Here is a 1,143,001-nt window from a genome sequence, read left to right on the forward strand (position 1 = left end):
GTCTTCTTTTGGGAGCTGGCTTGGTTGACTTCTGCTGGGGAGAATAAACGACAGGCAGCAGGGTTAGCAGAAACCAGGTATGCTTATGCCAGAGGCTCAGCATCTGCTCTGGATGTGGAGGATGTTATCCTGTGACTTCATCCTATGAGCAGGAATGAAATCCACATAGATGCCTGGGTTGGAGGGTCTAAGGGGCTCAAGGGGAGGAGCTCTGCCAGAACACCTGGGTCTCTGTTGTCATCCCTGTTGTCCGTCCCCCTACCACCACCACCACAGTGATTTGGAGGTCTCTCTTCAGTATCTACCCAGGCACCTAGACCTACCCCACCTTGGGAAGGAGCCTGGTGGGTCTAACTGTCCCCAGCTGTCGAAATGCCCTGGTTCCCACCACTGGCACTGAAGGAGCAAAGGTGATGGCTGCTTCTTTCACTCAGGTGTGCACCTTGGTAGCAGCCGCCCATGTTTTTGACCAGAGAAGCCAGCACCAAGGATGGTCTGTTTGCATTGTGCACCTGTGCTCACGAGGGCTTTAGGACTCTAGTTCTGGGCCCTGTCGAAAACAACTTGCAGGGCCCAGCTGTGAGAAAAAATGACCTTGTGACTACATCCAAGCCAGAAAACATCCCTGAAGCTGTGAGTTTGTGGGTCTGTGCCCACGCTGCATGGTCTGGGGCAGAGCTAGGCAGGTGGAAGAGGCTGCACCGGGCACACAAGGAGAACCCTGCCAGTGCTGGGGAAGCTTCATCGCTCCTGGGCAGAGGTGACCGGGGTGCTGGCTCTTCCCGGTGAGGTGACCATAGGGCTCTAGGCTGGAGCCGGGAGGTGGAGAGAGATAACATGCAGAAGAGGCCGGGCTTTTGAACTCGGTTTTGGCAGTCGGAGGGAAGAGCTCTTCTCCCTTCCCTTCTCCGCGGCTCTTTTGTTTTCCGCAGCCCGACAGAAGAGGCATCCAGTGAGCGGCAGGGGTGGGGGCAGAGCCCACCCGCACAAAGGCAGCTCTCCACGGGCTGTGTGACCGCTGTCACGCTTTTTCGCTCAAATAAACGCCGGCGGCGGATGACGTGGGGCTGGTGCTCCGCAGCCCCGGGGCTGATTGGTCCCAGCTCGGGTTTGAACGCCGAGGTGTCCTGGCAACGAGCAGCAGAGGAGCCAGACTTTCCCGTCCCCGCTCCGGCAGCGCGGCAGGGGAAGGGCAGGCGCCGCGGAGCGAGGAGCGGCGCAGGGGGACACCGGCCTTCCTCATCCTCCTCCTCCCCCTCCAGGTACCCCCGCGCGGTCCCGGCCCCGGCCCCGGCCCCGGAGTTGGGATGAGTTTCGCCCGTTTTGCACGGTGGGTGTCGAGCGGCCGGCGCTGACTTTGCATGTCTCAGCCGGCACCTGCGCTCCCGCACGGACACGGCAGCGGAGGAGCTTGTTTTTTTGGGGGGAGAGGGAATCACTGTTTTTTTGGGGGGGGTCTTGAAAGTGGCGGTTTAGTGGTGCTTGCAAGAAGGATGCTCAGGGAGAAGCTGTGCGGGGAGAGGGGAGTCAAGGGGCCTTCGGGCGCTTGTGTGGTCAGCTCTCTTGCCCCGAGAGCACAGAGCAGGTGGTTTCGGGTAGGTTTGGGGTTCGCCTGATGAATCAAGCTCAGGAAAGCCCTGCAGGGCACTTAGGGCTAGGAGCTGTGCTAGAAGAAGGTGGCTTAAATTGAAATTAAACAGCTTTTCCTGTTGATAGAGAGCTGTTCTGCCTTCCCCTCAGTGCGACCCACGTGCATGCCCATCGCCCTGGAGCCAGGGGGTGAGGAGGGAAGGGACCCCCAGGGCTCAGCCATGTGCAGGGAAGTGAGGGGCGTTGTGGGGGGCAGGGGTGTGCTGTAAAGAAAGGGCTTGTTCATCCATTTGGGAGATGGGAGCAGAGATGTGAGGAGCTGGCAGGGAGAGGATGCTTGCCTGCATGGGGAGGCAGCTCTCAGTGCAGGGTATTTTGCACCCACCAAAAGTGGCAGAGCCACACATGTGAAATCGTGTGCCAGCCATTTAATGACAGGGCAGGTTCAAGCTGTCCAAGATGAGAAACCCCCTCCACAGATTAACATCCATCCTGGAGGAGCCTCTTGTCTCAGTGCAGGTCACAAGCTTGCAGAAGGGCTGGCGTGTCACACATATTCAGCGGCACGCGTTGAAAAGCAGTGCCACGACTCAGAAAGGCCTTGATGCTGCAAGTGGGGGACAGAATGGGCTCGCAATGCCAAGGCCTTTTTGGCTCACAGCTTGTGTTATTTGTTAGGGCTCAGGCCTGGAGGCTGCCTGAACAAGCCTTTCCCATAGACCCGAAGGCACGAGGAGACTTGGAAATCTCTCCTAGCCTCATGCTTGTAGTAGAAGAGCAGTTCCTCAGCATCCCGGCAGCAAGCACAGGGACATCACAAAATGAGCAGAGAGTGTTTTGCTGACAGCATGTCAGGCAAAGCTGGAGCAGGAGGGGGGGGGTCCTTGGGCTGAGGGGGCATATTTGATTTGCCCCATCCCTGAAACAACATTTGGAGGCTTTGTCCAGAGATCCCTTGGGAGCACACCTGGTACAGGGCACATGCTTTGGCAAAGTGACTGCAGCCATCCAGCTGTTTCCCTCCACCCCCCAGCCAGATCACAGTTGGATCTGTCCCTGGAGTGGGGTGATGGAGCAGAGGAACCATCGCGAACCATTTTCCGTAAAGAGGCACAGAAACTTTGGGAGCAGGATGCGACAAGGGCTCCTCTGCCAAAGGAGTCCCCAGACCAATGGTGCAGCCACCAAGTGGCCTCATGATGGGAAGCAAACTGCTGGTTATTGCTGACCTGGATTTGCAGTGATGACTTGGAGGTGTAAGATTAGCACGGCCAGCCCATCCCAGGGCTGGAGAGGGGAGGATTAGAGAGAGGGAAAGGGTCATGCCTCTTACATAGATCATTCTTCACTGTTTAAACAGGAATATGTAGCACAAGTTGTCAGTTAAAAAAATAAATAAATAAATCCTGCATCATGCAGTGTTGCCAAAGTTTGCAATTTTAGGGAAAGTCTTACAGCAGTATAGGCTTTGCCTAGAAGACCCAGTTACTGGATCTGTAAGTATCAATGTTTTTGTATCTAAATAAAAGTTAAGGAAAAATATCTCTCCATGTAGTTAGAGGAGGTTTGACCTAGATGAACATGGAAATTTAGAATCCTACAGGTGAATGAGAAGAGTTGGGTATTTTAATTATTTTTTTCATCATGTTTTTAGAGCCAATTTTTAAAATTTGAAAACTTGGGACTGGGTGCTGCTGCTCCTACTTGGACCAACAGCTCTCCCTGCTCCAGTTCGTTCAAATGAGCCTTGTTTCTCTGAAGGGTTAAGTCAACTACATTCTTCAGGCTTTATTAAACCCATGAACAGTAATGTCAGTCTGAAACCCAAGAGAGAGGAAAACATACCCACACCTTGCACTCTATAAACAGGAATAAATTCAACTCTCTCTGTATCTCCTGAACAGTTCTGTTGAGGCAGTTTATGAACTGGGAGCACTAGCCCCAGTGAAGCAGGACTTTCCCAGATAGTCATTATGTAACTTGTCTTTCCTGGTGTTTTATGGAATAAACACTGCCTGTTGCTCGCTAATAGCATCTGCTTTTATTTGAGTGGGATCATATCTTATAACAATCCTTCTGCTCAGGTTGCAATGACCCCAGCAAGTAATCACTCCATGGCTGGTAGTAAATTCACTCCCAGATATTTAATGGTGCTATTTACTGTTGAGAATAAGAGCTACCAGTTTTAGGGCTGTAGTGATTAGGGTGGGTTGATGGGACACAAGGCAGTTGGGTAATTGCTAGCAATGAGCTAGTGAACTCCCAGGTAATTGCACCTTACAGGGAGAGGTGTGTTGTCATGGGCAGTGTTTTAAAGGCAAAGCTATGAGGTGTATAAAGAACAGTCATTGACTCCATATGACAGTGCTGAATCATGACCAGGAAATTATCCCTTCTCCTCACCAAGAAAAATAATGCTTGATCTGTTTTCTTTCATCTTGTTCTCTTAAAGAGACACTGTGGTAAGACTTGTGCACCTGTCAATCTGCGCCCCTTCCTTCTCTTCATACCCTTTAACCATTGTTGGAAGTAGAGATGCTCTGCTTCAGGACACCTACAAGTGTCCTGAAAATGGGTGTTGAGGGGAAGAAAGAGAAAGACAGACTCACTCACTGCCCCTACAAAGGCCCAGCATAGACCCAACCTCTGCTAGACACCTGGAAGTCCTATAGCAGAGGAGCCTGGGCAAAGCTCACTCACCAGAAGGCTTCAGCATAAGCTTAGATCTTTTCCATAGGCATGAGCCCCCAAGCAATCCTGGTTCATAGAAAAGCAGACATCATTAGCAAGGTTATTAAAGGGAGACATTAATTTTACTTTTAATGAATGTGGGATCCGCAGAAGTTCATGCGGTCACTCACTAGACCCTGTTGGCCCTTGGGCAACATTTCCCAAGTCCCAGCTATCTCCATGCGCATTTGGGCTCCTCAGGATATTACTCAGCCTGAGCATACACGGAACTGGTAGTCCTCACCTAGCCCTCGTGTCTGGGGCTGTCTCCAGCTCTGTATCACCTCAGCGCCTGCGGTCTCCAGCCTTGCCACTTTGTGTGTGTTTGCCCTGCACAGCTGTCAGTGGAGAAGTCAAAATTGCTTTGCCCTCCCTGCTGGAGGACTGGAGACTCAATTCCTCTAATTGCCACCTTCTCCTACCCCGGAAAGGAGTAATCCCCAAAGCAGTGATGACACTAGAGTCCTCTAATGCTTCTGGAGTCTTCATCAGCAGGTCCTGGAGGGCTTTGGGAAAGACGCTGTATGCGTTATATCTATTTTACAGCTGGGAGGGTGGAAGCAAAGCAGGGGGCAAAGCCTTGACACACAATGTCAGGAGGAGAGCAAATGGCAGGTTTAGGTATGAAGTCTCCCAGCAGAGCCAAGGGGCTGATAGTGTTGCTCTCACCTCACCCAAGGGAGCAGCTCGTCAGGTGGGTCTGATACTGGGAACGCTCTGGTTGAGTGGCTCGTTATCTGCTAGAGCCTTTTCATTTTGTCTGGTGATTAAGAGACAAAGATGGGGAGTGTGTCTCTTCTCTGTTTAAATGAGCTTTTCTTTCCCGATGTAATAAGGGAGAAAAATTGCAGCAAAACCAGCAAAACAATCTTCAGTACAAGACTGTTCCAGCAACGGGGAGAAAATGAGTAGTTTGTGGGCCCAGGACCACCCAGGAGAGGGGCTGCTCTTGGTCCAAGAATGATTTAAGGGTTTAGCAAGTCAGGAGTGCCGATGCTAAAGTTGTGGCAGGGTTATCAATATATTATGGATTTTGTGCAACTGGACCAGATATTTCCAGGTACAGGCTGACACAAACAACAGTGCTGGTCCAGGTTGCTGTAGCTCTATCGACATGCCTGGAGCTATTCTACCACTATGGTTAGCAATGAGAAAAGTAATTTAAGCTGTTCTCATTCCCCCCAGCCTGATCCAAGCACTCGCTCCTCCACCTTCTCCTTTGTCGGCTCAAGTGTTTCCCTGACTGTCTGATGCAGAGACACTGGGCTGGCAGAAAAAAACCCCATTTTCTCCCCTGAGGTTTTTCTACAGCTGGACCACTCCTTGATCCAGTTCTCTGCACGAAGAGTAGCATTGGTGCGATGGAGGGGGCAGCACAGGCTGACAGGCCACCACTGCCTGCTTTAACCAGTCCAAAATATCAGCTAGGATGAGAGGTCACAGATGGATCCTTTCCCTTCTCTTTCCTGTAGTGTTGTTAAAAGAAATGCATGCTGGTCATGGTTTTATTAAACACTGCCAGATGTTTAAAATTTTAGTTTAATCATTGGTCCAGGACCACTTGGTCAGGTGGCTGTGGCCGCAGGATTGCTGAGCTGAAGCAAATCCCTTGAAATATGCTCTCTGGTACCAAGATGAGCACCAGGCTTCACGATACCATTTTTGAACCTGAAGGTAATGAGGTACAGACAAAGATCAGAGCATGACATTCAAAGGCAGGAGCTGCTGAGTGTTGATCCTGGCTCTACTGCCAACTCATTTTGTCCTGGGGCAAATTATTTAGAGCTTTCCTTTGCTCTGCTCCCCTTCCATCCCCTTTCCAAAACCTTTGTCACATGAGGGTTGGGGAGAAGCTTGCAAAATGCCTGCTGAAGTGCTTTGAAGATGGAAAGCAGTGTGTGCAAATGATAAGTTGTATGGGCAATATAAACAAACCTTGCTATGCATCCCTCAGGCTAAATGAGGAAGGAGGAGGGGTTAACTGGTGGGTGGCACCCATCTCCTAATTACAAGGCCTATCTCCAGATCCCTGAGGGTGGTGAGGCACTGGAACAAGTTGCCCAGAGAAGTTGTGGATGTCCCCTCCCTGGAAGTGTTCAAGGCCAGGTTGGATGAGGCTTTGGGCAACCTGGTCTAGTGGAGGGTGTCCCTGCCCATGGCAGGGGGGTTGGAACTAGGTGATCTTTGAGGTCCATTCCAACCCAAACCACTCTATGGTTCTATGATCCCTTCAATGCAAAGCATCCTCTTGTCTGAAAAACAGCTGATATAGACACACCTGAGCAGAGGTAAGGGACGAAAAACTTGTCACATGAGTGAACTGAAGTGGCCAGAAATTTCCTTTGGGAGGAAGGGGTTGAGTGGTGGGGGCTGGCAGTGGGTTGCAGGTGGTCTATTGCACCACCTCCAGACCTACTGGTTCTGCTATATCTCTTCTAGCTTCTTGTCTGGTGACCTTTTCCAAGTGATTGCTATATAGTCTTGAGGGTCCCATAAGATCTAGGAAAGTCCTACCTGTAGTTGCTGTTAGACTCAATTTATCCTCTTTGACACCTGATTTTGGGGAGGAACCTCTAACATTTCAGCACTCTGTTGGTCTCACACCAGTTTGTCAACTCAAAAAGCAGCACAGCCCCAGAAGTTTAAAATTGAAGAAGTAAACTGTGGTTATGCTTTGCTTTCTGAACCTTTGCAGCATTTCTGGGTCATGCTTCTAATGTGTCTTTGCAACAGCGGGAGTTAAAACCTGATGGTACATGTGTATGTGCTAAGAAAAGTGAGATATCCATGTAATCAGCTACTGTTGAGGCGACAAGAAACACGTCAGATGCCGTGAGGACTGACAGATCTTCTGAGATCAGCCCCAGCCAGGTGTCTTGGTCCTCTTCCACAACACCTGTGGCTCTCTCCTCACTGCTGCCTCTTGCATTTCACACGCACTTATGACCTTACCCTAAATCTAAGTTATTCTTGCAGGCGTAGCACTCTCTGAAAAGCACCTGGGATAGGTTCGCAGCTCTTGTCCCTTGTTTTGGCTGAGTAGGCAGCAGTTTTCTGCACGGGCAGAGAAGGGCAGGTTTAGCAGCCTGGGACCAGGGAAAGTGGTTGCAATTTGCACTTCTGCCTTTGGTGCTTTGTAGCTTGGGCAAAAATCGGCTGGGACCATTTGCATGCATTGCATGAAGTACCTAAAAATGCAGGTTGATGTCTGTGTGCTATTTATTTTGCTTTTAAGCTCGTTCTGAGAATTTTGTTCTCTGAGAAATAGGAAGAAGTAACTTTTCTCTCTCCTTTTATTAGTCTTCTCCAGCCTGAAAGCTTCTGGGGTAGGAGATGTCCCCTTATGTGTGCAAGTGCATATTGAAGGCCCTGATCTCAGCTGGATACTTGTACTGAATCACACAAAACCAGCTCTAGAGCTGAGCAGCCCAAGATGCTCTTTAAGCCTTGCAGAGCTGCATGTAGTGGAGAGTATTTTTTCCCACTGAGCATTTGATTCCCACAGTGTTATGGGGAGAGGGGGATATCTGCACTGCCTCTGTTGCTCGCTGGGGCCGAGCAGCACCTGTTGGCAACTGGTCCTTCACCTTGGAAACCCCTGAGGGGTGCCAAATCTATCTGCTGGCTAGTTTCTCTCCTAGTCAGCATGTAACAGCCTGGGAGATTATTGACCCCACCCATGCCGTTTGCCAGACAGATGTTAGTGATGGATATATCTGCTCTCAGATTAAAAAGCTGTTTAAAATGCATCCCCAGCCAGCTGTGGCCCTCTGCCCTGTTAGCTTTCAAGCGCTCTCTTGAAGAAATCCTCTTTCAGCCCTACCCTTTCCTACAGTCTTCTCCTGCTGTTTTCTGCCTGGCAAAGCCCCAGCAGCAGCCCCTGAGAAACGTGGCATGTGTAGTGGAAACGACTTTGGCTGACTGGGATGCTTTTGCAGGGATCCCAGGTGCTGTACGCAGTACAGTGGGGAGAAGACGCCTCCAGATGGAAGTTAGAGATCTCCTCCTCCTCCCTTTTTTTTTTTCTCCCAGATCCAGCAGTTCAGTGGTTGTGTCAGCATAACTTGGTGGTGTGGGGATAGGGAGGAGCTGGAGCCTCTGTAGCATCCAGCAAAAGTCTCACGTTGCTTTCAGTCACCCATTGCAGGCACCTATTTATGTCTCATGGCTATAGAGGGAGAAAAGGAGCTGCATGGGGAAGACACCACAGGACAACTCCTTCAGAGGGAGGGTGCATGCTTTCTCCTCTGCTTTGGACATTTGTATGCCAGCTTGCCCTGCCCCAATGTCTCTGCATGGGCAAACTCTCCCTTGGCGTGGATTTTCCTGCCTTTCCCCAGAAACCCTGAGAGCTAACCATCCCTGGGCTGCCTTTCCAGGGCTTTCCATCCTGCCAGAGACTGTAACCACATGGGCTGTGGTGCAGGTCTCATTCCTTCCCTGGGTTTGCCCTGCAATGGTGGCAGCAAGGATGTGCTGGTCCCTGTGGTCAAACTATAGGCTGGTAGGCTGCCCATTTGCCTAGGAAGATTTAAAAGTCTAAGAGCAATAGTGCCCCCCAAAAATACCTCCTCCTTTGGTAGGAGATCTGAGTGAGAAATTCTGGCTCAGAGCTGATGTTGCGCTGGGACAGGGATGCTGGGATGGCAGTGTTAGTGGAAGATGGCTCTGCCTGTGTTACTAGTGGTGGTGGAGGGGAAATCATTAACCCAGAAAAGGAACATACAAATTATATGTGTTCAGTAGATAGATAAATCATTACTTCTACCAGCACTGTAAATTAAGCCATTTCTCCCCACTTCCTCCCAAATTTTACCAGCCTAAACTGGAATTTTCTGTACAATATTTTTTCCCTATTAAGCTTTTAAGGAACTATATTTTCAAGCAGCCAATGACTTCTTTTTTTCTAAAAATCTCAATTTTCCCCTCAAGTCAACTCAAAACACCTGTCTCTTGGAAAACTAGGCCCCTTTAAGATGTCTCAGGCTGCTTTGAATCACTGATTGCTTCTGAATAGGCAGGCCAAATGTTTTATCACTTCAAACTCCCATAGCAATGCAAATCTATACAGCTGAGAAGCCTCTTTCCGTGCATGGGGGTGATGGTTATAGATAAGGATTAAAAATGGAAACAAATTCAGCCCAGGGGAGGTGCTCTTTGTTCCTTCCTGCCCTCAGTGGAGTTGCCAGGGCTACATTTGTTCCCCTGCATCTTTTTTGGATGGGATCCAGCACCCCTTGAATGCAAAGGCAAGAGGTACCGTGGTTGGAGAGAGCTGGATGAGGTCCTAGGTACATACATATTTCATTGCCCTTGCCAAGCTCTGTATTGTCTCCTCTCTCTGGTTTCATAAAGGTGGTGTTTTCTAAAACTTCCCCTTGTTGAGGGTGATGCACTCGAGGCTTCGCCCATTCTAAGGCTTCTGGCTGTTCAGTTGTTTTCCACTTTCTCTGGATGCCAGCCAGTCGTATTTCCCATGCCTGGTGGCAAAAGGGGTGATGCTTGGTAGGAAAAGCAGGACCTGCCGGAGAGCCATTTGGAGGTGCCAACATCTGCCACGTCCTCCTCGGTGCTGCTGTGTGTGTGTTTGGGGCTGTGCTGGTTCACGCAAGGTGCAGGAGATGAGCAGCACTGTGCAGAGCCTCACTGGTGCTGGGTTGCCCCTGACTTCTTTAACTAACCCACAGCCTGAAGGCAAACTTTGACTGTTAAGAGGTGGAAAATCTCGCTGAGCCAGGACAGTCTAAATCCTTCTTTTTGCTTAGGTTGCCTGTTATTAGAGCTGCCTGCCGTGTGCTGCGTACGGCTGCACTCAAAAATTGCCAAGAGCTCAGCATTATGGAAGCAAAAGCCAATTTACTGACTTTCCAATAGAAAGGAAGATACATGCTGAATGTGCATCTGTTGGATGATATTTCTATTTCAGGCATGCTGCTAACATACAGATGGAAAAGCAACTTTGTTTGCATGATTTATGTAGTTACTAGAAAACCTTGGGCTAAGACTACAGTGATACTTTGTAGGCACTGGGTACCATTTATTCTTAGCACAGTAGGTAATAAAATCCTTTTTCTCTCTGGCTTTCCAAGTGAATTCTGGTTGACTGAGATACATTACCTAACCTACTCAAGTACTCTGGACATGGAGAGCAAATAAAGTATCCTGACAAATCATATCTTCATGTAAAATCGATAGCTAATAAAAAATCAGTCCCTTGAGGATAATAGCAATTTATCTTTAAAATTAAAAGAAAAACTTCAAAATTTTGTCAAAGAGAAAAAAACAAACCACTCTGCTCCTCTTTATTTAGGCATTATTCTTTCTGTGTTTCAGGTGCATATAGGACCCACTTAGGACTTGAAATAAGTAAGGATAAACTATTGTTTTCCTGCAGGAGTTTAGGTCTCTAGTGATGGGTTCCAACCCAGGTGTAACTATCTTGCTGAAATGGGGTCTTCGTGCATAAACCTGTCTTCCTAGCTGGAGGAAAAATAGAAAAAAAGATAGGTTTGAGTATAAAAATAACACAGGGCAATTAGAAACTAGAGAACTTGTCTGTCCTTTGCAGGCTTTTGTCTAGAGGTGGTCTTGGACGTCCAAGTCTGTCTGATGCCTGGCACCAGCAACTGTCGGAGGGCCAAGGCCGTAGGAGAGGATTCTGGTTTTGGTGGTGTGAGAGGACTGTGAGGCTGGAGATGTGAGGCTGGCTGTGTGTAATGTGGGGGTTTCTGAGAACACGGGTTGGCAGGTGGCTTCTGAGGCATGGTGTTGGAAAAGCAATTTAGGACCAATGTGAATGGCCCAGGTAGAGAGCAGGAAAAGGTATCCCAAAGGGCAGAAGCCATGCTCCTCTCCAGGCTCAGGTGCCCTCCCAGTGCAAAACTGGGAGCCCACACAGGGAAGGAGGCAGAAAGGCTGCAGCAAGAACCGGAAAAACCAGCTCACTCCAGCTCGGGATTCACATTACTCACACTGGTTTAAAACAGGTCACGTTTGCTTTGGTTTCAAGGCAGAGATGGCCGAACTGCCTAAAGACTGTTTTCAGCCCAGCTTAGAGCAGGTCCAGGCTCCCGCATGCCTGTTGCTGTGTCACTGCCTCCCCCGCTCTCCTAACCCATCACCAGTGCAAGGTCTTATTGGGGGGGTTAAGTCTTTCTTAAGCAAAGGCTGGGCTAGGGGCATGTTCCCCAGCCCATCTGAGGGCTGGTAACCAGGAGCAGTGGGATTGCATCTGGACGCTCGCACCTCCTGACCTGCAACAGGCTTTGAAGAAGCTCACCCAGCAAGTTTGCTGGTTGAAGCTGGATGGGAGTCAGCTTCTGGGGATGCTCCTCATTGGAAAGAGTTTTCTGTCTTCCCCAGCTGCCATTGCAGGTGAGAAGCTCATGGCAGTGGCGCAAGTTGAAGCTGCCCTACTGCAGGTCTCATCCATGCTAGCACTGGCACTGGCTGCACCACACTTCTCCTTCCCATCAGAAGCTGGGCCAGATGGGTCAGCCCCATATTATTTATCAGGTTATTATGGGTATGAGTAGCAGAGGTGAAACCACACTCTCCTTGGGAAGAAGGAGGAAAAAAGAAGTTAACAGAATTAGAAATCGGATTATCTCAGGCTGATGGCTGCATCTGCTTATTAGGCAGCAATAACAATAATTTACCTTTGAATTGCAATAATTCATCGTAACACTTCCCTCATGAATCCTCGCTACTATTCTCACCCTTCTTGTCTGGGGATCTGAAAGCACTTCGTAAACATTAATAAATTATTCCTCCACACCCTTGCAAGCAAAGTAAACATTATTCCCGTTTTGCAGCTAGGGAAGCTGAGCTCACTTAAGGAGATAGATAGTAACTGAGCAGGGATGCAGGAGCCCAGAGAACAGGTCCCTACCCCAGTTTCTACCACAAGCACCTTTCTGCAGAGAGCTCTGCAGCAGGGGTATTGGGACATAATCCAGGGTAATTCAGACCCTCAGCCATGCACACTTCTAAAAGGTGTGCTTACCACCTTTTTCAGGTAGCAGGAAAGATGAGGGCAGCTCCTGCGTTCTGTGACAACGGTGCTCTTCACTATCTCATCGCCTTTAAGCCTCCACCACAGGGACCAGGCACCTGCCAGTGTGAAGCACCTGTCATTATTCACAGTAGGACTCTCCCTTTTTTAATGACTATGTTAATGATCCTAATCTTTTGGTGTGAGCGTGGTTAATCCCACAGCTCTCAGGACTGGCAGTTTAGAAACTTCTCTTCTCCTGCCTCCTCACACCTCACTTTGCATCCTAACCTAACGCTCCAGCACTGGGATGAGCTGGTGGGACTTGTGCAAAGCAGAAGACACCAACCCCTGTACTGGCTTGGAAATTGGGCTGCTGTGAGTAACAGGACACAAGAGTAACAAATCAAGCCATCCGTCTCCAACCTCTTAGCTTGGGGATGTGACATGCGTAGTACCATCCCAAAACAAGGTGTTTGAAGTTAAACCTGCGCTCAAGTGCTTTGATGGACCTTGGTCCTTGGGGAAGGAGGAGTCTGGCATCATGGATGCAGTGTGTGACAAAGATGTAAATTAAGGGGAGGATGTCCTCTGAAAATAATGAGCCTTGGCAGCAGAGCGGGGGACGAGACACTGAAGGTCCACGCGCAGCCAGTGGTAGCCTGTTGGGAGAGCTTTTTGGTTTGGGTGGGGGTTTTGGGTTTTTGGGGGTTTTTGGTTTTTTTTCAGGAACCAACAGTTGACTTTTGGAAGCCAAATGGATGCCAGCATCAGAGTGGGAGGAGGGTCATGTTTCATAGACAAGTCATGGTGGATTGAATGTAAATGAGTCTGCAGCGTGATGGACAAATGGGATCAGTGCCAGGAACCCTGGCTCCTGCTGGGGGATGGATTAGTAACAGGTACTGGTGCGTTTGCACACAGGGAGGGGATGAATGGCAAGGCAGGGAGGTTTCCAGCATTGCCCTGCCTGTAGCACCACAAGAAAGAGACATCTTCAGGCTCAAAGAAGAGAGGTCAAGCCTAGATAAACATCAGCTTGGTCCCCCATCAGAGAGTCACTGAGGCATGAAGAAAAACTTTAACAGCTGCAATGCTGCTTTTGAACCTCCTGGTAAAAGGGAGGGTCAAGGGGTCAAAACTTTCAATGCCTCTGGGAAGGAGAGGACTTTTCCCGGCAAGCCTTTGAAAAACCCAAACTAAATTAGCATGACCACACTGCTAAATGCTTGGGAAACCCAGACAGCTTGGGTCACAGGCTCCCCCAGCAGCAGAGTGGCAAAGAGCTCTTGCATACCCATACTCAACAGCCATAATTAATGGGGCTATTTCCTAGGTGAAAGGCAGATCTTGAGAATCCTACCCAGGACCTGGATGGGAAATAAAAGTTTGTGGGACGTGCCCTGGGCATCCTTTCTCATCCCAACACTGTTGCCCTTTCCCCTTTCTATTTCTTCCATCCATTTTCTTTCTTCGCTTCCATCTACCATTGTTTCGGCTGTTTCTGCTCCCCTGTTCCGGGTGTCATGGCTCAATTCCCAGTTGAAGTGGGGAATGGCAATGAAGCTGCAATGACCCAGCTATACTCTCCCCTGGGGATGCTGGATGGGACTGCAGCCCTTTTTTTCTACTTTTTATTGCAAAAAGGGGTAAGCAAGAGCCCTGCTCCTCATTTTAAGTTCTTCACTTCCACTTTGAACATAGATTTTGGTGGATTTGGACCGTTTGCAGGAGCCATTCTAGCAAAGAGCAGGTTTCTGGAGGATGTAGGGACCTGAGATTTCTGGCTCTGACCTCATCGTGGGTTTTTACAATACTGTCTTTCCACTTGGCTTCCATTCGTCTGCGCTGCGAGTTTCCTGGGTACCACTTTTCACAAGACCCTTTGCAGGTCATCTCCCTTCACAGCTCCCACCAGCATAGGTGTGGTAAGCAGATAGACACACGCAGACATTGCAACTGCTGTTAGTGTTTTCAGGGAAAAGTGCTGTATGCCTATGAGGTGCAATCCAAATACATAAGACGACCAATGTAGACAAAAAGTTTACTGTCTAGGGCTGCAATCTTGCAGGCTGCTGTTGAGCATCCCCATTCCTATTGCAGCCACAGGAGACAAGCGGTCAGCAACTTTTGCAGGTTTGATGCAGAAACAGAGTGAATACTTCATTGAATAAAACAGGATGGCAAGAAATATGTCAAGTTCCAGAGGCCAGAAGGCCTGCCCTTGAAGGACAACAGCTGGTCTTCCCACCAGACCAAGGTCTCTCCTTCCTGCAAGCCCTAACCCAAGCAGGGCTGTGGGTGGGAATGGTGGGGTGCGGTCTATGGTACGCTGGCAGTCAGCTGCAGTGGCTCTGTGGTGCTGAGCCCCGATTCAGCTTTTCTATGATGCTGCAACATCTTTTCTTTATCATGTCTCTTGTTGTCCTAGAAACAGAGGAAAAAAATTCTTCTAGACAAGCCCTTTTGTTACACTCAAGGCAGCATCTTCTGTCTCTTAGCAAAACAGTGTATGGTTGCATAATAAAACCCTGGCCAGAAAAACAACGGTGGGTTCAAAACCTTCCAAAGAAACTTGGAAAAACTTCATACCCTCCAAACTTTCCCAAAGTCCTAACAGGGCTGAAAGGGTTAATAGGCATTTCCCAACCCTGCTACAAGTATATGTTGAGCAACAGGAGCCAGTACTCCTGTATATATACATATATATAAAAAATATAAATTTTATCTATATTTATGTTTTTATAATTATATATTATCATTATTTATATATATGTCCTCACTTTTGGCTTTGAATTACAGCTCTTGAAGTAGGGAGGGTCTGCTGGAAGAGAAAGTCAACAAGCCATATGGTACTGGCCACTTTTCCCTCCTGGTGCCAGGGCTCCCCTGGAAATGCCTGAATTTTGGGGGCCATTGTCTGTATTTGAGAGGGACGCTCAGAGCCAAAACCCAACAGCTCTGCAGATTCCGGTGCCTCAAATACCTATTTGCCCCTCATCTCCCACGCTGACCATGCAGTGCAATGTTGTAGCATGGGCTAATGCTACTGTGCTTGAGCTGGCTTGGATGGCCATCTCAGTGGAGATGTGCTCCATTAAGAGAGGCTATAGCTGGTCACCAAGTGATGACCTGCTGCTACCGCACGGTATGTTTGTACTCATGAGGGCTTTTTTTGTGCAAACGTATTCTGTATCTTAAGAACCCTCAGAGCAAGTAGTTGCACTCCTGAGCACATCAGCAAGACAGCATCATCTTCTCTGGGGAAACTCAGATAGGGTTACTATCTCATCTGCAAATAGGAAGGTGGCTGGAGAGACCAAAGGGCCTGCTTGGTTATAATTCAACTGCTCAAGATGCTGAGATAGCTCCACTCTCCTCCTGAAAGCAGTTTGGCTGCTCAGTGTACAACGAGCACGTGACTTTTCAAAACTTTAAGACACACCTTAAGAAAACCCAGCGAGGAAGCAGAGAACACAAACCCAGAAATCAAGTCAGTCACTATTCCTAGGTCAGTTCCCTGAAGAAGTCCGCGGCACCACAGGAACTTCTGAGTTTCAGGAATAAATCTGGAGGTGGGCTGAGACACTGCAAGGGTTGGAGGAGGTGGTCCATGAGTAGCTGGATTCGAAGAGCTCACCAATATGAAACTATCTTCTGGAGACTTTCATCCATCTCTGTTGATGGAAGGCGTGGAGAACTCTTTGTAGGGTGAGGGATCAAGGCATCACACAGACATGCAGGTGCAGAGTTAGAAGTTTGTTTATTTTTTGCAGTAATAGCTTTATCTTTACAAGTGAAAAGAGATTTCCTATCTTTTTACAAGCTGCTAAAGGTAGAAAGATTTAAAACTCAAAATCTTTTTATTAAAAGAAAGACAACCATCCTCACTAGTGGCAAACAAACCTCTGCTCAGCTTGTGTCCGATTGGGATCTCAGACGAGTATCCAAGCTAATAAATAAGATATGTATCTCCTGAGAACAGCTTTTGTTTTTTTTTTTTTTTTTTTATATAGATCTTTGTTCTTCCTGTGCTATAAGGTCTCCAGGGCATGGCCCGTGTTACGGAATGCCAGATGTATTATCTGATTTTAGAAGAACATAATTATGAGGAATATGTCAGAACAACAGAAAACTTAATTTAAAAACCCAATTAAAGCTGCCGAATGACAGCTACATAGTCGTGTGTTGCATCACCTCCTAATCCCAGCAGCTCAGATGTGGAGAAGCGAGTAGTTAAGGATGTTGTAAACCTGATGAGGTCCACACGAGATGGGGATTTTTCTGACTATAAGTAAAAATTAATGCACATTTTGTGATGGAGCAGCAGCCCTGAGATCTGTTTTAGAGCAGCCACCTCAGGACCCGTGGTCTGATGGGTGGGTTATCCTTTCTCAAGAAATATGAAGGTAACTGTGTCCACACCGCTGCAGGAGGTGCTTGGCTCTGGGGTTGCACCAGCATGGGCATGGCTGCAGCACTCTTGCTGGTGGAGACCACCAGGATGGGACCACCACAGCCATGGGACCACCACAGCCATGCACATTGCTTGGCAGGCCATGGAGGAAGGGCATTGGCGTGTGAGGTGGGAGGAGCTTTTGGGTGGGTTTTTGGGGGGAGCTAGAATGGGAAAATCAGGCGGAGGGCGGAGGTGAGGAGTTTCCAAAGCCTCCGGCGTGGCAGCAGGCACCTGCTTCTTCCCAAACCGGCTGAACCTGTCTCCCTCCCGTCACCTCTCTGTGGTTTTAGGGCACAGGGCCAGGCCGGCGGGCACGGGGCGCGGGGGCTGCGCCCACCTCCTGGGCCAAGCCAAGCTCTTCCTCTCCAAAAAGGGGTTGTTTCCCCGGTCCCACTCCTGACCTGCTGGAGCAGGTGGAGGTCTGGACCCTGCTCTCAGAGTGGGCTGAGATACGGCTGGGCACTTCCAGCCAGGAACAAGCCCGCCTGCATGGCCCCGTGGCACTGGGGATGGACAACTTCAGCGTGGTTCTGTTGGGTTTTTTTTAAAAAAAGGGAGAATTTAAGACTTCTTTTAAGAAACATGATAATGATTTAAGACTTAAAAAAAAGAAAGCATTTAAGACCTTTTTTAAAAAATAAAAAGATAATTTAATACTTTTTTTTAAGTTTTTTTTTAAAGACTGGTTTTTTAAAAGGAGAATTTAAGACTTTTTTAAAAAAGAAGTTGTTTCTTTTAAAAAAAGAATTTAGGACTTTTTTTAAAAAGGAGACTTTGAGACTCCTTTTTTTTAAAAAAAAACCGAGGCGCCTGTAAGACTTCGGGGCTCTCGGCGGGGGGGGAGGGGCGGTGCTCACCTGGCGGGGGGCGGGGCTGGAGGGGGCGGGCCGGAGGAGGGGGCGGGGCGGCGGGGCTGCAGGTCGCAGCGGTTCCGTGCCGCGGAGCGGAGCGGCCGCCGCTGGAGAGAGGAGCTGGAGACGCTGCCGGGGCCGGGCCGGTGGCAGGTGAGTGCGCACCGGTGCGGTGGGGCCGGGTCTCCCCTCCCCTCCCCTCCCCTCCCGCTGAGGGGCCGCCGCCTCTTTGTAGCACCGCGGCGCAGCCCTGCCCGCAGCCGGGCCGGCACCCCCGGGAGCTGCCCGCGGGAGGGTGGCTGCTGCGGCGGCGAGGCCGCTGGCCCCGGGTCTCTCCGGAGTCAGCCGCTCCCGGGGCAGCCGGCAGCGGGCGATAACCCCATTATTGTGGGGCTCTGAGAGTGCAATGACCCGCCCGGGCTTATGGAGTGGGGCATGGATGGCAAAGAGGTGACTTGGGGGCAGAGTGCCTGCAGAAACCTCAAAGCTTTTAACGAGAACCCAGGCTGGGATGGCTGGGAGTGCCTTTTGGCAAGACCCTGAGCCCCTTTGCCACCTGCCCGGTGCCCTGGTTGGTGGAACACTGGGTGGCTTTGCCTCCCACCTGCTTGGGACACCAGGAGCTGGAACCAGCATCCCCAGCAGCTCCTGCCACCAGCATGGGACCCGAGTCTCACTTGAAGGAGCTGCATCGCTGTCCCACTTAGCACTGAAAATGCTGGCCAGAGCCCACAGCAGAAGAGCCACTGAGGTGGTGTGGGGTTTCAGCTACCCATGTCAGGAGCTTTTCCTATCATGATCTTCATGGATAGGCAAGGCTGGCTGTCCTTCCCTTCAGGGATGTCTCTGGCTCCCCAAGGAGAGGGGTTAAATTCCTCGATAAGAGCCTGGCTCCTTGCTGCATACTTCTGATGCCTTCTTTGAACTCTGCCACCAGGTTGTTTCGTAACTCCACTTGTGGCCTGCCACGGGTAGGAGAGCAAACTCCTCTCCCTGGCTTTTCCCTGTCCTGTGACAGCACTTTGTAATTGTGTGTCAAAAACTCAATTGCAGGTTAAAACCCAAATGTGGGTTTGAGGGTGGTATTGCATGGAGGAAGGGGTCACGGCCATGCACCTCTCACTCAAACAGAGCAGCTGCCTCCAGCACAGCCTGTGGCACTCCCCTCAGGATAGATGGTTTCAAGAGAAATTAGGAAGAGGCAGGTGGAAATGGGTGAGAAATGATCCAAAAAGGCAAGACGGGAGCTTTGGCTGCTCCTTGCAGTAAGCCAGGGCCAACTCCCAGGGATGCTGGTGCTAACGGCGCGCTTACGGGCCCTGGCTCAGTGCTCTGCTGAGACTTGCCAGGCAGGCGCCGGGCCTCGGGAACATGTGGCAGCACGAATGCCAGAGCTCAGCTGTCAGATGGCAGGGCGCTGGATCTGGCCGGGATGGGGCAGCAATGCTGCACACACCTGTCCGCTCACCTTGCGGGGTAGCTGTGTGGGGTCGTGCTCCTCATGCAGCAGGAACTGCAGCTCTTCTTAAGAAGAAGAGAGCAAATGTGTGTGAGCACATGCTGTGTCTGCAGTGGTTATGAGCGGGAAGCATAGCTGATTGCTGCTTACCTTCCTTACCGAGCAGTGTCTGCTTGGGAAGGGGGTATGCTCTGCCTTCTGCTGGTGCTGCTGGAATGCCAGGAATCCTCCCGCATCCCGGTTATCTGCCAGGAGAGCCTGAGCACAGTGCCTGGCCTCCCCCTCAGCATAGCCCCCCTGGCTTCCCCACGCCCTCTTGAAAGAAATAGCATGGAAATTGAGAAGCCCCCCCAAGTGCGTACACCTTCCTAAAGCCTTTCTTCTACCTTCTCATAGAAAGCTGTGAGTCCAGGGAATGTGGCTTGCAGTGCCTGTGGCTGCCCGGCACCCTGCAGCATTAAGCACTGCGGGTCTGGGTGTCCTGCACTCTGAAATTTGCTAGCAAGGGGATGCTGGTAGCTCTAAAAAAACGCTCTGCAAACGAGTGCGAGAGATGTGGGAGTTGGCTCTGCCTAGGGCTTGAAGGGGAGGACCTAAGCAACAGTCTGACCCTAAGATAGTAAAACAACTTATGAACTAAGTCTGATCTATTTTAAATTTTCTTTTTTTTTTTTTTTTTTTTGTCCCCTTATACTTAAGAAAAGTTAGTTACGGCTGTGCTCAGGTGCTTGGTAGCTTTGGATACCCGCAGGCCCCAGCTGGGGAGCTTGCCAGGCTTGACCGAACCTTTTGGCAGCAGGTGGCGGTCGGCCGAAGCAGTGTGGCAATGGCCGGTCTGAATCATCCCGGGGTGCTCCCTTCCCTGGTCTTTGAAATATGACTTGGCCAAACAAGGTAGCATTGGTGTAGTTGCTGAAGATATAGGGATTTCCTGTGCCAGGGCAAATAGAGGAGCTTCTGTGCCAAAGTATTTTGGGGATTGGTTGTAAAATGGGGCTGGGTGGAAGGTGGTCTGCTCCATGTTGTCCACCTCTATTTAGGAGATGTGTGTCATGGTTGCCTTTACTGTTGCCATGTGCTGCAGAGAAATATTGCCTGAGTACATCTGCTAGGGTCCCCACTGGTTCATCTCAAAATATTTTTCAATGTCTCTCTGACCTGTCCCATTTGTGTCTTCTGCTATGGGGAAAAACCTCCAGTGGTGGCTTGGAAGTGACCCGAGCCTGCATTGTGCTGTCCCCCCGTGTGCCAGGGGGTTGATGCTTTGGGACCAAATCCAGACAAGGGGTTGATCCTCCTTGGCTGGGAGGCCATGATGTGCATGCCAGGGCTTTGGAGCAGAGTATTTCCTCGAGTCAGGCACTGTGGTGAGCTAGGAAGAAGTCCAGGTGCTGCTTGACGATGGGTTGCTCTGTGCCAGAATTTAAATAAAGGCATGAGGGACGCTTTCAGTATTAGCTCTCTGTGTGTGCATTGTTTTTAAGAGCATCTTTTTAAGGGATGTTCCTCAATCTGTCCTAACTTGTCTATGCCCTTGTAAACCTGTGTAGTCAAATTAAGGCATAAGTGTGTCTCCACAGAAGGTTTTTAACAAAATCCTATTATTGTAAATGATTGCTAACAATTTTATGTCCTTCCATTTTTCAGATGCCAAGTTCATGAGCTTCTAAAAGCAGCTGATTATCTGGCTTTTTGTGGACTGGAGTCAGCACTTTCTTGAGGGCTGGGGTGCTTCCAGCTGCCCCAGGCTAGTCATCTAGATTAACTCGTTGCTTCAAAAAAAAAAAAAAAAAAAAAAAAGAGGGGAAAAAAAGCCCTGCAACACTTCTTACCTGAAGACATGGGTGGATCAGCCCTGAGCTGGAAACCTGGGGGCAGTTGAGCACTGCCGGAATTTGGGAAGGCTTCCTCTGCTGCTTTGTAACCCTGCTGCAGCATAGGACCTCTTGGTCTTGGGAGGCACATGCTCAAACCTTCCCATGTCCCCCCAAGTGCCTCCTGCGTAACTGGAGGACTGATGATGGGATGCCATGGTGCTCTCGAGCATTTTGAGGTCCCCTGTGGAGGTCCCCCATGATGTTAGACCTAGCACTCTGCTGCTGAGCATGGGCACTTTGGAGGCACCTATAGCATCCTATAGGGGAGTAGCTGGGTCAGCAGAGAAGCCCAGTGAGCGGCAGCCTGCCCTTTGCTCCCTGCTTTTCCTGCCAGCCTGGGGAAGCCATTGGCAAAGGATGGGAGGACCCAGCTGCTGGTGTGAAGCTGCCCAGCTGAGGGATTGAGGGCAGAGCATTTTTTAGGGTTCTTACTGGTTTAATGATTCCTCCTGGGAATATCACTTTCCCCGGGAGGTGTGAGAGTGCAGCAGGGAGCTGGTTTCTGCCTCTGGATGCTTGCATGAGGTGGCTCATAGCATGCAGGGGGTTGGATGAACACCACAGACATGTCTAGTTAAGAATAAAGATCAGTTGGGTTGGTTTTTTTGGAGGCTTTGTGGTTGCTGTTTTCACTTGCTGGTTTTTACTTATTTTCTTTTCCAAGTTCTGGCAACATTTAGAAGGGGCAGTGTTCCTTACAGGAAAGAGCCAAACATACTCATGGTGGGAAGGCTGGGTGGACCAGGCAATGGGTGTTTACCTCTTTGCGTGTTGTGATGGGTGCTGGCTGGTTCCTGCAACGTGAAATCTCCCCTGCTTCTCTGAGGGACAACTTGAGCTTAATTGATTGTCAGAAAGCAGCTTGTGGTCTCCTTGGGCTCTTGACCAGTATGCTCAGGTCTTTCCTTAATGGTTTATGCCTGTAGGAATTCAGGTGTTTCCCAGGCTTGGTCTGAGGACGTCTCTCCTTATTCTCCTTCCTGCCCTGATTCCTCTGGGACGGGGCTTTCTCAGGGCAGCTCTTCAAGTCCTTGGGGTCCCATCCCAAAGGGCTGGCTCTGCAAGGCTTTCCAAGGGCTAACCCACCTTGGGCACCAGGTTGTACCACATCATACCTGGTCAAAGGTGTTCCTGCCTGCCCCACCATTAGTGGGGAAAGAAGCAGTATCTGCACAGGGATTTGTACAATGGAAATTATTCCTCTAGGGTTTAAAAAAAAAATAATCTTTTTCTGTTGCTCTTTCTAGCCTTCTAAAAAATCTTACAAACCCGGCATCTTATGTTGTGAAAGGACATTTGCTCTCCCACTCTGGCAGGGAAATATCCCTGGGACCCAGGAGTGGATGTGCTAGAAACAACATCGCTTTGCATCTTTTAGAAGCTGCATGCCAAGGACTAGTTGTCCCTCAAATCTACTTCGCCTCAAGTAATTTTTGGAGTGTTTTAAGACAGTTTGAGGATTGCGTAGGCTGCAATGTGGGACTTGATGCTGCCCTCTTTGAATTCATTTGACTTTTTAATGACCTGCTGGGAGTATAAAGAAGTTGGGGTAGGAGGTTCAAAAGGCTCAGTTTCCCCACAGTGACCCCAGGTGAGCATGAGTCGCATGAGGATTAAGCTCATAAATGCCTCTGAAAAACCAAGGTATTTTTGTTGCATCTCCCTCTGTGCAGGCGGGAGGGCCAGCACTGTCCCCAGCACTGGTTCCAATCCCATCTTGGTCCTTCGGGTATCACTGAGTGCTGGTGGAGCCCTTGACCTCCAGCATTTGGAGGGAGGATACCTACCTGTGGAGCAGGAGATGGAGCCCTTTGCCAGCATCAAAACCTTCAGCCAGAGGTTCACTGCCTCACAGCAAGGTGGTTTCAGGGATTAAAGTTGGTCATGCAGCCATGATCTCCATTCACTTGTTGAAGGACACTGACTTGTACCCCCCGCTGAATGGCCCCTTGCATTTTAGTGCCAGAGAGGGGATTGAGCTGCCTCTCCAGAGATGTGCCTCCATTTTAGTGCTTTAAAGAACTTATTATCTCTGGGTGGGGATTGATAGCACCTCTGCCTAATTAATCATGTGCCAGGTAGTGTGAAAACAGAGACTTCTAAAATACCCGAGTGTCTTATTGAAGGGTTCAGCCTGGATTAATTCTGGGTCTCTTGTTTATTTGACTCTGCGTCTGTGTGTGTATGAGAGAAAGAAAGGAGCGATTTCCGCTCTTGGCAAATGGTCATTAAAGGCCTTTTTAATCCTACAAAGTTATAAATAAATATCTGTGGCAGCATGCACCTGCATATTCATCAGTGCATCCTCTCCTCCGGAGACCCAGCAGTGCGTCTTTGGCGTGTGGCCACTTTCCGAAGCAGGGTAGGAAACTACAAGTTATTCTGGAAATGGAAAATAAAATCTGGAAGGTTTATGCCTAGTTTTGCATTTGCTAATTTGTTATTTACTCTCTCCCCTAAGATGAGAACTGGAGTGGAGAGAGGATTGCTGATGGCTGACACCAGCTCTTCTGAAGGAGGCTGAACGGCAGGTTGTGGGGAAAATATTTGTAGGTCATTTGGCTTTTTCACGTCGCTGGTCTTACTCGGAGGAGAGGTGCAGAGCCTGAATTTTCCTGTGGCAATGAAATCCTTGATCACTCTGAGATGAGACAGGGAGAGTGGCAGGTCAGTGCCTGTTTCCGTTTGCCTTGTAGGTGGCCAAGGTGCATCTTGTCCTCTGGGCTGGACTGGGCGAGCATCACAAGGAAGCTGCCCTTTGAGGGTCATTTCTGGCTCTTCTTGAGGCATTGGGAGAAACAGCTCGTTGGTTGGGGTTTCCCCATTTTGATCCCCTTGGGGGGGTGGGGATGGAAGTTTGGAGGAAATTTAAATGTTTCTCCTCCTCTTTGGCTGGGGAGGAGAAAACAGGTACTTTGGGTACTTCAGACTATTTCCAGGGCTTGAACAGGCTCTTGCATCTCCTGATTTGCAGCATTCCTCCTGCGTGATGAGAAATGTAAGCTGTTTTCTGACTTGGGTAATGGGCTATTTGTAATAACAGGGGAATACTCACAAATTGCATTATGCTTTCGCTGATGACCACTGTGGAAGATGAATGTGGCGGAGATGCTGGACCTGCTGGCAGATGCATGCTGGGGTTGTGTTTGCATGCAGATGGTCTGGCAAATACCCCTCAGAGCTTGGCTTTTAAGAGCTGGATTGTGGGTCATCCCCTGAAGACAATAGGCATTTGGGCATCCTGGAGCTGCTGTGCTGGGGTTCGCAGCTGGGAAGCAGCTGCAGGTACAGCGGTGCCTTGACACCTGAAGAGCAAGCATCATTTTTTTTTTATTAAAAAATAAAGAGAATAGTTTTAGGGAAAAATTAGAGGGTGGACTCAACCCTGAAAGATTTTAAAGTCCAACCCCTAATCCTTCAAGGCTGATCTAGGTCAGCCTAGAGCCCAAAGGTACCTAGACCCAGCCTTGCCCCTGTGCTGGGAGCTGGACACCTAAATACTTCCCCAGCTCCTCCTGGGCTCGGTGTCTGAGCAGGTTCAATTGCACAAGAAAAAAGGAGCACGGCAGTGCAAGAGCCTTTTTCTTTCCCCTCTAATCTACGCATTGTTGCTAATTTTGCGTCGCCCCCCTTGAGAAGAAACTATGAATTTACTGTCAGCTGCTTTCATGAAGTTACTCTTCACTTGCACGTCTGGTGCCAATAGCAGGTGCTGTTAAATGTTTCTCTTGCAAGTCTTTATCTTTAAGGCATACTTCACTAGCCAGCCTTCCCAGCTCTTCTCCCCCTGTGGATGGTAACCACTAGCGCTGCAAGGGCGAAATACGACGCATTAAGGGGAGGAAGATGATCCTTCCCCTTCCAGGCTGAAACGCTGTAACGTGAGTGTGTGGAGTAGGTGGAGGGGTTTTCTTTGCTTGATTTAATTTATAATGAGCTTTTGGTTGGCCGCTCACCTGTGGCGTGGTCTGGCTAGTAAACATCCCTGAAATGTCATCACTGCCCACAATCCTTGATGTTTCAACTCGGCTCTTGATGCTTGCCTGCCATGGCCACAAATCTTGGCTTGTTTAAGAGGGGGGAAAAAAGTTCCCCAGCTCCTTCCCAGTGCTGTTTGTGAAGCTTTCGTGTGGGTCTGATGCTGTAGCAGACCCAAAAGCTTGGGTGAAAGAAATGGTGAGAGAAATCCCTGCAGGTGGAGCTGGGATGGGGTGAGCTGCTTCTGCATCGGCCAGGGTGTAAGCCTCCCTCCCCTAAATGCCTGCTGAAGGCCATCACCCCAAGGCCTGTTCCCATCCTGCGTGACAGCCCTGGGCAGGATTTGTCCTCAGCTTTTCCCACCCTGCTCGGCATCGGCCAGCCTCATTGGTACACCCCAGGCATGTTAGCATGGGTCTGTAATTTTGGGGAAGAAGTGGATTAGAAAATCCCCAAGCCTATATTTTGCTATTAATGGGGGTTGCTGTCATGGTGCTTATGGCTCTCCAGAAATCTGTCTCTTTGGGTGGTTCCTGCAAGATTCTAACGTGTGGGACACGTCCCCCTTGGGGTGCTGGGGAGCTTCACTGGTGGTCTGTGGCTTCAGGCTCAAGTGATCCTTCAGCTCTTGAGCGATGCAAGTGCCACGGGACTTGCTTTTCCTCGTCTTGGCCCTTCGATTTCCTTTGGGTGCAAAAAGCCCTTGAAACATGTATGTAACGTCTGCAGATGCCGAGTGTGCATTACGCGTCATAAGACACCCCCAGCAGAAGCTGCTTGCTAACAAAGCGTGACAGGGCCTGGGTGTGCATGTGGGCTGGGATCCATCCACACATCTCTGGTAAAGCTGCACCTTAAGGGTATGTTTGCAGTGGTTATCCCTGTCCCTGACAGGGGTTTCTCCAGGTGAAGGAAAGAAAAGTGGAGTCCGCGAAGCCCTCATGCAGTTTTGAAATTGCTGATTTCAGTAATTTGCTGATTTTTTTAGGGCTTGCTGTCAGGCACACCATGGTAGAGCGGGGAGCTGGACAGGGCATGATGGGTGAACCCATGCTCTAAATAAGCCACTCGGATGTGAATAGGAGCTCTGTGCCTGCTGCTTCCTTGCTCCTGGCTGCTTGCGGTCACCTTGCATAAGAGCTGGTGGCTTCGACAGGCCTGGAGGGCGAGTAATGCTTGCACACCCTCCTTGTGACAGTGGAAAGATGAAGAGCTGCCTCTCTAGGCTTTGGCCACTCTGGTAGGACTCGTTTGTCACCTCTTGAGTTTGTTTAACCCATGTCAGCTCTTTGCGCTGAGATGAAGTAACCCGTTTGCTATCCTGGGCTGAAGTCCTGCACCTGTGTCCTGATGGCACCCATGCTGCAGGAGAGGTTGATGATCTCTTTGGAAGGTTGCCCTCTGGGCTGCTTTGCACCAGGACAGGAGATGATGTCCCGTCAGGATCCTGGGGCCAGCATCCTCAGGACAAGCATGGCACCATGGAAAGGTCCTGCACAACGTGGCTGCAGGCAGGGCATTGCTTGGTCCGCCCTGCTGTGGTGGCAGTGACATCGGTGGTCACCAGAGTCTGTTCCATGGACAGCTTGTTCAGAGCCATGTATGGTCATCTCCACCCTGCATGGGACCTGCCAGCCCAGGAAGTGCCACTGCATCAACCCTTGCCTTGGCTGATCTCTGCTAGTGGCATCGACCCTTGGCCACAGCCTCAACCTTTGACCATGGTGTCACCTTCTGGTCTGGTATGGACATGGCATGGAAAACCCAGCAGAGCTGCTCTATCCCTGCAACACTCCAGCTGAGGGCAGGTGATGCCACTCCAAAAGAGGAATCCAAGGTAGGATGACACTGTTGATGGGCTGGAGGGGAACCTGGACCCCACCCCATCCCCTCCAACCTGCTGTGGGATGAGTGCTGTCAGGAGGCTTCAGTTCCCCGTGGATCTTCTCTGTGTTGGGTCACCTCTCCACACCTGAGTAATGGGGAGGCTTCTGTCCCACCAGAGGGTTTCAGCATGCAGGCAAGTACAACCCCTTCCGTTTGGTGCCCAGGAGCTGGGCCCAGTGTTTCAGGCAGGGAGGGACTTGAGGAAGCATTAAATAGCTGCTGGATGTGTCACGGCAGCAGCTGATCTGGAGCAGTGAGTCACGGCGGCCTGCCAGCACTCCGGCATGCAGGATGGCAGCACAGGGCCACTCCTCCCCTCACCGCTTGCTGTTTACTCACGTATCGGGGTTTTCTTTACTTGCGTGTGTGCATGCAGCTCAGATGAGCATCCCCCCGAGCATTGGGCGGGAGAAGCGAGAGGGTCAGGTTCAAAGTAGGAATAACATAATCTGAGAGCACCCCAGCATCTGCCTGGAGTGCATCCAGAGGGATGCAGAGCTTCTGGTCCCCATAGACACCTTGGTCCTCTTCAGATGGTGGGCTCATCACAGCCTGCTCTCAAGTACAAATACATCTTTATTTATTAATTGTGACTCTTTATAACCCTACCCCCAGCCCAAGCCCTGACCTGAAAGGCTAGTCTGGCTTTTTGCAGTTTTAATTAGGCTTGCCAGGACGCTCTCCCTGTGCCACTGCTTGCCCGTCTGCCTCGCCCTGTATCCAGCTGTCTGCCAGGGGGTGGACATAGGGAGGTAAATGAACCCCCCAAAATGGGTGAAACCTCAGTGCTGGTGGGATGCTTGGCTCAAAATCTTCCCAGATGGTGCTTGTTGGGAGCTCTAGTAGAGGTGTTTGGGATGCAGCTGAGAGGCGTTTGGGATGCTTTGGGATTTGGGTTGCAGCTGGCCTTACTGTTGGGTGGAAAATTAGTGGGTTTTTTCCCCAACTGGATTTTTTTTTTTTTCTTGTGTGTGGAAAATGTGGCAGAAAGGCACATGCAAAGTGTTAGCAGTCCTTGGCTGGAAGGTGCTGTCCCAGCTTGAGAGCCGCTGTGGGGAACACGGGTGTCTCTGCAAATCAGCAGCAGCCCTTGCTTCTGTAAGGAGGGTGACTGGCCAATTTGCTTGGCTGGCCATGTATTATTTTAGGTCTAGAGACATCACCAAACCCTTGCAAGTCCCAGCAGCATCGCGGTTTGCAGGAGCCGCACAAAACATACATCCTCCTGCGCTTGCAGAAATGCTTCTTCATCTCCTCTTCCTTTAGCCCAGCAGCTTTGGGGAGACTGGGAGATGACAGTGCCAGGAAACAAAATAAAGCTGCAAGGTCTGAGATTTGTTAATTATTTTAAAAAATATATTTTTTTAGTGTCAACATTTGAAATTTCAACTCCCAGTTAGGAAATTTGTTGAAGTCGTGGTATGAATCATCCATACCCTCAATTTTAGGACCCATCGCATGGAGAAGGGAGCAGAAAATTAGTCACTTTGTTAATCTGCTTCCAATAAAAAATGGTTTAGAAATCTAGAGGGGTAAGAATAAAATGAGAGTAGCTTTGGGGAGTGGCCATCGTGTGTCCTGGTGCCAACAGCCACCTGCTCACTTCCCTGTGCTGTTTTCAGGCAGCTGGCAGGGCCTGGCAGCTGCCTGCACTTCTGGTTCATCATTAAAGTGACCTCCTAGGGTGAATACAACCAGAGCCAGCTGGAAACTGGTCTCCTGCTGAAAAGTACTTCTTTCACAAGAAAAGTGATTCTTACCCCCCAAAAAAAGCACTTTTTGCTACCTGGTGGTGTAACAAAGACACCCACTAATTAAAGAAGGGGGTGACAGTGAAGCTTGGGGAGAGGGGGGTCATATTGGCAAGTGGAGCAATGAGACTGCCCCCCCAGCTGCTGGGTTTTTAGGAGTGACCGTAAAGAGCTGGGAGGGGCTATAGCAGAGGTGGTGGAGGTTTGGGGGTTTATTGCCTGGTGGCTCTTAGGCGGTTTGGTGGGTTTTTTTGGAGTTTCTTTTGAACCAGGATGATGCTGGCTTGGTGGGATATTGGGGATGAGATGCTGCATGTGGGTTGCGATGTGCCCCCTAAGCAGGGACCGGGGGTGTGAGGAGCATCGCTGGTCCCCCTAGATGAGGGTAAGCTGCCTTCATCCCGTCAGCTCCTCCATGAGCCCAGGGTTTTGGGGGAAGAAGGGCAGCCAGGTTGGATTTGGGTGGGCTGGAGGAGCTCATCAGGCCCTGGGAAGGGGTAGGAGGGCAGGTGGAGGAGGAGCAGCCCCCAGCCCTATTTACCACCCCCTTGCAAGGGGGCAGATACCATCCTGTATGTAGCAGTAAGCTGGGGACAGCAGCCCCCAAAAACTCCAGGGGCTCTGGCGAGCAATCAGTTAACAGGGAGCCCCTGTGCTTGCAAGAATTTCAGGAAATATTAATAAAAACAATTGGATTTTGGGGTGTTGGGGGATGCAGCAGGGAAAGATGCAGTGAGGAGGGATGTGCCAGCTGCTTTTGTGGGACGCTTCCCCCATATTGGGAGAAAAGCTGGCCACCGCCACTCCCAGCTTTTTGGCAGCAGTGTGTTGCACGCTGGCTCCTGGTAAATGATTGCCGGGGCGGCCGGCCGAGGTGGGGCCGGAGGTTGGTGCCGGGTTTGAGCCCAAGGAGGTGCCTGGGACTGGTGTGCTGGTGGCCATCCTGCTCCTGCACCCGGCAGCATTCAGCAACCACAGGACTTTTTGGGCAAGGTGAGGCTGTGTGATGCGACTCAACCAGCTGGGATATTGGGGGGGGGGGGCGGTATTTATTTTTAAGCTCCTGGCCTCCCTACAAGGTCAGAGCAGGTGAAGCCGGGTTTGATGCTAGCCGGGTCCCTGGCTGGGGTGGGGGCAATGCTCCCCAGGATGCATTACCACCCCAAATTTGGCATTAGGGTGCCACAGCGGGGGGGGGAGGATGACACACAGTGGCTTCGGGGTGAGCTGGGTGGTGCCGTGGCAGTGTCTGGACTTTGCTCCACACCGGGGGCCGGTTGCAGCCTTGAATACACAGGGTGGGGGGAGTAGTACCAAAACCAAGCTTTGGAATGAAATTGGGCTAAACCTTGCAAATTTTAGTTTTGGGCTCACAGGGACGTCGGTCAAACCCAAGGTGCCCTTCACCCCCACCGGGTTTCCCCAGCCGCCCAGCCAAGGCAAACATGAGCTCAGTGCCGAGGTATTTGCAGCGGCTGCTCCATGCCTATGTTTCAGAGGTGGGCAGGGGGGTGGCACCGGTAGGACTCGGCGCCCATGGGAAATGGCCTCACCAAGCCGTATCTTCCCTGATTCCTCCTTGCCTTTCTCATACCATGGCTAAAACCCCTTGTCACTGGAGGTGGGACCCTTTGAGCCTGCCTTTGATTACTCAAGCAGGCAACAAAAAATAAACAAGAAGTGGTGTTTAACCTAAGGTCAAGCTTTCTCACAGCCTGACTGCAAACTTTGGAGAGCTGGAGCTGAGGGATGGAGAGGCTGCGACCAGCCGGGTTAGGTTGGGAAAGTGTTTTGGGACCCTCTGGACAAAGGGCCTGGAGACTTCCTGTGTATGTTCCTCCACCCGGGGCTTTCAGACAAGCCTGATGCTAGAAAAAGCAGTGTTATTGGGGGAAGGGGGAAGATAGGTCTTTGCACAGTGTTTGAAAATACCATAAGCTCAAATATTTGAGTTCTTTACAGCTTGTGCTTTTTTTTTTTTAAGACTTTTGCCGTTGTTGAGCTGCTGGAAGAGGCAGGAGTCGGGTGCCCTGGGATAACGGGTGTTATTTTAATGCAGCAGAATTAGCGGCCGGGTGGGAGTCAGGCTGGGCCCTGATGTTGGGCAGAGCATCCCCAGGGCTCTGGGCTTCACCACAGGCATACATGCCTGGCTCCCCCTCCCAAACCTCACCTTTGGTCATGTTTTTGTGCAGAAAGAGGCTTTATTTTAATTTCTTAATCCCTCTCTGATAAATTGAGGTGGAGGTAAATAGATTAAAACATGCATTATCTGCAACCTCTCTCAATATCCCATTGCAAGGGTGGGTAGCTGGCGGTTTCTCTGCCTTTTCCAACATTATTTGGAAAATCCTCTGGTGCTGTGCTGCCAAATTGTCAGAGAAATCACAGTGAAAGTCCAGCAGACCCATTAAAAGTCTGTGCTCACAGCAAAAATAACTTAGGCACCTTCTTCTGGGCACCATGCAGGCACACAAACCCCATCATTTCTTAACCACAGGAAGGTTTGGACCTGCTGCCCAAACATAAGAAAAAAAAAAAAAAGAGGAAAAAAAAAGAAGAAAATGTGTTGTTGTTTGGGGTTTTTTCCAGATGAACATCGTTGTTTTAATAATATTAACAAAAATGTAATCCATGCAGAGATGGATGGATGGAGGGTGGCAGTGAGCAACTGCTTGGTCTAGGATGGACCTTATGGGATGCTGGCGTTAAAGATGGTTTAATGACGCTGCTCTTAAAGCATCTCTTATTTCTCATTAGCAGCTTGGGATGGAAACCTGGTTTCTTTTCTCCCCACAGGCAGCCCATCCTGCGATGACCCAGCGTGCCTGAGGCCTGGCAACCGCAGGGATGGAGCTGAAGGTCTGGGTGGATGGGATCCAGAGGGTCGTCTGTGGCGTCTCGGAGCAAACCACCTGCCAAGAAGTGGTCATCGCCTTGGCGCGGGCCATCGGTGAGCCATCTCCATCTGCTGGGGGGGATGCCCCTTTGCAGGCAGAGGCATCTGCCAAGGGTGTGCCCCATCTGCAGGTGCTTCCTGGGAAAAGGAGACCTTGGGTGGGTGGGGGTCCTGCTCTGGGGTGGTGGGGATGTCACCAGTTGCTGCTTGTGGGGCAGCAGCCTCAGCACACCACTGCTGGCTGTGGCTTTCCCTATCTGATGTGCTCTCCTCCTCCTGGCAGGTCAGACAGGCCGCTACGTGCTAGTGCAGAAGCTGCGAGAGAAGGAGCGGCAGCTGCTGCCACTGGAGTGTCCCTTGGAGTCGCTGGCCAAGTGTGGGCAGTATGCCAATGATGTGCAGTTTGTCCTGCGGCGGACGGGCCCCAGTGTGGCCGAGCGGCCCTCCTCGGAGGGTGCTCCCCAAGCCCCTGAGAGGACGTTCATCCGGGCCAGTTTGCCCATCAAGCCTAGGCCTGCCGGCATGGATGCACCCCGTTCCCGGGAGTCGAAAAAATCCATGACCTTCAATTTGGGTCCTACAGGCTCCGGCGACCCATTTGCCGTGAGCCGCTGGAGGCACCAAGCACGGGAAGGGATGGACTTGGAGGGCGGTGGGGTTCTCCAGCCTTCCAAGGAGGAGCTCTTTAGGAGGGTGCTGTGGCAGCAGGAACAACTGCATTCCTTGGAGGCCCACGGGGACACCCTGGAGACAGACCTACGGCTCTGGGAGCGTGGCCGGCTTGTTGGCCAGGAGGACGAGATCCTCTACCTGGAGCACCTGGTGCGGAGGAACGAGACGGAGCTTGGCGAGGAGGAGTTTTGGCAGAGTGAGCTGCGGCTGGAGAAGGAGTGTGAGCGGGAGCGGCAGGAGCGAGTTAGGAGCCTGCGGGCCAGCCTGGAGGAGTACACTCAGAGGATCTACGAGCTGAGTGCCCGGACTGAAGCTCTGCAGGAGGAGATCCAGTGGGAGATGGCCGAGAGGACCAAGAGGGGGAAGGAGACCCCTGTGCCCAGCCCCACAGAGCTGGAGGACATGGCTGCCAAGATGAAAAGGGACCTGGAGGCCAAGGTCAAGCAAGGCACCCAGCTGGAGAGCAACCTGGCCTGTGTGGAGAAGGCCCTGGAGGAAGCTGAAAGAAACCTGCAGGTAGATAGGACTGGGTTGAGCATTCCCGTGGGGTGGTGGACCCTTCAGGAGGGGATAGGACCAGCTTTCCAGCAGCATGGGGCTGATGGGTTGAGTGGGGTTAGTCCTGCCTCACCTGGCCAGTGAGTGTGGGGCTGGGTGCATGGAGGTGGCTCAGCAGCACTGACCGCTCTCGGGAGGACACTGTCACTCTTACAAGGTCCCATACCCATTGCTCTCAGTGCACGCTGTGTCTGGGCTGGGAGTCCTGCTGGCTGGTGCACGGGGAGTGCAGCATCGCCCTGGTCCAGCATGGATGATGGCACATGTGGAGCAAATGGTCCATGTGTGGGTTCAGTGGCGTTGGCGCAAGGGTCAATGTTGTCTTGGATAAAGGAGTTGCGGAGGGGGTCTAGCGTAGCTCCCCATGGTGCTTGTGCATGAAGCCTTTTGACCATGCAAGCTGTGCAGGGGCTCGGGCTCATCATGGAGGGCTCCACAGCATGGAGATAGTGGCTGTGGGGCTGTGCCATGATGCCCCCCAACTCGCTTGTCCCGGCATCAGGGGGTCCAGGTGCTGGGTGACACCCACCGTCTGCCCACGGGGGTGGGGGGCGGGCAAAAGGGAGAAGTTTTTGCTCAGCCAGGTGGTGGTAGCTGCCCTTCCCCAGGGCAGCAGTGCTTCCAGCATCTCGAGCTTCTCGTTTGATGGCTACTCACACCCTCTTGTGGAGATGCAGCAAAGCAGGGCTGTTCCCAAAACAAGACCTTCCTCTTGTTCCCGCTGCCTGGGCACCCCCTTTCCTGCAGGCCCTCGGAGAGGCGTGGCTGAGCCGTGGTACCCCCGAGGTCCCCTCCACTGGCTCCAGCAGGGTGAGCCCCAGCTAGGGGAGCGGCCCTGGGGGTGGTATGCCAGCTGGTTTTGGGGCATGGGGGGGACATGCAGCTCATCCTGTTCCCCCCTCGGTGTGTGTTTTGCAGGCCCAGACCCAAGAGCTGGAGGAGTTAAATAAGGAGCTGAGGCAGTGTAATTTGCAGCAGTTTATTCAGCAGACGGGGGCCACGGTGACTGTCCTGCAGGCCAGGTCCGAGGAGGACGCCCAGCCAGAGCCGAGCCTGCGCGAGCTGCCAGCCTGCCGGAGAAACGGAGGTCAGCACGCCGCTGCCGGCTCGGCCGCGAGGGCTGCTCCGCGGGACCCCTGCCCGCTCCCTGCCTCCCCTTCCAAGGGGGTCAGCACCACCTCCAAACAGGTTGCCCCCAATGCTGGTGGTTCTGCCCTAGGTGCTGAGGTTAGGCAGCAGGGATGGGGTTTCGGTGCTGGCACGGTGGTTGCTCACTACCCTGGGGCATCTCTGAGGTTTTCAAGCCCTGGGGCTCCTTCCTCCTCCCCACTGAAGCCTCAGGGCTGCTCATAGCTGTGCTCAGGGGTCAGATCCTGCATTGCTGCTTTTGGGGCCAGGGCAGCCACAGGTAGCTTTCCTTTCCAGCATTGCTGCATTCCACCTCGGTGGCAGCAAAAAGCAGGTGACCTGGGGGCTGTGAGCTGGTGGGGACGGGCTCCAGCCACCAATGACCTCTTTGTGTTTGGTGAAGGAAGGGCCAGCGCAGCGCAGTGCCCCAGGGCCACGTCTGCATCCTTGCAGGGATGAGAGGAGATGGCAAAGGACCCTTGTGGAAGGGGATGGGGGAAAACAGGGACCTGGTTGTTTCTCCTCCGGAGCACCCAGAGAGGGTGATGTGGCCGCCCCATGGCACTGCAGCGGCTGTGCCCAGCAAGTGCGGGAGGCATGAGCCCTGCCTGAGCCAGGCATTTTTCCCCATCCTGTAGGTTTTTCTCCCACCACCGGTGCCGACTCACCTCCCCGGGCCAGCACCAAGCAGGTCCTCGGCCATCCCAGGACCCTGCCGGAGCCCCTGGTGTCCAGCCTGAACCCTGAGGGTGCGTACGTCCTGGCTGGCCCCTGGGAGCCTGAGCTGGGCTGGGGAGGATGTGTGGGAAGAGGGGAGAGGCTTTTGCTGCCCAAAACAGCTCTGGGCCACAGAGAGCAAGCGTGTGCTGGGAGCGGGGGGCCAGAGTTATTTATATATGCCGTTAGGAAAAGCAAAGCTTACACCACAGCAGCCTCCGCTCTGCTGCCACGGGCTCACACACTGGTGGTCCGGCTCTGTGCCCTGCCAGGAGCTGCAGAGAGTGCTCCTCATCCCCTGGGGATAAGACCTTGCTAGGGTTAAGACAGGGAGGGTTTGATTCCCATCTTTCACAGGAGACACTTTTGCTCCATCTTGGGGACTAGTTTGCCCCCAAATCCTTTCCACCTCCCTTGACCCTTTTTCCAGCTAGCACCACGTTTTTGGGTGCAGCAAAAGCAAGCTGTGATGTCCCCGCCTGCTGTGGCAATGTTGGCTGCATCTTGGCATCCCATTCCCACCCATGCCACCGTCCCCTCAGCAAAACCCTACTGCTGTCCTCCTCGTGGCCCACAACATCCATCCCCATCTCACCAGATGCTGTCTGCATGTCTGTCTCCCAGTCCAGGCTTTGCGCTCACGTACATCCTGTTTTCCGTTCCCTTTTTCTTCTTGCGAGCGCTCGCCCACCACAATGGGGTTGCTCAGGTTGTTTTTGTCTTGTCTTGCAGTTGTATCAACCAGACAGAGCATCTGGAGGTAGAAGGGCCTGGCCAGTGGAGGATCGATTGCCTTGCAAGTGTAACTGTATAAATAAACCATATTTTATATATATACATATATGTATATACACATATATATTTTTTACTGCTTTACATTGTGAATGGATGTGGATGGCCAGAGTATTTTTACAGACTGCAAAAATAAAACCAGAGACCGATGACACAAAGCAACCCTCTTCCCCTGCGGATGGAAGCGAACCTCTTCCTTTTTTTTATTTTTTTAAAGTGCTTTCTATATTCAACAGAAAACAGCGGCACTCCCATTCCACATAGCCTCCTCAAAAGACCTATTGTGCATTCAGAAAAGTCCTTGCTCCTTTGACTAGGGGAGTGAAGCTGTGGTGGAGACCTGCCTGGAGGCTTGTCTGGATGGAGCGAGTTACAAGCATCTCACCACAGCAAGCAGGGCCATGACAAACAGCCTCTTCACCGGCTGCCCCCTCATTTTCTATTATTATAAGAAACCTGCAATAGAAACCCCCTTTCCACAGTGCCACGGACCAGGCTTCAAGGGAGCAGGGAACACACAGCGGGGGCTTGTTTTTCTTTAATCCAGTTAATTTTTGAACTTGTTTTTAAAAATAAAAAATTGCAGAATGAGCCCTTCCCTGGTGGCAGTGCAAGTGGGGAGCAGGACTGAAATGCTCTTGGTGACATTTCACTGATTATTTTTTTTTTTTTTTAACTTGATGGCCAGTAATTATTCTCTGTTTTTGTTCATCCCGGTGGGTCACCTTGTATTTTAATTGCAAAACCAAAGCAGTTTGGGGAGGGGATGGGTTTGTCCAGGAGGTTCCCGAGCCCGTTTTCAACGTGTCGTATGCAAAAAATGTGACTTGGGCACACTGTTTGCCGTAAAACCCCGCTTTCCCTGTATGAATGTAATTCTGTGTGCCGCGGTTTCAATTTTCAATAAATCTTTGGGAAAGGATTTGAGCAAAGCAAGTGTGAGTGTGCTGTTGTGGCCCAGGGTGAGCCCTCCCCACCGGCTCCTGGTCTGGTGTCCGTCGGGCACATCCAAGTGATTTGCACACCCTGCGGCCACCTCTTTCATTTCCAAGCCATCTCTTCCCATTTGCTGAATTAAAGCTGTAAGTATTTTATGACTGAATGCATCTTACGCACTGTTCTTTTTTTCTTCTTCTTTTTTTTTTTTTTTTTTTTTTTTTTAAATCACAAAGTGCTTTACAACCAGTGGATGAAGCTTGTCTCTGGTGATAGGGCGGCCATCTCTGGAATGAAACATGGCAGCATTTTAATAATGCACAGCAGCAGCTTGGAGCATTTTAGGACAGGAGGTGAGGGGATGGTGCTCAGCTGCAGATAGGACCAGGTAAGGGGGAAACCTCCTGTTCACCCTCAAGCCCCTGCATCCTCACCAGGAGAACCACAAGCAAGAACATCAGCTCTTGCTCTCCATCAGCATCTTCCCTGAAGCCCTGCTGGGCTCTGGTTCCTGGGACGTGCCCCTCTCAAAAACGATTTTCAAGGTGCCACTGCAGCTTGGCAAGTTGGTCAAGTGATACTGAAGGATTAGAGTCTGCTTTGCTGGGAGAGCGCTGGTGCTGCTGTCCCTCTGGCTACGACTGGAGAGCTGCCATGGGGGGAGATGCAATTGCAGAGTTTAGTCAGGGTTGGGTTTGATTTTTTTTTTTGGTTTGTGTCGCCCCCCACCCTTAAATCGTGAATCTCAGGGAAAAAATTAGTTAAAGTATGTTTGCTCCATGCAGCTGCATCAAGGAGTTTTTCCCTTGCTTGCTTTTTGGGATGCCTGTGCTTGTTTTTTTGGACTCCCTTGCTTTTAAAATGGGACTCCACCTTGCTAAGAAGGGAAGCGGAGGGTGGTGGAAGTTATAAAGAGCATTTCAGAAAACCCGCTTGCCTTGGACATGGCCAGATTTTTGGGATGCTATGTGAAGTCCTCTGCATGCCCTGAAAATATGACCTCTGCAGGTTAAAAACTGGATCTTTCATTTTGGGGGCTACATTTGTAGCTTTGTCTTCTGCAAAATAAATGGGAATAAAGAGAAAGGTATTTTTGCCCTGTGCTTCTGCTTATATACTGTTTAAATATTATTTCTGTTCAGCCGTGATCTGACAGGCCAAACCAGCACCAATCTTGGGCAGGAATAATGGTTTAAAAAATTCATATCCTGGCAGATTTTGGCCCTGCAGCTGATGCCCCTTGGCTGGGATGCAGGATTTGGAATTGCTGTGTGGGATGGGGGACAGTGTAACTCAGCAATGTCCCCCACTGAGGTCTGAGAATCAAGTGTGGGGTTAGGGAGAGCCACCAGGGCCAGAGGCTAACTTTTGGGTTTTTTCAGCTCAAGGCTGTGGCATTTTGCAGATTTTGTATTTTTTTTTTTTCATTTTGTGACCTATAAAGCATCATTCAGTGCTGCAAGGGCAGTGGTGTTTCCTAAGGTAATAAAGGAGTTTGATTAATGCCTCTCCCCTTGCCATGGTGCACTTCCTGGCAGGGGGAGAGGCATTAATCAAACTCCTTTATTACCTTAGGAAACTCCCCACCCGTGGGTGACCTATATTCCTCCTGGAACAAGGAGCACGCAATGGCATGGTGCATGTGCAGGTCCTCGCGCATTATTTAACTGAGCGAGGCTCAATACCCATGCTAGCTCCCCCGCCTTTCCGCTTTTATCTGCTCTAAAGGCTGTGTCAATAATACATTTCTGCCATTGAATATTTTATTGATGGTTTGACTTTTTTGCTGCTCGCAATTCCCATTTCAAGGCTGTGTGATTGTTCCTAATTAAAATTTTATGCCCTGGGAGAAGCCTTCTTGCTACAGTGGAGATGATGCTGTCCTTTTCTAGGCCACTACAGAGCTGTAGGAAGGAATTACTCATTGTTATGAGATTAAAACAAAGCAAATAAATTATTGTTTTTTTCCCTTAAAAAAACAAACCAAAACCCAAGCGTACAGCACGTACTGGAGAGGGAACAACTGGCTCACGGGCGAGGCAGGGATGCAAATCCATCGGGTGGCTCGAGGATGCTGTGCCTAGGTAAGTGGGGAGCTGTGTCCCTTGGGCGCTGTGGGGCAGCTTCTTCCTTCCCTGCAGCGGGTGGGAACCAGCTTCAGGGCTTCTTCTTCCTTGAATGCTTCTCACTGCCAGCTCCAGTGCCACCAAAACAACCACAAAGTGAAGGATATACCTGTTTTTCACTGACAAACAGTTGAACATCCTTTTTTAAATTATTATTTTAAATAAATCTGCAAGCTACCTGCAGGATCTGTCAGCACAAGGCACGATTCAGGAGAGTAATTCAGCCACCTCCAGCCTCCCTGGGGCTCTTCTCCTCTCTGCAGTACCCCGTTTTTATTTTTTTTTAATATTGCATAAGAAAAATGGCTCCCAGCTCCTCACCCATCTACCCTGGACTGTGTTAGCTCATTAGGCCAGGCATCCTCCACGGATGGCTGTCAGGGTGCCAGTGCTGCCCCAGGCCAATATAGTTTCTCAAGGGCAGCACAACTGCAGACACTTGAAACGCCCTCAATTTGCTGTCATGGGTTTGTATGAGTTCCCCCCTAAATTTCATCTAGAGTGCTAGAAGCATTTGTGCTGCCTCCCAGCCCCTGGATTTGGCAAGCAGCTTTTGAAGCACACGCTTCAGCACCAGTTACATAAGGAAAGGTGTGAATGACTGGAGGAGAAAATGCCTGTTGGTTTTGCTCCCCAAGTGGTGTACAGATGCTCTCTGCTGCTCGCTCCTGGGCACACAGCTCCTGCAAGGGTAGTTCACTGCAGATGAAGAAGAGAAACTATTTGAACTGGTATGCGTATCTGTGCAGGGAGCATTATCTGCTCTCTTCCTTTCTCTGTCTTAGGGTAAAGACTGAGCGCATTCTACCTTGCCCTGGAAAAGAAAATAAATCATAAAGCACTAGAGGAGGCCGGGAAATTTCCTTGTTTATGGATGAGCAAGTTTCTCTCCCAATGGAACCTCCTGCCAGCAGAAATTTTTTTTTTTTTTTTTTTTAGGATGTATTATGTAAGTCCCTGCTTGCATTTAACTAACTGACTTCCTCTTAAACAATTTATGTACTCCTTCTATTCCTCACAGACCAGCTTGCTCCTTCAGCAAGGCTCACCACGTAGGACCTGCCACTGGCACACATTATAGACAGAACACGATAGGTGCTTCCTTGCGCAGTGCTTGAAGCATTAGGTCTGCTTGCTTCCCTGTGCGAAGCACTGAAACAAGAGAAAAAAAATCTTTGAGGAGTACATAGTCCCTTCAGCTTAACAGGCCTGACGTTCAGCATCTTCCCCTCCTGCAAGGCACACCCCTGCCTCTTCCCCAAAAATCTGACAGCATCAGTTCTGAGTGAGAGCTTTTAGCACCTGACCACTCATTACCAGGCTAAGTATCACCTTACCAATCTGTTTATTAAGCTGCTGAAAAAAAATGAAATTAAGGGGCATCTTTGGCCTGGTGTATTTTCTCATCGCTCAGAAGCACTCTGGGGCTCTTGGGCTAGGGCAGGGGTGAAGGCACCAATGGTGGGATTTCCACTTGAGGGACAACTGGGTTGCACCCTTCCGCTCTCCATTTCAAACCACCTTCACCAGCTACAGAGGCAAAAGAGGCACAGGGCATGTAATGCACACCAGACATGTCACTGAGAAGGCACCGCCTTCCTCTGCAGCTGGTCTGGCGCCCTGGATGACAGTAATAAACATCCAAACACTGGTTTTCCACTATTTATTGAAGAGTTCAGGTGACAGCACAGCAGGTTAGTTTTGAATCATGTCACAAGAATGTTAAAAACAGGAATTGAGCTGTATGTTCCCCCCACTTACTGGAGAAAAATAAAAAAAAAAAATAAAAAAAAAAGCAAAACCAAACAAACGTCACTTCAACCCCTTGCCTTTGCTTACTGGAGCTGAACAGGATGGTTCCGTAGGTAGCAGGAAGTTGGAAGCGTTCATACCATGGTGCTGTTCATGGGAACTGGGACAAGTCTTGCCAGGCAACCCGTGGAGCTGCTTTTGCCAGTAGCTCCTCCAGGGGTTAGTCATCAGGCAGCACAGTCCCAAATGCAGGGCTATTTCCTCAAAGAGAAAAAGAGTGCCTTCATTTTCAGATACAAGTTTGTTACATGCACAGTCACCTGTGAAATGGGGTGGCAGGGGACTGCGGGGCTTCAGTTTCAGCTCACAGACACATTTGTACACAGGTGTATTTTGCACCAGGTTCCCCCCTCTCCCTGCCCTCCACGTGGCTCACCATGCTCCTGCCTGCTCAGCACCAGCAGCGGGAAGATGCTGTAGGTGCAGCTAGGGATGAGGAAAGCCTTCTGGGGCTGAGAAAGCTGCGAACTTGTTCCCCATCAGAAAAAAGGCCCATTTGGCTTCTGAACAAGTATGAAAACAACTCTGGTAAATTCAGGTGTTTTTCCTCTCTTTCCAGTGTGTTTGAGCACCCTAGACTGACCCAGTCTGCACAGGGCACAGAGGGAGCTGATTTTTCTTGCAGAAGAGCAGATGCTCCTCTGGGACCCAGAGGGAGAAACAGCAAATGAGCACAGGCAAAATTTCTCTGTGAAAGACTTTATCCATGCAGAGGATGTACCTCTGCCTTCTGTGCAATTAACTACTTACTGACCAGAGTGCTGCCAAGTCCTTTGGATCAAGCCTTTACAATGGTCCAGGGCTACACGTGAGCAGCCCAACCAAGAATACCTGAGCCCTTTCAGGGAATCTTGTCAGGATGCAGTGAATCCTCGCTGGTTATTATGAGCTAAAGCTGCACTGCACTTCACAAAAAAAAAGACACTTTTCAACTACCCAGCTTCTTCACTGGCCCAAAAATTGCAAGAGAGAACTTTGTAGGAGAAGCAATCTGCTTCGTCACTTCCTCTGTTTCTAGTGACAGCCACCCAGGGCGGCTGGAGGAGTCCCTGCCCGGCTTGCCTTCCTGCTCCTCGGGGCCATGAAGTCAGAGTCCCCTGTGTGACATCACAGCATGATCACGCAAGGCAGTTCTGCCAGCACCCAGCCAGAGCTGGGAGGCCGATAAAGTGCAAGAAGCAGAAAGCAGCAAGCAAAGTAAGGGGTGGGATGGCAAACGAAACAGCAACAAAAACAGAAAGCAAGGCTTATTTCTGCTTTTCATTTAAACAGAATAGAGAGTCTCTCTTTAAAGGTGACTCATCCAGGGCAATACCAGGCATGGTTTCTTCTATTAACACACCCTTGGCAATAGCAGTTCAGTTAGTCACCGAAGGGGTATCAAGACGTCACCAGCTGGGATGAAGCCTCTCTTTAACTTGGTACAGAGTCCACTAGCACTTACTTACTTTGGAGGAGAGAGAGGAGCACGCCATCCCCGCTGTATAACTTTACCACCAAATCTTTGTGCCTGCACACCACCACGGCCCGCTCCCCTCATCTCTGCTCCTGCTGGACACACCAAGTCCCACTGCAAGGAGCGTTAAATCTTTTCACGCTCCACCGTGCAGCACAGCTAATTGCAGGGTGCTACCGACTGCATGTCGAGGGTCCGCCAGGCCAAGGATGGGAAGCCGCTAGAGGCAGGACAGTCGCCATGGATGTGGGGGGCAACTCTTTCGCATGCTGGAGCCCCTCACCTGGGTGTCGGGGAAGGGATGCAGGCGTCGAGGCGTGGGTCCGTGGAGGCAAGACGAGGTGGCCGCACAGTGATGTCCGAGGAGCAGGTTAGCCGCTGTCACACGCACAGTGGAGTCGCCGAGAGCACAATGTGCGTTAGTCAGTGGCTCACCTGCTCCTGGAGGGTGACGGAGGGCGGCGGGGCCCACCTGCAGCACAGGAGACACCGGGCAGCGTGAAGGATGGGGCAGGGGAGGGAGGTGGGTCGCGCCGTGCCCAGGCTTCGCGGCGCGCCCCGTCACGGAAAGCTGCGGCTCCGGGCACCCACGCCCGGGCCAGGCTCCGTCATGCCGCCCAGGGTCGGCGGCGCCCGGCTCCTCCCGGGCTGGGGAGGGTGGGGGGGGAGTGGGGGGAATCTCTTCCCGTCACGGCCGCCGCTCACCTGCGCTCCCGCTGCTCCGCGCTCCCCCCGCCGCCGCTGCCGCCAACTTCTCGCTCTGCCCCGGCCCGGCCCACGCCGCGCGCCGCAGCCCCTCGCCCCTCCCACCCCGCCGCGCCTGCCAATAGCGACGCCGCCCGCCCGCCTGCCGGCTCCGCCCCCGCGCCGCAGCGCCCAATGGCGACTCCGTCACCGCCCGCCGGCAGCGGCGGCTGGGCGGGACAGGGCGGGCGGCGCGGGCCCACCCGCCCCCCCGTCAGTGACAGCGGCGGGCGCGGCGCGTTCGCTTCTGCACGTCGCTGCTGCGGGGAGGAACCATTTGTACCTGTTGAACCGCCGCCCGCCTCCCGCTCACCCCGCCCCGCCGACCCCCTCCTCTCCCCGCCCTCGCCACTTCGCCCCACGCCGGCGGCCGCTGGCGGCACCCCCCTGCCCCGCCGCCGCCCGCGGGGAGCCCCTTTCCCCGCCAGAGCCCCGTTTGCCCCCCCCTTTCTGTCCCCCTTCCCCTCCGTCCCCCTCCCGCCCCCGCCGCAGCCCGGCCCATGGTACGGTCCGCCGGGGCCGTGCCATCAGGGCAGTGTCGGGGCGCACGTAGGCGGTACGCGGAGCGGGGGGGGGCCGTTGGCGGCACGCACCGCCCAACTGCCACCGCGCGCGCCGCGGGCGGGAACGCCGGGGTGCTGCCGGCCGTCCTCCCCCCTCAGCTGCTGCCTTTGATACTGTTGTATTAAATTTTACGTTGTTGTATTTAAAAAAATATTTTTTTCCGTTGTTTCCCGCCGGGTTGGGCATGTGGAAAACCCGCGTGCCCCTCGCAGTGCCGGGGGCAGATACGGTCCCTCGCACCAAAGGGTGCTACAGGGGTCCCTCAATGCGGAAGGCCCCACTGTGCCCTGGCGCGGGGGCCTCGAGGGGTGGGGGCCCAGACGCCCCGGAGTCGTCTTCCAGTATCTTCCCAAAAAAAAGGATGGGCGGCTGAAGGCCTGGACGTTCTCAGTGTAGCAGTGCACACCTTCGTATTGGCAGAGCTCGCTCTCGCCCATCAACCTACAAGCCGGCAGCCAAAGCAAACGGTTGAAGCGCTGAAAATTTTAGGGCGCCTCAAGGAGGATTTGCTAAGCACCAGAGACAGTGCTTTATGGACGGGCGTAGCGCTGTCCCGCGGAGGTAAGGAGCCTTCTTTGGAGACACAGAGTCCGTGAGGCTGGCTCCCATCTGCCCAAAGCCACACGCCTTCCTCAGACCAGAAACCAGAGCGCGTCTGGGGAGCAGGCACGTTTGGTGGGACCCCCGCTTCATCCATACTGCTGATGTTAGGGAAAAAAAACACTTTGGGTGCAAACGTGGCCGCTGACCGAACAGCGGCCAGACACCATATCCCTGCTGAACTGATAACGCACGCTGTCTAGCAAAAGACACGAGCTCTGCATCTCTTGTGAAAACTTCCTTAGCATCAGCTGCGCGGCTCTAAACGGGGGTTTTGCAATCTGGTGCTCTCCCTGCAAGGTGTGGTGCAAGATTCGGAAGCAAAACTCGGCGCGGGCTCCCCGGTAGCTGGTGGCGATTCCCCACTGAAAGGATTTCCCTACGTGTTTTGCTGGAGCGCTTAGCAGTCATCCGTGGCTCTGCTCTCCCGTCGCCGGTGGGGAGGGGGGGACAGCCCCTCTTCTGTGTGACGGCCCGCACAATGAAAACTCTGTTGTCGTTTTGTGTGCGTGCTATGTGGGGTTTTTTTTTTTGTTTGTTTTCACCCAGCAGCTATAGGAAAAAGTCACGTATTTTACGTCTTCCCCAGCTCAGGGCTCACACCCGGACTGGAGTGAAATCGGCTGCGGAGCACGCCGGCCCCTGCGCCCTCCGGGGTGAGCCGACACAAAAAGTGAGGCACAGCCGTTGAAAATACTCGCTTTGTTTAAAAATAGGTATTTTGTGCGGAGTAACGTGGCTGGGTACTGCCCCGACACCTCCCCGCCGGCACTGCGGCTTCTGCCGGGCTGCTCTGCGGGGCGCGGGGCACGCGTGCCATCGGCTGCTGCGCTCCGCCAAGTCCCTCGTCTCGTCTTCCAGGCGGTGCCTTACTTTTCAGGTTTTATTTGAAAAAGAAAAAAAAAATTACAATCCTTCTCCCCCTGACTATAAGCGCACAGGGAAAGAGTGTGTTTCGAAGCGGTGCTTGCACAGCTGGCTGCCTGCACAGTCGAGCCCTGCACGTCGCTCGGACCTCCCCGGGTGCCGTGTTAAACCGCCCAGCGTGGAGCGGGGCTGGAGGGGCGCCAGCCGAGCCGCACGGCGGGCAAAGCGCTCGCCTGCAGCCCGGGCGAAGGGCGCAACGGGCGCTCGTTCTGGAAGTGCCACCTTCCGCGTCTTTAAACGAACGGCGAGACACACCCCCCCCCCGCACCGGGCTCAGAGGACGATTTGCCACTGTCCTGGCGATGCTCCGGGCCTGGGGGCTTTGCAGCAACGCTGGCGGGTGCTGTTTGCCCACAGCCCCTGCTCCCGCTCCAGCTCCGAACAAGCTCGTGGCTCAGCCCTTAATCTCCGGGATGAAATTTCCTGCTGACAGGGCGGTGCTGCCCCGGGGAGAGCCCCCGGTACCTCAGCCCTGCAGCGCTCCCCTTTGTTCCCAGCTGGCTTTCAGTCCCCGCGACGCTGCCAGAGCCACGATGCGTGCGGTGACGGGGAACCGCGTCCGCTGACGGCGGGAGAGCGCTGCGGGCTGCCTGTCAGCCGCCGGCCCTCCTCGCCGGCCTCGGCGCAGCGCCGGTGCCGCTGTGCAGCGGGGACCGCGCCCGCGGGCTCGGGGAGGAAGCAAACCGGGGGACGTGCCCCCATGTCGCCTATATCAATTAATGTGTAATTAAAAAGTTGCCCCTTAACAGCGCAGATCCTGTCTTTTAAAACACGGGGCGCTTTGTGTTCCCCGGCTGCGGCTTCAGCAGGGTTTTCACCCCCGCCCACCACGCTTCGCCCCTGTGCCGAGGCCCGAGCGGGCGGGCGGCGGGAAGGCTGGCTCAAGTTTTGCTCCGCTGTGTTTCCAGGGAAGGGACCTCGCTCCCCCCCGACCCCCGCCCGATTTCTGAAAATGACCCGAGCGCCTGCGGGGACGCGCGCGTTAACGCTCAGTCACGTTCGTCTGCGAGCGGAGACGGGGCGCGCGCTCTGCCCGGCGGGCGGCCCCGGCTCGTGCAGAAAACCACAGGTGACGAAACAGCGCAAGAGGGGGGAAACAACCCGTCCAGCTCTACGTGCGTGCCATCACCCAGAGGAACGGGAACGCTGGCGATGGGATCAGCCGCGCGTAGCTGGACGGAAAAAGAATTAGCCGCGATCTGCGTCGCCTTGAAGAGGTGTTTAAAGGCGGCCCGCGCCCTCACAGACCGCACGCTTTCCTTCTCGGGGAGCGGCGTGTGTCGGGCTCAGCCCCCTCACCCCCCCCCGCCGACCTTCCCTACGGCTTCAGCGGGGGGGAAGGCAGCCCAGCCTTCAGCCCAGCCTTCACCCGGCGCGTCGCCGTCCGCCCGCGGAGGCTGAGCTCCGTCAGGGTATGACCGATCTCCGCAGATAATGCGCCCGGGCGGGGCGGAGGAGCCACGCGGGCCCAGTCCCCCCGCATCCGCTCAGGCTTCGCAGCCTCGACACTCGCAGGCTCGGTGGCCTTTGCGACCCCCCGAAGCCTGGAGACACCTGCCGAAGGGACAGCGAGCCCGCTGGGGATGGCAGGGGTGACGCCCTGTCAGCCCTGCTGCTGCGGGGCAACCGGGTCCCACCGGGGCGGCTGCCGGCGCCGCCCGCGGGCACTGAGCTCCCTTTCCGCAGGGCAGTGCGGCCCCGCCCGCCCGCGGCTCCGCCGTGGTACAGCCCGGCGCACCGCTCCTCCCATGGCTCAGTCCCGCGGCCGTTCTCCCCGCTCCCCCGAATGGTTCACCCCGTCGCCTCGCTTCTTCCTACTCCCCTCGCACCCTTTCCCACGCGCGCGCAATGGTTCAGTCCTGCGGCCGCGCCTGCTGGCGCCGGCACCGCCGTGAACCGGAAGTGTTCTCGCAACACTTCCGGGGCGAAAGGGCTTCCGGCTGTGCAACCCGTTACGCCGGCCCGGCCCGGTTATGTGAGCGCCGGGGCTTTCTCCTCGCGTGAGTGCCCGGGGACGGGGGGTGGCTACCGGGGCCTGCTTGAGCGGAGAGGGGCGGCGGCGGCGGCCGGGCCGCAGGCCGGGGTTGCACGGAGCGGCCATCCTCCGCCACGGCAGGCTGCCAGCTTCGGACGGAAACTGCCCCGCCGCGCTCGGGATTGTTTGTGTTTAATTAATTTTGTTTCTATAAGCGTAGTTATTTATCGATTCATTCTTTGAGGAATCGCTGGCGACAGCTGCCTGGCGGCTGTCGGAAGATGCGTCTGAGCGGCGCCGCTGCGGGGGGGGGGGGGCTGCCGCCGGCCCGGCCTCCTCCAGGGGGGGTTTCCGAGCTGCCCGGAGCCGGGTTTCTCGTGGAAGCGGTCCCGCGGGGTGTAAAGTGGCCGAGCAGGCGGTGACGGCGTCTCTCTCCGCGGGAAGGACCTGCGCGGCGACGGCGGCTCCGCACTGGGGAGCGATCCGGAGCGGTGGAGCAGACAGCTTCCTTTGCTGCTGCAGACAACTTCTGCTAAATAAAGCCAGATGTTTCTGGCGTCCGTGTGTGTGTCGTCCCTCCCGTCCTCCCCCCGGTCGTTTGCGGTGCACGCGTGAGCACGTTTTTAAGAAGTTGTAAACTACTTCAGTCTTCTACAGTGAAGTCAGTGGGCCTCTCGGCTAACGAGTAGAAATGAGGTTTTCATGCAAGCATTTTTTTTAACACACATTAGCTTATTGCAAAAGCGTGTTTAGGCTTAAAAACTTTGCCTTGAGGGACCTGTCCCTGCTGACAGATTTTTAAGCCATGCGGTTGGTGCCCCATGTTCAATAACAGCGGGGTGGGTGTGCTTTTTGTAGTTTTAGTTAGTGGTTTTCCTGCTGGTTGTTGCATGGATGTGTTGCTGATGTGTTGCAGAGGTGTTTGCTGTGTTATCTCCTTTATTGAAGGCCAGTAGGTCTTGGTACCTTGTGTTATGGCTATGCACAAAACAAAAAAATAAATCATAAAGGTGCAGGAGGTTTTTGTTTGTTTGTTTTCCTCCCTGGCCATGCCCATAAGCAGAAGGGAAAGCTGTAAAGATGGGAATGGTGTGAAAGGCTGATGCTGAAAGGGAACTTGCCATTAAGGGTGACTGTTCCTAAGAAAAGAAGCCTGTTAAGAAAGAGGAGGATGTGGAGAGTGTTTGATTCACAGCTGGAAACAGAGCTAGTGGCTTCAGGGAATTGCAGGCTTGGGATCACATAGAGTTTGGCGGCTGCTTTGAATGCAGAGGTACAAAACGCACAGCTGCTCCTCTGGGTAAGATGTTGCACTTCAAAAGTGCCTTTGCAAAGCCCGTGTGTCACTTTGTTTGCATTACAAACTCCCCACAGAGTGCAGTGTCAGCTCCTGGGGAAGCCTTGGTGGATGATTTTGGTTCTGGAATTTAGGGTGGCTAAATTTAGGGCAGGGCCAGGATGGAGAAAAGATAGGTGCTTCCTTACCTACCCCAGGATTAATTTTCTGTGCCTTATCTGTTAGGTTCTTAGGTATTTCCATTACTTAAATCATTGCATGGGCAGTTCTGATGGTGGTATTTAGGAGTTAATCTTTTTGTAACTCAAACAAGGGAAAGTTGGATCTAAATTTAGATTTAGAAGGCTTTTTTAAGGCTCCCTGTGCATGCTAGTTTGGCACTGCGCAGTTCTAGGCTGTGTCTCATTAATCTGAATACTTTTCCTGCCTAATCCTCTTACCTTTGGAATATGGTGGTGGCAGATACTAGTCACACCATATCCAAATGTTTTCCAACCAGGTGCAACCATGATTTTTACAATTCTTATTTTCTTTTCTTTCAATGTAGCATATGAAATCGGAAACAAAGCCAAATGCTTTCTGATGTGTAATGTTGGTTTTCCAGAGGGAACTGAATTGTTTGGTCAATTCGGACAAAAAAAACCCCCGCAACACCCAAACAAAAAACAACCCCAAAACAAACCCAACAAATGGACAAGTAAAGCAGATATGCCAACAAGAACTGAAAGCTCATGTGTTTGACTATTTAGTAGACTTAAATTTAGTTATCAGTGCTCTTTGGAACATGACTGCTCAATAATTGCCCATGAAATTAGATCAGCATTCAAAACCACCCTGTGAGAAAATCCAGCTGACTTGTTTTCTTTGCCTGTGTATAATCCCAAATGTTACCCAAGCAGAATAAAATAAATGCCTTGTCTAGTAGCTCTTTTGTTTCTAAAATCTAGAAACTGCTGTAAGAAGTTGGCGATGGAGGATATCAGTCGGTGCTAGAAAGGAAAGTGCGTGCGACTGGAAGAGTCGCTCGCTGTTGTAGGCGGCTCCATCAGCTTAGTGTCAGATTGAGATGGAGCTTGACTGTGTTTTACAGTCCGTGGCTCCTCTGATGGTTAGAAACCTGCGGTAGCCTTCTAGCTGGAACATATGCAAAGTCCATTAAAATACTGATTTGTGGTAATGCATAAAGGTCTTAGTTCAAAAACCTAAATGTTTACTGAAGTGCTTCTTTGATAAACACTTGTTCTGGAGGAAACAATCTTCTCTGTTCTTAAAGCCAACAGAAAACCCTGTTGCTAATATGGCTTGACGAAAGTGTTTGTAATTGCTATTTGATTGTACAATTAAAAGGACTTAAGGCAGCTTGATGTAAAAATGTAATCTGTCTTAATAGCAAATCCTGGGCTTGCAACTTACACTGCAGCAGAGCCTGTGCTGCGGTAGGCACATGGCACTCCGTGCAAACGCAACTTGGCCCCAGTGAGGTTGCGCCTTTGTGAAGGGAACTTAGGGCTGGGGAAAAGCGCTGGTGCATGTAAAGTGATCGAACACCTGCCACACATTTCTCATTTTTGCAGTTTAATGTTTTATTAAAATATCGTGAGGCTCTTCTAAATGAGAATTTGAAAACGGGGGATGTTAAGGAGGAGTGCACTGTCTGCCTTTAGCAGACCCGGTGTGCAACCTGTAATTCAAATACTGGATGTGCTGTGTGCAGACTGCAAATGTGCAAATGATGCACCTGCCCAGGGAATCGAAATGGATTTTGCTGTAAGCGGTGGCACCTTGCGTTAGTGGTATTGAGTCCAAAGACAAGGGATCTCTGGCAAGGTTACCCTGCATCTGTGCTCGTGAGCTGCCTGCTGGGAACGCATCCTAAATTACTCTGAATAGAGTCTTCAAAGTGGGATGCAGACGAGAAGATTGGCGGATCCAAGAGCCTCCGCTGCTGAAGGGCTGCATGCAGAGTGCTGCACACCATGGGATTTTTCAAGTGAGCAAGTAGTGAGGGGTTGGGTACGGTGGTGAGGGCAGGTCCTTGGCACCCCCAAAACTGAAAGCAGCTGTAGTTGCCTCAGTCAAATGGCCTTCAGGGATAACCAGTTGCTTTTTAGCAGTCGGTGCTTTTATGTTACAGAAGTGTGTAGCTAAAGTTTGCCTCAGAGGAATGACTACAATCTCCTTCTTAATGAAACTTCTTTGTTTACATAACAATAATAATAACAATCATGCTTCTTATCTATTTTCTATCTGCCAGTTTCAGCTCAGGGGGTTAGAAAAATTCTGATGTGGTAGCTGCTGGAATGAAAGCTGGGCTTTTGTACAGGTGGGTGAGCTGTCTGAAGTGTATCATGAATCTATTTGTGTTTCGCTGTGGTAATTTGTTTGAAATGTCTCCCATAAGAAAAAAAAAACAACTTTGAAATGCTGCCTATTGTTCTTAAAAAATAGGAGAACAAACTGTCATATTAGATGTATAGTGAACTTTGGTTTCCTTCTTTTTTTTCTTAAGAGCGGCTGCCCAGTTTGGAAAAGGTTATTCGTATTGTGATGTGCTTAAAATCTCAAATTCACTTCATCTCACTTGATTGCTCCTTGTCTGCTCCCAACTATCCACAAAACAGAGTTTTTTACTGACAAGATTTGAAGACTTGATTGTTTGCTGCGATACCAGATTTTTCCTTAGCTCCAAGTTTTGCCTCCGAGCAAAGTACAAGCTTGCGTTTGCAGCATAAATATGTCAGTTTAGATTGTCAAGTCACAAGTGCTGATTTGTTTGCCTCTGTGCTTAAAGAATATCTTTCGGTGGGGTAGCAGGGTGAAAATAACATGGCTAGTTGTTTTATTCCACAGCAGTGAAGAAATGCATGCTGTTTGGAAATGTAGTTAAGTATATATTGGTCAGAACTGCGGTTTGTGGGAATCACTTTTAAAAATAAAAAGATCCTTTTCTCACTGTGCTTATTGCTTTGCTTTAAGGTGGACTAGGAGCAGAGGGGAATGAAGGTCATGGTGGTAGTGAAGTGGAGGCTTAGCCACAGTTGTACCCCTGCGGTGGCTTTGGTTGGCCTCCATCGTCCTCAGTGGCTGTGGAGTGCTGTAGCCAGCTGGGTCAGCCTGCCAATGGAGAAGCGACACAGGCAGAGGTTCTGCATAAAATCTAAATACACTCTGTAAATTCCTGCTATGTACATAACAAATATGCCTGCCGCTGTCCTGCTATGGGACTGGTGCAGCCAGTCTCTGCCCTTCTGTATCCTGGCTGTACCGTCACCATGAATTTTGCGTTGCTGTAGCTAATTTAGCTTTTGGGAGGATATTATGTAATTGAGTTTCAGTTTGAATAATACATACACACTGCTGAAACTTGAAAAATTCCTAGTGTTTCTTCCTGGTTTTTTTCAGTTACATCATGGAGTGATTGGCTTTTGATGAGTCTGTGTGTTTTCAGCCAACATAAATTGTTCTTAAACACACTCTTGTTAACAGCCACGAATTTAGCTAAAAGTTTAAACCTCTATTTAGGCAAGATTCTTAGTGAAGTTAGGAGAAATCTTTACCAAGAACTTGGTTGTGCGGAAGCTAGATCTTTTTTTCTTTTTAGCATTCCTTCCCGCCCCCCCCCCCCCCCCCCCCCCGCCCAGCATCGAAGACTCCATTTGCAGTTTAGTCTGCTTTAGCGAAGCCTACATTTTAAGGCTCTTAAGTGCAGAGCTGTGCTACGTGGCTCAAAAAGGGAGTGTGCGAGTAAAGATACACATCAAGAGCACTTGAATAAAACATGTTTTGTTCCAAAAATTCTCTTAATATGCAAAATACGTAATGTAGAGCAGGGAGAGTGGGAGAAGAGCACCCGGTTGAAACTTCTTTGTCACACTTGTAGAAGAATCCAGGTTTTTTTCATATTGAGATATGACATCTAGCTTTGTAATTATATGATTATATTTTCCATTACTTGCTTATAGAAGCTTGCAGGGATCTATCTTAATGCTTTGTAGCATTATGTATTAAAAGCTCTGGTTTGATTGTCATTATGAATTTGGATCATGAGACTTCTCTCAGTATCTTGTCAGTTTTATCTCCAGTCTGTGCTAATGCACAGCAATTGATGTGATTGCATTAATATGCACCAAATCAAGTCTCCTCCTTTCTGTGGAATAACGGTTGTGGAGTCTGAGACTTCTGTATTTCATGACAGAGCTGTGAAAAGGCCTTTTTGAAAAAAGACCTAAAATACGTAATCTATCTTTCTTATTTCTTTTCAGTTGAGCAAGATAGAGTGTTTTGATTTGAAACACATACTGTCATCCTGTTAGGCCTTGTTCAAAGGGCCTGTAGTCCCTTTCAGTTTTGCATTTTATTGCTAGTCCACAGGATGGTTTTGGTGTTTGCGGGTTTTCTATTTTCAGTAGGGAGTTCTGGTTATACTTTTTTCTGTCACCCAGGAGCCCAGGATAAAGCTCAATCTTTCACCTAACCTGAGATTCACAAGCAGCTGGTTTACTCTAGTTCATTAGGGATGTGAAACTTCAAATAGCTATAACTGCTTACCTGTAGCCACTCTAACTTGAAACTGGGAAAGCTAATCAGTGATGTGAGGAGCCTTTGCTGTAGAGCAATGTCCCTTCTACTGTTCACGTCCCTGCAGATGTGTTGGATGCTCTTTGCCGGGCTGATGCCATCTCTTCTTACATATGTGGTGCACTGCCTCACAGAAGTGTGCCTTCTTGCAGGAAGTGGATTCCCAATGTCCTGCCATGGATGATGACAGCCAGGATGAACTGATAAACAAGAATGCTGCACTAGGCAAGAGCAAAAGACAGAGTTTTGTGCTCCTCAGTGAAACAGGTAAATGCAACCTCTCTGCATGTGCACATTTCTAGTTCTAGGTTGGAGAATCTATTGGTCTAACCTCCAAAGAGAAGTAAAGACATATTTGTGACCATTATTTCTTTTTCCTTGAGAATCTCTTTGGTTTGCTTCCTAAATTCTGTATCTCAAACTGCTGGCGTGCTTCCCTTGAGTTTCTCAGAAGAGGCGGCTTTGATATGACTGGGGAAATCTGGGTTTTCACTAAATGTATAATGTCCTGCGCAGGCGTTCTGTTGTGTCCTTCACTGTTCTGCCTGCCTGTCTGCATCAAATAGGTATTTCCTCTCTCGTCTTTTCTTTTTAAGAAAGCAATGGTGGAAATAGTTGTGATTCAGAAGATGATACCAGAAGTGAGGAGGAAGATGATGACACTGAGGAAGAGGGAGGTGAGGAGGACAAGGAAGAAAGTGAAGATGAAGAATTAGAAGGTAGGTCTGTTAATCTGTGTTAACAGGCATTTTTTTAATATTAGGAGAAAGAGTTGGATGAAAGCTTTTCCTTCAGAAATTAACCATGAAATATAAATTCACAGATGCTGCTGTCAGCTGATGCCCAGATCCTACAGTAATAAACAAGCAAGTGATATTCCCCAATTTCTAAGTTTTTAAAGCATTTATATTTTTGAAGACTATCTGCTAGCCAAAGTGGTGTAGTTAGTAGGAGTGAACTCTGCCCCAGCATGACTAGAAAAAAAGTAAAAATTGCAGCAATGGCTCATGCTATTTTTTCACTTAGGAAAAGTGTGGTTTTTTGTTTGCTTTGGCATGGGGCTCTAAAGTGAATGTTCTGATAGGGAGTTTTGGAAATAAATTACTATTGCAGTTAAGCCTAAGGAGGGAAGAAGGCTTGACTAATTTTTCTTTGAAAAAGGAGTGTGCATGTTACTTGGATTTGTTAATTTTACTGAAAACATACTCTGTAGGTGCATGTACTTCTGAAACTGCCGCACTCGAATTATTATTTGGATAGACAAAAATAGAATTTTTTATCACATCTTAAAGCTTGTTGGGAAGGCAACAGCACAGTTTTCCAAGTTACTAGATAGACTGATTTGAACACAGACTAAAAAGTTGACGCCAGCTTTATTAGTCCATCGTTTGGAATATTCTCTGCTATGTCGAGACAGGAGAATTCAATAAAGACAAAAGATGAGGGCCCCATTTTCATTATTAAAAAAAAAAATCAGCAAGACAACAACAGCTGCACTCCCCCACTCTCCTTCCACCCCCCTACCCCCCAAAAAAAAAAAAAAACAAAAAACCCCATGAGAGTGTTTTTTAGGTAACTTTTTCCTGCTTCTTGAAAATGACAGTTCACAGGGTTCAGGGAAAGAGTAACACATGTCTCTGTATTTTGTACTAAAAATAAAAACACCATTCAAGAATATGTGCTGAGTGTTTAAAATTAATTTTACTCAAAACCAAACTTCTTTAAGCGGTCTCCAGCTAGGCACCCAGATCCCTTGACTCTCAAAATCATGATTTGCTGGTGAAATCTTGAATCTGTTCTTCTGCAGGTGAGCATATTGCTGCTGCTTGTGCCTTGGACTGTCTATTAAAAAAAAAAAAGTTGGATACACAATAACTTTATTATAACTTTAATTATTAACTTCTGTGTTCAGTGGTAGCCTGACATACACTCCTCTGTTGTTATTTCAATAATCTGTTGTTTTTCTGCTGTCTGTCCTTTTAATCTCTTGCAAGACTAGTCATGTTATCAGGCTTTATTTTTTGCCAGGGTAATCCATTGCTTTTAAGTGAAGGGATTTAGGAAAAAAGAAAACAACAAAAATTATTGCCTCAAACTGGAGAGGCTGTGCTTTGCCCTTGCAGCCCCATAAAATAAGCTTGGAATTTTCTGTGAACTGGTACCCCATTCTGCCAACCCCCTCTGCCCTTGCTGCTGAAGCCCTGCAGCACATGAGAGTTGTTTTTCATCTTTCACTTTTTAAGATTGTGAAGACGATGAGGAAGAAGAGGAGGAAGAGGAAGAGGAGGAAGATACTGAGGCTGCTGTGGGGGGAATGACTGATTCTCTGAAATTAGAGCCACACATAAACGAAGTGAGCATTTCCTCTGATGAGGACAGTGAAAACTGCCCCATTTGCCTCAACACATTTCGGGATCAGGCTGTTGGGACTCCTGAGAACTGTTCCCATTACTTCTGCTTGGACTGCATTGTGGAATGGTCTAAGGTGAGCAGTTTTGTCCCTAATGTCCTGTGGCCTTCTGGTGTGCTCTGCTTTCTCCCTTCTGATCACGCTGTTCTGCTGTAATGAGAACAAAACACTGTAGTATTTACATTTGCTTTCTTAAGCTTTTTTTATACAGACTTGGGTTACTGCGCTGTTTGGCAGGATTCACGTTTGTGAAGTGTGGATCTGTTTTTCTTGTACCCATCCTGATCTGATCTGTTTTCTGAAAGCTGTAATGTCACAAGCAAGTGTATTTCTAGGCATCCAAAATTCTTTTTTTCAAGTCAAGACAGGAGTAATACTGGTTTTCTGTGTGTGCGTGTGTATATTTCTCTGTATATGTAACTTTATCTCTTGTTAAATTCCGTATTGTGGCTGTTGGGTGGGGGTCTGTTGCGACAGTGAACATTTAAACATAGAAAATGTATAAAATAACACTGACTAAATCAGCAGTTTGCTCTGAATTCAGTTTTCAGTCAGAGTTGCTTGCCACCTAACTGTGTGGTTCCCGTAATCATAATCCAGGGTGAGCATTATAGCAAAACTTACTGTATATGCAGCAGTACTAGCGGTAATTAAATTTAAAAAAGTAAAATCACTCTTACTGAATATATTTGTAGGCCATTTCCAGTTGCTCATTTGCCCAAAAGAAAGAAAATACCCTAAAACATGAGCACTGTTTCAAGGCAATGTTTGGAAGAACTTTGATGGTACTTTGGCAATTGAATAATAATTAAATGACTTTGGTATAATAAATGCTTTTCTAAAAATGCATGTTTTCTCTGATATAATAGGTGGTTTGTAAACCAGATAAGTCAGATTTAAGTACTTAAAATGTCAAGACCAATAGCTGTTAAAATGATTACTACATTAATGTTTATTACATTAATAATTGAAGATTTCTTTTTAAAAATTTGAATCAAGAGATGTGCTTATTAACTACATGGGGAACTTTCTTTCTTTCTTTCTAGAATGCGAACTCCTGTCCAGTGGATCGAATCCTCTTTAATTACATTAGCATTCGGGCTCATTTTGGTGGTAAAATCTTAAAAAAGGTAAGCCTCCTGCTGTAGCAAACAACAAGACCAATTGCCTCAAAATAGTTATTCTAAAGTTTCCACTTCTAGCATGTTTATCTGATATTTGGATGAATTATTTCCTTCCTATTTTGAGATTGCCTTTTAAGGATCTGCTGCATTTTTTCTTCCTCCTTAACCATGTTTCCTGCAGTATTGTGTGTGGATTGAAGTGTGGCATCATTTCTGTTTGCATCATTTCTGATGGCAAAAAGGGTGGTTTTCATAACTACCTCTTTTGCATACAGAACACTTGACTCTAAGCTGTTTTGCATTGATAAGCCTGTCCACATGGGGGAAATGCCCTGCACGCTGCAAGTGCTGTTGTAATATGAATAAGAATAGTCTAGGTTATACATAATCTCTTTCTTATGTTTTGCTACCAGCTATACTGTGTAGCAGTTGGGTTTGTAAGGGGAGAGAGACAGAAGGCAAGAGTAGAGCCCTGAAAGGCGCAGGCTGAGTGTGGTGGTAGTCTCTCACAACAGAGTTACTGAAGAGCTGTCATTGCTCTTTATTAATATAATCAGAAACAAGTTGGTTTGCAGGGGACATTTAGGAGTTTGATGGTTTATTATTAAGTGCTTGTATTTTAACACAAGTGTGAACATTTAAATCATATGTTTATGTCAAAAGCTAAGCTCACTCTCTTTTGGTTTTGGGATGTTTTGTTTGTTTGACTACTTTTGATCTTATTTGGGAATTTTGGTTTTGCCTGTTCTTACAGTGCAGTTTTCTATAGTTGTTGGTATCTGACAGTAGGCAAGTTCAGTAGATGTTTTCAAGCATTTGTTCATGTCCTGGATTTGTTGAATGAACTAAATGAAGGTTATGCTATGTAACAGCCATTTTGGTTCATTCACTTTTAGATTTTGCTACAGGTATTGTTAATGTGACAATGAATTTTTAAAAAGTGGCATGTTTTACAGAAAATGTGAATCCCTCTTCTATTTAGATTCCTGTTGAGAACACAAAAACTCAGGGTAATGATGGAGAGGATGATCCAACCTTCTGTGAGGTGTGTGGCAGAAGTGACCGTGAGGATCGCCTGCTGCTGTGTGATGGCTGTGATGCAGGGTAAGAAAGGTTGAAATGAATGTAGCACCTGCATGACTGCAGATAGTGCTGCAGGGCTGGCCAGTGTTTGGTCCACAAGCGCTGTCTGTGGCATGTCCGTATAGCACGGACATTCCCGTGACGTGATGGATCCTTTTCTGGTCATGTAGCAGCATATGAGTGGAGAGTCCTGCACACATCAGTGCTGCAGACTGCCGAAACAGGTGACCATACTTTCAACTGATAAAGTTGTTTGTGGTCATCCATGCGACATCTGGGTGCATGGAGGGTAAAAAACTTATATCCTTTATGTCTTCTTGAGAGGGTGTGACTTGTCCCAGCTGACTTGGCATTAGTGCTTTGCAGGAGAAGTGCTTAAGATTTGAAGTTTCATGAATTTTTAAGGTCTTTTCTTTATAGCCACAGCTATTAAATGATTCCCTTACTCTTGCTTACTTCTGTCTCTAACGCATTTTTTTCCCTCTCCTTGATTAATAAAATGTTTAAGTAGAGGCGTCAAGATACTTGAACACAGCTTTGGGCCTACAGTCTTCTGCTAGAACTTAAAGCTCTTATACTGTTTAATCAGTCGTGCAGCATTGTCAAGTTTGATGTCAAAAGTTCCCCATTGAACAAAGAGAGATACTTGCTTGCAATGAATATGTAAAACAGTCTTTCAAAAATTACTTCTAGCAAGCTAACTAGACGTTTGGTAAGTCTAGTTTTGTCTTCGTGTTCTGTAGTGTCCATATACACTGATTCACCTTCTGGAGAAGACACAAAATCAGGAACGCTAAATATTGTTAAGCATGTCATCAGAACACTGAATTTAAAATACTTAACCAAAACCAGTGTTTCATAGGTCTTATCTGAAGTCATGTCTTTCAGGTCCTTCTGAACTTTCATAAGCCTTATCTGAACTCAGGATATTGCTTCATATTTTCCTTTGTGGTCTCTCAATAGTTCCTCTGGGTTTTTTTAAATTTTTTTAGTTTTTAGTTTTTCAAATCTGATACATTTTTTAATTTTTATCTTATTTTCCTAAAATAAGTTATTTATAAATGTTTGACTATCAGTATAAATGCTAGAGTTAGCACTTCTGTAAGAAAGAACTTAGTCTTTACTAGCTCACCATGGATGAGATTAGCTCTGGAAAAATGTAGAATTGCGTGCTTCAAATCCTAGTTTTATTCCTCTGCATTCTCTGTCTGACCTGACACTGGAGTGAAAATTTCATCAGTTATTTCTGTCAACAGTTCTAAAGCAAATGGAGTTATCCTGTCTTTCCATTGCTTTTAGCTAGACATGACTTTCCACGATGTTTAAACTGTGTGGTATAATGCTGTTATCTTATGACTTTAAGTTATGGTTTAAGTAATCAAATCTTTTTCCACTGAAACCATTTTCAGGTAAGACTTGTTGGAATGTTGACAACCTAACTTTCTGAACTGTGTAGCAGTAGCATTAAGACTGGTATGAATACAAAAGTGCACATGTCTAGACACTTGAACAAACAGTAGAAAAAGGGTTAATTGCGTTGTTGGTGTGACACATTAGTGTATGACTTCAGGTTACCAAGGAGCAAGAAGAGAGTAACACTGATATAGACAGGTGTCAAGAAGATAAAGAACAGGGCTATATCCACGACCAAAATTCCTTAATTTCATAGATCTCATTTGTCTTACTGTCTGTGAAGACTGAGACAAAATAATGAGGCAGAAGTTCCCCAAAAGCATACATTCATTCCTTAAAGGTGCAAGAAAGAAATCCGAAATCAGTTCTTCGCTGCCAATGAAGAGAGCCAGAAGAGAACCCAAGAGATGTGTAGTCTCTGTGGGTTTTTTTGTATTGCTATAAAATTGGATTAGAGTGTCAGATGGATGTTCCTTCCCTTTTCTTACTCTGTGGCCAGCAAAGAGATGTCAGGCAGTGAATTTTGGCATGGGAAGGTGAAACAGAGTGCTTCACTCTTTTTCCGTATTTCAGAGTTAAACACTGTACTACATCAGAAGTAACAGTAGGGTTTCCCTTTTTAGAAAAAGAAAAAGTTGGTCATAGAAACATTACTAATTTGAAGCTGAAACTCTTACTTGAAGACTGTGGTCTCCCTGTGTTCCTTTCCTAGGGAACTTGGTCTAAGCACGTGATTTTCATGTGCTTGAACATGAGTCGCTTCAAAAATTCTGTGCTACTAACACATGTCACTTTGGCTGGGTTTTAATTGCTGAAAATGGAATTGAACAAATTACAGAACCCAAGTTGGGTAATGCTGAAGGGCTTTCCTGGGTAGCTTCCCTGTAAGTGGTTGGTGAGACTGTTCAGTCTAGCTGCTCAGCCTGTTGGGTAGAGAACATTTCAAAAGGCTTACCTAAGGGAGCATCATGCTCTTTTCTTTCCCTTTGAGATTTGGTAAGGACGAGCACAGTTCTCAGTTGGATGATGTTTGGAAGTCAGTGTGGTTAGTCTCCAGTCCTGCAAGCAGCTATATCAAGCCAGTGACTGACCAATGCTCTGCAACCTAGCTTGTGCAGTTACACAGGAATCCTTATTGCCAGTTGTCTTAATCATGCCAGGTATCTGTGGGATGCAGTGTGTTTATTCAATGTAACAAGGCATTGCAATTGACCTCTGCCTAGTCATGCAAAATAAAACGTTCGTAAGTACCATTAAAGTTAATACTGTGTTGGTTTGCAGGAAACTGATGGTTCCTGATTGCTGCCTCCCCAGCACCTCAATACTTCCCTCCTTTTTCTTTGCCACCATCAGTTTTGGCTCTGCGCATTTCTTGCAGCTTGGGTTCAAGTGACAAGCCGTACACCACACAGCGAGGGAAAAACATTCATTTTTCTGAGAGCTTTTTTGAGCCTGAAGTGATCAAAATACCATCTAGAATTGAAGACCCTTATATAACTATAAGCATTGTTTCTCTGGAGATTGGTAGAAGCAGATATGTAGACCATAGTTTCAAGCTTCAGAAAATGTATCCACTTTATGTAGAGTGTGGATAAGAGGGAAAAGGCTGCCTTCCCTTGGTAAAGAGCACATTGTTTGATTTTTTTTCTTTTCTCAAGGTATCACATGGAATGCCTTAATCCACCTCTGAGTGAAGTCCCTGTAGATGAATGGTTCTGCCCAGCCTGTGCCCCCATGGGTGTCAGTGCTGCTGCAGGTAAGGGTTTCATGGTATCCAGTCAAAGTAAGTATTTTTCTCCTGACTTAGATGATGTGAAGCATGTGCTGTTTTGAAGAGATGTTTAACCCCTGGTTTTATCTGTTTTAAATAATTGTTTTGATAAACATTCTCTCTTGAACCTAAAGAGTTGACTGGAACTCTTGACTGATAAGAGGATCTTGTTTATTAAGATTTTCATCTGCAGTTACAACCTACAGAGCTGCTGCTTGTAAGCATTCTTTAACCACCCTGAGACAAGCCCCGCAGCTTAGCGCAACTGCCTTGTATTACATTGGAAAGAATTTATTAGTATCACGACCTCAGATTGCAAAGGTAGCAGCAATTTCTGTTACCTAGAAAATCGTCTTTCTGTGTAACAGTCTGAAGCAGTGGTGTCTGCCCTCATTTCCTTTTGAGAGGATAATGTCTGCCTTTGGAGGTGATTGGTTTAAGAAAGGGAATGCTGATTTTTTTATTTTGTGTGTGTGTCCAAAATTCTTGAAGTGCTTTCACCTGTAGAAAGACAAGTGACCTGGGCATTTTTTCTTTCAAGATACAGATCATGTCAGTGAAGAAGAGGTTGCTGCCCTCATGGCTGATGTTATTCCTACCACCAGTAGGCTACGCCCTCATGTCCGAACCCGAGCTATAGCCAGAACTCGGCAGAGCGAACGAGTTAGGGCAACAGTGAACAGAAACCGGATAACAACAGCACAACAAATTCAGGTATTTAGGAGTATTTGCTAATGAGCCTCTGGAAAAACCTTGTGGAGGAGTTGAAGTAAGTACCCCCTTGAGTAGCTGAGCTGTCTGTGTTGACTGTCCATAGGGCAATGGTTAGTAGTTGTGGAGTTCTTTTAAACTGAGATGTAGAACACGTGCAAATTGAGTCCAGCACATGACCAAGACACTCTATTTTGAAATCTGCAGTAGTTTCCTTTCTTAATCTGCATTTTTGTCACCTTAGCTGTGAGCAGAAATTGTATTTTTGTTCTCAGTGGCTGTTAGTGCACAGTTTGTGCACCACTTCTGGGTTTTTTAGTGTACTTTTCTGAGGAGACAGGGTGTGTTTATTTTACACTTACGTATTTGCTTGTTTGTCCTCCTGCCCCCTTTGCTGTAGCACTAGAACCTGTTGGCCATTTTCATCCAAATTGAAGAGAAAAAATTTAGCTTTTTTAAAGTTTCTAGGTTTGTGAAAATCAGCCTCTTATTGAAGAGAAAAAAACCCAGATGCTAGTGTCCTCTGTGATGTGGCAGTGTGAGTTCAACCACATTAACAGGTACCAGAGAGTCTATGCAAGAAAGTATCCCAAATACCCAAGGTCCCTCAAATCCTTTACTCATTGAACTGTGTACTGAAGATGACTTGGATGTGTCTGGATGTTTCTGTTGGCTGAGATAATTATGATCCTTTGGGCAACAATTACTATGATGCAAACTGAGAACTTTCAAACTTGGGGATCTCCTGCCTGCTTTGCCCTCTGGCTTTAGCCAAAGCACTCTGCCTGTCACTTGCATAACTATAAAAAGCCTTAAATTGCACAGGAGCATATGGTGACTTAGTATGGAAGCAGAGCCTGTAAATATCCTCCATGGGACTAGTGATATGCTAACTGGTTCTTCGTTGATGCTGCTGTTGAATTTGGTAGAAACGTGAAATTCTACAACTTTTGAAAGGAAGAGGAGGTTCTGACTTCACATAAGGAGAACTGTTTTTCCCCTGGGGATGGTCAACTGTGGGAATAGGTTGCTTGGACAGTTTTTGAAATCTCTGTCTTTGGCGGCTTTCAGCACCTACCTGAAGAAAGGCCTGACAAGTAAACAGAAAGGTCAGACCCTGCTGAGGGACACCCCGAGATCCTGTCCAACCTGAATTTTGCGGTGATTGTATGAAAATAAACTTTATTTCATCTGACAATAGCAGGCTGGTTTAGTTTTGATGATACTAAATCTTTTTTTTTCCAAAGATAGGAAAATGTAGAAAAGAGGGAGAAGGGAAGAGTGGATGTAACTAAGTATTTCTTCAAGTCAGTCAGTTGGCTGTGGATTTCAGGTTGGGTCTGCTATAAAGGCTGTCCTTGGAGCATGAAGTGCAGACTGGGAAAAGGCTGAATTGAAGGTAGGAGGTCTGGCAGATGAAGCTTTCCCTTGTAATCCAGTGTAAAGGTCAGGTGAGAAGGAAAAAGGAAATGCACTTGAGATTGTGAAGTGCCTTGACGTCATGAGCTATACTTCTATATTCTGTAACTTCAGGTGGAAGAAATAAAGGTAAATAAAGACAGGCTTATGGGAAGCAAAACAAAATGCCAAAATCTGGGGGGAAAAAGTGGAGGTTTTTCATTATCTTACCTTCCTGCTGGTTGGGAAGAACAGTCTACTATTAATTAGCTCCCCAGAGTTTGCCTGTTAAATTTTGCATCAAAATCATTGTACGTGGGAGGAGAGAAATTTGTAGCAAATCCCAAATGATCTGAATTACAGTAGTAAGTACAGTTTGAAATAGGTGCCATGAACAAAGATCTAGCTCACCTTAAATTTTTATCATTTTTTCCCCTTGATTTAAGGCATTCCCAGAGTGCTGTAGCAGTCCTTAAATTCATTATGTCCTCTATGGTGCAGGTCATCTTATTTGGCTGTCATCCCCTCTGTCTCCAAATGCAGGCCTTTTAATTTCAACTTTAGAAGAATTAATAAAACAGAGAAACTTGATGAATCATTTGATGCATTGTTGTTGAGCAATTACATCTGAGTTGCTGGGGCTATATGTTGAAAAAAATAACTGTAGAAGAGTGTTGTTTGAGGTGAAAGGTTGTGCAAGGTAACTGCCAGCACTTTTATTTCTTTCCCTGTTGTTTTAAAAATAGTGTGTCGCTGTCTCCTGCAGATGAGAGAGGTGGTGCCTGAGGACCTTACAGTTGCATAGTAGTGTAAGCCTGGGAGCCCAACACTTCCCATTCAAGAAGCTCCATTTCTCAGTCTGTGGAGATTATTATAAACTATACCTAGAAAGGCACTATTACTAATTCCCTTTGTCTCTGAATAAAAGTGCATCTTATTCTAGCTTGTACCTTGAGTTGACTAAAGCTTAATTCCACTGGTTAAGGAGTGTGTAAGCTGTTGTCCTCAAAGACATCAGTATCAGAGAGATACTGATTTCAGATCCTTGGAAACCTTTAGTATTCAGGAAGGCAGTTTGTTTTGTAATTCATCTGTTCTGTAGGTGCCTAAACTAGTGGTGGTTAACTAGACGCACTATTTTAGGTCCTTCTAGAAAAATAAGTATGTCTAGGCTAATGATTAGGGCTTTCCTTACTCCATCCTGTTCTCATCCAAATCAGAGAACCTTCTGTCCTATTTATTGGCACCCATGATACTTAAAACAATGGCATTTTAATAAAAATAACTCAGTAATAGTTTGGAGCATGCATTAGTGACAGTAACAGAGAAGCCTGGTGAAATTACTTCTATAGTAAGATTAATTGAAACATATATTTTTGTTGGCATATTCTATTTTCAGACACTTTGCAGTTTGAAGCTTCTTTGCCACTGCAAGATACTCTAAATCCATTCTCCTCCAGCGTTTGTGCCACGTATATATTTTGTAAATGTACAGGGATCTGATGCATATGCTCTAGTAGAAAGTAAGCACAGTGAATAATCTGTAACATCAGAGGCATCTTTGCATCTGCTACGTTCGTAGTTCCTTGAAGAAAGGAGGGTGGGTAGGGAAGATGTCCCTACCCATGGCAGGGGGGTTGGGTTAGGTGACCTTTAAAGATCCCTTCCTTCCAACCCAGACCATTGTAAGATTCTGTGATATTTTAGGAGTGTGTTTGGTGTGAGTGTGGCCAGCTTAACGTGGCTGTTGAGAGAAACCTTCTCTTAATGTCCTTCCAACCAAAGGAAGGAACAAACCTGTGCTATGTTTGCCCAGCAAGGAAACTTTGAGTTCACATTGTGAGGTTGGTGGTTCAGAATCCATACACTTCAAATGTGTTTATTTAAATGTGGTTGACCCTTGAGAGGAAGAGGAATTTGAACCTTGTAGGAGCAGGCCCTGCTTATTGCAATGAAGTGATGCTCTGGAGAGGGACTCACACCTGCCACTCGACAAGTTCCCTGAGGAGTGTGTTTGAAATGCTGCCTCTGGACGTGTTTCACAGCATTAGGTAAATCTGACCTAAAGAATGAGGAGTTTAAGATTAGGGGACCTGTCTGTGTTGCTTTTTCAGTCTTTGCTCATCACAGTTTGCTGTGTGATGAGCCAGAGGTCAGTTAGGTGGATTTGGGAAAGTTCTTAAGTGAACTTTTTCATTGAGGTAATGTCAATCTCAGGGATTGTTCTCATTTAAAGAGTCAGAGTTAGGCTAGCCATGATTTGTAATACTGAGGGAGGCTGAAGAGCAGGGTCGTGTTCTCCTTAATATGACAGTCAATAGGTGAGAAAGATGACATAATTGCTTAACTGGCAGGTTGGTCACACTAGTGCTTCTCATTTGAATCTCAGATCTATTTTTCATCAAATACTTTTCATAACTAACTTGTTGCTGACCTTTAGATACCTGTGTCATGTAACTTCTAATCCCCCATGCAGCACGTGCCAAGGTACCTCATGTCCTCTCTTCTGGATGAAACAATTGAGGCAGTTGTAGCAGGCCTAAACACAGCCATCTACCAGCGTCCTCTTACACCGCGGGCTCCTACTAGGCAGAAAAGAAAAACAGGTAAGGGCATCGGACACCTCCTCTGGTTCCCATCTGCAAGAATAAAAGCTTTGGGAAGATAAGCTTGAATCATACAAAATACTCTAGATCAGCTTTATGGTGTCACACCTGTACAGCTACAGAAGTATACCACATGCATTTGCTTCTTTCCCCATACTGGCTCTGCCCAGAAGTGTCTTGAAGGTTGCTTTTAAATAAATCCTAATGATTTCACTTTTTTTGCTCTGCTGTTTTATACTGTTGCAGCACACTGTACATCTCTGAGCTGCTTTGTGTGCCATGGGGGAGTGAAAAGGGGAGTACAGGGTAAAATGCAGTGCCAGCACTTAGCCAGATACTTGGTTGTGTTTTGTCCCATCAGGTAGGAGGAAGAAAGTAAGAGGCAAAAAAAGAACTCAGACAAAATCTTCTGCTGGGAAGAAGAGTTCAGGGACACAGCTGAAGAGACGCAAGCGTCTGATAAAGAAGAGAAGGGGAAAAATGATAAGAGTAAGATCACGTGTGAGTTTCTGCCAGTGTCAGTATCAGCCATTTTTCAGCCATCTGTAAAAGCACTGTAACAATTCAATGGAAAAAAAAAAAAGTACTGTCTTATAATGATAGCATATAACTTTTTCTGGTGAGACTGTGTGCAGGATGTGTCCAGTGTACTCCAGAAAGATGCTGTACGTGGAAATGAATTGCAACTACTAGGCAGGCCTGCTGCGCTTGCTTACAAATCCTGTTACCTGAACTGCAGGGATCATGCTGTAAAGCATATCCTGTAGGCTTTGTGTTATGCCTTGCCATTCAGCTTTAGTGTTTACTTGGTACTGATGCAAGCTCAGTTAAAATTGCCACCACCTAATCTTTTTAATAGGCTATGGATGTTTGTATCTGTGTTGTTGCAAACCCAGTTAATCAGCTGTAAGGCTGTCAAAATCCCTTTCAGTTGTGGATAGTTCACACATGAACTATACTGAATGCTCTGCACCAGCCTGACTTCTGTCCTCAGCCACCTTACCTAGAGTTTACATCCTACAGCCAGAACTGTCCCTCCAGCCTTTAATAAGGAATTGACAATTTTGAATGACATTATTAAAGACTTTTAGAAACTTATCTGGTCACTTAAGTCTGATGTGCAGTCTCTGTATGAAGTGACATATAGGCCATAGTTAGAAGTTTAATAAATGCTTTAAAATGGAGACAATAAACGCACACCACTTCTGCTACTACAGTAGTAATCTGACAACTGTACTCAGCCTAAGTGGAGAATTTGGGGCTTTAAACCCAGGGTACGTACCTGTCCTGACATAAAAATAACCCAATCTCTTTATCTGCACAGGTGAAAAATGAGGTTACTACTCGCTCCCGTATTGCCAGAACTCTTGGTCTTTGTAAACCTGTGCGTGGAGCCTCGCTTCCTTCCATGTACAAACCAACGGAGCCCTCACTTGGTCTGATGAGAGCAGATATCGGTGCAGCTTCTCTGTCTGTCTTTGGAGATCCGTATGAGTTGGATCCTTATGAAAGGTAAGATATCTCTGGATTATGGTCAGGGACCTGATAATTTCACAAGTGTCGGGTTGTTTGTACATGTGACTTTTTGCAGAGTGTAGATCTCGCATCTTTCCTTTGGATAGAGCTTTGGATACACAGCTTATAATAATACATTGGCCTGTTCCTTCTTTCCTTCTTGGCCAAGTTGCTGAGCTCTTAAATAATCAGCCTTCTTTAGAGAGGTTTGCTGAAATAATAAGCCTCGTGAAAACCTTTAATAAGCTCTATGGGGTTCTTCAGATTCTAGCCTTTGAATGAGTCTGACCCTAATTTATTTATTTTAAGTGAAGATAGCTAGCTTATTTGGTATACAGTAAACAGTGACTTCACATAGAATTAGATGGACCTGTAGAATCTTCCATGTTTCTCCTTTTTCCATCTTCACTTTTCCAGACACTTTAAATTCATAAGGAATCTTACTATGCCATAGTTTGTGTCACTCTTAAGCTTTGAATTTTGGGGAGAGGGCATCTGAAATCATTGCTGGTGAAATGTAATTTTCCACTGAATAAGTCTTTTTGATTCTTTCATAAAAGGAAATTACCCATTTAGTAATTTAAAAATAAAAATCAATCTACATTTGAATCTCTGCTGGCTGATTTATGCTGCTCTATTTATGTAGCCACAGAAAATGAGTATATTGCACAAATCTTTTTTTTTATGTATCATAATAAAACAAATGACTCTCTCTAACCATATCTGTCCTAGTAGTATTATCTGCTTCATCTATTTGACCCGAAAAACATTCAGACAGTTTCAGGGTTTGTGTGTGTGTGTTTTACCCACAGTAACGAAGAGGTTCCAGCAAATCCAGATTCACCACTCAGTGCCAAAAGGAGAGTTCTTTCCCAGTCAGCACTGAGGTCTCACCGTCCTGTAGCTAGACCTATTTCTGTGGGACTTCCCAGGTAAAAATCCATCAAGCTTATTTCATTTTATTTTAATCTATTTGTCTAATGACTCTAACAAAAGAGCAAACTGGGTGGTCATCCTGGTTTAACTCTTTTTTTACCCTGAGTATTTTGAAAGAGTGTGTGTGCGCGCGCATGTGCCTACATATGTGTAGAAAAATAACCACAGCATTTTATACAAGAATTCTTTTTTTATGTTGAAGGACACATGCTTATTCTTTCATGATAGCTTTAACTATTGCACTGAAATTTCAGATTGATATTTCCACCCTAATCTGGCTCTTCTTGCTTTCTGGTCTGGGATTGTTTAGTAACCTCATTAGTATGCTTTAAATCCCAGTCTCATTGACCTTTAAAAAAACTGCTTGCTTATTTGAGAGGGTCATGGAAACTAATTGCATCCAGAGGAGGAGATAAGGGATGTACCCACCTCATCCAATTCTTCTGCCATTTGTTGCAGCTCAGAAAATTGAGAGAAAACTCTTTGTTAGATCCTGCAATTTAACAGACAGCAAAGCAACTAACAGATGTGTCTGTGTGTGTAAATTGTGTACTCCTGTGCTCACCATGGCCAAGGAGTGTTGCTGGGTGCCTCCCACTGGCAGCCACAGTGGGTTCTAAGAACTGGGGTGTAGCGTGCTGTGCGGAGGGGTAGGACACTGAGCAGGAACATGACGAGAAGAAAGGGGATGGAGAAAATACCTGAGGCAGGTACCAACTGAGTCACAGAAAACTGCAAGGCTGAGGGAGATGAAGACTAGGAGCAATGGAGGGAGCTCAGCTTAAATGATTAAAGATGTGAGAGGTTAACATGGCTGTCCTCTTAATGCATCCCGCTTATGGCGAAGATTGGTTTCTCAGGATCAAGATAGTATATTTCTATGATAACTTGGAATATTTCTCTACCTTTCCCATCCTGAAGGAAGCCTTTCAGGAAGCTTTTCATGTCCTCAGAGTTACTTGAGTAGCACGTTGTTTAGAAGAAGGTAGAACTGTTTTGCTGTTTAGCTGAAATTCAGCTTTTTTAAAGGTTTGATTTGCCTTGATGACAGTGAGTTTCTTGGTCTGGCCTGGGCAGCCAATTCTTTTAGTCTTCCCATTTTGTCTTTCTGTTATGTGTTACTACAGGTTTTTGGTGTACATTATGTTTGGAAAGCTTGCTTTGCTGCCATATAGAAATGAAACGGAGCTCCCTCGACGAGCTGGGTCTTTTGGTCCCTCTTAAAGCTGTTTGGGTTTTTTTTTTAAAACCCAAACAAAACAACTCCCAAAATTCCAACACAAAAGCAAAGAAAAAACAAAAAAAGCCACGCCCCAACACCAAAAACACTCAAACCGTTTCAGTTCATATTTCAAGAACAGAGAACTTACAGTAAAACCATTTTCATAAGATTGAGTAACGCAGAAAGGGGAGTGTTTGTTTTGTCCCATGTGTGAGAGCATTGCTGTTGTTTTACAGTGTAATTCCTCCTATGCCATGCTCTTAGCTACCCTACCAGTAGGCATCTATGTGTATTCTGACTGGTGCTAAACACTGGTTCAAGCTGCATGAGTTTTAGGCAGTGTAGGCCTAAGGAATACATTTGTGATCATGATTTGGTGGGAGGAAGAGAGGCAGCTGGGATGGAGGTATCTCTGAAGTGATGAATAATACTTTACGCTTCAAAAATGCATCTTAAATGCACTGGAAAGTTAATCTTGATACACAACACAGTGAGCACTGCTCTTAAATAAGAGGAAAAGCATTTGCTTACTGAAGGTCTCTGGTATGATTACGTGCTTTCCTATCGTGTGGTGTTCCTGTGGGAAGTCAGTAAAAGCTTCACCTTCAGTTTGTCAGAGAGAGTTGGGGCTGAATGACTCTAGTGAAGCCAAAACTACAAGTGAACTTCCCTGGCTGACCTCTGTTTATGCCCTTGATTTTGGTTTCTTTTTAATGTAATGTGTGTGTATAGAACAAGTGCTGTAAGAGTAAAGGAAATATAACCCCTCTGAAACATGCAGAAGCAGTGTACCTGCCTTGAGTCCTGATCAAGAAGCAGAGGCTGCCCCTGTGCCTGATCTGTTGGGAAGTATCCTGTCTGGACAGAGCTTTCTCATGATGAGTAGTTCGGAGGTGGTCATCAACAGAGATGGTTCGCTGACAGCAAAGAAGGCAGGTAAGGGTTTGGCACTTCATAGTGCAATTAGCCTCTTTGTTTCATCCACATCTGCCCTGGTCCTACAGACTGCATAGCTTCAAACGTAGAGATACTCTTATCGAGCATTTGAATACGTAGGATAGATTCAGTAGTTGCCAGCAGTAATCTGTCTAATAAGATTCTTACATATGGTCTGAAATAGTGTTACTTAATCTCTGTTTTAATTGTAGAGCTGAGATGTTACTGGAGGATTTTGGTTTTAAAAGGTAGTTTTATTCTTTCAGAAGTGCTGCACTGTAGTTTTGTGCTTTGTTACAAAAAAATGGAGGACTGAATAAAGCAGAGATATCTTAGTACCCAACTCTTCTGGCATTTGACATGCATTGCTGCCATGCCTGTGAAACACACTTCGGTTTGAAGAGCAGTGATGAGGACCTTGGCAGGAAGTTTCTTTGCAAAAGTAGAGCTCTAGAATACGTGCTAGCATCTTCAGCTGTGTCTTTCCTTGGCATGGTTTTATTTGGAAAGAATCTCTTCAAATTGAAACTTAAAGTTTTATTCTTAAAATAAGTACCTATAACATCCTCTGTTATAGCAATTTTTATCAATCAGCAACTACAGGATAATAAACACAAATCTGGTGATACCTACAGAACACAGTAATTTATTTCCTAAACATTAGCATTTACCTCAAAGATGCAGTTGATTTGCATTAAACCTTGAGCATCTGAACGCAAGAACTATTGGACTGCCTTATTACTGTGTGGTATGTCTGCAAACCAAAGTGGAACTTAAAATAATTAGCTCAGTACTTCTTTTAATGTTGGGGGAAAATGTCCAGATATGTACTGAAAAGCTTAATTGTTTGCTTGTGTGCCATAGCTCCACTTCATAGAAAATCAGCGAACGACTCAAGAGTGGATGATAGTTCAGGACATAATACCCAACCAAGTACAGTGCACTCAGGGACCACAGCGAGCAGCTCCATTGCTGGACCTTCAGTTTCCTCGGGGCTGAGTACTCACACCAGACCCTCCTCCTCAAGCTTGTTTTCATTGCCTTCACCCTCACTGAGCAGGATTGAGCCTGCAGCAAACCCTGCACAGACTGCATCAGAAAAGGCAACTGTAAAATCAGAATATTCAATGACACCCAGGTCTGTTCAGACTCAGAATATAGCTACTCTGAGCAGGCATGGATCCAAGTTAGATGAAATGCCCAGATTTAATGGAAACTCTAAAAACTTTGCACCCGCTGACTCATCTTCAAAGCCCCTGAGCTGTGACTTGAATTCTGACTCAAAAGCTGTAACCGTGAGGCAGCCATTAAAACCACCTCCCAAGAGAATTGACATCTTTGAGCTTCCCAGGATACCAAAGATTAAAAAGGAAACCAGCAGCAAGCAGGTGGAGCCAGAACCCTCAGGAAGCCAAAGGAGTGACATCCCCAGCTCCTGTATAACCCAGCTGACTGGCAAAGAGAGCACTAATCAGCCAGGAAGGGGTAGCAAGATGGAGAGTCAGAAGTCAAATGCCAAGGAATCTCAGCAACAAACGCGTACAAGCGGGGTGTCTTTTTCTACCAATACAGGCGCCTATAGCAGTTCATCACTACTGAGTGCTTCGAGGAGCAAAGGCCCAAGCTCTTTTGAGAGTTTTAAAATCAATATTCCTGGAAACGCAGGGCATCCCAGCAGACTGTCTAGCCCAGGATTTTGTAACACCTTCCGCCCTGTGGATGACAAAGTGCAACAGAAAGAAAGTCCTTCACCTCTTTTCTCAGTGAAGAAAAAGCAGGTCAAAAGTGAAATATATGATCCTTTTGAGCCAACAGGATCAGACTCGAGTTCAGCAAGCAGCAGTCCTGAAAGGCTTGGCTCAGGCATCCCACTAACTAATATTACCAGGACTATTTCCATTGAAAATCCAAAAGTTCAAACATTTCAAACTGTCCGTCGTTTCACCCCTTACATGGTAGAAAATATATTTGGATCTGGGACTGACTCTGACGTACCACCTAGTAACACAGAGTCTCATGATGACGTGACAGCAGAAAGCAGGATTGTAGAACAGATCTCTGATACAGAGGAACGAGACAATATGGATGAGGAAGACTTTCTAAGCAGTCCTTGCACATCATCTGCTGTTAAGCAAATTTCTCATGCAGAGTTTTTAAAGGAGAAAAGCAGAGAGGGCCCTAATGTGTTCTTTAATGCTGAAGAATTAATTAGACCTAATATTAATGTGAAACTAGAACCAGATAGTCCCTCAAAGAATGATGGGCAGCAGAAAGTCCAAAAAGTAGAACAAACAGAGAGGCGGTCACGTTCAAGATCCTGTTCGAACTCCAGCTCCCGAAGCAAGAAGAAGATGAAAAGGAAAAAGGCACTTAGCAAAGAGCATAAGAGATCCCGGTCAGGGTCTAGGGATAGAACACACTCAAGGGACCGAAGCTCCAGATCTACCTCTTGGTCAGGTGGAGAAGAGCATAGCAAAACACACACATTGAAACCCAAGAGCAGGAGGTCTTCTACTGATCGTTCTAGCAGTCACGAACGATCTAAAAAAAGGAAAATTAAGGATAAAACCAAGGATAAAAAGGCAAAAACTTCGTGGTCTAGGGAGAGAAGGAAGTCTAGGTCGCATTCAGGTAGTCCTGGAAGTACTTCTGAGTTTCATGAAAATAGGAAAAGGAAAAAAAGGTCTCGATCAAGATCAAGACGGAGGGAACGTTCCCGATCGCATAGCATCGAGAGGACTAAAAGGCGGAAACACAGGAGAGACAAAAGCTATGAGACGTATGATAAAGATAGTAGCTTGAGGTCAAGGGACAGAAAGAGATCGAGATCCAGGTCTCGGGAGAGGAGAAAGTGGAGGTCTCGGTCTCGGTCTGCATCTCGATCTCGGGAGCACAAAAGCAGCAAATCAAAGGAAAAAAGACCACGATCAAGATCATGTTCCAAAGAAAGAAAACACAGATCAAAAGAGACCTCGCTTCCTCCTCCACCAGAAAAGGATCAAAAGCCTCCAATTGAAAATACGTCCAGTTGTCTGGAGCAACCCCATTCCTTCAAACAAGAGCCAAAGGAGGAGCTAGTACTAGAAGACCTTTCCATAACCATCCAACCAAACGTGAAACTTGAGGAAATACAGGCTGAGACCCCGGCTCAACTGAAAGAGGCCCAAGAAACTATAAAGATGGAGCCCATCTGTCAGGAAGTGACCAGTGAAACTGCATTCCCTGTGCCAGAGATCACAAACATTTGTGTTCCAATCAGCAATGTGGATTCTTTTGCTGAAACAGAATTAATGAGTAGTAGTGATCCAGCAGTGCTTGGTACCTGTAGCAATACAAACCTTGAGATTACAGTTAAAATAGAAAATACTGCATTATGTCCATCTCTGATGGAACCACCCCGAAATAAGGAAGTTATTGTGCATGCTCCGACTGAGACTGCACCACTTCAAAGCTTATCCAAAAGCAAAGTAACAGATTGTGTGAAGGAGGTTAAAGATGAGTGCCTTGTGTCAAATGAGAAACCCAGTAATTTCAGTAAGCCTGAACTGGAGGTGGTACCTCAGAATCCTGTGTTGAAATCGAAAGCACCAGTGAAAAGAGTTACCTGGAATCTTCAAGAGGAAGAAAGCGGCACGTTGTCTGCTGGAAAAGCTCCAAGTAAGTCTCTCTTTTTGGAAGAGAAACAGCAGTTCAAGCAAGCTGTATAAGGCTTAGGTGTTTGGTGCCTGGCTAAACCTGGTTGTAGTGTAACAGCTCTGTCATCTGAGCTGGGGTGATCCTGTGGCTTCCAGTCCTGAGAGCTGGCATTTTGCACTTGTTGAAACCATGAGGTGAGCTGTGTTAATGAATTGGAGAGGGCGTGCTGTCAGCACAACTCAGCTAGCTAGCGGCAGCTTGTTCAGCCGTGAAGTATGTATTGCAACCCGATCTCTGAACTGGCAGCCCATGTTCCACCCATTCTGCAGTTAACTAGAACAGTTTGGTTTGCCTTCAGAATTTATAAATATTTCTCGGAACTGAGGAGCGTGACAAATCTCTGTAGCTCACTCCTGTGAGCTCTGCTAAGCCAAAACTGCTAGAAACAGTTTGGCTTGAGACCCTGTGCTTTGTGTGTTGACAGAGTTGCTTCTGTGGTTCTCCTTGGTTACTCTCATGGAAACCCAGTAAAAAGGAATTGCTCAAGGGAATGATAAGTCTTCTATTATCAGAAGCTTTAAAACACTGGTGATTGCTAAACAAAATCTTTTTGTAGCTAACTTTGTTGTTAGAGCCTTTTATTTTTTTAAAACATATTTGGCTTTGAATCTTTGATCTATTAGGTTTAATTTGTTCTTAAATGTTTTTTTTTCCTTCTCTTGGGGAACCTAGGGATGCCGTTTTACAAACTTCAGCGAGCAAAAGAAGGGGCCTGGAAAGCAGAGGACTTGAACCAAACGTTAAATCAGGTGCAGTTCAATGAGCCTCCTCCAACCAATTATATGATTCCTGAGCCTATGTTTCCTGATCTAGATTCCTCTCAGGTTGGTTCCTATTCTGGCACCCAAGTGTCACAGAAGGCATCCCACCTCATCTGTGCCCTCGTTGTGCAACACCCTCCTCTCATGGCAGAGTTTGCCTTCCTCTGCGTGTGGTACATTTCATGTAGCCCATACACCTCAGCAATCCTCTAATCATTTAATCTCTCTGGTGGTCCTTACAGTGGAAGAAGAACATTTTCTTTTAATTCTGCTCTATACATGCAGCTTCTGTTTTCAGCAGTAACTTGCAGAAAGATGGTGCTGTTTGAGAAGCTGTGAGCTTCTCTCTGATTGTGATCAGGCTGTAAAAATCGGCCTGGTGGCATTGGTCCGTGCCATCAGTCTGCGTGGGGCTGATGCTGGTTCCCGGTGCGCAGAGACCTAGTTGAGGGCTGGGATGTTAGCCTCCATGATTTGAACTAGTAATGACTTGCCTGTTTGTGTGGATAAAAGGTGCTCTGAAAATCCTGATCTCTTGTAAGTACAAGCATTTACAAAATTCTATCTGTTTCACAGGTGTACTGTCAAAATATACCTTTGACGCCACCTTTGCCCTCAAGCCTTCCCCCCTATGCCCCTGTCAGCCAGCCCACGGTTCAGTTTATCATGCAGGGTAGTCTTCCAGTGCTTGGCTGCATGGCAGGACAGAGCCTGACTCCGGAGCCGGGCAGCCTGGCTACTGCCTCTGAACCAGGAATCCAAGCTGCTTCTGTTGGAAATGCAGAAGATAAGATCAAAGCACCCAAACCTCCAGTGGATAAAACAAAAAACGAGGAAGTGAGTGAATGCTATCAAGTAGCAAATGCATAACATTAATGAGTTGTTCATTTGAACTTTTAAAGTTTGGGGGTTTTTAACTTTCTCTGTACTGTATTTTCCCAGCCCTTGTTGTCACTATTGGGTTTTTTGTGACTGTGTAACTCAGGAGCAGCAAGCAATCCTTTCTTTGACTTGTTTTGGGATTTACTCCATTTGATGGTTCCACTTTCTACTGCTTTATTGCAGTAAGACAGAGAGGGATTAAACCATCTAAGATACGTTCTTAAAGTTCTGAAACTTTCTTGCATGAATGTTTGGAAGGGACTTTCCAGAAGCCAGAGCGTCCAAGTTTCTCTAAACACCTGTTTTTCTCCTTTTCCTTCCAGCTTTGAAATTAAAGTCAATTCTCGTAACAGTCCTATAGAGAGGTAGGACTGTATCTTGCTGCTTATCAGCACTGAAATGCAAAGATAGTGAAATACTTTGAAGGTTTTGCAGTGCTAGTCCCTTGCTGCTCAGTTTTAGGTTTGCTGTACAGACCACCTGCTCTAAGCATAGTGGATGTTAACACAGGAACAAAAACTTCATAGCCAATTACTTTACTTTCTACCACAAAACAAAACATTGGGATACCTTTCCCACTGAACCTCCGTTTATGAGCAGCAATTTTTATGAATGTGTTTGATAAAATGTTCTGATGTCATCTATAATCCTTAATTTATAGGCAACTCTGCAATTTTCAGAATGCCTTTAGAGCTATCTGAAGCTTTGTATTCACAGCTATGACTTGCTGCTTTTAGAATCTGATACCTTTTGATGAAGGTATGTTTACTTCAGAGCTGTTGGAAGGGAAGGAGACCAAAATTAATAAGTGTACATTGTAGTTGCTTAAAACATAATTCTCTAAGACGTAGAATAAATATTACATAAAAAAGGGTTCCTCATAGCGCAAACTGGTATTTATTTCAAGACTGCAATTTACAGTAAAGGAAATCACTTCGAGGCTAGCTCTTACTTGAAATTGTGGGTCGTTGAAATTGTGAAACTAGGATTTTCATTTAGAGTGTTTCTGAGAAAAATGGATTCAGAAACCATTCTCAAGCACAAGGTAATGAACTTCTCTTTGCTGTGCAGTACATGAAGAAGCTTCATATGCAGGAAAGGGCTGTGGAAGAAGTGAAACTTGCTATTAAACCTTTTTACCAGAAGAGGGAGATTACAAAGGAGGAGTACAAGAACATTCTTCGAAAAGCAGTGCAAAAGGTAAGGTGACAGTGAAATGAAGTGAAGAGGAGGAGCTGTGCAGATGTTAGATAAGTGGCAGTACTTTGGATTGCACTTGCCAGCTTCAGCATTTACATGCTGTAACTGAGTCGCAGATCTTTGGACTCTGACTCATGCTCTGCAGTGTGGTGAAGCAATAGTTGCCTTAAAGCAGGACTGAGTGGTGCCATTGATGAGAGCTGTCAGACCGTTCCTTTTAGAAGATTGTGTTTTCAGTGGTCCAGAACATTGCTAAGCTTAAGCTGCCCGAGCTGAAATGTGACATGGTACATGCCTTGGGGGAGAATGGTCAAATCTCTCTCATTAAGAACTTTGGCCAGAATTGTCAAACTGTCTCTCATAAAGTGAGAAAATACTTTGTGTGTTAATTCCTTGAGCATCTGTGGTGTCCCTGAACTTTGGAAGAGGGCCTTGCAATTTGGCTGATGTTGACTTTTGTCGACTTTTGTCTCAGATCTTAGTGCTGACCAGATCATGGCTAAAAAAGACCTGATCAGCAGGTAAATGTTGTCTTGTGAGAGCAAGTAAGTGCTCTTATGGTCAAGGCACTTAAGTGATACCCTGGAGAACTGTATTCTCTCTCTGCTCTGCATTCTTGCTATCACTGAGCAATTCCATCATAAATCAAAATTCCTGAGGTAATGGCTGCAATTTCATATCTTCTACGTGACCCCTATGAACCTCAGGTGTGGTTTGTAGGAGAGCTGAGCAACACCAATTGCTGCTGAAGTCACTGTTGAACTCTTCTCTGAACACTGATAAAGTTTTTTGTAGGGTCCATTGTCTTTCTCCTGTGTCTCAAAATGGGCCCTCAAAACTGCCAGATTCTCTTAATCTGAGCCTCACTTCCTCGAAATCAACACTTCCTTGGTTACCATGTATTGTGTAAAACTGACTGAATGGAGAAGCCTGTAGTAAAAACGAATAATTCTGCTTTCAGAGATGCTCCTACATTCAGTTGGTGCTCAGTAGATAAGTCCTGGGCCATTTCTGGAATCCTTGAAGTAAAATACTACTCTTGTCCTTGTTGAGTTTTCTGCTTTATGTATCCTGCTATGAGACTCAAGGGCCTACATAGGAATCAATTCCCTTGGGAAGCTTGGGGCTTCTCTGTCATTTGTCTGTGGCCTGTCTGAACTGCTGTAATACTGTTAGTTGATCAAATGCCTTTTCTAATCCCTTCTAGATCTGCCACAGCAAAAGTGGAGAGATCAACCCTATGAAGGTAGCTAATCTGGTGAAGGCATATGTGGAAAAATACAAACATATGAGGAAACATAAGAAATCTGACAGTGAAGATACACGTGAAGTGGAAAACTGAGAGCAAGCCACAGCATGACTTGGACTGAACTTATTCTGGCTGTGAACACTATGCTAGAGGGAATAATATATCTACAGTTGCATCTCATTGAAAATAAAGTGCAGAGAAGTAAGATTATAACAGGACTTAGCTGCGGAACCTTCTTTTGAATTGTTTCCATATGGCAATGAACTTGGGGGGTTTTTTTATTACCTACAGATGTAGAACTAAACGATCAAATGCCTCAGACCAGCAGAGTAATTCGAGGGGAAACACAGAAGAGAGAAATGTTTGGGACTCCTGGATTGCTACAGTTTTCAGGGTTACTTTGATCACATTTTTGGGCTGTGCACCTGTCGTGCTAAAAGTTTGAAACTGGACACCACTTTTCATATACAGTATATTGAGAGCTGTATACTGTTTCCCTTGTGTTTATTTATCAAAATATGGATTGTCTTTAGAAGCTTCTGATTTAATACTTGAAATGTTGTATTTTTAGCCTGTTCGATGGTGAGCGAAGCTTTACTCGCTCTGTCATTTTGGGGATTGCAGATATGAGCTAACCTTTATAAACTGACTTCAGAAACACTGCTCAAGCTGTGGTGTTTATTTACGTTCTGTTGGAAGTATCTTGTTAGTGAAAAGTTTAATTTTGGGGTGGGAGACTGTGTTGCACTTGTGTAAATAATGCACTGATGGCTGGTTTTGTTTCTGCCTTTCAGGAAAAAAGTAAAGCAAAAAGCAAGCGTTGTGAATTTTCAGTAACAAGCTGGAGGGATAAGGTTGAACTGATGTACAAAGCAGAAATGTGACAGAATTTATAAAGTTATTTTGAATGGTTTTAGTCCTATAGCAGGTGTCCTTTGTCTTACAGCTGACTCTTGCCCTGACTATTCTGTATAAACCTGCACACTTGGCTCTTGCATAAGGGATACTGTGTTTCTAGAAGAGGATTGGAGTTGGATAAATAATTATTCCTCCTCCTCCTCTGTAGGAGGACTGGTTTTCCTATCAAGAAGCAAAGGAGTCCAGCACACATACTGACTTCATCTTGCTTTCTTTAAAAGCACTCCTTGTCTGCATGTAATGTAAGCAATCATCTGAAATACAGTCACTTACAAAGATATTCAGCACCCGTGAACCTGACAAAAAGTATCATTCCCCATCTAACCATGTTAGGGAGAAGACATTTAACAGGGAAGCTGAGGAGAAAACCAGTAAATTACAACTCAGAAACTGGCTTTTCCTTCAACAGGAACTGAATGTACTTGGCCTGTTGGACCAGATGGCAGCAACACTTCTTACGTGAGGGCTTTCCTACCCTCTTACAGTGCACTTGGAAATGGCCCTCTTCGAGGATAGTCTTGCTGCTTGTCTTCAAAGAGAAAACAATTAGGCTCTGGGGGGTGAGTTTTAAAATAACTGCAGCTTTTTTTTTTTTTTCCCTGGTGAGCATAGGAAAACTCACAAACAGCAGGATCTTTTGATCCCTTGCTGGCATTCCTAACTTTTCAGTGAACTGTGATTTCAGTTGTAGGATTTTTGTCTGCATACTGTAATTTTGTCTGTGGTTCCAAGCAATTAGCTAGGGGACTTTTTTTTCTTTTTTTTTCTTTTTTTTTTCTTTTTTTTTTCTTTTTTTTAATTTAAACAACACAAGCCTGTATACCAGTACTGTCTGGACTGGCACAACACTTCACTTCCATCATTCACCATACTACAGAAGTGTTTATGGATGAGTCCTGAGCATTTTGGAGTTGATCTTCCCTGGCTCTGTTTGCTTCCTGTATGAAAGTGCAGCCTGGATGGAGTATAAGGGATTAATAACTTTGGGCTTTCTTTGAAGATTTTGGAAAAAAGGCTCACTAAGACTGCAAAAGAATAGCTGAAAGAGAAACTTTAGTTTTAAAGCTAAACTTGTAGCTAGAATATATACCTAGCAGATGCGTGTGGGGTTGTAAATGCAAACACTGTTGATAGTTCAGAAATGTTTATGGCACTGTTGGCACAAGAATGAGAGAAGATGATCTAATTGTGAACACGCTTCGGCTGGAAATTGGGCACCTTCGGACGTATCAGAGTAATAATTCTGGAATAACCTCCCTGCACGAGTGAAAAAGAGTAAGTGATGTGAAAAACAAAGCTTGACCTAATAATAGAACCAACTTCGCTGACCAGGAAGACAATGTCAATCTGGTTTGTTCCTTCTGCACGTGCTTTCCCCTGAAGTTAGGTGAGCAAGAATACTGGTTCTTTCATTCTGTCTACCATTAAAAATAAATCCATCAAACTGTAAGCTGCCCCTTGGGAGAGGCAATGAGAAACCTACCAAAAAATGCCTCTTCTGGCATGTTCTAGAAACCAGTTCTAGTATACTGTCTATACTATTTGCATTCTTTTTTTTTTTTTTTTAAATTCTAATTGACCCTCTTGGATCAGATGCTGCCATCTCTATAAGGGAAGAAATATTATTTATTCGACATGTGCAGCAGTTTGATAGTAGTATAACCTCTTGTTAGTGTCCTTTCCCTCCTCTGCAACAGTGATAACACCGAAAGGTCCTTTAGCAAAGGCAGGGATGCTGCTGTAAGAAGTTGACTCAGGAGCTACTCTGCCACTATCTTTGTCTCATAGGTGACGTCTAGAGCTGCTTTCAGGACACACCCATGGCCCTGGTATCTCACCAGAGGTGCTTGGGTTGTTAGGAACTGCTCTGAGGATGGATGAAGAAAGAGAGGGTGGGGTTGGCAAGGCAGAGCTTGTGGAGGCGGGGAGCAAAACAAGAGGAGGAAACGAAAGGGGGAGGCTGAGTGACGCGGAGGATCCAGCCGGTGCCACGCTGCAGGGCCATGACACAGCCCAGAGCCTGTGAGTAGTTGTCCCGGTTCTTCGCCGCTCTGGTTCAGAGCAGTGGTGGGAGCCCTTGTCTTGCTGATGGTGGTGGAGGAGAGACCAGGTGTTTGGGAGAGGGTGAAAGCTTGCTTTCTTGCTGGACTTGTACATCCCAGGTTTAGATGGTGATGCTGAGAACTGATGATGGTCCTGAGCAGGGTGCTTTGCACAAGAGGATGCTGGGCTCTGCATCATGTGATGAGGAAGCGAAACAGAGAGGAAAGCAAATCTGACCATGTTTTGTTCTACTATTGCGTGATCCACATCCCACATCCCTCTGGCACTCTTTCTTGCCTGCAAACCTCTGTGCTCCAAACACCCTCTTTTTGGGCATGTTCTTGGCCATCACTGTGTCCCTTCTTGTGCACCCTGTCCTGTGGGGGACCCCACTGTCCCTGTGTTATTCCTCCAGTCTCCCAGGGCTGAGAGTATCTCTGCAGGGAATTGCAGTGCACATCTGGAGCAAGGGGAGGATGTGAGAGAGGAAGTGTCTGAACTCGCTAGCCCTGGCCTCAGTGCATCTCCCCAGCTGTGGTTGAGAGCTGAGGGCAGGCTAGGCAAGTTGTTTGGAGAGCAGCTCTCCTCCTGACATCTGCTCTGCCCTGCCAACCTGCTGGGATTAGAAACCTGCCGTTTTTGGGGTAGATGCATCTGCAGCTGGAGCCCTCGCAGGGTTTTAATGAGAGCAAAGCTGGTAACATGATGCTTGGGCTACAGGTCAACATCTGGTGGGCACCACTTCTTGCTGTGTCTTCAGGCCCAGCCAAGGTCCTTGTGCCTCGGCTTTGGATCCTCTCTTGATAGGACACAGGAGCTGCTCGAGCTGCTCAAGCTGCAGCTGTAGTCATGCTGTTGAACCAGCTCCTGTGTTTTGGCTCTGTTTTTGCTGGCTGAAATGATACCAAAGTCATGCAGAGCTCGAGGGAAAAAATGGTCTGCAACTCAAAGGGGGAAAGTCTCTCTAACCACCTTCCCCGTCCCATGCGTCCAGGTCAGGAGCAGGAAGATGGTTTGCGTGAAGTGTCTCTCTCTACCCAGAGGCTGCGTGTGCTGCCCCCAGCAGTACTGAGCAACCCCGTGCTGGAGAGCCTTGACCTCGACAGGAACAAGCTCAGGAGCATCACTGGCATTTCTAAGCTTTGCAACCTGAAGAAGCTGATACTGTCTAAGAATGAGATTGTGGACTTTCCCAATGAAATCCAGAGCCTGGTCTGTTTAGAGAAACTTGAGCTGAACCAGAACCAAATCCGGGTCATCCCAGAGGGGGTTTTCTCCCATCTCCCCAGGCTTAAACACTTGCGACTGAACAACAACCGTCTCAGTGCCCTCCCCAGGGACCTGGCAGCTTGTCGAGGCAGCCTCCAGTACCTCAACATCTCCAACAACCTGTTCCGTACCTTCCCCCAGCCTGTCCTGCAGCTGGCACACCTACAGGAGCTCCATGTGCAGAATAATGCCCTTCGCCAGCTCCCCAAGGACCTCTTCCAGGGGCAATCCCTGAAAATGTTCAAGGCCAATGGGAACCCTCTCCGGGAGCCACCCAGTGAGGTGTGTGCTGGTGGCATCCAGCAGATCCGGAATTACTTCAGCCAGCTTCAACCTGGTTCAGGGCAGGAGGACAAGAGGGTCAAGACCATGTTCCTGGGGGCCTCGATGGCAGGGAAGTCCACCATCTGCAAAAGTCTGAAGCAAGGGCAAACCAAACTGGTGCCCATGGAAGAGCGAACAGTTGGGATAGAGATCAGTGAGTTCCGGATCGAGGATTTCACATTTCTCTTCTGGGACTTTGCCGGCCAGCTGGAGTACTACATGACTCACCATGTGTTCATCACCCCACAGGCACTTGTCATCCTTGTCATCAATCTCCACATGTAAGTGCTGAGCTGGTTTGGATTCAAAGTGGAGTGGGAGAAGGAAATAAAGGTGCTGGAGAAGCTTTCCCTTGTGTGGGTTCACACCATTTCCATTGGACCTTGATGCCTGATCTTCTTACTGCTGGAGTAGCTAACTCTCCCTCTCTCCCTTTTTGCAGATCAGTCTTTTAATTAAGCCACTAGATCTGTCATCACCTGACCAAAGCCCTCTGTTTTGAGGGGTTAGATGAGCTTTAACTCCTTATGTGATAATTGATCCCTGTCTAAACAGCTTTGCTTTCTGCCTTGGAAATACCTCCATGAGCCCTCCTGTATCTTGTGGTGCTCCCTGAATGTGGAGGGAGCATCAAGCTTGGGCTTTGTGGTACAGAGGGATGCGCCCATCCACAGCAGGGACAGACTCTGCTACACCCCATACCTTTAACTAGCTTAGCTTAAGGATGGGAAACTTAAGGATGAGCTTGGATACGGCCCATGACAGCTTAGGAGATCTGAGATCTTCTCCAGTAAGCCCCTGGGACAGCACAGGGTGCATGGTCAGGCCTGTGCTGGTAGAAATTGGCTGGAGATCCAGACGGTTAGATGTGAGTTTGGGATTTTCTTTCTCTCCCTCCCCAGGTACCAAACTAATGACAAGATTTTCAAGGAACTCGTCGGTTTCTGGATCAACAACCTGTTCATGCGAGTCCCAAACTCAGTGGTGCTTCCTGTGGGAACCCATGTGGACTGCTGCCGGAAGGAGGAGGTGGACGAGAAGAGGCACGACATCATGGCCAAGATTGTGGCCCTGCTGGCAGAGAGAAAAAGCAACCTTGCTCACTTCATTGACAACCTGGAGGGCAGCAAGGAGCCCGAGTTTTACATGGACCAGTGGGAGAGGCTGAAGGAGATGGAGAGCTGCACGTTAACCGTAGGGCTGAGATTATTGTGGTTCCTTCCTGTCTGTGGTCACCCTGTTATTTCTGGCAGCCTAGCATGTTACTAATGATGGTGACCTAGCATGTTACTAATGCATCAGGCTGCTACTGCAGCCGCTCCCCAGAGCTGGGATGGACATGGTAACCCCTGGCTGTGACCTGCTGGGTCCTTGTCCCTCCTTGGTGATGGGCATCTCCTCCTGTGGCTTGTAGCAAGTGCCTGGGGAGGAATGTGAGGGGGTATTTACCATCCCCATGTGATTTTCCAGGAACTGCTACAGACCGAAGATGTGAAAGAAACACGCTCAGTAGCTGAGCCAGCAGTGTGTCCCATCCTTGGTGACCTCCTTGGCATTAGGTCCCTCCTTTACCTCACAGGCTAAAAGACTCCTCTGGATGTGCTTTTAGCAGGTGTGTCCTTTCTCTCTTCCAGATCTTAAACTTAGTTGCTGTCAACTGCAGAGATCACCGTGATATCAAAAAGCTCGAGGCCACTATTCTGGAGCATGTGAAGAATGAGGAGCTCTTCCCTGAGGTCGTTCGAGTGCTGCCACCCATCTACAGGCAGGTGGAAGCTGCCATTGTAGATATTGCACAGAGCGAGGAGATGGCAGACCATGGTGAGTGGTCCATTACCCCTGCTGCACCTTCCTGGGAAGACCTGCTGTCCTGCGGCTGGGACAGGTCCTCCAGTGCTTGCTGCACTTTCTGGCCCCACTCGCGTGGTGTTGGAGGTTGCTGCTGAAGACCTTGCAGTGTTATTGCTGGAGCATTAATTGCTACCACCCAGCCCTGTCATTGCGAGCATCTGCCCCCAAGGCAGGTGCCTAGGGAAAAGCACAGGAAAAGGCCAAGCGTGTCTTCACTAGGGGGCTCTACCAACCTGTGGCTGGAGGTACCCCAGCTGGCCACAATGTCTGGTTTGTTTCTTTCCAGTAATGCTGTTCCTTCTCCCCTTTGCCCTATATAAGCAATTTAAATATCTTGCAGGAAAGAGCTCCGTAGCTTTAATGCTTCTGTGTAGTTTCCAAACCTACGTCCTGCTAACTTTTATTTAATGGCCCATACCTGTCTCTTAGCAGGACTGGTAGCCCCAGCTCCTCACTTATGTACCTAAAGCAGGTATGAACACCACCAGCACCAAGTGTCATCTCTGGCTCCCTTGGCCATTGTAGGATCAGAGGATGAGGAGCAAATGCTTTTCTTTTGTGGAGATAAACCAGGCTTTGTTGCCTGTCTTGCTGCATGACTAAACGGTAATCTGAGGTTTAACTGGCAATCTGAGGTTTTTCTGGCTGGAAACAAACCTGCTCTCTCAAACAATGAAAAAAAAAAAAAAAACCAAACCCAATATTACCCTCATTCTTCAGATGCTCTGTTGGTGTCCTGGCAGGCTGTTAGCACTGCTGAGGCAAGGCAAGACCATGGGACCTGCAGGGTGGCAGGGGGACAGCTGAGAATGCGCAAAGCATTTTGGGCCACAGCCACTGATCATCGCACTGGTCCCAGCTGCTTCCCCAGGGACAGCATGGGTGGCGGCATTGGGTGTTGCTGGTGTTTGCTAGTTCCCTAAAGCATCTGCCTTGGAGTGTTGGTGTCTGAGAGCTACATGCTGAACTCCCATGTCTCCCTCTAGGCATGATGGACCTCCAGTATCTGCTCAGCAAACTCTCCCAGTGGGAGCACCTGGCCAACCTGGACAGAGAGCTTCTCCAGGACATCTTGCGGTACCTCCACCGCATCGGGCTTGTTGTATGGTACGAGGAAATCAAGCACCTGGAAAGCACTGTTTTTCTCCAGCCTACCTTCCTAATAACTATGTTCAAGGTAAGCATGGGGATCAGGACCGTCTTCTCTACAGGGCCCAAGTTCTGCAGCTTTGCTGAGCTCCTCCTGTTGCTGCCTCTTCTCTCCTCTTCCCACCTAGCTCCTTGTGAGGTACCATCTAGTCCAGCAGCTCGAGAGCATCTCCGTGGATACGCTGATTGGGGAACATGCCACCATCAGAGACAGGTCCAACTGGGTGTGGACCTTCAAGTCAAAGGCAATGCTGTGCCACCGGGCCGTGCGTGCCTTGGTAAAGCACCAGCTCTGTTTGGAAGGGATGAGGGATGTCTTTGAGGAAATCATGGGACACAGGCCTCACAGAGGGAGAGGGAAGCTCTTCAACCTCCTGGAGCACTTTGAGCTCTGCCTGGAGGTGAGGCATGCTGAAGTGCTCAACCCACAGGCCAGTGAGTTTGTGCCCGGGAAGCCATGGGAGACAACGCGGGGCCAAGGCGAGTCCTGGTACTTGTTCCCAACCTATCTGAACCAGACCGAAGAGGTCTCTCAGGTGTGGGGAGGAGATCACCCCGAGGACCTCCACATCCGTGCCTACTTCTCACCTGAAATACCTGAGGGTTTCTTCCAGAGGTAAGCAGTGGTTTCCAGCCCTCAACGAGGCTGCACAGTTTGGGGCTTGCTCGGCACAGCACCAGTACAACTGTCAGCAAGCCCTTGGCTGTTGAGACCATATCAACTGAGGCATGAGGCTGGCTCTCAGGAGACCAGGGTGGCTTCTCAGCTCTGCCACAGATGGGTGGAGCCCTGGATGTGAGCAAGGACCACTCTCCTTCTGGTTCACCTTTCATCTGGGGTGGTTTTTGGCTAGTCTGTGCCCGTCCAGGCAGTCAGAGGGCTCCCAATCCCACCTGAGGATGGTCCAGTTTTTATGGCTGCTGGGACTGTTCTAGTTTCTGGAAGGTCTCCTGTCCTTGTGGGGTTCTTGACTTGTGTCCAGAGGTCTATCTGATGGCCAATGCTTGAAGCAGCTCTTGGCTTAAGAGGCAATCTTCTTGCAGGTTCCTGGTGAAAGCCTGCTCCTTCTACTCCACGCACTGGGTGGCCAAGGCGACCTGCCTGCTCGTATGCAATGGCAAACCTCTGCTGATCAAAGAGAATAATCAGAGGGCCTACAGCTACCTGGAGCTCCGGTGCAGAAAGCCAGCAGGAAGGACAGGTAAGGATCCCTGATCTTTATTTCTTGACTCCCAAACACATGTCTCTGCTTAGTGCCACCACCACCACCCCTACACCACTGGGCAGAGCTCCCAGAAGCCTCTGTCACATATCCTAGTCTGGCCAGGGTCCACCAGCAGTTCAATTAAAGATTTCCCCTTTCTCCATGCCAACTGGTCAGGGTTCCTCTCAAGGTATCACATGAAAGTGGAAAGCTGAGTTTCCAGTCTTCTCAGGGAGCCAATGGGTCATCGTTCCCCATAAGGTCCCAGCAGAGTACAGTCTCAGGCTAGGTCTCCAGGTGATAAGCAAAAGGGCCATCTGAATTGGGGGGGCTCTTCCAACTATCTTTAAATTCCTTTGAAGGCTGATGGGCGTTGGTTAACTTGAGAATTGAAGCTGGTCCAACCATTCTGGCTGTGGTCTGGTGGGCTGGAAGTGGTGCATGCATCACCACAGCATCTCCTGGGCTGCTGCAGTTGGATGGCTGTGAGTGAGCAAGATGGTCTCTTTTTACCTGGAAGGTTTCCAGTTTGCCTGGGACTTCCTCATGGCAGTTGTGTTCATCATCCAGAAGCTCGCTGAGGAGTGGCCAGGGCTGCACATGTGTGTGAAGAGCCCTTGCCGAACAGCTGGCTGTCCTGCGGAACTCATCTGGCCGGACATGGATGGCACAAACGCCATGTACGTATGTATTGTGCCCCTCCAAGCTGAGGGCTGGAGCTGGATGGTTGCTACTGCAATGCTAGTGGGGCTGGTCAGCTTCTAAAAAGCCATTAAATTAGTTGCAAAACTCACCAAGCACTATGTTGCCCTTCTCCTGACCATAGCAGCCCATGTCGCTACGTGGTGGTAGCATCTACTTGTGGGGGAAAATCAAACATGGAAAGATGAAAAAAATTGAGATGCTGGGGCTCAGGCACATAATGTCCACTCTGGCCAGATGCCTGCATGTCCCCCATTTCATAAAGAGCTGAAGGTGCTCAGACACCTGGGAAGGCAGCAGCCCCAGGTCAGGGTGGAAAGAGGGAACTTTGGCATCCTCTTCCATGGGAAGTGCTGAGGGCAGGTCCTGCTCCTTCTTCTTCTTGGGACTTGTTCCTCCGCAGGACAAAGGAAGACATTAAAACCTGTGGGACATGTGGGCACCGCTTTGGCACAGAGCTGCTCCTGCCCAAAGGTGAGCCCAAATGGTCCCGGGTTTGTGCCACAACAGTGCTCGGGGGAAGAGGGTTTCATGGAGTTGAGGTGCTGATGGTGCCCCCCCCCCCAATCCCCACAGTGCCCGGACAGCTGGAAGAGCCCCCAGTGCAGCCCTGTGCTCATTATTATGTGACAAGCTATGGGACCACCACCTTTGGGTCCAGCAGCATCCACGTCAATCAGCAGGTAAGGAGGCTGCCATCTCCCCTTGCCCAGGGTCCAACACTGATGGCCAGGCTCACCCTCACCCCTTGCTCCTGAAATGAGGGGTGCAGCTGCTTCCAGCCCAAGGATGGGACACCCCATCTTCGGGCAGCACTCTGGTACCATGCTCCTCCCCAAGATATTACCACCTCTGCACCTTAGAGCTGAGCTCTAGGTGTTTCATGTGTTAGTTACTGCCTTATTTTTCCAGAACATCTCAAGTGAGTAACTCTGGGCCAGCAGACAGGTGCTCAGCGAGGAAGGAAGAATCTCTTTTTTTTTTTTTTTTTTTTTTTAGCCAAAGCCAAGCTGTCCTCAACACACTTTGCTTGCAAGTCATGTTTGCTGCTTTAACACACAGAAATAAATGCATCAATAAATTAATCCTTTCATACATGGGAACTCACATTTGTGTAAATGAGGTAAGGGGGAGAAGGTCCAGACACATGCTCTGGTACAAGCCTGCTGCCAGCGGGGGCTTTGCTGGGACAAGGCTGGCTACAGCCCCCCATGGCTTTGGGGGATTGGAAGGGGGGGAGTGAAGGTCTCACCCTAATAGTGGGGGCAGATGTCCAGGCAATACCAGCAAGCAGGAAGCACCTTTCTATACATATATATTTAAACTCAGAAAACTTAAGAAAATAGATCTGTAAATGACCACACTCCACAGTAAGACACAGTAGCAGCTGATGGAGGGGAAAAGCAATGTGTCAGCTCTGGGACTGGTCAGTGAAGCTGTCCGTGGGGTGCTGGGGGGGGAAGCAGGGGAGGAAAGATCCCCACCATCGGCATCCCACCATGATGGTCCTGAGGGGCTGCTGGTTTGCATGGTCCCCGACCCCTGCTGGTCCCCCCCACGGGCTGGTGCCTGTCCTGGGGCACACAGGGAGCAGGGTCGGTGAGGGTCAGTCCAGCTGCATGTCACAGTGTTCGATGAGCTCAAAGAGGCTGAAGGAGTCGGAGAGCTGGAGGCTGACAGTGCCACTGTCGAGGGAGGAGGCTCCTTCCCGCAGCACCTGCTCGTACCAGTACTCGCAGAACTTAGGCACCAGCTGCAGCAGCAAACCGTCAGGGTTAGGGGTAGCTGCCTGATGTGGCTGCAATGCCCCGCACGGCCCTGTCCTCCTGGAGCAGAGGAAGGAGGTGTGCGGGGCACCCTGTATCGCTCCCAGTCATTGAGGGTCCCCATCCCTGGGCAGCTGCCTTCCCCCCCCCCCCCCTTTTCCCCTAGTCCCCACAGGTTCCTCTCACTGGGCACCCAGCACCCCCCCCCATCCCCAAGCCCTCGAGGGTCCTGCTCCTTGGGCACCCAGCCCCCCATGTCTCTGAGGGTCCCCCTTCCCTGTTACTCAGTTCCCTCATCTCTCCCAGCCCACAAGTTATCCTCTCCTTGGGTACCAAGACCCCCATCTCCCCTGAAGGTCCCTTTCCTTAAGGACCCAGACCCCCATTTCCCCTGCACCCCAAGGGTCTCTCCCTCCCTGGGCAGCAGTGGGGCAGTGGTGGGTGTTGGCTCCTGCACCTTGACCAGGATGAGCTTGGACTCCTTGGGCTTGGAGCTGGAGAAGGACTGCCCAAAGCAGAGGTAGATGGTGAAGTCAGGGGACCGCTGCCTTTGGCCATTGCGGAAGTCCCTCAGCTCTGCAAGGAGAGACATGGCTCAGTTTTGGAGTGAGCCTGGGGGCACACAGAGGAGCTGGGGAGGGTTCGGATGCTTGTGACATCCTGGAGCTGTCTCCCACGAGCCCCAAAACCAGGATTGGGGAACATGCATAGACAGAGACACAGATACACGAAGCCCTTGCCCACCTGTGCAAAACTCATTGAAGTCAAAGATGGGGGTTTCCTGGTCCCGGCAGAGCAGGTTGGGCGGGGGGTCCCTGATGCCCTCGAGCTGCTGGGACAGGGCCCAGAAGACCTTACACTTCTTCAGGCGGGTGGCAAACAGCTTGAGGGCACGTTGCTCCAGCTGCAGCCCTGCGCTGCTCAGTAGCTCCTCAGTGAAACGCCGCTGCTTGCCATCCGCCAGCTCGGCAGGGCTGGGGAAGCGCACCAGGTGCCCGGGGCGCAAGGCCACTGCCGGGTCGAAGGGCTGGTATGCCAGCAGGCACAGGCTGCCCCCCACCTCCTCCTGGTGGAAGAGCCTCCCTCGGTAGTAGATGCTGACGTCCAGGATGGGGACAATGCCATCTGCACAGTGCAGTGATCAGCAGCTGCATCCCCCAAACCCAAATGCTCCCCCTCTGAGCATTAATAACTATTAATAATTATATTTATTAATAATAATTATAATAAGTATGTATTGCTATTAATAATTGATAACCCTCACCTGTGTTATCCTCCTGCAGCGGTGGTGGCGGCGCAGGGCTGGCAGCAGGGACGAAGAGCATTGCCTCCCCTGGGGACAGCACGGGGCCCGTCACCTCCGACCGGTGGCACGGCAGTGGCATAGCCCCTGCGGCAGGAGACAGGCTGTGTTGGCATTGCAATTCGGAGTGCAGCGGAGTAGGTGGTTGCTTTAGCACAGGGTGCATGGGGCAGCACCCTGGCCTCTTTCCACCCCGTTATGGTGTTCCCACAGCACCCACCTTGGTCCTCCAGCAGCATGGTGTCCGGGGGCCTGTAGACGCCCAAGGAGGGCTGCTCTATTGTGGACATCCATTGCTGAAATGCCGGCGGGGGGAGGCAGTTGTTTTGGCTGGGGTCCGGGTGAGGCTGGAGCAGGGTGTCCTGGTCGGGGGTGTCCCCTGCAGAGCAATCACCAGTGGGAAGGGGTTGGGGGTCACCCTACCCATGGTGTTATCACCCTGCACCCTGTGAGCAGGACCACTCTCACCTGGAGGCACCCACGATGGGGTCAAGGGGTCAGCGTCGCGGGGGGAGATGTCGCACTGCTGCAGCACCCACTGCAGCTCCTCTAGGTCCTCCAGCATTGGGGGCTGTGTGGGGTCGGTGCTGCCTGAGGTGGGGGGGGGTACAGCAGGTGGGAGATCTCACAACCCCAAAGCCAGCCCCAGCTGAGCCTACTGGGGTGCCCCCCCCCCCCAAAAAAAAATTGGGGGACTAGTGCCTACCTTGGGGGTTGATTTCTGGGGTCACGTCTTGGGGGTTGCACTCCAGCTGTTAAGGGAAGTGGGGTGGGGTCTTACTGCTGTGGATGGGGGGGGTGCCCAGCTGCCCCCCACCCCACGTTTCAGCTGTGTGTTGAGCTCCAGCTCAGGAGCACCCCACCCTCCAAGGACACGGGGGGTGCAAAGCCTGAGCAACAGCAGTGGAGACACACACACACACCCCCCCCCCATCCACCATGCCCACCCTGTTACCTGTGGCTGCTGGTGCAGCAGCTGCTGGTCCACTGCATGGTCAGGGCTGCCGAAATCTCTCTCCTTGCCATGGCAGAGGGCAGCTGGAAGGAGAGCGGTGTAAGTGGGGCACCCTGAGATGGCCTGCCCCACCCCGAACACAGCCCCCCCCACGGGGCCAGGCTCACCTGGGGCGATGGCAAAGACCTTGTGTGGGTCGTCACCACACTTGGAGTGGTCCTCCAGCAGCTCAAACATGCAGGTGCTCCTCAAGGCACAGCGGAAGTTGGTCTTCCACTTGGCTGGGTCCTCAGGGCACCCCTCATACCGCCCACTCGCTTTTGCCCAGGCCTGGGGGTGCAGGGGTGGGTAAACATGGGGCCCCTGGCTCCATGATTATTGAGGTTTCAGGGATGCCTGGTCTCACCCCTGCTCCCCAATTCCCACACCCCACCCACCTCAAAGACCTCAAGGCTGCTGCTGGTGACCCCTCATCCCACCTACCTTGAAGACCTCCAGGTCACTGCTGGTGACATCCTTCCTGGCGTTGTGCTTCCAGGGTATGCGGAAGGCTTTGCGGGCCGGGTCGGTCCAGCACAGCCCCCGGTAGCTCCCGCTGTTGACGGCGCTCAGCAGCCAGGGCCCGAACCGCAGCTTCTGGGCTTCCCTGCGGGCGCGTGGCCGTTAACGGGGGGGGGGAGGGGGCCGGGGCCACCCGGGGACGGCGAGCCGGCGAGGCCCGGGGGGGTGGCGGGGGGCGGTGCTGGGGAGCTGCTTACCCCTCGCCCTGCAGCGCTGCCATGATGCCACGGCGTCCCCCGTCCTGCCGGCCGGGTGGGTGGGTGGGTGACCTCGGCTCAGTGCGCGGCCGCCTCCCGCCCGGCCCTTTTATCCGCCCCCCGCGCCCGGGTTCCTGGAAACCACGTGACCCTTCCGAAACTGAAAGTGTCTCCGGCGGCCACCCCCGCCGCGGGAGGGGGGGGTGGGGTCACACGCACCGGTTCCCGCCGGCTCCCAGTGATGAGCCCGGGGGATGCTCCGGCCCCAGCCGGGTCCACCCCCTCCCTTGGGGAATGCTGGCTGTGGAGCCCTGCGCAACCCTCCCCCCCAAATTAATAATAATTTAAAAAAAAAAAAAAAATCCAGATTTAAACCTTGTCCTGCACCGGCATGGGGGACAGACCTTGGTGGACAACGGGCAGGATCAGGCCCCGAGCTGGGGGGGGGGGCCCAGAACGCTCGTGACCCTGCGCTGGGGTTGCTGCCCATGGCCTGTTGTGCCCCCAAAAGTGCTGGTGCAGGTCGGCTGCACCCTGAAATTAAACAACGCAGGTTTGCAAAGAGTGAAGGGCAGGCGGGCAGCAGGAACGCCCCAAAATGCTTGGGTTCAGCCCACAAGCAGCTCCACCCACCGCCACCGGGGCTTTCCGGGGTGCACCAGCAGCACGGTCCAGGCACGCAGGCTGGGGCTGGAAGACTCAAGGCTGGAAACTCCCATGCCTTTTTATTTATTATATTTATTTTAATCCTTCTTCTTTCAGGCTGCCTTGGTTTCCACACTAAGGGCACGCTATTAAAAAAAGATAAAAGCAAAACCCAGGAGGGTGTTGGGCACTGGCCACACTACCCACACCCAGAAGCTGGTTTTCCTGGTGCTCCCTCTTCCCATAAAGCGCTCCCACGGGCCCGATGCTGCTCCCAGCATCTCAGGTTGAACATCCACAGACGTGGGTGTCAAAGCACCTGGCCATGGCAGGAGAGGCGCCAGGAGCTGCTGGCATGCAGTTTCTGTGCTCCGCAGCTACCTCGGTGGGATCTGGGGACAGCTTGGGATGCTAAACGGGCATCACAAGCCTTTCTGGTGCTGCTGTCTGGCATGGCGGCAGCATGGATTTATGCAAAAAAAGAAGGGGAAAAAAGGAGGAAAATGAACCCCTGGGGTCATGCATCAGCCCTGCGTGCATGTTTCAGGGCCAGCACCACCCTTGCAACAGGATGAATCCTGTGGGGGTCCCCGCAAGCCATGCCAGGCCTCAAAAGTTGGGGGCAGCAGGCAGAGGTGGGAGCAGGGTCCCAGTGGCCGGGGCATGGCAGCAGCACATTTCCCCACCCCACAAAGGGGAAGTGGTGCCCGGCTGGGGCTACAGCTGGTTTCCAGTAACACAGGGCCCAGGCCCAGCCACTGGTGTAATAGGAAACAGTCACCCCGTGCCCTAGACCACTGCAGTGCAGGTTATGTACTTTTTTGCATTTAAATTAGAGGAAAATTAGCAAATAACCATGATAGCAGACAGGTCACGTGCAGCCCAAGCGCTCACCCTCATTGCTCTTCCTCGAGCCCATTTGATCCCTGGGGGGAGCAGTAAAACAAAGCAAAAAAGCCCAGAGAGTTGCAGGAGTTTTACGAATTTATTACCCAAGGACTAGAGTGGTGGTTATGGGGCTGAAGTGTGGGATTTGGGCCTCTTTTCTCCTACGCTTCCTGCTTTCAAGGAAATTTCCCTTTCCAGGAACTTTTCCCTATTGCTTACTAGGAACTCCTGCACGGTTTTCCAGGACATTGCCCTTTGTTTTTCAGGAAATGTCCCCCTTACTTCCTAAGAAATCCCCCTATCACTTTCCAGGAAATTTCTCTGTTACTTTGCAGGGTACTTCCTTCCCATTACTTTCCAGGAAATTCCTAGGAAACTTCCTTGTTGCTTTCTAGAGTCCTCCATTGCTTTAGAGGAATTTTCTCTCTGCTTAGAGGACTTCTATTGCTTTCTAGGAAATTTCCCCATGACTATTGGTCCTTGGGAAGCAAGAAATTATTTCCCAAGAAATCTCAGTCTTCCTGTCCAGGAAATTTCCCTTTCAATTTCCAGCAATTCCTCCATTGCTTTCTGGGAAATTTCCCCTTTAGGAAATATCACTGTTACTTTCTTAAGAAATGTCACTTTTGCTTTTCAGGAATTTCCCTGGTAGTTGAGGAAATTTCCTCCTTGCTTTCCTCGTTTGCTGTCTAGGCTATCCCCCTATGGCCTTCTAGGAAGTTCTGCCATTGCTTTCTACAGATTTCCAGAATATTTCCCCCTTTGCAAGGAATTTCCCTTAGTGGTCTCAAGGAAATTCCTACATTGTCTTGCAGTAGATTTCCCCTTCATTTCCAGGATATTTTACTGTAGCTTTCTAGGATGGTTTCCCTTTGCTTTCCAGGAATTGCCCTATTGGTTTCCAAGAAATTTCCCTTTTGCTTTGTAGGAATTTCCCCCCTGGACTTTAGGAAATTTCCTCATTGTGTTCTAGGAAATTCCACCAGCCAGAACTGACCCACCTGTCTGAACCCATGACGAGCATACGGCTCCTCCACCAACACATAATTAAGGGCAGTAAAAACCACACACACCAAATGAACCGGAGCCACAAGAGCCTTGGTCAGGGCAGGAGCAAGGGCCAGGGCTGACACGGGCCAGGGTATGACTGAAAAGGGCCCAGGGTGGGTGGAGGACCCTGTGTCAGAGGAACCAGGTAGGATGCACAAGGAGTTGACCCCATGGTGGCCGTTGTCCCCTGCCTTGGGGACAAGCAGCACGCACAGGGAGGGGAGCAGAGGTATGCTTCTCTAAGTGTATTTATTTACTTTTGTTCCTCAATACTGCAATTAATGCTTAGTGGTTTCTGTTAATCAGTGATTAATTAGGTTGATAAGAGTTTAAAATAGGAACATTCTTATTTTTTTTGGCCAATGGCACCCTCTGCAGGGCCATGGTGACCCCTTCTGCCAGCTCCCCACGTCCTCCTGACTCAGGGACACGTCCAAGCAGCTAACAATCAGCCCCACTCAGCTCACCAGCTCCAATATGGTGGAAGAAGAGCTGGAGATTTCAGCAAGTTAGTTTTACAAAGAGGTTTTTAAAAGCATGCAAGATGACAAGGAGAACTTTCCCTGAACCTCAGCCCTTCACTGCACCAGATTTTTCCTCCAAATGTAACCCCACAGAACAAACTTGCACCAGCCCCCTGCAGCTGCAAGTCACCCAGGTTCAGGGAGCAATCCTTGCAGGTAGAAGAGCAAGCAGAAATGCCATTACTTTTAGCAGCAAGGTTTCTTTTAGGGACCCTCCTTGTAAATCAAAGCAGCAAGGAACAGGGCATCTTATTAAAAAAAAAACCTCTTTCTTTTTTAATCCACCCAATGGAAATCCAGAGCAAGAGCAGCATCACGGCACTACACACAGCACAGACATCTATCATCATCTTTGCAGATTCCTTTCCAGATATAGGGAGAAGTCATTAAGAAAAAGAAAGAAAATTATTCACATATGCAAAGTGACAAGTAACAAATCAGCCACAGAACAACTTTTTTGAGGACAAAAAGGATGCATCAAGGAAGAAGGCCCTCAACCTACAGGTTTTGCAAAAACCTAACCCAAGAATGTTGAAACAGAGATGGCTTTCTTTTAAACATTAAAAACTGATTTTTAAAAAAAATTAATTTAAATATACATTTGAAACACAAACACCAACCAAGCACCTGGAGAACAAAGCAGAAAGAAGGAATGAAAAGTGAATTTGACCAGTTTAATTTAAACACCAAAGTCAAGTGGACTGCACCAAGTGGAATAAATAATGGAAAAGATCACACTGGGTTGGTAGATCTCACACTTAAGATCATTTAAACTAGAATTAATTACACAGCCCAAGAGAGTACTGCACAAGGAAGTTCTCTGACAAGTGATGTTAGCTGGGGCAGTGTCCCTTTGACAGAGCAGGTTGTAGGTGTGGATTTGCCCCCTGCCACCAAACAACAATCACCACACCAGAAGCAAGACAGATGATGAGTTTTTGTGATCCAGAGGACTTGGCCCTGTAATAGTGTACAGGCAAACAGCTCCTCACTCAAAGTGCAGGAACCCTCCACCTCTCCGACACTAGCTAGCTCCAAACATGCCCAAGTCAAACATCAAAGCACAACCAGACCTTGTGTTTTCACCTTGCAAGGTGAGCACACAGGCATGGCGTTTCTAGCACAGCTCTCCAAAGTTGGGCACCACAGAAGCGGAGCAAGCTCCTCCTTTCATGCACCTGGGGCCAGGCTGGAAAAAAAAAATAAATTGGCTAATCTACACCTGCGGTCACTGCTTTATCACCCTGGGTGTGGGCAGGCTGAAGGAATGTAAGTGGTTTCTTGTTGTTTGTTTTTCCCTCCCCACAAGCCCTGCATTAAAAAAGAAACAAAAAAAACCCCCAACAATCAAAAAAAACTTGATCCCAAGTTCTTTTCCCTCCCCTCCCTGTAACCAAGCAGTGAAGCACCTTTGGACATTGATGTGAACAGACATGTTCCCTACAGAGCAGACATCTAATCTCTGCATCTCACCCAGATGTGCCTGTGACACCTAGTTAGGAGGGACATCCCTTTGCTTTTTAAAAAAATAATTAGAAAATCAATAGTAACAATTCCCTTTCCCTTCCTCTGATCTCCAAGAAGTTCATCTAAGTCCAACTCGTTTTCAAGAAAGGGAGAAGGGAGGGGTGAAGGTTTCCAGGCCAAGGAACTTGCCAGTTCCAGCATCTTCCCTCCTGTGCCTCCGATGGCAGTGAGAGAAGCCCCCCTTATGCGGTGCCCGCTCTCGGCCCAGGGCCAGCAGAGCCGAGGAGGGGCTGAGGGGACACAGCTGACCTTCCTGCTCCTCCTCAGATAGGTGGCAACTCCAGGAACAAATAGGGGGACTGGGGTGCACGAGGGTTCAGGTTCTTTCTTTCCCATCCCTCTTCCTCCCCAAGGCTGGGAGGAGACTTCTGGGTCTGCAAGCCCAGTCTGTGCTTACCAGTGTCCTTAAGAATGACAATTTAAAAAAAAAAAAAAAAAAAAAGGAAAGGAGAAAAAAAAAAAGGAAAAGAGATATGCATAATTAGGTATTGTCCATGGAAGGAGCGGGAGGGGGCAGGTTCCAGACTGAGACAGAAAATGGACTCTCCCTCCCCACGTTTGCTCATCTGGAGACCACGTCCCCTCGTCGTCCCTGCGCGAACCCTTTGTGCTGTTGCTCTGACATCAATTGACACGGATGACAAACACAGGGATTAATTCAGCGCTGCAGAGGGCAGGAGGGCACACGCAGGTGCACCAGAGCTAGGCCCGGTGCTTAGGGAGCATGTCCAACAGGAACTCCGCGATGCCGATGAAGTAGACAACTTGTGCGATGCCGAAGAGAGGAGCAATGACCAGGGCTCGGCAGTATGCCCCTTTCAGGAAGGCCATGGGCCCTTCCTTCTGCCAGATCTTCCTGGGGAGAAATGATACAGACAGGTAAGTGTCCATTCACCCCTCCACCACGCCAGGAGAGCCTCTGGCCATGCCCTGGCTTTTTGCCTCCCTCCAGAGACTAAACCCAGCCAAGCACTGTCGCCTGGCACTGCCTCCACAGCAGATCACCCACCATCCCCCATGCACTCTGCCAATGGCCATGCAGGAACATGCCCCATCCCTACGTCTGGCCAGGACCAGGATCGTCCGTCTGCCTGGGTCTGGATGTACAGCTAAGACAAGCTGGTGCTTGCATTAAGAGTACCCCCTGTTGAAAAGTTGGGGCCAACTCCACCCTCAGTATGGGACACAGCCAGATGGCAAGAGACTCTGGCTACAGCAGCAATACGGAAGCAGAGCACTTGTTTTTTAAAACTCCCTTCCATGTTTTAAAGCAGACAGACCACAGTGTAGCAAAGGGTCAGAGGAGAGCATGGCTGGGGACAGCCCACTCAGCACTCCTGCAGCTGCTGTTCACAGTGGTCCCGGGAGGGATATGAGACTTAATGCTGTAGGACTATCAGACAACAGGGCCTTGGGAGAGACAACCACAGCATTGTCCCCCTTTGCAGAAATAAAATCTCAGTGTTATGACTGTTAGGGTTTGGACAGAAGCTATACTTACCCTGCTCAAAATATATATACCTATATATATATATAAACGGTATATCCATAGACATAGATAAATAAAAGTACAGTTTCAGAGGGAACCCGAAACAGAGAAGCTGTGGGTTGGGTCTAGAAGTGGCACTGACTGTCTGGCAGCAGCAGATGCCATACATCTGATGTGGTGTCCTGCTTCACGAGGAGTCTTACTTGGTGCAGTCCAGGATTCCTGAGTAGGTGTCCTCGTTCACTCCTCTCTGCAAGGACTGCAGCCGTGTTTTGATCACTGGGGAGAAAGAGAGACAGTGGTGAACACTGGGAAGGTAGCCCACTCTTCAGCAGGCAAGAGCCACCCTGAGAGTAATGTCTTTGAAACAGTCAAAATGAGATCACCAGGAACACAGACCATTTTCATATATTTATCAGGAAAACAAGGGAAAAAACAATCCCATTCCTTTTCAAACGGATAAAAGAAAACCACAGCCATCCAAAAACCAACCCCCTCCTCTCACTGTGACCAAGGTTTCCAAGGCTGACTTAAGCTTTAAATGCTTCTAAATTCAGATATCTTTCTGCAAAGTGGGAACTGATTTTCAAATGCTCAGCTTTTTCTGGAAGAAGTATCTAAAATACATGATGCTGCTCTCACATTTCTTCACACCTTGGAGCATATGCAATGCTGGGGAGAGAGGAGTTACTTTCCGGTGTTTTTCACAGCAGAGAAACCAAAGTGGTATTCAGCAGATGCTGTGGAGCAGGAGAAAAGGCCCTGAGGTTCCCCCAGCTGTCCATGACCGTATGCATGTAAATGTCTGCATACTAGCACTCCACATGGAAACATGCCTTTTCAGGGGCATGTTCATAGCCATTCCTGCGAAGAATGACTGAAGTGAATGACACTCTCTTCCTGACTTACCTCATGAGTACTGCAAACCTCTGTGTAAGCTGTGGCCAAAGGTATAGCTCAGCTGAAGGAAACATCCGAGCTGGAGGCAGCTCAGACAGCAGAGCTCCCCTCCTGTATCTCCCTGTGCGCTCATGCTGCGAAGAGGCTGGCACCTAGGCCACTTGTGGTCCTCTGACTCCCATCACTTGGCACCAGGCCACCAGCCAAGGCTACTCAGCACTCACCATCACAAGGATTGACAGCCACTGCAGCCGTACTGCCAGCCACACATCCGGAGAGGAAGGACACGTAGAACGGAGCCTTGACATTGGGGTCTTTCTGGCCCAGCTTGTTCAGGTTTGCAAACAGGGGGAAGTAAACAATGGAGAATGGGACATCCCTGCAGTGGGGAGAGAGGAAGGGGAAGAAAGGAGAAAAAGGATAAGCAAAGTCAGGGCAGGACACCAACAAACTGAGCATCAAAAAAAGGGCTGCAAGCGTCACGTGTTGGCAGCACAGCCACGAGTGCAACACAGACATCCCAGCTCTGTGATTGCAATGCCAACAGGAGCTGACACTCTACAGTAACAAAACTGACTGCACAAAGGACAACAGTCCCACAGCAGGCATGCAGCCCTGCAAAGTCAACAGCCTCCCTGATTTTTCAACACTCAAACCAAAGACCCTGGCACACTCAGAGGTCAATTGTTTTGTCCCTTTTTGTTAGTTACAAGAGGTTTGCATCCTGCCACCCATCCCCCTGAGCATTGCTCTAGCTCTGCCTTTGTTAAAGCTACAGGAGAGTCACTCTGTGAAAGCCTAGGTAAAGTGTCAGAGCAGGCAGCAGTTCTTGCATCCAACATGCTCTATGGGCCAGAATCAGTTTCACACTCTGGAGACTCAGGCTGACAGTTTTGCTTTGCTAACTCACAAGGACTTCTCTACAGTGTTAAAATATGGACCAATGGGGGAGACAAAAACCTTCCACAGAAAGCCGCAGAATTAAATCTTCCAGGAACAAAAAGGCAGCCTCCCTCACTTCCCTGACCTTCCCTTCTTTAATGTGCAAAACCTGTGCATGGAAACCTAACCAAATCAACCCCACACCCCCTGAAGCCAACACTCTCTTTGCAGGCTCATCCCCTGGATGGCTGGTGCTTTAGATGGGAACATAGCTGCCCTGTGCTCGTGCCCGTGCCATCCTACCTTAGCAGCGTGGCTCCCAGGCCCTTGTAGAGTCCCGCAATCCCTTTGCTCCGCAGCAGCTCCCTTGTTATCTGTGTTGCTGTCGTGCGTGTTTCCACCGCTGGCTCTGCCGCCCCCACCGCAGAGGAAGAGGAGAGTTGGGCCTGCGCTGCCATCAGCTTCTTCTGTGCCGCTGGGGAGGAGCAGAGAGCACACTGGTCTGCAAGATGCTCAACAGCAGTCTCTTGCTGCCCAGTGCCATGGGACAAAGAGGAAGAGACAGATCTCCAGGTGCACTAAAACATGCAGACTAAGGCCAGCCAGGTGCCCTGCAAGCTTTTGCTCCCAGTCTGCCCCTCTCCCTCAGCCTGAGGCAACCCAACCTGCCCTAGTCTCAGAGCTGGCTGCTGCCACACCACAACGCTGTCCACTGCATTCTCCTACCAACTGGTTTTACTTAAGCAGGAACAGCCTGTCACGCACAACCTCCATGGTGTGAAGAAAAGGAGCTGTGTGAGCAGGTAGATGACAGTACCCGCTTCCAGCTACGTTCCAAGCCCCTAGTAGGACAAACTAAAGACATTCATAAGTGAGAGAGGTTCAACAGTTCTGTTCTTTGCTTCCTTCCCTTGACAGCAGTCATTAACCTGGAGAGATTCTCAGCCATATTCACAAATGCAGCCTGGTTTCTCCCAGCCTTTTCAAACTGATGCATTTCTGCTCTTTAGCCAGAAGATGGAGAGCACATCAACCTGTAGGCTGCCACTGGCACACCACAGGTCTCTTACACAGAGAGAACAGGCTGTTCACAGCAGCGAAAACCTCTTCTGAACCCTCAAACCATTGCTTAATTCCTTCAAACATTTTAAAATAATACACACAAAGAGGATAAGGTCTGCATTAAAAGCAGCAAAGAGAGGAAAGAGAAAGTAAATCTGTGATTATTCAGGAATGCCACATCAAAGAAGAGATTAAAGGACAAATTGGCCCATTTTCCAGGAAAGACCACAAATGTGGTATCAACAGCATCATGCAGGGCTCCTGGGGAACAAGGCCATACCCCAGGCTGACCTCTGGAAAAGATTAAGGCGATAGCAAACAGCTCTTTCCCCCAGAGTCTCCTTGCCAGACTGGTCTCCGTTCTCAGCAGAAATGCCCCACAGTGTTTCAGCCAAGAGGCTCACACTCCCTCCTGCCTCTGCCTGCCAGCTCCTGCCCACCATCCTGAAAGCCTGTCCCCAAACCTCTTCCAAATCCACTGTGCCGGGAGAATTTATTTACTGTTTCAGCCGAGATGACTGCTGCTTTTGTCAGGAGTAAAAAAGGAGAGAGTAAGAGGACAGACAAGTCATTTGGAGAGGACACATCCCCTTGGGAAGCTGTTAGGGAGGTGCTACAGGGGGGTAGAAGAGAGAAAATAGACATCAGAAAACATGGAGATGGAGGAAGCACCACAGGAAAAGCACTGGAGGATGCTAATCCCTTCTTGGGTGTACAGTAACTAACAAGTTTTAATCACTCACAAGCTGACCACCCAGTCATCTCTCTTGTCTCTCCATCCACCAGCAGCATTTACTATTTCGCTTACCAAGCCTATTGCTTTGAGCAAAACATATCATCACCTTTTGTAACTGCAAGGGCCTCTGCAGAGCCAGTTGAGCAAATGGTGGGGGGAAATGAGCGGGGAAGAGCAGGAGAAACTTCTGCTATAGCCCGAGATACCTCTGACTTGGGGGAAGGAAAAGGGTTTTTTCCACTTATCCCCTCCCCTCTGCCTTGACAGCCCAGTCCCAGCCCTTTCCCCCTTGCCTGCTCAGTGCACAGGGAAGAGAAGCCCACGTACCAATTCGCCCTGCATCCTGCAGCTGGATTTTGAGCATCTCCATTGGAGTGGTGACAATCACCTGGCAGGTACCTGCACCACAGCCTGCCAACATCTCCCTCAGCAGTGTCAGCTTTTTCCTGCTCAAAGGAAAGACAGAAAGAGTCAGTCAGAGGAAGTGGCCTGGAGTAACACTGGGGAAGCTGGGTGCAGGGGCTCAGGGCACACCTCTGACCCTGGGGGTTACAGGAGAGGCGGCCTGGGGAACTGGGGAACCTGCTAGACTTGTCAGTCCAGCATAGCTCAGACTTGATAACTCTGCTGGCATCACCTGATCTGGAGGAAAAGGCCCATTTTGGTCCCAGAAACAGAATATTCAGAAAAAACCACAAGCCCAGCCAGACCAGCCCCAGATGGGAGCATACAACCCTCTCCATCTCCAGAAGGAGAGCTGCAGCTCCCTTCCAGCCCGGCATTGCCCTCAGTCAGGGCACAGCCTTCAGAAAGGGTATTGTTTCAGAGGGCAGCAGAGGACTTGAGCAGCTTTCCTTCTGCCAGCCTAGTCCTTTAAACACCATCAACATCCTCACAAACAGAGACCACAGGGCAAGAAGCAAGGGGGGAAAATATTTGAGTTGCTGCTTTGGAGTTCCCCAATAAAAGCAAAATAGACAGTGAGCACGAGAGTCAGGGAGGCAGTTTCCCTGTGGTTAGGAGCTTCTTCACCCCACCAGACTTGCCAAACCTGAAAAAGTAGCCTTTGCACTAAACTGGTCCTGCCTGAGGGACAAGGGATGGGATGGACCCCCAGCACTGTAGCTTTGTGCATCCTCTGCACCAGAGCAGAGATTATCAGTGACATGTTCTTGCAAAATAAAATGCAGCATTTCATAGCTCCCTCCATCCCAAAGCCACAAAACAGCCCAGCTAAGACTAAAAAGAGGAACTCGGGATGCAAATGCTCAGAAAGCCTCAATTTTCAGAAACTGATGAGTTTTCACCCTATAAAAAAATCTCACCACTTGGAACCAGAAAACACTGACTTGATTAAAAAAAAAAAGAGCCTCTGATCTGCTCTTTTCTGTAAGGGCAGGAAGGAAAAAAAAAAAAAAAGAAAAGAAGCAAGCATATATAAATCACACATCCAGAGGTAAACAGACAGTCTCCTCTTTTTTCTGTTGTAAATGCAAGTACTATTTTTATTCCCCCCCCCCCAGCCCTGCTCCTGCAGCAATACCTCATCTCTCAAGGTAAGTCCCCACACTATGGCAAAAGCAGTCCCACAATGATATCCCCTATTCCCTTGCAAAACCAAGCCACGCTCCCTTACCGAGGGTTTCATATGTACGCGCACACAGCACAGCTGTGGCACTGCAGGTCAGCAAAGTTTCAATGCCAACCCTATAGGAAAGGGAGGGGAAATGCACCATAACCCTGCTGGCCCACCATGTCAGCCAGGCTGATTTCTCCACCTCTCATTTTCTCCAGGGAGGATATCAGAGCAGTGGATTAAAGGCACAGAGCCACAACAGAGATTACCAGTGACTAAATATAGAGCTCTCCTGTGAGGCTGAAGGGAAAAATATTTCATGATCTCCCCTTTCCAAATTCCCCTGTAGATGAGAAGCTGCAAAGAACAATCCCTCCTGCAGAGTTACCTACATGGGCACTGAAGTGCGTGCAGCAAGCTTTCCTGGATGTATGCAGGTATCGGGGTGTGCAAATCCAGAGGTCCCCCCGGCACTGATGCCTGGAGGTGGCCAACTTGTGCCTCTTGGGTGGCCTGAAGCACAGCACCAGTCTGCGCAGCTCGATACAGTCAGCAGCAAGGCTACACAACCCTAGCCCAGCCGTGGGAGGAAGCAAAGCAGCTGGCTGCCAGTCCCCCCCTACAGCACAGCAGAACATCTCCCACTTTAGCAAGAACCCTGGAGCATCCCCGGAGTACATGTCTCCTGGCTTTCACCCATGGCGACCACTTTGATACCCAGTTCAAAAGATCAGGAAGATTTGCCTTGCATGTTCATCTGTGGACCATTATCCCAGCCAACAAAAGTCAGCCTGGCTTGATTGAACTCCATGGAGCTATGCCAGTGTAACCCAGTGAAGGATTCATGTGTGCAGGTGTATTTTAGAGATGTCAAACAGGTACGTCAAAAGCATGCAGAACAAGGGCCTTCAGCTTTTGGTTTGCATATCCTGGGAACTGGGGGGGAGTCCAAGAGAAAAATAGCCTAAGATAAGCATATCTTTTGAAAGGAGGTTTAAAATTTGCCATACAGAGATCAAATTCCTTTGCAAAACCTCAGCAGTCTGCACATAAAAGGAGTTTGAAAATGGTTCATCTCTAGATGACAAAGGGTTTTAAATATTTGAGGCACCACAGACCTTATCCTCAGTGGTTTAAAAACTTGCATATCTCAACTAACTTCAAAAGCTGCAACACCAGCAAGGATGTGGTCCTAGAAATACAGAAACCATCTTTTATCGCAGCAAGAGCGTGCTAAATACAACATATACACAATACCCCCAAATTCTGCACTGGCAGAAATCAGTCATTCCACTGTTTTAACTGACATGCAATTAATTAGTGACAAATCAACAATGTCAAATGGACAGAGGAGAAGATTCACGCTCAATCTAAATTAGAATTTCAAACTAGAGCTGAAAGACAAGAAAGTAAAAAAAAAAAAGTAGAAACTAGAGGTTTATGGAGGGCTTTTCAAGAGCAACACATCAATCCAAAGTTAGGATCTCTGAAAGCATTGGTAGGTATATTGATTCACGTGGGAGCACAATAGAATTTTTTTCAAGTTTCTAAAAAAAAAATCTTGACCACGTAGGAGTTGACTGTGCTCGCACAGGGACCAAAACCAGCCATTCTGGAACAAGGATGATAAGATTTCCAAGGACAAGAAATCTTTGACCTAAGGAAATATCCAAAGCCATACGTTTCTATTTGCTACCCAAGAGGCTACTGTCCCCAGCTTGGACATCACCTTCCTCACTGATAAAATAATCTCTGCCTCTGCTCTGTCAACCCAACAGATTGTAGAAACTCCCCGAGAGTTTCACACCAGCAAGAGTCAGCTGCTTTCAAACAATTTAAATAGTGGGTCTTTGATATGGATTATGGGACCAACACACAGGAGTTGCCCTTCAAAGGGAGGGCAACCCCTCTGTCACAGCCACATGTGGACGTGTACACAAACTGCCAGTCAGTCCCTTTAACCCGACCCCTGATCTTCCAAGAGGGAACAACAAGCTATTGCAACCACACTTCAGAAAAGCTGGAGCTACGATGCTGGGGAATGTAAAAGCAAGAAAGTTCCTATTACAAGCTCTTTCTCACTTCTAGTGCCAGCTCAAAAATGCCTCAGACATTTTGCATGGGAGAGGAGGAAGAGTGCCTTGCTTGTCTCAGGATTATAGCTGGCTATTTCTCCTCTCTGAGCAAATCTACAAGGCAGGGGGAAGCAGAAAGGAAGAAAATTTGCTGGCATAAGCAAAGACAATTAATGCAATCATGCTGGTCTTCCTAGGAATCTGAGCTGCTAAATCAGCAGATTGCCAGCCTTTGCTCCAGAACAGCAAACAAAATGAAGGTCAAGATTAAAGAGGACAGGAGATGTAAGGGAATAACACACCTTGGAGAAGAGCAGCAGGAAACTCATTCAGGGACGCTGCAGAGTTTTTATGAGCAAGAAATCACTTTTATAAGAAGCCATGAGATACTTTTTACCACAGCCAGGGCAGAGATTTAACCAAGAACATGAAAAATGAACAACAAAACCTGGCAAACACACACCAAACACTACAGCTGTCTGGAGATAAACATGAAACCTTCTAGGACACTTTAAAGAGACTGGTTTTTAGGAAGCGTTTAAGACCCAAATTCAAAGAGGACACAAAAAGTAGGCAATACTTACATCTATCAAAGAGGTCTCACACACTAAGCATGCAAAAATCAACAGTGTACTTTAAAGGCATGCTGGTGTGTCACCAATTAAATCACTTTCTTAGCTTCACACCCAAGTGCTTCACACTCAAGTGCTTCACTTAACCCTAGTGACTCCTCTTATCACATCCTCTCCTCTGGATAATGAAGCTGCTGCTGTTTTAACAGCAGCTGTGAGATTATGGGGGTCTCAACACATTCAGCTTCAGAAATCTGGAGGGAAAAAAAAATCCCATCTGTTTCCAGCAGTCTGAAGGTTGGGAGTCTCCCATCTCTCTTGCATCCTGCCTTCCCCATTCATGTGGTTCAGCCAGCATAGAGTGCCACAGGAGCAAGGACCGGCCTGAAGACTCTTCTGTGGGTCACCTCTTCTACTTCTTCTCCTGGGAACTGCAGAGGCCCTCAGCCAAAATCATCACAGGACAATGTTTGACCTTTATTGCCTTTCTCCATCAGGGTCATGGGGTGCCCTTCAGGTTTTTCAGTATCTTGGTTTTCCTCCTTTCCTCCATGGCATAGCAAGAGGGTTTCCAGCACTCACACAACTCACCCAGGCCTCCCTTGTTCCCCAATATCTGTTGGAGGGACCACACAGCAGGGCACAAGCAATCCAGGAAGTTCCTGGAATGTGTTGATGATAACTTCCTTCCCCAAGTGAAAAAGGAGCCAACGAGGAGAGGCGCCATGCTGGACCTTGTTCTCACCAACAAGGAAGGGTTGATGGGGAACATAAAGCTCAAGGGTAGCCTTGGCTGCAGTGACCACAAAATGGTGGAGTTCAGGATCCTTAGGGCAGCAAGGAGGGTGCACAGCAAGCTCCCTGGACTTCAGGAGAGCAGACTTTGGCCTCTTCACGGATCTGCTTTGTAGGGTACCATGGGACAAAGCCCTGGAAGGAAGAGGGGCCCAAGACAGCTGGCGAATATTCAAGGGTCACCTCCTCCAAGCTCAGGAGGGATGCATCCCAACAAAGAGGAAGTCAGGCAAAAACACCAGGAGGTCTGTGTGGATGAACAAAGAGCTCCTGGACAAACTCAAACACAAAAAGGAAGCCTACAGAGGGTGGAAGCAAGGGCAGGTAGCCTGGGAGGAATACAGAGAAACTGTCCGAGCAGCCAGGGAGCAGGTTAGGAAAGTTAAAGCGCTGACAGAATTAAGTCTGGCCAGGGACGTCAAGGGCAACAAGAAAAGTTTGTATAGGTATGTCAGCAATAAAAGGAAGACTAGGGAAAATGTGGGCCCACTCCAGAATGGAATTGGAGACCTGGTTACCCAGGAAATGGAGAAGGCTGAGGTACTCAATGACTTTTTTCGCCTCAGTCTTCACCAGCAAGTGCTCTAGCCACACCGCCCAAGTTGCAAAAGGCAAAGGCAGGACTGGGAGAATGTAGAACCGCCCACTGTAGGAGAAGATCAGGTTTGAGACCATCTAAGGAACCTGAAGGTGCACAAGTCCATGGGACCTGACGAAATGCATCTGCGGGTCCTGAGGGAACTGGTGGATGAAGTTGCTAAGACATTATCCATCATATCTGAGAAATTGTGGCAGTCCAGTGAAGTTCCCACTGATGGGAAAAGGGAAACATAACCCCCATTTTTATATAGGGAAAAAAGGAAGACCCAGGGAACTACCGACTGGTCAGTCTCACCTCTGTGCCTGACAAGATCATGGAGCAGATCCTCCTGGAAACTATGCTAAAGCACATGGAAAACAGGAAAATAAGGAGGTGATTGCTGACAGCCAATAGGACTTCACTAAGGGCAAATCATGCCTGACAAATTTGGTGGCCTTCTACTGTGGTGACCACCTTCTTTGGTGGGATTACAATGTCGGCAGATAAGGGAAGAGCAACTGATGTCATCTCCCTGGAATTGTGCAAAGCATTTGATGCTGTCCCACACGACATTCTTGTCTCTAAATTGGAGACACATGGACTTGATGGATGGACCACTCGGTGGATAAGGAATTGGCTGGATAGTTGCACTCAAAGAGTTGTGGTCAACGGCTCAATGTCCAAATGGAGATCAGTGATGAGTGGCGTTCCTCAGGGGTCTGTATTGGGACCGGCGCTGTTCAACATCTTTGTCGGCGACATGGACAGTGGGATCGAGTGCACCCTCAGCAAGTTTGCCGACGACACCAAGCTGTGTGGTGTAGTCGACACGCTGGAGGGAAGGGATGCCATCCAGAGGGACACTGACAGGCTGGAGAGGTGGGCCCGTGCAAGCCTCATGAAGTTCAATAAGGCCAAGTGCAAGGTCCTGCACATGGGTCAGTACAATCCCAAGCACAACTACAGGCCGGGCAGAGAATGGATTGAGAGCAGCCCTGAGGAGAAGGACTGGGAGGTGTTGGTGGACAAGAAGCTCAACATGACCCAGCAATGTGCACTTGCAGCCCAGAAAGCCAACCGTATCCTGGGCTGCATCAGAAGATGCGTGACCAGCAGGTCAAGGGAGGTGATCCTGCCCCTCTACTCCGCTCTCGTGAGACCCCACCTGGAGTACTGCATCCAGCTCTGGGGGCCCCAGTACAAGGACATGGACCTGATGGAGCAAGTCCAGAGGAGGGCCACGAAGCTGATCAGAAGGCTGGAATACCTCTCCTATGAAGACAAACTGAGAGCTGGGATTGTTCGGCCTGGAGAAGAGAAGGCTCTGGGGAGGTCTTATATAGTAGCCTTTTAGTACCTCAAGGGGGCCTACAGGAAAGCTGGAGAGTGATGGTTTACAAGGGCTTGTAGTGATAGGACAGTTTTAAACTGAAAGAGGGTAGATTTAGATTAAATATTAGGAAGAAACTCTGGTGGTGAGGCACTGGAACAGGTTGCCCAGACAGGTTGTGGAGGACCTATCCCTGGAAGCATTCAAGGCCAGGCTGGATGGGGCTTTGAGCAACCCGGTCTAGTGGAGGCTGTCCCTGCCCATGGCAGGGAGGTTGGAACCAGGTGATCTTTAAGGTCCCTTCCAACCCAAACCATTTTATGATTCTATGATTCTATAAGTGACCAGGACAGGTTGGGAGGACCAACAGAGTTTTGTTTCCTCATGGAACAAGAAGCTGTAGCAGTAGGCTGTCATAATGGCGATGTCATCAAAGTAGAAAGAGGCGAAGAAGCAGAAATCAAGTCCCCTAGCCTGTAAGCACACATCCTTCCTGTACCATAAGGAGGGGAAAAGCATTGTACAGGCAGGAGTGCCCCGGTGAGCTACTACAAGGGTGGAGAGGGCTGCAGGAACAGACGTCTCCAGACTCAGCGAGATGGGTGCACCAAAAAGGGCATGAGGTCCCATGTGAGGTCCTGCTGCCCCAATACTCTACCTCCAGCAGCATCCAAGAGCATGTCCAGGGAAAAGAGAGTCTAGCACAAACTTTCAGTGATACATCCCCAAAATACTCTTCCAGCAATTTGCAGCCAGGAGCTTCCTACACCACAGGTGTTGTTTTCAGTCTGGCCTGTCAAAAACTGGCTTTATGCCACTTTTTTTCCTAGCAGTTTAAAAGCAAGTTCATTTCAACACTAAGTTTTTTAAAGGATTAAAAAAAAAAAAAAAAAGAAAAATAAATCATTGCACAGTAAAAGTTGTTATGTAACTTGAGGCTATTTTGGGTCATGCTGCATTTGCCACAAGCTCTCTGGTCCACACACGTGCAAGTGGAAGAAACATGGAGGACACAGTCAGCATATGTTAATCAGCAAATATTGATTGAACATGCACATTTTATCAACTAGGATCTCCAATTCATGCAACACACTTCAAGCAAGACAAGTGCTAGAAGCTTAGCAGCAAAGGCATTCAATGTCAAACAGGTCTAGAAGACTTTTGCAGCTCTGAGTCAGAAAAGCATCAGAGCACCCTTTGGGATGCTGGCCTAAGAGCACAGCATACTATGAATGTATAGCAGATAGTCTGGCTTGTGCAAAAAGGACTTTGGTGGAGCTGAACTAAGATCTTGGTGGCTCACCACGAAAAAAACAGCCCCCAGCCTTACACTGAGCCTAACTGCCACAGCTGCACTTCACACCATATAACACTTTGACTGTTGCAATTACATATCCAGAAATTAAACCACATTTTGACATGCCAGGCAGCTTGAATCTTCACCTTTCTAAACCCAGGCTATTTTATTGTTCATACCTAGGCTTTGAGTGGAGTTGTGAAACAGGTGGCCCAGCCTTGAGATGCCTAGCAGGAACGTGCCCTGTTTTGCCCTCCTGGGCAGGAGAGGCATTTGGATTCCAGCACTGCTAATCCTGCCCTGTCTCACAAAGAGGAGGGGACAGAAGTATCTCAAGGGAGAAACCTGCAGACTGCAAACAGCTTAGAAAGAGGGAACAAGAGCAAGGCAAACCCTTGGGGGACGCACTCAATGAAATGGCCCCTTGCCATCACTCCTACTGGCCACATGCGCTACAGATGGGAAAAGATCGTGTTAACTGCCAAAGGCAAGGTAGCGTGCAGTGACTGCGGCATGGCCAGGCACAACCCCTCTGGCAGGTTATGTACTCCATCCCCAGGCCTGGGATTTCCCTAGCTTGGAGGAAAAGGATCCCACAATAAGCAGCTGCTCTGCAGTTTCTAAGGGCCCTTATCCTCACTGGTAATCTCATGGACTTTGCCATCACCCCCTGCTCCACATGCCCTAAGCAAGGTCACAGCATGCACCAGACCTTCCAGCTAGATCCCAGGTTCACAGCCTACACCAGCCACAGCCAACCTGCAAAGCATTGTCTTTCCCATAATACCTTGGAGTGACATGTCTAGTTAGAAACACCTTAAACCATCTGTCATAACAGCATCAAGGATCTGCCTCTCTGACCAGCTCACACTGGCTATCCTCACAAGCAGAGCTGACGAGATTTCATTCACCCAAGCCCCCCACGGTGGCTGAATGAGATGAGTGACCCTGACTCCACACGCTGCCTAGCTCTTGTCATCTAACTGTGGCCCATCCTTTCTTTTCTCCAAAGGAGTTAAAAATGCTTCATGTCGAGACACAAAGGCTCCCCATTACCTGAGTGGTAACACACTCCTCCTCCAGGTCACTGTAGTGCCAGTCCCATCAGTGCATATGTTTTAGGAGAACAGGGTGTCTTACTCTTAGTAAAACTCTCTAGCTCCTTTATTCTGACTCAAGCACAGCACATCATCCACTGATCCTGTGTGGATCAGCCAGGAACCCAGAAGTCAAACTGGAAAAGGTCTGCGTGAAGGTCTCAGCTGCTCATGGAAACAGCTGCATCCCACTTACCCAAACACCTGCTCAAAGTCTGCCTCAGCACTGAGAGGTGTGTTCACATACATTTGTCCTGTGAGGAAGTCATGGTGCAGGACATCTACCAACAGATATGTCATCTTTTAATGGCTGAAACGTCAGAGCAGTGATTGCTCTCACAGAACACCAAATATGTTGCAACAGTGGTCTGATTTCTTCCATAGGCCACTCTCTCAGGGGTGGTACAAGGCATGGCAGCTTGGCACTCTTTTGTCTCCCCTGTACAACCTACTAAGCCCTCACTTCATAGGCAGTGGCAAAGAGCTAGCTGTGCTCCTGTCTACTGCAGTACACCAGGGCTTGCCGTGTTGTCTGCTGCAGGGATCAGACCCACCACTTGGTAGAAGTGAGGAGCAATGAGGACATCATTACCTCCCACTGTCTGAGCAGAGCATAGAAGAGACACTATTTGAAGAGACAGAAAAATCACAAACAGCTGCCAGCTGATGAGTCACACAGACATATGTTAGCTGCTACTTTAAAAGACTCCAGAACAAAAAAATTAGGTACATGAAAAAACTAGATCCTCAACCTGTGCCAGTCCACAATCTCCACTGAAGTTGAGAGCCACTGATCTGCAGCAGCTGAGACTGACGTGGTACATCATGGGAAGTTGTTAAACCAAGTAATTGTGGCAGAGCTTTGCATTTTCAGTGAGGCTCCACCCCATGGGCTGATGGGAAGAGTCAGTATCATATCCGAAGCAGGCTGTTTTCTAACTACTGTTACTGAGGACTGGAGACAGTGCCCTTCACTGGCTGCCTCTGGAGAAAGGTCTCAGTCTGAAAGGATACACAAGTGTTCTCCAAACTGCAAGGGAAATATCTAGGTGAAAACAGCAGTAAATATTTAGGGTCCAGCCCCTCTCAACCACTCAGCTGGCGTCTTTTACTCACATTTAATTCACACGAACCAACCCCCACTTGGAAGCTAAACAGATAATTTTATTCCTTCAGGATTTATTTGCAGGTCAGCTGCTGGGCAACACTGCAAGTGCCCTTTGTCAATTCAGATTCACCACCTCTCTAAAACTATTTTCAAGCTACAAAAGCACAAGAGAGATGCTAAGTCTGGGGTCTACAGAAGTTGACTTGCCATCTGTTCAAGCCAAAGAGCATAACGGCATCCAATAGGACAGGGGTCCTCCCAGCACCTGTTTTGAGCAGTGATCAGTGCCATTGGGTTCCTCTCAAATATTTTGCCTACAAATTCTGGATCTGCTAACCTTGGCTTAGATCTGGAACTATTTTTAGAAACTTGAATAAAAAGCAGTCATCCAGTGGAGTGCTTTTCACTTCCCATTTTAGACCTTACGTCCTTAGCCCAAATGTAATCCCTGGCTGAGCTGTTCAAGGTCAACTCATATTTCAATCAGCACATCACCCCATTCCACCTTTGCCCTGATGCCTCACCAGACTTGTCCCAAGAGCTGGTGTCTTAAGTCAAACGCAAAAGGTCTGCACCTCGTACTCACCCATCTTTGGAGAGGTGATGCCGGAAGAAGTCATTGGCTGCCAGCTTGATAGCCTTTTCTGGTGTCACTAGAGTCAGGTTCACTGCAGCCCCTGGGCAAGGAAAAGAGGAAAAGGACATTGGAGAATGAGAATAAAGGAACCGTTAACTGGATCTTTCAGGAACGTGTTCTAACTCCTGCTCAAAACCAAGGACTGAGGAAGAAGAGTTCCCAGTACACCAAAGGTGTTTAGAAACATGAAACATCACTGGAAATTAGTAAGATTTCTGCCTTCCAACACCTTGGGTTTCTGAAAACATCCCCTGATGTGTTTCTACTCCATTTGCAATATGTTTTTTTGTAATTTCTTTAGCTTCACTACTACTTCCCACCATGCATACATGCATCCTCTTCTCTCATCCAAGGATGCATTCCTATGAATCCAGAGGATGCATATCAGACCTTCAAGAAAGGAGTACAAGTTGGATTAATAACCAGTCCCAACTCCTTTGCAAATACTTTGTGATGCTCAGAAGCAAAAGCCCCCCACCTCACCTTCTTGCTAGTGTCCCTGTCCCACCACCACCAAAGGCAGAGCAGCTTGCTTACCAGGCAGCCCAGAAGAGGCAGAGCCATTGAAAGACCTGGAGGGTGGTTGAAGTCAACTGGCTCATCTGCACAGAAGTCAGCCAGCTCTAGACCAACCCTTGGAGTTAAGTGGCTTCCCTTGTATATCACCACTCGGTGTCACCCTCAGAACAGCCACCATTAAGTGGCTATTTGTCCACATCGTGCAGAAATTCCCCTCCCAGCACCATGGCAAGGCTTGCTGGGGTATCTGGGGTGTAAACAAGCCTTGGGTCCCCCACCACCTGCTGCAGTGGCCTTTTGTCAGGAGCAACAAACAGCAAATCCCTGTATTGTGCCTGCCACAATGAAAGGTCTGCGTGGCCTGGCCAGCTGCTGTGGGCCATGGATACCGGCATTAGTGCAACACAGCGGCTGGGAGCCAGCTTTCAAGCTGCCCTGGGGAAAGTGGTGTGAGGGGAGGGCCAAACCCTTCTGAGCATACTGGGTTTTGCATCATTAGATTAATGCATAATTAGATTAATTCTCCCTCCCTTTAAATCTTATGGCTCAAAAAGTCCTCTAGTGGATGACCACAAGCTCTCCCCGCCTGCACTGAAGCATACTGAGGTCCAAGCCCTCCGGTGAAGCTTCACTTGAGACTTGCTAATGGCCTACGAATGCCTTTGCAAGGACAAACACAAATATTAGGGTATACCTTTTGCATTTATGCTTGCTGTAGAGATTTAAACAACTTGTCCCAAAGCTCCATTTTCCAAAAAGAGAGGCAGACTGAGAAGCCTGCACTCCCACTAGGCTCTGAAGACCTGGCAGGCTTCATTTTCAGGAGGTTTGAACACAAGCTGACAGCAGATATAAGAGCTCAACACACCTAAAGAAAGGCAACTCAATCCTTTGTTCCTCAGGATGGACTCCTCTCCCTCCAAAAATTATTAAAGAACTCCTAAATTAGGCATAGAAAGACATAGATTTAGGGGGACTTCCCTCAGATTAGGAAGCAAAGTTGCAGCTCGGACTTCTGGCACCAGGACGCGGGAATCTTTGGCTCCACATCCTCTGCTCAGAGGACATATCACCATCATGCGGGAAAATCACAGCAAGAAAACAGACAGCCTTTGCTGGGCAGCTCAACACATTTTCCCCCTTTCCGACTCCCATGTTCATATTTTGCAGAAAATACAGAGTAACACTGCCTCGAAGCAAGCTAAGCCAATGCATTCATTCCACACTGGCCATGACATCCAACAATGCCATCATCTCCTACAGGAGCCAAATTAAATAGCCAGGGAGCAGGGCAGCCCTCTCACACTCCCGGGTCTTTGCAAACTTTTAAGCGTACCAGTGACTGCACTGCCTCAGTTTGATGGGTTTCCTACACATTATGGCCTCCTGCCTGGCTTTTGTCTGTGTCGCTTCTCATCACATGCATGACCCTCATGCTCTACCTCCACTTTTTAGTTTCAATCCTATCAGGATCTACAAAACAAAAATATGCACAGCCTGATTTTTAAGCAGAAGTAGCTACCCATGAAGTGTTTCCTCGAAAGCCAAGTTGAAGACAACTTCAACCCCACTCCTAATGGCTAGAAAGTATAACACCTTTACGTTACTGACATGCAGCATGAATAAACACTTCCTTAGAAAAACAAGGAGAGAAAGAAAAAATAATAAACCCAGTACTCTCACACCAGTGCAAAGGGTTCACTGAAAGAAAGAAAATCAACTCCAAACCATCAAGCAAGAAAGGTAAGCCAGAAGTACACTTCCACGTGCTGACCTCCTCTAGGAGCCAAGAGGCTTTCACAGCAATTTCTCCTTCAATTGCAAATAAAGTAGAGGGTAAAAAACCCACACAATATACAGATAAAAGTTAACCAACCTGGGTTTCCTCCTACATCTTTGATATTTTCAGTAAAGCTGCTTAGCAGAGAATGGATAATCCCTGTCCTCAGTAATCCGTAACAGCTTCAATTCACTGGCAGAGGAGAAATTAGGTACTTCAGCTGCTGGCTGTATGCTTTCCATGGTGTTTTCTACCTTTTTACAAAATCTCATAGCTCTTCAATTCTATCTATGCCAATGACTCCATTTCCCTAATTAAAGCTAACCTTGTCCTACATGCAAGGTTACACGTACCAGAAGCAAATGACAGACAAACAGAATGCCGAAATAAATTGCAATCATTAAGAAATGGAAAGTATTTTGAAAAGAAGTACGGAAGCACCACAAAGAATGAAATCAAGTAGAGGCAAACCCAGTTATTTGCCAACTGAACTTGTAAGTGCCCTCTTCTCACCAAGCCTTGGGTTTTGTTATTAAAACACATTTCTCATAGAAGCCCTTATATACCACCAGCAACCTACATAACAGGGGGATTGAGTCATCCCCTGTGCAGCACTGGTGCATGTGGGAGATATTAGCAGAGGGCAAGGAAGGCTGCCACACTACTGTAGCTAAACTGCAGCTACCCTCCAAACGTCATCAACAGCGAAGAGCGTTTCCCCAGACTAGGAAAAACAAAAAAAAGCCTTTGGCTCCCACCAGCTAGGCTAAATGGCTGGTCTGCAAACAGCAGTGGGACTTTCCAGAACACATGCTGGGATCTATAGGTGGCTTCTGGATGGACTGTAGCAGGGAGCAGAGAGAGCACTTCTCCAAGGTCCCCGTCGAGGGGTGTCTGCATGGTCCAAGGAGACCACAAGCACCATGGATTCATTTGCTTGCCATCATGTCTGAGTCTGAAGGCAGCACACGGTCATCCCTTGAGCACAGACAGGCTAGACAGCACCACCCAGCTTTGAAGCACTGCTGCTACCTAGATGTTACAGACAAAACATGAGAAAAAGAACTCCTTCCTCCCCCAAGCAAACCCAAGAATCCCTGTAACTTTTGGGGAAGAACTTGAGAGAAATGTTGGGATTGCCTTATATATCACACAATTCACTATGGGCTACTTATACAGAGCAAGGATTGTCTGCCCACATGCACCCCTTAAGACCTGATTTGCAGAAAAACGTCCTTCAAGCTGAACCCTCTCTCCTGTCTGCACTGACAAGCTTTGATTCACATGTGAAGGAGACCTGAAGTCACACAGTGGGAATGGCTGCACCCAAGCAGGCCCTTTCTGTCCTCCAACAGAGGCCAAGTGCCCCACAGGGACAACTGACGCGCTTGTGACTCCTCCATGGGGCACAGCAGCTGCCACTTTAGCACATTCACATATAATCCCCAATTTCAGCTTAAAGGTTGAAAATAAGAGCTTGTGAGTCATACAGCAACTTCTGCTGGGGAACTGGGACAGATGGAGGGAGCAGGAACCAATCCCACCATCTAATTTCCGTCTTCCCCTGTCTGCAAGGCTGAGCTGCCTCTTTACCTTCTTCCCAGAAAAGTACTCACATTCTTCATGAATCTTGGATGTATTTTACCTGCCCAGCCTCTCTCCGAGAGGGAGGGAAGGGCTGCTAACGTCAGCTCACAGAACTGAGGCACAGAGACCAGCATTGCTGTACTTGGAGGACTCACCTTTGCACCTGGACCATGCTGAAATATCTATGAATTTTTTGAAGGAGCTGGAGCTATTCACAAAAGCCCTCTCCAAACCCAGCTCCCCATTTAATAGTCAGAGGTGACAAATGAATTCAAGCCGCTATCAGCTCCCTGAACAGAGGGGGTACAAAGTTAGTGGGACATGGACCAAGCTACCAGACTCACTATGGCTGGGAAAACTAAGAGCTACGCAAAACCCTCTGCACCCTTTGAGATTTCTGCTTGGGAGCGAAAAGTGGCCTGGAGATACACATCCCTTCCACCACCCTGCACCTTACAGGACTGAGCTGTCTCTTCCAAAAGCCCTGATGAGTCCTACAATCTCCCCTGTAAGTTTCCAGGAACAGCTTCTTCCTTCTGCTCTCCAGCAAGCAGCCTGCCACTGCATATTTACAGTGCAAAGTTAATGCAGGCTCTGTTCCTGGCTAGCAACGCAGAAGCAGCCAGCTTTTGGGAAAAAAATCAAGGGGGAACACGTCACTGCTAGCATTGAAGATGGAGCTTGCCAGGGTTCCTCGGGGTTATTTGTCTTGTTGCCTCCTCCCAGAAAAGCTGGCACGAAGCAGCCAATCTATCCCCGGCATCCACCCCACTCCCCTGAAACGCCCACCAGCAAGTTGGGCAAGAGACACTGCCTCAACAGCCAGTGCCTGCTCCCAGACCAGCCAGCCACAGCGTCTGTGTTTCCTTGGGAGCTATGGAAGAAGTGGAAAGAAATGCTACTGCTGCTAACAGCAAGGTGCCAGTGTCTCCAGACTCCCGCTTAAGAAAACAAAGAGTAAGGACTCAATCAAAGCAGTACTTTAATCAGGCTTTATCAGTGAATGAGTGCCACAGAGAATGCTATCTGAACACCTCAGAGATAAAAACTGTATATTCAGGCAATTAAATACCACTATATAAAATGAACCAGAGTTCGGTGTCAACTAAGCTAGTTGGACTGTGCTGAAAGTCAAGAAGGCATTCCACATTTTCCTCTGCTACAAGTAAAGTCAGAATTTGGCCTGCTGTTCCTCTCTCCTCAAAATCTTTAAAAACTTTCAAGGATTTTGTGTTCAGACTAGAAAAGGTGTAACGTTAACTGAGGAACTCACTGCTGCAACAGACAGCCTAAGCCAAAGAGCTAGGAGATTTCTAGCAGGTTAGCACACAATGACCAAACAGCTGAAGCTCCACCATGAGCCAACACCTGATTTTCTTACCACCCCAAAGGAGTTCTTTCTGGGGATGGGTTATTATTAATTTTTTTTTTTTTTTTAATTGCAACTTGTCTTGAACAAAGCACTCAGGCATGCTTGAGAGACAGCTAGTTTTGGAGACAAGCTACCAACTAGATGGGACAGCAGGCCTAACCACGTTGGTGGTGAGCTTTGACATAAACTCAATCATAACCACAAAGTAAGAGACTTCAAGAGGTTTGCTACTGCCCCTCCGACAAAAGTTATTGTGCCCAAGCCGGGAAAAATACACATAGAGTCCTGAGACAAAGTCCAGCAGGCTTCACTTAAAACTGCTAGCGAAGATGAACTTCAGTAAATGGTAAGGTTTAACATCAAAACAGCCATGGGGAGGACTCAGGCTTTCAATGGTGGATAGCTGAGCAGACATCTGTTTAAATAAACACAGTTTATTTTCAGAAACAGCTACACCTGTCAACATCTTAAGATATTGCTAGGTTATTGCTTTATAAGCCAGAGAATATGGCCTTTTCCTCCCGCTTATGCACCAGTACTTCCAACGCAAAAGCTGCACCATGCCTGACTCAGCTTTACTTACCTCTATACATGCCAAAGTAGCCTTCCGACCGAATTGTTTTAATGAGGCAGTCAGACCTGCAAACAAAACAGAGAGAGATAAACCACAGGAGCTCAGAGGTGGGTGAGAGCAGAGAAAACCAAAATGAATCTCTTGGAGTGGCTGTCATTTACGATCTGTAAGCAAAACCCTGAGCTGAGAAGGGAACCATGTCAGCCACTGAATGCACCATTATTCAGGCCTGAGTCCAATTTCAGCCCCTAATTCACAGGGGCTTTGAAATCCCAGCTCAGCCTGCATGCACTGTCTGCTTTCTAGAAACACAAAAGGGAAGAGTCACTGCAAGGGCTGTTTACCCAGGGTCCCCTGTGGTGAACGCACATGAGACACTAACAAGCATGGTTTTGTACATGCACATGTTTTTGAATCCAGCTCTGGAAGGGAAATAAGGAGGGGTCAAAATCCCCAATGCTGACTTGCCTGACTTACTCTGAAATTCAGCACAAGGCATACAAACACTAGATGACCTGAACACTCAGTCATCTGTGACCTCCCATGCAGATTAAAGCACTTACTCTTAACACATCGGGTCCCACAGCAGGCAACGAGCACTCAGGCTCTCACCCTGGGGAGAGCGTGGCAGGGTGCCACGGAGGCGCCTTCTCCTCCAAGGGGAAAACTGTCACCTTCTTTGTTTCAACTACATTTACCCCAAATGGGAAAACTGTGCAGAGTGCTGGAATGGCTCAAAGCCTTTCAAAGGCACAGACACACACCTAACAAACCCAGAGATGCCATTCAGGAAGGCAGTGCAGATCTCCTGGCAGAGTTTCCCCTCTCTGGACCACGGCTGCATGAAGCCTGGGCGCTGGCTGAAGGTTGCTTTGGGGTCTTTGGGAAGGGACAGGTACTTGCTGTGGCCATAGGGGAAGGGAGAGGCGCACATGCACGTAAGCATACATATTTAAGGAACAAAAGGCTCCTTTAAGTAGTTATAAGGGAAGTGTAGCTGATGAAAACAAGAATACATTTCTAAGAGACTTGGCAACACAAGGAGTAAACTTCACCTCCACTCTGTAGTAATGCTGAGTGGGAAAGAAGGAAACACAGAGTTGTCTCAAGGGCTTTATGGCCGTACTTGGGTCAAGACTGTTCTAGGGTACCTCATGTTATTTGTCAAGAGCCCATCCTGCATTGCTGCCAGTCACAGCAATGGAGTTTCCCCTCTCTGCTGGGACTCCCCACATCCTTTGGGACCCAATCTTTCAGGCACCCCATCCCAGCTCCTGCAGCTTGCATGCACCCATCTTGTTCTTGGGAGCAGCCCCCTCCCCAAACACATTTGCAAGCCCCAGAAAACTTGGGACACCTTTCTCCTATCCCCCCATCAAGCTCCTTCACCACAAGGCTGGAGGCCAGGCATTTTCCCTGAGCCAAGCTGTGCTGCTTTGAGCAAGCTGTGGCAGAGAAGGGAGTGGGAAGAGCTGCTATCCACCATGCTCACACAACCCTCCTGCCTCACTGTAAGGTTTGCATGTCACTCCCAGCCCCTTGAACTGCAGCAGAGTGAGACGGAGCCAAGGCCATGTCCAGCTCCTTGCACTCCCTGGAAAAGGGAACCAACAGCCAACTAAAATTACACATAACATACCTGGGCAGTGCAGCCCAAAAGCCCAGCTCCCTCCAGCCCTCAGGGCTGCTCCAAAGTGTCTTTGGCTCTTTCAAGGGAAAGGCTCCCCTGATACCAAAGGTCTCTTGAGCTGAGTGGAAGCAAGACATGCTGTCTTAAAGCAAGACAGCCAAAATTTTAAATTAACTTGCTGCCTTCCTGGGTGTTCAGCAGACACTTTCGAGATCTGGTATCGATGGGCACACAGTATTTCCCCAAAAAGAAGTCTCCGTAACTGGGGAGATCAGACAAGCCCTACCAATTCCCCAGCTAGCATAAGGGTGTCTCTGAAGACGTGCTCCATGCATGGTAACAGCACCCTCTTAGTGTCTTTCCCTTGCCTGCTTAGGTAGGACACAGGATGGCCTGATGTTATCTAGAGGATGTGTTATCCCTATTACTTCTTTGACCCTGCTGGCCCCTCAGCCCTCAAAAGACCGTTTCACTTATCCCCACCAGCCCAAGCTCACTTTCCCTACGGCTGCTGCCAATGCCAGAGGAACATCTCCAGCATTACTCATTCACATCCAGGCTTTGTCACAGACTCTTAGAAGCCAGCTCAAATACACAGGGTAAATGCTGTGCATTCCTTAATGGCACCTCATCCCACAACAGCTCCTGGCTACAGAGCAGATCTGCACTCGACTGCTGGAGCTTAAGCCTCTCTCCTACTGAACACCCATCCAGAGAGGAGGCATCCCAGCACGCTCTCCCAAGCGGAGCCTACAAATCCTCCATCCTGCCCAAACTCCTGTTGCTGCCGCCTATCAGGTCAGGGGGAGAAGTGATCCACACCAGGAGCAGGACAACAAAAAGGAGAGGCAAGGCAAGATGGGAGGCCGTGTCCTGCCAGCACACCTGGGCACACAAACAATGCAGGGAGCACTGTGTGCTGTAACTGTCAAGGGAAGCACCAGTCTGCTGTGGCACACCAGAGCCCACAACGTAAGCTCACGCATAATTACATGTCATCAGCTAGAGTGAGGAGACTCGGAGACTAAAACCATCAACGTACAGAGCATTTCCTTCCTATTCCCACTCTGCCTCAAATTCTCCTGGGCAGGAAAGAAGAAAATACTGGCGTGAAGGCGCAGGTAACACTACTTCTGAACAAAGTGGCAGGACAGGACACACATCATCAGCCCCAGCCTTCTCCCCCCTCAATGACAACAATACTTTTGGAAAACAAAAGCCTGACTCTGGTTCCTAAGATAAAATATCTTGTGCTGAGTGTGGTGCACATTCCCACAGCAGATACGCAGCCCTAAGCATCCCACACAAATCCCAGGTGAATTTCGTGGGCTAGACATATTCATGTCTTCTTTTCCTACAGCCTGCAGCACTTAATTTTTTTATTTTTTTTTTTTTTTGGACATAGGACTGCTAGGGTAACTACAGCATGTGCCAACCTACGATCCTTCAAAAGATCTGCATGCAGCGTTCTAGACTGGGAATGGGTGACTGCTTCCACTTTTTAAAACTGACACAGCAAATGAAAGGATAGTAACCTCCAATATGAGGGTTACGGACACAAAAGAGAGGCAGAAATTCCCTCATGCCCAGCAAAGAACCAAATGGAGCTCCTTGTATTTTGCTCCTGAGCCCTGACAGCAGCTAACATGCTGCTCTGAAGCATGGGCTGCAGACAGATGTGCCCTCTGCAGAGACTGCACATTCTGGGCTCAACAGCTGCTTTATTTGCTTTATCTGCTCTAGCACAGCTCGGTTCAAGATTGTTCCCTGGCTTTCCCAGGGACAGCCTAGTTCCTAGAAATGCTGAACTCACATGAAAGAGGTAACAAAGTAGAAGGACTCCCCACCAAAAGCCCCAGGGGATGCTGCCCATGCGGGTGTTACTCACATGCTGGTGTACATCCGCTGGCCATTCTGCTGGTTCTGCAAGCGAGTTTTTGCCAGGTCAATGGGAAATACACAGGTGACCCCAATCAGCCCAGCTATCCCTCCATTGATCAGCTTGGCAGGTAAACTGTAAGGGGATCAGAAACAGATGTCTTAGTACTGAGATTAGATTGGGGAAGAGAAAGAGGAAAGAATGGAGCACTTTTGCATGTCCAGAGTTAACATATCGCTGTGCGACAAGGCTGTCCTCCCCGCAGCGTGAAGGGAGCTCTGCCTCAAGGCAAAGCTTGGCCCTTGCTGTACATACGTGGGAGGAGGGGAAAGCAGCACATAGCAGGCAGGACAAACCACTGATGAGTGGAGCCAAACAGCTAAGCTACATATCACTAAGAACAAGGAAAACCCCTGTTTGTCCCTAGAGGAGAAAAGACAGAGTGCTGAACCATCTACCATATAGACAGACTTCAGTTAGGGCCTGATGGCATCCAAGCCAAAAGGTTTACTGGCAAATGCTTTTAGCACCGCAATCAGATACGCATCTAATGAGAGGTTTGTGACACGCCAGCAGCTACCATCATGTGGGAAGGAGCCCAGTAAAAACACCCAACTGGCAGCCGAGGCAGCTCCCAGTAAAAACGCCCAGCTGGCAGCCAAGGAGCAGACAGCTGCCGCTCCAGGAAACTGTTTCCAGACCCACTGCCCGGGGCAAGGGGAACACACACAAACCAATAGCCCAGCAAAACCACTGGACTGGCAGCCTGCACGGCTGCAGATGCAGAGACATGAGCTCATACCTCTCATGGAAATCAAAACCTGGCTGGCTACATGTGCTTCGAAAATGTGAGGCTTTTTCCGCTTGCCTTTGTGTTCCCACAGGGAATCCTTGCAAGTGGTGCTGAGTGAAAGCCAGATCAGCTAAAAAATGGGTTCCCAGCAAATTAAATTATGAAAAATGTCCAACACTTATATGCTAGATAAACCACTACACACAAAGGAAGCCTGTTTGAGTCAGGTCCCTCCAATAAAGCACAGGATATGGCTCCCTGAACACAGGATGTGTCGGATATTAAACTGATAGCGGACAGCAGTTCTAGATTGCAAGGCTGAGTCCTCCCACAGGGGGAATGGGCCTTTCATGACAGTGACATGGTGCTCTGGATGGGGGCACAGACTGCACTACCCACTGGAAGCAGCAGCGTTAAGGCTGGCCATGGCATGGTGGGGTAAAGCTCTGCAAACACATTCTCCTCCAGAGGCATTGCAGAGTGCTTTGCATAGAGGGGCAATTGCAGAAAGGATCAATAAGCGGCCATGCTGAAAGAGCTGCCTCTCAGCTCCAGTCTCAAGGGAAAGGGAGGATAGGAGACTCAGGATTTCAACATGAGGTCTCCCTGGGGGAAGCAGACAAAAGGGTTGCGGGGGGGAGGTTTTGCCCACAAGTGCTAAGCACAACCTTGACACTCCAGGAAACTCCTTTTAGCCTCCACTCTCCTGCAGCCAGAGCTCCTTCCTTTTCAACACCCACACACAGCCCTAGGGCTAGCACAGCTGGAAGAAGAGGTGCCAAGGACAGGCAGACAGACCTGAGCTTAGTCCACATCCCCAAACAAGATGGTGCTGCCCAAGATGAAATCAAGCACAGCACGTTAGGAAGGCAGGTCCAAATCTGCATAATCTCAGCACAGGGCCAGACTGCAGTATCTCACCAGCTCAAGACTCTGTTGCCTCGGGGATCTTTACATCAGTCTAAGAAGGGAATAGATTTACCTGCAACCTCCTATACTCAACTTGTCTCAGAACATGGGAAAATTTCAAACAGTAAGCTTCACATCATGGTTCTCTCCTTATTTAACCCATAGTCACAGAGCAAGAGGAGGTTAGAGACCAGATAAAGCACATCAAGATGGAGGCACCACTAGAAAGGAGGGTGTTTCAAGACAGGATCACATCAGCCTCAAATTCAGCTCCAAAGTACCTGCTGACAGGTCACAGACTGCAAGGCACAGCCAGTGCCCCTTTCCAGCCTCAGCACCGTCATCGCTTCTCTAAGTGTCCCCGAAACACCCGGAGCAGGCAGACACTTGCCTCTCAACCTGTTCCAACAGTGAAATCATCACAGGATTTATATCAGGTGGGAGTGAGACAGACATGTGGCAAACATCTTGCATACTGGCACTGTTAGTGCAAAAGATTCCCCAATTTCAGCACAGACCCCAGCAATAAAGAGGAATAGTCTGATGTGCCTGGGCAAGCCAAAAATTTGGGCAATATGGGCTGCAGAGAGCCTCTCACTTTGTTTGTGGGTGAGAAATCCTTGCTCAACACCCCCATTGCACCCGAATCCAATCATCCAGATTCCACCACACGCACTGTGGAGGGAGACTAGTATAAATGGACTATGTGGCAATACCCAGGAAGATGCTGAGATTGAGTTCTACATGTACTGCTGCAGAAATGCAATGCCCTTGATCTCACCTTGCAGCAAACCACTGCTATGGATTTTAGTCTTTCAGTATAAATCTCGTTTTGCTAAGGGACGACAGATGCATGCTGCAGGGGAAGAGGAGTTCAGTAAATCCTCCAAACTTAAATAGATCTCGTTGGCTTGGCTGCCTGTGACTGCTGCAGACTTGTGGTTCCACAGATGGGAGAGATGGCGTAAGTGGTAGGGGTGAGGGATTTGGAGCACAGAGAAGAACCTGAGACAGAGGGCACTGCACCTGAATTAAAAGCGTTTTCTCTTGTGACTATATCATCCCACTTTTCACCTCAGTGCTCTCTCTTCTCTCACGAGATGAGAATCCACTGTGCCTGGTCTCACTGTCCTATTTAGCTTCTGCACAGCCACCGCCTCTCACTACCTAGATGTCCAGGGCTTAGTGAAACAGGGACAACACAGGCTAGCATACAAATAAAGCCATTTGCTCAGTTTAGCACAAGAAGGGCATCCCAGTTCTCCTACTGCTCCTCCTGAGCCCTTTTAACTAGTCCCTGTAGCCAGCAAGCTCCTGTTCACACTGCCAAGAGCACACCGGAGGGGCTGAGGGAGATCTTCAAAATACCAAGCTTCAAATGGCCATGTATGCCTGGTCCTTTTGCTCTGCTGAGGTTATCAGGGACATACACACTTCAGGCTCCAGGGAGGTGAATCTCAGCATGGGCGTAAGAGGAGTGCCAAGTGCTCTCCAAATTGGGTAAATGATGACAGACAAATCTAGGCACATAAACACTCCACAATGCTTGTGGAGCATTGTCTTGTTATCAGCGCAGCTCAGGACTGTTTTCATTTGCAGAAGACAGGCACACAGGAAGATATCCTGATCATGGCAGATGCTAAGAAGGGGCAACCCTCTTGCCTGTAGCATCAAGTCTTGGCCCTCTGTCACCAGGTTTAAGTCACCCACTGACCTCTCCTGTCCTGAGGTGGTAACCTGGAAAAGTAGATGTTAGAAGAGGATCACTAAAGACCCCACAGCATGTAGGAGTGATTTATGTGGGGCAACTTCACAAGCACAGAAAGTTAAACCCACTTTAGTCCACAGAGGACTGCACAGATCCATCTGACACAGCTCTTAGGAAGCTAAGGGTACTATGGTATCTTTCTAGAAAATGCATCCCAATTCATTTCCAGGAAGGACTCAAATCCAGCCTTTGTATATGCCAGGACCAATGCTCTTAAGTTCCTGCTGTGCACTTAAGTGTCACTAAGTATTGTTGGCACTTCATGCTCCTGCAATCACTCAAGCATTGGGCTTTAGAAGAAGGGCACAAGGCTGAATCTACGTGGACTTTGTAATTACAAGCACTGCATCCTTGGCTGGTGAAGGAGCTGGCTTTGTTCCTTTGATGTCAGCAAGCTAAAGTCAGCAGGTCAAGTTGACCTTTGAAAGAGGAAACAAAAAGGAACACACTCATGCAGGGTAAAAGCAGAGGGCAGAAAGAAAAAAAATAGTGAGAAAAAAGAACTGAAGAAAGCAGAGATGTGACAAGGTGGCAAAGACAGAAAATAAGCGGAGGTTGAAAAAAAGCAGGTAAGAAAGGAGCAGAGAAGGAATCAGAACTGTTTAAGGCCAGAAGAGATGATCAGGTGATTTCCTCCAACCACCTGTATCACAAAAGGGATTAAGTTTGAAAGACTTTAAAAGAAAAATCTGAAGCACAACCAACAACTCAAATATTTTTTTAAAAGTTACCTGATCTGTTTATCAGCCATTTAATTCAAATTTGATCTTGTTAAGAAATGAATTTGTTCCTTCAAATGGTTTCTTAATTTCTTTTTCAGTCACTTCTTTTTCACTTCAGTTTCTTCCTGGGAAAGGAGAGAAAGACACCAAGGAGACAAAGTTGAGACACTTATACTCTTCCTGACGCTCAGGTCCTACTGGGCAGGCTGCAGGGAGAGGCCAGCCGAGGAATAAGTGACTTAAGGGAGCACCTGGTCTCCTCAGAGAGGAGACTGAGCTCCAGAGGGAGCCTTATGTGTCTGTATATAAATATACAAGCACATATGGAGGAAAGAGCTGCCAGAGTTGTCAGGCTCCAGCAGCACGTGAGGAAGGGCAGCAGCCAGGCAGTGCATGAGTTCTGCCCAGCATCCAGGACAGCCGTACCCATCACAGCTCTTTCAAGCTCCAGAGAGCACTTGACACCGCACCATGTGGACTTCCAACCCTTTGCAGGTCCACCCAGCTATCCCAAGACAATCACGTGCCGTCACAAGACCCATTCAGAACCTCCCTCCAACACATATATGCCATTTCTAAAGGACAGCCTTCAAAAGCCTGCTCTTCCAGCAGTTACAATCCTTCCTCTATATCCCAGCCCAAATGGACAGCCTATGCTCAGTTTGTGCCAACATTGTCTTTTAATTAGTGCCTCTTCCTCCCCAAGCTATTGATGTGACTTTGCCCTTTGGACCACTCCTTTCAGCTCAGCGCCTACTGTAACAGCGCTGAAGCTCCAAGTCTGCAAGAAGTGGTTCTAAGACTCCTAATTGCCTCTGTTTAACAAGAGCTGGTAGGAGTCACCACACAAAGATATCTGGACACGAAGAAAGTTCAGAAGCTGCCACAACCTTCAGTGTTCTGGAGGTGTCCTTGTCTCCTCCTCACCTCCAACCTAGAAATCAGGTGCGCCATGCTTTCATCACACATCTCAGTAGCACCCAGCCACTCCCTCTCCTCTTCCAGCTGCCACCTGGGTAGTAAGTCAGAAGTGGAGATGTATCTTTGTCCTTTGCCTCTGGAATGAAATTTGCCCCTTAATTGCAGATTTCCTAAGCTACACAGAATCTTACATCCAACAAGGTGGCTTTCAGGCAGACGCTTCTGCTCTGGAGATACAACCTGAGGGTCAGAGACATTCCTGAGAATAAAAGGTCCCCAAAAGTGTAAAGAGCTGCTGATGGTGCAAACAGGTATGGGAAGGAGAGGGGGTGAGGTTACACGCAGTTCAGCACTGACCCACTCCTCTCCCTGTTATATCAAGTGCCAAGGGCAGGGCAGCATGATAGCATTTGCACAGTCCCACGTTTGGATGACACGAGACCAAAACTACCTTTTCTGGAGTCCCACATTCAGCCAAAGCCATGAGAGTCCAGCACAGGGAGCTCGCTAAGGAAAGGGGCTCCTTTCCAAAACACTGCACACGAACCTCACCCACCACCCTACATTATTACACCTTCTGTCCGTTCCATGACCCCTCTTCAGACAGTTTACCTGATCTTGACTAATTTGTGGAAGCAGACCGTAAAAATCTCCAGATCAGCCAAGTCTGCACTTGCCAAGGGAAAAAAAAAAATCACTTGCACCTTTCGCTGTGTGTGCTTTCATATCCATGTCCACAAGAGTAGTTTGTTTCTAATTCTAATTCTAATCTAATTCTCTACCAATTTAACCAGAATAAGACCAAAATATAAAAATATAGGGAAACCAGTTGCTCAAAGCTTGTAATCCTGGCATAAACAAGCCCTGAACCATAAAAACTCACTTGAAGACGTCTCATACCCTCAACAGGATATTTGTGTTTATTGAGGCAGCAGCTCTGACAAAATATACACACCATGTGAGTGGTCCTGACACCCCACTCCAAGCTCTGGCAAGCTCCTCCCTTGTTGCCTCTGCTGCACCCTTCCCTGTGGAGGAGCATCCAGGAAGCCAGGCACCCATCACAAAGGGCAACACAAGAGAAGACAGCAAGGCTGCTAATATTCACCACTGACAGCCGAAAGAGTGAGAGACCAAGATGAACACGCAAATGTGCCACAGGGCTGTTTCTTACCTGCTGACACAAGTAGGGTGATGGGGATGGGAAAAGATGCTACTGCATCAAGAGGGACTTGGGACAGCTGGGTTTAGCTATCTCCTCCCTTCTTTTCACTTTTGGCTTCAGCTCTCCACCTGCCTGGTAACTGCAGAGCCCTCCCCTGCTGTCTGGTCCAGCTGGAAAACTGCTGCTGCTCCCCACCAGGGAACAGATGCTCCTGCTGCAGCTACACAACAAGAAGGGGTAAAAAATAGTCTTCCTGGGTTTAAAACTGAGCAAAGTTACAGGTTTCCTTGGTGCTGGCTGTACGGCCAGCAAGTGTCAGGACTAGTATCATCACCCCTAACAAAAGCTACTCAATTCACAGACGAGCAAAGGGAAGCAAGTGATGTGATCATTTTACAGCAGACACCAGCACTTGATAACTGTTTATACAGCACCTGGCACAGTGGAGGCCTGAATGTCCATGGCCAGGGGATTTTAATGCATTAAGGGATTTTAATGCACTGAAGTGGAAAGCTTATTTGAGCTCTGTTTGTTTAAACAGAGCTCCAGTGAATGACCATTTGCAAAACAAACCCAAAGTCACTGCAAACTCCGAGTATTTTGTTGTAATCTACAGAACTCCCCGAGTCCCTTAAAAGAGGGCGAATGATGAAGCCTCCAGTACCCTGGCCAGGAAGTTCCTGGGGAGAGCTGGACCTCAGTCCGTTCCAGGGCAGGAAAATAGCTGCTGCAGTCCTGCAGTCTGAGAGGAGGAAAAACACAGGCTGGGAAGAGACTGCTGGTAATTTTATAGGATATATAAAAAAATAAATCCAAAACAACATTATACATTTAACCTAGAAAGGAAAGAGATTAAGTAAAGATCTAAGTATATCTCCCCAGGAACACGGTGCTCTCAGGAGCCAAAAAATGCAAACAAAAGCAGGCAAGCAAAGCTTCTGCAGCCAAGCAGCGGTGTAGCTCCAGGGCTTCCTATCCAAGCAGGGTCAGGGAGCAGGGCTTGCATCTTCCCAGGAAGCCTCCCATCAGCACCTGCACTGGGGCAGCAGACAAGCCAGCAGCACCAAAAAGGTGCTGATGACTCACAAAGTCTTTGTATAGTTAAACTTCACAGCCAGGCGGAAAACAGCGCTGCTGGAATTGGGAACCTGCATGGCACAAGGAGCAGAGGAGCTGGGAGGAAACTGGTAGCAGGTGGGCAGGGAAAACAAGAGCTGCCAGAGACCCACCTCAAAGCCAAAGAGGCTGAGCAGCCCTCGTGGAAGGGGGGTCCCATAATTAAGAGAGCAAGAGCTGCACAGGCAATGAATTATGTGGCATTAATTCCTTCCTAGAGTGCTGTTAACACAGCTAGGCATGGATTAATGCCCCATTACTCACACACCAGGATGTCCCTTATACATTTACTAAAATGATCAAGCAAATTAGCTTCAGAGCAACGTGCACACTGCAGCATGGGGAATCACCTCCGTGCTAGGCAGGGAAGCAGTGCAAACAGCCCTAAGCTCACACTGCCATGTGTAGATTGCTCAGGAGCCTCCTCAACCCAGCCTCTCCCCTTTCCCAGCTCCAGAGAGCGTCAGAGCAGCCAGATTGGGGGTACCACAATGCACACCTAGCCAGCTCTGGATGTATCTGGTCCTCACCACTGGCAAAAAGTGGTGCTATTTTGCTCCCCTGCCTTGCACACACACTCATCCACCTACACTACCCAGACGGTAAGGTTTTCTCCAGCGTGACCAGCCTTTGCTTACTGCAAACCTGGACTCTTAACCTTCGGTTCTCGCCTTATCACATGAAGGAAGAGTGCTTAGCAGAGAATTGTAGCCCAGCCTGGGGCATGGAGGGGAGCACAGAATGCCATCACATGCCATGTGTGCTGCCGACAAGCTTGGATGGAGATATAGGCGCCCGACATCATGGGAGAAGGAACAGGTTAAGTTTACCCACACCTCTTTGACCACACTCATCACATTTATTGCCACCACACTGCCCTATGGCTGTGAGTTGCCACCTCTACACCCAGATGCCATGGCTCTGCCCAGTCTGACCCTGGGGGACCCCACAGCTCAGCACCCTCCTTCTTTTCCTGCTCTCCCTCTGCCAGGCTGCCAGAGCCACTGCTGGCATCCTCCAAGCCAACTATGGGCTCCCACTCCACCAGCTCCCCCAGTCCTGCCAGCAGTCCCCCCACAGAGGCCAGCTCTTCACTTCTGCCCTCCACCAGCCCTCCCATTTCCAGGCTTTCTCCTCACCAGCAGCACTACTCTGCAGCTGAGCACAGCCTCTAGGGCACAGACTGTCGGACATGCTGATTTATCTGAGCACACACAGGCTGCCGTTTCGACAAAAGACCTTTAGCCAACGTCAGCTGGCGCTGCAGCTGAAGGAAGCAATCCTGTCCTCCCCCTACACCAAAACATGCGTTCCCATCCCTGCTTTCATGCCAGCACAAACATTTGTGCAGAACGGTCAGGCACGGATGAGACAGAACTGAAGGCCAGCACATGCTGGAGCTGTCACTGAAGGCAAACATTCAAACTACAACCTTGACTCGAAAATGAACAGCAGAGGGGGAAGATAGGACTCCCTTCCACATATTTCCATTTGTCTTGAGAGCAGACAAACTCAGTGCCCCAGCCAGAGAAGCCGACGTCAATAAGCAAGGCTCAGAAGGTGAGAGGAGGGTGCAAAGCTGTGACAGCATCCACTATGTCAAGAGGACACAGCCATGCAACCGCTCACAGTCAGAGAATGGGAGTGGGGAAGCAATCAGCAACTAGTACCTGCTGGGAGAGGAGAAACCCTCTGGGATAAGAACACCACTTTCCTTCACAATGCAAATGCATTTGAAGGTGCAGACGCTCTGACAAGTTTTGCTAACGACTGAAGCAAAGCTGCCATTGCAACAATTAAGTTTAAGGAGTGCAAACTGAACTGCAAATATTTCCTGAGAGAAGCTGCTTTCTAGATGTGTGCCAGGCACAAAGCACACAAGGAAATCTCACCTGGGGAGCTGTCTACTTGGCTCTCACCTGCTCAGGACATTTTGGGATAGAGGAGATGGAGAGAATTGGTGGCAGTTTCATCTCTGCTGCTTGCTACCCCTTAGGCTCTCAAAAGCAGGGACTGCCATAAATTTTCTTGCAGCACCAGGCAGGGCATTAGTCCTCAATAAAACAAAGCAGCTCTCAAACACGCTGGTGGATGCTCCCCCACCGTCACGGACTGCCACCTCTCCAGCTGCACAGTAGGACAGCGTGGCCCCTTTGTACCATTCTACCACTGGGCCGAAGCCCCAGGGCTGCAGACGCAAACTCACCTGCCTCACAGTCAGCGGCCAACTGTCCCTGTACTACGCTGGGCTTTGAAGGTGCCAAGTCCAGGGCAGGTCTCCCCCTTGCCAGAGATGAAAAAAGGCCAAAGTCCTATTGGGGAGGTGCCATGCCACCTGCCTGCACCATTGGCTGCTCACATCCCCATGGGGACAGGCACAGTGGCACAGAGACCACTCAGCTTGCAAGAGAGCAGGGATGCTGAGCCCCAGCACACAGGGCACTTGCTCCTCCTTCCCGATAACCCCTCGCAAGAGCCCTCACTCCTGCAACCCCCTTCGGTCCTCCATGACCAGTCCTCCATGACTTACCTCTGCCTTTTGCACTTCCCTCCCACTGGCTGCTCGGGATGGGTGTCCCCCAGCACCCACCTATCTACAGCCAAAAATGCCAGAGCACATTCACAGTGAAAACAAGTCAGGCAGGCAGCCTTGCAAAACAGCAGGCAAACTTTGCCCCCCATCTGGCCTCCAGGCTCCTTGTGAACTAGGCTCAGTCAGGGAACCTTAACTTCTCCGTGCTGCAAGACCTTGTGATGATAGAAGAACGACTCAAAACATCTCCCTCGTGCCACAAAGAAATAGGCAAGTTCCCTGGCAGTGCAGGATGGTCCCCAGGCTGAGGGCATGTTATAGAGGTGTTTGGCTTTGCAAACACAGGTGATGGCAGTATAGATTTACCTGGATGCCCACAGAGGGGAAAAAGAGGACCAGAACTCCTGATTAGCAGCAAAGGCTCCATAATGTTGCGACAGGAGAGGAGCCACAACAGGGCCATGGTGGAAGGGTCACAGGGGACAATCCCGCAAGCCACTGGGACTACAGCAATATCTTATATTCTGACACTGCATGCACAGTGTTGCAATTATCCTCTCCCTCGGGATTTATTTGAGATTACAGGCAATTCAGAGACCTCATTTACCTTCACAGCAGTCAATAAGACAAAACAGACAGCAGAGCCTGGCCTTGGAAACAGAGCCACCTCCACCACTCTCCAAGGAGGGAGAGGGCTCAGCACTCAAGAGCTTCTTTTGAGCTGGTCCAACCAACGCTCCCATCTTGGGGACAAAATTCCCACCATGTGCTCGAGGCAGCTCGCTCTCTCTACAGATTTGTCCGCTGGCCTCAGTCACCGGCGCCACCTCGATACAACACAAAGGAGTTACTGAAGACATCAGACAGACACTTTACTGCACCTAGCAACAGTCCCTCTGTCTGCTTGGCCTTGGCCACACTAGGAAAAGCCAACATAGCTGCCAACTCCAAAGCAAGGATCAAAATGAGTGAAGCAGCGTATTACTAGAAAGGAAGGGGACAAAAGAACAGGGAAGGAGGTGGGGATCTCTGGGCAGTACGAGCAGGAACAACACACCCAGTTTTCCCACGCTTTCCACTTGGGCTCTCCATACAGCTGGAAGCGACAGGCTGGCCCCCCACTCTGAGAACAGCATCATGCAACTTTGCCTGCTTTACTGAGAAACCTTAAGCAATAAGTCAAGACAGAAAGCATCTTCCATTACCTCTGTGAGAGCTAAGGCTTGGAGAAAGACATCCAAAAGGCACTGTAAGCAGCAGCAGAAGTACCTTCCTGACCTGGAGAGCTTCTCCAGGCCAACCAATCAGCAACTTGCTTAGATTAGCCCAGAAGCTGTTTGCTCTATTGCTTAACAGGGGTAGTCCCATGGAGGCCTCTCCTTGCATCAACATGCTCTCTCTCCCAGACGAGTCTCCTACCCCTCCACTCTACTCCAGGACAGCTCAGGAAACAGACTCTAATTCATAGGTCACCAGATCACTCTCCAGTTACTAGAGCACATCCCACTTCAGCCAGGCAGAAAGGTTTGCAAAGGACAACTGCTCAATGCCAAGCCATCTGCATTCAAGTCAGATGGAAAGACTTGAGGAGCAGGCCTGTGCTGATTCAGAACAAACGCCAGGTACGCCCTTCGAATTTGCATGTCTTGGGAAACTGCCCCAGATCAAGAGCCAGAAAGTTGATGCTGATCTTGAAGCTGGGCTTGGGTATCAGCACTGCAGCACACCAAGAGGCCCCAATACAGATCTGGGACCTGTTATTTTAGAAGCTGCACGGACCTTCAGTCAAGGACAGTCTCTGTCCTGGACATTTTGCAGCTGAACTGCAAGACAGGATGAGTGAGGACAGATGTTAGAAGAAGTGACTCACCCAGGACTCACACAACAAGTCTTGCTGTCCAAGACATCGGGGCTGCCAAACCCAAGGAGCCAGAGGGAAGGTTTCAGCAGGACAAATGAGCTTGCAGTCATGTCACTGAGAACGTCACAGAGTCCTCCTCCATAGGAGGGCAACACATTAAAACACTCTTATGAGGCAGCAACTGCAGTGCCTTCCCTCACAGGGGAAAGAGACAACAGGTCTAAAAGTGCTCAATGCACCTCTGCAAGACTGAAGGGAGCAAAGACTGAAGGGAGTTGTTGGCACTCTTCCCATCTCAACCTGCCTCCTCTCCAAGTTCTCAAAAAGGCATTTGGGTCTACTGGATAAGTCTCAATAGACCCGGGTCTTCTGCTCTGCACAAATGCCACATCAAGCATGCCTCAGCCCCGCACCTCTCTTTTTCCTCTGAACGCTTACAACACAAGTAACAAGCCTCTAAGTTACAACTACTCATGCTCAAAGACAAACTCAGTCTTGGCTCTCCATGGCTTCTACAGAAATACAGACCAAGAGGTGAAGGAGCCAGAGGGCCAAAAACGCTTTCAATGCATCTCTTATCATGAAATCTGCAGTGATGCAGAGGTCAGAGTACAGCCAGATATTTAGGCCAAACATTTTACTTGAAAATAGTGGTGGGCTGCAGCCTTTGGGCTGTAGATATCTGCAAGTCCCTGCACCAATTCAAAGGGATGTGTAAAAAGTAGCTATAGAACAACTAATCCATATGCAGACACAATGAACTAGATATATACCATGTGGCAACTTCCAGAGAAAATGATTATTTAAGTTTATAATGGCCTATGTTATTTTGCAGCTGAAGAGCTAACAGTGGAAGCACAAACTAACTGACAGATAGTAAAATTGCCCACACATGATCACGCTGATGTACAAGCAAGTTTGCAGCTTGGACATGCTGGAAGACATAAGTGGGTGCTTATTGCCAGTGATGCCCCTTTCCAAGTGCCACTTGAGAAATCATGTAGTCACACATCAAACTGGTATGATTCTAACTATTTTTAAACCCACCTTCCTCTGAATCAGTTCTCCATACCAGTTTTTAAGAAATTACAGCTTCAGAGACACGCAGCATTAGTTGGAGAAAGAAGACAGCTTTGCTGAGAAGTTGGAGTCTGGCAGATGGGAGACAGAGCTGGGAAAACAAACAAGAACTTATATACAGCATTTCCTCTTCAATAATCTGTGGTGGTCAAGAAAAGGCAGAGCCAACTGACAGTGACAGACAGACCAACCCTTTAATCTGGAAGGATTTACCACTGAGAAACTAAACGGTACAAATCCCTCACTTGAGTGCTCTGCCAAGAGACCGACAGAATAGAAAAAAGGTTCCCCCCTCCCAATTTAAAATATTCACCATGTACAAAGCAGTAATTAAAAACAACCAGCCACGAAGGCCAAGGGAAAGCGAGGGTTAGATTCTAGCTCACTTGGTAGGATTGAGGCAGAGCGCTGAGCTGAGCTCCTGGCCGTGAAAGGGACTGTTCATTGCCCACCAGCAACAAAACCAGGGCTCTTGTCTCTCAACAGAGTGATCTCCTCTGAAAGAAGGGGATACCAGTGGCCCTGTAGGGAGGAATAATCATCTTTTGGGGCCAAATTGCAGCAGTACCTCATCAGAGCAACACCCAAACTCCCAGAGAGCCGTTCCTGTTACATGCCTTGAAGTGCATCCTCCTGGGACGGTGCTGCCTCGTTGCAGCCAAACCTGAGGCTGCAGAGGGGAAGGACTGACAGTGCAGGTCAGTGCTGTGCCTGCTGCAGACCCCCTGCAGAGACCTGGCAGTCCTGCCTCGGGGCTAGCATGGGGCACACAAGATGGACATGATGCAATTTGAGGCCTCGAGGACCCTGATGATGGCCCACAAGTCAGAGAGCTTGGCAGCAGTTGTGTCAAAGACCAACTGTTATGGATGACCACCACCTGCATGTCACAAAATGAGTATGTTTTTTCTCAGAACCTGCAGCCCTAGAAAAGGTTTTTTCTCCTTGAAAGCAGGGGGGTGGAATACAAACTCTTCTAAGAAAGAAAAACAACCCACAAATCCAAGTTTGTTTCCCCTACATTGTGTTCCGTCAGGCAGATGTTAAACAAGATGCATGCCAGAAATAGCCCCAACTTCAGCTACTCCAGGGCTATAAATAAAGCTCCATCCCTTCCAGCCCAGCAGCCAGCAGGGGCCTGCTAAGTCAGCTCTGACACACAGCTGCTCCCACAGCACAGCGCAAGGGAAGACCACTGAAGCAGTGGGTTAAACTCCACCATGTCAAGGATGCTCCTTCCTTCTCCAAACTCATCCAAGCCAGTGAACAGAGAAAAGGGGGGGGGAAATCCTCACTGGCTAAAAAAGCTGGCCTGGAAAATGTCCCCTGTCTCAGTGCGAGCCAAGTGGCCCACAGCTCTGAGCCAGTGGGCTGCTCTGATCCTGCACAGAAAGCCTCCTACCCACCAAGCCAAGCGGTGTCCCTTCCTGCTCCTGAAACAGAGAAAAGAAAAAAAAAATATCTGCCTCCAGCTCCCGTCTGAGCTACCCCAGCAACCATCTCTCTTCCTGCAGACTTTTTTTTTTTTTTTCCCATGTAATGTACCTGTTAGGAGCTGCACATGGATACCTCTGTACCACCAGTACAACGTATACCATTGCGGCTCACCCCACTAACCACTTGCAGTACCTTCATCCAAGCATTAGGTTGTCCCAGGAACAGGCTCTAAGGAAGGAGAAATAAATTTATCTGCTCCAATCTGCTGCAGACAGACTTGTGTGCATCCCCTGTCACTCCACAGAGATCTCACAGAAGCTTATTTTCCTATCATGCCTCCCAGGAGGGCCAGGTCCTCGGCAGATACAAGCCAGAAGAGCTCATTGTCTCTGCTGGATCCTGGGGACTTGGTCCCCCACCAGTTGCAGAGGCTACATTATTACAAGCACATACACATTTCTGTCCAATTTCATGGGGTTTCCTTGCCTATCTGCCTGTAACAGCCTCATTTTCTCAGTGACGCTCCTACACAAGCTTGTGATGACTGGGAATAGTTCAGGCCCTGATAGTCCAAGCTGACTTGGCAAGGGGGAGAAACAGCAAATGAGAAAGTAAAAAGAGGGAGGAGGAACAGGCAGGACACCTGTATCTCACCCCAACAGCCACTTGCAGAAAACCTGACCAAAACTGTGCAAGCACATATAGCTGCTTTCTAACACCATTCTTCCTGCCTCTCCTTCCAGCTCATGCTCACTGCAAAGAGCATGACCTGTGATTATTGCAGGAAGGGGAAGAAGGGAAGAAATGCAGGAAGCCTCCTCTGCATACATAGTGATCCTGGCTGAAAAGAGCCCCAAAAATGCTTAACTCACTAGTTTTAGAAGCAATGCAGGACCTTACTGTCCCATGTGCAGGACTAAAGGAACAGAAGCACATGCCACCATCTTGGACTTGCAGGCTGCATCATTCCAGGGTGCTGGAGCACAAACTGGCATTCATCCCCATAACCTGCATCTTCCGAAGAAAGAAAGAAAAAAACAAAATAACCCCAAAATATAGCAAAAAACCAAACCTGGTGGCAAGCATCCTGGCAGCATCCCACAGGACCTAGCTAAGCTTGTGCATTGCAAGACCCAGACCAGCAAAAGGGACTGAGGACCATAGCACTGCAGAGAATGAAATTGCTTGCAACTATTTTTTTGTCCTTTCATGAGAACCTTGCCTTTTCACAGTCTCAGTTATAAGAAGCACCAGAATACACCAAAATACAGCAAAATTACTATCAGTACCTAGTTCATGACCCGACTGGAGCAGAGTTCAAGCATGTGCTGCTAAAGTTTATTTCTGTATATTTCTGCCTCCCAATCTGTGTCATATCATGCTGATTCATTCTATAGATCCTTTTCTACAGACAGCATAGAGCACAAGAAATATCCAGGGCTGGCTGTTTAGCAAACCTGCACTGAAAGCTTCCTTCCGTCTACTGCGCCTGCTGCTAATTCCCTTTACAGCTCTGCTCATTAGTAAAAATACAACACAATAAAGGAGAACCGCACACATGTACACCTTGCCCAAATTCCCTCCGTACTGGCTGATCCTGAGTCACCACCAGCAATTAACTGTTGCCATGCACTGAGGAGGACACAGTTATTAAATTAATAGGGGCTGCTTAACCTGGCTACAAATATACATGAGTTCTTTGTGCCTTAGTGAGCTAATAAGGCATGTGCTAATTACATTAATTCAAACAAGCCCAGCGTGCCCTGAGGGCAAAGCGAGAAAAGGGCACAGCAAACCCAGGCTCTTTCATAATAGCTGTGCGAGAGCAGAAAGTACTTGCCTTGACATGGCTTTTGGAGGAGAAGCATAGGAGTGCTGCGGCTTGCACCCTACGGCTCACTCAGCCCGGTTGCCTGGTTAACATGGAAAAAGCCCTGCTCATTCACCAAGCTCTTGGTGCAATGATAGACACGGGATCCCAGCCGGCTTCTTCCTTCCTACCTCTGTGGTCCAGAGCACATCAAAAGCCTTGGGGTGACATCCTGCTGCTTTGTGAACCCTGCAGGCAGTCCCTTTCCCACAGGGACCACGTGGCACCGGCAGCCTCCTGCCACAGAGCAGCATCAGGGGCTGCAAGTCACCCAGCATCCTGCACATGCCGCTCCTCACACGGACCTGTCTCCTTCACATCCCCGAAGTCAGCCAGGAACAGCTCGGCTGGACAGGCAGCATGCAGAAGCTGCAGTGTGATCTCAATCAAGTTAGGCAATCCCAAGCAGCTCCCTAAACCTCTCTGGCAATGGAGACAGGTGGGCAGGACTCTGTGCACCTCCCATGTCAAAACAGGAACAGAGCCTTCAGAAACGGGAAGAGACAGACTGTGGCAGGGAGAAGAAAAAAGGACAGCAGGAAAGAGACATGCACAGTGCCAGCAAGGTTCAGATACGCTCAGAGAGGAGCCTCCCGTCTCTCCAGCCTAAGGGTAACCATATCCCTCACCTCTGCTACCCTTGGCGAGGAGCCTTCCTCAGCATCAGCTGTGCTCACGCTAAGGTGTCTGCTAGGCACTGCCACCACCTCCTGACATGTAAGGGAGGGAGAGGAAGAGGAGGTCGTATTTCTTTGCATCTCCAAGAACACTTTCTGAAGCATGCGCTGGTTCCTGTGAACACTAGGGGACTGTGCCAGAGCAAAGCAAAGGCATAGGTTTTTTTTCCCCTCTGTTCTCACTTCTTCCTATACTGCGTTAATCTGGCGGTACACAGCGCCATCCCCACAAGGCCTGAAAAGCAACCACCTTTCTCTGGCAGCAAGGACTATGCCATACGAATTGCAGGGTGTTTTAAAGACATGATGCTGACTCTCCCCCTCAAAGAAAGAATCTACAATCAGGCACCAGGAAAGAACCAGGGCTGTGGAAGTGTAGTACAACGAGGTTTGTCCTGCACAAAGAGGCACTGGTACAGGCTCAATGCAGTCTTGACAGTGGGTTGGCAGAGAAGATGCATACTAGGGAACCATACTAGGGATTTTTAGCCCCTGGAAAGTGCATCTGTCAAGCCATGTGATTCTCTCTGCCATCAGAGGCTGTGGTTACTCAACCACTAGTCCAGCGTAACTTCAGGCTACTACTACTACTTCCTTCCCCCGGAAACTAAAGGAACTCATTTCAGACCAGACCTATTCCCACATCAACGTGTAGCTGTGAACATACAAATGCTTGTGCTGGCACAAAAAGAGAGGCAGGGGTGAGAAGGAGGGCTGCCCCTCTTAGCTGCAGCCTGACTGCTGTGGGCACTGAAAAAAGCTCAAACAAACAATAAACTAGAACACGAATCCCTCCAGGGAAGCCTGGGAGATAAGGGCTTCTGGGCCCTGAACAAAATGATTTAAAAGACCTAGAAATCCAGAGCCCTGTGGGGCTATATGTCAACTGGTAACTGTCACTCAGAGTCCCAAAGAAGGACTGCACAAGCCTGGCTGGAACAGCAATGCATCCAGCAAACCCCAAACCCTGCCCCTGTAGCAAAGTCACAGTGCCCCAAGAGAGCCAGCTGCCAATGCGGGTACCAACACTAAAGTATCATAGGTTAATGAAACAGGACCCCAGGGTCTGAAAGGACGTAAACCCTCCTGTGTCACCCTCTGGAGTTAGGAGCTAGGCTCCACCCAGGGCAAGGTGACAGAGAAGCATTGAGCAGGAGCCGCAACGTAAGCGTGCAAACACTGGTGTACAGGCTGCAGGCTCAGCTGCTTGCTGGAGCCAAGACTGTATTTCAGGTGCCTTTTGTACAAGAGACCAGACACAGAGCAGACAGGATAACAAAAGGACATCTCCCAGCCTCCCAAACATTTTGCAACACCAGGTAGAGACCTTTCTAAGGAAGGAAGTTTATCTCATTACTTCCCTGAAGTAACGAAATTTGCTGAAGACAGAATTTGACTAATGCTCCCAGTACACCAGAAGAAATGCTAGTTAAATGTCATGTTAATCAATATTCCTCACCTCTCAGCCACAGAGGTGGCAATACAGGACATCCTGCTGCCAGTCCCTTTGCTGTGGGGGGTACATGAATGTACCTGCTACACTTCTGCACCACAAAGAGCATTCCTCTCCTCCCACCTCAGCTGCTTGCTTACACCAAAGCTGTTCAGATCACGACAAATGGTTCCTTGCTAGCCACACGTCAGCAGCCCCACATGGGTCACGTTGCTCCTAGAGGTTAGCAGCTCCTCCAGGGAAACTTGTATGTGCTCTGTGACATCAGTGGTGCACAGATGCCTCCCGAGCACGCAGATGCTGCAGGAGCAGCCCACTCAGCCTCCCCAGGAGCGTGCTGGCAGGCAGCACACTGCACGGCGCACTCAGGCACGTGCCCACACACAGCTCAGCAGTGGCCTGGCATTTCTTCCCCCCTTTCCAAAGCCAAATTCAGACCATCTGTTGAAGTATTTCTGCAAATCATCTCTCTTTCAGGAGGGGCCAGGGGCTGAGTTTAGTTGTTTATATAGTGTCTGGCATTTCTGTAGTGGTTATCGCTTCAGTATCCAAGCTATGTTCTTCAAACTCTCCATTAGTTCTGAAGACCCAGACTGGGGCACCTATGAATCCTCATTGTAAGTTTCTGGAGAGGGGAGGGAAAAAAAAAAGGGGTATCAAAAAGACAACAGCTGCTCAGGTCATGCACACATTTAGCTGCTAACAAAGCGAGTGGGACAGTTCAGGGGAAGAGGGTTAGGCCAACACAATGTGTTTTATGTCCTTTAAAAGAACTACTGCTCCTAGAAAATAGCCTTCATAAACAACAGCTGGTCCCAAAGGATGAGATGAACCAACAAGTGCTCCTGTTGCCTTACAGGGAAGAGCTCAGTTTACCCAGGAATAGGAAGCTACCCCCATCCTTGAGAAAGCCAACACAAAATGAAAAAGGGAAATTAAGCACCCAGAAGAAGACATCATTTACTACGTCAGATCACACCTTCTGCAAAAGCTGCCATTGCTATTGCATATAAATGGCATATAAATGGCAAAAGCTGGAAGTGCTGCTGTCCCTATTTGATCAGAGTGGACAGGGTCAGAGACAGACATTTTACTGCTTATGCAAGGTCGTGCTCTGAATCTGCATCAAAGGAGAAAGCAGTACCCAAACTCACAGTTAGCCCCTGTCCCTAAAACATGGTTCTTTCTTTTTTCTTTTATTATAAATCCTTAACTATCACATCACAAAGAGCACAGCACTGAACAGGGCACCAAACAAGCTCCCAGTCTGCACGTGGCCTTGGAGAAGTGTTTCCATGCCACCCTACCCGGCCTGCAACGGGGAACTGCCCTTGTCTCCTCTGCCAAGGCGCGCAGGCAGCACACCCATTAATGGCAGTAAGGAGCAGACAGTGCAGTGACAAGGACACGGTACTCAGCAGCAACAGAAGTGACAGATGTGCTGGTCCAGACTAAGCACACCACATGCTACCGCCTCCTTCGATGTGTTTATCCGTGCAAAGCCAGTACTTGCCCTGGCTAAGGGCTTTCACATCACAAAGCACAGCCCCTTGTTGAAGCCAAAAAGATTCACTGGAAGCTGCAGTTGAATACAGAAATGAAGAATCATGGCTATTAGACTGGCTTCTGGCTTGATCCAAACTAAGAGGTCACCCACACAGCATCCCTCTCCTACTAAAATGACTTGCCGGAAGTCCCATATCTTTGTGCTCAAATTAAAAAAGAAAAGCACACACCTTCTCTTCCCAAAGGCCTCCTCCAAGACAGTTAAGTCACTCAGTGCAGCAGCACCGTTATCCTGTATAAGAGGGGAAGTTTTCCTTCTCCTTTCCTCTCCCCACTTTGTCCATGAAGCTCCTCATAGCTGGGACTACTTTTAAATTGAGAGCATGAGCCCCAACCATGGAGCCAAACTCCAGGTGGGGCAGGCATAGTTTTTGATGGGACTTCAGTCATCTCCAGCTGTTCAAATTCATGCCATTCTGGATCTAGCCACTCAGCTGGATCAAAATCAGCCTCCCTCCTCCTGGCCTCTGGATAAATGCTGCAGACCAGGAAATAAAAAAAATAATGCAGACAGCTCTCCTGATAAGCCACACACCAGCATCAGCACCAAAGGAAGGAGGAGGGCACAGGGAGGTTTGACAAGGCATAATCACCCACCCACAACAGCACCACCAAAACCAGAGCAAGAACTGGTTAAGAAAAAGTTTAACAAAATAAACGTGAGACTGCATTCCTGCGAACAGCTCACCACAGGCTGCATTAAATCAACAGAGACCCCACAAATTAAATAAACGGTATCCTATCACATTTCTCCTGATGCAGAACAGGCATTGCTGCCCGAGTGGCTTTTCCTTCCCCAAGCAAATAATCACCATGTGGGCAGCCCTCCTAAGACAGCAAGTATTCAAACTTTTATATGTGCAGATATGTAAGAGGAAACTGCCAGACAGAAATCCAAACCCCCACAGTGACAAGGTCTTTTCATTGGGTTTGTCTGGGGGTTTGCCTTGTTTTCTGAAGCTTTCGTACCCCGTCACTTTATCTTCACAACTGGAACTACCCAGCAATCAATACTGCAAGGCTAAAGCAACAGCCTGTTTTGCATTGGACAGCTCAATCCACCTCCTCCTTCCTGCTATCTTTGCGCTGGAAAGCAAACAGAAGAGGACAGGAAAAAAATTATTTATCTGCAGTTACGATTATCTGGAGCAACATAGTGTTAGCTCTAGCAACCCACCATGCTGTTAGCCGCACATGGCCAACTGACAGTTCCCACTCCAATCAGGTACAGGCCAGAGGACTCAGCCTTGCAGAAGAAGGAAGGCTTCACCAAATCACGGTGCTAGGGAAGCCGAAACATACTGTTCTGTTAGACCTCAGGCACCTCTTCAGCAGAGGAAAGAGGTGCTTGCAGTCTGTCCACAGTGAGACAGCAGGACGTGACAAGGTAACTGGCTCCAGCAAGGCTAGAGTCCATGCAACCAGTCATGAGAAATGCACAGTGAAACATATGCAGTGTGTATGATACATTCAAGAGTAAAAAATAAAAACAATGCGCTGACTCACATAGGCAGCATCTATAGCTTGTTTGTCACGATAAGTAATAGATAATTCCAGCTTTCCTAACTTTCTGGTAGTGCAGATGTTCGGGTACTTCTAAGGGAGCCCGAATGTACAAACATGTGAATGAAAGCAGGCTTTTTGCATTTCCTGTAGACACAGTTAAGTATTTAGGTGAAAACATACACAGATGTAAAAGGAATAATAGGTAGTCCTTGTGTACCTGCAGTATCAGAAGGCAGGATGCTGTGACCAGGTAGATCCTTCCCCATCCTGCACTGCTGCTGTTGAAGGAGCAGCACAGGCACTTGTCCTTACGCAGTGCTGTACATTTAAACAGAGGAGCAGAGGCAGCAGGGAGATAAGTGTGTCCAACTGGAAGCCTAACAGGATGTTAACTTGTAAGTGACAGGCTAAAGAGGCTGTGTGCCCAGGCTCTTCCTGTAGCTCCAGGGCTCCCACATGGACCCCAACCTCAGCTGGTGCAAGCCAGATTTGCTCTGCTGTCTCTGCCAGAGCTACATCGACTTACTCCACTCAAGGATCAAGGTGCACACCTCTGGGTCACCGCTGACGTGCCAGCGGCTGTGTAGAAACTTCATTCTGGGGAAAAACAAAACAAAACAAACAAACAAAACCAACAGGGAAAAAAAACCACTCTGAAAAAAGACAGACAGGAACAAGGCAGGCTTAGGAGAAAGGCCTCTCTGTTCTGAAATAGCCTAGAAACAGGAAAACTGCAGAAACTCCCTTCATGGACACTAGCATCCTACCATAACACACATGAACTGCAGCACTCAGGATCACAAGGAAACTCATCTGCCCCAGCCATTCCAAACCTGGTTTGGTTACACACCGTCTCCTCAGCACAGGATCTCCTAACAACCGAACAAAAATATTTTGCATTTTTCCACCCCTTTTCCTTCCCCCCTGGGGCCTTATTCAAAGCTCTTTTATGTCATTCTGGCAGCACAATTCGATTTTAGGGAGATAGAAACAACCCATTAAGAGATACACCCTGCACAGGGCATCTCGCTGGCTCCAGAAAATTGGCAGTGCAAAACAATTGCAGCTCCCTGCCCCCAAGTGAGTCAAGGGATCAAGAGAAAAAAGAAAGCATCATGCTGGAACAAGGCAGATGAGTTGTGAAATGGCACAAGGGACTCAAGTCCCTCTGCAGTTACATTCAACATCACTGAACTTTTCTTCTCGCCACACAAGCCTTTCACCTCACAAATTTCACAAGGACATATCACCTTCCAGCAGCTACTGTGAATTTGGCAATTGCTCTCCAAGAGCATTGTATTTCCACAGTGGGGTAAAAGAGAATCTAGAGGTTTGCCAACATCTGTAAAACAAGTAACCCCAGCCCAGCAGCAAACCCAAAGCCCAGCCCTTTGGAGGACCAGAGATGGAGACCACACAGCCCTACACCACACCTAGGTGCTCCTTGCCGAGGGAGAAGGAGCAACTCATCAGTCACTCCTCTCACAGCCTGCTGGCTGCAGATTATTCAGATAAAACCCAGTGTGCCAGGCATAATTAACCATTTTCACAGCATTGCATGATCATCACATACACTGCATTGAGGGTGTCCCCTATATCAGGCTTTACTTCTCATGGAAAAGCTGTTCTTAAGGGAATCTGCAAAACTGGGCCACTGGACAGGGACACTGGATCTAGATATGTTTTACTCTAGCTAAACACAGCACAACATTTTCCCACCTAAAAATGCTGCAGCCCTACTCCAGAAAATTTCTCCCTCCTACTATTTCACAATTCTCAGCATGACAACAGTTAAGCAAGAACAACTGTATAGGCACATGAAATTCTTAAGGCTCCTAAGCAAGACTTTCCCCATTGTAACACCCTCATCAGAGCACTGCTCCAAATCCTCACGGCTCCCAGGCTTCACGGCACACCAAACCCCAGCCACTGCATCTCAGTCTCTGCTCTCCATCACACCTTTGCCCTGCTAGAGACCTACAACACAAAACGCGATGCCCAAGCAAGCAGAGGGGCTGCTTCCACATATATGTACTGCTGTCACCTTGACCAGCCAGGTAGATATTTCCCCTTGTCTTGCCCACTAATTTAAATCTTGGCAGAAAATGGGCAGCAAATGGCCCTGACAGGCTGTCAGTGATTTCTACCTCCTAGTAACTTGATACAGCATACTATCCCTTCTTAAAACAGCCGCAGGAGGATCTTCTTGGGCCCTGGCATCTTAGTAAGACATTAACAAGATTGCTGGGCATCAAAGAAGACTGCAGACTTTCCTTCGGAGCAGTGTCCAGCTTCAATTTACGACACAGATTTGCTCCCTGTTCCAACTCGGCCATCCATCTCTGCCACCGATCACTATTGCCCTCAAAACATAACACTCCTCACTACAGCCGGTACTAAGTGAAAAAATGAGCCCAAGGGCACAGCACCAGGAGAAAAGTTGTACCTGTGTGAATGACAAGAACAAGTAGTAGTGCACAGTTAAAAATCCTACAGGCAAGACCTTCAAAGGGCTAAATTCTCATTAAATACCAGTATTTATTTTGTGGTGAAGAGGTTAGAGTAACTCTTCCTATTAGATCTCATCTATACCTTTATTTATCCTGGAAAGCAAAACACAAGCCCAGAACAAGACAACCACCATCTGAGTCCCACACGATACATTGTTATCAGCCAAGTACCACTCCAGTTCAATTGCCTTTTGCTTGCCATTGCCAAGAAGCTGGTTCTTGAGAGGCAAAGCCGCAGTGACTTGCAGTGATCAAAATCACTGCATAAACAATCCCAACAGCAGCAGCCATGCCACAAGAAGTTAGGTCCTAACAGCAGCAAGACTCTTGGAGATGAACATGCTATGGTAAAAACCCCCAGTCTTTAACTGTAAACTCCTAATATTTAAAATATATTAGGCCAAATAAATATAGCTGGGATCCTGCTCTGACATTTGTTATTCTGACAGCCTAGCAAGGTGTAGAAACTAAAAGCGGAGAAGCTCTGCAGGAGAGAGGCCTAGGGCACTAGAAAATCCAATTTCCACAACCGCGCCCTCACCCAGCAGGAACCTGACAACTCCAGAGGGTGCAGCGAGAGAGGAGAGGATGCTTGGGGTCCAATTCCCAGGGTGACCTTGAGGAAATCCCACAACCTATCCACATTTCCACGTTCCCCATCCACAGGGAGAAGAGCACAATAACCTTGACCAACCTCAAAGAGGTGCAGATCTAGCTTAGGAGAGCCAAGAAGGTGCTCAGAGGGAGCTTAGATACAGGACCCTGCCCTGCGACCAGGGCAGCCAGACGCTACAATCCCACAAATCGCCCCAGAAATCAGAAGCCCCAGAGAAAGGTGCAAATCGTTTTCAATATAAAAAGCGGCTGCTCCGGGGCACTAAAGGGCATGGCTGAAACCGCACACGTGTCACCCGCAATTTCCCCGGCGGGGGCAGGGAGAGGAAGGGCGACGCCGCTACAGCCCCCAACGCCCGGCAAGGGCTACACTAGCACCGCGGGGAGCATGGGGTGATCTTCCCCAGGCTCGGCTTTGGCACACAGGCACCTGCGCCTCTGGCCCCAAATTCGGGCAGAGGGACCCCCACCCCCTGGGATGAGGGGAGCGGTTGGGGGGATCGGCACTTCCCAGGGTGAAGGGAGTAGGCAAGGGGGACCGGGAAGGCTTACAACCCCTGCGGTGAGGGGGGGGAAGTGGGGGACCAGGAGAGCCCGCCCCCCCAGGGGCGAAGGGGGTACATAGGGGGCCAGGGGAGCCCGCACCTCCCGGGGTGAGGGGCTGGCCCCCCAGGGACCAAGGGCGCAGGAAGGGGGCCCGGCACACCCCTGGGATGAGGTGCCGGGGCGAGAGACGAAGGGGCCGGTACAGTAGGGCCCAGGCCGGGGGAGGCGAGCCGCAGCCTAGCGGCAGGAGGGGTGCCGCGACCTCCGGCGGCGCTTCCCGAGGGCCGGGGAGGGGCCGCGTCCGCACTTACCGGTCCGGGGCGGCGGCGGGTTCCCGCCGGGGCCAGAGGCCGGTGAGGCGCGGGGTCCAGAGCTCCTCGGCGCGGCGCGGCCCGGCTCGGCTCGGCTCTGCCCCCTCTGGCCGCGCTCGGCGCAGGAAAAACCGCCGCCGCCGGGCCCTCCCCGCCAGGGCGGCCGCCGCGTCGCCATGGCAACGCGGGCCGGGGCGGCCGGACCTCGTCGCGGCCTCCCCCGGCCTGGGCCCTCCCTGGGGCGTAGCGTCCACAAGCCACGAGAGCCACGGGGGAAGGGGGGATGTCCCTGCCCTCCCCTCCGACAGCAAACACCCCTCGCCCTGCCGCACGGCGAGGTGTGCTCTCCCTCACCCCACCCGTCAGCCATTTTGCAGCCACCTGGCAAGGCGGCACACGGGTGGAACGATGGGACAAGCGAAAATGGGGTAAAAATAATAAATCTGTCATCCCATTCAAAATAAAGATCCTTCAAAATAAAGACCAAGCCGGTTGTGGTCGGTTGGGTCACTGCGCTGTGCTGCCTGCTGCCCTGCTGGAAAGCCTCCAGGCCACAGTGCATCCAGCCCACAGGCGCGCATCACTTTCGGGATGTAATGGGTCCTGAGTCCTCGCACAAAAACATCCACAGAGACCATTTCAGTGGGCTTTGGAAACTAAGCAAGAAGTTGAGGAGGACAGCAGTAGCCAGCTGGATCTCTGTGCCTCATGGGATGACACCCATGGGTGTGACAGCACCAAGGCAAGAGGGGAACATCTGCAGGGGAATACATCTACAAGAGCATCCTCAACGCTCATGTGCACCAGGTGCTACACTGTAGCAGACACAGCAAGCCTGGGGTTACCAGTGCTATGCCAAAGGCTCACGGGAGCCAGCAGAGCACGAATACACAGCCTGTGCAACGAGTTGGAGATGATCAGAGAAGAGCAGCTACAAGGATGGTGGAGCGTGTCAGGCTAATGAGGACATTGTGTACACGGGAGAAGCAACAATTATATGGAGTCATGATGAACAGCCCAGAAACATCAGAGCTGTGCATGCACCTGAAAACGAGAGGAGCTTGTTATCACAGTCAGGAACCTGTAACGCAAGGTGAGAAGATGTAAACCAGAGGTCGATGAAGCATCAGAAGCCAGTGCTGATGAGTTTGATGTAGTTGAAAAAGGGAGCAGCTTATGCACTTTTCGACCAGTGCTGGGCAAAGCATGAGAAGATAACAGCACAGGGGGTGACAAAGCTCACTCCAGAAAGGTGGTGCCTGACCAATGAAGGAGACCTGTGCACCGTGGCCATTTTTTTGGTGTGTATTGGATGGGCATCCATCACAGGAGCAAAATGCAAGCGCTGTGGGCAGGGAGCCACTGGCACAGTCTGCCCTACTCCACAGCCTTGTCTCCACCATGTCCTTGGGAAAGTGCTGGCAGGCACTGACACAGGGCTCCCCCAGTTTGGGGAACAGGGAAACAGAGTATGGGGGAGCTGCAGTCACGCCTTCCCACTCCCCATCTGTGAAACTCCTTCCCACCCCCTTCCTCAGTGGTGGTGGGTCCCCACTCTGCCTTGTTTTGCTTTGGTGGGTTTCACTGTGCTGTGCCAACTCAGACAAAAGCTGAACTGAATTGAGGGGGATAGATTGTACCTTTTATCATAACGTGCCATCCCATAGTTGTGCTGGCAAAGAAGAAGTTAACCCTGTCCAGCTTTGCACTGAGTTTTAAGAGATCTGCAATCACCTATTTTTATTTTTGGTTCTGCTGCATAAAACCAACTACTCTTTGTAACCTGCATGGCACAAAGAACCCATTTCTTCCGGCAGCCTTTAAGAGAAGGGATAAAAAAAAAAGCAGAGAAAGAAAGTTTACATTCAGCAAGTGCCAGGTTGTCAAGGTTTCCTCTGCTCTCAGACATAAATTTTTTCTTCTGGCAAACACAAGAGAGATTTAAAACCGTTTGGTACAAAGTGGAGCCTTAAAAGCAGCAATGTGTATGTCTGATCCAAGGTGAAGAGCAGAGCTCAGGACCTCCCATAGAAGGCAGGATCATTGTCATCATGGCACACATGGGAGCATTATACCAGGCTGTGCTTAGTTCCTCCTGCATGAATCTCAAAATCCTGTGCTGCTTTCAGCCTGGCTGCCAGAGAGGCTGTGGGCTAGTTTAGCCCTGCCAAGGACACGGGTCAAGTTCAGTCTGCTGGCAAAGAAAGAGGCTTTCACGAGGTCAGGTTTTTCAGCTTCCTTCCCCATTCACATTGCTTTCTGTTTTAATAAATCACGGAGTGCTGGTGAAATCCCCAAGCGCCTGACATGTGTGGGTATTAAACCAATGCTTTAAAAAGCCAAATTGGGCGAGTTTGGGCACTGCTCCCTTGGCCTGGTGGCCATCCTGGGTGTGATTATCAGAGTGCTGGTAGACAATTTAACTGATAAAGATTGAAGAGGCAGTAACGTATAATTAGCACCGGTCAACATCCTTTTCTGGAAAAATCAGTCTCAACCAAGCCTGATCTCATTCTCCATTGGGACCACAGGATGGATTGCCAAAATTAACAGCACAGAGGTGATAGGGGAGACATCCAGCATCTGACTGCTGAGAGGCCAGCCAAACGGTATGAATAAAATGAGCAGATTCACAGCTGGCCATTGGCTTGGATTCCAGGAGTCACCCAGAAACCACTGACCCAGCAGGTCTGGTTTCATTTTCTGTGCGGATACTTGACATTACAGAAGTGAGAGGGGATGTGGATGCAGGTGGAGGGTGAAGGGGGTGCGTGAAGGGGACAGGTGTACCCCAAGCCTGGCCTTGTTGTCCGCAAGAGCTCGAAAGGCTGCAAGACCACACAGATAAATCAGCACATATGGTCTGTCTGTCCCCTCCGGCCATCACTCCTCCCAAGGAGGTTGAAGACATCTTCTTAGTAGCTATTTGATTCAAATGCCTAATAAATAACAAAAGTCCCCGATGCTCAAGCCATGCAAGTGTTCCTCAATTTCCACCAGAAAACTCTCCAGCCACTTTTCTCCAGCAAAAGCAGGGAAATCAAGGCTCGGCAATGTTAGTCTCTGAAAAAAAACAAGCAAAAAGCTTTCAGGCTTCCATTATTGATCACCAAGAAGCCAAAAAGGCATAAAAGTAGAATTTTCTCCCCTTTGTAAGTGACTTTTAGAGCTGCAGGGTTGACCCTGGAGTGCTAATGGGTAATGTGTCATGAGCTGGCTTGCAAAATGGCCCAGCTCCTGCAACATGGCCCACAGGGCTGGCAACCTCCAGTGAGCATCAGCATCTCGCCATGCCTAGCACCCATGGGGCTCTGGCCTCAGGGCTGCTTGACACCCAGCAGCCCCTGTTCCTGTGCGCCTGTCCACAACATGTCCCAGAGCGGCAGCGCCCTGACTCTGGCAACTGATGAAGGCTCCCACACTCAGCACAGAGAGTGCAAGGGAAAGCAATCTCATGCTCTGCATGCTTATCTCCTGGATAAAACAGCAAGGCACTTCTGTTTATTGAGTGTCGATGAATGGAACTGTCTTGGCTCCAGATCCCACTCCCAGCACAGCTGCTGGCGGGGAGCTGCCTATTGCCACAGGAGCTTTTTTTGCCAGGGCTTACCCCCTCATCCCATGGAGAAATTGCCCCCCAGCGTCCCACCATCTGCATCTGCCCCTGTGCAGAGGTGGCATTGGATTTATGGGGCATTGCAGGATAAGGAGCATCACTCTCTTTCCCTTGGGTGTGCGGCCAAGCAATGCCAAAGGGTGCTGCTTGCTCCAGGATTTTATGGTGTTCCCAACTCTCCACAGCTCATTTGTTCATCTGCCCTTCCAGCACTGGCAAACAACTAAGGGAAATCTGTGGCTGCATTAACTCGCTTTGCTGTTTCTCAGGGGCAGAAAGTTGAGATGTCTCCATGCCACCAGACTGGAGGATAAAGTGGACATCAAGGACACTGCCATCCTGCCATGGGTGAAAACACAATGGCCTGGCCCACAAGGAGAGTCATGGCTTCCTGGGCTCACTGCTTCACCAGGAGCTGCCGCCAGCTCCTTCAGGGCTATGTTATTTTGGGACCCCAAAAAGCTGATGGATCCATTTGTGACTGCGTCTGCACTCCAGCCACCGTCAATGCACAGATTTTGTCACAAAATAGCCTGTTTAAGCAGCAGAATCTTCTTTTCCCTTCCTGGGCTGTGACCAAATCGTCTGTTGTAAGGGGGTTTTGAGAGGGAGCCACTATGTTTTCTTGCTCCTCCCAGTGCACCAGGATGAAAAACCTCACCAGGATTGTCACTCAGCCTGACGCTCCTGCAGTGCATGAAGGAGCCAGTAACCTTCAGTCTTCGGAGTGAGCAGCTACAACCATCGTCACAACCTGTGCTTGTTCTCACCTCTGGCCTTGGGGAGAAGCTAAGTGTCACAAGGATTTCCTTTTTCTTCAACCTGGAGGGAAGAAAACTGAAAACATTTGTCCCTAGCCATTGCTGCTTCGAGAGGGAGTGAAATCTGCCAAGGACGGGGCTGAAGAAGCAGCAAGGTAAAGATTCATACCTAAGCTCATGTCCTCCCCCAGCTATCTTGTTACCACCTCCCTTGGCCAGTTCTCCTGTCCTACTTCTCCCTGTAATCTAAAGCTTCTCTTCATCAGCCCAACAAAGCATAATTAGAAGCCTAACCACCCAGGTTCATCAGCCAAGTCCCTTCTTCACATGGTGGGGAGACATGGGTGTCTCCATAGAGGCTGCAGCCACCCCCTGCATGAGTCCACTCTTTCCTGGACATACAGATTTGCTGTTTCTAAACCTGGTGATGCTAAAAACCTCCAGAAGACCAGGTTTGGCCTGTGGCAGAGACCTAGCAGAGCCAGTATGACTGGGACACATCTCGGGTTACTCAGATCACTGTGTATTGCCACCTCCTGTTCATACCCCAAGCTTTGAGGTCTTGGTCCTGCCTTGGAGCTGTCCCACGGGTGGACCTGCAGCACCCTGGTACCCTTTTTTTATCAGGAAAAAAGTTTTTCTGCATTAGGAAGGAGGAAAACTCAAAAATTTCTCAAGCTATTTGTGTTTTAGTTAGAAATACCAAGGTTTACCCTTGCTGGTTCAAGCAGACAGCTGACAGGGCGGTGAAAGTCTGGAAAGTTATGGCAGCTTGAGCAATTAAAAGATGAGGAATATTAGCTTGCTGTTTTCCCAAGTCACTCACTAAACGTTTGCAGACAGCATCCCTCAAGCTCTCGTGTCCATTAGCTAAATCAGACCTGCCCAACTCTGTGGTGTGTGGGGCTGTCTGTACCCTCCATGGCCAACCTGTATTCCCTGGTGGCCTCCTGCAACCCAGCATCTGATGGCCACACAGGGCCTGCCCCAAGATGTGGCTCCATGTGGTGACCCAGCACATGGGAGCAGTGACCCAGTGCGTGAGACTTTGCGTGCCCAGGCAGGAGATGTCCGGAGACACCTCCAGCTGCAGCTCTCTGCTGAGACACAGTGAAAACAAGGCAGAGCGGATGTTTTCAAGCTTAACATGTCCAGGGTAGAAATCCTGTCTCTCCCTTTGGGCAGTGCTGCCTGGTTTGTTATGGGTCACCATTGAAATTCTCAATCCAGGAGCAAACCTCAGCCATATGGCTCTGAGAAGGGGTCCAGGCAACAGCCGTCTCTGACTTACTTATGCAAGCATGGTCTCCTCTTATCCACAGGGCAGCTTCAGCTTCAGCAGAAGCAAGACTTCAACCATCTTGTCTTTCTAGGAAAGCAAGTAGAAATGTCTGATCTGCCTCCTCTGCCTGCTTTGTTTCTCCACATACTCTGTTGCTGCTGTCTTATTCGCCTCCTGCCTGAGAGGCAGCCCCAATCTCTCACTCCTGTGTGGGAATGCATTCAGCTTTCTGTATTCATTTGCTTTTTAGAGGATCTTTTTCTCACCAATTTAACCAATTACTTTTCTGAACACCACATTTCTATTTTGGCCTCGGACATCTCACAACAATGAGTCAGTGTTAGAACTATGCACAGTGGGGAAAAAAGTACCTCCTTTTGCAGGTCATGTTGGATTATTTCGTTTGGTGCCACCTAGTTGAGAAACAGCGGGTGGCAACCATCTATTCACAGTCTTCATCCTTTCCCAGGAGATGTAATACTTTGCTGTAAAAAGAATTAAAAATACTCTGTAGTACTCATCTCTGAGTATCTTTCCTGTCCCTTGCACATTTTCCAGTTCTGCTGTCTCCTGTCTGGAAAACACAAGAACTGCACTGGTATTCAATGAGTAAACCAAGCAGAAGGATCTTAGTCCCAGCCTCCCAAAGCAACCTTCTGCCTGCGTTCAACCTACAGACCTGCTGCAAGGCAGGAAGGGTAGAGGCTAAATTTTCCCTCATCATGGTGCCTACCTGGTTTCTATTTTTCCCAGTCACCGAGTTCCTTCAAGGTAGCTGAGAACTGGAACAAGCATCAAACTCTCCCCATGAATTTTCAAGCCACACAGATTTACAGACAAATAATGCTTTAAGAACATACAGTTTATTTATACAGAGTTCAGGAAATGTACACGTGTTTAATTGTATCAAAGGCTTTTTTCTTCATTTTAACAACATACAACTGATAAGCATGGTGGGCTTACTTTGAGGCAGCCCTGGGCTAGGGCTCTGATGCACCAGTGTCTGAAAAACAGCCCCATGCCTTTCCCAGTGAAAACTACTCTTGGTTTAAAAGGCTGTAAACAAGCTGTGATCGTCCTTTGGGGGGAAAAACAGTGAATTTAAGGACCATCAGATTTCCTTTCCCTTTTAAAAGCAACAGCAGCATGATACTTGAGTATGGACACTGTAGGGTATCAAACAGCAGGATGTCTTAGCAGTTGGCAGGGTACCTTCTAATGCTCCCTCAGTTTTGTATCAAGCTCAGTAGGTTCATGGCTGAACCATCCAGTCCTCAACGCACCACAGATATCTCCTTTCCCTTAATAGAGGAATCCTATGGATGTGCTGAATTTTACAGTATTGTCTGGCCACAGTAAACAGACAAACTGTACACAGCCCCTGCATGGTCCTTCCCACCTTCATATTTCCTTCAGGTCTTTTAATGGGAATGATACAGCATTTTACTGCTGGGACCATGTAAACAGGATATAGTCAGGCTTTGCCTTGTGATTTTTATAGAATTAATAAACTAATTTGAGCTTTGCCTGGGCTTTCATTTCTCAGCAATTTCTTTTATCAATCTTTGCAGGGGCTGGAAGCGTCTTACCTGAATCCGTCTCCTGGCAGCTAGAGGACTGTCATGGTTAGCAGAACCTGGAAGTGGAGGGTAGTTTGTGGGAAACACACTGTTCACCTACCAGAGCCACTTGGTAATTCTGCTGAAGTTTATAAAGTAGAAAAGGGTTTAATTAGGAGAGTTAGAGAGGTAGAGATGTTACAGTCGAAAAAGGAGGAAAAAAAATGTTCCCACTTCCGAACAATTTCTCCCTTTATTTTTAAATTTTTTTGTAAGGTGGCTTTTCCTGGTTGAAATTTATTTGGGGGAATTTTGGATGCATCAAGATTGTGCACAGTAAAAACCACAAAATCTGCCAGATTATCAGTAGAACATTGTAAGGTGCCTAATAAGCACCAGGAAAAGCCAGATAGCTGGAAAGGGAACAAGACTACTCCAATATGTGATGAATTCATGAAAGAGGCCAGAAAGGAAAGCAATCTTTTGATTCAAAAGATAAATGCCACATTGGGGTTTTTTTACTGCTTCAAACGTCTACTGCAACTGTAATCAGCATTTCCTGGCCATAGCAACTACAGGCTTACAAAGGACTTACTGTGCCTGAAAGAGATTATCGATAAAGATAACACACTTGAAAATAACTTGCTTTCCGTGACTCTCATCCAGCTCAAATATTTGTTGCCAAGTCAGCTGAAGGAAAAAGCAGTCAGACAGTTGCTCTGATTTCCCAACAGCACCTCCCTGTCCTCAGCTGGGTGATTGCTTCTGTGTCACTGCAAGGAGAAAACCAGACGCCAGCGAAGTGGCCCAGCCCAGTGGCTGCCACTCAGCAGTGAAAGACTGGAGATAAGAATACTTGTCTGGGGTAGTTACTTAACTTTCCTTAAGTTATCAGCCCAAATCATGAAGAGCTGTTCTACTGATGATACTAGGGTTTTGTATCTCCTGTTGCCTGGCCTGGTTGTAGCCCATACCTAGAGTAACCTAAACACCTAGCACTAACCTCCCTCTCTCCCAGCCCGATCTGTTATCTGGAAGAGCTGTAGCTCTGCCGACGCCTGGATGACCCCTCCATAGAGTCCAGCCTACCCAACCCTTATTTCAGCTGTTGCCTGGCCATCACAAACAGAAGGAAAAGCTAAGTGCAGGCTAGCTTCATCCCATGGATCTACCTTATGCTACCTGTAGACTTCCTTAGCCTAGCTTTGCCTAGCCAAACGCCTCCCGCACCTTTGCCGGAGGCCAGGCCGAGCCTACGCACTGTCCCCTCTAGACTAGCCTTGTTAGTCCCTAGACCAGCTCCACCTGAGCACTAGTCATACGGTCAGCTAGCCAAACCCATGCCCCAAATGTTGTGTTTCCTGGCTTAGCCCTGCTGCAGCAAAGTCAGGCTACAGGGATACCATTAACTCAGCTGCAGTCTGTCCTGCACTTTGCAGCCAGCAGTACCCAAACAAGAGCTCTTCTCCCATTTCTGTGCAGCATGGCCAAGCTCACCTGTTTCTTTCTACCAGCAGGTTTAAAGGAATCTGACTCTGTCTAACAGCTTGAGGCATTTATGGATTAGCAGACCATGCTGTGAAACAGTTAAGTGCTTATTTTATTCTCAGTGAGAGCAATATGCCCAAATGCATCTCTCCAAAACTGGAGGAAAGAACAAATGCCTTGTTGGTATGCATCAAAATTACAGACAGAAACATATGACACAGACTACCAGAGAAAACACACATTCAGAAGAGAACTGCTGACTTGAACCCAACATGAGACTTGACAGGCAGCATGGCCTAAGAAATCAGATCTGAGGAAGTCCCTAGGCTCAAGGTGACAACTCAAGTCTGTGAGTCCTTGTCCAGTGCTCTGAACTGGATACTAATCACTCCGTGGCCTGGGATGTTAGAATGGCCTTAAAAATAAAAAAAATAAAAAAGCAGAATGATTTTATGCCTCTCTCTCAATAGTACTGATGGCAAGTCTGAAACACGGCATCAGGGAAACCACCAATGATTCTTCACAGGGGGGAAGAAAACACCACGATTTCTCAGACCTGCAACTGGAAGTTGACTTTGGGTGTTGCAACCTGGCATTTTTATACAGACTTTTGTTTTTCAGACTGAGAACAGCCCTATAAATATTGCTTAAAGAGTGTGATATGCTGAATCCAAACCTCTCTGAAAAAGTTGAATTTATGTAGATGACAGTAATCTTTCAAAAAGCTTGCATGAAATTTCCCATTGTCATTAGTTGAGGCCCATTCTGAGATGGGGAACAGGAAGAGAAGGGCACCTCAGTTGTCAATGACCAAGCAGTTAAAAAGCAATAAACACTTCCAGCCTTATACAAGATGTTCAGACTGCAAAACTGGGAGGTTAGCTCAGCATAGTTCATGCCAATCCCACAACAGTGTCTATTTCACAGCCGGTCAGACCAGGTTTTAAAATGCAAATTTAAGTCATACCTTTCACCAAAGTTCACAAGGGGTCACACCTTCACTACTACACAGGCATATTTCACTGGGAGGACGTGAGGAATATCCCTTTGAAACGGCAAAGGAAATTTTACTTTCACTTAAATTAGAGTCTCTCCCAGAAAAGCAGAGTTATGGATTTTTACTTATTTGTAAAATAAAACTGGAACTCTGTCAAAGACCAGCAGTGTGGAGGTCTCATCTAAAAAGCCTGGCAGGTGCAGCAGCCTAGGGCCAATGTGAAATTTTATTTGTTCCAAAATAGCTTTTGGAACAAAACCCAAAAAACGAGCAATTTTGCTAGAAATTAGTTTCTTCTCTTTTCCCCATGAATACTTAGGTTTCATTTTGGGCTTGAGGGAACTGGAAGAGATTTGGCAGAAAATAGAAAACATTTTCATGGGGAATACAGTTCACATTTTCATGTGAGCAAAACACATCATTAACAGAAACAGCTGAACAGTCCCTACGGCACCACAGGCCTTCCTAACACAACTGCACCTCCACTTTCCCATCAAGCATTGGAGCACACACAGATCCAAATGCCCACACCCAGTGTTTCCAGCAGAACACAGTTTCAGGAATAAATTATAAATAAATACAGGTAACATGAGTATTAATTCATTAAAGGCTACTTTAGCCGCTACTCAACTGACAGACACTTCAGCCTCTGAATTCGTCCATGTTTCTGAAATCGAAAGCTCAAAGTCAAGAAGTGGAAGTACAGAAAAGGCTCATAAATGCACTCTAACTGCCTGGGATTGGCAGAAATGGCATATGAGTATAGACCCAAGAGAGCTCAGCAGTCTGCTCAAAAGTAAATCAGCGTCCAGGTCTTCAGGAAGACACTGGCCCTTGAGGTGGGAGCAGCCCCAAGACATTGTCACTCTGGGTACACAGAGGGACCCCATACTAAATCCAGTTCTTTCTGCTAGGTGCTACATCATAGCTATTGCAGAGTCCTCAGTGCTGCTCTCCTGCTCCAAGCCCACCCGGCGGATGGACTCCCTGTATTTCTGCCGTCCCAGCTCAATGATGGTTTCGACCTCATCAGCAATGTCCTGGCGGCCACTCTCTTTCATGGCAGAAATCAACTTGCTCACACAGTCAGGGTCCTCCGAGTTTTGCTGAGCCCATGAGAAAAGCATGTCCAAGATCTGCTTATCAAGGTCCTCTCTGAAGAAAGGGGAAAGCACAGAAGTAACCAACACGCTCTCCTGACTGGCAACCCAAAGAGGCCTTACCTGAGTCCTAGCCTATGACTGGAGCCCAAAAGAAGCCATCCAGACACACAAAGCGCTCAGTGGACCTGCCTTTTCCCCACCCATCATACAGGAGTTGCAGTTCCTGCACTAAAATATCTCTAGAAATTTTTTGCCTAATTGAAATATCAAATTAAAACATTCTGCTTTTGAATGTAAATTCCCCACAGCAAGAGTAGTTTGGTCATAACAAGTCTCATTCTCTCCTACTGCTCTGACTTTTTGGTCAGACTGCATGTCCCATGACATACCATAAGCTCTTTTTGAATAAAGATGATATTCACAATTAATGCCATAGACCATTGCTCATTGTCAGAGATGGAGTCTGGCCAGGAATCCAGATCACAGAACAAAACAGGAATGCGACTCATCTGAACTACAAAGCTCATCAGGTTTGTTATTTCCCAATTTTGTTTTTCAAATATAAAGCTTTGTTTTATAACGACAAGAGAAAATAATCAGGTTTCCATAAAAAAGGTAATGTTTTGAGAAGAACCATTAGTCAACCCATCTTTTATCCAGTGAAACAATTCCAGTGGGAAAACTTTCAACCAGCCAAGCATTAATTTATACTATTACACAGATAGATAGACAGATAGATAGAAAGAAAGAAAGAATGCATCACTGTTGATCACTGTGTCCTATCTTACCTGTTATTGTATCCTATGCGCTCAATCTGCTGATAGGTCAAGCCCAGGTTCAGGCCGATGGTCTGCCAGTCAGCTCCCACACGCCTGGCAATGCTTAGCAGGTTTGCCTGTGTCAGGTAGCCAGTCTCGGCGTTGCCCAGGTTCAAGGGAGGAAAGGAGAAGCCATTCAGGGTACCGGGGTTCTCACCCCAGCGGGGTTTCAATCGCTGTGTCACAGAGAAGAGAGAGAGAGAATATGCTAAACAAATTGTTTTTGTAGAAGACAGTGTCTGGCCATTCAGTCTCCACACTGAAACTTCCTTCCTCCTACTGGAGAGGAAGGAAGATCTTGGTGCTGAAGAGTCAGGCTGTGAGAAGCAAGGAGCACTCACACTGGCAATGACGAGCAATGCTCACTGCCTCTGAAAAATATCAAATCATAGTGTTCACAGTCAGAGGTCACACTGGAAATTTCCTTTCTTGTCTTTACAGAGCATTTTTCAATGAACCATCTCCTCAAAGCATATTTGCCTCTGCCATAAGAGAGCACTTAGCCTAGATTTGTAATTGAGGTTGCATGTGTCAGAAAGGGATGTGAGGTCATGGCATATGATCTGAAGGGAAGCATTCAGTCTACAAAGGTATTTATTGTTTTAAGCTTCTCAAAAATCAATTAAATTCCACAAGCAAAAGCTGCATTTCTCACTGTAACATACAGCCCAGCCTTTAAAGGCCAGTGGCTCACACCATCAACGCCTGTATTCAAATCCAGCCTACCTACCTCATCTTAGACCCTTCTTTTTCCTGCTGCATGAGCTGTGGGACTAAGAAATTTATAAACAAAACAGACACTTCCCTTAATTACAGCGAGCTTCCTCCTGTTCTACATCCCTCATTCAAAGGACCCACCCCCTCTGACCACCCATCCAACAAGCCTGTGCTTGCTAGGCAAGATAAGCAGGAGAGATGGAGACCACTCCCAGCTATTCATGTTTCTCTTTCCAGAAGAGCTCATGAGGAGTGGGAAATCTCCACCATGATGTAGTTGGGCAGTCACTCATTGCACCCCTTCTCGTGGAGGAAGACAAAATTAGCTGAGCAGGAAGCCTGTGCTCTTACCCCATCTAGATTAATTTTTCTGTAGGAGACAAAACAACTCACAGGCAGTTTGATGGGCAGAGTAGCGAGCCAGAGGGAGTCTGGTCCTTTCCTCCTCCTGCTGGCATCTTCAGGGATACTCTCGGGAACTGCTCCTCGGTAGAAAGAGACCTTTGCAAACAGAAAGCATGTGGTGAGGCTCAGATTCAAGCACAGTGGCCAAGCCTGTTTGCACCATGTCTTTTCTGTATGGGAAAGAGTGAATTCAGCATTTCTCACCTATCCTCAGTCCATAAATATGGCCTCCCAATTAAGTGCAACTGGGAGGTGCTGCCATAAAGGCTGGACTCACTGCCAACACCCCAAAAGTTAATGGCAGAAATGTAAGTCAGAGAGCTAAGTGACGAGTGATCCTTCCAGACTGCTCTTCTTGTTTATTCAGGGTTTAGTCAGAAAAATGCAAAGCCAAGGGAAAGAGGGGAGGAAGAGAGCCATGCCTGGCACTCAGATATTATTATGAGGACCATTGTGAAAGCAATGACGATGATGAAGGAGGAAACAAAAAGTCAGTGTAGCTGCTTGCTCACCTGGCCTTTTACAGCTTGGCCTTTCCTGTCTACAGGGGAGGTCACATAGATTTCCTTCATGTTCTTCAAGTGGGAGTAAAAAATAAACGAGAGACGTCCATCCACACAGTCAGGGCGATCTGTGCAGAGAAGCAGCAAACACTCAACTTGTGCAGAAAAGTGTGCAGCTCTTCAAGTCCATCACCTACTACCAGCCTCCATGCTACTATCTATTCCTTCTACTCATGCCTGAAAGAATTGTAACCCCCTTTTCCTCACTGAGTGACATGTGAAAGCAGAAAACACCGGCTGTGGAGAAAGCAGGTCCTACGGGTGAAAAAGGAGAATTGCCACAAGGTGGAGATCAAGTTCAAGAATGGAAGGCAAGGTAGGACAAGACATTCAGATGGAGTCAAGTATATCCTTGGCACTTCCCTCTCATCCTTGGTCCATTCTACCCCTTGGAGGGTAGAATCAGCTGCAATAGCATCCTGTAATGCACAAAAATAGGTCACCTATCTCTTCACCATTTCTGCAGTGAGTGCAGAAATAGGAATAGAGCTAAAGGGAAAAAGATAATCAGGTACAGCATTCAGTAATTATCTAAAAATTAAATTAGAGTCCAGCCTAAATCAGGACAGAGAGACAGACTCTGGCCTCATGAACTCCACTGAAAGACCAGTGCACTTTATTATTCTTCATAGAGTTGCACTTAATTTACACCAATGAAACTGAGCTGAATGTTCAGGTTTTGCAGAAAATGCCTCAGTTTGCAGCTGTAACAAGTCCAGACACACTGGGGCATAAAACATCATCTTGAGTTTTGGTCCTGCTCCCTCCTTCCTTCTCTTCTAATGCCTCCATCAAGGGGAATTGTTTGCTCTGGATTATTTCAGAAATACCTTCTCCAAAAAAATATCTTTATATGTGTTCTTTCAGATATGGGCAATATTCATTAGATCACCATGGGCATTCCAGTGTGGTGTCTAAGATGCCAGAAAAAGGACATAGCTGGCTGCAGAAGCAAATCAGTCATAAAATAAACACATGTGGCTATTGCCCTCTGCAGGTTACGACAGCACGAGAGGAAATGAAAGCCTGCAAACAGCACTTTCATAGGGAAAGGTAGACACAAAAGTTGGGTGACCGGAGAATTGGACAAGTTCAATGACCATGGGCAGGCTGCTATGAGTAGTGGGAGAGCTGGAGACAGAGAGGAATGCCATAGAGGAGTACAGCCCCCAGCAGAAACATGTCTAGGGCTAGAGAAGCACAAGAGGTACGAGAAGAAGGGAGCCCAATACTACCATACCCATATCGATGCTGATGCCTCGCTCAAAAGCTGCAAAAAATTGCTCTCCCTCAAACATCTCCACCATGTCGGATGGCTCAGGTCCTCGATAGCGGTCCTGCAGCTTCTTCAGCACTGGGTCAACCTGACAAGTATGACAACACAGGATCCTGTGTTTGGTCTGAAGCACGTCCGTCCCTTGACCTGTGTCCCTATGCCCATGATGTTCCTCTCACTCACCTTCAACAGGGAAAGTCCATTTTACATGAAAAGGATGTAAACAAATGAACAAACACCCACCCCCTCCTATCCCAGGTACATTCACTACAGACAAGGAAGTGATGCTCTGAGTTTTGTGGTTTCCCTATTTCTCTTCTCAAATAAAAAGCAGAAAAGCCTATGTGGACTAACAAAGACAGGCCATCCCAAAGCTGCCATTAAAAAAGCATGTTCAGCAATGTCTCTACCTTTTTAACAGGCCAGTAACCTTCAAAGACAGGGAGGGATATACTTGCTACGTTATCCCCCTCACAGTATGCCATTAAAAGACATTTTCTCTGTAAAAAGACACATGCTACAATAGCACACAGCTGAGGACACTGGAAAGATCATTTTGGCTTTGCAGCCTGTGTTCACACTGTCAGATCTGGGGTCTCAGAGGCAGTGCAGGAGTCAGCCTAGAATCAAGGAGTCTATTCTTTTATTTGTAACAGCAAACCTTCCCTCTCACCCCATGACCATCCCTGGCAGGAATACAGATGCCCCTGAACCCCGATCTCACTGTGAGAGAAACAATCTTAGCCCAGAACTCAAGATATAAAGAATCCTTACAGGTAATTTCAATACAGCAGAACAAATAAACTAAAAAAGGAGCAACTACACCAGAGAATTATGCAGAGTTGGACATGCAGCCCAGGTCTGGAAGTCTGATAAAATAACCCTCACCTCACTGAACTGCCCTGTCTGTCAAGGTACACACTCTACAAACACAGATGCACACTTACTTTGCTAACATCTGAAGCAACACTGATACCCCTAGGGCAGAGGCAGCAGAAGAGGATGCGTGAGTGCTTCTCATCACCTTCCCATCTCCTTCCATACAAAGTCAGCCAGATTAGCTCAAACTAATAGTACAAACTAACCTGATGCTGCACTGAAGCAGATTAAGGAGGTCTCATATGTTCTGTTCTGCTGCTTGAATTGTAAACAGCAAGGAACATCAGGAAGAGTACCATTTCTAACCACTCCAGCTGAAACCAAAGCAGTGCTTCTGCCCACACTGCTAGCCCATGTCAGACAAATGACACGTTAACTTTAATATCTTTGACTGAAGTTTAAGCCAACATGTTTTGCCTCATTTTTGCTAGACGCTAACAGCACACAGACGGCCAGTTACTGTGGCTCAGCTGATTTAGCAGCCCAGTCCTCAAGGTTTGCGGGGGAGAAAATCACTGCATGGCATCCACCACTGCATAGAATGTTTTCCTTCTTCCCCTAGCTCCCAGTGAGCCAGTATCACACTAACAACACAGTGTGGTGACAGCATACCCCAGCCATGACCCCGGGGCAGTGAACAGGACCATTTGGTGCACTGCTGCCCTTACATCCTACAAAGGGAGGCCCAGGAAGCTCAGGAGCAAGGCAATGCAACCCAGATCAGACCTTGTTCTTGGGGACACACTGTAGCAGGACTTGCTCGGGGTCCTTCCTCCTCTGTAGAGCAATGAAGTTCACCTGGTACATACGCAGCCGCTCATAGACTTTCTTGGCAATGCCTCCAATGTAGGTCTTAGTGGTGTACCACAGCCAGTACCTGGTAGAGAAGGAATTAAGAAAAAAGAGGGGTCCTGCCCAGGAAGAGAAGCCAGTCTTACATCCACAAGACTGTAAAAAATGATGGGTAGAGACAAAGTGCTAAGCTGGGCCTGACTTGCAAAGGAAAAAGGGAACAGGCATGACCTCTGGTCAGAGTGTGGGAAAAGCAAAGCAGAGGAACATACCATCTTTTTCTCGGGACTAATCCTGCACTTACCAGGAGAAGTGTGTGACTTCAAACACTGCATAAAGATGGGTGAATTCCAGCACCACCTGACTGGTAATGTCATCCCAGGTTTGACCCTCCAGGTCGCCATGGAGAAGATGCAGCCTTGACCGATCCAAATTTATCCCTAAAGACAACAATGATCAAGAGATGCTATATGCAGCAGAAGCCTTTATTCATGGCTTTACAAACCCAGTCACAGCTTTGGGTGATTCATTTTTCAAAAGTGCCAAATTAAGGCTCATGGCCTTCTCTTCAGCATCCAGGACTGAACTTCGGTCAAAGAAGAGCAGCAATAAAATCATGAGGCTACCCCAATGCTTCCAGGATATTCTGGCAGAATATGCAGACTTAAACTGATAGTGTGCTGATTTCCACCAACAGATTCATTAGACAATTCCCATCACCAATATCTAGGGTTATTAAGTTCTATCTCTTTCTAAACATATATCCCACAGACTTTTCAATCCTGATGCACTTCAGACATACAAATACCAGGTAGTGTTACAATGAAGGCCAAGCTGCACCCAAAAAGATTTTACTTCTTCACAAGAAAGCCAGGAAAGGACAAAGAAAATAGGAATTAGGAGACACAGGGTACTCAGCATGCAAACAAAGGAATCCCTGGCAAGGCTGAGGCTGCTGATAGCAATATTCAGAGTGGAAAATGGCTTATGATCGTACACTTTTAACTGCGGTGGCTAAGCACCTGATTCATGAGTAAAGAAGTAAGAGAGAAAGCAGACCTCTGGAGGCAGCATCTTCATTACCAGCGTCAAGCTAATCCCAATCATGAATCAAGGCCCTTTTACAAAGCATCTCCTCAGTTGGCGGGAGTGCCTCGCCAACCCGTTATACCAAACCCAGCAGTCTAAATACACACGCAGTTCAGCAGAGAAATCCATTTGCCAAGACCATTCTTCTAGCTTGTGCTGCTGGTCTGTGAAGCCCAGTGCTGGCCTGCTGGACCTGAACTATCTTCAGCTCCCCCCACCCTGCACCACCACTCACTCAGCAGACACACCTTGCTGTTCCTGCAGGAAAAGCAGCAAGCTTTATTATTAACAGGAGAGGCAAACAAAATTCCCAGCTTGTCATTCATGGTTTTCCACATACGACGTTTGTCTTTGCCAGTTTTGGGAATAAACTGACCTGTGACCCCAGGCGGGAGGGGCAGCTGAATTCTCACTGGCCTGAGAAAATCCACCAGGGAGTCCTGGGAGAGGCAGAGTAGGGGACTGGCTCTGCATGCTGCATCAGCTGTGATTTCTTCTATCTCTTCTGCAGAGACCGGCAGCACCTGGATGTGGAAGAAGCACGGTGAGTGGAGCAGTCAGGCATCCAAATTCCCGCATTGCCAGCCAGTTCCCCCAGCACCCAGCAGGCAAATGCTGCTCTTGACTCAGGGGCTGGTGAGAAACAGAAGGACAGTGAACTTTGGCTGAAGTCTGCTCTGATACTGGTGTCAACCTGGTAAGCTGGGACAGACCAAAGTATTACAATAGCATTTAGCACTATCTAGCAACTCTGCAGAACAATTAGGAATTTAGAACTAGATTCGCGTAAATAATCCCCCCGACTCTCACTCATTGAGCTGTTCTGCCAAGCTCAGTATGTTTTGTATGGGAATAAGAGGCAAAATTTCCTTGTATTCCCTTCACAGCAGCTACCTGCTGATCTGCCAGAGGGAGCGCTGGCAGAGCTGCAAGGAGATCCCTTTCCCACACAGGGCAGCTTGGACCAGAGCCCATTTTGCAGGCAGGGAAGCTAAGACAGAAGGTGATCTGAGGATGGGCCAGCCCATGAGGCATCCATGTCAGACACAATTACCCTACGGCAGACATCTCACCTTTGGCTCCCCCTACTTGGCATGGGACAACAGCTGCACTAGGGCTTACCAAAGCTTGGTTTTTTAAAGCTTTCATACCTGCAGCTTGACATTGCGAGTCTCTTCAGTGACTCCAGGAGGAAAGGTCACTTTGATGTTTGGATCCACACTGGAAAAGAGCAATGTCCCCTCTGTTGGCACTTTGCATTCATTTTGCACAAGTCGAGACACAACGAGGAACCAAGAGAAATGAAGGACACGACAGTGAGCCATGTGCTTCTGTAACAGAAGACAGGGAGGAACAGAACACATATAGGCATATCACATAATACAATAAAGGCAGGGAAATAAGTGCCAGTAACAGCCGAGCAGATGAAAGCAGTAGAACAGGGATGAAGCATGGCAGACTGCAACTCATCACCTTCAGGAGACATACCTCCATGAGAGAGGAAACCTGGAGGTGAAATCCCCTACATTTTATAGTAGCTGGTCAAAACACAGCTCATGAGATGTTTCAAATGGGCTCACTCTTGGCTGGACAAAACCGAAGAAGGGAACAGGAACAATGTGTATCACTTGTCATTCCAATCTGCTTACCTTTGATTTTCTCTTCTGCTCCACTCTTGTTCTCAGATCACTCCAGCTCTGCCCACTGAAGGTCCGAACTACCACCTCACGCTGGTGAAGGGTTTGAGGAGAGGCATATGGCATCCAGATTTGCACCTCCTGGCAAAAATGCATTCCCGTGAGACACCAATAGGAAGGATAAAACCAAGTCTAGCTCTGCTCTGTGCTTCCTGTGCAGACAAGAAGGGAGAAGGCTAAGCATGGCCTGTATGCCGGGAGTGGAGGAGGAGATAGGAACCTGCTCTGTCCTGCAGCCTCCAGGGAGGTGACAGGAGACGCCAGGCCCACTATGAAGTGTGACAGCAGGAAAAGTTCAGCAGCTTGTAGGCAGAAAGGGCAAACTCACTTTTGCAGTGAGTTGCTGTCAGCCATGAAAAGACTGGTGGTCTAAGTACTCACCAGCTTGAATGAACACCACACAATCAGACTTTCAGGGAAGTATGCGAATTATTCTCCTTGCAGGCTAAGGCCAAATGCTGGAACAGCACTTATCCTTTGGCACAGGAGGAGGGTTGTGAGTGAGGCAGGTTATAGCTCAGCTCAAGCAGCAGTGGGGAAGGCAAAGGAGCCAGACTAGCACAGTGCCAGAGCAGCTGGCTGTGTCCTTTCTGAGTCTTTGCAGCAGGGCTTCTTTGGAAGGCAGTCCTGCAGCTACTTAAAAGCAGCAGTGATGGGGGTAGCTGTCTCAAAGTCTAAAAAGACTCTCTCAGAAGATGCTGCTGAGCTACTGCAGAGGCAGATTGATCAGGAGGTGGCCTGGGTGTGTCCTCACCTGCTGGAATTTGACCCCGTGAGGCTGCAGCTCCAGGACTCTACTTAGCAGGACATCATGATGTCTCAGCTTTACCCACTGAGGGTCCGGTGCGAGGGTTCGGAAGTAGATCCGCAGAGGGTCAGAGGCAGCCCCCGGTGGAAAGTAGAAATGGATGCCACAGGCCAAGACCACTTTGCAGCCTTCAGAGGTGACAGTAAAGCTTCCAGAAGAAATGCATGAATGTGTGACACCATGCACTGACTTCAGCCCTCCAAAAATCAACAAAAGAATCTCCCACCTTGTGTTTGACTGGCCTACTGAGGCCATAAGCTCCTATACACGTGTGCAATACCCACCAAGCACCAATCTTGTCTGGGACCTTGTTACACCACTGTAATATAACTTCTTAATAACAGAGGCTTACCTGTCCTCTGCTGATGCAAGGAAGAGTCTTTGTAGCCCTCCAGCATTGGATTCATCTGCATCAATAAGAAGGTTAGGGGAGGAGGAAGAGACAGAGGTTACTTAAATCAGGGTAGACAAGGCTGAACTTGCATTTCAGTTTTGGCTTAATCCTAACCTGACAGAAGTCACTAATGGAACCCTGCTCACACTGCAGCGAGTTTCAGATCAAGCAGCAGCTGGAGGGGAAGAGGCCTAGGGGCCCCAAGATGCACTGGAAATGCTGACTGTCCCCCAGGAGAACTCAGAAGCAGGGGGAATTAGAAAATACTTGGATCTACCACCTCTGCAGCTCTCAGGGCCATGTTTAGTTGCCTGGGGCCACCCCTGGGCATCAGTGTTTGCTCTTGTGAACATTAGCACCGTTGGGAAACCCTGCTCAGATTCCTGCTCATTCACCACCCTCACGTTGGACAAAAAGCAGGAGGTAAATGCACAGCAGAATGACCTCTTATTGCTCTCTGTGCTTCTAGCATGACCCACCACAGCCATAGGGCCATGCAGCAAGTCCAAGAACTGGTGCTCACCTCTGCTCAAAAAGGCTGGATGCCTTTAGGAGCCTCTCCTGATCCATTTCCTGTGAATCCCATTTTCACTTCCACTGTAAAACCTTTCCTAGCAAGCCCAATTCCAGAGACCACGGAGCCCTTCAGATTGGGATTGGGCTTGTAAAAATAGAAGTTGTAATGCCTGTATCCTTACAACCTAGTAATTATTCCAGAGAAATAAGCACTGATCTGATTCCCCCCCGCTTGTCTTCTCTAATCCAAGCCATCCACACCATGCTGGGCTGAGTGAGGGAGCAGCTGGGCAGAACCCTCAGCAGCAAAAGCCTTGCAATTACCAGCCCGCAGGGATGGCTCAGTTTCTCCTAAGGGATTGCCTCGGAGATGCACAAATGGCGAAGTCTGGATCTCAGGGGGCACAGCACGGAGGCAATTGTTCCGCAGATCAAGTCTGGACAAGTTGGGCAGGCTGGCAAGCGAGGCAGGGACCGTCACCAGGAGATTGCTGTGGAGGTGGAGCCGCCGCAGAGACTTCATATTGGCTGCAGGTTAGAACAAGAAGTGACCCCCCCCATCCATGCTGTTAATTGCATCGCACATCAGTGCTACCCCCCACCCCCCCTGCCGCTCTCCTCATCACATGTACACACACACACACACAAAATAAGGGAAAAGCACAAGAGCCCAACATCTCTTTAGCTCACAAAATAAAGGGGTCCAGGGAATTAGCTGAGATGCAACACAGCCTCCTCCATCCTCTGTTTCTCGGCACCCAGCTATGAGTATGGATGTAGGATGCTTCTGTAACAGCATCAATGACAACCCCGGGCACAAAGTATTACAGGACCTGAGAGCCAGGAAGCTGGGCAGCAGAAGTCAGAGCCTGGTTCTGTGGACTGGTCTACACCAGAGAGCATGATTTCAAGCCCAGATTTGCATGCCATTAAACCCCAGCTCTTCTGTTTCCAGTCCTGGCTGCTACCCAAAACCAGCCAGGCCAGATCCTCGGCTATTGTAAATTGTATTGAAATGTTAGCAGAAATCCACAGGAGCAGAAAGTGTGGTCCAGAGAGTTGTGAATGCTCAAAGGGACTGACCGAACGAAGCATGTTTCTTCTGGATATCTGTTCCATTTGGCTCTAATGTAACAGATGGTTTGTGCTAACAGCTCTGGGGACAGAGACGAAGGGCCTCAGAGGTCCTAGACTATACCAAAAAGCTCTGCAAGCCCATGTCCTTCTTTTCCCCTAGAAAATACTTACCTAAGGAGTCTGGGATGCTCAATAAGCAATTCCCAGAGAGATCCAGTTCTGTGCAGTTGTGCAGATTCCCAACTTCTTCAGGGAGGAATTCCAAAGCATTTTCCGAGAGATCTAGGTCCTGCAGCTCTGCCAGCTCTCCAATGCTCCGAGGTAAGTCCTTCAGCTGATTTTTCATAGCAGAGAAGAAAGTCAGCTTGCTCAGACAGCCAAAGTCCTCAGGGAGTGCCACCAGGCTGTTGTGGCTCACCAGGAGCACCCGGAGGCTGGGGAGGTGGAGGATGCAGGTGGGCAAGGTAGAGAGGCTGTTGAAGCTGAGATCCAGGTGGGTGAGACACCTCAAGTTCCCAACGTCTGGTGGCAAGCTTGTCAGGGAGCCATGCTGACATGAACCAAACTCATCCCTGGCATGGCCACCTGGGTGTGAAGTGGAGGAAGAGGTCAATATTCTACAGGGATACCTCACCGGCCTCATATGAGACTCCTTAGCACAGAGACCCAGAAGATGGGGAGTTACTGATCACAATGAGCAGCACTGATTACAAAGTACTCATGGAGAAGTGGGTTCTCTGCTCCTTGCCTCAGTTTTCTGATCAGTGAAAGGGGTATAATGGTGAACCTGTTATGAAATCAAGAGATGCCACAGTCAACCAGTACAGTTCTGCTAAACACATCTGGAGTTGAAGCTCAGGCCACCCCACACATCCACCACCCTTCAGTATGGTGGCCCATACCCCCGCAAGCCTCCCACACTCCTTCCCCACCACCTCCCCACCAGTACCAGTGGCCACACGCAACACTTTGTGGACTTAAGGAGACATCCCTCACTCTCCAGGCTTCACCCATGCTGTTGAGGGACAAACAGCCCTGAGGGCTGAGATCTGCCCTTGCAAGACTGGAGAGCAGACGTGAGGAAAGCAGTGAAAATGTGGAAAAAAGCAGGTAATTCAGTATTGTGTAGGCCAGGCAGTGCAGGGAGGGAAGGATATAAGTCCCTCACCCCAGCTTGTGACACTGAATCTGGAGAAGGGCTGCACCCACGGAAAATAAGTCAACCAAACAAAAGGAAACTTCCCAAACTCTCCATTTCTTCATTTCCTACTCTCCCTCCACTTTGCTGATTGTACACACGTACAGCAGAGGGCACCAAACAGTTTTTATGCAGCATAGTGGTAAAAAATGAGAACAATCAAACTAACAGACACATTGCACTTTGTACACATGAAAATCTTAGTGAACTATTTTATTGCACTTCAGGATGATCAGGGTGTGTTTACATCTCACAAAACAAGCTGATAAAAGGTATTGCCATTATCCCCACCTTACTAAAGGGGGAAAAGAAAAATTAAATTATTCACATGAGAAATCTGTGGCAGATATAGAAACAAAACACAATCTTTTTCCGTTTTCAGCTAGAACCCTGAATTCTGGCTACAAACTCCCCCTTTTTTCTCTCATTTCTTTTTAAAATCCCACCTCCCAAAGAGCAAATGATTCAGTCTGATACAGAAATTATACCATTTGTGTTGAAATCCTCCTACAATAAAGATATGAAAATCAAAGAATGATCTAATATTTATAGGTCTGTTATTACAGCTTGCCAAACTACGTGCACGTCCTGAGTCATACTTTTGATAAAATGTTGAGCAGCCTCTTCTCATCTGTCTTGAACTCTGCTAAACCTATGCTCACTGACACGAAGCAAGGATTAAGCTAGGATTGATTCAGATGGACACGCAGCAAAGACAGTTCATTACATTTCCAAAAATGAAAGAGGGGCTGAACATTTACAAAAAAATCCAACACATTTCAATCCCCCTCTCCTGGCATAACTGTGCAAAAAATGCTGCTCTTCTAGAGAATGGCTAAAGAAAATATTGCTGCATCAACACAATCAGACTCCAAAAACCGGTCCCCAGGCAACTGTAGAAACAAAGGAAAGAAATAGAGTCTAGAAGCTGTATCTTGTTGAAATCTGCATGCAGCTCTGAGGAAGGCTAAGAGCCAAAGCTGTAGTAAGGGGCACTAGAACAAAACAATTCTAAGGGCAGTTTGTCCTGCAGATGTGGAGAGAAGGATGAAAAAAAAGCTGAACCTAGAAAAGCTGGATGGTGTCGGGCCCAGGAATTTACCTTTGAGCACCAGGGATTTCAGGTGCTTCAGATGAGGAAGGATGCCCAGTGTGGTGCCAAGGAGGTGATCGTTGCTGCTGAGCCGGAGGAACTCCACCTGGACCACCTCTCTCTGTCGCCCCTGGAACAGCTGGAGGAACCGGCAGCAGCCGTCAGGATAAACATCCAGGTTCAGCCTGTTGTCTGCAAGGCAGGAGCCAGCAAGCACAGGAGCCCCCGAAGTCCCCTCCCCGCACTCGTCCCTGAGCCCCAGCAGCTCTGCCATCTTCTGCATCTCGTCCACGGGGTCTGGACATGCTCTGACTTGCCAGGCAGGCCGGCACCACAAGGCAACCAGGACAAGGAGGAGGATGGCTCTGAAAGAGAACACCAAGTGCATCATGAAGGCCACCTGCCTCAGCCCAGAGTGGCTGGAAACAGTTTATAATCACAGCAAGAGGGCAGGAGGGTTTACACGTGTGTTACTGAAAGCTTTGTGGGCAGAGAGCACAGAAATGCAGGGGGATGGATGCCATGGAGGCTTCTCCTCCTAGGGAAAACCTCTGAGTTTTCCCAGCCGACATCTCGGCAGGGAATGGAGCAATCACCCACCATCAGAATAAATAGCAATATTAACTCTAAAAGATATAAATGTAAAGGCCAATGCCTTATGCAGGTTTCAAAGTGCCTTAGCGGGAAGCTTTACAAGTGGAGGGGGAAACCGGGGCAGGGAGGGCCAAGCCAGGAGCAGAGCCCAGAGCCTGCTCACAGGCTGTGACAGGTCCTCATCAAACCTGGTTGTGAACCCAGGTGCCAACAGGATAAAAGTGACTGTAGATGAAAACGGGCAAAGGGCAGCACAGCAAATGTGTCAGGGCCAGGGAGGGGCTTAGAAAAGGCATATCCACAGCACAGGAGCTTTGGACTGCGCAGTGGGGCTGGGGCTCTTGCAGGTTTGCCTCCGCAGGGACACTCTAATGCAGCAAACCAGACATGAAGCCATGGCTGGCTAGTTAGCAGCTAGCCCTTGTTTCTCCCCTCACAGCACCCTCCACGCTAAAGAGAAAGGGGAAAAGAAGATATCACATAGTGCATGCTAAGAAGGATTTAAACCTAAAGGAGCAGAGATATGAAATTTGAACAAATTAATTATTCCTCTGCCACCTTAGTGTGAAAAAGCCTTCATCCACCTGGAACTTACAAAATTAGCCACTATCATCATAGCACACTGGTAGTGTAAAGATGAGCAGAGGCACTATGATTGTTTTTATATCAGTAGTCACATACTTCCAAGTCCCCAGTATCCTGGTCTTTTCACTTCCTTTATCTTTTGCAACTCCTCCTGAGCTTGGCAATTAAACTAGCTTATGGTGTGAATATCAGGAGTTCTTTTTAAACCCTGCCATGGATCCAATAGGCAAACAGAAGTTTCTTTTGAGTGATGCAGAACTACAAAAAACTTGTAACAGCTTTAACATCCAAGGCCAGCAGAAGCAAGCCAATGCCCCGCAACACCCTGAGGAGCAGCACTTTTTACTGTTAACCTGGGGGACATGGCAGTACTGATGTTCCCGACACAGTCTGGGGGGAGGCCTCACACCTGGCTCCCTGAAAGAGCAGAAACCTTACAGACACATAAGGAGAGGAAGAACAGGTAAATGGAAACTACTGCTTTAGTAAAAAGATATGTATTTCTTACAAAAAGGCTGTACACAACGCATACACAGCTCTCTTACAGATATGCATAAGCAAAAAGACCATCTGCTACAGCTTTGTAAAGCTATTGATGGTGAAGGAACTGGAGGGCAGCTCTGAATTGGCCAGGCTGGAAGAGGCTTGGAGACCACAAATGCAGCCTCAGGCGTGCGTACAGGACACAGGCAGGCACCCTTGTGCACGTGCACACACACACACGCACACACTCGCCCCGGGCTGTCCTCACTGCCCTGCCGACAGCTCCGGCAGCCCCAGGCCCCCCTCACCCCGCATGGCCCCTGAGCCGAGGCCGCACACCCAGGCCCCCCCACCCCCGGCAGGACCTGCAGCCGAGCAGCCAGACCACACGTACTGTGCCCCGCTGAGCACGGCCACGCTTGTCTCACCCCCTCCGCACCCGGTCCCTGGCACACAAAACCCAGGTCACGAAAGCCCGGCCGCGCTCGGCTCAGCCCGGCACGGCCCGGCTCCTGCACTTCCTGCAAAGTTTGCAGGCGAGCTGCGCTGCCGGGGCGGGACGAGCCGGGGGAGGTGCCAGATGCAGCGGGACGAGGGGCAGGCAGCTCTGGGGAACCAGGCCTAGGCGTCGCACTGTCACGGAAATGTCACAAAATTAGATTTTCCTTACACCGCCACGGCCTCGGCACCCCAGGCGGTCCCGGTGCGGCTCCTCTGGGCTCAAACATGAGCAGAGCCTGCAGGCAATGGGAGGCACGGGCAGCTCCTGGTGGTGTGCTCATTCACTCCAAATTCAGGGAGAGAAACATAGCGGGAGCTGGGGCTGCTGCAAGCCCGGAAGGGCGCAGGGCTGCAGAGCCAGCCCTCGGTCCGCCCAGGGCCGCGGGGCTCTGCTGTGGCTGGGCTTTTGCTGCCCCGAGCGCTCCAGGAGGGCACCTGCCCTCAGCTGTCCTGCAGCAGGGGCCGCCGTTTTCATCTAACACTGCATCCTGGCAAGGCCCCGCAGCGTCTGTGCTGCTCTCCATTTCACTCAGAGGGCCAAAGCCCGGTTTAGTGTCACAGCGAGTTTCCCACTGGTGCATCGTGCTGCGACATGGCTGTCTTAATGCCCTGGGAGAAGCACCCCTTGCCCAAAGCCGAACACAAGCTGCACAGTGCCCTGAGGGAGATTTCTCTTCCCACGGGGAGTTAACACTGTTAAGTGCCAACCAACTGCTTCTCTGAAGCACTGACTCCGCTGTACAGCTGGGTGCCTGGCTGTTTTCTCGCAGCAGAGAAGCAGAGTGCTCTCACCCGCACAGGGGTTTTCTGGGGAGCCTTCAGGACGGTAAGGCAGGGATAGCCAACGGCTCCTCACAGCCCTGCTGCCGCAGCGGTTCTGGCTTATTTGGGTCCAGTGGATTTTGGCACAGTGTTAACTTTTCATTTTATTCATTTCCCTAACCCTGGAAGAAACCAATCCAACCACGCGTGGGCTGCTCCCCTAATGCCACAGCGAGCCCTCGCCGCTGGGTTTCTAACTTCCGGCCTCCCCGGAGCAGGACAGGCTTGCCTGCTCCCTCCTGTGGAGACCTTTTCCTCAGTGGAGGGCAGGGCACGGCGGGTGGCGTCGTCCGACCCGCGCGGATGCCGCAGTTTGGGTGAAAAAAACTCAACAACATGAAGACGGAAAATTAGCTGCTGCAGGGCGGTGCGGAGGGGACACGCGGCAACCCGCCGCCAGCCCCCCCGAGACGCGCCCGACAGCCCTACTCTGCGCATGCGCCACCGCCTGCCGGCCTGGCCCAATGGCAGGACGCGTTGTTGAGGGGTGACGGGAAGAAGGCGTTGTTGAGGCACCGCCCCTTCCCTTTTGCTGCCGGACCGCCACCGCGAGCGCACGTCCCAGGTCTGTCTCCTGCGCCGCCGTCGCCTCCTCCCAAGTAAGCGCGCGGTGGCCCCTTCGCCCCACTCCGCGGGAATGGGCCCCCCCGGCGCTCCCCCTCCCGCCCATGGCCGCTAGCGGGGCCTGGGCGAGACCACTTCGGGCGGGAGGAAATGGCGGCCATGTGCTCTCCCGGCGTGGGCCTGGGCCTGCAGAGAGACGGGACAGGCTTAGGCGAACGCCACGGGGAGCCGGGGCGGGAATGCCGGCCGGAGGCGAGGAGGTGTTCGTAATGCCACAGTGCCGCTTTCCTCGGGGAGGGATGTGCGATGCCGGCAGCCTTAGGCCGGGCGGGCTGCTCGGGCCTTAGGGCAGTAGTGCCTCGGAGCCCGGCGCAGGGCGGGAGCCGCTGGGCCTTTGCGGTGTTCACCGGGCTGCCTTGTGCCGGGCCCCGTGCTGGCACGAGACCGGTACGCGGCCTTGTGTGTCATGGGTTTTCTTTTAAAAGAAGAGAAACAATTATAGTCGGGAGGGTGAGGCTTGTTTCCCCCAGTGAAGGAATAAACTTTCTCCGAACACGTAAATAAATAAATCACTAGCACTGAAGTTCCAATTCTCTTGTTTTACAGGATGCGTTACGTCGCAGCTTACCTTCTAGCGGTCCTTGGTGGCAATGAGTCTCCCACGTCAAAGGACTTGAAAAAGATCCTCGACAGCGTTGGCATTGAGACAGATGATGAACGGATGAACAAGGTGGCATTGTCTCTTAATTCTAGCTGGTCACATCGCAGTCAGCATCAGACATTGGAGGTGTTTCCTTGCCTTCAGTGTTTCTTTAGTTGCCTTGTTATTGGTCTAGTCTTATCTTGTTCAGACATTACATGTGATTTCTAAAACTACTTAACTAATCAGAACTATTTTTACAACTTTTTTGTATAAGTCTGGCTTTCTTATTTAACACCTGTGTTCCGCAAAGATCTCTGTCAGTTGTTGCTGACTTCTGACTGTTCAATATAATAATTTTCAATGGGATGGTGGCTACAGATGAGGATGTATTGAAAATAAGTTCTGTTCTGATATAATGTATAGTTTGCACTTAAAGTTTAATTTTGGCTTTTGGTCAGTATTCATGCAAAGCTAACACTTTAGTAATATTCAGTAAAAAATTCTTACTATTTTTAGTAATATTCAGTAAAAAACTCTTATTTAGTGTAGTGCAAAGAAGCATTTGTTCCTCCACCCAGAAACATAGGCAAACTATAACATTGGCATTAAAGATATTCAATAATAATATGTAGGAAGATTTTGGAAATTAATGCTGACGTGGTTGTGTTGAAAAGCAGGCTTTTTAAGAACAGAGTACCTTAATTAGAATGTTTTTTGTAATATAATAGACTTTCGGCCTTGTGGACTTAAAAATAAATTGTCTTGGGGGGGGGGGGGGAAATGTCTTATCACCTGACCCATACTTGAATGTGGAGTGTTTTCAGAGAGGTGGAAGAAAAAACAAGTTACTTTCCCAGCTGGAGACAGTGTTTTACCATAGGCCCAACCAAATGATGGGTTGACTGAGCCAACAGCATCCTTATTATGGTTTTGGATGTTGATTTGAACTCGTGGTGCTACCGGTTAAACTCCAGGTCTTTCAGCTTTGGCTTGTTTACATTTAATACCTTCATAAATTAGTTGTTTTCTCTGATCCTCCAATACCCAGAAGGCTACTCTGGAATTTGTTTTGGTCATGATTAATCTTTTTCTATTTGCACTGGCTGTGTCTTACGCCAGTATAAATCTAGTGAAGTCTTAAAAACATCTTCCTTTTGGATGAAGCAAGCACACAGGTGTGGTATTTCACAGATCACATGCTCTGTGTAAGCAGGAGGTGCCTGTTGAAAGACACAATTTGATTAAAGTCCTTTGGCTTTGTTCACTGCAGTGTTCAGCACTGGTTCTTGGTAGCAGGGACTCACCAGTGTGAGTGGCATTCCCTCTTAGTGCTTGCTTGCTTGAGCAGTTTTTGGGTTTACGTCTTGCTTTCCTCATCCCTGGTTATACAACAATGGTAGTAAAATTGAAGTTAGGACTCTCTGTTCCAGTGCAAGGATACAATAGCCGGCTTGGCTATGACATTTGGTAACGCTAGGAACAGGACACTGTGGGTTTTGGTCTAGGGCCCAGTGCTTCAGAGCCTCCCAGTGGGTATTAAGCAAGATATGTTAACAGTCCCTCAGTGACTAACAAACCATTAGTGGGGTTTCCTAATTGGCTCCACAACATCTGTGTATCCTTTCTGCGAGGTCCTTGGATTCATTATGAATTTATTGTAACAGATTTCATGAAAAAGCTTTCACAGAAAAGTATGAAAGACTTAGCTGAAGTTTTTGTTTCAATGTCCTGTTCCCTCCACTGAGAAATAAGGAGTGTTGGGGCTATATAGGTCGCTGGATGGAGGCATTGTACATGATGATTAATCAGTAATTGTTTAAATGTAGCTTATACTTTTGCTGTTTTGAAACTATTAACATTCTAAACTTAATTTACATAGGTTATTAGTGAGCTGAATGGAAAAAACATCGAGGATGTCATTGCTCAGGGTAAGTACAGTCTTCAAGTGTCACAGATAGTTGCCTCTGTTACTTTGGTAACTCAGACCTGGGAGTGTAGAATTGCTGCCAATTCCCTAATTATTCATCAGTTTAGCTTTGCGGTTGAGGACTTCTATGTTGGATTTTGGCTGAAATGACTGAAACCAGGTCCATTCTAATTCCCTGCAGGTTGGTGCCAGTACCTGCTGGGTTTCGCTTGTGGACCACATTAAACTGGAAAACTTAAGCATGTATGAGCTTACTGGTAGTCTGCTCGTGACATAGTTTTCTGGACATGTTGATCAGAGCAAATGATTAGCTGTCCTTCAGGTTCCCTGGGAGATTTTTTCCTTTGCATTTACACACTTGTATGCACCAATTATGTAAAACTGGAAGAACAAACTGTTAAAGGTAAATAAGTGTCAATTCACATTAAGGCTGTGATTAATGGAAGCCTCTCCAGTACACATCTCTTCTAGAGGTCCCCAAGTCTGGCATTTCCTTTTCTCTAAGATAGAACTGAGTGCTGACTTCTGTAGAAGCTTGTGCTCTTACCTGCTGGCTCTTACTAAAGCTGAAACTTTTAACATTAATTGACTGGGTCATAGGGCTGAAATAAAGCAGACCTGAGGTAGTGCAAATGTTCCTAATTCTTTTTTTATTTTATTTTATTTTTTGCAAGTGCATAGGCACAAGGGAACTTTTAGGTGTATATTTGCTTAAAGGTTGCCTGGCCTAGCCGTTACAAGCTGTTACTTGGACATTTTTATCCGTGTGCTCTGAAGACCTAAGAGAGCCATTATGCATGTGCTTAAAACGCACTTAGTCTCTTTCTGTAATGCTTTTTCTTTAAATAAATTGTTGCCTAGAACATACTGACATGCATAGGAAACATGTTTGTTTACTTGGCTAGTTAATTAGAGCTTGAAGTAACAGGGAATTATTTAGAAACTGATTCCCAGAAATTGGAATACAGGCAAACATACTGTGTACGCGACCTCTGAATGCCAAGGGAGCCTTGGTATGTGAAAGGCAGATGCCAGAGAACTAGCTAGCTTTCCAAAGACAAGCATAAATCAGAAGTCAGTTTGTTAATCTCAAAGGAGATGTAATACGTTCATAGGATGCTGGAGAATTTGTTTAAAATGCTCTACTCTTTGCCATAAATACATCTTTCCCCCACCCCCTTCTCTCCTGTGTGATCCAGTCATGCCCTCACAGTTCTCTATACTGTTTTTAAAAAAAAAAGGGGGGGGGGAAGAAGTCAGTGCTGCCTATATATTATTTTTGAGGTATATTGAAATTCCCAAGTTTTGGGCTGTTACATTGTATCCAGAAAACATAGGGGGTTTCTGTATGTATAAAATCAGATGTGCTTGACACTATTTTTATATGACACTTTTTGGAATCAAAATAGGGGACTTCATGTACAGAAGAAAACTTACTAATAATGTGCTGTTTGTGTTCTCAGGAAAGCCTTTGTGGATCCTAAACTCTTGAGGTTTTTTTCATAGAATAGTTTATACTTATCATGGGTGCAGCCTCTTGTTCCTTTCAGCTAGTAGTGACAGATCCAGTCCATGAGACACACTTTTTTCTGCACTCTCATTTCTCTTCACCTTACCTCTGTGCTTCCAGTGAACATTTAAATAATTTCTCTTCTGTCCTGCTCAGGTAATGGAAAACTTGCCAGCATGCCAGCTGGGGGAGCTGTGGCAGTCTCTGCTGGAGGGGGCTCTGCTGCTCCTGCTGCAGCTGCTGCCCCTGCTGCCGGTGAGTATGGGTAGAGAGGCATTGTTACAGGACAGCTCCATTTTTCTCTGTTAAAATCTTAACAGTCGAGTCTGAATTTCAAGGCTTTTCCACTTTGGCAATTCACTATGTGATTGAAGTGTAAACTGAACAGTTACTTTCCCTTTGGGCAATCGGAAACATTTGCTTGTTATCCAACTTAAAATTGGTCTGGCTTAGAACCAAGAATCAGACAGACTTCACTGCGTAAAGCACATCCCTTCAATAGTGGTGTCTGTGTCGCCTTGGTGTTTATGTTTGGCTATTGAAAGGGAATGAGGTGAACCAAGGAGGCTGAAATACCAATAGTACGGAAGCTGAGAACACAAAAATGTGTGTCTTGAAAATCTGGGGTGCAAAAAATGTAAATACTGACCATGGCTTGGTCATCTTTTTCCCCTTCAGCTGAGGAGAAGAAAGAAGAGAAGAAGGAGGAATCTGAAGAATCTGATGATGACATGGGTTTCGGCCTGTTTGATTAATTATTTGTTATAGAGAAATTATTAAAATTCTTTGTTTTAAATATTTTTTGAGTTTATTATTATAACCATACAAGTGCTATTGTATTCAGACAGCTCTGACAAAGCTTTGATTCCTACCTGTCTGAAACAGATGTGTGAATTTTATGGCAAGCTGTGGGACTCAGCTCTCTTAAAGTACTTGGGAAATGGCTAAGCTTGTGTGAACCTGGATGCTTGCTTTGACACTCCTGTTTTTTTAAATAGTATGTGGAAGCTGAATCTACCTGATACTAACTTAAGTTGACCTTCTCTGTACTATTTTGCCATCCCAGTTACTCAGGAGTCTCATCTATTCAGCAATAAAAGGACTTTATTTTTTGGGATCTGTTTAATCAATTCCAAAATGTGAAACTGAATGGACAGCAGGTCTGAATTAGTCCAGAAACATTATCATTTCAGAGCTAGCTACAGTAACTGGGTTTTTAAATATCTAAAAGCACCAATTTCATCACTGTGTCAGATTTCCAGGATCTAGGGACAGCACCAATAAAATGCTTGACTATACTTGGATTTTATGTTACATCCATATGTTAACATAGAATCTATAACAACAACAAAAAAAAACCAACTGAAACTGCATCCAGCTGTTCATGGGACACTGAGATCAATGCAAAGATGCTCTTCATAGTGAATGGCTGTTCTGGGGGTAGCTGAACTATCAGGTTGTGAATCACCTTGATCTGGACAAAAATAAACTATTTTATGAGGAGAATTGTGTTTTTGGAGAACTGAAACTAATTGCTGGTGTACCTAGAAGAACATACCAGCTTGGGAGGATGGTAAATTTTGCTTTTGTAAAGTGTGTTCTGCTTGGAGATGGTTCTGACAGGCAATATACCCTGACTTCTGTGGTGGTCTTTGGCTGTCACTGTAAGTAGGTGGAGTACAGGTAGCATGTGATCTTCCCATGCCAGGTCTCCGCAGGTACTGTCAGAGGTGTCCTGGAGCAAGCTACACTGAAGCTCTTCTAGCAGTTGTTTTGGGAAAAAAAAAAAGCATGAGATGATACAGCTGTGTTGGTTATGAGTCATTGGACAAAGCATGGCAAATACTTCTGAGAGGAGAGATGGGTGAAATCCAAGTAGGAAAAGCTATCTCCCTGTGGTGTACTGAGAAAATGACCATTACTTCACAGTAGCCAAGGGAGAGAGCAGTTGAAAGATCCTCAGACCTCAAAATGGCCATAATTTAAGCAACTAACCCTTGCTGCCCTTCTGTGCCTTCTGCAAGAAAGTTCTAGGAGGAAACAGCGCCAATACCTTTCATCTACTTTTGTCTTGAGTCCTAGCATGGTGATCTTTGTGGTAGCTCTAGTTCTCTGTCAGACTGGTAATGGCTGTGGTTTGGCACTGGAATGGGTGCGGGTATAGCTGTGTTTCTTTCCTTGCTCATTTCTCCGTTTCAGATCACTGGAAGAGAGGTTCTTGAATGTGGTTTTACTGAGAGGTAACCTCCACACACACCCTGCAATATTGCCTTGCTTGGAACTGCAAGAGCAAAGTCAATGTTTTCACAGGAGGGAACTGTGCTGTTACACCACTCAGCAGGGTTTATTCCACACACAAAGGAATTTGTTTCAGTGGCACTGAGGTATTGCATGAGTTTTGCTGTGCCCAGGCCTGTGGGATGAGACTGAAACCTGTGGTGCCAGCTGCTGCTGGCTACTGCAATACAGCTACATTCATCTAACCTAACATTTCTTCCCCCTATTTTTATTTATCTTCTCCCTATGACCTGTAAAACCTTGAGTTATGGACCTGATCCTGTGCTGGGTGTCCTCTTACGACCTTTAAAATCCTTCCTGAAAGTGCATCATTTTGATGAAAACTGTCGCTCAATCTGCTTTGAGAAAGAGGAGGACAGCTTATTTGGTAAAGTGTTCAGAGAAGAAACTTTTGGGGGCAGCTCTCAGAGAAAGCACTGAAAATACAGCATTTGTTACATTGCCACAGGGAACCAACATATTTTACATAACCACCCTGTAGGTATTCCTTGTGAAGATCAGGGGACAGATCCAAGATTTCTCACAGATCTTACGGAATTTGCTAAAACCTCTGCATGGTGAACATTTCTTCCAAATGCAAAATCAAAGCATTTTACGCTGTCTTCCCCTGTACCTCTTTACAAATCAGTTGTCACCTGATGGATTTGTACATGAGCAGTGATGTGCCTGGAAGTCTGATGCAGACTTGTTTTGTACTCTGGATGGAGTTTGCCACTCTCGGTTCTGCTGACCTCAATGAGCTTCAGCTCTGAAGGAGTTGGGATCCCTGCTCCTGCTATGTGGATGCTGTTCTGAATTTTCAAGTGTCACTGATGCCTTTTAGACTTAGCAATGATTTCCAAAGGCAAGGGCAGCGGTGGGGTGGATGCGTTGGGTCTGTCCCCTTGCAGAATCAATTTTAGCTAGAACAGATTTTTCCTGACTTCTTCATAAAGAAAGGCTCAAAGGCATTAAAGGAAAGGATAATCTCGTGCGTGGAGATTACACTGGTAACTGATCATTACTAAATTGACGGTAGGGGAGAGTGATTTAGTCATAGGCCTGATGTTGAAACACGCGAGCTGTCCTCACCGGGACACAAATGCTGCGCCATCTCAAATCAGCTCTGACTGAAAATCATTCCTTACAAACACCATGGGGCAGGGAGAGTGACATGACATCTTCACTACTTGGAAAGCAGGGAGAACGTCCTGGACACTACTGGAAAGTAATAAGCAATGGCTCCCTGGGGCCACTGTCAAATCAACTGGTTTCACTCTTACTACTAAGGCCCAATTTTGCAAGCTGTTACATGCAGGCAGCCCTGCTAAACTCAGGTTTGACTTACGTAGGACAGAGGTATCTGTAGTAGCTTTACGAGAAGGAAAATTCAGTGCCAAGGGAGCAGGACAAAGGGACTGCTCCATTGCCTCAGGAGATGCTCCTATGAAGCAAGTCCCGAGTGTTTGCCATGGAATTGTCTGATACATGCAAACATCACAGGTAAGGAAAAGACATCAAAGTCAGGCTTTCCAGCAATGTTAACAGCACTCAGGTTGGCCGCCATGACCAGTACCCCAGTCTTGCTGACTACAGGCAACGATACTAAAGTAGCTTGCTGAAGACAACAATATAACAAACTGTCTCTTAGCTTCCATTTAAAATTAATTTCCATTGGCTGCCAATAATCAAGGTTTTACCTGAAAAAAGAGATTGTTTGCTTGTACATTATTATCCCATATATACTAACTGCTTGCCATTCATTAGACTAGAAAACAAATGTAACAGGGAAGTTGCGTGAGAACCTGTCTCAGTGGCATCACAACACGTAAGTGCACAAGTGAACTTGCAGTGTTCTGATAGGAGTTTGATACATATGAACAGCTGCCATGTAAATCTTGCTGACTTGGTTTATTGCAGGATTATGAGCAATTCAGGATTATGGCAGTACTTTCTTACTGAGGAGAAAAAGATTAGTTTGGAGGGATAATTCATTTGTGAGAAAAACACAGTTGTTTGCCAGCCTGCTAGTACCAGTACCCAGGCAGCACTCTGCTAGAGATTACTGTTCACATGGTTTATTTCATTAACCTGTTTCAAAAGGGCAGTATTAACCTCCTCAAATAGGTAACCTAGAGGGCCAAGGCAGAGTGATGTAAACAACTCAGGATGAGAATGCTGTTGAGAAATCAAGTGAAACTAACCAGCACTGTCACAGCATTGTTGTTTCTATTTTCCAGACATAGTAGGAACCTTAAGGTTTGTGAAATGCTGAAAAAAAAAAGAGGAAGCAGCATTGGCTCAAGGAAGAAGCTGTTCTTGTGGTTACAAGTGTTAGGGAGGTATCTGCAAACAAGGTTCAGTGTTCAGTTTTGCCACAGATTTCTGCTAAAGTCACAGCCCATTGGCTAGTGCTTCTGCAGCAGTAGAACAATCCCTGTTCTGGAAAATACAAGACACAATGTTTTCTTTGGGTTTGGCTACATGGAAATACCTTTCCATGTCACCAGAAGCATAGGGTGAAAGCACTATGATTGTCTTGGTGTTAAGGGCCTTTAAGAGGGTCAAAGCTCAGGTGTGCCAACACTCACCTCTTCAGGTGGAGGAGATGAGGGCTGACAAGGGTTATGTAACCATATCAAACATAAAGGAGGAAGGAAATTACAAAAGCAAGTAGAGGTATGAGAGGAAGAGAAAGAAGGGTGGGTACATGGCATAAAGAGAGGACTTGAGGTAAGTGAGGTTAATTCTTTAGGTGCTCCAGGATGGAGCTAATGTGTGTCAGCAGTACTTCCTGGCAGCTAGGTGAGGTAGTGGGCTCCAGGGTAGGACCTGGAAGAAAAATAAGCTTGGACTCCTGCCTGTCTGATGGAAGGAAAGTGCAAACATTTAATGACAAAGCACTCTGTCTGTAGAGGCTGGAGTATGAGGCCTAAGTTGAGCTCAAATATTGGATTTATACAAGGGTTTCCTGCTGAGTTTGGTTGTTTCAGTCAGCTGACCATGAGGCAGTAGACTGCTGTTTTTAGAACCTGGATGGCCTCTCTGTGAGAGGGGTACTAGCCTCCCTTGTATTCTTTGAAAGGATGTTTGGAGTGGAAGGAACAGGACAGGGGGTACTTGGATGACCTCCACTAACATAATTGGTGAAATTCCTGTGAGGTGGAAGGCCTAGCTGTGCTTAGTCTGAGAGCTGTTAAGGACAGGTATAATGGTGTCCCAAATAAGAAACTTCTGACTGGTTATAAGAAAACTAATGCAAATAGATTTACATCAAGATGAATTAAGGAGGGTTTTGTGGTTTGTGGTTTTTTTTTTTTAACTTTGCTAGAAAGTGCTTTTGTCCTATGTTGATTCTAATAAAAAACTACTTATGCTTTTTGTTTTGTAACCCCCAAACCTCTTTCCTGCTGATCTTGATTCCTTGCTTTCATTTGAGCAGCTGCTTCTCTTGCTATGCTGATCCATTTGCTGTCCCTGTAAACTTTCACACTTATCTAATTGTTTGAATCACTATAGTCTGTATTGTTTATGACCAGGGCATCTTTCTGGCTTCTGAAATCTATTTTGAGCTTCTAATAGCACTGGCCTCTCACCTAGTGCTGTTCTGTGTTGAGCTGATATGCCATGGGCTTGCCTTTGTAGGAACTTGTGCAGAAGCACTACTGAAAATTGCACTTGCCCTGACCAAAGGTGTTTCAGTGAGCTTAGAGGCATGTAGATAAAACTGTTGAGAGGGTTAGCAAAGGTAAGCAATAGTGTGTGTTTTGGTGAGTTTAGGGGCAGAGAAAGCTGTTGAGAGGGTTTGCCTTTCTTTCTGTTCTTGTGCTGAGCCTTGCCTCCCTCTGGGTCCCCAGCTTTTTATGACAGGGGAAAGCTTTTTCCTTCCTCTTCTGTTTCTTGCCCATCTCCTGAAAAACAAAGGAGTGTACTTGCAGGAAACTCCAAGAAATTGGAGCAGAAGCCTCCAAGAACCAGCGTGTTTTGTGGGGGCAAGACAGGCTGCTGCCCCGGTACACAGCAAGGTTTGGTGTGCTGCGAGGAGCCGTAATCTCCTTTTCCCTTTCTCCTCGAAGGGACTGGCTTAGCCTCTGCCTCTTAAGGCAGGCGCCGTAGCTCAACAGGCGGAGAATAGCCGCAATGCCCACGGGGACAGGCCTCCCTGGGCTGAGAGAGGGGGTTCACCGGAGGAAGGGTTGGAAGGAGGAGCCGGGTGCTTCCCGCCCAAGGCCGTGGCTAGCTGCCACCGCCCCTCAGCTCGGCCCCTCCGCAAGCCGAGGGCGGGCCCGAAGGCCGGGTTACCACATATAAGCTCGGCGGCTGCCACCAGCAACCCAGCGGTAAACTCCGCCGTCCTACCGGCTCCGTTCTTCGGCAGCAGCATCTCCAGACTCTCGTCCTCCGGGCCGCCCGCCCAGGGAAGGTGTGACGTGAGAGGAGACCTGTGGCTTCCCCTCCGCGTCGCGGCTGCTTCTTCCTTCGCCGCCCCGCCTTCAGCGGGGCGCGGAGGCCATGTTCCCCTTGGACTCCACCTGGAATATCTCCTTCGCCGGCTGCGGCTTCCTGGGGGTCTACCACATCGGGGTAGCCAGCTGCCTGCAGGAACATGCCCCCTTCCTCGTCGCCAACGCCAGGAAGGTCTACGGCGCCTCAGCCGGGGCGCTCACCGCCACCGCCCTCGTCAGCGGCGCCTGCCTTGGTAAGCGCGGACAGGGCGCGGAGCCCTCGGCACCGGCCGGCCTGAGGTTCCGGCGCTGCCACAGCGAGGCCAGCCGGCTGCCAGAGCCGAGCGCTCCTTCGGGTCTTCCCTTCGTTGTTACTAATTTTTTAATTACAGCAGCGGTGGGGGTGGTGGAAATCACGCTCCACCTTCCTCCTCATTCTTCCTAAATGCGTGCGGCGCTTTGTTTTTTAAGGCTTTTACCTCAGTATTCTCACACCCATGGTCTGTCGCGGGTGGCTTCGTGCCCCCAGCTGAGGCCCAAGGGGGTGTCAGGGGCACCTCAGCCCCATAAGGTAGTGAAGATGTCCAAAATGGGCATCTGGCTCCAGTGGGTTGGGGGTGTGTGTGCAGCTGCGCCCTGCAGAGTGGGTGTTCGCAGAGGGACTGGCCCCACACATCAAGAAGGGCCCTGATGGCAGGAAGTCAGCACAGGGGTCCTGGTTTTGACCCTCACCATAGTAACATGGACTTGTAAGGGCTTGGTTCTTGGGTTTGGCTTGCTTGAATCTAGGTCTGGTGGGTCTGTTGGTGAGGAGAGGAGCTGACCTCCTGCTGTGTGAGCACCAGCTTTTAGTGACTGTGAATGGGAGGTGAAGCAGATGGAAATGGAGGCATCAGACAGTGCGTTGTGTGTATGGATCATAGCTCAACAGCATTTCCAAGTAACTAGGAAATCTCTATTTTTCCTTACCTTTATTTCTGAAAGAGGGTTATTCCTGGGCACTGGAATTTTCTTACCCTCTGCAAGAACTAGATCTTCAGCTAGATATCGTCTCTGTTTTCAAGTTACAGAAGAAACCGTAAAAAGTTCTCTCTGAAGCAAGCACACAATGTAGTCTATCTCTGCTTAGGGCATGTCTGGGGAACAGCTGAAGAGAATGGTGTGTGGTGTCTCCTGGTTTTTTTGCTGTTTTGAAGTTCAGCTTTTTTGCATATGGGTGGGGGGGGAGTCAACAAACATGTGCTAGAGTCTGTACCTGGAAGCTTTTGTTTTGATAATAACGAATGCAGAAATGTATCTTAAACTTGCAAGGGGAATGTGGTGTGAGAAAATCAAGTATATCTATTTAGTCTGAGAATTATGAGCCTCTCTTAGAGCCAAGTGAAACCAGAATTGTTTACTGCTTGAACTCCTCTCACCTTGATCACAGGTGTATTTCCATGGCACTCCCTCTGTCCTTTGGGGACAGGTAGAGATTTGAGATGTAGCCTTGATGGAGCAAAAGTTAGCTTTTTCTGTGTAGTTATGTTTGAAGTTTCCCCCTCAGCACTTTGTTTACAGAAATGCCCAATGAAGTGTAACCATTGCTTCTGGAGCTTGATGGGAAGCTCTTACCAGCTGTTCAAACTCCAGTCTGGGATCTCAAAGGCTGTAGTCATGCCATGGTGCCAGCTTTTATTGCAAGACAAGGGAAAAGGCTTCCTTTGATCTGTTCTCCTGCAGGATTCATTTGCTGATAGCTGCCAGCTGTTTGCTTTACTTGCTGTTGCTTCTGTTGAAGAGGTGGCTGCCCAATTAGTTCCATAACTGGGTCATCCCTGTGCTACTCAGAGATGAGACAGGCTGGTGGTAGTGCCCAAATCCTTTGCCTTGCTCAGATGCCATTATGGTGCTGAGCAAGTCTATTATCATGTCTACCTTGTTCTTGCTATTTATATGTCCAGAGCATCAACTGTACACTAGGCGTTGCCCTCAGGGAGTTACCCAGGCTAGTGGAGAGCTTTCTGTGAATCAGGACTAGAGTAGGTTTTCCCACAAGGTACAAGGGGAGGACTGAATTAGGGGTCACCTTCTAGGCAGCATTCACCTGCCTCCTGAGGGGGCAAACCATGCTATTTAAAGCCAGCCAAGGCTTGGATCTCGGGTGTTCAAATTCTGTCTTAAGTTTGGCTTTTCTGGGATAGTCATCTTTTGACCCTGCCTGTGTGACTGGCATGTATCTTGCATAGTGAGCAGGTCTAAGAAAACAGAGCTGAGTTCTGAAAGTAAAAGTAAATGGGGTATTTGTTTGGGGCATGGTATCGCTGCACTTTGTCCCTGTCATAAACCCTCCTGACAGCGCAGATTCCAGGCTGAGGTCCAGGGGTTAGAATGAAATCATAGGGAAGAAGGGGATGGGGCATAAGGTACAGCTGCAGCCTATGCTAGGAGAGCAGTTCATCTTAGTACAGGCTGTTGTAGGATCCTGAGTATCTGTGTTTGCTGTGCAGCTGGTTTCTGTCTGAGCATAGGAGTGGGGCTTTGAAGCTAATGGCAACTGCTACCCTGCTCTGTTGCCCTGTCCATCAAATTGAAACGCTAAATAGTGTCTCTTGATGGCTGACAAGCAGAGGGGAATTCTGCAGAAGCCTTGCTTATTTGGCTGTGTGTAGATAACGTTAGTGCCCTCATCCATCTATAATTGGCTCTGAACTCAATGAGACTCTACTGTGCAAAAATAAATACTTCCTGGGGAGGAGTGGAAAAACATCTTCCTTTGGGGTTTTTCTTTGGTTCTGATCCTTTGAGACCCTAATCAGAGAGAACAGAAATTTTCCTGGACTTCAGAGTGTAAGATCCCACTTAGTAGGTTTTTTTCCAACATTTTCCTTCTGGTCTTTGCCTCTGTTCAGCTTGCTTCTGAGCCAATTCTGCCTTCTCCCTGAATTAAGGCTGCACTGTCATCACTTGTATAAGGCAGTAAGGCTTTGCTGTGGGCTAACACTGAATTGAAAGCCCTCAACAAACGATCTGTAGCCTTGAGAAGCTCACTGTGGACTTCAAAGAGGCTATTTGAGAATACCAAATAAAACAACATTGGGCATCCATGTTAGCTAGGGAGAGAACCTTATTTAGAAATAAAGAGGCCAGGAGGTATTTATGGTCTGATATGACCTTGCCTAGCTCTTGTTAAGCACTTTACCATTAAGTTGTAGGGATCAATTCTCCAGGGCTACAACAGTGGAATTGTCCCACATCTGAAATGCTCTATCTTTGATGTTCTACTGTTCACTAGAATGAAAAAGCATTGCTATTTTTCCACTAGAATAATCTGTGTGGCTATCAAGGTGCATAAGGCAGAGTTTTGCATGTTTACAAGTCACTTGATTGTGCACACAGTGTAGCATGAATCACTTCTTGTCCTGAGGGTTTTCTGGGAAATGGCCTTCTGTCATGTGTGTGTCTTCTCTTGGGGCTGTTGGAGTCCAGCACACCAGGAAATGCACCTTTATATGCCAAGCAACTGAGGAGTCCTTTTGTGCTGACTTTGCAGTCTCCTCCTTATATGTACCTCAAATCCTGCAGCTTTTGACAAACTCTAGGCCTGCACCTCTGAGGATGCTCACCTGTCTGAATAAATCCTTAAGTCACTGGGCCTGGATGAGTAAAACTGGCTTATGTCACATATGATGAGAGTCCTTTTTTTCAGTTACAAGTAATGCTACAATGCAGGCAATGTCAGATTCTTAAATCTTTAATACAGAGTAGGGGATATATTTTTGTTAAGGATCTTGAATCATCTCACTCCCATTAGCTGTATGGGATTTGGTGTCCCTGCTTTGGAGGTGTAGCAGCCTGGATGAATGATGTGATGGGAACCTGTAATCACTGAAAAGCTGGTTTTGAGCTGATGCTAAGGTCCTGGACTGCTTGTGACTCATAGTTAACCAACAGCAGGTAGGCCCTGCTGTCAGAGGCAAAGGTGGCTATCAAACCTCCATCTGTGGGAGTTAGCTGTTCTCCTAAAGCATGGCAATGTCAGCAGAAAATGATAAAGCAAGCTGGAGGGATGTTTGTAGTACTAAGAATACAGAAAGGAGTTGTGTGGGTTTTTTGTGTGGTGTTAGGTTTTTTGTTTTGTGTGGGTTTTTTTTTAAACTAGTATCTTAACCAGGACTCTCTCAGGCTCAACCTGAGATGAAGTAACAGTTATTTGACATTCAGGTTTGTTTGTCAGCTATCACCATGTGACCACCAGGAAATATGCTGCTGAACTGTAAAGACTTTTTCCATTGGGTAGTAGGAGGGGAGGGAAAAAAACCCAAACAAAATACCAAACTTTTTTATGTCTTTGAGATAATGAATGACAGCAACACCTGAAATGTGTTCCTGAAATTTGATTATGTGCATGCACAGGCTTAAGGACTGGTCACAGAGGTTGCTTTTCTCTGTGTGTGTGGAGTCTAACACCAAATCCCAGATTGAGAGAAGGAAATAAATCAGCTTATTCTCTATGGAGTCCTCAGAGCAATGCCAGTTTATGCTGGCCAAAGCATGAATCGTGAAGCTTATCCTAGGGGAAGTATATGTGATGCTGTCTTGCGTGGCTGTCTTGAGATCTATAAATCTCCCCAGCTACACAAAGGAAAGCTTCTGTGGCCTCTCAAAACTTGAGTTCCTTCCTGCACAGGAGACTGTCATTTGTATCTCCTGCAAAGGCCCTAGTGGGGCAAAAAGTTGTTGAGCTCCACAGCCCTAGCTCACTTAATAGAAGGAGAGGCACCCTTATGTACATAGATGAAGACGTGGATGTAATTCATGGGGAACCTCCTGGCGCTCCCTGGAAGCAGTAAAGCTGCTGCTTCTTTCTCTGGTGGAAAATAGAGGTGGGTAGGAGGATGTTCTGTGCTGACATAGCTGGAAATGTTCACTGGCTTGGTGGAGGAGCTGCTATGCCTGGATCAGTGCCATCAGCGGTCACAGGGCTGCAGGCTTGGGTGTCCAGATGAGTAAGCTGGCAGCCAAGCCAGAGCACCCTGCATTACCTTTTGCTGGGAGGGAAGGAGCTTGTTCCTGCTGTCTGCCTGGGTTTAATAAGGAAGTTCCTGTGAAGAGAGGTGCTTTTGCAGGCATCTTGTTGGATGAGTCCAAGGGAAGCCAAGAAGCCACTTCTAGCAAAAGACATAGCCATAGCAATGCATATGTTTATTCTTTTGTCACCCCACATAGACAGTAGGTGTGCAGAGCAGCTTGGTGCCCAGCCTTGCTCCATCAGCCACAGTAGCAGCTGTGGAAACAGTGCAAGTGGTCTTTGCATGGTCATTCTTCTGACCCACAATTTCAGTGTCTCTCTTGAACTTGTAGCTTGTCTAGGCTGTTCCACTTCTTGCTGCCTCTTATCTTCCAAAACTCTAAGGCACCTGCAAGTCCTTGCTATAAAATATGAGAAGCTGTTGTGTATTTTCAGGTTATTGATTATGTTTGGAAGTTAAGTTTAGTCCTGATAAATCAAAAATCTTCCTCAGATTCCTTGCTCTGTCTTCCAGTTCCAAACTCCTGCTGCTGTAGTGGTTACAGCCACTCTGCCTGTGTGTCCAGTAGCTGATGGTGTTTGTTTCCTGCTTGAGGGCCATACTGCCTTCCAGTGAGGTGGGCTTGAGAGTGACTGGACTCTGATGCTAGCCCCGGGCTTGTTCTGGGCTTCCCCACATTTCCTTCTGTGCCCTCCATGAAGCAGGGATTTTCAACTCTGTTGTGCTTGCTTTGTTTTGTACTTGCAGAAGACCATGCAAGGGCTGGAGAAATGGTAATTCAGTCAGCTTTCCTTCTTTCTGGTGTTGGGAATGGACAAGCCTCCTAATTCCAGGGCCTTTGCAAAAGCTCAGAAATCTCCTAGTCCAAGAAGCAATGTGAGTGGGTGACTCCTGTCTACCTTGCTCTCCACAAGGCAAACCCTGCCGCTGGCTGGATTCCTGACTGACCACCTCTTTCCCATTGGATCTTCTGTGCTTCAACACTTCTGTTGCCCAGCTCTAATACTTGGCCTCTTCCTGGGACTCGAGGTAAAAATCAGGATGTGGGTTCAAGAATCTGGGAGTCGAGGGAACCCATGTATGTGTATTTGCCTTGGTCTGTCTTCCTTGTCAAGCAGGTATAAGGCACGAGCAAGAGTAAGAGCTAGTGAAAAGGAAGGGTAGAGAAAATTACTACATGTAGATGACCCTAAATAAGTCTATGTCTTTGGGAAAAGGCAGAATGTGTCCTGGAAGTGATAGGGTCTGGGGCAGTAGAAAATCCCTTCTATGCGCTCCCTGGAAGGGAGAGAATTGGAGCCTGTGAGTGTAAAAACAGGTTCTGGAGATTGTTGTAGTTCTGCCTGTTCTAGCTACAAAGGCTGGAGGAAGGGAGGAGAGAGCATGGCACTTGTGATACAATAGCTGCTTATGACAGGCCTGATCCTGTCCCTGGGGTTGTGCTGGTCTGTGGTACAGTGTGTCTGGGAAAGCTGCCCTCAGAACAAGCCAAGCTCCATGTGATAGCAGTGGTGACAAGTCTGGGTGGGTGGGCTGCGCCTTGTTCTTGGTGCTTGGGATATGTCAGGTATGGAAGCTGGTAGTTTTAGCAGAACCCAGGGCTTTGTGCTGTCTTCTGGCACTTGCCCAGACCTGAAACTGTGGTGCTTTCTGGTACAGATAAAGGCCAAATCTGCGCTGATGGCTTCTGTCTGACAAGTCCTCTGGAATCAGCAAGCTTTATAAAGTGTCTTCTGCAGCTGTTTCCCAGGCTTTTGGCTATGTTGTGCCTGGATGATTTCTTCTGAGATTGAACCTTTCTCTCAGTCTTCATACACTACAGTTTGTTTGGATGGATACTGGTTTTAGAAGCCTTTTGGGTTAGGATTTAAAGGATCAAGTACTGTTTCAGTGTTGGAGGCTCTGGCAGTGTCTCTGAGCTGCCACTCCTATGGATTATCTAGTTTAGCATCCTGAAGTAGGGGAGGTGGCATCTGAGGGAATAAGTGAATCAGGGAGCCCTTTACATATCTTAATTACAAGAGCTGCTTCTGCTGGCTTCATTGACTGCTGCTGATTCAGGGCTGGACCTGGCAAGTAAGTTATTCCAGTGTATGATGGAGGCAAGGTGTGGATTCAGCCTGCCATAGTTATGTCATACATGGAGAAAGTTAGAGCCCTGTTTCAGTCAGCTGTCAGTGCAAGGGGAGTTATGTTCATTTATCTATCCCATTGTTCTTATACAGTGGGACTAGCAAAAACTTATTTATGGAATCACACTAACCATTTAACTATTAGGTATACTTCTGCACACAGAAGAGCTCATTCTGTGTGTGTCAGCTTCAGATGTGTGTGACATTGTTAGATCTGTCTTGCTGCTCCTTGCTTGTGCACTGCTCAGCCTTGCAGGAAGGGTTGAGCAGATGCTCTTCCCTTGCAGGGGTCTGTGCAACCCTCTGAGCAGCTCCTGTCCTGCTCATGTGGCTGCTTTCAGAACCCTAATCACCTTGATGCCTGGGAGTTGTGGTTGGGGGAGTGCTGCTGATGTCCATGGAAGAAAGGTAACATCAATCTCCAGATATTGTGTCATGGCTCCCAAGGAATGCAGCCTGCCTTGTGGTCTGACTAAAGATCCTTCCCAAATAAGCCTCATCATCAAAATGAGATTTCTTCTAGAGCAAAACACCCATGCCTCTTCTGAGGACTGCGTTGGAATGAAGCTTCTCATTCTCGATTCCTTGCTGGTAGCAGGCTCTGCTTATGCCACGGTTAGTAGGGAAAAGTTCAGGGCTTTAAGGTGACAGTTAACGTGCCTGTGTGAGATGGAAGGGCAAAGCGGGCACAGCAAGCAGTGTGCTCACAGGTGCATAGGGAGGTGCTTGGCATGGATTGGAGCAGTTGGCTAGCTGTGCGGGCATGAGGGAGCTGGGCATGATGCAGGCTGAGGGCCAGCAGGGGACTGCAGAGCTATTCCTTTTATTCCGTGCCAGCCTGAGCCAGTGCTCTAGCAGCCACACAAGTGTACAGTGAGAAGGGACAGGGGAGAAGGGAGATGGGCTGCCCTTCTCTGCATGACAGAGCCAGCCATGTCTCTGGTAACATCTCTGGTGAACAAAAAACAAATCACCGCCAGCGAGCATGCAGGGAGCATTTAGTAGGTGTTAGACTGAGAACCATCAAAAGCTGTGTGTGGGCCTTGCTTTGGTGTTGGTGAGCCAGCTGAGAGTAATGGCTAGTGTGTGATAAAGCTGAATTGAGGCTGGCATGGCAGCTATTTCTTCAGGCTCTGGAAACAGAAATGATGACAGCTCATCATTGTCTTCATCAATCTATGGTGCAGGTGACTGGCAAAGGTATCTGCTGCCCTGTAGCACTGGCATCTCCCAGAGCATCTTACCTCTAGTGATACTTCCACTGTGCAGTGGCAACAGCATGCTCTTTCTCCAGGTGTGTGGTGCCATCCTGCAAACCGACCCTGAGAAATAAGTGTGGAGGGAGTGTGTCTAACATTGTGTATGTGGGTGAGACTTGATCCTTCTGCACCAGTTCCTGTTCAGAATAACAACGACTGAAGGCTTTGTGTTAGTAGTTTTCACTCAAATGAATAAAGCAAGAGTTTGATGTTGTCCCACTTCTGCCTCTATGGAGTGCAGAGGAAAAAGGCAATTTTGCATTATTACAGCATGTTTTTTCGGTCTATTTCTCCCCTCCACTAACTCTTTCTTGCTGGGTACTTGCTTGTTAAGTGACCTAAAACCCAGGATTGCTCTGGCTCAGAGCAAGCAGCAGGGTTCTGAGCTGCACCTTCTCTTACTCTGTGAATCCCCTTTTGTTGTCATCCCATGCAATTTGAGTCGCACTGTAGTGTTGGCAGGGATTGATGGATGAGGACAGGACTTTCAATACAGCTTGCCTGGGGTCCTGAACAACTTTTCATGTGCTGTTATACAATTTAATTTCTCTCTAATGCAATGAACAGAAATGCAATGTTAAGCCTTGTATTAGGGAATTACAGTGGAGAAAGATTAGGCTAGTGAGGATTGCTGTTGTGGTCATGACAGAATGATCCTGGCTGCCTTCCTGAATGGAGCTGCCTCTTGGCCTTCCTATTGATTGTTTCACAGTAGCAGCTGTGCTATTTTCTGATTTGTGTTGCAAGAGTAAATGCTCCAGTCCTGGTTGCAGAAACAAAGTAGGCCTCAGCTTGCAGAACATCAGTTGCCTGGTGAGGCTTTGGTGTGCCAACACTACATTAAGTCCAGTGCAAAGGTTTAGTTTAGAGATGTAATCAAGCCTGGCAGCTTTTGTGCCTGTTCTCCCAAAGCCTTTTGGCTTCTGTACAAAGCTTCTGCCTTAAGGTGAGATGGGGTGTGATTTGTGCATCTGCACTTGGGCTTACATGATGGTCCTACACTGTAGGTACCAGTGGGTGGGCAGGCGGGCAGCAGTCACTGTGGGCTGCCTGGTGAGCTGCTCTGTGCAAGAGGAAAAAAACCTGGGGCAACTTAAAAGCAGATCTTCTCTTATGCTCACCAACATTCAAGGTGAGGCAATAGTTCTGGTTCATCTATTAAGTGGTATCCAGAGCACGGAGTCTCTTCTGGCTCAAAGGGGAAAAATGTCTCCTTTTGGTTTGGCCTTACTTGAATAGATAGTGACCAACAGCTTCTTGCTTTTTTCCCAAATTCTACTTGAAATAGAAAAGTAAACATCTTGGGGACAAACATGTGAAGAGGGAGGCTTCTGGCTCTGAAGCAGTTGCAGGTAATCTGGATTTACTTAGCCCTCCTGCTGCAGGCTGTGTCTTGGCACTGTTTGTGTCTAGACTTAGCAATGCTGAGCACTAAGAAACTGAGCCAGAAAGTGCTGTGGGCTGAGCCCATCCTTCATCATCTGCCTCTGGCTGTGAGAGCTGGCCCTACTTGAAAGCTGTCTCTTCCTCTTAGTGTTTCCACCTGCCCCACCTGTAAGGTCAGAACTGATGTTGCTTACTGTAGTTTGATAGGGATCCCCAGGAGTTACCCCAATAGGGTATGTATTGGGTGTCCCTCACCCTTGAGCAAAGGGACACAAAGGCTGGTATTTACAGCCAGTGGCCAAGCCTTCTAAGAAATCTCCTTTGCAAAATCATTTGCTTGTTGAGCTGAGGTTAAACCCCTGTGCAGTGCCCCTGATGGGAAGGGTTACCTGCCCCAGGGAACAGCGGTCAAGGAGTATGGCTGTCTGCAGATTGAGTGGGTATGTGTTGTAGGGGGAGTTGTCTGCTATCAAAAAAAAAAGCTTCCTTTCTGTATCTCTTATCTGGAGCCAAGTCAGCTGAGCTGTTTCTTATCTGATGGCAAAACAGTACGAGAGAAGAATTGAGTGAAAACCTTAAAAATAAATATAAATAAAATAAGTATCCCTCAGAACAAAAAAAATAGGGAAGTCTCAGAACAGCTTGTTTTGGTATGTGGTATTTCTCAATATTACTGGCTGACAGAAAGATGCATACAGATGTGAAAAGAACGGGTGCCTTTAGAGGCTCCACTGCTAGGTGCCACCCCCCCAGCCTCAAATATTTAAAAATGGATGTTTTTTCTTTGTGTTAAATAGCGGGAGTTATACAACTTCTGGCAAGTAAGAGATAGATATCCTTTCCACACCCAGTGCTTTTAGGCATCTGTCTAGGATTTCACACTGAAACTAAAGAGCTGTCACCAGCTGTGGGGTACACCTATCACCTGAAAATGTCTTATAAGAGCAGATCATAAGACATTGCTCTCACTTTATTTCCTGCTGGTATGAATTTGTCTTTGGGCCCCCTTTTACATCCATCCAGCCTTGCTGACAGAGAACTGTGCACTGCTCCTTGGCGTGAACAAACAAGGACTTTCTGGTGATCTGAACTACCTGTGAGGAAACATCCAATAAAGTTCTCTGTTAATTATTTTCTAGATGTCAGCTTCCAAACTTTTACTTCAGTGCCTCTTGTTTACAGCTTTATGTTTTTGGGCTGGTGACAGGACTGTGTTTATAATTAGGACTGTATCATCTCCTGGGAGAGGGCAGGCAGGAAAAGCATGTGCATTGCTTACTCTCAGTATTCAGAGAAGAGGCAGGTGCAGGAGCTGTGTGTGCTGAGCTGGGGCAGCTTGGGGATTTATGCCCAGGAGGAACACAGGACAGCTCTCCCAAAACCCATGCTCGTCACTAGAAGACTGGCTTTTAGCTCTTCCATGGATGAGGTACAGGAACAGCTGAAATAGCAAAGGACAAGCAACCATGCTAAATTAACCTTGAGGGAGATCATGCTAGTAAATTCCTTCTGACTCGTCCTATTACTAAATTCAAGTATGGAGTGGGATCTACCGATGGGAAACATGAGAACTCCAGTGATGCTCAGCAACTCTCTAAGTTGAAAGCAAACTGTGAAGATTGTAGCTGGAGACTCTTGCAGGAAGCATCTGTGCTGAGCATCACACAAACATAGCTCCAACAGATAGCTAAGCAGTCCAGAGCCTTAGCTGGGTAATGGGACTGACGAGAGGAGCGTGCCTCGTGTTGCTGATGTGTGGGAAGGAGTCCATTTGAATTCTTGTTGGTGCTGAGTGAAAAGCAGGTTTAGCAGGGTTCTGCACAGTTCCCTGCCTGCTCCGTTAGTCCGGACGAGGTAGTGCATCTGCAGTCCAGGATGTGACCTCTCTGTGCGTGCCTCTTACAAGCAGGGACAGGAGGTGCTGTCCCTACATCCATTGACTGTGCCATCCTTTGTTCCACATACCTGTTGGAGAGCCTTTCCTTTAAGCTTGCATCCTGTTTACTGCTGCACTAGCCAGGGAGCAGGAATGTCCCTGGCACAGAGGGTGATCTTTGTGCAGATGTGGAGCTCTTCCAGAAGGAGCTGCAGTGTCACGGGTGAGCTGCAGTCACAGGAGCTGCTGGGTGGAATGTCCAGAATGCCTCTCCTTCAGCCTGCTCTGCTCCTATTTTTGTTTGTGTCTTAGGCTTCCCCCCCCCCCCCCCCCCCCCCCAAAATACTTTATAGGTCAACTGGGCTTTTGCTGGCTGGCAAATCAATTTGGTCTAACATCAACAGGTGAGTGTCATGGTGCCCTTGGTGCAAAAGCCTTGCTTCTGAAGATATGGGTCTGAAGAGGCCATTCTTCCCTTGTCACCCCTCCTGCCATGTAGCGTTTAACCTTTGCAATGGTCCTCATCTTTATGCATTGCACAGCCTTGAATTAGCCTTTCTGTTTTATCTCGGAGCTCTTGGCTGTGGTTAAGGGTCTTCCCAGCAGCCTGGCTAATCTCAGTTTTAGATGATTGATCTTCAGCTCTTCTCCTTTTCCAGAGGCAGAGTAGCAGCAGGCTGCTGTGGCTGGAGGTGTTTGTACACAGTTATAAATAGCACATGCTGCTTGAATGTTTTTCAGGTTAGAGAAGGGTAGTTTGGGGGATGCAAGGCAGTAGAGCCTTAGATACTGGATTATTTTGTACTTGAGCATGATTGGTGGGGGTGAAAGCCAGTTCTAAAGAATGATCTTGCTATGTCAGTTAGCTAATGTGAAGCTGGCTTGATACAGCTTTAAAATGAAATGCCAACTAGCAGCTGCCTTCAGGTCTTTTCCTATGGGAAACAGTAACTTGCCCCTTGTAGCTGCTGCAGATAGATCACAGGATAAGCCAGCAGAGGTGGAGCAGCTGGCCTCCCTTGTCTGGCAGAGGACTCATTGGGGTGTTTCAGGACACAACTGCCTGATGCTCCTTTGCGTCATCATCAACTGAAATTCAGATAAGGACCTGCAGTGCTCAGGTTCATGTATAATGCCCCCCACTGGGGTAGTGGTGGGGGCAGAAAAGAAGGGGCATATGGCTTTTCTAATGAAAATGGAATATTCCACATTATTAATATAATTTTTAGAGGAATATTGACTTAGTAAATCTGTACAGGGAGAAGTGTCGAATTAATTGGTAGGAGAAGAATGAAATGTTTTCCCAGCGAGGAATACCAACTATTAGGGATTGTCTCTGCTTCTTGATATGTGCCTCAATAAGGGAAGAGAAACTTAGCTTTCACATGACCCTGTGTCCTGAATCACCAGATCCATCAAAAACCATGGGAAACAATTGACAGCTTGTGGCTGACCCCTGTAGGACTGGTCTCTCTTGATCACCCCTCATTCAGCTGCTCCCTCTGGCAGGCTGCAAGCAGAATTTGAACTGGTTTTCCTGGAATAGCACTTCTGGTGGTAACAGGATTAAAACACTCTCACCTCTTCTCTCTCTTCCCAAATGTATTTCCAAGAGGGCTCGTCATCTGTCATAAACTTAGCTGCGTAAACCTGACTCCTTTGGCTGAACCCTCGGCTAGCTTTATTTCCAGGAAAGCCAGTGGTACTGCAGATCACCCTGTGCCCCTCTCTTCCCACAGAGTTGTTCTGTGCTCAGCCTTGGGGCAAATGAGCCAGCAAGTCCGACAGAATCACAGGTGCACTTAAATTGAAATACCTCAGAAGCTCCTGTGTGTATGCATGTATGTACACAAGTATTAAAAAAAAAAAAACAACCCAGACAAAAAAACCCACCAAACAACAAACACCCAGAAAGTATTCAAAGAATGAAATTGCTAATTAGCAAAAATTCTTATTTTATCCTATGTTCTCCTCTGTCCCCCTATCCCACTTGGCTGTAAAACAGTGATAGAGCAGGCAGCTGCAGTTTCCTGGCATAGTTGGGACTTGGCTGTTTTGTTTTTCTTAAGCAACTTCCAGCTCAATTTAACTGCAGTTGTTTTCAGTATTGCTATTAAATCGTTCTGCGCACTGAGATCCCAAGTCAGAAAGCATTGTTCTCTAAGCACCATCTCTTGGGTGACAGCCCCCACCCCAGCATGGCCTTTGCACACAGGGTGTCTCCACATGCCTGCACGCTCAACATCCACCTTCCCACTGGGTTTTTCAGCTAAGCCAGCAACTCTCTGCAATGCACTCAGTGCAGTGGATTTTCCTGGGTGGCCATGGTGCTGTGCTGGGATTCATTCTGGTTTTGGCTCTGTTGAGGTTTCTTTGTGTGTCTTTCCTCCCCTCCTCAGATGTGAAGGTGTCTTGGGGAACGTTATGAGTGCTAATGTCATGGTGCTGATAAAACGTAATTTCTGCGAGGCTGACTTCCTTCATGTTGGGCAGGATGTTTGAACCATGTGGCTACTATCTGGAACAGGCTGGGCTCAATGGCTTACTGCTAATTGAGTAAGTAAGATCAGAATTAGACTGCTAAACATTGCTCTAGGACAGAGCAAAAGACTGGGATTATAGTGCTAAAAATTGCTTCAGAGGTGGGAACTTGGATTTTCTGCTAAGTTGCTACCTCACAGTGCCTAAACTCCTGACCCCAGAGTCTCTGGTCACATTCAACGGTCCAGTTCTGTGTGTGCTTGAGCTACTGGTGTTGATGGGTTTCCTAAGGACAGAATTGCGTTCTCAGGCTGCGTTGGTGGAAAACATGTTGTTGGCACATGCGTATTGCAAAAGAGTGGGATGTGTCAACATAGCATTGAGGGTGTTGTTGCTCTTATCTCCATTGTATTTATTAACCTGGGTCTAACTTGGGTTCTTTCATTCTGCTGCCTCCTTTCTGCAGTTGCAAGTCTGGGTGGGAGAGCAAAATGGAGGGATTTCCAGATAGCTTCCAAAATGGTTTGAACTGATAATCTTTCATCTTTCTCCAGGAACTGAGCTTCAGTTTGATTGGAGAAAAGTCTTAATTTGTGAAAGCATGTCTCTTTCCTGCTGGTTTCTTTAATTATTCCCCTCACATTCTTTTCACATGTATATTTCCCCGATGCCCCTGGGAGTGCAGTGGTTGGCTGGTGCTTAGAGGAACTGCTGTCTTGTGTCTCTCCGTGGCCAGGAGATGTGTGTGGAAGCAGCAGTCAGTGTGTGCAAAGAGCAGCATGCTGGGTGCTGAGGGTTTGGCTCGGGTTGATATTTTTGTTTTGTTTTCTCCCATTCCTCCTTTCCCACTGGAGAAGTCTGATTTTTCTTGCCAGATTGGGCTCCTAGTGACCCTGAGATAATGGGCTTAGTAGATGCATTCCCTTTTGTGCAGACGAGATGTCTCCTCTCCTCCAAACCCAGCTGGTTCTCACTGTGTGAAAGGGTAAAGGTAAAGCAGGCATGCCTTTATGAATCCTGCTTGCCATCAGGGCCTAGTATGGTACTGTGGAATTGAACACGGAAGAGATGGACACCAAAGACTCTGCAGGTGGCACTAAGTCACCGATTCTCTAATGGAGTATAGTGTCTGTCTTGCTCACCTGAGATGTGGCTGGCATTCATAGCAGAGCTGGCATCACTTAGGTGGAAAGCACTGACATTGCTGTTTGCTGGCACTTTTGCTTACAGGCAGATGACTCTCTTTGTGTTAGAAAAAAGATGATGCTTACTAGAAAAGTTTGTGGAATATGTTTTGAAGTGGATTTAGCCATAAGCTCAAAGCTGTTAAAGCATCTCCCTTGTTTTCTTTGTTAGTCTGTGTTTTCACCAGCCCTGCATTGGCTAGTGAAACAGGATCTTAGAAAAATAGGGAGGCTTTAGCCAGATGCATGTGATCTTGCTTGACTTTATAAAACACATGTAAGATGAGGATAGCTCTTTGCAGTGGGGGAGTGTGAGGGCCAAGACAGCAAACTTCCATGACTTCTGTAACACTGCCCGTAGTAACCTCTCCTCTTGAATGACAGATCAGCCAGTGGGGAGAAACATCTGAGTAAAGCTGTGAACGAGGCTTTTCTGTACCTTATTTTGTAAAGGAGAAGGCTGGTTTTGCTAGGATTTCATGATGTGTTTTTTCTTTCTCTCATTGCAGGTGAGGCTGGTGCCAGCATTATTCGAGTGTCAAAAGAAGCTCGGAAGAGGTTCTTGGGCCCACTCCACCCATCTTTCAACTTAGTGAAGATCATTCGGATCTGCCTGTCCAAGACTGTGCCAGAGAATGGGCATGAGGTTGCAGCAGGACGTTTGGGTATTTCCCTGACACGGGTCTCAGATGGAGAAAATGTGATACTGTCAGACTTCAATTCCAAGGAGGAGCTGATCCAGGTGAATGGAAACTAACTGCAGAGGGCTAGGCAGGAATGTTTTGCCTTGGTCTCCAAATGGCCTTAGTATTGGAGCATAATTGTCAGCATGTGCCAGTGTAGTCTTCTGAGTAATAGGTTCAGTAGGCTTTGATCTGTTTCTTACATTCTGGATCTTTCTCCCTCAGGCCTGTGTCTGCAGCACCTTTATCCCTGTCTACTGTGGGCTGATACCTCCAACCTTGCGTGGAGTGGTAAGACTCTTAAGATGCTCCTTCATTAAATCATGTACTAATGAATAAGAAGGCAGAAATGCGGATACTTGGTTTTATTGCCTGTCTGCTGGCAGCAATTACCCTCAAGAGACATGAGAAATTCCCAAATAAACAACTTCCAACAGTGGATGTGCATTCTTTCTGCTGCCTGCAGTTGGCTATAAGTGTCCTGAAGACTAAAGGATTTAACATGATAGTAGTATGTAACAATCTGGGCAAGTGCTGGCCAGCTTAACAGATGGTTCTCCTGTCTGCTTGGTACAATCCTCTCCATCACTGAGGCACCAACCATCTGCATGTGGAAAGAACTTTTGTCCAGTATAGAAATTATGAGTGTAGTCCCTCTCCCACATGCCTGACGCTTTCTGTGGGGTTTTAATTAGTGGTGCTGATACCAGACCTCTTTTCCATGGAGTTCTTCCTCTGAGAATAATGTTCTGCTGCCTGCTAGAGGTTTTTTTTCACATCCTGTCTAAGGCTGTCCAGAGCAATTTCTCCCTTCTGTATTTGCATGTTAGAACTGAAAACACTCAAAAGCTGTGCAGAGCATGAGCGTCTCTGAATATTGCAGTCATGCATAAGGGCCTCAGTTGAGCTTGGACTCCCCTTGTGCTACATAGGTTAATGTACACCTTAAAAGGCAGTTTGTTTGCAAACTGAATAGTCAAAAGGGAGAGGGAGAACTGTTATTAATGTATGTGTGCCCTGGTTTCCCGTAAGTGACCTAACCAAGATGCTCTGTCAGAGCACAGCATCAAATCTGCTCCCACTGCTACCAGTGTCCTAAAAGTAAGGTCACTTTTGTTCCTGCATAATATACAACTTCACTGTGTTTGTCTTGTGCAAGCATGTTGGGCAGGGAAATGACCTAGAAGAAATGTCCAATGTCCAGCCCTTCAGAGAAGTGACAGAATCAGGTTTTTTTGTCCTACAGCTGGTGGGAGCATAGCAGTGGCTCTTGCCTGACACCTGTTTTGGGTTAGTTGAGGTCAGTGTGGATCAGGCAAAATCTCAAAATTCCAAAGCTCTGTACAACATCGGGGTTTCTGGAATGTGCAGCTGCCCTGGCACACTGAGGGATGACTTCTCATGTCAAGTTTCCTCATGGGGAAAGGTGGGGAGGAAATATGAGATGAGGAAATTAATTCCTACCTCTTCCCCAGAAAATCATGGCCCTTCCTGTCTCTGAAGGAGGAGGTGGCAAGGGGAGAGGTTAAGTCTGGGTATGAGTGTGGGAAAAGGCTGATGACTGTATTTGCCACAGGACAGACTGACAGACCTGGCATGAGGACCAGTTTTCACGGCAATATGATTGCATGCAAGGTGTAAAATCTATGTTCTGCCTTCCTCCTAATCTTTTGTCAATGCTCACTTCACTGAGCTCTGGTAGCCCCATGGAGTGGATGATGAAGATGGGTGAGGGGATGAAAAAAAGAATTCTCAAATACCAAGGAATGGAAAGGTCAATAACTGACCTGTCAACACATACTAGCCATGAGCTGTCTGTGGCATGTGGGTGATATGAACCCCTAGCAAGGGTCAAAAAGCAAATTGTCATTTCACATGAGTAAGGGGCCCTGTGCACAGGAGGGCATGATAAGGGAATGGAACTAGGCACCCCAGAAATTACACCAGTCCATGAACCATCCCCAACAGCTGCTGCTGCTCATGCCTGCAGGCAGCTGGGGGCTCCAGCCTGTGGCTCTGTGGTGTTAGGGACTCTGCAGGAGGCTGGAGAGTGGATAGGCTTGGGCTCCTGGAGGTTCAGGCAAATACAAAAAAGTGGAATAGTGGACCAGAGAGTGGGGTTTGCACGTGTATTCCTAGATTTCCGTGCAGTGAGAAGGCTTTGCCTGTTAGTCTTATTGTAGTTAAGCCTTCTTTCTAATGGCTTCCATGCATTCATGCTGCCACCCTCAGGGAAACGTATGTTTCTGCATCCTTGCCACAAAACTAGTGTTGTCTTAGTTAAGTGACCAAAATGCTTACCTCCATCTTCTTCAAACCAAGCAGGTGCTGCCTGCTTTGCTCTGTTCTCTTCCTACTCAGCCTGTCATGATCTCATCCTTGCAGAGGGAGTCAGCCAGACATCTCCAGCTCTAGCTGTGCCTAGTCTGGCTTTCAGTGGAGCAGCTTTGGGGGGGTAGTGACAATGACAGTTTACTATGGTTGCTTTTGGCTTAGGGAAAACTGATGCCCACTTTAAAAGGGGGCAAGGGCTCAAGTGATTTTTTTGGTACTTCTGTTGTCTAGAAAGCATCCTGTAAGCAAGCTGAGTGTTCCTGTTTCCAAGAAGGTGTACTTCTCCTTGAGTTTAATCCATCCCATCCTTCTGTTTTCTTCACTACCCAAACCCAGGTGGTGCACAAGTCTCTGTCTGTCTTGATACTGTGTTTGGTGAACAAGGATAAAACATGAGGATAAAATGCCCTGATCTATGAGTTACTGGTGTTGTAGCTTACAACTGTAATCACAAGCCATCTTCCTTGAACCTATAGGTGGTATGCAGAGGTAGTTTAGTTTGCTCCCAAGAAACCTGCTGTGCAGTCCACCCTGACCCTGTTGCCTTGATGGGAGCTGGATTCCTACAGCTGAATGTGATTGTTTTCAGCCCAAGAGCCTATGAACTGTTCCCCAGGCTCAGAGGAGCTGCCTGAAGAGTTCTCTGCCTACCTTCCAGAGCAAGAGAGAACAAAGTGAAAGCACCCTCCAGGCAAAGCGGCCAGCATTTTCCTAGGCATTCTGCAGCAAAATAGTGATGTTGGTGGTCAGTCTGCCTGTGAGACAAGGCAAAGTGTGATGCAGAATGGAACGCCTCTTCCGATGAACATTTCCATGCTCTGCCTAGGTTCAGGCTCTGCCAGCTCAGCTCCTAATCCAGAAGAGAGCTGAAAGATGTTACAGCTGCTGCTTATGGGGCTGTGTAGCTTCTGTATGATTACTTGCTTTTGAACACATCCAAAGGGAAGGGTTCCAGGCAGCAAATGGCAGGATCAACCCTGATACAAAATCAGCAGGACTCTTCTGTAACAGAGGTTCACAAGAGCTTGAGTTGTCACTCTGCAAAGGTCTGAAACTCCCTGTTCTTTTGGCTTGACTAACATCCCCTTCCTTTTATCTTCTGCATGTTGCTTGCTGTGCTAAAGGCCTGCGATAGGGATTGTCTTGCTCAGCTCCTTGTGTAATTATGGTACTGCAGCAAATGCTTTGAATTGAGTACATGCTACTGGGGTTGCCCTTCCCGCAAGGGTAGCGCAAATGTGTTTATTGTACATAGGTACAGAACATTCTTTGATAAGAGGGTGCCTGTTAAGAACAAAACCAAGTCCCTTGTACTTTGTTATCACACCACAGCAACTAGATTCCAAATGTGTATGAATGTGTTGGGACTGCTGCTCAATAAGCCTGCTAGCAACAAATCACCTGGTTTTACTCTTGGGTAACAAACCTTCTGCCAGTGGGGACTCATGTCTGAACTTACTAGTTTTAAACACAAGTGAAAAATGGCACAGTGTGACAGCTTAGATCAGTGCTAATTTGCACTGCAGGTGGTTGTTGGTGTGTCATGTTATTTAATTGGACAGCAGTCAAACCCCATAGGAGGGGTAAGTCAGCAGTCACACAAGTCACTATGCCTTTCTCATTGAACACTTGGGACCAACACACTTGACCGTAGGAAGAAAGGCATATAGGAAAAGGAGATTATGGACAGCACAGCTGTGTTGTCCTTGGTTTTGACTCCTCCAGTGCCAGTGGATGTAGTCCATTCTCTTCCCAATTTGTTAGGACAAATATGAACAGGGACACAGAATTAAAAAAAAAGCTGCTTGATCAGTTATAAAAATGAAGAGTGCTTCATTTCTCTTGATTTTAGAGATATGTCGACGGGGGGATTTCTGACAACTTGCCACGATATGAGCTGAAGAACACAATCACAGTGTCTCCATTCTCAGGAGAGAGTGACATCTGTCCACGAGACAGTTCCACGAACATGCATGAGCTGAGAGTCACCAATACAAGCATCCAGTTCAACCTTCGCAACCTCTACCGCCTCTCAAAGGCCCTGTTTCCTCCAGAGCCACAGGTGAGTTTCCTGGCAGCACCAGAACTTGGGCACAGTAGACAGGCACTGGCTATGCTGTGCATTTTAGCAGTAGAAGATTCCAGATACTGTCAGTTTTGTATCTCTTGTTTGTCTGTTTTTTAACCTTGACATTATCAACCCAGTGATGTGGCAAAACTTGACCGTCTGCCTGGGTTGAGTTTCTGCCATACAAGGTTGTATAGGTGGCTGGCTTTTCTTTTGCTACTGGGAGATCTGGAATTTAGGTGGTAGCAGTTGCTTGGAAAGTATTCCTATGTTGTGCTCTCTGGAGCAGTGTTTGCCAGGAAGTTGGGCTTACTTGTAAACAAGGATGTATCAGATGTCAGAACCAATGTGCTCCTGAGTGTTTTAAGGTCAGGATGGAGCTGCCAGCCTGCAGCCAGTGACTGTCTCAAAAAGTGCTATTAGAGCAGGTGGCACTGCAAACAGCTATGCATTCTTCTGAGCAAATGCAGCCTCACATAGCCATGGCATTTGGGCATAAGCATGCATTCGTGTGCTGAATTACTTGGACAAGTTTTTCCTGCTCCCTCTCAAGTCTTAGCTGGCTTTATCTGCAAACGCAGTGGCCCTTCCTGGTGTCTGCTGGGAAGTATTTTGGACTGCTTGTCAGAGTGACTCAGTGAAGGCTGCCCATAGCAGCATCAGCAATAGATGGGGAAATTAGGTGGCTGCATCTCTAAGCCTGTACTTAGGTAGGATTCCAGGTGTCCTTTCTAACTGAATTATCATGTGATTCCTATATCCAATGTATTCATGTTATACCTCCCATTCCTGCTCAAAGCCCAGGAACAGCTGGCAAGGATGAGACTTGTCTTTCAGGTAGCTCAGGAGTCAGGAGAATTCCTCTAAAGCCAGCATTGAGCTGGGTGTTTGTTTGGCTCAGCCAGACAATCTCTAAATGAATTGCTCTTGCCTTTGTCTGCCCACAGGTGCTGCGGGATATGTGTAAGCAGGGCTATCGGGATGCACTGCACTTCCTGAAGAAGAATGGTAAGGCACTGCATGTTTGTAGGGTGCACTGACTTGCCTCTTCTGTGCCCAGGCTTGGTGGCATGGCTTTGAGGATAGTCAATGGTGGATATGAAAGGCGAAAGGGTAGAATTAAGCTATGCCTCAGATATCAGAATGTGGAATTTCTATTAGTAAGTCTATTTTAGCACTTCAGGAAGCAGAGCTGGAGTGGACACCTTTCCAGTGCAATGCAGGACTATAACCACTCTGATACCAAAGTGGTGATTTTGGCACAACTCAGTGTTGAAGCTACTTAGCATGTGCTCAGTACTACACCAAATGGCACTGGTGTCTAACAACTGTGTTGTACCTCATGCAGATAGGGTATGTCTGATGTGGCACAGCAGTGCAGAGTGCAGGCATGCCCTCAAGCAGCCCCCATGCCTGGCAGTTTGATACTACTGTTTCATTCAATTCTACTTGCAATTGCTGGACTTCCTTGCCTCCAACTGTTGTAGCAGGTTGAGTGTGTGTTTAATGCCACCTAGTGTCAATTTATAGCAGGCAAGGCACACTTCCTTGCTATGCATACCTTTCTGGACTGAGAGCAGTCATGCAGCTGTGTTTGTGGAGTAAGCTGCAGGAGGAAAATCTTGCCTGCAAGATTGGTGACTAGCAGATTATAGCAACAAAACACTGTCAAACAGCGCCCTGTGGTACTTAAAGGGGAAAAGTTAGAATTTCTGGTGGGGAAAGAGAGGATGATCTTAAAGCAGCAAGGTTTCTAATTCATTGTGGTAAGCATTTCAATAGGTGTCAGCTAAAGAGGCTGGGTATGATGTCTGTCTGTCTGAGGGGGGTTAGGGTGAAGTGAGGACTAACACTCTAAAGGCTAGGCAAGGCAGCTAGTTTGTATCATCCTTATGTTACGACTTCTCAGGTCTCCTTCATCGTCCAAGTCCTGCCCGTCCTCTCCTTGCCATAGAAGCCCCTCCAGGAGAGAAGACAGACAAAGAAACAGAAGCTGAGGACCAACTAGAGGACAGTACTGCCCTTGCTGTTGTTGAAGAGCACATCTTTGAACACTTGCCTCCCAGGCTGAACCAAGGTATGATCCAAAGGGAGAGAGCCCAGGCAATCTTCCTGTGCTGCCTGGACCACTTCAGAGGATTACTGGGACATGTGGGTATTGCTTGTGGCTGGGCTTGGCCATACCCAGGGATTGAACTGGCACCTGCTGATGCTTAGATGGAGTTGGGACCTCTCAGGTGAAGTTGTGGCTTACCCTGTGGAGGCTGAATTGGGAGAGGTTGACTCATTTGATGGTGTCCTGCATGGCAAGGAGAGGGAGGAGATCTTGTTGCTCACCCCTTTGGGAGTCTGATAAAGCCAAAAGCTGCTGTTCTCAGCTGTGCTCAGAGAATTACTACCCTGAGCAAGACTTTCTTGAGAAGTGGAAGGTGGAGAAGGGGAGATCTCAGGCTGAGTAACTTCTGGAGTATGGTAAGGAAAGGGATAGTCCCATTGGGGGGATTCAGCCATGCTCTCTTCTGTCTCCAGCTCTTCTGGAGGCTTGTGCTGAAAGAAGAAGTTTCTTGACTGGCATCACCAACATGCTGCCTATACGTGTGGCCACAGCAATGATGGTCCCCTATATGCTGCCTTTGGAGTCTGCAGTTTCCTTCACTGTCAGGTAGGCCTTCATCTGGTTCCCTCAGTGGTGGTCTTCCCAGTGCAGCGAAGTGTTTGATGTAGCTGGTGTAGCATGAATGGACAGAGTAGGATCCTCTTTAACTCTGCAGTGCCAGAGTTCCTGGGGAAAAAGTTCCTGCCACTTATCAGATATATATATAAAAAAAACCAAACCCAAAACCTTTTATACCTTCATGTGTCACTTAGCTACAGCCAATGCTTCCAGCTTGAAGGAAGATGGCTGTGTGCTGGAACATGCCCTAGAAAATGCTGATAAACTTTGGAGCCTGGAGAGAGACTTCTGAACTGGGAGTGCAGAGGTGAAAGTAGGAACCACACAAGAGGTGGTTCTCCTCTGGAGCGAGGGGTAGAGTAATTCCAGCCATTTCCAGCTCTATGTTTAGCTGGAAAGACAAGTCTTTCAGACTTGTTCTTAGTACAAAGTACCCTATGAAAAGTTTCTGGAAGGAAATAGCTTGTGATAGAAAGGCTTAGGGAAAAACACTTTCCAACTTTGAAAATGGATGAAAAATACAGAAAATGCAGACACGAGATGTAAAGAATAAGTTCCTTGGTTGTTCTCATCCTTCACAGCTTCTCCCCCTTAATTCTATGAATGGTAAATGGCTCTTAATGCATATGTCATTAAAAATAATGGGTAACCATTGATAGGAGGCAAAACTGGCGTTCTTTCCATCCTGTCCTTCGTGTGGACCAACTAATGGTTGTCTCCTGTCTCTTTCCAGGTTGCTGGAATGGCTCCCAGATATCCCTGAGGATATTAGATGGATGAGGGAGCAGATGACTGAAATCTGCAACTATCTTGTGAAGAAAGCCAAGAAGAAACTGGGCAGCCATCTTTCAGCCAGGTATGGCTGCTTTCCTCTGCAACACTGTTCTGGAGGAGCCCTCCATTTCCCCTTTTACATTTGACTTCTGCAGACTCTACTCCATTGGAGCAGATCAAGTAAGGCACACATTGACCAGAAGGATTTACTGCCCAATCTAAAATGCAAATCTGGTCTGTGGTCTGTTGGCTTCCTTAACTGTTGGATAGACTTAGCATATGGTCTCCTTCCTTCTTCCTGTTACAGGGCAGGACCTGTAATGAAGCTGTTGCTATAGCAATAGGGCAGAAGATGTAGGTCTGATTAAAACAATGTGCTAGCTTATTCCATGCTCCCTGTAGAAGATAGAGGTATTTGTCTATATGGCATTTGCTGGCCCAGGATCCCCGAAAAGTTCCTTCTAAGAGGTACTTGTGTTCAAATAACCTTTTCTGCCTTGAGATCTAGGTCTGGTTTAGGGTGGGGAGGCACTAGGGTGGCCAGGAAACACCAGAGGGTTTCCAAATGAGACAGTACTTTGGTCTGTGTGTGCACCTGTGCTTCTGAACTGAACTCCCTGCAGTAGGCCATGGCTTGAGGCTGAGGCAAGACTGTGTTGCTTGGATGACAATAAGAAACTGTATTACAGTAGTAGGCAGAGTGTCCCAGCTGTGTTTTGGATCCTAGTAGAAGGGGGTGATTGTTGCCCACAAGAGCTCATGATCTGAGTAATCAAGAGATGTGAGGGGCAACATCCGTGCACACACAGAAATGTCTGATTACAGTCATGCAATCAGTGGTAGAATAACACAGCTCTATGGTTCTGGAGCTCTGGTCTGATGACCTGCTCAAGTCTTCCCATGTACTGATTCTTTGCATGTGTTTGTCTTTCAGGCTTTATTATCACCTCGAGCTTGGAGGGCCCCAGAGCCTGGCAATTTCTTCCACATCAGCTTGTGGTGAAGCACTGCCTATGTGGATGAGAAGCAACCGTTCTCTATCTGATGTCATGATGAAGTGGGAGGAGTACCAGCGCCAGCTCATGCTGGGCTTACTCTGCATCAATGTGGACATGCAGGCCTCGCTCTTCCCTCGGGAAGGGTTTCAGATAAAGCTTCCACCTCTAGACTGTGCAAAAGAGTGCCTGCCACTCTTCTGAGCCTGCTGCTGTGAGGGGATGAGGGTGGGTGGGAAGGGAGAGCATGTAGGGTGGGACCAGTCTCATCCCTCAGCAGCCAGCTGCCCTGTGCTCCTAAATATGCTGCAAAGGGGACTTCCCTGGGGATGGAGACTGGTCAAATTGATTGTAGCCATTTGTTGCCCACTGGGCCAGGCAAGGGATCTCCATGTTTGAAGATACGTGTGGGCTGATACCTTGCTCTAGACTTGTGTTGAAGCCTGGCCATTGCCTGTGGCCAGGCTGATGTCGACCCAGCTGGGCTCTCCCAAATAATGCACTTTGAATTGCCATTGGCTTTTTACCGCCAAATGATCAGGGTGTAGATGATGCTCTCCAGTTCATACAGCTTTTAGTTTCCTTTGTTTTTTAGAGCATGAGTCTTGTTTTTTCTTAAATCATCTGGCATCCCCTAGCTCTTTGTGCTACTGAAAGATGAAGTAACTTCTTGCCAAACCAATTTTTCTCATGGCTTCCAAATCTCTTCTTGGCTTTCTTCTTTGCTGAAGCCACATGCTTTCCTCTGTCCCTTAACTGCATTCCCACTGGAAGCCAGAGCTGGCTCTGCTGCAGACTGCACTGGGACTGCAGAAATGTAGAAAAGTTGTGTTTACACTGATTCATGTTGTCATGGTCTCTCCCTTTTTGATTTGTGTCCTCATGGAACTGCTGCAGCTTGAATTCTGAGTGTTAAGTCATTGAGATTATTTTAAAGAAGTAATTTAGACAGAATTTTTTTCCAGGGTAACATGTTGACAGGAATGAGGCCTCAAATTCACTGTGAATGGAACTGGTGTGGGGTTGCCCTGGAAAAGGTCAGCCTGACTATCTTGGGATCAGCTTAGCAGCTGAAGCAATGTGAAGCACTTGTAGGAAGGTGAGATTGTGCAGAGTGTGTTATTTTTGAGTGGTTTGTGATGGAGTGTCACAGCAAGTGCTGAGGAGGTGGCTGCCTCTGACAGAGGTCAAGCTTTGCTCCTTGAGGGCTGTACAACTGAAGGAAGTTCCAAGGAGATACTGAAGGGACCTTCTGCCAAACTGGGGCTTGGTTCTATCTTTTGCTCAAAGAGTTTGGATGTTGAGGCTTTGGAGTGAGAAGGATTTAGGCTTGAAGCTATACCAGCCTCACAGCTTGCCTGTCTCATGTTGTGGCTAGCAGGTACAGCTCTGCAGCTGGCAATAACAGGAGCATGAGAAGTGGAAGTGAAGTTAGGAGTGTTGGTGCATATGCAGCCTGCTTGGAACTGGCTACTTTTGTCTCTTAAAAGACGAGAGCTAGTTGGGTCTGTTGCAGGGCAGGACTCTGCCTTGTAAGGTACTGCCTTCTGAGAGGGAGTCTGGTTGTGACTTGCTGTGCAGAAGCATGAACTCTTTTTGTTCTTCACAGAGTAAGACATAGCTTCCTGTGGGGATTGCATGTACTTAAGCTTAAGTCCTTGCACTATGATGCAAAACCAGCTCCTGGTATCTTTTTTCTGCAGTGTATCTAGCTGCATGAGGTGTCTTCTACCTCTCCTAGCACAAACAGCATGCAACTGGCCAAAGCAAACATATGCTGTCTTTGGGGAGCAGGACAGAGTATCTGAAGCTGATTACGTAACCTATACATAGAATAGTGATTTATAATAGACTCTCTTTTGCACCTTTGTTTTAGGAAGGGAAAATGACCCCTTTCTACTAGTAGCTGGAGAAAATAGTGAATCTGGTCAATCACATCCGCACAAGTAGTGTGGGTGAGGTGGCGGGTGCTGTTTCCTACCAGCACAATTGTGCACTGGGCCTGGGTTTGAGTGTTTGTGGTGGTGGTTGTGATAAGCATCAGGACTTTTCTGCAGTGGCCGTTGCAAGCTGGGAGGCAGACTGGGCAGCCATGGTGCTGACCGACTGTCCAGTAGATGTCAGTGCAATTATGAACTTGTGACTAAGAGTATCACCCCGCTGCCCTTCCTGAATGTAACCTAACAGGGGCCCACATAGTTTATGAAGTGGGCCTGCACTTATGCAGTCAGATTTAGTCTTAAGCTTAACATAGTTAAGGCAATTAGGGAACAGGGAAGTTGCTACAGGAAGAGAAAAAATTGGAGGATTCTGAAACCAGAATAGCAATATTGGGTTATAACTCAAGTGAATGTTGTGATTTCTAAAACCTGTGGAAAAAGATCACTGCTAGATGGATATAACTCTAATCAAAGTGAACCAGCAACAAGCTACTGTCAGTTATTGGGAGCAGGATGACTTTGAAAATTAGAATTGAGAAAAGGTGTTTATTTTGTGGTTTGGTGTGGGATTTCTTTTCTTCCACTGCTTTGGGCTACCTTCTTTAGTAGTACAGCTGCTTAGTTTGCCAAATGCATATCTCTTGTCCCTAATGCGCACAGAGTAATTGGCAAGAACACATAGATATTTAGTGGCAAGAAATGAAGGCATTTCATTTAGAAGCAAAACATCTGTGAGGGGTAAAGCTGGATAAGGAAAATCCCGTGCTTAGAAGCTGCTGTCCTTTTGACTCTGCCTTGTTTGTGTTAATACATGGGTGGAGAAAATGATGCAACTATTTTTTTTATCCCTTCTTCCTGGACTGGTAAAACCACTGAGTGATTATGTAAACCACTAAACTATGAAACAAAATTCTCTTGGCAAGAGCGCACTAAGAAATTGCAGCTTGGCACCCTTATCCCCTGGATCTCCTCTGTTCTCCTTTTGCATCAGAACTGACTGGGCTGGTGCACTTGTCTTCCAGTGCTCTGACCTAGAAGGCTTGCTGGTTCTGGTCCGTGCATTTCAAGAGACTAAATGCGGTGCCTGGTAAAAGGCCTGAGTTCCATTCTATATTTCACCTCATCTGTAGTTTATTATATTAACCTCTGAAAGAGAAGCTTTTGTACACTTCAAACTGTAACCACAAACCAATGCCTGACTTTATATATAAAAGGTCTAACTCTTTAGGGAGGGAAACTCCTGTTTTCCCTATGCTAATTTGCAGGGTGTGAAGGATACTGGGAAAGCACCACTCTGTATTAATCCTTTCTTTGCCTGTGTTTATTTCCCAAGTGATGCAATGGCTGTTGTGTGATAGCTTGTTGGCTTATAGATTTAAGCTCTGATAAAAGAACTGCAGATCTGTCAAAACCCTCCTTAAGAGAAGTTTCACACATTTGCTTGAAATTTTTGCTGCTCATTCATTACAGATTGCAAAAGATGAAGAAAGTAGGGAAGATCATCTTGCCTGCTGATGCAGAAAAAGGGCTGTGGCTGCTTCTGAAGAATAGCTTTTTGTTATGCAGTGCTGCCTTGTCTAGATCAGACCCCACTTCTTTGAAATCCCTGGAAACCTTATGATGGGCTCTGGGTTGGATACAGAGGGGTTTATTGTGATAGTGCTAACTGGAATTCTTCAAGCCTTTTGTTCTATGTGTACCTCATGGCACGTTATCTTCTGGGTAGCAGTTGCTCATTAACCTACACTTGTGAAGGTCACAGGAAGAACAAGGTTATCATCTGTAGCAGTCAGTCCCTCTTCTAGCAAAATGTGTGGCTGGGCAGCCCAGCACATAATTGCCGGGGCTTGTCTGCTCTCAGTATATGGTGGTTGAGCAGTCAGGTTCCTGGACCAAAAGTTCATCTTGCAGTCAATGTCCAGTTGTCCTCCTAGCATTCACTTGAATTCTGCAAGAGTCCCAACCCTTGCTGTTTCCACTGTTTCACATAAAGGGTCTGTGCCTTCAGGAATTCACTTTTTTTTCTCCTTCCTGTGACACAGATACTACTTGCTGCTTTTAACAAGGCTAAGGTGAACTTGTGCATCTAACCAGCCCCTAACCTGTATAACACTGTAGAGTTATGTTGTGCACAACAGCCTGTATCTATGGCATGCTCTGTAAGCCACGATGTGCGTGTGGTATGTTGGGTTTGGTTTGCTGCCTGCCCTACTATTAACTGTTGCAAGCTGATTTTCAAGGGGTGGGAGACAATACTTCTGATGACTATCTATAGGACCTAGGAATTGTTCTCTCATGACTTCTTATTCCGCAGTGGTTTTGTCTATTTTTGAAAACTAATCTAGTCATTCACCCCTTCCTCTGAGGGAAGAGCTCTCACTTTTGCCAAGGCAGTTGTGGGAGAAATAGCTGAAGCTCTGTCTGTGTTTCCTTCTTCCCCTTAAATCAATGAGACCACCACACCTGGCTGCCATGTCAGCCAGTTTGTTTGTGCCAAACATGCCCTGTGCCTTTACAGTGGGCTCTGTCCTGCCTGCCCTCTGTGTCCCTGCGGTGTCTACCTTTCCGAATGCTGCAGATTGTTCCCCTCTCCCTCCTTTCCCTTGCCTACTGGTGGGACACACCTCTGTTTCCAACCTGCAGGCATGTCTCTAACCGTGTCCATCTCGCTGTGTGGATCCATATCAGCCCTCCTGCACAGGGAGGGGAAACCTCTAGTTACAAACAGAAGACTTAAAATTTTAACATTGAAATAAAATCTTTTTCTTCTGGGGTTTTCTCTTGCTCTTGAAAACAACATCTAAAACAGCTCTTTAAGCTAATTGTGTCCTGGGACTGTGCTACTGTCACTGAGTTTGAGAAGACACTTAAGCACACAACACAGGTGGAGATCCTGTGGAAATTACTGATGTCAGAGCAGCAACTAGACCAGCAATAGCATATGCAAGTCACATATTTACATGGCAATGTCACTAAGTAGTGTTCACAGTCACTTTAAAAGTTCAGTATTAAATTGTTGATGCTTTTTTCTCCTGTTTCTTTTTTTCTAATGTTTTGCTGAAGAAAATGTAACTATTTATTTTGGCAGAAATATACCTTCTAATAAAACCTTTCTCAATATATTTATCTGGCTGTGGTAGGTTGCTTGCCTTGCCATTTAAAGATTTATTAAATATTTTTTGAATGCACTGTACAATGTGGGTGTGTTTTGCTGAGCCCCATCACTTCATCCTGTTCAAAATCCTCTCAGGGTAAAGAATTGGGCATTGACCTAGAGGTGAAAAATGGTGCATTTTGGCCTGGTTCTGACTTCCTCAAGCTACACTATCCCAAATTATATTAGTCTGTTTTGTTGGAGCATCTGTAGCCCCTAGTTTCCAAGAGGAATTAAGCACCATCTTGTGGGAACTGCAGGTGCTTGGCACCTGTGAGGATTAGTAAAAAATTATTCACAAATGCCAGGGGCATCTCTTGGGGAAACTGAACCCTGCCTCTTAGGCCTGTCTTTACCAGTTGGTGAAAGAGATGACACTGGCTGCTGTGAATCTGTGTCAGTTATGTGCCAAGGTCTTTCCTGGTTAATCTCCAGCTGGGTCATGTGGAAGCTGACAGCCCTTGGACTCCAGGGAAGGGCTGGGCCTTTCCTTAGCTGTGAATTGCTGGGCTGTGGAGCTGGGATCCTTAGGGCAAGAAAAATAACACTGCGCAGGTTGGGGTTTGTTCCTGCAGGGTTTAGGCTCTTTTTTTTTTTTTTTCTTTTTTCTTCCCTCTCCTTTATCCAGTCTTTTGACAGCAGGAAAGTGTTGAAAAATATTTTGTTATGTGCTATCACAGGACAGGCACAAGTGCTGTAATTAATATTATAGCCTGCAGCTGATAAAGTAAACACCTTTTTCACCTCTAGTGGCAGCAAAAAACAAACATCGCAAGTCGGTGCCGTTAATTGCTGAAGTTGATCTTTCTTCCATAAATCTGCCCCGGGAGCGGCTGCGAGCAGGGCTGGGTGCGCGAGCCCTGGCCTGCAGATTTCCTGTCTTTTGGGAGATGCCTGGGGGTGGGTATTGCTGCTTGTCCCGGAGGGAGGCGGCCGGCGGAGGGCTGGCCCCGGGTGCCCCGCTCCTCAGCCCGGCGCAGCCTGGCCGTACGGCGGGTTTTCCCTCGCCCGCCCGCTGCCCCGCTCATTTCCGGGTCGGGGCCGCCTCCAGCGCTAACGGCGGCTCCTCTTGCCCGCTCCCCCGGGCAGGCTGGCCGCAGGTGCCCGCTCCGCGCCGTTCCGCTCCCCCTTTGCCGGGTCAGGTAAGCGGTGCGAGGGGCTCCCCGGGGCGGGCAGCGCCGGCGGCGGCACCGGCAGTGGCCGGGCGGGCGGGCTGAGGGCACATTGTCCCTGGGGACAGGTCCCCTCACCGGGGCGGCTGCCCCCCGCCATTTTGTGCAGCCACCGGCGCCCGGGCCGCTGGGCAGAACCCCCTCAGGGGCAGGACCCCCTCAGGGACCCGAGCCTGTGACGGGGAACCGGCGAGGACCCGGCAGGCGAGGTGTTGGGGAGCGGCCACCCCAGCGAAGGGCACTGGTAGCGCCTGCACCCTCACTTCGTTGGCTTCCCCCCTCCCTCCCTTGTGGCTGTGGGGAGAGGGGAGCGGAGGGCTGGGAGGACTCTGTGTGCTGCGGCAGTCCTCGCCTCTCCAGAGCCACACACGTGCCTCGTCCCCAGCTGTCAGTGGTCCCTTGCCAGCAAAGGATGGGTATGGTTCCTGTGCAAAGCCACCTTCTCTACTACACAACGCTCCTGAGGTGTAGCTGTGGCCATGGGATGGGGAGCACTGCTCTGGTGGGATCCAGGCTGGGGAGGTGCTGTCCCTTCTGCCTTCTCTGCTCCTCTGTTGCTCTGAAGTCTGCAGGCTCCTTTCAGAGGAGGTCCAGGGGCTTTGGTCTCGCATGCTGGACCTGAATGGAGATCTTTTTATTTTCTCATATTTTTTCAGCATCCTCTGTTCAGGCATGTTCTTTCTTGCCGCAATACAGGTGCAGATGCTGCTGCTGCACAGTAAAGATGCTGTGGATCCCTATGCCAGCTGCATTAGTGCTGCTGCTTCTCTTTGGAAGGAAAAAACAGCAAGCTTTCCCTTTCCTAAGACTGCAGCGTCTTTTTCTTTAACATCCCATGCATATGGGATGCACTTCAGTGAACTTGTGTGTTGAACCTCAGGTCCTTCCTGTAGGACTTCCTGAAAACAGCCAAGGGGGAAGGCGGCCAGTGATCGCCAGCCTTGGACACAGGGAGACGGCTGTGCTCAGGAATATCGTGAGGAGCCAGGGTAATCCAAATAGAGCTTGCTTGTTTAGACATGACCCGTTGAGTCCTTATTCTGATGGAGATGATGGCTGTTGTACATCAAGGTGCTCTCAGAAAACTGGTAACTTCTAGCCTTGCCTTACCCAGGTTCAGGGGTAATTGCGTCTTATTTTTCATGTTCTAGAGCTGTATTTATTTCTGAGGAACAGAAAGCAGGTATATACAGATGAATATACATATGCATCTCCTTTGGGCTACGGGAATTGCTTTTCTAGATGAAACAGATAATCAGTCTAGTCTGTCCTTTCACTCGCCAATTCATGTGGTCCAGAGAAGGTTCTGAGAAACTGTATTGGATTGGAGTGGAGGAATCCTGTCTTTGCCAGGGCATCCTTATGCACAGAGACTGATCTGAGGCATAAAATTTTAGGATCCTTCATAAGATAGTATAAAATCTCTCCAAAGCTATCTTGTTGGGCAATGTTGTTCTCATTCTTCAGAGCATCACTTTTCTCTTGGTCTCTGCTGTGGCAAGCTAAGCTGTGGCATAAACTGTCCCACTGGAAAGTCTGCTTGGCTGTTTTGTCCCTATCAAGTAGGAAGATTTCTCCCCCCACCCCAGTTTGATGCATCTAATGAATCAAGATGCTACCATCTACTGATCTGAAGATTGTATTCCAAAGGAGGACACCATGTGGGGCTGCCTTTAGCAGGCAACAAACAGTGCTAGGAGTCTGCTGTTACTCATGACTTTGCCAGGCAGCCTCAGAGAATAAACTAATGGGATGAGGACAATTGGTATAAATCATATGGGCACAGCTCCAAGCACAATGTTCTTCATGGTCAGAGAGCTTTGCAGATATTGATCCTTATGTACAATAAACTAGGTTTGGTTTCCATAATGCAGCCCACATGTTACTGTCCAAATCTTTTTGATTTGGTAAGACTGCTCTGGGGACTGAATCCTCCCACCACTCCTCACCTGCTTGCAGGAGCTCATCTTGGATATAAAGACAGTGACAAGAAACTTCAGCTATAGCAAATGTGTCATCTTCCACTGACTAGAGCAGCATCTTCCCTGTTCCTGCCAGACATCTCTGCTTGATGTCCATATAAAGTCTGAGGTGGAAATACTTGGTTTACTTTGAATGTCTGAATCTTGAATGATCAATTTTGTTGTCACATTAAAAGAGCAGAATTGCAACAATTAGTAAGGCTTTCTGTCCTTTGCCATTGTGTATCCTTTGAGGTATGGATAGCCCAGCAGCTTGAAAGGGAGATGCTGTTGATGTTCTGATTAGCCCTTTTAATATTTTTCTAGCAATGTTCTCTTTTCCCTATCCTGTATCCTAAAGCTTTAATTTTTTGGCTGATGCTGAGAAGGATTTCCCTATGCATGGACCTAACTGCACATTTTGCTAAGCAAACATGACCTCTGCTGCTGTGCAAGGAGCACACTAAGTATTTCCCGTGTGCTGCTGGTGTGGCAAGGAGCACAATGTCTTCTTCTCAGGTCATATGTTCAAAAGGTTTGCCAGCCCTAAGCTTTTTAAAAACCATCAGCCGGACATTAAAGAAAAAAAAAGAGTTCCATGGGATGACATAAGTTGTTTGGTGGTGGTGGGTTTTGTTTTGGGTTTGGTTTTTTTTAATGATGTTCTTCATTTGCTTTCTCATGCTGATTTCTGATCATCTTGGAGGTTTCTGCATGTCTGTATATGCTGCCAGGAGTCCGTGAATCTCAGTATTTCACTTGACTGCGGGACCTGGGGGCCTCAAGTGGAATAACAAATATTGTGAACTTTGGGAGAAAATTACGCCAAACCTCAGGGTAATAGCTGTTGTGGGTTGTGTACAGGTTGTGGTACTGTGAACTTTCAAATGAAGTCTGGAGTCACGGTGGACCTTCCTATGCTTCATTTGGGGTAACATGATTGCAAAGCCTTGTAGACTTTTTAACCAAGTGTTTTTCTCTTAACCATGTGTCACAGAGCACTAAAGCAAGAACAAATACTGTCTTGTGCTCTTAGAGACTGTGACTTTAATTGCTGGTTTGCTTTTGAGGAAATGAGGTATGATACATTGCTCTGGAAGGGTACAGTGGTCTCATCTGGTTGGCATAACTGGAGGAAAATCTAAGGTTGAGAGCAAAGAGGCTTGTAATGTCCCTGCTTTCTATCTAGTGAAGTGTGTGATTGCAGTTAATTTAGCAGAGATGTCATCTGAAGGAGGAGCTGTTGTCCCTGCTACTGTAGTTTTAATCTCTGTGGTGGTACAAGACGTGGTATCACTTTTCTGCACCAGTTATGTGGTGGGGAAAGGGACTGCCTGGTTCAGAAGGATGTTTGAGGATTACATACACCTGAAAGCCCCACAGGAAAAGTTTGTGTTGTTCTGAGGATGGCAGAAGACCTCTAAAAATGTGACTGGGAGCTCTGAACCTCCTGACGTCTGCTGTGGTGGTCCAGCACTGTCTGGGCACAGGGCTGGCCCGAGCTTGTGATGCTGGTAAGATCCTGGCAGATGCAAAGATGTCACTGTTCACAGCAGATGATGTATCATGGGCTGAGGCAACCTGCATTTCTGAAGAGGAGATGAGAGTATGAATAAGGGGAGAGCTCTTAAGACCTCATCTGCAGCTTTTTGAAAGAATTAGCCTAGAATTTGAAAGAATTAGGCTAAAGCAATGCAGTGAAGGCTTGAAAAATGTCGAGTCCAGCTGTAGCTTAGCTGTGCAATCAAGGGAACAGTATCTAGGTGTTCATTGCTTGCTATCTCAAGCTCTTCAAGAGAGTAACAAGCAGGACATCTGCAGGAGGAGTAGGACTGGTAGCTGTGGGGTGTTAAAAATATGTCATTTAGGCTATGGAAACAAACCTTTTGGGGAAAAATCCAGCTATGTCTGGGCATACGTAGGTGAGTCCAGCCTCCCAGGAAAAAAGGGTTAGAAGCAGACCTGAGGCTAGCTGTAGGCCTTTGGCTGGCATAGCAGGAGCTTAGGAGAGGTGCAGGTGTGGAGAGGCACATCTAATGTGTAATACAGGAAAACTTGGTGGCCCTCACTGTAATAGTACCTGAATACCTTTTCATCTCATTCAGCAAAACATCTCTGAGTAAGAGTAGTGCTTTTATCTGCCTCAGTTTCTCCTCTGTAAAATGAAGAGGATGAAACTGAGCTCATCTCCAGCTGGGAATTTAAGCTGTAGGTGACCTTTAGGTTGACAGCATGACAATGTTTCTCTCCAGACAAATGGTCTGGCTCCCTGTAAAATAAAATTGACTGGCTTATCTATTGGCAAGGACTAGCATGGCTGTACTGTGCCTAGGGAAGGTGAGCTGTATGTCTCTGCTAGCAGCTAAGGTGAAGGTGAGATGAGATGTGTAAATATTGCTGAGACTTATTTTCCCCATAACTCTTGCCTGTGGACTATGTGCCCAGTTGTTTGTGGGGTGAGGCAGGCAGGCCAGCAGAGCCATCCCACTGTGGTGTGAATCACTGCAGGCTGAAGCTCCTGGCTTCTGCCCAGCTCCCCTCCTTGGCAGGTACGGAGCTGCTGAGCTGTGCCCAAGAAGACAGGCGAGCGTCATTGTCATTAAGATGAGATAAGATAAAGCGTGACCAAATCCTTGTTAACCGTGGCATGTGTGGCTAGATGCTGTCTGGGATTTGTGCAGCTCCAAGGAACAGCCAGACATTGCAGCTGTGGGGAGGGTTGCAAAGCCTCTTTAAAATGTGGGGACTTGATGCTGGAGCCCAAAAGGGAAGGTGAGTGCACCCCAAGGGACGGTGAAAGCAAAGGCCTGAAGGGTATGAGTGAAGGAACAGCCACCCAGTAACCCTGTGGGCAGAAAGACTTCTGCTGTGTGTTCCTGTGTCCTGCTGCAGCCTCTGGGGTTGATGTTGCTCCATGAGCAGCTCCATCAGCTCAGTGTCTTCTGAGTAGGGTGCCCTGGTATATAGCAGGGCTGAGGATCTCTTCCGCAGCAGCACTGCTAGAGCCTCTCTCTTCACTGATCAGGTTTTTGAAGTTCAAAGTGTCTGTTGTCCTGAACTGTGCCCTTCTGTCTGAGATCACGGGAACTAGGAAAAGGATTCAGATTTACTGGAGGGAAAAAGGACACATGCAGATGCCCTCACAAATGTACACGTTTCTTCCTTTGCATGCTTTGCTCCTGTGCTTGAGAGCTGCCTTCCCTCCTCCTTACCCTCTTTGCAAGGAGTTTGCAAGATCTCTGCTCTCCCTTTCTCCCCTTCCAGACATGCAGCCAGAGGAATAATCCTCTGCTCCAACACATATGCACAACCCCTTTTGATTTAATCCATTTCCTATGGCACAAAAGGAGTCTTTTGCTTCCCATGCAAATCTGGTTGCTCAGCCAAAGCTGCTAAATGCAAATGGACCACTTGTAGCTGTTCTCTCTGGAAATAGTGGCATGGGCTTTATGTAAAGCATGAAGATAAAACCTCAGGAACTTGGAGAGCAGAGCAATACGCAGATTTGTGCTGGAGAAAGGTCAGCACAGCTGTAGTTCATTCACAACCTGTTTCTGGACTCGTGAGGTGGGATAGTAGGCAGGGGGATATTTCAGGCTGTCAATATCAAAGAAATGAGCATTTATAGAAATGGATTAACAGTTACTAGTTATGGGTGTGTGAGGGTTGGTTGTTTTTTCTCTCTCCTTACCACCTCTCTGCTGCATCCAAGTGCAGAATTGATGCCGACTGTACTTTGGTGACTCAACCCATTCTGATGCCTGGGTCCCTTTCCTCTATTCAGGTTGGGCAAATAACGTTGAGTCTGTAATCACGCTTGAGAGCTCTTGCTATTGCCCTAGATATAGGGAACTGTAATGATGCTTAGATTGGCTTAATCCAATTTGATCTGAAAACCTACTTCTCTGAACAATAAATGTTGTGTGTGTGGGGTGGTATTCAAGTGTCTTTACTAAATCAAAAACCTTTTTGGGATCGGTGGATGAAGGCTTTTTCTTTTCAACGTGTACCACTAAATACACAGGATGTGCAGTATGGTTGAATTAGCATTACTATGGGAACCGTAACTTTTTGCATTTCCTGACCTTTATCCATGTAACGCTAAGGATTCATTAATGTGGCTCCAAAATGCTATTTATTTTTTTCGTGTGTTTGATAAGCTTTTTTGTTCCAATCAGTACTAAGAGAAGCTTTATAAGGGACCCCAAGAGAAGATTAGAGACAGGACAGGCTGCAAGGTGCAGAAGAGCAGTTTGCTCCCTTTTTTGTGGTGTTCTAGCAGCATCCCAGCCAAGACCATGGTTCAGTGTTAAGCATCACCTCTGCAGCAACCATAAACAAAATGGTGAGTAAACTCTCCTGCTCAGAAGCAGGTAACTCACTTGGTCTGGGTTTGTTTGGGTTTATTTGCCTCAGCTGCACAGCTAGAGCCTTCCCCAAAGGATGTGTGGTCCTGGGGCTGAGGCAAAGCTGAGCCTGTGAGGAGTGGAGAGGTGATCATCCTCATCTAAGAGGAGCAGAGCTGCCCTCTGGCAGCACAGAGTCCTCCCAGATGGCTCAGAGGAGCTTGCTGGCTCCATTAAACCTGTATTAAAGACAAGCCTGATGGTTTGTAGTAATCTTCATGTCCATTTTTTAGTCTGGGGTTTGAAATAACCATCTTAAAATACATGGGGAAGGACTCACCTTTACCTTTGTTTTCTGCAGGTCCCATTATCACTTGCTGCTGGGAGGATGGGGCTGTTTGTAGCTCCTCTGTTTGCAGGTTGAGGAGGTCTCTGCTGTTCAGATACCAGCTGGAGTCTTCTCAGTGGGAATCAGTGGAAGAGTAGTTTTTGCTCTCTGTAGAGGCTGGGCTTGCCTGCTCATGACTTGTATGGCAAAGCTTGTTTGCTGGGCAAATATTATCCTTGAGGGCTGACAAGAAGAGGCATTTAGGGCAGGGGTGAGCAAAGAGGACAAAATCATACCAGATGATGAAGAGCCAGCCTGCTAGAGTCTCCACAAGCTCTTTTCTTCTTTTCTTTGTCAGTTTCCAAGAAGTCCTTGGGTCTAACTAGTGGGAGCTGAACACAGCTGAGGGCAACTTCATACTCCCCGGAGCTCCCATTGAGCAACAAATCCCCATCAGCATCTCCAACTGTAGGTGGGCAGGGGGGGCTTTTCTTCCTTTTGGTGGTGCCGTGGGATAGAGGGGTGCTTTGGTCAGTGGCAAGATAGAGGGTGGCATCTCTGGCTGCTTTAGTGAGAAAGTCCTGAGGTGTGCACCCCAACCCTGGGGTGCATTTTACAGTGCTTTGGAAAGATGCTCCTTGCAGTGTCATCTTGTGCTTTACTTTTCTTTTTCCCTAAGCTCTCTGCGCTTCTCTTTGTGAAACAGGTTGCCAGCTATGTAAAAGTGGAATTAAACTTCAGGCAGGATTCACAGGAGTAGATTCTAGTCCTGCCCTTGTTGAAATCAGATGTGAGGTAGTCAGTGAGCTACCTACAAGCACAGCTAGAGTTTCTCAGGGAAGGGAAGTTTAGCATGAGACAAAGGATCATCTGCTTTCTTACCACTTCTTCCCCTCTTGCCTAAGGCAGCTCAGAAACAAGCTCTTCTCCTTCCCAGCTGTGCACAAGGCAGGATGACAAGGAATTTACCTTGGGAGTTTAACGGCAGGTTTTCTTGTGCTGCTTTCTGAACCAATGGCTACCAGCCTATGTTGGAGAGAGGATGAGATGCGTAAGGAGCATTGCAAACCACACCTCCTAGCTTGGACCCGCTCTGATACTCTACAGTTGCAGTGTTTGTTCTCTGCTAGCCGTTTACTGTGGAATATACTGCCAGTTTCAAGGAAGGGGAGTGATACTGTCGTGCTGCTCGAGGTATTTGGGGACACCTGCAGAGAGAGAAAACAAGGTTTTGTAACAGGGTGGTGGGGAGGTAAGAAAGTCTCTCCCTTCTGGGCAAGGAGTTATTTGAGCCAAAGGAAGTCTGAACAAGTTTGCGAGTTGCTGTGTCTCAGCAGAGTTTCTCCCTAGGAACTTTCTGTTCCGACTTCCTGCTTTTGCTTTAAAGCAGCAGAGTAGAAACGAGACAGAGACTTGTGGAGTGCAGTGGCATTGAATATCACTACAGAAAACAGTTGTTATTTCCCCTAACGGAAGAGGGAAAATTTATTGATTGGTTTACAAGAGCTGGAGGTGATTAATTAACAGGTAGTTAATGCTTCAGTTTGGATCACCCAATGTCTTTGCAAATGTTGAATTGAAGAAACTTGCTCTCAGTTCTGATGTTGTTCTGCAGGTTGCTTACCTAATTCTAGTAACTCATTGATTTGAGAAACTGCTGATTTAGAGTAATAGCTGCAATGGTCATATTTTTCAAAAGTAAAGAGGAAAAAAATACATGCTTAGAATATGTGGGATTGTGATGTTTTGTTATGAAATAGATGTCTTGAGCTGATTTGATTAAAACCTAAGGATTTTTTTCTGCATACTTTGTGAAGACTTAGAAATTTTTCTTTAAAAACGTTTGTCAGGAAATTTTCCACTATCTCTCATGAGCATACCTATTCCCCGCCCCCCCATTTTCTGTAATGCTACATCAGTGTTGGTGCTGTGGACTTCTGACTCAGTGACAGCTTTTGTCAAAGAGGGGGATTTCCAAGCCCCCAGTAATTTCACCTTTCCCAGAACAGTTGTAGAAGTTGAACAAAAGCACCTCTCAGGCAGCATCTGCTTCCAAGTTTGCTTCAAATGCTGTTCCTTATGTTGATTGCTCCTTGCACTAAGCTATGCCTGGTATGCAGGGAACATGCACCCTTCAGTTGCATGTGTTATCCTGCTTTGTGGAGGAGCAGTTCAGGGCTTGTGGCTGCTCAAAACATCCTTTGGTTTTCTGTCTTGTAGAAATATGAGGCTTTTAGTATTTTGTTATGATTGTCCCCCCAAATGAGAAGGGGAGAGGATATTTCTGATACCTTGTATGAGATCCTGGAATTCTGGATTGGACATTCAGACCGAACCTCTCTTCTTTAGGGAGAGGGAGTGTGGATTTGCCGGATCCAAGACTTCACCTGTGGCCCCTGAACAGTCTGACAGCTAAGAGGTGTCTTTACTCAGGGCATTGATTTAATCCTTTTCCAGTGCACAGATTACACTGGTTTTTCATGAAAGGTATTTTGCATAGCACAGCCAGCACCTCCTTAGCGCACAGGAAGGGGTGAATCTTTCCCTTTATATGGATCCTTAGCTGAGAGCTCTCCAAGTGTCACAGATCTGTGCATATGGCCATTTTCATCTCTGTGAGGCAGAGAACGTGTTAACTGTCATCTTGGAAATCAGCTTCACCCAGCTGCCTTGGCTCTGTTTGTTGTTTTAATAGCATTTGCAGAAAGGTCAAACTGTCCATGGGTCCCATACATTGCTCCTGGGCAAAACCAATATATCACCAGCCACAGAGAGGCTTCTCCAGGGACTTGTGGTGCCTAGAAATCCTCTCCATACTCATTACTCATTCCGACTTGTTAATATTTGCAAACCGTTTTTGTTCTTTAAGTGCATCTTGCAGATTCAGAGTAGCGAGGTAAAGTTTCTCCCCCTGGTCCCAGAAAAGGTTGTAGTGGTGAGATGACTGTGTCCAGCTCTCAAGAGAGTGGAGGTGAATTTCCTGGGATGAGGAAAACGTGGTTGAACTTCACAAATCCCCCCTGCAGTTGTAGCCCTCTGGATAAGGAGATTTCAAGTGCTGCAGAGAACTTGCTGGCTCAGCTGGAGAAGAAATCACTGTCTATCAATCACATGTATTCAGTAAGCAATGTGGGTGGGTGCTTTATCAAAAAGAAGTTTCTCCTTTATAAGAGGATTAGGTGGTCTTATGTTCTGGTTTGAATTTTATCTGTGCGTGTGTGTGGCAGCAGAGCTATTTGAGGACAACATAAGGCTATGAATTTTTGTTTGTATGAGGTTGATTTGAAGATAAAAGATCTCAATCAAGAAAGAGAAGGCTCTTGTCCCGCTTCTTTGAACTTATACCTGTGGTACTCCAGGTGAGATGGGGTTGTTGCAGGATATTTAGCCTTTGTGCAAAGAGGGCACTGAAGCAGCTGAGGAAACCTTGCAGCTGGCCAGGAGGGGCTTGAGCTCAGGACAGTGAGTGGCTGTTGGGAAACTTAATGAAGGAGTGACATATCAAGACCGGGAGCCAACTAGATGTGGCAGCCAACACCTTTCTCGTTCAGCATCCCGAGGTTGTGTGACAGAGAGATCATCCCCCACAAAGCTACACCAATTGTTTCCCTCTCTTACAACAGAGGTGAGAACTAGTGAAAGAATACCTACAGACTCTGCTGGATGAGTGTGTGTAGGTAACAGCAGCCCAGGAGGATTCCTGCTGAGGTCAGACAAGGTGCATGGCTGTCATAGAGAGATTCAGCTTCTTGTTGGAAAGGAAAATCTTTGTTCTGTTATTACATAGACAGCTAGAATCTGAGGACTCAAAAGGGAGGTCTGAGTTGAGTTCAGCACCCAAGTGATGGGTCTGATGGCAGTGATAGTTGTGGGAAGAAGCTTGACCTTGGGCTGTTGGAGTACCAAGTCCAGTTCCTAGGAACGTCCTTGATGAAAATGCAGTAAATGTCGAGGTCCTTTTGGCAGAAGACTCCATGTACTTTGAGGGTGGTTCCTGCTGATGAGAAAGCAGCCTCTATTTATGCTGAGGAACGGCCAGGCTGAACCAGCACTTTCTCCCCGACAGCAGCTAAGGGCAGATACCCCAGTCTTCCCAGCATAAATGTGTAACGATACTTTCCTAGTACGCTCTTTTGGCAGTTTGTGGCTCAGAAAATTTTCACCATAACAGATGTTTTGTGTAATAGTCCTTTATGGACAAATCCAGGGAAGAAACAACCAGCCACTTCTGCAGCCCATGAACACCTGTGACATCCTCAGCATCCCGTGTCAGTGAGTCCCATGCTTTAATAGTTGCAGACAAGTGCTTCCTTCTGTTTGATGTGCAACTGCCACCACCCAGTTTTATCTGAGGCTCCTGTATTCTTTTCTTAAAGACGACAGTGACTGGTGACAATTCTTCCCTATTTCTGCCATTTGGGAATTAGTTATGTGGGCAACTCCGCAAAACCCCAAATTTTTGCATTTGAAACTTTGTGCATCCATTAAAACCTATTACCTACTTACTCAACAAATGGCTGTTTCTGCATGATGTAATTTTGCCCTTGAAGTACTTCGAGGACACTGATGGAGTGTGTCTAGCTCTCCACCAGCACAGGACTGAGGGATGCCTCCTTTCAGTATGAATTTTCTCTGCAGGACACCAAGTGTGGTTGTGTTCCTGAGGGCAGGGGAAGAGCCTTGTGTACCGGTGGCTCAGCTGCCCTCAGGGTGTGAAAAGAGTCTCCACAGCAGCATTTCTGCTGATGTGTCCTTGGTGAGCTGCAGCAGCCAAGGTGGTGCTCGTCATATGCTGAGCGTTCCTGGATGACATCTTTGCTGTTCAATAACAAGTGGCATGAGCCCATCAGAAGTGCACTGACTTCTGATTGTTGTCTCTGGTACAACCTGCTCTGCATGCAAGTGCTCCCTTTGTAAAAGGGTTGGTAAGGCAGGAGGAAATCGCCAGTGATGTTCAATTAAACAAACTGAGAAGCTGCCCTGGATTTATGTAATTTCCTGTAAAGACTATTTGAAGAGCTTTGAATGCCAGCTTAGATCTGGAGCTTGTCTTCCTTATGGGGTGTTCCCGCTTGCTGCACCACCCCTTGGAAAACAGGAGGAGAGATCTTTGCTTGGGCTCCTGTGCTCAGTGTTCACTTTGAATCAAAAATGATCCAGTGTGTCTGATGTCAAGTGCCAAGTCCTCTGTCTTCTCTCCTTTTCCCACATCTGGGCTGGCAAAGAAAGTTTGTTTGCCACCTGCCTTGCCAGTAAGTATCACCAGCAGAGCAAAGTCCTTACTTTGCGGTCAACATATACTTGGTGTTAATGCAGGCATAATCTTCCTACTGATTGCTGAACTCAAAGCAGCATCTACCTTCAACTTCACATTACTGTTAGCAGTGTTCAGCTAACGTGAATAAAGGCTGTACTATCTCTTCACAGCTAAAATATCCTGTCTTTCTCAATTATTTTCTTGAGCTGATTGCCTCTGTCCTCTAACGACTGCATATTTGTGGTAGAACATTAACAGCGGTGGCATCAGTGGGAAACTTGATACTGCTCAGAGCCTTTTCTACTTGACTAATATTTACTTACTTATTGCTGGCTAACCATGTCCTTTGTGGATGTGCAGCATGATCTTCAGCCTATGGAAATACAATTAATTTTTCTTGAAGTCAAAGGGTGAAATATTGCTATTTTTTCCATTCCATGTAAGATTAATCCTTGTGTTGGATTGTATGAGATGTTGCAATGTTCTGTTCTGTACAGTCTTTTTTTTAAAAAAAAAAAGGTTCAGGAAACCTGTAAGCTTTTATAAAGCACAGGAATTTGTAAAAATGAGTTGGTTTTAAACTAGCTGTTGCTATTTGTCATGTCTTATTGCAGGTGTCCTCTTTATTTTCTGAAAAATCAGCTGTGTGATAGTTATATTGACAGATCCAAGACCATTAGCTGTTTATGGAAAAAATGTGGTTTGGATTTTGCTTTTAATTGTTGAGAAGTAACTCTTGGCACAAATATCATTAGAGGAAAAACTGATGCTTTGTCTCTCTACTCCCCAAGCAAAACAACCCAATAAAGCCAAAACCCCAATTAGTAGGAGCAGTTCCAGTGCAAACATGTGCCCTCAGTGTTTACAGTGCTAATGCTGTGACACTGTGCCAGTGTGAGAGAGCTGCGAAGTGTCGCTGGCTTGCGATGGGCATAGCTGGGGGATAGCACGTGGGTGTCATGGAGGATTTGTGGCAATTTCTGGAAAGAATATTGTTTTGGTATGTCATGGATACCTGCCTTTGTTGAAGACTTATTACATTGATGGTTCTTGGCATGTGTTGGTGCCTTCTGTTGTGTTGTTGAATCGGGAAGCATCCGTGAGTGTAGTTTTAAGAAGTTTATTTGTTCACCTCTTGAAATTAAAAAAAAAAAGAGAACTGTTACCAATCTCAAGCTGCTTGCAGACAGGAGCATGGAGTTGGCATGAAACAAGTTTCTCCATAGCAAGTTTTTTTGGCAAAGATCAAGAAGTTGGTATGATAAGTCAAAGAAGTGTTCCTCTGATGAACTTTGGTGATGAACACAGTGAATTGCAGCAGAGCACCTTTTTTAAGGTGTATTCAGAATGATTGAGCCCCTTGCAGCTGTCCTTGTTTCTGGGATATACCTCTGTATCGTACTGGCATATCCCATGATGAAGTCATCCATCGATACTGCAGCATGTGTTAGCTCAGGGCTATCAAGCTAGGCTAATCTTCTCCTGAGTAAACACCACAAAGGTTCCTGGTTTTTTTCCTGTTCCCTTAAAGGGGTACAATCAAGTGCATGCAATTAAGAGAGACAGAGAGAGAGAGTGAAGTGTAGCTCTAGATACTACACCTGATTTCAGGCTCCCTGCCCAGGGTGTGTATGGGTTTTCTTAGTTGTTTTTTTTAAAGAAAAAAAAACCTTTGCAAAACAATTGATATTTTTATATTTTTTCAGTGGTTTTTTTTTTCCTGCCATTCCCTTTGGGAAGGGAGAACCCAACAACCACCCAAACAAATTCCAAACAATGGAAAGAAATTTCCCAGACAAGGGAAAGAGCAAAATTAATTTTTGACAAAGTACACTGAGAAATAAGTATTTTCTTTTGGCTTTCCTCCCAGCCTTTTCAGGCACTATGGCAGAGCCTTTTAAAACATTTTCCACTAAATGGGTGCCTAGTTCCCTCTGAGCAGCTTTTGGAAATTCAGCCTCCGTGGAAGCTAGTTTGACATGGGGTCAGTGTTGTTCCCTGGCAAGGCCTCTGCTCTGCCTTCACCTCGTCAGATTTGTATGGCTGTAATGCATTTGTCAATGCATTTAGAATATGTGCTTTCTGCGTAATTGTAAATAAGTGCATTGGATCACTGAATCTCACAGTACTATAGAATCTGGGCTGTGTAGATGTGACTGTGTCCTACAAGGAGCACCTTTTTAGTAACTATTGGCTTTCAAAACATTGGAGGAGAAAGGAAAGTAGAACAAGCAGAGCAAGTGGCATATGTTTGATATAAAATAGTATAAGGACCTGTGAAGCTTATATTGCCCTTTTCTTTTAAAGTACCTGTTACTCAGCTGCTGCTGAGAAATGTTGCCATTCCATGAGGAACAAATGCTTTGTACTACCATATCCTGGTGTGCCCCAGGCATGCTTCTGCTGTGTGTTTATAATTTGCTGAATTAACAGGCTTCTGCTGCAGAGATCCCTTACCCCAGCCCTTCATTTCCTTCTCTTTGTGTAATGTCCTCTCGTGCACAGGGTCAAACTTGTCTCATTCATCAGGAAGAGCATGATCAATGCACAACTAAACACCCGGTGAATTCCTTCCCTTGAAGTTGTAAGACGCTTTTTTTCTGCACCAGAAGGGAAAGGGTGTGTGTTCTTCTGATCTGTTTAAATAAATGGCTTAATATTTAGCTTTAGTATGAGGGTGTTTTCGTTGTTTCTAATAATACTGTCTTAGGCAGAAAAGGAGGATGTCTTTTGGGAAACTTCCCAGCAAGTATCTGAGCACTTGAGTTTGTGGTACACCTTGGGTACCTACTATGTGCCTATCACGATTCTTCTTTAGTATTCCCTTCTACCACCACATCACCAAAAATTCAGTGGTACAGGAAAGCAAAAACTTGCTTTCCCTTATAGCTCCACAGGACCCAAACACCAGACTTCCTCTGTAATCCTGGGTAAGCCACTTAGCCAGTCGTGCTTAGTTCTTCCTCCTTTGTTAACTGTTGATTCATTGTATTGCATTGGGACAGGATTGCTAGGAATGCTGTGGATTCAGTGTGTGTGCAGTGCTCTCCAGTGACTGGGGCCATCTGAGGACCAGCTGTGGAAAATTTGGCTGTGCTCCCCACTCATCCTTGTCATCAGGCTGTGGAAAAAAAAAAAACCAACACCCAAAGTTGTCATGCGCACACAGTGGTCACGGTCACGTAGATAAGGGCTTGGCTGCTGACAGCATTTTAGCCATGACTTTTCTTTACCTCTTTAACACTGCTTACTGCTACAAGAAGCTTTCAGAGACAATAAATTGGAAACCATGACACTGTTACAGTATCTTGAAAGTGGGATCTCCCCTTTCCAGGAAAGCACCTTTGGTCTATTCTTCTATTTGTTGAAATCTGCAGTTTCTCCAAGTTCTGTGTTCAAGTCTTTCATTCTTCAGCTTTGAGGCTTTGAAACTATTTTGATGCTTGAGTTTCACATGTAATTATCAGTGTCCAGGAACCAAGTCTTAAAATAAAGTGCCAGTTGTCACAAGCATCAGAATCAAATTGGAGGAGCTGACAATCTATAAGCATAGACAGGTGATATGACTTACCCAGGGCCATGTGGCAAGCTGAGTGAGGATTAAAATTCATGTCTTGTGATTTCCCCAAAGAATGCCATGCCCATGGGATCCAGATGACTTTCTGGCACAGCTTTGCACAGGACAAAGTGCAGTTTATGCCTCAGGTGGTTAAAATATGCACGTAAGACTGGTCTGAGTTACTGCTGTATAGAAATGCAAGACCTGGTGTTAGCTGTCTTCACTGGCAGTTGAATTTCCTGTTCTGTGCTGTGTCTAAGATCTGTGTTTGCTTTCCAGGCTCTGGGAAAGTTGTCTTGCAGGAGCAGGGTGAATTTTTGCTTGCTGGGCCCCAGGACACACCGTGGCAGGAGATATCTGGAGCTTTCTCTCGAGCTCTGTGTCAGGTTGTTCAGGTGTTGGACACTGCCCAAATCTGGACTGTGCAGTATCAGAGCTGACCTTGAGCACAGGCAGCCAAACCCCTGGGGTGGGAAGAAGGGGCTGCAGAAGAATATTACACACCAAGGCTGGCCAGAGCAATTGGAGCCTGTTGGTCCTCCAATGTCTCTGGCACTTCCATCTTCCTGATAGATCTCCCAGGCCCAGTTTTTGCCCTCTGCCAAAGTTCCCAGATGTGAAGGTGGCAGGAAGCACTTGTTTGAGCTGAAGCTGGAATCCTGTCTCTTGCGAAGTGGGTGCTGGTCAAACCATGTACCCAGAAAACTGGAATAGTCTCATGAAGTTTTGTCAGCACCCACTGGTTACAGCAGGCGCCCCACTTCTATCAGCACATCCATGTGAACAGTGAATGTTTTCATACAGATTCAAAGGGAGGCTGGACAAGTATCTTGGAAGACAAGGGAAGAACCATGTGGGTCAGGAATTACCCCAGGCTGACAGTGGCTGGAGGCTGGCAGATCTCTTCAGGGTAGCCTTCTCTGTGCTTGTCCTGCTGTTATTCTCTTACCAGCTATTCATGGCCACTGTTTGAGGGCACGATGCTGGGCTAGATGAACTCTGGGTATCAGTCCCCAGTTTTAGTACTGTAGTGACCTCAGCCTCTTTCAAAGTTGTCCTTCAGTGATGTTCTGCATCTTGCTGATGAACTTTCTTTCCCACTAGTTTGCAGCGATGATCTGTAACGGGGGAAGGTATAACAGCACTTGTTAGACTGAGATCTGCTTTGTGCCTCCTCCGCATTTATGCCATGCAATACCCTTACAAACAGGGATGGAGACAAAGAGCTTCTCGAAGACCTCTGGGAGAGAAGTCCATCAGAGCTGTAGCGTATTTTGCTTACTGGGACTCCCTCTTATTTGCCACTTTGTTCATCTACATGTGCTGTCTCACCATTGACAGAGACACATCTGGCTTGAAGCCACTTGTAGCAGCTTCAGCAAGAGACTCTGCACTCTGAACATTGAATTAATGGGCTTGGTCTTTTACATGTGAGTGAAATCCTTGCAGACTCTTGTCCATGTCAGGCTCCTAGCTCTTCTAATTAGGAGGCTTTTAGCTCAGCCAATGTTTGGGACCTACAGTACAGCTGGACTTTTGATAAAATGAGGAGATGCTAGAGGTAGTGATGTAATGAGTCCAATTTCACCTTGCAAATGTGTTTCCAAGAGAGAACAGAACATCCTCCTCGTATAGCCTTTTGTTTGCTGCAGCGGAGCTGGGGGGATGTCATCTGTGTGGGTTGCTTTGGGTTTTGAAATAGAAATGATGAAGCTGCTAACAAGAAAGATCATCTTTACTTCTGGGGACCTCAGTGTCTCTTAGGCAGCTAGAGGGATGTTTCAGAAAACGTATTTTTTATTTGCACTTTTTCTTATTGTGCCTGTTTTCTGCAATTCTGTTATGGCTCTTGCTTTGAACTCCCATTTCGTCTCCTCCCCTGCTGCTGCCTGCACTCACCGTCTGGTACAGGGTGCTGCTTGTGCTGAGACTGTCCTAGTCGCAGGAAAGAGTCTGACAAAAAGCTTCAGCAAGGTGGCCTGTAGCAGCCAATAGTTATCATTCATCAGTGTAGCTATGTGATTCCTCACTGCAATCACCTGTAAGATCTATGCAGCATAAGATATTTATGTCTTTTTTCCTTTCAAGGCCAACTTTGCAACTTTTACTTGAATGTGAAAAGTAAGCTGGAGTTCTTTCTGACCTCTTTACTAATAACGCATACAGACTTGCCATCAGAAGCAAGCTGACTGTCCAGGTAATGGATAGAATCAACCTTTAGTCTCCAAATTTTGCTGTGTTGCCTCCATAACACAAAAAAAAGCTTGGTAGGAGGGTTGGTTTGAAAAAGAGCAAGAGAGAAAGACACCCCTGCCTTCTCTCTTTTCATGCTTTCTTCCCTCCTTTCCTTTCCAGTATTCCCCAAAGCTTGTGGCTCGCTCTGTGTCCATTTCTTGCCAGGGCTGTCTGCTTGATTAGAAACATATAATAGTACCCATTTATAGGTAGTTTTATGCAGAATTTCAAGTAAGTATCTTCTCAAGTGACACTAAATGGAGATGCCCTGAAAAAACACTGATCTGAAAGGGGGAGTGAAGCATTCTGCTTGTTCTTTGAAGCAGAACCACCCTCTGGCTCATGAACCAGCAGTAACAAATGGAGTCAAATAGCATGGTGCATAATTGCCTTCTCCTTTTGTGTCAGCTTCATATAGTTCTTGCATGTGACATTCTTCCTGGCCATCATGTTCTTTATCCTCCCATTGTATTAAGAGTGCAAACAGAATTAACTTGTTATCACAGCATCTGTACGTGGCTTTTAATTTCTTGGAGATTAAAAAGAAAACAACCAACCCTCAAGCCCTCTTTGTCTAGTACTGTTTAAATCTGCTCTCAGCCTGCTTGCACAGCTCACTTCTGCCCTGCAATGCAGAACACAAATCTGCAGAAGGAGAAGTCTAAAACAATCAGTGCAACAAGGCTTAAAAAATGTGGTGGTGTTACTGAAGGAAAGCTGGAGAGTGTTATGGGGCATGAGTAAGTCAGAAGGTGGGGTGGGGTGGGGATGTGTGTACAACGTCTTGACAATCACAGTGCTATGCTTATAGGGGTGCTCTTGTTCCTAGCCTTTTAGGTACTTGTAAGTAATGGAAATTATTTTCTTTGGCCTCTGAAATGTCTCCATAGTCGTGTGGTTTCCTTCCTATAAAGGTGAACATTTCAGATTAAAATTCTGTTTGGCAGCTTACGAGCTCTCAGAGGCTGGGAGGCAAGGGGAGCGGGAGTGCTCAGTTTATTAAATTTTTCCCAGTGTAGGAATTGTCTGACCTTTCTTTGTGCTGCAATAACATGAAAGGAGATGGAGTTGCTATTTGGGAAGTGTTAACAAGAAAATGTCAGAGGTGGAAAGCCAGGCAGGGGACTGGGGCAGCAGAGGGCTGGGAGAGACATTTCTGCTCTTTCCTCTGTCACTTGCAGAGATCTTCCTCCTGTCTGCCTTTGTCCCGCACTGGGTTCTTGCAGTTGTGATGCAGGTTTGGTGTTCAAAGGTGGTGCAGAAAAGCAACAGGAGGATGAAAAGCCCATGTTATTACCAGAGGAACCAAGACCAGAGAGAAGCATCCTGGTCAGGGGATCCAGAGAGCTGCGCAAGAGCTGGGAGCTGGCCCTGCTCGCAGTGTTCGAGCCCCCTGTCTCAGCTAATGTGGGACTATCACTGTGCTCCCACGCAGATTTACCTGCATGCTTTAATATTCCCTTCCTATCCTTTCATCTTTGCTGAAACCTTCCCTTGGTACCTGGCTTTCACCAGCAGAGAACTCTGACTGCCCTGTAGGTCTCAGCCAGAGGAGGAGAGATAGCGAAAGAGCATTGTTGCTCAGTGCAGGGTCTGGAGCCCATCACAGTGTCGAGGGTTATGACTGTGTGGTAGGCTTGGTTACACCCATGTTTTGTACAGTGTGTACCTATGTATGGTGTGTACCTCTGACACACACTCTCTGCACACTGTCTTCCTCTCCCCTGCAGTAACAGATACAGATGCTGAATATTGTTCTTTCAAACCTGCAAGGCACATAACCAGATGATGTATAGGGTGGAAGTTGAGGGTCACGGTTGACTGGGGTTTCTCTGTTTCCTGCCCCGCAGCTCTTCTGTTTGCCCCTGCCCTGGGGGAAAAGACTTTGAGAAGATGGAGAACCAGAGGGGAGTGCTCTTGGGATACGTCACCTGGGAAGGAGAAGAGGAAGGGGATGAGGAGGATGGGGTGGCTCCTGGTGCTTCTCCTTCCAGCAAAATGAGTGAATTGGAAGATGTGCAGGTGGAGATGCTTGAGAAGGCAAGGGAGCTCTTCCAGCTGTGTGACAAGGATGAGAAGGGCTTTATCACCAAGGTGGACATGCAGGTGAGGGAAAAAAATCCTTCCCCTTTCCTGGGAGGACCTGTAAAGTCATGGGTGGCAGAAGAGGCGAGAATGTGTCATGTCTTTACTTTTGGTAAGCATGGGTGTGCACATGGACTCTGTCTCATTCAGATTTCTGGGAGCCAAGCTCTGTCACAGACAGCTGCTAGGAACCAAAAATCCCAGCAGGGCTTTGGACCTCCAGGGAATTCCTGGGACAAGTGGGACTGCAATTCCAAATTTTTAAGGAATGCATAAAATAAAAAACATTTGCAACAGTTCCTACAAACATTAAGCATGCAGTAGATGGGAAATGTTGGGGGAAAAAGTCTTTGGTTTAATTTAAAAAAACCAAACCAAACCAAAAAAAAAACCACCATGCCACACCACTCCCCCCCATAAAAACCCTCAACCGACAGTCAACAATGAAAAAAAATCCACCAATCTCTTAACAAAAAAAGCTCTGTAACTTTGTTTCAGTCATAGCTAAAGTCTGATCTCAAAAATGCACTTTAGGCCTGATCTATAACTTTGCTCTAGAATAACATGGTTTGCTGCTTTATCTTAAAACCAGTATTTGTTAACAGAATCTCTGTAGTTCTTTGTGAATTTTGTTTTAATGGCTTATCAGAAAGGTTACATGTGGATTGTTTTTCTTCTGTCTCTCCCTCCATCTATAATTAACACTTGGCAGGTCCATGCTGGTTTAATTATTGACTCACTGTGTTTTGGGTTGTGTGATGCCTAATTTTGTGCAGTTATGTTAATAAATATTTATTAAGATTTTATCTACAGTTGCATGTTTAATGGATAGTAATGAGGTTTTATTCTACACCTTTGGAAGCTTCTTCGGGTGCTCCGCCACACTAGGTGCTCTACACATATATTATAAAGGGAAATCTCTCTGCTCCTTGTCTATGTTGTGGGAATAGTGATATGGTCCCAACAGGCAGAAGATGACAGAAGAAAGCTAACTCTCTGTAATGGACTGAATGTTTAGTTTATGATCTGCAAGACTTCCTGTGAGAGCTGGGAACTGAATCCAGACACCACAAGTCTGCCCTCCCTTTCTTGCCAAAGAGATGGAGCTGGTGGCTGATGTGCCCATAGGGAGCTCTCTTGGGAGCAGCAGTGGTCACAGGAGGCTGGCAGTGCCCCAGGGGGGCAGCCACCTTTGGGCAGGGCTTGAGCAGGGATGGAGGCAGGCAGGCAGTGAACTAGAGGCAGCAGTTCTGAAGTGGGGAAGGAAGAGGGTTGAGCTCCTTCCAAACACAATAACCCAAAGGTCCCTCTCTACAGTTCTGGTTGAATCATCCAGTAATGGAAAGCATTGCCATATCAGTGGGTCCAAAAAGGCTTTTGTGTCATCACTCAGCTCTACTGGCAGGCTGTCACATCCCAGCCAGGATGCAGTGCTGAAAGGGTATGCCACTGTGGGCCAAAGCTGAGGATGGCAGGGACAGGAGCTAGTCACAAGGAAGACTAGAGTCATGTCTTAATTTTGTTCATTCTTTTGTCTGCAGCGGCTCCAGAGTGAACTCCCCCTAACGCTTGAACAGCTGGAGACTGTTTTTGACAGCTTGGAACAGAACAATAATGGATACCTGACACCTGTGGAGTTCAGCATGGGACTAGGTAAGGACTTATCATGGTTTTACCTCAGCCAGGAGCTCAGCACCATGCAGCAGCTCTCTCACTCCCCCCCAGTGGGATGGGGGAGAGAATTGAAAGAGTGAAAGTGAGAAAATTTGTGGGTTGAGATAAAGGCAGTTTAACAGGTAAAGCAAAAGCCGCAGGCACAACCAAAGCAAGACAAGGAATTCATTCACCACTTCCCATCAGTAGGCAGGTGTTTGGACATCTCCAGGAAAGCAGGGCTCCATCACACATAACGCTTACTTGGGAAGACAAGCACCATCACTCCGAACACCGCCACCTTTGTTCTTCCTCTTCCCCAAGTCCCTTGTAAGCTGAGCATGACATCATATGGTATGGAATATCCCTTTGGTCAGTTTGGGTCACCTGTCCTGTCTGTGTCCCCTCTCAACTTCTTGTGCGCCCCCAGCTATCCCGCTGGTGGGATGGTGTGAGAAGCAGAAAAGGCCTTGACTCTGTGTAAGCATTACTCAGTGATAACAAAAACATCTCTGTGTTATCAATGCTGTTTTCAGCACAAATCCAAAACATAGCCCCATACTAGCTACTATGAGGAAAATTAACTCTATCTCAGCTGAAACCAGGACAGGACTGCACAGAGGCAGAGGAAGGAAAAAGCCTACCTGTGACATGATGCTTTATGTTGGTAAGAAAGAAAGCACAGTGGTACTGCTGAAGCTGTACCAGCTATGCAGGGCAATGCCCCATGCTTATGTGAATATCATTGGAGGTGTGTGCAATTCTGCTATCGTCCTTCCTGAGGCTTTGTGTTGCCTTCTTCCACAACTGTTACCTGCCTACCTGGTAGAGCCAGCTTCTGAACATCTCCTTCTGGAGATGGTACATACTGCAGCCTGTATCTGGCCATGTGATTCACAGTTGTTCATCTGGATAAGGGCTGTCGTTGGATGAGGGGACAGAAATATGCCTCTTGGCAACCATCTCCAGCTGATTTATGCTGTGCTGTTCAAGGATATTAGTAGGAGTCCTGTTAGTAGGCTAGCACACTGGCAAGTGAGCTTTTGTTTTCCTCTTGCTGTTGCCTTTTCCAGACACTAGGAGAATACTAATCTATACCAGAGTCATCATCCAGCAGCACAAGCAGTGCGAGAAGTGTTAAGGAGGAGAACCATAGCACTAATAACCTTTGCCATGGGTGCTTACTTGCCTTAGCTGGTTGTAAGCTCTCAGAAAATCTGCACCCTGTTAGCACCTTCCTTGGACACGTAGATGTGTTAATGGGATCGGGTCAAAGCAAGTGAACACAGGTGGTCTAGGGTTTTCAGAAGTGATTGAGGAGGCTCTTGAGTTGCAATGTCCTGACTGCTCAGATTGTGGTTGCTCATGGCTTTCTCACAGCTTGGAGAGAGAGGGGTCTTTTTGGTGCTTCAATATAAATGGCCAGAAAAAGCCAGCCCTTGAAAGAAGCTGTAAAAATTTCCTCTGAATAAACATGTGTGTTGGGTTTGCGTGGCAAGGTTTTGGTGGTGGTGGGGAGCTACAGGGGTGGCTTCTGTAAGCAGCTGCTAGAAGCTTCCCCTGTGTCTGATAGAGCCAATGCCAGCCGGCTCCAAGACGGACCCGCCGCTGGCCAAGGCCAAGCCAATCAGCGCCTCTGTGATAACATATTTAAGAAAGAGAAAAAACAGTTAGGGAGAGCTTTTGCAGCTGGAGAGAGGAGTGAGAAGATGTAAGAAACTCTGCAGACACCAAGGTCAGTGCAGAAGGAGGGGGAGGAGGTGCTCCAGGCGCCGGAGCAAGATTCCCCTGCAGCTCGTGGTGAAGATCATGGTGAAGCAGGCTGTTCCCCTGCAGCCCATGGAGGGAGGATGAGGGGGTGTAGAGATTCCACCTGCAGCCCGTGGAGGACCCCAATGCCAGAGCAGGTGGAGGCACCTGAAGGAGGCTGTGGCCCCGTGGGAAGCCCGCGCTGGAGCAAGCTCCTGGCAGGACCTGTGGATCCATGGAGAGAGGAGCCCACGCCAGAGCAGGTTTGCTGGCAGGACTTGTGACCCCGTGGGGGACCCACACTGGAGCAGTTTGTTCCTGAAGGTCTGCACCCCGTGGGAGACCCCCACGCTGGAGCAGTTTGTGTAGGACTGTAGCCTGTGGGAGAGACTCACGTTGGAGAAGGTCATGAAGGACCGTCTCCCGTGAGAGGGACTCCATGTTGGAGCAGGGGAACAAAGAGAGGAGTCCTCCCCCTGAGGATGAAGAAGCGGCAGAAACAACGTGTGATGAACTGACTGTAACCCCCATTCCCCATCCCCCTGTGCTGCTGAGGGGGGCGGAGGTTGAAGCCGGGAGTGAAGTTGAGCCCAGGAAGATGGGAGGGGTGGGGGGAGGTGTTTTAAGATTTGGTTTTATATTTCATTCCTCTACTCTGTTTTGCTTAGTAATAAATTAGATGAATTCCCTCTCTAAGTTCAGTCTGTTTTGCTCGTGACGATAATTAGTGAATGATCTCTCCCTGTCCTTATCTCGACCCATAAGCTTTTTGTTGTACTTTTTCTCCCCTGTCTAGAGACGGAGGGGAGTGATAGAGCGGCTCTGGTGGGCACCTGGCCCCCAGCCAGGGTCAACCCACCACAACATGGAAAGCTGTGTCTTGGGCCAGCCTCTTCTGGGAATGTTTTGAGTGCTTGCTGACTATGCCTGTTTCTGCCTGTGGGCGTGAAGCCTTGTTGGCTGGTTCTACTGCCTTTGCCGGAAACAATACTCATCTCGGGAGTGATGGGCTTTCCTGCCCAGTGTTGTGTAGAAGGTGAACAGCTGCTGTTTGGGCACCTTGGTATCCACAGTGCCCTCTGTGTTATGACTTGCTTATTCCCAAATCTCATTGTTTGAGGCATTTCTCCCAGCCACAGCCATAGATGGACATCATGAGGGTACCTACCTCACTGCCATTGCTGGCAGAGGTAGGCAAGATTTTTCTGTGTCAGCCACCAATTGTCAGGTACCACCTTGTGTTGGTAGCCTGGCTCTGTGGGATTTGCTCCAGTTAAGGCAAAACACTTAATTTCTGCATTTCTTTTCTTTGTGGTTGTTCTTTGTGTTTGGCTTCATTGAAATCTTTGCCCCTAACTCAAGAGTCTGGCCTGGCTTATTGCTGTCTTCCTTCTGAGTGTGCAGGGGGGAAATCAAGGGAAGCGGTTCAAGCTGCAATCAACTTTGCTCCTTGAGAGGGCTCCTTGCATGGCCTCTGGGAGGTTACAGGGTGCATCTGCACAACAGACAAAAGAGCATACTTTTAAAATGTTCAATTTAAAGCAATCAGATCCTTCTAGGATGTCAAAACAATCTTCAGATCATTCTCTACCCCAATTTTCCCAGCTGCAATAAAGACAATGACACATAATGACTCTTTCTTTAAAGCAGACTTCCAAAGTGCCTAATCTAAGCCCATCTCCTTAATTAACTGCCTGAGCCTCAGGTTTTAATCTGAGTAGGGCCTGTATCTCCACACTGCAAGTTTTTTTCAGAGCACATTTTAAGAGCGGGAGAGAAGCTGCTAGGTTTTGGACATACGGAGCTAAGTAGCGGTCAAGTTAAGTGACTTGAAGTACACAAATAGCAGATATTTTTTCCCCTTGGAGTAGCTTCATGTTCTCATCCATGCTCTGAACATCCTTGGCTCCTGGCCCTGTAGCTGGGATGTCATTTCTTCCTTTTGAACTGAGCAGATACGTTTTGGAAAGGAAGAGCAGCTGCTAATGGAGGTCTGACCTCTGTATACAGGATGGGGGCCTGCGTTTTGGATAGGATTGCTTGATTTGTTTCTTTGAGAAGAATTTGTTCCTAGCACCAGTATCTGTCACATGCCTTGCATAGCATGAAGTTCTCATGGCATTAGTGTCTCGGCAGGAAACAGGATCCAGATAGCTGGAAGCCATCTGTACGTGGGATGGGGTGGAAGGGATGTTTGGAGGCTAATTTTGTTTTGTTTAGACACCTTATGCAATTCTAGCAAGAGGCAGTCCTTGTCCTGTAGCACTTGAATCAGAACAGATGTAGCACATGAGAAGGGAAGGGTAATGATCTCCTCACTTTTAAGCTGGGGAACTGAGGCATGGTGCTGTTCAGTGCCGGGCTTGCAGTCCCAGAGGGAGCTTGTGGGATCACTGGCAACTGAACCCACAGCACCACTCCATGGGCACGAAGAGACCTAAAGCCGCATGGTGAGAATCCAAGGCCGTAGGTGGTAGATCATCTTCACACAGATGTCAGCAGAGCCCTAACAGTCTGTTGTTGGGCTGAGAGCCAGTGTCAGTCCCAGCATTGCAGACTGGATGCTGACACCACTCAGAACATCAGAACAGAGGCTCTTTACTGACCAGGAGCTGTATTCTACACCAGCAGCGTGCAGGCAGCTTCTCATGGAGCTCTGTTGGGCTGCCATTTAAATAACAGCTTATTGCATGACATCCAATTTGACTTTCTTTATTCTCCTTCTTTCCTTCTCCTTCCACCAGGAAAATTAATAGGCATTGAATTGTGTCAAGGGGCTGGGAGAATGGATCACTCCAGACACGAGGAGACCTTTGAGTCAGGCTGGTCAGATGACTTGGACCCAGCAGATGATGATGAAGAAAAACGATTCTGTTCCATGATGGAGCAGCTCGGAGCAGCCCACATGTTTGAAGAGTAAGTAGGGGAGTTGCATGGCATTACTTCTACCCTGTTTTGATCTTGCTGTACCAAAATTTCAAAGTACCAGCAAAGACCAAAGAGGTGAACTGAGCTGCTTGCTCTCTGAAGCACTGCTTGAGCTTTCTGCGCTGCTGTCTTGGGTTTTCATATGCTGGGTAACAAATGCAGTGAAGTCTGGGTTTTCTCATCAGTTTACAATTACTTTTAGCGCAATGTTTTTCACAAAGAGTTTCCCAAACTTGAGTTCATAGTACAGCTGTAAAATGTAGCACTTGGTGGCATGGAAGCCCATCTGCACGCAGCAAATGAAAAGAAGCATGTGAGGGTTAGACAAGGTGAGGAGGATGTGTGCGCCATCTGTTCCAAAATGGTGGGTGACTGCTCACATATGTTCAGACAATCTTAGTTCCAAGAGTCTCTGTGAAATATCTGTGCTCAAGGGGCTGTTTGGGACTGGGCTGATCTTGAACAGTGCGAAAGGCTAAACTGGGCAAGGGATGCTCACCTGAGCCCTGAAATTTGATATTAATGCCCTTCCATGTGGCGCCAGTTGAGTCTGCTGGTCCCAGTGTCATCCAGCCTTCCCAAGTGAAGCATTATGCATAACTGTTTCTTACTGATGCACATCTCGTGGGGCTGGGGTGCTCAACAGCATCTGTGGCAGCCCTTGTTTTTTCAGGCATTGTAGTCCAACAGTGCTGCCAATTTGCAGGGAGCAGCCCAGACAGGATTTGGAGGCAGAAGCTGAGAGGGAAAGAGTATGCTGCTCTCAGAGCTGCATCTGTCATGAAACAGATTTTTTTTTTTTTTTTGTCTTGTTTACATTGTGATACGAAGCACCTGCATGTTTCTTTTAATGCTAAACAACTTCTGTCCTGAAAAAATCTGGAAAGCTGTTATGCCTCAAATAATGGAATGAGACTGTTAAAGGCCATTTTACTGTTCTGGAAAAATAGCTTCTGCTGTTTGTAACTCTGCTTTGAGAAGCATCAAGTCTTAAAGTAGAATTATCCTGTGTTTTATTTTGACCACTTGTAATTTTATGTAATGAGTTTAGTCATGTCATGCCTTTGTGCTTAGCCAGCTTGTAAAGAAATAATGTTAAACATAAGCTGATTGGGGTCAGAGCAGGAATTTGAACTATCTTCACTGGTTTTGCTAGAAAGAAATTACTTTGTTTGTTAACGGGACTCAATATGTTCTGTTATCTAAAACATGAAGGTTTGATGAAGTGCTACTAACTTTTTCAACTTAGGACAGAAAAAGGAGGCTATTGTGCAATGGTGGCAGGAGGAAACGAGCTTTTTGGTTGTTTTTTTGTTTGTTTCTTCACAAAGAATATTAAGGGAGACAAATACATAGACAATAATATCTATTTGAATAATGTCTATAGGTATATAATTCTGTACATTTCAAAGCAGTTCCTCCAAAGTACTTTATGGATTTAAAAAAAAAAGTAAAAATAATAATAAAAAGGTCTTCCCTAAAGTGATGCATGAAGTGATGTCTGCAGGCTTATAAGACTCTCTGGGAAAGAGTAAGTTTATAAGTGCTGGGTTCGAGTTGTGACGAATTAAACGCCAAAGCAGTGTAATCATTGCAGGTTCAGAAAAAGAAGACTTTGGGTTTCCAGGGCTTCCTCCATTATTATCCTGATGTGACACCTGGGCAAATTTGCTTCTTTTGTTTGTGACTCCGTTTCCAAACTTGTAAAATAAATAAATAACAAGGACAGTAGCATCCACCAGTACAGTCCTGGTGTGAGAACAACACCTATGTAATGTGTGCTGAAATCCTTGGGCTATAACAGTTCGCTGCTTGACCATAGCTTACAGCAAATTTGCTGAATATTCATGTCCTCGAGTCTTGATTTAGACACCAAATGTGTTATTGCTGAATACTTGAAAAAGTAATCATTCCAGGTTTGCTTCCTAGATGACTTTTCCTCTTTCAGATTACTTCCTTTATTTTAACCTTGCAGTAGATGTCACTCCACATGCATGCTTCGTCACTGTCCCAGTTCCCTCTTTCCTATGATGGTGTAATGGAGGTCATCACAGGAGAAGGGCAGTTTGTCTGTCCTGAGTGCATGTTGGAGTTGAAGCAACAGTTCATAAGATGACACAAAAACTCATATGCTTTCCTTCTCTCTTGTATGCTTACTCCAGTCCTTGCGAGATTCGGGAGCTCTGGGGTCAGCTACGAAAGGAGCGTCCAGAGCTCTTATCCAATTTTGAAGAGTTTCTGTTGCGTGTTTCATCATACATAAGGGAGATGAATCATGAGAAGGAGTCTATGGAACAGGCATTGAAGCGGTAAGGAGAACGTATTTGCCGTCAGGAATCAGCTGATGCTTGGATGCTGCCTCAAACGCAAAGGAGAGACTGGATTACAGGACCCACAGATTTTTCATGCTGTAATAAAATTATTCTTTATCTTGATCTGATCCCCATGGGTTTGTTTTGCATTAGTGCTCACCCATAAAATTTTATATGGTTAAAATCCCACTCAGTGCTATACAGCTGTTGGTGGAAATCTGTTTCCACCCTCCTCTCCTGTTTTCTTTCTGTATTCTCTTTCTCTCCCCTGACCTGTGCACACCCTGCCTTTTGTAGGAAGGAGACAGACCATGACCGAGAAGTCAGATGCCTCTATGAAGAAATGGAGCAACAGATCAAGGCAGAAAGGGAGAAGCTGATCTGCCAGGTACCTCATCTCTCTTGGCAGAGAGTTAAACTTTCTCTGATCTGAAGCAGAGGTGGTGGCTCATCTAGCCAAGGAACAGCTCTTACTGTGCTGGGTGTTGTATGCACAGCTGTGTATCTTTACCTCTGCAGGAAGCACTGAGGCATGACAGAAGTAACCTGCTTCAGAAGGAACTGTGCAGCAAAGAGCAGGAGCTGGAGAAAATCCTCTACCGCCAGAAGAAGGTAACAGGACCCAAATCATTTCTAAGGAAACATGTCCCCTTCTACTGTCTTTCTGCTAAGGCCTTTTCTGACTGAGAATGGTTTTCGTCTGCTGAGAGTTGGTACTAGCTAACCTGGTACTAGCTAGTCTAGTTCTCTCCTGTCTGTGAAGGTGTTGAAGTGGTTTGTCAAGTGATTGGTTTGTCTTCAACCGAAATGTCTTCCTGTGAATGTTTTGTCCATCCATTTTATTTGCTTTGTTTTGTCTTGGCATAATCTTCCTATCAGTTGTACAATAACTATTTGGCAAGGAAGACTGGGTAAAAATTTGTCGGTTGTGAGTTTGGAGCCTTTTGTGGTGTGTAAGAAAGCTGTGTATGGACATACAAGAGCCAATTTTCTCTAGTTTGTGTTTTCTGGCTGCTCCAAAATAACCCAGAGTGAACGGTTGTGTGACGCTTAAAGCTGTACGTACTGTGTATTTGCATTTCAGTACCTAATGACGTACTGAATAATCAGTCACATAAAAGATCAAAGCAGAAACTTTCCTTTAGCCTGCCATTCCTGGCACGGACATTTGTGTAGGACAGTCCATTCTAAATGTCTTTTTACTTTTTGTCTGAAGAACTGAGACATGACCCCCACAGAAACAAGTCATGGGAGGTACCTGTAAGACGCTGGCAACTGGGGGTATCCAAGTTGGATACCTAGCTGTGATGTGGATGAAACAGCACAGAAACTGAAATCATCAGCTCATTATGCAGCAGCTGGAAAAGCCAGCAAAACTTAGGTGCCATCAGGAAGAATATTGAGAATAAGATAGACAACTTAATTTTCCTGCTGCCCACACCTTTGATGTGGCTCAGCTGGTGTGTGCAGTTCTGGTCTCCTCTAACTCCACTGTGTCCTCCTTGACTATGAAGGTACAGAGAAATAATATGATTAAGGAAATGGAGCATCTGCCTTAAGAAGAGAAACTAGGAAAGCTTAGATTTGATTTTGGAAAGGGGAAGGCTGAGGGAAGATATAAGTGAGCTTTATGGACTCAGGAAGGTGGTTGGATAAGGTTCACATAGAACTGTTACTCCCTAAATCCTGCAACAGCAGAGGTGAAGGACATTCTGTGAGACCAGTATGAATTTGATTTAGAAGAACATACTTCTTTACATAGAGATTAGCGCTGGATTTTTTGCCACAAGAGGGAGGCAGTATCAGCAGTTCAAAAAACATATTGGACAAACAGACAACAGATTCGTAAATGTTTATTAAAAGGAGGAATAGTCAGGGATGTGGCCTCTAACATCCCTAGTCCAGGGACCATAGATGCTAGGGGGGTATGAGGGGAATGGACCATATTTAGATGTCCAGGCATGCTCTTCCTAGGTAGCACCTCCTCTTGCTATGGGTCAGGGCAGAATACTGGGCTACATGGACACTTACTCTTACTCAAATGGTCATTTCTGATGCTCTTAACTCTTAAGGCTTGTACTAAGCTAGGTGGATAATCAGTTCCCTCTTGTGGCATAAGACCAGTATTGTGATCGTGCTATTATACGGTATCGGTTCCAAGTACAGACAACATAAATTGGAGAGTTGTGTGAGACAGAGACTTCTCAGGGAGGGTCAGGGGCTTTAAGTAAAGCTTATTGAAAGATGCAAAGGTTGTGGGCAGCAGTTGCTGTTTTATATGCTGACTCTCAACTCCACTGCTCAGCGTATGTGGTCACACTCAAATTTTCCCAGGTGTCCAAAGGACTGGAAGTCTCCAGACAACGCTGGGTGTGACTTGTGCTTGTAGCCTCAGTGAGGAGAGATGTGGGGCTTGTGTTTCAAGGAACCTAGGAAAGGTCAGCTCTGTTCATTCCTGCTCATGACTGTTTTATGCGTGCTGGCAGAGAGCAGGGTAGCAAGAAAAAACCCCACTTTATCTTTTTGCCACAGTGTGCTGCTTTATTTTCCCTTTTAGAGTCTATCTGAAGGTGCAGAGAAGGCAGGCTTACGGTATAAATGGGTTGCCACAAGAGTCCCTGCTCTGTGGTGAGATCACATCTCTCCATGTCCTTGCCTAACTTTCTGTCTATGTGGCAAGTAGTTGTCACACGTGGTATTTAAAGGGCTGACCTTAGCTCTGTGCTCAAATGTTTTGGGAACATTTGGGAAATGTGATCTTCTGCCACCTACTACGCTGGTCAGAACTGGTTCCTGGTGCTCCCCTCTGGTTGCAAGCATGGATTGTATCATTTTATTTTGGGGCTGTAAGTTCTCAGATGGTTACCACAATTTCTGCATAGCACCAGCTTCAGCAGAGGACCCTGGTTAGCTGGTATGGCTGGCTAGATACCAAAGTGTCAGTATGATCCTTCTTGAGATGTCCTACTGGTCATCTGTGATGGGCAGGTTTGACTGCTGCATCTGTCTTTGACTCTTTCCCAGATTACACCAGCCATTTGTGAGGAGTCCCATCACTGGTTGAGTACATGACAGCAGGTCTTTGAACTTCCCAAATTAGGCTTGATAGTTTTGCTGGGGTCTTGTGCTGTCCAGAGTGCAACTGTGCCCCAGTGGCATTTAAACAACATCTCTAGCCTGAGGTCCTGTCTCCAACAGTAGTAAAGGCCACCCAATCACTTGACTTTCTGGGTATAGTGTGAGATACCCCTAGCACCTTAATATATCCCCCTTTCAGCTGCCATGTGCTCAGGAAGCCCCCAAACTAGAGGATGCATTTCAACAACTGTGCTTAATAAGTCCCAACAGACACACCCCTGCTTCCACACAAATTTTTCCAGTCCTCCTTTGGCCCTCATTTGCACTCTGATTTCCGCAATGCCTGACAGCAGCAAGCTGCTCACGCTGCCTGAAGCACTTCCCTAGGTATGCCTGACTAATTGCATTGCTTGCTCCCCAGTGCTGGCATGATGAGAAATAATTGCTTCCAATTCACATTCTTGGTGCCACTGGTGGTCCTGTAGACCTGAGTTGTGTTTACCTCCCTTCCACCTTGTTGTTTACATCTGCTTTTTCAGCCTGTTTTTACAGGCATGATTGTAGCACAAACCCCTTCCTCTCTGTGTTTAACCCCTCCTCCTCCTCTCCCATTGCAGTTGGAACATCAGCTACAGTCTTTGAACTCAGAGCAGCTGGAGACCCGCGTGCAGAACGAAAGGCTCCGACACCTGAATGAAAACCTGCTGGAAGAGCTGGAGAAAAGCAAATGGGAGCTGGAGGCAGTGAAGGGGCAATTACAGAAGCTCCAGAAAGAGGCCCAGCTTGAGCAAGAGCAGAAGGACAGGTGGGAATGGGCAGGGAATGGGGGTGTCAGGGCAGGGATCCAGGCAGAGGAGGAAGGGTGGGGAAGTAGTTAAAGAATAAGGATCTCTGATTGGAAGCCTTGGTCTCATCAGAGGATTGGCTGCCTTTTCTTGAGGAAAAGTGGTAACATCCCAGTGGTCTTATGGGCCTAAACAGGGAGTGATACTGCTACCTCCTGCCTGCCTTTAGTGGGAAAGGAATAGTTTTATTGATATTTGGCTATAAAAGCACTATAAAAAATACAGGTGTTCCTCAGCCTAAAGGAGGCTTCTCCTCCATGTATTTGTCCAGTTCACCATCACCTCTATAAAGATCATACAGATACTTTTCTAATCACTTATGTTCCTGTTTCTGGGCTTAATCTAGTAATGCTTGACTGAAACATTGGGGTGTTTCAGATCCAGATGGCAGTGAGCATCCTTCCCACCTCTAGCAGCTGAGGAAACTGGAATGTGAAAGGAGAAAATGGGTTGCCTGCCCTCATGCTGCAGTGCTGCTTCCTCTGAATCCTCCTAGCATAGGGCAGACCCTTATCTTTGAGAATAGCATGAGTGTCCCTGAGAAAGGGATCTTTGTATTTCCTTTCCTATTATTTCACCTTTTAAAATCCCCTTTGCCCAGGGATGTGTTTAGAGTCTCCAAGAACATGCAGAAAGAGAAACAAAGTCTCCTTCGGCAGCTGGAGCTCCTCAGGTAAGAACAACAGGGCTGGGGGGAGATGCTGAGCTCTTGTGCACCTAAGGGGCTGAGGTTTCAGCACTATGCTCGTTTCTCCCGCAGAAAGCAATGGGAGTGTATTCAAGCAGTGGTCATACACTGCTTGTTTTTCTAGGTCCAGTCAGAGTTGTGCAATCTGGCCAGCTCTGGCAGAGTACAGGCTGTGTTATTTCACCAAGTAATCCCTGCACTGGAGGAATTTAGTCTTTCCTGCAGGCTAAGGGGACCATGTAGAGCCCATTACCTGAGCTGGGACACATGGAAATCCCAAGGTGTCTTGCAATAAATAACATCTTTATCTGTGTCCCAAGCTCCCTTTCTGTCCTAGCTTTCAAATGTTGGTCTTTACTCCATTTTTGATGAGTGCTTCATTGTGTCTCTTCTATGTCTTCCTTTGGAGCAGAGAAATGAACAAGAAACTTCGAGATGAGCGAGACGCTTTTGAAGCCAAGAAGGTGGTTAGTCTAAGACAGAAAATCCTAATTCCCAGCCACCCTCCTTTCATCTGCTGCTGTTGCTGTCACCGCTCAGGGGCCTGTCACTTCCATGGGGGACAATGACCTGAGCTTACAAGGCCTGGTGTGGTGCTTATTGCAGACTTCACAGAACCTCTCTGCATGTGCTAGAGATCAGCTCTGCTGGTTGCTGTTGCCAACTGCCCAGGTTTAACCCAAGGCGCATTAGTTTGTGACTGTTATGCAGCCCTGTGCAGGGCTGCAGTGGGTGCTGTCTGCTGCACATGTGGGGTTTGTGCATTGTGACAGGCACTGGGCACATGCAAGGAGGGGAATGAAGCTGGATGCATCCCTGGAGCTGGGTGGTGAAGAAGAAGATGGATTCCAATATGTGCTGCCAGCTGACTGGGGATGGAGGGTTATGGGAGGGTTTTGGAGTTTCTCTGACCCCTTGAGTTTGTAGCAGATGTTTTCAGATCTTCCTCTTGGGGCAGCTCCCCATTCCTGTGAACTCTGCTGGGGTGGAGGTACAGCAGTGAGCCTTGTGTCATAGGGCTAGGAGAAAGCAGGAGACCTCTTTGACATCTGGAACAGTCAGTTCCATCTCTGGCCTTTCCCAGTCTCCAAGATAAGTATGAATATGTGATGTATTTTTAATTCTTATTATTTTTTCATGAAAATGTCTTTGTGTTCCCAAATGTCACTGGCAAGGCTGCTCTGTGCTCTTCTTGGACCCATCCTTGCCACCATGCATCTTCGCCTGCTCTGACACCATGCCTCACTTGAAGATCTGGAAGTAGCTGTCTTGCAGCGAGGACAGGCAGTGGTAGGCTGCGAGAGACTTTATGGCTGGTGTGTAAGGGAATATGGAAGGAAGCACAGGGATCGTGCCCAGGTAGGGGATGAGATGCCCTGCTGGGGAAGAGGCTGGAGTTCTTCTCCAAGTGGAGCAGCAGCTGTGTAAAATAACGTCAGTAACTGTTTTGGATGGAGGTGAGGTGTGTGTGCATGTGCCTTTGTGTGTGTGTTTCTGAAATATGAAGGGGTTTTTTTTTTTCCCCTTCATTTTTAAAGCTGCTAAGTGTGTGCATGCACCAGGGCCTCCTGGTCCCTCTTGGAGAAGTAATAAACACAAGTTGCTCTGTAGCAGAGTCCAGAGTAAGCAGGCCAAGAAAATAGTTTGTTGTCCTCTTTCCATGTATAGTGCTTCATCAGCTTCTGGGTTCCTGTGGTTGGGGCGGGTGGCCCATGGAGAGCGCGGTTCAGGTATGTGCCTCTGTATGTGCAAAGCTTGTCTGCTTCTCCTCTATTCTTTCCTTTTCCCCTACCAAGATGTGCTCAGGGCTGCTCTGAAACATGACAGTTGCAGGTGGACCTAAGAGAGAGCCTAGCAGAGAGTCATAGTACAGAGGAGCCGCTTTCTTCCTGGTCCCTGTGCTGGCAGTAGGGATGGGGCAGCAGGGTGAACTCCTCCTACCATCATTGCTCATCTGGCCAGCCTGTGTCATGCCAGGCAGATGAAGCCTGTACTGGAGTAAGGTTTTTTCCTTTGTCAGCCACGACATCTTGTTAGCCACTCTCATTTCAGTCCACAGGAAAGCAGGGCTCCAAGGGATTGCAGAGATGCTGCTATCATCATGCACCTGCAGAAGATCTCCTGTCAGCCTGTCCCACTGCAAGTGGGAGAGAAAATAACAATACTTCCCAGCAACAGCAAAAAAGAGCATCCAGCTTTCTGATGGGGATCCCTAGTGTGTGACACTCTCTGCCAGAGAGTGTATCAATGCTTTTACAGGCTAAAGAGAAACCCAAGGCCTTACTACCCTCTGTTTATACTGGGAAGAGTTGTGTTACTTCTGTGAAATTAAGGTGTGATGAACAGTGGCTCTTCCATAGCAAAGATTTTGAAGTGGTTGGAAGGAGGAGTTGGGCTGTAGGCTGCTGATAGCAACCCAGCCGCTGCTCCTCTGCACTTCTCATTGCCCAGCTTAATACCTTGCTCTTCATAAGAGTTTCCGCCCTTGCCAGAGTGGGCAGGCCCTGGCCCCACATCACTGTGGGGCATTGTTTTGCCCCAGTGGCTAGGTCACAGATAGCAATGTGTGGCTATTTCTGCCTAGGTGCAAACTGCGGCTGGGTGCTTTTAAGGCCCAGGGGTTGCAGGTTCAGGTTCACACCCATGACTCATCTGGCTTTCATGTTGTTGACAGAGCAAATTTAATGTCTGCTTATCATGAAGAGTATTTTGGGACTTTGACTACATTGGACACGTATTTGTATTTCACTGATATACCAGAATTTATCCTATCCCACTGATAAACCAGAATCTTTCCCATCCAAAATGCTTGTATATGTGCTGCTGTTGTTGTTGTGGAATCCCTGCCATTGTCTGTTGTACAGCTGTGATGTCGTGTCTGTCCCTTTACCATCCCAGTGAAAAGCCAAATGTTACACAAACCTGGCAGGCCAATAAAGCATGGCAGAACCAATGGCAAAACACTCCCCGTTGTTTCTCCTTTCTTACCCAGGTACGTACTTGCAGGCTGCTTCCTCTTCAGGTAGGGTGGTGCCATAGCAGATTGCCTGGGAGTCCCTTTGCTCCATAGGTGACTTGAAGCTTGTGACTCTGCTCCGGCGGACTGTAACACAATTTACTTGTTTCTGCATGTTTAGAGTGTGTCCTTGAATGAACATGCTCAAACCCTGAGAACTTCCCCACTGGAGAACGACTGGTTGGCTAAACCACACAACCTGATAGCATTGTTGACCAAAGGGTCGCTACACACTTGGGTGTCCTTTGCCTTGGAAGATACATGCCCACAGTTGTGAACCTCTTGGTACTGGATTGTTTCTGAGGCTGGAGCTTCTCTTGAACACCAGTTTTACATGTAAAAAAGGTTTTGGGTTTTTTTCCCCTCAAAGTTCCTAGTTAGGTGAGGTCCTCTATGGAGTCCAGAGTGTCTCCTCTTGTTGGACTGCATTGCAGTAAAGATGTCCTGGGAGTTCTGGCCAACAAAGCAGCTTCTTCATTTTTTGCCTTTTAAAATAAGCCAGGAGTTATTGAAGAAATAATCTTTGTAGTCCTCTCCTGGGCTGCAGGCAACACGAAGGAAGGCCTGTCCAGAGCTGCCTGCAAGTGTTTGGTCAGTTCAAAACTGCCACCAGAAGCAGATCTGGCAGACTGCAGTCTCTTTTTTCCCCACCTTTACCCCCAGAAATAACTTGTGAGGACGTGTCGGAAATTTCCAGGCTTACAGAGTGAGTACATCTCCCTTTCCCCCAGTGCAGAGGCGGTGAGCACCCTGCCACGTTGTCTCACTTTGTGTTTTGTGTGTGTAGCCTGAGCAGCTAGCCAGTCTGGGGGTGCGGGGGGGCTAGGCTTTAGCATAAAATTTGGGGGAGCTGGCAGGTCAATCTGCTGCAGCTTTTCCTGTGTGATCTCGGGCAATTTGCTCATCTTTGGGGATGAAAAAGCTGCTGTATGGGGGAAGAGGATTGCGAGAGGGAGTTGTCCTGCTTTCTCCTTCTCTGGGGAGCTGGTAAACACTGTAGGAAGTGTGTAGCCTAAGGTAAGTAGGAGGAAAGCATGGAGAGGGACATTCGTGTAAGGCAGAGCATGTGCATTGCCCTTTGCAGACCAGTCCCTTTCCTGTGGTGCCTGTGCAGCTCTGGGTGAGTACTGCTGGAGGAGGGGTACTAGTGCCTTCTGAGGAAGGGGCAATTGGTCTGTCCCACAAAACATCAGCATAATAAAAAGGCAGGTGGGGAAACAGATTCAGCTGTGAGACCAAGACAAGCTGCAGAAATGAAAGCTCTGGCTGGCTACAGGAAGTGTTCAGTTTGGGGCACCACCATTTTTGATGGATATTGTTGCAAAGGGAAGAGCAGCATCAGTGATGCCTTCTTGCATGAGCTGAACTGAGAAAAAAGCCCTGTGCTCGTCTCTCTTTAAGCCTGTTGGTGGGGCACTACCACTGTGTGGTGTGGGGCTGCAAGGTCTCCAGCCTTGCCTCCCTTAAGTGGTGTGCAGAGGTCGTGAATGGCTGAACTGAGGCTAGTAAGGTTCTTGGGTCCTAATCGCATTCTTCATCCCTTCTCTTTTCAACTTCCAGGCACCTCAGAGCAAAAAGCCCCTGTTGAAGAAAGGGTCAGTGCTAGGCAGTTACCTGCTGGACGACAAGCCAGTCAAACGGTTAGAGTGGCGTCTGTGTTGTGTTCGTGGTGTCAGTCTGTGCTTGCTGGAGTATCCTGTCAGTCAAGCAGTGTCTAGTTTTCCCACATCGGTGCTGGCTGGTTTTGGGAGCATGGGGGGGTGTAGCTTGCCTGTGGCTCTAGCTGCCTCTTGGCATTAGGTGGTGTTGGCTCAGCGTCAAGCTGAGGATGCTGTCAGCTAATTTCCACAGGGGGGTAGCCCCCCCTCTGGGCTGCTTCTACATGCAGCAATGGATGAGCAAACCTAAATGCCATCAGAAGCTATGGGAGTGTTCATGGGATAGGAGTCACAAAGGTGGCTTTTGACCGAGTCAGGCAACTCTGTTAAAATGCCTGGATCATCTCCCAGATGTGCCAGTTCCAACTTTGGCAGAAATCCTGTCCACTGGCGCCTCATGCCAGCACCCACATCCCTGGGGCATGGGAGAGGGCAGGAGTTGCACAAGGCTTATGTCCTCTCTGGCAGCTGAAGGCCCCAAGGAGAGGGACCAGCTCCAGGTGGGTTCATCCTGCCCATCACCCTCCACAACTATGCAGACCTGGCACACCAGGCCTCCCCTTCAGCCAGGTCAGGCGAACATGTCTGTATGGCCAAGCCCTTTTTTTTTTTTTTTTTTTTTTTAAGGAAGGGACTTTAAAGATCATCTAGTTCCAACCCCCCTGCCATGCACAGGGACACCCTCCACTAGACCAGGTTGCCCAAAGCCTCATCCAACCTGGTCTTAAACACTTCCAGGGACTGGGCATCCACAACCTCTCTGGGCAACCTGTTCCAGTGCCTCACCACCCTCACAGCAAAGAATTTCTTCTTAATATTTAATTAAAATCTATACCCCTTCAGCTTAAAGCCATTACCCCTTGTCCTGTCACTACACTCCCTGATAAACAGTCCCTGACCATCTTTCCTGTAGGCCCCCTTCAGGTACTGGAAAGCCGCAGTTAGATCTCCCCAGAGCCTTCTTTTCTCCAGGCTGAACAATCCCAACTCTGTCAGCCTGTCCTCATAGGAGAGGTGCTCCAGCCCTCTGATCAGCTTCGTGGCCCTCCTCTGGACTCACTCCAACAGCTTGATGTCTCTCCTGTACTGGGGCCCCCAGAGCTGGACGCAGTACTCCAGGTGGGGTCTCACAAGAGCAGAGTAGAGGGGCAGAATCACCTCCCTCGACCTGCTGGCCACACGTCTTTTGATGCAACACAGGACACAGTTGGCTTTCTGGGCTGCAAGCACACACTGCCGGCTCATGTTGAGCTTCTCGTCAATCAATACCCCCAAGTCCTTCTCCTCAGGGTTGCTTTCAATCCGTTCCTCGCCCAGCCTGTAGTCGTGCTTGGGATTGTGCCGACCCACGTGCAGGACCTTGCACTTGGCCTTGTTGAACTTCACGCGGTTCGCATGGGCCTACCTCTCCAGCCTGTTAAGGTCCCTCTGGATGGCATCCCTTCCCTCCAGCGTGTCAACCACACCACACAGCTTGGTGTCATCGGCAAACTTGCTGAGAGTGCACTCGATCCCACTGTCCATGTCGCCAACAAAGATGTTGAACAGCGCCGGTCCCAGTACCGACCCCTGAGGAACACCACTCGTCACTGTTTTTCACTTGGACACTGAGCCGTTGACCACAACTCTTGGAGTGCAACCATCCAGCCAATTCCTTATCCACTGAGTGGTCCATCCATCGAATCCATGTCTCTCCAATTTAGACACAAGGATATCGCGCAGGACAGTGTCAAATGCCTTGCACAAGTCCAGGTAGATGATGATGTCGGTTGCCCTTCCCTTATCCACCAATGCTGTAACCCCATCATAGAAGGCCACCAAATTTGTCAGGCAGGATTTGCCCTTAGTGAAGCCGTGTTGCCTGTCACCAGTCACCTCCTTATTTTCCATGTGCCTGAGCATAGCCTCCAGGAGGGTCTGCTCCATGATCCTGCCAGGCACGGAGGTGAGACTGACCTGCCTGTGGTTCCCTGGGTCTTCCTTTTTTCCCTTCTTAAAAATGGGGGTTATGTTTCCCCTTTTCCAATCAGTGGGAACTTCACTGGACTGCCAGGACTTCTCAAATATGATGGAGAGTGGCCTGGCCACTTCATCCGCCAGTTCCCTCAAGACCCACGGTTGCATCTCATCAGGTCCCATGGACTTGTGCACCTTCAGGTTCCTTAGATATTCTCGCACCTGATCTTCTCCTACAGTGGGCGGTTCTACATTCTCCCAGTCCCTGCCTTCTGTGACCTGGGCAGTGTGGCTCAAGCACTGGCCAGTGAAGACTGAGGCAAAGAAGTCATTGAGTACCTCAGCCTTCTCCATACCCTGGGTAACCAGGTCACCCGTTTCATTCCGGAGGGGACCCACATTTTCCCTCGTCCTCCTTTTATCACTAGCATACCTATAGAAGCTTTTCTTGTTGTCCTTGACATCCCTGGCCAGACTAATTTCTGTCAGGGCTTTGGCTTTCCTAACCTGCTCCCTGGCTGCTCGGACAGTTTCTCTGTATTTTTCCCAGGCTACCTGCCCTAGCTTCCACCCTCTGTAGGCTTCCTTTTTTTTGTTTGACTTTGCCCAGGAGCTCCTTGTTCATCCACAGAGACCTCCTGGTGTTTTTGCCCGACTTCCTCTTTGTTGGGATGCATCCCTCCTAAGCTTGGAGGAGGTGACCCTTGAATATTCGTCAGCTGTCCTGGGCCCCTCTTCCTTCCAGGGCTTTGTCCCATGGTATTCTACCAAGCAGATCCCTGAAGAGGCCAAAGTCTGCTCTCCTGAAGTCCAGGGTAATGAGCTTGCTGAGTGCTCCCCTCACTGCCCTGAGGATCCTGAATTCCACCATTTTGTGGTCACTGCAGCCAAGGCTGCCCTTGAGCTTGACACCCCCTACCTGGCCCTCCTTATTGGTGAGAAGAAGGTCCAGCATGGCACCTCTCCTCGTGGGCACCTCTATCACTTGGAGGAGAAAGTTGTCATCAACACATTCCAGGAACTTCCTGGATTGCTTGGGCTCAGCTGCATTGTCCCTCCAACAGATGTGAGGGTGGTTGAAGTCCCCCATAAGGACCAGGGCTTGTGAGTGTGAAGCCGCTCCTATGTGCCTATAGAGGGCTTCATCTGCTTGGTCTTCCTGGTCAGGTGGCCTGTAGCAGACCCCCACTATGATGTCCCCTGCCCCAGCACTCCCTTTAATCCTGACCCATAAGCTCTGGGTCGGCTCCTTGTCCATCCCCAGGTGGAGCTCCATGCACTCCAGCTGGTCATTGATGTAGAGGGTGACGCCCCCTCCTCATCTGCCCTGCCTGTCCTTCCTAAAGAGCCTGTACCCTTCCATCCCAACACTCCAGTCAGAGGAGCTATCCCACCACGTCTCTGTAGTGCCAATAAGGTCATAGCCTTGCAGGCACACGCACGTCGCCAGCTCCTCTTGTTTATTCCCCATGCTCCATGTGTTCACGGAGGCATTTCAGTTGTGCCTCCGATGAGGCTGACATTGGCTGGAGTGGCTGGAATTCTTTTGATGTATCTTCCCAGTGGTTCCCCGTTGCGTTTGGAGACCCTGGCTCTTCTCCTCTAGGCTTCAAGCATGCTGCAGTGCATCCAGCACGTCTCTGAGCAGTAGGCTGAGGGCCCTCACCAGCACCCTGTCTCTCCAACCTGAGCACATCATCCCACAACATGTCACTGGCAAGCCTAATGTTACCCCCCTCCCCCTTCGAGCCTACTTTAAAGCTCTGTCAATGAGCCCCGCTAGTTCCTGGGCGAAGATCCTTTTCCCTCTTTGAAAGAGGTGAATCCCATCAGAGTTCATCAGGCCTGCTGCTGTGTAGGCCGTCCCATTGTCAAAGAACCCAAAGTTGTGGCATTGACACCAGCCATGGAGCCATGCATTTATGGACTGTGTGTGTCCGCCTGTTCCTCCCAACATTGCTGCCCTCAACTGGAAGGAGGAAGGAGAATATTACCTGCACTCCCAAATCCTTCAGTGACTGTCCCAAGAGCCTGAAGTCCCTTTTGATCGCTTTTGTGCTACGTGTCTCTGCTTCATCCCCACCCACATGGAGGAGCAGCAGTGGGTAATAGTCAGAGAGCCATGTCCTAGTGAAGTCCTTAACACAGGCCCCAGGGAGGCAGCAGACTTCTCTGAGAGGAGGGTCTGCCCAGCATATCGGGCCCTCTGTACCCTTCAGAAGGGAGTCCTCTACAACTATAACCCGCCTTTTCTTCTTTGTGGGGGTGGTCACGACCTGAGGCATGGGCCTTTTTGGCCTAGGTGCTGCCTCTCGTGTAGCTTGATTGTCATCCATATCCTCCCTTGAGTGGCCTTCCATGGTGTCATGGTTTAGGCCCAGCCGGCAGCAAGGTACCACGCGGCTGCTCGCTCACCCCCCAGCATGATGGGGAGAAGTATAACAAAAGGCTTGGGTCGAGATAAGGACAGGGAGAGCTCACTCACTAATTATCGTCACGAGCAAAACAGACAACTTAGAAAACAGATTCATCTAATTTATTACTAAACAAAACGAATAAAGCAATGAGAAAATAACATCAAGTCTTAAAACACCTCCCCCCACCCCTCCCATCTTCCCAGGCTCAACTTCACTCCTGGCTTCAACCTCTGCCCCCCTCAGCGGCACGGGGGGGGGGGGGGCGGAAATGGGGGTTGCAGTCAGTACAGCGCACATTGTTTCTGCTGCCTCTTTGTCCTCAGGGGGAGGACTCCTCTCAATGTTCCCCTACTCCAAAATGGAGTCTCTCCCACGGGCTACAGTCCTTCACGAACTGCTCCAGCGTGGTCTCTCCCATGGGGTGCAGACCTTCAGGAAAAAACTGTTCCAGCGTGGGTTGCCCACAGGGTCACAAGTCCTGCCAGCAAACCTGCCCTGGCGTGGGCTCCTCTCTCCACGGGTCTACCGGTCCGGCCAGGGACTTGCTTCAGCCTGGGCTTCCCACAAGGGCCACAGCCTCCTTCAGGTGCCTCCACCTGCTCTGGTGTGGGGTCCTCCACGGGCTGCAGGTGGAATTTCTACACCCCCTCATCCTTCCTCCATGGGCTGCAGGGGAACAGCCTGCTTCACCATGGTCTTCACCACGGGCTGCAGGGGAATCTCCACTCCGGCACCTGGAGCACCTCCTCCCCCTCCTCCTGCACTGACCTTGGTGTTACATCTTCACACTTCTCTCTCCAGCTGCAAAAACTTCCCCCACTGTTTTTTTGTTTTGTTTTTTTCCCTTCTTAAATATGTTATCACAGAGGCACTGATTGGCTTGGCCTTAGCCAGGGGCGGGCTCATCTTGGAGCCGGCTGGCATTGGCTCTGTCAGACACAGGGGAAGCTTCTAGAAGCTCCTCACATGAGCCACCCCTATAGCCCCCACCTGCTACCAAAACCTTGCCACGCAAACCCAACACACACGGCTAGAGCCTCGTACCTGTTGTACAGCAGTACATGGGAAGGCAAGGTGGGTGAAGAGGAGAAGGTTCGCCTGCCACACCGAGTGTGGACTTGTTTCCATTCAACTCCTCTCTTTGAGGCTACTGCCTTCTGCCTGGCAAGGGGAGGATACAGGGTCCCCTTCACCTTGGTTTTGGTCTGTTAGTTGTCCCTGTCTCTTGTCTCAGGGAGGGCAGAGCTTGGCTCCACCCTTGTGTTTGTCCCTTTCTGCCCCACCCCAAAGAGGCTTAGCCTCTCATTGCTGCAAGTCCTGCCAGCCCTGAAGATGGGGGCCGTTCCCCTGAGCCTGGGAGGATGTGTCTGTTTTCCATGAAGTTCCAGCTGCACCAGCTCTGGACTGGCATTTGGGGCAGATGCAGGCAGGACAACCAGGAATGTGAGCTCCCTTTCACAGAAAAAGTGTAGGCATGGCAGCAGGTGAATTTTGCAGCCCGGATGAAGTGTACTCGCAGGAGTGAGAGGAGAGTTGTTGCCTCAATTCCTGCACTAGTAGCAAGAGAAATATGTCGCAGAGAGGGGTGGGTGTGTTGCTGCTCAAGAGATTGTAGTAAGCTTCTGGTCTCTCTAATTTGCTTCCAAATGTAATCTGGTGGCCAATGAAGGCAATGGAGATGCCTGTGGTGGATAAAGCCCTTTGAGTTCTAAGCCTTATTCATTTCGTCTAGTTCTTTAACCGTGGTAAGCCAAGGCAGAGCTAAGATGCTGCCTTGCTCCTCAGCAATGATTCCAGTAGTTTAAATCAGTTATTCTAGCTGTTCTTGTGAAGACTGTTCCTCCACTTACCCTGTCAGCTCTACCACCAGTGGACTAAGTCTATCAGCCTGCCCTTGTGTAGGCACAGTCAGTGCAACACCTATTCCTCACTACAACAGCCTGGGGACACGTGCTGGGGATTTCTTGCCGTTGGGAGCTTTATAAAACAAATGTCTTTCGGGTCCTGGCTCCCTTACCTTGGGCCAGGAGCGGATGCTGGCCAGCGCAGAGCCAACACTGGGCAAAGTGACCATGGTGTGAGCATGCTCGCTGCAATTTGCACACCTGTGGCAGGTTTCTGCTGCCTGAATTCAGTAGGACTCTGGTACAGCAGCATTTGGAAGCAATGGGCAGATTTCCTGGAGCACAGCCGTGTGCCTTCAGCAGTGGGCAGCAACATGTGCGCACACCGTGTGCGGCTGCCCCAGGACCTTCAGCCAGCCCTCGCCCCACTGCCTGTACTCAACACTCTTTTCACTAACCTCAAAACCTTTGTTACTTTTTTTTGTGTTGTATGTGGTAACCAAGATAGAGGGGAGTGGTGTTGCTTTTTTTTTTTTTTAAATGGTTTTTCTTGTTGCCACCTTTGTACGCTTTGCCTCATTTTTCAGCACTGGGGGATGTCATAGGCAAAGAATCCTTGAAAAATCCAGAAGGTGGGAATTTTTATTAAAATTAATGAAATATATGTCAGCACACATGAGAATAGCATAGCTCAGGTGAGCTGTCTCTCCTTCCCTAGGGGTGCCACTGATGTCTTAGTCACAGGGAGTATGGGGAGTGTATGTATAAAGAAGACAGAGTTCCTGCAAGTGTTGCATATGCACTAATTGGATCACACTGGTTGTTTTGGGAATTTGCAATGTCCTCCTCTTTCACCCGCTCCCCTTTTGTGGTGCCTGTGGGCTTTAATACAGACAGCTGGCCTCTGCGGACCTTCCCTTCACCCTCCCGGTGGATGTGGCAGTGGAGGAACCCAACAGAAAGAACAGTAAAAACTTCCCAGGCAACGGGATGTGGCTGAAGACAGGAGAAGGTGGCAGCACAAACTTCAGAGTGAAGAGCAGAGACAAGGAGAGACGGTCATTGGCAGTAGATGCTGAGTGGTTGAAGATGACTTTGAAGGGTGATGCTGACTGTAGAAAAAATGCAGATGGATTAGATGATGCTCCATTGCCTCCTAGAGGACAGCCTGTTGGCACCGAAACCAGGGTGAGTCTCATTACATGGGTTTCTTCCTCAAACACCTGCTACTAGGGACTTGAGGGTTTCTGACTTCCCATCTAACTCCAGCTCCATAGGTGTATAGTGCAGGGGTCCATTGCCTAAATCAAACCAGTCTGCAGCTGGGTTTTCCAAAACTGCATCCCTTTCTTCCATTGTAGCTCCAGGCACTGGAACCAGCCAGCTGTTCCCCAGACCGCATCTTTAAAGTGGTGTTTGTAGGGAACTCCGGTGTTGGGAAGAGTTCCTTTATCCACCGCTTCTGCTATGACAGGTTTTTGGCTGAGCTCAGTGCAACCATCGGTAAGTAATAGGGTTCCTGGCACATCTGGCTCAGAAGGGTGGGAAAGTCAGCCTGGACACATGCTTTTTGCCCATATTTTAGCCCAACTAAAGGTAAAGATGGTCCCTCTCCCAATTGCAGATCAATCTTGCAATTGCCCTGAACTACATAGCATTGATCTTGGCCATTGCCCTTGCAATGGCAAGCTGCTCTCTCTCCATCGTATCTTATGATCATTGTTACCTTCCTGACAGGTATCGATTACCAGGTGAAGAGTCTGATGGTGGATAACACCCAGGTTGCCTTACAGCTGTGGGATACAGCTGGACAAGAAAGGTAAGCAATTTCTATGAGGATGTCCTACTGCCAGGCTCAGTGTAGGAAACAGGAGGAAAGGAGAAGAGTGTGCACACCTGGTTTCTTTCTCTGGGAAAACTGTTAGCTTCAGAAGGATCAGAGAGGTCACAGCAGCTATTCCAGTGCTGAACCTGCAGCAAAGGTCTGTTCTGGAGACTTCTAGAAGCTGTGGCTGTGAAACAGGGCCTGGGGAGATTGCTCTGAAGACCGACAGAAAAGTAGTTTTCCATATGTCTCACCTGTATGCTTATGGCTTCAGGTAGTCTATCCATAAATCACTGTACGGTGTGGGGTTCGAAGGTCCTCTAGCCCTCAAAGCTGTCCTGCATCAGCCTGCTTCTGAGAAAAGGTGCAGGACAGGGCTGCAGATTAGGATAGAAACAAAGGCTCTGGATAGACATCCTGTTCTCAGACTCAGCTGTGCTACAGCTTTGCCAAGCTGCTCACTACCACTCACTGTTCAGAGGGTGGAAAGGAGTGTGTGAACCTTTCCATATCCAAAGCCAGCTGAAATAGTTTGACCTGTGGGGAAGGTGATTTGAACTACTCTGCTGGACTCTGTCAGTGAGGGTATTGGCCCCTTCCACTGCCCTTCTGCTGACAGACTTGTGGAAGTGATAATCCTCAGTAGAGGGGCAGTGTAGCTTTTTGTGACAGTGAATACAGGTTCCCCAATTGAAGGCCTCTAGTTTCAAAAACATGGGCCATCACTAGCTGTTACCAGCACTGTTGGTGAGGATCAGAGGAGTACAGAATACTCTTGACCCTCATCTGCTACTAGAGATGAAGGCCTGCCACTACCTTTATGTAAATTAGACTTTATTTAGGATGCACTTTGAAGCTGAAGATGAAAAGCTGTTTCAAGGAGGCCGTTAACCTCAAGAGCCTGGCAAAAATAAGTACTAGGTTTTTTGTGCTAAATATGTTAGGGGGGCTGGCCTTCAGGAGACAGCTGAGGTCATGGGAATATTATAATCCTGAGCTGTGCCAACGGAGTTAACAACGCTGTCTACCTCAGTTGGCTAGATCATGGTGGGAAATGTACTAAGTAGGAGTATCTATTGAAAAGCAAACTATTTCTTCCAAAATCAAGCTTCATGCTGAAGAAATGATGATTTTTGAGGGGACTCCTGTGGTTATTTCGGTGCTGAAGCTGAGTAGTAAAAGTTGTTATGACATGAAATGTGACATTTTACTAAGGCCAGATTTCATCAGAGGCCAAATTCATTATATTGTCTCTGCAGAAGGACTTTTAGGGTAGGTCCCTGCAGCATTAGCAGGTTTTAGATGTGTACTTGCAAGAGAGAACTTTGCTCAATGCTGATACAGAATAGGAGACCTGGGAAGAAGCAAAAGTTTCCTCTAGAGAAATATTAATTACTTCTAACTGGAGGTGTCCAACTGTGAATATCCTATGGAGGAGATAGAGAAACCCCTTGGAGTGTGCAAGAACTCCTTGGTGACTTCCCTGAGACTGGTGCATGCTACATTTGATGTTTCTTCTGGAGCATCTAGCCTGTCCTGTAGTTCCAGAGGTGCACCTTGACTGCCAAGAGTCTGTGCATTCTCATTTGGGTAGCTGCCAGAATGTCATGCTCTTACTATAGTGAGAACGAACAGGCTTCAGGCAATTATCTGAAGAGTTCAGGAGGGTCACTACTTGCTGTAGGTTTTCTTGGCTCTTAATAGACTAGGAGAGCTTGTTAGCCTGTGGAGATTTGAAATAGGCAGCTCTCCAGTGAGATCTCAGTACTTGTGTTGCGTTTAATTCCATCAGTTTGCAATCAATGTGGTTACATCATGGTCCTCTCACAAACTGCTTACAGATTTTAAGGTTTGTTTTGTTGGGTTTTTTTAATTGGAATTTATTCCCAAAGTACAAATCTGTGGTTCTAACTGGTATGCACAGGACAAAGTAGATATCTGGTGGGAATTTCTCCTGGAAATTGTCTGACTGCTGATTTTATGTATGATGGCATTGCTTTATAGATTCAAAACTGGAAACAGACTGTATTGATGCTGAGATCTTAATTACTGTTTCGGCAGCACTGGGGCAGAGATGTGGTACAGCTTAGTCTGCAGATTCTTCCAGACTCTAGAGAAAGGTCGTGTTTGTTCCATCCATTTCCCTTTGTATAGGCAATTACCTTTTCCTAGCCCACCTAAACGGATGCTTCTGTTTCTTTCCTCCCGACCTGCAAAGATCTTCCTTCCTGCTTTCTCAGCACCATGCATTTGGAAAAGACTCCTGCTTACACATGGCTGCCTGGCCTGCCTCAAAGGTGCAAGGAACTGACTTATCTGATACCAGTCTGTATGCACCAGTCCCAGGGGACACATCTCACGCACAGGGGCTGCCAGGCCTTGCAGAGAGCGTGCACTAAAAGAGAGATAATCCCATTCTGTGTCTTGTCATTGCACAGCCGTGGTTCTGAGACTGCCTTTGGTTTCATTTGGGCTCAGGTTTCGGAGCATTACCAAGCAGTATTTCCGGAAGGCAGATGGCATTCTGGTGATGTATGACATTACGGCTGAGTGCTCCTTCATGGCGGTGCGGAACTGGATGAGCAGTGTCCAGGTGAGAGTGGAGCCTCAGCTCTCTGACGCTGGTGGTGCTGCCACTGCCTTGCTCCAGTGCAGCTCTAACAGTCTGTCTGGGAGTGATGTTCTCTGATGCCCAGGAGGTCCTATTGACCTTGGGATGAATTATCAAAGCAGATGCTATGGGTACTGCCTGTGGTAGTCATTTTGGGACCAGGGGCTTCTTGTTGAAGATACCAAACCCAGTGATAGCCCATTAAATGAGGGAGGGCTGTTTCTATGGCAGAAGGTGGTGCTACCTGCCAAAACAGTAGTGTATGTTTGTAAGCAGCTTGTGCATTGGCAGCGTCTCCTAAACTTGGTCATGTCACACCCGTGCTCAGGCAAGGAGATGTCCTGGTGTCTAGCCTATGCACAAGAAAGGGAGACAGCTCTGGTGCATTTAGGCTCAGACCTGCAGCATGCATGCACAGTGCTTCGCATGATCTCATCCTGACTCTGCTTTGAGATTTCTAGCTAAGATGGAAATATTAGTAGCTTATTTTTAAATAGCTTATTTTTTTCCTCATTTGCTTCAACTGTAAAAGTTGATTTTTTTTTTTTCTTTCCTATTTAGTGACTATGTATTAATATGGTAGTCTTCTCCCCTGCTTCTTCTTTCCAAACTCTCAATAAAAGCATTCATCTGCAGCTTGTATCTGCTAGGGGAGACAAAAATTCCTGTCTGTATAATTTAAATAAGTTGTGTGTAGATGACTCAGAGCTGAGCGGAAATTGTCAAGGGTGGTTTTGTTTTGATTGTGACGAGTCTCAAAAACCAGGATCTAAGTGAAATGAAGAAGCATAGGTTGGGGGTTTCTAATATTATTAACTTCCACAGGCCTGTTGGGGAGAAAAAAACCCAAAACACTTAGCTATTTCTTTGGACTCTAAAAGATCAAAGGTTAAGATTTTCAAAACTAACCAGCCTCTGAAAATCAGGCTCTTTTCAGGCAGGTTAAACTGAGCACGCAGAAAATCAAAGCACCTGATATCTCTAACTTTTAATAATCTTCTCTTCCTTTCCCCATCTTAGTATTTATCTTGCTTTGAAGCTGTTTGGGTACTTTAAGTCATCCAGGGCAGTCAAGTTTGGAAATAACTTTGAGCCCCATTCTGCAGGGAAGGGAACGGGCTCCAGGAATTGCCTAAGAATAACAGTTCATACAAAGACGGTATACGAGAGGTGAAAGTTGCTTAGCTTGCTTGGCCCATAGATTTTCAGCAAGGGATGGTTGAATTTAGGGCAGCACATCCTGACAGGATGTCAGATGAATAGTACTGCGCATACACAGAAGAATTACTGAACTTTAATAAGAAGCTCTGCCTGAACTTAAATTCCCAGCAGCCTATGGGACAAACTGCTTTTCTTTAGGCTTGTTATTTCCCAGAGAGGAACTTATGTCCTGTCTCCCCTCTCTCAGCATCCCAGCTGTACATACCAAACATTTGAAATACATTCCTATAGTTTAAGCTTCCTTCCACAAATCCCTGGGACTATTTGAGGAATGGCCCTTTAATGAGCTAAAGGGTCTGATCTTGCTGCTACTGAAGGTCTTGTTTGCATGAGCTGGAACAGGATCTGCTCCAAGATACTTTCCTCCCTCAGCTGAGTCTCTAGGGTGCTTTACTCTGTTTCTTTTGCAGGAAGGTATTGAGGATGGAGCTGTGGTCTTTCTGCTTGGAAACAAAACGGATGCTGCACAGAGAGAGACCCGAAATGTGCCCAAGGTGGAGGGGGAAAGGCTGGCGAAGGTATGACTCCATGCTCTGCTACTCCACCTGCTCTTCAGCCTCCCTCCAGCTGTGAGCAGGGCAGCCTGGCTGGCAGAACGCCCTTCTTGGAGCCATTTCCCAGTATGGTACCTAGCCTCTCCCCCCCATCCCCTATTTCTCCAGTGCAAACATGTACTGAGGTCCATCTTGTACCCGGGAGGATGAGGTGGTGGCCAGCATGTGGCAAACAATGGCCCTTGAGGCATGCTCATGTATTTCTCTTGAGGCTTGATGTCTCCTTACAGTGATGCTCAGTCTTTCCGAGGGGAGCATGCATAGCTGTTTTCCCATTTGAGGACTCCCCGCTAATGCATGTTCTGCAAAATTGTCCTGCCTCCCTCCTCGCTCCCTGCATCTGCATGCCCACTGGTACCTAGCCCCTGGGTGAGGGGAGGCAGGGTTTCAGAGGTGTTCCCCATCTTCTGGATTCCGCACCACAAAGGTAAGGGAATCCAAGTACCCTGGGCAGATGCCTTCTCTTCCCAAATAACTCCCCCAGGGTTCCCTTTTGGACACTCTGGGCCCCCAATGCTGAAAAAGCATCTCCCTTTCCTGGGTTGGTGAGCAGGGTGGTAACAGGCATCCTGGCTCCAGATGCTCCCGGCAGAGTGCCCAGTGGCGAGGGTGAGCCAGCTCACAGGGGTGTGGGTGAATGGTGGGGGAGAGCTGGCAGCCAACATGGATGCTTGCTGTGCTCTCTGGCAGGAATACAAGGCTGTCTTCTATGAGTGCAGTGCGATGACTGGCTATAACATCATGGAGCCCATGCTGCACATGGCCAGGTCAGTGAACAAGAACAGTCACACTGGGGTATTTCCCCGGCTGTAGGAGATTGGCGTGGGCTCTCCTGGGGAATGGGCACAAAGAGGGACTTTTCAGAGACTGGCTTTCTGCCATGTCACAAAAAAGACCTGAAGCGATGTGCTCTTCCCCCTGACTCCAGGTCCTTGTCTTTTGTGCCTGGAGAGCACCAAGCATAGACTGGACAGTATTGCATGCAAAGCTTCATCTGGCAGAGCTGGCTGTTGAAAGATTTGGAGTTTAATTTGAATATTTCATCACAAAAACCTTGTGTACTATCCCAGATTTTAAGTTGGTATGTTCAGTTAGAAATCTGCCTGCATCTCTAAGGGTTTTTCCTCCTTATCTTATTAAGTATTACACAGAATGTGATATTTTGGTTCCAATATTTTTAAAGGGAGATAAGACATTTTGTAAGGCTGAAAGAGGTTTGCTCTAAGATTTTTAGTTTTTAAAAAAGCAAGTAGTTTTGAAAAAAAGTCTTTGAAATCTTGTGAGAAGAATATCCTTTCGTTTTCTTTTATCCCTTCACCTCCTGCTGCATCCTCTGTTAGATTCACAGCAGGACTTAGCTGTTCATTAACTGGGATGATTTACTTACTAGCTAGGTAAATTGCATCTCCCATAGCATGTGCCTTCAGCATGCTTTATTACCATGCTGCTGCCAGAGATGGCCCAGACAGGTGAAGCAAACAGCCCGGGATTCTGCCATCAATGTGGCAGCTTGGCAATAAGGCACTGACCACTCACGCCTTGGTCTGGTGCTCTGACTACTAAGCCATGCTGTCCCCTCTTGTATGTGTCCAGGTTCTTTCCATGTTCCCTGGAAATTCATACTCATTTTGTGTGTGTGGTTTATCTAGCCCAACTTCCAGAGAAGCTCGGTCTTTGGGCCAGTCACTTTTTACAATCCTAAATGTTCCTGGCTGATGGGGTGCAAAGGGCAGAGCCAAATGCCTTCACAGGAAGGTCTCAGTAACCAGGTTGTGTTCTTTGTCTGTGCTCCTTGTTCCAGGTTGCTGACAGCACAAGACGACAGACAGAGGGAGAACGCCCTGCAGCTGGAAGATGTCAGCAGGAGGAAAGGGTGTTGCACATAAGGCACATCAATGTGTCAGCAAGAGACATGTGCCAACACCATTTCATGAAGCTGGGGTTCCTTTGAAGCAAGCTGAATCTGATGGTATCAGCTCTGCAGAGATTTGGGGAAGCTGCAGCTTTTCCCCATCTGGGAATTTCAGGGCGCTAAATCAGGCCAAAATGTTTATATGATCTGCGCTGTTCCATTTCCCCACTCTGCATGCAGCCCTGGTCTCTGGAGGCCTCGGCCCCTTTGGGGGAATTTGGCTGGTCTTGGGTAATAGGACAAACCAGGCCTTCTGTCTGGAGAGGTCGCTTTCCCATAAAAGGATGAAGTTCTGTTCCTTTTCTCTCTGGCAAAGAAGTGGCCTAGCAGCAGAAAGTTGTCCCATCCCACTCAGGGGGTGAGGTTAACTTTTTAATTCTCTCTGCGGTAATGAGAAGTAACGACAATTACTTCAGAGGTTCAACCAACTATAAATTTACTTAAAATTCAGTGGAACTATAAAAGATAGAGGCTTGGCAAAGGTCATAACAATGCTCAAAATTTAGCAGAACTATGAAAGGTAAGCGTTTAGCAAAACGTGTGACAATATTACCCTAATGTGCCGAAAATTAGGTTACAAAGAGAGTGATAGAGAGGAAAAGAAAGAGAGAAAGAAAAAGAGAGAAAGAAAAGATATCACCACCCTTGGATCCAGCAATGTTCTCTGCTCATAGTTGTAGTCTTCAGGTGGTGGGCGCGCGCCGAAAACTTATGGTTCCACTTTTTACAACCCGATGTGCCCGCCCCATAGGCAGGGGTCTGTCATCACTGAGCAGGCGCAGTATGTGCTCAGTAATGTTCAGAAATGTTCTAGAAATGAGTCGGTCGGTTGTGAGGGTCCGAGGGACTCACTGCCCCCCCCACTTTAGGGCTGACCAAGCGAGCGGTGATCTGTCACAGGCACGTGGTGTACAGAGCACAGATGGTCATTGTTTACGTGTTTCAGGAATAGAGGAGTGGTCTCACAAGACGTTATCCTGCCTCCGCAGGCTCCGTCCTTGTTCAACACTCCCTGGTCATCATCAGCCCATCCCTGTCCATGTCAAGACGGGTGTTTGCGACATTCAGTTGTTATCAGAGCCTCACAAGAGTGAAGGACACAGTGGGTGCCGTCTTAAATAGAATTTTAGAGAGAAATAAATTGTTTTAAATTTGGGCTAGCTCTAGGTAGTGATTCATTCGTCTCAAAGTGCAGCATCTCCTCTTGGCTCTGTAACAGCAGAGCCCAGCTGAAAGCCTGCTGCAGTCAGCGGGAAAACCTCCATCAGTTCCCATAAGATCTGGATCAGGTCCTGTATTGACTGCGAAATTTGGTTTGACTTGCCAGTATTGTAGTTAACTGATTCCATATGTGGATATAGTATGAACTGATAAAACGAGTCATCCCAATGGCTTTCCTTACTTTGTTACCCTAATGGACCTTATCACTGTCCCTCTCTTACTGTTTACATAACACAGAGCAGTTGCCCTGGGACTCGCAGTCACTGGCACATGCTGCTAATTCATAACCCGCTACAGGAGCTCTGCTGTACATACTAGGGGGGCCATATACAGCCTGTTTTAAGGCTGAATGCTGCCTGTTTCCTCCCATTCTTTTATGCTTTCCTGAAATTCCAGCAATTAGGAACTGACCTATCTGCAATACCCTGCTAGCTTGACCACAGTGCTTTCAAATGTACCTGGCTGCCTGTGTGAAATGTCCCTAGTGAAGCTTTTTCTCTTGCAGTGACCTTGTGCAATAACCTCACTTTCCAGGTGAAGGGTCTGAGAAAGAACCTGTTCCCCTTGGGAAGGGGCCTTCTTGTCACCAAGGAGTGGGGCAAAGCAGGGCGAGGGGCTGTGCAGGCTGAGGTAGGACCTGGCCCCAAAAGCGCACTGTGCCTGGGCACGAAGCCCCTGCTGTTCTCTGGGGTGTGATGCTTTCTGTTTTGCAGCTCAGTTGCTCTTAAAGCCTTGTGGGACTAAGTAAGCTTTTTTATAATGCCCTGTTCCTTTGAGCCTGTCTCTGTATGTGATGCTGACATTTTAGGTGCAAGATGTGATACTGCAGCTGTCAAGCAGTCCCCCCAGCCTTGCAGCATAGGGAAGGCCTATATTTATCCACTGTCTTTCCTCTCTTGGGATAAGGCGATTACTCTGAATGTCTGTTTAATTGTACAAATTTCTCTGGAAATACCCCATGCAGGAAGAGTGCTCTGAGTCACCTACAGCCCATCAGTGTTACAAAGAATTTCCACAGTTCCTCCCACTGCCCTTTACTCTTGATAGGAAAGAGGAAGATTTTCTCTGGAAGAGCAGGATTCCTGTCTAAAAGGAATAGCTAAAAGTGGCAAGCTCCTGCTCAGTCCTTACTGCTGGCTGACTGTGATTCACGCTGTGTTTAACTGCAGTAATGCCTTCCAGAGACTGGGAATCAGAAAGTTAGAGGAGGTCCTGAAAGAACCAGGGCGGCTGGTGCGGAATGTAGAGTAACACCAGCAGCGTTGCCAGCAAAACTGCTTGTGCTAGCAAGAAATGATGTTTGGGGAGGGAAATCCTCTCTGTTTTCAGAAAGTACCTGTATTCTGAACACAGATGTGGCTTTCTAGCCAATGTGGCTGCAAAGGAGCACAGACATCATCACCTGTTGAATAGGTCAAACCCACTATCTGAGCTGCGGGAGCTGCTGTCAATGATTCCTCTGCATCATGCTCCAGCTGCAGGTTAATAAGGAGTGGCGCTGACTAAGAACCAGCATCTTTGGTCAGGGCAGATCAGTAATGCTAACATTTACTTACCTGCAGCAGCAGGATTTGGGAAGTTGCTGCAGAAGGAAGAGAGAGCAGTGTTCAATCTGCTATTGTGATCTGAAAGTGCACCTCCAACACTCTGTACAGAGCACGTGACTGACAGAGGTGTGAAACACAGCTGACACACCAGTATGGGCCAGGCTATGTATTAACTTTCATCAGCGCTGTCATATTGCAATGGCAAGAACTACCATGTGTTTTTTTAATGCACAACTTTAAGCATGTTTTCTCAGTGTACAAGCAGAGTACAGGCAATAAAGAAATGCTGTCTTACAAACGCTGTGTTGAGAGGTATTTTTTCAGGCACCACAGGAGATTCAGCCTCCCTTGTTCAGCCTCTGATTGTAGTATGACCTCCCTTTCTCGCTGCTCAGAAGTGCTGAGACACCTGTCCCTCATGGTGGTACAAGTGGGAGGTTTATAAGTAGAGAGCAAGTTGATCAGGAACCCATGTTTTGAGGGCAGCACAAGAGCAATTAATCTCCAGTCTTGTGTTTTTCACCTTTAAAGCAGCCAGTCTGGCTGATCAGGGAAGGCAGAGCAGGGAGGGGAAAAAAACGGGAGATGCTTCCCCAGTGTTGGGGGGCAGCAGAGTGCTTTCAGAGAGGGAATGTTGTCACCTTGTACCTATATTTATAGAACTAAGTATTTATTTTAATGTCTCAATTCACCAGAGTTAGGAATTCAGTTGTTTTTAATCCTTATGCCCTGGCACGGCTCCAACCAGTATGTTTGTGCATTACAGAAATAATCTCTCTGCAGCTTTGACCAAAGAAATTATTACTCATTTCCCCTGCTATAAATTGATAGCACAGGAAGTAGTTCACTGTAATGTCTATTTTTTAGCAGGAACAGGGTGGATTTTTGTTTCAACCACGACAAAATGGCACAGTTTGAGCAGGTTGCGCTTGGACAACAGTAAGCACCAGGGTGGGTTTTATTACTGAATGATCTTTTGTTATTGCTTTGCATGATATTGAAATGTCCTGTTGGAAGACCTAGATGCTTACAGTCTAGAGGGGCATGTCCTTAAACCTTAACCTTAAAGTAGACCAGACTATCCACAAAATTCCTAATTTTACTACACCACCTCTGTTTTTGTCAGAATCTCTCCTGCCTCTACATGGGAGCCCTGGGAGCAGCCACCCTTTGCAAGCAACTGCTAGAAACTGCAGCAGAAGTCAAATAATGGGGTGGCAGAAGATGAGGGTGGATGCAAAATAGACTCTGCCTGGGGGCTTATTCCTGTGCTATACTGGCTGCAGTCTCTTAGTGGACAGGTGACTTTTTGCACATAATATGTAATTCCAAATATGGAATTGTATCACAAGAAAGTACTTTTCTTCATAGAAACATAGCATAGTTTGGGTTGGAGGGGACATTAAAGATCATCTAGTTCCGACCCCCCTGCCATGGGCAGGGACACCCTCCACTAGACCAGGTTGCCCAAAGCTCCATCCAACCTGGCCTTGAACATTTCCAGGGAGGGGGCATCCACAACTTCTCTGGGAAACCTGTTCCAGTGCCTCACCACCCTCATAGTAAAGATTTTTCTTCCTTAAATCTAATTTAAATTTACCCTCTTTTACTTTCAAGCCATTACCCCTTATCCTGTTACTACATGCCCTTGTGAATATTTCCTCTCCATCTTTCCTGTAGGCTTCCTTGAGGTACTTGGAAGGCTGCAATAAGATCTCCCCGGAGCCTTCTCTTCTCTAGGCTGAACAACCCCAACTCTCTCAGCATGTCTTCATAGGAGAGGTGCTCCAGCCCTCTGATCATCTTTGTGGCCTTCTCTGGACTCGCTCCAACAGGTCCATGTTTTTCTTATGCTGGGGCGGTCCAGAGCTGGACGCAGTACTCCAGGTGGGGTCTCACCAGAGTGGAGCAGAGGGGCAGAATCACCTCCCTTGACCTGCTGGTCACACCTCTTTTGATGCAGCCCAGGATACAGTTGGCTTTCTGGGCTGCAAGTGTGCATTGCTGGCTGATGTTGAGCTTCTTACAGCATAGGAAGCCTATCCTGGTGTATGCAACAGTGCAGCTGTGTATACAATCAGATCTGGTGGCAAAGGCAAAAAAATCAGCTGCTCTGATGAGCAGTCACAGTCCCACAAAGCTCTGCACATAGGCAAAGGGACCCCACTCTGCCTTGCGTTTCACTTGTCCCTTTCGTGTTAACATGCTAAGGATAAGCGTAACAGGATCAGCCTAACAGCATCTCTTTGAAAAGCCAGAACAGGGCTGAAGAGAGAGCATTAAGCCACAATGTTAAGTTTAAAGCTTTCCCACAGGCCAAATGCAGGAATTGCAAAGGTTTGTGATGTTGGTTTTCTTCTGCCTTCTTTATTCCAGCAGTGTGAACTCCAAGGGCCAGTTTCCATTTGCACATGTTTTTTAATCAGTTCCTGCTACAGGGATCATGCAGTCTCTCACACATTATTTTCTGTCCTGTTACCTTCTTCTTCATGCTCATTTTACTTGTTAATTACTTAGTCTGTATATATATTGACCAAGTACTTAAGCTCCAAGTATAAACATATCTCATAGCTCATGCTATTCACCTCTAAATGCTCTATTTGGAAATCTGCTCAGCACCCATAGATCCACAGTCCTGCAGTTCAGAGCTTCATTAGCTCTTTGAGCCACTGTCAGTCTGCTCATTACTCACCTGGCTGTTTGAGTCACACTCAAGTTTTGGTTGGCACACCTACAATAATCCATCTCCAGACTCTTCAGGCCTGGAAGGCACGCTTTAGACACGTATCAAGCCAAGCCGTTTAATAAGGCCCTGATCCTGCAAACACAAGTGTGGCTGTGCACTTCTGAAATGACAAGTCCACAGGAGACCTGACCAAGTAAAACTAGTTTTTTCAAGGTAAGCACTTATCTCCAATAAATATATATTACTCCAGTAATAAGCCGAGGATTGGGGTGCAGGAGGTCCTGTGGTATATCTCACCTTTACCTGCAGGCTGTCCGAAGCACATGCCTGCCGCGCAGGCAGCAGTTGTGCCTAATCATGCCTGTTTGCTGACCCAAATCTGCCAGGGTGGGAGGTTATGCTCTTTCCTGTTTGTACATGAAATCCATGGACACAGCAAGAAGGCAGTGGGCCCAGCGCAGCTACGCAGGACTCGGCCAGGGAGGGCTGGCGCCTGGGGTAAGGACCTGCATCTCTTCTGTTGCCTCCTGGCTCTGCCACACGCCCCCTGCAAGAAACCCGTCAATGTGTTAAGTGTGAGCTGGTCCCCTAAGGCTCTATTTAGTCACCTGGCTCTCCAGAGGTTCTAAGCTAAAGCTGAGGTGGTGTCACCGAAATTCGGGAATGAAAGAAAACTCCTTAACACCAATTTAGCATTAAGAAGCAGGCATTTCCTTTATTGCAGCGCTGGGTGTCAGGAGGATAGTTCCTCAAATCAGGCACACCTAATGCTGGTTCTCTTGTCATATTTATACACAAATGTTACAAAGATTACAAAGTGGTACACTCCCCGTTCCAATAATTGGTTCATATTTCTTCGCTTAGTATGCAAACTAGAACGCATGCTCAGTTCTGTTCTCCGCCTCTATCTTTTGAGTAGGTGGTATAATTTGGGTAGGGGGCTTATGGGTCGGTGGTCGTGGGGACCCTGGCCCAAATTACCTTTCCCCTAGTTTCTCAGTATTTCAGTGTTGGTAATTGTTTGCTATACGCCTCAGAAAGATAAGGATGTTGCTGGAGGCAATTAATGTCCTCCCTTTCTGCAAAGTATGTACATAAGGACCTTGAAGTGTCTTGTAGCTCCTCCTTTTTCTCATGATGTGTAGCAGATGCTCATTCTAAGAATTGTTAGCCTTCTACCTAAAGTAATAATGAATAGTTTCTTCTTATTATGTATAATATAAGCAGGCCTTCGTTACAGGCCTATCTTTTTGGCTACAATTCCCCCCTTTTGAAACTTTTCAGATCCTTTCAGATTCTTAAAAGTTTCACCTTCACCCTTTTCTATCAAAGCCATATATAAATCAGTAGATATATTAGCAGTACTTCTGGCAAATGTTGTGAGCTGTATCATGTGCTTCATCATTATCCAAAGTTTAATATACAAAGCTGTAGTTAAAACAAAGCCTAATAAGACAAGCAAAAGCAATATAATAACCGGATGCAACATTTTGTTCAATAGTCCAGTAGCGTTAGGTGACCATCCAAACAGAGTGTCCCACCACTTATGCTCCCCATCTTCCTTCACTCTTTCCAACACCTGATGGATTTTCTCAATATCGTGGTGGATGGTTATCAATGTTTTCTGTCCGTTTTCACGAGCTTTCTGCAAAATTTCCTGTAGGTCTTGATGATGTAAAAGTTCTCTCACAAGCGTTAAATTCATTCCTATAGGGGTATGTGTTATTTCTTGAAAGAGGGTATAGTGAGACTGCAGTACTTGATGTGTTGTAACAGGAGCTGAATAGTTAAAATCACATCCCTGAATATTAGTAAAATTACAAACACAAATATTAGATTGATTACTGACTTCTATAGTCATGTTATCAGCAAAAATCACGTCACACATAGTCCTTATACACACGCACCCCGTCCCTATATATACAACCAGAGTTTGCAGGATTTCATTTGGACGTATTTCAAAATGACAAATATTTTGTTCTGTGTCCAGACAAATATCTTGGGCTTGAACTATGTTACTTTCACAAATGAACCCTTGCTGTTCATGCACTGTGCAAGCATCCACATCAACTGTTTGCCAAGTATCCCCTTTTTTCTGGGCCCACACTTTATGTTCAATAGGATAAAGTATAGTTCCATTCTTGTTTAGTCCAAGTGCAATTACTGGGTATATAGTATGTACTGAGGCATTTCGTATAGTCAGTACAAATGCTGTGGCACTATGGTTGGTGGGATTGTAGGTGAAATTCACTAACTGCCACCAAAACTGGAATTCTTTTTCAAATTCATTTGCGTTATCCCAAATGACCTTACGGACTTCACTAGGTAAGACCCCTTCTTCCCCTTCTCTAATGATTGCCGAGGCCACCGACTGGACCCATAGTTGGGCTTGAATACAGCTAAGAGCTAACGAGATATTGCCTTGGGCAGTGCCGAGGGTCTCCAGGATTATCTCATGGTCATTCTCATTAATTTGTTTCCATTGAGGCAATATATCTGATAACAGCCACTGATGTGCCCCTAAAGCTGAAAGGGAGGATCGAAGAGGATGTTGTAATCCTTGCACGTCCTTAGTGGCAGCAGCTAACTTATTGGCGAGGATTTCAGCATCTATACTGTTCAATATTCCCATTCCTGTTCCCAAAGTGCCAGTTAGATCTCTTTGTGTTCTATGAGAGGTGGGAGTCCGCCCATGTACCCAGGCCAGCCATCCAGTATGGGCTGTGTTCAAGAATGGGGAACATGAGGGTTTTAGTTCGGCAATATTGATTTGTATGGACAACTCTACCCTTTTAAGGGAATAAAATGGATTTAATAAGATTTGTTGTTGTCCCACATTTTTAATGACATACGGACCAATGCTAAAAGTAAGTGGAGTCAGTCCAGAGGGTCCAGTTGGCACAGGCCTAGTTATTTTCGGAGGGTTTAGACTAGGGGATCGTGTCACGCTAGGTTCGGTAACGTTTATCTTAAATTTAAATGTTAATGCCACCAATTGATCACGGACGCCTAAGCAGATTACGTACACAGATTGTACCAAAGTAAAATTGTGCCAACAATCTAAGGTACTAGAAATACATTGGGTTGTAATTTGACTTTCTCCTATACAAGATGTGGCCTTATGTACAGTGATCTTATTTGCCCTCTGATGTGTAGATCCATTTATCATTCTACATCCTATTTTAATTTCTTTCCCTACTTTCCCTTTAATTACGGGAATTTTCCCACAATGGCCATCCTCCAAGCCCCATTCATTTTCTGAAAACACCTCAGTTCCATGTATTACCACTGTCAATAAGGTAGCTTTGCCTACATTCCCCATTATACCAGTATGTTGTTTGTGGGCTTGAGACCACAGCTCCTGTTGGTTTCCTTGACTGGAGAGCAAAGGAACTGCCAATAATACCCAGAACAGGACCATACCTGTCCCAACAGAGCAAGACATCTTACATATTCAACATACTTTTTCAAACCCGATTCAATTTGATTTTTAGAGGTCCTTCCGTAGTTACTTGCCACTGATCCGGGGGGGCTTTCTTAACTCGGGTATAGTGGATCCATGGTTCAATTCCTTCAACCTTGATTGCTGTGTAGGTTGTCAAAAGAATCTGGAAGGGGCCTTTCCACTTTTCCTTTAGCGGTTCAGAGTTCCAAGTCTTTATGTAGACGTGGTCACCAGGCTGGTATGGATGCACGGGGGTATCAAGGGTCAGAGGCTCAGATAAGGTGACGTATCTCTTTAGACCTGCAAGCGTTTTTCCTAAAGAGACCAAATATTCACTTAAATCGTCATTCCCTTTTACAGTAACCGCTCCCGGAAACGCAGGTAAGTGGTATGGCCTTCCATATACTATTTCATAGGGACTGACCTTTTTATTAGTCCGAGGTTGTACCCTAATTCGGAGGAGTGCTAAAGAAAGGGCTTGGGGCCATTTTAATGTTGTTTCCTGACAGATTTTACTTATTTGTCTCTTCAGAGTCTGATTCATTCTTTCAACTTTCCCACTAGAGTGCGGTCTCCATGGAGTATGTAAATCCCATATAATATTCAAGGTTTGACTTAATTGTTGCAACACCTCAGCCACAAAATGCGGTCCTCTATCTGAGGACATTCCAATTGGTACACCAAACTTAAGTATTATTTCCTTTAATAAGCATTTAACAACCTCCCGTGCTTTGTTGGTGCGACAGGGAAAAGCCTCAGGCCATCCTGAAAAGGTATCCACCAAAACCAAAAGATATCGATAGCCATTTTGCCTGGGTAACTCAGAAAAATCAATTTGCCAGTAATCTCCGGGGGAGTTCCCTCACCTAGTAACCCCTGGGGGTGGCCTCCTTTGGTTAAGAGGGTTGTTTTGTTTTTTTTTTTTTTAAACAGACTGGACACTTCTGTGTAACTGATTTTATAATCTTAGTCATTCGAACACTAAGTACTTGTGATTGGAGGTTGTCAATCAAAGACTCCACTCCCCAATGTGTTTGTTTATGTCTGGCCTCAGCTATTTGTGTCATTAATTGAGGTGGCACAATAACTTGCTCATTGGGGGTTATCAGCCATCTTTCTGAATTTTCTGTTGCTTTTAAATGCAATGCCAATTTATGGTCTACTTCACTGTAAAAAGGCTTAGTCCCTGGTAGCTGTATCCTTCTAGCTGGGATTAGTGCTAGAATACCTTGTTGTGCAACCTCCTTGGCAGTGCAATCTGCCAAATGATTTCCTATATTAACATTGGATTGCCCAAACTGGTGTGCCCAGCAGTGCATTATAGCAATCTCTTCTGGCTCCTGGACAGCTTGGAGAAGTTGTAAAATTTCTTCTTTGTGTGTAATAGAAGATCCTTGTGCTGACAGCAATCCTCTTTCTTTCCAAATGGCTCTGTGAGCGTGCACGACACCAAAGGCATATTTGGAGTCTGTCCATATCTTTTACCTGTTTACCTTTAGCTATTCTCAAGGCCTGACATAGTGCAATCAGTTCCGCTTTCTGCGCCGACGTGTCGATGGGTAACGCCTCGGCCTCCACAACTTCTGTAGTTGTAACAACAGCATATCCAGCCCTTCATTTCCCATCCTGTACAAAACTGCTACCGTCTGTAAACAGCTCCAGATCAGGGTTAGTCAAAGGTTCGTCATGCAGATCTGAGCGACTGGAATAGACTTCTTCAATTGTTTGCAGACAGTTGTGGCTCAAAGATTCCTCACTTTCCTCATTCATGGTTAAAAAACATAGCGGGATTGACAGCAGAGGTGACTTTGAGCTCTACATCATCTTGTTCTAATAGCATCACCTGATATTTAAGCATTCTGCTGGGGGATAACCAATGTCCCCCCTTTTGTTCTAGAACTGTGGTAACCATATGGGGTGCATATACAATTATCTCTTGCCCCATGGTTAATTTCCTGGCTTCCTGTATTAATAGGACAGTGGCCGCTACAGCTCGCAAACATCCCGGCCATCCCTTACTTACAGGGTCCAGTTGCTTAGAGAAGTACCCGACTGGTCTCTTTCAGTCCCCAATCTTCTGGGCCAATACTCCCAAAGCGAGATGTTGCCTTTCATATACAAATAGTTCGAAGGGCTTAGATAAGTCCGGCAGCCCTAGGGCAGGCGCCATCATCAAAGCCTTTTTTAGGCTCTGAAAGGCCTGCCCGCATTCAGGGTTCTAAGGCAGATATTCTCTCTGTGCCTCCTTCAAGATGTCGTAAAGAGGTCTTACCAGCAGTCCATAGTTGGATATCCACAGACGACACCATCCAGCCATTCCCAGGAAGGCCCTCAGATCTCTTGCTGTTTTCGGTTCTGGGATCTGACAAATAGCCTCTTTCCGATCTGTTCCCAATCTCCGCTGGCCCTGTAAAATCTCAAGTCCCACGTAAGTGACCATTGGTTTTGCAATCTGTGCTTTCTTCTTGGACACTTTGTATCCTCCTTATCCTAAGAAGTTTAATAAGCTTGTAGTCATTTGTATACACTCCTCCCAGGTTTCTGCTGCTAATAGGATATCATCCACATATTGCAGCATAACTCCTCCAGGATGGTCTCTTCTCCATATTTCTAATTCTTTAGCTAACTGGTTTCCAAAGATTGTTGGACTACTTTTGAATCCTTGAGGCAACACAGTCCAGGTTAGTTGAGTTTTTCGTCCAGTGGTTGGGCTTTTCCATTCAAAGGCAAAAATAGCCTGACTCTGTTTCTCGAGAGGTATACAAAAGAAGGCATCCTTTAAATCTAGGACTGTGAACCACTCATGTTTATCTTTGAGGGCTGTAAGTAATGTATAGGGGTTTGCCACCACCAGGTGAATGTCCTGCGCAATTTGGTTCACAGCTCGTAAATCTTGCACTAATCTGTATTCCTCACCCCCTGGCTTTTTAACGAGTAAGGTTGGGGTGTTAAATTCTGATTCGCATTATGTGAGCAACTCATATTCTATAAAGTTGAGTATTAACTTTTCTAATCCCTTTTTGGCCTCTGTCTTCAATGGGTATTGTTTTTGTCTTACCGGATTTGTTCCAGGTTTAAGGATAATTCTTAGTGGTTCTGCTCTTCTGGATCTACCTGGAACCTCACTAGCCCGTACCAAAGGTGTCACTGCATTCTCCACCTCCTTGGGAATTCCTTCGTTAGTCTTAGGTTGTTCCTGCAACATAAAAACTCTTGCCTCAATGGCTTTAGATTCAGGGATTAATAGTTGAACTTCTCCATCTTTAAAGGTGATCTGTGCTTCCAATTTACTCAATAGGTCCCGTCCCAAGAGTGGTATAGGACATTCAGGCATATATAAAAATTGGTGAGTTACCCATTGTTTTCCGAGCTTAAAATTTAAAGGATGGAAAAAAGACACGCTGTTCCGCTTTCCCTGTGGCACTCACAACATTTACTGCATCATTGCTCAATTTTCCTTGACAAGTGTTTAATACAGAATAAGTTGCCCCAGTATCTACAAGGAAATCTATTTTCTGTTTTCCCAGCTCTACTATAACCAGGGGTTCTGCTGGGGAGGTTTCCCCTGGTCCCCTTCAGGACTTAGTTAAGGGGAACTGACGTGGAAAGGGAGCTGCTTCTTGATTGTATCGTGCCTCCTCCAGAACCTCTGGACTGATAGGCATAGGACCCCTAAAACAGTCCTTAAATTTCTGACAATCCCATTTCCAATGTCCCAGTTCTTTACAATAGGCACACTGATGATCTCCTAAGGTATTACTGGTATTTTGTGCTGGAGAGGCCCCGCCTCTCCCCCTTGGTATTGCCGTCCTCCCCTGAAGTTAGTTTGCTGACGCTTCCTGCAGTGCAGCTCTCAGGTTACCGTCTCTTTCCCTGTCTCTCCCTGCCTGTCTCCGCTCTCCTTCGTTTTCTCGTTGCTCTTCTCTAACTTCCTTCCCTTTCTCCCTGTTACCAAAAACCATCCATGCAACCTCCAACATCTTTCATTAATTCCAAATCATCCTCCTCATCACGCTCGCACTTCAAACACCGTTGCCCCGTACTACACGCAGAGCAACACCTTCACAGCCTCCTGCTACCTTTTTCTGCTTTTCTAGTGCTGATGCCAGGGGGTCTTGCAGGGTAAACCCACAGTCCTTCAGCCACTCAAGATGATTTCGCAAGGTGAAAAAAAAAACCCAACCAAATCAACATAAGGTACCTCATCCCATTTCTTCTCCCTTCTACAAAACAACACCAATGGTAATATTGTATTATATTACAAATTCTTATTCTTGGGCCATTTTTCCTGATCATCCAATTTATATATATCGACCACCAGTGATTATAATACTCAATTAGTTGTCTTTTTATAAGAGGGTCCCCTCCTATTTGTTTCCAACGTTTTAAAATACACCCTAGGGGAGATTTCTTTAATATTCCCCCATCCACCGAAGGTTTGTTACCCATTGTAATGCAAATACCACAAAATCCACAGAACAAAAATTGACAAATGACAAAAGTAACACAAAACAATACCACAAAAAAAACACAAAACAAAAATTGACAAATGACAAAGGTGACAAAAGGAACACAAAACAATTAAAACACAAATTCTTGATTGATCAATACCTCTCAAAAGTTCTTTTCAAAATTCTTAAATCACAGTACAATAGCCCCTCGCGTAGCTCACGCCACGGCTTACTTGAAGGCTAAGGGGGCCTCTAACCCAAAATCTTAAATCACAGTACAATAGCCCCTCGCGTAGCTCACGCCACGGCTTACTTGAAGGCTAAGGGGGCCTCTAACCCAAAAATCTTAAATCACAGTACAATAGCCCCTCGCGTAGCTCACGCCACGGCTTACTTGAAGGCTAAGGGGGCCTCTAACCCAAAAATCTTAAATCACAGTACAATAGCCCCTCGCGTAGCTCACGCCACGGCTTACTTGAAGGCTAAGGGGGCCTCTAACCCAAAAATCTTAAATCACAGTACAATAGCCCCTCGCGTAGCTCACGCCACGGCTTACTTGAAGGCTAAGGGGGCCTCTAACCCAAAATCTTAAAATCACAGTACAATAGCCCCTCGCGTAGCTCACGCCACGGCTTACTTGAAGGCTAAGGGGGCCTCTAACCCAAAATCTTAAATTACAGTACAATAGCCCCTCGCGTAGCTCACGCCACGGCTTACTTGAAGGCTAAGGGGGCCTCTAACCCAAAATCTTAAATCACAGTACAATAGCCCCTCGCGTAGCTCACGCCACGGCTTACTTGAAGGCTAAGGGGGCCTCTAACCCAAAATCTTAAATTTCATTTAAAAAGTAAGAGAAATGCCTTTTACCTGTCCCAGGGAACGTGCTCAGAACTCTTCGGTCCGGGGGATCGAAGGGTCTCCCCGAGAATCCCTCGGTGCCGGCTGGAGGTCCTATGATCCCACGGATCCGTCGAGATTCAAAAGCCTGGTCCCATCTGGGTCGCCAAAACTGTCACCGAAATTCGGGAATGAAAGAAAACTCCTTAACACTAATTTAGCATTAAGAAGCAGGCATTTCCTTTATTGCAGCGCTGGGTGTCAGGAGGATAGTTCCTCAAATCAGGCACACCTAATGCTGGTTCTCTTGTCATATTTATACACAAATGTTACAAAGATTACAAAGTGGTACACTCCCCGTTCCAATAATTGGTTCATATTTCTTCGCTTAGTATGCAAACTAGAACGCATGCTCAGTTCTGTTCTCCGCCTCTATCTTTTGAGTAGGTGGTATAATTTGGGTAGGGGGCTTATGGGTCGGTGGTCGTGGGGACCCTGGCCCAAATTACCTTTCCCCTAGTTTCTCAGTATTTCAGTGTTGGTAATTGTTTGCTATACGCCTCAGAAAGATAAGGATGTTGCTGGAGGCAATTAATGTCCTCCCTTTCTGCAAAGTATGTACATAAGGACCTTGAAGTGTCTTGTAGCTCCTCCTTTTTCTCATGATGTGTAGCAGATGCTCATTCTAAGAATTGTTAGCCTTCTACCTAAAGTAATAATGAATAGTTTCTTCTTATTATGTATAATATAAGCAGGCCTTCGTTACAGGCCTATCTTTTTGGCTACAGTGGGATCTCCATGGGATGAGGAGAGAGGAGTTGGTTTACTCATTGGGAAGGATGATGTGATTTTTGAGTTAGGCACATGGGCAGGAGATGTTAAATGTCACAGCTGAGGAAAATACCCAGGAGGTCCTAAACTGGCCTTTTCCCTCCCTGCTCAGATCTCCTCTCTTCCCACTCACCCCTAAAAACCTGTGCAAGGCTACTCAGCTACTGAGGGAGTGGGCCACAGTCTTTCTGCTGAGACCAGCCTTGGTGCGGGGCTGTTGCTTAGCACAGAAGTATTTGGGCTGAAGTTGAAATGAGGTAATGGAAGGATGAGGCAATGTGCCAGTCAGGGCTTGATCTTGATTTACAGGATGGTTCATGGGAAACTATTTAACAAGCAGGTCTGACGCTTTAAAAACAACAAAAAAGAGAAAGAAGCCCCAGCTCGAGTTTGCTGTAATGCGTTGCCTGCAGCAATGGAAACGCCAGCATGAGGCCTAGGTGGCGAGAGCCAGGGGTCACTGCTGCTAGAGGCACGGTTTGGTGGCTTGCACAGCACCAGCGAGGCCGAGCGCTCCGCGGCCGCGCCGCAGGCACCGCCGAGCCCGCAGATCTCGCAAACCGTCGGATTTCGGGACGTTTTGTTTGGCAGGAAACGAAAAACAGCGTAACACGCGACGCCACCCCACGCCATGCCGGCCCCTCGGCCGGCCTGTGTGGGAGGACGCGGGTACCGGAGGGAGGCGCCCCCCCGACGAGGCACCGCCCGCGGGGTCGGGGCGGTGGCGCCCGCTGGGCGTCCCAGGCCGGGCTGGGCGGGCCGCACCGCCCTCCCGCCCCCCCGGCTCGGTGCCTTCCCTCCCTCGCAGCGCGGCAGGTCGGGGCGTGAGGTGGAGTTGAGCGCTCCGGTCCGGCGAGACTCGCAGCGGAGGGGTGAGGCGGGGCTCCCCCGAAATGGCGGCCGCCCGGGGAGGGACGGCGCGGAGCGCGGGCGGCCGTTGGCAGGATGCGCGTGTTCCCCCCGGCCGTGGGGAAGCGGGGCGGGAGAAGGGGTTGGGGGCGGCGAGGGGAGCCGAGACGGCGGCGGGCGCTGCGTGCGGCGGCCCCTGACAGCCCGGCCTGGGAGAGGGGAGGCCAGGCGCTGCGGCTGGGGTCTGGCGCCCTCCTCACCCGCCGCTCCCTCCCGAGCAGCACGCCGTGCCGTCAGGCGGCACGTCTGTACCTGGTGGCCGAAGGCCAGCTCAGTTGCAGCACTGCTTGGCTTCCCCATCAGCGCCCACTGGCATTGTGCGACTTCGCTGCGGCTCGGCTTTTGCGGTTTTTTTTTAAAAAGTATTTTAACCTGTTGCAGGGGCAGGTGTCAGAAGCTTTGCATAGTCTGTGCATTAGGAAAGGTATTCTGAATGCTGCCATAATCTTGTGAAATTATATTTATCTCCCCCTGCTTTTTGTTCAATTAAGGCTCCCTGTTTTACAAGTAAAGCTTGGCCTTTATGTTGGACCCTCCTTTGGAGGGGGAGAGCAAGCCCTTGTTTACCACAAAATCCAGGCGATGTTCTGTTTCTTTGATTTTGTGGAAGCTGAATCAGATGGGAAGTGGATGGTGATGGGTTATTGTTACCTCATGGCATTGCTTGCCATGAGGAGTCTTTCCCAGTAGCCTTTTCTCTGTCATCTCATGAAGAACATGAACTGCTGTAAATTAAAAAAAAAAATCCTGACTCTTCCTGAGGGCTTTTGTAATCAATCTGCTGTGGTATCCTGCTGAATTTTAGCAATGACGTATGTTTATTTGAGGCTGCTCTACAGCATCCCTTAAATTATGCTGCTTCACTTCCTTAATACCCTTGAAGCACTTCCTAGCTTGCTCTGAGAGTTTGTGTGGTGTCTGCTAGAACAAGGATTAACTAAAATGGCATCACCCATCAGAGGTAATGCCAAGTGGTGGCCATTTTGTTGAAACAGTTTTGAAACAAGTCCCTCTTGCCAAAATGCTTTTCCTTTGCCGCCTGTGAGACTGTTGCCTAGGTTCTTAGGGGATATCTGCCGCCTGGCTGTTGAAGCTGAAGAGTCTCTTAGCGTGTCATCAAAGGTCCATCCCACTCCTCCTGGGTGACTCTTGCTGCTACCAAAGATGACTGCCTGTGATGGAAAGAGCAGAGCATCCGTCTCTTCTGAGCTGTGGCTGAGCTCAATGGAAACTAGAAAAGTCGATGCAAAAGTTTCAGTGTACTTAAATTCTCTGCAGGAGTTTATGTGCTTGGGACACTTGCTTGGTGAGCTGTGTCTCTAGTTGGGTCATCCCACAGGTAAATTCACTTGTTGCTCCTGCAAAGTTTGGCTTCTGTTCTAAGGACTGTGTTGGACCAGTTGTTATGCATAGAAGGAAAATAGGTGTTTACATGTATTTGTACAAAGTAACATCTCTATCACCATGTATACCTGTATGTGGCAAACGATCCTGTCTGATGCTTCCAGGTGATTTGGTCACTTACAAAGCAATCATGCTGTCCCTCTGTTTTTCTTGTGCCTTCTGTTTAAGAAGATTAGAAAGATAAAAGGTGGATGGACTGATTCTGAAAAACAAAAAGGGGGGGAGCTTTGCTTTTTCATGTCCTGGTCTACTACTGCTATTCCCAGTGGCCTCATCAGTCTTGCTCTTGAAACCTCCTGAGAAGGTGCTCTCCTACTCCCCACCTCTACTCTCTACTCCTGGGCTCAACACTGGGTTATCTCCAGCTCTCCCTGAGCGTGTGCACCGACAGCTGAGGTCATGGAAAGCCTGAGGGAGGGTGTCTCCTGGAAATTACAGTTCATCTCAGCTTTCGTGGCTGTGAGGAGCAGAAACCTTAGTCTCCCTGGTTGTTTAAAAACCTTCAAGATCCTGGAGGTGAAGACCACGTCTCCTTCTGTCTCACTTGCTCATCCTTCCTTTCAGACCCCGAACCTGATTTTCCTTTTGCCACAGCAAAGCCAAAATGAAATGAGCAGTGTCGCTGTTTGTAAAATCTCATCCTTTTTGCATTCTCTTTTGCACATGCACTTCGGCAGAGCTTTCCCCCAGGATGGTGACCATCTTCCCAATCTGTGAGAAATGTGCTTTTCCCTGCCCCCCATGCCTGAAGCCAGGGTGTGGAGGGAGAAATGAGGAATGGCAGGGCTGCAGGATGGAGATGAGATGTTTTGTCAGTTCTGCGGAGAGCTCCTCATACCATCCCTCCCCCTGGCACAAAAGTAGTTTGCTGCCAGGCTTTCTTGGCAAGGATCAGCACTGTAATAGCAGCACTACTGATTGGCATCTCTGCTCTGTCCTGCCTGCCAGACTCCTCTGCTTGTGACCTCAACAGCCTGACATCCCAGGGAATGAATTCAATCAGTCCTATTAGTCCTGCGTCCTGGCTGCTGCACAGTAATAAAACTCGGCAGTGTCAGCAGGATAATTACTATTTTGCGCTCCTGGTATTGCGTGGCAGAATAAGAGGTGCGTTTTGGGGTCTGGGCCGCATTCTGGTATGGTTGTCTGAGTCCATGTTTCTAACCTTAGTTCTTGTTGCTGGTCAGGTGCTTACAGCTCTCCAGTCTGAGCTGGAAAAGTGCTGTACAGCTTGGTAGGTGCATTTCAGGCAGCAGTGAAATAAGGTTGACATGAGACTGAAAGCATAGCTGGGTCCTTAGAAGGACCATGACCCATGCCAGCTGTGTCTTCAGGAAGTTATTGATATATCACTATATATATTTGTATTTCATGCATAGTTTTGATGCCAGTAGTGCTGGACACTAGTGGGAGGCAGGATACTGGTTTAGTGTGATAAGGAAGGATGTCAGGAATTACATTCTGTGGAGATTAACAGAGGAGCCCTTGACAGCTACTTAAATTAATTTGGTTGTTGACTCACAGCAGCTGTCTGCAGGGTATGGCTAACTGAATGCAGTTTTAATTCCGCAGTGCGTTGCACAGTGTGTATTGCCTGCATCCACGTATGCTGCTGTGGAGTCGCTTTTTCTACCTGCTGAGCATGTGTGTAAGAGGTGAGCACATCCGAGTGAGGGAGCACGGCATGGCCTCTGAAGAAGAGGTGGAAATGAGATGTGTGGGAGGTGTGAGAGATGTTGTTCCTGGCAGCGGTAGTGAGGCTTTGCAAGGAAAAACCGAGCCAGAAATAGGTGACATAAAATGTTTGGCATTCACTGTTGTTTCTTATCTATTGCTGATACCAGATCTGAATGCAAAAGGAGCAAAGTTCACTTTTCCAATCCAGGTTCTCTTTCCTTTTACAGGAAAGAAAACAGAGCAGTGGGGATTTGGGACAGTGGAAGGAGTTGTGAGGCTCTATCTAAGTGCCCGTGCTTTGGTGGGGTTTGTCCGTATAGCTGTAAAGTGGAAGGTGCATGCTCCTAAAAAACTGTGGAGTTGGGCTGAAATCTGCAGTGTGTTTCCCAGATGTCTTTGTCACTGTAGGAGAGGGACAGGTTGAGAGGAACAAATACCACCTGGAGATGCTGTGGGAGAAAGATCTGGCTGTGTTGTACAAATGGGTAAGATGAAAGTATGTCTGACATCTTGCCCTGGAATACATCTGCCTCTACGAGGGAGAAGTAGACAGGAGAAAGACCAAGCAGATAATTACTGTTTTGCATTCCTGATGTTGCATGGCAGAATAAGAGGTGCGTTTTGGGGTCTGGGCCACATTTGGGTATGACCGGCTTGGTCCATGTTTCTCACCTAAGTTTCTCTTGCTGGTCGGGTGCTTATGGCTCTCCAGTCCGAGCTGGAAGAGTGCTGTACAGCTTGGTAGATGCATTTCTAGCAGTAGTGAAAAAAGCTTGACACAGGACTGAAAGTGTAGCCAGCTCCTATAGAAGGATGTAAGCGTGATTAGCTGCTAGTGGGGGCGGGATACTGGTCTAGTGGGAGAAGGAGGGGCAGCCAGGAATTACACTTTGGAGGTTAACGGAGGGGTCCTTGGCAGCTCTTTCAATACAAGTATATGACTTACTAGCATAGCTGGAGTACAAACAACGGATTTTTTAGCTCCTTCACTGATGAAATCCAGTTAAAACTGGGACCAAGAGTGTTTGAGGTAGGAATTTCTGGCGGAGAAGTTTCTGCTTTATGTGAAGTGGATTATGTTTTGAGCCTTAGCGACCTGCTATCTGCCAGAGCAACAGCCATGATGCCTAGTTGTGTTTTCAGGGTGTGCTCTGATCCTCAGTGACCACCACACTGCAACAATAAAAAAAATAAGGGGAAGGATGGTTTGCTCAAACTTACGTGCTAACAGAGCCAGCTGGCAGATGCCAGCCATACTGGCATTTCTGGCATGCCAGCCAGTGAGCGGGACTTCTGGAGTGCTGGAGGAGGCAGGTGTGAGTCATGGCTTGTGAATGTCAGTATTTCTGCCTAGCTTTGGTGGAATCCAGAAGGGAGGAATTCATATCCCATATCTCCCCACCCACATTGCCCTGGAAACAGAGGTGATTTGTTATTTTTCTCCATGGTCACTGTGAGCTGCATGCAGAGCTCCCAGGGAGGTTGTGGGGAGCTGTGTGTGCAGTCATGGCCATGTACGGTGAGCGTAGAAGCCAGGAACATGGACACGTGCGTGTCAGACACTGCCTCAGAGCAGCCAGCTCTGGAACAAGAAGGGGTCTCAGGTGCGTGTGTTGAGTGCTGTACGCAAGGAACATGCGTACGGGGAAGGTGTTGGGCTTCGTGCTTGTGGGTTCAGCTGTTGCAGCATAGAAGGGAAGAGTCCAGTCCTCTGTGGAAGTACAACTTGCTGAGGAGTTAAGCTGCCAGCAAACTGGAAGCTGTGGTTAGTTGCAGGTCCCCTCTTGCTATACAGAGTAGCCCTCTTCTATCTTTGTGGGAGACTTGGCTTAGGTGAGAGGCCTGCCAGGGGTGAGATGAGAGATTTGATGTCGTCTCCAATTTACTGTGTCCACTTGGGGGATTTTGGTAGGATAAATTTGCTGTTTGGTAGGATAAATTTACAGAGGAGGACCTCTTTCTGTATTTGGGGAGGAGGAACTGTCAGGCTGGTTTCTGCGCCTTTGAGTTCCAGTTTGCTGGTTTTTTTTCTCCTCCTGATCAGGGAAAGAGAACAGATGTCCTGCAGAGCTCCAGTGCTGTGTCAGCCTTGGAGATGGGCTCTAGAGAGCATAACAAAAGCCTGCTCTGTCCATTGTGTGCTCCCCAGGGCTTACCTCTGGTGTGTGCAATGTGTCCCGAGACAGGAAAAAAAGATAATTTAAACCACTGTGCTTACACTAGGAAAAAATCCTGGTTGCTGACTTGCCTGGGCCATTTGCCCTCAGAGTTGTTCAGGCACTGGGGAAGCGCGGATCCTGACTCACAGCTGTCTTGTAAAGAAGCCTGGAGGGAGGGAAGAGCAGCAGATAGTTGCAGAGGAAAAACTCTGTTTTCACTGGTGTCATGAGCTTTACTTTTCTGCATCCATCTGCATGTGGAAGAAAGCCACTCTAAAAAAAAAAAAAAAGGGCATTTATTGTTTGCTACTTCGTCAGGAATTTTAACAAGTTTTTAGGGAAAAAAGAAGGGAGAGGGAAGCCAACTTAAATGAGAGCAGTGAGATCATCCAAATTGAATTACAGCTACAATTACAATAATTTTTTTCAACAGTATATTTACAAGTGTGTAAGTGGGAAGCTGGTTTCCCTGTGTACAAAGGGCATGACTGTTGCAGATGGGCAATATCCTCCCAATTTTTGAGATTGATAGCCATGTCTGGCCAGCCCAGGACCACTCTCCCTGCAGCACCCTGACCTTTTGCTGTTTCTTTTCTTTTTTTTCCCCTGTGTCTGTGCACACAGTAGTGGTTATCAAGTCAGATGCTGCTGCTGTATGCACATATATCACTGCAGTGAGGGTCTTCGGAGTGGCATGAAGGTGGCCCCGATGCCAGAGCGGTCAGTGCTAGAACACCCTTTCATCTGTGGTCAGTAATAGGAGGATTATTTAATGTGCGAGAATTGCCCTGGTTACTTCCAGCATGAATTTTAGAGTTCTATCTAAATTCTTCAAAAGCAAGAAGTAACATTTGTTTTCTGGGTTCTTCATGCCTTGATATTCTAGAGGAACCTCATTCTCACAGAGGGCATTTAGTACTGACCGAAACTCAGATCAAAGTGAAGGTACTCAGTTTCTGAAGAAACTTTTGACTGTGTTGTTCCTGGATTTTCTCTGGGTATTTTTTGCTTTTAATGTTTAAGGACTTAATGAGCATCTTGACCTACCAGTGAACCGTGCTGTGAGCTGCTTTTCCCCTCCTGCTCACTAATGGTGCGGGGTGCATTGACAGACGGGTAATGAGTCTGCCTAATGCCGGGTATTTGCCATGTTCCTGTCTCTTACACACAGTGGAAAATGCTCTGCTGCTTTCTGCTGTGCTCAAAGTAGTAGTTTGAACCGTGAGTATGTGCCAGTAACATTTGGAGAGGCCCCCAAGGGAGCACTGCATGTGGTTTCTCCCACCTCCTGAAGCTTTCTTGAGTCTTCCTGGTATTTGAGGGTTAATCCAGGGTGTCCCAGAACTGTAGAACAGACTACTTTTAGCCTTTACAATTTTAACCTTTAAAATAGCAAGAGATCAGATGAGATGTTATGGTCCCTCTTGACTTGAAAATCAACCTCCAAGTTGGGGAGGAGGATTAAGTTTCAAACTCCTTTTAGACTTTGCTGTAATGAAGCTTGTTCATATAGTGCCATGGTAACCTGAGGGTGGATTGGTGGAGAAATCCCCTGCAGGATTTCTCGGCTTCATTTGAAGTCCAGCGGGTTTGTGCTGGCATCTTTTAGAGGAACACTTTTCCAGTTACTGATTCCTGCCAGCTCTAAATAAAGTATGCTGAGACAGACTTGCCAAAGTTTCTGTACTGATTATAGCCCTGTATCCTTAATGGCGAGCTGCCCTTGCCTGTGCGTTTGTTTGAAGCAGCAGAGAGAACTTGAGCAAGCCCCGTGCCTCTGCGGGCAGGTCTGTATGCAGACCGGTGGAGCGAGGTGTTTTAGGGCCGTGGTTGATGGTTTGGGTCTGGGGGATTTCTTTAGAGCTTGTTGGCATGTGCTTTGGGGTCAGGGACTTGTTTTTCTCTCTTTCCCCTGCCTCCAGCTTTGGCAAAGGGCCACCAAGTAATTGCCTGGAGGACAGCCCTTGCCTCCCAGTTATTTATTCACATGCTAGTGCCTCCCCATCAAGTTTGCAGGCTGGTCTAAAAACAGCTGCATGAATGGTTTTGGTGGAGTCATTAAAACCTGCTACATAAGAGCCAGGCGGAAGGGGGAGGAATGTGTTATTTTTGTCAGGGGGTTGTTTAATTTCCCTGGAAGAATGGTCCTTTTCAAGGAAGCCTCAAGCAGTGTGGATTGAGCATTGTTTCCAGCATTGCTCCTATAGCAACAGGAGACAGCTCCTATGGACTGGACTTACAGCTTCGGGAAATTAAATGTCATTTAATTTGCCCTTGACTGTGCTTGATATTTGATCTGACTCTAGTAAAAGTGTTTTTAGCTCTGGAGAGGAATATAACTCCTCAAAGCGTTTAATGATCACTCCAGAACACCCCCGGAGACATGGATGTTGGCGATATATCAGGACTGATGGTCAGAAGAGAGTTCTTGGCTATTCCTGGCACTGCTGGTAGTGAAGTGGCTAATTCCAGGTGCGAGTGTTCCTGCATGAATTGGCTGTCCAAGGGAGGCTGCAGAAGATGCCACTGGTATCTCTCTAGCTGCCGTGCTGAGGTGAGAGATGCTGTCACCCTGTTCGGTGGTTGCATGATGTTCTTTTTTTTCTATCGGTGTGCTGGGATGCTGCAGAGTGCGTTGCCCCATTCCTAGGACCGCAGATACCAGCTCAGTCACTGACACACTCAGAGGCTCTCTCTGGCGTGGCTGGCACCAGTCCCGAGCTAATCAGCAACATGACTGAAGTGATAAGTCTGTTAACCTCAGTTTCCACTGTCAAATCCCTTCTCGGCTGCTTTTAAAATACAATCTTTGTGAAGTTGAAACTGAGGCAGGCTGCCAGGGAGAGATCTGTGGGCTGACTCCAGACACTTTTGCTTTACTTGTTTACACCACAGAAAGGATGAACAGGAACAGCCTACTCAAAGTAAAACAAGTTTTGTACAAAAGCTAAAGCTGGTGCTAGCTTTTTGTGCTTATTACTGTGTGCTGTCTGCAGTGAGGTATCTTGGGTGCAGGCAGGGCAGTGCCAACAAGTAGCTTGAAAACTTTGCCTTTTACAGCTTTGTGTTCTGCAGTGGTCTTCCAGAGGACAGAATGGTTCAGCAGATGGAGGATGGATGTTGAGAGGAGAGCAAATCCACCCCTTCTCTCTACTGGGAGAATCTGTGCTCCTATTATATCATGATACATTTTTTTTCTCTGTTGGATTGCTTTGAGGAGTCAGAAGGTCGTTGAGGCAGTGAGATTATAGAACATTGTGTCATTGAGAGGCTAGAAATGCACCCCATGGTGACACACCAGCTGCCTGTCCTCTATTTTAAAAACTGCTGCACGTATTTTTGACAGCAGGATTTGAAGTCCCACGATTTGTTTGTGAGCTCGGTGAAGATGATCACTAGCCATGGGATAGGCACCTGATTCTGTGGATAGGTTGAAAATCTACTGGCTTTTAGCTAGTCACCTTTTCACTGCAGAGATTTGTAGGGAATTACACTGAAAGTATCTCCGCGATGTGACTGCAAGCCAGATTTTGAATGACTGTGTGCTAGCTACAACACAGCATGTGTTCTTAGCCTTGAGCTGAAACCACCGTGTAAAATGCCAGCTATTTGTAGACAGTGAACAAATGGTTATCATCACTGCATTATCTGTAGGTAGCTTTGAATTCATGAACAGAATTAGCTGAATATGTTTTGTAGGGGCTGGGAAGATTTTTATCCTCCCTGGATTTTTAGCGCTTGTTGACTTGGTCCTAGTACTGATATGGCTACAGGGCAGGGAGGTTTTGTGAGCACTCCCTGAAAACACTGAGAACCCAGTGGCCGCGCTTCTGAGAGCTGAGCTGGAAATGAATGTAATGAATAGGAAGGGATCAGGCAGAAAGCTGATGCTGCACAAACCGTTTTGTTTAGAAATGTGGTTTAACGCTATTGGTAAGTACTCCAGTGCAGACAAAGCCCTCCTTTAAAAAAACAGCTACCCCACCCCCTGAAAAAAACCCAAAACAAGCCCACAAACCCCACATTGCCCATGAACAGAGTTGGGAAAACAGAATTTAAAACACCAATAGCAGGCTGCAGTGAAGAGCTTGTCTTGTCTGTTGGCTAACCCTGACCTATCTGAACTATTGTTCCTCATCATGGCAAACCCTCATTGCTATGAGCTCTCTGGAAACACACACCAGGCACTGATTTCTGGCGCTTCAAGTGAGAGAAAAGAGACGGTTATTGTTCCTATCCTCAGTTCAATGACTAGTGAAGTGGTTCCTGTGTATAAACAGCATAAAGTGCTTCAGGATCCTTCAGGATAAAGGAGGCCTTATGAGATACAAGAGGATGTTGTTTGAGGCAGAAGGAGTTCCCATTAGTCGCGCAGCGTGTGCCGTTCTCTGGCCTGCCTTCCAGCTCCCGATGGGGACTGGGTGCTTGGAGGGGCCGTTTGCTTCCTGGGTTATCCACTCCTGGAGCAGCGGATAGGGTCTTTCTGTTCTCAGGATGTGGCTGGCTGCATATGTTTTGTTAGGACCAGAAAGCCCTATGAAGGTTTTTTGTTTGCTTTGTAGTTGAACAGTGCAAGAGCACAGACATACAGAGTCCTGGGCATGCTTAATCGCTCTTTCTTTCTCTCTCACGTTTTCTTTCTCTTAATGGTTGTGAAATTGGTTTTATGCTACGGTGCCTTTTATCCTCAAGGATCCTGAAGCCAACCGTCACCTCGTCCAGGTTTGACTAACCCCCTCATAAAACACTTAATTTGCAGGGGGGTGTGTGTGGTGCTGAACATGTAAATCCTTGCTGAGTTTGAAATTTATGCTCGTTGTTATTTATGCGTCAGTAAGTCCCTCCCCTGGGGAGTAAATGGTCTTGAAAAAATGAGCAGAGGGGCAAAGTGCTCCTCTCCTGAGAGACAGCTCTTGTCTTGAAGAACAGGCGGTTCCTTGGGTGTATTAGGGACACAGTTTCTCACTGGATACCTGACTGTCATCAAAATTAGCAGGAGTTAAGGGTCTATATCTCTCTTGAGGGGTCTATTGAAAATGCAACAACTAGAGCCAGCGTAGGAGAAAGGAGGGATTTGGCAAGCGTCCTGAGGGGTGACAGCAGGAACCTGATGGAGGTGATGCCTAGACCCAGAGGGTGTTGAGGTGAGATCCTCCCAAACTCCCAGATGGGATCTTGCTTATCCTCTCTTAAGTTCTTCAGAAAGGTGCTTTCCCAGTCAAGAGGTAGGGCCAAGTAGGGTCTGCTGAAAGTGGCCAAGAGATCTTAATTCTTGCTGAATGTAGGTGGCTTTCTAAGTTGTCTCCACATCTTCCAGAACCACTGTGCACATTCCTGGTAGGAGCAGATAGTGTGGCTGGAAAACATTGCTTTGTATTCCTCACTTCTCAGCAGCTCCTGAAAGGCTGGGGGTAAGATCCTCTTGTGCTAGGTACTGTACAGTCACGGAAGATGACTCCATGCCCTCAGGAGCATATAACCAGGTTAGACAACAGGCAGAGGGATGTAAAGGTAATTTCCAAGCTGTGGTCTGGGGAATCTCATTCAGCAGTGCCAAATGAGTTCAGCTTCCATGTGAAGGGTCAGGGAGGAGGGTTTTGGAACAAAATCTATTCTGTGTGCCTGCCCCACGCACAAATATAGATGACAATTCCTGAGAAGGAGCTTTGTCTCACTGGGTGTCTGGCTCGTGTTTTGCCTTCTTGTGCCTCTAGGGCTGGGGAGTACTTCGACCTTCCAGCATGTTCCAGCGTGCTGAGATGGAAAGCAAAATGTTCAGCTTTGCATCCTGGGTCAGCATTCAGCTTTGCATTCTGGGTTGGCTTTCTCTTCTGTAAGGGCAGGAGTGTGGGAGCAGCATGAAGCAGATGGATATATGGTAGGGTGCAAGGGCTGCTTGAGGAAAGCTTGGGCCCAGCCTTGGGACTGAGGATGCTTCAGAGCTATTGCTTGCTTTGTAGGTGACCACGCTGCCTGTGCCTTCTCTCCTCTCCCTGGTTCCTCAGAAAGATCCCTTGTCTGATCTTTAATTAACGATTCCAGGACTTTGTTTGGCCTGCTTCCCAATGGCTCAAGTGCTGGGATTTCCACCGTTTTTCTCAGGAGATGTTTTTGTGGTCTAGAGGCTACATAGTAATGTGAATAAACAAGTTTCTAATTCCTACCAGAGCATTCCCTTTTTATAGGGAATGGAAGCAGAGGTAATCCGAGCTGATTGTAAATGAAGGTTTGTTGCCTATACTACGCTAGGTAAAGGACTGCAGGAACATCCCCTTGAAGATAATAGGAAGTTAAAATGGTTATGAATTGTGTTAAATTTGATTCACTAATAAAAAGCAACTTTTTTTCTCTTCATGGGTGGTTTGCAAACACCCTGTTATCCCACCCAGGCAAGTCAGGAAGTATTACTGCTTCCGTATCCTGGTACAGACAATAGATAAGAGTTTAAGCCTTAGGCTGTGAGGTAAGTTAGTGTCAGGGTGTAGATCAAAGGATCATTAATTCAGTATCCAAACAGGTTAGGGAGGAAGAATTGCTGCCTGCAATGCCAATGGAAACAGATTGCAGGGAGAATTGAACCTGCCTGCTGTGGGATGAGGGTCAGATGGTTGAGATGTAGCAGTACAAACAGTTGCAAAAAGTTTGGGACCCTCCATCTTAGAAAAGCAGAGGATAGAGGGAATGCTAGAGGCCATTTTCCAGTACAGCAGCCTTACGCAGCCTAGCTGCCTCCACAGAAATGACAAGCTGTGGGACAGCACACCAAGGTTAGAGGGATGGGGTGCTAGTGAGGGCCCTCAGCCTGTTGCTCTGGGACCTGCTGGGTACACTGGACCACACTTGAAGTCTTACAGAGAGGAGCTAGAGGTTCCTGAGGTAATAGGAGCCAAGAGGGAAATACCAGTGAAATACCTCAAAGGAATTAAGGTGTGTTCCGCTAAAAAGGTGACACAGCCAACAGCCCAGCTGAAGTGCCTTGCACCAACGCATGCAGCGTGGGCCACAAACAGGAGGAGTTGGAAGCCACTGTGCTGGTAGAAAGCTGCAACCTAGTTGCCGTTTCTGAAACTTGGTGAGATGAATCCCATGACTGAAGTGCTGCTTTTGATGACTACAAGCTGTTTAGAAGGAACAGGTGAGGAAAGAGGGGTGGAGGGGTTGCCCTCTACCTCAAGAAATGGATAGATTGCAAAGAGCTGTCTCTGAAGAATAGCCATGAGATGGTTGAAAGCTTATGGGTAAGAATTAGAGACCAAGGCAACAAAGGGAACCTTGTGGTTGGTGTTTACTACAGGCCACCTGATCAAAGGGAGCCTACTGATGAAGCCTTCTCACTGCAGCTACAGGAGGCATTGTACTCACAGGCTCTCATCCTGCTGGGGGACTTCAGCCACCCCGACATCTGCTGGAAAAGTAGCATGGTGAGCTGTAGGCAATCCAGAAGACTCCTGGAGTGCATTGAGGTTAACTTCTTAAGCCAGGTAATAGACGGCCCTACCAGAGGGGATGCATTACTGGACCTGATGTTCACCAATGCAAGTGAGCTAATTGGTGATGTCAAGATTGGAGGCAGCCTGGGCTGCAGTGGCCATGCAGTGTTGGAGTTGGCAGTCCTGAGGGATATGGGTCAGGCAAAGAGTAAAGCCAGGACCCTGAATTTTAGGAAAGCAAAATTCCAGCTGTTCAAGGAGTTAGTCAATAGGTCCCCCTGGGAAGCCACCCTCAGGGACAAGGGAGCAGAACAGAGCTGGCAGATCTTTAAGGATGCTTTCCATAGAGCAAAAGAGCTCTCAATCCCATGTGTAAGAAATCAGCAAAGGACGGCAAGAGACCAGTATGGATGAGTCAAGGCCTGCTGGTCAAAGTAAAGGGCAAGAAGGAAATGCACAGGCAGTGGAAGCAGGGATAGGTATCCTGGGAAGAGTATAGGGATGCTGCCTGGTTGTGTAGGCATGGGGTCAGGAAGGCCAAGGTGCTAACTGGACCTGAACTTGGCAAGGAATGCAAAGAATGGGAGGAGCAGCTTCTACAGGTATGCCAGCCGGAAAAGGAAGGTCAAAGAAAGTGTACACACACCCCCACCCCCCCGATGAACACAACTGGCAAACGGGTAACAACAGATAAGAAGAAGGCTGAGGTACTCAACAACTTTTTTGCTTCAGTCCTCACTGGCAACCTCTCTTCCCACACCTCTTGAGTGGATGGACGTCAAGGCAGGGACTGGCAGAGCAAAGTCCCTCCAACTGTAAGAGAAGATCAGGTTTGTGACCACCTGAGGAGCCTGAACATACATAAGTCTATGGGACTCAGTGAGATGCATCCCAGAGTCCTGAGGGAATTGGCTGATGTAGTTGCCAAGCCACTCTCCATAATACTCTAAAAGTCATGGCAGTCTGGTGAAGTCCTCAGTGATTGGAAAAAGGGAAACATTGCACCCATTTTTAAAAAGGGTAGAAAGGAGGACCCTGGGAACTACTGACCTGTCAGCCTTACCTCTGTGCCTGGGAAGATCATGGAACAGATCGTCCTAGAAGCTGTGTTAAGGCACATGGAGGACAGTGAGGTGAATTGAGACAGCCAGCATGTCTTCATCAAGGACAAGTCTTGCCTGACCAATCTAGTGGCCTTTCTGTGATGGAGTGACTACATCAGTGGACGAGGGAAGAGCTACAGCTGTCATCTATCTGAACTTCTGTAAGTCCTTTGACACAGTCCCCCACAACATCCTTCTCTCTGAATTGGAGAGATATGGATTTGATGGGCAGACTATTTGGTGGATAAGGAATGGGCTGGATGGTTGCATCCAGAGAGTAGTGGTCAACAGCCTAATGTCTGGATGGAGATCAGTGACAAGTGGTGTCCCTCAGGAGTCCTTATTGGGACCATTACTGTTTAATATCTTCATCAATGACACAGACAGTGGGATCAAGTGCACTTTCAGCAAGTTCGCAGATGACACCAAGCTGAGTGGTGTGTTAGACACACATGAGGGATGGGATGCCATTCAGAGGGACCTGGACAAGCTCAAGAAGTGGGCCTATGTGAACCTCATGAGGTTCAACAAGGGCAAGTGCAAGGTCCTGCACATGGGTCAGGGCAACCTCTGATATGGATATAGGCTGGGGGATGAAGGGATTGAGAGCAGCCCTGTGGAGAAGGACTTGGGGGTACTGGTGGATGAAAAGCTGGACATGACCTGGCAGTGTGTGCTTGCAGCCCAGAAAGCCAACTGTATCCTGGGCTGCATCAAAAGAGGTGTGACCAGCAGGTCGAGGGAGGTGATTCTGCCCCTCTACTCTGCTCTGGTGAGACCCCACCTGGAGTACTGTGTCCAGCTCTTGAGCCCTCAGCACAGGAAAGACATAGACCTGTTGAAGCAAGTCCAGAGGAGGGCCCTGAAGCTGATCAGAGGGCTGGAGCACCTCTCCTATGAGGACAGGCTGAGAGAGTTGGGCTTGTTCAGCCTGGAGAAGAGAAGGCTCCAGGGAGACCTTATTGCGGCCTTTCAATACTTAAAGGGGCCTTTATAAGAGAGACAGGGACAGGCTTTTTAGTAGGGCCTGTAGCGATAGGACAAGGGATAATGGTTTTAAACTAAAAGGAGTTAGATTGAGACTAGATATAAGGAAGACATTTTTTATGGTGAGAGTGGTGAAACACTGGCGTAGGTCGCCCAGAGAGGTGGTAGATGCCCCATCCCTGGAAGCATTCAAGGTCAGGTTGAATGGGGCTCTGAGCAGCCTGATCTATTTGGACATGTCCCTGCTGATTGCAGAGAGGTTGCGGTAGATGACCTTTAAAGGTCCCTTCCAACCCAAACCATTCTATGATAAATGTAGTAAGGTTGTAGAGAAATAACTCCTTTCAAGTTTGAAAGCACATTCCTGTGACCTCTTGCTTATCTGAGGGAGGTACTGTGCATTTACACTGGGAGGTTGAAGCCTTGCTATAGGGGGGCTGGCAGCAGCAGCAGAGTTCAGGGGAGCAGTTTTCCAGCAGAGCCTGCCGTGGTACTTAGGACCTGTGTCTTGATTATGCTTCAGCAGGGATAGAGGCTGAAGAAAACGGTGGCTTCCTAGCATGCTTTTTCTCTGCAGAGGCCCTGCTGTGGTTTGTGCTCTGTATCCTGGGGCACGTAAGCCCTGGGAGCAGAGGATGGATGTACGTGATGAGTTCTGGTACTGTCTGCCCACCTCTTTCCTCTTCCCAGGTAGTTCCCATGGGAGTGCTAGGAGCAATGATTACTTCAAGGCACTAACACCAGCTAGGGCTTCACACTGCACAAAAGGGTCTTCTTCCTGAGCTTTCTCATGGAGTTACTTTTGGGCCTTTTGCACCAGAATGAGTTGTCATTGTGGTTTGTACACCGCCTTGACAGAAAGGATGGCAGCATTTACAGGATGCAGCAGTGAATATAAATGTTCTGACAGCTTCCTACCATCAGAAGATCTTCACGCTCCCCACTGCTGCATTTTGGCTCTCCCCCATTATGCACGATTTCCAGTTTAATCAAAAGCATTCAAAAGGTGTATTCGGAAGTCATGGACTCTATTAAAAAGAGGACTTGATGGTGAAGCATATTATCAAATATTGATTCCCAGAACAATCTTTGACATAGTTGATGATTCTCTGCATCTCTCTTCTTTTCTTCCTGCTTTCCTGAATCCAGCAGAGGACCAGAGCCAGCAAGAAGAGGGAGTGTGGAAGAAAGCACTTGAAGAGGACTGAACATTTGCACTGGTGCTGTGAGCTGTTTTGGTAGTGAAAGGTCAGTGTCAAGACTGTTGACCCATATTGGCTGTTGGTTTGGGGTGGATAATGGCACTCGGTAGTTGTGTAAATTGGAGCTCTTCACCTGCAAGCTTTGGAGTTCCTCTCCTGGGAAGGTTTTACTTAATGAGTTCTGGCTGCTTTCTGGGCTGTGTGAGATGTGCTGGCAAGCAGCTGGAGGCCTCTTGTTAGGATGTTCAGTGGGGTAAAGCGGCAGTGGTATTATTTTCATCTGACAGGGAACTTAGAGAGGTTGTGCTTTCAAAGGTTGGAGTTTAGCGTTGCTGGAGAATGAGGTCTTCAGTCAGTTTGAAGGTTATTGACCCACACCTGCATTGCACGTACCATGGGGAGGACATCTGCTTTGTTTGCTAAGAGCTGCCTCAAGGGCCAGGGTTATCGGGCTCAGATAGGCTCCAGGATAGCCGAACCTTGCCCTCCATGCCAGCAGCATGCCTGCTGGGTGCATGAGGTGGCTGTATTGGTAGGGGGCTGACAATGTTGGACCTAGCGGCCCTTTGGGAGCTCCACTTTCATAGCAGCATAGGCACAGCAGGATTTCCTGCAGCAAGTCTTGTGTGTGTTGGCAAAGATGTTGGGAGTTATCTAACTTCTGGCATACAAGTTATCTTTGAAATAAATGTCACTGATGCGTTGGATGCCAATTTTTTTGCTATCATTAAAAAATCAGTACTTAAAAATAATGATGCTTTTAGTGGTCTGGGAGCTATTTCATTTGATTTGGCATTGCTTCTTCCCCACCCTTCAGATGCTGCTTTAGGGCAGGCTGTGCAGAAAAAGCCTGCAAGCCTGGCTTTCTTTGCTGTTTAATTAAGTACTGTTACTGTGCAAGTTGAGGCAAATGTACCAAGCAACGTCTGTGATGACTAAATGAATGTCTAGCCAGCAGGAGTGTCTGTGTGTGTGTGCATGCCACGTGTTTTCTGAGCTGAGATGTGGGTGTGTGCCTGTGTGTGCCTTTGGGCCTGCAAATAAAAATACAGTGGTCTGATGTGGGGTACCAGAGCAAGTCCTACCATTGAGATTTTAGGTGGCTCAGCACAACAAAACAACTGTTCATGCAGTGCTTGTCTTCCCAGGTGTTCAGCACCAAAACTGGAGCCAAACTGCTCAACTTCTGGTGCGTTCCTGTTGTCCAGTTTGTCCTAAGGGTTCAGTATCAGTAAGATACAGAGTGCCCAAGAAAATCAGGCCATGGAATGCTGTCACTTTTGAAGTGACCCCTGCCTTGCCTGGCAGTCACACACTGTGTGTTCTTACCCAGCTGGAAGGTTGCGGCTTGCAGTCAGACAGGGCAGGATAAGCTCACTTTTTTTTTTTTTTTTGGCGGTGTTTGTATAGGCGTCTCCTGCCCTCACTTGACCAGCATGGCTCCCTAAAGCCTGACCCAGTCTTTGCAGGTGATGGGAGGTGGCAGGCCACCCTGTGTGAGACAAGGAGCACAAACACATGACTTCCAAAAAGAGTGTCTGGAGAGAGCCTTTCCCTGAATAGCTTGCTGGGTGAGTCATTAAGCATGCGAAGGCAGTCAGTGCCATCAGCTCTGCTGCTGGCTGGGAAGGATAGATCAAGCAGGAGACAGCCCTGATTGCTTTCTGATTCATGGCCTGCCATCTCTGCATGAATCACTGTGCTTTATAAACCTGCAGCTGTTCCCTGCCAGCTTTCTCGAAACAGACAGATCCTCTCCTCCCAGCGGCAAAGCTAGGCTGCCTGAAAGGTATGTACGTGGCGCTCTGTGGAGCAGGACCTGCAGTCTTGAGGGGAATTTCAGGCTGACTGTCATCTGAGTGCAAGTACGGTCTCAGCTGTGTGTCTGCCCAGTCCTCACCCAGAACAAGATGCAGCTTGGCCTGGGATTCATGAGCTCTCAGATCAGGAGGAGGGACAAGTTAGCATTGCTCGCTAGAGCCCAGTACCTGCTGTATGGTGGTACGTGGAAATACCTGTAGCGGCATATTTTTGGTGGGGGACATACTTTGAGGGGAAGGGTGACAGGCTCCTGAAATCCTCTGGAGCAAGAGGGGAACAGGGCCAAGGAGCTGGGCCAAGGAGCCAGCCCAAGGACCGGCTTGTTATTGTCCCTTGGCTATCAGTGATACGAGCCAGGGTCAGTCTCAGCAAACCTGCAGTGCGTTTTCCTGTACGTATGGCCCTGACATTAGCAGGGGTGGGCAAAAAGCCAAGCACAGCCCTTCAAGTATGTTACTGGAGGGCATCTCTTGGGTCTGGGCCGAGGTACCTGTTTTGGGTTGTGCAGGCGTGTGTGGCTGTGGGAGCCTGCCTCACTGATGCTGTTCCTGTTCTGTGGCTAAATGAAGCCTCTGGGAGCCGTAAATCTGTCACCTTCCATGAACGTTGCGTTCACGGGGCGTCTTCTCATTGCGAGTTTACAAGTCTGTTCAGCGCGTACGATGCCACCAGCATCCATTCCTCCTCACAGCCCCGGGCCATTTTGTGCTGCAACATGGTAATTAATCTGAGCATTGCTGGAGGTTCTGATCTCTTCTGAAGATAACTGTTCAGAGTTATTCTCCTTGATATATGTCACCATCTCAGAGCTTCTCCCTTTGCCAGTGAAACAGCTTTCTGCTGCCAACTGTTGTGGCCAGATGTTATTCTAGAGAAAAATGTTTTCTTGTGAAACGATGATGGTGGACAAGCATGGGTGGGACTGCTGGCACGTTCTCACCTTTGCCTTCCCTGTTAGCTTAATTTATTAGTTTCTAAAGCACAGGCCTGGCTGAGGTTTTTAAGTGGGCTAGTGCGAAGCAAAAGGAAATAGTTCCCTGCAAATAAAATGCAGTTATGCTGCAGAATAGGCAGCTGCTGTTCCCAGCCTTGGTTCATCCAGCTCTAAAGCCAGATGTTAGCAATGTAGCAGCAAAGATAATACTGACTGATTGACCCAACCTGATAGCCGCTTGATGTTCAGCCTGGCTGTGTGTACCCCTTGCTCGCTTTCTTTACTGTCAGGTGTTTTGCAGCGGGTTTGCCAAGGTAGATGAGCGTCTGTACTGCGTGGCTGGGTTGTGGCTCCAGTGGGTCCCCAGAGGAAGCTCACATCACTTGTGGGAAGAATTTTTGTAATTTAAGCAAGCATGAACTCTGTGCCCCTGGAAAAAGGGAGAGGCTGTTTGCCTGCCTGCTTTCAGGGAGATTGCTGCTTTAGGAAAGCATTTTGCTCTGATATGAGTACAAGATGTTTGCATCATTCCCTGCTGGCTGGTAGGGGAGAAAGGGGATTATTTATTAATTGAATGCAGGAGAGGTGGCGTGAATTTGGTTGCAAACTGCCTCATACAGATGGTGCTGACAGTGATGCTCTGGGCAGTGCCTTTCTACTGTCTACCTGGTCAGGGAGAGGTGAGAATATTTTTTTTAAGAGGTTCAGACATTCTAGCATTGACAGGAGGCAGTGAAGTGACATGGTGCTGCACTTGCTGCAGACCTGCTTCTGAGGAACCTGCTCAAGAGTGTAGCAGATCTGTTACAGTGCACTGGGGCTGACCTACAATGAACTCTCATTCGTTATGTATCTGCAGTAGTGTTTTACGCTCTCAGATCATCTGAAGCCAATGGCTATTTTCTTCCTCTTAGCTGGAACAGCTGCCCTAGGAGGCAGCTGGCCAGTGAGAAGGGCCATGAGAAATAAGCAGAGTGAAGAAGAGTATTAATTACTTCAACATATTGCTGGGGTTCGATAGGGCATTTGAGTGGATAACAAGTTCGTTCCCAGTTACAGTTGTAAAGACTAAAAATACCCTAAACTTAGAGGGGGATTTATTTAAGGCAGTTGTAACTAATGTCAGTGAGGAAAGAATATTCTTTGGAGACAGATTATTCCATAAATGTCAAAGACAGAGGTTTCTGTCACCACCTTCAGAAGCAGGAGTTACAGGCTGCAGTCAGGAGCCAGATTCTGGGATTTTCTGGATAACAGGTCTGAGATTTCGTTTGTTTCAGTTCAGATACAAAGAAGTGAGCATGAACTGTACTGACATTTCTTCACTGTAACATTGATCACAATTCATGGTTTTGGCTTGACCACTCACACAATGGTAAGATCAACACTGCAAGTATTGATCTAAAGGAAAATGAGTCTCCAGAAGTGATAGCAGGATGGGGAGAGAGAGCGAGGAGGAAGGCCGCATACTGTTACCATCTGCCTCCCTTTCACGCTGTGCACAGTCTTGTGCTGTGTAGGTCACCCAAATGGATACAAGAGCCCATTATCCAAGCAAGCACTGTCTATCATCCCTGAAGTCACTCGAGTTGCTTGCTCACTGGCTTACTTCAGCAAAAGGTTGGAAAGTGTGAGTTCTTGCAGGAGGAGAGCAGTAATCCTGACCATTTGGGAGAAGGGGTGTGATGACTGACTCAAGCTTTTCTGATTTTTTTTTTTTTTTTTCAGGAACTTGCTGAGCCAGAAATATGCGTGAGTATACAGAAAAGAAGGAAACATGTGGGACCATCTGTCTCAAGTACCTGCTCTTCATCTTCAACTTTTTTTTTCTGGGTAAGAAGCTTCAGTCTATTTCAGAGGCACTGAGATGGCACTGCAGTTTTAGTGTCAGGGGCACAGAAGCCTTGGTCTTGGTGAAGTCTTTGGCAAAAAGCACTGACATCAGTAGGATGCAGATTTCATCCTGTGGGATTGCCCGCCCAGGCTGCAGAAGTTATGGTTTGACGCTGTAGTCTCTGTCTGTTTCTGGGTCATGTTACTGAGTATAGAAAATAACACGCTGTCGCTCTGCTTTGTTTTTTTTCACCTGGCTTCCTTTTTCAGGGAGCCTGAGGACTCCGCTGTTTTGCCATTCCTCCTCTCAAAGTGGCAGAGGGAGTCATGGCAGTGGAGTAGGACAGCTAGAGCAAGGATAACAAACTTCTTGCAGCTGGGTCCACAGTAGAGCTTCCTAGAGCCATGCTTTCCACCAGAAAATTACTGATGTCAAAGGATTGTTGTTTTCTTTGTTGCTTGGGACAGAGCATTGAAGTGTCCAGGTCAGACCTTTAAGGAAAGCTTAACTGTCTGAGCTTAACTAGAAGCTGCTTAAACCCCTCCAGAAACACAAGGCTTGCAAAGAGAGAAAGGACTGCTAGGAGTCTGGTTGGCTTCTCCGTGTTCATTTGCTGCAAGGGTTAGAGTTTAATAAGCTAGTCTGTTTAGCTCCTTGACTGTTTTCTCCCCAGATGTATAGTCTAGGAAGGAGATACTGAGCATGGTTGTCATTTATTGGTAGTCTTGCTCCCTCATGTAAAGTTGTTTTCTTCCCCTCTGCTGCTAGGTAGCACCCCAATAGATTTGATGTTTTTTTGTATTTGCCCAGATAACAGTGTGGCTACATTTGGGAAGGCTCTGGTCCAAGTATGAATTGCTGTGCACAGGTAGATGCTCCGGATAGCTTGCATCTCAGTCTGTATGGCACACAAAACTGGGGCCACCTTGAAACCCAGCTCTTCCCAGTGTAGATCATCTTTGGCTCAGTTTACGGAGCTGAGGCCCATCTTGGTATCCCGGTCCAGTTGCTCTGGGAGGTGATGAAGTTCGCACATCAGATGCCTCTCATTTGCTAGCTTCTTTTTCTACCCAGCTGGCTGGCGGGGCCGTCATGGCAGTGGGCACCTGGACCCTAGCTGAGAAGAGTGACTACATCAGCCTGCTGTCCTCCAGCACATATTCAGCAACTGCTTATATTCTGGTGGTGGCCGGGGTGGTTGTCATGGTTACTGGCATCCTTGGTTGCTGTGCCACATTCAAAGAGCGTCGGAATTTGCTAAGAGTGGTAAGTTGTGCTTGGTTGATTTGTTTGGGGGAGGATTCACCCTGTTTTATCTTGCACCATACATGGAGGGAGGGAAACACCTTGTCTGTGTTCTACACCAACCTTATTTGTTTGTCCTAGAGCAAATACCACTAAAGCTTCCAGCTCCTAACAGCAGTGCTGTCCTTGTCCTAGGTGGCAGGTCTACTGCAGAGCATTTCCTTTCATCAACCCAAAGAATGTGCTTACCAATGCATTGTTCAAAAGTACCAAGTATAGTCATAATACCTATACTTTGTGTAAGAATGTCTGTTTGAAACTATTCAAAACAAAATCTCATGGCTTTTGTCTCTTCCTTCTTCCCTGCCCATCCCATATTTTCTTTTGGAAAGTGGGAAGAAAGAGGAAGATGCAAGAGACCTGTAATAAAACTGGCTTTTAATGACACTAGGTTCAAGCCAAATTAACACACTTTTTCACTTGATTCTTGAGAATCAGAACATTTCCAATGAGTGTTTTCTCTAGTTGCAAAAAAATTTTCATTTTACTTCCATAAAAAAGCCACATTGTTTTGATAATCTGCTGCTTCTTTTACACCTTTCCTCATGTTACTTCCTGAGCTCCCTGCTCACCCACCTACACTGAAGTTTTTGACTAGCCCTAAGGTTTCTATTCCACTTCCTCCCTCTCAAATCTCGCTTTCAATCTGGAGTGTGGCAGCAGTCCTTTTTGGTATCTGGGCTACAGTGGTGAGCGCAGTGACTGAAATACTAATCAGTTGCTCTTTGCTTTCACAGTTACAGAAAATGATACTTTGGCAACTCTTCACCAGCTCCTTCCTTTGCAAATTCTCATTCACCTGACTGTCTCATTTCCCCTCTTTTGTTTGGATAGAGTAGCAGAAATGGGAGTCATGAGCAAGCCTGATGCTAGGAACACTGCTTTGAAGGCCTGGTAATCCCTGTGAGAGGCAGAGTAGGGCCAGGAACGGAGAGTAAAACACAGAGGAGGACACAGCGGGTGCATTGCTGGTGCTTGTTCATTAGGCTTGTGGTCTGTAGCAGTCCGTTTTGGCCTTGCTTCACTTACTTTCCATGCCAAAGAGATCGCCCTTTGTCTTTCTGCCTCAGCCAGAAGCTACGGATAAAAATCCGGTGGGGTTGTCTTTGTTATTCTGCCACAGAAAACTAATAATTGTCCCTTGGGAACAAAAGGTCATTCTGTGTCCTTACACCACACGTCCTTTCAGAGTGGCTGGTCGCGACAGGCCTATTGTCTCTTCGAGCTTGTGCTCTGCTTTGGTTGCCGGTGAGTAATCTGCACAAGAGATAGGACTGTGCTTGCCAGGGCTGGGTGAGCCTGGCTGGGGGCCTTTGCCAGCTCTGAGCTCAGACAGTAATCCTGACAGCTTCACAGTCAATGCACCGGGGTCTGTGCCAGCCTGTCCCAATTTCTATCTGTACCAGAGGCCCAGGGAAATATAGGAGGGAGTGCTGTTAGCCGCACTCTCTTCTCTCCCCAGTGCCTCCTTGGTGCTTTTAAAAATCAATTATTGACAGCTTTGGGTGCTGTTTGTAAAATACATATCTGGTTTTTAGTTTGTTCTTCTGCTGAAGACTCAGGAAGCTGTGAATTTTTTGCTGCCTTTCTACCTAACTGTGAGTGTTATGGACCCACTTCAAGGCTTTTTATAGTATTTCATTGCTCATCACTCACAGCTGTGCTACTTTTTTTTATGTCATTGCTTATTTGCCTTCCTTGTGTCTCTCCTTAGCCAGCTGATGTGCTGAAGATGTGGAGTTTCTCTGGCTCCGTGAGCCAGCGTGGCAGTGGATCTGCAGCCTGGCTGGCCGCAATGCTGCAGTCCAGCTCTTTACAAGCACACAAACCACTAGTATATTGTACTTCAGTCAAGACGCATGCTTTCATATACAAAACTGTGCCAGCAGGAGTCTCAGGAAAGGACCCATCAAACAGAAGACCTTGCATATAAAGAAAGAAGGTGGCTTTCTTCAGTCTCGGCCCCTCATACTGCCACTTACAGTTAGCTACCTTGGATAGGGAGAAGGGAAACGCGTTGGTTATCATTTCTGTTCCTGGAGCCCTCCCACTCAAGTGAGATTGCTGATTTAGGAGTGCAGTTGCTATATATCTCTTCTTCATGTAGTGGAAAGATCTCTCCAGAGAGTTATTTGGATTGTAGGCAGGTTGAACCATTCTGTGAGTTATTCAGAGAAAACACACTAAAGCTTGACACTTCACTCAAGCACTTGAAGCTGGGTGGAAGAAATCTGGACCATGTAGATCTTGAGGAGATCCAGGCAGCCCTGACCAGCCAGAGTAAGAGTAAATTTTGCTCAGTGCCCACCCAGGTCCAGGCATGTGTCTACTACAGGCCTTTGAGTGATCCCACATTTCTGACTTGTTCTGCAGCCTCTTGGGAAGTGAGCAGGGCATGTCCCCGCAGCTCCATGCCGCAGCTGGCCTGCTCCTCGCGGCACAGATCTGTGTAAGAAAGCTCTGCAATTCCTGATGAAGAGCAAGAAGAGCAGCCCTGTGCTCTATGTGTGAGTGAAAGCTGCTGCTCCCCTATTTCAGCGTGATACTTGGAAGTAGCCCTGAGGGAATGATGAGACTGAGATAAGGGTAATGATGCAGTGTATCAGCAGAGACAGGTTGGATGCATGGGTGGCAGATGCACTAACCTCCCTCACAGGTTTTACGAGGGCCTTGTAACTTTTCAGTTCTTTTGGTTGTTCTCAGCATCCAGCCACCCTTCTGCCCCCTCCTTGGCAGAGAGATGATGTCAGAGCAGTTAGGGCATAACTAGGTCCCAACAAAAGAAAACTAGCCTTTGTGTCAAGGCATGCCAGTCCTTTCTTGCCCCCTTTCAACCTCCTGGGAGTGTTGGGACCAGCCTTTAGTGATCCCGAACCCTGCTGGGTGACTCATTTCCCTGGTATGAATGGGTACCTTGTACAGGCGTCTGCAGAGACTGTCAGTGTTCGGCTGCCTCGGCTGCCGGGGGAGAAGTGTGGGGCTGGGGAGTGAAAGCTTGAGATTGTGTGCTCAGATTAAAGCCTGGTCTGCAGATAAACCCCAGCTGTCCATCCCTCACAGCTGCTGAATCCCAACAGGAGTGAAAGAGGAAGCCTGAGTGTTTGTGTCGCTTTACTCCTGCAAAGGGGCTTGGAAATACCTAGCGAAGGAGGGTGTACAGTGGGAGTGTAACCCTTGTGCAACAAAAGGCATCCATGCTGTGTAAGTCAGCTTGCTGTGTCCAAGTATTCGCTGTCCTCCTTTGTGCCAGGGAGAGATGGTTTGATGTCCAGTTACATTTGTCCCTTGGGAACAGACGTTTCTTAAGCTCCGGGGTAAAACAGAAAATGGGAGATACTTTGTTTGTTCTGTTCTGGGGACACCAACTCTTACAGGGACTTAGCATGAGGTCCTTGTTATGGCTGGAACTGCTGTCTCTTCAGCTTTATCTACAGAAAGATGATTTTGGTAGCCATCATAAAACAGCCTGGATCTGTAAAGAAACTGTTCATTGCTGACCAGGAGTAAGGCAGGAGGTGTGTGTCAGGACAGGGGTTCTCTGACTCTGAGGAAGTCCCCACATCACCCTCTGTCTTCAGGCCTGCCCAGTCCCTTTAATCTAATACACATGTTCCTCCTGATAGGTTGGCTTCCCTTCCTATTTGTGTATAGGAACAGTGCTCCCAAACAGTTTTCTGTACCGGCCATTTGATTCTCCTTGTCATAAGCAAGGCACATCCCTTTCCATTTCACTGCCATTAAGCCCTGTTAAGAAATAGTCATGTTCTCCTCTTAGTCTTCTAAGAGCTCTTCTCGCTTTGGTTTTGAGATACTGAGCTTTTCCCTCTAGGTCCTAGTTCAGCAGAACATATAGTCACAGTCTTGAGTGTGAATCAATGCTAAAGGCCATCTGCTTCTATAGGGCCATCTGCTTCTATAATGCCCTTCAGCCTGTGGCTGAGCCCCGCAGAAGTCACTGGGAACATAAATCTGTGGTTTATGCTTAGGTGGTCTGATATATTCTTGGTGAAACGGGCCTTTTGTTACTCTATTGAATCATCATTATAACATACATTGCTCCTTAGTAACTTGGTGAAATGCCCTAAACAATATCAAAACATGCAAAAGTTTCAATTTTTTTATTGATGTCAGAATCAAATGTTTTCTGTGATAATGAGTGTAGTTACGAAGTTATCCAGCAACGACTTTCTTCTGTCCAGTGATCTTATCTCAGTTGCCTGCACTTTTCCATTCTCTACATCCCTCTGGTTCTATGAGTCAAACTCACACATGCTGCTACTTGTCTTCAGTTATCCTGTGGGGTTTTTTTGTTTCTTTGTTTGTTTTAACCTGTGGAATTGTTCCTTTCCTACCCTGTTGAGGTCTTAATCTCAGCCCCTGCCTTTGAACACTGCTGCAGAAAAGCATTGATGGAGACAAGAGTCATGCATTTTACCAGCTAATGAAAAGCTGTGTCCTGGCATCTCCTTACATTCTGTTCTAATGTCCTGCTATTCCCATTATTTTACAGTACTTCATATTGTTGCTGTGCATCTTTCTCCTGGAGATCATTGCTGGAATCCTGGCCTATATCTACTACCAGCAGGTGAGTGGACATTAGTCCTTAGAGACTCAAACCAGGGAGAGTAAACAGCTGGTTATCATCCCATTTCTCCAGCCAGAATTGGGCTTGGAGGCTTGGGACCTAGGGTCTGGTTGTGGTTCACATTTCCACATGTCCGTACTCACTCCTCTCCCCATACAGAAGACCTTGGATTACTTACTGTTGTCTACAAGATGGTGGTGGTTACTCTAGGGAGACTACTCAGCCTTGCTGCTCAGCTCCTTCCTGTGGTTTGCTTTTGGGCTCTGTTTTTCTGCAGAGCCTTGTAGAAGACAATTTTTGAGGCTGTGTAGATCTAGGAACTCTCCTAATACCCTTCAAGGCATAGTGCAAGCAACTGAAATCACATTAGTGCCACTTACTATATTCAGGATATAGGCACAGTTCCTGCTGCATCCAGCAAGCTAGCTGCATTCTGAACTGGCGAAGATGATGAATGGTCCAGCTGAGAGGTCCTTTCAAGTCAAGAAGTTTTTGAGAGCTTTACTTAGCCAGCCCAGCTGAGGGACTGGAGAACAGCACAGGCTCCCAACAGCTGCAGTTCTAGCTTGGCACTTCTTGCAGTTGCAGAGAGCAGAGGCTTAAGTCATCACTTTGTTTTCAGAGGGAGTGTAGCCACCAAGACAGAAGCAGCCTGGGAAGCTGCTCTCATGTCTGGAAATTGATTGGAAATGGCAAATTAGGATTGTTGTCAAGTAGCTGTCTGAAAAGCAGCTGGACATCCCATCTTGTTGGCTTCACTGCCAGGATTCCTTGCCATTCCTTTTTCTCTTGGGCCTTCTGTGCTTTGCCTCACTAAGACAGGTGCTGACGGTTTGCAAGGGGCCAAAGAACCGTACTGGCTCCTATCAGGAGGGATCAGTGGCATGAGTGTGCATATTTAACAGGGAAAGATCAATCCTGGCAGGTATGGCAAGAAGCCGAGCTCCATCCACCCATGCAAAGGTTTATATATGACAATGATTGAAGAGGAGCTGATCCTTAGGTTCATATAAGGGACAATGTATTTGAAGCTGTACCCTTGAGCATTTTAGTTCACTTGAGGGCATCTCTGATCTTTAGCTGCACTTCCCCTAGCCCTCTGGCTGACAAATCCCCCTTTTTTCCTGGTTTCAGGCTGCTTGCTCTGTTTGCCACTGTTTTTTATTTCAGCCCTTGCTTTGGTGTCCAAGGCTTGCCTGTGTGTGTCTAAACTGTTTCTTTTGTTATCTCTGTTCCATGCTGCAGTACTTCCCCATGAGCCTGCAGGTAACTGCTTTTCTCCCAAGTAATTCTGCTAATGGCCTCCCCTCTTTTATTTGCCTCTGATGCCTTCCAGCTGCTGAACCTTTTCCTTTCTTTTTATTACACTAAGTCCTTTGCACTTCTGTAGAGCTTCCCAGCCCAAGATCTCAAAGCATTTTGCAAATATTAATGAATGAAGCCTCTTATCATCTCTGTGAGGTAGGTGTTGTCCCCATTTGACACATGGGGTTGGAAAAAAAAGTGTTTCAAAGGGAGAATAAACTGCAGACTGCAGCATAACCAGATGCTTTACCTCCCATTTACTACTTACTGTGTAGAATAAAAGATGTATAGAGAGGCTACCCACCTGTTTCATTCACTGACCGCATCTAAAATGCATGTTGATGTTGTTTATTGGTGTAGGAAACTTAGAATGTCACAGGTGTTGGACTAAAGCAGTGTTGCTGTATGAGCCAGGATGACAAAGAAAAGATGCAGCTCTTTGGCACTTTTTGGCTGTCACCTGGATAAGTGAGAAGATTTCAGCTAGATTAAAGGAGCCTCCACAGGAATAAATGTTTGAATCCAATCACCTGAACATGCCAGTGGTTTATGATGATGCTTTCAGAAATTCTGTACTTCCAAAATCAGACTTTTTCTTTCTGTCACTATTATCAAGAAAGGCCTTGCAGTACTTTTGCAGTCGCACACTTAATTCCCTCCAGTGGCATCCTTTTTGATGCTGATACAAGAGGTACTCAGACTACATGGCTTCAGTCCAGCATGCCTAGGACTCTGATTTCTTCCTGCTCCTGGACAGTGATTTGGTTTTTAAGTATTTTTTCACAGGCTTCTGAGGGAGAAGACTACACGTGGTCTCATAGGCATATTCATATTTAAGCAGGCAGAGTTTTATAGTCTCTTTTGATGTAGGCATGTCTTGGAAATCTGAAATATTCAAGGTGAGGACACATATGGTGATGTGTCACACAGGTTGAAATTAGGTTCTGAAGCACCTCCTTCCAGTTATTAAAATTGAGGCATAATCCGTAATCAATTGGAAACAAGCCTGTCCAGTCGAACCTTGGAGGATGATCTTAAGGGAAGCTGTAGCTTCCACTAGGCTCTCTGCTTTTCTCTTGGAGCAAAGGCAATGAAACATATGCAGCGCTCTGTGTTGCTCTGAGGGGTGAGTTTTTCTTGCGATTCTGTATCCCGCTTGTCTCTTCCATTCAGCTGAGCATGGAACTGAAGCAAAATTTGAAGAACACCATGACCCAGAAGTACCGGAAGGAGGGAGAAGAGAGTGTTACCGGCGCTGTAGACAAACTGCAGCAGGAGGTAGGTATCTCTAGAGGCAGGGAGAATTAATGCAATTGCAGGGCTTAAAATCAAACACGCAAAAGGCACCGTGGGCTCTTGACATCCAACATGCAGATGTTTCTTCTGTATGTTGAGTGTATGTTCTGCTGTTTCTGATTCAGGACAAGGTTGGGTGGGGTGAGGGGCCTGGGCCATGCAACCAGCAGAATTGCATGGTGTGATCTCTGAATTGCACGTCTGATAGCACTGGGGAAACAACATCTGAATTACTCCCAGAGTGAACTGGAGCTGCTGAGTTACTCTGACAGCCGTTTCTGCTTCCCCCTTCAAAGCTTTGGAGAAATTGCTGACATTTTTCATTAAGCTCCTCAGTACCCTAGAGAGTAAGATATAATGAATGAAGAGCCTTCCTGCTGCTGTTGCTAGCTGTGCCTGGCTCAGGAGTGGTTCAGGTTAGGGCTGCTGCACTTCTGACAGGCTTTCCCACAGAAAAGACCCTTGTGCACGGGCACTTTCAAAGTCTGGGGCTTGCTATACGCATACTGCCATAGCAGGTGTGTTTGCAATAGTAACTGGTAATTAAACTCACCCTGTTAGCACCATTAACACTCTCCAGTCCAGAGGTCAGGAGCTGAGGCAGCTGCAGGTGCGCTCCGGTTACAGTTCACCCTGGTAGTAACCAAGAATCACAGCTGCTGAAAGATGGATGAAGCTGATATTTAATGGGCATTTTGGGGACTCTTAACACAAAAGTCGCTAATAATTATAGTAGCCTAAAAACCTCCAAAAAGCCCGGACGTAGCTGGAGTCTCTCTGAGAGGGTGGAGCCCAGGGCTTGGTGTGGGAGGCTGGAGGGAGAAGGAGGTTGCAATGCTTGCAGGCTCAGTCTTTGCTCTGTGTGCATGCAGTTCAAGTGCTGTGGGAGCAACAACTACACAGACTGGGCCGACAGCATGTGGATAAAATCTCCAGAGGCCAATGGACGAAAAGTCCCAGACAGCTGCTGTAAGACGATAACCGACCTGTGTGGCCGAAGAGACCATCCTTCCAACATCTACAAGGAGGTAAAGAGCAAAAGGGCTTCGGAGCTGCCTGTCAGAAAGTATGTAAAGGAGGTGGACAGGGTGTTGGGTTGATGCTGCAAACTGTCAGTAGGCTTCAAAGTCAGTAGGATTCCTTAGAAAGCAGAATTCATTTCTCTAGTTGAGTGTTCAACCATCTAGGCTATTATTTTATATGTAGATATAGAGAAGAACAATAAATTATATTTGTTAATACAGAGTATGCTAGTGATAGGGGAAAGTGGGAGAGGTTGTTGGTTCTGGCAAGAGAAGACGTGGATGTGAGCCCTGCATTTGACGCAGCTTCCTGTCATTGGAATTACTTGGTGAGGTGCAAATGGAGATACTTCCAGTCCTCGAGTGAGATAGTGGGATTTGACCTACAGCATGAAGAAACAGCATATGGGGAAGAAAGACGGCCCTGCAGCAGACATATTAGGCCAGTTCCAGTGGGCTGCAGTTTAGGCTGAAAAGAAGGCTGGAGTTGAGATAGAGAGGCTTGTCTCTTTCTCGAAGAAGCAAATGGAAGCCCAGACTAGGTGAGTAAGCGAACGGGTAGCTCTCAGAGCATTTATTCGTTGAGTTTGCGTAAGTCTGGTAAAAGTTCTTACATTTATTTTGACACCCTCCAGTCCTGTCTCCTGGCTTTAACTTGCTCACTGGGACATGCTCTATGGGGTAGCAGTCCTTTTTCTCACCAGTGGAACCAGCACCTTGGCTGGCTATATTGAACTTGGGGAGCAACAATGGGAGCTTTTTCCTTGTTCCTTTTCCCCTCACAGTTAAGGACGGCTGTGGATGAAGAGGTGGCCCTGTCAAAGCAGGTATTTTTTCTCACAGTCTATGCTTTGAGCAGGACTTGAAAGAGGAGTGAGAATGACATCTGCCATTAAGCCAAGCAATTCAAACAGCTAAAAGGAAACCAACCATCTATCTTTGGGGAATCAATAGGGAGTCTTTCTGATCTACCAAAGCTCCTCTTACGTCTGTCTGCTTGGCTGGGTTTTGCTCTTCAGGGAGAAGGCTTTCCCATAAGGTTTGTGTCTTGCAGGCAAGACTCAATGAGGAGGTGCAGAAGAGAGTCCAGGGCCTGGTAATGTGTTTCTGAGAGTGGAAAGCCACAACCATTTGAGGAGCAGGACTGGCAATTCCCATCCTCTCTCTGCGCTGCGCAAAGCTGGAAGCGGCTGCCCAGCTGCATTATTAAGAGAGGCCTTGTAGGCTGCCTAATGTATTGGGCTAGCTCTAGAGGAGAAAAAGCTGTAAGGGGAGGTTTGGATCTACAGTCAGATGCTGCATATCATGATACGAGGTCTCAGTCAGAGTTCAGAAAGGATTTTAGTAGCTTTGGGGACCAAAAACCTACAAAAAGTGACAGATCGTGGGAACAGGAGTAACTGCTTCATATCAGGGCAGCTGGAGCTGACTCTAAAACCTAATGCTGACATGGGAAAAGTGAGGCCTTTCCCATCGCTCCCTGGAGGGCAGCACGCTCACTCCTTCCTTCTGCCTATGTGTGTGTAGATGTCTGTTCACTGTAAACTCCTGGGGCAGGAGGACCCCCAGCACCCTTGGGGCACTGCTGTAGCCTACACAATAAATCCTCCTGATGTTACCATGGAAAACCTGCCACAGTAGATTAAACAATTTAATTATTTAAAGAAAACTCTTCAAAAAAACCCCAGACAAAACAAAACCAGAGAATGCTCTTACTGGTTTAGTTTTGCCTTATGACAACAAAAACTGGGGCCTGAAACAGGAGGGAAAAGGTCATTCTGCTGGCCAAGGATGCAGTTGCAAGGCAGAATCAGGCAGAGCTTGGCTTCCCAGGTCTGCACTGAAACTCACTGTTGTCATAAATAGCAGCAAGAGGAATTTACTATTAAAAGGCTCCTGTTATGTCTTGGTACTGGATCCACTCAGCAACATTTCCTTGGCCTTTTGGCCTGATGGGAGTAAATGCCCTTTCCAGGCATGTGCTAGGCAGCAAATGACACACTGCTGCTGCGTGATGTGGCTGGTTGTTCTGCATTTCTCCTGCCCACCTAGCAGCTGCCTTGGGTTTGTTCACTGGTTCCTGTAGGTCCAGAGCAATACAAAACATGATGCAGTTTACACCATCTGTGTAGCTTTTCCAGGGATGTTGGGTGAAGAGGTTGCTCAGACACTGCTTTTTATAGCATTGCTTTCAAGGATTGCAACCATTGGATTAAAGTGAACAAGAGGCTAAAAGGAAGCTGATTTTCCATGTCCCTCCTTTCACCCTGCAGAGTGGTTGCATTACCAAGCTGGAAAACTTCATTCAAGAGCATCTGAAAATTATCGGGGCAGTGGGGATCAGCATTGCTTGCGTGCAGGTAAAAGGTGCTGAGTGGAATTTTGGGGGTGCTGGGCAGAAGTTAAAGGAACCCTAGAGCTGAGGGATGGAGAAAAATCAGATGTTTTAGGCTCTTCCCTGCCTGGCAAGCAAAGAAGTTGCCAGGTACTTTGGGGACCTGAGGATTCACTAGTTCCAAAGCAAAAGCCTCTTCTGCCCATCTGTAAAATTTGCTTCTGGTGAAGGAGTGCAACCAGCTTGGGCAAAGGAGAGAGACTTCTGCTCCAGGGCTATGGGAAAGGCAGTGCTGGCCACGGCAGGCAGTTTGGCAGCCTGAGAGAGACCTCTTGTGGGGATGTGCTGTGAATGCCTGTGCAGCCGAACAGCCAGACTGCAGGAGTTTCCTGTCCCTGTTCATTAGGATTAGTTTAAGTCATCCAGTAGTTCTTTCTTGGTTGTGTTATACTGAGGAATGGCACTGTGGGTCTGCAAATGATTTGGGAGAGGGTGGTGGATAAAGGGGTAGGATATGGATGCCCCCTGCTCCCATTTTACAGGGGAGGGCACAGGATGTTCTTTTCTTCCAGATGCAGATGTCTCTGGGAGTTCCTCATCTTCCCCTTTTGTCCTGGCAGGTAGCCAAATTACACCCCAGAGAAGCTGGTGATTAATTATGAGGATTAGCACAGATTATGTTCTCTCCTGCTGCTTACTGCAAGCTGGAGTGTAGTATCCCCGGGCAGGAGCTAGCTGCTACTCCAGTCTGGGTCCAGGCTGTTTGCAAGCTGCTGCCTCCACTTGCATCCATTCAGTTTTCTCATGCATTTCTCTCTTCTCTTTACACCCTGTAGATCTTTGGGATGATTTTCACCTGCTGCTTGTACAAGAGTTTAAAGCCAGAACCATATTAATAGCTGCGGGAACTCTGTTGCTCCCCCTCTGCCGCTTCCCTTAGCGCCTGCCAACCTGACCACTCTCCACCACCACCACCACAGAAGTGTCTGTAACCCGAGGACTTGGCTCTGTAATTAAATGCGCCTCAAACCATGCACCGCCTTACCTGCCCCCCTGGGAGAAAGTCACCCTCCTTGTTGTGTACAAGGCAGCCAGGAGTTTCTCGGGTCCTCTTTGTTGTCAGGAAACAAAAGAGCTATGGATCTTCTGCTAGAAGCTTTAGCAAAACAGTCCCTTGATATAACTACGAAGCAAGATTTATCCAGGGCCATTTCTCTTGAGGCTTTACCTGAGCCAACATGAAGGTATCAGGATGCTGTACAAGAACCATGGTTTGCTCTCTGAGAAGTGGCTCAGCAGCGCCAGGCATTGACTGTGAGGACAGATGATGTTTCTGCACTGAGCTGGAGCCGGAGCTGAATCTCTCGTACATGGAAGATTTCTTTCCCTCCTCCAAAGCGTACACTGACCGATGTCCTAACACAGCTGTTCTCTGCCTGAGAGGATGCCTGCCTGGTTGCTTGGGGCAGGAGCTACTCTACCTGCTGATCAGGAGCATAATTTAGTGCAGTTGAAATCTTGTCATCACTCTGATATTGCCAAGATATGGGTGCCTTAGGAAGCAATCCTTCCTCCTCTTCCTTGAAGCTTCCCCCAAGACAGTGCCATTAGGAGCCACATGAGGCCTTTTGTCTCCTACTAATTCTGGAGCAAAGACGATGGACAACTTTCTAATTCTTTTGAGGCTGGTGTGTTTTTTCTGAGTGGCTTCCTGTATGAGAAAAATTTAAGTTTTCTCCTGCGTCTACCCTGCTGAGGTTTGGTGAAGAACTGGTCTGTTTTTGGAGCTGGCATATCTGGCTACCCTTTGGCCTGTTCAGTTAGTAGAAATACATTCTTACATCTCTTACATGTTGAGAGATGCCCTCAGCTTGATTTTTCTAATTAAAACCTCCAGGCTTGTCTGTCTTGGGCAGGAAATTAATATATACAAATATTTTATGAGCCTCCAAAAGCACATTGATTAGCAGAGGATTTTCTGGCTTTAATGAAATCTGGAAGCCCACTTTACTTGTTACTGCCAAGAAGGTCAGGAGAGTCAGCTTCAACTAGTTGCCCCAGTGTAAATTGGTAAATTGGTCATGCTGGGTTAACTGTTTTCTGCAGAGGAATAGGTTTAATTAAATATTCTCTCTGCATTGGGATCCTGGATACATGCAGGATGTAGACATCACTGCTGCCATGTACTTGGTGCCATCATGATGCCAGCAGGCTCTTAGTCTGAATTCATAGGATCTTGTGTGCTTCTTGTCTTGTTCTCACCTTCCTGGTATGCCTGTTACACCCATGAAGCAGAAAGAGCTGTGGGGTTTTGGTGTTTCTAAGCAGTGAAGACAAGCCCTCTTATAAACAAATAAATGTATTCCCTTTCCTAGCCTTTTAGTGGTGCCAGCTGAGCCCCGTCCCTTGGCAGCAGACAGTTAACATAAGCAAAACCACACAGACCCCTCAAGGGTCTTGCAGCATTGTGGGGTTTTTAGTTCACAGAACAGAAATCTTGGACTGGCACTAAAGGGTGACAAGTTAAAATTCAGAGCAGGTCAATCTGAAACTCCCCCATCAATATCAGCCCCATGAAATAATCCTTAACTAATGCAGAAAGAGAGATGGAGGAACTGAGGTGTATCCTTGGTTCCATAGCAGTAGGAAAGAGGGGAAAGAAATCTAAATTATTGTGTAATGATCTAAAGGAGAAATCTCTAAATTATTTCTTGTTTTATAATCAAGTTCCTGACAAGTATTGACTACTGACTAAGAGGAAAATATTGAGCATGTTGCTTGAAGCAATATTTCTAGTTTCTTAAGCATATCTTCATAGCTGCCTTCGCCCATTCCCTTCAAATACATTGTACAGGGTTGGGAGAGGCCAGGAAGAATGAGGTATGAGCAGTAAGTTGGCTTGTGTCCATTGAGTTGTTTTATACTTTTTTCTCTGAGTAATAATATTAATTGCTTTTTTTAACCCAGTTTAAGTTGCTGGCCAATAGAAAAATAAAGCTTAAGATTCTGTACTTACTCTGTGTAGCAAAATTGAAGCAGTACCGTGAACTGGATGGATTACATGGATTCCTCAGATCCTGCTGCTGAGGAGCTGGTTCCCTCAGAAGGAAGGAAGCTGGGGAATAATCTGCTTTGCATCACTGATCTTGCCAGTGTGGTTGTGATCTGCTGCCGTGGTGTGCTGCAGACTGCTCCTCTCTGTGGCACCAGAAGGTTCTGGCCACAGAACCTCAGAGTACCAGGTATTGCACGTCAGCCGTGGAGGTGTATGCACCCAGCACACCTGACTGTGCTCACTGGGATACTTAGTGACCTCTCTTAGCCTTGTCACACAGGCTGCACTTTATTTCCACGTGCAGAGCACGGAGGCAGACAGCAGTGCCTTTGCTGTCGGGTAGCCTTGCTGGCCCTGCTGCTGCCTGCAATTACCAGTCAGATCTGCTGAAGACGACCCGTTGAGGGTATGAATTGGCTCGGGGCTCTGCTATGCTATCCTGCACCCTGTTTCCACTTATGCCAAAGTCAGTGGAAATCTTTCCCCTTTTCATCTTGACTGTAAGGACTGCAGCAGAGCTGCTGCTCCCTACCACTGTGGGACAACAGGGAGTGTGTGGGTGCTGTGTGCTGGTGTGTGCTGAATATTTGCTGTATGTGCTGTAGAGTAGCTTGCAGCCACCTTGCATCACAGACGTGTCAAAAAGAGGGAGCAGGTGTGTGCCCTTTTTTATTAGCCTTTGGGATTTAGGATTGAAAATTGCACGTTACAAGTTTCAAATATGCCTCTATCCAGCCAGATGGAAATGCCTGCCTGCAGCTAACAGGCATGGCCACTCGGTGGCTCTCAGGGCTCAGCACTGCGCTGTGCATTCAGCTCCTGTAATTCAAGTGAGCCTAATTCAAGCTACTTGGCCCTGTGGGCAGCAGGGCCACGGTGTCACTAAGCCCCAGGGAAGCGCAGTACAGGTCACGCTTGCAAGGGAAGGTTGCTCCTTCCAGCCCCAGCAGTGTGCCTAACTTTCACGCTACAGCAAGGCAGTGGTCATGCAAGACTGAGGCTTAGGGCTTGACCCAGCCTGCACTTGGCTCAAAGTGGGGACTTCTGCTAAAAAAACCCAGAAATGCTTTGGCATGTGTTGAGGAGACAGACCTGGGTGGCTCAGTAGTGGCGAGATGAGCCAGCACTACTGAGATGGATTGGGTAAGACAGGGATGTGGTCATATCCATTTATGAGCCCCTTTCCCAAGATCTGCATGTGGCTCTGGCTGCCTGTTTTCAGGAAAGGTGAGTTGAAGGTGGAGCACGAATAAAGAAGGGAGGGCTCATCCTGGAAGGCTGTTTACCAAGGTGGGGCTGGAGGAGCGGGGCAGGCTGGGCTCCTGCCCGCACTCTTGCAGCGGGGGCACAGAAGGTGGCAGGGATGGCTCTGTGTTAACTGTGTGCCCCCGCTTGGCTGTTCTGCCATGGCAGGAAGAGAAATGCCTGCAACTCCCCTCCTCGTGCCTCATCCCGTTGCTCTCTGTGTTATTGGGGGTGCAGTGTGGCTCCAGTCACCTTTTGCCACTCCAAAAGGGAAATAAACCCCTCTTCTGTAAGGCTGTCACAGGGTGGCGCTTGTGAAGTCTGTAGCACAGTGCCTTTCAGCAAGAAGCAATTGCTTAAAAGCAATTTCTCTTCTTGTGAATTGATGACTTCTGCAGTGTCTGTGATCAGGATGCAATTACCGACTTAAAGCATCCCTATGGGCTGCACAGCCTCAGGTCTTCTCTTGAGGTGGCAGCACGGGTTTCTCCCCCTCTGGCCCTCAAGATTTGGCCTATGCTAATTACCCTTTGCAGCAATTAGCTCACCTGGGGGTCTGCTCCCTTGGGGCACCCAGGCGGTCACTACGATTTGCCCAGAAATAAAAGGGAAAACAGATGTAGCAGTAAATAGTTCCTGCAAGGGTCCAGCACTGGGGCAGTTCCTGCAGTTTCAGACAAGACTCAAGTATTTCATGCTCCCCTGCAGGGCTGCTTCTAACCCCAAAGCAGTTCACAAACATGCCCTTTCTACTCCTGCCATTTAATTGGGAGGAATTTTCTACCCAGGGAGGCCTTCATGCCCCTATCTTTGGCCATTTATAAAGCCTCCCTTCAGCAGTGGTTGTAATGTCCTTGTTTTCATGCTGGGCTGGGGCTGAACAGGGCTGTGGTGGTGGAGAGAGGAAGATAAGGAGCAGGCAGAGATACTCTCCTCCCTGGTAAGATAAATACACTCTGCCATTTCCCAAGCCATTTCTCCTTCCAAGCCATGACACCTCCCCAGGTTTCTGTGTGTGGGTGCACCCCTGGGAGATGCCGGGTGCTCTGTGCTGCTCGTTACTGCACAGCACCGAGCAGCAACAAGAGGTGCCTCGAGCAGCACTGTTGCTGAATTGGGGCACAGATGCACGTGAGCAGAGACCGACAGCTTCTCCTGGTGCGGCTGGTTTTGCTGTGGGGGTCCTGGGCTGGCTCCCACGCTATTAAAGAGCAACTCTTTGGGCTGCTGGCTGTGCTGCACTGTGTCTCCGTGGTGAGCTGCTTCTGCAGGAGAAGCATGTCTTGTCTGCTGCGTCTCTGCGCCAAAGTGCAGTCAGGAGGGGAGGTGATGGTTGTGCGTGTGGCGCTGCCTGGCTGGCCAAGGAGACAGCGGGGAGCAGATTCACGTGGTGTGTGCAGAAATAACAAATTCCTTGCAGGGAGGGGGCATGGTGCTCTCAAATGACCTATAATCATACGAACAGCAGGGATGCTGGTGCTCACCAGATTCATTCAGTGACTCATTCCATCAGGCACACTGGGGTTTTGAAGTCCTCTTACTCCCTGCAAAGAAGGCTGCTCCTCCTGCTTTCTCAGCTGCCTGCATTAGCAGAAAGGATGGTGCACGTTTTGAGGCCATCGGGATCAGCAGCTTTCTCTCTTCTGATTACTGCTCCTGCCTGCAGAAAAGGAGCTGCTGAGCATCAGGCATTTCCAGGCGCTTTTTTTTTTTTTTCTGGCTGACAGGGGAAGGGCAGTTTCTGCCTACACAGAGTGTAGAGAGAACTCAGGGCCTGATCCTGCGCATGGCTGCTGTGTCCCCCCACTGGGGCAGCAAAACCCAGCTGTACCCCTGTGCAGGCCCAGAGGTGGCTTTCATGGCTGCAGCACGTGTCTCCAGCAGCTATGGGGGAGAGCCTGAGAGTCACAGCCCCTTGCACTCCTCTGTGGTTAGAGGCCAGCCCAAACCAGGCATTGACCCAGCGGTGCAGGGTGTGTGGAGCAACGCTTCACAAATTTGACTGTATGTGTGTGTACATATAGCTATAGCTATATCTATATATATCTCCTCCTGCCATGCTGGAGGATTTCCACTGCCTGCAGGAACTTTTACAGGTGAGGTCTATATTTCTTATATTGCTCAGAAATGCTGGACCCCCTTTACCCCAGAAACCTTCATCATAGAAATGTGCTTGGTCCTTCCAGAGTAATGGTCCCCCTCTCCCTTCCCAGGGGAGGGACGTGTCCTCCCCGCGGTGGGTCAGCCGGCAGCCGGGCATGCTCCCTACCTGCCAGCAGTAACAGCCTCAGCCCCCTCCCCCTTTTGAAGGGCTCCCCAGGCCCGGATTAGTGAGGGACCGCACAGCAAACGGCTTTGTGGTTAACCTAGCGGTGCCCTGTTAACATTCGGCTGCCTGTCTCCTGCCTGCCACTGGCTGTAAATAAATAACGCATCTGCCTAACAGCAGCTCGCCGATGGCACGAGGCAGGTGCCTGCATCAGCGCACGGCCGTTGTCTTCAGGGGAATGCAGAGCAGTACCAAAAAGCTTAAGCCCCCTTGCTTTGTTTTACAGGAGAAACTGAGGCAAGCGTTTCATCTACGCCTACGTGCTGGATGCCGGGGGACCCACAGTGTGGCCCTGTCCACGCAGAAAGCTGCCTGCGCCGCCCAGTAGCACGCTGTACTCATAGCACGTATTTTAAGTATCGACAAAGTCTCCTCTTTCCTGGGAGAGCTGCCTCTTTAATCACCTTTTAACCCTCCTAAGCAGTCTTTACTGACTAGTTGTTTTCCCAGCTTGTTTTCAACACTTTTCTTGCTGCTCATTCTGAGACACAGTGTTAAGCAATGATGGCCTGAGATGTGAGGCACCAGGCTCAGGTTTTGGGATTGGGGCTTCAGCCACTATCTCCACTCCTGCAGGGTGTCAGCTGTTTCCCCTGGACTGAAATAACAGCTAGTACCACTACAAAATGATATCTGAAGGCACGTCCCTCCACTCCCAGCTCTTACGGCTCCTCTCTTGCATGTCATTCCTCTGTTATATGCTGAGGGTTGTCAGGTACTATTTTATATTTATCTAAATTAAATCTTGTCTCATTTAAACGTGCCCAACCCTCTCAGATATCCCAGGCTAATTCACATTTTGTCCTTCTTTGCACTTTCCATCCCTCCTCCTCCATCAATCCACAAACATGATCAATGTTATAATTTATTTCCTTTTCCTTTTCCTCCTTTCTCCCTCTCCCACTGCTCTCTTCCAGGACTTTAATGAAAGTTTTTAATAGCAGTCAGTTGAAGGCTGACCTGTTCTTTCCTTTGCTGAATGCCTTGTGCTCCACGGATGGGCTCATGAATGATTCAGTTGTTTGGGCTCTAGCTGGCAGCTGTGGCAGAATTACTCAAACATTTCTGAAGTTTGTCCACACTTCCAAGTTGAACAATCCTGAACCCCGGAGCAGCGAGTGGAAGCCCTAAATCATACGACAGCAAAGAAGGCTGCATATGTATTAAATATGTTTTTCAACCAAAAAAAACCCCCAATGTTATTCAAACAAATTTTATAGTTCCCGTACCATAGTTAATGGCATTGGATGGTATGAAGGTAAGTCCCAACAAATGTGGGCTGTTGGTGCCCTTTTCAGCAAAAAACCAACACTGCCTTCTGGAAGTGAACTGAATTTAAACGAACATGGGTGAAAAGAGGCAGCATTTCACAAGCAGAGCAGTGGGTCACTGGGGATGCAGTTAAGGTGCTGACTGGGAATACAGGAGCTTGGTGTTGCATACCCAGTTTGCCTGGAGGTTTGAGGACACTTCTTGCATCAGGGTTTTTGGCAGAGCCCTTTAGCAAAGTGACTAGTTATTCAGATGTTATCGGTGCTGGATGGGAGTGGACAAGCACACAGCACTGCAGAAGTTCATCCTACACCTGCCTGAATGAGAGCTGAGCTCCTCTGCGTCTGCAAGCCCACTGCCAGAGGCTGCTAAGCACAGCGAACAAATTAATTCCTATCAGTGTTTCTTTTTTCCCCTCTAATCATACCTCCTTTTCCTTGTCCCCTTAGATTGAAAACTTCTAGTGTCTGTACAAGCTGTGCCAAGCTCCGCGCAGCCTTGGTTGCAGCTGCACCACTTAAGTTCTGCCTGTAATAAATAAAAATATTGCTCCAAAGGAGTTATAACCCTACAAAACTGCTGAACTCTGGTGGCATTCCTCTTCTGAAACCAACAATGGGAAAAGCAAATTGGTGTCAAACTGCAGCCTCTGGTTTAGCATCAGCAATTTTTTTTCTAGTTTTGCATAGCCTGGAGCTTGAGGTAAACTCAATTCTGTTCTTGCAGGCAAAAGTTTCTGGAACATGAATGCAAATAACTTCTGGTCTCCACGCACCACTAGAGAGATGCTTTTTTTCCACTGCTTTAGGATTCAGAGTCCTTCCCGGAGACAGAGTCCAAGGATGCTTGTCATCTCCCAGGGGGGCACCACGTGCTGCCAGCCCATGGGTTAACTAGAAGCAGGAGCTAGGCTAGAGCAGAGAGGGAGTTTAGGGTTTGGGGAGAGGGAGGCAGTTCCCGCTTCACCTGCTTAGAGCCAGCTCAGGGGAACGGGTGCACTTTTCTGGCCCAGTTTTTAATGCCACTTTTCCCCAGGAAAGGGTCCTGGAGGGAGGAGGCAGAAGCCACAGTCCCCTCAGGTGCTTCCACCTGCAGGCAGGGGCAGCCCCACTGACACCACCTCCTTGGCAAAAGTCAGAAACAAGGGGCTATAATTAAGGCAATTATGCCTTTAATTAGGCATAATTGAGTTAATGGCTTTCTTTTTCCAGTCTACATCCCTTCTCCTGCATAAGATATGAGCCAAGCTCTGAGATCCCTTTCAGGGTTTATAGGAGGCAAATGTTCACCCCTTGTTTTTTTCCAGCTAATTAATCCTGTCCCCTGGTGCACAAGTCCATGGGACCTGATGACATGCATCTGCCGGTCTTGAGGGAACTGGCGGATGAAGTGGCCAGGCCACTCTCCATCATATTTGAGAAGTCCTGGCAGTCCAGTGAAGTTCCCACTGATTGGAAAAGGGGAAACATAACCCCCATTTTTAAGAAGGGAAAAAAGGAAGACCCAGGGAACCACAGGCAGGTCAGTCTCACCTCCGTGCCTGGCAAGATCATGGAGCAGACCCTCCTGGAGGCTATGCTCAGGCACATGGAAAATAAGGAGGTGACTGGTGACAGGCAACACGGCTTCACTAAGGGCAAATCCTGCCTGACAAATTTGGTGGCCTTCTATGATGGGGTTACAGCATTGGTGGATAAGGGAAGGGCAACCGACATCATCATCTACCTGGACTTGTGCAAGGCATTTGACACTGTCCTGCGCGATATCCTTGTGTCTAAATTGGAGAGACATGGATTCGATGGATGGACCACTCGGTGGATAAGGAATTGACTGGATGGTCCCACTCAAAGAGTTGTGGTCAACAGCTCAGTGTCCAAGTGGAGACCAGTGACGAGTGGTGTTCCTCAGGGGTCGGTACTGGGACTGGCACTGTTCAACGTCTTTGTCGGCAACATGGACAGTGGGATCGAGTGCACCCTCAGCAAGTTTGCCGACGACACCAAGCTGTGTGGTGTGCTCGACACGCTGGAGGGAAGGGATGCCATCCAGAGGGACCTCGACAGGCTTGAGCGGTGGGCCCGTGCGAACCGCATGAAGTTCAACAAAGCCAAGTGCAAGGTCCTGCACGTGGGTCGGCACAATCCCAAGCATGACTACAGGCTGGGCGAGGAATGGATTGAAAGCAACCCTGAGGAGAAGGACTTGGGGGTATTGATTGATGAGAAGCTCAACATGAGCCGGCAGTGTGCGCTTGCAGCCCAGAAAGCCAACCGTGTCCTGGGCTGCATCAAAAGAGGGGTGACCAGCAGGTCAAGGGAGGTGATTGTGCCCCTCTACTCTGCTCTTGTGAGACCCCACCTGGAGTACTGCGTCCAGCTCTGGGGGCCCCAGTACGGGAGAGACATCAAGCTGTTGGAAAGAGTCCAGAGGAGGGCCACGAAGCTGATCAGAGGGCTGGAGCACCTCTCCTATGAGGACAGGCTGAGAGAGTTGGGATTGTTCAGCCTGGAGAAAAGAAGGCTCTGGGGAGATCTAACTGCGGCTTTCCAGTACCTGAAGGGGGGCCTACAGGAAAGATGGTCAGGGACTGTTTACAAGGGTAGGTAGTGATAGGACAAGGGGTAATGGCTTTAAGCTGAAGGGGTATAGATTTTAATTAAATATTAAGAAGAAATTCTTTGCTGTGAGGGTGGTGAGGCACTGGAACAGGTTGCCCAGAGAGGTTGTGGAGGCCCCATCCCTGGAAGTGTTCAAGACCAGGTTGGATGGGGCTTTGACCAACCTGGTCTAGTGGAGGGTGTCCCTGTGCATGGCAGGGGGGTTGGAACTAGATGATCTTTAAGGTCCCTTCCAACTCAAACCATGCTGTTATTCTATGATAAATAGGAAAAGTGGGTTGCAAACAGAGTGACTCTGCTGGAGTGTGAGTGGGGCCTCCTCCTGAAGGGGAGTAGTGCTGTCCCCTCCCTGTGTTTCCCTCCTGTCATTGCTGGGATATCTTGGGGACCATGTGCTCTGGGCTCCTGGGCTGCTGTGGCCCAAAATTATGTGCAGGAATAAGCCAGCAGAAATAGGTGGTATCCAGGTAGCAGGAGTGTGAGCAAGGCTTAAGGTGCAAATGGGTCCTGGTTGTGGCCTTTGGTAGAGTTGGGTATGAAACTGGGTGGCATGCTTCATATCTCTGACCTCTTCTAAGCCAGCAAACCTCCCCAAGGCCAGGTATGTAGCTAGGTGGAGACAGACATCTCTGTGTTTTGAGCCAAGCCTCCTGACATCATTCACCCCTTGCTTTGGAGAGGTCATCCAGCCTCCTGAAGCTGGGAAGATGCTGTATTCCTCACCACAGGTGCTGGTGTTGATTTTATACATGCGCACACCCCATAACTCACACCCACGGCCAACTGCGCATCTCGACACCAGGTTGTACATGAGCCATTGCTCCTTGCTGCTTCAGCATGTGGTGGGAGATGGGCAACCACCATCCTCCCCAGCTGCTGGGTTCCTACCGATTGGACCAGCCTGCAGGCTGAGGTCCATGCTCATAGAGGCCAGGGAGCCTGGTTGGCAGGCTTAATTTGGGGCTGCTGTTTGCTGCACTGATGAAGTTAAGGCTGAGGAATCACCTGCAAGTGAGGTCAACCTTAGACCTGGTGCTCCCATCTGAGCTCTTTTGCAACGGTCCTGAGCTTGGTGGGGATGCTGGCTTCTTCCAACCGGTAAGCTGGCGGTGGCTGCCCTCTCTCTCAAGCCTGCTTGCACCAGTTGCAGTGGCAGCTTGCTGGTGGTCCTCTGGGAGGCTCCTCCTTGAGGCTGGGGGATGAGTGACAGAGCCAGTATCAGGCACATGGCATCTGGTCCAGCACCTTTTCATGTGCTGTCCCTGTTTGTGGCTGAGGAGCACCATGACTGCACTCTCCTGCCCTCACGGGCAGCTCTTAAAAGCATCTTGGCGCTTTCTAGGTATCTGGCCCCAGTCATCTGCTGGGATTAAATCCAGCCTGTATCACATCTGCCTAAAAGTTTCCTGGGGACCTGGGGCTCAGCTGCTCCCTGGAGTAGCATCTCACATTGCCTCTGTAACTCAGGCACTAACACGACTTTAATACAACTTTTTAAAGTATGCATTTGTATCTAGTAAGCCTTTGAGTACAGCAGAGTCCCTTTTATATTGAAATTCAGGCTCCTCAATAACATTTTATTATGAGGCTTGCTATTTTTGGAATTGCTGTTACTCTGTTACAAGCAAGGCACCTAACATCCTTTGATATGAAATCATTAAGGGCACAACAGAGTTCATTACAGGGGCATTTCTCTGGATTAAGAACAAATCAATACCACATACTAATATCACAGCCTGGTACCTGGCTTCAGTTGCAAATAGCACATCCAGAGGCAGATACTCTTCTTTTGGCCTCTTGTGCTCTCCTTCCAATATATTTACTGTTTTCCCCCAAGCTGTTGTGATGGATTTATGAGCAGACAAAATCCAAAGGTTGTTTTTCCTTGAGCTACCTGAATATTGTAGCTTTTAAAATAAAGAAGAAAGAAATAACCAGCTTAAGTTTGTGATCTTGTGCTAACCTCACATGCAATATGACCTCCCCATTTCTGCTGGCAGACCCCTGAAAGCAGATGTGCAGAAGGGAACAAAGGCCTGAAGCTCTCTCTGGTTACATTTAGCTGATCACACTCAGAGTTTAGAATAAGTTTCAGATGTTTTGAGTTGGGAACACACCTGGGGGAGGTGGATTGGGAGGGAAAAAGGATGAGGATAATTTATAAAAAGCCTCCAGTAGAAGAAAGAGCTCTACTGACCAAGTATCCCCTGGAAGAGTCACCTTCTTTTGTGAAAATCTGCCCTGGGTTGAGATGTGGAAGCAGTTGGAGTTTGTTGACCTCCTGGGCATGCTGCACTGGCAGGGAATGAGGGTAAACACTGCTGGCTTGGTGGGTCTGGGGCAGTATGGCCACAGCCTCCGTGAAGGACCTTTGCTCAGGCAGTGCACAACCACCTTGAGCCTGGGTGGAGGCTCCAGCTTTGCTCTGGACAATGCAGATCTATGTCCTGGACCTGGCCCAAAGCAGGTTTGCCTATCTGTGGTTTGAGACAAGGGCAGGATAAAAGGTGTTTAACTGTGCTCAGCGAGGGGCTGTGGGTGGACGGGGGATGCCAGGCTCTCAGGAACCACTGGCTGCTCTGGCTGTTGCTCAACCCTCAAGAGCCATGTCTTGAGATGTCTCCCGCTGTAGCTGAAATGAGAGTTTCTCCATGTTGCTGCTCCCAGCTATTGCAGCAAGGAATGTTCATTTGGTTTGGTAGCAGCTTGGGTAGCTGACGTGAAATCTGCTGAGTTCAATGGCATTTGTTTCTCTTTATTTATTAGAAGTAATTATTCATCAGTGGGATTTAATTATTACTTTTTTGCCTTTTAAAAACATTGTTTAATGGAGGAAAGCAGTCGTTTGTCTAGGCTGCATTTAATGCTGAGTGGATCCAAAGGGGGTTTTCTTTAAGCTGTTTTGACAATAATAATAATAAAAAAAAATCAAGTTGGTGAAGTGTGGAGCTGTAGGCTGTCTCTGTAATGATCTGAAGCACTCAAGCCCTTATTAACTTAATGCTTTCATTTACTAGCTCATTCCTGGAGGAAGACCTCCTAGTCAAACTGCTATTGCTCCTTTAAAATACTAAAGTTAGTAATTGCTTCAGCTGCACATCTCATTACGAGGAAAGGCCTACAGCTGAGAACAGCATTCATCTTGGTTTTGTTTTTAAATTTTCAGGGGGATTTTCAGCAAAACCTCTTGTTATACCTCCAGCCCACGTGTTAGCTATTCCCATTGCTATGTATAAATTTATAAACTCAATTATAAAAGTTCTGGATTTCCACTTTCTTTGGAAACAAGAGGCTTGAGGGCTTGGCTGTATTGCAGACCATTACAGTATTGATGAAGAGCTGAACAGAGCCTGTCAGTGGTGGGTAGTGGCTGATCAATAGTTGTAGGAGGATATCCTATTTCATCAGTGCAGCCTTTAACGGTGAGTAGTTGACACCGCTCTGATTACCATTTACCCCATTGTTCCATTAAGTGGATGTTTCTCCCTTCCCTCTCCTAGCACTGTCTGGGGAGAAGCATGCTTTTATACACCCTACAATAGGGAAGACTTAGTTAAAAAGGGGAAAAAAAAACCAAGGTGAGGGAAGCACTTTAAGGCAGCTTTGAGTAAATAGCTGGAGATAATTGGGCTTTAGCTGTGTTCTTGTACCTTCTGGATTGCTGGGGACATTGATGCTGCTGATCTCTGAATGGCTGCACAAGCTCAGGGCAGCAGCTTTCCATCAGCAGTTCCTGCACTGGGCTCCGTTCACAATCAAAAAGCACTTTTAAAAATTTATTTAAGATATTCTACTAGGATTTGAGGGCAATATATGGTAGGGGTCCTTGATAACAGGGAGGCAAGAAGACACTAGGAGTGGGTGAGATTAGGCTTCTCCTTGTTGCTCATCTCTGGTGGTTTCTGAAGAGTGGAATGAGTGCCATCTCAGAGGTACAGGCAGGGAAACTGAGGCACTGCACCAGTGGCTTGCTCAAGGCTTGCATAATGAGCTTATTTGTTCTTGTCAAGGCCTGTCCCTAAATATATACCTTAAGGTGAAGCATTTTTTTTGTCTTTGAAAGACATGACCAATGACGTTACATGGAGATGGGCAAGGGAAGTCTCCACTGCTGATGTGACCAGCCTGGAGAAAGCAAAGAGAAGGTGGAATGGGATGGACTCAAAGTACACCAGTGTTGGAGGAAAGATTCCCATTGAGCTTCATGCACTTGGACTGGGTTTCTGGAGAGATGTTGGTAAGGACAGTGAGATTTATGTTAATCTCTGAAGTGATTCAAAGCTTGTGTAGATACCACTATGGTGAACCACCAGAAAATGTGAAAAGCAGCAGCTCAAGAAAGTTTAGCACCTAGAGGTGGGTGCTGAGCACAGCTGTCCTTCTGCTGGGACTGATTTATTTAATAATTTTTAAAAGGCATTCATTTCTTGGAGTGCTCCAAGTAGACCTGCTTTAAAAGAAGAAGGTCTGATTCCCAAAGAGCAGATACTCAGTATTTCTTCTTCCTAGCTACAAATCCAGCCTCTGGGGTGAGTCGTGGGTTAATTCAAAATAATCGGTGCCTACAGAAAGTCTTGACCACAGCCTTTGCTGCTTACTTTGAAGTTTGCTGTTAACTGCTGGTTTCTTGCGCTCCCCAAAGTATATGGGCTTTTAGCTTTTTGTCTCCTGTTTCATGCCCTTCTTTGATCACTATTTGTTCAGCTTCTGAAAGCAGGAAATAATGAACCTGTTTTATTAAAACACTTGCTTCGTATTTGGGAAGGATAAATGAAGGACTTTTCCGCACGAATTTTCTAGCGTGGCTGTTACAAGACATGATGTTCAATACGGGAGCAGATGTATGAGGAAGTAAATTGTGGGGAAACTTGTGTAGTGCTTGGGAGCTCCATGACTTCACCCCAGCTATGTGTGACCTGCAAGCACAAGACAAGGTGCAGGCCACCAAAACAGATGACTGGAAGACGTGCATTTGTGGAGAAGGAGAAATAAGATTGGGGGTGCAAAACTTAACTCTCTCTGCATGTCTTGGCTCTACATCCCCTATATATTTCTGTAAGGGAGCGTCAAGGAGAAAGAGATGAGGGTTTAAATGAGACATACTCCCACCTAAATATTGTGCTGTTTCCAAGCACTAGCCCAAAGCAGAGCCAGTCGCCTTGCAGTTCCCCCCAGGTGGCTGGAGTCACTGAAACCAAAGATAACTTCTTACCTTTTATTGTTTTTTATGGCCTTATCTGCTGGAGGTGCACACAGCTGAGGTCTGCAGCAAGATCTGAAAGCTCTTTGAGTATCTAAGGCTTGGGCACCTCAAACAGCTTTTCTTAGCAGAACTTAACAAAACGAATTAATCCTGGACACGCGAGTGGTGTAAGCACCACACGCTACCAGGCCATTTTAAGTCACATTGAAGTTAATGAAAAGACTCCCACAGACTTCAGCAGGCAACACATCAAACACATGGCAAAGCCGAAGTCTCAGCCACGTGCTTCCTGTCCTTGGGTTTCAAACATCTCTATTGTGCTGTCCCTATTAAACAATTAAAAATACTTTCTCACTGGCTGGAGGAATTGAATAAAAGTTGGATCTGAAAACAAAGCCACAATATAAATCATGATGCAAACTCACTGAAGGGGAAATTGAACCTGCATTCATCATCTAAGCAGTCAGAGCCAGGTAGAAACAACATTATTTTGGAGGTGTCTCAACTGAGAAGTTCCAGGAGTAAGAAAATCTTGCTGGCTAATTAAGCTCAAATGGATGTAAATGGATCTGCTCAGAGAGAGGACTAAGTAGAAGTGTTATTTTCTTACTAGGATCTGTACTGAAATTAGAAACTATTTGGAATTAAACTGCTTTTAGAGGCAAATAAGCTGTTTGGTTTTGGTGGGAGGTTTTTTTTTTTGGCAGGTGGTGGTGGTAAACAGTTTTTTGTGGGTTTGTTTTTTTTTTTCTTCATGTAGAGCTATTTGCAGGGAAATAGGTAGCTTGTGTTCTGGATCCTTGTAGTTTATTACCAGTGAAATGCAGATTTGTAGCCACAGGGCTAGTTAGGCATCTCTATGGAAACGTACAGCTACGGGGTTTGTGCTCTGGTTGTAATCAAGGTTTTCAGAGTTTTCATTTTTCTTCATATAGACAAGAAGCATATACAAGAAGTCAGACTTTAGTATCCAATTCCAGGCTGCATTTGGGGAAAGGTCATGGGAAGAACAAAAGCCTAGCACACCTCTCGGTAAATCACCCTGGGGTGACACCCTCACAAGAGGTTGTTTTTCAGAGCAAAACTCCTTTTGAAATATAAGGCTTGAGGCTTGTTACAGATAGGCACAAAAACACTTCACTTCCTGCAGATGGACTCAGAATCGTGATCAAAAGGGTGTTGGTTTTGTGTGGGATTTTTTGGTTTGTTTTTGTTTAAAACTGTCATTTTGTCACCGAAATTTGGGAATAAAAGAAAACTCCTTAACACCAATTTAGCATTAAGAAGCAGGCATTTCCTTTATTGCAGCGCAGGGTGTCAGGAGGATAGTTCCTCAAACCAGGCACCCCTAATGCTGGTTCTCTTGTCATATTTATACACAAATGTTACAAAGATTACAAAGTGGTACACTCCCCGTTACAATAATTGGTTCATATTTCTTCACCTAGTATGCAAACTAGAACGCATGCTCAGTTCCCTTCTCCGCCTCTATCTTTTGAGTAGGTGGTATAATTTGGGTAAGGGGGCTTATGGGTCAGTGATCGTGGGGACCCTGGCCCAAATTACCTTTCCCCTAGTTTCTCAATACTTTGGTGTTGGTAATTGTTTGCTATATGCCTTAGGAAGCTAAGGATGCTCCTGGAGGCAACTAATGTCCTCCCTTTCTGCAAGGTATGTACATAAGGACCTTGAACTGTCTTGTAGCTCCTCCTTTTTCTCATGATGTGTAGCAGGTGCTCATTCTAAGAATCGTTAGCCTTCTACCTAAAGTAACAATGAATAGTTTCTTATCATATATAAGTAAGCTTTCATTACAGGCCTATATTTTTGGCTACAATTTCAAGAAACTTAAAGCTTTGCAAGCACACGCATACCTTGGTGCTGATGCTCCAGGTAGAGGCAGGATGCTGGACTTCACAAGCAGATTCCTCTGCACTTTCATGACCTCAGCCCATCATGTGCTTCTCAGGCACTACTTCATTATTTTTATATGATAGTGATGTGTGGAAGTCCTGCCTGAGGCCACCCTGGCCCCAGGGAGGCTGCAGCCTGGATGGCGGGGGTTCTTCAGTTACACTTCTGATTGTGCTTGTTTGCTTTTCCAATACCTGATCCCTGCAACAGTCTTTCAAAAGAGACTTGAAAAATTTCCAAAATGCTTTAATAAAGTAAATAAACGACTGCAGAGGACTGGTGGGATTTTTGGGGTTTTTTTCAGCAGTCTTCCAACTGACAGATTTCTGCACGCAATTAAAGGCTGCATATTCAGTACAATTTATCTTTTTTTGCCGTTTCTGTCTATCTGTTATTTTGCTAAGGGCTCTTTTTTATTAAGGTTCAGATAAAACCGAGGCTTTTTTTCCTTCTGTGTATATGCATGTGTCTCTTACATTGGCTTTAAAAGGTATAGGTGTTGTGAGCATATTTAATGGCTCTTCTCAAAGAGATATGGCAGGTTAGAAAGCAGATCCAATATGCTTATGTTATTAACAGCTGCAGAAGCAAGCATGGAGAAATGACAGTGAAAAGGGAATTACTTTCCTAGTTACCAAAGACCAGGGGTGAAAGCTGGGATTTATAGAAATCCATTGAAAAATTCACTGCCTCCTTACAGAGCAGGATTTAAGCTCTGCTTCTGCTCCTAACCCTCCCAAGGACAAAACTCTTGAGACAACCTTTCGTATGAACATGATAAACCATTTGCTTTGCCACATTACAGAAATGGCTTTTTTGGTCAATGCTGTGTTTGCAAACTCCTGAGGAAAAGCTGTGATGCAGACAGGTTGTCACGTGCTGCATGAGCTAATATTAATGCCTGCTGTGAGTTAGTCTTGCTACTCAGGTTTTTTGCTGCTCCTTGTGTAACGTCTGATGGACCGACACCAGACTGTCACTGGCTTCCACTGCACCGTGTTTTCTGTGAGAAACAGTAATGAGAGCAACCAAGGTGGTTTTCTCTTTCCTTTGAATTTATGAATGAGGCCTGCTGTGTTTTTGCAAGTTGCATCTTCATTTTAAGTATTTAAGAGCCATAGCTTTTCATATCAGACAACATGGCAACAGCTTTGAAAAGAAACGTGTTATTCTAAAGCAGAAAACTAGATTAGAAAATTGCTTTTGGAGATAGAAACGAAGTCCCGTCGGCTTGTCTAATCCAGTTCTTTGGCACCGATGCAAGACAGCTTTCCGCACAGCATAATGCACGGCTGCCTCTGCCAGACGTACCAGCCGGGGCTGCTGCACTTTCTCAGTACAGCTCATGGAACAAGCGCTGGGCCCAGCGTTTCGATCTTTCTGTGAACAAGCTGGCACGTATCTCCATGTAACGCTCCACTGTAGCATGGAAACATGTCCTACAAGAGTTCAGTTTGGAAAGGTCATCCTGTATTTCATAGTGTCCCTTTTAAAAAACATAGCCTGAAAGAGAAGGTTTTTTTTTTTTAAAGTGCATTTAGCTAGCTAATGCAGCAGGCATGCAGAACATAAGCTATCCAACCAACTATGAAACAAATGCTGGAATTAATTGCTTAATTCTCTTTGCATTAGAATAAAGCATATGGTTTTAAAATGTCTTCAGTGAAGAACTGCTGAATATGGGAAACATCTACTATTGCCTTGTACTAAATTGAAAAGCAAGTTCAAGTGTGAAGATTGGTGGGGTGATAGCCAAAGGCAAGCTGTCCTGCCATTTATTTTGTGAGACAATCTAGTTTTAAGGTTTGTGCATACAAGTTTGACCCAGTAAGTGCATTAAATTACCATCTGTGGAAAACCAGGTTTTGTTCTAACCACCTTTTTTTGTAGTTCTTCAACTGTGGAAAAGAACCCACAGAGATACTTCTTACCCAGCAGTGTGATATCCAAGTGCCAAAAGTTTAACTGTACTGAGGAGTAACAGACTGCAAGCTAAGGGATTGTCATCTGTTCCACTGTTTTCTACAAGGCTGCTGTAACGATGATTTGTCCTATATTTGCATATGGGCTAATGCTGTGTTTGAACAGAATCCTGAGCATGCAGAGATGTAGGAATTGGCCTCCGTCATTTTCAGGTAAGGTGGGTGTGTCTGTCTGTGCGCATGCACCTGGAATGATGCATTTTCTGGATGTCAGAGAACAGCGTGAAATATAGTCCAGCTTTCAAGCCGATAGCGTCACAGGAAGGTGAGACCTTTTGGCAGGGTCAGTGCCTGTCTCTCAGTGTAGGTAACTTGCACGTTCAGCTGACCTCTCAGCATTTTGTTCCACAAGGAGAGCGCAGAGCACTCCCCGTTTGGCCAGGCAGTGCCACACCACACATGCAGCACAATGTGAAGCCAATGAAATGACTAACAAGTGGAAAGCTTGCCTGCGTACCAGCTACAGAGTGGTGCAGGTGCTTGGCAAGATCAAGACTTTGATCCTGTTCACACCAGCATGTGTAAATTCTCACATCTAGTGCTTTCTATGGGAACACTCATCCGTGTTTTACCTAAATGAAGGGCACTGTACCATCTGATTCCCTGTTTTGTCTAATATACAGCTGCCCCGGTGTTGTATAAGAATTGGAGTAGAGACCGCAAGTTCACTTTAACTGCAGTGGGAAGTGCACTCTGCTAGCTCCAGAAGCTTTCAGGAGTAATGCCTCATTCTTACCAAACTTACCTGCTTCCCTGTCACTGGAACCCTGAGCTTCAGTCCTATGTTTCTAATCCCCTTGCCTACCTCGTGCAAAACACTGAACTGATTGCTTAATAGTACTCCTAACCTCAAAGTAACCAGCACAAGCAAATGGCAAGATCTAATCATATGCTTAACTCCATCCAGAAACTGCAGGAAGGCTACAGGCAAAGACCTCCTTTATTTCAACATTTTTATAAAATATAGTAATTTTTCTACATGAACAAAGATTTATTTTTTGCTGGCAGAAGCATCTAAAAGTTCACAAAACAATGGCAAACACAGATTTAGAAAGAAGCATCCAAACTTTTAATTTAATCTCCAAATCTTGGTTAAGTGGACTTCATCTTTCCTTTGTTTCCTTGAAAGAGGTTAGTGGCTGGGGGCAGTATTTTCTCCAGAAGATAAACATCTCTCAGTGGTTGTACTACAGGTGGCTTTCATCCTTCACTGCCTGAAGTCCAGTTTCACGTTTAGAATTAGAGATACGTTCCACATGGCTTGCAGCATGGTACTTTTTTTCATCTCACTTCTCCAGGGGTGCATAATTCAAAAGCTTTTCAATCAGATCCACATGGGCTAGGAGCATTCTGCGGCAGCAGTATCTCTTCAAACCAAGGGCATCCAGGGCATCTCTATTAATGAACAACAGTAATAATAATAATAAAAAAAAAAGGATGAAGTGAGCCAGAACCACTTGTAAGTGTTTCTAAGCAACATACTGATTACTTTGAGCTTAGTCATAGAGGAAAATTTGTTTGCAGTTCAAACTAAGAAATAGAAATGTAGTATGTGCTGTTAATGTTCTTTTCCATTTACTGCTGTTGACAGGGTGTTTGCCTGTTCTCTGGCCTGCAAGAGCACATAGTCTTCTATTGAAGGTGGAGTCTAGCTGACACAACTACCGAACTTTCAGAGGTAAGTCTGCAGAACTCCCATAGGAATAGAACGGTAACAGACTAACTCTCATGAATTTCCTCTTCTGAACTACCCTACTTATGAGGGCGTATTTGGTCATGAAACAGCAAGGTTAAGTGAGATGCAAGCATTTTGTGTTTGAAAATAAAATTTTAGTCTTCACAGCTGAAAAAAGACTTGAGATATGGTACATTTTGAACCGCAATTATTTAGTTACAGTAACTCAGTCTTCCTTTTACAAAAGTCTGTAGAAAAGAGAGGAGCTGATCTGGTTAAAAATCCAACCAAGAGGTGTGAATGCAGTAACAAGAACACAGTTCTGAAATTACAGGAAGTCACCTCCACTCCTCTTAAAATCCTGGACAGTCCATAATTACCTCTGCCGGCTACAGCTCCTGCTAGTTGCATGCCAGAAGGCAGCACAAAGGCACTAGACAGTCTCCTGACACAGCAATAAGGAACAGCATCTCTAAAAATTGTTATCCAGGCTATTGTTAGCATCTCTAAGCTCTGTTACAATACAATGTTTCTGTAAACTGAGGATGACACTTGCCTATTTGACAAGATAAATTTGTGATCTAAGCCATGTTAAAAGGGTGAGAGATACATAGCAACTAAAATAACTCAAAATGCAAACTACCCCACATATGGATGAGATGCTAATTCTGAGGAAGGCTAAAATCCTTTCCAGTTCCCATATAAGAAGGTATTCACTCATACAACCTGTTCCCCACAAATATACAAATAAGGATGTGCAGACTGCTCAACAAGAAATTTGTGTTTTACAGTCTTTCCACTTAATTCCTTCTGAGTGCCTGCTCAAGATTCTTATGGTTGGGTAGAGAATGTATGAGTCATCCTAGCCTAAACCACTGCATGTGTCTCAAGTGGCTACTGCTATCAGACCTCTTAAAGATAAGTGACACTATCCAAGCTCTTTAGTACCAACCTATTAACCATAAAGCCAGTCTGATACTCCTTCAGAATTTGACATTCATGAAATATGACTGATCTCAGGTCTTTAGATTTCTATGATGCAGTGCAACAATCCAGCATTTGTTTAAAACAAGTGTAATTTCCTTAAACCTGTAATTCCACAGTAGGAAGAAGCTGATAGATACTTTTCTAAAGTACAGATGCCTGAAAGGAAGTCTCTGCGTAAGCTGGACCATGGTAAAAGGTTGTTTGACTTCAAGCAGTACAGTCTAACTGCATGGACTCAAACTCCAGCAGCTTCTCCGATGACGTCAATTAGTCCTTGTACCTATCAACAGTTTTCAAGGGCTTGAATAGCAGGGCTATTCATTTTAGGACTAGCATTTGCAGAAGTTATTTATGTGAACAGGGTATTTTTTTTAAAAAAAAATTATAAACAATATAATATGATACCTAAATTTTGCAAAACATTTGAGAACGAAAGCATCTGATATCTGTTGATATGTAAGTTTGAAGAGCTATGTAGAAAGTTCTGAACTTTCAAATGCAGTTATGAGAGACGCAAAATAGTAATATTAATCACAACTTTAGAAGTCATACTATACATTTCAGCTAAACAACTTCAATTGTATTTCCCTTTTCCTTTAGCTTCCAAGAACTTGTGGAAAAAGAGCAATTTTAAGGGACAAACAGAAAGGTGTGGGTCATTTTTTAACCTCAAATTATTTAGATAAGTCTGTGTCTTCCATTTTGTCCACCCATTTCTTAAGCCACTATTAACAGTGATTCTGACACTGCATTGTAAGATTTTAACTGTTTGATACATGTAAACTCTGCTTCTGATCTTACAATGCCATGACAGCATGAGTTTGAACAGGCATCGCAGAATCACACCAGTGATGATAGTAATTGTTTTCAAGAGAGCATTTATCAATAACAATGTTGTGGTTTAGGCAGGCAGCTAGAACAACCACACAGCTGTTCACTCACTCCCCCTCCCCCCCAACCAGTGGGATGGGGGAAAGAACTGAAAATGGAAAAGGGAAAAAAACCTCATGGGTTGAGATACAGACAATTTAATAGGACAAAGGAAGATTATGATAATAATAATAGAATACACAAAACAAGTGATGAACACCACAATTTCTCACCACCATAGTTGATGCTTCCCAAGACTGCAAGCTGATCTGCCTCCTGGCCCACCCCCCAGTTATATATGGAACATGACATCATATGGTATGGAATATCCCTTCGGCCAGTTTGGGTCAGCTGCCCTGCCTGTGTCCCCTCCCAGTTTCTTCAGGGCCCCCCCCCCGCATTCTTATTGGGAGAGCAGTATGAGAAGCCAAAAAGTCCTTGACTGCTTGGCAACAACTAAAACCATCAGTGTGTTATCAACATTATTCTCATCCTAAATCCAAAACACAGTGCTATACCAGCTGCTAGGAAGAAAATTAACTCTATCCCTGCTGAAACCAGGACAAACGTACATCTTCCTGTCCCATACAAAAGCAGAGGAATAATGAAGACAGGAAAAATATTAAAATGTAATACTTGGAAAGTAGGTCAGAAGTGCTACCAGAATAGTTCTGCTAAATTTAAGTATTAGTGAGAAATGATTAGCAATCTGTACTATTTTAATGCTTTTAACTCCATAAATTGAAGAAAAAATAATTATTTTTTTGTGGGAAATTTCCAAATACGTTTAGTTTAGCAGCTGCAATATTCTACTCAGCTATGTTTGACAGCTTCTGGGATACAAATGCACTCCAAAAAGGCTATTCACAGAAGTAATGAGATTTAGGAAAAGTATCAAATGATTTTCACTGGACTGTTTTTATGAAACTGAGAAGTGGGGGGGGGGACAGGACATCTTTCCCCTGCAAACTCCACATCAAGCAGTGAGAAGCACAGAGAATAACTGCAACTTCCTACAAGTTCAGACGAGGCTCAAAACCCAAAGCTTTCCTTCCCTGTTTGTTCTGTGCTCCACTGTTTTAACATTTGACAAAATAGTAACCTAAACTGTAGGAATGTTTTCAGATTTACTTCAGAGAAAAGGCAGTGAAATCTGTGTTATTAATACGCATTTCTCTGATAGTTCATAGACATAAGTTCCTTCAAAAACCTATTAGTAACCCTAACCATTTGAATGCAAAGCAAATACTCTTTTCTTTCTACTTAGCAGTTCAACATCACTTTGGGAAGTCTCTCAAACTTCTAACATTCTTTTTCACTCCTTTGAATTGTGAACATCCATGGGTTTTTTTTCTTCATAGTTAAACTTGATGACAATGTAAATATTTCTCAAGAGTTACCTTCTCAAACCTGTCTGAAATAGTCTCACCACAGCTAGACCCTCCTTGAACTATTAAAGGCAATTTTGGCTATGCAAAGCATGCATAGACTTCTTAAAATAGAATTGTTAGGACTATCAGTCTAGGGCGGTTAAACTTCCCCTTTCCCGCTGCAAAGCAGTGCTTTCAAATAAGGTTAGCAATTTTGGGTAGCGAATATAAAATGCTTTAAGAAAACCTAAAATGGGCATACATTGTTGACAATGTCAGTTACTTCTTATACTTTTAACTTCTTTCTCTCACCTTTAAAAAAAACCACACTGGTGTCAATGTTGACAGTACTGCTTGTTTCTTTCCTTCTGGTTCCATACAGAGTTAAACATTTGAGACTAGTATGAAGGTTATGACTTGGCAACTTGCATACTACTACTCAGAAAGATTCAGTAGGTAGAGAAGTACTTTATTACCTATTATAATTTCTAACCTCTGATTAAATAGCCTCAGAATGTGTATGTAGTTTTTAGCCTCTTTACAGTTACTTTGTAATGCCATGATCTTGCACTTAAATATCTTACACACTGTGCAATCTTATCTAAAATCTGAGTCAAAGAACATACAGAAATAATACCTACCCTTCTGTATATTCTGCTTGCAGAAGGCCAAGATAGGCTTCCCACTTGTTTCCAACTATTTTGCCGCACGTGAAACATCTGACTGGGATGATCATTTTTGCACTGTAGCTGTAAGATTAAAAAATACAGGTCACACCGCTGCGAAATGACCAAATCCCAAATATAAGAAAGGAAATTCATAACGCGTACAAGTCTCAAACGGCGGCTCAACAGACTACGTGACAGTAAGCAAGAGAAGAGTCCGCGTTATGGAGGGACTGAATTAGAGCGGCGCAACGCGGCTTAGGTCGCGCTTCACCGCCGACGGTCAGGCCCGCACCACCTCCCACCTGAGGCAGTTCCGAGTAAAGCGGCGGGCAGCGACGCTCTGCCGCTGGGAAAACCGGCCAGCGCCTGAGCCCGGGAGTCGGCTACCCCTGCCCCGTGGCCGGCAGAAACAGGTCTAGAGGTGGCGTAAGAGGCGGTTGTAGAGCTGGGGCAGGCCGAGGCTGACGCCTCGCTCGCCAGGCCAGGTCTCCCTGGAAGAGACTGGTCCCAGTTATCCCACGAACCCCACCCTAAGGCGGCGAGGGAGGTCCCAGGCCCGCCGTAGCACCGAGGGGTCCGTAACCCCGTGAGGCGACTCCTACCGCAACAGCTCCTCCGCGCTCCCTCGGCTGCCAGGGCACTACCAGTGCGTCAAGGCGGGGAAAGGCGCGCCGCCACCAGGCGAGCCACCGCGGCAGGCGGCCCGTCGCACCCCTGTTTCTGCGCAGGGCGGCGGGATGGTAGCGGCCGAGCCTACGGCGTCCCGGGCGGCTCAAGAGAGTGCGCGCGCGGGGCGGGTTTCTTTTCGCGTTTCGCGTGTGGCGTGCTGAGTGGCAGCTGGGGCGCCGGGAGCGCAGAGCGGCGGCACCGGCGGTGCGAGCGACCGAGTGCGGCGCCCGCCCCTGCTCCTCCTTCTCCTCATCGTTCCCAGGTGGGTGGGCACTTGTTGCATTGCGAGAGAGCTTTTGCAGCGACGAGACTTATCATCCCATCCTGGCTGAGGTACCGGAGCCGTCTGGGGCGGGAAGCGCAACTGGTGGCTGCAGCCCGGCACTTAGCAGCGCTGTCCGGCGGGGGGGGGGCGGAGGCAGGCAGGGCTGTGGGATGGAGTCGGACTACGCCGCGGCAACCCGTCCTGCTTTTCGCTTCCCTACGGGTAGGGGCTCCGACGTAGTGGTGCCCGCGGTGGCTCCGCGGCCGGAGAGCCTGTCCTCGCAGCGGGCAGAGTCCTCCACCGCCGTGGCTGAGGAGTGGCCGGCCCGGGGAGGGCGTGAGGGGATCCGTGGGGGGGGAGAGGGGGCGGCGGTTGGGACCCCCAAACAGTCGGCTCGCGGTGGCGTCTCTGGAAACACGGCGTCGCGGCCTCTCCCCCCCCTTTTTTTTTTTTTTTTTCCTTCCGCGCTTCCTCAGGCGGGAGAAGGCAGGAGCGGCTGCCGTCCCCGGGTTTATAACCCGTTCCGCTTTCCCGCCGTCTGTCCCAAGGGGTTATTGTTTCTTTCGTTGTTCTGCACAGCCCGGACAGTGTTTATTTTTTTGAAGGCAAACCCGCCCTCGAATCCCAGTCAAGTCGTGGGTGCTATCGTGGCTGCAGGTTAGCCGAGAGTTATTTAAACTCTGGGGTCAGATTGGACTTGACCCTGTCCCGTTTAACTTTTAACGTTGCTCCGTCTTGCTGTGACCTGTGCATGGCTAAAATAAAAATGAAGCGGTTCAACAGAGGTATACGCTGCCCTTGAAGTGTTGCCTGCTGTTCGAGGGCAGTGCCACAGACGCAGCCCGCATGAATAGGAGCGTTTTCCCTGGTATCTGAGGGACAAGGGACGTTCCCCTTGCTCAGAAGCAATGGCTGGCTGCAGGCAAAGCAACCGATTTTATTGGGTAGCCCAAGCCCGGGGATTTGGTAGCAAAGGATAATGCATCTTGAAACTGTTTACTTGTAGTTCATTAATCTAAGGATTGGGGAAGCATTAGGCACAGACTATGTGTGCTTAGCAAAGGGAAGCATGCTGTGATGGCTACAAAGTTTAGGGACAGACACTGGTGTTTTGGAGACTCTGGGAAGAAGCATTAGTCCGAAACTGTCAGTCCTTATTGTTCTCTTGTTACAGCGTTAGCGTTATGCTAATTGTCCTTCGGCAGAGCAGAAATTCTCCAAAAGTGTTTTATTTTCCTGCTGAAGTATCCATGAGTAGATACAGTGCACAGTGCAGAGCCATTACTGTCAAGCATATAAATAATTGTGTCTTAATGCACAGCTTATGTTAATACGTCTTTCATGACTATTTTTTGAACGACTGGATTATTGACCCTCTGCACAGAAATGCCAGACCTAAGTTGAACCGTAAAAGAGCAAATAGTTTTGTTTTAACAAATAAAGGTTTGAGGTTGTTTGAAAGCATTTTTACAATTCTGATCTCTAGTGAAAAGACAGTAATTTCTGCAGTCCCAGGATCAATTATACACAATTGTGAAGGGAGTGAATTGACTTGGCATGGAGGGTAGATGAACCTCCTGTGATGTCTAGATTATTATCATTATTGTTATTGTAGGCCAGCAGGAGCCAAACTGTGTCTTTTCTTTTTTCTCCTTTGATTTCTTTTTTTTTGGGGGTGGGTGGGTGGGTGTGTGTGTGTGTTTCAGAATTTCAAGATTGTGCTTTGATGCATTTTCAGCACCAGGACTCCAAAGTAATTTTCTTACTGAACTGTGCAGTGAAAGACATTTGTGTTTGGAGATAGAAATTTGCAATTGGGAGTGAGAAAGAGGGGCTGTTACAGGGGGCTTCATGGCAGAGCCACATCATTAGATGTAGATTAGCATCTTACAGTTGCCTTGAAGAAATGTGCTTGCTTATTTCTTAAAAAAACACAACTGAATTTTAACTTTCAGACCTAGTTCTCATATCTGACTTTGCTTAGCATCTTTTTTTTCAAAGAAATTTTACTCTACTTGTTCTTACAGTATTACTTTAACTTTGTTACGTCTCTTCTGGGTAACCTGTTTTGGCTGGGTGCTGATCTTAATGAACTAATTGGTCTATTATGGCTGTAGCTTCTTTGATCCTAGAAAATGTAAGGATTTTTATGATCTGTGACCTGGAGAGACTGCTACATACTGAAAACATTCTCTGCCCCATGTATCCTCTGCTTAATCTGATCGTTTGCCAAACTGCAGAAGTCTTAAAAGAGTTGGGGGGGGCAGTGCACACACACGTGACTATTATGAATCAGAGTTAGTGTTTTATGGGCTGTAGCTCACCCTGATTAGAGTGGCTCTGCAGAGTGAGCTATTTGTGGCATGGCAGCTTTCAACTCCTCTCTTTCAGGTGAGCTGGGTACTGCAGATGCTCAGCTGTTGTGGTTCAGTATTTAGTCAAATTGGTCGCTTCAACCATCCTTCTGAAGAGGGATGAGGACTGGAAGAATTGGAGAATTAGGTCTCTTTAATTATTCTTTGAAGAAGAACTGCAAGAATTAGAGTCCTGTCTCCTAGAACTAATCCTAGAACTGCATGGGTCTTTCTCACTGTAAGTTCTCATCCTACTTCTGCTTTCTTGCCGCCCTCGACAAACAGCAGTCCTTAAACTGCTGATTCTTTGGGCCTTCAGACAGCCTGATAGTCAGGAAACCCATTGGAGTGCTTCTCAGAATTCAGCAGAAGAGATTTCTCTAAAATTAATTGAGTTGAAGTAAGTTTAAGAACTGTGGACTGCTTTTCTGATATGCTTCTGGAGCAGCTTCTGTCATGTGAGGCTTTGTTGTGGGGCATTGCAGATAATATATCACACTTCTTGGTTAACGCAGTACAGGACTACTTCTTGTGATCTAAACAACTTTTGAAAGCTGACGGTGTTCTGTCCCCCCATCACTTTTGGGTTGAGACTTGTTCTTGGCATTTTTTTGTGGATTTAGACCTACAAAATGCAGCTAGTCATGACTGCTCCATGGCATGGTTAGTGATGATAAGTATTGAAAGTCTAGACTGGTGACTAAGGAGTAGATCCTGCTTCCTATTCTCCCATCCACAAAATGTAAGGGAAAATATTGCTGCGTGTTTAAAAAGCAAACCCCAAAAAAGTTAGTTAAGTGACACGACTGACTGAACTACTCTTAACATACTTTTAGAGCTTGAGTGGCCATATGACCTTCTCTTAGCTCATGTTGGCAGATTGTGTCTTTTGTGACCTTGTCCCTGTAATTAGGGCTGTAAGAAGGAGTTGTGGGATCTCTGCTCTTACACTGGTAGCGTGAGAAACCAGTGGCTGAGAAAGTTGTTGGGTTGGTTTTGTTTTTGGTTTGTTTGGTGGGTGGTTTTTTTGTTTGTTTTTTTGGTTTTTTTTTTCTTTCTTTGTGAATTGCAGCAGGTCAAGTTTAGGTGTGCACCTTCACAAGTTTTTCACCTATCACTACTTTTCACCTTCTGTGATTGCTCCCCTTCCAACTTTGCTTGTTTCTGCATACATGTAATCACCAGAACTGAAGACTTGGGTCTCTTAAGATCTAGTTTGCCAGTTACGTAGCAGTTGTGTTCAAGGGTAGTGAATTGTTATTTGAATTCAGGACTTTGTAGGAGAACCTTTCAGTAAAGGATTGTTTTGGTACTACTGATCAGGACTTGCAACCTCCTATAAACCTGTGGCTAGCCCTGTTGGCTCTGTTTATAGTTAAAAGCTCTGTTTCCTGTTGCTTCCTGTGGTTATTTAGAGAAAACATGTTACCAGTTTTCACTCCATCTCTAATGCATCAGGATTGTGTACATGGTTGCAAAAGTTCATGGTACCATATTCAGTGTTATACTCCTTGGATCTCAACAAAGCCAGAGAGAGAAGAACCCTGAGAGAAGACTTGCATGAATTTTGAAATGAGTGATTAAATAGGACATTAGTCAGGAACTGAAATGTGACGCGGAAAACTTAACAAATAACTATGTAGCAGTAGAGAGCCAGAGAGAGAGGGGAAGATAGGAAAAAACCCCCAATCATGCAAGACGAAGCTTGGCTGTTTTCTCAGGCACATTCTCCACTCCAAGTCTATTAAATCCTGCAGTTTTACTGTTGGGCTTTCTCTAGTCCTGGTTAACTACTCATAAGTGTGTCATTCATCCCATTCCACACAAGGGAAAGAAAAGTGGCTCCCTTTGGAGCTAGCTAGTGTGACTTTGGAAGGACTTTCCTCCTTTCCCTCTAAAGATTGAAGGCTCAAGGCGCAAAGACTAAGCTGGAATTTTGATTTGTTTTCCCTTTGAATTTTTGAGTGGGTGGCTTTCTGCCCCATTATGTCCTGTTCTCCCCCACAATTGGATATAGCTTTATATGTGATGGTAGGGAGGTGGAGAAAGCCAAGAAGGAGAGGCAGGGATGATACGAGGAAAGACTTGTCTACTCTGTAGAGCTTTACATTGTTTAATTGCCCTGCATGCTGCTTAATAGCTGCTCAGGCCCCTGGATTTAGTGAATCTGAAGTACAGAAGCTGCTAAGCAAGTAGATATTAAGAGAAACCTCTCTAAGCTGGGGATGTGACTGTAGCTTCACTGTAATACTGGACAAGCCTCATGCTGCTGATTTCATTAAAAGCAACATTCGGGGCCTCAAAGCAGGGTTTAATACTTGCTATATGTTTTTTAAAATATGCTGACCTTATCTGGTAAGCCTCTAATATTTGTTGCAATGAAGAGCAGCTGCTGCATAAATACATATATAATATCAGTTGCCAATTCTGAAAGCTGTGCTGAGACTGTGACTTGTTTGAAGTGGGGTTGCTATTAAAAGGCAGGTGGCAGGATGTTTATTTTACACCTTGTTAATTGCTTGTTTTTCCTGCTGTAATTGGCTTCCTAATGGGGGCAGAATGTGCTTGGTTTTGCACACAAAGCTTCATTAGTGACAACCGATGGAAAGGATTTGGAGGGTGGGATTTATATGAAATATATATACATTGAGTAACAGATGTCTCTGCTAAATAGAGTGTATGAGGAAGTCCCATAGATGCATCCAAAAATGCAAATGTTTTTCCATAAAATGATTTAAGGTGTCCTTGTGTTAGATGTAAAGCTTACTGCCTATTACTTGAGAAGGGGACAGAGACTTTATCTTGCTATTTTTGTGGGGCAGAGATTTTGTTCTGCTTCACTGGACAGGAGTTAGGATGCTGGGATGGTGCTGTGTACCTGGGACTTTGACAGTGTACATGTAATCATAAAGATAGCTTTAAAAATCTCTGTGGCATATCTAGTGATTGCTCCTACTAACAAACTGGGAGGAGATGGTGAGCAGTGGTGGTGTACAATAGCTTTCTAAGATTTATGGAGCCTTCCCTGCTACTTGTTTATGTTACTGCTATTTCAGGTGTCCTCCTGTTTGCTCTGGGCCCTTGGAGGCAGGGCATTGCTATGGAGAAGCATAACTGGACCATCTGTATTGTGTCTTCCACAAAGGCAGTTCTTGCTTTAATAATGACTTTTTTATGTAGTGTAAGAGACTGGTCTAAGAATTGTCTGTTGATGGTCATCATATGGTGATCATCAGACATCATCGTGTCTGATGCCATGAACAGAATTTTGCGCTGTTCAGTTTAATATACTGTTGTACCTGTAGAGGTTGTTGTAGGTGGCAGATGAGTGTAGTTTTGTGTGTGTATGTGTACATATACGTGTGTGTATGTACATGTATATAAAATTAATAATGAAAAGGCTAGATAGCCCTTCATGGAAATAGCTTATCATCCTTAATTCCTCCTACTCCCCCTCCCCTTTCTTTTTTTTAAAGCACTGAGATGGGATTGAGAAAAAAACCCACCTGTCTACTCCCTCAATTCTCTGCTTTTTCAGATGTCAGTATTTAACTAGTTTAGGACTGGTTTTATCTGTCATGTTTGTTCTCAGTAAGGTCACTTCAAGGCAAAAGTATAATGTTTGCCAGTCTTGGACTGACATATTTTATAAGAAAAAGCCTTTATTACATGAATATATCACAGCCTAATTGACTGTTTCATGTTGGGAGGGGAGAGTAATATCCTGAGGCAGCATTTTAATCAGAAAGATCACAGGAGCTGCCCATCAGCTCTGCTCTTCCATGCAAGTGTCCTCAGATGACAGAATAATCCCTTTCTTGGGATAATGCTTTTCATTTCTGTCAAATCTTTCCTTCCAGAGTAAAGGATGGACTATGAAGTTGAGGTGAGGCCAGGACTTGTCAATTATTAATGCTTGAAGGGAGGAGCCCCAAAGTGGTGTTCCTCCATGGTGAAAGCCACATGTGCATTCCCATTGACCTCATGGATGTGCTTTTGTCTCTGATGTACTTCCTGTCTTTGGCTGGGGACTTTTTTCTCTGGATGTATGAGCAGGTCACACAATCATAGAATGGTTTGGGTTGGAAGGGACCTTAGAGATCATCTAGTTCCAACCCCCCTGCTGCGGGCAGGGACACCCTCCACTAGACCAGGTTGCCCAAAGCCTCATCCAACCTGGTCTTAAACACTTCCAGGGATGGGGCATCCATAACCTCTCTGGGCAACCTGTTCCAGTGCCTCACCACCCTCACAGCAAAGAATTTCTTCTTAATATTTAATTAAAATCTATACCCCTTCAGCTTAAAGCCATTACCCCTTGTCCTGCCACTACACTCTCTGATAAACAGTCCCTCTCCATCTTTCCTGTAGGCCCCCTTTGGGTACTGGAAAGCCGCAAGTAGATCTCCCCAGAGCCTTCTTTTCTCCAGGCTGAACAATCCCAACTCTCTCAGCCTGTCCTCACAGGAGAGGTGCTCCAGCCCTCTGATCAGCTTCGTGGCCCTCCTCTGGACTCTTTCCAACAGCTTGATGTCTCTCCTGTAGTGGGGCCCCCAGAGCTGGACGCAGTACTCCAGGTGGGGTCTCACAAGAGTGGAGTAGAGGGGCAGGATCACCTCCCTTGACCTGCTGGCCACACCTCTTTTGATGCAGCCCAGAATACAGTTGGCTTTCTGGGCTGCAAGCGCACACTGCCAGCTCATGTTGAGCTTCTCATCAATCAATACCCCCAAGTCCTTCTCCTCAGGGTTGCTTTCAATCCATTCCTCGCCCAGCCTGTAGTCGTGCTTGGGATTGTGCCGACCCACATGCAGGACCTTGCACGTGGCCTTGTTGAACTTCATGCGGTTCGCAGAGGCCCACCTCTCCAGCCTGTCAGTGTCCCTCTGGATGGCATCCCTTCCCTCCAGTGTGTCGACCCCACCACACAGCTTGGTGTCATCAGCAAACTTGCTGAGGGTGCACTCGATCCCACTGTCCATGTTGCCGACAAAGATGTTAAACAGTGCCAGTCCCAGTACCGACCCCTGAGGAACACCACTCGTCACTGGTCTCCACTTGGACACTGAGCTGTTGACCACAACTCTTGGAGTGCAACCATCCAGCCAATTCCTTATCCACCGAGTGGTCCATCCATCGAATCCATGTCTCTCCAGTTTAGAGACAAGGATGTCACGCAGGACAGTGTCAAATGCCTTGCACAAGTCCAGGTAGATGATGATGTCGGTTGCCCTTCCCTTATCCACCAACGCTGTAACCCCATCATAGAAGGCCACCAAATTTGTCAGGCAGGATTTGCCCTTAGTGAAGCCGTGTTGCCTGTCACCAGTCACCTCCTTATTTTCCATGTGCCTGAGCATAGCCTCCAGGAGGGTCTGCTCCATGATCTTGCCAGGCACGGAGGTGAGACTGACTGGCCGGCCTGTGGTTCCCTGGGTCTTCCTTTTTCCCCTTCTTAAAAATGGGGGTTATGTTTCCCCTTTTCCAATCAGTGGGAACTTCACTGGACTGCCAGGACTTCTCAAATATGATGGAGAGTGGCCTGGCCACTTCATCCGCCAGTTCCCTCAAGACCTATGGATGCATGTCATCAGGTCCCATGGACTTGTGCACCTTCAGGTTCCTTAGATATTCTCGCACCTGATCTTCTCCTACAGTGGGCGGTTCTACATTCTCCCAGTCCCTGCCTTCTGTGACCTGGGCAGTGTGGCTCAAGCACTGGCCAGTGAAGACTGAGGCAAAGAAGTCATTGAGTACCTCAGCCTTCTCCATACCCTGGGTAACCAGGTCACCCGTTTCATTCCGGAGGGGACCCACATTTTCCCTCGTCCTCCTTTTATCACTAGCATACCTATAGAAGCTTTTCTTGTTGTCCTTGACATCCCTGGCCAGACTAATTTCTGTCAGGGCTTTGGCTTTCCTAACCTGCTCCCTGGCTGCTCGGACAGTTTCTCTGTATTTTTCCCAGGCTACCTGCCCTAGCTTCCACCCTCTGTAGGCTTCCTTTTTTTTGTTTGACTTTGCCCAGGAGCTCCTTGTTCATCCACACAGACCTCCTGGTGTTTTTGCCCGACTTCCTCTTTGTTGGGATGCATCCCTCCTGAGCTTGGAGGAGGTGACCCTTGAATATTTGCCAGCTGTCCTGGGCCCCTCTTCCTTCCAGGGCTTTGTCCCATGGTATTCTACCAAGCAGATCCCTGAAGAGGCCAAAGTCTGCTCTCCTGAAGTCCAGGGTAATGAGCTTGCTGTCCTCACTGCCCTGGGGAATTTGAATTCCACCATTTTGTGGTCACTGCAGCCAAGGCTGCCCTTGAGCTTGACATCCCCTACCTGGCCCTCCTTATTGGTGAGAAGAAGGTCCAGCATGGCACCTCTCCTCGTGGGCACCTCTATCACTTGGAGGAGAAAGTTGTCATCGACACATTCCAGGAACTTCCTGGATTGCTTGGGCTCAGCTGCATTGTCCCTCCAACAGATGTGAGGGTGGTTGAAGTCCCCCATAAGGACCAGGGCTTGTGAGTGTGAAGCCGCTCCTATCTGCCTATAGAGGGCTTCATCTGCTTGGTCTTCCTGGTCAGGTGGCCTGTAGCAGACCCCCACTATGATGTCCCCTGCCCCAGCACTCCCTTTAATCCTGACCCATAAGCTCTGGGTCAGCTCCTTGTCCATCCCCAGGTGGAGCTCCATGCACTCCAGCTGGTCATTGATGTAGAGGGTGACGCCCCCTCCTCATCTGCCCTGCCTGTCCTTCCTAAAGAGCCTGTACCCTTCCATCCCAACACTCCAGTCAGAGGAGCTATCCCACCACGTCTCTGTAATAGCCAATTAGGTCCTCTCCCATCAAGATTTATTTCTATTTAAAGAGATTGCAGCAAGCCAGTCCTCTTGTTTGCTGGTTTGCCCTGGCATCTATGACTCTCTGAAATCCAATGAAAAGGAATGGGGGGATGGATTTTCTAACTTACTTTTGAAGTCTTATCTCTGAGGCTCTCATAAGTGATGATGGATGTATTTGGAGCAAAGAATTAAAGAGCAGGCTCAGCTGTAGGCTATCCTTTGGGCCTTTTGAGGATGCTTATGTCTGTATTTAAACTTGATGCTTGGGCTTTTCCTTCCATCTCTCTTCTGGCAGGTCTTGTGTCTTGCAAGCTTTCATGGAGTGGGAATAAAAGATGGTTGTTATAAGTAGGAGTAAAGATCCATCTTGTTGAGTACCTTGTCTCTGATAGTGGTCAGTAGAGGCTACTTAAGGAAGCAGGTAGGCTTAAAGCAAGAGTGCAGTAGTAATGCAGTGGGATGCTTGCATTTTATGTTTCATGAAAGTCTGTAACTGTAGTCTTGTTCCAGAACTGACCAGGTAGGGAAGAAAATGTATTTTTTCTGATTAAAACTACTTACTCGGCTTGGGCATGTCAGCCTGTTGTGGCCAGATTAAGGTGCTCTATGGAAGCAGGATGTCCTAAACCAGCTCCAAAGCTGTCCCTGCTATGTGCTGCATCCTGGTGAAAGACAGCTGTTTCTGGAAAAATGCCTGTTGGTGTGCAGAGCTTGAGACCTCCCAGTGTAGGGGGCTTCCAGCGTGGACGTGGGGAGGACAGAGTCAATGCATGGGATATCATGTTATCACTCAGAGGAGTGGGCTGCTGTGCACCTATCATTGTGCCATCCACAGGGAATGTTCCATCCCTTTGTTTATTGAGCTGCTGTTTTTAAAATTATAAACAGCTAAATGTTTCATAAAATATTAAGAGGCACTGGTTTAGCACCTCTCATCAGATTAAGTATGTCACTTTGTGTGTCTTTAGGGTGATGAAGCCAATCAGCTTGGTTGTTCTCTCACCTTAAGGATGTGTTAAGGTGACATGCTTCATATCACAAGGGATGCTGAAGCTATCACACTGCAGAACTGGTAACCACGGGGGTCCCGCACTTTAACTGTGGATTCTCAAATGAAATTTTGCAGAAGCGATACAGTTTGCTTTGTACAAGTGAATTCCTTTTTGTTAGAGAAGTGCTTCTTGAAAAAAATATTGAGGTAATAGTGGTAGACACATGCACAGTGACTGCTCTGCAGGAAAGAAAGAAATTACGGCATGTTTTGTATGAAAGACCAAGAACTGTTATGTTTCAGCGGGTAAAGGGGGAGACGCTACATTCCTCAGACATTCTTTATGAATATAAATTTTGAAGTTGTTTTGCTTGCAGGTGAATTCTTTTTCATTCAAGAGCCAGTTCCAGCATTTTAATCACAACACAGTGGCACTGGAGTAGCAGAGGGTTGGGCAACAGTGGGGTGTAGTAGCCCCAGGATTAGAAAGCTGAGGGAGGGTCTCCAGCTTGCTACAGAGAAGCCCCGAGGCCTGCACGCTGATGAAACACTGTGTTGGAGATGGAACTGAGCTGTGGAGGGCCAGCTTTCACAGAGTTTTCCATCATCTCTTACTTCTACCCAGCACTTCTCACACTCTTCAGCACGTGTAGAGTACTTGGGAATGCTGCAACATACTTGGTTAAATAGTTGTGAAGTTTTAATAAACTTGAGATACAAGACTAACAAGACTTTTGAATGTCCTGGTTGTTTTTGGTTGTGTTGCCTCTTTAAACTTGGGAAGTAATGGCGCACGTGGCATGTTACTCTTGCATTTCCACTGCACGCAGCTAAATCACACACGTGCACATCAGAGAGCAGTTATTCAGGAGTCTGTTCTGAAGGGTAGCAGTTCCTTTGTCTGATCTGATATGCTGCTGCTGCTTTGCTTGGTGGTGGTGTGAGTGAATAATAAAGTAAAGCCTTCAATCATATGACCTGATCAGAGAGGGTTGTCTGTAGTGATTGATAAGTCCTTTCGGAACAATAGGCTGCTTGAGCTGTGCCCAGGGACTGATGGGTTTGGTTGGGGTTTTGCATTCATTTTGCATTCCTAAGTAAAAAGAACAGCAAGATCAAGGTTACAGTTTTGTTTGCAGCTTGCCTTCGAATCTGTCTGATCTAAAATGGTACTTAACTGTATATACCTCTGCTCTCCCCAAAGCTGTTTGGAGAGCACTTTTCCCATCTCCTTTAGGATATGCTGAGTATTTTGAGGACCCCCAAATTATTTTGATTCCTTAAACTGGCTCTTTCCCAAGCAGGCATAAATCAAAGACATCTTTCCACCTTTCACCCTTGTACCCCCGGCCTGATGAGTGGCATGCTGAGTGAATGGGCATGGGTTCTCTTCCCTGGGATGTCCCCCCAGCCAGGACTTTTTCCCCTCAGGCCTCTTGCATGACCTTGTCAAGCTGCTTCACTTCTTCTTTTCGTGATTTATGACATTTGCCATTCTCAGTAGCGAGGCTAAAAAGCTTCGTATTAAGAAAGTGCTTGTATTCTGTGAAAGATAGCTTTTTCTGTTTGTATTGAGAAACCTCTGAAGATGAGTGTGTGTGTATTCTGCTTAGCTCTATAACAACTGAATAGTGTGATGGTTTATCTGTAGCACGTGTGAACGTTAGCCATGCGCGGTGTTACACAAAGTATGCCACCTGTCTGCATCTTGGCTAGAGGTGTGTTTGAATGTATTTGCATTTCTGCAAAGAAGATGTATTTTTCTGCTTCTCTATTGAGCTACATCCCCAGTGTGTGGGGTCACTTTAAAGCAGAGATGCTCTATCTTCTTTAAATGCATGCTCAACAAATACTCTTTGCTTCTATTGCGGAACAAACTGGTGTGTGGGTGAAAGAATGGCTTTCCCCCCCAGCACACGTACAGCCACTTTATGGATTGAGGAAGGGTTTGAAGAGCTATTGCTGCTGTAGCAAAATGCCAGTTCAATGCCCTTTCAAGCATTCCTATTCCCTCAGCCACAGTGGTGGTGGGCTAGGGCTGTGCTGCAGTGGTTCTGCCTGTACTGCTACCGCTGCTTAGGCATTCTGTATTTGTCAGAGTGAATCAGGACATCTGGAGGAAAGGGACCATGGGATGACTAGGACTTTTCTGTCACACACACAAGAAAATGTCTTACTTGGAGAATGAATAATAGAATGCCTTTATACCTGAAAGCAAGAACTGCCCAGAATATCCCGCTCTCCTGCTAGAGGTGAGGATACAGAGAGCTATGCTCAGAAGTAGAAGAGATTTCTTCATCTAGAGGCAGTGGTAGGCTTGAGAAGCATTTGTTTTCTGAAAGTTGTCTGTGGTCTCTTACTGTTCTATTGGGGTTTTATGTTTCTTTGCTCTCTCTGTCAATAAATGACCATTTCATTTCGACAGTGCCCTACTGTTTAAATTATGGTTAGGGCCAGTTTATTGTGGACCTGTTTAGCATCAGTTTTATTGCTTGCCTGCATTGTTGCTCTGCTGTGGGATTGTCATAGCAGTGCCTTTTGGGTATCTTCTTTGCTGTCAACTGGCCTGGACTCCTAGGGCTTGAAAAGCTGTTTGGGGATTCCTCTGGGAGCCTAAGGGAGTTATTGGAAAGAAGTCAAATTCTCAAAAGTTCCTGAGAAAGCTGTCATAAGCCTTGTGGCTGCTGGGTTATTGCCGGGCCCTTTATTCATGGGACCCATGATGAGCCATTGCTAGAAAATAATGGTTTCAGGTTCCTTTGTACTGTGTTATGAAAGGAGAACCAGTTCTGGGCCATTGTTTTGACCAATCAAAGAACACAGAAGATTCTCTGTATCAAAGCGTTTACAGTTTAATAAGCGTTGTTTTGTGGCTTTTTTTTTTCCTCCTCCGGTTCTTTCTCCATGCACCCAGTTTACCTGTTGCAGGTTCAGTCCTAGCAATGATTCGTGCAAAGTCAGACTGCTTTTGCACCCTGTGGCTTTTGGCAACTGGAAGCCCTATTTACCATGCGCAGTACTGATTCTGATGGCAAGTGCTGCTGTGAATGAGCCAACTGTCCTTTATTGCTGCCTGAGTTTTGTTACAGTGAGGAAAAAGGTTTTGATGACCTCTCCTCATGGTATTTTCTTAGTGTATGTATAACTATATTGGCGCATACACACAGAGAGTGTATGTATTAACTCTGCCTTTGCCTGTTGGTGACTAGTTCTGTTGGGCAGGCTTTTGTATAAGTTGCAGAGTTGGCTCTGACCCTGCATAGTTGCCCCATATCCTCAAGGCATTTGGCAGGTGGTTGTTCCCTTATCTGCCTCTGCAGTGAAAGGGGTGAAAGTCAGAACTAGCTTATTTGCCTCGTAAAGTTTCCTTTTTTTTGTTGCTGGCTCATGGCTTTGTCCTGCTTTGTGGTGGACAGTGGTACAACTGAATTTTGAATAACTAGTGATGAAGTTTTCATTTCCCACGGGGAGGTGGTACTCTACCCGAACAGCTTTCATTCTGTGGATGTCTGTCTTGGTGCAATCTTCTTCTGTTTTTAGTTTAGTCCAATTGCCCTATACTCCAACCACTTAGTAAAAATGGGTGGATTAAAAAGTTATCCAGAATAGTATTGAAATGTCAGGAAAGTGCAAAGTCATTTAAAATACTTAAATCTAAAATGAAATGTGTTGGTGCATTGAAATTGTTTGATACATCTCTCTGTTTGGGACTGAGCTGGGATGGAATCCAAACCAAACCATGCAAGATCCCTGGAGGGAAAAGTGCAATGTAAATTGGAGGTAGAAAAGTCAGTCTGAGCTTTCGTTTGGCTTTGTCTTTGCAGTCTCTGAATGTGTGCCAACTACGGATGAACAGCACTAGGACAAATATTTAGGTGCTGCTGTACAGCCTATGGAAGCTTTTATTCAGTTGCATGCATTACAGTTTCATACCAGATCTGAAAAATTGTGTTTCTGTCAGAACCCACACCACTTAATTTCAGCGCAATGTTCTGCCAGCCCTGAAACATGTCTGCATTTGCTCACAGAGAGCTTTCTCGGATGCAGGGCTTGGGTCTGTTTATTTCTCTCTCTTCTTGGCTTGCCTTCTGCAGATGTAATAATGCTAATAATAAAAAGCCCCAGAAAAATCCTCTCCAAAATGTTGCTATTGCAACTGATATATCAATGATTTTAGCAGTTAAGTTGCTTGTGTTTGGTGGTTTGTGTTTGGTGGTTTGTTTTTTTTTTTTTTTTTAATTTGGAACTTCTCATTTTGATTTGAAGTATTTGAAGATTTACATATGATGCACTACAGTAGAGCTAAGGATTTGGTCAGCTGCATGGATATTGGCCAGCAACTCAGGAGGACATGTTTGAGAGCCACCGTCTGGAAGAGCTGTGGTGTAAGGGACTGACTGAAAGCTGGAAGTATTGGGGGAAAAAAAGAAGTTTTTCTGAAATCTGATATGCCAAGACACCTTAGTGTTTATTAAGTCTGAAGGATCAGAGTGGACACAACAAATTTGAGGGACTGGGGAGGGAAGAAGTCAATGAGGATGCAAAAAGCCAGGCTGGTATTTAGCACCCTGAGTTAAGTGCATGTGTGTGTGCAGATGATGAGAGCAGAGTGTGACCATTAGTAGTTTCTAGATTTACTGCAGAACAGTTTTCATCACCACAGATGCACAGAAAGTTGCTGCTCACTAGCCTGGCCTTGACTTGTAATAGCTGCCTATGAGCCTGAGTGTCAGCAAGGATCGCTGGAGTGTGATGGATCTGGTACTGTTTATCCAGCACTCAGCCTGCAGCTTATGCTGAGCGGCATGGACGGGACTGGGTGTAACAAGGATGAGATGATGTCAACAGGGTGGAAAAATCCTCTTGTGACTTTATAGGGCAGACTGCTGTGGAAATATGAGGGAATGGGGAGTTGAAAGTCATGAAGGAAGTCAAAACAGGGTGCTTCCATGTAGCAGCACATGGATAATGGGGATTGAAGGTTGAAGATTCTGACTGTAGATGATTCAGTTTATCTTCAGAAGTCAAAGGTCTCTCTTGAAAGATTTCCTTCTAAGACAGTGTGTGTGTAATGTGCATACTGTGTTACGACTGTATGATGCACACATGTAAAATTGCCTTTCACAATGTCCTGCTGCTGCACAGTGGATCAGTCTGGCTCTCTTTCTCTGCTTATGCCAATTAAAATAAATTGCTCCATTGTAACTTGTGAGGAAAGCAGCATTCTGTAATCCTGTGTATAAGGCCACTGGCCAACAGTGTCGAAAACAAAGCCAGCCCTTCCTGTGGTGTTGGATGCTGCTTCTAGGCAGGTTGGAGAGCCAGCTGGGCAGGGAAGCTGTCACTTCTGCAACTTTCTTACTCAGGGCTGCTGAAAGGGGCTCTTCTCTGGACTGGGGTCAATATGTGTTTTTCTTGCCTCTCTCCTCTCCCACCATCCCTCAATTACTTAAGACAGCCCCGTTGCTTCTTTCTGTCAGGAAAGGTGCTGTTTTCTTTTGCAGTTCATAGAACAGGAGAAGAGGAATTGCACATATGGTGTTTTGTTTCAGACACTTTTTACACCCCTCCCATTTTATTTCAGTTCTGTTTTCTCTTTTTAAAAGCCTCACAGAGCAAAAGATGAGGCTCTAATGACGCAGGAGGGATGGAGAAGGAACCTTCCCTCTTAATTTTTTGCTGCTTATATGTGTCACTGATGCAGTAGAATATGGTGTGAGTGTCAGTGTCTCTGTACGCACAGTGGTGCAGAGCAAGTGCCTCAAATTTGAGTCATATGGTGGATAGCTGGAAGGGAATTGCATAGGTGGGGCTGAAGGAGAGAGGCAAACACTGGAAGCTGGAGCTCTGAGCAGCTGAGAGAAGGGGTCTGCAGCTGACCTACCTCTGTTCCCTGCCTGTTTCTTCTTTTCTTTTCTTTTTCTTTTTTTCCAATTCTGATTGGCAGAGCATAAGAGCAGATACAGGGTGTGATTTAAGGGGGCTAGCAGGATCCTGAATGCTGCCCTCTGCTTGTGAGAAGACCTCAAGACCAAGCTTGTTTGTGCTCTCCCATTTCACACTAGTCATATGCTGTTCTCAGTGATCAGCCTTGCCTGCTCTCTGTTTTTGCAGGTTTATACAGCTGCTGTGTCTGTGAGTTTTCCTGCAATACTTGCGATGTTTCCCTCACTTCCTCTCTGTGTTCAGTATGTGTATTGGGGTCGGGGGTGTTGGAATATGAAACCTCGTACTGTTTTTTGTCGTGATCAGCTTATATTCTGAGAACACCTACTGGTTATCAGTAATGTTCACCTGTAGATCAAACCTCTGCTAAAAGAGGGCTTATTTTATGGCATGTGAGAAGTGAGGTGCCTGGCAAGTCAGTGAAAGGAGCCATGGCTTGAATCCAGGTTGTGCTGCTATATTGCATCCAGTTGGCTAGCTTGTTTCTGTTTGATGCCGTTGTTGTTTCCCCTGAGCATCTGAGTTGATACTTGGTTGAACACAAATGAGTCACTGTAGTGTTTCTGGGTTATTGGTGCTGCTGCATTTCTGAGCTTTCCGGCACGGAATGCAACCATCCTTAAGTCTCTTATGGTAGAATGATCACAGTAAGGTCACCCATTCCTGCACTTGACCTATTACTTTTTGCTGATGTTTGTCCCTTGCTACAATATAGTTGCTATTTCCAAAAAGTACTGTTTTCTTAGAAAAATTACAATTCAATTCTAGACAAAAAAAGTTGTCTTTGCTGGAACTTGGCTGAAGGTTGCATTTGTCTTTGTGCATGTGGTGTGGGTTGTAAACAAAGTTTGCCCTGCTTTTTTCCATGAGGAGCCACAGAGAAGCTTAAAATAAGCATTTCTATGTGTCTCTGGAGATTACTGTGCTTTCACCATTTACTTTTGACGTGGTTCAGCCCCAGCCGGCAGCAGAGCCCCACGAGGCCGCTCACTCACCCCTCCCCCGGCGGGATGGGGAGGAGAATGGAAAAACAACGGCAAAGCCTCGAGGGTTGGGATAAGGGCAGGTTACTGGCACAGCAAGGGAGAGGGAAACAATCAACAACAGTGCTGATAACAGATATTCACAATGGGTGATAACAGAGAACGATTTACCGATCCAATGACCAACTGACCAGCTGCTCAACCTGGAGCCACGCCGAACCCGCCCCGCCCCTGCCCGACTAGCCCCCTTTTATGGTGAGCATGACAACACATGGTATGGAATAGCCCCCGGCCAGTTTGGGTCACCTGTCCTGGCTCCTTGTGAAATTAACTCTATCCTTGCCAGAACCAGGACAACTTTCATCTGAATTGAGCATTGCTACTCAGATTTAACAATAGTGCAGGCCAAGTAGGAGAGCGTAATATGAATCCTGTTTAGCTGGCCCTGTGTAATCCAGCTGTTCCTAATACACTTCGACTTGGATTCATGCTACTTAATTGAAGGGCCTAAAATAAAGGGTGGAGAGGTGCTTATGTCTAGATGATGACTTCCATCTTAGTGGGAAGAGGTGTCCATCTTTCTCCATTGACCTTAGGTGGATCATCATAGTCAGCTTCCCCTAACTTGGGTATTTCACGAGTGTCCAAAGCTGGGTCAGATGGAGTCAAGCCTAGTGTTGAAGAGTCCATGACATGCACAGGAGACTTACGCTTTTGTAGAGCTGCTAAAAGCTTGTTTCAAGTTGGGTCTATTTTCCTTCTCTCTTTTTCTAGTATAGAGTCTGGTCCTATGCTGCTAGTTATGTGATGCCTTACTTCTGTTTTGCACGTGCTTTCTTGACTAGTTGTTGTGGGTCGTTAAGTCTCCTTCAAGCTGGGAAGTGTAGCAGCTGCTGGCAATTTTAGCAGCTCAACAAGGAGCATTTAGCTCCTATTTGACCTTCAGTGTGGCATAGCACTTGCCCCTGTGTCAGACTGCAGGTAGTCGTTACCCAAACTCAGCCAGAGACCTCAAATAAGTCAGAGCCTTGCCTGCAGGGACTTCCTCAGGAATGGCGGAGCACAGGAAGGGCCAGAGGATGTCAGTAATATTTACAGGCACAAGATAAAGCTTGATGTGAAACCTTGCAGATTCCTCCTTCCTCTGAACTGTCTTGCAGTTTGTCACTCATTCAGAATCGAGTCTCTTTCCTAGACCTCCCTATCCATTCCCACCCCCAGCCTGAGAGCTGGAGGTGAGCAGAAAAGCATCATGTCAATCTGAGGTTGTACTAAATAAAAGAACTGGGACGACGCTTTCCCTAACCTTTCAATTAATTGTACATATTTGTGATGTACGATTCAACCACTGGGTGTCTCCGGGCTACGCAGACCTCCAGGTAACATCTAGTCCCTAGAAAGCTGGCACTCTGGTTATGCTTGTTTTAGGACACAGTTTGTGGCTGCACTCTTGTTCTTGTTTTGAAGGGCATTGTGCTCCCTTCTAGGTTGGCCGCTCAGAAAGTGGCTTCCCCACTCTTGGAAATGGAGTGGGGTGGCACTGTGTGGTAAGGCAGCACTGTTGGTTGCAAGTAGTACCTGTCTTGTCCTGTTCAAAGGGCAGTGAATTCCCCAGCCTGATTTTTCTCTTTATTACTGTTTCTGAACATCATACCTCTGTCATTGCACTGAGCTGTGCAGAAGGTTTAAGGGAGAAGAACATTAGCACAGCAGCTTTGCTACCTTTCCCTAACTGATTGGCTTTTTTCTTTTTCCCTTAGCTGTGACAAGCTTACTCTTGCATGCACGTTCAAGTAGATAATTAATCTATCTCTCAACAGGGCTCTGCTAGCCACAGTATTTTCTTCAATTCCATGGAAAGAGTTACTTTTTCATTGTGATGCTGGAAGGGTAAAAGGCAGCCTATTCTCTACTTTAAAAATGCTGTGATAGAAGGTAAAGCTTTCATTAAACATGCCTGGCTGAATTTATATACTTAAGTATCTGAACTGTGGCTAATATCTTTTGAAAGAGAAGGAAAGAACACAGCTGTAAGAGCCAGTATTTTGTGTTTAGATGGTTAATCAGTAGTATTTTCAGTAGTTAATCAGTACTATAGAAAAATAATTGAATTAATTCCTTCATAGATTTTAGCCAGGAAAAATCCCCAAAATATGAATGTCTATGGCTGTAGGGTAGTTCTCCCCTTCATTGCATCTTACAACCATTTAGGAGTGTTGACATCTCAGTGGTTCACAGGTGATGGTATCCATGTTGCAGCCTTCTTTGCTGTTATTAGTTACCTGATGGCAGATTTGTAGTGTCATAGCTGGTGAAACAGCTGACTTGCGCCAGGTGCTCTTTCCTGCTGACTTGGCTTTCAGTGGGTACCTGTTTATGCTGAATGGTGTTTTGCCATTAAATGGGTAAACTCACCAGCAGCTGGACATGTTGTTTGGTACTATCACTTGCTTGTGTGCTCTTTATCACAGACTTCAGCACACCTTTACGGTGCGTAAATGGTGAGATAGGATTTTGCTGGACTCAAGCTGGGATTTGAGCCTACCTGAGGTGTTATTGGTAAGTTTTGGGGGTGGTCAGGATATTACTTACTGCTTTGCTGAGGGATGTCTGGTGGAACAAGCCCCGGACCTGGGATTAACTGATTTTATAGATTTCTGGCAGTGATTGTAGTAAGATGAACAAAGGTGGGTATGTCATGTTCAAGAATGAATAATAGTAATTTTTTTTTTTTCTGAATTGGTTTGATGGCAGCACTCAACTACTGCAATGGATAGAAAAAACACACTGCAAATCAGCTGCTGGGTAATAACTTGCTATACCATGCAGAGCAGCATGCTTTACAATTGTATGGGAGCTGAAAGTTGTCTCACTACAGACAAAATAATTCTGGTCAGCTGCTTGATGGCTTGTGTACAGGGTTTAGGCTTGCAGCAAGATGAACTAGAGCTCTGTTCATAAATTAAGCACTTAGCTGTAATGTGTACACAAGTGTCATGTTTATAGCTGGCCCTGCCAAAGATTTATTACAAACTTGGTTACAAGTTGATATGTAGAGACAGCCACAGTGTTTGGCTTGCATAAATACCCCAGTTCTGGATATGTGGGAGGAGTGGTTCTGTGCCTGTGTAGACCGTTTGGATGTAGGATAGAGGTTCTCAGTCTATGGCAGAAGATCAGGAGCTGGGAATCATGGCAGTGTTGTCAGAAGAGGATGTCTGACCAAATAAGATGGGGAACCCAGGACTTTTGGAACAATTAGGGTTGAAAACCATGACTCTGGTATTGCAGTTTCAAAAAGATGGTTTTAAATCTGCCCCTTGCCTTGGAAACTTTCAACACTCAACCACATGCAAGACCTGTCGTTGATTTCTATTTATTCCTCTTCCATTTTCAGTCTATAGAGTTTATTTTGCTTCCATGGAGGTAGAAACTTACATTTCACTAGCACCAACCCATGTGGCTGTTTGCAGCTGTAATTGGGAAGGAAGGGTTACACTGCTGAATTTCTTGTCACCGCTGGCCCTTGAATAAGGGACTAATTTGGCTGTTAGAATGTGCAATATGAACTTTTTTGTTTAGGTAGTTGAAAATATCATATCATGACATAGAATATTTATCACAACAACAAAACATTCCTTGTATCACCTGCCAACCCCATGGTAACAGAGTAGGAGCTGAACTAACCAGGTCCACCTGGATGTAACACAGAGAAATAGCCATTCCTGAGGGGGTGAGAGAAAGGGAAACTGGGAAGGAATTTTCAAGGTACAGAAAATAAAGATCCTGTATCATTTATTCTCCTGTAATCTGGGTCTCTATTCAGCAAAGTACTGACAAATCCCTATTCAGCTAAGTATTCAGAGGTGCTTTTCCAAAGGGTTTCAAGTATGTGAAGGCACAGAGAGCAGCACTTCAAAGGGCTTTCAAAATATATGTTATAGATGCTGTGTACCTACAGAGTCCATGGAGAATTTCCTCCTAGGTCCTTGCTAGTCTTTCCTTGAACACCGTGGCTCTGAGATTTGTCTTGTATCAGTCTGGCTTAGCCAAGGCAGAGCAGCATGTGTCAAATTATTTCTCTGAATTGAGGCCTTTATGATATAACAGGTCAAAAAAAAGAATGATAGGAAATGGTGACCAGAGCAGGGCTGTTATTTGGCCCAAATAACTGTGTAAGCATACAGATCAATAAGGATGCCCGCTGTGCCAGTGGCCCAAGCCCACTGCTGTCTGGTGGCAAGATCGCCCATGTGTTTGGCAGCTCAGGAGTCTGCACTGGGCTGGTGGAGGCAGACCCATGAGGCTGCTTTACTTTGTGCAGATGTTCTGAGTGAAATACACTGTAGAGATTTGAAGGTGTTACAGCAATTAACTAAATGTGAACTTGAATGACAAAATGATCCTGTTATGCTGCTTAAGCTTGGCAGAAGGAGAGGTGTCGGGGTGCTGCTGCAGTGTGTTTCAGAGCTGTGGGAGTTTGTGACAGAGCGGAGCAGGTGTGAACACTCCAGATCATGACTAAGTGATGTCTCGGCTGATGAAGAGTGCTGTTTTATTCCTTTCCCTTCAATGTTTTCTTCCAAATCTAATTAGCCTCAATTATGTATTTTTCTCTTATTTACAGTTACTGATGGCTTGCAGTTTTGTGTCAGCCTGTTCCTCTTGCAGGCATGAAGAAGAGGGAATTAGTCTTTGCTGGCTATCAGAGACCCAGTAAGTGTTAAGGCACTGCGCAAGCAAAGAGAGCTCCTGTCCTTGGGAACATATCCTCAGAATGCAGGAAGATGAGAAGGGAGTCTCTCTAGCATACCTGGAGCTGGGAACAGAGCCCGGGTCTCCTAAGCATTTAGTCCAGCATCCCAGCAGGGATGGGTACGCAGGCTTGTGTGGCACCCTTTGCTGGCCTGCTGATTTTTGATCTTTGGTGTGTAACATATTTTAGCTGCTGCTCTCTGGAAATAGCTGTTCTGTTGTGGCTGGAGATTTTTTGAACTTGTGTTTGCAAATAAATGGAATGAAAATAAATAAGACCCCAGGTTCCTAGTAAAAGCTGGGATTCTTTTCCTGATGCTTGTGGATTGACATGAAGTCTGGAGGAGGAAGGTTTACAGATGTCTTGCTCAGGTTTCAAAAATTGCCTCAGGCTGCAGATTTGACTGTTTTTTAAAAATGTATTTCAGTATTGAATTCCCATACAGAGGGGCCATTAATGCAGCTGACATCTATTTTTCTTATGCCATTTAATAGTTAGGGAAAATCAGAAGAGAGTAGGATGAGAAAGACCTCATAAAGGATTTTTCTTGCCCTTTTGGCTTACAACCACTTCTTTTGAACAGTACGAACTCATTTCTTAATCTATATAGGTTTACTGACCACTTCTCAAGGCACTGGGTCAAGGCATTCTGTGTGTGCACTGATGTTGGACAGTTAATTTGCATTAAAAGTGCATTTTTTTGAAGCTAATTCTCCTGATTGTCTGTTGTGGTTTAGCCCCAGCTGGCAGCTAAGTACTATGCAGCTGCTTGCTTACTCCTCTTTCCCCCCCATAGGATGGGGAGGAGAATCAGAAGAGGAGGATAAAACTCACAGGTTGGGATAAGGGCAGTTTAATAGTACAACAAAAGAAGAGGAAAATAACACCAATACTAATAAAAGAATATACAAAGTGGGTGATACACAATGCAATTTGTTTACCGCCTGGAACCCGATGCCCAGTCTGTCCCCAAGCAGTGACTCCTTTTCCCCGGCCAGCTCCCCTGTGCTTATACACTGAGCATGACATCATATGGTATCAAATATCCCTTTGGCTGGTTTGGGTGAGCTGTCCTGGCTGTGTCCCTTTCCAGCTTCTTGTGAAAATTAACTCTTTCCCAGCTGAAACCCAGGACATTGTTCCACCTTACTGTACTTAAATTTGAATAATGCAGTAGCTTCAGAGTGTGAATTTGATTCCTTTTTGGATAAAACTAAACTGGAATCTGTGTTCCCAGAGTACCTGTGACACTCATAGTTTAGTCCAAAGTACTCCATCCCAAAATGCTAATGATGTGGGTGATGGAGGCCCTTGGGAACAGCTTGTTTGTGTTACATGTTTGTTCCTATTTGGCTGCATTGAGATAGCTTGCATCTCCTTCTAGTTGATGGGAATAACTTGGGTAAGGCTAGTGGTGCTCAGCTGGGCTATGCGTGAGGGGAAAGAAAGCACTGTGAACAAGCAGTGTGTAGAGCAAAAGCATTCTGCTTACTAAAAAATAAATTGACAAAACCTTTAATCTACTGGCATATATTCCTCCTCCTTAATATGTTTGTATTTGTGTATAGTTCATAATTTTCCTGGGAACACCCTTCTTTTACTACTTTCTGCCAGAAAAACCTGTTAGGGTTTGAGAAAAAGATGTGCTTTATTGAGGTCAGATGCATGTGAAAGAGGCAGACTATGGCTGTTGCTAGGTGCTCACATAGAAAAAGAAATGTGCTTTTTCTATGTGCTCGCATAGAAGAAGAAAACCTTGTATGTTGGGAGTGTGATATGACAGGTCAAAATATTTCTTTTGCTGCATGATGTCAGTCACTGCTATTGTGTAATGAGTAGATCCTATGGTTAATTTTTCATGTGATTGGCATTAGTTGAACTCACCTCTGAGTCAGTCTAATATATGCAAATCTATCTTAATTCACACACTGGAAGTGAATAATGCATTTTTCTTCTGGGAATTTGCATTTCTTACAAGCTACAATAGGAATAGCAGCAATTCTGAATAAAGCAGATCTATTTTCATTAAAAGAAATGTAAATGGGATGTCTTGTTCAAAACTTTTGAAATGTGCTATATAGAACATGTGTCATTCTCTGTCCTAGCTTCAGTGTGAATCAGCATAGGAATCCTGTTTTTAAGCATATGCCTGTATTACTGCTAGTTGTGTCTCTATTCAGGAATTCAGACTAAGGCGAGGGCCAGCTTGCATCCTTTACCCCCGGCGAGAAGATGCAATAGCGCATAGAAGGCAAAAAGTCTTACACAGCCTTGTCTCTGAATATTCTTTCATCACATGCTATTGTCCTTGAAAGTCTGTTCTTTGTAGTCACTGGAAGACTTGCTAGAGGTTAATATTTAACATTCAGGATATTGAGGAGTAACTGAGCAGTCCTGCTCCCCTCATTTGAAATGAGCTGCTGTTCTCTCAGTGCAGTTCTCTTGCTTGCACTGTGTGGGGATAACTTGAATGTCTTCCAAACATAACTCATTGTCCATGTGTCTGTCCTGAGTGATGTCCTGGGAGAAGCCTGTGATTTCTTTGTGCAGTTGTTGTGTTTTAGCCCCAGTTAGCAGCTAAGCAGCATGTGGTGCTTACCCACCCCTCCTCCCCCGGTGGGATGGGGAGGAGAATTGGAGGAAAAAAGGTAAAACTCATGGGTTGGGATAAGGACAGTTTAATAGAACAACAAAGGAAGAGGAAAATAACAACACTAATAAAAGAATATACAAAGTGGGTGATACACAATGCAATTTGCTCACCGCCTGGAACCTGATGCCCAGCTGTCCCTGAGCAGTGACTCCTCCCCAGCCAGCCCCCTTTATACACTGAGCATGACGTCATATGGTATGGAATACCCCTTTGGCTAGTTTGGGTCACCTGTCCTGGCTGTGTCCCCTTGCAGCTTCTTGTGAAAATTAACTGTATCCCAGCTGAAAACCAGGAGAGCAGACTTGTAGCTGTGGTATTGTGTCAGTTTTGCATGTTTAAGCTAAAAGCTGCATTAGGAAATACCTATAGGTTTTGCAACTGATAAAACAGTAAGTTTTACCTCCTCTGAGACTTCTTGGCTTTTGTGCTGTTTATGGGCTTGATGTCTGTATGGAATCACTTGTGGTGCTGGGAGAGCAGTAGTGCAGCAGGTACAAAACCATTAAGTAATATGCTTTTGTCTTACAAGGAGGTGTTTTAACTTTACCACAGGCTGCACATCTTTTACTTTCCTGCCACTTCTAATTCAGATCGTGTTTTCTTTCTCTCAGTAATACCATTTGGCTTGGAAATTCACCTGCTGCAAGGCTGAAGCTGTAAGTGAATCTCTTCGGAAACTATCGTGCCTCCCTCATTCTTGCTTAATGCATCGAGTAAAATAGGAAATAAAACCCTGTCCAGGGAGCTGTGTATGCTGGGGTTCTTGAGCATCAGACTTCTGCTTTTGCTTGTTGGACCCAACTGAGCCTTGAGGTGATATCTAGAAGATACTTCTTAAAGCCTTTCAGCTGAGAAATACAGTACTGCTGTGCTTGCCACTGAAGGCTCTCAGGGAGGTAATGAAGGACTGTTAGATGCCTTAAGTGCTCTGTGGCAAAACCGGCAATGCCTCATGTGCTTGAAGAACAGGTAACCTAGATGATCAAATCTTTGATCATTTTTAAGGAGGACAATGAGCAGGGAATCCCTTCTAAGTTCAGCATCATGAAAGAAAAAATTCCAGTCATTTCCCAGTCTCTTTTGAAGGACGGTTGTTTTGGTTTTTGCTTTTAAAAAGCTAGCAAGAACACTTTCAGGACATGATCTCTAAACTACAGATATTCTTGCTAAGTAAGAATTTTAATCTTTAATTCAGTTGTCTTTAATTGCCTCCTTTTGGTATGGATAGAGGGAAAGTAAACTGACAGCTGTAGGAACTTGTATAGAAGTGACATTTCAAGTAAATTTTGCCTATGAGGATGGCTAACAGCTTTATCCTCATGCATTGCTTGAGAGATAATGGGACTGTCACAATGTTAGTATCTATTGCTGTTTGTTTCCATTGTTTAATGTGCATGGTCACTGGAGCTCATAATTAGAAAATAAGTTCCTTTTAGGAATATGCCTTATAAAGCAGAACTCAAAATTAGTATACATTATGAATGCTGCTGTGTATATGACTCAAATATGAGCACCCAACCATTATTTGCTTTTTTCCTTTGCAATCATTGTATTATTCCCTTTGTGGCCCTTGTTGGCCTGATTTTGACTTCTGTAGATAATTGTCTAATACAATTCTTTTAGAAGGGAAGCTAACCACCAAGTTAATTTTGCTCTCTGAAGTGTTCAGCTTCTTAGCCAGATCTATCTTTAAAGGGCTTGGGTTCTCACTGTAATGACTTAAACCATTGGGGAATATTGCACACACAAAGGTGAAAACGTTCACTTATTCTGATTAACCCCCTGTGTAAAGATGGATTTCAGAATGCAGCTTTTTGGTGGCTTTTGTTCATCCACTTTTGTTGAGCATGTTACGGTACTGATTTGTGCTTTGGTTAATGTTTGTTAACCACTTGATAGTCTGATCTGTGTGTGTATGACTGTACGTCAGCTCACTGGTTTTGTGCGTGTGGATTTTGACTGCTGGAAATTCTCTTGGTATGTGCATTCAAATCTACTGTCTTTCTTGCAATTACTATGTTGGCTCTTTTGATGAGAACCAAAGGTGTCCCGTAGGGAAAGTGTTGGCAGAGGAGGACTTTGGATGACTGCAGCAGGGCTGTTTGTAGTCTGATTCCCCTCATTTCCATTTGATGGCATGGTACCAGGCTTGTTCTAAGACTTTGCTGGTCAATTAATTTGTTCTTTTCTGTTCTTGAATTGGAAACTAATTGAGTACTTGTGAAGGGTGCCAGATTAAACTGATTTTGCTTGCAGTGCCAGTGAAAATGCCTTTCCCTACCGTGTTTCCTGAGGAAACTACCCTTGAAAAAATGAGCTTACATGATCATCCTTTGTGTGAGGTTGTCAGGCACAAGCAGACAGTCACCCCTTGCTGATAATGTTTGACTCTGTCAGTCAATTTTAATCAAACTTTCAGAAGGGGAGGGTCCCACCTTCCCAACCAAGGACCTTTCTCAGGTCCTTTAGCTTTGTGAACAAGCTGACTTCAGTGCACTGGTGCTAGCATTGGTAACCTAAAAGGTGTGAGTGTCCCTGTCTGTTTTGGACAGGACAGACTCAAAGTTTGGCTTCTCCTTCAGACAGATCAGAGTCGTGTTCTGTGAATGTGTGGTGTGACTTTTTCCCCCTCCCCTTCTTCCTCTTTTCAAAACAGTCCTGGCTGTAAGGAAGAGATCTGAGGCTGCAGTTACTTAAAGCTTTCAAGCAACATTTTTGTTAGCATTTAAGCTTTGTTTTCTTTATGCTGTGGTAAAGGTGAGTAATTTTAGACCGTGGTCTGGTATAAAAAGGGGAAAAAATTTCTTATTCAAAACTCACACCAGAATCAGGCTGTGTCCCTTCATCAGTGAAGTTTCTAAGCCCTTTTGGTGAGTGACAATGACTCTTGCACTGCCTTGAATGAAGTTCTCCCTCTTTCCTTGAAATAAATAATGTTCTCTGATTTTCATGGATGTCAACCACCACTTCCTTTTCTTCCAGACTTCTGGCTGATATGGCCGTGGAACAACAGACAATATGTGTAGTCCAACACTGAAGCCAGATCAGTGAGACCAATCAAACAGCTCAGGAATTGCAGGATCCGCCTGTTTCCTAATGTAGACAGATCTGCTCCCTTGCAAGCTTCATGGGACACACAGGAGTGTGAATTCTGATGGGACTCTTTTTTATTCTTTGCTTTGGCAAAGTGTGGAATTTGGGTTTGGTTTTGGTGTTTTGGGATGAGAAGAGCCTAATAAACTACAGGGCATGTTGTTGTAGAATTGGGATACAGTCCCCCTGGAAAAGGAAATGCAGCCTTTCTAGAGGCGGTGGGGTGTTGTAGTGTGTGTGCCCCTCATCCACCCTCCCCTTGCTTGCATCATGGAGGGGAATGGTTGGGAAGGAAGATGGTTAGGCTTTCAGAATCTGATGGGTTTACAAACAAAAATTTTGTACTCCATTAAATATGCAATAGTTTTTCTTCTTTTGTAGTATGTGACATCCCATTTCTTGCCCTCCCCCCACCTCCTTACTTACAAGCTTTAATCTCTTTGCTAGGAAGTCCGAGCTGTGTTTTTTTTTTTTTTCCTCCCCTTTCCATTTAATGTAAAACAGCTTTCTTAGATAGATATTTTATTGCTAATACTTTATGAAATGCTTGAAAAATGTCTAAGGTTCCTGTTTGCTTAGGATTAAATGAACAAGCTGGAATAAAGAGGGTAAGTGCTGTCTTCCTACTTTCTGAAGAGCACTGATATATTTTGGTACCTTGTCAGTCCATCACTAATACATGAATTCTGCATCAGTCGTCCAAAGGAACCTATTGACTTTTTTTTCACCAATATATTCCTTCAATTTCTGGGCTCCTCTTCCTTTCCCTTATGAGAAAACAAGATCCTTTGTACAATTTGGTAACAGGAAAGTGTAGGGGAACCTGAGAACTATGAGAAGAGGCAGATGTTTGTTAGCTTTGGGGATATCTGTGTGTTGCTGCTGACTTGTGGACTTGCAGTTTGGCCTTAGAATATTTTTCCATGGGGAGATGTATCTCCCCACTCTGCCCGGTCAGGTTGTCCCATGTTAATGGCTGACTATTTCTTTACCAATGCCCTTTTTTGTGGAGTTTTGTTCTGGGGAAGATGCTAATTTTAACAAAACAGGAACACACAAACAGCTATGTGAGCAAGTGGTTCTGGGAGTAGGAGTGAGGTGCAGTAAAGGAAAGAAGGGTCTCTGCTTTGGATAGCAGTGCTGGCTTGCATTGGTACCTGGAACTTGCCACAGTCATGTTGGAGTGGGATGTGTCTCTCGTGATGAGCTGGTAAAAGGGGTGCAGGTTCCAGTAGCAGTAGCAGCTGTGGTCCCTTTCCTATAGGATTGACTGCAGGGAGCTCCAGGTGAAGGTGCATCTTGCTTCTTGTGAGCTTTGAGACTGTGGGCGTCAAGGAAATAAACAGGCAAAGGTAATGCTTACTTTTTTCTTTTTAAAGGAGAGCAAGAAGCAGAAGCTACTGTGGAGGTATTGCAATATGACTTTGAGAAAGAAGGTGCCAGGGGAGTATGTAGTATCTCCCTTCTTCCCCCTTTCTCTCTGAAGTAGTATCTCCCCCTCTCTTTCTCTCTGAAATAGAGGTGATGTTTCCTGGCCTGCCTGCTGGGTAACTGGTATGGGATGGAGCAAGAGTAGGAGTAGGTTCTGTGGAATTACTGACAGCTGGTGTCAAATACAGCAAGCGAGTAGTGATGCAGGAACAACCCTTCTGTCTTATCATGCATTTTTCTTGAGTTCTTGAATGTTGCAATGCCATTTGTTCCTAATTCATGTGATCTATCAGGCAATACAAGATGTGACCAATGAAGCAGTAGGAATTTCCTTGAGCAGTATTTATTTTAGTGACTAACATGGTCTTACAAACATATTAACTTGCTTGCAGATCTCGTGCTCTAACTGTATTGGATAAGTCTGTGGTCATACAAAGTTGCATGCTATTCTGATTTAAATGAGCAAATCCCAGTGAAGTGAGTAGGACTGATGCGGTGTAATAGAGGAGAGCCTGGTCCTGTCTTATCTGATAGTAGGTCTGCTTTGGGCAATCATGACTGTACTGAGGACAGAGCAGCAGCACTGCCTGTTTTTTATACAAGTGCTGTACTGCTAGTTTTCTGGTTATTTCCTAAGGCAGACAGGATGTTGCATGTGCACTCTGACCGCTCGTTCTTCAGAGGCAACTGGCCCGGTGTCAGTTGTTAATAGCTGTGGTAAAAATTTAGAGGAGGAAGAATCTGTTGGTTGATGTATGAAAAGTTGCCCCTAGAAAGGTAGAACTGAACTCCCAGGTTGAGCATAAGTTCTCTGTGCCTGACATCACTAATACAACAGGCATAACAATGAAACCGCAAGGGTATTTCAGTGGAGTAGTTAAGATATGAAGCAGAAACTGATGAACTCTAATAAATAAAGCATTTTAATCCATTACAGCCTTTGCCTTCACTGGAAATATTCACATTCTTAAGTTCTTTGTTGGATTAGGGTAATATCTTCTGAATAACCTGGCTGATAGAACAAAGGAAGGGAACTTTAGCAAAGTATAAGCAATCAGCAGAAATCAGAATTTTATTATCTCCCCCACCCAATTTGCTTCTGAGGTTAAAATAACAGGAACCAGATGTACATACAGCAGATATGTTCAGGGCTTGGATTCACTTTGTGAATTACCATGCCATAGCTCAGAGAGAGAGGGTGGCAGAAAGAGCCCTGTACTCTGACAAACAGGCAGGATTTTAAAATTCTCTTCTGTTTCTTACTTCTGAGAAAACTGAATAAAAATACCTGTTGTTTGCATACATATTTCTGGCTCATTTACTTGAAGATACTTTCCCAAAGGAAGGGTAGTGTTTATAGTAATCTTCATTAGATAGTGTGCATGGTTTTTATTTACAAGTAATTGAAGTTCTGTTAAGCAGAACAACTTTTGAAAATAAGGAGGGTTTTCTCTATTATTTTCTACAAAAGCCTTAAAAGCTGTATAAACTTGTAGGCTACTATAGTTTTAATGATACTATAATTTATTTGCTATTTCCTGCCTCTCTTCTAGAAGTTGGAAGCTCAGCCAAAATATATTTGGAAGATGAACAAAAGGGATTGATTTGCTGAGACACATAACCTGTTTTGGGGCAAAGAGTGAACCATCACTTTCTGGTCGGTCTTCTGAAAAACACTTCCTTCTCATTGCTATAGGTCTTGCACAAACTACTTTTCCTGCCTCTTTGTCTTGCTAGGGTCTGAGTTTGCAAATTATGACACTGTAATAAATTACAGTGGACTGGAAAGAAGGGACACTAATGGAGTTGTGTCTGTCAGTAGGATGTTGTGAAAGTACCTCTTCTAGGGCTGTTTATCTGAATTTTTAAGGGGTGTTCCATGAAAAGGATGATAAATATTCCTTACACAAAGAGATCTTTTCGTATTAAAAATCTGCGATACGTACCCCGTATTGCTAGAGGTCAGAAAGGTACTGACAATGTAAGTATGGTGTTTGGTTTTTAAATCAGCTCCCTTTCTTGGGAATCTCTGAGTTTTGATTAGACCAAGTCCTGCATGAAATGCAGTTGCTAGCAGGTGGAAATGAGAAAGATGCAGACTTTTTTGTGTGTTGCAGTGAACAGCACAGTGATGTGGTGGAACAGTAAGTGCTGTCTCATTGCTTGCAGTCTAGTCATAACCACTCCATCTTTTCAAGCTGGTGAAGTAGGAGAGATGTATGTCATTCCCTTGCTCCTGAATCAGTGTGTGCTATAGGAGCATGATGTTGTGTCATCCTACAGCAATTTAGGCTGTCCAGTTAAGAAAAATCCTTAGGGAGGGAGCCGAAACTGTGAGGTGAGGCATGCCCTTGGAAAGGGGAACTTGATGAGATATGAGCAAAGGATACCTTTGTTTTCAGGAGCGTTGGAGCCATCTGTATGGCAAAGGAAGGAGGGGACTTTCCCTGGGCTGCATCTCTGGAGTGTTTCGCTAGAGCAGCTAGCTCTCCAGTTGACTGAAAAATATGCAGAGCTTTTTCTTGGCTTCTTTGGGCTTCCATCAACCCAACTAGAAAAATTATGAAGCAGGGTCATGCTGAGGAACAAAAAGCTCATAGTGAAATGATGTAAGTACATGTGTTAGACTGCATCGGGGTGTGAGGGAAGAAGGTGGCAAGGGTCAGTTCCTAAAGAGAAGTGCATGCTCTAGTCTTGGAGATGATATGAGAGCTGAATCCTGTTCCTAAGGGAAAGAAATGGTGTCTTTCTGAATCCTGTTAGCTGAAAGAAGGGTACTGTTGTGGAGAGACTCCTTGCATTGAATCAAGTTTGTGTTCTGTCTCTTCAACTGCAAAGCTACAGACACATCCCTTCCAATCTTGTGTGTGTGTGCGAGATGGCTCTCTGGGGACCTCAATGTTGCAGTTACCATGGGAGCCAATTCAAAGTGGATTGTCATGCCATCAGAACTAGAAGATATGTGCAAATTCTGTTGTAGTATTTTGCAAAGATTTGGGATTTTGAGTATTTCTTGCAAGAAAAGTATTTCTATTATTTACATGAGGATATAACTGTTTTTTGTGTTAAGCATTTCTGAAATCAAACTGGCTCTGTGATAGAGAGGACAGCATGGCAAAACAAGTCAGCCTTAAGTGGGTACAGGTAGAAGAATTTTAACTTGGGATACAAATTTCCCCTGGGAATTGTTGTTCTGTTTGGTTGTAGTGTTTTTGAGTTACCTCTATCCCATTCATATAGTGCACTCATCAAAATCCAAGAGGTATCTTTTTTTCCTTACATATTTATATCTCCATCTTTTCCATTGCTCTGCTTGTGTTGGCTGACACTTTCATTTGCCACAATGCTCGAGAAAAGTCCTCAGCTGAGACTTGGAGGTGCTCGTTCTAGAGAAGACCACTGTGATAAAAGCAATGTGCTGTGCACCTTGGACTTGTTTTTTCATCCATGAAAAATGGATGGTTATTCATGCTGGACCCCTACAGTTTAAAACATCTGCTTGTCACCAGAACTTGTTCAGTGACTTTGGACTTAACAGCTTGGGGGGTGAGCTCTAGACATCCAGAATCTCCAGGTTTGAACCACTGTCAGCACAGGAACACTCACAGCATCTCAGTCCACCAGCACAGTGGAGATGGCAGATGTGCTTCTTTGGAAACTTTTTTGTGTGAAGTTAAATCAAATCTCTAAATTTTAATTGCTAATTCTTTTTAGAAAGAACAGTTTGTCTCTGACCTACATATGGGACTCAAATGTGACTTTCTGGCTCTTAAAAGACTCTTTTTATTGTTGAAAATCTGAAATAGTATTAAGACTACGGGGATGCTGTTGTCTCTTTTCTTGTAACTTTTTTTTTTTCCTTCTGGTAGTGTGGACACTAATTCTTCATGGAGAAAAAAGCTACATCAACAGGTGGAGAGTTAGCAGCTCTTTTATTGACTGCTGCTCGTAGGTCCGCTGGGGAGTTATAGGAAAGCTCTTTTTGAGCAGAACTGATTAGTTGTTTTTTATGCCCTCTCTGTAGGAATTTTTTTTTTTTTAATTGTTCATTTTTTGTCTCTCTCTCTCAATACAGAAAAAATCCTGGTCTGTGAACAAGAATTTTTAGTATTAAGGCCTGTAGATTTTGATGGCTTGTCAAAAAACAGTAACAAAACCCTCAAATACATCTCAAAACCATTTTTGTCCTATCCAAACGTTCTGCATTGAAAAATCTAATTCTTTGTTCCAGTGTTATTGGAATTGCTCATTTCTAAGGAGGAAGTGTTTTCTGTCCATCAAGTGCACAAGCTATTAAGAAAACTGATCATTTCCTAGAGATATGGCATTTTCATAACAACATTACTATTCAGGCCAATTCATTCAGATTTTATCAAATATTCTAGGCAGGTCTGTTTCAGGAACCAGACATAAGGACAGAGATGTGCACAGCTGAGGAAGCCAAATTAGAGTGAGGAGTATTGCTAAGGAACTGGAAAAGAGTTGTTCTAGTTCAAGGAAAGTATAAACATTTGGTGTGGGTGACATGAAAATGACAGTCTGCAAAACAGAGAGGAAACAAAGGCTAGTGTCCTATATTGGATAATGAACTAATAGTGCCTCTTATTCAGGGACTCCAAAATACTTTACAAGCATCAGTGAATGATCTGGTTGTACAGACATGGTGTACTTCAGCACTAGTATATGTCATAAAAACTTCCATGGATGTTTATGGTAGGACAGTGGTTGATGATTTGGCTTTTGGTTCAGTAGAACATTGTTCCAAAAGGATAAAGCCATTCTTTGCAGAAGAGTGTTTTCATGGAAGGGAGAGGAGGATATTGGCCCTAGTCTGTGAAATGAACTTTTATCATGCATGATGTGCCTGAGCACCTTTCATTTGGGGAACATGCTTTCAGCCTCAAAAAGAAGCTGTTTGTACCTGTTTAAAACCTATACTCTCAAAACAATTCATACTGCAGTGCATATGATTCTCCCTCAGGGAAGAGAGAATAAGCTGAACATCAGATATTAGCTGCAGCACGTAGTGCACTGCTGGGAGGCACTTGGATACGACAGTGATATAGGCAGTGTCAGAAGCGATGCAGCACAGAAGAGAAAGTGTCTGTGCCAGCAGATTGTGTGTTTGATGTTCACTACGGTATTTCTCTAGAGCACAGCTATGTTTAAGCACCTAAGCCAAAAGCATTTTTGCTCTGCAGCCCCCAACTGCTCTGTATATACAGCTAGAGCACCTTGTGGCTCCAGCAAATGCGAGAAAGTAGGGAGGTAGCTTTTTTTTTTTTTTTTTTAAGATTGAGGCAAGCCATCTCTGCCAGGAAAACTCACCTCAGCATAGCTGGCAAGCTCCTGCCATCCCTGTGCTGTTTGCTGATCAAAGAAAGCATGAATCCATGAACTAGTACAATACAACTTCTTGATTGATTTTTATGGACAGGATTTTTCCAAAACTTGCTTTGGGGTTTAAGAACCTGCTTGTCACTGACTTTCCTTGGGGCATGAGCATTGATTCTCTGAGGCTACCTTTGGAGAGCATCTGGACACTGTTACAGAATCCTTCTGAAGATGCTGGCGAATGCTGTATAAGCAATTCATGAGGCCTTATAGGCAAGGGGGAGAAATGGTTTGCTCATGTATCAACAATGTATCTATGAGGGGAAAAAAAGGCTGTCTCCACAATGCCTACAGAGTAGACTATAGCAAGGGTTTGGGACTTGCAGTGGAAAGTGCTGTCAACTGAAGAAAGTATGTTGATATTACAAGAGGCGCTGGTGTCAGAGAGTACATGCCTTGTATACCAGGTTCTTGGTCGCTATTTTAAGGTAAAATTCACATCCTCACTCTGAAATCAAATCTAGGCTTTTTTTTTTTTGGACAGGAGGAGCAATGTTAAAAGACTATGGCTTTTCCCTCTTTTTTTCCTTCTCTCTCCCCCATAACAAAACTGTTCTCTTCAATCTGGGCTTTTGATTTTTGAATTCATTTCTAAAAGGGTTTCCTGATAGAGAACTTTATATTCCTAGCCTTGAAAGACTGAGCTTTAGAAGCACTGTTTTAATTTAAGAAACTCAATCTTTAAAAATGCTGTGTCTGCATGGGCACTGTATGTTAGCACTTTGGGCACGTTCCTGTGCTGATTTCTTGTCAAAGATAGGCTTCTCACTATATCTTATTCAAAGAGACTTTTACTCTTTTCGAGGCCTGAAGCTGATACTGTCATAAAATATGATAATGTCTTCAAACTGACAATTACCTGGAGATATTTTTTCTAGGATAAATTCCTCTGCCTTTATTTTCCTGTCCTCTGTGCAGAAAAAAAGGCAGAAGTATAATTCTTATCTGCTTTCTGTTTTGTTTGAGCCTGTTTTATGGAAACCCTTCTTCAAGGGCCATAGTCACGCATTTGAATTGGGACACTGTATGATCTCAGCTGTGCTGGAAGGGCAACATAAAAATGACAGAAGCAACGAGACAAAGTGCAGTGTGAACAAGCTCCAGTACCTTAGTTTTGAAAAGCTTTGTTCAAGGTGTCACATAAATATGACATAAGATAGTTTTATGATTTAAAAAATGAAGAGAGAATTATGTAGGTAATCTTTGCAACCTAGTAAAAATATCATAGTACACAGAAATTGAAGTGTTACAGCTTCCTGTGATCTAAATTGGCATCTAATCTTAGACAGTAGGTGAAACAACACTTGAGGATGTTGTTTATAGTGATTGCTTTTTTTATCACTTAAGAACAAAGTGGTGTTTTGAAAACCTTCATTATATGAATCAGGCAAATAAGGCAATTCAGGTAATAAGTAAAATCTCTGAAGATCAAGGAAACTCCATGCTTTACATCATATTTATAATTGGCCTAGACCTTTATTTTAATGTTCTGAATCTAAGTCTGAAAACTGCATTGGGAGGAGGAGGGGAGAAGTAGTCTGGTTATTAAGAGCAAAATCTTTTTCTGTTTAGAGCCTAAAATTGTATTTTGCGTATTATCCAGTTGTGTCCGTCCCCCCATGTCCGTCCCGTGTCCCCCCCCCCCATATCAACAAGCTGCTTTTCCTGCAAAGGAGATGCTTGGCTGCTACAGGGACTGCTCCAGCTGTGGAGCAATTTTTTTCTGGTCAAGAGTAAAATCTTCAACTTATGTTAATTCTGTGTAGCTAAAGCTGTCTAAGACTTAAACATCTAACCAGTTATCTAGGGCTTCTTTCTGCAGATGATGGGGAAAATAAAGAGAAAGGGAACTTGGAGAGGGAGATTCATCCCACCTCAAATAGAGCTTTCCTCAACGTGTGCTGTATCGGAGTTGCTGTTTCTTTCCTTTGGCTGTACAGGGAGCCAAGATGTCCCTCTGAGACTGCACCTGGCAGTTAAACGGCTCAGGTTCTAGACAGGTGTTCGTGTGTGCAATTTGAATCCCAAGCACAGTCCTTAGAACAACTGACTTTGGTATAGAGGGTGTACCTTGAGATCATGCAGCATCTGCAACCAGAGACATTTTACTTTGGAGGCTGATGCTTAGTTTGTGGGGTTCTCAAGCTGATAGCTTACATGTATTTAGTTGAGTGTGATGGTAATTGTGTGAAGGAGACGCAGATTCAGAACCTGTTTCTCCTGTTGGACAGACAGAATCTATTTGCAAAGACTTCACAATGTGCTTGGAAGAAGCTCAGTCTGTGTGCTTGGACAGTTAACTGCTTGCTTTAGTAATGATGAAGGGTGGATTTTGTCAGCGTGGTACAACAAAATTTTCATAAAAAAAACCAGAGGGAACATATCTTAAATGAAAAAAGGGCTTTTTGAAATAGGAGTTTATATTACGTAAAAGCAAAAGTTTTGGAGCTGAGAGTCAACTCTTTTGGGTTTTGGAGTGTGTTTTCCTCCCCTGAATTCACTGAGTAATTCCACTGTTGTCCAAGTTTTACAGACCTTTCACGGTCCAGCTGGCATTTGTCCTGGTAGCTTGTCATTCATTTGGAAGATCAGCTATGGGAGTCAGTGGTTATCTAGTAGTTCTACCATTTTTTTTTGTCCATGTGGGTGTATTCTCACTTCAAGTCTTGTGTCCTGGATGGAGCTGGTTTAAGAGTGCATGAAGGGCCTTGCTGTAAAGACTCCAGCAAGTTCAGAAGATTTTTTTTTAGCCTCTCGTGTGGTTTTTTTTCTTCCACAACAGTGTGGTTTTCTTCTCATCCAACTTTTTTTCCCTCAAATGAATTTAAAAATGCTAAAACTGGTAGATAAATAAAAGCAAAACTCAATCTCATGCAGTTCAGTGCTGAGGAGCAGACTTGCTGTTTGACTTTTGATTAAGCCAGCTTGTCTGTCAGGCCACTTACCCATCTGTGAAATAAAGATAACTATCTTCAAGGGGCTTCTGAAGGTAAGTACAGTCAGGATTTTAAGTTCATATACTGAGTGCACATAGTAGGATGGAGAAGGAGAAGGTATTACATGGTCCTGTGAATAGGGGAATCTAATTAGCGTAGAACAATTTTTAAAAAAACCAACCAAAATATAACTTGGCAACACTTGAGTCGGGCCCCACAAACTCAGGCTTGGCCTGTCTCATGCTCCAGTACAAAAGAAAACAATTAATAAAATAGTTGGAATGCAGAAACAGGATAAGAGAAGCCGTAAATTAGGGAATAGTCCTTGGGTATGAACTAGAAAAAGACACAAAGTTTGAGGCAACCTGATAAAGGGAGGCCCAACATGCCAACAAGCCTGGGACCATCTGGGCAGGATGGATAACAAGGTTGCTGAGCTTGCAAAACGGAGATAATGAAGAAGAGGTCACCCAACTCTGTACACTGAAGAAGAGGAGAAAGAGGAAGATTTGAGGAGGACGACCCCTGACGACCACCTGAGAAAGAAACTGTGCAGGGGTATCAGGACATTAGCATATATTCATGAGTTCCTGGAATAATAATGAATATGTATTAAATTTATTGGAAACCTAATGAATATGTAAACTCTTTTGTAATATAAATCACGAACAATTTGTTTCTCGTCGAGACGCACGTTCATGGAAATATCCCGGTGCGACTCCCAGCGCTGCAATAAAAGATACTTGCTTAATAGTCACATTGGCTGTTGAGTGAATTTTTTTGATTCACCTGCATAACCAGAACATCTAGTGAAAAGCTGTATACAGCCAGTCTTGCTTTCTTTTCTCCTCTCTTACTTCAGTGTTTTAGCTTGAAAGCTCTGAAATAATTTCACTGACAAATTATAACTTTGAATAGAGATGAGACTTCATTTGTTTTGCTTTTTCTATTAAATTTAAAAGAGCATCACAGCATTGCAGGCTGTTAAGCTGACAAAAGAAAGATCAGTAGGAGAGTGAGCTTCTCCAGGCAGACTTCCTGACCCAAGACAAAGGCAGCAAAGAACTGTCAGGATATGTTTTTGTCACAGGAACAGAAGAAGAAAACTGAACACCTATCAGTTGGTCTTCGCAAATGAGTTGTTCTGAAGGAGCATTGCTCATTTCAGCTGGAGCCTGCGGTCCTGTGCTAGGCCTGGAGTAATAATAGAGAAAGAATTGCTTTCAGGGACTGTCCTATCATCCGTGCCGTACTAGGTGCCGGTGATGCAAAATGTCTTGATGGTGGACAGAGAAACCTGAGCTTTGCACTGAAATGACCAACAAATGTGATCTCTTTTCTAAGAGAAGAGTGTCTTTCTCTTCTCCTAGGTTTTTGATGGATGAATTGAATTTCTACAGAGCCCTTCCACCCTGGCCTGTGTCTGTCCAATCTGCTCATTCATGTTGCCACAGAGCTAATTCTGCTTCAGCAATGGATAAGAAGTTCTGCTGAACCTGCTCTTGATTACCAGCTCTGTTTACCACAAGGGAGCAGTTATTAATGTGCTCTCATTTTTAAGCCTATTATAACTCCTTCACTTTGATTAATCTCATTGTGGAGTTCTTTACTCTTTTAGCCAGCATAAGATGTAAGTCTGATTGTAGAAATGCTTCTGTTGTTTCCCTCCCAGCTGAAGGAGGAGGCAAAAGGGCTATTGTTTTTTATATAAAAATGAGTTTAATAAGACTTGGAGGTTGGACTTGATCCAAGGCTTACTGGAGTTGGTGGTGATCGGTCATTAGATTTCGGTGGATTCCAGGCTCTGGTATCTGACTTACTGCCATGGTGTTCAGCTGTCTGTGTAGCAGGGGTTTTGCAGGTCTTCATCAATTGTTCAGAAGCAGCAAACTATCCTGGTGAGGGAGGGCAAGGGGAAGCATGCTGACCAGATATTTAACAACTGCTTCTTTTATTCTTGTGATCCTGTTATCTTTTTGCACATTTCAACCTTGAATGTGTGGCCATGGCTCATGTAAAAGCAGTTTATAACAAAGCACACAACTCCAGATAATACAGCAGAGCTTTAGCAACAAGCTTTCAGAGAGAAAATATTAGTATCTTTAACTATGAGATTAGTTGTAATTTGGTAGGTATTAATACATATATATTTTTAAAATGAATATTGTAATGTGAAGGTTAGGGAATCAGAGATAGGAAGGGTGTAACAAATATAAGCATGAACTAGTGATGTAATTCAGAGGTTCAACTGTGTCCACAATTGGGCCAGATCTGGCCTGTGAGCCAGTCCTGTTCTGTTTTTCTTGCACACATGTGCACATGTTGATGCTTTGCCTATGAGCTGCTGCCTTTTCCTTTAAGAAGGAAAGATTTCTGTGACATGGAACAGAGGATGGACCACAGCACCGCCCCAAGCCAGCTTGTGGCAGGCATCCCCAAAAGATTGGACCATCTTCTCAGCCATAATTCTCTCTGCAAATGACTGCTGCAGCTCAAGCTTCATTTCTACCCCTCTCCCTCTGCTTTTTCTCTACTGACTTTTGATTGACTGTTACTCTAGGTCAACCAAATGCTATCAATTTCCCTGATAGAAAAGTGTGTGAACAGTGCATCACTCTTACCACTCCAACCCCCAGGAGCTTGTTCTGTACAGAAGCAGGCTTTTTCTATGCCTTGTTCCTGCAGATGTCATTTTTCAGGCTTCTTCACTATACAATGTTAGGTAATGTATTTTCAGCTGGAACATGTTGGTGTGGCTGTCCATTAAAGTTAAGAATAAATGTATTGTATCAAAACAAGATGCCATCCATAGAAATAGGAAGCGGAGAAAGTTATCCCTGCCTCTGCCTTCAAAGGAATACAGCTATTTTTAAGGTCTTTGTAAAGACAGATTTAATCTGTACATCTAAAATGTAGTAAACCTAAAGAAAACAGCAAAATGGAGTATCTCTTCTTGGAGCTTACACTCTTCTGTCAAGCACATAGAAGATGACAGGAATCTTTTTTTATGTGAGAGAAGGATCATGAAGTATTGTTTATCTGCTCTGTTTACTGTTAGCAATGGAACTGTACAAACAAAAGGAACAGAGTTCATGTCTGAAAATGCTAAATGGAAGTAGGATCTATATAATAGCTATTGTAAAATTCATCTATTGCTTTTTCTTAAAAAGCTGCTGGTCACCCTCTCAGATACATCATTCAGTTTAGTGATAATGAGCATCTATTTAAACTAATAGCTTTAAAACTCAGGACAGAACTAGTATTTTGTCCTTGACTCTGTCTTATCTGTTGCTGTAACACCGAGTGAGTCCTCCTGGGCTCTTCTCCCTGTTGTCATCAGGTGACACGTGCAATGCCATCAATGGACAATGCAGCTGGCAGGTTTCTCTGAGACAATCTGCCTTTCTGAAGAGGCTGTTGTTACTCTGTACCTCAGTTTGGTTCAGCCTGAAGTGTTATGTAGCTGCCCAGAAATGTACTGGCTGTTGTGCTCATTACGGACCTGTAGAATCTCTTCAGGCAGTCTGATGGCTTGTACACACAGACTTGTGTTTGGGTTAAACTTTTCTGTTGGGAGTTAACTTACTGAGCTCACACCTGAACTTTTTAGTTTTGTCATGCAGGATTTCAATGTGGTGCTATGTGCCTGATAACTTTCTCTTACCGTTTGTTGTTCCCAGTTTGCAGATGCGATAACTCAGATTAGAGGTCAAACTGGAAGAGATGAGTGAAGCGGTGGTCTACCATGACCTGCTTGTGAAATAAACTCCACACACAACTTGTGAAAGTGAGATGAACAAGTCAGCTCTAAACTTTTTGCACACTCCAGAGGGAGTAACTGGCTGCTTGGTGAGTGCTGCTGAAGATCACTTCACTTCCAGCCTTGTCTGACTTTTTACGGTGAAGCTATCAGAGTAGTTTCATCTCACTGGTGGGATGTCCCTGCTTCTCTTGACATGACTCCTGCTGACTTTTGCTCCCCTCCACCCCCCCCAATACAAAAACAGCAGCAGAGGTCCTTTGGTAGTGCTCAATTCTGCTTGTCTACAGTGATGCTCTTTGTCCTCTGGTGGCCTTGAATTGCAGTGACTATTCCAGAAAGCAGGAGGTGCTGTCGGGGCGAAAGAACTTGCTGCCAGTTTGGCCTGTTGGAAGGAAGGCAAATGGGGTTTACCAACCAGCCACTGCATGACTGAGTTCCTGATGGCTTTCTACAGGCAGATGGCACAGATCTGTGGGGCATCCAGTTGCTTGCACAGAGTGTGTTCTGCCCTCTTGAACGAGGTTAAGCTCAGCTGCCTGTACCCACCTCTGTGGTGTTCTAGAAGTGCTTTCTTCTGAAGGTGGTGAGTCTCTTCCGTGCCTGTTCCCCATAGCATGGCCCACCAAGCACTACCTGTGAACTTAGGTCTAGAAGTACAAAGTATTATATTTAAGAGACTCTTCACTGTTTAAAGCAGAACTCAAGTTTATGCTTGTTCTTTCTTGGAAGGATCAGACTGTTGTAGGGAGAGGATGCAAGGACAATGTGTATATCAGAGGTGTGAGTTAATTTGTATCTTGATCCAGATAAGTGCTGAGCCAGAAGTGCTGTGTGGATGCCAGAAAAATGTTGTGAGGAGAGGCTTTTTGAAATGGCAGAGATGCAGCTATGCTTTTCTAGGACTTGTACTTTTAGTAACTGTGTAATTAATACTGACCTCCCAATTTTTATCTCTTTATGGATTTATTTATTAAATCCATTTATGCTTAGGTGGCAAGGTGTCTCTGACCCTGCATGCTTTTGATATCTTTTTACCTAGTCAACAGAAGTAGAGATAATCTGACATCTGGAGACATATGGGAGGTGACAGCATAGAAGAGCTAAAACCCTTTCTAATGGACTTGTACTCTTTCTGCAATCAGAATTGGTGCACGTGACAGTGCTGCTGCTGTGCTTTCTTTTGGCCTAGTTTTCTAAGCACCTTTGCCCATACAAATTTCTGAAAACTAATTCTTCCCAGGCCTCCACAAGCTGTGCTGTGAGCTGTCGCAGAGTGTTTTGCTCATTTGTTCCAGGTGACTTTCCCAGGGTCAAGGTGAGTTGAACCATGAGCAGAACTGAGAATATCAGCATCCTGCTTGTTTGACTATAGACACATGGAAGCCGCTTTTACAGATTGCTTTTTCAGGTATTGGATCACTTGGTATTTTGGATACACTGAGAAGACTTCCACCTGTGGCTTGCAGTACTAGCAAGTGGATTTTTTTTTTTTCTGTAGTATGAGAAAGATAGATGGGAGGAGTACATGTGATTGCACTGGGTGAGATTTTTGGGTCTTATTGTCATTCCGTTACCCCTCTGCCACCTCCCCAAGTCCCCAAGTATTATTTACCATATGCATTTAAGAACAATATTATGCTTTCAAAGACTTATAGTCTAGACATAAATTAAACTATACAACGCTAGAAAATTTTCTTCCTTCCTCTCCAACTATTCACCACATACATTTGTTTCCTTGCCAGTGAAGCCTCAGCATTGAACGCTGTGGTGCGTATCAAGGCTATTATTATAATCTGCTATTTGAAATGAATGGAATTAAGAAGATGAACTACAAAACTGTGTAGTGTATTTTCTAGATTATCCTTAATTTGAGAACAAGATGCATGCTTTGTTAGTTTTCTCTCTTGTCCTGTGCTCTGATATTAATCAGATGAGGATATTAATGAAACCATACTAAAGTTGTTGCAGTGTTAGATTTTAAAAAAATAATTTCATAAGTAACATTGCTACATATCCGATGCCATTTCATAGTTAACTTTGCAGTGGAAGTTAAAAGCTTGGAAACCATACTGTAGCAGGCACAATGTCAAGCTATGAGCTTAACAAGATATTGCCAAAATTAAAGGTGGTATATTGAAAGTCTGTCCCCAATGACTCATATGTTTTGAAGCATTTGAACTCATTAGTGCTTAAAGGCTATCTTTCTGTTATTTGAAAACCTTTTTAGAACTATTCTGTTGTTGACTTCTATATTTTCCTCTCTTCACACAATCAAACCATGTCTGACCACATAACATTTTCCGTGTTCCCTCTGTTCCCTGTGTTGCCCACTTCTCTCCCCCTTTATTATTTCATAGCTTTTCTGCACTTCACAAAGATACTTGCTTTTCCAGTAATGGTGTAACTCTTATAACTGCATTTAAAAAAAAAAAAATCCCACTCAAAAAACTCGTCTATAAAACACCACAAGAATTGATTTCATTTGTGTATAGAAAGAAGAGTGATTAAATGTGCGAGGTTTAAAGGGAGAACTAAATGTCTTTTACTGATTTGGAGCTTAATTGGAGTGCTGTGCTAGCTATTGAGTTTTACTGATGTCTTGAGTATGTGATAAAGGAGAAAAGGTTACTTTTTATATTAAGGGCAGATGTGTTTGAAGAAAATGAAGATGTTTGAAATGGTAGTTCTGCTGAAATTTGTGTTTCTGGGATTTCCCATACATTTAAAGTAACTGTATTATTGTTTGGTGTTTCTTCCTTGTCAGTATAGTAGCTGAGCACTCACTAGCATGTTAAGTGACATGATCTAACATGCAGCTTGGTGCAGTTTGTTCTCTTTTTCCTCTTTGTCTTTTAGTTAACAACAAACAAGCAAATTGATCTTATGCTAAATGCCAGTGGTTGGCAATCTCTCTAAAATCAAATTGTCTTCTTGCAACTCATTGGGAAGCATTTGCTACTAGTGAAGCAGGGCTCTTAGGAGAGAAATATTATGATTACCAATAAGGAGCAGAAATATGGGAGTGTATCTTAAAACATCTTAGATCATGTAGATAAATAGTAAACATCAGAGACTATATTGTTTTTTCTTCTGTGTCTAAGAGTAATGTGTCTTTATTCCAGCTGACTTATTTAAGAGATTCTTTTGACCCAAGAAGAAAATGAGGGGTCAGCTGCTTAAGTGGTGTAAACATCCAGAGCTTCAGAGAAGACAGAGATGCTCTTGGTTTAGTCAAGCAGATAACTACAAATTTTGTGTTAAGCCCTGTTGGCTCAAATGAGTGTGCTTTTTTTTTTCTATGTGAGGATCTGGCACTGCAAATTCTATTTATATTCTAACTGAATATATATATATAAAATATTATAGAATTAGATGTATTCTATTTATATTCTAATCATGACTAGAACTGCATAAATGATATCTGCCTCCACATTAGAGTGGTAATCTACGGCAAAAATTGCAATGTGGATTCTTACCTTGCAAATGAACATCCTGATGGCTGGCTGTGTGCTTGTGTTTTTTTTTCTCTCTCCTGTTTCCTCTGGCCACCAAGTACATAGTTGTTTATTCTCTGGGAGCAGTTGTGAGGCTTGCTCCAAACTGCCCAGTTGTTAATATACTCTCCTAAATTGTGGGATACTAGCTCAAATTCCTGTTCTGTGTTGGTATGGGAAGGATTTGACCCAGACGTTATCACTGTCCTGGCTGTGGGAAAAGCATCAGCTTGAGCTCAGTCTTTGAGATGCTTGAGAATTGAACTACGAGGTGCAACAGGGACACAGAGGGAGGCTCTGTTGCCCAGAGCTTGGGGTTTTTTTAAGCCAACAAAGCCTGGCAAATTTAACCTAAAGGCATCGATAGTTTTGGGTGTTTTTTCACCACCTATTTTGGTGGCAACATTGTTTGCCTAATACTTGAGAGATTATGCTGTCTCTGTACTTCCCTAGAGGGAGCTTCCAAGAAGAAAAGCACAAGGGGAATTAGTAGGAATAACAAGGATTCTCATTCTTAGCTCTGGCAAGAATCCTCTGAGATAATTTTCTTTCTTCAGGAGAGAAAAGTCTGAAGTTAACTTTTCCAGACAAGTAGAGACTAACAAATGTGTGCACAGGGATGTCAAAGGTAATACAAATGTAAACTTATGAATGTATGTATTGTATTTTATTATTGATATGCGTGTATTAGAAAATACTAGGGGAGGATTTCTATTTCTTCATCAATACTCTCGTTTTTATTATGTAAAAATAAACCTTTCCAAATTTATATGAAATGCAGCCCCTCTAATAAACTAATCAAGCCTCTAGTTAAAGGAGACTGTATTTTCACCATTTGTAAACTGTGGAAATGTTTATACTTTCATGAGTTAATGCCTGATAATGAAGTTAAAGAGTTTGGTCAGCTGTTCTGACCCGAAGCTGAAGACTTTGAATGGGGCAGAGCACAGAAACTGCCTCTCTATGTCCTGTTACTCTCTCTACCCTATCTGACCAACTAGCATGATAAATCATCTTCCGCTCCTTGCAAATCACAAGGTATTTGTGAAGATATATATGTGGTATGTTGGGAGATACACAGATTATTTCTGATCCCCCTCCCCCGTTTGCAAGAAATCTGTCATATGCCAGAAAACTTTCTGATAGATCACACCAGATTGAAAAGAGCATTGCAGCATTTGAGGAAGGGTAGGTCCTAGGAACAAATTTTGGAAGTGACTGTTGTCTCCTGTTGAGAACAGAAGCAGATGTTGGTGTCTTGGCTACATATAGTTCAATGAATTACAGTGAATTCCCTCACCATGCTGTGAGGGATCTAATTAAATGCATAGAGCTAGTGGGAGGACGGAAGTGTTTGCAGCAACATGGGAAATGAGAGACTTCCCCTGCTGTCATTTTGGTGTAAATTGGCAGATGCCCAATGAAATCAGTAACCCCCCAATAATTCATATAATAAGATCTAGCCTACACTGGATCGATGCACAGAGGGTGATATGCCTCCTAAAGATTATGTAGTTCCTCTTTGCAGAAACAGAGTTTTTAATTGCTTTAATTGGTCTGGGCAGTAGATATCTGATTCTACTAGTAGGTCTGCTGCTAATGAAATCTGTGGTAGGGAATTGTTATTTATAAGTAGTCTATTTTTAACAGTGCTGCTGTAACAATAATGTAAATGCTCTGAGCCCTATGTACAGAGCACAGACCCAGCACACAGGCTTTTTGTGTGTGTTTATTAGATGGGAACAGCTGGGTATCTGAGAACACAATTTGTTACCAGGGCTCCTCTAGGTGGAGAAAGGCTGTGGCTGTTCCCCCTGACTCCTCTGAAGTTTGTTATGAAACCAGACCCTGTTGTATGCTATTCATAAGAAAATACGAAGAGGAGAATGTTGTTCTCCTGGCTCACTAGCCATCTCGGCCATTACTTCTCTACAAGTTGACCAGACATTGTGGGTTGGAGAGGATAGTTTGAAGCAGGTGGCTGCTTATTGGTCACTCTCTTATTTGTACATTATCTGTCAGGTTTGTCCAGAGCAAGGCACTTTAAAACATTATTTCCTGAAAAATGGTGAGTTCTCTGCTGTCCTAGTTGTCCTTTGCACAGGGATGTCACCTTCCTTTCATTCTGTTTCTGTGAACGTGTTTAAATTGTAAGGTTGAAAAGCCACATTTGTAGATTCTGTTCTTGTCCTGATGTCACTGTCAGGCACTGTCTCCTTGTGTCGTTTTGCAGATCTGGTGATAGCAAATGCATCAGAATTAGTGCTGTGTAACAAATCTTGACTAAAAATAATAGCCGTCTAGTGTTAACTTGTAGCACGTGATTTATGGGACATGGGGCAAGTGGCAATATCTTCTAACCTTCTCAGCTGGGAACTGTGTACCCATTTGTCCTTGCTACCGTGAGAGCTGATCCTCCTACTCTGCCTGCCTGGTAGAAGCAGATGCCACCACAGGGTTTCTTTCCCAACCATTCTTTCTTCTCTTCATGTGAGTTCACAGGAATAAGAGCACCCTGTCCAGAGTGTGTGACAACGCTGGGGCCTAGACAGCCGTGTACAGGATAGGTATCCTAATGCAGTTGGGATGCATGTGTTATGCATTGTCTTGAATTCAAGAGAGTGATAAGCTTCACCCTTTTTGTATTTTGTTGCATGCTCGCAGCAAGCACCCAGAAATTTAATGGTTGAAATTACTTTGGCCTTTAACAAGATTTTGGCTGTTTTATTACTACAGGATTTCTTCTACTGAGTTTTGTGCTAACACGCATCAGCACAAAGGTCCTGACTGAAAGGCTGTCATTGCCATCTGAAGGCCTGCATAGGCTAAGTTGTGAAAGGTGGTTGTTACACACAAGTTTTGGAATGGTCACGGTGGTAGATCAGTAGCAGTAAACTACTCCCAAAATTTTTTTATTAAAAAAACAAAACAAAAACCCAAAAAAGCCAAAGCAAAAAAGCCACAACAAACCTCTCTGAGAACTGAGAAATAAAACATGTACAATGCAGTTGATTTTCTCCATCTTGCTTCAAGACTTATCCAATCATTTGTCCTGGTTCTGGCAAGGATAGAGTTAATTTCCCAAGGAGCCAGGACAGGTGAGCCAAGCTGGCCAGGGGCTATTCCATACCATGTGACGTCATGCTCACCATAAAAGGGGGCTAGTCGGGCAGTGGGGGGGGTGGCACGGTTCCAGGACGGGCTGAGCGTCCGGTGGGTCAGTGCATTGGTAAATTGCTTTCTGTTATCACCCATTGTGAATATCTGTTATCAGCACTGTTGTTGATTGTTTCCCTCTCCCTTGCTGTCCCAGTAAACTGCCCTTATCCCAACCCTTATCCCAACGGCTTTGCCGTTGTTTTTCCATTCTCCTCCCTGTCCCACCGGGGGAGGGGTAGAGCGAGCGGTCGGGTGATGCTCAGCTGCCAGCTGGGGCTGAACCATGTCATCATTACTTCCTCAAAGTTCTTTTAAAAATGCTGGCTGTTACTTAAGGATGTTATTAAAGTCCTTGCTTCGGAGAGTTTGGATAAATGTAGAATTTAATTTAATTAACCTTCAGCAGTCTTTCTGCATGAAAAGGTGGCCTTTATAAAATGCCAGTTACATATCCAAGAGCCTGCTGCTTGCATTCTTTTGTGTCTATATATCTTAAAAGAACCAATGTATACATGTGTATAAAGACAGACACATTAAAATGTGTTTAAACATGTTTTAGGTATTTAAGGACCCTTCAGTTTGAACAGTGGTGTTATATACAGACATACATGGAGAAATTGTAGCCAGTGATAGACTCAGGTTGTTCTAAATGTTACATGGTTAACCAGATTCCCATCAGAAAATCGGTCTAGAGCTGGGGAGGTTTGAGGGTCATAGTCTAGAAATCGGGCTTTATGTATCTGAGTTATAGCAGTGCTTAGAGGCATTGATAGAGGTCATGATGGCTATGGACTAACTCCTGGACAGCTAAGAGAGATTCTCTGATCCAAAAAGCATGTAAACTCACTAGACTGAAAAATGTTGGGAAGATTGCGGCTCAGAGTGGGAAAATGACTGTTCAGGTCACGTTGCATGACTGCATTTTTTTCTGAACCCCTGCTAAGCATGCTGTCCCCTAGACTGACCTGTCTTGTCTTGTTCTTAGATTCATCACTCATTCACATGCACAATTTCTCCTGTTTTCTTATGCCAGGCAGTCTAGAAGAGAAACATCTAAAAAGCTTTCGTCAACGAGACTAAACGTGAATAAACACAATTTTTGGAGAATATGAGGTCTAGTATTATTGTTAAGCTCCCCAGATTGAATTTGCCTTTAATATGCTCTTGGGGTTGGATTTCAAATGTATTTAAGTTTCTAAAGATGCAAAAAGATGCTTAGTAAAATTTTCAAAGGCTTTTAACTTGCTTAGGTGATTTTGAAAATCCCTTTAGGTGTTTGTGTGCCTTTAATCTCCTCAATAAATTTGCAGATCCTTAGGGCCTGTTGTTCAGCATTCAGGACTTGAACAAGGTCTGGAGTCTTTGCCTTCTGTCCATATTTCTATATGTATATTTATTGCAGCTGGGAGACTTGCCTGCTGACTGTAACTGTGTAAATGCAAATGGGTCTCAGTTTTAAATCTGACTCTCAATAGTGCAGGTGTATGATGTTCTCAGAATAATTGTTTTGGACACAGAGGGCTTGTGGATTTTGTAATTGGCATCTGTCCTGTTGCAAAGAGGGATTCTGCTCTCATTCTTTCAGAAAATGCCTTCTTCAAACCAAGTTTATATAAAAGAGAGGTTACTTGCATATTAAAATATACACTGATTTATAGCATTATACAGCTTGCACACAATTACACCCTCACTTTCTCCTGCCAATAGAAGCATGATTGTAAACAGATGTGTATTTTAGGGGGAGGGATTCACCTTAGTGTTTGAATCTCTGTTTCTTGCCTGTTAACTGAACAACTTACAGTGGAGATGGATGGCAGACCTAGTGCAAAAAAGTGCACTAATTTATCCTTGAAATCCAGCACGCACACTGAGATTACTCAGAAATATTCCTCCATGGTTCAGAGCTGAAATCAGTCCTGTTGTGATGATAGCTCAGTGGTAGAGGGAAAGAGCTCTTAAGTTTCAGGCAGAATAAAAAGTTGATGGATTTCTTTCCCACAATGTGTTCAGTTTGAATAACCTGTGTTTGGGCTGCTCGTTTTAGGATCTGACTCCATTTTAGAACTGAATTTTGAAACCCATTAGCTCCCGTAAGCTTTGGAAGAGATTGCCAGAATAAATATGCAAGAAATACTGCATGCCAAGCAGTGAGTGTAATGAAGTTTGGGTCAATAGCTGGGAACTGGTCTGTTGCTTTAAGGAAGCTGCATCTCATGTTAGAAGATGTCTCTGGTGATTCTTACTGCCAAATTATTTTTTTTTTGTCCTTTGGTAAAAGAGTGTGATGTCATCTGGGATCATGGAGGAAATGTTAGCAAACTTACTAATTTAGTAAATAGGGCAAAGAATCTCTACTTGTAGTCTGCAGTGTGATTTTTTATTTTTCAGTAGAAATCCGAAGAACTTCAGTGTCAAATGGAAGCAGTGTGTGGGTAAATCTCCTTGAGAAAGCTAATTTGCCAATTAAGTTTTGTTTTGAGAACCAGTTAGGTTATTACTTTTCCCCAGTGATTATTTTTTCTTTTTTTGCATTTTGCAGGGCTCTATTTATGTAATAAAAAATGACTATTAACCCAATTCAATAAAACCTTGCAAATGATGACATGTTTGCTGGGAAATAATTGTTTCTGAAATTTGTACCATACACTACTTATTTTGTTCCTGACATTTGCTCCATCATGTCTTATGGGTGCTCCTTATAGAAAACGAAATTACCCTCAGCTAGCTAGCAGTAAAAAGTGATGCATTCCTTGTCTAGAGTATGCACTAGATGATAAAAGGAGGGACCTTCGGAAGCTGAATTTAGTGATGCTGTAGCCTATTTTACTTCTGAAGTTTTTCGTATCTCTCTTTTTCCAAGATAATGCAGTGTATTCATCTCTCCACTTCCATTATTGCATAATGGTTCTTATCTCTAGTATCCAACACTGGGACTTTTTGAGAGTCAGTGACAGTTTATTTTGACAGCTTTGAGAAAAAAAAGATGAAAGTGCCTGAACCAACTGGAACTTTTCATTGACTCCTGCCTCTGCTGAGCTTTGCATTAGGCCCAGAAGGGGCCTGTGGTGTAACCACTGCACCATGTTCCTAAATTGTTGTGCAAGGTGGGATTAAATCCTGGCACTGTGCCACTAGAACTCTGTGCCACTTAGACTTGTGCTGTCTAAGCTAGGTCTTGGGAGCTGTGTTACCCTTAACTGTGAAGGCAAGTGACTGTTCTACAGTTTGGTGAGGAACCAGGCTGTCTGATTGCAAGGGGCAGTAAATGTAGGTCAGTGGAGGGAGGGAAAGAGGCTATGGGAATGTTGAGCCAGCTCAGTCAGATTTGTTGATTTTGAGTGGATATTTGTATCCTAAGGATGGCTTGGTATTTCAATAAAGTCTAGGCTGATTTCTGCATAATGTCAGGTTGCTTGGAGCTATTGTTGTTTCTCAGACATAGATAAGCAGATTGCTCTGCTACATATGCAAAGATATTACTTTCTCTGGGAACTCACTCTTGCATAGAGGAGAGCTGCTCAGGTCCTTCTGCCCAATGGTTCAATGGTTCCCATGTTTCCTGTAGCTTTTCTGGTAAAAAAAGGGTGATTTCCACCCCCCACCCCCCTTCTTGGTGGAATCCACTTCATTCTACTTTGAAATAATCCGTAGAGATGCCTTGACTTCAGATCCTGGTGCTGGGACTATGACTCTAGGATGCTGCAGGCTGTCTCTTGTACCTCATCTCTACTACATCAGCACCTTGCTGAAGAGGCTGCTCTTGCTGATTGAGAGCTGCTATTCTAGTTCATCTGCCTGCCAGTGCAGCATCCCTCTATCCAGGGTCTCTTTCTTGGCTGCCTGCAGCAATAACTTGAGATCTGCTTGCCATCTGGATGATGCTTCCCACAATATAACCTAGCATTGATTTTTATGTTGGTTTATTTTGTAATGCTGTAAATACATATGGCTGTGTATATCTTTTGCATAACTGCAGCTGTAGTAGTGAGAATGGTGGTTTGCAGGGCTGAGGAGACTTTGAGCTCTGCTGCTAACTTACTCTGTCAACTAAGGTGTAGGATGCTTGCTGTCTTCGAATGTAAATTTTTTTAGGCCTGATTTGAAAACTCTTAAATCAGTGTCCTTTTTTTAAGTCTCTAAATACCTTTTGAAAATGGAACCCTCTGATAATGTTCCTTCATGTTGATAAGTCTTTAGATGTGGCTGCATAATATTTTCATAGTGTGCTCAGAAATTCTGCATGTGGCCTGCAACACCAGAGATTTGTATATCTTAATCCAGCTATGATCAGGACTCCAGCTGTAAAGATGGGAGTGTGCCATCCCAGCTGGGGTAATAGATTTACTGTTGGCCATACTACCAGTCACATTCATGGCAGAGGCTCTCTGAAGCTGGCAGAGAGCGTAGTCACTGCATATTTTACTGCAAGACATACATGAAAGCCAAAATGCTTGTATTGCCATTTATTAAGCAGTCTGTGTAGCTCTCTTGTTTTTCTTTTGTGGTAGCTTACATCCCAGAACACTTGGGGAACATGTGGTGCTCATTAGGTATTTCTCAATAGGTCAACAACAATCCCGATCTGGTGGAGGTCTGTGGTAACAGAGATTGCCAAACCACTAGTGTCTGACAAAGCCAAACTGCTTGTGGGATGGGAACCAGTTCACCTATCGTGGTCCTCTGTATTGCCAGTCTTGGAGACTTGTAGGTGACACTTGCTCCTCATTATTTTGAGATGTTGCATTTCTTTCCTTGTTTTTTGGCGTCCCGCTTGGGAATGCTGTCAGATGTTAGCAGCAGCAGGGAAATCATGGGGAAGCAGAGGTCCATTTGTACGTAGTAATGCAACCATGGGATGAGTGTGTGATTTTTAAAAAGATAATTGTGCCCAATCCTTCAAGGACCTTTGGTTGTCCTTTGTTTTAATGTGAAACATATGGCTGTAGTGTGATGCTGAGGATAATGATTCAAACCAGACACACAAATCCTTGATAGTGACTGTGATCTGTGTAGGCAAATAGAAAACTTCAACAGCCCCTTTAAATCTTGTGTTTGTATGCTTTTTTTTCAGTTAGCTTTGTCATCGGTTGCTCAATTGATTACTGGTAATTTGAATACATTTGAATAGAGACTGAAATAACACCCATATAGTAATTTTAGTTTCAGTTTAACTTATTTTCTCCAGCCCCCTGCATTTCATATTTTGAATGCAAGTAAAGAAAAGGGGGCTGGGAGGAAAATTGATTTATCATTGTGTCCTGCATATAACATTAACTAAATTTTTAAACAGAGCCATTACTAGGTAGTGGTTTCTGGTCACTGAGAGCTTGACTCACAAAAATATTTTGACACTAAAAGATACAGCTAGGCACTAATTTAAAGAAAAGACAGGTCCTATGACATTTAGGCTTCTAGAGCAAGCAGATTTCTGACTTTTCCACCTTGTTTGTAGCCGTAGAGTAGGAAAGAGAAACAAACTGTCCTGATTTTTTTTCAACTCTATTTTTCAAGTGAAGTATTGACATTTTGGGAAAATGCAAATAGGAGCATTCACTCTTTGGTACTTACTGAAAGCAGTACTTGACACTGTGCTATATTTATAAAGCTTGAGTTAACCTCAAAAGTCAAAGCTGTATTATGTGTGCAACTTTAAAAAGAGCCCTGTAACACTGAAATTTGGGGTAGGCATTGTTTTATGAAATACTTGAAAGGTTGTTTGAATGTCCTAAGTAGAACATGGAATAATTAGGCTGTAACATAATTCCTTTTAAAAAATCGTCTTAAATGGAAAACTAGGTTTGCATTCTAAAAATAAGAAGATACTTCATGTTGCTTTAAGGAAATAAACTAACTGCTTTTTTACTAGTCTTACAGTGAAGATCATCTTTCTTTGTGTTTAGGTACAAGCTTGGAGGAGAAGGAATAATAAATGCCTCTGTCATGGCTTCACTCCAACAAGATATATGAAATCAACATTAAAAGCCAGTGCATCAGTGCCTGTCACTGGCATACTGTTCTGCTGTTGTATGGCCAGGCAGGGAAGATGAATTAGCTGAGGGAGGAAATGGGTTTCTAGGATATTTTTCTACAGTCAGCAAAGTTAAGTGAGATGACAGCACTCAACTCATTTTGCTGTATTTAAAGTTTTGAGATACCTAGAACTTGAAATACTCAACACCCAAATAAACCTGGGTGAAGTTGATTTGTATCTTTCAGGCTCTATTAAGGTGTGTAGGGGAAAATCAAAGCCACACTGAGTAAAAGGTCCATGTAATATAGACCTCTTCACACACAATGGCTGTAGCAGGATGTAATCTGCAAAAAGTATCTTGTACTGCTCCTGTTCTGTAGGTCTCTTAAAAAATTGTTTGTTTGGATCACAAAATCTTGCCCTTAACGTGCCATTGATGTGGTTTGGGAGTTTCTGTAATTCAGAGCTCTTTGAGATGTTGGACATGGTTACAGAAAAATCTCCATCAGAAGGATCTTGTTTGCTCTTTTGCGTAACTGATGTCAGCTTAGTAAAAATTACTTTTTTTCCCCCTGCATCTGTTAACTGGAGATTCTGAACCTGCCTTTTGGCCATAGCAATGCATAGTAATAAAAAGGATGATCGAGAGAGGCTTTGGAAAAAGAACAGGTCCTTCCTCATGTACCAGCACACAAAGCAGCAGAATTTATTTTTAAGACTTACTATCCAGATTGTGTTTGAAAGAAAATGTAATTCACCAGCTGCATAGAATCGTACCAAATGAATTCAATTTACTGCTTTCAATTATCAGAGTCTTTGATCTGGTGTGTCAAAACCTAACCTTTTCACCCCTCTTCTCAGAAATGTTCCTGTGTTATGGAACTGGTGGTAGGCAGAGCTGAAGAAAGACTGCCTCAGTCAGATACAGCTAGCACAGAGTGTGCAGAAGGATTCAGATCTACCTGCTAGATGCTGCATGCCATCAGCTGCTCTTGTAGTAGGCAGTTTCTCTTGGCGTGGAATGGATTTGATATGTTAAGTTTAACAGTATGTTACCTTCCCTTAAAAGTAAGTCACTTAAAATTTTTAACCTAAGACATGAGATTCAGGAATCAGCTGGAGTAGCCAACCTGGAGGAGCAGGCTCCTGTCAGGACTGTTTGGGCACTGCATAGGCTGTGATTGGGCTGTAGTTATTAACGTTTTGGATTTAATTTATAAATTACCCCTTCTGGAGGCACTTGTGAGCCACAGCAACATGCTCCATTAGCCATGTACTGTTACCGGAAAGCGGCAAAATAATTCACTAAGACTTATTTTGAAGTTTTAGAAAGCAGGCATTCTTTATTGCAGCGCTGGGTGCACCGGGGATAACTCCACCTAACGTGCACACCCAAAAGACAAAACTAGCAAGTATTTATACTATGTTAATATACATATTCAGTATAATTCCGAGTAGTGCTTATCACATTCATGGATTTTCCGGGAACTCGTTAGCATATGCTAATGTCTTTCGCCCATGTTGGTTGGCACCTCCAGGTGGTCCTCAGGGGTCTTCAGACTCTGTCCTGGTATCACATATACCTTATCCCTCAAGGCTGGTTTTGTGATCACCTTGTAACTTTCTTATCTTTGCGCATCTGTTCTTCCAAGGCCGAGCTGTTTAAAATGAGACTGTTCCAGAGCTTCTTATCTTACAACTAATTATTTTCTAAGTTACAATGGTTTCCCTTTTGTTTGGTTACATCTATTGAGCAACGGCTCTAATTGCTTGAATTGATCTTAATATTTCAATATTCACAGGTATCAGTACAGCTTTGACGTGGTTCAGCCCCAGCCGGCAGCAGAGCCCCACGAGGCCGCTCACTCACCCCTCCCCCGGCGGGATGGGGAGGAGAATGGAAAAACAACGGCAAAGCCTCGAGGGTTGGGATAAGGGCAGTTTACTGGGACAGCAAGGGAGAGGGAAACAATCAACAACAGTACTGATAACAGATATTCACAATGGGTGATAACAGAGAACAATTTACAGATCCAATGGCCAACTGACCGACCAGCTGCTCAGCCCGTCCTGGAACCGTGCCACCCCCCCCACTGCCTGACTAGCCCCCTTTTATGGTGAGCATGATGACACATGGTATGGAATAGCCCCCGGCCAGCTTGGCTCACCTGTCCTGGCTCCTTGGGAAATTAACTCTATCCTTGCCAGAACCAGGACAAGCTCATAAACTGTGAGTTAGACTTGTCATTCATTCATTTTTCTAACTGCTTCTAAGTTCTTGTCATTTTAATTGCAAGAGTGCTTAGCAGGTCTGAACTGTCACATGTAGAAGGGCCAGTCCATTCCCTAAGACAGTGTACAGCTTAAGCAGAGAACACAGTGGTCTCTGCACCACATATGATAATTAAATTATTAATGGAAGTGAAGACCACAAGAGTTGAATCCAGATTGTGTATCTTATTCAGAGTCTCCTAAGGGCTTCCTTATTTTCTGGATTAATTGAAGACACACATTTCTCTCCCATTTCACTTCAGCTTTTTTTTTTTTTTTTTTTTTTGGGTCTTATTTTGCATGGTGTTTAAGGCTTAGGTGGAACAAAATTTTCATGCTATTCCCTTTTTACTTGCCAGAAAGTTCCATTGTCTCACAGTTCAGTCATAAGATTTAGTGTAGGAAAACTCAGTAATATTTCAAGATTGTAATTATCAATTGGTATGTTTAATATTGAGTTGAAAAGGGAAATTTTTTAGCTGAATTAATGACCAATGGCACTATTAATGCTAAATGAGTCCATCAAGGTCATGTTGTTATCATAAGTGTCAGGAATTTAACATGATTACACCATTATTGTACAGTTGCTGCTGTGTCTGATAGTTATTGTTGGTGTTGAAAAGGGACGCTGGTAGAGCTGGCAGGTGAAAAGCTTGACCCACTTCTCAAATTTTTGTTAATCTGTTAAAAAATACTTGATGAATTCCTGAAGACAGAGTTTGAGTGCACACGTGACTTTTTTTGAAATCTGTAGTGGCGATGACAAAACCAAAACACAGTCTAGCACCAACTTTGAATCTGAAGTAACGCTTTGATGAATAGTTCAGATAGTAAGTTTGTTGTCTTCACTGAATACTTGTATAATCTTATGTTCGTATGTTTGGGTGTAACCTTTATATATTAGGGATTGTGATTATTTTACTTCATTATATAAGGTGTAGGTGTTTTAACCCAGGCATAAGAGCCTTATCTGAAGTTTCATATATGCTCTGTCTAGGACTCATAATTTGACACTTGAAAATACGCTTGGACTGTAGCTCCAGGGATTGCTTTATGTAACGAACTTAAAATGCTTTTGCAACGTACATCTAGAGTACTGCAGAACGGATGGTCCTGACTTCCTCTTGCCTGTGGCTGTGTTTTTTCTCACTGTTTTCCTTATGCCAGATTTTTTTTTTTTTCCAGTTACTGACTTCACAACTGATTCTGAATGCTAGTGTCAGCACGAGAGGGGAGACAGGTAAAGAGCAGGTAGGCGGAGGGGAGTGAGAGCCAGATTGCCTTTCAGCAGCATCCTACACATCGATTAAAGTGACCATGGATTTGCCTCAGACACAGACTCTCCTGGCTGTCTCTGTATGCTCTTAGCTGTACCCAAGTACAACTGAGCTTGTTGGAGTATGGAGTTCTGACTGGTTGTTTTGATGATCGAGTTTGTAGCAGCAAACTAGTGTTGCAAACCAGCATTGGAGGCAGTGTAAGTAATCAGAGCGAGTGGTCTGCTCTGAGGCTGAACCTTGATATATTCACATTGTCTCAAACTCTACCTCTATGTAGTACCTGTAATAAAGAAGAGACTATAATAATGTGTGTGTACAAGTATACACATGAACATGCACACTATCAGTTCATGTTTTCACACTGTTATACCTGCTTTCTTCACTGGCATATGAAATAACTGAAGTATTGAAGACTGGTGTTAGAAGCTAGTTTCATTGGACAATGTTGCACACCACATACAGAACAGAGATGTCCTGTTATCCAGAGAATGTTTTTAATTTCTAGACTTCCAATACTTTGTTTCTCCTGAGGTGAAAGTTTTGTTCAGTTGAGAACCACTTTGGTAACCCTAAGCAGGGCTAGCTCTGCGTGGAAGAAGGTGCTGACAGTGTAACAGACTTGGAAAATGAGCTGTGATGCACCTAAAGGGGGAGCAAAACTGAAGCTCTGTGGATATTGTCACAGAATCAGCCTTGGCCTCCTTGTGAGCTGGTCTGAAGTCTCCTTATCTTTGATAGGCATTAGACAATATATGTTATCCTTGGCATGTGCTCCTGTAATCTGTGTGTATTCAACAGAAGAATGTCACTTGGTGGGTATGCTGCGTAATGTCTGCCTGATGCTGTCTGCAGGGCTTGTAGATGTATTTATAATGCAAGGGGAATCAGAGGAGTCACCCACACAACTGAAATGTTTTCAGGAGATAAAGGCTATTAAACTGCTTGAAAAGACCGGTTGGGTCTCTAGAGGGTGAAAAGCCAATTTTGACCTCACGGAAACTTTATTTGCTGATCTTACAAAGGAAGTGTTAACAGGAGAGAGAGATAAATCCATAATGGAATTACTTACTGCCTTACAAAATGTGCCCAGTAGCAAGATCCACAAAAGTTGTGTGCTCCTTAAAGAAAATGGGAACCAGAGGATAAAGCACACTTTCTTTTATTCCCCAATGGCCACTCCTTTTGTGGAATCCAACTTCTCACATCCATACTGTTTAGCACTCCCTTCCCTGGCAATGGGACTGTCCCACAGTAGGTGATGGTGATTACATCTGTGATTGAAGGGGAGGGTGAATACTTTACTGATTAGATTATAACATTTACTATCCCTGTTAGAGTAGTATAAATGTACTACTCTTTCTTGTTTGTTCTGTAGGAGTACAAACTATACTGGTATCAGGCGTTCTCCGTCTGGGATATTAACCCTGGTGCCTATGTACTGGAAAGCTTTTTCAGTAAAATATTATTTCTCAGTAGTTGGACTGGTTCCATCAGTGCAAAATTACTACCTTGATTAAACATTGCTCATTTCTTATCTGAAGGGAAGTACTGCAGTTTATTTGCTATTGTTAGGCTAGTATCTTTAAACATATTGATGCTTTTCTGAAAGGGCTATTTCTCCTACCCACTGCAACCCTTTTATTTCATTCCTAGGACTCTCCTTATTAAAGAGAAGAGACTTTTCTGTGTGCCTTTACTGGCATAGCAGTTAGAAGGGTGCAACTAATAGCGCGAGGGAAATGTTTGTTCAGAAAATATCCTTGTTACTTGATAAATTGGCCAAACCAGTGCTTGCTTTTGTATTAATTCCCTGACAGATGCTGCTGACCAGTGTAGGTGTATTTCCATTTAGGAAGTGAGAGATGAGAGGCACTCGATGAATTTGTTTTTGATGTTCTCTGTCTCTGCTCTGGCTTTTAAACTGGAGTTGTTGACATGAGGGTAGAACTGAGACATATGAAGTGTCTTCAGTTGGTGACTCAGGGTATGTGTGGACTGTTACTTTGACAAAGTCTCTAAAAAAAACGGAAAGACATCATGCAGTAGATGTTAACTGGGAGGTTATGGAAGTTGTCCTCAAGTTTGATAATTTGCTAACTTCATTCCCATTTCAAAACTGCCTGTCATCTTCTCTGTAGAAGTTTATATACGCAATTGTGGCCAGCTAGAGTTGCTGAGATGCTCATGGTTATGGAGATGAAGAAATTACTGTACTGTCTGGCTAGTTCAGAATACAAAGTGGGGTGGCTTTTGTGTACCACAGCAAAGGCATGACTGGTAAAGGAAGTTCCTTAAACTTGACTTTCTTGCAGGTGCAGGACTGAAGGGATCAGAGCTATAATTAGAATCACTTGCTCTTCCTTGTAGCATGTTGCCTTGCAACTGTAGCTTTACAGCAGAGGATTTATGCCTTTAGAGTATCTGTTGCTGCCACAGTGAGAATTGGGGTGTGGAGACACCAACCATTCATTGCACTAGACTTGTGAAGTTGTTTTTGTGCTATGAGAGCACAAGGTGGGAAGAGCTGTCCTCAGCTGGTGAGACCACCTCCTGCTGCATTCCATCAGTGTTATAACAGAATGGCAGTGGGCTTCAGTCTCCTCTTCTTTTCTTGCTTTCTTCTACTCAAAAAAGGTATCAGCCCTGGGCTCCCTTCAGGTAGCTTCCATGAGGGGGTAAATATAGGGCTTTCTCATTTTATTTTGCTGTATTCTTTTCCCACTTGCTCATCCTCCCCTCCCTGGTTGGTTGGGTTTTTGTGTAGTGGTTTTGTGCTGTGGTGGTGGTGGTGGTGGTGGTTGGTTTGGTTTTTTTTTTTTCCTCCCCAGGACCTGTAGCGTTTCCAAAAGGAGTGGGTCTGCAGGAATTATTTTTGCTAGTCCTTTTATATGTGCCTGTTGTGGCTTAACCCCAACCGGCAATTAAGCACCACGCAGCTGCTCCCTCACTCCCCCTGGTGGGATGGGGAGAAGGGTCGGAAAAGAAGTGTAACTTGCAGGTTGAGATAAAGACAGTTTAATAGGACAGAAAAGGAAGATAATAATAATAATAATGATAAAAGAATGTACAAAACAAGTGATGCACAGAGCAATTGCTCACCACCTGTTGATTGACCCTCAGATAGTTCCTGAGCCTAGGTGCTGCCTGCCCCGCCACTGTTCCCCCTTCTTCCTTTGTCATCTGTCATGTTGTGTCCGCCCCGCCTTAGGCAAATGAGTCTGGGACTCCACTGGGGTGGTTTTGTGAGGGAATTTCTTACAGCACTCTAGAGAACTGTTATCATCAATATGAACAGAACATACCTCGTTTGTTGTGGATTGACCTGTAACTGTTTATATGTGTCATATTTACCTGTGCATTCAAGTCATGAAGTCCAGGAAAGCATGATCACTTCTCAGGTGGAGAACAGTGAGAGAAAAATGTCTGTCTGCCGCCAAGATTCTTCCTGACCTCTCATGATAAGAAATGACTGGATACACTGCTCTTGAAAGGAAGGATGTTATTGGAGCCATACTAATGAATGGAGATGTACGAGTTCAGTTCTTATTTCTACCATAAACTTCTTTGTATGATGATGTGCAAGATTTTTAGACTCCTGAAAACCTGTAAATGAGGTAAATTGCTTTTATTTTCTCACAGCCTCACCTGTTTAAACTCTCATGTCTGTGAGGCAGGGACAATACCTGTTGCACAGAAGTACAGGAGGTGAAAGGGCCCAAGCTATCACGTCCTGTCTGCTTCCTTGTGCCAACTGTTCTGTGGTGAGTACAGCAGCAAGGGCATGGGAGAGACTAGAAGACACAGAGAGGTGGAGTGGCACTTTGAGGACTGTAAAGACATATTAGTGTAGAGGGGCATAAGAAAATATCTTTAAATATTTAGGATTTGAGAGATTTCAGAAGGTGTAGAAAAACTTTTGTTTTCTCATGAATTCAGGCTATGCCTTTTTTTGTGTGTCTTTTAAATGGGAGAGAAATGTAACATTATAAAGGCAGAAAGGAAAACTGCATGGTTCATGGAGGACAGAGGGAGGATGCCAGGCTTTAGTTTGGGGATGATGAGGAAAGGAGTGTGTTTTTGAGTTTACTGAAAGCAGTACATGTGGATTGGTGTTAGCAAAACCTTTACACTATGTGTGTCGCTGCTTTGTAAATGCTGACAAGTATCACTGTTATAGACTGTGCTAGATTCTGTACAGGGCGCTGATCTATATATGTTTTTTTCCTAGTAAAGGATATCTCCAATGCTAGATGTATGTAAAGGCATAGAGAAGAGTTTTGAAAAGCTACACAGAGCAGCTGTCATAATTTACTCTAATATCCTGCTATTTAGGATAACTAATGAGCGCGTCAGTACCTTGGGTATGTTGAGCCAGATCGTTAGTCAGTATAAAATGGCCTTGCTTCATGGACCTGGAGGGAGTTTCATGCTGTTTACCCCACCTGAGAACCTGTGTCCTAACCAGTATGGCAGGGCTGTGAAGGGCTGAGAGGAAGCTTGAGGTCCCTGGTAGCTTTTGTTAATATGCTGGATTGGCACAGATGAATCTTCAGCGTAATCTGTGCTTCCTTAGCTGGGAAGGAGGATGGCTTCCAAGTTGTCGAGTCTCATTCTCTTCTTTTTCCACACTCTTCCTCCTCACCTTCCCCAGTGGCTGGATTTCCCTCCAGGTGGAGGGGTGCAGGAAGGACACAGCTATGTGTGTGTTTGTGTGGTGAAGAAATATCACCAGTTCCTTGTATCAGGAACTGTGATGTAAATGTAGTCATATTTGCATGGAAGTGGGAATAGATAATGATTGATGAATCACGTACATTGAGAGATTAAGATATAGAAGGGAGATAGTATGGAACTGCTGGCTGGATTTGTGTCGACTGGAGATGAAATTGTGTACCTGGTTTAGTGTTGGGAATATTATGGCATTGGCATATCATGGAAACCACCGATCAGGTACAAGAAACAACTTGTTTTTCTAAGTTTGGGTGTTGTTTCTTAAACATCTCTCCAGCTCTGTAGCACACAAGCAACTTTTATCAGCTTGTACTTCACAGCTTGCCCATAATGAGGAATTACTTTCTTTGCGCCAGTTCCAGACTTTGCTTGACTTCCTGTGCCTGATGTTCAGCTCTTGTTCCCATCTAGCTGTTGAGGTATCATCTCTCTGCCTTATTCTCCCATGGACTGCCTGATGTTAAAGCAGACCAGAAGTGAGGGGTTGTTATCTTCATAGCAGGAGTTTACTTTTAAGTGATGCAAAGTTTTGATACAATCACAGCATGTTTCTTAAGTATAGTCTCACTGTATGTAACAGCAGCATTTCGTAGTTGAAAATTAAATATGTGCTTTGGTTGGCCATCTAACCACCATTTTGGTTAGCAGGGACCAGCTAACTCAGAGACTCAGACAACCCCGGTGCATCAGTGATGCTTATAATGCTGTATGAGCAGGCATTTCTGTAAGGGGCCCTCTTTCTTTTGGGTTCTGGATTGAGGCATTTTGTCTTCATTAGAGTAGTGCATGCTAGTTGTAATGGATGGGCATCAGCCAAGCATTGTTTGCAAGAGAGTGCAGCACTAGCTGTACAAAGTGACTAACAACATGCATATGAAGTATAAACTGGAGAGCGAGTTTAGACTGTGCCAGGCTGAAGACGAGACAGAAGAGCAAAGGCAGATGGCAGAAACTACTGGGGAGTGGTAAAGAAAGACATTACAGTTGTTATTGACTTGTGGACCTGGTGTGAGTGTAACAAGAGGTATTCTGGTTAGCCATAATGCTGTTAGAATACCAGTGGCCAGTGAAGAGCTGTTATTCCTGCAAGTTTAATCTCTACCTGTAGCATTTAATCTACTTGACCAACTCTTGTGTGATTGTAGCAAACCATAAGACAAGACAATCAAAGTGAAATGCTTTAAATTTAAATTTTCCTGGGGATGGTTGATTTATGTCTTATATAAATTTCTGAAGTTCCAAGATGGGCTCTCTATCTTGTCATAGACTTGTATGGAACTTTGAATTTTTTTTTTTCCACATATATATACACACATGTATCTTTTTTCCTGTTTCCCCTCATTTTTGTTAAGTATAAGCAGGTAATTATTTGTATGCTGTACTACCCAGTCTACCCAAAACAAAACCAGAAATTTCCTGAGGTAGACATGGTAAATAAGTATTGTGAGAGTTGATTTCTGTTATCAAAGGGCAGATTTTGGTCTCAAGGTGGCCCAGTTAGTTGGAGTGTTCTCTCTGTTGTGTGTGAGAACTGAGAGGCAGAGAAGTGAAGACTCTAGTCCCACTCATAACAGCTTTGTCTGTATAACAGGGGTCTGGAGAGGAGGTAAAGAACTGCATCTGCTGTCAAGTTGCTTTAACAAATATCGTGCGATGTGGCATTACTGCAACTAACTCGGCACAAAACTTTCAAAAAACCTCTAAATAATGTAAAGATGTTGATTCTGAAGCCATTTAGGGTCTCTTGACTGAGTGTAACATATTTCAAAATCTTTGTAGTGCTTTAAGCCAACCTTCATTTATACAGCAGGACTTAAAGCAAACATAGAAGACAATGTTCATTCTTCATGAGATGCATTTGGTTTTCTGGAGGCCTAGTGGTGCTAATGATCCCATTAAAGGAGTTTCTTAAATCCTTCTCCAGAGGGAAGGTGTTTGAGGTACCAGCAATGTGTATACTTGTTTAGTAACTTTGCTATAAATACCTAGTATCTAGGTACTGGTTTGGATGCTTGCTAACCTTTGCAAATAAGTGCGGGTTGGAACCTGTTATTGATTTTGCCTGAAAGGTGATAGTTTGACTCCTGTATAGACCACAAATAAATTTTCAATGTACTCTGTGCAGTCATCCTGTAATGAGCCTCTCATCTTGTCACTCGGACTATGTGCTTGAGAGTGTTACCCAAGGCACCCAAATTTTGCAGGACTTGAGAAGGGTAGGGCAGCAGGTTGTGAAGTCCTGGGGATGCTCTGTGACAAGAGAGGGGGTAAGTGTGTGTTGAAAGGGGTTTGGCTGGAGGGGTGAATGCTCACCCCAGACCGAATGGGGTATGGGCCTATGAGTCTGTGGGGAAATCCAGCAGTTAAGACTGTCATAAAGTTGCTTAGAGCAACACTTGTCAAAGAGAAGATCTCATTGGACAATGTGAGTTGTCCTGGCCCAGACAGATCTGAGTTGTACTTTACTTCACCCACTGACTAGGTCACATCCAGTGTTCGCACCATTGCCAAACACCAGTGCTCTTAAATTACTGCGCAGCAGCTCTGCATTTACCACAAAGTGCCTGCCATAGCTGGCCCAGCAAGAGAGTGTTATTTTGTAATAGCTGGCTGACGTGCTCGCAGCCACTGCTTCATTGCTCTGCCAGCAAGGGGGGCCTGTGGCCAGATCCAGTTACTCTGTGGCCAGATGGAGGATCATGGCAGAGGCAGTTGCTACAACCTGAGATAGAAAACTTACTTGGTTTGTGTGTTTTGGATGGTTGATTTAGGAGAGAAAATGATCTAGACTTGCCTTGAAATTGGGAATGTGTTGTTTTAACTCTGTGAAATTACCACAAAGAGCAAAGATAGGATAGATGTGTCGTCTTCTTCTCCCTGGAAATATTGTGGTAAAAATTGTGATGTAGTTTACTGCCTTAGAGATTTTCAGGGAGCAAAACATGTGTCTTGGTGTGTAACCACAGCAAAAAATGAAGATAACAGTCATTTTAAGTCACTAGCATAAAAGGAAAAGCTGAAAACCTTTAAAAGAAAGAGGGAGGGGGCTAAGAGGAGCAAGTACTTTGAAGAAATTACAGCACTACAAAACTTAGTGCTGTGTCCTTAAGTGCTTGACTTGATTGATTGGGGTAGGAAATTAAATGACATGTAAAGTGCTGTTGTTACCACCAAAATTTCCTTTGCCTACACTGGCTGGTTTTCCTGTTTACCTTGTTCCTCCACAGGTGCTTGAGTGTTTGCTCAGGACATGCTTGTGGGATGGCATTTACCTGCCTGTTGCTCCCCTTGGAGCTGGGTGTTCACTGGGAGCATGGGGTCTCTTGGTTCATCTCCCCGCTCTGCGGCATACTCCTTGGGAAGGTCATTTACATCAAGTGTTGTGGATGATTTCAGGGCAGCTTGAAGTGTTGCTGTGACTCAATGTCATGCCACAACATCAGGTGGGCCTCTGAAAGAGTGTGGTGTGACCCTGGACCTAGCCAGTAAACCATAAGTTAGCTCAGGCAGTGCTGCATTACTCTTGCCCAGAGAGAGCTTGCGGGGTAGGGGGGGGGGGGGGGGATATGGATCCTGCTGTTGGTGGTGTTGCCTTTCTCATAGCGTCTCAGGTCCATACCCATCACAGCATGGGAAGGGTAGTCCTTCTTGTGCTTCTAAGGATGACAGAGGGACAAATGTTTGCAATATTGTGATGCTATAAGAGATGTATCAGCTCTTTGGGAATTGGAGTAACTCCTTTAGAAAATACCTATGATCTCTACTTAAAGCCTTACAGTGAGAGAGAGTTGGCTGTGTACACTGAGAATATATTTCAGGAGCTAAGTACCTGTCATATTTTAAAGCCACTTTATGTTTCTGAAAGCCCTGGAATCACTGGGCAAGTATTGGAATCAATGCATTTAAGTAGTGCTATGTCTATATTTGTGTGTGTGTATAATCATATATATGAAATTAAATGTATTCTCTGAAAAGAAACATCTTCAATGATGAATTTGAAATAATAACAAATCAAATTAAGATTTAAACTTTCCCTAACCATTTAGTAGCACTTAAATTAAAAAGTATTTACCAGTGCAGGTTTGGCTAGGGCTTTACAGGAAAATGAAAGTGTTCAAACCACAGGAAATCAATGGCTTAGTTGCCTGGAAAAAAGTGTTCACTGCAGTGCCAGGATTACCTGTGAGAGCAATAGCCTATTCTGCAGATGTAGGGACAATATTTGTCACGTAAGTTTTACAGCAATATTGGTTCCACGACGGGTAACTTGAAGTTGTGAGACTGCCATATAGCTTGAGCCAGGGAAGGATTGAAGAAAGACTAAATGAAGGATAGTGAGATATTCTCCTCTTTCTGTTAGAATCAGTCACATTTCCTTACTTTCTTTCACTATAGACAATACTATTTTGAAAACAGTTTTAAAGGTAAAGTTTGTTAAACCTACTTTCTTGTCTTGGTGAGCCACCAAGTTTGGGGCAGTTGAGGTAGTAAATAGATGCTGTTTCTGGAGATTTTGAGATTAGATTTTCCTCCAAGGACAACTTGACATAAAGTAAAAGTTAAAACAACATCAAAAAATAAAAGAAGAGACAAACAAACCAACCACACCCCAACTTTAGTAAAAAGGAAATCCATCATTCATTCATCTAAAAATGGCAAAAATTGAAACTTGAATAAATATATCATTGCATAACTGCTTAGCCAAATGAATAGTGATGTATCTTCCTTAACAAATTTGCATGCTGAACTTTAGCGTATTTTTTTTTTAATCTAATCATCTATAAGTTTTCATAGTTACTAAGGAGGGGGAATCACCCTTTTCCAGGCATAATAGCTAAAAATGGAAACCAAGTTTAAAGCTGCTGACCTTACTCAAGGTTTCATATTTTGGACTTCTAATCACTTTGTTTTAATTATGAATACTGAAACTATTAAATTATTAGTGCAGGTCATAATAGTGTCTGAATTATGAATGGTCAGCATCAGGCAGCCTCTCCTTTCTGGCAGGTACAGAACGGTGTTGTGGGAGCCGCTTCTGTGCCTTCTGGTCAGATGTAACACGTCCCACAGAGAAAGAACCTCTGCCTGTTTCCATGGTGGCTGAAGTTGGGTGGCTCTGTACCACAAGTGACTGTTTTGAGTTGGTTCTGTTATCTCTGGTTGTATGTCCAGTGCTGGGTGCTTGCAGAGCTCCTTAGCCCCACTTGTGCAAGCGTAGGTAAGAGCGATGATGTCTGGAAACAGAAATAAATTGTCTAGCACAACACTCTGGATTTCACATGATTATTTAAACCCCTATAATTTCTGGTCTCAAAGTAACCTATTTTATTTCACATTCAATGTAGCACAGATCTCCTTGGGATCTAGTTACACTAGTTAGAAAGGCAGACATTGAGAGTTAGATGACAATGATGGAAAACAATGGCTGATGCAGAGAGGTTTTCAGGAGTCTGCTACATTTCAGCCTCCCTTGTAGGTTTACCTGCTTTGAGGAGTAACTGCCTTCTCAGGTTGCACTGGGACAGTGTCATCCTACCCAAAGGGACGGATTGTTGATGTTGCTGATTCCACCTAGAGTGCACAGGGTATGTAAGAACTTAAAGCCTCATCTTTCTGCTCTGTATTTGGGAATAAAGGTAATAAAAGTGAAAGCACCTCTGCAGAAGAGGGAATTTTCTCACGGATCAGGCTGACATTTGGGAATAGCCAAAGGAGGATCACAGACCCTGCAGGTTGCAGTGCTTAATGCTGAGCACAGATGCCTTTGCGAGCAGAAACACAGGATGCAAAATATTTAACAAAACCATGTCAGGCCCACAGGAGGTATGCAGAGAGTGCAAGTGGGTATTTAGGGCAGAGTGCTTGAGTGGTGATCTGCTGTTTGCACTAACTCTAATGGAAGTTACGTGTGCTTATCGTTTTCAGCTGATAAGCAAGCGTGCTCCAGTCCCATTTCCTGGACTTCATAAAGACTAACTCCAAAGAGTAAAATCAATCCAGTGGTTTTCAGAGGCAAGAGTGAAGCACATGTTGCAGGAACATGGTTGCAGGGTTAATGCTGATGTAAGGAAGATAAGAATAGCGTAGAGTTCAGGAAATCCTAAAATAGGAGTGGGAAGGGAGTATCTATTTATATATTCCCCTATGTTTTATATATACGTGAGGGTAATTCAAGTATTGAAGCTTGTGCAGGTATCAGCCGGAGATAGCTTATCTGGCAGACTTGCTGGGTTTTGAGTACATGGTGATGAGTATGGGCATGGCAGGACAGTTGTAGTCTTTTCTGAGGGTGAGGAGACATCTTGCATCAAGCAATAGGAATTGAAAGAAGAGATTTCAAATAAACAGAATGATTGCAAGTTGTTAAGTGGAGTTTTGTTTGAGGGGAGAACATGTGAGCAAGAAATACAATGTTACCTTAATTCTAAAAAAATAAAATTAAAAAGTGGGTGTGGGTGGGAGATTGGTGGGTGGTTGTGCAGAGATGAAACTTGCTGACATTTCTTTTTGGTAGTTTTTCTCTTAAACAAGAGCAAACAGTGCTCATATCTGCTTTAAAATGTTTTCCACAGCCTCTTGTGTCTAGTAGGACTTCACAGAATAGTTTTTTTTTGTTGCAGACACTGTTTGCTAATGCAAGATTACAGGCAATCAGAAAATTTTCTGATATAGTCGCAGTAGTTGGAAGCAGAGCAGAGACTGAAAAATGCCCCTTGCCACTGGTGGAGGTGGCTGTGCCTAATCTGTGTGGCACAAGGAATTTCTGTGTGTTCTCTCTAAGACAGGGAAGTTGAGTAGTTCTACACATGTACGTCCTGTGTGCTGTTGTGCCAGAAATTGGGGCAATTCCCTGGTAATATCTAGACGTGGGTACCTATGTGAGCACTGGCAAAAAGTGGTCACTTTGTAATGCCTTATGGGAAGACTCACGCAGCAAAGTCTTCCCTTCTTTTTAGGGTCACCATTGAATGCTATTGATGATGTCTTGATAACGGTTCTGTTTCTTGGGATTGCTGCCCAAATGGGTGCAGCTTGGTGTCTATGACGTTACGGGTCTTGCCTCAAAATAGGGAGGGTGAAGCTATTTCTATTAAGGGGAAAGAAAAAAAAAATGTTGACTGGGCTCAGAAGAATGAAAACTCAGGCAATGTTAGCACATCATGATACTAAGTGTTTCCTAACTGCCATGTTCACTCTTTGCTTTTAAACAGTTGAATAAGTTTCACCTCTGTGTCCGGCAAGATCATGGAGCAGATCCTCCTGGAAACTATGCTGAGGCACATGGAAAATAAAGAGGTAATGGTGATAGCCAACATGGCTTCACTAAGGGCAAATCCTGCCTGACAAATTTGGTGGCCTCCTACAACAGGGTTACACCATTGATGGATAAGGGAAAGAGCAACTGATGTCATCTACCAGGACTTGTGCAAAGCATTTGATATCGTCCCACACAACATCTCTAAAGTGGAGAGACACGGATTTGATAGGCAGACCATTTGGTGGATAAGGACTTGGCTGGATGGACTCATCCAGAGAGTAGTGGCCAATGGCTAAATGTCTGGATGGAGATCAGTGACAAGTGGTGTCCCTCAGGGGTCTGTATTGGGACTGGCACTGTTTAACATCTTTTTCGGGGCCGTGGACAGTGGAATCAAGCTCACCCTCAGGAAGTTTGCAGATGACACCAAGCTGTGTGGTGCACTTGACACGCTGGAGGTAAGGGATGCTGTCTAGAGGGACCTTGGCAGGCTTGAGAGGTGGGCCCGTGCAAACCTCATGAAGTTCAACAAGGCCAACAGCAAGGTCCTGCACGTGGGTCGGGGCAGCCTCAAACATGGATACAGGCTGGGTGACAGGGGGTTGAGAGCAGCCCTGCAGACAAGGACTTGGGGGTATTGGCAGATGAAAAACTGAATATGATCTGGCAATGTGCACTTGCAGCCCAGAAAGCCAGCCGTATCCTGGGCTACATCAGAAGTGTGGCCAGCTGAGGGGGGTGATCCTGCCCCTCTACTCTGCTCTTATGAGACCCCACCTGGAGTACTGCGTCCAGCTCTGGGGGCCCCAGTACAAGAAAGACATGGACCTGTCAAGCAGGTGCAGAGGAGGGCCACAAAGATGATCAGAGGGCTGGAACACTCCTCCTGTGAGGACAGGCTGAGAGAGTTGGGATTGTTTAGCCTAGAGAAGGTTCTGGGGAGACCTTATAGTAGCCTTCCAGTACTTAAAGGGGGCCTACAGGAAAGATAAAGAACTCCCTTTTTAGTGTAGTGATAGGACAGGGGGTAATGGTTTTAAACTGAAAGAGGGCAGATTCAGATTAGATATAAGGAAGAAATTACTGTGAGGGTGGTGAGACACTGGAACAGGTTGTCTGGAGAAGGTTGTGGATGCCCCATCCCTGGAAGCATTCAAGGCCAGGCTGGGTGGGGCTGTGAGCACCCTGGTCTAGTGGAGGGTGTCCCTGTCCATGGCAGGGGGTTGGAACTAAATGATCTTTAGGGTACCTTCCAACCCAAACCATTCTATGATTCTATGAAGTAGGCAGCAAGCTCTGGACAGTACTAGGGTACTGAGAGATGCCCTGCATCTAGAAACCAGAGTCTTTGACCAATGTACAGAGAATATAGGTCCCACGGAACAGTTGTCCTGGGTCACAGCAGAAAGTCACCTTGATCTGTCTCTGACAGCGGTCCCCAGGGAAGAATGCAAGTGTGGGGAGAGCAAGCAGAGGTGCTTCAAAGCAAGAAAATCAGAGTGCAGGACTCTTGTCTAGCTCAAGGTATCCAAGTTCCTGGAAAGCTGAGCTGTCCGTGACAGATCTTTAATCAGACAGGTTGAATTTAGGCATTAAGATTCAATTCACCCTCTCTTGCTAAGCTGTGGTTTACGCCCTTAAGAACCTCTGAAGTTAGCCTGAAAAAAAAATTAAAAAAATCTCCTAAACGGTTGGGAGTTGTCAGAGAGTTCTCTAGATGGACTCCAGGTTGTGTGGTGCATGGGAGAGAGCCAGGAAGCATTTGACACAAGCCAGGACAGAAAGATTAAACACATGCCTGTGGTCTCTGGAGCAGGATGTTTGGTGTAGCTGGGATTGAGGGGAGCCTTGTAGCACTAATTGGAGTTACACTGCAGCTGACATTCCTGTCGTTATCAAAGTTAATGGTTAGAGGTCCTGTTGTACTCATAAACACAGGATAAATAGACATAAGCATCTTGTAAAAGATGGTCCCTTGTCAAAAGAGGAGACCCAAAAAAACCCCCAAAAAACAACCTGAGAATGAAAGTGGGACACAAGCAGACAAAATGCTTTGCCTGGGGCTATACAGCAGGTCATTTGTGGAGAGGGAACTGGAGCCCTGGGTCTGTCTGCTGGTAGTGCCAGCACTTTCTCTGCTGAAACTGTAGTTGCCTGGGCTCATGTGTTGGACAGATTGAGGGAAATCTTTGTAATGACTATGATACTCGGAGGAGAATTTTGGATGTCTTCTAGACGTGAAGAGTAGATTTAGATGCAGCCTACTGAGATCACATCCTCTCACTAGTGTAAATGCTGCCATCTCTGATGGCAGTGACAACCTCTGTTTCAGGAGGCAGATTGCAGAATAGCTGTATGTGACCTAGTTTTCATTGACATTGTTTAACAGGCATGATGAAGATATGGTTGGTACGGGGTTTATACCTGACTACATAGCTCACTGGAAGCAGTGTTGTGTGTGCATGCTTCGGCATCTTCTCTGCCTTATCTCTTGAACTGGTTGTCAATTGTCTTAAAGTACATGTGATTGCAGTATAGGGTATAGACTTCAGATACATACTTCCTCCTGCATCCTATAGAAAAGATAAGGTATGAAATGTGTTCCTGTGCCTCTGTGCTTGTTTTTACTGTACTCTGTAAGGATGCAAATAATGGTAAGACTGGGTCAGGCCAGTAGTCTAACTTGTTTACTTTTTTACAGTAGCCAAGAGCACCCGCTGAACCAGCCAACATCAGTCCACAAAAGTTATGAGGAAAGAAGGATTTGTTTGCATTGTTATTACTAAGGCTTCTAGCTTGTTCTTGCTTCATGATTGAATTTGTTTTTCTAGGAAAAATCTTTGCTGTTATGAGTCACTCTGGCTTAAAAGATGGATTTTGCTTTCAGCTGCCTTTTGCCTTAAAAGGTGATGTTGCTTCTGGTATTTGTCAAGTTTAAGGAAAAAAAAAAATCTTAAAATCATCAGGCAGCGCTCTCTTCTCAAGACACACATGATATCTGCTTCCTTAGTTCTTTGCTTTATTTTGGTTTTTCTAAAATAATGTTTAGGGAATGCATTGCTGATTCTCCATTGTGGCCTGCTTGATTTATGTGGCAGTGAAGTGTTGGACAGCCACACTCCTGCACCTACCAGGGTTGTAGCCTGCTTTCTCTTCTGCTAGATTTTTAGACCATCTGGACATTAGTGGCATTAAGCATCTGAAATAGCAAGATTAAAAACCAACCAACCAAAACCCCAACAAAAACTAGGAGTTACACTATGGTGAACCAGGCACACTTTATCTACAGACCAAATGTCTTTCAAGTGGGTAGATAAACTGCAGTCTTGGTTGTCTGTGGTCAGTAAGGATGTCATAGTTCTTTTCCAGGGGTTGGCTTTTTAATCCTAAGTAATTTATAGTAGGACTAATTGCGTTGTGCTTAACTAAAATCTATGTGCAGTTCCAAACTTAATGCTAAGGAGATGTATACACTAGCACAAAACAGTGGTGTAATTTGTTATCTACTATAACGATAAATCTGCAATGGAAAAGGAAGGGTCTTGTCGTCACCCTCTCCCAAAGGTTTGTCTAAAGTATAGATCTTACTACTGCTTCCGTAGGTAGAACTAAACTGTTAGTTGATTATGCATTTGAATGTTGCTGTGCATTTGAGTATAGCTATAACCTTACTTTTCCCTGTGCAGCATCGCTGTGCAATTTTACCACTCCCAGCAGAAAGTGCTTTTCATTTATGGGTATTTGTTGCATAAACTGCTTCCACTGACTGACCTTGCTTTGTTGGCATTTGTCAGTCTCAGAAACTTGAAGGATTAGAAACATTTATCAATTTTACTCTCCCTTGCCATGATCTTCTCCCTGCATAAGGAAACATAAGTTTATGCTCTCTTCTTAATGCTTTCTATGCGTTGTTCCCTGGGAGAAACTAAGTTTATTTCTTGGGATGCTGACTTTCCTCTGCATGCCCAGCATGCCTCAGTCTCTTGCTGTTGCACGTTCACTATCACTTTATTAGTTTTTGTGCATGGATTCGATGAGAAAGTCACCTCTCCTAAAAGTTTTTTAATTTTGTATTGGAAGTGTGCAAGAAGAGATTTTCTCCAATAAGTCAATCTTTGTTTGGTGATTCGAGTTTCATTTTAGTAACAAACTTCATGGAGGTTTAAGAGTGTGTGGAGGACAGAGGGCAGGGGAAGGGATTGTGAAGCAGGGAGCTGTAATTTTTGGATTGAAAGGTCTGTTCCTGAAGTGACTCCTGATCACCACTTGCTTGTTTTATTCATGAATCTGTTGTTTTGTGTCTTGCAGTGGCATCACTGAAGGGCTGACTGTTTTTGCTGTGGGAGATCAAAAGCAACTTCCAACTGCATCTTGTGTGTCATCTGCAAAACCACCAATCACAGTGAGTTTCTCTGATGCACGCAGCATTTTCCCCAGTGAGGATTTGTTAGCTGTAATCTGTGAGGATAATCTCTTTCTCTATTTGTACTTTGTCAGTTCGCTTACTACTGCAAAAATATTTGATTTACGTATCCCAAGCTAAATGGATATGTACCTTCCACTCCCTCAGCCCCCAATAGCTCAGACTGGAAGCTTAGCATTGCAAACTCTTCTTTTCTGGCCACCTGCACACCTTGTGCTGAGAGGAGGCAATGGAAGACTGTGTGCTTTGAGTGTCTGTTCTGGTTATTTGTCCAATGGCCAAGATGAGAATTGGGCAAAATATTTAGTTCCTGAGAACAGCTTCAGAAAGAAAAAACTTTATTTAAATAAAAAGAGGAAAGAAAATTATTGCTTGGGCAAAGATGATTAAACTTCCCTACTCATTCAGAGTGCCAGAAGGAAACACATCATACATGTGTGACATCTAGTCATAGGCAGTGGCAGGTGAAAGGAGAGAGTGTCTCAGTGCTGGTGTCTGTGTTCCTGGGTCTGTTCCTAGATATACTTGCAAAATGAGAGGCTGAAATTTTCTCAGCAATGTTAAGAGTACTTGCTAATTCAGTCCTATTTGGACACCAAATGAAAACTCTTGAAGATCCTCATTCTCTCAAACTGTTTTAATTTCTACCTAAAAGAAATACAGTGAAGAAAATGCTTCCCTATTCCTACTAGCTATCTGTGAATGTCCATGTAACTTGCCTGTGATTCTTTTGTCAATAAACCTCTTCTGCCAATAACTCAGTAAAATGCACATTGGTGATTTTGACATTTTGCACCCTTTAAAATGATGGTATAACAATTGCTTGCAAAACCATCTCTGGTTTTGAGACAATTATTTACCTGTCTTATGCTGGTTGAGAGAACTAAATATGTCAGTTGTGTATCTTGTGTCCGGAATCCATCTGCAAGACTAGAAGGGCAGGAGCAAATCTACGCATGTGCAAGTGTTTGCTTTGAAAAATGCTTGTGGACTCAATGAACAAAAAAAACCCCATATAAGTGCTTAAGAGAGTGTAAGACACTTGTACTTACAATTAAATGGCACTGAATGTTGACGTGGTGTGGATTTTGGGTTATGGGGTTGGGCATAAGGGAAGTAATTGTGCTCAGGTAACTGATTCTTCTAAGAACTAATGGCAATAGCAGGAGGAAGCAATGCTTTGAAAGAAAAAGGCCCTAAAAACTCTGAAAGGTTATAGGAAAGAGAATTGGACACAATGTTTATTTCTAGCCTTTGTCAATATTGCGGATGCCTAAATTATATATGACTTGTAAAATAAGAAAAGTTTCTTCTAGTGAGTTGTTGTGTTTTGCCTGAAAGGATAGAGCCAGCTTGCAGCATATGTAGAGAATAATACCTGTCAGAAATTGAATATTGAGTGAAAATAATCGTTTTTAAAAAGTAGTTAAAAGTGAGGCTGAGTTGAAGGAAAAAACAACTACTCAGCTGGAAGACTGCTTCAAGTACTGTAGATATGCCCTGACATGCATATTTTATGCATTAGAAATATTGATCAAGGCCATGGTTATACCTTGCAGTACCACTGTTCTTCCTGATCGTTGTGATCAAGATTTCTTAACTCTTTGAATTCTACTCCTTTCTCTGTGACCAAGTACAGAGCACTTGGTGCTGGTGTGATGGGGAACTCAGCACTGTATGAGGTGGTTAGCTTGGCCTTTCCTTCTGATTTAGTATTGTGCAGAAGTGACTGTTTTATTCACAAAAAAGTTAAAAAGCCGTGTGGAGCTCAGTCTTTGTGCTCTCCTCTGAGGCCCTCTAGTAAACCTGCAAGTGAGCTTTGCCTTTGCTGAAGGTAGCATGATTTTGTCACAGAGGCTGTCTGTGACTTCCCCCCCTCATACCCTCTTCCCCTGTTAATCATTTAGATCCTTGATCCTGCCTGTGCATTTTCCCTGATGGATGGATCTTACTGTGGACCATGAATTTTGGCTGGGTAAAATGCAGGAAGAAGGGGTTTAAATGAGATGTGTCCTGTGTCTCACTCAAAGGAGAAGCTTCTGGGTGCATGAATAGATATTTGGCTGAATCTACTGGCTGTGGCAAAGACGTGCTGGTTTATTTCAATTAGCATTCCTGACAAATCATCTGTAGTGATTGTGGGTGTTTTCTTAAGAAGAGTCATTGTAAAGGGGTGTCACTGGGAACAGTGACTGTACGTACAATCTGAGATACACTAAGCTGAGTGCTGTAAAGGAGCCCTAGACTTTGTGTTTCTGCAAAGAAACAGCCTAGGCTGTTTGAAGTTTCTGGCTTTCAGATCAAAAGCAGGATTTCTTCCACACACTTAAGCTTGCTTTCTATTTCTCTTGAGTCAATGTCCATTCCCTTCTGATTCTTTACAGTGCCCTGAGAAAGTTGAATCCCTGTTGAACCCACGGAAGCCACCTCCACTAGCATCTGTTAAAACCAGCTGGCAGAAAAGGGTGAGGTTGCAGATGAGTGATGTCAAAGGCCTTTTCTGTGCTATAACATTTGGCTACTGCACCTTTGAGAAGGCAGGAGTCTGCAGTTATATCTGCTTGGGCAAGGCTTCCCAGGGAGCAGGTCAGCCCTGGTGTGTTGCTGGGTGCATAGTAGATGCTCCACTGGCAGTCCTGCTGATGCAGTTGCTTCTGACCTTGACCCATAACACCCTTGACTTCTCTGGCTTGCTGGTTCTTTTGTTTATCCACCAGACTTTCAAGTAAGCTGCACAAAGTGAATGCTGGCTGGTATGCCTGTCGAAAGGACAGTGATCTGGTAGCTAATCTAGAGCTCTGCAAATGCAGTTTCAGCTCCCTGGTCTGCTTGCAGATTCCCTGAGAATTCAGTAGCAGACTGTCTCTGTGCCAGTTTCCTTTCTGTTAAAGGACACTTTCCACCTTCAATGAGAACTGAGGGTAAACATAGAGCCAGTGAATGTTCCAGGATAGTGGTTGAAGTAACATAAGTATTAACCAGGATGTCTTTCTCCTAATATTTCTGCACAGCCCAAATAGTATTCCTGAAGTCTTTTTAGTAGTCACAGTGAGATGATGAGCACTGTGTATGGATGGGAAATGCAGGCTTGTATGTCATGCCAGTGATACTGAGATGTGAGCATGAGATCCCAGCATCCACTGTCCCACTCTGGTCACTGAGTGTGTCTTGCCTCTTCGAGTGAAAGTACTTGCTTGGACCTGGGACACCAGAGGTTGCAAACAGCTTGGGTTCATGTTTCTCACCTGGGGTTCCAGTAGCAGATGCTGCTCTGTTCGTCATGTGGCTTTGCCTTGTGTAGTCACATCTGCTTAACTCAGCTTGCCTGCCTGTTGTGTGTTGGCTTTCAGCATTTACTTTAAGGTCACAGGAAAGTCTTTTACCTTGCTTTCCAAATGTCACTGGATGAAGTTCTTTTCAGAGCTTGGTTATTTCATGGCTGCACAGCCTACCTCAAAATAGTTGCTATCTATCTCTGGTGTGTCAATGAATAGGATCTTGATAGGATTGACAGCTATAAAACATTCCCTCTGAACTCTGAGATGAAAGTGAGGCATTTCCTTTCTCCTTCTAGAGGGCTCGTCTGCTGTAAGAGGAGGGAAGTGGTTTTCTTTTTTTAAAATGTAACTCATATCAGGTATCGTAGCAGTGTCTATAGCACTCTACGGCAGCATGCTGTGATGCCTCATGCTATGGGAAACTGGGAATATGGGATTGAAAGGCAACTCTGCCAAGAGGCTTCTGTCTGCATTGATAGGATAGTACACATGACTCTTATGGCATTACCTGAATCTCACTGGTGATACAGTGGAAAAGGAATAAGGTAAAATCAAGTTAGGGTTCAAATATTCAGATTGCAAGGATACTCCCTGGAGTTTGATCTGCTTGCTTGCTAATGGAGTAGCATAAGGAACAGAATAGATTAAAGAAGTTTGTTTGGCTCTGCACTGCAAATATATAAGCCAACCTTGCTTTGGCTCCCAGCCCAGGGTGAAAGGATGGCTGATCATCCTGCTCTTTCAGTGTTGACAGCTATTGCTGTCAGGGACAGATGTGACTTGAGTCTAAGATAGGGATAACTGTGAGTGCTTTTTAGTGGGAAGATAGATTTTAGGAGGTAATGCAATTTGTCTGTTCCACAGTAAATGGAAACAACAGAAATGTTTTTGTGTTCTCTTAGTGCATTCTTCTTAATTTGTTTTCATGTTGGTTCCTAGGATGCAAGGATATTGCTCAAATATTCTAGTACTTAACAGTCTTGGATTATATCGTTGGTTCATCCAGTCTCATAACCTGTTCCTCCTCATGTTAAGGCCAGTTACCTTACCTGCAAGGAAGCAGGCAGTCCTGGGATACTACTGGCTCTGCAGAAATAAGTCTGTGTGTTTGATCCTTATGAAAATGTCTTGAACTGAACAAGAAAGTAACACAGGAATTTGGTGGGCAGATTAATTGCATTCCTGTTTCAGGCTGTTTATTCATAGCTTTAACTTTTTTAAGGCAAACAGGAGGCTATTTTTAGCTTGCTTTTTCCCCCTCCCTAATAACCCAAACAAATTTCCCTCTTGGAGGAGAGGGTGGAGTTGGGAGGAAGGAAGGGTGGAATTGAAACTGCTTTATTAAATCAGTTTCAAGATCATCAACACACAATTTTGTTTCACATTACAGTTCTGAGCACACAAGAGTCTCTTTACACTTTCTGAAGAGGGGAAGCTTTGTGTACAGAGGGGGAAAGTGAGGGCCTCTGAGACAACAAAGTGGTTATGGAAAGCTTATGACTTTTGCTTCCTGAATATTTTTTTTTCTAGTTCTGTAAGGGTTAGTCTGTTATTTCCAAGGAATGGTGTGGTTTGTTGATAGTTTGTTCTCACAGCTTCCATCCTAGCAAATGCCTCGCATTGCAAGATGACGGGAAAAAATCTGGTATAGGTAGGAAGGTCATTTAGTTGTTGCTAAGCCACTAATGATAGATGTCGTCCCTGAGATCCCCATGTATCTGGTAAGAGATGGAACCTGACCCAAAAAGATGAGACTAGGGGCAGGAGGTGAACTGTCAAAAGGGTAACCAAACTCTCCTGAGTCCTACTATATATGATTTTATGGTTTTATGGTAAACTGCTTCAATAGCTTCCTTACTAGGTTGATGTGACTTTGGCTTTAACTTTCATATGATTACTGACATTGGTGTGCTGCAGAAAGGGCTGCTGAATCCGGGGCCTGTGGATCTGGTCTGTAGAAAGAAGGATGCATACTTTGACAACCCAGCAGCCGGTGCTTCCCGGCCACTGCAGAGCACTGCTGCTTTTTTATTTCTCTGAATACCTTGGGCTTTAATGTTGGTTCTTCAGTACTTGTTAGTTTCCCCTCCCTCTGTTGATAAGAGCTGAAGGATCTTTGCAATAGAACACCTGTGAAGTCCACCTCTGGTGGTGGTGGTGTAGAGAGCTGCTGTCCTGTCTGCACAGGCTACTCAAGGTTGGAACCTAAATTATCTCTTTTTGCTGTGTGTTGCTCCTGCTGTGTGTTCTCCTGAACTGATGAAAAACAGAGGTTATGTTTTTGTCTAGTGCAAATAAAAAATTACTCTGTTTTAGAAATAAACAGCACCCCCCCCCCCCCCCCCCCCCCCCCCCCCCCCCCCCCCCCCCCCCCCCCCCCCCCCAAGTAAATCCTTCTCTTCCAGTAATTAACTGGTTACCAAGTTATTGGAACTCTCTATGAGCTCAGAGCTGGAAAGACAACCTGACTTTTCCAAGCTTCAGTCCCAGGGAAGACTCCCCACTACTGAGGGATCAAAATTGGGCAGGAGCCCTTTCTGCGGACTCTCAGGTTCTCTCTTTATCTGTTTTCTTCTCCTCTTTCACTTCTCTCACTGGGAGGCTGCTCCAGATCACAATTGCTCCATACTCAGATTTTTCTGACCTCCAGCCTAGAAGTGTTCATGATTGGTTTATCTCATTTCTGCACCAAGATAATCCTATGGTTTAAATGATTCTTCTCATTTCTTGCTGCTGCCCTCCTCAAGTGTATTTGCAGGCAGTGATCCTGTCCCTTATCAGGCTGTGTTTTGCCAGCTTAAACTAAGCTTTTCTGAGATAGGCCCCTCATTAGCAGCACTTCCATACACCTATTCTTGATTCATTTAATCATCTTTGAATTTTGGCATGAACAGAACTGCTCACAATAAGAGTGTCTGGGAAAAGGCTACTTTTGTTAACACTAATTTCAGCATCTAGCCTTTAACTGTGGCATAAGCTAGATCGTATATTTGAAAACGATCCTCTGGTCTTGCTTTGAAGACATCAAGTAATGGTGACTCTTGCTGCTCTTAGGGGAGTTCTGTCAATGGTTGGTTACTTTGATGTTTAAATAGGTACCTTACTTTGAATATGCTGCCTTTAGCCACTGCATCTTGAAATGCCTTTCTTTGTTAGTTTACAGAGGCTTTTATTATCAGAAATCTGATTTTTCTTAGAAGTGCTCTTATAGTTGTAGACTGTATAAAGCAATTAGTAAATTACAAGAGTTTGGATTTCAGAAACTGAGCACTCCTATTCCAAGAAAAGGTCCTTTTTAAGGTATCTTTCAGTATCCGAAAATGTCTCACTATCAGCTTCCATCTCAGGATGACACTGGGCACTGCACCACCAAGAGTATATGCAAAGAATGAAAATAAAGTCCATTATTTATGACCCTCTCTCTGAGCTTCCCTGGCTTGTGTGAGGAAAGTGGAACTACTTGGAAATACTTTGCCTCCCCTTGGATTTCTGCCTTCTTTGAAGGTTGTCTTGATCTTTGTGAATAATCTTTGGCTTATACGTTTGATTTCCTGCCAGGAAACCAAATCTTTCTATAATGTGCATTCCTTCAGGCTTTGTATATCATGAAGATTTTGAGGGATTTCTCCCGCTGTTTGGTGTAGTGCTGTTTTCCTTCTACTGGCACTGAAGCATAGTGGGATGTGGTTGTGAGCAAGGCACAGCCTGCTGTGCGTGAAGCCAGAGTTTGTTACCTGGCTGTGCTGCAGGCACTCTGCCTGTCCGTGAGCTGCACAACTGCTCCCTGTATCTGCCTTTAAACTGGAGGCAATGACACTTTGCCTGGCCCAGCTGAGCTCTTGTGCTTTCCTAAACCGTTCTGATGACACGCTGTCTCTGACTGTTTAACCATGGGGCTTACGGTGATGGTAGCACAGGGCTGCTTGTGATCCCCAAAAGCCACCTGAAATGACGATCTGGCTGAGCTTAACACTCTCACTGTTGGGAGTGCTCGTGTCAGGATGGTGGTCAGACTGGCTGTGGTTTTCTTTTTTTGTTCCTTGTGCTCTCCCAGTCTCTGGTTTTTGTTCTATGCTGTGTCTTGTAATATACTCCATTTCAGTGGCTTCTAACCTTTTTGGAACAATGGACTGTTGCCAAACACGAAGTTTCTGGCAGACTGAGCTCCTAGTTTATCATACGTCACTGTTCTCGCATTCAGGATGCACTTAATTTTGTGTATTGGAGAGGCTACGAACATTTGTTGTGGCCCTATGAGCTGCTGCTGGGGAACCATTGTGTTACTCTTAGCGTAAGGACTGTTTTTCTTCTGCTTCACAGTGCCTTACACTAAAGTCTTGTTTACAAGTGCAGTAATACAAATACATTTGTTCTAAAATCGAGTAAATGCCCCATACCTCTTTAAAAAAACCCCAAATACCAATGGATATAAGCTGCCTTCTGGATTTTAAGTTAAATCCTACCATGAGAAAATGACTTGTTCTTTCCTTCCTCTTCTCTTGGAATTTTAGTCCAGAGCTAAATGATTTTGGCAAAATCCTTTCCCAATGACAAGCTTTTGCCTTTAGAAAATGCCTGTGAGCCCCTCCTGCTAGATTATGCTGCCAGTATACAGATATAATTTATCAGATATGCTTGTTAAGAAAGCATGTTCCTTTAAGTGCATTCATCTTCTCTTAGATGGCAGCCATTCTTGTGCTCTGGGCATCCTTTACATCATTTAAAGTATATCATAAACTCAGCAATTAAAATAACTTGCCACACTTACCATTGTCCTGGAATAATTTTTCACATGTGCAATTATAGTGCCTTCTGCCTTCTCTTTCCTAGGTTTTTTTTGGGGGGGAGGGGGGAGGAGAAAGTGCCCTTCTGCTTTTAGAAGTATTCTTTCCTGCCATGTCACATGTAGAGTTAGTTCATTGTGCAGTTCTCTTCTAGTCACTTCTAAAAATGCAATTACGTAATTTATATAAATTTAGAAAAGGAAATATGAAGATTTCTGTACCAGTCTTTCTTTTTATCCTCTGTGGAAGCTATGAAAAATTCAGGTGAGTATTCTGGAAAGTGTTTAGCATTTGAAATGGAGGTTAAGATTGGACAGTTTCTCATGTGTGCTGGAGGAGATGTTTCTGGAGTCCCCTTGCCTTTCATTGGTAGGAGTAATCTCTCAGTTTTAATAAATGACTGCTTCCGAGTCCTGAAGCAGCTTCCCCATAGCTATTTGTCCTTGCCAAAGGGGAAGGTCAGTGCCTGGCTTGCTTTCAATTCAGAGGTTAGCCCAGCCCTCTGTATTTAATCTTGAATGTGGGCAAGCAAACAGCCTCTGCTTTGGAATTTGGTCTGAATAAGGCTGATTTTGTTTGTACCACAGCAGTCAGTCTTCATGAGCCCCAGCTGGCAACTCATGCTATGTAAGCACTGTACAACTGCAGGACAAGAAAAATGGTCCCTAATCAGAGAGGTTTCAGCCCATGTGGAATAAATGACCACTGCATTAGTAAACGCTCCTGCCTGAATAGACTTCATCCTAGCTGTGCCCAACCCTACCAGATGGAGGGAACACAGAGTTTATGCTACAGGCTGATAAGAGCTGTATTTCTTGCATACACAGTACAGTTGGTCTATCTAGTTGTCTAATATTTTCCAGATATGAACATGCACATAGGATGCTCCTCTTCCTGAGTAGCATGTGGAGAAAGACAGTGACCAGCAGTGGGCTGCTGGTGTCCTGGTGAAGGTGACCCAGTGCTGCCTGTGCTTTTCCCAGAGAATCCCTTGCAAGTGAAAGGGAGAGGAGCTGTGGGCTGTGTGGATTGTTCTTGTAGGCTGCTCCCAGCCACCTGTGTTATGGGACCAAACAGCATCTGGCAGGAAGAGGGATAAGGGAACAGCTTAGGGTTCCCCTTCTATCAGAGGCTGGTCAGTTAGGGCTATATGAGCTATTCTGCCAGGCCATGGATTTGGACATTTGCAGTCTACATCATTAAGTTCTATTTTAGGACTTACTTGCCTTGTTCACCAATAGAAAAAAAAAGTAGTTTTAAAGAAATCTGGGGCTTATCTTCCCCTCTGTTCCTGGAAGGTGCATTTAAACCCAGGATTAGGAGCTGAGGGACAGTTCTCTCAATGTGAATCTAAGGGAGAGTTATTTTATAAAAGCAAAACTGTCAGTCTTGTGAATTTTCTTCTGATGGCTCAGTTCTTGCTCTTGAGCATCACTGAAGTCCTGTTTGTATCAATCTGCAGGCTCAGGAATACAGTGTTGCTCCCACTTGCATTTTGCTTGCATTTAAAAGGCTATCTCTGCAACTATAAGGGCTGCATCTTGATTCATTTTAATTGGTAACATAGATTGTATAGAAGCTTGGGACTTGTATTTGCATTCTCCAGAGTAAGATTTCCAGTTGTCATATTGAGAAGAAAGTGGATTCATTTTTGCAAACCTGTGTCTGTACTTGAGTCTCAAGTGAGGTGCTGCAATCATTTTGGTACTCGGTGAAATGAGTCCACCATTAGCTTTAGATGCCTACTAACTAGCTGTCTGCATCTGAATTATGTGGACTCGCCTTCCAGTCAGGAAAGAGAAATAGATGTTTTAGGACAAAGTTCATCTGACCTTGTTATAGGCAACTGTTTAGAAACTGATGAATCCTGCCCTGCAGGTTCCTAGTGCAGACATTGATGTCAACATTTGTTCAAATGAATCCCATATGAAATATTTCCAGTTTTAAATTTAACTGATTAGGCATTTTCAGTAAAACCTAGTCCCCAACCAGCAAACCTGTCCTGGTACCCAGGGAGCTGGTTGTGCGTTGTAACTTTTTCTACTTTTATTCTCCAGCTCTTTATCTAGAGAATGAAAATTATTCCATCATGACAGACACACTGGCCTTTAGAAAGCTCCTTTTATCTACACAAATACTTTCTGTGGTATTTTTCCACCCGTGTTGGCCTTTTGCTTATCCATCTTAGAGCTGGATTAACTTCAGAAAGGCAGAAGTGCCTTGTATGGAACTCTGAGGCACATTTATTTCTTTGACCAGTAAATCAGTATTATAGTTTCCTGGGGACTGGAAAAGAGGGTATTATTATGGAGTTATACTTCTAAGTCCACTTTCCTGAATGCTGAATTTCCAAGGAAAAGATATAAATCTCCTTTGTGAAGGAGAAGCAGCTATATGAAACAGACTTCAGGGACCTTATTCTCTTTGTGTTTATGCTTGCTTGCCTCTCTTTTCTACCCTTCTCCCTTTCCTCAGGTGCTATGGTATATTACTTAATCTCCTTTGAGGTAAGTATAGCTTCTTTGTCACTGTATGGAACACATTGGTATTCAGAAGAGCTTTTTCCTGTGTCAGAGTCAATATTTTGTTTCTTTGTAACACTAACCTTCTTGGAACTCTCCAGCTAATATTTTTCTTCTGTCTTTTATTGACTGTTGTACATTGAGTATTGCTTCCTTCCCCAGTAATTTTTTTGGGTTTTATTCATGACTAATACGTCCATTTTACAAAGCAATGAAACCTATTTACAAAGGAGAGCAAAGCTGGTTGCAGCGGCTTGATGGAAGTGATGATAGGAAGCACACGCTCTTGAGTCATGTTGAATAGATGAGGTCTAGCATGCAGCAAAGAGGCACAAATTCTGTGGCTCTCTAGGATCCTTCTGGCTGTGTTCAGATGTTCTCTTTTACAGTCTGTCTGGGAAGGGTTGTGCTGAGGCTAGCTGGAAGGGGTTTAGTTAAGTAGAGAGAGTGACGAACTATGATCCTGTTTGCCCCACTGGTGCTAGATGAGTGGAAATCCCAGCTACTTTCTCACCTCTGTGTCTCTTTCCCCCCCCCCCCCCCACCATTCTTTGTCTGCTTGCACTGCAAACTATTTCAAGAAGAAATTTTATTCCTGCAATGCCAGTACAAAAGATAGGGCATGGAGACTTGCATCTCAATTTTTTTAATAGCCACCCCCTTTTTTTCTTCCGTCTGTGTTCTACAGTCATTTTAGGACACATTGCTGTAGTTTCAGTAAGTGAATGTAGTTTTCATGTTACTTTTCTCCTCTTCTCTCCCCTCATCACCATAGTCATATAGTCTTGATACAATCTTATTGTATGCATGTTTTAGAAGGTTAGGAATTCACATGGCATGCTAGGGAGGAAGGATGACTTACCTACATTGCAAGTATTTATCTGTATGTTTGCATGTGGAAGCTCTTGTTTCCTTTCTGCCAGGATCTTCTTATCCATAGCAGACTTTTGGCCCACAGAACTGACATTTATGGGGCGTAATAGGCTGTGCAGGAGCACCTGGGAAGTTCTAGGGAGATAATATGCTGGATTGCTTTGGTGTTATGGTAGTAAGGAATTAAGAAAAGTGGACAGCTGATTGTGGCTGTCAGAAGAAACATTCATTTTTGTTTGTCTAAGAATATTATTCCAGACTCCCCTTGCTTTTGTCATAGATTAAATGTGATTGTAGCTTCTCTGGGTTTCATCTCACGTGCACAGGGCCTGGATGAAATGTTGACCTGTGATTCAGAGGACAGATGTCATAAGTGTCTGTTCTGGCATCTCGTTAGCAGAGTTGTCATGTTCACAGCTGGTCTTTTAAAGGATACAGCTAACTTGTCACATCCAGGCCACTGAGTCACTCGGTACTGTTGGTTATTTGCAATGAAGTACAAAACACACCTTCAAATAAAATTCATTTTTCAGCAATTCACACTTTTATAACTCTCAGTCTTCTCTTTGATTTGTAGATAATCCAGTCTCTGGTGCTCTCCCAGCCTTACAAGAATGCTGTCCAACCAAAACTGGAAACAATCACTCTTTGTGACCAGTGAGCTCTTCAGAAAGTTTTGATTCTCTGCTTTAAAAGTGCTGGAAATCTAGTACATAGATGGCAAATCTGGTCACCTAAGCAAACAAAAACACTCAACACACTAGAATTTTTCAAGATGAAAGCTCTGACAGGAGATAGTTGTTGGGGCAATCTGACAAGTTAATTTATTTTTGATGTTTTAATTGGATAGATTGGGAGACAGGGAAAGAAAAGATGGTGCTGGAGACAAGAGTCATGGAGTCCTGGGAAACGGGGAGGAAAAGTAATTGTAAACATAACCAGCAAAATAATCTACTTCATGTGCAAAGTCCATTTAAATGTAAATTACCCAAAGTGATTTTTTTAGTGGAATTTTTAGCAGCACAGTGTAGAAAGACAGAAGTATTTTTCCTCTTATTTAAATATACGATGCAGACAGCAGTAGAGAGCTATAAACATCCCCCATCTCTCTACCTCCTCACACCCACTTCTTTCCTTTAGGCTCCTTGGAGCTGTTCCCTGCAGCAATGCTTCCAGGTAGTGACAGTTAGTATGTTCACTTCAGTCGCCAGAGCCCTGCCAGGGCCAATTAGCATCGTAATGACTGGCATGTACCATCTTGATAACATTCAGTCTGTGCTCTGTACCAGGGGACCTAGCCTCTTAAGAACCCATCGTGTCTCATCTGGTCCATACTTGTCTTGTATAAACCTTTTTTTTTAAAAAAAAAAATAAAAAATTTCCATTTCATCTTGTGTTCTGAGTCCCAGGGGCTTCAGTACAGAACAAATATACTGTCCTTTCCTTTAGCTGGAAACGATGAATCTTGGCTTGGGGGAGGGGACTTAAACCGCTGCTCTTATTGGTACTGAGGACTTTGGAACGAAGCTTCAACTGAGGCTAAGCAATGCAGTACTCGTTCTTCAGAGCTGTGTTGAATAAGAGCAATTAAAGACCCAGCCACTTAGTCTTTAAATATTCAGTACCTGGTCAGCATGAGGGCTAGAGTGGTACTTTTCTGAAATTACTGCTACATGTTGTTGTTTGGTGGTCTGTTGCAAAATTCACTTCGTGGTAGACTAGCATCTGCGGTCAAAGCTGTGCTTTTGACATTCAGACAAACCAGGGCTGAATGCTGTGCAGAGACCTTTTCTGTAGCACAGACCAGGGCATGCAGATGAGGAGATTTAGTGGAGGCTTCACAGCTGCTCGGCAAGGTCAGAGTGTGGTGGAGTGTCCAGGGTGTAAACATGCCACTTGGGCACCCTTTATCAGCATGGAGATTCTTCAGGTTTTGTACTATGCTGTGCCAAGCTGGAGGGGAACAGATTCTCTGGTAGTGGCAGAGTTAAATGCTGCAGTATGAAATCACCCATTTCTGTGCTGTGTTTTATTGTTTAGTGACAACACGCTTTCCAGAGAAACTCATACATCTATCCTGATTTCCACCCCTAAAAGTCAGTGTTGCTTCTTGTTAACGTGGCATTGCTGTCTAATCCTGCCATGTTCTAGCTCTTCAATGGCTCTAATGAAGTGCTGTCATGCCAGCGCCAGCTGGTTGGCACACTGTGTTACAGCTGGCATAGCCACACTGGGTCATTTGGAGAGAGAGGTCAACAGTTTAATGGTGCTTAGGAGGAGCCAAATCACCTCTAATGCTAAATCAGGTCAAAGAGTGGGTGAAGGACAATGTGTTACGGTGTTTGGACTGAAGCTGCAGAGGGAGGATTTCAGTTTACAGGGCTGTGGAGGTGGCACCTTTCACTGGTAGGATAACAACCTTAACATTGTATTATTTGAAATGATATTGCTAAGGTTTTGAGGACAAAAAAAAGTTTTCTTCCCCATTGTTTTGGGTTTGTGTAGCAAGGTTTTGGTAGCGGGACGGTGGGTGCCACAGGGGTGGCTTCTGTGAGAAGCTGCTAAGAAGCTTCCCCTATGTCCAACAGAGTCAATGCCAGCTGGCTCCAAGATGGACCCACTGCTGGCCAAGGCTGAGCCAATCAGCAATGTTGGTAGCGCCTCTGCTATAACAGAGTTAAGAAGGAAAAAAAAAAAGAGTGGCCAGAGAGAGGAGTGAGAAGGTGTGAGAAACTTTGCAGACACCAAGGTCAGTGCAGGAGGAGGGGGGAGGAGGTGCTCCAGACACCAGAGCAGAGATTCCCCTGCAGCCTGTGGAGAAGACCGTGGTGAAGCAGGCTGTCTCCCTGCAGCCCATGGCAGATGATGGGGAGCAGAGATTCCACCTGCAGCCTGTGGAGGACCCCACGCTGGAACAAGTGGAGACACCTGAAGAAGGCTGTGACCCTGTGGGAAGCCCATGCTGGAGCAAGCTTCTGGCAGGACCTGTGGAGACAGCAGCGCATGCCAGAGCAGGTTTGCTGGCAGGACTTGTGACCCTGTGGAGCAGGAACAATCTGTTCCTGAAGGACTGCACCCGCTAGAAGGGACCCACGTTGGAGCAGTTCATGAAGAACTGCAGCCTGTGGGAAGGACTCACGTTGGAGAAGTTCGTGGAGGACTGTCTCCTGTGACAGAAACCCCACGCTGGATCAGCGGAAGAGGGTCAGGAGTCCTCTGCCTGAGGAGGAATGAGTGGCAGAGACAATGGGTGATGAACTGACCATAACCCCCATTCCCTGTCCCCCTTTGCTGTTGCTGGGGGTTAGGTAGAAATGGGGAGAAAAGTTAAGCGTGGGAAGAAGGGAGGAGTTAGGGGGAGGTGTTTTAAGATTTAGGTTTTTTTTCTCATTACTCTGTTTTGCTTGGTAATAAATTAGATGAATTTCCTTCTAAGTTCAGTCTGTTTTGCCCATGACAGTAATTGGTGAGTGATCTATCCCTGTCCTTATCTCGACCCATGAGCCTTTCATTATATTTTCTCTCCCCTGTGCAGTTGAGGAGGTGAGTGATAAAGTGACCTCCAGCCATGGTCAACCCACCACATTTTTAAGATCATAACTAGAGGTCATAACTATTCTTGAAACAAACACAAAGTACCCCTGTGATCCCCTAGCCCAGCCTGTGAGGCTGAAAGACAGCACATTAACATATCCACATGGTACATGTGTTATTTTTAACATTGCCATGAGAATTTTGTCTTTTCCTGAATTTTTTGAATGGCGTTTCCATTTACTATCAGAATGCTGTCATATTGCTATCATGACTATTTAAATTCTAATCTTAATGGTTTGATGTGATCTTCTGTAGTGTCACAAGAACTTGATGACTAAGAAGGCTGCAGGTACAGACAGGAGCACTGACGCTTGTTCAAGTATTTGCATGTACCTCTTGTCTCTTCTGGACGTGTCACCAGAAACCTAAGCCTGTGTCCTGGAGCCCCTTTTCAGAAGTGCCACTTTGAATATCACGGTATCTGTTACAATCTGGTTTGTATGCACTGAGGCTGCTCTCATTGTGCACGAGGTGTAGTAAACGAGCAAGGGCTGATTTACTGCATGCCGAAGACTAGAAGCCCTCCTAAAATGTCCCAATGATTGAACTCTGTCACTTGTGTTCGCTTATGCGCATGACTTTGTAGATACTTCTGAGGCTGAAGCCCTCTGTCCTACTCTTGCCCCTGGGCATCCCCAAATCTGACATTATAGGCCTCACAAGCTCCCAATATGCTGTTTTCTCTAGGTCTTCATACATTAAACCCTAGTCAAGGTCACACTTAGTTTTTCTTATCAAACATGAAGGCCAAAAACTTAATCTAAAACATAACCTCCAATAAAAGAGCAATTATTGTCTACTGATCTCTCTTGAGAAGCTTAGGTGCTTAGTCAAGTGTCAAGTATAGATAAAATGGGGAGAGTTGGCAGAGCTGATGTAACAGATGGGTGAAAACAGGACAGTCTTTCCCCAAATTAGTCTGCCTATATGCCTAATTCTGACCTAGAGCAATTCTGCCTCTCCCTTCAGAGTAAGGAAGTAGCTACGTTTCTGTGGCCTGTTTAACAAGTAGATAGTGCCATGCAGCTTTCCAAAACGTGTATAGGAAGAGAGCGTGTAAGCTCCTAGGCAAGGGTGCAGGGGCTCTGATAGACAATTTGGCAACTATGCATATATATCACCTGAAAGCCAGGGACTGGTTAGTTGTTCATGCTGCAGAGAGGGGCAGATCCATAACATGAGCCAGTCTTCCTGTACTGGTGGAGCTTCTCAGCCTTCAAAGCCATCCGGTTTCTTAACATTGAAGCCAGAGACTGAGAGTTAGGGATTCAGGGTGGAGTGTCAAGGATGATTCCAAACTCCACAGGAAAACATAAATCTCATTAGTGTATCTATTGTGGCCAAATCTTGCAAAAATCATGTAGATCTCTAACTCCCACTGATCTCAAGAGGATTAGGTGTCCACCTAGCTTTGTATAACAAAACTCTACCTGCTTCAGTTCTCCTTTTGCGAAATCAATAAAATACTACCTCCTCTTTTCACCACCTAGCCTGGCTGTGTAAAGATGCCAGGGATTTATCCTGAGGATTTGTTTTTTCAAGACATTGGGAACATGCTCTCAGTTGGGGCTCTCATCACAGGGTAATTATTGCCTTATGTCAGAATACAGAGCTGTCACTCAAAGGTTTCTGCTCAAGCACATAGGCAAAAGTCAGAGGCTGCAGCTCAGAGTAATGTGTGGTCAAATCAATAATCTGAAAACACTGTGGTTTTCTGTAGTGTAGGACAATTCCCAGAGATTAACGTAGATGTGAAAGCCTTTCTAGTGGAAGCAAACTACAGGACTGTGCGATCGTGTTAGACATTTCAAATGGCTATGTAAAGACTTGGCAACTATGTATTTTTGAAACACATTTATTCTTGGTGCAGCTCAGATCCTAGCTCAGTGATGAATTACTTTAAACTTGAAAATGAACTCCTGGTCCTGGTGGCAGGATGAATTATAAACTTAGAGGTGACTTGTAAGAGTAAACAAATACTTATTTGGCTTGTGACTTTTTTCACCATATAATAGGTAAAGAGTGCACAAAGAGCAGATACTTCTTGAAAGAGTTAGTGATGACTGAAGGGCTACTAAAATAATGACTCTTCCTTGGCATTTCCAAACATCAGATCCATGCAGTTCTTTGAGACTTGTAAAATTTTCTTCTGAGTCAAGTTCCTTTTCTTTCACGTCCACTTCAATTAAACATTCTGGAAGAAAACCACCTTTATTTGTTTCAGAGTTACGGTGTCCCTTCCAGGTAAGGTGCAGGAGCTTGCAGTGTCTGTTTCTAGGACACTTGTGGAGGAGACTTGCAGTTGGCTTTGCCAGTTACTAAAGCTGGCTGCTAAAGAGGTAAGGAATGGAGAGTTTAGGGTTAAATTTAAAATTTAAAAGGAAAAAGCTGCGATCACCTCACTGATCACAAAACTAATCTTTTTCAATTGTTGACACTGATTTTAATCCTAGTCGTGGTCCATATTCTTTGTTCTGTACAACTTTTTTACCCAGTGACTGATAAAGTCTTGTCCTAGCATTGTTACTGTAAATTAAACTTAGAAACCACATCGTCTGATATGATGGCTAATTTTTATCCTGAAAGATAATATCCACCCTGGCATTTACACATTTTGAGGTACAGAGTAGGATGTTTTGCTTATTTTTTCCCCTGCCATCCCCATGCTTATTGCTTTTTTTCACTCCTGGAGACTGTGCTCAGGCACATGGAAAATAAGGAGGTGATTGGTGACAGGCAACACGGCTTCACTAAGGGCAAATCCTGCCTGACAAATTTGGTGGCCTTCTATGATGGGGTTACAGCGTTGGTGGATAAGGGAAGGGCAACTGATATCATCATCTACCTGGACTTGTGCAAGGCATTTGACACTGTCCTGCGCGATATCCTTGTGTCTAAATTGGAGAGACGTGGATTCGATGGATGGACCACTCGGTGGATAAGGAATTGGCTGGATGGTCGCACTCCAAGAGTTGTGGTCAACGGCTCAATGTCCAAGTGGAAAACAGTGACGAGTGGTGTTCCTCAGGGGTCGGTACTGGGACCGGCACTGTTTAACATCTTTGTCGGCGACATGGACAGTGGGATTGAGTGCACCCTCAGCAAGTTTGCCGACAACACCAAGCTGTGTGGTGTGGTCGACACACTGGAGGGAAGGGATGCCATCCAGAGGTACCTTGGCAGGCTGGAGAGGTAGGCCCGTGCGAAGTTCAACAAGGCCAAGTGCAAGGTCCTGCACGTGGGTTGGCGCAATCCCAAGCACGACTACAGGCTGGGCGAGGAATGGATTGAGAGCAACCCTGAGGAGAAGGACTTGGGGGTATTGATTGATGAGAAGCTCATCATGAGCTGGCAGTGTGTGCTTGCAGCCCAGAAAGCCAACTGTGTCCTGTGTTGCATCAAAAGACGTGTGGCCAGCAGGTCGAGGGAGGTGATTCTGCCCCTCTACTCCACTCTTGTGAGACCCCACCTGGAGTACTGCGTCCAGCTCTGGGGGCCCCAGTACAGGAGAGACATGGAGCTGTTGGAAAGAGTCCAGAGGAGGGCCACGAAGCTGATCAGAGGGCTGGAGCACCTCTCCTGTGAAGACAGGCTGAGAGAGTTGGGATTGTTCAGCCTGGAGAAAAGAAGGCTCCACGGAGATCTAATTGCGGCTTACCAGTACCTGAAGGGGGGCCTACAGGAAAGATGGTCAGGGACTGTTTATCAGGGAGTGTAGTGACAGGACAAGGGGTAATGGGTTCAAGCTGAAGGAGGGTTGATTTAGATTGGATGTTAGAAAGAAATTCTTTGCTGTGAGGGTGGTGAGGCACTGGAACAGGTTGCCCAGAGAGGTTGTGGATGCCCCATCCCTGGAAGTGTTTAAGACCAGGCTGGATGAGGCTTTGGGCAACCTGGTCTAGTGGAGGGTGTCCCTGCCCATGGCAGGGGGGTTGGAACTAGATGATCTCTAAGGTCCCTTCCAACCCAAAGCATTCTATGATTCTGTATGTGTATTTGAAATATTTGAGGGGTTTTCATGAATCTGTCTGGAGCGAACTGGTTTACCTTGTGCTTATTAGGATATTTTTTTTGTCCCCAATAATCTTGAATATCAATAGTGAATTAATAACTTATGCTCATATTGAATTTGGGTTTCATAACATTCCTTGTGTGGCATCATTGCATGGTATTTAGAGAAAGCCTTTTGAGGAATGAAATGCAGTCTCTGTCTGACTTCAACCTCGGGCATGTTGTGGGAAGAGCTGTGGTAACAAATTTCTTGGTCTGCCTAGCTGTAAGAGTCCATAGCTACATATCTCCTGTGCTTGCAGCAGGTTGAGAGGACATATGTTAAAAAACTGTCAGGTACTATGACTGAGCGCACTGTGACCTGCTTGATTTACTGTAATTTGCTGATGGATCAAACACCCTGACATATGCCTTGGCTAGTCACACCTGTATTGTGTTGCAAGCTCTGGGACTACTGTGGAAACTAGCAGTTCTGCAGTGATTTTGCATGAAGTAGAAAACAGAACTGCATTTGGTTAGGTATGAAGTAAGCAACAAGTTCCAGTGGGTAGAATTGCTTTTCTATTAAAATATATTTAGACTCCATTTTGAGTATTTTCAATTGGCTGTGGATTTGTTGTGAAACAGTGTGGCATACTTGTGGCCTGCAAAGAGGAGACTTTTGAGCTTGGTATTGAGATCAGTGTGTAAGCTGGAGGTCTGTGTGCCAGGGTTCTGCAATAGGATTAGTAGCAGCACTGCCATGCAACCTGTGATCTGCTGATCTCTGGATGGAGATCTGCCAAGATATGGTACTCATGTCGCTAATGAAGAGTAGGAAAGACTGTACTTTTTTCTGCTGTTGTTATGCTTCTTGAGCTGTTTCTCATCCTGACCAAGGACTCTTGAGTTGAGTCAGATGGGCTCTTCCGAAGCCTTGCTCTGTGCAGCCCTGGGTGGCTTGGGAAACAAATGGGGAGCATGGGGGAACAGTGGCCAGAACATGAGCTTTGAGGACTTTGTATTGTTGTAAATTAGCTGAAAGTAGGTTGGTTTCTTTTCTGTGTTTGGGAGGGACAACAAAGAACTTAAATGCTGTCACTGGCTGCCTGGAAGGCAGCTGTGCAGTTCTGGTCCATTGTGGCTGGCTGGCTGCAAGCTCAGACATAACTTAAAATGCGATTCTCCTAGGTTTTCCAAAGTTAACGCTCCAGGGCACAGTTCTACAACAGTGATCTGCAAAATTTCTAGCTGTGCAGTTCATTCTAGTCTGTGTGGCTCCTAAGACAGTTCATTGTCTGTCAGAGCTGCGTGTTTTTTCCCTGTTCCAAGAATGTGGTTACAAATACTGTATTTCTGGCTTATTGCTTTGAACATTTTTCTTCTGCCACCTCACACGGCTTCCTTTTCCACCACCCAAGTGCAAAGCACTCGTCTTCATTGTCAGCTCTTCATCTCCTACCCCTGCCCCACATATCTTGTCCAGTGCAGCACTGAGACATCACCCTCTGTCTGCTCTCAGTCTTGAGTGCCCATTTGTCATGCGTTCACAAAGCCTCCTTCATGTTTTCTTCCATGTCACATCTGGCATCCAAGAGGAGACCTGGTTAAAGGTCAACAAAGCTGACAACTTTTCTCATTCTCAATCTTTCCTTAGTGCTCTCCTCTGCCAGAAACAAGCTAGGAGATGATGAGACATCTGCTGCATGGGGAATACCTGCAGAGCCAGCTCTAGGCATGGCCCTGGAAGCAGTTGCTCAAGGGAGAAGCTGCTGAGGCTGACAGAACCCTTCAGTGTTCCTCTTTCTTTGCCCATGGCAATACTGTGTTGCTGCCCAGGGAGGAGGGGCTGTGGAGGGTGGGAGTGCACTGACTTGCCAGGGCTGGCATGGTCCCTGCTGAGCCACTCTGCTCCTGTTCCTCTAGCAGCAGCAGAGCTGTCCCTGCTCAGGTCTGCTCAGTGTTCAATAAGGGCTGCACTGCTAAGAAGCTTTGAGCTGGCAAGCGTTGTTATCATGACAGTCTCCTTCATATGCCTCCCTCACAGCTGTCTGAATTTATTACTCTCCCGGGAATGTAGATGACAAGCCCTTTGGGGCAGGGACAATGCCCCCATAACTGTGTGCTCACTGTGTTTGGTAAGGTGCTTAGCAAAGTATGCGGCAACTCTGAGGTGCTGCTGTGGTTTAAATACTCAACAATTCCTTCAGTACTTTGACTGCTGGTCACTATATGTTGATTGAGCTCTCTCCTCCTCTCTTGCCCCCTAAAAAGTACAGTGTAATTTAAATTTTGTATAAGAGGGAGTGCATGTTTCGTCATCAATGAGAGAAATAGTGCCAGCTGTGGTTTTAGTACTAATAGCAACCAAAGGCTCCTTAAAAGAGAATTTTTCTCCCTTCCTCTCCCTTAGCAGGCAATTTTATGGACTTATTTTTATCTCATTATGTTTTATATGCTTCAGTTGTTTGTATACTTTATAAAGCCTCTAAAGTAGAATTATTGAATAAACACCCTAATGTTGGACCCATGTGTTTCTCATGGATGGCTTCACACAGAGTGTTTTTTTGATCTTTGTTTACAGGACACAGTGTATTATACCCCCTCCCAATGCCTGTACTCCCCCAGAAGAGCCAGAATCTGCTTCTAATGCTTTTTGTTTAGCTGACTGTAGTTCTGTTCTAACCTGGGAATTATTTCCTTTTAGTGTGGCAAAATGATATATCCAGCTCTGTTATTGATATAAGTGCATCACAACTAAGGGTCTGATTGAGAATCTGCATGGGGCTGTGAATCTTTCCATTGATTTTCAATAGGTTTTGACTGTACCTTTAATTGTCTATCCTCTTCTGAATCTGTGCTGCTCTGTTTACTTTGCTTGATGAGATAAGGATCATTCTGTTCCTTGGTGAGATGTATTCCCAGGAGTCTTCCTTTTTTCACCTGTACAATGATCACTTTATATTTTAGCAACCTGATGCTAATAAACGCTGCATCATTAGCTGGGCCTTGGAGACAAAGCTGCTGTAGTGCAGAACCTTTGTGCCCATGGGTCTTGCATGTTCCTCTTGGCCAGAGTATAAATGGGTGGCTGTGGCTGCCCTCAATCTACATCAAAACTCCTACAATATTACTTTTGTGAAGGGATGACATGTCTGTCTGTCCTTTGCTTACCTTGCCTGTGTTTCATGGTCCTTCCTTGTCAGTTCCCAGTTACTGTTGTGGGTTTTCTCTGTTCTCCTCTTTACCTTATGTCCCACTGATATTTTTGCAACTTCTTTTTGTGTGTTTGGCCTTTCTGTCCACATTTTTTTCCAGGGGTTTCTACTCCCAGTTATGTGAATGTCACTTTCTGTATTGCTCCTTGGTGTTTTATGGCTTGTTTTTTATCTCCTGTAGCACTGGACAGGCAGCTGGGCCTCCTCTGAGGAGCTAAGTGCTTTAGGTGTGCATCCAACTGGACAAAGATCATCAGCTTAGTCTTCCCTGACAGCCACGAGGAAGATTACAGGAGCAGGATTTGTATCAGGGTGTTCACTGATGTAGTCACAGTTCAGGCACTTTAGGTGAGTGTTCACAAGACCTGATTACAGCCTGGTGAGCCTGAGGAACCAAGCAGCTAGACAAAAACAATGATGCAGAATCAAGATCCAGCCACATGTGCTTTGTGGCCTTGTTGCAAGGTCCTTGCTCTGGTTTTGAAAACACTCACTCATGTAACCCTTTACTTCTAGTTAACAGTCTAGGCTGCAAAATTGTAAGTATTGAAAGCAACTAGCTATGTACTGACCTGGGCTGCATGACTGCTTGCTGGAGCTCTGCAACTTTTCTGTCCCAATCCCTGAAGAAATGCTTCTACCTAGACCTCAAACTGTCTTCAGATGCCCTAGCATGCTGCTTATGGTGGAAGGGCAGTGGCTGTGTTCATTATATCTTCCAAATCTGCCTCTGTGATTCCCCTGTGCTGGTAAATCTGCCCATCAATGTCTGAGTGACTGCCCCAAGTCACAAACCTAGCCTTAGTGATACCTGATCCTCAGTGTCTCCACTGAGACTTCATAGTGACATCATTACCTTCTGGAAGGGCGGAACACGTGCCTGTGTGCCCATTTTCTCTGTTTTTGTCTAGAGGAGAAACACTGCATTGTTTGTTGCTTGGAGTAATGTCTGGAAAACATTTCTGGGCTTCTCAGGGAGCAGCTAAGAAGTCTTTATTTCTTGGGAAAGTTTAGCTTCTGCAGAATCTGAATTTTATCTGTAGCCCACATTAATTTCTTGCATTTATATATTGAGCAGGCTGCATTCAGTATGTCGATTGAATGGAGAGATGATTTAAAAACATGAAGTGTTCTGGAGAGAGATTAAACTGTTTTCTTGTTCAGTATTTCATATCTCTCTGCCTGCCATGAAAATTGAAACTGCAAATATTTAATAAATTGACACATTTGCTAGTTTATTATAATGATGCAGTCAAATGATGAGTCATACCTTCAAAAGCAGGAGAATTTTTTTCTTAAATCATGAGGTTATTTCACAGTTCTTGGTTTTGGTGGTTTTTTTTTGGTTTTTTTTTTTTTTTTTTTTTTTTTGTGTTTTTTTTTTTTAATTTTTATTGTGCTTTATTAACATTTAGGGTTAGTATTGCCAGGCTTTCTTCTGCAATCAGAAGGAGCAGAAACTTAGTTTTGTACCTTTTTTTTTTTTTTTTTTAAAGACAGAGCACTTATGCTCAAGAGGAGACTTATAATAATAGTGAAAGTTGACAGATCTACAACTTTCTCTGTATCCTTTCAGTTATGATTTAAAGCACCTTAAAGAAACAGCTCCCTGTGACACGCAATGGATAATGTTAATTGAGGATTCTTGAAACAGATCTTTAGCTGGCACTTTCTCCCATCTTTCTTTTTTTTTCCTTTTACCAAACTCAAAAGCTGTTACAATAAGATCAGACACTGCTTTCTCTGTGTACATGCACCAGGCCCGTAGTGCTTTGGACAGGAAACCTGAGCAGGGTAAATTCCAAAAAATTCCTCAAAGGCCCTGTTGCAATTTTTTGTCTTCATTTGATCCTTGCCTTTTGTGTGGGAGAATTATTTTCCTGTTATTTTGATGGCTATGTTACAGCTGTAGTACTGTACTAAGGCCTGGTATTAATAAAACATGATGGTGTTATAAAAATAATCAGGGTAGCTAGATTAAAGCAGTTTAAATTGTTGCAGAGGTTCTTTCAATACTGAGTGACCAGGTGATAGTCACAGTTAAAATGCATCATCAGCAAATGTAAAGTATTGTATGTAAAAAAAGAAATAACCTTGTTCCCTTCCCTACCAAAAACTTGAGGGTAATAATGATGAGTCATACCTCAACTAATGCTGCTTTGGGAAAGTTGCTCCTAGTAAGTCTTTGGAAGCAGCATCTCTGTGTTCAGAGATGATTAAAGAGGCAAATGAAATGAAACATGTTTTTTCTACTCTGCATGATTTCATGAATTTCTAGACTCGTTAGCCTTGAAAAGAGGTAAATGAGAGGTTGTGGGAGACTAATGAAGTCATGAGGAAGGGAGAGAAGATAAATTAGGGAATGATTGTTCACTGTATCATAAATCAGGTATTAGAAACCATCCAATGAAATAATTAGTAGTTTTTAAGTAAATGAAAATATATTTTCCTGCAACACAGAATGGACCTATGGAACTCATTGCTATATTGTGCTGTTGAGGCAAAAAAACATACACAGAGTAGAGAAATTCATGGAGGAGAGGTTAATGGGCTATTAAACAGGGCAGTTCAATCCCAGCCTCCAGCTGAGGAACTATAAGCTTCTGATAGTCAGCTGGAACACTTTAAGGAAGGGATGCACCAGGAGGAAGGTCATGCTACCTTCTCCTAACTACTGGCTCCTTCCTTCTTCACTCTCACATATTCATTATTTGGGAGTGGATGGTGGGCTGGTTATACGTCTGTTTTCCTGTGGGGCTGGCTGCTTCTGTTTCTAGTTACTTGGTTTGTATAAGTCTGTATGTCTGAACCGCTTCACCAGGTTGGTAAGAAACAGCTCAGTGTCATATGAGCACATTCCTCATGTCTTCACAAATGTGTACACATTTTTTTTTCTGGAAAGCTTTTCTATGTAATTGAATTCCATCTGTTTTATTTCAATGAAATAGGCTTTTGATGCAGATTACATCGTACAGAGAAATCCACGGAGATGCACTTAGGAAAATCTCCACTAGTTGTCACTCGATCCCTATTTTAAAGCCGATTTCAAGACCAGTTCAAGCTCTTTTTAGCTTCTGTAAAAAGGATGTCCTGGGCCCCAAATAACAAATATCTGTGACAAATTTTCCCATGGAGTCTTTCTGAAACACAGCGATAGGAATCAGTTTAAATCCAAGAGATGGCAGCCTCTGCAAGTGTTGTTCTGTGGATTTTGGCTTTCTGAATAATTATTATTAGCAGCATATTGTCCAAGATCCAAACTAGTCTCAGGCCTGGTGTGTCAGCTGCTGTATGCATGCTGCATGACAACTCCTCTCCCTGGAGAGGTGATGATCTCAATGGACACTTTCCCACCGGGAGGAGAAGTTACAGAAGAATGAAAAGGCTGTGGCAGTGCCTCAGTGACCTTGTGTTTAGTTTTTGATCAATGTTTTCTTGAGTGGAAGTTAGCAGGACTGAAAAGGAGTGTGGCGAAAGGGTGCCAGCAATGATGAGAAGGAAGTGGCTCTGTAGAGGTGTTATGCAGCTTATTCCCAGGATGGCTTCCTTTCTCTGGTTTTTTTTTCAGCTGAAAATCCAGGTGCTGCTTCACTATGAATGTAAACTGTTTTACAGGTCCATGTTTTGCCTGCTTTTATTTCTTTGGTACTTGCATTCAAAGCTAGGGCGAGTTTGAGAAAAAGAATACATTTCATAAACTTCATAAGCATCTTATTTCTTTCTCCATCTTTAGTTTTGCCTGTCACAGGTTCATATTCAGAGCATGTGTGTTTTATTGTTTGTGTTAGAGGTAGTGTTGTGTTGAACAAATCATGTTCTGTACCAGTTGGTGCTTGATGCTGTGAAGGTAGGAAAGGAGATATGCTGATTGTCTTGAAGAGTCTGACTAAATCACAGGAAATTGCACGCACACAATTTAGGCTTTTAATTCATCATTATTTTAGCAGAACTCTTTTGTCCTTTGTTTTGATGGCTGTCAAGCTTGTCTTATGATTTTTCTCTTCTACTAGACTTGTGTTTGGACTGCCCAACTCCACAAAGAGGTGCAAGTGTAAACCTGGCTAATAATGCCTGGGGACGATGGAGATCATCACTGTCAGGAGAGCTGTATCATCAGTGCAGGCAGTACTGACTCCCTTTGCTCTATGGAAGGAGAATATAGACAAGGAGTTGCCTGCATGGCTGGCAGACTCATCAGGAAAAAGCATTCCTGTCTCTACATGCTTTGGCTTCAGTGAATATATATTATTTTAGGGAGCAGTCAATGATGGAGTCAGGGAGAAATAGCAGTTAGGATGTCCTCTACCTTCCCCTTGCATGCTCGCTAAGTACTGTTATGCACTCTACCACATGCACTCCAGGAGTAAGGATGAAATACAGAGCAAAGCAGCCTGTGCTATGTGGCTGGAAAGGTCTGGCGTACACTTCTTCCTACAAATCAGTTGCTGTTTTCAGTCTCACAGTGCTTAAGAAGTAGGTGAAGCTGTGTTTAAAAAACAACAACAAAAAACCCCAAACCAAAACAAAAAACCCCAACAAACAACCAAAACCAAACCCAAACAAAAAACCTGCACCACAAAAAAACCTCAAACAAACAAAAAAAACCCCCAACCCACCCACAAAACAAAAAACCCTCCCATTTTTCAGGATTTAAAGAAAAGGATTTTATTTTCATCACAACTCCCTTTTTAGTGTAATGAAAGGGAAAGGATTTGTTACTGTTACAATGAACAAATCATTGAAAAAAAGTATTATGCTGAGTTATTGCTACAAAATTTAATAGACAGTATTGTTCAATCCCTTTTCTCCTGAAAAGGAGGAAAGAAAACCAGCTTAAACTGAATTGCTCTCAAGGTGTTTCTTCAAGGTTAGAGAATGTTTCCTGCTCCAGCTACCCATTTCCTTTGAAATAATTATGTTTTGGAAATGCTGTGAGCCCAGGCCATCAAAGTGAGTGTCAAAGGAACAAGGCATTGTTTGAAACCAATGGGCAGGGCGCTTATGCATTTGTATTCCAGGACTTACTATGTTTCATTTATATACTGAGATAAGTGAGATGGGGATTTTTATTTGCATGAGAAACGTTTGTATCTTTATCTCTATTATATCAGTCCATAATTTGCTTTGTTGAAACATTTATTACACATTTTTGTCTAATATTTTCTTTGTTCTTTCATTTTCTAAAAGCCATTTGAAAACCATGGAGATTGGGCAATCCCCTCCCCCATATCCCGCATTTTAAATGTAGGGGAAAATGAACAGAAACTTCTTATTGCTTTTAATCGCCTTTTAATTATTTTACGCTTTAATTAAGTCTCACCATTCCTCATTAAGGGTATTGTTCAGGAAGTGTTTTAGTAATCCTGCACAAGCAGCATCTGTGAAAGCTTTTGGTAGCTGTTGCCTTGGCAAGGAAGATTTTCATTAATGTAAGCAAATAGCACATGATGAGGTTTGCTGCTCTGCTGTCACCTGGGTCAGTTCTGCTGTCACCGGGGCCTGCTTTGGGGAAGCTGTGGGGCAAGAGACAGAACCCCAAATTTATACAACGCCTAGGAAACAAGTTCCTGAGGCTGGAGCAGCCTGGCCTGACGATAATCACTGCACTCATAAAGTGACCATTTTCATGGTTTATGCTGCACAGCTCAAAATCTTTATTAGCCAATTTGATGGCTTCCTTGATCCAAGCCATTTTGTAATAAAATCAGAGGTGCCAGACAGTGACTTCTTAGGTGCTTACATCATGTCTGCTGTGGTGGCAAAAAGTCTGAGGCAGGGATCAATGCATTATAATGCATGAGATGACTTACACCACACTGCCTGCATGCATATGAGAGGAGGAGGGTGCTGCTCCCAAGACCAGAACCTCAGGAGCTGAGTTAGTACTCTGTGTGACGTGTGTAATTTGACCTGGGGGGGTCCTTCAGCTCAGCTGCTGACTCTTCATTCTAACAGTTGCACATAATTTGATTCTACCACAACCAGACCTTGACCTCAAATGAAAAATTCCTGTGACACTGTAACATGAAGAATAAAGTACATGCTAAACAGAACAACTACAGCTGAGAGTAAGTCTGAAGTGAAGCTGCTTAACTAAATTTAAAGCTTAAGGATGACTCTGAAGAGAAGTTTGAGGAGCAGTTAAGTTTTCCAAACAAGGTCCATGCAGAGACAGCATCTAGATAACTTGGTGGCAAGGTGAGAGAAGCCTGGGAAGTTGCAGTAGCATTGAGGGAGGTTTTACCAGTTTGTCCAGTACACTGGATGTTTTAGTTTGATAGGGCACCACTGCAGGGTTAGTTAAATGAAAGTGCATCTTCATAGACTGTAGTTTAAACTCTCAGTAGAAAGAGCCTATATCTTCTTGATTGACACACCTAAAACTGTGCTTTTGCAAAGGTTAGTGTTAGCCATAAGACTCCCATATAAGTAGCTTAGCTCAAGGCATTGCTATGAGCATGATATAATTTGGTTGAGTAGCTCATGGTGATCAGTCTCACATGGGGTCACTCTCCTCTCTTGCACAGAGAAGCAGAGATGATCTGCTGTCTTTGTATGCATGTCTGCAAAAAAACCCCAAACAACAAACAAAAAAACCAAGTAGCGTAGCACACTTCAGGGTTGAAGTTGCGTACAACACTGTCTCAACTCTAGTTGACATTTTGGGTATTCAGCTGTGAATAAATGAGAGTCTGCCTATCATTTCATCAGTGAATCTAGCAAGTGAGGAATTGCAGTAATAAAAATCTTGCTGGTGTGAAAATCTAAATACTTAGCATCTACCATCCAGCAATTTTAAAATAGTTAACAAGCTTTTGACTTTCTAGTGGGGAGGTAAACATCAATATCTCCCATTTTACAGAGACTGATATGCAGAAGAGTCAAATGACTTTCACTAGTCATATGCAATGAATCAAAGCAAAGTTCTTTGATCAGGATTTTAATATTAATGTTGGAGATCTTTCCATACTTGCAATCAAAGTTATTACAACTGGTACAGCAAAGTCTTACCTGCTATAGGTGGAATATGAGTTTTAGGAACTTGTCAATCAAGGAGAGGTCAAGTGGCTTTCTCTGGAAGAACTGGAGAGCCTTACACTGTTGTGAAAGGGAAAGAACTACAGCTGTAAATTCACTTCCTTGCACAGATTTTTTTTGTCAGTAAAAGAGCAGAACTGATGCAAGTCGATTCTTAAGGAAAGAAGTTTTTCCTCAATCAAGGGTATAAGAGCACTTTTAAAATACAGGTTAGAACCTTACTTAGCATGTAAGCCATCTCAACTTGCTGTATTAAATGGCTCATTGCAGAAGCAGCGTACTTGAAAGCAGTCAAATCAGTAATGAAGTGTAACTTGACCAAGATCTGGTTGAAAAGAATTGAATAATTGCTGCACATTGTAAGGTATTTCAAGTGGAACATAAAAGACTCCTTCACCTTCATGGAAATGTAATTGCATTTCACGTAAACTCCTGGACAATTGTTGCCAGAACCTGCCTTTAAGCTTAGGTGGGATGCCAGGACAAGACATTAGAGAGGGATTTGGGGTTTGCATAGCCCAGGTCTACAGACTGATGTAGACACTGAAAGACTACAGGCAAACTGTGATGAGACTGAAGAAGGAAGAAAAAATGCTGAAAGAACTGAAATTTAAATTTAATCTTAACAGAAGTCCCTGCTACTTCAGTGTATTCTGGTATGCTTTTTTTTGTGACATCCTGCTTACAAAGCTGTATGTGGAAAACTAAATTGTGCTTAGAGAAGTAATCTGGTGTTCTGCTGTGATGAGTGTACCTTTAATTTTGACTAAAACATTTAGTCAAAGCAGCTGTGACAAACACATGTATGGTTTTCCTTATGCTGAGCTCTAGGTTTACAAAACTCCATTGCAACACCATTACAGGGCTTATAAAATTGCTGTATTTTTAAACATTAAGTTGGCTTTTTCCACAAGAAACTTCACCATGAAGTGACTGAAATGTAGTTTATTTCTAAGATGGCATGTTGTATGTCCTTAATCCTGCACGAAATCACCAATCACATACTGCAAGTATTAAAGTAACCTGAAACAAAATGAATACAAGCCAATAAAATTTGCTTATCTTCGAGCTGAAATGTAGTTGGGGAGGGGGGCTGTGATAATCATTTCAGATGATACAATACAAGTTTGAAGGGTGGGAGGAGGAAGTGGTAAGACCCTTCTGTGAAACTTCAGGAGGACTGTAAGCACAATGGTTTTAGTGCCGTGACAAGGAATTTGTCCAAGGTACTGACATGAAGACTCATGTAATACATTGTTATCATTTATAGACTTTTATTTAAAGATTTATAGGTGGCTTAGTTCCAAGACTTCTGTTGTCCTTAAAGAGTTCAGTCTGGAAGTCAGAAAGTGTGTGGTGATGATTCATCAGGTGTAGTGAGCACAAATACATTTTTGACAGTTGCAATTAAGCTGTGTGTCTTAGCAACATTTTTCTTAGCCATAGGTCAATGTACTCTCCATTTATTCAGCGCTTTGTCTTAAGTGACAAATGGTGTGAGACAGCTGTTTTAGAAATAGGACTCATTTCAGTGTCAGAGGTGAGAAAACACCTTTTGTTGTGTGTAATGGAAAGGTCAACACCAGGGTCCCCACAGAGGGAGCTTTAGAAAGCACTGTAGCTTTATACTACGTAGGAGAACTTCTCGTCTATGAAAGCAAGAGGTAGAGACCACTCCTGTTTCTACTACAGAATCTGGGTATTGCAGCTCCCAACACCCTGCTAGCATTCATGCAAATGCAGGAGACTGTTCCACATCACTTATGGGTGCAGGGCCAATGCCATATAGCTTCCTAACATCTCTGCTCTCGTGTAGCATCTGTCTTTTATTCTAGCAAGTGACCTGCTTTTACACTGGGCAGCTCCCAGCTGTGCCTTCTCTCCCATTGTCCGCCTGTTGCCACACCTGCTTTCTAGTTGCTTGGTGAGGCACCGCTCTTATGCCAGAGTATCTTGGGGTTGAAGTCCTCAATTTGGCCCTGAAAGCCCTAGTCCAACTTGAAAATGTGGGGTGCCTTTTTTTTTTTTCATAGCCCTTTGGATACCAGACTTCCTCAGCATTTCTCAAGTCTGGCTGCTTTTCCTGCTTTGCACCTTGAACTGGAAAAAAATGGTAGATTAGCCCAGTTCAGGGGCTGAGGTCTGCCTGAAATACGGGACTGGAAATGTATAAAAAGATGTACACTAGATTCTCTTGTGAACCACTGTCGTGGTTTAGGCCCAGCCGGCAGCAAGGTACCACGCAGCCGCTCGCTCACCCCACCCCCCCAGCATGATGGGGAGGAGAAGGATAACAAAAGGCTTGGGTTGAGATAAGGACAGGGAGAGCTCACTCACTAATTATCGTCACGAGCAAAACAGACTGAACTTAGAAAGGAGATTAATCTAATTTATTACTAAACAAAACAGAGTAATGCGAAAATAACATCAACTTTTAAAACATCTCCCCCCACCCCTCCCATCTTCCCAGGCTCAACTTCACTCCTGGCTTCAACCTCTGCCCCCCTCAGCGGCACGGGGGAGGGGGGGCGGAAATGGGGGTTGCAGTCAGTACAGCGCACATTGTTTCTGCTGCCTCTTTGTCCTCAGGGGGAGGACTCCTCTCAACGTTCCCCTACTCCAAAATGGAGTCTCTCCCACGGCCTACAGTCCTTCACGAACTGCTCCAGCGTGGTCTCTCCCATGGGGTGCAGACCTTCAGGAAAAAACTGTTCCAGCGTGGGTTGCCCACAGGGTCACAAGTCCTGCCAGCAAACCTGCCCTGGCGTGGGCTCCTCTCTCCACGGGTCTACCGGTCCGGCCAGGGACTTGCTTCAGCCTGGGCTTCCCACAAGGGCCACAGCCTCCTTCAGGTGTCTCCACCTGCTCTGGTGTGGGGTCCTCCACGGGCTGCAGGTGGAATTTCTACACCCCCTCATCCTTCCTCCATGGGCTGCAGGGGAACAGCCTGCTTCACCATGGTCTTCACCACAGGCTGCAGGGGAATCTCCACTCCGGCACCTGGAGCACCTCCTCCCCCTCCCTCTGCACTGACCTTGGTGTTAAATCTTCACACTTCTCTCTCCAGCTGCAAAAACTTTCCCTCACTGTTTTTTTTTTCCCTTCTTAAATATGTTATTACAGAGGCGCTGATTGGCTTGGCCTTAGCCAGGGGCGGGCTCATCTTGGAGCTGGCTGGCATTGGCTCTATCAGAGACAGGGGAAGCTTCTAGAAGCTCCTCACATGAGCCACCCCTGTAGCCCCCACCCGCTACCAAAACCTTGCCATGCAAACCCAGCACAACCATGGTAGCAGTTCCAAGACCTAGAGAGAACCTTTTCTTTTTTTGGGGGAAAAAAAAAAAAAAAAATTTCATTCTTCTTCCCTTAGTCCTTGATCTCTGGTAATAGAGGATAAAATAAAACAGGCATTCTTATAGCATGCAATCCCTTTATTGGGAGTTTGTTTCTTGACAGGAAATAGGAAGGAGAAGATTCTTGTTGCTTAGTCTGTATGCATGCTGCCTACTGAGAGTTGCATAAAGCAGATGACTTCATATCTTATGATGGCTTTCCAGCAGTCTTCTGTGCTGTTTTGTAACAGTCCCACAGATGAGTATAGGTATGCAGATGATGGCAAGGATCAGAGGAATGCATGTCCTCTCCAGGCCTCTGCGTCTCGATAGACATGTTCAGGGGTTAGCAATTGATGGATTGTCTCTAGTACTTATATTTGCAGCCATCTAAAGGCACAAAATACAATTTAGTGTTGATAATTGGAGTTATTTAAAATAACTGTGTTTAAAACACCAAGCCTGTGGGAACTGTGTTGATTAAGAGAGAAAAATGCCAGATGTTTCAGGTACAGTAGATGTTGAGAAGGGATTAATTAGTAGTTTGTATAAATATGTATTTTCTAGAACTAAAGCTCATATACTGAGAAAAAGTGATTGGTTCTGTGTACTAAGGGTTATTGAGGAAAAGTTGTTGAAAAAGTGATTAATGAGTTTTCGCTGCACTAAGTTTATGAATTAAAAAATCCACAGTGATAAGCGCAGTGAATTCCAGCCTTTAAGGTCTCAGATTATTCCCACAATGTCTTTCCTGTTCTCTTTAGGTATTTATCTAAGAATAAATATGTATTTATATATGTATATAAAAAAATAAAATAGAGCAGCCTCATAGATGTGGATTTGTAGAACAAAACAGCGCTAAAGGATTCAACACCTACGTTTGTATATGTTGCAAGGATGTTTACTTTGGACTAGCTCTAGCTGTAGCTCTGCTGACTGCCAACATGTTACACTGTCTCCTGAGATTGTCAATCTGTGTGGCTATAATACATATCTGAATGGCAGCAGTGACTGTGTAGGTGTGGTGTTGTCAGACAGGCAGCTTGTGATAACACTGCCGTCTTTCTCTATGGGCATTTATACAACGTGTATCTGGACAAAGCTGCAGGTGCTGAGATGCTCGTTACTAGCTGCAGTCCTAATTATTCAATGGTTGATGCAAACAGCTGTCTCTGAGACAGACCAATTGCAATGTATCATAAAACTTTAAATTTAGCTGATTAACTTTACTTGTTTGGGGTTTTTTTAAAATTTAAATTTTTCTACTTGAACATCATTGCACAGTTGCCAGCTTTGTTTATTTTGTTACATGTGGCATTTCCCCTTGGAGTTTTCATGGGCTGTTCAACTCAAGAAAATTGCACACTGTATCTTCTGAGCCTTGGATGCATCTTTTCAGTATGAAGTGTCTTCGTAGTGTTGTCTGTGTGAGTTCAGTTATATCATTAGTTAAAAAAAGAAAATCACCTTTAAATTATGGATTTCTCCTTAATTACCTTTAGAAACTGCCCCACCTTTCTCTTGATTGTCGTTTAAAATCAGTTGATGCAAAAGGATGTGGAAGTCGCCATGTGGAGGGTGGAAGGCCTCTGGCATTTGGAAATTTCTTAAGGACTCTGATTTCTACTGACTTGGAGCAAAACCTAAAAATGTTGAAAGACTCCACGAAGGAAAACTCCATAGCCTCACATGTGTGTATACGGAGATATTTGACTTACAGTCTGTATTTTTTTTTGTGTCAGATTTCAAAACTGAAATATTTCATTTAGATTCTGACATCTAAAGTGTAAATGTAATACGAAGAAAAAGTATGGAATTTAAAATAAGGGAAAGGAATTTAAAAAGAAAAGTGAGCAAAAACTTCTTTCTTCCGGAAACATTGTGGAGTGGAATGACTTACATCCTGCATTTTTTTTTTTAATATTGTCAACATTGGTTTGATTTTATTAAACACTAAAATTTCAGCAGAAATGCTTGCTCAGAGTTGTGGATCTTCTGAAACGCTGTATTTTTCTGTTGTTGCTGTTGCTAATACTGCATTAGTGTGATGCACAGAGGCAGAACTTAGATTTCCACAGTGCTACCTGGAATCCTTACAATGAAGAGCATCCCACGCAATAAAGTTAGTGTATTTCAACACAAAGAAGCTAATCCTGACCCTGTTGATGTCATTGACAAAACCACGGTGAACTTTGCCCACATGAGGATTTCATTTGAATGATTCAAGGTTTTGCTTGCTCTGCTAAGCTGAAGCCTTTTGTTTTTGAGACACTTGATGAAGTGATTTTATCGGGGTTTGTTTAAGCTTTGCTTTAAATGCCAGTTTCTCACTTCTGTTACGTATCTTTTTTTTCTCTTTCCCATTCTGTTGGGCTTTGTTCCTTCACTGTGGACTCCAAATGCAATGTATGTAAGTCAGGAGGAGGCAAGAATGATACCTGGTGTAGAAATAAGTGAAAATGAACTGCCCACTCAAGTCCACCAATTTCATTCACTTCCTCAGCATCGTGGCAGAGTTAAGAGTCTGAAGCCCCTTCAAAGAGGCTTTCCTCTACAATGGCAGTTTTCAGCCCCATTAGACTACTTTAAAAAAAAAATAAATTAAAAAAAATCTCTGGTATTATTTCTGTATAGTCAAACACTCTGGAGCTTTCTAAGAGGACTCCCTTTCACACAAGGTTAATCATCTCAATGCCTTTAGTGCCTAAATGAAAAAAAAAAATTAATAAATCTATGGATTCTTATAGTTTGTGTTGGTTTTGGACTTACATAATTTTAGCCTTGTTGTAGTGGACAAGGCTCTCTGAAAGAGAGGAGGCTCTCTTCTATCCCAGAGTTCATTTTTCACGTGGATTTTGCCAGTAAAGGGGAGCTCTGTCTTATGTTTGAGTTCCTTTTCCTTTTCCAGGGTGTTCATTGTGTTAAAGGAAAGGACAAAATTAATGCACAGTTTCATTAAGGCTGAACCATGAATTTTGCGTCCAAAACTGTGGCACTAAACTAAGCTGTCACTGGCTGAAGTAGTGCAGGTTTTGGAGCTCACATCACAGTATCAATGTGGCTGCATCTCTTCTGACGTGGCTTAATGTGCCCCACAAAAAGGAGGTGATACCCTAAAACTGTCTAGCTGTGTACATCTCATATCTGTGGACATGGGTCTTTGCTAGGTGAGCATGCTTGCACTCCTCTCCTATGTGGCACAGGCGTCTCTTGGGTAACCTGTGGAAATTTCTCTGGCTACAGTCTTATATGCTGGAGAGGATTCATGACCATTGTAATTTTTTGCAGCTATTTCTCTTCTAAGTGTATGTATTCTGTGCTGGCAACAGTGTTACCCTGTGTCATAAATACATACACCAGGCAGTTGTTGCCTATTATATAGTCATGTAGAATTATAAATTTTTGAGTAAATACTCATGATTCCTAATTTCTAACTCTGCTCTGTCAAGAGTCTGTTTATAATAAATGACCTCATTATGTTTCTTGAGACTTGTTTAGAAAACTTCTGGTAGAAGTGTATTGCTAAATAGCATTCAGCAAGTTAAATGCAGTTGCTGGCCCTTGTTATCAGAGGCACAGTTTTCTAGGAACACTTAGAAGATATCTGATTATAATAACATCTTGCTTATTATCCATACTTGCTCTCTGCAAGTGCCAGTTTCTTCTTGAAAAGTGCTGTAGCATTTCATAGAGGGGATACACAGTCTTAATGGGAGTGCAGGCAAGGCTGTTGTAATGCAGTGCTTATAATTAACCCTAACATGTTTGGGCAAACACCTGCGCTGTACAAATACACTGCAAACTGTAATTATGCACCTACGCAGTTGTGAGTACTAAGTGATTCTACTGTCACTGACTTTGAAGGCATTATCACACTTGCCATGACACAGCTTGATGACCTCATTCCTGGTCAGGATCTCATTGCACTGTACTCCCAACAAACAACACGCTGTAAGTGGTGTTGAAGGATTTAGCATCTAGATGGGCAATACAGAAAGGAATTATCATTACACGCCTTTCAGAAACAGGACTCTAAAAATGGTAGGCTCAGGTCAGGTCTGTGTGAAAGTGGCAACTGGACCCAGCTCGAAGTCGTAGGCCAAGGGTTGAGGATCAAGGCTGCCCATCCTTTTCACAGCACTCATGGCAGTTCTGAGATAGTCATTTCCCCATGTGTTGTTTCAGTGGTTATTTGCTTTTTCGTCTTGTTACATAGCTTCAAAAAGTACTCAGCCAGATGGGCTGTTTGATTTGCTGGATGTTTCACTCTTTTATGTTTAGTTAAGTCAATGTATGTCAATTTTTCATCTGTATAGCAGAGCTAAAACATTCCTATTTAATACTGTGCTATGAGGATAAATTAAGAGGTTCATTTCTTTTTTTGCTGTGTCAGGAAGAGAGTTAATATGGTTTAAAGATGAAAATAAATATTTCAGATCTGATATTTCCTTCTTCCGTCTCTCCCGATACTATATGTGTACTTTGTCTGAGGTTTTTGCTCTCATCTACCCATTTATGATTTAAGTAACACACATTTTGTTTTCCCTTTTGGATTGCACATAGTAACACTTGCTTATTCCAACGTTCTTTGACCTTGTTTCAGAAGTGTAAGTAGTGATGTTGCTCTTGGGAGGCAGTTTGTTCATACTACTTCTTAATCATCAGGAGAGTCTGTTAAGCATGATGTTGGGTGACTTGAGATCGGGAGTCAAGCTGTAGTTCCCAAAGGGAGAAAATATAATCTTGCAGTTAAGATCAAAGGCTGCAGATCTTGTATTCAGTCCCTCTCTCTGCACATTCTTCAGTCTCCCAAAGTTATTAAGTGAGGGAGCTTAAATTTCCCTGTCTAGCCTAGGTGTTGTAAGAATAAATTAATTGGTGAGGTGAGTCACTGGAATGCTCTGGGACTATGGGTTATTTAAAAACCTAAATTTATCACTGAGGCCAGACTTTTCTAAAGGGCTCAGCTTGGCTTTTAAGCTCATGCCAGTAGTTGTCTTACCACTGTCATTTAGGATTTGTATCACGGTTGTGCCTAGAAGCCCACATGGACATCAATAATATATTACACAAAGGCTTATTATCCAGGAGTCCTTGCACTAAAGAACTTGCAGTCAAGTCAGAGGCAATAAATGGATATGAAGAACACAAGAGAATGGGGAGAACATGGCAATGGAGTACATGATATCTATATATCTGCCCAACTTCTCACAGGTTGCTGTTTGTGGTTACTTCTTGGCCTTTCTACCTGATGACATCTCTGATGCCAGGATGAGGCCACGAGGATTTTTAATGGGTATCATTTGTACAGGTACTGCTAGGGGAGAGGAGGGGACAAAACTGATTCCTGAAAAGCTTTGCGGATTAGCGATACAGACTGATTTTGGTATAGTGGAACTGGAAGGTCAGTGTATGATAGACGGTAAGTGTGAGAAGCCAGGGAGGACCCAAGGACTCTCAGTGTTTAAACAAGTACCTGAGAGCAGGTGAAGAGAATTATAGGAGTTATTGTGATTTTAGCTTTAAGTTGGGGAGGACTCTCTACAGCAGCATTTTAAACAAATGTAAGTAGCACAAGATTGCATTTATCAAGAGAGGAGAGGAAGAGGTTTCAGTAGCAAACTTCCTAGCTAGATCATTGCCAGATTAGTGTGCAGAGACCAGTCTGTCTGTGCACTGCAAGGTGTATTTCTGCCCTAAATTGAATTATTTTAGCTGTCGGCAAATGCTTGATAATATAGTGATCTGTGCTTGGGAGATTCGCTCCTTATATTAGTGTTGTATTGCATTCAGTATTGAGGCTAGACAGAGCCACTGATCTTTACCTCGTGGTCCCACATGGACTCACTTAACTTAGTCGTGAGTGGGCAATTAAATAAGGAGAGAGAGCTTGTCAGCTCCAGACATTAATATAAATCTTGGTGTTTGTAATACATTTACATGGCTCCCCCAGGTCTATCTGGATTTATAATCATCTCTCTTATTCACAGATCTTCTGGGATATTGACTGATCACTTTTGCTTTGTAGTTCTCCAAATCAGAATTTGGCCCAGGAGATAACCAGCAGTAAGTTTTTCTGACAGACACTCAGTAAGCATAGACATTTACCCACCTTGGTGCACATAGGCATTGCTTCAAGTAACACTAAACACTCTGCTGGGGAAACAGGGGCTCATGCTTAGCAGGCAGCAGATTTTACTCTCAAATTTCTTTTGTTCAGATGCGTTTTACCTTTAAATGGCTTAGAGTTATCTGTTCCCAATGACTGACACATGGCCCTCATGAACAGATTTGGTGATCTTTTTATTGAGAAAGACCGTGTGTCTGTATCAGAGGGCCCTGAATGAATGAATGACTGGTCAATGTGTTTGTTTCTCATAGGGATTTCAGTAGGAGGCTCTTCCTAATTTCTTTACCTTAATTACCTGGAGGTGTGTTAAGGATATAAATAGTAGTATTGTGGTTGTAAAGCAGGCATGATCCACTTGTTAAGATGGCTCATGTTATGTGCAAGCCTTTGCTGATGATCTTGTGGAAGGTCTGTGAGCTGAATGGAGCCTGAAGTTTGATTTACCCTGGAGAAACATCTTACAGAAGGAAAGACAAGATGCAGACATGCTGGAACAGAATAGCAGAGATGCTGTTTGTGCTTTGTTTTCTGGTGAGCTACTACCTCTAAACACCACCAAATTGTTTGTATAAAATCACACAGAAGCAGGGAAGTGTGTATGGCTGGAGTCTGGTATGTGTTGTTTTGTTTTGTGGATTTGTTTTTTGGTTGGTTTTTTTTTTCTTTTCCTCCTGGAACCTTAGAAAATGCTTTTTTTAATCTCATAGTTAGGCAGAAGTCTTCCATTCATTTGTTTCAGCACTCTTGTATTGCCACAAATAGATAAAAGCTGAGCCATAATTTTATGAGTAGTCTGCACTGGGAGATGAGGAGTTGAGCTTTCATTCTTCCAAGTAGATGCATGTTTTACTGGCTTTTATCAGGAAGATTGCCCAGCTGCTGCAGAGCCTTAAAGCAAATGTCATTTCTGGGACTTCTTACTCTCTTCTCTTCATAGAAAGCACCAAGGTAGTGTCCACCAGAACAGCTAATAATGTTGCTAGGTATTTGCATTTCTAGTGTAGATGTGTTGTGAAATTTAAAATAAGCTTAAGAGATAATGTTAGCAGAATCAAATATTGTCAGAGGCTGATGTCTCTGTAGCTATATAAAGGGCATTCAGACTGTCAGTGTTTATTTTGTAGCAAGAGACATGGATGCTGTGACAAAGCTTTGTTAAGGTGACTCTATTATAAAAAAATGATTGGCACACATTTCCTCGATTCAGCTGATGAATGTTGGTGCAGAGACAGAAGCTGCCCACTCTGTATCTTCATTGATCTTCTGTTTTCAGATGTGTTTTGAGAACCAACTCGTGGCAGGCTGCAGTCATAGGCCAGCTGATCATGACAGCAGGGGACTGGATGGATGATGACAGCTGGGTCTGGGTGGCTGATGTGTCTTTCAAACGTAGCTTTCAGCACTATGTGGCCAAGCATTTTCTTCGAGTGGCTGGCACAGCCATTCTGTATCGCTTTGGGCTCAATTTTGTCCTCATGTGCATGTGAATCATTACAGTGAAGATGATGAGTTGTGTATATGTGACTGCAAAGGCAGAATTTAGTTCAGTCTTGTGCTAAAGCTGAATGGCAGCAGTTGGTTAGAGAGTCAAATGGCCTCAGTTGCTTTCTATTTTATTACATAAACTACCGTGAGCTTGCTATACTCCTTGCCATCTTTCCCTTGCTACCTTCCCCTTCTGTTCATTCCAGGTGGGTGCTAATACAAGTGCCACACAATCTGTTAGAGCTTTGGGGTAACTCAGAAAGAAAGAAACAGCGATGTTAATTCAAGACACAGCATCAAAAGCTGGAAACATTCCCAGTTGCTGAAAGATTTAAGCTTGTGCATGTTTGTGCATATATATATATATAGCCTGACTGGTTGATACTTGTTTGGTTTTTTTGTTTGTGTTTGGTTTTTTTAAATTCAATTTGGATGATGAACACAAAACATCTTCTGTTTCTCTACTGGAGACACAATATTTACAGCTGAAACTTTCACGGTAACAGTCCCTCAGTAGCATATATTTCAGAATATTGCTGTGCTGCTGGCTACGACCTTTCAAGTCTTTGTGCTAACAACCACAGTAATATTTTCCCTTCCTTTACTTAGGTCCATTGTGCTTGAGGTCAGCTACAACCTTAGCAGCAGGTCAGGAATACTCTGCCTTTCTTGTACTGTTGATGGTGTGAATCATCTGCCATTAGTAGATCCATACATTGGATACAAGTTAATTAAGCCTTTGCTCTTTTCGTGCCTGTGTTTTATTTGGTCATTTCCTAAAGGAAGGTTTATTGTCTATATGCTGAATCGTCAAGCTAAGAGCTCCTTTTCAAGCACTGTTTTGTTACTGAGCAATTCTGAATCCCAGACAAGGAGTTCCGTCTCCATGGCTGGTGCTTGACTTCTTTCCCTGGTTCATGCGCCACTTTCTTTGCCTTAGTGACAGCAGGGAGAGCTCAGGGTACTCCCATATGCTTCTCTCATCTTTGCAGTGTTGAGACCCAGGTATGGCTCAATCTGGAGCTGCTGTTGCAGAGCATCCTGTCCAGTTCCCCAATCTGGTGTGAATTCCCTGCAGCTGGACTTTTTGTTGGTGTGAGATATCCTAAAGTGTAATGAACATTTGCAGAGCCTGTGCAGACTGCAGCATGCAATTGCAGGTGCAGAGCTGCAGTATAGCAGCTGGCTTATTCCAGAGTGTGTAAATTAATCATATTTGAGTGGTTTCTGGCTGCACACTGTTCCTTTTAAAAAAGAAAAAAACCCCAAACCCTGAAATGCTACGTGTATGCAAGATGTGCTGCTGCCTTCTGAGGTAATGCAGCTCTCTGGTCTGTGCGTTAGCACATTGTCTCATTAGCACTGAAGTTTTTTCTGTCCCCCACCATTTGAAGACAGAGGGCCTGAAATACAGTAAATTGGTGCTTAAAATAATCTTTTCTTCCTTTGTTAAATAAGATGATGACATGATATCAATTGTTTGAACAAGAAGGAAGATAATGTAAGGCTGACTAGTGAAATCAGCTGCTATTAGCCCAGCAGACAGAGCTTTGAGAAGTATCCTAAAACAAGGAAAAAGGTCAGAAACCAACAAGGAGGCTATTCCCAAGAAAAAAATAGGGAATTTTCCTCGTCTGTGACAATAAAGAGGAAGGTCCTGTGACCCCTTGTTAGTCCGTGCAAAGAAAGATGAAAGCTTAGAGATTCCAGGCTGAGATTTGCTAATGGCTAATTTATGTCTTGGGGATGACAGGCCAAATATCCAAGTTGCTGTTGGTGTCCGTGGGCATGTACACTTTGCACACTTTGTTCTGGAGTGAGATCTAAATGATTGAGGAGAAATTTGTAATTGAAGGGTAGCTGCAACCAACCTGCATCCTGTCTTAGTGGCTGCAGTCAGGATTGCTATTGCCATGCGAAGCCTCCCAGAAGAGCATCATCAAGCTTGACAGGCATCTTTGGGATCAGAGGGCTTTCTCAGATGAAGTCAGTTTCTTGTTATTATAATCAAAAGTATTTTCCCCACTGTTTCCTCAGCTGAGTGAATCAACAGTGACCCTTGGTGGTTAGAAAGACTCAGTGCCTGCTGATCTGTCATGCATAGCCTTCCCTTATTCAACCTGCGTATCTGTCTCATGACATCCTGAATAATGTGGGCATTGGCTAAAGCATTGGGTGTCTTATTTTGCAACTGATCAGACTGATGTTTTAAGACAAAAATCTCCTCTAGCCAGTCCAGTTTGCATGGAACCTTAGTTTTTAAATGGAGGATTCTGGCAGCACACTTAAATCTCGCTCTTGGATGTTCGGGTCATCACTTTGACATATAAATTTGCCCACTGCTAATCTGACCATAGTTTCATAGCATTGTCCTGTTTGAAGAAAAGTACAGGCACTGACCCCCCCATGCTTCACTCCTTCCTCCCTCCCTCCAACACTGGTCATTGGTAAGGAAAAAACATAGAGAAAGTTTTTGAAAGCGGTATTCCTTAAGGCCTATTTGAATTCATGAAGAGACCAGCTCAGTGAAATTTAGCATCAGGCCACAACCTGTCATTGTCTGCGATTTTCTTTATAGACATCTGTCTGTTGCAACAGACTTCCTCATATCACCGTGTCTGGGTGTTAACTATAAGGCAAAGACTCACAGTGAGCTGTTACCCTGATGGGTATAACTGATGACGATGATGATGATACGTTTTTACAGTTCAGCAATCATTTCTATTCGTTCTTGAACCTGGGCTGTGCTTCAAAATGGAATTTAAGTAGAGTCACCACCTGTTCATTTTTCAGCCAGACAATCTGCTTTTTTAATCTTTTAATAAAAAAAACCCTCTTCAGCAGAAGTCAATTTGTTTCCCTGGCTGGCATCTGATTCCTGGCTCATTTTCTAGCCAAGTGGCGTCTCCTCCTCCTCGTTACATCTTTGCTTCCGGCTGCTCGGTGTAACACTTAACACATGATGTGGCATCACTGGAAGCTGTGTTTAAACTATTTGAATCCAACCATAGTAGAGTGAGAGTGGAGATATGGACTCATGATAAAATTGGATGCATATGGAGGAGGTATTTCTATGAAATTTTCAACTTGTTCCTGCTCTTCAAAATTATGTAGTTGTTAATTAATGTATATAATACATTAATGTTGCTAGAGATTATACTAAATGTATACATAAAAGGCACAGACATAGTGAATGTGTATAATGGCAGTTTCTCAGGCCACAATTTCTGGTGCCCAATTTCAGATACTTAAAAGGAGCTACAAAGGGGACTTGAAGTTCCTTGATGGTGTTCCAGGACAAGCATTTGCTGTTGCTGCTATTATTTGAGGATACAGTTTTAGTATATGATCTCTCACATATACCTGTGTTTATGTTGTCAGGGAACTGGACAGAAAAACTCTTCAGACTTTTTCAACCCTCACCTTCAGTAGTGCTTTGGGTGTGCATGCACATATGTCAACTGTCTATTGATATAAAAACTGTGAAGAGGTTTGAATAAAAATCTGTGTTTTCCCCTGACTTTCTTGAATGCTACTGCTAGCTGATTTTGGATGTAATACAACTTATGCAATCATGGAGCTGGCCTTCACTCTTACTAAACCGCATTTAAAAGAGGGCTATAAGGCAGGTGAACAGTTTAAAAAACAAACCAACCTGTCTTTCAGACTGGCAGCCATGTGAGTAATTTGGGAAAGCTTCCAAAGGAGGCCTGAAGAACAAGGTCCTTACCACTTTATCATTTGGTGCTAGTTTTCATTATTTCTTTTGCTACATTTTTTTGCATTTCAATCTAAATATTCTCTGCTGGAACTGGCTGCAGCAGTTGGATCATGGAAGAAAATCAGGAGTTTGGGGACTTTGCTGTCTGAGATTCGTATTGCAAGCTGCTGTTTATGTTGTTTCATAAAATGCATGCTCACCTGTTGTGGCTTCAATGCGGGGGTCTACAGAGACCTGTGAGGGTGTCCTGTATTCTGTTTTGAACTGTGATTTCCAGCTGGGTCATTTGGAATTTATAATTTTGTTGGGTTTATTTTTTACATGAATTATGCTGTTGTATGGTAGGGAGCCACTTAACATTCAAATCCATTGCATCTTAGAAATAGCACTTAGACGACAACTAAAATTAAATAGAGAATGAGTATGGGAGGAGTGTTTTCACTGGAAATTAAACAGGATAAAATTTTAAAACCCTACAGTGATGTAAAAATAATTGTCCAGGTGCACTCTTTAGGCTTTTAGTGGTGTGAAGTGCTTTTATAGAACAGCACATATGTTAATTATAGAGTGAATCCTTCATATTTATGTAATACCTGCTGTCTAAGGCTGTAAAAACACTTAACAAAAGGTGATCAAGTCTTTTGCTCTGATTTTACGGAGAGATGTCTTGCCCTAGATCACAAAGCATGTCAACCAGGGTGGCTCTTTTCTTGGGCACATGTGGTCCATCCCCACCACAATTTATAACACTAGGTAAGATCTCTCTGGGCCTTACCTCTCTGCTGAGCTAAGGACAGATGGCACATGCCAGTACTACCCCTGGCATCCCAATACACTGGAACAGGAATCACGCACTGCACCTGTGTGGTAGCTCTCAGTGGCAATCCTGACCAGCTAAGAAGCAGTAGAGTTACCTAATCTTCAGCAGTAGCTTGCACTGTGTGGACGTTAGTGAAAAAGCTTAAAATTTTTTTTGGGAATAATCTCAAGAACTTGTGAGTCATAAACCTAGTCAGTTCGGAAGGTCAGGTCAAATGTGAGCCGGTGATGTGACATGTGTCAAATGGGATGTTTCACTTTCAACCATTTGTGTGCTTGAAATCACCTTGTGAATCTTAGCTTTCAAAGGAATAGGTAAATGATGAGACACACTGTAGCCTTATAAGTCCTCTTACTGGGAGGAAAACTCGTAATTTGGCCTTACATGGACAAATTGATGTGCAGGCTTTCATAAAATTGATAGGGTGCCCTTGTAAGCCTATTGTCCTTGAGGGAGTTCCTGCAGTTTCTCACCATCTTCAAACAGAATGTGACTGGAAGAAATGTCGATTAAACTGAAGCCCCTACAGGGCAACACTTTTGTTTATTACAAAGCACTGATGTATGAAATAACAGTGCTATAATCATCTGTAAATGAACCACGAACTATGAGAACATCCATGAGCATTTTATGAGACATGTTCTCTAAAGTTGCAGTTGGCCAGAATGAATCAATAGCCCGTGGAGTGCTCTTTTATTTTAGTCCTAAATGTGCAAAAGGCAGTTTTAAGTGGCTCTGCTTTTGAGAGCACAGACTTTAAAACTTCCTGACTCCAGCCATTTTCAATGCCTTAAGTTGTGCACTAAGTAAGTAGTAATAAATTCCCTGAAAATATAGTAGGCCTTTCGTCTTTTTCTGCTGTGACTTATTCAAAGGAGGAAAATAATTACGGCTCCTTGTTTCAAAGAACATTGTTCAGTGTACTGAAGTTTAATGACTCTGTGGTTAAATACCATTCCCAACTCATCACTTTTGAGCCATTTGTTGTTTGTCCAAGGTGCTCAAGAAGTGAAAAAGAGAAGAACGAGAGAAAGGAGAGGTAGCTCTAAAGTGTATGTTTATGTTTTAGCACAAAGATTTGACAGTAGAGGAATTACTAGTTTTGTTGCTTCAGACATCTGCAAAGAAGTTGTCATATTATCAAGACTATAGAAGCAACGAATCTCCCAAACACTCTTGTAGATAGTGTTCGCTTACCAGTTCGCTGTCTCTGCACGATGAGTATCCTCTTGCAGGCCTTCACACTTTTCAGCATATTCTGATCTTCAACTGCTCCTTTCCCCCCATTGATCACACCACAAATTGCTTCCCATGGCCACCTTGGTCTCTGATTGATCTATCCCTTTCCCCATCTCACTTTAATAAGGTCCTTTCACTTTGCATCTCTTTATTGCAAGCCACCTTTGCCTAGGTCTAGTAAATCCTTTCCTTTTGGTTGAAAGTGCATAATAGGCTCAGAATACCCCACCCCAAATTCATTCCTTCTGCCATGCCCTATGATTCCTTTTTGGGCCAGTAATCTTGCCCCTTGCTAACACCTCTCTGTTCACGGGAAAGCTCCTTTCTCACAACCCTCTTTTCAGCAGAGAACTTCACCATGGTTCCCTGAGAGTAGCAAAGCAGGACAGGATGATGTATATAGCATGTCTGCATCATGCTTTCCTAGGACTAGTGTACTGGTGGTCCTACATAAGTTTGCAAACCCTTGGCAGCGACAGCTGAATTCACTGCCTAAAGCTTTTCTACTACAGAATATCTGAGAGGGTAGGGAAATGTTCTTAGTAATGTTGTATGCCCTAATTACATTTCAATCAGTTAACATGAAGTGGAACAGCCTCCCTTATTTGAACCACATCGGATGGACTTGTCTGCATCCATGTAACATCCTGCCACGGTCTCTCTCTCTTTTTTTTTGGTCATGCAAAGGAAACTCCAGTTTTTCCTCAGAGCTGTGCCAAAGGCTGTCTCAACTTACCCTGTGCTGACAGGGCACCTGGTGCATGAAAGGCAGTCCTGGTGTAGTGTTGGGTAACTGCACTGCTCTAATGTCTCCTAAGCTTTGTGCTGGAACAGGCTTTGTGCTGGACTGATGAATTGCACTTAAGAGTAGAAATCCAAGAGGCTGCAGCAGGTTTTAGTTGTATCCCTGGTATTGCTGCATACCAGGATGTTAAAAGTTTCCAATTCTAATTAACGGTTTCATTAAAATGTTGCTTCACTGTTTTTAGTGAAACTGTAAGGAGCTCTTTTCATCTGCCTACCTAGGATCTGCCTTTAACCAGTGGTGGTCTTCCCTTGATTGCTGAGGTCTTCTAGTCCTTTTAAAAGAAGTTTAAAGGTGTATGATGTTTATGGTAGAGGTGGTGGCAAGTTGCTTCCCATCTAAACAAGTGAATTCCCTATATGACATAGATTTGTTACTGCTGGATCCTCACTGGGAGGATGTAAGTCAGAGCAAGGTTGCTGATGACAAGTAAATCAATTGATGACAGGGGAATTTATGGCCTGTCACAGAAAACAGAATAGGAGCTGTGACTTAAATATTTATTTGCTTTAATAAATACAAAAAAATAAAGCATGACACTACTCATAGGAGCCCTGGCGGTGAGTGATGGTGGTGCAATCTGTACCTGTCTGCCCAGTAGTTGAGTCTTTCCTGGGAAGAAACTTGCGGACAGTGGGCAGCATTTTAAACATACAGGTGGTTTTTAAAAGTGTATGCGTATGTGGGGGATGGTGTTTGTATGACAGTATACCTTGGTGATAAGTATAAGCATGAGTAAGAAATGTTTCTCTCTCAGACTTTTTAGGTGATCCTACTTTTTTTTTGTTGTGTGGCCATTGGCGTAAGCCAGTGTGGTGTTCGCAGTCCATGCTAGTTCTGTCATTCCTATGACACAGAATCTCATCACTGATACAGCATACCTAGACATTTAAACATTGACCAGAAAGCAGAGGAGGTGGAAAATTTTTTTCCCAACTTGCAATAAGAAAATTAAGTTGCTCCAATGTCTAGAACATCAAATGAGAAACATACCAGCTCATGGACACAGAGTTCATCTGGACTGGAGGGACTTGTTTGATAAAACGTTGTGGGAAGGCAAGCATCCTTTTGGGGCTAGTGTGTGCACTCTGTGATGCGTTGTCATTGTGGAAGATTCTGGGGCGAAGCATTCCTCTTTGGGGAGAATGGCAGAATTGTAACCGTAGGATAGGGGCCGTGGTTTGTAACCAAGGTAATAGGTAATGAAGCTAGCTAACCGTGGCAAGTGGCAAGGTGACCGTGGCAAGATACAATGCTGCTATGTTCCTTGTACAGTCCCTACCCAACCGGACAATAGGCCCGGGAATATTAATCTTATAAAGTAAGTTGCTATGGACAGGTGCAGGTGCACCTCTATGGATAGGTGCAGGTGCACCTGCAACAAGGATACTGCGCATGCCTGCATGAAGGAGGTCATCCAGCGGACACGGGTGCAAGACCACTGACGACCACCAGAGACCCCTGAGGACCACCGACTCAAATCACTGAGCATGCGTGACGGGGAGGAGAATATGGAAATGGATTCGAAGAAATGATTATCCTAGGACTGCCTTTTCTGAGAAAAATGATGAATATGTATGTTTTGATCCTACATAACCTGTGTGTTGGCGATCACCTGGCATGCACGTTGGGTGGAGCTATCCCCCGTGCATCCAGCGCTGCAATAAAGAATGCCTGCCTTTTAACACTACATTGGTGTTACGAGGTTTATTCCCAGATTTTGGTGACAGAATCACTTTCCACATTCTTGGTTTCTGTTCTGGTACATAGGCAGCATACCTGACTGTTGCAGAGCAAGGGTTTTGGGGTGGGAAGGAGTAGAAAAGGGGGCTACCTTCTCCTAGAAGCCTGTTAACCCCAAATGTATAATCTGCTGCCTAGCTTTGCATTTTTGTGCTGTTGCTGAATTACAAATGGAGAAACATCTGTGATATTGTATTGTGCCAGGAGTGGAAGATATGAATTCACATCTCCAGCTGCATGGTACGCTTGATTTCAGTTCTTGTACCCAGGTTTCTTGGTAAAAATATATAGTATATTTAACCTGACTTTTCCTAAACGTGAGAGAATTTGGTATTTTTGGCTCATCTATGTTTATGCCTACATAACCTGAGACGGAAGAGAAGGTTGGGAATGTTGTAAGCTATGGAAAGTAGAGATTACAGAAAAATCATATGCTAGGCATCACTCCACAAGCTCTACACAAAATCTAGGGCTTATTTCCTCCATGCTTAACTCAGATAAAGCAGTGTAGCTTCAGTGATAGCAGCTGTAGTACAGTCAGTAACGATCTGGTCTTTTATTTGCGAGAGGGGGACGAGGAAAAAGAACAACTACCTTCATTGAAAGGAAAAGGGGATGCTTTTGTTCAAAGGGAATGATCTCAAAGGACAGGAAACATTTCAGTTGATGTCTTCACATGTTTTTGGGGTTGCCTTCAATAGCTGTTTTCAGGTAATGATCACAGCAAATTCCCTCTGAGCTGCTTCTGCAGTTTCTTGAGAGCTGCCCATCACAGATATTTCTTCATGGAGTCTCTTTAGCAGAGACATTAAACAGGATAACACATGTTGAGACTTTGCAATTCTCCAGATGCTAATGCTCTGCTGGTGTGGTTCAGCAGCAGGACTGATGTATTACCTTGCCTTGTCTGTCACTCAATATGTGTAACCACTGAAATGCCTTTATTAAATAGCAAATGAAAGGTGGGAACTGGTACTTGGAGAGCAAATCAGGCTGTGGGACGAATACCTTTCAGTTGTGACAGGCTCTCAGCACTGTCAGCAGCAGCCAGAGCTTTATCACACATGCGAGACCAATACATCTGGACCCTCCCCATGTATTTTTTTTGTGATGCCTTCTGATACTGTGATGCCATCTGATATTCTTTGTTTTTATACTCAGCACCATTTACTAGCCTGCTGTCTCCTGAGCTTAGAGAAAGAAAACGTGTGCTGCTGCTCTGGCGTGAAATGGGACATTTAACAGGGAGGGTTTCTGGCGCTGATGCATAGTTTTATCACAATCAGTGCAACCGAAGTTAGGGAGAGTGAGTGCTGGTTTTAATTCTTGATTTGCAAACGTTTTGAAGGCTTAGAACTTGTGTAACAGATTTAACATGTGGCTCTTTATAATAGAAAGAGTGAGGACATTATCCACCTGTTTCTTCTGTGTCCAGATTTGGCTGACTATATATCCTCTTTCTTTGAGGACTTATTTCCTGGGGAATGATTTCTGTTATTGCCACTGTTAATAAGATAACTGCTAATTAGAGATCAGTCCTGTCTCTTTCCAACAAGTGCCCTGTGTGTACTGCATGTGGAAAATACAGATACAAACTTAGAGTTTTGAAAGGCCAACTCTGAGTGCCCAAAAAGAGCTGATAATCTCAGCTTTGGGGCATAGCAAACGGCTGAAATACCTGCAAGGTCTCTTAGGCACTAAAAATCAACACAAATCTTATTTATACGTTTTGTTTTGTGAAAGCTGATCTTACACACACGAGAGCACACATTACACCTGACTTGAGATGTCCCTGGAGAACTCCAGTAAGGACAGCAATGGATGAACTTGTGGATAGGCAAGCCGGGGCTCATTTTTTACATACTGGGCTTTATGGAGGGGTGCTGCCCTGCTTGCTATACCAAAGCTTTAAAACAGTGGAGTGGGCTCACCTGGCTTCCACCTTACATATTAATTGAAAAGAGGCAGCTTCTGAATTGTATTACCTTTTGCAATAACGTTTGTAAAGCACTTAAATGACGCATTTACAGTCTCTCTCTTCTTTAAATTTAAATCTTCCCCATTCACAGCTCAAAAGTCCTGCTCAAGGCAAAAGCACACCATAAAAACCTAATGCAAGATAAATGGGCCCTCCTGGCTGCTGAGCGATGAGGACTGGATCTATTTGAATAGTTCACACAGACTGCATTTTTCATTGCCTTTAGGCACCTCTTATAGATATTTCATTCTCTTTTTTTTATGTTGTTCCTTCTCATGGTTATTATAGTCCAAAAAAGTTAACCAACACTTATCTAAGATGCAGAAACTATTGTAGACAAAGATTTGTTGAGTTTCCCTACCAGCTTTGACCAGGGTTGTTGTACACCTACCTGTGTGGTTTAGGAGCTGGTTTTGCAGTTGACTAACCTAGCTCTTCAGCCTAGGACATACTATAAATATAAAGATAGATTTTGCAAGTGTACCTCTCTCTATAGTGAAAGTAATATTGGAGATTATTAATGCCAGTAGGCTAACTGTCCGAGATCATGTAGCTCCTCAAATCTGCTGGGATGGGAAAGTGAAGAAAGTTAGTGTTGGGAGGAGCCAGCTAATCAGTACTTTCCAAGCAGTGGAGAACTCTGCATACACTTAATCTTGTTCTCCCCTTTAAAACTCATTTCATGCCAATATTATGGGGGAATTTTTTTTTTTAATTTAACATGACTGGCTCCTTTACAGTTCTGTAAAAACTTTGGAGTTTCTAATTGCTAATCACTAGTGAAAAATGTGAGCAGTAATTTTAAATCCTAATAATCGTGCTTTCTCCAGACTACTGCGTTCACGAAATAATCTGTTACAAAAACTGATGCGGTACCCTTAACAGATACTTTTCATGCACTTTTATATATACATGTGGCTTTTCGCACTCTTAGTGCACACACGGGTGCTTTTGACGAAGCAGGCAGATGTCTTTGAACTATTTGAAATAACCGAGCAGATGCATGACTTTGCCACACATCAGCTCAGTGCAAAGCATCCCTCCTGTGCAGCGTAAATCAGGAGACTTTGGGAGCAAATATACAGTGCTAGACTTCTCATTTCCTCATTTATCTTTGCCACATTGTACCCCCCGGGGGGGGGGGGGGGGAAAATAATATTTTGATGGGTGAATAAAGTACCATTAACTTTAACATTATCATCAGTCATCATGACAAAGGAGGACAAGTAGTCTTTGTGTACCTGGTTTTGCCACTTGTTTAATCATCAAACCCTTTGCAAAATGAGTGTAAAACACTATTAAGGCTGTGGTTCTGTGATACAGTTTTTTTGACAGCAATACCTGTTTTAGCTACTGCCACTGCTATGTTGCACCCCTAAGGCATAGCAGCATCTCCATCTATTGTTCTGTGCAACTGCATGTGCTGCCTCCCTGCTCAGGGCACCAACCTGGCTCACCTTTTTAGAGGAAGAACAACAGAAAACACGTTTTGGGGAGGGTAGTTTTTCTAAAGCTGCCTCAGTTCCCTGGTCCTGGTCCTGGTCCCTACCTGGCTTTGTGAAGAGCTGACCTGGCATCCACTGAGAGGAGTGGGCTGGGCTGAGGGCAGGGATATCTGTGGGGTGGCAGAAGAGGTGAAATGGTTTTAAGACAGCATTTTCAAAACAGTGAATTGTACTGAGGAACTAAAGCCTAATTTGATAACCTGTGCAAGTGTTGGTAGTGCTTCAGTGCCAAGGATGTAGAGTAGGCAAGATCCTTTGACATCTTTTGGAATAGTCCTTTTATTTTATCCTTGTTGAGACTTCTTGAGGGGGAAAAAAATCATCACAAGAAGGGTGTGTTACACAGCATCAGGGCACAGTAAGGAGTGTGAAGTTTAGGGGCTCATTCCAGGTCTGCTGCCCTACTGAGAACTGAGGCAGCACCAACTAATTTCTATCAAGTGTCTTTTTCAACAGTAGCCTTTCATGATGATGTAGTACAAAGAATTCTTCAAATATTTTTCCTCCTCTTTTTGCTTTCAAAAAGTCACTGCAAATGTGTCAGATTGCAGCTGTGCTTTTCAAAGGGACTACTGTACCTCACAGAGGGATAGATTATTCACTATCATCCTTAGGTTTTCTTTTTTTTTTTTTTTCATTTGAACTATCATCCTGCCTCTTCCTCAAGCATAGCTTTTCTCTCCATGAAAGTGGGGCAAATGATGAGTGAATTCTACTGCATTGGTGTTTACTAAGTTGCTGCTTAGAGGCAATTTTCTTGCTTGCTCCTTGGGTGACTGTGGTACGATGACAATCTTTAATCTGGTAGAAAACCAAAATGTCATGCTTCCCCAGATTTCTTCCAGAGTAGTATTGCTTTGTGCTCACTTGCATTCTCAATGTGTAATAACACTTAGGAGCCCATGCAGCAGAAAAAATTTTCAAAAATAATGCCCTTTTATAATATGTTAGGAGTTCAGGTCAGGATTTGGCACCTAATTTCTAGGAGGCACCAGTGAAGAAGCACTGTTTACCTGGCCCTATAATTTGCTTGTGTTGGTCACAAAGCTCATTCTCATGCTGCAAAGGCAACCAATGAAAGAAATCCTTCTGTGGTAGCTTTGGAAATTTTATAGACCATTCTAAGAGGACAAATAAGAAGGGATCTGGCCAAAGCAGAAGACCATAATTAATGGTATAAAGAAGGTAAATAGGATGAATGCAGGCACCTGATCTCCTGACACAAGGGGATGGTCAGTGATAATAAGAATCTGGAAAACTGGATGTAAAGAAATTCATAGCCCTGCAAAGCAGCTGGCCTCTGAAGCTCCTCACTACCACTGGACAAGGAGGCCAAATAGCTAGAACAGGAACATTTATCAGCTGAGCTGTGTCAGGCTTGCCATACTCTTACTTTCTCCACACTTCTTCCTCTCCTCTTCTTCATTCTCTGTCACTTCTAATCATGCTAATCAACTAAATTAATATTAATTCTTAAATAGTGAGTGTTGAAATATATGGAATTGTCTTGTGCTGCTTTGTGTGTCTGGACTGTGTGTTACAACAGCTGACCAGGTTTTGAAATCTCAAGCACTGTGAACTGAATAGAGCAACCTGGTTCAAGGGAGTGGTGTTAATCTGTTAAGGATGAGTGTGGGCTGTAACCTGATGGCTTTGAGCAGCATTTTCCATCTTGGCTGAATAAGTCTTTAAGAATTTAACCCAAAGAGAGGAATGGATCCATGCCACTTCTTTTTAAAAAAAAAAAAAAAATCAGAGAGAGGGATTTGCATGCCTAGATATGGATATTTCAGACACCTGAATTTCCATATTGAAGCTCATTGTTTCTGAATCAGCCTGCAAAAGGCCCTATAGACAGTTTCTATCTGGTCATAAAATCCAGCCTTTGAAGCAAACCATGCAGCACAAGATCCATCATGTGCTCTCAGCATATGGCATGACAGAGCATTTTGCTGTTGCAAATCAGTATAATCAGCCCTGCAATACCCTGCCTCCTTCCTGTATAGTACAGTTTAATACGCAGCAGAGAAGAGTTAGCTTCTCAGTGAAGATTTGGAAGAAAAACATTGGCCTTGCTGGAGGTGCGTGGGCAGTGACCATGAATGTGCCAGATCCTGGATATTTCTCTAGTCCTTTCTGCACGTGCACCAGGGGAAAGCTTGGCAAACGTTTGCCTGCATTGAGATTCTGAACGAGGCTCACAGCCATTGCAAACGGATGATCCCAGTCTCTGGCTGAGCTGGTGATGATGAATTGAAGCCCTTGAGATACAAGACTGAGCAGATGCGAGTGACCTTAACTGACGTGGAAATGAAGCCTTATCTGCCTCAAAGGAGGTGTTCAGCTCATCATTGTCTGCTGTTGGAAACAGCAGAAAAGGAGAAAGGCACAGAAACTAGCCCAGGTAAAGTTTACCAAAAGAAGGCAGCTGGGAAGAAGCCTGGCCTATTTATTTATTTATTTATTTTTATTCCAACAACCAGAATGCTAACAAACATTTAAGGTGTCATGTGACTCCAGTGGGTTTTTTTAGCTATTCTTCCTTCAAGTACTCTTTCCCACGGACAGTCTTTGCTCTGTGCCAGTTTAGGTTTCGTGCTTTTTCTGTTCTCTTACCATCCCCTTTCAATGTTTCAGCTTCTATTTTACCTTCTCTTTTCCCTGAGGTTCTTGGGGCCAGGTTCTGCATACAGATGGACCAGTGGGTTGTTACCTGTGTTAGTGGGTTGCTCAGTGAGTACTGGACACTGCAGACTATCCTTTATTCACAGGCAAGAAAATAAAAACTTCCTTTTTTGGTCACCAGCGTGCTGAGACCTTACCTCACAGAAACTAGAGGGATTCTCATAAGTTTCCAGGTACAGAAATTGTCTCTTACTGCATATGCCTATATTGTGCCTAGCAGAACAGCATGTTGAACTTGGTTGAAGGTGCTGAGTATAATCAAGGTAGAAAATACTGTGTGTCCCTTTTCAGACCAGAAATATGTTTGGGACATGCATGTGGACTTCTACGTGTTGGTGGAAGCTGTTCTTGAGTTTGCAGATGGCAAGGTATGGACACCAGCAGGGAAGCCTCATTTGTGTCTTGTTTTTTCTGCTTTTATGTGAAAGAACCAGCCTTGTAGGAATCGCTGCAATACAAAAGTGGGAATTATGCATGGTGGTAACTTTAATTTTCTGGGTAGTCTTATTTCCTTACGAGAATCTTCCCAGAGGCATAAAATTTGGCTCAGACATAAGGATTTGCAGGAACGTTCTTGTATTTAATGTGTACGGTGGAAACTGTAGTTTAATTTGTTCATGGGGCTATCCTCCCTGTGGCTGTTGCAGATGTGCTTATTTCTCTGATAGTAGTGGCACAAGCAGCGCTTTCCTGTGTTTCCTTGGTTGATTCACTTGCTGGCAAAGGCTGTTTGGAATAATAGGTCACTGTGAAATGAGGAGTCTTTCTTTGCTTTCATCAGAAAAGGCTGTACCTTGATGCTTGCTTCCAACAGGAAGAGAGGGAAAGCAGAGGATAGAAATCATATGTGAACAAAACTCTTCAAAGTTGAGAATGTTAAAGCACAGAAGTGTCAGGAGAGCACCATTTCCTTGGATGGCTGACTGCTCTTCAGCACGCGGTCATGCAAGGGCGTGTCTCTTATAACTGTAGCACTATGTGCTTTCCAGCACCCTTGATCTGAAGACCTCAAAGAGTACTATGAACTCAGATGAGTTATATCTGTGGCAATTCTGTGACAGATGCAATCACCTCTGAATCAGTAAGTCATCGACAAATGTAGGAACTGAATGGGAGCTCTGACTCCCAGTCAAGTATGCAAACAGAAATTAGCCACAATAAAGCTATTAAGCTGGACTCCACCCTTGTTCATGTAGTTGAACAAATAAAACTGGTTTGTTTGTTTTTTTTTTTCTGAAGCATTGAGCACCCACTAGCTCCCATGGAAGCCTTCTGGAGTGGTGGTAGTTCATCTGTTCTGCAAATCAGATGCTTGAAAAGCAAGAGATGCTGTTCAATTGGTTATGCTAGGCCTATTGATCCTTCTTAAAAGAAATGTTGCATTGTGCACAATATTACACAGAAGAAACAGCCTCAAGAGGGTAGAGTATTGGCAAGCTTTCTGACTCCATTTGGAGTGCATAGAGCAGCATAGGAATGAAGCTGAGCAGAAGAGATAGGAGATAAGGAAATTACTGAGGAGAAGGTGAGAAAGGTGAATGAGAAATACCAGAGGATAGTGGCAGAAGAGGATGAGTTTGGTCTCAGTGCAGAAGATAGTGGGGAAAGTGTATGCATGATCACCTGGGGAAAAAAACCCCAAACAACCCCAACCTTTAAGAAAGTACATGAATTATGTAGTAGAAGAAAGGAGAGTTTTGGTGAGGCAGCACAGCCCTGAGGATAGGAGGGCTACTCAGGAACACCGGACCTTGCGTTCTCTTCCCCCTCTCCCAGTAACGTACCAACACTGTGCCCTGCCTGTACACTGTGTGATCTCGGATGATCTTGGCCAAGTCCTCCAGGTACTGCTCTAATAATAAAAGTAATTACAGTCACTTCCCTAAATCTGCGATCAGCAGGTTGAAAAAGGATGGGAAAGAGTAAGAGGTGGGTGAAAATTGTGTAGCTTTGGTGATATTCTTTATTCTTACAACCAAAATTTTACCTTGAAAGTGTTCCAGAAATTAATTTGCTGATGTAAATAAAAACCATGTTGTTCCTCATTCTTTCCCTTTTCCCCCTGCATCACTAATGTGTAACAGATGTAAAAAGAAGACAGAATCAATGTTTCATGTTATACAGGGGAAATCAGGTATTAGCTGTTTTCAGACTGTGTTTTGCCATGACCTGGGAAGGGTTGCATAACTATCCACTGTGAAGATTGTTGGAAAACTCTGGCTGTTTGTGGGGGGGGTGTGTGTGTGTGTGTGTTTGTATTTGTTGAAAGAAAAGTAAGCAAATGTTTCCGTGTGAGAGAGAGAGAGACTGGGTGAGTGCATGTATGGGTGGAGGGGGAACAGAAACCTGTGTTGTTTGCTCCTGCTGGGATTTCAGGGTTAGACTCCTGTGACAGCAACCATGAAGAAACCTCCTTTGAGGACTTCCTATTGGAGAATGCACAGCATCCTATGATTGGAAATTTACCACTTGGATGAAAGTCCTGTGTTTCTGTCGCACTTTAAATAGATACTCTTTCTTACTTACAGTAGAGCTTTACTACCAGCAAGTCCCTTTGTGGGAGTTACTTAATAGAGAAGACAGCTTCAGGAGAACATTGCAGTGCTGGTGATGCAAAAACCCTAGTCTAATATTTTTATGTTGTCTCTGGTTTTTCTATATGGCCTTGAATAAGTCAGATAACCTCTCTGTGCCTCAGGTTGCCTATGAGGAAAGTGGCACTACTCGACTTGGTGGGCATAGGATGATAAAGGTATTGAAACTGGTGAGGTATCCAAAGATAAAAGCTTTTATCTGAATCAGTAAGCATGTCTACCCACTGCCAAGATGTTTATGTTGTATTCCTCATTTAAGTTAGGTGTGGAGGCTTTTGTAAATCAGTCCCCTGCAACCTGTGGAAAACCCCAGCAAAGCAGCAAAAAGCTGCTGAGTGGCTCCCCAGCCTTCAGTCCTAGTGTTGAAAAAAATCACAGGGGATTTCCTGTGTCAGAATTTATTTTCTTGGCTCTTCACGTGTGGTGGACATGCAGTTTACTATTCTGGTTAGTCCTGGCTTTTTGGCCACATCTCAGACAACAACTGCCAGCATCAGTGGTGACTTAAAAGGGAGCAGGAGTGTCTACTGGTCATTGGGGTTAAAGATCAGAGGCTTCAAATGGCAGTGCACAGACCTGTATTTGCTGAGAGTCAATCCCTGAGCATCCCTAATACATAAGGATGTAATTGTAGGTGACTTTAATAAGTCCACTGTGAAATGCGTGTGCAGCTCTGCCTGAGTAACCTAGGATATGGAGAGCAGGCACTTTTGCAGATCAGTTTGCACTGGGAGTACCCTAGCTCTTCATTGCTTTAAGCCTGGGTCTGACAAGTACTGTGATCTACTCAGTTATTAGAGAGTCAACAAGAATTCCAACCCAACAATTCAAGGCACTGAAAAAGAATCCTATGCCCTCATAAAATTAATTCAGGAGAGAAATTACCTTCCAGTTGACTACCTCTTTGCACAGCTCTGGTAAGTAGTTGATCTTCATAAAATATTGATGGATATGATCTTTGTAAAGTCTGTTTCTTCCTAAAAAAGGACACAACCCTGAGTAGTGCTGTCCCTGGAGAATGAACCTGGGAGCTCTGGATCAAAAGGAACACATCTGCATTGCTTGTGCTAAATGAATATGCGTGTATTGGCTAGAGGCTTGCAAGTGTCTGTGTTCAGACTACCCTCTAAAGAAGAACAAGGAGCCACAATATGGCAGTTCGTTCATTTGTATCTTGGACTTAATTGCATCATAGTCTTTCAAACCATTAGCATCCTGAGTGCCACTGCTTTGTGGTGGAGCTGATGCTGACCTTTGAGCTGGAAGTCAGGAATTGTTTCTGTCTAAGCCAAAGCATACCTGGTATGGTGACAGCTTGTTCCATAGCCCTGACATGTGTGCTCTGACCACGTGCAGAAAGTCCAGAGCAGGAGCATTGGACTTATGAGCAATGATAGGATCTTTTGGGCCCTGAAATGACAGGAGATGTACTGGAAAATGTCAGTGCATTCCAATGTGATTAGAGATGCTCATTGCCTCTTAAGACCAATTATGGATGAGTAGAATGTTCACTAGGTAAAAAACTGGCTGGATGACTGGGCCCAAAGAGTTGTGGTGAATGGAGTTAAATCCATTTGGTGGCCGGTCACAAGTTCTCAGTATTGGGGCCAGTTCTGTTTAATATCTTTATCAATGATCTGGACCAGGGGATCGAGTGCACCCTCAGTCAGTTTGCAGATGACACCATTTTGGGTGGGAGTGGTGATCTGCTTGAGGGTAGGAAGGCTCTACAGATGGATCTGGACAGACTGGATCAATGGGCCAAGGTCAATTGTATGAGGTTCAACAAGGCTCAGTGCTGGGTCCTGCACTTGGGTCACAACAACCCCAACACAACACTACAGGCTTGGGGAAGAGAGGCTGGAAAGCTGCCTGGTGGAAAAGGACCTGGGTGTGCTGGTCGACCGCCGGCTGAATGTAAGCCAGCAGTGTGCACAGGTGGCCAAGAAGGCCAACACCTTCCTGGCTTGTATCCGAAATAGCGTGGCCAGCAGGACCAGGGAACCCCTGTACTTGGCACTGGTGAGGCCATACCTCGAGTACTGTGTTCAGTTTTGAGCCCTTCACTACAAGAAGGACATTGAGGTGCTGGAGTGTGTCCAAAGATGACCAACGAAGCTGGTGAAGGGTCTGGAGCAGAAATCTTATGAGAAGGGGCTGAGAGAACTGGGGTTGTTTAGCCTGGAGAAAAGGAGGCTGAGGGAAAACCTTATCGTTCTCTACAACTACCTGAAAGGAGGTTGTAGTGAGGGCGGTGTTGGTCTCTTTTCCCAAGTAACAAGCGATAGGGTAAGAGGAAATTACCTCATATTGCGCCAGGGGAGGTTTAGATTGGATATTAGGAAAAATGGCATCACTGAAAGTGTTGTAAAGCACTGGAACAGGCTGCCCAGGGAAGTGTTTGAGTCACCATCCTTGGAGGTATTTAAAAGCCATGTAGATGTGGTGCTTAGGGACATGGTTTGGTGGTGGACTTGGCAGTGTTAGGTTTATAGTTGGACTTGATCTTAAAGGTCTTTTCCAACCTAAATGATTCTGTGGAAGTATTTCCCCCCTCAAAATGCTTGATGACCAGTGAGCACTGAGGAAGACTGTGCCTGGCTCTTGTAAATGATAGTTCAACCTGCCAAGTCATTTGGTTTTACAGGTGAATTGGGGAACATACCTGGACCTCATGACATAGAGTGCATCTCTGTCCCTTGCTATGTCTTGGATGTTTGCTCTCTCAGCTTGTGCAGTGTTACCACGAGGTTGGGCAGCCTTTGTGAGGATGAGATCAGGCAGCTGATGGAGCAGAGTCTCACATCTGCAACATTAAGGCATATATAGGAAATCTGGATTTCCTGTGGCTAGGATCTCTGGCTCTGCTGCAGGTCTGTTGTGCCACCTCAAGCAGATCTCTTTATTCCCCTGGATGTTTAGTTTCTCTCTTGTTTGTTCCTGTCTTGCTGCCATCATGCCCTCTGAACAGCACCAGGTTGTACGAGCAGCTGGGATCTCCCAGCACTTCCATCACACTAATAACAACAGGAAGGAGGATACCCGTCAGAAATTTCTCCTTACTTTTTAGTTATTAATACATTTTCCTTTCTCTCCATTTTTTTTTTTTTTCTTGCTTGAAGGGGAAAAATAAGCCAGCTATCTTTTATTCCTTCTAAAAGAAATGAGTCTTGACAGGTCTGGAAATGTGTTTCCTGCAGTTACTCCATGCACACAGGGGCCGTGTTGGCTCATTTATACACCCACATACAACAGCCCAGACATTTCATTAGCTTGGTATATATCTTTTGTTTGCAGTGATAGGCACATGAAAGTACAACAGGAACAGGGCTGGAGAGAAGAGGGGAGGGAAGGGGATGCATTGCTGTCTGAAAATCACTGTCTCAATGTTTTATTCCTTGCATATGCAAGGCAATCTTCTCCTTTTTATTCTTCTTATTGTTTACTAGCAGTGCTTTCTGTGTACAAGAGCTGACGTGAACTCAGATGACGGCACTGTGGCCTGTATGACTGCTCGTGCCACTCAAAAAAGGTTGATTTGTGATCTTGGCCGGCAGAGATAGGGAGAAGAGCATGTAGGGGATTTTCCTATTGCTCAGGAGTGAGTGTACCCTGGAGAAAGGAGCATGAGGCAAATACTTTGCCAGCTCTCTCCTCCTCCCCAGCCTCGTCTCTGGTCACTCTTGCTTCTGGGTATCTCCTCCAGCAGGAGCCGATGTGTGTTGGGCCCTGCATGGGGACTGATGGCTGCAGGGTGACAGGCAGGACAGGCAGGAGGAGAAGGTGGGGGCAGTGTTGCTGTCTGACTTACATGCCCAGAGCAGGGGTTGTCCTTGGCCAAGTGCATCCATGGTGTTTGTGTGAGAACCGAAATGCAGTCGAGGCTGGTTAAATCAGCACAAGGCTAATTTTAAATCTCAGATATGCTGCCAGTCTTGTGCTGCATAGCTCCAGCCATCCTGCTCCCTTTCATCTTGCTGCAGCTTCATCTTTCCCTTTCACACTTGTCTCCCTATTGCTCAGTGCAATTTTTGTCCCTAAGCCCATTTGTGTGCTTGCAGCTAGTGTCCTGGAAATGTTTGCCCTTGTCAGATCTGTCCCTCTCATTCAGCCAGCTACAGATCCTGGCAGATCTAGGCCTCCTGCCAATGCTTTTGCAGTGCTGTGGTCTCTCAAGCAAAAAGCCACTCTCTTCTGTAGGTAGCAGAGGCTGACAGATGTTTTGACTTCTGCTTTTGTCCCTGCCTGGCTGTCTTGGAGACAGAGAAGGCACGTTGAATCCAGCGCAGGTGGGAGAGATGTCTGCTGGGATCTACTAAAGGTCAAATGAAAACTGTGGAGGGAAGATATTAGTGCCATCTTTATTCTGTCCCTACCTCCCATCACCAGCTTGAGATACTACAGGGAGGAGCCACTCTTGGTATGTCAGATCTTCATAATATAATCTAGCTTTGTTCTGTCCTGGCTCTTCTTTCTCTTGAAGGCTGTGTCAGCACTCATGTTCTCCATACCTCCATTTAAAGAGAAATCTTTGGGTTTCAGAGTTAGCAAGCTGCTCTGAAGAGCTGCAACTGTTCATGCTTCTCATTGATTGGGGAATGACTGTCCACTGGCTCACACCAGAGCTTGAACTCCAGTGCTTAGCGAGAACCTCTGGTTTGAGCTAAAAACACTATGTATTGCAGATAATTTTTGCTGGGGGAAAACACCAAACCCTAGAGACCCGCCCACTTAAAGGGCTGCAATGACCTTATCTCTCCTGTGACTATGAGGGGACCTAGAATACACTCTACAGAGCAGGGATTCAGTGTTACTCTAGAATCATTGCCCCAGCTCACACAGGTTAAACAATTTGAAGGTAGTTTGCAGCCTAATCCCATTGGTTTGCTTAATACAGGTGAAATGTTTGGATCCTGGTGTAATGGATAAGATTTGCTGTGGAGAGCCACTTTTATGGTGTTGTCTTTGACTGAAAAATTACTGATGGTAAAATAAGCTTTATGGTGGTGTGTGTGTTTGTGGGTGGTTTGGGGTGGGTTTTTTTTGTGTGGGTTTTTTTTTTTTTAAGCTTGCACCACAGTAAGAAAATTAATAGTGGTGTCCTGTGTGCAATGCCACAGATTATTTAAGGTGCTAATGCTTATTCAAAGCTGTTGGTTAATTGAACATCACAGTATTATAGAATAGTTTTTATTTATTTCACAGGATTAAATTACAATTTTCAGTCATGTTTATTGACTGAATATCTCGGGGCTCAGGGTTTTTAACATTTGACAGTAAATTCTTAGCATTATGCTGAGAAAAAGAGGGGTGGGTAGGATTCTTAAAATACCTTCTGTTGTGTCCTCGTCATCCTTCTGCACTGACGGCATTTGCTTGTTCACCAAATTGTTGTCATCCTTGCACAAAAAGTATGTTCCCAGCAGATGTCTAAGCAGTGCTAAATTGTAGCAGGTCCATTGCTCTTTGGTACTGTTTCTACTTTAAAGTGCTACACAAACAGTGCTTAAACCTTTAATTAAGGAATGGTTTTCAGAAGTGCTTAAATGATTTAAGAATGCAGTTCCCTTCGGCTTCTGGTCAGACTTTGTACTCTTTAATCTTTTTAGGTGCTTAAAAGACATGCGTTCTTTCCTGCCCCCAAGTGTTTGCTGAATCTTTCTCTCCTAAGTACCAGCACGGCCCCTTTAACTAGAGTCTCTTAAGTACTGTCCAGGCTCCAGTATGTTATTGCAACAGCCTAGTACAGAAGAGATCAGTGTCTCCATCTTATGATGGGGAGTTAAGACATAAGGGAGATGGGGTGACTTGCCCCTAGCCAGACAGGGTTTTTGAAGCACAGATCCTCAAGTCCTATGGTAAATTCCTGAGCAGGACATTGCTCGGCTTCTTTACAGGGAGGTGCAAAATGTTCTTCATCATGCTTTGCTGAGTCAGGGCCTTGGGATCTTCCTGACACGGTCTATTTGTCCACACATACAAGTACTTGCCAAAACTGCTGAGGTTTTGCTACAAACTAAAATGTTGTCATCAAAACCTCTCAGGATTGCATTCTGATAAATTATTCTGTGTGCCGAGAAAAGGAAGATAAAGAGCAGGCAGAGGAAATACATTTAAATGCAGTATTCTGCATGTATCTTTTGTTGTTTCACTCATGATGTCTGACAGTGAAAGAGCATAAAAAGTACAAACTCTCTGGTGTTGGGCTCTTTCTCTAAATAGCCCTTCTGTTAATGGTGGCTCTGTCGTAAGATCATGTTGGGTGAGCTTTGGGACCACCTCTGCAGGGCTCACCTATACACCTTGGGACCTTTGAGCATGGATGGGGATTATAGGGAATTTAAGCAAGCAAAGATGGAGTGAGTTTGAAAAAAATCTTTCTTTCAATTTTTTTAAGATGGTGCTTTGGGATGCAGTGATGCCTTGTAATTGTTTGGAATAGCTATAGCCTTGCTGTTAGGAGAGAAGTGGGGTTTCTGGGGAGAATGTCCTTTTGGGGGTGGCAGAGTGAAGCCTCATCACTGACCTAGGTTTTATGCCTGGTGCTTTCTTTCTATAAAGATTACCTCTCTGCAGCCATTACAGCTTGTGCTGTGGACAGTCTTCCCATGGGGGTGGAGCATAGGAACATTTTTCTCAAATGAGAACTTAATTAAAAAGGTTTAGAAAAAAATAATTCTGTGAGTTAATTATTTCTTGGCAGTTTTTAACAATGAATGACAATGTTCAGCATTTTGGCTTCTGTATGCTTTTTACCTTTTTTTTTAATTTTATTTTTTTAGGTTTTGGTTGCTGCTGCTGCTGTTTCTTTCTCTTTATGTTGACGGGTCCTTGGTTAGCCATGGTGGTTTGTGTTGGCTTGACAATGGTGTGTGTCCCAGAGACTGTGTGTTTCAGTTATCTGGTCTGGGCCAATTGAACAGCTGTAGTTCTCTGGCAGGATGTGTTCCTGAAATGAAAAATGTGGTTCTAATTTATTTTTGTTTATTTTAAATCCTGTTTGGCTGCCAATGCTTTATTCTTACTGCATTCTGATTATGAACAGTGACAAAACTAATTTGCTTGAAGTTTAAAAAACCTGAAGTATAACTTTTTGGTTTTGGGTTTTTTTAAAGGATAATATTTGTATTGTTTTGAAATCTTTTAGAATGCTTTTTCATTGTCTATTTTATGTTGCTTTATTTGAGATTATCGAATTTACTCCCCAGGGATGTTCAGGGGAGCGCTTGCATGCCAAAGCTTGAGCCCATCAGCTAAGTTGGTGATGCCTCCGTTAAAACATATTTAAGAAAGGGCAAAAAACACCACACAGAGAAGGAGGGGAAGAAAAGAGAGTGAAAAACAACAGAGGGAGCACCAAGGTCAGGGAAGAAGAAGGAGGAGGAGGTGCTCCATGGTGGCAGTATTACTTGCAGCCTGTGGAAGACCCCACACAGGAGCAGATGGATATTCCCAAAGGAAGTGGTGGCTGTGGAGAGCCTACACTGGAGCAGAGGAAAGGTGTGAGAAGGAAGGAGGAACAGAGAGGAACTGTTATGTATTGACTGTATATCTTCATCAATGACATAGTGGAATTGAGGACACCCTCAGCAAGTTTGCAAATGACACCAAGCTGAGTGGTGTGTTAGACACACATGAGGGATGGGATGCCCTGGACAAGCTCAAGAAGTGGGCCCATGTGAACCTCATGAGGTTCAACAAGGGCAAGTGCAAGGTCCTGCACATGGGTCAGGGCAACCTCTGATATGGATACAGGCTGGGGAATGAAGGGATTGAGAGCAGCCCTGTGGAGAAGGACTTGGGGGTACTGGTGGATGAAAAGCTGGACGTGACCTGGCAATGTGCACTTGCAGTCCAGAAAGCCAACTGTGTCTTGGCCTACATCAAATGAAGCGTGGCCAGCAGGTCGAGGGAGGTGATTCTGCCCCTCTACTCTGCTCTTGTGAGACCCCACCTGGAGTATTGCATCCAGCTCTGGAGTCCTCAGTACAAGAAAGACATGGACCTGTTGGAGTAGGTCCAGAGGAGGGCCCTGAAGCTGATCAGAGGGCTGGAGCACCTCTCCTATGAGGACAGGCTGAGAGAGTTGGGCTTGTTCAGCCTGGAGAAGAGAAGGCTCCAGGGAGACCTTATTGCGGCCTTTCAATACTTAAAGGGGCCTTTATAAGAGAGACAGGGACAGGCTTTTTAGTAGGGCCTGTAGCGATAGGACAAGGGATAATGGTTTTAAACTAGAAGAGAGTATGTTTAGACTAGACACAAGGAAGAAATTTTTTTTTATGGTGAGGGTGGTGAAACATTGGCACAGGCTGCCCAGAGAGGTGGTAGATGCCCCATCCTTGGAAACATTTAAGGTCAGGTTGGATGGGGTTCTGAGCAGCCTGATCTATTTGAAGATGTCCCTGCTTATTGCAGAGGGGTTGCAGTAGATGACCTTTTAAGATCCCTTCCAATCCAAACCATTCTGTGATTCTATGACCACAGCCCCCATCCCACTGTGCTGCTTGGATTGGGGAGTAGGGTCTGGAGAAAAGGAGTGAAGTTGAGCCTGGGAGAGGGGAGAGGAAAGGCGATATTTAAATGTTTGTCTTTTTGTTTCTTACTACCTGAATCTATTTTACTCTGCAATAAGTTTAGTTATTTTCTTCAAGTCACGTCTGTTTTGTCTGCAATGGTAATTGATAAGCAATCTCCCTGTCTTTATCTCAACCCACAGGCTTTCTCATTCATATTCTTACTATTTTCTCCATGTTCTGCTGAGAGGAGGGAATGAGCAAGCATCTGGGTGGGCATTTGGCTCTTAGAAAGGCTAACCCACCACAGCAGGCAAGAGGTTTTATAGCAAATTAGAGCAGGTCTCACACTTGTACGCTGTTCTGCACTGCAGCTGTAAGCCACAGCTGTACCTAAGCTGGCTCATTTAAATGAGCAACTGCAGCAATGTGGAGCTCGGTGCTGGCTTCGCAACTTTGCCTGGTTGGTTGTCCAACGTCCTAAGAGGGTTTTTAAGGAAAGCAGTCTGCCCCTTCACCCTTCTTCCTCTCCTCACAGCTAACACAAAATACTTCCGACAATGTCTGTATCTGCTGAGTTTTCCTTACGGTATTCTACCACGTATGTACAAACGTCATATTTCTTGCAAAGGTCTTATGCTGTATGCAAATGGGAGAGTTGTAGTCTTTTGCACTTGCAAGTAGGAGAGAGGAGCTTGCTTAGTTGCAATCAGAAGGGATGCATCTCTGACAGATAGAGTAAGATGCCCTCTTTGATATGAGAGAGAGTAGAAGCTGTCCTTGGCTACTTGGAGACAGGAGTTGGGCTCCATATGACATCGCTGATCTCAAGAGATCAAATCAAACTAAATAATGAGATTCTTAAAAAAGAAAAATAATTCTTAAAAGACCAACAAATTTATCTTGAATTTACTTTCTCTTTTGACTTTTATGCTGTGTTTGCAGGAGGGGAAGGTCAACAATGTGATTGTGAGTGCACATAAAAATGCATTCACCTTCATATACTTCCATGTGTGCTGAGATAGTGACTCCTCCATTATTCTTTCTTCACTGCTAAAGTAAGTGCCACCCACCTTCCTTATGATATTGAGTTTTTCTTCTCCTTCCTTTGCACTTTTTCTCCTGTATTGCCCTTTGGTATGTGGAATAAAAGATGATGCTGGAGTAAGCTGCAGAACAAGAAATGACAGAGCTTGAATGAAGTGGGCACAAGTGTGTCAGTCCCTTGTGGAGAAAAAAAATCCCCAAATCAGATGTTTGGGGAGTATTTTGCTTCAGGGTCCTACACAGAACTCTGCTTGAATTAGCAGGCCTAAAAATAACAGAGCTGGTGGAGCTACTCACTTCATATCAAGGACTCTCACAATGTCCTGAAAGTGCTAAATGCTGTGATCTATGATTTATTTGTGAGAGATGGCAATGCTGTTATGTGATTATATCAGTCATGGTCTCTGTACTTCCTACCACTCCTTCCTGCTGTGACCCTGCTTTCAGGAGAAAGTAACCATCTACATGATCCACATCCAAATACATATTTTTTTTTTCCTGGGGAATTATATCGATTTTGTAAATATGCACTCAATTAGCACAGTCTGCTAATTCTAAAAATATGTTTGATTAGCTGTCTGTGCCCTTTTTGCTAATGCATACAGTATGACATTGTGCTAGGAGTTGGGTGACCTTTGATTTTGTTTGTAGAATATAAATCAGCACCGTTGTAGGCTGGTTCCTTATTTTCTTTATGTCAAGACAGCTCTGTTGTCCTGATACTAATGTATTGATTTATATTTGGCAGGATTTGCTTCTCTTAGTAGGAGTAGACTGTCTGTATTGTCTAATAAATACAAGCAGGCTTAATAGATTTCCAGGAGAAAGTGTTATGATCACCTAGACTTCCTGGTTAACTTGGGCGAAAGAACCTCATTCAGCAGTTTGTGCGTCTAGCCCTTAATTTTTGATTTCTGCTGCAGTGCGTTGTAGGAAACCATACTGCTTTCACTGAGGATTTGAAATGACAAAATACTGTGTGGTTTATTAATTTGTGGCAGTGGTTAATTACTCTTTGTAAAAAATTATTCAGCTTTTCTTCAGTTTGCGTTTTGCCCAGCTTTAGCTTGAATGGTTCTCAATGTGCCCTTTCTGCTATTTTAACAGTTCCTTTCCATTACTGGAAATCATATGCCTATATGGGTCATTATACCTGGTAAATTAGGCAGTTTAAAGTTTCCAATATTAAGGTTCACATACAGGAGAATGTGCTCCATAGGCTTCAAGTAGGACTAATGGTCATCAGATATATTTTTATTATGATTTTTTAAAAGATATTTTTATAAATCTTTCACATCAGAGAACATGCCTTTTGAATTTCCTCCTAGCAGATTTCTATGCCACTAACTGACTTGGGATGGTTGACCATGACTACAAGACCTAGGAAAGACCTGAATGGCTTAAAACCTCCTTGGCAGCTGTGTTGGGTTTGCGTGGCAAGGTTTTGGTAGCGGGGGGGGCTACAGGGGTGGCTTCTATGAGAAGCTGCTAGAAGCTTCCTCTGTGTCTGACAGAGCCAATGCCAGCTGGCTCCAAGATGGACCTGCCACTGGCCAAGGCCAAGCCAATCAGCGCCTCTGTAATAACATATTTAAGAAGGGAAAAAAAAACCAGGGAGAGATTTTGCAGCTGGAGAGAGGAGTGAGAAGATGCAAGAAACTCTGCAGACACCAAGGTCAGCGCAGAAGGAGGAGGGGGGAGGAGGTGCTCCAGGCACCGGAGCAGAGATTCCCCTGCAGCCCATGGTGAAGACCATGGTGAAGCAGGCTGTTCCCCTGCAGCCCATGGAGGAAGGATGAGAGGGTGTAGAGATTCCACCTGCAGCCCGTGGAGGACCCCAATGCCAGAGCAGGTGGAGGCACCTGAAGAAGGCTGTGGCCCGTGGGAAGCCCAGGCTGGAGCAAGTCCCTGGCTGGACCGGTAGACCCGTGGAGAGAGGAGCCCACACCAGAGCAGGCTTGCTGGCAGGACTTGTGACCCCGTGGGGGACCCCACGCTGGAACAGTTTGTTCCTGAAGGTCTGCACCCTGTGGGAGTGACCCATGCTGGAGCAGTTCGTGAAGGACTGTCTCCCGTGAGAGGGACTCCATGTTGGAGCAGGGGAACGATGAGAGGAGTCCTCCCCCTGAGGATGAAGAAGCGGCAGAAACAACATCTGATGAACTGACCGTAACCCCCATTCCCTGTGCCACTGAGGGGGGGCGGAGGTTGATGCCGGGAGTGAAGTTGAGCCCGGGAAGATGGGAGGGGTGGGGGGAGGTGTTTTAAGAATTGATTTTATTTCTCATTCCTCTACTCTGTTTTGCTTAGTAATAAATTAGATGAATTCCCTCTCTAAGTTCAGTCTGTTTTGCTCGTGATGATAATTAGTGAGTGATCTCTCCCTGTCCTTATCTCGACCCACAAGCTTTTTTGTTGTACTTTTTCTCCCCTGTCTAGAGAAGGAGGGGAGTGATAGAGCGGCTCTGGTGGGCACCTGGCCCCCAGCCAGGGTCAACCAACCACAGCAGCCAAACACTACAGATCTGGGGGTTTTTTGTGAGACAAAAATGAAAATGAAATGAAATTACATCTATGAGAAGGAAAGAAAGTACATCTCTTTGGGCTCCACATCCTCATTTTCTATGCTGTAGCTACCTTTGTTCTTTAAGGACATAAAAGCCAGGCAGCTTGTTATATAATGTAGCTTTAACATGTGTATATATATAGAAATAAAATATTTTGCCTTTTAACACTTTATAAGCATTGCTTTTCCTGGAGAACAAGCAAACCGTGTTAGTTTCCTTGATGTTCTCTGTTAGCGGCCAATGCTGCGTGATCTCGTAGAGAGCTTCAGAAGGAGTATCAAGGCCTTTTCATTTAACACCTTTGTTTTCCTTTTATAACAAAACGCAAACAGGTGGAGAAGTGTGTGTCTTTTTTGCCAAACTATCCCAAAAGACGCTGGCCAAGGATGTAGGTGGCTGTAACATTGTGTACCTGGGGAGCAGAAACTGCTGTGGTGAGACTGCTGGCAGTCAGCCACTCTGTGCTGTCAAGTCAGTACAGTCAGGGCACGTTTGGAGGGGAATAGAGGGTCCCTCCCCACCATGCAGATGGGCAAGGGAGCTTGCAAGTGAGAAGGCTTTGGATTAGACATCAAGTCTTGGCTAGCTCTGGTGTAAAGTGGAGCAACTACAGGGCAGCCGGGTGTCTGTACTGCCATGGTCCTCATGGAGTCTGCAGCACCATCTCTTTCTTTAACAAGTGTTTCCTTGCAGGTAGGTACCTGGTGCTGCAGGCAATGTTCCCTCATGCAAGGTGTCCAGCTTTCCCCAGACCTGGTGGTTGTGACCCCCCCTAAATAGCAACTCCCTGGCTCACTCTTGAATAGCTGCTAAATTTGGATGCTACAGACTTGGATGCCCATGGCTGGCAGCGTCATCTGTCTGGTTCTTCCTTAGTTGTTAGGGCTTTATTAGATGCTGAACTCTGACCACAGCACTTGAAGTGAGCAGACAGTTGTATGCATCCCAAGTATGTGAAAATTCGCTTGCCAAGTATTGTGGGTGCTTTTGTAAGCCCTAAACACCTTGCATTTATGTTCTTTCTGTGAATACTGAGGATAAAAAAAAGAAAGTCCTAAGAGTTGGAACTGATTAAAAGAGAGAAGGAACATAGTAGTTTAGATAACCAGGTGTACTCAGCAAACTCATTCACTGGGTTAATTTTGCCTGTAGCCATGTTTGTGCTATTGGCAAAGTGGCAGTCCTGTCACAGGAAACAATTTTCTACTCAATTCTCACCTGGGTGCGGGAGCCTAGAGTTACCAGCTGTATGAGAGCAGGAAGGACAGAAGACAGTTTTCAAAAACAGCATTTACAATGGTTAGGTGTTCCTAACTCTTCTGGAGTGACTGCTGTGCTGTGTAATGCTGCAGAAGTGGCACGTTATGAAGAACATTGTGGACATTTGTGTGTTTGTGCTTCTTTATTTTATTTGCAATTTTAAAATTCTTTAATATTTCAAAACATAAACAGCTATGCAAGTTGTAATACATTTTAAACTAGTTTTGGGAAGGTAACCTGAAGTCACTCAGTGGATGTAGATACTTTGCTGCAACCTTGTGTGCTGAATCCCATCATGGCAAGGCTCAGTTCATCAAAGTAGAATTCATCTCGTCTGTCTCTAGCTATCTAAACTTAAAGCATCTAGGCCAGAAAGTGCTTTAGTACAGCTGTTTCAGGTGCCTTTTTTAAGGGTGGTTAGCTCATGCTCAGATGATATCTGCCACCACTGGCTGCAGGGTACATAGAGAGCTAGTTTGGATGCTGTGCCTGAGTTCAGCTGTGGGGCAGCCCCACAGTCCGGAAGAGCTTGCAGTGTCATGGTGTCGTTTAAGAAAGCATTTGCATGCTTTTGGTTGATACAATTTCTGCTCAGATCAGCACTTGGACACCTCCTTCTCTTCCCCTCAAGCAGACATGTTTCCCTGGAATGAGGTCTCCAGCTCTTACCAGATGTCCCCTTCAAGCTCCAGCTGTGTCAGCTAGGATGTCACTACTCATCGCTGCTTCTCAGGGCTGGTGACAATCCCACAGGGACCTGACAGCAGGGCAGTCTGTGGGAAGCTGAATCTATTGGTTTATCATAAACAATTTGCAGTTTTCGGTCTGAGCTGTCCTGATGGATTTTACCCAAAGCAGACCCAGCAGTCCTTGCACAAATGCTTCCACCAGCAGCCAGAAGGCAGCTATCACTGGACAATAACTTCACTGGCACTAGAGCGTGTAAAGGGAATGTCTTTCTGCACTCTGAAGGGAGGAGATGGGGAGTATCAGCCTGGTTTCCACCCACTGGACTGTGCTGTTCTCTAGCTCATGTCTCAGCCCAAGACTCCAGTGATGTTAAAACACTGTTGTCTCTCAGCTGTGGATGTGTGATAGAGCGTTGACCTTTCTTGTTCCACCAAACTCAGTAAGGTGAACCATCAGGGAACGTGGTGTGCTTTGGGGGTGGGTGTAATAGGTACCAAGGGGAACTTCAGGCAGGACAGCACTGAGGAGGACTACCTCTCTCACCTGTAGTGAACACGTAGATAACAAAGTTCGTTGTACCAGGGGGATTTGTGAGAACAAACTACATGTTTACTATGGACATTAGCAGATGATTTCTGTGTTTGCACATATTCCTGCAGAGTTATTTTGTTTTCTAAGGCTTTACAATCACAGATGTGGTGAGGCTATAAACGCTCTAATCTCTTTCCTTCTTAATTCAGAATTTGGACTCTTCCTTGGTTCATTAAATCCCACATTTAACTTTATTTGGAAGAATTTTAGTCATAGGAACAGTGCTGGGGACAGAAATGGTACATTTAGTTCTGCTGAATGGATATGGTATTAGATTGACAGTACCTGTCAGTGTGTAATTGCAGATTAATGGGATATAGTATGTCATTATGGCAGCTTAACAGCACAAGTTTTGGAGCTGGGTACAAGTCCAGGCTTTTATTTCTTGTTAGAGTGGGCTACTCTGACCTGTCTTGCACAATTTTCTCCCTCATCTCTTGTGGCAGAGAATAAGGATGTTTACAATTCAGTTACTCAGTGACCCCAGGAATATGATGGAAGACCAACAGCGTAATTTAAAGGGTATGAGGAGATGGAGAAGAACTGATGCAATATGAGAATGACAGAATCCAACAATATGCTGTAAGGAATGAGATATGTATGAAAACTTTATGTTATGAAATGAGCAGCCTTCTGCACAACATCTACCAGCAGATGTGAAAGTATTATTTGTGTCCAAAATGAATAGAGTTGCTGAGCTTTACTAATCAGACCATCAGGTCACAGGAGGGACCATATTAATGGACTGGAAAATGAGGGCATTCTATGAATGGGTTATTGAAGTAACTTTTCCAGTTATAGCTGAATTGAGCCTGTGTCAGCCAGTACTTTAATACTTTATGTTTTGCAGCAGATGCCTTATGCTGAGCTGGTTGATTTGAAGGTGTTCTTACTGAGGACCGTCGTGAGACATCTACCTACCTAAAAAGTACACCATGAGCAGCACTCCTTAAGTGTGCAGGTGAAAATAATGCTGTTTGGGAATTGAATAGATTGTAGTTTGGCGCTAGTGCAGTGTCCTGTGTTTTGGCTGGCATTTCTGTACCTTGGACAACATCTCTCAGAATTAATAATTGCACCCAATCTATGGCGAAGATGGGGGGGAGACTTTCTGGCACTCTTTTCAACTCCCCTTTTTCCTTCAGGCTCGTTACAATAGCTTTTGAGAATTTTGAATATCCTATTCAAGCCAGCATGCTCTTACTGCTATGTCTCCTGAATGTTTTCCAGGTCTTGGTTAGGGTTACAATAAGTTGTTGTAAGAATACCACCCAGAGATCTGCCCTGAGGCTGGATAGTCATGGGTGACATGGCATGTGGGAGAATATGGGCTGTATCTAGAGACCTTCTGACCTCCAGTGGTTTGGAACTTCACTCCTGAAAAACTACAGGACCCTGATAAAGTGATAGAATATTTGAAAGGAAAATGCTGTGGCTGTTCTAAAGAGGCACAACTTACTGTGCTGTGCTGGGCCCTGGCCAGTATCTACCAAACACTGCTTGATATTGGGCAGCACCCCCAGGGGGAAAACAGACCAACCAACACTTCAGCTACCCCAACCTGGCAACAGGCACTGCGGCTACTCTGACCCTATCAACAGGCACTGCAGCTGAACAAAAAACCCAACCCATACTGGTATCAGTCACCCCTGTACACAAGAAAACATACAGAAAAAATCAGTTCGCTTAATAAGGGATGACAATTAAACAGAACCATCATGAGAACAGGAAGAAGAGGCATAACTGGAGGTAATCACCCGATCCCTGTCCAAGTGAGCTGCGAGATATGTGAAAAGATTTCAGCCGCCATCCAGGCATGCACATTGTTACATGGCTGTTCCGATGCTGGGATAATGGGGCCAGTAGCCTGGAATTTAGAGGGTAGGGAGAAGCCAAGCAGGTGGGATCCCTGTCTAGGGAAGGAGGGATTGACCAAGCAATTGGAAAAAAGACACAAGCCCTCTCCCTCTGGAGGTGACTTCTTTCAAGCGTGAGGGTAGAGATGATGTATATCATCCAGGCAAGTGGACCACCATGGAGAGAGGTATTAACCCGAGGGAATTAACCATGTGGGAGATGGTTTATTATGACCTGGACAACACACAGTTACCCACAGATCCAGATGAAGTCCAGTGTATATGACCCAAGAAGTTTGTACAGAGCGCACCATTGTCACATGCCAACTCACTGGCAGGAATGGACTGGGAAGGTGAAGAGACACCAACAGTGGATGAAGTGGCTGACCGACTCTGGCAATACGAAGAGTCTCTCTTCCTCCCTTGTCTCAGCTGTGAAGAAACTGTCCTGAAACCTCCAGCAACTGGAAGAGAATATGTCCTATTCCCCACCTGTACGGACCAGTGTCTCAGCTCCTCTCCTCAAGAGAGAGGACATTGATTGTACACACCATGAAGTACCCTGTGGTTTTACCTGCCCAACCACGGAGAGGACATGAGGAAGTGGGACGGAAAACATAGCTCAACCCTAGAGCCACGAGTACGTGAGTTGCAAGGCAAAACAATCGCAAAATGACATTCTTCCAGAAAAAATGCCACTCCAGTCTCCAGTGGGCAGTTCCCCAGACTGAGTGGAAGGTCTGATTGTACTTATGATCCTCTGGAAGGGACATCTACGTCACTTTTTGCAAGAAGTGAGTAGCGAATATGATGAGCAGGATTAGAGGGGCCCTGCCTCCAGACAGGTGGAAGAAAGGGACAACCAGGTTTATAGGACTGTGTAGATCTGATGGCCTGGTATGTCGGATCTGCAGGAGTATAAGGCTCTAGTGGACACCGGTGCAGTGTACCTTAATGCCGTGAAGGGGCAGAACCCATCTGTGTTTCTGGAGTGACAGGAGGATCCCAACAGTTGACTCTACTGGAGGCTGAAGTGAGTCTAACTGGGAATGACTGGGAAAAGCACCCCATTGTGACTGGCCCAGAGGCTCTGTGCATCCTGGGCATAGACTACCTCAAGAGAGGGTATTTCAAGGACCCAACAGGGTACTGGTGGGGTTTTGGTATAGCTGCCTTGGTCGACCCCTGGGGTTTTGGAGTTGGGGATACAGAGGAACTGAGGCCAGCTGCACTCCAACTGAAAAAGAGCTATTGGCAGCATATGAAGGGGTTCAAGCTGCTTTGGAGGTGGTTGGTACTGAAACACAGCTCCTCCTGGCACCCCGACTGCCGGTACTGGGCTGGATGTTCAAAGGGAGGGTCCCCTCTACACATCATGCAACTGATGCTATGTGGAGTAAGTGGGTCACACAGAGGGGTTGAATGGGAAGCCCCAGTCGTCCAGGAATTCAGGAAGTGATCACGGACTGGCCAGAAGGCAAAGATTTCGGAATGTCGCCAGAGGAGGAGGTGACATGTGCTGAAGAGGCCCCACTGTATAATAAACTGCCAGAAGATGAGAAGCCATATGCCCTGTTCACTGATGGGTCCTGTTGCATTGTGGGAAAGCATCGGAGGTGGAAGGCGCTGTAAGGAGTCCTACATGGCGAGTTGCAGAAGCTGCTGAAGGAGAAGGTGAATTGAGCCAGTTTGCAGAGGTGAAAGCCATCCAGCTGGCTTTAGACATTGCTGAGTGACAAAAGTGGCCAATGCTCAACCTCTGTACTGACTGATGGATGGTGGCCAATGCCCTGTGGGGGTGGTTACAGCAATGGAAGCAGAGCAACTGGCAGTGTAGAAGGAAACCCATCTGGGCTGCTGCATTGTGGCAAGATATTGCTGCCTGACTAGAGAAGCTGGTTGTGAAAGTAGGTCATGTGCAAGCCTGTGTACCTGAGAGTCAAGCCACCGAGGAACATCAAATCAACCAGCAGGTGGATTGAAGTAGCTCAGGTAGATCTGGACTGGCAACACGTGTAAATTATTTATAGCTCGGTGGGCCCATGACACCACAGGCTGTCAAGGAAGGGATGCAACATATAGATGGGCTCATGATTGAGAGGTGGACTTGACTATAGACACTGTTGCACAGGTTATCCATGAGTGTGAAACATGCTCTGCAATCAAGCAAGCCAATTGGTTAATGCCTTTGTGGAGGATGATGGCTGGATTATAAATATGCCTTTTCCTCTCCACGCTAAACAGACCCAGGTCTTTCAGCCTTTCCTTATACAAGAGATGCTTCAGTCCCATAACCATCTTTGTAGCCCCTCTACTGGACTCTCTCCAGTAGTTCTTTGTCTGTCTTGAACTGGGGAGTCCAGAACTGGACACAAGCTGTACCGGGAAGGAGGTGACTGACCACAGCCACCTGCCAAAAGTGTGGTCAGAGCAGTGTGTGTGAGTACTCTATTATCTGCTCAAGGCACAGTCAGGTTGCCTAGCTCAGGTCAACAGTTTGTACTGTTTTATACTAGCACTGATAATTTATTTTTCCTAAATGTAGGTGAGCAATTTTGACAAAAACAACTTTTCAGGCACAACTGCTGGTGATAGCATCCAGGAAGGAGTTGCAGTGAGTAGCTGGAAGGTGTGAAACTCTATAGGCACATGGGTATCTAGGAAAGAAGTCTGTGATGGCCTCAGATTCATAACTCTCTGCCCTTTGCTTAGGGCTTGTTTGATAACAATGGGTAAACTAAATACTTGTGCATTTAAGGTTTGCAGAAGAAAAGTAAATTCTTAGACATAATAAATATATGTGGATAATACCACAGAACCACTAGCCTACTTCAAAAGAATGGTAAGGTCCTAATGCCTTTGTTTTAAAGCACTGAGACACTAATTCACCCCTAGAACTGAGGAAAGTATTTATCGTTAGTACCATGCTGCCGGATTTAGTAGTATGAAAATAACGCAGTCATCTGTAATGCAAATGTTGATGTCTGATTAATAGAGAAAATAACATAAGCAATTAATCCACAAGGGAATAGATCATTATAAATGTAAATTAGATCATCAAAGGATAAGCCACACAGAAATAAAACTACTCCAAAACATGATTAATTATTGAAATTCCAGTAAAAAAGGCATCTTTAACAATAGAGTCCTTGGAAGACATGTCATGTGATTCATCAAAATTCTGGACAGGGTTATTTTACAATTCCAAAATTCATTAGTTTCATTATGAATATAATGGGGACATTTATTGCACCCAAGATAGCACGCTGTTTTAGGGACAGAGCACAGCCTTAGTACTAAACTGACTCAATTCTGATTTATGCACACGCAACTTTTGGTATAGTATATAGTTTGCTTGAGTAAGAAGATGCCTGCTTGCATTTTTTCAGGGAGGAACGTAGTTTTTACATATTTGTACCCGCATATGATCTTAATCACCCCAAGATACAGTGTTGAAGGAAATACTGCCTTTCTGGTCAAAAATTAGTTTCTCTTCTTGCCTCTCAGAAAAATTTTCGGGTGACCTTGGGCAGATCGCTTTAGCTCTCTGTGGTTTGTTCTCTACCTTGGTTTTGAATGCTTCAGCTTAATGATGTATAACATGAAAATATTTAAAAGATCTTAATTTCAAGTAGTGCTAGAAATCTACCCTTGTAAAATCCTGGTCACTTTTTAAAAGCTCAATTAAAGATGTTATTCTTTTCTAACAAAATAGAGCTTACTGTTCTTCAAGTGCTGTTAAATACTCGAGCGACTTCATACTTTGAAGATACACAGTATTTTAGCACTGTTTGTAACATTAAAGGCCAGGATCATAATCTGCATATTTCCTGAGTTTTAATTTTACATCTTGCTATTATTAGAGACCTACTTAGGAACTTGGCAGTTTTCCTCCTTTCTACTGAAACTAGACTCAATGTGCTTTACTGCAGTAGTTTAAGTGCATTTTGTATGGCATCATGGTGGTGTGCTGAACACTCTGCAGACCTGGCCTTATGCAACACCTTGCTCCTTATGCAAAGCTAGTTGGAGTCTGAGATCTGTTGCAGGAATGAGCATTTGAAAGAGTGTCAGAGGGAGGAAAAATGAGAAGCATCTCTGAAGCTGGTACTGGCAAGAAGGCCCATGGGCAGTCAGGGAATTATTTGTAGCAAGGGTCCAGAAAAAACTGACAACAAACTGGTATACAGGGCAGGTTGACAAGAACATTGACACTGAGATAGAGTCTAAACAACTGTCTCTTGCTGTTTGGTTTCTTCATTATTTGAGGAAACAAGATTTTCTAAGTTTTATTTTGTGAATAAATATCATCCAAGAAATGCTGTGTCTGTCCTTACTTTCTTTTCTTAATAGAAACAAGTTACATAACCCCAGTGTACATTAGCCTCTTGGTTAGAAAGAGCCTTGTAACAAGTTTTGCATACCGCTCTACTTAGATTTATATGCTTACATCCTTGTGCTACCTTATGTATATGACACCTAGAGAGAGAGTTCCAAGTCCTGATTATGTTGGGAAGTTGCATGGTCACATCTTTTGAGCTTCAGTTTTCTTTTGGTTTGGTACCTTTTCAATTCACTTTTGCTAGGTTTTTTTTCCAGCTTTTAAGGACAGCAAGGTTGAAATCACTGTAAAAGATGTGTCTCTTTGGAGCCTCTTCACTCTCAAACACTGAGTATTGACTCGTTCCATACAGGGATTGGCATCTCAACCATAGCTTGAAGTTGTTCTCCAAAAAGTTTGCCTTCACTACAAGCCACAGTCAGTAGGTTTTATTGCTCCTGAATATTATTTTCAGCCCTGGCAGACTTTTTGCAAATAGCACTAGAGTGCTGATGCTTCTGGTGCAAATTTCTGTAGCTGAGAAGGCCACCTGATGGTAAATGTTTCTGCCTCTTCATTCAGTCAAATGGCTTTGAGGCATTTCTTAGAGGAGTTTAGTTGGAATATTGTATTAGGTACCTTTGTGCTTTTGAGGCTCCAACCGCTAGATTTAAATGCTGTAGAACATATACAGAAAACTCAGGAAATGAGAAACAAATACCTGCCAGGAAAAAAACACTTTTGCATCTTTATACTGTCATTATCTCTTAAAAACCAACCCTTCTGGCCTAATTCCTGTGTACAGCACTCCTGTATAGGAAAAAACTTGGCTTTGACTAGCCTTTCATTTTGTGCCTTTGGTGGTACCAGCAATTCACTTCTATTACTGTAAACATCCAAATTTAAATAGCAGCCTTTTTAGCCTGTAATGGAGAGTGTCCCACTTGGTCTTCAGCCTGGGGAAGGACGAGTGCAGTACCTTATCCTAAGGACCTGGAAAGATAAACAGAAATGGTAGAATATGTATTTTCCTGAGTTCCCTTGGGGCTGTAGAGAGAACCCTGGAGGGAGGAAGGCAGCCGAGAAGAAATGAATGTTGGTAAATGGTATTAAAAACTAGTAGACAGGGAGAGATGTATGAATGAAAGATACATAGGGCTGTTAAGTGAGGGAGCAGACTGTGAACCCAGTTTATGCCAGTGGCATGAGGAATGAAACAAGAAAGGTGGCACTCAGTAGGTTCCCTTGGCTTCTCATAAATTTCAAAGTGGCTGCCTTTCCTTTTTCAGTATCCTGTAAAATGCAACCTTGGAACTGTTAGAAGATACACTGGTGAAGGTGACAGGAAACAAGAGAAGAAATTTCCTCATTCTGGTCTTCATTTCCCAGATCTTCAGTGATGTGTTAGTCAATTAACTGGAGGTCAGATATATCTGTAGTTTGTTAAAGCGTTATACTCCAGTAGAGTATGTTATTCAACTTATCTTGTCTGCATCTTTAGAACCACACTTGGTGTGACAATATTTTGGGTTCACAGTGGTGAAGAAAAGGATTTTAATTTTTCAGCACCCTCTACGCAGAATGACACTTATGCTTTGTGTATATCTGTATTTTTAGTACATTTGAGGAATGTAAAGAAGTTACTGTATAAAACAAACACTTGGAGGCCAGCTAACTCCTAGAAATCATTTTAATTATGGGGAAGAGGAGAAAAGGAAGAAGAGGCAGCCTTTTAGTGTTCCTGGTGTGCATTAGTTGGTTTAAGTCTGGAGGGCCAGTGACTGGTACTTCTGACGTTCCTCATCAGGATCCTCATCCTCTTCCCTGTTATCTGATGCTTCCTCACTCTGGGGAGTCCAGTAGTGTTGTCATCTCATCAGGCCATGGACTTTTGGGGCTGAGACTTTTTTTAGCTTTGTGCTCAGCATATGTGCAATGCAAAACGAGTTTGTGCTCCCAGAGAGCAAACGTGAAGTGCTAATGAGAAGTTACCAGTGAGGTGTGAGAAGTTGCTTTGCAAAGCAAGTAGTATGAATTGTTTTTCAAACTTTGTTTTTTCAAACTGACATCAAGCCCTCCAAAAACTGAGCCATGGGTTCATTTGTCATTGATTTCTCAAGTCACCCAGGTGGCCTGTTGCAGCTCTGTACATTGCATGCTGTGAGCCAGCCTTGTAGGAGGGTGGTGGGAGCACCAACATCATGTGTGGATTTGTTCTGCAAAGGTTGTGTCTTGTGATCTCATTATAAATTCTCTGGAGGTCAGCAGAGGAGTTTGATATCTTGGCCTTTCCATGGGGATCTCCACATGGCCAATAGCTCATTTGAAGTACGTATTTCTGACCAATTCTACGTGATCCGTAAGAGCGGCCATTCTGTTTCCTGGCAATCTGAATTCCAGCCAGGTAAGGTCTCAGCTTTTCATTGTCTTCTCTGTCCCTTGTATGATGTAGGTGTTTTTCAAGAGGGCGTTTTTGAACGTTGTCTGCCTACACGAATCTACCAGGTATGGTTATCTACCCAGGGTAGGAGAAATCTCTTTTTAAAGGCATTAATGACAGCAATTCCCTAACAAAATTCATTAACTTCAGTGAACTGTCCTCAGTGTCCACATAGATAAGACCTCATTACCCTCAGAATTGCTCAGTAAGTGATTCCTAGGCCAACATTAACAAATATTCCTCTTTCAGTGACCTGCTGGATCAGTTACGTATGGATTACCAGTGCTTCTGGCTCTTCCATGCCCCCTGGAGACCTCCCATTCCCCAGGCGCTCTCTGTTTCTGGTTGCCCTGAGGCAGTGAGCTCTGCCAGACTTGCTGTAGCCTTCAGTGCTGTATGGACCTTGATGTACCTCTGTACTCCTCCCTGCCCCCTGAAATTAAGGGTTTTTGTTGCCCCTCTTCATGGGAAACAGTGCAACAGTTTAGGTGTCCCTGGCTCTCATGTCTGTACTCTGGAGGCTCTCCAGATCAGGGACTCAGGCTTCCTCCCAGGTTGGCAGTGCACCATCTCAACTCTCTGTTTAGTTACAGACAATGGCACCTCAAGCTGAGCTCTCTCTGCTTATTAGGGAAATGTTCCAGCTCCTCAGTGCTGTCTGGTGATTGACCCATGCCATCTGATTGTCCTCGGCTGGTCAGGAGAAGCTCGGTGGGGGTGTGTGCATACAGGTAAGAGAATGTGCCGTCATGGGAACAGCTGAGCTGCTTCTCCAGGAAGGGTCATTTGCCGTTGGCCAGATGATTTTGTGAGAAAGGCAGAAAGCTAGGAGTTGAGGGCTAGAGTCACACTGCAGTACAAGCTTGAATGAATCACTTGGGTCCACACTGATGCTATGGAGTTTTAGGTGAGCATCTGAAGTGTCTTAAGTTCAAAGCTTAGCTTAAGAGAGACGCTTCTGCTAGCCGCCTTCCTCCTGTCTTTTGTGCATGCCATCTAGTTGTGTACTTGTTAGAGAAAGTGCTGTCTCCGAGTGTATGTGCATGTGTGAGGGTAGTCAGCTCTCACTACAGTGGGAATCTCATTCTGTCCAGTACTATGCCAATATTAGTAGTAGCCATAGTATTAATGCTAGTGGAGGAGGTGGGAAATATGTTATTGATTTCTAAAACAGTTAAACTTATTCAAGGTAAGGGCAGCTGTTTCAAAGCTGTATGTGTCAACCCTCTCAGTTTCACTCCACTGAGGTCACAGCTTTCTGAAAACAAAAGTCTAGTACTGTCTAGGGAGTCTTCTGCTGAACTTTTAATAACTTTGTGATGAGGTGCTGTGCAATTCAGCAGGTAATTGGCCTGTGTGTAACCCAAAATGTTTCTACAGGAGTATGTAGGTGAACAGCAGTTTGTACTAATTAAATAATTGCTTCCATTAAGCTGAACATAATTAATGCAACTTAGAGAAAGGTAAGTTAGTAATTTAACTGTTGTGGGTTTGGGGCAGAGTTTTCAGTGATTTACTGTGTGGCAAAGAAGAAAGCATTGGGAAATACTGCTACAGAACAACTCAAATGAAAAGGGATCACCTTGCAGTATGCATGGCTGCTGTTAGATTTGTGCTGAAAGCTTTTTATATTTCTGCAAGGTTGTATGGCAGATTATAGTTAGAGCTGGGAAGGAGTATGGTGGAGTTTTTTGTTTGTTTTGGTTTTTGTAGTGTTTTTGTTTGGGTTTTTTTGGTTTGGGTTTGGGGTTTTTTTTTTGACTCAAGGAGCTTTTAAGGCTTAGAAAACTTGAATGTTGTCACAAGGTTGTGTCACTGCCCAAAGTGCCCCATCAGTGTGCAGCCTCTCCCCTAATCCCTCTAAGAGCTTTAACTGCCTGAGGTCAAGGCCAGCTCTGATTCAGGGCAGGTTCAGGTCCAGGTTCTGTGGTGCTTGGCTCCAAGCTTAAGCGTGGGCTGCTTCACAAGTGGAGGAGCACTGGGAATCAAGGGCAACCACCAGGCAGGCAGGGCAGTGCCCTCACCACAAATATGGCAAGTCCTACTGCACCTGAACAAGAGGAGCAGGCAAGTCCAGTGATGGTAACCAGGGCTGGCCAAGAGTGCAGTGATCCAATGCACGGAGGTGAGACAGGTCCAAGATCAAGCTAGCATGTTGCAGTCAGAATCAGCAAGGTCCAGGTCCAGGCACAAGCTTGTGTGAACTCAGGCAAGGCCCAAGGGCTTGAGCTTAAGTGCAGCTCCATAGCAAAGGGGTAAGGGCCCTCCTAGAGATGTCTCACAGAGCTTTCTCACAGCTGTTTCACAGCAATCTAGTCTCAGCTTATGGTTATGTTGTTCTAGGGCTGGCACAGGCAGCCAGGCCCTCAGGAGAGAGGGAAGAGGTTGCAGAGCCTCTTCTGCACCCAAGTTTAAAAAAAAAAAAAAAAAAAAAAAAGACTTCTAAGATTTTCACACACAGAAAAAGAGCTGCAGCCTTTTCACCTAATGTTCCCAGTGGCAGGCTGGCCAGGGCACTCTCTAGGACTGAAAGAACCACATTCAAGACTCTGCTTGTCCTCCTCACAGATCTCAGCTTGAACCTGTCTTCTACTCCCAAAATGAGTATCATCTCACCAGGGGCTTGGTGGTTCTTAGCAGAGATTGTTTCTTTCCTATTCCTTTTTTTTTTTTTTTTAGACCTGGAATTCCAGCCTGGAGCTGGAAAAACTTTATGAAAGCCAGGCAAATGATAAAACCTCTTTAATTTTAATTTATCTCAGCATTTGTGTATTGTGTATCACCACAGGAAAGAACGTGTTCATCTCTAGCGTGGTACTGTAATGCCAGTGAAAAATGTGCACTCAACCATAGGTTGACATTTTCCATGCTTTAAGTGCTGGTATCTAGTCCCAGAGCAAAGAAAGCCCAACTGAAGCAGGCATAGCTGGAGTGGCTGGGGCAGGATGAAATCTTTATCACCAATCTTGCTGAGCAGAGGCCAGCCAGAAGGGTGTCCCCCAGGCACAGGCAGAGAGAATCATAACTCCTTCATTTCACAGTGCCTTGTATCTGAGAAATTCCCTGAAAACTCCTGTTGCCAGCAGCAGTGCTGGGTATTGTGGGAGAGATGCTTAATGAATTCCTGGTAATTTTGTCCTTGCCAGTGCTGCTGTTGGGGATGAATCACAATAGTTCAGTTGTCAGTGAAAGCTGGAGAGGAGGGCAGGTGTGGTCCTACACTAATGTCCTCCCCGTTCTCATCTGTGTTATCTGTCCCTGCTCTCAGAGGTCTCAAGTCACGTGCTGTAGTGCAGGATTTACCTGCCTTATTATTTTAAATATCTTTGAAGTATCAGCTAAGATCAAAAAAACCTCGAGTGTTCTTTAGATAAATGGTTTGCTCTTTGTAAGCAAAAGCAACAGATTGAATCATCTTGACATCTTATAATCTTTCTCGTTTTGCATGTTGAAGCTTAAATGTATTGCAAAAGGCCCCTGTCATTTTTCTGAAGTCTGCTTGAGTCTCTGCGGATGGCAGTAATATCCTCGCTTCCTTGCAGTCTCATTTCTGTATCTAGTCCTGTGACTTTCTGGAGCCTGATGTAAGGTTTTGTTTTCCTCAGGATGATGCTGGCTTCTGGACAGTTTAGGGATACCTGTTACTAAATTACATCTGATGAGGAAATGTGAAAAGATCAAATATGGCTTTATTCTCTGGAATACCTCAGCTACATGAGTTGCTTGAGGGTGGAGCTGGGTGATTTCTTGTCAATCATTACTGTCCTGTTCTCCTTGGTACTACATCTCTGTTCAAGATCCTGGAATGTAGTATTTGTGTAATGAGTTTTCCGGCCTCAGCTCTAATCTTACTTACTTGTGAACAATCTGTATACAGCATTGACACAAATCATTTCTATGCCAAGCTAATGTGCAGTGCAAGGGAAAACATATTTAGGTGGCTGTGTTGGATTTGGAAGCCTGCGAAGCTCATCATTCCTACCTTGTCTTATCAAATAGTAGAGTGCAGCATTCTGGTACCATGCAGCCCATCAGGAGTAGATGTATTTCTGTCAAGGGAAAGAAAGAAAATTCAGTCTCTTTCTGCTCTGGTGCTCCAGGAGATGCAGAGAAGAGAAATGTGATCCCTGAGGATCTCCACAGATAGTGAGAAGACAATATATAGAGAAAGTGAAAATCAGCTACAGGACGCCATACCCTGAGGAATTCCAGATTCAATTGACTTTTGATACCTCAGGCTTTAAGCTGTCTTTCGGTAGTAGGCATTGTAGATGATGCTGTTTTCAGCTAGCAGACAGCACCATGTGGGCTCTCCCAGGAACGCAGGTTGTCAATAAGTGGTCAAGTTCTTATACCAAAATGCGTTTTTTTAAATAGAAAATGTCTTTTTTCCACAGAAATGTCAGAATTAATGATTCTTTATTAATGGTAGGAGCATTTTGTCAATCATTCCCACCTTGAAATGAAAACCATTCAGTTAATAATGCTGGAAGGAAATGTTTCACAAAGGACTGAAAAAGTACCCATTTTGAATCCTGGTGAAAAACAGAGCCTTTAGTGTGCCAGTATTTTGCTTTATAACTGTTTTCTGACAAGCTTGCTCTTGATAAGGAGTCTTACACATCGGGGACATGAGGAGGTAATGACTATCTAGCCATTGTGTTAGATGTGTCTGCGTGTGAGACTGGTGGTGGTGGTACATAATTCCTCTTGCTTAAAAACATGCTCCCAGGTGGGAGCTACCTGCAAAATGCTACTAGTTAGAGCTTCTCTCCAGCTGCGAGGGCAAGGACTGTGGCTCACGTTGCTGGTGTACAGATACTTCATAATTCAGGTTTGGAGTGTTCCCCACTCCTTCCAGTCGCCTGGCTGTCCCCATCAGCTGGCTCAGACCTGCTCTTAATCCTGAATTTCAACCAAGGCTACCAGGGCAGGGAGGCCTTGACCTAGAGATGTCTTCCCTCCCAGGAGACAGACTGCCCTGTTAGTTGCCTTAAGGGCATGATGGAAATATCATTCATTTAATCTGATCTGTTTAACCTTGGCCGTACTGCCATTGTGCTTCAGATTTCTGGTTTGCATTTGTGATACTTTTTTGTTCCTCCTGGAAAGTGAGCTTGCTTCATCAGTTGGAGTGGCTGCTAGAGAGCAGTGAATTCTGCCTTTGTACCAGGTTTTTTAAGAAATTTTTTATGATTCTAAGATGATTGGATGTGCTTCAGTGTCAGCACTGGGTATGCATTTTTAAGAATGCTGTTGAGACTCCCATACAAAAAATCAGCTAAGCATGTTCCTATGATGTTATTTTACAGTATTAAAGAAAGTATTGAGTGCAGTAATATTAAATAAAACCTTTCAAGTAATTTATCAAAACATTTTCAGGACTTCCTTCCAGGACAGGTAGAACTTAAACACCAAGCAAAGGAAGGGGACAGAAACATTTTTTTTGACATCTTACATCTCATTTGCTTTAACTGGGACTAGTTAGGCTGAATAAATAATCATAAGCTCAGAGGCTTAATTTTTGTTGAAGGGAACTTCTGTAGCAGGAGTTTGAAAAGTCACAGTGTGATTGATGTCAAGTAAGCCTGAAGTTGCAAAGGCTTTGAGCTTGTTATCTGCAATAACGTGAGTTAACCTCAGTGAACAATCAGCAGCTGTAGTAATGGGATAACAGAGCATCCACATTTAAAAAAATGTAGATGATGACAACAAAGAGATCTTGAGGTTTTTTTACCCTTTGAAAGTGAAATGAAAAAGTTTAGAGAAGAACTTCGTGGTTAATATTTTGATGGGGCCAGTATGGTTTTAAAAATTTTCAACAAAATGGATGCTAACATTCTTTATTAGTCTGGGTTTTTGGCAGACATGAAAAAATAAGTTCATAAACCAAAAACATTAAAAACCATGAAAAGGGTAGAAGCCATTTTAGTAATGCTGCCTATAGATATGTTTTGTTAAGTGGGCAGTAGGGCTGCTCCTCTGCTTCAGGCAAAAGTCTAGAATTTATTTCTTGGTTATGTGCCTGGTCACTTGTATATTTATATGTAGATCTCTGTGCTAAAATGCAAAAGGATTTACAGCAGAGGAGTTAAAGTTGTGGTGGTCTCTAAGAATATAAGTCAAGCAAATTCTGTCTCCAAGAATGTAAGTCAAGCTAGATCAAGCGATACATAAGACACATAAACACTTTCTTGGATTAGAAACAAGGCAGAAACTTTGGATAGGTACATTGTAGAAACAATTCCTCCAATTTTAATTTTACTCAATTTTTTTGTTGGTTTTGCTACTTTTGCCATTTGAAACTGGAACAAACATCGAGTTCTGTTTGTTCTAATAAGCTGGAAATGAAAATAAAGACACATTTGTCCCAGTGAGGTCCTTTTTAATATGTAGTTCTCCCAAGGTGTCTTCTTGTTCATGCCTCACTTCTATCAAATCCTCTCTTGAGGGCTGCTGGGAAATAGAGTTTGGATGCATTCTTCCAGTTGAGAATAATCTGTTTCTGTACTATGGGTGCACTTTGGATTGAAGACATGGGGAAGCCTATTTTGTGTCTTGCATGGCACTTTAAGCTCTGTGCCTGATGCAGTAATGCTGTTTTAAGCAGCAGAAACGTTCAAAAGTGGGTACAGACATGGCAGTGCAATCAGTGGTTCGTAGTCTTCTTTCTCTTATAGGATTACTTCTTACTTGAAAGATCTTCTGATGTGGTACTTGAATTGCTTAATTTATGCAATAGGGTTTTTTTACCTTCTCAGTACTGTCCTTGAACTGAGAGTGTGCTTAAATGGGAATGAATGGCCCTATTCCTTCTGTCTGTCTAATCTAATTAATCTATCTCATTTATTCAGTAATTAGAACATACAGATTTTTTTTTTTTTTTTTTAACTCGTGAAGTAGAAGACAGGAGTGCTGAACATCCATGCTTGTTCTTGTAGAGTCTGTCTGGTTGAATAAAACACATCCTCCAGTGCCATCATCTTCACTTGAAACAGGTGTTTGAAGTTCACCCTGTTGGATGACTTTGAACTGAAGACAAGGAAAGCCTACTGGGAAAATAAGTGTCAAAGGCCTTGTAGGCCTTTTGAAAGAGTTAAATCACTCTCTGATCTCACTGGTTTCAGTCAGGCTATTAGGTCTTTAAGCATCTTGTCTTTGAGGATTAGTCTGAACTCTTAATTGCCCATTCCTGATGGTTTCTATCACTCTAAGTGCAGTAATCCTGCCTTAAACAATAACTAGGGCAGTCATTGCATTGGCATAAAAACTTTTGTTACTCTGCTTATAACGTTCTCCACATTAAAAGCTTTCCCTTCAAAGCCTTTCAGCCAGTCCATAATTGGGGTGATGGCGGCATGAGGAGCATGGGCAAACCTGAGCAGAGCATCACGTGGGCAATGACCTTACCTGGGATGGAGGTTTAATTTTACTGCTGTCTTGTGCTATGTGCAGTCATCTCAATCTTTTGTACAGTATGGTCCCACTAATGACACCCCTTGCTGTTCTACTGATTTTTTTAAAATTTTTTTTTAATTTTTAGTTTATTTAAACCCCTCCAATTTCTGTATGTATGCAATTTTGGGGATATCTCAGCTTTCATTTAAAAATAGAAATTAAAAAATAGTCTTTGGTTATAGAGAAAAATATTAAAAGCATAACTTTCTAAAAAATCAAAATATTAGGTAATAAGGTTATTCTAATGCCTCAGTGTTTTATGAAAACATTTTGATTTTAGGAAGCTGATTTTATTTCCTTTAGATTAACTTGGCAGTATTAGTTTCTTGTATTTTCTGTTCTACAACAATTCCCCCCCCCCCCCCGCAATGAATTTATACATTACATATTCTGGGTGTGTAGAATTTATGTATGCATCTTTTTTTGAGTCTCAAGTCCATGAAGTGCTCATATCTGATCCAGTGTTTAATGTGATTCAGATTATGCAAAGAAGCAGATAATGCTACCCTGTTCTAATTAAGTGCTTGAACATGGGCCTAAGTGGAAACATGCTGTGAGGGATGTTCAGAAGTGCCCATGGGAGAAAGGAGCTTAAGTCCCATTGAGAGTGAAAAGCTTGATCCTACCAGCTTGAGAACGTGATGTCTCCCTCATGCTCTGCTCCCACTGTTGTTGGCGGGTATTGTCATTCTGATGACTTGATGAGCCAAGCTACAGGTTTCATGCACCATACCTTTACAGTCACACTAATTAAAAGTCTTATACCTTGCCAGGTTTTTCTCTATTAGGTTTCAATCCAGTAATTTTAGTCCTGTTAATGAGGTGATCTCTTTTGTCCTTACCGAAAGACACTGTTAGAGAGAGTTGTTTTCCTTGTATTTTGCAAAAGATATGGCTTCTCACACACAGGCTCCTGTTTTGCAGGTCCCAGGTTTGCAGAGAGGCCACCTTGTCAACTGGGGTCACCTCAGGTGCTCTGATCTCCCATTCCTGCGTCAGGTATGTGAATGGCCATGATCAATTTATTGATCTAAAATAAAGTTCTGAGTGGATAATTGCATTTGAACTTCAGTCTCAGTGAATGGCTTTCTAAAGATTAGAAAAGACAATCTGCAGGAGCTATTATAATTAATACAATGGATCAGGCTGTTAATAGAGATGTTGCTTACTCCTGATGTCGATTGAGTTTCCTTGTTTCCTGCAGAGTGGGATGGCCTGGTAAGACATTGTGCTGAGCCCTTTGGGTGAGGGGACTGAAGTGGACATTGAATTATTATCCCAGAATCCTCTTTTTTCCCCCCCCCCCTTAGATTACTGGCAAACTAATCTAACTTTAAGTGATGTGGGTGCTGTTTACCTGAATACAGAGACCAAGTCTGTTCTTTCCAAGCCAGATAGCTTTTTTTTTTTTCCATTTATGATGCAGGCTGATGTATTATGAATCTTTAGTGTTTAAGAAAAAATAATAAAAATAAAATCCTGTCTACTAAAGTCATGTGTGAAATGTGTAAATCTTCATTCTTTCCCCCTTGAAACTCTGTCTTTTTCTGCACAGTCTATGTATTTTGAACAGGGAAAAAACCCAGCCCAGTCCTTCCAATCATGTTATAAAAACCATGGAGGTGTTGAAGAACATGCTGTGGTTAGGGAAGGACAGATAAACAGATTTAAAAAGAGGTGCTGCAGCATCTGGCACAGTTGCCGTAAGTATACAGTTGATCACCCAGCAACAAATGACTAAGCCACCGAGATATATTTAAGATAATCTCACAGAGCACAGCCGCTGAAATGGAGAGAAAGGAAGAGGACAATACATTGGAGTTTACTTCAGCGCTCTTTAAAGCTCTATAAGGCAAAATATTTCTGAATCTTCTGGAAAAATAAAACTACCAATAAAACATTGTAATAACTTCCAAGTGGCTAGATCTGAGGCGGTGAAACATTTAAACAAAGGGTTAGTCTTCCCCCCTTCTTTTATTTATCTTAAATACTTCTTATTTTGGTCTCGTTTAAACAATTACAGTGGACATAGTGACCAGCCCCAAACCCCATTTGAAAGTCAGATTTTTGTCAGAAATCTGGAAAGAAAAAGAATTTCTGGTTTGCAACTGAAACAAAAATCTGCGTGATAGCAAATGGCAAGCACTCACTGTTGACAAGTTACCGGAGACACTCACAAAAGCAATCGCCACTGCATGGTGTGCCTTTTAACTGGGAGTTGCAGGTGATTATTTAAATGTGTGTAGGTCTGTGGACTTCTGCAGCACATGCAATCTGAGGATTTCACCAAGATCTGTGGTGTGAAGTGGAATTGAAGTCAGGCATCTGATGTTAATTGCTATTAACTTTTGACTCGGGTATTCTCATACTCTCAAATGCTGGTGTCTATCAGGAATTTTTGTGTTGCGTGATTGTCAGTGACCCTTCTCCTCCAGCTCCTAACTCCTTGGTTCTTCACTGGAAAAGATATTTTGCTTTTATATGTATCTATGATTTCCATGTTAGTTACAACTGGAATTAAGATCTGTGCTATATAGTTAACATTACCCTGGATCAGTTGAATTTATTCAATCAAAGCTCAGTGATTTATGCTAGAAAATAACTTTTTTTTGGTCACTTTTTCACCCTTTTGTGTTGTCTGTGAATATCTGTTGTTATTCCAGGCCCCTCAGAAGGGCTATTCTGTCCATGTAGGTTTTACAGTTAAATGGAGCAGGTTAATTGGGTAGAGTGATCATAATTTACCACCTAATAGAGTTTGTAATTGGACTAGGGGTTTGTTTTGTTTTCTGAATTGTGTCGAAACTTGAGCAGCTTTGCTTTCAGTTCTCAAACTGAATTATAGGTTTAGGCCAAGGAGATGCAGCAAACACAGACTTTCAGCAGCTGGACTGACCCAGTTTTCTGTATTGCCAGTGACAATTTTGTTGGTTTTGTGCGATTATATATTTAACTCAAGCAGAGCTTCCAATAGGCAAGGATCAGAGAAGAGTAGGAGGCTTCTTTGTCTGCTTTGTTACTGCAAATATTCACACAGTATCACTGTATAATTTAGAGGATACAGCTCTTAGGGCCATGTTTACTCCCTCATCCTTACAGCATTGTGCACAGCACTGCTGTATGAAATGTGCAGGAAAAAAAACAAAGTCTGTTTATCTGCAGAAAAAAATTATATTGAGCCTTTCAGATTGTCTTTACAGACCAAGGACAAACACTTTTTTTCCATGGTATAAGGGTTTCTAATGAAACATGGCGAATGAGTGCTGGGGGCATCTGTTTGGGCTGATAGCAAATGTATTTGATTATGGATATAGTAAGTGTTTGTACTTTAAATTATATAAAAGAAGTGTGAGTTTCCCAAGTAGTATTTCACCATTGAAATCAGGCAGTACAAATTGTCATCTTAAGTGCAGTGTCACTAGGAGGTGAGATTTAGCCAAAATGGCCACTTCTGATGTACAGACGAGGAGGTGAAGTGGTGGAAAAACAGCACACCATCATCTTCCTTTCACTGGCAAAAAGGGAGGGAAATGTCTGCCTGTGTCTGTGCAGTAAGTACTTAGACAAGGAATCTAGACCAGAAGCTGTCAGGTTGTAGACTCTGAGGGATTTAAAATGGTCTTTGTGCCATGAAAAGAGGTTTTGCCCACATTGCCTGATGGTAGGAGTGGAGTTGTTGTGGAGGGGAGCAATGCTTTGCTTTCCCTACCAGTTTTTGTTTTTCTTTAGCTCTTCTTGCCTCACTACTGACAGGGAGACTGGTTTGCCATGCTAAACACCTTGGGGCTGACAGGATGGGGAAAACCTACAGGCTCCTTTGACAGCTGTAATCAATAACAAGTGAAAAATTTCACTTTGAGAAGCCCTTTTCCAACCATAAATGGCAACAAAAGTCATGAAGGTGAAACCTCAATTTTAGACCAAACTTTGAAAGCGGAGGACCAGGAATCTGAGCCCAGGGAAAATATTTGCAAACCGAGTTTCTCTCTGCTCATCTGTGTGCATCTCAGTCAAGGAAAGAACCGCACTGTGCCAGACAGTCCTCAAGAATTCCTTCCTCAGACAGCTCATAAGCTGGAGCTTTGCTTAACACATCCCTGTGCTCTTGAGGCAGAAACAGGGCTTGCTGTGAGACCTTTCATTATCATATTGCAATCTTCTCTGAAGGTCCCACTCACCTTCTGAGAGATGCTGAATTTCTTCAACTCTTCTGAGAGTCACTGGGAGATGAGGAAACTTCATTTATAACATCTAGACAGAAGGAGGGATCATAATTAGCTTTTTAACCTAACAGGTCTACTTTATTTTTAAAAACAAATAAATAATTTCTATGGAAGAAAAAAAGTTTTTTTCCAAATAGATTTAATTGCCAACAAGCCACATTGAAAATGGAATAACAACTTTTAATTATGATTAGGGATAGACAGAAATTCCCGGAGTGCCTGGTTAATCAAAAACAGAGACTGAGTGCAGTATTTTTCATGCTGTATTATGGTGACAATGGCAAGTCATTCGGAAAGCATAATAGGAAAAGTTAAGTCTAACCGATACGTTCTTGTTTTGTGATTTTCAGTAACTATTAGTATGGGCTCTTACTGTCATCTTTGTTTTGCAGGAAGCAATGCAAGTGAATAAATATGGCTGTATCCTGTATTGCTGTTTTACGCTCAACCTAGCTGCTTATTTGGTTGATACGGAGTTTTTATTCCCTCTATGTTATGGGCGCAGCTAGGGAATTTGGTGGTAATAAAAATACAGAGCTCTTGCAGCAAGCTTTGTGCTGATAGATCTCAATGTTTCATGAAGTATGATTAACCTCACATTGCAGATATGTAACAGAGAAACAAGTTTGCCCCCGTGGTTGCTTGGCTGGCAGGAGAACTGGGATGGCGATCCCTGCCCTGGAGTCTCAGCGCAGGGCTCCCTCTGTCTGGTTGTGCAGCCTCTGCTTTGGTTTGTTAATAGAACTGTCAGTGGTGTCACTAGTCCTGAGGACGTGGGGAGGGTTTTAGCTTTTTGTATCTTTTTGTCAGCATTAAATTCATTTTAAAGAAGAGATACAAAATTAGCACGTCCTTTTCTGTTAGCTATCATACGTCCTCTGGAAGCATCTTTGCCAAATGCATAGAAGAATGCAATTAATGGCAACCCAAGAGGTTTATTATCTTGACTAGCTTATTTCTGAAGTAGTTTGACATTATATTTGTCTGACTTGTCTGTTGTTGTAGGGAGATTTTGTTTTATTACCCTTGAGAAGGCCAAAATGTTAAACAGGAAATATAGGAGCTCCTTTCATTAATTTTTTACTATGAAATGTGAACTCACAGGCTGGAGTGTCAGCTGTGTGGTAAAGTGACATCTGGGCTTGTGGTTGGGACAAAATGGTGGTCAGGAGATTCAGATTTGATTACAAACAGTATTCCAGACCCTCTGTGGTAAGCTACTTATACCTCAATCCTACAAAGCAGTTTTAAGCCCTGCACATTCTACCTCTTAAATATGAAATTCAGGTTGAGCTTTGTCTTCCTCTGGCACTGCCAACATCCCAGCATCTGCAGTCAGCGTGTACAGGCACTGCAGGGAAGGAGTGAACTGGAGTGAAGTTGGGTTCCTGCTCCCAGAGCAGACTTAGCAGTAAACAGTAGGACAGATGTAATTTAAAATACCCACTGGTGTTGCTGCTGGATGTGTACTGTCAGTAATGTGAACTATAATGGTAACTAGAATATGTTAACAAGGAGTCCATTTAGTTGGAGGAATTAGAGCCATTTTTATGTGGTCATCTTTGAAACTGAACTTGTTTCTTCTTCAGCCAGTCCAGACATGCTTGATATCAGTTGAAATCTCTTAAATTTAATGGTTTTGGGGTGCTTTTGTAATAGTATTCTGGTGTCCAGTCCTCTCTGCAGCGCTTCATGATTTCCTGGTTCCACGTTCATGCATGCACATGCACTCTCCATTTGGGAACACAAGTTAAATATGTGATGTGATTATGATCTTTGGGAGGCACTATAAGTAGGAAGGTTTTTTTGAGTGGCTAGGAGAAAGCTCAGAGAGTCAGACTGGAAGCAAAGAAAACAAATTGAGAATAGATTTGGAGTTTTCTGTGTGTGAGTGCACTATTTTACTTTGCATTGCCATTTTGAGTCAAAGGAGATGAAAAGCTTCTGATTAATAGAAGCCTGGATGAAGAAATGTGCTTTTGGAGTTCTGTAGATCTTGAGCTTGGCAACCAAAAACCTGTCCCTTTATGAAGGAGCTTTCTGCATATTAGAGAAAACTGTAAAGTAAATGAAACAAGGAAGTAGGGCAGGCATATATTATTAAGCATGTTTTGTGTGAGTAAATGAATATCCACAGTTCTAAATGAAGTCTAAAACTGAGCTCTGCAAACATAAATTGCTTTATCTTAATAATATGCAACATCCAAGAAAGCCTCTGCCTTCTGAGGAGAGAAAAAATATAGGAAAATTTACACCTTTTTGAAGCAAAGATAATTGTGCTTTTGCTTATTTTAATTACATTAAGTAGGTCACTCACATGCTTAAAACTGGAAGATTTAGGAAAACTTGGGAACTTGGCATAAGTGCAGAGCCAGGGGACCTTTGTTCCAGTCTCCTTTGACAGATCAATCTGTGTATTGGTCCAGTATTTTAGCATGGACTGCCTACAGTCAGAGAGCGCGTTTACTTGTATTTGGTTTTTTTTAATCCAGACTGGTGTTAGCACTTCTTTTCTGGGTCAACTGATTTCATTACAAACATGTTTGTTGCAGTCAAGCTGTCTTGTAGCAGTGGTGATAAAAAGATAAAATCAGGCTTCTGAAAACAATGGTGAAAAGATTGGCTCGGAGTGGATAAAGACACTGAAAACAGGAACAACTTCATGAGATCAGAGATGGTACTGAATATTTGCTTTCTGATTTAGGGTGTGTTTTATGGCTCTAGAAGAACGAGGCAAAAATTACCAGCTCAGTTAGGTCCTAATTCCTTAAATGGGTGGCCCCATCTTCCAGGTGCTTAGGATGCTGCATGTCCCTTGGGTACTGGAAAAGTCTGACCTTTGGTGTCATCTCAGGAGCAGCAGAGCTCCGAGCTCGTTTATAAACTGTTCTTCCCCTCTTCAGCCTAAGTGGTAGACCAGAACTACTCTGAAAATTTGACTAAAGGGCTCTTTTAAAATATTTGGCTACAAAGAGACAAAGTAGAGACTACTAAAAGAAGGACTTCTGTCTGAGCTGTCTTTGCCCTGTTTCGCTAGTGTAGATACAAACTGGCCTTTAAACTCCTTGGAGACCCCCAAAAATATGGTTATGGAGGTGATGCTAATGGGTATAATACATCTGGAAAATACTAGCATTTCTGAGGTGATGGGTTTTCAGGTGTGGCTTATGTTACCAAAGGCAATTAAATGGGACTGCAGTATACAGAATATCTGTTTCAGAAAAAAATCTTTAGCCTCTGCTTTTTATGCATCTTCTGCTGCTTCTATACTTGGTGAGCTTTTGGGAAGCTGGGTGAATTGCACAACCTGATCAGTGTTATCACTTTTTTAAAGTTTTTTTTTAAGGTAACACTTTTTTTAAGTGTTATTTTGTCGGCTTAACTCTACAGATAATGGGCAGGTCATGAAAACTTTTTCCTTTAAGCAAAGAGGCTGAGAGAGACTGCTTTGGAGCATCAAAAGCTGGAGCTCTGCCAGTGTAACCTGAGGAAGTTGCAATGGTGGGGAATCTTTCCTGAAGCACAGGAAAAGATAAGGGAAGAAAAAGAACTCTGTGCTGTCAACAGAGAAGTTTGCATAAAGCACACTCTGTGGTGGAAACCTCTCTTCACTATGAAGCCCAGCCTGCACCCCTCTTTAAAAGCAAATGGCAGTTATTGGCAGCTTGAAATTCTCAGTGGTTCAAAATAATACGGTTTTATAAGCATGAGATAGGACGTTTTCCTTCTTTTACAATAGCAGGTAAGCTTTTTCCCACCTCAGTTTGGCCAGGACTTCACCAGGCACAGAGAGGAGGGAGCAAGGCAGTAAAGAGGCAGAACCTCTGTTTTTTCTTTTTGGCTGCTCGGTGTAGACTCACAGTGAAAGATAGGAGCCACACTAAAGTCCTGATCCACAGTCCTTTCAATTCAAAGACCCTCATCTATTCCAAAAGATTCGAAACAAGCTCCAAGCCCGTCTCCTTCAATCCATCTCATAGTATTGTTGGCTGGCCCACTCGGGGGAAAAAGATATTAAAATAATATTATCCTGCAGCATGCCCCATCAGTGATACATGCCCTGTCAGTGATACATAACCTGTCTTCCGCTTACCTGGTGTTGAGCAGCACCGAGTCACAGCTATGTTCATTAGCTCCTTGCCTGATATAATGAGACATCTTCCTCTGGTCTCAACCCGCAAACTGTTATGGCAGGTTACTGAAGGCAGAAATGCTGTATTCTCTTTATAGCCCTGCCTATTCCTGTCCCTATTTCTCCTCAATGCAGTGGATACTTTTCCTTCTCTGGTTTCTTCTGTAAGATCACAGTTTGTAGTGGAAGTGACCTAAGTAGGCATAAAGACTTAAAATGAAGTTGAAACAAAATGAGCAAAGCTGTAGGGAAAGTGAATTTGATTGGAAGGTTTTCTTTGTGTGATCCACCAAATCCTAAGATCTGTCTACTCCTGGGCTTTTCCTAGGATAAACTATTTTAGCTTAATTATATAGATATAATCCCCTATGAGGACATTTGTTCTGGAGTAGGAGTCTCTATGTAGAAATTGAGCTCTTGAAACCACTTGAAAGTATTTATTCTGCAGTAGCTACTTTGATTAATTTCTAAGCGTACCAGGACCTACAGTGATTACAGATGGCATTGCTTCTGTACCTGACTGCTTGCTTCAAGTAGCTCAGAGAGCATCCCCAGTAATGAGTCAGGTTCAGAATTGTGCCCTTTCATTTTATTTAAATTAGCAGAAGCAAACAATCTTCTTGACTCTTCATCTAAAAATGCGTACCACAGATTGAAACACTGCACTGTGTATCTGTGTGCTGACTCCACAAAACTCCCACCCTTTGCCTCCATCTCTTTCGTAACAGTAGAGTTTAAATGTGGAAATATCTCTCAGGTCAGACAAGGATATTTGCCTCAGAAAATGAGAGGGGGAGGTCAGGTGCATCACATGAAGCAAGGCGTGAGGGAATGAGATGTGTCTAATGGAAAAGACTGGAAAAGGCAAGGGAAGAGTACTGAGGAGGAGAAAACCAGAAGTAAAGGGAGTGGAAACAGAGGAGAAAATGTGGGGAGAGGCTGCAAGATCCTGGTGAAATTGAAACGAGTAGTTGTTGATACACAGGAATTGCTCAGTGACTTTGGATAGGCCGGGCTCCCCACTCTTCAGAGCTGGAGCTCTGCTGGCTTCCCTGCCACGCTGTCCCAGTTTGCTTCAGCAGAAAACTTGACCTTCATCACTGAGATGTTGCCGTCTGTCACAGCCACCCACTGGTCTGTGGATTATTTGTGCCTGTCTAAAGGCACTAAATGCCCAAAGTGTGAGCTCTGCTCTTGCTCCAGGACTGATGCTGTAGCTCATCTGGGGGCCAAATGGTAGAGTCTTGGTCCAAAAAAAGCCCAAAAGCAGCTCCTATAGCTCTCTCCAAGGTCCCCAAAGGAAGGGGGCAGCCCTCAACTGTGCTGCACCCAAGACCGTGGGCACAGTAGCAATATTTAAAACTGAAAAAAAATTAAAGCTGTTCACCTCTGTGATATCATTCATCTAAGGACCTTACAGTTTTATCATTGTCTGGGTGCAGCTTCACAGAAATTTGGTGACATAGCTCAGCTATTTCCAATAAGAATGAGTAAAGATGCTAAAGGCCAGTATCTACGGACTGAACAAGAGCTAGGGATAACTTTCAGCTTGTCTGAGCACATGGCCCCTGCCCCTTCCCTTGGGCAGTATGCACAGTTACTTCTCCATGAAAAAAGTCTTCCCTCTGCATGGAGCTCATGAACAGCCTTGTGTTCTTTGATGTGCTAAACCACTGCTTCCTTATGTTCTTGACATTCTGCTTGCTGTCATTTCATTGCCTGCAGTTCCGGTGAACGAGCATCTTTTACTTGGCCAAGAGCTGACCTGGCTTGTCTGTGTGCAAATGCCTGTGGTCAGTTCTCAGAGAATCTGCTTTGACGCCAGGTGGAGTCTCTCACTGAAGGTCTTGGCTTCAGATCAGCCCCAAGAGCTTGATATTGCTCCCTTTTCTGAGGTCAACAGAAATTAGTTAATCCTTATTTGGTCCTGATTGTTTCAAAAGGTCTCCCTAATCCAGGACTGTTTGGCTGGATAGGAGATGGTTAAAACTAACTGCCTGCAAACAGATGTGAGTTCACCATCAGCTTTCATTTATGCTAAGGGGCGGAATGTGATACATATATTAGACTATAGCACTGACCAAAATAACTTCAACACTTTACACCCAGTGAGCAGCTGAGGAACGTGGTGGTCTGTTTAGATGTTGCTGTCTCCCTGCAGTCACTGTTTAGACCTAAATGACAGAAACACAAATAAATTCCTGAAATCAAGATGTCATTGCAGTTCACGAACAACACAGGGTCAGATGTGAAACTGATGGAAGTTACCATAGCTTCATTAAAATTTCATTTATGTTTGCATTATTTTAGCTGCCTGATTTCACAGCTCTAATTTAGAACGTGGCAATGCAAGTAACTTAATCAGCTTAAGTAAGGTGGCAGTGGACTCTGCTGTGGGGAGAGTTAGCCCTCTTAAATCAGATGTGCTGTCAGTAAAAATAATTATGTGGAACTGCAGCCTTAATAGAGTGATGCAATTTTATACCAGCTCCTGATATGACTGGTAAATTGTAGCTAAACTTTAATTTACCCACCACCCCCTGATATACTGCGTATCATAATCATGAAAGCTCCTCTCATCTGAAAATGGTCTTAAGACGTATCAGTATGAGTGCATTAAAGGTAGGCCAAGAGCAAGTCATATATTCCGTATCACGAATTCACAAGCTAGTTATCTCCTGCCAGTGGAATTATAAAAGAAAGTTAGCATTCTGGAAGTCCTTTCCATAGTGCAAGTGCATGTTGCATTTCTATTAATTTAATAATTTAAGCCTTACCTTTAATAATTTAAGCCTAACTTTTCTGAAAGTGTGGATATGCTGTTTGTAATGGTTTTGGAAGATGCAAGGTCTGTTTATGGGCTTAGTTTCAACATGTCTTTCTGTTGTTATAGAGCTGTTTCAAATTTAGTTTGAGGGTAAATCTATGCAATTCCTTCATATCACCTGAATAATGCTTCTAGTGTCTCTGAGCTATAAGGTGGTTGTTGGGGGGTTTTTTGGTGTTTTGGGTTTGTTTGTTTTTTGTTTTTTGTTTTTTTAATTTTGCCAAATTATCTATTGCTTTATAGTTTAATAGAAACTTCCTGAAGGACTGAAGGGAGCTTCAGTTAACAGTATTTTTAAAAATTTTGATAGTGTGCAAGCAAAAGATACTTTATCTGAGATGAAGGGTTGTCCTGGTTTTTGCGTTTAGTCAGCCCTTAGTTAGGATTTCTGGACATGTATGTGGCAAAGATTTAGATCTTCTTTGCCATTTTGAATTAGTCTAAGTTTCTTTTGACTTCAGCAGGTACTCAATCTAATAAAGGCACGCATGTCACTATAAAATTGAAGCAGAGACAGGAAGTAGGCATTTGTCATATGGATGAATTTCAACAAGCTTGATTTCATATTGCTTTTTGAAAAGCAGTCTAGTATGATAAATGACAGTAAATGAAATTCAGCTTAACAATTGCTTTTTTTTTTTGTAGCAGAAGACACAATATTTAAACCTAAATATAGAAAATATTGTTATGAAGCATGTTATGAAGATTTCTATGTGTATAAAGTGTTCTCCAAAGCACTTTGTATAACACAAGGTCTTGCTAAGTAAGAGCAATTTTGCCATTGCATAGTTCTGTTGCAAATGTGGAAGCATAGAAAAATGGAGATTCTCATGACAGATGTTAGCCATGTCCCTTGATGTACATCCGGAAAGTCTTTGCCCTTAAATTGAAATGTCCTCGCAGACATTAACATATGTTGGTTGGTCACTGATTTCTCTGCCCCCTCTCTTGCCAAACGCATAAACAATGTTTATCTTCTGACCACAATAGGTAATCTCTATAATTTAAAAGTATGTATTGCCAACGTCAAAATGAAGTGGCCTGCCAGCAAAGCTGAAGGAGGGCAATAGCTCTTTGGGAAGAGAAAAAAGGACGGCCAGATTATTTAGCAGGGAGTGTTTAGTGTTGACTATCTCCATACCATGCCTTCATTCCATGAGACAGAAAAGGTAATGGAAGGAAGGACTTTGACTACTGGGAAGTCTTTCCAGCTATGGGAGAGTGCTCCTGAGCTGTCTGGGTTACAGAGGATGCAGCATGTATACGAGGGTGCAGACTGTCTCATCTCACCTAGTGCATGTGGACAATGAAATCAGCAAAGGTAATGTGTAATCTATGGAGAGCAGCCTGTGGAGCTGCTACTGCTAGCTGAACCACCTCCTTTAAAATCTTTCTGGGGCACGTTGTTCAATGCATGTTAGCAGAAATACATTTATTAGTATAAGGACACAGAAAAACCTTTGAATGTACTCATCAAGATCAGTCATTCTGAACAGGGAGAAGTCCAAGTATTCTCTCTGTCTCCTTGTTCTATGGGAAGTCTGTGATAGAGCTAATTGTGACAAACCCAACTTTTAAACCAATTCAATATCACATCTAGGAAAACATCAAGATACTTTAAAGCTTTATTTGTAGTCAAGCAGGCATTGTGCAAAAATTTGTATAAGCATACTTGCTTCAAAATATATTTGTATTTCTGCATGTGTATATACATATTTTTATTCCTATCAAAAAGCAGACTGTGAAAACATGATGTTCATTTTTTAGAAGCTTGGAGTACAGTGGTCCCTCATATTCCTTATGGTTTCTGGGTGTATTATGTCTTATTTTTCCATACTCTTTTGTGTCACTAAGGAAGAGGAGCAAAGGCCAACTTTGGCAGCAACCACTTTCCTTTTGAGAATCTCTGTTCTTTGCTGCGTGTCAAGACAATGTTATGGGATGGTTTCTAAACCAGATTAATTGAGTTCAGAGAAAGTTCCCAAGCTTTGCAGAAGCTGTCAATTTGCATTTTTATTTTTTTTATCCCTTTTGACACAATGTAGTGTCAAAAAGAGTTCAAACTCCAATATGACAGCACGATGGGAAGGTGTTGTGCCTTCTTTCCAATTTAGAAGAATTGCTTTCCAAGTGGGAAGACCTCCAGCATCTCCTAGTGCTGTGAAGAACACAGCAAGTACAAAGATGGTTTGCAGTAAATGTCTCCAGGAGGCCTGGTGAAACCTGAATTTGACCATGGCCGAGCAAGTTGAGACCCTCCCCCATATGACATGCCTCACACGATGGGACTACGAAGAGCAAATAATCTGCTTATTATATCTATTATATCTAAATTATATCTAATTTACTAACAAGAAAACTATATTTGCTAATAGTTAATGACTTGTTGCATTATGTTTCCTTGCAAATGCTGGTCTCCTGTCCACTATTATCTTCCTCTTAGGAAAGCCCTGAATATGAAGGGAAATACAGTTCCAGATATCCTGGCTGATTTGTTCTTTCCCTTGGACACAGCTGCAGAGTTGCTCTCTCTGTGTGTAGTATTAATTCCTACCTCTTGCTTGGAGTGGGATTTAGATCCCTCCCAGGGTGCATCTCCTGTTCATCCCTGTCCACCTACGATTGTTGGTGTGATGAGGCATTTGGGCATAGTTAGGCTCGCTGAAGGAGTAAATAAAGCTTCCTACAGGTTTTGTCAGTCTCTCATGTACCCTCCACAAGCTAACTGCTCACTTAATGTTGCTCAGTCTCTAGACAATTTTGAAATCCCTGTGGCTTCAGATCTGGGTGTCAGTGAACTGTATATGCAATTTCTTAACCTTGAACTGTTGTTTAAACTTGTACTTCCCTAACAGAGCACAAAAATAGGCACTTAACTTTATGAACATGCTTGTAGGCTTCAGTGCCTGTGAAATCAGATTGACTGCTGCATCAGTTTTAGGAAGAATTGAAGGACAGCTATTTACTCCCCCCCCAAAAAACCCCCAAAAAACCCCAACCAAAAACAGTATCTTGAAAGGATAAGGCTTCTTACTAAACTTAAGGAAAAGTCATACCTTTCTAAAAGCATACATTTCAGAGAGAACAATGATGAGGTGGGGAGTGGTTGCTTTGAATTTTGCTTTTTAACTTACATCTTCCACTGCGTGCTTTAGACTATAGTGACAGAATCCATCAGGCATAATGGAGTACTAGCAGGTCCCAGCTCTTGCATTTGCCTCCTGTCCCATTGTGCTCAGTATTCTGGGTGGTGCAGAAGCTGCCATGTAAATCCTTGGCATGGCAACAGAAATGCCATCCAGTTATGCCACTGACTGGTCTTTCTTATGCTTCATCTAGTTTTCTGATTGTATTTCAGATTTGTTAACACCTGGTCTGTCAGTGGTAATGACAGCCATAGGTGTTTATAGGCATATAGCCATATAAGTGTATAAATGCATGTATGTATATATACTAAATACTTACACAGTAATATTGCATTATGAGTTACCATCATCTGTGGGAGTGGGCTACCAGTGTTTTCTTTCATAGCATTGATTCTCAAAGTGCCCTAAATGAATGAATGAAAATGCATTGACTCAGAAGGCGCAAATTCTAGCGATTGTGCAGAAGTGAACCAGTTTACTTGACAAGTTCAATTTTGAAAGCAATCTTTTTCAGGGCACTGAAAGATAACAAGTGAGAAATCCTGCCCAGGAAGCAAGAGAGACTCAATTTACCAACTGTCAGACACGTGGCATTAACTTTAAACAAAATGAACACCAGATTCTCTGAGGTTTGAGGCTTCGTTGAAGTCCAAAAGTCACATACCTATATTTGAATGACGCAGAGGAGTGGCCTTTGTGTGACAAGCTTGTTTTTATCTCCTAAAGTAAAATAATGGCATCCATAAAGGTGACTTTGCTACAGGGAGGACTTACAACCTAGATGTTGAAACAAATATAAGATGTGCAGAGTAATGAATTTTGACTGATCGCATTCCTCGTTTCCCTGTGAAAACCTCCTCCTACATTTCATAGCATGTTTCAGTTCAAATGCTGATCCTGTTCGAGGGTGTTTCCAATTTAGTTTGAAGAAAATAAAAAAGTGATGAGTGTTGAGAAAGATATAATGTATTCAGATGTAATATTCTCTCTTGTAGTCTTCACGTAGTGCTTTGAGTATTAGAATTAAAACCCCTCTGGTTTGGAAAGGTTCACGAACTTGTTGAGACAGAACATGCAGAAACAGCTGTCAAAGCTTACAAACATGGTATCAGTTTTGGGGTTTTAATTGGGGGTTTTTGCGGGGGGAGAGGTTGGGTTTTTCTTTGGGATTTTTTTGTGGTTTGTGTGGGGTTTGGTTTTTGGTTTGTTTTAAAAATTTATTTTATTTTTTTAAAGCCTCAACAATCTGGCTGCTGTGTTGGATGTGCATCAAAAACTTTTTGGGTAAGCTGACACATTTATACCTCCCAGCTTGGAAGCTGGGTCTGTACTATTTCCATCAGTTAGGGGATTTTGAAGAAACTGCCAGGCAGGTACTTTGCAGAAATGCAGGACATGATGGCTGCAGGGTATGGCACACTGCAGGCAAGAACAGCTGCAGAATGGCCCTTATCTCTTCCTGCCCACTGTATCCAGTGGATGTGCTGCTCTCACTTTGACCCAACGGCACTGCTCCCAGCATGTGCCAGGCCTTGGTGTGAGCTGTGTTAAGCCTAAACCTGAGCAGGAGCTGAGTAAACAGTCACAATCTGCCTCAAAAAAATCATGCAAGCATGCCAATTCTGCCAGTTGCATTCGTTGAAGTATTGACTTCTACAACAAAATGAGAGGTTTACCTACAAAAACACAGATTTGCCACAACATAGCTGCACTGAGGAGAGTGATTGTGCACCAGCGTGTGCTTCCTGGGGGTCTTGTCCCCAGTGATATCACCACATGTAAGTAAGGAGTAATTGCTTGTGATGCAGGTGGTTCCATTTCGAATTCCAATAATGCTTTAAAAATAACATTTTACAAGATTAAATTTTAATTAAAAAGTCAAAACAAAGCAGACAAATACAAAGGGAAAGAAATGGGGAAAAAAAAAAGATCAGTGTTCAGAGGAAGATTAGATTATGTTTTGATTTTGATACATTCCTCTGTTTTCAGCCGGAAAAGCCTCCTACTCACTACGGGGGAAGGCATTTTTCAAGCCCTGTCTTGCAAGTTGAAAATTTAAATGCAGCATTGTTGTGGGTGCAGGTGACACTGAAGAAGTGAAACAGAACTTAAAATATAGATATAAAGGACCCTTCATGAAGTAGGTTTAGGTGAAAAGTAAGACTCCAACCCTGTATGCTGCTTCTTTGATCTTCCTTCTGATGGAGATTACACCCTAGCAAATTCAATGTCAGGATCAGATTATAATCTATGGTTTTAATTTGCTTTACTGTTTAACATGTTGTGCATCTTCTTGAGCATGGCAGTTCCTTCCTGTTTTGATGTGGATATAGGAGGTACAAAATAGGTTTGCTGTTAATAGGTTAACAGTACGGGATGAGAGAAAGACGGAAAGAGCTATTTGTGATACATGGGAGTGTGCTTGAAAGAGAATTATGTGAGAGGGTTTAAAAAGTGGTTTTTGCATTCTTCTATTGGTTTCTTGTGAGGATTGGTAAACGTTTACAAGGTATGGGATAGCCACCACTAATCAGCAATAGATTCGCTGCAGCAATTTGAAAAAAAAAAAAGAGTTAAAATATTTTGTGTTTCTACCTATTTCTCTGGAAATGGGTTTGGGTAGAAGGTTTGTGATAAAAGGTTCCTGGTGTTATGGATTCTCACTAGTAGCCCTTATTGTGCCATGTTGAAGAATGTTCCCGTTTTGTAGGGACTAAAATCTGGGGATGCAGCTGCAGGGAATGACCTATGTTGGTAGGTAGAGTGGAGGTGAGGGAGATGGCGAAGTAAACAGATACTTCTACTGCAAACCGTATCTTCTCTTCCAGAATAGACACTAAAGACAGTTCGGGTATTTGGAATGCTAATAAGATAAGAAGCTTTTTTTTATTATTCTGTTAAACCTATGTGATCTCTAGAACGAAGCACATCTCATTGTGTTCTTGAGTCTATATATGAATCTGTCAATTTTTTAGCCTTTAATCCTGTAGATTACAAAGACAGCTGTAGCTCCCAACTGTGCTAGATGCTATTGTACCAGGGACTGTACAGACATACAGTTATAGAAGAGCTTTGCTTCAGAGATCTCATTTTGTGAGCAGATTAGGGCACTCACGAAGTAAGTAAATGCAATTGAAATCTAGTGCTATGATTTCCTGGATGCCTGCGTGATTTTGAACAAGGATTTTATGTTCCTGGATCAACAGGCTGGAATTCATCTGAGCCATCTGTATAGCCTCTGCCAAACTAAGCAAGCACTTTGTTCAGGAGGGAATAGGCAGAGCAGGAGATGTGGAGGTGTTGCACTGTACATAAGGGAGAGATTTGATTGCACAGCCATTACAGTTAGTAATGATGTGGTTTAGAGGCTCTGGTGAGGATTAGGGGAATGGAAAACAAAGGAGATGTTGTAGATGGTGTCTATTACTGATTGCACAGCTAGGATGTAAGCACTGATGAGTTATTCTACAGACAATTAGAAATTTCTGGATCAGTAGCCCTGGTCCTTATGGGAGATTTCAACTTTCAACACAGTGATCATGAAATGGTTGAGTTTAAAATTTTCAGTGTAATGAGAAAAAAGGGCAGCAAAGTTGCTACCCTGGCCTTCAGAAGAGCAAATGTTAAGCTATTCAGGGAGCTACGTAGATGAGTACACTTGGAATCTGCTTTTGAGGGCTTAGGAGTCCATCCATGAGTGCTAGTCAGTCTTTAAGAAGCACCTTTTAGAAGCACAGGAGCAGGCAATTCCACTGTGTCATATATCAAGCAAGAGATGCAGAAGACCAGCTTGACTGAACAGGGAACTCCTCGTGGAACTCAAGAGGAACAAGAAACTGTATGATCTCTGGAAAGTGAGGTCAGGCTTCACAAGCAGATTACAGAGCTGTGGTTCGTGTATACAGGGAAAAGTCACGAAAGGCCAAAGCTCAATTACAGTTAAAACTGGCCAGTATTGTTTCAGACAACAAGAAGGTCTTTAAGTCTGTTAATAGCAAGGGGAGATCTAAAGAAAACATTGGACTGATACTTGTTGAAGATGATCATCTGACTAATAGGGATGAAGAAAAAGCGGAGGCATTCAATGTGATTTTTGCCTCAGTCTGTAATAATACTAATAGACCTTGGTCTGCCCAGTCCCCTGACTCAGAGAACCACAAGTGCGGGAACAGTGACTTTCCACTTGTGGATACTGAAGTTGAAGGGACCAGCCATATCAGCTAAATGTTCACAAGTCCATGAGGCCTCATTCCAGAGCACTGAAGGAGCTAGCAGTTGTTATGGCAGAACCCCTCTTGATCATCTATCAAAGGTCTTGGGAGTCTGGGGGAGGTCCTGGCTGACTGGAAGCTAGCCAATGTTATTCCAGCCTACAAAAAGGATGTGAGGGAAGACCCAGAGAACTACAGACCTGTTAGTCCGATGTCAGTTCCTGGAAAAATTATGGAGAAGATTATACTGTGTACTATTGAAAGGCATTTAAAGAACAGTGCAATCATTGGGCATAGTCAACATGGGTTCGCAAAGGGAAAATTCTGTTTAAAGAATTTTATATCCTTCTATGATAAGATTACCTGCCTAGTGGATGAAGGGAAGGTGGTAGATGTAGTTTTTCTGGATTTTAGTAAGGCTTTTGACACTGCCCCTCACAGCATCCTTCTGGACAAGGTGACCAACTGTGGGATGAGCAGGTTCACAGTGAACTGGGTGTAGAACTGGCTGAAGGGGAGAGCTCAAAGGGTTGCAGTGTGGGGCTACTTCTGGCTGGTGACCTGTCACCAGCCGTGTTCCTCAGGATTCAGTTCTAGGGCCAGTCTTGTTCAATATATTTATCAACAATCTGGATGCAAGAGTTGAATGCATCAACATGTAACTTGCTGTTACATTAGCAAGTTTGCGGATGATACCAAACTGGGAGGTGCTGTTGGCTCTCTTGAGGAACAGGAAGCCTTGCAGAGGGATCTAGATGGATTGGAGCATTGGGCTGTGATTAATGGGATGAAATTTAATAAGTCCAAATGCTGGATCCTACACCTCAGATGGAGTAATGCCGAACACAAGTACAAATTGGGAGAGGAGTGGCTGGAGAGAACCCTGCAGAAAAGGATCTTGGGGTACTGGCTGACAGCAGCTCAGTACAAGTCAGCAGCATGCCCTGTTAGCCAAGAGGGCAAATGGCACCTTGGGTGCATCAAACACAGCATAACCAGCCGGTCAAAAGAGGTGATTATCCCACTGTATTCAGTGCTGGTGTGGCCTCACCTTGAGTACTGTGTGCAGTGCTGGGCCCCGCAATTTAAGAAAGGTGTGAAAGTCCTTGAATGCGTCCAGAGGAGGGCAACAAAGCTGGTGAAGGGGCTGGAGGGAATGTCTTGTGAGACGCGTCTAAGGAATTTGGGCTTGTCTAGTTTGGAGAAAAGGAGGCTGAGGGGCAACCTTATGGCTCTCTACACCTTCCTGAGGAGGGGACGTGGAGAGGGAGGTGCTGAGCTCTTCTCACTGGTAGCCAGTGATAGAACTCGTGGGAATGGTTCAAAGCTGCAGCAGGGTAAGTTTAGCCTGGACATTAGGAAGCATTTCTTTATCAAGAGGGTGGGCAAACACTGCAACAGGCTTCTTAGAGAGGTGGTTGATGCCTGAAGCCTGGCAGTGTTTAAGAGGCATTTGGACAATGCCCATAACAACATGTTTTAACTTGGTCAGCCCTGAATTGGTCAGGCATTTGGACTGGGTGATTGTTGTAGGGCCCTTCCAGTGGAAATAGTCTATTCTATTCTATACCCTTCAGATGTTCTCTCTCATCTTATGGACAGTATCAAGAACAGATCAGATGAACTGTCTGAAAGGTGCTTATTTCTCAGTGCTGACAAGAGGAAGGGGAATAGCAGGGAAAAACTTAGATTGCACATCAGAAGTTAGATGACAGGAGACTCACCCTGTCTGCTTTTTGAAATACTATTAAGATGGTGAAAAATGGGAAAAGAAAACAAAAGCAATGAGGCAGTATGCACAGTCACCAAATGAGCAATGGTTTGAGAGAATACAGTCTAGTGTTTTAATCCTTGAAACATGCTGTTTGTCTGGAGTCACCCAAATGCCTTACAGCATCTGGGCAATCCTCTTTAAAGCATAAGCACATGTGAAGGCTATGCTAGAAACAATAAATGAATTGTCTGGACCTGTGTCCTGACTGAGTGTAACACAGAGACATGAGAGATCAAGGTTTCTTGGAGGAAGGTATCTTTTGAGCCATTTTAATTCTATATATTCAGCAAATGTTTCTGAGAAAACCCTATGTACTTCTCTTTCCTCTTCTGTCAATATTTATTTTAATATCTATTTTCTAGAGAGTTATAGTTCATTGTTTTCTCTGCTGTATGTCTTGGCATTGGCTAAAAATCCAGTGATTTTAGGGCAATGGCAAAAGTAAAGGAAGATCTCTGGAAAGATCTGCCAGAATTGGACTGAAATGTGAAAACATCTCTATGTCTTGTAAACCCAAGCTTATCGATATGTGGAGGAGTATAACAGAGATAGTGTCAGCTGGGAGCTGGAGAGTTATTACACCTTAATCACTCTTTTCTTGCTTTGGGGAAAAGAAACAATTCCTCAACTGGTCATCAGTTTTGTTTAACTGTTTTATAGAACAAAACAGAAAAAAAAGATCCAAAATTAAGGGTGAAATAAGGTTTTTCAGGATTATTCAGGTATTTGTTGGTTTGGGTGTTTGTTTGTGGTTTGTGGCTCGTTTGTTCATTTGGTTGGTTGGTGGTTTTTCTGAATTAGCAGTATTCTAGAAGTAAAAAGAAATCCCAGCCCAGAAAAAGGGGTGAATAAGCACAAAGTCATTGTTGAGGGGGGAGATATATGTGGCTCAGGATCAGCTTTTTGCTTATGGACCAAAGAATCTTCTCTCTTTTATTAAATGAATGTGGTTGGTGTGTGACAAGTATGGCATTGTTTTGTGAAATATTGCCCTTAGACTTCTTTTTGAAGGGAGAAAAAAAAAATCCTATTTGATTTATGGAGAAAAAAGCCTTAAGCTATAGGTGACATTAGCAATGAAAATGTCAGGCTCTGTAGTGTGTAATACAAGACTGTGCTGTGATTTCACTGTATTTAATGTTATGGGACAATAACCAGGACTTCTGCACTTCTGATTACTCATTTTGAATGCAGCTTTTGTAAAGAGAGTGACAGTTTCATATTCTTAGGGAACAATGTGCAGCTATCTTAACTACTGCAAACTTTGGCCTTTCTCCACAGGAGTCAGCAGGATTTACTCATCTCCTGTGGGAGAATGATAAAACCTTAAGAGAATGTGTAAAGAGGGAATTTTCAAAGAAAACTTATTGTATTTGCATCAGCTTAGTTACCGAGCTATCCATTGGAAAGCACTTCTCTGCTCCTGATTACAAGGGATGTATTTCATTTTCATCCAAAATCTGTTTACATCCTGGAAAAATATTTTATCCTTCCACCTCTATTCTTTAAAAAAAAAATTAAAAATCTATATCTCAAGATTGAAAGCTTTCAGCACAAGGGCAATAGCAAGAATACTTTACACTGGGGAAGGATGACTATGGCACTCATAAGTGCCTTGCATGATTGACTTTTTTGCACTGCATGTTTTCACTTTTTAGCCCCTTCTTACATTATGGTAGAGAGAAGTGCTGGTGAATATCTTTGTTCTTATTCACCCATACATCAACAAATGATGAACAAACCCTAGGAATAAGTCTCCCTGTTCTTCGTCAGGGTTTGAGGTGGCTGGTGCAGATCAAGTCATTACAGGACCTTGCGTTAGATTAACAGAAGATCATGGAAGTGGCTTAACACTTCAGCAGTTTTATTACTGGATTTGCAGAGCTGAATGTTCAATAGTGAGACAATATCATCTCAGTCTTACATTCTGCCTCTGCATCCACTCAGAGGTGGCAGAGCATCAGCAAGAACAGGGGAAGCTGCAAATGGATGTGCCAGAATTTCATCATAGCCAAGAGATGGTGCAGAAGTAGGAACAACCAAGTGACAAAAATAACACCAGTAAGTAATACTGGAGTGACTTTTTGGAGTCACTTCTGACTCTCACCTGCTGACTTTATGGGGGTTAAACCCATGTAATGGATGGCAAGTTACATCCAGCTGACTCTGCTCTAGTAACTGGTCTTGCTGCTTTAATTTTTAGCTCTCCCCAGTGTCTTACATGGCTATATAACTACAGTAGGAAGTCTGGTCCAGTTGGTTTAATACTTTTGTATGAGGTAGTGCACAGAGTTACCATTAAATCTGTTTTTATTCCTGTTTTTTATTTTGGTATTAAAACACTGAAACACTGGTTCAATTCTGCTAGTTTGTTAAACCCTCTTATGATACAGGAGCTGAGTTCTAATGAGCAACTTGGCTGATACATTTGCAGACACCTTTTATAGGAGGAAAAATGTGAGTTGGAAATAAAATTTGAGTCTCAGGCTGCCATGGGCCAGTCATTATAAAGACAGTTTAAAAATAATGAAAACATTCTCACTGGAGAAAAGTTTTAAATGAGCTATGTGAATTATAAGGGTTAATGCTGGGTTTCCAAAGTCACTTAGGATCTGTTTTGTGAAGATACAGCAGTAAGTAAAGTTGCATGTAGACATTTTGTGGAATTAACAAACTTAAATGCCATTGAGGGCCTTGAATATGAGATTTCAAACAAAATAAATCTAGCTGTTTTGGCACTTGGCCCGAATCTTTTTAATGAGTTCCAATTTTCTAAGGGAAAGGAAGTAGCACTTTTAAAAGGTGAACTCTGTAAACTGTTTGAAACTGTACATGAAAAATAGAGAGATGTATTACTGCTGTACTTGTTTCTAAAAATTGTACATTTAAGGCACTTCTGGAAAAGAAAAAGGGAAAATTGTATCCAGTTAGAATAGTAGCAGCAAGTTTAAGACCAATGGGAAAACTCCCTTTGATGTAATGAAATGCAGTGATATGATCTGTGAAACTGGAATGTGGATGAGATTTCCTTCTTCCTTTGCCTAAAACAAATGTTTGGATTTCTTCTTATTTCATTGGTTAAGCTGAAAAAATGGACACTTTTCTCTTTTTGTATTTCAGCTCAAACTATGTAGCACAGCCTCTGCATAGAAAGTAGAATGATATAAAGAAAAGAGCTAAAAATAAAAGTAATTTCCAGCTAGGTCTATATAAGCACTAAAAACCAGAAATAAATTAGATTTCATAGTTTCACTGTAGCATCCAGCAATGAAAATCAATCAATTTGAACGAGGTTCATAGTACTAAAACAAACCATCAACTTGTAGTAGGAAGTAAAACAAGAGGTGTAGCATTCACAGTAAGGAAAGCAGATTGAAAGAGTGAGCAGATTAATGGGAATATTTTAAATACGTTTTTGTGTGTGTGTCCGTGATCTTTTATTACAAGAGAAAATCCAGTCAATTAAATTTATACTGTTCGTTGAAGTCCAATTACATATACTACACAGTGGGAATGTGTGGTAGATTGACCCCAGCCAGCAACTAAACACTCAGCAGCTGATTGCTCACTGCCTGCTCCCTCCCCCCACCCCCAGCAGGACAGGGGAGAGAATTGGAAGAACAAAAGTGAGAAAAAAATCAGTTTAATAAGTGAAGCAAAGCTCTGTGTGCAAGCAAAGTGAAATAAGGAATGTATTCCCTACTTCCCATCAGCAAGCAGATGGTTAGCCACTTCCTGTAGGCAGGCAGGCCTCAGCAAACATAATGCTTACTTAGAAAGACCAACACCATAATGACCCTCCTGACTTCTTGCCCAACACTCAATGAGAACATTGCCATTCAAGCCTACTTTTGCCTAGTTTTACTCCAGAGTGGGTAGCTGCTGCTGGAGTTACTGTGCCTAGTGGCAGCCATTCGTGCTGGTCAGAAGAAGGTGCTGCTAGGGACGGCAGCTGCTGGAGGTTTCTTCTGTACCTTGTCATCCTCAAGGACACCAAGGGTTTCACTTGGCCATTTTATCAGACTTCAGCTTCACCATTTTCTTGGATCAACTGAATTCTGTAAGAAATCCATCAAAATGTGTCTCTCTCTGGTCACAGCTGGAAATGCTTTGTCTTTTATACTGTTGGAGAGGCTTGATTTTTGTTGCTAATTTATTTTTACCAGCTGAAGTTTTAGAGTTTTGTTAGACATTAGTTCCCAGTGTGTACATTGCTTAGTATAGGATGGCATAGTCATCCCTTCAGCTATCAGCAGAGGCCATCTGACTGGACTTGAAATTAGTTTAACCCGTTTTGGTTGCAGTGAAGGACTCTAAATCATCAGCATCATTGTTGTCTTCATTTGGACATGCTGAATTCCACATGCATGCGAATCTCATGGTTTGGAATAGCTTAATTTTGGGAGTTATAAAGATGCTCTGTCTTTCAGATGGTGGTTGCCACTTAAGATAAAACAGAACTGGACACTCAGTGCCGCTGGGTACTTTTGTTTCCAATGCATAGGCTGTGGCTGTGTTCAAAGTGCAGGAGTTAGGCCTTTTGATCAGTATTGGAAATACGCAGGAGGCAGCTCTGTGAGTTACACATCGACGTTGCATTTAAATGAGGCATTTGCTAATTTACCCACTACTGCTGAAAAAGCCCAACCCTAATGGTAGCTTTGGTTTTAAGTGTTTGAATTTTATTTTTTTTTGCCCTGTAATTACACCACTTTATACATATCTATTTTAACTTGAGTGGACATCTATACCTCCCTTTAGTTTATTTCTTCCTGAAACTCTTGTTTTAGAATGATAAAGCCTATAATAAACAGAGACTATTAGTAACTGGTACAGAATATCTCTCAGAATACCAGAAATATGAAGCTCTTGAGAGCTGAGAACTGTCCTTTATACCATGTCCTTATTAACGTGTTCCCCCTGCCCACTCTTTTAATGGAGAAGATCGTTTTTAAAGTTTTAAAAATGTATTTAAAGTTGCTATTTCAGTATACATTTTCATATTTTCCTTTGCCTGAAGCAGCTGATGTCCCCTGAATCCTGAGCAGGATATTTTTTCTGTGATATTGAAGAAGCCTTATAGCTCTGCCTGTGTAACACAATTCAGTTGCTTCTGAATGCCCCTAGCAGTGTGTCAGAGTTAGGTAAATAAACTAACTACATTAATTGCTCCTACATCCCTTGAGTGCTTCCACTTTGTGGGTTTTACAGCAATGTTAATGTATTGTAATCCATTATTATCTGCAAAATTAAAATTTTCTCTCTTTGCCTGCATCTGCCACTGTTAGTTCAGCAGGTCTAATAAATGCATTAAAAGAGGGAAGTAATAAGCAAAAGTAAGTCCCTCTGGGAACGTATAATTTCACTTTTGCTCATGACTCTTCGTGCTGGGTTGGAAGAAAATAAATGGTGTAAACATGCAAAGTTAGCACACTGCTAAAGTGAGACTACAAAGCAAAGTCGTAAAAGCCTTCTGTAGCTGTTGCACTTGCATTTATTATAGAAATGGGAAAAATTCGACTAAGTGCAATGATGCGCTGAAAGCAGGTCTCAGGCTTTCATCAAAGGACTGGGGCTCATGTGGAAGCTGTGAGCAGTGTCATGCATTGGAATGGGAAACTACCCAGTGGGACAAACTGGGTCAGTCATTTTTATCAGGGAAAATGAGAAACCATCAGAAAGCTGAGATTCATCAAGGAAAGAAGGAAAATCCCAGAGGGACCTGTGTGTCGACACAGCATATCAGTAAGAAAAAAAGGTGGCTGAAAGGGCAGATGAAGCTTTACCAAACCCAATAGTTTTGATTTGAACACAACTGCCTTACCAGCTTTGGGCAGCTTGCCAATACCAAACATGCATTTCTCCTACTAATTTAAGTGGCAGAGGGCATTAGGAAATTTAGACACAGATATTTAGTTTAGCCATTGTCTGACTTCAAAGGAGCAGGTGAGCATGAAACAGCCCATGACATGTTGAACAACTGGGGTAAGTCAGAAATTCAGAGAGATGCAGGTAGAGTAAAGGAAGAAATGAGGATGGGAGCAAGATGGTGAAAAAAAAAAAAGGAAAGAAAGTGGAGGAGGAGTGGATGTTTTGGGAGGTTGCAAGGCTGGGCTCAGGCAGAAATAGAACCTGAACTGCCTGGAACAGAAGAAACATTTGAAAGCAGTATGGCCACCCAAGAGGAGCCAGGAAGATAGCTGCATATAGGGAATGTACAGGGAAGCATGTGGCAGAGGAACCAAATATGTTTAATTGCATTTGCCAGCATTGTACTGTATCCTGCTGGGGCTTCAGCGGGTCTTCCGTGGAGTTTTAGAGGAAATGCTGGTTCAACACCTTACTGCGGATAACACATCTGACAGTTGGACCTACTCAACAGCCTGTCTCACAGCACTCTGGCGTAGCAGGGGTTCTTCTGTTTTCTCTGCCGAGGAAGCAGCTGCAGGAATGTTTGCAGGTGGAAGTGCCAGGGCACAAGCTGTGTAGGGCAGGTAAACAGCAGCCCACGGGATAGGAAATGGACCTTTCCCCATGGGTTGGATGTGACAAATGTCCTGTTGTTTCAATGAGATAATCTTCTGCCATTAGTCTAATCACTGTAATTAGTTATGCTGTGCTTGCTGGTGATGACCCTGGGACACGTTTCAAAATTTTTCTCCTATTATGTGCCTGGAGGGTGCTGGATTTGGGAGTAAAGAACAACAGTACTCTTGTTATTATCCACCGTTAACAGGAGAGATCTGAGCAAAGGAGGCAGTTGCAGAGCATGAATTTCAGCAGTCGCAATAAAAAGATATGCATGGGGGTGTATGGGTGAAAGTTAGGAAAGGAATAAGCTCATTTTGCTGGATGGGATGTATATATTTATCCAGAGACAAGTTAGCCCCTGTTGGCTTATTTGTCTCATGGGGTTTCTGCCTTTAGCATACATTCCTAGAGGAAGAGTGTCAATCTACAGCTGCTAGTGTACTTACAAATCCAGGAACAGGCATGTAAAGTTCAGTGATATGGTTTTTATGCAGACATAAAGCAATTGCAGTGAAATAAAGGAGGTTCTTTAATTTCATGAGGCTTAAAAATGGGTATGGCCCACAAGACTGTACAAATCCCTCTTGATTTTTCTAACGTGCAGCAGCATTGGGCTTTGCAGAATAAATGGAGCTAATAATTTCTAGGAGCTGGTCTGATCCATTGCTTGAGAAGCTGAGAGCTAGGGCTTGTTCCCGTAAGTCAGTTGTAACTCTCTTCTTCTGTCTTTAAATGTCAATAAACAGAGCCGTGGAACTTCATGGGTGTTTGTAAAGCTTTGTGAATTGCTGAAATGAAAAATGGTCCTCTATGAAGTATACAGTGTTATTTCTAGACTCCTGTGGGGTAGAGTACCCTCCTTTTGCGTCTATTGGACTTAAGGGCTGAATAGTAATTGTTGAATCCTTGAATATTTACAATGAATTGTGGAAGAACGGAAGAATAGATAAACTTTCTGTTAATGTAGGCAAAGAAACAGATATGTATTTAGTGAACATAAATGTGTATTTGCCAGCCTTTCAAGAACGTGAAAAATGCTATTAAAGACGAACAAAGCAACTTTAACATTAAGTAGAGCTTCTCTGTAGGAATAAGATAAATATCAGATAATAAGTAACTGCAAAGCCCCTCAGAAAAGCAATGCTATAGAAATGCACACATACTTTGCCACTCGTGTCCTCATTCATTAAAAAGCATCAAATGCTATGAATGTGCTGTCAGCAACATCTGTTTCCTGAGTTCTCTTTAGGAGATGCTGATCTCCATTTAGTTATATTATTGTCTCGCTTCCAGAAACCTCAGATTTCTGCTCCTTTGAAGAGTGTACAAGCAATGCTTTTGGTTTCAGAGCAGTACTCTGTCATTCTGTAGTTTCTCTGCCCTTCCCACTGCCTTGTACATAGATGCAAAATGTTTCTTGCAAGTTCAACAGCTACGCTGGTTTATGTGCAGACTGAAGATTTTATTAGACAGAGGAAGTGCTTCTAAAGAGGAGCTCTGCTTTTTCAAAGTAGCTGCAAAAATGACAGCAAGATGGTCCATATTTATTGTCTCCCAATGATTTCTTAGTTTAGCCAGGAAAAAAGAAATATATTCTCATCCTTTTAGTATGTTATAAAAGTTTTATACTAACGTAATTCTAATGAAATCAGTAACAATGCAGTGCTGTAAAATAAGTATAACATAACAGAAACAAGCAGAGTCATCCTACATACCAACACAGAGCTAAACTTTTAGTGTGAGTATTGTTTGGTATTTTTCTTCCATCAATGACAATACTTTGTGTTTAAAACTTTTAACATTAGAATACTATACAACCACTGTGACTTCTTCTTGCATATCCTTGGCATTGTAGAGATCTCATGCTGCTAACTGATGAATTAGACACTTCTACATCACCATTACTTATACACCATTACTGGTACTGTATCTGTAAGAGTAATTCTGGCAATAAGCATTGATATCATCAGTCTTCCAGACAGTCTCAGGAGAAGCCAAAGAATGATGTCATGTCTAAGCGGTCCTTTAATCGTAGATGTATCTTTTAATGTCCTGATTTACACGTGTTTCTGCAGTAGTGTGAAGAATTACAGTCTAAAGCTATATGTTTATTTGTTTTCCTTGGGCTGTCAGTTTTTCAACTTCAGCAGTAGAAGTAAATACTTTTCAAGAAAAACTACATTTTTTTAGATTGATCTCTATATATCTGCATATATATGTAGACCATACACATGTATGTTTGTATTAGTTTTTATAATTTGGCTGGTTTTTTCATACTCAAGTCCCAGCCCTAGAAAAATCTTAGATGAGGTTGTCAGAAAGGTTTCTTGGATTGAGTGAGTTTTGTTGTGATTTGTTTGTTTGCTTATTAGTATAGAACTTTTCTATACTAATAGCAGCCTTAATACAGTTGCATTTCTATTGCCAGAAATGCTTTTGCTGAAAGAATTGTTTGACTTTTTTTTAAATTCTGCACGCTAACATAAATCATACCAACAAAAGACAATGTCATTGCTATAGGCTGTGCCTGTGATAGAATTAGCTGCTTCAGTTGTGCCAAGATGGGTTGTACTTGCATAACCAGCAAACCATTTCTGAAGTAGACAGAGGCACGTGCTTAACTTTACATACTGCAAATAACTTCACTGATTTAAAAAATTATTTGTAAGACAAAATCTTGGTCTCCGCATCACTCAGCATTCAGTGAAGCCAGAAGCTACCTAGGGGGTGTAAGGCATTTTCAGACTCTGGACTAGAGCTGATAAAATCCCTGGCACTACAACAGAGGTAGAAATTGATCTTTTGGTGTTGAAGAAGAGTTGAGAGAGACTTGTGGGTAAACTGTGGAAAACTTAGCAATGATACATAACTTATTATTGATATGAAAGAAAGAAGGGAATGAGCAGAGGCTTGCACAGAAAGTAATAACATTGCCAAAGGGATGGTCTAGGAAAATAGCCTTTAAAGCAGCATTTTGGATAAATAGCTGTGGAACAAGATTGCATTTGTCATGAGAGTTTTATCTCTGCGGATGAGAGGATGCTATGGATGGACTATTAGTGATGCTATGTGGAAACCACCTGCCAGACTGAAGTATAGCTTAGATACAAGAATGAAGAGCAAGCTCCAAGATGAAGTGATATTCAAGTTATGGGCTGGTGCAACAGGAAGATGCTGTTATTGTTCACAAGTCATGAGGAAAGAAAATAACAGGCAGGAGAGTCTTGGGAACAAAATTAAAATATATGCTCTAGCCAGGATGAGTTCATGGTAATTGCTAAACACGCACATAAAAATATAAGAAAACAAGCTGAGATTCCCATTTGAACAGAAAGTTTGTCACTTTGTAAATCATCAGGATAGCAGAATTTCTGTTTGCAAATAAGATGAAATGTGGAAGGGAAAGAGAAGGAACAAAAAGGACAGAGGCCAGTGGAACTACAGAAGAAAACTGAAAGGAGTGGAGCATGAGGAGAATTCAATAGAGGGAGCACTCAGAGAACTGGGAGAAGGATTCAGGGAATGGCATTTCCAAAGCCATGAAAAGAAACAGCACAACAGCAGGAGCATGGCCAAAGTTACTGAAGGGCCTAGCTAAGAAGTTGTAAAGGTATTGTTAGAAGTCGTTCCCATTGACTGTGAGGCTATAAACAAGATGTTTCTAGGCTGGATTTGTTTGAAAGGAATGCTAGGTAATTATTGTAGAGATATTGGAGTGGTTTATGTGTTTTGACATGGGTTTTTCAAGATGGGAGGGACTAAAGCATATTTGCACTTTATTTGTATTAAGAAGAGAAGAGCTAGAAGGGGAGAAGGTTGATTGCAGAGGAGGTCCAAGAACAAGAAGAGATCACCCTCATAAACAGAGTTGGTTAGAGGAGGAGACCCTTTTCATGCAATGGGAATCTAATTAGCGTAGAAGAATTTTTAAAAAAACCAACCAGAATATAACTTGGCAACACTTGAGTCGGGCCCCACGAACTCAGGCTTCGCGTGTCTCATGCTCCAGTACAAAAGAAAACAATTAATAAAATAGTTGGAATGCAGAAACAGGATAAGAGAAGCCATAAATTAGGGAATAGTCCTTAGGTATGAACTAGAAAAAGACACAAAGTTTGAGGCAACATGATAAAGGGAGGCCCAATATACCAACAAGCCTGGGACCATCTGGGCAGGATGGATAACAAGGTTGCTGAGCTTGCAAAACGGAGATAATGAAGAAGAGGTCACCCAACTCTGTACACTGAAGAAGAGGAGAAAGAGGAAGATTTGAGGAGGACGACCCCTGACGACCACCTGAGAAAGAAACTGTGCAGGGGTATCAGGACATTAGCATATATTCATGAGTTCCCCGAATAATAATGAATATGTATTAAATTTATTGGAAACCTAATGAATATGTAAACTCTTTTGTAATATAAATCACAAACAATTTGTTTCTCGTCAAGACCGCACGTTCATGGAAATATCCCGGTGCGACTCCCAGCGCTGCAATAAAGGATACCTGCTTAATAGTCACATTGGCTATTGAGTGAATTTTTTTGATTCAGGGGGACTAAAGCATATTTGCACTTTATTTGTATTATGAGAGAAGAGCTAGAAGGGGAGAAGGTGATTGCAGAGGAGGTCCAAAGAACAAGAAGAGAATCACCCTCATAAACAGAGTTGGTTAGAGGAGGAGGACCCTTTTCATGCAATCATCAGTGAATGATACCTTGAACAAGAAAAATAATGACTTGAACTGTAAATGAGACACATTGGACTAGTCATGTAACCTGTGGTTTACAATGTACATCTTATGAGAACTTGGCCCTATAAGTTTGACTACTTTTTGTGATCTGTTCAAGTGAATGTACGTCTAACTCTGGGTGCATTTAAAAGACATTTATTCTGGCATTTGGAAGGCATGATGGACATGTACATGAGATCCTGAGGGCTAAAGCAGGGTGAGAACAGTGTCTTCCTGATGTCACACATCAAATATTGCATGGGATAGGCTGAGCTGCTGCAAATGTCACATGAAGTTCTTAACCACCCAGGAATTATTCCATGCCTTTCTGGTATCTTAGGCATGTGTTCGTGCCTTAGCTGAGAATGCTTGTCCTGTGCCCCAGGAGACACATGCTCCTGGTTCTTCTCAGCCAGTTTTACACTCCTTTGTGCAGTATCACTGGTACAAGTTAGATGATACTTATTTTGTTGCAGTTGTCCTTTTTAAAGTATGTTTTGCAGAGATTTATCCAAAATTTTCATCACCTTTTAATATATTCAGCTTGCTGTGTTCAGATGGGCCAACTGCAGCATTGCATTAATGCTGATACAGATGGGGACGTGTTGAATGATGGTATAATGTGAATGGTTTCAGCTAATTAGCACTTGGTTTTCGTTCCATTTTATTTTCTCCAAGTGAATGTAGTAATGGACTGTGCCTGAAGTGGTTGGAAGACAAGTAGATAGCAAGTGTTTCCTGTCCATAAACACCACTGTGAAAATGCAGTGACTCTGATCTGCTCTTGCTGAGCATGCTCAGTGCCTGTGTTAGCCTTAATGGGACTTACACATGTGCTCTGTGTGCGATGTATCCCATAGCCTCTGGGTAACAGAAGCCCTTATCTTGCATTTCCATATTGCTGCATGGAACAAAAGCCATTGTAAAAACAAATCCACCCCATCCCTCCATGGTATTTTGTCCTGCTTCTCTTTTCATGAGAGCTAATTTGCAATGAGACAACCTAAGGTTGACAAAAGAAAGCTTTGTTACTTTCTGCTAGCTTAAAGAGAGACAAGGGGAGACTTCCTGACATGCTGTCATCACTGACCAGACTTTTTCTAAGTTTCCTCGGCTGCAGAGTTTGTGAGGTGAAAATCAACTCTTCTGAAAATTCTGTGAAGTTTCCATAGGATGAAATAATTGTCTGCAGGTTAGACTGTGGCTCCTGATTTACAAAAGTGTTGCTGTATTCAGGTGGCTTCAGACAACTCTGAATTCTAAAAGCTGTGATAAATACCGGTATCAGCAAGGAAGCCAACCTGAGCACTTACCTGCCCTACTCTGCTGTTTGCAAATAGGGTCCTGCAGATGCTTTCTGGAGGGGGCAGGCAGGTGATAAGTACTCTTGCCAGCCGTTATATTCTTGCAGCTGTACAAGCATGGGATTATCCTGATGCTTTTCAAATGTTCCTCTTACCATACTCTCATCAGGCATGTATGTCATACTTCCAGTTTAAGAAATGTAGTTGTAGTGCATTGTCTTTAATCCATATTACAGAACTACGTTCCTCCTCTATCTTGTATCCTTAGAGAGTGTACCTTGGAGGAAAGGTCCGCAGTTTCCTCCTACAGAAGTTTCATACAAGTTTGGTAATGGTATTAGTATGTACACTGATAATTCTTAAGATTAAAGCCATCCATTCATGATGGTCTTAGCAGGTGAGGAGAATGAGCATCACAGTCCACAAAAGTGCAGGCAGCTTCAAAAAATGTCAGTTACTCTTTGTGTATGGTGAAATTAGCCTCCAGAGAGCTATGTGCTTCCCAAGATCATTTCTGGCATCCAAGCTATCCTACCCTATTTCCAAAGTGTAAGAAAAAGAAATAGGATTATCCTGACTTTACAGATTAGATTGGAAGCAGAGTAAGTGACACATAAATGATTTATCCAAAGTTAGAGAAGTGGCTTGTGTCACAGCCAGAGTTTGAATCATAATCACCTCATTTCAGACTGGTGCTATAGCCTCCAGAGTAGACTGTTGTTCTGGAGAAGAAAAGCCTGCAGTCAGTTCACAGTTGCAGCTTTGGGGAAGTGACTGGCCAGAAAAATGAGTGCTAGCCAAATGTTTTTCATTTTTATGTTTGTGTGAGAGAAGCTGTGCATGCTCTAATTTGGTAAAAATTCAACTTTATCTCTTAATTAGAAGTTGTTGTTATCTAAAAACTTTGCAGCACTCCCACATTTCTCCTGACAGCTTGGGCTGTGTGGCACAGACAAGCTAGGATGGCTTTAAATGTCAAAATATGCTTTTCATTTTTGTGTGTGTATATATATCAACGTATTATCAAATAAAATAAAACCCTTCAGTGTGACAGATTATGTTTCTTTAATTGTCATCACTCTTTAAATGAATTTATGGCTGTCAAGAGGAATTTGCACTTCTAGAAACATTGGAAACCTTGAATCATCTAGGCTGAAAAGAAGGCCAGGCCTTGCTCTGCATACTGCTTGCTGGAATAGTGCTGGAGGTGGCTGAGCTGATTTAAATACGTTTGGGTTTGAATACTTTCTCTCACTTTGCTAATTACATACCAGGGTGTATTTCATGCACAATTCTGACTATTTTCTTCAGCATTATCAGTGACTTTTTGTGGAAATAAAGAAATGGGAAGCTTGTCTCCTGAGAAACCTGATTCTTCATGTTTTTCCTGCTGGGTGGCCCCTTCTGCTGTGATGTTTGTGGAGCAAGAAGCCTGTGCACCCTGATGAGTTAGAGATTTGTGTTGCCTGTTCAGAGATGGCTGGAGCTGGGAATCTGTTAGCTAAATTGTGCTTAACCTGGACTAGCTTAGCAGAAGTTGAAGGTGCACTGGCTTCTCCTGGAGACCACCTCCAGGTCCTTTTCCACCAGGCAGCTTTCCAGCCTCTCTTCCCCAAGCCTGTAGTGTTGTGTTGGGGTTGTTGTGACCCAAGTGCAGGACCCAGCACTGAGCCTTGTTGAACCTCATACAATTGACCTTGGCCCATTGATCCAGTCTGTCCAGATCCATCTGTAGAGCCTTCCTACCCTCAAGCAGATCAACACTCCCACCCAACTTGGTGTCATCTGCAAACTGACTGAGGGTGCACTCGATCCCCTGGTCCAGATCATTGATAAAGATATTAAAGAGAACTGGCCCCAGTACTGAGCCCTGGGGAACACCACTTGTGACCGGCCACCAACTGGATTTCACTCCATTCACCACAACTCTTTAAGCCCGGTCATCTAGCCAGGTTTTTACCCAGCAAAGAGTAAGCCTGTCCAAGCCATCAGCAGCCAGTTTCTCTAGGAGAATGCTGTGGGAAACGGTGTCAAAGGCTTTACTAAAGTTCAGGTAAACAACATCCACAGCCTTTCCCTCATCCACTGAGTGCGCCAGATGACACAGTTTGTTTAAAAATGGCACTTTTTTACCACTAAAACTAACTTCTTATAGTAAAACCAAGAGTTCAATCCCCAGACAAGCTCAGGAATGCTCTTGTGAAAGGAAAATGACATTCAAGCCTTGCTGTTTCCCCTTGCAGCTTTTCAGGTCCTTTCTCTGTTTTGTGTGATATGTGTATGTATATCTAAGGCCTATGGTTAGGAAAGCTTGCTGCACTGAAGAAAGCAAGTTGCCTGAAAACTCAAATTAAAGAAACCAGGCAAGCTGGCTGCAGTGGGACCAAGTTTCCCTGAGGGAGGGGAGCCAGCAGGCTGAATGTGAGCCGGCAGCATGTCCAGGTGGCCAAGGCAGCCAACAGCGTCTTGGCTTGTACTCAAAATAGTGTGGCCAGCAGGACTAGGGAAGTGATCGTCAAGGCCGCACCTTGAATACTGTGTTCAGTTTTGGGCCCCTCACTACAAGAAGGACATTGAGGTGCTGGAGTGTGTCCAAAGATGACCAACGAAGCTGGTCAAGGGTCTGGAGCACAAATCTTATGAAAAGTGGTTGAGGGAACTGGGGTTGTTTAGCCTGGAGAAAAGGAGGCTGAGAGGAGACCTTATCGCTCTCTACAGCTACCTGACAGGAGGTTGTAGCCAGATCAGTGTCAGTCTCTTCTCCCAAGTAACAAGCGATAGGACAAGAGGAAATGGCCTCATATTGCGCCAGGGGAGGTTTAGATTGGATATTAGGAAAAATGGCATCACTGAAAGTGTTGTAAAGCACTGGAACAGGCTGCCCAGGGAAGTGTTTGAGTCACCATCCTTGGAGGTATTTAAAAGCCATGTAGATGTGGTGCTTAGGGACATGGTTTGGTGGTGGACTTGGCAGTGTTAGGTTTATGGTTGGACTTGATGATCTTAAGGGTCTTGCCCAACCTAAATGATTCTATGATCTTTTCCCGATTCCTTTGATTTGGGATTTTTATGGTTCAGCTTATGGAGAAAGCAGGATTTTTGCCAAAGAGGCTTTCAAGTCAGGGATTTGGCCTGTGAAGCAAGTCTCCAGAATAAAGGCACTTCATAAAAGCTCATGGCCTTTAGTGTCTTTCACCCTCTGCATTAGGCAGGAAGGCATTGACTCCTCTGCCCTACCCTGCAGTGTAAGCTATAGCTGTTCACAGCTGTAGGACATGGCAAAGGTTGTCATTGCAGTTATTCTCAAACAGAGCTGGAAATGCAGTATTTGATACAGAAATTCAAACAGAGGACTGGGTCCAAATGGCCATAATTTTTAAATACTTTTCACATCAGTGAAAATATTCAGGTAAGAAAACTTAAGCATATGTTCAGACCTGTTTGAAATTTTCTCATGTGGCATATTGTTTATTTTTGGTGTCTCAAAGTTCTTTTTATTTTCCCCCTGCCTTACAGAGGTTTGCACAGAATATATTGCAAGGCATAAGCAAGCAGCAGAAGCAGAGGTGAATATTTTCCCTTCCCTTTGGCAATGTATGCCTTTCTAGCTATGTCTTGATTCTGATACTTTCTTTTCCTCGTTGTTGCTTGTTTGGGATAATGCATAGTTATCAGAACCCTCTCTACTGTAGTATGCCAGGATGATGGAAAGGCATCTCCTTGAAAACATTTACAAAGGCAGCCCAGCATCTGAAAACTGATGCCTCTCATATAGCAAGAGCTGCAGGTTACATGAAATCTTGTCTTAACACAGGCATGCCTGTGTTAACTAGGTATCTGTAAATATTGCAGATTAATTTCTGGGAGAAAGCTTGAATTTTCATGAATTGTAGTTTGGGGAAAAAAAGACAAGAAAAAAGTAGTATGGATCAGCTGTTGCCAATTCTGAGAACATAGTGGGGTAACCATAGTCATATGGCTGCTAATGTCTCTGACTATAGAATGAGGAGTATATTTCCAGTCTTAATATCGTGTTGTGGAGGATCTTTTCAAGTTAGGAATCTTAAAACTGATTGTATTATTAAGCTTTGTAGTATTGCATTATGTGTGTGCTAGGCAGGCTAAAGAGATGTATGCACATCAGCCATGGATTTATTACTACAAAGTTGCTACTAGGAGATACTGAAGAATTTGAGAAGAACAACAAAGGAATAAATAGAGGCAAATTGAAACAAAGATGACTTATCTGATGCCTGAAACGTGAATGTCACAAATAATTTCTAGCTAGGCAGAAATGAACAACTGGTCTTCCAGTTAGCTTTCCTCCTTCCTTCTAAAATAATTAATGTTGAGTTTTGTTTACTATGCAGGAGCATCTTTTTGTGCGCTGCATGGATCTGAAGTCATATGTTGTCATTTAAGGGTCCCCAGCAGGGATACTGGAGGTGTCAACCCTGACACTAAATTTTCTACTGCGATTAACAAAGCTCAGACTCTGGAAACCTTAGAACTGTGTGGCCTGCTTGTCAGCTGGATCTCTGGGTTGCGAGATGCTCTTCAAATGGCAGTTGCAGGTAGAAAATTACAGCAAGTGGGGCGCCAGCATCACCTCGAATACCACTTAAATGCCTGGTCTTTTTTGCAGCAGATGTATCACATTAGTCAGGGATTGTGGTATTGTCTGCCTTTTGGTTTCCCCAGATTCATTTACCTGGTTAGATACTCTGTTGCCTTGAGAGAAAATCTGTGAATTAAATGCCACCGACAGAATTGCCTTTTTCTTGTGCTGCCCTTGTGGATGCAGATGGGTGCCCTCTACGCTCACAGCAGCAGCAGCCAGACAAACCGGTAGGTTGCAACACTTTTCTTCTGCCTAAAATGAAAAAGGAGAGACTAGTTCTGATTAAAATGCAGCCAGCGCCTCTAATACTGTAGTATTAATAGTGGTGCTGGCCTTGACAAGAATAGCTGTTAAATGGGGAGTAAAAAGCTTTCCATGTTTGCCAAAGTTGTAATGAAAATGGTGGAGCTGTCATAAATATGATGTTCTTAGCTAAAATGATTATGGCTTAACAATTTTCCAATGCATTGCATTGGGTTCTTTCCAACACATTCAGATCTTAGTGTTGTAAAGGTTTAATAGAAAATCTTGACAGTGAGTCTTTATCTGTGCCAGAGGAAAAGGTAGGTGGTGTTTATGAAATCCACTCACATTCTTTACTCACCACCTTGACGTTGCTCCCATGCTCATTTGTTGTCATCTTTGTATGTGTCTAACTCTCTTGAGAAACACTTGATCCAGTATATGGCTGTGGATTGCTAAGTTTGCTTGCTGGTGTGATGCAAACTGTATGAGTCTAACAATCCTCATAGCCTTTAAATGCACAGGCTGACTCCTCAGCAGGGATCAATCCATGGCGTTCCACATAAGTGGCTGGAGTTGTGCCAATCTACAGTGCTTGAAGACTGAGCACGATGATGCATCTTTAATGCAAATTACTACTTTTAGGAAAAACTAGTGTTTACAAGGAATCAACCATGCATGGGTTAATGCTGAACAGTGAAGCAGGGCAAGAAGTTACATTTGACAGATCTTTATTAGATGCCAAGGGACTCAGGAAAAATTTAAATACCAGCCTCTGTGGTAATGATAGAACAACAGTAGTTAAGAAAATGCACAGAAGTATTTTATTCCAAATGGCAAAATAACTAATGCTGTTCACTTATGATCCACACAGTGGGAAAGTGTGCCTGCCTCCATGTAGCTCTGCTTTCAGTTTGTAGCAGAAACTTGGCTCAGTAGCAGAAACTTTAACATTGGGGGCTCCAGCTTTCATTAATTGCCAATTCTGTTTCTTATTTCTGTAGAACAGGGCCTGAACATCTCTAATGGGCTTTGTAATTGGAGGGAGAAACAAGCATGTTTGGAAGTTCTGTTGGCCTGCAGGAATATTTCCTTTCATTTTTGTGTATTCTGAAGTAAAAGACGACGACTAATTAATTTCTCCTGAGGCCAAGAACTGCACAGAACCCATGGTGGCATTATGATCTTTGTAACTGTTGTTGAGTATGCGGGACTCCCCAGAAATAGTGGACTGCTAATACTTGTTAGAGGTTGCTTGTTTATCTCATACTAAAGAGGGCAATTTGGTCTAGAGGAGAATTCCCATTTGCTCAGTGTATCAGGAAATATCTGCTTTTTATCTTTGGGTGTCTCAGTTGAGGAAAAAATGTGGCATAGCCTTGGCTCGCCTCATCAGGACAGCAACACAGAGCTCCTGCTTCTCACTTCTTGTTTGCAGGGTTGTGTATAAGGTGGGGCTATTTGGTTGCTTAGTTAAGTATATGCTGAAGTGCATTTCTGAATCCATAGCCTTCTGTGTAGATTACTTTATGAAGAAATAATAATAGTCATAATAATAGTCATAATAAAATATTTTCTGTGCTCCTGTGAAAATTAGGTATTTTTTTGCAGAGGTGTATGACTGCACAGCTAAAGAAATTGGATGTGTATTTCATTGCTGTTAGTCAGTGGCTTTTCTAAAGCTTATAAGTAAGCGAGGTATGTAAAGCCTTTGGAATCCCTATGTTAGTAATAGTGTTTACTACTAACACCTTAGTAATCGTGTTTTGGTAGCTTTGGTGGTCTAAAGACTTACGTGAGGAAGATTTACAGGGAGGGTGTTACGTTTTAGTGTATTGGCTGATACACCTAGAGAACAGACACTCTCTGGGCACAAGTGAACTTCAGGAAAAGGAATTTGTGGAAAGTAATTGTGATATAAACACTTTCAGAAATTGTCTCCTAAGAACACTTTGATGCAGGTGGGAAACACTTGGAAGACAAGAGCATGTATATATAAATATGTCAGAATAAATAGCGTTTAAGCTGCTGTTTTGCTGTTAGCTACAGTGTATGTCTGGTTTCACACCTTGTATCCGTGGTGTGTGTGTGCAGTGCCATTAACCTGTAGGTATTCCTTCCAATATCTGTCTCTTCCACTAGCTGCCCTTCTCCAGGGACCTGGTGTCTTCAGGTAGCAGCTGCCCATCTGATCACCTAAACTGACTGCTGTTGGATCTGTCTTGAATTCCACCTCCAGGTGATCAGACTTTTGTAGAGTCCTGCTGAATGTTGGATATATCTCTCCAATTTCTTTCTTGGGTAGTAAGTGTTACATTGCATGCTGCTGAGAAACTGGTGGCATGCAACCTATGCCCTTGGAGAGATACCCTTTCAAGATTTGACCCGTCAGATAAAAGATGTCCTGCTGTGATTAATCCAGGCTCAGCTGTCTCCTTTGATCACAGCTTCAGTTATTGATCCCTATGTCTATGCTGTACATAAACCATTTAGCTTTCCTAGATAAGAGCATCTCGCACCAGCTACCATTTTGGTACCCTTTGGTCAGAACTGAGGGCGTTAGCTGTCCTGTTTTAGAAGCATAGCTGATAAGCCTCAAAAAAGTGGCAGCTTTGAGTTAACACAGTAACAGCTGTCCTCAGTCTTCTAGCCTACTCTGAAAAATACTGGGCTGACTGCACGCTACTCTACTTACTGTGCACACTGGATATGGTTAGGACTCCCAGATGTGTGGCAGTGCTGGGTAAATAGGAAATATTCTACTGGATTTACTTCGGGAACAGTTGAAGTATGGAAATGCTGGAATCAATGCCTGATTCTCATAAATACAAAAAGCCCCCCCACAAAATAAATAAGTAAATAAATAAAGTCTTTTAGTCTTCCTCTCTGGAAAGCTTGGAAGTGCTGAAAAATGTTTTAGCATAGCCACTGCTAGTTGTAAGAGGAGACTTTATGGTAAGGAAGGCACCTGCCATAAGTCATACAAGCTAAATAGCATTTTTTAACGTGCACTGTTCAAAATTGTATAACCTGACAAACAAGAGTAATTTTCTGTTGTTTTTCTGTTGAATGCCAGGTGTGTGATTTCATTTAGAAAAGTTAACATACTGAATGTTTATGTTACTGTCTTTTAAGATCATATTTGGTCCTTCATTTCCTCCCAATTCCCGTTTTGAGGAACTGGACTAGGAATAGTTACATGAATGTAGCAACAGAGGATCATTATTTTTTTTCAGTAGGTACTATGATGTTCCCTATTTGTATATGTGTTTTTAGAGGTTGCTGACATTTTAGCTCTTGATGTAGGAGAGTGAAATAAAGGGAGGGGACAAGGAAGAAATGAAGAGGGAAAAACGAAGCTGTGATCTAAGAATTTGGGGGGACTATCTACAAAAATCTCTGAAAGAAACTCCTGATTTGATGCATTTTGCATTGTCTGACAACTAATATATAACAATAGAAGAAGCCAAAATTAAAGGTAAACACATGGGAGGTGCGCTTCAGTACTGAATTTAAAATGTTGGCATTTTCTGTTGCTGATTTGACATTTTATTGTTGTAGGGAATTTGGTGTTTCTGTTGCGAGTAGAATTAAACTTTCCTGCTAACATAGGCAACAGCACCACATGCACGCCCTCACATTTCATTGACAGGCAATTCTTTTGTACGCAAAAATGAGTGCCCTTAATATTACAGGCACATTCAGTTTCAGTAGTCACACCTCTTTTTGGCAATACATTCAGATAATTTATATATATTAAGTAGCTGTGTTGCAAGGTCTTGAGTTCATGAAGGAAGGCAGTTCTGAGTCAGAGCAACATTAGCACAGAATCCTTTTTCAACAATAGCTCAGAGCAAATGCTTTAGGAAATGGTAAAAGAAATAAGACATATAATGATAATTCTTGAGTATCCTGACTGTACTTAGCAGCCATCGAGCAATATGGCTGCATCAGTGCAAGCCCTAAGAAGAGGGTTCCAGTTTTGCTCTTTGAAACAGGAGTAAGTGCAAACATCACAACTTGAGCTTTTCCTTATTTGCAGTCTGGATTTGCATCAGTTCTTGGCATCTGCCTCCTGAGTGGGGTTGATTCTGTAAACATCTCACCCTTGTGAAGTGGGTAAGACATCTTATGGCACTGGGCATAGCGTTGCAATGACATGAACACAAATTAAGCCTGCAGTTAGCCACTGTTTTGCACTGTGATTGCAAACCTGGCTCTTGATAGCTGTACAGGTGTTTGTCTCTCTCATGCATATACGTTTTGGATGGATAGTGTTGATAACCATTTATGATAACTAGCACTTGAGGCTGCTGACAAATGCATGTTTGTGGATGTCTTTTTGTGTTTGCTTTTATCTGCATGCAAGTGCAAAAGGTTTATCAGGCAGTTAGCTTGGGATCTAAGCTAGAAGTACACCTCCTTTTTAGGAATCTCTTTCCTCTCTTTCCATTTTCAGAATGGTGCTAGAAAGTGGCAACAATTATATCAGCTCTTGGGTCATTGTCCTCACTTTCTGTTTTAAGCAGGATCCACAGCCTGGCTGTACTACTTTAAGAGTAAGAGAAAGACCTGGAAATGCCCTGAGTTTCTGCATTATAACTACTATTTATAATAATTTGTCATTCTCCCTGAAAACTGAAACTATAGGATTGATTAATTGGTTTCAGATTCTTTTTTCTGGTGGTCTTTAGTTGCATGGACTGTTAAACACCAATGATTGATAGTTTCATTATAGATCTTCTCCTATAGCATATAGGATCTTTATGAAAAAGTGATTTGGAATTTCTTCATTATGCCTGAAAATGTCTTAAAAGATGCCTTGCATGGTGCTAATTCTCAAAAGTGAGATGAGTAGTGTGGATTTTCTGGGAGAACAAAAACTTTAAAACTTCTTGGAATTTGACACCCTAAATTGCTATTTTTTTCATTTGTTTCCTCTCCTTCCTTATATATTAAAAGCTCTTTGGAAATTGTCATGGTGACTGGTACATTACTTTTGGTGATTTATTCTTTTGATACCTAAAAATGATTTGTGTGCTTTGTGTAGGTTTTTGGGGTTTTTTTCTTCTTTTTGACCATTGACCCCTAGCCATTTCCATATGGCATAAAATTGAGAACAGAGCGGGAAAGATTGGCTTTTAAAAGCAAGTGTGTAAATAAATATTTTAAACTCTTAATTTAGAAACAAATCAGCAAATGTTGAGCCCCTCACAGATGGCCTCATACTGCTACTCCAAGCTTTAGACACTCCTCTCACTATCCCTCAACATCACTGTATGAACCAGTGAGTTCAGCTGGGAGAATGGTGAATAATTTCCTATCTGGTGTTGGCAGTCTCCAAGGGAGCCTGGTTAAAAATTCATGGAGCTTATCTTGGCTCTTCACCTTCTGGTTTTCAACAAGTTTGAAGCTTACTGAATAAGGTATTAAAAGCAGAATATTATCAGACAGCCTCAGGTTTTTATTACTGTAGGGTTTTTTTTCTCCCTTTGAATTCTGTTTGGTAGTATGCAAGGAGAACCTTGAATATTCTGCCGGAAAGGAACGAGTTTTATACCAGTCTTTTACACTTTCTCTTATTTGTGAGAGCCAATAATTTGAGGCACTGTCTGTTCTTGAGCTGGTAATAATTTGGCAGGTAGAAAACATGTACTTCCTAATTCTTAGGTGAAAAGTGATAGAAACTGTGAAGCTACTTGCATAGGGTTTTTGTTAGCTAGACTTACTCTCTTGGCTTTTTGTCATTGATGGGATTTTTGATTTCACTGCAAATGAAAGGGACTTCTAGAGAGTCAGCTCATTGCAGAAATAGCAGAAGGCTGTTCACTGAGAATAATCTCTCATACAGACACGAATTCACAGCAACAGCATTTCTTCTGCTTTATTTCCCACAACACTAGGCTAAAGTGGCTCAGCCTTCCAGACATTACAAGCTTGTATTGCTCCTTTATTTAACACCTTTTCTGAGCTTTAGGTCATTGATGTCAGATCTGGCCCACTTAAGGTATGTTTCATGTTGTTCTACAGACTCTCACTGTAGCTTGCTTATTACCCAAGGATCTCCTTCATTGCTGTTTTCCTTCTGCTCCCCCTACACTTTCTTAAGGGACTGTCCATGAGTATGAAAGAGCAAATGATAGATTCTCAGTACAAGGTCTTGCTTAAAAGGGCCACATCCTTCAGAGCTCCAGACTTAGCCTGCATGATGCTACAGGTACTCAGTTGTGAGTGAAATTAAAAATATTCTTGTAATTATTCTGTTACTTTTTCATAAATGGAGTATCCGCAGAGTGCCAGTTGCCACAGCTTTGGGTATATCTGGTCAAGAATTTGTCTTTAAGTTGCATGTAGTGTTAAGGTTACTGTAGGTATACATATGTACTATAGGTTCCATTGCAGCTGCCTTTTGAAGGGAACTTATAGTGGTTGCTGTCCCCAAAACTCACTAGGAGCTCAGTAGGTTATGGCACCTGCTGCTTAATGGTGATTGTAACTGTCTTCCTATGAACTTGGCAATCTCACCCTTTGCATGCTCTTTCATCATCCTGAACTCTAGATGGCAGGGACCATTTTTTAATATAAGATGTGATATTGCTGAGCTATTAATTCTTACCTAAACTTCCACATGCTTCCACAGGTTAAGAACTAATAATTGACTGTTTTCGGTAGTTCTGTCAGTTTTGTATTGTGCCTCTTGTATTTTAACCACATATTTCTGAGAAATGCCTGCAGTTATTTTTCATTGTCTAAAGCAACATATGAGCAAGTTAAGTCAGTGAGTCTGCTGGTTCTTAGGTATTTGGACCTCTTATGGATGTCCAACTACACATTTGCTTGTGGACTGTTCTCTGCCCAAGTGCTTGTATATTGTGTCAATTATAGTTGATTATGCAAAAATCTGATTAGTCCTTTTTTATTGTTATTTGTTCCTCCACAATAAGACTAGATGGCATTTTTTATTTCCAAAGTATACTCATAGAATCCTGTATGTTCAAGACAGCACAATTGTAAAAGTTTCTAGTGGTCAGTATTCTCTGTATAATCTTGAAAAATTAGTTCAGGTGTCTAGCTCTGATTTGTTGCTAATTATTTATTAAAGACAATTCCATATTTCTGGATGTTCTATATAAAAAGCCATTGCTGTCTGTTTCTGAATTTTTTTTTGTTTGCCTTAGCCTTGTGGTTTTCCTTAAAACATGTAGTGATTTTGTTCAACATGTAGTGATTTTTATTTGTGTCTGCAGTCTGTCAGTTAGCTGAAGATGTTATTACATATTTGTTAAATGCAGGCTGGGGGGGGGCGGTGTACAAGACACACTGTATAGACAGTCATTGCTCTGAGCTAATCTTATTTCCTGGAGCAAAGCATTTCTGAAGAATTTCTAATTTTGACAACTGGGATCAAATGTCTGACTTCTGAGGGCTGACAATAATGCCAGGGGCTGAGCTGCTTTGTCCTGTCGGTAGCAACTGCGCAGTTTAAAAACCACACTAAATGCCAGGGAACCATGCATCTTAGCTGGTTAGGTTCAGGGTGTATGTGTGTTTAGGGTAAGGCATTAGCTTCAGAAGTCTTTATGGGGCAGAAATGCTGCGGCTGCTCAGGGGTAAAAATAGTTCTGGATTTTCTATGGCTGCATTCCATGCCTGGAGCCTGAAATCATGAATCAGGGCTCAGCTCTCAGTCTGTGCAAGGCCAACTGTGAGAGCTCTGCAGACAGACGCGGGAGGGGAGCAGCTAGCTGAGATGAGTCCAAGCCCAGCACCGCTGATACTCTGGGAAGGACCTGTGTTGCTTGTACACTCTCAGCAAGGTATTGTACATTAATATTTTGATTTCCAGTAGGAGTGTAGTTACTTGAGTGTGAAAAATTAAAAATCTACTGAACTGTGCAAAATTTCCCACTAAACCAAAGATGACTTTTTAAAAGTGTCTGTTCTGTGTGAGTTAAGATACACAGAGACTTGTAGCTTCACACCTTATAGGCCTGGGATGATATATCGTGATTGGGAAGGGCGTGCTGCTCATTCCCACTTGAAAACTGTTTTGTGCTAGAGTTTGTCCTTGATTTTTTTTGCATGGAGGTTTTTTTCCCTGAAATTTTCCAGCCTGGAAATTCCTGGGAATTTAGATACATAAATAGCTAGTAGTCTTTCAAAGCCTTCCTGCAATATTGCTTTTTAAAAATGGTACCTAAAACATGGATGCTTAACTCAAAGATCTCTCTAAAGCTTCAAACTCTGTCAGTGTTGTGGCTTGAGAACTATGCAGGTTTAAATCCTGCTTTAACAGAGTTCAGATGATTATTCTCAGTGCTCACTCATGAGTGAATTTTGTACTTAGTCAGGACTTTTTGTTGAAATTGTTGCTAGGATGCTACCAAAGTTTTTGTGACCAACATTACCTTTGAAAGAGGTAGACAATAAACAAAGCTCTCTTTTCTCTCTCTCTTTTTTTTTTTTTTCCTTCTAGGGTGTGTGTCCCTGAGACATTTCAAATATGTATCCTCCAGGCCATTGCTAGTAGGGCCTGGAGGATGAGAAATTGATATTCCTTGATGTTCCTGCAGTTTTTGGCATGCCCTGTGAGTTGAATAAGTGTATGATTCTCCTTCCAGAGTGAGTTGCTAGATTTCGTGTTGCTAGAAGTACCCACGCTAGCTGTGTGTTCAGATTGTCTATGCCATTAGTGCCCAGAGCAAAACTATGCGACTCCACACATGGTAACCTTGCAGCCAGGCACAGCATTGAAGCGCATTCATCTGTTTTCTTTCTAGGCCCTGGGATGCAGCCGTACATGCTTGTCTGACACTCTCAGTGTATCTACTTCTGCTGATCTGCTCTGTGCTACCCCTACATGCCTGGTGCATCTGCAGGCACCTGCCTTTTGTTTTGCTGGCACTTTACATGTGACACAGGCACCTACAGCTGTGCTGTCCCCAGGTTCTGCTGGATGGGCTTGTGTTAGAAGAGCTTGATAGCTTAGCATGGCGCTGTGTACCAGTGATCTTGCTTTAGCAAACCAACTGCCAAGGCTATTTGTGCCTCATTTTTTTGTCTTCTAGTGCACTGGCACAGCTTACTTCCCTGAACGTTGCTGATACTCAGAGTAGAGGATACTGTTTTCTCATGCAGCTCCCACATTGTGAGGCTGATATGTAACAGATAACCCAAGTGAATTTGGGAAATCTCACATGGAAAAACAACTTTCTAAAGTGAGAAGCATACTGCTCTAAGATGAGGAGTAAAGCTGTAGAAGTCAAAGTAGTTCCACACCATAAGCTAAGTTAGAGAAGTGTTAGGTAAAGTTATAGGATGATTAGCAAATGCCAGAAATGTTTAAATCTATATTGTTTTATTTTACTTGAGATGTCTTAGTGTGTAAGCCACTGGGCTGGGGTGCAGGACCTGGATTCTATTTCAGCCTTGCTCGCCTAATTTTCTTGCTTTTCAGTTCCAAACCTGTATAATGAGGTTGATTTTACAACAGAGTTGTTGTGGGAATAAAATCTATTTATCACAAATGTAAGTGCAAATGCCATCTTTACTCCTTCAGAGCTGCCAAATTAACTGCCAATGCATCACTCCTGGGAGGCCCATCCCACTTCTGAAACAGGAGTTCTGTGTTCTTCTCACTAATGCCATTTTACAGAGGGTGAATATGGACTGTGGATAGTTTAAAGGATATTGCAAGAGTTGTATAAAGTCCGAGGACAAGAATAGATGCTATAATCCTGCCTACCCGTGTCCTATGTGCTGGCCTCACTCAGTAAGAGTTAGAAATATGTTGCAGGACATTAAGTTAGTCATCGGTACTGCACAAAAATAGTTGAGGGGATATTTTAAAGAAGTGACATGGCAAAACTGTTGGTGTAATTGTACCAATAGCAGAGCTCCCTAAAATAACAAGAACATGAGAAAGTCCTTTCTAACTGCAGCGTTTTATCTAATGCCATTTTCGCCTACTGTGGATAAAGCAATGAGAGGTATCTCAAATATTCAGTCAGTGGTCCCAGATATTATGCGCCTTTCGTGTTAGGAATTACAACACTTCAAACTATCTGCCAGAGTTGTCAGCTAAGGTGAGTAACTGAAGATTTGGATGTTTGCCCAAGCTGTCTGGATTTAATTATTCTGTGAAACCTCATTAGGGATGAGCTGCACCTGTGATACTGAGGGAACTATTTTGAAGGTAGTTCAGATCCTGATTCGTAGCTCAATTGAAAACATACTCTTGCAGAATCTGAAAGTTTTTGCATCCCCATGTACTTTGTTACAAGTAGTGTTCAGTCCTGATCTGATTTTCTGAGGGGTCAGGAAATAGAGAAGATGTATTTGGTAGCCAAAATGATGTTGACAAATTGGAGATACAGCCTGAAAAAAGAAGAAGGGATAAATGCAAGGTATTTCACTTGAGAAATTATCAACTGCATAAGTACAAATAGGTCTGTAAGAGAAGAACTGGGAATTATTGTGGTTCACAAGGTGAATTTAAATCAGGAATGCTCTGTTGCTTCAAAAGGCAAAACCATCTTGCAATGCAAAACCAGAATACATCACCCATGAGACCTATGAAATGATCCATCTCTTTGGTACTTACTTAGTACAGTCTCAGCTGGGATATAGTTCAGATTTTGGGAGCTGCAGTTGAAAGATGTGGATCAACCAGACAATTTGATATGAGTACAGTAAGAATAAGCAGGGTCAAAATAAAATCTAAAGCAAAGATTGCAGGAATTAGAGTTCTTTGGTAAAGAAGAGATTGCTAAGGATATTTAACAACATTTTGCAAACGTGTAAATGGCTGCTGGAAAGAGGAAGGGAAGAGCTCTTCTTTGTAGGCATATAGGGTAAGAAGTAATAGGCTTCAATCACAGAATAGAAAATTCAGGTTTGTTAATAGATGAAGCAAATGTCTGCCTGGGGTAACATAGATAATGACCTGTTCTGCTGTCATCCATGGGGTCTTTTCAAATCTCTCCCAATTTTATGATTCTGTAATTCCACGTGATTATATGCTTTGAGTTGGAAACTAATGTCCTTAATCCTCTGCAGCAGACAATGTGCTCAGTGTCTCCCAGAGAACCTGTTCCTGCAACTAGGACCGATGCTATTATAGATAATAGAGGGAAGCAATTGGGTGGATATGTAATCTTTTGGCAGTCGTAAACAACATGGAGACATGAGTTGGAAATGACTGGTTATTCTCAGTTTCTCATGGTACAAAAGCTGCAGGACAACCACTTGAATTATCAGGTGGTAAATGCAAAACAGGGAAGGACTTTTTCACAGCATGTTTAGTTAACCCGAGGAACTTACTGCTGTTAGATGTGTTGTGTGCCAAAAGCAATTAGACAATATTATGCCCTCAGATCTGTCAAAAGCATTTAAATATAAATATACCAGTTCCCAAGGCACATGTTGCTGGAGGCTGGGATTGTATACCATGGAGGCTATCGGTACGTTTGTGCCCTGTTCTTACACTCTTGATGCTGGCAAGTGGTGTCTGTCAGAGTTGGAAGGGAGAGCTGGGTCCAAAAATTCTTGAAGGAGGGTTTTCTCTTTTTCACTCTGCAGTGCACAGCCTGTGGAGGCATCCACATGCCTGACAATCAGCACATTTAAAATAGATTTTTGCCTGTCAGGGTCTGAGAAGAGCCCTGACTGGGACGACTTTCGTTACCATCTGAGAAGTATTCTGTCAGCACTCCCACTTCAATATGAGAAGTGCAGTGGAACAGCTGGGGTGGAGTGGGAAGAGGCAGCAAAAATTCAGGCCTAGGCATCGGGCATTCTCATGTCTTCACTGGAAATTTTAGGGCATGTGCTTCCTAGATTATTTCCAGCCAGAACTGTGCCGCGAAGTATCAAGTCTTTGCTATTAAGGATAACTTAGGAAGCCCCATCAGGAGAGACATTTCTGAGTATGAAGTTTGGCACAGCTTATAGGAAGAATTGCAAATAGCCAAGAGGTATGTGGGCAAGGTCAGATAAAAACTGCAATAAATGCTATGTGTCAATTTTTTCTCTCACAAAATTGCCCTGTCTTTAGCAGGATGATATTATGAATGATCCTAAAATAATTTCTGTAGGTGACATGCTACCATTCTGTTAGGATTATGTGTTGTGAGGACATGACTATGTGGGACTGATATGCCAGGAGGTGGCATGCAATCAGCAGACTCTTGGTGCTTTTCTGCCTATAAGCTTTCCTCTGCCAACACTAAAACCACTGTGCTGACAAGAGTAAGCTATGAATTTTACCTGTGGGGCAAACAATTCAAAGTGTTGACAGAAGAGGATTGATTACAATGGCAGAGGCTGTCTGGTAAAAGAACACAAGGCCAGGAAAGGCAATAATGAGAGCTAAGCACCTCTGGTCATGTTCAGCTTGTTACAGAATAGGGTCTGATGGGTCAACCTGCTGGAGCACATTGTTAGAGGGAATATTCCTGGCAGATGGTGTGCAAATTGATAACCAAATGGAAATCAGGCAGAATAATGTCCACGTGAGAAGTCCTTAGACAAAAAAAAAAGCAAGCCATTTTGTACCCAGTAAGGTGTACACTGATATGGAAGAGTGTCTTCTAGTTCTAAAGCACAATGCCTTGATAAGTGAGCAAAAAGACTGGTGGTTAGATTTGGAAAGGTATTGTGGTACCTAGCTCATTTATTAGGAAACTAAAAATACCTTTATGAGTCTGGGACAAAGCTATAGGAGGCAAGAATGCTTTGAGGGTTAGCTGCATTGTAGGGCAGTTGTACTTGGCCTACAATAATGGTAGGAAAGCATTATTTCAAGTTGAAAAATTGTACACTTGCAAAATCCTCCTCAAAACTTTGTCTTTCTAGGTATTGTGTCAAGATCCTCTGCTCTGTTTTTCTAATGTCAAACATTTTAAGACAAAGCAAAATTATCTCATAATTTACAGACCCTGAAAAAAGATTCCTCAAATTAAAATTGACAAAAGAAAACATCACTTTAACATTTCTTCAGCAGAGTTCACTGCAGATGATTTCCAAGTAATTTTATACATCTTCTAAATTAAAAAGCAGCAACACTTTCAAAAGGGGCTGTACTTTGTAGACATGACAAAAAATTACCACACCAGGCCAAAGCACTGCCCCAGCTAATGTGGACATTGGCTAGTACTGCATAGCTTAGAAGTCCCTCATTTAGTGGTTGGTTTCTCTTATCTTTGAGAAATAAATTGTAAATCCTGTTTAGCACAAGTGCAAATGTTCTCATGAGCCGTATAGAAGTCCAAGCCTAGTGCACATCCTGCAGAGGTCTTGGAAAGGAAGGCCCTTGGTTGTGATCAAGTGGTGTAACTATAGCCAGACCTGATGTTGCACAAGAGGAATTTTTATCCTTTGCAGAACTTAGAGCAGCCTGCAAGCTAATTTAAATTAATGCTTTCTGAATTAGTACCTGTAATGGGATCTCATCACAGACTACTTGACTCAACACACCTGAACAGCACACCCTCCTGTGGCTGACCTGGCTCTCCTTGACTATCCCTGCCCTTAGGAACCCCTATATCCATTTTGGACCATCTATACCAGAATGATGCTGTCTGGGACAGAATGTGCCTGATGCTCGAAAATCCCCAACTTGTTTTGATAGCAGCTTTGCAATTGCTTTGTGTATTCTGAACAGTCAAAGCAGTCAGATGAGGAATTGAATAACTGGCCTTTTATGTTACTGTCATATGCCCACCTTGAAAAAAATAAAAAATCACCCTGAAGGTTAATAAAATAAAATAAAAAAATAATAAAACACCAAAGCATTTTTATGCAGCATTTTTAACTCCCTTGATAGTCCTTGTGGAAGTGACAAATATGCCCTCAGGGTTTGTGATATATATTGGGTGTTGCATATACCTTATAATGAATATTCTAGTGGCTATTCTACTGCAGTTATTTCTGAAGTCCCAACCGGAATGGGAGATTTTTTTGTACTTGGTGCACACTAATTCCTTCTGAACTTTTGATATGCTTTGCTGAAATGGAATTTCCCTGCAGAAGAATTTGCCTTCCTGATACTGAACTAATAATAGGAATCTGTACGTGTTTCCATTGGAGAGAGTTGGTAGCCACAGAGCACAACTCATTTGTAATAATACTCAAGTTATTATTGTGAAATACATGTAAGGTAGTTTGTTTTCTTTTTTCCTGGAGCTGTAGTTAATGATGTTTTAAATACAGCAAGTTTCCATTCAAAATGCAGAACAGCTTCTCTCAGTGAAACATAAGGAAATTATTCCTTATATTCTCTGTTTCATTACTAGAATTTCTGCAAAGTTTATCTGGAGTTGTTTGTCCCACAAAGCTATTTTATGGATGCCTATACCAAAGCAAAAATCATTGGTTAGATAAGTGGAAAAATACCTATTTGTACAGTGACATATCTGCAGCAATATCATCTGCTTTATGGAGAAATGCCTTTTAGTTCATCCTGTACATCTGTATCCTTAGCAGCAGGTGCCACTGCCAGACAATTCATCAAAGTTAATGTGATTGCTGAGAAATGCTAAAGCCTTTCTTTTTTATTGCTGTGGGAGGTAGTGTAAAGAGCTGTGTACTCTGTGGGAGGGGAAGAGGCTATGCTGACAAACAAGCTGGAAAGGTGGCCTTTTCAACTCTACTTTGCTGAGTGTAAAAAATCAAGAGTGTCCTCTCTGTGGCTTGTGATAGGGAGCGAACGTAGGACACCTTGTCTCAGCAGGAGATGGGAGCACAAGTTCAGCATGAAGGGGCCATCTGGTAGGCAGGGTGGAATACGCTTGCAGGAAAGATAGGAATGAGAAGCAAATAGGGATTTGTTCCAGTTGAAATGCTGCCGACTTAGTCATGCCATCAGCACAGGCTGGACATTTGCATCCTTCCTTGGCAGGCGGCTTTAAAAGCAGTGCATGCTGCTTTGCAGATTGTACTGTAAAATTGTACCAGTCTACCCCACCAAGTTTCTGGCTTTACTACCTGTAGCTGCTGATGCTTACTAACCGTTGAGCTGCAAGATTTCATGAGATTTTATGTCTGTCTGAACTTTTGCCCCACATTGACAAGACTGGTCTGGAGACTGGTGGGAATCATGAGTTTGCATATGTGTAGCTGGATAGGAAGTAGCTGGGTTAGAGAGAAGGGAGCCTGGAGCTGTAGTAAACAAACCCCAGGAGCACATGTGCTAGTGCTAAAATGATAAATGGCTAAAAAAGGATGCTGTATGGCACAAGAGGGTGGAAACGTTAGTAGAGAGCTAATCTACAGGAAAAGAAAATGTTGCAAAGCAGACAATGATAGAACTAACAATGACAAGTTGCTAGCAATAGATATTATCACCAGCAGGCATGGAAATGAGGATGGAACGTGCAAGCATGAATGGAGGCATGCACATACACATACAGTCCCTTTGGTTAGAAGTATACAATGCTAAAAACCAGGATAGATCCTAATGCTAAGATGGATGCAAGCTTAGGACCTGGGAGACTCTGTCATTCCTTCTCCACATACAGCCACACACGTAAGAACATCTGTGTTATGGAAAGGACAGCCGAGGTGCCTTTTCCTTACGTCAACACATTTATGCACAGAAAACAGCAGCACATGAAACATCTGAGAAGTTGAACGTGAGCTAAACATACTTGGTGGCAGAATAGTGATGCCAAGCAGGGAACAATTTAAGCCAGATAGTAGGACAAAAGTGACCACGAAATGCTGAGATCTCACAAGTGTTTCATGACACAAAAAGCTCAGGCATGTATTCAGTAAGCCAATTAGGAGCTCAGGACCTGCAGTATGATCATATTAGTAAAGCATGGGATAATTAGATTTGCCTTCACAGAAAATATGTAAACACTATCACCTTGCGATTCTGCCACACTCTCTGTGTAAGGCCATAGCTGAATTAGGAAACAACTTAGTCTCAGGGCACCAGATTTAAATCCTATAACCCAGTTTAATTGCTGTTCATAGCCAAACTTTTTCTAAATTCTACAGTGATGCCAGTGCAATGTTCTTTTCCTTGTCCTTTGTATAACCTTTTCTGGTGCTATTTGAAATTGGGAAGTCTGGTTAATATCTATGGAAATTGTTTGGTTTATTGATTTTTTTCATGCCCTAAAGTGAAAAGGCTATCAGCACAATAACTTGGATTTATGAAATAAAGATTTGAATTTTAATTTGTTCAATATTTTAGAAAAGTTGTATTTTCATTTTCATGGCCAAGTTCTGACTGTGTTTGAAGCACAGGATTCCCCATAGAATAAACTTTGACTTCCTCATTTCTTTGTGCTTTTATGTAGTTTGAGGTGATTTGATGCTTACTTAAGTGATAATAGTCTTTGTTGTTATGTTTCCTGAAGTGGCCTGTAGCTAGGACTTTGGGCCCAGGAGTCCAATCTCAAAATGTTGTTTTCCATAAAGGACATAAGTGAGACAGTGCCTTCTTTCGGCAGAGGAGCAAGAAGTGATGAATCACCATTTGCTGAAAGTGGAGCATTCTTTATGAAGGCTGCTTAAAGCTTCAAACATATTGGTCTTGTGTTGAGTAGCATTTGTTTGTGCTTGTATGTACCATTCTTCCCTCAAGTTCCATTAATGAAAAGATTGAACTCAAAAAGGATCAATGTTTTAATGTCTTTTCACTGAGCTATTATATGTTAGGGGTGTCTCATTAAGGCAAGTAACAGCATTCTTAATGGTAAGGTCATCCAAAAGGTAGGACAGGTTTTATCCATCCACTGGTAGAATCTGACCTTTACAGAAGTTCTTCTTCTCATATGTTGTATGTGTTACAAATTCTGCTTGAGATTCTCATTGGGTTTCAGATTTTGCCTGTATTAGATTGCACGTGAATACTGACAGAGTTTAGGGAGCTTTCTTTTCCTTCTAAATGGAATCTTATATCCAAATAAAGTAGCATAAACAATTTGAAATGCAGGAAGCAAAGTAGGGTTTGGAGATGTAAATTCAGTTCCCTGGCATAATTTAAATAAACAACTCAACCACCAGAAAGTCCCATAATCCAGTTCACATGAGCAGATGTTTGGCAGGATTCAGCCTGGTGGGTTTGCAGTCTCTGCTTATCACAGAACCAGGACTGCATGCATCACTGCCACATGCTTCTCTTTTCCCTTCATCCCAGGGAAACTAATCTTGTTAAGAAAAGAAAGTGGGAGGAGGAAATGTATCATTCCAAAACAAGCTGGATACAATTCCTATCCTGAATGTTTGTTAGCAGATGCTGGGCTGGGAGATGCCTTTACATCTTTCAGACAGCCTATTGCAGATAGGAATTGCAATGTCTGGTCTTACTTTTAGTGTAGGGTTTTTTTGGTTTGTTTGGGTTGGGTTTTTTTAATGTGTATGAATTATAAAGCTATTTTCTTCAACAGACTCAGACATTAAAATGTTTGGCACTGCAGCATCTCTCCTTTCTGTGGCATATACAAGTGGCTCATTAACTGTCCAACTGTAATTTGTATTTTATCATAAATGAAGAGAGACAGATTGGCATCAGAATCTACCTATAAAAAGTGAAATTTACTTTAAGATGCCTAAAAGTATCATTAGATTTGGAAGCATTTCCCTTTTCCCCTAAGTGGAGAAAATCTTCTTTCATTAAAGTTCAACCATGGTAGTAATAACGGTGCGCATTAGTATAAATAGTTTGTCCGTTGGTATGCAATAGTCTATCCTGTTAACGTCCTTGGACTAAATGTTCAGTCCTTACTACTTGAGCTGTAAAAACCAGGAATTCGCATGAAGTGTTGCAATAGCTTTTGATGGAGAAGTTTCCCACTTAGGGTAACCTACAGAAAGTCTGTCACCTGAGCAACTGTGAGAATGTTTAGGTGCTGTGAATACAGGGTGGATGAGCGGAAGAGTTTTAATTTATGAAGGAAACTTAAATGGGCTCATCTGCTGCAGTTAAGGGCTAAGTATCACAGAAATTGTGTATGTGTAGGGAAATCAGCACAACAAAATTCAGTGGAAGATCTTACGGAAGAGAAAAGTAGTATTTTTTCAAGAAAATCTTTAAGTTGATTTTACCTGATTACACTCATTTTGTCATAGATTTCATTCATCTGCATACTTGCACCAACATGCCTACAAGCCCCAGGAGGTGTACGTCCAAGTGGTCTGGCAAAGATCACTTGTGTGTGATGTAGAGGATAAAGAATGCCAGATGTCAAGTTTCTGGGATTCTTCCTGATGTAACAAGCATGTTTTTGGATAGATCTTTTGTGCCCTTTAGGATTCAGCAGCAGTTGCAGGGTGGTACTTTGCTGCAGAGCCCTACTTACTCCATCTTCCATAAATATTAGGCCAGGTTGCCACCCATTGCCTGTTTTCCTTGTAAACTGATGAGGATAGGAGTGGTGGATGTGACACTGCCACAACCTTGGTGTGGTCTTTGTTTGCAGTACACGCCCTTCTTTTAACCTTTTGTTAACCCTGTTTCTTCTGGGTAGGCTTGCACCTACGCATTTCTGTTCAGACTGCATTTATGCCAGTCTTCGTATTTCGGTAACAAATATCTCTAGGTACAATTTTTAAGTGCACCCGTTGTCGTCCAAGCTCTTTTTGCACTGAAGTTCGCGGTAAAATTCTTGTGGACGTCAAAGAGAGTGAGTTGTGTCAGTGCTCAGTACTTTGGAAAATTAACTCCTTAGGAATCCAGTTGTACACCACTTCTCCCCAAATGGGGGAGGCATCCCCAAAGTCAAATTTGGACTAAATAGAATAATGTTATGACCTTGCTGTAGTTCTAGAAATGTAGTGTTGCATGAGCACAGATAAGTTAGACTTTTGCCTGAAACTGAAAATATGTTTTTGTGTGACAGTGTTTCCACGTGGCACCTGTTTTCAGATTTTTGTTGCATGAGAACAACTTTGTTTCTTCATGCTTAGCAGAAAGATTTAGACCTCCGGAAAAGCGAACTTTGCTCTGGTGTTACTGTGCTGTCAGGGCTCAGCATGAGATTGCTTATTCATCCAAGTTGTTCTGCATGGTTGCTACCTCTTGGTCACCTTTAGCTTTTGTACCCCATGGCTAACCGCAAGAGACAACCTCCCTTATTCAAAGTTTCAGAGAATAACTGGAAGAGACAGTACTTTGATGCAGGACAGCAATGCCAAGAAGAGCTACTCGCATAGCTCGAGAAGAAGCCTATGGTTCCAAGACTCAGTTCAGTGAGACTCACTCATGCATATGGAAAAGAGGTACCGACCTTGGGCTTCTGGGAAATTTTCTGTACCACCTCCCTCTCCCTCCCCAATTTAGTGTCTCTTGTGGTGCATTAGAGTTATTAATACTAAGTTTATCTGCACAGTATAGTTAGTAGTCTTCTGTGGAGAGTCCCTGGTGACTGTGTTGCATTAGTACTTCAGCTTTTGAACAGCATATGTGAGTTTCATGCGTCGGTGGCTTTTGTCACAAGAGTGCTTCGTTATGGAAGCTGTCGAATGAGCCTACCTGCAGTGATTTGAATGCTTGATTAAAACTGGATTTGATTCCTGCATCTGAGCTGAATATTGAGCAAAGAGTCCAAAACACCCCAGTGGACTGAGATGAGGGGAAATGGGATGGGACAAGCAGGGAATGAGGGTGGGGCAGAAAGCAGCTGCTAAAACGTTCTGCAACCACTTAGAACTGCAATTTAAACTCAGTATCATTTCCAAGCTAAAAACAATCTTTTGCAAAATTCTCAACTTACGCTGTGTTGTGGGTGGCTATGAAGAATACCGCCTTTTAAAGAGTTGGCAGTGGGGTTTGGCAGAGGGGAGGATATAGAAAGCAAGTTGTTTCTGCATGCAAACCCGGTGTTGATGAGGTCTCTCTAACACAACTACTGTGGAGAGGATTAAATAAGTATTCAAGATACCAACTTTGAGGTGGGGTGCAGCCCTAGACTACCTGATTTGGGGGAACATGTGCATAATTCCCTTTTCTCCACAAGCCGAAGAAGCTGGAGGCTGTGGGAAAAGGAGTGAGAAAGGAACTAAAAATGTTATGAGTGTTAGAAGGAAACTTCCCACTCTTTAGCACGATATCCTTGAATATATAACCCAGCCTGGAAAGAAATTTATTTGGTACTCAGGTGTCAAGTGTCTGGGAAGCAGCAAGTTTCCGAAGTACTGAGGAACAGTTTGGGCCTTAGCCTGTGGTGGGATGGGTGTGAGAGCTCTGGCAAGCTCTAGTGAGTTGTTCTAACATCGGCATGGAAAATCCCAAAGGCCACAGAGCAGATATCAATTAGCTCCTGTGTGAACTTTCACCCATGGTTTATGATGTCCTTGCAGCTGTCTGGCTTTTTCACCCCACTTCACTCTCTCCAGATGTTTTCCTGGGACTCCCAGTGCAGCACCAAAGGAAAACACCAGTAGGAGATCACACAGCTGTATTTGAATAAAACACTTTTTTTTTGGGGTGGTGTGGGGGGGTGGGGAGTGGTGATGGTGGACAGCGATGAAATCTTGTGACATGGTTAATAGTGAGCCTGGAGCATAATGGTCAAGCCATTGTGCTGTCTTCAGGGGTCTTGGGAGCATTCCTGGTAATTGGCTGTGCTTTGTCAGGTCTCTTACCCAGTCCCACCTAACTTGGTCTGCCCTCTTTGCATGAAGGGGAAAATCTTAGTCAGCAGTACCAAGGAGCTCCAGTTTCCTTGGGAACTTAGCGCTAAGTCTTATTTACAAGATGGGATGGATGCTTACAGCAGCAGGGTAGGGAGAGAGTGTTATCAGACAGCCCAGAACCTTGTGTCTTGAAATTGCAGCACTTGGGAGTGCATCACTGAGCACTGATGGCAGAGACAAGCCAAAAGGCTATTTTCTTAACTCCTGCTGTTCCCCTCCTGCATCCCCTTCGTGTCCATCATGTGGAGAAGTTAGCAGATGGGATGGCCCCGAGGTGACACATGCTTACCTGCAGGGAAGAGGAGCTCTTGTACCAAGTCCCTGGTGAAAGTGCTGCTATTGGCAGGCAGGCAGCTCTGTCACTTGGCAGCAGGCCTCAGGGAGATTACTTTGTCCTTGTTCTTAGTCCTGTTTGCCAGGTTCCCTTCTGATTGCCAGGCTGGTAATGCATGGGGGAGATAACCCTGGTTCAGTGAGCAGCAGTTCAGTCTGTCATCAAACAGAAAATACTTGGGCAGAATTAACAGAGCCATGTGCTCAGCTAATTTGGTATCAGGCTTGTGGGTGTGGTTCTTTGGTACAAGTATTTTTTTGTTTCTTTCTGCAGAGAGGACTGAAATCTTCCATCAGAATCTCCCTCTGTCCCTTACAGGCCTGTTCACAACTTTTGTCATCCCCCTCCGTGCTCTTTACCTCCAAACTAAGCTGCTGCCTCTTGTCTCTCTCCAGCAGGCTTCCGAGCAGCAGCGGTTTTGTTCCCTTTTCTCCAGCAATCCCGTCACCAGCTCTGCAGACCGGGAGACTTGTTTGGGCTCTCATTCTCTGTGGCTTGCTGAGTTTTCTGGACACTTCAGGTAGTCCTGCCAGTCCAGTCCCATCCCTCTCAACCCATAACCCTTCCTCAAAAGAAATATATATACATCATTGCTTCAGAGTGATGTTCCTTTGTGAAATTTGGCTGCTTTCTCTGTTGAAAAACAGGATATATCTTTCCTGTTTTGATTCTTCTCATTTTTCCCACCTTCCTAGCTGTTGCTAATGGCTTTGACTGTATCTGAGTGTGACACTTAATCCCAGAGGGCATAACCGATTGAGATCCATGTCACGAATAACACTTGTATTCACAGGATCTTGTCTAAATAACCTTCAGTGCAGATTCCTGCCACATTGCTTAGTATGCAAGAAAGTGTATTACTGTGCCCTGCAAAGGCATTAAGACTTCATTACATCTCAGAACCAAGACTTCACTCAGTAATAGTTAACAAATGATCTCTTAACCCACTTTAATGTGCAGGGATTCTCACACATACTTGCAAGCATTGCATACCACCATTTTTTTTTAAATTTTCTTATGACAGAGCAGACCTCATGTCTCTTACTTGTTGAATTTCTTTCTTTCTTGTCTATCTTCTGTAGTGAATATAACAGGTGAGGTACACACGTGTGGGTATATCCACCTAAAGCATTTGTACTCTCTGGCCAGAGTATCTAGCTGTGAAATAACTGGATTCATTATTTTTTGCAAGGGCCATAAGAAGAATTTATCATGATACTAATGTGTTTGGGGTTTACTAAGCAGTAAGTGCAGAAAAAACCAAACCTTGTTGTTTATTGGCCATTTTAAGTGACCCTCTGAAAGCAATGTTTTCTCCAGTGAGAAAGATATGAGTTAAGATATGAGTTAGCTGGTTAGATGTTATGAAGAAGTCACTCTTCCCTCACCCTCTGCTGCAGGTATAAAGCAGCAAACAAAGGGATAAAACTGGATGCAGAGGAATGTGAAGCAGTTATGAACGGCTACATGGGGCATGATAGACAGCAGCAGAGTTCAACAAGGAAAGAGGTTTATAGCATCACAGCTGCTGGCTGCGTCTTTCTAACGCCCAAAACTAGTGGAAATCTCTGTGCACTCTAAAGTCTTGCTGTTGCTGAACTTCAGGAAGGCATCGTGTTCACAAACACTTTATTTATATGCACATACCAGAGGAGATTAAATTGCTAAATGAGTGTGGCTGTGTCAAAGCAGACCTTGCTTCTCTACTTCTTCATGCTGTGTTAGCCTAATAGTGGGGTTTTGTTTGTTGCTATTGTTTTTCTGTATCCATTTGTTGCTGAGTTGTGATTTCCATGTGTCTGTCACAGCAGAATCCTCAGATGCACAAGGGCCAGGATTTTCACTGAAAAATGTTGTATAGAAGGCAGTAACCCAAGCACAGAGCAAGGGTTCTAGGCAGTCTCAATTCTCCTTGTTATAATCTGCTCTGGCCAATAATTTTCTATTTTGGCACAAAAACAAATACAGAAAACCAGCCAGATTCGTTTTATAAGGCATTGGCTCTATTTGGTATGTTTTAATATTAAATGATAATGGTGACCGGTGAGAGCTGAGCTGGCTGACCTCTGCAGTGTGCTATTCTGTTCCACTGCAGCAGTCACTGATGTAGTTTTAATGCTGTCCATTTGGTTAGTGTCTCCCTAAAACATCCCAGACCATTGGGATTCTTAGCATAAAGAAATCAGACTTTTTCACCTTTGTGAAAAATAGTTTGCTCTCTCCTTTAGTAGCGTGTTGCTGTCTGCTCTCCCATGCAGCTACTGCTTACTTGCTGTCACTGTTTAGCTCATCCAGGGTGAAGTTGTCTTATTGTTTTGACAATGACCTTAATCTATTTGTGCAGTACAAAGTAAAGGCTGTGTGGTTAGAGATGAAAATGCATGGGCTTAGGCAGCTTATCGTGAGATACTATCTTTTACTTCAGCTGCTTTGAAGCCACTGCAAATCAGTTGTTGGATTTGATGTGTCTTCGGGAATGCAAAATGAATTTAGTGGCCTCTAGCTGGTTGTAGTGAATCAGGTGTTCACCTCATGAAATACTCCAATATAATCAAGCTTTGTGGGTGGCACAGTTAGCACGTGTGCCAGGGCCTATATCAAACTGGATATAGCTTACTCTACCGACAGGGATTTTTATAAACCAAGTTGGAGGCAATTTAACAGACAGATCATTGAGTAGGAGCTTCTAACCATGGTTGCCTGTACTGTAAGGGTTGTAGGCACAGAGGATAGTAGGACTTTGAGTAAATGGCACTGCAGAGCTGAGTTAGGTGGTAGGATCAATAATTTCCTGTTAGCTGGTGCCTCTTAGTGCTGCTGGGGTGGGAAAACTGTCCCAGTACAATGTTAGCATTGTGAAAAATCAAGGTCTGGGCTATCAGTCTGGTGCATTTCAAAACCGGTAGATTCAAAGTGCTGCACAGAAGAGCAGATAGCAAGTTACTTAAGAGAAAGCAAACTATTTCTGATGAATTTGAAAACACTTGATTTGTCCTTGCTAAGGAATGGGAACATGTAAACTGGGTGAAGTGCCTTTCCAGAAAAACTTGTCCCCACTGTGAGCACTGGTGGGGGAGAATGGCTGCAAACCCTCCCTTCATGCCATGCACCATCAGAAATGTCTGCTGCAAGGATGAGACTGGAGCAAGACACATTGCTTATGTTACATGGATTTTTAGATCAATAGTAGCTCTAAAATGTAGTTGGTTGCATTATACTTTGGAACATGCTTTTGTGGAAATCCTATAACTCTGTTTGTCTTCTTAAATGGAAGTAGCTGTGCACCAAGTAGTAACACCAAAAAACTCTTGTCACAGGCAGCAGTTGTACAGTATTTTGCCCTTGCCTGGCAAATTTGCTTCCTTACTTGATGCCAGAAGTGAGAAACAGCACCACATTCCTTTTCTTTTACCTCTTTGGGCTTGAATTCTCTGGACTCTGTTAATTAACATGTAGCTCAGCATCTATTTCCAGAAGTCATACATTTCCCTTGATTTACATTGTTTAATCAGTGAGGATGCAGTGGATGCATATACTGTGAACAAGAAGATCTATATTGCAATCACTTTTCTGACTGCAAGCCTTAGCTTTCAAGGCAATTAAAAGATAAGCTCACAGATATGTAAAACTGCCTCTTGCTTGTTACAGTGATAGTGATTGCTTAGGATATTTTCTGTTATTCTCTGCTGCCATCAAAGCATTTCCTGCTAGTGATTCCTGCTAGTCACCAGAAACTTAGCTATATAATTTCCCCTCCTTTTCCTTCCACTGATGGGAGTCTAAGCCAAATCAAGAGGATTATTCAAGTTCTGTCTGTGGATTAATAAGAGTTGAGTGTCCTGTGGTGGAAGCAGTTCCTGTGTTACAGCAAAAATACTAAAAATAAGGACTGGTTATCTACTGTGGAGCTTTTCAATATCAGTGCAGCAGTAGAGGGAAGAGCCTAGTTATATGGGAGTTATCATCAGTATGCATTGGATGAAATATAATTGCAACTTTAGCAAGTCGAAAAGTAAGCTGTTGTTGAACTGTCTTCAGTCTGTGGTTTTTTTTGTGGATCTAGACTAATGACAAAGCAATGAACAATAAAATGTATGTTGACCTAATGAATAAGAAATGCTGCTGAGATACAGGGGACTGACTCCATTCCTATCTTTCTCACTGCTCTGCTGAGTAATCTTTCCTTATTTGTGCATCAGTGCCTTTATTTGTCAGATGGCAATAATGATAATAATCTCCATTTTAAAGCTTGTTGGGCTATACCAGTGAAGAGCATACATAGGATCTGGATACAAATGGGTTTTTATTTTCTTCACCACAGGCCAGGAGTGAGAGAAGGGAGGACACAGTTGCTACCTGAAAGATGAGCATCAGGGACTTTAAATGCCTTCTGAAGTATTTTAGAGCTGCACCTGTCCATGGTGTTTTTTCAAGGACTTGAGGTCAGATAATATACCAATTTGTATTGTGCTACTGTGATATTTCCCCAGAAGATTTCAGTGCTTTGTAAGCAACTGTCATTGTGATTTTAGGCCCCCAGTCAGTTGCATCTGATGGCCTTTTCTTGTGTTTTGAATCACTTTATTCTCATCAAGTGGAAGAGGAGAGTTTGTGATTAAATGGTCTATCTCTTCCATTTCTTGTGGCCACTGTGCCTGGTCTTTTACAGATGCTTCAGGAGTAGAAATGACTGAAAAATCCTGTGATATTTGTATACTCTTCTCCTCTACAACTGTCTCTGATCTATGGTGGTATTGCTTCTTTGCTATTCATAGGTCATACTTTTGCAGAGCTATCAGTGCACAATACTTTTAACTTTGTCAGTTTGTACTTTATATACATCTCAGGTCAACTAAAGTACTTCCATTTGTAATGTGATTGATAGTCCTTTGGGCCTGGCCCCTCATCCTACATTCTGGGTGTTCAGCTTTTCCACCATATATCTTTTTTAACATAACTGTGTAAATAGCCTGTGCCTGCGTGGCCATACTTAAACTCTCTATGTGCCTTCTGTGACAAGCCACTTATAATTTGTAACCACATTTCCATGATTTTTTTGTAAAAAGTCTCTGTATACTTTTCCCTGACTGCTTAGGTCTTCCAAAGTATCTCTTGTTGTCTTTCAGGTGACTTACTCTCAGTAAAAATATATTCCTCATTTAATGTTTGGAATGCAATCCGAGACTCAAGTAGGTCCATCTTTTGTCTCTCAGGCAGCCCATTGTCTTTTCACACTCTTCTTCCAAAACACTGTGATTCTTGTAGTGTTTCACTTGCTGCTTTGCTCTCAATATACAGCCTGTTTGAGTTCTATCACTGTGTTACACAGCCCTAACTTTCCTGGAGATCATGGAATCAGAGGATAATTCATGTTGGAAGTGACATCTAGAGGTCATCTTGTCTGATCCCTTGGGCCAAGCAGGGCCGGCTTTGAAGTCATATTGGGTTGGTCACTCGGTGCCTTTTTAAATCTTAAGTTTTGTCTTCATCTCCAAAGATGGAGATTTCCCATGTCTCAGAGCTCCTATTCCAATGTTAATCAACCTCACAGTGATTCCTCCATTCTCCTCCCCCCAATAGCTAGTGAGAATTTCCCTTATTACAAGCTGTGGCCATTGCCTCTCCTATTACTATGCAGCTCTGGAGAGACTCTGGCTTCTTTCTTTGTATACCTTCCCTTTATGTAGTTGAAGCCAGCAAGACCATCCCTTAACCCTCTGTTAAGACTGCTCGAGCCCAGTTCTCAGTCTTTCATTTATCACATGCTTCAGCTTCTTAATCATCCTGGTGCCCCTCTATTAGTCTTGCTCCAGTGTGCCAATGTCTGTATTGCAGTGGGGAGCCCTAAACTGGCCCCATTACTGCAAACAACATCTTGCAAGTGCTGAGTGGAGCAAGCTAATCACTTCCATTGGTCTTCTGGCTTCCTTTATTTCAATGCAGCCCAGTACACAGCTCATCTTCACCCTTGAGGGCAACTGCTGATTTATTTTTAATTTGTTGGCCATCAGAACCCCAGGTCATTCTCCACAAAGCCATTTTCCAGCCAGTTGGCTGGAAAATAATTTACTGTTGTAAATTATACAGAATATCATAGAATGCTATTATATGTTTATTGTCTTAACTGTATTTTGGGGTTTTGAACTTTGTTTTCAAGAAATTAGTAGTATTCTCCCATGTTCCTTTTTTCAGTATTTTCTTTACATCTTCATTTTTAACCCAAGGCTTAGTAAATACTTGTAATATTCAGAACAGTTGTTATACTCTTATAAATTATTTTAGAGTCTTTATTTTCCAGGCACTACTAATCATTCTGCAAAGCTCAGTATCGGGAAATACCTAACTAATGCTTCTCAACATTTGGAGCCCAATGTGAGACAACTTACCAGGGCCTGTTTTTCAGAATATGTAAAAATGTCCTGAAGATACAGCTTTGAATCTCAGTGTCGGGTTTTACTGGAGTTTTTTCTCTCCCTTTTGTTATTACTGCGGAACAAATGGAACTAGAGGAGCAAGCTATTTTTTGGTATAACTTGTGGTTCATTTCTGTGTTTCTTTCCTAAATTCTAATCTGCTATTTCTGTGCAAGTCCCTTGAAATGTTAGCAAGAAGGAAGGAACCCAGCTGGAGTTTTGGGACTCCCACAGTGAATTTACAGGATTTGGGGAGTAAGATATTCTTTCTTGCAAATTGAGGCTATTTGATTTGAAATTCCATGAAGAGCATCAGCAAGAGAATACCATGGTGCTGTTTTAGAACAAGCTTTTGGATGAGAAGGCTTTAAGCAAATATTTTCTGAAGGGTTTGGTTTGAACTCTTCTTTTGAAATGACTTTTCAGTGCTCCAGTTCTCGGTTCAGTCTTTTTTCTAGGGGCTCTCCCTGTGTTGCTTGTAGAGATGTAAAGCTTGGAAAGCTCCAGGTATCACCATGCTGAGAGGAAGACTTGAAAATGCAGCAACTTTGTGAGTAGAAAACACTGTTTTGCAGGTTTTCTTAGAAGATGTTACTATTTTGCTTTACCCCGGTGTATTTACCGAACTGCAATGTATTTTGTGTCAAAATGAAGGCATGCTGCTGTTCTTACGTTGAAGTGCCAGCTCTTCTCTCCTGCCATCCCTGGCACCCTGACATTTTCCACGTCAAAACCCAAATGTCTTTCTAGTGTCATGCTAATGATTATGGGTCCCATTTGACCAGAATATGAAGGTCAAGTTGATTTCCCCTGGAGAAGCAAGGTACCCTGCAGGTTTCTAGATGAAACAATTATTATCCTATCCCATCCAAAACGCACTTAACTGTAAATATGGCAAAGGATGACAAAATTAAAATCTTGTCATCCACACAGATGTGAAACTAGTGCAAAATCAAAAAGGTAACCCAGTAGTCACTGTATCTATTCCACACAAGTAACAGCAAACACTAGGCTGAAACAGCTTTTCATGGATGGCCTGAGCTTTTTTTTTTAAAACAGCATTCCCTACCTACTATGGATCAACTGCAAGAACAGAAATAACAGTCTGCAAAGATACCGTTGGTTCCTGGTCCTGAAGCAGTGGCAGGCCGAGGTGATCTGTCATCAGGAGAGTCACTCATGTCATGATACATTATGGAAGGAGGGTTTTTATGCTGCATCCATGTTGCTAAACATGGGACTCACTTTTACTGTTAGAACCCTCTCTTCTGGGTTAGCTTAAGCTGACTTCTGTGTGCACTAAAACCCCAACCAAGTTTAGCAGAGCTGCAGTGGTGACAAATTATGGAAATTAAACTTGCCAGCCTAGAGACAGCTGTAAAAAAAGACGGCATGCTAACAGCCCTGTTCCATTAAAGGCTATGTCCATAATGAATAGCCCTGACCTACTTCTTTATTCCATTTCCCACCTACATAGGCAGAGTTATTAAAAGCCTTGTTTAGTCGTGCAATCATAGTAGTAAGAACGATCTGTTCTACTGAATATATATTTGGGTTAATCACATATGATTTAACAGCTTTGGTCTTCTGGTTGATAAGGCTTTTTTATAGGTTCATCAAAGATTTCTTAAACATAATAAATGCTGTCCTCTTAAACTTGAATTCAGAGGTGCAACACCAAGAGAGGTTCCTCTTTTCCTGAGTAAGAGTAGATGGCAGAAATGTCAGTATTGAAGTTCAGTACTGGAAGGGAGACCACTGCAGCTCTGTCTCTTTGCCTGCAAAGAGCAACGGAAGTAAGGTGAAGCTAATAGGCAAAGACTGATTAAAATTTATTCCTGCCTGGAAGTAAAAGCGTATCCCTAGCAAGGCATTGTCCTGAAGTCCCGTGATGTTTCAGTGAAGGGAGCCCAGAGGAGCACACTGCCAACAAGAGGACTCTGAACCACAGGGTGTAGTTGCTTATTCTTTGTCCTAAACCGGACTGGTGCAATGTCCCGACCTCTTCAGTTCATGAGTGCAATGACCATTTCTTCATGAAGCAGGTTTTGACATTTTTAGCTAGTGGTGTTTTATTACATGGTCCCTTTTTGTGCACGGTGTGAGAGGCAGGAGTGTTCCTTCTCTTTTCCCATCAGCACTTGTTAACAAACATGCTTGAAATGCTTTCATCTCTTTGAGTTCTTCATGGAAAATAGGTTGCTTTGTCAGGCCTGTGTCTTCAACAGCTGTTCCTGTGAGAGAGCTCTGTCATGCAAATACACAATCATCTCAAGAAGTCAGTGATCTCTCCAGGATATGTATTCCTGATTATTATTAATTACTGGTCTCTTCTGATACAATGGCTTAGTTGTTAACATGGAATCAAAACATAACTTCAAAATATCATCAGACGCAATGTCCTCATGTAACTGAAAGGTAATAGTAAAGGAATAGTAATTCACAGCCAGAATATCAAGGTGCTGTAACCCAGCTTTCTTCTCTATCAGTTCCTAATGACTTTTTCAAATTCCTAGTGGATAGTTAAGGGGGATGTTGGAAATAAGACAGTCATTCCATCGTGCTTGGAAATCTACTAGATCAATCCACGTTATTTTGGGCAAAATGGGGAAAAGCATTAAAAAAAAAGTGCATAGCGCTTTGTTTGTGCTGTTCCAGCTGTAACCCTGTACTGCACCCAGTGCTGGGGGTCTGGTGCATGTGGCTGTCTTGATTGTGACTGTGCCGTAGCTACGGCGCTCACTGTGACAGCCGTCACTGTGACGGCTGTGCTGTGTATTGTGAGCCAAGCACATCGTGGCCCAGCAGTCTGCGCCTGGATCCCATGGCAGGAGGATAGCTGGGTTCCTACAGCCCTAGTACTGGGTGGGAAGGTAAGAAAAACTTCACAGCAGCTTCCTGAAAAGCAATTGGTCCAAGTAATGGTGGTGAAGATCCATAGAAGTTAGCAGATTTGAAAAATTTTTCAGACATACTTTCCAACTAAAAGACAATCTACCCATGATGTTTACAAGGAGAACTGCAGCATTTGAGTTTCTGTTGCGCTTGGTTAAAACCAAGAAAACTTTGGCATTAGAGCAGAGCTGGAAGAGGGTAAATGTATTAGGGTAAATGTAAACCCAGGATATCTTCAATTGATAAACCTTCAGAATTAGTTTTCTGAAAGGGTAGTTAGGAACAGGGTGAAAGTTTTAGTAATACTGACAGGTGCCAGTAGAGGGCATTTGGAAACTTGGCTTTTCTGCTCATTTATCTTCCTACAGATTAGAGCCCCTGTGCAATTTCTGTGTGAGATTGATGTCCTGCAGTGCTGGTGGCTTCTGTGTTGATGTAGGCCTATGGTGAAGGCAAAACTTAGGTTTGTTGTGGGGGGAGGTTGTGTGGGGTTGTTTGGGGTTTTTTTGTTTGATTTGTTTTGTTTTTTTTTTAGTTGACGTACAGAATGTCATCAATATAATATGTATTTCTGGGTAATTTCCAAGTTAGCAGAAGTAGTGAACCAGAAAGCTCTGGCTTCTATCAGGAGTGAGTATTTGAGTGTGAGGTGTGTAAAAGGCCAGGAGAAAGGAAGTGAAGAAACAGTGTATTCTCTTTTTTCCATTGTTTTTTATGTGTAAATTAGCAATCTAAAGTGAAACCTGATTGCTTGATATGAATTATCTTATTTAGGTATTAATTACACCTCCTCTACCCTACTATCATTTGCACAAGGTTCTCAGCAGTGACCATTTTAGCCCAATGCTCTGCCTTGAGTACCAAGAAAATTGCACCTGTAGGCATGGTAAAAAAAAGACCAGATAGTGACTCTTTGTGACCAAAAATCCAGTTGCATTTCTGTTGATAAGGACTTTTGTTATTTGCACTGGGGTATGTAACACGTGCAGTACAGAACAGGTCTCTCACCAGCAATATATCTGGAGAGAACTGTTGTTAAAGCCCAGATCATTGAGTAAATGTGCAAAGGCATTAAAGCATAAGAGCATTTAATAATAATACTTTTCTGTTCTGGGGCTTTTGGATCAAGTGATTCTTATCCATCAGCTTTGATTCAGGCTCTGGAAGCACCCATCTTGAAGGAAATGTCACCGGACTTTTTTTAAAAGTCTCAGGGCATCTAGTAAATGAGGACAGGATTGAACCTTGGGACTGGTTTGGCCCTTTCTGTTTGAGTTCTACAGATTGAGGTCTGAAGAGATGGAAGCAGAGCTGGCTTAGGCCTTAAAACCGTATACACATAGGAAAATTTCACTGTATTTTGCATAAAGCCTTTAGTAAAGCATGTAGCAGAAGTGGCAGGAGGACTTAGATCTCTGAACTCTATATGCTCTACTTCATTCTGCAGTTAGAAATTAGCCTTTGTTAGTTTTCTTTGAAAGCCAGAGTATACTGGTAAAATGTGGAGTGTGCTTGTGAAACTAGCTGAAGTGCATTTCTCACCGTTGCAATAAAATATACGGCTCCAGCACTGTGAAGCTATTAAGGCTTTCAGCTATTTTAGCTCTTTGGAAAAATGTTAATGAAAATTAGGGAAAGATATTTTTAAAGCTGTGTAAAGATGCATTAAGTGGACCTGTTTGTCGTTCCTTTGTTTACTATCATATATGCTAAAATGTTACAGAGGTGAATTTTAATATAGGGGGTGGCTTTATTACATATGCTGAGCAAATACCTTTGGAGATTACTTCCTCTAAATCTCATTTGTGGTAAGATATGATTTATGCTGCCAAATATAATTTATTAAGTATGTCTTGATAAAGTGGATGGAACAAGATATTTCTGGGAGCCAAAATGATACTGATTTATAATGTAAGTGTCAGTAGCAAAGACAGGGTAAAAAAAAAAGAGGAGCTGAAGGGTACATTTATTGATATATATTTCGTATATACTTTACTTGCTATAACATCTGCTAACAAAATCTACCTGACACGTCCTTATATTTTGTTGTATCCCTGTGGCAGAGCTTTCCTTTGGCCTTGTGAAAACTAGCTTGTTAGTGAATGTTAGTTTGTACTGCAGTACCTACCTACATTGCATTGTGCTTCATTGACTTCATCTGAAATAACTTGCAGAACCCCTAAACTTGATTATCAGCATTTGGGTGGATTGTTTCAAAGGTGTTTGCTTGTACCTTTTCAGCATAGACATCTGTCAGCCATAAAAAGTGAACTCTTCCTTTGTGGGGACTTGTCATTGTGGCTGAAAACCAACTTGTTACCTTCTTGCAAATATGCTTGAATGAGTTGAGAGAGGGGCTGTTGGGAGGGGTAAGGGAGAGCAGGGCTTGGAATGGGCACTCTGCTGTGAAAGGAGCACAGAAGAGAGGAGCAGTTTATTCACACCTTGGACAAGTAGGTCCAGTGCTGTAGTTTTGCATCAGCATGATGGGAATGCAGTGGTTACCACTATGGAAAAGCTGTATGTTTAGGCAATGCAAAACTGTTCAGTACTGCATGACCAAATCCAATGAAATTCTTGGCTCCAACTGTGTGGCTAGCAGCTCCTTTTGGTATGTAAGATGTGATTTCTTTAAGCAAAGCTAAAACACTCCCTATGTGATGACAGTGTGTCTCACTCCTTTTCACTATCACCACCTGTCCATACTGTATTTCCCCATTTCTGTGTTGTTTTCCCTTGCTTGTTCACAGTGCTGTTAGTGAACTACTTCAGGATAATGCCAGGATTAATAGAAATGTGGCAGACCTCCATTTCCATTTGCAGACCTGTCTCAGAGGAATCAAGTTAATACATAGGTTGTAATACTTGTTCTGGTGGAAGTGAGTTTTCATCGAGCCAGTGTAACGATTGAGCACAGAGTAAGTAACATTGGAATGACTAGCCACATGTAATTGCTCTTCTAGCAAGAGCAAAAAACACTTTAGTGAACAGTAGTTGTTATGATGGTAATTAACAGTAAAGTTGACCTCTTGCTTAGAAAAGCTCTTTCCTGGTACCCACTGATACTGTTAAAAAAGCATCTTAGCATATGTTATGTATAGATGAGCTCGTGTTCATGTTCCTTGTGCTCATAGCCAGATTTCAGGCTTGCATTGGGAACCACCTCCTTATCATTATGCTGTTATTACTACTATCATAGAGCACATCTATCACCAGTAGTGTTGCACTGATACTTAGAAACCTCAACAAGCTGGTGAGAAATGCTATGAAAAAAAGGGCTGGAGAGCAAAATTGAAGCATGGGGATTGAATGACCTACCCAGCACTGGAGGTCTCTGTCAGAGGTGGAATGGAAACTTTGTTTCGGGCTTCAGTCTGAAAGCCTACCTAATTTATAGGGACAAAGTTTTAGTCCTTCTTGTTGTTTTATCTGCAAAGTAGACTGACTCCCATCTTTCCTTCCCCCTCCTAGCAAAAGGTTAGATCTAATGCTCTTGTTCAGCATATCAGGAGGCACATCAAGTTTTTTGAACTCTACAGGCTCAGTATAGATGGGCAAGCTGTCAGGAAAGTGGCTGCAGATGTCTGATATTTAGCTATTCCACATTACAGGGAGATGGCTTTTAAATTATTCTCTAAATGAGAAAGTTTCTCAAAGGTTTGCCTCTGTGCTCTTCAGACTCATAGGTAGACCTCCCACTGACTTCAGTGGGCACTGGATCAGCACACACAGGGAGAAGGAAAAGAACATTTGAATTTTGGAATAAACACTAGCTGAGTTGATAAATCCCAATAACTTTCTCATTGGCATGGCTGCATGGGTCCCTACCCCAGAGAGCCGTTCTGCCTCCTTGTCTCCTCTCATCTGCTTTAGGGAAATTTCCATGCAGTATTGCACTGTGCCTCTGTCTGGGGCAGTCTTCATTCAGACTTCATTCATCTTCCAAAAACACTTTGAAAAACATAAAACGGGGCTATGATGAACAGCCTGATACAGAATAAACTATGGCATTCAGCAGCAATGGGAGGCTATAACAAAACATGTATTCAGCAGCTGTGTCCTGCTACCCCTTTGCCTGGAAGGAAAAATAAATCTAAAAGCTGGATTCTCAAATGAAGCTGGCTTGGGTACATGGATTGGCAGGTAGCAAATAACAGTGTGAAGTGACTTCTGGCCCTTACTGGCTGCTCGCCTTGAGAGAGAAAGGAGCCAGCCATACTCCCAGATGGAGGAGCAAGAGGGAGTCTAACACTGTGACACGTGAGGTTCCTCTGAAGATGCTGAGGCCTAGCTGGCAGCTGATTCTCCAGCGAGGCTGGTGACAGCTTGAGGGAAGGGCATCTCACCTGTGTCATAGCAGCATAAACTACACAAGTGAGCCTTGGCACGCATAGCTCAACTGAATCAGGAAAACAGAACCCCTACTCAAAAAAAGGGGAAAATGTAAGCTAATCCCAGGGTGCAGTTCAGAAATGCTGCTGCAGATATTTTCCACAGCAGCAACAGGAATGAAAAAGGCAGCATATACATAGGGGAGAAATACTTGAGCAGTGGTGCTTTCCTGAGTGGAAGCCTCTGCAATTTTAGGATGGTTGGCTGGGTTCTCAATTCGTGTAAACCCATTCAGTGCTTTTGATTTCCTTGTATTTAAGTTGTTTTGCAGCAGCTGAGAATCTTGCTTATCCATCTGACTCATGACTGAGGAGCATGAGCCTCTGAGGGATTCGTATCAAAACCCGATGGTCAATTAGCATATGGTGTTAAAAGGAAATCTAGTTTAGGTGAACAGTGCTTCAATGCACCTATCTAGATAGAGATTTGATCCTTGATTCTAAAGAAGAAAGATGAGCTGCCAGGTTGCAGCTCAACCCTGACAATAAAAAGTTTTAAAATAAACATAAACCCCATGAAATTACCAATTTCTCAGGGGTATAAGTGAAGTTCTTAAGATTCTGATTTTCTGTGAAAGAGTATACATTGACACATGCTTATTAATATATATATATTCATCATAAGTGTGTACAGAACAGAACCATCCTGAAACCTTCTAAAGGCCCAGGAGCAATCCAGTCAGGGAAAAGAAACTGCCAACTAATATAAGTAATCATATTAGAGAAGAATAGTAAATTGTGAAGCAAATACTTGAAACATTTTTTTTTTGTGACTGAAATATGTTTGCAACAGGCTTGTGAAGAGATAGAAGATTTTCACATGTATAGAAGGGAAACAGGCACACAGCTTCCACTGAAACCCATCTTCCCTATTTAATACATTCCCTGATCCTTTTTCATAAAAAATGATATACTGATAAAACCCAGTCATCTCATAGATGATCTGTAAATGGTAATGTAAGACTTCTAGTCACCACTACATATTCAGTAATTGGCTGCATTGAAAGTCTGCCTTGTATATAGAAGATTGTAGTTTATTTGTTGTGTAATGAAATTTGTTTCTTCTCCTGCAATGCCAAAAGCTGTTGCCATGAACACTACAAAGTGCTGATTTACTTGCTGTCAAGTCACTCTGCTGGTTTACTATGCTGAAATCCTTGCCTCTTCATCCCTCCCCTTTGCATACAAAGGGAGAAAACTGAGAAAGTGGGAGTGTTGTTTTCTTACCCAAAAGAGGTGAGGGCTGTGCGAGTGAAACACTGATTTCCACAAGCAGCCATCAGAGAAATCTGCACAAATGGTGTGCAGCAGCAAAAGCCCTTTGCCAAAACTCCCCTTGAGTGATGAGGCAGAGGAGCAGCAACCTTCAGGGTTGCTTGGAGTGGATACATGGGGAATTTTGGAGGCAGTGCATTTTTGGGTCTAGCTGGTGTCAAGGGTGCTGGGCTGCTGTCATACTGTACAGGGACTGGCTGTATTTGCAGGCCTGCCTGTGGCCTCTGCTCGATGTGGTGTAACAGAGTGTGCTTCTTCCAGCCCCAGTGAGAGCAGGTGGTGGTCCTGGCTTCCCTTGCTGCTTCATGGAAGCCAACTGTAGTCTGGAGAAGACCCAAGTCGTCCTCTGTTCCAGCCCTCTTGGAAGGGGGGATGTCCTGAAGATGGATGTGAGGCACAAGTGCAGTTAAATAGGTCCTTCTCCCCCAGGATCTTTTCTTTCCTTTGCAGTCGCAGTTGTGAAGCCCAGGGGCTGTCTCATTGGTGCTGCGGTTTCATGACAGCTCAGTCTGTTATGACAGTAGCACTGCCTGTTCCAGAGTTTCCCCCTTGGAAGATCCTTATTTAAAATCCTAGCCTTCAAGCAGTCTAGTTAGCTAATTGTCAGAGCTTGTCATGCCACGTAATTACTTTTTGGACAGCATTCAAATGCCTCTTTGAGAGTGCGTAAGGGTATGTGTGGAACTGTATCACTTCTGCCCCGTTACCGCAAGGATTGACTCACACTTCTTGCTGGTTCAAGCAGAGCTGCAGACATCATTGCAGTAGGTTTGGTGGAGGATTTAAGATTAGGAACTTCTGTAACCTGATCCCACAGAAAAATCCTAGCTTTGCTGCTAGTGCAGGGATTTGTTCACAGCTGGCTGGGGATGACCAAGAGGATTCCTTTAGTCTCATAAAGTTAGGAGCTTGCTTATAATAGCTTTTTAACTCTGTCCTGGAAGCACTGAGATGAGACAAACAGCCATCAAGTTCAGGTCTCTGTCTTGGATAGGAAGGGTAAGGCTTCAGCATCATGGATTTGAGAGCGCCACGCTACTCAGTACTTCTGATGTACAAACACAGTTGTTCGGGTAAACAAACTCCTCCCTGTGCCTAGGTGTTCATGCACTGCAAAGACCAGCCTGTCCCTGCCTCTGGCTGACTGATGTGGGAATAAGCCCCAGAGCTTCATTGATCTTGCAAAAAATAAAAAGTGCCTGTGTATATGCATACCACATATATATGGCTTTTTTTTTTTTCTGGGAAAAATGCCAACATGCTGCTTCTAATTTTGAGGCATTGCCATCCTGGGTGCAGTCTATTGAATTTTGGGGTTGTTTTGTTTTTAAAGCCATGTTATAGAAATTAATGTCAACATGGAAAGTGTTTTTTTGTTTAGAGCGTAATAACAAAAAATCATCTTTGCGGGCCCCTAAATGCTCAAACATGATTACAGCACAATGGTTTGCTTTTAAACTCTGTGGGCAGCACCTGTGCTGTCCTGATTCATCCCAAGATTTTCAATAGCGTTCTAGTGGAGGCAGAATAAAGCATGGCTCTCACCGGAGCCTCTCTTGTGTCAGAGCTCAGCATGGTCAAAAAATAAACTTAAATCATGGCAAAGTTGTCGAAGCCAATTCCTTTGGGCTGCTCTCAAACTGGGAGGAAATAGTCCTAGAACACACAAAAAGATACTCATCTGCCTTTATGGTACTTCAAGAAGTGTAGACAAGCAGGGATCCAGGACTGAAACGTTCCTGTTAGAATGCAGACTCTGTCAACAGAGTTATCATGTGGGTGAATAAAGCAAGTTTAAAATAAGCCAGAATTAAACTAGTAAAGCCTTGTGGTGGCTTCTGAACCCAGCCATTTCTGTTTGTCACACACATCTCTTCCTTACTAAATATTGGCTCCTGTGCCTATAGCTGTGTGCCTTACTCTGCAGCCCCTTTCAGGACTCAGGAAGCCCAGGTGAGATGGCTGCTGAGTTGCATACTCTGCTCACTGCTTCTGGTGACAAGAGCTGCTTATTTTGAAATTTTGTCATGTTCATCTAAAGGAAGCCATCTCCTTTCTCTTGATTGCACTCCAGCAAATTCTGATTGACCACATTTCAAACATGTCTAGTGACTCTTGGAGTTTCCTTTTTTTTGCTTTTGATTTGTTTTAAGAGAGCACCTGGAAGTGCAGTTCATGTTCCTAGGTGATAAGTAAAAAGGGAGATGAAAGCAGGCTGTGCCTGGAAAAGTGCAAAATGTGTATATTAAAGGCAGAGGAAAAAAATGCTTTTCTCTGTGCTGAGAACTAGGGCCACAGAGAGATTTACATCTATGCCATATAATTACAGGTGGAGTCTGGCAGAGTGCCAGCTGAATTTCTGCAGTAGCTCCTACTGATACAGGACTCCTGGCCTACCACAACAGCCTTTCTTGTTCCCAATGAGCAATGTGCTTCCCCTCTCCATCACTGCTTAGTGGTTTTCAGTGGCTCCAGCCCCACATAGACCAGCCAGCTTTCCCTCCCATTTGTGCTTCTCCACCATTTCTCAGGAGCTTGGGACATTATGGTGTCACATACTATTTTAGCTGACTGTTTAATAAGAACCTTAACATTTTGCAAACTTCGATGCAAAATAGCATGTGGGCCCTGTGCATTGATCTGATAGGTGGGGCCAGATGATCTTGACATAATCTTTTTGACAAGGTGGGTAAATCCCACCTGCTGTTTGGCAGGAGCAGAGGAAAACCTGCAAGTTGGTATTTCCCTGCTGGGGAAAGCAGCTGTAAGGGAACAGTGCCAGGTTGTGCTCAAACCAGTTATCTTATTATTGAGAACCACTGGGACTCCAGGAAGAAGAGAGGATGCTTTTGAAGTCAAGTCTGTCTGTTTATGACCTTCAATAAGCAACAGAGACCAGACTGTCCCAAGGGCCAGGGAAAGGGGAACCTCTTGTGTAATTCCTCTGATATGCAGGTTTTGTTATGTGGATTTTGTGATTTGTAGTTTAGGATTAAAAAGACCAAAGACCTTTTAAGTATGGATTTCATTATGCTGATTGTGTCATCGTCCACAGATGTGGAGCCAGCCAGTGTGCAACAGACCCTTCATCAACTAATTAACTCAAGTTGTCAAATTGCAATCAGTGAGCTGCTCTCATACTAAAATAATAATGATAAATTCCTCTCATCTGAAGCTGTCAGCTTCCAGCTGCATGAGGCATAAGTCTGCAGGATCTGTAACTTACTCCGTGAAGGAAAATCAGATTTGCACCTCTGTCTTGCTAAAGCCAGCTTTGGCTTGGTTCCCTTTCTAGCAGAGTTTGCTGTTGGAGGAATGGCTAAGGCCAGGCCAGGATTATGCCAGGACTCATAGTGGGGCTAATGGCTGCCATCAGACTGCCAGCTGCAGCGTGCTGCAGCCATGGGAGTCCCGCTCATTTTGCAAGGAGCATAGGAGTGAAGAATGTGCGCTCTTGTGGTGCCAAGCCAGGGGAGTTTCACACTGCTAGCACTTGTGTTTTTCTAGTTTGAGTTGCTTATTGATAAACTGATGATTGTTGGTTTCTTCTGGGTTACTTTTTTTTAAAATTGTCTGAAAGGGGTATGCTTCTGTTGAAATTCTTCCCATGGTTAATTTGTGAGGCAAGAAAGGCACTGCACATTCTGTTATAGGACAGGGTCTAAGACCTGACTGAAGGAACAAGTGTCTGGAATGCCTTTGGGACCACTTGTCTGACCCACAGAGCTGGCAGCAGGGAGCCCTCACAGGCTCTGGTGAGGATGTCAGCCCTTCTTCCCTCCCAGTTCTCGGAGCTTTAATGCCCTGTTACATCTGTCCTGTCATACTTACCGTACCTATCCTGTCTTAAACAGATCAATAAAGAAATCCCATCCCACAGTGGTGAAGGGAGTCCTGAATTCAACCCTCCTACCTCTCTGTCTTGCATAAAAAAATTTAATGCCATCTCGTCCAGATACGACCGATTTATAGCAGTCCTGCTCACAACAAATATCCAGGCATCAATGGGGGCAGAAGCTTGCTCCAAGATTTGCCTGGACTGAGAGCAGTCAGACTTACGAGCTGTTGAGATTGGAGGAGCACCTTGCAATGATTTCAGTGTGGTTTGGATCAGGCTCCAAACACCGTATGCTGTCTGAGCCAGGCAATGTGTATAATTATCTTCTGGGTATTTTCGCTTCTTGCTCTTGCAAACACATTCTGCATCTTGATTCCTGGCATGTGGAAAGCAGCAGAGGCACAGTTCTGGCTTTGTAGTGTTTGACTCCTATAGGAATTGGTTAGAGTTGTGTTACAGTTTGTTTAGCTTTCCTATTTCCAAGCAAAACGGAAGCAAACAAAAATGATTATTTGTTTGCTTTATCCAGACAGACTTTGACCACGGAATTTGTGTAGTCTTCTAAGAAATAACAACTGTCTTTTACTGTAATGAATCTCTTTGCACAGTGTAAACATAACAAACAGAAATTAAAAGTACAGTTTACCCTACAGCAAAGGTTTGGGTGACAGTTATAAAAGGCTATAAAGCATCTTAATTAAAGTTTTATAGGCTCATAATTATGCATTATTTGAGAGAGATATCATTAGCAATACCAGAGCTATGCATATGTGTAAAATAAAGATGTTTCTAAGGAGGTCGTCTTTCCCCGTCAAATAAGAAATCCTGTCTAAAGGCAGAAACGCAGAATACAGAAATCGGGAGGACTGGTTCTTCTTTCTGCATTCCCTGCCATTTCTGAAAGCCATCATGGAATAGATATCCTTTTTTGGGTGGAAATGCTCCTCGTCACTTTTCAGGTGGCTTCTTGGTGATCTGCTGCAGAAATCATTTTTAGTGTATAAATCTGCCTTCATTAAAATCCCCATAAATATAGCACACTAAACAAACTGCTTGGAGGTCAGACCATAGAAGAGGTTGACCTTGCATTTTTAGCAGTTTAATGTATGCTAGAGCTTAGATTTAGCAGGATTAAATTTTGCAAAGGTCCTGTGCCAAATGTTTCTTACAGAGTAGGAATATCTGAAATCCTAGTGCAAACCAGTAGGAAATACTGAGCACAAACACTCAGGTGAAATTTAGGCACAAATTTGGTTTTGATTAAATCCAGAATCTTTGCCAGTGTGCAAAATGAGTGATGACTTTAAAGACTAAACAGATACTTTGTAAGTACCTTTTCAATGAGAGCATCTAAATTCAGGCACTGATTGTCTTTCATTCTTTATCATTAAAGGTCTAAGTTATGTCCTTATTTCTGTCCAAACAGAGCCCCATGATTGAAGTTAAATAGCCCTAAGTGCCTTCATAAAAAGAGATGAGTTTTTCTTTTCTTCTTCTTCTTTTTTTTTTTTTTTTAAGACAACTCAAATTTGCTGAATTAGGGCCTCTGTATTATCTTTTGGTAACTGAGTTTAGGTATCTTTTGCAAAAAGAGTATCACACCTGTGCTGCCTTAAAATACAGGTGCCTCTTTTTGCTGTGTAGATGTACCCTTTCTAAGGGAAATTTGCTTATTTACAGATTTTGACAGTGAAATCTAAAAAGAGCCAGCTGTGGTGAAGTGAACAAGTAAATACAAATATATGGTTTCCAGTGGAGGTGATACTTTTTCTTTCAAAAGACCATTTTTATTTCAAGCATTATCACTATTATACTCAGTAATATGTCTTTTAGGAGTGTATATCCTAGACTGTTGTTTTAAATTGTTTACCCGTATGTGTTATCTGTTAAAAAAATATATGTGAAAGTATGTCTGCTGGTAGCACTCCTGAAGTTATTTCTGACTGTTCACTGTTATGAATGCTCAGAATGGCAAAACAGAAAGCCAAAGCTTGTGCTCCTACCTGGAAATCATTATTTTTGTTTTTTTTTAATAGCAGAAAAAGCTAAAAGCTCTTCTCTTTTTGCTTCAGTGGTTACAGAGATGTCAGGGATAAGAGATCCACTGCTTTTTACTTTTACTATGTGGAATGCTCTAAGTCCTGTGGTTCCTTACAACATCAAGAAATGGAATAAGAGCTGATAATATATAAAAATTTATAAGGCCAGTTGCACTTTCTTTGTACAGGTCCATTCCATTTTAATATCAATATTTAATTGTCACCTGGTGTTTTTGTTTATTATTCCCATTCAAATAGTCTTTTAATTTGCTGCAGGCTCTTTAATACTTCAGTGTTAATTTTAAACTCTCTCCAGCACAGCTTGCACTGTAAGAAACACATTGAGTTGGTATGACAGAATTTCCATGTCATAAAAATAATGTCTGTTTGTTTATTCCAAGGAGTTGTTATCTTTCAAGATGAAAAGGATACCTGTTGCTTCGGTAGGGGTTTTATTTTCAGTCCTTTTTTGGAAAAAGAAGTGCATTTACACTAGGATTTTGGAAGGAGCCTAAGGGAACTAGGAGCAAATGGAGGTCTTTTGGCTATGAAGACACAGACCCAGCAACACAGTAGCAAAGATCACTTCTCCAGCCTGCCCTGGGGTCTTGGTGTGCTCACATCTGTTGACTGAGTTGCTGGTAGGAGAGCACCTCACCCCATTTCAAACCACCTGAACTAACTTGGCTTGTTTTGGCTGAAGGCACCTCCCAGCCAGCTCTGCAGGTAGATCTGCCAAGCAGTAGCCTCAAAGATGTGTGTTTCAGGAGTATCTCCTTCCACTACAGCAGCTGTATACAGAGTCCAGCTTGATCTACAGCCTTTTAAACACTGCATTTCTCATGCTTATGTACAGTCCCACTCACGAAAGCATTTAAGTGTGTGCTTACTATTTAAGTACGTGAATATCTCAGAGCACTGAAAACTGTGGTTGGGTACTTTGCTGAAATAGGCTCTCTGTGACCTGATTCTCAAAAGTGCAGAGCACTCGGATCCCTGTGAAGTCAGTGAATGCTGCTGGGCCTTCATTGCTTTGGAAATGGAGCTGAAATACGGTTATATGAACTTTGCTTTATGCTTATATGCTTCCAAGCTCCTAGCCCTGTTTTTAAGAATGCAAGACAAGAAGGGAATCCATTTTGAATCTTCAAGGAAAAAATCCATAAAGATGTTAAAAGGCAGACACTAGTTGGGGAACATTAATGAATCTTTGAATTTTTCTAAGTCATTGTTTTGTTTTGTTTGCTTCTGCTTTAAAATACCTGCTTTCACAAACCATCAGAACTGTGTAAAGATTTTTGTCTCATTGATTGCTTTATACTTGACAGAAAGATCTTGAGTACCATGTGTGTGTTTGAAGTGGTATGTCTTTGAACGTCAGCTGATCTATCAGGTTAGAGAAAATAACCTGATTTTAAGAAAACTAGCACATAAATTGCATTTGTGCTGCTGAGACCTGCTGACACTCCAAAGATAGGTCTTGACAAAAATTTTCTTTGGGCCACAACTCATCTTGTATGGGGTGTCAGATGGATTCTTTATTTCTGTTCTTTCATTCTTTATTACTGAGGGCATTGGCAGGGGAACAGGGCTTCTGCTTCTCCAGGATTTCAGTGACTGGCACTGCTTGTCTTTCATCTACAGCAATAATCTTCTCTGTCCAGGACTTAAATACACAGAATTTGCTGGGGAAACAGGGAATCTCCTTATTTGAATTTTTTATTATTGGACAAAAGAAATCATTAGTGAAGAACAGGATGACAAAAAGGCCAGAAAGCACAAATGGCAAGGGAGCTCTGTGGTGCACAGGGGTTTGGGGCCCAATCCCAAGTAATTTTTTAGAGAGATATGTTTTTTTTGTTTAGTCTGACTTGGCACCAGCTCTTCTGCATGCATGTACACTCTCATCAGTGTTTGAACATGTAGATGCTCAAATATGGGTGAAGAAAATGCCTTCAGTGCAAGTAGTGCATGTACCAATACCAGTGTGTCTGAATGCACAGGCGGAGATGATGAAAACCATTATGCAGATGAGAGCATGTAAAAAGCAGTGAGATTTCTGCAAAAGTAACTTGTGCGCTGGCTTAAATAAAGAGCATTGCAAATCATACCCAAAATATTTTCTCTGTGTCTATGATTATGTTATTTCCATAGCAACTAATTATGCCATAAACCAAAGATCATGACTTCAGGTGGCATGTGAGCAGAAGGAGATGAGCTATTAAGTATTGAACCTCCCTTTTTTTCATGCAAATTTCCTTATTTAGAAAGAAAAAAAAAAGAAAGTGAAAAAAACCTCACCCTGAAGTCTGCTATATAAGTTAAATTGCTTCTGACCAGAATATTTTTTCAAAGTTTTGTTGGAGGCATCAGTAAATCTTTAAAGGAGTTGCAGGTGCAACTGTGGATATCAAAAGACCTTTGTATTAGCTGAGGAAATCTCTAGAACATCTGACTTTCCCCTTCTGCCCATACAATCCAGGGCTTAACCACTTTCCAGCAATATAGCCTTTTACAGATACTGAAATTGCTAATGGACAAGCAAGGACCCTGGAAATAAAAAGGAAGTTGTGGGATCTTCTTATGTATGCGGTAAGTTTGAGGTTTCAGTGAAACATGCTCTCTTCTGCTTGACTTGTTAAAAAAAAAAATCATATTTCTTTCTACAATAAAAGGTTCTTGAAAGATCCTCAGCTTACAGCCCCCCTCCTTAAGCTGGAGGACCTGCTGCCCAGAGTAGGATTGATGGTTGTTTGGTTTACCTTTTTCTTATGGGTTTGCTTTGATATGTCTTGCTTTTGGTTCAGGAGTTGGCTTTATGGCTCCAAGTTTGACCCACTCACACCTCTCTTAAAGCCTTTGGCAACATGTGTCAGCACAGGCTCTTTGCACCATGAGAATTTTTAGCAGAGAGCAGGATTTAGGGAAAAAACACTTTGGTTGCTGCTGCTGCTTTGCTCTGTGTGGGCTGTCAGAAAGGAGGTTGACATGCTAGGACACTGCCACCAGATTTCTCCATTGCTTAGCCTGTGGATGGAGATGCAGAGAGGTAATTGTACACCACTGGCTCAATGCCTAGGTCCCCCAGTCACGTTCATAGAATCATAGAATGGTTTGGGTCTGGGCAACCCGTTCCAGTGTTTCACCACCCTCATCGTAAAAATTGCTTCCTTATATCTAGTCTGAATCTACCCTCTTTTAGTTTAAAACCATTATCCCTTGTCCTATCACTACAGGCTCTACCAAGAAGTCTGTCCCTGTTCCTCTTATTATAAACCCCCTTTAAGTATTGAAAGGCTGCAGTAAGGTCTCCCAGAGCCTTCTCTGCTTCAGGCTGAACCATCTCAACTCTCTCAGCCTCCCTCTGATCATGTTCGTGGCCCTCCTCTCGACCTGCTCCAACAGATCCATGTCTATACTGTGCTGAGGGCCCCAGAGCTGGACACAGTACTCCAGGTGGGGTCTCATAAGAGTGGAGTAGAGGGGCAGAATGACCTCCCTTGACTTACTGGTCACAGTTCTTTTGATGCAGCCCAGAATACTTTGGCTTTCTGGGCTGCAAGCGCACATTGCCTGCTCATGTTGAGCATTTCATCAACCAGCACGCCCAAGTTCTCACCGGGCTGCTCTCAATCCATTCTCCACCGAGCCTGTATTGATACTGGGGGTTGCCCTGACCCGTGTGCAGGCCCTTGCACTTGGCCTTGTTGAACCTCATGAGGTTCACATGGGCCCACTTCTTGAGCTTGTCCAGGTCCCTCTGAATGGCATCCTGTCCCTCATGTGTGTCTAACGCACCACTCAGCTTGGTGACATCTTCAAATTTGCTGAGGGCACATTCAGTTCCACTGTCTATCTCATTGATGAAGATATTAAACAGTACTGGCCAGGGCTGAGCAGAGATTGCAGACCTATGACAGCATGAGGCTGTCAGGTTGTTTATCGAACATATATAAAATTATGCATGTTCCTTTTCCAGGTTAAGTATAGGTGGCCCATCCACCTAGGTCAAGTTTGGTAATTTAGATCTCTCACTAGGAGAGAAGACATGTAATGATTTCGAGTCCCATATCGTCCCTACATACTATAGTCCCTCCCTATCCATCGTGAGCAGGTTAGTTCTACCCTATATGTGGCTCTTTATTCACAATTCAATAAACAGTACAATTACAACACACAATGCAGTTACATTACACTTTTTAAGATCTTACAATAGACCGTGCTTGTCTCGCAAACATGTGTATAATGTCCATTGAAGTAAATAGTGCTCGATTTGATAGACGATGAGCCACTTTATCTTGTCAGGAATTCGAGAGTCCCAAGTCTGCAAGTAGTTCATAATTGCCTTGATGCCACTTCCCGTGTGCGCCCAGAGGGAAACCCATAAACTTGATATTAATTGTGTTCATCAGTTCTTGTACTTGACTTCTAAGATGTTGGTATTTTCTTACTTTTTCTGCTGCTGCTTCTGCCAAAGATGTTTCCTTTCTTTCATATCTCACGGTAACATCCCCCATGATGGCTTGGTCTCCTTTTACAAATATGAAGTCTGGTTTAAAGAATTCATTTTGTTGATCTTTCAGCAATGGTTCTTGAAGTATAACCCATTCCTTTCTTTTGGCCTCTTCTGCCAACAATTCACACAATTGATTATGTCTTTTGATTCTGGTGTCCTGAACCACAGGACAATATCCAATTATATGGGAGCAGGTCTTATTCTCCGCCTGACAGTGTTGACAGGCTTTAATTTGGGTTTGTTGCCTACCCTTTGCCAGGAATTCTCTTGTTGGGTAGACATTTGCTCGCAGTTGTAATGCTGTGATGAGCTTTCTGTGTGGTATGCCCCTATAATGTGTATTTATTAATACTGTGTCCAGTTATTACTGATCTTATCCTTCTCAAAGTTGGAAATCCCACGGCCCTGGGATAGCAGCCTGGTCCAGTTTATGAATTCTTGTTTTCTCCATTCACAAGGTCTCGGGAAGATGATTTTTGGAGCGGACATCTCCCATTCCAAGACAACTTCTTCACCACCAATTAAATCCGATACTACCATAACCACTTTTGGGTCCCAGATAGATGATACCTTTTCTTTATCTCCTCCAGGTGCAATCCACAACTTCCCAAATTCCTTCTCAATACTCTCCTGCCACACAACCACCCTTATCATCTCATCTGAAGACTCTGCAATTCTGTGTAGTCTTCTTGCCTGCACACTCGGGATTAATCCCAAAAGTCTGGTAATACCCAAACCGCCTTCTTTAGTGCTGGAATATAAAATGGCGTCACAGGTACTTGCGGATAGATGTAACCACTCCTTGATGGCAGTTCAAATTGCTAAGTCAAGGACTTCAAGGTACGTGGCTTTGGCTTGGTCTGCAAGATAGATCAATCGCAGAATGGTATAACCCTTCAAGATGTCTACCTTTTGTAATGGTTTCAATGGATCCTTCCCAATCCATTGTAACCATCCTTTTACTTTCTGCATTAGTTCTGGTTTTGATATTTCAATCCATGGGTCAATGCGTAATCCCAGATATTTCTCAGAGCTGCCTGGTTCAATCGTATTGAGGGGAGTGCCATTAATTGCCCATGGGGGGCAGTCATTAACTGTTAAGAGTCTTTTGTGGGCTGTATATAAAAGCTGTGGCACTTCTCACCCTGTATTTTGAGGCCACTTAGATCGCAAAAGACCTCCAAGATCTCAGTGTTCCTCTGCACTCCATCCCATGAATCGCTCAATAAAACCATGTCATCTGCAAAAGCCATAGTTGTAATATTTCTCGAACAGTGCTGTAATATTTCTCGAACAGTGCTGGTACCCACAACCTACCTCCTCTAATTTACACAGGAGGGGATCCACTGATAGATTAAATAATATCAGGGACATTGGGTCACCTTGTTTCACGCCAATCCGGATCCCAATAGGATCTGACTGTTCATTCTTCAGGTGTATATGGGTGTTGGTGTTATGATACAAGTTTGTAATCAGGGCGATAATATGATTGTCCACGTCCTTTTGCTTCAGAGCCGCTATGATGTGCGAGTGGCTCACGGTGTCAAAGGCTTTTGCTAGATCGACAAATACAACGCCCAGGGTGCGATGTTCCCGTTTCGCGTTACGAATCAGAAGTTGTAACAGCTTCAGATTCTCCGCACATCCAGATGACCGTATAAACCCTCTTTGCCGTGGATTGATGGGACATGCCTTAGTCAGTCTTGCCGTCAAAATTCTTGAGAACAACCTCAAAATGGTTGATCCGATGGTAATTGGGCGCCAGTTGTTGACGTCATTTTGGCGTTCCAGCAGAGACGATTTTGATATTAGAACAGTCCGACATTCTTTCACCACATCAGGTATCGTAGTTGACACCAGCCATAAATTAAAAAGCTCCATTAGTTGGGTGTTATGAGGATCTATCTTATCTAGATCCCTTAAACTCAGTCCATCAGGACCCGGAGCCGCGTTCTTACTCATTTCCCTGATGTTTTTGGAAATCTTTGCCGTGATCATGGCTTCAAATGCCGAGTTGTCTGCAAGACCAGTGGACCTAAAGGCACCAGGCCCTTGAATGTTCCTGGCGATTCCCATCTTGACTTGAACACATCGCATCAGGCGCCTCGTCCAGTCAGATACCACACCTCAGGGATTCCACATCATCCAGGATGATACCGGCCAGTTTCCCTCTGTCAAGGTAAAGCAGCCACTGGAATCGTGGAAATTGCCCCCTTTTCACGTCCCTCTTCTTCATCCACTCCTTCAGTGGTTCAGAAGGACGAGCCCTCCAGGCCACATGGTGCTGTCAATCTTGGCTTGCTTTCAGCTCAGTGGACCTCATAAGCTGGCATGAATAGCAGTCAACTACTGCCTCATCAACCAATATTCCTGGGTCTTCCTTACCTTCGATCACCTTCTCAGATGTTCCTTGAAGAATGGGCAGTTTTTCAGATGTTAACCAATCTGCAATAACCCTTTGATAATGAGACCAAAGATCCTCTTCCTCGTGTTCCCATGTCAACAAGATGTTCACTTTCTTTTTCAAGATGTTGTTTCCATTCAAGATCTTTCTCCCGCTTCTTTACAGGACTCTTACGAAGTCCTCTCCTTTTATCACTTATTTGTTTAGTTGTTTTAGATGGAATATATTCAGAAATCAATTTGTTGATGTTCTTACTCCCCTCAAACTGCTTATCCAACTTCCGCAGCAACTCCACCTCTTCCTCTGTCCAGCACTGTTTATGTACTCCTCTCGCAGTACCGACCTTTGGGCGGGATGCCAAAATCCGCTCAATGTTTCTAGCAACTGGATGCACCAGACGCTTATGTTGTCCCAGTCTGATTTTTGTTTCAAATCCCTTCCCGCACTCCTCACAGGACCAACCTCCCACCGGGGCAGATTCCATAGCCCCCTTGCATTTAGGGAAGTGGCAGGCAATACTATGATGTTTTACATTCGTTCTCCCACAACGGGCACACTGATACAAGATTTTTCTCTTTCCATGTGCTCTCTTAAGATGTTCAGTCAGTCCCGACATCTTTCCTATCTGGCTGCCACAGCAAGGACATGATGGATTTTTGTCCGCGACCTTCACAACCAATGTGCCCTTGGTTGGTAGATCAATACCAGAACCCAGGATAGGTGTTGATGGTGACAAAGGAGAAAGGGTCATGGCTCCTGGGGGTGAGGATTCCTCTTCCTCATCGCTCTCATCCACCCTTAGGCGGAGGCTGATGGCCATGCCCTGGAGATCCCTGGAGGTAGGTACCTCATACACCTCTGGTAACCTGGCCAAACTGTCACTCCAGGTGGAAGGATGACCCTGATCAAAACCATCAATCTCTGAGTTAATATACTCCAATCCCATAAAACACATCCCCTCTTCCACCGGAAAATCTCGGCCTATGATGGATTTATCGGCCGTTACGTCACAGAAGTCAGTAAGACTTGTTTGTGTGGCAACCGATATGAAGGATGTCTGCATCGGGCACCTCATTTTGACAAAATCAATATGACGGCTAGTATAGGCCAGACAGCACCACCCTCAAGAGCCACCAGACTGTGCCCAACTATAGAGCGTGGGCAAACGCTCTAGGCACTGTGTTACCCAACCAGTGCCAGGAATTTGTTTCACCTAAATTACTATCAAATGGTCGGTGAAGCCATGTGATAGGGAGGAAGCAACTATTACTCCATCACACTGGGGCAGAGGTCAACTTTGTTACCCAAATGGGCATCCAGTGTGACCACGAGGAGGTGTGACCTCTGCAGCTCTGCCCAGCTAGTAACTATGGTCCCGTCTTAAAAGAATCATAGTTACTCCCGCTCCCGATTTAAAAATCGTATTTTCACTCCCTTTTGCCTTGTGCTTTTAGTCATTTATATTAATGCAAAATGAATATACAAAAGCAAACAAATCAAAGACTCCATCACAAGATTTTTTTTCTCCTAGCTGAAACAACCAGCCTCACCCTGAACTTTGGTTCACCCTCCAGTCAAAAGAGGTAATGTTTCTCTGTCTTTGGAAGAGGTACATTTTTTACAAAGCCTGTATCATTTAATCAAACGTAACCAAACAGTAGCCGCAAAGAGTGCACTGGGGGGGCAGGATGAGATTGCTTGCTAGGCACGTTGCTGAAGAAGGGAACGCGGTGCCAAACAGTTTTGATTAATGCTTTGATGTGGTGATCTCTGTATGTACATTAAATTAGAAAGCTAACCATTTGGAGTGTATTTATCCATTGATTACCCTTAGCTGATTGTAATGCTGTGGAACAAAGTTAATAGCCCACAAAAAAGCTCTGACTCTTGTAGTAATATTTGATCTTTGACATTTTGTTTGCTGAAACTACTGGGAAAGACTTTTTACACACCCCTGTTGCAGAACAGGAGCAGTTGTCACATACCCTTTATTTCTATAGTATATTTCAGTAATAGCTTCTAGCAGGATTTTTTTAAAATTTATTTTATTTTTTGGATCACTTAACAGTTTTTATGTGATGCTCACAAACAAGCTACGGAGGTTAATGCAAAGTGGGTTATATTTCGTTAGGAGGATGGAGCAGGTATGCAGACTTCTGAAGACAGTGACAAGAGGCATAAGTAGAGGGAAAGCTAGTACAACCATTAAAGGACTAATAAGACTAAATTAATGAGGAGGTTAGTGGCTGCATTTTGTGTGACCTGTCAGGGCTGGCATTTGGTGACCATGAGAGTTAAATCATGAAGCAGGAAGAGAAAGCACTATTCAAAATGGATAAAAGGAAGGCCTGATCCAAAGCGATATTGAAATACCCACTGGTGTCAGTTGATGGTTCCTTTGGGTCCAGAGGCATCACATGTGTGCTCTCATGAGGACCTGTTCCACCATGTGCCTTGTCCTGATTGCCCCAAGTGGCCACAAGCCTGTTAAAGCAGGAGTGGGGCAGAGATCAGCCTGCCCACAGCTAATGGCTGCCTGCCCTGCAAAGTGGCGGGGCAGAGGCTGGGAGCAGTGGCCATCTCAGCTGCGAGAACAAACGAGGGAACTGGGTGTAGATTTGGTTGAGGGAGGTAGGAGCATGGTGGGGGTCTGTGGTGACTGCAAGGGCAGGGTGAGGCAGCAGGTGGGAAGTGTGGGCTGAACAGTAGGTATGTGTCTTCAGGTGATAGCTGAAGCCTTGGATAAGGCTGTTCTGAGAAAGGGTGTGAGGGATGATGCTGTTCACAGTTCTAGCGCTGATGCCCAAACCTTTTACAGTTTCTATCTATTGGCTGGAATTCATCTGACATCGTTAGAGTGCTGCCTCTCCTCTTTCAGGACCAGGGTTTTGGCTGGAGACGTTGAAGGGTTACCAGCCCTTCACTCAAAGCGACAGGGACAGAGTTGTTACAACATAAATGGTAGAGTGCCACCAGAATCAATACAAATTGAACTTCGGCAGGCGACACTGCATAGCACTTGCTTTCTTGTGTGGAGTAATCAATATGAATTGGCCACAGGATGGGAATATACAGATGCAGCTGGGGAGAGAAAAAGTAGATGGAAAGCTGAGGTGAACAGAGGTCACAAGGTCCAGGCTGTGATTTTAGGCTCAGTCATTAACAACAAGTTTTGTGAAAGCTAAAATTCAACTGCCTCTTGAGTTGCCCTTGTGGACATAACGGCCCAGTGATGCAATGCTTCTGAGGTTTATTCTTCTTGGCTCGTGTAAGTATTACTTTATTGTAACGGCTTAAATGTTGATACAGTTCCCAGCATGTCCCTGCCCCTTTCATTCACTTTCCACCAGGGATGGGCAAAAGTAGAGTACATCAGCCCTTTCTTTTTATTGCTTTTCCTCAGTTCCCGTGCAGGCAGGGTCTCATTCCTTCATATAAGCACGTCATCCAAGCCGCAGTTAGCCTGCCAGTGCAATGTTGCTATCTCAAGGATTTCCCATTTAGGCTAGCAACTCTGACTGGGTTTCCTAGCACAGAAGATTTAATAAAAGAATGATTCTGGAGGTGTATAATGTCTGTATCCCAAATGACTCTGGTTATAATTAGCTGTCGATATTGGTGTGAGAAAGAAGAGCAGCGACAACTTGAGAGATAAATTTTACTCTAAAGTGCCTTTGAAAAGTTGTCATTTCGATGAGGTGTGCTAAGGGATGGCAGTGAAAGGAGGCCGGGGTAGAAGAACCCTTTACTGTAAGGGTTGTGTTGGACATCTGCCTTCCTTGTGTTTTTCTGCATCTGTCTGAAATATACCCACTGTGTGTTGATGTTTATTTTTTTATTTAAAAGCAGCATTTAGAAACTCTCCCTTCTACCTCAGATCTTGGCTTTAGAAATTATTCCACCCATATTAAGGACTGAATTCTCTTGGGAATTGATGATTTCTTGCCTGAAGGAAAGGTGAAATCAAGTGATTTCTACCCCTTTTCTTATCCAGATAGCACTAAGTGAGCTGCTTTTGAGATTTTACATGTCTAGGTTACAGTAAATATGGCAAACTGGCCTCTGTTACATCCTTGCAGTACTGTGGGTGCCCTTGTTAAATAACAATTTTCTGACTTGACACTGTTTCAACATAATCTGTGTACAGACCTGTACCCATTTTTTTTCTTTTTACCATTTAATATGGAGCTTTGTGCATAGGCATTTCTGTATACTGTCAGGGGATATAGAAAATATTTGAATCACTTTTGAGTTTCCATTGCCAAACTGGTCTAGTCGCCATACAGTGACTATTGGAGGCAGAACTGTTTGGTGCCACAGGAAAAATAAATGGTGGATTGAAACTCTGACCAAGTACAGATTGGCCTGCATGGGACCATCTTTATGTCCTAGGAAAGGAGGATGCCTTTCTGGGGACAGACTTTATATTGTGTGGGAAAGGGGGGGAGGAAAAGTAGAAGAGTGAGCTCCACCATGGCTATGAAGTATCTCTGTTCTCAGAGGTAAGGAAGTTAAAAAGTGGAAAAGTTTTAAGTCATCCAAAGTTGTTGAAACATGTAGCACAGGAGTTATGACCCGTGGGTTTTGTGCTCAAATTCTTTCTCTCAAAAGCTTGCACCAGGTATGCCCAGTGTATTTATAGCTTTGCAGTTTGTAAATTAACAGAATTAGAGGGTGGTTTGCAAGGGTGAACTGCTCAGGCTATGTGCAAAACCAGCTCATTTTACTTTTACTAATTTGTTCTTTAATTAATTGGTGCCTATGTCTGTTCATTTGTGCTGAGACTGGCAAGATGCTTCATGCAAGAAACCTGTTTTCATCTTGATTAATTCTCTGTTGGGGCAAGCCTTTTAAAAAATATTAGCCAGCCATCTTCTCAGCTCCAGGAGCTTACAGTCAAAATCGTAAGGCAGACAGAAGATGAGAGAAGGAAGGCAGAGACAGGCCGTCCCATTTTTATAAGTAAAGCAGCAGCACATATGGAGATGAAGCGAGTTACTCTCACAGGGAATTCAGGGCAAAGACGGTAAATGAGTCTTGTTTTCCTGAGTAATACTGTAATTACTACAGGTTCAGTCAGATTTTACATTTCTGAAAAAGTTGTGTGTGGATTTTCAACTCTTTACTACCTATAGGAGTAGCCAGGTTTTAGGGAAGTGCTCCTCAACGTACAGAGTATGATGCCAATCAGTGGGTTACCTGACAGGGGGAGATAGGCTGCTAGAGAAGCAAATGAGCCGGCCTCACATTTTGCTGAGTGATGATTCCGTGGGACTGAATAAATGAGGAAAATCCTGGTGATGGATCTGCAGTGAAACGAACAAGCCTTCTGGCGAGGGAAGGACGGCCTGTTCTCACCCCACTCCCCCAAAGCATCCCGAACGCTTATGCTTAAGAAATTTTCACAACAGTTACTTATTCCCGTTTCTTTTGGCAGCACTACCTGTGTAGCCGGGCAGCCCTTTTAAAGCCAGCTGCGCGTCAGCTTGTATCTCTGTGCGGTTGCTCCGTGCTCAGAGTTTCGGAGCGGGGGACGGGAGGAGGACCGCGGGCGGGAAGAGCCGGGCGGCCCCGAGAGCTGCCCAGGCGGGGGGGACTCCTGCCGCCGTCCCCGCCTGCGCTCCCGCCGGGCTGAGGCAGCGCCCGCCGCATCCCGAAACCGAGGGGGAGGTTTCTTATTGGAAAAGTGTGTGTGGGGGGGTGGGGTGCCGGAGGGGCTGCGAAGGCGGGGGGAGGGCAGGGATAGGGAGGGGTGCGCAGGGCGAGGCGGCCCCCACTCCTGCTCCTGCCTCGGCGGGAGGCGCGGGGCCGGCCCGGGGCGCGGCGATGCGGGCGGGCGGGGAGCGCGATTGGCGCGGAGCCTCGGAGGAGTGGCGGCCGCGCTGTGAATGGAGCTCCGTGGCTGCCTTGCCACAGGCTCCCTCCGCATGAAGGGGATACGGGGATCCTTAAAGTGAGCCGAGCGTCTCGGGGCAGAGCAATGTGGCGAAGAGGAAAGGGCCACGGGAGCTGCTTGCCTTTTGGATAATTCCTGCCCTTGCCCACGAGTCTTGTGCAGCAGCACTCTCTTGTCTGTGTGTGGCATGTGGAGCTGGGGTTTTATATGGCATTTGCGATCCAAGTGAGGTCATACTTCCTTTTTTTAAAATTCATTGCTTTGGGTACAGTATATCTCTCTCTCTCTTTTTTTTCTCTAGTAGTGGGGTGGGCCGGGAGGGACGATTGTGACACCGGAGGGAATGTTTACTTGTGCAGAAGTCTTTCTCATGTGGAAACACGCTGCTCCCTAACTCCTGGCTAAGCAGACTTCCGTTCACCAACTTTGCTGCCGTACAGCACGTGTAACTCCTTGACAGGATGGCAGACAAAAGAACAGCTGGTGCAAAGCAATAGGGGATTCATAGCAAGGAGGAGGAAAGAAAACCACAAACCTTTCACCCGCACCATTGACATCCGACGATTGTCAGAGCAGCAGTTGCGACAGGACGAGCTGAAGCCACCATGCGCAGGTCTAGCACCGATGAGTCGACCTATCACAGGAGCCCTTCCCTGGACAGCAAGGATTACAGTTTCCCAAATGGCGCCTTTCGTCGCTACAGCAGCATGTATGGTGGCCAGTTTGGGGCTGCCAGCAACTCTTTTTTTGGATTCCATACCAATCCGGGCCCTAAAGCCACCAAGGCTAAGTACACGTCCCCCAAGGGAAACAAGTACGTTGTCTTTTACCTGGATCTCTCGTTTATTTTTCTCCTAGAACTGAAGAGGTGCAGTATGGCTCACAACTGCCTGCAGTGTATCAAGTACCTAATGTTTGTCTTCAACCTTCTTTTCTGGGTGAGTACATGTTTGAAACTGCGAGATGGTTGCATTTGTGTCTGCTTACTAAGATGGAAGGGGAACTTGTTGCTGCTTTCAAACTTAGAAGTGTACACTTGGAAGTTGAACAAAGTGGTGCCTAGGCTACCCTTTCTGTGGCCTCATTAATTTGTGTGCACAACCTACTGAGGGTTTCCTTCACCCTCTCATTTCCTGGCCTTCAGCTATGTTTCAAAACTGTGATACAAGGCAAAAGAGTGTGTTTGTGGAGACCAGTTTTATGAATCCCTTCATCACTTTGTTCCAGTGAGAGCCATATGCTTCTTTTGTTGCCCTGATCTTTCATTCTTGCATGTGCTTGCCTCAAAAGTCATGCACACTCTTAGAGAAATCACTGAGGCCATTCATGATTTTAAAGTCAAGCACATGCTTACATCCACTGCTATATCGTGGATGGCACTCTTGGTATGTCACAACATTAAAGGCTGTATCAGTAATTTCTAGGTGATCATTCTCTGTCCCAGTCGGTGATGGGTCCTAGCATTGCCATTTCCTTCTTGAAGACATGGCTCTGAAGGGTGGAGGGAGACCAGAACCCTCCTCACTTCTGAGGCTGCTACTCTGTGGCAAGAGCCCATCAAATCACTACAAGGCATGCGTGTGTCAGCAGGACACCGTGATGGGACATATGGGCATACATCTCTGCATCATCTTTTTAATAAATGAGGTGGCTGTCAACAGCAGAGTGGTTGGGCATTTCACTGACATGAAATGGAGCACAGGCTGTAGATGGAGACTAAAGAAGCTCAGTGGGGGGGTTCAGGTTAGAAATGCTGTTTGTCCTGTAAAAAAGGGAGTAGCATGATTGCTAGGGAAGGGGAGGAAGAGATTTCTGCTTCAAAGTCTCCCGTCCAGATTTGTATGTGGGAGGGTCTGTTGCAAGGTCCTCAGGAGGAGCCTTAAAATGCCTTGTTCTTCTGGAGTGGCTTATTAACACACTGAGAGAAATAAGGAGTATTGTGAAGTGAACCACTTCTGTCCTGACACTTAAGGAGGGGGTTGTGTGTTTGCAGTACTGACTGTCTGTGCTCTCATGAATTGTCAGAAGTACACAGAGGGCTGTGAGTGAGATGGAAAGAGCTGTTCTCTAGTGTGTGCTGCTGTACAGCTGTTTAAAACCAGGCATGCTGCAGTTCTGGTGCATCAGAAAACACAAAGTGCAGGCAACTTCTGCTGACCTGAGTCATACCAAGGAGTCAGGATGTGATAAACTAGTGCAAAAAATTAGCATGGTACTAACCAGAGCTGTGAAACACAAGGAGGATGCTCTCTTTAAACCCTAGATAAGCTGGTAGAAAAAGTATTGGGAAGACTGCAGTCTGTCTTTCAACTCTGATGCTGGTTGCTTCTGCATCCTAAATATTGCCTAATATTTATTGCTGCTTACTCCAGTCCTTTCTGAAAAAGACAAACACTATCTTTCTTGCACTTTTTAAGCCTTGTGCCTCTACTGACCATCCCTGGTCGAGATTATAGCACTGACAGCTAGTTGAAGTGTATGCTAGAGAAATGCAATAGGATGCTGGCATTAATACCTCTTTTCAGGACTATGCATGGCACTGCCATGAAGCATACTCACTGCATTCTGATTCCTTTTACAATATTCATCTTCCACTGAAGCATATGATAAGAAGAGGTACTGCTGCAAGTAATGTATGTGTATTTACAAAGGGAAGATGGCACACAGAGTATATCTTTGGCATGCTTTTCATTAGGAAAGCCTTAATGCTTTGAGAGAGAAGGAAAGGTTTTTGTCTTTTGCCTGAAATCATCAAAGCTATTCTTAAATGCTTGGAGGGAGAGAAAAGAAAGGGGTCCCAAAAAGAGAGAATAACCATATGCCAACTGGGCTCTTCGTGAACTAAAGCATATGAGGAGAGGAGTGGGTGGTGTCAAATACTGCAGCATGATTTCTGTTTTGTTTCCCTTTCACATGCTACCTGCACAGCAGGAGTGATTGATGATGATCATGTCCAAATGAGGTTTGCACAGCATGTAGTTAGAATAGATGCAGCTCTTCACCTTCTCATAGAGGAGAAAGTAACTAAAAAGACGTGATTTTAAAAAGTACTGGTTTAAGCTGATCTATGTTTACTAAAAGCAGAAAAAAATTTCCATTTTTAGTGATCAAAAATCTTCAAATAATTATAGGCTGATGATGCTGCTGTTTTGTTTTTCAAGTTGTTGTCAGTTATCTGTCATGTTTTACTTTGTGAAATTAAAGGAGAAGCATCTCTGCAAGACAACAGGATTTCTCTTTGCATTCATGCTCACAGAAGTTTTGCCGTCTCCACCCTTCTCTAGGTAGTTGGTTAGTGACAGACAATAGTAAGTAGGAAGAATAGGTTTTTTTAATGGTTTGACCTCCAAATAAAACCTGCAGTTATTTCCATATATAGGGAGCAGTCATTGCATTAAATGAATTAAATTCCTATTATAAGTTGTTCCTGTTTTTTATTCTGTTTTGAGCAAATGCTTTGATTTCCTTCAGAAATCATATTTCCATTTTCTTCTTCCTGTTCCTATTCATTAACTCCAATCCATTTTGTGCATTTCTACATCCTATTTCCCAGTACTTTCAGCTGTCTTTCCACGGTGGGGCAGAAAAATAGTCCTCAGCCTTGTGCAACTCTGGTGGGTTTGGTGCTGCGTTTCTGAGGAAAAGACCCTTTCCTTACAAATCTGGTGAATTTATAGGAAACAAAATCTCAGAGACCTTGATTGTAAATGTTCCTGGCAAGCTTTATTGCATTAGGTGCTGTGGTCATGCTGTAAAATTTTTTAAAAGCTGTCATATAACTGTGAAAACAGAGCAAATTTCTCCTCCCTTTTCTGATGGTTGAAGGGAACACAAAGGTCCTTCACAAGTGTCAGAGGCTGAGGTGCCTTTTCAGTGTTGATGCTGCATCAGTCTGTCAGACCAGCAGCTATTAACGTAGAGAAAAAATCTGATAGTCCTAGAATAGCTCTTTTCTCCATTGCACAAATTGCTCTTGGTGCCTTTGCAACTACTCTGGGGTATTAAGGTACTGAAACACGGATGAAATGTTATTAGACAGCAGTGCTGCTGCTCTAATGGGAATTGCCATTCAGAGGCCATTTCCTGGAATACTGCCAGATGCAGAGGAGCCATCATTGTATCACTGCACTGGTTTGTAAGCTCCCAAAATAACTTTTGTCACCTGATACATAATACTTGCCTGACTTCATTCATTTTTATGGACTTCAATTTTCTTTTGTTGAATTGCTGAATCCTGAACTCTCGAGACTACAGATCACCTCAGATGATCACAAAACAGATTTTTTTTATTTCCTAATGAAATATTTTTATTTCACTGTGAAATACCCAAGAAGAACATTTGTTTTCCACATTCTGTCCTCCAAACATCCAGACCTTCTTTATGACTGTCAGTAAAATGAACTATTTTCTTTCTGTGCTTGTAATCCAAGGCTCTGCTTGTCTTCTCTCTCTCTTTTATTTTCATTAAAAAAAGGTAGGATATATCCTAAGGGCTGAGAGAGTGCTATAGAAAGAAAAATATCATCTCCTTAATCCTTTTTGGCTTATGCCAGCATTCCCACTTTCTTTGACTTCTAACTCCCAAACCTCCGAGACTCAAAAAAGGAAATGCACAGAACTGTCCTTGTGTTTCCAGTGATTCTTGCTTTCCTTAAGAGATCCTATGCTAGAGAAAACTAGCTAGATTGGTAGTGATTTGCCCATCAAAGAACTGAATACCTACATTTGACTTTTCAGGTAATATTTTAACCAATACAGGAATTCAGTAAAGCACAGAATCTGCAAAATGCTGTTGTTAGAATATTAGTTACAAAGAGGAGACAGCAACAAAAAGAGACAAAGAAGTTTTTTATCAAACTTATCAATAATCATTTCATGGATATGTCTCCTTTCCATTGTTAAAACATACTAAAGTTGTATGCACTATAAAGAAGTCAGCAGGTAGGCTCCCAAAGACCCAGGGGAATATTCTCTTGCAGCTTGAAAACTTGGGAGTTGCCATCTGCTGGACACACTATGGCTGGGATGAGCAGCTGGAGCTCTGCTTTCCGCCTTCCTGCCAACAGAGATGAGGCAAGGTGCTTGGCCTGCTGCTTTGTTTTGCTGTTTGGGCCATATAAAAATGCCCAGCTGATACGGCCCTGAGAATGATGTATCTTGGCTTCTGAGACACAAAGTGCGAATCTGAAATGTATGGAAACACAGAGCCAGGGAAGTGACAGGTAGCACTAGTGAATGCACTAGGATCTGTTGGAAAAAAACAAGAACCTATTTAATCTGATTCCAGGGACCAGCTGTGGGTCTCTTGCTCTGGCTTTGCTGCTGTTGATGGTTCGTGGACCACAGTTTGGGAGGCTCTGCACCAATGAGTACTGCTGGCCTGGTGTACTAGTGATACTGCCAGCAGTCAATCTTCATTACTTGGATGTAATTGGAAAGAAGGAGGAAAAGTAATAAAAATGAGAAATCCCTCATTACTGGCATAATTTTCCTTCCTTGCACTTCAAGTTCAGTGGCACAGGTATGTCTTGTAAGAACTATGCAAATGTTTATATCATCTGTGAGACTGAGTGTGCAGGGCAGCTGGAGAAAGGAACAGCTTAATCTGAAAAATGCACCATGGGGCATTGGATGGTCTTTGAGTGATCCTGGCCAAATTTGGCCAGAGGGTGGAAGCAGAGGGGTGTCTCTTCATTTCTTTACCTCGTTGGGAAACCATCTGACATTATTAGCTTGAGAGGAGACCTGTTAGCTGACCTTATTCCCAGAACTGGGGAATTTTGTGAGAGAAGCAGCTGATTTTCTAGAATTGGATTCCTTGTCCTTCATCTGCATCCTCTGTCAGTCAGCTGAATGAGATTGATGGCTAAACCAGCCAGAAACTCTACAGATTGTTAGTGGCTGAGGACAGCAATCATTTTGTGGTTATACTTGGCTGCAGTCTTAAGCTGGTGGAAGGAAAATTACCAATCAAGCAGTAAGCTATTTTCAAAGCAGGCCCACCATCTCATCATCATTATTTGTGCGCGTTCTCCTCTGATGGGCAAAGGGCTGCCACTCATCCCATGGAGCTGAGCTTATCAGTTGGAGCGGCTGCATGCTGTTCTGCGGGGAAGACAGTCATGTCTACCAGTTGGGTGGTGCCGTGAAGTCAATTTAATTAAAAATAAGATGGGCTGTGTATTTTCATATGTATAACATGTGGATAATATATGACAAACAAAAATTTGATTAAACAGCAATACAGACTTTGCTTCTGTGTAATTAAAACATGGGAAGTTTACCCCAGAATGTCATTTTCTCTAACTGCCTCCCAGTCTCTGATTCTCCTTTGTTAGTTATCTCCTCCAGAAACTGCTCAGTCTGATTGACATCTTACCTCTGCCTCTGACTTTGTGAGGGCTTTCTGAGGATGTATTTTTAAGGAGCATAGCTTTTAAAGAAAGGAGAGTCATTTGATATGGGAATTACAGACTTCAAAAAATGGCATTTCCTTGAGAAGCAGAACTATTGAGGGCTGATATTAAGTGAGAGAGAGATGATTGTATTACCTGATGTCTGATTTATGAGAGTATCAATTAGAGCTTTTCCCATAGCAGTGCCATTCATACAGTCTCTTTACTGTGTGGATTCTGATGTCTAATAGGGGTTGGGGATCATGCTGGAGTCTTATCTCCCAGTGAAGGCATTGCTAAGGGCTACATTTGCTATGTAAATGCATACCTTCTGAAAACCTTTAGGAAATTAATGACTTTGAAAGGGTGCGTATCTGTCAAATCAGACTAACAGTGGCAAATAGAGTCACAAGTTATTCACGGGATACTCAGCCAACACAGTTCAATTTCATAATCTTCTCTTCCTTAGGTAATCAGGCTCAGAATGCTCTTAATAGAGGAGAAAAAAATTGCCTTAAAGTTGACTATATAATAGATGCCATCTTCAAATTGCTTGCAGTGGGCCAGTTTCTGCTTCCGTTACTGATGACAAAGAGTAGCTTCATTGCTTTAGGTGGGTTTGCTAACATATTGATATGCTCTTTGGCCATGAGTATTGGCAAGGAGTAGGCACTTTGCCTTATAAGTTTTGCTGTTAAGTATATCCACTGTACCTAATTCAGACATACTGGTAGTACAAAAACCTGAGGAAACCCATCAGTGGATAAACTCACAGGATATGGCATGTTGCAGTTATGGAGAAACTGGCCTTTTTAAAGCAACGAGTGAAACGGCTGCAAACATTGTTCTCTCTTCTGGACAATGACAGATACTAAATCTATTGCAGCCAATACTTTGAATTATACAGAGGAAGAAAGAAGGCATGTTAGATCATTTCCATCATTATTCCTCCTCCTCCTCCATATCTTGGCTTGAAGATTTTTGAAGGCTAGCCAGTCCCCTTTTCTTACACATGATTTCTCATCATGGGGGCTATGATCAAAGTCAGAGTAACTACCGCAACATACGCTGTCACCTCACAGTTCACTCTGCCTGTGTATTAGATCCTTTTCGCCCACTTTGGGCCTTTATATTTTAGAGTATGAACCTTTTGGCCAGTGCATTGTTTGCAACTCTGTACCCACAGAGTATCTAGAAGACTAAAATCCCAGTCTCAGTTTGTCTCCAGACGCTACTGTTTGAAACATGATAGCTGTTAATACTGCTATGTGATTTATTTATTTAGAACATAACTTTTGGCTAAAGTAGCAAATCCGTACAAGTTACTATATGAATAATATACAATATCTATATAAAAATATAAAGACGCTTCTCTCTGCTATTTGTAGTATAAAGCGAACACTGCTAGGTCAGAAATGAAATGTGGAGTTGGATGGAATGACTTCTGCATACTCATGCATATTGGAGACAGTAAATTGTATTTCTTAGTACTGTCCTGTAATTGTTTCTCCAGGAGATGTTAAACCATCACAAGATGCAACAGAAGTAAATGAAATTGAAATTGCAGTCTGTAATTAGACTGTCATACTGTAACACATCTTAAATCTGTCTTCAACAGAAAAACTAACGCTCTCCAAAAAACCCTCCCAACCTGCTTCAAGTGTGAATGCATGCAGAGCCTTGTAATTTAACATTATTCAACTGAGGCTTGTTCTAAAGATGCCATACAATTGAAATGGTAGTTTGGATGATGTACAAAGACAAAGGACCAGAATGACTTGGTCTTGTAAGTTTTTATACACAGACTTTCAAGACTTTTCGGTGTTTGTTTTGTTGGGGTTTTTTGTTTGCTTTTGTTTTTTTTGATTTCTGCTTTTTCTGTATTTCGAGATTGCTCATACAGCCCTTTTTATTCTTTCCTTGGCAATGATACATTTGTTCTCAAGTTTCAAAATAGTGCAACAGCAGCTATTGCCCTGTGTGATCTTATTCTTGGAGTCCCTTTGAGCTTTACGCTTTAGGGGTGGCTCTAAATCCAGATCAGCTTGATCTATACTGGCTTATTATATTAGTACTTTGTCTACTCTTGTTTCTACTCTGCACATCAGGCCATACTTGATTCCTAAAGCTTCCCTTTCCTCTCCAGCTGTATTTTGTAAACTCCTTTTTTGAGAAATCATCCGCTGTGATGCCTGCAAACACTGCATCTGATGACTGCAAAATGATAGTGATTTACTTGTGCTGATTTTGTTTATTACCATGTTCATTGTGCACACCGATTAATCTATGCTGGCTCTTATTTAATGCTTTTCCTCCTCCTCATTCTTACACATTTCTTTACATGAAGTGTTCAGGAAGGAACTTTTTTTTCTGTATGTCATTCCTGGTTCTATCGATGGGGACTTTGATAATGTAGAGGCTTCTGGATATAACTTAGAGTGGGAGTGAGCTTTCTTGGCTTCCGCTTGTAGTCATTAGTAGATGCTTTGTTGGTAAAACTACAAAGTGTCTGCTCCCAATTCATTCAAATAGACAGCTGTCTTCCCCCTGTGCCTAACAGGATTTACTTTGAGACTTGGAGAACAAGGAAAACTGTACTGTGAGGAAGAGAAACCCAACCAGCCACCTGCCCTTCATGCAGATGTCAGTTTGCACTTTATTTTTCCATGTGAAGTTCACTTTCTTTTTCCCTACAAGGTTTTTCTTTGTCACAGTGACCAACTTTAATGATCAGCCAGCATGGGGTGCAATACTCGGAATTAAACAATTTAAGTCTCTGAAACAGGCTTAGCACATAGGAGCAAAAATCTCATTGACTTAACAAATGACTAAGTGACAGGCCTACGGTGGGATTACGAAGCCTTCGTATCAACTGCAGTTACACCAGCAATACTGTGCGTGTGCCCAGAAAGCTTGTTTTGTTCAGAGGACTGGTGTAGACTGTAATGGCAAAAAGTACTTTTACCAGTGTTAATTGTTCCCCCAGTAGGGGCTTTGCCAGTATAACTTGCTGACATTTTTTTTTTTCAGCCCACAAGGCTTAGGAGCAGTGATGGTGTCTCTGTGCTGCCATCGGACAGCACTGGACCCAAAAAAGCAGAATGGAGCTGGGTAAAGAGAAGGCAAACATTGGTTGTAGGAAATGAGATTTTGTTGTTGCTCGGCGACTGCAGGCTTAAACTATGCAACAGCATGAGGAGGCACTGCTACCTGTGCTGTAAGAAGGATGCTTCCGCCAGGAGCAGAAATGAGGGGTGAGACCTTAATCTTTGTAGGAAAGATACCAGCCAGTGGCTGCTGTGGCAAAATTAGATAGTGGCTCCAGCTTGTTTTGTACCTCCTTTTTCCTTCTTTAATTGCCAATTGTTTTGCCCTTGCAGTCTACGCGGTATTTAGAAAGGAGAGCACAGAGAAGGAGCTAGATTCTCAGTAAGTATGTTCATTCGCTTCTCTATGAGCATCAAGACCAGGTACCTCTTTGTGCTGCTATGCTTGGAAAGGCTCATCTGATGGTGTCCTCCACAGAAGACAATTTTGTGGACTTCAAACCTTCTAAGAGGTTTTTCCCCTCGCATGCTGCAGTCTCCCAGTAGTGATACCTGCAATTTCTGGTCTTGTCACAGTTCCTGTGACAACCTGGGAGTCACCTGTAGTAGCAGCAAGAGTACAAGTCTCCTTGGGAAGCACTGTACGTGACTGTGTTTGGTCCTATTGTCATCTGGATTTTTCTGTAGGTCATCTTACTACAGAGCATTTCTATGACTTTGCTGATATTATTTATTCCCTCATATTCACCACTGGCTATTATGACGGTATATACTGGCTGGGATGGAGACAGAGCTCCAGTTTGTCGTGAACCACTTAAATATTCAAAAAAACATCTTGGTTGTCTTTCAATAACAATTTTTTAACATCCCCCTGCCCCTGGTGGAAATGACAATTTTAGATGTGTTTATTCATAGCCATTTTATTACATTACTTTTTTCTAAAGTCCCTCTACGAATTGACCTTAAGTTTTATCCTATCCACCACATTGCTCTTGTCAAGTTTGTAAATGCTTATAAATGGACTGCCTTCATATTGGCCAATTGAAAACTTGTACTCTTGTTTTGTAAGTGACATTTATCCAGGGTTGTAGCACAAATTGTTTACTTGTGTCTGAATAAATCTTTTCACTAATCCATTTGTGGCAGCATGGGAAGGAGCTGAGGTGACACATTTGATACCATTTTTTTCAACAAAACAACTGGAATTCTGGACATGAATCGAGTTCCACTGCCACTTGCAATTTGTTACAAGCTCTCATCCTTGAAGGCCAGAGTTTTTAACACATCCACCATCTGCTCTGTACTTGTTATATTCATGCAGAATACTTGATTGTTTTAGAATGACTTTGCAAACTAAAATAAAGAACCCAGAAATGCGCTAATGATGCATCCTATATAGACATACTGCCATTACCAAAGGCTACACTGAAGCATCTTTGGGCATGAGAAAGCAGACACTGAAGGTTGTGGAGCGACCCATGAATGAACAACAAAACAACCACAAGACTTTTTCACTTTTGTAGTGTACTAGTACTTTTCTGATGTTCACAAGCACCAGTCCGTGTAGCAGTAACAGTCTGGTGCAAAAAAGGCGGCAACCTTGAGAGCTTTTTGACTGGCCTTCCAGTGCAAAGAAAACCAGGAGCAATTTGAGTGCGCATGAGTCCATTCATTGTAGCTGTATGTATTATAAGCAGTAAGAGCTCATTTTCAAGTTTTCATTGTTCCATGTCTTTTGTCAGTGGTGGGATTCAGTTTGTATTGTGGACAACATTCTGATTGTATCTTGCTTTGGTGCCCTTGCCATCCTCTGCCAGTGGCAGATGTGATTAGGGTTCTCTATTTGCATCTTGGTTGGTGTGTTAGAGCTCATCATGGAGCACCCAGGCATACTACTCCTCTTTGTAGTCAGGCTGTTGCCTTCCTGGTGCTTCTTACTTTGGAAAGCTGAAACTAGAGGTATATACGATCATAGTGTTTCTGATAGCCAAAGTGGGAAATGTCTTTAACACTCCAGACTAAACTCTTGCATCCCTTTTCCATGTCAGCATCACTGCATTCTGCAAAGGTGTGATAACATGGCAGCAAAACAACAGGCCTTTCAGGAGGATCATATGGCAGGTAAAATTACTGCTCCAGTGCCACAGGGAGGTCTCAGGTTCAAGTCAGAGGCAAAGAAACAGTGTAGCGAGCTAGGATGTATTTATTTGAAATAAGCATCATTGAAATCCCTTGTGTAATTTATAACCACTTCCTTAGGTAGGTAAATTCACCTGGGATCTGAAACATTTTTACCATACTCTTATCAGTCTGTCTGCTTGAATATGCTGTTGTGTATTAGTTACAACATGTATCCCTTCTCACTCTCCAATATCCATTTGTAAATAGGTTTTAGGTGGATAATTCTTGGAGAAAAATTGACTAACAATCACTGAGAAAAATGTCCTGTTCCTAAGGAGAGAGTATGTCTCCAGTTATGGTACTGGTTAAATTGTAATCCTGAAAAAACAGACTGCACAGTCCCATTTTTTCCCCACTGCTGACACTAAAGGGATGCTTCATTACCCTAGTAATACCTTAGATTAAATTCTGACATTTTCTAAGTACTGAAGTTCTCTCTGCCTTCATTTCTCAGCAAATACTCCATAGGCTTTTCAAAAATTAAGGAATTGATCCTTCTTCAAGCAGGGGTTTTGTTTTCCTTTGCTTTCTTATCTGCTGGTACCTTCCTCTATGATGCCACTTGCTCTACCCAAAAGTTGCAGTGAGTTATTATTTTGAGGTTGGAGCTTAGAAATACTTCATGCTTTGTCACTGCAGCTGAAATGTCTTTCTCCAAAATAATATCCAACCCATTCAATTCCCAGCTTAGTATTTTTAGCACAAGCTGCATACAGTTACATGTCACCTTCTCTGTAACAGCAGTGTGGATTTCCCTGTGCATGTGTTAGGAGTGCTCCCTTTTGCAACCTAATCCATTTTAGTTACTTGATAATTCTGATATGAAATTATGAAAGCTGCAGAAGGTCCTTCATTTTAAATCTCACCCCTACTAGCTGGAGGAGAGAGAGAGTGTGTGTGTGTGTATTTATATATTACTTTCTTTGTTGTCCTCCGTGCTGGGCACTTGTACCGTATTTTCCGTGGACTCTAAACAGAACTGGCCAACTAAGGAATCTGAAGTTCTCTGGCACGTTCTTCTTCAAACTGGTTGTACTTTTTATTGTCACTCTACTTTCTAAAAGAACATGGTTTGCCTTTTCTTGAGGTTTTTACAACTTCCGTAAACATTGCCAGTTTTCACAGTCCCTGTGAGATTTGCCTTTGACTCAGGGTTTATTTGGATTCTGAAATTTTTTGCAACACCAAAAGCACACCCTTTTCTCCCTGGCATGCCTTTGTTCAGGAAACATGGATATGAGGGTAGACATATTTTTCAGTGATGATATTATAACTCCCTGGCATATATGCAGGATGAAAAGTTTCTAAGGAGAAGAAAGAAAATGAAAGTTGAAAGCAATAAGGGATGTCATACTGTATTACCATTTGGTGCAGCATATGCACTTGCCCTCTATCATGTGGCCGAGCAGCTGCACAAATGCTCCATCCTGCTGGTGAGGTCTGAGCCAGACCTCGATGCTTTAGAGTCACATTTGATCCCATCAATACCTGGTTTTGGATTGCTTCCCTTTGTTTACTGCTTGCAAGTTAATCCTCTTTGTGCCTCATCTTGTTATGTCCTAACTGGCAATGCTCTGTTAATTTTGTTTATTCCAGCCACATGTTGAGGTTTGAGGTTCCCCCCCCCGCCCCGCTTTATCATGTCTGTAAACGTGAAAATGCTCTGTGGCTACATGGTGTCTGTGGGCTGGGGACTCTGTAGGATTCACACAGTCTTGGCACATACTTTGCTGTCTGCTGGTATAATAGGAGCTGTTAGGTTGCACAGCAAGTTATAGGCTTCAGTCCCCATTATGCTCAGTATAACAGCCATCTTTTTCTCATCACAGATATCATTAGCTATTGTATACTGTTTCAGTTGCTCAATAGAGGTGTCAAATCTTCCACTGAATTACCAAACAGGTCCATTTTCCCCAAACTTCAGTCCAATTTAACCCTTTTTCTGACTACATGGCAGGTTGCTCACAGATCCAGTGCTGCACACAGTAGATTTAATTTGATTTTGGTTTTGTCTCTGCAGCTACACCCTGCTTTGTTCTATTCCCAAATTAGGCTTTTGCCCCTATTGCCAAATGCTTTGTTCATTCTTTCTAAGCAATATTCGTAAAGTGGGGAAGCTGCAGGGGCACAGTTGGTTTCCCAGTAGCTATGGCGTGTTAATTAGATGCAAACCTTTAAGCCTCAGCTACCCGTGGATTCTGCTGCAAAGTTTATGTGGTTTCTGCTGCAGAAGACAGGACAGGCAGTGCCAGAAGGCTCAGATGATGCTTAAAAGCTTGTCATTCTGCACTGCACAGGGTTGTCCAGCTTGTAGCTCCTGAGCCACAGCAGCAGGTGCCTCATAGTTTCTATTGCAGGGTTTGTCATGGGGCAGCAGGGATGCTAGCATTACTGAAGTGGGTCTGGGACCTCTATATATCCTCAGCTCAGCCCCAGCCTCCAAGGAAGCAGTGGGACCAGGTGGAAACCCATACCATATCTGTGGTAGGCGGTATACGTGTTGTGGCTTTCAGGCTGGTGCCACATCCTTGTGCCAATCAATACTGGTACCTCTGCACAGGCAATGGTGAGAAGGAAAAGGAAACAGACCCTCCCTGCAGTATTGCAAGTACAGGACCAAGGAGAACCTTGCTTATCTTGGCAGTAATTGTTACCATTGGTATTTGCACTGAGAGGTTTTAGTGGGAAAGTAGTGGTGTCTACTGGTATATGCAGGTATCATGGAATGAGGCTATTTTCCAGTATGCAAAGTAGGAGTCATAAGGTAAAGATGGGCTTTTTAAAAGGCATAGTAAGAAGCTTTTGCAGGATTATCAAAGTTTATTTGATAATTTTATTTGATAATTTATTTATTTTTAAAGATTATTTTACGCGTGTTCTGGGATCTCCAGAACCTTCCAAAAGGTTTGCAAAAACTTTGTTGTGACAATTCAGTGCTGTTGCTGACTTTGTCCTGAGCTGGAAAAGCAGATGCTTAAAAAAAATGAAGAGCTATTGGAAGCAATAGCTGGATGTTCACCCCAGACATACTCTTGTGCAGAATGTAGAATCATTTGTTTTATCTGAACAGTTTCATGGCTGCGTGCGTGTGTGTATGCATGTGTATGAGAGCGTGAGATAACTGAGTCTTTGTGAGTGGGTGTTCAATTTTGTCTAACAGGATCTTATTTCACTTGGAATTTGAAATAACAAGTGACAGCTGTGAGACTTAACTTCCAAACCTGATAGATCTTTATAATGATTACACCAGAACAGTAGGTGTATATATTGGACAGGCATATTTTGTTCTGGAGGAAAAAAATATACATCATTATACTAATATTTAGGGATATTAAGAGAAAATCATATCAATTTCCTTGAAATAAGTAGTACAAAATAAGAGATGGGAGTTGCAAGAGACAGTGTGTGTGTAAGAGGGATACAATACAAAATACTTACTTTACCAAGATCCATAGGTCGTGGAATAGAAATTCTCAGTAGACTTTTTTGGCAGGTTACCTGTTAGAGAAGGAATTCACAAACCAGGCTACTTACTTACTCTAGAACTACATTTGAAACTCTTTCTGATAAAATAGAAGATTATCTCTAACATTACTGGGGAAGTCTCAAAAGATTTGAAATAAACAATTTCTCCCTACTATCCAATTAAAAACAATACCCAAGACATGGAAATAAATACTTTTGTTCTCAGAAAACCACTTGAGCAATGTCATCAAAGAAAAGCCTTGTTTCTATATAGTTGCGTTAAAATGAATACAGTCTAGGCCCCCGCATGGCTGGCATCGCTGCATTTGCTTGTGCTGCAGGACCTGATGGTCACCTCCCTTGCTGGAGAGGCATTTAGCTTGTGTCAGATAGCTTAACTGCGTGTCATTAGGTGTGAAACTGTAAAAATCATGTTGTCTAATACAAGCCATTTTTTAATAGCTGAAGGGGGTTAAATAAAAATGAAATATAGTAATATTTTAGACTGGCTTTACTTGTAGGATTTTCTTAATTTCCTTTTCTACTTAAAATTAAAGACATGATTTTTAAAAATTTCTTATATATAAAATGTGAAAATATTCAGCAGAGCAGAAGTTTTAGTTGTTTGGAAAACAGCATCTCCTTACAAACTCAGTTATCTAATAGCAGCCATTTCAGGCTATTAGGTGGTTAATAGGTGTGCCAGAAGAGAAAAAACATTGTCAAATGCTATAGCTGGAAGTGAAGGGATTCCAAGAGTTGTGCTTTGGGTCTATGACATTTAGAGCTTATAGTTATATACATATGGTAGGAGGAAGGAAAAAAAGAGGATGTTTGAAGAGCCTGTGTGTTTCTTAACTTCTTCAAGAAGTTTCTGCTACTTGGTCATTAATTACTGTATAATTTCTATTGTTGAGAATGACTGAGTCATTATCTGTACTGGGGAGATTTTAGGATAGTGACAATTTTGAGCTTGGCATGTTCAAAAGGCCTAATATGACTTAAAAATCCATGTCCACGTTGCATTTCCATTACAGCTGAACATCTTTTAGGTTCTGTGAAGTTTTATTCCAAGTCTCTCTCTTCAGACTCTTCAGTCAGTTACAACTTTTTCCAATCTATGCCCCCTACTTCTGCCTGCAGAAGACAGGAGGAGCTTTGCCCTTGAACAAGGCATCTGTGACATGGATCTGAGAAAGCGAGTCCTCACCTCTCATGCTCCACACTCATGTGATTCTCTTAGCAAATGTCAAGACTGAGCAGAAGTGTTAACCATGTCATGTGTAGTGTCATATAATCCAGCATTTATGTGAAAGGCAGAAGGCTGAAGTAATTTCAGTAGTCTTAGATGCTCTGCTTCTAGTCATCTGATCAAGTCCCTTTTTTCGAGTGAGCAAAGCCCTGAGAATGGCAAAGCAACACTGAGTTTTCTTGTAACACTGTGGTAACCTTTTAGCAGATTGCATTTAGTTTTCAGTTCCTACCTCTGTGCCTGCTGCTGCACCTCATATTGGGATTGGTTTTTTTTCGAAAATTAGAAAATAGGCTCTGCTTACAAAACAGCTGCAGAAGGTTTGGGCTTCTTGTGTCTTCAATAATTTTAGTAACTTCTATAATCCGAGAAGAATAGATCTGCAATTTTACCAAATGACCTACAGCGGAGCAATGTGTGGGTGTTGCTGGGCTGGCAGGCATCTGTATACCCCTCCACAAGTCCCTGGTTTGGACTTTTCCTTTCTAGCCTCAGTTTTTGCTCTTCCTGTCTCTGTTGGCAATTTACTCTGTCTCTGAAGTTACCCATGCAGGTACACACCGGTGGGTTCGTTCTTTAGATCAATGTTGCAATCATGTAGATAGTCTTGACAAGGATTTTCTGGTTTGTTTTTTTCTTAATTCATGTGTACACACTGTACTTTTCTGAGTCCTCAGAAGAAGCACCTGGGGCCATTGAACCAGAGGACCTGTGTATCCCCAAGAGGATTTTATCACCAAGGAAATGTTATTAATGAGCTCTTTCTTAAGTCTTCAACTCTGCCCTGATTGGTTGTCTCTGTAATTGGTAGGTGCACCCTTCTAAGAAGCCCTAAACTTGCTGTCTGCTTCTTTTGAAAATGTTATTAATTAAGCAGGAAGTTGTTTTATTGGCTTGAACTTTATAGCTGCCCTTGACACTCCAGAGAGTTTGTGCAGTGATCTAGATATTGTTTATACATGGCAGTCTTTTTTAATTACCTTTGATCCTAAGTTTTTAACAGTTCATTCTAATCTACTACCTGTAAGCCTGACAGAAGGATTGTACAACTGGGAGAGTTTAATTCTGGTATCAGGTAGAGCTGAGTAAGCTATTAAAAATGTTTACTCATGAGTTATTTGACCAAATTCATAAAATGTGAAAGCAGCTTTACAGAAACAATGTAAAAATGTAGCAGAAATTTGGAAACCTCTGCCCTTGCTGCCTCCACTTCAAATTGAGTGTTTCAGAGGAGCACATGCCTGTTAAATAGCATACCAGAGACGGAGGGACAGAGGCAGCAGTGCGAGTCTCTAACAAATGCTTAATTTTGATCTTTTGTCAGCATTTGATGTTAATAGACTGAAAGGTGCTGTTTTTTTTTTTTTTTTTTTTCCCTGCAAGTCAAAGTGGTCAGTGATGTGCCCAGGCTACTTCCTTCCCCCCTCCTGATTTGTATAATTTTTAGAAGCTATAGGTCACTTGATTGTGAAAGTTATCTGTCTTGTCTTCAAAGGGTTAAACATGCCAGTTCCTGTAGAGCATTCTTCCTGCTTCTTTTAGTGATGTCATGTCTGGGTGGAAGTGCCATGGAGAGGACTGTGATACTACATATGATCTTTTAGTTGTACATATGATGCAACTGTTGGTTACTGAGAAATTATGTCACTAGCTAGGACTGTTGGTGCCCAACCCATTTGCTGTCACTCATTGCCCGAAGAAATTGTGGATAGCAGGAAGATCTCATGCATGTACAGACATATGTGTCGAGGCAGTGAGGGAGGACAAGAGCGCTGAGGACCTGCGTGGGAATTTGCATGTATCATTCCCAATCGGAAAGCGTAACTTTGATTTCTGTGTTTTACAAAGCACCATGCTTATTTATAATTTCCAAACCTTTCATCAACAGTACTTATCACAGCTCTTGCCTGCACAGTGATTTCATCTCAGCAGATCTTTGAGCAGAACAAGTGCTGCTGCTGCAGTCTGCTCAGATGCCTGCTCACTGCTGTGAATTGCCTTGATGCTGAGTCTTTTACCCAGCATTTTCCTTATTGACCTCAGCTGCTTCTTATCTTCTTTATGGAAAAGATCCTAAGGAAGGTTTGCTGCTGACTCTGCCTTTGCAGAGGTGGTTGCCCATCCTTCTCTTTGTCTGCAGGAGTCAAATAAACATTTCCTTTGGATGGTTTTATTGCAATTGATTTTTATTTTTGTTATTATGATTGTTCTGAATCCGCATCAGCTATATCCTCAGTCTTTTTCCTTTTATTTGTTTGGCATTCACTTTTCATCACACAAGCATTACTGCACTTGATAAAGCATTGTCTAATCTGAAGCCTGTGCCAGACACCTCAAGAGAAGGTGCAGAAAACCTAAAATGGACAATTATTCCAGATCATTTATGATTGTCTTATATGGAGATATTAAGACTATGTATATAAAGCCTAGGATGGTGTTTCAGTTCTGTTGAAACCAGTGTAAGAAGCTCCACAGACTCCAGTAAGATCAGGATTTTATTGGCAATTTGTTCCAGCTCTGGAGGTTAAGATAGTAATTTTTCTAGAAGACACGTACACTTATAGCTTGGAGACTTTGTAGCTCTATAGTTTTGAAGATACAGTTCCCTCTCTTCAGTCAATATTATCTTGGTAGGTTACAGGGATCTTTCAGTAGAGTAACCTGCCCAGTGGTTATGACCCATTCTGTCCTTCCTGAATGGTGTCACCCTGCCATGCCCAGGAAGTACTTCTTTGGTCAAAGATCTCTCTTAGTGGCAGGTATTCTGACTCATCTGTTTTAGCACTTGAGCTTCTCATATTGGTATACAGGCCCTTATTGCTTCTATATGTGGGCTTGTGACTTCCCCCGGCCCCCCCCCCCCCCTTAATGCAAGACCCCCGATACCCCGAAACTATCCAAAAGGTACCTCTTCTATTTTGGTCTGTTTTTCCTGTAGTTCACTCTGGGTATTCTGTGCTTGTCTTCAGTTATCTCTTGACTATTGACGCAGAATTTTAGAAATTGTCTTTTCTTTAACATTGCACTGTAGGAAATGAATGTTTGGGCAAACAGGATACTCTACCCATAAACCCATTCAAATATTTTAACTACTTGGTTCTTAAAAGTGAGCCCTCACCTGTGCTAGGAGGAGTTTTATCAACCCTTTAATGAACACCTTTTTTGCTGGTATACACAGGAACTACTGACTGAGTTATTTGGCAGAATAACCTCACCTTCAAACTAATCAGACCTGATTTGACATAAACCCCATGTGCCTGGCATCTAAATCCAGGATGCACATGAGAGTCAGGTCATGGAGGATTGTCCACAGTGAGTCTGATTAGCACATGCTTTTTAGCTTGGTCAATGCTCCTGGTTTTCTAATGTGGGTTGTGATCAACATATTGCAGTTCTTTACATGTAAGAGAGCTATTCCATGCAGGCATTTGTCCATGCAGGCTATTATTGTCAGATTTTCCCTGCTATTATCAGATATGGTTTCACTAAACATGGTCAGTTTTAGTGAAAGATGCTGGATATTAAAATGTGTTTAAGCAACGAGTATGTTTGACTCTGCAATGTCCAAAGACAGTTCCTTACATTTGCCGCCTCCTTTCCAACATCTTCACCTTCGTTAAATATCACTGATACGTGTCTATTCGGGAAACAGCAATTAGGCACATTCATCTGGTAAGGCAACGAGCTCCCAATCAAGCAAACTGCTGCACATCTGTGAAATTCCAGGTTGTGCAAGAACTGCCAGTCCTGCGGCAGCAGCCCGTGTTGTCATGATCCTCCTGAGGTGCTCTTTGCTGCCTGGTCGCATGCAAAGGCTGTTTTCCTATGGCAGCTGCCAGTCCTCATCACATCTCAGTCTGTAATGAAACTGTGTGTCAGAGCTCACAGGAGTGTTGCAAAGGGTCTCCAAAATTTTGCAGTACAAACTCAGGTGGCAGAGCTGCCTGTAGCTGCAACAAGCTGAATAAAAGGGAAGCCTCAGACTCCTCCTTTCTTGCTGCTCTTCCACAAAAGTGATTCCAGCTTCTAAGAAACCCTGGTGTTGTCTTCTGTGTTCCTTCTATCTGTGTTCCCATTCCAGTGAGACTCTGTGTCACTCAACAAACTGAAATACTGTAGTCTTATAATTGGATATAGTTGGAGAAAAAATGAACAAGCCTTTTTTTTTTTTTTTTTTTTCATATAAGTCCCTAATGAAGAAGTTGCATAGCCAAAACCTAATCTGTGGGCTTTTTGTGGTGTGGTGTTTTGGATTGGGTTTTTTTGGACCAGCTTTATGAATCACTCTAATAAAGGCTGTTATTTTTTCTTACAATCTTGCCCCAGTTACATGCTTAGACTGTTATGGCTGTGTTACCCATTTTATTATAGTAATACCTCTACTCCTGCATAGGTAGATAAATTGGTGCAGAAGTTTCCCTGCAACATATTTTTCCTAAACTGAAGCCTCCCCTGGGGACTCATCCAGGTTTACTAGAAGTATGTTTGGCAGAGTCCTGGAGAAGGACTCCTTTCATTTTCCCTAGATTACTGTCTGGAAGATGACATAAAAAAACCCTTGCAGATGCTTTCTCCATTGAATAAAGAACTTTCCCTATGAATCTGCCTCTCCTATAGCTTACTTTTTATGATTGAGTGGTGAGTTATATTTGGTTTATATTTCGTAGTTAGAGGGCAGAACAGAGGGCAAACCCTCTGTTTAAAGTGAAGTGTACTTGTGGTGGTGTAACCCACGCCCCCACTCCCCCTCAACCCCGCCTTAGTCCACTTGGTGCGATATCCCCCCCTGTCTTTTTGTGGGTACTGAGTAACCCACAGTGCCTGGTGCTTTGTATCTTGCTAACCAGAATTTGGAGAAAAGTTGCACTCTCCTTATTCAACCTTGCTCCCAGAGCTTTACATGGAAACAGTGTTAGAAACATTCACCAAATCTCACTTAATAGCAGTACCATGTCTGCTGCTACTCAGGACAGCGAACTAAGTGAGTTTAGAGTAGCTGGGGAGGACATCAGGAAACATCAAATATCACGAGCAGAGGTATGCTTAGGAGGCAGACACTATAAAGTGTCCAGTTCAGCAGCTGGGAGACAAATACATCATTAGAAATGAAGGCTTTGGCCAAAATATAAGACCGGTTTAGAACATTTCAAAGATTCTTAAGTGACAGTTCTTTCAGTGAAAGAATGATCTTGATCCTTGATGAATTTCAGTATGCAATATAGATTGACCACTTCAGCATCCTTGTATCTTTCAATAGCATACAAAATTTTTTGTTCTTTTGTCTTGCTGTTGGTTTGTTCCATGGAATAGGTGCAGGCAGGAGTCCATTTCAGTTGTAGGTAAGCTTACACTTTTCCCTGTTTCAGCACATTGTTAGGAAGCTTCTATTAATGAAATACTTCCTTTTACTGTAATATTTGCTTTTATTTCTCCTATAGGGAAAGTGTAACAGAGCTGGTAGGGTATCAGATGCTGATCGTCTTGCCTTTGCTTTTTGGAAGAGGTGCCAGATGGACATTCATTCCAGAGCTATATAGGCACATTCTCTTTCAGAGTAAGCAGGAGCAAAGAAGTGGGAGAAGGCAGTGGAAAAAAGTGTGATGTAGTGTTCCTTGGCGTTGACTTTCTGAGAGTTCCTTTCCCTTATCACCCGTTAGAAGAGAGTTTATCTGACATCGGCTGTAGGTCTAGATAGGTATAGGCACTAGCTGGCATGTAGGAATTATTACCAGAGATCTTCCTGCATTCAGAGTTTACCTATGGGATAAAATAAAGGCCAGTTCAAAGCTCTCCTTTCTTTGCCTCTTTGAATTCTTCTTTTTTTCTCTTTTCTGTCCTAACATTAATCTGGCTGTTTCACCATAATCCATCTATTCCCCTGCCTATGCTCTCTATCTTTTTAGCAGCAATTGTGATCTGTGAAGTCTATGTAGGATCATGATGAGAATTCAGAATGACCTAGCACTATTCTGTACTCTTCCCCGTTCCCCCCCATCTTACTGCTGCTGCTTTGTTAATTTCTTGTTCCTTTTCTTCTTTCCTTCTGCTAGTCTTTCTTTTGCATCCACTTTTCCATTTTGCATCTAAGCTGGTCTTGCTTTGAGCAGGAGTTGGGCCCAGTGACAATCAGTATCATTGTGTTCACTGAAAAGCATCCTTTAAATTACAGCGTCCACCACCAGTGTTGCTAATCATAATTCTTTTCTTTGGAAATGCCCGTATTTTCGTGTGACTGTATGGTGGTCCTATTAAAAGACATAAACCTGGAATTTGTCTTGTACCTAGGTGGCATCTTGGATTAACAACAATAATGTTAGTTTGGTGCAATGCATCAGCCTTTATATTGTAGCAGTTTTTGTACATTGCTGGTTAAAATTTAGGCCACTGATGCATGATGGAATTATCACATCAGCTGAGTGCTGATGATAGTCTACGTATACACTTATAATCCATGATGTATTTGAGGTAACTCTGCTTAGCTTCACTCACAATGAAAAAATGATATTTCTTGAAGTTAGCATTGCTGAAAGCACACAGGCAGTGTCATAGCAGATGAACTGACAAGTAGTAACCATTTAAACCAAGGTAATTTTATTGTGGACTGAGATCTTACTGGGTATCTTTGGGTATTCTGGATCAAGTAGGGTCAGGCTTTCAGTGACTGAGTTTCAGTGGATAGATATTATTTTTCTTATCTGCATTGAATACTGCTGTGTGCAGTTGGTGGCCCTATTGATTTTTGTGATTTTGTTTCTAGTGTGAATTACCATTCTATGTGAAAATGCATCAGAATCTGGTCTGACAAAGAGAAGACAGCAGGAGAGGCTTCCCTTCTCCCCCCAGCCTCTGCCCTTGAGTTCAAGACTGATGGCACTTTCCTCTGACAGTAAAATATTTGCTGTGTTTAAGGCTGCAGTTCTTCCAGAGACTCCTCATTCAAACTGCTTGGCCTTGTTACCTTAAAGCCCTAAGCCACTTAATACACATTCTTAGTGAATAATCTGCCTTTGAACACACTTAGCCTTGGACAGAAATTCATAACAGTAAGTAGACATGGCTTGGAAGCTAGGTGACATACTCCATGATCCCATCCCTTATAGAGCCTCAGTAAAAATGTCCTAATTGTATAATTGCCTTCACAAATTGCACTGCTACTGCCAGGCAAATACAATTTTCCCCAGCAGCATTGTGCTTACTATCCTTTTCTTTTTTTTTTTTTGGGGGGGGGAACGACACGCGTGGGAAGCAGCAAGAGGAAAAGGTTGTAGCAGCATTTCTGCCTGACATTCATGCAGCTATATGAACTGTGTTTTGTCAACTGCTTTCTGAGCTCCACTCTTTTTACATAACGTTCTCAGGTTAAGAGAAGCTAGGGGAACTGGAGAGAGTTTCAATGATTAATATCAGTGCTGGGCACCAAGATGTCAGATTGCTGCTGCAAAAGAAATTAAAAAGAAATAGGGAGATCGAGGCCAGTTTTCTGCTGGATGCCCAAAGGAAAGCAAGCCATGTTGTTAAAGGAGTTGAGGAACATAATATAAATGATATAAAGTAAGTATCTTCATGTCTGCATGTATATTTAGGTGCATAATTATTTTCAGATAAACAACTCCTTTTTACTCTTGAAAGATGCTTATTATCCTATAGTGCTTACAGAGTTAAGTAATACTTTTTACTTTAAAGAAATCTGTTCCTTTTTTATGGTGAGGAATCAGCAAGAAAAAAATCCCTGTTTTTGTAGAAGTAGGCAAAAAATCCTCAGATCTGGACAGAGAGTGTGAAGAGCCAAATCCCTCGCAATATGCACAGCTGTAATGGTCTTGAAAGCAGTGATGCTCTGCCCTGAATTAGTTGTGAAGGCTACTGTGCACAATGTGAGGGAAATTATGATGCCCATTTAAAATGGTATCTTAAAGGAGTATACCACCTGTATTTTTGGTGTTTGTCTGTGAGAGTGCAGATGACCAAGAGATGGAAATGGACTTGCATGCTCAAACCTTCTTCCTATAACAGCACGTTTTCTGCAGTATGAAGTGGTTAAAGAAGTTAGAAGTGACTTTTATTGATGTCTTCTATTTTTAGCAAGTAATCAGAACCACTTTATTCTCCTTGATAGGTTAGTGTATGAGAAAGCGGAGGAGAGGCAGCCTAGGGGGATGTGAAGCATCTTACAAAGGATGTTTCCCCTGATATCCCAAATGTAATTTATTTAACCATTTGTGGTGGTGTTTCTATTTCCTTTCCTTCACTTCATTTTGTTAAAGCCATGCTATTAAATATAGCTGGATGCTGTTAGGATCAAGTCTATTGTAGGTGGAAGAATGTGATTACGGCTATAGCTCATAAGAGTTTTCTGTGATGCCGTTCTCTACAGAATGTTATTCCCAGGAAGCGGATCTAACTTCCAGGACAGGAAATCTTCTATAAAGGTGACAAACTCTCAAATGACTCTTCGAGGTGTTTATGTAGGAGTATGATGCCTTCCAATTACTTAATTAACCAGTGAACACCTGTAGACACCCTGGTGTTTTCTGTCAGTTGGAAACTATTCATGGATGGGAGAAAGAAAATTGCTCATACTGCAGCTTTGCATGGACCTGGAAGGTGTGGGGCTGCTCAGCTCTCTAGAGGAAAGGCACTGTTCTCTGCTTCATTACATTCATTAAACTTCATTACAGACCTTAAGTGTCTGCAGCAGTGCTAGGGAATCAATACTGCTCTGCATTTCCTCTGCAAGAGTTGTTTTCTGAGCTCTAGTGCACTCTACGGTACCACTGACCTAATCCAAAAAGGGTAAGAGATACTTAATCCAACAGCTTCTTTATCTTTGTTGCTCTCCACTAATCATGAAGGCCAAGTTCACTCTCAGGTTAAAGATTAAGCTTCAAGACAGTTTCTCTGGGAATCCAGCCATTGCAAAGAATTGATTCCACCTGCCCTTCCAGAACCCAGGGCTTTGCCTGGCAGAATTCCTCCTCCTCTCCAGCCTCACCTCTCATTGCAAAGCTCTTCATTTCTATGATAAATTACCTTGCCCACTTGCTCGAGTTTCCCCCTGTCCATCCTATAAGCAATCACTTAGTGCTGATGACAGGAAACTGCCTACAGAAATCAATAGCTGATGTGCGGCAGCCCTCTTCAGGTGAAGGCAGCAGTGAATACAGATGAAGAGAGCAAGTCCCTTGATATGAAGAGGATTTGCAGGCTGTGTTCACATGGCTAGAAAAGAAAGGGCTTAGGAAAGGGTGCTATTTGGGGTGAAAAGGTGGGATTGTGGATTTGAGTGTTAGTAAGTGTAAAGGCTAAACAAATAAGGCAGTATAGATTTGAATATGTAACCACCTAGCATGTGAGACCCAATGTTTTATTTAAGAAATTGTTACAGAGGAGTCGGCATCAGTCTTCTGGGGTGTCAGGGTATGGGTTTCGGTAAGGATTCTGGGGCAAGCACTGGAATGAATTCAAAAAGCGCTTGCTTCCTTAGCACAGCTGGCATGGTGTTTGTGGATGTGAACCCTAGAGAGTACAACACTACTTGTTCCTGGTGTTACACATGAGTTCAGGTTCTAGGTGGTTGTAATGATCTGTTCTGACCATTAAAAATAAATCTCTGCATGCTCCCTGAAATAACTGTTTAAGATGGTGGTCAGCTGGTGTAGAAAGGGAGCGGAGCTAGAAAGCAGTGTTTCCCTCTGATAGAATTGTTTCTATTGATACTTGGATGCCATTGGATTATTTCCATCTGGTTAAATGCTTGTTATTGTTGTGGAGGAAAAAACTTTCAATCTCCACACAAAGATGCATTCAAGCCTACTACTTCTTTAGCTCACACACTAATTGCCTTATTCCTCCACACTGACCCTATCATGTTTGACATTGTTGGATTTTCTCTTCCCAATACTTTTTCTCTCTCCTCCTCTCTAAGCCATTTCCTCTACTTATCCTGCTGTAAAACTGTATTGTTCCCTTAGGTTGTGATTGACTCTCTTGCAGCAATGTGATTCACAACACTTTGCAATAAGCATGGTATATAAAAATTAATTGTATTCTGTTCTACAATCTGGATTGGGTGCTTGGATTTTTTTTTGTTTACTTCCAACTTGCTATTCTTCCTTCACCTTCTAACCTATTCTGTAGTAGAAAAATTAATACTAGTATAAGTGCATGTTATCCACTCCAGATAAGATCTTGTGGACTCTAGCAAACTATTTCTTCATTCTGTGCAGTGTGGATTGATTTTGTTCTTGTCTCCCAGATTTTTTTCTTGACTTAGGGATCAATCTAATCTTCTCTAACTTTTCCGGTACTCTGTTCAGTTTTTCTCCAGTTCTCTGATTAGATCTGACTGGGGCATTGTTCTACAGTGACACACTGTAGTTTCGTGCTCCTTTTTTTGTTCTTTTTTTACTTTTTATTTTTCCCCTACAGCATAATTTCCTGTGAGGTCTTCACAAGTGGTTGCCATGCCGTGAGCCAATAATTCAGCCAGAAATAAGAATACCCTGGAGCTTCTTTAATGCATATTAACGCATATTTTAGCCAACACAAGGTCTCATGACATATCAAGAATTTCACTAAAATTTCATCAGCTCTATCTTAGATTTTGATTTGTTCTTGTTGGTTAGAGAGATTGGCATGTAAATATTTTCAAGTCCCTTGAAAGCACTTTTCCTCTGTGATATTACCAAAGAATGTACTTTGTATTACCTTGCAGTAACTGGAAGCAGTTGGGACAGCTCTCTCATTACACAGGCTCTTTAAAGACTGTACTGCACAGTTTAAATGCACAGGGTCTTATCCTTTACCTGGCTGTGCAGTTTCAGGGAACGGGGAAGATCATAATGACTGTGTTATATTTTACACCCCACACCATTCATTGCAGAGCTTCTCTGAGCAGCTCTTCAATAGCGTAAGGCAGCTAGAGCAGAAATACGTTTCCTCTTCCTTTGGCCATGCCTGGCTTTCATGTGGGAAAACAGCAGATATGGTGCAGATCATTGTAAATTATCCTCCTATCTTTTTCCTTGTTTAATTATATACAAAGCTTCGTCAAGAATGTTTTCGGTTTTGTTTGCATTGTGTTTAAAGCAGTGGGGTTTCATTCTTGGTTGGTCCTCAAGCACTGCTGTAATGATCCTGATTATTAGGAATAGTAAGATCTAAAAGCTAAGCCTCATCAAAAGTCAGTTAAAGCAATTGGAAAGAAGCTGACTTAATTAACTTTACAGCGGGCCCTTCTCCAAGTCTGCCTATCTACTAAATATGAAGTGGTAGGGAAAAGCACTTACAGATTATTTTGTTCTTTTCTCTCTTCTTTTTTTGTTTTGGCCGTCATTTGCAAGTGTGTACCTGTCCCAAATGTCTGTTTTCTCATTCCCACCTCCTTTTAGTAGTATTTACAAACCACACACAAACTTGCAGGAGGTGTTTTGCTTTTCTTTCCCCCAGCACTCAAACCCTGCAAGTAAAGGCAATGTATACCACCATATTCCTCTTCCTTTACATGACCCTTGCCAAGTGCACAGTGAATACTTCAAAGACCATTGTTTTACTTCATTTAACTGATTTTTCATATATTCTAGAACTGCTGGAACAAGTGCATTAAGGTTTTGATCCCGCAAGTCAATAGTTGTGTGCTTGCACACTTCCATAGAACCCAGAACTGTCAGGGCTGGTGAGAGAGCATCATCTCTGCCAGTGGGAAGGAAGGATGCTGTTTCTTGCACTGAAGTCTCAAAAAAGTTATTTTGGGACCTAAAGTTGCACCACTGATTTCAAGAATCTTTTTTCAAATGCTTCAGTGGATGCACAATTACACATAGCCTCCTGCACTTTGGAAATCACTTACACCTTTTAGTGCTTCCCATCATGACAGTACAGTTCTCCTAAATAGTGAAAAAGGGTATGAGTGAGCATTTGGGGATCTTTACCAACTCTTGAAGACCTGATGATCTCATTTTAAATGAGGTAGATTACATTCTAATACCAGGCATTTTTTGGAGTAGGATTATTACAGGAGTAGGCTCATTTGGTGGAGGTATACATTTTGATGATTTCAGTGGGATGACATTTTTGTCCACTGTGAGAATTGTGCTTACAAAATTGTATTCCTAGTGTCTTTGTCATCAGAGTTCAGCTGAGGAGTTGTCAGAAATTTGTAAGGAAGATCCAGTTGCTCTGAGAATGCTATATTTACCTGTGCATTAATGCATGAAATGAATGAAGACTTGTTTGCATCCATGAAGTAAGCAGAGATGCTTCAAGGATGTGCATGGAGCAAGCATATGGAATTACTTGTCAAGAGCTAAGTCCTGTTATTTTCAGTGAGGCTCATGCAATAAATTACCTGTCAGTATAAAGCAGATTTTTTTGATCCTCCTAAAGCATGCTATGTGTCTTTCTAGATGTGAGAGTGGAAAAACAAACCTCCAGGTGAATGTCCTTCACACAAAAGCAGCAACTGGCAGGTTTCTACTGCTGACAGCAAATTGACTATTCTCATCAATATTTTGCCTTTATCAGAAGAAAAACTTGTTTCCAATATTTCATGTGCTGATCTCGTAGTGGATGTGTATGCAGTCTCTGTGTGGTATTTGAATTGTTGTCACTGACTGAATCCTTAGAAAAACGGATTTGTGAAAGAGCATTTGGTTGACATCAATAAGAGGGAGTGTACTTTACAGTCCTACAGTGCTGCCTCTTGCAGAGTCTTTGGCTGCATGAAGTAGCTATCATGCTATAATATCATGTAAGAAGAGTTTTGTGCTCACAGCTCTCACCATTTCCAACACTCAAAATTAATCAGGCTGTAGATGATTTGGGAAAAAACTGAATGAAACCAGAACTCTCTAGAAATGCATTGATTAGGTCGCCCAAGATCTGCTTCATCTTAGTGACTGCAGAGAGACCATCCTTAATAGAAATGGGAAAAAAAGCCTTTTAAGTTTTTAGGCTAGCAGGTTCAAAAGAATTGACTTGTAGGAGGTACTGGTGATATGCGACCCTGGAAGGCAGTAAGCAAGAAGTAGTTTGTGCCAAGGCAATGTCCTAGACCACTGTCTAGTACTTCAGCAGAAGGAGGTAGGATGGCAAAGACTATTTTCACATGAAGAGAGCAAGCCTCATCTAACTGCTTTGAGACAAGAAATTATGTTGCTTTCAGAGACTTATTGGTGGAATCTAATGAAACTACAGCAGAAAAGGAACTAAAAAATTCCCCTTAAGTGGATTTGTTTGCTGGCAATTTGATATGAAATCAGGGGACTAGGAGCAGATGATTAGCTTTTTTTTTTTTTTTTTTTTTTTTTGTGTGTGTGTGCTTAGTTTTAAGAGATTAGGAACTACAAAATGCATAATGCAGACTTCTGGCATCATTAGCAATTCCTCCAGCTTTATTTTCCCTGTCACTCTGTAATGAGTAATGAACTAAGCTGGTATTAAAGCAAGCGTAACAAGCTATTGCTTTTTAAGTTGCAAGTCTCCCAATAAGTCCCTCTCCTTATTATTAATTTTAAATAACTCTCATTTTTGTTGCTGCCTTTCTGGTCCTTGTGAATTTTGCGTAACATTTGTATTCACATACCTTCAGTCCTCCCAGCAAAGATGCAGTGATTAGGCTCTCTGTTACCAGCTTCCAGGACATAAGAACAAAGGACACTCCTAGGTGATGAAAGGTCAGAAAAAAATACGATCAAAGTCAGAAATCTCCTTCAGAGGCAAGATAGTCTGTGAAATTCACTACTGCATTGAAGTTGCCAAAATTCCTGAAAGGCACTCAATATTTCATGTCTATTAACAGCATTTGTAATTGAGCTGCTGAAAATAGTGGTGAGAGTAAGCCTGAAGTTTATCTTCCTTTAAAGCTATCTCTGGCCACTTGGCTGTAAGGAGGCTGGGATTGAATCACTGGTCCTGTTCAACTGGCATTTCCATCCAGCTCAAAAAGAGTTTTATTGATGAATAATGCAGATTATTGAGGTCAAAGACATTTTGGTGTGCTAAGAACTTAACACAGTTTGATCAAAGAAGGTGTGGTAAGTGTAGAACAGAATGATGAATGCAGTCTTACGTGCTCCTGTTTTCTATTTCCCATAAAATAAAAACAGATGATGTCCAGCAAAGACGGAATATCACTTTTTCAATGATAAAGGAAAATACCTGGAAATTAACCTACTTGTGTTTGTTATTTTAATGAAGACAGAAAAAACATTTCTAAATGCAAAATTTGGGATCCTGTGCTCCTTTTCTTTTTCCAAAGACTTTGGCTTTGAGGATAGTTAGGTTTCTTGAGTCTCTTAAATTCTTAAGTTTCCTGCACGTAATAAAAATTTAAATCTTAATGTGTTAAGAATTAAAACACTTACGGGGTTTGGAAGACTGTTTCTATGTGGAATATATTATTTCACTGTGCTCTCTAGAATTTACTTTGCCTTCTCTGAAGCATCTGCCCCTGTTGGAGATAAGCTATAAGAATAGGTGAATTGCTGGTCTAATTTGAAATTTCCCTATCTAAAAGATAATAAAGCTAGCAGTATGGGGAAAAAAGTGTCTTTCTGTAAATACAAATGAATACAAGGCCAAGACTTTTAAAAACACAAGTGATTTTTGGATGCTTCAGTGCTTAACCTGTGAGCCTGCCTTGAAGGGCACTGATGTCTCAAAAAGAAGACACTTGTATCTCTAATGTTCTGTAAAGTTCTGGTGCCGCTCATCTCAAAAAGCCTAGAACAACTCTTAAACATGAAGAGAAGGGAGATGGGAGGATCAGAGATAGGGAGTGGCTTCTAGATGAGGGGTAGTTAAATAGAGTAGATCTCTTCAGTCTAAGGAAAAGGTGGCTAAGGATGGACTTGACAGATTTTGTAAGCATAAAATTAGGGATTACATGGAAAAGGGTGAATAAGGAACAGTTTCTTGAAGAATATGTGGCTAAGCCTGTGGATGTTGTAGCCACAGGACATACTGTGGGCAGCATGAGTTAAAAAATGAGAAAATTGGGAATAAAACCTGTTAAAGGCTATGAAATATGAAGACACTTCAGACTCAGGAGGTGCCCAAGAGCTGGAGCCTGAGGCAAGGCTCTGGGGAAGTGTTCTTGTATGCTGCCTCTGTCCTTGCACTTTTTCTTTCCTCTGGTGTAGGATGTGATCAGAGATTCACCACTGTTCTGTATGGAAGCTTGTTCTGACCTGATGCAACCATTTCTGAGTAAAATATTGGGCTTTCACCTCCTGAGAAAGAGGCTGTGTAAAAACATCTCCGTTTAGGCACAAAAAAATCAATGGTTTCAAGTCCCTCTTTGCACTTCAGGCCATAAAATGCCAGATTTCAGAGCATTAATTGTAAAGAATATCAGCTTGCTCTGTGCCTGACCCCAGGAATATGGGGTAGCTTGTAGATTAAGGTATTATTTGCTGCAGGCATGAGAACTGGAATTCAGCCATTATTTGAGCAAAAGAGAATACTTTATGCCAAGTGACAGTGTTAGGTGAGTGATGCCATCTTATTTCTTGATATTAATGTAAGTGTAAATCCATCTAAATATGGTTCTACATGATAGAGCTTAACAATTTCAGAGAGGAGTCATTACAGATGATCAAGTAAATAGAATGCATTTAGAAAGAAAAAAGCCCACGAACTTGAATAGTTATTTACCTGATGGCTTAGTGCATGTAGGCTGACGAGTGGTTATCTTGTCAGGCTTCCTATGTACCTGTCAGAGTGTTTTCTGTTCCATAGTATACATATTTATACAATCAGATTGAAGACTTAAATGTGCAGGAGCTATTGCCAGCTGTGATATGTATATGGTCTCTGATGACAGGAATATCTTTTGAAATAGAAAAGCAATTCCTTTAAAATATGCAAGGCACAAATTTGTTTTGTCTTCACACCTTTAGGCAAACAAGAAAAAGGAGAGGTGAGAAGAGGAGAGGGAGGGTTACTCTAGTTCTTCTTGGGAGAGTTCCCAGCTCTGCTCAGCCTGCTTTGCCCTCAGGTTAATGGAACTTTCCGTGCGCAGCACCCAGAAGCCAAAATGCTTGGGAGAGTCAGTCTGCCAGCGGCGCCTGCTCAGGAGATGGACCTTTGGACTGACACCTTGCTCAAGGTCTCTGGTTCTTTCGAATTTCACTTTTCAAGAAGGGCAAGGTAGCAGAAAGTGTTTCACATGTTCTTGGGCATTTTGTTCAATTGTTGGCCTTTCACTCTGCCAGGAGAGTTACGCCCATGCAGTGCAGTACCTGCTTGTGTTAGAAGCATGGAGCAGATTAGTTTAGAGAGTTGGATTTTTTGTGCATTGCAGCATCACTGAGGTGTCTCAGCTGAAATTGGGCAATGTTGTGAAAGGTACAGAACAAACACTTAGAGAATTTCTGTCCAGAAAAATGTAAAAAGGCAAGAAAAATTAGAAAGGGGGTTTCCCTTGCAGGTGAGCCCTGTGAGGTTAAATAACTTGCCTAAGTATCAAACAGGGACCGTGCTCCAAAGGCAGATTTAATACAAGATTTGAGTGCAATGAATAGGCAAGTGCTTGTTTCATGTTTGCTGTTGGGTGTAGGCAAAGTAACCTCGCTACAGCTGAACCACTTACATTAGAGATCTAAGTGCCAGCATTGATCCCAAAGGCTCTAAGGAATGCTTGGCTTGGCACCTCTCCTTGCATCATTTTTTTGCACCTTCCTTAGGTCATTTGACAGGTTGATATGACTCACTTTCTCTGCTCAGAAGAACCTGAAGCAGTAGGAAAAGTTGTGAATCTGCAGTGAGGGTTGTCAGCAAGGTTGTATTTGCAGCCCTGCACAAACACTTCTCTGTGTTCTGCCTGGGTACAGCCACTCTGGCCTCAAACTTTGCAGATCACTTAAATTCATTCCCATAGAGAAAAATACGCAAATGAGAAAAAAGTATCTACTTATCCATAAATAAAGTCAATGAGGATCATTAGTAATAACAATTTAGTTTTGAAGTTGCTGTGATACTCGCAGAGGCAACCTCTTAGTCTCCAACCTGGATGAGAGTGGATGAGAAGGCATGGAGCTGCACAGTGGGGTGGCAGTGACAGCAATCTGGTGTGTCACTGCCTGGACAGTATGGCTGAAAAAGCAGCCTTAGAGGCGCACACACTGAGTCCAAATTGGCTTCTGTGAGTTTTCCCACCTGCCACTATTTCCTGTTATTGCGGGGCTGTGTTGATATTTGTGTCCAGATATTTAGATATCGGTACAGTCTCCCTTCAGTGCGGCTATCTCTGATGAGTTATGTGCTGTATTTCAAAGATTTTTAAAGCCAGAGAATATATGTTTTAAAGTGTGGTTTTGATCAGGGAAGTGACTAAGTAAAAATAACTCCATCCTTATGCCAGAATGTTTCCCTAGTGTATTTTCAAGACATTTGATTATTTTGACAAATACAAGTCTTTATGCTACTTCTCCCTGCAGACCTTGTAAAACTATGGAAGAGTGGCCTGCAGTCTTTTCTGCCTAGAGCATCTGCTACTTTAACTCATAGGCACAGTCCCGAATACGCAATTCAGTCTTTATTACCTGTGCTACTGTTAGAGACAGGAGAAACGTAGCATAATTTTTCCAATCTCAAAATGAGGTTTCTGAACTGTCAGCGGTGAAAAAGCCCATGACTGAGTTGTAAACTGAGCAATAATGGAATGAATGCAGTCTCTCTGCTGTCACTTCTTTATAAACTGATTGCTCTGGTGGTGGGCCTGTTGGTGCTCACAGGGTTCAGCATGGGCCCACATCAGAAGATAAGGGTAAGAGGTGCGTCTTATCAGAGCAGAGCAGTGCATAAAATATGCATCTGTGGTGAACGATTTGCTTCTTCCTCCATGTGTTACCTTCTCGCTCCGGTCACAGAGGCTGGTATTTCTGTGCCTTACAAAGTCTAGTGCTTCTGGAGAGTGAGCATCCATGTCCAGTGGTTATACTGACAGCAAGCAGAGCAGGAGACTATACTGTGCTCTTTTTTCACGTCTACCACATACTGCTCAGGCGCACTGAGGCTTAGCTACTGTATTGCTGATTTGAGATGGAGCTGAAATGTAAAATCTCAATTTCAGCCTGGATTTCAAGCCCCAGGAATTTAAGATTCCCTTGATGAAAGGTTTTGTTTCAGATCCTTGCGCAGATGTCATCCAGCTGTAATGTCCAAATGGCTTCTGGGTCTGAGTCTTGGTGTGACCCTTTTCCCTGTCTGTGAGCAGGGAGGCAGTTGTCTCCTGGTGGCAGCAAACTTGGATCCAAAACTTCCTGAAACTATAAACAAGCGCTCATTTAATGTGTCTCTGGTAACAGAAGTTCGTTGTGATTTTTTTTTTTTCCCCTCTACTGATTTAGCAAGCTGCTTCTGAAGATTTTGCAGGGGCAGGCGGAAACACAGGGTTGTGAATCCTAGTGTGGATCGAGCGAGCTCAACACTGTAACTGAAAGTGAAAACTAGAGCAAAATGCTGTGAAGTGGATATGGAGAGGAGCTGTTTGTTTTAATTTTACCCACTCTGTTACCCCTAGACTCTGAACTCTCAAGTTGGTAGCTTGTTCATCAGCATTTGGACATAATATGGAGAGGATCCATGCCTCTTGCACCATCTGAACTCCCTCATAAGAAGTGTTTGCTAGAGCTGGTCAGGAATGGCTTTTGTTCTCATGAACAGTCTCAATGTGTGGATCAAATGGGTTTTCACTTACATTTTCTTTCCTATGGTTTTCTTTTGGAAAGGGTGTGGGGAAAGATTTTTTTTGTTGTTAAAAAAGAGAAGCTTTGAGGTTTTGTTTAGACTATGACTTAAGGCTTTGCTATATTAAGATACAAACTAGTAATGAAATCTATACAATTGTTATACCTTCCTCGTATAGATGGACACTATTGTTCTGCTACTCTATACATCCATATCGTTGTGAACATAAAATCACTTCAGACAATTGTAGAAACAGAAGTTCCAGCAAGCTGAGATGCACACTCATTATTTAACAGTTAGTACTTTAGGGACTCTGATTGCATCCTGATGCAGGGATTTGAAAATCTTTTTCTGGGAGGAGGTTTCCAGTTCTCAGCATTCGGATGACACTATAGTCATCAGTGCCACCTCAGGGAAATCACTGATTTAAGCCTTATTCAGGGAACAAACTTATGAAAGGAGAAAGACCAAAATAGAAGCCAGTATTTTCTAAAGAAGCCTCTAATTTGGGGTGTTTATTTTGCCATGATCATTAACAGCCTATACATCTGCTGCTCACAGGTTCTTTGGTTGTTAGGAAGTGTTGGATCTTCAGAAGACAGAGTTTCACTCATATCACTCAATAAATATTTAAAAGCAAGGGGAAAAAGCTAAAGAAAAGGAAAATGATGTTACAGATTTGATTCTGTCACTGCTATTAGCTGATATATTTACTGATAGTTACAGAGAGTCCTTTTCAGTTCAGGACCATTGATTTTAAGGTGAAAGTTAATGGCAAAACAAAAATAATCTGAGATATGTTTGATGCCAATTAATTTTTGAGTGTTTTGACAGTTTCTGAAAACCCCAGTCAGAGACCAAGAGCTCATCAGGCCAGGCTTTCTACACCTTTAACAGAAAATCAGTCCTTAACTCAAAAGAGTTTGCAGTCAAAGTGTCAGAGGAGAGACAACCAGCAAAAATGACAAGCAGATGGGAGGGTGTGCAAAGAAACAGCAAGCCAATTAAGATTAGCATAATAAGCAATGCAGTGAGGTTATTGTAATGCTCAGTAATTACACCCAAGTAAGAAACTGATGGGTGGTGAATTTCTTATTTTCTGCTCGAAAGTGATTGAGTTGTTTCCTGCTGTTCTCTGCTGTCTGTGTGCAGGAGTGTGTGTATTTTCAAAGCCCCTTCCTACTTCTTGGATGAAGCAACTTCAGTGCTTGGGCATGTTTCCTTGGGCTGCTGGATACCCAGTTTGATGGAAGCTGCATGCAGAACTGTGGGTGCCCTCAGCTTGTGGAAAGTAATTCCCAGAATGATTTCAAACATTCTTTTGAGGCTTATGTTGCAATCTCTGCATATTTTGCCTTCTTACAAGTCAGTGTTAATGAATGTATGAAGAGTCTGTTACCATTGGGAGAGCAGTGAAATACCTGGAGTGATCCAGAGATAAATGAATGCAGCCTTCCTTTCATGGTCACGTTTAGTGGTGTGATCTGCCAGGAGCGATGTTCTGCTCAGAAGACAACAGATCCAAGATGGGAAGTCTATCCAGTAAATGAGACCAGGCATGTGAGCGACTGCAATCAAAACGTGCTCTTTACTCCACAGACAGCAGGGCAGATGGCACTGAAGTTTATGAAATCAGGTAACAAGTTCTGGCAGAGAGAAGCATGTTAAACATGTCAATCAACCACAACTTGGAAAGCCCCCATTTGACTACTTGAATAATGAGAGCAGGTTCTCCCAGTGCTGACAACTTGAAGGTTTGTCATCATTTCCTCCAGGGAGTATAAAGTACATAGTAGTAACAAACTAAGAGGGCATGTTTTTTAGGGAGAAAGTGAAAGTACATTGATATTCCCTTTGGTATTTATGGCTGTGGGATGAGTTCCCTGATGTCTATCCACTCTGCTGCAGACCCAGTAAAGCCTGACCATAGAAATCCCAAGTTCCTGCATTAAGGTTGTAAGTTGACCTCAGTTTGTTGGAAGTAAGGTTGATCTGCAACGGGTTAGAGTCTCTGAAGATCTGCTCTGCAGTTTCCTTGGCTATGCAAAATGTGCAGCTTGTAGCTGTGTGCTGGAAGAGCACTTTCTGAATGAGGGAATGCTGTTATCCTCTCTATTTTTGGTTGTATTTTTCTACAGCTGGCTAATGAGTCCCAGCTTGTGCAGTTGTTATAACAGAGACCTGCACAGCTGGAACCTCTGTCAGCTGCTAAGCTACTGCTTTTCACAAAAAGCTACTGCTTTTCTGAAGTTCAGCAAAGTCTAAGAGACAACAGGGGTTCTCTAAGGAGGCTCCATTGTCTCCAAGGTGTGAGTAGTGTTTTCTTCTCTGGCAATAGACTGTATCTTGGCTTCAGGTAGCTGACTGCCTCCCTACCAACTCCCTGCAAGCCAGAGAGGAGGGAGTGTTACAGGAGAGATGCAGCACAGAAACTTACAGGACAGAGTCATTTGAGAATTTCCTTCTAGTGCAAAAATCGCATCTGAAGCATACTAGAGGTTTTCTTTCTCCCCTTCTGCCTCGTGAATATCTATTTTACCCTGTTCTTTTTTAGCACGTGGCTTGGGCTTGTTTTGTTCATGTAATAGGTAAATTCAGGATATGTCACCTCTGACATGAATGCTGGAGTGCAATGAAGGCCAGCTGTGCTCTTTAAGAGATGAGGTCTGGCATGTGAGTACAATAACACAAGGGGCAGGGCAGAGGTCTGGCTGGCCAAGGTGCCTCTCTGCTTTATCCCAGCGAGGCAAGCAAGGCCAGGCTGGGGATGGCAGTCAGAGTCAGCTGAGATTCCAGATGATTGGACACATTCGTGGTAATGAAGCTGGTCCTGAGTCAAGCTGAGTACACAAGTCAGGGTCAGCACCACATCCAGCAACACCAGGCAGGTCCATAGTGGTGAGTGAGGTGGGTCTGAGGTCAAGCTGGGAAGTCAGTATGCTGAACAGGGTCCAGATCAGAAAGGTCTGTTGCAGGTCTGTCTGCACAGGCAGAGCTGGAGCTGGAGACAGACACCTCTCTACAACAGCTGAGGCAGGGACTGAAGGCTCAAGGCTGAGCTTAGAGTGAGCCTCCTGGACAGAGAGGGTGGCATGAGGCCCTAGGGGAGTCAGGGTGACTCAGACCTTGGCCTTGAACTTGCATTGCAGCATTTTGTGTTAGGAAAGCTGAGTTTCATGCTCTCTTTGCATCACTGTCAGGGAAGAAGAAAACTTCAAAGCAAATTGTAGGGCCTTTGCAGTTGGTACAAACTCCACAGTGGTGCAGAGGAGAGGCAAATGCTACTCTCAGACTGCGGAGCGGATTATTCCCTTACGTAGGCTATGGGCTGGCCACATCAGGGAACTAGAAGAGCTCCGTTGGCTGAGATGGACTTTGCATTGTCAACTGGAAATCGACATAAATAAACTGCTGCTTCTTTCATAGGAAAAAAACCCAACAACAAACCACCTTCCAGTCTCTTCTCTTGCAATAGGTGGGATAGTAGGATTGACAGCTCTTGTCCAGCCAGTTGTGGTTTGAGCCTAGCTTTGGAGTGCCTTCACGTGCTGCTGCAGCAGGAGTTTAAGTTGTTCCTCCATTTCCATTCGTCCTTCCCTCAAATGCAGGAGTAAATCAGGCTCCGTGCTAGCAGCCAAAGTAGCATTTTTGTGGTTCACTGCAGGGGAAGTTGGTAGGCTGAATGGAAGTGTGCGTGTGCTGCCTAGTTTGGGATCTCCAGTAGTTTCGTGCTGCTTTAAATGCTGATGACTGTTTTGGCTGGCTCTGAAGGCTGATGGCTTTAGCTTGAATTTTTTTTAGAGCCATTCAATATCTTCATCCTGTTCAGTCTCTAAAAAGGGGAAAACATGCACTCCAGATAAGTGGTGTGTGGCAGAGATAAATCAGCTATAAATTGCTTGATTTCCTTTCAGAGAGTAGCTGCTTTTGCATAATTTTTTCAAAGAATCTTGGAGGGGCATGAGGAGGCAAGGACTATATCACACTGTTTCTGTAGCACAGAGACTTATTGCCCTGTTTCAAGACTGAAATGCCGACTTGCATTTTGTTGTGCATTGCTCAGGAGCTGTCTGCACAGGTTTTACAAGCCTCAGATGAAGGAAAGCAAACTACAGTCAGATGGATGACCTTGAAAGAGTCAGGCAGCAGCAGCAGCAGCTTCCTTTGTCTATGCTACCTGCAAGCCTGTGTCTGGACTACATTCACGACTCTTCGTTATTAAAAAAAAGTTACTCTTTCAGGGGTCCCCAACAAATCTCATTTGCCTTGAGCAGTTTTTTGGATGTCATTCAAGGGGCAATGGGCAAATAGAGGAGCTTAGGGAAAAGTGGTAGGCCATTGCCTGTGAGCCTCTGGTCTTCAATGCCTTCTCTGACTCTGTCCTCAGGGTTACCAGGGCAAATTATTTATTTATTTATGTATTTATGTATTTATGTATTAAATTAATGTAGAGAGTTGTCAGCTAGAAATGTGACCTGAGCCAATAGTTCACTTCACATAGTAGGTACTGCACAGCAGTTGGTAGGCTAACTATCTGAGCCTGGTGGCAGCAGCGGAAAAGAGAGAGTAACCCTCCATCTCCCAAGAATTCAAGAAGGGAGGGAACCCAAAGACAAACATCCACTGACATCTAATGCAGAGATGGAGAAGAAGGAAACTGGGTGGGATCCATAGGTGGATTTGAAATATGTTTTCTTGTGTTTTACAGATTTTTTTGTTGTTGTTTTTAAAAAAGTAAGTGTACAATGAAGTCTACATTGTGTTAGCTCTAACCTGACAATGAGTAATGTTTAGCAGTGCAGTCATGTTACAAGTACAGTCACAGGTCAGGTTGCATTAGCCATAAGAATCTCTATTCCAAGTCTAATTTAGCTATTCATTGGGAATAAAGAGCTAACCCCCTTCCCTTTCCATATCTACAATTTAAAATAAAACATCTATTAAAGAGGGATGATCTTGAATAAGAACTATACTTGCACCATCCCTATTCCTTCAGGGCCTTGAGATCATTCTGTTTTAACTGACTAATTCTGCTGCAGTCCACTGCTTTTATCTTTGGTTAGCACTTTTAAATGGTTAACCATTGCATGCCTGTTGGGCTTAAATTGCCGGATTCAGCATGGCAGGCAAGCTCTGTGTTTTTGCAGATTATCATGGGAAACGTTTGTCTCTGTGAACCAAAGTGGAATAAGCACTCTTTTGTTTTGTTGATTACCCCAGAAGAAAATCCCAGGGGGAGTACCTTTTACTTTACCTAGTCGGTAAGGCAGTAGAAGTTCTTGCGATATGACTGGGTATCCTAAAATGCAAAGGGTTACACGGTAATGTTCTTTCAGTTTCTAAAACATAAGGTTATGTTAAAATTATTTGCACAGAACATGGTTTAAGTGGTTTCAGAAGGAGGTGCTACTCGATTTTGCGAAATGCAAGATACCCAGTATTTATGGAAGGCTACAGTGATACAGAATCTAATAGGCAGGTCTCTGCTTTTTTTGGTATGGAAAGCTAGAGCTTATCAGCAGAAATACAATATCTTTGGAAGAGGGTCTTTAATACTTCATAGGCATCCCAAATCACTTTTTAGATACCAGCTGCTGTGTGAGGCTTTTCCTGCTTTATAGCATGTGCCATTTGAATTGGATGCTGAATCTTTGGCTATATATATGTGAATGTTTTTCTACACACAGCAGCAATATTGCTGTCCCTTGGGAAAATAACTTTCACTTTAAACATTTGCTCCTGAGAAGGACACCTGAGGCACTTAACACCTCATATTTGGGAATGACAGTTATAATACTGGAGCTCTATTATTGTCTTCGTAGTGTGGAACCATTTTTTTGAAAGGAAAAGAAAAAGGAAAAGCTATAGCTGTGACCAATTCTGGTTGCAAAGCCTGAGAGATGAAAACTATGTGCTTCTGTTGATGGTATGCCAGAGGGAGGAGGTTCAGCCCAGAGGCATCACGAGAAGCCTGAAGGTGGTCCAAGGGAGACCCCTTAACAAGAACTGCAAAATTCTGCTCTTGCAGCAGAGTAACGCTGTGTATCTGTACAGGTGGGGAACCAAGAGGCTGAGTAGCAAACCTGCTGTGAGGGCCTTGCAAGTTATGAGGAATGTCAAGCTGGATGTTGACCGACAGCGTGCTCTATAGGTGAACTACATGCTGGGCTACGTAGAGAGGTCTGTGGCTAGCGGATTGAAGGAAATTGTTATCCCTCTCTATTTGACACTGGTGAGGCTTTGCCTGGTATGCTGGGTCTAGTTTTGGGTCTCTTACTTCATGAAAGATGTCAAGAAACTGAAGAGGTCCCACAAAGACCTGCTAGGATGGCTAGGGGCTGAGAGCACATGAATTGCAGGCAGGGTTTGAGAGAAATGGGTTTGTGTACTTTGGTGAGAGGAAGCAAAAGAGCCATCTAATAACAACCTACAACTACTTGAAGGGAGAAACAAAAATGACAGAGCCAAACCCTTCCCAGTAATTGCAAGTGGTGTGTCAAGGGTGCTGTGGCCAGAGGTTGCAGCTTGGAAGCTTCAAACTACCTCGGAAGAACTTTTTTATTTGTTTGGTACTGCAGCTCTGTAATAAAGTACCTGGAGATGATGTGTTTCCATCCTTGGACATTTTCAAGACTAAGACAGACCAAACCATGGCTAAGCTGATCTAGTATTGGCAGTAGTTCTTGGAGAACAACATTGGGCTAGAGACCTGCAGAGCGCCCACCAACAGTTCTGCAGGTCTGTGTAAACCTTGACTCCTGGCCAGCCCCCTAATCTAGAGAACTATGGTGAAGTGGGGAGCAGCATCACTGGAGTGATGCTTGACTTGGTCTTGGAGCACTGAACCCTGGTTCAAGGTGGGTCATTGGCTCAGCTGGTAACAGGGTGAAGGTGTATGTTTCTGTCTTGGCATTTGCCCCCAGTTTATTTGACACAAGCCACAGTTGTTGCTGCCTCTTGATGAGTCATTATTAAAAAACACTCAGCTAAAAATAGACTGTAGTGAACCAGACTCCCTTGGTTCATCTGACAGTGTGCCCTGCTTCTACCTCTTGCCATCAGCTGTCTTTTTTCTTTTAATTAGATCTGGTTTTTTTATCTTTTTAAAATTTTTTGCCTCCTTCACTTCCTTCCCCTGGATTTAGTTTCTGTACCACAGGGCTGAGTTTCCTCTGAGCTTTAAAAAGTACAGAGTTATTAGCTGATGCATAGCAGTTTCCACTGGCAATGATAAACTGTGGTTTCTGTGATTCCGTCTCTAAAGTTCCCTGAGATTTTTAGTGCTTCTGGAAACTTCCAAGAGATTGTATGGTTCAAGGATAGAGTTAACAGAACGCTTTGCCTTGCTTTAGTATGGTTGTGCTCAAGTATTTAATGGTGCTTCTGACCAGCAATTTCAGCTGGAGCAAAATGTGTAGTTGTCAGTTGGTTAGACTACTAATGTACTATAAGAAAAAGTGTATCTTTAACAAAAATAAATAGGACCATTTTCTCAGCTTGGTTAAACTGCCATAGCTTGGTTGGTTTCAGTGAGGTCATGATGATAAAAATTGTATCTTCCTTTTAGGTCTTTTTAACTCTGTATTGCATGTTGGATGGCACTGAGGGAAAAAAACCACCAAATAAATGTACCTGTATTATAGTGGAACAATTGGTAGAGTACTTCAGGCAAGACAACTTGCTGTGTTGTTATTAGTTGGATTAAAAATTATTAAGAGAAATGCAGGTAAGTGCTAATAAGCAGCAGCTTGGTACGACTTGCGTCTGTTGTCTTCCATGAAGTTTTCCTATTTCCTTAATAAATAATTTGTGTTATTTAATATCTAGAAGTATTATTTGGAAGTTCCATTAACTATCTGGAAGAAGTGCTAAGGAAGAGAGAAGTTGTGAGGTCCCCTGAATAGTAAGGAAGATAAATGTTTTAAAGATACTTGGAAAGCTGAATATGGGTAGGAATGAAAATGAAATTCATCATGGTAGAAGTCAAGCGAATATGTCTCATAAAATAATTTGCACTGATGTTTGAAGGAAACAAGTAATTTCAGAAGTGATAAACAGGATAAATCAGACTGTACGTGTCTACAGCATGGTATGGCAATAGAAATCACAAGCAGGAGTGCAGGCTAGTTTTGTTGAATAAATTAGTTCCCATAACAAAGAGGTGACAACTTCTCCTTTACCTGCCTTTCAAATAAGATCTATCAAATCTGGTTCTGAATCCTCTGATACCATTGGGAGTTCAGATAGTGTATGTAAAATTACAGGAGAGGAATGAAAGGGTAAGAAAAATCATGGTGGTAATTGTGAGCAGCATGGTTTAAGAATCTGGCAGAATATAGTGGAGGAAGACAAGTATGATAACATGGACGTAGATGGCAGAGATGATATGAAATTAAGGGGTGGATACTGTCCTAGTTTCAGCTGAGGTAATTTTCTTTCTAGCAGCTGGTATAGTGCTGTGTTTTGGATTGAGGATAAGAATAATGTTGATAACACACTGATGGTTTTAGTTGTTGCCAAGCAGTCAAGAACTTTTCAGCTTCTCATACTGCCCTGCCAACAAGAAGGCAGGGGCTGCCCAAGAAGCTGGGAGTGGACACAGCCAGGACAGCTGACCCAAACTGGCCAAATGGGTATTCCATACCATATGACGTCATGTTCCATATATAACGGGGGGTGGACTGGGAGGCAGTTTGGCTTGAGAATTAGCTGAGTATCAGCTTTGAGTGGTGAGCAATTGTGCTGTGCATCACTTGTTTTGTATATTCTTTTTTATCGTTATCATCATCATCATCATCTTCTTCCTTTTCTGTCCTATTAAACTGTCTTTATCTCATCCCACAAGTTTTACCTTTTTTTTTTTTTTTTTTAATTTTTTATTCTCTTCTCCTTGCCTGAGAGGGAGTGAGCAAATGGCTGTATGGTTGTTTTAGCTGCCTGCCCGGTTAAACCACAACAAGGGTAAAATGAGAGAAGAGGGAAAGGAATTTTTAACAGTAAATGAATGAGGTTTAGAAAGGACAAGTTACTGGGGGAAAAATCTCCTTTTCATCTTGATGGTGCCACCATGGTAACATGAAGCTCAATGACTAGGAGGTAAAGTGTACTTAACAATTCTGCAGTGGCTGAGAAGTCACTTAGGGTGAATTAAATAGCTTGCGCAAAGTGAGTTCAACAGTAAAGTTAAAAATGAAAGCAGTAGTCAAGCCTCAGAGAAAAATAAACAAATCCAAGATGTATACCTACAAATAAGAATTAATTCTGAATTGAGTCTTTGTTTCTGACTTTGACTTGAGGGCACTGGGTCTTGCCTTTCCATGAAGAGGCAGAAATAATTGCAGATCATTTTCCACTCTGGAGCGCTGTGACCTACCTTTCAGTTGCACATTTTAGTGCTGTCCAAGTCTGAGAACACTTCTCCGTCTCCTCAAAATCCAAGGAGGTACTTGCTGCTATGTTAAAAACATCACCTTAGTACTTGCATTTATCCTGAGTTCTGATGAATTTTCATGCACTTAAAAATGTCTAGGAGGTGTCACTCTACTAAAAGTATAAGTATTTTTTAATAAAACTGGAAGATGTGCTGCAGCTTTGTTTCAGATAAACTCTTCCTCCACGTTCTGTAGTGTTGTTCAGAATGAATGTTGAAAGGAGCTAAGAGAATTTACCACCCATTCTTTATGGTTTCTGCATTTACATTTTCAGTTTATAATATTCAGCATATGTTTTGTTGCACACAGAAGGTTCAGAATCCCACATTTTTTGCTTTGTCAGACAAAAAGTATATGTAAGAAGTTTGAAGTTTAGAGTCGTAATTCAGGCACTATATATAAATTCTTTCATTTCACATGTTGGGCTTCATTCTGTTATATGCCTAAGAGAGCTTCAGATTTTTGTATTATAATTTTTGATTTGTCCACCTGATTTTTGAAAATGGTATTGTTTTGTTCAGTACCAGTAGATTTCATAGTCTTTCCTATTCAGGGAACCAGATCTGGGGCCAACTGAATTCTATATGAGGCATTGAATGATTCCAGTAGAATCTGACTTAGAGAATGGAGGCAATGTCAGGGCCTCAATCAACACAAATGAGAGCTGCATTCCCCTACTGAAGTAGTTGCATTGCCACTCTGAAGATAATTGCTTGAGGAAGAAGTGCTCTCAGCTGCCTTGGACTGTAGAAGAGGAATGTAAGATAATCAATTGCAGAATCAGAATAATTTGGGTTCAGAAGGATCTCTGGTGATTATATAGGCCAACTGAAAGCAGGTCTCACTACATCAGATTGTTCATTTGCTTGTCCAGTAGAGTTTTGAGTATCTTCAAGGATGGAGGCTCCTCATTCTCTCTGTGGACCTCTTCCAGTCGTTAACCAGTCTCAAGCACGTTCTTTTCTGTTTCTATTCAGTAAATACATGACTACAAAAAAGAACGATGCAATGGAAAAGCTCAGTCTGAGACATCTGAAAATATAATGAGAACAGAATTACTTTTCTTGCTCTCATCATTCCCTGTTATAAACAAGTAGTAACAAGCTGGTTATAAGGCAATGGGAAATGTCACAATATTCACAATATCTTCACTAATTCATTGCTGCAAAATGGTCTTTTTCTTCCATCACCATTTAATTGGATGGAAAAGTCAAGAAAAGGGCTTGGATGATTTTTACAATCAATATATTCTTTCCCCATCCATTCTACAGAATCATATATGTGGTTAAAAGAGGGGAGGAAAAAGCTCTTGCAGTTTATACCAATGAGACAGAATCGGCAGGAGCGGAATATTCTTCTCTTCACACTATGAGAACCTTCCCCATGATTATGGGCAAATCACTTAACTTTTGATGTCTTAGCTTTTTCATGGATGTCACACTGCTTGGAGTTCCTTTGAAGTAATTGTTGATGGCTTCATACCTACTGAAGTAAAAAATCAACAATGGATCACCTAATCTGATCCCCTGTATATCCCACTGTGAAGAATTTCACCAAGGTAGTCAGGCTTTGAGTTTGTGTTTCTGTAAATTAGCTGTGAAGTGCCTTAGGCAACATAGTGGGAGGCCTTCTAGCAGTCTTGCATTTTCAGTTCCTCTGTGGCCTACAGGAACAGGGGATGCCTGATCTAATGTTCTCAGTCACTCTTTTTTTTTATTGTTCTCATTTAGCTATTTCAACAACTCGCTTTCCCCTTTATTTGGAGAATGTTGAGCAAAGTCTCTGGCTTTCCCTTACATAAAATGACCTTTTTTTTCACACAACTTAAAATAGAACTGCTTGCAAACCTGTTTAATTATATTACCAGCTAAGCCTGATTAACAATATCTTTAGCTTGTGGAATTATTTTGGTCTCATATGCAGTGACTTTATTAGCATGCAACTTTTTATCTGAACTGACAATAAGCCTGTGTTATCACGGAGAAGGATCCAGTGTTGATTTTATGTGTGACCTTATGCGGTATAGTCAATATTCCCACTAAGATGGCGACTAGAAACCCACAAGCAGAACTGAGAGGTGGAAAAACTGATGATGAACCGTATCAATACTGAAAAATAGCCTTTAGGGGTCAGGTTTCTTGCTAGCTGATAGGAGGGGGGAAATGAACCATGTGAACAGAAAAAAGAAAAAGAAGAATCTTTAATTAAAGCCAATAACAAAAACAAGCAAAACCCCTTGAGCTATTATTTCTGATTTCTATATATGCTTCCTCATATGCTTTCTCTTAATTTTGTTTCTAGGATTTCCCTACTGCCCTTAGCCTTCTGCAAGATTTTTTTTTTCTTCTGAGATTTGCATTTAGAATTAAATTTTCCTTCCTTCTCCCATGTGCATGCAGGAAAGAAAACATTTTTATTGCTATAGCTGGTGATATCTCTCATCAGTAGGATGTGAAAGGCCTTGCATATTTGGTTTACTATTTTTTGTTTCCCCTGGTGCCTTTCCTCTGCAAATGTCAGAATTTCAGATGCAGAACGGGCTGGTGGAAGAGAGGCTCCTTGAGGGAGTTGTGACGTGGTATAGGATTGAATTCTGCATGCTAAAAACTGACTATCCTGCAACCCCACGAACTGAAACGCCAGGTGATTTCCAGTTCTGGAGTCCATTCCCTTCTCTACTGCCAAAGGTAGCACTAGAGGAGATGGCCATAGGTCATAAACCCAAATGTATTCTCCAACTCATACAGGGTTTTGACATTGTATTTCTGTTCTGGAAAACAGCTGTGTAAAAGGTGCATTGCTTTACTTTTTGGACTTATTCCTTGTGGCGTCAGAATTTGAGGTGCAAAATACAAAGAATTTATTTTCTTTTTACCCTTGTTATTCTTATGAGGCCAATGTAGCAAAATGACAGCATTGTCCTCATGGAATTTTCTTGTGGTACTTGCAATATTTGCTGTTTTTCCTAAAATCGCAACTTTGATATTCATGTTAATACTTCATAATATTTTCATTTTTTTGTGAGCACATTTGTAACTTCACTTTTCCAGAAAAAAAGGTGTCACTCAAATGTCACACTTTCCAGAGTCTGTTCTGGAAGATTCAGACTCCCAACATTTAATAAAAGAAAGGCATCCCACAATTTAATCCAGCTTCACAGTTTTAGGAGTTTGATTCCTGATTTCTGTATGCATAAGATTAGCAGTATTAAACTGAGCTGGATTTTATTCCTTTTGCATCTACAACACACTCTTTTAAGAAATACAGTGAGCTGACTCAACCTCAGTCAACTACAAATCAGAAGAAACCGTGGGAGGTAGTGAGGTTGCCCAAAGATCATTTTGGGCGTAATGGGAAGTTGTCAGGGCTCTGTTGTTATTACTTTGGGTCAGCTACATGACCGATAATGTGAACAATGATTGGAAGGTGCTATTTCTTCTTAAACCTCCGAGGAGAAAATGTCCTGTCTTCTGGAATAAATTGCAAACTCTTCTCTCAATTAAGAGAAGTTGAGACAAATGGGGAGGACACTATGTCAGCTTTGCAACATCATATTTCATGACACAGTAGCAGGCTAACAAATCCCCATAGTCAGGGTTTGGTGATCAGTTCCTTCTTCAACTATAACCTTTCTCAGACATGGTGGTGGTTGGAGTCAAGAGACAACAAATTCAAGGGAGCCCTTCCTTGATGCTGAACTTATGCATACATAAGTGTTTTAAGTAGAGGGCTGCATTGTACCTGGGTCTGAAGTCAAGTGATCAGGTGCTTTGCTGGGTGTGTACTTTACATCTGGTTTTATCTTTCTCTAGCCACCTTGGATAAAATAATAAAATAATTCTTGCCCTGCTTCTTTTCTTCCACAATGTGATCCCTAGCTTAGTCTAAACTGTTTCAGAGATGTGTTTGATCTCCACTACAATGGTTAGGATCCCTCAAAGTCGTTACAACAAATTAATCTCTTGGATTACCCACATGCCTTGTTGCTTTTGTCCTGCCTTGACTAACAAGTTTTGACAAGTAAATTATCAGGTCAATAGCCCTTGTCAGATGAGGCTGATTGAGAAAATGGGAAGCAGCTTCAAAGCACAAATGGTTTATTGTCACAAGAAACAGCAGATCTTCAGGGATGTTGAACCCAATTATCCATATCCTCCTTGGATAATGCCAAGCTGTTTCAAGCTAATTACCCAGAGTTTAGACCGATCTGGATATGAATTTCATCTAGTTCTAATGAACTTTTATTCTTTGGCTTTACTCATCTCAACTGCAGTGAATTTCACTTTTGAGTTAATGTTGTTTTTGTTTTAATTACATTGCAGCAGACTAATTGGATGGCTCGGGACTAGATGCTTAATAACTTGATATTGCATATTATTAGTGCTGTCATTTAATATTAGAAGATGAAAGAAAGTTATTACTAAGTACAGAGGTTTTGGAGCTTATTCTTCCCGGAGAAGCAGCTTGGATTTTTCCACTTCTTGGTTCAGTCTCCATTGACTTAGTGACTGATAGAGCTTTTAGTAAGGTCTATAAAAAGATTCCCATTGATTTGAACAGAGCTTTTATAGATGCTGATTTAGGTCTCAATTTAGAAAAGTACTCTAGCAGGTGATTAAATAAGTTTCCCTATCAACAGAACTTAAGCACGTGTTCAAAAAAAACGCCAGTACTGAAGCATGAATCAAGATTTAAAAAGGGTAATTTATTCAGAAATGCTTACCTTCCAACTCACCAGAAGAAAATACTAAATCATTTTAAGGGAGGGCTAACCTTCTAGTATTCACCTTTCTCTTTTAATTTTGACCTTATAGTCATGACTGATTTATCTTTCCCATTTTTTGCTTTGGCTAATTAGGGAGGAACCTCTAAAGCTCATTTCCAGTATGTCTGCTCCCTCATTCACCAACAGCTTGTATTTTTCAAGTCTGCTTTTGTTCTCTCTTACTTTTTTTTACTTCAGTTGAGTGGCATTTGATCTATCTAAACTGAATTGAGAGTATTACTACTTAATTCACAGGGGTTGAGATTTGTACCCACTAACTTCAGAGAGATAGCTTGTGTTACAGTTTGCTGTGAGATCAGGATCATGTCTTTGGTGCTCAGTCTTGCGTTCAGTAAAGCACAGGCAGTGAAGCGTACCTTTAAGAAGCACCAGGGAAGTCAGTGGGACTGTTCAACTCCGTTAAATTTAACGTGCAAAGATGGTTTTGAGGCTGGTATTGTCTTTACAGAATGTGACTATATTCAGTGCCTGATTTTCACATCTCCCTGATAATTTTGTGCTCATCATATTCCACTGTTTACTGCCTCTGGTAAGGCATGTAATTATGTACCTAACTGTTCTACTGGCTACTTCAGCATCTCTGTGGAAAGTGCAGATGGTCCCAGGGAAGGAAGCAAGTGAGAAAACTAACAGTTTGCACATCACTATGCTCTTGTCTTTGTTTCTTTAAACTTTATGGTTTAAATGGAAGTTCTTATATTAAAACCTATTTCTTATAGTTATTATATTAAAACTTATTTAGGGTTTAGAATAACTGACTGCATTACTAGCAGTCATTAAGATATTGCTGGAAAAAACAATTTTTAAAAAAATTGCTCTGCTGCTACACTTTCTGCCCTTTCCTTACTCTAAGATAATAAAACCTAGTGGGTCAGTTATGATTTTTGTGTCTCATTAGATCGGCACAATGCAATTTTTTTTGACTTCTGGAAATAGACTATGTATTTTGAAAAAACTATAGTCTCGTCTGGAGAAAAAAAAAGTTAATATTTCTAGTCATATGAATTTAATAACATTTCTCTTAAGTTCTAATCTGCAGCTTAAAACTTACAATGTGTGTTGAGACTCGAAGATACAGCAAGTGGAACTTCAGGTCCTTCTACACTGCTTGATAAAATTTATGTTTTGACAAGGCTGGTCAAAAGCTTACTTTGCAGTTTCTTTAACTTACAGTGATGAGCAAAGGCTCAAATTGTTTGGGGAGTCAAACATTCTAATCTCTACCTAGTTACGAGACTTTAAACAGAGATCTGAATGTTTTTGTTCCCATCTTATTTTGTTAAATCTCATATTTTCTAGCTATTCTGTGAAACCATGACTGCGAGTAATTCTTCTTGTTACCTGAGACTCTGCTGTTATCCAGGATTCCAGGAGCTAGAACTGTAAGGAAAACACTAAACAGGTTGCAGATGTTAATAATGCTGATAAGCTGCAAGTACTTTTTTTATAAGTGATTAGAAACAGGGGGATTGGCATTTTTACACATAGCGCTATGCCAGCCCTATATCATGTCGATCCCTTTATGTTGCAGTGACTTTATTATAACTGACTCTGTTGCTGTTTCTGCTAGCAATGTCATCTGTACATAAGAGAAAATTTGAATCTGTATTTCTAGACCTAACTGAAATTATTGTTGTTTGGATGCAGTAGCATAATGGGGAATGTGAATAAGACATCCATTCAGAACCCTGTCTTTCCATGTTCAAGTGCTGTTAGAATATGAAAGATTTGCATGTGGTGCCCCAGAGCTGTGATTGAATAGCAGAGATGGCTATTTAACTGTTGTCTTAAAAAAATAAAAAAATCTCATAAGCATAAGCAAACTAGTGTAAATGAGATAAAATGCTGCACTGCAGAATTATTCCAAATAGGAAGAAATATGAAAGACTGAAATGTAATAATACATCACCAGAATATTCTCTCTTAGATATTCTTGGCAGGTAATGCACTGAACAGAGTGCAAATAAATCTATTTTAAATAGTAGTCAATAGATTATTGTGTTGGTGTAGAACAAATTTACTGTTTGGATCACACATGGTGATTCTGCATTATGTACCCGTTACTCTTTAGAAACCCTTCTACAAATGCCTACTTCAGTGGGAAACCACAAGAGGTCTGCATGCAAATGCATACTGCAGTCACATCCAACATACAGCTAGACATACAGACATTTTGTAAATGATGTTTTTATCAGTGTTTCCTCAACTGTAGCTAACATTGAAAAATCCTTGCTTTTTCAAATTATCCCAGTTACTTAACATTTATCACAACCCCTTTATGAAAGCAGCATTGAAGATATGATTTCAAAGGGGTTAAGAGCTGTGAAAGGCTGTAGAAACACTCTTGTGCCAAACAGGTTGCCAGACAGTGGCCGTGTACCAGGCGGGTTTTCAGGAAGGCCGAGAGGCCCTGCCCACGCTGTTTGACCCAAGCGAGCCAGCACCGAGAACATGCAGACGGCAGAAATGCGGGGAAATGTGAATACATTTCCCTGCATTTTGATTTTGTAGGTGAGGCCTTTCATGGAGGTGAGGAGAGCCTGTAATCCAAGAGATAGTGTGGTTAGCATTCATATATATAAGCTATACAGCAGCTTAGTAAGGATGAAAGAGGAATTAGGTAGAAGATAACTAATTAGAGTGATGGATGAAATTTTATATCCAACAAAGCACAGCAAATCCATAACAGTCAAATATTGAGCCCTAGTTTTAATTTTCTGAGTCCCCAGGCCAGTTTTCTAATGACAAAATATTGTTAATGTCTCCACAGCTAGTTTTATACCAGATAGACAATATTAGAAATTATTCTTGTGTAGCACGTTGTAGCATGTGTAAGAGTGAAGCCTCTAATACTTTTTTTAACATGCCTTTCAAAGCATAAAGGGAGCAAGAATAATTTTCCTACCAAGTGCAAATTCACTGCTGTTATTTTACATTTCTTTTAACTCATATTACTACTGAATTAGAGGGGGAAATCAAACCTTTTCTCTACTTCTTTTTACAGTATGAAGCAGCAGTAGCTATAAAATATGTGCACTAGTATGAAAAAACACCCCAATGTTTTAAACAGCTGGCAAAGAATCATAAACTGGATGGGAAGTTTTGTATTTCTGAGAAATCAGTTATTATAAATTAAGTCAGGTTTATTTATGAGACTTATTAATGTGACATATAGGATCGGTGTTCTATGGTTTTCACAGACGGCTACTCTTAAGAGACAGCATAATTATGGTCATAAATATTGTGTGTAATCCTGATGGGTAGAAGGAGAGGAGGAAAGGTTGGAAAGAAAGGGCTGTGAATGGGTTTTGAAGGGGCACGCAGTCTGGCTGGAAACCTCATTAGAAGTATGAATGCAAAAAAAAATCTGCTGGGAACTGATTACAGATTTCTTCTTGCTTAGTATTTGGAGAAGAAGAATATGTTTGAAATGGGTCTGATTCAAATGAAGGCAAGGTGAAAATTATGATGTTCTCCACAACTAAGTTCCCTTGGCAAGCCTGATGCCCAGTGAAGGGGACCAGAGCCCCTCCTGGGGATTGCCTGGCTGGAGGCTGAGATGCAGTGTGGGTTCCTTGCAGGGTGGCACAGCAAGCAGTGGCCGAAGCCTGGTGCTTTGCAAATGTAATACAATTTTCAGAAAAGCAGGGAAGTTTGTTCTGACATGGCTGAAGGCAATAAGGAGAATTTCTGAACTGCTGATCCAATAACTTCTGTTCTGGTCCTGCTGCTGCACTTGTTGCCTGCTCAAAACAAAAACCTCAAAATCATAACACCACTTTTCAGTGTGTGTGCAAAACATGGAGGGAAGCATTTAAAATAATTTCCTGTCACATGCTGTATATACGTTTTGAAACCAAAGCTACTCCAGTGCTCTGCTACACCTGTGCATAAGGCATTTGAGTGGGTGCAGAGGGCACCAGGAGGCCCTGCTGGCCCTGCACAGCCACCCAGCCCCATTTGGCTGGGGCCACTCCACAGGGAGGCCTGTGTCCAGCCCAGGACCCAGCTGGTGGACTATTGTTTCTATCTGGAAACTGATTTTCCTGTATGGGTGCTGTTGGTAGCAGTCCCTTGGCTTCAGCGTATCTTGATGGGGTGCCCTGACTTCCACCCATCTCCTGCAGGTCCTGGTTGAACTCCCTGAGCTGGCCCCAAGCTTCTCTCATCACCTCACATCATTGGGGATGGCCAATAGCACCTGCTGGCATCCACATCCTGCCCTACCCACCTCAGTGGGATGCAGTGGGATGGCACTGAGGGCAGTGTCTGGCTCCAGTTGGGTTGCCCGGGTCTCCTGGCTGGTGCCAGCATATGTTGCACAGCATCCTGCTGCAGTGGGCACACCACAAACAGCCTTCATTGTGCTTAATAAATGTCATACTCAAGAAATAGCTGACAATAAAGTTTGGCAGGGGTTCCTGTCCATGGGTGCATATCTATATTTGTATATCTATATTTGTGATCTTCAAACTGGGAGATAGCTGCTGTGTTCAGGTGTTGCCTCAGATGCCTGTCAGTAATTAGCATTGCTCTTACAGCATCAAAAGTGCTTATCACTAAAACCCTGCCTTTGTGGCTGTTGTGTTGTTTAACTATACTCCCCACTACACAATAAAGGCATGGTTGTTTTCAGGAGATGTGTTTTTCCACCCATTTGCCAGAAAACTCCAGTGACCATGTATTAGGGGGGAGGGCTACAAATACATCAGAGTAAAGCTATACAGGAGGAAAGGTGTTGTAATATAGAAGTATTTCTGTGAGAAAGTAGCCAAACAGGAGCTGCCGTAAGTCAGTTGTAAAAAGAAAAGAAAGGGATATTTTTAGCTGCCCTTAAAAGTTTCCTGTGGTAATGCCGCCTCCTTCAGGAGGAGGTTGGTTTTTTTCCTTGTTCTGCTGGTGAGACAGCTTTGGTATAGCTGAACCATGATGATGTCATGGTCCCATGTGCTTTATCCTTGCATTAGTGCTGCTTTTGGATGGGCATTTGGTTGGCAGTAAATAAATGCTTCATACAGTCTGACTTATTTCTAGCAAGTTTCTTAGAAACTGCTGAGTAACCTTCAGGGGATAACAGAGACTTTCTGCTGCTTTAGACTTGGGATTTAGTTTGAACTGATAACCCAAAGGTGAGTGGCTTCTGTTTTTATCAGCCCGATTCATGCATTTCCTCCAGGCTTTTCAAAAAGATAGGGAAAGAGTAAGAAGCACTGTTGGCTCTTGCTAATTGACTCCTCCAACTTAAGTTTGTTGCTTCTCCAGCCCTCTCATAGCTCACGCAATACCATTTTGTGTTGCGTGTTTTTTCGCAAAAGGTAAATGTGGTCAGTGCAGCACAGTGAGGTTATAATGTGAGTAAATGGAGACAGGGGAGCAGTACTCTTTCTTGTGGTGCTTTTTGGGCACTGCCTGTCAGCAGAAATGTGAAATGAAGAACCTGCCATGCAGCCATTAAAATCCCAAAAGGGAAACTTCTTTCAGCCAGAAGAAAAATTTTACCTAAGCTGCTGAGTGTGTGACAGGCTATTAATGGCACTGTCCCCGATGAGCAAACCTGTATAAAAGTGCAAACCTTAGCACAATAAATACTTCAGGGCATAATCTGATTAACAGCTGGGATCAAGCTGAACTTCCCCACGCAGGTTAGTACTACACAGGACTGTTTGATGTAACATAGTGCAATAGTGGCTGACTCAGCACACTGACGCTAGTGTGGGCAGAGAAAGGATGCAGGAATAAGGATGACTGGAGCTCGTACAACTAATGGATGGAAGAAGAAAGCTGGGTTGGTGGTTGTCATGATGATGATGATGGGGTGATCTTGTCAGCTTTTTACTCTGGCAGTTTTTACAAGCCTTTAGCAACAGAATTCTTGGAAAGAAAGGATGGGTAACAGATGCAAGGCCTGATTTGTTAGCGTGATCTTGCCTTGTGTTCTGCCAAATACACAAAACAATGGCAAATCCTGTACATTTTATAGGTAGCCTAACCATGCAGAACTGAATGGGCCTACAGTGTTCCTGTGATGGTATTCATGGAATGGGCTATGATGCCAACAGTTATCTTTCATCCTTTTTATACTGCTTTTCCGTACCTACCAAGGGGGGTTAAAATGCCACATCTCCTCCAAAGCCACCCTGGGTAGCAATTTCAAGTAAGCCATGACTTTCTAAGGATGGAAAGCTTTGTAGAATATGGGTCTAAACACTGCACAATTGAAAGTTTCAGAGTTTCTCTGTGATATGAAAATTACAACTATGTATTTTAGTCAATGTTGCATCAAGTGTATCACCTTTAAACACGTGAGAAGTAACGGGTCAAAAAAGAAGGTTTAATGTTTAGGAGCATCATCATGAAAGAGACTAGCAGAATCTCTCTGCTCTCTACACGTAAGAGTAATCATAGGCTGCCTCTGGATATGGTGGAGTCTGGTTAGCTCTTAGGAACTTCTATTTAATGCTGAAAGATCTTGCACTATTAGCAGTGTGAGGAGTGGAAAAGATGTGTTGCTGGCTTGAGGAGCTGGCATCTCTTTCTGATTGCCCATGAGAAATATGTAGTGTTGTTTTCCTCCCTGAACCACCCCAGCTTGTCACACATGTGGTAGCTGCCTACAGCTGCTGCTGGCTCCCTAGATGCATGAACTTGACTGTGTGTCACTGTTGCAGGTTTGTACATACCAAGTCAGTTGGTACCTGAAATTCATGTACTTGCATGGGACAAGAAGGGAAGGATCTACCTAACACACACAGAAAAAAGCGTGTCTCAGTGAGTGGTGGTTCAGAAGAGGAGGATTTGAGTGTCATAATTTCACTGAGATTTGTCTTTGTTGTCTTTTGCAGTTCAGGGGAACTATCTGATTGTAAATTTTCCATGTAAGTGTCTGTATTTGTTTACATGGATCAATGTTGATATGTGTCATTAATGTGGCTTGATCTTCTATAGATGACCTGCTGACTTCTGTTGGAGCTCAGTGCCTTAATGTGTCCGTATACATTTGATTAGCATCTATATAGAGGCTCTCCAAACTTCACTGGAGGCATTCACATGTCAGAAAATTGAGACTTCTTTAAAGGAAAAAAACACAGGAAAAGGGCAAATTACTCTCCTTACACATGACTTCAGGGTTGCCTTCGAAATTAAAGAAGGGAATTAACTGTGATTAGAGCTGGGCAAAAATTGAAGTTTCCATCACAGTGGGAATGCCTGCATTTGAATATTTGGGTTTGTTCCAGGTTGGTACTAAAATGTGAAATAGGGCATTTTAACGTAGTGGGAATTCTGAAACACTCTATTTGACTTTTCTTTAATCAAAATGAAATATTTTAACGCTTTTCAGGTTGAAAATGCTTAATTTCTATTATTGATTGGCTCTGCAGTATTTCATTTTGAGCCTGTTTAGTATTTAAGCTACATACAAGATGGGGATTGCCATTAAGATGCTTGATGTGTTTTCCATTCTCCCTTTTGGGTTGGCCTGCTTTTCTGGACTACATCTCCAGGGATTATTCAGAATTATGCAGTTTCTATAATATATAATATAGATCCCTCAGAGGAAGATCTGCATTGCATTATAGGAAATGTAATCTTCTGGGCCATTCAGTTTATGTTAGAAAATGTGGGTCTGTACTTCAATTTACATAAATCAACATGCTCTTAGGGAAATGCAGTTTAGTAATTTCTTAATCCAAGTTCAAGGAAATATTTTGGGGTAGTGCACACTAAAAAAACCCTACAAACACCTTTGGGGCAGGGAACTCTGTAATGAGGTATTTCCGCTAAATTTTTCTTAGATAGCAATAGTAATAGTATTTAGTATTTTTCAGCAAATGAGTGCAAAATACTGTTTTTGTGAATCACAGAATCACAGAACAGTACGGGTTGGAAGGGATCTCTGGAGATCATCTAGTCCAGCTAAAGCAGGATCACCTAGAGCAGGATGCACAGGATTGTGTCCAGGCGGGTTTTGAGTATCTCCAGTGGAGACTCCACAGCCTCTCTGGCCAACCTGTTCCAGTGCTCGGTCACACTAAAAGTAAAGAAGTTTTTGCTCATGTTCAGATGGAACTTCCTGTGTCCCAGTTTGTGCCTGTTGCCCCTTGTCCTGTCACTGGGCACCACTGAAAAGAGTCTGGCCCCCTCCTCTAGACATCCACCCTTTAGATATTTATAAGTATTGATAAGATACCCTCTCAGTTTACTCCAGGCTAAACAGACCCAGGTCTTTCAGCCTTGCCTTATAAGAGAGATGCTCCAGTCCCCTAATCATCTTTGTAGCTCTCCACTGGACTCTCTCCAGTAATTCCTGTCTTTCTTGAACTGGGGAGCCCAGAACTGGACACAATATTCCAGATGTGGCCTCACCAGGGCAGAATAGAGGGGAAGGATAACCTCCCTCAACTTGCTGGCCATGCTCTTCTTAATACACCCCAGGATACCATTGGCCTTCTTGGCTCCTTGCTGGCTCATGGATAACTTGTCCACCAGGACTCCCAGGTCCTTCTCCACAGCACTGCTTCCCAGCAGGTCAACCCCTAACCTGTACTGGTGCATGCGGTTAATCCTTCCTATGTGCAGGACCCTACACCTGCCCTTACTGAATTTTATTTTCTTCCTTTTCACCCAATTCTCTAGTCTGTCCAGATCTCACTGAATGGCAGCGCAGCCTTCCGGTGTGTCGGCCACTCCTCCCAGCTTTGTATCATCAGCAGACTTGCTGAGGGCACGCTCTGTCTCCTCGTCTAGGTCACTGGTGAATGTGACCAGACCAAGCACTGACCCTTGGAGCACACCACTAGATACAGGCCTCCAGCTAGACCCCGCACTGCTTATCACAACCCTCTGGGCTCTGCCATTCAGTCAGTTCTCAACCCACCTCACTGTCCACTCATCCAACCCACACTTCCTAAGCTTGCTTATGAGGATGTTATGAGAGACGGTGTCAAAAACCTTACTGAAGTCAAGGTAGACAACATCCACTGCTCTCCCTTCATCCACCCAGCTGGTCATGCCATCATAGAAGGCCATCAGATTGGTCAGGCATGATTTCCCCCTGTTGCATATTTGAAGTTGCGTATTTGGTTAGCAAGCTCTTGTATTACTAAAATTCATGTTTCTACAAGTTTTATTCAGTGACTGAGGTCTTCCCTCTGCTGATGCCTATGAAATTTTGCTATAGAGATTCTGTAAGTGCTATCCAGTTTCCCATTGCCTTCAGAGATTTACAGGTCACTAAGATTCAATAATGATTTGTTTTACAATTGTCAAATCAAGAAAGAAGAAATCTAAAAAACCTGCTGATCAGAGTGTTGCGATAGTGACAGTAGTCCTAACCCTCCATCCCTGCACTGGACAAAGTTTTAAAGTAATAGGTGCCCAGAGTCAGACTGGTTAGGAAAAAGGCTGGAGAACCCAAGTAGCACCTGATTAGGTATCTGGTGATATCTAGTTCATGTTAGCCTCGTTAAGCAGCTTAGATATTAGGATAGTCAGTTCTGTGAAAGTATCATGGGATGTATTTGGGCATTTCTTTAAAGTTTTCATACTACTTTTGCAGATGCTGCTTTTGAGTTCTCTCTTTAAACAAGGCACTGGCCAACACACACTCAGTGGATGGTGGATAAAAAAATCCTAGAAACTTTTCAGAGTACCATAAGTAATTGGAATGAGATTTCCCTTAACCTGCTGCAGTCCGGTATTTTCTGTTTAAAGTTGTCTTTGAGTGTAGTACTGACACCGGTTTTCAGATGAGATTAAAAGAGGGCTTTAATTTGAAATGAAATGTGGCTGTCACTGCCTGTGTCGGCAAAGGATTTCCTTCTTGTTCAGTTTTCTCTGTCTTTTGAAAGCATAAGTCTGAGGAATTTCTTTCCATCACGATTATGTCACAGGTATGCTTGTACTTGCACATAGTTACTTTTTCTGAAGATTGTCCAAGGTCACTATTCTCACAAGGCAAACAAAACCTTACGGTTTCCCTTTTTGTGTTTTGGGAAGGATAAGTGATGCTTCGCAAGCTTCTTTATGTTAGGAACATAACAGGAAACAATACTCTGTTAGTGCAGACTTTGCCATATTGAATTAGCTCATTACCTCCTGTGGCGTATCAGCGCACCGCCTTAACAGTGATGGAGCCGTATCAAGGTGACTCACAGCTCCTTTCAGTAATTTATCTAATCAACTGTGCAGTAATTTACTTAAGGTTGAAAAGGCAGAGGAGTTACTTCATGACCTTTATCTGTCAGTTCATACTCCAAAGTGTGATTTTTTTTTTAAATTTTTTTTTTACCTACCCATTTTATGTGAGGTTGCAAAATGATAACACTGGGTCCTTCTTAAAATTCATTACTCGCACCTGTCTTTAATGAATTCTAGCAGTTATGTATTCTGTGAACTCCCTCTCTGTTGCCTTAAGAAGTCTGCCTTTGTATTGACTTTTAATTCACTGCCCTTTAGCTTTATTGATGAATCTAAATATTTCAAAATACAGAAATGCAGATTGTACCACCCAAGCATATATAAACCTTATTGCAGTGCCTGAGAGCACTCTTGTGTCAAATTTATTCAGACACAATAAACAAGTACTCAGTGGCTAGGCCTGACAATTGCAGTAAAGTCATCTTAATGCATGGAAATGCATAGTCCTGAAAAAAAGACCTGTTAACTAATTCTTCTCCTTAGAATTAGCAAAATAATAATTTTCCAGACTTCATTAAGATTCCACATGGCACCAATTGTACAAGTGCCATTAATCAGTAAGCTAGTGTATCTACCTGGACAAATTTTCAAGGCTCAGCTTATTAAATTAAGGACAGTTCCTGAAGAGAATAAAAGGTTGGTGCAATGATGAAACATATGTTCAAAATAGAGAGATGAAAGCACTATTTTGTACTTCATGAAGTATTTTATACTTCATAGCCTATTTCGTAGCTTATACTTACCAAAATCTATAGTCTAGGCACATCTCAAATTGCATCTGGCAGGTGTTCTGGGAACACACCCATCAGAGAAGTCCAATACCTCCTGCTGCTGGTAGCGCCTCTGCAGCCCTTTCAGCCAAGGGCTTGGTGGCCGCAGCCACTCCGCAGCCACTCTGGTGCCCAGAGTGCTGAAGTTCAGTTCTCTTCCAAATCTCAAGGGCTTTGGATGTGCCAGTTCATGTGCTATCGTGCTGTGTTTTATGAGAAAGGGCTGTTAGAAACTTATCTTTAGGGCATCAGGGTGCAAGTTACCTCACTGCAACTTAAAGCCTCTTATTCCTAATGAAGAATAATGCTTCAGCTGCACTTAACATTTCTCACTGATTGGGTTGTGTACTTTCTACTTAGCATTTAGTCCCATTGTGAGGTTGTTAGGTGTCACAGTAGGTAGGTGAGTGAAAAATGGCGTGTGGACTCTGCAAGCGAACACATGCCTAAGAACCAGTGTCCCTTATGATTGTGTGTTAGATAACGGGATATGCCACGTATACGCACTTGAGAAAATGTATTTCTCACTGTGTAAAGTATTAACCCTGTATGTTTATCTACTTCATCCCACCAAGTACAAAAACCGGGTAATGAGACAACATAGTCTCATTTTGATACAATGCATAGTCCCTTAAAAGTTATGGGTACCATCTAAGTACACTGTACCCTCTAAGTAAAGAAAAACTGGGCTCCTGGCAACAGTGTATTGTCTCGTAACAAGTCATATGCACTCACTGGAGAGGGCAACGCAACACTGCATAGATTCAGAGATCTTGTGTTCCTTCAGGAGCACAGCTACTACAAGGTATTGTTCAAAGTTCTTCAAAAGCACAGAGGGGCTTGGTCTGGTGCAGATCTGTCAGGTGACATCCTCTATTGCTTGGCAGACAGGACACAAGTAAGGTTTCACCTTACAGCATAATAAAAATGATAGACTAAACAGAAATGCAAGTTATGCAGTGAAGAATAATCACTGCTCAAGCTTTTATAAACCAGACATTTTACTTACTTGGAATATTTTAAGAGTGTTATTGTGCCTCTTTAATCTCTCCTTACTCCCCTGTCCAAAGGGGAGTGGCTGTGGACCTGTGTGTAAATATTGGTGATGGGGCACTCAAAAACAGGTGGTGGAAGAGACGAGAGTATACATCTTGGTTCTGTATTGCTGAAGAGTCATTTGAGGCTCGGGAAATGCTGTTTTAACTACAGCTCCTAATCTTTTCATTAGCTTCGTTCCCTCCAATTAGAATATATTAAGCGAAAAGGGGAAACAAAGTTGGTAAGTAAGAGAATGCCTTTGTTACAAAGTGCATCTCTGTCTTCTGCCTGTGCTTCCCACGACCTTGCCACACAATTGTCTCATCAATATGAAAGCTTTGCTTTATAATTTTTGAGAGGGTGCAGATAGCTGCCATAACCACAAAGAGCTGTGCATGGGCAATCGTGCCACATTTCTATTTCTGAGTTGCTCAGAGGCACCAGGCAGTCTCAGACACTGATGTAGTGTGGTACATCCTTTAACACCTTCATTTTCACTTCAGACACGCACTCACTGTCCCATTATGGCTGGCTCCAGCAGTTTTTGTTATGATCAGCATTAGCACCTCATTTCCTTCTGCCCTCTCAACCTCCCTTTAAAGCTCCATAAAATCCATCTCATCTCTGGTACCTGACAAGTATTTCTGGACACCTTGAAACACTGTCTTGTGAGGAGGGAAGCAAGGCTCAGGTGTGGATGCCTCAGTAAGCCAGCTAAGGGCAGCATTAACTCAATATAAAACCTGTGAAAGCGGTATCCATCTCTCCCTCCCTCCTCTTCTCCGTTTGTCTCCTTCATTCAGTGCTTCCCTTTCTCTTATTGCTGATGGTTTTTCTCCTTGCTTATAGAGCCTAAGATGCAAACTGAGCTCGTCCTCTGGGCATTTGCAGAAGCTAAGCAGCTCCTCTCTAGTCTGCTTGGATTTGATTTGTCTCTGACAGTGATGGGGACCGATGTCCTTAGCAGTAGGGAAGCTGTTAGTTGAATGTGCCTATTACTGCTGTCGTGAAGAGGAACTGCTCAGGCTATTTCAAGGTCTGAACATATGTTCCTATTAGATTTTATGCACTGCCTCTTGCAAATGTTTGTGAATTAAAGGATTCCTGCCTGCGTATGTAGGTAGTGGTTAGGATAGTAATGAAAGCAATATTTACAGGTCTGTGGAAGGCAGGAAAATGTCTCTTTAACTGAACTTGCACGTACTGGCTTTCTGACTATATTTGCCTCTTAAGAGGTTTCTCTGTTACGCAGTCATCAAGTGGCCGAGTCTTTGCTGCAGAACTTTCTAGCACTCTTCCTGCACATCTATCTCAGCTTATTCCCTCCCTGCTGTTCCAAAAACCTCTGTATTATTACTGTAATTACTTATTTTGATGGTGTTAGTGGCTGGAGATGTCTGCAGAGTGTGACATCAGGCTACGAATGTTAGGCGGACTGGGTTTTTAAAGTAAGTGTTTCTACCTAAAGAGCCTTGCAAACTGATACATTTTAAGACTCATTTTATAGTATCTTAGCCTTTGAAGTTGCTTTGCACTTAGGATGTGCTTTCTTCTGCTTGCTGTAAGACCCATCAGGAGCAATAAGGACTGTATATTTATGGTGGTCTTAGTTTGTCTCTGCATCACTTTACAAGTGTTCAGTAGCAACTAAAATTCCCATCAGTTGCTTCATCCTCTTGTACCAGATGCTATCAACAGAGTTAATTTTCTGCTGAGAAAGAAAGTACAGATGATCTGGAGATGAGACAGGCTTGAAAGCAAAGAATGGTCATGGAGCCTGTGCCTTGTTATTTTAATGGCATACCTACTACATATGGGAGAGGAGGCAGCAGATGAACAAAGGAATAGAGAGAAGGAAGCAGGAATGCTGACATAAGAATGAAGAAAATGATGTCTAGACTTTTACTTGTAACATTAGCCTTTTGACTTCACTAGCATTCAGGGTAGCGATAGACAGCTCATACACTGCTCAGCACCTGCTTCTGGCTAATTCTGCAGAAACCTCAGCTGTTTTGGACAAAGTGCGCCATTGCATTACTCTTAGGGGGCAAGAAAGACTGCTGCAGACCCAGCCTCTGGTGAATGTTGCTTTTCTTCACTGAAGTCTGACATTAGGGGAAAGGAGGTCTGTCTTACTCCGGCTTCTTATCATTTGAGAGTACAATAAACTCTTCAAATCCATTTAGCTCTTCAGATGCAAACTGGGTTGTTACCTATTTTGTTGAACAGATTTACATTTTACCTTTCCAGTTGCGGATGAAGAAGTGGAATTCTCTGTATGCATAGTGGTGGGTCTGTGTTAAATCTTTGATTGAATAAGTTGCTATGTACAGGTACCGTCTGGATTTAGTACTGGGAGAAGCCTGAAGGGGTTCTGTGATTATAAATTAGATCTGAAAATGTGTAAATGCTGTTTAAAGTAGGATAAGACTAGCTGGCTTCCTTCAATACTCTGGATCACTCAAGGTGAGGAGCCTCCAGCAGCCACTGTAGAATAGTAAATCAAAGTATGTTTGGAGGTTTGAAATTTGCTGTTGTCTGGTGTGAGGTATGTCTGGGAAAGAGTAAAGCATGTCCATGGTCAAGAAGCATGGTTTAGTGTAAGGATAAGTGAGAAATTTTCCACCCTTCGCTTATCTTAGCTATCTTGCATGGGAAAAAATGTGGCTTTCTCCTATGCTATTGTTTTAAATTCAGCCTTGTTGACCAATCTCAAGAAAAGGAAAAGTGTGCAACTCCTCCAGAATGTCAGTCACATTTGGACACTTAGTTCCCTTTGTCCACTTTGGAAATTTCAGCCAAATGCAAAGGCATTTTGCCAAGTCTTCTACACTGTGCTTTGAAGGGTGTTTAAACAATTAACATCTCTTTGTGGATTTTGGTTGTGATTTTATTCCTAGGGATTCAGATAATTGTGCATTGTGTGAGCAACATTTGCTGTAAACTGAACTTCAGAATTAGGATAGCTTATAGGGTAGCAGATTAGGTGCATGCCCTTCTATGCATGACCTTTTAAAAAGCAACCACGCATCCAACCCGCCTTCCTAGTGCTGCACATGAATTATGAAAAATATATTTTTTCACTTTTTTTAAGGCTGAAAACCCATTTGTCTTCAGTGTCCTTAACCAGACCTACAGAAAGAGATATAACTTAAGCAATTTACTTTTCAGAATGAGGCATTAGCAATTTACTTGATTAATGACATGTATTAGCTTTTCCTCTGAATTTGAAATACCACAAAAATCATTTGACCTCTTTTTTCTAACTAGCTCTGTAGTGACAAAGGAAGCCAAGCCAGAAAAATGTGTGTGGTGTTCCTGGGAGTGCCAAGGGCTCCAAGGAAGCTTCCTGTTTCAGCTCAAGACAGCTGAAGAGTCCCGTTGAGCCAGGCATATTTCTGCTCAGTAGTTGCCTTTCATATTATGTTTTAAGATCGTAATTGTCTTAGTCACTTAAAAAACAAAGTTTAGATGTTATTTGGATTTGTCTTCATTAATTAGATCTGTGACAAAGTAGTGCCCGAAAGAGTGCTATTGTTTCCGTTATAAGCTCATGTTTGAGCAAGCTGTTTTGTGCCAGAAACTTCATACTCTAATTAACTGAATAGAAACAGAGCAAAAGTATTATTCTAAATTAATTAACAGGAAACTAAAAATAAATACAAATGAAAAATACTCCAGGGTGTTCCAGCAGAGTGAGGTTTTTTGCTCTGTAGAGGTTTTCAAGGACTCCTGATTAACAGTTTGGACCAGCAGTTCAGACCAGCAGTTTGGCTGGTGGGCTGATATGCAATACAGGACTGACAGTATCATGCTGTGTACTTCTGCTGTTTTCTTCAGTTAAGGAACATGCAGGTCCTGAATTGAAGGAGGCAGCTCTAAAAGAAAATAGCTTGACTTTATGGAAGCAGAGATCATGAAGATCATGCTGTTTCTGTTTTTCAGAGCGAACTTTGTTAGAGCAATTGTATGTCTGAGGCAGAGAGGAAGTGCTTCTGGCCAAGGAAATAAAAGTGTCCAGATCTTTCTGCTTTTTCTTCCTCAAATTCTGACTTACTTGCCTGTATCTGCTCTAGGCCTACCTCTGATTGTTTCTAACATGCATGTTTCCCCCTACATATTTGTTTATTTCAGCATATGGGCTCTGACTTAAGTAATTAAGTTCAATTAATGGGGTTATAGTTCATATTCATTATCCCATCCCATATCCTGCCCCCATTGGGGCAGGTCAGGAATTAAGATACTAGAACACCAGGTTTGGAACTTTATTTGGTTTAGTTGCCTTTGAAGTGCTAGAGTACCTTCCAGCTTGGAAGTCACATGGGCCTTGTGCTCTGCCTAGTTTTTCCATATCAATAAACCCAAAATTGCTATGGCAAGCCCTGTAAAAGTAGTAGTCAATAAGGGAGGAGTTTTAATATCAGGTAACTATGTATCCCCCCGAAACCTCAACTATGGCTGAGGTTTATAGGGTTGGATTTTTTGTGTCATTCATTTTAATGACAAAATGTCCTTTCAGTAAAGTAAGGAGAAGTAAGTGCCTCCACTTGGAAAATCAATAGCAAATCTCAAATCCCATCAGCAAGCACACAAGAGGCTGCTGTTGCTGAAATCCCTTTTATTTTCACCTTTAATAAGGTAGAAAGTCATTCAATTGATATATTGTGCCCTGGCCTTTTCCCAGTAATTGACCTAGACTGCTGGTCCGTGCCTTAATAAATCTGTTGTTTGAAGGCAGGAAGGGAAGAGGAGAGGATGAGTGAGTTTCGTCTAGACTTGTCTTATAGCTCTAGGTTTCCTCATTAGTAATTTCAAGGATCCCTCTTGTCTGAGCAGCTTGCTATCATAGCATAAAACTGACCAATGTACAATGTGATTTGACATCTGGAATATAGTTTTGCTTGTACCAAAATTGCTGTATGGCAATAACTGCTATAGCAGTTAAGATCTTCTTGATACGGTGAAGACCTTTGTCCTTTCTGATGACAGCTATTTATGGCAAAGCACTGTTGTCTGTCTTCTCTTTAAACTCATTTTATATACAGGGGCAGAAAATGTCACAAGGCTTTTTCCATGCTTATTTCAGGGTCAAGGACTGTTTACAAGAAAGGTGGGGTTTGTCTGGGTTTTTTTCAGCCAACTACCTAACTGGGTTGGCAGTGGACACACTGCTTTACTGCCTTCCTCCCTAGAGCTCAGGTGTCTCTTTGTGGTTCTAGTTGGGATCTCAGGCTCTCTGGATCAAACCATAATTGATTCAGGTTCCAAATTTTTCCTGGTTAACGTTCATTGAGGGGCACCAAAACACAGGGGAATCTCTCCTGTCCTTCAACAGTAAGTTGAAGTTCTCAGAAACTTGGCCATTAAGTCAACTGTAGGTGTCTTTCCACAGTAAATGAGCTGCTGTAAAACCAGAGGTTTTGGTGTGAGCTTTTGGATGTTGATTCCATTTGAAAACTAAGTCACCTGTATTTATATACCAATGCAGAGTCTAGAAGAGAATAATTCAAGCACACTAGGTAAATGTTTTCAAAAACATCTTTGTAACTGAACCACTTTAATAATTTATATTCATTTGAATATTATGTACTCTATTTTGAAGATCTTTGATAAAGCATGCTTGTTTGAACACATAAGATAGGAACAACATTCAATCCAGCCTGTTTCAAAATAAGCAATGTCTACATTACAAAATACTAGTCAGTAGCTGCGTAGTGCTGAATGGTCAGTGTACTTGGAAGTGTTCATATACACATGTGGTACCATAAAAGTACTTGGAACTGCTAAGAGCTGCCTCAAGATTGGAAGCATGTTAGCAGGGACTTGCACTTCAAGTCTCTCTAAAAGTTAATGAATTATGTATTTTTTTTTTAAACTAAGGCATAAACGGCAATTTCAGAATGTGACATTGTTATTGTTTCACACCTCCTGCTCTTAAAGCTTTCAGCAGCTTCATCTTTCACATTAGCTCTAGGTGTAAAAACTGTAAATGCTTGAGTACATGTGGCTGGCACACTTGAGGAATTGGGTGCCAGACACCAGCAGATGAGCTGGAGTTAAGTCAGAGGTAGCCAGGTTTTCCATTATGTAAATACTTGAGGAAAAACAATAAGATCTTCTGAGTCCCATAGTTTTGACTGCTGGGTTATGCTTCAATCATTTATTTGGTTCATTTCCTACCCTTTGAATTGGAATGACATGATTTTTTTTTGTGTGAATATTCTCTGTCTCAGAATAAAGGCAAACAGGATGCTTTCATTATTGTCACAAAACTGTGCATACGTACCAACAATCTCCATGTCTATTTATGTGCCCCCCCCCCAAAATATCCTGTAAGAATCTTAATAAAACTGCAAAGTGTTTTAAAATTAGGAAACACCAAAATTGAAGTAACCTATGTAGCATTATTTTGACATTTCTGTGGTGACTTATGGTAAAGATAGTACTTACATCCTACAATAATGACAACCCTATCATGTATTAGTGAGGAAGATGCTTCATGTTCAGTTTTCTACCAATTTTGTTAATGGAGTAACTGAAATAATAGTAGGTTGGGGTTTTTAATGGAAATAGGAAAAAGACATATATTCTTAAATATGTTACATAGTTATTTACTAACTGGAAGGGTATTTCTGAAATGTTGAGATTCAAACTTTAGATTCCATTCCAGGCTTTAGAGATCCAGGGCTTTTTTTTAGCATGTAAAAACATTTCCCTATCTCATCTTCATAAACTTGGATGCTTCTCTGCTCTCCATGCTGGCCACACCTTGTGCCAGAGCCTGAGGAGAAACAAGAAACTATTTATGTGCTTTTGATGCTGAGGCTGAGTGAAGAATCTGCACTTGTAGAAAAATCTTGGCTGGCCTCCTGCAGCCCTGGCTGCAGCCAGCTCAGGGTGAATGGAGTCCTCAGCAAAGTCAGCTGCAACAAACTTCAATACCTTTGCTAAGGATGACTTGGCTCCAGTTTTTCTAACGGCTTATGAGTTGTTGTTCTTGGAAAGCTATTTCCTTGCCAAGTTGCACTTCCACACTGCAAACTAGAGCTTCTTAAAGAAAATATTTTTTTCTTTTGTTTTTAAACATAAGCAAAACAATGTATTTTTCTCTAACCTACCTCTGAGAAATGTCTGAACTGTTGCAACTGAAATTTTCTAAAACAGCATAGCTAGAGGCATGGTCTTGTATGTTGAAGTCCTTGGGATTTGAGTGTTTTCAGCTTTGGTGCAATAAACAGTCCTGTCCTGTCCTGTGCCTTTTAAAACCTTTCAGCGTCAGTTCCTCTGAGCTTGCTGCTGCTGACATTGTCTGTCAGAAGTCAGCTTGACAGTGCAGACATAGTTTAATAAAGCAAATTTTGTTTAAAGTTGTTATTCATGCTACTGTATACCTTTCTAAATATGTAAGGCTAAATATCACGTTGGCCTTTTACTGAAAACTATCACTTTGGCCTTTATCAGTTCTCTGTTCCCTGAGGCATTTATTGTTTGTCTGACAGACCAGAAGTCTTGCAGAGGGCATAAGCAGTCAGTCTGGAATTAAAAAGTAGCTTCCTGTCCAGAGTATGCAATTCACAGTAAAATCAACAGATGTTATTAGATAAAGAAGCTCTAAGTTAAAGAAAGAACAGTCCTAACCATTCAGAAATAATTTTGTGTTTCCATCATACTTACCTGCGTTTGTTCTATTTCCTTTTTCAGTCATTGCATTGTGTTTATTTTGTAGACATTCTTTTCTATGTCTTTCTGCTTGAATTCTTCAGCTTTACCATTTACTTGGAGTCCAAAAATTCTTCCAGCTTACAGAGTGACAGTGCTTATTTTTAGCTTAGGATTTCTAGGGTTGGGGTTTTTTTAATCATATCAGTACTGATTCTCATATGTGAGCTACAAAATTTATTTTTTCTTATAAAATACTCTAAGGCTTTTCTTTGAAAGGAACTGTTTGACTGTAAATGAGGATCTGTGCTTGTGGGAGCATTCAGAAGAAGAAAGTTTTAATGATGAGTATACTCTAGGAACACAGTCCATTTTCATTCTTGTCTTTCCAACAGAATCCTGTGTATCTCTCTGTATGGCATTATTACCCGAGAGTAATGAGTGACATTAAAGTTTTCTTCTGCCCATCTATATAGTTTTATTTTTAATACAAAAGTAAAATAACAATATAGGTGTCGTCCTGCCAGTCTTTATCCAGTCAATGAAACAAATTGTAATGTCGATTAATCAGTTTCAATAGAAACTCCATTACATTCAGTTGAGTAAAATATACTTGTTTATAGTAATTACAGATCTGCCCCCAACTTTCTGTTCAATGATAACTTACATAAGAAAAGGATTTGTATGAACAGCTATAAAGATAGTTAATTTGTTCATTAAATGCATTTTGCAATGCGTTGCTCTGAAGTTTCAATGGAGCACTGTCAAGTAAAATTAAATTTAATTGTGTTCCACAGACAGGAATGGATTCATAGAAGGACAGATTGCCCATAACTTGTCCCTGCTGTGGTTGCCTTAGTGTTTACTCCACTACATGTTTTTCTCAGCTCTGCCTTTCTGAGCTTTTCCTAAATGTAAGTCATCAATTCTGTGCAGGACTATTTTTTTCTCTTTTCAGGAGAAGGTTTGGCCTTGGTCAGCAGGTACAGACACATGCTGAAATGTGATGCGTAAATGTGTGTAGTGATAGCAACAAAAACCTCTGTGCATTAAAATGTGAAGTAGATTCATAAATTAGGAGTAACTTACTAAATTTTGTTATGTATAAGAAGCCCAAGTTGGATATTAGAACATGTTGGTAGTTATTAGATCATTTTTGATCCAGTGTTCTCTAGTGCTGGTGTGACAATGTGGTAGTTCTTGGTAAAGTGTTACAGTAGTTATTCCTCATCGAATATGGAGTAAAAAGAATTCTTATGTAAATCTTCCAAACGTTTCTAAAATTGAAAATTGTCTTAATGATTCAGATTTTTCTGAATCCAATCTGATGAGGTTAATTGGCACCCCTTTAAAATAAGGATTACTCTTGGTTTTGTTACTTCCTTGTTTAAGTTTTCTTTTCTCTACTACCTGAAAATTCAAGATAATACAAGATAGGAGGCTGGATTCTCAGTGTGCCACATGCATCCAGCCAGTTGGAAAAATGTCTGTTGATCATTTGCTGAATAATGGCACAAAGACTGATTTGTTGCAAAGAATACAGTTTCATGTTACAAACTGCTATGAACGCTGTGTTCCGTACATTACATAAGTCACCTGCATATTCAGAGTTGGAGTTTGCCATTCTAGAGTCAATATGATGTGAATGTTTTCATAAAAACTAATGGATTTGGGGTCAGAGACAGTGTGGTGGATTAACCTTGTCTAACAGCCAAGCTCCCACCCAGCCACTCAATCACACCTCCTCCTCAGTGGGAGAGGGCAAGAAAAATCAGAAGAATAGGAACAGAAAAGCTTGTGGCTTGTCAGTTACTGTTGTGGGCAAAACAGGCTTGACTTGCGGAAAATTAATTTCTTGCCAATTAAAATAGATTCAGGTACTGAGATACAGAAAGACAAACATCAAAACACCTTTCCTCCTCCCTCTCCCAGGCTCAACTTCACTCCAGACTCCAACCCCTCCCTGCCAAGCAGCACAGGGGGGTAATGGGGAAAGTATGGTCAGTACATCGGAGTTTCTCTCTGCCACTTCTTCCTGCTCACTCTTTTCCTCTGCTCCAGCATGGGCTTTCTGCAGGCTGCAGATCCTGTCAGGAAAAAATGCTCCAGCACAGGTCCTCCACAGGCTGCTGGAAATGTCTGCTCTGCCATGGAGCTGCTCCTCCTCCTCCAGCCTTCCTCTGCTGTTTCCCACTCCTTTTGTTCCCCTCTCCTCAGCCCATGTGCTGTTTTCTGCCCTTTCTTAAATGCGTTTTTCCAGAGATGCCACCACCTTGGCTGATGGGCTCAGCTGTGCCCTGAGGTGGGTCCATTGTGGAGCTGGCTGGAACCAGCTGGAACTGGCCGTGCCCAGCACGGAGCAGCCCTGGCCTCTCCTCACCCCCTCCACTGCCAGCAGCTCACCAGGGACACCCAGTACACATGCACGTGACTTTGTGAAAATGGATCCAAAATCTTAAATATTCAGGACCTCAGTAATTTATTCTTATAACCGATAACTGATGGTTTATACCATCTGCATTTATATGATTTCTGAGCATTAGTGATTTAGCAAATAAAATTTTGGAGTGATTTTTATATATGCTATGTAAATCTCCATACAATGCCTGCCCACCTGTTGAGTAGGTGGGTTGTGCATGTGTGAGAACCGGGCTGGAGGGCAGCAGAAGGCTCTGCCCTGTCTCAAGAGACCTCATCTGAAAAAATTGAGAGCTAGATGTGTTCTTTTTGGCTATCCAGTGTGCACATTACATACACATACTGATTAGCTGCTGCCAAAAAGATTGACTAATGGCTGTTTTTCCTTCCTTTCCTTCAGTGCCACCACAGGTATGACTTTCTCTCCGCAGCTGTGGGTATTTACAAAACTTACAGGAACTTTATTGTCTTAGAAATATCTACACTTGCTGTCTGAATTTGACAGACAGAAAGCTCAGAAAGTCAATGGACTTAGAAATTGCTAGGGAGGAAGAACAAAGAGATACATGGATGAACAGGTAGATAGTGTGGTCACCACATAAGCCTTGTATTCGTAGGAAACCAAGCTGGTTAAACTGTGGTAATTTAATTATAAACTGTTTTGTAAATTAACATCTCCTGACCTTAAGGAGTTTCACCTGGCAGTTTTGACATCTAAATGTACGTAACATACATTATGCTGGCCATAGATTATATTGTGCTGTTGTGTCAAGCCTCTTCTTGGGTATCTATCTGTTTACGCTAAAACAATACTTTACATTCATTTTTGCTTTCATATAGAAAATCTTACAACCCAGTTTCTGCTGGTGTATTTTAAACCACAAAGAGCTGCTTTAATGTCTTGAGCTTCTTTCAGATACCCTTTGTCTTTTTTTTAGTGCAGATCTTCGTTAGAATATACAAAGTCTTTATAGATGTCTACTTTAGTGTTTCCAGTTTATTTACCTTAATGACACTTTCTAGAAGCAATTTACTTGTTTAGATTAACCCTCATGTTTGTTTGATTAATAAAATATCTTTTATTTGCAAATGTATGCATCCAGAGATCAGAAGCCTACTGTTAAACCGAACTAGGACATTGACAGTTGCATTTGGCTTTGCCATCACCTTTCAAGGTGATGAATAAACAGTGTCTTTGGAAGTGGAAACAGTGGAATTGCCTACTTCAAGTCATTCATTCTTCAAATGGAGAGCTTTAGACTTTAGAAAAGATGACCAGATTTACAACCAGCCATTCTTTCCCTGCATCGTGTCATCATAACAAGACATATGATGTCTTTCTGGGGTACTTTTCCTTATGTACAATTCCTACTATCTGTGAAGCTATATAAAGGTCATCTTGTAAGAGCCGTGTTTGTAGTTTAGCATCTTGTGCCTGGCGCTGGATCCCCACAGGTGGTTGAAACAGTGCTCTAGACTATATGATAAGAAACTTCTATTCCCAAATCTATGCAACTTTTGTGACAGACGAGAGGAATGAGCAGGCCAACATGTGTCACAACAGTTAGTGGCAGTAGTTCATTGTCTTCCCCAAACCACCAAGTTCCTTCCTGACACACCTGGAGAACTGCATTTTTCTCCACCTGTAGGACCTACAACCTAACATATGCAACCAAATTAAAGCGGAAGAAAATTGTTTCTATCCTAGAGCATAGTTACCTCAATATTTGTCCCTTCTCTTCTTTACCTGTCAGGATACATTTTTTCCTGTTTCTCTCACCCTGCCTCTTTGGCAAGAAGTACATCATTATTTCTGAACCACCATAACCTTGTCTGACTGATGAGGACAGAACAGCTTAATATTTTCTCCTCCTTGGGATGCTCCAGCATAACATTTATTGAAAGCATAGCTCACAGGGAAGAAAACCAGCATGCCTTTATGGTGAGAAAATCTTGCTCTAATGGGGCTGCATCAGCACTTCTAGTGCATTAATATTTTTATTGGACTGTATAGTGAAGTACTGGGAAGTAAGTGCATTAGTGTGGATCAGCATTTCTGAGTTATGGTTGTGTTTTATAGAGGTTATCAACAAGACAGTGCATTTGAAAGCTTTGTTGATCTGGATCAGCAATTCAGTGCATTAGTGATTCATGCAAATGCTTAGGCCCTGGGACCCAGGGAGAACAGGGACGTGTTGCTGTGTGTCACTAATCCAAATATTATTATTAGCCTTTGGCTTGAAGCTGGAGTTCAGAATTTGATGGATATTGATTATCAGATGAAAACTTTCTTTTTGTTTAATTTATTTTGTAGTGAAAATAGGGGAATGTACGTGGCAGTGAGCGATTATTTTTGCCTTTGAAATTTAATTTATTAAACAGGGAATCTTTTTTGGAGGAAGGTAAAATTCAATTCTAGTAACAGCTATAAAAGTCCACTCAGCTTTTAATGACTGTATATGGCACACTATCAAGTGGAAACAGAACCATTCAAGAAGAAATGTTTTCATTACACTGAAACAGCAGTATAGAGCTGATGTAATCTCTGGGCTTCCATGTCTTGTCCCTGTCCGCACTTTTGGCCCTTATGATTCATAGAATCATAGAATGGTTTGGGTTGGAAGGGACCTCAAAGATCATCTAGTTCCAACCCCCCTGCCATGGGCAGGGACACCCTCCACTAGACCATGTTGCCCAAAGCCTCATCCAACCTGGTCTTGAACACTTCCAGGGATGGGGCATCCACAACCTCTCTGGGCAACCTGTTCCAGTGCCTCACCACACTCACAGTAAAGAATTTCTTTCTAACATCTCATCTAAATCGACCCTCCTTCAGCTTAAACCCATTACCCCTTGTCCTGTCACTACACTCCCTGATAAACAGTCCCTGACCATCTTTCCTGTAGGCCCCCTTTGGGTACTGGAAGGCTGCAATTAGATCTCCCCGGAGCCTTCTTTTCTCCAGGCTGAACAATCCCAACTCTCTCAGCCTGTCCTCATAGGAGAGGTGTTCCAGCCCTCCAATCAGCTTCATGGCCCTCCTCTGGACTCCCTCCAACAGCTCGATGTCTCTCCTGTACTGGGGCCCCCAGAGCTGGACGCAGTACTCCAGGTGGGGTCTCACAAGAGTGGAGTAGAGGGGCAGGATCACCTCCCTTGACCTGCTGGTCATGCCTCTTTTGATGCAGCCCAGGACACGGTTGGCTTTCTGGGCTGCAAGCACACACTGCCGGCTCACGTTGAGCTTCTCATCAATCAATACCCCCAAGTCCTTCTCCTCAGGGCTGCTTTCAATCCATTCTCCACCCAGCCTATAGTCGTGCTTGGGATTTTGCTGACCCACATGCAGGACCTTGCACTTGGCCTTGTTGAACTTCACGCGGTTCGCACGGGCCTACCTTTCCAGCCTGCCAAGGTCCCTCTGGATGGCATCCCTTCCCTCCAGTGTGTCGACCCCACCACACAGCTTGGTGTCGTCGGCAAACTTGCTGAGGGTGCACTCGATCCCACTGTCCATGTTGCCGACAAAGATGTTGAACAGTGCCAGTCCCAGTACCGCCCCCTGAATGGTTGTCCATCTGAAAGCACTTGAGACAGCTCAGTCCTTTTTTTCCAGTTGTTTGCTTTCTCATGCCTTGGCTTCTCCTGACCCAATGGGTTTTCCCTATCTCCCTGGTCATCATTCCTTTTGGGTTGTAACTACGTTGGAGCTAGAAGAGGGATAAGCATCAGGAATGGAGACCAGGGGAAGTTGGGCTTTGGTCTTGAAAAGGGAAGAAAAGTGATAAAGCAACACAGGTAAAGTGAGTGGGAAAAGATACCTGAAGTGAGACAGGTAATTATTAAGGTCTGAAACTGAGGGACAGGTGAACTGGGTCTTGAGTCTCATTTGTCCAGGGTTAGAGAGAAGATGAAGAAAGGACCAAAATCTCAGTGAACAACAGAGTATGGGGGAGGAGACAGAGGTGAATCCTAGACAAAAAGAGTCTGGTTTTAATTCATACATACGGTATGATTGTTTACATCCAGTAATAAATATATTATATAGTTATATAGTTTTGTCTTTCAGGTGTTACAAAGAAATGGGTACCTGAGACCAAGAGAAACTCCCAGTACTGTCACAGGACTTCAGTATGAGTTTTAATTTAAATGTGCTCACAGTGTTTGCTCTGGTTCACTTTATCAACTCTCTTCCTTATAGCTGCCTATTATGTTATTTCCATCCTACCTTTCAACACCCAGGCTAAAAAACCCCAGAGTATGTTGACTTGTACTTTGTCCATATTCTGGTACTATAAACAGGTGCACAAGTTTTATGTTCTTTTAAAACTTTTAAGTTCCTGTGACACAGGGGAAATGAAAATGTATAGGCTCTGTAAAGAAGACAACTGGGCAATCAGGTAGGCTGCATCTTGAAGTGGTTGCATTAGTACTGGCAATTTCACTCACAATCTGATCCTACTAGATACAGATTAACTTTGTGGATCATGACCTAAAGAGATACCTAAAAATTGACAAGTTACTAGTGGAGGTTTTGGAAAGTACACTCTCAGATGCCTATTCTGGGGCACAGAAATTTAGATATATTGCTGCTTTGTGGAAAACAGAGCTGATCTGATAAAGCAACTGTCATCTGTGTGTGCTTTTTCTTTTCGTACCACCAGTCAGAGTAAGCAGCAGCAATGGCAGTAGCACTAGCAACATTGTCACTAAGACTTTCTCATTCTCCTGAGCCCCTTTTACTGTGCTTTTGGGATATCATTTTCAGATACATATTGGATATTCAGAGAAAGATTACACTGCTGTTGGCATGCTGTTCAAAAAGGTAAAATTAACCAATGCACTTGCCAATTGCTGATACAATGTGTTTGTATCAGCATGTTGCCTGCCTCTGTGTTGTGGAGCCCTGAACAAAATAAGGAGGAGTTGTTCTCTGGTTCTTCTTTGCAGCCACATGGAAGTGTCCGGTTGTGATGCTTATCATTTTAATGTGCTAGCAAATTGCTCCTGCAGACTGAGGGACTCTCTGTAACCCTTCCTCTAGTGGGTCACTTCTGTTCGGGCATGTCTGACTGCGTGCAGAGAGACTGTGCAAGCAGGATATATGCAATTTAATGGTACACACTGATAATTTATTGACTAATGCATATAGTAGTCAGCTAGGACAAAAGTGCTACCAGGTTAGCAGAACATTAATGTGTTCTCTATTACAGGTGCAGAGACCTAGTGGGTGGTGAGTTAATTGCCAGTTAGTCATCAGTCAGGTGGGAAAGGGCTGGCCTCTACTGCTCCTTCCATCAAGCTGATCCTTGACCATTGGTGTAGAATTGCTGTCTCTGATTCTCCATTTTTTTTCTCAGGGCTTTATAGCTTCTCGTGTCATTGTTTTTCTCTTGAGTCCCTGACTGGTATTATCTCAACAGTTCCATTTCTGTCTGCACGTCTGTCTTGCTTGGCTTTAGCTTATGGATTGTCTCACAACTCAATAACCTTTTTTTTTTTACCATAAAGTTGAGCCAGATTCTCATGGCTGTCCTTCAGCACACCAGGTTTTGTGTCTCAGGCAGCGGAAGCCCAGGGGATGTGGCTGATCTTTGGGGAAGTGCTGAGAATCATCTATGATGCTGCTCCTTTCTTCTGGAAAGGGGAGACACAAGTGGGCTAGAACAAGTTTTCTCCCTAACGAACTTTTAATGTTTTGGTAGAATAGAGATAAAACTCTTTTCTGAAACCAGAGGTGAGGGTGAACTGACCTATTGGTGTTGTGCCCACCTGTGCAAAACACAGCCTCTGCTCTGCTGCTTGACTGTCTGACTGTCTACTTGCTACTGCTATCATAACATTAGAATTTTAAAAACACCCTTTTTCTATTTGTTTTTTTTCATGTGATGTGTTTGGCAGTATTTGGGGGCTAAAGTATTCTTTTGTACACTGAAATGATTTCCTGGTAAGTTTGTCCTTGTTCTCATTCTAAGCGAACTACATCATCAAACCTCTTCTGATGTGCGTGGAAGAGCTGGACTGAGTCTCCACTATGAGCATACAGGTGGAGGTGTAAATGGCACGAGTATCAGTAATGGGAAGGAAGGAGTGAAGTTTAGCAGATCATGGGTAGACATGAAAAGGGATGCTTTAAAGTGTGCATAGAGCAGTGAGACTGGAGAGAGCCTTTGAACATCTCAGATAGCAAGGATCCCTTGAAAGTGCACAAAGACTTAAAAAAGGAAAAATACTTAGGGTCCTGGGCTTGCAGGAGAGAGGCTGTCCTGGGTGAAAAGTCTGAGTGGAGGCCTGCAAATACAAAATCAGAATCAAAACTTACTTGTATCTCCTGGGTTTTGCCTCTCCTATCTACTGTTGTACTTCAAGAATGAAAAAATACAATGTCTTTTGTGGCTGGAGGTGACCCTGAATACTTAAGCTCTTTAGCATTCTAGTTTATCTTTGCCATCACCCATATTCTCCCAGGTTCATTTTTTACTGAGGCAGGATTTGCATCTTTTAAGCCAGGATTCCCTGAAAAGCTGTTTGTCCTTTCTTTTTGGTCCCTATACTGTGCCAGTGATGTGTCCAGCCTGCTCTTCCACACTGTGGAAATGTCAGCTTTGCAAAGGCAGCTCTCTGGGGTCTCTGCAGGTGAGAGCATTCCTGATGCTGCTGCACTTCTTAGGGGAAACGCTGCCAGTCAGTCAGTCACAAGGGAAATGATGACACAGAATAATCTCCTGATAAGAACTCATATCAGGAAAGCTTGGCAGCTCCAGAAAGTGTGTATGACAGAGACACTGAGATCCTGAATGAAAAATAAAACTTGAACTCTTAATTTGTCAAGCCTGGTTTTGGCTGCACTTACCCTGTCTGTTCTAGCTTTGAGCTTATCCTTTGGTTTGGTGTGAACTACTGTGCTGTAGCCAAGAGTCCAAAGCTCAGGTATGTACATGTAGGCACAGGCACAAATATACACGTGTGCACACACACGCAGTAATTAATGCCAGATGATTTTGTATGGGCAAACTGGAGTTAATCATGGTGGATATACATGTTTAGAAGACTAAACTTCACTACTTGCATTCATAAAGCCAGGCAGTGTGAGCAACCTTGCAGGTAGACCAGAAAGGTCACAGTGTTTCAGTCTGTAGGCAAGAGTATGACTTAGGAGAAAAAAGGGACTGTCAGCCTGCAGAAACTGATATACCTTCTGGACTTGTGTGATTGGTACATCAGATCTGAGTAACTGGTCCTTGCTCTTCCTACACACTTTGTTAATACAGAGAACAAATAAAATACCCCAAAGGAGATGGATAAATTGAATTGTGAAACAGTGATTCTACTTACGCCAATCTGTTGTCTGTTTTTCATGCTGTCAGTATAGTAAATTGAGTTTTATTTACATGCTCAAGAGGACTAAAGGAAAAAGAACCAATAAATATTATGGTAAATAATTTTGTACTCAGATGATCAATTAGGGTTCCCTATATTAAGCCCAAAGACCAGGTATCTGAGGAGTTGCTTTTCTCAGGACATTAAACTATGTTGCTTGCAGACAGCAGCAGAGACAAGAAACATTTTAATTGAAATATGTCCATATGATTCTAGCAGGCAAACTATGCACTGTGCAAGGGAGGTAGGCAAAAAAAAAAATCCCCCAAGGCCCTCAGAAAATTCCTTTTAAACTTCACATCAAGTGATCTGCATGCTTTTGAGCATTCAAGTAACACCCACCAGCCAGCCCTCAAGAAAGAGGACTCTTTCGTGTAGTACAGCAGTAGCTCTCCATCCAGTGCCCGCAAGTCTAGCTGCAGCTGCTCTGATGACTCAAAGTAGGAAGATATATTCAGACAAGGGAAAAACCACAATATGCCTGGTCAAGCATGCATTGGTGGAAAAATTCTTCCTGATTCCGGCCACAGAGCACCTAAGGCTGTGCAGTAAGGTTCGACTTCCCCCATGCTGCAATACAGAGCTACAAGATGGAAGTAGCGGAAGTAAACTTGGTCCATTTTTGGGAAAGGATTTATAGAGGTCAAGGTTGGGAGTGTTCTCCTGGAACCTTTAGGCCAATTTCCTTTTCTTCTTTCCCAGCTGTCTAGGCCGTAAAATTTCTCCTAGAAGCAGCATTAAGATACATATTTTAAAGTCTCCAGATCCAGGCAAGCCTATCGCCTTTCCTGGTAACCAGTTTTAATACTTAATTATACTTTCCCTAAGAAATTTAGCCTTATTTCAAGATTAAATCTCTCTCACTTTAGCTTCCAGTCATTGGATCTTGCTATGCTATTATCAGCAGGATTAGAAAGGCTATGCTATCTGATCTCTTTTCTATGGAAACAGTGTTTCACGGTGTTCACATCACCTCTAGGTTTACTCCTCAATATTCCTGGGACAGTTCTATAATCCTCATTTGCACTTGCTTTTACATGCCCACAGCCACCTTGGTACATATAGACCAGAACTGCACACACCAGTCTAATAATGATCTTTCCAATGCTGCGTACACAGAGCCAGAAATTGCTTCCCCGGGTCTTACCCTCTTTAGGGCTGAAGTTGCCCTTTTTGTAAGTTTGCTGTTCTCGCAGGTTGTTGTCTAATAATTATCTATTAAAACCACCAAATTCTTTGCTTAGTTACTATTTCTGCAGACAGTCTCTCATGATATAGGTATAGTTGTATTTGTTGTTCCCATATCCACAATCTTCCTGGAAGGCGTTCACTTTAGTCATGTTGAATAGTGACCATTTATTTAGGTTAGGGCCAACTCAAGACTCAGCGGTCTGGGCAAAATTACTGCCCCCAAGAAGAAGGTCTGTGCTGAGCTTGAGAGTGAAGGGAAGCATGGAGAAATAGAGACAGAAAACCTCCTTAGGAGTGAGGCTGGGAAGGGCTGTCTGCTTTCCCCTAAACCTGGAGCAGGGCTCCCTAGCAGCTGGCTTAGGTGAGGCTTTAACTGGTTGTTCAGTGTTACTTCCAGGATGAATGTAGGGAATAAAGTATAGTCAGAATAGAAATACAAAGCAACACATATTGTAAGTCCATAAACATAAAGGAAAAACTGCACCATGTGATGCATGGTAAGGCTATCTACCAGAATACATATATAACATTAAAAATAGGTGAAATATTGGGGAAAATACTTGGGATGAAAAGTCATACCCATTTGCAAATCAAATATTTAAAGGTTTAGCAGATAGGAAAACTAATCACTGCTCAAATTGACTTACTCAAAACTGTAAGCATCATTTATGCAATAACAACACATGGTTGGAATCAGCAATGAAGCAGGGATGTAGTTTGCCAGATTTAATACAAACATTGAGCAAAAAATTTCTGTGCTAAGAATTTTTTGATCTCTTCATTATATGATAGTGGGAGACAATGGTCACAGGTCTGGAGTAAAGCACTGGCTGGCTGAGCTAGTTCATACTCATCTCTGATTTTTTAAATAGGGAACAGGAAGCACTATATAGTTATTGCTACAGCCACACATCCTCACATGTTTACCGTGCCATGCAATGTTTGTGGGTTTCTGAAGAATTGTAGGAAACTAGGATAGTGCTTTTGTAAATCTAGTGAGAATGTTTCTTAAATTATTACCCGGGAAAATATGCTTATTTTGCTTTTTTCAAAAGTGGCAATCATTTAAGAAGTTAATAGGTGAACCCCTCCTGTGTCAGAGACACAGGAATTCCAGTTCATTGTCTTTGCAGTCTTAACTCACCCTCTTTGTGCTTCATGCACTATCATATAGTCCTTAATTAGATGTTCACATACTTTTTTATTCCACAGAGTGCCTTCCTCATACAGGACACACAGGAAAGTTGCACGGTTGTGCAGGGAATGGGTCTGGTCTTCATAGTGTCCTTATCTTGTTTGGAAACTATGCAGTGAATATGGCCAGGAATTGCTGGCAGGCAATGGATAAGGCTTTGCAATGCCAAAATACTCTGAGCTGCAGTTTGCACATTCCTAATTATGCAGGTACTTGGTAGGATGTATGTTAGGCCAGATTTGCTTAAATACTGAGTGTTCCAGCTGCAATCATGACTGCTTGAATCTGTGCTCTGCATGTATGGGGTGTCATAAAAATGGTAAGTACTTTGGAAAAAATCACACTCTGGGGATCTCAAGTTTGTTCCTTAAATGTAGAGTTTTTAGCTGCTTTGGCTTTACTCATGGCTAGCTTTAGTTTCATAGAATCATAGAATCATAGAATGGTTTGGGTTGGAAGGGACCTTAAAGATCATCTAGTTCCAACCCCACTGCTGTGGGCAGGGACACCCTCCACTAGACCACGCTGCCCAAAGCCTCATCCAACCTGGTCTTAAACACTTCCAGGGATGGGGCATCCACAACCTCTCTGGGCAACCTGTTCCAGTGCCTCACCACTCTAACAGTAAAGAATTTCTTTCTAACATCTAATCGACCCTCCTTCAGCTTAAACCCATTACCCCTTGTCCTGTCACTACACTCCCTGATAAACAGTCCCTGACCATCTTTCCTTTAGGCCCCCGTCAGATACTGGAAAGCTGCAATTAGATCTCCCCAGAGATCTGCCAAAAAAAAAAGATTATAATAATGCCAAATGTTGTAGGAATATCGAGGCAAAATGAGAAATTTTCTGATGCTAGTTAGTGTGACAAAGAAAGGCCTGGAAGTGTGATGGTATTGGTATAGGGTTTATGGGTGCACAGAAATAAGATGTGGTGCAACATACTGAATGTGGAGTTTGAGAAGAAATACCAAGTAACTATAGAGTCACTAAATGAGCCATAATTCCTATGGAAACATGGTTTTTGGCAGTGCGTCCCAATGTACGTGCACTGGAGAGAGACCTGAAGTGCAACGGGCAACCTGTTATTGTCTGACTTTGCAATCCTAGCTTTCGTGTGCTGGAGGGTTTTCTGGTTTGTTTTAATTTAATAAAAATATGTCACTGCACTTCACTGACTATTTGTTTGACAGGAACTAAAGACTTCTGAGCCATTAATGCCTAAGGCAGGCCAGGTGTGGCTATGTAAGGAGGTCATATTTCTCTGTGAGCCTAATGAGTCATTCAGGGAGATTACACAATGTCATTCAACATCACTGCTGATGCCTGATGGAATTAATAATACTATTTATATCAATAAAATTAGCAGCAGATAGGTTCAATGTTATTAATAGTATAATTAGCAACTATGAATTTGTATCGATGTTGTGTAGTACCTTCTAGATTAGCACGTCATAAAAGCTATCACTGTTAGGAAGTAGATGGCAGGTGCTGAGTCAATGAAACACCTGCTAACAGACAATTGTGATTTAAGCAGCCACGTTCAGTTTGGTGAGTGTAATCTTTTCTCTGTCTAGGCCTTACCCTATTGTCATGGATAGCAAAAGTAGTACCAGAAAGACACCATAGAAACATTTAGTCTAGCTCCAGAGATCTTGCAGGTCTGCTCAATGCATCTTTCACACTAATATCTGATTTTACCTGTTCTTGAATATTTACAGTAATGGTTTCTAGCCAACTTCCCTGTAGACGCTATTCACTTACTGGTTATTCTTTTCCATAACTTATACTGCTAACTTACCTGCCAACTTATATACCAACTTCTGAGACAGAGTAATTCCCATCTATCATTTATACATTTATGTTATTGCCTTGAAGATATTTATAGACTGTGATCGTGTTCCCTGTGAGTCATCTCTTTTCTAAACTATTAGTTCCTCCAGCATTTCTGTATGTGTGACCTGTTTGTCTAATTTTCTGGGTCACTGATGGAGAAGGGGAGCTGCCTACAGTACCTAAATAGAGTATGGGTCAAAGGAGAAGGGACTGTATCAGAATTCTTGTAAGTGTGAGATACTTGAACTTCCTCTCTCAAACTTTTTTTTATTCCCTGCTGAAACTGATGTATATTTAACTTGGTAACTCTTGGTGCATACTCTTGGTTCTCAATATAGTTAAATATTAGATGAACCTCAGTCATTTCTGTTCATCTGTATTGAAATAGGTGTCCACAGCCATATTAAATTCAGTGAAATGGTGTACTAAAAAAAAATTAATTAATTAATTAGCTTATCACCTGCTAAGCACTCAAATTCAAGAGTTAACTTTAAACGTACACCTGTTGTGCTAAGGCTATTTTTGCATTACAGAAACAATGTAGTGTAGCTAGTAGGTACCTGAACAAGCTTTTATTAGTTAGCTTGAGTGCCTGCTGCAGTGGATCTCAGCACAATTGAATTATTCTAGAGTGAAGGTGTACTACACATACATACATATATGTATACACACACTATACTATAACTTGATGTTAGCACAGAGTGTTTTGCTGAAAATAAATGCTAGTTATCCTATGTAAATAAAATGTACAGAGGGAGAGGGCAAGATATATTTACCTTGTAAAAATCAAATTTTAAGGGCACGTACTTTAATGTTTCAGAATATACTAATTTACTCTGGCATCCCTTCATTGTATCTTCACTGTATGCATTCACTATGTTCCAAATAAGATCAAAGCAAAGCAAATCTCCATCATCCTTCAGTTAAAGAAATATTTAATTTCAAAAGAATAGGAAAACGGTACATTAAGCATGCCATTCAGTCTGAATCTGATGACCTGACCTAGTTTGTTGTTTGCACAAAGTTCTACTTATGGAGCATCCTAAATTACAAATATTCTTTCCTTTGGAAAACTCTTCAGTGGCAGTATCATGTCAAGTATAATAAAATAATATGATAGCTCATATGAGATGATACTGTCTTCCAGGACTTGTACATCTGCCATAAAATTGATGTATTATACACTGCCTCTTCTTCCTTTAGTTCTAATCTCCTCTTGCAATAGCCTGCTGGAAGTTCAAGTGGTTGTGTACCAGCCAAATAAGTCACAACCTCTACTTACAGATGGCTATTTCAAAATGGCTGCTTCGGTTCATGCAACGTTATCTTAGAAGATTCTCCAAGTTATATTTCCTTCATATTTATAGCAGAATATAAAGTAACTTTTCCAGCTGTGGCTGTATAAAACATTTCATGCATGGTTTTTTAGCTGTCTCACTTGTGCAATAATCAGCATTGGGCATTATAGTGTGTCATAATCCTGGCACTTGTGGTGTCCCTCAGGCAGAAACAACCATTGCTGTCAAAACGATTCTGAATCTACAATATGTACATAGAAAACTAAATAGCTGGTAACTGCCCCAATAAATTTTATGGTAATTGTCTTTATGGTTGCAATTTAACATAAAGGCAAGAGCTGAAAATACTGGAATCAGCGATTTTGTGTTTTGTCAGTTACTTATTCTAGCACTTGGTAGATCCTCAATATTGTTTCTAGATGAGCTTTTGCTTCAGTCTGGGTCCTGCAGAAGTTGGACCTAGCCTGGATTCTGGCTTGCGTATAGACTTCACAATTTCTTAATCACTTGTGGAAGAGAGATAAAGAAAGAGTCCTGTGAGGGCAATGTCAGTGCAGGAACGCTGTTTGTGATTCACTGAGGTGAGCTTTGGGGATTATCAGTAGGGAATAAAGAGAAGTGCTTAGTGAAACAGCAGTGTAACTAGAGAAACTTTTAATTCATTCATCAATGTACTAGCATTCTCCACTTCCAGACAGGTTCGACACTAAAATACGGAGCCAAGAACATCAATCTGCATCACCAGAACACTTCCATAAATAGAATGCTGCAAAGAACAACAGCTTTAGACTCTTCTGACAAATCTTGTAATAGAGTTTACTTTTAACTGAAGCATTCATCTTCATTTCTTTAGGGGTGAATTGTCACAGCCTAAAAGTATATGTAAGCATGAACGCCATTATTGTCATCAGTGTGTGTATAATGAGAGATACAAAAGGTATGTCAAAGACAAATGCTGTATACACCCTCCAGATTTTACCTGTTGTGTATTAACTTCTTTTGTCCATTTATGCTATTTGTGTCCTGAGTACAAGTGCAACCTCATAGTGATTCTTACATAGGTTAGGATCAGCGAGTGAGAAAACTCCACAGAAAAAATTCTCGCACCACTCACAAAATAACAAGCTTCCCCTACCCTCAGAGCAAGAGTAACATCATAAGGCGTAGCCTGCTTCTGTGGATGTTATTCATAGAAAAATATCACAACTCTTCACACTGTGTTATTTTCTGTGTCTGAAAACATATCTATTTTAATTTAGATTCTCTCCTCCTCTTTCCATCACAGGAAAACTAGATTTTTGAGAGTCTCTTCTTTTTACCTACTTATTAAAATACATTAGCAAACTTTAACACTGTTATAAACAAACACATTTAAGTCTGTCTTCCCCTGATAAGGTTTAACACATGCCAGACATTCTTTCTCTGTTCATAGCTGCCTGAGAAAATAGTCTTTGTGGCAAACCTGTAAAGCAGTGATTCAGGCTGTAGTGTGCTGTATTCCCCACTGCATTATCTGGGGCTCTAGCCCATAAACCTATTCCTGCTTCTGCAGGACTATAGCAGGGGACAATAATCTTTAAAGTTTTCATGTACAAGGCGTATATATCAGCAACCCAAGCCAACAGAAGAATTATTGAACAAATTAATCCAAGCTGAGCACAATTATCTGGAAGGCAGGACAGATCCAGGGACCTGAAGGTATAATAGAGACTCTGCAGAAACATTAACAGGTGGCTTCCCTCTGAATAAGCTGAAATTGTTGAATGGCTTTCATGTGCAGCACATTGCAATGATTATTGCAGTCAATCATTGACCTTGTCAGTGCTGCAAAGAAATGGTGTTGAGTATGCAGTACAGTAAGGGGTGACAAGGCTTTTAGGGAGTACCTGGGCATCAGGCAGTATCTGAGTGTCTCAGGAAACGCTACTTTTTCGTTAAAATATAACTAAGGGACTTAAGTATTTCACATGAACTAAGCCTTTAATGCCAGTCATTCAGTGCAGCATTTCATTTCCATATTATCATAGAATCATAGAATGGTTTGGGTTGGAAGGGACCTTAAAGATCATCTAGTTCCAACCCCACTGCTGCGGGCAGGGACACCCTCTGCTAGACCATGTTGCCCAAAGCCTCATCAAACCTGGTCTTAAACACTTCCAGGGATGGGGCATCCACAACCTCTTTGAGCAACCTGTTCCAATACCTCACCATTCTAACAGTAAAGAATTTCTTTCTAACATCTCATCTAAATTGACCTTCCTTCAGCTTAAACCCATTACCCCTTGTCCTGTCACTACACTTCCTGATAAACAGTCCCTCACCATATTGTGGTGCAAGTTTCAGCATCTCTCAGCACCAGCAGAGGGGCATAGCATTGGAGGAGTCTAGAGACACTCTGGGCATTCTCTGTTGAGGTAGAAAACAGTGAAGTGAGCTGAGTTATCTTTGTAGCAGCAGTGATGTAGCAGATTGGCCACCCCAAGGAGCCAGAGCTCCTCCATCACTGTTGTTATGCTCATACTAGAAAACAATCCTGCTCAGAAAGATGAAAAAGAAGACAAGGAAATAGCTGGGAAATTTTAGCAAGTGCAATTAATTCTATGATGCTTGATACTAACAGGGTAATGACCTGGAACTCCTACTCAGATGTTAACTGCGAGCAACAAAACTGTGCGCTGCATCTGTATGCTGGCAGAGACATTAATGGATCCGCACATCTTGAGAACCCGCAATAATTTTTTTTAATATTAAGGAATAAGGTGACTAGGGCTTTCTCTAAGGTGCCTGTGGGGTGCTTTTCAATATTTTGAAGTCTCTTAATAGGCTTTTCAAGCCTAATTTAGAGATATGTCAGTGAAAGTACAAAACCAGTAAAAAAGGAGGAAAAAAGTTGGTTGTAATTACAAGTTTTAGTGAGAAGGTAACAGGCTTGCATTACTTTCTGAACATCATTGCTTTTATATTGAGCAGACAAGGGCCTCTTAGGACAAGGAGACTTCAGAGATGATTTAACTGTATAGGACAGACTGAAGCAAAGGTTTCTTTGCTGTTTCACACTTTCAGGAAGAGTGTGTTAAGTTGATGGTTTGGGAAGAGAGTGCAATTATCAGCACCAAACTCTCACAACCTAGTTCATCCCTTCAGACCATTGGTTTCTGCTGGTGTAGCGGAGGGCTCCTTGTATTCAGCATCTTCTCTGGGGGAAGTTGCAAAGGGGCTAGGACTAGTCAAAACAGCCTAAAAGCCTCATCCATGGACTGAGGGACAAGGAGCATGGAGGCCACCAAAGGGAAGCATCGCTAGCAGCATTCAGCAACATGGCTCTTATGAATGTAAGGAGGATTCCTTGCTCACTGTGATGGCAGCTCACAGCAGAAGGCATAAATTGAGGCATGAAAGTCTCTTTGTTCACTGAGCAGATGGAAATATTTGGCCACTTTGTTGATTTCTTCTTGCCGTCTGGACTGGAATTGCCCTTGTTTTCATACCAGCCGGTGTTAATGTTTCCCAGAGTTGCCCCTTAAACTGAGCAAAAATACTCTACAGCATATTAACAACACAAGCATATCACAGTAAATGGGTTTATACATAATACAGCATGGTCATTAGCCAGCTGTGCACATAAAGCACCAAGTGGAGGCAGCAGGATGTAAACCAGGTTCTTCAGCTCTGAAGGCATTAGTCTCTGCACAGAGGGCTAACGGAGCTCTCCTGGCCTGCATGTTGCAATGCAGAGTGCTTTTCCATCAGCAGTAGTTGTCCTTCTCTAGGGTATTTTACACTATTTCAAAATGCATGTAAGCCACGAGCTAGCTCGGTGAGAACAAACTAATTACATAGCAGGCAACAACTCCTGTGTGATAACATAGATCTGTTGGCCATGATAATTTTTAAACCTTCCTAACTTGCCGCCAGTCAGATTTGGACAGGTTTATATCTTGTCACTTACCGCAGTTAGAAGCATCTCATTCTGGCCTAATGTCTGTATCTACCTGTTCATCATATTACTCTATTTCTATATAATTAGAGAAACAGCAAATATTTGATGATACAGCATAGAAGGTTTTTATTACCTTGTTTATGGTCACAAGTTTTATTGGCTAAAGTTTAACATCCACACCAAGTTATTTATGTCAATCTTAACAAGTGCTGATAAAACTTTTATATTGTGCCACATACACTATCATGTATTCAGAACATACCTCAGGACCACCATTTCTGCTTTAGCATCTGCATTGCCTCTTTGACAGTGGAAACAGAAGAAATGGGTCTGATGGTCCTGAAAGCTTCTTCCCCTGTGGGCTCTTCTGCAGAGCTGACAGACCTCTGCTGATGAAAACCAGAGGCAGGCACTGCTGCGGGTTCCCCATTCTCTTTGCTGCCTACGCACCTTGAAGGTCTCAGAAATAAATGGTCAGGACTGGTATACTCCATATAAGGGTGAGGTTGAATGCTGAAGATGTGGCTGGCTGGTTTCTGAAAAGTGAAGTTGTATTTTCTGTTACCCAGTAGGGAGATGGAACTAGGCAGGTAGAAAAGCCACGAATTATGATATTTGACAGACAGATTCTTCAGCAATGTTTTGGCTTGGTCAGTTATTGCTTACAGAGCTGAACTGCAGAGAATCAAAGAGAAATTCTTTTTTGAAAGCTCAGTGTAAATGCAGTGAGCAGATAAATAGTAGAAGCAGATAAACATTGTTAAAGGGGCAAAAATGTTTCCTGCTAAATACCTATAAGTAATAAGAGTAGACCAGTTTTCTGTAAGGCCTAACCTTAGCTACTGTAAAGGAAATGAAGCAAAAGCTTTTGTGGTTGTTTCATTTAAAGAAGACAAGTGATTTGCCCCTCACACTTTATAGTATCAGAGCTCGTGCAGTGCAAATTAGAAAGGAGACAACATCAGATTGAGATTTCTGGAGCATTTGAATCCTAGACTTTGCTCTAGTCTGAAACAAAGATAGAGTTTCCTAACCCTCTGATATGGAGGTGCACTTGCTTTCAGACCTGAACTGCAGTGAAGTTAAGTTGGATGGAGTATTTTAGTTCATCTCAAGCAAAGACCTCTCTGTGTCTTGCGGAAAAAAACCCCTTGAAACTGTAGTTCCATGCTGCAGTCTCTGAGATACCCATGCTGTATGAGATCATTGTGAGAGGGAGAAGAAAACAAAACAGGAGCTGGCTCAGAGAGAGATTCACAAAACTACAGCAAGCTGCCAAATGATCATTTTAGTGCTGCAGTTGTTTGCCTCTGCAAAATTTCAAGGACACCCATCAGAAAAGCTTGCTGGGGAAAAATCCTTTTAAAAAGGAGCATTCTGTGGTGGCAGTTTCAGTTTGGAAGAGCTGTGTTTTGAGACAATGCGGTATATGTTTAATAGGAGAAAAAAATGCAGATTTTACAATGAGCAATTCCTGTATTTAGTCTGCTACTACTACATTACCTTTCATAAAGCACTCCCATTTAGGGTTATCTCATACTACTGTGTGCCTAGTAGCTCTGTAGGAGCCTGAGATGAAGTTTACTATGGATTCACTGTATTTTTGTATCACTTTTCTCTTCCCTTAAAAAGATGCAGACAACAGTGAGCAGCTTTGCAGCTGGAAAGCTGTTGTACTTTCTCATTGTAATGACAGCAGAGGAAAAGCAATCAAGAAGGGTAAAACAAAATGCCTTTTTTATTTAAAGGATAGTGGGTGCATTCCCCTTTATCAGTGGTAACAAGCATCGCTTAGAGAGAAAGTTTCCCAGTTGAATGGTATGTTTCCGAAGGACATGAACGCAACTAAGTTGTAAGCAAGTGTTCCCTGAAAACTCTTTTCAGCCCCCAGGGTTTGTATTATTGTTCTTGCTGGTTCGTCCTATAATAACTTCCTGTTTCCCAAAACCGATTGACTGTTATGTTCCTGTGTACCAACACCCCCTCAAAGCCTGAAATCAGCTGACCAAGCAAATATTTGTGGCAGAACCATTTCATTTCAAAGAATTTGTACCCAGTGTCATAATTCAACCCTGTTTCACTTGTGCTTTGGCTGAGGCAAGGACTTTTCTCAAAACACCGTGTCTTGAAATGAACTTGGCTTCCCTCAGTCCTACTCTTTTCAGGTATTTGTTCTGATGCTGTCACCTCTGCATTAGCTGGTGAATGCTGAAATAGAGCAGAAATAATGTGATGCTTTACTGTGGCAACTTTACATATAAATAACTCGCAACTGGAGAGGTCATTACCTGACATTATACATTCAATTGTATGATAAGTATATACTCTTGGAGACCTTTCCACAGCAGTCCTGATGGGAAAGAGTGGGGGGGGGGGGGGGGGATGGTATTGCTTTGCTTTGTTTTGCTTTTCCTGTAGCTATGGAATTTACGCTATAGGACAGAATAGTTTTTCAGACACCAAGACTTAACGTTCTTGGTTTTGATTGTGTGTGTGGGAAGGAAATTGCAGATTCTGGGGCCAAGAACTTCAAAAGATTTGGTTTGTGTTGTGAAGAGTAGAGTCTTTGCTATTGATCTGGGCGCAGTGACCTTGTTGGCAAACTTAAGAGAACATAAAACCCCTGCTGTCTTAAATAAGGTACTGCATTGGGTTAGCTCTGCTTAGTACCATTGGATGAAAACTCACGATCAATTGTCTCGTAAACCCATTGTTGCAAAGTACACACATTGGCTTGCTACTGCTCAACTGGTTAATCACAGATCAGTAAGAGTCTGGGTAAGTCAGCTTCCAGAGGACACTGGCATCCTATTTTATACAGCTACAGACTTTTCTCCTGATGCTGGCGAAGGAACAAAGACTCTTTGCAGAGCACCAGAAGAATCAGCTGCTTTAACTATAAATTCTGGGACTTCTGCTATTCAGACCATGTCTGTGCCCCATCACAGTACACTCATTTTTCTGTATCACAAGGCTTGTTTTCACCTGGGCAGCTACTTTGGCATGCAGCAGCTGTCTGCATTCTGCTGTGTTACTGGTCAGCATAACCAAAGTTCTCCTCATACCTAATTCTGCCTTTCAGGGGTTAGGAGCTGCTGCTGAAATATCCTTTCATAATCTTTAATATCCTCTTACTACATCCAACTGTACTAACAGTATAGCCTGAGGTTTTTGCATACTAAGCTTGCTGAGATACTGAAAGCAGAGATTATGGGGTACCATGTGGCAGTGACAGCAGTAGTGGTTGGAAATAGCTTTTGACTCCATATCAGACCATGCACAGAGGCAGATGGCTAGTTGTTCAGGCAATACCCGGTCTTCACAAGAGAAAAAGATGGTCATCCTGATTCCTGTTTGTGTACTATAATTTGGGAACCTTTCACATTGCCACAAGCACAAACAACTCATCACAGATCCTAGAGACTGGAGTGGCAGTGGCCAGAGCTTGTAAAAGGAGTATTACAATTTGTCTCCAAAAATCTTGCCTTGGTAAGTCAGTGATGATGGTCTATTACATTTTACAGAACTTTTCCTTGCTGCCACAATACTGTATTACTGAAAATATCCCAGAACAGCTATATTTTATGTCTCTGCACCCCACCTCTCAGCTCCAGTTTGGTACACACACAGACTGCTAATTCATTAGCATTATTGCCAGATCTGTGCTGGCCCAGAGTCATCAGTGAGGAGGGTGTAAAACAAAGCAGTCAGGCAAATTTCAAATTCTGTTTTGGGGGAGGAATAAAAAAGTGAAGCATGTGGGTTTTTTTCTTCCTCCATTACGATATTTTACATAACCTTTAATTACTCCCTTTGCTTTTTTGCTGCATCAAGTTTAGTAATGTAGTAGAGATGAGTGCCAGGCCCAGTATGTCATACTGAAAGGGATGGGGTTATTAGCAAAATAAATTAACTGAAGTTTCTGGTCATGGGAACAGCTGCTATTATAACCAGACTGAAAACTCTGAAGTAACATCTCTTTAAATAATTGAAAACCATCTTGCAGTGCTCAAAAATGTCCTGTGCCTGACATGAAGTTCTTTGTACTTGATGGAAGATTGAATTGAGTTGGACAATGCCGATGTATTATTTCTTTTGCTTGCTTTAAGAGTAAACTTTAATCTCATTTATCCAGACCATTTACAGTTTGCTCAGGAGTGTGCTTGGCTGACCTCTGGCAGTCCCTTGTTTTGAAGCAGTGCTTATTAAATCAAGTGTGTTTCTATTAGAATGTTTAGACAAAATGGCCCTTGTCAGTAATCTTCCTGTTCATATGGAGCCTACTTATTAATTTTCATTGAATGAGTAAATGCTCATTTTTTAAAATTACTATCATTAGACTTTTTCTCTATTCTTCTACTAGGATGGAGCTACTGAGGAGAAGGGCATTATTTTCTGTGCTTGTACAAGAAAAGTATTTTTGTAGATGCAGAGAAAACTCTGCAATGTTACTGTTTTTAATTTGACCTGTTTGTAATGAGAGGCATTATCCACATATTTTCAAAGATTCACAAAATATGTGGATCCTTTTCCTGAACAATTAAACAAACATTGGTAATATCTGTCTCAAGAGCAGATTTTCATCTGCAGATAAGACCTCAAAGAACAGTTAATACCAAATGCACCTTTAAATCTCATTATGCAAGACTGAGGAGGGTAGAAAAATAGAGGCTGAGAGCAAAAAAGAGGTAGCCATCGCTTTCTGAAGTCTTGCTGGTAGCAGTCTCACTCTCAATTTGAAATGTTTCTTGCTCTAAATGCTTATTTTTTGGATAAGTTAGTGGTTTTATTAGCTTTATAAATAACTTAGGAATTAGCTGATATAATAGAAATTGAGAAGAATTAATTCTTGTATAGTTGAGGAGGGTGAAGTATATGAAACAGGCTGTTAGATTTTTTTTTTGTTTTGTATTTTGTGGACAGACAGTTAAGTAAAATGTTTCCATGTATTACATTGCACAGGCTGTTTCCTCCCTCCCTGCATATCACTGAATAACAGGATATTCTAATATCATGAGACAGACTTCAGTGGGCTTCAGTTCAGGCCACAGAGAGTGACCAGATCTGATGGAAAAGAAATGAGCAACAAAATGGTAAAGACATGTCAAAATAAAATGAAAGTTAAAAACCTTAAACATATAAGACTGTGAACTCTTTGGGCTGGAATGGTTTTTGGATGGCTACTATCTAATAGCAGGGCCTATGCAAAGCAGAAGATCCAAATTACAGTTTCTAGTTGATGCCTTGTTGCAGTCATTTTCTATTTCCTTTTGGTGTGTTCCCACTGTGATGTAGGGAAAATGGTTTTTGAAAAAATATCTAAAGATGTGACTGCCTTTTTTCATATTTCAAGATATATCCCTTGTCTAGTTCAAGTTGATATAATTTACCCAATGCAGTACAGTGATATCTGTTACTGTCAGGATGAGAATATGTAATTCTGTCCATAGGGGAGATACTTTTGCCTCTACAGCAAGGCATTAGAGATAAGATGCAGGACAACGTTGACATCTCCAGCTCTCAGCAGAATATGAAGACTTGACAAAATAAGTCTAGTTAGGAGTCAGGGAATGTCTTTGCAGGGTATTTGGATGTGATGAGCAAATGGGGGAGATGGTGTTAGAGTCATGCTGTTTGAGAAGACACTTCGGGGAAGGGGATAACAGAGGTCTGTATTCCACTTGGCTTTAGGAGAGCGGATATGGCGTTTCACAGTGTCTGTGCTGTTGCGTTGATAGCATTAACATTATTCCTTTGAATAATGTTCAGTGTTGCAAGCAGCAGCATATGCTGTCCTTACAGCATGCAGACAAACGTTTGCATGCAAGAGTACTATTTTGGAAGAGGAATTGCCTAGAAAGCCCAAGGTTGTTCTTGTAGGTTTACTGGGACACATAGTTGATGAACACTGCATGAATATTTAAAATTATTTATATGGAATCCTTTACAAGCTTCACTGAATCTGCAGATGGGGAGAAAAGTGGTTTTGGATTATATATGCTAACCTACTCAGAGTTTTACATACCGGTCTACCACTGAGAAAATATACCTAAAGTCAACAAATTTTCTCACCTGGTCAGGCAATAGGGTTTCCTTGTATCACTGAGCCTAGCACTGTGCTTGATAGTCCTCCTTTTCCTCCCCTGGCAATTAAGATACTGCTGTGATTTAAGCATTCTCACCTGTTTATCGCTTCTGTTCAGACCCTTGACCCTGCTGAAATGCTTTCTTGCATCAAAGATGCCACGTAGCTTGCAAAACTAATCACACTGCAGCAATGTCATCATTTTCACAGAAGAAAAGACTTCTCAGCTTTTTTTATTGCCCCATATAAGGCTTTTGCATGCTGAGACACACAGCAAAAGCTATTAACTCCCCTCCTCCTTGACCTCATGAGAAGAGGAAAGTTTTGATGTGAGGTTACATTTTGAGTCCCATGAAGTTGCACCTGGCTGCGACCATCACTTTCTGTGTGGTGGTCTCCATGTGCTGGTCATAGCTAGTTAGCAGAGCCCAACAGCAACAGTGGTGCAGGATATCTGGTAGTAGGGCACAGCACTGGGCTCCCATTCATAAGGCACCAGATAATGAAGCCACAGAAAATATGAGACTTTCCAAGCCTGGAAGAAACGTGTTCATCCCAAATAGGCCTGCAGTACAGCTAGGGGGACTCAAAAGTGCAGTCTGTCATTGCTTTGGTCTTTTAGTTCTGTGGCTGCAATTTCATTGCATCTATACAAGCTCTGCAGATATTAGTTATAAGTTTCCATGTTGGTTGCCAGCAGCATGATCTATTATGGACATAAATTGCAGAGCTATTAAACCGGTGGAGAAGGTCATGGTGATGAGGCCCAAGCAGTGCTCATTGGTGAATAAAGTTGCCACAGGCTATACCACATGATTAAAAATGAAGACATCAGATGACAACATATTCAGATCCTATGTGTCACATTTATTTGGATTTTCACTGTATTTCTATTTGCAAAAAAAGACCCCGAATGCTGTCTACTGCACAGCAGACTTCTGACAGTTGTTTGAAAGAAGCAGTCACGACTTTCCATTAATTTCCCAGGATAACAGACTGGCGATCATGCTTTGCAACAGGCTGTATGTTTGACCTGTGTAGTCTCAACTATTTTGCTCATGTTCCTGTAAATGGGATTGTTGAGTCAGGGGAACTCCTGGGGCACAGGAAGGAAATCACACCTTCCCTGGACACCAGCTGAGGAGCAAAGGAAGGGACTTTCAGTGACTTTGAGTATGGAAGGCGGGAGAGTCACAGCGTGGAGCTGGCAAAAGGAAGACCATGTTCCTTAAGGGCTTAAGAAGCAGGCAGTTTGCTGCAGAATGTGACTGATGGCAGGAATAAAGTTTGGGGGCAAGGACCTGCTTGCAAGGAGACCATGGGTGAAGGGAGTATCGGTTATAACCCATTTGCACTTCTCTTCTCTCTGAAATAGTCTTTTTTGAGTTATTAAAATGTTAACTATTCTATTTTATACTTCAGCAAAGCCTGGCTTTTTTCATTTAAAAGCCCTTTGGTCTTTTTTGCAGAACTGGCTATAAAGAGATCCTTGGATCTTTTCGTAGATTGAATAGAAGTTATTCCTTATCTCCTTCCCTGCCTTCTGCCATATGGAAGTCCTAAAGGCCAAGGTGGAAAGGGATAGAGGTCCTTATGCTGCAAAAAGCAAAATGGCTTTGAGCTTACGCTCAGTAATTCCCCTGAGCACGTGAACTGCAAATGAAAACACAAAAATCAGCAAAGCTATTAGCAGTGTGCAGGGTTCAGTATCAAGCAGATCCTGTAAGGACCGAGAAATTCAAAATGGTGTTCAGTGCTCAAGGACCAGCTAATAGGCCCCAGCAGTGCCTGGGCCTGGAAGTGGTGCTGATCAGCCATGGCCTGCAGCGGGCGTTGCAGGAGGGCTGCCTGCTGGGCAGGGTGCTCTTATTTAAATGCCATCCCATTTGCTTCATGGCAACTCAGCACCCTACGCACAGTGCTGGGTACACACAAGATCACATATGGATGTATGTATAACTTCAAATACCTTACATGTTAAATCCACTCAGTTAGTTTCTGCAGTTGTTTGGAAATGTTAGGAGAGAGTTTAACAAAAGGCAAGATGAGTATTACCAGAGCATTGCGCTTTCCTTTTCTGTTATCCTTGCCACCTTAAAAAGCTGCAGGCCCGATATTTCTGTGTTCTGTTAGGTCTTGGAAGGGTGTAAACGTTTGCAAGAGAACCCTAGAGACAGGGCAAATCTCTAAGGTTGTAAAATTGTGTTGTTTTAATTTAAGGAAGCAGAAAGCCAAGTTAGATTGACAGTTTAAGTACTGACAAAATAATAAACTAAATGCAGATTCTGTGTCCAAGCCACTTCTGCTTTCGGTTCCCACCGGGACACTCTGTTCCAGTGCCCTTGTTCCATTCGACTTTCTCGCAGAGGAATTGGAGAGTATCCAACTTTTAAAATTACCTCAGCTTTAATTTATTCTGCTTTTGATGTTCGTAGCACCATATATCTAATGGTCCCCAAATCTTTTCCTTAGTCTCTGAGGCTATAATTTACCTGCCCAGTGTCTCAAAGGCAGATACCACTTACTTACTTTAAAAGTTACGTATAATTTTAATATCCATATGTTTATATAATATATGAAGTTTGTGGGGTGAGTGAGGAAGGGGGATGATTTATGCTTCATGAACATTTCCAGCCATTTAAAAGACAAATGAATTTCAATTTTACAGAGGCAACTTAGCAGAAACCTGCACAGGTCCAGCATATTTAATGTAACTTACACTAGGCAAAAAAATGAACAAGCTATTCTCCCTTAGGACTTACTAGCAACCTCACAGAACTAGGCATGATCCAGCTAAATGTATTCCTTTTCCATGACAGTTTTTTAAAGAAAAGCACTGAGACTGGGAAAAAGGCACGTGAATTAAGCAGCACTGAATTTTATGTCAGGATTTAGAAATAGAGAGCTCGTTTCCAGATCCACTGAAGCATCTTCATGTAAACCTGGAAATGCAAAGGGAAATCAGTGAAACAAAGCACTTGTTAAGGCCCCTTTTCAGAATAGGTTAAATTTAGATAAAACTCAGATCCAAAGCCTTGTTTCCCATGTGATTGCAGGACTGTAGGAATGGGAGTTATATATGTAAGTAGAAGAGTGTTATGGTGAGAATTAAATTCTGAAGACTGGCCACATAAGGGCACAAATGGCTCAGGAAAGCAAATCTGAGCAAGATGCCCCATGATTGCATCACAGCTGGTGAAAGTGAGCTCCGGTCCAAGGTGAGCACCGATTCCGGAGCCCTGCGGACACTCACCTGCTGACTGCCGCATTGCCTCTCGTGGCTCCCCATGGCTGGCCAGGACAGAGCACGGATATTGATTTCCTCCTGCATCTAAGCCTGGTATGATCTCTGTGTGCTCTTGCTGCTCTCTTGGATTTACAGAGATCAGACATAGTGGAAATGGAGATTAGCCGGTTTGCCACAAAGCAAGTTAATACATCTTCTGTCACACATCTGCTAGTTTCAAATGTACCACCTCCTTTTATTTTCATCTGTGCATATATACTCAGGCAGAGCCAAATGCTCACGTGGTTCATGTTGGTGTAACTTCCATAAAGCTTAGAGGAGGCAAAAAGAACTGCAGAGATCTGGAACCTTATCTGACCTTATGAATTCTGATTTGAATAGAGAGGCAATGAGTATAACTTAGCATCCATTAGCAATAGAAACATAACCTCTCCTAAGAATCAGATGAGTATCTCTATTTCAGTCTATGCTTGAAGCAACTGATCAGGCTTGCAAAACAGGTAACTTTTCTTACTGTTCAAAATTGACTTTTTTCAGGGAAAGAGAGGACACAAAGACAGTGCTTGCATCATGCCTGCACTGCCCAGTAGGTCGTCCTAAACAACGTGAAATGTTGTCTTGCATCTTTCTAACAAGTTACTTGTTCCTTTTTCCTGCTCCTTTTCCTTTTTTTCTCCATAGGTGATGGAATAGATTGGCTCCAGCTCTCCCCTCCTGGCATGCCATATGTGCTGCCTGATGCCCTTCTTTGCTAGATTGTTCCAGCCTTTGGGGAGGTAGAAATTTATTCCTGGAATCACTCCAGTGTCCAGATCACTTTCATTATCTTTATTAGTATGGACTGCAGCCCATCATCATCGAGGAGAGCAGTTGGTAGGGAGCATATGAGATAATTGCCTAAAATGAACTCTGCCTCCACAGGGCACAAAATCACTCAGTGGCATTGCAGCTTTCTTATTCCAGCTTAAGTCACCTTCCTCCCTCTAGGCAGTAGCTGGTTCTTACATATGTTATGGGGACCATATGTTCAGCCTAGACCCAGTCCCAGGCTTAGACTGTCTGCCTGTAAAACAATATATGTTCTCTCCTGCAGGCCTTTCTAGGTGGCATCCCCATCCTTCAGGTGCAGGATGGCTGGCAGCAAAAGAAATCACCTTGTCTGTGTGCTCACTAACTGAGCAAAGTTCCGTGGGTCCAAAGGATCAAACTCTTCCTATCTGCTCATTCCCAAGCCTGGCATAGCACTGTGCAGGAGGGCCAGCCTCTCCAATATTGATGCACCTTATGCAAGGTGACTTTCTTGTCAGCTTAAAACAGAGTGCTGCACTATTTCATGTAGGCTTTAGGTTGGTTATGGGTCATGACTGTATAAGTATGGTCCAAGTCTCTGAAGATTCCCTTTCCTATATTTGTAATAAGATGAAACAAATGCCAGTGTTGTTTTCTCTGCTGGGCTTATTGAACAGAGAGCATGGTGTACCAGAAATGGTCAAAGACAGGCCTCACTACCTCCCCAGATGGAATCAGTTAGCTGATGAGAAGTAGGGGCTGCAAACTACCAAGGAGGAGGTGAGTGCCAGGAGAAAAATGGTGTAGGTTTTGGAGCTACAGACAGAGGAACTGTGCAAAGAAAAATGTAAGAAGGTGGGGAGTAAAACCAGTTAGGAAGATTCATGAGGGATGGATAGGACCATTGGTGCTTAATGCATGGTTGCTGGACTGGAGACCAGAAGAGGGGCTGGGCTTCCCATTTCCTACAACAGGGGAAGAAGCAGCCCTGGAGGCAAATAAGTAGCAGAAAAGGGAAAAGTCTAGTGCTGGTTTATATGGTATGAAAGTATGAGATTTTGTTATTTGGAAAAGGAAGAGACCTTCCTGTAGCCAGGCAGAAAGGTCATGTCTGCCTAGTATAATGCTTAGATTTCTCCAAGACCAAGGCACAGGAATAGTATGGTTGTGGTAGTAGAATACTTCCTCTGGCTAACTTTGCTTTCCTAAAACACTGGGTATGTTAGCCTGATTGAAATGCTGTAGCAGTATGTAGCAGGCTTCTGACACCTCTATTGTCTCACTGAAAGGTAGCTTTGCTGAATTGCAGCATGTAACTGTGTACAGGGTGTTGAGAGGGATATACTGGATTAGCGGGCACAATGGGCACTTTGTATCATCTGTCTTGTAGTAACTTACATCACATCAGTGTTTTTTGAAATCTCTGGTCAAGTGGAGTTTTCACTTGAGGTTCCTTCTTGGTACCAGTATGGTTTAAGCAAAGATAAGAGGTAAAAACTCTCCTCTCAGAAGTAGCACAACCCCACATCTCTTCTCTGCCTTGGGGCAGCTGTGTCCCATCACAGCTTATAATAGCAGCAGGAGATCCTCTCTCAACCCTGTAAAGGGAAGAGACCTTGGCCCTTTGTTAGGCTCCTCTCTGCCCTCTCACACTTGAATTTGTTGGGTTGGTGTGGATGGGAGAAGGCAATAAGCTCTTGGCATTCAACCCACTTCTGGACATCAGACTAAACTGTAACCATGGCCTGACAAAAGCAAACCCTCACAAACTAGTGAACTCTTTTACAGCCTGCTGTAAGCATTTTTTTACCCTTCTGGAGGGAAATAGCCACACATCTCTCCGCCACTTCAGTGAGCATGAAGCTTTATTAGAAAATGTTTCCTTGTGTTTGTTTCCTGCTTGGTTTGTTTGGTTCTTATAAGTTAGTAATTGTTTCATTACTGTAGAAATAGATGCCGTGTTATTTTTTCATGTTGGTGTTGGGTTTTTTCCCAGCTTGTTGTTGTGTGAACATTTCTTACAGTTATTTGCTGCAGGGAAAATGTGAAAAGGACTGTATAACAGTAGGCAGAAACTGAGAAATTGCCTTAGCTTTGGAAGAGCCCTCCTTCTTGCCCTCAGCTGGCATCAACAAACCCATCAATATTAAACTCAGGTGTGAGCAAAAATGACCCAGCTTTACGATTACAGATAGAAGGGATGGGAGGGAGGTTGAACCAGAGCAGATTAAGAGATTGGAGAAGAGGAGTTTGGAGGTTTGTGCAGTTGAAAGTGCAGTAGTTTCTACTCATTACTGGTTGAATCAGGGAGGAATGCAAGCTCTGGTATGTTTTATGGGGTCTGTTAATCTGTTTACACCTTCAGTCTCTCAATGGCTAGTGGTTTCTGATCTGCGGATCTCCAGCAGAAGTCTTTGACTGTTGGCCCTGCCTCTGCAACAGGGTGGCATGAGAAGGCAGTGTCAGTGGGTGTATGTGAGTCTAACATTGTTTACAGAGTGGCATCAGTGCTACTAGATTTTAGCAGCTGAAAGAGACCGGTATTAGCAGCCAGTCTGCCCGGCTGCATACCAGAGACCGTAGATCCCAGCCAGGAAATGCTTTCTGCCAGCAACCACAACTGCAGTGCTGTTAAGACACATGCAGTATTATTTATGGTGAATAATAGAATACTAAATAGTTTAATATATTATGTACTGATCCTGGAGTGATGGAAACTTAAAGGTGTTGGGTAGGGGTTAGAGAGAACTTAGCAAAGCTGTCCCTCGTCACCCCACAATCTCAAACTTTCTGCAACAACTGGGATGAGAGAGACAGAATATTTAGGACTTTTGGAGGAAATGTATTTGAAGGAGAGATGTGTAAGAGGTGTTGGATGAAGAATGGGAGGAAGCTCCAGACTTTTGCAGTTGAAGGGAATGAGAAGACTGCGTCCATGTGAGGGTAGATGTGAAGATCGTGTGCTGTTTGGCTGGGATGGAACAGGCAAATAGATGGAAGAAGTTGGAAATTGTCAGTTGGCTGCATAGGTGGTTAGTAAGTGTCCAAAAGCAATGTGAGACTGTACCAAAGGCTAAAAATAGTTAAAAGTTCATGGGAGTCTTCATGTGTGTGGTACTGTCATGCAGTAACTCTGCGTGACAATATTGTTCTGTTGAAGCCTTTGGAAAAACATGGAGCATGCTGCTGGAGTGCATTGCTCTCTTTGCCCTGTATATCTTGACAGCAAAGGCTTTCAGGCTTAGGGCTTTTATAAAGGATTAGTTTTTAACAAAATTAAGTGCCAAGCAGTACAGCTGCAGCTGTATGTCCTGTGGCAGAGCTCAGTCTTATGTCCCTGTGACCTTCTGTGGCTTTGTCCCATTCTGGACCTTGTGGTCATGGGGACACTGCTGATGCTTTTGTTGTTATGGTAAGTTAAAGAAGCAAATAGACACTTTAAAATTTAGGTGTGCTCTTAATATTTCAAGCAGGGGCTGGACAGACACTTTTTTCCCCACAGATAACTTTAATGCAGAGAAAAGAGCTGCAGAGGAGACCTTTGCACATTAAGGAACCTGATGAATTATGCATGAAGAACAGCAGTTTGATATCGGCAGTGCCTGCTTTATGAGAGGGAGTGATAGTAACAATTTACACCATACACTGGCTGTAGTTTTTCATACTGAAGCAGTAATACGAGCTGCTGGGCTGGGAATGAACAACATGACTCCTCCTTTGAGCCCCTGGGGCCTGAGAAAGGTTATTTGGCGGCAGGGAGCAGAAGACCTGTTTTAAGCAAAGCGTGGAGAAAGGTAAGAGAAGGTGGGGAGGATGCATCAGCTCTGCAAGCTGCTTGGCAGAGCTGTGCTGAAGAGCAGAGTTGCTGCTGAGTTGACAGAGCCAGCGTGCGCACATCAAACTCTGCCATGTAATGGGACAGTAAGACTGACACTGAAAGCATTGTATCAGGCGATCTGTGCTGCCTGGGCTCACTGTCCTGTGAAGCAAAAGTAGAAAGAGGAGGCAGTGGTTAAAAAAAATCCTGTTAAGGGTAAAGGTTGACTGCAGAAAAATAGAGGGATAATACTCTGCAGTGCTTTAATGCGAGGTCTGTTGCTGTGCATGACAGCAGACTTGCCGAGTTACTGTGTGTCAGAAGCTGTGGAGCTAATGCTCCATAGGTAACTGGTTCAAGTGATCTGCCTGGAGATGAAGTGCCCTAGAAGTTCTCCAAGCCTTTGTGATTCAGTGGCAAAAAGAAATTTCTACACTGGTGACTTGCCACTGCATATTTATCAGGCAGCTGCTTCTTTGGTAGTGGCAGTAGTAGGAACTTGGGTTTCCTTGTAACTGTTTGTGGTTCTCTCTCAACCAGATCTGTGACTTCCATTGCTCTCTTCAGGTTTCTTTTTGGCCATTCAGGATTTTAAACCCTTTATTAGGAAGAGGCAGTCCCTAGATGTGTTGAAAATTGACTGTATTGCCATGAGGCATCGGGATACCAATAATGATGATTTTTCTTTTTTATAGTGTTGGTTATTCTCTCCTTTCAAAAGAGCTTTGCAAAGAAGAAGCTGTATGCTACGCCTTCATGGTGGTAGAATATTTTCATCCTCACTTTGCAGGTGGGGAGACTGACATGCAGAGAAGTACAGTCCAGCATTTTAAAAGTGTCTTGTATTAGGAGACAGATATTTCCCAAGATTTTCAGAAATACTGATCATGTGGAGCCTCCCTGGGCATAAAGTGCTTGGCATTTATGAACCTGGAAAGCTTTTGATGCTAGACAAAATCTGGGCTGCTCTGAGAAAACATTGGCCTAAGAGACTTTCTTGGGCTAAAGGGCTCAATGGGAATCCTTGACATTGCTGTGATTCCTGCTTCCCTGCTCTGCTAGTCTACCATAGATCGTTCTTTATACTTTTTATTCTTTAGATGGTGACTGTGTCCTTGGTCCTGTCTTCCCAGTCTCTGTCAGAATCCTTTATGTGATGAAGTTGTGTATTTGAGTCTTGCGTTCTGGAGTTGTTCTGACTAAACCTTAACCATAAGCAGCACAAACAGGTCTTGTTTTACTTCGCCCCCTCATAGGACACTCAGATGCAGAAGAGAGGAGAAACCCCAGCACTCTGAGAGAGAGCTCTTTGCCCTCCTCTAGGGCAAAGGACTATACTTTGTCTAGTATCAAAAGCTTTCCAGTTTCATAAATGCCAAGCACTTTATGCCCAGGGAGGCTCCACATGATCAGTATTTCTGAAAATCCTCTAGGTTTCTACAGAATTTCAGTTCGCAGCTATCCTCGATGTTAAAAATGTTGATTTAACCACTTAACAAAATGGTTAAAGAACACTGATCAAATTAGACCTCTCTTGCCAATGAACTGGCAAAGTTTTTATCCTGACTATATAATGTCTCCGGTACATACATGGCATTGCAGTATCTCACTACTGTATTTTCAAGCAAGGTTCATTGAATTCTTGTATTTTGTGTTTACTGGTGTGGGTATTGTCGCGTTAAAGGGTAAAGAAGCTTGGCAGGAAATAAACCCCCTTGTGTTCCAGCTTGTCCTCAGATATCAGAGGGGCTGGGGGCGGCTGGGCTTAGATTCTGAGTGATATACAATTTTGCACTATAGGTCTGGTTGCGGTCAATATATTGAACTATCACAATTATGAATGCATCAATAGTGTGAGGCATCTTCAGTCTAGTAACGTTCAATAGACTAGCACGGCTATACTTAAGGAGTTTGGTCACGTCCAAAGAGAACTGTCATGGCTAGATTAATGAATTGTGCAGTTTATTGAAGCAACAGAAGTACAGGTTCTTTTGGATTTCCGGTGATACGTCATCTGCAAAGCACATGCAAGTACCAAGAATATGAATAATATAGCCGACTGCAAATATATTAAATTATGAAACAACTTTATGGAGATTTTCTAAGTTTCCTGGGGAAGCATTCGCTATAGCCGAGTATTCAAATCTCACCCAATAGGCATCCCTATGGGAAGGAAGAGAGGTTCAGCCTGTCGACTGGTCCCAGAAGTCAGCAATGTCCTCCTGACTTGTCTGCGATGGTATCTTCCCTAATGTCCCCTTCTCTTAAGCCATTTTTATACTATTTTCTTACTTTCAGATGGAGCTTGAGTGACTCTAGTCATACATACATTTGTTATGATTGGAGTAAAACCTTCTCACTTTGCTTTTAAAGTTATAGACTTAAAGAAATTCAGAGCACGTGTTTAGTGAGGGGTAGTTGCACCTTGGAGGCAGGTAGCCTTTGGGATGGAGGTGTGTTTTGGTATTATAATGAGTAAGGTTCAACCAAAGGACATCATTTTGACAGAAAATGGAATATTGCTGGCTCAGGGCTTCCAACTTTGCAGCTTATCAGTTCCACAGTACCATTGGTCCCATCCCTGCAGTGTTGTCACAGAGCCTGGCTGTGGTGTCTCCATTCCACTTCACACTCCGTGATGTTTTTCTCAGAGTCAGCACGCCACGCTCCCCTGGAGCTTGCCTACATCTAAGGTTGCAGGTCATGTTCCTTATGGAACAGATTCTTTGCATATTCACCCTGGAAGTCTCCTCAACACTGCTTTAGTCTCAATAAGCCGCCTCCAGTAATTATTCTACAGGTATGTACGAAAAATGAAACCACCCTTCTTAACTGTAAGCAGTAAAGTATGTATTGTGCTTTAATTGTTTTCATTTGTGGCAGACCTACTTTATAATACAATTATGTTTGTGCCCAGGGGCACGTGGAATTGAATTACCAGGTATCCGCCTTCCAGCACACACTTTCTTTCAGACACCCTATACTTAAATTATATGGATCCTTTGGGAACCAGGCAAGCATATAAGTCTTAGTTAGGAAAAATCATCTGAAGTTGCATACAAATATACTTCTTTCCAGACCCATTTTGTAGGTAACTTTTCTTTTTATTAAGCTAAGTGCTTTGAATGTGGGCTTTAGATTCCTGCTCAAGTGACTTCACAAGAAGATATTCTTCTGCGTGCTAGGACAAGAGACATCTGGGGAAAATGTGAATCACCTCTCTGGCCAAGCATGAAAAAAGGAAAAGAGAAAAGTCTTTCGGGGAAAATGAGTCTATTAGCTGAAGTGCAAGCTCTGGTAATCCTTATTCAGATGAGGTGTCCTGGTTTCAGCTGAGATAGAGTTAATTTTCTTTCTAGCATCTGGTATAGTGCTGTGTTTTGGATTTAGGATGAGAATAATGTTTATAACACTAATGTTTTTAGATGTTGCCAGGTAGTCAAGGACTTTTTGGCTTCTCATACTGCCCTGCCAATGAGAAGGCAGGAAGTGCCCAAGAAGCTGGGAGTGGACACAGCCAGGAAGCTGACCCAAACTGGCCAAATGGATATTCCATACCATATGATGTCATGCTCCATATATAACTGGGGGTTGGCTGTGGGAGAGAGCAGCTCAGGAGCTAGCAGACTATTGGCTTTGGGTGGTGAGCAATTGTGCTGTGCATCACTTGTTTTGTATATTATTATTGTCATTGTCATCATCTTCCTTTTCTGTCCTATTCAACTTTTTATTTCAACCTACAAGTTTTACATTTTTTCCATTTTCAATTCTCTCTCCCATCCCACTGGGAGTAGGGGGAGTGAGCAAATGGCTGTGTGGTTGTTTTAGCTGCTGGCTGGGTTAAACCAAGGCACAAGGCGTTTATTAATATTCCATAAGTAATAATCTTTGCCTATGCTTTATTTGTGTTTTCTTGTAATTTTTTTTCAACACTTTATGAAAGATGAGGTGTGTCTGATGTTTTTGCAGAGACGCCTAGGCAGGAGCTACTCATTGGTGGGGAAGAAATGAAGGCCAGTATCATATGCAACTTATATCAATTTGGCTAAGACTTTTTTTTTTTAAAGTATTCATAATTAAGCAGAAGCAAATTTTGAATAGCCATTCTTATCCTGGCTTGTCCCTATTTCTCAGATGATCTAAAGTGCTATAAACTGTTTAAATTGAAGTAAAAGGTGTTTACAATCAGTTAAACAGAATAACTTCAAGCCAGCTTTAGTATGAATTTACTCTACAAATTTACGGTAGTAACTTGTAAATGGGGGCAGTACAAAAAGACTTGACAAAAGTTCTGCTGTCTCTGTAACCTCAGCTAAATTGATACAGATGTTTTACCACACAAAGACTTGATTGGAAATCTGATCCAAATCATGATGGTATGTTCCATCTCCTTTACTGTTGTAAATGGTTGCAGAATGTGTAAGGGAGCAGTGAATGTGTACCCACATTTATACAAGGGACATATATATATACACACACACACATATATGTATCTCTGTCTATAGAAATCCCTTTTCCTGTAACAGAACAGAGATATGGACACTGCTTCTGAGCTGGACCTTCAGATTCATTTTGTGTGACTGTCAAGCAGGTTACTTCTTTATTGTTTCTTACCAGCTTTCAAAGATCTTAGTTCCTCTGTTTTAAATGTAAAACACTTACTCAATGTATGTTTAGAGTATGCTCCTGGTTACTAAAAAGTATCTATTTCTTCATAAGCCAGGCTGACAATTCAATCTCAAGATTTGTTCATGTCTTGGGGCAGATTTTTTCCTTCTGGTGCTGGTCCAAGCTGAGTTTCTATGGTTGGATCGTTGCTTATACACAGAGGTGTGCTTGTGATTGCTGAAATTGCACGTGGGTATTTACCTAAGGATAATAATATGCACTGTGTGTAACCTCTTCCCTTGGCTTTTATTTGAATACTAAGAGGAGAGAAATGATCTGCCTAAAGAGGCTTCCTTTGTGTTCCCCCTCTCACCTGCCTCTCTCAGGGGGGAAAAAAAACCAAAACCAACAAACCTGCCATGTTCTCTAGCTAAAACCCATTCAAACAAAACAAGTCCTAAATCCATATTAATCACCGCCACCTTTAATTTTTCAATCACTGCTTGATTAAATTGCTGCCTAGATTCGTCCTTTCAGTGATAGGGCCTGGTGAGCGCTCTGCAGTGAACTCAAACAGAGAAGTAATAAAGTGCTTTCTGTCATAGGCTCTCCCCAAAGCGCCAGACACAACACAAGTTATTAAAAAAAATCAAAGTGTGAGCTCCTATAAACTGTACAGAGAGGGAAAAAAATGATTGTCCAGGGAAAGGGAAGAAGATTTTAATTTCGCATCTGCAATTACAAAGGCAAATAAATCTGTATAGAGGGTATTTCAAAGTTGAAAAGAAATGAGCAAACTCAAATGGTTGGGCCTGTGTCAAGAGCTAGGTTTGTAATGATTTTTACCACTGTCAACCTTTTTTTTTTTTTATCTTTCAGTGTTATTGTCAGCATAGAGCATGTCTATCAGTTAATAAACTCACATTGATCCACAACCACCTGCCTTTAAATCTTCCCACCAGGAATACAGATGTTCCAGCTCCACTCATGCCCTGATTCCAGTGAAGGTGGGGTTCTGCTTATGTCATCTTATGTTGGTGCACAACCCTCTTCTGATGCTCCGCAACCATTATGAAAATGGTTTAAATTGCTATAGGACTCAACAGTAGACCTGTGGGTCTTGAGCCAGCATCCACTAGTGAGCAGTCAAGGTGCTGTTCCCATGCTGAGATGTTGTTTGGAGTCTTGCAGTGGCAGCAAGGCTGCTGTGTAGCCTGACATGACCCAACAGGTCTTTGCTGACCACTGTTCTCACTCTGGAAGTGAATCATAAAGTTGGCTTTATGATACAACTGGACTTCATGTGTTATGGTATGACTGGCTGACGTGGTTTAGCCCCAGCCGGTAGCGAAGTGCCACACGCCGCTCGCTCACCCCTCCCCCGGCAGGATGGGGAGGAGAATGGAAAAACAACGGCAAAGCCTCAAGGGTTGGGCTAAGGGCAGTTTACTGGGACAGCAAGGGAGAGGGAAACAATCAACAACAGTGCTGATAACAAGTAGTAATGATGGGTGATAACAGAGAACGATTTACCGATCCGAGACCGACCGACCGGACGCTCGACCCGTCCCGGAGCCACGCCGACACGCTGAACCCGCCCCTGCCCGACTAGCCCCCTTTTATGGTGAGCATGATGTCACATGGTATGGAATAGCCCCTGGCCAGCTTGGCTCACCTGTCCTGGCTCCTTGGGAAATTAACTCTATCCTTGCCAGAACCAGGACATTATCCACCCCTTATTCCATACCATCTACATCATGCCCAGATTATTTTACAGAACTCATTGCCTTACTGTATGGGCTATCGCTCTAAAATGTCTGTCGAGTTCATTTAGTCCATGGTTTTGGGTTCCATCTGCCATTACAGTCTCTCAGAGCAGGAGCAATGGTGCGTGCTGCTGGATTGTTGCACGCTGCATCCGGAGTCTTCACAGCCGGTGTATCTGGTATGGTCCATGCTCACAGTCTGGATGCCAAAGATGTGATTTTTCGATTTCTTGTTTAATTTGTTCGAAAGCTTGTCATTGCTCAGGGCCCCATTTGAAATCATTCTTCTTCTGGGTTACATAGTAGAGAGGGCTTACTATCAAACTGTAATTCAGAATGTGCATTTGCCCGAAACCCACAACACCTAAGAAGGCCTGTGTCTCCTTTTTGTTGGTTGGTGGGGACATGGCTGCTATTTTGTTGATAATATCCATAGGAATCCTGACACCGCCCATCATGCCACCTTATTCCTAAAAATTGGATTTCCTGTGCAGGCCCCTTCACCTTACTTTGTTTTATGGCAAAGCCAGCCTGCAGCAGGATTTGGATTATTTTCTTCCCCTTCTCATAAACCTCCTCTGCTGAGTTGCCCCATACAATGATGTCATCAATGTATTGCAGGTGCTCTGGGGCTTCACCCTTTTCCAGTGCAGTCTGGATCAGTCCATGGCAGATGGTGGGGCTGTGTTTCCACCCCTGGGGCAGTCGATTCCAGGTGTACTGGACACCCCTCCAAGTGAAGGCAAACTGTGGCCTGCACTCTGCTGCCAAAGGGATCAAGAAAAATGCATTAGCGATATCAACTGTGGCATACCATTTGGCTGCCTTTGACTCCAGTTCATAATGAAGTTCCAGCATGTCTGGCATGGCAGCACTCATCGGCCGTGTGACTTCATTCAGGCCACGATAGTCTACCGTCAGCCTCCACTCTCCATTGGACTTCCGCACTGGCCATACGGGACTGTTAAAGGGTGAGTGGGTTCTGCTGATCACTCCCTGACCCTCCAGTTGATGAATTAGTTTGTGGATGAGAACCAGGGAGTCTCTGTTGGTGCGGTATTGCCACCGGTGCACAGTTGTAGTAGCAATTGGCACCTGTTGCTCTTCAACCTTCAGCAACCCTACAACAGAAGGGTCCTCCAACAGACCAGGCAAACTAGACAATGGTTCAATTTCCTCCGCTTCCAAGGCAGCTATTACAAAAGCCCACTGGTAGCCTTTTGGATCTTTGAAATACCCTTTCCGGAGGTAGTCTATGCCCAGGATGCACGGAGCCTCTGGCCCGGTCACAATGGGGTGCTTTTGCCACTCATTCCCAGTTAGACTTACTTCAGCCTCCAACAGAGTCAACTGTTGGGATCCCCCCATCACACCAGAAATAGATATTGGTTCCACCCCTTCATAGTTCGATGGCATTAGGGTACACTGTGCACCCGTGTCCACTAGGGCTTTGTACTCCTGTGGGTTCGATGTGCCAGGCCATTGGATCCACACAGTCCAATAAACCCTGTTGTCCCTTTCCTCCACCTGGCTGGAGGCAGGGCCCCTCTACTCCTGCTCATCACAGTCACTACTCATCTCTTGCAGAAAGGACTTAGAAGTCCCTTCAAGAGGATCAGAAGTGCGATCTGGCCTTTCACTTGATCTGGGGGGCTGCCCGGTGGAAACTGGAGCAACATTCTTTCTGGAAGAGTCCCTTCTTACAGCTGTCTTGCCTTGTAGCTCATGTACGCGTGCCCGCAGGGTTGAGGTGGGCTTCCCATCCCATTTCCTCATGTCTTCTCCATGGTCACGCAGGAAAAACCACAGGATACCTCGTGGTGTGTATGTTCTACATCCCCTCTCTGGAGCAGAAAAATGCTTACTCCTAACAGCTGAAATACAGGTCTGTACAGGTGGGGAGTAAGATATATCCTCTTTGAGTTGCCAGACGTCCTGAGACAGTTTCTCCACAGCTGAGACTAGGGAGGAAGAAAGGCTCTCTTCATATTGCCGGAGTCGGCCAGCCACTTCGTCCATCGTGGGCGCCTCTTCACTTTTCCAGTCAATTACTGCCAGTGAGTTGGCGTACGATGATGGTGCACTTTGCACAAATTTTCGCCACATGGGTCGGGTACATTGGACTTCATCGGGGCCTGTAGGCAACTGTGCGTTGTCAGGATCATAATAAACCATCTCCCGCACAGCTAATTCCCTCAGATATTGAATACCTCTCTCCATAGTGGTCCACTTGCCTGGCCGACATACGACATCTTCGCTGAAAGGATACCTTTCCCTCACATTTGACAGGAGTCGCCTCCAGAGGCTAAGGGCCTGTGCCTTCTTCCCAATTGCTTTGTCAATGCCCCCTTCCCTAGACAAGGATCCTAGCTGCTTGGCCTCCCTGCCCTCCAGTTCCAGGCTACTGGCCCCGTTATCCCAGCAGCGGAGCAGCCAGGTAATAATGTGCTCCCCTGGAAGGCGGCTGAAATCTTTCCGCATATCTCGCAGCTCACTCAGGGACAGGGATCGAGTAATCACTTCTGGTTCTGGCTCTTCTTCTTGTTCTCGTGATGGCCCCGGTTCATCATCATCTTTCACTAAGTGAACCGATTTCCTTGTGTATTTCTTTTTGTGTATAGGGGCAACTGATACTGGTGTGGGTTGATCTTTTGGCTCGACTACAGTGCCTGTTGTGGGGGTTTGGGTAGCTGCAGTGCCTGTTGCAGGGGTTTGGGCAGCTGCAGTGCCTGTTGTGGGGGTTTGGGCAGCTGCAGTGCCTGTTGCGGGGGCCTGGGCAGCTGCAGTGCCTGTGGGTCCGCTCTCTCCCTCTGGATGGTGCTGTCTACTATCAAGCAGTGTTTGATAGATTGTGGCCAGGGCCCAGCACCGTGCAGTAAGTTGTATCTCCTTAGAATCCCCACAGCATTTTCCTTTCAAATATTCTACCATTTTATTAGGGTCTTGCAATTGTTCAGGAGTGAAGCTCCAAACCATTGGGGGTGAAAAGGTCTCTAGATACCTGCCCATACTCTCCCACATGCCATGCCAGCCCTGACCATTCAGCCTTGGGGAAGATCCCTGGGTGGTACTCTTGAAAAAATTTTTGCTAACCCTGAACAGGACTTGGAAAGCATGCAGGAGACCTAGCAATAGGAATATACTGGCATGAACATTCCAAGGGTATTCAAAATACTCAAAAATTGTTGTAACCAACCAAAAGGGAAAAGAGGAGGTGAAAGAGTGGGAGAAGGTATCCCCCCCATTTTCCCCATAGATTGGGTGCAATTATTAATCAATTCTGAAAGATATTGACCGAGGTACAGGCCTGACCGAAATGCTACATACACATACCAGCTCAGACCCATGACTGTCAATGATGTCTTATCATAAGTCATTATCACACAATACAACAACATGAGAACAGGAACCCCTCTCCCAGAGGTGATAAACAGCACAGCAGGGATTACACAGAGTAAACACGGGTTTACAAACCAGAGCCATGTGACCAAACAGAACATCACTATGACCAGTGACTGTTTCAATAACATTATAAATGCTTATAACAATTTTGCTTTAACACACTTGGGTCAGACTTGTCGTTATCACAACCCCTGGAGCCCCACATTGGGCGCCAAAAGGACTGAAGTGGTTCAGCCCCAGCCGGCAGCAGAGCCCCACGAGGCCGCTCACTCACCCCTCCCCCGGCGGGATGGGGAGGAGAATGGAAAAACAACGGCAAAACCTCGAGGGTTGGGATAAGGGCAGGTTACTGGGACAGCAAGGGAGAGGGAAACAATCAACAGCAGTGCTGATAACAGATAGTAACAATGGGTGATAACAGAGAACAATTTACCGATCTGAGACAGACCGACCGGACGCTCGACCCGTCCCGGAGCCACGCCGACATGCCGAACCCGCCCCTGCCCGACTAGCCCCCTTTTATGGTGAGCATGACAACACATGGTATGGAATAGCCCCTGGCCAGCTTGGGTCACCTGTCCTGGCTCCTTGGGAAATTAACTCTATCCTTGCCAGAACCAGGACACTGGCGTTAAAAGTACATTAAGTCAGCGTAAATGTCTGCTGGTGGCTTAGCACTTGGAAATAGTCGGAGTAGGGTATTTTAAGAAGTGCCTGTCCTTCATCTAAGTGTGATAGCTGCCAGCGCAAACACTGATTATCCAGAAAATATGGAATAAAATGGACAAACTGAAGCAAACAGCAGGGGCTGAGAGTGCATACGTTTGGCTTCCCTGCCTCAGTTGACAAGAAGTAACTTCCAGATTAAATGGGTTATTTTCTTTAAAATACAATCTGTGAATCTTTTGAAATTACATGAGCATTCCCTTGGCTTTACATCTTGTCTTTGACAAATCAGTAAACCTTGATGTTAAAAGCATATATTGGGCAACCTTGTTCTTCTTGTCAGGATGTTTCACAGGATACGTTGCTGTGTTATGACACAAAGAACTCTTCTTCTTCTTCCCCCTACTGTGGCCACAACCCAAGTCAATAAAGAGTCAACATGAGCTAAATCATTATAAGTCAATTTTAAACCAATTCAGGAATGTCCACACTGGGGTTTGCGTGGACAACAATTTTGTGAAATCAATTGAAAAATCAATGTTAGCCATCATCTCTGTCAGTTTAACTAGCTTCCTTCCCATTCAGCTCGCAGCCAGCTAATAGCTGGCAAAAAACCTGCAACAGAATGTAATCTTAGGCTTACACAATCTTCATTGGCAAAAGGATTTTACAGGTTGAACTTACTCCCTTAAGTTTGTGTTGTGAAGATCTTTAGCCAGCTAAGGGAGTGACGGACACAGCCCGTTTCATGCTAAACAAGCCTGTAGCTATAGCTTTTTGGGAGTAGAATAGCCTTGTGGATGAGATACCATAGTAGGAATCAAGAAAACTGAGTGCTCATTTCTACCACTTCTACTTTATCTTTCTATCTTTTCCCTCCCCCAAACAGCTGCAATAATACAAGTCTTGCATATGGTATATTGGGCTTATTTTCATTCATTTGTTCTTTGGAAGCTTTTTAAGAGCTTAAGGCAATAAAAATACACTGATGATTGTAGTCGCTGGATGTTTGGAGTAATGCTGGCACTTTAGTAATATTCTGCCATTTTGCCTGCTTGTATCAGCGTGATCAGATGAAAACCTAGGGCTGCTGTTGCAGTGATGGGGCTGGTCTCCTGGAGAAATCTGTCATCACACAAAGCTTCATCTAATTATTTAGCAAGTACCTTTGAAACTTTAGAGCTAAGCATGGATTCCTTCTGGTTTATAAGGATGTGATTTCTGTGGAAGATACATTTCTTCCCTTAGTTTTCTTGTACTGGTAAAGGTATCCAGCTGTTGCGGTGGTTTTGGTGCATTGCTGACCATCATTGCAGAAGCAGCATTGTCTCCATGAGAGTTGCAAACTTGAAAGAGGGCCACAACATTAAAATTCCTGCTTTCTGTTGCTTACCTGTTGAAAGATTCAGGAGTGAGGTGTATTTCTATGCTGTGGTACCCTTAACATTCATTGGTTGCCCTACATCAGGCTGCTTGGCCCTCAGCTAAAGTTACTGTGAGCGTCTGTAGTGTAGAGAAAGGAGCTAGGGTGGGTAATTGCTATGACATCTTACTGCATTGCAATGTATGTACCCTGTGCGTCTCCTGAATAAACACATCTCATACTGCTCTGCACGAAAATGCAATCATCCCACAATGAGCAATAACAATTTGAACACATTTCATAAGCATTCTGTTTAAAAAAAAGCACAAAACAACCCACAAGACAACAGTGGTATTTCATTTTCACAAAACAACTTGGAGAGCTCTTTGTGGACTGTAGTAGAAATATTATTAGAGCAGTGGGTCTGAGACTTTTCCTTCCCTGTTATCTTTCCATTTAGCATCAAAATACATTTGGGCTTCCTTCTCCGCTATAATAATATTTTTCACAAATCTGTGTTTCTTGTTTGTGCTCTGAAGTCCTTACTGAGACAGCTTGTGCTGTTAGCTGCTTGCTTGAGAAAAGAGTTCAGGGTTGAACCCTTTCAAAAAGCAATAGGTTGGATGTTGAACATGTCAGCCAGGATATCTGTATGCTTACCTCTGTTTTTCAGAAAGCACAATCACAATTTTTAATTTCTGCAGGTCCCTAAAGGAATCCTACTAGAAAAGCTGCTAAGGGAAATTGCTTCTAGTTCTGCAGCATTCTTTATCCCTTTACTCGTCTAGTTATTACTGTATTGTACCAACAGTCGTGATGACACATGTTCATTGCTCCCTTGTCCCATCATGCGCTGCAATTACTTTAGACATTTCACTAGAATAACAAAACCACAATCATCATTTCCTGGAGATGTAACGTCTTGGGATACTGAGGTCTTTAGGCAGACATGGGGTTAACCTTTGCAGCCACTGTAATTATGTCAGCTAGTGGAAATTGTTACAAGACCTAAGACGCCAGCTTCAGAACAGACAAGCATCTGTAGCCAGCATTTTTGAACCTCTTGGGCCTATCCCAAGCAATCAAGTATCTTATAGGCAAATGGCAGATGCCCACTTTTTCAGTGAGGCATTAGTTTAGCATGGAGATGGTGTTATAACACATATGATTCCTTTACTGTATGAGCAGAGTAACTTCTAATTTAGACAGGTGAATGATTAATAGAAAAGGAGCTTTAACAGAAATAAGGTCATTTGTTTTCAATTATAAAAGCTAGAGTTATAGCAAGGATCAAGAAGGGCGCAGCACACAGAAAGGTGTGGATGTGTTGATCCTTCGGGCTTGGGTTGATTTACTCTCCCGACCTTCCTGTTGAACAGTTTTCTTCAGATAAATTCAGACAGCTGAAACCGTTAGAAGTAGAGAAACTTGCAGAGCAAGAAAAGAGGCATCTGAGGATTTTCATCACAAGCACACTCACCCATCAAATGCCAAAACAGCAAGTTATACAGCACGACCAGACTGTTGGCAGAACATCTGTGCTGTGATCTATCGAGTTATGTGGCTATCTGCAAATGGCCTTTTGGGCAGAGCAAGGGGGTCTGTAGAGAAGTACTTTATCACAATATAGCATTGGCCGGAGCAGAGAAGGATAACAAGTAAACATCCGTCTTTGGTGGACTGTTTTTAAAATCCTTTGAGAAGACAATTCATATGAAGAGTGTAATCAGAGTTTTAAGAATTGCTGATGTCCAGAATGAAGAAGGGTGAATATGAGTTTTAGTGAGAAAGGCAACTAAATATGATGCAAGGATTTGGATTTTTTTGCCCTTTTTTTTTTTTTTCTTTTTTCTTCTCCTTTCCTAACAGAGGAGGGGGAGCTGAGCAGTGCTGTAAGGAAGATGCAGGCAGGATGAAAGAATCGGACAGGATGCAGAAAAGCCAAGAGGTGGCAGTTGTATTTGCAGAGGTTGGGGAAAGAGTCAAGAACATGACAGGGAAAACTCATTTGTATAGCTGGGAACTGCTCACTTAGATGGACAAGGGAAAAACTATGGGCCTGGAATAGAAACCTTTAGTGAAGGGGAGCTGATAAACAACAGTGCCAGACTTAAATTTGATTAAGTCCATGGAGCTTCATGATTTATACCTGTGGAGCTTCATGATTTATACCTGTGGAAGATGTCATCTGTTGTGTATATCTTTTTTCTTTTGCCCGTTTGCACACACATAAAGTTCAGGTTTGTGGTTTGGATGTCATACAGGTTTTCTCTTACTTGTTGTCCCCCTTCAGGTTTGGGTTTCATTTTTTTTTTTCTATATTTGTATGTTGTTAAGTGTTGAAGGATATTACAGTTATTTCAGGCTTGCTGGTTTCCGTAATATATCATCAGAGGGTTTTTTGAGAGTGTAGCATTTACTGAATGGCAGAGAGCTTTTCCAAGGCTGTGAAAGGACCTTTGACTCACTCAGCTGTTACACTTTTTATCATGTAAAGCCACGTACTTTGGAGTTCACAGCTCCGTGACACTGGTGTCTTTAGAAACACTAGGTTACAAAACTTGAGTGTGCAGAGAAAAGCTGCACCTCAGCTCTAATTTTGGTAAATTCTGTTGCCATTTTATTTTCTTGTGGTATTCTGTGAGCTGCCAGTTTTGTCAGGGTTTTTTTATTTTTTAAAATGCCATTGTTGTGGCAACAAAATGAAGAGCCCTTCTGCCCTTCCTTGCTGAATTGTACTTTTTCTAAAAGGGAAATAAAAGAAGTATTAGAAACAGAGTCAACAATAGCAAAAATACAAGATAGGAATAAAACCACATGATTGTTTCCTTCTTTCTCTCTCCCTCAAGAAAAAGAGAAGATGAATCAAGGCTGAACAGATTCTGCCCTGCTGTGGGGAGGCATGGCAGTCTTCTGGTCCTGTCTGGTTTTATAGCAATTAGTACATAGTCATAAAGCGCTTGAATACAGTGTATTTATGTGCAAGTAGGTTCTGTATTCAAAAATGACAAGAATTTGTATGATGGTGGGAGTATTCATCGTAAAAAACTTCAGAGGAGCCTGACTGTTTAGTTATCTGGAGACATTTCTGTATCTGATTAATAGCCCTACCAGCTGAAAATGCCTGCAATAGCAGAAGATAGAAGGAAGTCCTTCAAGCAATTTTCTTCAGAACTAAGGAATTTCTTCAAAATTAAGGATTTTATCTTCAGTGTCACCCTTTTATTTTTAAAAAGGTTGCTTTGAAAATACTATGTAGTGATGTTAGGAGCATAAAGCATTGCTAAGATTAAATGGCTGGGAACATGAACCAGAACTCTGTGGAATCAGAGGAAGTTTGGGAATGGCTCATGGCCATAAAGAGGGCAGGGAGTATGGCATTGGGTAAGAAGGACACACGCACATGCACAAAGAAGTACGCTCTTAGCATTCCTTTTTAAAAACCATGTGGTTAATCTCAGTAATAAAATTTCACTGTCAGAATTTCTGTTGCCGTACTAGTCAAATCTAAGCCACTGCTACAAGGTTTTGCAGCATGATACAAAAGATGCCTGAAAGTGGAAATGTTACCTTTTCCTCCCTCCCTCTCTTTATAATTCAGTTAGAGGCACAACTGGTGAAAAGCACCGAAAAGGTTTGTTCATACTTGCTCTCCCTGGCTGGCTCAGATATGCTATTTGTATGTGTGTGAGTTTTTCACACCTGCTTTGAAACAGCAAGGGAGGATAATGTGAGAAAAGAGAGAACTACCTTATTCTTTCCTTTATACAAATGCTTGGGCTAATCCAAGCAGGAGTCTTTCAAAAGACAAAACTTTATCAAGAGCCAGCCTCACTGTTGCTTTTATGCTTGGCATTATAAATTGGGCCTCTGTTTTGGATTGATATTCTTCATGAACAAACTTGGAAAGTGGAATTTAAAAACAAAAAAAGGGATTAAATTATTTTAGCTTCATTACACTTCATGCTACTGCTGCTCCTCCCCCTGGAGAGCACTGGAGAGACTCTCTTGCCATTTCAGGCTCTTCTCATTTACAGAGTGTGATTGCATGAGTTGACCAAATTTTCCAGACCACTGATCTCGCTGCAAATGCTCTGCTGACTTGTTTCTGGCTTATGTGCAGAAAGTTAGTGAGTTGTATGGAATTTACAATAGTTCTTCTAATTGAAGACACTTGAGGGGTCTGTATTTTGCTTTTCTATGTTACTAACTGCTATGTTCCCTACGCCTCAGGTGGAAGGGATACATGTGAAAAGGTTCTGCATGTTTGCATAGCTTCTTAGAAGTCTGTGGGCCTGTGCTGTTTTGTAGGAGCTGGATCTGGCTGTGGCCGCGTCATGTGACTGATGCTTTTAGGCAGTTGAAATACTTTAAATTACATCAGAGATTTGGCCAGTGAATACCCTATTAGGACTATGTCTTATATATCACGTGCATGTGAATAAGCATTTATGAGGACATGCAGCTTGTTCTTTTTTTGTTGTTGCTGTAGCAATACTTTTTCTTTTCCCTTAACTTGTATCACATGTGTTTTTATCTGATGTGTTCTGCAGTGCAGGCAGACTTAAACTAGTTTATTTCTTTCTCTCTCATCTGCTCTGCCCAACTGCAGGTTTACCCCATTATAAGACAGCAGAGACCATCAGTAGCAGATTAGGATTAGATAAACTTTCCTGGGCACATTCAAATCCTAACACATATCCATTATAAAGCAGCTGCAGACAGAGGAAAGAGGCATTTCATTGATCAAAGTCTACCTAGCAAGTTCTAAACCTTGTGCTCTGTGTATATGTTAATGCCACCACATTGGCAGCTTTTCGCTAAATCTGAGCAGTGTGGATGAAAAAAGTCTTTCACAAAGTCCTCATCTGCAGTTGGTCCAGAGAAGACACCCTGGGGGCGGAAAGCATGGGCAACACCTGTGTGGAATTTAGCTGTGAATAGAACATTTGTAAAAGAAGCTTTGACTTCAGAAAGGTAGATGGCATGTCTTGGTGCAGAGCATTATGTGTAAGTGGTTCTTCCCTCTCGCTGTGCCCATCCAGCATCACATAGAAATCACCTCCTCAGAGCTGAATCTGTTGAAGTGTCTCAGATGGGTCAGATGAGGCTGGAATTGCTGCAAACTCCTTCTATCTGCTGCCTGGCTGATATTTTTCTTCTAGTCTATGCCAGAAGGGCTTTGGCTGCCCTTGCATCAGTATGTTTGCTGTGGGACAGGTGGTGGTAAGCCATTGTGGCCCCCAAGCGTGAGCTTTCCTATAGTAAGTGCCATCAGGAGCAGACTGTATTGAGCATTTGTGGATGTACAATTTAATGGTTGAAGCTGGATATTGCAAAGGATGCAGCGAAACAGTCTTGTAATGTCACCAAAACAGCTCAGGGACAATAACCTTAAGGCCCAGTGACAGGCAACAAGCACTCTTCGGTCAGCTCTCCAGCTGCAGAGCTGGACAGCCTCCCGCTTCCCTGTGGCCATTGCTTTGCAAAAGGTGATGCCTGGGATTTGCAAAAGGGTTTGGCACCTGTTTAACACCACATCCAAATGCCTTAGCTTCTGTGCAGAGCTGTTGTATATGTTGGTACTTTGAAAGGCACCTGGAGAAATGTTGGACTCTTTTCCTGCTAGAGCCTCGGAGGGCCCATTTTACAAAGGAGAGCAATAGGGGGGTGATGTAAAGAGAGGAGAACCATTTCTCATTGGCAATGCTGAGCATTTCTCCTTTTCATACAAATATTGCCACTATTTAATTCTGCAGTTCGAGCTGGCAACAGCATTAAAGTCAGCAAGCAGATGCTTTGCACAGAGAAATTATTTCTCTGCCGTTGGTTTTCTCACCCTATGGCAAAGTTTTATTGTGAGTCGATTGTGTTTGTAATAAGCCTGGCTTTCTGAGAGCGGCTCTTGGGTAGGAGACACGAACGTTTCACTGTGAGCCTCTTGTTCCCTTTGTCAGAGTTAATTTCTCATTTCCAGCTGGCTTTAAGGTAATGGTATGCTTGTTTTATCAATTTAATAGTGAGGGAAGCCAAAAGTTTTACTTGCTGAAAGCCCTTTTAGGGGAAAGCCCTGAAGTGTGTTCAGTATGCTAAGTGCCAAGTGCTGTTGTGCCACCGGCATCACTGGAGTTTGGGGATGTTCTAGCTACTTGTAGCCATTGCAGGCTCACTGTGTGTTTTGCCCTGGATTGTATTAGTTTAAAGAGAAAGGACCCAGCTTTGAATCTATTTAGAGCAAAGCAGTAGGATTCCTGCCTGAGCCAGGGGTTTTCCTCTTCAGTCTGAAAAATGCTATATTGCCTGGAAGCCTTTGCTGGACTTCTGTACTGAGTGAAAGCAAGCATGACAGAATCAGTCCTCTACCAGACAAGAACTTTTAATGGGAGCAATGGCTGGAAAGTCACTTCTGAAGAAGAGGAACTCACTGCAGGGCAAGCCGTTCCTGCTTTCTCTCTAAAATCTCTTCTACTCTGCCTCTTCTAATGTGTGAGTTTGTGCAAGCATGTCAAACGCATAACTGTACTTCCAAAGCTGTCAGGGTGAGCTTGACTGTGCTTTCCTTGGGCTTGGGAGAGCCTGATGATATTTTACATAGAAAGTCTGAAGAGACCTGACTTTGATGCAGCATTGAGCTTGCTGAAAACAGTGTCATACTTTGATCACGACTCCTTGGAGGTCCTGACAGGAATATTTATTTACTTCAGAAACTAGCTCTAGCTGCTTGCACCAGCCATGTCTATTAAAGATTACAACTGAGGATAATAATTATTCTTTGTAAGAACTGGTATTTATTAGAGAGAACTAATACACAGCCCTGGTAGCACCATGCATGTCTTGATGGTGCTTTAGCACTTCCTCATAATCATGCACACTAATGCTGCCCAAATGAGCAAATCCCATGACTGTTTCATCCAGATAAAATGGAGAAAATGGATGAGCTTTTGACTGTCCTTGGAAGGCTGACAACAAATCTCAGATTCATCAGACCAAGAAGGAAGCAATTACCCAGACAGCAGCTTGCCAATAGCAACTTTCTCCCTTGAAATAAAGGGGCACAATGACATCATATTTTCATCAGCTCTCCCTGTGCTGCTGCAGGAAGGGAAGGCAGATACTAGGTCTGAGAAAGCTGCCTCTTCCTCTAGAGCTTTCCTCTGACTTTTCTTCTTCTAAAACTCACCTACCTTTGTTACTGTATGTCCATCTGCCTTCAGCACACTTTATTCCCTGCCACCTTGTACCACAAAAACAGAAAGACAGACATTCTCTTAAATTTCACGCTGCTTTGGGCACATTTGTCTGCACTGGAACTTACACTTTCTTTCCTGCTCCTTTATGTGTTGAGATCCAGCAGAACAGCTCAGACACAGGATATAGATGATGCAAGTGGCATCTGAGGGAAGTGTTTGGGGATGGGAAGAGAGCTACTTGATGAAAAATGAGACTGTACAGCCCACATGTGATCACTCAGAGTGATCCTGAACCCAAAGAGAGAGCAGCAGCATGTCAGCAACTGTGTAGAGAGTGTATTTTCACCAGTAGCTGTGATGTGGACAAGATAGATATGAAGACTGTTAGCAGGTCTGTTTGTCTTGGAGGCTATGCAAGTAAAGTGGAAGGATGAATTCCAGGTCTTTTCATAGCATATCATTGGATGCGTAGCATCCAATAATGTGGATGGCAAAAGCCCACAGAGTGTAAGTAGAAAATGACTTCTAGTCTCATGTTCTTTTAACTAGTCTGGAAGCTTCGGAGCTTTCTGGTTTTGGGGGAGGGAGATACCCTTCTGTTGGTTTTCTCTACCAAGTGCATGCAAATTGTTTCTTTGAGTTTAGGACAGAACAGAATAGAATAGAATAGACTATTTCCACTGGAAGGTCCCTACAACAATCACCCAGTCCAAATGCCTGACCAATTCAGGGCTGACCAAGTTAAAACATGTTGTTACGCGCATTGTCCAAATGCCTCTTAAACACTGCCAAGCTTGGGGCATCAACCACCTCTCTAAGAAGCCTGTTGCAGTGTTTGCCCACCCTCTTGATAAAGAAATGCTTCCTAATGTCCAGGCTAAACTTACCCTGCTGCAGCTTTGAACCATTCCCACGAGTTCTATCACTGGCTACCAGTGAGAAGAGCTCAGCACCTCCCTCTCCACGTCCCCTCCTCAGGAAGGTGTAGAGAGCCATAAGGTTGCCCCTCAGCCTCCTTTTTGCCAAACTAGACAAGCCCAAATTCCTTAGACGTGTCTCACAAGACATTCCCTCCAGCCCCTTCACCAGCTTTGTTGCCCTCCTCTGGACGCATTCAAGGACTTTCACACCTTTCTTAACTTGCAGGGCCCAGCACTGCACACAGTACTCAAGATGAGGCCACACCAGCACTGAATACAGCAGGATAATCACCTCTTTTGACCTGGTTATGCTGTGTTTGATGCACTCCTTCCGTAAGCAGGTCAGACACCACAGACATTGAGCAGTAAGGAGTTTTGGTTCAGTGAACACAGAAAGTCTTCAAATTAGGGATGAATGCAGAGCTCCTGTAGCATAACAAAAATTGCTGAGAGAGCATATCTGAGGATGAAGGTCAAGGATGGAGAGGAAACATTCATCCAAATCACCGAGTCTGGAGGGAACTAGTTAAGGAGAGTAGGCTATTTACTCAAAGGATTTTCTTTCGTGTTTCTCTGCTTTATCTTTCCACTTTCATACGAGGACTCTTATTCATCCTGCTGTGCTTTCCCCCCCTTGCAGTATTTCAGCTGTGTACTTTTGATACCTGTCTTTCTCTCTTGTGAGAGAACATCTTCTTAATGGCCAGTCATACTCTTAGAGAGCCATGGGAAAGAGTGGAGCCAGACTGAAAATTGGATGCTTTCTATTTTGTTGTTTTTGTCTGGCGAAAGCCCATTGCATTAGAATAGTTCTTGAGATATGCCATATGCCAGGTAAGATCTCATCATTCTAGACTAACCACCAAGCATTGCTTTGCCTTGGTAAGCAAAGCTCACTTGCCCTTGGGAGAGCGAGAGACCATGCTGGGACTGAAATGCTGGAAAAAATATTGAAGTGAATGCCTCTTGAGGATTCACTTCATCATCTGAAGATGAGCTGTTAAAGGCAGGCTCCAACGACGAGAGCTTTCTGTCTCTTTGCTTGTGTTTTGCCTGTAAATGGTTAATGGAACGGGAATGGAGACTGCTGAAATCATCCTGAGACATTTTCTTGTTACTGAGCTGCTCATTTACAATTTGAAATCAGTCATTTAGCTTTAAGTGGCTATGGGTCATTAATTATGAGCAGGTTCTCTACAGTACAGCTGCAGACTGTAAGCAGCCTCATGATGAGTTATTTAATAAGACTTTTCCCTTGATTCACAAATATGATTTTTAGCCTAAACTTAACTGAGAGATTTCATGTTGAGAGTCCTGTTGCCACCTTCTACCTTCTTATCCTGAGAAGCTAATTTTGTAGTTAACCCAAGAATATGGTTCACTATACTAAATATCCTCTTGTTCTTGTTTGGAAAAAGTTATGCTTCTCAGTGTTTGACTTCCTTTTCTGTCCCACTCCCATGTCTCTCTCTGATTTTATTCTCTATTCAGACCTTTCCCACCCAGCACAGACACATTGCAACAGTTTCTGCCCTGAAGTTCATTTATTCTGTTGGCTGTTAAATTTGCATTAAATTCCACCATTTTGTTTTGGGGGATATCCTAGAATTAGTACGCAGCCTGGTGTCACGAGGCCGTTCTCTAGATTTCGTCTCTTTGCTGAAGGCTATAACATTTATATTTGAAAGCTTTTTATTTTTCCACCTGTGGCATTTGGATTACAATACACCCTGTGGACATTTCAGCTTTGTCAGCTTGACTGTTATTAAGCTGTAATCATTTATCATCATTGGCAATGATTTTATGTCTGTTTTTTTAGCAGGTATTGCAGAACATTTATTGGTAAACTGCTGTGAGCATGCAAAGACTTAAGATATATAATTTATAAAGCCATATTTATGTAGCAGTGCTTTATGGTGGAAGGTTATGCTGAGAAAGCGTTTGAGATGAAGGTTTATTTTTAGATGAGCTAGAAGTCTTTGCTTCCATCTCATCTCAGGCCTCAGCACAGAGTGACTGAGGATCTGCAGAAACCCAAAAGCTTTTTCCCCTCTAATGGTGAGAGATTGTGTAAATAAAACTGACAAACATAAAAATGCAATAAACTACAACTGTTTCATGGATTTATAACGTGAGGGGGCAAAGTAATAAAAAAGCTATAAATTCGTGTCAGTCACACTCTTTTATTAAGAGCTACTAAGCAATACACGTAATGAGCAGCGCAAAAATGTAAGTGTAGCTGAATGCTTTCATGAGCATTGACTGGAAGGGACTTGCTAAATGGAGATAATTTGATTCTTCATGCTCTCTGTGTGTATTTGAACACACGTGGGGTTTTAATATCTATGCAATAGCATGTTTTTATCATAAGGAAGAAAAAAAGTACTATGTAATTTTAATTAATAAGGATAGATGAGTTAATTTCCAAATTACCTCAGGGAGGATTGTGAAGTTTCATGACCTGACATTTGGAGAGAGAATCATCTTTTCTGTCTTTTAGGTAGCAGTGCAAGGGAGGGATTTTATGTTTAAGTTCATGCTGTTTGCTCCGACTAGTCTACAGTCACTGCATAGAGTAGGTTTCCCAAAGGGTGATTTGTCCTGGGTGAATATTCTAGTATATGCTGGAGTGACCTTTAGAGATGCCTGTTTCTTTCCAATGACAAAGGAAGGAGAGTCTAGGCAGATGGATTTGAACTGGAATCCGGGTTGCCCTAACTCTAGGCATCTGGGGTACTGTTGCGGTCAGGGAAATTCTGGTCAATGCCATTAAAGGTGTCTAGGTTGGTATTCGGGTGACCAAAGGCAGGCTTGGACTATGATGAGCCACATCATTGATTTCTAGACACCACTAATAGCATTGACATCTAAAGTTAGGTGACCTGAATCCCACTCTAGGTGTTTAAAAGCTGATTGTATAGACATGAAGTTAGAAGAATTATTTGCAATCTTTCTGTGTTGTATCCTATAGCATTTGACAAAAGACGATGGAGTTTAGTCCAGAAATCTTCTGCAGTTCAGAAGTTTCAGCAGTACTTGTTTGACCAGAGGAGTATTTGTAGATAGCCCTTAGTGTAAGCTCATTGTTTGGACAGTCCCAGTGGAATGGTTTTACTCATTTTTACTTCATAGTCTTTGCACTCATTTCCACAGATCCCTGAAACAGAAAAGGCAAAATAAAATGTGAAAGCAAGGCATTCTGTGGGCTCTCCTATCTGTATGTTGCAATGAAGCTCCTGATCACAGATCTGTTTAACTAAATGTGTTTATTCCAAAGCATCTGAAATGCTTCCATAGCAGATATTTGCTTGGTGATAAGAAAGGACTGTAGTGTTTCCTTTGGGGATAACTAGCACAGAAAAAAAGATTATTCGAGGTGGCATTCATTACTGATGGCATACTGCCCATGCTTGGAAGTGGCTTGGGATACAGGCAATTGTATATAAATAGAATTAGTAAGAGTGCAGAAAAGCCTCAGATGTGCTATTGCATAGCAAAGCCTAATATAAATAAACAATCATTAAAAATTGCTAACATAAAACAAGGGAATAATCTTTGTTTTCTCTTGTACTCCCACCCAATTAGAATAGTTTTCTTGACAAAGTATTTGAACTATTGAAGTGAGAGGTGCTATTCCAGTCATAACGCTGGTTTTGTTACAAGGGACTGCTTACATGGTATTGTTAGGCAGTTGTGATGGTAGTAAATACTTTGTTTGCCTGTACAAATATTATTAACAATCCATTAAAAAGAATCCATAAAAGATTCAGAATGCATTTTGCTTAGCTTTCTGATGGTGTTCACTGAAAGAAGATGAGCTTTGTGATGTGAGGCTGCTTGTTATTAGGGTGTGATTGTTGCTCACAAGTCTGTTATTGATCAGGGGATCGATACTAAATGTGGTAGAAACCCTTTCTACGATCATGTGAGCCACTTATTGATGGGACTGTTTAAAAAAGGCTTCTTATTAAAAGCCATTTGTGATGTACAAGTTTGGTCATTCTCCCCATCTCCTTGGAAAGCTAAACCTCAGAAAAGGAAGGTCTCACTGCGTCTTAATGTATTTCACGTTTTGTCATCAGTGTTGCTATTGCTGGTATGCTTAGCTGTCCTCCATGGAGATATGTTTGCATTTGCATCTTGGATACCCCAGTTGGTTTTGGTGTTTGATGGTTTGTTTTAATACAGGAAAGAATATTAAGATGATGAGTGTTCATTTTGCATGTGAGCTCTTGTGGCAGTCGAGGAGTTAAGTTGCATCCTAGAGAGTAATGGGTTTGCACCGTGAAATGTGGCAGGGAGGCTGGCAGTGGAGAAAATAAAGATAAAAGGAGAGGGTGGGAAATTGTGTTGGAGCAATCTGAACCAGTCCTTCATTGCACAGTTTTCTTTTATATGTGAGGCCTCAGCACCCCCCCTTGTACTCCAATTGTTTTCTAGTTCATTTTATTCCTAACACTAACCTCACACCTTATGTTACTTCCATTGATTGATGCTGTAGTGTTGTTATGATCTGGACTGGAACATGTCTTTAGCTTTACTGGAAGCATGAATATGAAGAAGCCTCTTCATGAATAGCAATTAGAAGGTTTTCATGCCTGTGACTCATCCGGATAGGAGGGTTGTACTGGAGTCATGTTCCATAGCTGTCAAGGAGCTGAGATATTATGTAAAAGTCCTACTAGTTCCCAGAACCTTCCTGTCCCTGCTGGGGATGGGTTTGATTCTTGAGCAGGGCTTGAGCTCCTCAAGGAGAGACTTGGGTGTGCCAGGAATCAGCCCAAGAATCCTGTGCTTTTCCGGGAGACACTTGGAGAGTAGTGGGAGGGAACTTCCTGCAACACAGAAGATTTGTCTATCCTTAGGTGTTGCCAGCACCTGGTCAGAGAGAGCAGTATCTGTGATGAGAGTAAGGGAAGGGAGTGCTGTATTGCTGGTGTGCCTGCTGACCCTCACCTCCAGTCCTCTGCTGTCAGCTGGTAGGTTTAAGACGAGTATTTGATGGTGACCCTATAAATCCTTGTTGACACTGTTACTAGCTGCTGAATGAACTTCAGAAAAGTGAATGGGAGGGGAGAATGTGGCATAGCTGCATTGCTACTGGAAGAATTGGAGAAGACCTGTTCTGTGGTGTAGACCGTATGTTTGCAAAGAAAACCAATTTCTCTTTGAAAAGATCTCCATCAGGGAAATTAACCATAATCACAGTGGAATACATCAGCACAATTTGGGACTTGGAGGAAGGATGTTCTTAAAATCAGCCTTGAGATGTAAAGAGCCAAACACGTTAGTAAAAGCCACCTGGAATGGGGGATTCCAGGGCTGAAACCAGAGACTCTTTTTGTGGTCTGCCTCAACTTCCAGAACTAAGTTCAGTTTCTGGCAGAGTGCATTGTGGGAGATTCTTTATTCAGACTATTTAATCGAATATTGGTTTATACAGTCAAGAGTCAAGACTCTTATTTTTTGAAAGCTTTTGTGAGGGAGCATATAAGCTTTAGCTGTCGTCATTTTTTTCACAGTATCAGCAATTTTCTTTTTTAGCTATACAACTAATTTTGCATTTCAACTATATTATCTATATTCACTGTGGGGGTTTCTATAGCAACCAGCCTTGTGCTATCTACATACCTCTATGGGTGGATTAAACATGCAATATAAAAATGTTTTTCTTTTTTTTTTTCTGCAGACTGTGCCTGTTAGCACGTTTTAAAAACTTTTTGAGTAATATGAAATAGAAAGACCATCTCTGTCATCTTTGTACTCCTTAAGAAACCCGTTTATTTATCTTTGCTTTTTATATGACTCCTATCATCTTATTATTTCACTATCTCTTACTTTAAACCCCTTCAGTGCCTCTAGGGGAGAGAAAAGCACTAAAGACACCAAATATTCAGGATTTTATCCAATGCAAGAAATCTGTGGTAAACCAGGGAACTGAGCTGTGGTCTCTGGAGTCATCATTTGATGCTCATTATCCTCAGTTTCTCTCAGCGTCTCACCAAATGGCTTAAGTAAAATTCTCTGTCAACAATCTCCTTTGCAGAAATAACATGGTTTGTGTTGTATAAAAGACTAAACTTTAACATTTTAGTTGCTTCTAGTGTTTTCAGTATTTAGTGCTATGTATGTGACAACAGGTGACTAAAATTGCATCTCGAGTTCCAGATCTGGTCTTTTGCCAGTTTATGCCACAGAGTCATTTAAAAAGTTGTATATTATTTTACAAATTGGACAGAACAGGGACTCCAGAGCACAACCAGTTTTCTTCCATTTCTGCTTCTTTTTTAAAAGATTTAACTTCATTTGATGGATTCTGATTCCAGACCTCATGCATGTATTCCTCTTTATAACTGTATCGATTTCATTACAGTCATCCCAGGTGGATTTAGAAATCACATTTGAGAAGCAGATGAAAAAGCTTCACCACTTTCAATATGACAGCAGTTAAAACTAGAACCTGAAAAGAGACATATTCTTTTTGTTGTCATGTGTTCATCCCTTTCCCTCTTCTAACTCATGCATTTGCTCTGTGTTGCAGTGCCTTGTCATTAACTCAGTACTTTACTCATAATCCTTAACTTGAATTCGAGTTTAGGCAAGTTTCCGAATTAGATGCTTGTGACACTGATAATCACCATTTTTTAATATTCTGTGATCGTGTTTAATCTTTTATCAGCAATGCTGCCTTAATAGGTCATCTTCACCTGTTCTATTTCTGCAAGTTTTTGCATCCTCAGTGGTATGACTTTGCAGTATGGGGCAATTAAGAGCATTGGAAAAGTGACTAATTAAAGTCAGTGGCAGTTAAGCACATGCTTTAAATGCTTTGCAGGATAAGGATGCAATTGCACACGTTTAAACGTTTCAATGAATTTTGAGCTCGTGAAAGGAAAACATCACTTTTAGTTTGGGTATATTAACTCATAAATGTTGTAGTTCTGTTCTTTTGTAACTGTAGTTGATAGATAGCTATGATTTAGAGGACCAAGTGCATAGGAGGATGCTACTCGTAAACCAGCAGGGATTAACTGAATGACTTTTAATTCACTTTTTCATTAGCGGGTTGTCAGCATGACATTTTGTCTTTTGACATCTTCGATTGTCCCCAAATTTACTTTAGGTGTATGAGACTGCAGTTTAGTGGTGGAACTTAACTGGGGAAGAATAATGAATTTCTTAAGGCTTAAGCTCTTGAGACTCAATCCTCACCAGGATGACTGAAAAAGCAGAATTTTATATGTTTCCATTATTGACACTACAAAAATGAATGCCGTTTTGACGTTTCTTTGCCCACATAGAGCTCCAAAGTCCTGTTTGTAGACTTTCTAGGCTTGATAAGAAACACTCTTGGTATTTGTCAGGCTCACGCACTGGGTGGAATATCCTAAAACAAAGCCTATTTATAGGAGAGAAGTGTCCTAAAAGGAAGGAAAGCAACAATATGAGCTATTGAAGTGTTTCTTCGAACCTGTGACAAGACTGCAGTGTGGTTAGAGGGCAGTGAGGGTATGAATCCCAGGATGTCATGCTGGCAGGCAGAACATGGGTTAGGATTGTAGCCCTCACTACCTCTTTGTGTGTAACAGTTGCTTGCCTGTCACGCAGGATATCAAGTTCAGGCCCGTGGAAGATGACACATCACATCTACGTTGAAATCATGTTGAGTGCTATACACTGTATTGCGCCACTGACAAGGCAGTGGCTTGTAAAGGAGAGCAGACAGCATGTTAATCAATTCATAAGAAAAGGTCTAGTATGACATTCAGACTGGATCCTTGGCTGTTGTTGATCAGGGTGGTGAGTGATCAGTCATGCTGGTTGACACCAGCGGGGAATGTAGGTGTGCAACTCTTGGAGGCGTTTGGCCGCTGCATGTCTACATAACAGCCCACGTTGCAAGATGAGGTTTTTTTGTATTTGAAACTAATTTTTAAGCAAAATGAAAAGAATATGGGATGGCAAGGCCAAACAACTAGTTTCATAGAGCTTTTAATTTTTAACTGCTTATATGCAGAGCTGAAGAGATTGGCATTTGAAATGCTTTGCGCTTTACTCAGTTGTTCTCTTTTAAAGCACCTTCCTGTGAGTCATAGAGGTATTAGTAAAAAAGTTCAAAAGTGGAAACAAATGACACTAGAACAAAAAAAAATTTTGGCTTGAGAGAATATACTGTAGGGGGTAGATGTTGTCCTAAAAGAAAGCGTGGAGTCTGGGAGTAGAGCAGCATTGGTTTGTGATGTGTAATTTCTGTGGGATAATGTCTGTCTACTGGGTGGAGCTAGCTCTCGTTAGGAGTTGAGACCAGCCGTTCTGTCTGAGAGGCAATGCAACTGAGAGCCCAGCTGAATTAGGTGAGGAAAGGATTTCCTGAGTTGCTGCCTTTTACAGAGGGGCTTTGGCACCTGGGTTGTTTTTTTTTTTTCCTTCTGTACAAACCTCATGATGTGCCCTACTGTTGAAATCCCAAGTCTCAAGACTTTTGAGGTCTATCCCAAGACTCGATAGATTGGACACTTTTCTGCCCTTATTTATGCTTCTCTGAAAAGACTTATTCTGGGGACTGTGCTGTCTTCGCCAGCCTGACAGTCAAGGTACTAAAGATGTGTGGGTGGAGTATGGGGTGGAAAGGACGTGCTTGCATTCAGCCAAGCTTTGAAAAGCTGCTTAGTCCCTAGAGTGGGAAATCAGGAAGACTTTTTACAATGATGTAGAGGATCCATAAGCCCAGTTCTCATTGATTTTTTGATGCAAATTATGAGGCAGCTCAAGTGCTTTGGAGTGATGACAGCTGAGAATTTGCTGGCAGCTGCCCAAATTCCATAAGCAATACTGAAAACCTGGGCCACGGCTGCAAGAGCAGAAGGCAGCACTACAGAGGAGAAGGAAGTGCATGCGTGTGAAGAGCTGAAGGGGAGGGATCCTTATTCTGCTTCAGAAATGCAGTTAGATAATTTAATCCTTTTTTTTTTTTTAAATGTACTATAGCATAAGCACTGTGTTGTTTCTAGTTTAGCTATTGATTGCACCAATGCAAGAGTCTGTTATATGTGGGCATAAGTTCTAGGATTTCCTTGCAACTATTCCATATCAAACCGCAAAAAAATCTAGTGGACTGGGCGTGTGAAGGAAAGCAGGTCTTACTCCAGATTTGCTGAGGCTGTGAGAGAGGAGTCTGGATAGGATCTGTATGCCCACTGGAAAAGAAGAAATACAGTTTTTATAGGTCCAATGGATCCAAGGGAGAGAAAGAGATTTTGAATTTGTTTCTAAACTTCATGAATTTGATGAATGAACAGATTTCTAAATTTTGGGTTGAAATAAGCTGTGCTTTCATTGATACAAAACCAAGAGTATGATATGTAGGTAAGGAGAAACAGGGACTTAAAGAGTCTTAAACAGAGACAACTCTTTGACTGTTGTCTGTATCTATAACCGTCTTTGAAAATAGGCTGATGCCAAGCAAAGCAAGGAAGCAAAAAAAAAAAAAATCAAATTCAAACTGTAAGTGAACATTAAAACTAGGGAGGGGAAGAGGGTGAAGTAAGGAGAACATACAAGTGCCTATAATGTTGAAAAAGTTTCATCTAGCTGAATACCCTATTTTTGGTCATGGTCACTCAGGGATGCTTAGAGAGAGTATAACAAAAAAGGAGTGATAACACAGGACACTTTTATCAGCTGCTTCAATTAATGATTTAAGGTCTTCCCTTGCAAGGGCTGCATGCAAAATATCATTTTTAATAAATGCTAGGAGACCTTGCCCTCCTTTGATTTGTGTAATCCCTTTTTGAACCTGCTTATATTTTGACATCCACAAAACTCTGTGGCAATAAATTCCAGAATTTAATTAAATGTTTTGTGAAAAAGTACTTGCTTTTATTGGTTTTCAACTTGCAGATCAAATAACGTGTAGCTTTTTTATCTCAAGAAAAGTGGATAATGATCCTCTATTCACCTTTCCCATCCCACGCTGGTGTTTATGGACTGCTACTGTTCCAGTCTTTTCACTCCCAGGAATGCGGTCCCTACTAACTGATCTTTTCTCAGGTATTTTTTTCCTAGTTCTTTTAAAAATGTTGCTAAAAGGACACAGCTCAGATCATGGCCATTTTGGATGAGATTTGCACATATCCTTCAGCTCTGCACTGCAGAGCTCTAGAGCCTCAGTACGCTAAGGGTAGAAATGTGCCTGAGTTCCACATTTAGTACTCCATTTCACTTTCTAAAAATCAGAGGCAGAAAGGGATTAAATTTTATACCATCTTTTAATTGTTAACTTTCCATATACCATCCCATATTTTTTTAAATTTCAGTCCTCTGACTAGCAAAAGAAATTCAGCCTGTGCTACACTGAGGTGATACTACTAGTATATGTCACATGAGCTCTGCTAAAGTGTCCATCTATGTGGAGGGACACCATCTGCAAATTCAGTCATCCTGCGTACTAGCAGTTGGTGTGGTTCAAATGGATGTCTATGAGGTCTTCAGTAGTCTAATAGCCATGAACTGCCAGCTTGAAGGTGTTTCCCAGAAGTGGCCACTCCTTCCTCCAAGACAGGCAGCAGCTGCACCGACAGGTTGTTTGCATGTGCTTGTATAGAGCGCCACGGTCTCCGCATTAGCATGCGCACTTCTGCTTTTTCCATGTAAGGTTCTTGATTCATTTGATCCTGTCAATGTATATATGTATTCCATTTCCACCTCCTCTATGTGTCTAGCTGAAAAGAACAGTAATTTAAGTATGCCCTACATTACAAGGACATTTGCTGGGTAATGTTCACATCACTACTATTAATACTTCGATGTTGATTTTTCCATTGTATACTCTTACTCCATAGTTAGAGGGCGAAACGTATTCACACAAGTAACTGGATAGCAGGTGGGATTAAGAAAGCCCTTCTAATTTAAATATGTGGTGACTGGGGGAGTAAACCCCTCCAAGTGAGTTAGTTTAACTACAAAACAGCTGGTCATACCTTCCACTTGGATTCTGTTATCAGTGTATTTTTTAATAAATGAGGAATTTTTTTGTCTAAAAGGGGAAGTATGATGAGTAGATCCTAATCAAATACAATATGAGAAGCCTCGATTAGATGTATTTTCCATGTAATAAAACCAATAAAAAACCCACTTAAAGACACCAACACCATTATCATGAACAATGAGGCAATTTCTCCTGCAGTATTTTAAGTGCATAGCTGTAACTTCAGAATAATTTTCTCCAACAACATGCATATATCCAGGGCTGTTTGGGATTACTTTGTTTACCATACTGTAAGATCAATTCTAAATGCATGTACTGAAGTCTGAATAATTTATTTTGTAGTCCATTAGAACAATTTGGAGGACCTAATTCCATAGGCTGCTTTTCTGCCAAGAGAGCGAGTACACACATGCCTGTGTATCTCTTGGGGAAGGAGAGACAGACTGAATCTGCTTTTAGAGTATGCCACCTGCTTTACTGCTTGACTCTGCTGTATAAATGCCTATGAGCAGTTTGTCTTGAGCAGAAGAAACCACTCCTTCCACAGCCAATTGCAAAGTTCAGGGCTTGCAAACAACCCACTACTTGTGTCTTTGTACTCAGGATTTTGCAGCTTAGGCACAGAGATACTAAACAGCCTATTTGAGACTTACACTGAGGTCTGTCCTGGAACACTTAAATCTCCTCAGTCTTAGGGCTATGACACAATCCCTTCTGGTATCCCACTGATTTGGCAGTGACCTGCCTTGCTTGCAAAACAGAGGATTATCATGAACAATTAGGCAAATAATGTGTTAAACGTTTCACAAGGGAATTTAAAAAATGCCATTGTCAGTAGCCTGACAGCTGTGAGGACAATTTTTTTTTTTTTTTAAAGTCAACCCTGCACTCACTACATGGAGTCAATACAGATTCATATTTGGCTGCCAATAGTTCAGGTTCAAGCTGTAGACTTCTCGCTAATCTTTTTGTTTTAATGTTTTCTCTCTTAATCATGACAGCTTCACTGTTTGCACGGAAGCCCCCAAATTGTCAAGAGTAACCCTGTTAATGGTTTTGGGATGTTTAATTTCACATCTCAGCAAGCCCTGAAACCTGTCAAGATTTATCATCTCATCACTCTGCTTCTGACTGTTTGGCACAAACAACTGGGGGTTGGGGATGGGCTAGGGAGAGAAAGTGGAGGAAAGGGAACATCATAAATAACTAAGTAAAACTCTCCGTAACTTAACAGCTCCTTAGATACCAAGATGGAGAAATCAAAACAGATAGGCAGCATAGAACCAACTCCAAGAGTTTTCTCTTTACTCTGATCCAGAATAAATGACTGTGATCCCTCTGATCCCTGGGTCTTAGAATGAGAATTACACTACCATTCAGTTCAGAATTGGGGGGGGGGGCAAACTTTTTGAATGTTTGGGAACAGAAAATATTCTGCTATCATTGGTAAGGCTCCTGTGGCTGTCTTGGTGGGTCTTGGTTCCCTTAAGCCTTCCCTTAACCAGGTGCCTGAGTGTTATTATGATCATTGGATGGAGACTTACAGGTGTGCTTCACTTCTTGGCAGAAAGAGGGCCTTAAAGAGAAGTTTAGACTAGAGTTAAGGACAGCCTCTATTTACTAGGGCCTGGTGTGACAGCTTAGTGACTTTATTCAAGGACCATGAGAGGACATTCTGGTGTGGGAAGAGGAATAGGGCTGAACTAAGGTGTAGCAGCCCTCAGTAGTGTGTGCTGACATTTCTTAAGCAGCACTTCATGAATTCCAGTTTGAGCCAGATGGTTTAATGCTCAAAGGATCCCTAAGGAAGAGCTGTGCATTATCTGTTAAAAAATAGGAAGATAATGAGTTACTAGAGAGCCTGATATATATTAAGAGTATCTGTGAATCAAGGGCAATGGAGTGAGATACTCTTGCTGACTAACTGTCCTGAAATATTCAGCCCTGATCTAAATGGGTACAGCCACAGTTACAGCATTTTGCCAGGCATCTCCTGGCTTTGTGATGTTTTGTGCCACTGGTGAATTCCCAGTTTCTGTAGACAAGAATGACTTTGAAGGGAGAACATGCTGGAATCAAATGCCCTAAGGGCAATGATGTCTCAAGCACGATGCATTGTACAACCTAAAGAATTTAATGGGTGATGGAGGAGCAGGCAGGCAGGTCTTGCCTTTACTGAATACAGCAGTGTCCAAGGTGAGACCCACCTCCCATTATACAAATGATAGTTGTAGGTATCAATATCACTCAAAGCAGTGTAGCAACAGGGGGAGTGCAAAAGGTGATGAAATAAGCTGCCTGTTGTTGGAACAGTTGAATTGCTTCAGAACGAAGAACTGAAGGTAGTAGCTAAATGTGTTGCAAGGTGATACCTCTGCTGCTGCTGGGCATCTGCCTTTGTTAGACTTAATTGGGCCATTTGTGCGGCCTCCCTGTGCCTGTGGCTCTGAGGCTGATTTTGAGGCAGAATGTCCACTAGGCTGCGGAGGCAAAAGCACAATTGTGCTTTCCATCCCATTTCTCGGCTGGTTTAGATATTCTTGACTGTATTTTAGCGCTCTGACCAGTTTGGTTTTAACTTGGGTGTCTGCCACCTCTCCAATGCTGTTCTGTAGTCTGGTAAACCTTCAGAGTTTTATTCCCAATTTAGGGAATTTATTCCTATTTTTTTCCCCCATTTTTTTGCTTGGGCCATGTTGATAGCTTTTGTTTATATCCCCTCAATTACCCTAAATGATTTTTGATGGGTTGCTGCCTTTAAGTGTTCTTCCCCCTCCTCTTCCCTAGTTATTCTTCAATCATTTTAGACCATGTTAAAGATCATGGTCCATAAGTGAGGGGGAGGTATTGCCAGTGTATATGGTCAGGCCATGTACTGTCCTGCCATGGTGCTTGTAGAGGGTACTTTGCGAAAGGGTGAATATGGTGATATTGGATGCCTCTATATGAAAAGGCTGCTGAATGAGATGATTTGAGTTCCTTTGTCCTGGAGTCCACCTTCTCTCAGTGGAGACATGCAGGTTGATGCAGCTGAGGTACATTACAATAAGGTATAGTTTGGCTCCTTAGTTCTGAGCAAAATAGACTGGTTTTCAACTGGGGTGAGGAATCTTGCCTTGAGACACAGCTGCCTTTATTGTCCCTTATTGAGGGGGAATTCAGGGGCATGCAGAGGCAACCTTAGCAATTAGTATAAGAAATTGCTTTGGCTTTTGCGTTTCTCTTCTGTGTTTCATTTCTGAGGCTTAGCTCTGCCCCAGGATTAGCTCTGTCTTTTTCGTTCCCTGCTTCATGAGCTGCCTTATGTTCATCCACTTTATGCAGACATTTAATTGATGTGCTCCTATGTCTGACTTACTACTCTATGAACACAATGTCTTTCCTAGCCTTTAATTGATTTGGATAATAAAATGCAATTATAAAACTCAATAAAAATTGGTTATTTTAAAGAGAGAGCATTAAAGAAACCTAAGTGATGCTCTGCTGTGTGACCGTATAATAATGCAAAATCCCTTTTGGTTTAATTCTATTTAATTGCTCAGCTTTACTTAGATTGTTACAATTCTGCAGGCTTTCTCACAATTATAAGCAGTGTGCTTATAAATGTTTGCATTTTTTAAAAGTTCCTTGTGTATATAATAATTGTAAATTTTATGTTTTTGTGGTGACTGCTGCCTGCACTGGCATCCTCCCTTCTCCTTCCTCACATGCCTGGGGAACCTGTACTACTATTCCACTCTCAAACTTTTCCTAAACTAGCCAAGTCCTCTTCTAAGGGTTGAATTACCAAACTAGTGGCCACATTAGGAGTAAACATCTATCTGGGTTTTTTAATGTTATGGGAGGATTCTCCCTCCTTCTCTGGCCCCTTTACACTCTAAATGCTCTCTTGCTTCCAAGGAAGGCTTGACCTTGGACAGGAACTAACTAAGAAGAGGTGTGAGGTGTCCCACCAGGGGATGCTCTGGCAAGATTTGTTTGACATGTGTCAGAGATGGGAGGTATTGTATTGGGATGGGAAGAACAGGGTATCGAAAGTGCTTCAGCTATTCTGGGCAGCTGTCTGAGGTGCGTAAATAGGATATGCATTTTTTTCAATCCCTTTAAGATCTGAATCTTTGGGAAATTCTCCTTTACTCAGTGTCTGCTTTTTCACTAGAGAGGAAGAGACCTGATATTTGAAGTTGTGTCTTTGGATTTAGGAAATCTAGGTCTTTTTCTTGAGTGTTACATCTTACTGATGAGTTCCCCCTCTATATATATTTTTTTTTCTTTCTCCTTTGTGTGTTTTCCCTGCTGAAAGTGCCATAAGGAGAGATCATTTCTTATTAGGTGTGACTGCTGGGTTTACCCCAGCAGAGCTGTTCTACCACTGCTGTATTGATATGGGTTAATATCTGGGGTTGTGTGGATACGATAACAAGTTTCTTTGTTTCTCTTTATTTTTCCAGTTGGGAGGCTGTGGAATCCTTGGAGTAGGCATCTGGCTGGCTGTTACCCAAGGGAACTTCGCCACCCTCTCCTCTTCTTTCCCGTCCCTGTCAGCTGCCAACCTACTGATCGTCACAGGGACATTTGTCATGATCATTGGCTTCGTGGGCTGCATAGGTGCCATCAAAGAAAACAAGTGCCTCCTGCTGAGTGTGAGTATTAAGCTGCTATGCAGTGTTTGCTGTCTTAAGGTGCTGGTGTTACAGTGTCCTGTATTTCAGCAGAAGTTGCCCACTTGACATGAATGAGATGTGAGTCATGTTTGAATCAGCCTTTGATAGCTCTAAGGAGCAGCTAGATCATTCCTGATCATGCTTTTAACCTGTCCCTGGAGGATGAGACCTGCAAGAAGGGAATGGTTAGTGGTGGTGTGGGTTTCCTTGAACTCTTCAGGGAAGGGGGACAGGTTTGTGAAGACATCTTTTGCAGTGTACCCTTAAATTACTTTTTACTCAGCTTTGGTAGCTATCAACTCCAAATGTCTGCCCTGGTGGGACTGATGATCTGAAGTCCTGGGCAGAAAGATCGGTGTAGGCAGGAAACATTGTAAAGAGGTTGATTTTGGTTTAAATTGGAAATTAAGTCCTTCAGATTTGGCAATGCTGGTTTTGCTAGTCATTAACTCTCAAAAGGCTGAGATGTCAGGAAGCAAAGGTGCCAGCACAAGGAGACTGCTGTGAAATCAAAGATTAGTAAGGTGCTAGCTGTCCCTGATTTAACAGAGGCTTGAGCCACATCCCTGGTGTATTTTATCAAAATGTAATTTGGTGCCACTCAAAGCTGGACTTTACGAGTAGTGAGTGCCTGCTGTAGTTCGTGTTAGTGTATATTTTGGGTCCTGTTCAGCTAAGACGAGGAAGTGAGGTGATCTTGCTGCTTAAGTCCAGGACTTCACTGTGAAGTGAAGCTGGGATTTAGTTTGGTGAGCTGGTGATTCCTTGGTAAAGGGCTGTTCCTCACTGTGCTTCACATATTCATTTTGCTCCCCTGGGAACTACAGAATAAGTGAAAGCACACAGCCTCCGAGAAAAATGCACCCTGTAAAAATCTTTAAGTGACTGTGAGATTCCAAGCCTCGATAGAGAATTCTTTCCAGACCCCATGCCTTAATCAGTTGTTTCTGCTGATATTTAATCAGTAAAAGTCAGGACTAGTCAGTCTAGACTAGTAAGGACTATTTATGTGGCAGGTAGGTGGTTTGAAACTAAAATTAACAACATAATTTGAAATTAAGGCAAAGCCTTATCATGTAGGTTTGTTCTTAGTCTTCCTTTCCCCAAATTGCTGGTTCTGTTTGACCTGTGTTTGAAATAGTGCTTTTAAGTCCAGGGCCAGGGCATTTGGTTTTGGCCAGCTCCCATTTTTCTAGGTAGTGCAGGTAGCAAAATAAATGGTTGAATGAAAGCACTTCCTGAACATCAAACCAAGACTGTTCTTAGAGTGTGTTGTTGCTACATCTCTTCATCCTTTTCTTATTTCACAGGTGTTCCCAACACTCTGTTCTGCCAAATTAAAAGTAGTGTCTTCCCAAAATATCTTTGTTTTTTGTTAGACATCCCTGAGAATGCCCCTTCTCTACTGCTTTTTAAGAGGACTGTTTTGTTGAAGCTGGGATGTTATAGGATTTACCATCTAAATTGTAAAGGGAAAGCTACGAAGCATGCGCAGCCTTACGTGTTTAACAGTCACTGCAGGATCAAGTCCTTGCACTCCTTTCTATATCTCCCAGGCCATCACTTAATATCTGGCTTAGTTCCTGGTAGTAGCTAAGATTGCTTTTTTAACTGAATTCCTGTAATTTATGTCTCCAGAAGGTATTGCCACAAATGTGACAGCAAGTCATGGAACAAGTTTTCATGCTCGTGTGTGATGTCACTACTGTATCTCCTTCTACAGCGTTTGGTTTAGCTAACTTTTCTTCCATTTGGAAATAGGAGCTTTGATAGTACACAGCCAGAGAAACTGAAGTCTGTCTGCACAGGTGTTTAAGATGGGCTGATGGAGGCTATTTGATTGTATGGGTAGTATATTCTGTTGCACTATTCACTGGATCATAGAATCATCATAGGATGGTTTGGGTTGGAAGGGACCTCAAAGATCATCTAGTTCCAACCCCACTGCCGTGGGCAGGGACACCCTCCACTAGACCACGTTGCCCAAAGCCTCATCCAGCCTGGTCTTAAACACTTCCAGGGATGGGGCCTCCACAACCTCTCTGGGCAACCTGTTCCAGTGCCTCACCACACTCACAGTAAAGAATTTCTTTCTAACATCCAATCTAAATCGACCCTCCTTCAGCTTGAACCCATTACCCCTTGTCCTGTCACTACACTCCCTGATAAACAGTCCCTGACCGTCTTTCCTGTAGGCCCCCCTTCAGGTACTGGAAAGCCGCAATTAGATCTCCGTGGAGCCTTCTTTTCTCCAGGCTGAACAATCCCAACTCTGTCAGCCTGTCCTCACAGGAGAGGTGCTCCGGCCCTCCGATCAGCTTCGTGACCCTCCTCTGGACTCTTTCCAACAGCTTCATGTCTCTCCTGTACTGGGGCCCCCAGAGCTGGATGCAGTACTCCAGGTGGGGTCTCACAAGAGCTGAGTAGAGGGGCACAATCACCTCCCTTGACCTGCTGGTCACACTTCTTTTGATGCAGCCCAGGACACGGTTGGCTTTCTGGGCTGCAAGCGCACACTGCAGGCTCATGTTGAGCTTCTCATCAATCAATACCCCAAGTCCTTCTCCTCAGGGCTGCTTTCAATCCATTCTCCACCCAGCCTATAGTCGTGCTTGGGATTGTGCTGACCCACGTGCAGGACCTTGCACTTGGTCTTGTTGAACTTCATGCGGTTCACACGGATCATATACTTTATTCTCTTAATTTGCTCTCACCTCCTGATATTTGGTCAGCCACAGCACTAGACCAATAAAAAGGCAAGTGCTAAACAAACTTAGGGAACTGGGATGGACAGGCATTAGACAAGGCCTGCAGGCAGTTGAAACAGTTTGTGGTGGGGCTAAAAGCAATGAAAAGCTATTAATGGACTACTAAAATGAAAGGAAGAAGTAAAAGCTAGGATGTTGTGTCCCTTGCATGTTTCAGTAGTCTGTATGCAATAGTGTGATGAAGTGAGGCTTGGAATGGACAAGAAGAAAAGGAAGTGGAATAAATCAAGCTGGAGGGGTACCCAGGGATGCTATCATGGTGGAACGGCAGATACTCAAGTTATAACCTACATGTATGAGATTAAACATTGCTCCACTGAGCAGAACATCACTGTGTATCTGTGAGTAACAGGTTTCATTGACCTCCCCCTTTCCTCTGCTCAATACAGTGTGAGAGAAAATCTGGGATGTTAAGTATGATTGTAGACAGTAATAAAGATGATATGAATGTCATCTGGTTCTCTAGATGCTCTGCCTGTACTGTATTCTCGTCACCTCCTGCTCTGAAATCATGCCCTTAAGATCTCCTTGAAGACACTTAATGGTATCATAAGCATATGGACCACATGGATGTGCCTGGTTTAACCAAGAACAATTTGGACTTTCACTTGCTGTTATCTCCTGTAGCACACCCCGTCCTAATGATAGGTTGGTGTGGTCTTTAGACCTGCAAGGACTGGAAAGACAAATTTCCCTTGCAACAGGAGCACCTCTTGTTCTGCTCCCTAAAAGCAGAAGAAAGAGAAAAGGATGTGGCAGTTAGAAGTTGGGGAAGGATGTAGTTGGGAGGATGTGCTGCTGTTATTGGCTTGGGTGGTTTGGGGGAAGATATTGGAGATATTGCAGGAGGCATGGTGCACCACTGGGATCCTAAAATGGACTGGGAGGGAGCAGGGCAGGAAGAACTACTAGCTCAACCCGCCTTTGTTGGAGGAGCACAATTTAATGTGGTGTTAGACACAGCAGGAATTTTGTCTATGGTCTTGCCTTTATAATTAGTGCTCCTGTTCGATGGTGTGATAAGGGATGAGATTTCCTAAGGAGTCTCCTTAAGCGAATGAGAAATGAGCAGTATCAAAAAGACATTTTAATCTATTTATATTTCATACAGGAGGTTGCAGAGCAGATGAGACTCTGATCCTGTATCTTTGTGTTCTCCACATATGACATTTGTATTGGGTTGTCAGAACAAACCTGTAAGCTCTTTGGTATTAGGCTGCTGTGATATAATAATAATTGCTTGTCTCTGGCATTTGCCAACGACTTTTGAAAGAGAGGACAGACAAAGTGTTTTAAGTAGCAGAGGACAGATGGAGAAAGGAGGTTGAAAGCAGAAGTGAAGTTTAATTTGTAAATGAGATTTTTGCATGGCTGCATGCAATATCAGGAATGATCCATGTTAACTCTCTGAATAGAGTGTTTAGATAGCCTAAGGCTTCACAGTGTTACTGACTTGAGAGGACTTACCTGGTGTCCACCAACTAAGGAGCTGGCAGATATTCCTTACCCAGTGGCAATGTATAGCCAGGATATGCCTCATTTATCTCTTAAGAAACAGGCTCATTCCTGTTTCTCTGCATTCAGAGGACTGGAATAATTTAAAAATCTAAAATAGAGTGTGAAAAAAAATTTAAAATGAAACCTAAACCATCCTATGCGTTCTGCAAAAATACGCAGATGGGGTGAGTTGTGCAGCTGTCATACTAAGATCTTGGTGAACAAAGAATGGATATTTGCAATGATTCTTATTTGCTCCAACTACAATGGGAAAGATAAATTTTTCCATCATTAGATTTCCCTAGGGAAATCAGAGCAACTAGCATTTCTTGAAATTAGTATACAACCTGGTATATATAATCTTGCATCTGAATGTAGATGCAAACTGATGAGTGAAGCAGGAAAACAATACTTTCTTGCTTCAGGAAGATTCCTTTGACATTTCTGCTATGCTTGCTCAAGACTGTATAACAGAGATCCCTCTGCTTCAAGCTCAGCTGTAATTAGAAAATGGCAGCTTTGTTCTGATGGATTGGGTCACTGTCCTGAACAGGTGACAGAGATAATAAGCTAAGAGTCTGACCTGAGAAAATTAGTTTATGGACTTCCATTGATTATTTTTTTTCGTAGGTATTTAATCCTGCATTGCAGGATCACCTAGCTGTACTGCAAATCTCTATAGGCTATCTTGAAACAAAATTAGGAACCCATTTTTGCTCCCTTCCCCTTTGCAAATGTGTTGTAGTTCTAATGTCCATCAGAGCTACTAGCTGTATTCATCATCTTGGTGAATTTTAGCAAAACGTTTAGCTTGAGTGCTCTTAACCCCATTGCAGTGCACGTGCTTTTCAGCTGTCCTTGCAGAAGACGAGGCACCATCTTGCTGAACCACTCTAGCATGATCAGTTACGAAGACTTGATCGTAGTACTGACTTTAGGCAAGTGCTGTATATACATGTGCACATGCCATTGCTGTATGCTGAAGAAATTTATGCCTAATTAAGTACTTTTTTCTCTTTCATGCTCAAACGTTGACCTAGCTGATCCTTAAGTGTCTGTGTAAACATTGCCTTTTAGGTTAATTGCTTAAGATCTGTGTTTGAAGAGCTAAATTGCCTGAATTCTCTGCCTTTCATACGTGTTCAGCAGAGATCTATATTTGTGTGCTTGCAGTGAAAAAGGTCATTATTCCATGGATAGTCCAGGTTAAAAATCTCTAGATGTTAAATCATGATGGATTATGCTATTTCTTATCTGTATTACAGTATCCCCTCCATGCAGCCCATGAGATCAGAATGCTCATTCTGTATAAAACTCCTGGTAAGAGGAGGTCCCTGACGAGTAGAGCTTACCATCTAAATAGATAAGACAAATGGAAAGTATTATTATCCTCATTAGACAGATGGGGAGCTGCAGCAAAGTGAAACTAAGTGCCTTGCATAGGTTGCACTGGGAAGATTGTGGGAGAGCTATGAAGCAAACCCAAACTGTCTAAATCTCAACTCAGTGCCTTTATCATCTTTCTCTGATTACAGAAGAACATGTCTAGCTGTCCTGTGTGCTACAACGACCTTTAAGAAGTATTTAGTCCATGTTTCCATAATAGTAATGACAACTTTGATTTCTTTCATCATATGTATTATGTCCAAATGATAAATAAATATCCCAACGCAAAGTTAGTTCTAATTTTTATTTTGTTGAAAGTGCCTAATTGGCACAATTAGCTGGTTTCCATGAGCTCAACTGCAGGCTGTCCCAGCTGAGCCGATCAGCCTAATTGCAATATTGCCTTCAGTTAAATAGGAAACAGGACATTCAGAAAAGCTGCCAGGAAGGCCATGTGAACATGGTCTAATGCAATTTTTTTGCAAATAAGAACTTACTTTTGGTACAGAAATCATAGTTACTGGTAAAAACCAGTATCAGGCCCTTTGCGAAGGAGGGATTTTGATGTCTATTTTGTTGTTACAGCACACGTGTAGAGATACCATGTTTCCAGACACTTGCAACTGAAATAATAACCCATGTCCTGGAAGGAAATAAGATCCAAAGGCGGTTCTTTATGTCACCCTCTGATTTTGTGACACTTTGTTTTTTCTCCAATGATTTGGTAGAATGAACATGTTGTTCTGCTCCTGGTTGGGATGCGCAACATGGCCAATAATCCAAAGAGGTAGAGAACAAGTATTGTTTGTGTAGACCTTCAGGCCTAAAAAGGCTGTAAGTTAACGTAAGGGATTCTTCACCATATATTTATTGTCCTTACAGGAATATATTAGAAAGGGGAAAGGGCTTGAAGTAGGCAAAATATTTATTCCTCTCTGATTACACAAAGCCAGCTGCCTTCTTATGAGGTGCCAAGGTTGGGTATGTTCCATCAGATCAAGGATTAGATAAGTAAGAAGATGGCTTAGATACACCCTCTTTCCCCTTATTCCTGATTTGTGGATCAGCCTTATTTTTTTTTTTTTTTTTTTTTTTTTTGTTAGTGTAGAAAAGCTGAAACAATGATTAATGAGACGAGGAAAGAAAATAATCATTAACAGACAGATCTATGTGTTCAGCTTAATTTAAATGAGAACCTCATGTTAATAAGCGAGGAGTCTATCACAGTTGCTGGAATGAATAAGATCAGAATTAAACCTTCATACTAGGTCAGGACCAGCTGTGGAAGAACAGATACTATATACCTATCTGAATGACTATCCAGACATCAAAAGCCCCTTATTTATGGAATAGTCCAAGGGGAAAATGAGTGCCCATGATGTCTTGTTACTCTGCTGTTGAGAGTTTTCTGAATTTCAGCCAGCTCATCTGTAAGTGAAATAGCAATAAAGAAAATGAGGAAAAAGTTAATGAGTGGGAAGAAAAGAAGAATAAAAACCCCTACTGTTTTCAATAGCATCACTGGATCCAATCAGAGAGCTGACAGCTGAAACTCCATTGGTGACAGGAAATTTATTTCAAAGCCACTAGATGGGAAAGAAATAGCCTGTGAATGACTTTAACTAACTAATTTAATGCTACACACCAAACACTAGATTCTCATTCCAGCTTAGCACAGGAGCTTATGTTCTTCTAGCAATCCAAGTAGCAAAATCAGGGAAATTGTGGCTGCAGCCACAGCAGCAAGCAAGTGATGCAAAGACCAGGAAGATACCATACTCACAGCCCGAGAGCATTATACGTCATGTCTAACACTTCTCTGTGTAGTGCTGTGTTGCATTGGAAAACCCTAACTTGCTACCTGTTTGGACTGCAAGTACTGAGCACCAAACTCCCCTAGTTTTGTTGCTTCTCCTTTATTATTAAGAATCTACTCCTCATTGCCTTCCAATTTTTAGCTCCTCCTGCTTGGCTGATACTGAAACTCAGGAGCGGACGGGACCTGTCTGAGTCCTCTCCTTCCTCCCTTTTCTTCAGCTCTGGTAGCACTTAATCAAAGGATCTGGGAACAGAGGAGAGAAAATTGTAAAGCTGTTTTTCCTCCCTTCCCTCCCTTCCCTTCCTTCTGTTTTTAAACTTGAGCCTAGACTCAATGTGTAGGCAGCGCTTATGTCATAGGGTAGTATTTATTTTTCTAATATAGACTAATGCAATACCACTAGTGCCTGATATGTTTTGAATTGTAGAATCATAGAATATCTCAAGTTGGAAGGGACCCATAAGAATTATTGAGTCCAACTCCCTGCTCCTCGCAGGACTAGGTAAAACTAAACCATATGACTGAGAGCATCGACCAGATGCTCCTTGAACTCTGACAGGCTTGGTGCCATGACCACTTCCCTGGGGAGTCAGTTCCAGGGACTGACCACCCTCTTAATGAAGAATGTCCCCATTCCTTTTCTGTATTGCCAAGATACTGCTTTATGGCAGTCAGTGTGACAGCACCATGTGCAGGAGTCAGTGGAGCTATACTAATTTATATCAGTTGAAGACTTAATCTGTTTGTCTAAATGGTTGTCAGTGTTTCTGAGTTCCTAACTCCTGGTTGATTATTAACGAGTAGTTTTGAGTGTTAGCAACATCAGCTTCTCTGACAGTGAATGCAGGCTCAAGATCCTCTATCACTTAGAAAGGCTCCCTCACCCCATCTTTTGTCTCAGGATTCAATCAACTCATGTGACAGAGTTTCTTGATAAGACACCTGGCTCTGAGCCATTTCAAAAGGAACCCAGAAACCAAGCCTCATCTTGCTCTACTACTGTCTGTAAGGATTTGAGGTGGGTTACAGATACCTCACTGCACATCAAATTACCAGGACAATTAAGTAATCCAATGAACCTTGCAATGGAAGAGCAGAGCATAAGACTACATGGTGGTCAGGAAAACACTTTCAAGGAAGCCTGTTTTCTGCCAGAGCTTGTAGTCTCTGGACAGATGTGTTCATTGATCTATAAGACTGACCTCTGCTCATTTTGACAGGCTTTTGCTCCAGACCTAGGGTCATGTGTAAGATAAGCAACAGAATTACTCCCATTTCAAAGGCAGAGGAGAGAGACTCTGTGTGCTCCTTGCCAGCTCAGACATTCATGTCACTTTAGAGCATATCATTTGATAATTATTTTCCTAACAAAATTATCTCCTTGGATGGAAAGCGATAGGCTTACCAAAGTAGCATGTATGCTTATATTCCAAATCATTCATTTGCTATTTTATCTACCTTAACACTACTTCTTAAATTAAAGAGCAACACTGGCTTTTTTCTTTAAGGATTAGAATTACCTGAACCTCAGAAAAATCTAGCTCTGGAGGTAAAGAAATGGAGGCTAGTTTGTGTAAATCAGTGATGCCTACACAAGGTGTAGCCAGAGCTGATTTGATATTATAGGCATTTCAGTTCCCCAGAGGGAGAATGTTACCAGCTAAAAGGCAGAATTAGGTAAACCAAACAGACTTGCTGATCATTTTTTAAGCTACTACAAGACTGACCCATGTGCGTCTGATGCAGCAGCCTCTCTGTAGCACATTTGGGAACAGCAAACTGGGGAGAAAAACAGCAGTAGAATTTAAATACAGGCAAAATACTCTACCTTGTCCTTTTTTCCTCTTCTTGACCATCTATTCCATCATTTCCTTCACTTACACATGCAGTACAGTTTCTAGATGCTGTTTTGAGACTCCTAGAAATAAGAGAAATTTTCTGTTGTTATAATTAGCAGGTGAGGTCCCATTGCAAACTTAGCTCACAGTTTGCAAATACATGTAAAAGGAGAACTGCAGAATTTCAGAGTAATTTTTTTCCCCTTTGGCTCATCATAAGTCAGCTGAGCAGCATGATCATGTCATTTGCCCTTATTGTCTTGGGGGAGCTTCTGTCAGTTTGCCCAGCACTTGGGGTCAGCCAGATGTTCGATGTGAACATGAGTGTGAAGCCAGCCCTGCTGACTCACTTGATCCCCAAGCAGGGTGTATGAGGACCGCACGCTGCTACTCTCCTCCTCTTCCTCCTCTCGCGGCACTGAGCTGTCCGATGGTGTGTCATGCTGGAGCTCCTGGGTATGAAATAATCTGGGTATGGTGTAAGTTTAGACACTAACTAACTTTGCATATCTTTGCCATAGATGAAGAATACTGGATTAACCCCAAGCCAGAGCCTTTTAGTTGTATTTTCTATTACCATTAGATATGTTAGACGGACTCAAGCAACTACTTTGTTATTAATGGAAGTGGCACAGGGACTTGTAAGAGCTAGTCTGATGTTTTAGTTCTTCTTCAGCTGCATTGCACTTCACAAGTAGGGTGAGTTTCTGTCTTGACTAGGATAAAGATTGGCACCAAATCATATCACACCTTTGCATTATGTTTGCACAAGAGATGAAGCAACCCTTAAAGAGAGTCAAAGACCAGCGAGACCTTTATTTGTGCTAAGTAATTATAATCTGCGAGCTGTTAAATGGGCCTATACCTACTCACTGTTGTGATGTGAGAGTGATATCTGGCTAATATTTGATTACACTTCCTTGATTTTGAGTCAGTTTTTGGAGAAGATGGAAAATTACTAGAAATACCACAAAATGCCAGTTAAAATCCTGTGACACACAGTATGGCAACGTCAAGTCTCTCAACTCTCACTTACTAATGCAGTAAGACTGAATGATTCCAAGGAGTAATGAGACTGAAATGAAATACTGTTAACGTGTTAAAACTGCATATGTTGTATATCTTCCCAGAAATAATTACTGCAGATTTCTCTGAGCCTTATTGATCAGCAGGAATTTTTGCACATTCATAAAAGATATAGTCCAAACATAAACAGAGCTGTACTATATATCTAGCAGGCATAAAGCATGCACGACACTGTCACAATCACAATGAATTAACTATTAAGGCTTTTAGAGAATAATAGCTGATGAACCAAATTTAAATACATGCCATTTTCATAATGGAGTTTCTGTTCATAAGTTTGCTCATATACATTACTGCCTTTTTTTACAGTTTATGAACAAACTTACATTTTTATGCTAAAAAAAAAGGTCAGGAGGCTAAAGAGATTTACTTCCAAGGAAGTATTAAGAGAGCTAAATATGCACAGCATGGCAGAGAGAGGGCTCAGATGGGACATAAGTCTACAAATATTCAAGGAGCCTAAATACTATGGGCAGAAAGGAAGCATGCATGGTGCTACAAAGGTTAGTAAGTAGGAGCAATGGTCTAGAACTAACAAAAGGAGAATTCAAACCACGTGTCAGCAAAACCTTTGGTACAGAGATGTAGAATCAGAATCTACTATGATGGAAATTGATGGAAGCAAGCTGCCCTTTCCTTTTTGTTGTGAAGTTCATGTGATAGATCAATACACTGGGATTTTATTGACTCTAATTCCAGTTATTTTTATTGTCTGGGCACTGTCCTGTCATTTCGCATTCATTGCTCTGTCTCTTTCTATACAAGTCTTTCAGGCTGCAGAAGTTGTCACTTCTAAGATGCAAGTACAATTCCCATTGCACTTTTTCTTCTGTTCTCCTCTCCTTGCTCAGTTCCTTGGAAAAGAAAATCAAAGAAAATTGTAAAAAACTAAGTGAGCCTATGGTGTTCCCACTCTCTATTAATGTATCAGATCAAAATGCCTTTGAGGAATTATGTTAAATCAAACTGCTTGTGAGAACTAGTGATACATTAAACACCTTTCCTTTCAAAAGTGGAAGAAAGTTGGTTTTTTGGGGTTTTTTGAGTGCTAATAAAATCTATACCATATCAGTTTTTATTCTGTGGAAGTCATGTACCAGTATGTAATAAAAGAGCTATTTTGGGAAACCTTTTAAAATGCTTGGGGATGATCTTTGTATTGCTGTACTTAGAAAGCCAGAGCCAACATTGGCAAGCATTGGTACCTGAAAGCAGGTGTAAAGAGCAGGTCATTCTCCAGTACCTGGAGTTCTGTTTTCCAGTACCTCCATGGAAATTCTTGCATTGATTTTGGCTTTTCGTAGGTGGTTTGATTTTTTTCAGTGTGGAATATGCAGTAAATTTGGCAATAGTTTATAGCATTCTGGATCTCTGACAGTGTTACCCCTTTTTGTTCTCAACTTTATGCATTTAAGTTTATTCATGCATCTGTTTTAATTTGGTTAGGCATGGGGATGCTACACTTCTGTGGGGAAGATATAAGATTTTGACAATGCCAGCCATAGTAATGTGGAATCTCCACTCAATCTAGTAGATATTATTTCAATATAAATAATCATGATTAAAGCACAGCAAAATTACAAAGCATATTAAATTCAAGGAAAGTTCTTCATTTTCAGGCAGCTTGGTAAAGTGTGGCTGCTGTAAAATCCATTAAATTCTTTTGACTTTAATGGAGCTCTGTGAATTTGTAGGTAAAGGTTTGACTTAATTTGTTCAAAAAAGAGAGATACTGTTTACACCTTCAGTATTAAAGGTAACATGCCATCCCTGCAGAATAGATTATGTGCAGAATGTGATGTAATTTTTTTTTAGCATTTCTGTTCATATCAAACTATAATCTAAAAATCAATAAAAAATATTTTTGGCAGATAGTTTAGGCCTAAAGCATAGTAACACAATCTGATAATCCTCCTTTTAACTCAAAAGTAAAGGAACTTCTGCTTTTGATCAGAACAAGCAGAGATCTTTCAAAGGTTGGGAGAGCCTGCACTTTAATATGTGTCTTTGTCTTAAATCAGAATAAAAAGATAGATCTAATAATTGGGTAGTTCTGGGCCGTAGTAAGCCCCACATTCCCTTACATTTCTTCACACTGAGAAAGAATAACATCTTCTTCCAGAATAAGATAAGGCTACATCTGGAGTGCTTAGCCCAATTTGGGGCTCCCCAGTAGAAGAGACGTACATACCAGAGGGGAAGGAGTCCAATGGAGGGCCACCATGATGATTATGGGGCACACGATGTACAAGGACAGATTGAGAGAGCTGGGTTTGTTCTGTCTTAAGAAATTAAAGCAAGGAGGAGATTTTACTCCTATCTTCAACTACCTTATCGAAGAGTCTAAAGAAAATACAGCTTTTGGAAGGATTCGCAGGGATTGGACAAGAGGTAACAGACACAAGTTACAACAAGGGAAATTCCAATTAGAGATGCAGAATATTTTTGTTATCATGAAGATAGTCAAGTATTGGAAAAAGATGTCCAGTGAGGCTGTGGATGGCTGTCCATCTTCATCCTCAGATGCTCAGAAGGTGATTGGGCACAGCTCTGCACAGCTTCATCTAGTTGACTGTGCTTTTAACAAGGGGTTGGACCAGAGGTCACTGCCAACCTATATGTTTCTGTGATTCTAAGAGCTAAGTCTTCTAGCAGCCAGAGCTGGACTATTCTTGAAGACCAAAGTTATATATGTACGCATTAGGACCAGGCAGACAAATTGAAATCCCTCCCAGGCTATGAAGTTAGAGTTCTCTTGGAAGACCAACAATTTTAGCCCGATGAATTCTCTGTAATTTCTTCTACCTGAGGTGCTTATTAATTAGGAAGTGAAATGTAATACTGAAATTAAAGCTGATCAGTGAGGACTTGGTAATGCAGCCTAAATAAAGGGCAAAATGATTGACTGTACCAAACTTGCAGTTGATGTTACAGAGGAAAGCTTACCTGTAAATCTGGGTTTTTTTCTCTTCATCCTGGGAGCTGCTGCAGACCAAGAGCAGTTAGCTTGCTGGAGCACTTTCACAGGAGCAATCTACCTGCTCATGTGTTTTACTTCGTATTGTCTCTGTCAGAAAAGAAGCTAACTGTCTCCTTCGCAGACAGGTTAACCATGTAAGCACTACATGATGCAACAGAGCACAGGCTGACTGTTGAAGTTATTTGTCAGTTTCTTAGGTAAGTTATGCTAATTTGTAGGCTGTTTGGTCTAAACAAATTATTTGCTAAGCCATGAATTTTAAAACTGTTTTGGAATGTGTCACTATTCCAAAGAGGCTGCTGACTTTTTTTTGACTATTTTCTTGCTGTTTGTTGAAGAGGATTTGAATAATACTTTGCAAGAAACTTCTGTCTCCTGTCATTAGCTAAGTTGAGAAGAGGGCCTGACGCACTGAGATCTTGCTGTCTCCTTCCGAGACAGACTCGCATCAAACTAAAAGCATTACTTCAGGGATCAGTCTAAACACAGCATTCTTGATTTTGCCATCAGTTATATCATGTTTAGTCTCAAGCAAAATGTTAGGAGACTAACAAGATGATCACAGATTGGTTTTCATTGTACTTGGTCACTTTTGGTTTTGGGAGACTGTGAGATCAGCTAATCCTGACACAAAGGGATAGGCAATTTGAGCAACATGATAGAACTATTGAGAAGATTTGGGAAGGAGGGGCAGTGGGGAAGCAAAAGATCCAGTCCTGTGTAGTAGTGTGTGATGCTCGGTCGTCATGCAGAGAGGCAAGTTTCTCTAACACTGAGAAAACAGAGAAACTTGTTTGTTTGGGACAAAAACGTAATTAGCTTACTGCTCTGTGCCTTTGTGAGCTGTGATGGAAACGTGGTATAAAGGATGTACATAGGGAACAGTTCTTGATTCTTCCACTGATATTAAGAGGCTGGATGAAGGAAACTGGAACTAGTGGGTCAAAAGCCTAGTACAGCTCCAATGGGGATGGAGTTGCAAGTTGGGACCTCTTCTCTAATAGATTTTTCTCTCTCTGACATCAGGAGGGTGATGCATAGCTATGAGGTAGGCTTGATAACAATTGCATACTTCCTTTTATCTACTCCTTTAATGGGAACCTGTGGGAAAGTCATGGGCTTTATAGAATATGAAGGTAACTGCTGAGAAACTGACCTTAGTTTTCTTAAGGATGAAAATCAGCAGTGGTAGATAGACAGAAAGGCATCACCATACCTCCCTTCTCATGAAAACGTCTGTGGGGTTATGTCAGGTGTAATTTATGAAAAGCTGTGCAGTAGGTACCTCTCCAGTGAACCTCTACTAGTTTGCATCCCACTGTTTGACAAGTAGGGTAGTAAAGCATCTCTCTGTACAAGGTCAGATTAATCTTTTTTTTTTTTATTGAGTTTTACATGAATGCTTTGCTTTGGGATTGTTGTTTCTTCATGCATAAATCTTTATTATACCAACAGCCTGCAGCCCCAGTGAACCAAAGCAAAACTCATTTTTATTCTTCTCTGTATTTATCACCACAGTGAGAAAACTCATTTGAAAAGGAGCTGTGAGTGTTTCCAGCAGGTGTGGTGGGGGTTTATGTGCTGTGAGCCTTCAGCCTTGTATTTCTTTCTTTTAAATTTGAATGGGATATGGCAAGCTGGTTCTGGCCCCAGGTTGGGCATCATTCACCTTGAGATGATACTGAGGATGGAACTGAAAGTGAACTTTTGTTGGAATGCACTATGGGAATAGAGGAGCAGGTTGTGCATGCGTCCATGCATGCACTGTAGTCTGGTGTATCAGAAGATGTGCTAAGGTGTGCAGGCTATGTTTTGCAGCCAGCTCAGTCTGAAGCCTCGATTTTTACTTTCTGACTTGTTGTTTTGGGTTCAGGTAGGGTTATTCTTTAAAGGGGGATGATAAATGTGCTGACATGTAAGTGCCTGTAGCTTTTACCAGGTGGTGAATTTGAAGCCTCCACCTTAAAGTTGCCCTCACCTAATATACCTTTGCAATAAAAGATACAGTGCATGTCTCTACTGTCTGCAAACAGTGTAATTACTAATACATGTTAGTTATCTGTGATATAACAGTGTAGTTTTTGTCAATGAATGCAAATAGTAAGAAAGATAAAACTAGAGGTTTTATTTAAAAACAAAAATATTTTTCTATGGAGAAAGAGTATAATCCTACTTATCTATGTTTTGACTTTCTGAACAGTGTACATTAATTTTGGTTCACTGTATGACTTCCAAAATCTGCAGCACATGAAAGCAATTTCCCACCAGTAACAGCTTAGAGTAACTTCTGAGTCTGTGTAGGGAAAGACTTAGACATGGTACGTAACCATCGCTGAGAGGACTTTTAGTCTGAGATTTCCTAAATTTTGAGTGCTTGACTTCACAGTTTTAGCATCTTTTATGATGGCAACGTCATACCTATTTCTCTAATATGAACTGAAGAAAGCAGGACCACCATCATGGTCTCACCTGAAGATCCACCCCACAGCCTTCTGCTGCTGAACACAGTGGCACAGCTGGCAACAGCAGCTGCCTGCTCCAGACCTGAGATTAGGGGTTTTAGCAGAGTTGTATGGCTTAGTGCTGCAGGGAAAAACACTCTCAAGTTTTGAAATTTCCCCTAATTTACTGCCAATTAAGATGAACTTTTAATTACTGGTTTTGGTATTAAGAAATAATGACAATTACACACTTGAGGAAAAAACTTCAACTTCCCTTTAGACACCTCTCCTCCCCCCTTGCCAGTCTCCAGTCCACTGCCTGCATATTATACTCAGTCATGGGGGTCAGTGTGGTGTGCTTTCCTTTTTCTGCCACTCTTTGCTTCTTGCTCTTTTTTTTTCCATGGCTCCAGCATGGGGTCCTCCACAGGCCACCATCCTCCCAAAGGCACAGCTCCTTCTGGGTATCCATGTGCACAGGCATCCTCTGCCGCTGCACAGGCCTTGCCTTTTTCTCTGGTGTCTCCTGCCCTGATTGGCTACTGCCATTACATCCAGTTTCTCTAACACTGGTATCCAGATCATACCCTAAACCAAACCATTCCCCATCTGCTGTTAGAAATGTTCTTCCTCAGGCTTCCCAGCAAAGTCATTCCCTGGCTTCATCTCTACTGTCTCCATGCTGGTATGTGTGGAGAAGGGAGGAAACACTTTCTTGAGGGCACAGGAAAAAAAGGTCCCTGAATTTTACTCTGGTTCCTGGCCATAGCCACTGTTCCAGGTCATGTCCTGTGAAGCAAGACTGGAGGCCATCAGCTCTGAGAGTACAGCAGAAAGGCATTGCGGGCATGTGGGTACCACAGGAGCAGGAAAGATGCTGTGGGATGGTTTATGAGTTGTCTGGTCGCACATGAGCTGTGGGATGGATGTGAGTAGGCTTTTTGTAGTTGTAGACTTTTAAGGTTTTAGCTGCTGAGTCCTCTTATCTCTACTGGATGTATGAAATGCAGTTTTTTGAAGGCTAATAACTTTCCCACAAAAATCCACTCATAGTTGGGTGAGACAAAAGGCACGTGCCTGAAATGGAGCTGCACTTTGTTTCAAGTCCCTGCTCTAAACACCAGAGTGTGAGAGGATTTCAAATTAAGCCACCAGAAATTTAACCTGGACAGAATAACATACTTTACTGTTCTTCATTCTTAGAAATATTCAAAGTGCTATTTTTGAAGTTCTTCCAAAACCTCTTACCCTTTAGACAGAAACAAGCTCAGTATATATAAGCATAGACAGTTGAGGTTTGGCAAAATTCTAAGCTGACTAAATTGGGGTCCTGTGGTAAGAAATGCTGATCACTCTTTATGATGGGTACAAGTCCTTCCTTTGTTCTAGAAATCACCTGATGTAATCCAGGCTATGCCACTGAATTTCAGAGGGAGACAGTGGTGTTTGTGTGCACATTTTGGAAAGGTCATGCTTTATGGATGAGCAAAAAAATACCCCACAGCCAAATGAAGTATAGCAAAGTGTCTATGCATCTTTGCAAAGAGTGCTATGCTTTGTCCTGTTTCAAGGACAAAGGCTATGCAGCAGGCTAAAATCGTAAACATAAAAAGCAAGCTGCACCAAGACTGGTTTGCAAAGCCATACAGAAGGTCAGTGTTGGATAGTAATGATATGGAAATCAGCTTGGATCACGAGTGTGAATGAGTTCTGTGATTCACAACTGGGCAGTAATAGGATCCAGTATTAGGGTCAGGCAGGTGTGAAGATACTAGTGATGAAGATTTGAAAATAAACTTTAATTTAAGACTCACGAGGCAAAATGCAATGAGTTCTGTAGACAGTGTAATTGTACTACTGGAGAAAGATATTTTCCCCTTCTTGACCTTTTGCCCTCCATTCAATCACAGAAATCCATAGGTTCAAAGGTTTGGTTTTGACTTACCAGGCTGTGAAGAAGCTCTGATAAGGCTTTGTAGTTATTAAACTTTCATAGGTTTGCAGCCCTGTGGTTGAAGCTGAAGAGATGGTAACTGTTTTTTTTTTCTCTTGGGGATGGGATTTCAATTAAGTCAGTGTTGCTCAGTATTAGAATTCAAGCCTTGCAGGCTGCTAAGTGTAGGGAGTTTATATTATATGAAGCTGGACCTTTGCCTGAGCCTAAAAAGTTTACAGAATGACTCACTCTTCTTTACCTGTATCTGCAAAACTCAGTTTCATTTAAAGCTCCACTAGCGCTTGTTCTAATGTCGGTGCAACCGCTGTGTTGATGCTGCCACAGACCTGTGCTGCAGACCCGTCCAGCACCTTAGCAAAAAGCAGAGGATATGGTTTTTCAGAAGTGTTTGGCATTACCAACAGTTCCTCTCACTGAAGTCCATCAGAGCTGAGGGCTTTAGAGAACCTACCTGAAATCCCTGTGTTAAAATTTTTTTATCCACTCCTTTGAGCTTTTGACTACTGAGTTTTAGACAGTTCCATGGCTTATGAGGAGAAAAAGAGATGTACCGACTTTGCTTTGATGTCTTCAGTGCAAGTCAGCCCCTTTCAATTGAAACCCCTGGGTGATTTGTGTAGCTACCCAAAACTGCTTGTAGAGCTAACTTGGTATACAAGCTTTTTGGTGTGCCTTTCACTTCTCCTACAATCCCCCTTGAAAGAGGCTATGACTTTATGGTTTATGTGCTAGGCTACCTTCTCTTGCAATGGAAAGTCTAAGCTGTGGATTTTGCTGATATCTTGTTAATTGGAAAGACCTGATGGGGAAAAAAATAAAGGAAACCTAGCCTGGGAAGAGTCCTCAAGGGTTACTGTCAAATAGAGTACTGGGCTGCTGGAGGGAAAGGTCTTTGTGGGATTTTATGCTGTTCGGCTCAAATCAGTGATATAAATCAGCCATGCTAATGCCCGTGTACTGTTGTTTCCTCACTAGTCCTTTACCTGCTTTTTCAGTTGCTGCATGTCATGTGCCTTTTGTTCTGCTGTAACACAGCAGTTTTGCATCTTGCTGCCTGTATGACTCCCACTCCCCATTCTGTATGATCTGCTCAATGTACTTATTGTGCATCCAGAAAAAGCTGAAATAGATGTTGATGGGTTTTGCTTTTTGTTTTTCCCCCATCCCTTCTTCTCTTGACAGTTTTTTATCATGCTGTTAATTATATTTCTGTTGGAGCTCACTGTTGTGATTCTGTTCTTCGTCTACACTGACAAGGTAAGTCAAATTCTTCATTTTTCTTTCCTCTTCAGCAAATTTTTATGCCCCTATTCCCTATAAATAAATCATGAAGCACTTGGCTTGGTATGCACGTCATGTTTCTGTCTTCCTTGAGACACTCCTCTCAGAAGGAGCTCTCTCAGAATGCATAAACAGCCTTGCAGGACTGGGCTATCTTGCTTGCTCATGTGTATAACTCAAGGTCACAGATACTGCCAAGTGCATCTGCCATTTAAAAAAAAAAAAAAAACCCACAACCAAAACCAAACACCAAAACCAAACACCAAAAACCCCCACAAAAAAACCAAAGAAGCCAATGACCCTTACTAGGCACATGTAGGAAAAGGCAGCCATCAGAATGAATAGGATGTTTAAAAATTATGTTTACAATTTAAGAACCACAATAATGTTGTTACAAAGGAGGTAGCCTTAGCACAGGCAAAGGCACACAATTCATGCTCCTTCCAAGTTGCTCCTTGCAGCGCATGTGCACTTTGATTCTAGTGGAAAGCCAGGGTAAATGTATAAAAGTTTAATTAGCAAAGCCTTTGTTTGTGGTTTCAAATTTTACTTATGTTTGACCTTTGTTCCAAGAAATACTTGGTATTTCTGTTTTAAGGGCAAGGTTGCCTATCTGAATTATCTTTATCCTTAAAATATTTTTTCTTAAAAAAAAAAAATCTTACATGAATACGCCCAAAACAAGGGCATAATTGTGTGTAACCTGTCTATTCAATCAAAACTGTCAAAGTCTCTTATAACCGAAGACTAAGGGAGCTTGAAAATCACAGGCTAGGTGGCAAAATTTTGCCATGAATTAACAGTCATGAGGTACATTGCCAATAAACATCTTCTTCTGGAATGTAAAGACAAAATAACAAAAAATAATAAAAATAACTATAGAAAATATCAAAATAAAAATAAGGTTAACAGTGGACCTAGTTATACTCAGTATGTTTAGCAATAACCTGGGTGAGGAGTGGATAAGATGTCAGCATTACTTTATAGAAAGGCTCCGAATTAATTAAGGAACATTGTGAGTGATTGTGAGGTGCACTTCTGAAGGACTGTAAAGAGCTAGGTTGCCAAATGGCATGCTGTAGCTGGAACATGGCATTAACTTGCAAGGTAATTAAAGTAGAAGGGGCAATTTAAAATTACTTGTATGCATTATTGGATTCTGAATTACTTGTAACCTCTTGGGAAAGAGATCTACACGTCATACATGACAGCTTAATAAAGGCATCTACTTAATATGCAGTGGGCCTCCAAAACCCGAATACAACGCTTGGCTATATAGAGAGAGTCAGTTAGAAAATATTATCATGTCATTGTATAAATTGATGGACTCACCTCACTGTGAATTTAATGTTGAGTTTTGGTTACAGAAACAATTAGAAGTGCTAGAAAGGTGGGAGAGAGCAGTCGTGAAGAAGGATTATGGAGACTACCCTAATTCAGTTTGGGAAAGGAAAGAGATCCTCTACTTAAGAGATCTTAAGAAGAAAAATGATAGCAGTTTCTAAAATATGACATATTAAAGAGCTGTCCTGAACACAAGAAATACTTGAAAATATTAAGGAGCAGGTTTAAACCAGAACTCTTTCTTATGCTCCACATCATCATCTTGTAGAATTCCCTGTTGGCTGTTGTTGAGGCTGATAGTTTGATAAATGTGTGGGTATGGAGGAAAGAATCAAAAAAAAAGAAACATTTTTATTCATAAAGCAATCAGCACTGTTATGTTGACAAGTGTGTCACAGAGAATGTTGGTCCTTCAGAGATAAAAATAGTGAAAAAGTGCCAGGAAGGAGTCCCTCCTTCCTTCAGCCTATTGGTTTTCAGTGGGATTTATTTGTTTTTAATAAAGAGATCAGGAAATTTAACTTTCCTCTGAGTCACGTACTGTAGGTTGATGCAGGAGGTACACTACAGTTGTCTGTAAGATCAAAACAGTCTAAAATACGGGCTTCAGTTCAAGTGCAGTTTTACTGACTAAAGAAATTGCTGTAGTCCGTATATTGTGGATGATCAAATTTAGAAGCTCTTAATGTTCCTGTATGACTTTAAATCCATGGTCTTATACTGAGGAAATCAATAGTTTGTCTCTGTGTTACACTTACAGTCATGTCTACAGAATAAATAAAACAGGAGCAGCCTAAAACTAGTATTTTCATACAGCATGCTTAGATTTTGTGTGCTGTCTTTCCTCCTGTGAAGAACAATATTGTCACGCTTACTGGTATGGGGAAGCAGCTGACCCAGACAAGTTCACCACAGTAATTGTTAATGTGGTTCCTGGGAAAATCAGTGAAGGAACAATCTACACTAACACTTGCGCATCAGAAGAAAGCAACATTTGCATGTGCAAAAGTAGAAAAGGACTCTGCAGATTAAGTCTTTGAGGGCTTCTGTATCATTCATATGTGTATATATACACACATCTGTATATATAAAATCAGTTTTTTCCAGTACCTGGTAGTCTTCTGTTAATTAGGAGTGTGTGTACATGTAAAATTCTTCCCAGGATAAAATGGGGCCAATCGTTACTTTCTGTTTCTGTCTTGAGATGAGGTTGAATAATGGATTCCCTTGCAGTTTTCATTTACTCCCACTTTGTCAAGTGGAAGGAGTTCGGAGTGGATACTTCATCCCTTGCTACAAAGTTTAATCAATACTCTCCTCTTTCTGTGAAGCAGGACAGTGTTATTACCCGATTTTGGTGGAGAGGCAGGAGCTGAGAGTTGCCCAAGACTCTGCAGGCAGCTGGGGCCAATTCTAAATTTAGAGCTCTTAGTGTTTTGGGTGACAGCAAGGGATTTGAGAGACTGAGCTGTGCAGACAGCAGGGCTGGGTATTGCAGCTGACTTATTAGTACTTGTCCAGTGAATGATACGCATTTTATTCCTTCTGCTGCAGAATGGACACAGTAGCAAGCTAGTGCTTGCACTGCAGTATCAGCCCAGGGTGGGTGTGCATCCAGGTGCATGTGGACACAATGCATGGTCTCCCAAGCTGTGAAGTAGTCTCTCTGTATCCATTGCTGGGACTGTTGCTTTAGTAGCATACTAATTATTAAAAAGCATCAAGTCAAAAGTCCTTTACAGCCATTCACAGATAGGTTTTTGGCACAAAGCTTTTATTCTTTTGCTGTGGAAGAACGTGCTGCTGTTGAGGTTGACAGGACTGGCTACTGGGACTCAAGGCAGTGTAGACTGACCCGTTCTCATTCATCAGCTTGGGAGAAGCCCAAAAATTGCCTCTGCCTTTCATTCTAGTGACTTGGCAGCAGCCTCTCTGAGATTTTAAGCAACCAATGTGCTCCCATGCCCTAGAATGTCATCTTCTCTTTTCTTGATGGGGAAACATTTGTCTTGATCTCATGAGATAAATGCTGCCCTGGACTTCATAACTCTTTCTCTGAACTGGCTATATGGTCTGATGTTGTAAAGAGAGAGGGGCTTGGAGAAAGCTCAGGAATACATAGTATTAGGAAGGAAAAAGGGATAATGCCTTGCTTCTTGGAGCTGCACTATGGATCTCTTTGGCTGGGCCTGAGCTCGAACCTTGTTCGCTATTCTTCGAACTGTCCCAGCTGGTTATGTTACAAAATCCCTTGAGTTCTGCCGAAGTGAAATGTGGGCTGTGTGGGAATAGAATGAGGAAATGCATTCCTATGGGATGATTGCCAGGAAAAATATACAGCACTTTTATTTTGTCCTGGCTGTTCCCAAAGCAGCAGAGTGACTGGTTCATAGGCTGTCTTCAGCTCAAAGTGGGCACCCAAGGGACTTGGGAGATCCTACTGGTGTTTGTGCATGTTCATATGCAAGTTCCCAAAATGTAGCTTTTTATTTTTTTGAGGGCAGAAATATCAGCCCAAGAGATGTGGGCATTGAATGGAGTTTGTGTGATTATGGGAACTAAGGCAGGTTGCTGTCACTCTGAGAGTACTATTTTTTCAGGCTAAATTTATGCCCCCATTTAAAGCAGTCCAAACTCCAGTGACATTGCTAGAGTCATGTGAATGGCCATCCATCTGTAGTTGGAATATTCTCTTTAATATGTTTTATTTTTATTCCATTAAAACAAAACAGCATTTGACATTTTTATGAGTTGATTATTTCTATGTGAGGCTCTATATGTCTTTATAAAAGATCCACGGAGTACTGATAGGGTTAACCTTAATTTTATTGTGATAGAAGGCATCAGGGCCCTATCCTGTCAGAGGCTGGATACTCTTATATTTCTCAACACCAGATTGGACTCTCTTAGAATATAAATTATGCTAATAAAATGCATAGTCTTGTACCACTTCTAACTTGTATAATCCTTCTGGTTTTAGCATCTGTATTTATTTTTACTGTGATGATTCTCCTGGAGGCACAGGAAAAAAAGTCCGTATTTACTTTTTTGCAGCTGTAATACATGATTTTTTTCAGTAGGTTTGTTTGTTCAGATGTCTATATTTTTTCTGATTTATGGGCAGAGCTATGGTGCCACTATTTAATGCCCACAAATGGAAGAATATAACTATACTACCATAATGTGCTTTTTTTTTCCTTTTCTTTTTGAAATGTCAAACTAAGTAATAGAAGCCAGATTAAGGAACAAAAGCACTGAAGGATCACTGACTATGATATTTGATTATGGGAGCAGTTACTGCTGTTGGCAACTAAAAGTTAAAACCAGAATTTTCAATAAAGATTGGACCATTAACTCACTTGGGGTCCCTGTGAAAATTACAGCCTAAATTCCATGCCTGCTTAGCTGTGTTGAAAATGGCCCACAGAATGGTTGAGGATTGAAAAATAATAGCTACTTTTGTTTTTCATGAGATGTGTGAAAATGCTCGTTTTCTGTTTTGCAGTAAATTGTAATGAGTTCCTCGATAGCTTTTACTGCTAGCTTATTAAAAATACTGTCTGTAGATTGATGCATTTCTTGCTTTGTTTCTCAAAACATTTTAGAAATTATTTTAATTCCTGATTGATATTTTGCCTCATCCCATACAGATTATAGACAGCAGACTGGAATGTAGTGGGTCTGATTTCAAGTATAGCTCAGTCCTCACAACCTCTTTCACATTTGGTTTTAAAGACAAAGTGGAAAAACTGAATCTCTTCCACCTTCTGCACTCATGAGCAGTTGCTCACAGAAATGACCTGATGCTGCTGAGCCACTTGCCAATATGAGGAAGGGGTTCACAATCAAACTGAAGAAATTTTTCATACAGAAGATTTAGTTCAAACCTACTGCAGAAACTACTGTTTGCATTGAGCTTTTGTCCAGAGAGTTTAAAAGTTTTTCATGTTTGCCTTTGACCGAGCTTCAGTGGAGCAGGATATCTGCTTAGATAACAAAATGCCTCATGTTCCTGGTCAGCCTAGCATGCAGAGCTGCCCAAGGCACGCACACAGATGATGTTAATCTTTTTGAAAATGGAGAAATGGAGGCTAAAGTGATCATCCAAATTGTATGCAGTTTACAGATGGCCTTAAGTTATTGGAAAACAACAGGCTTTGGAAAGTCCTGCAAAACTGACAGGGTGGTCACACTGCACCAACTCTTCAGTCAGATGGCCTGCCTTTTCTACTCATCAGCATTTGACTTTGCCTACACTGTCCCATTGTCATATGTTTTAAAAGTTCTTACTCTTGAAACTTTTGAGTGGTGGTAGAATTATTGGTTCCCTGTATCCTTCTTTGCCACAGTGAACATAGCTGTTCCTGCTGCTGTGCAAGGCTGGGAGAATTTCAGAACAATATCTGTGTGGGTAGTATCTGCGTTTGTCGGCATGCAGAAGGCTTTCAAGAGGACAAGGCCATTTTTAACTCTCTGTGATATTTCTGCGGGGATGTGCTGCATTAACATATCATGCTTCAGAGCGTGCAGGTCCTGGTATGTGTATGCAATGCTTCCTGAGCAGCCTGTGTGTTAATGCTTCATTTTTCAGTTAGAGATCCATTTGTTTTGTTTTTAAAAGAGCTCTCCACCCATTGAGCAGTTCCTGGCCTGTAGCATCTCTCTGGCAGTGTTCTGGAGTTAGGGTTTTGCATAAGTGCTGACATAGCTAAAAGCTATTTCTCAGATAAACAGGACTAGCTTTGCAGGTGGATGTGGAGGAATCTATAGATTGTCTCCTGGATTGCGATGCACTGCAATTATTGCTCTGTGAGGCTGATGCATTAGCCCTGGTCAAGTATTTTATTTCTCTAATCCAAAATAATATTAAATAAATGGTGATATAAAATAAGAAAAGACAGAAGTGTCTCTGTGGTTTATTTTACTTGGTAATAAGCTTAATTTTAACTAGTTTATTAGCATTTCAGTACTGGTGTCACACAATAGGGAGTTGTGGAAATTTCATCAAAAGAATTTAATTATAACCAATTTGTTTTGGCTTCTTTTCAGCAAAGCATTCAGGCATAGGTTCAAATCTGTCCCTATTCAGCAGATAACTTAAGTGCATGCTTAAACCCATGTGACTGACTTAATCATATACTGAAGTCTTGTCTAAGTTGATATGCACCTTTTGTGTCTTTCCTTTAAAAGACATATTGCTAGGGAAATGCTAATGGCAGTGAAAAATTCTGGAAATTGTAAAGATGCATCACATCTTTCACTCCATAGGGAATTTAGTGAAAAATAATGAATGTTTGCTTTAAAGCATTATTGGTTATCTTTTCCAATTTGTTCTGAACAGCTTTCCATTTAGTATCTTGAACTTCAACACATCACTTTAACTTTTTTTTAAGGCAGGAGGATGTGAGGGGGATGGAATTTATTTGCCTGTGTGGGTGGAAAAAAAGCAAATACACGAAAGGAAATCCCAATAGTTTCACTAATTCATTTGTCAAAGGAGGATTTCATTGAAAGTGTACCTCCAAAATGCTATTAACAGGCTTGTTGAAGGATAGCACAGTATTGATGAAAAGAATTAAGTGCATGCACAGAAATAGGTGTTATTTAGGAATGATAACTGCAGATAAAATGCATTAGGGCTCCCCATTGGGAACTCTTGATCAATGGATGATCAAGGCCTAATTCATTCCTTGAATAAAGTGTTAGCAGGGGAATGGGTGCAAGGAAAGGAAAATCAAACTTTCCTAAGTTAAGCTCCATGCCTAACACAAATACTCTTTGTAAAGATTAGATAATGCAGTAGCCTGTCAGCTCTTTATGCCATGTATCTTTCTATTTTGGTTGAGTTCAGAAATGAAGATGAATGGTGTCTCATCCTAGTCAATATGGATTTTTGTTCATATTGCAACGAGTACAATATTTTTCATATTGTCCTACTGCACAGGTTGGAATAGTGCTTTTTCTCAGGAGAAATCCAGTTCTGACCTCCAATCTGCCTGACTGGGAGATTAATTCCCAGATCTGTACAGATGAATTGAACACAGCTGCTGCTGCCATTATGCCTGGCTTAACACCAGCCAGATCTATCTTTTATTTCCTGACATCACTAAATTCATCTGAGGGTCTCTGATAAATATTTGGCAATGTATCAGCCTACAACAGAAAGAGATGTATCTGGGCTTCCTTCTTGCTCGTTTGTATTCCCTAATTAGAGGTTAATTTATAATCTCAAGGGGATGTCAGAGTATATCTTTGTTGTGGGAGCACTTTTAGGATGATTTGTTTCCAATGCCCTCTCAAGTTTCAGGTTTCATAGCAGACAAAATATGAGTGGTGCGTGTCTTCAGCCAATCTCTGCAGAGGAAAACTCTAGAATACAGTTATGGTGGTGGTTAAATACATTGCGCAACTGCATGCTTTTTGTCCAGGCATCTTAAAGCATGTTACAAGCGGTGACTAGGTAGTTCAGCTCCCCTTTTGCCGATGGGGAGAAGTGATGTTGAAGGCTAAATCCTGAAGATGCAGTGTCTCCTGGGAAATACTTGATGTTCTCATGGCTGAATGAATGTAATGGCATCTTACTATTCCAGAGGACATGTTTTTACGTGACTCATCTGCAGTGAAATAAGAAGCCGTTTCAACATCCAGGTGGATCAGGAACTGAATTCATTATGGTATTCAGTGCTAGTAGAACTCAAGTGAGCAGCACTGGTTTACATACACCTGATCAACACTAGCTTTAGCTGGTGAATGACTCCCAGTTTTGCATCTGTTCTGACTGCTGGTACACATTTTATACAATTTTATTTGAAAAAGTGAAGAATAGCAGAAAGAGAAAAGAATGTTTTAGAACGGTGATAAATAATTAAGGCAGCTTTAGACATTTAAATACAGGCAACATCAAATGCAGAGGAATGACTGAGGTAGTATATTGAAACAGCACATTTTTTATTCATTCTACGAACATTTTTGATGTGTCACAGTGTGTTTCAGACAACATTAGAAAATGACAGTAAACTAAATGTTTAACATTTTTTACATATACAAAAAGAGAAGGGAAGATGACTTTTTTGTTATCAGTCTGTAAGCAGGCCAATAGCGTACAGTCCTTGTCTTGGATTTGTCAGCTGCCATTGAAGAATAATGTGGTGAGTAGACCGCTTTACTAGGTATAATTTACAGCTGAAGTTCTTTCAACTCCTTGCTTTTATTTAACTCAGCAATGGTATACACAGAATGACTCTTAGTTGAAATGAGGAAAGACAGATCTCGTTGATCAGCAGCTCTATACCCAAACGTTCTGTGTTCTTTTAGGGTGGAGTGTGTTGACTTTAAGGCCACAAATCATGTTCAGGTGCTTTATATTATCCAAATTCCATGATATGTACAAGGCAACCACTGCATAGCGTGGCTTCTCATTGGAAATATTGCTGCACAGCAAGATGGTGTGTTTCCAGCTGATAATCCGTTTGAATCCTTGCCGTGAAGTTCAGGTGTAGAAAGGAGGTTCAGCAAGTGTTCTAGACACCAGTCATATTGTGCCTTTTGAAATATATTCCCAAACTTACAAAACCAACATAATCAATGGTGATTACCAGTCAATGGTAATCAATACCTGCTTGCTATTTTACTGTCCATGCCTGTAAAACAGCAAGCAGGTATATCTGTAATCATCTTTAATACAGACTAATTATCTTTAATCGTTTGACATCTTGGACTCCCTGAATCATTTTACAAATGAGCACTAAAATCAATGATTGAGTTGACAATAGGAAATGACTGAGCTGGAAGAGAGAGAAGTAGATGTTGTGTAAAGGGATATATCTTAACAGGAAGCAGAGAGAGAACTTTATTTTACAATTTCTGAGTGCACACATTTCCTATGTGACGCTTTCAGTGCCTCTGATAATTTGGACGATGGTAGTATAACACAATTTTGCTACAGTGTCCTGGCATTAGCAGTGAATGAGGCATGTACAAAGATTGTTTTAATTATGACACGATCTTGATTCGCTTTGTTGTACTGCAGTTATTTTGTGTACCCTCTTCTATGCCTTTAAATTGCAGGGGAAGCATCCATGAGAACAGAAAATTCTCATATAGGTTCAATTCTTTCTTGTTGAAACCCATTCATCTACTTACTACTGCTACTGTCTTTGATACAATTTCTTAATGAGTTTTTTCTGTGATAGATAATTATTATACAACAATATATGCTTTGATTTCCTTGCTTGCTCCATTTTGCACTTGCCATAAGCCGAGGATGTTGCTCTGCGAGACTTTTTTGCCATCTCCACCTTGCCACTCTGAACCACAGGAAAGCAGAACAATGTCATGTCATCATCTTCAGTGGTGTTGATGTTGCCTCTGTTGACATGTCCTAACCTCAGCATTGAGAAAACCTTTTCAGAGGTCACCTTAAAGAGCATATTGAATTGCATGTTAAAAATTGGTAAAAATACAGAGAAATTGTCTGAGCAGCCAGGGATCAGGTTAGGAAAGTTAAAGCCCTGATAGAACTAAATCTGGCCAGGGACATCAAGGGCAACAAGAAGAGCTTCTATAGGTATGTCAATGATAAAAGGAACACTAGGGAAAATGTGGATCCTCTCCGGAAGGAAAAGAGAGACCTGGTTACCTGGAATATGGAGAAGGCTGAGGTACTCAACAACTTTTTTGCCTCAATCTTCACCAGCAAGTGCTCTAGTCACACTGCCCAAGTCACACAAGGCAAAGGCAGTGACTGGGAGAATGAGGAACCACTCACAGTAGGAGATCATCACATTCGAGAATATCTAAGGAACCTGAAGGTGCACAAGTCCATGGGTCCTGAGGCAACCAGTGAATGAAGTTGCTAAGCCACAGTCCATTATATTTGAAAGTCATGGCAGTCTGGTGAAGTTCCCACTGATGGGAAAAGGGGAAACATAACCCCCATTTTTAAAAAGGGGAAAAAGGAAGACCTGAGGAACTACAGGCTGGTCAGTCTCACTTCTGTGCCTGGCAAGATCATGGAGTACATCCTCCTGGAAACTGTGCTAAGGCACATGGAAAATAAGGAGGTGATCGGTGACAGCCAACATGGCTTCACTAAGGGCAAATTGTGCCTGACAAATCTGGTGGCATTCTATGACAGGGTTACAACGTTGGTGGATAAGAGCAACTAACATCATCTACCTGGACTTGTGCAAAGCATTTGACACTGTCTCATACAACATAGAATCATAGAATTGTTTTGGTTGGAAGAGACCCTTAAGATCATCAAGTCCAACCGTTAACCTAGCACTGCCAAGTCCACCACTAAACCACGTCCATAAGCACCACATTCATGTGTGTTTTAAATACTTCCAGGGATGGTGACTCAATCACTTCCCTGAGCAGCCTATTCCAGTGCTTGACAACCCTTTTGGTGAAGAAATTTTTCATAATATCCAATCTAAACCTCCCCTGTCACAACTTGAGGCCATTTCCTCTTGTCCTATCGCTTGTTACTTGGGAGAAGAGACCAACACCCACCTGGCTACAACCTCCTTTAAGGTAGTTGTAGAGAGCAATAAGGTCTCCCCTGAGCCACCTTGTCTCCAGACATCCTTGTCTCTAGACTGGAGAGACATGGATTCGATGGATGGACCACTCGGTGGATAAGGAATTGGCTGGATGGTCACGCTCAAAGAGTTGCCATCAATGGCTCGATGTCCAAGTGGAGACCAGTGATGAGTGGTGTTCCTCAGGGATCAGTACTGGGACTGGTGCTGTTTAACATCTTTGTCGGCAACATGGACAGTGGGATCGAGTGCACCCTCAGCAAGTTTGCTGATGACACCAAGCTGTGTGGTGTGGTCAACACACTGGAGGGAAGGGATGCCATCCAGAGGGACCTTGACAGGCTGGAGAGGTGGGCCTGTGCAAACCGCATGAAGTTGAACAAGGCCAAGTGCAAGGTCCTGCATATGGGTCAGGGAAATCCCAAGCACAACTACAGGCTGGGTGGAGAATGGACTGAGAGCAACCCTGAGGAGAAGGACTTGGGGGTATTGATTGACGAGAAGCTCAACATGAGCCGGCAATGTGCGCTTGCAGCCCAGAAAGCCAACTGTATCCTGGGCTGCATCAAAAGAGGTGTGGCCAGCAGGTCAAGGGAGGTGATTGTGCCCCTCTACTCTGCTCTTGTGAGTCCTCACCTGGAGTACTGCATCCAGCTCTGGGGTCCTCAGGACAAGACATGGACCTGTTGAAGCGAGTCCAGAGGAGGGCCACGAAGATGATCAGAGGGCTGGAGCATTTCTCCCATGAAGACAGGCTGAGAGAGTTGGGGTTGTTCAGCCTGGAGAAGAGAAGGCTCCGGGGAGACCTTAGAGCAACCTTCCAAGTACCTCAAGGGGGCCTACAGGAAAGCTGGAGAGGGCCTGTTTACAAGGGCATGCAGTGATAGGGCAAGGAGTAACGGCTTTAAACTAAAAGACGGTAGATTTAGATTAGATGTTAGAAAGAAATTCTTTACTGTGAGTGTGGTGAGGCACTGGAACAGGTTTCCCAGAGAAGTTGTGGATGCCCCATCCCTGGAAGCGTTCAAGGCCAGGTTGGATGGAGCTTTGGGCAACCTGGTCTAGTGGCAGGTGTCCCTGTCCATGGCAGGAGGGTTGGAACTAGATGATCTTTAGGCTACCTTCCATCCCAAACCATTCTATGATTCTATGAAATTATGTAAATGAAGCAAAATGGAAAAGATTCAAAAGATTATTTGAACGTATTTAAGAAAAGAACTAAAAAGTCTTTCTCTAGAGAATAATTAAAGTGGAAAGTCATGAAGCACATAAGAGAAAAACATTTTTATTCAAAAACAGATATTTTTTAGATTTATCACACAGGATGTTTAGTTTTTCTTTTGAAAATTCAGGACCAAAGGAATTGCAATAAGATTTGAATTCATCAAAATTATTGAAGGGATATTTAAAAGCTGGGAATCAACCTTACTCTCTATACAACACGCACACATGAGAAAACATCCTGCAGATTTCTTTCAGGTCCACCTTTTTCTTGATGAATAGGGAATGCATTGTAGTTGGCAGAAAAGCAGCTGAATGCATTCAAACAAAGAGAAGCAATGGTTTTTTCAAGGTCAGGTATCTTGGGGCGGAAAAAAAAATATTTTCTTCTGAAGACAGTGAATAAAGCAGTAGAAGAATGTGTTGCATACCTTGAAGTGTGTTGAGATTGGACTGGTATTAAAGTAAATGCCAGTGGAGTGCCCTTGCTGCTACCACCACTGCTGGTGGCTATTCAGTGGCCAGGTGTGGCTTCCCATAGCTGGGTGTTCTCAATGGAAACCTGGTACGTGCTTTGACATTGATTTATGTACAAATGGCAGAGGCGGCTCTTTCATAATGACTGTTGTTATCGCAGAAGAGCGCTGAGCAAGGAGGATTGCTTTTCTGATTGCCTATCATAAGTTTTTTCCCTTTCAACTCTGTTCATGTGTCAGTTTTCATGTAAGAGCGTCAGTGAGAGATGATTAGTTGAGTAAGACTAGGACACTGGAATGACTCTGCTGCTGGATATCACAGTTTTGCCATATCCATTTTAAGCCGTTTAGGGCTTTAGCTACATGATACAACATCAGGTGTCAGCACAGAATGAATAGACAAGTTACCACTTTCTGTATGGTAAAATCCTGTCCCAGTGAGGTCAGTGGGAGCTGCATGTTGTTTTCCATGGACCCAAGCTACTATCCTTAATTTTAGGATTTTTGGAATCTCCTTCCCACTTCCCCACATGGTGATTTGAGGACAGGCTGAGAGAATTGGGATTGTTCAGCCTGGAGAAAAGAAGGCTCCAGGGAGATCTAATTGCGGCTTACCAGTACCTGAAGGGGGCCTACAGGAAAGATGGTCAGGGGCTGTTTATCAAGGAGTGTAGTGACAGGACAAGGGGTAATGGGTTTAAGCTGAAGGAGGGTCGATTTAGATTAGATGTTAGAAAGAAATTCTTTACTGTTAGAGTGGTGAGGCACTGGAACAGGTTGCCCAGAGAGGTTGTGGAGGCCCCATCCCTGGAAGTGTTTAAGACCAGGTTGGATGAGGCTTTGGGCAATGTGGTCTAGTGGAGGGTGTCCCTGCCCATGGCAGGGGGATTGGAACTAGATGATCTTTGAGGTCCCTTCCAACGCAAACCATTCTATGATTCTAAATAATGCTCGCTTGAGTGTGTGAGATATAGTGTATCACAGTGCAATAGGAGACTCCACTGCATGGCAACTGTAATAATCGGGGAGTTTTGTTCTCTGGCATAATGTCTTAATCTTGCAATGCAGAATGTGTGGAATGCTGCTGCCTGGTAAGAAATTGGTTGAACTTTGGCTGCAGAAAAATCACATATTTCTAAGAGAAATTAAATTAATGAAATCTAGATTCATGTGGATACTTGTTTCCTAATCTCTGCTGTGGTAACTTGGCTTCACCATTTGTGTTCTCAATGACTGTCCATCTTTCCTTACTATAGTACAGAAGCACAGAATTTTTTAGATTAGAAGGGATCTCTTGAGATCAGGTAGTCCAACCACCTCCTCAAGCAGAGCCAGCTATAACAGGCTGTCTAGGACTGTGTCCAGTTCGGCTTTGGTCTCCATCCACAGATGGAGACTCCACAATCTCTGTGGGCAGCCTGCTGCAGTGTTTGACCACCCTCACGGTAAAAGTATTTTCTTGTGTTCAGATTGAATGTCCTACTTTTTAATTTGTGTCCGTTGCCTCTTGTGACCTCAGTGGGCACTCCCTCTTCTTCATTCCTTCCCATCAGTTATTTATACACATTGATAAGAACTCCTCTGAATCATCTTTTCTCCAAGGCTGAGCAGCCCCATCTTTCTTGGTCTCTCCTCATATGAAAGATGCTCTAGTCAAATCATCTTTATAGCCCTGTGCAGGACTCGTCCCAGTAAGTCCATTTCTTTCTTGTACTGGGGAGCCCAGATTTGGACACAGATATGGCCTCGCCAGTGCTGAGTAGAGGGGAAGGATCACATCCTGTGATACCCTAGCAGTGCTTCTCCTAATGCAATCTAGGACACTGTTGACCTTCTTTGCTACAAGAGCGCATTTCTACCTTATGGTCAACTTAATGTCCACCAAGACCCCAAGGTCTTTCTCTGCAGAGCTACAGGTGTCAAAAGCCATACTAAAGGCAAGGTAAACAACATCCACTGTTCTCCCCTTATCCACAGAGCTAGTTACCATATTGTGGAAAGCTGTCATGTTAGTTAAGCATGATTTCCCCTTCATAAATCCATTCTGACTACTCCAAATCATCTTCTTGTCCTTTGTGCATTTGGAAATGGTTTCCAGGATTAGTTGCCCCATCACCTTCCCAGGGATTGATGTGAGAATGACAGGCCTGTAGTTCCTGGATCTTCCTTATTGCCCATGTTGAAGATAGGAGTGGTATTTGCTCTCTTCCAGTGTTCAAAAACTTTTTGCCATCCTCCAGTGGGACAGAGTCCCTTCTTGTCTTGTATGGTATTGCCATTTTTTGTCCAGTACTTCCAACCACTGCACTGGTGCCAAAAAAAAAAAAAAAAAAAAAAGCCCAAGTGCTGACTGGCAGGGCACTATATATTCTAGAGCAGACGAAACATGTATCTGTTATACTCCCATTTCAGCCTTTTTTTCTCATACTGGGCACTAATTTTGGGTGTCTGCTGCAGCTGGTCACCAGTTTTCACAGAATTATGGAAATCAAGTGTATCTGAAATCTGTGCGTCTACCAGCCATTTGACTTTATTTTTTCTTTATAATTATTTGTTGAAGGCATATAATGGCAAGAATTTTCCAATGACAAACTGCTCCCACTGGTGCATGCTATAGGTTTGCAGTTATTAAACAAAAGGAGAATATTTAAGGGAAATATGCAAGTTAAAGCTTATTTTTCAGTGATACTTACTGGAATGAGTGCTTTTCCAATTAGCCTTTCACTGTTATTTATTTGAAATTACTTTTTTTGAGTGCTTACTTTGAATTCCTGGAATGTGCTTGATATCAAACTGCTAAGGGGGCAGCAGGGAGAGATCTCATTTCACACTGAGCTGGCCTTTTGAGGATTTAATGTGTCCCTTTCCCGCATGCTCATTTATTAGATTTTGTGATTTGGTATGAGTATATTTTTGTATTCATCCCATAAGGATCAGCTAGTGTTATGTATAGTAAAATGGAGAATATGACTTCTTGCTTCCACATCTTTGGTGGGGCCATCCAGATTCCATAGGGGTCGGATGCTGAATTCCCCGGGCTCCTCGCTCCTGATCCAGGGGCAGCTCCTAGCACGCTCCTTAGACACCACAGAACTGTCAACATTGCTGTGTAGCACTTTGAGGGGATTGGATCAAGCTCTGAGATGCAAAACTACTGTTCTGCTTGATCTAAGAAATACAAAGGCACTTTTATGATCTAAAGACCTTCCTCCACCCATTCCAGACATGTTTTGAGCAATGTTCCACTGGAGTAGCTGGCCATTTGGGATAGACCTGTTTGCTGTGTGCCTGGAAGAGCAATAGTCTTCCCTGTGAGGCTAGGTCAACACTGTAGAGAGGCTCATGGCATGTCCTGGTGTGAATTTGCCTGTATGTGGTCCCACCTATGTCCTGTTTAGCAGATAGATGCTAACAGCCAGGTTTAGAGATGGACAAATGAATCCTTTCCATGTGCCCTTATAAACCAATTTCAATGTAAATGAGCAACATGGTATTTTAATTCACAGACCGTGTGTGTTTATTTCTGGTCTCAGTGGGATGCCGTGCAGAGTTATAGCCTGTAAGGGTCACTCAGTAAGTCCTTATCTATTCCACAGCTTTTTTATGTTTAAAGTTGATACATCTCATTAATTTCCTTTTCTTTTTTTTAATAGCATATTAAATTCAAGGATTCCAGTATCACTCTTTCTCAAGATTTTTCCATGTGAACCTTTCTAGAGGAGATTAATTTATCAGAGAAGGGTTAAGGAGTCATGTTCTACATAGATTTTTGTGAAAAGTGGTGCATTTGGGAACCGACAAACAAAGCTGATGAGGACATAAAATGCAGTACTTGAAGTGTGTTTCTTCAGTCACACAATTATTCTCTTTCTCCTCAAAGACTGTTTGCCTCATTCAGGTTAACATCATGAATCCACAATTTAAATAACATGAATTAAGAGGATCAAGTTTCTGATCTCTGAAAGCTTGCAATACCCTGGTTACTCTAACCTTCCAAGAGAAGGGGACATTGAGATGTCCCCATGTAAATTCTGACTTGCAGGTTGCTTCACCACAATTATCCAGTGGGAATTTTAGGTTGCACACAAACAACTTGTGTTCTGATTGAACAGAGTTAAGTGGAGTTAAGTAGGCAAGAATTTGACACTTGTTACACAGGTTGTCTTTATGCAACTTTTAGATGCTCTTTTAAGTGGTGGTGGGGGAATCTGATAAAAAGAAAAATTAATGCTAAAGGAAAATTAGATTTAACAGACAGTTGACTACATCCTGCGTAATAAAAATGTGTTTTTAAGCTGGGAATGATTTGGGTGTCTCTGCCTTGTTGACCCAGTTTGAGATAATTTAGAGAGGCTTCAATTTTGACACTTCATGAAAATCAAACCTGCCAGGATGTGAAGTGTGGTGCCCTGAATCCCCTCTCATGTCTGCAAGTCATCTCCGAGGTAGAGTGACACTGAACAGCAGTACAGTGGTGGGATGTGGTTCAGTGCAGTGCCTACTGCAGCAGCACACTTTACAAGGGAAGAATTCCTTGGGTAAGAATGAATCTTAACATCTCCCTTTTTGTGTCCTGTGACCACAGTGCTGAGCCTCTCATATTCCCTTTGGGATATGGTTGTATTCGTATTGCAACAAGAAAAGAAACACCTAAATTGATCCTGCAGTGCTCTGTGGCTTCACCTAGCCCACAGGGTCTTCCTTCACGGTCCTTACCAGGGACAAGTTCCCTTTTCTGACCTCTACAGTGAGCAACGCTGGGCAGCAGGATTAGGTGGGGGGAAAGCAAAGGTTTTATGCTACTGCTTTTTTCTCAGGGAGCACAGGCTGCTGCACCTTCCCACATCATGCCTGGATCGAAGATTGGAGTTGCTGTTGAAGGAACTGAGTGAGGGGCTGTATCTTTGCCAGAGATGAATATGAATATAATTGGTCCCCAATCTAGCAGTAATCTTTATTACTAAACATTACGCAAATTGTGGCAGAAGTGGCTATTCAACTGGGCAGCATTTGTTCTCTGGCTGTCCTTCTATCCTAAGGAATGCAAACTGATGGCACGAGTAACGTAATACGATTAAAAGCTAGCCCCCAGTGAAAGGAATGATGAGGGAGATTTTTACTTATTCCCCATTAGTCCCAAGCAGGCTTGCTCATGAATCCTGTAACCTTGGCAGCAAGAGAATCTCCTTCTGCTTTGCTATCTGCAAGGAAATGAATTACACAAGCATAGAAATTCATGAACGCCAAATACTGCAATTAATTTTGTTAAAGTCTCTTTGTATATTTAGTTTGGGAAGAGGAAGGAAGGAGAAGCTTATCACCAGCTATGAGTCTGAAGCCACAAATCTTGCACAGCTTTCACTTTGAGATAAAAATTAATCTATAAGGAATCCAAAACCTCTTTGTTTATTTTATATATTGTAAGAATGAGAAATGATGAAGGCAGTAACATAAGTAGTGTTAACATCACACTCATATTGAATTGATTAACATGGAGAAAACACATTAATAGCTTTTTTTTTATTACTAGTCTGAAAAGTTTATAATGGCATTTATTGGAACAGAACTGAAATGTGAATGGCAGAACTTTATAAATCTCAGCTCATACGTGGTGGCCCAAACACTGTCTGAAAATGTTTCTATTTAAAAAAAAAAATGTCCAGACTTTGGACTTTGCCAGTTTTTCCCATTTAATCTTTCATTCGTACATATTAAGCAGGCAAGAGGAGAAGTTAGATGTAAAGCTGGATGTATTGGATGTGCAAATTTTCTCTCTTTATGGCCAAAACAGGTGCATGTAAATGTTTCATCAGCACACCCATTAAGTTCCCAGTGGTAAATTTAGCCACAAGCATTTGAGAAGTACTTACTTTGCATTTAATTTAGATCTAAAAAAAGAAGTAGCAGGTTTATTTAAAATGCATTGCATTCAGCTTATTTAATATTCTTATTCTCATATATTCTTATTCATTATGTATATACAAAAATAAATGAGAAAGTCACAGAAATACCCACACAACTCAAAGTGATGAGGTTAAAATAGGTAAAATCTGGCTTAGCAAACAGCCAGTCATTTCATGAACTCTGTTTGGGTGAACTTAGAAATAACCTCACTGAAGTCAGAGAGCTTCTCCCAGACAAAGCAACCCCTTTATCCTCTCTTTTTAAGTAGCACCAAATATTCCTAATTTTTCATGCTGCTGCATAGTGTTAGCACTGTAGGGAGTTGTGGTTCTTTTTCACCTTTCTTTTTCTTATGCTTTCTTGTGGGCAGTGTCAATCAACTTGCAAATTGCAGCATGCTCACATCTGGTTGCAGTGGAGGTTTCTTTGCCACATACTTACAGACTTTACAGTATTAACTCTTGCTGTGGCACAGCCTCACTCTTCCGCAGGTAAGAAGATGCAGGGACTTCTGCTTGTGCATCACCCACCTTTCTATTACAACAGTGCTTTGCACTGCATTAGGAGTTGTGTTTTCTTTGGGAGTTGCATTGAAGTCACTTAATAAGTGAAATGTATTTTTTATCACATCTGTTGGAAAAGCATGGCCAGAAATCATAATTGCTGGATGAGGTGAATGATGGTATGATAAATAAAATACAGTAAATAAAGCTGCTATCTGGAATTAAAAAGAAATATATTCTTTAGACTGTCTGGCAAGTTGCACTGAAGGGAGATGGCTGCAAAGCATGAAGGAGATTTTTTCTTGGTAGGATCAGATATATACAGGCTTCTGAGAAGTGTATGCGAATGCTATTCGTTTGAAAACTATATACTTGGTAAAGTTTGGACTAACTACATACTAAATCCTTAAATATCAGTGAAAATATTCTTTCTGCTGTTTCAACATGTCCTCAGCCAGAATCACAGGATTCAGCATGATGAGGGATTAAATTGATAACAAATATCTGGGCTTCTCTGTTGCACTTTACTTGCTTTGGCGTGCTTTTATTTATATGCTTGTCTTTCAGAGGATGGAGTTTTACTGCAGCCCATCCGTACAATATCTCTGTAAATAAGAAAATGGAAAGCTTATTACTTACACTTGATCTTGAGTTTAGCTTGTATCTTCTTACCCAAGTTTTAGAAGATAATTTTAACAACTTCAAAAACTTTTTTTAAATTGCCCATTAGGGGGTGGGGGAAAAGAAAAACTAATTTTTTGTCCTGTCTGATCTTTTTTTTCCCTGACAAAATGGTCTTTTGTGGCAGAAGGGAGCACATTTTTCCACCCTCATCTCTTCCTATCTTGTTTCATCACAAGTCACACTCCATTACAGTCCTAATGTTTCTATCAATAAATGATGGATTTGCCAATGGTGATTTAAGTTTAAAATTACTTGAGAAAACTTAATGAAGCCTGCAAATCATAAATTAGATTTCAAAGGAATTGTCTCTGACAGTTAAAAACTACAGGGCCAAAGTAATTTCAAGGGTGGCATTTTTCCCCCCTCTATAAATTATGTGTCAGGTCAAAACATAGGTGGTTCTGTAGGAATTATTGTTATTTTTTAAAGCAAATCACAATTTATCTCTTGCTGCAGTAACTTTCTCTCATTGGTGTGTAGTGGGGTGGTTGACATGCTTCTGCAGAAAAAAATTTGTCTCTGCTGCAACTAGCTGTTGTGAGAGCCAGTCTGCTTCTGATCTATATTTTCCATTGGTTTGAACAAGGGTTTCTAACCTTGCTTCCCAATCTTGTGCCCTCGTTACAAGACTACTCAGACTGCTTGTCTGCTATGGACAAAAATGATACCCTGAGGCTTTCAGCCATTGCATTTCTAAATAGGGTTATATTTTTATAACCCTAAGTGTTCTTTGCAGATTTAAGTGCCCTTTGCTGTCCCTTTTGGCAAACACTTTGTGTAGGGGAGGATGCTGATGCTGGTTTGCAGTTTCACAAGGAGAATCCCTTTACTCAAGAGTGCACATGGGGGATTTGCTGTTGCTTGGAGCATATTCATTTAGTTAATTAGATTTGTGAAAGATAATGAGAAGTTTCCTGTCCTAAATTCAGACTATTTAACGCAATTTGGAAATGATTGTAAATTTATCTAAAATAAACAGAAGAACCAGAAGTCATCCTATTTATTCTCTCCTGTCTTTCTTTTCCCCCAAATCCAAGGAGATAAGAGTAGTGAAAACTGTTAAAAACTCCCCCCCCCCCCCCCCAAAGAAAAAGAGGGGGAGGGGAGAAGACTACTTCTAATGCTTTAATAATTGTGCCTATAGACTTTATTTAGATTTGGTGATTTTCTCTGAGCTGTGTGGTAACAGAGTGGTAGTCGGCATGTTTCTGAATGCTGTCATTCTCCCATTTGATGATGGGAGCTACAATTTTACAGACTTAAACTAAAAAGTTTCCTAATACAGCTCAGAAACAAACAGGAGTGACTTGCATTGTTTAGATGTGGCATATATAGATAATACAAATTCTGTTCCTCTGTTAATTTTGTTTGAATTGATCCTGCAAATGAACCCCCTTTATCATCAAACTTTTGGTGCATCTTTTCCATTATTAATATTTACATTGGTTGTTTCAGAAATGGGAGGGTTTTAGGCCCTCACATCATTTTGGGGAAACAGTCATCCACTGAATACCCAGCTTTCACAGTTTTCCACTATTTTTTCTAATTTGTTAAGTGATTTTTTTTTTTTCCTCTCATATGTCCGCATAAGCTGTCATGATGGGAGGAAATTCTAAGCATTTCTGTTGTCCTGTTTATGTTGTAGAAAGAGGTGAGTGGGTTTAGTAATTGAAACTTATTTCAGTCATCTGAGTTCAGGATGTCAGGACTCATTTACTCCATGTACGCTGGCTGTCATTTTTCATCTGCAAAGCTGCTTTATGCAAAACCTGAATGTCTCTTGCTTTTGATCTGCATGGTTGCTACTCTGTTTCCAAGATTAGATTGTGGCACACTTATCTATTGACAAATTGTTTGTCTTTTGCAAGGTGGATAATGTTCTTCATAGCTTAGCCTCCACCTTACAGCACTTGCAGTTCTTGACTGAATGCTTCTCTCGTGGACACTTCTCTGTGGATGTGGCTGTAAGATTAGTTGTTACTACTAATTAGCAAAGAAATCGTTACTGCTCAGTGAAATCTGTTCATGGGCATGTGGCTTTTGCAGTTTCAGAACAATTGGAATCCAGTCCCTGTCTCAAGACTTTCTGTAGTGCTATTGCGGTCCTTGGCATTTTAGCTGTGCAAATCTCTTAGTGGTGCTAATGAGTTTTGAAGGACCTTTGTGTTGACAGTAGAGAGCATTGTCACCCTTCTCCTTCAGTGGAGCATTTTGCACTTGCATGTTTGCATGTGGTGGTCATATAGGTAGTTTCTCAAAGCCTTTCGTCCTTCAAGTACACTCTGATGCCTGTGGTATTTATGCTCTGGATTCTATCATCTCAGTGATTTATGAGTTTTTCCTCCTGTCAGAGTTGCTGCCACCTTGCTCTTTCGACACAACACAATTTGAGAGTTGTGGCTTTTTTTTCTTTTTTTTTCCTATTGTTAATATGCTGCACCACTTCCAGTGACACTAACTGTGTTTCACCATTGTTAGTTCTCTTGATGACTTCCAAATCTTACAAAATCTGGAGATATGGACTCTGACCACTGACCTGAGTAGCATTCAGAAGAGTATTTCATGTAATTATGTCCCAAAGCAATACTAGATTGGATGGCATCTACTGAAATTACATAGTCAACATGTTTTCTGTGTTAATTAGAAAGATAAGTGGAGCTACTGGCTTTTCTTTCTGCTCTATTTGTCTTCACAGATGTGATGGCACAAATTTCAGCAACACTATGTCAAGAAGTTTAGTAGTAGGGAAAAAACCTGATACTGTAACTTTTCTGTTTTGGAAAAAATATCACAGATAAAGATACTTTTTTTTTTTTTTTAAATTTAATTTATTGCATTTTCCAGCAGTCAAACGCAAGAAAGGTGAAAGCTGGCGTAGCAAAGACTCCCCCAACTGTTCTTGTCAGAGCGTGTCGCATAGTCAGGTAGTTCTTGTGTGATCACTGGAGGGCTGGATTCTGCAGGTCACAGAAGTACGCAGCTGAGAGGATATGGTCGCTGCCTCTTGTAAAAGTGGCCGTGCTTTCTAGAAAAATTAGATCTGATTGGGAAAAAAGATACCCAGGTGTATCATAAGAAGGAAATGGTCTTTAATGATTATTATAAGTGCCTTTTGATGCTCAGGTGAAGGCACTGTATATCCAGTACTGGTTATTTTGTTAGATTCTGAACTAGTATAAATAGTGTAAATAGCTACAGCATCTCTTAAATAGTCATATCATCAGCCCATGGCACTATGCCAGAGCTTTACCAGAGTTGAGAAGCTGCCTGCATTCAGTGTATGAAGTTGTGCAAGATAACATGGGTGGTGAGGCAGAATGACAAATACAACTCTTCCTTCTTACTAAGTTGGAGGAGAGAAGGGGGGTTGCCTTTGCTTTTTAATATTTTCAAACTTTTAGCAAAAACCATCAGGCCTTAACATTTTATAATAAACCCTTTTATAATAAAAGACAAAATGCTCAGCTATAGCTGCTGCATTCAGTAGCTGGAGTATTATACAATCTTCATGCAAGTACTATGTGACTTCTCAAAGTATTCCAAAAGCTGGCAATATTGGTAAAAATACAAAGTTGCTCCTTTGGGTTAGTGACTCATGCAGACTAATCCCAGCATGCACTTTATTTAAGACTGCTTGTTTAGTTTGGGGTTTTTTTTTTGTTACCTACAGGTTTTCCAAAAAGGATTCTCTTTTGACTCTTTGCTATTTAATATTTAGGTTGTGCAGTTTGTCATCCTGGCCAAATAGGGTGTTTTTAATTCCCCTGACAGAATGAAGAAAGTGATCAATGGTAAATAATGAATAAACAGCAGAAGAAGTCTGACATATTTTCATTCTTGCTAAAACTGCCTTTTCCAGCGTTGTGAACTCCTCACTGCTTTTCAGTATCTCAGAAAAACTTCACATGGCACAATAAACTGCAGTTTGCACTTCTGTGTATATATATTTTATTTTCACTACAGCCACACCTGCAGGACTCCGCTGTTGTTTTTAGACCTATAGGATCATGTAAGGAAAATTGTGATCCCAGCTCCAAACATCTTTGAATCCCATAGGAGATTTATTGCTATTCATCCAGGTCTATCTATATTAAGTTTTGAAAGCATGTCATATCTGAGTGCATGTGAGCTTTTACTGAGTTTTGGGTCATGAATGGCAGGTAGTGTCACCACAGCTAATCACGTGCAATGTTTTCTGAAATGGTTACAGTTTAGACGATGGAAGTATTTAAAATAAAAAGTTGATGGGATTCTGAATAGCAGGACTGCACACAGGGTCCTTCTCTAGAAGAAAAATACTGCAGAACTAAAGCACTGATAGTGAGTGACTGCAGCAAACAGCACAGTGTCTGTGGCTGTTATGTGGCCTTTGCTGCTGCGCTCTGTGTTCAACACAGCCCTGTCTGTGTAGATTGGGATTAAAGCCTGATGCCCTGACTTTGTGCATATTAATTGGGTATAGACTGGAGATGGACCTGGCAATGCCGCACCCTGCCAAGCCAGTGCTGCAATATCTCAGGGAAGTATCTGGGAGGACAGGTAAGGGACAGAGGCAGTGTTACTACTAACAAAACTAAAGGAACCAAAAGGACTCAACTGTTTGGACTGACAAAATAATCACGCGGCATTGATAACTGAAAGGTATATTGAAGGCACTTTTTACTATTTATCTATGACTCCTGACTTTATATCACAGGGAATAAAATATATTTCCCTGTACCAAGGGAGTTAAGGCAGCACAGCTTAGAGCTGCTCACCTGTGACTCCTTAGGCTTGGCCTCTCCCATGCAGCCACAGTACTGGGTGATGACTCTGTGCAGGCTCTCACAGTGTACCATGTGAAGCCGGGTAAAAGCAGCCTCTAAGATGAATGCCATGAATCTGCTGCAGGGCAAATGAGCCTGCCTGTGGATGGTGACTGTGGAGCAGCTGACCTTGGTAACTTGGATGACACATTACCCAGAGGACCCCTGCTCTGCCACACAGTCAGTAGCAGCCCAGGCAATACTGGGACCAGAACTTCTGAGCGTTGACATGGGCAAGGAGTTGTGGATTTGGCAAACAGGGAGTCCATTCAGAGAACTTGGGCTGTGATCTAGGAGAATTTGTGCCCCAAAATCACTAGTGCCAGTTTAAAAGTAGCAATGCCTGAGTCTCCAAGGGATGTGCTAAATAGACTGATATATTTTATGTCAACTTTTCTTACAGGATGGATTTGAAGCAAAGTTCAAGGTGCAGGGCATAGGTGACAATCTGGCATGAATAACAAAGTCCTTATCCTTGGAAAACTTCGTAGCCTTCTGGAAAGATATATACATTTTAAGACTAGATGAAGCGGTTAAGGACATCTATGGTCCATAGCATTTCAGTCAGTATTCTTGTCATCTAACTAATTACATCTGAGTTATAACTTTGCAAAATTCTTGAGCCTTGATTTAAAGACATCATTGACTGCACCTTGATCCTCAATAATTTGTTCCAAGGATTATTTTTTTCTTCACAGTTAAAATTATACCTTGTTTCTATCTTGTATTTGTCTAACTTAAACTTCTAACCATTGACTCTCATTGTGTCTTTTTCTGGTAGATTAAAGTGCTGTCTACTGTTGAGAATTGCTTCTCCATGTAGGTACTTGCAGACTGCAATTAGGCTGCTTTTTAACCTTGTCACCCCATTTAGTTTATCCAAGAGTGTTAGTCATGCAAAGTAAAGCATGCCTCTCAGTGACTGGCTTTTTCTTGTAGATCTTCTCTAAAATATTTTCAAATTTTCAGTAGATTTCTGAAAATATGGATATCAGTTCTGGAGTGTGGAGATGATACAACTCAACTTTTATACAGCTTATCTTGAATATACCCATGACTGTTTCCTCTGTAAGTTGGAAGTGTTGCCCTCAGAGCATGTACACCTTAATTTCCTCAGTCCTTCCACAGATTTCTTGCTTTCCAGAATATGGTTTCCAGTCTTGTAGTGTGACCTTTTATCTTTGTTCCTCAATGACTGTTCTGGTATTTGATTGGATAAGCCACGAGGCTCTGTAAGCAAGCACGCCAAGTGATAGCAGCAGATTATTTAATGCACAGCAAGTTTCGTGTGTTATCTACAAAATTTCATTAGCAGTGATTTTTATACTTCCTTCCCTCACAATGAGAAAAATACCAAATAACTTTGGGTCAAGAACCCACTTAAAACCCCACTGTGTGAATCCCCTATATTTTAATGATATTCCTTATTTGTAAATTTTACTTTTAAAAATATATTCAATGTGGCTGCACTGGCTTTTCTTTCTCTTATACCCCCATAAACTTTAACCTGACAGCAAATTTCAGTCAAATTTGAGCTCTTTAGAGGTGTCAAAAGCAGTAAGTTTAGACAGGTAGGTAGAGACCCTGATGAATGCCCCATGGAGAAAAAGGTCTCAGAGCTAGCTCAACCAGTAATATTAGACACCAGCAAATCCAAGTGGGATGAGAAGGACAAGGCAGTTTCCAGCTTTAAGAGACTTGGGATCAATATTTCTCTTTGGCAAAATTACAGTCTCTTAATTAGGAGAGAGGAGCTCATTTTGAAAGGTAGAAGCATGAGCAATAAATACAAAACAAGCCAGAGACAGCTGAGGAGCATCCTCAGAGGTGTTCTTGAGACCATTGTTATATATGGCAGATTTAACCTTTCACTTTGGTTTGTGCTCCTCTGCAATGGATAACGCACCCTTCTGACAAAGATTGTTTCTAAATAAACTAGATCATCATTGACAATGGCTCAGTCTGCCTGGATTACTTCCAGGATCTTGATGCCATTTCTAGAAGGGACGCTTGTATACGGCAGAAACTTGTTTCAGGTCCTTAGCTCAAACACTACCTTTTTGAAACAACAATGCCTCTTCTAGAAGGCTTGTATATTGGGTTAAGTCAATCGCATGAACACAAAGGAGGTGTAAACTACAAACAAAATTTAAAAAAAAAAAAAAAAAGAGAGAGCAGTGTTTTCATTCCTGATAGAAAGCTTTTAAGACTTGAGGTTTTGTGGGGGAGAGAGAGAAAGGAGATGAACTAGCATAGCAGGTTGGTAATAGGATATAGCCCATACCATAGGCGTGTACTGACTACGGGGGGGTGTTGTGCTATAGTTGATTGAAAATAAGCTTCAAATGATTTTCACATTTTTAAAGGCAATTCTGGCACTAGCTACATGTTTGACCAAAGCTAATATTACTGTAGTTTGATCTCAGAGGCAAACCAGAAGCATTTGATGATTGTCCAAACTAACCTTTACAAATGTGTCAGTGACCTCTAGGTGGCTGGCAGTCAATTAAGTGAAGGTGAAATTATCCAGTGGAGATAAGCCCTTTAAGGGTCCTGATTAAGGTGAAGCATGTGCTTAGAACTAATTAAAAGTGATTGCCATCCGAAGCAGGTGGTGGTGTGGCCAGCAATTATTTGATTGAGTCTGGATTATTGTAAACAGTTCTTTGTATACTTTTAGATGTGACCTTGTTCAGTTCTTGTGAGGGAGGCAGGCTGAGAGGGACCAATTCTGCAATTTTCCTTCCTTTTTTCCTAAATGGTGGCCCCTTTGGATTTGGAATGGGACTCATCTCTGTCATGACATGGGCATCCTCTTTCTCTGGGGGGTCTGCTTACCTCTAGTCCAGCTACATGTATTATGTGATCATCAAATGCTTACTAGTATGTTGGGTTTTATAGGGTTAGGTGAGGGTGGCTCAAACCATAATCTCTGTTGGGTCCTTTGCTGCTCACATGAACAATATGTGCATTTTTTATGCTGGCTTTTGTTGCCTTTTCCATTTGGCATCCCTGAGTATCCTTTCCTTTCATTCGGAACCACCAGGTAGTTGAGGAACTGAAACTCCTTGGTCTCTCCAAACTCCACTGTCAACAGGTAGTGGGTGGCCACTGATATCTAGATATACAGGCTGTATGTCACCATTTACATGTTGATGCAATTACAAAAGAAGTTAGTATGTGCCCTAGGTGATTTGAAACACTGCATCTGCAACAGACCAGTGGTGCTGATGCTGTCCTCCACTGCTCACCCCAATGGGGTCTGTGAGGGGAGCCAAACCTCTTGCCAATTTGGAGTTGTGTTTGGCAGCCAGGATGTGCATGTATCACGTTGTGGGATATAGGAGGGCTGCCCAAGTAGCAGCAGTTTGAGGTGAATCTTTCTTCAAGATTTCTGATTTCTCTTTTCATCCAACTTCACTGCCATTTAGCAGGGTCTGTGCTGTTCATTTGGTAAATACCACTTTTTATGTGAAAAACCAGCATATATAATTCTCTTCTGTATGGAAATATTGCAGTCCTACAGCACCTTGGTCAGTGAAGGTACTGTCACTTATCTCTGTTTAACATGTGGGGAAACAACCATGTTTTCTTCTCCATTCAGCCTGTGTGACTTCCAATGAGAAATGTGGCTTTTTTTCTGATATTATTAGAAGTAGCGAGGGTGTTGGAAACTTGCATTTTGTGCCACATAAGTGTGACTGGCAGTTTGTTTATTTGCTTGTTTTCTGTTATTATGGAAAGCGATCTCCGTGTAGTTTATTCATTTGCAGTGACTGAGTCCCAAATCACTCCATTCATGATAAAATCTGTTTTCGATGAAGTGTGGTGAAGAGCTGCAATTGTTTGTTTCATTAAAACAAGGGAGGCATTTAATAGCAGTTATTCACTTCTGTTGCATTTGTTATCTGCTAGCTTTCCAAGACATTCTATTTACCAGTTTATAATATCTCCACTGAAAAGCTACCTGAGGATTCAAAACAGTAATTCCAATTGCTGAAGGTCAGAACTCCCATGGTGTCAGAGATGTTGTTTTGGAGAAGTTTACAAGCTTGCACGTACCCTAATAGAAGCATGATTTTGAGCCACTGGAGACACCATGTGATGATGCCAAGTTCCTAGAAATGTGAGCAACTCCACTGATTTTAGTGGAGCCACGCAGATTTCTACTAGCTGAGGAGCTGGCATTTAGCATAACCTGTGATTCTTGCAAGTTCACATGTCTACATGATTGGACGAAAAGAACATATTTTAAAGGAAGAAAACATAGGTAAAGAGATAATTACCTTCTCTGGTGTTTAGGTAGAAGGATATTGAGATCCTGTTCCATTTTCTTCAAAATAAAGCCAGGCAACTCTTCCAGTGGTCTTGCCAAGTTTCTGCAAAATAGCCAGATGTTCCTCTAAAGTCTCTTACTTGAATCTACAATTTATGCTGCCCTCTGTCTCTGGGGATGCATTCTGCACTTTTCCCACTTTCAGGCTGAGCAGAGATCACCCCACGGTAGGCATAAAGCTTGCTGCCTGACTTCGCCTGCTGGTCTGTTCCCTCCAAGGACAGTGATAGTTCTCCTCACAGCATTATTTATTTAAAATGAGTTAATTTCAGAGAAAGCTGATCTTAAGAATAATAAAGCAGGCTGTGTGCAAATCTCACTCTTCCCTAAGGATTAACATTCCCTGGATCTAGGAAGACACAGGTTCTTCAATGTTTCCATAGATTCTCTCTCTCCAGACAAGTTTCTTCAGGCAGAGTAGCAGATTTTAACCCCGGGTTGCTTTGATTTTTAACGGGTCTTTCAGTTCCAGTACAGAGAAAGGTGGCTTATCAGCAGACATTTGTTCCCCCTGTTCTAAGGAATCAGGAAAATTTCTTCCCCTGAGGACATGATTTAACCAGCCCCACTTGCTTTACAGCTTACCCTCCTTATGACTAGTTGCCAGTGGAGCTGACAACGCTGTGTTCAGCAGACCAGCTCTGCCACCAAGAGGTGACAATACCAGTGCCTGTGATTAACCATGGGGACCTTATGTGCCTTTCCCGTGGCCCCCACCAAGGTTCAACTGCCACCAGAGGCCTGATCTGCTTAGGGTGTAATTGTTTGGCTTTCATAGAGATGTATTTACTTTACAGCAGTGGATAAATTCTGTATTTTGGCTTATATTTTCCTACCAAAGTAATGAATTTAAGAGGAAATGAACTTAAGTTACTTGGATAAATGGATTTGCAGATAGTCCATACTTACATGGGTTTTGGGATTTGTTCATCTTCTCTTACCACAGTAGGAGCATACGGTATGGTTTGCCTTCGCTATCCCTCCTCCCGTGATATTTTAGTAGTGTTTCTTATTGAAAGCTTTCTCATTCACCTTTAAACTAAGTAAATAAGTATTGTAAATAATTGAAGCAAAGGTTGATCCTGTGGGATGGCTGCAACAAATGGCTTAGTGGGCAAATGGCCAAGTCCTTTAGCTCTGTGAGTAAACTGCTGGCTTCCCTTTTCCCAGCTCACAGCATCTGAGAAGGAGTCTGCTCCAATGTCACTGTTATGCCTAATAGGTAGTCACACAATGGTCATTAGTTCCTACAAGGAAAGTGGCTTGTCTCTTTGCTTTGATTTGCCTCTGCACGTCCTGAAGCCTTTGTGGCAGGTAATTGGATCTTAAGCTCTATTGACATGTGCATCCCTAGGTGGTTGGGATTTTTTGCCCCCCCCCCCCCCCCCCCCCCGCCTTTTTTGTCTGTATAGATGGAGATAACAGGTTGTTAGCGCTTGAAACACAAATGCAACCCACTTTTCATGTCTCTTGGCAAAAGGCCCAACAGCATGTATCATGTTAATTAGTATCCTTCCCAATTTACTTATCTGAGGTTATACTGATGGTTGTTGAGGACAAATGAAAGTGATTATCTTTTTTTTAAAAAAATAAAAAAAAAAGGAAAAAAGGCAAAGAGGCTGAATACAGTTATCTTGGGAATATTCTCAACATAAGCATAAGTTTTGAAAGAATGGGCATTTCCCTTTTCTGCTGGCCTGGATTCACTGTACATGGGATTTCAATACATAAGCGTAGCTCAGAGGAGTCTTTACACCCTGGCACAGGTGGATTCCTGTAACCACTAAAGATCAAGGCAAAATTACCATTTAGTGGGACATGCAGGAAAGCAATGACTTCTACAGGATCATGTCTGGGAAAATACAATTTGAGTGAGTAGGAGGGGTGGCACAGGAAGGGCTTTGAGGATCAGTTGTGAGATCTGTGAGACGCAAAGCTGATTTGTCAAGACAGAGCATCATTGCTGAGACCAGCAGTTGGTGGGATACATAACTGGAGAAAGGGGATAGAAGCTCTCTTGTGTCAGTCATCTTTGGAGCAAGTATATGGAGAAAACCTACTACAAAGGGAGTTTCATTCTGGAAAAGAAATGGCAATATTAGGTCACGATGGCACCCAACTTTGCTGGTGTTACTGCTGTTGAGGATGTTATGATCATTTTTACCCAACTAGCTTAATAATCTGAAGAGCAGCTTATTTATATGTAAACAAAAGGTTCCTTCTATGGAATCAGCATAAGATGTATCCTGAATGCTGTATAAATAATTAAGTATGTCATAAACCCCAAGTATTTCAGTGTTCACTCACCTGAAATTCACCAACATGGTGAGGCTTTTGTCACTGAAAATGCATAATGCCCAAGAAGAATTGACTTAATATCCTGGTAGTTAATTTGCAGTGTCAGGCTTTTGTGTACGTAATCAATTTGATTTACCTGCCTATTTTTACCAAGCCCTTTCCCCACATTTGCTGCAGCATTCAAACTCCTTTGAAACAAGAAGCAGCAAGCCAAGAATTAATGTTTAAAGTTTTTATTGCTAGGCTCACTAAAAAGAAACAAGTTTGGGATTTTTTTAAGGATGTCTAGGACTATCTCCTTGAAAAGTACCTGTGCACTGGGTGCCATACAAGACAGAGAGCTGGATGTACACATTCTCTTAAATAAGCAGTCAGCTGTGCTATTGGTTTCATTCTGTATGCAATCAAAGAATGTGCATAGCTGCACCTTAACATTTTGAGCCCATATCTCTGAGCTAGTTATGATGTACTTTATTTAAACAAGCTTGGGGACTTGATGCACAAGTTATTCAGCTCTTGCTGTGCATAAGAGCTGATTAGATGGCAGTGGCCTCTCTGGTTACAGAAAAGTGTACTTTCCCCTTATACTAGCAATGATAGGAAACTAAATATTCACTTTATATGGAACAATGATAAAATGCCTGTCTCTCCCTTGGACTTTAAAGGAATCATTTGGACAAAATCAGGTGCAGTTTGCTGAAAATATTTTAATTTGCTCATGCATGAAAAATTTTGAGTTGCAGAGCCTAGTTACTTGTCATACTTGTGATCTCTTGTTTAAAACAAAGTAGCACTAAAGCTGCTGTTGGGATTCATTGGCATTTTAGTAGTATGAATAGTATAGGAATGTTTCAGTGGCTCCATTATTGCAGTCTCAGCCATCTGCCACATCAGGTGCCTCGACGCCTGCTTCTGAGTACAAGCAGGTGCTTGTGGGTAGAAGACACTGACCTAAACTGCGATTAATTGTATGCTGTCCTGGTTTTCACCTAGGATAGAGTTAATTTTCACAATAAGTTGGGAGGGGACACAGCCAGGACAGCTGACCCAAACTAGCCAAAGGGATATTCGGTACAATATCATGTCATGCTCATACATGACATATAAAAAGAGGAGGGAGCTGGACAGGGAGGAAGAATCACTGCTCTAAGACGGCTGGGCATTGGGTTCTGGAGTATGAGCAAATTGCATTATGTGTCACCCACTTTGTATGTTCTTTAATTAGTATTGTTATTTTCCTCTTCCTTTGCTGTCCCACTAGACTGTCCTTATCCCAACCCACAAGTTTTACCTTTTTCTTCTGATTCTCCTCCCCATCCCGCTGGAGAGGGGAGGAGTGAGTGAGCGGCTTCCTGGTGCTTAGTTGCTGGTGGAGGCTAAACCATGACATAAGCACAAACCATGGATCCAAGAAAAACTGATTTGAAAAACCCAAGTTCTCTGACTTTCTTAGTGGCTTTTTGTTAGAAATTCTTGGTCCTTGTCAGAGCGCATGGTGGGAAACTCTCTCATAGTTTCACCAGCTGCCTCCTCCAGCCCAATGCAAGATGTACTTGTCCTTCCTTTTGCTTCCTGATGAACCTCAGTTTTCCCCTCTCAGTGCCAGGAGGGTTACTGACCCTCTCAGGTTATTAACTCTATTCCTTGTCCTAGATTCTGTATGTGGCTTCATGTCCCAGGTTCGTTTTGGTATTCAAATACCTACTCCAAATTATATCATTAATTTTATGGCATGAGGGGAGTCAGGTTATTCCTGTTTTACAAATAGCAAACTGAAACACAAGATAAACAGTGGCTTTTCAAGACTGTGTAGGAGCCTATGGCACAGCTGAAAGGTCTCACCTCAGTTCACCCAAGCCAGCATGTTTCAGAAATATTCATTCTTCTTGCCGTTCCCAGACCATTTCCTATGATCTTCTGTTCCTGTTTTCTCTGCTTTTGCTCTGAAGTTACGCTGCTAGTGCCAATGGATCTCTCTTGGTATCAAACACTGCTAGAGCAAATAAGCATTTCAACTAACTTACTGAAGTTTGAAAGATCTGTAAAATGTTAGACTCCTGTTGTAGGCTTTTGCAGTCAAACTAGGAAAAGAGAATTCACTAAGCAAGTGGTTTGCTGTGTTTAAGGAAGCAATTACAAAAAAAAAAAAAAAAAAAGTTAAGTCCTGGAGTTGTTTCACATTTGGGGAGGAAGTGAGGAAGAGGGAATACCACAGAGCTGAGCAAAGCGTCCTAGAGATACTGTGTGACACTGACAAGAAATTCGTATATTGTCCCTTAACTGCCAAACATCAGCAAAACTCATGCAATGTCTCTTACTTGCTAAAATCATGCAATTTTTTATTTGTAGGCAGATGGTATAAGGAAGATTTCATTGGTGAGGAGAGCACTTACTGCTCTCAGCCTCTTGTAGACGGGCTTGGGCACATCTAATTTAAAACAAGCCTTACCTGTTGGTACAGTCAATCTCATCTCTTCTTAGCAGGCAAGAGTGCTCCCACAAATGACCTTATATATTAGGCACTTTCTGTTTACATTCGATTTCCCACTCCCTGCTATTTGTAGAGAATCATTATCAAGGCATTAAATTAAAGTTTTACCTGGTGGGAAACTATTGGATATTTTGTCATTTCCTTACAGCCTCTCCTGTTCTTGTGGAGAGACAGAGAGGTAGGGGAAGCAATCACCAGAAAGGTCAGGAATATTTACCTACCTATATTGAAACGCTGCTGAGAGGCTTTGTCCAGTTTAAGTGGCTTGTTGGGTGGAATTTTTGTTCATGATGTGGTAGGGAAGCACTGAGGCTTGAAATTAAAAGTCTCCATCGCTTACAGGTTAGAAGGCTGGGGATGCTGCTGGCATCCTCTGGCCTTTGCCTAAAGGCTATGCCACAATCTAAGTGATATCTCATGCTGTCAGAAAATTGAAAAGGAGTTAATAAGGATCTCCCCAAGAACCTTCTTTTGGCCTTTCTTCCGGAGAAGATTACGGCAAAGCCACCTTCCCTTTCAGTGTGCTGCGACAGTGGAAGGACTTTGTCTTTTCAGTATTGGTATAGCTTCAGTTTAATCTAAGTCTTGCATCATATTAGCTGTAAATATTAATACCTGTGTTCTGCACAGATACAACTTTCTTGTTTGCCCAAGAAGTTTTGCTCCAAAGCTCTTCCTCCTCCTTATCAGCAGCAAAATTACACAACTGGGCTTCTCAGGGAGCAGAACTTGTCTTCCGTTTCATGCCTTAACAGTAAGTAGATAAACTCCAAAGCCTTTCATTTAGACACTGAGAGATCTGTCAAACCATCCCCAGGAACCGAGAAGGCTACTGCAATCCCTCATCTGTAATACAGAGATGGAAATAATTACAAGCCTCACTGGGCTTTTGCAGTGCAGAATGTTTATGTAGTGTGTTCAGCGTGTCTGTGTCTGTGCTAAGGAGGGTTTTTGTTGTTGCTGCTGTTACATGGTTTTTATCTCAGCCTCAATTATTCCTAGGTTGTCTTATTCAAGGAGGCAAGGTGGAGTCTGACAGCTCTTGGTCCTCTTGAAGGATGCTGGCTTCTGCAGCTGGACTTGTCAGACAACCAGCCACAATTCTGCTTGAAGGCTCCAGATTTCTGAAGCAATGAGGGGACAAAGCTGACAGTAAAACAAGTCTTACACGTAAATTGCTACAGCCTAAGTAGCTGTCTCATGGGAATACAGATTAGGAAGGAGCCATTTTTTAATTTGGCCTGAATTTATATGCAGACTTAAGTAAGATTTTTTAAGGGATGTTTTGTCACAGTTGTAATTTAGATGAGGCTCAGATAGATCCCTGCCCATTCTCTCTCAGCTGCTTCCAGCCACTTTTCCTGACCTCTGTAGCAATTTCTCTCCTGTCCTGCTACATCTCTTGTAGCCTTCTCTTCTCTAGTTCAAATACTGAGTTTCCTTCATTGCCTGAAACTCTCTGAACATGACTTGTCTACCTTGGTGTAGTATATGTTTTTTAGAAAGTCTTTTTAATAGGACAATGAGAGATTTAAGAGCCAAATTAGGGCCTAATGGAAGTCAGTGAGAAATTATTTGTGCTCATTACAGTGGAAACAGGATCTTACCTTAGATAAAGTACCAGTAATATCCATGCCCTACTCTACGAAGTGTTTCCCTTGCAGTCATGGATTGTAGTGGATTACCACACTAAGCTACAAGACACATTTAACTTATGTTAGTAGAAACACCACATAAATCCGATGGCACTGATAAGCATGAGCAAGCCTCCAATGTGTCTGAAGCCAGAAGTCATGGGAATTGATATGGATGGGGGGCCAGCTTGAAGCTTACTCCTCTCATCTGTTGACCAATGAATTGCAAGGAGGAAAGGAATTTTTGTCTGCTTTGCTTCCAGATTGATAAAAGGTTCTAACTCCCTAACCTTTGAGAAACTCTTTCTTCTAAGGAAACCTCTGGTATTCCACATGACTAAAAATAGGCATCTTGTTTAGAGAAATGGTTTGGCTACTGAGACTTTTTATTATGCTTCATTGTGCTCCTTCACTAGGTAGAGTTGTGCTTTGTAAAGGGCCTGGCTTGCGTATGGGAGAACAGAGCAGATTCAAATTGCAGAATATTTAATATAGTACTTACAGTCCCGGTTTTGCGATAGACATTTTGCCTGGCTGAGGACTCGTAGCACAGAGACAAACAAGAGAAGCTGACAAATTGGTGAATGCTGGGTGGATGGTTTGTCAAGAGACGTGATGAATCACTGTGGTGCAGCATTTCATTTTCAGAAGGATCATTTTCTGAAAACTCAAATTGAAGGCAGAAGAGACAGCTGGGGGTGTTTTGTGAGCTTTCATTTAAATCAAATATACAATTAGAATAAAGGCATATTGAAAAGTTCCTGCTATTCTAAAAATATTTTGAGGAAGAAACAAAATCATAGAATCATAGACTCGTAGACTGGTTTGGGTTGGCAGGGACCTTAAACATCATCTAGTTCCAACCCTCCTGCCATGGACAGGGACACCTGCCACTAGACCAGGTTGCCCAAAGCTCCATCCAACCTGGCCTTGAACACTTCCAGGGATGGGGCATCCACAACTTCTCTGGGAAACCTGTTCCAGTGCCTCACCACACTCACAGTAAAGAATTTCTTTCTAACATCTAATCTAAATCTACCGTCTTTTAGTTTAAAGCCGTTACTCCTTGCCCTATCACTGCATGCCCTTGTAAACAGTCCCTCTCCAGCTTTCCTGTAGGCCCCCTTGAGGTACTTGGAAGGTTGCTCTAAGGTCTCCCCGGAGCCTTCTCTTCTCCAGGCTGAACAACCCCAACTCTCTCAGCCTGTCTTCATGGGAGAAATGCTCCAGCCCTCTGATCATCTTCGTGGCCCTCCTCTGGACTCGCTTCAACAGGTCCATGTCTTGTCCTGAGGACCCCAGAGCTGGATGCAGTACTCCAGGTGAGGACTCACAAGAGCAGAGTAGAGGGGCACAATCACCTCCCTTGACCTGCTGGCCACACCTCTTTTGATGCAGCCCAGGATACAGTTGGCTTTCTGGGCTGCAAGCGCACATTGCCGGCTCATGTTGAGCTTCTCGTCAATCAATACCCCCAAGTCCTTCTCCTCAGGGTTGCTCTCAATCTATTCCCCACCCAGCCTGTAGTTGTGCTTGGGATTTCCCTGACCCATATGCAGGACCTTGCACTTGGCCTTGTTCAACTTCACGCGGTTTGCACAGGCCCACCTCTCCAGCCTGTCAAGGTCCCTCTGGATGGCATCCCTTCCCTCCAGTGTGTTGACCACACCACACAGCTTGGTGTCATCAGCAAACTTGCTGAGGGTGCACTCGATCCCACTGTCCATGTTGCCGACAAAGATGTTAAACAGCACCAGTCCCAGTACTGATCCCTGAGGAACACCACTCATCACTGGTCTCCGCTTGGACATCGAGCCATTGATGGCAACTCTTTGAGCGTGACCATCCAGCCAATTCCTTATCCACCGAGTGGTCCATCCATCAAATCCATGTCTCTCCAGTCTAGAGACAAGAATGTTGTGCGGGACAGTGTCAAATGCCTTGCACAAGTCCAGGTAGATGACATCAGTTGCCCTTCCCTTAATCACCAACACTGTAGTCCCGTCATAGAAGGCCACCAAATTTGTTAGGCACGATTGACCTTAAGGAGCATTTGCCAGCTATGCTCCACAAATAGGTATTGAGTTTTACTTACCCCTTTCTGGTCAAAGCCAGTAGGAATCGTATGTCTAGAGCTTCAAGCAGTGCTTCAGTTAGGGGAAAAAAACCCCATCTTATAACCTTGTACACAAGTTATTCAAGCAGAGGTCAATGTGCTTTTAATAGGACTGCCATAGAAAACTCCTCACAGCCTGAATGACAGAAATGGTCTTGTTTAATATCATTTGTGCTCTTAGAAGTCCAAGACTACTTCTGTGTCAAGACTAATTAATTCATGCAAGATAACACATTAACAAAAAAGGCTCTATGTTACTGGCTAGAAACAGGGTAGACACAGATAGTGGAGGACTTCATGCTGGTTCCTCAGCTGCAGACACAAATGACAGGAGACCAAAGGCTGACACCTGCTTCTCCTTTCTCCTGGTGCCAAAGGGCCACAGACTCAGTTGTGCTGTAAAAGGTTATTTCTAGGTGATGATGAAGATCTTTTTGACCCTTGTGTAAGCAAACAGAGGAGTGTCAACACCTTAAGGAGTAGCTCTGTGAGAAAGAGTTTTTAAATCAACTGCTCTTCAGAGAATAACACACTTCAGTGTATTTACAGCACTCTTGGTTAGAAGATCAGTTAGAAACTTTAGTAAGGGAGAACTATGTAAAATCCTACATTTACAATCACTCCAGTAGATATAAAGTTCTCTGTGTCTGTGTGTATGTTTAAAACTGTGTGAGATTTCCAAATACCTTCCCATGTCAGTGGAAATGAAATACAAAAGTAAAGAAATGTGGAGGTACTGTTTCACAGCATGTGTATACCTCTTTCAAAGTTGGAACCTGCATAGAGATGCAAAGTTTAAGGAAATGAGACACACCACATGGTGTGGAATTATAAAAAGTTTATATCCTCTTCCAAAGAAGATTCAAACAGGCACTTTCTTTTTAAACCAACAAATAATAATAGGTCATACAACGTGCATGACTTGATGTTGAGGAACTTGATGTGGAGGCTTTTTGAAATGGCAGTGAGAGAACTGGTCACGTAGTACCTGTTTTCTTGAGTAATGCTCTGCTGTTTACTCAGTTTCTGAAATATGGAAATCTGTTGACAGCTGTGTTCCCAGTATAAAGGTCTTGCACCCTTTGTGTGGAGAAAAGTGGTAAATTTTATGAGGAAGAGAGGGCTTGCTTTCATTTTGCCTCAGCAAGTTGCTTGTTAGTGCATTTTCTCCAAGTAAAAGGAAGAGCAGGAATGTTTGGTGAAGGAATCTCTTGAGACCATGCTAAAGTACACATGGACTAACAAAACATTGTTCCTGATCTTGAAGTACTTTATAAATGTTGATTTTAAGTTATTAAATTATTATTTTGTTGTTGTTATTATTGTTGTTATTAATCCCAAACAGGATGTGAAGATTGCATTAACCAGGGCAGCCTGTGAGCCCTGGTAAAAAGGATTATCACACTGAACCACTGCATTGGTTTACAAACAAAATTTGAGTAAGGAAATACAAACTTTGCATTTTGCATCCTTTTGGTAGCATGGCAGTTGCCCTTCAGATAAGCATCACTGTTTCATTTGACCTTATCGCCCTTGTTCCAGATTAGTGGTGATATGAACTGTAGGCTGATGCATAACTCTCTCACTTTACAGGGCAGATTTTCTCAGGTGCGATAAATTAATATTCAAAAAAGACCTTTCTCTTTCATCTTCAAGGCAACAGATCTACTCGCTAGATTTCTGTCCCAGCCTCACCTCAGCCATGCTGTTTCTCTTCACCTCTGTCCCTTTCTGAATAAGAATTAGGTTTTTTAACAAATAATTTACCTCACTAGCTCTGTAGGACACTACCTAAATTTCAAAGTCTTTGTCAGACTAGCTCTGCTCAAGACCACAGCAGGTCCAGTTGAGACACAGGGAGCTGAGGGTAAGTGAAGAGCTGAAACCAGTTCAATCTAATTCTTAAATGAATGCTAGGAATCCCACACACATACAAGTTTATCATTTATTGCCTGTAATTTTCTCAACTAATTCCAAATTTAATGATAGCTTTCAGCTTTGGTTTTCTCTTCTAATTAACATACCTGTGACTATGTATAATCTCTGCATAAAGTCAAAAGCAGCTTACATGGTAATTACAGTGGGAGCACAGCACCTACTGTTCAAGATAGTCATCCACGAGAAAGTGCTTGCATAAGAGTTAAGGTGATGAGATTAAGTTGTACATCTTTCTTGTACCGTCCCAGAGTTATTTTATTAGTGGCTCAGCTTGATGGTGGTAAACTTTTGGGAAGGACACAAAAGACCTGGAGAGACCGAGCACAACCCTTTGCACATACAGCAGAGATTTCTTGGACAGGATGAACTTTTGAAGTCATAGTTTTTTGTGCAGTCATATTGTTGAGTAACTTTACATTTACCCCATAATAATTATGATGTAGTGGGTTGAAAATTGTTCATCTTTTACACTGTGGAAGATGCTTTGCATCCACTTTTTTCCTTTCCAGAAGCAAATGAAAACAATTCTGACTGAACAAAGCAGAAGGAAAATCCAAGTGTATGGTAGAAGCAGAATACCTTTGTTGCCTCTGTTAAATCAAAGTTAGCATTGGTTACTTCACTTTAGACCACTCTCAGCTGGAATGACTAGTGTCAGAGGGGCAAGCACTAGAGAATACACCATGTCTGTCTTTTGTCCAATATGGAAGAGAGTATGTATTAACTTAGACTGTCCCCATGAAGCAAGTTGTGAATTTAATTCTGGGTTTCTTTTTGACTGTTGCAGCAGAAAAATCTCAGAGTGGCACTGTATTTTTGCAGTCAGATTTATAGCAGATTGATGGAGAAGAAAATAGGACAGGACTGCTTACCCTTCTTGCTATACCTTTGATGTCAAACAGACCACTAACATTGACAAGCACCCAGGGGAGGGGAGAATGTACTACTCAGTGCTTTTCATTTATAACAACAATCAGGTTAAACCACGAATATCCATTTATTATTTACTTCCTTTTTTGTGTTTGCTTGATTCTGTAGAAATGTGTATGTATGGTTAGACTGAGAGAGAGGCACTTGCAATCATTTTGGATACTACCTGGTGGTGACGAGTGGATCCAACAATAGCCTGCTTTACCAGCAGAGGCTCTCAACAAGGAAGCACCATCTTCAATTGCAAAAGCCTCTAAAGCAGAACTTTGTACTTTCATTAAATCAGCAAAAATGCATTTATTTAAGAGCAACTCTATTTAGTAACTATATTCTTAAATCCTGACTGTCCTGAATTTTGGATAGCTCATTCTCCAGTGCTTCAGTATAACTGTGTCCATCCTGCTGTAAGAAGTGGGGTAGCCTGGCTGATACTGTGAACACAATTCAGAGCATTAGTACAATGTTAATGCCACTGTTGATCTCCCAGGAAGTATACGGAAGATGCTGAGGGGTACTTGGTCACAACTGAAGATATTAAGCTAAAAGGAAATGCTGTGGGTAGATGAATGTTTTCATATACAGGCCTCATTTGCAAAAAAATGAGTGATTAGACTGAATCCAGTCTCTCTATAGTACTTCGGTGATTAAGTGAGAATGGAAAAGACATTCTGGAGGTCTGTGATGGAAAACATGAACATTAACTCAGAACAGCAACTCCTCATGTTCTTTACAAAATGCAGATACCTGTAATAGATCAGCTCTACTGGAGGAAGGCTTTAGAAAATGTTGGTTAACTTTTTATTCATTTCAGTATAGGACTATTGTCCATCACCTCCCTGCTCTGTGCATAATGATACTGAAATGTGGTACTCAGCAAATTTTGAGTTCTGTGTCTTTTGTTGTTGCTTTTAGATTGACAAGTATGCTCAGCGGGATCTGAAGAAAGGGCTTCATTTGTATGGGACAGATGGAAATATTGGCCTAACTAATGCATGGAGCATCATTCAAACAGATGTAAGTCTGGGCTTTTTTTTTTTCTTCCTCTTTACCCTCTGGGTTCTGTAACTGCATATTCTGGGTGTGAACCTAATTAAACCTCCAGATGTGAAGCCAATCTCTTCCTCCCACCCAGTCAGCACATTAGCAACTAAAATCTCTGCTTTTTGTAACAAGTAGTAATTTTTATTTATTTCTCCTTTGACCAGGATAGCTTATTTCTTTTAAAAAATTATATTGTGTTGATGCCTAAACATCATATAGTTCTCTGCTGTGTGGAAAATGAAGGAGATGGTCAGACAGAAAACAAGCAGTACCTTCTCTTTAAAGTCAAAGGGACAGCTTATGCTGGAATGAAGAGCAATAGCGTAATAACAAAGAACTACTTCAACCCTTTTTCATTTCTCTCCTGTCTCCTTTCATTGCTATTGTTGGTTTCCACTAGTGTAGTCAAAATGGAAACCGGCCGTGGTGTTTACAACTTCCTCCTACAGTCAGTACGTTTTTCCCAGCACACTTCAATCATCCTCCATCACAGATGGGCTGGGAATGCTTTTTTGCTGTGTTGCCACCGCTGTAGCATTCTTCTGATTCTCTGACAGCAATCTGCCAGTGTTTGTCTCATAAGGACTGGTGAACACTATAGCTGGCTTCCTCCTTTTGTCCTTGTCTGGCTTGCTGAAGAAACACCATCACTGACAGTTCAGGTTTATTAGCTCTGTCCTTCTCTTTACATATTCAGTTCAAACAGTTCTCTAGGGGGGTGATCTTTCTGGTTTGATTTTCTCTGCTTCTTGTATGAGGAAATGTGTTCCAACTTTTCTTCCCCTTTAGGAAGAAGCACTTGTACTGCCTTGGCTTCACTCAAAAAATCTTGCATAGATTTCTCAAATTCTCCTCCAGAGCTGCTAGCATGGTAGAGAGGCAGGGGTTTAGTTATCAAAGATGATAACCCCTCCCAGTGCTTCCAAGGTTATATGAACTATTTGAGGTGATGGATGGGATCCCTACCGCATTTTGATATGACAAACCTGCTTATTTACCCGTTATTTCCTCTATTGCCATTTGGGCTGAAATCCTGAACATCTTTCAGTTTGGTGGTGTCAGGATTCACATATACTGTTCTATATGATGCAAGATAACAGGAGTGGCAGGCTGCTAAGAAAATGTCTGAGAAATTAAAAATTTGGGATCACTAACTGAACAAAAGAACTGATTGGCCAAATTCTACATGCATCTTTGGGGCTGTGGGAGCTGTCTGTACTGAGTTGAGCAGGTTGACAGCAACAGTACTGTGTGTGAAAGACAAACAGCTCGGGTCCTGCAAACAAGCTAATAAGCTTTCCAGTTCTGCATCCGAACAACTGCATGTGGAAGGTTCTTTCGGTTGCCTTTAAAAGGTCTCAGCATCCTGCAATATTGTTAATATTCTTCTTTTCCAAAACTATGATCAAATATGAGAAAGCATCAATTACTGACAAGGGAAATGTATTCTGTGGTGCTAGCCCAAGAGTAAGCCATGTGAAATGTAGATAAAATTGTTAATATCATTGCTTATATCAAACAGTATTAGAAGTTTTACTCTTTTACATTAACTTAACTCTGCTTAGTAAAAATGTAGTAAAAATTACTACTACTAAGATGTTTGCAGTAAATATTAATCTGGTTTCTGTGACACCCCAAGAACTGTTAAAAGCATATAGCAAAGGTGGGGTAAAAGCATTATTTGAAGGACTTCTGGGATATAAACCCTATCCTCCTCCTCCTCTTTCTGTAAAATAGATGTAACAATATATACTATGTCTAGTTCACCTGGTCACGTTTTTTCAAGATGTTCACAAGTTGAATTGGACTCAGAAAAGTTGTAAAAGAATAATGAGGATTTTGGAAATTTACATTATGGTGAGAAATTTTGAAAGCTTTATATAACCGGGAAAAGATGAAGTAGTGATGTGATCGCAGTCCTTAAAAAGAGAGCAGGAAGGGAAAAGAGTTTTGAAAGAAAAGGATTCTGTACTTGATCCAAGAGCTAAAACCTCAAGATACAGATATCTGATGGTAGTATGCGATTATACAGCAGGAATGTGGATTCTTTTTCTCGAAAGTAAAGACAGGGCTTTTTGTCTAAAAGAAATGGTTGTCTTCAGTAACAAGGTTGGATTTGAGACAGGACTCAATAGCCTCTGGCCTGTGTAGTGCTACAGATCATGCTTGATTGTCTTAATTCCTTTGGCCTTGAAACCTATTAAAGAGCATCTTACAAGTTTCAGATGAAACTAATGTTAGCTAGGTCTTAGGACCCCAAAAGATGATAGGAAAGTGCCATCTTGCAAGCCAGGTACAGTCATGTTACCTCACTGTCTTTTCTAACATGGCAACTATGAAATTACCATGCACTGTCTTGACAATACCGTAGCGTTCAAATCTCTGTGCTCCTCGTGCTGGACACTAAAAAGAAAAGCAAAGAGCTCCCACAGATCCATTTTTACCACTCTGCATAATTGGTTTTCACATGTATCTTTCAAAATTATTTAGGAATAGAGTATTGCAGTGGTGCAGAGAAGGCAATCCCAGCATGGTTAATTATCTAAAACACTTTGCAGTTGAATAGCGCTATGTAAATGCCAAGTGTTATTTTTTGTGTTCAGTAATAATCATTATCCTTTACATCCCTAATCAGTAGAGTGTAATCAATGATAGGAGGATTAGAGCAATACAGGGGACTTTCTGAAAGGAAAGTCCCAGCCCAGGCTTGCTGTTTGCATTCTGACTCCTAAGAGACAGCTCTCAAACAACCCCCACATTAGAGCTAACCATGTTGCCATATAGGACAATGTCTCAGCACTGATTTTTCTAATGGGGCCAGCAGACATCAGTCATTGGTTGAGCTATGAACCATGTCTGTACATGGATGGAAAACAGCAGCCTCAGAAGAAAGCATGACGTGAAAAACATGACAGTAGCAGAAATCATGATGAGTCCTTCTCCCTTACCCTCTCCGCAGTCTCACTCCTTTCTTTGCAAAAGTATTTTTCAGAGCTTGAGCAGAAGGATGGCACCGTGGGTAAAGTAGTAGGCTCAGACATGAGAGATCTAAGCTCTAACATAGTTCTTCATCTCTCTCTTACTATTAGCTTAGAGACCATCCCTGCCCTGAGTTCATTAAATACAACAGTGTATGGCAACGTCTGCTTAAAGAAGGGGAAAAAATGTTTTTCCAGAAACAGAACGACATTTAGATGGTATTTCATTTCTGTAGGACTGGCTGATCACAAATCAGAGAGGAGTTTTGGCTGGGAGAATGGATACCCAGTGCACACACAGTGACTTGTGAGTGGTGATTACTGTATTTCTTCTTCAGGTGTGAAAGGCCTGAGCACCTTTTTCAGGGGCTTTCTTCTCTGAAGCCTTCGTGCCTTCGGAAATGGTTTTCCTCCTTTTAACAGAAGCATACAATTCCTAAGTAACTGGGGACAAGTTAAAAACAGGGTCTGTCAGGCCTATCTTTAAGGAGGAACTTGTAGTTTTGGTCCATGACTGCTCTGTTCAGATTACTGATAAAGGAGTTGGGTTGAGCTGCATACGTGCAACACGTTAGAGGAAAAGCACTAGACTCGTTTTGCAATCATATTGAGCCTCTAGGTCAGGGAACTGTTTCAAATTAGAATATTTTATTGATTTCTTCTTAATACCTTCAGCTAACTGAACTCACAGGCTTTCTCAATGGTGTTTCAAACCTTAGAAGGATCAGAAACACAAGCAGGTGGCTTTTGTGTGTCATGACTGAAGAATATGAAAGTGTACAAAGTGATTTTAAACATGACTGAAATTCTAATTCTTTAGGATGTAAGTTATGCTGAACTGCATTACACTCCTTACCAACCAGGACTGGTTAAAGTTACAGGTGGAGATCATTAGGAAATGAGAAATAGGCATTAATTTTTAAAATGTTGCTTCATCCCCAACATCTTTGTGATCAATATTTGAACACTTCTCCTTTTAACTAACCATGCAGTAATTCGAGAGGCATGCAGAAAACGCATTAGCTTCACTAAAGTGAGCAAATTCAGCTCACTTTTACTGCTGTGTAATGCCTTTCATGTCTATTTAGATCACTGTAACTAAGAATAAAATTTGACCCATCTCCATCTACCCCAGTCATTGATTCTGTTAGATCAAACTATACTTTAGGATTATTGCTGAAGTAATCCAACCCACCCATTAAACGTGATTTTAGAATAAAACTATCTTATTCACCACTTTTTACAGTGGAGGAAAAAGGTGTATAAAATGCACCCTACCCTGTCCCTAGTTCTCTGTTGCATTCACAAAACTGGAAAACCAGGAATTGCTAAAACCTGTCTGCCGCAAGGATTGGGTGCCTGTTTATTTTCATGAACGCTATCTCAGCCTGGCTGATTTTGCAGGAATTTGGCAAAGAAAATAAGGCGTACTTAGCCTTCAATACCAGGATTGCCTATAAAATACATACAAGAATCCAACGCCTTAACATTTTTATTGCATTGATAGAAACTTTGTGTTTAACATTAATTACCAGCCCTAGATACCCCATGCTAGAGCAGCAATTACTTGTTAGCACAAAAATTAAGCTGTTTGCAAGCAGGTTTGCATTCCACAAATACAGCACAGAGCCCTCAGTGCTGTTTGGTGCTGCTCGGCTGGGAAAAGCACTCCTCAGCAGCACAACCTTTGACTGCATTGTCGTGTTGAGCAGCCCCTGCGTGTCCTGAGCTCTTGGGAACTGACAAGCTGCTTCAGAAGCCCACAGGTAATTGATAGGGGAGTGATTTATGTCTCTCTAACAAAGGAGGGGAAAAATGTGTGTTGACATCTCAGGAGACAGAGCCTCTCACATGAAACATGTGAAACAAACAGCAGTGTATTGTCAGTATTCCTGGAAATGTTCAGCAGCAGGAACTTAAGATACTCAGAGGCATTGACAAGCTTTGGCTTGTTTGAGCAACTCTGCCAAACACTGTATGAGCGCCCCAGAAGTACTACCCAATGTCACCTCATGCCATAAGTACTGGCATTTGTTCATGTGGGCAGGCACACTTGAATTTAATCATGCATGCTCCTTCACAGCTGCAAACCTAAAATCAACTGACCTGAGATGTCCAAGTCAAGGTGTCTTAAAGTTACTGCTATTCAAGACAGTAGCTGACATTTTCTACAGATTATCCCCTTTTAAAGTGTGTTAGTCTGGGTACCCCAAAATAAGCACTATTAGTTTGTAATTGTTTCTAAAAAATATAAGTGGATTATTCCCTGTTGAAACTAGGAATAGAACTAATCAATTAGGTAACTTTGTCTAATTTTATCACTTAACTAGTGAGGGGAACAAGATGATAGAACTGTAAATGTGATCAAAAAATGAACGTGGTTGTAGCAAAAAATCAAGTCTGCAATTGCTTAATGGCAGTTTAACATTCTGGCACTGGCAGAACATCAGCCTTTGGGGAAGAACATGAAGTCCGGTATAACTGACTACAACAAACTGCTGGTGACAGAAATTATCCTTCATGTGACCTGAGCTTTCTCCATCCTCCAAGTATAGGACTGTGTCCAATTATCCTTGCTCAGAAACTTTCTAAATTTTAAAAAGAGAACATTGTTCTCAAAGCTAAGAGGACTCTGAAAAAATCCTCTTATTTTGCTCTTTGTCCTCAATATTCCCCTTTCTTCTAATAGTCACTCATCTCTGTCAACAATTTGGCTACTTATCGTTCAGCTTCATGCACACAGGATAAATCAGTTGCTTTTCACATGACCCAAAAACCACTCCCACACTCTCTCTTCTCTACTTGGGCCTCCATAATGCAGTCTCTGAATTTACTGAGCTCTCAGCCTATCCATCTTTTTGGCATCTAGCAGGATCTCTTTGCTGTATCTATACCGGTGACCCATTCAATCCCATTGCTGCTTGTTTCCTTGTTCTTGCCTCTTTGACCTACTGCCATGGTCAGTGCCTCTGCTCTCTAGAGATGCTGCTCACTGGACTTGGTCTGCATTGAACATTGCTCGCTCACTTGCTCGTGCACTCTCTGGTCTCTGTGGTGTTAGTACTCGTGTGTTTGTCACCTTCTCTCCTTCAGGATTGTGCTTATCCTTCCTTTGTCTTCCAAAGCCATGACATCTCTTCCAATTACAGTTCCAGACATTATTTCTTCTAGTCCCAAGACTATTGAGCCTCATGCTACTTCATTATTTTTACCCTTGATCTTTTTTTAGCCCTTTCTCCCATTGCTGGGATGGTCTTGTCTGCCAGCGGTGGCAGGCAAGTATCAATATTTAATCCTCTGCTCTTGTACAATACCCAGAGGCTCTACCTGGGCAGGCAATGTGTGTTCAACTGCAGCTTGTCTTTGCCACTGCATCCCCTCCTACTTCCACCTTCTGGCTTACCAGGAAGTTTTACTCTTTGGAGTCCCAAACCTAGATCATGGCCTAGCCACCTTCTGCTTCACAGGCTCCATAGGAACAGCAAACCTCAACCTGCTGGTGAGCTCTTAACCACAAAACCTGTACTACTTCTCCTTAGTCTGTCAGACTTTGACCCTCAGCCATGTAATAGCATTTAGCCTGGAGAAGACTGAGAGGGGATCTTATCAATGCTTGTAAATATCAAAAGGGTGGGTGTCAGGAGGATAGGGCTAGACTCTTTTCAGTGATGTCCAATGACAGCACAAGGGGCAACAGGCACAAACTGGGATGCAGGAATTTCCATCTGAACATGAGGAAAAACTTCTTTACCCTGAGCGTGACAGAGCACTGGAACGGGCTGCCCAGAGAGGTTGTGGAGTCTCCTTCTCTGGAGATATTAAAAACCCACCTGGATGCAATCCTCTGCAACCTGCTCTAGGTGATCCTGCTCTAGCAGGGAGTGATGATCTAGATGATCATCTAGACTAGATGATGATCTCCAGAGGTCCCTTCCAACCCCTGCCATTCCGTGATTCTGTGAAGGGGGTCTAGTCCCGATTTATGCAAACTTGTGTCACTTGTGTTTGGCCAGAACATCACTCAAATGTCTCAGCCCTTACTGTTGCACACTCTATATCACAGATGAGCCACATTTTCAAGGCTTGCTATTTACAAGCTGTCACTTCTCACTGTCTATCAAAGAGCTGCCTCCTGACTCTAACGATGACAGCCTGCAAGACCACCTTGTTAGATTTCTAGATAAACCTGCTTTCCTCAAATTCATGCCATGTCTTCCATGCTGCTCCTTTCCGCTTTTGGGACCTGTTATGCGTGGAGCTCCTGTCTTGTGTGCAGGGATGTAGAAGAAAAAAAAGAAAGTCAAAACTTTTTTTTTTACTTTCCAGTCAGTTTGTAGAAAATGAAGCCTGTAAACTCACAAATAAAACAGTTGCAAGCTAAGGATTGATTCCTGCCATGGAACAAATCAGAATTCCGAGCAGAACCTTGGGGGGACAGATGTTAATCCAGGAAAGATTTCTGACTTCGGCTTGGCAGAAGAAAAACAGTGCTGTGAGCGCTGAAACATCTCTATCACAGACTACTTGCTGTGAGTGCTTGAAGCATCATATGATGTGCAAAGCAGCGCATGACACCTCTGCCCTCTATTGGTCTTGAATGGGAGATCTTGTGTACAACAAGACCTGAACACTCATCCCTCTCTGCCCATAGACTCTACAACTATCATATATAGAGGGAAAACTCTCCCTCAGGAGATGTAAACATCAGGATCTGAATTAGATCCTCATTCCTGGTGATCCAGATGTCTGCATGATTATATGTCTATCAGAAACAAGAGGAATAGTCTCTATAGGGATGTGAAAAATACCATACAAGCTCATATAAAATAACATTTCAAAAATAAGATCTTGGCAAGTCATTTTGGGGCTAAGTAGGTGGCTGGCATAGCCTTGAAAGAAGTGTGAAGTACTGCCAATAGCTGAGAGCAGTTCTGCAGCCCAGTGTTATCTTGTTTTACTCATTAGTGGTAAAGTGTCTAAATACTGACAAATTCATACTTTTGCCTTAGCATAGGCGTGACAGATGGTGTATACATCTATATGGTAATGAGGCTTAGCTTATTTTGTATCACAGGAATATACCAGTTCCTGGAGGGGGGGAGATGGTCACAGAGCCATTCCTTGTACTGTTATGTATATTTCCTATACCTTTCACCCCACTACCAAAGAAGTCAAACAAACCTTCCAATTCAGCACTAACATAGGCATTGTACACTGTGTCGTTGTATGCAGGCACTTAATGCAGACACTTAAAGCACTACTGTTTAGCAGCGTCAGATGATGACATTAAGGAACTGCACCAAAGAGAGAAGAGGAGGAAATACATCTTTTACTGACTGACAAAACTGTCAAAGGTGATCAGTAATTAACAGCTTCTTAGAGAGAAAGTTGCCTCGTTAACTTCAATCATGGTTTCAGAAATAGTAGTGTGCCGTAGAGATCCCAGTATCTTCATCTCTTGGGTGCTGTAGCTGTATCTTAAATAATTTTTTCCTGGCAACAAGTTGCAAATGATTGTTACAATCCTGCTCAGTCACATCAACTCTTAACCTCAGTACTTGGCTGGGGTTGTCCTGTTTCAGCTCCTGCAGTGGCCTGCCACTGCAAATAGGTGCCTTTTTACCTTCTTGTATCAACATTAGCTACATACAAGACCATATTTAAGCATATAAAAGAGTGGGGGAAGGGTCTATTTGGGTAAAACTGAGGCAATAATACTGTATTTCTTTAAAATTTCAAGCCTCTGCTGGTGTAATTGAAATGTGCTGAACATCCATCTCCAGGAGGCACTCAGACCAAGCAGAAGTCAGTGACAGGTCATACTTACAGTATCGTCTTGATTCTTCTTTTTCCAGTTCAGATGCTGTGGAGTCTCCAACTACACTGACTGGTTTGAAGTGTACAATACAACCCGGGTGCCAGACTCCTGCTGCTTAGAATTCAGTGAGAACTGTGGACTCCATTCCCCAGGGACCTGGTGGAAAGCGGTGAGTAGCTCTCCAGCAGCAGCTCAGCAGCTGCCTTGCAACCCAGGTAAAGGGCAAGCAGCTAGTCATTTGCAGGGTAATACAGATGATAAGGTATGTTGTACACTTACTCATCTTTAATCAGAAGGTTTCAGAAGGCTTCTGTTGAGCTATGGCTTTTGACCTCCAGTGAAACTGTCAATTTAATTATTTTTAACGCACTGAAGGTTTTCCTTTCAGTCAAATCTGAGCTGCTGTTTCATATTGCAGACAAGTACCTTCGAATGCTGATCTGGAGCAGCGTCTAGCTAGATCTAGCTATGAAAGGACAGGATTGTCCTTTTTAATGTCCCACCTACTGGAGTCAGATGGGGACAAAGGCAAATTGCTCGGCCACACACATAGCACAAGCCCTGGAGCAGCAGCTGTAGCTTATCGGGGCTGGGGCAGTTGTGAGGTAAGAGGACTGTGTGAGCCTGGCATGCTCTGCTTCTGCTAGGAAACCTAGTTCAGGGGCTTCCACTGCACAGTAGGAGGGTGGGAACTGCTCCACTGAATTGCCAGCAGCACTATATTTTTTTTTTTTTGCAATAAGTTTCTGCATTTGCCTGTAATCAAATTCAAAACTCCATGGGATAATTTCCCTACTATGTCCTCAGCAAGATCCTTCCAGAGCAAGCAGATAGAGCCTAAATCCTTGTCTGAAATTAGCTCAGCAATTCTTTGTGCTGATTACAGGTAAAGCAATACTGGGGGGGGGGGGGGGCAGTAATACCAGTTGATGAGGTGGCATTATCATAAAGTTTTGCTGATTCTCATGGTTTGTGAAGATGAGTAAAACTCCCTCAGCCACTTTCTAGTGAAATTTCATATATGTGGAGTGGCAGTGGCAGAGGCTGAGTTCCAACCAACCGTGGTGCCCTTCCACCTTTCAAGTAGCTCCATGTCAAATTCTGAATTTAAGGAATTAAAATTTCTTCTATTTTATTTGGGATATGAAGAAGATCAGTGCAGGTTAACACCATGCCTTCTGGTGGGCATTAGTAGTTTTTCCTTTATACATATGTGAATGCCACTAACTGAAGGCTGAATGATGCTTGGCCATGTACATTTACAAATGGGAACACAATTTTTTGCTTTGCATTTTGGAGATGCACTTTTTTTTTTTTGTATAGTACTCCATGTTCAACCCAGAAATACACAGTAGTTGCTCCAATGTGGAAATAATCATCCAGCCTACCTAGCAGTTTAGTCTGATCTGTCTCTTTTCTGCCTGGATATTCTCAGAGGAATAGAGCTGTGTGTTTATGGCTAATACAATATTCTGGGCTCTTTTTTTTTTTCCCCAGCCTTGCTACGAAACAGTGAAAATATGGCTTCAGGAAAACTTACTAGCAGTGGGAATCTTTGGATTGTGCACAGCTATGGTGCAGGTACAGTTTAATATGAATTTTTCAAATCCTAATTAATCATAACTAAATAAGTAACTATAGATCCAGATATACTCTGCCCAAGCCTGTTTAATAATTCCAAATTTTGCATGATGTTAAACTCTGCAAGATTTGTCTTTTATGTTTTAATTTAGTTAAAATACTACGTACAAGGTGCAGAACAAGGAATACTGCACACATTTTATTGTGTGCTGCACTGCAAAGAGCAGGGACTTTACCCAGTGTTTTATCCAAGGCTTAGACTGGACTCAGTGGAGAGGTAGTCCCCATCCTCCAAAGACAGAAGCCTGGTCAGAGTAGGGTGAATTGCCTTTTAAGGTACCTGTATTTGTCTAGTAATTCTCTGGAGAGGACCATCTGCTTAGACTAAATATCTAACTTTAAGATAGCCTAAAGGTAGCGTAAGTCTTCACCCCCCATTCTCAGTCCTAAGGTAAGTTACAACTTGAGATGTTGTTACCATTACTCAACCTTGAAATAAAACCATGCTCCTTTTCTATTAATTGGAAGGAAACTAGGTAAGACTGACATAGGCTGGCAGATTTTGACCTGCAGTTATTCCCACCATAACTTCGATGAGAGAAAAATCAGTCATCAATGTAGTACCTTTTCTCTTATTCTTAGGTACCTGTGTCTTTAACCCAGCTTGCTGTGGTTGTGGCCATAACGCAGCCCCAATGGCACAAACCTCAGCCTGAGGATATGCAGGTGAAAGCTGTGCTGGAGCTCAGGCTGTTTCAGCCGTGTCAGTCCTCCATTTATGGCCTGAAGTCCCATTCCCGAACGCAGTGAAGACAGAACTTTAGTTTCCAGCTCCACCTTTCTATGGCATTGCTAAGCTAATTAATACCATGTAATTCCAAATTAACTCCTGGTTTTTTTTTAATTTTTCATGGTGTATCACTAGCAGCAGCAAGAGAGAGCCAGGGATCAGAATTCCACTCATAAGCTCACTAATGTCAAATTAGGCAGAATGGCATGTGTCTTACTCTCTCATATGTCATGTACTGGCTGCAACTTATTAATACAAATGCCTGACTCCTTGTAGGCCCAAATTCAGTAAAGTTTTGGGTTTTGTTTTCCAGTGTGCTTAGCAGATATGCATTGGAGAATAGATAAGCACAACAAGATCATATGGCAGAGACAATGTAAGACTGTTGTTAATATATTACCATATTTTTAAAAACAGCTTTAAATCATCTATTCAACATTTAGGGAGTCTTTAAAAGATGCATTAACCCCCCCGCCCCCCCAGCAGCCCATGTCAGATTCCTTCCCATAGACCTTGTTTATATTTAGGGCATTTAAGAGAATACTATCTTTCTGAGAGAAAGAAATTACTAGTTTGCATGGGAGAAAACACTTCAGACAAAAATGCTAACTAATATTCCTAGTAAATGTTGTGAAACAGAGAAAACACCTCAGAACAAAAGCTTTTTGGTCGGTCTTCCAGCTGCAGTATGTGATGGAATCTAATTGATGATGAAAGTCACCTAAAATGAATTGGGCTCCCCCTATAGTTGCTGTTACAATGTTGTTCTGGCCCTAAGCATGTGGCAGCTCCTGGTTTTCATGTTGACAATCTTACAGTTAGAATCATACAGTGACACAACTTGAAGGGCATACGGCACCTGTGGCAGAAGAATCTTCTTCATCATGCATGCTCGAAATTGCAAAATTAATTCAGCCACAAAGGTTTTATTATGCAGCTGCCCCTCAAGGTGTTCCTTTGCTAGGAAGTAGAAGGCAGCATTCAGGAAGTATTTCTAAAAGGCACGTGCTTACTATAAAACAGCACACTAAAGCCTTATTTAACTGTGGAAGAATGGGAAATGACACTAACAGTTTTATAACCATTTTTTTCTTTATTTATAAAGTAGTATATCATTATTCATGTACTCTTTCAAAATACTCATTAACAGGAACTGCTATTCATGTAAAGACTAAATTTGAAGTGGTCAAATTAAGTGCTTCAAATAGAATTAACACAGAAAATCTTGACCTGGCAAATATTCATTTCAATGACAAATTTTAGAATGGTGTTGCAAAGGCATAGTAACGACTACTTAGAACTTTCACAGAAGTACTTTTCTGATGACATACTCTACCAGAGGCAGCACAGCAGGTCAGTAGTTGGACTTGGAGAACCACCACCTCCCTGCTGCTGCTTTTGAATAGGCCGAGTAGAAAGACACGTACATTGCTGATGAGGCATTGATGGTTATGTGTAATGCATGGACAGTCGCCAGTGATTCCGCCACAGGGACCTGTGCGGACATATGCTTGGAAAAGTAAAGTACAGTAAAGCAAAGCCCAGCATCCTTTGGGTCAGGGAAGAACCCAATTATCTTTCAAAGCAATGGCTACAGAGATAACCACACCACCCCACAGCTGAGGGTTACTGTTATAAAATATTATTGATCAAAAGACATCCAAGCATTTCTTTTCAATATACCTCTTTCCAGTACCTGGTGGCTGCTTCTTGTGGAGAAACCAACTCTCCCGTGCTCTTATTGTTCATTCTGTAAAACAGCAATACAGATAAGGACAAAAGGCAGACAGGAACTAGGAACAGAACAAGGAGATGAGCCAGCAGGAAAAACAGTATGTGATGTGTCTTCCTGTGTGTGAACAAAACAAGTGTAAGCATGCTTTTCTCCCTTTCTTTTGTTTCAATAAATTGGGGGGGAGGGTTTATTTACTGAAAAATTATTGTTTTTTTTTTTTTTTCCCTTAGATTCTCGGACTCACCTTTGCAATGACCATGTATTGTCAGGTAGTCAAGGCAGACACCTACTGTGCATAGATATCATTCCCAATCTTTCTGCTCCTCCTCCAAAGGACACAGGAGAAATCTCCTCATGCTCATTCGTCTGACCTTCCCCCCCCACCCCCCTTTGTACTATAAACTGTGTATAATGCTATCTTTCTGAAGATTTTGTGAATTGCCCCACTGTACTGAAGGAGGAAGAAAAGGAAAGAAAAAGTGAGTACTTGAACTGGCACAGGTAAGAAGCAGCCTTGTCTTTAAAGAGAAGAAAACCTCCGAAGAACAATTGTTCCTTTTCCATGGCCCATGGCAAGGCAATGGAGGCTGCTTATGGGGGGGCTGATCTGCAAACCAATGTCAGGAAAAGCTTGTGCTGAGGCAACCTCTGCGGAAGCTGCCAGGTTGCCTTCCTGCATTTCATGGTCTGGAAGAGAGGGCATAGAAAATGAGTATTCTTCAGCATGGAAAGACGGTACAGAATAGCTAGCACTGAATGCAATTGTAATTTTACTACAGTTTGCACACAGTTAAAATGTCAAGATCAAGCAGCCCTGCCTCCAAGTGTCTCAAGATAATTTTGTAGCCAGGAGAGGATCATCCTCAAAAATATGTTATTTTAAAGGAGTATTTTTAATCTTATGCACTGCAAAGTCAGGCTTTTAATCAGAATCTGTACAGTGAGATCTGGCTGTTAAGGGAAAACAACATTGGACATTGTCTCATTTATTAATTGCCAGTGGCATATAGATGGTTGACTGTATATGTTATATATATATTACATTCATATACACATACTGTTCTGCAAGGAGGTGAAAATACCCAGCATCTAACCTCAGAAAGAGGGAACCTTTCTATCCCATTTTACATTCCAACTGAAATAACTGCGTATTATTTCTTGTAGGAGGCACTATCACTTATACCTCTGGGAAACAAGTAATTACTTTCAGCTGTATCTTCATTTCAGTAAACAACTTGTGAGTGGGCTCTGTCATTCTACTATAGTTTTATTTTTTTATCATCCCTGTTTCAAGTTAGTCTGCCAGAAAAATATCACTCATTTCCACACTTGAAGATCTGTACAAAGCTGTCAGCTGTTCCTTCCCTGAATGTCACCATTTCATTAATTTACTTTGGGATATCATCATCTGCAGGTATGAGAGAGTTTGCCTTGCTGAGGAAAAAAATCTTTTGCACATTGCTTATTTTTCTGAGAGTTATTAAGACTTCACATGTTTTTTATGCTTAGCACTTCCCCCCCACCCCAGCTGCATGCTTTCAAGCCAAGACACATCAGTCTTTGTCAGAACTGGAGTCACCTCTCAGTTCTATTTTTCAGACCCATCTCCCTCTGCCTGGCTTGTTGGCCCCACACTTTCTGAAACCTGCAGAAATCTAAATCCTAACTTTCCTTAGCCACAAAAAAAAAGCCACCAGTTGTCAGATCTACCCATCTTGTGTTGGTAACTGAAGTAATTTATGTAGTACCCTTCTGTGCACACCTTCTAGTGATGAGGTTAAGAATCAGCTGTTTCCTACTGTTCAAACAAACAATTCCCCCTCAGCAAGCAGCCCCAGATAATGCACATGTGACAGGGAGAAGCTGAAGCACACCAGGGAAAGGACACAGCAGGGAACTGGCAAACAGAGCAACGCAGCTGGCCTGCTTCTGCAGCCAGCCTTTGAGAACCTCTCAGCCACTGACAACAGACCAGAGACAAAACCATGGTGCTCTGTTTTCCCAGAAAGCTCAATGCAGCCATTCCTACTGTGACAGACTACAAGCATGCATCAAGTTCAAGCAAAAAAGTTTACCCTGTACCTTTGTGCTTATAACAGCAGGTCTAATCTGCAAATGACATTTTGCTTACTTTGATTTAAAGGTAATTTCCAGCAGTAAAGCTGGACTCACCAACCCACAGACTATTGAACAATCTCCTTAACACCCCTAAGTAACCCTTTTCTGGACCTGCACCATTGACAAATACTACTCTCACCGCTTAGGTTTTATTGTTTGGGTTTTTTTCCTCTTAGCTGATTTCCTGCAGTCTTCTCACCCTCAGGCCCAAACTACTCCATGTTTTGTGGGGAAGTGCTTAGGACAGTCCGGTGTGTGAAAGAGCAAGTATCTTCCAAAATCTTACCCCCCCACCTTTATGCATCACCCTCTGTAGCTTGCACAGCTAATGCCCCATGCTAAATTGAAAGCAATGTATTACTTGTGTGCATTTTATGTGGCTTTCTAATCACTATCACACCAACCTCACCACCACTAAAGGATTTTACTGCCATGCTAACATGCCTTGACGAATGTTAATAGACCTTGACCCGAGACAGAGGTTAAACTGAGTGAGTAGCCCACACACAGGTGACCTGTACCCCAAGCAAGAGCCTTACTCTTGGTGTTACAATGACCGCAGTCTCAATGCTCTCTGCTTCCTGAGCCCAGGTAACCTGTCAACAGTCCTACTCTTGGAAAGATGGTATAAGTTCTTTCCTTTCCTCTTTCCACTCTTCCTTCTTTTCTACATAGACATGATTGCAGGTTAGATGTGCCAGTAGTCCTTGTCATGATTTATAGTTTGTACACACAGGTGGTCCTGCTGACAGCTCAGTTTCCACCACTGAAAAGCAGCATAAGAGAGTGATGAATACATTAACAGAACATAGATTTTTTAAGAAAAGGCAGACACGTCTACTTGTAGTGATCCCTGCCATTAAAAATTAACACAGACACAGCAGGCTGACACTGCCTCAGTTGATAAGAGCAAACCATTGTGCCAGAGCTCCCATGGAAGGCAACTCATCAATTTGCCTGATGGTGGTGTAGGGAGAAGAGAGATCACAAACCCTCATTCTGTGAATCTCCCAGTATTATGCGCTGAGCTCTTAGACTGCTAGACTTCAACTGAACCTACAGAAGAAATAAAATGAGAAACAGAGACCAAAGACAAGTCATACTTGTTGGTTCCCTCTAAATTTTCCACAGTTTAGATGTCTACAAGATAAACTGCCTCGGTTTTCAAAACCGCCTATCTACAGGGAGTATAAGCAATACTCACTTTGTAAATCCCAGTCACTGCAACAGAAACATATGGCACTAACTGCTGAAAAGAAAGAAAGAAAAAAACCAAAACCACCACCCAAATATAAGTGGACCACACATTACTGCTAGTAATTCTTTTTCTTAAACACTACGTTTACACTGCCAACTGAAATGCTACTGCAACTTGTTTATAATTTGAACAACTGGACTATTTTCTATATTTGATGTTAAACTCTCTTCACACAGGCCAAACAGATGTTATGGTGCTTAAAGTATTACCAGCACAATCCAATTTCAAACTTCTGAACATACTGCATATAACAAGCCTCAGACTTATATTTTCTTTTTAAAAGCATTGCATCCTTTCTCTGCTGACGAGGTCAGAATATTTTGTATTAGGTAACAGCGAGAATCTTTTTTTAAAAACTAAAAAAAGATAGTTCCATATTATGCATAAAACTTCATGTTGAACTGGTTAATTTTAAATACTCTGTAGTACATAACACCCATTTAAAGGCTGCTTATATTGTACATATGCAGAGAACACAGGAGTCATTCCAATTGCTTCCATTAGTGTTTTGTCACTTTTAGTAAAGTCTTTTATATTATTTTCACTTCTTATCTTTAAGCATGAAGGAGGACTCAATACACTTCATTTAAAAGACAGAACCAAAGGCAACAAAGACATTGAAGGAGAGTGCTCCTAATTTATACTCATAGCTCTCTGTTAAATAACAAGATGCGAAGGCACAGGGCGCACAGCTGGACCTACTGAATTTAGCAACATCAGGATTTAGCTTTTAGATTCAGTCCAATATAGTTCTGGTTTTTTTATCTTCACAATTATAATAATATATATATACACGTATATATATTTAATAGAATATGGTTTATTTTCCTGTACAGTAACTGTCAGTAGCACCCAAATCTTATTCCTCATATAACAGAATTATTTAGCTCCACATCTCAGAGTGCACAATCACTGAAATTCACTCCAGTTTCTGTTCTGTGAATACTTCTTTGCTCCTCCTCAAATAATATGATCTCACAAAGGTTTATTCTTCCATTTAATAATTACTATTCAAATGCAGCATTGTATGATTTATAATACAAAGAGGAAGGAATTGCACCGAAGCTGTAAAATATTTTATCTTGCATCAGCAATATGGCTGTTATGTGAATCCACCCAACCCCCTCACTTCCCACAAGCTAATTAAGAACTGGTTACATCTTTCAGTGCACGTGGCTCCCAGCTGCCTCTTCTCCCATACCCCCATAGGGCCAGAGGTTGTTAGTGTGGACAAAGTTGAAGCCATTCACTTACCCCTTAGCTTCATTGTTATGCTATAAATGTGGCACCGAAGGTAAGCAACAGAAACCAGCACCTGATTGTGGCATTTATTTTGAAACCAGACTCTTTATTAAGGATCCTTGCTAAGCATGAATGATCTTCACAGATACAGAGTTAGACAATTCACAGTACGAAAACAAGTCAGGACTCACCATGGGAAATTTTGTTTGGATTCCATTGTGAATTCTCCTAGATTGTCACAGGTATCTTACCACAGTGGGCAGGTCTCCTCAGTTCTTTGGATTTTGTCACTGCAACTACAATGATACATTTTTGTGCATTCGTATAAGAACAAAATTTAAAATATACGTTTTATTTTTAAAAAGTTATTAAATATTCTTTAAAGTTTACAACAGAATGTCTTTTGTATTCTTTATAATCAACTACACTACAAGCTATACATACCCAAAGGTGCATGTGTGCACAAGTGCATACACTGTGTGTATGCAATTAAAAAAAAAATACACAGCATACTTTTTTGTCATTTCTCATTACCTATCTTTGATTTGACTGATCCTTCCTTATGGATTTTATTTTTTTTTTTTTTAATTACTTAAGTGGCTTACCATTCCCAGGTAAATTTACACCCCTTTCCTCTTAAGGGCAACCTGAAATAATATGATAGTTGATAGTGATTCAGAAAATAGTGGGGGATCAGGTTTACAGTGTAACAAAATACTCAGACCCCAGACCAATAATTTTCTCTTTAGAACTTGTCTGTTACCAATAATTTTGAAACAAAAGGACTTCTCTTTTTCTGAGGTAGTTGCTTAGAGTCAGAAATTACATAGAAAGACACAGAAAATTAACACCAGACTGTGTTAAAATGGAACAACTAGGAACTCCTACTATGTCCGATGAGAAAAAGGTCTGGTTAGCCAGGTGTCTTGTCTGAAGTCATGTCTAACACTGCCTTTATCAGTACCGTTTATTGTACCCTCCAGGTCAAACAGCTTCAGAAGTGAAATTGCTTTTAAACTGGGTGTATTCTGAACGCCACCACAGGCGTACTATTAAAAGTGTAATGGTAGATGGGGCGTCAGAATGGAGACCCAGAGGTTTGAGAGGTTGTTGCAGGAAACATCAGAAAGGATAACACAAACCTTTGGTGGAAGTTTCTTACAACTCCCTCAATTCAGTCAGCTCATTTACATTACTTGACTTTTCTTCATCCTGTTAACTGAACCACTAGATGGTCTCATTAACCACATCTACCTTTAAACCCTTTCTGACTTTGAAGTGGAAAGTTTCAGAGTCTTGCACTGTAGCAGTGAATTTCACAATTTCATCATGCCGTGTACATTTAAAAGAATCTTCTTACATGGGTTTTAACATGTTGCCTTTCAATCTAATTTATTCACCATTGGTTCTATACTTCAGGAATGCTAACCTAATGATTCTTACAGAAATACGAGCACAGAGCAGCTGTATTGACTTTACAGCCTAATTTGTCTTTCCACTAAAGCTTAAACTTGGGTAATAGAATACGCTATTGATTTTCAAGATCCCATTTAAAAAAAAAACAAAACAAACCAACAGCTAAACCCACTGTACCTCCCCTCAACAGCTAGCCTAGTTCAGTTGTCTTTGCTTTTTGAACTACATGTTGGCATAGACAGAGGGGTTTCTATTTTTGTCAACAACTAGCCTAGTATTTCAGCTGGCATCCTGCTATTTTTCCTCAAGTATGCTTAACACAACCTGGGAATATCAGGCTTATCCGATTATACTACCCGTGTAATACAAAGTACTTTCTATCCACATGGCGATAATTTTCAAAGAGACTTAAGGGTAGCCTGTGAAACTTTGTGGGTTTTGTTGACCTGTGAGAACAGCTTGGTTTATGTTCTTCCCTCCAACAGCCAGAAAGCATTCACTACCAGGTCTACACCAATGCATGTTAGACAGCTACATAGAGGGACTATGTCATCTTGCAATGCATCATTTTTTAATGAAGAAATGGCTGATCAGTTAAACTGATTTCACAAATTCCTCCTTCATATCTTTTATGCAGGAAATTTTTAGGCAGAACATTTTGTTACTAAAGAATTGTTTAACAGAGACTTCCCTATACTTGTGGTTACAAGAATAACTTGAAAGGATGGGATCCTCATCCACTATAAACCTCCTCTCACATTCCTGTGGCACTGCTATTACATGATACAGTTCAAATCACACACCAACAAAATAAAATATAACTGTATATAATTAAACTATATAAAACAAAATACAGCATAAAAACCCTCCAACTGTTAATGTGAATTGCTTACATGTTTATTTTTCCATATCGACAGCGACAAGAGTTTCAGGTGTAAAGCATTCATCCTAAAGATACTAAAAATTACTATAGAAACAAAGGGATTTCAGTACTGGTTTGTGAAAGTCTATTCAGATGCACCTCATTATCTCCCTCCTCCACAAATACCTTTCCTTGGCTGTAAAGCTTAAGCCCATCGCTGCTCCAGCCCTTCCACCTCTACTGTACTATTTAAATCTGTTGTTCTGTACACGGGGATACCAGGTTAATCAATGTCCCAGTCTGCCAAACGTGGAGGGGATTCAGTTACCTGTATTTAATAACTTTAAGTGCCCAAGGATAGACACACAGCTTTACGAAGCTCAGGTTTGACACTGAGTTAGGAAACTATAGTCCCTACAGAGCAAAGTGAGTACTGTAACCAAGTAATTAATGTCAGCCTAGTTATGGACCTAACCAGTGACTAAACCTGAATTGCTCTCAATGTCCTCAGTTCCCCAATGCAAGTTTGCAAGTGGCTAGATGAGCACTGTTGTTATCAAGCAGAACTGTCACTAGTTGTTTAGCATTCTCCAGAGAGACTAAAGCTGCAAGGATTCTTTTTTTTTTTTCTTTTAACCCAATTTACCTTAGAAACTTGTTCAGTGTTATTGTATCACCCACAGATGCAATTAACTGATTCTGATATTATTTCTCAGCTTGAATAATAAGCACCCAGAATATTGAGCTAAAAATGCCTCAGCCTAGAAAAGCTGTCATTGCTGTTCTTTTGAAATGCTCACGTGCACCCACATACTATTGAGGTGACATATTGAGGCAGCATATGCATCCCCACATTTTGTACTGTGGCAGCCTAACTGTCCAAAATAACTTCTACCAAAAAAAAAAAAAAAAAAAAAAAGCAGCAATTCTAATTTCTCTCATTTTCAGGCTCTCATTTCTCAAGGAATTGAACCCTCCCCCCAAGGGAGTTAAAGCTGTTTACAAATTTAATTAAGATGATGCATTTGCAAGCACTCGAGGAAAAGAGCACTTCACCATGATGCTGCTTCTAGTGCTTTCTTGGAACCCCTCCTCTCACTCTGAGTCTATACATGATCACTTACAACAGTCAAAGCCACCAAAACCTTCTTTATAGCACTCAGAGCACCACACAGCCTCCCTCCATCCCCACCAATGGCCACTGCCTTTGCACCTGTATTAACTTCATTTGAAAGTCATGCTGGCATTAGTTGAATAGGGAGGCTGCATGGAGCTACAATTAAAGCTATTTGGGAAAATTCTTCATGCTGTGAGCTCAGCTGCAGGAACTGGACACCCAAGTATGTTAGAAAGAGGAACAGGAATATTTTCCCCTAGAAGCCAGAGGTGCTTTGACTATTCTCCTGGTGAGCAGTTACATTATGCTACTTGGTCTTCTCTCAAGAACAGAGATGCCTCAGAACGTCGTGGTTGAAAATACTCCTACTTTTGGGGGAAGAACGGAAATTGTGAACTCAGACCTGTGCACAACTGAAGGAATATGGATTTGCAAATGCAAACACAAGAGAGTACACAGACTGAACTGATGTGTCATACAATTACCAACTCACTTTCCCTAAATAAAATAACTCACCAGCTTGGAAGTACAGCTTGTTGTCATGGAACTTGCTTGATATTGGTGCTAATAAAAATTGAAGTTTTAAATCTTCTTCCTGTGAAGTCCGTGCATTAGAGTTCTTCCCTATTAAACACCTTCTTATTCCTAACTGTGCACCACAGTTGGTTATCCTGACACGATACAATCTTCATTATCCAAAGGTCCTTTGAAATAAGCACTCGCAGGTTTAAAAGAAGAATTATCACATGAAAAACTGGCACAATTAAAAGCTGGCTGCAAATCACACTCTCTTATTCCTGATGGAATCAAGAGTTAAGGTACATTCAAAAATCTATGTATGTATGTTGTTCTTAACTAGAATGTTCCAATACAAGCAATCTTTGCTATGGATGACACACGACTCCAGCTTATCCAGACTTCTGCACCAGAAAAGGTAAGGAAAAGAAGGGAAACTAAAAATGACAGTTACAAAAAAACCACAGATGAAAAATATGGGAGAAGGTTGGAAATGCACAAGAGACCTGAGCAGACTGTTTTCCCCACTGTAAGGTACAAAAATAGAGCAGTATCCCATGAAATACATGGTCAGCTCACTCACACTAGATACAGTGTTCTTTCAGACAGACTCTCCCAGAACTGAATCAGGGCTGCAGTGTGTATAAAGTCTCTCTATAAACTGTTCCTCCTAGACCCCATGATTTAGTAGATTCGTGGTTTTTGAGCCTTGTGTAGATGGTGGTTCTCTCAGTTTTAGGACTAAAGTAGTCCTTCTCTGCGGCACGCTGTGATTCAGATCTGTATGGCAGAAGCTATAATGCCCTTCTGGTGCTGCAGCCAGGGGGGCAATCAGTCCATCCCTTTGATAGAGTCTTCACCTTACCACCCTCGGCAGTCATACAGGTAACTCTCTAGCAGAGGCATCGCAGCTGATACCATCACCAGGAGAAGGGGTGAAGTCACCAACCCCATCTAGCGTATACAAGGTTGAAGGTATGTACATAAGTGTTCAGTACAATTTTGTTTACCTTTTTTATCTTGATTCTGCTTTCATCCTGTTATGACTGCTTTCCTGTCCTCTTCAGACTGCAGTCCCCTCCTAGGTGCTGCAGGTTCACAGGGCTACTGAAGGACATACTCAGATGATGGAAACAGTTACAAGGGGTACAGACTAATTTCTCTTATATCCTCCAACCTTCAGTACTTCCAGCCTCACAGGAGGCCAATCCAGAAAGCAGTGTGGATAAATTTATATGTAATTTAAACATTACTGAAAACTGCTGAGATTCATGATATTTAAAAGAACTCAGCGTGTCACAGCTGATGTGTCACTGCTCACATGGAACACAGTGTACCGCAAGTTAAAAAGTTCTCTTAAAATCAGTGCAATTACACAGAATGTAAGGGTGTTCAGCTACACAATCAGATCTAGTACTGAACAACTGAGTGTCCTGGTGTCTTACTTGAACAAGCAGCTCCAGTGAAGTATAAACTGAAATTTGGAACAATGCTGCCATTCTCAGTGCTGATGATGCAAGCATATTTCATTTTCATTTTAATTTAGTGAGCTCTCACTGAAAATTAAAGATTCCCAAGAGCTTTATAGCATCAAGTGAAGTGGCAAATTAAATTGAAATTGAGATAATCCCCAGAAATGTGTACACAAGTAAAGCAACTCTAAGTCCAAACACTTTTCAGACTGGCAATTTCTTATATAAATAAGAAAAAGCAATCTCCTACAATGAAAATATTCTCAAGTCTTTCATTTTGTCTGAAGATATCCGAGAATGCATCATATTGTGTCTACACTATCACTGCAGTGGGACTACTCAGATCTCCATCAAAGAATGAAGTACTATTGAAATGGATTACATGAAATAGAAGCACCACAGAATTTCACAGACAGGAGTTAAAAAAAAAAAGGGGGGGGGGGGGTGAGGGGAGGGGGAGTCAGGCAGGCAGCCAGGGAGTCAGGCAGGTAGCCAAGCCAGTCTTTTTCAAATTTCCTCTGGCGACCTTATTGAGAGCACATATCACAAGCCTCATCATAATTTTCACTTCAGTATTTTCAAATAGCAACACTTGCTTATTTGAAAGCCTAAGCAAGATCTCTGTTCAGGTAGGAAAGTTGCTCAGCTCTGCAACTCTTGTTTTTCAGGTCTGCGGAAAATTGTTCCTGTGGCAACAATATAATAAGAAGTGAAAACCCACAAGGAATGACACTCTGGGTGTACAGCTATACACAGAAGGAATTTAAGCCCCAGGAATGAAAGCAGATTTGCCAGGAGGCAAGGGCGTGCTGTAGTTTCAGTTATGTCTTCACTGCAATTTTTGAAGCAGAGAACATGATGATTCCCCGGGTAAACTGCACAACCACAATGCCTAAGCATATTTAAAGATTATCATTCAGGGCTTTTAAATCCAGCTCTTTGTTTCCATTAATCCACTGAACTGCCAGCCCAATCTCACACTGGCGGTCTCACTCACCCTCTAACAATAGAGAGCTTATTAAATATTAAGGTCTTAAGTACTTTTCTGGGTGACTGAGAAATCCTAAGCAGTGCACAGAAGATAAACATTTTCCCACTAAAAGTATATATCTATATAATCATGGTGGCATTAGAGAAAGGCAAATGTCCCCACACAAGCAGGAGAATTGTATAATAAATCATTCACTGTAAAGCAGCCCTTGTGTCCCCACAGTCACATCCTCCCGCACTTGTCTAAACCCAGGGTTCATAGGCTTACTTCTGAAGGACAAAAGATGACTTTTCTTCTGCCTTGAAATGCCAGCTTAGCAATTAGAAAGAGGCTCATGGTAGGATTCACACTACTCTGCTAATGCTGATGGGAAACACTACAGGTAAAGAGACAGACAGACAAATGGTTAAAGGTACCAGGACCAGCAGCACATTTGATATTTGATCTCTGCTACTTTCCATTATATTATTTTAAAAAGCATTCAGCCAAGATTAGGCTAAAATGCATAAGCTAGACATGCATCCAGAAGATTTTCTGAAAAATCATTTTCTACCTAAGAGGGAAGGGTTGGATTACTTTCCTCTTGTATTTCAGCTGGTTCACTTCAGATCTAGCACAACTTGGGGGGGTGGTGGGGAAACCAGGACATCTTTTAGCTGAGATTTTTAGCTTTTCATACTGTTAAGGCATTCCACTGGACCCGACAGTATGACAGATGGTGACCAGGAAAACAGGCAGCAGCAAATGAGGGTCCTGACTGGGACCTTTCCTGTGAAAAGGGGCTGGGGAGTACCCACAAGGGTGCTGAAACCCCACTTGCCTCTTAGACTGAAGATCTGTAGTGCAATGCAGTCCTGCTGCCTCCTGAAGCATCCCTGTGAGTGTGGCTTATTACACTGAGGAACTAAGATCTTCCCAGATCAGATAATTCTTGTCTTCTTTCCCTGGGCCCTTCTCTCCAATCCAAGTTTTCTACCGCAGCCAGATCCATTCCTCTCTGCGCATCGCCATTCCCCTGGGGGCTGGTACATTGAAAGCCTTCCATCAGGAATCAGAGAGCAGCTTCTCTACAAACAGCAATATAAACTTGAATTTCCCTTTCTAGATTCTAGACAGGCTCAGATATCAAACGATGTCAGAAAGGCATTACACCCACAGGGGCAAAACCTGGATGTTACCCCCCCCCCAAAAAAAACCAACCCAAAAACAAACGAAAAAAACGCAAAGAAACAAGGAGCTTAGAGTCTGTGTGTATACATGCAACCTTAGAGATGAATCAAAACTAGAATACAGGATTTAGATAAAACAAGACGAGGCAAAACATCAAGCAGCTGCCTGAAGTTCTTCCAGCATGCCCATGCTGAGCACAGGCTGGTGGAGACACTGCCCTGCTCTGTGCTAGGGGACACCACTTTGACATGGGTAGCACACGGGCACTGCCATTCCCATTACGCTGTTTATATGCAGACCCGAGAGAGTAGTTGCAAACCTAATATACTCACAAAATTTTTCCATGATTTTGCCAGATCTCAAAATGCAAAGTTACCATCGGACATATTTGGCTAGAGGTTTAGCTGAGGTTCAGAATTGTGTTTCCCTGACCCATGCCATCTATAGGCCCATCAGTATAGAACAAAGTACTTCCTTATTCATGTCTGAGAACATTTCATAAAAACAAGTTCTGCAGGTACTGCAATAAAGTAAGGAGGTACTGTGGGCTAGAAAACATGTAAGGCTTCAAAACCCTTGGAAGGGATAATACAGCATGCAGAATTATGCAAGTCATTTTGTACTGCAAGTCAATCCCTTTATTAACAGGGGATTACAACAATCATACACACATAACCCATGTATTAACTCCTGTATATGCAAAACTCAATTCAATGATATACTCCTGCAACGTATTCTCCCCCATTCCAAGCTTTTTACCTATAAGGATGTCATTACCTCAGATTTAAATTTCTAAAACTGTCCTGGATTACAGCAGAGCATAGTCCTGCACAAGATCCCAGAGGAAAGCAGTTTCTACCTTTACCCAGAACTCTAGGAATCTTTGCCCTTCTTCCACTAGTGGCCCATATGACCATAGGGAAATGGTAAGGTCTGCAAAGCGACTAGTTTAAAACAAATAAGCAATATTCAAATTCTGTTGTAAGACCTACAGGTCAGTCCTTGAAACAATTGCAGATTTGGTAATAAAATGATCTTCCACTTATCAATTTCTTTTGTGTGTGCGCTAGCTTAGTTTGTTCATGCTTTATTCCATACTTGAACACCTCTATTTTACAAGAACATGCTTTAGAAATACTCACTATACATGCTTACAAATGCTTCTTTATGCAGAAGTAACAAAAAACAAAACACAGAATCATTTTAATGGACAAAACACTTAAGGTACAAAATAGTTTGAAGAAAAATAATGTGTTACTTATGTAAGCACAGGAAGTAATTATTCTGATAATGTGCAGAACAATCCACAAAACATTAAATAAAATTAAGTATTTCAGCTTCTTTCTAAATAAATTCTCTTACAATCTCCGCTCTTGATAGGTAAGCCAAGTTTGCCTTGCCATAAATTTTATGTGCCCTAGTATAAAGCTTGGCAGAACTATCTCATCATAATTTAATTTCTTTCTTTATTCTTCTTAATTCTTAAAATTTAATTTGACATTAACAGAAATGAGCTGAAATAGTTAAAATTAAGTGGAGAACAGCCATTATTATAAATGCACATTTTACCAGCCAGTTCCAAATACTGGAAATAAAAGGGATTTATCCTCCAAAGCACTACCAGTCCTCAGACCAAGATCCTGCAGACAGATCTATCAGCACCTAATTTACATTTTGAGACAGATCATGTACAGGGGACAGCCCACAATGGAGACTCAAAACCAGGAGTACTTTTAAAGGCAATTCAACACAGCACTGTAGGATCTTCAATTCTGTGCAAATGATTAACCTCGACTTCGCTTTCCTAAATAATTTCTGATGCACATTTTAAGTAGCGGTCAGAGAGTTGGACAAGATCATCATTGTAGGTCCCTTCCAACTGGAACAATTCTATTCTAATAGTAATGGCAAAAGGATGAGACATTTATCAGGACACAGATAATTTTGAAACTAAACAAAACATCCTTCCTCAGGGTGATGCACATTTGAGGGGCTACTTATGAAATCCTGCCTTTCAGCTGAGCATCACAAATTTTACTGTCTGACAGAAAGCAAAGCTTTACAGTGAAAGAAAAACGCTGGAGAGATGCCATTAGACGCTTACCAGGTGCTGCTCACTTTTGGCACTGCGTTTCCAGACCACTCCAATACAATCAGAAATTCAAAACCATTTTCATGTGCAGTGAGTCATGCCGTTATCCTCCTGCTTTGTTAGCAGCTGCAGTCAGTCTGGGTGACATCTCCTCGTCATCATGAAGAAACTACCCAAATTTAAGTGTCTGACACCTGCACTGTAGAATGCTTCTCAATAAGTAAAGCTTTCACTATTTTGGGTTTGCTCTGAAACTAGCAGCACTGTTTACTTCTAGAAAAGCCCCAAGTGAGTTATTTGATGCTGCCAGTGGAAATACCTTAAAAAGCAGGAGGGTATTATCACAAAAGTAACATCTATAAAAACTGGCTGAGCTATAGAACTTCAATGCATAACTCTTTTCTCAGAAGTGTTCTCCTTTTCATCATTCAGAACCACCATCTACTCTGCCCTTCCAAATAATGGGTTTACATTTTCTGCAGGACAGGGGAAAGGCATTATTACTTCTTTTGATTCCTTCCATTCTCACTGAGTCAACACAACTGAAGTAGACCAAGCAGGATTATGTTTTCATTTGAGATTCATTAAGAGAGCTGCAATCAAGATGCAGCTGCACTGTTAAATTCTGTTTTAATTATGAACAACCACAAAAATCCTAGAAAACAAATGGGCTCCCAGACATGCAAGTCAGTGGCAAAATGGGGCCAGTGGAATCTTTAAGCAGCAATGGTGTCTGAACAACAACAGTGATTGAATGCCATCAAAAAAACACTTTCACTTAGAAAGAAAATGGCTTGGAAATGAAAGTTGAGCAGCAGTTTGAGTCAGACATCACATCAACACAGAGACCACACAGTCACTGTCAAAGGAGAGAAGTTGTCATGGTATAATCCCATCTGGGAACTGAGCACCACAAAGCTGCTTGCTCTCCCCTCTCTCCAAGGGGATGGGGAGGAGAATGGCAAAAAAACCCTCTTGGGTTGAGATAAGGACAATTTAATAGGATAACAAAGATAGACAACAACAAAAACAAGTGATGCACAAATACAATTGCTTACTACATGCAAAAGAAAAAAAAAAAAAAAAACCAAACCAAAACCAACCCAATACCCAGTCTGTTTCCGAGCAGCGATCCCACCTCCCAACTAGCTTCCCCAGTTATATCTGCAGCATGATGTTCTATGGTAGAAAATATCCTTTTGGCCAGTCTGGGTCAGCTGTCCTGGCTGTGCTCTCCCAGCTCCTTGTGCACCTGGCAGGGCGTGAGAAGCTGGAAAGTCTTTGACTATGTGTAGACACTACAACTACCTAGTAACAACTAAAAACATCAGTGTGTTATCGATATTATTCTCATACTAAATCCAAACCAGAGCACTATACCAGCCACTAGACAGAAAATTAACTCTTATCTCAGCCAAAACCAGGTCAGAAGTATATCCCCTGAAGTGCATACGCAAGTAAGATTAAAAAGCACAAGGTTAGCCATGCAAACGTGATGCACTATAGATACTTCTCTGTTTGGGGTTGGTTTTTTTTCCATCTTATCCAGGTAACATACAGAAAATGCCAGAAGTACCAAGGTGCTGGAAAAAATGTTGAAATATTGGGGGAGTTGGGGTGAAGAGAAGATGCCTCACTGGAGTAACAATTTAGCTAAACTACCACTATTCTGCCTTTAAAGTGCATAATCAGTAATTTCATGACTAGGAAAATATTCAGGCCTTTTAAAGATTGAGCTACTGTCTGTGGCTTTCTGACTTACCGCAGTAGTTCATTCCTCCACCTGATTGCATGCTGTGCAAATTACTATTTCCATTTATCCTTTGTAGAGTTACTTGTCTCCATATCTATAAGCAAAGTAATTTTCCCTTAATCTGTGGTCGAGAGGGGAAGGACTCATCACTTCTCACAGTATCACTCAGAACAGCAGCATGCTCTGCTCTCTTCAGCACACACACAACCCCAACTTGCTGTCAACAAATTGTTCTGCAGCAAATGACTTTGAGAAGACCCTCACAGTGTCAGTGAGGAGGGAACCATACTTTACTCTGGCCTGTTCTAGTTTGTGATGACTCAGCAGCAGGCTCTAGCAGCAGGTGACGGGAGACAGTCAGAAACCTTGGCTCCTGTTTGACTTTGTGGCAGACTTACTACCCGACACTGAAAAAGTAATTTTCTGTTTTGTTTCCCCTTCATCCTTTGCCTGTCAGGTCTGTTTAAGGCTGTGCGCTCTCTGGAACACTGTCCTATTCTAGCTCTTTACACTGGGAAGCCTACCTGGTTTTACAATGCAGTTATTATCCCTAACAACCAAGCGCTCCTGAGAGGGAAGGGAAAAAACTTCTCGTATACTCAATAAACAATTTAATATATGCACTTGAAAATCAAATTATACGCCAATATGCATACCTGGGAAGGCAATGAGCATTTACAATATTCATGTTGTCATCTACAAAATTCACTCAATAACTTAATTCTCTGCCAAAAAGCACTGGGAGAAACCATCAGAACAGTAACCTTAGTTTTTACAAATATATATACCAAGGATAGAGCATTGACTCTGCCAAAATATTTCATATTCCTTAGACCCAAGACAGACAAGGCTCAAAAATGCACAGGAATGATCTTGGGAACACAGGTTTTTGTTTTGCTAAGTCAAGCTCTCTTCTGCTTCTACAAGAGGGAGAAAAGGAGAAAACGTGTTTTTTCGGAAAGCAGTTTCTTTGCTCCACTCCCTCCCTCTCATCTACCTTAAGCAGCATGAGCACTCTGTTTCCCTTTCCTGCCCACGACGTTAAGAGTCACAGGCAGAAAAACTCAATTGCTGCTGCCAAGGGGAGAAGATGAAATCTGAATGCAAAACTGGGACCTTGCTCATGCCAAAGATTTAAGCATTCTATATTAGAGAGAACAAGAAAGTCTTCATTCTGGGGATGAATATTCTCCCTGCCATTTTATTCATTTTTTTTTAAACTCTCTAATTAAAACAACTGAAAAATCTGTTTCAGTAAAAACCAAAACTCTTCAAACTTACTGCCCATTCCCTCTTGTATCAAAGGCAGTAATCCCAAATCCTAAAGCAAATACTACTGGTATAATTTAACCCGCAGTGCTTTACACTCAATAAACTTCTAAACCAGGCTTTCAAGACATGACCTCGGCCAATCTCCTGTGTGCAATTGCATCCTCACGTCAACCGCAGTTGCAGGGTTGATGTGAATGAAGAAAGAAGGAATTAGATGGAATTTAAAATCCTGGCCCACTGTTTGATACAAAAGTCCATTTAGAACAATTCCAAGCTAACAGCAAAAGCAATTTAATTTTAATAGAGAGTTCTGAGTTAAAAAGCAGAAGCAGCATGCAAAGGCCTGATACAGCAGACAACATTTAGTGCTGTGATTCTCAAGGCAAGATTGAATAAAACACTTTCTAATGTTAATTCCAGCTAATAATACCAGCAAGCTACTAGGACTCCAAAAAAAAAAAAAAAAAATTGACTGATTTTAAGTTGTATCTACAGTTGCAACACATAAGACAATATATTTGCAGAGGGGTGCTTGCCATTGATGGAGCAACAATTTGTCTACTTGCATTAGCAGAACTGGTCTGCATTAATTATTCCAAAGACCTCCACCTGGTTCATCACTAGCTTCAGCTCTAGTGCAAAACAAAGGCACTTTGGTTTTCACTTAGCCAGATTTATCAGTTGCTTTAATGAGAGTAAAATGAAAAAGATTATTAGCACAGAGTTTTTTCACTTAAGGACATGTAATAGCAGAGCAAAAAATAACATGATCGCTTGTTTTACACAAAAGCTCCCATCACAGCAACTGAAACAGCACTTACATACAAGGGGGAAATCAGACCAGAGGTAGCTGCTATGAGCAGAGCTGAGCTTTGCCACCCTACCACAATATTACTGTAGTAAGTATAGCGGCTAGGGAGCCTGCTTTGCAAATGATATAAATTACACTCCTCTCCTTTCTCTCAGTATGGTCACATAACACTCCCAAGCATCTTTGCCCTAACTTGCACAGCACAAGAACGCTGGCGCTGCTACTGCTGAGCCTTCATCTACTCAGGATATACAAGCATGTACACTTCACAGCATTTGTTTTGTTCAGCCCCCCAAAAAAGCAAAGGAAAACACAAAAACAGTTGCAAAAACTGTAATAACAGTCAAATAATCTACAGCAACTTAACTTTTCTGCCCCATGAGTTCACCTGAAAATCAGAAAAGAAACATTAAAGAGGGGGTGAAAATGGATATATAGAGTCCTAAACAATGTCTTACATTGGGCAGTAACTAACTGCCTGCTGGCTATTTTTAGTCACAATCCCATCCTCCACAACTGCAAGCAAAGAGAGCATACAGCAGAGTATATGCTCTTCACTGGTGCACTGGAAGAAAAAGCACTGAAATACATCAAAAGGCCTACCTAGATTGTTCTTAAATGCAAATCATTAAGGAAGAATGGAAAAGTAATGTTTAGTGAAGTTGATGATGTATGTAAGGTTTTTTTGAGCTGTTTTAACATTTGCAAATGTATACAGCAAACAAAGAAAAACAAAATTCATTCTTACCTTTTTAAGTAGGATGAGCAACAGAAGTAACCATAACGTACAGACTTTACATATTGGAAGAAACTGGTGAAACCCCACAATCTTCTGACTTCTGTTCCATACGCACTGACCTTTGTGGAAGGTGCGGTGCATCACTCAGGCAATCCTTTCCACAGCCATATGCACAGCAGGAATTTAACAGCAAAAGATGACAGAGCTGGAACATTTGATAGCCCTAGTCCAAGAAACTACATCTGATTTGCACAAAAATGAAACAAACCTGCAAGCATACAGCAAGTGACTTATGCAAAAAACACATGGCATGCAATCTAGAAATTGGGAGTCTATACCCTTCTAACACCACGTGTATGTCAGTTGTGATTAGTGGCTTCTGGTGAATGAAATTAGGAAAGATAGGAAGCCTCAAGAAAGTCAATATGCTGCTTATCTACACTGAACATTTTCACATGAGCTTCATTATACTTCTTTGAAAAAACAGGTGGGCAAGGTAATGCCCTGTGATTAAGTTCTACTCCCTGCTGGGCAGCCAACTGAGAATTCGTACAGAGAGGCAGCTTTTTAGTTTATTTTATGCTTTGCCTTCCCACACTAGACAATTACTAAATTTCATCTTATTGAAACTCCACACAATGGATGGATCAAAATATGATACTCTATGTGCCACATGAAGGTAACTCAAAAGTACCCCTCTACTTTGTTCTCAGCAGTTGAGTGGAGAATAAGTTCTACTGTGTTGGAAGGCAGAGTAAGAGCTTATTTCATTAAGAGCTTGTAAGAAATTTTTTTGTTTCTATGAAAACATTGTACAGGTTTCACTACAGTATTTTATCTAAAATATTTTTTTAAGTTATATTGTAACCAAATAAATATTAAAATATGTCCAGAAAAGGTAATAGATATAAGTAGGAACGTAAAATCATAGAATGGTTTGGGTTGGAAGGGACCTCAAAGATCATCTAGTTCCAACCCCCCTGCCATGGGCAGGGACACCCTCCACTAGACCACGTTGCCCAAAGCCTCATCCAACCTGGCCTTGAACACTTCCAGGGATGGGGCATCCACAACCTCTCTGGGCAACCTGTTCCAGTGCCTCACCACTCTAACAGTAAAGAATTTCTTTCTAACATCTAATCGACCCTCCTTCAGCTTGAACCCATTACCCCTTGTCCTGTCACTACACTCCTTGATAAACAGTCCCTGACCATCTTTCCTGTAGGCCCCCTTCAGGTACTGGAAAGCCGCAAGTAGATCTCCCCAGAGCCTTCTTTTCTCCAGGCTGAACAATCCCAACTCTGTCAGCCTGTCCTCATAGGAGAGGTGCTCCAGCCCTCCAATCAGCTTCGTGGCCCTCCTCTGGACTCTTTCCAACAGCTCCATGTCTCTCCTGTACTGGGGCCCCCAGAGCTGGATGCAGTACTCCAGGTGGGGTCTCACAAGAGCAGAGTAGAGGGGCAGGATCACCTCCCTCGACCTGCTGGTCACAGCTCTTTTGATGCAGCCCAGGACACGGTTGGCTTGCAAATGACAAATTGTTTTAAGTTTTGAGACTTAGATTCCATTCATCCCCATTTTTTTTGCAAAAAACCATTTTATTATAATGTTCTAGTTCCAATAGAGTACATTTAAAGGGATATTTCAGCTTTTAATATCATATGCTAGTAAGTGATGTTATTTATTTTAGCAACTTTTTGAATAAGAGGTGTTAATCAAATTCTATTCCAGTTATTTTTCATATTAAACATTTTTTTTCTAAAGAGAAGTATAGACATAGAGTATCAAAGTGACTGCCTGGTAGACTACAAAACACCGATTCAGTCTTAGTTAATTTGCACTTACTACATAAAAAAAGAGATCACTGAGGGAATGGGATTTTCAGGAAATAGCTACATATAACCTCATCAAGATGCAGAGATAGAATCCATCTGCTTTGTGCTGCCATTTGTTTAGCTGAAGTCAAACAGCTGCATTGTGTATTAATCAAAACAGTGAACTTCAAAAGGCATGGCCCAAATTCAGGAGAGACAGTAATTACAGTTCCTATAAACAGCCATTAACTTTGCAGTCTCCACAGAGACGAAGACACAAAACACCACCCCTGCTCTTAAAAATAATCACCACTAATAGCTCATAGAAGAAATGGAAAAGGTATTTTATAGTTTCACCCTGGCCCATAAACAACACTAAATTCTAACAACTCGCTGAACAATTCTTTATAACTAAGTAATCAAAGAAGATGTTTTCCTATTGTCATCCTTTGGTCTACCTTACCTCTTCTCTTTCACTCCCAACTTTCTTACCTGCAAGCTACAGCTAATTCTGGAGTTTGACACCTACATACGATAACAAAAAAGAACTATAAAACAAGGTACCGAAGCAATTTTCCTTGAAGAAGTAGCATCTCACAATGGGACAAGCTGAACAATTTATTTTCCACAATTCTCTGTTAAAACTGTTTCTGATTACAAAGACTCTATGGCAGCTCTGGTTTTCACGACAGATACACTTACACGAGAGACACGTTTCCTGAGATAAGATGCGATGCCGTTATCCCAGGAGTATGGTCCATGTGATCCTGCAGGTAGTCAGGTAAGTGCTCTTTTCTGTCTCAGTAAGATACCTAATTGTATACAGACACAAAAAACCCCTTTGCTAACTATTAAAATGATGTGTGGGATGACAATTGATAATAAAAATACTAGCTTCATATCAAAGGCCAGCTGCAACAGAATCAGCTACTATTTCTTTCTCTCAGTGAATGCAATAAAAATTGTGCAGAAAACTGTATTTATCTTAACTGTGCGTGAGTCTAACCCAAAAAAGTAAAACACGGGGAAACACAAGAGCAAAGGTCAGTTGGAAGAAAGCTCTGCTTGGCAACAGGTAGCTAAAAGATAACTTTACATCCAGGGCACCAGTGATCTTACCCTAATATACAGGAATTATTCTTGCAACAGAAATAGATTATAGAGCACAGCTTTTTTTTTTTCTTAAATGTATCTTAGAAAACTGGATGATGAAATATTCTGTTGAAATAAACACAGATCCATTTCACCACTTGTTATACTAGATCTAAGCTGTTTTAACAGGAACACTAGACATTTCTCCCCAGTCATATCCTCGATTCTTTAAGTCCAACATCTTTGGCCTTGCCCTGCAAGTACTTCATTTAAGGAGTACTTGCTTCTACAGAAGAACACACACACATACCTTTTTTTTTTTTCTTTACAGAAAAATGTTTATTTGCATTGTAAAACAGTAAAACAGTGCTTTCTGTTATTTTGAAATGAGGGAATGAAAGTCACCTCCTATGGTACTTACAGCAGTGCCACTCCAGCGCTCCCACCCACCTTCCATCCTTCACTCAGTTGCTCAGTTTTCCCCACTTGTCTGAGAGAAAGGCATAAAACCAGTAATGCTTTGCAGAACCCACTTTCATACTGGCATCTCCCTCCTGTGTCATCTTTTCATACATGCAGTGAGGTGCAAATTTCAAAAAAACCTGTTTTCACGGTGGCTCGTTGATGGCTTTCTGGATTCTGTGGTATCTAATAAAAGACAACCTGATATTCCCCCACACTGCAAAATTAAGCAAACACAAGGCCAATGTATCAGAAGCAGATCTTCATTCATGCTGGAGCTCGCATGCCTTCTAGTGCTCACTTTTTTTTTAAACAGGGAACTTCATAATAAAGAATTATGCCAACTTTGTTTCTTTTGGAATATTATTTCTAAACCAACAAACATGTTTTGTCTTTAGAGACAAAAGGGGCCTCAAGCACCTATATACCATGCATGGCTCAAAATCACATGTACTTCTGGTATTTATTTTTCATGATACAGCAAGGGTTAGTTTGATCTTTTGACACACAGAGGTATTCATTCTATCTCTAAGGATGGAAAAGACACTTCTTTCTAACATAGCTGTACTCACAGACAAACAAGAATTTTCAACTTCATAGAGAATCATCACAGAATATAAAGAAATTATGAAAAATGTTATAAATGGCACGTATCTTTTCTAGAGAGGAAACAACAAGCTAAAATGAAATATTCTTTTCTTCCCCACACCCAGTTTTGAAAGCTACCTACTAGGTAATATAAAAATGGAAGGCATTTCAGATCACAACCCCTTCCACTTCTTACAGACTATTTTCTTCTGAGACATTCTAGTTCAGTAGTGCCACTGAAAGTAGAAAAAACAGCGTAATAGAATTTAATTCTTGTACTATTCTAGATACCATTGCCAGAGTGATTTAAATTGCCTTTCAACGAACTAGAAAGTTCAAGTTAATTGAACACAAGGATTCACGTAGCAAATTATCTTACTACTAATGGTATGGAAGAAAGAAGCCTGATTAGTAAACCCTGCTGGATACTTGCAATGTGAGAAGTTGAAAGATGCCAGAACTAAATCAGAGAGGTGAAGATCAATAGTTCTTTAATCAATGGTGGATTACAGTGGGATTTATCCTGCTGAAAACAGCAGGGGCAGATAAATTCCCCACTGAGATTAATTACTGGGAAGGGTGGATGCAAACAGAGGAGTGCAGTTATCTTTGTGACAACTGTAAGTGGCAAGAACACCACCAGTGGGAATACAGAGCTATTGCCTGAGTCTCAGCTGGTGACCAATGACACCCTCATCAAATTCCCAGCACCTCTTAGTTCCTTAGAAGAAAGTGCCTTGAAGCCTGTGTATTTCTACAAACACAAACACTGTAAAGCAAAAAACAGGGACACAATTTCGGGAAGGGGTTTTTTTGGCTTCGTATTTAAACTGATGGGTTGTTAAAGCTTTTGGGTTCATAAAAATTCTGTATTATGGAGATGAAAGCACCAACGTGTACAGCTACAGAATGACAGCTTTATGCACAAAGATGCTGATCACATTCACAGCACCTACTTTAGTCAAGGGGTTGTCAGAGTTGCTCTGGGGCTCGGTCTGCTGGGGCTAACCATGTAATCCATCATTACATGCACACTTCTCATTTCCATTATAGCCTTTGGTGCTAAACATTACAGTTTCCACAAACTAACCACTAATGCATCATGTACGACTGCTAAATATGGTAAACTGGGACATGAAGCAGGCTAAGCAGAAGAAAGAAATTACAGAGCATCTCTTGTAACAAAACCCATTTAGAAACAAGTCATAAATTGAAATTACTGTGACTTTGAACTACTTAAGGAATTTACTAACATGAACAAACAGAGCTAACAGCACATCTTGTCAGTGCTTGATTTTCTACCAGCTTGAGGGAAAGATATCTAATTGGTGACCCTCCTCGACATTTTATATTGACTTACCTTATCAGAAGACAGCAAGATGCAGAGTGTCCAGCAGATATTAAATTTGCTGGACATAATTTGATGGATTTATTTGTTCACTGTGGTTGTTACCAGCAATTGTTTGAGAGATCTCTGTCTTAAACTTTGATCAGATGGCATTAACTCGTCCATTTCATTTCTTGTAGGAAACATTTCAGAAAATTTTTTCAAGTCTAATGGTATCCCAGCTATGTTGGTCTGTTTTCAATGACTCTGAATTCAGAAGCTTTAAAAGAAATTTTTGAAGGGGTGGAGGGTGAAGGGTGGTGGGGGTGTCTGAATTTTATCAGATACCAACAATCACGTCTGTGTGGCACATCAGAAAACATTCTTTATTGGGGAAAATGCAAGTTTAATACAGATGTGATATAAATTACAAAAAATGTTTTAAAAATCACCTCTCCAGGATACCCAAATTAATTGAAGGTGGAGTTCCAGTGAAGCAAAAAGTCTTTCCCAGATAATTTCTTATTTTAAAGCAGGTCATAAAAATAATCCAGGCCTTGTCCCAGTTCCCAGATGGATATTCCAGTGCCCAATTCTTTTGCAAGCTCTAAGCGCAACTGGATAGACTAAGACAAAGACACATAAAGCAATTACCTTTTAGTCAGAGACATTAGACATTCCATGCTGCCATCTCTTCATGCCATTATCAGACTTCTTTAAAAACATCTATCCTTGAACCAGATACTGAAAAACCTAGTCTGTATTTCAAATACTCTCTGGTTAGCAAGCAATCATTCAGTAAGAGACAGTTAATTGCACCAGTTAATTCAATGACCTAATAAAAGATAACCACCTAAATAGAAAAAATGCTACTGAAATAAATCAGATTTATGAACTATGCAAAGGACTATTCTAATTTAGGGTATCATTTCACAATGTACAGAATATCTAACTTTTCCCAGAACTGTCTCAGGGGTAAAATAAAACTTTATCACTGAAAACAATTAGAACAACCTGTCAAATACCATAAAGATCTCTTACGTATCCTTGCCTTCTCCCAGGACAGAGTCACAATTTTCATTATCACAATTCTATTTTAAAGAGATTCTGGGAGATTAATATTTAAAAGTATCCCTATTTGAGCTCCAGCCATTGATTTAGAGTTAGTTTAGCCATTGGTTTACTAGGGAAGCAATGCCACAATACATGTTCTGCACTTCTTTCAGACAATAAAAATGATTATTTTTCAATCTTTTACTTTCAGGTTTTCTTACTTTGAAGTCCAGCACTACAATGTTTAAACCACTCACACCAGGGATGCGTTTAAAAATCATTTCCATAGAAAACAGAAAAAAGTATCAAAGCATCATTAACAGATCCACTGGGCCTGGCATTCATGACTGCTTTTAACTAATCATGAAGAAATCAATTTTGAGCAACTTGCCAGTGATTATAACGTTAAAAATGGGAAGAAACACACTTGTTATGGGGTAATAAAATTACATGTTCCCCGACCATCTTGCTCACTTTTATGTGAACAATTCTTTGATTTGCCCCAGCATACAAATCTCAAAATACTTCATTACAAGCTTGTTGAAATTGGAAAGAAAACCTGTTTCCACAAATTCACGAACCACCACACTTGAGTATCTGTTACAGAAGTAGTAATAAAAGAAATGTACAGGAATGAGTGTTCTTAGCCTGGTTAGTACTGACAACAGCAGGGTGAAATCCTTCTGCAAGGCTAAAGGGAACGTAGCATAACAACAAGCAGCACCATCAATCTTTTCTCTGATAGGTTCACAAAGAAACTTTCTAATACTCTAAGACAGGTACTCCTAGCAAGAACATAGTCAGATGTGGTAATTAATATCCCATCTGTGCTAGTACTTCCACCAATATTAGAATAATGAAGAGAAATATCCTTGTACTAATGGAGCTTAAGCTAACAATCCTGTTCAGAAAAACAGAGCCTTGGATCACTTCACACTAGTTTAACCACACAAAACGTCTCTGTTCTCTGTACATATGATACACTTTCACAACAGAAGCAATTCCCTTCCAATATTAAAAGCCAGCAGAGGCTTAATGTACTGCCTTTAGCATAATTTGAGAAAAGCTAAAGATAGCTTCCTAGGAACTAAGACTGCAAGTCATCATTTTATCCTGTATTCCAGACTATTGTGTAGACAGAAATTGTATGTCTGGCCAAAGGACTTTAGTAAGGCCAAATGGTTAAGTTTTCAAAACACTAAAATATGTTCCAGGAAAACAGAACTGAAGAAAACAGGGTAACACAGGCTGACAGGGAGAATCAGGACCCTGTTACAAAGGAAGGCAAAAGTTCCCCAAGCTTCCAGCCAACATGATCAGAAGGAAAATTTCTTCAGTCTCTTGTCAGACAATCAGCATGTCTGTTAGCACATGAACTGTGTACTTGAACAGATCCCCTCAGAGCACTGTTTTGCCCTGGTGACTCTTATCTCTAAACATGGCTAATCTTCAAAGATTCCCAAAGCCCATTATCCATGAGATAGAAAAAATAATCTTCTTGTACAGGCAGGTGAAGCTTTGAATCATAAAAACTACATGAGGGTAAACTTCTTTCACAAAAGCCTAAACCCAGTTCAATATTTTCTGAAGTGTCTCAATAATGCAACAAGTCAAATAAACATCTCCTTCCTCCTACAGCCCCCTGACCTGAAAAAGTGGCACCTACCTTCAGTGTTGGGTAGAAGACGGCATGTTTTCCTCCTTTATTTCTGCAAAACAGGAAAATCAAATAGTCACAATAGTTTTGATAGATTCCCATAGGATTTTAGCTGAGGTTAGAATTCAAAACCAGTTTTATTCCTTCCCACTAAAAGGAAACAAAGACAGTGCTGAAGAAAACTGCCAATTTTATTTTGAAGAAGTTATTGCTATTAAAAATAAGATACACTAGTATGTTCAGCACATGAGCACTAATACACCCATATCAAAGACAGAGACTACTTGCCATTTAGTAGCTCATACCTTTCAGATTTCTTACCCAGTGTCCATTCCACTCTAGAAGCTCAGGCACTCTGGCTCTGAAATCAGACACTTTTGACATCAACTTCCATTCATTCCATACTTGCACTCTGGCTACTGTATCTACTGAGGGCAGGGTAGGGCCAAAATCTTCTCTACCTCTCTTTTCTACTGCAGATAAGAACTTCTATTTCTGCCCCTTTTCTACTGGCAGAGTCAGACAAGATACTTATTTACCCCATACTAGTGGCCTTTAAGGAGGACATCTCTTGAAAGAGGTGAAAAGGCTGACAGCAAATATAGAGGATCCAAGAAGAGATCTCACTACAGAGATGGTTTGATACTAGATCTAAGTAAATACACCGAGATATCTTGTTGCAATTGGATTATAAAACTGTCAGACAGTAAAAGACAGTCGTGCATACTAAATGCGCATCTGAACAAGATTAAGACATTTGGTTGTCAGTTGCAGATTGTGAAAGATGTTCCCCAATTCCCCAAATTACTATCTTTCAGGTTAAATTAAATGCTAACAGTATATACAGACAGGGCAAGCTACACTGGGCACAGATACCAAGGGTGCATTTTAAATCCCTAATAATGAGAAGGATGAGTTACAAGTGGTCTCACAGCACCACTTTACCAGTTAAGCTAGGAGAAATGCAGAGTGCATGGACAGATCAAGTAGGCACTGCTCCTAAAATCCCCCAACTTATGTAAACGCATACTTACCTGTAAAGTGCACTGGGACAAGCACTCAGAGATAACCCATTTCTGTAACTATTTGTAATAGTTAGTCTCTGCCTGCTACATGAAAATGATTGGCTGTGCTTTGCTTAAAGATTCATGATTAGATTTCTTAGCAACTGCAGAGATGGCAAGATTTCCAGGTGAGATGCTTTACCAGCAAAGCGTATTTCAGGTCTGGCTGCCATCCCTACCCAATGTAACTGAACCTTTGCAAACAAAAGTGGTAACTGAAAGAGTTCCTTAAATAACCATCCCCTGCAGCTGGCTGAACCACTGCAGACACACTGAGCCACACAGTTGCCTGCCAAGCACAGCACAGCAAGTGAAGTTTAGAGTGATTTTCAGATCCACTGTGCTTTATGCATGAAAAGTTCCTCCAGGAAGCCCACAAACAAGAATCTCCAAAGACTGGCTTTCAAAGGCAAATGGTGTAGTACTACTGACAAGCTATCCCTTTCCCACACGTTCAGTTTGCAAGGCGATGTTTAGGAAGTATGTTTCAGAAATGAATCCCAGAAGCATGTCATTCAAACAGAGCCTTCAGATTCACTCTTTTGAGAGCAAGTTTTCATCTAGCGGTCATTGTGTCTTCAATTGGATTGTGCATTAAAGATCAGTAAAACAAAGCTTGTGATTTATTCCTCTTTAGTTAACACGAAAAACCTTCTAATTCTTTGGCACAAAGTAATTTTGCAACAGGATACCAAAGAATTAAACACGAATGAACACAGATCCCAGTCCTTTCATACAAACACAGAAAACAAATTAAAACATTGCTGACCAACAGGTAATTTTATTTTTTTTTCTGATAAGAAATCCATGTTGCTGAGAAGTCAGGAGAAAATTACACACTTGAGAGAAATCTTAAAAATTAAACTAAAAATATGGAAGTAAGACAGTTTTAGTTTTGTGGTTTTTTTTTTCATATTTAAAAATATTTAAACCAAGATGATGTTTTGGAAATAACAAAGTAGTTCTGATTTTTTTTTTCCTAAGGCACCCTAAAATGTGTTTTACTCTTGTTTTCAGTGGTGTGTCTTCTTCACATTACCAATACATTGAGTAATATACAAGACACAGTTTTGTAGAAGTAGTAGAATTTTGCTTTTAATTTTACCATATTTTTGTATATTTGCATACAAAAATACCAAATTATCACTGAGGTTTAATATGATATTGCTGGGGGGGTGTAAGCCTGTTTTAAATGGATTTTTCCTAGCATCAGGAATCCTCTTGTCCTTTCATGATGAAAAAGGGAGGACAAAGAAAGTTACTACCCTTTCCCTTCATGCTCTCAGTCCTTTTAAAAACTTTATCTGGAAGTCACCTGATATTATTCTCATTACACTTCTCTACAGTCCATTCCATTCAGTGGAAGTCTGTTGCTAGACCAATCTTATCACTAGGACTTATAAAACCCAGGCTCTTGTACCACAGATTTTTCTCAGAACTGTTTTTGGCTGAGGTATTGGTAATCACCCAACAGCTCACAAGACTAATCTCAGAGCCTCTGACGAACTGACAGTCAGTAGATAACTTTGATGGATAACTTCTAAAGATATGACTCATCAGACTTCTCTTCTGAAGATTGTTTTAGCTTATGTTATTTCATTAATCTCTCTCTGATTTATTTCTGTAGCCTGAAGCACTCTTTTATTCTGTAGTTCAATGTTGACATACAGATCACAACCAGCAAAATTTCCATTTGCTGAATTCAGTTGCATGCTATAGTTAACTGGTAATTCATTGTGTGCTGGGCCATGCTGAAAAATATTTGCAGAATGTTAAGTTAATAAATGTAACTCACCTTTTGTATTCAAAGAAGTGTTCAGCAATTTGTTCATCCCAGACAATTTTTGGTTTGTGCTCCTTCAAGGTTTTAATGTACCTACAAATTAAAAACATAGATATGGAATTAATTTTTCTAAAAAGCAGTTATGAAATTACATTGCAGAAAATTCTGAAAAAGCTGTTTTACCACATTTAGATGTTCAACACTGTATCAAAAATAGCTTCTTGCTGACAATTAATTTCCTCAGCCACTTTAAAACTTGCCATGTTCGCATTTTTAGACTGTTTTTTTAAAAGCAATGAATTAATTAATGTTCATCAATTAACAAATCTATAAAGGCACATGAAGGCAGTGCTTCAATATTTCTACAGTCTGATTCCTATATGCAGAAGGACAGAGACTGAAGTCATCCCTAGGCTGTACCTAATTGTGTCCTCCAAGGCTAATCAATGCAATTCTTAATTATAAGCCACCATTATGTGATCAGAAAAGTTCTTCTATAAAAGGGGCTTAGTTAATCTTCTAAAAATGAAATTTTTAAAAGCTTGTTTTCAAGGAAAAGTTAGTGCTAAATAACTCTGCATATGAATTTTCTCTACCACTAGCTTCTTGGCATTATTCTCTTCCATGGACATTTTGAACATGGGATGACCTACCTTATACCTACTTGACACAAAGTAAGGACAGAATACTACTTGGATCCAAAAAACTGCATAGGGAACTGGTGTGGAATAGTTAGTATGCTGTAAATTCATGTTCTTGGTTAACTCACAGTATCGCCTCAGCATAGAGACAGTGTCTCCTTGTGTCTGCATTTCTGGCTGCACAGCAGAAATAAAGCTGCTTGCTGTCTCCTGTAAGAAGACCAGAAGGTGGCAAGCTACTGCCAATGATATAGGTCACATGGGTGTCACAGAAATAAGTCTCTATCACATGTTCCTCTGTCTCTTCTGCATCTTTTTAACCTGCATCTTTGGCCAGCAAGAAGGCTAAATTTAACTGCTGACAACTTTCCCAACTAAACATTAGGGGTTTATCTGGCCATAGGTCAATCATCATCAGTTTCCTTGGGGGTTGTATTGGGAATTTGAATTCAAAAAGTCCCATTATTGGTACTCTATCATGATTATATAAAGCTATCACAGGCAAACATGGCGGTCTTAAGGTAGCATTAAAATTATTTTTCTATTTTTGCAAAATCTATCAAAACCATCTCTTCCACAGTATGTCTTATTCTTCCAAGAATTTCTCTTTTCATGACAGGATTTGCATGGAGAAATTTGCCTTCAAATCATCTTATTTTTGAATAAGAAATTTTCTTCTCCTATATACATGACGTTATAACTGATTTCCATCAACCACTATCCTGAATCCATCAGTGCTGAAATTCCACCTCACTATATACTTCAAAAAAAAGAGAAAAAGTTTTTTATTTCTTAGTTTAAAAAGATTTATTCTCTCCTTCGGTATTATTCTAAATGCAATTATAATATTCAGCATTGCAGGGAATTTCTTCTCTCTTTTGCTGTGGCTTGCTCATTCATATATTGGTAAATTGTTGTCTCCTGCTAGCAGTTTTATAAAAGATTGTAATTTTGTATTTAAGTCAACCTGAGCCAGGCATGCTATTTAAGTGCATAAGCAAACACATAGTAGCAGCTATTGCACACTTCCTCAATACACACACGCCCTGGAACAACACACCTTTTCAAATAATGCAAGTTAAACCTTGGAACCCACCTATCCCTTTTTAAAATAAACAAAATTTTAAGTTGCCCCATTAGAGAAATATGCAAAGAGATCTAGTTTTGTATATTTAAAATTTACCGATAGCTTTTAACACCTTGTCCCATTCCAGAATGGCAACTTCACTAATGACAGGACACAACACTCATGTAGAACATGAGATCATGATGTTACAGCCCAGAAGACAACAATTACCAAGCCAAGTCATCCTGGCACACAGTTTTATTCCTGAACCTATGACTTTAGATGGGAAATCCTAATTTTGCTTGCTAAAAAACCCAACACAATTAAAGAGCGATCAACATACATATGAACAAACTTTAAAATTAGAAATGCAATTTGAAGCAATTATTATGGCCTATTACATATAAAATATGTTATTATTTCAAAGCTTTTCAGGCATAACTGCATTTAATGAGAACCCATCCTGACTAGGCAGAGAAAATTTATTTTCCTTTCTCCTGCCTCTAGGCATATATCACCACAGCATGTAAGAGCAAAAATGAACAATTTCATCTTCAAATCACATCTATGATGATGAGAGTAACTCCAAGCCTGAGCTGGGGAAAGAAATATTAGGCCCAAAATTGTCACTACTATCCATTAATTTTGGGGACCTACTTGAAATGTATTAACTTGGTTTTTACATTGTCTCTATTAAGAACAACAAAAATTCAAAGTACAATGTTCAAAACAATAAGCTCCCATTTAGTTCAATTGCAACTGCGTACTCAATGCTTCTGAAAGTCAAGTTTTATATGTTTCAACCAGACAACGAGGTTGCTGTGAGGAGTCTGGAAGAGGTACAGCAACAAACCAGAGCGGTTTCACAAAGGCTTTCTATTGCCCTAACCCGGGAACAATCCATTCCTTTCCTGTAGTCATCTGCCTCAGTCACTGTTCATTTTCAGGTAGTAAAACATACAGGTGCTTTACAGGCATCACCTCCCAGATATGCCACATTTCCTACTATCTCTGTGCTATCCTACTATGTGCCTCGTAAGCTGAAGGGTTTCTGTGTAAAACAGCAGCACCTGTATCACAGTGCACTTGCTTGACAAAACTAATGCTTACCCAGGTGTTCTTAACATATTATCTCCTAGCTGAGACAATACTTGACTTAACAAATATTTGATGTGCAGTTATTCAAAAAAAAAGATAAATTTTCCATAACACAGAACCAGACAAGCATGGGATATCGGTATGCCTGGGGTACAAGAATTCATGTCCAGGTTGTCAAAGAGGGATGGGCAGGGAGCTCATCACAGCCAGCCTTCCTTCTTCTTTCCACCGCTCACCTCACTCTTCTCATTTTGGCTTATATTTATTGCTATTTTTCTCTCCTCTCCTTCTAATTTATCCCTCCTTATACTGCCACTGTCCCAGTTCACATCTGCTTTTATACTCCTATCCAGACTAATTTATTTGCTTCTTCATCCATCAGCTCCTAACTTCCTTACTAGCTTTCTTCTTTTACCAAGCTGCCTCAGCACTTAAGAGTACAATAAACACTGAAAACTCAGTTTCACTGCCTTTCACTACATATTTCCTGGGAACTTTGTGACCATTTGCAGAGAAAGTCATGCTGTTTCTCTGGTCCTAGCCTGGAATGCGGTCAGCACGATGAAGTATCTAGAGTGTTGATGCTAGTCTCTAATGAAGCACCCATGCAGCATGTATATATGATACATTTTCGTGGATTATCAGGAATAGTAATAATACACAGATGTCATCTGCATGTCCACCTTGCAAATACTTTTCTCAAACAGAACTGCCGTCCTGGTTCATTTAAATAGGTCTTGGTTTAACTTACCCAAAGCAACATGTTTTTGTTCTCCAAAACATTCCTTCTTGATAATAGCTAAGCAGCTAAAGTACTGATTAAGTTGTCACAACTGGGCTTTGAAAATTTAAAAGTTACAACCTAGTAAAAAGATGGGCAAAGAATGCAAAAGTGTTTGGAAACGATTTTAAGTCTGCCTGCCACCTTTAATACGAGACTTCAAATATGCAGTGTTTTACTGCAATTTACTGCCATACTTCTGTCAAAAAGGACACTTCTTGGTCTACAGAAACTGACTGTTATGACTCTGATGCTCCTGGTTACAAACTCACTGGGCAGGGTTGGACTAAAACAAGCATTCCATTCTGCAGAGTAAATGAGAAGCCAAAACATACTTATGATGGAGTACCTCCAACGTCAGTCCTGCCAAAGACACGTATCTATGTACAAAACTAATATGACTTCACCTACACACTACTGCACTTTGCTGCACATTCAACTAATAAATTAAGGATCCAGAAGAAAGGTTGTCAGGATTTATGGCTGATGTTCCTTTTCTCTCCCTCCTCTTTTCTAGACTAGGATTTATTTACAAACGCTAACTTTTTTAATCCTCAGGTGCTTTGCTTTACTAGTGTTGAGTTGCTTTTTAACAGAAAACCTCTAGTGAAAAAGAAACCACTACTGAGCATACATCCCATGTTGATGCTCTTTTCTAACACTTCACATTTTCTCCTCAGTTCTGACATGAACAAAACTGACTAGAAGCAACAGGTCTAATTAGAAGGAAGGATCATTTGCTTCTGCTGCAGCAAATTGAGCTTATCTTCCACTATAGCAAACTTGAGTGATTCAAAGGATAAAAAATACTATTCAGCTTGAAAATCTATACCACACATTTTCTTTTCAGTCTGCTTCAGTTACAATAGACTTAACTTAGTTACTAAACCCTGAACCTACCAAGAACTACATCTCCATAACACGATGATGTGATCATCAACAGTGCCTATGCATGGCCTATGAATGTTTTACATTCAACTAGGTAGGGTCCATCTTTCCCCTTTTCAGGGAGCTGTATCTCTTAAAAAAAGAGAAATCACATAAAGGACTTTTTACAAGGGCATGTAGTGATAGGACATGGGGTAATGGCTTTAAACTGAAAAAGGGTAGATTTAGATTAGATATAAGGAAGAAATTCTTTACTGTAAGGGTGGGGAGACACTGGAACAGGTTGCCTAGAGAAGCTGTGGATGCCCCATCCCTGGAAGTGGTCAAGGCCAGGTTGGAATGGGGTTTTGGGCAACCTGGTCTGGTGGAGGGTGTCTCTGCCCATGGCAGGGGGGTTGGAACTAGATGATCTTTGAGGTCCCTTCCAACCCAAATCATTCTTGGATTCTATAATTCTAAAGCTCAAGAGTTTAGATTTCTGATGCAAACCAAATATACAGAAATACCTCCAAAACAGTTTCACGGTAGTACTCCTACGGACATTCCCTATCTTTGTACACATCTTCCAAACAGCACTGGCCAGTCTCCCCACTGCTCTGTGTACATCAGGACACTATGTGAAAGGGCAATTACCCATCTTCGAAACAAGATTTTTCAGAGGGGAGATATATATATAGATGTAGATATAGATATAGATATAGATATATAACCTGCAAGTCAAAACCCCTTTTATTTAGTGCTGAATTTAAACTACCACACCACTTTCATATTTTAGTTGTTTAGGGTTTTCTTAAATTATTTTCTTTTTGGTGGCAGAAAATGTCAAGAAACAATAACTGAGATTTTTTCCTGGCCTTCTCTGCTTTTTAGAACATAATTGCTAAAGAACAGCTGCAAAATTGCTGAATATACTACATGATACTAAATAATTTAACCATGAAACTAACAGTTTTGATAAAGGATGCCTTCAATGGTAATAAATGAAAACACAAAAGGAAGAAAATTTTAAAAAAGAAAAAATATTATGTAGAGATTTTGAGTTCTCAGTCCCTAAAATTGCAGCTTGCAAAAGGTAGAGATGCCTTGCAATTTAACAATCTTTAGATATTAACCTTTAAAATAGCTTTGTGAGCATGCATAAATTTATGAAAAGCCTAGCTGCAGAATCACTAATAGCATAATATTATATATATGTATGTGTGTGTGTATACATAGTATTATATAGTGTGCAGTAATAAAATTCGGTAATAGACTGAACAATGAAGTAAGCTTTCACCACACTGGTTCCATCAGAATCATTTAAGCACCTTTTTTACTCATCTCTTGTCAGCATTCCATACTCAGTAACACCATATGTACAATATATAAGTACAAACTTCCAACTTTAAAAGGTGGTAAAGTTGTATACCACTATATGCCATTCTTGCACATTAAAGAATCCAGATTTAATTAACACAAATCCCACAAGTTCTTCCGAAAGCAGAGGAGTTGTCCAGCAAGAAGACAGCTAGTATGTATCTTCTAGAGAATCAAAAGAACACACTAACATTAAGACAGTTTTTACCCTGAGGATTTATGCATTTGAGTGGAGAGCACACTCTAGAAGCCGTATTTGTTCTTTCTGCAGGGTATGTTATTCAAAAATAGTTCTGTTAAGATCTTTAGATTATTTCATGTAAAACAAAACCAAATACAGTTTGTGGAGAGACACCAATCTGTTCACTTTCACTACTATGGGGTGTCTTGGGTAAAACTATTAAAGTATCCAAGTAGCAGCCTAGAAATCAAAAATCTGTAAGGGGGCATCATCCTTCTCTATTAATGTCTCTCTTGTTGCCTGCACCTTTGCTCTGTCAGTTTTAAAAGGCAATAATAGTATTTTTACTATTTTAATAGTAACATTATTTAATAGTATTTAATAGTTTCCAACAGAGTAGTTTCTCTGTGGGTGTGTTGCTTTCAATAAGTTTTATAAAGTCATTCTCACTGATTTCTCCACAATATCTCATCACTGACTTGACAGATGACACTTTTCATTGCTTCCCCACCAACCTCACACACATTGACCTAACTTTTGCCATGATGCACAAGCCAAGCCATGATGCACTAGCCCAATGAAAATAAGCAGAACCTCAGTAACATTTCTGCCGTTACTCTGGGCTCTTCAAAAGTGCACCTTGTTTAGCATTCTCAAAGTAATTTGGAAACAATAATACTTTGGTGGACACAACAGCAGAGAGGCAGCCAAGTATTCCTATTATATAGAACTCTGGAGACAAAGACGACAACATCGAGCTTTTCAGAAGCGTTCTCTTCTTGCTCTTGTCTCAGGGAAACAATAAGTATTAAAACCTTTCAGTGCCCTACTAAGGCTACAGAAGAAAGCACAAACATTGCAGCATTTCTATGCATTCAGGTTCACATATTAATAGTGGCCGTTACTCTCATTTAACTTCACAGAGGTTTTATAAAGGAAAGCCCCGCCTGAGAGTGTACACAATGGTATACTGGCAAATTACCCTAGGGAACCGTGAGTCTAGCAGAAGTACTTCAGTGCATGCTAACTTTTCTCAATATAATCAAAATTATGGTTCTTTACAAAAAAGAAAACAAAGTTACTGTTAGATATTGATCAAAGAATAGTAGTAATCACAGACAAGGCAGAAAAAGGTGTAAACGTTGATATATTTGAGGTTTTGACTCAAACTGACACATATGAGAGGAACACATGAAAATCTCCTTAAAGAAAACAAGATCTTTATTTCTAAGCCAATAAATATTTCTCAGACACCAGAGACGTAGCTAGATTGAGGCAGAAGGTTTGCATATCTGTTTGAATACCTTCAATAACATGCTGCTGTTCAGCAGCTCCATTTTATTTTGTAATGATACAGATTGGTGGGGTTTTTTGTTCTGTTCTATTTTTCAAGACACTTGGGACTACAAAATGTGAACTTTTTCTCTCAGTGCAAATTATTTATGATAAAAAATGTTTACTAAGTTGCTTTTCGTTCACGTGCATCAACTTTGCATATTTTCTATCAGAAATCTTTGTTGATCTTGACCATTGCCAAGTCTCAACTTTCTAGCTAAAGTATCAGACAATCTTTTTGCTTGTATTTCTTCAGTTAGACATAGATTTTTCTTTCCAATTTATCCAAACTAACACATGACAGATCACTATTTATAGTGGGGTTTGGTTTAGGCAGCTTTTGCTGTCTTGAAAGAATGAGTTTGTTGTCTTTAAAACCCTGCTGTATCATCTGAACTTCTCTTTCTGCTCTGGCCAAAGGGCACCTTCCTGTCAGGCAGAAGACAAGTTAATGGTAGAATAGTTTACTGTACCAGAACAAAAAGCAGGATTCAGGCAAGCTCACAGAAACAAGAAAGCACAAGAGAACTGAATGAAATAAAGCATACTGTTATGGACTACCTAAAGTAACTAGTCTATTTAGTCATACTAAGAGAAGTTTAGTTTGACTATAAGCTAGAGGCTAGAGGTTCTACAGAAAAAGGATATTTTTAAAAATATTTTTTAATGAACTCTGTATATTGGTCCATTTGAAGTCTTCGATAACAATGTATCTTCATTTGGTCTTGATTGCCTTTGCACACACTTTATAAAACGTGACTATTCAATAAAAATGTGATGTTGTCTTTGGTATTCATCACAGAATTAATATCAAGTAGGCATGTTACTGGGCAAACAGACAGTAACAATATTTTCTCTCAAATTAGGAAACAGGTCACCCTGAGGTTAACATTTTTTTCTGACTCGCTTCAGTTAGAAGAACAGAACTCTCCCTATGTGTTCAGTTCTAAGGAAGAATCTTCCCCCTCATCCCAATTGAAATTAATAGTAGAAAAGAGAAAAAACAGCAGATGTGTAAACAGTATAATATAAATAATTTAATAATTTAAAATTTGATATTAAGTAGATCTTCCCCTCTTTCACACTTCCTATTTCATAACTAAAAATGTTTTCATTAGCATTCCCAACTGTCTCTGCTATACATCAGGGACAACTTGAAAACCCTCATTTAAAGCAGATTGTCAGACTACATTCTGCAGCTCTAAAATGCAGCACACTGTAAAAACAAACGGATTTTCCTCCAAATTCATACCAACCACCCCCACCAACACAAACCACAGATATACTAAATCTAATATAAACCCTACAGGACATACTAATGGCTATCAACCCTAAAAAGAATAAGAAAATCCTTTTCCTCAATTATTCAAAACCATTGCACCAGAGAGGTTCACTGGTCCACATGGCTTGATAAAACCACCATTATTTATAGAAACACGCTTAGAGTACTGTATGCTGTCTCTGTTGATAACCAACTTGATTCACCTGTTCTGTATTTTCTAAATCATAGAATAAAAAATAGAATCATAGAATGGCTAGGGTTGGAAGGGACCTTAAAGATCATCTAGTTCCAACCCCCTGCCATGGACAGGGACACCCTCCGCTAGACCACATTGCCCAAAGCCTCATCCAACCTGGTCTTAAACACTTCCAGGGATGGGGCCTCCACAACCTCTCTGGGCAACCTGTTCCAGTGCCTCACCATCCTACAATATAGCTTGTTTATTCTACAGAGAAAAGTGGCAGTTCAAGTGTTCGATTGTACCAGCACAATGAAGTTACTCCTAGCAGGGCTGATCAAAAGCCAAGCGCTATTTTGTGAGATATTTAACATCGGCATGCAAATAGAGTTGAAAACATATTGTTACATTACTAATGAAAAGAGAATTTCAACAAAATATGTAGACGTTGCAACAGCAGTACTTATACCACTGTATGTCAAATCATATAATCTGCACTTGGTTATTAAAATACTGTATTAATTTCTACTATTTGTTATGATACTAGGAAAAAGTAGGAGAAGAATATCTCATTTTTACTAACTCTTGGCACAAAAGTATTAGGGTAAAAAAAGTATGAAGGAGAATGCTCAGCAAAAAAGACTTTTTCAATAAAGTATCTAACTTTCTTGCAGGATGTAAAACTTAAGCAGAACTTCCCCATTCTGAAAAAAGATAAAATCAGATCTTGCTTTTTTTTTTTTTTAAATCACTTGCCTCATTAGGTCTCTGTATAGGGGTTTCTTTACTTTGCTCTCTCTGGATAGGATTTGTAATCTGGATCTTTTGTGGCATATGGAAAAAAAAAAGGACAGAATGTGGAGGTCTGTATCAAACTGAAATCTTTCTAGACATCTCCATGTAGTCATGGATAACTGCTATGGGAAAATAACCCTCTTTTCAGGACAAGCCTCTGACTACGAATGCTGTTTCAGAATGATTATGCCAGAAGATGCTATAGTGCAATGCCAGAACTTGCTTTGAGCAGTGAAAGCATTGCTTACTCCTACCATACTAAGGTAGTTTCCACCATAATCCAGGATAAGAATCATCTCAACACTAAATATTTTAGCATATGAATTTCCACTAGAAGCTAGGAGTAGTAAATGAAAGGATAAATAAATTATATTGGATAATAAATTATCGTGCTGTCAAAATTAAATATACATAATGTATAAATTACATAACAAGCATCTACTATGTGGAAGAGAAGAAGCTTAGTAAATGGAAGGTTATCCTTACAGAATTCTGAAATACTTAAAAGTGCTGCCAGGCTTCTAAGAGAAGGACTATGTCTAAAGAAAAATTGAAAATATGCATTGTTGAGAAGCCAATAGGCAATTCTTTCCTCAGTCAGGATCAAACCACCACACTGACATTACTGCAGCTCAATGTCCATCCTTTGTGCAAGAAACACAGGCCCTAATAAATTATTCTAAGGTGATGTATCATTATGTAGGGGTAGAAAAATTAGTCTTTCATAGATTGTACAACATAAAAGCTTAAATTCTGTACCAGCTCCCCCAATAATCTGGCTTACTACAGAGTTTGAGACAAGACATAGTCTCTCTGCTTAAAACTACTTCTTAACATGATGAAAACTTATGCTTGTTTAGCCGTACAGGTTTGTTTCAAGAATCAGCAGGTTAATCCTAAAGAAGAAAAAAAAAAAAAATCCTTGAAGATAAAATTGCTAGTTTAAGGGTACATTTTCTGAAATGTTTAAGTAACGCTCAATTGATATTGAAGCATTTTCAAATACATTACTCTAAGCACAATATTGTGCTCCATTCTTCCAAGAACTGACATAATAAGCAATGCATACGAAAAAGTAAGGCTGTGTATCTTTGTATGTGCGTGAGGCTGAAAAAAGTTCAGATACGCTAATATATCTGTTGTTCAGCTTCAGCTGTAAATAATAAAACCTAAAACTATGGTAGTTCTGTTGTGTGTCAGGTTGGGTTTGTCAGGTTTTTTTAACACACATCATAAAGGCTTTGCAGACTCTACTCTTGCTCAAAATATAGAAATCAGCTATATTCGTGCAGTGCTACACAGATTAGCTACGAAAACTGCGTTATACTGGATCTGGTGCCCACGTAGATTTAGATGATCTTAATTCAGTGTATAGGAGATGAAATTTGATCCACTCCAGATATGAAAATGAAAGGTTGAGTGCAGAGTCACCTACCTTGATATTCTTAATTCTTCCATGCATACTTCATTAAAAAAGTAGATATAAAAAATTACATTTCTTTTCCATCCTTGCCTAAAACATCAGATGATCTTAATGCCAGTGAACATCACTACTAACTCTTCCAGTTGCTTCTTGCATCTCTCTTCAACCATTCCTCAATAAAAACCACCCCAATACAAACACAAGGTCAACTGCAATGTCACCCACCAGATTTAACAACCACAAAAGCCAGCAGGAATACCTTTTCCTCACCCTGTGTCAGTTCTTCTTCCAAGCCCCCCCCAGCCCTGTCTGACCTGGGTCTAGGGTACCTGAGGACAATCTTTGTGGTTGCCAGAAGACCTGTGCCCAATAGGTGTTCAAGCCTGCTGCTTCCACAGGGTTGCTAAGAGGCCCCGGCTGAGACAGATGGGCAGGGACCAAGCTCCATGCAGGGCACAGTTAGGCAAAGGTTGCACTTGGTAGCAAAGAAGAATGAAAGGGAACATGCATTGGGTGCAAGCAGCAGAAGGCGCCAAGGATGGGAGAAGGATGCTGTGATTGAAGGGGAAGATCTGCTAGCAGTGTAGTCAGGCGGAGCACAAAACTTGCAGGCTGCAGGACTCTGGGTATGTAAAACTAACCCAGGTCAGCAATGGCCTTAGGAGAGAAATGCTGGCTCTGTTGTCTCTCCAGAAATAGGAGAAATAGTTTAGGCCAGACAGGAGCAGTGCTGTCTGCAAGGAACCAGAACTTCAGGTGCTGAACAAAACTAACTACAGTAGGAGACTGTAGCCCGAGAAAGCTGACTTCTATTTGGATTCCATCTGCTTCACAAGATGCTGAGAATGAGAGACTGAAATAGACCTCCACCTCAACTAGCCTCAGAAGAATGTTCAGATTCCTTAGCTGACAATCATGTCAGGCCTACAATTTCAACCACCAGTACCTCGACCTGCGTCTCCCTGGCCCCATGACTAGTAGGTTTTCATTAAAACATGACCTGTGAAAGTAAAGTTGATAGAAAATGCTAAACCATAAAAGTGATCCAGTTGCTGAACAGCCCTCTCCCTTCGAAGCAGTGGGAATATCCATATCCTTCAAACCTCTTGAAGGCAGCCTCTGCTATCGTGGCCCTGCACTTTGGCATTTAAGACATGCTTCATTCTCAAACTATAGGAAGAACAGTCCAAGAAGCAAAGAGGCGGCATTCACCACTGCCTTGTGCAGCTCTGCTGCAGATCCTTGAGATCCCAAGTATCCTGCCGAATGCATCAAATCAAATGCCTTTGAGAATGTTCTTCACATCAGCCCACCAAATTAATTCATGGTATTTTTTCCTCCATCTGGGACACTGACAATACCCCCAGCTATCAGAGCCCTAGGACTGTAACTTTCAATGCTGCTATGACAAACAAGGACAAAATATCCACTATTTACTTGTACTTATTTCTGTTCACTTGAAAAGTATGTAGTAAATGCTTTCAAAATGCAAGAATACTTATTAAAATAGTAGTATTTAAGTAATTCCTTACACACACACACATACAAAAATCAATTCTGCAAGAGCAATTGTGATAAACTATCTAAAAGAAGCTTTGAAATTACAGAGTTGCTCAAGCTTTATGTATCTTACTGTGCTGCTCTAGTTTGCTGATAAACGTTACCCATAGTCTCTTAAAACTATTGCATTCAAACTTATTTCAGGTTATGTTCCTAAATGGAAGCATATTGTAATATTCTCTGACTTTTAGAGGTAGCAAAGACCAAAACCCAACAAGTTTTGCTCTTACATCTGAGGTTAATCTGCCAAATTCTCACTGATGATAAATCTGACTAAAATAGGAGTTCCAGGTTATCACACACATAGGTTTTGGAAATTTTCAGTGTTCTTGTGTTCTGATTTTTACTTTAATTAGCTGGCATGTCAATTAAATTCTGGTATTTCAACCTAGCTCTCATAAAGCAGAAAAACGTTTCAAAGCTACTCTATGTCTTTTAATTATCACCTGTCATGCCTCAAGTTCAACCTCTGAAGACCTAAACATCAAACAGTTTCTATAAGATAAAAGAAACACAGTTCAGGGATAGTTTTTTGGCATGAAGTAGTTATAGATGTGTGGTAATAAATTTAAATTATCAAGCACAATACCACATTTTTCTCCTCTCAATTGACCATGTTTTAGTCACAGTTATATGGATTTATTCTGGATTTACACTAATAGAACTAATAGAAGACTTTCAGCCTTTGTTTTTTGAAAAGATAGAATGATGACAAATTCATGCAAATGACTATTAATCTCTCATAAATAATGCAAATCTCAAAGGGTACATTTTTACCATGCCTTAGAATAATCTGGATGGCACATAATTCCTCCACTTTTGGCATGACTTGAATTGAAGATAGGCTATGAAGTAATAAACTATATTTTATCCAATGAGAGTGGAGAATTATAGCCTTTTAAGAAACTATCTTCATCAGGGCAGTTAAGTAAATACTTGAGCACACGGATTTTAAATCTCTTGATATTTAGTTAAACTAATACATATTCATGTGGCAGTGTTCAGTTTTAAAGAAAAGCCTGGCACTTTTCATCATGAAAGAACAGCAGAATATCTTCCATATCTTTGCTGTAACTCCAACAAATATTTGTATATTTTTATCTTAATTTAGTTTCTGGTGAACAAACATATCTGTGCTGGCTGCTAAAATTTGTTAAGGTTAAGACTAAATTTTAAAGCAAAAAGCAATATGCATATATTTATTTGAAATTACTTCCCAAAGAACTCTTACTTAAATCGAATGGCAACACTTGAAGTGCAAATCAAGGGACAAAATGATGGCCACCACATTTTTTTCCCTTTAAATTAACTGGAAATTTCAAAATGGAATACTATTTTACATCTAAAAGGTACGTATATAATTTTTTTTTTTCCTCTTTAAATAAAACAGCACTATTTTTCATATTAACCATAATTACAGTCCTCTACCAGGTATACAGCACTCTGTACACAAAGGATCTTTGATTTGCTGAGGAAATTGTTGATTTAGAGGAATAGTGTACAGAGGAATTATACTCACAGCACAGGCAGTACCTGTGTATATTCTAAAATTTTGTTAATATCTGGGGAAGTTAGAAAATAAATCCTTTTGCCATGTTTGAATGATAGAAGTTTGCTTTTTGTAATTATTTGAGCAAATTCATACAGTAAATGTTCACAATTTATCCTAGTACACTGTCAAAGGTAAAACAGTAGGGCATTTATGTATCTAAAGCGGTTCCATATGCAAATATATTAAATTGCAATAACACTTTCAAGAAACTATCACTTTGCATTCCCTACACAAGTCATCCAACACATGGAGTAATCACCAGTACAGCTGTGTAATTAATAGAAAAAGAATGTCTTTTAAACACTTACTAAATGTAAATCTAAACAAGTTAAATATTAACAAACACTATGATATGCACGTAACAGAAGGTGAATCCAGAAAGCCCAAAGCAAAATTAAAGAGCAAAAAATGCCTCCTGTGAGGCATCAATTACTAAAAGCACAGTGGAAGCGAGACTAATACAATGTGGAATGAAGAAACAATGTTGGTTTTTTTTTTTAAAAAGCACAATTTAGAAACAACTGTTGGGGAAAAAAAAAATCATTTTCCTTTTGTCTTCTGATTTCATCAGTGAACATTGCTTTTTTAAAGGCTCAAGAAAAGCATTTGAGTGCTTTAATTATAAAAATGGATCCCATTGAATTAAGTCTGGCAGGATACTGAACAGGTTCGTTGCCACAAATAAGTCAATGTTTCTACCTTAAGGCAGACCAGCAGGGAGAAGTAAAGCTTTACTTTTCATCACACAGAGCCATTTTAAAACCATATGGCAGAGGTGCCACCTGGGAATAACTCCCTGTACTCCACATACCTAATTACACAACCTCCTCCTACAGTCATATGCACAGAGATGAGGTATGAATGACCTTGTTAAGTAAAGAAAACATAAAAAGAGGATGATAGCAAAGCTAGAAGATGAAGAGAAACAGATGGGACTGTCAACTGTAAAACTGCAAAGTTCTATAATGCAAGAACATGAATAACATGGAGAACAGTGCTTGGATTACATGAAAAAGTTTCCAACTGAAAGATTTACTGACCTATGTTTGGGATTGGTAAGGATTTTTGCTGGGTATTATTTTAATTGTGCTTACTTTCACATAAGGTGGAGCGCTGTAATCTGTTCTTCTTTCATTTTCCATTGCAGCTACTGCACTAAAGCTCAGTACTGCTTTACGCACATCTCCCCTTTCAGGATGGAACAGTTATCTCTTTAAGCAAAGAACTGTTACTGTCAGGTGACAGATTCTGTAGTCAGCATCAAAAAATGGTTGGTGAATCAAATCCAGAAGTTCTGAAGAGAAATAAAAATTATCTCCTCAGACCATGAAAAAAATGCAGGTTCTTGACTTTTCAATAAGCTCTGATTCCGTAACTGGGATCAGCTGAACTAGTTTTTCTGATTGATTTTGGCACTTGCTGACTTGAAGTCCCAAATACTATGTTGTCAGTAATCTTTCTTCCCTCCCAAAGCTCTACATCTGTAGATTATGATGACTGCTGTCTTTGATCAAATGCTCAGAAAGCTTCCATGAAGAGGACCAAACCAGGAGGAAAACCAAAAGAACCTGCAGCACACAGGACTGACAGCCAAAACACAGAGAAACACACTGAAAACGCCAAAACAGATTTTACTGGACCATTTGTCTATGTGGATATCACATCAAGGAAGGTCTAAATACAGCATACATGTTATAGGTTTCTTAAGCTGACAAAAAGAGACAAGGGTGGGGGGGAAAGAGTGGGGCCAAGAGATTATTTTTATCCATTAATGCTTCTGAGCAAGCAACAGCAATTCAAATATACTGGATACCTTTTTGGATCCTGGGGAATGAAGAGTCAGATTATTAGACCTATTAATTCATATTCACAAACTATATTCCAATTACAAGTAGTTTCTGACCCTTTCTGACCCCACAGCCATTGCAAGAACCTCTTTAATTACTTGCCTCTTTTGCAATAAAATACAATTAAGCAGTACTAATTATTTGACATAAGATATTAGAAGTATGGAAGAGGCTAACCAGTTGCTATAACAATATAATTTAATGAACTTGACTGGAAGGTATTACAGATTCTCCTCCCATGGCAGAACAGTTTTGAACTGCACCCCCACTTTCAAACCTATCATCTTCGTTGCAATTTACTATTTTGTAACCACAATAAAATAAGAACATATTGAATAGAAGAGTGCTGAAAGAATTCATAAAACCATCAAATTGTCACAGCATTTCACACTTCAGGATGATGCATAAACATTAAGCAATTAAGATAGAGGTGGGAAGGCTACTGATTAAAATAAAGAATCTGTCTGGAAAGAACTTCTTCCTCTGAAAGACAGAAGTCTGAGATAATGATACAAATTAAACTAGACGAAAGCAATACCAATCCAGTCAGTAACTGTGGGGATTTTGTATAATAGAACAACGAATTCTCCCTACAAGGGCAGCAACTAAATATGCCACGATGTATAAATATTTCTTCAGAAATAATGCAACAGCATTAGATGTCTAAAAAACCCCACAATTTAAGACAGGTATCAGAAAATTATATAAACTCTTGACGTTTCTTTACATGAATCCAGATAATCTTCACTGTGTCCCCCAAAAGAATGCCTGGTCACAGAGGGAAAGTGGAAGCCAAGAAGTTACCAAGTTAACAGAAGAGCAGTTTTAGAGAAGTATTCTATATGACAAGATTGTGTAACTTTCGGATGACTTTGCTCTAGTTTGTAGCTAACGCAAATTATACTGCTCGCCTTTTGAATTTGTTCAGTCACTCAGATTCAAATTTAATTTTTAACACAATGAAAGGATGAGTAATTCAAAAGGAATTCAGAAAGGTGCTCAATTTTTACAGATACAGAAACATCATTCCTTAAAGAATTGGTTCTATAATTTTGAGTGCAGAGTGACGACACACAAGCTTCACAGAACCAGGGATACTATTTCATTCCAGCAAATAGATCTATGTTGTTTATAATAAAGTACAAGTAATGTATCCAAGTTTTCTTACCTTTTCATTTGAGTTACTGGATACTCAAAGTTAAATTTAAAGCTAACACAGGGTATTCGTGTTTATTTTTACCCATTGGCTAAATCAGTTCTTGAAAAGGTTCATCTCTAGTAATTAAAACTGATAGAAATCACTAGAATTTTTAAACTGTATTATCTGTCACTAACCACAATCTCAGACATAACAGAAGAAAATAACTCTTGAATGATGTCTGATACTCACCTGCACCACCAAACCTTCCTTCTTGACCTTATGACTTCTTAGCAAGTCAAACCAATTTGTGAGTAAAACCAAGACTCACAAGTGCTTCAAAAAGCCATGCACACCTACCACTTTGCCAGTATCAAATCAATCACAGCTCTCCTTCCTTGAACAAACAGGCAAAACCTACCTCTGCTCCTCTGCTAGTCAGTGTTAGAAGAACACAAATACTTGCATTTGGTTCCACAAATATTTCCAGAAGAATTTAGCTAAATCAAAAAATTAAAAAATTACTCAAAACATTAAGATATTTTAGTAACATTTAAGGAAACACAAAAATATAGTCTAGTGGAAGGTGTCCCTGCCTGTAGCAGGGGGTTTGGAACTCAATGATCTTTAAGGTCCCTTCCAAGCCAAACCATTCTACGATTCTATGAAACCCAAAATGTTTACTTAGTAGTCAAAATTAGTTATCTTTCATTGTGTAAACAGCAACAATAGCTTTTTTTTGCTGTTTAATTTGGTTTTCAGATGCATGTCAGGGAATTTACAAGTAAAACTGCGTCTACTCTTAAGTATAACATTCTGATTCTATAACAAAAAACATGTTCAAGGTTTTGCTTTGTTTTCAAGATTTATGTGAGATTTTATATCTTACATAAATTTAAGCTTATTTTATTCTTAAAATGTATCTGGAGTTTTAAAGATTCATATCTTAAAGTCTGTGAAGTATTTCAGTATAACATACTTGAATATTTTCATATGAAAGCTCTTAGGAGGATATATTGTATGAACTTCTGGGGATAAAAGGGCAATATCACCATCTTTACCACCTCAGCATTAATATGGAAGAATAGCTGATAGAACAAGTCCGTCAGAATTAATCAGAGGATTCATATACATGTACCATATTTAAAGAAAGGAAAATAAATTAAAAGGATCAAAGAAGTGTTTTAAAAGGACATAAATATATCAAGGTTAAACCCAACTTATTTTAAACTTATTAAAACCAACAGATTTTCCTAGAAACAGATGCATATGGGACACTACATTTTACCTCCAATGTTACTGCTATTCTACAGAAGCGTAAGACAGCTATATATAAGAAACATGTTCAATTTTTCTACTAGCTTAGGATTTCCACAACTATTTAAACAAGCATCAACTACTATTTGACTTGCCTGTTAAAGTATTTTCAAAGGGGGATAGAAGACTATGTGATCTGCTGTTTAGTTTGATTTTCGCAGCTAGTAAGAAAACAATACATTCATTAATCAAGAACGGAAAGTCACATCTCAGAGGTGAGATCTGTTAAGACTGTAGGATGCTACCATTGATGGCACTCCATTCCATGCCCACATACATTGAAGAATATAGTCCCTTTATGTACGGGAAGAATCTTTCTGCATGGGCTGAAACACTGAAACTGGAGCTTTACATCTTTTTCTGAAAAGAGCTAAGATGATGATTTGCATTAACGCAAGCAAACACAGAATAATTTAACTTCAGTACCTCTTAAACTTGACTAATTGACTGCTTAACTTTGACTGCACTGAGAGTGTATTTTAATATAACTATGCAATCACTGTATGCAAAACATACTAATAACTTCCATAATTTATGTATTCCAAAGCATTATGGAGGGTAATGAACCTTGCTGTTTTGATTTATCATGCAAGACAACCTGGTTAGACAGTTAGTCATTAAGAAGCTGCTTTTTCATAACACAAAATAGAAGTCGTCCTCACTAATGGAGAAAATACTATAAAATACATCTTACAGGTACATAACGACTACTTCACCCAATCCAGAATTTTCTATAAAATTATGAAAAATTCACAAGTGTGAACAATTATTTGTCAAAGTTCTCAGATTTTTTTCAAGGACAGGTGGAATAACTCTTATTTTCATAATGCTCTGGCATCTTCTAAATGCCTCATGGGCATTATCCAATTAACCTTCTGAGTATTTCATCTTCCACATGGAGGAAAAGGCAGAGATGTTGACTTATGTCTCCAGCAAGAGCTATGTATTCCAAATCATCATAAGAACAGAAGTCTGCCATTGTAAAAAAAGATGAATCTGTACTGGTAAATGAGTGATTATTATCAAAATAGTTTCTTGAAGCAGATTTAATCTACAATTTTAATACAATTATTAAAAAGTAAAGTAACTGCCCACTGGATTAACATTTTTCTTTCACAATATGAGTGAACAGTGTGTTGTTGTGGCAAAGAAAGCCAACAGGATGCTGGGTTGCATCAACAAGGTCATCACCAGCAGAGATAAAGACGTCATTATCCCACTCTGCTCAGCGCTTGTCAGGCCACACCTGGAACACTGTGTTCAGTTGTGGTCCTTGCTATACAAGAAAGATGTGGACAGGCTGGAGAGAGGGTCCAGAGAAGGGCAACAGAGATGGTCAAAGGACAAGGAAGCCTGCCATATGAGCAAAGGCTGAGAGAAGTGGGTTTGTTCAGCTTTGTGAAAAGAAGACTTAAGGGAGATGTTATCGTCATGTTCCAGTATTTAAAGAGTGGCTACAAAGAAGATGCAGGCTCCCTTTTCACTAGGAATCACATGGAAAAGAGGAGGGGTAATGGGTACAAGTTACTCCTGGGGACATTCTGATTGGATACAGGAGGAAAAATTTTGTCTAGACCATGCTTTTGCCAAGAAAGGTTGGACCAGATGATCCCTGAGGTCCCTTCCAACTTGGTATTCTATGATTCTACGAATATTTACAAGAAGCACAACTCTTGATTAATCCTCAGTTTGCTCACCAAGTTGAGTATCATCACATCAAAAGCCAAGGTTTGAACTGGATTCTGACTTAGAGAACAAGTTTATTTCCTTCTGTTGAACCTGAATGGGGATGAAGTTTAATATGTGCCATGAAATTTCAAGAGTTTGTAGTTAGGGTGACATGTTCCATAAAGTTACAGGTGGATTTCAATTTAAACCACAGTTCCTTAGTCTTCAGGTAGGTTTGAGAGCTTTGATGATAATCTGTAAATATACTTAGTAAAAATAAACAGATGTAATAAACCAAATTTGCTGCAGAAGCCAAAAAACTAAAAAGCATTTGGAGTTTTGCATTATAGGTACAAAGGGCTGTAAATTTGAAGTCAGTTATGCGAGCCATATTTTACTTTTCTTTGTAATCCTGTTTTAGGGGGAGGGGAAGAAGACAACATACAAATCTTCAAATTACTTGGACTCTGTGAACCTCAAAGGGCTAACTTGCTTTGACATATGTAGAAGATTACTGTGCAGTAATTTAGTATTTTATCTACCTGTTTCAGAACACAGCTGTGAGAGATGCCAAATACCTTGTCACCTTGTTCTTGTCATGAGTTCAGAGGCAAAGAGCCTCAGACCAAAGATCTTGCCTTTCTTGGGTCTCTACACACACTCCCAGAAAAAGATTTCTTTACTAGGATTGTCACCAACACATCAACATGCGGCACACAGTTGCTTCAATGAAAAAATAGGCTTTTAATACCTCTGTGTGAATTTGCACAGTGAAACAATTGGTGTTGAGGATGTTCACACAATGTGTGTTTCAGGAGGAGTTACTTTGGAATAGCCCTAGTTTGGTTTCACAGACTGAAGGTTCATGAGGAGAGTGAACTGAATGCACTCATGCAGCTCAGCTTCCATTTCAGTCTTGTCCAAAAGGAATTTGTTTTGTATAGTGCAAGACTGCTCTGCAATGTGAATTAAGTAACAGAAATGGGAGATGACATGGAAGACTGACTTCAAAACTATATTCCAGAATCAAACTAAAATACACTGCACTATTTTTAAATGTTTCTCACTAAAAGAATGATCGGGGGTGGGGTGTTGGTTGGTTGGGTTTTTTTACAGTATATATGCAGTGTATCTTTATCTCGCTTCCCCTTACTGCAGTTTTAGAAGTTCACAATGAACAGCCACACTATATGCCAAGTGTGAAGTCCAATTGAGTTATAATTATTTCAAGGAATTATTACCTGAATAATAACTTGTATCCCAGGAGATGAGTATACTAAATATGCACATGTAAGATCTTGATTCTATTGCTAAATGGTGTCAGAATTCAGGGTACCTCCAAAACAAAGCTGAAAAGTCAGATTTATCTGCATGGCAGGAAAGTGAGAAAAATGTTCACCACACAATCACCACACAACAATGGTGTTACAGTAGTACATCTGAAATACTTGCTTTTGGCTCTCCAGCAAGTTCTATATTAATTCATACATAAGGACATTTTCAGTAGCTCATAACAACAGCTCAGATTCTATGAAGTTCAGAATTTATACAGAAAATACATGTGCTGACATACAATCCTGAATACAAAAATACATATTTCACTTTTTTTCAAAGAAAAAAAAAAAAGTAGGTCCCGATCACATTTGCTTGTTTTGTTTATTTCAAAAATACACAAACTTTCTAATTCAGAAAAAAAAGCTTCACAGAAAGGGTCAAAGAGTAATTTCAAAGAGTAGTTTTGTACTTACAAGAAGGCAATCTATTTCTAGGAAACTTAAAACATCCAGGGCAAGGGTGGTAGTATATATTTTAGATATGCTCTATTGTAAAATAAATGAGTGCATATCCCACTGATTTCAAAATTAAGTTTATCGACTTGTGGATAGAAATAATTTGGCCTAAATGTATTAGTTACTAACTTCATTCAGCAAATTAACTTCATTTGATAAGGGCCTTAATACATGCGTGGTTTCATGCATCTTTCCTTAATTTATCCTGAGGTCTTATGATTCCTGCAGTTCTCAGTCACCCAGTTCTATCTGTGCAATGCTTAAGTATTATTTCTGAACTTAGAACTCCTGCTTATTTCTGCAAATCAAATGGGTATTTATATAAATCACTATTTGCTGGTGCTTAGTCTGAGTCTTCTGCAAAAAACCAAAGTGAAATATAGCAGGGTATATGTCATTGCAAAGGTACACCCTCTCTCTCCTGTTCCTTCTGCCTGTTTTTAAACAAAATCCAGTTTAATTCTCAGAACTCCAGCTGCATTCTAAAGCATTCCATAAAATTTTAGTGTCTTCTCATAAGAATTTTGCTAAATCTCTTAAGGATTCTTCTCGAAGTGTTTTAAGAAAATACATTTTCTAGTTCTAAGAATGTGTGCACCATTTCAATCTTATGCTTAAAATGACTATATTTCTTATGCTAAAATTCACAAATCACTAAATGTGTCTTGGGAAACCTCTGGAAGAACTTCAGAATTGAGATCATTAGTAAAGCTAGTAAGTACTAGGAAACAGTTTGTGTGAATGCATTATTTTGAGTTAAATTTGGCACGCAGTTAATTTAAAAAAAAACAGTGTACTCTTAAAAACAGAGAAAAGCACAGTACAAACCAAAGGTCAGTACATTTGTAGTAATCTGGAAGGGATTACTAGCCTGTAGTCAAGGACAGAAGAAACTCATGGAGGCAGATTAAGTACAGCAGGAGGAGGAGGAAAAAGAGATCATGAAAGCATAGAACAGGGCAATTCAAAATTGTAAGAATCTTCAGAACCTGTAATAGATTAAGGAAAGATGAACTGTATGTAAGACTTAAGGACTAACATAGAAACATTAGGATTGAAAAATAATTAAAATACCAATAAGCATGGTTATTAAAACATCAATACTAAAAAAGGCAATATACATACCTGCATGTATTAAAAATGGAATACAAAACAAAATAATCACTCTTCAAATTCTGTGCCAAATTTGCATCATGGATTATATTTGTAGAGACAGAGGAATAACATATCTTTTTCACTATACTGCTCATCAGAAACATTAATACCTAGTTTGTGTGCTGAAACTTGCTGAAGTTCATGTTGATTTTACAAGGCAGAACAACATGTTGAGAGCAAGTTTTGCTCAAATCAGTTTAGTAAATCTTGAGGGAGCAGGACCCAGGAGTTAGCACATAGGAGAGCTATCAGAGTTAAATACTCTGTTGCTGGTTTGCTACTCCTACCTCTATTATGGTTACAGGCAAGTCATTTATGAATACGGAATATCCTCATCATAAAACAAGGTTATACCTGCTTTTACTAAACACATTGAAACTTCAGTATCATACCACATGAAGTATTTCCGAAGTTCTTTTAGAGGCTTACCTAAAGAGACTCGTCTAACATGTATGTACTGTTCATAAAGAAATTCTAGAGTTTTTTTAACATAGAAAGGATCATGAAGGATTTGGCAGCAATCCTTGATTGGTGGAAGTCTGATTTCACCCTGTTCTTCTATCTGTATAAGCCAAATAATTTAAAACTCCTTGCAGTATGTAAATAGCAAGCTCGGAACCATTAGAAAATACTCTTAACTATAAAAACAACGTGACTGATACTGCTTTTTATACAAAGGGGTTTATTAGTTACCTTGTTGCAGGCATTCATTTATATTTATACTTCAATAAATCCATGACTTAGTATCTTGAAATGCCAGCTCCTTGAAACTTGGGAAAAATTCCAAAGGTTAAATAAGACACTGGAAAAATCAACAGTCAGGGAAGTCATGCTGTCGAATGAACACCAGCACTACCATTTTCCATTAGAAAGAACCAAGCAAACAAACATTTGGAAGACAAAGAACAAGAACACCACTGGACACAGCAGTATTAAAATCAGTCTTCCTAGTTATGAGCACATTATAATATTAACTCTGAAGTCCAGTTGATCCAATAACTGAGACATGGGAATTATTTTTGGTTAAAATTCTGAAACAGAATCCCAGTATAGAAAGTTTAACAGAAAATAAAAATTAAAACTATCAATTTATGTGCTTGTACTGTGCTACCTTCTATCTTCTTTCCAAAGGCATTAGGAATAGGTTAAATACCCCACAAAAAAGGCAAAAATTATGAGGAATTCAAGGTAATTCTTGACAGTAAGATACTTGATGGTTGTAAAGCTTTTCAATTTTCTTTGGCCACAAATAGCCAACTAGAGAATCTCTAAAATTAGCATTCCAGAAAAAGCTACCAGTTGTTCATCAAGCCTTTCACAGCTGGAGTTGAACAGTAAAGGGGTCTGGTTTAGCACACTTTCATAGCTGAGGGAAGGAAGTCTGATCCTCAGCAAGCCTCCCAGATAATGCAAAATAGAATTGGACAGCAAAAGCCTTGTTACAGAACCTAAAAGTAGCCCCCAAGACATTCATTATGCACTGAATGTCAAACTCAGCTTTCATTCACTAACAGAACATTAAATACATTAAAGAAAATGCTGATGAGTGACATTATGGCATTGGCCACCCTGGTGAGGCACGTGAGCATAGAGAATTAAGTAATTTATGGAACACTCCCTAGCTGAACTAGGTCAAATGCAGAAGAGGACCTTGTAAAAGTAAGTATGTGGTCTGTTAAGACTGATGTGTCAGACAGGACAATAGTTGAATTTAAATATGATTTCAGGGGAAATAAAAAACTACTTGGGAGGGCGCACTAGTCTAGCAGTTAGATTGTGTTAAACACTCATTCTGTGATAGCATTAGTTGCTGCATTTGAACTACATGTACATCAAAATACTGGGCAGCTCCCTTCCTACAGTGACAGTATGTTGAGTGAAAAGAACGTTACTAAAATAAAACAATAAAAAGATATTTACATTTCTTTGTGTCATAAAATCAGATGTACAGGAATAAGTGAACAAAAAAAATCTACAACTTTATAGGTTCTCAAAGCTCAGAGAGCAGTCCGACGCAGGAGAGCGAGTAACGCAAGCACACTGGAAGAATCTTACTAACAAGGATATTGAAGTTCACAACTTTGAATCAGAAAACAATATAACCTTATTAAAAAGAGTAAGTAACAAACTTAAATTGCAGTCTTACTCCCCTAAATACAGCAAAATGTCTTGCTATGTTATTTCAGGCAAATCAACTGTAATCATTATGGGTAAGTCTCAAATAAGTGGCTGTTAAAGTGTACACACGGTCCTTTTAGGAAAAAGAGCAGTGGCAGGCTGCTGCAATGACAGCTCAGCAAGCTGAAAGAACCGTATCCTGTAGTTTGCAATTGACTGTTTCAAAACCAGTTGTGCACAGCCTCCAAAGAAGTAACTGTCAAAAATATAAAGTATTTCAAATTGAAACATTTAGAAAACAGTGTCTGAAAGGCATACTTGAGGATTTCTCTCAAGGAAAACCTGAAGCCCTATTAAAAACAAGCATACATCTCTTCATTCCACTTTTTGATTTCTCAAAATGCTAGTCAGTACAAATTTTTTCCAAGTGTCCTGCTTAGAATGTCATCACCAAAGATAACTTGTAAAGCGTATAAATTGCACAAAACAAATTAACAGGACCTAGAGCTGGGTTCATACAGGAGATATGAAAAAAAGTCAGCAGCAGCACACAGCTATTATTGTTTATCATTTGGATTTAACAATCCAGATCTGATAAATCATGATTTATTACTGTTTTTTTCTTAAATCTAAATTTCTATTCCTCTATGTCAATTACCAAGACAAATGTTCTTTTAAAAAACCCCTCATCGTCAAAATACATAAATAAAATACTGACTATAAAGGTATATATACAAGGCCAAGAAATACAAATTCAATGCTTCTATCTTTGATTTGCACATGGCACAGCAACGTAAACCTTGCATGCTAGGTCTGATCCTCTAACACACTGAGAACTGCCTTGCAGGTGGTGAAGCACAGATCCTCAAAGATTTTCACAGATTTTACTTCTATTAAGATCCTTTGTGAGAGAAGACTTCAGCAAGTGTCCAAATGCTTTGTGCAACCTGGCTTGCAGACTCCAGAGCTCATATCTAAACTGACTGGGAAAAGAAAAGGCTCAGGCCTTAAAAGTTCCAAATCTATCATACTTTATTTCAAGGGTTGGTAAGGGACAGGGTGGTCATCTATCATGTCATTTAAATATACCTACAAACTTAAAAAAACATTGAAATGAATAATTAAGAAGATCATAAATTTTGCACTACCCACAAAATGAATGTACTTTACATTTTTCAAATATAAAAGAAATGCATATTTCATTGAAAACCAACATGGATTGTTGGTGGCAGTAAGAGCTGGGTTTATGCATTATTCACTCATGAAAAAATTCATTAATTCAAAGATTGTCTGATGGCGTTCATGCCCTTCTGCAATGCTGAGCCTGAGGAGGAGTGAAGGTGTTTCAAGCTCAAAACTTGTGTGTCACTTGCTTTTCCTGGCAGTGGAATGCTGGGAAATACCTGTATGCTGTCCAGGCACTTCCAGTTACAGGTTGATCTGCAGTCTACAGAGGGATCAACTGAAAGTGTATGGCAAAGCTACGACTGGTGGGCAGTGTTTCTCCAAGGTCTCAGCCTGGCCAATACACAGGAAAGAGCTGCATAAGCATTTTGAGAGATCTGAGCATTCCCAGGTTCAGGACCCAAGTGCGTATGTGACATCACTTACACAGAACAGTAATGCATGGGCCCATCAGCCTACAATTTTCTGCTATTCATTTTCTGTCAGCAGGTAAATGGGAGTGAAGCATGGTGTTTAGATTTAATTGCGAGCAAGTAAAATTACAGAATTGGAAGGCAACAACTACTTTAGCATAAGGAGATTAATCTGTGTGACCAAGGGACACAGGCATGTATCTCCTACTAAGGGCACTGGAAAGGCATACTGCAAGTAATATTGGGCATGCTGATGCATCACTGAAAGATGATACAACAGCTGTTGTATGAACTTTTGCCATAATTTTGTATTTCTGACATCTCAGAAGCCTGTTTTTTCCTGACTTCAAACCCTCTCAAGATGGAAAGAAGATACACGTAGGAATCCATATTTCTGCACTGAATAAGGCTTTTTCATCAGATTAGTAGACATATGGACATTTTATCTGGCAATAGTAAGTGGCTGGTTTTACAACAGAAAGAAGCTACAGTATTTCACAAATATCTGTTTTGTGACCTTTGCTGTTCAATCTGTATTCATAAAAATCTGAAAAAGGAGCAATTCGCAAGGGTGCAAAATTTGTTGATGATATGAAAATATTCAGAACCAAATAAAATCAAATTTGACTGAAACGAGTTGCAGAAGTTCACAGCAATGAATTATGTGGTAGTAAAATGGCAACCAAAATCTGATGCCAATAAACGCAAAATAGTAACTATGAGAAAAGTACATATTGGTTTTGAATAAGCTGTTACCACCCAGAAAAATGACCTTGATGTTTCTATAGGTGGTTCTCTGTTAGCATCAGTCTAGCACTCAAAAGTTGTCAAACACAAAGGACCACAGAAACATGAACTACAAGTGATAAACTGTTGCACTCGCTTTATAGAGCATTCTGAATGCAGTTCCAAGTTCTGGGGCTTGGAAGCCTATGATATGTATGAAGTACATTTTAACAAATTATACAGCAACATTCAGCTAAGGGTCACAATTAACGAGACTCTGACCAATCTCCACCCAATGTCATTGCTACACATGCCCTTGAACTAAGAAATAAATAACAAACAAGAAATTATTTGTATTACTTTGCCCATTACTTACTGCAATCAGTTAGATGAATGTAAAACCTATCTTGGTTTCAGCACCTATTTCAGTTCTGTTTTCCCACAGGGCAAGCAGGTCCCATTGCAGTACATGAGGGAGACAGCTAGGAAATGAAAAAGTCTGGGGCACAGTTCCATTAGTCATGGCTTAATCTCCATATGGGAACAAGCACTAATACAACCTGTCAATCACCAGAAAAGTTTGTGGGCTGGGGAGGAATTAGGAAAGAGGAGATGAGATACTGAGTTGTATTCCAACAAGTGCTGATTTGGTGCATAAACCTTGCCAGGAGACATATCAAACTCCAAGGTAAATCTAAGTAAGCATGTTAATTTTTCAGTATTTAGAAAAGCATCAGAAATAGAACCAGGTTCTTAATTTTAATTGCAGCAGACCTGGCATCTTAATGATAAAATCTGCCAACTTTATTGTACAATCTACTTAAAGCATCAAGGAGTTTGAAATTGGGTAGAATAGTGGCTTTTTAGAAACATACACCATGCGAATATGCTGAGAAACACCTTAAAAGGGAGTAAACCCTGATTTGTCATTTATATATGGGTTCTGTAACACTAACTAGTCATTAAACATGATCATACTTTTTTTTTCAAAATTAAAGTCCGTTAATACTTGGAATTTAAGATCACTGATAAAATGGCTATTATTTTTAATCACTGTTATGGTATTTCAGCAAGTCAACTGCAGATAGAGATGAACTACATTTTCTAATTGCTTGCTAATTTTTTCACTTCTCCCATTGTGAGCATTACCAAGTTTCAAAACAGAGTGGTTACCACTGAAAAATGATTCTAAAAAGGTCAGTGCCAATATAATGTCAGTTAATATATAAATAGGTTTGTTACAATGATTTTAACTTCTGTTCTTTATCAAAAAGAAACAAGTAACAGCAAAATTATTTTCCAATTAGTATGATAAAGAAGCAGCGAACACATTATTTGCAAAACTCCAAACATCATTTGAAGACTGTAGCATGCTAAGGAATTGTAGCATACTAAAACTTTTTTTAAGGAACTCAATATCATAAATGGAGGCAGTAAAACTACCATGGTTGAACACTATGGTTGTAACTTCATTGTGATATGCTTCAGAGATTTCACAACTGCAAGATCATGAGCATGAGTGACAATACTTAAGATGATCCTGGGAAATCTGAGGATTCAAAAAGATATCCAGACTGATCAAAATTCTGGGAACTTGCAAGAGAGACTGAAAGATGGGAAATCTTTAGTTTTGATGTGAAAATAACAAAAGCTCCATAAACACTTTAGAGATCACAAAGCACGCGTATTTCTTGCCACTTTGCAGTTTTGGGCTATAGCATAGGATAATCCTGGCGTTCCTGTAAATGTACAACCACATCAAGTTTCAGCTTACTGTAATTGTTAATGCAAGCAATATTTCTGGATGAGACATAAAACCATAAAATACTAAAAGTATCTTCCCTGTCAAGAAGACTAGGCTAATCTACTCAAACTAACTAGCATGTCACTATTTAACCCCACTTTGCCAACGCTCCAAAATAAAAACACACCTATAGGACCGACACAGTTTTTATTGGCAGTGCCTATATCAGTTAATTAGAGTAAGTAAAATGGCCAAAAAATAAAAGAAACTGCACTAGGGGCTTGTCAGCATAAAACTTCCTACTTAAGAGCATAATTTTTATCACTCTTCTTCCTAATATTTTAGGCAAATACCAGCCTAACCATTCTACATCCTCAAACTTCACCTGGAGTAACAATTTTTTGCAGCAGTCCTATCTAACTTAGGGAAATTGCGCAATGAAGATAGAATAGCAAAAGAACAAACTCAAACTATGTCTTATCTGTGAAACTGAAAGATTTCAACAAAATTAATTTTCTCCATTTCACTACAGAGGTGTGTCATGGTTTAACCCCAGCCGGTAACTAAGCCACCTGCTCACCCCCACCCCCCAAGGGTATGGGGAGGAGAAAGGAAAAAAAACACTCATAGGTTGAGATAGAGATAGATTAATAGGATAACAAAGGAAGAACAGGAGAAGAAGAAGAAAAAGAAGGAGAACGAGAAAAAGAAGAGGAAGAGGAGAAGGAAGAAGAAGAAGAAGAGGAAGAGGAGGAGGAAGAAGAGGAAGAATAAGAGGAAGAATATATATACTAGCTACTATGAAGAAAATTAACCCTCTCAGCTGAAATCAGGACATTATGTAAACATGGAAAATGAAGATTTTCAAGTAGAGAAACAGGATTTACAAATGTAATCCAAATGAAAACCAGAAGTTGGACAATTCAGTGCACCTCATGCTTTTTTTCTGCCTTTGTGAGCACATTTTTGCTGTTTAATAGCAATTTTAAAACTATGCTGCATGCAGTCTGTCTCCTCATAATGAAGTACAATATTTAGACTTAAACAGAAATGGATTGCAGAATCCTTGCACTGACAAACTTCATTTTGTGAAAGTAATAAACAGACATGTCTTCATTTGCTTCTTTCATATCCATCCCTTTGCAAATACCATATTGCTTTGACTTGTGCTGACAAGCCTTTGCATTGCCATTCCATCCATGTTCTATCCAAAAGCAACATCACAATAAGTTTTTCAGAACATTTCCTCATTACTTCTGCAGTACAGGTCATAGAATGTACCCCCCAATAAATCATTTACATTTCATTTCTTCAAGATGCATTTCCATCAAATGACAATTCAGAGAATGTCACTTAGTTATGAATTTTGCTTAAGGTTATAAAAATGTCATGTGACTTACTGCCTCGGGGTACACACACTCTGCAGTTCTCTATCAGAGCGACATCTGGTCTCCCAGGTCAGATGCAATAAAGAATCATTTGCTGACCAGCTACTGAAAGGGAATAACCTTGGAGGAGGACTCACCAGACAAGACAAAATTCACTTTACGTTTAAATTCTAACAGGCTCTAAATATATGAATGAACTTTGATCCTCAGACAAGGCTCCCTGGGAAAGAGACACCAAAAGAGACAAGGGATTATAAAAGGAGGGGTTACATAATGGCTCCTTTAGGAAGAAAACAGCAAAGGGACATTTTTTTTTCTAAGCAGAGGAGTAAAAACTATGTGCAGGAGAGGAATAATGAAATCTTAGAGGCTCTGATGTTAACTTCAAATAATATTTAAAGAGGAAAGTAAGACCATAAGAAATACATAGACATTTATTATTTTGCCTGCTGTATGTTTCTTTTTCTAGCTAAAGTGAAGCGTTTGGTTTTTCTTGGATCCATTAGCAAGTCCCAGTGAGTATTTACTTATTTGTTTTTCCTGTAAGTATCACAAATATCTGGTAAGACAAACTGCTAAATGAAACTGTACAACAGGAGCTCAGGGAGAGTCTGTGCTAACAATGAGTCTGCAGGATCCACGCCCATCTGGGACCTTAAGCCAGTTGCAGGGCACATTACTGGGAACAAATAAGGATCTGCCTCCAAGAAAACTGTCAGGGAAGCAAGGAGAATGACAGCACTGTAACCAACCAACACCCAGCAAAGGTATGAGCACAAGGATGATGGTGAACTTCAAACCTAGTAATCTGCACATGCAGCAACAGAACCAAGTGGTGCTTGTGCCATGACTTCCATTGCTTGCCCAGGCTTTTTGTTTCCAGCTCTTGCAGAGTTTCCTAGGCAAGTCCCAACTGCAGAAACATCGTTTTTCTGTGAAATCCCTGAGGAAATCTCACCACATAAACAGCATTAATTACATTAATTAGAACTGCTGCATGTGGAAAATAAACATCTCATCTCTAAGAGTTTAGTGAGCTGTTCTGAAGAACTTACCTGTGTACTCATTCTATTTCATAGGAACAAGCCATTGCAGATGTATTTTTCTTCTACTCCAGCTAGCCACTTATTTCAGTGATTATTGGAACACACGCACTAGATAAAAGATTTGCTTACAGCTCACATGAAAAGCTTTAAGTGCTTGACTGCACAGCAGATGGAACCATAATTACCACCAAGTGTAATTTTACATGCTTCACTGTTTTGAATTTAGACTGTGTTCATAGTGAGATAGGACCAAGAAAGACCTGCTTAAGTCAACTGAAGCCAATACTTTATTACTTGATCTACAGTCTCTGTACTGGTTCTGTTCACCCTGTAGATAAGTCGTAAGTTGTTGTAGAAACAGATTTCACTCCAAACTTTCCATAGTAGAGTTGTTTTTATTTATTATTTATTTATACCTTCAGTTAACTCACTGCCAAGAAAAAAGAGATAATTTTCTAGCAACAATTGCAGCCTAAGTGAAGTTTTTGCTGGGACAGCCAAGATGGTTATAGATATGATTCTTGTTGCAGTATTTCTCATCTGGTAAGCGAGAGGTTTTTTTGTCTAACAGTGTCTTTCATATACTTTACACTGGGAATGTTTTCTCTGGTAGCTATACCTACAAATATTTTTAGTGCCAACTCCAAACATTTGCAGACTGAAACAAATATTTATAAAGCATTCAAACAAATATTTACAAAAATACTTTGAGATCATTAGTTATTTTTAGTGCAGAAAATTTCCATTAGAATGCTGTACCAATGAGGAAGATAAAGAAAAGCCCTCCAGGACACGAAACGACTCTGCATTAGACATCATAGATTATATATGAAGCCTACATTTTTGTGCAAGAATTTAATATTTGAACTCTTAATGTATGGGGTTTATGTTACATTGAGGTAAGTGCTTTTTGTACATAGAGCTAAATAGAGGACATAAATTAAGCAAAATTATTTTCCATCTTTAAGTGCATAATTAGATAGATGTACATACACAGATCACAGCAATTTCCCTGAAAAACAATCTGAATTTTCAGCTGAACTGACATTTCAGTAATGGCATCACTGAAATAACAGTGCTGGACTAACCACAAATAAATGTGACATCAGAAATTAAAAAAAATGTAAACTATTAACGTTGACACTGTTTGGAAATCTGGCAAGAACCTCCCAAGAATTCACAGTTACATCTTATATCAGTCACCCGCTTGCAATTCTAGGAATCCCAGTTAATTTAGCCTATAACAGTAAGACTGATTAAATACTTCTTGAGTTCTTTACTATGTATGGTATTTTTAAACTTTAAGCAATATCTTATCAGTCAATATTTTACTTTCTACAGCTTCTTAATCATTAAATATCTCCCTATTAGCCTTCTGTTTATTTATCCTTAAATAACCAAAGTGACAGTGTGTAACATTAAATAACCATTTTGGTTGAGAAAAATAACATTCAGCCACTCAGATAAAAATATAATACTAGGCAAGTAGTTAATAAAGTTACTTAAGCTCTGTGTTTTTGAATGCTGTTTTCCCTAAAGATGGTTCTGTGTCATATGGAACTATAGAAAACACCATCCCTATCCCCTTAAAATCAGCTTTTCTGTGATTGTGCTGTGACTCCATAGCTGGAAGTCTCATCCCTGGCTTAATGACATGGAAAGCTAAAAAGATGCCCCCAAACCCTGCTTTTCAAAGAGATAGCTTTATCTGCTGAAGTAAATTATAAATACTCTCTAAACTACCAGAATTTATCTGGAATGATGTCTCCACTCTTACATTTGGCATACAGTGCACTTATTCCTTCCATTTCCAAACAATAAGAGTTAGAATTAGTAAGTATTGGTTAGAATTAGTAAGTATTGGTTATAATCCAGCCTGTTAATAGGCTGGATCATAAGATTGATCCATGGGGTGTTTTGTAGCTTGTTAAAAGTTTATTAGCTATTGCAGATTATCAATAAAAACTGTTTAATTGGTTAATTGCTACAGCTGCTGCTGTCAGTGATGCTTGTGATTCTTCCCATGTACACAGTGGCATCTAGTCCTGAACACCTCTCTGATATCCCTTTTACAGGAGACTCTTGCCGTTTTGTACCCTGTAACAACGCAGACTCTTGCAGCTTTGTACCCTGCAACAATGCAGCAGTTTTTACCTCTGAACAGTTCCTATGAGAAACACTAGATTAGGATACAGCTGCAGTCAGAAGAATCTTTTCAAAACATGTGGAAAATGAAAAAATTAAAAGCCTTTCAAATGTCTTGGTTTGATAAGTAGTGACCTCAGAAAGTCAGTGCTCTGATGGGCTGACTAGGGATTACTACAGCATCTTTGTTCAAGCCTTTATTGCAGCTGTTTCACAATTTCACATGGCTAAGCAAGTATTTGCACTGAAAAACATCTAGCAACCAAACATCTGGCCAGCTGGAATTATAAGAATGATGATATTTCATAATTATTATTAGATGCGATGCCATTTTATTTGAATTCTATTTCAAGAGATAAAATTATCATGTTTGATGTGCAGAAACTTCTCATTTTCTCCATAAACAACTTACTCTAATTGCTTGTAATATGAAAATTGTGTTTAAATGAGTGTATTTTTGCTAACTCAAACAGCTCTTAACTGTTGCATATGAACAGCTGACTGCCATGCTGTACTGCAGATGTCCGTATGAGACTATCAACTCTTCCAGTGTTCTCAGAGCAACCCATAAAGCCAATATGACATAAGGAATATCATCAAGATTTTGCTTGTTAGAATCTGTTGAATCCTGTATATATTTCAGGGTTTCAAACCAGCACTAACTGTACAGCTATTTTATCAATACGCATTCTGGGCAGCAGTTCCCAGGCTTCCACCAGTGAAGAGCATAGGCCAAGTACTCTTCTGAAACAGGGTTATGCTTGCAGAAATTCCTAAGAAGCAAATGCATATAGTTTTTATTTATTCATTTATTCATTCATCTATTCCTTCTACAGATACTCAAACACTATATGGCCAAGTAGATGAAGCCCTCAAGCACTGCTCTAAAGTAGGTATTTCTACAGTACTCTTCCTTAAAGGTTCTGTGTGAAGAGCAGTAGCACAACAGCTGAGAACAGCTTGTTATGCCTGTGAATTTATTTATAAGTGTGCAAGCTAAATAAAGGGAGTGGGCGTGTGTCTAGCAACATGTGCCTCTAGACATTCCAATTATCCTGCTGCCAAAGGGTATTGTAAGCAAAATACACACACACAAAAAACAGGGATGTAATTTCAGTTATTTTCATAGATCATCTACAGTTCATTTTAAAACTGAATGGCCTTTATGCAGCACAGCTACACATTCCTGACATTCAAATTCTAAAGTCACATAGCATATTCCATTTTTCTTTGCCTTCCAGTACCAAGTTGATACCGATACAACGAACAAATATTACACTCTGAAATTCAGCAACACATTATCTTTGCTTGTTGAACAACAACAGTGCAGTTATGACAATCTTTCTCTTGTGGCCTCTCTCTGCCCTGGATTTTGTGAAATATAAGCACAACAGTTATGCAACAGAGAATATCGTCCTAGCAGATTGTTAAATATGCTTGCTAATTATACATTAAGCATTGATCAATGCTGAAAGTGAATTAATGGATTACAAATACATGACATGTTTCGTAAGCTACTATTAAGTCTACAGTCTTCTGAATAATGAATGAAATAACAAAGAATTTTAACCACGTTTCAACAGGATAATCATATTTCAGAATAATAGTTTATGGTACGAAAGCCTGAGTGCTTTCAAAGCCAGTATGAGCTTATCAAGTCATAAAAAACTAGGTCAACTGCAATTCATATTACTGCTGTAGTGTCTTACACATATTACTTGGGATCATCTCTACCAATAAAGGTAAGTATTCGATTTTTAATTGTGTTCCAGTATTTCTTACCCTTCAAAAAGGCATCTTTTAAGCCTACTGACATAGAATGGCAAGGGAAGAGGAAGAAAAGATATTAACAATTAGATATATGATTAGCATTGACACCTGTAAGTTGTAGATTAAAAAAAAATTAATTTCTCAGTACTGAGCTGCTGCTTCTACTCCAGACCCTCTTGTACTGTGACTTGTTTTCTGATCATTTCCTAAAATTCCACCAGTGCAGTGTACAAATCTACGAAGATCCTTACACTACTACTTCTGCATAGACACAACATATCAGAACCTGAGAATAGAATATTGTCTACAGTTTTGCCTTTCTGAGATTTGAAAGAATTCACATTCTTGGATCTCAGTTCTCTGTTTGAGATAAATAGAAACTCTTGAAGCTCCTAGGAGCTGTGATAGTGGCTAGATGTAATTCATCCCATGCATGGTACCAACGTCATGGGGCACTTTTTGACAGCTTTTGAGATATTCCAGCCAATCAACATACTCTGTTCTATCCAATCTAAATAACTGAAAAAAAATATATTGCATAAGAGAATTTAAGTCAGTATGCAAAATAAATATTAAGATAAAACATATCCTGAATTTTCCTATCCCTTTGTGCTTTGTTTCCAAGCCTCTTAAGTCTCCTGGATATTCAGAGATATGCAAACCTTTAAAAAAAAAATTTTAAAAATTGAGTGCCAGCTCCTGATTATAGCACATCAGTACTGGGATGCAAATAATAAATAAATTCCAAAGCAATATGATGGTCAACACAGCATTCATAAAGCCAAAGAAAAGGTCACAGAAGATGTACAGCTATATGACAAGGCTGAATTCAGAAAATGTCTAATTGCTTTGTAGGGAAAACCAAAGGAGAACAATAATTTCCATTGAATTTTTTTCTTCTACCTCAGAGTCACAAGGACATGCCTGCTATGCATCAAAGACTACACAGAAGTTCAGAGCAGAGCACGTGGCCACTGACTGTGTAGGTTACACTGCAGTCTATCACCTGCCCTTCTAGGGCAAAAACCCTGAGATCTTTGTGATTTCCAAAATCTTCTACCAGAGAACGGAAACCTAAAAACAAGGATCCTGACAGATGGCATCTGGAGACGGAACAGCCAGCCTTATGGTATGTGTCAGAATCATGGTTTTGTCAAACTTCAACTTTAAAATCAAATTTCTTAAGAGCAAGTTTTACCAAATAGGAAACTAAGCAAAGAAAATTTTCTTCTAAAGTAGCAGTCAGCAAGTCTTACAAAAGACCATAATGAACCTTTTCTAAGACCATCTGTTAATACCAGATGAAGATGTGAGTACTGGGTTTACACTGGCAATCATTAGTATGTTTTCAGTTGTACCTTGATAAACCCCACATGTTGGGTAATGACACAGACTATCTGCAGAGTACTAAGTCCAGCTGGACTGATTAAGAAAACTCAGATGGAGAAGCAACTTTTCATATCATTGTAGGTTTTGAAAGCCTACTGTTTTCCCTTAAAGCAAAGAACTAAAAGACTGAACAAGATCAGAAACATGAGCAAAACCACAAGCCAGTATGAAGCAAAAATGCAATCAAATGCATCAAAGTTTTGTTGTGATTAAAAGATAGTTCTCATCTAAAACAATATCTAGCTGTTTCACATACAAGATGGCTGTTCATACAGTCTTTTACCAAGAACTTGACCCATTATAAGGTAATATACAGCAGCTCTTCCTGATGACTATCTGAAACTGGAAACAGTATCTCTCTCTCAAATTTAATTAACATAGCACAGTTGGATGGTACAAAAAGTAACACTGCATTCAATATGACTAGAGAAGAGGAAGAATCCATGGGTTTTCGAATAACTTTTTCAGCTACTAACTCCTGATACACAAAGTTACTTGCTAGTACAAACCTTTATCTAGTGAAAGAGAATAAATTGTAACCCACTGTGGGATTGTCAGTGTTCTTCCTGTAAAATGCTTATCATGCTACTGAAGATAATCATCAACCTCACTGGCACCTTTACAACTTCTCAACCTCATGAGAAACAGAGCTCAGGAAATATAATTCATTCAACCCCTTGTGAACAATCCTTTTGGCAATGACAGTACATTTGATATCAACTATTTGGTTAGAAATATTAATGCAATACAAAATTTGAATATAGATACAATGAATAGTAATTTTTCTGAGAATGTTACAGAAAATTTTCCATGTACCAGTCTAGTAGCAGTTAGAACAAAATTTTAAGGTATGATAGTTGGGTGCTGCATATTAACTAATTATAAAAGATTACCATGTGAGAAAGATCACTGTCATCCTTGGCTATCAACATGAAATATGTATATGTTTCAAAAAATTAATTCAAGCACTGTATAAACCTCCAAATTACCCAGAACTTTATTATACAGCCTCAGGATGGAATTAGCACAAGTCATTTAATCATCTTGATCTAAAACACAGATGAACCTGTATGATCTGTTCATAAAACCAATCAACCTCACATGAATCGACAAGTTTGAATCAGTATTTTTTACTCTCTATCACTGCAAGAGTTTCTGGTAGAATGCAAAACTATACTTTCGCTTAACCAAAAACAGCCAAGCTGGTATTTTTCAGTTCATCAAAGAGGCTTAGTACACTGGGTAGAGATGAAATTACACTATACTAGTCATTATATGTGCTCCAAATGTTTTTGTCATACTCTTAACTTTGGCATAAGTGAAATGCCTTCCCACCTTAGAAAGCCTTGATATCCTACATCACCACTAAATGATCACTGTACAACACTGCTGCCATCAGCTTTGCAATACCCTTGCATGCTAGAATGTCAAAGTCTTCACATCTAAACAAATATTTCAGGGCATTGGAGAGTTTTGTTGTCATTTTTGCACTGAGGGGGGGATGAGGAAACCAACTTCGTGCTCAGATGTCAAGTTCATAGCTGGAGCATGAATTTCACAAATTAAAGTAATTTGAGTTGGTTACAAGTCCCTGTACAAGCATATAATTAATAAAAGGGGAATAAACCTTGCTGTACAATTTGTGCCAGCATTTGCTCTAATTTCCCAGACAGTCACAGCCTCATTACCTCCAGATTTGTGCATCTCATTATGATGCTGACACTCACACTTGTGTGATTAGTGCTGAAATTACAGATTCATCCTGATTTAGTGTGGCCTTTATTGCTGTTAATTAGGCAACAAAATGTGAAAACCATTACGGTACTTTAATTATCTGAATGCAATGAGATTTGTATACTAAAAAAAAACCACAAAACCCACCAAAAACCAGAGAGAATGTAATCTTTTCTTCAAAACAGTTGCTGGTTTTGATGGAAACAGCTGATTGAGAGAAATCTGACAAATTATTTTTCTGCTAGTTGAGGTGACCCCTCCTGTCTGTACCTGCCACGTACAGTTTTATTTTTTGCAAAAAGACAGATCAAAAATGCCTTCTTATCAAAGGTCATCAAAATGTGCAGTAACAGAAACCTGAATGAAACATGGACAGATGAATTGCTTAATCTAAGTAAACATTTTGTATTATTTTGGCCAAGATCCTTCCAAAAAAAACTGGAGGAACAGCCACCAATAGGCACAACTTATGTGCAGAAACACAACCTCAGGGAGACAGCATCAAAACCCCAAGGGAAGAAGCACTGGAGTCTCACCCTTGTCACTGGACCTGTGCTGAAGTAATTTTACACATATTGTACCCTCAGCGGTCAGTATGACCCCATCCCCATCAGTTACCTCAGCCAAGATGCGTGCCCTCTTGCAGTTAACTATCATGGAAGGTGCATGGGAGTACAGCTTCTCTGGAGTAGCCATGGCATACATAATACACAGCATGTAACTGTACTAAGTCATGTGTGAGTGACGTATGTGTCTGTGTCTCCTACTATTTGATCTTCTCACTGTTTAAATAAATGTTTCATTGAGTATTATTGCTTTGCTTCACTAGTTTTAGTTATTACTGGTTTATTAGTTTTTGCTAACATACAATAATCAATTAGTTGTCACTGCAAATTGTGAAGGAATTTGGTTCATGGGCAGAAGGCGGCATTAAAGAGACAGAGAGCCACGACTATAGGCTGGGCAAGGAATGGATTGAAAGCAGCCCGGAGGAGAAGGACTTGGGGGTATTGATTGATGAGAAGCTCAACATGAGCCGGCAGTGTGCGCTTGCAGCCCAGAAAGCCAACCGTGTCCTGGGCTGCATCAAAAGAGGGGTGACCAGCAGGTCGAGAGAGGTGATCCTGCCCCTCTACTCTGCTCTTGTGAGACCCCACCTGGAGTACTGCGTCCAGCTCTGGGGGCCCCAGTACAGGAGAGACATGGAGCTGTTGGAAAGAGTCCAGAGGAGGGCCACGAAGCTGATCAGAGGGCTGGAGCACCTCTCCTGTGAGGACAGGCTGAGAGAGTTGGGATTGTTCAGCCTGGAGAAAAGAAGGCTCCACTGAGATCGGCTTTCCAGTACCTGAAGGGGGCCGACAGGAAAGATGGTCAGGGACTGTTTATCAGGGAGTGTAGCGACAGGACAAGGGGTAATGGGTTTAAGCTGAAGGAGGGTCGATTTAGATGAGATGTTAGAAAGAAATTCTTTACTGTTAGAGTGGTGAGGCACTGGAACAGGTTGCCCAGAGAGGTTGTGGATGCCCCATCCCTGGAAGTGCTCAAGGCCAGGTTGGATGAGGCTTTGGGCAACGTGGTCTAGTGGAGGGCGTCCCTGCCCATGGCAGGAGGGTTGGAACTAGATGATCTTTAACGTCCCTTCCAACCCAAACCATTCTATGATTCTATGATACGCTTGCATGCTGGCAACCTTGGCTGCCCTGTCACAGCTTGCTGGAAAAGGCAGGCAGCAGAAGGCTGCCCCTCTGACAGAGGACTACTGATCTCACTAGCAGCCCTTCAGTGGCTGCGTACCTCTAGGCTTCACTTACTAAAATCATATTTTAGGCACACAGATCACATGCATGCACTTACATGTACACAGAAATGTACAAGTCTGAATCCTGAGCTGCACCATGCCTTGTGTGTTTGTATTTCTGTAAATACTTAGTTTTATTCAGAGCCTATCTCTTCAAGCACTCATCAGAATGCAGAGCCTGGCAAGCCTGCAGACAGCTGCTGCTAACACATGTGGAATTTGTGGAAAAGCAGTATCGCCCCACACTTTTTATTATAGACTCAAATTTGTAGGACATTACTCTCACTATACACATTTAAATAATTCTTCAACAGTGTCATCTATGTAAGTGTAACCTTACTTGATTATAAATAATTTTCTATACATAATACTTACATTTTTATAATTTTGATTAAGCTCTCAAACCTGTCCACTCCTTTCATCATATATTGGATAGAATGTTGTAGTTTTTCTTTCACAAGATCACACACACATACAAAAAATAAGTATTATGTTTATTTGCCAAAAGGAAATTGAACTGGTATAGTTTTTCAATAGACATAAGATTTCAAATAGATTTTAGAAAGCATCAGGAAATTTGAAAAGGAAAGCTCTTAAAGAAATGTTAAATTTAATAGATTTTATGCATATATATACATCTATATATATCTCACATATGCATCCATCAGTAGTCCATAACATTGAAATATAATTGGCATGGTGCTTCACTGGGAACTTCACTGATCTCTCATTTACATTCTCATCTTAATTTATGTACATTACGCATTTTTTGATTTTTTTTTTAAAAAAAACCCTAAATACCCAAGGAAAATATTCTCAAGTAAGACTATTTTTCCCGTTCTGTATACCGCTAGTGAAACCAAATTCAAAACACTATGGTGAAAATACTGAAATACTGCATTATTGCTGCTACAGACCCACTAACTTTCATGATGTAAAAACCCAGCATGCCTTTATGCAGGTATTTAGTGTTTAGATAGCACAGAAAACTGAGTGTTGCAGAGATATTTAATCCATTGTTTCTCTCATATAGATAAAATGATTGGCATCTTTTCCAGCAAGGAAGTCAGTTGCTTTGCAGGAATGCTGATTAGGCATGACGACCAAATTTCACTCCCATTAAAAATCAAAGGCCATTAATATTTGGCTTCAAATCCTCCTTGAAAAAATGGTATTCTCTTACTTTCAAGCCAATATATTGCCCTATATTTCTGGAGTCATAACACATTGCCTTTTCCTTCCATTGCCACATGCCTGTCTGGACATTCTGCTATAAACCAGAAGTACCACTGTATCTGGAGCTAAACTCTGCTCTATCGGGGGTCAAAGTATGAATACATGAAAAAAAAATAGGCAATTCTGTGCCTTCTACCTTCTCTCTACTTTCAATAGCACAATTGGTCCCCTGAAAATAATTTTGGGAACTGTACCAGAAAGAAGGTCGTATTGAATTGAGCATCTGCCTGAGGAACTAAATATGGAAGAAAACCTAGACTGATGGGTTTAATATCTAGAAATAAACATGAATTTATCGAGCAATTTTTCACTTTAAAGCTAGCTTCCCCCAGAAGCATTATACAAGAGTAAGTACTAACATTTTTCAAATACTAGAAATGCAAATATTAGGCAATTTGCCAAAGGCTACACAAGTCAATAAAAGAATCACGAGTAGAGTCCAGATCCTCGCTGAATTCATTAAACTGCTAATCAGTAAAGTCTTTATAGTCAGGGCAAGCAACACATATTCCTAATATAAGCACAGAAATTATGTTGACAGAATATATATACATACATGCGTACACTCAGTGTGACAGTACTGCAGCCCCTTAAGCTTCTTGAAAAAGCAGACATCAAAACCTGTAAAAGTAGTCTTTTTCTTATTTTCTGCTCCAGGATACTGCACAGTTTCCTCTTCCACTTAAGAAAGTGCTTAAGTTCACCCCTTTATGTATTGTTCCATAGGATTTCTCTTTTAAATTGCAGAAAGTAGATGAACTTGGTGCATGCATTCTTAATAAACATCCTTTCCCCCTTTTCCCTTAAGCATTACTACCTTGGAACTATTTTACTTGCCAGGCAACCCTTCCTTCTTTTGACGATTCATTGGCACGAAAATACTGAAAAATCTCCAGCTGGATACACACTTCAGGGAAAATTTTACAGAACAGTAGAAAGGATGGTACTGGCTCCACTAGGCCAGCTGACTGTCCCAGCAAAATGGATACATCTTCCTACGAATAATATCTTTTTGGTGCACAAGGATGGGTGCAGTCAATTAATGTAAAGCAGTAAGACAGACTCCCAAATGTGAAGTCAAACATATCAGAAGGTCCACCCTGACCAGTTTCATTAAACCAGCTCAGAATAATGGACATCTTTAAAGTGAAAGTTGAGTTAATCCTAAACAATTAATAAAGTATATTTTACCCATAACTTCATACAGCCTTTTTCAATGGCAACTAAGGAGAAAAGCAATGAAGTTATTCATGCCCATTCCCTTATTTTTTGGCTCTGTGTGGAGAATGAGAGAGTGAACTGGTTTTTTTCTGGCTTAAAATCAAAAGGTTGATATATTACACTGAAGTCTAGAAGACGACGCTTCCCTCAATAAATTTGCAAGTTAAGGGCTTACAATTTTTTTATATAATCTAGCAGACTGCTATACGAGCATATTTTCCATACAATAGAATCTAATTGGTACAAGATGGGTCATTTCATTAAATATTTAAGTGACACAAAAATGTGAGCACACACATGAATTCTAAAATAAGAACACTGAAATATCATAGAACAAAAAAACCTACTGTACTACCTAGCAAAATTACACATATTATCATAAAAATGTATTCAGCACCTGATATGTCCCAGTCACACCTGAAACAGACATTTGCTATAACAGCATTCAACTTTTTATAAATTCTGTCTTTGTACTGATAACATGCAATATTTCAGATACAGAATATACACAAAACTCTCATCTCATCCATAAATAATAAACAATTAAAGAATATCTCTTTCCAAGGAAATCAGTCATTCTATGAAGCAATTTTCCATTTAGAAGAAAAACCAACCAAACTTTGCCACCAGCAGCGTGGGCATCAAAAACACTCCATTACAGGGTAGTACAATACATAAGGTAATTAAAGAACATGTTCTTAAAAAAAAAAAAAAAAAGGGTAAATCACTGAGTGTTCACGGCAGCCAGCTTGGGTTAATAATGTAAAAGTGGATTGTGACTCATGAAACACTCCCTCCCTGAGCATGTATTTCTTCTATTACCAGATATGAGGTATCCTTCTCCATACTCTTTCCTTGTTGAGACTCACTGATTATGACAGTATTTGGTCCAAAGGAAGATAGACAAGAGAAATGTATAGGAAAACTGTATGATAAAGTCAAATTTGCTTAAGAAACTGTGTTGGTTTTGCGTGGCAAGGTTTTGGTAGCGGGCGGGGGGGGGCTACAGGGGTGGCTTCTGTGAGAAGCTGCTAGAAGCTTCCCCTGTGTCTGATAGAGCCAATGCCAGCCGGCTCCAAGACGGACCCGCCGCTGGCCAAGGCCAAGCCAATCAGCGCCTCTGTGATAACATATTTAAGAAAGAGAAAAACAGTTAGAGAGCGCTTTTGCAGCCAGAGAGAGGAGTGAGAAGATGTAAGAACATCTGCAGACACCAAGGTCAGTGCAGAAGGAGGGGGAGGAGGTGCTCCAGGTGCCAGAGCAAGATTCCCCTGCAGCCCGTGGTGAAGACCATGGTGAAGCAGGCTGTCCCCCTGCAGCCCATGGAGGGAGGATGAGGGGGTGTAGAGATTCCACCTGCAGCCCGTGGAGGACCCCACGCCGGAGCAGGTGGAGACACCTGAAGGAGGCTGTGGCCCCGTGGGAAGCCCGCGCTGGAGCAAGCTCCTGGCAGGACCTGTGGATCCGTGGAGAGAGGAGCCCACGCCAGAGCAGGTTTGCTGACAGGACTTGTGACCCTGTGGGGGACCCACGCTGGAGCAGTTTGCTCCTGAAGGTCTGCACCCCGTGGAGGAGACTCACGTTGGAGAAGGCCGTGAAGGACTGTCTCCCGTGAGAGGGACCCCACGCTGGAGCGGGGGAACAATGAGTCCTCCCCCTGAGGATGAAGAAGCGGCAGAAACACCGCGTGAGGAACTGACCGTAACCCCCACTCCCTGTCCCCCTGTGCCGCTTGAGGGGGGCGGAGGTTGAACCCGGGAGTGAAGTTGAGCCCGGGAAGATGGGAGGGGTGGGGGGAGGTGTTTTTAAGATTTGGTTTTATTTCTCATTCCTCTACTCTGTTTTGCTTAGTAATAAATAAGATGAATTCCCTCTCTAAGTTCGGTCTGTTTTGCTCGTGATGATAATTAGAGAATGATCTCTCCCTGACCTTATCTCGACCCGTAAGTTTTTTTTTTTTTTTTTCATTGTACCTTTTCTCCCCTGTCTAATGAAAGAGGGGAGTGATAGAGCGGCTCTGGTGGGCACCTGGCCCTCAGCCAGGGTCAACCCACCACAGAAACATAATCAAGAATTTAACTACAATCTTCTGCTTAGTAAGAGGGACTGTGTCTGTCTCTTGCGATAGCTCACAGAACTACAGACAGTGGAACACTAACTTGACCTGAGATTACAAAAAGCTGTAAAGATAGCTGAAATACAGCAAAGTCATAGTATTGCAACAGAAGAATTAAAAGAAGGAAGCTGTGTACACTACCCTGTACTGATACTGCAACTGAACAATGAAACAGTTCTAATTAAGTGTAGAGTGGTCCACTTTTAAGAATGGCTGTAAACGATGGTGTATACCTCTGTCCCTTCCCTCAGACCTTCAACATTATGCATGAGCATCATCAGTACTGCACACTCATGCATGGTTAACAGAGTACATATCATTCCATCATCAAGCATCTCCAAACTCAGTTGGTACTTCCTCAGAGAGGAAGGCTGCTTAAGAATCTATTTTAATCCTAGGCATACAGGTTCTGCCACTTGTCCTCAGTCCCAAGAAGACTGCTACATCTTTCCTTGTATCAATGAAATTTGAAAGAAAAAGAAAAAAAATGAAAAAAAGGCATTTAAAGCCTGTGATTTAAAAATAAAACACCCAGGAGCAGAAGAGATGGGGATGTTGGTGAAAAGTAGTCAAGCATCAGTGCGTTGTGCAATAGTTGCCAAGGCAGCCAAGAGGGCACTGAGAATACCCACAGTCCACAGCAACTACAGGGATCTAATACACATGAGTTCTTTGTAGGTGGTAAGCATCACTCTTCGATCATAAAGCAATGGGTAATTGTCTCCTGAGTCTTTTTATGAACATATTAAGGTTGACTTACAAAAAAACACTGTGACCATATAAAACACTTGGAATACCTAACAAGCATCTCAGACACATGAACAACAAAAGTTAAAATGTCCTAACACATACAAAGTTTACATAAAATATAATTTAATGTTTTTTAAGATGGTGATTCAGATACAAGAACTTGCCGTCTTCTGTAAACCATCTGTCACCTGAAGGCAAGCTAATCCTCATTTTACAGAAGTTAAAATATTATGCCTCAATAGTATCTCTTGGATCTTGAAATACTCTCTTGATGCGAGACAGCTACACTTCTGTTGGTCCATCACAAGGATTATGCCTTTCCATATAGTACTGGCTCTTTGGCACCACTCAAGGACCATCTGCTTAACACCACCGAAGAAATGTTGAGCCACCTTTCCCTGGACACCACTTCCAAAATTACATCATCTTGAAAGAATCTAATAGCCACTGCTAAAGGAAGTACACTTATTAGCCAGTGTAATTAGCTACAAGCTTCTGAATGTCAATTCACCATACAAAGCTGAATGAGGGGGTCAGTTTGACCACTGAGGTCTTTATGAATTGCAGATATTAGCAAATCTCAGGAAGAAAATGCCCTGAAGTGTCTATTTGCAATTTCACTGCTATTAAAGAGTATTAAAAGTTATTCATATGCCACAGCTAGAATGAGACAAAAATAGAAACATTACATAAACTTCTATTATGAAGAATTACTATTCAATGTAAAAGTAATTGAAAATGAGATTGTAGGCAGCCACTGGAAGGCTAGACTTGCCTTAGCTCTAAAAATACACAATAATGTATTTGCTGGCTAGTGGCTGTAAAGGACATACAGCTGATCCGCATCAATTTATAAACACTGCATGTGACCTGGTTACTGAGATAGTTACTGTATGCACATATGAATTTGGCTTAGTAAAAGAGCTGTTCAGAAACTACACAGAACCATTGGATTAGCAACAATTGCCCGGTTATGAATCAATCACCCAGTAAACATCACTGATGAAAATACTGGACGTCTTAAAGCTCCAAAGTTGCAAGACTTACTTTGCCAAGGTAAACAACTAGGAAGTAGCTTCAACTTTCAGCTAGGCAAAAAACAAGCAATCTGTTTGCACACAAGTGGATTGCCCAGCATTCACTTTAAAAGCAAGTTCTCCTGCAGATGAAGGAAGCAAGATTAATTTTAGCAGAACCACTCAGTAAGACCAGAAATGGAAATAGAAAAGCAGCTAACATACAAGTCCTGAGTGCCTACTGTTATTTCAGGTAGAATGTCAAGTGTCCTGCAGCTTCCCTTAAGAAACCTCTTTTCTCCAGCATTAAGAGTTTCCAACGTTCAGTATCATATATGGATTCACTAGCATGGATTAGTCACATGGTGACAAGTGTTCTGTGCAACTAACTTAAATGTCATGCCTGTTAATACCAATATGTTCTAGGTTTGCATAATACTTATAGTTTAAAAAGGTAGCGGGCAACACTTCTTTCTACAATCTTTCAGAATAATTGTTATATAAGGGCACCTGATGTCCACTCACATGTACGTAAAGCAGACACAGCTGTCATGGAAATCAGTAACAGCAGATACAATGTATGATCAGCAACCTACCCTTTCACCAGCTTACACTGCTAATTGTTTCACTATCATCAGTTAAAGAACCTTCCTAGCAGCAACAAAGTGCTACTAAAAGAGTGAGGTGCTAGAAGGAGAGAGAAAATTATGTGGCCCTGTGATATTGCAAGGTCACAGCAAATTTAATCAGCATGCGTTGCCATCAGTGCTATATCCAAGAGTTCAAGCAATCTGGAGGTGAAAGAATATAAAATTAAAGCTGAACTGTGACTGAGCAGAGAGGTTAGGAACAACTTCCTTTCATTTTCAACTGGCCTCTTAGCAAAATATACTGTGTGGAGACCTTACCCTCTGAAGATGATGCAGCAGAAGACTGGCAATTTTTTTTTTTTTTTTTTTTTTTTTTTTACAGAAAACATTAAGGAACCCTGACATTTACTGCATCTTTTTAGTGTATCACTAGTAAACACTGCCCCTTGTGAGAATACTCAGTGCAATTTAAGAAACAAGTTGTGTATTTATCAGTGGTATATTGGTTTGTTTCATATGAAAAATACAAAAATCCCTAAACCTTTAAAACCCAACAGAGAAGCCCATCCACTTCACAAGTATCTTTTCAGTGCCAAAAATACAGTAGAGCACCAGCAGGTGTTTAAAGATTTTTGAGACTTAAAATCCTTAAAACCATTAGTGATAATGTCATTCAACATCAAATCTCAAGGAGCTTTACAAAATGTCACTCTGAAATGGCAACACATCTCTGCAAATGTACACATTCAGAATAATATACGTAGTCATGTCAACCCTGGGAAAAAAAAACACTGCCACAAGATATTCTGAGTGGAAAGCAGCTTTGCTTTTCAGGTCCGATAGAAGCTCCTGGTAAAGTGCATTTACTAGAAAGTTACAAAATGAACCAAAGTTTCTATTAGTAATAAAAGTGGACAAGTATTATTACAGTGTAGACAAGTATGATTTTTATATGTCATTATTTTTAAGCAAGATACATTACCTCTGGTATTTAGCACCAGAGAAAGCAAAAATCTTTTTAATTAAAACTCATCACAAATCTTATAGTAGTTCCACTCCGGCATACAAAGGTACATCTCACAGGTGACTTTCAAATCGTGCAGCTCAGGAATTCCACATACTGAAAAGCATACATACAACTAAGAACCACCAGCAGACAGAAAAGAGCTGTTCCTTTATAGCTATTCTACTGAACAGCTGCTCTTCAGTTTAATATTCTAAGAAAAAGTTTCTTGGCTTTTTGTAAAGAATAATAGGAAAGTTATCATTGAAACAAACAAACCAAAACAAACCTACCAAAAAAACCCCCCACAACAAACCCCAAACTATTGAATGAAGAATTCTCTAGGTTGCGCACAACAGAAGTCAAACATGTCTCAACAACCAAGGAAACTGAGATGTATTTTTTTCATGCTTTGCTTTGTTGAGATAGGTGCAACTTCCTGTAGCAGAAATTAACCCTGTGTTGCTTACAAAATCTGTAAAACAAACTGAATTCCTGCCCTGCATTTTCTTTGAAGAGAGCTTCTCCAATATCTTCACTCTAAATGCAGCCCAAACTTCTAATATTCTAACATCCTCCTCTTCAAAATAAAATATTAATTTACATTGACAACAGAAACCTAAAATTATACTGACAACAGCGTGTAACTGGCAGATATTTATTTAAAACATTTCTCCTCCGAGTGTGATTCTGGAATCACTCAAGAATTTTTTGAGAAAGTATTTTAAAGAAATCACACTGCTGATAACTTCTTACTCCATACATTCATTGTTTTGTTCTTATTACCTCAATGACTGCCATCATACATAACAAGGACAGTTTAACTTCTCTACCATTATGTTTTATTATTGATCTTTTGAGGCAATTTATCAGATGCTTTTTAGAAAAAGAAGAAAAAAATAAATCCAAATATAAATGAAATTATTACCTGCAACATACCTCTTTCAAACAGTCCAACAGGTGAAAGGTCACAGTTTACACTTACAGAAATCATGGTGGCTATACTTTTGTATTTTAAAAACCTATTTTTCTGGTGATGTCAATACAGTCAATTACGGTGGAAAACACTTCCATAAATCCACTACTCTTATGTTTTCCCATTGAGATGGCTGATTCAGTCTTGCCCTTCCAAAGACACACTCTACTCAGTAATCTCACCAAAATACACATTCTACATTGTTCCAGTAACTGAAAGTAAAACTTCAGAGCAGACTGCAGCGGTCTGGTTCTGACATGACTAAAACACACACAATCACAAGACTGGCATCCAGGAGACCAACACCTCCTCTGTGACCAGGCACCATTGGCCAAAAGACTTAAGGAAATAGAATGATGCAACACACTTGCAAGTGCCAAGTATGCCATCAGTTGTACTGATACTTGGTAAACAGCATTCCATAAACTCTATTAATGGATACTGAAGTGGTGACACAATCTCATATTGTCCCCTTTTGCTGTCCTTAACTGCATTCTCTTCTACATTCCGGGACTGTCAGTTTTCTCCCATCCACTCCATAACCTCAAGAAGACATGCCAAGACTCTCAGCTGTCTCAGAGCTGATCATCACAGGGAAGTTAAGCATTACCAGCATACAAAACCTGCCACTCCAATAACACCTGATTCTCCTAACAGTATTTACAGATCTGATGAATATGAGGCACTGAAAGAGTCATGGAGAGCTCTATGTAAAAGCAAACACAAAAAGAAAAGGCTGTCTTGGCACATGACTTTATGGTGAAGATGTCACGTCTCCCTAGAAAACCAGGGAAAAAGATAGTGCGCTCACGGACAATCAAAAATACATCCACGTATCAAAAGCTGGGAGTGAAAGAAATTACAAACCAGTGATGTTTAATCACCTTAGTCAAAACTTTGAAAGTCTATATTGTCTGACATTTCTTTGCCCTCTTTCAAAGATAACATCTGTTAGAAGTTTAATTTTTTAAGTAAACTACAAATGTCAGAAATACTTCTTGGCAAGGTGAAATCCTGGTGAGTGATGTTGAAATCTCTAGGGCAGTCTGATGAGCTTGCTACAGGCAAAGAAACACTTCAGTGCTTTTAAAAGATTGTTCTGTCACCTCATTCATGTTTTAAATTAACAAGTTATAGAATCTGAGTAAAAACATATATGTCTATCTCTATACCTAACAGCTAATTAAATGCATCAGTCATGAAGATGTGGTGCTTAGGGACATGGTTAGTGGTGGACTTGGTAGTGTTTACAGTTAGGGTCGATGATCTTAAGGGTCTTTTCTAACCTAAATGATTCTATGATAACTATATACCAGTTACTTCAAAGAAGCCAAAAACCCCAATGATCTGTCCATGTTTTGAAACTAAAAATTTCGCTTCACTTTGCAACTAAGACAGGAGGCCCTCACTGACTGAAAGATTGTGTGGATTTGATTCTTATCAGGGTTTTGGTGTTTCTTATTTCTTAATGATTCTGAAAAATCCCATCCCCAAATACAAAATACACCTAAACTTGGCACCACATAAATCTGTTTGCTTATTTCATAAAATACGCTTCAAAAGTGACATAAGCCAATACATACAAATTTGAGTTTCCCCCAACATTTTATAAAAACTTATCATACAAGTTTCACATGGGTATTTTTAAGAATACTGCTCTTCATGGCTTAGTTTGGACTTTGAAAACAGTATACTTCCAGTATGATATACTGTCTCTTTGCTCTCTGCTCCTCTGCAGTAGTGAAAGTTTGTTAATTGAAAACACAAAATAGTATTTAAGGTTGTTTAGTAACTTCAGTGGAAACGAAACATCCTGGGATGCCACTTCATTTGTCTTTTTGTTATGCAGAGGATGTGAAAAGGCTACATCACCAGTCAAATTCAACCTTACCATATCCTGCCTAAAGTGGGTGGCGGGTATTATCTAAAGTGTTGTACGATTAATCCCAGTAACAACAGAAAGTAAAGTGAATCTACAGAATTGATTTGCTTTTTACCTCTTTTTGTTAATACAGGAAATAAGAGACCAGTTAAGTCTGTTCTTATTAGTAGTAATCTCTGAATCAAAGCTGGGATACAAAGTACATTTAAATCCTAAATTCCCGAGATGGCTATGAAAATTAAATTTTCATTTAATGATCTACATAGGTTATGCATAGCAGCATGTAGCGGACCGCTACCGTATGTAGTTTGTCTCGACATTGCCGTTGCACTACCACTTCCCTGCATTGACGTCCTGCCTCGGAGGGCACTGCCCGCCCCCCCGCCGTCTGCGGACGAGCGCCACCATGCGCACGTGCGAGAGCCAGGGCGCGAAAAGGCTTCCCGAGGAAGCAACACGTACCCCACGTGCCGCACGAACGGCACGTACGCAGCCCCGATCTGCGCATGAGTGTGGGGACCCTATATAAAGGAGCGCACGTGCTCCGGTAAGCGGTGGGGCTTTTCTCCTTCTTCCTCTGCTCCTCGTGCATGTTCTGGGACCTGCTTCGGCAAAACCTGCGACGCTTGGACACCATAGAGGGAGCTAACGGAACATCACTGGACTCGGAGTGGTGGTAATTAGACTCATCCCCGACTTGGTCCCTTGCCCTCTCTATCTATTTCTCTACCTCCCTATCTCTCTCTCTCCCCCCCCGCCTTTGCCCTTCCCTGCTCTCCCGGTTGTCTCTTCATATACAGTCCTTATCCCCCTGTTCATAAAAAATAAAGCTAAAAGGTTGTGCGACATCTGACCTCATTTGTGTCTTAATCTTGCTCTTGGGATCGTATCGAACCTTCCCCGATAGCGGATCGGGACACAGCATGTTTCACAAAACAGCTGAGTTTGCACAGACTAAGATGTGTGTGTACTAACAAATGCCATGTGCATGTTAATACTTTGGTCCAGCAAAACCCTGTCAGCCCCTACTGACTTTTAAATATATTTAAGTCATTTCATAGAATCACAGAATAGTTCGGGTTGGAAGGGACCTTTAAAAGCACTATGAGCAGGGACGTCTTCAACTAGATCAGGTTGCTCAGACCTCCATCCAACCTGACCTTGGATGTTTCCAGGGATGGGGCATCTACCACCTCTCTGGGCAACCTCTTCCAGGGTTTCACTACCCTCATTGTAAAACATTTCTTCCTTACATCTAGTCTGAATCTACCTTCTTTTAGTTTAAAACCATTACCCCTTGTCCTATTGCTACAGGCCCTACTAAAAAGCCTGTCCCCATCTTTCTTATAAGGCCCCTTTAAGTATTGAAAGGCCACAATAAGGTTTCCCAGAGCCTTCTCTTCTCCAGGCTGTACAACTCCAGCTCTCAGCCTGTCCTCATAGGAGAGCTGTTCCATCCCTCTGACCATCTCTGTGGCCCTCGTCTCGACCTGCTCCAACAGGTCCATGTCTTTCTTTGACCTTCCTTTTCTGGCTGGCATACCTGTAGAAGCTGCTCCTCCCATTCTTTGCATTCCTTGCCAAGTTCAGGTCCAGTTGCACCTTGGCCTTCCTGACCTCATCCCTACACAACCAGGCAGCATCCCTATACTCTTCCCAGGATACCTGTCCCTGCTTCCACTGCCTGTGCATTTCCTTCTTGCCCTTTACTTTGACCAGCAGGCCTTGACTCATCCATACTGGTCTCTTGCCGTCCTTTGCTGATTTCTTACACATGGGATTGAGAGCTCTTTTGCTCTATGGAAAGCATCCTTAAAGATCTGCCAGCTCTGTTCTGCTCCCTTGTCCCTGAGGGTGGCTTCCCAGGGGGACCTATTGACTAACTCCTTGAACAGCTGGAATTTTGCTTTCCTAAAATTCAGGGTCCTGGCTTTACTCTTTGCCTGACCCATATCCCTCAGGACTGCCAACTCCAACACTGCATGGCCACTGCAGCCCAGGCTGCCTCCAATCTTGACATCACCAATTAGCTCACTTGCATTGGTGAACATCAGGTCCAGTAATGCATCCCCTCTGGTAGGGCTGTCTATTACCTGGCTTAAGAAGTTAACCTCAATGCACTCCAGGAGTCTTCTGGATTGCCTACAGCTCACCATGCTACTTTTCCAGCAGATGTCGGGGTGGCTGAAGTCCCCCAGCAGGATGAGAGCCTGTGAGTACAATGCCTCCTGTAGCTACAGTGAGAAGGCTTCATCAGTAGGCTCCCTTTGATCAGGTGGCCTGTAGTAAACACCAACCACAAGGTTCCCTTTGTTGCCTTGGTCTCTAATTCTTACCCATAAGCTTTCAACCATCTCATGGCTATTCTTCAGAGACAGCTCTTCGCAATCTATCCATTTCTTGAGGTAGAGGGCAACCCCTCCACCCCTCTTTCCTCACCTGTTCCTTCTAAACAGCTTGTAGTCATCAAAAGCAGCACTTCAGTCATGGGATTCATCTCACCAAGTTTCAGAAACGGCAACTAGGTTGCAGCTTTCTACCAGCACAGTGGCTTCCAACTCCTCCTGTTTGTGGCCCACGCTGCATGCGTTGGTGCAAGGCACTTCAGCTGGGCTGTTGGCTGTGTCACCTTTTTAGCGGAACACACCTTAATTCCTTTGAGGTATTTCACTGGTATTTCCCTCTTGGCTCCTATTACCTCAGGAGCCTCTGGCTCCTCTCTGTAAGACTTCAAGTGTGGTCCAGTGTACCCAGCAGGTCCCAGAGCAACAGGCTGAGGGCCCCCACTAGCACCCCATCCCTCTAACCTTGGTGTTCTGTCCCACGGCTTATCCCTCTCCTCCTTCAAGTCTGGTTTCAAGCTCTGTCAATCAGCCCTCTTCCCGCTTTAAGAAAGGTGAATCTCATCTGACATCAGCAGGTCTGGTGCCATGCAGACCATCCCATCATCAAAAAACCCAAAACTGTGGTGGCGACACCAGCCACAGAGGCATGTATTTATAGACTCGGTCCATCTGTTTCTTCCAATATTGCTGCCCACAACTGGAAGGATAGAGGAAAAAATTTCCTGTGCTGCAGGAACTTACCAAGCGTTCCAAGACCATGAAGTCTCTTTTGATTGCCCTTGGACTATGTGTTGCAGCTTCACCACCACCCACATGGAAAAGCAATAATGGGTAATAGTCTGAGGGCCATAGCAGGTGATGCCTAGTGATGCCGTTAACCTGGGCCCCAGGGAGGCAGCAGACTTAACAGGAGGTGTGTCCAGCATATTGGACCCTCTGTTCCCCTCAGAAGGGAGTCACCTACCACTATAACCCATCTTTTCTTCCTCGGGGAAGTGGCTGTAACGTGAAGGGTAGTCCTTTCTGATCTTGGTAACACCTCTGGTGTAGATGGACCATCATCCACACCATCTATTGACTGACCTTCCACATCCACAGCCTCATATCTGTTGTACAGAGGCACCTGGGAAGGTGAGGTGGGCAAGGAGGGGGATGACCTCCCAACCCGAGCATGGACTTGCCTCCATTCACTCCTTTCCTTTAAGTTACTGCTTTCTGCCTGGCGGGAGAAGGATACAGGATCCTCTTGATCTTGTGTTTTTTTTCCAGTGGCTGTTCCTGTTTGTCTCTCAGGCAGGACACTGCATGGTTCCACCAGTCTATCTCTTTCTCATTTTCCTACTAATGACCCTGTGTTCAAGTTTTACCTACTTTGAAATAGCAGCCAAATGTCCTAATAATGGTGGCTGATTAATGTAGCTCTGCATAACAGAGTGCAAAGTCTTTGAAAATACTGTTTTCCATTTCAAGCAATGACATTAAGTGATTAGAAAGCATTATTTCATGCTTCTTATAATAACCACACAAAATGGAAATTTTTTTGCTCACAGTAGCAGATGAATACACAGGAAAAAATGCATTGCTAGTAAAGGGTCATTTGCTACTTGTTTTATGGATTTTAACTGGCATTCACATCAAGATTGAGCAGAAGCTATGTAATATGACTGATGCAGAATGAATTCCATCTTACTCAAATTATTTTGCAGTGCTTATTCTCATTAGAGGAGAAAGCTCCTTAGGTCAAAAGGCAATGCAAAAGATGTTTCATTCCACCTTGTATTCTGAGCTCTACCTGGAGTTAAACACAGTGCTTTAATATCTGGATGCATTTGGATCTGTGCAAATAGGATTGAATATCCTTCTATGAATAGCAAGTTCTAAGTTAAGATATCACTGGTACAGATATAACTTTTGCAAGTGTTACTATATTTATAGGTAAAAAATATACCATATTCTATACATGCAATACTCTCTATATACATATGTAGAAAATTTAATAATGAAATAAATGTTTTTATACTGCAAGTGCTTGTATTTCTGCCATGATAAAAGCTTTTTTTTATCAAACAGTACTGTGTGGATTAATAAAAATTCTGCTAATTCTAAAGGAAAAAGCACCTGAAGTTTCTGTATCAATTAAATGGAACAGAGCCAAATGAGGAATCTACCATTAACTTCTGGAGTAAGAAATGTTAATTCTTTTCCATTAACTGGCCTTTTGGGATTTCTAATAGGCTGCATCTAGCATACTGTGGGATTTTAGCATTGACATGTTTCTAATGAGAGGTTAATGAATCTAATCTCTCATACCATGATAAAACACAAGACTGGGATTCAGGGAGCTGGTTCTGGTAGTATTTGGCTGTGTTCCAGTTGAGTTCACTTATTTATGAAGAAGTTTCCATCAGATGCTCCACTTCTTACTGAAACATGGAGTTAGAAAAGAAAGGTCCCCATGGTGTAGAAGGAGCTGTCAGCAACTCAAGAAGGCGGCCAAATGAAAATTAAAATTCATTAACCTTAGCATCTGTCAAACAGCTTTGAAAGGAAGATAGAAAAAAAAAAGAAGGGTGAATACAGTAGCCTGAGACAAACAGAATTACCACTTTTTACCTGTTTCCCAGCAAACTACCTACTACACCTCTCTGAGAACAGTATCTTTGATAAATAGAAATTATGTAATCTGGCTAAGCACTATTCTTCACTGACAACTCCGTTCATCTACCTGGCATCTGAATGTGATGAGAATACCTTTTTCAGTCTTCCTTTTCCTATTTTTTGTTTCCAAAAAACCTCTACTTTTTCCAAATCCTTTCCTTAAGGCATGTAAAATCCAGTAACAGTTTGTAGTCACATAAGATAGTGACCTTGTGTGAAAAACCATGAAAAAAAATTGAAATATTACTTGGGGCTCATGAAGCATCTATACAGGACCAAAATCACTAAGGGTGAGACTGTGCATTTTTGATTTGTACGGTGCTTATGGAGTCCACGTCTGGGTTTCCTACGTGCTACTGCAACGCAAATAGTATATGATAGAAGCCTGGCAAAAAATCTTTTAGAAATTTTTCTTTTAAGTTTTTGGTGGTATTTAAAGATGAACGACTATAAGGAGAAAATCAAGCCTTAGTGCTTGTTGAGAGCAAAATGAAATAAGACCAGCACTACCAACACAAGAGAAAAACAAAAGGCAGGCATAAATTTAAAATATTTCCTCTGAAATACACTGATTATTAGATATCTACCTAATATTACATCTGTATCTGTTAAATAAGACATTTCTAAAGACCTAGATCCCAAATGTGAGAGTAATAGTACATTAACAACAACCTTTGTAATTCAAAAACAGCTTTGTAAAATAACTCAGCTTGTGTTGAGCAGAGTTGCTTTTATTCACTGTTGAAACTTTCACGTGGATAAACTAATTCGACTCAGCTTCCTGTGTATCACAAAGAGCTGACAGAAGTAACATATAAGGACACTCTTCCTCAGGAGGCACAAGAAGTTAGTGATAGCCACTGAAAGCTGAAGTCTTTATCTGTTACAGCAGCTTAAAAAGGAGGTTTCTGAGGTCATCTTAAATATGATTACTGACACCGGTTACCATTTAGACAGGCTTGCAGATTTGGGTATCATTCCTGTCTGTTTAAATAGCATTGAGAAAATAAAAGTTTACTACCTTGTTTCCTGCAGAATATTGCTTGCTGTGCAAATTGACAGCAAATACACTTTTAATCATCTTTTTGATTCTCATGTCAGTATAGAGCAAATAAGGTTCTTTTTCACAAATTTATGTAGGGTCAAGCAGAAAGCATCCCATCAGCCAAGTCCACCCATCAAAAAGCTGTTGTAATATTCTGTGCAATCCACTTCCATAGAATCACAGTGAGAAATGCACAGACATAACCTACTCTAGCACAACCAAGCACACAGTTCACAGCAGACAGAAGGAGATCCTAAGTACTGAAAACAGTGAAGTTTCCTAGAACTTTTCTCCCCCCAAACCATTAAAGTGTGCAGTTACAGCAAGCAATTCCATGCATAGCACAACTCATGAAATCTGATTTTCTATCTCTAGCTGGATTTCCCTCTATCTAATCCAGTGTAAACTCTTCCCAGTTGAGCTTTATACTGATTCTCTGGCAACCAGCGTATGGTAGGGAGGCTTACTCTCTACACAGCCATAACTTATAATTTACAGCTCTGCTAAGTCACCTATATTCAGAAAACTTTTCATATCTGAGAACTTCAGTGTGTGCCAAATTTGGTTTAAAGTAGTTCATATACCCAAAAGGCACTGCAGAGAACTGCATGGACAAGCTGACCAGAGACAACACAAGTATAAAACTTATTTTCTTAAGAAATTAAGAAAAATAGTAATAATCTGGATGACAGCGTAGAATATTCAAGATATGAAATTTATCAAAGAAAAACCAATGTATTTTAACACTATATGAACATGTATATGAAACACGCATAAGCACCCCAAAAGCAAACAGAACTCAGTGAAACTTCAAGCAGTTCATAAAGAGATATTATTTTTCATTGCTAGTTCAAAAATTACTCCTTGGCATCTCAATACATAATTTACTTTAGCCCTCTCCTCAAAACAGCCATTTTTTTGCAGACTACTCTAATGAATACTTGCAATTTGTTTTTATACACTTTACATTTCCTAACAATTGGAAGCACAATTCTGCAATTTATCAGTGCCATTACATGGGTAAATAAATAAATACATTTTATGCAAGTTATTCATCCAGTCTTACTGCTTTTCAAATATTGCTGTATTTCCACTATGCAACTGTGACTGACAAGCATCCCTCCCTCATCCCTCTCTGCATAGCTTCCTTTTAAGTTTGTTCTTGCCTAAAATAAAGCTCTTTTTTTATACAAGCAGGTCAAGGTGATCAAAAGTCCTGTTAATACTTCAAATATTTCATTTATGTTTCCAATTTATTTTAAGATTAACATGCTCTCCTGCCCCCCTCACCAGATCTTGAGTTGAATTTCAGATATTAATCTAATTCACTTCCTTTGGGAACTCTGGTTCCTTATTTGGGTTAGGTAAATTCCAACTGTGGCACCAGGAATGTTCCTTTTTGGTGCTGCAGCACTGGGAGAAGGTTTAAGCTGTCCTGAAATCAACACACTCAATACCAGCTTGAAGCATTCTTATCTGAGAACTTCTTATTTTAATGTGCTAGAATTTATAAAATATGTAGAACTTGGAATTCTAAACAGAAACACTTTTTAAAAATATGCTTTAGCACGGTATAGAAGAAGAGATCATGCATGGCTATGGTGAACTTGCCATAAGGTGAATATATAAATTAAAAATACGTAGCAGAACTATTAAAGATTTTGAATAAATAACTGAAAAATCACTCATCGAATAACTAGTCTAAGTAGAATAATATGGCAAGAACAACTAGATTTACAGCACTGGTAACGTTATTGGACCGTTATTTGTTTCCAGCATAGAAAAAAACCCATTACAATGGGCCTCCAGTACTGCTACAAGACAGTATCATAATATCCCTTGCTGACCATTATTCTCTCTTGAATAGACAACATTCAAAAGTTTTACTCTGTACACTAACATAAGAAAAAAGAAAAAAAAGAGACAAATAACTTGAAATCTCCTCAAAGTAATTTCAAAGTAGGTGAAAATATTGTAACAGCCCCAGATTATCCTTGAACATACAGTTTTGAGAAAATCTTCTCCTTCTGCTACAAATAGGACACTATAAAATGACCTTCCTTGTTTAGCTATAATGGAAGAAAATGCTGTCAGTTAATAATGTGAAGAAATAGTAAGTATCAAAAGTCAACATTTTCAAACACATGTTTTTAAAATCCAAACCAAGATCCCTTGTTGCACAATATTCCAGGATTATTCTTAATAAAGGCCAAAAAAAACCCCACAATAAAGCAACTCATTTATCAAAAAAAAAAAAAAAGAAAAGAAAAAATGGTCAAAAAAGCTCCCCTTCTGCAGGCTATCAAATAAGGCAGAATATTCTGACTTCCCTTTATTTATTCTCTCCCAGTAGCTCTGGCGACCAGAAACAGAAGGGAACAGAGGGCAAAATTGTTACCCACTGAAGGACTGGAGTAAGGCTGAGTTCTCTGGCTCATTTCATGAGATGATTCTTGCACTGTCACTTACTTGATAAAAATTATTTACCTGAACCACTATTAGTATGAAACATGTTTAGGAAGCAAAAGGTCTGTTTATTTTCTATGAGAGTGATTCCCCCCCCCCCCAATTTTACAGCAATCCTGGTGGAGGTTTTAATTGTTTAATAGACTCCACATTTGCCTTTTTTTCCTCCCTGTCAAAAATCTATCCTCCAGACAAATTGTCTGGAGAGAAAAGGCAAAGCAACTCCATTCATTAAGATTATATTTAGCAATAAACTAAGACAAACAAGCCAGAGTCTAAAGGTGCAGGATATAAGGCAGTAGGTGAGGGTGATAGGAAGAGCCTTCAAGAGAAATCAGACGGATCAAGAATAACAAGAGATAATGCCCAGGACTCATTAAATAACTGATTAAATGCCTATGATTAAAGTAATTCAAGAAACTGGAAAATATGAAAAGCTACTATTGGGTAAGACAAAACACATCTTGGCTTTCAGTGAAAAGATCAGATGTTCCTTCTAACACCTCATAAAAATCTAAACCAAAACACCAGCATAGCCCAGTTAAGGTGTCTAGCTGACACCCAAAAATTTATTATACCATTACTGCCTACCATTCTTGAATTTTGCATTATTTATATTCATTCACCATTACTCTGAATGTACCACAGTCTGTCTTTCTATGCTAAATGGCATCTTTTCAATTTTACATACAGAATCACTACAAAAGCACAAACTGCATATTGAAATTAATTCCAAGCTGTTTCATCTATACTAAAAATCTCAATATTTGCCAAAGTTCTAATACAGATCTCTTACCAGCAATACTCCTAGAACTAAAATACATACACGTTTGTTTTTCTGATAGTTCAAATAAAGGGGAAGAGGTTAAATAAACTGCTTTCACAGCAAAGTCAAGAGCAGAAACTGAGAAGTGAATGAAAAAGAGCAGCTTTAGTTCTATTAAAAATTCTGCCTTTTCACCATCATATTCCTTTCCTTTCACTTCAGAAACATAACCTTGAATTTTTATCTTGGTAGCCAAAAGAACAAGGGTCTCCACAGATGTCTGCGTGTTTTGAATAAGCTTTCCTATCATTTGTTTTCCAAACTCCACAACAGCTCTAGCCTTATATTACAGTTGGCTTTGGAGGAGATGAGGGACTTTGTTCCCCTCTGACATAGCACAATTATCAGGCATATTGACTGGAAATACAGATTTAGCAAAAACACAAAGGAAATGAAAACATTTTACACAGCTCTGTTTCCTCAGATACCACGTTGTCAGTAGTGAAAGACACGACCCTCAGTCTGACAGTCCCAGCAAAAAAACATGCTGAAGTCCTGTGTCACATCAGGTTGTTTAAAGGACAGCTTCAACTTAGAATAACTGAGGTTGTATTTAAACATAAATAGAAACTGTTCAATGGAGGTGCAGGTCATCCAATTAAAAGCATAGCTTTAGGTGATGGGATTCAAAAGTTCTGGTCAAAGGTCTCAAATGCATCCCTTAAATTAGATGGCTACTTCAGGACATACTATTTGAAGCTATTCTTTAAAAGTAGTGGAACAATAATTTCAGATAAAGATTCCATTGATCAATGATTGCTTTATTATTCTGTTAAATTTGGAAACATGACGACAGAAAAGTAGTCAGTACATTACAATGATTAAAATGGCAAAACACTAAAAGAATGAACAAGGGACACTGAGGACATTTTGTGCCATTGCACTATGGCATTATAACATGGTCATCCATGAGGTATGTTACACTTAATATCTTAATACTAAAACTACTTGTGTTTTATGCATCCTTAGTAAGGTAATTGTATTAAATGGCAAGATGCTCTAAACAAACTTAAGCTCTAAACTTAACAGCTATGAAAGATTACATACTGAGAATCATTCCTCCACTTACCAAAATGAGCAGTTTTATAAAGAAGTTAAAATCAGAATTTGAGCATATTTCAGTAAATAAGTATATAATTTTATCACTTACGCCACAATGTTATGGTTTTTATTTTTTTCTTCAAGGCCCAGCACACTTGTGCAGAAACAGTCAACCTACTTTTTTTTAAAAATATGACTCAGACGTGTTTCTGCAAGGAGTTTTTTCCCCCCCTTATTTCTATAAATATTGCTAGTTCAACTTATCTATTACTGGCTACCAGAGAATACAATTAAACTGTGGAAAGTAAAATCAGCTTTAAAATTGACATAATAGTACTCAATAAATAAATATACCAGCATTTTTCACATTATGCATTTATATAAATAAGGGAAGGTTAATTTCAAAAGCCATCTCTCTCCCATTACTCTTCTTGCCTTTATGTCTGATTTTGTGCCATCTGAGGACTCATTTTCATGAATGAGTAGTTTTTCAATGGATATGGATTATGTCAGCAGCAGGCTTTATGTGTAAAATATGCTAAAACAGATAAATGTTAAATGTGTTTCTCATTCCTAATAACAATCAAAACAAATGTTTCAAGCTGAAAATTTAATGTTAAAATAAGCTCTGAAAATAAATTTAATACTGTGTACAAACATTTCTTATTGTATAAATCAGCAGCTTTTTAAAAATTGTCAGCTCAAGAAACATCCTATTGCTAAAATTCAGATACCAAAGAAATTAAAGCTGCCGAAATATTTTAATTGCAGATACTTCCAAACTCATGCAAGGAGGAATAGAGACTTTTAAACAACAGATAAATAAATGTCCGACTCCAAGAAAGAGTCAGAAGAGTGGTCAAAATATAAAAAGCAAAGTAGATAATATGACCTGGATTAGCTAATACTACCCGACTGGTCTGCAAGCACATTTTGGAATACAGGGTTCTAAGAAGGTAGAAAAAAAAATACAAATTTTGGAAAAAAACCCATTCTTAAAATTTTAAAACCCTCTATAGGTATCCGAGTGAATTACACTAGACTGCTTCTGTGGTTTTACTACACAGAATGTGCAGAAATAACAGTGTTAAAACTCCAAAGATGTGAACAAAAAACTCCAGACTCGTGAACAGAAACACTCTAACTTCAAATTAGAAGCTGTCAACATGTAGCAGAGCAGAGAGGGTGATCTTGTGTCCATTGCTAAGAAGGGAATTCTACTAACTGTAGTGAACCTCGAGAAAGTGAATTGAAATTATTTAGAATGTAATTCTGAACAGCACATGTCAAAATATGCACATTAATGTAATTTGAAACAAATGGTTCCATGTCAGCTCTAGAAAACAATTTTTTTTCCATGCTCTAAAATGACTAATATTTTTGAAGACATGTACTTTTCCTTACTGCAGCTAAAAGATCACTTCTTTTCCTATTAAAGTGTAAGAGGACTGAAAAGTCCTTCGGAACAAATTGTTTCACCTGTTGCCACAGACTCCCTACTGCTTAAATCTTGAAGACTAAGTTTACGTTCCTAACGTACTCCTATTTATACATCTCTTTCTCACGGTATTATAAAACAGATTCTAACAAAATATTACTTATCCTGGAACACCTTATTGTACATAATAAAGCACGCAACCAATCCTTTATTACGCAGCTTGATAGTGACCATTTCACAAAAGACTAATGGCAACTGGTTTCTTTGCAAATTATCAGTGTTTTACTTTAGGCAAGCTCATTATTCAATATTAGATTTTTGCTTTAAAAATCCACAGGTTTTCAATAATTCTTAATACAGTAGCTAAATAAATGCTACCAGTTAACTATAGGGTTCCAGGTATATCTTATGCTCTAAGATTTCCCTTTATGGATTTCCTCAAGGAAGACTCTAGGGGTAAGGAGCAGGAAGAAAATTCTTCATTTTTTGAGAGGTTTTCAGGCCTGATTGAAATTTATTGATGGGAGTCTCTAAGCTTGACATATTACCACCAGTGGTAGGATGCGCTTTTTTTTTTTTATCTGGGGAGAGACTAAATTCACTTTACCCTTATCAATCACCTTAGTTTCTCCTGACTTAAATTTTAATTGATTTTTTTAAGACAAAGCTGGTTTTGGTTGACAGTTTCCATCAGCAGACTGATCAGTTTTCTTTCATGATTACATTTGCATGGAAGAATAAAAAGAATAGCTAAAACATTCTTGCATATGATTATTTCTAAATCAGAAAAATTATCACATGGATACTGCTATACCTGTCTATGCTTTTATATGGAAGCACTGTGTCTGCTGCCCTTATCAGCTCATAGTTCTAAAAATCTTATAATTGGCATAGTCAAGTAAGGTTTACACTGAGACTTAAGATTTAAACCTTTGCAATGTGAAATCCACTTTACACATACTGATACTTATAATATTGGTTTCCAGGGTCAAAGGTAAGAGCACTTAACCAGTGACAAACAACTTACCATTCATCTTTAACTATTCTACCCATTCCTCTGTTTTCTAATTCATTTTCCCAAGGAAACATACATCAGCAAAAAGAGAATTGTTCAGGAAGCCTTCAATATGCAAACTCAAATACAGAAACAAACCCAGGGTAAACTAAACACTTCAGAATGGCTGGACCCAGCTAAGACTTAATGTCAAAAAAAAAAGTTAAAAACAGAGCAATCCTAACACAGAAGAAACTAGATTTTTAATTTAGAAGTAAGCAGCAATCAAGGTGGTATGAGACACCCACATCATATTTATAACTCAAAATTTCAGTGTTAACTGCAGAGACACTACACTCCCCATGATGTTTTCATCATGTATTGACTGGGTAATGAGGGCTCAGCAATGCCAGTTTGCCATGATCATACGACTTTCCCAGGTTTGGTACACAGAGGTCTCCTTAAGGAAGCATGTGTCATTGATTTGTCTCCATATGCTTATAATCCTCAAATGCTAAAATCTAGGACCAAGTCTATAGATTATTCTTCCCTATAGCAATCATAACTTTTCACTCGCACTGTCAATACTAAAATATATTCCACTTCTATATTGAGTTCTCAAACTGTCTAGTGCCTCATTACTATAAAATGTAGAATCTAGTGAAATGTAACTATATCTGAATCCATTAAAACTAATTCAAAGCAGTACAAAAATATGCAAAGTGACAGCTTCACCGACTTTTACCTTTCCAGGTTTATGGCTCCAAGTGATCAGCATATTAAGCACAGACCTCTAACGCACAACTACTCCTCAGCTGGAAACACCTGAAGAAAGTATGTTACTGGGATTCAAAGTCCAGGACTCCAGGAAATTTTGCTTTCCCTGAAACAGGGAAAAATTAATCTTGTAAAACACTGATGTCTCTAAATTTTGGTAAATAGAAAGAAACACTAATGATAAGATGACCTCCTCTGGGTTTTAACCATTGTAGGAGATAATTCTATAGAATATATATGAATTCTATATATGTCATATACACCCCCACCCCGTAATTTGAGATTGACAGTAGGACTATCCCCAATCCTATAAAAACTGAGTTGCAGAACTTAGAGACTCCATTTTAAACCTCTTGCCCGATCAATGTACTCACCCACAAACAGGGAAGTGCACGCTCCTGCTCTAAGCCTGGCAATACAGCTACCTTGAACTTTACACGAAATACCATTCTTAGAGGAATTTTCTTTCCCCTCCCCAACCCTAAGGGCCAGTAAATAACAAAAGACAGAAGCTATTTGCAAAAGGTTTACAAAGATGTGGTATATGGGGGGATTTTTAGGTTTTTTTTCAAAGTTTCTTTCTAAAATAGGCAACAAAACCAACACTTGATTTAAACCTGGAAATCGCATACATAAAACTGTCAGAAAGAGATAACAATTTAGGATATATAGATATATTTTGAGCATAAACTTGTACATTTCATTCAGCTTCCAAATAACTCATTTGTCATAATTTTCATAATGTATTTTTTTTCCTAACAGTAGATTAAGTATCAGAATCTGCTTTGATTTCCATTTTAGCCATAAACAACACTACATTCCAGTAACATTATGAAATGCAAGTCTCCTATTTGTAGAGCACAAAATCCAAAACCTATTTCGGCTAAAATTTATTACTCAATGTTTCTAAAGCCATTTTCCTAAAATAGGCATGAACTAATTTGGGAGGTTGGGGGGATGGACCCCATCTCCCTTTACTTCCTGGTGGTAATAATATACTGAAATATCTCATAAAAATGTAAAGAAAAAACTTATCGGACCTTTTACTGCTACTGAATGTTATCAGCAGAAACCTCATTCAATCACCTGCTGCATAACTCCAAGTATAAACATGCTGTTTGCACAAATCAAAAGTGTTAATGTTGTGGAACATACCTGCACTTCTGTTACTTCAAAGACTGTAGCTATATGCTCCATTACTATTTTCTTTAAGTATTACTTCAAGGCTTCAAGCCTATTCCTAAGTCTTACATATTTCTGTGCTTGCTCGCTCTTGCCTCACAAGTTATCACATCCTTCCATTAGCAATTAGATAACTCTGCATACTTTGTTGCTGCAATTGCTCCTTTTCGTACATTTATTCTTGCCCTCTGAAATAAGTGTGCACAAAAAACAGCCTTGAGAAATGCTAAAATAGTTTTACAGAATTTTTTTCTACCGCCTTACGCAAAGAGTAATCAAAGTTTTGTAACTTTACCTTTTTTTTTTTTTGTCTTGTTTAAAAGCATCATGTCAAAACGAAAGGAGGCATTTAGATTGTATGATACTGCCTACATCAAACTTCTAGTTCACATCAGGATTGAGCTGTTACAAGAAAAACTAACACCATACTTTCATCTGCATCATGGAACAGTCTCAGAGTGCATGAAATGGCTGCCTATTTTTGGATGAAACAACAGCAGAAGAGGCACTCTAACTGCTAACAAGTTTCAGTCCATAGGACCAGACTAGAGACATCCCAAAGAAAAAAAGCCCCCAAGGCTCATTGTGTAGGCACTGGGTCCCCAGCATCACTTTGTGCCAGCCTGCTTGACAGCATACACATAGCCAAGTAATGAAGGAGTTACTTTAGCAGATCAGGAGGGGGGGGAAAAAAAGCACACAACTGTGCTTAATCAGGATTTACTCTAAGTTTCAGAGTTTGCTAAATAAAGCTTTGAAAGTGGTGCTCTTTAGGAAATGAAGGAGTATATAATTGTCTTCCTATGGATTCAACCAACCGAAATTATATTGGACTTACCAAGAAAGTCCATTCCGACTTTTAAATCTATACTGATGATACTCAGATTAGTTTCAGCAGGCCTGTAAAAAAGTCATGTCTCAGTTTTAATTCTGACTGCTTCCCCAACTGTCATGGCAATTCCATTCACTGAACAGACTAATGTTAAAATTAGGGAATGAGGACTAGAAAGTCATTTTAAGATTAGAAAAACTCCAAGCTGTTGTCTCTTAAGACTTAAAAGTCTGTTAAAAAAAAAAGCATACACTATACATCAAACAATGCCCCTCCTTCAACAAAATACAAATGATCTCATTACTGTCAATTTTCCAGTAAAGAGAATAGACCATCAGAGTCTGGCTCTATTCAAGTTGCAAGATAAACAAGCCTTGTCTTACAGTATCTGTATTAAAAACCATATATTCCATTATTTTTCAACGCAGCCCAATTTTTCAATCATCAGACACACTAATCAATAAAAAAGTGGTCCACCTAATCAAAACCAATAGGGGAAGTAATTTAGACATAAAAGAGTTGGGGGGGGTGGGGTGGAAGAACACAAGAAAAACAAAACCAAACCAAAAACAAACAAATCAACCAAAACCCTAGGATGTATTTTTCTCAGGAAAAGGCCAAAAACTCTCCCAGGTTAGAAATAAGAGAGAAATATCCAGCTGCCTGGAGCCAGCACTTTAGTCCATGCATTCCTGTCAGTGGTGGCTAGATCCCAGGGTGACTGATAAACTTCATCCAGGCTGCTGTCTTTTGGCTCAAAAAGAGGAGGACTTCAAGCCTTCAGAATCAGAAGCTTCCCAGAGGAATCTACACTGCATCTGATCCAACAAGTCAGCACAGCGCACTTAGTCACCTCTAGGCTAACTCGTATAAAGACACTAAGCATTTTCAGGAGGCCCTTTTCACACTCATCTCCAATTGATTTGCAATTGAACTCAACACAATGAGTATCTTTTGGGGGATGGGCAACACCGGGCAAAAATTAATCATTATCCTTTCAGCACTGAGCATGAGAGAGGATGGAGCAATGGGAGCTATGGGATTGATAGCAGAGAAATCTGGATACACACATATTGTTGTTACCTGTTCTGTGTTGTTTGATCACCGTATATTTGAATAGATTCAGTCAGGGCTAGAAGTGGTTTTAGGTCCATCACTGGTGGTCTCACAAGCCCAAATAACATTTCCAAAGCAATGAGTTTCTTTCACTTTACAGTGGGTGCAGACACCCACATGCAAATGTATGAACGTAAGTAAATTTAACTTAAGGTAGGGTTTCTGGCTCTTCCCTTTGTTTTAAACCACAGAAGTGTTTTTCCCAATTTCATCGTGCTATCTTCTCATGGTTAGAGCACCATGAGACAGTAAAGAACTGTATCATTATTATTTTGTCAACATTTGACTACCTAAATATTGCCTGTAGCAAATTTACTATTAAAAAAGATCCTGAGAGACAAAGAGCACATTTCACAGCAATATGCCATTTAAAATGTACATCACAACTGACTACACTTTTTTAAAACAGATGCACTGATATATAGTCATCCATAGTCTATACGCCATTGTACAATTGAACTTCAGAACCAATCGTTTGCCTAGTAAACACAAGCCACCTTTCCCTAATTTCAAATGAAATAAGAAATGTATTTTATATAAAAATCAATTATAATAGCTTTGCATTTAATGTCATATTTACAACCTGGACAAGCTGAAACATGGTAATTTTACTTTGTAAGATATCTTATCTACTTTATATGAATTAAATGGTCTTTCACTTTCAGCTGACAGGTCACACTCATCTTCCACTCCTAAAGGAGGGCCAGATACACCATGGAAGCCACACAGAATATCCCAGAGGAAATTTAATAGAATAAAAACATTCCTGAATTATTTAGATATTTGTAATATAGAAATACCTTCTTTCCAATTTCAGGCCCAATTTTAACTTCCTCCTATCACTGCCACAGTTTTACCATCTGACCCAGTAGTACAATTTAAGAAGAGCTTAACAGTTTCTCCAACGAAGCTGAGAGGTGGACAACAGATCAAGAGGATCTTCAATCCTACAGAGCTAATTGGTCCATCTGTGTATTTGAAATATTAGTATCTCCCCAATGTTACATAAATGATGAGCCATCAGGAGACACAATTGTGGTGCGCAGGGAAACAGTGGAAATCCTGAGAGAATTACAGCATGAAAAGAAATGTTGCAAAAGCCTTAAAGCTTGAAGAGTAAAAGCCTCCCTTGCACAAGTTTTTTTGCTATCTTCTGTAAGACAAAATCATGAGTCACAGTTGGCCCAAATCTTCTTAAATTGCTGCTAATAAAGATGCCATGGCAACTCAGGGAAAAAGCTCACCTTTAACTGTTTCTAAGTACCACATTTTATTACCTGCTATTTACAGAATGACAGGCAGCCAATAAAATTCTCAGTAGAATTCTCCATCCTCACATAGCTTGCAAGTCATCTTATTTTCTATCTCTGAATAGCACAATGCACTGTCAAATTAGTTTCTCCCTTGCTTCAACTGGCAATTTATTATATCAATCTTTTTAAGTGTTTAAAAATTAACATAAAAATCCCTATTCAGATTCCTTTAAATAAAAGGTAAGCACACACAGCATTGTCTCACAACAACGGAGTTATTCACTTATCTATTTTCAACAGCTACATTTGGAACAAAAGCAGCTTGGGTGCAGAATATATTCGAAGGTTATATACAGCCACATAGAACATCAGAGATTTATCTTCCCTCTTTCAGCACCACACAAAAAAAGACAAAATGTCTTTAACACATTAAACTTAGCAGGGATGTGCTCAAAGAAGGCTGAGTTATTAAATGTAAGTGGCACCATTACCACGTGATAGCCTTTGATTTACATTGCTTTTAATTCACAGCTAGCAATGAAGTTTACCAGTTCCCTTTTGGCCCAGGTTACAAAGGCTACAGATTTTAGATGGCACGGAATGGAGAACACTACTGCATTGCTGTCCAACCTCCCATGAGAAGGCAAAAGAAAACAATGGGTATTACTGCAACTGAAATATAATGTCCCAATGATTAAGAGAGATTCTGAAGAGCAGATAACCAAAGGCGAAAAAAGTAGATTGGAAGTAAGAAGCTTGTGAGATCAAGGGGCCTGCTGGTCTCAAAAAGGACTCAATGCTAAAGATTCTGCAGAAAGGCTAAACAATTTCTTAAGCTTCAGGGTATACTGAAGAATTATTTAGCCAAAGACAAACACTTTTGAGGTGAAGAAGAAAAACTGTCAGGTTGCAGTATCCATAGAGCACATGCTGGAACAAATTCATCATTAGAGCAGCAAGTCAGCAACACCAGATGGTTATATTCTAACAGGATTTTAATACAGTGGTAGGTTTTAATGACTGCATCTTAACAGTTTAGACACCTGATTCTTGACAGCCAGAGGGCAGAAAACATTGCTAGAAGCACCAGAGGTGATCTGGGGAATCACAGGCACAACACCTTTATTTCAGACTTAGCATTTCATACAAGTTATGTCAGAACTAAATATACAAAGGAATGTAGCTTTGCTGCAGCTAAACAACAATAGTACTTGGTTGATTAAAGCACCAGAATGTGCTAAAATGTTTGAGATTGACTTGTATTAACAAATAATACTTGTGACCAAGCTGCAAGATGAACACATTGTTACTGTAAATATATAGCTGTAATAACACTCAAAGACAAACTACATCGTGCTGTGAAAGACAAATTCTGTTTATTTCATTTAATCCTGATATATGTACATATACAAGTACATACACACGTATTAGTTTTTATGGCATGTATGAAGGAAAAAGGATATTGGAAAGGTTGTATATCTTTTCAGCAAAATGGTAACCAAGTACTTCTACCTTTAGATTACATTCTGCAATTAAAAAAGACTGCCAGATAATTTTATGCAAATAGGATTTCTATTGAAAGTTATTTTATGAACTTCTGGACTGAAAAAATATTCAGTGAATGAAATCGACCTATGGTCAGAGCCTCTTTCCATCACATAACTCCTATCCTAAAGGAAAACACAAACATGAGACCAGCAAAGGTTTACACTGTATGAATCCTATGTATAAACAATACTAATAATCAATTTAAGTGCCTACTATATTTACATCAAACAACTTGAGAATATAGTTTACCACTGAAGCTTGCAATTCTCCAGCTCTCTTATTAAAGGTGATCAGATTCTGATGAATATGCTTCAAGACAACAGTGTGCACCTTACAGTGTGCCAAGGAGCACTGGTATGTTGGAAATCTGTACATGCAATAAATTTCAGATGCAAAAACCTGAAGAGAAACCTACAACAAAAAAAGTTGATACCTACCATACTGCACTTAACTGACTAGATTCTGAATTAATTTTAATACCAGTACTTCAGCTTAACATCACTATCACTACAACATATGGAGGGTGCCATACAGGAGCCATGACTCAAACCTTCAACACTTTTTACAGGTCATGACTAACACTGGGTTATAGTCACCAAGAAACAGGAAGCCCAAATTCACTAAGGAGCCAAGGTGAGAAAAATAATCAAGCCATCCACTTCAACACTGGACACAGCTTCTGAGCAGCCTTTTTACGTAGTGTGAGCCAGATACAAAAATGAGAAGGAATAGGATCAGCCTCAGCCATGTGTCTTATCAGAGAAAGAAAAATCCTGATGTAGCCAGAGTATTAATAATGGAATAATAAGAAAGCTTTTTTGGAGGGAGGGGGGAGGACCATCTCTGAACAAGCTGTGCCCATTGTGGTATTCAATTGGATATGATAGTGATAGTTTTCAAAGACTCACAGCTGCTAGAAATTAGGACTTCCTTACAAACAGCCTGTTAATAATTAAATGGCAGAAAGCTTATTTTACACTAGTAACTTTTTTCTGTTGCTCTTTCTGGTGGGGTGTTGTTTTTTGGGTTTTGTTTGCCTTTTTTTTTTTTTTTAATGTCAAAACCTTGGTCTATTTTGAAGCTGGTTTACCTTGAACCTGTTTTACTATTACATAAATACGCATGACATACAGCAAAGATTAATACTGTGCATGCTCAAAAATACATTTCTGTAACAATAAACTTAACCATTGACCAATGTTTGGTAGATAAGGCAGCGAAGTGAAAATTAATGTGGTTTATGTATAAATTCAAAGTTTCTTAAACACTTTGTCCAGAATCTTGCTTCTGGTAGGTATCTGAAAAATTACAATACCATGGTCTGTAATGAAAAATATGTTAAGAGGACCATTCTCTGTATAAAATATATTGTCCTGTACTGTGTGCCAGTGCCCTAAATACAGGTAAACATAGCCTCCTTCAGTAAAAGTTAGATTAATCATACATGACTCTCTGCTAGGAAATTTTTACCATTAATTAAAGAGCAACATGAATTAATACTATAATATAGTCCAGAAGAATCTATGAAAAGTAAAAGTAGATGCCATCCTAATGTGCAGTATGTTTTCAAGTGGAAACCTCATTCCAGAAGTTGCAGTTCAGAAAAAAAGAAGAGCTTTTTATTCTGCTAGATAGTGCAATATTACGGTGAAGCTACATTAATTGAGCTGATCTTGTATAATTAGGCTTGTAAATCAATAACGCTTTGACTATTTAGTATTTTTCCTAACCACTACAACTAACTTCACAGAAACCATTCTGATATACTCACTATATACCTTTCACTGTAGGCAATGTCTTTATTTTGCCCACCCCGTAGTCATTTTCTGTTATTCAGCCAGATTCAGACAAAATTCAGCACTGGGAGAAAACTGTGTCTACAGTATTACACCCCTGCAAACAGCCAAGGTGAAGCAGGAAGACAGCAGAGGCAAGTACAATGATGACCAAGTGTTTGCGTAACTGAAGGCACAGACACAAAAAATTCAGGCCCTTGCCTTATACAATTGACCTTGGATAATATTTCAATGCTTAACAAACAATCTGTTACTACATTGAAATATACTGATATAATGAACTTAGTAACCTGTGAAAGTGAGAACAGTCACCTGTCATGCTTTAGGTTTGTTTCCACTTGGCTTGGTTCTATTTTATAAATTAATAATGAACTTCTGAACGCACTTGATTTTCCTGCCAAATTCACACTGTTTTTTCTTGCTTTTTCTTCTGGCTTGAGGTACTGTACCCTGACTGTATTTCTACAAAGCTCACTGTTATTATAGGTGGTTATTACCCAAAACTAAACCAACCATTTTCCTCTGAGAATCAATATAAAATTTCTGACTGGCTTTGAAATACTTCCCTTTATCTTGTTATAGATTTTTGTCTCCAGGTGAGTTTATTGCAGTTTTTTCTACTCAAAAGAAACTGGGTGGCATATCACTGTTTGAAATCAGTATCAAATTTCAAAGTAACAGGTAAAACAACTTCAGGGGCTGAGAGAAACAATCTTTAGGTCAACTGCATGAACTCCCAAAATGATACAGAGCATAAGAGAATACTGCAGGACATTTTAACACAAAGATGGCAAACTGCATGTACAAACATGAACAGAGGAAAGAGGGAGAATCACACAAACCATTTTTCCATAGATGTTCTGATAGGATAACTGTGGCATATATCTGCACTTCTGTACAGGGAAGAGAAGTTACCAGTCTTACTCTAACTGTTGAGCTACTACTTTATGTGCAGATTTACAACTTTTGCCATTCCTATGTTACTAACACATCCATATTTCTAAACAAGAATACCTGTGAATCTCTGAGTTTTGTGACTATATATATATATAAAAGTACTCACTATCCAGAGAAGTCTTACCTGCTACCAAGGATTGGCTCCCCAGAGGCTCCCAAAGCAGAATAGTCCATGCCATAGAAATTCAGCCCTAGAAGTATTTTATTCCTCCATTTTGAATCAGGATCCAGTACCTGAACACAAGCACGCACCCAGGGAAGAGGGGAATTTGGACCAGGTCTGTCAAATTAGCAAAAATCAAACAGTTTGTCAAAAATAGTACACATTCATTCTTAGCCTCCTCCAATACCATCCTCAACGTTTTTACTATGAACTGGCACAAAATACCATGACAAAATTCACCATTTGCTTACAGAAAGAACTATAAACTTAGTGACTAGTAAGCAATACACGTTTCAATGATTGTTTAACATTTATTTATGGATAAAATCCTAAACAGGCAATTACCTAGTAAAAAGCTACATTAGGAAAAAGAGTAGAACCTTAATACACAGAGTAATTGAACTGTCATATATACAGTATCAGGATATTGTGCTTATTCCATTCCTATCTCATCAGGGAGGAGAGCAGGATTTATCGCAAGGATAAGGAAAAGCATATTCTAGTCTTACAAATACCAACATCTTCTACTGCCTACTAATTATCTGCTTCAAAGCCTTCAGGACACCTGTGCCATTAAAACTCAATATGCTAATACAGTATAGGAATGTTGCTGGAAATTGTGTTCATATTTAAAGGCAAAAAAATTGTGAGAAAAGATATGTATTATCTTGTATTTCATATACTCAGACCAATCAAAGCAAATTCAAGCAAAAAAGATTTGAATTCTTTTTATCAAATCCCTTCTTAGACTAAAGGTATTACATCTCAGAAACTACATTTATTTCAAATACAATGGGTATGTTAAATGAAGAATGCTTCCCTCTTCCTTTCAAGTAAAAAAAGATTAGCAGCTCTAAGTCAGATTTAAGTAACTTAAAGCACCAGCAAAATCATGAAGTTGTGACTGTACCATAACAGAACCTGTGATTTTAACATGGCATAAAACATGGTGTAGCTTCACCACACAAGAAAGACGCAACCCACAGCATAGTATTTCAAAATTCATTCATGGTTCTAGATGGGTTTGTATAGACTGTACAAAAGCCCTTAGCGCGTCATCTTCATAAATGTCAGATTTACCCAGAGGAAAGCTAAACTGGATACATCTATGCTGCATATTCCAGCAGGAGCATAACAAAAAAAACAACCCAAAACAAACTGTTCTAACTTCAGTACGCACTACTGCCTATGTTTGTTCTCCACTAGGTCACTAGGCTTGAAGATGTAGACACAGGTCTGGAGAGAGATAGGAAGGAGGTACATAAATTCTTTTCAGAAGAGGTAGAAGTTCCTTTCTCTTAAACTTGTCTAGACATTTTCAAAACATTAACATACTACAGGTAACAAAGGTTTTAGTGATGTAATAAACACAAAAATGATGGCATTTCTAAATCTGCCAGTTTACACAAATATTAACTCTGGACAGCCACCTTGAAGCAACAAATACAGAATCTCCCAGGAATTCCAAAACTTTATCCTTTCCTGCAATTTGGAGGTGAAACGAAGTATGCTTTTGGAGAACAGTAACATAAAGAGACTCTGCAGAGTTTAAGGACCTCTCAACTACATTGCTGTTCCACTTTCACACAGTTAAACATAGTAAGTTCCTGAAAATGAATAGTCATGTACAACAGTGAGGGTTTGTGTTATTTTTCAGTCAGATCAGCTCCCTGATCTGGTTTGATGAGCTGCTGCACAAGCAGCTGTATCAGTACAGGGGAGGGACTGGTGGATGAATGGAAAACCATGTTTAAGCATGTCTACATCAGCAGTACTGCCAAAAGGCAGTCTGCTCCCTCAAGATGAAGCAAATAAGCTGTCGATTGTACTTTAAAGCTAGTTTTTTCAACAATAATATGTACTAGATTATTTCTGTACCTAACCTGCAGAACCATGCTAAATAGCTAAATCAAAAGAACCTGACCTGGAAAAGAATAACTGTCACAGTACAAGTAAAAGGATAATTTTTTAGCTTTAGTACAAAGTCTTTCACAATATCTGGGTGCCAAGTCTACACTGCTGTTAAAACAATGTCCTGAGTTATTGTTATTATTCAAAAATCATCTATCCTAATTACTAATCCAAAACGTCAGTATCTGATACAGTTTAAACACACTATCCACTTTACTAAAAAAATGAACTCATGCTGTAGATTTAATAGTCACTTAACTGGGAATCAGTTCCTTCAGCAATCTTTTTCTAATGATAGCTGGAGTCTTACCGTTGTGGTGTTGAGTAGTCATATGTCATGAGACTGAAGCTGTCTATCACTGAGGCCAACTGATCAAATTCTTTCTTTGTGAACATTCCCGGCTGGTTAGTCCTTTTAAAACAAAGCAAAATAAAAATAACAGAAAGCGATAAGTTACTACAATAGCCTGGCTTATTCTCTCCTTTGGGTTTTATACCATTTGATCAGGTAAGAAAAAAATCTTCATTCTGAGGTGGCAAAAAAAGATATTTCAGTGCCATTCTTAAAATAAATGCCTAAGGAGAAAAAAAAAAAATCAATGCTATTTATGTTGCCAGTGGGAAGAATCAGAATGCTACATCACAGTTACCAAATAAGCATTTCCAGCACTGCTACAATAGTGATTATAAGGGCTACGGACTAATCAAATTGCCTTAGCTAGCAATCAGCTGAACTCTAAAAAAGTTTTTACAAAACCTTTAATTGCTTGGCTTGTCAAACTGTTTTTGATACTTATAAAACTAAGCTATCTACGCCATACTTAAATAAATGGATGGGTGTAGCTGTTGATACAAAAACATAAACCAAATGTAATTTTTTTATTAATCTCAAAAGAAACAATAATTTCAGCTTGTACTGTACTTAAACTAAAGTTTTTTACCTCAGATTTTTTTTTCTTTTCATTCCCTTCCAAAACATCTTAAAAAGCAGAAGGCAAATACAACTGCCCACTTTTAGCAAGAAACTATACAAACCTCTTTTCTTTGGACAAAACCATGTCTACTTCTTTCTTCTTTGGGGGGAGGGGGGGAAGAAATGCATTCTATGACCTTCCCTAGACAAAAGTCTAGTTATGCCTTCAGCATATCTTTGTATGAAATATGGAACATAATTGTTACTTCCTCCTTTTTTTTATTTATTCTTCATTTATAAAATCAAGCACTGGGTTAATATGTACCTTAGCTTCACGGGTGAGGGAGTGTATTTTTGACAGTTTTGGCCTCATAGAGACTACTGACTTCCTTCAACTATTCAACTCAGAAACAATTAATGCACATAAGTTGCCTGAAAACATTGGATCTGTTTCAAAGAGAATTTAACTTCAAACTAGCAGCACATGTAGCACAGCAGGGAACATAAGGAAGCCTTAATCACATTGCAAAGATGGAACTGAACTGAAAAGGAGAAGCTGCTGCCAGGAGAACCATGTTCTCAGCCAGAGGGTTCTGAAGCATGTTAAGATGAGACAGACAGGTAGAGAAATAGCATATTATCCTAAATTGCCTGGGAGAGCAGAGTTCATAGGTGAACATTAGAAAAGAAAAGAAAAGGGAAAAAAAAAGTGGTTTAACAGCTACAAACTCTGTGGTGCAACTTCATCGTTCAAGAGGTAGACTTGGAGGATTGCACAAAATTCCTCTAGAGAGTAGAGAGACTGAAGAATCCAGACCTTTCCAGTAATATCAGAAATCACTACTTGATCTAGAAATTAGTAGGCAACCCCCGTCTAGACAAGATACACATTAAAACCACTCACGTTCCATCTTAAATGTAAAAAACCAAAAAAGATGCTCAGTGACAGATGCAAGTAATAAACTGAAAAATCATTTATTTTGACCCTTATCACTTTTGGATCAGTGTGCAAATTCTCCATCCAACAATATGTGCTGAGTGCATCACCAGAGAATAACAGCATTCATTTATCAGTTTACAAGGACACTTTCTGTTCCATTACATTAGGAAAGAGGTTAACAGAGTACAGGTTACAAAGTGGGGCAGAATAAATCATTTAACATACCTGTCATGTTATAAGGAAGCAAAGCATGAATGGTATTGGCAAGTCAGGTCAATGAACCTGACCAAACATACAAATTACAGCTACATAATCCAGTGTTTGAAGCATAGTGGTGTTCTGGAAGTCTCAAGTTTTCGGAACCCATGATATACTTGTCATATTAAGGAGAAATCCCATCCCTTTTTTTCTGGGGTTTTAACAAATTAATACAAACCTTCACTTCTGGAACCTATTACTGGACCTCAGTTTTCTGGATAGTTATCTGCTTGTCATTTACTGCAATTGCAAACTACAGTTGTTCTACAAGAATAAAGAAAATGAAAGACATCTTTGAAACAATGTCATAGCAACTTGGATGTCTGTAGGCAAAACAATTCCCCAACGCAAACTCCAGCAAAACACATTTTCAGTAAATTGATTTTGATTACTCATGAAGGAAAAGCATAGAAAGCAATTATGATATGTATTAGATATTAGGGCAAGTTGGATTGCTTTATAGATTAAGCTGGGGAGCACTTTAGTGAAATTTGTATATGTAACTTGCCTTCTACATCCATTTTTCAAATGTACTGTCAAGGAATAGGAAGAAAAAAAACCAAACCAAACCCCGACCCAAAAAACCCCAGGTTAAAAGCAAGCTTGTAACTGAACTACTTCAGCTATAAAGGAATGCCATCTGAGGAGCATGGTCCTAAATTTCCAACTGGAACAAACCTACCAGCACTAACTATGTTTTCTCTATTCATAGATAGTGTTAAAACACTACCATGAGTCTTCAACAGAAACCATCACTCACCAGCTCAATCAACACAACCAGACAATTCTGCTCTAGTCAAGCACTTCAGGAAACTGTCCACTGGAGCAAAACCAAGACTATTTTGCTTTGAGAATTGTTATGAGTCAAGAAAACTGGCACTCAAGGATAAAAGCTAAGTATTTTTCAACAGCTATTATACTTCTCATTTGAGGTTTCACAATCATTCTGATATTTAATTGTAAGCTTAACTCAAGGTCAGGTATGTTCTACTGACTACATTGTTGAGAAAACCAGCACAAAGTCAGGAGAAGGCACAGAATATGCCAAGTCCATGAGAGTAAGAGTTCCCAAGTCCAAGCCAAAAGCCTATCGTTCTTTGAAGTTTTGAATATCACTTCCAAAACTATTCAGTGAAGTGGTAGAAACTTCATCATCATTCATCAGCATTGTAAAATATATGTACTAAAGACAGCTTGATATTTAATTGTCAGATGACTAAAATCTTGGTGATTTTATCTCCTCACTATCAACATCACAAATGTGAAGGAGCAGAAGTCAGGTGCAGGAATGTGAATAAAAGGAAAAGCAAATGATTTAATATATCTGAAAACTCTCTTTGCATGGAATTAACTCTGACCTCTGAACTGCTTCATTTGCTTTGAGTTCACTATAAGACACAGCTCAAATATTACATCTCATTTGGAGTCTAATAAATGTACTCATTAAGAGTGAAGTTGTATATTGAATACAAGGGAAATCTGCTGTTTAAAGAAACCTGCTCCTACTGGCCTAAAAAATATTCTGAAATTATGCAACGTGCACTGTAAATATGAAACAATTTGGATTCAAGAAGTAAATTTAAGCAGAAAAGAGTATTCTTTTTATGTTAGCTTATACTAAATCCTTTTTACTGCAGTTCTAAGAGCCAGACACTTCATATGATATTTACATTTGTATTTTTCTATCTCAATACCTTAAGCAAATATCATTCAATTTCCTTAACATTCTGCACAAATGCACTAGTGTTCTTATGTGATTCTTCTATCATTATTCAACAGTTAACTCTGAAACTTATTAAATACTAGCAAAACCCGCAACTATTCGATTTTGGCAATGGCCATCTAACCTCAGCCAAATTTGCATCTATATGGACTGTAAAAGTTGCTCCATGAGGAGAAATTCACCACAGAGATGAAATTTATGGCACTTCAACTGCAGTAAAACCTCTGGTACTATATATACAACAAATCATTCCTTTCAGCTGAGTTCTGGATATAATCATAATGTATATAGGACATTATCCCAGGTGCTTGTGCTGGTTGACAGCAGCTCAGTATGAGTCAGCATTGTGCCCTGGCAGCCAAGAGGGCAAACTGTGTCCCAGGGTGCATCAAATACAGCATAAGCAGCCGATCAAAAGAGGTGATTATCCCACTGTATTCAGCCTTGGTGTAGCCTCACCTTGAATACTGTGTGCAGTGCTGAGCCTCACAATCTAAGACGAATGTGAAGGCCCTTGAATGCATCCAGAGGAAGGCAACAAAGCTGCTGAAAGGGCTGGAAGGAACATCCTATGAGAAGTGGCTAAGGACTTTGGACTTGTGTAGTTTGGAGAAAAGGAGGATGAGGGGCAACCTCATGGCTCTCTACAACTTCCTGAGGAGGGGACATGGAGAGGGACGTGCTGAGCTCTTCTGCCTGGGATCCAGTGATAGGATGCATATGAATGGTTCAAAGCTGTGCCAGAGGAGGTTAAGACTGGACATTAGGAAGCATTTCTTTACAGAGAGGTTGGGCAAACACTGGAACTGCTTATATCCATAACGCAGAATTTTCCACTTTACAGGGACAGAAATGTGTTTGGCTTAGTGCTTAGACACTGTTTAGTTTAGGTTTAAATGCACTACTTGCTTTGCTGACGACCATATCTTTGAAGAAGAGCTGAAAGACTGATAAAAAGCATGCTTTGCTAAAGAGTATCCGTGAAGGAGAGCTGAAAAACTGATAAAGAGGAAACAGCCTGCCCCAGAAGGCACTGAGAGCTGGGCAATTGCCAGAGAGGCCTGAAGTCAACAAGAATCACCAGTAACCTGGGGAAGGGAAAGGCAGCTGGGCAGGGGGGGGTTGCCACCACCTACCCAATTAAAGGACTATGCAAGTTACAGCCACCACACCTTCAAGGAGCATGCCTGCTAATTTAAAGATGCTTGACCAATAGTAGATGATGTGGTAATTAATAACCAATTAGCATAAATTTAGGCAGGTTTTTTCTAATCCTGTAACAAGATAAATATGTGGTAGATTCTGTGTGTAGTATGCTAGCTTTGTGGAACTACCACCTAGCACCCATCTCTGTGCAGACATGAAATAAATAAAATACCTCTGCTCTGTGTGTATATTGGCGTACTGCACACCAGGTAAATGATCCCACTTTTGGGACAACACTGCCTCCCTAGAGACATGGTTGATGTCCCATGCCTGTCAGCATTTAAAAGGCATTTGGACAATGCCTTTAAAATGCTTTAACTTTTGGTCAGCCCTGAAGTGATCAGGCATTTGGACTGGATGATCGTTGTAGGTCCGTTCCAATGGAAAATATTCTATCTTTCCTGTCCCTTTGTAGGGAACCACTGAGTTACTGAGAGTAAAAAGCACTCTACTTTTTGAGCATAACCTTCAAGACACAGAAATATTTCTAAGTGACACAGTTCTTTTCTTGTACAGAGAACAGCTGTCCATGAGACACATTAATACTCTTGCTTTAAGCCAGCCCATTTCCTTGAGAGGTGATGAGGCTTCCACCACATGCTTTTAAGAGATGCATTTTCTTGGATAAAATACCGACTTTCCTGCTTAAACCTTGTTTACATGGCCCAGTATTCATTTCTTCCCATTCTTAGCTATATCACTTTTGACTTAGCTAAGCTCCTTTACTTTGTTGAGAGATGTGCCGTTTCCATTTGTAGGCTCCTGACCCAAATTTCTGCTAGACAACACAGAGGAACAAGAGAGGAACAACTATTCCCTTGAGAGCATAGGTCTTATATGTACATTCCCAACAATTTGTCATTATTTTCTGATGGCATGCTGCTGTATATATATACAGAAACTATTACAGGGACATCACAGACTTTGAAGAAATCACCCGTTTTCCTTGGTATTTTTTCTGTATAGACAGCTTAGAATTTCACAGTCTCTTTTTACCATTCTATCCTTTCAAGTCTAAAATAAGCTTGTTTCATAGCCTAGAATGTCTATGACCTGAATCTTCCAAATAGCATATGGTCATATGTATCAAAATTCCCATTAGTACTTTAGTGATATTTATTTCTAGAAGGTTTTGACTTTGTAGTCTTTCATACTGAAAGACTGGAAAAAATACTTCACCCATGCAAGCCACCTTCATTTACTTTCAAATGAATCTACATTCTCAATTACTTCTTGTCTCACTATGATTACTTTCAAAATGAAATAGGAAAAAAGAAAGGTCTTGTAACTGCTATTCCCTGAAAGTTCGAACTGCATTCTTGTTTAGTTACCTCACCTTCTCTCCCTTATAAAAGAGGAATTTTCTGTATCCTCACATCTTTGAATAGTCCTTCATAATGGAAAATTGACTGATTTTCTATTTCCTGTATATATCTATTTCAGAACTCATCTTCTCCGTAATGACTTAATTTTCTTGTTGTGTATAATTCTCTGTTTTCTCTGTAAAGCAACGGTTTGCAAATCTTCCCTTCTCCCATCTTTCTTCACCATCAGATATTACTGGTTTTCATAGCTCCTTGCAGTTAGCTGCACTAAAGTACAATGCTATTGCATTTTATAAACACAGACCACTAAATTCAGTTAATGCACAATCACTCAATAAAAATTCACCATTTCTTCCTGCATCCAGTCTGTTCTACAGCAAATAGAAGAAAGAGCTAAAAGCTCCATCCTGTGCATCACACAATCAGAGGCATTGATAATGAAGTAGTCAAATGCATAAACAACTTAAAATCTGAAACCATTTTCTTCTCAGGAAAAATCCTCTCAGCAGTTTTATAACTACCCTATCTCTTTTTAGGTTCTTCAAAACTCTAAGGATGACAGCTCAGTGAACTAATTGTCCACTATCAGTATTTACAAAACAGTTCTACATGGATCCTTGTTTCCATGGATGTTTTGCGACTAGATTCTCTGATGTCTTATAGATGTTCCATTTACAATGCCCTCTCACTGTTAGGTCTTGGGAAAAAAGATGGGTGATCTTCATCTGTCCAGCTGCCTATTTTCATGAAGTTGCAGGGACCTGACTATTAAAACTCTATGTCTATGTCAATTTTGTTTGAAACTGATCAAATGCTAAAAATCCTTCTGTGGAGAGACAACAACAGAAGAGATAAAGCTTACAGACACCTAGTTTCCTCAGAAATTGTGCCAAAAAATAGAATTAAGTTCTGTCTGCAATAGTATTGGATGAAGCAGGCAAGTCAACAACAGGACCTTGACACAGTATCACTGTTCAAAGCCATCAACAATAATTACAGACATAATCCTTGCTGTCAAAAAAAAAACCATGACCATACTGAATGATTAACCAAAAAGGAGAGATTCTCAGTCAGATGAAAATAGATTTAATACATAGTAGAGGCCTGAATTCCATACAGTTGAATGCAGATTTTTAAAAAGCACAGCATGATCTCCACCTCTGACCTGTCTCCCTTACTGAGCACATCGTTGCAGACAATGTATCAAGGCTTTACAGGGATGCATGTTACTCGTTAAGCATTTCTGAAAATGCACATGCTTAGTGTTCAAATATGTTCACAAGCATTTTTAATACAGCATTCTTTTTCTCTATTTCATTTCTAAGGATAAAAAGTTGCAAGAGCTGAAAAATTGCATGCAATGATAGGATCCAAATCTCAGTTAAATCAGAGCTTAAACACAGTATCTGATTTTGTGCCCTACAAACCCAGATCAATCAGGGACCGTACACTGCAAAACCATAGTGTTGAAGTCGGTTCACTGCGGGAGAAACAAATAACACACATCCCAAGACAGCTTTTTTTTTTTTTTTTTTTTACAGTCTGTATGGAAATCCCATTCCTCTTAACATAGAAATAAAAAACAAACTGAAAGGTAATTCCATAAAACCAGCGCAATCAGCACTGATCGCATACACTCTTCCAGTGGTGGCTTTTCATCTGGTTCTACTCTTAGAACACACTCCCAATGTCACACACTAAAAGTCTTGGGATGGATGGAGGCAGAGACAAAAGCAGGAAGTTCCTTCCTTTCCCAGCTAACCCCCATCTTCTTAATATCTCCATATCATGCTTTGCTAATGTAATATGAAAGATTACCTTATTGTTAATAAGTCAGAGAAACATCATCCCAAGAGATAAAAATTATGAAAAGATAAGCAAATGAAAAAAGAGGATTTTTAATGGAAACATGGCAATTTAACAGTTCATTTCTAATGAGTTGGAACAGTCTGAATATCCCAAGATAATTACTTCAGCAAGCCTGGGCTAGACATTAGATAGAACCTTCTAATGGTGCAGATAGTCTGGGAGCATTGTAATAACATTAATTCATTGGCAGATTATAAGACCTTTTTAGATAAACTTATATCAAAAGTCATGTAGTTTTAGTTTATTTTGCCTTAGGACAATGCATCTTCCAATGCTATTCTCTACTATTCAGTATAGTAGCTTAAATTCAGAAATAAAAACCTGCAACTTTACTTGTGTACTGCCTTTGGCTGCTGCACCAATTTCATGATAGGAATGGTAAAATTCAGAGGCCTTCAAAGAGCATAAGAGCTATCCGTCAGTTATCCACAGAAAAGATCACAATTTAACAAAAACATATCTCTACCAAGTGCATTCTGAAAACACAAACCTGGCTTTCCCTGATTTTACTAGCATTACTAACCATGTTCAAGTTTTCTTAATGGTAAGAATCTCTTTACCGAATTCTGAGATTAGATTAGGATAGGTATTTTAGAAACAACAAAACCTAGCCAGCTTGACAAGCAAGAAAATTGTAACCGAGTCCTACAGATTCACGATACAAAAGAGCTGGGAGTGGTTACTTCACACAATATGAGTGCTTCATATCACTAGGGGACTGTAAATGATAACAGACTGACAAAAAACTTGCTGCATTTTTCATCAGGAAACAAAATGGTATTTATGTACTAAATGAAATTTTTGCAGAACATTGAGGACTGGCACTCTTCCTTAATATACATATCCCATCCCAGCTGTTGCTTTTGCAGTACTTGCTCTTCAAATAGGGAGAAACATGAGATCTGTTCTTGTCATGGAGTAGCCTACACAGTTTTCATAAAGCCAAACTAATTACCTGTGGCCCATCTGGTTTAAACCAGTAACAGAAGTCAAGAAGGAGAAACATGCCAGCAGTTATATCCTGAAAAGAGAGCATGAAGTTCCAGCAGACATCTAGGGACAAATGAGCCTGCAAACTGCTGTCCTCAGAGCTGAGGCATACTGGCAGACCAGTCTGCACCAGTTACACTGTATTTTTCAGACAACTTTAGAATTTTTACCTGAAACTCTTAAGCCAACATAAAAAATTCATCTGTTTGACAAAACCAGACAATCTGAATACCAAAGAAGAAAATGTTTCTTTCGATACTTACCATTGTATTTACTGTTTCCATTTTTGGAGAGGTTAATTGCTCTCCTTTAATTCTGTTTCTCTTATGTTGCTTCAGCCTCTTCAGAGGAGTCATTTAAGCAAGACTATGCTTAAACGAACATCCAGTGTGTCACCATTTGGTTCTCCTAATTTCCATACTACTCTAGTGCCTTTCATGCCAGGGCTTAATGCCCAGGCAAGCCGTGCTCCAATAGCAGAACACCATGCAAAACAAGCTTGCACCCTGGAGCATATGAGCCTAATTTAAAAACTCTAACACACTGAATGTAGGCTTAATACCTCCTTGCAAAGATCAAAATCCTTTTTTTTTTTTTTTTTTTGGAAGTTTTCCAACTTCACATTACAACTTATGCGGTAATTGTTCTACAGCACCTGGCTCAGAATTGGTAGAGCTACAAGCGCCAGACACAGTGAGGAATACATTCCACTTTCCTCTCTGACTGTTTTTAGATGACCTAGAGATTATTTTAATGATTCTCCCTAGTGGGTATTCAAAAACTGATGTGTACACCTGCTTTAGCATGTCACAGTGCAGTCAGACCTTGGCTGCTTTAATTTTATATAGTAAGGCATGGTCTTTAAAAAGCCACTTCTAAGAATATATTTGTTCCTCTCAAGTCCTTTCTGAATCTATACAAAATGCATTCATGGCTGCAGTCAGAGCCATGCTGTACTGAGCTGGCAGCCCAACAAACCGCAGCAAAACCAGCGAAGTCATCAGCAAGGGAAACAGATGTAGTTTAGAGCAGTTAACAAGCATCCAGATTTATTGTAGCTAACCGAATTCAGTTTAAAAAGAGATGCAACTGACAGACCTATACTTTAAGCCTTTATACAGGGAAGAAACAAAACCCATGAGCACAACAGCATGACTCTATGATTCAATAGTATTACTATAATTTGAAGAGGTTATTAAACTTTCTCCAGTAACTGTTACTCAAAAGTAGTCAGTAGTTATTTCCTACCAGTTTTCTGCTCCCCTCAATATAAACTCATATCTAAAGCTGTATCTTGTGATCCAAGTCACACATATTTTACAGGTTCTTAATATGCAATAAAAACTATTGGGCTAGCCAGCTAGCCTAGCCAGCCCACTTAAGAGTACTTTCTATGCTTTCTTGAGTGCTGAATTTTGTGCACAGAGCCCAATTTCAAAATCTCTTGACATGCAACTGTACTCTCCATATTCCTGACAGTGCCTTTTTTTTAGCATATTCACAGGAAGACTGACAACTACATGAACAATGGAAGGCAATGTGTTGTTATCAACTAGGCACAAACAGAAAACTGTGCATAGTTATAGTTTTCAGATTTTCCTTCCAAAGTCCCATTTTCTGTATACTGCTTGCCCAAAGAGATTGCCTTCCAGCATTAAATTTCTTTATTAGTAACAGCAACTATGGGAGACCATATTTGCGTATATACTAGCTAACTCTACAATGAATACACACTGATCATTTTTAGAATTGCTTGCTTTTATGTGACCTCATTTGTCAAATTGGAAGGAAAAATAAAAGAAGATAATCAGACATGTAGAAAGATCAGAAAAGTCCAGCAAGATTATTATTGATTCCAACAAAATAAGATTATTATGGCCAGGTTTCTCACAAATATTTTAACTTTTCATAATGTTAAGTGTAGGTATCGGTAAACCAGAATCCTACTTAATAAACACTACTCTACAAAGTTGTTTTTCTAGTATGCTGCTATTTCACACAGTCTTATAATTTCAAACTCCATCTGAACAAACAATAGGTCTGCTGCTTTTTTGATGCCTGGCATTATTTATTTACCAAAATTTCAAGGCCTTACATTCTGGCCTGCATAAGTCCTGCCTGAGAATGATGTTCTCAGTAAGTTCTCAGTCAAGTAAGTGACAGTTCCTATTTCACTCCAAAACAGAGACATCTTAGAAGCTGTTTATAATTTAATTGGTTTACCATACATTATCATAAAATTTACCCTGTTGTTTACTTGCATATTCTGCATCAGAATTACTACTTGCTAGAAATGCTTCTAAAGAAAACAGCGTGTGTACTGGAACAGTGAACACACAATCATATCATTCTGTATACATAGTTATGGCAAGGCAACTGAATCTGCAGCAACTTCTAAAGATGACAGACTCCTGCTGAAAAACACAGATTACCTTAATAACTACAAGCATCCATTCAAAATCAACTTCTAAGACTAAACACCTGTTTCCTTTATCACATATGCAAAACACTGGCCAATTGTAGCATCCACTGTAATGGGCAACTGTGAGGGCAACAAGCAATTTTCCATCACATACTCTTCCTACTTTTCAGGTTAAGTGTTTATATATATTTATAGGAAAGGCGGAAAAGAGCATGACAGTACAAAGTAAAAGGAGGGACAAGTTGTGTTCCCTACTGCCAATCTTTCCGAAGAGGCAGGGTAGCAAAACTAAACTGATACCCACTGCTACTGGATAGCCATAATGAAGACTGCATAGAATCTTGTAATTTTCATTGCACAGCAGTTCTAGAAAGAAAGAGCTGAAGCTACGAAAGACAGTCCTTCATGTCCACAATGTTTTTTGCGGCAAGAATAAACTGAGTAGCTAAAATCTTCATTTTGGAGAAGTGGAAGTTTAAAGGTGGAAAATATTGACGGTATGTACCTAGAGAAGCTTTAACTAACAGGGAGAGAGGCTGTAAATTTATTTTTTTTTTTTTTTTTTTTTTACTCTTACATATTCAAACTTGAACATCCAAAGTTAGGGATGCTTGCTGTATTTTGAATGAGGAGCATACATTATGTTCAAATATTCAAAGAGAAAAAAGTGGTTTGGGTTCCTGTGGCTTTCAAATGAAAGCAGCTGCACTACTGCTGTGCATCTCAAGAAGCCAATAAAGACAGACAAATTTGATATGGATTATTTGCCAAGACACTGCAGTAGCTTTAATATGCTCTTTTTCAAAGACTAGAATCTAAAAAAGTGAAAAATGAAAGACATGCTCAAGATTTAACTGCACGTGTTTCACTGGCACATAACATGATGTGAGCAAGACTGCTGCATAGCAGAGAAGTATTTTGCAAAGGGTCTAAAGAACAAACAGGTATTAAAAGAGCATTACAGTGGAATAAGCTGAAGAACCTGATTATCAAAACTTCTGGTTTGCAGGATGTTTTGGCACAAATTGCAAATCCTGCTTTTAAGCTATCTGGGGTTCCAGCTGCTTAATAAGTGACTTTCATTAATTCAGTTGTCTGGCTTCCTTTTAAAGTTCAGAGAGCAAATGTATATTATTTGAGCATTTTCTTCTTGTTATTTATCTTAAGAGATTACACTAAGCTTAGCATAACAAAGGTAGTAATAACTTGATCTTTAGCAAGAACATTTTAAAAAGATAAATTACTTCAAAATATTGGGAGGTGTCTGTCCCCCAGATCCAATGTTACATACCTTGCTGACAGCATACAGAACAATTACAGGATTTCCCTTAATACAAAGGCGGCTCTTGATGCATAAAACATGCAGTGAGGTCTAAGAGACAGCTGATTCCCACAACAAATAAAAAACACAAACATCCACCTATTCTGAACAGTCAACTAGTGGTCTAAAGGTGGAAAACCCTGTTACATAACTATCTCTGCATAAACAGCAGTGACACTACAAAAAGTTTCCCAACTTCCCCAGAAAAGTTTTCTCATCATTTTCTACTCCACCAAAAGAACTGTTTTTAACAAGATAGTATCTTGATTTCCTGGAAATACAATTTCTTCCTTCCCAAAGAAAGGATTAGTATACTGTAACCTTTACAGCCCCCATACAGTCCTGGAAGGATTTCAGCTATATGATTACTATGAATCTTGGAATAATTCTGCCTAAACAGCATGATACTAAATAGGAATCTGTGATCACTGTCTCCCCCCCACTAATATCCTAAAAGAAGCTAGATTAACTCCATATATTCACATCTCATGACAGCAAACCTTACTGTTCAGTGAAGGAAGAATGCAGTTTCAAAGCTACCAAACAAGTCAGCTAGTCTTTTCATGACAAAAATACAGTAATTTAGAATCAGTCTTGTCTACCCTCCACCCCCACCACTACAAAACCAAAGCAAAACCAGTACAGAACATTCCTCCTGACTTCATTCAGGAATGTCAACAAATCCAGCTCGAGAACAATGAGTATACTCATTTTCAAAATAGTACTAAGTGCCATTTGAACATAAAATGCATTCTCTTTAATGGCTTAAATCAAAATAACCTTGAGGCTGAAAAGAGGAAAATTGCTGAATCACAGGAAAACACTGTCAAGGCTTTATAATCCCCCTACTCTAAAACCAGTAATATAGTAATGGCTCTTGAGATATTTTCAGTTTTTCCTCAAAGTCCCTTGTCTCATAATGCATACATAAACCAAAAATATCCCCTGCCAGCAACTTCGCATTGCTTTTTAAAAAAATGTAGTGTCAAGAACACTTAACCTCAGCATAACTCAAACCAGTTACCAAATCTTAAGACTTCAGACTGTTTGAAATGTAAGAAGTGCTATGACTTTCAACTTTTTTTTTTTTTTTTTTATAATCAAACAAGATCAGCCACAGTTAAGAAGCAGTAGTTAAAACTTATGGTTGGGACATAACTGCACGTAGCTGAGAATGGATGGGAAGCAGAAACACACTTTGAGATGCTGTGCTTCACATACAGATGTGGCAAACTTTTCCGAGCAAAAAGAAAACAAAGAGAAAATGTTTTGTTATAGGCATGTTTTGTCAATTTTAGACCACTCATTGTTGTGATTTTACCTGGCAGGCAGCTAAAACAACCACACTACCATTCACTCACTCCCCCCCTCAGTGGAATGTGGGAGAGAATCAAAAAGAAAAAAGGTAAAGCTCGTGGGCTGAGATAATGGCAGTTTAATAGGACAGAAAAGGAAGACAATAATAATACAATATACAAAACAAGTGATGCACAGCTCACCATTTGGAATCAATGTTCAACAGTTCTCAAGGTGACCTGCCTCCCAGCCCACACCCCAGTTATATACTGAGCATGACACCATATGGTATAGTATGTCCCTTTGGCTAGTTTGGGTCAGCTGTCCTGGCTGTGTCACCTCCCAGCTTCTTCAGTGACCTCCGCATTCCTGTTGGCAGTCCTTGACTGCTTAGCAACAACTGAAAACATCAGTGTGTTACCAACATTATTCTCAACCTAAATCCAAAACACAGCACCATACCAGCTGCTAGAAAGAAAACTAACTCAATGAAAATTCACATCAGGTTATAAATTTAACAGTATGAGCCTCTTCAGTGGTTTAGACATAGTTTGGGAAATGTTTGCCTGTCATTTTAATTCACTGAGGCTAAAAGCAAGTCTCTAAAGTCTCAATTTAAGAGCAGAATACCAAAACCTGACTTCCATATATTCTCCATTCCTTTGTTGTGTCTGCCCCACCCACCCTTTTTTAATCACAACTAAAAGAAAAATTTATCTAAATTTCTAGCTTACCTCAAACTTTAGTAGGAAGGTTTAACAAAGAAAGCCTTCAAAAGTATCTATTAAAAAACAGAATAAGGCTAGCTTGAGTCCTAGGTGTATCCTCCACACAAGGAACTGCCCACAAGTCTTCAAGAGAAACAGGGGGAAGGTGTATTTGTGAATGTTTGCTTTGTCCCTGGGACAGAGGAAGAAAGCATACTCTTTTGCTTCTTTATCCCACTAGCTCAGCTCTGCTTCCTTGCACTCTTCTGCCAAACAGGCATTTATGGAGCATTAATTCTGCCACCCAAAGAAAACAATAAAAGGTGCTACACTCCCTCTTCTCCTCACACAGCTGTGCATCACCTGCTACCTCGACCTGTATCAAGTTCAAAATGCAGATGAAGATTCCAAAATTCTCTTAAGTGTTTCTACAGTGTTTTGCCATCGGAAGTTATTCTTTTTCTAGTGTTCAACCTAAGAATTCCTTATGATGAATTAAGAGTATTTTTATCCTTTTCTTCCAAGCTGATGTGAAGACCTATGTATCACTGTCACTTATACAGCCCCTGTTGACATATCTGAAGACTTATTATGTCTCCTGACACGCTTCTCTTTTCAATATACTAAATACAGTTGTTCAAACTTTCCTCAAAGGAGACGTTATATATACTTCTAGCCATTTTTCTTGCTTTCCTCTAAACACTCTCATTTTTCTACATCCTCCTATAAACACAGTACCCCAGATTCACTTTTCCACAAGACCTGCCTAGCACTGAGAGCACAGAATTTACCTTTTGTGACCCTGAAAGCTCCCTGCCAAAACATCTCAAAATGAAAAGCATCCCTTTCCCTACATCTCACAGCACTGTTCCCTTGGCATTTTGAAATTGCCTGATCCTCTTCCAAGACAGGTCTGCCCAGAAAGTTTCAATGTATTTCCATGATTTACTTCTCCCTCCTTAAAACCGTATTTTGTATTAATAAAATAGTATTAATTAAAGATTGTTTAATCTCATGGCATTAATCCCAGATAATTTTTAATGTTTCTGGAATAACTTCAAGATCTGATCACCTCCTGTTAAATGTTTACTTACTAATCTGATATCTTCCACAAACTTAAGAACAATCCACCCACCTTACTGTTTTAGGAAAAATACTTTAGGTCACTTTCATTCAACATACATTGCGCTACCACTTCTTTGGCCCAGGTTTTACAAAGGTCCAGCAGCCTCTGCAGAGGACCACCATAGACTGATTTTTATACTGTGTATACAACAGGTCTAAAGTATCCAGAACATACTAGACTTGCTAGGCACGTGCCACATGGCTGATCTGTGCTGTCCTATACATTCCGCACCATACCATATGGACACATATTTCTTCCTGGAAAATCTAAGGGCCATGGCTTAAAATATATGGTTCCCTGAACCATATATTAAGGAAGATGTAGGAGATTTAGAGAGAGTCCAGAGAAGAACAATCCAAGGTCTAGAAAATCTGACCCATACTAAAACATTTATAGACTTTGGTTTATTAATTCCATACAAGGTTTGCCGATGGGTCCCACCTGAAATGGCATCCCAGTCCAACAGTCACACATCTGTAGAGTGGACTGTATTAAGAAAGCTGACACATCAAATTCATACCAAGAGCTTTTGTTTTAGAGATGAGGAACCAAACTTCCTATTTCCACTAACACTTTCCAGTCCTTCTGCCAGATGTGAAACTGTGAGGTTAAGTGCACCTTTCATTGGAGACAAACATACTTGCTTTTAATTTAAATACTACTGTGATAGATACTATCAGAAACTGGTGAGGAGATAACAATTTATTCTAGCTAAACTGTATCCAATTTACCAGTAGTAGTATTTTTGATAACTTCATGAGGACAGCAATAGCTCCAATGATTTGTTTACGATGTGCTTCATTCTTGCTAATAATCCCAAACATCATGTTCCATAAAGTTAAATGAAAACATACTGCTTAATGACCTCTGCTTTGTACTGGTAAGCACCCACATATAGGTTATTAAGACATAGGTAAGAACAGCAAATGTTTTGCATACTATTATTTAAAGGATCAAGGTCTGATGTACATCTAGTATTATTATGCTAGACTTGATAAAATTACTAAAGCATAAAGTTGCCTTGTGTTACCTGGGGCTTCTTAAATAATTTAAACAATCTATTTTTAAAACTGTCTTCCATGCATTTTAATTATGATTGATACATACAAAACCCCAAAGTGTTGGAGGTTGTAGGCAGTTTTTTTTTCTTTAGAAATGCAGCAAGCTTTTCATCTGTAATTCTAAAACTCATAACAGTGACAAAGTAACCAGTGCTTTCTGTAGCTTCATCATATACTCAGAGTATGATAAAACAAGCTCTTAGTATCTTAAATGTGATCTTCCTTGAAAAAAGACAGCAAAAAAGTTCTCAATGGCATGTCAAATAAGTCCAGATATTTCATTTGTTTACTTGAGATTTTGCTTTTTCTCATTTACAGATTCCAAACAACTTCAAGAGATAAAGAATCATGCGCTATTTGAGAACAGCTACTGTCTTACAACCTAGACAGGTGTTTTAAAAGGATATCCATCACACAAGACAAACTGCTTCATGCATATCCTAAATATCAAAAGTGTTATATTCTGAAGCAGCATTGCCAATGCCATTTTTATTGCTACTTTGTGCAAAGAATTATACTTCAGGGGACAATAAAAGTCCAAGAAAAGTGACCATTAACAACCTGTCCATAAATATGAAGTTATTTAACACTGTGTTTAGCAAAACAAACAGCTTTTAATGACTTAGTGTATACCACACTGATCCTTAACACAGTTACACCATATGTCTAATGTCTGTAATAAACTACAAATGCCAAAAAAGCCATGGTTATGCAACAATGGCTAGATTCAGCATCCCTGTGAAGACAACATCCTATCTACAGCTCCTGAGAGCTTTTTGTCTGCCTTTGCTCTTTCTCAGGACAGCAGGAAACAAGAGTAGTACTGATGCTCTTTCTGATGATAGCTCATCCAAATAAACTTAAGAATTTTCTCTACTCATTGTTTTTTTCACAGTAACTGGGAAACACCATGGATAGAATGGCTGCTGAACCTGGACAAAATATGTAATAATCTAGTCAGATTAAATTCAATTTACTTACAGACAAGAAAGAATCATAGAATGGTTTAGGTGGGAAGGGACCTTCAAAAATCATCTAGTTCCAACTCCCTGCCATGGACAGGGACACCCTCCACTAGACCACGTTGCCCAAAGCCCCATCCAACTTGGCCTTGAACACTTTCAGGGATGGGGCACCCACAGCCTCTCTGGGCAACCTGTTCCAGTGCCTCACCACCCTCACAGTAAAGAATTTCTTCCTTATACCTAATTTAAATCTACCTTCCTTCAGTTTAAAGCCATTATCCCCTGTCCTATCACTACACTCCCTGATAAAAAGTTCTTCCTCATTTTTCCTGTAGGCCCCCTTTAGATATTGGAAGGCTGCTATAAGGTTTCCCCAGAGCCTTCTCTTCTACAGGCTGAACAAGCCCAACTCTCTCTGCCTGTTCTCATAGCAGAAGTGCTCCAGCCCTCTAATCATTTTTGTGGCCCTCCTCTGGACTCACTCCAACAGCTCCATCTCTTTCTTGTACTGGGGACCCCAGAGCTGAATGCAGTACTCCAGGTGGGGATTCATGACAGCAGAGTAGAGGGGCAGAATCACCTCCCTTGACCTGCTGGTCACACTTCTTCTGATGCAGCCCAAGATACAGTTGGCTTTCTGGGCTGCAAGCACACATTGCCAGCTCATGTTGAGCTTTTCAGCTACCAACACCCCCAAGTCCTTCTCCTCAGGGCTGCTTTCAATCCATTCTCCACCCAGCCTGTATTTGTGCTTGGGATTGCGCCGACCCATGTGCAGGACCTTGCAAATTCAAAGCCCCTCTTTTTGCCTTTGAAAAGCATCCCTAACACATTATAAAGCATGTAAGTATAGAGAAACAAATAAAATAACCAACTCAATCCCTGTGATTTACAGACTTAAGAGAACAGGTGCAAACAAATTTCAAGTCCCATTTGCTTTTTTTATTTTTCAACAGCACATTTAGGCATAAAGGTAGTTCACTCCAGTACAGCTATCCTATTCAGAAAGAGGCTTGTGATATCAGTATAAAAACATTCACAAAGCTTTCACCAGTACAATTTCTGCAGTACAGTAATCACTGAAGCATACACATTTAAGCCAAGAATTTAATCAAGCCCAGGATTAAACAGCATAAATGGAATTACGTACTATCACCAATGGGCAGAATATACCTGGCTAGCCATTGCCATTTTAGAAACGGTATGCATATAGTTCATATATACATCCATATCCATGCATGTTAAAAACAGTAACATCCTAACATTTTGAGACAAACTGTTGAAAGACAGGCTGGAAGTCTTCAGCAAACCATCTGCTCTAACAACCATTTACGTAACATGGCAATCCTAGCACCTCCCTTCAGACATACACTACCACAAGTCTCCCATCCCAAAGGAGCATCACAGTATAACACATACACTTTTTAGAGTATAGCTTTGGCTCCTGCTGTCCCTCTCTTGCAAATCGCTTAAGTTTGCAGGAAAATCATGCAATTCCTGGACATCAGGTGGATGGAAACACTGACTACCTCAATCTGTGTTTGCCACCATGGTAGCTCTATATGCGCTTTGTTGCTAGAGAGACTCCTGCCACCCAGTCAGCCTCCACACAATTCCTGCCCTTGATTATGCCAGTGCAACTGTCTCTAGAGAATGGAAAATGTATAAAACACGCTGTGAAGGACAATATAAAATATCTGGATTTTAAAAACCCTCAAACTATATTGTTTTTCAAGTAAAGTTTTCTTTTAGCTGAGAACATTTCACAAGCCAACCAAAACCCAAAGGCTTTACCAGATCCTTTAGTTATGAAAGCAAGCTTCATCTAGAGGATCAGTCTCACTCAATTCTTGTTTACAGAAGCTGAATTCGAGAAGTTAAACAGATAACCCAATATGTTTCCTTCCTGCATCATGCACTTGATCTCATGTGCAATGCTGCATTTTCCAGACTGTTTTTCCCTAAGCAAACCAGTATTTTTAGCTCTTAAAAGTGTCTCCTTTCAGACTGCATTTGCTGCCAGACTGCTTTGATCTTCACACATATCAAAGAAGTCTAAATTACAAATTCCTAAATAAACATTTAACTTACATTTAACTATGTTCTCTGTTTAAATTTTAATCGGGGTAGAACACAAAAGGAAGAATGTTACAGCTCCTAGCATCCCAGCTGGTTAGGATATTCCACATACAGCTCACGTCTCCTTTATCAGTCTTTTGCCAGCTGCTGAACTCTAAAATATTATTTGATTCTTGATGGCACTTATTTCCATGCCTTTTGCTGTATTTTTCATTAACAGTCTACAGTGATTCCAACACAAAAAGAATGTAAGATGCATTAAAGCATGCTTTCAACCTTGTGTAAGTGTTAAAAACCAAAGTGAGTTTCAATACACAGAATTTGATAACAGAAGATATTTAACACACAATGGGAAGCACTTTTCAGTTGAAGCCTTGTTATCCTATAAATCAAAAATTTTCAAGTACTGCTATTATCTAAAAAGTCAAGTAAGGCAGAAAGAAAATTGCAGGATTCTGCTTACTGATATTGTTAAATCCAACATACTTCTAAAATTTAAAGCATGCATGAACATTGTTCACAATTTAGGATGTTTTCATAACTAATGAGCATACTTTCAGCAATCTATTTACTCAAGAAGCTAAAGTATTTTTTCTAGTTCATGCAATAGGAAGACATACATGGAAGACACAGGTTTATGAATAAATCCTAAAAACTTCAGGAGTGCATAAAGAAACAAAATAATTGGTTTAAAGGAATGAGACTTTCAGATTCTTTCAGATGAACTACAGGTGTTATTTCCCACAGCTAGAAAATAGGAATACTTCACTACGCCTCTACAGACAAGGCCATTTAGGGACAGGCATGTGATACATATTTCAGGTTAAAAATTGCACTTCAGATAGACAGCTCTTCACAGTTCTAATAGGGTGTCTCTAAATCCCAGTTCAGAAAGGTTTTGGAACTATGAACCCACTATCATGTCAATATGCAAGACAGGCAATGACAACACAAAATCCAAACCTCAGTGGGGTGTTCAATTGCAAAATAGTCCTGAAAGATACAGTTACCATAACAAATGTGTTTAAGAATCCAGAGGGTTTACAGTGGCTTCAACTTCTGTTTCAGGATTAAGAAAAACTACACCATAGAGTCCCAAGTGACTGTGTATAAACAAAACAGATTTAGGTCCCTCTGGCTATGAGACTGAATTTGGTAATGACAATAGGCACCATGATGAATAAGAATCTTAAGGTTTGTGCTATTCTCCATTTTCTCCCTACCGCCAAAAGGAGCAAATGCACTTTAATGTGAACACTGTTTACAGCAATTACTTAAATTCTAGCAGAGCATGCACTCACATTTTAAAAAGCATCTATGTGATGAAGTGACTGATAAAGCATTTTATAAAAATGTTTTAAAGTGTTCTCCTTTAACTGTAATAGACTACAATTAATAGCAACAGAAAATTGCTTTAAAAAGGAACTATCAATTGGAATGAAATGTAGATCATAAGAGGGCAGCATGAAAGATTGGAATAAATGACAGACAGGAGAAAAGACATCGTAATTTCTTATTATTTTTGACAACCAAAGCATGAGAATCTGAAAGTATTTGTTATCACCATTGAACATCCACGTGACGCAAAGGCATACCAGCCCACAATTTCCCAGAGAAATCTGCAAGAAATCAGAGTATTAATGGTTTGTGAACATTGCAAAGGTTATCTCATGAGCCAGGAATAGATTTTTATGGATTTAGTTGTCATGTCTTTAAAGAAGTATTGCAGTTCTTGCTCTGTGGTGCAACGAGTTAATATAAGGCATTTGGCTTACAGGGAGTCATGCTAGCATTTCAGAGGGCAATAGCTAAAAGTGTGGCTCAATTCCTAGAACCTTCCCTATAGTAGAAAGTTTTACCAGCAAAGCCATCCATGCATCAGAAGAAGCTCCTAAGCATTTATATTCTGAAGCAAGTAAGTCTGAACGACTCTCAACCTTCTCTTGACAGAAAAAGCTGGCTTCCTAAGACTCAAGCCACAAAAGTGGCTCTCAACAGCCATGCAAAGACATCCATGACAGTAAGGAACAACACAACTGCCCTGTAGCTCTGATTACTTGCAACACATGTGATGCCTCATACTGAGAAACAGTGGTGATTAAAAGCTTCCTCCTTTTTAAAATCCTCTGCATCTCATGGCCTGAACTTTCTCTCAAATAATTGTGTGGTGGTCAAGTGGCTACTGCCTCCAGCTCTGGGAATACCACATACCATGTTTGACCGACCTGAGTAGTTTGCACAAACTTCAAGCTTCAGCTGAGAGCCAATGAAGAGGAAGGAGACTCTGATAAGAAAACATGTGAAACAGCCCCAAGTGAAACCCAAGGCTGAACAAAGCAGCCGCCTCCAGCACGAATATCACATTGCTCCTGAGAAAGACCTCTCCATGCTGATGACTTATCTTTCTGCTCAAGGAATACCATGTGTCAACCTCAGGACCCACAGGAACAGTGGAAGGGTGAGCATAACACCATAGAAAAGGGGTACAAAGTGGGAAAGCTCTGCATAACAATTGTAGTTGTAAAGTTGATGAGGCTTTTCTGTATTATCTAGATAATTTGGACTATCAGACCATTAAAACATTAAGCGGACAAACAATAAATTCTTGACCCCATTTATACAGTGCATTCCTTTTTGCATGTTACAAGACCTGGAGTGTAGCAGCGTGCCAAACTGCCTCAGGATTATAGGATGTGTATTCTGACAGGGGAAGAGCATGGAAAATACACATCACAGGGAAGAAAAGGAAACAAGCCACACAATGTTTAGAGAAAAGTAACAGTGTAAGTTTAGTGTCATCCTGAGACTTGGATCTACTCTCTTAATGCCACATTGCACTAGAAATTAATACTGTTCTACAAGTAAAGTTTCTCACAAAACATGATGCAAAACCCACCAGAACTGAGGTAGAAACAGAGGGGCTTGAGTGAGAGGAAAGAATCTTCTCAAAATGCAGCTAGGCTGTCCAAGCCCTTCAGTCCCTAAAGAAAAGGGCTCTGCACAGGTATTATTTTACAGGGCTGTCCTACTTTACCAATTTACATGGATGTCCTGGTTTCAGCTGAGAGGACTGATTTTTCTTCATAGTAGCTAGTGTGGGGATACGTTTTGGATTTTGGAATTTATTTTCTTTGCTTTTGCCATAGTCTTCACCACATTGCTTCTCCCTCTATGCCTATCAAAACTCAGTGGCCAGCCACACACAGAAGCAAAGGGATTTTTTGTATCAAACGAGCTACTTCATTTTAAGGATATAAAACAGTTATACCATGCAATAGAGGAAAATATAAAGCAACAAAAAAACATCCTGAAGTACATAGTTTTACAGAAAATAAACTGCAGTCAGATTTCATGCAGCTATTTGAGAACAAAATTACATGTAGATATTATTCTGAGTTTACAGTCTTAAGATGGTAGACAGTACATACCCTATATTCAGGAACTGAATACAGGATACAGGTTTACATCACTAATCTACAGAAGAGGTGACATCACAGTTATAGTGCAGACACGAACTGATCTCAGCACATAGACAACTTTTTAGTCACCTACTACAGGGTCTCTGAATCTTTTCAGTAGGCAGCATTTTAGGTAGAAATGCTTTGCTTCCCCCTCGTGCTATTGGACCTCCCCACAAACCTCAACAAAAACTTGAGACCATGGCAGAGAAAAGTCCAGCCACAGAAGAGATATTTACAAGCCTGCTCAGGCACTCCATTTTCTCAGCCTTTTTGCCACCTTGAAAATGAATGTATAGTGAAAAATTGTGACAGCCTACAAGAAATTTAGGAGGTTGTACAACACCATCCTGAAACTGTGCTCTTAAACTGTCATAAACTGTAGCGGCTGTGACCCTGTCCATACAGTTATACAGCCCAAGGTGAGAAAAATAGGACATTGTAGTATTTTTCATTAGCTGTCTACTAACTCTCATCTGAAAAATACCTAATAATGGGTCCCTATAAGATTGACTTACATTACTAAATTTTCAAGTGCAGGCATAAGGTTGCTGAACAGCTTGAAGGAAAAAGGAAACTTGGAAAAAAATAATCTTGCATCGCCAACCATGCAAATATTACGAGTCTTCCCCAGTTATCATTATCAGCAAGTCAAGCCCAGTAAGCCAAAAATATCTGCATAACCAGGAGGAGGTACCTATTCCATTAGGTAAAATTCAGAGATAAGGAATAAGCACGCCATAGGATTAGCACACATGTCCCATCTGTCACCTATTCTGCAGTTAGCAAAACTCACTGCAACACACTCAATTACTTTATGAAGACTGTTTTGTGTATGTAATCCTCTACAAATGGTTATGCTTCATTATTCTGCAGCCTCATACGACACAAGCCCCCACCAAATCTCTTAAAAACAATTAATGGAAACTTGGAGCTTCTCATTCTGACAGTTAAAGGCTGTCTCCCATAACACATACCTAACTTTAACATTCAGCCTATCCACAGTGTAACAGGGACACTCATTACCTTTAAGAAGCAAGGAAAGGGAAGAGTAGAATACAGAAATTTAGAACCTGGTAGTTTTTGGGATAAGATAATCCTATTACCACAGTTCTCTGAAAGGCATGATGTATTCCCTGTATATCCTGTAGCACTATTGTCTACCTTAATCACTTTTCCACAACAGATAGCTATGCTCACAATGCAAGGATACCGTGCATCTTTTGACCTGGAAGGGCATCCAAATGTGAACAAATGTTACCAAAGGGTAGCTGGATACTGGCAAAACTCTTGCTAATAAAGCTGTAGAGCATTGGCATAGCCCACATTTCAATTTGAAACCACAATAATGAAGTCGCATCACTCTGCTGGTATTCCGAACCACCTTCCATCCTTGTCTTCAGTTCTATCTGCTCACTCTCACATGGATGTAATCACTGATTAATCATACAAAACCCTGAAGGACTAGATACAATCTCCCTGGAATACTGAAATACTGTTTTCTTTCCAGAAAAAGACTAGAGATATAGTAAAGCTGTGATTTTTCAGTTTTCGTATATATCATTTAAAGACAATGTAGAATCTTTTCCTAAAAAATGTAAACACTTAAAAAGGATTCAAATTCCCTCCACATATAATGAAATTACATTCTCATTTTCCACATTTTCAACAAACACAATCTTGGGAAGTAAGTATCTCTCTGCTATAAACACTGAAAGATAAGAACTGCTTACTGCTGTTGAGCCAAAAGAGCACATAAACTGGTACATCTGTCAGATTCAAGTCATTGCACAAACAGAATCATTAACAATTCTAAGTATTATCCTCTAAATGCATTTTCTGTACATATGAACTATCAAGTCAAAATAATTTTAAAAACCCAGAGACCTATTATATATATAATTCCTTCCTGTAGCTCTGTTTTTCTCACTTAAAGAATAACTACTATCTATCATAGCTGAAATTGTGCCCAGAGGCTCAGAAAGTTCTTTTATATGCTACCTTTATGATACCCTTTTCACTCCTTGGCAACAAGTCATTAAGCTCCACAACTGTTTCTGCTCTTGTTCTCCTGAAAGTTCTTAGCAGACATTTTGGGTTAAAACCACAATAGGAGGTCCCTCTGCAAGCTACTCTGACATCAAAAGTTATGAGGTATATGAATGTATAGAGTTACTAAGACTATTCTGTGCAACACACACGAAGACAGGACTACCAATCAAACTCAAATCATTTCTTATTCATTTAAGCCGCACAGCTATAAACAAAGCTTTGACTTTATTCTATATCAGACAAGAAAGTATTTCTCATCTGGAACCTGCCAGCTAAATAGGAATACTCACCCTGCTGCAACTGCAGGAGGGATGACCAGTACGAGTTTAAGTTGTGCTTCATGCAGAGCTTCAGAAAGGTGAATAAGCAAGTGAATCAACTCCCTGAAATATAAATATATTGTTAGAGCAAAAGGCAGTAAAACTGGGACTATAAATTGGCAAGAGCAAGTTCACAAGTAACTGTAGAAATAATTGAAAAGACACAGCTGGCAAGAGTGCCAAACACAGTTTGTAGTGAATGACCATAGCAGGAAAAAAAAAATTAGAAAGACTGGTCAGAGGTTTACCCTCTTTCAAGACTAAGAACACCGAACTGCTGGAGACAGTCTTAGTTATATTGGAACTGGTGATCACCTTGGGGCTAAAATGTTTCCTAATTTTATTTTAATCTAACTAAGCATTGTTAGCATGTAAAACAGCATATCTTATCAGAGCAGGTCACCTCTTGAGGTCATGCTCAGTAAAAAGAATTAAATGAATAGAAGAACCAAACACTATTGTGAAACAAATAGCTGTGGAATAGATTCAAGTTGCCACTGTATTACTACACCTGAGGTCGGAGAATCTGTAAAGATGCTTTCACAGCAAGACATGCAATCTTCAAGGGATATTTCTGAGGCCTGTACTTAAAAAACATTTCTGCTGTTGTTTTTTTCTGCATAAATAATCCTTTTGTTTCTCAATATATTACTTTATAGCTACAAAATAAGTGTTTGACAATGTCATGTCTGGAAGTATTACCCTCCATATGCGTCATTTAAAGATTTTCACAAAAGCTGATTTTTATATCCACATTCTAAACATTTCAATAGGAAAATAAACTCCAACATTTTCACATAAACTGCTTTTAGTCTTTCTGATTTGAAGGATGATGTTAATAGAAAATCCTTCAGAGACAGAATGCAGAAACAAAAAAGTTTAATAGCTATTGTTATCTTAACAGGACTCCAATATTACCTTCAATTTGCACTATAAATATGGCCCTTCTGTGTGCCTTCCTTAAGTCATTTGATTTTTCAGAACAAAGTCAACTTTCATATTTACCCACTGGCATGGTAGATCCACAAAGGCAGTCAGACAAATGATATTAGCACAGAGTTGTAGATCTGTTCAGAACTATGCTTAAACCTGAACCAAGTAGAAAGCAACTTCATAACCCATGCCAGTAGGCTAAAAGTGCTAAAGCAGGAAAGGCAGGATATACATAGGCGATCATCCAAATTGTTTGCTCGACTTAAACTGCATTAGATCTGAACTCTTAGAAACAACTTTTAGTACTGTCATGCCTTTCAAGGCAGCATCATCCTAGAGATATTCTTCTGAAATCATTCATCTTCCAATATAATTATCCATCACAGTAATGATGCTTGACTTGCAATGTACACACTATCCAAAAGTAACCAGGCATTTTCATTTTCCCTGAAATCGTTTAATGCCTGATGAAAACTTTCCAAGGATGCTACAAAAGCCATTACTCTCAAAATCCTGGCAAATAAACAAAGCAAGTTTGACCACTTTGCCGATACCATCACTATTTTATGCTTACAATTTGAGAGCTGGCTGTACTGAACAGCTCTTGACAATGAATTGTCATACTGCCACCCGTATTTCTCTTCTGGGGGGAAAGACATGAGATTACAGGAATCGGCTTTTGGTCTGTCTGCAGCATGTACTTCTACCATTCTTACTCTGGAAAAGTAACAGCTATCCCTCCTATTTCCTTATCATATGCATTCCACATTAAGAGTGTCACCATTTAGACAAATCGATTATAGCAAAGAAGAATCCTTTTCCATAGGAACGCATTAAAAAATTACAACACTAAACTAAACAGACATTTATTGTCTCCAACATACACATCATGGCTCCCACATGACATAATCTTATCAAAAACTATAGTAAGTATTAAAACTAGCTAAGCCTTCTTTCCAAATGATTTGTGTCTCATGGCTAAGTGACCTTTTTAACTAATTATGCCCAAACTGCAGTATGAATGCAGCCTTTATTAGATGTCAAGAGATGCTACATGTAAAAGAAATTCGACCAAAGAATCAGTTCCTCTGGCACTGAGATTATTCTACACTGTTCATCAGCACAGATCTCTCTTCTCTGCCTAGCTGCCTCTGTTAGCTGTAGGAACTCTGAGACCTCTACAATGTGCAAAACATTTTCTGACTTTAAATTTAATTATTTAGAAGGTGAGGGGATAGAAGGAGGGGCAGAATAGAACAAAAGAACCTAACATAGGTGCAGAGCAAGACAACATCTTCTTCATTGAGAAATAAGGCTAACACTCTTGCTCCCACTCTGCATCTTCACGTATCTGCCTCAGCTCCTAAAATTTTGCTATCCAGATAGCAATGCTCTGAAGCGTAAGAAGAAAAACAGTTGTGATTATTTTGAATCAGATGCAGAGAAAAAAAAAATTCAAGTGAATGTTAAATTCAAGGTTTCCCCTTTCCTCAGCAACGTCAGACACTGGTGGATAGCCAGCAGAGGTAAAAATGTATCCACAAAAACAGTGACTGCACAAAAGTAGTCATGTTTTATAACCAGAAAGGCATACAGTGTAGAACCACCACCTACAATTGTAAATGAAGGACAGAGATTTGTGGCCTGAGAGTGGCAGGAGTACAGTTTGGATTGCTGATTTTGTAGCTAGCTAACGGGGCTCTAACTAAAAACAGACTCCATCAAAACAGCCACTTCTCTCCTCCCGCCACCAAATCCAAGTGACATAGGTCTGGCCAAAAAATAATTACTTGGAAGTCAGGAAGAAAAGAAGTAGCTGGACAACTGCAGATTCTTGCTCAAGAAACCCAGATTAACATCTGCTCACTAACCTGTCAAGCCAGGTCTCTGGGCCTTGAAAACTTTGTAGCAAATCAGACAGGATTAATGGTCAAAGATTTAGGCTCACTACCATCTATCAGACAAGACAAATTATGTAAATCAAATGTACACTCTTCCTCTCTCCCCCAAACAGCAATAGCAAAATGCTCATTTATTGTGTGCTATAAATTAACACTTTACTGTGTCCCAACAGTGCTTCCCAGTGTTTTTAACACAATATTCTCCTATATTACCACCAGTAATTTTGAAAGAAAAGCTACTGACATTTTAAACATTATAATGAGGTGCAGGAAAGTAGGAATATAATCAGTCTTCCTGAAAAGGCTTCATTAAATATTTACCAGAGACTTCACCACTGTCAAATTTAACTTCAGAGTAGCTACTAAAACATTGGCAGCTTTAAGACTCTATCTTGAGCTAATTAAGGTCTACTTCATTCCTACTATTTCAGGCCTTCTATCATCGCTATCATTTAGTAGGTCAATTTTCCAAGTGTTCATGATTTCAAAGTATCTTGTCCCCTATAAAGTATGCAGACCTCCACATTTTTGTCACCCAGACTTTGGGGGGAAGCTTGTTTTTTCAGAACTCCCTTTTTCCAGCTTTGCTAGTCTATTGTGTTTGGGACACCTTGTAGTACAGTTTACTTCAGTGCACAAGAATGGGCTGTAGGTGTATTTGAAAAGCCTTGCAGAAGACACATAAGGCTGCTATATCCTTCCCTTCAGTTACATGACCCTTCAGAACTCTGCAACTTTCCAACTTCAGTCACTTTTTGCACAAGTTGGTAGTCAGTACTCCCTAAAATTTATGCCTTGTCAAAAAAATTGGACAGAATAAAGCTGTCTACTTCAAGAAGAAATTGCCCTTTTGTGCCATTTCATTGCCTAGTTAATACCAAGAAACTGGAGTGAATTATGGCAAATCTTTGATTAATAGATTAATTTTTCAGGGACTAACATGAAGGATAGAACTGCCAGAAAAGCTTTTTGCTCTTATACTCCTACCAACATTAATAAGATGTCTGAAGGTCATCTTCTGCATGATACCAACTGCCTGCAGCACGTGGTGACAAAAAAATCATGTTTTTCAGATTGATTCTGTGTGATGGCAGTGCCATCTGTCAGCTAATGCCAGACTGATCAGAGTAATGTGTGCACTTTTATGTATGCTATAAGATTCTGATAGGTACATTCATGCCTTTTTCACAACATGACACAGGTCTCTGGAAAAAAAAAAAAACAAAAAAATAAACAAACCACACACCACCACCTAATAAATCCACAAGTGAGATAGCTAGACAGGATGATGTCTCTCTTGCTAGTTAACTAAATAAGCAAGAGAGCCTTTGCTTGCTCAGTTATCTCAATAGCTCTACCATGTACATTTTTAAACTTAAATGCCACAGGATGAATAACTTGGAATATTTTATTGCAAAATCAGTCAAGAAAGTTTTAGATAAAATATATATAAATAAGAAGCAGATTTAAACTATAAGAGGCAGCAAAACACATTAGAATTGAGGTATCACCTACATAGGATATCTTGGCTGATTTAGATTTTTGTTAGGAGACTAATATCCTACATGTTAGAATAAAAGATGGGAAGCTGAATACTTTTTCACTGTGCAATGGCTGTCAGCATGAGAGGAGGCAGCATCAGTTAGATGCAGTCTTTCATCTCACATTAAATTTGACCTCATTGTGATTTGTATACCAATAATTCTATTCCCAGAAATCACAGGAAATAAGTAGGTACCAGTACTATAGAGGGTACTTTGAAGTATCTGTATTAGACATCTACAGGAGCCTGAACTGGTCAGTATAAATCCCTTAAAACTTTGGTCCACCCACATGTATCAAAACAATTCAGGTTCTTCAGATAGGACAGGCGGTATTTTGGCATCTAAATATAAGAACCTAATACCATTTTATATATCCAAAGATATACAAAGCATGCATACAGGATTGCTGTGTAAGACTGGAGGCATCTAGGCCCCTACATGAACAGCCAGAGACCAGGCTGCTTAGGAGATGTAATATGAAACCAGGCAGCTATATTTAGGCACATAATTCTCCTATGTAAAATTTATACTGTTGGTAAAATCAACTTTTAAATGAATACACAAAAGAAAGCGGCACAAAGAATTGATATAATTTAAGACTTTAGTCTGCTGAGCACTACAAAGCAATTCTAATGCCAAAACAGAATGATTAGAACATTTTTTGCTCTTGAAAACAAACAAAATCAGATTAAGTTAGTTCTGCTTAAGAAGAGGTAAAATAGAAGATACATGGTGAGCCTGAAACCACAGAATTTCATGTCTTAGTGGATGCTAGCAACATAACTTCTTTGCAACATTTCACCTCATCTGTAATGCCAGCTAGGATAAATGGAAAACTAAAGGCACTTTTTAGGTAACTCCTCAGGCCTTGCGGGAAGAATTTTCACTTGTTTCTAATGTTGAAGCAAGTACCCAGAAAATCAAGATTTTCTAGAAACATGCAAAGGGCTGACAGAGAAGTGTCTAAATTTGCCTCATTTTAAAAATGCTCAGTGATCACATGTTCTTAAAGAGGCTGGTCACTGAATTTATGGGTTACAGAAGCTTTGCACAGAGCTAACACTGTCCCCCTTTTATATGGGGATGCTTACAAAATTAGTCACAAGGTATTGAGGTAATTCAGTGTTTCAACCACCAACATTAAGATAACGGGGAGAGCATGTGTTATGAAGATGTCATCATGCCTCTTTAATCCAACCAAAATTCATGTCCAGGTATTGAAAAAAGGTATCTCATGGGCACACTTGCTCAGCTAAGGTCTACCAAGAGCCTCAGCTGCAATTAATCCAGCTTTCTGATGAAGCAGTTCTTAAATCATAACCCAATTTATTAGGGAGTTAGGACACTAATTTGCAGTTTTCAGATTCTTTTGCAGACTCACCTGCCTCAAGAAATATTGGTGCACTCTGCTAAAAAGTATCACTACACATTGTCTCTAGAGAGTGGATGTTGATTTTGTAGCTGAAACACCATATCAAGCACAAATGTTCCATAAGCAAATCCCGTTTCTAGTCATTTTAAGTCTGATAAAGAAATGTGTGCTATAGTAAGTGTTCCTGCACCACTAAAGTAGTGCACTGGATGGGATCATGAGTCCTTTCCATAACACTATTAAAAAAATAACATTTATCATTTCCACAGCTTTCCCCTCAACACAGATATATGAAAGGATGCACTAGAATAATTGAGTGCCATTTTATTATTAACTTAATAGCTAGGTATCCATTTACTTTATGTTTTGAAAAATGAAAACCATAATGATTCTAAGTGAAATATTTTTTCCCTCAGATCCACACTACCACTCTGTCATTTCATAAGGCTGGCTGGCAGCTGCAGCATATCTCCAGATATTTTCATGCACCTGTGCTGTGTCTCAATAACCTGTTGGTAACTGCTTATGTCAGACTGTTCCTTGTACTTTAAAAAAACCCCACACACATCTGATCTATTTAACTAAAACATGTTCACACTAAATAATAGGAATAAACTGTATTAGCTATGCAGGTCTCCTTGTATCGTCAGACAGCTCTGAAAATAAATTGAAGGCAGACTATCTGTTCCCAGGAGCATCATTATGATCTTTTGTTCCTGTACTTAGAAGTAGGTTAAGCTACTTTCAGGTAAACAGTTGACCTTGAAGGATCTGAATCAGGGAAGTCTATGCCATGTACCTAACAGTTAATACAGATATTTTAGATGGAGCATACACAATTGCTGTTCTATGAATACTTCACATCTCCAAAGGATTAGGGGTAATCCCTGTACTGACAACTCCCTGCCAACTGACCGCCACCTTTCCAAGGTTAAGAACATGCTTTACTGCTGGTGTCTGTCACCTTCGAAAGACACAATCTGACAAGGAAGATCAGGTATGAATCACGTTACAATGCTGCCACTGTGTGGGCAAAAGAGGTCATGGGCTGCTCCGACTCTCCCGGCAGGGACAAGCGAAGCAAAAGACCGACCATGCTTACTCATTTATCAGCAATAACTCTGCTCTGCTATGCAAAAGGAAATGAACAGATCCCAAAGTAACAGCACTTAACGTGCAATAAAAATACAGGCTTGCCAAGGTGGTAAGTTCACTTAATTCTATCCCTTAAGATCTGCTCAAAGCACCTGTTCACTCCAAAAAACATTGGTAGGAAAAACCCCTGGGGCACTGGATACTCAAGCCATCCAGTTTTAGAGCAATTCATAGACAAAATAACAATCTCAAAATGAAGACACCAGTGCCATAACTTACAAACATCATGAGACAAATTTTTATGTAATGATGTGCTTCTCTCCTTTCACAGGACAACTGTTTATTCCACACACAATTCTAGCTTCAGCTTGCTGCCTAGATTAGCTCTATTCAGAATGCTTGTCTCTGAGATGGCAAGCCCAACACAACAAATTTTGCAACTTAAACACCCTAACCATTTCTAGGGGAGTAGCAATAAAGGGAGGAAAAAAAACCACAGATGAGTTTACAATGAAGCACTTAAAAACTGGTCTTGAAGAGGAGAAAAATCTGCACTTCATAACTTTTGTTCCTATTCATGTTTTTCTGCCAAGCATTATCTTTCACATATTTAGTTAGGATAATCCCAAAGTCTTGTTCACTGGTGGCCACATATGATCAAACATTACCGACTTGGAGCAAAGGAGGCAGTTATCATGCTACCCTATAAGAAAAACCCTTTCCTTCTCTGAAATTATGGAAAATACTTCCCACTTCTGTCTATCAGTAAGAGACAGTGAATATAGAAGTCGTTCTTCTATACTTCACCGAAATATCACTCAAGTACTGAAAGCTAGAGCAGCTATGCAACAGCACCTTCTCTAGTACAGACAGTTCTTATCCCACCTTGTGCGATGAGCAATCCTGGTTTGAACCAGCATTACTCCTGGCAAAGCATAACATTTTTACCATGCCACAAGTGAAGTCACCCTGGAGCTAATAAAGAAGTATGCTTTGTTCATGTGTGTCATTTGCGATGCAGCACTTTGATGCTAGTGTGCTTAAATTGGTCTTCAGTGAGTCTTAAAATTACAGTAATACATTGTAATGTCTTACATTCACATAAGTTAACTAATAGGAAAAGCATCAATTTTACTGAAATACAGTAAGCACAGTAAATAAATTGACCACACCTGACTTCTGGCTGGCAATTACTAATTGCTTAAATTACCTTGTTGGCTGTCTTACTAAGACATTGTAATGGGTTCAGAGCTCAGTATAGATATCAACTCTTAGGAACAACCCAATGAATTACCTAATTATGAGCAACAGCATCTAGGTTAAGGATTATTCATTTCAGTGCAAATGGTGGAGCCCCTGACAAGGCTACAAGGATTCTGCAGTTTCAATTCTTTGTTCCCAAATGTTGATTTAATAGGGAAGAGGTAGGACTCTGTTAATACCGCACTCAGTTCCAGAAATAACTATTGTATACCATTTTTGAAAGGTGAAAGTCTTCCATAATGAAGTCTGCATTCTGTGGAGCTTTCTTTTAAGCTGTTTTCCCCCAGACATTTTAGGCAATAGAGAGCTGGCAGGAATATTGTGCTTTAGGGAATGGATGCCTTAATTTCCTGAGAGGACTAACACAAAATCTTCAGATTACTGCACTGAATCATTCATTTCACCACACATTCTGCCTTTTCCTCCTGAAGCAGTAGTTTGGAGCTTGCATTACCTTGACTCTGTCCAAGATGTTGAGAACCAAGGGGGTTTTGCTCAAGGAAAATGGATTAGAACATGTCAGGAAACAGCTCAATGTGGATAAGCTGTTTAGTTTTAGCAGCTACAGTAAATTCCAACTCACTGAAACTTCATAGCAGAGCTACTACTCCAAAGTTTAAAATATACTGTACTTGCAAGAACTGGAAGACGGTTTCTCCCCAGATTCACTTCAGGTTGGGGATTTTGGTTTTAATTTCAGTATGTCTAAAATATATCTACATAAAGGTTTAGAAGGTTTCTTAATCAACTCAAATTTGGTGGCCCTGAAAGCATCCCACGAATACAAGGTTTACCCTGTAACCCAAACCAATCATATTATAATAAAGGCCAGAGCCAACATCTGAGTAAGCAACTGAGGTACCCTCTTCACCCCTGCACAATGGTAACATCTTGCACAACTCAAGCATGAAAGGCTAATATGGTCCACTAGATCCTCTACGAAGATTACTATGTAATCTTCGAGCTCATGTAGACTAGACTCTTCTACTTGATTCCAAGGTAAGTGGAACAATCTTCACTTGTCCTAGAATGAAGTGCATTTATTTATAATGACAAATTCAAATCAACACAGACAAATTAAAAAGATGCTTTAAAAGAGCCGATTTTTAAGAATTGCATCCTAGAGACTTATACTCACGTTCGCTTTTGATTTCCCAGCTGACTCCAAACTTCAATTACAAAACCATCAAAATTTTCATTCTAAATAAAAAGGGAATCATCAACAATATGCAGTTAATCACCATGCTTATTTATTAGGCTTATATCAGAGATGATAGTACAGTATCAAAGCACACAATTACTGTAGTTTTTCTTGTACTACTACAGATTGAACATGCTTTATATTCTTTTACCAGCTTCACCTTTAATGCAGCATTTAATGACAAAGTCAAAGATAAGCACAAATTATTTAACAAACATGCAAAAGTTGAAAACTTCTATTAGTTATCCATGACTTCTACTCTTACAGGATAAACCAGTATCAGATTAGGAAAATTCAACCATTAATGAAAGATGGTTGTTAAGCAAATCATTTGACAAACATTTACATGTATAATGGGGAAAAACTCATGAGCTCTTGAGTCTAAAGATGTAAATGCTACTTTGGCATAGACATCATTCCAAATATCTCCCACAATTAATCTCACTTGTGACAATTTATGTTTAGCATGATCAAGGATACTGTTGTACTTGAGTACCCTTTCCTTAATCGGACAACTGTTACTGAGGACCTAGAATTGAAGTATCAGTTACAAATTTTAAGAAACTATTCTGTTCACCTCTACATCCATCTTCCTCTAGAGCACATTTAGATTTCTTTACATCATGTAGCAAGTGAGAAAACTTATTCTGACAGTAATTAAGCAGGCTGTCATGAATCAACCACTAAAGTTGAATGTCTTTCGGGTGCAACTTGTCTAGTCCTACATATGCATAGCTATAAAGCCATTAGCTAAGGGGCTGCCCAGAAAACGTTAGCAAACAGCCATTCCTTAAAGGAAATCCTCTTCTCTCCCCAGCTTCTTAACATTTTAAGGAAACTGGTTTACCAAACCTCAGCAAAATTGTACAGTAACAGATATCCAATGAGTTATTCTTGGTATTAGAAGTGGCTCATTAGCTCTAGCACACTGAGTCTGAATGTAACACAGAGAACAGCACTCATCACACTTGTGACCCTTGTTCTGCCTATCAAAAAAGTCACTAACGAGTTTAGCCCATGCTTAATAGATTATTTTTTTTAATAGAAATTAGAAAGCAGTTTGCTCACTAGGCAACCTCATGAAAAGTTTATCAGGCATCCACTACTGCCTCAGTAACACTCACTCTGTCAGCTGTTTGGAATAGGTTTTATCAATCACAATTTATAGCATGCCAAAGTCATCAGTGCAGTTGCCGATGATAACAAGCTTATGTTGATTCGACTTAATCTCACTTTCAACTTGTAGTTAACTGCACTTAAGTGTTGCTATACTTTGTATTTACAGGAATTGGACACATAGTAGGACACACTCTTAAGAATCCCACAGCATGATTGTTTTGAGTAGAATTTTATTCGGTACAATATAAAACTACTGGAAATGAGAAAAGACCCATTACAGAAGGAATCAAATATCATCTCACACTATTTCATAAGCATTAGTAAAAACTTTTTACCTTGGCTAGCAGAACCATGTTCTTGGAAAGCTCCTCTATCTCATCCTCACTGCCAAAAACACTCCCGAAGTCCTGATAAGTCCAGCCATCAAACAAAAGTCGAGGCACTATCAAGCAAAGTCATCAATCAGTAGTGGAAATTAAGAATTTATTATCTACACTGGAATATTTCTGCAGAAATAGAATACAGCGGATGTAAGCAGAGGTGCCACTAAACAACATATCCCATGACTGAGATCATTGCTTTTTTACTCTAACTTGAGCAGCACAGATACATTGACACTGTAGAAGATTCTTCTTCATTTTACATTTAGTTAAAGGTCAGCTCTGATGCAAGTTTTCAGAAAAGGTACCTTCACTTGATGGAACTATCTTAATTGAACTATTACTTGGGGCCCCAAGTAGAGTCTTAAAAGAACACCAACAAGAAACAGCAATCTTTCTGTAAGTTGTACATTTCTTCTACCACAAGAACAAGATAGAAAAGTTCCCCTCAAACTCTAATTTACTCTTTTGTACACAGCCCTATATTACTTCACTCTTCTACTCATCTCAAGACCCTGGGACAAATTTTTATTTTGGAAAACATGGTCACTTGAGGCAATGTAACTTCTTTTTCTAACAACACATTTAAAACATTAAAAACATAGTCAGACAAGAGTTAGGAAAACTGCTGTTGGAACAACCAACAATCACACACACTGGAAAAGCCAACAACTCATACAGAGCTGTGTCTAAGCCCTTTCTAACTACTAAGGATGTAAAAGAGCATTTTAGAAGAGCCTAGAGAGATTTCAACAGCTTTATCATCTGGCAGCTGAAGTAATTTAAAATATCTGAGTACTCAATTTTTCTAATGCATTTCAAGTTTCATACTCCCTTCTGAATCAAGAAGGGTTTCACAGTTCCACAGAATTCTTACCTCTATAGCAATGTTTGCCATTTTCCATAAAGATGCACACTGTGGCACATCCCACAGTTCCAAGCTTCAAGGGGAGAATAGCCAAAGGAGGATTTTTCTACTATCACACAGGAAAGTGTGACTGACTCAGATTTGGATTTTTTTCTTTTTAACTAAGCAGAACCCCTGAACAACAAGTTTGAAGACTGCTCCCCCAGGTAAGCACGTACTGCTATATACAAAGTACCCCTCCAGAGATGGTCCTGTGACCCAGGGTTTATCCAGAAACAAGAAGTTAGGGCAAAATATTAGGGCACCAACAGGATCAACATTTCAGTTACTTAACTATCTATAGTTAACTGCTTTTAGTTTTCTTCTCGGATTTCTTCCCTCATACAACTACACTAAGGTAACCTCCCTTTCTCCCATATACACCAGGAACAAAGCTGCCTTTTTCTCTGCTACAAGTTAAAGATGATAAACAAACAAACATAAATCAGAGGCTCACCTATTTTGATGTTTTTGGAGGTTTTTCTGACATCCTTCATCCAGCCTGTCAAAGAGTATCAAGTAAGAGAAGAACTGTTAAAATATAAATGATGTTGACAACATATTTTCAAGCATTCTTCAAATAATGTAGCACAGTTTCATTAAATTGGTCTTCCTGCCACAGACTACTAGTTCATAACCAACACAGACAAAACATTCTCTGATGCACAAACTTGCAGCTAATCACCTCCACCACAGCATTAACTACAATCTTAAAACAGTCTCTACCCAACCCCACCCTGCTCACGGTTCTGCCTCATCATGGAAACTATCTTACTGCCTACTCAGAACAACACTTCTGCAGTCACCAAGCATCACCTAGGAGGAATTTTTTTTTCTTTTTTTTAAGATAGTACTTTCAAGTGTCCCATCCACTCCTCTTGGCAGTCGCTGCACTAGAACAAATTTGTTAGTGGGCACCAACATGGTAAGAATTATAGTTGCTTCAAATGAGATTCCACAGACAAATGTTTCAATCAAGTTCAAACCCATAAACTACTTAGTTATTATTTAAGAACATACGAGCTGCAATCTGAACTTGCTGCCAGTTTCTTGACAGTGAAAGAAAAAATTCTCTTCAGATTAAATTTATCTTCCATTCCCAAAACAACTTCACCCAAAAGTTTTTGCAGAGGGGAAAAAAAACACAACAGGTAAACAACTGCACAGTGCAAACACCAAACATTATTTCTGCCTGTACAGATTCTTTGTCCCTTCTTTTTGAGAGGCCTTGTAGACAGCCTGGTGGAAAAGCCAGTCTTTCTACTTATTCTTTGGACAGATAACTATGTACACATGTGGAACCAGGTGGGGACAGAAAGAAGTTCACTCTGAAGAAAACTCCCCCCAAAATGTAATGGATGAAAGTACTTCATCATAAGGTAGAGCCAGAAAAACCCACATACATGTATTGCCAAAGCTACCCAGTCTACAACACCACCAGCAATCTTCTTTGCAATGTGTATTCAAAGAAAAAGAAAATAACACCTTTATCAGCATCATGGAGCCCAGTGAATTGGAACCTTTCCTTCCCTCTCCTTTTCACTTGTAACCAGACTGGTGAGATTAGTGTAAATTTGTTTCCGAATATTTTAGCAATGTCATAGCCATGGCTGTTCCACTTGCAAAAGAAAGGAGAAAAAAAGAAAAGCAATAGGCTTAAAAGCAAAATATACAGTTCACCTTACTTTTGACCAATATAAATTCTTTAACAGAACTTTAATCATTTGTAAGATCCCCCCCATTTGTTAGTTTGAGAAAACATTCCAGGACATTATTATTATTTAAATAAGAAAGTACTCTGGATACTCTGATAGCAACATGAAAAGCAATCTTCAAATTGTGCCATTTCACCTGAACTACAGGAATTTGAATGCAGAGTCCAACATAGTTTGGAATTTACAGTCTGACATGGTTTAGCCCCAGCCGGCAGCTGAGTGCCACTCACCCCTCCCCCGGCGGGATGGGGAGGAGAACAGAAAAGCAACGGCAAAACCTGGAGGGTTGGGATAAGGGCAGTTTACTGGGACAGCAAGGGAGAGGGAAACAATCAACAACAGTACTGATAACAGATATTCACAATGGGTGATAACAGAGAACAATTTACCGACCAACCCACCTGATGCTCAACCCATCCAGGAGCCACGCCCAGCCTGCCCCTGCCCGACTAGGCCCCTTTTATGATGAGCATGATGTCAGATGGTATGGAATAGCCCCCGGCCAGCTTGGGTCACCTGTCTTGGCTCCCTGTGAAATTAACTCTATCCTTGCCAGAACCAGGACATTATCCACCCCTTATTCTATACCATCTACGTCATGCCCAGATTATTTCACAGGCACCATTCTCTTACTCCATGGGCCATCGTTCTAAAGTGTCCATCGAGTTCATTTAGGCCATGGCTTTGGGTTCCATCTACCATTACAGTCTCTCAGAGCAGGAACAATGGTGCATGCTGCTGGATTGTTGCACGCTGCATCCAGAGTTTTTCACGGCTGGTGTATCTGGTATGGTCCATGCTCGCAGTCTGGATGCCAAAGACGTGATTTTTCGATGAAGTTTCTGGGCACTAGTTGAAGTCAGTTCTAGTTCCAAAGTCCATCCTTCATTAGTTTTGGGTGACTCTTATGGTCCTACCATTGATACAGTATATAGCTATTAACATCATACTATTTAATTTATTGGCTATTTTCACACAAAATCAAATCCCCTTGGGGTACACACCGGACTTCCCCATCCTTTCTCATCACCCACCAAGTGCACCCTGGTCCCTGAGCAAAAGCAATCCCGCAGATGGGCTGGCCTTTGCCTGAAGCAGGGATAACCCAAACTGTTTTACCCAACATATTTTTCATGCGCACTACAGGAACTTTATCTCCTTCCACTGGGCGTGGTAATTTTGATTGGGCAGGGCCAGCTCGATTGGCAGATCCCCTAGTGTTAATTAACCAGGTGGCCTTTGCTAAATGTGTGTCCCAGTGTTTGAGGGTCCCACCACCCATTGCTCTCAGGGTAGTTGTCAGCAGTCCATTGTACCTTTCAACTTTCCCAGAGGCTGGTGCATGATAGGGGATGTGATACACCCACTCAATACCATGCTCTTTGGCCCAGGTGTCTATGAGGTTGTTCCGAAAATGAGTCCCGTTGTCTGACTCAATTCTCTCTGGGGTGCCATGTCACCACAGGACTTGCTTTTCAAGACCCAGAAGTGTTCTGGGCAGTGGCATGGGGCACAGGATATGTTTCCAGCCATCCAGTGGTTGCTTCCACCATTGTAAGAACATAACGCTTGCCTTGGCGGCTTCGTGGGAACGTGATGTAGTCGATTTGCCATGCTTCCCCATATTCATATGTCAACCATCGGCCTCCATACCACAGAGGCTTTACCCGCTTGGCTTGCTTGATTGCGGCGCACGTTTCACATTGATGGATGACCTGTGAGATGGCATCCATGCTCAAGTCCACCCCTCGATCACGGGCCCATCTATATGTCGCATCTCTTCCTTGATGGCCTGAGGTGTCATGGGCCCACCAAGCTAGAAATAATTCACCCTTACGCTGCCAGTCCAAATCCACCTGAGCCACTTCAATCTTGGCAGCCTGATCCACCTGCTGGTTGTTCTGATGTTCCTCAGTGGCCTGACTCTTGGGTACGTGGGCATCTATATGATGTACCTTTACAACCAGCTTCTCTAGCCGGGCAGCAATATCTTGCCACAATGGGGCAGCCCAGATGGGTTTGCCTCTGCGTTGCCAGTTGCTCCGCTTCCACTGCTGTAACCACCCCCACAGGGCATTGGCCACCATCCATGAGTCGGTATAGAGGTACAGTGTTGGCCACTTTTCTCTTTCAGCAATATCTAAAGCCAGCTGGATGGCTTTCACCTCTGCAAACTGGCTCAATTCACCTTCTCCTTCAGCAGCTTCTGCAACTCGCCATGTAGGACTCCTTACAGCGGCCTTCCACCTTCGATGCTTTCCCACAACGCGACAGGACCCATCAGTGAAGAGGGCACATGGCTTCTCATCTTCTGTTAGTTTATTATACGGTGGGACTTCTTCAGCACGTGTCACCTCCTCCTCTGGCGACATTCCGAAATCTTTGCCTTCTGGCCAGTCTGTGATCAGTTCCAGAATTCCTGGACAACTGAGGCTTCCTATCCAAGCCCGCTGTGTGATCAGTGCAACCCACTTACTCCACGTAGCATCGGGTTGCATGATGTGTAGAAGGAGCCCTCTCTTTGAACATCCAGCCCAGCACTGGCAGTCAGGGTGCCAAGAGGAGCTGTGCTTCAGTGCCAATCACCTCTGAAGCAGACTGAAACCCTTCATAGCCTGCCAATATCTCCTTTTCCGTTGGAGTGTAGCAGGCCTCGGATCCTCTGTATCCCCGACTCCAAAACCCCAGGGGTCGACCTCGAGTCTCCCCTGGTGCTTTCTGCCAGAGACTCCAGGTAGGGCCATTCTCCCCGGCTGCGGTGTACAGCACATTTTTTACATCTGGTCCTGCCCAGACTGCCCCAACAGCTACGGCATGAACTATTTCTTGTTTAATTTGTTCAAAAGCTTGTCATTGCTCAGGGCCCCATTTGAAATCAGTCTTCTTCTGGGTTACATGGTAGAGAGGGCTTACTATCAGACCGTAATTCTGAATGTGCACTCTCCAGAAACCCACAACACCTAAGAAGGCCTCTGTCTCCTTTTTGTTGGTTGGTGGGGACATGGCTGCTATTTTGTTGATAATATCCATAGGAATCCTGACACCACCCATCATGCCACCTTATTCCTAAAAACTGGATTTCCTGTGCAGGCCCCTTCACCTTACTTTGTTTTATGGCAAAGCCAGCCTGCAGCAGGATTTGGATTATTTTCTTCCCCTTCTCAGAAACTTCCTCTGCTGAGTGCCCCATACAATGATGTCATCAATGTACTGCAGGTGCTCTGGGGCTTCACCCTTTTCCAGTGCAGTCTGGATCAGTCCACGGCAAATGGTGGGGCTGTGTTTCCACCTCTGGGGCAGTCGATTCCAGCTGTACTGGACACCCCTCCAAGTGAAGGCAAACTGTGGCCTGCACTCTGCTGCCAAAGGGATCAAGAAAAATGCATTAGTTATATCAACTGTGGCATACCGTTTGGCTGCCTTTGACTCCAGTTCATAATGAAGTTCCAGCATGTCTGGCACAGCAGCACTCATCGGCCGTGTGACTTCATTCAGGCCACGATAGCCTACCGTCAGCCTCTACTCTCCATTGGACTTCCGCACTGGCCATATGGGACTGTTAAAGGGTGAGTGGGTTCTGCTGATCACTCCCTGACCCTCCAGTTGACAAATTAACTTGTGGATGGGAACCAGGGAGTCTGTTGGCACGGTATTGCCGCCGGTGCACAGTTGTGGTAGCAATTGGCACCTGTTGCTCTTCAACCTTCAGCAACCCTACAACAGAAGGGTCCTCCAACAGACCAGGCAAACTAGACAATGGTTCAATTTCCTCCGCTTCCAAGGCAGCTATTACAAAAGCCCACTGGTAGCCTTTTGGATCTTTGAAATACCCTTTTGGATCTTTGAAATACCCTTTCCAGAGGTAGTCTATGCCCAGGATGCACGGAGCCTCTGGCCCAGTCACAATGGGGTGCTTTTGCCACTCATTCCCAGTTAGACTTACTTCAGCCTCCAACAGAGTCAACTGTTGGGATCCCCCCGTCACACCAGAAATAGATATTGGTTCCACCCCTTCATAGTTCGATGGCATTAGGGTACACTGTGCACCCGTGTCCACTAGGGCTTTGTACTCTTGTGGGTTCGATGTCCCAGGCCATCAGATCCACACAGTCCAATACACTCTGTTGTCCCTTTCCTCCACCTGGCTGGAGGCAGGGCCCCTCTACTCTTGCTCATCATATTCACTACTCATCTCTTGCAGAAAGGACTTAGAAGTCCCTTCAAGAGGATCAGAAGTGCGATCTGGCCTTTCACTTTGGGGGGCTGCCCGGTGAAAACTGGAGCAGCATTCTTTCTGGAAGAGTCCTTTTGTACAGCTGTCTTGCCTTGTAGCTCATGTACGCGTGCCCGCAGGGTTGAGGTGGGCTTCCCATCCCATTTCCTCATGTCTTCTCTGTGGTCACGCAGGTAAAACCACAGGATACCTCGTGGTGTGTACGCTCCATATCCCCTCTCCGGAGCAGAAAAACGCTTACTCCTAACAGCTGAAATACGGGTCTGTGCAGGTGGGGAGTAAGATATATCCTCTTACGAGAGACAAGGGAGGAAGAAAGGCTCTCTTCATACTGCCGGAGTCGGCCAGCCACTTCATCCACTGTGGGTGCCTCTTCACTCTTCCAGTCAATTACTGCCAGTGAGTTGGTGTATGATGATGGTGCACTTCGCACAAATTTTCGCCACGTGGGTCGGGTACATTGGACTTCATCGGGGCCTGTAGGCAACTGTGCGTTGTCTGGATCATAATAAACCATCTCCCGCACAGCTAATTCCCTCAGATATTGGATACCTCTCTCCATGGTGGTCCACATGCCTGGCTGACATACGACATCTTCGCTGAAAGGATACCTTTCACTCACACTTGACAGGAGTCGCCTCCAGAGGCTGAAGGCCTGTGCCTTCTTCCCAATTGCCTTGTCAATGCCCCCTTCCCTAGACAAGGATCCCAGCTGCTTGGCCTCCCTGCCCTCCAGTTCCAGGCTACTGGCCCCATTATCCCAGCAGCAGAGCAGCCAGGTAATAATGTGCTCCCCTGGAAGGCGGCTGAAATCTTTCTGCATATCTCACAGCTCACTCAGGGACAGAGATTGGGTGATCACTTCTGGTTCTGGCTCTTCTTCTCATTCTCGTGATGGTCCCGGTTCATCATCATCTCTTACTAAGTGAACCAATTTCCTTGTGTATTTCTTTTTGTGTATAGGGGCAACTGATACTGGTATGGGTTGATCTTTTGGCTCGGCTACAGTGCCTGTTGCGGGGGTTTGGGCAGCTGCGGTGCCTGTGGGTCTGCTCTCTCCCTCTGGATGGTGCTGTCTACTATCAAGCAGTGTTTGATAGATTGTGGCCAGGGCCCAGCACCGTGCAGTAAGTCGTGTCTCCTTAGAATCCCCACAGCATTTTCCTTTCAAATATTCCACCATTTTATCAGGGTCTTGCAGTTGTTTGGGAGTGAAACTCCAAACCATTGGGGGTGAAGAGGTCTCTAGATACCTGCCCATACTCTCCCACATGCCCTGCCAGCCCTGACCATTCAGCCTGGGGGAAGAGCCCTGGGTGGTATTCTTGAAACAATTTTTGCTAACCCTGAACAGGAGTTGGAAAACATTCAGGAGACCTAGCAATAGGAATATACTGACCTGAACATTCCAAGGGTATTCAAAATTCTCAAAAATTGTTGTAACCAACCAAAAGGGAAAAGGGGAGGTGAAAGAGTGAGAGAAGGTATCCCCCCCTGTCTTCCCCACAGATTGGGTGCAATTATTAATCAATTCTGAAAGATATTGACCAAGGTACAGGCCTGACCAAAATGCTACGTGCAAGTAGCCAGCAACCAGCTCAGACTCATGACTGTCGATGATATCATAAGTCATTATCACACAATACAACAATATGAGAACAGGAACCCCTCTCCCAGAGGTGATAAACAGCACAGCAGAGATTACACAGAGTAAACACGGGTTTACAAACCAGAGCCATGTGACCAAACAGAACATCACTATGACCAGCGACTGTTTCAATAACATTATAAATGCTTGTAACAATTTTGCTTTAACACACTTGGGTCAGACTTGTCATTATCACAACCCCTCGAGCCCCACGTTGGGCGCCAAAAGGACTGAAGTGGTTTAGCCCCAGCCAGCAGCTGAGTGCCACAGGCTGCTCACTCACCCCTCCCCCGGCGGGATGGGGAGGAGAACAGAAAAACAACAGCAAAACCTCAAGGGTTGGGCTAAGGGCAGTTTACTGGGACAGCAAGGGAGAGGGAAACAATCAACAACAGTGCTGATAACAGATATTCACAATGGGTGATAACAGAGAACAATTTACCTATTCCATGAGACTGAGGCTCAACCTGGACAAACCCACCCCTGCCCCACTAGCCCCCCTTTATGGTGAGCATGACATCACATGGTATGGAATAGCCCCCGCCCAGCTTGGGTCACCTGTCCTGGCTCCTTTGAGCAGTGTAAGACTGAAATAAGTGAAAAGCATCCTCCAAACAAAAGGAAGAAACATTTATTATTCAAGAAAGGATGTTCTGAATAATAGTAAGACTGGATAGCAAAAGAGATCAGTTTGACAGCAGCATAAAATTTTTACTGTTTATCTAGAACATTCAAGTTGGTAACTGCATGGTATGAGAACACTTAGTAGCCCTCCTGGTCCGACTCTACTGCAACTTCACATGGCTCAAAGACAAGAGAATACTATCATATCTGTTTTACCAGTGATAAGAAAAACAATATGACCTAGACATCCTCCAAGAGATAGATGGGATAACAAGGGTTTGAGACCACCTGAATCCCAAGCCAGCTCTCAAATAATCCTCTGGCTATTTCACTGTATTTGACCAGAAGTTCCCATTATTATAAAAATGCTTTTAAAGCAGGGATGCAAGATTTCAGATTAGTACAGTCTGCTACATATTTATTCAAAGAACCAATTTTATTCATTTTATTAACTTACGGGAGTAATATATCCCAGAACATCTCCCGAGAAATGTCTTTCCTTCATCCTCTTGGAGCAATAACTTCTGTGTTCCAATACAATATCCTTTGCCTTTGGATCCACAACTACCAGTCCCCGGTCCTGCACATTTTTATCAGAATGCAGTGTCTGGGGGGAGAAGACAGTTTTTAGAACCAGCCATATGAAGCACCCACTTTCAACAGCAACAGACTTCAAAAAGGAAAAAAAAAATCACATCATTAAACTCTGAGAACTCCTTTTAAATGATGCAGAGCAGTTTGATTTAAAACTGAAACAGGAAAGTGTTCAGAAATTATTTGTCATCATCAGTAAACTTACTTTGTTTGCAAGGCAAAAAGCATATAAAGAAAAAAATCAAGAAGTGGTAAGATTAAAGAACATAATTCACCACAGCTGATGGTGCTCTGCTGTCTAGTCAATGCTTTCTGGCATGTTACCCCCAAAGTGATAAAAAGGGGTTAGGAATTCTTAACCAAGAATTTGAAGACTACTTTCAAACTGGATATATTTTAGACTGAGTATGCTGCATTGTGGTTACTGAAGGCCAAGGTTCTGAACACCTTTCTTCAAGTAAGATCTGCTTCAACTAGAACAGCACGAATAGTTTTAGGAGACAGAAACAGAATAAAAAGGCCTAAAAAGCGTGCATGGTGAGTACAAAGAAAACATCTATTGATTCAGCAGAAGGACTTTAGGGATAAGGCATCTTAACACTTTGTATTATCCTCACTACCTGCAGACTAGATTTTCTTCCTGGTAGACAAAGAGCAAGCAAGCAATACAAACAATGAGAGGTGAATCTGCATAATGAAGGATTAACTATACTTATAATGCAAGGAGAGGATTTTGAACATGTCTACTTTTTTACCTAATGTGCATAGCAACACTAAATACATATACTTGGTATATGCACTGGTAAACATACTTCTTCTCTATACACACCCTTTCTCTCGCACTAATGTGCCTTCTTGCAGTTTTGAAAGAAAACAGGCAGGAAACAAGAACATGGTAATCAAGTTAAGAGAGACTTCAGCATGTTGGCTCTGTTTGATTAGATTGCTACAGGACTCTGAACTATTTCTGCCTGCAAAGAAAATGCTGGTTAGAAGGCTCTTCAGACTTTTCTACCAGGAGGACACAGCCTTCCCCCGACAAGGCTGAGAACACCTTCCCTTCCACCAGTAAATGACTTCGCACTCTTGGCCCAAACTACCGCTCCCTGCCCCCTCTTTCCAAAGGCATGGAAGTATGTCTCCTTTAGCTATGCAAGAGGGGACAAAAACTTCTGCTTCTGCAGCTTGCACGAGGGATAAAGCTCCAGAAGCCTACGTGATATTTGTTCGAGGATTGAACCATTTGTGACACCCATAAAAGCTGAAGGAAAGGACAGTTCCAGGTAGTCCTATTTGTAAGCATAAGCTTCAACAGAAATGCATGGTTGCTTTTAACTGTTTTGACAGAACAAGAGTCCCTTTACCAAAGTTCAATCAGTTCACTGCACATGTTAGATAAGATAAGCATTTCAGTTATTTCTCTTACCTTTTCTTCCACCTTTTTTGTAGCACCTTTCTTTGCATCTGTTTTTGACAGGGTACCTTCGGCTAGCCAGCAAATCATCGTAAGAGAAAGTGAAGTACAGAGAAGCCTCATGGTGTTTTTCCCCATGTCAAGATTCTCCTGCCCTGAGAACACAGGGGTTCAAATCTCCGTGAACAGAATATAACAGGCTAATTCAGTTTTCTTGCCTAAGAAAAGTCAAGCAATATCTTCCGCCCTCTAGAATCAGACTTATTAAGGCCGTACTGTTTTAAGAGTGCTTTTGCTCTGGCAGCAAAATAGCAGAGTATTTTAAGAGACTCCTAAGCCTGAACATGGTTTTTTTGACCCTTGTTTTAGTAGGTGTATTACAGGGAAAGTGGGTTGGACACTTGCAGCTTCCCTTTTAAAGAATCCCTAAAGAAGTATAAGGGTTGACAGCTGAACCTGAGAGAAATGTCTGCTTCCCAGAACAATTATAGTACCACCTTACCTTTTCTATAGCAAATAAGAGATACCATCTGCTAACGCACTCAGCAAGTTACAAATTAAGAGACAGAAAGAATTATAGGTATATGCTTATAGCTATGTGCCTTTAACAGGGAAGAACTTTGCTTTCAATTCCTTGCCAAGTCAGTAATACACACAGAACTGGAGAGAAAGAGATAGAGAGAGAAAAAGAGAAAAAAGGGGTCCTTTTGGTCTAGAAGAATGACTTTGACAGTTTGTCCCAGCTCCAGCTAAAATAATTGAGAATTAATAGAGAACAGTTACTGTTCAGTGCTATTTATCTATCACACCTTTGTTCTGTCATAGGACAGACTTCATGAAAAAAAAAATTCAAATACAGCCAGAACTTATTTTTCAAACTCCACCCATTCATGAATCATATTAGTTTTCCAGCCTACTTTCCAGAAGTGGATAAGAAGAAAATAGAGAAAAAAATATTTAGCATTAGGGGAATGAAGGTAAAAGCAGGTAAAATACCAGAATGAAGAAAAGCAACCTGTTACTGATTCTGCAAGTCCTAATTATCAAACTGGGACTAACTTTCATCTATAATAAACTAGTGGCTCTAGAAATGTATCAGGCTGTTTCTCATAATTATGAGATCCTAATGCAGAAGAAAAAAATCTTTCCCATAATTTTCGGAAGTTTTGTCAAATCTAAAAAATTCTTGTCCTTCCTGTATTGCTCTGAAGAATTAACATTTCTACCACTCACTTTAAAGACTTACAAGCTCATTTCAAGTCATATTTACAAGACTTGTTCCTTTAGCACTGGTAACAAGTGCTGCTCAAAGTTTGAGTATTTGGCTTCTGTACAAAACATCAAGTGAGGGATCCCACAACAGCAGTCTGACCACTCTTTTAGAGTGCTGTGCTAGTAACATGGTGGCAGAAGGAACCTTAAAGGTTAAATGAAAACGAACTCAATGAAAACAGCAGCTACGTGAGGCCAACAGTGGTAATGCAGAGATGAGAACAACAACCTAATAAACTTAAGCATATTTGGATGTGGCTGGCTCTGAGGTTTTAAAAAGCAGAGATACTTATTGCAGGAGTTGGGGATTCTACAGGAAAACAGAGAGGAGTATGTGATTAGGGAACAAAGCAGAAGGATGATGGCAGCACAAGTGCTTGGAAAAAAACAACGCCACTAGCACCAAAGAACATAGAACATCAAAGCATTTTGTGCATTAAGTTCTTGAAGCCTTTAGTCAAGTCTTACAAAGACTGCAAAAATAAAAGCAGAAAGCCTTCAAATATTTCTTGGATCCAAAGGGTGGGATAAAAGCTAAATTACCATACCATTTGAAATTTCAATAGTTAAGGTGTTACACTTCTAATTTGTCTTCAAGGTCACTGGTAACCCCCTTGTTTTCCACATCCTAAAAAATTAGGCAAAGCAGGTTACTCTTGATAGCATATACTCTGTTCCATCTAGCTTGGCAGGATCTATAAACTACTGCAGAGAGGAACAATTGAGAGCCTGAATAGTCAATACAAGTCTTAACTATTTGGACAGGATATCAATTATTTCAGAAGCTAGTATATATTGATTTGGAGGTGTTTGATTTCACTTTCAGAAACTATTAGCAACAGCATCCACTTCCCTGAAGAGAAGTTAGCATTTAACAGCTGAAGCACAAAAGTTTAAAACACCATCACTGAGCTCTAATTAGACATCAAAATGTGCTCATTTTCTTGACATGATCATATCTATCTGCCAATTATTAAGTCAATATCTACAGGAAGCACCAAGACTGTGGCAAAATGGTTTCTGCCAGTGACAGTCCAATATCAACTCTTGGTTGGAACCTTATTTTAATAATTTGTTCTTTAACAACATCAGTTTAGTGAAAATTAAGTAGACAGCATCACTCTACTACATGAGGATGAATCAGTCAGACTTTAAATACTCTTTACAGAATATAAGCATAAATTTTTGCAAGCTTTACAAAACAAGATGCCCATAAAGTTTTTCTTCTGCAAACATTCTTTCATAATTTTTTAATTCTCCTCAAACTAAAGTGAGTAGAACTGTATGAGTCTGGCACTCATTTATTTACTGTATCACTGCAAAATGCAAGTAAACTTGAAGATTGACTGTTTGTGTCCTTGTTCAACTGATACTATGGACAAGTTATGGTTTAAAACATCTTTCAATGAACTGATCCAAAGCACAAGTTTCTCACGAAGCCAGATCACAAATGCTGTCTAACCTGAGTCTCCACATGAGGGAATACACTTTTAGTCAGCTGTCTTAAACCCATCTTTAAGAGGGAAAAACTAGCATAGATTTAGGCTGTCCAGAAGAAGTAACCCAAGAAACTAAATAATCTGAGGCTAGCACAGTGACTATTCGGAAATCAGAGTTAATGCTTTACTTCATTCCTAAAGAAGAAACTAGATTCTAACCACTGCTGCAAGAAGGAGTCTGCATCACTTGGTAAAGGAAGCCCAGGAAGCACACTACTGATGTGTTTTTTAATTAAATCAACAAAAGCTAGATTCAGGAGTAAAGAGTAAAAATAAACCCGTTTCTAGCCTGTGTAAACATTACTCCCTTTCCTCTTGTAAGGTGCTCTACTTTGAGTAAGAACTGCCTCCCACACTTGTCTGACTCTCTAGATACCAAAACTTTCCACGCAGACCTCACAGACCCCAACAGGCTGCAGGCCTTCCGAGCAAGCAGGCTCCCTGTGAGCAAACCCCCGCCGCGGCCTACTCCCGAACTAGTACCCCGCGGAGCAACTCGTGCCCCCCTCAACTGCCATGTCACTCCCCACACCGGCTGCGGCGCAGGCCGAGAGCCAGCGCACCGCCAGCGCGCGCACACCCGCACCGCCCGTCCCCTTCCCTCCCCCCAGACTGCGCTCAGCCGCCAGCTGCCACCACCTACCGCCCGCCGCCACTTCGGAAGTAGAGGCGGACGGCACCACCCCACTAACTGATGGGGCAGCGCTGAAGGGACTGCAGTGGGGGAGGGTGCCGGTTAAGAACCGGTTGCGCCAACATGGCGGCGAGGCAGTGCTGGTGGTTGCAAGCTCGAGGGCGTGGCCGCTGGTTGGTGCTGGCTCCCTGGGGCGGAGCGAGAGTCGTGGGAGCAGCTGCTCACCCCGGCCGAGAGCCAGGTGAGGCCGGCTCGGCTGTCCGCGAGCGTGGGTTGCATTGGTGCGCGACAACACTGAAGAAAGCAAATGCTAGTCATGATCTAACGGTAAATTTCCTCTTGGTTTATTCCAAGCTGTAGCAAATAGCGTAGGTAAGTAGGGAGTTTGGGCTAAAATATGTGCACTGATGTGCAGACAAGGTTGCAGCGAGTCAGCAAGCAATATTGCTAAGCCCAGGTGTGCAGAAAGGAGCAGTCAAATCTCAGATGGCCGTTAACAGGCTATAAAATAAAAGTTTATGGTTTAAATTGAGATTTTTTTTTTAATCTTCTGACATTCTACACTTTGCATTTTTACTGCAGCAGAAGTTTTGATGTTCATGGTCTGCTTGCAGGGACTAAATACCATATCAAAAGACTTGATAAAAACAGATGTGTCATGTTGTGATGTAGAAGCAAGCCTGGCATATCCTGGCAGCGTGCTTCCCAACAGAAACCTCTCTGTGACCTGCTTTCAGTGTTGGTTACAGCTTGGTGTGACTCCCAGAAGCTGAACTGGAAGGTTACCTTATTTTCTCCTGATCTGTCTTCCTCCTTCATTACCTCTTGTGTAATGAAGATCTTCATGAACATTCTTTAGCACTGAAAAAAAAAATTGAAATGTTTTTCCTCTGAACAAAAGTCTTGCCAGAATCAGATGTATGGTCTCTCTGGCAAGTGCCAAGAACATGTATGCTTTCTCTGTGCATTAAATCTCCAAGATTTAAATTCTGCCAAGGACTTCAGAAAAGAAACTGGTACTTACTAACAGATTTGGACTCACACAGTTACAGACTAAAAAGCAGGACAAAGGAATGTCTCGTGCCACTTTTTTGGTGTCATCAAAACACCAGTGAATAATCCTTCAGCTTTCTCTCAAGAAGTGGTGATTTTTTTCATCTTATAGGACTGCTTGATAGACATGTTTGAAACACAGTACTTTTTCACAGAATCACAGAATGGTAGGGGTTGGAAGGGACCTCTGGAGATCATCTAGTCCAACCCCCCTGCTAAAGCAGGTTGCAGACGATTGCATCCAGGCAGGTTTTTAATATCTCCAGAGAAGGAGAGTCCACAACCTCTCTGGGTAGCCTGTTCGAGTGCTCTTTCACCCTCAGGGTAAAGAAGTTTTTCCTCATGTTCAGATGGAACTTATTGTGTTCCAGTTTGTGCCTGTTGCCTCTTGTGTTGTTGCTGGGCACCACTGAAAACAGGCTGGCCCCATCCTCTTGACACCTGCCCTTTAGATATTTATAAGCATTGGTAAGATCCTCCCTCAGTCTTCTCCAGGCTAAACAGACCCAGGTCTCTCAGCCCTTCCTCATAAGGCAGATGCTCCAGTCCTCTAATCATCTTTGTAGCCCTTTGCTGGACTTGTCTACTTGTCTTGTTCCTTGTCTGAAGTTTTCACATATAAACTGCCCCAAATTTAAAAAGTACATAACTACAGTACCGAAAGTAATTTACAATGCATGTGGTACCAGATTTTCTTTGTTTCATAATATGCTGTTCATCTCTCACAAACTTTAAATGCTTCCAGGTTATACTTCTAAATAGCAGGAACAACAGAGATAAGGCATGAGGGCATGAAAAATCAGTTTTGTTTCCTGTCTATCTGTAATGAAATCTATCATTTCCTGTGTTGCATTCCCATTATATTCTCCCATTGACTCTTGGAGCCTTAGTGGGACTGAGTAGTTGACAGGGTGCATCCTGCCATTGAGGAGACCTATAGCTACCTGTAAGGAAATCACAGATCTTCTCTCTTACATGTAAGGATGCACCCAAATTTTTAACACATCTAGAAGGTATTGGGTAGTCCCCACCAGAGGATGACATTCCACTAAGTGAGACTAAAAGACAAGAGGATCTTTATGCTTTTTCAATGTTCTCTAAAGAAACAAGAATCTGTATCTGTTCTGGGAATCATGAATGTATCTTGTTTAACTCGCACTGTCTACCCCATGCACTACTTACCAAATTCAGTAACTGAACTTGGCACTAGAAATTCTTTTCCTAGAGCCAGGTGCTTGAAGGCTGGGTCCCACAGCGCTGGGCATCTCAGCACCTAAATTCCCTGTATGTAACTAATTGTAATTTCTTTTCCATTAAATTTCCTTTTTGCTTTTCCTGGAATTCTATCTCATGCTTCTTTTTTTTTTTTTTCTTTTCTGTAAATGAAAAGGCCCCAAGATTTGAAGGTGAATATCTTACATAAAATACTGATCGGTTTTCTATTTGTTTTTTCCTCATAGTCTAGCAGTTACTGATTTTGATTATTATTACTGACAATAAGTCTTTTGTTTTAATTCTATGCGTTTGTGGCCAGCTCAAAGAGGCATAATTAAGTTGAGTGTACATGAGGAGGAGCCACCAATTCTGTTTTATCCTTCGCTCTTTTTGCTTCCAGTAAAGGTTAGAATGACCATGAGGAGCAGAAGAAAACAATAACTGATAGGGTGAGGGAGAAATCTGACAGAAGTAAAAAAGGGAAAGGAACAATTCCTTTTTTGTAGTTCCCACAAACAGATACTCACCAGCTGAATCCATTCAGTTTAATGGTAATAGTTTTATGAAGATCAGTGTGATTATTCAAGTCTTTGCACCAAAGTGCAATGAAATTCTGAAAATAATTAAAGCAACCAATGTATGACATGGGAAAGAAGGGATAGATATTGTGGGTTTCTTGGCAAACAAATGTGTTGCAAAACATTTTGTGTAATAGGAAAGCATTTCTTGAGACTACTTCCCCTTTAATGCTGATTTTACAGTAATTAGAAATCTCTTTTAAAATCACAACATCTTGGGATGGAACTAATGAAGTCTGTTTTTTCACAGACCGGTGTTTTATAGATGTTAAGCTCAAACCAAAACATTTTCCAGATTTATTAACTGAGTGCATTTGTATGGACTGTGCCTCATGTGAACTCTATGCTGTATTAAAAACAGCTGAGCTCACATTACAATGTTTCTTTCAATTAGGAGACAGCTAGAGACCATTATAGGCTCTCTTTCCTCTAGCTATTTATTCACATAACATTTGTAACTGCTCCTTATCCAAACCTGCCTGAAATAGGCTAATAAGGTCTAAATTATGAGGCAGTAAGGGCAGACATACACCTACACATTTGCCGTAATTGCATAAGCCTTTGTTGAGGCAAAAAGAAGACAGAGAGCAAGGATGAATATAGTAAAGCTGTGAAAGACAGTCAAAGGAGGTTGACATGAAATAACTGGGGTATGTGTACTGCATACTGAGCCACTTCAAATGAAACATTTTGCAGTATAGTTACAAAACTAGAGAGCTCCATGTGGGTTAACTCCTTGATATTTACCCCAGTTCTAAAGCAGAATTTGCAACCCATGCTTAGCTTGATACTGCCACAGCTAGTCTGCTAGCAGTATTTAAGCCACCGCTTAAAAGGCAGTTTAAATGTACCTGCATGACTTGCAGTTGCAGTATTGACTGGAATACAGCCCGACAGGACTGATATACTTAGCCTTTAGGTGTCACTGTGCTCTTAAGAGTAGAAATTAATTCATCATTTTGGCTAGCTCAAAAAAAGCTATTTTTTCTGAAACAGAAACTCCTACATAGTGACATCTTAAGCTTTCAGCTTCAAAGGTAAATGGAAATTATTGCTAAGCATCAAAATGTGTTTGTAAAGCTACGAAAAAGGAGAGTTTTCTTCAAGTAAGCCTACAGATGCAGAGAATCTGTGTTGAATATAAGACTAGCTGTGTACAACTGCCAGTAGTTGCACTTGGTCTACAAAATGGATCCAGGGAGAGACGGATATATGCGTGACTACCACATACTGTCATCTTTGTAATAGATACAACTAAATAATACAACTAAAAAGCACTCATGGATCCTGAAAACATGCAGAACAGACACTTGAGAGGTGACCTGAGGTCTACAGCCACCATCAGTGATAGTATCAAGTATTATGTAATTCTTTATCTGCGAGAGGAAAATGTATCATTAATTAAAAGGCACTGGAGTGTGAAAAATTTAAATAAGATGCAAGCTCTAAATGAGAAGGATTAACCATGGGAACAAAATACTCAGGGAAACAGTGAATTTGATGGTGTCGGATCAAGATTAAGTGCCTTTCTGGAAGATAGGCTGTAGCTAGAAGCTAGATACTGGGCTCAATTCAGGGGAAGAAAAAAAAAAAAGAAAAAGAAAAAAAGGAAAAAAAAAAAGAACAGGTAAAATGAAATGGCTTGAAGTATACAGGAAACCAGATTAAATGACTGATTGATCTTCCGTAGCCCTAAACCCCATGATTCTGCAGGTCATTATAATCCACTAAGTATAGTAATCACTTGCTCTACAACTGAAACTCTCAGTATTCTTTTGGTTAGGCAGACTAGGCCAGTTTTGACACCCTTTGAATCTATTTTCAGCTGATGAGATTAAATGCTCTGTGCAGTGCTACCTCTTTGGCATGTTTAAGACAATTTAACCTTGAACTGTTTTCAGTCTTGGGAGTAGATGTGGTGTGGGACTGTGTTGCTCTGCATGTTTGCAGTCTTCATGAGAAACATGCAGTCCTGGGTTTGCACCCCCAGGAACGTGAATCACCATGTAATGTAGAGCAACTGCGTCACACAACTGAGGGCAGGCTCACAAGAAGTATGTGACAAAGGACGGCTCTGCATATAGTAGCTCTTGGGCTTGCAAATGTTCAGAGTGACTACGCAGGGTACGTGAAGTAGATCCCGTGCACTGTTTTGGGGCTCCTTTTGAGTGGGAGGACTGAGGCACAGCCTCTGTCAGTCCACCCTGTGGAAACCATGATCTTACGTACCATACTATGCAGAGTCTGTATCCCACTCTCCACATTTGAGAAATAAAATCCTAGATTAACATACCAGTCAAAGCCTACCAATGAAGCGAATTTTTCTTGTCTCCTGATCTGCTGTCCCTCTCCTTCTCCCTCGGAAGTTACATCCTCTGTAAACCCTGATATTTCTCCTTCAGAATTCATAAAACTTCTCGATTATTAGGGGCACGGAAGGGATTAGGCCGTTCCTGAGCAGGGAGCATAGAGTAGATTCACCTGCGGATCAAGCGGTTGAAGCCGCCCTGAGGACCTCTCATGTCAGCCTGGGCCCGTTTGCTCTGATGGCGGTGACTTGTGATCACGTCCCAGCGGCGGCACCACCAATCTCCGGGGCCCAGCCTCCAAGCAGCCGCCCCTCCCGCGCCACATGATCGCCCGGGCTCCTACAGGGATACCCTGGGCGCGGCGCAAGGAGCCAGGGAAGAGGCCAGGGACCCTGCTCGCTGCAGAGGAGAGGCCCAGCGCCGTCCGCAGCGCCCCCACCTCCGCGCGGCAGGTGGCACCAGAGCCTCGCGCACCCGCCGCCTGCGGGGGCGCGAGAGCCGTCCCGGCGCCTGCGCGCTACAGAGGCGGCGGCAGCGGCCTGAAGAGCCCCGCGGGGAGAGCGGGTGGTGGAGGTGGTAGTTGTGGGGGATTGGTGTGTTGTTGAGTGGCCGTGATCGTGTGGCACGATGCCTGCGGTGTCGAAGGGCGACGGGATGCGAGGCCTGGCGGTCTTCATCTCTGATATCCGGAACTGTGAGTGGTGGCTGGGGCGCGGTGGGGCTGGGGCTGGGGCTGGGGCTGGGGCCTGGGCCTGGCTGGCCGTTGCTATGGGCTGTTGCCCTGTGGGGCTGGGGCTTGGGCTTCTTTCTCCCAGTTGTTTCCCCAGTGCTCTCCTCTCCCCCCTACACGCAGCAGCGGGTTGCTCGGAGCGCTTCTGCTTCACGAAATGGCGACGCGCCCTGGGGGGTGGCGGGGGAGGCGGCGCGCTGGGGGTGGGGGGAGCAACCTAACCTAAGGCTTTTGGCTGTGGGTTTGAGTTGGTTTGTGCGTTTTGGGTGGGTTGGTTGGGGTATTTACCTCCTTCCCCTCCCCCCACCGTTTCGGAGGGGTGCTGGGGGTTGTGGTCGCTGCTTTGGTGGAGGGGGGTGCCGAGAGGTCGGTGCCCGTCGCCGCCGTTGTTTATAAGGTGCTGAAGCGAACCTGGCGTGTGTTCGGGGTGCGGGTGGGTTTGTGGGTGGGTTTTGGCCAGAGAGAGGCGTCTCTGGTCTCCTTCCAAATCCATGAACGACTTTCAATTCAAAACGTCACTGATGGAAAGCAGGCCTCTGTAAGGGTGCCTGTGAGCAGGGTATGCCTAAGCTCGGCTTAAATTGCCTTTAGAATTCTATTTTGACAGAAATCAGCTCTCAGGATCTGTGTTATTAAAAATGGGATGGAGAGGGATGTGGGTAGGTGTCCCCCTGAGGGAAGAGTGGGGAGCATACCTCTGTGCAGGGCAGAAAGGAGGAGTCCAAATCTGCTGCTGCTTGGTGTGTGAGGGGGAAGGTGCATGTCTGGGGGCTCAGCTTTCCTTTTTGACTGAGAATTGCTTGTGATAGCAGTTTATTATTAATCTGAGTTAGAGATCTAAGTGTATGATGTGGCAGGAATTGCCTGAGGAAGGGCTAAGGTCACTGTGGTTGATGTGATGAAACAGCTCTTTTTGTCCACCTGTGTGTGTCCGTAGATTACTTGAGTCTACTTGAAACCTTACCAACATTGCTTTTAATCTCTAACAGATGAAAGTGGATGTGGAGAAATTTTTAATGCAAATTATGATGATCTAACTGAGCTTGTATTGGGATGACCACACCGGCTTGGAAAACTCTTCATGTTGTTGACTTCTAATACAAAAAGCTGGGGATAAAATTATACCAATAAAATGAGACTATTTAGATGCAGAGTTTCCTTAAACTAAGTTCAGGTGATTGGGATTTCTAGCCATGTAATCAGGGGCCTCGTATGTAAAATTCAAGGCTGATAGTCTTCCTTACAGCAAAAGGTGTCTCAGTCTTTTTTTCAGAACAGTGTTGCAGGTCCTTAGGTTTCTTCAGACTTCGCTCTTGTATGTGTGGAAGGTGGCTTATAAAATGTGTTGCATATCAGTTCAAGGTTACGTGAATGCTCTTGTGCTTTGTCTGGTTGGCCCAACTATTTATTGAAAATTTTTCTAGTGCCCCGATATTCTCTACAAGCTGCACGTATAACATAGTTTCACGTGGTGTCATAGCATTTAAGATTTGCTGTTGTATCTGCCTACTTTTTTAATTATTGTTTTTGTTCTTTTACCTAGAGGAAGTACGATTTTATTCTGCAGTGTCTCTTATGTCTTGCAGTTGGTTAACACATTTGTCCACTTTTGTTTTCAGTGGAATTCAGTAGAAAAGAATACAAGAGAATCATTCAAGCTTTTAGGTTCGTAACCTATGTTTAGAGATGTGAAATAACAAGATTTAAGGTAGTAGGATAGAACAAATTAACTACTGATTTCCCCACAAGCTTGTCAGCGCGTAGGTGGTGTGTGAACTCTGATGGAACAACCACTTCTCTGTCCAGGTTTGACAACAAACCTCTCATGCTCTCAGTGTCTGCAAGAGTGACAAAGATGTAACTGCTTGTGAAACAAAATGTTAACGCTTTCACTGTGTGTCTAAATACTGCTATTTCTCAAATGTTTTATCCCTGTCCAGAAAACTCTTTGGGAGATATAATTACTTTTGCATCTTTCTCATCTTCATAATGAAGAAAGTAACTACATCTTTCAAATAGCTGCAAAAGAGCTGATAGTTCCCGTTAGTAGGTGATCTATGCAGCTTCCAAATAGCTGTCTAATGGCATTTGAATCCCTTTCTTTTAAGGGCACTTCAAGTGTTGCTAGCTAACCATGGGTTGGTGTACGCTGACTAAGATTCCCAAAAATACTTGAACGCTCTCTAGAGATTCTGCTGTGCAGGCACTGGTATTGGCTTAAGTTCGGTCTTTCCCTTTTCAGAGTGGGGAGCTAGATGTTTGTCAAGAACCAGAAGTAACAGCTGTTTAGGTGAGCAGAATCTTTTGACTTGTAAATCTAAGAAAATGTTCCTGTTCTGAGATGACAGGGAAGCTAGACACCAAGTGCAGCTCTTAACCTTGGTTCGTAGCCTTAAAGTTGGACTAAATATCTGACAGTTGTACTGATGTGCAAAATGCCTGCTGACATTCTGAATTTCAGCCTTAATTCTGGCTTAGTTGGACTCATTTGTCTCTGTAGCACTACCATAAGGGCCCAATGGTTTTAGTTTGCCTACAGCCCTTCCAGATGATGAGTAATGTTGAAACATGGTGTATGGGTTTGTTGGGTTTTTTTCCTGAAAGATTTTCCACGAATAAGGAATTGGCATTGTAGGTGTTGCTGAAAATGAAAATGCATTTGTTGTGTGCTAACTGTGCTTAGGTGGACGCACAGCATGTGATTTCAAGGTAATAAAATAAGTATCCCCTTGAAGTTTAGGTTCTGTAAATTTAGATTGTCTACCTTTGGAAATGCTTAATCTTCTTACATCGTCTTATTTTTTGGGCATTTGTACCTACAAGGTATGCAGCACTAAATAATGCATCATTCTCTTGCAACTTTATTATTACTGATTTGGGAGTGATGCTTGTTTTGCCTATCTGTTTTACCAGTCTGTTGCAGGCTTCAAAAAGGTCTTACTTGATAGTAATTTTCTGTGCTTATAACTGTAGTTGATTGCAAGAGAACAAACAGCTCACACTGCTAGTCTGTCTTTGAATAGTTAAAAGGCTGGTTGTCACTTCTGTGTCAGTCATATTTTTGGCACCTGGGTCACTTATTAAACTTATTGATCAGTGTGTTAAATGCTTCTATGCCGCATAGGACTTTGAATATAAGAATTACTTTCTACATAACTTTAAAAAATCTGCTCTAAAATACACTGATTTCTCAAAAGTCTGTAAAGCTTTTCCTTAAAAAAAAAAAAAAGGTCAGCATACTACTTGTAGCAGCAATTATAAAATGTTTTAAGGGGCAAAAGTGCTTTTTGATGCTTTAACTTTAGTCTCTGTAAAACTGTAATACTGAGTGACTTTTTCAAAATGAAATGTTCTTTATTCATATGAATATCAAGTGAATTTTCAAAATCCAGTAGTATAAGAAAATGAATTATCCTGCAGTTCCTGGTACTCTTCAGAATTTTGTTTCAGGCAACTTATGTAGGCTCTGTATCTTGCATACAGAGGTCCTAGTGCAGGCAGCAGCACAGTGTTTTTGAGAAAATGACCCTTTTAGATGCCTGACAACTTGCCAATAGATGTATGGGCTTTTCTAGAAACTTGCTCAGTGGATTATTCTATAACATATGTGAAATAGTACAGCAAATAGCTTTTTGGCTTATCTTTTGTAGACACTAGAGAAGAGACAAGAAAACTTTAGATGGAAAGCTGAAGTACCTGGTTAAGATAGCCCAGTTAATTAGCACTTAATGTGGCCCACTGAGGAAACAGTAAGGCATGGCTGTACTGTAGAATAGATTGTGGTGGTAGTGGAGCTGGAAAGCTTTGAATCTTGTGGTTTGGTGAAGTGCCATCCAGACTTAAGAGTTCAGGTCAGGAAGAGTCCTTGTCATTGCTTGGATGAAGCGCCTAATGAACTAAAACCCAACGAGACAACACGTGTATTATAAACATGTGGACTACTGCAAGAAATACTTATTCTTAAATAATATGTTAAATCTTTTTTGTGCATGTACTGCAGAGCTGCTGAAGTGATTTGGTTTATGCAAAATGGTGCTTTATAAACTCTCCAGCAGTCTTAGCTGACAGACATATCATCAGGAGTCTGTTTTCATTTTTTTGAGAATAGCTTTATGCTTACTGATGCTGAAGTACTTCAAGTCATTTGTCACTCGAGCAGTTCTTTTGCAACAGCAGCATTGTCTGCTATTCACCCTGAAAAATAGGAAAGCGTGCTTTTCTCCTTGCTCTTGAAGGCATTAGTGTAGAAATAGTTTCTATTACAATATTAAGTGTACTACTGGTAACCCACTCCACTGTAAAATCAGGAGGTCATCTACTCTTGGGTGGATGAAACGGATCTACAGAGAGGCAAAAGCAGCTTTTGCCATGGGCTTGGAGAATAAGACAGTTCTTAATTTCCTCACTACTTTAGGTAACTGTCTTACTTTTTCAGTGTCACCTTAAAAATTGGACAGTGGGAGGAAGGGTTAGTTTAGTTTGTTCTCCAAATGTTTCTGTATATGTTCTGTTCCAGGATATTGTTCCTTTCTCTTCCGGTTATATTTTTCCTTTGACTAAACCCCAGAAGATATCTTAAACAAAGGTCTATTTCTTCTCATAGAACTTAATGCAATAATTTTTTGTGCTGGATAGAGAGAGTGTTCAGCCTCTTGAAGTCTGACGGCAGTAGCTTTCCTTCACTGAATTGGGACTGGTGCATCAGATTATGGATAAGCAAGCGGGCATTAAAAAAAGACTGGTTCATGAAATTGATCATATGATGATCACCCTTTTGACTGGATGGTAGATAATGGAGTGTATAACCTGTGTATGTGGGAGGGGCATGCACATGAATTAAATGACCATGTGGGTATGTATAGAGTTATTTGTTCTCAGTGAGAACAGCCACACAGTAAAACAAACTTCACATAGGATGAGTTGGGCATATATGGATTGTTTTAGTGCTATATGTCAGTAATACAGCTTTCAGTGTGTAGGCTAAAGCTACTGCATTGGTCCTCTGAGGTATAGGTTCTTACTTGCTTTTGGTATGGTTTTAAAGTAGGACTTGAGTTACTTCTCTAGACAGCCAATGACTTTTCTTTATTTGTATTCTTAGGTTACTTATCTCTTTGAAGAAATTTGAAGGCAAGGCATCTTGATTTGCTCTCCCTGTTTCTCTTGCAAGGCTATGGCCGCTCATCTAATATGGACAGTTTCTGGCCTGAAAAAACCCTAAGAAGAGCATGCTGCTTAGAGCTATAATAAGCGCTAAGTCTTGCATCACTTGCTACTATTTGCAGGAGAGTGATTTAAGGAAAACACAATTAGCGTGAGATTAATCTGAGGAGGATTTGTAAAACAAAACTAGTATTCTGCCTATGGCTTCTCTGTTTTGGCTTTCTTCTGGTCATTTCGAGGGGCTGGGGTTTTTTTATTGGGGGAGTGTGTGTGTGTGTTTCATTTTTTTGAATTTGTGCATGTTTGGCTGAGAAAAGAGGGGAGTAGGCAAAGATTAATAGACAAGAGAGGTAGTAAAAACCTAGAATCTTTAATGTGATAGCCAACCTCTCCATTAGAGACATTGGAGAATATAACGTAACATATGCTGAATTTGAAATCCTTTGGATAAAAACTACCCATCAGGACTGGTAAGAGGAAGTTAAATACTATCACAGAGACTACTGCATATCTGCATCAATTAATAAGCTCATAGGGATTCTTTTTTTAAGGCCCCTGAAATAGTAGTTGTTTAGAACTCCTAGTTAAACTAGGAGACTTTGGATAAGCCTCACACTTTTCTTCTATTATTTGAATGTGAACAAAGGTAGAAAAGCGTCCACAATGACTTGTACTAAATCAGTGCAAATACTGCCTTACCCTGTTGAAAGGAGTGTAACTGTACAGTATGAAAATAATGTTCAAGGAAATGACTACTTAAATGCTGTTCAGTTAAGGAAGGAGGAAGAGCTGCTTTATGTAGCAGCCTAACCTTGCACTTCTGGTTTTGCTTATCTTCGTAGCTTAAAGTTTCTCTTTTGATAGGAGTCAATGTAATTTTGTTAACTAAACTGCCAAATAGATGTTCTATATGTCATAAAGTCACTCAGATGTGAGCTTCCAGTAAGCTTTCAGTTCATTTGGGCAAAGATCTGGTTTAAGCTAGAAGGTATTACCTTGTTACTCCTCAAACTCTCACGGTTTGAGCTGTAGTGTTTTTCTTAACTTGTAGTGCCTAGTTAGAAAAAACACCCATGGTAGGCACCTAAGTTATTAAACTTGTATTAAATTGCTGCAATTAGTATCTGAATTGTAACAGGATTTGGAAGCTGCTGTGTACTCTTTCGTATTTATTTCCCTTTCCTTATGAGGACAAGGAGTTAATGGATTACTGGATTAAAGTAAAGCCTGTGACTCCCTGCTGTTTCTTGAATTTGTTAGAGGGGCAAATCTCTAGCAGCATACTGGAGGAAGAAGTGAGTCCTGTGGACAGTAGTTTACTTACTGTGCAGAATATTAGAAAATGCACACTACAGAGTTCTTAAATGTGATCAATAGGTCACTGATCTCTTTGTCTGTAGTAATGGTTATTTATCACAACAGGATGTCCCAAGGCACAACCGTCTTCAGCTGTCTTTGTGCCATTCATGATCTTCAACATGAACATACAGGCACTTTTTTCCTGTGATCAAACATATCTTGTGAAAGGACAGCATGCACTCATGTTTTCATTTATAACAGGATGTTAATACATCGTTAAGCAAAAAGCTTCTTGTTTTGCAGCCTTGAACTGGTTGATTTCTGAACAAAACTGAAGCCATACTAATATCTTAGGAAACTAAGAGATGCTATTGTTTACAAACTCACTGTAAGTTTGTAAACAATAGCACTAGTATTCCCCTTCAGACATAGGTGGACCTGGAACTTGCACCTCTGTTTTAGTACTCTACATAGTTTAGCCAAAGGAAGGAATTCACGCAGACAAACTCGCATAATGTGAGGGCAGGCACAGAGCAAATGGACCACTCCAATGTATTGACCCTCTTCCCTGCTGTGCCAAATAACCAGTTGTCTGAGATATTAGGGAGAGGTGGAAGATGGATTTGATGTTTTACTTCATGAAGCTAATGATCTGCATAGCAAATGGCTAACCTATACTGTAGAGCTGTAACATGAGTATCTGTTCTGCTGGCTGGTAAAAGTAGTGGTTTAATTTACTGATATGAGATGTAAATACTATAAAAGCTCTTTCACAAAGGCAGGAATGGATGCACTGATTACTTTTACGTGAATATTTTCCTGTAAGTATTTGCACCATTTTTATTGTAGAGATGCTAGTGCTTGTTTTGATTTGAGCCCCCTCTTTCAACCAGTTTTTCTCTGTCCTCTGAAAGCAAGGTTTAAGAATGCAGTGTGGTCTTACCATCATGCTTGTAAGCTGTTTTAGCAATAGGAGAGGCTAGTGGGTAATTTGATTTGCTTTATGCCAGCTAAAATGTGTCTTCTACTGGCGTTATCGCTTGTAGTAAAATTGATACGGCTTACCCTTTGGATATTAAATAAACCATTTTACTTTTTGCTGTTTGGCTCCCTAACTGACCTGCAGCAGTACATGGTAGTAGCAGGAATGTGTACACCAGGAAGAGAGCAGCGCTAAGGAACAGTCTGGAGTTGTTGTCTTTTAAGTAGTATAGCCTTGAATCAAACTGATTATGAAATGATATCAACATATTTTGCTGGAGGGAAGCTAGTAGCAGTTTGACTGTGATGTCTCTCCCACCTAACTCTCCAATCAGCTTAGATGCTCCTAACGTACAGGCTAATGAAAACATAACAAAACAGAAAAATTCTTATGTTTGGAAAACAATGGCTCACAGCTCTCAAGGAAAATGTCTAACAACATCTTTAAAACTGAGAATTTATCTTTTGTGTAAGAGGTGTTCCTAGCCACCACAGAGTTCAGAGGAGAAGCTGCTGCTCTTAGCCTTGGCAATATTTGTATTACTGCTCTCCTAAACGGAAAACTAGAGTTGTCCTGTCTTCAAGGCCTGTTTGATAATTGAATGTGAACAGAGGTACATGTTCTGTTAGACAAATGGTAGTGCTGCAAATAGTGACCAACACTACTACTTGCCTTCAAAAAGCATGATAGAACACTGGCAAGCTTTTTCTTGTGCTAAAAGAGCCTCCTACCCAACGTGCTTTATAGTTCTTCACACTAATAGCGATACATCTGTAACCATAGAATTGGCAGATGGTCACAGGGCAAGTAAGGCTAAGAGGTAACATAATGTAACAGTTCTGACCTGTGAATAAATTTGAAATAAATGAATTATTGGGTGGGCTCAATTACACTGGCTGCTGGCCATAAGCAGATTTGAGCCAGATGACTATTGGGAACATCTAAACTTGTGAAGCAGGTTGGGGTTTTTTGGCTTTTTGGGTTTGGTTTTTTTCCTTAAATGTTGACCTGTCTCTCAGAACTTGTCTGCAGAAATCTATTCTGCTCAGTATTTGTGTAGAGACTTGTATAGAACAAGTGCTTTTCTGTTCCTTTGGGAAATGAATGTGTAGACTTAGTCAGAAATATACTGGACTCTAAATGGTTTGTATGAAAGTTAAGAACTTGTAGCAGTTCTAGTGAATGAGCACAGATGTGCTTTGTGCCTCAAACTTAGCTTAGGCAATCTACAGTTAGTATAGCAACAAGTTAATCTTGACGGAGCAGGTCACTAAGTGAGCCACGAGCAGCCTGCTAATTCCAACCTTGAAGCACTCAGTTTTGCAGTCCTGCTGCCAAGTTAGTATTAAGGTATCTCTTCAAATGAGCAGGCTCAACTAATCCCTTTCCTGTAGCTTCTGTTTTATCGTTCTTCTGGCGATTCTAATGCGTAACCCCAAACTGAGATATGGAGGCATTATTCACGCAGTACTGAAGCTCTGACTGTATCCTGGATTACTAGGATATTTAAGAATAGTAATTGGCTCTCTGAAGAGCTGGATGACTTTTGATGTTCAGTAGTCTATCTTTGTTAAACAAGATGGTAATTATAGATAATAGTGCATTGCAGACTAAATTTACCTTGCTTAATGAAGGCGGCAGGCAGCACAGTGGAGTCTGAAGCCTGGCAAACTGCAAAATGTAAAGTAATCACTCATAAGTGCCTTGGACAGCGTTGTGGCTGGTATCTGTTTGCTCGGGTACTCATCTCTGAGAAGACTAACAGTAGTTATGTACTAGGGCTGTAAGGCTATAAACAGTATATGTCTCGTCTGCAAAATAGCCAGCCAATCACCTCTTTTAGTAACTTGCTATGGATGTTTAATCGTAGTGTTACTAAACTGGAAAAAACCTGAATAAGTGAAAGTGAGAAGGATGTGGCCTAAACTGATGTGCAACATAATCTTCTTGTGCTCTGGCTTAAATGTTGTCCTACTCATCAGTTTCTATGTGTGACATAACTTTTATTAAGCCTCTCCAAGTTGAATAGCTTTGCTTGAGTGCATTTTGTTGGAATATGGCTCTGATAATTTCTTGAAACTGGGAGCTGTGTAACAGCCTGAAAGTGAGGCAGAGCAATTGACTTTGCAAACTTGGAAATGTAAGCCTCTAGTTCTGCAGCATAGCACTCCTTCAACTGTCATCAGCAGTGGTTTTATCTTCCTTTCTAACTATCCATGAGGTTACTTACGTGTTTCTGGTGATTGTAAAAATCAAATATGCTTGTAGAAATTCTTCAGTGAGTGTTACCATGGCTGAGTACTGTGATGAAAACTTCTCAGTTAATCAAACACATTTTTAACAGCCATTGTCCTGTCCCATCCCCCTGCCCTTAGTGGGATAGAAGACCTAACTAAAAATTGGTCCTTGGTTTTTGATACTTTTATTTTTCTTTTTCCCTATACAAGGAATAAACTGAAGATACCTGCCACTGTGAGGTTTTGTCTTGCTTTGTCATCCTCTAGTCCTCTAATGTAAACACTAAATTAAGTTTGAATAGGGGTGCCATGCAATATAATTGCTGGGGTTCAGGAACTGAACTTTGGTTAAAACCAAAGCTTGGTTTTAACTCAAACTCATGAGTTATCCTAAGCATTGCCATGTGACTATCCTCAGTGATGTTTAACACCCAATGAGCTAGTACTGGTGTCTAAACCTGCAATTTCAGGCATGTATAGACTGTAATCAGTAACAAAGAAACAACTTAAGACTTAATCATTCAACTTGATTTCCGATGTATGGAGTTAAACTTTTATCACCAGCTGGTTGCTATGCTATTTATGTTTGGTCAAGGTTTAGGTGAGATTACATATGGCATTCAAAACAGAACAGCGTGAAGGAATTACTCAAAACAGGCTTTTGTTCATATGCTGTGCAAGTTCTTAACTTGGAGAGAATAAACCTTCAGGATGTGAATTTGCTGTTTAATATGGGCGTTCATGTCAACTCACTGCTACAGCTCTGTGCACAGAGGGTGGGATTTTGATTTTTGCCTTGCTGAGGCTGCAATCCATTTCTGCCAAAGGTGCTGACTTCACAAATTCCTTAAGTATTTTAGTCAGACTTCCCTTAATGCTCTGTTGCTTGCTTAGGACACAAAGAGCCCAGTTTCTAGCAGTAACTGATAATCTGCAAGCATTACGGGTAGATAATGCTGCTTGAAAGATCTGCTGAGAGGTTTTGGTGGTTATTTTTTTTTACTTAAAAAGGTCAGCCTTGATTTCATCTCGGGTTAAGAAAAACTGGTTGAGATGCACTTACTCTTGTTCCACCTTTTTCCCCGTTTTTTAACATCAGTGATTATTGCCACGCTTGTTGAGGTTAGAGAAACAATTGCTAATAATTCAAAGTAAACATTGCAATGTGCTTTTGTTACGAACAGAACCTAAAGATATAGAGCAAGGACTTAGCTTCCAAACTTGGGTAACTAAATATCTACTCAGGTTAGCAATATCCCAGACTGAGGTCAATGTTCTCTCCCCCATTAATCTAAATGACGCACAAAATCTTCAGGCTCAGTTGTAACGAGATGTGCTCTTCACTTGCTAAAAGGGAAAAATAAATAGTTTTAGAAATCAAAATTTTCATCAGGAACAGATGAATTGCTGAAAATGAGGGATGTGTTTTCAAGTCTTTAAAAAGAGTGATAATGTGATATCTTAGCAAAATTGGAGTGTTACTGTTTTTATATAACACTTTGACTTTTTTAGTATATGTTACTGTGGCCCTCTTTGTAGAGTATGGACCCAGGAGCAAAAGACTTTCTTCAGTTTAGTAGTGAATTCCTAATACTGGGAAGTATCTTAAACATGAACACTTGAGTGTCTCTGCCGTGTGCACAGTACAAATAATCTAATCCAATTAAGAGAAATCTAAAATCTATAGTAGAAGACACTTCAAGCCTCAGATTGTATGATCTGCTGCTTATTTATACAGTAAATAGTGTTACTGTTTTAAAACCAACTTACTTTAGGTTGGTAAATTAGAAGAAAACACATAACATGTTGCATGATATACTAGTGCAAATTGGTTAAACTTTGTGGTCCCAACAGATGTGTCTTATGAAACTGAGGGAAGTATACTGTAATCTCTAGCCTTGTCATTCTAGAAGTTAACTGGAGTTTCTAGGTCGGATTAAAACTGTGGATATATCTCCTGCTTTATCTGAAAACCAAGATGTGTACAGATAGCAATTACAATTTATGTTTCAGAACAGGTATTGTTAGGCATTTTCAGAGCTCAAAAATTAACTTCTTAAAAGCAGTAAGGGGAGGAGTAGGTACAACTAAGTAGTTTTTCAGGGTTGGGTATGGGGGAAATTGGGGTGTTTTGCCATGTGGAGTGCCTGCCAAAGCACCCTGCACTTCAGTGTTTTGAGTAGTGTCACTTATAAAACAGTGTTGTAGAATGGAAAAAAATCCATTTTAAGCAAATCTGTAGGCTTTTTGTTAAAATGACAAGGCAAAAGGACGTAGTTGCTTCTATTTGGGGCCTAACTTCTTTCCATTTGTACAGTGTGCTAGTTCTGCTATGTGTCTGTACTCTGGTGGCCATTATTATAAGCATATTAATATAAAGCAGTTTTCTGCATCTTATGCACTTCCAAAACCAACTCTTGCATATCTTCAGTTTCTTTTTTTGAGTCTAAATCAATAAATGACAAAATCTGGATTAATTTGTATTTGCCATAGGATGCCATTATACTATAAATACTTTGCTATTAATTAACCTATCCTTGAGTTGCTTAATCACCTTTCATCTGGCCTGCTGTCAGATCATCTTTGGAATGGTAAAGGGGTGATTAACAGTCATTGGCTGACACGGGAGGTTTGAACGTGCAAATGTAGTACATGTTTAAATGCTGTGAGTTGTTGCTTTGCTTATGTGGAAGAAAGGGGTGAGATTGGAGGTGCTTCAGAGTGCTGATCCTGATCTGCTCTTGAAGCCTTGCACTGACATGGCTGTAGTCATGAGTGGTATGGAGGAAAATGGGGTGTGAAAGCAGGGCATCTGATCCTCACTACTCATAAGATTGGACCATTTTCAGACTGGGCCAGGAAACTCTTATTCATAACCTTGTAGCCAAATACATGTGATGAAGAGTAAAGAAAGCTGGCTGCTGCTGCTGCTAGTTGATGTTTTGGAAACTGCTTGAAAGTTTGAGTAGGTGCAGGTCTGAATTTCCAACACAGAGAGATGACCAGTTCTGCATTGCTGAAGTGGACTTCATTTGCTTCCCTCAAACTTCAAGCAACTGAATATAATGCCTGGGTTGAATATTTTACCTTACTATGTTCGCTCATGTAGGAGATAACAGACCCAGACCTCTGTAGAATCTCAGTCATCAAAACCTAAAATGCTAAAGAGTAATAAGCTGCTTTGTTTTGGACAGTGCAAGTAGTACTTGAATATGCTTGCATTATCAGAATTAAAAAATTTAAACTGCAGCTTATTTCTCTGAATATTTAACTTGAATTGGCACTAGATATCCTAAAACCTATTTTTGGAATGAAAAGTTGATCTGAAATGTAAACTGTGCTGAAAAGGCTAAGATGGTAAAGTGATCTAATAAAATGTGAATTTTAAACACTTCTGTTTTTTTCAAGTGAATTTCATGGGACTTATTGAAAGTCTGAACTTATGTGTGTATCCTATCTCTGTGAGGTCTTTTGAGTCTTTAGGCTAGCCGTAAGTTTACTGTTTTTCCTCTTCAGTGTCTGTTAAGAATATTCTTTCAGCTGTTGAACTGAATGACCATTCAATAGAGAAACAGTGAATTGACTTGTCCTTAAAGTGAGGAATAACGCAAGCTGTTTGTTTATAAGATTGTTCTTAGGAGACTTTCCTTCAGAGTACTGTCAACCTAGTAATCAAACTGGAAATAAAATTCAGTTTTCTCTTCGCAGTTTAAGGAATAGCAAAACTAAAACGTTTGTGAAAGTCAGTAATAAAGGCGTCTCAGATTATTTGTGTGCCACTGGTAGCATCTGAAGTCTGCAAAGCTTCTTGAAACAGGGAGGTCCTTTTAGCTTCTCAAATTCCCTTATAAAGTGATGCTTAAGTTACCTCTGTGATGTTTGCCTTCACCCAGTCCTAATACTGGAAAGGGAGAGTAATAATTCCTCCTGATGTTTGTATGTTCACACAGCATGGTTGGGTGGAAAAAAGCCAAGGGTGGCAGAGGCTGTCCAAAGCACTGTATCCTGATGTCTGTTCTTTTGATTTCAGGCAAAAGTAAAGAAGCAGAGATAAAGAGGATAAATAAAGAACTAGCGAACATTCGGTCAAAATTTAAGGGTAAGTGACTTGATCGTACTAAACTATACATATTTCCTTATGTGACATTCTTCTATGGATTTTTGTTTTGTTTATACATGCTTAGACTTTTTTGCCAACTGTTGACACAAGCTAAATGCTAGAGCAGGCCATTAGAATAACTGTTGAAAATGTTCTCTTTACTACAGAACTTATTGACGGTCCTGTGACTCTTGACCATACCAGAAGAAAACTCCTGTATAAAAGAATTTAGCTATGGTTCACAAACTCTTTCTAATACTTTGCCTCCTAACCATGTGACTACTCAGCTTTTTTTTATTCCAGAAGGCCATGAACTAGTTTGAAGAAACATGAGTGGATGTAATTATTTCCAGTAAAACAGAATCTGTTTAAACTTCTCCTCTTTTCCTGCCTCTGCCCTTCCCCCAACCTCTTTAGGGAAGTAATGTGTTAGGTTGTCTTCTAGCAGAATTAAGATAAAAATGTGTAGTTGATGAAGCCATACATCTTGACCACGCCCATAAGCAACAGCAATACAGTTTATTCATATGAAACAAAGAATATGTAGTGACTAATTCCATCCTTGTGAGTTCCAAAAGGCAGCAATTCACTTTTAAACAACACATGGTAAAACTCTTGCTGTAACTGTATTCAAGTTGTGTATGTGGCTTCAAATTTCAAAGATTCTGAGATAGTTGAGATGCATTTGGATGGAGCTCTAACAGCAGTGGCCATGGCAAACGTTCTGTTTAAATAGATACGGAGCTGTGTGTATAGCTAGATAAGGGTTGCAGTGTGACTGCCACACTGCAACAGAGGTGTGGCTTCAGAATTTGCTATATACGTATTGAACTAGTTTACCTTAATTATCTATTCTGACTTAGACTAGTGTATCTATTTGGAATACTCAATGTATTAACAAAGCCTGAACTAACTTTCCTGAACTTCATAGGGATCTGTTGTGAATTTTTAAGTGGTATGTCTCTTAAAGGCATATGAAGACCTGAAAAAACTTGTGTCAACAACAGCTTGTAAGGGAAAAGTTGACTGCAGTGCAAGACACTGAAGAAAAGTTAAAAAATTCTTGTAAATTAGAAGCTATCACATACTTTGTGCTAATGTTTGGCTCTTAGAAATTTCAGCATACTTTATCCTGATTGGTGACTTCAGTTGTAGGGTAACTGAGGAAGTCTTGAAGGCTGTTTTTCTAGGGTAAATAGAAAAAGGAGCTTTCATTTAGTCATCTCCCTATGCTGTCACATTCTTTTTCAGTTCCTTTTCATTGCAAAGCTTCAATCTAACACTGCTGCAGATTTGACTTCTGCGAGAAGTAGCAGGCTTTGCATAGTTTGTTCTACAGACTATTCTCCATTGCCCAATCCAAGTCTAAAACTTCTGTCCATTTTCCAGTCACAGTGACCACTTCTGTCCATTTTCCAGGCAGTGACCAGCAGATACTGCCTTCCTGGACTAAGCATGCACACGCACTGAGCAACTGGCATAGACTTCAAGGGTCTATTAGAAACCTGCATACAAGAGTTACAGCCGTTTTTCTTAGTTCCAGCTGTATAACCAAAGTAGATTATCTTATTGCCTAGTAAATTTAAGCATAAAATTGTAACTTGTAAATAAAGCAGTTTAATCTCCAAGCAAGATCTATACTAGACAAATTAAGTATATCTTTCAAATCAAGAGACTGAGTTTAATTAAAAACTGTTTAAGAAGTTTCTGTACACTTAAGAAGTTAGTAGATATTTGATGTTATTTTCTTTCAACTAATTTCACTAAGTTGATTAATCTGGAAGATACAGCCATAAAGACCGCTTGTTTTCTCTCAGTCTGTGTTTGTAAAACTGTTTGCTGTCAGATAAGCAGCATTATTGATTATCAGCTGTTGCTGAAATTAATTTCAGCACCTAAATTCCTTAATTATTTAGACAGGACAGGTTTTTCTACACTTTCCCTGTAGATATATTAACAGTTACTCCACCTATGCCCTTCTGTCATCAAGAACAACTAGAGGTTAATGCCTAGCTAGAAATCTTGCTTACAGTCACATTAACACAGAAATCCAGTTCTTCAGCAACTTAACTTCAGGCTACGCCACCTTTCTTAATCTTGATTTGGTTGATGGGCAAGCATTAGTTTGTTTGCAAAACCTAATCAATTTTTCACTAATAAAACTGGAAGCTTTCATCAGTCTAAGTCTTCGGTTTGCAGTGAAGGTCTGAAAACTTCAAAAGGCATAAAAAAATGGAAGCTATTGAAGTTCCTGTAGAACTTCTCTGCCTCCTGTATGTTCCAGTGTGCTTGAAGCATGAAGAAGGTTTTGTCAGACCTGCTCCCTTCCCTTAATCATGCTGTTGTAAAAGATAAAGAATTGGAGAAAAGTTCATAATTGTTAAGGCTGTTTAAGTACTGACTTACAGGGATATAGTCCAGTTCTTACTGTCTGACTGTGGCCAAATCCTATTTAGTAATCCTCCTTAGATAGGAGCAGTTAGTATCTCACTTGCTGCTTACTAGCCCAACTCTTTTTGTATCTGACATGAAAAGCTTTAATCTACAAACTGAAATGGGAAAGCTAGATTTAAACTTCTATTCCATATGAAAGCTAAGCGTTCTAGAAAAAAAATAATGGCTTACAGGTTTTGAGTAACACAAAACTCCATTTGGGTCCATCCGTGCCCACTAGCCTGCATACTTCTGTAAACTTGTGAGTGTGAATGAATTGAATCTGAACTGTTTGGGTACCACAGCAATCAATACAGCCTTTAATGCTAATAATAATTAATGCCTTCTGAGTGCACTTACTGGTAAATTGCAATAAATCCTATGTGGGGATCACAGAATGAGCACTGACACTCAATTCTGTATTTGGTCAACATCAGTCATCCTGAGTCTTACCCTATGAAGAGTCTATGAATGTGTATTCAGAAGGTTGCTAATGTCACCTTCAGTGAAAGGCTGCCTAACACATGATAGAGCTAGTCTTTACTGTTCTTTTCTGTGAATGTCTTTATAAAAGCAGCAATATAAGCCACTGTATTGCTAACTTTAAGAAAACTTGGCAGTAATGAAGCTCTAAGTGAACTGAATTCTATCATAATAGTGTTCTTTGGTTAACATAGGTAGTTGGTAGCTGTGTTGTATCACCTAGTAATCATAGGTTAAAGAGATGCTGATGGCACAGTTCATAATAAGCTGTTCAGTTTAAAAATAGTTAAGAGTACATGCACAATAAAGTCTTCTCTGGTTAACTGTGATGCAGGAGAGAAATGACCATAGGAACCTTTGGTTGTGTAGAAACACGAATCAAGCAATGATCTGAGAATAGAAGTGCTTTCAGCAAAGTAGTGCAATAACTTTAGCCTGTGTACCCTGCATAGCATCCTTTAAGCACAGTTTAAATAATTTTGAATAAATATCAGTGTGTGCTCATTCAGTAGCTTGTGTGAAAGACGACTAAACCTTCCTATAAGCTGATCTTTGTTATGGTTACTTTAGTACTGAATTTGTATGGATTTTAGGTCAAAAAACTTACTTAACTGGAGACAATAACTGAACAAAAACTATACATAAATGTCACCATTTGGAAGAAGATGAGTTTAGACAACTTATTGCGTAACTGCTTGAGGCTTTGAGAGTGTGAGGAGGGGGTAGTTGTGTATCTTCCTGCTGCAGAAGTTCTACGTGGGCTTTGCTGCATGGTTCTTTCTTGCAGAAGGGCTGTATAATAATAAACAGACCCTCATAAAATGCATTTAATTCTTGCTTTAAGTGGAGATCATTCAGTTTAACCCACTTTCTTTTTATGAAGTTCTGACTTTTAGAAAGTCTTTAATTAGTTTGGATTAAGACAAATGCATGACTTAAGTTAAGATGGAGTCCCTTGCTAAATAATTATGATGAATGCTGGGGCCCTTGTTTAATTATGTGTCCAAAGATGCAGCTGTTTGGTTGCATTGCTGTAACCAGGGAAAGGTCTGTCTGTAAGAAGCAAGGTTGGCAGTAGTACCTCTTGACACAGCTATGTTCTTGGTTGAGACTAGCATAAGAGACTGGTATACCACAAGTATTCTTTCCTTCTTCTAGACCTTGCTACTTTGCAGCATACTCTGTTGCAGTATATAGTCCCTCACTCCATGTAACTTGCAAGATGCATTCTTGTACTGTTACAGACAGAGGCTACATATTTCTACTTTTGTTCTGTTATGTAGGTAGCTGGCAAGTCTGTTATCTGCCTTGTATTTGGGTAACCTGCTATTTAAAATACCCTTGTACATAACAGGCTGGGGTAAGGCTGTGCATCTCTGGAAAAGCCATACTTTTCTTGAACTGACAGAATGTACACCAAGGTGTTGGGTTCTGATCTGGCTTTTGTGCTCCAAGCTCAGAAGAAATCTAGAATCTCTGTACTTAAGGTGACTTTGTCTCTTGTCTCAGCATGAGGAAGCTCCATAGCTGAGGTCAGTGTGTCCTTGATGTCAGTATGTCGTTGACGGTTGCTTTAAATGCTTCTGCATTAACTGAAGTAAGATGCATGTAGAGAGAATCTACATCAGTATAATAAAGCAGAAGTTGTAGGAGTTAAGTGTGGAGAAATACTATTCCTTTTGTTTTACATGTTCAGACTGTAAAATGATTTTGCTCCCATGCTTGAGCCAAGCTAGAAGGCTGACTGTCAGAGTAGTAATTGTTTTGTAAATGAGTGGAAAAAAAACCTGGTTTATTAATTTGTTGTGTCATTTGGATCTCAGAGCAGAATGTGTGTACCAGTGAAAGTGCCCACAAATCTGTAGACTGCTTCTGCAGTCGAAGGAACATTGTTCACCGCTTGATTCAGGCCTGTTCTTTTTTTCCAGATCTGGCATTAAATTTTTGTTTTGTTCTGATTGTTTAATAGGGTTTGTGTTACAAGAGTGGCTGCTAGATTTCAGACATGCTAGTCATTCTTAGTTTTGTCTTGTGCAGAAGTGTCCCAATGTCAGTTGATAATCCCTGCGTTTTTTTGTTTGTGGGTGGGTTTTTTGTTTGATTTTGTTTTTGTTTTTACTTTAACTCACTTGTTTTTCCAGATTTAAGCAAGTCTTCTCTATTGTCCCAAGCTATACAGTAACCCTTTGCAGGAAGTTCAAGATAAGCCTCTAAATACATGTTTTAAACAGAAGCTGTGTAACAGTAAATTGCTTTCTTGGCAGGCTGTGAGAGAGTAGTCTTTATATTTAAGATGGGTCTGGTTAGTCACACTGTCAGTGAATAGTTTTACTGTCTGATTGCATTCATACATCTCTTAGATGATCAGAAGACAAAATGAATTGTTGGAAGTAAAACCAGGCTTCAAATATCACCTGAGTTGTAGGGCTGCTCTAGTAATACTCTGTTGATGGTAGTAGTATGGTAACTAAATAGTAGCTTATGAATTTGTATGGGTTGTCTGCCACTATATTCAGCCTTTCATTTAAAGCAACTTCATTTTTCTTAGCCTCCAAGTTAGTAGTAGGTCTTCTGATTGCTGTCAACTGCATGAATATAGGTCAGTGTCAACCTAGGAAGGAAGCACACTGAGTACAAAGAAACACTTAAGGGTGTTGTCCATTCTGTTTTGCATAAGTCATTACCGCAGTTTTACAAGTCTTGTAAGAGACTTGTAATCTTGAGATTGTCTTGTCTTTGAGATAGTAATCAACCTTTTGGATGCTAGTGAGACTAGACTTGTCAGGCTTCCTTACCCTCTATGCCCCCCCCCCCCCCCCGTGCCCCCCCAGCGAACATCCGACAGGACTAAGCTGCATTCTTGCCCTCTCTGGCTGGTAGCAGGCTCTGTAACTGCAGCATGCTGGCTTTTAAGTATACTGAATTAGATTCAAAAGCAGATGCTGTTTTTTAACTTGTGGTTCGAATTGGAGACAGAAGATGCTGCCTGGGAACCAAAGGGTCTCATAATGTGATTATGACACAACAAAACCAAAAACTTCCCTGTTGAAATGGTAGAGAGGTGATGCAGACAAATGTGAGAGTAATAATTCTTTCTTAGTAATAGTACTGTTTTCTGATCAGCTGTTAAGAAAGAAATTATTAGGAAAATGACTAAAACTTTCCAGGGAAAGCAAGTAGCCTTTGAAATGCCCACTGTGCTCAAAACCTGCTGATGTGTGTTCTGAATCCTTCCTGTTTCTGCTGACTTGATTTGCAGTACTTGCAAATGTTCCCAAAAGCATTTAAAAATGAGCTGAGTTAAAAGAAATTATTATGTATTGCAGTAATGATAACAGAACATGTGAAGTTTCCTTTTGCTCTTGTTCAGATGTTTGCTTGAGTCTGGGGGAAGCTGTTTTATTTTAGCACTTACTTAAGCAATAGGACTTGTTAGTAATGTTTAAAATAGAACCTTTATAACTTTGTAAATGCTACATGGGAGGGAGAGGAATTGAACAGTTAAACGTGAAATTTCAATAATAATCTGAATCAAAGATGACTTCAAAACACAGCTGGAGTTAGACAACTACAGCAAGACCTTTGACTGCAGTGCTCTTTTTTTCAAATTACTCAGCAAATTGAATAATAAATGTAAAAAAAAAACCCACCACAATTATGTTCTGTTATTGCTGGGAACTAATAAGGCTTAACAGAACAGTTCTAGTGACTGTTACTTGGCTTAGTTTATAAGCTTGCCTGTTCCCGAGAACCTTCAGATTGCCTTCAGTTCTGCATACAAGGGACAGAAGCTTTTGAAAGTAGTCTGTGAACTACCTTTTCTGTCTTAAGAAAAAGTGTTTCAGGTACTGATTTTATGATACTGTTCTTTGATAGCACATGATGAAGGAAGCTGCTTTTTCCTTGTTAGTAGGATGGAGATGTATTTTGAGGTTGATTGCATGGCATAGCTTCCATCAAAAATGCTTCAAATATCCAAAGATCCAAGGACCTTGCTAATCTGAGCCCTTAAAATACTGGTATCTTGGAAGGATGTAATGCTTTAAATAGCTGAGTCGTAAACCTGAAAAAAAAGGAATTGCCAAGCCATGACAAATAGTTTGTTCTGAAAGTTGAAGTGGTTCGGAGTATACATACTTTCATCTGTTTGTGTTCTTCATTAAGCAGTTAGGTTGCAGTATTGTATACTCCCTCTTCTCCTCTGATCTCAAAGTCACCACCAGAGTCATTTGAGAAGATGAGAGAATAGGGTTTATACCTGTGACTTTTGTGTATTACTGATGTACACTAGCAGGGAGCTGCAGTTCAGTCTCTTAGATTCCTGGGAGCTCCAGTCTTAAAGACTGGTTAGGGTTTTTTCACTTACAGTCAAGTTCATGTGAAAGCTACCTTCTGATGCCTTTTGATGTATCTGTGAGAGAAGCAACTAATGGTATTAATGCTATTAAATAGAATAACAAGTACTCAATTAGGAACACTAAGATGGTTTCAGCTTTAGTTAATCATAATACTATCTGGTAATGGTATCAAGCATCACCTGTTCCTTTAATCAGTCACCTCAAAACAGCTGGCTTGTCATGAGTTGGCATGTTCTTATTGCGAAGAAATATAAACCCCCCTGGTTTATTCACTGATTCACTTCTCATGCAAAGACCAATTGAAAATCAAATCATAAGAGCTGGTAGGAACTCTTTGAAAAATGTTTAAAAACTGAAGTTGTCACTCTGCCTCTTCCTGTGGTTTTTTTCTTTGCCTCTCCTAAGGAAGGAATGTGAGCTGCATCTCCCTACCATGATGGAATGGGAGGACGCTTCTGCTCTCGAATACCATTTTATTGGGAAAATAGTGTAACAGCAGGTATTTACTTCCCCTGTTATATATACAGAAGACTTTATTCCTTTGCTGCTCAAGACATAGTTTGAAGGCCACAGCAGGTAGACATGGCTGAATATTTACTTTTCCCTCTGACTATATTGCTTCCAAAGAAGGGAAGAAAACCCAAAAACTTTATCCCCACCCCCTGGTCTGGATGTTTTGCTCTGGTTCTTGTAATGTTAATTCATATGTCTAGTAAAGCATACTGCCCTGGATTCATTTGTTGACTCAGCAGGAAAATAGCCTTATGGCAGCAAACTGTAAATGTGACTTGAAGAAAGCATGTATTTAGGCAGCTTTCTGCAGAGCTGGCTGTTGTCAGAGGATCTTGACAGGATCCATTGTAGCAGGATTTCACTGTCATGAGTACCTTTAACACTGCTTCATGGATCTAAGTAAAATGTGACACGTATTGGCTTCTGTGGTAGGGACCTGAAGGCAACTTTGTGCAGCATAAAAATAGCTTTAAGGTAAAGCAAAAGAAGCTTTTGGCAACTGATATGCTGTCTATGCCAGTTAAAAAATAAAATAAAAAAAATCAACAGGTGTCTAAAGGCTCAGATTTGAAGGATATCATTGTCCATATTAAAATGGCAGTTATGTGCTTAATTTTTTCTCAGTTGAAATAAAACTAAATAAAAGAAGTTTCTAGAGTAAACATAGACAGCACTCCCCCAAAATGCATACTTGCAGCCTATAGACAAAACCTTTTGTCACTGTCTACTTCAGTGTGCCAGTATGCTTTATCTTGATTCACTGACATTGTTTGGCTTTATACATTGATGGTAGTGTTCATTCCTTCACAAACTGTAAGTTGAGTTTATAGTGGTAAGATTTCTGTTCTTTACATAAAGTCAGTAAATTTAGTGTGAAATCTATGGGAGCTGTAGATGCACGTGGCACAGGATATCTAACCGGCTTCTGCACCAGCGGATGAGAAGGAAGGAGGAGAAACTTCTGTACTAGTAAGATTCTTTATTATAGATTTAGCTGCCTATTGCGTAAATCTGAAGTTTGGTTTGTGGTTTGTGTTTTGTTTTTGTTTTTTTTTTAAATGCAGCTTGGAGCTTTTTTGGTAAGGGCAATGATTTAGGGATGGCTTATTTAATCTTTATGCAGTGCTATTCTGGCTGAACTTGCCCATAACTAAGGAATGCACGCTGATCTGACAGACTGGTTATTTTGGGCCCAGAATGCAGAGGCTAAGGAGCTTATATAGCCTTTTAGGCAGCACCATCTATCAACATTTTCCTACCCTGAGTGAACACTTTAGCATTCAGACTTGCTTGATTTAGTGGATACTCCTTTATTTCCTGATTTGGGGTAGGGGGAGAATGTTTTGCAAAAAGTGTATGTTCATAGGTAGCTCTTTTCTTCAGGAAAAGAAGTGGTCTGCCTGATGAGCTGTAAGCAGCTGTACTGTTGCATGTATCTTTTACAAGCTTCTACAATACAGCAATACTACAACATAAGGCCAAACCTATTTAGGGTGCTTTTTTTTTTTTCCTGAAACACTTATGAATACTTTTGTTTTACAAACACTTTAAAGCTGTCATGAAAAAACACATGAAATGAGATTACAAAGGCTTTGGGATATACCTCTATCATTCTCCCTTTCTAAAAAGGCTTGCTGTTTTTATTTTGTTGCTACTGAGTTCTCTACTGTGGTGCACTTGCGTTCCTTAACACAGGAAGTGTGTTAAGACCTTTTACTGTGATAAAGGTTTGATAATTGGTTTAACAAGAGAATATGTGTATGGAAGACATATAGCCGCTCTTGACAGAAACAGGAAAATAAAATTGAGTAAATAGGTATGTACTGCCTCTTAGCAAGAAAATACTTTAAGCATATAGCAGGATAATTCAGGGACTAGATGATACCATTATTTCGTGACTGTCCTTTAGGATATAAATAGTGGTAAATTGAATTAACACTAAAATCTTCAGATTTGGGGGCTTTTTTCCTTATAAATGAATCTCAGATAAATATTTTAAAACTAGATTCATGTGAATGTCTTGTTGATTCAGTGATGGCTCAGCTTTTCAGAGTTATATATTTTTCTGTCTACCTGTGTTCTATGATTGGGAATAATTTTTTTTAAAACCCAGGAGTTGTTTGATTGTCTGACATCTGTTGATGACGGTTTGTGATAACTTTCATGTGTTTAGCACAAAATGATGTAAAGACTTATAGTCTTTTAAGTCAGAGATAAGTGGATATATTTAGCATTTTGTTCACTGTAGAGGGAATAAAAGCTGAAATAATACATTTAAAACTTGTGAAATTGAAGTACTGTGATAGCTGAACCCTCAGTTTGTCCCTCTTCTGTAGAATGATACATAGTGCATCAGATGTCAATCTTAAATGCTTGGTACAACTCTCAGTCTTGTTACTATAAGATATGAGGAACCTCTGTGGAACTGAGGAGAGGGGGGAAACCATATATAGGAACAACAGACTTAATTGGTGTTTCCTTGCATTCCAGGTGACAAGGCTCTGGATGGTTACAGTAAGAAAAAATATGTCTGCAAACTGCTTTTCATCTTTCTCCTTGGGCATGACATTGACTTTGGTCACATGGAGGCTGTAAACCTGCTCAGTTCCAATAGATATACAGAGAAACAAATTGTGAGTAACTCAGTTTCTATAAAAGATGAGCTGTTCTGTCCATTACTTTGCCTCAGCTGTATAGTCTGTAAAGGACTTTGCTTTGTTTCCCACCCACCCAGTCTTAAAATCTTATTTTAAGTGATTCTGAAATTTAAGCTACCTTTGTGCACGAGGAATCTTGTACTAATAGTAAAAGCTAAAATGTGCACTCTGCATAAAATTATTACTCTTGTTAAGAAACTGCCTTGAGTCTTGCATTAAAAACGAAGTAACCTTCTAATTTTCAGAATCCCTTAAACACAACCTTACCTAGGAAGATATAATCAGGTACACGTAATGTACTAGTGTCTGAATAATAAGGCAAATTCTTGATTTGCTCCCATTCATCTAAAATGATCTCTTGCATATATGCTGAAATAGATTGATGAAACACTTAAACTGATAAATTAGGGTAACATTAAACTTACTCAGTTTTGTTTACTTCATCCTTCTAGTCTTTGTTCTGCTATCTAAATATTTCTGCCCAAATGTTTGGTATTGGAGGAGAACTGTATGTCTTGAAGAATTACTTGTGGCATTAACAGAAAACATAATTTAAGTCAGCTAAAATAAATTTTCATTTTCCTTTTTCTGAATCACAGGGATATCTCTTCATCTCCGTACTAGTGAACTCTAACAGTGAGCTGATTCGCTTAATAAACAATGCGATCAAGAATGATCTGGCCAGCCGCAACCCCACCTTCATGGGGCTTGCTCTGCATTGTATTGCTAATGTGGGTAGCCGGGAGATGGCGGAAGCATTTGCTGGAGAAATTCCCAAAATACTTGTAGCTGGGTAGGTATGACATGCCCCCTTCAAATACAACACCAATAAACCTCTTCAGCAACTCAGTTCCATTGCAGCAGCTTAATCCATGCTTAGAGCTATACAGCTGTGTACTTGCAGTGCAAATAGGGACAATTTCCAGGAACTGCAGGTAGTTTGATGTACCTGAGCATGGAGTTGCTTGTAGAAGTGTACAAATACAACATAGAAATTAAGACTATGTCAAATATCTTGAATGGGCTTTTACAGCTTTGTGATCCATTTTTTGTTCTGTATAAATTTGTGGCAGTGGATACCCCTGAAATGCGTGTGTTTTACTTCCCTTATCTTTCCTGGTGAAAAGAAGAAATAAATTAACTTAAATAGATGTTTACACTACAAATTTTGTTCTAAACTGAAAGCTCTTATTTAAGTGGTCCTGACTTCATAAGGAACGTGAGAATATTCTGTTGTGTGACCCTTAATGCTTCATCTATTAGCCATGTAAACAGCAATTCCTGTAAATGGCAAATAGTCAACTGCCAACTTTCTAACTTTCCCTTTCTATTGCTAGAAGTTTCTAAAGAGATCTAGCAGATATCTGGAGCTGTAGTTAAGTAAATCTAAAATGAAATTTGTCATTGTAGGCCTAATTTATTTTGAAACTTAAAATGTTCAAGTGCAACAGTGCATTTAAACTCTTATGGATATGAAATGTTTTGGAATATACATGGATATTGTTTTATAACAAACTGATGTCTTACATTAATACAAAAAAGTACAGTTCTTGCACAACATGTTTATTAATACTCTAAATGTCAAGTACTGGAACTTGGAAATATTGTAAAGGTGTTTGCTTATGCAACACTAATTCTGACTGTGCCTATGTGCCCTGAGTTGTCAACAAGAGGAAGGATATAATGTGATATCTAGTTGTTGCAAAAGTAACAGAAAATACTTTTGAACTCTTGAAATAGCGTCTCTATAATGCTACACTTGAACACTGTTACTATTTTGCAGAGCTGAAATGTATGGGCCAGAAAGAGAAGAATAAGCAACTAGCACCTGATGCTAAGTATGGGTCTGGTCTGGTGGAGGAAATGGGGGAGAGTCTATCCCATAATTCCACTTTTGTCAGACATGGCATTCCCTATATAAGGGCACATGTTTAGAGATGGCACATTCTGGGGCCCTGTCAGGCTTGTTGCTGTTCTGTCCTGCACTGCCCTTGCCAGGTGTTACTTTCTGTGTAGCCTAGTAGAGACAGCACTGTGAAGGCAAGTCATGGGTTTTAATAAGATAACCTTAAAAAGTTCCAAAAATTTCACTTAGGGTCATCAATTGCAGAAAAGCACAACACCTTCAGTTTGAACTTTGAGCTGTGTTTATTTTCTCAGATCAGTATTCAGGGCATCATTCCTTCTGTGTTTTTAAGAGAAAAATATATAAAATGTGTATTGGACTAGATGACCTTTAAAGGTCCCTTCCAACCCAAACTAATCTATAATTCTATGATATCCAATTGACTTGTGCAGAATAAGCACTGTCATTTACATTTGCAACTTTAGTGTAGCTCCCTTGGTTTGAACATAAGTTGGAGGGAGTGGATAGGGAGTGGAGGAATAGGTTTGGGGGTTTTTGGGTTAGTTTTTTTTAACCGACGTACAGTTGATCTCATGGAAAATTGGTAAATTCATATATAATAGGTGGACTGAACTTCTGCTGGGGATGTGAAGGCTTCTGAACACTTAACCAAGGTTGTACAGTATAAACCACCTCTTAAAACTTTCAGTGCTAATGCTCTGTACACTTCTTTTACTTTTGTGCGACATACAAGATGCTTAACTGACTACTTCATGAAAGGGAGTTCACTGAACTAGAATAGTAGTATACTGCTCTTAAAATAGTCCATTTCTGTGCCACCAGCGTGGATGGCAATGTGAATAAATTTGTGGGTTGTATGCTTGGTGATAGCTAGCCAACTTGCATGCTAGCTGTAGGTAATGAAGCTGTTGATTAGATTCTGCATAATATCAGATACAAATTGTTAACTATCAGAAAATCTGGCTTTGGATGCATGCATAATATAGTGTACCTTAACTGTTTGGCTTGAGTCAGTTTGGAAGAAGCTTGTTCTCATAATTAGATGAGCTTGTGCTCATCTAATGATGAACTTCCAATTCTGATAAAAAGATGTGAAATGTCACTCAAAATTGCTATGAATCTTTATAGAGACTACTGTATAGGTAATGGTTGAAAACTTGGCTAGTTAAACTTAATGGACAAAATTAAGAACAACAGATACTGTAACAGAATTTAGTGAACTTCTGTTTTAACTTCTGTTGAAAAGATGCTACCTGGCTAGGGGTGCTGAGTCAGTGCAAAGACTAGCATAATGGTGGCCTGCAAGTATTGCTGTGACCTAACCACTGTATTTTAATCCATGTTTATGCCTTACAGAGATACTATGGATAGTGTGAAGCAGAGTGCTGCCTTATGCTTGCTGCGTTTATACAGAACTTCTCCTGACCTTGTCCCCATGGGAGACTGGACGTCTAGAGTGGTGCACCTCCTCAATGACCAGCACTTGGTAAACCTGCTTCATTATGCTTCTCTGTATAGAGAGAATACTCTATTTATTTATTCTTGAGTCTTTCAAGCAAATGGGTTGCTATTTTCTTCGGGCTAGGGGAAAGAAATGGAAGGAGGAGTTTTTTTAGTTGCTCTATATATTTATTTTTAATAAAGCTTTGTTTACTTTTTTCTTGGAGATACAAGAATGGTATGCACAAATTCTTCTTTTGCTCTGGCTGTAAATAAGTTAGTCTTGTGTCTTGTGATCCTAGGTCATATTGCATAAATTTAATAATAGTTTCCTAGGCCTTTTAAGATTAGACCTGCACTAAAAATGCAAGGCCCAGTTTGTTAGTGCTTGGACTTCCTTGTCTGGTGTACATGTTGTCATTCTTATCTTACTGGTTCAGAAAAAGCTATTGTTCTAGATAAGAGACTATTTTTCCCCGTCTAGTTACTTTATGAAAGTATGATTATTAAGACTTGTGCTTCAGCAGTAATAGAGTGCTTTAGTCTGTAGTAATATAAAATGTTTGTGTTTATACACAGCCCTCTCTTCATGTTGGGTTGTCAGAATTCTTTCCTGGATGATCTTCTGCATCCTATTTCTTCTACTCATGCTTCTCTTGTGTAATAAGACAATTTGTATCCAGGCTTTATTTTAATACAGCTTTTTGTTGTTTTAGATGTACTGTCCAAACATGAGACAAAGCTGATACAAAAATAGCATGAAATGCTCTGCAAGCATGGCAGTATCATGTTGTTGAAAATCCTGTTGGATTTTGAAGATGCGTAATTAATCTAGCTGCTAACCAAATAAAGGACTTTTTAATGTCAGGCTTTGTCATGGGGATAAACTTTAGTTTTGTTATGTATTTAAAAATACTTGAAGTGAAAGGTGTTAATGGGAAGCATCTTAAACTGTTACAAAATTGAATGTGTTGTTTTTTCTTTTCTAGGGTGTGGTTACTGCAGCTACAAGTCTGATCACCACTTTGGCACAGAAAAACCCAGAAGAGTTTAAAACTTCAGTTTCCTTGGCAGTGTCTAGATTAAGCAGAGTGAGTCCAATGATAACCCTGATAATACTTCACTCTTGCTTAATTTACTCAGCTTTCTAGGTCAGGTTATCTTACTGTTACTTATTTATTCAGCTTTCTAGGTTAGATTAGTTCAGTGTGCCATTAAAAGCGAAGATGATTTAGTTTCAATTCATATAGCTAGTTCAGCTAATCTCTTCTAACACTTGTTGCTTACCAGGGCAGAAGGTTGTATTGGCTTGCCCAAACTTTCTTGGTGTAATCCTTACTATGCTCCAAGTCCTATGTAGCAAAAAGGTGTCTTTCAGCTACTTGTATTTGAAAGGATCCTCATGATGCAGTTGAGTTTTTTTAATCCTCATTTTATGTTACTATAACATGAAAGAGTAGTTGGATCAAAGACTGATTCTGCAAACTTCTGCACAGAACCCTCACAAATACTTTTAACTTTATCTAAAGCTTCTTACAAGATGAGTCTTCTTCCCATTCCTTCTTTTCAGCTGCTGCTAGGCCAATAATCATAAGCATTTGATATTCTGTAAATGGGTGTAGGGGGTTAGGCAGGGGCAGAGGGAGCAGGGAGGAGTGGAGAGATATTTCTGTAAGTTAGCATCTTCATGCTGGAGAACTTTGTTAGTGTTTTCTTTGATTATTTTTTTTTTGTCTTTTGGAAGATGTGCAAGACATGGGAGGATATTACTTTGCAAATGTATTTTAGACCCAGATTTATGCAGTGTTATACCCAAAATTGCTTGTAGTTCAGAGAAATTAAATTTCTTTTTAAATATGAAGGTTCTGTCTAATACTTAAAAGCAAGAGCATGCTGAGAGAAGTTCATAGCTGTTCTGTAATGGAGCAGCAAGTATTAGATAAAATTTCTTTGAGCAAAGCTAGTGGCAAACTCATGCTTACCATAGAATCAAAGGGGGAAAGAAATCCATGAAGAAGGGTACTCCCTCTGAAAGCTAATCTAATCCTTATTGCATTTCACTATGTGTATAAACCTCTTCTGTGAAAGCTATCTGTTCTTTTGCTCTGGAGTATGAATGTTACTTCGTGTTACTTGGTTGTCCTGCTTTAGTTCAGTCTGTCACAGTATCTTGTGCTTGAATTCCAACTATGATACTATACTTATGCTTTCTGTTCGCTGAATCTATGAATTTCTGAACCGAAGAAAGTCAAACTTCTGGTTAAATATTTTGGTGTTACAGGATGGTCATCCTCACTTTTAAGAAAGCAAGTATGCTTTCAGGAAGAGACTTCCTAGAGTACTGTATCTGTAAAACAGAATTTCTGTTACTAGGGAACCTGATGGCATACTTGTAGTATGGCAGCTTGCACCCAGGTAATTTACTGAATTGTAGTGACATAGTTTTGTAAGCCTTTGTCAAAAGTGACCTACATTGTTCTTTGGGTCCTTTTCATGATTGCTTGTCACTTATCTTCAGTAGCTGACATGCTGTCTGCTTATTTTACAGATTGTAACTTCTGCATCCACGGATCTTCAGGACTATACGTACTACTTTGTTCCTGCTCCTTGGTTATCTGTGAAACTTCTGAGGCTGTTACAGTGCTATCCACCTCCAGGTAATGCACAAATCACAACAGTGGTTATCTCCTTTAAGTGGTATGCTATCTTCAAAGAGGTGTGCTGTAATGTTACCATAACTTGGAGTGCAAGCACATTGTTTTGAGACAAGGATGCAGAAGTCTACTCTTGAGTGTTTCAGATTGCTAAAAACAACATAATTCAAAAGGCCATGTAGCTTAGAACAAAGTGTCAAACCAGCGTGTATCTTGCAGTTGCAATTGATTTGCCATTTTAAACATTCTTTAATGTTATGAACGATATTAAAGCCTTGAAATACATTATAGTGCAGATCATGTTTGGCTTTTGTTCTCACCCAAATAGATCTGTGGCTTAGAATTCTTTTGCAAACTGTATATTGGAGGAGGATAACCTGTTTTTAATGTGTTGGAATACTTGTGTATTCAGATTTAGCAAGGTAGAAGGCCTAAAGTAGGAATTAGGGTGTTGAGCAAAATGAAGTTGTCCAACGGCTGCTTCTTCTCCAGAAGACCCTGCGGTACGTGGTCGTCTAACAGAATGCCTGGAAACTATTCTTAACAAAGCACAGGAGCCACCAAAGTCAAAAAAAGTACAACACTCAAATGCCAAGAATGCTGTGCTCTTTGAGGCAATAAGCTTAATTATACATCATGACAGGTGAGCTGTGAGAACACTTCTACTATGAGAGGATTTTTTTAAGTGAAAAGCCATGGCTTTGTCTTTGAACACTAACTGGAATTTTACTGGGGGGTAGGTGGGTGTGGAGAACACAATATGAGGTTGCTTGCTAGATTGGAACACAATCACAGCACTGGAAATGAACAGTATTAATGAACTGTGTGGCCGTCAGCATATTTTGTAATTGCTTTGTTTCTTGCTGCTGCTTTTTTTTTTTTTCTGGTGTTTTGTGTTGACCCCACTACTCTAATCCAACAGAGATTATTTGCTTACAGTATCTGAATTTTCATTTCACCAGCGGGGCATTCTAGCAGACACTTTGAAGCATATTAAGAAATTTCCACTGCAGAAATAGTATTCTGTATTGGTGTTCTCAAACCTGTTGCTTTTAACCCTTTCACTTTCTCTCTTGTTCTGTGCAGTGAGCCAAATCTACTAGTCCGTGCCTGTAACCAGCTAGGTCAGTTCTTGCAACACCGAGAAACTAATTTGCGTTACCTAGCACTGGAAAGCATGTGCACGCTTGCCAGCTCTGAATTCTCACATGAGGCTGTGAAAACACACATAGAAACAGTTATCAATGCATTGAAGGTAAATATTTAAGTGTGTAGTCTGTTTTGAGTGTCATCTTCTCCCCTGCCTCAATGACCTCTCTCCTACTTGCCCCCCACCCCCAATTAAGCAAATAATACTTGGGGACCAAATGAATTATTCTCAGAAGTCTGCTTTAGGTTTTTTTTTTTTCTTAATCCTGCAAAATCTTGCTGCACTGACAACAATAGAAGTCAGTTTCATTTTACTTCTGCAGCCTGCTGGTAAATCTGATACTTGTAGCTGTGGCCTCCATAACACTTTGGTATCTCCTCAAGCTGTAGAATGAGTAATTCTTTCAAAACATGGGATTTCAAAATGGAGAATGCTGCGAAGACTTTGTTTACTACTATCTTGCTGGTATCAGACACTATTCCTTCGCTGCAGGAGCTTATGGGGAGCAGTAGAGCAGATCTGCTTCCACTGCAGGATCAGAAGGTCAAGAAACCAGAAAGACAGATTCCTAGGCCATGTTTGTGTGAAAAAGCAGAAGTCAAAAGAGGAAGACTGATTTGCATGTAAATCTACTTGCACAGTTCAGTATTTACATGTATTGTTCTCTCCCAAGCTCATGCTGCAGCTTATTGAAATGTTTGTCTAACTCGATGTATCTAGTCTAGCTGGGCTTCTGTTGATGCAAGGCAAGCCCAACACTAAACTTGCAGGTAGTTAATTGCTGATTGACCTGGTGACAATTTGACAATTTCAGCAGGTTATTAGCGCATTTGTGCCCAGTGGTGCCAGTTACCCAGTGCACCACAAACTCATTCACCCTAGTTAGGGTAATAGTGGAGTATTTCCTATAAGCTCCTCCATCCTTTCAGCATTTTCACAGATTTGAATAAGTGTACTATGGGAAAAAAAACTGATCATTTTGAATTTTTACAATGTTATCTTAAAAGCAGGAAGCTGTTTGAATCTCCAGTGACCTCTTTCTAGGTGACTGGAAATGTATATCTAATTTTGTTTTAAATTTGACTATATATTATAGTAAGTTTTGTCTCTTCAGTAAGCTGCATGTGCTTTCCAAATAAAGATGACGTTGTCTTGACTTTTTGGTGTGTGTCCTTTTGCAGACTGAAAGAGATGTAAGTGTACGACAAAGAGCTGTAGATCTCCTGTATGCAATGTGTGACCGAAGTAATGCACAACAGATTGTGGCTGAAATGCTGAATTACTTGGAGACTGCTGATTATTCCATTAGAGAAGAAATTGTGAGATATTTCTGTTTCCTTATTTTTTTTCATAGCTGACTTTGGCACCATATGTATCACTTATTGATTAAGATGCTGGATAGTCTGTGATAGAGATTCTTTCTAATGGTGGTTTAAAAAAAAAAACACCAAACAACTAAGTTTGTAGTCTAATAGCAAAGCATGTTCTTCATTTAGGTTAAACTAATGGGATGGGGGGCATGGAACCTTGGAAACTAGGGATTTTAAAAACTAATCCTGGTCTCAGAGCATTGCATATAGAAAGTGAAGTGAATTTTATCAATGTTTGAGCAAATACAATCTATAGATCTGAGGGTTATGTCCTCTATTTAACTGTTTAGTAGATTCATAGATTCAAAAATTAGTGTGATAAATAGTTAAGTGTAGGTAGAACTTCATACTGTGTATGCTGTAAGAACATTCTCTCAGTCTAAGAATTCCCCAAACCAATACCTTTTAATCAGCTAAAAGAGGGACATGATGTCTATGTCCTTCCTTCCAGCAGGAAAAAAATGTAAGAGTCGAAATTTCACTTAACAACCTTTCTAGAATGGTAGCCAAAACCTGTACTCGGTGGTAATTATTTAGCTTAGTTATGCGCTAAATTTCCTTGATTGGAGACGTTAACATAGAATACAGTGTTAGTTTATTACCTCTTGTACTGTCTTGTTGCTGTTGGCAATCTACCCTGACTAATCAGATAATGTGAATTTCATTCTGTATGTTAATTTACTAAACTTGCTACTCCTAAAAGAATAGGTCAGTATAAACGTAACTGATAAATTACGTGGAGGTCTCTTCCCATGCTGATTGTTTGCTTCAGGATATAGGTATTTTAGTATGACCTGAAAGTCAGCTATATTTTCATGAGTCTGATCTATCTCTGCTAGCTTGAGTTTCCATTTTTTCTGTTTTTTTTGGTGTGGTGGGGTTTTTTGAGGTCTCTGATATCCTACTTGGTCCTGTCTTGGTGATGGTTTAGATAGTGTTTTTATGGCAAAAAAAAAAAAAGTTTGATAAATTGCTCTTGATCACTTAGGTACACAGTTGAAAAGCCACAGATGCAACATAAATGCATGATGGGGAAAGCATTATGTACCTGGCAACTGGTGTGTTCTGGTACAGAATTTCAATATTCATCGTTCACCTTAGCTGTGGGAGCAAGTGAGCAAGCCGACGCATCTCTAACTGAGGCTTCTGGGCTACCATGGGGTATCGCTAGGTGTATATGAAAGTGAATCTTGATACAGAGCTTACAGGAGAAGGTAGTCAAACTTCTTCATTCTTTTATGTGTGTTCAGGTTCTGAAAGTTGCAATTCTAGCTGAGAAGTATGCAGTGGATTATACCTGGTATGTGGATACAATCCTGAATCTGATTCGTATTGCTGGTGACTATGTCAGTGAAGAAGTGTGGTATCGAGTTATTCAGATTGTCATCAACAGGGATGATGTTCAAGGGTATGCAGCAAAGACTGTTTTTGAGGTGAGAATAACTGTTTTCAATTCCCTTTCAAAATGAGGTAGGAATTAAGTAAACGCTACATGATCTAGCAGGTCTATGTGCTTCCCCATGTTAGGGAGGAGGAAAAATATGATCCTGAATATTTCAACAAAACACTGCTGAAGCTTTCTGTAAAATTGGCATCATAGATTTTTTCATAGCCAGAGACTGTACTAAGCCAGAGAAGCTTCTCATCAATTTAAGTAACGTAGAATACACCTGGTACTGTTCTGGTTTTACTGAGGGAGGGCAGGATGAGTTATGGTGGGGTTTTCTGTTGTTTTGGTGGGTGGCATTGAATGTGCATGGCTTAGCAAGGAAATTACAGTACCTGGAAAACTACTGAAGTGGAGTAAAGTTTTCTGCATGCAGGAATCCAAAACACTCAAAATGATAACTTGATGATCCTTCTGGAAGCATATTGCTTCTGTTCAGAATCTGATAAAACTGGAATTTGAACTATTAAATGAGAACACTTCCATATGTCTGGCCTCATTGCTCTGACTTTGGACTCTGACTTTGGATTCTTCATATGAGGGTTCCACTCTTTTTATTTCCTTTCCTGAATGTTTAAGCTGACTTTCGAAACTCATCCCTGCTGTGTGTTTCTTCATACTCAATAAAGACAATATTTTTATCTTGGACAGCTTCAGCACATTCTTGCAAGGTTTAAATTAAGTATATTAACATCCTTCTGACACCCCTAAAGATCTAAGGAGAAACCTTAGCAGCACTGTGGACTTCTGAGGACAGATACAGCTGCTTGATGGGCCTAAGAGTGCTCTTAAGCAAGTATTACTTAGAAGAATCATAAAGTCATACCACCTAGCATGCTTTTCTTGTAAGTGTTCTATAATGCGTAGACCTATGGTCTGCTCTTACAGAGAAGTAGACTAGGAAACTGGACATAGAAATGACAGAAAAGATCTTTTTTGATACAGTACAGATCAATGACTATTAATGTGTCTTACAGGCCCTTCAAGCTCCAGCATGCCATGAGAATCTTGTAAAAGTAGGTGGCTACATCTTGGGAGAATTTGGAAATCTGATAGCAGGTGATCCAAGATCAAGGTAAAACACCTTCCAAAATGCTGAAGTAGTAACACTTTCTGTAAAGAATCTAATGTCTATTTAATATTCCTAAAGGCCAGTCAACAAATTATTCAGATCTTGCTAGTAATGCAGTAGGAATTAATCATGTCTACAAAACCCAAATATTTTTCTTCCTTCTTTTAAGTCCCCTCATCCAGTTCAACTTGCTACATTCCAAGTTTCATCTGTGCAGTGTTCCTACCCGAGCTCTGCTTCTGTCTACCTACATCAAGTTTGTGAACCTGTTTCCAGAAATCAAAACTACAATTCAAGATGTATTACGCAGTGACAGTCAGCTAAAGAATGCTGATGTTGAGCTGCAGCAGAGAGCTGTTGAGTATTTGAGGCTCAGTACTATTGCCAGTACTGATATACTGGTAGGTATAAAGATTTTTTTTGTTATTATGCAGAACTCTACAGCTGTGTCTTCTGTCAATAAGGAATCTCCACTAAACCTTACCTGATTGCTCAGAAATCTTAATGTGGGATTGTCCCACATTGATGATGTGGGCACTGATTCTTTTAGTCTGCCTAATTCAGCTGCAATCATCTTTAATTTAGAACTAAGATCAAAGTTGTTATTGCTTTAGTAGGACAAATGACAGTTAAAGCATGCTAATCTAGAGCTGAGAAGCAAGTGAAAGCTGGTATAGTACAGGACTGACTTGATGATGGGCAGGAAACTGTGCAGGTAATTGCGCTGAATTGTGGTTGGTTTTTTTTCTCTAGAAATTCAGTGTTGTAACCTGATACTCTGAAGTCTGGCCAGAGCATGGCATGCTTAAGTCTTGACAGCTAATAAATGTTTAGGTCTGACTTGAGGACCACTAGGTCTGCTGTGAGCTATTTTTATATATATATAAAAATAAAATTTATAATTTCTTTTTTCTATTTTCTATTTTTTAAAATTAATTTTAAAATTAATTTTGTTTTGAATTTTAAAAAAAATTGTATTTTGACTTTTAAAATTGGATTTTGGATTTTAAAATTTTTATTTAAAAAACAATTTTCCCCATTTAAATTTTCCTCATCTTTTTTAGTTTTTTAATTTTAAAAAATTTTTCTGTGCCAGAGAATATATACTACTGTTCTCTTTAACAACTGCTTTGGAGGACTTCAGAAAGTTTTAAATAACTTTTTGTTTTAAAGCAAGTCTACTCAATCACTGCACAATAAACTGTTGTTTTTTGTGTGGATAATGACTTCTGCTTCTCTTCAAAGACTCAGAAACTGGTTTGTCTTTTTCTGTAAGTTTAATACACTTTTTTTTTTTTCTGTGACAAGGCTACAGTGCTGGAAGAAATGCCTCCCTTTCCAGAGAGGGAATCTTCTATTTTGGCTAAACTCAAGAAGAAGAAAGGCCCAGGCACCGTTACTGACCTGGAAGAGATCAAAAAGGAGAGGAGCTCTGATATGAATGGAAGTGCTGAACCGGCTTCTGTTAATGCCAGTGCTGTTGTGAGTTTAAAAGCTGTTATTTCACTAATTTACATGGCGTACTAGTAAGAAAAGAACGGTTTCATTCAAATAGCTTTTTAAGGGTTTAAAACTTCTCATCTCAAACTTAAGACTATAGGTGTTTGCTATAAAGTAGCAGGGGAACATAGAGAAACTTTTCCCCCCACCACATGCTTGGATGCAGTTTTCCTTTGGAAATCTTATGTACATGGGGACAAACTGTCTGCAGACTAAAAAAATCCTTTTTACATTGTTACTTTGAAAAATATTGCTGTAAACTTAGAAATAGGAATTTCCTTGCTGGTGAAATTGCAGTAAAGATGAGAACATAAATGTATTAAAAAGGAATAACTTGAATGTCAAAGTTTTAGCTGTTCTTCTGCTTTGTCTAACATGGTAGATATTTTGCATCTTGTTTCAGTTTGTTACTGTTTTTACTAGAAGTGGATGACACTTGACTTTAACATAGATGTCCTTACATCACTATTATGTTGTTACTGTCTGTTTGATGGTACTATTTGAGTTTGGTTATGGTAGACAAGGCCACCATCTTGTTTTTTCTGAGCTGAAACTTCTCATTTTATTGCCAATTAAAACTGGTAGGATGAATCGTTCCCATAACGTAATACTTGTTTCTGGTTTTAATGACTAGCATAATTTGTAATTACATTTGAGATTTAGTAGTAGACTACCTAAGAGGAAGAAATATTGTAGCACACTCCCTGCCCAGTTTGTTAAAGCATAATTCTTTAACTCGTAGTTACTCAATATGTAAGAGTAATGTTCCAAGTGCAGCATCTGTGAATGGACAGAAATACCTTTTCAGCAGAAGTTGCCAAATCTTTGCATGCCAAATTGACTGGGGTGATTGGTAGTTAAAATTATGAGCTTCCCTTTATGGATTGTAGCTATATAAGAAACTCTACTATGGTACCTTCATCAGTGGCTTTGGCGTGACCTTGGCTTAGATGCCCAGAATATGTTCCAAATTGGAGTTCAATTGTTTGTTTTCTGTAGTTCTTACCAATTGGCTTCTGAAAATTTTTTGCTAGGGAACTCTTTGTTATACTTCATCAAATTAAGTCTTTGGACTATATGATAACTTGAATTGGCTTACAAAAACAAAATTTCAGATTCAATCCAAATGCATCTCATGACTCATCTTCCTATCTGGTGTATCATAGGCTGCTAATGTCTAATATGTGAATGTTTTGTTTAACGGTCTTTACTTTGTTCTTGGTGTGACTTGGGCACATCTGTGTGGCCTCTGTGTGTGATTCTGTGTCCTGGCTACTTGATTTGTTCTATTTGAGGGGCAAAAAAATAAAGAACTTACCTCTACCTTTAGTGTTTGCAACTTGAACTAACAACAGGCTCTGCTTTTTTGCTGGTTAGGTTTTACATTGTTTCTAAGGTTTGCCAAGCTTCAAAAACCCAGGACTAAACTGAAAGTCAATTTTAAAGTAATGTTTTAATTTAAGTTTGTGTAAAAGCCACTGCCTGCCTTGCTGGATCCTTCATGAAAGGAAAGCAATACATTTGAGTTTTATTCCCTACAATACTTAATTTCCCTTGAAACTAAGAGATGGCGGGGGGACATCTTGTCATCTTTCTTCTGCAGAATAAGATTTTAGACAGATGAATTTTGGTTTTTTTATTTGGCAGTTAGATGGACATAACTCTCTCTTCAAAGGAAAAAAGAAAACTACATCTGTAAATGACCTTAAGTTGAAATGTAAGGGGACAACTGCATTCATGAAACCTCCTACATCCATCCATTCAAAGCTTGATTTGGGGTGGGGAGAGGCGCTTTGCTGTAGCTTAGCTGTCTACACAAGAGACATACCTTTTGTTTTAGTTTTGCTGTAGTATAACACCAAAGTGTCTTGTCTTTCCTAGTCTACTCCTTCTCCATCTGCGGATCTGCTGGGTCTGGGTGCTGCCCCTCTCACCAATTCAGCTCCCCCACCGTCCTCTAGTGGTAGCCTGCTGGTGGATGTATTTTCAGATTCAGCTTCTGCTGTTGCACCTCTTGCTCCTGGTTCTGATGACAACTTTGCGAGGTAATTAAGTCACCCTGTAAGGAATCTGAAAAAGAATTTGTCTGTTAAAACAAGATTAGAGGAAAATAATACAAACAATAACTTCTGGTTTTGTTCCAGCTTATTGAATGTATTCCTGGGTGGTAGTTGTGCACCGAGAGAGGTGTTCTTGAACTCTATGCTGGATGTGCTATCTTTATTGAATACCTTCCTCTGCTGATGGGAAAACTGAGTCTGTAGTAATCAACATGAGGATATTAGCCTAGTTTTCATGCTGGTTTTGCTTCTTTGTTAAACTAAGCTTCTTATGCATCTCAATACCTCTTGAATTTGAGAGTTATCTGGCCTGATATGAATATGTTTATTCTTATTTCCATAAAGTATTCTTGTGTTTCTCCACTTATGGCAAGCTGATAGTGGAACAGTGAGATGGATTATACCCAGAGATACTTGCTGTCAGAATGTCAAGATATTCTTAAATTGTTGTGCTACTGTCTGACAAACAGGTGTGAAAAGGGGGGAAAAAAACAAGTGCTTTTTTTTTAAGGGGATTCCTAATTACATTGCAAAGTGTAGTGTAAGTGCAATGTGTTATTAATCTCTCAAATATTAAAAGCTACTGTGGCTACACTCAAATCTTATTCTGCTAAAATTTTGGAAATAGCATAAGATCAGAGAATGCCTTTAAAAATCGGTTGTCTCATTGGCCAAAGAACGTGTTACTAGTGTCAAAGACCAAATTTTGAATGGTGTCATGAAAATTTGCAATGCATCTTGATTTAAAAGATATAATTAGGGAAACTAATCTGCCTGGATCATTGAGACTTCCATAAAAAATTTCTACTAGGCAATGCATTGTTGCAGGTCTGCAGTGATTAATACTTGATCCTGTGTTTCTCTTGGAAGGTGTTAAGTGATATTTAGTGATGCTACACAATACCAAGATTTAAGAAGCTACACAAGCTTGTTAGAGCTTTTTTTTTAAAAGTGGGGGAAAAAACCCAAACAATACTAGTAGCTTCACAAGCAAAAGTTACCTTAAAAAGAGTTTTCTGCAGAAAAAGTATAGCATTGCCCGACACTTTGATCTGTGTAGATGATGAAATGCTTTTCTAATGATACTGAGAAGTTGCCTTTTACAGTTTCCTGCCTCTCTAGTGCTGTTGTCACTTTTGTTTCTAATCTGTTACTTGGGTAAGTCATTCTCTGTGTGCCCATATATTCTTCTTCTACACTTAATATTTATGTGTTTTTTAAGAACTGATTGTGCAGCTCTAGTTAGAAGTGCCACGAAGGTTGATGAGGTCTCTGCTTCAAAGTGCACACTTATAGTTGTTAATATACATCTACATTTCTGGTTTTGAACTAAAACTCTTTTGCTGTCACAATTAAACACCTAAAAGGACTTGGTTCTTTAAGAGGTATAAATTTAAGCTACTGAACGCCTTCAGCTGTCTCCTGTCTTTGGGAAGAATTGCTGGTTCCTAACAATCAGGGAGGGGTGGGGTGGGGGAGAGAAGTGGGGGAAAACATTGCCTAATGCCTAAAACCTTTATAGGTGTACTGAGGTAGGGCAGCTAATAAATTTTTCATGCATTAAACTCAACAGTACCATTTTTGAGGAAGGAGGTAGAAGAAATAACTAAGCACTAAGCTGTCTTTACTAACTCCTGCTATCTCTGTCGCTACTGCCTTTCTTCCTTTGTGCTGCCTGAACTAGCCCTGACCTGGCTTCATCTGAGGTAGTTTCTGAGGAACCAGCTGATACTGTGCATGATGCTGATGAGCTTTTTCACAAGTAAGCAATACTAAAACCTTGCAAGGCTGGGCAACTTCCAGAATATAATTATAAAGCAAAACTATATTGTGCATTAACTTAATACCAGCAAAACTAGAGAAACGTGTACTGTCAGGCTTGTGACTAGAACACTTCTGTAGATGCTGTGGATTTCATGACAAGCTCATGAATACACAGGTTAGAGCTGTCTTTACGAGTCAGTGCTATCACACACCGCTCTACAATGCGGCAATACCAGTATATGAAGTTTTGCAACTATTCACAAATAAAGGAAAAACATAAGAGTAAATTGTCAAAAGTACTGATATTTGGGAGTTATGGCTCTTATGTTGTAAGAGCCTTTTATGCACAAGGCTGATGTTTGCTGACCACCTCTTCTGCTTTTAAGTGAAGGGTGATAGAAAGGACTGAAATCACTACAGAATGGGCTTCCTCTCTTAAAATGGAAAAAAAAGAAAAGATAAAATACAGCTCTCAGTTTACTTGTGTGATACAGAACTGATAAAACAAGGGATTCTTTTTTCTTTCAGGTTTTAAACAGTCAAAGCTTCAAACTTTTCAATTCTGCACCAGCCTAAAGAGTTTCAGAAGTTGTCAAGAATATGAATAAGAAAAATCCTAGTCTGTTGCCTGGTCCTTTATAGACTTCTCTGTGTGTGTGTGTGTGGGTGTGTATGTGTGTGTAGCATATTGTGGCTTCCTTCATAGTTTCTCAGACATCCTATCAAATAAAAAATTCAGTTCTTTTATTGTCCAGCAAGTGGTGATTCTGGTTGTAAAATTGTCTTTTCTAATTCTGCAGTTTTCTGCAAAGGCCTCTCAAACTGATGCACTCTAGGTTAACCACAATCTTCATCCTCTGTGTAAACCCTGAATTTTGTGGTTCTAAATATTGTTTAATATGGCTCAATTTTTAAAACACGTATTTCCTCTCTTTCCCTAGGTTTGTGTGTAAAAATAATGGAGTCTTATTTGAAAATCAGTTGCTACAAATTGGGTTGAAATCTGAATTTCGACAGAACCTAGGTAAGACTTTCAGGCCAAGTGGTTAGCTGTCTGCATTATCAACTCCATGCCAGCACGATATTGTGGATAGGACTTACTTTTCAGCTACTTAAGAGGGAAATGTGACTTGAGGTCTAGCCTGTCTTAGGATCTTCACTGTTTGTGTGTCCCTGGCTTCTGTGTAGGTTCTTGTTTCCTTAATTTTTTTGGTTGTTTTGGTAGCTGAGATGAAATGGGAGTGTTAAGTGGTTAAGTTGTAAAGCTGGTACAGCCACGGTTATAAAGGACCATTTTCCTCAACTTTTATATTTTACAATATAGTTTATTGTAATAATATGATACACAATATATTTCAGACATGTCTGTCATAATACATTAATGCATGAGACACAGAAAGCATCTAGGAAAGAGCTGGGATTGAACCCAGGCAAGCACTAGAATTGCTTGCTTCTCCCCTTCTGCATCACTTTTGGTACCATAATAGCTTCTTTATGTAAAGTAATGTTCTCCAGCAACTGAAAGACTTCCACTGATTATTTAACTGCCTGTGTGACAGCTACTGTGGGAGAGGTATGATGGCTCATTTTAATCTGTTTCATTTTGAACTGTGAATATCTTGGTAAGATATACCATGTAAGTTATGCTTTGGTTTTGAAAGTTGTTTTAAAGAAAGGCAATGTATTAGATACTTGAAGCACAAGTAGTTCAATATGATTACATGTGACATACCTAAAATTCTGATGTCTTTTATTCTTTCCAGGACGTATGTTCATATTCTATGGTAATAAGACATCAACACAGTTCTTGAATTTTACTCCAACTGTAATCTGCTCAGATGACCTACAGTCAAATATCCTTAAATGCAGTTGCATGTGTCTGTTCTTATTTGGGTCTTGTGTTTTATGTTGCACAAAATTATAATAAAGTTGCTGGATTAAGGCACGGTGTCCTTGAATGTGAAGAAACGAGAAACTTGCTGATAACTTTCTAAAGTTCTTGTAGAAAAAACAAGTCTTGAGCAGAGATGGAAGATTCTCTCATTTATAATATCTCTGATTATAAGTACACATTTTACTGTTGAAATAAGGAGAAATGAGGCTGAATATATATGTAATGTAACTCTAGCTTTTTCCACTGTCATGGAGTAGCTGGAGTATAGATGTGGTGTTCTTTAAGTCCTGCGTTAGCAGATAACCTCAGACTTGAGATTGAGGTAGAAGAGTACATGTGCATAAAGATGATGATGATATTTCAAAATAACCTCTTAATTTATAGTTTGTTCTTAATGTTTGGTATGGTATTGCAAATTTAGGATTTCTGGGAGACTATGTAATCAAGCTTGTTTGACTCAAAGCATCAATGTAATGTTCACATCAAAATTAAATAGTCTGGTATTTTTTTATTGTGAAGTCTGTACCCTCATACCCTTTTGAGAGCATCTTTCTTTAAGAATATATGAATAACTGAGAATTGGGAGGGTTATTGCTTTTGGGTGTGTCAATATAAAAAAAAAAACCAAATTTTTTTGCTGTACGAGAGTTGGGCTTTGAATATTCAGTAGCATATAGGGAATGAGTGGACATGATGCCAATTCCTCATGTAGCTTATTGGAGGATTTGCCTTTGTTTTTAAAGTTATCAGTTCATTGATCAGTTTCCTTAACCACTTCTTATGCCTGAATCTTCAGACAAAACCTGTTGACCCCACAGTGGATGGAGGTGCACAGGTTCAACAGGTGGTGAACATTGAATGTGTTTCAGACTTTATGGAAGCTCCAATCCTGAACATTCAATTCAGGTAAAACACAGGATTCAAAGGCTAGTGAGTGAATTAGATGAAAGATACTAGATTTCTCCTGGTCCTCTGACTGAAGCATAGAATATGGACATGTAAAGCTGTCTTGGGTCATCTTTCAAGACTTACTTGAAAAATTGATCTAACAAAGCTTTAAGCTACTAGGGAAGGTAGGGAATCCACTTGGAACAATGTGGTTTAAAAAAAACACAACCACACCCTAATCAAGAAGCAGCTACTGATAAAATGTCTCTGACTTCTCTTTCTGCTACCCATATAAAACAGCAGTCTTCCTGTTTGCTTAAGAAATCTTGACACGAATATATGCGGTAACTTCTCCCTTCTGGAAACCAAGAACACTTCTGCAAACAGCTTACATTGCAAACGCATGCAGCCAAAAATAGAATCTTGTTATGTCCACTCAACATCAGCCTTTGGGAAATCCTGATTTCTGGGCTACATTCTGTTATTCTAGTCCAAACTGGTTCATACTGGTATGTTTTCACAGGGATGTATTTTTCACCCCTTTGATGGGTGCAACCTAGAAGGATAACTACTATGTTGAAACAGAGATGCTTATTAGAAGTTCTGCCATTTCACTTTCATGTGCTATCTAAGCAGAGCAAATACAGTTTTAATTCACCATTAAACAAATTTATCTTAGAAATAACATTATCTGCAATTGATGGATTTTAATCATAAACAATTGCACCTTAATGTTCATCCTCAATTGCTTGGTTGATTTCGGTTGAGAGACTGCTGACACTGTGCAGCATACACAGTGTTCTTTCTACTCCATATGCAGGTATGGTGGAACATTTCAAAATCTTTCGGTAAAATTACCCATCACACTGAATAAATTTTTCCAGCCGACAGAGATGTCTTCTCAAGACTTTTTTCAGCGTTGGAAGCAACTGAGCAAGTAAGACTCTGTCTATACTTGGGCTTGGGGCTCCTATAGTAGGCCAAGGAAAGAAAAAAAGGGTATATTGTGAATGTAGCTGGTGCAGTGCCCCATCCCATACTTAATCCTGTGAGTTAAACTCTCTCACAGTATAATGAGTTGCTATTGAACAATGCTGCATGTAATACACATGTTATACCATGTATGTATCTTTCCTTGTCTTGCAGTCCAAAACAAGAGGTACAGAATATCTTTAAAGCAAAACACCCAATGGATGCAGAGATCACAAAAGCAAAGGTGGGTAGTAGTGTAGTATTTTTAATTTGTAGTGTAAGGATAGTTGTAAAAGGAAACTTTGTTCATCTTAGTTTAAATGGCAATTGGATCATCCTGTTAAGTGTAAGTCCGTGTTGTCTAACAGACCCTTGGCAGTGCTGGGGTTGAATGGACTGTTTCTCAGTGTGGATAGAATTAGATACAGTCTTCAGTAGCAGCTGGAAACTTGAAGCTATTTACGAAAACACCAACTCAGTGCTTAAAACTGAATTGGAAGATACTTCAAGCCTTAATTTATACTGTAGTTACTAGTTAGAAAAGAAAACAAGTGATGACTTGTAGAACTGGCTGCTTTAGTCAAAATAGAGGTGACTAGCGTAAAACAGGAATAGCTTTGTCAAAAACAGGAGAGACTTATGTTGAATGTAACTTTTGTTCCTCAGTTGTCTTTGAGAAGAACCTTTTTTTCAGGAACAGTTCATTATCAGAGTCACTCTGTCACTTCAAAAATTTGTCGTAATTGGTATTGGATAATTCTTTAACATCTTGAACACTTAAAAATTAGTCTCCTACTTGTTTTCCTAGTTGGTGGTGGCTTGGGTAGACTTGGTATTGGTGTCCCACTGTCCTCACATCTAAATCTTCTGGTTTTCTTTCATAGATAATTGGCTTTGGATCAGCCCTACTTGAGGAGGTAGATCCCAATCCTGCTAACTTTGTTGGTGCTGGTATCATACATACAAAATCTACTCAGATTGGATGCTTGCTGCGCCTTGAACCCAACCTCCAGGCACAGGTATCTGCTTAAGTATCTACAGCTTAAATACAAGTTCTTGTTTGCAGTAAATGTCTGGGTATATCTGAAACTCCTTAAGTTATTTATTTAAAATCACTATTGCAATAGCTAGTTGTGACTGCAGACTCCAAGAAATGAAATTGGTCCTAGCCCAGTTTGGTAAGCTGCTGCTTCATGTCAGTTCTCCTTCCTGTTGGAAGAGATCATTTTATTATTCCAGACTGTCCTTGGAGTATAATCGTCTCTTGAAAGTTGGAAACATTTAATGTTACTGTTTTGTGCATTTATTAAATAGAATGTCTTTTGCCATTTTAAGTTAATAAAAGAATGATTGGCTAAAAGAGAAAACATAAGCAAATGAACAAGAATATTTTTCCTCAAGCACTTTGATGGGGGTCTTATCAAAGTCAGCTGAGGACTGAAAATAAGTTTTGGGTGGTAAGTCTCCTGTTTTCTGAAGAAGTGGTGGTAGAGAGTCTTTAGACTTTTCTGCAACATTTACTTCTCTTACAAACTTTAGACAACACCTTACTATTAGAGCCTAAAATTATCAGAACAGTGGTAACTCTCAACAAGGGTTTGAAGATGCACTCCAGCCCATGGTTTGGAAAAAGCTCTACTAGTCAGTGGCTGGCTGCCTTGGAGTATTTTAACCTGAGGTCTTTTCCTACCAAACCTAACAAAAAAAGAGGTAACGGGCAGCTTTCACTAGTTGACTATATATTCATTTAATGCCAAACTGTGTTTAAAAAGTAAATGATATTTTTATGTTCTTTTTCAGATGTATAGGCTCACACTACGAACAAGTAAAGAAGCTGTATCTCAGAGATTATGTGAATTGCTGTCAGAACAGTTTTAATATTAGTCATGTCAGTCTTGTGTTTTCCATTTATATCACTGTCATCATACTGCAAATAAATGTCTTGTACATCACTGTCTGAGTACTGCAATGTTAACCATTACCAGCTCCCTGCCTTAATAGGACTTGACCCTTGTTTGAAATTAAGACTATAAAATGTGCAGTACAGGGAAGTGACTTTTTACGTTAAAAATGGATTTTAGGGTGTTACACAAAGGGTGCAAAGGCTGTCTTGTGCTCCTTTGTTCTTTGTTTTTTTTGCAGAGGTCAGGCTTTTAAACTTTGTTAAAGGGAAATTGATTTAGACATGGTAACCAAGGATTTCAACTGGAAATGGCTAGTGACATGCTGCCTTAGTGCCTTTAACAGGTACTCCCTCTGCTCTGAGCTGAAAGAAACCAATGTAATGCTGCTCAGTAAGGTTAATTCAGATGTTAGTGTACAGTCAAAACTTTGAAGTTGGACGTTGCTGCAAGCCTTGTCCTGGATGGAAGGGCAGATTCCAAGATGTGTTTGAATCTGATTCAAGTGCACATTTAAGTTGCATGTCGCCAATCTTTGTATTTGAAAAATGCCACAGGACCAGAGTCTTAAAGTATTAATCTTGTAATCCTCTACATCTTTATGTTTTCTGATCTTTGGGAAGTGGATTGAACACAAAAGCTATTCTTAATCCTTCTGCTTATCTCAAATAATGAGGTGAGCTTCTCTAGTAGGTGATGAATGACTACATGCTTGCTCATTGTTAGTCAAACTGAAGTTAAATATTCTGTTCTGTGTTTTTTCTGTTTCTCATCAGACTTTGCAAGTAATAGTCCTAATGATGTGATATAACTAACTGCAGAGTCCAGTATTGTATAAAAGGAGAAGTGGGAAGAAATGGGCCCTTGAAGGGCTGTAAGGCATGCACTCTTTTAGATGAAAATGTCATTTTAAACAATATTTTTTTTTTTCCCCAATGTACTGTAATGTTAAAACACAAGAGGTTGAATAACTGGTATTTGAACAGTTTCCTATCTGTCAGTGGTGGTAAAAATATCCAATGTTATGTAGAAGACTTGTGTTGAGACAGAGTAGAAGGCCTAAACAAGTTCAGCTCTTATAACTTGTTCTATATCAGCAAACTCTTTTCAGAAGTAAGTGGACACAACTTTGGCTCATACTCCTCAAGCCTTGAGATGCAACAAAGGCTGCTAAAACAAAGCAGGTGAGGCAGTGCAGTTAGAAACTGGGCAGCTGTCAGTGAGTGCTGCAGGTCATGATGAACCAAGTCAGCTAATGAAGTGAACCTCAGATCAAGCTTTACTTAAGGTTATTTAAAGGAAACCTGGAACTGGTGTCTCACAACACATACAGCCAAGTATGCCCATGAAATAAGGTTTTGAGTTGTTGTGAGGACATTGAAAATGCATTTAAATGAGGCTTCTGTCATGCTGCCCAGTGCAAGGCAGGGGATAGGATTCCACAAGATTAAGTGTGCCTTGCTTTTTTTTCTTCAGTGATTTGAGTTAAATGATGGAACTGCGTGATTATAATTTGGTTTGGTTGAAGGCTAGTGATCGCACTTGAATGCAAGTGAAAAATGAGGAACAAAGGTTTGGCTGTGGTGTGTGGATTTTTGGGAGGTATTTTTTGGTTTTTGTCTTTCCAGAAATGGCTGGTAACTATGGATGTTATGACTGAAAACTTGGCTCTTGACCTGGTCTTTCTGCAAAAGTTCTCTTGAACAATTGGCCCTTTTGTGGCCTTTCAAGTAGCTAATCAAGACTTTGATCACAAACATTCTTTGAAAATCTTCATGAGCAGTTCCTGCAGTCAGGTTGGGCAGTTGGCAAAATACTGATGGACTACCTTATGTTTTGTCCTTTGGATGCCATATGTCTCTATTAGTCTGTTATCTTAACCATGCTGTTGGCTGCCACGTTACAAATCTGATGTGCTGAACTAAAGGGAGTCTTAGCAAAGACGGGGAGGAGCTTTTAATTAATGCTTTTCAAATCCTGGTGTATATCTGTCCCCCAAAAATGTTCTGTGCCCTCATTAAGGGACACTTTGAAACACTGCACTACTCTAGTTCACTATGCTTTGGTTCAAACTTTGTTAAAATGTGCATTAATGTGGGAAGGAAGGGGGTAAGGGAAAGTGTCTTTTCAGTGCTGACTGTGTTAGTGTGAACAGTCATAAGCTTGTATTAAATGTCACTCAATGAAGCCATGAGCAGAAAAGTGAACAAATTAAGGACAAATACTTGATTATTATTTGTGAATGATGGTTAACTTACCAAAGTGATGTATCCTGTCAAGCAGACAAAGTGATTTCTGCAGTAAACAGTGTTATTAAGTACAGTATTTTAATGCATTGACATGTGAAAATAACTGCATAGCAAAACAGGTAGCATATGTTCATTCTTGACCTACACTCCAGTATGTAACATTTATGGTGATTGTCTTATTTGTATAAAACAAAGTTCTGTCAAATTAAGTGGAAAATTTTCATATAGAAGACTATATATTAGACTATATTCATCAGAAGACCATATTAAGATTAAATAAATGATTAGAACAGGAATCGAACTGTCTTCTTTTCTCTGGGGGCATGGAAATGTAAAGAATGCTTGCATGGAATGGTTGTTACGGAACAACAATTGATGTATATGGTAAATTCTTTCCTGCAAACTACTGGTGGGTTGTGTTCAGTTGAGTCTTACCTCACCTGCAGCTCTCTGCTCCCCCAGTGAGTTTGTTTGTGGCTGCTTTTGTTGGTGTGTTTGGTCACATGTTACAAATATGCTGCTGTTAAAAAAAACAAAAACAAAACCCCCCCCCAAAACAAACACACACCCCCCCCCCAAACCACCTTGATGTAAAATGTTTCTTCCTGTAGTGTTTAACAACAGTAAGTATATTAACAGTATGTGCTGCTGTAAACTGGTGTAACAATGGGATATGGTTGAGACTATGAAGCACACACCTGTATTACACACAGGCAGGACTTGTCAAAAAAGTGGTGTTGCTGTAAAAAAAGTATCTAAACTACTAATTAACCTCACTCAAACTATAAATGTATGCTTCAGATTCTTAGTACTTCTCTAAAACTTGCTAAAATAAAAGAGAAAATACCTGGGTACTACGAGCTTTTGTGCATTCATATAACTTTTTCTTAAATGAATTGCAAACAAAGTAGTAAAGAATACTCCCTACTAGCAGCAAGTAGAAATCGCTTGTGAGTGAACTAACTGTGTCCTGTTAGACACATATGGTCTTTGGTTTCTTGCAGAGAAATGCCCTGCAAATTTCTGCTTTGTCCAAAAGCCACTACATGTCGGTGTTATCTAGATATGTCCCACCACATTAAGAGTGCATGTAGAGACCTCACCATTAGCTTTTGGTTCATGTAGCACCTTGCTTTCTGACAGCAGCTGTGTATGGATGACAAGCACAAGTGCTGTGTCCACTTTCAAAGGTCACTTCAGTTGTCTTTTCTCCCAGTGAAGTAATGGGCTGTTCCAGAGGTCCTAGTTCAACTGTAGTTTCCGCTTAAGTTTCACTTAAAATAATTGGTCAAATAATGAGAAATAAGATAGCAAATTCGATTCCTTCTACTTTATTTGAAAGTTAAATTTCTGTTATTGCACAGTGCATAGGCCAGTCTTTAGCCTCTGGTTAAGTATCACCCTGAGCAAGGCCAGACAGTCTCTGACATGGTCTTCCCTCACCCCCGCCCCCCCCACACACCCTTCAACCCCCTTCTGATCAGGAATAATTTATCCGTTAACTTCATTGACACTCCAGGTAGCTGCTCAGGATGCCTCACTGCAAGGCTATGCTGTATAATCAATAGAAGAGCACTCCCAGCAATGAGCAGTCACTACAGAAGTATTAAATTGTGATCAGTGTTTAATTAAAAAAAAAAAAAGGTATCTGAGGCCATCTGGAGGTCTGGCTAGTGTATGCAACTGTCAAAGTCACAAACACAGCCACTAAATACAATTATTTCTGTAATGAGCCTTTTTCCAGGGTTATCTGGGTCTTGGCATGGTAGTTGGAATTCCTTCTTATGAAGCTGGAGTGGCCTACAGCAGCCACATACCGTGTTGACCATCATCTTCTCAACATCCAACCTGTTTGGAAGAGAGGGAGGATCATTTAGGGTTTGTATACAGTATCATAGGCTTACAGCTTTTCAAGTGTTTGAATGTGTTTACTACAAATGGTGTAGCAATTTATTTTAAAGTTCTCATGATGACTACTGAAGGAGTTCAGGTATACTGAGCTTCTATCTTCCTTTTTTAAAACTGAATTTTCAAAGGGCTTACAGCTATTAGGTCTCAGACCTTACTGGAAAACTGATAGGATTTGATTTCCCCATTCTCCTTTTGCACTTCTGAAAATCATAAAGGAACTATGTATTTAACTTTTTTAAAGCTGTACACTGGACTACTTCAAGTTTAGAAAAGGTCTCTGGTATGGTCTGTTAACAAAAATGCTAAATTAGCATGTTCCTTGTGCACAGTTCATGGAGGAAGGAAAATCCCTTTCTTCCTCTGAACTGTTAGCACCAGAATCAAAGCTGATGACTGCATAATGTCAATTCTGGGCTGTGAGGTCAGCTAACAAAGTAGTAGTAGACTTGCACATATCTTCCTGAATTAACAGGAATAAAGCATAGGTTGGTGAAGTGATTGCTTGAATAAGTAGGTGAGATTTAGATTCTCTTCTGATAGTACTGTTTTCTGCTATACAGTTGCTTTTCTGACCACGTTCAGCTAGCTGTGCTGCTGGACTTGCTCCTATCTCTTTCCTTTTTTTTTTTTTTTTTTTTTTTTCCCCTGTTAGTGGGAAGTGCTGTAAATGTAGGCTAGAAACTACGGGAACAAGAGAGTTATGGAAAAATATTTTTGTAAAAATCTTTGTGAAAGGGAGAAAAGTCTGCTTGGTTTCAATTAAAACAAAACTGTTTTTAACCACAACTTAGTGATTGTGATGAACCTTAATAACTCTAAATACCTTCCTCCAGGCTTAATAGCCCTTTTGAAAAGGACTCAAGATAGAAAGTCAATCACTCAGTTTTCAAAGTGCTGGGGGTACATGTGAACTCACTTTGAAGGGGATAGTTCTTTAGCTTCAGAATTAATTTAAATGTTACTGCAAAACACTTCATTGCTTTCCCATTACATTTTAAGTTTCACTTAAATAATAAATTGTAATATAATAAATACATTATTAAACATTGTATTTGCTTGGATTGATGGGAATATAACAACTTAAACTTTTTTCCCAAATAACTGAACTGTGTAATACTGCTGCAGTGAGTTTAGCTTTATTGAAGCTTTGATTCCCTGTCCGAATAGTGTCCTAATGAGCAAGCAGAACTGCACAGACTGAGTCAACACACTTGTAACTATACAATATCCCTGAATTACACTATTAGGAGAACATCATGAGACAACTGAAGTGACATTATATGTTTAAGTGAGATGAATCTAATTTTGCTGTTATGGCTATGTGAACACAACTACTTGTAGTCTAACTGACCTGCAGCATCAATGTCTGGGGGTTTGTTGGTTTGCTTTTTAAAAAAAGTGAGACAACATTCCTTGTTTAAATTGTAAATCCCTGGGGTACTAAATGACCTTATGAGCATTGTTTCTAGTTAGCTGGCTTATACTGCAACATCATATTGCTGGGTAGATGCCAACCACATTTTTGTCCCTGAATTATAAAGGAGTGGTAGTTAATAAATATCACTACTTGCAGATGGCCAAATGAGAAAAAGAAACAACTTTGGTACTGTACAATCTCTTACTATCCTTACCTTGTTGAAGACGGACATGATCCTTCACATCGGCTTAAAGTGACATTTGTAGAACAGCCCTTGTAAGTTATTTTTTCTTCATATTTGAGTTCTCTACAATGCTCTGTCAAATGTAAAAAGAAACAATTATAGCAGAAACTTAAGTCGTCTTGAGTCTTTGCTGGATGCCAGAAGCCTCCATACTCAGTTTCATGGAAAACCATTCCTATTGCGTGAGACAGTTAACAAGTCACAAGTGAGTAACATGGCAAAAGAAGGTTTTAAACTAGGTACTGAAGATGCATGAGAGAGTTGTCCTCCAGGTTAACCAAGAAAATGCAAGTGACTGGAATTACAAAAAAATTCCTGTTAAGAATATAGTGCAAATTCAGCAGGAAAGAACCTCTACTCCACTGATGGGGAATGCAAAGATGCAAATGAAACAACCAGCTGGTTAATTCTGGTAGAATTATTTCTGGTTCACAGATTTTGTAATAGATTTTACTTATTTGAATAATGCTTAAATAAATCCTTAAAATGAGTAAATTTTTTATAGGCAGCCAGAAGTTCACAACTTAGATGCCTGCCTGAAGTCTGTCTTTCCTTACAAGATAGAATGTGTAAATCTACACAGCAGGTAATGATATGTATTGATCTTGCACTTTCTCCTGACTTGAAGCAAGACACAAAGCACTTACGAAGCAAAAAGCTGACTGAAAACACAGGTTTTCCAATGAGTTTAAAGATCGTGTTTGAAATTTATATTAAGGAGAACAAAGATGTTTAATATTACGAAGGCAATTTATGCACCTCTCGCACTGTTCCTGTACAATGCTCTTTTGAGCACATTCAGGTTCCCTGCCTGAAGAAAGGTTATGGATGAAACCTGAATGTCATGGGGAAGGCTCAATACTGTAGTAGGAATTAAGGAATTTGTCATTGGAAAATAAGGCAACTAATAACTGGACACTAGACTAGGGTCTGTACCTTTATCTCATAAATGAAGAGCTAGGAGCTATGCCACTATTCATCTTTTTTTTCCTGGACTGAAAGGTGTTGTTAATATTCTGCAAGACTGAAAAGTACCAGAATTGCTCAGTTTAGAGGTGAAAAATGTGCAGAGAAAGGAGAGCAACTTGTTCACAACTTTCTGAACTCATGAAATAAATACTGGGAGGTACTGCCTGTTAACTGCTAGGAACAAACCTGGTACTGATACGGTTGGGAAGATACTGTTCTGAAGCAGTTATCAGAATGTGAACAAAATCTAAAGCAGGCACTAAAACCACAATTACACTGGGGAAAATCCTTCTGCTTCTGAGGCTTCCTACTTGGATTCCCATTTTGGGAGGTGAAAATTACAAAGATGCAGGGAAAGCAAGATCAAAGGGAGTGGGGCAAGAGAAAGAATCCAGTCTCCTTGGGTCAAACTGTCATTTCCCGATGCTGGTGCAGTCAGTCAATTTGAGCCTCCTTTCTGTTAAAGAACACTGAAACCAGCCTCTTTGCTACCATGTTACTTGTGTAACAGTGGGAGGAAGGACAGACTGTATTCAGTGCCTTGCTCTGCGAGTAAATAATTCTGCCATGCCTTGTGGCTGAGCTGACTGACTTGTGCAAGCTGCACTCTACTGACAAGGTTAACAGTGAAAACAGCGATGAGAGGTTCTGCTACAGGTGACTATGCCCATTTATGTGTTGATTCTCACATCACTGTTTGAGAGTAGTAGTAACCTACAAATACAGTTTCCTTAGTTGACTATTTGGGACCCTTTGTGTACACCACTCTGGAGTAAGACTTAGTAGATGATATCTTGAATGACTTAGGCATGGTGTTCCGCTTTGTTGCTGTTAGAGATAAGTTTCTGGTTCAGCTGATCTGATTGTAATGATAGAATGGAGGACTTTGTGTGAAGATTCACAACAACTAAGGAAATGACACACAGGTCTGTGGAAAAATTTTGAATATGTGCTTCCAAGATAAAGATGCAAATACTTACAATCTCATTACTAAGCAGGATAGAAAAGGGCAGGCCTGATTAGGATGCTGCATATCCCTCCTAATTCTTGATATAGATAAGGTAACTGAAGGCTGTAACTTGTTGGAGGTAAGGCTGCACTTGCTTTAGGAATTAAAGACAGAGAAAAGGAGAACAGTGAAATTGATATATGACAGTGGAGAAGGCAATAGGAAAGAAGGCAGTATGATATAGCTAAAGTACACTTTCAAGATAGCTTCTCCTTTGTATGTTGAACTCTTCCAAAAGAATGCAAACTAGTTGAAATTGAGATGTTAGCTCTTCTCTGGGTTCTCAAACAGTGGTTAAAGTAAACAAACATACACAAAAGAACCATACACAAAATCTACCTTCTATTCACACATTGAACAATGTATATGTCATTCTGATTCATTCTTAGAAGGGTTAATCGATATCCTAGGAAGCGTTGAATAAAAACTGTCTGCCTCACTGTTTCTAAGTAGGACTAGAAACAAGGCCTCTGCTACCTATACACAATACAGTTAAAAATGTATAGATATTTCATGTGCATCCACACCAGTGTTCCTGACTCCTCTACTGTAGATCCTAAAGTAGGACAGGACCATTTAAAACTAGAAGAGAGGATGTTGCATGTGTGCCTCCCTTTACATGAAATTGTACAGAAACTGTAGAATATGATATTATTCCTTCAGTCAAAGCATACTAGAGTTTAATGATGCACAGGAGAAGAAAAAAAATCACTGTACCTTCAAAACTGAGAAAAGAGATATCCTGCAAAAGAGATACCAAAAATGCTCAAGTGTGCAGAAAGAGCGTATGAGAGAGAACTAGAGGACTTCAGGGTAATTCAAGAGACACCTTTTATTTGGACAGGCTGTTTTTCTTACGCTGCCTAACTCAATTTTGAGATTAAAAAAATCAAAACCTGCAACACTGACTCTCCTGATATGCATTCTGTCAGCCTCCGTAACTCACACTTTCTAATGTATATAGCAGGGAACCTGTTTTTATGAAATCAAAGACTTCAGACTCTACAAAAAACAACTGCAGAAAGGACAAAAAGAAAATAGGGAGCCAATGGATACAAATGGTTTTGTAACCAGAGAATATGTAAGAATTCATACACTGATGAAAGAAAACATGTATGTGCTAAAACAAAAAACACAATATAGGAAATGATATGGATATACTTTACCTTGCGGCACTGCTAATGGTACAACAGAAGAAAATGATGTTGAAAGTCTAGAGGTGACAGCAGGAGATGATGTAGTGCGGGTAGTGGTTAATGTTGTTGTTCGCAAAGAAGTCCTTTCAACTGACTCTGTAGAAGCAGAAGTAATAACACTGGGAGCAAAAGTAGTCATTGTAGATAAAACAGTTGGGATCAAAACTGGAGTGGACTTGGCAGAGATGGTGGAAGAAACTACTAAGGAAGAAGTTTTGCCAGGAGGAGTAAATGTGGTATTTTGGGTCGAAAAATTCATAGTACTCTCACCAGACCTAAATGTGGAAGTAGTGAGGGGCATAGGTGTAGGCATTGGCCTGGCAGTTGGAGCCAAAACAGAAGAGAATCTGGACGTGGTAGCAGATGGCAGCCTGGTGCTGAGGGGGCTGCTGGGAGGAGGTGGAAAGTGAGAGCTGGGACTTGGAGACGTCCTTGTCAGAGGGACTTCTGTGCTGCTAGCGGGGCTGGCCTCTCTGGAGACAGAGGTCTTGGAGGTGCTGCTGGTGGAGGTGGTGGCGGTGGTCTTCTGGGTGGTGAGAGGCGGCACAATGTGTGGCGCAGTTGTCTTTTTGTGGGTGAAGGCTGTCAGGAGGAAAGCACAAGTCAGTTGAGGATGAGGGCAAGAGGGGAAGGCTACGGAGGTGGGCAGAATCCCCATGCAGGTGGCATGTGCAAGAAAGGCAGCATCTTGCCCCGCTGCGTCTTCCTTGTCAAGACGGTGGAGCAGCATTCTGGCTCCTGTGCCCCGGCTCCCGTCTAGTTTCTCCCAGAAAAAGGGGGAACAAGGACAGCTCCTAAAGGGTGCCTTCCAACATGCAAGGACCCTCTGCCTCTCCTTGCAATAGGACCCTCTCTGGATGTGCATCTCCCTCCAAGACAGACAGACAGGGTACTGTCTGCCCCCTCGCAGGCAGGCAGGCAGGCAGGCCAGGCTGCCTGGGAGCCATACCTCAGGGCCATACCAAAGGCAGGCCACACCAAATTGCCAATGCCAAAGGTAGTAGAAACAAACACCTGAGCAGGGTCAGTGGGTGTGAAGGAAAGCAGCAATGAAAGATGTGTGGAAGGAAAGAAGCAATGAAAGATGTGTGCAAGGAAGGATGGAAGCATGAGAGCTGTGAAGAGCAGGCAGAGTAGTGGGACGGGAGGGAGGGAGGGAGGGAGGGAGGGAGGGAGGGAGCCTTACGAGGTTGTGAAGAGCTCAGCCATGTTGAGGACGCAGTCGAGGAGGGGGAAGAAGCAGGCGATGGCAGCGGGCTGGTTTTGGCTGTAGACGGTGCAGAGGACTCTGGTGCAGGTGACTCTTTGGGAGCACTCGTTGTTGTGGAAGGGGGCTTGGGCCTTAGGGTTGTAGGTGTAGGCTTAGGGCTGGTGGCTGGGGCTGCTGTGGAGAAGAGTGTGGAAGCGGTGGCAGATGGCAGCCTGGTGCTGAGGGGGCTGCTGGGGGCTGGCAGAGAGCTGGGACTTGGAGACATCCTTGTCAGAGGGACTTCTGTGCTGCTAGCGGGGCTGGCCTCTCTGGAGACAGAGGTCTTGGAGGTGCTGCTGGTGGAGGTGGTGGCGGTGGTCTTCTGGGTGGTGAGAGGCGGCACAATGTGTGGCGCAGTTGTCTTTTTGTGGGTGAAGGCTGTCAGGAGGAAAGCACAAGTCAGTTGAGGATGAGGGCAAGAGGGGAAGGCTACGGAGGTGGGCAGAATCCCCATGCAGGTGGCATGTGCAAGAAAGGCAGCATCTTGCCCCGCTGCGTCTTCCTTGTCAAGACGGTGGAGCAGCATTCTGGCTCCTGTGCCCCAGCTCCCGTCTAGTTTCTCCCAGAAAAAGGGGGAACAAGGACAGCTCCTAAAGGGTGCCTTCCAACATGCAAGGACCCTCTGCCTCTCCTTGCAATAGGACCCTCTCTGGATGTGCATCTCCCTCCAAGACAGACAGACAGGGTACTGTCTGCCCCCTCGCAGGCAGGCAGGCAGGCAGGCCAGGCTGCCTGGGAGCCATACCTCAGGGCCATACCAAAGGCAGGCCACACCAAATTGCCAATGCCAAAGGTAGTAGAAACAAACACCTGAGCAGGGTCAGTGGGTGTGAAGGAAAGCAGCAATGAAAGATGTGTGGAAGGAAAGAAGCAATGAAAGATGTGTGCAAGGAAGGATGGAAGCATGAGAGCTGTGAAGAGCAGGCAGAGTAGTGGGACGGGAGGGAGGGAGGGAGCGAGGGAGGGAGCCTTACGAGGTTGTGAAGAGCTCAGCCATGTTGAGGACGCAGTCGAGGAGGGGGAAGAAGCAGGCGATGGCAGCGGGCTGGTTTTGGCTGTAGACGGTGCAGAGGACTCTGGTGCAGGTGACTCTTTGGGAGCACTCGTTGTTGTGGAAGGGGGCTTGGGCCTTAGGGTTGTAGGTGTAGGCTTAGGGCTGGTGGTTGGGGCTGCTGTGGAGAAGAGTGTGGAAGTGGTGGCAGATGGCAGCCTGGTGCTGAGGGGGCTGCTGGGGGCTGGCAGAGAGCTGCGACTTGGAGACGTCCTTGTCAGAGGGACTTCTGTGCTGCTAGCGGGGCTGGCCTCTCTGGAGACAGAGGTCTTGGAGGTGCTGCTGGTGGAGGTGGTGGCGGTGGTCTTCTGGGTGGTGAGAGGCGGCACAATGTGTAGCGCAGTTGTCTTTTTGTGGGTGAAGGCTGTCAGGAGGAAAGCACAAGTCAGTTGAGGATGAGGGCAAGAGGGGAAGGCTACGGAGGTGGGCAGAATCCCCATGCAGGTGGCATGTGCAAGAAAGGCAGCATCTTGCCCCGCTGCGTCTTCCTTGTCAAGACGGTGGAGCAGCATTCTGGCTCCTGTGCCCCGGCTCCCGTCTAGTTTCTCCCAGAAAAAGGGGGAACAAGGACAGCTCCTAAAGGGTGCCTTCCAACATGCAAGGACCCTCTGCCTCTCCTTGCAATAGGACCCTCTCTGGATGTGCATCTCCCTCCAAGACAGACAGACAGGGTACTGTCTGCCCCCTCGCAGGCAGGCAGGCAGGCAGGCCAGGCTGCCTGGGAGCCATACCTCAGGGCCATACCAAAGGCAGGCCACACCAAATTGCCAATGCCAAAGGTAGTAGAAACAAACACCTGAGCAGGGTCAGTGGGTGTGAAGGAAAGCAGCAATGAAAGATGTGTGGAAGGAAAGAAGCAATGAAAGATGTGTGCAAGGAAGGATGGAAGCATGAGAGCTGTGAAGAGCAGGCAGAGTAGTGGGACGGGAGGGAGGGAGGGAGCGAGGGAGGGAGGGAGCCTTACGAGGTTGTGAAGAGCTCAGCCATGTTGAGGACGCAGTCGAGGAGGGGGAAGAAGCAGGCGATGGCAGCGGGCTGGTTTTGGCTGTAGACGGTGCAGAGGACTCTGGTGCAGGTGACTCTTTGGGAGCACTCGTTGTTGTGGAAGGGGGCTTGGGCCTTAGGGTTGTAGGTGTAGGCTTAGGGCTGGTGGTTGGGGCTGCTGTGGAGAAGAGTGTGGAAGTGGTGGCAGATGGCAGCCTGGTGCTGAGGGGGCTGCTGGGGGCTGGCAGAGAGCTGGGACTTGGAGACGTCCTTGTCAGAGGGACTTCTGTGCTGCTAGCGGGGCTGGCCTCTCTGGAGACAGAGGTCTTGGAGGTGCTGCTGGTGGAGGTGGTGGCGGTGGTCTTCTGGGTGGTGAGAGGCGGCACAATGTGTGGCGCAGTTGTCTTTTTGTGGGTGAAGGCTGTCAGGAGGAAAGCACAAGTCAGTTGAGGATGAGGGCAAGAGGGGAAGGCTACGGAGGTGGGCAGAATCCCCATGCAGGTGGCATGTGCAAGAAAGGCAGCATCTTGCCCCGCTGCGTCTTCCTTGTCAAGACGGTGGAGCAGCATTCTGGCTCCTGTGCCCCGGCTCCCGTCTAGTTTCTCCCAGAAAAAGGGGGAACAAGGACAGCTCCTAAAGGGTGCCTTCCAACATGCAAGGACCCTCTGCCTCTCCTTGCAATAGGACCCTCTCTGGATGTGCATCTCCCTCCAAGACAGACAGACAGGGTACTGTCTGCCCCCTCGCAGGCAGGCAGGCAGGCAGGCCAGGCTGCCTGGGAGCCATACCTCAGGGCCATACCAAAGGCAGGCCACACCAAATTGCCAATGCCAAAGGTAGTAGAAACAAACACCTGAGCAGGGTCAGTGGGTGTGAAGGAAAGCAGCAATGAAAGATGTGTGGAAGGAAAGAAGCAATGAAAGATGTGTGCAAGGAAGGATGGAAGCATGAGAGCTGTGAAGAGCAGGCAGAGTAGTGGGACGGGAGGGAGGGAGGGAGGGAGGGAGGGAGGGAGGGAGCCTTACGAGGTTGTGAAGAGCTCAGCCATGTTGAGGACGCAGTCGAGGAGGGGGAAGAAGCAGGCGATGGCAGCGGGCTGGTTTTGGCTGTAGACGGTGCAGAGGACTCTGGTGCAGGTGACTCTTTGGGAGCACTCGTTGTTGTGGAAGGGGGCTTGGGCCTTAGGGTTGTAGGTGTAGGCTTAGGGCTGGTGGTTGGGGCTGCTGTGGAGAAGAGTGTGGAAGTGGTGGCAGATGGCAGCCTGGTGCTGAGGGGGCTGCTGGGGGCTGGCAGAGAGCTGGGACTTGGAGACGTCCTTGTCAGAGGGACTTCTGTGCTGCTAGCGGGGCTGGCCTCTCTGGAGACAGAGGTCTTGGAGGTGCTGCTGGTGGAGGTGGTGGCGGTGGTCTTCTGGGTGGTGAGAGGCGGCACAATGTGTGGCGCAGTTGTCTTTTTGTGGGTGAAGGCTGTCAGGAGGAAAGCACAAGTCAGTTGAGGATGAGGGCAAGAGGGGAAGGCTACGGAGGTGGGCAGAATCCCCATGCAGGTGGCATGTGCAAGAAAGGCAGCATCTTGCCCCGCTGCGTCTTCCTTGTCAAGACGGTGGAGCAGCATTCTGGCTCCTGTGCCCCGGCTCCCGTCTAGTTTCTCCCAGAAAAAGGGGGAACAAGGACAGCTCCTAAAGGGTGCCTTCCAACATGCAAGGACCCTCTGCCTCTCCTTGCAATAGGACCCTCTCTGGATGTGCATCTCCCTCCAAGACAGACAGACAGGGTACTGTCTGCCCCCTCGCAGGCAGGCAGGCAGGCAGGCCAGGCTGCCTGGGAGCCATACCTCAGGGCCATACCAAAGGCAGGCCACACCAAATTGCCAATGCCAAAGGTAGTAGAAACAAACACCTGAGCAGGGTCAGTGGGTGTGAAGGAAAGCAGCAATGAAAGATGTGTGGAAGGAAAGAAGCAATGAAAGATGTGTGCAAGGAAGGATGGAAGCATGAGAGCTGTGAAGAGCAGGCAGAGTAGTGGGACGGGAGGGAGGGAGGGAGCGAGGGAGGGAGCCTTACGAGGTTGTGAAGAGCTCAGCCATGTTGAGGACGCAGTCGAGGAGGGGGAAGAAGCAGGCGATGGCAGCGGGCTGGTTTTGGCTGTAGACGGTGCAGAGGACTCTGGTGCAGGTGACTCTTTGGGAGCACTCGTTGTTGTGGAAGGGGGCTTGGGCCTTAGGGTTGTAGGTGTAGGCTTAGGGCTGGTGGTTGGGGCTGCTGTGGAGAAGAGTGTGGAAGTGGTGGCAGATGGCAGCCTGGTGCTGAGGGGGCTGCTGGGGGCTGGCAGAGAGCTGCGACTTGGAGACGTCCTTGTCAGAGGGACTTCTGTGCTGCTAGCGGGGCTGGCCTCTCTGGAGACAGAGGTCTTGGAGGTGCTGCTGGTGGAGGTGGTGGCGGTGGTCTTCTGGGTGGTGAGAGGCGGCACAATGTGTGGCGCAGTTGTCTTTTTGTGGGTGAAGGCTGTCAGGAGGAAAGCACAAGTCAGTTGAGGATGAGGGCAAGAGGGGAAGGCTACGGAGGTGGGCAGAATCCCCATGCAGGTGGCATGTGCAAGAAAGGCAGCATCTTGCCCCGCTGCGTCTTCCTTGTCAAGACGGTGGAGCAGCATTCTGGCTCCTGTGCCCCGGCTCCCGTCTAGTTTCTCCCAGAAAAAGGGGGAACAAGGACAGCTCCTAAAGGGTGCCTTCCAACATGCAAGGACCCTCTGCCTCTCCTTGCAATAGGACCCTCTCTGGATGTGCATCTCCCTCCAAGACAGACAGACAGGGTACTGTCTGCCCCCTCGCAGGCAGGCAGGCAGGCAGGCCAGGCTGCCTGGGAGCCATACCTCAGGGCCATACCAAAGGCAGGCCACACCAAATTGCCAATGCCAAAGGTAGTAGAAACAAACACCTGAGCAGGGTCAGTGGGTGTGAAGGAAAGCAGCAATGAAAGATGTGTGGAAGGAAAGAAGCAATGAAAGATGTGTGCAAGGAAGGATGGAAGCATGAGAGCTGTGAAGAGCAGGCAGAGTAGTGGGACGGGAGGGAGGGAGGGAGCGAGGGAGGGAGGGAGCCTTACGAGGTTGTGAAGAGCTCAGCCATGTTGAGGACGCAGTCGAGGAGGGGGAAGAAGCAGGCGATGGCAGCGGGCTGGTTTTGGCTGTAGACGGTGCAGAGGACTCTGGTGCAGGTGACTCTTTGGGAGCACTCGTTGTTGTGGAAGGGGGCTTGGGCCTTAGGGTTGTAGGTGTAGGCTTAGGGCTGGTGGTTGGGGCTGCTGTGGAGAAGAGTGTGGAAGTGGTGGCAGATGGCAGCCTGGTGCTGAGGGGGCTGCTGGGGGCTGGCAGAGAGCTGCGACTTGGAGACGTCCTTGTCAGAGGGACTTCTGTGCTGCTAGCGGGGCTGGCCTCTCTGGAGACAGAGGTCTTGGAGGTGCTGCTGGTGGAGGTGGTGGCGGTGGTCTTCTGGGTGGTGAGAGGCGGCACAATGTGTGGCGCAGTTGTCTTTTTGTGGGTGAAGGCTGTCAGGAGGAAAGCACAAGTCAGTTGAGGATGAGAGCAAGAGGGGAAGGCTACGGAGGTGGGCAGAATCCCCATGCAGGTGGCATGTGCAAGAAAGGCAGCATCTTGCCCCGCTGCGTCTTCCTTGTCAAGACGGTGGAGCAGCATTCTGGCTCCTGTGCCCCGGCTCCCGTCTAGTTTCTCCCAGAAAAAGGGGGAACAAGGACAGCTCCTAAAGGGTGCCTTCCAACATGCAAGGACCCTCTGCCTCTCCTTGCAATAGGACCCTCTCTGGATGTGCATCTCCCTCCAAGACAGACAGACAGGGTACTGTCTGCCCCCTCGCAGGCAGGCAGGCAGGCAGGCCAGGCTGCCTGGGAGCCATACCTCAGGGCCATACCAAAGGCAGGCCACACCAAATTGCCAATGCCAAAGGTAGTAGAAACAAACACCTGAGCAGGGTCAGTGGGTGTGAAGGAAAGCAGCAATGAAAGATGTGTGGAAGGAAAGAAGCAATGAAAGATGTGTGCAAGGAAGGATGGAAGCATGAGAGCTGTGAAGAGCAGGCAGAGTAGTGGGACGGGAGGGAGGGAGGGAGGGAGGGAGGGAGGGAGGGAGCCTTACGAGGTTGTGAAGAGCTCAGCCATGTTGAGGACGCAGTCGAGGAGGGGGAAGAAGCAGGCGATGGCAGCGGGCTGGTTTTGGCTGTAGACGGTGCAGAGGACTCTGGTGCAGGTGACTCTTTGGGAGCACTCGTTGTTGTGGAAGGGGGCTTGGGCCTTAGGGTTGTAGGTGTAGGCTTAGGGCTGGTGGTTGGGGCTGCTGTGGAGAAGAGTGTGGAAGCGGTGGCAGATGGCAGCCTGGTGCTGAGGGGGCTGCTGGGGGCTGGCAGAGAGCTGGGACTTGGAGACATCCTTGTCAGAGGGACTTCTGTGCTGCTAGCGGGGCTGGCCTCTCTGGAGACAGAGGTCTTGGAGGTGCTGCTGGTGGAGGTGGTGGCGGTGGTCTTCTGGGTGGTGAGAGGCGGCACAATGTGTGGCGCAGTTGTCTTTTTGTGGGTGAAGGCTGTCAGGAGGAAAGCACAAGTCAGTTGAGGATGAGGGCAAGAGGGGAAGGCTACGGAGGTGGGCAGAATCCCCATGCAGGTGGCATGTGCAAGAAAGGCAGCATCTTGCCCCGCTGCGTCTTCCTTGTCAAGACGGTGGAGCAGCATTCTGGCTCCTGTGCCCCAGCTCCCGTCTAGTTTCTCCCAGAAAAAGGGGGAACAAGGACAGCTCCTAAAGGGTGCCTTCCAACATGCAAGGACCCTCTGCCTCTCCTTGCAATAGGACCCTCTCTGGATGTGCATCTCCCTCCAAGACAGACAGACAGGGTACTGTCTGCCCCCTCGCAGGCAGGCAGGCAGGCAGGCCAGGCTGCCTGGGAGCCATACCTCAGGGCCATACCAAAGGCAGGCCACACCAAATTGCCAATGCCAAAGGTAGTAGAAACAAACACCTGAGCAGGGTCAGTGGGTGTGAAGGAAAGCAGCAATGAAAGATGTGTGGAAGGAAAGAAGCAATGAAAGATGTGTGCAAGGAAGGATGGAAGCATGAGAGCTGTGAAGAGCAGGCAGAGTAGTGGGACGGGAGGGAGGGAGGGAGCGAGGGAGGGAGCCTTACGAGGTTGTGAAGAGCTCAGCCATGTTGAGGACGCAGTCGAGGAGGGGGAAGAAGCAGGCGATGGCAGCGGGCTGGTTTTGGCTGTAGACGGTGCAGAGGACTCTGGTGCAGGTGACTCTTTGGGAGCACTCGTTGTTGTGGAAGGGGGCTTGGGCCTTAGGGTTGTAGGTGTAGGCTTAGGGCTGGTGGTTGGGGCTGCTGTGGAGAAGAGTGTGGAAGTGGTGGCAGATGGCAGCCTGGTGCTGAGGGGGCTGCTGGGGGCTGGCAGAGAGCTGCGACTTGGAGACGTCCTTGTCAGAGGGACTTCTGTGCTGCTAGCGGGGCTGGCCTCTCTGGAGACAGAGGTCTTGGAGGTGCTGCTGGTGGAGGTGGTGGCGGTGGTCTTCTGGGTGGTGAGAGGCGGCACAATGTGTAGCGCAGTTGTCTTTTTGTGGGTGAAGGCTGTCAGGAGGAAAGCACAAGTCAGTTGAGGATGAGGGCAAGAGGGGAAGGCTACGGAGGTGGGCAGAATCCCCATGCAGGTGGCATGTGCAAGAAAGGCAGCATCTTGCCCCGCTGCGTCTTCCTTGTCAAGACGGTGGAGCAGCATTCTGGCTCCTGTGCCCCGGCTCCCGTCTAGTTTCTCCCAGAAAAAGGGGGAACAAGGACAGCTCCTAAAGGGTGCCTTCCAACATGCAAGGACCCTCTGCCTCTCCTTGCAATAGGACCCTCTCTGGATGTGCATCTCCCTCCAAGACAGACAGACAGGGTACTGTCTGCCCCCTCGCAGGCAGGCAGGCAGGCAGGCCAGGCTGCCTGGGAGCCATACCTCAGGGCCATACCAAAGGCAGGCCACACCAAATTGCCAATGCCAAAGGTAGTAGAAACAAACACCTGAGCAGGGTCAGTGGGTGTGAAGGAAAGCAGCAATGAAAGATGTGTGGAAGGAAAGAAGCAATGAAAGATGTGTGCAAGGAAGGATGGAAGCATGAGAGCTGTGAAGAGCAGGCAGAGTAGTGGGACGGGAGGGAGGGAGGGAGCGAGGGAGGGAGCCTTACGAGGTTGTGAAGAGCTCAGCCATGTTGAGGACGCAGTCGAGGAGGGGGAAGAAGCAGGCGATGGCAGCGGGCTGGTTTTGGCTGTAGACGGTGCAGAGGACTCTGGTGCAGGTGACTCTTTGGGAGCACTCGTTGTTGTGGAAGGGGGCTTGGGCCTTAGGGTTGTAGGTGTAGGCTTAGGGCTGGTGGTTGGGGCTGCTGTGGAGAAGAGTGTGGAAGTGGTGGCAGATGGCAGCCTGGTGCTGAGGGGGCTGCTGGGGGCTGGCAGAGAGCTGCGACTTGGAGACGTCCTTGTCAGAGGGACTTCTGTGCTGCTAGCGGGGCTGGCCTCTCTGGAGACAGAGGTCTTGGAGGTGCTGCTGGTGGAGGTGGTGGCGGTGGTCTTCTGGGTGGTGAGAGGCGGCACAATGTGTGGCGCAGTTGTCTTTTTGTGGGTGAAGGCTGTCAGGAGGAAAGCACAAGTCAGTTGAGGATGAGGGCAAGAGGGGAAGGCTACGGAGGTGGGCAGAATCCCCATGCAGGTGGCATGTGCAAGAAAGGCAGCATCTTGCCCCGCTGCGTCTTCCTTGTCAAGACGGTGGAGCAGCATTCTGGCTCCTGTGCCCCGGCTCCCGTCTAGTTTCTCCCAGAAAAAGGGGGAACAAGGACAGCTCCTAAAGGGTGCCTTCCAACATGCAAGGACCCTCTGCCTCTCCTTGCAATAGGACCCTCTCTGGATGTGCATCTCCCTCCAAGACAGACAGACAGGGTACTGTCTGCCCCCTCGCAGGCAGGCAGGCAGGCAGGCCAGGCTGCCTGGGAGCCATACCTCAGGGCCATACCAAAGGCAGGCCACACCAAATTGCCAATGCCAAAGGTAGTAGAAACAAACACCTGAGCAGGGTCAGTGGGTGTGAAGGAAAGCAGCAATGAAAGATGTGTGGAAGGAAAGAAGCAATGAAAGATGTGTGCAAGGAAGGATGGAAGCATGAGAGCTGTGAAGAGCAGGCAGAGTAGTGGGACGGGAGGGAGGGAGGGAGGGAGGGAGGGAGCCTTACGAGGTTGTGAAGAGCTCAGCCATGTTGAGGACGCAGTCGAGGAGGGGGAAGAAGCAGGCGATGGCAGCGGGCTGGTTTTGGCTGTAGACGGTGCAGAGGACTCTGGTGCAGGTGACTCTTTGGGAGCACTCGTTGTTGTGGAAGGGGGCTTGGGCCTTAGGGTTGTAGGTGTAGGCTTAGGGCTGGTGGTTGGGGCTGCTGTGGAGAAGAGTGTGGAAGTGGTGGCAGATGGCAGCCTGGTGCTGAGGGGGCTGCTGGGGGCTGGCAGAGAGCTGCGACTTGGAGACGTCCTTGTCAGAGGGACTTCTGTGCTGCTAGCGGGGCTGGCCTCTCTGGAGACAGAGGTCTTGGAGGTGCTGCTGGTGGAGGTGGTGGCGGTGGTCTTCTGGGTGGTGAGAGGCGGCACAATGTGTGGCGCAGTTGTCTTTTTGTGGGTGAAGGCTGTCAGGAGGAAAGCACAAGTCAGTTGAGGATGAGGGCAAGAGGGGAAGGCTACGGAGGTGGGCAGAATCCCCATGCAGGTGGCATGTGCAAGAAAGGCAGCATCTTGCCCCGCTGCGTCTTCCTTGTCAAGACGGTGGAGCAGCATTCTGGCTCCTGTGCCCCGGCTCCCGTCTAGTTTCTCCCAGAAAAAGGGGGAACAAGGACAGCTCCTAAAGGGTGCCTTCCAACATGCAAGGACCCTCTGCCTCTCCTTGCAATAGGACCCTCTCTGGATGTGCATCTCCCTCCAAGACAGACAGACAGGGTACTGTCTGCCCCCTCGCAGGCAGGCAGGCAGGCAGGCCAGGCTGCCTGGGAGCCATACCTCAGGGCCATACCAAAGGCAGGCCACACCAAATTGCCAATGCCAAAGGTAGTAGAAACAAACACCTGAGCAGGGTCAGTGGGTGTGAAGGAAAGCAGCAATGAAAGATGTGTGGAAGGAAAGAAGCAATGAAAGATGTGTGCAAGGAAGGATGGAAGCATGAGAGCTGTGAAGAGCAGGCAGAGTAGTGGGACGGGAGGGAGGGAGGGAGCGAGGGAGGGAGCCTTACGAGGTTGTGAAGAGCTCAGCCATGTTGAGGACGCAGTCGAGGAGGGGGAAGAAGCAGGCGATGGCAGCGGGCTGGTTTTGGCTGTAGACGGTGCAGAGGACTCTGGTGCAGGTGACTCTTTGGGAGCACTCGTTGTTGTGGAAGGGGGCTTGGGCCTTAGGGTTGTAGGTGTAGGCTTAGGGCTGGTGGTTGGGGCTGCTGTGGAGAAGAGTGTGGAAGTGGTGGCAGATGGCAGCCTGGTGCTGAGGGGGCTGCTGGGGGCTGGCAGAGAGCTGCGACTTGGAGACGTCCTTGTCAGAGGGACTTCTGTGCTGCTAGCGGGGCTGGCCTCTCTGGAGACAGAGGTCTTGGAGGTGCTGCTGGTGGAGGTGGTGGCGGTGGTCTTCTGGGTGGTGAGAGGCGGCACAATGTGTGGCGCAGTTGTCTTTTTGTGGGTGAAGGCTGTCAGGAGGAAAGCACAAGTCAGTTGAGGATGAGGGCAAGAGGGGAAGGCTACGGAGGTGGGCAGAATCCCCATGCAGGTGGCATGTGCAAGAAAGGCAGCATCTTGCCCCGCTGCGTCTTCCTTGTCAAGACGGTGGAGCAGCATTCTGGCTCCTGTGCCCCGGCTCCCGTCTAGTTTCTCCCAGAAAAAGGGGGAACAAGGACAGCTCCTAAAGGGTGCCTTCCAACATGCAAGGACCCTCTGCCTCTCCTTGCAATAGGACCCTCTCTGGATGTGCATCTCCCTCCAAGACAGACAGACAGGGTACTGTCTGCCCCCTCGCAGGCAGGCAGGCAGGCAGGCCAGGCTGCCTGGGAGCCATACCTCAGGGCCATACCAAAGGCAGGCCACACCAAATTGCCAATGCCAAAGGTAGTAGAAACAAACACCTGAGCAGGGTCAGTGGGTGTGAAGGAAAGCAGCAATGAAAGATGTGTGGAAGGAAAGAAGCAATGAAAGATGTGTGCAAGGAAGGATGGAAGCATGAGAGCTGTGAAGAGCAGGCAGAGTAGTGGGACGGGAGGGAGGGAGGGAGCGAGGGAGGGAGGGAGCCTTACGAGGTTGTGAAGAGCTCAGCCATGTTGAGGACGCAGTCGAGGAGGGGGAAGAAGCAGGCGATGGCAGCGGGCTGGTTTTGGCTGTAGACGGTGCAGAGGACTCTGGTGCAGGTGACTCTTTGGGAGCACTCGTTGTTGTGGAAGGGGGCTTGGGCCTTAGGGTTGTAGGTGTAGGCTTAGGGCTGGTGGTTGGGGCTGCTGTGGAGAAGAGTGTGGAAGTGGTGGCAGATGGCAGCCTGGTGCTGAGGGGGCTGCTGGGGGCTGGCAGAGAGCTGCGACTTGGAGACGTCCTTGTCAGAGGGACTTCTGTGCTGCTAGCGGGGCTGGCCTCTCTGGAGACAGAGGTCTTGGAGGTGCTGCTGGTGGAGGTGGTGGCGGTGGTCTTCTGGGTGGTGAGAGGCGGCACAATGTGTGGCGCAGTTGTCTTTTTGTGGGTGAAGGCTGTCAGGAGGAAAGCACAAGTCAGTTGAGGATGAGGGCAAGAGGGGAAGGCTACGGAGGTGGGCAGAATCCCCATGCAGGTGGCATGTGCAAGAAAGGCAGCATCTTGCCCCGCTGCGTCTTCCTTGTCAAGACGGTGGAGCAGCATTCTGGCTCCTGTGCCCCGGCTCCCGTCTAGTTTCTCCCAGAAAAAGGGGGAACAAGGACAGCTCCTAAAGGGTGCCTTCCAACATGCAAGGACCCTCTGCCTCTCCTTGCAATAGGACCCTCTCTGGATGTGCATCTCCCTCCAAGACAGACAGACAGGGTACTGTCTGCCCCCTCGCAGGCAGGCAGGCAGGCAGGCCAGGCTGCCTGGGAGCCATACCTCAGGGCCATACCAAAGGCAGGCCACACCAAATTGCCAATGCCAAAGGTAGTAGAAACAAACACCTGAGCAGGGTCAGTGGGTGTGAAGGAAAGCAGCAATGAAAGATGTGTGGAAGGAAAGAAGCAATGAAAGATGTGTGCAAGGAAGGATGGAAGCATGAGAGCTGTGAAGAGCAGGCAGAGTAGTGGGACGGGAGGGAGGGAGGGAGCGAGGGAGGGAGCCTTACGAGGTTGTGAAGAGCTCAGCCATGTTGAGGACGCAGTCGAGGAGGGGGAAGAAGCAGGCGATGGCAGCGGGCTGGTTTTGGCTGTAGACGGTGCAGAGGACTCTGGTGCAGGTGACTCTTTGGGAGCACTCGTTGTTGTGGAAGGGGGCTTGGGCCTTAGGGTTGTAGGTGTAGGCTTAGGGCTGGTGGTTGGGGCTGCTGTGGAGAAGAGTGTGGAAGTGGTGGCAGATGGCAGCCTGGTGCTGAGGGGGCTGCTGGGGGCTGGCAGAGAGCTGCGACTTGGAGACGTCCTTGTCAGAGGGACTTCTGTGCTGCTAGCGGGGCTGGCCTCTCTGGAGACAGAGGTCTTGGAGGTGCTGCTGGTGGAGGTGGTGGCGGTGGTCTTCTGGGTGGTGAGAGGCGGCACAATGTGTGGCGCAGTTGTCTTTTTGTGGGTGAAGGCTGTCAGGAGGAAAGCACAAGTCAGTTGAGGATGAGGGCAAGAGGGGAAGGCTACGGAGGTGGGCAGAATCCCCATGCAGGTGGCATGTGCAAGAAAGGCAGCATCTTGCCTCACTGAGTCTTGGTTGTCGAGAAGAATGAGTGGGCCTCTGGCTCCTGCCCTCAGGCTCCCATTCTCAAATTCCTGTCTGTTTTCTCCCACAAACATGGGGGACAAGGACAGAGCATAAAGAGTGCCTTTTCATATGCAATCATCCTCAGCCTCTCCACAGAAGAGGACCCTCTTTGGATGTGCATCTCCCTCCAAGACAGACAGACAGGGTACTGTCTGCCCCCTCGCAGGCAGGCAGGCAGGCAGGCAGGCCAGGCTCCCTGGGAGACACCTGTGCCCCAGGCTGTACCAATGGCAGGCCACACCAAAGTGCTGGTGCCAAAGGAAGTGGGATCGGAGAGCAAGTACTAAAACACAGCCCAAGCAGCTTGCGTTGCTAAATAGGAAGAAAGGAAGCGTGGGAGCTGGGAACAGCAGGCAGAGCAGTATGAAGGGCAGGAGGGAGCCTTACGAGGTTGTGAAGAGCTCAGCCATGTTGAGGACGCAGTCGAGGAGGGGGAAGAAGCAGGCGATGGCAGCGGGCTGGTTTTGGCTGTAGACGGTGCAGAGGACTCTGGTGCAGGTGACTCTTTGGGAGCACTCGTTGTTGTGGAAGGGGGCTTGGGCCTTAGGGTTGTAGGTGTAGGCTTAGGGCTGGTGGTTGGGGCTGCTGTGGAGAAGAGTGTGGAAGTGGTGGCAGATGGCAGCCTGGTGCTGAGGGGGCTGCTGGGGGCTGGCAGAGAGCTGCGACTTGGAGACGTCCTTGTCAGAGGGACTTCTGTGCTGCTAGCGGGGCTGGCCTCTCTGGAGACAGAGGTCTTGGAGGTGCTGCTGGTGGAGGTGGTGGCGGTGGTCTTCTGGGTGGTGAGAGGCGGCACAATGTGTGGCGCAGTTGTCTTTTTGTGGGTGAAGGCTGTCAGGAGGAAAGCACAAGTCAGTTGAGGATGAGGGCAAGAGGGGAAGGCTACGGAGGTGGGCAGAATCCCCATGCAGGTGGCATGTGCAAGAAAGGCAGCATCTTGCCCCGCTGCGTCTTCCTTGTCAAGACGGTGGAGCAGCATTCTGGCTCCTGTGCCCCGGCTCCCGTCTAGTTTCTCCCAGAAAAAGGGGGAACAAGGACAGCTCCTAAAGGGTGCCTTCCAACATGCAAGGACCCTCTGCCTCTCCTTGCAATAGGACCCTCTCTGGATGTGCATCTCCCTCCAAGACAGACAGACAGGGTACTGTCTGCCCCCTCGCAGGCAGGCAGGCAGGCAGGCCAGGCTGCCTGGGAGCCATACCTCAGGGCCATACCAAAGGCAGGCCACACCAAATTGCCAATGCCAAAGGTAGTAGAAACAAACACCTGAGCAGGGTCAGTGGGTGTGAAGGAAAGCAGCAATGAAAGATGTGTGGAAGGAAAGAAGCAATGAAAGATGTGTGCAAGGAAGGATGGAAGCATGAGAGCTGTGAAGAGCAGGCAGAGTAGTGGGACGGGAGGGAGGGAGGGAGGGAGGGAGGGAGCCTTACGAGGTTGTGAAGAGCTCAGCCATGTTGAGGACGCAGTCGAGGAGGGGGAAGAAGCAGGCGATGGCAGCGGGCTGGTTTTGGCTGTAGACGGTGCAGAGGACTCTGGTGCAGGTGACTCTTTGGGAGCACTCGTTGTTGTGGAAGGGGGCTTGGGCCTTAGGGTTGTAGGTGTAGGCTTAGGGCTGGTGGTTGGGGCTGCTGTGGAGAAGAGTGTGGAAGTGGTGGCAGATGGCAGCCTGGTGCTGAGGGGGCTGCTGGGGGCTGGCAGAGAGCTGCGACTTGGAGACGTCCTTGTCAGAGGGACTTCTGTGCTGCTAGTGGGGCTGGCCTCTCTGGAGACAGAGGTCTTGGAGGTGCTGCTGGTGGAGGTGGTGGCGGTGGTCTTCTGGGTGGTGAGAGGCGGCACAATGTGTGGCGCAGTTGTCTTTTTGTGGGTGAAGGCTGTCAGGAGGAAAGCACAAGTCAGTTGAGGATGAGGGCAAGAGGGGAAGGCTACGGAGGTGGGCAGAATCCCCATGCAGGTGGCATGTGCAAGAAAGGCAGCATCTTGCCTCACTGAGTCTTGGTTGTCGAGAAGAATGAGTGGGCCTCTGGCTCCTGCCCTCAGGCTCCCATTCTCAAATTCCTGTCTGTTTTCTCCCACAAACATGGGGGACAAGGACAGAGCATAAAGAGTGCCTTTTCATATGCAATCATCCTCAGCCTCTCCACAGAAGAGGACCCTCTTTGGATGTGCATCTCCCTCCAAGACAGACAGACAGGGTACTGTCTGCCCCCTCGCAGGCAGGCAGGCAGGCAGGCAGGCCAGGCTCCCTGGGAGACACCTGTGCCCCAGGCTGTACCAATGGCAGGCCACACCAAAGTGCTGGTGCCAAAGGAAGTGGGATCGGAGAGCAAGTACTAAAACACAGCCCAAGCAGCTTGCGTTGCTAAATAGGAAGAAAGGAAGCGTGGGAGCTGGGAACAGCAGGCAGAGCAGTATGAAGGGCAGGAGGGAGCCTTACGAGGTTGTGAAGAGCTCAGCCATGTTGAGGACGCAGTCGAGGAGGGGGAAGAAGCAGGCGATGGCAGCGGGCTGGTTTTGGCTGTAGACGGTGCAGAGGACTCTGGTGCAGGTGACTCTTTGGGAGCACTCGTTGTTGTGGAAGGGGGCTTGGGCCTTAGGGTTGTAGGTGTAGGCTTAGGGCTGGTGGTTGGGGCTGCTGTGGAGAAGAGTGTGGAAGTGGTGGCAGATGGCAGCCTGGTGCTGAGGGGGCTGCTGGGGGCTGGCAGAGAGCTGCGACTTGGAGACGTCCTTGTCAGAGGGACTTCTGTGCTGCTAGCGGGGCTGGCCTCTCTGGAGACAGAGGTCTTGGAGGTGCTGCTGGTGGAGGTGGTGGCGGTGGTCTTCTGGGTGGTGAGAGGCGGCACAATGTGTGGCGCAGTTGTCTTTTTGTGGGTGAAGGCTGTCAGGAGGAAAGCACAAGTCAGTTGAGGATGAGGGCAAGAGGGGAAGGCTACGGAGGTGGGCAGAATCCCCATGCAGGTGGCATGTGCAAGAAAGGCAGCATCTTGCCCCGCTGCGTCTTCCTTGTCAAGACGGTGGAGCAGCATTCTGGCTCCTGTGCCCCGGCTCCCGTCTAGTTTCTCCCAGAAAAAGGGGGAACAAGGACAGCTCCTAAAGGGTGCCTTCCAACATGCAAGGACCCTCTGCCTCTCCTTGCAATAGGACCCTCTCTGGATGTGCATCTCCCTCCAAGACAGACAGACAGGGTACTGTCTGCCCCCTCGCAGGCAGGCAGGCAGGCAGGCCAGGCTGCCTGGGAGCCATACCTCAGGGCCATACCAAAGGCAGGCCACACCAAATTGCCAATGCCAAAGGTAGTAGAAACAAACACCTGAGCAGGGTCAGTGGGTGTGAAGGAAAGCAGCAATGAAAGATGTGTGGAAGGAAAGAAGCAATGAAAGATGTGTGCAAGGAAGGATGGAAGCATGAGAGCTGTGAAGAGCAGGCAGAGTAGTGGGACGGGAGGGAGGGAGGGAGCGAGGGAGGGAGCCTTACGAGGTTGTGAAGAGCTCAGCCATGTTGAGGACGCAGTCGAGGAGGGGGAAGAAGCAGGCGATGGCAGCGGGCTGGTTTTGGCTGTAGACGGTGCAGAGGACTCTGGTGCAGGTGACTCTTTGGGAGCACTCGTTGTTGTGGAAGGGGGCTTGGGCCTTAGGGTTGTAGGTGTAGGCTTAGGGCTGGTGGTTGGGGCTGCTGTGGAGAAGAGTGTGGAAGTGGTGGCAGATGGCAGCCTGGTGCTGAGGGGGCTGCTGGGGGCTGGCAGAGAGCTGCGACTTGGAGACGTCCTTGTCAGAGGGACTTCTGTGCTGCTAGCGGGGCTGGCCTCTCTGGAGACAGAGGTCTTGGAGGTGCTGCTGGTGGAGGTGGTGGCGGTGGTCTTCTGGGTGGTGAGAGGCGGCACAATGTGTGGCGCAGTTGTCTTTTTGTGGGTGAAGGCTGTCAGGAGGAAAGCACAAGTCAGTTGAGGATGAGGGCAAGAGGGGAAGGCTACGGAGGTGGGCAGAATCCCCATGCAGGTGGCATGTGCAAGAAAGGCAGCATCTTGCCTCACTGAGTCTTGGTTGTCGAGAAGAATGAGTGGGCCTCTGGCTCCTGCCCTCAGGCTCCCATTCTCAAATTCCTGTCTGTTTTCTCCCACAAACATGGGGGACAAGGACAGAGCATAAAGAGTGCCTTTTCATATGCAATCATCCTCAGCCTCTCCACAGAAGAGGACCCTCTTTGGATGTGCATCTCCCTCCAAGGAACAGGGACAGCGTACTGTCTGCCCCCTCACAGGCAGGCAGGCAGGCAGGCAGGCCAGGCTCCCTGGGAGACACCTGTGCCCCAGGCTGTACCAATGGCAGGCCACACCAAAGTGCTGGTGCCAAAGGAAGTGGGATCGGAGAGCAAGTACTAAAACACAGCCCAAGCAGCTTGCGTTGCTAAATAGGAAGAAAGGAAGCGTGGGAGCTGGGAACAGCAGGCAGAGCAGTGTGAAGGGCAGGAGGGAGCCTTACGAGGTTGTGAAGAGCTCAGCCATGTTGAGGACGCAGTCGAGGAGGGGGAAGAAGCAGGCGATGGCAGCGGGCTGGTTTTGGCTGTAGACGGTGCAGAGGACTCTGGCGCAGGCAACACTTTTGGAGCTATGGTCCTCAGGGAAGGGGGCTTGGGCCTTAGGGTTGTAGGTGTAGGCTTAGGGCTGGTGGTTGGGGCTGCTGTGGAGAAGAGTGTGGAAGTGGTGGCAGATGGCAGCCTGGTGCTGAGGGGGCTGCTGGGGGCTGGCAGAGAGCTGCGACTTGGAGACGTCCTTGTCAGAGGGACTTCTGTGCTGCTAGCGGGGCTGGCCTCTCTGGAGACAGAGGTCTTGGAGGTGCTGCTGGTGGAGGTGGTGGCGGTGGTCTTCTGGGTGGTGAGAGGCGGCACAATGTGTGGCGCAGTTGTCTTTTTGTGGGTGAAGGCTGTCAGGAGGAAAGCACAAGTCAGTTGAGGATGAGGGCAAGAGGGGAAGGCTACGGAGGTGGGCAGAATCCCCATGCAGGTGGCATGTGCAAGAAAGGCAGCATCTTGCCCCGCTGCGTCTTCCTTGTCAAGACGGTGGAGCAGCATTCTGGCTCCTGTGCCCCGGCTCCCGTCTAGTTTCTCCCAGAAAAAGGGGGAACAAGGACAGCTCCTAAAGGGTGCCTTCCAACATGCAAGGACCCTCTGCCTCTCCTTGCAATAGGACCCTCTCTGGATGTGCATCTCCCTCCAAGACAGACAGACAGGGTACTGTCTGCCCCCTCGCAGGCAGGCAGGCAGGCAGGCCAGGCTGCCTGGGAGCCATACCTCAGGGCCATACCAAAGGCAGGCCACACCAAATTGCCAATGCCAAAGGTAGTAGAAACAAACACCTGAGCAGGGTCAGTGGGTGTGAAGGAAAGCAGCAATGAAAGATGTGTGGAAGGAAAGAAGCAATGAAAGATGTGTGCAAGGAAGGATGGAAGCATGAGAGCTGTGAAGAGCAGGCAGAGTAGTGGGACGGGAGGGAGGGAGGGAGCGAGGGAGGGAGCCTTACGAGGTTGTGAAGAGCTCAGCCATGTTGAGGACGCAGTCGAGGAGGGGGAAGAAGCAGGCGATGGCAGCGGGCTGGTTTTGGCTGTAGACGGTGCAGAGGACTCTGGTGCAGGTGACTCTTTGGGAGCACTCGTTGTTGTGGAAGGGGGCTTGGGCCTTAGGGTTGTAGGTGTAGGCTTAGGGCTGGTGGTTGGGGCTGCTGTGGAGAAGAGTGTGGAAGTGGTGGCAGATGGCAGCCTGGTGCTGAGGGGGCTGCTGGGGGCTGGCAGAGAGCTGCGACTTGGAGACGTCCTTGTCAGAGGGACTTCTGTGCTGCTAGTGGGGCTGGCCTCTCTGGAGACAGAGGTCTTGGAGGTGCTGCTGGTGGAGGTGGTGGCGGTGGTCTTCTGGGTGGTGAGAGGCGGCACAATGTGTGGCGCAGTTGTCTTTTTGTGGGTGAAGGCTGTCAGGAGGAAAGCACAAGTCAGTTGAGGATGAGGGCAAGAGGGGAAGGCTACGGAGGTGGGCAGAATCCCCATGCAGGTGGCATGTGCAAGAAAGGCAGCATCTTGCCTCACTGAGTCTTGGTTGTCGAGAAGAATGAGTGGGCCTCTGGCTCCTGCCCTCAGGCTCCCATTCTCAAATTCCTGTCTGTTTTCTCCCACAAACATGGGGGACAAGGACAGAGCATAAAGAGTGCCTTTTCATATGCAATCATCCTCAGCCTCTCCACAGAAGAGGACCCTCTTTGGATGTGCATCTCCCTCCAAGACAGACAGACAGGGTACTGTCTGCCCCCTCGCAGGCAGGCAGGCAGGCAGGCAGGCCAGGCTCCCTGGGAGACACCTGTGCCCCAGGCTGTACCAATGGCAGGCCACACCAAAGTGCTGGTGCCAAAGGAAGTGGGATCGGAGAGCAAGTACTAAAACACAGCCCAAGCAGCTTGCGTTGCTAAATAGGAAGAAAGGAAGCGTGGGAGCTGGGAACAGCAGGCAGAGCAGTATGAAGGGCAGGAGGGAGCCTTACGAGGTTGTGAAGAGCTCAGCCATGTTGAGGACGCAGTCGAGGAGGGGGAAGAAGCAGGCGATGGCAGCGGGCTGGTTTTGGCTGTAGACGGTGCAGAGGACTCTGGTGCAGGTGACTCTTTGGGAGCACTCGTTGTTGTGGAAGGGGGCTTGGGCCTTAGGGTTGTAGGTGTAGGCTTAGGGCTGGTGGTTGGGGCTGCTGTGGAGAAGAGTGTGGAAGTGGTGGCAGATGGCAGCCTGGTGCTGAGGGGGCTGCTGGGGGCTGGCAGAGAGCTGCGACTTGGAGACGTCCTTGTCAGAGGGACTTCTGTGCTGCTAGCGGGGCTGGCCTCTCTGGAGACAGAGGTCTTGGAGGTGCTGCTGGTGGAGGTGGTGGCGGTGGTCTTCTGGGTGGTGAGAGGCGGCACAATGTGTGGCGCAGTTGTCTTTTTGTGGGTGAAGGCTGTCAGGAGGAAAGCACAAGTCAGTTGAGGATGAGGGCAAGAGGGGAAGGCTACGGAGGTGGGCAGAATCCCCATGCAGGTGGCATGTGCAAGAAAGGCAGCATCTTGCCCCGCTGCGTCTTCCTTGTCAAGACGGTGGAGCAGCATTCTGGCTCCTGTGCCCCGGCTCCCGTCTAGTTTCTCCCAGAAAAAGGGGGAACAAGGACAGCTCCTAAAGGGTGCCTTCCAACATGCAAGGACCCTCTGCCTCTCCTTGCAATAGGACCCTCTCTGGATGTGCATCTCCCTCCAAGACAGACAGACAGGGTACTGTCTGCCCCCTCGCAGGCAGGCAGGCAGGCAGGCCAGGCTGCCTGGGAGCCATACCTCAGGGCCATACCAAAGGCAGGCCACACCAAATTGCCAATGCCAAAGGTAGTAGAAACAAACACCTGAGCAGGGTCAGTGGGTGTGAAGGAAAGCAGCAATGAAAGATGTGTGGAAGGAAAGAAGCAATGAAAGATGTGTGCAAGGAAGGATGGAAGCATGAGAGCTGTGAAGAGCAGGCAGAGTAGTGGGACGGGAGGGAGGGAGGGAGGGAGGGAGGGAGCCTTACGAGGTTGTGAAGAGCTCAGCCATGTTGAGGACGCAGTCGAGGAGGGGGAAGAAGCAGGCGATGGCAGCGGGCTGGTTTTGGCTGTAGACGGTGCAGAGGACTCTGGTGCAGGTGACTCTTTGGGAGCACTCGTTGTTGTGGAAGGGGGCTTGGGCCTTAGGGTTGTAGGTGTAGGCTTAGGGCTGGTGGTTGGGGCTGCTGTGGAGAAGAGTGTGGAAGTGGTGGCAGATGGCAGCCTGGTGCTGAGGGGGCTGCTGGGGGCTGGCAGAGAGCTGCGACTTGGAGACGTCCTTGTCAGAGGGACTTCTGTGCTGCTAGCGGGGCTGGCCTCTCTGGAGACAGAGGTCTTGGAGGTGCTGCTGGTGGAGGTGGTGGCGGTGGTCTTCTGGGTGGTGAGAGGCGGCACAATGTGTGGCGCAGTTGTCTTTTTGTGGGTGAAGGCTGTCAGGAGGAAAGCACAAGTCAGTTGAGGATGAGGGCAAGAGGGGAAGGCTACGGAGGTGGGCAGAATCCCCATGCAGGTGGCATGTGCAAGAAAGGCAGCATCTTGCCTCACTGAGTCTTGGTTGTCGAGAAGAATGAGTGGGCCTCTGGCTCCTGCCCTCAGGCTCCCATTCTCAAATTCCTGTCTGTTTTCTCCCACAAACATGGGGGACAAGGACAGAGCATAAAGAGTGCCTTTTCATATGCAATCATCCTCAGCCTCTCCACAGAAGAGGACCCTCTTTGGATGTGCATCTCCCTCCAAGACAGACAGACAGGGTACTGTCTGCCCCCTCGCAGGCAGGCAGGCAGGCAGGCAGGCCAGGCTCCCTGGGAGACACCTGTGCCCCAGGCTGTACCAATGGCAGGCCACACCAAAGTGCTGGTGCCAAAGGAAGTGGGATCGGAGAGCAAGTACTAAAACACAGCCCAAGCAGCTTGCGTTGCTAAATAGGAAGAAAGGAAGCGTGGGAGCTGGGAACAGCAGGCAGAGCAGTATGAAGGGCAGGAGGGAGCCTTACGAGGTTGTGAAGAGCTCAGCCATGTTGAGGACGCAGTCGAGGAGGGGGAAGAAGCAGGCGATGGCAGCGGGCTGGTTTTGGCTGTAGACGGTGCAGAGGACTCTGGTGCAGGTGACTCTTTGGGAGCACTCGTTGTTGTGGAAGGGGGCTTGGGCCTTAGGGTTGTAGGTGTAGGCTTAGGGCTGGTGGTTGGGGCTGCTGTGGAGAAGAGTGTGGAAGTGGTGGCAGATGGCAGCCTGGTGCTGAGGGGGCTGCTGGGGGCTGGCAGAGAGCTGCGACTTGGAGACGTCCTTGTCAGAGGGACTTCTGTGCTGCTAGCGGGGCTGGCCTCTCTGGAGACAGAGGTCTTGGAGGTGCTGCTGGTGGAGGTGGTGGCGGTGGTCTTCTGGGTGGTGAGAGGCGGCACAATGTGTGGCGCAGTTGTCTTTTTGTGGGTGAAGGCTGTCAGGAGGAAAGCACAAGTCAGTTGAGGATGAGGGCAAGAGGGGAAGGCTACGGAGGTGGGCAGAATCCCCATGCAGGTGGCATGTGCAAGAAAGGCAGCATCTTGCCCCGCTGCGTCTTCCTTGTCAAGACGGTGGAGCAGCATTCTGGCTCCTGTGCCCCGGCTCCCGTCTAGTTTCTCCCAGAAAAAGGGGGAACAAGGACAGCTCCTAAAGGGTGCCTTCCAACATGCAAGGACCCTCTGCCTCTCCTTGCAATAGGACCCTCTCTGGATGTGCATCTCCCTCCAAGACAGACAGACAGGGTACTGTCTGCCCCCTCGCAGGCAGGCAGGCAGGCAGGCCAGGCTGCCTGGGAGCCATACCTCAGGGCCATACCAAAGGCAGGCCACACCAAATTGCCAATGCCAAAGGTAGTAGAAACAAACACCTGAGCAGGGTCAGTGGGTGTGAAGGAAAGCAGCAATGAAAGATGTGTGGAAGGAAAGAAGCAATGAAAGATGTGTGCAAGGAAGGATGGAAGCATGAGAGCTGTGAAGAGCAGGCAGAGTAGTGGGACGGGAGGGAGGGAGGGAGGGAGGGAGGGAGCCTTACGAGGTTGTGAAGAGCTCAGCCATGTTGAGGACGCAGTCGAGGAGGGGGAAGAAGCAGGCGATGGCAGCGGGCTGGTTTTGGCTGTAGACGGTGCAGAGGACTCTGGTGCAGGTGACTCTTTGGGAGCACTCGTTGTTGTGGAAGGGGGCTTGGGCCTTAGGGTTGTAGGTGTAGGCTTAGGGCTGGTGGTTGGGGCTGCTGTGGAGAAGAGTGTGGAAGTGGTGGCAGATGGCAGCCTGGTGCTGAGGGGGCTGCTGGGGGCTGGCAGAGAGCTGCGACTTGGAGACGTCCTTGTCAGAGGGACTTCTGTGCTGCTAGCGGGGCTGGCCTCTCTGGAGACAGAGGTCTTGGAGGTGCTGCTGGTGGAGGTGGTGGCGGTGGTCTTCTGGGTGGTGAGAGGCGGCACAATGTGTGGCGCAGTTGTCTTTTTGTGGGTGAAGGCTGTCAGGAGGAAAGCACAAGTCAGTTGAGGATGAGGGCAAGAGGGGAAGGCTACGGAGGTGGGCAGAATCCCCATGCAGGTGGCATGTGCAAGAAAGGCAGCATCTTGCCTCACTGAGTCTTGGTTGTCGAGAAGAATGAGTGGGCCTCTGGCTCCTGCCCTCAGGCTCCCATTCTCAAATTCCTGTCTGTTTTCTCCCACAAACATGGGGGACAAGGACAGAGCATAAAGAGTGCCTTTTCATATGCAATCATCCTCAGCCTCTCCACAGAAGAGGACCCTCTTTGGATGTGCATCTCCCTCCAAGGAACAGGGACAGCGTACTGTCTGCCCCCTCACAGGCAGGCAGGCAGGCAGGCAGGCCAGGCTCCCTGGGAGACACCTGTGCCCCAGGCTGTACCAATGGCAGGCCACACCAAAGTGCTGGTGCCAAAGGAAGTGGGATCGGAGAGCAAGTACTAAAACACAGCCCAAGCAGCTTGCGTTGCTAAATAGGAAGAAAGGAAGCGTGGGAGCTGGGAACAGCAGGCAGAGCAGTGTGAAGGGCAGGAGGGAGCCTTACGAGGTTGTGAAGAGCTCAGCCATGTTGAGGACGCAGTCGAGGAGGGGGAAGAAGCAGGCGATGGCAGCGGGCTGGTTTTGGCTGTAGACGGTGCAGAGGACTCTGGCGCAGGCAACACTTTTGGAGCTATGGTCCTCAGGGAAGGGGGCTTGGGCCTTAGGGTTGTAGGTGTAGGCTTAGGGCTGGTGGTTGGGGCTGCTGTGGAGAAGAGTGTGGAAGTGGTGGCAGATGGCAGCCTGGTGCTGAGGGGGCTGCTGGGGGCTGGCAGAGAGCTGCGACTTGGAGACGTCCTTGTCAGAGGGACTTCTGTGCTGCTAGCGGGGCTGGCCTCTCTGGAGACAGAGGTCTTGGAGGTGCTGCTGGTGGAGGTGGTGGCGGTGGTCTTCTGGGTGGTGAGAGGCGGCACAATGTGTGGCGCAGTTGTCTTTTTGTGGGTGAAGGCTGTCAGGAGGAAAGCACAAGTCAGTTGAGGATGAGGGCAAGAGGGGAAGGCTACGGAGGTGGGCAGAATCCCCATGCAGGTGGCATGTGCAAGAAAGGCAGCATCTTGCCCCGCTGCGTCTTCCTTGTCAAGACGGTGGAGCAGCATTCTGGCTCCTGTGCCCCGGCTCCCGTCTAGTTTCTCCCAGAAAAAGGGGGAACAAGGACAGCTCCTAAAGGGTGCCTTCCAACATGCAAGGACCCTCTGCCTCTCCTTGCAATAGGACCCTCTCTGGATGTGCATCTCCCTCCAAGACAGACAGACAGGGTACTGTCTGCCCCCTCGCAGGCAGGCAGGCAGGCAGGCCAGGCTGCCTGGGAGCCATACCTCAGGGCCATACCAAAGGCAGGCCACACCAAATTGCCAATGCCAAAGGTAGTAGAAACAAACACCTGAGCAGGGTCAGTGGGTGTGAAGGAAAGCAGCAATGAAAGATGTGTGGAAGGAAAGAAGCAATGAAAGATGTGTGCAAGGAAGGATGGAAGCATGAGAGCTGTGAAGAGCAGGCAGAGTAGTGGGACGGGAGGGAGGGAGGGAGCGAGGGAGGGAGCCTTACGAGGTTGTGAAGAGCTCAGCCATGTTGAGGACGCAGTCGAGGAGGGGGAAGAAGCAGGCGATGGCAGCGGGCTGGTTTTGGCTGTAGACGGTGCAGAGGACTCTGGTGCAGGTGACTCTTTGGGAGCACTCGTTGTTGTGGAAGGGGGCTTGGGCCTTAGGGTTGTAGGTGTAGGCTTAGGGCTGGTGGTTGGGGCTGCTGTGGAGAAGAGTGTGGAAGTGGTGGCAGATGGCAGCCTGGTGCTGAGGGGGCTGCTGGGGGCTGGCAGAGAGCTGCGACTTGGAGACGTCCTTGTCAGAGGGACTTCTGTGCTGCTAGTGGGGCTGGCCTCTCTGGAGACAGAGGTCTTGGAGGTGCTGCTGGTGGAGGTGGTGGCGGTGGTCTTCTGGGTGGTGAGAGGCGGCACAATGTGTGGCGCAGTTGTCTTTTTGTGGGTGAAGGCTGTCAGGAGGAAAGCACAAGTCAGTTGAGGATGAGGGCAAGAGGGGAAGGCTACGGAGGTGGGCAGAATCCCCATGCAGGTGGCATGTGCAAGAAAGGCAGCATCTTGCCTCACTGAGTCTTGGTTGTCGAGAAGAATGAGTGGGCCTCTGGCTCCTGCCCTCAGGCTCCCATTCTCAAATTCCTGTCTGTTTTCTCCCACAAACATGGGGGACAAGGACAGAGCATAAAGAGTGCCTTTTCATATGCAATCATCCTCAGCCTCTCCACAGAAGAGGACCCTCTTTGGATGTGCATCTCCCTCCAAGACAGACAGACAGGGTACTGTCTGCCCCCTCGCAGGCAGGCAGGCAGGCAGGCAGGCCAGGCTCCCTGGGAGACACCTGTGCCCCAGGCTGTACCAATGGCAGGCCACACCAAAGTGCTGGTGCCAAAGGAAGTGGGATCGGAGAGCAAGTACTAAAACACAGCCCAAGCAGCTTGCGTTGCTAAATAGGAAGAAAGGAAGCGTGGGAGCTGGGAACAGCAGGCAGAGCAGTATGAAGGGCAGGAGGGAGCCTTACGAGGTTGTGAAGAGCTCAGCCATGTTGAGGACGCAGTCGAGGAGGGGGAAGAAGCAGGCGATGGCAGCGGGCTGGTTTTGGCTGTAGACGGTGCAGAGGACTCTGGTGCAGGTGACTCTTTGGGAGCACTCGTTGTTGTGGAAGGGGGCTTGGGCCTTAGGGTTGTAGGTGTAGGCTTAGGGCTGGTGGTTGGGGCTGCTGTGGAGAAGAGTGTGGAAGTGGTGGCAGATGGCAGCCTGGTGCTGAGGGGGCTGCTGGGGGCTGGCAGAGAGCTGCGACTTGGAGACGTCCTTGTCAGAGGGACTTCTGTGCTGCTAGCGGGGCTGGCCTCTCTGGAGACAGAGGTCTTGGAGGTGCTGCTGGTGGAGGTGGTGGCGGTGGTCTTCTGGGTGGTGAGAGGCGGCACAATGTGTGGCGCAGTTGTCTTTTTGTGGGTGAAGGCTGTCAGGAGGAAAGCACAAGTCAGTTGAGGATGAGGGCAAGAGGGGAAGGCTACGGAGGTGGGCAGAATCCCCATGCAGGTGGCATGTGCAAGAAAGGCAGCATCTTGCCCCGCTGCGTCTTCCTTGTCAAGACGGTGGAGCAGCATTCTGGCTCCTGTGCCCCGGCTCCCGTCTAGTTTCTCCCAGAAAAAGGGGGAACAAGGACAGCTCCTAAAGGGTGCCTTCCAACATGCAAGGACCCTCTGCCTCTCCTTGCAATAGGACCCTCTCTGGATGTGCATCTCCCTCCAAGACAGACAGACAGGGTACTGTCTGCCCCCTCGCAGGCAGGCAGGCAGGCAGGCCAGGCTGCCTGGGAGCCATACCTCAGGGCCATACCAAAGGCAGGCCACACCAAATTGCCAATGCCAAAGGTAGTAGAAACAAACACCTGAGCAGGGTCAGTGGGTGTGAAGGAAAGCAGCAATGAAAGATGTGTGGAAGGAAAGAAGCAATGAAAGATGTGTGCAAGGAAGGATGGAAGCATGAGAGCTGTGAAGAGCAGGCAGAGTAGTGGGACGGGAGGGAGGGAGGGAGGGAGGGAGGGAGCCTTACGAGGTTGTGAAGAGCTCAGCCATGTTGAGGACGCAGTCGAGGAGGGGGAAGAAGCAGGCGATGGCAGCGGGCTGGTTTTGGCTGTAGACGGTGCAGAGGACTCTGGTGCAGGTGACTCTTTGGGAGCACTCGTTGTTGTGGAAGGGGGCTTGGGCCTTAGGGTTGTAGGTGTAGGCTTAGGGCTGGTGGTTGGGGCTGCTGTGGAGAAGAGTGTGGAAGTGGTGGCAGATGGCAGCCTGGTGCTGAGGGGGCTGCTGGGGGCTGGCAGAGAGCTGCGACTTGGAGACGTCCTTGTCAGAGGGACTTCTGTGCTGCTAGTGGGGCTGGCCTCTCTGGAGACAGAGGTCTTGGAGGTGCTGCTGGTGGAGGTGGTGGCGGTGGTCTTCTGGGTGGTGAGAGGCGGCACAATGTGTGGCGCAGTTGTCTTTTTGTGGGTGAAGGCTGTCAGGAGGAAAGCACAAGTCAGTTGAGGATGAGGGCAAGAGGGGAAGGCTACGGAGGTGGGCAGAATCCCCATGCAGGTGGCATGTGCAAGAAAGGCAGCATCTTGCCCCGCTGCGTCTTCCTTGTCAAGACGGTGGAGCAGCATTCTGGCTCCTGTGCCCCGGCTCCCGTCTAGTTTCTCCCAGAAAAAGGGGGAACAAGGACAGCTCCTAAAGGGTGCCTTCCAACATGCAAGGACCCTCTGCCTCTCCTTGCAATAGGACCCTCTCTGGATGTGCATCTCCCTCCAAGACAGACAGACAGGGTACTGTCTGCCCCCTCGCAGGCAGGCAGGCAGGCAGGCCAGGCTGCCTGGGAGCCATACCTCAGGGCCATACCAAAGGCAGGCCACACCAAATTGCCAATGCCAAAGGTAGTAGAAACAAACACCTGAGCAGGGTCAGTGGGTGTGAAGGAAAGCAGCAATGAAAGATGTGTGGAAGGAAAGAAGCAATGAAAGATGTGTGCAAGGAAGGATGGAAGCATGAGAGCTGTGAAGAGCAGGCAGAGTAGTGGGACGGGAGGGAGGGAGGGAGCGAGGGAGGGAGCCTTACGAGGTTGTGAAGAGCTCAGCCATGTTGAGGACGCAGTCGAGGAGGGGGAAGAAGCAGGCGATGGCAGCGGGCTGGTTTTGGCTGTAGACGGTGCAGAGGACTCTGGTGCAGGTGACTCTTTGGGAGCACTCGTTGTTGTGGAAGGGGGCTTGGGCCTTAGGGTTGTAGGTGTAGGCTTAGGGCTGGTGGTTGGGGCTGCTGTGGAGAAGAGTGTGGAAGTGGTGGCAGATGGCAGCCTGGTGCTGAGGGGGCTGCTGGGGGCTGGCAGAGAGCTGCGACTTGGAGACGTCCTTGTCAGAGGGACTTCTGTGCTGCTAGCGGGGCTGGCCTCTCTGGAGACAGAGGTCTTGGAGGTGCTGCTGGTGGAGGTGGTGGCGGTGGTCTTCTGGGTGGTGAGAGGCGGCACAATGTGTGGCGCAGTTGTCTTTTTGTGGGTGAAGGCTGTCAGGAGGAAAGCACAAGTCAGTTGAGGGGAACCGGGTAAGACAGGAAGATTGTTATGTGAGCATTTCTGGGTAGAGTCTTTGTGCTATGGAATGGGCAAGGAAGGTAGGACCAGGTCCCAGTAATTCTTTTTTTTTAGAGATTAATGAATGGGGCTATGACCCCGAATATGTCCCATCTCATCATGCTGGTTCTCAGAATTGCATGTTGGTGATATTTTTAAGAATGTCTTCTAGCAATTTGTCTCTGTTTCCTTACTCCTGGAGCTGTTGAGAGGGGAAAAGGTATCTCTATTTCATTGTGTGATTTCCCTGGTCGCAAGTAGTCTACCATTTGCCTGCTGCAGACTGTGCTGGAGGGATCCATGGGAGATCCAAGGCTACTGAAGGGAGAGGCATAGGCCATGGATGACTTTTAGCTCTCTCCTGACCAGAGCACTCACCTGTTACTACTTTACTATTTGGAGTCTTAGCTCTGGTTGGCTGCCTTGCTGCAAAGAAAGGGATGAGAGAAAAGAATGGTTGAGTCTGGGAAGGATTCTAGGCAAAACATGTTGTGGCATCTCCTCAAAGGAGGCTGTCCTTTTCAACACCAAGACAATCCAGGCATGTGGAGCGCAGTGGGTCTAAGTGGGAGAGCTTTAGCCTGGAATTGAGTGTATACCTTTTTGCCCACCCTCCACTGGTGATTCTTTTGCACCCAGGGTCAGCATTGGCCAAGGAGGTGGCATTTGACCGACACTCGTCATGAGCGTGCCAGGGCCTAGGCATCCACTGCATGGAGACCATGCCTTGTGTTATGTTTCCTACTCAAAATTGTCCTGATGTGTAGAGTGGAGTCATGTTTCCAGTGTCGCTTCCTTCTTGTCCCCCTACTGTATGTTTTTAGGGCACCTCTGTAAGGGGAGGGAGGGTGTTAGCTTGTCTCTGATTGCTAATTGTAGGGCAGGTTCTCACAGATGTCTGTGCACTGATAAAGGCCTGTGACCCAGAGCCAAACCCCTGAAGTGGCAAGGGAGGAGGATGCAGTCAGGGTAATGTGTTGTCCAGTCCCAAGACCTGCCTGGATCCCAGATGTCCCATGGCAAGGGCAGTGGGAAATGAGAATGAATACCAAAACTGAAGCCTGTGTGTGACATGCTCCTTAGGAGAGAATGGTGGGAGCTGGAAGGAGCAGGCAGAGCAGCAGGAAGGGCGGGAGGGAGCCTTACCAGGATGTGATGGTCTCAACTGTGTCGAGGACAAAGTTGAGGAGGGGGAAGAAGCAGATGAGCCTGAGGTGGTAGGTAAAGAGCTGGGGCTTGGAGACATGCTTCTCAGTGGGATTTCTGGGCTGCTGGGCGGGCTGGCCTCTCTCGAGACAGAGGTGCTCCTGGTGGAGGTGGTGGTGGTGGTCTTCTGTGTGATGAGATGCTCCACAAGGTGTGGCTTTGTTGGTCTTCTGTGGGTCACAACTACAGAGAGTAAAGCACCAGTTGATTGAAGGGGGCAGGGCAAGAAGGTAAGGCAAAGGAGGTGGACAATTTCCAGGCAGAAGCCCCCAGGGTATAGGGGGTAAGAAAGGCAGGACTGGATCTCCCTAAGTTTTACTGGGCAAGAGGGAGAAATGGGCCAATGGCTCCCCTCCCAAAAAATATGGGGCAAGAACTGGGCCTGAAGGGTGCTCTCTGACAATTCAGCACCCCCTGCCTCTTCCTGGAGCCCCTGAGGAAGGAAGAGCCTCTCTGAATGTGCATGTCTCCCCTCCAAGGCATTCCAGACTGGGCAAGGACATCCTCTGGGAAAGCTGTATTAAGTGGAGTCTTAGGCTAAGGGCATCTTTTGGCTCCCTCTTACTCACCTACTGGGACCTGGTGGTGCAGAGTGGTTGCTTGGGTTCCCTCACTCTCTGGAAAGTAAGGAAGAATAGGTATTAGTAATGGTTGGGAGTTAGTAAGGCTTCTAGCTTCAAAGTGGATTGTGATACTTCCTTGGAGGAAGCTGTGATTGCTGGCACAAGAAAACCCAGATATGTGCACCCCAGCAGTACTTTGTGGGAGACGCATGTACTGGGAGAGAGTGTACGCCTGCCCTCCCACTACAGTAGACTTCCCCTGCACACTATCCCAGCCTCTGGTGTTGGTTGCTAACCTAGTAATTCACGTTGTCATACAGCCTCAGAGGAGACTCTCCTTGTTGGCATATGGAGTACCTGACATCCTGAAGTGTAATTTCCTTTCTTTAATATTATTTCAGGGAAAAAATTGTTACAATGGCTAGGGGGAACACATATTCTGCCATCTGTGAGTTTTCAATAAGTTATTTTGAAGCATAGAGAGATTTTGCCTAAATTTGGAGAAAGTGTAGAGTATGGCCTCGAAGAGAAATATTAGGTTTAAGGTGATATTTGGATGTCAGATGCTTGCTCCATTGGCAAGACACATTCACTTGTCCATGCCCTTTCCTGTCTATTTGCAATGTTAAGACAACTTGTAAGAATGCTTGGGTTTTTTAATAAGGAATACATTGACATGTGTCTTGTGAGTGATGCTTCACCTGGCAGATATCAAAAAGTAGTATTTACCTACTGTTGTTAGTTTAGGCTTGCTGAAAGTTGTGATCTGAGATGTGGTTTGAGTAGGTATTGAGGTGGTTGTCGTTTCCGTTTTGATAATGGTCTTGAAGGGTGGTGCAGTGAACCTTACTTTTTCCGTCTCTGTTAAAGCAGTGGTTGATGAAGCAACAGGTGTAGGCTTTGGTTTAGTGGTCATGATTCTTTTTGTTGAGGTAGTTATGGAAGGGGTAGTGATGGTTGTAGTCATGTTTGGTGTGGTAAAAATTGATGTTGTATGTTCTTTTGGAGTAAAGGTAAATAATATAATGTGAGTAATCAATTCATCAAATAATTAAAAATAAATAAATTATGAAGAAGTTACCCATATTCCAGATACCCAGTTTTCACCATTGATCTTCTGAATATTTTCTATGTAATCATATGTATTCATGCTCTCATAAGTTTGCCAAATCTTCTTCTACTTGTATTTGTTTTCTAATGTCTCATACCCTTCTTTGTTCTCATTTTCTGTATTTTTCCTGTATTAGACTATGTTTTTCTATATTGTTTCTAAGCAGTTAGCTTTGTTGTCACTTATTGGCTAAAGACTGTATGGGCTCTTCCCAAATGACAGTTTCATTGGCTATTCTTATATACCAAATCAGCCACAGTTTCAGCTTTCAGTAATATTTATTGCAAAGCTAGATAACATCATACTATAGGACTTTCGTTGTCCCAGTGCACAAATCACCTGTCACAGTGGCAGCCTTTGAAGCTGTGTTTTGACTCCTGTTGGACCTCTTTTTAACTCTGCTTTCCCTGATAGCCTTGGTCCAGGATGGCTTATTAGTTGAAGTACAAGTTGATGGGAAACTACATGTTGTTATGAGTCTTCAAAACCCATAGAATTAGAATGTTATTTTTATTGGAGGAGTCATCCTCCTGAGAGCAGAACTCTAGAATACTAGGCAAAGCTGCTGCACTGATACCTGTGTGATTCTGCTTCGGAGCCTGCTTGTTATTCAGAGTTAATAGGTTGGGTGCTCCTTGAATATGACTGCATAATTGAACCAGTTGTGGAAAAGAGACTGAAGCGGAGCTAATAATTCCATCTGGAGCAGAGCTGGCTCACTGCTTATAGAACTTCTAATGTGCTTCTCAGATGAGTCACAGAAGTGATTTTTGGTTGTATTTTTAACCTAGTGTCTATATCCTTTCTCATACCATGCATTTCAATCTACACTTCTGAAATCCTTTCTGGAAGCCTGCTTTGCCTACTTCATGATTTCCTAGTAGAGTGGTATCTCAACTATGTATAGTGGGTTTACTATAATTTATTTTAGACAGTAACATTAAAAACCTACCAGTTGTTGACTTTATTGTGACAAGAGGTGATGCTGATGTTCTTGAAACTGTAATTTTTGAGGTTACTGTTGGATTTGTAGTCCCAGTTGATAGGGCAGCTGCAGAAGAAGTACTAGGTATTGTTGGCAGGGTACTTGTCGTAGAGCTGCTTGTTACTTTAGGCTGCACTGTTGTTACTAAGAGGAAAAAAAATCAAAATTAAAGGATAAGAAATAGTTCTTGGTAATCTATTTATAATATAGCTATATAAATTCAAAAATATTTTTGAAGTAAACACACTGTCTTAATAACTCTTAGTAGTAGCTACATTTAAAACCCACTACCTTTTAGATGAAACATTTGAGACAAGTTATCATCTATTCCTTTGCTATCATGTGCAGTGAATACATTAAACAGGAATTATTGCAGAAGCTTTATATTTTTTTCTTCATCACTTTAAAGTAAATTTGGCATACATACTTGTACATAGCAGCAGAGATGGAATTGTATTTTTTTATTCACACAACTGACAGTATCACATTTTCCCAATACCATCTGTCTTCAGGGAAATTAATGGAATTTCTAACAAATTTAAGATCAGTATATACAGATCCCTTTCCAGGATCAGGCTATAGGAGTTTGGTATACTCAGTCACACGTTTCCATGAAGACCTTCTTAAATTGTTAAAAGTTTTATATGGCCAGGCACCACTAAGAACTGTGGCGAAATTTTTGTGAGATTTTGTTCATCATAGAATCATAGAATGGTTTGGGTTGGAAGGGACATTTAAAGTTCATCTAGTCCAACCACCCTGCAGTGAGCAGGGATATCTTCAACTAGATCAGGTTGCTCAAAGCCCTGTCAGCCTGACCTTGGATGTTTCCAGGGATGAGGCATCCATCACCTCTCTGGGCAACCTCCTCCAGGGCTTCACCAGCCTCATTGTAAAACATTTCTTCCTTACATCTAGTCTGAATCTACTTTCTTTTAGTTTAAAACCATTACCCCTTGTCCTATTGCTACAGGCCCTACTAAAAAGCCTGTCCCCATCTTTCTTATAAGGCCTCTTTAAGTATTGAAAGGCCACAATAAGGTTTCCCAGAGCCTTCTCTTCTCCAGGCTGTACAACTCCAGCTCTCAGCCTGTCCTCACAGGAGAGCTGTTCCATCCCTCTGACCATCCTTGTGGCCCTTCTCTCAACCTGCTCCAGCAGGTCCATGTCTTTCCTGTGCTGAAGGCTCAAGAGCTGGATGCAGTACTCCAGGTGGGGTCTCGCCAGAGCAGAGTAGAGGGGCAGAATCACCTCTCTTGAGCTGCTGGTCCATGTTTCTTTTGATGCAGCCCAGGATATGGTTGGCTTTCTTGGCTGTGAGTACGCATTGCCAGGTATGGCAATTGTCCGGCTTTTCATCCACCATCACCCCCAAGTCCTTCTCCACAGGGCTGCTCTCAATCCCTTCATCCACCAGCCTGTACTGATACTAGAGGTTACCCCAACTCAGCTGCAGGAACATGCACATGGCTTTGTTGAACCTCATGAGGTTCACATGGGCCCACTTCTCGAGCTTGTCCAGGCCCCTCTGAAGGTATCTCATCCCTCAGGCATGTCAAACACACGCTTGGCTTGGTGTGCAAATGTGCTGAGAGTACACTCAATCCCACTGTCCATCAGAGACGAGACAGAAGTCCTTATTCACTAACAGTTATTTCATTACTGATACCTGGATGTGCCTAAGTATGCTCAGCAAACACTGTTCTCTCAATAATTTTTTTCTTAAGATGTTGTCCTAGTTTCAGCTGAGAGGATTGATTTTCTTCATAGGAGCTAGTGTGGGGATACGTTTTGGATTTGTGCTGGAGACAGCATTGATAATATAGAGATGTTTTTGTTCTATGGACTTATTGTTGAGCAGTGTTTACACGGGGCCAAGGCCTTTTCTGCTTCTTGCACTGCCCTGCCAGCGGGATGGCTGGGGGTGCACAAGAAGTTGGGAGGAGACACAGACAGGACAGGTGACCCAAACTGACCAAAGGGATATTCCATACTATATGACGTCATGCTCAGTTTATAAGGAGCTTGGAGGAAGGGGGGGGGGTGGGGGGGGGGGGGGCGGCGGCATTCGGAGCAATGGCATTTGTCTTCCCAAGTAACCGTTACGCGTGACGGAGCCCTGCTTTCCTGGAGATGGCTGAACACCTGCCTGCCCATGGGAAGTGGTGAATGAATTCCTTGGTTTGCTTTGCTTGTGTGTATGGCCTTCGCTTTACCTATTAAACTGTCTTTATCTCAACCCACGAGTTTTCTCACTTTAACTTTTCTAATTCTCTTCCCCATCCCGATGGGGGGGAGTGAACGAGTGGCTGTGTGGTGCTCAGCTGCCAGCTGGGGTAAAACCACGACAGATGTCCAGCAAATATTTCTGGGGAAAATTTTGTGATAATTATAGTACCAAGTTATTTTTCATCATTGCATCTTATGAATGTGAAACTGACGCCACTATATCATGCAAAAAACAATACTGCTTATCTCAAACACATATCAGGACATATATCAATGTGTAAGTACTAGTTTAGTCAACCACATGAACTAACCTATTGAAGGTGAAGATGTTTTAGGTTTGGTACTAGTGCTTTCATCTCCTGTTGTGTAAAGGTAGAACAGGTTAAATTTGTGAATGAAAGCATATTAAAATATTCCAGATAAGGCAAATTGCAAAGGATTGTGTTACATAGTGGCATAGTCTTGAAAATGCTTAATATTGCATATTTCAGTGTAAACTTCACATCAAAGAACTTAAACAATGACAAAGAAATTGATACATCTCATAATAATATATGAACACAAGTAAGTTTTTGCTATCTTTCTGATTATTTTTATGCCTAAGGGCACCTCACTTTTTAGGGATAATGGAAACATGTTTTTTCTATGTAAATGAGATCACTAGCTGAGATCCTGGTTACACAGGTTAGAATTCTGTGATATGAGAAAAAATTGTCCTTCAGATTTTTTACTTCTCAATGGAAACCCAAACTATGCAGCTAGAGTCAGTCCAAAACATTATTTAATAAGATGTTTTCATAGAAATAAACCATATAGTAATAACCCTTAAGTTAAAATAAGTTTTTTTTAAAAAAAAACTCTAAAAAGAGAGTAGAGTCCCTTAGCTAGGTCTGATCCTATTCTATATGTTTGCTTCTTTTATGAAAGTTGTTGAATATATCTGAGATCCACAGCTCTGCTGGGGCAGCCCCTGACACAGATCAGAACACCAATACACTTTCGGGAAGACTCACATTTTCAAAAGTACTCACATTTACAATTAACATAACTTTTCATGTTGCTAACTAAAATCAGTCAGGGTCATCCAGCTTTAGTATTACAGCATTCCCTACCCTAATCTTTCTTTTAATTAGTTCTTTTCATTCTTTTATTTACAGACAGAAGTTTGACATACTATCAGTACACTAACAGGATTTTTTGAAGGAAATTTATGTTTGAATGAATGCTCATTAATTGAGAGGTACTAGGAAAAATACCTTCTTTGAGAATATACACATATTTTAGTATTGTTTTCCAGTTACTGTAGAGAAAGAGAATGAGTATACAGGTTGCTGCTTACCACATGGCATGCATCTTTCCTTCTCATGGTCAAAGTATTCATCATGAGAACAGTTGTAACAGCCTGAAGAAAGGGGAAGAGAAGTTTGTTTCACATTTCTCAGAGAACAGCATTTAATTTGTACTATTTATAATTAATATCTTATATTTCTGTTATTAAAAAATTGTATCAATTGCAACATCATCTATTCAGGTAAGCATTTCCAATGTCGTCCTCAGAGAAGGGTCTGCCTATGTTGCAATTTTTTTGGTTTCTCCAACTATATCCGTTTGTCTAATAAAACTATTAACTGCTCTCTCCTCATGTATTCTTTTGATTTGGTGCAAGTTAGCATTTCTCCTCAAGATAGTCTGAGCTCAATATAAAGCTAGATGTAGTACATGTACTGAACTGATTATGTATTGAAAGCAGTAGTATTAAGGTAAAGATCAGCAAAACTGCTTCAAAGATAGCATCAATTAGAATAACATTATTTAAATGTGGTATGACTGATTTAAGAAACAGCATTGAAAATAACTACTATGTTACTGTTTCCTGGTTTACACTAGTATAGCTTATTACCTTCAATGTTGACATATTTGTAGTTTTGATTTGGACAATTACAAGGCCTGTAATGCCAGGTGCAGTTGTCATTGTTATAGCCATAGGAATAAGCATCACCACTTCCTGTTTTTTTATGAGAATTGTAATACTCACAATAGACAGCTAAAAAAGGCAAAGCGAGAGAGACATCAGAATTTTTCAAATTAACGGCATTTTATTTTAAAAGGTCTAAGGGGACGACAAAATTAATAAACAGTTTGAATAAAAAATTTTGTCACTGAAGTTATTAGCTTCTGATGTAAATTCAAATTTATGCTTCAGTGAAGTCAGTTTCTTTTTTGCAAGTGCAGTATGCAGGCATTTCCACAATTTTTAAAGCACGGTATAGATAAATGTTGAAAAGAAACCATCAAAGATGATAACTAGCATTCATTTGTAAACACTTATCCTCTTTTTCCTTCCATATATGTTGTCCTGGAACACCTTGATATCTTTTTCCTGTTTTACAGTGTTCCAGCCAACACAGCTGTCTTTATTTCCTTAACATCCACTCAGAAGGTGATTTCATCATAGCTAAAATGAAACATATATTTTAAATAATTTCATACTCCCTCTGCTGACAAACTGACAGTTCACCATACAGAGTCAGCAGAAGAAACAGTCTGCCTTCTGTGGCCACACTATTTTCTCTCTCATTACTCCATGGTAAAAAGAGATACAGTATTTTGGTTAATTTAGCACAAATGAAAACTATAGATTTCAAAACCCAAGTGACTGAAGTCAACTATTTGCCCGGAGAGAAAATGCATCTTAAGAGGTGCTTACTAAGCAATTACCTTAACTTAATCTCTTAAATGTGTTTAAAGAGAGCTGAAAGAAACTTACGACAGAACTCAGGGGTCCTCCAGTCAACGCAGATACCTTTATCTAAGCATGCCATGGCATATACTGCAATGGCATCACACATGCATTCACAGTCCCCTCCAATGTCACAACCACAAGAGTCTCGAACACAGGCCTCATAATAGGGCATACGATTCACCTGCATTGAAAAATGAAGTAATGAATTTTCTAGGGTTCTTTTGTGCCTATTAAGAACGTGTTTGTCCCTGGGCTAAACGATACATGTTCCATTAAGTGACAGTAACTAGTATTTCCTCTGAACACTTGTCAAAGTCAAAGCAATTACAATCCGACTTCATACAAATCTCTTTAGCAAGAACATAGAATCAACAATGGAAACTGATGATGTTTTGCCAGATATGCATTTCTAAATTCATACTAGTCCTGAACATATCATGTACAGTCAGCTAAACAAGACTCAAAACCTCCACAACCATCCAGGCACAAGTGTCTAAGTTTGTCAGCTGTACATCCTCCATGGATATGCATGAGCACTGCAGCATTATCCACATTTCTCACTTGCTTTCGCCTCGTGAAAATGGAGATTTTCCTTCAGAGGGCCTAGTTCTGATGAGCCTTGTGATATTTTCATTTCCACAATGTGGGCAACTTAAAACAAATAGGAGGGTTGATGATATCTTGCTCTTGGGCTGATCTGCATCTTCTAAGTAACGCTGTTGATTTACTGATGAGAACAAGTGTTTTCAGGCTTTTCTTAAGTTTGGTTTTCTAACAAAGGCTAAATGGTTTCAGAAGAGTAAACAGTGCATTGATTAGTATCAGACATCATCAACAGACTGATTTCTGACTTAAGTCGTCATTTTTTTTCACCCTGTTATTCTAAACTAATCAGTTAATGCCATACTTGGCTTCTGTGCTTACAAAAGGGCTGGTGGAGTGCAAATAAGAAATGATGAAGATTAACATAAATGAAAGCCATAAAATATTTTATATATATTTAATTAAAACAGTTTGGGGAAGAGAAAATCAAGTGGTGGAGTGTGAGCATTTTGGAAGAACACAGATTATGCCTATAAATAAAAAGGTCAAATCAATTCTTACCTTATTGTGACAGGCAGAAAAGACTTGGCTGTTGATGATGGAACATGTCTTTTCTGCCCATGCTTTACGATACGGGTTCTTGCTACAGGGGTCCACTACAAAGTATACATCCCCACAGAGAGGATTCTCTTTCCAAGAATTGACAAATTCCAATTCATTTGATGCCACATACTTGCTTCGAGTTTCAAAATCATCCTTCATATTGCCATTATAGTTCCCACACAAACCGCATATAGTTTCCTAGATTAAATGAAATCAGTTCAGCAAATTACAATTACTTGCCTTCCCTTTTGATTACTGACAGTTTCCTGTGCTTTAGTAGTGAATGTGATCTACAAATACTCTCTCATACATTCTTAGCATCTTGTGCATGAGGTTCTTTTCATCAGTGGATGAATGTGTTTGTCCTCTAAACTGTAAACTGTCACTATTTAGAGATCAGGCCATGCAGTTGGATAAAATACAAGCACTTAGCTCAAAAATTTCCTGAATGCAGTATGGTAATCACTTAAAAATCAGCCTCTAGTGAAAATCTCTGGTGTTTTGGAGAAAATGATGAAAGTGAATTGCTAGTAGCACTTCTGAAAAACTGTTGCCATCATAGAGAGTCAAGGCAGCCATCATCAAATGTGCAGTTCAATCTGAATGGAAGGACAGTTTACTGAGGAAGTTATTCTGCAATACCTGTGTTTCTCTGGAGATCTTGATGAAGAAGTTCATGTGCTTATTCCAGATAAGAGTCATGTTGTATTTTCCTGGGATAATGATATCAAACATCAGGTGAAGGGCATTCTTTTTCACATTATATCGTACTCCAGGATTTTCCCCAGAAATAGTGAAGGTTTCATCTCGCAGTATGAATGTCAAATTCTGGAAGAAAATTTATCCAGATGTTATAACTTGTCAAGTTTCAGTATTTTCCTTACGCTGTGTCTCATTGCTGAAGATTGTGTCACATTGCTGTCCTACTACAGACTGTCTTGACATTCCTATTTATTTTTGAAAAGTCATGGCAGTCAGGTGACGTCCCTAGAGACTGGAAAAAGGGAATCATTGCATCCATTTTAAAAAAAGGTAGAAAGGAGGACCCTGGGAACTACTGACCTGTCAGCCTTACCTCTGTGCCTGGGAAGATCATGGAACAGATCCTCCTAGAAACTATGTTAAGGCACATGGAGGACAGGGAGGTGAATTGAGACAGCCAGTATGGCTTCATCAAGGGCAAGTCTTGCCTGACCAATCTAGTGGCCTTTCTATGATGGAGTGACTACATCAGTGGACAAGGGAAGAGCTACAGCTGTCATCTATGTGGACTTCTGTAAGGCCTTTGACATGGTCCCCTACAACATCCTTCTCTCTGAATCCAGAAAGTAGTGGTCAATGGCTCAATGTTTGGATGGAGATCAGTGACAAATGGTGTCCCTCAGGGGTCCTTATTAGGACCAGTACTGTTTAACATCTTCATCAATGACATAGACAGTGGGATAGAGCGCGCACTCAACAAGTTTGCAGATGACACCAAGCTGAGTGTGGGAGAATCAGTATCTCTTGACAGCAATTCACTGCTGAGTCAGTAAAGTTCAAAATTGTGTTACTTCGACATAGGCAAGGAATTTGGGGACTAAAACATTGACATGAGAATTGAAAAAAACAACTGATGGCAATTCCTTCTAAAACTGAAGCTCTAAGTTTAGCGCATAATTTCACTTACAAGATATCAATTCAAAGACAAGAAGCTAAAGCTTCCAAAAGGGAAGCAAATGTGGGCTTAAAATAGCTATTTGGCTGGATAACAGCAGAATGAAGACCTTACCCCAAGGTAAATGCTGATGGATCTGGAGCATGTAACCCCTGATTTCCCACAGATGACATTCTCGGTAACAATTTTGAAAGAAGAAACAGGTCTATTAACACTGCAGCCATCCTAAAAAACCCAAAACAAACCACAAAAAGCACAAACCCCCAGTAGATTCTGTGTCTGGAGTCTTCCAACTGAAAACATAAAAGCATAAAAAAAGTAAAGAAAGCTTAAACATGTCATGGCTCTGATTCTGCCTGTTTTGGGAGGTAATGACCTCTGATACGGTAGTCAAATTGACATCACTTCCCTAAAAGACATAGTTATTATATTATAGTTATTTATGTTAGTAAGTCTAAAATTGGTTGTAATTGCATGAAAAAATCTGTGTTTTGACAAGTAAAGTCTTTTCATCTTAAGTATTGAAATAAGCAAAAAAATATAAAAACACATTAAGTGTTTATAAAAATTCAAAGTGCTCTAGTGGTTATAGGTGCATCCTAGGATACTTTCATTAGCCATTTAAATCAAGCTATTTCTTGATGCTAAGATACTGCCAAAATAAGCAGTAAGAGGCAGATTACCATAGCTAGTATGTATTCACAGTTGCCATCAAACACAAAACGCTGTCCATCAAAAGTGGTGATGTGGCCTTCTCCATACAGATTACACGTTGAGGAACACTTTGATTTCTGAACACATTTCCATTTGCCTTTTGTGCAAGTGCTGGGAGTGAGAAGAGAAACCATATTCAGATTTCAAAGAAATGCCACCTTAACCGCTTCTTTTTATACATATGCACTTTTGTACGTAAGATGTTCATTTAATTGACTGTGACTAAGTTATGATTAATATAAGAACCATAACAAAAAGTTATGGACTGCATAGAAAATTAATTCATGACAAAGAAGAAATCTTACGTAATTTTTGCTTTCTTTTTTCATGAAAGAAAGAATATAAAACTCATTTATTTTTGCTCTTAATAAGAAGAGATTTCACTGTTCTGTGTAGTTGGGGGAGTGGTGGTGCTTTTTTAATACTAGATTAGTAACTGGAAAGGGAACAAAGTACTTTGAAAATGCTGCTAAAGCAATGGAAACAATCTTTTGGGGCCATTGCTTTTATCTACAGAAAAGAAGGAAGATTTTGCCCTCATCTTTATTTAGGTGGAGCTGTTAATCCTTGACCGTATGTAGTTTACAGTTACAGGCCCTACTGGATGCCCTTATTCCTGGATATGTATATGGCAGAAATTATCCCTCAAGCTGGTACCATGACTCTCTTATCTATGCATATATATTGTCAAATGTTAAGCTTCTCTTTATCACCTCTGTGCTTTGTCACTGTATTCCTTCTGTTCAGCCCTTGCCATTTTCTACTGTCCTGTCAAATAAATGCTTGTTATGTAGTTGTACAGTTTAGTGAAACAGATGTTTGGCAATGGAAAACTGTGTTTCTTACCACATCTCACATTCAGTTTGGATCTGTTCACCTTTTCCATAAGCAAGACCACCATATTCACATGGACACTCCTCAGCTGGAACACACCTGCCATCGAGATTTTCATACAGCCCATCAGCACAGACACAGCCTGATTCACACTTAGTGGGTATCTGGTAAATACCAACAGATTGCAAAATGAAAAGAAGTGTGAGATGTGTTTTATCTTGTTTGTGAATGGTGTGCAGAGTGAACCTGTGCTAAGTTCGAGTTTTGACTTGATTTCAGGTTTGTGATTTTCCTTGTACTAGTCAATACACTAGTCAATTGAACTAGTTTCACTGAAGTTGTAAGATATACCTGTTGTGTGAGATATTAAACGTACTTAAAGACTCTGAAAAATTTCTTTCATTGCTACCAATTTTTCGGACAGAGTACAACAGAAGTTTCTTTATATCAAGGAAGCTTATTAAAATTCTTCCACTTAGTCTGTATCCTTAATATAAAGGCATAACAAAAAACCTATCAGGACAGACCAGAAGTCCACCTAGCCTAAGTATCCTGCTTCCTGTGAACATCAGCAGCAGATAGTTGGGAAAGAATAGAACAGGAAGCATAAACCACATGTTCTATCATTTTCAAGTTATGGAATACCTGAGCCAGAGGTAATAGCCATGTAGTTAAGAATCCTTAATAGATATTTATTCTATTCATTTAATAGAATTTAATTCATTAATTCATGCACTTTAATTCCTTTAATAACTTCTTGAATATATGTAAATTTTTAGTGTCCACAGTCTGTGCAAAGAAGTCTGATGTTTAACTGTATCATGTTAGAAGAAATATCTTTCATTTCACTAGAAGGAATGTAGTCAAGTTCTAAGTAAACAACTGGAACACTCTTCCTCTCTCAAGAGGATAAATATCCCAGAGCTGTGAAACTCACACATTCAATTCCAGTAGCCAGCATCTGACAGGTACGGGCACATGCAGCTCCATACTTGTTTTCTAAATTGTCAGAACATGATACATATTTCTTAGGAGCTTTGCAGCTTTCTAGGAAGAAAGAAAACCAAACATTGGAGAGATTGTGAAGCAGCAATTTTACAACAGAGGGGAAAAGAATATGTTTCTAAGTAAACCATATCAGACCCATACCTGCAGGATTTTGAGGTTTGCCTGTACAACTTAGCCTCCCATTAACGCAGTAGCTAGGGAAAAGGGGAAAAAAAAAAAGGAATTTCATGCCATTTTCTCCTAAGAAAGATATTTTAATTTTTTGCAAAATGGCTTTATGTTTCTCACCATTGGAAATATTTCATTTATGTTACTAGCTCCTATCCATCCTTCAAAATGGAACGTGAGTCAACTTGCTTCTCTTTACTTTTCATAGTATACAGTAACATCAGTTTTGAAAGTGAAGGTTGAGGTTTGTATATAGCTGTCCAGATGCTGTTGACAAAATCTCCTACTAGGAATAATCAGATCTTACTCATTAGTTTCTAATTTTTTCCTTAACATTTCTAAGCTTAAGGTAAGTCAAAACCTTTTTGTTCATTTAAGAATCTTTGCATTTTAGGAAAAGGCAAAAAAGATGTCTTAAAAAATAAACCTTTTGTATTAAAAGTAAAGGAGACTGTACTGGTTTTAGCTGGAATGGAGTTGATTTTCTTCATAGTAACTTGATGGTGTATGTTTTGGATTTGTGACTGAAACAGTGTTGACAGCATGACATTGTTTTAGCTGTTGCTGCACAGTGTCAAGGCTGTCTCTGCTTCTCATGCTGCCTCACCAGCGAGTAAGCTGGAAGTGCACAAGCAGCTGGGAGGGCATACAACCAGTACAGCTGACCTGAACTGATGAAAGGGATATCCCATGCCATATAACACCATGCTCAGCAATAAAAGCTCAGGTAAAGAAGGAGGAAGGAGAGATGTTCAGAGTTATGGCATTTGTTTTCTCAAGTAACCATAATGGACGGAAATGTCTAAACATTTGCCTGCTGACAGGAAGTGTGAAATAATTTGTTACTTAGCTTTGATTGCATGTACTGCTTTGCTTATTAAATAAGCTAATTTTTGCTTACTAGTAATAAAGTAATTAAATTGTCTTTATCTCAACCCATGAATTTTTTTGCTTTTGCCCTTCTGATTCTCTTCCGCATCCGGCTGAAGTGGAGTGAACAAACAGCTTTGTGGTGCTTAGCTGCTTACTACCATTAACATTCAACAGAGACACATGAAGACCCCTTGTCTCCATTTTCAGTTTGTTAATCTTTGACAGTCTTACCAGGTAATCCCGCCAGTTATTATTGACTGGTCAGGCAAGATGTACTTTCTATCTTCTAAATAGCAGGGACAATATGATTTACGAACACACTCATTCTTGTGGTTCAAGTACATTCCTTTAGGACAATTGCAGCCTTCAGTAGGGATGTCAGTTGGATGACATTCCAGGGCTCGGTTGGAGAGTGACAAGCACGTCCTGTCACATGCCTGAGTGCTGTAGCTGAATGTTTGATTGCCAGTACAAGTAATGGCTGTAAAACAAGACAAGAGTGCATGTATGTTAAACTTCATTTACTTACCCTTTTCCTTGTGAAAGATAACTGCTCATGATGTGCTGCATATATTGTGTCAACAGCTTCAATGCTTAATGCTTCCTATTGCCTCTCTTCCTGTGGATGTGGAGTTCTAGCAAAAAATATTGCAGATCAGAGCTTAACACCAACTATGTAGGTGTTTGGAAGTTTTATGAAGATTAAATATCTTATTGCTTCTTTGTGTATCTTGGAATAAAATAATGCAGAGAAGCTTCTTTGCAGAAATATCAATGTATTTTTGAGTAATTGTGCAACCTGTGCCTGTGTCTAAGTTGTATAATAGCAAAATTACATCTGTAACCAGACTTTTTCCTAGTTCTTTCTCATCTTATGGTACAATATAGCTTTATTTATCTTATTTCATCACTTAATTATCAAGTCTTGGAAGCATCCACATGCTCACCTTAAAGCATATGACTAATCTTTTTCATGTAGTCTTAAAATAACAATCCTTTTCTGAAACAGACTAGGAGGTTATTCAAAAGTTGGATATCTGTTATCTCATTTCTGCTTTCCTCTTTTTTCTGTCCACTACTTTCCTCATTACTCTTAAGATGCTTTACCTTTTAAGTTTTTTGTTGTGTTATGACACATCTGTGAAGTCAGCAGCTCCTGGGAATATGGTTTTTATACCTGCTGGTTGGCCTACTTGAGTAACAACTAGTTATTTTCTAATGACTGACAAGTAGTTTTAAAATATGTTCTGGCTCTTATTCAGTTTTATCATAGGTGAATCAAACATGGGAATATTCTAAATGGAAACAGATAGACCTGTATGCATGCATCATCTGGTGGTAGACTATTAAAAGTCGGTTCGGTTACTTACTACAATTGTCCATACTGTTTCTCCAGTTCTCAAGGATTAAACCCATTGAACTGCATGTTCGTGCATATGATCCCAGAGCAGAACAAATATAAGGAAAGGTCTCTTCGTAATTACAGGCTTGGTAGACACATCTCTGAAACCCAATACATGGAGAGTACTCTGTTACTGGGGAGCAGACATTTGGAAGTGCTAAACCCTGGTGGCATTTAAAAGTCACGTAGATGTGGTCCTCAGGGACATGGTTTAGTGGTGGATTTGGCAGTGTTAGGTTTATGGTTGGATTTGATGATCTTAAAGGTCTTTTCCAACCTAAATGATTCTGTGATTCTATGATTCTATGCTGAATTGCAGAAGTCATGCAAAATACCTATTATTGCATAACTAAAACTAATGAAAAAGATCAGATCAATTGCCTGAATGACATGAATAAAATATACTTAGTACTTTAAAAATGCCTATGTTTATTTGCTGCTTTTCATTTTTAATGTTTTGTGGAGATTAGCAAATATAATGAGCTCAATTATGCACATGGGAAAATCAATACATTGCATAGTTAAAGTTGTTGACGTGGAGAACTGCAGCATGAGTAAAAATACATTCTGATTCATAGGGATGGGACTGGTGCCTATGAACAAACAGGCTTTTAGTGTGGTGGAGACGTAATTTGCAAAAATACACTTTTCCCTTAGCTTCTATGCATTGCTGATCCAAATGAGTGGGATGCCGTATATGAGTACATTCTGGTCCATATTTGGACTCCCTCTGTACACTGTCTATCATAATTTCCTACCTTGTAGAAAGGAATAGGGTTCACCACAGCATGGCATTTCTCGAACACTGTACCCTTCTTGGTAAGAATGGAGCAATGAGTCTCAGCAGATATTTCTAATGAGAGAAAATCATGGACATTAAACAGAGAAAGTTAGGAAAAATAAATGGAAAAAAAAAAGAAAAATAAATTAAAAAAACCCTGGACACACTACTTTAGCTGAGTTTTGGCAATGATGGATTAAATAAAAGGACAACTTCTTAGCTTGTGAGCTTGCAGACTATATTTTTGTTCAAACAGCTCAGTAGGGCTTTTTTTTTTTTTTCACTTTTTTTTTTTTTTCCTTAAGACCAATAGCAATAGAGAAGGCAAAGCTTGTATTTCAGTCACAGTGCCATGGACATTGCAATTTCACTGGAAATATCCCAAAAATCTCTCATTTATCATCTCAATCCCAGGTCTATAGAATGGGATCTGATAAGCTTTCACTAGATATGTATTCTAGAAATCAGAAATGTCTTGTTGGTGATAGAATTTGTGATATTCAATCGTTTCACACTCTGCTTCTCTCAAACTCTCTCATTCCCCTGGTAAGGGTTTATGGAAGTGTCAAAGCTAGCTGGAGAGATCAGTTACAACGGGATCATCTACTTACTGTTCAGTTGACTCAAAGCGCAAGGGTCAGTTTCTCTTTCTAAAGCAGGATGGCAATTTCCTGCCCTCCAGGAATCTACAAACAGGGAGGCCGTCCCTTCAGTGATATCCATGCTAGTCATGAAGTCATCTGTAGTGTCTCCATTGTAATTGCCGCACAAACCTAATCACATCAGAAATGAAAGAGATGGCTGAAAATTAAAGAGTGTGTACACAATGGTCTATGTTTCAGTCTATAATAGTGAGAAAATGGATTCAAAAGTTCTGCATGGAGTGTCAATGAATACTATAGGTCAAGTAGCCACAGAATTTTGATTATGTACAAATTCAGTCACTGAGCCTCTGCCTTCTCAAGTTAAGATTGTTCACTTCTTTTCAATGACAAATTCATATAGAAGTTTTTGTCTTGTTTTTAGAAAAAAGGCTTTTTCAGTGGTTTTAAATCAAGCAAAAGAAAAAGGCCATGAATATTTTTGCAGTTACACATTTTCTTTTGTATATAAAATCTGCAATGACAAAGAATATACATTTAGACTTTTTTAAAAGCTGAAGCCTCTCTGTAATTCCCCATAGATAATTAGAATGCAGGATATGCCTTTGTGGCTAATGTTGCTGTGCAATAAACATAAACATCTCCATCTGGTGCTTGTCAGCTGAGAAGCTCTTTTAGGATCATTGTGTTTACAGTGATCATGCACTTCGTTCAAAGAATCATGTGCTCCAAGATATAGAGACTACACAGACTAATTTGTTGCCCCTTCGTTGTGCAGTAAAGCACAAATTGAAAAAGACACACATAAAACATGTGAAGAACAGTATTATATTACACATGAAAAATGTCACCCATCTAATTTCTTTGATTAATTTTAAAGTTTTAGTGAAAAACAAATTCTTAGCACATCACTTCTCCAGTGCAGGTATTTTTGTTATTTTTTCTTCGTATCCACAGAAGAAAATATATTCTTTAAAGGATGAGTATTGAGTTTTCAAAATTACACTCCCTACGTTTTCTCCTTCACATGGGGACTAGATTTCTTACCTAGGGTTCGGCCTTTGAATTGTGATCCAACTTTCACATAGGCCTGGAACACAGGTGATGTCTGAACCACAAGTTCCAGCCCAAAAGTTGTATACATTTGAATGTATATCGAGGACTGTCTGAAAATAGTAATATCTCCTAAAAGAACAAGGATATTTGCAAATAGATTTTGATACACAGGATACTGCAAAGTAATGATTTTAATGCATATGTAAGTGCTCTTGCAATCTGTCTACAAGTCTTCTCCTTTCACACACAACTCTCCACAGAGGGACAGACGCAATGGGAAAGATTTTAACCTTCCTGTAAAACCTCTGCTATTGACAGTTGCAAGAGAAAAGATGCTGGGTTGTATAAAACAGACATTTAATGTAATTTGGATTTTACATTGTATTTGGTTTGCATGGCAAGGTTTTGGTAGTAGGGGGGAGGGGGGGCTACAGAGGTGACTTCTGTGAGAAGCTGCTAGAAGCTTCCCCCATGTCTGACAGAGCCAATGCCAGCTAACTCCAAGAGGGACCCACTGCTGGCCAAGGCTGAGCCCATCAACGATGGTGGTAGCACCTCTGGGACAACATAGTTAAGAAGGGGGAAAAAAACCGGCACGACTACAGCCAGAGAAAGCAGTGAGAATATGTGAGACGAACAACTCTGCAGACACCCAGGTCAGTGAAGAAGGAGCGACAAGAGGTGCTCCATGCACCAGAGCAGAGATTCCCCTGCAGCCCATGGAGAAGACCATGGTGAGGGAGGCTGTTCCTGTGCAGCCCATGGAGGTTGATGGTGGAGCAGATATCCACCTGCAGCTCATGGAGGACCCCATGCCAGAGCAGGTGAATGCACCCGAAGGAGGCTGTGACCTCGTGGGAAGGCCATGCTGGAGCAGGCTCCTGGCAGGACCTGTGGACCCATGGAGAGAGGAGCTCACGCTGGAGCAGGGGAAGAGTGTGAGAAGGAAGGAGCGGCGGAGACAATGATGAGCTGACTGCAAGCCCCATTCCCCATCTCCCTGTGCCACTGAGGGGAGGAAATAGAGACAACTGGGAGTAAAGTTAAGCCCATGAAGAAGGGAGGGGTGAGGAGAAGGTGTTTTACTATTTGGTTTTATTTTTTGTTACTCTAATTTTTTTTTTTCTCAAATTGAGTCTGTTTTGCCCATGATGGTAATTGGTGAGTGATCTCTCCCTGTCCTTTTCTCAACTCACGAGCCTTTCATTTTATTTTCTCTGCCCTGTCCAGTTGAGGAGGGGAAGTGATAGAGCGGCTTTGGTGGGCACCTGGCATCCAGCCAGGGTCAACCGACCATGTAAGTATATTCCCTTTTCTTTACCCGATCTGTAAGGTAGCCGCTTAAGTTCATCATCGTCAGTAAGGAGTTCATTCTGAGAAATCACAATTTTCTCCTGTAAGAAAAGGACATGGAATCAGAAGTAATTATCTGTACTGATGGTGTTCTATGTTCTTTAACTTAAGCAACTGTATTGTCAATGACCTATATAACAGGAAAAGATTGATTCAAGCTTTTTCTTACATGTTATTCCATACTACTTTCATTTTTCACTTTGAAAATACTCTCACTTCCTGAGTTGATGTGGCAACTGAGATCTTTACTGTGTATGCATCAACTGGAACATATCTTTAATATCTATTCCCCATAATTTTTCAGTTTAGGCTACTAGCAATGACTTTAAGTATTTATTTTGCTAATCTGGTTACTGAAATGCTGGATAGAACCTGTGAAGGGAATACTTACCTTTGTAGATAGGTAAATTACAGCACTAAGTGATGTCTCAGAATGAGAATAACCAGACCTTTCATATACAGCCATTAGGGTTCCATTGTGTGGCAGGCTGGAACTCTGGAGGAAAATAGTGAAAAAGGAAGTCTGTGTCAGAATAACAATGATTTGTAGAATAAATGTATATCATAGGAAGACCTCAGTTTGTATTCCAGTAGGAAACCAAACACTAAAATACGTCCATTTGATATTGTGTGTTTCTAGGCCGCAGGAATTTACCTTCATAAGAACGTAAGTGCAAACCCCATGGAACCTGTATGATCTAGAATCAAATGTGGTAACAAAGGAGCCTCCTTCCAGTGAACACCTTCCAGGGCAGGGCAAGTCTTTGCAGTTCCATTGACCCATCGTACATTTACTGAGGAAAATAAGAATTTCTGTGTAAGGTTATTCTCATACTAAGGCACTACTATCAACAGAGGATTTGATCCTCCTGTCTGGAGGTTTCGCTGTAGCTCATCAACGTGCAGAATTGGTTAGTGAACACAGTGTAACATACATATACATTCTGAACTTTCATTTCCACTGTTTTGAAATTTCTTTTCTTCATGCTTTAAGAACTCAGTTACTTCCTAGTAATGGAAGATATCAGTTGTATCACTTCTCCCCTTATATTTTCTATGCTTTGATTTTCTTTGTGTCAGTTGAAGTTGTTCATCTTAATTCAAAGTTGCTGAACTCATATATGGATTGTCAGTAAACTGTTCTGAATATATTAATGATGAAAAGTTCTGAGGTTCAAATTCCATTATTTATCGTTTCTTTTACTTATTAGAATTATGATGGGAAGACAGGTAGCACAAAAAAATTATTCCACTTTTTTTGGAAAAAAAATTCAAATTTTAAAAATATTGTCTTAAGTAATTATTTTCTGTTGCAAAACAGATTTGGTGATCAGAAACACTGAGATTGCCAGAAAGAAACTGTAAACACTGGATATTTGTTTTGTACTAATTTTACCTCCACTGTCACAGGGGAGATAAAAATGCTACTGTTTTGTGTGGCCTGAAGGAGCATTTATATTTGTACAGATTAATCAGGAAATGAGACATATACATCTTCAATTACAAATGTATGACTTGTGGCACTCAAAGAAGGTGATGTCAGAGATGGAATGACACATTTGCAGCTGCCCTCTGAAAAGTTAGGCTAAATTTTCCAATCACTTTGTGAGGATACTCTCCATCCTCTCATGAAAGTACTTGTTGCTACTCACCAGGTCCTGCATGCTGCTTTCATTGTCTCACCAGGAGCATATGTTTTCCCATTCAGTGCACAGGGACACTGCTTAATGTGAACACATGTTTGATTTTTTGAGATGTCATCAAGAACAGTTCCTGCCAAAGAAGACAAACAAAATAAATACTTTTCTGTATCCTCACTTAGCACTAAAGCTATTATAGCTTGAATGCCTTCCAAAATTAGCTTGAGAATGCTATTCTTTCACAGCCAGTGCCCACACTTAAGAGATATAATGTGCAGGACATTTTCTCTTAGCTAAAACAAAACTGACTCTTTACAAGTGATAACAGCGTTTGGTTACTTTGTTACAGGAAAGTGCAGACAATTGTTGCCATTTGAAATTTGAACTTAATTTGAAATAACAGTAAGCTTGAATTTTATTTTGTTTTGGGTTTTGGTTTGGTTTTTTTTTTTTTTTTTTTTTTTTTTTTTTTTTTTTTGCTATGACACTCTAAGTTGGGAATTTTGAAGAATGGACACATTCTATTTCCTAGTTTTAAATATGAAGCTCACAACGTGTTACTTTTGACTACTATAAAATGGTGAGGTACCCATATCACAGTAACCTTGGAGGATATTTCAGTTCTGAAATTTCAAGAAATGATGGAAATGATAGTCATAACTACAATTTTTGTAGGAAGTTATTCTAGAACTATTTCAAAAGGGATTTTACAAAATGACCATAATGTTGCAGAACTCTCAGTTATGCTACCTCTGATGCCCTGAAAGGCTAGATACCTGTTTGGGATAGGAAATCAATGAAGCTTGGTCAATGTATATTATAGTACAGAACTTTAAGCAGGGAGCATATAATTATACCATCACGTATCATGGTCTTGTGAGGAAAATGCTTTCACAGCTCTCTTCTTGCAAATAGTGTCCAAGACACTAGTTATGTTACCCAAGAAATGGCATTCTAGCAGCACAATGCCCTAAAATGCACTGCCAGTTCATTATTAAGAAGTCTATTGCACTTGACTGGATATATGCCAAAAAAATTTGTATGGGCCATTTAGGATATAATGAATACAGAAATGATACCTTCTGGACAAAAGCAACCATAGGTACAGTGACTGGAACAGCTGTACTCTGGGTTGGAACAGGTTTTAATACATGGAGAACCACATTCCTCATAGATTTGGTTAGCAGAACATTTTCCCACAGCTGCAACAAACAACAAAAGTGTTAAGATATTTAAAGTGCAAACATAGAAGAATATCTTATCTACCACCTAGGATGGAGAAGACCTTGTGATTTCTGGCACTAATCTTCTTTTATCCTGCCTCAATACTCAATTCATCATCTGAATATTCATCATTACCATCATATTCACTCTAGTTTTTATTAATTTTTCATGCCCTATTTGTTAGAAACTCCTCTCAGAGGCTTGAAGAATGGTAAACAGGCTATATTGCAGCCTAATAAACTACCACAAATCAGATTTTCTGTAGTACTTGAAGGATTTAAAGAATATAATTCTTGATTTTCTGTATAGGTCCTGCTTATCAGACATTACCTGCTTTTCAGAATGCAGCTACCTAGCAATTCTAATGTATGGGACTCAGAACATGTTTTATTATGTGATAAATTCAAGCAGATATTTTTCCTTATATGAAAGAGTAAAAATAAGTGAGGTAGGAAAATAGAGGTAGGTAGAGATGGGGCTGACAAAGAAACAATAAAGTCTAAAAAGTTAATTATCTAAAAAGCTCAAAGTTTTGTCTTTAATCACTTTATTACCAGTTCTAGTAATGGTCTACTGGCAACATGAAAACTGCTATGATTTGGAGAAAAACAGGCTATTATTTTACTGTGATTAGTAAGAATTATTGTACAAGTCTGTCAATGTACACAGTGCCTTATTAATATTTCTCTGAATCTATAAAATGCCACGAGGAGTTTACAGTTTTGAAGGATTAATACCAATTGCAGACCAACCAAAGAATAAAATGGGTTACCAATTTAGGTAAGATGGATAACCTTGGAGAAGAGGAGGGGAAAAATTATTTTAGAAAGAAGAGCAATTTTAAAGTGTCAGGGATAATGATGGAGCTTAGTAGAGAATATTCACAGTAAGTATGAAGAAAGAATGAAAGACAACTCAATGTTAAATACAAAATAAAAAAGAAGAGTGGCACCAGTATGTGAAGATCAAGAGAATAGAAGAATATGGCACCAGAGATGCAGGAAAGCCAAAATAATTCAAGGCCTCATAAGTAACAATAGTGAGACAATAGACTATGGCAAGTTAAACAACAACTTCAGGAATATAATTCAACTGGGATTTTACTATGCATACACTAAAATCTAAATAGTAGCCAATCTTAAAGATTTCTGAAACAGAGTAAGAATCAAGGGATAAGAAGAAATATATTCTTGTCAAAGCAATTTATTTTATGAACTTGCTACCCATGACCATATATTCATATAAAGGATAAATAAAAATAGGATTAAATTATATGCTTCTGAAGGACAATATCATATTAATCAAGGTAATTTTGAAAGCTCCTCTTTTTTCATGAGCTACATCTCTGATGATTTAATGTGTGAGTTGGTTTAGAAATAACAACATCAATTTAAGTTACTTTTGACTTTTTTATGATCAGCATGTTCTCTTATAAAATAATGAATCCTGCTACATAACACTGACTATAGATTGAAGTTTCAGGTAAATTTAAAAAGACTGCAAAAAGTGAACCAGAACTTTGATAACAAACAGACTTGGAAAAAAGTATGTCTAATCAGGTACAGTTTGGAGAGTAATAGAAGATTTCCCTCCTATTTACTTTCTATCAGTAACTGTAATTAAGAAGGTTGAGCTTCTGAAAATGGACTGCTGAAAATCTCCTGTGAATAAAAGGGGCTATGGCAATGGTTAGCAAAAAGATTCAAAGACTTTAGAGGCCATTTAAAAGTTCTGTCTCTTTACTGGCCAATTTGCTAAGTACAATAATGAAAAAAAAGTACTAAGAGAGAACAGCCTCCTGTTGGAAGTCTGAAAAATTCAACAGTTTTCATGTGGTGGATGTTTCTCTCCTTTACGGTCACTGATCTAGATGTAGGAGCTACATTTCATGCTTCCTCCTTCTTCTTTGAGGTTTCTGTGCTCTTCTTTTTAATGCTTTACTGAAGACCAATGTTGTTCTATTAAGAAAATAATTTATTTGATTCAAGACAGCAGAGACTTTTCTATCAGTTGATTTAAATTCCAGTCAATCATCATTCTCCTTCTATGTAAGATATAGCAAGTTTAAGCACAGTCTCCTATGAATAAAACATTTGAACTTACAGCAGAAGTTTTCAGTTCTCCAGTTGAGCACCGTTTGATGAGACATAGCACATTGCCTTGAATACTCTGACAGTGTAGAGCAAGTGCAATTGTTTTGTCCTGGCTCACTGCAGTCCTGCATGTCAAGCTGGCAACGAATGACAAACCCATCCTTTGGTACACTGCAGGTTGGTGACACCAAGTTAAGTAGCTGAGAGCAGATCATGGCCTAAATAAAAACAGAAAGAAAATTGTTCCTAGTAGTGTTTCCCACATGTGAAAACCACAGTAGAATATCACTGCTAGTTATGATTTTCTTGTTGGCTTGTTTGCTTTTTTTGCCTTACAGTTTAGTAATATGCATTTGACTTAAAATGTATGAGTTCATGAATAGAAGGGAATATAAATACATTGTGCAATCGAAGGATCTCGATATGTTGAATTAGTTCCAACTGGCCTTAAGTGGAAAATTAACTCATTTTTCAGTACCATTAATCCCCATGAAAATGGCTGAGAACATTACAGGCAGGGAGTATGTTGCCTCATGGATATTCAGTTCCAGGACAAACATCCCTTGTCAGGCAAACATTTGGTACATTTGCATTGCCTATCATGCTGCCTGCTGCAGTACAAGGTCTCAAAGAGAACCAATGTAAAAAGGTTAAACCTCCCAACCAACAGAAGTTCTCCATCAGATCAAACTAATTTTCAGTGTGAATACAAGTAATACTAACAATCCTTATCTTCAGAAAAGTATCTTCCTCACAGGACCCACAGAAACTCCTGTTCTTTATTCCTGCTCTTGTTAATGAAATGCTACAAACCTAATGTTTCTTTCTTTCTCTATTCTGGGAAAAGAAGAATTTCAGAAGGATTCTAGCTGGCTCTTCCTCTGTAGTACGAAAGCTAAACTTTTTAGCAAGAGGGATGATTTCTATGTTCAAACTAAGAGATTCTTGGGTTGCTAGAAAAGTAAGATGAAACTATTAAGGAAAAAAGAAGAAAAATCTCCTATTTCAAGAGAAAACTTTTTAAGCATTCTGTAATTACTAGTAACCTGCATACTGTAAACAAATAAGTACATGAGAATTGCAAAGCACCATCATTCTATGTAAAGTGAAATGCTTTTTAGAGGATAGCAATGAGCATTTGCCATTAGGTATATGGCGATTTTATGACCTGCTAGGTAGAAAAAACAAACAAACAAACAAACAAACACATACAGATTACTGAGAGAAATTGTGGAGTTTCGATCTCCTCAGCCTAGAAGATGCACCCAGGAGATACTGAAAACCTACTAGGACATTAGTCTGGACAGCCTGCTCTAGCTGACCCTGCTTGAGCAGAGGCATTGGACTAGATGATCTGAAGAGATCCCTTCAAAGCTAAACCATTCTGTGATTCTGTAAAATCTGTGCAGGAATGCAAAATTTGAGTTTCCTGGTAAAACAACTTAACAGGAACATCTTAAGTAGGGTTTGATTCCTGTATCTGCAAAATCTAAGAAATAGAAGTCCTTTTGTTCTTTGCTGCTACCAAGCTTCCCCTTTCAACCATAGTTACATGGATGCATCATGTTGCAGGTATGATGATTTTCTAGGACTGGAAGTGATAGCAGTTGGTAGTGGTTGGCCCTGTTATCGTTGTTATCTGGCAATATGTTTAAAGCATCATTGAATGTCTTCAAGTCTGTACAGCTTATAATCAGGTCTCCAGTTGTTCAATACACATTTCTTTAAAGCTTCACTGGTATCCATGAATTTCCTGTGATGACCTGCACGAAATTTCTGAAAGCTGTGAGCTAAATGTGGGCAGGTTTATATGTCCATTATATGCCCAGCCTCAATAATGCCCATGGGCCTCTTTCAAAATGTATTTTAATGCAAAGAAATCCTTTTCTTTCTCATATCATGCTATACAAATTTTGACTTTATCCATTTTCATGGCAGTCAGTTTTACGTCACTGTTACCTCTCCATTGTTGCTATCTATCTATCTATCTATCTATCTATCTATCTATCTATCTTTCCAGCTTTGTTAAGAATCATGCTGCAGAAAACCAAGAAGATCTTTCTTACGTATTTTTTGTGAGGAAAGGTGGAAATTGATATCTCCTCAGACAGGCAGATCTCTGATGGGTCATCCATTTTTTGTAATGCAGCAAATTTATATGTATCCAGCAATTTACCTGTAAATTGAACAGTTATAATTTGTCAGGAAAAAGCCCACATGGATTTGTTTAATTCTTGTTGTGATGTAGCAAAACTCAGATTCTACTCTTTGACTGTGAAAGGTCCTACTAATTAATCCTCCTGATGATAACAACTACCTCTTTTGCCCTCTACCTGGAGTCTATTCAGTAAAGCATACTTTTATCACCTTGATAATTTCTCTGAGCTATCTCCAAACCTATCACATCTACTACCTTACATGATACCAGCTGATACCATTTTTCTGCCTGTTGTGCTATCTTTTGTGAGCTGCTAATTCATGCCTCTTCTCCTCATACCCCATTCTTATATTTTTCCCTATATGAGGGTTTACACTCATCACAACCCCAAAAATATTGTATACTTTTTAGAACTCTTTTCTGTGATGTGTATAGAAAACTGCATCTGGCTATGTTCATCTGAGATTAGTTTACTGTGCAATTTAATATCTCCACACTAACACTGTAATTCAGATTAGCAGTGTGCTTTTAAAGTAAATCTTCCAAACATCCCCACTCCGTACAATTTGGAGTGATCTTGGCATAGAGTTCCTTTAAGATGAAACCAAGCCAGAAGATGTGCTCCAAGAGCATGTGTAACAAGCTCCAACTACTAATGGGCATCAGTTCAACAGACCAGATTAGAGTGACTCTGAAGTGAACCACCCAAACCACATACAGCACAGAGGTCAAGTTGTCAGCACCAACTAGTTTGTTCTAAGGATCCACCCTTATTGGGACACAGTACTACTTAATGTTCTTGTCCACTGTGTTCTTTTTATTACAGCCTCATTCTTGCTTCTGCCTAACATAGTAATTTCCCTCACTGCACCTTGCTATGAATCTAGACTGTTCTGAAATTTCAATGAGAGAGGTGATCCTTACCACCTGTTTCTAAAATAGAAGACAGTCCTTATCACTTGTCTGAGGAACCCACAATATTATCATCATAGCAAATAATAATATGTAGCATAATCATATCATAGGTATGTTGGTGACCTATGAGAGTGTTTTACTCAAATCTGAAATTGAGCAGTCAGAGCAATGTTAGTATAGTATTAAATTTCCATCTTGACTCAGTTTAACTATTTAACTAGGTCTTCTTCCATCTGACCTGTCATTAGATCTTACCTTCACTCACAAATTCATTCAATTCATAACCATCATAATTTCCACACATTCCACAGGTTTTCCCCATATATTTTTTTTCAGTCAAAACCTAAAATAAAATAAACCAAAACATTTAAAAGGATTGTCCTAAGTAAAATTACCTATACAGCATTACCTTTCTCAAACAAATTCAGTTCAAGGATTCAGTTAAAGATGATCCTTCTCATTAATTTCAGTGACTTGACTGGAGGAAAAGTTTTGGAAGCAGTGACTTCTTTTCCCAATAGGCAAATAGTGATTGTTGTGATTTTTTTGATTTAATAAATGAATAAGATTCTAAGACATTTCCAGAGAATTGAGGGGGGATAATATTCTAAGGAGATAGAAAAAACAGAAATGGAAATGATGCTGTTTTCTTGCTGACATCTTTGTTGACAAAGCATGATTTTATTCTTTTAAGAAATTGAAGGTTACAGGAAGAAAATCTGCTTTCAGAAGGTTATTCAATTTTTCTATTGCTCTGGAGAGTAAAGTGGTAATAGTACTACTGGCCACAATCAATGAATTATTATCAAAGCCTTAGATCAGAGGAAATAATCTGATTATACATACAATGTAGTGTGTATCCATCACAGGAGATTTCCTGTTATATGTGTGATAGTAGTGCTGGTAAATCTCCCAGACAGCTTATAATCATAACAATCTCCCTGTTTTAGCAAACTTACCAATTTAGAATACAGTGTCTTTTGTGGCATTAATATCACAGGCCACGCTGAGAAAATGTATCCTCTTCTCAAAAATATATTAGGGATTTTGGAGAGAAAACATGAAAAGATTTAGAAAAAAGGAAAGAAACAAAGGAGCTGGTAGGAAGACCACATGTTTAAAACCAAAAGATGTCCAGGGGAAGCACAGTAGAAAAAACAAAACTATGGCATACACCACTATTAAATTCTACACAACTTTAAACAACTCCAACATCCCTTTAGCAAAGCATTATAGCTGCTGGAATAGCCTGAGGAAAGTTTAAAATCTGTGAAAGCATCCACAAGTCTCAACATTTGTGGCTTTGGTTAACTACCAATGCTGGAAGGAAAAGGAACATGCAGGTATAAAAAGCAAAAAGTTGTTTATTTCAAGAGGAATGAATGAAGCAGGAAAAGAATAAATATCCAAATAGTAAACACATGCAAAAAGCACGCACTAAGTCTAAAGAGATTTTGTCATTCCAGTAACTCACTGAGAATTTTCTCTTTGTTATGAGACCATTTTACTAACCATGAGATAGTCATCATTGTTCCACATGACAACTAGCTCCATCTCCATCAGCTTGGCCACCAGACGGATGCTGCATCCATAAGGTGCTATTTGAATTCCATTGCTGGTGTAAGGCAACTTAATGACACTGTAATAAGGTGAGAAGAGAAACTGACCTTCTCATACCAATATTATGCAGGTATTAGTTATCTTCTTCAGATATAATATGCTTACAATCTGAGTACTTGCAGCAACATGAAATAGATATTCTTTCCTTTGTAACTGTAACATTTTAAGATACGTTAAAATTTCTGTTGATTGAAAACCAATATGAGCAGTTTCATAGAAGAATCACCAGGAGACAGTTGCATATTGATTATACCAGTGAAAATGTTTGCACAGAACTTGGCATCTTCACTTGGTTTGGCTTTATTAGGGTACAATTATACATTTCAAGAACTTGTAAGAATTCAGTTTGTATGGTAGAACTGTTGCTGATTATCCTGCAGAGCTTCTGTGGATGGCAGCCTGTTAATACAGGAATTATTGCTACAACTGAAAACTGACAAGGTTAAGGAAACCCATAATGGCAATGTTGTAGCAGAATTAGATTTTCCTCATTGCAGGTGAATTCTAATGCTACAAACTACCAATGTTAAAGAATAAATAAATTTTTTAAGTACTCAGTAAGTATGTGATAAAATTATTGAAAAGTTGGTTGGCAACCTTCTGAAGTTGCCCAGGCCAACCTTCCATGTGAAGCAGGGCTACATGCAACACTAGACCAGGTCAGTCATGGCATTTGGTTCTTGTGAATGTAGGACAAAAATTTAAAATGCAGATCATTAGGTTATGCCCATAGATTTATACAGTTTTCCTAGAACATAAACTAATAAAGGAAGTTTTTCTAAATACAGTTTGCTAAATTAAGGTATAGCTGCAAGTTGTCTTTTTGTCATGGTAGATATTGTACCCAGGTAAGTATAATAAGACACAGACAATCCACAGTCAATTATTTCCTGTAACTGTGTGTACTCACAGACACAAATTCAAAACTGACTATCTGATAAAAATGCTGAAAACTCCTCTGGAGAAATTTCCTTGTATGGGAGCAATTTTTCTAGAAGAATGAATGAATGATGCAGAACCCAAAGGTTCTGCAGTAAAACAGCTGTTTTCTGGCCATGGTAATCCTTGGAATAATGTGAACAGACAGTGGTCTCATACACAAGGACTTCTTTGTAAGCCCCTCCAATATTTCTCTGTTGGTTGTATAGTTCAAAGTTTCTCTTTTACCCTTAATATGTGTTATCTTTAGCACAGCGGGTTCAGAGTTATCTAAGTCTCAAATCAAATGAACTCTTAAGTAAAACACAGGAACTTCAACTAATATCTACTGAAATGTATAAGCTGTTTCATCTGTGCTTGTAGTAGAGATACTACATAAGCATAGAGATACTGCATAAGCAGACTGGTAGTATCTAGGAGACTGTAGTTTCAATGTGAGAATTGTTTTGGTCTGAGAAGGTTAGTTTATGCCTTTGCCTGCACAAATGTACTCTAAACGTGATTCAAATAGCTGCAAATGTAGTACCTATCTAGAGAGTGTGAATGCTTGATAGGGAGAAATGGGAGTAGAGTCCAGTTAACTGTGCCAAATTCTCTAATTTGTTAATTAATTTTTGATACAAAGTAGTCGTCTTTAGTGTAACTGCCATATAACTCCTTGCCTTCTTTAAACACTTTTTTCCCATTCATCACAGAATCTTACCCAACACTCCTGACAGAAATGCTGCCTTTCTCAACAATGACAACAGAAGGTCCCAGCTCAATAATGATCCTCGCAATTTTTTTGTCCAGCCCACGGCGGAACTGAATGTTGAAGTCTGGGCTGGTTTCATCACATACGGTTGCAAAGATATAGTTGCAGGTCCCAGTGAAGTCATACTGATATTTATCAAAGGTTGAAAAATGCCCTCCACCCCAGGTAGAACAGGACTCCTTGCTCAAAACTATAAAAGTGAAAGAGAAAAACGGATTTAGGTCTCCTAACAGCATATTTGCACATTCTGATTGCCTTTTCCAATATAAATAGCAGGAAAAGCTAGTAAGTTTCTATTCAGATTAATTATGTAAACAACACCCTAGCTTTTTTTTTGTTTTGGTAACCTCCAAATTTTATCTCAAGTCAGGAAGTGAAACAATAGTTGTAGTCAGATCAATATTCTTATTTACTGTAAGCAGAGGAGAGCTACCTAGGTTCTTCCTAGCTTGGGAAACAGCCTTCCATCTCCTTCGTGTGTAATATAAAGGTTTACCTTATTTCAGTATGCTTGATCTGTTTGCAAAGGCAACAGCTTGCTACTGGAAAGACCTTTAACATCTCAGGCACATTTACGAAGCTGTCTATGGTGTTACTGTATCATGAGTCATTGCACAGTCAGACCATTAGATATCTGAAGAGTCTTCAAGGCCCAACTTCTAAGGTCCCATTTTTTGGCTCTCTGTTTCTTTGACAAAGTTCTAGCCAGCTTTGTAAATATATGGAATGTTTAAATCAGTTTTCATTCTTAAAAAGTAACCACTTTTCATCTGAGTGGACAGATTTTAGGAGGTTGAAATGAATCGAAAAAGAGATACAACTCCAGCGCTTGATATTAGATATTTCTGTACCTACTTAAAGCATTTGAACAGTCCCTCTGAAGTTGATAGAACTACTGAAGTAAGTAAAATCATGTCCTTGGTTATACATTTCCAGACTCGTATTGTTACCTTTAGTTTTTTAATTATTTTTGCTTATGGAGTCATACGAAGCTCAAATATCTCAGAATATATCTTAGAAGCACAAAGTATCAGGTAAGTTTAGCAAACTCCACCTGCAATTTATATTCACAGCTTTAAAGCCAAAACACTTTTTTTCCTCTTAAAGAGTGATCAAATGACTACAGAACACTACTGTTTTTATTCAGGTCATGTAGAAAAGTTTCCCAATGAGCTGTTACCTGTGGGCAAAAGTACTCCTCTTCCATACTTGTGTGCTGTCCAGAATGTCTGACTGGAAAATAGGAATCGGCTAATTGTTATCATTGATCCTTCATGCTCAATTCCAGCTAGTTTAATATATTGTGCTTAAGTGATACTGACCAGCAAACCCCAGCTTTTTCAGAGTGTGCCAAGGAATGATTACCTGGGGTTGCACAATGGTCAGAGTGCAATAGGTGCCCCTTTCTATAAATATAGGAGTGCCTTCAGTGTATTTGTTTTTATTAAAATCTTATGAGACAAAAATAACAAATGGGAATGTCAATAACTCAAGAAAGTTTAAAACTAGATTATATGTTTGTCTTTTGAGCTCAGTTTTTATTAAGTGATATCTAGGGATTTTCTTTTGTGTATATCCATGCCCTACTGTTCCTCTTGTAAGAACAGACAGAAGACAGAGATGAGCTGCTGAATTTTGCTTTTTTTTTTTTTTTTTTTTTGGCTGATCACAAGTACTCAACTATTTTTACCTTTAGTACAAACTTCATCTAGCTTTTCCATGCTTATGCTGAACGAGAATTCACCTAATTCAAGCCACACTCTGTTTATTCTGCCTAAAGAAATGTTTCTCATTATGATAAATTTGCATGTTATATCATTCTTTTTGTTCTACACCTCTGCATTGTCCCCAAACTGGATCAAGAATTTCGTTATCAACCACTGAAATACAGCAACTTTTGGAGTACACAGATTTTTAACAGTACGCTACAGTAAAGCACAGTATTTTACGGTAAAACATTAAGATTATGGATTACTAGGAAGAAAGTCTGTAAATAGAATATGATAGAAAAATTGTTCAGAATACTAGGACTGATATCCGTATTTATTTTAGAAAGGATCTAGTCAAAATTGTGTGTTTTCAGAAGGGTTATAGCCTTGTAGAACAGCACCTCTTGTAAAATACAGTATATCATGTTAGCATGATGACATTTATTCATTCTTGTCATGGATGTGGAAAACTAAATGTTTAATGAATGAAATTTAAATTGAAAAGTCAGTGCTTCACATTTCTTCAGAAAAGAACATGTGAAAAGTTGTATTGGTTCTGACTAAGGTTGATGTAGCTCAGTATGTTATTTCCAGCAGTGATCATTAAGAGACTGCCCAAGGGAAGAGTACCATCAGGTCAAGCACATATATTCCCAGATATTCTCTCAGTCTCCAATTATCTTCTGTTCAGGTGATTTTGTGAGGCTATTAGGATTTGTCTGCTTACTCCCCCTTGTGCTCTGGCTTCCAAGTACTTGTCCAGCCTTCTTTTGAACCTCAGTGAAATTTCTTTTAACAGAAAATACCACAATCACTGTTGTCAGAAGATATGATTTAAATTATGAGTTAACACTTTAATGGTACCTGCCTTTCTAACAGTACTTCTGTTACCTAATATTTTTAGTACTTTAAAGCTATAATATGCTAATTATTTTGTGTTTTGACATGGCACACAACATTACACAAGATAGCAATATCTTACTATCTTTTGTATTTTTAGACTCAGAAGGACTAGCACAAATTTGCAGTAAGTAGGTGGCTGGAGTTAATTTTGCTTACAGATTTGGGTGCATACACAGAAGCCTCTTAGGACTTAAGGGAAAACTTCTGGGAAACTACCAGAACTGTGGCAACAATAGCTTCAGCTGGCACAGCTGGATGTTGAAGCGGAGATCTGTCCACACCCTGACTCCCCACTGGCTGCTGGCTATGAAGGTGAGGCAGAACTATTTCATATTCTGATCTTTCCCTTGCACATAGATTTGTTTTAACCTGCAATCTTTAAAATCTTTAAAATAATCTCATAGACCTAGCCTATATGCGGAATCAGCTTTGTTTCATTTCCTGGATTTTGCAGCATCAAAAGAATCCATTTCCTAAATTCTTGGGTAATATTAGGCAGTAATCTGCAGGAATGAAAATCAAACAGATCACACAAATTACTTCAATAGCAAATTTCTAAATGTGGAAGGCTACTAAACTGCTCACAGTTTCTATCCTTAGGCATCAAAACCTCAGCATGGAACACTAAAGCACTTTCCAATTAGCGTAAAACTTACCAAAGTGAGACAACATATTTTACCATCTTTTTACAGGCAAACTCTTAATTCAGAATTTCTAAAACTAATGCTTTAAAATGTATGCTCCTTGAGGCAAGGACTTATTTTTATTTTGTGTTCTGTACAGTGTCTTCTGCAATATAAAATTGAGTTGTTACTCATAGTTGCAACATGAACTTTAAATACCAGGTCAGGCACTTACTTCTTTGCAGAGATTCTTTCTGTTTTTGGAGAAAAAAGTGGGACCAATAATTTCCTTCAAAAGCTGTGAAAGAAAAAAAGACAACAGGAAGAAATTATCCTCTGAAGGCAAGTAAGATTAATATTTGTTTATTTATTTATTTTTAAACATGGTACAAGTTAAAGCAGGGTCAGCATGTATGATTGTGTCCTGCCACGCGACACTGAATGGAAATCATAGTGGAAAACTTCATCTTGCACTAAAAAGTTCTTCTGTGACTGGTAAAACACTACCTGAAGCTGCCCGAAATCTTATGCAATATGTGATTTCCTGTACTTAATCCTCAAATCATTAAAAGAACGTGGGATAATTTTTCCTCATGTGATTCAATTCTTATTCCACCTTCTGGGTAAAAGTAGTGGAGGGAACTGCCAAAACTGGGAAAATACATGTTCTTCACAAGAATCATGGGATCTATAGTTGAAGAGTGGGAAATCCCCAGGCCTAGTTGTTGCTTTTGCTCCTCATATTGAGGCAGAACGATGAAAGCTGTTACCTGCTCCTTTCCACCCACCTCTTCACAAAGCCCTTCTGGTTATGAGAAGCAAGGAATGTTGAGTAAATGTGGATTACAGTATGGTCCCTCTTCTGTCACATACCCAGACCTACTGCATGTGCACAACTGCACTGTGTCTTCATACATACCCAAAGCTTCTTTCACCTAGCAGCTTGCTTCCTGCCCAAAGTGTAAGACAGATGTTGAAAAGGGCTGCCACAGCCAATCTACAAGCAGTGAGCCCTGTGCAAGGACAGAGGTGGTGCATGCATGGAGTGAACTTTCATACAGTCAATAGCTGGATGGTAACAACCAAAGCAAGCTGTAAGAAAAAGGACCTGGGGTGCTTCAGAAATGTGCTACTCATTTTTAAAGTTTGTCAGGTCCAGTATTTCTTAGATAGCAGGAGCAAATATCCTGTAGAAACCATGTAATTCTCTATTAAATGTTTAGGATCTTTAGCAACAGAGAAAATAGGAAGGTACATTATGGCAGAAGGTTTCTTTAATCACATAAACCAGGTCAAGTCTACATACATATCTATATATACACTACAGCTCTGCAGGCTTCTGTTGCTTCCTTATATCCTGAAGAGAATAAAAGCCCCTAGGGAGCTCACCAGCTGTAATAGACTCTCTAGCCAATTCCACGCTGAGCAGCTGAATGTGAGGTAATATTTATCATGTGCTATCTCAACGATTGTAGGAAAACAGGCGATGTTGTGCTTGTATGTGAGGCTAGATTAAGGCACAAGAGGGCAATTTGGAGAATAAGAGTTTCAACACACGCCTTTGCTTTGGATCTGAGATCCCGACATCTCCAACTTCCCCATCACTCTATGCCTCAGTTCTTCTCTGAAATACTTATTGAAAAAGATGTTATCTGGATAAACTAATCTACGCTTTTAAGACCTAAAATACTGCACTGGTGGAATTGTATACAATGAATATCTGGACAGAAGGGTAATAAATCAAGGATGCAAACTCAGTGACAGAAGTGCTCCCACTGCAAATGTTGTTCTATTAGATTTAAATGACATTCATCTCAGCCAGTTGTCTGGACTCTTTTCACAGGCTGTGAAAGTAAATACAAATTTGCTGAGTACCATTTGACGTGCAAAATAACATGGAACAAATGGATTATACACACACAAAAAATTTCTCTCCATTGGTGTAAAGGAAACCTTAGGTGACTATCTGTGGTGAAAATGCCAAGGCAGAAGTTCAGTGAGATGTATTCCCTCTATCCTTCCTAGATATTTTGTCCATTTGAATGGGACAGTGCTCTACAAATAAAAAATTAAACTCAAGAGTACAATGTAACATAATTTTTCTAAGTTGTAGTAAGTTACCAGCATAATAACTTCTTGATAATCTAAACAAGAACATTTCCACAAGAAAGAAACAATTCAAAGCGATCTCATTAGCTGTTGTGTTGCAAGCTGCTGTACTCACTGCATGGCCAGCACTTCAACTTCCACAGTTGTCTGACACACTCATCAGAAAATCATTGCAGATCTTCCTTACGTTGCCTTGTCCTCTATAGCTGGCCAGCACTGGCTAATAATTGTTTGAATTTTTGCCAGTGTTTCAGTACAACCTTCATAGTCAACCTGCAACTCAGCAGGCATCTCCGGAATACAGCATGCTTCTTCCTCTGTACTTCCAAGTTCCTAGTGAGCCATGCAGCACAGTAAGTACACCACAAAAAGTAACAGAGTCAGTTTGTGTGGCTATCAAGCTAGCACTCTTTACACTTATAGTTGCTGCTGCCTTTTTTGAACCCCTTGATTTTGATATCTCCATTCGTTCAATAATTTATTACAGTTGGTTTAACAGTTTTGCAATCACTACAGTTTGATCCCGTACTACAAACACTATATTAATGGAATGTAAGATTGTGTAACAGCTGCCTTCAGAGGATATCTGGTTTGCAGGAATCAAAGATATGCCTAAAACATTATTTTAAGTGAGATCTATCTAGAGAGCTTGATGTAAAAAACAAGAAATCTAATATTTTATGGACAAATAATTTAGATCAGAACAGACAGCTTAGTTTACAAAGCTTATTTGTAAGCTTTTCAAACTCAAAATTCACAAATCTAAGCATGCCGAACAGTTACCAAATGTTACAAATACTCCAAGTTTGGTATTTAGATTAAAAAATTGAATGTAATAATCATCCTGGATTACATGGAGGTGTGCAAGAGTTATACTAAAAATAACTAAGGATATGAAATCCACTTTAACATTTTGCTCAGAGAATGGCTAGTAAAACAGAGCCATTTGCTGACTATCTGCCAGTCTGTATCCTGTCAGATCAAACTATTAAACTAATTACAGTATGGTAATTATTCTCAACATTTACATTCTTTTTCTCACATTTAACTCTGAAGAGATTAGTAAAATCATCCTAGCAATTTTATTAACCATTCACAACCAAATGAAATGGTAGATTGTATAAGTGCAGCAAGTGCAATGGCCCCATGTAGAACTTGTATCTAGAATCATGTAAGAATTTTCCATTGAAAAGGCTGTCCTAGTGGTAAATGAGATTTCTAAACCACTGAAATCTTCCTTACTGACATTTTACTATTACTGCAGGTAATCTGTTTTCCTTTGAGAAATGGGATGATTTTGAGTTGACATGAAATACTTTATTTTGAATTAGCTCAATAAAACCTTAAACAGGCTTTCACTTTTCTTAGATAAAGGAAGTTTTACTTTCAATTCTTACTCTACTCTAGTTGGTCTGACTTCCTTGAGAATTATATCTGTCAAGGTGCAGTTTCTGTGTGGTCAGTCTGTCTAGTTCATCACATCAATAAAATCGAGACAAGGAACTTGACTTACTGTGAAGAATTATGTAATTTTTCCCCTATATTATAGTTACTATGAGACATCCCTATAGGAAAGTATATCTTTATGTTGTAATGACTTCAATTAAAGTATTTCACATAAGCTAAATGAAAGAAAACAAAGTATTTCCATTTGATACACAACACTGAAATAAAATCTTTTTTTGTACTTCCAAACAGAAATAATTTGGGATTTCTGTTCTGTAAAGGGTTCAGTTTTTATCTTCTCATTTGGGACAAAAAGCAATGTTTAAATGTCAGAAGTCCTGGAAAAGACAAGAGCTTTAAAATAAATTATATAAGCCTAAAATGAAATTTAATAGCAAAGGTAGTGCTAGAGTCATAGCTGTAATACTAGTAATCAGTTGAACATGTTCATGATGATTTCTCTTTAATATGAAATTATTAACTCCCTTTGTCTCTTCCAAAACAAGATTGCTGAAGAGCATAAATCAAGGTAACTTCCTAGTTACATAGTAAGAAAAAATATCAAGACTGTACATAAACATCTCTTAAGGATGCACAGTTTTGACTATTGAAATATCTAAAGTGGTGAAGCCTCAATTTAATCAATGAATCAGCATCTCTTGTTAAGTAAAAGCTAGAACTAATAGTTTTAATCTGCTCTTAAACTTCTGTAGCTTTGTTTAATCAGGCTAATGCATGTTTACTGGGTTTTTGCATTATCAAGGGAAAGAGGAAATGGGTCTTCCAGTTTCCATCAGACTTCATATCAAATATATGTTCTTACAATGAATATTTACATTTCTAGTTAGAGACAGACTCAAGGTATGGAATTCGGATGCAGATCCATGATGAGGAGAATTGGAGTCCTTGCTTTGTCTTTGATTTAACTCATTATAAAGAGACAAGACTTGGATCTAGAGTTCAAAACAATGAGCATCCTGCATGTAGACCAGTTTTAGAACAGATCAACCTCTTATGGTTCAGATATGCCTCCAATAACTGTCTGATTTCAAAATGTTACTTGACAAAATTAAACCTCCTTTTGTTTTCATAGTCTCCAACCTTGCATGGCATTTCAAGGCCCCAAAATGTTGATACATCCCAAAGTGAGATATTACTGCTCTGTAAGAATTTTCTAGATCCTACTTTTAGGTTTTTATGTTTAAATACAACTGAAGTTGCATCCTAGACAGCACAGTCCTTTATAAATGAGGGCCTATTTGTAAATGCCAACTTTATACATAAAGTTTGTGACTGAGTAGGGGTTGACAGTAATTTTCCATTTGATCACAAATATTAGTATTTATAGTAATACATTTACTCATATAACATATGAAGTCATGTAAATTAAGAACTTGCAGTCATCTGCATTTGGGGTTAGGACCCATGTTCAGGTACTTGATCTTGGTTACAATGGTGCTAATACAGTGAATGGAGTTATACTTGATTTGTAACAATATAGCTGAGATTAGAAATTGGCTCTGAGAATCAACAAAAGGGTTGAGTTACTTATATTTTAACTTTTTTTAGTGCTACAGTTTAAGTCAGTGATTTAAGAGTAATACATGTCCTCACGCAATTTGAACTATATGGTTCATTAAATGTAATAAACACAATACAGAATAAATAAATTTAACTTTGTTCAAACTAAAGCAAGTGAAGTACGCTTTTTAGCAGCTTGCAACATGTTCTTGAAATCAGATTTGTAACAATTGATAATTACAGAGAATATACAGAAGAGACAAAAAGAAACTACTATCTTAAGCAATGCCAAACCATGGCAAAAAAGGCTCACGCTCAAAGAATCCATTGAAAACACTATAGGAAGAGGAATAAATAAGAACGTAGAGTAGCTACAGAGTCAATGAACTTACTTGTGAAGTCTTTTTAAAAAATTACACAGTCATCTGATATTCAGATGGGTTGGATCAAAAAAGTAAGACAGAGTCCTTTAAAAGACTAAAGAATTATATTGAATAATATATGGAGGAATACTTTAAGAGTCATGTAAAGCTTTTAGACTGTAATCATTTGACTATTTTCCAGCACAGGATTGTTTCTATCATATCATATCATATCATATCATATCATATCATATCATATCATTCTTCAGAAAAGTAATGCCATCCCATAGCTCATACCTAATACTTTTTGGAGTTTGCATAACAAAGGAAAAAGATTTTGATCATTACTCTACACAGAAGATATACATCTTCCACAATGACATTACTAGAGCACTGCATTATGACCATCTGAAAGATGAAGGCACTTGGCAGCTTAGAAACACAACGTAAGACCATTAAAAAAATATTCCCCATATCTAGGAAACCAGTTCCAGGGAATGATCCAACAAATCAGTAACCACGTTTCTAAAAAAAGTTAAGACCAGATCTATTTCAGTCGTGTATTTATTAAATATGCAATTGTGTTTTAAGATGCAGTGAGGGAGAAGAAAATGTGTAAACTTAATTCTGATGGTTGTGAGAAAGGAAAGCAAGACCTGAGCCACATGTGTTATAATATTACAATGGAGTTACCCACTTTGTTTCAATACATGTGTATTTTCCTTCACATCATATACCAAGAGGAAGACAGGCATCTTTGACTTACCAGCAGATTGCAGAAAACTGCAGAAGATGAGCAGTATTACTGTTGGAAACATGATGCATGCCCTAACTGGAGAGATTTTTCAATACTCTCCTCCGTTCCAAATGGGTAGTGCTGCTACTGCCACTTTCTAGGCTTACCTCTTCAAGCTTGGATGCTTTATATAGAATTGCAATGCCCTCCCTCATTCCCATGGCTTTCAGAAATTGCAACTGCAGAGCACCCGCCAAACAGGATCTCCTCTTTATCAAGTTCAACACACCTAAATGCCATTTAGAAAGAAAAGAAAAAAGAAAATGCAAACCTCCTTCAGCTCATTATCATTCTTACAAGGGTTTTATAATGGCTTCTATTTGTAACAGCTCAAACACATTTAGCTTAATTTACTGAACAAATTTGGTATTATACCAAAAAGCAATATGCAAAAAGACAAATAATACACAAATTATGATCACTATCTGATAAGGAGAGGAATAATATTGGACCAGTACACAAAGTGGAAGAATGAACTGCAGGAGTTTTGGAACTGCTAGAAAGAATGTGTGGATAAAAGATGGTAAGGCATGAATGAACAGATATACAGTTCTCAGATTTTTTTATTAACTCTTCTTTCATTAACTTTTATTTGCTCTCCTGAGTGATTGTGTTCATCTCTCCCTTGTGTGAATTTTTAAGCAAAATGATAAACTTTGCCTCAGTACAAAGGGCTGTCCATGGTACAAGCACAGGAATAATACAGCTTCTTTCTTGACTTTTCAGTAAGCTCTTGCCTATTGCCTTAGCACTACTTAAGGCAGAGGGCAATCTATGTTACGAAATGGGAAAGGCACTGTGGTACTTTGGCAACTCTGACAAGTCCACTTCCACCTTCCCACCAACACCCCAAAAGATCAATTCCAGTTCTATTACAACACTCTGATCTCTCCACATCAGAGGTGAAACACTGAATGCACTGGATACATTCACTGTATCACTGCCACCACTGAACTGATAACAAGAACTTTACCTGCTTGATCCTGTCATTTTTCACTATCACAGTAATTACTTCAGGAAAAAATACTCTAATTAAGACAACTTTCCCCATAAAATATAAAAGGTATGGATTACCTCTCCATGTGAAACTCTTCAGCCTTTCCTGTTTCACCTATGCAATACTTGCTTTATGTAATTCATTACTTTCCTGGATTCCTATTGTTTTGTCCTTCTGTGGCATCATTCCTTTGCTTAAAAACTGGCTATTCACCATGTTCTTCCCTCTGAGTGGTGCGAAGAAGAACAGGAGATACAATGACCATCATTTAATGTAATTTCAGCCCTGGCTCAACCTGGTTGTAATTAAAATAAAAACATTAAATTTTAATTGAAATGAAGGTCTGCCTTATAATTTTTTTTATTTCCCCCCGCCCCCTTCCCTGGCAACTGAAGGGCAAAGTATATGGTTGTTTGTAATAGAATTGTGACTCTAAATTCCAAAATTTTTGTTGAAAATATTCTGCATCTGTCTTAAAACAAATTAAATGAACAAAACAAAGAAAAACTATTTTCAGTGAGAAAACAAATCTGTTTACTTAAACCCCAGACATTTAAAAAATAATTTTAAACTAAGTATTTGACAACATCTACATACTGATCATTAGCATATCCGATGGTTTCAACTGGACTGTGAACATTTAGTACTAAAATCCTCCACAAGATAGGATAAGAACAATCTCATCACCTTTGACTCTGTTGCAATTGATGCATCATATTTTTGTTTACAGATCCTTTTCACAGATTTCACCTTAATGCAGTTAAAACAATTGAACTTTTAAAATTAAATGTAATAATGTGAGAATTACCATTTGACTCCAATATTTAAATCCTGTATGTGACTTTTACATAGCTCCCTTCTGGGATGCAGGAGTTCATATACTTTAAAAGTGCATGATAACTGCTTAGCACTTTCAGAATAAACAGGACCTTTTTCTAAAAGGTATCAACATAAATACCCTGTATCACTTGTTACTTCTGAAAATCTTGATCGAAGTGCAAAAATAGTAAGTCCTCAAAACAGTCTGAATAATTAGATTGATACTGCAATAAATCTATAATTATTAAGGTTTCACAGCTGTATATATTCCATTAATTTCTGGCAAATCAGCTCTAAGTTCTTATTAATGAAATCCAAACCAGAATTTCATTTTTCACACTTTTAGGAAATAACTGCTCTATGAAGGTCAGGAACTGCAGTGCTCCCTAACAACTCAAACCTGATCACTGATAGGGTCATACAGAAATTTACCTTCCTCTGACAGAAAAGGTGAAAAAATCGTCATCGCTGTTGTCAAATAGGTGTTTATTTTCATTTGTTACATATCTACATAATTTTTCTGTCTAACAGTAATAAATTAAAACAGCTGATATCAATGAGCATTCCATGGCTTGCTTATTTCCAGAGCTGGGCACTTGAGAGCAATATTTTTGCTATCAAAGGTACCAGACTGACACCTGATGGAACTAAGATCACTAGTAATGCATGAGACGGTACCAAAGTCTTTATATACCACCTAATTTTCCATTTCCATTACAATGCCTTCAAGCTTTTCTCTGTAGCATTTATGATTACCAAAATCTTTTATGCCTTTATTATATGAACTTTAAGAATGCATGAAATGCAAATACTGGCAAAAGTTATTACAAATATTTATCCAAAATATTGTTGTTTTCAATTCCCCATATTTGCAGCAATGTTCTTAGCTGAACTTATTCCATCTAAGAAGTCAGGATAAAGATTTTACCTTCCATTATCCTGGAGGGAATTTCACTGAATCTGCATAAATACTCATGATTCAGCAAGTAACTTGTTATTTTATGACAGCATCCAATGATGATGTAAATACAGTTAATCAAAAGGAGCCATGTATAACTACAATTAAGTCACGACTCCAGACCAAGATAAAAGCATTTGCTGCAGGACTATGAGAAGTGACTAAGTCCATAGTACATGGACAATTATTTTACGTCGAAGAGCTTTGTGAAAAATTGTCTATCCAACTGTAGCAAGAGAATGATGCCTGAAGGGGTTTTTCCCCATGTCATTATTATAACGGATTTAGTAACATCACTAACTGTCAGGAACTGGCATTGTACAGGTGAGCTGAGATTATTGTGGCCATATACATTATCCAGTAAAAGTATGTTAGTATTTAGGTATAGTTTACTTTCCAGCATCATATATACTTCTGGAAGATTTTGAAATGCCAAAGGAATTTATATTAGGCCGGTAATTATGCATATTGAGTCACAACACTTTAAGTAAAAGACCATCTTGCACAGTTTAATTCATCTAGGAAATTATAGGTATATCAGTTCTAGAATATTTTGATGCTTTTATCAAGATCCCTAAGAAAATATTCCACTTGCAGTAATATAGCCCTTCCTTGTGTATGATTTTAGCAGCCTTGCATATATTTGGATAAATAGCTATATAGCTTTATAAAGAGTCAAACCAAAATACAGCATTTGATTAGCCCTAGGCCTTGTGGGTATTCAAGTAATTTTCAACTTTTGAAGTTCGTGCCTGTAAGATTATTTTGCTTTTTCTGGTATGTGAAGATACTGGTGACAGCTTGATAGCAATCTGACATAACAGCTGATCTGTTTGGTTTTTCGTATTTTATTTTTTTTTTTCTCCTTTGAGCTCCAATATTTCATTTTCTATCTTATTCAAATTTTAAATCATTGTAAGATATATTGGTTTAATGTGATACTACTAAAATCATACATAAACTTCCAAATTATTGTACATGACAGGCCTTCAAACAAACATTTTAGAATATTCATGATAGAATCATGTATGTACAATGAATATAACATTTAATATCTTAGAAATGCTGTAGCAGAATTCGGTAAAATAAAGGTCTTGAATAGAACTGGGTTATCTTTATAACTGAAATATTCACTATGACTGGCAGGGCAATCTCAGTTTCTATCTGCAATCAAATAGACTGTAAAAATTCAGTAGGAAGGTTTGACATTCCAGGGAAATTTGTGGACATTTTTTGGTATAGACTGTCTCAGAGTAACACTATTTATTTTCTATTAGCATACCTTAAATATATGCATAGTTGAGCATATCTAGTATGAATACAGACCTGGAAAGAAGTTTGAAATTGTTTGAACATAAAATTGGAAAATAGGATTGCCACATGAAGGAGATTTCAGGCCGATTTTTATCTAGTACCCTGTCCAAAAGAACACCACAAAGTTGCCTTAGAAATTTCACAGACAGAATGTTTCCTTCAGTATCTAATCAATTTTTAAATTTTGGTAAGATCACATTGTGGAAAATTAAACACTGTGTAATAGTCACAAATGGGGAAGCTCCTCAGAAATATATCACGTTCCTTAAAGAATTTTGCATTTGACGAGAGCAGAAGCACATCCATATCACTCAAGATTTTGACTGAACAGTAGTATCTCTGCTGTATAAGGCAGAAATGCTAAATTCCTATGCGGACAACTGAATATATGCTGACTGCATATCTCATGCAGAATTTTCCAATTTTTAGTATAAACAGAATTTAGCTACAGACTGAACAAAGCTTGAAACAATGAATGAATAAGAATTTTGTCCTGGGCATGGACAACTGAAAAAAGGAGTAACCTTTTCTCTGTACTATTGTGGAAAAAGGTGGACTATTTTTGTTTTTTCCACTACAGTGGAAAGGAGTTAAAAGGAAATATTCCTATTCTATAACACATACTGAATATTTTATGTCCCGGTCTTCTGTTCTCACAAAAACAGCTTAAGTGAAAAATTAAAGAAAGGCAAGTAGTCAGTATTAGGTAATTTACAAAAAAGTCTTTAAATAAAGGCCAGGATTTTCAGTATTGTGGACATATGACAGGAAGGGAAAGAGGGATGAGTGACTAGTCAAGTCAGAATGAAATGGGGAAGCATTAGTGCTTTACCTTACACAAGGTAATTTAATTACCATTCTACTATTTCAAAATAAACCAAAAGATCATAACTGGCATTACTATGCTAAACATAAGAAAACATGCTCCCATTTGGTCTGCCTGCTTCTCATTGTTATCTTTCAAGTAATTTACCCAGGGCACAAAGGATCACATACACTGCTGCTTCTTTAAGCTAAGCTCACTGCATACATTAGAGGCTCCTGTCTAGTTGTCTGAGTAGCTGACAGGCAATCAGGCAGGCAGGCACCATACAGCCAGCTAGTTGCCCCTGCTGCCAAGATGCTTTCCAAAGAAACTGACAGTAAGATAGATATGTATTCTGAGAATGTTCCAATTGTGGTAAATAAGAAACTTTTGACTGAGAAATATTCACCAAAAAATCATATCCAGCTATGCTCTTATCCTCAGCCTATGTCCCACCTTTAGAATCCCCTGATATTTATGTTCAATCTGTATGCCTTGCAAGCCATCTCTCTTCATGCTTTTTGTACGCTTAAACTCCTTCCCTAAACAGTACCTAAAAGCAGCCCAGTATGATTGTGCCATTCGGCACTAAATGGTCTACCTTATGGTTTTAGTAGAAATCCACAGTTTCTGCTTTCCTTTTGGCCACCAAAATCAAGAGACTTTTCTTTCTCAGCACCTAGAAAATGGTCCCTAATTCTGGAATTTATCAGATATAGTCTACAAAATAGATGAGACTCCTCACACACAACCAGAAAAAATTGAGTAGACTGTTAGGGCTGCTGTTCACTTGGAGTCACCTCTGTTCTCCTTGGGTATTTGACTACATATATTAATTATTAATTATTAATTATTAAATGTAAAATTTCATTTAACAAGGTAAATTATGTTTTGTTGCAATGTGCAGTGCCTATAGGTGTTATGGAGGATATAATTTCTTGTTTTACAGTGCATGTAGATGAAAAGTGAATACAAACTAAGAAATAACTAACATCACTCTTCCACTGTTCCAAAAGTACTTTTGTACTTAAATGACTGTAAAGTCAAGCCTTTCCCATATACTTCTTAAGAAAAAAAAATGTAGAAAATAATTTAAAACATATGCCTCTAAAAGTGGTAAAGACTTCATCAATTGGTACTTAACTTTTAATTATAATTTGTTGGGGACAATGGCCTGAGACCTCCCCGTGCTGGCTTTATGCCTCTGGCATTCACCTTGATGAATATCTCAGATACTATAGCTGTGGGGACCTCGGTTGGTGTCATTCACTCTTTGTATCCTGCCAACATAGGAGGCTGAGAAAGCCTGCCACTCCCACAGTTCTCTGAAGCATATCCACTGCCCTGAAGACAAACTTGGACAAAACATTTAAATGTTTCTGGAGTAAAACATGGGGGCGGGGGGGGCTGTGGGGGCACAGTTTGTTCTATAACACCTGATCCTAAATTCTGGTCATTTTAGCTACAATGCTGACAGAAAAGAACAGAACAATACAATTGTGAAAGAGAAACCATAGTGGGAATGTCTCTTTTATTCATGTCTGTCCTCTATCTCTTGATATTTGTGTATGACTTTTTAATTACAATTTCCCTCAAACACTCTAATTGTAATCAATATCTGTGCAGTATCTCTTAAGGCCAAATTTATCTTCTAGTGATTAAGTAGTCTGTAGAGGAAAACATCGATTCTCTCATTTTCATTTGCTTCTAGTACAGATAATAAAGGTATTCCTTCTTGCTATTTCTTGACTGTTCATGATAACGTCATATCAAAGTCTAGAGACAGATAAGACTTTATGCTGAATTAAATCCAAACTTGGTGTGCTCCTTTTTTTCCCAAATAGAAAATGTTGATACCAATTTTATTTTTTTAATTCCTAACATATTTTTTCCTCCAGGTTGTATTAGCATGGAGAACATTTATCCTATAAGCAAAAATTTGGGGAAGTGCAGGTAATTTTTTCCCCCCAACTTTTAGGTTTTAACAATTAATTGGTATTTCTTTCCTAAGAGAAATTCAGGAATTACCCTGAATTATACATCAGCAGTTCTCCTGAGCAGCATGCATTTTGACAGCAAAGGAATGGAAAGCATTACACATGAAAGTACCTTCAATGTTCAAATGTTCAAATGGTTCAAATGTTTCTAGCTTAGTTGAACTCTGTTTGTTAAGTCATATGAACAGGAAACAGCCTAAGTTCTCCTAATTGCTATACTTGTAACTGCCATACTTGTAATTGCCATGCAGCTGAGCTAAATCTGTAGTTTGTAATTAATGTTCAAACCAGACTTAGAAAAAATAAAGTTATTTGCCACTTGTTAGTTACATCACAGCTCTATTAATTTAATAATCAGATAGATTTTATTACCAGATATAGAATGAAAAGCAAATATATTGTGTGAACCAGGAATCCATTAAGTACAAGCTTTGACCTCTACTGGTAAGGAAGTAAAATAAAACCTGTATTTACACAAATATTAAGAGCTGGGAACAGGAAGTCAGTGGCAATAACATGTTTAATTTGCCTTTTAATGTGTGTGCATTTTAGAACAGATAATCTCCAATTGATGCTAGTATAACATATTTGCTAAGATAATACAGTCAAGCATATACTTTTTTTTACCCTTTACTTGATACATTCTGATCCTTTTTCTTTTTAATGCATTTTGGCTGAATTGGATTCTTTAAAAAAAAAGAAAGAAAGAAAGAGGTATTCACTTTGTCAAGGCTCTTAGACTTCTGAATCATGATAGAACAGATTTGAAAAACATGACTTATATCTACTTCTGAAATTTGGAAACCTCTTTCCAGTTCTAAAGAAATGAAGTTATTGGGAGAATGAAACAAAACTAAGGGTATAAAAAGCATGAAGGGATTTATGAAGGTAGTTTCCATGTATACAGTTTCAAGAATAAAGGACAATATGGCTATTTTTCCTATTCTCTTCCAGCAAAAATGAACAACTTGCATCACTTTTGCGTATCTCTACTTTTGACTAGTACAAATACATGATGGAACTGCACCTGCAACTTGCAACTATTATTTACAGCTGCATGGCCTCTTAGTCCAGGCAGCTATGTTTCTGTCATGTCTCTTTCTGTCTGCTGATCATTTAATGTGTTATGAATTCACTGCATGGAGACACTGGCAGCCATTTTGTGTTGATTTTCATGTAGAATAATGATGTCAGCACCATGTTTTCTCACAAAGATTTGACATTTCGGTCCTCAGTTTTCACCCTAACACATGCTACAGATTCAGACCTGAAAGCTCATTGCTTTTGCATGCAATTAAATATAATCAAATCTATATGCTATTATCAGCCACACTGTTACAGTAAGAATAGTTTTTTCTCACAGGGAAAAAACCCCACTATTTGAAAGTTCTGTGTAATTATGTGCATATGCAATTTTAATACTCTGAGGTTCCTAAGGAAGATTAAACATAATAAAGTATGAAGAATCAGTTGGAAAAAGAGAACTAAATATTAAATTGCCTTTATTTGGCAGTTTCAATTTGGCAGTTTCATTTTTCAGTTTTTAAACGGCATAATATAGCACTGAATTGCTGCATTGTGCCATGTAGTTATACGTTTGGGACCTCAAGCTTGGATTTTCTCCTGTTGGGTCAGGTGGTGGGTGTCTCATATGCAAGTGTACAGGACAAATATAAAGAATTATTTCACAGAGCTTAGGTAGGGTCCAGACTTCATTTTTGTCCTTACACTTGTGAGTATGGCTACTCCCTTGTGCTCTTTGTTAACGTAATTGCTAAATCAGTAGTAGGTACTATCAATGAGTTGTTCTCCACCTTTTTTATTCTAGACTTTCCTTCCTTTCAGGTACATGTTCCAATACTTTAATTATTGACTTAAAATCTCTAGTTTCTCATTGTTCAGTTTAAGAACAAGCAGAGGGAGAAATAACAAAAACATGCATGGATGTAGTGTATCTACATGTGCTGGTTTTGGCTGGGATAGAGTTAATTTTCTTCATAGTAGCTACTATGGGGCTATGTTTTGGTTTTGTGCTGAAAACAGTGTTGGTAACACAGGAATTTTTTAGTTATTGCTGAGCAGTGCTTACACAGAGTCAAGGCCATTTCTGCTTCTCACACCACTCCACCAGAGAGTAGGCTGGGGGTACCCAAGAAGGTGGGAGGGGACACAGCTAGGACAGCTGACACAGACTGGCCAAAAGGATATTCCATACCATATGATGTCATGCTCAGCATATAAAGCTGAGGGGAAAAGAAGGAAGGGGAAGACGTTGAGAGTGATGGCATTTGTCTTCCCAAGTAACCATTACATGTGATGGAGCCCTGCTTTCCTGGAGATGGTGGAACACCTGCCTGCCCACGGGAAGTAGTGAATGAATTCTTTGTTTGGCTTTGGTTGTGTGCGCAGCTTTTGCTTTACCTATTAAACTGTCTTTATCTCAACCCACGAGTTTTCTCATTTTTACTCTCCTGATTCTCTCCCCCATCCTACCGGGGCAGAGCGAGTGAGCAGCTGCATGGTGCTTAGCTGCCAGCTGGTGTTATACCATGACACTACAATACAATATAAACAAGATATTCGCCAAATGTATTTTCTATGTAAGGTGCAATATGCTGATATTTTCCTAAGAAGTCAGACCATACAGTCCTAAATACATCTAAGATCTAATCCAAATAAGTTAGATGACAACTATTATAAGAAGACTTAACATATTTTCCGCCTGCTAATACTTACTGTGTATATAAATATATATACACACATACATATACACATACAAATGTATATACATACACAAATGTATATACATATACATATTGTATGTATATACATACTGTTCTTTTGACTTTTTCTGGTGAATCCAGAGAACTGTGCTGCTGTCAGATTTGCTGATGATTCTATACAGAACCAAAAACTTCAACCAGTCAAAGTGCTTAATGTGGCCCAAAGCATCTGAAAAAAATGCAGGGCCAGGTTTTGTTCCACTGATGTAATTCTGGTATGATGTCAGTAATTCCATTTCAGTTAATGTCACAGTTGTTCCAAGGCCTGTGACTGCTGAGTTGTACATAGTATACTTATCCTAGTTTCTCAACAGAGTATCAGCAGAGTACTTGCTTGTTGAGAATGTGATAAATGAGAACTTGAAATTGTCTGTGGGAAATCTGGCAAGTTGAACTGCTCCTGTGTCTACATATTTTTAATTAAAGAAATCTAATATACCCATGAATGCTGGCAGTTGCTGAACTCTATAATAAAACTCTCATGTACTTTAGAGGTAATATTCCTCAAGTCTCAAAAGCAGTGGAAATTCATATCTGAGAAATACCAGAATGTAAAGACAATTAAAAAAAAACCTAAAGTGGAACTTTAGCTTTTCTTTAGTCATCTTTATCTATCTTCCACACATTTCCAGGCAGACCTCAATTTATTTGTGTTTCATTGATATTACCTGAAAAGCTATAGCCTATGATGTTTACATATACTCTCACCGATTACTACAACCTCTCACTATGTGGTGGAGTGGTATCTATGTGAATGTGCAGATTCAAGGAAATGTCATGTATTCCTTGCCCTCACTGAGGAGGCATATGTTTTCGGTTACTCAGTAGTTTGCCAGCCTCTGGATTTTCAGTAAGAAGCAGACATTGTAATGCCAGATGTTTCATACAGAGTCAGAAAAGAATAGGAGGACCTTCTTTGTGCTATCCTTTCTTCTCCTGCCAGAACTGCAAATGGAGTTTAATTCTCAGAGCATCCTTATTGACTTCTGCTAGGCTTCATATAGGAAGGTGGACTTCCCACACAGCTTTATTTTGAGGACGGAGTAAAATTTAGTTTCAAACAACATATTGCATTCCTAATTACTACTGCTATACCTATCTTCTACTGTATCACATTTATGATCTTGCTTGAGTTTCTTCTAGTAAAGCATTGAGAAACAAGGCTACATGTCTGCCAGGTATTGGTTAAATCTCTTACTCTTTCACCAAGGTGAGAAAGATGTATGCAGTGGAGCTCTTGTTGAAAGATTTGATATTTTATAAACACCATTAAATGTAATAGAAATGTTGAGGTCAATGCCTTGCACATTATGCATGACAAGTGGCAAGAATTATGGCAATCCTCTCTGGCTCTCTGGAACAAGGTAAGCTTGTTCCTCTTACAGGTTAGCTTATTGAAAAGACTAACAATTTGCTAGAAGAGCATTGCTGATGACAACAGCCTTTTTCCAGGGCTTTCAACAGACTTGGAAGAATACTGAATTCAGACAAGGGAGTCTGCTGAAGGTAAGGAGCGGGACTGGATTTGAAACTGTATGGGAAGGTGTGGTGGGTCGACCCTGGCTGGGGGCCAGGTGTCCACCAGAGCCGCTCTATCACTCCTCTCCTTCTCTAGACAGGAGAGAAAAGGTATAACTAAAAAAAAACTTATGGGTCGAGATAAGGACAGGGAGAGGTCATTCTCTAATTATCATCACGAGCAAAACAGACCGAACTTAGAGAGGGAATTCATCTTATTACTAAGCAAAACAGAGTAGAGGAATGAGAAATAAAACCAAATCTTAAAACACCTCCCCCCACCCCTCCCATCTTCCCGGGCTCAACTTCACTCCCGGCTTCAACCTCTGCCCCCCTCAGCGGCACAGGGGGATGGGGAGTGGGGGTTACGGTCAGTTCCTCACGCGGTGTTTCTGCCGCTTCTTCATCCTCAGGGGGAGGACTCCTCTCATCGTTCCCCTGCTCCAGCGTGGGGGACCTCTCACGGGAGACAGTCCTTCACAACCTTCTCCAACGTGAGTCTCCTCCACGGGGTGCAGACCTTCAGGAGCAAACTACTCCAGCGTGGGTCCCCCACGGAGTCACAAGTCCTGTCAGCAAACCTGCTCTGGCGTGGGCTCCTCTCTCCACGGATCCACAGGTCCTGCCAGGAGCTTGCTCCAGCGCGGGCTTCCCACGGGGCCACAGCCTCCTTCAGGTGTCTCCACCTGCTCCAGCGTGGGGTCCTCCACGGGCTGCAGGTGGAATCTCTACACCCCCTCATCCTCCCTCCATGGGCTGCAGGGGGACAGCCTGCTTCACCATGGTCTTCACCATGGGCTGCAGGGGAATCTTGCTCCGGCGCCTGGAGCACCTCCTGCCCCTCCTTCTTCATTGACCTTGGTGTCTGCAGATGTTCTTATATCTCACTCCTCTCTCTGGCTGCAAAAGCGCTCTCTAACTGTTTTTTTTCTCTTTCTTAAATATGTTATCACAGAGGCTGATTGGCTTGGCCTTGGCCAGCGGCGGGTCCATCTTGGAGCCGGCTGGCATTGGCTCTGTCAGACACAGGGGAAGCTTCTAGCAGCTTCTCACAGAAGCCACCCCTGTAGCCCCCCCACCCCGCTACCAAAACCTTGCCACGCAAAACCAACACAGAAGGCAGCATATATAGCAAAGGACATATATGATACACTTGTAATGGACTGCTGCGAAGGTGCTCTGCAGCAGTTTTCATTGGTTGCCACTTCCCATATTCTGAAAACTTCATGTCCAGATATACCGTTTCTTCCAGTCAAGCAATAAAAAGGCCATGTCATTGTTTGGAAAGATGCTTAGTAGCCTTATATCCAATGAATCATAGAATCATTTAGGTTGGAAAAGACCTTTAAGATCATCAGGTCCACTGGTTAACCTAGCACTGCCAAGTCCACCACCAAACCATGTACCTAAGCACCACATCTACACATCTTTTAAATACCTCCAGGAATGGTGACTCAACCACTTCCTTGGGCAGCCTGTTCTGGTGCCTGACAATCCTTTCAGTGAAGAAATTTTTCTTGATCTAAATCTCCTCTGGCACAACCTGAGGCCACTTCCTCTTGTCCTATTACTTGTTACCTGGAAAAAGAGACCAACACCCACCTGGCTACAACCTCTTTCAGGTAGCTGTAGAGAGTGATAAGGTCTCCCCTCAGCCTCCTTTTCTCCGGACTAACCAACGCCAGTTCCCTCAGCTGCTCCTCATAAGACTTGTGCTCCAGACTCTTCATCAGCTTTGTTGCCCTTCTTTGGACACACTCCAGGATCTCAATGTCTTTCTTGTACCGAGGGGCCCAAGGCTGAACACAGTATTTGAGGTGCGGCCTCACCAGTGCTGAGTACAGGGGGACGATCACTTCCCTAGTCCTTCTGGCCACACTTTCTGATACAAGCCAGGATGCCGTTTGGCCATCTGGGCACACTGCTGGCTCATATTTAGCCAGCTATTAACCAACATCCCCAGGTCCTTTTCTGCCAGGCAGCTTTCCAGCCACTCTTCCCCAAGCCTGTAGCCTTGCCTGGGGTTGTTGTGACCCAAGTGCAGGACCCAGCACTGAGCCTTGTTGAACCTCATACAATTGGCCTCGGCCCATTGATCCAGACTGTCCAGATCCCTCTGTAGAGCCTTCCTCCCCTCAAGCAGATCAACACTCCTGCCCAAACTCACTGAGGGTGCACTTGATCCCCTCGTCCAGATCATTGATAAAGATATTAAAGAGAACTGGCCTCAGTACTGAGCCCTGGGCAACACTCCTTGTGACAGCCCACTAACTGGATTTAACTGCAGAGACATGAGATACAATAGAAAGAATGTTTTGTAGCCAACAGTTGCTAGCTGAGAATATTTACGTATTACAGCCTATACTGACTTCTGTAGAAAGGAAAACTTCACCAGTGCTGCAAGCTACAAATTGTAATATTAAAATATTAAGCTGAAGTACATTAGTGACTGTTGAAACACTTCTGCTGGTTTTGCCAGTAGTAGTTGTATCTTCTGCTATTTTGTTATGCTTGCAATGATGATGAATGCTGATGAGAGAGAGGAAATGGTGTTTTCCAGCATTTTTTACAGTGGATAAACCTGAAGGCATTTTTTTAAGCTCTCTCTCCTCACACCGTATTTGGGGTGTGAGCACTGAAAGTAAGCAGCAGGAACAGTGGAGTGGCTGCTGTTAGGAGATGGAGGCTTTCTACTGTTTTCTACAACTTCACGTGGCAATGCTAGAATACAGCAAGGAACTTGGCTTAAGGCAACCTGTATCATGGGATTCTTACTTGGAAAGAACTTATCTTGGAGCAAATAAGATAAACAATATTGGCCATTCTCTTGACAATCTGTGCCAAGGACATTCATCATTTATACAATCATTCATATACAATTGCTTTCATAACACTAAGTCAAATAGGGAAACCACTGGATTGCTGAAGGTATGTTTATTGCCTATACAGTCTGTCACTGCATGAGAGTTCTTTCCAATTTCACAGATAAAAGCAACCCAACACTTAGGACACTGCTGTTTGAACTGCTACACTGCTGTTTGTTCTGCATCACTGAGATTATAATTCTCAAGATTATTTTTAACAATATATGAAAAATCATATTGTGTCTGCTGTTCAAGAATTAGCACTTTAATACTGTCCGCTTGCTGAATCAAATTTTAAAGAGACCAGCAGACGGTGTTTAAATGATCATGATTAAAATCCTCGTCAGCAAGCACTGAACTCAACAGGTATCCCAACAACGACATAAACGTGATTCACCACATCAGGATATCCTTGAGTGTTTGAGGCTTTGAAATATTTACAGCAATGTTCTCTAATGGATACAAATATAAGAATAAACAAATGGAAGTTCACTCTGGGTTTTTGATTGCTTACTGTCAGAGAAGATGCAACCCATCTGTTCTTTTCATGTTGCATTTCCAAGCATTCAGCCCATTTTGAAGCATCTGGATTTAGAGCAGTCAAGCTATCAGTTCTGCTAAAGGAAATGTTCACCCATGGCTACTGGCAAGGAGGGAAGGATGAGAAACTCTCATCATTACTAAAGGATGTACTGTTCAGTATCAGCATCTAAAATGTCCACATTATTAAAGAAGAGGGATTAAAACAGATACATAATGTTTTCCCCAGCTGTTTTCTCCAGACTTGGGAGACATAAAAAATTATCAAGGTAACACCTTCTGGATCTGACAATAATGATGATCCACATAAAGACCAGTAACATACCTTGAGACTGGTGGCTAAAGATTGCTACTGAGTTGAATACCTCATTGAGCCAGGGAACCTTTGGTCACCCATACAAAATGGTACGGTAGCTACTGTATGCAATGTAGCACTACAAAAACAGGAAAACAACAAGGCAGTTACGAAGCATCTGTGACTTGTGATCTTAACAAATCAATTTCTTGTTGCTTTTGCCAGGATCAAGTGTCCAAATGTGTCAACAACTTACCATCAGTAAAGACACTGCAGATGCTAATGAAATTATAAGTCTGAGACAGACACCTACAAATCAAAATTCTCATTTTATTTGGGAATTTTTTTCCAGTACTCTACAGAAACTAGTTTCCAAAATCCCATATGGTACCATGCTTTGTTGATATCCTTACTTTAGGATCATCTGAGAAAGAAACTTCTGAGCAGCTTTAAGAAGTTTGGACTTATATGGCATCCATCTGAGAGTAGATCAAACTCAACTCATAATTGCCTGGAATCAAAATCCAAACATTGGCCTTGTATGTTTTTTTGATTCCTCAATTTTTGTCAGGTTTCTACTTCAAATTACAAAAAAATGCTGAAGTTCTCCTCTACCTCTCTGACACTGAATTTCTATGGATACCAATGCAAAAATAGGCATAAGCATTAAAAAATAGTAAGAAGTTACTGAGATGTGATTCTATCCTTTCTAATATGACAAATCAAGACGTTTGGTGATTATCTGTGACATTTTGACATGTGACACTGGAGCAGTTCTCAGCCTTGCCCAACTTAGTAGGCTTTCAGTGCTTCAGGACCATATATCTAATATCATTGATGCTAACTGAACAAAAACATACAGAAGCAGCCACAGAAGCATTCATCAGTGGAATAAAAAAAAAAAAAACCAACCCCAAACTAACCCTGTAATTATGGCTGTAGTAGCTTGTTTGAGGTTTGTGTGGAGTGAAACACAGTGCTACAGTATATTTCTCTCTCTCTCTCCAACAACTAGTTAGTTCTTCCATTTGTACCCCCCAATGCTACAGAACGTTGCACTAAATACTTATCATTCATTGCAGGCTTACTTACAGGCCAAACAAATCAATCATGAATATGCTGTGCTGGCTGCTGTGGCATATTCAGACAGACTCAAGTCTTGAAAATGACTCTCAGATTTCCAACAGCAATGTAGGCTCATGCAGGCGTGAAGGGGATGCCTGATTAAGAAAAACATCTGGTGATTTCAAACCATTTTAACCCATAAACTCATAATGAAATGCCTTTATGGCGAGCTATCCTGAAAGAGGTTAGCCAATCACTTTAGCTATATTAAAAGCACATCCAGCAACCATGCAAATTGAAACTGTTAGCCAAAAGTTATGTCTAGCAATTCAGAACTACTGCAAACACAGAAAAAATGGTAAACAACAAAATTACTTCTCAAGATACAGTGAGTCACTTAATTTTTCAGTATTTCTCAGGAAAAAAAATGATCCAAACCCCATGATCTAAGATCTCTATTGGTTCTAGACTATTCATAGACTCCTTGGGGGTGGGGGGTGGAAAGAACACAACTTCCTGGTAGTATAGTATTACTTGAAATGGCTTATGAATTTAGTGTCATTGCAAACATCTGTTGTAACATTCCCCATCCTTCAGCAATTGTTCGTGACTCACAGGGTGGCGTAATAGGTAACTGGAGTGCTTGCACCTCTTGAACTCAGGAATTTAACCAAAACCTGCTGGATCTGAGCCTTCAACATCGAACTGTGGTTAAGCTGAGTCAGACTATGTGGAGACCTTACAGCAGCCTTCTCAAATAAATTGAGTTTGCCTGAAAAACAGACTACTACAATTACCATTTTAAATAATAAAATTCTGAATGCTTTTGATTTAAAAAAACCAAAAAGTAATAAGGAAAAAAGAATGGGAGTAGACTGTAAACAACTCTTCCCTCCCCCCAGCATCCTCACGCCTTTTAACTTGGGGCACATTTTCCCCTCAGCAAATCTCTGTGGCCTCAGCCACCCTATGCACAGCCCCCGGTGGGTTCTCAGGACTCTCACGTCTGGGAAGGCATACGTGCTCCTTACCCTTCCCAACAGCATCATGCATGCCATGCTGCAGGCTCCCTCACAGGACTTTCCCTTCAACTCAGCCTCTCCCTACCCCACTCCTCCCACCTTCGGGAACCTTCCTTCCCTTGCGCGTGCCCAGACACTCTCAGGGGAAGCCCCACCCCTCTTTAGAGCTGCACCTTAACACAAGAGGCAACTGCTGTGAGGAAGCAGTTTTCTCCTTTAGACTCAGCTGCCCTCTTTTAAGGTAAAATACTATAACACACACGCACACAAAATTGCAGGCAAGTGGGCAAAATGTGTACTGACCCTTGTACTTTGAAAAAAATTGAGTGGGGAGATGGGTTGACATGGCTTGCTAGGTGTTTTGTGATATGTCACCTGTGCAAATACCAGAGAGAGCCTGGATGACAAGTTTAGTGAGGAAGTAAGCTGAGGTACTATTAGTGTTAAAACCTACCTCCTGTCCCTGTACATCAGGAGGATTTATGTTTTGTCAGAAGATAGGGAGCTGCATGAACATGAGTTTCTTTCACCAGTCACTGAAGGAAGTTCCTGATTGCTTCAGGGCAAGCGAGGCTCTCCTTTGTCAGCAGGCCAAGGAAGCCATGCTCTAAAACCTCCCTGCAGCCACAACCCTCTGGTGTATCCCTCAAACACCTCTTTTGGAGTCAGTGATCACCCTGTGATCCATAATGCCTGTGGTCAGTGGATTGGAGCTCCCTCAAGCCATCCCTCAGAGGGGGCACTTGCTGTAAGTGGTTCAAGGAGTGTGTGGTGGGACTGGGTGCACCCTGGCTGGCTTGTTATCACGTGCATCCAAGTGGGTATGGCATGTAAGCATTGTGCAATAACAAAGGGTTTTTTTATACCAAAGAATAAATGTCTGTCAGTGATGCTGGCCTGTGTGAACCCGATGGAATTTGTTTTAGGCCTGGGTTTATTTTCTGTCTTGTTGTATATGTTGCCACTGCCTGTAGCACTTCTGTTTGTTCTCTTCTATGAGCATGGCAACCTGACTGATTTTTAACACCAAACTTTACTACGGTGGTTTTAAAAACTGTTGTGAATAATGACAATATTGAAATGCCCCCCCCCCCCCAAAATCTTGGCAAACATTGGGTACCTACTAGTAGAAAACAAATTGTAACAGCTATCAAAGATTGTGTTGTCTTTACAGCTGTCCATGCTTTGAAGGACACAACATCCTTGCATGTAAGTGAAAACCTCCTCCAGCCCTGTTTCCGCAGTTGAATTTGAACAAAAATCTTATTTATTTGTAGCATGCAATTTTGAAACTCTCTGTTGAAGTAGATCAGAATAATTGAAAAACTAATAAAACACAGCGGTCACTTATGTAGATACAGTGTATCAAACTGAATTCAGTTGATTTAGTCTGTTTTGATTATTCAAACTTTAGTCTTGCTTTTTCTTAAATTATTTGCTTTAACTTATTCAAAAGTATATATGCTCTGCTTTAAAATCCAGTTACCAGTGAGGTGTCAAAAAGCAGCATCTTTTTGATGTAATTTAAATCCGGTGTGCTAAGAAGATACATTCAGTTCATATGTTCTAGGCCGAGCTGGAAATAGGAAATTTTTTTTTTAAAATGTTTTCCATTTTGTAGATCAGTAATAATTTTGTAGGGGTTGGGGTGGTGAGTGTGTTTGTTTTTCAATTTTTTTGGCTGTAAGTATTATTGTTTTAAATCTGAGAGGGCCAACAGGCACTTTGCTATCTCTGGAATCCAGGATTCCGAGCAGGTTAATAATCTCTAGCATCACTTTTATATCAAGGAATCCCATAAAATTTAAAGTGTTTACTCTTAGCTGAGGTTCCAGGACTTTAACTACGCAATCAACAGATAGAGTATGTTTACATATTACTAGCGGTCAGTGAGTCACTATTTAATATTTGCATTCAGTGATGATGATGTTAAAACCAGATTGTGATATCTCTGCAAGTTCCATACAGCTTTTTTTACACTGCTGGTCAAACAGCCAATTTTATCTTGTCTTGTACCTATGGTATCTAAAGAAATTTTCAGGGTATTTATATAGATTTTGTTTGAAAAACCAAATTAAATCCTCTGAAGCAAAGCGGATGTGGAGAAAATGGGTGCTTGACATCTTTTGGCAGTATTTATTTTGGGCAATTGCTGAACTTATAGGACAGCTTTCAGAGTAAAGTGTTACCTATCTGAAATAAGAACTAATTAAAAGGAAATTTTTTTTGGCGCTTCTAATAGGTCTTGCAAGTTAATTTGGGCTCTTTGGATACAAGCAAGTTCTCTGCTTCTATTTAAAAATAAGTGGGGAAAAAAACCCGCTATTTTTTTTATATATATATATATATCTATCTACTTATCAGGTATTATCTAGTAACTAGTATGAGATTTGTGGGGACCGTTGTTTTCTTCTACAGCACAACAGAAAGTTTGTTTAAACAAATGGGCAGATTTATATATGAGTGGGATTAAAAATGAATTACTTTCTTTTTGCTGTGAGAATGGTCTTATATTTTCTTCATGAAGTGCTATCCAAATAAGTCTTAGTGAGTAATCTTAAACAGTGTATTTTCAATTTTTTTAATGAATTTCAGTTCAGTGTGTCTCTTAGTCCTTCCTGCTTTCATATTTTTCACTTTTATTTCCTTCTTATTACAAAGGCTATAAAACTAATGCTACAAGGTGAATGAAAACATCTGAGAATCACAGAATTGTTAAGTTTGGAAGGGGTCCAATTCCCCTGCTCAGGCATGGCCACTTAGGGCTGGTTGCCCAGGACCGTGTCCAGATGGCTTCTGAAAATGTCCAAGGATGGAGGGTCTACTACTTTTCTGGGCCACCTGTTCCAGTGCTCATTCACCTTCATGGTAAAAAAGTGTTTCCTTATGTTTAGATGGACTCTTCTGTTCTTCAGTTTGTGCTCATTGCCTCTTATGCTGTCACTAGGCACCACTGAAAAGAACCTGGCTCCAATCTTAACACTCTACCTTCAGCTATTTATATACATTGATAAGTTCTCCCCTCAGCCTTCTCTAGGCTAAACAATACCAGCTTTCTCAGCCTTTCCTCATATGTGAGATGCTCCAGTCCCTTAATTATATTCGGGGCTCCTTGTTGGACTCTGCAATATGTCCATGTCTCTCTTGTACTGGGAGAGAACTGGACACAGCACCCCAGGTGTGGCCTCACCAGTGCTGAATAAAAGGCAATGATCACCTCCCTTGATCTGTTGCGATACTCCTTCTAATGCAGCCCAGAATATCATTAGCCTTCTTTGCTGAATGGTGCATTCAGCTTACTGTCCACCAGGACCCTCGGGTCTTTTTTTACAAAACTGCTTTCCAGCTGGGTGGCACCCACCACCTACTGGTGCCTGGGGTTCTTCCTCCCCAGGTGCAGGACTTTGCACTTCCCCTTGTTGAACTGCATGAGGTTCCTGTCAGCCCACTTCTCCACCTGTCCAGGTCCCTCTGGATGGCAGCACAACCCTCAGGCATATCAGCCATTCCTCCTTCAAGCCAGTAATTTAGTCACAGATGTTATCAAGTGTGACCTCTCACTGGTGGACTGCTGCCTACTCCTGATTAGTTCCTCAAACTTCATGTGCCTGGAAAGGCACATCCTGGCTTCCAGGATTAGTTTCTTCATCACCTTCGCAGGTATTGAGGTGAGGCTGACAGGCCTCTAGTTTCCTGGGAACATCACTTAGAGGAAATACCAAACATCTCACATTGTATATCGAATGTTCCTATTTGTTTGAAACATTTACTTTCAAACAAATGTTGCTACCCTTCAGTTTGCTACTGGAAAAGCCTAATCCCTAAAAATCTCTTTCTGTGGCTTAATGGAATAATTATATTTTGATTCTTTAAGTATTGCTTAAAATACTAGCATCTCCAGCATTCAAAGCATTTTGGGAATTATATTAAGTTGCTCTGATTTCTTTACATGCTTCCTGTCAATTGTCTCTGTATTCTTCATTAAGTATAACAAAAGTAGTTCCTTAAAGAGAATAATTACTATTAGTTAGTAACCATTAGTTGTTCAAATAGCTAAGACTAATTGCTTTTTATTCTAGTGATCTTTTTTCTTGCTGTCTGAGGACATGACTTCTGCCCAAGATCCCAGCAATCCTTCCTCAGCTGTCTCCCGTCCTCATTTTTTTTGATGTGCCAAGGCCTCCCTTAGCTCTGGACCATGCAAAAATATTACTGCCTACAGTGCAAGTGCTCTGCCCAAATGCCAGGCAGGACTGCAATCATTGGGAGGCTAGCAATTAAGAAAAAAAGTTTATGTCTCTAGTCTGAGGCAGAGGAACTTTCAAGGCAGTCAGAGATGGTAAACAGCATTCTGTAGAAGGTTCAGACCTAGAGGTCTCCTGCAGAGCTTAGACTGGGGGATGAAGAGATTAAGAGCAGCCCCAGCCTGTATTGATACTGGGAGTTGCCCTGACCAGTGTGCAGGACCTTGCACTTGGCCTTGTTGAACCTAATGAGGTTCTCATGGGCCCACTTCTTGAGCTTGTCCAGGTCTCTCTAGATGGCATCCCATCCCTCAGGCATGTGTAACGCATCACTCAGCTTGGTGTTGCCTACAAACTTGCTGAGGGTATAGGTACTGTACAGCTGCTTCCTCTCTGTGACAGGAAACCCTTAAAAATACAGGAGTGGGAGGCCTGTTATGCCAAACAATGAGGTAATTTGAAAAAATAAATCCTTTATTAAGCATGGCACATACATACAATGTAAATTGGTGAGATATTTTTACTTTTCTGGTCTATTTGGTAAAAGGTAAATAGGTAGTTAAAATGGTACTTAGTGATCCTTCAGATTCACATTAGCTCATATGTTTGGGGGGTCTTCATTTCTGCTTGAAAGACTTGAATAGGACTTTCCCTTACCAAGCAGCCTAGGAGAGGAGTATTGTTCTATGTCATGGTAATTCATATGAAAATGCTATCTTCAGAAATTTGGAGTGGAAATATGTAGATGACCTCCCATATACCTAATCATATATTTCTGTGAGCAGAAGTCAAAATGATTTGGTAAATGGTATAATAGCATATAATAGATAAATGGTGTTATAGCAAAATTTTCTCTTGTCCAGCTATAGGCAAAAGTTTCTTGGTTTCCCTCAGTGTGGGACCGGAAATCCGTTTTATTGTACAGAGAATCCGTGTGCCTTGGCAGTTCTGCAGTTTAAACTTGATTGCCCACCCAGAACTCCCTATTGTAATCCTCAGGTAGACTTGGCTGCTTCTGCATGCACTCTACTGTCCCTTAATTGATTAATATTGCTTCATTTATAAAGTTCCATAGGCAGAGGTGACATTTGTATGGTTGTATTTGGATGGTGTTTGAAATATTGCTGAGTACAGAATGGCTGTCACATTTGACAGCACAGTAACAGCACTACCCATATTTTATATGCAATTGTGCAAAGTGATTTGGGCATTTCTGAGTTTGAAAGCCAAAAAATTCTTCAATCCGCACACAAATTAATTATTTAGAAAAAAAGGTTCACAAGTTTTCACATTTGGCTTTACATATAACAGGATAAAAATGGACCTCACATACATAGACAAGCTCTACTGCTTTATAAGAGTCATTCCCTGGATTTACACAGGTGTAGCACAGCAACATTTATCTACTTGTAAATATGTATTTATGCATATTGATATATTATATTTGTTGATGTAAGAATTGCACAAACATGACCGGTTCATTTCTGATGAGTAGTAAACACAAGGTTGCTGTGTATGTTATTGGTAGTTGAAGAGCAGGTGAGCCTAGTGACAGGTGCTTGGCATTTTTTAATTCCTGCTTATACATGAGTGAGGAAGTTATTTGTGAAAATCTCATCACCAAATCATTCAACTTGGCCACAGTGAATTTATCTTGTTTAATTTAAATTTATCCATTATTAATCAGATGATAAAAAGAAATAAATAGCGGAGGGGGAGGGGAAGTAAATTATTTTTTCATTTTGCTTTAATTATTTTTAAGAAAAGCAAATACACAATTTCAGTGTTTTTTAAGATTTTAGATATTTGATGTGATCTATTATTATTATTTTAGCAAATGTCTTCTTAATATTCCCATGTTTCTTTATCTGGCATTTTTAAAAGAAAACTTAAGAGCAATGAATCAAGGCCTGGTTTACATCCAAATTCAAGTGTTGGAGTCAGCGTCTCTTCATTATTGGACTCTTGGACCCAGACAGCTTCAAAAAGAGGATGCAGCTTCTCAAGTCTGAGGCAGCATGGATTGCCTGGGGCTGGGGCGCTTCGTCTTCTGGCCTGCCAAGAGTTGTGAAGTTGTTGAGGAGCTGCACCTCCAAGTGAAAGAGCTATGAGAGGCGGTCAGCAAACTGCAGAATATGAAAGGATGAGAAAGCAATCAACTGGCCCTTCTCTGAGACGCTGCAGCTTCACAAACCTCAACCTTCAACTGTAGTGGAGAGATGGGAATAGCCTGTGCCTATGAATTTGGAAGGTGGAAACTCCCATCATGGCAAAGGCTGGAAGCTGGTGACTTCTCTCTCACACCAGGAGGAAGGCTTCATCCCCACCTCATGACTTGCAGATATGGAATAGGTTTGCTGCCCTCATAGCTGATGAGGAGCTGGGAGTGCCATCAAGTAGAGCATCTCCAGTGGCTGACCCTGGGCCACTCAGGAGCACTAGAAGGAAGTTGCAAGTGATCACATTTGGAGACTCCCTACTGCAGGGGACGAATATCTGTCCTATATCTGCTGACCTGATTTGTCATTTAGGGAGGTTTACTGCTTGCTGGGTGCTCACTCAAATTTGGGACACTGTAGAGAGGCTACCAAGTCTCACTTCACACTCCACCTACTACGCTCTGCTGCTCTTCCATGTAGGTGCCAAAGATGATGCCAGGGGTGACCTGGGACGTATCAAGCATGACTGAAGGGCACTGGGACAGTGATCAAGTGCATGGGGATGGAGGTGATGGTTGGTGTCCTTGATTCTGCCTCTGAGGGGAATGGTCTGAGGAGGGACTTGATGGATACTGCGGGTTGACAATTAGTTGTGCAGCTGGTGTTGACAGCAGGGCTTCAGTTTGTATGACCATGGGACCCTCTTTGAGAGTCTACAGCTGCTTGTAAGAGATGGGATCCAGCTGGCTGAATGGGGCGAAAACATCTATGACAAAAAGTTGGCCGATTTGGTAGGCAGAAATTTAAACTAGAAACAATGGGAGGAGGGATTGGTTCCTCAAAAATCAACTAAGGAAGTTAGGGAGAGGGTAGGCAAGCCAAGGGCCCAAGTGGTGGGAATTGAAGGGGCATAGCAATCAACAAAACAGAGCTGCAGTGGAATCTTGAGCTTAGGCATGTGAAGAAGAAAGTGCCTGCAGAGCAGCCTTATGGTGAAAGATGTCTTGCCTGTTCTGAGGAATCAGCATGCTTGGGCGCTTCTCTGAAATGCCTCTACACTGATGAATGCAGCGTGGGGAGCAAGCAAAGTTAGAAGTCCGAGTGTAGTTACAGGGCTGTCACGTCAGCTATTGAAGATATTGAAGATATTGAAGACAGGGTGGGATAGCTTACATGAATATGCCAGTGGAGGGATCCATGAAGGCAAAATCCAGCTATTGATGCACATAATTTGCTTTCATAAATTCTCAAAATTAATATCATCCAGTGTGATTTCCCACTACTGTAAAAGGAGAACTAAGGTTATAGCAAAGATGAGACAAATGGTGATGATAAAGGAGGAAGTGGCAAATTTAAGAAATAAAGGATCTGGACTTGCTAAAGATAAGGTTAAGGGAATGACCTTACTTAATAAAAAAATTTCTCTGTTCACATTTAGATATTTCTATTTTTAAAATGTTTAACAAACATCTTTAAAATACTATAGTGAATGAGACAAAACAATTTAGACTTTTTAAAAGTAACGAAAAATCTTCCAACCACACAGAAAAAAACCACAACTAATAACAAACCAAGATTAAATGCCACCACAAATAAAGATGCTGAGGCTAGAATGCTAATAAACAATGAGAAAATAAGTACTCCAGAATATAAGAATTGTGTACTTTGACATCTAGTAATGCTAAAAACAAAACCAGGGGTGGGATGCTTTCTTCACTACCAACATCTGATTGAATTTAAAATAAGCAAATTAATATATTTGTTATCATAAACAATAATAGCATTTTAATAGTGTCATATTGGATTGTCATGGAGTGCTCTGAATAGATCATCATCAGTTGCTGACTTGTTATTTTCTTTGATGCTTATTTATGGCAAGGTGCTAACCTTATCTCTTTTAAAAGATTCTATCATCTTCTCCATTGCATCCCTGGACTAAATACAGATGAAAAATACAATTAATATCTAATTTAAAGTATTCCTTCAAAAACAAAACCATAATTATAACCATGAGAGCTTAAACAAATCTTAGAAATATAGTATGCTTACATACCTGAATACAAAAGTTGAAGTCACAATATACTTTTGGGAAACTAGTAATAGAAGGAATATAACTCCTTTTTTCAAAAGCAAATGCTAGAAAGATATTTAATGAGTCAGTTGTCTACCAACAAAGTATCTTGGTATTCTTTTTTTCTCCAAAATGGTCCATCAGCCCAAAGAAAAGGAGGGCAACATTTCCATTTATTGACTTCATATCTACTAGTGAATTAAAATAGCATGGGATTTATAGGGTGACTGTTAATCCCATTTGGGATGGGATAGGAGTGGCAGCTATCTTCTGGAAATTCCTATAAAATTTCTGTTTCCAAGGAAGCATCATTTTTCAGGAAGGATGTGTGTATGACTAGTTGTAGAATACAGATGTTATCTCATTTAGTACGGGGTCAGAGAGTGCCCTGAGAAGCTGATATATACTTCTAGTAGACCATCTCCATTCGTTAAATAGAAAAAATACTATTTGAATTGCAGATGCAATGATGTTACTAAAGCAAATCATATTCATGAACTGAGTTTCATGTCTGGTTTTTCAGTGCCTGAAAAGTTTCTGTTAGGGAGCATCAAATGATTTTTATTGAAAACAATTAAAACCTGCTTTGAGCCACCATAATAGTTGTTGAAGCCAATGTATACTTTAAAAAGAAAGCTCAAATTACTATTACCTTTTCGTTCTCATCTCTCACAAACTGAGCTGTAGATCTATCGCAGTGATTTTTTTAGAATCTCGGCTAAAAATCAAAGAGAATAGTAGTGTAATGTGATCTAGATAGAATGAAGTATGTTCTAGACAACTGGATAGTACTGACTAATGAAGACTATAATACGGTGTGTCTATAATACAGTGTACACACCATCATGTAGGAGATAAGAAGTTTCTATGTTTGGATTTTTCACAGTTTGAGCAGGTCTTTCGTGATACCTGGCTAGATTCCAAACACCTGCCCATAAATTTTTAATATCTGGTCATATGTAGCTTTGTAATTGTTCATAAATGCTTTTGTTACAAGATAAAGACTGCAGTAAGAATGTCAGCTAGAAATATGGCTTGGTTTGGTTTTTATTTTTAAATGCTAGTAGTCTCATGAGTGAGTCATTTCTTTTTGTCATTTCAAGAGCTTAAAAACAACACTAGGTATCTGTACCTGATACTGAGACAGAGTTTTGACCTCTTCCCCATGTGTTTATTTCTATTGCTTTAAGAGATAGCAACTGTTCTGTAATCTTGGAGTCCAACGTGATATGATTCTTTAATTTTTTCTAACCAGCCTGGCCATCTAGCATGCAAAGTCTGATTTAATGTACAGAAAAAATGAAAAAGGAAAATATAAGAATTGTACTTGTTTTCACAGTGACAAAGTTTTATGGATAAACTCTTGCTGTGTGTAGAGTTTGAGTGAGCACAGTCTATGTGTCAAGCTTTTGTGGAAAATGAGAATGGTCTTCCCCCTGCCAAGCAATACAACAGATCAACAAATGCCCTGTTTGTTTATCAGAGCTGGAAATGCAGGTGAAGGAATTTACAAGAAGAAACTCCCAAACATAGGCCAATGAGCAGTCTAACTGCACCTAGAAGAGACAAGTCACAGACGTGCATTGACATTTTTCTCAGTGTGTAACATGTGCATGGAATAAATGGGGAAAGCTTAATCTGAATCAAGCAAGATGCTCTACGTTCTTACTTAGCATTTTTAAAAATGCAGTTTACAGCTTCTGAAAAATGTAGACTGTAGATTTCTGTCAGCTAGTAAGAATTATGCCATTACCTATTGACTAGAAACCATTTTGATGTTAACTTCAGCTCAGCTGAACAGGATTTTAATTGTAAATAGTATTTCTAAATAATAAAAGTAACAATATTTTGCTATTCCTGTTTATGGTTTAATAAGGCCAGTAATCCACACCAATATCTTATTTTCTATGTGATGACAGTGTGGGAATAAGGAAAAAAACACAGGAAAAGACAGAAAATATCATTTTATCCAATTACTACAATTACCCCTAATAGATGAGCAGAATGACTTTTCATAGTATCAAGCAAAGCCAGGCATTCTGTTCTGGAATAAGTCTTTGTTGTTTTTTACTGATGGGAACATTAGTAATTTGCAATTGCCAGACTGTACATATGTTGGTGTTAGATAAATTCTCAGTATGCTTCTTGAATCATTTTCTGCCTACTGAATGATTTGTGGCTGAAAGCAAATCTGAGGAACTCCTGTCTTCATAGAATCATAGAATGGTTTGGGTTGGCAGGGACCTTAAAGATCATCTAGTTCCAACCCCCCTGCCATGGGCAGGGACACCCTCCACTAGACCAGGTTGCCCAAAGCTCCATCCAACCTGGCCTTAAACACTTCCAGGGAGGGGGCCTCCACAACTTCTCTGGGGAACCCATTACAGTGCCTCACCACCCTCACAGTGAAGAATTTTTTCCTAATATCTAATCTAAATCTATCCTCTTTTAGTTTAAAGCCATTACCCCTTGTTCTATCACTACCTGCCCTTGTAAACAGTCCTTCTCCTGCTTTCTTGTCGGCTCCGTTCAGGTATTGGAAGATTTCTCTAAGAAGTTAATCAGAAAGAGGGTTCTGTTCCCTCCTCAGTCTGTGGGAGTACAAATCCACATCTCTTACATTTCACCAGGCTATACCAATCACCATTAGATTGCCTCCTAGTCTGTGCAGCAAAACTCCTTTTTCCTGCCTTATTGATGCTGTGATACTGTGCAGCAAAATTCATGGCAACAGAAATAAAGCAAATGAAAAGGAGCACAGTCCTATAGCTTCCTGCGATAGGGCACTCATACGGGAAGTGGAAAGATCTATATATTCAGCCCTGCAAAATTCTCATTCAGTAATTTTATATTATGCTGTCATTTAAAACCAGGAGTAATTCTGGAATTTGTACCTGTGTTACACTGTCATCAGCATTATTATAATTTCACATATACCTGGATGCAGTTTAAAAATTATTAAATTGTATATGCTAGTGGACTTCGCTTAACACCAGACTAGGGAGGTTCATCAGCAAGGTTCATGGGAGGTTCATGGCCACATTCTCATGTTCTTCACCGTAGTCCTTTGCAAAACCAGAAGTGCTTAAATGCTTACAGATCTCAATGCTTAAAACCTGAAACAAATAATTTGAAAGATGTGTTTACAGACTTTTTTTTTCACTGTGGACAATTCTGAATGGGGGCAGTATTTACTTCTATGTGCATATCTGTTTTCCACCAATCCTTACCTCAGGAAATTTGAACTTCAGATTTCTAAGGGCTACATTTTAAGAAATTACTTATGTAATTAAATCAGTGCAGTTTTTCTGTCATGGCAGATTTTACTGAGTGACTGAAAAAAAGGGAAAACTTATTCCTGATAGTTATGTGTAATACATTATCTTGTTCTGTGTTATTTAAATCGTCCCACTGTGATGTCTGTGACTTCTACCTGTAACATGTCAGGGCAAGCAGCACATGCAACAGTGTGATAGAGTGTTGTCTTCATGTTATTTTCTTTCCATCTTTGTTCAAGATCAGCTGTGTTGTTGCCTTCTACAGCTTACTCTCTGAGCTAGTTCTGCATGCTCACATTGCTTCTAATTTTCTCATGGTTTTTAATTATAACTTTATTTGGGTGGCAGTAGAGTTCTTGTCCTTGTGGAATTGCTATTGTATCAATGCTACAGGTATGTCATGATTCCAGAAAGTAAACCCTGTGCTCACTTCCCTCTGGGAGTAGCAGTTCTTTCCTATTTTGGAGCAAAGTCAGTCTCACTTTTAACCAGTACAGTAGCATCACATGATTTTTGCAGCCAGCATTATTTGCTTTTACAGTTTGATGGCTCCTTTTTTTTTCCACTGAGACATGTTCGCCTCTCCTGGGAAACAGCTATCCTGTATTTATGCCTACTATGTCAGGTAGAAGTAAAATTTAAAACCTTCCAGTCATCATTATTCTTCCATGTATCAGGGGCAAGAATGCACTAGATTAACTTAAATACTACAATTTAAAGAAAACACTCCAAATTAGATCATGAATTCTCAACGTTCAGTCTCATGGCACTGAATCTCAAAAGATAAATTATTACATTGGGAAGTGTCTGCAAAGCTTATTTCTGGATCCTTATTAGGCCATATTTGAAGCCATCCTGTTACTCTTATTTCAGAGAAATCTGTGTAAACCAGCTTTTCCTACTTGTAGTAATTTCCTGAGATAGGCTGGTTGCTGGTGATTGCAACAGGCTCCTGGCATTTCTGTGGCTGTAGAACTGTGAACAATGCCAGGAAAGAAAGTTGGTTAATAAGTTACAGTGCCCTTAGGTTAGTTTATTGTGAGTGACCTGGATCATGGTGCATGCTTTACAATGCAGTAGTTCGCAGTGTCTTGTTTTGAGTGCCCACTTTGAAGTATGTTGGAATATATGCAGTGAAAAGCCAATGGGAAACCAGCAGCTTGTGTACATTACTGCAGAAAAGTAAATAGCAAACTTGTGGAGGTCACAGACTGTTTTACTGCTTTTTTTTTTCTTCAGGATTCTGGAATTTGGGCAGCACAATTGGCTGACAGAGAAGCTAATTAGAGGTCACACTGGGCATGAGACTGGCAACTGTCACCCTCCTATGGGAACAAGCTTTGGGCTTGCTCAGGAATAAAGGGAGCAAACATAATGATGAAGAGAGACTGGTATTACTGTTCACAGACTTCCTGCCCTTTCACCCTTTCTTTGGTCAATGAATTCCTACCAGGGGAAGGTCCTTCCTATTATTTCCCATTTCCTGTGCAATGTCTCTATTTTTTCAGCCCCACCATATGCTGCCAGTGAATTTTGACAGGATGCTACTGCGTAATGTTTATTCAAATAGTTTCATCTTTGGAACACAGTATAAAGGCTGTCTGCTGCTTGCACTTTCTCACAGGGCTCGGGAGGCAAGTGGTGTTAGTTTTGCTGTAAGAAATGGAGAAGTGACTCATCCAGGATTGCAAAGTATGTTGGCATTACTGCTAGAGAGAGAGCTCTGTACAAAACTGTCTCTGAAAATGATATCTATAGGAAAGGAATTTACCTTTTCATTAGGAAATTAGCGGTATTCTAATCAGAAACACTTAGAATAACCATTTTAAGTTCCTCCTCTTCCCGCTAATCAACTCCATCCCCAGATGGCTGACAAAGCTGATCCTCTGCTGAAACTAGGTTTTCTGTCTACAGTAATGCTTTTGGTATTTATTTTCTTTCAGTCAACCTTTTTATCCATTTTCACTTGCTCCATGTGCTCACTTTCTTCATATCTATTGAGATGAGACATGTGCACTGCAGAGTAAGTAGCTGCTAGATGTGAATCCTGGAGTGCATCCAGTGATATTGGTGCTTGACCTGGGTTCTTGGAGGTTGGATGCCAAGATGGGAAGAATTTCCTTCTTCTTAATTTTACAGTTCAGAAATAAGGTTATAATTTCAGCAATTCAATGTATTTGCCCACATCAACTGATCTTTGAAAATCATGTTCCTAGTTTGAGGCAATGCAAGGTAAAACAGATTATCTTAAATTACTGCATAAATATTATAATTTATGGTATAAATTATAATACTGTATAAATTACTGTGTTTTACCTGCTCTTTCCATCAGTCAGTTACTGTGGCGCCGCTAATTCAATTTATCCTGTCACCTAGCATCTGTTCTTTGTTTGCCAGTGGTGTGTGTGGGAGAGATGGATGAGCATAATGGAGAAGTGGTGACTGAAAAGCTGGCTATGGAGTGAACACTGTCACAGTGAGAAGCTGGAAGCAGCTGCTGCGGTGAACACAGCGCTGCAGTGAATCAGTGAACTGAGCACAGCTAATCACAGTGAACCACGGGCGGTTTTGGACTACGTGTGAAGATCCCTTTGCTCGGCTGCAGTTGCTGAGGGACTTCTTACTAAGCAGAACTGGAAGTCCCCGCTCTTGCCTTCGCCTGCACAGTGGGTCCTCTCAGTTTGCGGAGAGAAACCAGGGTGATTGCAGGAGAGTTCAGTATGGGAGTCAGGAGCCTGTGTGGGTTTTGAGAACCGTTCCTTTAAGTGGCTCAGCGCTGGAGCCAGGAAGTCTGGGGAGGAGCTGCAGATACTCCCGTTCTGGTATGCGGAGACAGATGGAACTGATTGCTCAAGCACCTTTGGCCTGGAATGATCTTTAAACATCACAAACAACATGTTTTCTCGCTGAGTAGTGAATTGGTGTCCCAGTGTAGTGAAAAATAGGCATGATAGGGTTCTGTCTTCTGGGGCATTATATTCTTCTGTCGAATTAATTCTGCAGATGACTATAAGTTTTCCTATTACTGCTAGAGCTGTTTTAGTATTATGGCTGCTTAGGCTTAAATAGCGTGTACGCTTCTTACTAGATATAGCTATGTTTCTGTGGTGGGTAAATAATAATTTCAGAATATGGGAATTGTTCCTAGCATGACGTATACTTTTTTAATGTTTTCTTTCTTCTTTCTTGATAGTTAACCTAATATTTCTAAGCAAAAGTAGTGGCTGCCTGTAGTACTACTGGAGAAATGCCAGATATCTCGATAAAAGATAGCATGTAAATGGATTTCGTTGAGCATCTCTGCAGGAATATGCGTATGTATATACATATACATACACACTTGTAATGCAAAAAAAGTTATCTAGGAGCTAATCTAAAAAAAGGCTTATGATTTCCCTTGTATTAGCTTTATTTATAGGCCCCACCCAATGTTGAGGCATAGTAAGCAAAAAGGTTCATTGCAGCTGTGTGCATCCAGCTTTGGAAGTACATTTCTTCAGCTGCATGCATGTGTGCCGACTTTTTCTGTATTGTACAATTAGGAAATGATTTCAGTTATGAAAAGCAGAAAGCCTTCTGGTAGTTTGTATCAGATCGAACTAGATGCAAGCATTAATATAAATTCTGGAGAGTGTGGCAGAAAAGCATAGTTCTACCACCTCCTTTTTGTGCAGGCTAGCTGACTAGTTTGTTTTTATTCTATCTTTCAAGGAATTTGGCAGGCCCAGGTCTTCACACCTCTTAGCCAAGTATTTGAATAGATTCAGAACAGTATTGTGGAACAGTGATTTCAGGATGGCTTTGTGTATTTTCACAGGCTCAGTTCCAGTAATTTCTCTGATCAATCTATGATGGAGAAAAGTTAAATATAAAGTAGTAAAAGGTGTAATGATCTCCAATGGATTCTGTTCTTGGAGATGGAGGGGACTAAGAAGCAGCAACGTATGTTTGGTATTTAAGCAATGCTGTGGGACAGCTCCTGAATAGTTTAGGAATACTGCGTGGCTACATCCCTAGCAAGACATAAGTTATTCCAAATGTTTGGCTTGATCATCCTCTGTCGTCATTACTGTGATATAGGACAAAACATCTGAATTTAAAATAAGGATGCAAAATTTGTCGAGGTGTGAGCAAAAAATGGGGTCTGTTTGTTTGTTTGTTTGTTAAGGGACACTAACTTGAAGATAGGTTGTTTTTCTCTAACCACTGACTATAAGGAAGGATAATTTAGGATTACTGCCTCTCCCAGATCAAGTGTATTTCCTACTTTTTCACTGTTTGCCATTATGGACTGAATATAGAAGCTGCTATACAGAACATCACTAAAGTTTGCTTAATTTTGTGTGATGAATAAACCAGGAAATACTAGACCATTCTGTTTTGGAATGTTTTTGTAATGCACCATTCTGTGATGGTGCAAAAATATGACTTTGTGTACAGTAATGCCAACTTTAATCAGTCTATTATGTTATTGTAATGTACAGAACAAGACCTAGAATGTATTAAAGAACCACTATCTATCAGATATAAGAAAACTTTGACTTTCAGATTGAGTGGCAAACACTTTTATCCTAAAATCTGCAATTATACTGTCTTCTGTGAAATAGAAGAGAAAAAACATTTTAAGCCAAAAATTCCAAACTAATGCGACAATGAAGTATGTTGCGCACTATAGCCACTTTTTACCCAACTGATTCTGAGGTCCTCTTTTATTTCATTGATTCATATGTATAAACTATTTCTACTGAAGTGTCATTTCTATTTCCAAAAATACTTTTCTAGTGTGTGTTTCTTTATAAAATTTTGTTTTATACAGAGACAAACTTAGACATTACCAGTTAAAATTAACCTGTACTAGAAGATTGTTGCAACCTTCTTTAGCTGTAGAGAGCTGCAGTTGTGTAATATGTAGTATTACATACTAAATGGATAATAATGTATATCATAGAATCATTGATTATCTCAGGTTGGAAGAGATCCATAAGGATCATCAAGTTCAACTCCTTGCTCTTTACAGGACTACCTAAAACTAAACCATATGACTAAGAGCATCGTTCAGATGCTCCTTGTACTCTGACAGGATTGGTGCCCTGCCCACTTCCCTGGGGACCCTGTTCCAGTGACCAACTACCCTCTCAGTGAAGAACCTTTTCCTAGTGTCCATTCTAAACTTTCCTTGACGCGGCTTCATACCATTATTTATTATGTAGGGGCTGTAGTTCTGTTTAATAGGATTATTTGTGAATTATTGCACCATTTAACACCTATTTGTAGAAATAGAAGAGTTGTTTAAAAATATTGTAATTCAGGGCCTGAGTCCATCTGCACAGGAGGATTGAAAGAAAAAAGTGTAAAAAATAATTTTTAATGTGAAAACATCATAACTAATTATTCAGTATCTAGAAATTTGTATGGTTTTTGAATCAGGACTGTCTCTATAAATTCTCTCTATGCACCTTTTTCCCAGGCATAAGGTACCAGATCTTTAGTCTGCCATTACAGTGCGATTCAGTATTTTCTGTCTCTTTCTCTCAGCCTCCTGGTGCGATCAGGTTGTGTGGCCTTACTTTTGTCTGTCGCTGTCCACTGGAACACAAAAACAGCACCTAAGGCAAAGGATTCTATTTTATGTGAAAATAAAAGAGCAAGTATTTCTACATAGTGGCCATAGCTTTGGCTGACAGCACAGATGTTTTTCCATGATCCCTTTCGTAAAGAGAAGTAGTGATGCCATCTACTGGCAAAGGACAGACCTCTTACGGGATGTGGTAATTTGTTGATAAAGCTTGTGTCTTCCCCTGGTGAGTTACAAATCCTTTTTTCCCCATCATGTTTAATTCATTAATCTTGGTCATAACTACCACACAGAGGCAATTATTTCTGTGTGAGATCCGTGAGTTATGGAAGAGTTGAATCAGTTAACCATATACCCTAATCCTAATGCTATCCCTACTTTTCCTTCCACGTACCCATTGGCCTTGTCCTAATAATGGAGTTTAACGAAACGTTAGTAATATGATCCTCTTTATAATTTAATTAATCAGTGAAACAGTGTTAATACAATTTTTCCTATGAGAAATGGAATAAATTTATGCCTTTACTTTACAGGGACATCAGAACAAGATACTGATTCAGTGACAGTTCTCACGTTCTTTGCTATTGAAATATGTACTGTTTAGATATGCCTGACCAGTGGCATTGTCTAGAAAGACACACAAAAAACCACTACTGTTTCTCTGACACTTTTAATAGTCGGATGCCATATCTGGCAGGTTAATCCTAGGGCTTCTCTAGGTTAGCTTGGAAGAGCAGTTCACATTCCTCTTTTCAGTTTGAGGGAAACTTCTTGAGAGTGACTTCACTCTAGTTCACAGAGACTGTCAGATTTTAAATCTTTTCTCTCAAGCCACTGGCCTTTTGCAAATTGACTCTGTCTTTAACTCATTTCTTTATTATAAACTTGGATCCATTTTATAATCCCATTTTTCTTATTTCCCCAGATATTAACTGTTATCTCAGCACAACTCCTGGAATTGCAGAAAAAGTAAAAAAAACCCTGTGAATGCATCAAAGTACTGGGTCACCTGAGGACATCTGAAATTCTGTTCATAGTGCTGTACTCACAGATGACCAGCTGAAATTGGGAAAAATTGAAAGGAAAATTTATAAGAACTATATTAAAAAGAAAAGGATTCACAGATTAAGATTTTTAAACAGCCTTTTCTCCTTATCTGAAATATATTTGGTTTTATTATAGTCCCATTTGGCTTCTTTGCTTTCCGCCTTCTGAACATAAAGTAAATGATGCTGTTCTTCCTCTTTTCAGAAAACTGCTGATCCTGAGGAGACTGATGAAGGAAGTTTCCTGTTTTGACCTAGTTCAATTTTACAGATTTTATGTAGGTCACAGGGTGCTGGTAGTTGAAAGGCCAGGCCTTTTGAAGGCTATATGTGAATGCTTTTTCATGAGTAGCCACACAGGGGCTCTGAAGGGTGTGTGATGTTACACCATTCTCTCTGAAAAACAACTGTGCTTCTGATGAAACAAGGTGCATTTTGGTTGGAAATGGAATGTTATAAATTTCTCCTCTGCGTAAACAAATGCTGTGTCTCATGCTAAGGCTATTAAGAAGCTCTTTATTTGCTGTTGGATATCAAATGCTGTGGACTAGAGGAACTACCTCCTCATAAGATAATCTCATTTGTATGATATCATTGTCTTACAGGAAGGTGAATGAGAATAGCTGAGAGAAAAGATTCTGACTTCCTGAGGTTTTGGCAATTAAAGACCAAGTTGTAGTAAACTCTGCTTAAGTTCAAGGAAGGATGAGGAAGGAAACATGATAAGAATTTGCAAAGAACTCTCTTTAGTTTAGACCTATGCTAATGCCAGTGTGGCCAGATCTCAAGAGACCTCAGATCTCAGCCTGTGCATGACTTGCAGGCATTGTTTGAATTGAAAGCTTTCCTCTTTCCCTGTCTCTAGAGAGAAGCAACTGGTTAGGGCTGCTGCAGATGACAGAGCATCTCCTAATGAATAGACTAGTGTGTGGATGAGTGTGTACTAGAGAAAAAGTATTTGTCAAACCTCCTGTAGAGAAAAAGAGGATTAATGTAGAAACTGAAAGCTAATCCTCCCTCCCCACAGTTGAAAATGGATCAGACTTCCCATTGCTTCTCCATCCTCTCAGTTTTGTAACAACATGAAGCGAAAGGGGAAGAAAGGACTTCTTGGATGTAGTGGAAGGACAAAATCATCTCCTGTCATTTCATACCTAGGCCCAGCAGGTTGGTGGATGGTCTTTGAGATTGGAGGAGGATAATAGGACCATGCATTGGAGTTAAAGCAGGAAGCTAAAGCATGTATAGTTAATGTGGGGAGAATGAAGGAGTGGGGTGAGATGAACACAAAAGAAATTAATTAGAATTTTGGGGATGGGAGGGGACTAACAGGAAGTTGGATGCCTTGAATCCTACAGCAGACTGTTCTGTAATCTAGTTTACTTCCTATAACCTAACTTTATATTAAGAGCTCTTGTATTAAAATCCAAATCACCTTATTTGTCCATGTTTTGGAGAGGCGGGTGTTCTGCAGCCATGTTAAGTTTGAGTACTGGGGACTTGGGAAAAATAAAGATAGACCGAAAGATTGATTAAAAACTTTATCCATGAACTTTTTGTGGTTTGGGTTTTCAACAGGTTAGACTGACAATACCATATACCTCTGTGAACTGATATCACAACTGAAATCCTTGCATAGCCAAGAGTCTTATTTTCTGGTGATTACTTTATGGTTACTCTTATTTTCTGATTATTTTCTCACTGTCTCAGGTGGAAGCACACCTTTTTTGGATTAATGCTTTTCACTCAGACTTGTTCAGTTTGTTTTCCTATTCAAAAAAAATTAAACTTTTAGACACACTTACTATTAATTTACTGAAGGATGTGTGACCTTAATGTAACGTCTAATGGCATTACTTTTATGTGAGTATAGACAGGATCTTTCCAACGGTTATCTGTGGTAATATCTATTACAGTTGCAATAACATAAATGAGGTTGAGAACTATAAGCTCAGTGAGCAGAGTCCCCATATTAATCTTCTGAGAAGGACAGACTCTTGTGAGAAACAGCCAAAAGGTCTTAATGTAAATGAATGACAGTTGATTCATATTACATATTTTCCTGTATTTTTTCTTATATCTCATGCCAGTGCCAGCAAAGCCAGGCTACTAGCTGAAGTTTTTGTCTGAACATTTAGAGGACACTCTACTCCAGTAAAGGCACCCTTAGTATCACCCACTTTGCTAAAACAGTGTGGGAATTCATTATCACTTTAAGTACAACATTTAAAATGATTCTCTCTTGGCAGACCAGCATATAGGCTTATTCTCTTCATTGGAAATTTTGTGCTTGTTGGAGTAGAGTGCCTAAAGAGCTTACATGGTGAACTGGAACACCCAATTGTACTCTATTGAGGTTTGTTGTGATGTTATAAAATGGCATTAGAAAGCAGACTGAATCAAAGAAAATTCACTCAATAGCCAATGTGACTATTAAGCAGGTATCCTTTATTGCAGCGCTGGGAGTTGCACCGGGATATTTCCACGAACGTGCGTCTCGACGAGAAACAAATTGTTCGTGATTTATATTACAAAAGAGTTTACATATTCATTAGGTTTCCAATAAATTTAATACATATTCATTATTATTCTGGGAACTCCTGAATATATGCTAATGTCCTGATACGCCTGCGCAGTTTCTTTCTCAGGTGGTCGTCAGGGGTCGTCCTCCTCAAATCTTCCTCTTTCTCCTCTTCTTCAGTGTACAGAGTTGGGTGACCTCTTCTTCATTATCCCTGTTTTGCAAGCTCAGCAACCTTGTTATCCATCCTGCCCAGATGGTCCCAGGCTTGTTGGCATGTTGGGCCTCCCTTTATCAGGTTGCCTCAAACTTTGTGTCTTTTCTAGTTCATACCCAAGGACTATTCCCTAATTTACGGCTTCTCTTATCCTGCTTCTGCATTCCAACTATTTTATTAATTGTTTTCTTTTGTACTGGAGCATGAGACAGGTGAAGCCTGAGTTTGTGGGGCCTGACTCAAGTATTGCCAAGTTATAGTCTTTTTTTTTTTTTTTTTAAATTGTTATACGCTAATTAGATTCCCCTATTCAAGACGATGAACTCTAAATTAGCACAGAGACCTCGAAATGAGATCAGTCCAAAAAGTGCTACCTGAAATGCTGTGTTTTGCCTGAGGTTTCCAGCAGAAAATTCCTGAAGTGCCTAAAGATATGTTAATGTATATGTTTCATAATCAGTGACTTTGCTTTAAGCAAACTGTCTATGTGTCCCATCTTACATTTAGGCTCCCTGAAGGGACTGGTATGTTTGGTGTGCCCTGAACACACCTAAATCCATCTGATTGTGCTGAGTCAGGCTTATGCCAACATTGACTCTGAAAATGTTGCTGCACTCTGAGAAGGTTTAAACATAAATTTTGAGAGTGTCTTCATCACCAAAATTGTGGGAGTGTGGTGGTGGATATGCCTCCATTCCTGCTGAGGATAAATAACTGTGAGAAAGTCAGCTAGTGAATCAGAGAAAACCTTTATAGGAAAGAGACCCCAGTCAGCTGGGAAGTGCAGAGACCCTGAACACAAAGCTTATATTGTATTTTGAATATAACACCTCACGGTGATCATAATGTAATGCACAATAACTGCAAGTGCCTAAGTGACTCTGTGAACCCCTCAAGATTGTGATTTATGAAAAGTAATCCGAAACAGCTTTCTTAGTTTCCATATCAACTTGAATGCATTTCTTAATCATATTAAATCTCTGTATTTACCATTACATTTCTCAGATGGTTAAAAGCAATTGTGTCTCATCTGAGTGGACTTCAGTAGAAGCATAACTGTGGAACAGTAAGATTTACTTTACTCTAGCCCTTTTTTGCAGGTATTTAATTACTTTGTATGCAAACATTCAAAATTTTAATTCTCTATTATGCTATCTCAAGCCAAATTCTATAGAAGAGTGATTTGAAATTGGGACTAACAGCTTTTTTTAAAAAGTGGTGAAATGAAGTGATGGAATCAGTGTATGGCTTGTCAAGAAAACTTTTTGTTGCCAAAATTGTTACTCCTCCAAATGACAAATGCTCTTTTTATACAAGATGTGAGAAGTTCCAAAATATACTATATTTTTGTGAGGAAGATTTCCAACACAGCTCCTTACATGGCCTTAGATTTCCAGTTTTCTTCTCTTGCTGTATTCATCCTGAATCTTTTATGAAGTTTCTCAGCTGTCAGTCTTGGCCACAACAGCTAAACTGCCTTAGATAGATCTAACCAAAATACAGCACTCATTCCTACTTGAGCAAAATAGTTTGTTCTAAAAAGATAAGATTTTTGCTGAATTATTTGGAATGTACAAAAGTTGCTTTCTATTCAGTGGTGATAGTTGCCGTAAGATTAATGAATTCACATTTATAATGAAAATGTTACCTTTGTGTGAAAGCCATTAACTTTAACATTGAATTGAAAGATCTTTGGTTTGAGGAATACAATTGAATGAGAGGTTATTTAGTGCTTAGCACAAGAAGTTCATGTCTGGGTGGACAGACCTATGCTACTGCTACAAAATGGGAGAGCTAGATTTTTAGAAGTTCTTTGTCTTGGTCTAAGTCTGCATCCAACAAATGTAGTTACAAAGCATTCATTAAAAAATAATGGAAAATCTCCCATAAACTTAAGAATATATATTCTTTTAAATTAATAGCAAGAAGATGTATAGATTTAAATGTTGGAAAATAAAATATACTTATGCACTTAAGTATATTAAGTAAAATGTGTTTAAGTGGACAATATATTGTACTATCGAGTCTAAATGTAGAAACATAGACTAAATAATATTGGGTTTTTTTCACATTTTCTGTTTGTAGCCCTGTTTTCAATCTGGGTGCTCTAACAGTCACTTCATTTCAGTATGATGGTTATAACAAAATACACTGTGCAACAGAACATGTGGCATTTTAACCTTCGGTCACAGTCAAAACTCATTGACCTGCTCTGTTGCATACTAACATGACATAAGGTCACAATGTTATCATGCATGAGAACTGTCTATCTATTTTTACATTACAGGAAGAGGCTAATTTTCTTAGGAAATGGTTAGTAGAATCCTATATTCACACAGCTGTAAGAACAGCATTTGTATACAAAACCGGAACTCCCTTTCCTTGCACCAGGAACTTGCCATAAGTCAAATCGTCAAATCACAAACGTGAAGATAGGTGCAGACTCCACATATATGCAATTTCATAATCTTTTTTTTTTTTTTTTATCAGCTGTAGCAAGCAGCTGTTGTTAATTCTTCAGCTCCTCCCGGAACATTTATTGTTTGTTCCCTTCGAAAACTGGGCAGAGACTAAATAATGACTGTCCTTACTGGGTATTTATCTTGGGCCAGGCAGCTACTTTAATGAGAGTGCTGTTCTTTCTCTATTGTAAACTGAGTTTTCATTTTCAGTATCTCAGTATTACTACAGCATTCAGAGAATTTAAAACTACGTCTTCAGAACCATCAGCTTCTCTTTAGTGTTCTTCCCTAGAGCCGATCTGAATTTTCTCTGTACCAAAATGATCCAATTTCAGAGAAGCTTTCCTCCACAAAGAGCAATCACTGAGTGATGGCCTTATCTTTTGATTGATAATCCAGTTAGTGAAAATAAGCATGTTATGTGCAATAAATTGAAAGTGCATGTATGTGTTTTGATGAATGAAGTATCATTCACCTGTTGAGCTGCATGTTAGTGTAGCTTATTGCAACACAATTCTGGAAGGCAGAAATCCTGAGTTATAGCATTTGGTAAGATATTTGCACAAGCAGCAGGCTGTATTTGTGGGATTGGAAGAACACTCAGTGCACAGAGATGGTAATTATTTTCTAATTTTCACATTTCTGAAAAATGAATGTGCGCACTGAAACATGGTATGAAGTATCTATTTTTAAATTGAAAAAATACTTCAGTACTTAAGGAATAGCATAAATTTCCACACCTAGGGGCATAAAGCACTTAATATAACACAGTCAGTACCAATATGTGCTTCTTCACCCGGTCTCATTATAGGCAGAGTGACCACTGACAGTAATGAAAAATATGTGAATTATTGCTGCATTTGATTATGATTTGAGTCAGATGAATGCCTGCCTACAGAAGCTAGAAAGAAAACACCACATTCATATGTGTGGTACTAAAGCTATAGTGATTTAACGTCAGAACCATTATCTAAGCTGGTTTTCAACTTCTGGCCAAGATAAAAAAGTCTCTAAATCCCATTAGCAATTATTAAGAACATTAATGGTCTACAGTGTACAGTACTATGCAAACCATGATACCTGTTTTAGGCTTCAAACTTTTGTTTCGAATGTGCAACCTTTCTAGGTATTTATCTTTTAACCTTTATCCCAATCATGATTACTTTTATGTGTGATCACTAGAAAAGTTACCATACTTGTAAAGGTTTCCTTTCAAACTGGATGTGCATGTCTTCACTGTGACTTTAAGATGGCATATAAAAGGAAAAAGCTAAGCTGTAATGACAGGCTTTTATTTATCACCCCTTAAACTCTGCTTCCCACTTAATTGTTGCTTTAAAAAGATTGAAGTCAGTACAATGCACTAGAAGGCGTGTGGTAGTAATGGTACCAAATGTGAAGGCATTAGTCAATCTGTATATCATATATGTGTATAAATGCATTTATAAGCCTATAGATGCCAAAAAGTGGAATATAAATTATTTCTGGAATTCAAAAATAAGAGAAGGAAACTAGACAGTGGAAGCTCCTGGAAATGCCATCATATGAGTAATTTACAACTACATTTAAGAAAAAGTATACTCCAGAAAGCAAGCATGTCTGCAAAGAGCAGAGGCAACAAAAAGAAGTGTATGTCTCTGCATTCAAATAAATTAGGCAGTATCTTCCAATCACATTTGTCTGTATTCTTTGACAGGAAAAAACAATATGTGCATGATTGATCAAATATAGGTTTATATTCACTCTTAATGTGGTTTTTGTCAGTCTTTTTTTGCATTAGCTTGAAATAACTTTTATGACATAAGAAGTAACTAGCACTAGCATCTGTAAAACTATTGTGTACATAAGCAACTCAGTGTGTAAAAAGGATACATTTATTTAAAGTAGGTAAATAGAGGTGAAAAGGCAAGTCTTGTCTAAGAAATGAACCCTGTAAAAGAAGCCTACCAAGGACCTACATATTACATAGCATCTCACTGGATAACTGATAGGTAGAGACAGTAATAAGAAGTCCAGCCCTCAGAGTAAGAGGACTAGTTAGTGGTTCTAATTGTTGGGCAAATTGGGGCTTTAATTTCACAAGTCCAATCTTGGCAGAAAGTGCTTAATATTGGTTTTCCCTTCCTACATAACACATTTTTCTGATAATCCCAAAGAGGAATTCAGGACTTTTTCTGCACTGCATGGTATCTAAAACTGAGCAAAAATCATTGTACTAACAGAAATCACAGTTCTAACTATAGACACAAAATCCTATCCTACTTTTCAGAAGATACTGGTTACAGGTTAGGACTGTGTTAATGCACTTTCAACTCTACATGCAACGTAGGAAGAGGCGGAACTGGAGAAAGGAGTAAGAAGAAGGAGAGAGCAGATAAGACTGAGAGAAGAGAGTATTTGTCTGTTTATTAGTGTACACAGACAGCAGTTATATGTTCAAAAGAACTGTCACTTTTTTCTCACATTTTTTTTCCAAAGATGGTGAAATGGACTCTTGCAAACATACACCTGGGAAAAAGCCTACCCCCACCCCCAAAAACAAAAAAAAAAAAATTAAATGAGTTTGAAAAAAATGAATTACTGACTAAACAGACTTTCTGGAGAGTGTTCATCTCTGTGAGTTCTAAAGCCAGTCAAACTAACTATGGGATTGTACTGCAAACACTACTATGCTGTATTCTGGCTTGCTGAAGAAAAGACTTGATGAAAGGGATACCAATCAAAAATCCCATATGTCCTGGTTCTGGCAAGGATAGAGTTAATTTCACCAGGAGCCAGGACAGGTGACCCAAACTGGCCAGGGGCTATTCCATACCATGTGTTGTCATGCTCACCATAAAAGGGGGCTAGTCGGGCATGGGAGGGGGGGTGGGGGGTGCGGTTCCGGGACGGCCTGAAAATATGCTCGGTCGGTCGGTAAATTGTTCTCTGTTATCACCCATTGTGAATATCTGTTATCAGTACTGTTGTTGATTGTTTCCCTCTCCCTTGCTGTCCCAGTAAACTGCCCTTATCCCAACCCTCGAGGCTTTGCCGTTGTTTTTCTGTTCTCCTCCCCATCCCGCCGGGGGAGGGGTGAGTGAGCAGCCTGTGGCACTCAGCTGCCGGCTGGGCCTAAACCACTTCAGTCCTTTTGGCGCCCAACGTGGGGCTTGAGGGGTTGTGATAATGACAAGTCTGACCCAAGTGTGTTAAAGCAAAATTGTTACAAGCATTTATAATGTTATTGAAACAGTCACTGGTCATAGTGATGTTCTGTTTGGTCACATGGCTCTGGTTTGTAAACCCGTGTTTACTCTGTGTAATCCCTGCTGTGCTGTTTATCACCTCTGGGAGAGGGGTTCCTGTTCTCATATTGTTGTATTGTGTGATAATGACTTATGATATCATCGACAGTCATGAGTCTGAGCTGGTTGCTGGCTACTTGCACGTAGCATTTTGGTCAGGCCTGTACCTTGGTCAATATCTTTCAGAATTGATTAATAATTGCACCCAATCTATGGGGAAGACAGGGGGGGATACCTTCTCTCACTCTTTCACCTCCCCTTTTCCCTTTTGGTTGGTTACAACAATTTTTGAGAATTTTGAATACCCTTGGAATGTTCAGGTCAGTATATTCCTATTGCTAGGTCTCCTGAATGTTTTCCAACTCCTGTTCAGGGTTAGCAAAAATTGTTTCAAGAATACCACCCAGGGCTCTTCCCCCAGGCTGAATGGTCAGGGCTGGCATGGCATGTGGGAGAGTATGGGCAGGTATCTAGAGACCTTTTCACCCCCAATGGTTTGGAGCTTCACTCCCAAACAACTGCAAGACCCTGATAAAATGGTGGAATATTTGAAAGGAAAATGCTGTGGGGATTCTAAGGAGACACGACTTACTGCACGGTGCTGGGCCCTGGCCACAATCTATCAAACACTGCTTGATAGTAGACAGCACCATCCAGAGGGAGAGAGCAGACCCACAGGCACCGCAGCTGCCCAAGCCCCTGCAGCAGGCACTGCAGCTACCCAAACCCCCGCAACAGGCACTGTAGCCGAGCCAAAAGATCAACCCATACCAGTATCAGTCGCCCCTATACGCAAAAAGAAATACACAAGGAAATCGGTTCACTTAGTAAGAGATGATGATGAACCGGGACCATCACGAGAATGAGAAGAAGAGCCAGAACCAGAAGTGATCACCCAATCTCTGTCCCTGAGTGAGCTGTGAGATATGCGGAAAGATTTCAGCCGCCTTCCAGGGGAGCACATTATTACCTGGCTGCTCTGCTGCTGGGATAATGGGGCCAGTAGCCTGGAACTGGAGGGCAGGGAGGCCAAGCAGCTGGGATCCTTGTCTAGGGAAGGGGGCATTGACAAGGCAATTGGGAAGAAGGCACAGGCCTTCAGCCTCTGGAGGCGACTCCTGTCAAGTGTGAGGGAAAGGTATCCTTTCAGCGAAGATGTCGTATGTCGGCCAGGCATGTGGACCACCATGGAGAGAGGTATCCAATATCTGAGGGAATTAGCTGTGCGGGAGATGGTTTATTATGATCCAGACAACGCACAGTTGCCCACAGGCCCCGATGAAGTCCAATGTACCCGACCCATGTGGCGAAAATTTGTGCGAAGTGCGCCATCATCATACGCCAACTCACTGGCAGTAATTGACTGGAAGAGTGAAGAGGCACCCACAGTGGATGAAGTGGCTGGCCGACTCCGGCAATATGAAGAGAGCCTTTCTTCCTCCCTCGTCTCGGCTGTGGAGAAACTGTCCCAGGATGTCCGGCAACTCAAAGAGGATATATCTTACTCCCCACCTGCACAGACCCATATTTCAGCTGTTAGGAGTAAGCGTTTTTCTGCTCCGGAGAGGGGATATGGAGCGTACACACCACGAGGTATCCTGTGGTTTTACTTGCGTGACCATGGAGAAGACATGAGGAAATGGGATGGGAAGCCTACCTCAACCCTGCAGGCATGCGTACACGAGCTACAAGGCACGACAGCTGTACAAAAGGACTCTTCCAGAAAGAATGCTGCTCCAGTTTTCACTGGGCAGCCCCCCAGATCAAGTGGAAGGCTAGATCGCACTTCTGATCCTCTTGAAGGGACTTCTAAGTCCTTTCTGCAAGAGATGAGTAGTGAATATGATGAGCAGGAGTAGAGGGGCCCTGCCTCCAGCCAGGTGGAGGAAAGGGACAACAGAGTGTATTGGACTGTGTGGATCTGATGGCCTGGGACATTGAACCCACAAGAGTACAAGGCCCTAGTGGACACCAGTGCACAGTGTACCCTAATGCCATCAAACTATGAAGGGGTGGAACCGATATCTATTTCGGTTTTAACCGAAATCCAGCGCTGAGCTGGATGTTGAAAGAGAGGGCTCCTTCTACACATCATGCTACTGATGCTACGTGGAGTAAGTGGGTTGCACTGATTACACAGTGGGCTTGGATAGGAAGCCCCAGTCGTCCAGGAATTCAGGAAGTGATCACAGACTGGCCATAAGGGAAAGGTTTCGGAATGTCGCCAGAGGAGGAGGTGACACGTGCTGAAGAAGTCCCACCGTATAATAAACTAACAGAAGATGAGCAGCCATATGCCCTCTTCACTGATGGGTCCTGTCGCGTTGTGGGAAAGCGTCGAAGGTGGAAGGCCGCTGTATGGAGTCCTACATGGCGAGTTGCAGAAGCTGCTGAAGGAGAAGATGAATCGAGCCAGTTTGCAGAGGTGAAAGCCATCCAGCTGGCTTTAGATATTGCTGAAAGAGAAAAGTGGCCAACACTGTACCTCTATACCGACTCA

At 42.9% G+C, this 1,143,001-nt stretch overlaps 16 protein-coding genes, 1 long non-coding RNA gene and 1 other non-coding gene across 59 annotated transcripts; 10 read left to right on the forward strand and 8 right to left on the reverse strand.

Annotated features, from left to right (window-relative positions):
* The first annotated feature begins 1,132 nt into the window (after positions 1 to 1,132).
* RASSF7 (Ras association domain family member 7) lies at positions 1,133 to 36,268 on the forward strand. 5 transcript variants are annotated; one of them, XM_075754843.1, is made up of 6 exons: positions 17,672 to 17,776; positions 31,375 to 31,528; positions 31,758 to 32,662; positions 33,623 to 33,791; positions 34,471 to 34,581; positions 35,282 to 35,453. In XM_075754843.1, exons 2-6 carry the CDS (start codon positions 31,426 to 31,428, stop codon positions 35,311 to 35,313), a joined length of 1,320 nt encoding a protein of 439 aa, XP_075610958.1. In that variant the 5' UTR covers positions 17,672 to 17,776; positions 31,375 to 31,425; the 3' UTR covers positions 35,314 to 35,453. The 5 variants fall into 5 exon arrangements, with proteins under 5 accessions (XP_075610955.1, XP_075610958.1, XP_075610959.1 ...); XM_075754844.1 differs by lacking the exon at positions 33,623 to 33,791 and having other exon boundaries at positions 35,282 to 35,414; XM_075754840.1 differs by lacking the exons at positions 17,672 to 17,776; positions 33,623 to 33,791; positions 34,471 to 34,581 and adding an exon at positions 1,133 to 1,262 and having other exon boundaries at positions 35,282 to 36,268.
* Positions 36,269 to 40,052: 3,784 nt separating this feature from the next.
* LOC142602078 (uncharacterized) lies at positions 40,053 to 42,444 on the reverse strand. Its single transcript, XR_012835746.1, has 2 exons — positions 42,377 to 42,444; positions 40,053 to 42,143 (listed from the first exon to the last, which is right to left on the reverse strand). It is a non-coding gene; the product is annotated as an uncharacterized LOC142602078 (long non-coding RNA).
* A 3,926-nt stretch (positions 42,445 to 46,370) lies between these two features.
* Positions 46,371 to 77,929, forward strand: PHRF1 (PHD and ring finger domains 1). 3 transcript variants are annotated; one of them, XM_075754846.1, is made up of 19 exons: positions 46,380 to 46,506; positions 50,033 to 50,101; positions 52,509 to 52,623; positions 52,953 to 53,075; positions 54,600 to 54,841; positions 55,813 to 55,896; positions 56,873 to 56,994; positions 60,045 to 60,142; positions 60,699 to 60,871; positions 64,743 to 64,872; positions 65,234 to 65,373; positions 66,197 to 66,384; positions 67,200 to 67,319; positions 69,327 to 69,481; positions 70,346 to 73,138; positions 73,850 to 73,926; positions 74,515 to 74,775; positions 75,892 to 76,020; positions 77,228 to 77,929. In XM_075754846.1, exons 3-19 carry the CDS (start codon positions 52,533 to 52,535, stop codon positions 77,360 to 77,362), a joined length of 5,061 nt encoding a protein of 1,686 aa, XP_075610961.1. In that variant the 5' UTR covers positions 46,380 to 46,506; positions 50,033 to 50,101; positions 52,509 to 52,532; the 3' UTR covers positions 77,363 to 77,929. The 3 variants fall into 3 exon arrangements, with proteins under 3 accessions (XP_075610960.1, XP_075610962.1, XP_075610961.1); XM_075754845.1 differs by lacking the exon at positions 50,033 to 50,101 and having other exon boundaries at positions 46,371 to 46,506; XM_075754847.1 differs by lacking the exon at positions 50,033 to 50,101 and having other exon boundaries at positions 46,371 to 46,506; positions 65,234 to 65,361.
* Positions 77,930 to 80,060: 2,131 nt separating this feature from the next.
* LOC104643996 (malignant fibrous histiocytoma-amplified sequence 1 homolog) lies at positions 80,061 to 87,825 on the forward strand. Its single transcript, XM_075753025.1, has 11 exons — positions 80,061 to 80,209; positions 81,520 to 82,104; positions 82,726 to 83,017; positions 83,458 to 83,644; positions 84,661 to 84,851; positions 84,952 to 85,439; positions 85,868 to 86,025; positions 86,549 to 86,708; positions 87,134 to 87,204; positions 87,307 to 87,413; positions 87,643 to 87,825. The coding sequence occupies exons 1-11, from the start codon at positions 80,061 to 80,063 to the stop codon at positions 87,658 to 87,660; spliced, it is 2,406 nt and encodes an 801-aa protein (XP_075609140.1). The 3' UTR covers positions 87,661 to 87,825.
* Positions 87,826 to 88,028: 203 nt separating this feature from the next.
* Positions 88,029 to 91,627, reverse strand: IRF7 (interferon regulatory factor 7). Of its 2 annotated transcripts, XM_075754848.1 has the most exons (11): positions 91,513 to 91,627; positions 91,238 to 91,400; positions 90,922 to 91,084; positions 90,755 to 90,837; positions 90,506 to 90,551; positions 90,268 to 90,390; positions 90,020 to 90,178; positions 89,761 to 89,886; positions 89,241 to 89,621; positions 88,954 to 89,072; positions 88,029 to 88,483 (listed from the first exon to the last, which is right to left on the reverse strand). In XM_075754848.1, exons 1-11 carry the CDS (start codon positions 91,533 to 91,535, stop codon positions 88,337 to 88,339), a joined length of 1,533 nt encoding a protein of 510 aa, XP_075610963.1. In that variant the 5' UTR covers positions 91,536 to 91,627; the 3' UTR covers positions 88,029 to 88,336. The 2 variants fall into 2 exon arrangements, with proteins under 2 accessions (XP_075610963.1, XP_075610964.1); XM_075754849.1 differs by lacking the exon at positions 88,954 to 89,072 and having other exon boundaries at positions 88,341 to 88,483.
* Positions 91,628 to 95,056: 3,429 nt separating this feature from the next.
* On the reverse strand, positions 95,057 to 147,125 carry SLC25A22 (solute carrier family 25 member 22). Of its 2 annotated transcripts, none has more exons than XM_075754850.1 (10): positions 146,983 to 147,125; positions 125,825 to 125,940; positions 121,633 to 121,758; positions 118,124 to 118,179; positions 112,232 to 112,322; positions 101,543 to 101,661; positions 99,721 to 99,892; positions 98,760 to 98,914; positions 97,839 to 97,914; positions 95,057 to 97,002 (listed from the first exon to the last, which is right to left on the reverse strand). In XM_075754850.1, exons 2-10 carry the CDS (start codon positions 125,842 to 125,844, stop codon positions 96,849 to 96,851), a joined length of 969 nt encoding a protein of 322 aa, XP_075610965.1. In that variant the 5' UTR covers positions 125,845 to 125,940; positions 146,983 to 147,125; the 3' UTR covers positions 95,057 to 96,848. The 2 variants fall into 2 exon arrangements, with proteins under 2 accessions (XP_075610965.1, XP_075610966.1); XM_075754851.1 differs by lacking the exon at positions 146,983 to 147,125 and adding an exon at positions 131,224 to 131,266.
* Positions 147,126 to 155,779: 8,654 nt separating this feature from the next.
* Positions 155,780 to 173,278, reverse strand: PIDD1 (p53-induced death domain protein 1). Of its 4 annotated transcripts, none has more exons than XM_075754853.1 (16): positions 173,161 to 173,278; positions 171,120 to 171,475; positions 168,991 to 169,404; positions 168,067 to 168,270; positions 167,185 to 167,239; positions 166,779 to 166,980; positions 165,977 to 166,105; positions 165,479 to 165,658; positions 164,704 to 164,851; positions 163,543 to 163,678; positions 163,173 to 163,323; positions 161,532 to 161,655; positions 160,241 to 160,359; positions 159,717 to 159,824; positions 158,577 to 158,782; positions 155,780 to 157,840 (listed from the first exon to the last, which is right to left on the reverse strand). In XM_075754853.1, exons 2-16 carry the CDS (start codon positions 171,391 to 171,393, stop codon positions 157,603 to 157,605), a joined length of 2,688 nt encoding a protein of 895 aa, XP_075610968.1. In that variant the 5' UTR covers positions 171,394 to 171,475; positions 173,161 to 173,278; the 3' UTR covers positions 155,780 to 157,602. The 4 variants fall into 4 exon arrangements, 3 of the variants coding, with proteins under 3 accessions (XP_075610968.1, XP_075610967.1, XP_010301185.2); XM_075754852.1 differs by having other exon boundaries at positions 173,138 to 173,278; XM_010302883.2 differs by lacking the exon at positions 173,161 to 173,278 and having other exon boundaries at positions 171,120 to 173,029.
* Positions 173,279 to 174,546: 1,268 nt separating this feature from the next.
* Positions 174,547 to 179,535, forward strand: RPLP2 (ribosomal protein lateral stalk subunit P2). The gene is made up of 5 exons (XM_075754854.1): positions 174,547 to 174,694; positions 175,266 to 175,389; positions 177,182 to 177,230; positions 178,896 to 178,994; positions 179,418 to 179,535. Exons 2-5 carry the CDS (start codon positions 175,267 to 175,269, stop codon positions 179,492 to 179,494), a joined length of 348 nt encoding a protein of 115 aa, XP_075610969.1. The 5' UTR covers positions 174,547 to 174,694; position 175,266; the 3' UTR covers positions 179,495 to 179,535.
* Positions 177,388 to 177,520, forward strand: LOC142602219 (small nucleolar RNA SNORA52). The gene has a single exon (XR_012835899.1). It is a non-coding gene; the product is annotated as a small nucleolar RNA SNORA52 (small nucleolar RNA).
* A 5,670-nt stretch (positions 179,536 to 185,205) lies between the features above and the next one.
* On the forward strand, positions 185,206 to 215,448 carry PNPLA2 (patatin like domain 2, triacylglycerol lipase). The gene is made up of 9 exons (XM_075754855.1): positions 185,206 to 185,715; positions 201,301 to 201,533; positions 201,700 to 201,765; positions 205,661 to 205,870; positions 206,824 to 206,884; positions 207,786 to 207,953; positions 208,406 to 208,538; positions 209,284 to 209,406; positions 210,259 to 215,448. Exons 1-9 carry the CDS (start codon positions 185,529 to 185,531, stop codon positions 210,521 to 210,523), a joined length of 1,446 nt encoding a protein of 481 aa, XP_075610970.1. The 5' UTR covers positions 185,206 to 185,528; the 3' UTR covers positions 210,524 to 215,448.
* Positions 215,449 to 216,288: 840 nt separating this feature from the next.
* On the forward strand, positions 216,289 to 268,955 carry CRACR2B (calcium release activated channel regulator 2B). The gene is given in 19 exon segments (XM_075754856.1): positions 216,289 to 216,396; positions 216,398 to 216,555; positions 236,122 to 236,377; positions 237,898 to 238,009; positions 242,503 to 242,674; positions 244,849 to 244,995; positions 245,296 to 245,386; positions 245,518 to 245,610; positions 248,694 to 248,881; positions 249,523 to 249,594; positions 250,022 to 250,076; positions 254,186 to 254,265; positions 261,394 to 261,688; positions 261,862 to 262,003; positions 262,238 to 262,319; positions 264,804 to 264,918; positions 266,568 to 266,675; positions 267,402 to 267,478; positions 268,513 to 268,955. Coding segments are annotated over 19 exon segments (2,421 nt in total). The 5' UTR covers positions 216,289 to 216,303; the 3' UTR covers positions 268,598 to 268,955.
* A 6,340-nt stretch (positions 268,956 to 275,295) lies between these two features.
* On the reverse strand, positions 275,296 to 277,314 carry LOC142601879 (uncharacterized). The gene is made up of 2 exons (XM_075753026.1): positions 277,292 to 277,314; positions 275,296 to 276,983 (listed from the first exon to the last, which is right to left on the reverse strand). Exons 1-2 carry the CDS (start codon positions 277,312 to 277,314, stop codon positions 275,312 to 275,314), a joined length of 1,695 nt encoding a protein of 564 aa, XP_075609141.1. The 3' UTR covers positions 275,296 to 275,311.
* Positions 277,315 to 284,109: 6,795 nt separating this feature from the next.
* CD151 (CD151 molecule (Raph blood group)) lies at positions 284,110 to 319,960 on the forward strand. Of its 5 annotated transcripts, none has more exons than XM_075754858.1 (9): positions 284,110 to 284,513; positions 300,460 to 300,558; positions 304,996 to 305,100; positions 306,176 to 306,367; positions 310,917 to 310,991; positions 313,470 to 313,574; positions 314,465 to 314,620; positions 316,888 to 316,974; positions 317,786 to 319,960. In XM_075754858.1, the coding sequence occupies exons 4-9, from the start codon at positions 306,194 to 306,196 to the stop codon at positions 317,843 to 317,845; spliced, it is 657 nt and encodes a 218-aa protein (XP_075610973.1). In that variant the 5' UTR covers positions 284,110 to 284,513; positions 300,460 to 300,558; positions 304,996 to 305,100; positions 306,176 to 306,193; the 3' UTR covers positions 317,846 to 319,960. The 5 variants fall into 5 exon arrangements, with proteins under 5 accessions (XP_075610973.1, XP_075610974.1, XP_075610976.1 ...); XM_075754859.1 differs by having other exon boundaries at positions 284,319 to 284,513; positions 300,463 to 300,558; XM_075754862.1 differs by having other exon boundaries at positions 284,375 to 284,513; positions 306,159 to 306,367.
* Positions 319,961 to 337,489: 17,529 nt separating this feature from the next.
* Positions 337,490 to 343,007, reverse strand: POLR2L (RNA polymerase II, I and III subunit L). 3 transcript variants are annotated; one of them, XM_075754882.1, is made up of 3 exons: positions 342,740 to 343,007; positions 342,111 to 342,218; positions 337,490 to 337,962 (listed from the first exon to the last, which is right to left on the reverse strand). In XM_075754882.1, the coding sequence occupies exons 2-3, from the start codon at positions 342,203 to 342,205 to the stop codon at positions 337,854 to 337,856; spliced, it is 204 nt and encodes a 67-aa protein (XP_075610997.1). In that variant the 5' UTR covers positions 342,206 to 342,218; positions 342,740 to 343,007; the 3' UTR covers positions 337,490 to 337,853. The 3 variants fall into 3 exon arrangements, with proteins under 3 accessions (XP_075610997.1, XP_075610999.1, XP_075610998.1); XM_075754884.1 differs by lacking the exon at positions 342,740 to 343,007 and adding an exon at positions 342,667 to 342,735; XM_075754883.1 differs by lacking the exon at positions 342,740 to 343,007 and adding an exon at positions 342,525 to 342,660.
* TSPAN4 (tetraspanin 4) lies at positions 342,931 to 811,692 on the forward strand. Of its 19 annotated transcripts, XM_075754876.1 has the most exons (12): positions 342,931 to 343,068; positions 416,681 to 416,774; positions 483,588 to 483,700; positions 505,797 to 505,871; positions 567,915 to 568,035; positions 598,119 to 598,198; positions 734,721 to 734,912; positions 753,888 to 753,962; positions 795,124 to 795,225; positions 804,086 to 804,217; positions 805,546 to 805,629; positions 808,385 to 811,692. In XM_075754876.1, exons 6-12 carry the CDS (start codon positions 598,136 to 598,138, stop codon positions 808,451 to 808,453), a joined length of 717 nt encoding a protein of 238 aa, XP_075610991.1. In that variant the 5' UTR covers positions 342,931 to 343,068; positions 416,681 to 416,774; positions 483,588 to 483,700; positions 505,797 to 505,871; positions 567,915 to 568,035; positions 598,119 to 598,135; the 3' UTR covers positions 808,454 to 811,692. The 19 variants fall into 19 exon arrangements, 17 of the variants coding, with proteins under 17 accessions (XP_075610991.1, XP_075610986.1, XP_075610984.1 ...); XM_075754871.1 differs by lacking the exon at positions 567,915 to 568,035; XM_075754872.1 differs by lacking the exons at positions 342,931 to 343,068; positions 567,915 to 568,035 and adding an exon at positions 343,119 to 343,139.
* A 20,933-nt stretch (positions 811,693 to 832,625) lies between these two features.
* Positions 832,626 to 965,006, reverse strand: CHID1 (chitinase domain containing 1). Of its 3 annotated transcripts, XM_075754885.1 has the most exons (14): positions 964,858 to 964,986; positions 963,264 to 963,343; positions 961,456 to 961,598; positions 959,893 to 960,042; positions 952,700 to 952,832; positions 951,672 to 951,716; positions 950,263 to 950,369; positions 948,746 to 948,807; positions 939,470 to 939,562; positions 913,779 to 913,880; positions 911,519 to 911,674; positions 837,836 to 837,916; positions 834,986 to 835,028; positions 832,626 to 832,892 (listed from the first exon to the last, which is right to left on the reverse strand). In XM_075754885.1, the coding sequence occupies exons 3-14, from the start codon at positions 961,579 to 961,581 to the stop codon at positions 832,794 to 832,796; spliced, it is 1,197 nt and encodes a 398-aa protein (XP_075611000.1). In that variant the 5' UTR covers positions 961,582 to 961,598; positions 963,264 to 963,343; positions 964,858 to 964,986; the 3' UTR covers positions 832,626 to 832,793. The 3 variants fall into 3 exon arrangements, with proteins under 3 accessions (XP_075611000.1, XP_075611002.1, XP_075611001.1); XM_075754887.1 differs by lacking the exon at positions 963,264 to 963,343 and having other exon boundaries at positions 964,858 to 965,006; XM_075754886.1 differs by lacking the exons at positions 939,470 to 939,562; positions 963,264 to 963,343.
* Positions 965,007 to 970,504: 5,498 nt separating this feature from the next.
* On the forward strand, positions 970,505 to 1,019,481 carry AP2A2 (adaptor related protein complex 2 subunit alpha 2). 5 transcript variants are annotated; one of them, XM_075754888.1, is made up of 23 exons: positions 970,505 to 970,697; positions 984,445 to 984,513; positions 994,791 to 994,933; positions 995,557 to 995,750; positions 998,181 to 998,310; positions 999,254 to 999,355; positions 1,000,813 to 1,000,921; positions 1,001,411 to 1,001,561; positions 1,002,005 to 1,002,173; positions 1,003,250 to 1,003,387; positions 1,004,689 to 1,004,871; positions 1,005,863 to 1,005,960; positions 1,006,127 to 1,006,358; positions 1,007,266 to 1,007,439; positions 1,009,339 to 1,009,502; positions 1,011,202 to 1,011,279; positions 1,012,223 to 1,012,305; positions 1,013,045 to 1,013,134; positions 1,013,958 to 1,014,081; positions 1,014,884 to 1,015,000; positions 1,015,210 to 1,015,279; positions 1,015,920 to 1,016,054; positions 1,016,836 to 1,019,481. In XM_075754888.1, exons 1-23 carry the CDS (start codon positions 970,631 to 970,633, stop codon positions 1,016,911 to 1,016,913), a joined length of 2,898 nt encoding a protein of 965 aa, XP_075611003.1. In that variant the 5' UTR covers positions 970,505 to 970,630; the 3' UTR covers positions 1,016,914 to 1,019,481. The 5 variants fall into 5 exon arrangements, with proteins under 5 accessions (XP_075611003.1, XP_075611004.1, XP_075611005.1 ...); XM_075754889.1 differs by having other exon boundaries at positions 1,013,045 to 1,013,124; positions 1,013,948 to 1,014,081; XM_075754890.1 differs by having other exon boundaries at positions 1,001,414 to 1,001,561.
* Positions 1,019,482 to 1,053,872: 34,391 nt separating this feature from the next.
* Positions 1,053,873 to 1,092,830, reverse strand: MUC6 (mucin 6, oligomeric mucus/gel-forming). Its single transcript, XM_075753027.1, has 31 exons — positions 1,092,800 to 1,092,830; positions 1,090,666 to 1,090,728; positions 1,087,145 to 1,087,385; positions 1,085,395 to 1,085,521; positions 1,084,138 to 1,084,225; positions 1,082,876 to 1,082,985; positions 1,080,820 to 1,081,027; positions 1,078,572 to 1,078,694; positions 1,077,505 to 1,077,625; positions 1,076,508 to 1,076,646; positions 1,076,244 to 1,076,348; positions 1,075,821 to 1,075,893; positions 1,074,491 to 1,074,628; positions 1,073,453 to 1,073,614; positions 1,072,819 to 1,072,913; positions 1,072,029 to 1,072,161; positions 1,070,890 to 1,071,139; positions 1,069,759 to 1,069,811; positions 1,069,547 to 1,069,656; positions 1,068,622 to 1,068,773; positions 1,067,745 to 1,067,886; positions 1,067,176 to 1,067,286; positions 1,066,047 to 1,066,232; positions 1,065,363 to 1,065,602; positions 1,064,283 to 1,064,439; positions 1,063,416 to 1,063,559; positions 1,062,855 to 1,062,917; positions 1,059,254 to 1,059,430; positions 1,055,193 to 1,055,354; positions 1,054,914 to 1,055,088; positions 1,053,873 to 1,053,993 (listed from the first exon to the last, which is right to left on the reverse strand). Exons 1-31 carry the CDS (start codon positions 1,092,828 to 1,092,830, stop codon positions 1,053,873 to 1,053,875), a joined length of 4,200 nt encoding a protein of 1,399 aa, XP_075609142.1.
* Between the last annotated feature and the right edge of the window lie 50,171 nt (positions 1,092,831 to 1,143,001).

The sequence above is a fragment of the Balearica regulorum genome, chromosome 5, assembly GCF_011004875.1.
Source record: "Balearica regulorum gibbericeps isolate bBalReg1 chromosome 5, bBalReg1.pri, whole genome shotgun sequence".
Lineage (NCBI taxonomy): Eukaryota > Metazoa > Chordata > Aves > Gruiformes > Gruidae > Balearica > Balearica regulorum.

Coding starts and splice junctions, on each gene's coding strand:
- RASSF7 (XM_075754840.1), top strand. CDS start 31,426: ATGGAGCTGAAGGTCTGGGTGGATGGGATCCAGAGGGTCGTCTGTGGC. Junction 31,529..31,757: donor CGCCTTGGCGCGGGCCATCG/GTGAGCCATCTC, acceptor TCCTCCTGGCAG/GTCAGACAGGCCGCTACGTG. Junction 32,663..35,281: donor AAGCTGAAAGAAACCTGCAG/GTAGATAGGACT, acceptor CTTGTCTTGCAG/TTGTATCAACCAGACAGAGC.
- PHRF1 (XM_075754845.1), top strand. CDS start 52,533: ATGGATGATGACAGCCAGGATGAACTGATAAACAAGAATGCTGCACTA. Junction 52,624..52,952: donor TGTGCTCCTCAGTGAAACAG/GTAAATGCAACC, acceptor TTTCTTTTTAAG/AAAGCAATGGTGGAAATAGT. Junction 55,897..56,872: donor GTGGTAAAATCTTAAAAAAG/GTAAGCCTCCTG, acceptor TCTTCTATTTAG/ATTCCTGTTGAGAACACAAA.
- LOC104643996 (XM_075753025.1), top strand. CDS start 80,061: ATGGATGAAGAAAGAGAGGGTGGGGTTGGCAAGGCAGAGCTTGTGGAG. Junction 83,018..83,457: donor TGGAGAGCTGCACGTTAACC/GTAGGGCTGAGA, acceptor TCTCTCTTCCAG/ATCTTAAACTTAGTTGCTGT. Junction 85,440..85,867: donor CCTGAGGGTTTCTTCCAGAG/GTAAGCAGTGGT, acceptor ATCTTCTTGCAG/GTTCCTGGTGAAAGCCTGCT.
- IRF7 (XM_075754848.1), bottom strand. CDS start 91,535: ATGGCAGCGCTGCAGGGCGAGGG. Junction 90,179..90,267: donor CCCATCGTGGGTGCCTCCAG/GTGAGAGTGGTC, acceptor ATTGCTCTGCAG/GGGACACCCCCGACCAGGAC. Junction 89,622..89,760: donor GCTGCAGGAGGATAACACAG/GTGAGGGTTATC, acceptor TGCACTGTGCAG/ATGGCATTGTCCCCATCCTG.
- SLC25A22 (XM_075754850.1), bottom strand. CDS start 125,844: ATGGCTGATAAACAGATCAG. Junction 99,893..101,542: donor GCAGGATGCAGGGCGAATTG/GTACGTGGGCTT, acceptor GCTCCTCCCCAG/CGGCACAGAAGAAGCTGATG. Junction 98,915..99,720: donor CTGGGAGCCACGCTGCTAAG/GTAGGATGGCAC, acceptor TCCCCACTGCAG/GGATGTCCCATTCTCCATTG.
- PIDD1 (XM_010302883.2), bottom strand. CDS start 171,501: ATGATGCACTTGGTGTTCTCTTTCAGAGCCATCCTCCTCCTTGTCCTG. Junction 167,240..168,066: donor TGAGCCATCCCTGCGGGCTG/GTAATTGCAAGG, acceptor TTATTGATGCAG/ATGAATCCAATGCTGGAGGG. Junction 158,783..159,716: donor CTCTGCCCATCAAACTGCCT/GTGAGTTGTTTT, acceptor TCTGTGACACAG/CGATTGAAACCCCGCTGGGG.
- RPLP2 (XM_075754854.1), top strand. CDS start 175,267: ATGCGTTACGTCGCAGCTTACCTTCTAGCGGTCCTTGGTGGCAATGAG. Junction 177,231..178,895: donor CGAGGATGTCATTGCTCAGG/GTAAGTACAGTC, acceptor TGTCCTGCTCAG/GTAATGGAAAACTTGCCAGC. Junction 178,995..179,417: donor AGCTGCTGCCCCTGCTGCCG/GTGAGTATGGGT, acceptor TTTCCCCTTCAG/CTGAGGAGAAGAAAGAAGAG.
- PNPLA2 (XM_075754855.1), top strand. CDS start 185,529: ATGTTCCCCTTGGACTCCACCTGGAATATCTCCTTCGCCGGCTGCGGC. Junction 185,716..201,300: donor CGTCAGCGGCGCCTGCCTTG/GTAAGCGCGGAC, acceptor CTCTCATTGCAG/GTGAGGCTGGTGCCAGCATT. Junction 209,407..210,258: donor GGCAGCCATCTTTCAGCCAG/GTATGGCTGCTT, acceptor TTTGTCTTTCAG/GCTTTATTATCACCTCGAGC.
- LOC142601879 (XM_075753026.1), bottom strand. CDS start 277,314: ATGGCCATTGTGGGAAAATTCCC. Junction 276,984..277,291: donor GCCATTGTGGGAAAATTCCC/GTAATTAAAGGG, acceptor GAAAATAACTAG/GCCTGTGCCAACTGGACCCT.
- CD151 (XM_075754862.1), top strand. CDS start 305,016: ATGCGTGAGTATACAGAAAAGAAGGAAACATGTGGGACCATCTGTCTC. Junction 305,101..306,158: donor CTTCAACTTTTTTTTTCTGG/GTAAGAAGCTTC, acceptor CTCATTTGCTAG/CTTCTTTTTCTACCCAGCTG. Junction 306,368..310,916: donor GTCGGAATTTGCTAAGAGTG/GTAAGTTGTGCT, acceptor ATTATTTTACAG/TACTTCATATTGTTGCTGTG.
- POLR2L (XM_075754882.1), bottom strand. CDS start 342,205: ATGATCATCCCAGTCAGATGTTTCACGTGCGGCAAAATAGTTGGAAAC. Junction 337,963..342,110: donor CAAGCAGAATATACAGAAGG/GTAGGTATTATT, acceptor GTTCATTAATAG/AGATGCCCTGGATGCCCTTG.
- TSPAN4 (XM_075754863.1), top strand. CDS start 597,866: ATGCGCAGGTCTAGCACCGATGAGTCGACCTATCACAGGAGCCCTTCC. Junction 734,913..753,887: donor ACAAGTGCCTCCTGCTGAGT/GTGAGTATTAAG, acceptor TTCTCTTGACAG/TTTTTTATCATGCTGTTAAT. Junction 804,218..805,545: donor CAGGGACCTGGTGGAAAGCG/GTGAGTAGCTCT, acceptor TTTTTTCCCCAG/CCTTGCTACGAAACAGTGAA.
- CHID1 (XM_075754887.1), bottom strand. CDS start 961,581: ATGGGGAAAAACACCATGAGGCTTCTCTGTACTTCACTTTCTCTTACG. Junction 951,717..952,699: donor GCTCCATGATGCTGATAAAG/GTGTTATTTTCT, acceptor ACTCTTTGACAG/GCTGGATGAAGGATGTCAGA. Junction 835,029..837,835: donor CACTTCTTTGAATACAAAAG/GTGAGTTACATT, acceptor CCTGTTTTGCAG/AAATAAAGGAGGAAAACATG.
- AP2A2 (XM_075754888.1), top strand. CDS start 970,631: ATGCCTGCGGTGTCGAAGGGCGACGGGATGCGAGGCCTGGCGGTCTTC. Junction 1,012,306..1,013,044: donor TGAATTTCGACAGAACCTAG/GTAAGACTTTCA, acceptor TATTCTTTCCAG/GACGTATGTTCATATTCTAT. Junction 1,014,082..1,014,883: donor ATCCTGAACATTCAATTCAG/GTAAAACACAGG, acceptor CTCCATATGCAG/GTATGGTGGAACATTTCAAA.
- MUC6 (XM_075753027.1), bottom strand. CDS start 1,092,830: ATGCCTGCTGAGTTGCAGGTTGACTATGAAG. Junction 1,069,812..1,070,889: donor ATAACTGGCGGGATTACCTG/GTAAGACTGTCA, acceptor CCTTTTCCCTAG/CTACTGCGTTAATGGGAGGC. Junction 1,055,089..1,055,192: donor TCTGACAAGGACGTCTCCAA/GTCGCAGCTCTC, acceptor ACCAGCCCTAAG/CCTACACCTACAACCCTAAG.